The sequence below is a fragment of the Pelobates fuscus genome, chromosome 2, assembly GCF_036172605.1.
Source record: "Pelobates fuscus isolate aPelFus1 chromosome 2, aPelFus1.pri, whole genome shotgun sequence".
Taxonomy (NCBI): Eukaryota; Metazoa; Chordata; class Amphibia; order Anura; family Pelobatidae; genus Pelobates; species Pelobates fuscus.
This window is the reverse complement of record NC_086318.1, coordinates 402,724,498-403,816,866: the sequence shown is the minus strand read 5'-3', so window position 1 is coordinate 403,816,866 and position 1,092,369 is coordinate 402,724,498. Positions and strand designations below refer to the sequence as shown.

Below are 1,092,369 nucleotides of genomic sequence, written 5' to 3'. Positions count from 1 at the left end.
GAAAATAGCACAGTCAGTAAAAAAGGGGGACAAAACTTTTTTTTAGATACATAAATGAGAAAAGAAAAGTAAAACAAGGATTAGTTAGATTAAAAACAAAAGAAGGAAGGTATGTAGATGAGGATAAAGGTCTAGCTGACTGCCTCAATGAATATTTTTGTTCGGTATTTACAGATGAAAATGAAGGAAAGGGACCTCTGTTAACAAAAAGGATAAATGAGTCATTTATTACACGTGAGTTTACAGAGGAAGAGGTTCTATTTCAACTGTCAAAAGTAAAGACAAATAAGTCAATGGGACCTGATGGAATACACCCAAAGCTATTAAAAGAGCTTAGTGGTGTACTAGCAAAACCATTAACAGATTTATTTAACCAATCATTGAAAACAGGAGTAGTCCCAGAAGATTGGAAGTTAGCGAATGTTGTGCCCATTCACAAGAAAGGTAATAGGGAGGAGTCGGGCAACTATAGGCCAGTAAGCCTTACTTCAGTAGTGGGGAAAGTGATGGAAACCATGTTAAAGGATAGGATTGTTGAACATCTAAAAACACATGGATTTCAAGACCAGAGACAACATGGGTTTACTTCAGGGAGATCATGCCAAACTAATCTTATTGATTTTTTTGATTGGGTAACTAAAATTATAGATCAGGGTGGTGCAGTAGACATTGCTTACTTAGATTTCAGTAAGGCTTTTGACACTGTTGCACATAGAAGGCTTATCAATAAACTACAATCTTTGAGTTTGGATTCGAATATTGTTGAATGGGTAAGGCAGTGGCTGAGTGACAGGCAACAGAGGGTTGTAGTCAATGGAGTATATTCGAAGCTTGGGCTTGTCACCAGTGGGGTACCTCAGGGATCTGTACTTGGACCCATTCTCTTTAATATTTTTATTAGTGATATTGCAGAAGGTCTTGATGGTAAGGTGTGTCTTTTTGCGGATGATACTAAGATATGTAACAGGGTTGATGTTCCAGGAGGGATAAGCCAAATGGAAAATGATTTAGGTAAACTAGAAAAATGGTCAGAGTTGTGGCAACTGACATTTAATGTGGATAAGTGCAAGATAATGCATCTTGGACGTAAAAACCCAAGGGTAGAGTACAAAATATTTGATAGAGTCCTAACCTCAACATCTGAGGAAAGGGATTTAGGGGTGATTATTTCTGATGACTTAAAGGTAGGCAGACAATGTAATAGAGCAGCAGGAAATGCTAGCAGAATGCTTGGTTGTATAGGGAGAGGTATTAGCAGTAGAAAGAGGGAAGTGCTCATGCCATTGTACAGAACACTGGTGAGACCTCACTTGGAGTACTGTACACAGTACTGGAGACCCTATCTTCAGAAGGATATTGATACCTTAGAGAGAGTTCAAAGAAGGGCTACTAAACTGGTTCATGGATTGCAGGATAAAACTTACCAGGAAAGGTTGAAGGATCTTAACATGTATAGCTTGGAGGAAAGACGAGACAGGGGGGATATGATAGAAACATTTAAATACATAAAGGGAATCAACACAGTAAAGGAGGAGACTATATTTAAAAGAAGAAAAACTACCACAACAAGAGGACATATTCTTAAATTAGAGGGACAAAGGTTTAAAAATAATACCAGGAAGTATTACTTTACTGAGAGGGTAGTGGATGCATGGAATAGCCTTCCAGCTGAAGTGGTAGAGGTTAACACAGTAAAGGAGTTTAAGCATGCGTGGGATAGGCATAAGGCTATCCTAACTATAAGATAAGGCCAGGGACTAATGAAAGTATTTAGAAAACTGGGCAGACTAGATGGGCCGAATGGTTCTTATCTGCCGTCACATTCTATGTTTCTATGTTTCTATGTTACTCATAGGGATTCTTGTATTTTTATTTTTTTATTTTTATCTTAATATTTTTTTCGCGCCTGTCAGTCGTATATCAGGATATTGGCTTTTAGATACAGGGGACTCCCAGGACTGCGATAACAGGGCAGTGAGGACTTCAGGCTATAGGAGAGCAGCCACCTCTCCCACGCCAAGGCAGCAGGTAGGCCGCCAAAAGCCCGGGTCGGTTTAAAAATAGAACGGGCTGCTTGTTTAGTGTCTACATGGTCTCCAGGGTGTCACCAATTAGGGAGTGACTTAGATTTGTCGTACCCCTTGTATAGCGCTATGGAATTTGCTGGCGCTATGTAAATAATTAAATAATAATTTGTCGATAAAGTTTATCAAATCCGACTTATTAATGAAAAGAAACTGAATGCCTTAGAAGAGCTGGGCTTCCACTCCGCATGGTGGCCAAGCTCTGCTCCCATGATTCCTGTATTTATACATACACGACTCACAAATAACATCTCATCCATTAAGAAAAGTGGAAGGGAACAGCTTGTGCATGTGAATGGCTGCATTAGCGCTTGAATTCTCCTGGCCAGGATTTTCCCATTAATTTCTTTTAATGAATGGAAAGCCCTGCTGCACTGTGCAAGCTCACATTGCATTTGTTTTATAATAGAGAACAGCTAGCACAGAGAGAGATGACCTGCTGTCCTCTGTTTTAATTCTTTTTCCTCTTGAAAATTTCCTTTATTAGTGCAGGTGTGTATATTTGTTCTCTTATAAAACAATAAGATGGAATGGGGAACATTTTGTGTGTATATATACAAAACTCAGGTCTGGTCTGTCCCTCGTGGTAAAGAAAGATGTACCGTGAGGGACAGACCAAACCTGAGTCCTGTATATAATACACACAAAATGTTCCCCATTCCATATTATTGTTCTAAGCCAATAATTCATTACAACTAAGCTAATGATACATTGAAAATGATACTTCTGAATATCATGGTAACTTGCACATTCTAAGGGTCTGAAGAGACCAGGAAGTGTCAGGTTCTGGCTCGCGCTCGGTCCTCCTTTTTTCAGTTTGTGTATTGTTCATGTTCCTTACACCTCTGTGCATTTAGATCAGTAATTTCAGTCATTAAAAAAATTAATAAATCTACACACTAGCTGATAATAGCCGACGCACAGCTTCTGTGAGCGTGTAATGTGACATCATTTGTGTATTTTTTTTCAGGAATGACGCTACTCTCAGCCTTGCATTAGTGTGTCTCCTGGCAAGGCTGTCTAATTGAAAGCTGTGAAATAGCTTGATCTTGTATGTGTCAAAGAAAAGTATAACTAGTATCAATGTGTCATGGGAGCTAGTATCTACAGAGATTATTTGTTATTTAATTCTGCTAATTAATGAAGGAGTCGGGGAGCTCTTAACACCTTAATGTGTGCAAGGAACAAAAGTGGATATGGTGCTTGGATGATTGCTTTAATATGCATCAAACAAACCAAGATGCCCTTGGAAGAAATGTTATTACACACGGTTCTTGAGGTTAGAGAGCTGGCACGCACTGACTCTCTTTTTGCCAGCAGAACAATAATGTATCTTGAAAAATGGTCAAGCACAGAAAAAGAGGTCGGTGGAATAAAGAGAATGAGTCGGTACAAATGAACAGTGTTTACACGTATGTATTTAATCGCTAAAGCAAAGCAGTTTTGTGCCCTAAATAATTGATATATTACTGTAGTTGAATTAATATAATCCTATTCTAAATGTAGAACTCAATTGGTGATACAAAAATAAAAGCTGATCTTGCTGTTCATTTGGGAAAAAAATATTCACTTACCAGAGAGCAGTGTTTTGTATATTTAAAAATATACTGTCACTTCCCAAGATTTTTTACATAATTTGTTTATACCTCAGTTTAATAAATATATTTTTGTGAGGAAATCAAATGAAATGTTGAAATCCACACTTCTTTATTCTGCACCTGGGCACCTCCATCGTAGCTCTCTGCCTTTTACACCTGTGACTCACTATAGACATATTTCTATTAATATTTGTTCTTGCTTTGCCTTGTGAAAATTGGATTATGATGTCATTTGTTAAATATTTAATATTAATGTTGGAAGGGAAGGGGACACACACAAAAACCCAACATCTTATCTGACATGCACGCTCTGTGTGCAACATTACTACATCAATTGCTGTCCATGACTTATTCTTCTTATGTTCTCTAAACTTACTGGTATTAACTGAAACATGGCTCTCTCCCTCTGACACTGCTACCCCAGGCTCACAACCCAAGACAATCTGACAGTAAAGGTGGCGTGTTAGGGTTTCTGCTTTCACTGCACTGCTCCTTCAAGCCCCCACCCATGCTTGTTCAAAACCATCTCTATGAACATTGCCCTTATCTACTGCCCCCATGTTTCCACTTATCTCTTCCTTGACCATTCTGCTTCTTGGCTTCCCTAATTTTTGTTGAAGTAATATTACTTCTCTAAATCTTTGGGGACTTCAATATTCAAATTAACTAAAGGATATTATGGCACTAGAAAAAGTGCAGAGGTGGGCTACAAAATTAATAAAAGGAATGGAACATATCAGCTATGAAGAAAGGTTAACAAATTTAAACCTATTTAGTTTAGAAAAACATCGCCTGAGAGGGGATATGATAACATTATACAAATATATTCGGGGCCAATACAAACCATTGTGTGGAAATCTATTCACAAACCGAACTTTACATAGGACACCAGGTCATGCGTTTAGACTACTGTTTTTACTGTAAGAACAATCAGGATGTGGAATTCTCTGCCTGAAGAAGTGGTTTTATCAGAGTCCATACAGATGTTCAAACAGCTACTAGATGCATACTTGCAAAAACAGAATATTCAAGGATATAATCTTTCAATGTAGGGTAATAACTGCTTGATCCAAGGATAAATCTGACTGCCATTCTGGGGTCAAGAAGGAATTTTTTTTTCCTAGCTTGTTGCAAAATTGGAAGTGCTTCAAACTGGGTTTTTTTTTGCCTTCTTTTGGATCAACAGCAAAAAACATATGTGAGGAAGGCTGAACTTGATGGACGCAAGTCTCTTTTCAGCTATGTAACTAAACCTTGACCTAAGTAGCTTGCTTCCTCCCTTGGGCTATACCAGTTGGTTAATTCTTCCACACCTGTAGCTGGCAATACTTTATCAAATGCATGCTCGGTCTCCAATCTCTATATTCCTTTATCAGATCACCTCCTCTTATCATTTGTTCACCCAACATTCTCAATCTAACCCTCCTCAACTCAAGAGGAACCTGAAATCTCTTTAACCTCCAGAAACTGTCAGCTGATGTCTATTCTCAATTCTCATCCACCCCTACATTCTCCTGTCTCTCTCTGGCTATCTCCTCATATTAAAGCTACCCTCATATCTGCCCTGAAGTAGCCCCTTTCCAAACATACACATCAAAGAGTACGCGCCTACAACCATGGAACACTCCTGAAAAGTTGACTCACTAACTACAGATATGCTTCACTTCAGCTGAAAGCTGGTGGAGGCAGCCTTGCACCTTGTCAGACTTTCTCCATTATAAATTCATTTTGCATTACTCCCAGAGTAATTTCCATTTCACAAATTTGTCTCTTGCGCTCTCTTAAAAGGCCACACTCCACTGTCACCTTTCCCACCTTGTTTGGTTTCATGTCCTTCCTATTGTGTTTTTATACCCCACCTTCTCTAGATTGTAATCTTGTTTGAGAAGGGTCATCATCAACCTATTGGTCCTGTAAAATTTTGTAATTGTCTCATTGATTGATAAATTTGTAAAGCCCTGCACAATTAGTTGGCAGTATATAAATGTCGATAATAATAAAGAGGTTAACACAAGTTAGGTCATTTTCCATGTTTTTTTCAGTGGTGTGAATTCCAAAGAAGTGACAGTTTCCCTTTGAAGATATAAAAATGCCGCAGAGCTTTATATTGTATGAATAAATGTAACAATACTGCAATAGAGATTGTATGCCACTCAGATTCTTCTATTTTAAGACATTACTTTATTGGGGACAGTGCATTCGACTGACTGCCGGACAAAAAGGGGACAATATCACTTGATATGTTGCACCACCTTATTCAACTGATTTGCTTACAATACAAACAATGTATTCACAACATTACAAACCGTTGTAGAGATAGGAAGAAGGTATACCATCCCCTCTTTTCACAGCAATGGTTTAATACCTGGTCCTGTATATCTTTGCATCCACCCTCTTACTATATTAACATTAATTGCATTCAGAAATGTGAAAGGAGCTTGAATAAAGTTAATGACCAGTGGAAAGCAGTAGCTAGGTTTCTAGACTACATAAATCTAACCTAGTATAATTTTAAATTATAACATTTGACTGGGCTTTCACCTTTGTTTTTTGTTTCATTTTATTTGTGACACTGCCTTGGGTGGATTATAGCTGCACTAGGTGCCACGTGTGTGTGTGTGTGTGTTTATTAAAGGAGAACACTTGTTCTAGAATGTTGACTCATTGGAGAAGTCAAGTTTAGCGAGCACTTTTCTACCTTATTCTCTTATTAGTCTTTGGTGTTTTTCATAGCAAGTATTGTCACACATGATAATTTGTTTCCCATGTATATTCTTTAGGCGCCTAATTCTCTGACCAATAATTTTTTTTTACAGCTGTTTTCTTTATAAGTATACTGAACAGATTAAACCTGAACGAATCATTGTAGTCTGGAGGAGCACGTCCACAGTAAACTGATGTCAAAGGTCTTCTAAAGCCTTATTGGGGCAGTCTAAGCACCATAACGGCTACACTGCTATTTTACTGCAGGTGCTGTTACCCTAGTTCTCCTTCATGCCATTTGCAAGTTGTTTAACTAAAAGTGTGTCTGCCAGGTGTCCCCAAGCCACTCACTACCCAACCCTAGCTTGTCCATATATTTAGACACCATTCATTGGCGGACCTGCTCAGCCAATGAATAGCTTTAAAAGATGGATGAAATTAATATTTTAATTATGGGAAAGTAGAACTTCTGCATTATTAATTTCAGCAAGTGGGGGCTGGGTTGCAGGTGCTCCAGGGACCCTGAGTTTTGGTCAAACTTCTAATATAGCTTGACCAAAAACTAGAGGATAGTACCGATGGTCCTAATGGAAATATATGCCATTGTAGGGGTTTTAGTGCCTAGACTGCCTCTTTAATTTCCAGTATCTACTAACTGAACCTGTGATCTGTTTTCTCTCCTATGGCCAACCCACATTTATAACAAAGTTGGAACTCCTTTGAAGATTGTGTTTCTCCAAGGAAGCTCACTGCGCTTTACAATTAAAGGGAAAACATAATACCAGGTAAAATTAGTTTTCTTGTCACTGTAACTCCCTATAGGGTTATAAAAAACTGCAATAATTAGCTATGCACGGTTAAGAGACCTGGGAATATGCACCCAGACCACTTCAATGAGCAGAAGTGGTCTAAGTGCCTATAGTGTCCCTTTAAGACACCTGAAAAATGCTCTCTAGAAAAATTCAACAAAACCGATTTGTCCGATGCTGTCGTCTTCTCTTTTGTTCTGAGTTTTGACGGCCAGCTATATGCAGTATTCACCTGCAAACACTTCATTCTCTGTTTCTGCAACACTGACTTTAAACCAACGGGATGCAGCCATCACTTGGAATAGCAGTAAAATGTGTAAATAAGCCAGAATTTATGAGGCATATAAGAAACATCAGCACAGTACATTCTCTGCATGTTTAGAGCAATCACTGTTCAGGCTTCTAGCAGCGTAATCATATTGGGCACCAGTGTTTGTAGTAAAACTGCTATACTGTGTGATGTGTCGTTAACATTTTTCATGGTTTTGTGTCCGCAAGAATCTTGCCAGAAATTGATGTAGATATGCAAGATTAGAAACTGACAGCCATTTCTGGCTACTGCCGGCAGTCTGTCTCTCGCAGTACAGCAATAATACTCAAATAATGTGATAACAGGACTGCACTTTTCTAAGTAAAAGGCTGAGCGGCGTGAGCGCAAACTGCTGGAGTACATAGAATTTTCGGTCCAGAAAGGTATGAATATAAGTTTGAAGATTGCACAGTTCAGCATGTGCTCACTGACAGTGCGAACAGATTTCCTCTAGTTTTTGCTTGTAAAAAGGATAAAAAAAAAAGGCTGAAAGAAAATCATATTTTAATATGCTAAACCAGCCACAGTTTATTCGTAAGACAGCGAATTGTGGTAAATCGGTGACAGCATGGACACTGGTCACTGTTTTCTTAATAAGCCTACGTTTAAATGTATCACTGCTATTAAACACTTGTTACAAAGAAACAGAAAACACTTGAGAGCTACAGAAACAGCTTGCACTATTTAATTCTGTTTTATGCTGTTTTTGTATTTTCTAAAACCAACATGCTTTGGCATATAAAGGTTGGGTAAAATTGCAAAACGTGCCCTAAGGGATGGTGTCTCCATCTCTGCGTACATGTTGGGGACCCCTTTGTACCTGTAGAAACAATTAAGCGGTTCGTTACATGTTAGTTGCCCAGCTTCATGCTGCTTACATTGCATTGACTTGGAAATAGGGTATTTAGATGCCTTATTGCATAAAATTAACCAGAGATCTCACCATACAAGCGGCCATATTTATTATCTTGATACCCCTCTTTGTTGGAACTCACAATGTCTGCGTATGGAAGTGTAGTAGAGTTCAGCATCACCAACTACCCTAATTATAAAAGGAACTATTTTTAATGAAATTTTCAAGAAAATGACAGACTAAAGACAAATACAGCAATTCAGCTAGCTGAGATATTTTATGTGTGCGGAGTATACCTCTCTTAGCAAACTAGTCTAGTCTATGCATTCACTCTCTCATCAACTTTTCCTCTGTTTATTCCTTCACTTGTAATCTCCATCTCTACTTACCCCTCTTTATTTTTTTTTGTTTTGTTTTGTTAGTGTATTTTACCCTTTTATTCCCTGCAAAGAATCATCTAATGTTTACAGTCTGTTTAATTTAGAATTTCTTCTCTCCTGCTCTGTAATCACTTGATAGACTCTGCAGGAGCCTCCTGTATGTAAAGTTCAATATACAGAGCAAGAGATACAAACTTTTAAAGAAGTTAACATCTGATCGAAAATTAAACCATTTTGTTTTCATGCTGGCTGAGGGGAGGGGAGGGGGAGATATGAAGGGTATAGGACACAGGGAGGGGAGGGGGAGATATGAAGGGTATAGGACACAGGGAGGGGAGGGGGAGATATGAAGGGTATGGGACACAGGGAGGGGAGGGGGAGATATGAAGGGTATGGGACACGGGGAGGGGGAGATATGAAGGGTATGGGACACAGGGAGGGGAGGGGGAGATATGAAGGGTATGGGACACAGGGAGGGGAGGGGGAGAGATGAAGAATATGGGACACAGGGAGAGGTGGGGGAGAGATGGGGAGAGATGAAACAATGGGACACATGGAGGGGAGGGTATGGGACACAGGGAGGAAGGGGGGAGAAATGGAGGGTATGGGACACCTGGAAGGAAGTGGGGGGAGAGGGAGAATTAGGACACAGTGAGGGGAGGGAGGTTATGGGACACAGAGAGGTAGGAATGAGACACAGGGAGGGAAGGGGGGATATATGAAGGGTATGGGACACAGGGAGGGGAGGGGGAGATATGAATGGTATGGGACACAGGGAGGGGAGGGGGAGATATGAAGGGTATGGGACACAGGAAGGGGATGGGGAGATATGAAGGGTATGGGACACAGGAAGGGGATGGGGAGATATGAAGGGTATGGGACACAGGGAGGGGAGGGGGAGATATGAAGGGTATGGGACACAGGGAGGGGAGGGGGAGATATGAAGGGTATGGGACACAGGGAGGGGAGGGGGAGATATGAAGGGTATGGGACACAGGAAGGGGAGGGGTAGATATGAAGGGTATGGGACACAGGGAGGGGAGGGGGAGATATGAAGGGTATGGGACACAGGGAGGGGAGGGGGAGATATGAAGGGTATGGGACACAGGGAGGGGAGGGGGAGATATGAAGGGGAGGGGACACAGGGAGGGGAGGGGGAGATATGAAGGGGAGGGGACACAGGGAGGGGAGGGGGAGATATGAAGGGTATGGGACACAGGGAGGGGAGGGGGAGATATGAAGGGTATGGGACACAGGGAGGGGAGGGGGAGATATGAAGGGTATGGGACACAGGGAGGGGAGGGGGAGATATGAAGGGTATGGGACACAGGGAGGGGAGGGGGAGATATGAAGGGTATGGGACACAGGGAGGGGAGGGGGAGATATGAAGGGTATGGGACACAGGGAGGGGAGGGGGAGATATGAAGGGTATGGGACACAGGGAGGGGAGGGGGAGATATGAAGGGTATGGGACACAGGGAGGGGAGGGGGAGATATGAAGGGTATGGGACACAGGGAGGGGAGGGGGATATATGAAGGGTATGGGACACAGGGAGGGGAGGGGAGGATATGAAGGGTATGGAACACAGGGAGGGGAGGGGGAGATATGAAGGGTATGGGACACAGGGAGGGGAGGGGGAGATATGAAGGGTATGGGACACGGGGAGGGGGAGATATGAAGGGTATGGGACACAGGGAGGGGAGGGGGAGATATGAAGGGTATGGGACACAGGGAGGGGAGGGGGAGAGATGAAGAATATGGGACACAGGGAGAGGTGGGGGAGAGATGGGGAGAGATGAAACAATGGGACACATGGAGGGGAGGGTATGGGACACAGGGAGGAAGGGGGGAGAAATGGAGGGTATGGGACACCTGGAAGGAAGTGGGGGGAGAGGGAGAATTAGGACACAGTGAGGGGAGGGAGGTTATGGGACACAGAGAGGTAGGAATGAGACACAGGGAGGGAAGGGGGGATATATGAAGGGTATGGGACACAGGGAGGGGAGGGGGAGATATGAATGGTATGGGACACAGGGAGGGGAGGGGGAGATATGAAGGGTATGGGACACAGGAAGGGGATGGGGAGATATGAAGGGTATGGGACACAGGAAGGGGATGGGGAGATATGAAGGGTATGGGACACAGGGAGGGGAGGGGGAGATATGAAGGGTATGGGACACAGGGAGGGGAGGGGGAGATATGAAGGGTATGGGACACAGGAAGGGGAGGGGTAGATATGAAGGGTATGGGACACAGGGAGGGGAGGGGGAGATATGAAGGGTATGGGACACAGGGAGGGGAGGGGGAGATATGAAGGGTATGGGACACAGGGAGGGGAGGGGGAGATATGAAGGGGAGGGGACACAGGGAGGGGAGGGGGAGATATGAAGGGGAGGGGACACAGGGAGGGGAGGGGGAGATATGAAGGGGAGGGGACACAGGGAGGGGAGGGGGAGATATGAAGGGGAGGGGACACAGGGAGGGGAGGGGGAGATATGAAGGGGAGGGGACACAGGGAGGGGAGGGGGAGATATGAAGGGTATGGGACACAGGGAGGGGAGGGGGAGATATGAAGGGTATGGGACACAGGGAGGGGAGGGGGAGATATGAAGGGTATGGGACACAGGGAGGGGAGGGGGAGATATGAAGGGTATGGGACACAGGGAGGGGAGGGGGAGATATGAAGGGTATGGGACACAGGGAGGGGAGGGGGAGATATGAAGGGTATGGGACACAGGGAGGGGAGGGGGAGATATGAAGGGTATGGGACACAGGGAGGGGAGGGGGAGATATGAAGGGTATGGGACACAGGGAGGGGAGGGGGAGATATGAAGGGTATGGGACACAGGGAGGGGAGGGGGAGATATGAAGGGTATGGGACACAGGGAGGGGAGGGGGATATATGAAGGGTATGGGACACAGGGAGGGGAGGGGAGGATATGAAGGGTATGGAACACAGGGAGGGGAGGGGGAGATATGAAGGGTATGGGACACAGGGAGGGGAGGGGAGGATATGAAGGGTATGGGACACAGGGAGGGGAGGGGGAGATATGAAGGGTATGGGACACAGGGAGGGGAGGGGGAGATATGAAGGGTATGGGACACAGGGAGGGGAGGGGAGATATGAAGGGTATGGGACACAGGGAGGGGAGGGGGGATATGAAGGGTATGGGACACAGGGAGGGAGGGGGAGAGATGGTGGTATGAGACACAGGGAGGGGAGGGGGAGAGAGGTAGGGTATGGGACACATGGAAGGGAGGGGAGGAGGGGGTGAGGGTATGGGATACATTGAAGGAAGTGAGAGAGAGTGCAGAATGGGACACATCGAGGGGAGGGACGGTATGGGACACAGGGAGGGGAGAAGGAGAAATGGGACACATGGAGGGGCTGGGTGGGAGGAGGAAATGAGAAACATGGAGGGGCTAAGGGGAGAGGGAATGGGACACATTAAGGGGGTGGAGGAGGAGGAGCCTATGGGACATGTGGATTGGCTGAGGGGGGAGAAGGTTTGGGACACATGGAGGGGTTGTGGGGCAGAGGGAATGAGGCACATGGGTGGGGGGGCCTGGGCGTGGAAATGAGACACATGGGAGGAGGACCCCAGGGCAATTTTCTCACTGAGGCCCAGTGGATTCCAGCTACACCTCTGGTATAAGGTCTATATTGTTTGTGTTGGGGGGGGGGGAGTGAGAAGGAAGCAAATATTTTTATTTATTAAAAGAACCAAATAACTTTATACACATTTTCTTTGCCCAGAAAGGGGAAACATTACAAGTCCTGGTTGTCTGCTGCTATTGAGTGACTCCGGCTATGTGCTGTGTTGGTGAGGGGAATATTCAGCCTCTCTCTGTTACTCCTCTCCTCAACAAAGTGCCGGTGAGGGAGAGTTTTAAACTCTGCACTATCCCAAAAAGGCAGACAGCATGATTTTTGATCCTTTGATCTCCCCCTTTCGGTCTCGGTCCATGGCCATCGCGGCCCACCAGGCACTTGCCTGCTTTGACTGATGAGCACCCTTGCCTAGTGCCATTATCTATGGTGAAGTAAACAGAGATAATTTACTATAAGGACTGTGCTTACCAAACACCAGTCAGCAGGTATCAGAGATATCTCATCCTGACTGAAAATGTAAATACTAGAAGATTTTTAACAGTGATGTTATACATGACCCCTTTACGAAGTAGCAAAATAGATTACCAAGTGATTTCTGTGAATTGCTATATTCCAAGTGTCATGGCAAGGGTGCATAATTTATTATTACACTATGGAATATTGCTATTTAATATTGCCTGTATGTCTAGTTTCAATGTAAACTAACTAACTTTGACCATATGGCCTGAAATTCTCAATTGATAGTTCAATCCTTTGATATGGTAATGATATTGGTTTCCTGAAGACCCTTGTGTTCCAATATCATATCCGAGAGAAACATTAAGGGGACACTCCAGGCACCCAGACCACTTCTGCCCATTGGAGTGCTCTAGGTGCCAACTCCCACTACTCTTAACCCTGTTTTTTATAAACTGCAATAATTACATTGTAGGGTTTACTCCACCTCTAGTGACTCTCTACTAGACAACCACTAGAGGGCACTTCCTTGTCCACAGCACCTGTGCTAGAGCGTTGCTGGACGTCCTCACGCTGTGTGAGGACCTCCAGCGTCACTCATTTCCCCATAGGAAAGCATTGAAAAGCATTTTCAATGCTTTCCTATGGGGAGCACTAATGCGCATGCGCGGCATTGCCGCGCATGCGCATTAGGTCTCCCCAGCCGGTGGGCTGGATCAGTCTCACCCACCGGCAGACGCAATCACAAGGAGGAGCGGCGGCGGAGGAAGAAGCAGCGACGTGGGACATGTCGCTGCCTCTGGTAAGTAACTGAAGGTGTTTTCACCCCTTCTGCAACCGGGGATTGGGGGGTGGGAGTGAGAGGGGACCTGCAGTGCCAGGAAAATGGATTGTTTTCCTGGCACTGGAGTTTCCCTTTAATACTTACCCACAGCTTGATAATTAAGCCTATTTTTTTATTATATTTGGAATGGGACAAGTCCAATCTTTTAATTAAGCCTAAACATGAGTTGCACAACTTAAACCTGGGGGCCCAAGGCAGCTCATTTATACATTGTCTTGGGGGTGGCAAAGTTAAAATAGTAATAGTTATATTATTATGTTTAAGTGTGGGTGGTGTTAAGGGGGATTTTGTCATTATTAGTGAGCTTTAATCCTTTCACCACCACAACTATATCATGCACACTCTTGGAGTAGGGTGCGTTCGTGACACCGTGTTACCTCCTTTTTTTTTTTTTTCTTTCTAAGGTGTTTTACTAGAAATGTAATAAGTTGTTCCCTGGAGAACTTCATGATCGCATAAGAAAACAAATATATTGGTGGTTCCTTAACTACAAGTGCAATAAATACAAAATATCAGGCACAGTTTGATTAGAGAGGTAAAGTGAGTGAATCGTTAATATCTAATAGTAAAGGGATATTTATTGTGCTTCTTTTTCCCTTCTTTTTTTTTTCACCAAACACACAGTTTTTCAGAGACCAAAACATTCCCTAATATCATATTTATGGACAATAGTAAATTCTACATATTTCAAGACTATCATGCGCTAAGTATCATGGTAGAACAATACAATAGTTAGCAGAAAGCTACTCCATTAATGACAATGGGCTATAAACTTACATTTACATGCATATAAACCCATTTTTAACGCAGCTGGAAATTCTTTTCTCGATTTAAGTCGCAGGAAAAAAGTGACAAATGATCCGTAATCTCAATATGAAAGTAAAAAAAAAAAAAATATCAAGCTGAGTTTCAAATAAAGCGTTTCAATGTATAAATTCTGCTCAGCGGTGAAATTAATAGCAAAAAGTAACAAGTATTAGAAATAGAGATGGTTGTTTTCTGAAAAATATGAAACAAACTGTATTTTAGAATTACACCATGACTTAAATATAATATTAAAAAATTATTAGTCTAATAGTTGAAATACTTTGATAAATAGGTGTATATTTATCTTGCCACATTGTAGTGCTATTTTTCTTTAGCATTTAATTTATACTTTTATTTTATTTATTTTTCATTTTGGAAAATATTATTTATATATATGAAGAGAGATATACAGAATTTAAGTATTTATATAAATTACACTGTTCTAATTTCTAATTTAGTATAACTAGAGTGCTCTTTACCACAACTTGTGTATAATTCATAGAGCTCAGATTTAAACTACCTAAGTGGAAGCACCATAACCACTACACCTTATTTTAGTGGTTATAGTGAAAGTGGATTTTTTTGTGTGTTGTCCCTTTTGTGTTAAATCCGTTTTTATTGAGGAAAACATATTGAACAGTTTTCAAACAGCATACAGTTTGAGAAACAGTATTGATTTCAAATTCTAACTTCTGTTTCGGATTTCTTCTCTCTCTTTTTTTTTTTTTTTTCTAGTTATTTATTATTATTAATTAATTATTTTATTTTTTTTATTGTTTTTCCAGTTAAGCAACACATAAACAATACAGAAAACATTGGAGAACACATGCTGTGGATAGTGGCGGGTAACATAACAATAGGTAATGATAGAAGTAGAGTGGTAGATTTGGCATGTGAGGTTTGTGTGTCATCTGTATCTTGAAGTATTCAGGACAATGCTGGTGGCATATGGCCCACCCCTCTGGCATTGAAGGGAATTGTAGGAGAGGGTCTAGATCTATGGGTTTGGCAAGTCTGCTCCTGTCGGGGTTTATCACACATTGGTCAGGTATCTATAGTGTGGGAATGTGGAGATTCAGAGTTTGGGGGATTGGAGAAGGGGCGGCGGAGAGATGAGAGAAGAGAGGGTCAGGAGGGTTATGAGGATGGAAGGAGGGTGAGGGCTGGCTGGAAGCCAGTACAGGTATCCCCCTCTGTCATCACCCCAGCCCACCGCACCCCATGGACTCTCCTATGGTCGCCCAACCTGGGTTCTCGCACCTTTTCTCCGGTGTCTCAGGTACTAACCAGATGTTATACAAAGTTGTCAGATGAGATATGGCACAGGTAGTAGAACCATCACCGCGTGTATCTTTCTCTGTCTTCCACTGAAGTTGCTTTTAGGTCTTCAAATTTCCTTGTGTCTTCCACCTCCTCCACCCATCACTTGAGGTAGGGTATGTGGTTGTCTCCAATATATGGGGATGATTGCCTTTGCGGTGTTGAGGAGTTGTGTGACCACCGATCTTTTGTAGTTCAGCATTGGAATGGTAGTGTGGTGTAGGAGGAACGAAGTTGGCTACAGTTATAGGGATTCGTCTGTCACCTCCCATATTACCCGTACAATTGCCTCCCAAAATCTTCGCCCACCAGATATGGGCAAAGATTCCCACTTCCTTTCCACAGTGCCAACATGTATCTGGTAACGTGTGATCGCATGTGTGTAAAGCAGCAGGAGTGATGTGCCACCTTGTGAGTTTTCTTGCAGCTGTGCCGATACCAAGATTTTTTAATATACACAGTAAAGGAGGAGACTATATTTAAAAGAAGAAAAACTACCACAACAAGAGGACATAGTCTTAAATTAGAGGGACAAAGGTTTAAAAATAATATCAGGGATGGGTCGCTCTGACTAAGTAGATATGTGTCGAGTGATGGTGGCTCCTTCAACATATTACCAACAATAATAATAAAATAAATGTAAAAAAAGAAAATAAAAAATAAAACCCACTGGGGCGGAGCCTGACCGCGAAGGAAGATGGACGCCTGATCCCTGTGCTCCCTCTCCCTATAGCACTACCATCCGCTACCATCAGCGACCCCCCCTGTACACAGACCCCGAAATCACACCGTACCGGTGCATCAAGCCCTGCCCGACAATCCACTCCATGGGCGGAGGTAAAAAAAAGAAGGATCTTACCCCATCGGTGGCGACAATGTTCCGCGCGCCGGCCACCTCGCAACGGCCCCCCTCCTCGCAACCCCGAGAGGAGGAAGAATCGGAACCGGAGGAATATGCCCACAGCTCAGACCCCCCAGCACCACTCACAATAGGCATCCTGAGGGGTATGCTCCACGAGGCCACGGCCGACATAAAGACACACGTGGCTGCCGAAGTTACCAAACAACTGGTAGGCCTCAGAAAGGATATCACTGCGCTCACTAATAGGGCCGACCTCACAGACACCCACATCTCCAGGCTCAAAACCACATCCACCGAGCAGGCCCAGGACATTGCATATTTTCACGGCCGCATAGCAGCCCTAGAGGACAGCCTTGAGGACCTTAACAACCGCTCAAGGAGAAATAACATACGAATTAGAGGCCTGCCTGAATCAGTCACTCCGGACCAACTGATTCCCACTCTTAAAGGTATATTTCGCTCACTGGCCCCAGACCTCACAGCGAGAGATATGGAAATGGATAGGGCCCACAGGGCCTTGCGACCCCCCAGCCTGAACCCCACCACCCCAAGAGACATAATCACGAGACTCCACCATTTCCCAGCTAAAGAGAAATTGCTCCAAGCAGCCAGGTACAAGCAGCCTACATACCAAGATCATCGCCTCACCTTCTTCCAGGACCTCGCTCCATCGACGCTGAAAAAAAGAAGGGACCTGAAACCACTCACCTTAGCCCTCCAACAAAAGGGGATGAAATACACCTGGGGTCACCCCTTTAAACTGATGGTAAGAAAAGATGACCAAACCCACACCCTCCTCTCCCCGATAGAAATGGGACCCTTCGCTGACTCACTGGGGATCCAACTGGTACAATACGCCCCACCAACCCGTAACTGGTCCGACTCCAGACACACAGACGAGCCAAGGACACAACAACCACCAAAGAAGCTTAAAACACCAACTCCGACACAACCACAACCAGAGGAACCGGAGCGAACAGCTCCTAGGCACTAACCATGCCACCATATCAAGATAGGTCTACCCGGGCCGCGGAGAAGGTAACTGACACAAAATACGCCACTCTTCTCTGGCACGACTACCCCTCCACTGACCTTCCAACCGCCCTACCTGGGTGACCCACAATTACTGCACAATGGCCAGCCCCAACCTGCAGCCCGACCCTGAATCCCAGAAAGCAACGTTCAACCATCTGCCAAGAGAACCACCCCAATACAACCACCCCCAGAAGGGAAGCCGGGCGAGCACCGAGGACTAGTGCCCCCGGAATCCCCCCCCTCTACCTCTCAACCCCACACGGTCAGCAGCACCAAATGGACTGGACTAACATAAAGAAAACCGCAACAACCCACCTGCCACAACTCACTTGGCACTCATCAACCGGGATACCCATGGACTATACCTTATACCACCACCCCCTACTAACACCCGCAACTCTAAGCCTGCTACATCCATGCCAACATCGATAGTCGCAGGCCTACTGGACTTCATCGAGAACTTACTCACCCAACATCCTGAAACCCCACCGATACAGCCTACTGTCGCAAGAAGACCGCCATTTACCGTTGGGGTCTAGCAAGTATACTGCAATGCGGACTTTGGGGGGCACACGGGATAACCACGCACCTGCACGTATCCACATACAACACATACAAACATGGGCACGCCACACAACACTCAACACCCATAGGACGTAGTAAGACTGCGGACAGACCACCCTTAACAGGCGCAAGCCACACACATACATACACAATTGGACAAACCCACCGTCAACGACCACTCACACTGCAAACACACGAAGTCCATGGTCACACACATGAACAACACAAGCACGATCCTCCACACTCAGTGAAACCCATGACCCACCCCGCATAGACCACCATAATGATAGCTACCACTCCCCATGGGGAGAGACCAAAATCCACGTTGACCGAACACTCAAGCTCCACCACTTTATGACAGAGAATGCACCGGACCCAATGATCTTATCTCACTTCAGGGATAGGGACAAGCAGACCCACACAGCACGCATATGCATACCACTGGCCGAATTGTAAAATGTAATGACGATGGTTCTTGTTATTAATGGTTTAACAATGTTCTTTGTGTTTGCTTCTCCTGCAATGTTGTTTATATATGTATTGTACTGTTAGAATTTTATGCAGATATCTGCCACAACATATGTTGGTACGTTCCTCGCTAACCCTCGCGAGCTCCAACCTCTCCAGACTCCACCGCAGATACCTCATGACCCCAGCGACCCCACGCTTACACCTCCGACCCGAACCAACCAGCCACAGCACCGATGCAACCACGACACACACAGGGGAAAGACTCACGACAATATGGATGACTTACATCTCTCAAAAACCGTGAGTAACACACGACATAATGTGCTAGAGGGGAGAGGTTACGGGAACGTGAAAACCTTCCTCCTCTCTCCCGGACACACACACACCCGGACCCCTAAGGGGCACTCCACTCACTCAACCCCACCCCACAGGCACCAACGAACCCCCCACAACGCCTGGCACCAGAGATATAAGACCAGGTACATCCCCCTCAACCTCTCCACCCCACCCCAGATCGCCACGATCAACCCACGACCCACCCCACACCCCCCACCCAACCTTCTCTGAATAAGGAGAACCGGACCTGCAGGCCTCTCACCACAAACCCGCAGACAACCCACCACAAACAATGCCTAGATCAATCTCCTGTGTATCGCTTAACTGCAAGGGCCTAAACAACCCAGCCAAACGACATCAACTGATGCGTTGGGCGACCCGCACAAGGGCTGACATAATCCTACTTCAGGAAACACACTATGAGGAAAGTAGACATTTCCCCCTTAAAAATAAACACTACACAACATGCCACCTAGCAAATTCCCAAACAGGCAAACATAACGGGGTGGCCATACTCCTACACAAATCCTGCCCGATAACGTTCCAAGACTCAATAGCAGACCCACAAGGCAGATTCCTGACTCTCACTGGCAACCTGGGGAACCACAGGTATGCCATCTCTACCATTTACGCGCCCAACAAACCGGACCCACTCTTCTGGATAACCCTCAAGGCCCACCTAAAGCTATTTACCTCACATCACATTATACTAGGAGGTGACTTCAACGCGGTCATGTCCCCCCTTCTAGACCGCAAACGGGCCACGACCACCAACAATAAAAACCCCAAACACCCCAACAAACTTGATAAATCGCTGACAGATTTCACACTCCACACCGGGCTCCTAGACGTATGGAGACTCCAACATACCGACACACCAGACTTTACCTTTTACTCACACCCACATTCCTCATACTCCAGGATCGACATGTTCCTGATCTCCCCCTCACTACTTCCACTGGCTACGAACTCCTCCATAGGCACCATTACATGGTCAGATCATGCGGACATCTCACTAGAACTTCAGATCCCTCTCTCCACTAGGACATGGACCTGGCGCCTGAACCCCGCCCTGCTCCATAACCCAGAGATAAGGCAGACCATACGTACAGAATTAGGGAATTATTTCGAGGAAAACAAAGATTCGGTACCCTCAGTGGGCACACTTTGGGCGGCACACAAGACGGTGATTAGAGGGAAGTTAATAGAGCAGGCCACCAGACAGAAAAAACAAAAACTGGCGGAATTACAACACCACCTACTCCAACTACGGACCCTCACAGACCAACACAAAACGAACCCAACCCCAAACGTCCTCCTGCAAATCAAATCCCACCAGCAATCCGTCAAATCATTCATGGCCAAAGACTCTCAAAAAGCACTCCTATGGACCAAACAACTTTTCTACGACAAATCCAACAAAGCAGACTCCCTCCTTGCACGCAAACTACGCCATAAAACCCAAACCAAACGGATAGACAAAATTAACTCACCCAAGGGGACAACTTATGACACCCCTGACCACATAGCCTCCATCTTCGCCAAATACTTTACTAAACTATACGACCACAAACCGGAAGCCCGGCAACAACCGTGCCAAACAACCTCCCAACAAGCCATAGACTCCTACCTGCGCGACATCCCCCTCCCCACACTGACCGACGAAGCGAGAGAGCAACTCGCAGCCCCCATCACGACAGAGGAAATAACATACACGCTGAAAACAATCAAACCACACAAAAGCCCAGGCCCGGACGGATTTACGGGCCTATACTATAAAACATTTCCCGACATACTCACCCCACACCTAGCTACGCTCTTCAATTCACTCCTACAGGACGACGCCTTGCCAAGCGACATGCTGAGATCTAACATATGCCTCATCCCGAAACCAAATAAAACACACCTTGACCCGGGACATTACAGACCCATCTCCCTGCTAAATGTAGACACCAAAATATTCACTAAACTACTGGCAAACCGAGTACAACCCTTCCTTCCAACACTGATCCACCCGGATCAGGTGGGATTCATCCCCTCCAGGCAAGCAAGCGACAACACCAGACGTACCCTGGACCTCATGTGGGTAGCCCAACACCGACAGATCCCGACCCTTCTCCTCTCCATGGACGCAGAGAAGGTATTTGACCGCCTTCTCTGGCCCTACCTATTCTCCACCCTTAGGAGATTCGGATTCCCCACACCCTTCACCACAGCCCTAACTACCCTCTACCACAGACCAACGGCCACGCTCTTGATACCCAACGCGACGCCAACGACAATCACAATCTACAACGGAACGAGACAGGGTTGCCCACTGTCACCTCTCCTTTTCGCCCTATCCCTAGAACCCCTTCTACAAAAAATACGGAACTCCCCATTAATACAGGGCCTTAAAATAAACAGAGACGAGTACAAAATCGCAGCTTATGCAGACGACATATTGCTGACAATCACGAAACCCACGCAATCCCTCCCACCCTTGATCACACTCTTAGACACTATCGGGGTATAAGTTAAACCTCGACAAAACTGAAGCCCTACCACTGGTAATCAGCGAACCAACTCTAAGACAACTGGAAACCACGCACCCATTCACCTTCAGAAACGACAATATCCGATACCTCGGCATTCTACTCCCCAATCACCTCCCCACCCTCTACAGTGTGAATTACACCCCCCTAATCCAACAAGCATACACAGACCTCCAACGCTGGGACAATATGCCAATCTCATGGCTGGGCAGAATAGCCTCCATTAAAATGAATCTGCTGCCTAGATTCCTATACCTATTTCAAACCCTGAGCATCCAAATTTCCCGAAAAGACTTCAAACTGCTCCAAACCAAAATTGATAATTTCATCTGGTCCAATAAGAGACCACGAATCAAACGTTCCACAATGTACCAAAACACCAAAGTTGGAGGTCTCGGACTCCCAAATTTCTACAACTATTACCAAGCTGCCCAATTAGCACAGATCCAACATCTACACACCGCCCCAGGTACGAAACTATGGGTTGACTTAGAACACGACCTGCTAGGCGGAGACCACCCCTCACTACTCTTCTGGCTCCCAAAGCAACTAAGACCGAACACCCCACAAACAGCCCCAACCCTGCAAACATCCTTCCAAATATGGGACAGAGTCATCCGCAAAACCACTCTCATCAACAAACCTTCCCCACTCACCCCAATCCTACGCAACAAACAATTCCCCCCTGGGATGACACCCAGAGACTTCGCACACTATGAAGACAATGGCCTCTCCCGCTTCTTCCACTTCTTCAGAGCCAACCAACTAATCCAATTTCCAGACCTGCCCAGACAAACCCCACTGACCACCCACGACCAATTCAGATATATACAAATCCGCAGCTTTCTCTCTAACCCCACTCACAAGGCCACAGCAACCACCAAACTTACCCAATTCGAACATAACTGCATACACAAACCAGTACACAAAAGCCAAATCTCCTCCATCTACCTCCAACTAAACTCCACCTCCCAGACAGACGCAATCTCCTACACCAGAACATGGGAAAGAGATATAGGCCCACCGACCGACACCTCGGACTGGGCGAGCATATGGGAAGCAACAGCCTCCCTCACGATATGCGTAAACCACAAGGAGCAGGCATATAAAACGCTCCACCGCTGGTACCTAACACCCCTACGAATGAAACAAATGGGCTGCTCCACCACAGATACATGTTGGAAGGGCTGCGGAGCCCAAGGCACCTACATACATCAATGGTGGGCATGCCCCCACATATCCCAATTATGGACAGCCGTTACCAACTTGACATCCCAAGTCCTACACACGGACATTCCCATGGACCCCTGGATATGGCTACTCTCCAAACCCTATGCCCCACTGGTCAGATCCCAAAACAAATTACTAGCGAAGATAGCGCTGGCTGCCAGACGTGCAATAGCAGAACAGTGGGGTAATCAAAACCCCCCCACTCTGGCAACGACGATACAAAAAATAAAAGAGGCAATGGAGATGGACAAACTTTCAGCCCTTTTACATGACACCACCCACCACCACAACAAGATATGGGATCCCTGGCTGATACACCACCTACTGCATAACCCCTGAGACCGGATGACCTAGCACTCGTCTCACTGACCCACACCTCCCTCACCTAACGCATGGCCTCCCCCAAGGCCGTGAATCCCATCCACACCCACCTGCAACGCTCAAAACCCACCACACAGCCGATACACAACTGTAAATTATGCCACCTCCCACAAAACCAGACTCTGCCCGGCAACACTCCGCTAACCGAAACCAACCGAGACTCACAAACTGCATAGACAACCCCAATACCTACCCTCTCCCGCACCACTGGCCCTCATGAACACGCTAACTGCATACATAGGCACTGCACATTGGAGATAATGAGGCCATCCGAGATGACACACACCGCCCCCTGCAACTACTCGATAGCAGTAGCACATAAGAGATACAAGACGCACTGAAACATAGACGGGACACTGGGTAACTCCCTGCCCCCTCTCCTCAGGGCCTGCACCCTACCAAACAACCTGACAATACCATGGACTCTATACGCAAAGTAAAGGAATATGTACCCTACCCCCCACCCTTTTCATTTCTGTTCCCCACCCCAATCCCCAGACAAAGAACAACAGATATCGACTAGAATGTAGAAAATGTTTATCTGCAATTAAAGCAGGTGGAAACCACCAACAGATAACTGATATACACGCTTAAACTGTTTGCCTACTGTAAAAAGCACACGTCTGTTTTGTGAAATTTGTACTACAAACTTTAATTTCCCGTTTTCTTTTCTGTACCCCCACCCCATAAAACAAAAATCTTTCAAAATAAAGAATTTAAAAAAAAAAAATAATAATATCAGGAAGTATTACTTTACTGAGAGGGTAGTGGATGCATGGAATAGCCTTCCAGCTGAAGTGGTAGAGGTTAACACAGTAAAGGAGTTTAAGCATGCGTGGGATAGGCATAAGGCTATCCTAATTATAAGATAAGGCCAGGGACTAATGAAAGTATTTAGAAAATTTGACAGACTAGATGGGCCGAATGGTTCTTATCTGCCGTCACATTCTATCTTTCTATGTTTCTATTCAAAATGTGTTCAGTCTCTGAGTAGACTAGGCTTCTATGGGATTGACCGAGCGGATTGCGAATGGTTTCATTAGTATGTCAGCTATGCAAAGTATTAGTACGTGTTTTGTCAAGTGTGGGAGAGGTCCCTGATCCCCTGCCAGGAAGTTTGGGTTGCGTTTCAGAGGGAGCATGGGGCTGGTGTCTGTTGTAAGGTAGTACTTTGCGTCATATCTGTGCAAGACCTGTAAAGTTGCTTTCACAAATGGGTTTATGATGGGTATGTGTTTGCTTGCTTATCTCGTGCTATGTGGAGGGATTTTCCTTTCCAGATACATTTGCGGACTTCCGCTTTTAGAGTTGTGAAGAAAGTTTTTGGGGCCAAAATCAGCACTGTTTGGAAGACAAAAAGGAGTTTAGGAAGCAAAGTCATCTTGACTGCGTTCACTTGGCCCAGCCAGGAGATATAGTAGGGATTCCAGGAATGTAGCTCCTCTGTAGCTGCTTTGAGGATGGGAAGGAAGTTATGGAAGTATAAGTCCGTCGCGTCCGGTGTGAGCCAGACCCCTAGGTATCGCATTTGGCGCTCAAGTGTCTGTCATAGTGTAGGACCAATAGTGAGACCTAGAATTTCAGATTTCTAGGTTGGAGATGTGACCGTGCCTCGAATTCTAATTTGATTGCCTGCAGGGATGGAGCCACGTCCATCACTATGAATAGAAGGTCGTTAGCGTATGCAAGGACCTTGTGGTGTGTTCGTCCCGCTTTCAGTCCATGGATATTCTTGTTGCATCTGATTTTGTTCAGGAAGACTCAAAATCACCAAAATCACAAATCTTACATCACCTAACCGGCTACCTATCAGCCTCCCAGGCCAACCGGTACCGGGACAACATAATGTGATGCAAATCAAAGAAGCCAAAGCCGCATAACCCGAGACAGGGCCCAAACATAGCCGACCTCCTACACCAAACACAGGGGGCATCCAGGCCCAAAATGGCCGCTTACCCGGAGAACTTCTCTGAACTCTCCGATGACTTCTCCTCGGGTGAATAGGCGATAGATCTCCCTGTGGAACCAACACCAAGACCGGCGACCCAGAGGGCTGACACCTCGCCTGTGATGACGGCGGTTCTGAAATCATTGCTAGCCGATCTCCAACGCCTCCTTCAATCAGACGTGGCGTCCCTCTGGGCCGACATCCACGGCTTAACGGGGAGAATCGGAGCCCTGGAGACAGAAAACACTGGCCACGCTTCCCAAATAACTGCTCTGCAACTGGAGGTGCAAGGCCTCAAAAGCCAAAATGAGGGACATGAGCGCCGGTTTGCGGCACTCAAGGGCGCAAGACGGGCCAATAACTTGAAAATACAGGGCATCCCAGAAGACACGGACGAACTGCCACACATATTGAGGCGCCTGTTGACAGCCCTGCTACCGCCATGGCAAGCCAAGACAGCGCAGCTGGACAGCTTCTTCCAGGCTCCAAAACCAGCCAAGGCACCCACCGCAATACCCAGAGATCTTATCATAGGATTCCAGTCCACAAAGACAAGATGGCGGTTGTGGCGGCGACTAGGGAAAGCGCAACTTACCCGTTCGAAACGATGGATCTCTCATTCTACGCAGATCTTACTGGGAGTACACTTGCATGGAGAAGATCCCTCAAGTCATTCACCGCGCTGCTGAGACAGAAGAACATACCCTATAAGTGGCTGATGACCCGAGCTTTATGGCTCCAGGTGGGAGAAAACAAACACACAGTAAGCACCCTCACAGAGGCAACAGCCTTGCTACACATTCTGGGCCTGCCGAAAGACTCTCCACACCCCGCTACGACTCTAAGCGCTACCACCTTGACACACAAATGGAACCCTGATCGAGTGACCCCCTTCGTCCCACGAGGACTGACCAGGGAACAATCTGAAGCGGCAGCAGCCTGAACTGATGGGCGAGAGCTACCACCTTAAGGACACTCAGCTCAAACACAAGCTATTACAATTTTTCAGTTTAAACGTTAACCCATTATTGTTTTGTTGTTACCATGACGACCTACCCGACAAATAACTCATCCGACTATACGGCCTATGGGCCACGAATCACTAGCCCCCCGTCTGACATAAACTTAGCAAGAAACACACAATCTACCCTGACATAGCCAGGCCTAAAACTAAGCAAAGCATAACGCGACATGACCTCCCACTACAGGGAGCATGTCACTTAAAAGCAACAATCACTAATGTACTGCCAGGGACATATTTGGTACACCCAACGAATCAGACAAGGGCTTATCAGCACGCACCCAAGCACACTGCACATTCCACCTAAGCCTTACCTCACCAGGTGCACAACAGAGATGATAAGACGCCACAAGACACCAGGCACGTACTTCAAGCTATAGAGACTAACCTGTTTACTGCGACCAAAACTAAAAATGTGCAAGATATGACAAGCCATGCAAATGTTATTGAATGTTTAATGACCTTTTGCACAAGCTGTGGCAGTGCGACCTTATGTGTTAATATATGCACAACCAAACTAAAGAATTAAAAAAAAAAAAAAGAAGGAAAGTAAGTATGTAAAAGAGGATAAAGGTCTAGCTGACTAGTATTTTTGTTTAGTATTTACAGATGGAAATGAAGGAAAGGGATCTTAGTTAGGAAAAAGGACAAATGAGTCATTTGTTACATGTGAGTTTACAGAGGAAGAGGTTCTATTTCAACTGTCAAACGACAAAAAGGATGATGGGGCCTGATGGAATACACCCAAAGTGATTTAAAGAGCTTAGTGGTGTACTAGCAAAACCATTAACGGATTTATTTAACCAATCATTGTTAACAGGAGTAGTCCCAGAGGATTGGAAATTAGCTAATGTAGTGCCCATTCACAAGAAAGGTAGTAGGGAGAAGTCGGGCACATATAGGCCAGTAAGCCTTATTTCAGTAGTGGGGAAAATAATGAAAACCATGTTAAAGGATAGGATTGTTGAACATTAGACATGTGCAATTTGTTTCGGTCTGAATGTGAATTCGGACGAATGTCGAGCAATTCAGACATTCGGATGCTTCCGAAGTGCCGAATTGCCGAGGTCCAGAATTTCGTAAGTGCCGAACCGAACCGAATGGCTGAATTGCCTAATTTCAGAAGTGCCAAAGTGCTTCGGATTTCTGAAAAATGAAAAAAAAAGAGAGGGAGAGAAAATTATGTGAATGATGACAGGGGTAGGGTTAAGTTAGGGTTGGGTTAGGGTAGGGTTATGGTTGAGGTAGGGTTAGGTTAGGGTAGGGTTAAGTTAGGGGTAGGGCTAGGTTACGGTTTGGGTTAGGGTAGGGTAGGGGTAGGGTGGTGTTAGGGGTAGGGTAGGGTAGGGTTAGGGTAAGGTTAAGGTAGGGTTAGGTTAGGGTTTGGTTTAGGGTAGGGTTAGGGTTGGGTTAGGTTTAGGGTAGGGTTAGGTGAGGGTTAGGGTAGGGGTAGGGTAAGGGTTGGGGTAGGGTTAGGGTAGGGTTAAGTTAGGGGTAGGGTTAAGTTAAAGTTTGGGGTAGGGTTAGAGTTGGGTTAGGTATAGGGTAGGGGTAGGGTTAGGGTAGGGGTAGGGTAAAGTTAAGGTAGGGTTTGGGTTGGGTTTGGTTTAGGTTATGGTTATGGTTAGGATAGGGTTGGCTTAGGATTAGGGTAGGGTTAGGTTTAAGGTAGGATTAGGGTAGGGGTGGGTTTAGGGTTAAGGTAGGGTTAGGTTAGGGTAGGGTTAGGGTTAGGGAGGCCTATAGATTTTCCGAATTGCCAAAGTGCCGAACCAAACCAAATTGCCGAAGTCCCGAATATCGGAAGTGCCGAACCGAAGTGCCGCAGTCCCGAATTGCTGAAGTGACAATTTTTTTTCTTTCAGATTTTCAGGCAGCACTGGGAGGAAGTGACACTTCCTCCCACAGAAACAGGAGCCGCACGGGAGGAAGGAGCTGTTCAGGAGGGGGCCAGGCCGGGATAGCTTAACTCCCAGCCACCCCAGCCAGCCCACTGGACCCAAGGGAAGCCACCCTCCAGGAAAAGGTAAGAAACTGGAGGGTGGTTATCAAATTTTGCTGAGTGTGTGTGTGTGTGTGTGTGTGTCAGTATATATGTATGTGTGTATGTCTGTTGTCTGTCAGTGTGTCAGTATGTCTGTGTGTGTGTGTGAGTCTGTCAGTGTCTGTGTGGTTCAGTATGTATGTGTGTATGTGGGTTTCAGTATGGCTGTCTGTGAGTGTCAAAATGTCTGTATGTGTGTTTGCCTCTCAGTGTCTGTGTGTATGTGTGTTTCAGTATGTCTGTCTGTCTGTGTGTATGTGTGCCAGAATGTCTGTCAGTATGTCTGTATGTGTGTTTGTTTCTCAGTGTATGTGTGGTTCAGTATGTATGTGTGTATGTGTGTTTCAGTATGGCTGTCTGTGAGTGTCAAAATGTATGTATGTGTGTATGTCTGTCAGTGTCTGTGTGTATGTGTGTTTCAGTATGTCTGTCTGTCTGTGTGTATGTGTGACAGAATGTCTATGTGTGAGTTTGTCAGTGTCTGTGTGGTTCTGTATGTCTGTGTTTGTCAATATGTCTGTCAGTGTATGTGTGTTTCAGTATGTCCATCTGTCTGTGTGTATATGTGCCAGTATGTCTGTCAATGTATCTGTATGTCTGTGTGTGTGAGTCCGTCAGTGTCTGTGTGGTTCAGTATGTCTTTGTGTATGTGTGTTTCAGTATGGCTGTCTGTGTCAGTAAGTCTGTCAGAATGTGTCTCTGTATCTGTATGTTGTCCATTTGTGTTTGTGTGTGTATCTGTTTGTGTCAGTGTTTGTATCTATACCTGAATGTGTGTCGGGTTGTGTATCTGTGTGTCTGAGTGTGTGTCGGTGTATCTATATGTAGTCAGTGTGTGTACCTTTGTATCTGCATGTATGTCAGTGTTTGTATCTGTGTGTGTGTGTCTATGTGGGTGTCAGTGTCTGTGTGTATCTGTATGTTCTTGTGTGTATCTATATGCGGTCAGTGTGTATCTGCATGCGTGTCAGGTAGTGTATTTGTGTGTATCTATATGTAGTCAGGGGGGCCCAAGTAAATGCTTGCCCAGAGTCCAATCAAAATTAAAGACGGCCCTGCCTCGGATATATATGTATAATGTTATATCCCCACTGAGGCACCGTTTTTCTAAACCAAAGAGGTTTAAATTTGGAAAGGAACAGAGAGTATAGGGTGTTGGAAGAAACCAACTCCCCAGGCTCTGTGGAGGTTACAAGAGGTATAGGGGGCTTAACCCCAATACAAAATATAGAAAAGGAGGAGAGTGGGCTGGGAGACCTCCAAAATATAGAGGTGGACTGCCTGCTCATTCACAGACCTATACCTCTTTAAGTAAATGTACTTAACGAAAAGGGGAAAAAGGAAAAAGGGGAGGAAAAAAAAGGGGGGGGAAGAAGGGTTCTTAAACCTTTAATAGGACAAAACATACAATTTTTGATAATATATAAAACTGGCTTTAAAGATTGCCAGACACAACTGGCTTTAAAGATTGCCAGACACAAGTAATACAAGTGAGTAAGGTAAGTGCTCACAGACACTAATTAAAACGAGCCCCGATGGCAGGTTCAATATACCACTTGACAGAAGGGTCACTGTAAAAATATATAGTATATATCTCTTAACAGAGTAATCAGCCCAGAGAGCCTGGTATAGGGGCGAGGGGGAGGATGGGTGGGAATATGTAATATATTATGTCTTGGTAGTAATGGTGCCCCTGGGGACAGCAGTATAGTTACTCATGTAGGCCAGATTGCTGATACCGAAGAAGTGGGTAGTAAATACAAAGTAGCTGACTCGAGAGAGAATGGCTTACCCTCCAAAGCGTAAAGTATACATACAGAGTGAGAGGGAGAAATAGCCAAAATTTCTATTACAGGAGTCCTCAAAACACATCACACCCACATCTAAATAGCCCTGAACTTCCTAACTGTCTCCCAAAACAGAGTGGGACCAAGTGAATTATCTGCTGCTTCAAGGCAGCCTCAAGGCTATTCCTACCGTACAAACCCCTATCCGCCCATAAAGACCTTAACTGGTCATAGAGACAACCAAAAAATCTTGCCTAATTAACCCCTTAAGGACACATGACATGTCTGATACATCATGATTCCCCTTTATTCCAGAAGCTTGGTCCTTAAGGGGTTAAATAAAAAATAAAATAAATGAAAAAAACAAAAAAATAAAAAGGAGTCTCAAAATAAATGCATCGGCATTGTTGAGTGCTCGACGCGCGTTTCGGCGTATAGAACCGCCTTTGTCAAGAGCTGAAGGGTGTCTGTGTGAATACCCGTGTTATAAAGGAAAATATGTCCTACCCCTGGAGTCCAAAACGCCAACCGCTGTCCTGGCCGCCGCCCTTACCGGGCACGTCACACTGGTACCTCCTACGTTGCGTTCCGGTCCACATTGATGACGGGGTGGGCGTCGTTAAATCGTATCATTATACCGTCCCTCAGGTATACGTCATATACTCGCCTCCCATTCACTTAGTGGGAGGCACGGGGAGGGGGGCGTGCTTAGACTACATTTATACTTTAGGGGAACGGGACAGTTGTGTCCAAACAAAGTATAAATAAGTGCCAAAGTAGAAACTTATAAAGGCAATTATGTAGCAATATAGCTATATACACTGTATCTTGATATGGTCACATAGGGAACACACAGGCCGTAATTGTTAGCAATGAAGTTAACTAAAGTGGGAGGTAAAGACCTGCCCTAGATGTAGGCTTAGCCATAAAGAATACAGTGTATAAATGTGCGCATTAGACTATAGCAAATGCCGAATGTATTCATATTCATTAAGAAAGTTGTAAAAAAGAAAGAGAGGGAGGAACATGAATAAGGCAGTGGACCTCTAAAATTTAGAATTAGTATATTAGTATACTCAAATGAGATATCATGAATGAAAAAGTAGATAGTAAATAGAGGGATTGTGTAGTTATGTTAAAGATCGTAGAATACACAGAGAGATATAAACAAATGAATAAATACGTACTTCATAACATCACATATTATATTAGACACCAAAGGAAACCATGAACTTCGGCATTAGGTGAGGACAAAAAATATTAAATAATAAAGTGTATTTATTCATTTGTTTATTATATGGAGGGTCCATACTCCTATTTCCTTTTATTTTTGTTACTCATTATTTTTATTTTTTTCTATTTATTTATTATTATTATTTTTTCGTTTATAGTGGTGATTCTGCTATTATTGCTGAATATCTCTCTGTTTTTGTCCCTTAATAACCTTTTAAATACTTTGCCAGCCACAGAAGTTAGGCTCACAGGTCTATAATTTCCAGGGAAGGATTTTGAACCCTTTTTTTGAATATAGGAACCACATATGCCTTCCTCCAATCCTCCGGTACCTGAAAGAATCTAGATTGGATGGCTCTATCACAATATTTCTAAGCCCTATCAGCACTTTTTCTAAAGTCACTGAGTGAGCAGTGATATAGAGATCCATGTTTGCAGAAAATCATAGTACTCATACTTCTCATTAGACCAACAAATGGTGCCATCAAAATAAATCAATTAATAGACAATGCTTTTTGATTCATGTGATGGTGGGAACAGTTGGAAAAAGTGACACGAGATAGACAGGTAGTGGGAGTTTGAGCGCAGGACCATCCCATGTGTTCCCTACAAAGGGTTAATAAGTATGTAGGGGTGTATATAAAAAATACCCCTTTCTGTCTCATTAGAGATATTTTTGCCAGAAGCTCAAGGAAGCAAGGTGAATGGTTAGTGTGGGACCCACCTGAGAGGTTTGCCTTGACGTGGCAGGTGGCCAACCCCTCCTATGGCCATTGGAGTAACTAAATAACCTCAATTGCTCTATGGTCCAGTTCTGATGCTCACATCCTCATTGAAGGTGCTTTTGGTATTAAACAGTGGCCATCATGGGCACTCTAAACTGGTCTGCAGCTGCGCAGTCCCATATGCAGCAAATTGCGATACATTGTGTGTTCTGACACCTTTCTATCATAGCCAGCATTAAGTAATTCAGCAATTTGAGATGGGCTAGTCTTCGCTCCCCACGTGCATCAATGAGCCTTGGGTACCGGTTCACTGGTTGTCCTTCCTTGCACCACTTTTTGAAGTTACTAGCCACTACTTACCGGAAGCTCCCCACAAGACTTGCCATTTGGGATATGCTCTGACCCAGTTGTCTAGCGATCACTATTTGGTCCTTGCAAAAGTCACTAGGATCTTTTCACTTGCCCATATTTCTTGCTTTCAACACATGAAATTCATGAATTGACCATTCACTTGCTGTCTAATATATCCCACCCCAAGACAGTTAAACAGTTCAACGTATAGATGTCCCTAAAATTTTTCCAGATCTTCACACAAAGTTTATGCCACAGTAGACATCAGAATGAGTCCATCTTGGCAGCTCACAGTATCTGGTGAAATCTGCACAGCTTGCAGTCTGACAGTTGGGATACAGAGAATAGACTTGACATTCTAAGAATTTCTAAGAAGGTTTGCTTTATGATGGCTCAGCTTGGCACCACTGATATTTGTGAACCAGATTTCCCATGATGCTTAGCTGTGAGCCATGAACCAGGGACCCTCTACTCTAAGGTATTTTTGAATTGTATCCATCTGTTTAATTAGCTAAATGCACCTTAGTGCTTTATAAACATAATCTATCTCTATATATATAGATATACACACATACATATTATTATGAGGGTTTGTTTGCAAACAATTAGTCCACTATTGGATTGCAAAATGTTGGTCAAAATAACCAAATAAAAATAAAACATCTAAACATATGTACTTGCGGTTTAATTAGGCGTGAGATTTACATTAATGTATTCTAAGACGATAATTAACTTTAAATTATAAAGCTAAGCTAAAGTTTTAACGGCTTCTTTTAACTCCTTCCCGACCGCGTACATACTAGGTACGTCCGACAAAAACGGTCATTAAGGACCTCGGACGTACCTAGTAAGTCCGCAGTATTCCTTACTACTTACCCGCCCGCCGCCGTTCCCCTGCCGGCAATCAGTGTTGCTCCCATTCTGGGGGGACTGCCTGACAGCCCAGACAGCCAAATTAGGCCCACGCGAGCGGTCTGAAAGAGCGGTCACTTGGTCGCAATAGGCTGACAGGCAGTTTCCCTGCTTCTGTTAAAAAAATCAATAAAAATGTTAATAAATAGGAAAAAAAAAAATATATATATATATATGTGTAAAAAACAGATACAATTTGCATCTTGTAATACCTTTTTTATTGGACTAACATAATTTTTTAATGTCATTAAAAAATTCTGTTAGTCCAATAAAAAAGGTATTACAAGATACAAATTTTATCTGTTTTTTACATCTACATCACTGGAGTAATACGGCTACAATCTCTGAGATATATATATACATATATTATATATATATAATATGTATATATATCTTCTATATATAATGTCATACTAAGTGTATTTTTTATTAATATATACGTATATATTAATATAAAAATACTTCTAATTAAATTAAACGTGTATATATATATATATAATATATATAAGAACTATATATATTGTATAAAATAAATAATTAATTCAAAATAAACAAAAAATTAAACAATTATTACATTTAAATTTATATATATATATATATAAATCTAAAAAAATACCGGCACTCTAGGTTTTCTTCATGCAATTTATTGTATGAATCCAAGATTGTCAACGTTTCAGCTCCCGGTCGGAGCTTTCATCAGGACACATGAAATAGCATAAATAAAAATGACAAACATATATAGGACACATAATCAAAATTCACTCACCAAGAACAGGTGTATCCTATCTCATCAAATGCCTAGCGTGCACTGAGCGTATGTGCGCATGTGTGCCATTCTCTAAGCCACCCCCAAGTCAGGAAGTAGCTGTAGCCAATCGCTATTCCGCGGGTACGTCACAGCTCCATGGCAACCGTTTGTAAACACGGTCGCCTCTGTGTAAACTGAAGCTGCAGGGAGATTCTCTCCTTTATCCACGATCAGCCAGCTCTACATCCGACACTGGTTTACTGGCATTACTATGGCAACACATCGACACCATATTGCTAGGAATATAAATATATAGATATTATTTGCAATAAAGTAATACTCCATTAGACAAAAACATTTCCATTACTTTTGTATTAAAGCTTATATCATCATCCTAGTCCATGGTCTAAAACCAAATTAATAAAGCAAAATGTGATAATGTGCATAATTATAAATACATAAGTATATACAAGAAATATAAAATCAACCTTACATAAAGGTATGTTATATATAGTGACTCAAAAAGAGTTATATTTATATTTAGATTTATTTGTGTTATTTTGCACTAAGTGTATTTATTACTACATAATTAAAATCTAATGGTGTATAATACAAAAAATATTTTTAATTTTATTTATCTTTTAAATACAAATGTGTTAATATGTGCAAAAAGAATATTATTATAAAGTGTTAGTTTTAAATACTATTTAGTATTGACATTCTTGTCCAATTTGAGTGTCTATATATAATTAGGTGTAGACTGGTATAGGCCCGGATACTGATAATGTATTAAGAAAAAAAAAATAATAAATAAAAAAATAAAAAGTAATTACTATATTGTAAGGGACAAAAAGGACGAACCCACTGGACCCAGAGGGAAACCTCCAGTGCGGAAGTAATACCTGTTTTCAACTTGTCAGAAAGAACACTCAGCCACAAGGAATTGGATATTTTAAGTAAGGGATTGTCGTTTATTCCTACAAGAGCACCTAACCATTTTCAATGGAATGTGGAACTGTACAAGTTCGGCCGGACATTGAGATTGAAAGATTTCTTCAATAAGGTACAGAAACCTACCACTGTTGAAGTCAATGGATCTAATAAACCACTCTTCAAAAGATCAAGCCAGTTTGACCCTCCATCAAATCAACTGACAATTAAAACATTTTTGTCCACTGTTAAAAATGAAACAGCAGAAATCTTAAATGGAAACAAACCTCAACACTGGAATTTTACCAGGGAACAACATACATTAGTAAAGCAATTAGCATCAGACCCTACAATTGTAATCTGCCCCGCAGATAAGGGCGGGGGCATAGTCGTTTTAAACTATGCAGAGTATGCTAGTGAAATATACAAGCAATTGGAAACACGGGAAACTTATCAACTCCTGGAGAAGGACCCTACGAACAATATTGCCCCAAAAATTGAAGAGGTATTAATATTCTTCCTTAAAGCTGGTTACATTGATTCAGACCTATTTGAATATTTACAGAAGAAACATCCTCGGACACCAATCCTATACACGTTACCAAAAATTCATAAAAATCCTAAAGATCCCCCAGGCAGACCGATTGTTTCTGCGATAGAGGGTATCCTAGAACCTATAGCCAAGAATCTGGACTACTTGTTTAAACAACCAGTTACGGCTATACCAACGTGCATTAAGGATACTAGTATCCTCCTGCATGACCTTAAACAAATTGGGGAATTCAAAGGGCTACTTATAACAATGGACGTGAATGGTCTCTACACTGTAATACCACATGATGACGGGATCGAGGCCATGAGGAAACTATTGTCGAGTTCTGCATGTTATCATGGACCCCCGATTGAATACACCATGGAACTATTGTCATTGGCTTTACGGTACAACTACTTTCGATTTGAAACGAAATGGTTCCTACAGATATCTGGAACTTCATGGGGGCAGCAATGGCCCCCATGTATGCAAATACTTTCATGTTCGACTTCGAACAACAATACATCATAACAAGATACCAAGAACAAATAGTAAGATACGATAGGTTCATAGACGACATTCTGATTCTCTGGAGGGGAGCACATGCAGAAGCAGTAGCATTTATTGAATATATAAATGAGTTAACTACTCCCATCAAAGTGACCTCCAAAATTGACACTGAGAATGTCCAATTCCTATAGATTATAGGATTATACACCAAACCTACCGATCAAAATACCATCTTGCACTCTGAAAGTTTTCATCCACAGCATCTGAAAAATTCACTACCATTATCGCAATTCTTGAGGGTATATCGGAATAATTCCCAAGAAGAACAATGTGAGAAACAATTGAAAACTATGTATCTGAAATTCACAAAAAGAGGATATAAATGACCGGTACTGGATAAAGCTCTTCTTAAAGCGTTAGATGTCTAGGATGTGTAACCTGTGGACACCTTATTCCTTCTAAGACTTTCTCCCACCCCCACACAGGAAAGGTTTATAAAATTGCCCACAGAATACATTGTCGCACAGAGTTTGTCATATATAAACTTGCATGTCCCTGTGGACTGAGTTATATTGGCAAAACCGAGACAGCTCTATGCGAAAGAATTAGAGGCCATAGGTCAAGTATCCGCTTGGCCTATCGAGATGGCAAATCGGATAAACCTGTGGCCCAACATTTTCTAGAGAAAGAACATCAACTCTCTACTCTACGATGTGTAGCGATTGATCATATTCCGGTGGCAGCTAGAGGGGGAAATCGAGCCAAGTTCTTGTTGCAGAGAGAGACATATTGGATACTAGAACTGGGCACATTGACCCCAAAAGGCTTGAATGAAAAATGCTCTTTTACCTCATTCCTATAAAAAATGTCTCTTAACATAAATTGGATATTTATATTCCTCAATCTTACAAAGTTATTTTTTAATCGTTTTGATATATAATTGAATTCATGTATCTGATAATATTCTACACATATCTCACCTTATGTTCATGTATCTTTTTCATCAATAGCCTGTGCAATTAGTACTAATTAGGACAACTTACAATATAGTAATTACTTTTTATTTTTTTATTTATTATTATTTTTTTCTTAATACATTATCAGTATCCGGGCCTATACCAGTCTACACCTAATTATATATAGACACTTGTAACGGAATTATATATTATGCCTGGACACTCATACTAATTACACAGTGGAACATACAAATAACCGAATGACTCGTTCAAAATACCGAACACCGGACCACCTTGGTGGGTAATTAAGGGATGTTTTACCTCCCAGCTTCAATCCAGCCGTTCGCATGGTCCACCACGAATCCTTTGTGTAAAGTATAGGTGGCCGCCATTTCGGGACAGCAGTGTTTGCCAACGATCGTCTGGAACTAAAAACGTAGACGCAAACAGGCGAACACCGCTGAGACCTCCAGGATCACGTAACTTCGTGCTGGATCTACCGAACGACCCGCCGTTCGGTAGAAAACCTTAAGAGATTATGGGGAGTCTAGCGACCATAAGGATTCGACTGGATGGCAGAGTTTTCATACCGTTTCACTGTACGAACGAGGACCGACCGCAAGGCCAAAACTTATGGAACTATTTTCGGCTAGTTTGCCTGTGCGGTCGGTCAAAACTTTGGAACCCAATAACTCCCGAACCAATTATCCAAATGGACTGATTTTTTGATATGTTGCCCTCCTGAATGAGAGCTATCAAGCGGTGCTATATTGAAAGCTGTACCCCCTGTTTTTGGGGTACATCCAGAAGTTGGGTAAAATACTGTATATGTTAATTGTGTTAAATGTTTATCTGAGGGGAGGGAACATGGGGGTTGTACCATGTATGTGATTGGTGATTTTATGCCTCCCCCTGGGTGTGCCCTTGTTGTACTCTTCTGTAATAAAAACCAGGCTGGGTGTGCCAGCACCTCAGTTCTTCTTGACCCTTCAAAACGTAGCCTCGTCTCGTTCTCGGAAGGCGATTATTTGGGAATATTATTCTGCTCTTTTTACAGCTGAACCTGACTCTCCCTCTGGATATCGTGAATGGGATTATACCAGTTTAACTTTGACACAGCAGCTTGCAGGAAAAAGGACGTCTCCAACGGCTGATACCCTCTCACTACCTGGGTAGCCGTTACAAGACTCAAATTGGACAAGAATGTCAATACTAAATAGTATTTAAAACTAACACTTTATAATAATATTCTTTTTGCACATATTAACACATTTGATGAGATAGGATACACCTGTTCTTGGTGAGTGAATTTTGATTATGTGTCCTGTATATGTTTGTCATTTTTATTTATGCTATTTCATGTGTCCTGATGAAAGCTCCGACCGGGAGCTGAAACGTTGACAATCTTGGATTCATACAATAAATTGGATGAAGAAAACCTAGAGTGCCGGTATTTTTTTGATTTTTCTGTATCTATGTGACTTGGCACCAGGTGTTTAATTGTTTTTTAGTTGGAGTGCAGGAGTCTTATTTCAATTTTTATATATATATATATATATATATATATATATATATATATATATAATTTTATTCTAACTGTATTTTGATATTAATATATATTTATATCAAAATACACTTAGAATGAAATTATATATATATATATATATATGTATATATAAATAAATAAATAAAAATAATACAATATATATATATATATATATACATAATTACATAAATAATTTCATAAATATACACGTAGACATCAAATATATAAATATGTAAATATATTTAAATTCTACGTGCATGTTTATGTAATATTTTTGCATAATTAAGTAATTTTATTGATTGCAATTTGAGGGACCTGCCTGACAACCCAGGCCGAAAGTCCAGAGAATTTAATTTGCCAGCACTATATTTAACCGTGTAACTTTCCTAGACACCCTAAAACCTATACATGGGGGTACTGTTTTATTCGGGAGACTTCACTGAACACAAATATTAGTGTTTAAAAAAAATATTACAGCGATAGTATTGTCAGTGAAAGTGATGTTTTTTACATTTTTCACACACAAACGGCACTTTCACTGATGATATCATTGTTGTGATACGTTTTACTGTTTTAAAAAACCCCACTAATATTTGTGTTCAGCGAATTCTCTTGAGTATAATAGTACCCCCATGTACAGGCTTTATAGTGTTTTTGAAAGTTACAGGGTCAAATATAAGGCTTCCTTTTCTGTTTTTGTCACATTGAAATTGCCCAGATTGGTTATGTTGCCTTTGAGAGCGTATGGTAGCTCAGGAATGAGAATTACCCTCATGATGGCATACCATTTGCAAAATAAGACAACCCAAGGTATTGTAAATGGGGTATATGTTCAGTCTTTTTAGTAGCCAGTTAGTCACAAACACTGGCCAAAGTTAGCGTTCATAATTGTTTTTTGCATTTGAAACACTTAGTCAGTGTTTGTGACTAAGTGGCTACTAAAAAAGACTGGACATACCCCATATTGAATACCCTGGGTTGTCTAAATATGTACATGTAAGGTGTGATTCAAAGATTTATGACAGATAACAGTGTGCCAATGTCACTATTGATACATTTTAAAAATATATATTATATCTATGTACTTGTATTTATAGCCCCATAACTTGCAACAAAAAAAATTGGGTATTTCTAAACTCAGGACAAAATTTAGAAACTATTTAGCAAGGGTGTTTTTTGGCTGTTGTAGATGCGTCACAGATTTTGGGGGTCAAAGTTCGAAAAAGTGTGTTTTTAAAAAAAAGAAATATTTCATCATATTTTTTATTTTTTTATAGTAAGTTATAGGATATGATGAAAATAAAGGTATCTTCAGAAACACCATTTCGTAGCGAGAAAAACAGTATATACTATGTGTGGGTACAGTAAATGATTAAGAGGAAAATTACAGCTACACACAAACACGACAGAAATGTAAAGACAGCCCTGTTCCTTAACGGTAAGAAAATTGAAAAACGGTCTGGTCACTAAGGGGTTAAAGACATGTTTGATGCTTCTGATTTAAATATCAGTTCGACTAAAACATCTTTTTTTGCATGTGCAGTAAAGATAGTGAACACATCATGACACCAGAAAAAGGTTAAATCTGTCATGTGTGTTTTTAGAATTTTGTTTTTAAATCACTGGGCTTTGCTGCCATCCAGTGGTATACTGATGTAATGCAAGGATACCACAATAATGCATTTATTTTTATTATTTGGTTATGGTAAAAAACACAATCTTTCTAGTAAGAAAAAGTAATAAAAAAAAAAGAGCAGAAATTAAAAGAGCACAGTAGATGAGGCTTATATTTCTGAATCTATATTATTATTGAGAGATTGAAAGCGTTTTTGTATGTTGTATGTTATGACCTTAAAATGCTTGGCCTGCCAACTTCATCGATATAATCCAATTCTGGCATGTTCTAACCTAATTCAATCAAATTCAAAACAGTTAAATCTCTGTACTGAGGTCTTTTGCATATCTATTGCTTTCACTTGAAATTAATCTACGTAAATCTCCAATAATTTCTAGGATAAAAATTTTATTGTGATCGGTTAGCTTTTCACTACTCGAGGAGATCACAAACTCCAGCATAATGCACATAGACATTCATGCAAATCTTGCATTGCCTAAGGTCAGAGTTCATATGTTCTTTTACAAAGTATGATGTGTATGGGGAGAAAACAAAGACAAAATCACTAGTCTCCAAAACGAACATTGTCTTCAGTCTTAAATGTCCACGTGGAAGATTCAGACTTTACAAAAACACATTATTACCCGATGAGCCAAAAAGGAATATTATAGGTTAAATAATACATTATAATTTTTCTTGAAAAAAACAAAAAAAACCATATCTCAATCATTAAAAATGGCGGTGAACTTTCATGGTCTTACGTCTGCCTACAGTTTATGGGAAAAAAATGCGGTCAACTATCCTGCGTTTAGGACAGATAGAAGTGTTTGAAACAGTGAATGCATTGACCTTGAGCCAAATAAATTTTAGCTTGATTTGAGGCAAGTAGTTCATGCAAAAGAAAAACAAACAACACAACAGAACTATAAATGATTTCAAACATTTCAGAAGAAAAAATTACCAAAAAGTCCAGACATGGATCTATCAAATGGCACAGGAGTATGTGTTTAGGTCATTTTTGGAGAATGCAGTCTAAGGTTCTAAATCTAGAGTTTCTCATACTTTTGAATGTTGAATTACAGTCTCATAGGTAAGAACCAGGAGGCCATAGAGAGGATGGGAGCCTTGACTACAGACACGATCTCTCCAGGCAACCACCCTGTGCCTCAAGTTGAGCCTTGTTTTTTTTGTTTGTTTATTTTTTGTAGTGCATCAAATAAGAAGTAATCAAGCATATACATTTCAATAGAGTACATATATCTGGTCGGTGAAATTCTAAGGCTTGAAATGTTGATTAGGCTGCACTTTTTATATTAGAAATCATAAAAGACAATAGTAACACAGGTCTAACAGTGAAAACAGGAACATCGATTCAATGGACATGCTATAAAGGACCTTGGAACTGACATTATTTCAAGAGGTAAGAACCACTGTGTGCCTCAGTTAGAAAGATCATTGCAGGTAGGTTCGGTAAGCTCAAGAATATGAGAGAGCGGTAGCTCTAGAAGATCATAGGCATAATAAGAACAGCAATACACCCATTAATCTAAAGACTAAGCTGTGTAAGCCCCTAACCAATGCCCAATGGTAGAGCATCCCAGCTTCTCTGGCTGTCAGCCACTTCGAAGAGGACCCCTTTCAGATCACAGGCTCCCAATGTGGAGAGATCCACTCCATGAAGACAGAATGTCCCTTTGCCGGTGCTTCCATCTGCGCTCTCCCTGCCGTGCATACATGGTGTCTGGCACAAGAGGCTCTCTGGGTAAGTACCGCCGCGGCGATCTGCAGTAGGTATGCAGCTTGGAACGGTGGTAGCTTGTCGCTTTCCACGGCAGCTTCCTGCACCCTCTACTCTGTGGTGCTTCTCTGGGCACCCGTGTGCAAAGCAGATGCACATGGTGTCCATCTACAGGATGGCTCTGGATTGCCGCGACCTAAAGGCTTCACAGATACGATCAAATGCCTTGAGTTGTGGTTCCACATGTGTGGGTGATTGTGGGAGGGTACCCATCACTGTAGGCTCTGGTGGGGTGGCCATTTTAATTCTTAGGCCTTAACTCTCTAGTTTGCCAGCGATCTGCTGATCCAAGCAGGGTGATCACTAAGAGACACACCAGTGGGGACCGGGATATCCCCCACTGGTCCAAATGGGGGGTGGGGGGGGGGGAAGGGCACTAGATTGATAGGCTCCAATTCAAGACTGAGTATCGGCTGCCTCCCCATCCTCCACTGTAGCTGTAAGCCCCAAGACAGTCAGTCACAAGCTTTGTCCACCGCTTTTTAGCCCGAAAAGAAAGCGATTAAGGCCAATTATAGACCAAATAAGTGGATTTCCCTGAGCAGCTCCAGCACCATGCCTCTGTCTCAGTTGGTGGTCAAACCCCGCCCCCCAAGTTGAGCCTTGTTGACCTGTTAACACATGAACCTGCAAATTTTGTCAGTTTCAACGCAAACAAATACAGGCAGTGTCACCTCTCCCCCTTCCCTTCCTGTGTCTCATTCCTACCTCTCTCCCCCTCTCTCCCCTCCATGCATCCCATTGTTCCCTCTCTCCTCACTCCCCTCCCTGTGTCCCATTTCTCCCTCTCTCCCCCCTTCCCTCCAGGTGTCGCATACCCTCCATTTCTCCCCCCTTCCCCTTCCTGTGTCCGATACCCTCCATTTCCCCCCTCCCTTCCCTGTGTCCCATACCCTCCCTCTCTCCCCTCCATGTGTCACATTGTTCCGTCTCCCTCCTCCCCTCCAGGTGTCCATACCCTCCATTTCTCCCCCCTCTTCTCCCTTTGTCCCATACCCTCCATCTCTCTCCCCTTCATGTGTCCCATACCCTCTCTTTCTCCCCTCCATGTGTCCCATTGTTCTCTCTCTCTCCCCTCTCCTCCCTGTGTCCCATTGTTCTTTCTCTCCCCCCTCCCTGTGTCCCATTGTTACCTCTCTCCCCCTCCCCTTCCTGTGTACCATTTCTTCCTCTTTTCCCCCTCCCCTTCAGATGTCCCATACCCTCTCTCTCTCCCCACCTGTACCTTACTGGCCGCGGTTCACGGTCTGACAGGAAGTGTTCTAACAGTGAGCATTTCCTGTCAGACTGCTCGGCCATGCTACACATAGGCAGGAGGAGAGCAGCACAGTGAAACTCTCCTTTCCTGCCAGACCTCCGGGAACCGTGGACCACGGCCGGCACGGCTGTGCACCGGCCCATAAGGTATCCTGGCGGCCCAGGAGTCTCTGCTGTGGCTGGGCCCCCTGGAGTGAGGGGCCCGGTCGCAGGTGCGACCTCTGCAACCATGGTAGGTACGCCAGTGTCTAGAAGGCTTTTTGCATTCAATATGTGTGTTGTGAGTACCTAGATTTTTTTTATTTTTTTTTATTTTTGCTGTGCATATGAAAATACAACATGCATGGGGTACCCCAAAGGCAATCCTCATGCTTTAGTTTTAAAACAGTTATAACATTAGGGGGTGTGATGATACATGCACATTTTTATGGTGAGTATATAAGATTATTCATGTTGTCTTCAGCTTAGTGTTATATAGAGTAGAGTAGTGATAATCAGACGTTAAACTCAAGCTGGTTGGGCGTCAGCATAAACAATAGTATTACATCTAAAGCCAAAGGTACAGTGAGAGGTTATTCTCTCCATCAAAGTGTGGGTGAGCGTGTGTATGCTCTACTTTACTCAAGGTACCAGTTTCCACATTAGAGTTGTCAGAGTCCAGGCCATAGATGGGCTTCAGGAGACGGGTTGGTGAGTGTGTGCTCAGCAGTCCTCAGCCAATGCCTCTTGCATGCCGCCGTGGAGAGTCTGGTTTCTGGTCAGCTTTAGCAGTGCTCCCCTCCGATGTGCAGGAGCGTGGGTTGCCCTGCTTGTGGTGCAGGTGCTGTGTGTAGCGTGACAGGTCCCTGTCTCTTCGGCTCCGGACTGTTAAGGGAGCTGGCGCCTTCTGTCCATGGATCCTCCTCCGTCGTGAGGCAGGATCGTGGGTCCCCGGTGTTTCCGGCTTGCGGTCATCCCTGCGGGTAGTTGGACTGCGTCCTGGAGATTCCTCCAGTTGGGCTCCCGGCCCAGAAGATGGACATGTGTCTGCTGCTACTTGGCAGGTAGGTCCCATCTCGGGAGGGGTAGGCAGGGGTTCACGTTGGGCAATGCGGTCCGAGAAGGCTTGGCAGATAGCTTCAAACTGGGCTTTGAAGGCCTCCCTCCAGCTCTGGTCTGTCTGGCTTGCTGGGCTGCGCTGTGATTGCGATGCGGTGGCCGTTTGAGGAGCCGCGTGGCTCATCAAGTTTTCCGGCAACGGCCACTTGTCTTTAGCTTTGCGTGTTTCAGGCGCCCTGCATGGACCGGGATGTCCCCCACCGGTCCAGAGGGGGGGGGTAGGAGTTGGGAGGTTAGAGCGGTCTGTGAGCCTGTTCTCCAGCGAGGAGAGCGGCCGCCTCTCCCCGTTTCGGTCCCAGGTAGGCCTCAGCAGACTTTCAGGGTTCCCGGTTTGGGACATGCATGAGTCGGGTGTCAAATAGTTTCCCCGGGTGTCCCCTCCTTGCTTGTTGTCCTCCAGGCAGTTGATGTGCTTGATTTTGGGGTGTTTTTCCCCCAGAAAGGCAATTTTGGTCAGGAGCTTGGTTTCTGCACGTCTGCACAGCCTGGAAGCTAGGCTCCGCCCCCCTACCTAGATTTTTTAATTAACTTTCATTTTTCTAAACTGATGGATAACATGTTTATTAGTCATAAGACTCCAAGGAAGTGGAAGTGTGCACTGCTATAGACGTTCGTGTCGGTGGAGGCAACATGCCTCTAGGTCACTGGAGATGCAGGACTCATTGCAGTGACATTTAGATAACCATGACTGTCAGTTTGAATGATTTGGGGGTTTTCTCTTTCACAAGTGTCTGGTGGGAAAAAGGTAAAAATTGACAGATATAATTTCAACAAACAACCTTTGTGGTGGTAGACAAGAAAAGGAAGATTGCAGTGGTAGCGTTTGCAATAACCAGTGATTATAACAACAAGAAGAATGAACAAATACAGGACTGAAAGAGCAGGTAGAAAGGGTATGGAAAGTGAAGGCAGTTGTAGTCTCAGTTGTGGTAGGAGCACTCTGAGATGTAACCTCCAATTTGGGAGAGTGGCTTTAGCAGATTCCACATAGAACATCCAAAATATCTGTCCAGGGGGCATGTCTGGCTGCCGACGAGTATGGCCGCGTGAGAGAGAAGCTCCTCGAGGCCCGAAGCACTACACGGCTACAATAGGCATACCCCGCACATTACATCCCGAGCAGACCATCCGGTCCTACCTCACCACCCCGAGGGACCTCACCTCCCAGCCGGAAATGGAGGCCCTAAGTGAGACGACAGGCTCCCGACGAGACTCCCGCCGAATTTTCCCCGGCCCCATCGGCTTCACCGGCATCACGGGGGACGCTGGATGGTGACCTGCGCGCCCTACTGCCCAATTTACTTACCAAGGCAGACCGGGAGGCACTCTCCGACCGCCTCTGCAAAGCGATCCGCGAGGAGCTGGCACAGGTGAAGGCAGATGTAGCTGGCATGGATGCACGCCTCACAGTGACTGAAGCTGACACCAGAGCAATAAGGTCAGACATAGCAACAACCCACAACACCATACAGGGCTGTGAAGCCAGCTTGGCCCATCTAACCACCTGGGTGGATGACCTTGACAACAGGGGGCGCAGGCTAAACCTTCGTGTGAGGGGAGTGAGAGAAGAGGGCCCAGGGGAGAATTTACCTGAAATTCTGTGCACAATATTCAGCAATGCCCTGGGAGGCCAACAAATCAACAGATTAGGCCTGGTCAGAGCCCACCGTGCCCTGCGCACACCACCTGCGACTGTTTAGACAACTTCGCCTTCAAGGAAGATATACTGTGCAATGCGCGCCGCATGGGTACAATCCGCGTTGATAATCAGCAAATATCCATATACCAAGACCTATCCCGTTACACCCTGCAAGCAAGGAAGGCTCTCAGACCGGTCACCGTGGCACTCCAAGTGGCGGGTATCCCATACAGATGGGGATACCCCTTCTCCTTATCCACCCGCAGAGGCCCAAACATCCATGTCATCAGGGCCCCGGTGGACGTACCGGTGTTCCAGCGCTCCCTGGGGCTCCCACAGACCCAGGTACCGAACTGGCTGGACCCCCATTTTCTACAACAAGCGACAGGCCCGCCACCACCACCATCACCTATGGGCAGAGGCCAGGGCGGAGATAGGCCCCAACGCAACCGTCCATGGCACCAAGATCCGACGAGATCAGAGGAATAGAGGATGCAACAGCGACACATGGACATGCTGGGAGGGGACGAACCGCTAACACATTTTTCCAGCACACCCGTGAGTACTTTATTAACCACCAGGGGTCACTGACCACACGCACATAACGCACCACGGGGAGGGGTATATCCTCCACTTGGGGAGGGGTGCTTATGGGAGACCGGGACATTGCTGCACATGGGGTCCTGAGACCTGGGACATTCACACAGGGCAACTTATGCTACCGCGAACAGGACGACTACAATTCAGACCAGCAGCGACCACCGTAGGGTGCTCTGATACTATTGAACTCATTGGCGTTGCTGGCCGCCCAAATATGGCCTATCTGTATGGACAATGCAGGACAATGGGGGGAGGGGGGGTGTCACACAGTCACCTGGACACTCTGGTTCCCCACCGCGAGGTAATAGGCCACATGGCCCATGATCTGCATATCACTATACGGACACTGGGACACACGGCGGGAGGGCAACAGGAAACGGGCAAGGATGTGACAAACATACACCTGGGAGATAGGGATGGGGAGGGGAGGTGAGCGGGGGGCAGGAGGGGGGCAATGGCAGGCGAGAAGGCGGATGAGACAGGCGGGGAGGGGGATAAGGAGCAAGACCCACTGAATGGCAGGTGGGGGGATGGAAGAGAGTGGGGGGGGTTGGGGGGAGGTAAGAGACAATGAAGGAAACAAAGCGGAGGGGGGGGAGAAAGGACACCCGCTAGAGGAGGGAATTGCTGGAGGTGGGACATTACAGACACCTGTATGCAGACATATCCATAAAGGCACCCAGTTCGGACATATAGTGGGGAGGGGAAAAATAATGTCCACAATGACAGCGCACGACTGTAAGAGTTCAATACACAGACATCTGCTCAGGAGCAATCAGTGACGCCCAGGTCACACCCACATGCTGCTACTGCACAACGCACACACCTGCATGAAAATAGGACCACCCCGACCCCAGGTCACAGACCCACCCATGCTTTGGAGGGCAACCTCGATACCCGCAAGACAACAAGCACCCTACCCCGACATAACTCGCAGACTACTCACACACGCACCAGCACCGCACGATACGCAGAACCCACAACCTGTGCTCAAAACAAGGGGCGACATGAAACACTAGAAGCTGCCCACACACAGGCAAACCGAGACCTGCCCCACTACCTGCATACACAGAGGTAGCTTACCCAGATAGAAGTAGGGCCTACACGGGCCGCACTCTCACATTACCCGACAGACACCGATCCCTGTCATTGACGGCCGGACAGACGGCTACCCCCCCGGCGCCACTCAGGCACGGCTTGGACAATCCCTCCCGTCAGCCGGTGGCAAACGGGGGATACCCGCGTACCCCGAAGGGTTGGGACTAAAAGGTACCCTCAACTGAGCAGAGTACTCCCGTCCAGGAGTAGTCCCGGACACCAGACTTTCTGGGTCCACGGACATTACCACCAGGACTTCAGTCCACTGACCCGACAATAACTTAGGTCCCTTGGAGACCACAACACAGACACACGCACACACTCCTCATTCCGCCACCCCCTCCCCCTGGGTTGTGTGTTGTGTTTTTTTGTTTGTTTGTTTTTTCCTTTCTTAGCTCTCCCTCCTCTTCTCCTCCCCTCCTCTTTTCCTCTTTCCCCCTCCCCCGGTCTCCCCCTTCCCCCCCCATATACCGCCCGCCAAAGATGCCCTGGAGGGCCGCACCGGCCATGGGCAACGCTCCCTACGTTGAGGAGGACCTGAACGTCCTCTCATACAATGTTCGGGGCCTCAACATTCGAGAGAAGCGATCACGACTCTTGCGGGACCTGAAAAGATACCGCGCATCGGTGGCTTTCTTGCAAGAGACACACTTTCAAGAGAACCGAATACCATCCCTGCGAGACCATAACTACCCACTAGGATTCTTCAGCAACAATCCTCTCCGCCGCACACTGGGCGTGGGCATCCTGTTTTCCAGAAGGATCCCATTCGTTGAAAAGGACACGCTTAAAAGCCCCCACGGCAGATACATCTTTACGAAGGGGACCATCCAGGATCAGGCATACACCTTCACGACTCTATACACGCCCAATGCCAACCAATTCGGATTCCTCCGCTCGGCACTGACGACCCTGATGGGATTCGCGGACGGCACCCTGATCATAGGAGGAGATCTCAATCTTCCGCTCCATCATCAGGACTCCACAGCAAACCCAGCACAGCAGACACCCAATAGACACTCACGGACGGTACAACTGCTTCACCATCACCAACTCACAGACTGTTGGAGAGCGCTGCACCCCACCGTGAGGGACTACACGTTCTACTCCACGACGCACGCCACCTACACCAGGCTCGATTACTTCCTCCTACCATATCACAACCTGCCTCTCCTAGTGGAATCGGAAATCCTGCCCATGACGTGGTCGGACCATAATCCCATCCGCATACGAATCAAGTCACCCCTGTTCCGACCCCGCCCGGTGTCTTGGCGGCTCAATGAATCAATCCTTACAGACCCTAACCTGGTTACCGAGACTAAACAAACTATCCAAGACTACTTTCTTTTAAACGAAACAGAAGACGTGTCGCCCCTGCTATGCTGGGAGGCACATAAAGCGGTACTCCGGGGACACTTCATTGCGCGATGCTCGGAGATGAAAAAGGCATACAACCAGACGATAACAGACCTCAATAAGGAAATTGCAGAACTGGAATATCATCATAAGCGTACACTGAACCCCTCGCCCTATCGAGACCTCCTTCTCAAGCGCACCCACCTCACCGAAAACTTGAACTGAACAATCCAACGCTCCTACCAACACTTCCAACACCGGGTATATGAACATGGAAACAGGTGTGGGAGACTTCTGGCAACACTACTAAAAAAACACAGGAGCCACCTGTATATACCCAAGATTCGAAGCGCCACGGGGCAAATATGCCACCTACCCAACCAGATCTCGGCAGCGTTCACCCGATACTACGAGGACCTCTATAATCTGAAACCAGAAACACAGGCCACTGCGACGCCTCACAAGGGGGAAGCCATCCGCGCATACCTTGACACAGCAGGATTGAAACAAATAGCAGCCCCAGAACGGGATGAGCTGGAGGCCCCTATCACCATGGAGGAGCTGACCTACGCACTCAGAAAGGCTAAGACGGGGAAGGCACCGGGGCCAGACGGACTGCCTCTGCTGTACTATAAAACATTCATGCCAGATCTCCTACCGAAATTACATTCAGCTCTAAACTCGATCTTGGATGGAGCAACCCCCTCAACCCAGTTCATGGTGGCGAACATCACCCTCCTCCCAAAAGAGGGTAAGGACCCGACATCATGTGCTAGCTACCGCCCGATCTCAGTCCTGGATGTGGACGTCAAGCTCCTGGCAAGCGTGCTGGCTGGCCGCCTGGCGCCTTTGCTTCCGGACCTGGTCCACCCAGATCAAACAGGGTTCATCCCAGGGAGAGAGGTTAGAGATAACACCATACGGGCACTGAACCTGATCTCCGTAGCCACGCGATCCAAACAGCAGACCCTAATCCTCTCCACGGACGCCGAAAAGGTTTTCGATAGGGTCAACTGGGAATTCCTCTTCGAAACCCTACGAGGCCTAGGCATCAGCCCCAAATACATACAATGGGTTCAGACGCTATACAGTGACCCGACGGCGAGACTCCGTATCAATGGGGCCCTCACGGACCCATTCCGAATACGCAATGGAACACGTCAAGGCTGCCCCCTATCTCCCCTGTTCTTCGCGCTGACCCTGGAGCCATTCCTTAACAACATCAGAAGCAACGAGGAGATACGCGGACTCAGCATAGGTCGCTCACACCACAAAGTCCTGGCCTATGCGGACGACCTCCTCTTCATCGTACAACACCCGGCTACGACACTGCAAAAGATCATGACGGAATTCGAAACGTACGGCAACGTCTCCAACCTACGTATCAATTATACCAAATCTGAAATGTTAAACCTCAAAGTTGGACACACCCAAGCGCAGACACTCAGGCGCCGCTTTCCCTTCCGCTGGTGCACCACCAAGATGCGATACCTAGGGGTGTGGCTCACGCAGAACCCGGCAGACCTGTACACACACAATTTCCTGCCACTTCTCAAGACTGCGCAGGCAGACCTTCACACCAGAGACAGCTCAAAATCGGACGCATGCTGGAGATGTGGAAGAGAGACCGGGACGTTCTTACCCCTCTGGTGGGACTGCACTCTCATTAGACCATTCTGGGAAATGGTGGGACGAGTGATCACCGAAACTACGGAGGAATGCCTCCACATGCTCTCGCTCAACCTATGCTCAAAGAGCTTCTACTACTAACTTTCACAGCATTGTCACCAGCCAACATATGATTGTTAACTGTACAGAGTTCACTTTGTTACCGCTTTGTTACTGCTATATTGCAACCGTTGATTTGACCTGTTGCACTGGACGGCTCACCGTCGTACAACGCTTTTCCATCTGAGCTAAGCCTCTGCGTAGGCATACACATTCAAATTGTCATAAATGTAAAGTACTTGACTATACGCAACGTTCACAAAAATAAAAACCATTTAAAACAAAATATCTGTCCAGAAAAGTGCAGTTCTAGGAACAGCTAAAATACTCTACAGAAAGGTTAAATAGTCAATTTTATGTGTACCAGTCTCATGGGATCTTCACTCACAGCATCACCATCTTAGGGCTTCTAAGATGGTGGTCAAAAGAATTCTTAGCCTCTGCTCTTCCAAGGGCATATGCATCAAATATCACACATTCCTGGTGAGGACCACTGGTAGTTTCCAGCACTGTGGCTTTCAGGATCCTGCAAAGTCAACACAGATAACTGGTGACACAATGCTGGAGTGAGGTGAGTATTAAGTAGCCAGCCAATGGCAAAGTTGACAAAAGATGGGAAGCTTGTCTACCTTTTGCTGTACACAGTGTGCAGCACTAACGTTCAGTGTCTCTACGATCTGCATGGAGGCGCTGAATGTTCCTCGTTGATTCAATGCACGTCTGTGAGGAGATGCTGATTGGTGCAGAGCAGCATTTTGTCGTGCTTCCCAATGCTTTCCTATGGGATTGTCAGTTTTGATGATCTCAGTCAAGGAGGAATAAGAGGGCGCAGGAGCCGCACAGGGTTGGATATAGGTGAGTTTTACACCTTTTTAAGGAGGGTAAGAGGGAGCTGGTCAACGAAAATTTGTTTTTAACACTATAGTGTCAGGAATACCTGTTTGTATTCGTGACACTATGTTGCTCATTTAAAAGTTTTTGTACATTTGATGTGATAAGCATGACAATAATAAACACGATGAAAACATATCTCATGCATTGCACACAATCTTTAACAGTCCTGGCATGTAGCATGGGAAACATGATCTAAGCAAGGTGCAAATGGCGTAAGTATGCAATAATATGTTCTAAAAAATGTGAATATTTGAAATAATATTCTACAGTCTGCTAGTCAGTAATTTAATTTTCTTAAAATCCATTAGTACACTTTCCAAACTCATTTCACTTGAAGCGTATTTCATAAAAATTGCATCATTTCTGATCTTGGTACCGCTGGCCATGTATTTCTACCTGCCTGTCTGTCTTCATAGATTTCTGTCTGCCTGTTGGTTCACACGTCTGTCCGCCTATCCATACATATATATATTATTGTATTTATTTAAAAAAAATATTTATAGCAGTCATTTTCCTAATACTGTCTTTTTGTCATACAGAGATTTAATTTGCAGGTCAAAATACATGAATTGGAGTTGCGGTGTTTAAAAAACAGAAATGGATAAATTGATTTGACTTTATCACTTTAAAAAGTTTTAGTCCACTTTCCTTTCAGTCTAATAGTTCCACATTTGAATGAATGCATATGCTACATTTCAATTAAATGATCAAAGTAGAGAATGCGTAGTTAAAAGCTGTGTTGTTATTAAGTCTCATAAAAATACGGTCTCATTCATATGTTTTAAAAGGTCTATTAGATATCGCGTATTACAAATATTTCCCGACAGAGACGGTGCATTCAGTTAGTAATGGCAAATGATAGTAACAATTCAAAATACGTTCTATGTTTCAGATAAAATTGGTATCCTCCAAATTACATCTATTGTAATTTCACCAAGGGATGTGCAGAACAAAGATTGGCCTGCAATTTCAGATCTAATTATAATACATTTCCATTGGCTATTATTTTAAGACTTTAAACATGACATATATAGTCTGTGAATTACTCAAACTTCCCGCTGTCTCGCTTTTGTTAGATTCTAATAGTGATATTTAATTTGATCTAAATCGAAAGAGAAAGGCAGTAATAACAGATGAAAGGGTTAAGCTTTGGAAACACTAGAAATGTGGGCTATACCTGTATTTATGCATTAGAGAAAAAGGAAATAAAAAGCTTGAGATTGGGGTAAGTAGTTATCTTTGTAGTTATCTTTTAATAATGTTTTATTGCTTCCATTCCTCCTGGCCAGAAAAATAAAATGGTAGGTTTTTAATTTTTTTGTTTATCAATAAAAAAAGTAATTACCTATTTCTCCCACTACCCTGTGACATTAGCTGTTGGGAGGTCTTTTAGCAAAAATCCAGGCCTCTGCACTGTACCAGTTATTAGTCATCATCCAATGTTCCACTGGTTTCCTGTTGTGATTAGTGATGTACCGAACGGTTCGCTGGCGAATAGTTCCTGGCGAACATAGTGTGTTCGCGTTCGCCACGGCGGGCGAACACATGCGCGGTTCGATCTGCCCCCTATTCGTCATCATTGAGTAAACTTTGACCCTGTGCCTCACAGTCAGCAGACACATTCCAGCCAATCAGCAGCAGACCCTCCCTTCCAGACCCTCCCACCTCCTGTACAGCATCCATTTTAGATTCATTCTGATGCTGCATGCTTAGTGAGAGGAGGGAAAGTGTAGCTGCTGTTCATTAGATAGGGAAATTGATAGCTAGGCTAGGGTATTCAGTGTCCACTACAGTCCTGAAGGACTCATCTGATCTCTGCTGTAAGGACAGCACCCCAAAAAGCCCTTTTTAGGGCTAGAACATCAGTCTGCTTTTTATTTTTGTGTAATGTAATTGCAGTTGCCTGCCTGCCAGCTTCTGTGTCAGGCTCACAGTGGATACTGTGCCCACTTGCCCAGTGCCACCACTCATATCTGGTGTCACAATAGCTTAACCTTGCATTTAAAAACAAAACATTTTTTTTCACTGTAATAGATTGAATAGCAGTTAGTTGTCTGCAAGCGTCTGGGTGTCAGGCCTTCAGCGTGTACTCTGCCAACCTCTGCCAGTGTACTTTGCCACTCATATCTGGTGTCACTATAACGTGCCTTTAAAAAGAAAAAAAGTTTTCACTGTAAGCTAATAGCAGTCAGTGTCCTTAAAGCGGGTGTCAGGCCTTCAGCGTGTGCTCTGCCAAGCTCTGCAAGTGCACTTTGCCACTCATATCTGGTGTCACTATAGCGTGCCTTTAAAAAGAAAAAAAGGTTTCACTGTACGCTAATAGCAGTCAGTGTCCTTAAAGCGGGTGTCAGGCCTTCAGCGTGTGCTCTGCCAAGCTCTGCAAGTGCACTTTGCCACTCATATCTGGTGTCACTATAGCGTGCCTTTAAAAAGAAAAAAAGGTTTCACTGTACGCTAATAGCAGTCAGTGTCCTTAAAGCGGGTGTCAGGCCTTCAGCGTGTGCTCTGCCAAGCTCTGCAAGTGCACTTTGCCACTCATATCTGGTGTCACTATAGCGTGCCTTTAAAAAGAAAAAAAGGTTTCACTGTACGCTAATAGCAGTCAGTGTCCTTAAAGCGGGTGTCAGGCCTTCAGCGTGTGCTCTGCCAAGCTCTGCAAGTGCACTTTGCCACTCATATCTGGTGTCACTATAGCGTGCCTTTAAAAAGAAAAAAAGGTTTCACTGTAAGCTAATAGCAGTCAGTGTCCTTAAAGCGGATGTAACCTCCTCAGCTGAGTCCTCTTCTGCTGCTGCGTCTTGCTCCACATCAACGGCACCCGCCCAGCTCCCCAGGTACTATTCCACATCTCGGATACGGCAGTGTCACGCCGTCTTGGGTTTGATTTGCTTGAAAGCAGAGAGTCACACCGGACAAGCACTCCTGTCCGCCCTGAACGCACAGGTGGAAAAGTGGCTGACTCCGCAGCAACTGGATATCGGCAAAGTGGTTTGTGACAACGGAACAGCCTCTGGGGAGCTGGGAATTTTTTGCCACGTTACTGGACGCTCATGCGCAATGCCTGTAGGCTCATGCGTCCTTTTGAGGAGGTGACAAACCTAGTCAGTCGAACCGAAGGCACCATCAGCGACATCATACCATTTGTTTTCTTCCTGGAGCGTGCCCTGCGAAGAGTGCTGGATCAGGCCGTAGATCAGCGTGAAGAGGAAGAGGAAGAGTTGTGGTCACCATCACCACCAGAAACAGCCTTATCAGCATCGCTTGCTGGACCTGCGGCAACGCTGGAAGAGGATTGTGAGGAAGAAGAGTCAGAGGAGGAATGTGGCTTTGAGGAGGAGGAGGAAGACCAACCACAACAGGCATCCCAGGGTGCTCGTTGTCACCTATCTGGTACCCATGGTGTTGTACGTGGCTGGGGGGGAAGAACATACCTTCATTGAGATCACTGAGGAGGAGGAATGGGAAATGAGCAGCTCGGCATCCAACCTTGTGCAAATGGGGTCTTTCATGCTGTCGTGCCTGTTGAGGGACCCTCGTATAAAAAGGCTGAAAGAGAACGACCTGTACTGGGTGTCCACGCTACTAGACCCCCTGTATAAGCAGAAAGTGGCGGAAATGTTACCAAATTACAACAAGTCGGAAAGGATGCAGCATTTGCAAAATTAATTAAAAAGTATGCTTTACACAGCGTTTAAGGGTGATGTCACAGCACAACGGGAATCTAACAGGGGAAGAGGTGAAAGTCATCCTCCTCCTCCCACGACCATGCCGGCAAGGACAGGACGCTTTAAAGACGTGTTGTTGATGGAGGACATGCAGAGCTTTTTAAGTCCTACGCATCGCCACAGCCCTTCGGGATCCACTCTCAGAGAACGACTCTACCGACAGGTAGCAGACTACCTCGCCTTAACTGCAGATATCGACACTCTGAGGAGCGATGAACCCCTTGACTACTGGGTGTGCAGGCTTGACCTGTGGCCTGAGCTATCCCAATTTGCGATAGAACTTCTGGCCTTCCCTTCCGCTTCAAGTGTCCTGTCAGAAAGGACCTTCAGTGCAGCAGGAGGTATTGTCACTGAGAAGAGTGCCTAGGTCAAAAAAGTCTAGATTACCTCACCTTTATTAAGATGAATGAGGGATGGATCCCGAAGGGACTGACAGTGGGCGATACATTCGACTAAAAAAGGCCTGATGAAATGAGCTGCCTTGGGCTAAAAATGGTCCACACGCTGCTGTATTTTAGCTCTGAATGCCGGTTGACTTGCGTGACTTATCCGCCACCAACTAGGGTTCAAGCCGCAATGTTTTAGGGCACTTTCTGCCTGGGAACCAAACATCAATTTTTATGGCCGCTGCTACAGCAGCGGCTGCAACAATCCCTAATTTTTCAGGCATGTGTACATGCCTAATTTTTCGGCCCTCTGGTGCTGCACTGTGGCTTCAAAAACCAAACCAAAAAAAAGGCACATAATAGGGATTAAACTGATAGGAATAGTACTACTTAACACACCACTCCTATCTGGTGGCACATTAGATTGCACGCGCAGTGCCCCAAATTTGAATTAGGAGGACCGACCAAGCATCTTTTTCCATCTCCCGGTTCCTAAAATCGATGCCATATACACGTCCCCTGATAGGGCGCCAGCTCGTTATTCTCTTGGGCGCCAGCTCGTTATTCTCTTTTTCACTTCACTAGGGTCACTTTACTGCACTATGGGCACTTAGACCCACTCTTTGTCTTGCACACTGTTATTCCTAGCCAGCATCGGTGATGGGAAATCAGGCAGTCATCTAAACGTTTAGATTGAGCTTTAGTTTAGAACACACTTGAAGGTGTTTAAGGAGATTAGGGCTAGTTTAGAGGATTCTTCTTAGACCTCTCTGAGTCTTTATAGCCCTTCTACCTATCCAGCATTTCTGGAAACTAGCTAAGAGAAAGGGTGGCTGTGTGTCTGTGATACATTTAACTTTATATCACCTTATTGACACTTTATCACTCCGGTCTCCATACTCTTTGCCTATACCCATCTATTTAGATAGAATTTCCTTGCCCCTGCCAATATTATATAATAGGTAATAGTATTACCATTATTACACAATTAGGTCTCTGAGGACAGGTGTCAATCCATATCTGCCAAGTGACCCTATGTAGGGGGAACAGTCCCTATTCTGCTCTGTGTCAGTGTGTATCAGGGATCCTTAGGATAGGTGTCAATCCATACCTGCCAAGTGACCCTATGTAGGGTGAACAGTCCCTATTCTGCTCTGTGTCAGTGTTTATCAGGTTCCAAAAGGACAGGTGTCAATCCATATCTGCCAAGTGACCCTATGTAAGGGGAACAGTCCCTATTCTGCTCTGTGTCAGTGTGTATCAGGAATCCTTAGGACAGGTGTCAATCCATACCTGCCAAGTGACCCTATGTAGGGGGAACAGTCCCTATTCTGCTCTGTGTCAGTGTGTATCAGGGGCTCTGAGGACAGGTGTCAATCCATATCTGCCAAGTGACCCTATGTAGGGGGAACAGTCTCTATTCTGCTCTGTGTCAGTGTGTATCATGATCTCTGAGGACAGGTGTCAATCCATATCTGCCAAGTGACCCTATGTAGGGGGAACAGTCTCTATTCTGCTCTGTGTCAGTGTGTATCATGATCTCTGAGGACAGGTGTCAATCCATATCTGCCAAGTGACCCTACGTAGGGGGAACAGTCTATATTCTGCTCTGTGTCAGTGTGTATCATGATCTCTGAGGACAGGTGTCAATCCATATCTGCCAAGTGACCCTATGTAGGGGGAACAGTCTCTATTCTGCTCTGTGTCAGTGTGTATCATGATCTCTGAGGACAGGTGTCAATCCATATCTGCCAAGTGACCCTACGTAGGGGGAACAGTCTCTATTCTGCTCTGTGTCAGTGTGTATCATGGTCTCTGAGGACAGGTGTCAATCCATATCTGCCAAGTGACCCTATGTAGGGGGAACAGTCTCTATTCTGCTCTGTGTCAGTGTGTATCATGGTCTCTGAGGACAGGTGTCAATCCATATCTGCCAAGTCACCCTATGTAGGGGGAACAGTCTCTATTCTGCTCTGTGTCAGTGTGTATCATGGTCTCTGAGGACAGGTGTCAATCCATATCTGCCAAGTGACCCTATGTAGGGGGAACATTCCCTATTCTGCTCTGTGTCAGTGTGTATCAGGGATCCTTAGGATAGGTGTCAATCCATACCTGCCAAGTGACCCTATGTAGGGTGAACAGTCCCTATTCTGCTCTGTGTCAGTGTGTATCAGGGTCTCTGAGGACAGGTGTCAATCCATATGTCAAGGTGTCAATGTGTCATATGTCAGGTGTCAATCCATATCCATTGTGATTTAGGAATGTTAGGTGATTTCTGCCCTTTATGGATTAAAACCAGACTGTGTAATTTTCCATGGGAGTTTTGCCATGGATCCCCCTACGGCATGCCACAGTCCAGGTGTTAGTCCCCTTGAAACAACTTTTCCATCACTTTTGTGGCCAGAAAGAGTCCCTGTGGGTTTTAAAATTCACCTGCCCATTGAAGTCTATGGCGGTTTGCCCGGTTTGCCAGTTCGCGAACGTTTGCGGCAGTTCGCGTTCGCCGTTCGCGAACCGAAAATTTTGTGTTCGCGACATCACTAGTTTTGATACAACTATAAACATGACCACTGGCATTTTCTGGATATCTATCGGTGTTCTCTGTGCACAACAGGGACAATGAATTCCTGGTTCAGAATCCTGTGGCAACTTAAATTAATACTATAGTCATCAAAACAAGTTTAGCTTAATGAAGCCATTTTGGTGTTAGATCATGCTCCTGCGGTCTCACTACTCAATTCTTTGCCATTTAGGAGTTAAATCACTGTGAGTATGCAGCCTTAGTCACACCTCCCTGCATGTAATTTACATAGCCTTCCTAAACACTTCCTGTAAAGTGAGATCTAATGTTTACACTTCCCTTATTGTAAATTATCAATCCGTTGTCGAGCAGGGGTAATCCCGGGAGTTACTGTACACACAATTGAATCTGTAATCTTTTTTTGGGTTTTCAACATTTTAAGGCTGATTACTTTTCTACATTTCCAGTTTATTTAACCACTCCCCCCATATTTTAGATCTGTAACCTTGAGATTTACTGATGTCTCTCTCCATTTTAATTTGGAATAGTAATTGTTTCAATACATTCGTCCAAAGGGGACCTTGAGAATGTTTCCAGTTGCGCGCGATTGCAATCTTAACGGGCAAAAAACAGTGTATAATCAAAAAGCATATTGTATTATTTGGCCACTTGCCAGATGCAGAAGCTGGTGTAAAATTCAAATCTACATTAGCATAAGTTTTTATAAAAAGAAAAATCCTTTTCCAAGTATTTACAATTTTTTCACATAAAATTCAAAGTTTTGGCAAAAATATCTGAACTAAAAGTATTACTGATTTGGAAAATTTTAGTAATTCGACCATTGTGACCTAGAATTTTAATTCACTTTGAATTCCTGATAATTCATATCTTAGTAAATAGCTCAGCGTGTTTTGTTATTATTTTATTTCTTTTAATTGATGTTAATCACAAACATCTACAAAAAATAATCTAACATTTTATAAATAAATCATGAAATTGAAAAAAAATAAAATACAAAAGCCATTTCTCAAAAGAAAAAAAGAACGTTTATGTTAAAATTGTTGTCCTGCAACTTATAGAATATTAGGATTTTACTGCCACCCAGTGGCTTCTTGAACTCAGTATACATTTATCACTTGGCAATTCGTAGTACTTCTTTAACAATAGTTATTTCTCTTATCTTTACATAGAGTATATAATCAGCATAGCTACATCACTGCATCAGTGCATTTACAATAACATCACCCATTTAACCACTAGACCAGCAGTAAACTGTGACAATATAATCTGAAAAAAATGTGTACATAGATTGAAACGTGCCGTTACAGTATCTTTCATATATACAACGTGGCACTTCACTTCGGACTGGATAATATTTCCCAGAATCCTCTGTCAGTTGTAGCCTAACATCAGCTGGTTCGTTATGGGTCAACTGTTGTAGAGCATAGCATGGTGGGGTCTTCATAGCTGACAAGAAGGACTCCTTGTCAACTCTGACCTTTTGCAAATTAGTCCAGTGCTGTCCATTGAATCTTATGTTTACCAGTCTTGGCTTGATTTCTGTTTAATAAACTTTAGGCTTATGAAATAGAGTACAAGAAAGCCAGCGATTATACCAATCAGCACTAAGTAGCACAGGTATAGTGGATACGTGTCCATCTCCATATTTTTGATGATCTGCAAAGAAGTTATGCATGGAGTTTAGTTATAATGTTTTGCCCAAATCACGTGTATACAAGAGATACAGAATTGTATTAATCCCCATGATTGAAGGGAAAATAAAGGTTGATGTAATATTTAGTCATTGTAACCACAAGGTTGAAAGACGTGCAGAAATCTCTCATGTATGTTATTATAACTAGTAGAGTGAGGTAGTAATTTTATATTTATTGTTATTATGGGCTTGTTCTTGTCTTGTCAAGTAATTCGGTAGTCTAGGACAGTGGTCCCCAACCTAGCCTCGTGGACCACCAACAGTCCAGGTTTTGTCAGTATCTCCATTTGAATAAAAAAGGGAAATACATAAATCTTAGATTGTTGGTGGTCCAACATGGGTTGGGGACTATGGTCTAGGACAGGCATAGGCGACCTTTCAGCACTCCAGATGTTTTGGACTACACCTCCCATGATGCTTTGCCATCTTAATGGGTTGCAGAACATTATGGGGGATGTAGTCCACAACTTCTGGAGTACTGCAGGTAGCCTTCCCCTGATCTAGGAAATATTATATCAATCATATATTCTGATCACGAACCAGGAAAGTATAAAGTATGTTGTAGTTTGAGCTCCTAAAAAATGTAATGACCTGCCCTAAAGCAAAAGGCGATATCAATCAGCTGTAAAACTAGATGCCGGAGGTAAGAAACTCATAGGCATAAATATATATATATATATATCCGAGTTGTGCCACGAGATATATTGTGCCCCAGTCACTGACCTGCTCTGGGCTCTGAAATGGCTGCTGCATTTATTGCTTGGGCATTTACTTCCTAATAAACAACTATTCCCTAGTTTTCTGTCAATCGATTTTAGCGCAATTAGACAAAAATGGGGCTCTCTGCAGCACTATAGTCTGCACTTTCTGTAGCCGCTCTGATAACTATAAAAAAAACTATGCATCCTATCGATAGTTATGAGACTGGTTTATTCATATTTCCTAAGCTAGTTAAATTTACAAATAATAAATAGGTAATTCAGTTTGTCAAAAAGTCAATTTTAAAATCGGTGATTGATTATTGTGGAGCACACTATTCTAGTGGATCGTTCTCTACAATCTTTATTGCCATATATGATGGGGCAAAAAAAATTGGAATGTAATTTTATACCAACTTTATGGTAAAAGAAGTAATATTGAGAAAAACAGTGTTGCTAAAGTTATGAAATATTGCCTCACCAGTTTTCCCGGAACTGTGATGGTAAAATTGTTTAGGGACAAACTATATGACAGATCTGTGAATTGAACTTGCATTAGTCCTTCGAATCCCCAGCGGAGGAAAGAGACGAACGAAATCCAATATGGTACTGTGAGATCAAAATTGCAAAAAATGAGTACATTGTGAAGGATCAAGAAAGTCATACAATAGAAAATAACCAACTAACACCTCCTTTTAACCCCTTAAGGACCAAACTTCTGGAGTAAAAGGGAATCATGACATGTCACACATCTCATGTGTCCTTAAGGGGTTAATAAACTTTTACTGTTAGAAAAAGTGTGCAAATAATTTTTGTACAAAAAGGCCAAAAAACTTTAATAGTGACGTCTGTAAAAAAATAATTTGGAAATATTTTTCTGTTAGCATTGAATCGTTCGGAAAGCTTATTAAATTGAGTACTATGTTTGAAACAGAAACAGTAGAAACACAATTACTAGAACGAAAATGGCCAAGGACTCTCGTAAATGTGTCTTAAAAATTATGTCACAACCTAATTCAAATTAAAAGAAAAATATGATGTTAAAAACAAAATCTGAGGGGGGCGGAGCTAAGCAACCGAGAGAGACAGTCGCATGGAGCATGAGCTCCGACTCAACCAGGCCCAAACTGAGCAAAACCCAGCAATTGGCAACGCCTAAACGGTACTACCATAGCCTACTGAAGCGCCAGGTACCGGACCAACACAATGGGGCGGAAATCAAAGAAGGCCAAGCAAGAGAACCCGAGACCGGGCCCTAACATAGCCGAGCTGCTCCGCCAAACACCGGGGACGTCCAGGCCCAAAATGGCCGCCTATCCGGAAACTTACTCCGAATTCTCCGATGACTTCTCCACGGGAGAGGACGAAGCAGACCCCCCGGCGGAGCCGACACCAAAACCGGTTCCTCAAAAGGCGGATGCCTCGCCGGTAACGACGGCGGTGTTGAAAGCACTGCTCGCTGATCTCCAACGCGCCCTCCAATCAGATGTAGCGTCCCTACGGGCCGACATCCAAGGACTAACCGGGAGAATGGGAGCACTAGAAACGGAATCTAATAACCAAGCCACGCAACTAGCAGAGCTGCAAACGGAGGTACAGGGTCTCAAAAACCAGAATGAGAGACATGAGCGCCGGTTCGCGGCACTCGAAGATGCAAAGCGGGCAAATAACTTAAAAATCCGAGGCATCCCGGAGAATACCCCAACAGACGAATTACCGCACATGCTAAGGCGCTTGCTGACAGCCCTACTCTCGCCACGACAGGCTAAAACAACACAACTGGATGGCTTCTTCAGAGCCCCAAAGCCAGCTACAGCACCTACCGAAACACCCAGAGACCTAATCATAAAATTTCAGCGCCACAAGGATAAAATGGCGGTCGTGGCGGCAACTAGGGGAAGCTCACCCTATCAGTTTGAAGCGATGGATCTAACATTTTATGCGGACTTAACTGGCAGCACACTCGCCTGGAGAAGGTCCCTCAGACCATTCACCATGCTGCTGAGGCTGAAAAATATACCCTACAAGTGGCTGATGACCCGAGCCCTATGGATCCAGAAAGGTGACACCAGACACACAGTAAGCACCCTCACAGAAGCAATGGCGCTATTACCTGCCCTGGGGCTGCCGACGGACTCACTACGCCCCGCTGCAACCCAAAGTACTACCACCTCGACACACACATGGAACCCTGACCGGGTGACCCCCTTCATCCCACGAGGTCCAACTCGGGAACAACATGACCCAGCAACAACCTGAACTCACAGGCAAGAACCATCACTCTAAGGACTTTACACTAAAGCATGATTTTTTTCTCTTTGTTTTCGCTCTCTCTATAACTTCTCTGGTTTCCATGTTTACTAATGTTTAACTATTTACAAGTTGCCAAAACGACTGATCACACTCTCGACACACCTGACTAGACGGCCGAAGGGCCATGAATCACTAACCGCCCCCTCGCCTGGCAGAACTTACACAGGGAACCCGCAACCCAACCCAACAGAGGCAGGCAAACACACCAAGCAAGGCACTGAGCGACATAACATCCCGCTACAGGGAATATGCCATTTAAATGCACCACTCACTATAAATTTCCCGGGTTATACCACGCACGCCAAACAGATCGGACACAGACACACACATATATGCCTACAAGCAGCACACACTGCTTATCTCCCGCAAACCACACTTAGCAAAGGGTCCGACGGAGACAACAAGCTCACACAGGATACCGGGAATGCAACCCCAAGCTATAGAGACCGCTATATATAAAACGACCAAAAACCAAAATGTGTATGATATAACAAGCCACGCAATGTTACCAACTGTTTATTGTTTACTGTTCCAAGTCGCACAGCTGTTGTGGCAATGTGACTTTATATGTTACTCTACGCACAACCAAAATAAAGAATTAAAAAAAAAAAAAAAAAAAAAAATCTGAAATACTTTTCTTTAAAACAGGACAATGTTTTATTAGTCAATAATCGTATTATTTTCTATCACTCCTTCTTACTAACGCCAGTTACGTCTCTGTGTCAGTGTCACGGAAAAACTATGACAACAATGAGCAGATATGTGAGAATGATACTTTTTTTTTGTTAACCATTAAATCTAATTAAAATATTAAAATCCTTCTTAGAGGGCTGGAAGAGGTCAACACGCATTCTAGCAGAGTATTGACCACTGTGTTGTGAATCAACAGATGTAAAATGTATAAACCCATACATTATTAAATGAACATTGAATTCATTATTATTTGATTCCAAATACATGCAAATGCATAAGGAGTTTATGGAATAAAAAAAAGAAAAAAAATTTTTTCCTGCAGGGAAAATCAGTTTAATTATGGTTACAACTATGGCTTTAACTATTTAATATTACCACATTGTAATGGACTGATTGATGGAATATTGATGATGCCATGTGAAATTTGGAATTTTTTTTAAATAATGAAAATGTGTAAGCTGGTGCTAAATCTGGCAAAATGTGCATTGGGTAGGGAGTTTAGTATTGTATGGAGTTTAGTGATACGCAATCTCAATTGTTCTCATGAGTTGAGCTTCTATTGCCATTTTTTTTTCTTTTCTAATAATAGTATTCTGGAACATTAGCATCTAGTTCAGACAAATTTTAGGACACCTGAACATTTACAACATATACCTAGGTAAAGTCACACACAATTTATGGAAACAAGAAAGATTGCCCACACAATGTGAAGACAATGTGTATGGATTGGAATGTCCTGTATTCATCAAAAGTGAACTGGTTTAAACATATGCTAATACTGCACTTTATACCTACCCACACAACACCGTGTGAAAGAGCCCCCAGGTAATTGGAAGGATTCCTTACAAATTATGTATCACATATGATTATCATGCAACTTGGCAGGTTTGCTGTTCTTTAAAAGACATCCATTCCTCTGTTTTTGGCATACTTGTTTTGGCAATGTTTTTTTTTTACATTCAACCTTGCGAAGAGACATAACCGTAGATGATTATGTCCCACTGAAAACTTAGTTTGATGACCTACCTAAACTAGGAACAATCCAGAATTTATTATTCAACATCACCAGTTTGTAGATTTTTAACCAATGTTTATCATTAATGGAGTTATAGGCAAAGATTGAACAGAAACCATATTATCAAAAGGGGCACTGATATGCGCAACACCAGTTCTTTCATTTCTGGTTTGTGATATTAGAGTATGGATCTCTTGGTCTTTGGTCTGAACTTGAGTTGGTTTGGATGGAACTGTCACCTCTCTGTTTCTAATGCATAAGCAAATGTCTTTTGACCTACCTGTCCATAGGTTCCCGAGACTGATAATAAAACCTCCTGTTAAATAAGAGGCTGTAAACAGAGCATTGCTGAGAAAAGACGACATCTGCATTGTGGGTAGCAACGCCGACATCCATAAAGCCATTGCCCGGCTGCTATATACCATAAGGAACAGTAACGAGAGGTTAAGCAGGAAATTTACTGGTTCTGGATTGAGGTTTGCCAACCAATATATCGGAACGCCATAAAAAACAACGAATACAAAGTGTTCAGGTAGTTCACCAATGACCTGTAGAAGGACATATAAGAAAGTTAGAACTACTTAGGTTCCATTATTTGTCCATTATTTTGTTTTTCTACCTTTGAAAAAGGGATATGGGCTAAGTTGAGAGAGAGAGACGCTGAATGATTAGGGGAAAGTCACAAGCTGTAGAAGAGAAATATGGATAGTACTTAGAGACAAAAGAACAAATGAATTGGTAATTTATTATACTGTAGAATCTATAGTAATGTTTCATGTCTCCAACCATTCATCCACGATTCAACCATACATCCAATCTAGTTATGTAATTATCTATTAAATTGTGTGTAGTCAAATGATTTAGGCTGGAGTCCAGTAGATCATTAAAGCATATTTTGACATGATTTTACATATTGTCTATTTTGCCACAATATTATCTAAAATGAGAAAGTAAAAAACAGAAACTGCAAAAGATCACATTACCTTTGCAAAGAAATATGAAGGAACAGAATACAAGCCGTCTTGCAATTCGTGAAAAAGCATAGCTCTCTCTGAGTGACCTATAAACATGCAAAACATGAATTGAATCAATGCTGGAATCAATGGAGTTGGTCAATGATGTTAACAATTATCAACACAAGACGTAATTAAAACCATTTTAATAGATACTCACATTTTGCTACTACGTCCAGTACCACAGCAAAGGGGGTGAGGGATCCCTTCATGAAGAGGAGAGCGATTGTGTCTTGTATAGAGAGCTGATTACCTCCTTGTCCATAATATAAAAAGCCTATCAGCAATGACATTAACAGAGCTTCAAACCCATGGATCAGTAATGTTGTCAGATCCCGTAAATCATTGGAAATGTGCCGTCTATTGAAAATAATGAAACAGTCCAATAGTATATCTGTTAGCATGGCAAATTAAATTGTACAATGATTACTAACGTTGCCTTTTCTGTAACAAGACGTCATAGCTCAAAAGCTTTTAGCTATAACTATGAAAGGGTTTTTCTCTAGTGGTCTACTTAGCATTGGGGGTCTTTCAAAAAAAGTAATACTTCTGGAGTGGACTAATGTGAGCAGAAATCAAACTGAAACCCTTTCCTATTAAATAAAAAATGAACCATGAGGAGCCTCAATCTCCACTGTTAAAAAAACCTTCCCCAGCCTGTAGAGAACATCTGACAAATGATTTCGGGCAAAACAGGCATGTACACAATGCCATTCTCATTCTAGATTCCTCTGTGTCTCTCCACCCACCCCATAAATTAGGATTATTCTGAAAAAAAGTTGTGTTGTCTGAAGACTTTTTGTTTTATTCACTAAAATCTGAATAGTGGCACATTGAAAACCAAATTGTAAAATAAAGGCAAAAAAACGTCAGGCCACATCTATAGATGAGTTCTGGATTTTTTTCAGATCAGCAATTTTTGGCCATTCAGGTTTTAATTTGCTACAATTTGGCGTTTAATTACTAAACCCACAAGAGACACGACGAGTATGTGGGTTTAAGAGGTGGACAATTCTTGATTGTCCTAATTCTTGATTGTCAAAATGGGAGCTGTAAAGAAACATGTTTGTCGACTTTATGACTTCCTTAAGTCCTAAGAGATTAGATTTATGTGTGTTTGTTGAAATATTTTATTACCTATCACAAACATCACAATATATTACTTTAAACTCTCAATGTCTGCCAATCGTTTAGCTCCCATTTTGAGGTCTCCTTTTTTTAATTCAATTTCATTGGACCATTCAGTAAAAAGTAAGTTAAAATAAGTAATCTATCGATAGCAGACAATGGCATAATACCTTATTAAAACAGAGAATTGGTGAAATCCTTGTGGCAGCTGGTCTGCTTCACGAGCATCCATAAGAATTACTTTTTCAGATGATTTGATTGGAGAATTTACACTGGAAAGACATAGGTTTATTTGACTTGGTTCACAAAATCATTAAAAAGAAAAACACTGCTTATATGAACAAACAGGCATGCTAAAAAGTTACAATTAAATGGTCAATATATTTTAAGCGACCTATAGGAGTCTTGTCTCATTCCCACATAAACATACGGAATACCCATTTTCCATATCTCAGAAAAAAAATGTTTTCCTATTACAAATTCACAATTTAGCTTTATTCCCATTACTTTCAGGTTACTGTACTCAGTGACCATTTTATGGTTATACTAATCAAGAACAGAGTATACCTCCAGAACAGACTGTGTTATAGTAACCACATATTCAGCGAGGTGTTGTACATATTATGGATGGGTTTTAGTCCATCCTGTCCCAATAGCAGCATGAAGTTCCTGCAAACAGTTTGATCACATGTTTGTACTGTTAATCTCCCTTTTCCACATCATCCTGAAGATACTCTACTGGGTTGAGATTTGAAGACCATGCTGGTCACTGAAGCACCTGTCAAGGTTTATGGAACCAGCTTGTATCAATATTTGCTTTAAGATATGGAGGATTATGTTCTTGGAAACATCTACTTGTTGAGCTGGTATTCAAGGCCGCAGCTGTAACATTAGTACATTGGTAGCCAAGATAGATCCAAGGATTCATTTGATTTACAACAAATTCTGACACTGATATTTGCACATTTGATCCACGTGGCCGACCCGCAGTGATGTGGAGACAAGCTGTGCCACATCCCACAAGCAGCACCGCGGATCAGAAGCCAGCATGCCAGACGGAACAAGAGAGTCCTATGGCACACGCCTACCGAAACAACCCTTTCTTTAAGTGACAGAAGGCGGTACTGTCAAAGGGGTGTATTCAGGAGGGGGAGAGAAGGTAAGTGATATACCTCCCTTTTCCTATTTAAACTCCACTCTTGCTAAGACTCATTGCTCGGTTATACTGTGATCCTACGGTGTTCATACCTTCAGTGCCTGTCCTGCTGTTTTTCCTGATTCTGACCCATACCTGATTCCTGACTACAATACTCTGCCACCTGCCCTGACCTTTGGCTTACCTGACCACTCTTCATCTGATCCTATTGTACTGCGAACCTGATTCCGTGCTTTCAGCCTCTTCTGCATCGTGGGCTTCCTCTACTAAACAACACCCCTTACAGTAAGCTCATTTGGACAGAGCCCTGTTCTCCTACGAACATGGCAAACATGTTGCACAGCTCAGCAGAATATGTTGATACTATAGAAGTAGGATGCAACTGGCTACGATTTTGGAACTCAGCTGAAAATTCACTATATTTCAGTGAAATAATAAATCATTAGTATTGGTATGAATCCTTTATGACAGACACTCTATATTAATCCAAGCAACTACTCGCAAAAAAATGTTTTACACTACAATCACTGCTCTTTCCAGTGAGTTAGAGACTTATTTAACAATGGGAACGGTGTGAATATTTTATTTAGAATTGATTTCACTATTTATTATTGTTCTAAAGGTTCGATAAATCTTGGTTCGTTATTAGAGACTAAACCAAGTATCAATACTCTCAAGTACAGTCACTACATATCCGAAAAATCTGCTACTGGATATTTTGACTTAATAAATATTTGATAAATTAGATTTATATCAGGTAAGCTTACCACGTTTCACTCGCTGCAGAATCTTTGTTTTCTTCACTGCTGACTTTCCACAGGAAATCTTTAGAATCTTTGACTTTATCCCAGAATGTTTGAGCCAGGAATCTTGTCCTTTCTAGACATTCAGCTTCCTGCTCTTTGGTTCGTTTATCAATGCTGGTCAGATCAACTGAAATCACAGAAATTACATATACATAATGCAGGAATAGTTTGTTGGTTTAACTACTAAATGAATTTTATTTTACTCACTTACAGCAGAAGAAAACGTTCTTTACAGTAAGACAAATAAGGGTGTGGAGTTCTCCACCCAAAGTTTTATCAAATTCTGTAGATACTTTTATCATTTTATGCTCTTATGTTTTATGTTTGCTTGTTTGTTTGATTTTTAAAACAGAATATTCGAAGATATAATTCAAATATATCTGGTTGTTGATCCAAGTAGAAACCTGACTGCCATTATAGAGTCAAGAATATAATTTTTTCCCTTCTCTGGCATAATTGGCCATCGCTTCAAAATGCTGCTCTGTTTTGTTTTTTCCTTCTTTTGGACCAACAGCATGAAAAGATATATTTTAATGATGGACTATTTTTCAACCAAGACAATTATGTAGCTATATGTCAGTTTATTTATATGCTTCTGTATGTGCTATGTTTCATTTTACTTCTTTATATAGCCAGTAAATAAAACAGCTTAAATAAACCTTTGGACAAAGTGAATGCATATGGCGTATACCGTTCTCGGACCCTGTTTCTCTGCACAGATAAGCTTATAACTGTAGCAATTTGCAAAATGTATGCATCTCTTAGATTGCCCCCTCTGAGGCTCTGGTGTGAATTGCAGAGGAGAAAGTTTTACCTTCTCCAAAGTGTCCAACTTCTGTCCAACTTGTACATAAGTTCTACATACAATGCCAAAGTCCCTACCTCTCTCAGAGTTGTGCATGTGCAGATGGGGTATTGTCAGATTGCTGCACACAGCCCATCATAGAATCTTGAACAGGACTATCAAAAGCGGGTCTTATCAGTAGAATTCCAGCTAAATTCTCAACTACATATCCCATTGATAATGTATGGACAGAGATTCATAGGAAACCTCAACATAGACCAGAAAGATGGGTTCCTGATTGGTGGAGCCTCTTTCCGATTTTGGAGGGGCAGGTCTGCTGTTTCAACTTGCAAGTATCTTTTTTGTTTTGTTTTGTTTTTTTACATTTTTTTTAAAAAAAATTTACGATGTGTTTATTTTTAAAGCAATATCTCTATATGGCATTAGAAAGAGATCAATACAAGTGTTACTGTTTCCTTTTATAATTGACATTAAAGAAATGGAAAAAAAAAAAGGAATCAGCCGGCTACATTATTAGTAAATGGAATTCAGTTACATCAGAATAATTCATCGTGGGATTCTCACTGATTCCTAAGCTTTATACTCTAAGGGACATTCATATACTCAGGCACTCACTGCTATCACAAATCAGGTCATCTATGTACCATTGGCCAAAATAACATATTTTAAAGGGCTATCATCATCTTCAAAGATAAATAAAAAAAAGGCTTACCTACAAGAAAAATAAATACCCCAGGTATCTATAACACCCAATATCCAATGTATTCAATATCCCTACTGTATTTCAGCATTTTGTAATTTTATATGCTATAAAAGTGTAATGGAAACTTTTTGGAGTCAATAGAAAATGATCAGCCTTTATTGGTCAACCCATAAAAAGAAATCAGAGCATCTTCAGAAACTTTAGGGAAGATTTCAGTAAAAGTGAAATTAGGTTGTGCTTATGTTTACCTACCGTAAAAATCAGCAGGATTGCTGTATCTGGGGCAAGGATATCCTATAGAAGAAAAATATTGCACCATGTCTTTGGCTGTCCCAGAATAAATAGTGGTTCCAGATGACAAGAGAAGAACAATGTCAAACAGTTGGAATATATCTGAGCGAGGTTGGTGGATCGATAATATGACCAATCGATTTCCCCTGGCAAGCCTCGACAAAGTTATCACGAGGTTGTGTGCAGTAAAACTGTCCAAACCAGACGTGGGCTCATCCAGTATCAAAATACCTGTAGTAGAAGAAGAGGAGCGTAAGGAATATGACTTTCATTATGTAATTCTCAAAATGTTGTCTTGTATTTTTGATCAACTGGTCATAAATTGTAAACTGCAACTTTCCCGGATTAAACCAAATTAGATTTAAGCAAGAGTTTTGGCTCAAAAGTTGCAGGCCAAAGTATGGACCAGATGGTGCTAGCCCAATATTAGCAGGCGAGATGTGGTCATCAGTTACTCTTCTGTAGTAAACACTCTTTATGTAAAACCATCAGGTTCTTTTGTATACTACCAGAAAGGTAAGTCATGTGTTCCTCCAGCCTCCTGTTTTATGTGAACTGTAATTGCAATTAGCTTGGTGTATACATGCCTGGATTCCAGAGAAGTTGGACCCCAATGCTCACTCTACGTCGTTCACCACCTGATACTCCTCGCGTAAATTCATTCCCAACTTTAGTGTTGGCACATGGCCGTAACCTGAGCTCTGCTATGACCTCTTCCACCTATTATTGTGATGAAAAAATAAACAAATTGGGCATAAAAGGTTCTACGTTCAGCATGTTCTATATTCTATTATTTAATCATCTATAAACATTAATATTTAAAATGTATTTGTAAAGCATCACGCGTAATAAGGTAAGTGTCAAATTGCAACCTGAAAAGTAATTAATATCGGCATTACCTGTTCTGAAAGATCTAAAGGTACTATTAAAAAAAAGAAAGTTATTATGTTTATGACTCTATACACACTGAATCCCTGTGGAAATAAAAGAATTGTGGAGAAAGTGTAGCCAGTGGGAGGCACCATATCTGCAAGAAGATCTGTTTACTAAATTACAAACTGATCAAAGTTTAGGCAATCCCAACCGCATTTTTGATGCTGCCATAAACAATATTATTATTATTATTTTTATATTTTATATAGCGGCAGCAAATTCCGTAGCACTGTACAATGGGTGGACTAACAGACACGTAATTGTAACCAGACAAATGGACACACAGGAACAGAGGGGTTGTGGACCCTGCTCAGTGAGCTTACATGCTAGAGGGAGTGGGGTATAGTGACACAAAGGGTATAAGTAGGGGTAATGAAATAGGTTGCTAGAAAAGTATTCACTGAGAACTTAACTTATTTTTGACAGTTGCAGGAGAGGAGTCATGGGGGGGGGGGTGGGGGATGAAATGACTACTACTACAGAACCTCTCTCTTATAGTTGGGGGAGGTTCTGTAGTATCTGGTGATAAAGTGGGGATGCAAGTTATCTCTATCGCAGATGGCACCAATCTGCACTTGTCATGGTCCATGTGTCCCTGAGACTTGCGGGCCTGCTCACACCTGCACCCTGTGATCTGTAATTCTTGTGTATTTATTATATTTTATTTTGTTTTGCTACTTATAAGACGGTACATAAGTAAAATTGATGTTGCCCTAAGTGGGACTGGGCGGGCCTAACATTTGGCCACAACCACTTGTGTTTAGCAATACTTTCAATGTAAGGGCTCAGTAGGTAACAGTTATAGGCCATCATGATATAGAAGAAAAGATGAACACACAGGCAGATCAATGATTTCTTGACTTCAAGATAAAAAAAAAAAAAAAATAACTAAAAACCTCATTCCTACCCTTTTCTTCCTTTGCTCCTCTGAATATGATTTGGGAAGGCGTAGTTTACTAATAAAAGAGAATGTTTCTCGAACTGTCAGGTGTGGTAAGAGCTGATCATCCTGGCGCACGTGAGCGACACATTTCTTAACTAAATGTTTGTTTATTAATGTCCCGTTAATGAGTATCTCCCCCGATCTGATCTTTCCACCTTCATCTTTGCATGTAATGATATCAAGTAACGACGTCCTCCCACATCCTATAAAAAACAGAAACACAGGGCAATAAAATGTAGAAATGTAGACTCTTGAAGCAAATCCCTGGTTTTGATGATACAGTTAAAATTCATTGACCCTTTGTATTCTGAGATATAGCAATCTGCTTTATGAATTTTGGTTCTGTCGGAATTCTGCTCACTCCAGGAAATAGATCAGCTTATCAGGAACCTCTCATTCTGGTCTATGGAGTCTGAATTTTAGGAGACGTTTAACCCAACACATTAATGGTGAACATGCAGTTTGCACACTGGTTATTCACCTCTCTTTGCGGATATTTTAAATGTTACATTCACTTGCAGTGATCTCCAACAGGGTTATTCACAAAGTTAGAATTCATAGTGAATTTTAAATTTTAGGATAGAGTAGCCAAACTTAAAGCATAACTGACTTGGAGAATTTATCCAAATCGACTATTTTGGTTAAATGTAAAATTCGCTTTGAATTCTTACTTTAGTAAATTATTTTTAAATCTCTCAAATTATCTATTCATCTTGCATAGTATGTAAGGAGGGAGGGGTTGACAAGCAGATATCAAAGCAGCACATTTGTAGGAAATGATTGGGACACCCGGCCAAGTGACTGTCTCCATGCCTTTTTTTTCCGGCTACAATGTGCAATGTCAGCACTAACTATATAAATATATGTATATATTTTCTTGGCTGGTTTTCAATAAGATAATGATGCAAGTTGCATCATTGATGTAAGCAAAATAAAAATATGATAACACTAAGAAACTGTAAAAAAATGGCAAATCCGTAAATTACTCCCTGATCAGTACGAATCTCCAGCGATCAGGAAATTTTCATTCTGTCCTCGTTCTTATAACTGTAAGCTACTGTATAGTAGGGGTTTATGGGCTATGTAGTCATCTTACCTGTATTTCCAATAACGGCCAACATTTGTCCACTGGTTACCCTCACATTCAGATTTCTAATTGTGGAGGTTTCATTCCCTTTATTCCATTCCCACGGCATTTTAAACTCTGCCAGTTTCTCGTACCATGGGATCTGAGCACCTAAATTAACCTTGAAGACAAAGAATGCAAGATTAACGACACATGTTGGGACACGTTGAAAAAAATATAGGTTTTGTAACCTCACCAGCTTAGTACCATAAACATGCATAGAGAGCGCTTAACTTGTTGTGCAACCTGTCATTTACCTAAGCTTAAGTTGAGACACGTATATCTACTTTGTCTTACTTTGACCCTTTTTGCTATACCTGCTAATTTGACAAACGACGACGACTCCTAGGTAGTCACTCTTGCAACATTAGCCTACCATGTTTATTCTATAATAATCTACACGTGACTATCTAGCCAGTTATATCCTGTCTTTAGCATGTTAAGTCTATATTAATCTTCTCATGAATATCTAGCCTAATATACCTATTCTTTAGCATGTTTATAATTTCTTGACTATATAGTCTGAAATACCCTGTCTTCTTATCATCATAAAAATATGTCAGTCTAGCTTAGAAGTTTACTCTGTTATGCGTTCATACATCTGTTATATGTTGACCTGATATAAAAAAAAAAAGTCTATTCTGTAAAACGTGAATCAAATTCCATAGACTGTGCCTGTCCACCCTCTCGGCTTTCTCACAGGCTACTGAACAAGTGGTGGCTGAGCCAGATATATCTCGTCTCCCATTATCTCTCCCTGCTGTTCTAGAATACATCACTAATCGCCTCTCTACCATCTTCAATTGGATGTCCTCCCGCTTTCTGAAACTCAATCTCTTTAAAACTGAGTCTCTTATCTTTCCTGCTCCTAATACTAATCCTTCTCGTTCACTCTTCCTGCAGGTTGATGGTACCTGCATCAGCCTGCCCTTGCAAGCTCTCTGTCTTGGTGTTATTTTTGATTATGGACTCACCTTTACACCTCATTTCCAGTGCTAAAGCCTGCCAATTCCACCTAAAATGCATTTCCCCCATTTGCCCCTTCCTTACGCAAGATTCTATGAAAAAGCTTGTTCATGCTCTAGTAATGTCTTGCCTTGGTTACTTTAATTCTCTCCAAACTGATCTCCTCAGGAACTGCCTTGCTTCAGTCCGTAATGATTGCTGCCGCCGAGCTGATTTATCTCTCCTATCGTTCCTCTCACACCTTGCTCCTCTGTCAATCCTTACATTGTACCCTACAGAAGTCAATTCGAAATACTGACCCTTACCTATAAAGCTCTACACACCTCTAGCCCCCATTTCTTCACTAATACGTAGGCACGGCCCTTCTCAGTCTCTCTACTCGGCTGGGGTCCTTCTCCTGTCTGCTGCTATAATCCTTACTGCTAACTCTTGCATGCAAGACTTCTCACCGGCAGTTCCTCTCTTCTGGAACAGCCTGCCAACCTCCATCAGACTCTTTCTTCTATCCTCTAGTCTTCAATCATTTAAGAAGTCTCGCAGACAAGAATGAGGAATACACAAAATACCAAATGTATATTTAGTTGTTTCATTCATAAAATAAACCCTCTCTTACCTGGTAATGGAGATCTTTAACCTCAAGCACATTTGCACTGCCAGAATATGTAAAATATAAACTGTTATCTTCTTCAGGAACAAATAGGTTCTCTCCAGGCATTACACCAACCTGTGAAAATATTATTTATAAGTGATCTATAAGTTCAGGGATAGGATTTCTACACAAAAAGAAAGAAATGTAATAACACCATATTAAAACTGTCCATCTGTCCATCGATGACAAAAATAAGGCTTTTTTCCTGCATCATTAATCTGATCATATGTATTACTAATTTTGTAACAAATTGTTATGGTACTTATAGTTTTTTTTTTGTGCTTGCTCTGTTTTCTGCCAAATTGCTTTTGAGAGTTTTGACAAAAAAACAAAAAAAACGCAGCTGTCCACAGCATCCATAGACTGCTACATTACTTAATGTACAAGGTTTATTGCAAAATCAGACATCCAAAGCCATTCAACGTTTGACAACAGTGTTGGACTGCAAGCTCTGTAGGTAGGTTAGACCCACGTTCCAAATTGCTTGTTTGAAGATGGGGTACAGCACCCAAAACACTCTTTGTACCATAACCACCTCAACATATGTTTGTTTAAGTAGCGCACTCTTAACCACTTGTATCTGTCAACATTATTTTGTCCGTCAGCCACTTGCTGTGGTATATATCCCTACTGTATAATAATAAAGTGCTGCTGTATGTGATGGCGTTATATAAAAGCCTATAATTATAATAATAATAATAATAAACTGTGCTGGTATAAATACAAGACTGTGATTTTGACTGGAATGGCATTGGTTCTTAAACAGTAAAATCACTACAGAGAAAATAAGGTGAGTTTTTCAAAAATGTTTTAAATCACTGCAAAAAAGATCCAGACATTTTTGTCCATTAACGGCTTTTAGCCGATAAACGAAGGAAGAAAGTCCTGTAACGCACAGGGTTGATACCATCTACCATTTAGGAAAGCGTGCTAATTAAACTGTTAATAGCTTTCCCTCCCCACACTTTGGTAGCCCACCTTAGTTCCTCTCCTGCAACTGTGTCATCCAATAAATTAACCCTTCACTGTAAACAATTTTAGTAACCTACTTTATCCCCGTACATGAAATACATCCCACCCTTACCCTCTGTGCCACTTTGCCCCACTCCTTCTAGAATGTAAGCTTGTTTGAGCAGGGCCCTCTACACCCTCTGATCCAGTGCGTCCATCTTGTCTCGTCGTAAATACATTTTCGTCAGTTCACCTGCTGTACAGCAGAGTTTGTATACAAGGAGAATCCAGCACAAATTCTACTAATTATTTCTCAGGACAAAAGCTTTTAAAATAATCAATTAAATAAATCTATTGAAATTACTGCCATGCTGTTTTTAAGGGAATTTCATATACAAGTCAGGTTTCAATAGAAAATCTAATTTGTAATAAAACCTGTTAATTCACTACGTGTGTGATGACAATGGTGCAGGTAACCTATTAAATTTGATTACAATCACTTTTATTGACAATTCTCTATATTATCCCCAACAAACTGAGTAGAATTCATCACGAATATTACTTATTAATATGAAGGAACTCTGTGAAGGAAACGGGATGATTTGGCCAATGGTCAAAACTTGCAAGAAATCTCATCCACAAAATTAATTAATGTTCATCAGCCACATTACCCTTCCTCATTTCTATAAGAGTCATGAGTTTATGTAACATATATTTGCCTGAATTCCACTCATTAATCACCAAAGCAGTCCCTTGAAAGTTAAGTGACGTTTCCTAAATTCTTCGATATCTTTCGCCAACCCAGGAAAGAAAGGACACACTCAAATCGAATTTAATGTGAATTTCAATTGTAAATTAGAAATTCAGTATAGTAAGAGTAGCCATGAATTCAATATTTAAGGCCAAAAGAGACAAACTTAAAACAATAGATTTGAAATTCACTCCGAATTCTGGGCTTTTCCTACTTTAGTGACTACCTCTAATAGACTACGATGCATTGCATTGGCTTCCAAATAATGGAGTGTCTAAAGCGACCATAAGAGCATTTGTGTTAGCAAAACCCTGATATAAAAAAGATATATTGACAGCATATTATTACTTTAGCCAGTCTATGCATAAATTGCATAATGTATCAAAAACATTTCTCCATAGATTGGCAAATAGGTTAGACAATTTCATGTACTTTCTCAATATTATCAATAAATAGTGCGTTATACTTAAGCTCTGATAACAGCGTTTTATGTGACTGGTTTTCAAAGACCAAAAGTATCCATGGGTTACGCACATATATGACATAAGAAGGTCCATTTTTAGATATCCCTGAATCTTTCAGCTTGTCTTATGTGCTAATTGTTTGAAAAAAACTGTCTCTGTCACCTGCTACAAGAGATCACCAGAAAAAGTTCATACTTAAGAATTCCATTTCTTGCTTATTTTTTTTTTTGTTTTGTTTTTTGTAAATATGTGTTTATTATATCTTTTGTGTCGTTTGTATGCATGAAAAAAGTTCTTTATAGTGACTCGCAGGTCATTTTGGATGGTAAAGCATATCGTGATGTACAGAGACTCGCAGGTCAAATTTGTGCCAATTAGTAATTACAGTCAGTCGGACGTACAGGTCCCGTTTCATACACATAGCTGTAACACAATCGAGTAACGGTAACTTGCTTCTTTTTTTTATATAGAATGCTGGCTAAAACAGAGCTGTCAGATACTTTCCAGTGTCTCCTGGGTGTTGGCCCCAAAATTAATTCATGAATTCGTTGTGATACATTAATACGCGCTAAGTATCAGTGTTTTGATTTATATTACAATTCATGGGCTTGTAGAAGTATAGTCATAGTCATATAACCTAAAGCCATGCTTGGAAATAAGTCACCCTTGACATATGCTAATAGTCTATTTCTTAGAATTAGCTCCTTAAAACGAGACCTGCTTGTGCTTGAAGCATTTTTAAAAAATACTGGAGTGAAAGCAGTTCAGACCCATATTCACAATATTAAGATTTTCTAGTAATTAGCTTTTCTGCACAGCAAACCTTAGTGGCTATTATTTTCCAATTCACATTAACCTCTTCAGGACCAGCAGTGATGGTGTCAATATTCTGTTCTAACGATCCTAGTCCAATTCATTTAGCAACAGCACGGCTCAAAAAAGAGAGTCCAGTGCTTATTATTATTAATTTAATATTTATATAGCACCATCAGATTCCGTAGCACTGTACAATGTGTGGGCTAACAGACACATAATTGTAACCAGACAACTGGACGTACAGGAACAGAGAGGTGGAGGGCCCTGCTCAATGAGCTTACATTCTTATCATGCATACATTTAATTCCTTAGCGGCCAGCGTTTACAGCAATAACATGGATCCTCAATGGTTTAATCTCTGTTTGCTACGCGTGCCTTATTCCGCTATGAAGACATGGTATATGCTTTGCTATCGTTAAGGCTTAGTTGTTTTTTAAAACAGGAAAGTGGGAACCACATCCAATAAGCGTACAAAATTGGACTCTTTATTTGTTTTATTTATTTTAATATTATATGTACTTCTATTTGCCTGCGGCCAGAGTTGGAATTTTTCCGGTTTCCAGTTCCACCACGCAGCGGTTTTGTTCCACTTGAATTGGAGATATGCTTGTTTACATCTATCTGTTTGTAAGTGCAATCAAATAAATATATTTTGTATTTTTCTTACATACTTCACCACGTATGGTTCTTTTTATCCATTCCATTGAAGACATCCATATTACTTGAATCTACTATCAAGTCTACATTATTATATATACCCCAGGGGGGTGAGAGGCCTGATTTCGACTTTTGTTTGTGAGTTTGCTACTAGCACCACATTTCTCACTATTATTATACTGTGTTACGCTATGATCTGTATTTTTTATTATTCTAGATTCACTATTATTCTTATATAGAATATTTCAGCTCTGGTTTCTATTCTCCAGGTTGTATTTCAATTTTGTACACTTATTGGATGTGGTTCCCACTTTCCTGTTTTACTGTTTACAATTTTGGGTGTTAGTGAGATACCCCTGGGATCCCTTCAATTTAACGGATTATTATTTAGTTTTTAGTGTGTATACTACTGTTTTATCACTTTAGTTGTTTTTTTAAACTGTAACTATTGCAAGACTGATTTTGGATTAATAGATGGGGGTCCATCATTCTTTTCCTCCCAAGTATAAGTGTTACTTACATTTTTTTCCCATGAAATCTATCTTTAACACTTGCAATGTTTTAAGTTATATGCAATATAATGCACGCAATATCCTTATCCTCTATCCTTACGAGACTGTTATGTAAAAACAGAATGATAAAATTATAACAATGAGATACTACAATAACCCTTTTAGACACTTTCAAAAGTTTTTTTCCCCTTACTTCCTCAGATGTTACTCCAATGGTATAAACATACCTCCCCTGCATTACATGGTAGCCCCCCAGTGATAGTGATATAAATTATTCAACGTCTCCATAGTGTGATTATTTTGGTCTGGGCCGTAATTTACTTACCGGTAGACCATGAAACGAAGCAAATCGCTCTTGCCTTTTTACCAGCTCCATGGACTGTACATCCGTTCTGTCCATCGTTTCCTTAATTCCTTCGCTACATAAAAGGAAGTCTTGTTTTGATGTCAGTGCCTCATTAAGTCAGTCACTAGTCTGAACACAGTGACTTCTAATTTTAAATGGAGTGTGCGGGTAGGATAGCACTAGCTTATCCCTATTATCTACTGAAAACACGCCCCATTCATGGTACTGTCACCTAATAAATTGTTCTGTTTGGATACAGTGCAGAGGTCTAAAGTATTATCAGATAAGAAAATTACATTTCCCAGGGAACTCATTCCGTGAAAGATAAATCCCAATCCAGGGGAATACACAATACACAAAGAACAAGCGTTAGAGGAAACATCTCAGAATAAAACTTCGCAAGCTAATGCAAACAGCTAACGTTTTTCCATGGCTGCAAAATCCCAGGTGAGTAACGCAGGTCATCTCACAATATAGTGAGAGAAAGGAGGTTTAGTAATAGGTGGTGGAGTACAGGTAGGAGACGGGGCAAGATCAAGGTTTAGGGGCCATATCATATTCTCTGAAAGGAGGGAGATGTCTCTGCTGGAACAAGTATTTCCAAGTAAAAAGGCGTCTTGTTTTTAGAACATGGATAACGTCTGGGGCCATGCGGAGATAAATGAAAGTCATCCAATAGAACAAGCAGGATCATCAGAGAACCCCAGGACGTTCCACGTGGAACCCATGGAATCCAAAAAATACCCCAAATGCAGCATTAGCGTTCAAGGGATCTCCTACACTGTCAGGTAAGACGTTACAAATGATAAATAAGCAGCATTGATATAAACAACTGCAGGAAGCAAACTACCATAACATTTGATTCTTGTGCCTATTAGCCTTAATTAAACAGTAAAACCAAAAATCACTTTGCAAGGTATAGACCAGACCGGGTTACACGCTAAAGTAACAATTGTTGGGAATTTGAAAGTAAGTTCAAAATGATTTTCAAATTTAAGGCCACAGTAGCTTAACTGCTGGGCCATTTTAATATCATTTTAAATTCCTGATAAATCTCACTTTGATGAATAAACCCTGAAAGTGTTTTATACACAACACTGAATACATGCATGCACACATCTAAATGTAATTGTATAGAATTCTATTATTTCATGTAATGTTCATGCATTATTGCATATAAAAATGATAAATACCTGCAATATGTTGAAAATATATTATTGGTATTCATAGTTCTAATCTACTCCATTACAAAATAATCTGCTGAAATGAATACTACATTTTAGGTCAGCACCCCTACTACTTAACTTTGCCAATTAATCCGTTCCCCAAATTATATTTGAACTCTTCAATGCCGTTTAAACCATCACTGTCCACTTTATATATTTACATTTCCATAACACCGGAGGCATTGCTCCAACACTGAATGAATAGATTATTGACATTCGATATGGGAACCCTACTGTTTGCACTATACAGATACCAGAACAAGCAGTCACAGAGAGAATGCTGCAGGAAAATGCATGGACCTTCTATTACTCTAATTATTTGCAGGTCCCCAAAGCAATCATTCAGAGTTATTCACTAAAATTCCAGGCAATTTTCACTTTGTTGAATAACCCTGTTAGTTTTAGTTTTAGTGCCCCAGAGATATGGAATTTGTTGCCCGGGAGATGTGATATGTCTCTAAGATCCTGTGGAAGATTCAGAGAGTGGGGAAACTTTGTGGTGAAAATCTGGTGTCCCCGGCTGATCTAGCTATGGCCTCCTACAAAGTGTCACTATGGGACATGAGCCTGGTGTCCCAGTCTGCCTCTGTCTGTATCATACACAATAACTGACATCCAACCAATGCTGTGGTTACCTCCTGTTTGCACTTAATTGGTCCTTTGTGTTTGGTCATGTTTATTCTATGTGTACATATCTTGATTAATTTATTGAGTTTGTGATGTTTCCAACAAATATATAGATACAGTTACCTGAAGCTCTTCCTCAAACAATGTGTTGGCAAACATGTTATCCCACCATTCTATCTAAATCGTAAATAGTGTGCTGTGTTAGCTTCCAGTAAGGTATCTACCTCTAGGTTGGGATGATATCTAACTACCTACTCAGAGAGTTTTATGGCAGGTGTTTGCCATTGATGGCAGGTGATGCCACCAGTGTTTGCCATTTATGGCAGGTGATGCCACCAGCAATATTGTATTGCATCTTTTTGTGTCTTCTAATGGTTTGTCTCTTATTTAAAGGACCACTATAGACACCCAGACCACTTCAGCTCAATGAAGTGGTCTGAGTGCCAGGTCCAGCTAGCTTTTACCCCACAGCTGAAAACATAGCAGTTTCAAAGAAACTGCTATGTTTACACTGCAGGGTTAATCCAGCCTCTAGTGTCTGTCTCACTGACAGCCACTAGAGGCCGCTTCCGCGATTCTCACTGTGAAAATCACAGTGAAAATACACTGATGTCCATAGGAAAGCATTGAGTAATGCTTTCCTATGGGTGTTTTTAATCCACGGCGGCTCTGGCCGCGCATGTGCATTCGGCTCCACTCGGGAGCCAACGTCGGAAGGGGAGGAGAGGTCACCAGCGCCGAGGGAGCCCAGCGCTTGATAAAGGTTAGTGACTGATGGGGTTTTAACACCTTCAGCCCAGTGGGAGGGGGACCATGAGGGTGGGGGGACCTAAGGACTACATTGTGCCAGGAAAACGGGTTTGTTTTCCTGACACTATAGTGGTCCTTTAATGGCAGGATTTTCTTGCGGGTTCTCTACCAGTGATATTTGAATTTGCTTTGAGAAGGTAAATCGGGGACATTTCATGGTTTTACCTCTGTAGAGTGCAGAGATATTTAGCTGGTATACTAACTACTTATACCTGTGTGATTCCGACCTTGTCCCATTCTGATTATTCTCGGTCTGCTAGCCACATAAACTCCCTGGATAGTTTAAAGAGTTTTTCTTATTTCTAGTTTCCTGACAAACGGGTCTGTTCTTCTCTCTGTGGTTATTTAGCTTGTATCATTAATCCCAGTAACATTTCAAAAGGGCCACTCTAACCATTGCAAAGCTTAAAGTGAGAAGAGTACCTTGAACTCACTCTTACTGCGGCTATGAGCCTGGCCCTTTGCTCTTAGATGCCAAAAAATATATATTTTCATCTTTTCTGTACAAGTTGCATGTGTGATGGACAATCAACAGACAAGAGTAATGGAAAGGTTTTAGAGAGAAGTGCCTGTGACCTGGCAGCATCACTAATACATAATAGATATAATGTGTAAACAAGCATATAACCAATCTCAGACTCAGTCTATAACTAACATGAAAGAAATTGATAGAACATTCAATTTGACAAGACGTCGAGTGGGGGCTGGACGACAATACCTTGGAGACCCCCTAATTTTTCTTAAACAGCTTGCCAACAGTATCACAGAGGACTGAGACAGTGCCCTCCACCTACACTATGATGTAGTGGTTATGGTCCTTATACTGCCCTTTTAATCATGTACAATTAGTGACATTTCCTCTTGTAAAAAGAAGCAATGTTTTTGCTATGGCGTCAGGTTTTGCAAAATACAGACAGCTATCATCATTGTACAGCACTACGGAATGTGATGGCGCTATATAAATAATAAAATAATAATAATAATAATCATGCAAACAACCTAGATTTGTTGTGACACTTTAACTAGGTGCTTGCACTGCTGGTGCCCACTGTGTCCCTTTAACAATTCTGACTATACTTTGTCCCTACAATCTATCAAACCAAACATTTCATCAAAAAACCTCGAGAACTGCTAGCTTCAAAAATACTTTAAAATAGTGTTGTGTGAGCAATACTGTGCCACTCAGCTTTTACATTAGGCAGCACTAGACCGGACTTTCATCTTCATGTTTTCCATCTGCGGTTGTGACATGGACATATTGCAAGCCAAGCGACAATGTACATATTTAATGACAGTGATGCAGTACTAGATGTATTTATGTAAAACCAGACAGTTATCTCATCAGTGCGTGTTTAAAGATCACCGGAGATCATGTTTGCATTGAACTCCCGCTTTGAATGCACGCCAGATTCTAAATTCTACTTTAAACTTTATTTTATTTGTTGTCACAGTTTTATCAGCACATTGGGAGCTGTGTGTAAAAGGTGTGTTCACTTTTAACATGGCTTTTTCTGGCTTTTCCTCTTCTGGTGTTTTTATGCCCTTGTTTGTGACAACTTAATCCTCACTTTGATACTTTGTATCAATTTTTTTTCGTTCCATTTTTTTTTTTATTCACAGATTTGACACTTCCAATGTAAACAAAGAGGCTCAAATGTAAGGCTTTCTTTAACATTGAATTTTAGCGCGACTGTCAGTGTGGTGGGTTTTCCGAGACAAGTTGCGAAAGTGCCTTTTTTTATTTTAATAACATTACTCATTTATTATCCTATTTTTCAAATGTAATTAATAATAAAATCATCAGGAAAAAAAGCTGTAAAAAGTCTGAAAGAAATAAAAAGTGTCTGAAAGACTGATTTATGTGATGCACTACAGAAAAGGAGGAAAGATAACGCACCAATGTGTAAAGGTTGGGTAACCGTTTTATACAGAATATGGTACAAAGAGGCTGATGCGTACAGAAATATGTACCTGACTGTTTGTGCACATAGCCACCTATGTATTTCCCGGGGTAATGCCACTTTAAATGGTAATTGCTCCATTTTTCCCTTGAGAAATATATCAGAAAAATTGCGAAAAAACGTGCTAACATGTTTATTCACCAAAGTGTAAATTGTTGAGAATCCAAAGCAAATAAAATCTTTAAAATTAATTTTTTCAATGTAAACTGCGGACAATTCACACTTTATTGAATAACTTTGTTGGTAATCAAAAAATATACGTCGCATCTGGGGTCCCTACGTCTATATACAGCATGGGGAAATTTTCCTATAATTATTATTATTATTATAATTATTGGCATTTATATAGCGCCAATCAATTCCGTAGCGCTTTACAATATTACAAGAGGGGGAGAATTAATAATAAATGAGACAATTACAAGAACGTCAACTTACAGGAATAATAGGTTTAAGAGGACCCTGCTTATACGAGCTTAAGATTCCCTAAGACGTTAAAACCACTCTAGATAGATTTAAGGTAAAGTATACATTATTTTTGCCTATGCTGATTATATTTAAGGAGTCATTCAAAGCACCATAACCACTGCAGTTTAGTGGTGGTAGTATATACAGTATCCCATAAGCCATGACAGACTCTGAGACATATTCTGTCTAATTTATATGTTGATTTGGAACACCCAGATTTCTGTCAATTCTTTATTGATTTACAGAAATACTCTCTCTTTGTGCACACATCCATGCTATAAAAGTGTCAGATGACATAACTTACACAATACCACTGTATGATTATAAAATAACCTAGCTGACATGTGATCGGTAAACTATCGATCCTTGCTAGATAAAGCCTATACAGCTTTAACAACCTGGGAGACTCAGGGAGAGGCAGAACATTTCCTGGATGGATAGGGAGGGTGGCCTCCACAAAAACGCGATTCTTAATACCTTTCCTAAACACTGTCCATCAATGATTCAATTTCTGTATTCAACATTTACCATTGGTCGACAGACACGTTCAAATGGGATAGTAAGCAGACTGTCAGAGTGTATCTGTATAAAAACTATGTGCAAATTCATGACAAGCAGACAGATATTGTCCAATACATTGGCTTCATATTATACATAGATCCCCAGAGGCCTCTTGTATGGTCATGCATTCAATAACTTCGTGAGAGCTCAGCTCCCTTTTTCCACTGGTTTACCTCAAAATAGTGTGCATTTCCCTCAAGCCTCAGAGCCTCTGACTTTGAGAAAAAGGAAAAAGAAAAGTTGAGCACGTTTAAATCCAATAACAGCTTTAAATGTGTTCCGACTCCCATTGCCTTAATATTTATGTCGATCTCTATAAATATGGTAAACAAACGAAACAGGACCTGTTGGCAATGATGAAAAAATAGACAGAGTTTTGAATCGAGCAATTCCATGTTATTTCTAAACGAAGCGCATTATCTTGTTTTTTTATATTTCCTTCTATTCAAAAAAAACAGAAACAAAAGTTACAAAAAAAGTTTAATGTCCTTTAATTCTATTATTTCAAATCACAAGGAAAATGTTTATAAAAAAAACCCCGAAATGTTTCAATGGAATTACAGGATTTTACATTGAAAAAAAAAATGTATTCATGTAAAAGGTGATAAGAAATAATCGCTCTGGTTCATTGTATTCTTTGTATATTTGATTAACTAGTGAGCGTGTTGGGCCATGGTGGGATTTCCAATCGTTTTTCAAAAAATGGACAAGACAAATATTGAGAGATGTTTCCTTTTATATGGAGAGCGGGCAGATAATGGCCATCTTAGGAAACTCGGGTACGTACATAACATCCCTACTTTCTATGGTATCTCTCGTATTGTTAAGTTTTATAAGGTTTCTACTGCATCAGTCTGGGTAACAATCAATTTCTGTTGGTGACCCAATAGTGAGTTAGTTGTTAGTAAGCTTTTAAGGTTTTGTTTTCAAATTAATTCTTTTTTGTACCTTTGTTTTTAAAATACCACTTGGTTTCTAGGTATACATAACTAAATGTAGGGGCTACTTCTTCATATTGGGAGTGTGATCTTTGGCAATAAGTGGAGCTTAAGCAAATTCCATTTTAGTTGCTAAGCGAATCTACCCGCAATCCACAGTCACAAGAATTCCACTGAATTGCAAACTGCAGACATCATGGGCATGGAACAAAATGGCAGCTCCCACATTTTGATATCTGGCGCAAGGAAGAAAACATAATAAGTATAAATGAAGGCAGAGCACAAGGGAGAAGTATACTCATTAACATAACAGTGCCACTGGATTTATACTTCATCACCTTCATCCTACTTCCACTTCATCCTATGATTGTACCATACCTAATGACTTGCACTAAGAGCTATGGGAGGACTTATATTTATATGTGGTGGTTGTGTTTAGTCACATATGCACCATGGCACACTGGGGTTAGCAAGCTTGGTCATTACAGTTAGCCTCTCATGCACCAACAGTGTTTCTTCACCTCCAATCTCAGCGAACAAGGATGAAATAAAGGAATATCTTGTATCTGTGCAACATATGCTCTAATTTACAGCAACATTGGAAATGGCTGCCTTCATCTCAGGTCTAAACTTGCCACAGCAGCCTTCCATAGGGTCCAGGCTTCAGGGCTTAATGACTTCAATAGCCCTACTTAAAACCCAACTGCTGGCATTGGCAGTGTATAACAGCCTCCCGCCAGCCATCATCACACCCCTCCAATATGTTATTTCACCTCTAGGCATGGATGGAAGTTGTTGTTGTTTTTTTCATCTGTGACCTCTTCCTGTTCTTTGTCTCTCTTGACTCTGCATACTTTGTCTCTCTATTTTCATTACTTAGTTTTTTCTTCACATTTGAGTTGTGTGTTTGATGCACCATACTCAATATCACTGTATTTGATAAAAAAAAAAAAGATTTAAAAAAAGGTTTGTTTGCAAAACTAACATACTGAGGCTTCAGTATAAAGTGTAATCAGAAAGCTATGTGCAGACTACTCAGTAGGAACATTCCATATGTTTCCATGGTGATTAATACACATTTTAGAATTGATCTTTACTTATAATCCTATTTTATGTTTGCCGATGTGACGTGATATGACCATTTCCTGGTTTTATCTAGGTTCTGGCAAAACGACCCTCTTGGATGCAATGTCAGGAAGAATAGGACATAAAGGGACTTTACTTGGAGAGGTCTATGTGAACGGGTCTCAGCTGAAGAAAGAACAGTTTCAAGACTGCTTTTCATATGTCCTACAGGTAGCATTGAGCAATGCGTAGATATAAACTTACACGACTTCCATGAGAGTTACCCGATGTATCCAAATTAGTATCAAGTCCTGTGCTGTAGTAATGTGTAGTGTCCACACAAGACAAAGTGTCCCTTAGTGTGCCAAACCTCTCAGAACAGTAATATAGTGATCAAGAAATGTTCAAACTAAAATAAATAAATAAATATCCAGTGGGTGCACACCTTAGTATGGGAATCCTAATATAGATAACTCTCCGTGAAAACCAAAGACGTAGAACTATGCAGAATTTCTTCAAATATGCTCAGGACAAAATCAAACCAAGGGGTTATGCCTCAGGACACTTCTGGAGTGTCCATTTAGGTGTATTTCCACCAGTGGAGAGGGGTCCTAACCTTTGGACCCACCAACACGGGTGGATCTTTTCACTTCTACAAAATCAAACCAAGTAGGAAGATGGATTTAACCAAGTTGATCATTCTATGAGACTGTGTAGGTCTCTGAATTTCAGTTCTTGAGTTGAGTTTTTGTCTACGATTCTTACATCCTCATGCAGGTTGATTAACTCCCATAATTTCATAGCTGGTGTTTCCCAAAGCTTTCCTATGGACGGCAGTGTCTTCTCACTGTGAAAATCACAGTGAGAAGCGCGGAATCGCCTCTAGCGGCTGTCAATGAGACAGCCACTAAAGGCTGGATTAACCCTGATGTAAACATAGCAGTTTCTCTGAAACTACTATGTTTACAGCTGCAGGGTTAACCCTAGATGGACCTGGCACCCAGCCCACTTTATTGAGCTGAAGTGTTCTGGGTGCCTATAGTGGTCCTTTAATGGATAAAGCTACAAAAGTGGTAGTAGGGATATAGAGTTATGATAGCTATAGTGGCTGCAGTGGTAATTAAGTTTTTTCTGACATTCTTTGTTGGACTAAAAGTGTAAAACGGACACTCCAGACCCATAAAGTACATTAGCTTGTCGAAAGGCTTTATGTGTGAAGAGTGTCCTGTTTTTTGTTATTTTTTTCATTTTAGAAAAAGTGCAGATTTCATTAGAAATTGGTTATACCCCCTGGATTTTCAGGCAAGTTGCTTCCTGGTTAGGTTAGCTTGGATGCACTGAACTCATGCCTTGCAAAGACTTCTCCTTGAACTGCATTGGGAGGTCTGTGATTGGACAGCCACAGAAAGTCTGGGCGGGGTTAGAAGAGGATGGCTAGCAGAGGTTACAGCCAAGAGAGCTGCAGATTTTACAAGCAGTGTTGAGATATAACTCAAATTTAAAAATGCATAACTAAATGCACTCAAGTTTTCATTTGGGGTATATCTACTACACAGTGATTTTTATTTATTTTATGTTTGGGCAGTGGAATGTCACTTTAAAGCTCCAGATGTGTGCATACAGTTAAAAACAAACCATACTGGATATATTTTGCACCTATAGGCACTTTAACATATACCAATATACAAATATACCTGTTAAGTTAGTATATGTCATTTATGCTTTTTAGTACTTTATGGGTTGGAGAACCATACATAAGGACATGGGAAAAACAATCCATTATTTTTCTATATATTTGTATTATATTAAATATAATTTTGTCATTCCTTGGTTATATGTATTTTCGTCAGGTCTTAATATTTAAAATTACTTAGGCTCTTGATGGATAAATATATGTAACACTGTTCATGGAGCTTTATAGGTTATACACAAGGCAAATTGTTTTGATGTCCCATTCATAGTGATAGAAATATATATTTATTAGCTAAAACCTTTTATTATATTCCCAGCATGATACATTACTCGCCTACCTCACTGTGCGGGAGACACTGACCTATACTGCTCAGCTGGCCCTTCAGAAGCACTCCAATGAAAGCCTGAAGAAAAAGGTACTCCGAATTTTATAGTTCAGTTTACATTCATAAATATAACAGGTTCTACGAGAACACACTCCATGCATAAATTGGCCAACAGAACCTCATAGAAACCATTAATTACATATTTACATAGTTACATAGCTGAAAAGAGACTTGCGTCCATCATGTTCAGCCTTCCTCACATATCTTTTTGCTGTTGATCCAAAAGAAGGCAAAAAACCCAGTCTGAAGCGCTTCCAATTTTGCAACAAACTAGGAAAAAAAATCTTTCTTGACCCCAAAATAGCAGTCAGATGTCTCCTTGGATCAAGCAGCTATTACCCCACTAATTAGAAATTATATCCCTGTATGTTATGTTTTTGCAAGTATTTATCCAATTGCAGTTACTTTAAACATCTGTATAGACTCTGACAAAACCACCTCTTCTGGCAGAGAATGCCATATCCTTATTGCTTTTACTGTAAAAAAAAAAACCCTTTTCTTTGCCTTAGATGAAATCTCCTTTCTTCCAGCCTAAAAGTGTGACCTTGTGTCCTATGTATAGCCCTGTTTATGAATAGATTTCCAGATAAAGGTTTGTACTGGCCCCGAAATATATTTGTATAATGTTATCATATCCCCTCTCAGGCGTCGTTTTTCCAAACTAAACAGATTGAAATTTTTTAACCTTTCTTCGTAACTAAAATGCTCCATTCTTTTTATCAATTTTGTAGCTCGTCTCTGCACTTTTTCTAGTGCCATGATATCCTTCTTTAGAACAGGTGCCCAAAATTGCACAGCATATTCAAGGTGTGGTCTTACCAGCGATTTATAAAGAGGCAAAATTATATTTTCATTCCGAGAATTTATGCCCCTATTTATACATGACAAAACCTTACAGGCCTTAGCAACTGCAGATTGACATTGCATATCGCTGTTTCATTTGTTTTCTATAACAATTCCCAAATCCTTCTCGTGTATGATTATCCCTAATTCACTACAATTTAGGGTGTAAGCTGTTTGTGCATTCTTAACCCCGAAGTGCATAACTTTGCATTTCTCTCCGTTAAATTTCATCTGCCATTTTAGTGCCCAGTCCCCCAATCTATCCAAATCCCTCTGCAGCAAAGCAATATCCTGCTCACATTTTATTGCTTTACAAAGTTTTGTGTCATCTGCAAACACTGATACATGGCTTTCAATGCCTATTTCAAGATCATTTATAAATATGTTAAATAAAAGCGGTCCCAAAACAGAACCCCGAGGGACACCACTTACCGTATATACTCGAGTATAAGTGGAGTTTTTCAGCACATTTTTTGTGCTGAAAAACCCCAACTCGACTTATACTCGAGTCAATTACATTGCCATAATACAGACAAGGGGCTGTGTAGGAGGGGGACTGGCAGAGAGCTGTTACTTACCTCTCCTGCAGCTCCTGTCAGCTCCCTTCTCCTCCGCGCCGGTCCGGTCAGCTTTCCTGACGGCTCCCAGTTTAAGTCTCACGAGAGCCGCGGGGTCATAGCGCAGCCGCGTTATTTACACTGGGACTTGCAGAGGGAGCTGACTGGACCGGCGCGGAGGAGAAGGGAGCTGACAGGCGCTGCAGGAGAGGTAAGCGCTCTCTGCCAGCCCCCCTCCACTGAACTGCCAATGCCACTGGACCACCAGGGAGTGAGAGTCCCCCTCCCTGCCATGTATCAAGCAGGGAGGGGGGACGAAAAAAAATATCATAAAAAATTAAATATATTAAAAAAATATTATAATAATAATATAATTAAAAAAATTACTAATAGAACAAACAAAAATGAATATTAAAATAATAATAATTAATAATAATAAAAATGCCCACCCCCCCCACCAAGGCTCTGCATCACACTCTGCATCACACACACACACTGCACTCATACACACACACACTGCATTCATACACACACTGCACTCATACACACACTGCACTCATACACACACTGCACTCACACACACACTGCATTCATACACACACACACTGCATTCATACACACACACTGCACTCATACACACACTGCACTCATACACACACTGCACTCATACACACACTGCACTCATACACACACTCATACATACAAGCACTCATACATACACGCACTCATACATACACGCACTCATACACACACACACTCATACACACACACTGCACTCATACACACACACACTGCACTCATACACACACACTGCACTCATAAACACACTGCATTCATACACACACACTGCACTCATACACACACACTGCATTCATTATATACACACACTGTAAATAAATATTAAATTAATATAATTTTTTTAGGATCTAATTTTATTTAGAAATTTACCAGTAGCTGCTGCATTTCCCACGCTAGTCTTATACTCGAGTCAATACGTTTTCCCAGGTTTTTGGGGTAAAATTAGGGGCCTCGGCTTATATTCGGGTCGGCTTATACTCGAGTATATACGATACCACTTTTGTCCAGCCTGAAAATTTACCATTAATGACATCTCGTTGTACTCTATCCTTAAGCTAATGTTCTACCCAACAACAAGAATATTCATCTAGACCAATTTCTTTTAGTTTGAAGACTTACCTATTGTGAGGAACCGTATCAAATGCCTTGGCAAAATCCAAGTAGATCACATCCACTGCAACACCCTGAGCTATACTTCTACTTACTTCTTCGTAGAATGCAATTAGGTTAGTTTGACATGACCTATGTTTCATAAAACCATGCTTAATAGCCCTTCAAATATTTTCCCAGTCACAGAAGTTAAGCTCACAGGTCTATAATTTCCAGGCAAGGATTTTGAACCCTTTTTAAATATAGGAACAACATCTGCCTTCCTCCAATTCTCTGGTACAATACCTGAAACAAAAGAATCTTGAAAAATTAAATACAGAGGTTGACTTATTTCCCCACTTAGCTCCTTAAGTACCCGTGGGTGAATACCATCAGGCCCCGGAGCTTTATTTACATTAATTTTCTTTAATAGCTGTAGCACCTTGTCTCAAGTTATCCAATCACAAGTTATCTGCAAGTTTTTGGCAACAATCTCGCCATAGGATCCTCATTAATATATACTGAAGAAAAATAGTTATTTAAAATGTCTGCTTTTTCCTGGTCTTCATTAGCTAACAAACTGTTTCCAGTGTACCTACACTTTCATTTTTTGTTTTTTTTTAGAATTGATGTACTTGAAAAAAATTTGGGGGTTGGTTTTGCATTCTTTGGCTAACAATTTCTCATTTTCTAGTTTAGCAACTTTAATTGCCTTTTTGCAATACTTACCTTTTATTCAGATCTCTATTAAAATGTATACACAGGAACACCACATGTGTAGATTAAAACCCCTGGGTAGCTCCTCAAACTCACATCATACTCCAGCGGGAGCTGACTAATTAAACAGACATCTCATACATATTATAGTTTAGCTCATATTGAGATAAATGTAAGATTGAGAGTAAAGGGGCAATCTAAGCACAGTGACCACTAATGTTTATTGTAGGCAGGGCCGGCCTTAGGGGTGTGCGAGCTGTGCGGCCGCACAGGGCGCCATGGAGCAGGGGGCGCCCTGCGGCCGACACAGCTCACACATGGCCTGCCGGAATGTAAAAAAAAAAATGTAAAAAAAAAATTGGCGGGGCGGAGCTTCCCGTGCGGTGTGGGCGGAGCTAAAAACAGGGAAAAAATGCACATTTTTACCGCTGTTGGCATCTTCCTCCGGGAAAACCTTGCCCTGACAGTGATAAAGGCTGTTTTTTTTAAAAAGTGATTTTGTCCAGTGGAATCTTGCATACTCATACAAATATTTTTGAAATATAAAGAAAAAAATGAAACTTCCTCATATGTAAGCCCCAAAGGAGTCCCTGCACCTTGCACTTCAACACGTAGCGGTGGTTATGGTGCTTTAAATCAATATGTTTTTCTCTAACACATATAAGAATTGATTTTACATTTCTGTCCGTTTTTTGTGTATGTAGCCGCATACCCCTGGATTAAAAGTGGAAATGCAATCTTTCATGCAATTGTTCATCTCAGAGTGGTGACACGAAGTTACTGTCTTAGCATAGAGTACTAATAACATACTTCAATACCATAACATTTCCATAGAGTCCTTAAACTGCACTGCAATTTATTGACGGCTTGATCAATATATGTAGTAATAAACATAGAGATAAATAATATTAACATTCATTAATTACATTTATAGTCAGTAAACATTTAAACAGAATCTATTTACTTTTCTTTTTTTTTTTTTTTTACTTATCTTTATAATGTACAGACATTGGTTACTGTAACAACAAAGACCAAAGGTCACTCTGAACAGCAGCATACGGCCTGTTAGCACAGAGATCATTTATATGATATCCAAAGGAATTATGTCAAATAGATATGTTTTATAATATGGCGTGTCCTCTGTGTGTTTCAGGTAGACTCAGTCATGGCGGAATTAAGTCTAACTTCTGTTGCCAACACTGTAATCGGCGGACGTATTTTTAATGGAATATCAAGTGGCGAAAGGCGGCGTGTATCAATTGCAGCTCAGCTCATCCAAGATCCCAGTAAGTTATCCTTCTTAGAATACAAAATACTGTATAATATTTGTGGGGAAAAACAGTATCTATTTATCCCCTTAACCCCTTAAGGACCAAACTTCTGGAATAAAAGGGAATCATGACATGTCACACATGTCCTGTGTCCTTAAGGGGTTAAAGAACCCATTTAATGTTAAAAAAGTAATATGTTTATTTAAAAGTCAGACGGGTTCCTTTTTTTTTTGTTTTGCTAATAGACCCCCCTTTCTGCTCTGGAAACTGATTTGCCCACAGTGAGATCATAGATTGAGTTCCATTAATTTACAAATGGTTGTTTTCTTTTTTCCTTGTCTAGAAGGCTGAATGGCTGATAATACATTCTTACAATGGACTTTGGTATTTAAAGGGACACTATAGGCACCAAAACAACTTTAGCTTAATGAAGCAGTTGTGGTGTATAGATCATTCCCATGCAGTCTCACTGCTCAATTCTCTTCCATTTAGGAGTTAAACCACTTTTATTTATGTAGCCCTAGTCCCACCTCCCTGCATGTGACTTGTACAGCCTTCCTAAACACTTCCTGTAAAGTGAGATGCAATGTTTAAACTTCCTTTATTGCACAATCTGTTTAATTTAGAATCTCTTATCCCCTGCTCTATTAATAACATTCAAGACCCTGCAGGAGACTCTTGTGTGTGAATATAGTTCAATTTAAAGAGCAGGAGATAAACACGTCTAAAGCAAATTAGCATCTGATTGAAAATTAAACCTTTTTTTGTTTTTCATGCAGGCTGTGTCAATCACAGCCATGGGCGGTATGGCTTAGGCTATATAAACAGAAACAAAAGTGGTTTAAAGCCTAAATGGCAGAGAATTGAGCAGTGACACAATGCAGGGACATGTACCCTAAAACTGCTTCATTAAGCTAAGCTGCTAAGTTGTTTTGATGCCAATAGTTTTCCTTAAACATTTTCTCCCCGGTATCTACGTTTTCTAAATGTGTGTCTCTCTTACTTTTATTGAAAAGTAGTTCCTATAATCGAACTCAGCCCCAATTCAGCTACTCAAATATTCCTCTGAGCTAAATGTCCATTGACTTCAATGCTGCTTGGGTATGTAGGTGAGGTCAGCACTGAGTTTACATGACAAAAAAGTATACAGATACAGTATACATATTAATTATTCTCAGCTTTTAAGGGGTAAGAATTAAAGAAACACTCCACTACCATAACCACGAGAGCGGGCTGTAGTAGTTGTGGTGCCAGGTGTATGCAGATTCCCTCGCAAGGTAAGTAGTCAAAATGTTTGCAATACGGTTTGACCACTTACCTGGGATTCATCAGGCTCTAGTCACACCCACTGCACCCTGCAGTGGTTTTGGTGCCTGAAGTGTTTCTTTAATATAAATGCTGTGCTAACAAATAACCCCAGGGTGTGATAATGCTTTGTACAGTGTTGCTCAGTCTTGTATATTGAATGATGTATGTTTATTAGAGAAGCTGTATAATTCTGCCGGGTTAGAGGATTTAATAACCAACCGTGCCACCATCGCTCTAGTATCATATTAAATTGTGATGTTCTGCATCTTTAATTACGCAATTAATTAAAACAATAAAATTATGGAGTAAAGATCATTAATGAATACATATATCCAATTGTTATAATAACACAAAGGTTTTTTGCTACATTTTCAACTTAGCAAGAACCAATAAAGATAATAATGCAATGTGCTATCTATATTCGTAGGTTTTCTACATAACACAAATATGGAATGATACGTTCTTTCTTATCGTGCTCATGCCCTTAATTTAATATTTTCTAATTATGTTCTTAAACCATTTTTGCAGAGATTATACTGCTTGATGAACCAACCACCGGTCTAGATTCAATGACGGCAAGTCACATTGTTCTATTGCTCTCCGAATTAGCTCGCAAAGGAAGAATAGTGATCATATCAATTCACCAGCCACGCTCCGAGTTATTTAGAGTAAGTCACATGCTAGAGCACACTTGTAACATCTGTTAACAAAGGAGTGAGCAATTCATGCCATCTCACCCAGGTACCAATGTGTTATCTCTTATTTTCCTTCCGCATATGGCTCTTAGTCCAAAAGTCCAATGAGATTGCTCTGGAACGTCATTCGAACCCGAGGGACCCTTGGTTTGTGTTACAACTCATAAAAATGGTTTAACACAGTGCCATGAATGACACCTATAGTCTGCAAGTAAAATGTCCACAACATCAGGCTGTAGTGGTTATGGTGCTAAGTGTTTCTTTGCAATAACAGGTCCCTTACACAATAGCAACAAAACCGTCAGTGGTATCAAAAGCAAAAAAGTGATAGGAAGGAGAAAATTAGTTTAGGACAGAAATGATGATATGAAAATGTTTGTGCTTGTCCAAAAAGCGAATGGTTATAACGGTACATGATGTGAAGAATATGTTCCCTGACAAATCAAAAAGCAAATTATACTTTGTTTCAAAATAATACCAAGCATGTTGTATTGCATGATGGGTGGTGGTGAAGGGACAGCAGCTCTTAGTAAATAATAGAACTTCTTGAGTTGAAAGCGAGTTGTGATTAGAACTCAAATAAGCTACTGATAACATAGGCCAGGCATAGGCAACCTTCAGCACTGCAGATGTTTTGGAATACACCTCCCATGATGCTTAGCCAGGATTATGGGTGTAAGAGCATTATGGGGGATGTAGTCCACAACATCTGGAGTGCCGATTGCCGAAGGTTGCCTACCTCTGACCTAGGCCTAGGTTGGAGTTGATGTTACCAAATTCATCATGGTTTTCTGGACCCTATTTATTCTATTGGGCAAAACATGCAAAGTTATGGACAAATAAAAAATTAAGGGACCCCTTAACCTCTTGCCAAATCATAGGTCCTCCTCCATTTCCTATCTATTCCTTGGTAGTCCATGGCTTGTAGACCTGCTAAGATCGTAGTATTTTTAGCAAAAGTGATACAAAAACAAAACACTCACATTCAGGCTGGTGAAGGTCCATTTGCCCTTGTCCGATGGTGGCCCTACTCATGTGTAGCAAAGGAAAGCTGCTTCCCTGTAGTGTTACATACGCCAGGGCAGAAATGATGTGCCCATCACCATGTAGACACAAAGTAGGTCCAGGAAGCACAGTAGATATAGCAAACTGCACAGCAGCTGCTGACTGTACAGTGCTAAACTAGATATCTGTTTATTTTGCTAAATATATTTTCATTATATTAAAAATCTTATATCTACTGTGATAATTAGGTTTTCAATAAAATCGCAATAATGAGTTGTGGAGAACTTATATTCTGTGGACAGCCAGATGAGATGATTTCATTTTTCAATGATTGTGGTTATGAATGCCCTGAACACTCGAACCCATTCGATTTCTACGGTAAGAACTTCCCTGAACTTCCTATTCTCTAAGGCTAAGATGAAGATCTTGTTTCAAAGTAATTCAGTGCATGGCTACCTGGAAGCTTAGCCCTGATAGTATTTATGTTATCAGCATTGACATTGCACTTTCCAAGTGTTAATTAGGTCACATGAATATCACGTTGAAGTTTTACGATGATAAATGACATATCTGGAGTGCAACTCATTAATGAAAAAATAGATATGTTTTACAAGATTAACCCTTTAGATGCAAGATGAGCCATGGTGGACTAGTTTAAAAGACCATATCAGTCAAACATGTAGTTCCAGTTAGCTACAGAGATATTTAATATTCCACCCCATGACATTTACCCTGTGAAAGCGGACATTTCTCTTTTCTTCTATTATAGTTATATCTGTATCATTTCTTTGTTGAGTTGGAAAAAACAATCTTTAATTCACGTGAGCAGTGGATTTTTGGGGGGCAAGTCGGCTGTCAGTGTTTCATGTATAGAAATGAGGGCTCTGCACTAATCAATGCAATGCTGCTTATCGATTGTCCTTAGCTTAGTTGGCTTTACTACCTCTTTCTGATTCGTTGAGATCGAGACATGTAGACATTTATTGGTCGCGGTTGTTTTGCAGTGGATCTCACATCTGTGGACACACGAACTAAGGAACGTGAGCTGGAGACTTATAGCCGATCCCAGTCCATTATGGATGCCTACAAAAACTCAAACAATTTTCAAAATACATTGGACTTTATAAGAACATCGAGAACCAGTAAAGAGCGGCAAGTCATCCCGTTTAAACGGAAAGAGTCACCTAACGAATTCTCCAAGCTCTGGGTCCTCTTAAGGTGGGAAAATGTTAGAATAAAAAAAAAAAATTGTGTTGAATAAGCATATTTCACACATTAACTGTAATTTAGACATTTGCTTGTGATTTATCTTACAAAACCAATTACAAAATATATGCACAAACTACTCAAACCTAAACTGTGCTAAAACAAAACACAAAACCCCTGTATTTACTGGCATCACTGGCTAATGGCTACAGGCTACATGTCTGTGGCTACATTGCATAGTCTCTCCATATGTTTAAAATCAATTAGAAGTGAACTTCATAGAATTATGGATGATATTGCATTTTTTTTTTTTTTTAAAGAAAGACTCCTAGCATCAAGGTTTTAGCAGACTGTCTATTACTTTGATGGAAGGAGTCTATTATTTTGGTATCCATGGACTACTGCAACAGGGAGCCATGAGTGGCAACTAGGAATACCACTTATTATAAATGCCCAGACACATGCAGGTTATTTAAATACTTTTACCTTTTTCCATTTGAAGAAAAAGCACTGTACTTTAATAATTTCAGACATGGCGGGCATGTAATAATGTACTGCGAAAGACTAAAACTCATGCAAAGTACAAGTGTAAATGTATGTAAATAGAGATGTATGTAAGTGTCTGTGTGAGTGCAAGAACATAGCATTTTAATGCACTGGTTCTAAACTTGTGATGGACCACATTGTACTTAGGGGTGTGATGGTATGGGGTAATATACCAATGTTTGTACGAGTTGACAAAATCCTGATTGGGCTTGACTTTGATAAGCGAAGCATAGTGGTCTCTATATTACATTTTACTCCCACATTGCAGTCATGAGAACAGTGTTGAGCCAAATTGGTGATGGGTGTAATATAACATCATATTCCGTGAGTCTGACTCATCCAGGTGTGACTTCAAGCAAACACTGATAACAGCCAAGGCACTCAGAGACAGCTTACGCTCACTATCCACACTAGGGGTTGTTTAACCCAAAAGGTTGACAATCAGAATGGTAATTGGAAATAGAATTGCATTTAATGAAGAGAGAAATAATGTGGAAAGCAGTGATAGTAACGTTGAAAATCTATGGAAGAGGGACAGAAATATGAATAGGGAAAATAAATGAGAAATTGACTGAATGGCCTACTCATATAGCTGTAGGCTCTCTGAAGCTGTTTGTGGCAATTAAGTAGGACAGGCTGCGGACAGGACCAGAGGGTGTTGATGGATGATAATGATGGCATGGATTTCTATTATTCCTTGAAGAGTAAAAATAGAAATTAATGAATTTGTTTAATCTATTTTGTTGCAATGAAATATATGTTTTCGTTTTTTCATTTTTGTTGAAATAAAATATTTTTATTTTCAGGAGAACGTTCAGAAATTTATCCCGAAACAAGATTGGTATAATCATGCGCCTTTCCCAAAACCTTATATTCTCCCTATTTATTGCATTTTTCCTTATCCACCTGAATAATGATGTACTTAAAGGAGCAGTACAAGATCGACTCGGTTTCATATACCAGTGTCTTGGAGCTCCTTCCTACACAGGATTGCTTAACGCAGTTGCATTGTGTAAGTCCTTTTTAACTTTATTTCTTCAATTATTTCTTCAATTCGCTAGTAATTTCTCTTTAAAACACATTTGTCACCGGCTCCCAATAAGTTACTAGTTCATTCTTGTCCTACTAAGAAGGTTGGAGCCTTACTATTTTTGATTGATTTTTAAAAAAAAAAAAAAATTATTATTGTTACTGAACATTTTATTGCCGCAACTATATTTTTATATGCAAGTAACAACACTGAAATTTGTTCAGATGCTCTAAAAGCTATATTTATACTGACCAGATACTGACTGAGTGCTTACTTACTCCATACCGAAAGAGCTCTCCATGGAAGGTCCGTCCCACTCCACCGAGCACAAAATGATCCACAATGGTAAAAATGTAGAAGAACTAAACAGCAACTGTCATGAATTCCTTTGGTTGTAAGCTCACGGTTTATCTAACTAAGCACTTTGTATAAAATAGCTTCAGGTCTCAGATCACAGCTCACAAGCAGGGACCTCTCTACCGTTTGTATTGGTCTGTGAATATTGTACATTCTCCCCTAATTGTAATATGTTGGCGATTTAAAAATTCCAGTAATAAATAAGGTTACTGTATTGTGCTTCCACATTTTTGACCTTATAATTTTAGATCCCCCAGGTCCAGAATTTACTTTTCTGTCTGTATTAAAAAATTCTAAATAAAAATTCTTACTGGACACCAATGATCGGAATACTGACCTGCAATGATGATCCTTTGTTAAAGGATACACCTCGGGACAAGGATTGGCAAAGACAGATACTTGGAAGTTGACCTGCAAAAATTTTTGATGCTTTCCAAGCCTCAAAGGAACACTAGAGTCATACAGACCACTTCATCTCATTGATGTGGCCTGGGTGCAGTGTCCCCTTCCCCTTAAACCAGCAATGTAAAACATTGATGTAATATTGCATTGTAGGGTTAACTCTTACTCTAGCGACTGTCATACTGACAGCTACTTAAGAGGCTTCCACGGCACAGACGGAGTAAAACATGGTCACGTGATTCGGAAGCATTTTTTTCAATGCAGTTCCATAAGAACGTTTGAATGCGTCTGCTACACTTGATGTGCATGCATATAGGGTCCCTAATGCACCTCTATGAGGAGCATAGGATTTGACCCATCAGAGTTGGACTTGCCTCCTTCATGGCGGTGGCTGGGGAGGATTGGTAAGCAGCAGTGAGTTAGCCTCGTTGCTGGAAACAAGGTAAGTAAAGAAGGGTTTAACCCTTTCACTGCCTAATAGGGGAGAAAGGGGGTGCAGATTTCTATTCCTAATGCTATATATTCCTTTAAGCCTGGCAAAGCCGCAGTGGAGGTATAATTAGTCAACTCACAGGATCCCTATTTGGCTGTCCCTGTTCTAGGGCAGGTAGCCGGCCAGGAATAAAACTTCCCATGAGTCAGGACTAAAGCTCTCCTGAAGTTTTGTCAGCAGATTACAGAAGTGACTTCCTGAGATCTGAGATTCCCCTAAAGCAAGAGAGTTATCTAACTAGTATAAGAGATATACTGACGTACAATACACTCCTGCTTCTAACTGGTGCATGCTTAATAATTAATATTATATTCTTAAATATTCCGTTTTTCCCCAAAAAACATCCAGGCCTTTCTTTAATTAGTTACAGAAAGGGGAGGAATCACCAATGGAATGCCTCCGCTGCTTCCACTGGTTTCCATGGTGATTACCCCACTTTTAGTACTTTGGACCACGTTTCAGAACATAACATTTCTGTTGATAAATCTAGCCCAAAAATCTAATTTCTTTAAGTCTCTTCTTTAAGGTTAAGATCTTGATCTGTTAATGAACTGCTGTCACTTCTGGGATAATCTTCCAGTCATACCAACTCGCGGATGGTACTAAGATGAACAGCATGACATGTTTACAAATTTCAAGGAAACGTTTCAAGTCACATTACAGTAATATAATCTTAGTAACGTCACTCTTCCTTTTCTTTTGTCCTCCAGTCCCAGCTCTTCGTGCCATTGGTGACCAAGAAGGCAAAGACGGCTTGTATGAAAAATGGCAAATGCTCCTAGCCTACGTCATGCATATCCTACCATTCAGCATCCTTAGTGTAGCAATATTTAGTGTTTTCATTTACTGGTAAGTTAAATTGTTTAATGTGATTTTGTAATTTACTAAAAGGGATACTATAGGCATCAGAACAACGTTAGCTTAATGAAGCATATTTGGTGTATAGATTATGCCCATGGAGTTTCACTGCTCAGTTCTCTGCTGTGTAAGAGTTAAATCACTTTTGTTTCTGTTTATTTAGCCATAGACACCTCCTTTTGTTGTGACTGATACAGCCGGCATGAAAACAAAATGGTTTCATTTTCAATCAGATCTATCACCTGCTTTGTAAATTGAACTATAATCACACACAGGAGGCTCCTGCAAGGTAGAACAGGAGCTAAGTAACTCTAAAATTAAACAAACTGTGCAATAAAGGTAGTTAAACATTAGATCTCTCTTTACAGGATGTGTTTTAGAAGGCTGTGTAAGTCACATGCAGGGAGGTGTGGCCAGGGCTGAATAAATAATGTGATTTAACTTCTAGATGGCAGATAACGGAGCAGTGACACTGCAGGGGCATGATCTATACACCAAAACTGCTTCATTAAGCTAAAGTTGTTTTGGTGACTATAGTGCCCCTTTAATATATATATTGCTTTTTTCACTTCTTTCTTCATTCCAGGATCATAGGATTGCATGATGAAGCAGCACGGTTTGGATGTTTCTTTTTTGTGAATCTGGTTCCCCACCTGATGGGAGAACTGCTAACTCTAGCATTTCTAGGTGTAATAAATAATCCAAACATAGTGAACGCAGCAGTGACCTTGGTCAACATTGCAGGGATCCTTGTGGGATCTGGAATTTTAAGGTAATTTAATTTGTTTGCCCTAAATTAAACCCATTTTGTTAAAAGGGAAGAAAATCACTGAGTAAAATTCCTATTCTATTATGAAAAGGAACAATCTTTACAATTGTATTACGATATTCCTTATATTTAACAAATATGTGTTTGTGAAGACTGAAAATAAAAGTTTAAAAGTAGAAATCCACACCACTGTCCTGGAACAGCAATGTGTGTCCTGGCTTTGCATGTACTGAACTGGATTGTGATGTCAATTGTTAAATACACATTTAAAAGACTTGAAAGAAAACTTACAAAAATTATAGCTTGGGGTTGAGCTCTTATTATATTTACAAGTTGGGGTGGACCTAGTGCCCCCCTAGATCCCACCCATAGGCAGTGGATGGGAAGTCTAATTATTATACAAGAGGTGCTAGTACCCCCAGTCTCTACCCACTGGTGGTGGGTGGGAGCTCTAATTATAATACATGATAGGTGTACCTAGTGTCCTAAATCCATGGACAGTGGGTGGGGGGAGGGGGAAGCTTGCCCCAAAGCACCTAGCAACCCCCCTTTGAAATAAAATTATCCTAATTACCCCTCCTCATATTAATTATAGTGAGGGGGTTTAATAAAGCTAATACCTGTAAAAAAAAAACCATCATAGTTGCCATCTAAATGTTTTCTTATTCAGCCCCCAAAAAGGCTAAAAATATAATCCATAATAATGTGACACAACTATTGAAAAAAAAACAAAAAAAAAACAAGGACCAAAATAGAAAAGATGAAAAAAAAATCAAAAGAACAATTCAATAAAAATTATTACATTTGAGCCTCGCAACTTACAAAGTAGGAAAACCCCTTAGTAGGGCTTTCTTACATTGTTCTGCTTCAGTCAAAGAGCTCTGATTGGTTGGGCTACACATCAACCAATCAGAGTGCTCTGACTGATATTGCATTGCATGGAATTTTTTTTATTGCATTGCCTTTTTTTTTGGCCTCTTTTTGCAAATTGACTCTTTTTAAGCTTTCAATAGTTGCATTGCATTATTATAGATTTCATTTTGGGTTTGGGCTAAAGAAAAGACGACTCAGAAGAAAGAAGATATTTGCTGGATTTTTTTTCTTCCTTTTTTTTTTTTATTACAGCTTTTTATTAACTAATTTTGACCTTGATTTACTATTTTTGGACATGCTTTCCAAATGATTTAATATTTTGGATGAACTTTAAAAAAAAAAATAATATTTTGAAAAATATTTTAGTTTTGTAATATTTTAATAATTGTTACATATTGGCATTTAAAAAAATAATAAATAATTTGGATAGCTTATTCAACAATATTAAATCGAGGCCAATATTAGTTAATAATTAGCAACTAATTTTATTATATACAACATAATATTTACCATGATTAAGTTGAGATTTTCTTCAATTGAAGTGCGGGTGGGTATGGGCTCGGGGAGCTATGCAAAGAGTGGGGGCATGTCTGCCTGTAATAGCCAAATGATCTGAATGATATTTGGTCAGTGGTGATTTTGTACTCTTTTTCTGCCTAATTGATTGATAACTAAAAAATTGTCAGTCATTTTGCCATTCTTAAGAACACAAATGCACATGTCTAATACCTTTATAAAGTATAACTGAAATCAGTGAACAAATCCTGAAACCATAGTTTTATTTTTGTTTTTCAGAAGTTTGCAAGACATGCCTCATGTATTTCAACTGTTAAGCTATGTTACCTATCAGAAATATGCCAGTGAATTACTAATAGTCAACGAGTTTTCTGATTTAACCTTTACCTGTGGTAAGTTTCCTCCAATCAGCATTGTGTTATCCTGTACTGTAAACCAATAGGGTGGATTTACCTCCATTATTTGTAAACACATTATACTGATAATATATAAAAGATGAATTTTTTTTTAAAATTTTTGTTTGATACCCGTCTTCGGCATTCCGCAGTAAGAAAGTGACTAAACTCAGTAATTGTTTCCCGTTGTCTATTCTTTCTTATGAAGGAATTACTAAGAATGTACCTGTGCATATACTTGTCAATTTTATATGCACAAATGTTAACAGATTAAATGGCCTTAATGGCCGCTATCAAGGGAAAAATACCCTACGAATTTGAAACGTGCCGAACTGCCTTTTTTCAACATCTAAGCACGGCTTCACTACTATGGCGCAAAAGCATGCAGACCATCACCACCACCCTCCAAACCGCAGGACTCACGTACAGGTGGGCATCCTCTAGATCAGGGATAGGCAACCTTCGGCTCTCCAGATGTTGTGGACTACACCTCCCATGATGCTTTGCCAGCATTATGTGTGTAAGAGCATTATGGGGGATGTAGTCCACAACATCTGGAGAGCCGAAGGGTGCCTATCCCTGCTCTAGATCATTATGAGTAACCAAAGATGACAAAGCCTACAAGATCTCTGACCTGGAAGAGGGACCAACCTTGCTCGCCACACTAGGACTCCTCAACCACACCATGGGAATACCCCGCACCCAACCAGGGACTATTGCAAGCATGCCAGTCTTGACCAGCGGAGCAGAAGGAGGCCTTGTGACCTGAAGCCTATGCCTACACAAGCACACTACTGTTTCTGTTCTTCTGTTTTTCTTTGTTTTTAATGCTTATGTATAGTGCCCTCGCAGGTTGTTTAACATGTAACTCAATGCTATTGAGGCATTACCTATCAAATGACAAAATTACCTGAGCCTACTCAGGCTGGACTTCACATGCAAGCCTCGGTGATGTGTGACTCCCCCCCCCCCCCACCTCACTGTTCTTATGGGATTGGGGAAAAGCCAGCATGGGCACATGCGAGGTGCACTCCCAGTAAGCGGGTTTCCAATAGGCTATACTTGGCGCAGGCCACTGAACTTGCTCTCCAAGAACTCTAGCTTGACCAGAACAGACCATGACCACACTAGCCTAACACACGACTATACCCAGAGTATTCTGAACCAACTAACCTATTTCTAGATGCGACACGAAGCACTAAATGACGCCCAAGAGTACTCCCTATACTTATTGAAATAGACCGCTCTATACCAAGCGAAACCTCCCCTGACAGCGTTAATCTAAGTATGACATATGTATGCTACCACAAACACAACTAAACTGTACCTAGCCCATTTGAGTTATCAAGCACATAGAGATGGACAGGCCCATATGACTGTCTAGCCCAACCCAAAAGGTGCAATTGTTTTATATATGCCATGTACATATCTCTCCTTGCTATTTACCAAACCATTTGTTCTCCTGATTATGGCATGCTGAATATGTCCTGATTTATCTTCATGCACAGAAAATAAAAATAAAGAATTAAAAAAATATATATCTACTCAACAACTGAAACATCAACATTAAGAAAAAAAAAACTATTTTCTTAATTTTGCTGCAGTTGCCTAATAGATAAGTCCTTAATTTGTATTCTTATAAAAATCAATTCATCCTAAAACTTTTGTTTTGTTCCAAATCTTGATTTGAGATGAATTGCACATGCCGTCCCATGATATATTGCATTAGAAAAAGTAATCAATAAACCCTAGTCTTTGTACACTTCTCTCTTGATCTTTATTTTTCTGTTAGAAGTTAGATTTTTGGGTTGCAGGAACCAGGGAGCAATTTGTCTTTATTTTTTTTTATGCAGAAAAACAAAGATGTTTCTGTTGCACAACCAACTGCATATGCAATACGCTGAAATGGACAAATCCTTAAAGAATGAGAACAAGCCATAAGTTGATGGCTTTAGGTGTAATGACTGTTATGACAATTAATGACATAATATGATGGCAGTACAGACTTGGTGTCTTATCTAATTTATGTTCTTCTATAATAACCCATTGCTGTTCAATTACCTCTATTTAAATGGAATCTCTTCTTTTTTTTCCACAGGCGAAGCAAATGGAACATCTGGATTAAACCCTGAGTGTGCATTAACTAATGGCAATGACTTCATTGAGATGACATTTCCAGGTGCAACATCCAGAATCACGTTTGACTTTTTAATGCTGTACGCCTTTATTCCTGCTGTGACAATTCTTTGTATCATAAGCTTTAAAATCCGTGATATTTTAATTCGCAGATAGATTGCCTATTAAATGAGGCACACGTTTGGATTTGAAGAGCCAGCACTGCTGTCAGTTTTCCTGGTGTAGATTATTATTATTATTATTGCGGTTTTAATCAACAAGTTGCTCCGTCTCAAAACAAGCAGCTGGAAAGCCAGTAAACGGATTGACTTATTCATGCATTGTACATAAATATGAAGAATCCTCGAATAATGTGTTTTTTTTTTTTAATTTTCATCTGGAATATTTGTATTCATAATGAATGCATTTTGCTAATACTTGTAAATCAATCATGTATATAGACACATGTTCCCTTAACCCAGGCCTGCACCACATGCGCCCCCCAGATGTTTTGAACTACAACTCCCATGATCCCCTGGCTATCTGTTTCATTTAAAAAAAACATGGGTGTTGTCTATCTTTTTCATTAAATTAATCATGGGTGTTGGCTGTTTTATTCAAAGAATCATGGAGGTTGTAGTTCAAAAACATCTTGGGGGCGGGGGGCGCAGGTTGTGCAGGCCTGCCTTAACCTAATGTTCTACAATGATTGTATTATTATTATTTTATTGAATATGTTATATATATGTATTTACAATTTACAAAGAGAGCACCATACTCTAGATGTTATGGTCATAACATGATTAACCTGCCCAAGTGCTAAAGAATCATAGGTATAACAGATTATAAATATTAATAAACTATATATTACAGGGAAGGACAACCAATACAAAAGTCTTATACTTATAAAAGCAAAACTATGCAGGGAGAAGCATATATATCACTCCTTAATGATCAACACAACACAACTTAAATCTCAAAAGAGCAGAAAGTTTTATCCTGCTTTTAAAAATGGATTGTCTAAATTTTTGCCGGTTACAGGATGCATATTACAAGGAGCACCATTATGTTTCAAAGCCAATAGTTTTAAAAATTTTAAATGCTGTGACTGTAAATTTAGAGGGACACTCCATAGACTCCATCTACCTATGTTCCCCAAATAGTTTTTTTAGTGCAGGGAGCTAACCTACCCCTCTCTCCCTTCATTCTAATTATTATAACTGCAGCAATGGTAGCAAACCCATGCAAAATTTTCATGTCCGTACTGTACAGGTTGTAACTACCTTATAAGGGCATTCTCACAACTAGAAAGCATTCTGAATAGCTTGGAGCATGCATAGATAGACTAGCTGCATTCCTGAAACAATGTGATTGAAACAGGTTTCATGGATGAAATTCCTCTTTAGTGCTTTACGACTAAAAGTGTTAAGTAAAAGCAGGAATAGAAAGAAAGGGGTAGGATAAAAAAAGATAAATGTTAGGTAGAGGGCATAGGGTAATCTAATATATGATTTTATGGGTATGAGTTTATGGGATCTGCTTAATGTACCCACTTGGGAGGGGTAGCACTAGTGTCCCTTTAACATCAGTATCCCAAACTACCTGCTATGCTAAAACAAGGAAAAAAACACACCTCCAATTTCTGTTCAGTAACAACCCCACCCCGTATATAGGTTTGTCATTGGATAAATGCAAAAATTGGTAATTAGTTTTGATTGCTTTCTTGGACCCATTCACCACTTGTGGAAGTTTATAGTCCACCAGTTTTTATGGCACATTAATATAGAAAACCTAGAGCATCTGACAAGGGTGGTTTAATAAACATTTATACACTATCGTTTTGCCACCAGTTTTGCTACATATTTGTGGTACATATTTTTTATGTTTTGAGCATACACAGTGCACTCTGACAGACAGGATTACTCACTAAAGTGAGAATTTCCAAACTAAATCCAAAGTGAATGACAAAATTAAGGCCTAAGTAGCCAAATTGGAAGCATAGCCAACGTCTTGAGACTCTGCTGAAATCGCAAAGAGATAACCACTGGGTCCGGGAGTGGGAGGTTGGGTCAGGTAAGGTGAGTTTTACTTACCTGAACTTGTCCCTTTTGGGCATCAACATCTTTCTTGGCTGGCTACTCTGCAACTCCTGGCGCTTCAGTGCCAGGAGCTAATGTCACTACTGTACTCTCGCGCATGCACGAAAGTACTGCGGGATCCTCCATAGAAACAGACAATATCCTGCAGCTGTCACTGATGGTGACTGTGGAGATTGAGAGTTAGATTCCGCCCTAAGTCTAATAAAGTCAGGCAGAAGAAATACAAAGACAATGTAGTCTGTATATCTCTTGACTAGGTTGGAATTTCAGTAAAATTCAAACACAGTTTTAATGAGTATTTCATAAAGATCCCATATTTATGAAATAATCAATGGTATGGGGGGTCACAGTGCCGCTTTAAATGTGAATCTCACTTTAATTCTCTGCAAAACTCAAAGCCCTGTATACGTTTCTCCCCACGGAGAAGGGAAATGTTTTATGTAAAAATAGCTTTACTTATCTCATGTGATCAAACAAGGTCTTCATGTGGAATCCTGCACCAATTACACAATGTGTAATAACTGCAGGGCATGACGCAGAGAGGCTCAATTTGATATTTTACAGATCTATCATCCATTAATATCAGTAAGGCATTATCAAAGGTGTAGCTAAAACGTTGAAGATTGATTACACAATTATGAGATGTTAAGTTTCTCTCTTTATGCTCTTATCATTGGGGCACTAAGTTTCTGTAATGACCTATCTCTATGAACTTAAAAGAACCCTTGCAGCAGGAGCCTGGTCATCTGTACAGTGACTCGGGCACTATAGTGTTAAGAATACAAATTTAATAATAATATATTAACTATTATTATTAACTTGCTGTAGAAATGTATAAAAACACCCTGGAAGAAAAATAGGGATTTAGTCACATATTACGACCACGGCAAATTTGGCACATCACACCAAAGTACACCATTACGGATTTACGGTTTACTTACTGGATATATGTTCTAGCATAGCAGGGCAGCTTATGGATGTCTACACTCTCTCATCAATTACAATTCTTTTTGGTGGTTTCTAAACTGTAAAGATGTATTTGCAGTTCTGACAGTTGTGAATTTTCTAATGTTTATATTGCGGTTATGTTTTTATAAATACTGTTTAAATTGATTTTAAAATAAAAAAAAAAATTGACTTTATACTATTTAAGATGGTTCAGTCAATTATGTACAAAAAATAAATAAAAAAAATCTAATTAAAAAACATACAATGCTGCATTTAACACAACGGGCCTAACCTATTTTTTAAAGAATGTTTTGCAGAAATATACAAAATATATTGTTATGGTTATTCAGTAGACTTGAAATTGTCAAGGATGGGCTACAAGGAAACAACACACTGTAGGCCACAATAGAAAAAAAAATGCAATTTTGCAACAAAAGTAAGGAAATATGCATTTATATTTATAAAAGCAAAATTTCTCATTTAGGATATCACCAATTACAGTAGTACTGATGTTTTGATTGCTTTTTAAACATGACTTATTCAAGAAAATCATCGTTTCAAAAATGAATTTAGTGTACAGATTTTAAGGCACATGCAAAACATGGTACTTTGTTCTTGCAGATTTAAAGTACTGATTGTAACACTTTGTTTATGTTTATATGATGATTGGCATTTTGGGAGATTGTCGAACAATGTCAAAGACCACTAGGCTTGTAATTCTGGTTCAGAGTGAGATAAGAGAAGCACTTTAAAAGGTACACTAGAATCCATCATTGAGGTTATTCTGATATTCAAATCTCTTCCGTGGGGGATTAAAGCATAAATGTAATATTCACCTTCAAAATGCATACATCATTTAAATACTCTATTTTGGTCTTTCAAATTGAGATCAAATATACTGTACAGGTGTTAAATAATTCGAAGAACTACAATTATGCCAGTTGCTAGATTAATAGCCCAGCTTATCAGTTTGCAATGCAACAATAGTTAAACATATAATTTTCATATGCAATGTCACAGAGATGCTTTAATAACGTGCACTGGGTCTCTCATACATTTCCATAAGAGAGCCTATTTTGCAAAAAACATGAATGGGACTATTCTAAATGTTAATTAAAGCAGTGCACACAGCATCTAATAGCTTTCATAGTGGCTACATTTATACATTTTCCCGTAAATGGGATATGCTCAGTGCGCCATTGAAAAACGAATAGGGCATTACAGACGTAGAATATTAAGCTCCTTCACTGGTCTTTGGAGAAGCTGTATATTTGCAGCAAAATAGTAGAGGTTAGATATGAGAATTGGTTTTATTTATTTTCTTAATGCATTACCTCCATAATGCATGGAATAGGAATGTAATACAAACTTGGAGTGTCTCTTTAATTATTTAAAAGAGTATGTTTTGTGTTGCTTGTTAAAACGTACAAAAAATTCACATTTTTTTAGCATTTATTTTACCTTTTATTAAATAACTTATGTCCCATTTCAGATTAATAGCAATAGCTTGTATGTGCAATCTATACCACATCCACCAAAGCATCCATTGAAACTGTTAAAAAGTAATAACTATTTTCCACATTCATTTCATACAGCCATGAAGAGAAATAATTTCCACAGTTTTTTGTATTTTTTTTAATTTATGAAGATATATGCAAAGGCCAAAGTCCACTCATCGTATTCTAGAATCAAGCCCCATTGATTTCCAGGATTTATCAGCATTTCTTTTATATTGTTCCAGCTCCTAGAATAAAATAAAATAAAAAACAAACAATTATTACTGAATAGCAAGCTAAAAAAAAAAAAAAGACACTGCAAATTATTTTTATATAAAACAATTTAAAGAAGAGTAAGTGCTATAAGTATATATGGATGCCATGTACTGGGGTGTGGGAGGTATTTGGGCAGTGTGGTGGAATATCGTTTAGATATTTTTATTTCGGAAAACAGCCTACAATTTTTCCTCTTTCTGATGCATATATTTTGGCTCAGATCTGAGACATTTAAAATAGCATTACCTAGAACATTTCTTTCTTCCATCCAACTCATTATGTTTTGTTATAGCACTTTACATGTTAAAGTACAACTGGTGCATTTATCTTAATGTAGCAGATAATACACAGTCCCATCTGGCAGTGCTGCATATTAATCTAGAATATATTCTGCTAGCCAAATGATAAAGTACTTTATGCCCTGCGTAATTATCAGTACACTTTTGTATCAAGTGGCCATTAGAATCAAATGTAAGTGGGTACACTTGCAAGCATGAGCATCTTTTCGGGGAGTCTGCAGATCCACAGACAACTACTCGCAATCTATTGGTTTATATAGTATTAATCCATAGTACAGCATTGTTATCATTACAATGTATAATATTCTCTTGTACCAGAAACATACGCAACGTTTGTGAATGACAATGTTTATTGTTAAGTGCTGCTGCCACATGAGTAAGGGACATGTAAGCAGCTTGACCTAAACATCTTAAAATGTATTCGGTTTACAATTAATTCGTTTAGACAAGCTTCTAAAAGTGAAACAATTATCAGAACATTCTTTGGTTTCCATGGTAATTGCCTCGTATTAAAAACATTGCCACACAAGTGCTCGTTATACAGATAGATCAATGGGCAAATGTTACCTGAAAACACAAAATATAGATGTATACCTTTTGTTTTTTTTCCTCTATATAAAAAAAAATTGCAGCAAACATTTTTAGGTATAAAGGCAGAGTGCCAGTTACTGACGTGCAGATATCCGCAAACTGACAAAATCTAAAAGTCGCCAAGATTCCTCCATCCCTATACGGGCTCCTTCTTTTTAAAGGAACTGACCACTTTTAAAGAAGGTGTGACATTCTAGACTGTCAAAACAACAAAATTATACATGTTTGCATTTCTAATGACTTGCAATTGGTGTAATTCAATGTGTACCTCCATAGAAGGATATTTAGTAATTAAGAAAAAATTAAAAAGAAGACAGGTTTTTTTTTTAATTAGATCTGTGAATGCAGAACATTTTTATGTTTCTAATTTTATTTTTATTATTACATGGCTACCAATCTATGGGGTAAACTACCATATGGGTTTGTAAAACACCTAAAAGTCTGTAACAAGGTGTTGGATAATACTTTGCGTAGAAATCTGAGTTGACTTAATCACTATACAGTATTCAGTGATAATATTTCACACTAATCTCATGTCTGGTAATCAATCAGCTATTGCTTTCTGGCAGAGGTAAAACATAGTCCTAAAAATAATTACTGACAACCAGACTCTTGCGAAATGCCTTTACATCAGAGTGTGATAAGCAAGATGTTATGTTATTAACACCCAAGATGACATGTCAGCAAACAGACAAGATGTGTGGAAGTACAAAGGGCAGAGCTAGAGTACAGCAGGTGGATTACTATTACATATTTATCTAGATCAGGGATGTAGGAGACATAAGGGGAGATTGAGCGAAGCAAAACAAGTGTTATTCTAAAATTTAAAAAACGTGCTAAATAAGGAGAAATCATCATACAAAAAAATCTCACCCTTGTCCTTCCTCTCTTTTTTTTTTTTTTTTTTTTTTTCCCATTCAGTTATGTTTCCTATACTTTCAACGCAAATTTACCTTCCATCCCATCTAAGCTCTCCTCCCATTAATACCTGTCGCTTTACTTCAATTTATAAATGTTCTCTTACTCCAATTTACAAATGTTTTTGTGCTCCAATTTATAAATGTTCTCTTACTCCAATTTATAAATGTTTTCGTGCTCCAATTTATAAATGTTTTCTTACTCCAATTTACAAATGTTTTCGTACTCCAATTTATAAATGTTTTCATGCTCCAATTAACATCTGTTTTTGTACTCCTGTTTATATCTGGTTTTGTACTCCATACAATGCTCTTCTCTAAATCAACGTCACCCTCTCTGTTTGAGTACACTCCCTCTCCTCTTCATTTCATATCCTCTTTCCTTGCCAACATTCCCTCCATCATAATGCTCCATCTCTCACAACTCCTTTTATAAAGTTTAACATTATTCTGCATCAAATAGAAGCCACATGCATTAAAGGACCATTCCACACTTATAAAGCACTCCAGCTTGCTGATTTTTAATATCCTATGTTTACTCCAGTTTATAAAAGTGCTAATTTGAGATATTAGCACTTTTATAAATAAATAAACTATGAAACTCCTTCCGCTATCTTCCCTGACCTAACGGAAGTGGCAGGTGCACTCTACTTGAGCGCCCCTGCCTCCTTCCCCACAGACCTCAGACCAGCATCTTCGAATCTTCAGACCTCAGACCAGCTCTGTTACAGACCTCAGACCAACATCTTCAAATCTTCAGACCTCAGTCCAGCATCTTCGAATCTTCAGACCTCAGACCAGCTCTGTTACAGACCTCAGACCAACATCTTCGAATCTTCAGACCAGCTCCTTCGAATCTTCAGACCTCAGTCCAGCATCTTCGAATCTTCAGACCTCAGTCCAGCATCTTCGAATCTTCAGACCTCAGACCAGCATCTTCGAATCTTCAGACCACAGACCAGCTCCTTCACAGACCTCAGACCAGCATCTTCGAATCTTCAGACCTCAGACTAGCTCCTTTACAGACCTCAGACCAGCATCTTTGAATCTTCAGACCTCAGATTAGCTCCTTTATAGATTTTAGATCAGATGCGCGTGCACGAACCGATGTGCACGCACCCGTGCTCACAGATTCAGAGGCTTCTTATCAATGCCAACATGTATTCACTACACATATCTACTAAATAATGAATTTAACTCAAAAATAAAAAATGGAGGTTGGATTGTTTCTTTAATCACTGTGGCATATATGTATGGTGGCAAGGAAGGAGTTAAAGGGACAATATAGTCCCAGAACAACTACTGCTTATTGTATTTGTTCTGGTGAGTATAATCATTCTCTTCAAGCTTTTTGCAGTAAACACTGTCTTTTTAGAGAAATTGTAGTGTTTACATTACAGCCTAGGGATACCTCCACCGGCCACTCCTTAGATGGCTGCTAGAGATGCTTCCTGGGGCAATGCTTCACAGTGTGACTGGCATTTAGTGTCTCCACCCTGTGCATGGAGACATGCATCTTTCCTCATAGAGATGCTTTGAGATGTTGATTGGCCAGGGCTATGTTTGGCTTGTGCTGGCTCTGCCTTTGATCTGCCTCCTTGACAATATCAGCCAATCGAATGCTTTCCTATGGAAAAAGCATTGTGATTGGCTTAGAGAATCACTTCTGATGATTTTAGCCAAGCAGGCACATCAGGGGCAGAGCCAGCAGCAGACTGGAATAAAGGCAAAATTTTAACTATATTTAGGGGATCGGGAATACATGTTTGTGTTCCTGACCCTATAGTGTTCCTTTAAACTGCAATGTAGCCATGGATATTGAGAATCCATTGAAGTGTTTAGAATTGTTGCGTTTTACAGTTAGACAGGTTTAAAATGGACATAAGTGCTGCATTGCTCTTTCTGGAACTGGAGCTGGCCTGGGAGAAGAAGGTCACGAGCGTTAAAAGCATGGGAAGCTGGGAAAGATCAAATGCAGCAGCGCAAGCGTAATCCTGTCTGCAGTTACGGAGGCAAGAGCTGACGGACCTCCACCCTCACTCTAATTTTATTTTAATTGTGTTGTCCTGCTGTTATATAGTATTGGAGGCAAAAGTCATCCTCGTGGTCCAATTCTGAGGAAGGATATGTTAGTAGATGGTTTTAATTAAAAGGTTTTTAGGTTATCTAAAACTGACTGGCAATTTAGTGATTAATAAAGTTAAAAGTTTTAAAAGGTTAAATGTTTATCGCTATGAAAATTATAATTGTAATCCCCTTAAGTTTTGACTAAACACCACGACCAAGCCTAGTTAAAAAGTAAATAAACTGTGTCTGTGTTTACTGTGTGCTCTAATGTTATTTATACAAAATATTGCCTACCATGCATATCATTCTCCTTCTCCCTCACCAGATCAGTACTCGTTTCAGTCTGCCTCATATCCTTCATATGAGCAATACAGCTCTTCATTCCACTAAACCATGTTAGCTTTCCTAACAAATCAATACGGCGTGCCCCTCTCATGCGATTGCTTCTTCTCTCCCATCTTGGGTGGAGTTCTCTCTACCAAAACTGCTGCCTACCCTTAACAGACTTTAAATGCTATGTCATAGGCCTCAATGCCATAGGTTCACAAACAATGATAGGCACCCAGACCACTTCAGCTAAATCGCACTTATTTGACGCTGGACGTTCTCATGGAGTCCAGCGTCAAAAAAGATCCCAATAGGAGAGCATTGAGTAATGCTTTCCTATGGGCAGGTCTGAATGCGTGCACACGCCTCTGGCCGCTCATGCGCATTCGGCTCCACTCGGAAGCTGACGTCGATGGAGGAGGAGAGGTCACCAGTGGCGTAAGCAAATATTCGCCACGGAACGATGCCCTAGTGACCTAAACGGTGAGTAGGGCTCTATAGCGGTAGGAATACATATTTGTATTCCTAACAATATAGTGTCCCTTTAACTATTCAAAATGAGTATATTTCCTTTTTTAATTATTATTATTATTTAAGTTGCTCTTTTTTTTTCTACTGTCATGTCTACCTGTGTATGTAACAGTGACCACTATATTGAAGTAAGCACAATATAGAAGAGAGGAGGGCAAATGTTTTATATTAATATGTGGAGGGAGAACCCCTGCTGCCATACCTTAACTTTACACAGCAAAACGATCTAACATCATACTCCAGTACAGGACTTATATACAGCAGGAATAACCAGTAAACAGGTGCTGATCAACTATAACCCATGATGTGTTGGCAGACTATGGATGGTTGGACATTAGCTATAGCTCAACAAAAAAAAGATAGTTACAGGTTGGAGAGGTCTCATATAGAGACACCACTTTCTCCAGTGTGCAACGTCCTCAATATTGTCGACTATGGCTAGCTTCTGTACAGTCCAGTTCTGAAAAATATGTTTGTATATGAATGGGAACCTAGACGCCTCTTGGACAAAGAGTGGCGATATGATGACTGAACTATGTCTGAAATGGGGGACATGTTCTTCCTGACCTTTTAACTTTCTGCTTTTACCCTTCTCTAAGTATTTAGCAAATTATTTTGTCAAAATACATAACTAGACCCACTTAGCACTGCGCCAATGGTGATTGCAGCCATTAAAAACAATGCCATATGGCCAAACCAGAACACAAACCACCCTCCTCTCTCCCACTTATGTACATAGTTTGCACTTGTCCACCTCTATACTCTTCCCTCCCTTTCCTGATCTTTTTTTTAGCATATACTTATTGTCACAGGGCTTAGACATTACTTAGGTTCAGCACTGTTGCCTTTAACACATACACATAGCATTGCCTACCTCATAGCTGCAGTAACCGGACGCTTTACCTTACCACCCCTCCAGTTATTTTCTCAGGTTACATGGTTTTTATATGGTTACCCCTTGTGTAGTAACGGTGAACACACAAAAGATCACATCAATTGGTTCTAGACACCCGAAGTTGTATGACTCGCAGTCCTGTTGTGTCTCAATAAGGTAACATCCTTCTGAGCTGTATTTTATGGTTTTTTGACTGTATGCTATATTTACAATTCTCCCTAAAACTGTTGTAATTGCTTGTATTCATAACATTCTCAATAAAGAATTATAATAAAAAATACACACCTAATAAAAGGAATTTTCTCTTTCCTGACACTATATTATTATTGGTATTTATACAGCGCAACTTATTCTATAGAGCCCTCTGGGCCCTCCTACCCAGCATGAAAGAGAAAAAAACAACAACAACTTTATTTGCCTAAAATTGGTGTGGACAGACAGAAGTGTCCTGGTAGAGTGGAAAATGGGTAATAAACAAGGACTTGTTGGACTGTTACACCCCGTAGAGTGGTAAACTAACACAACTAATCTCAACTAGTATAAATAAGCCCCAATAATGGCATGAGAAATGAATAGTAGGGAATAAGGATATACGTTTAGGACTTTATAACTTTATTTGCATACCTAAATCCAGCGTAGATGTCCCTCGGCGCTGGGTTGGCGCTCTGCATCCTCTGACATCATCCAACTGCAGGGACTAAGGCACATGTGTGGCAATTGCCATGTGCGCATTAGGCCCTCCCCATAGAAAAACAATGCCTCAGTTCTTTCCTATGGACATTTTACTATGCTGTATGAACTCATGCAGAGTGTGAGGACATCCAGTGTCAGTTAGGCAAACTTAAAGGGACACTCTAGGCACCCAGACCACTTCTGCCCATTGGAGTGGTCTGGGTGCCAACTCCCACAACTCTTAACCCTGCAAGTGTAATTATTGCAGTTTTTTTATAAACTGCAATAATTACCTTGCAGGGTTAACTCTACCTCTAGTGGCTGTCTACTAGACAGCCACTAGAGGGAACTTCCTGACTCATAGCAAATATTTTCTAGATTTGCTAGAGCGTCGCTGGACGTCCTCACGCAGTGTGAGGACCTCCAGCGTTGCTCAATTCCCCATAGGAAAGCATTGAAAATCTTTTTCAATGCTTTCCTATGGGAAGCGCTAATGCGCATCATTGCCGCGCATGCGCATTAGGTCTCCTCGGCTGGTGGGCGGGATCAGTCTCGCCCACTGGCCGACGGAGTCAGAAGGAGGAGGAAGCAGCGACGAGAGACATCGTCGCTGCCTCAGGTAAGTGACTGAAGGGGTTTTCACCCCTTCTGCAAGTGGGGATTGGGGGGTGGGAGGGAGAGGGAACCTGCAGTGCCAGGAAAACGGATTGTTTTTCTGGCACTGGAGTTTTCATTTAAGTCCGGTAAAATCCCGGAAGCGCCTCTGGTGGTTCTATGGTAGACAGGCACTAGAGGTTGTCTCAAAAACGGTGTTTTACATTGCAGAACAAAGGGGGGCAGGGACACTGCACCCAGACCACTTCAATGAGATTAAGTGGCCTGCTTGCCTATAGTATCCCTTTAAAGACCAACAGGGCTATTCACTGAAGTGTGAATTGAAAGTTAATTTCTAATTTTGCCAAACTGAAAGCCAAAAATACACAAGACTTTTTCCACTTCAGCTATTTTCACCTTAAATTTTGATTAAATATAAAAAATAACTCTGCAAATGTCCTGCAGAACAACCACCTCCAACTATGTTAAGTGATTTGAAGAGGTCACGTTGGTAGGAGTATGTATGTGCAGTGGTTCAGCTTGTAACACTGCACATCCGGAGTAATCTGCACTTGTGTACAGGTGGATAGTTATACCCAGGGACATATGACTTTGGTATCCCAGAACTACATTATGTCAATTCTGTGCATAAAATAAGTTCGTTGTCAGCATACACAGCATGCATTGGTTTTCCCCTTCTTCTCCCTTCTCTACCTTCCCAATAAAGTTGTTGGTTTTAGAATAAATAAATAAATTAGAACCTCCCTCCCTCCTGCTTTCTCTCCATGCTCAGAGCTGGTGGAATGGTCCCGTGTGAGGCTAACGTCAGGAAGGGATGTGGAAGTCATTGCAGGGAGTTTCGCTTGGTGCTGGATTCCAGGCATGTAAAGCACTTTTTTTTTGCAAGTTGTAAGAAAGAATCTAATTAATACATTATAAACATAAAAGGTCATCCTAAGACCCTTTAAGCATTTTTTTCCCCCAAATATTCCAACAATTGTCAACACAGGGTTAGTAAGTGACATATCAGAATCAAGAATCAAGACTTTGACTGTAAAATAGGCAAAGGCCTGTAGAAAAATAACATCAAAAAGAGAACAGAAATAATGTATCCATTTAAATGGATCAATTATAGCTCAAATATCTCAATTGCCACATATGGTACTTAAGATTACATTGTGGTCGTTTGCTTGATGTTGTCCACCTTCACCGCCAGAAATATGTATTACAATCTCTAACATTTTCAGGTTCAAAGCTTACAATCCTTTTTTAGAAAATAGACTGTCCAGAGATTCCAATAGACAGGTATGGATAACTCTAATGGAACCTGCAGATGTTAGATCAGGTAACTCTCGGTCAATGACCTGAAGTACATATGCTTACTGTTTGCAGCTGACGTGTTATCTAGTGTGCAGTTTATAAATACTTCACCATAAATATACAGTATTACAAGTGGCTTATCAGTTACATTTTGTGAATGTGAAGGGATCGATAAGCAAGTAGCAAAATAAAAAATTGGGGTAACTATCGGTTAAATAGAAATGTAACATAATGCATGCTATATGACAGGGGGAAAGAAACAAAAGGAAAAGAATGAAAATTATTTAGGTGTGAATGTTTGAAGAAGAAAAAAAAAATCTAAAACGTAATATTTATGAATTAAAGGGACATTGTAGGCAATTTTACAATCTCATATTAATGAAGTCATCATAGTCCCTGCAGTCCTGCCCCTCTCACCTATGCCCCAAAGCCCTCTAGTTAACTTAATAAAGGGTTTAGATGCGCTGCCTCAAGGCACACCTCCAAGCCCTCTGGATTAGAACGCCGGGAATCTAACTTCCTGGTTCTCATATTGTAACATACCGAGACATCATGCACGCATGCACAGAGTCGTCATGATCGGCCATAGAGAGTCATTGTTTTCAATTATTTTCTATGGCAGAATCTTAGGGACGTTGCGGTGAGCGCTGTGCATGCGCCTATGGTGCCTAATGCTCTTCTATGTACAGCGCTATGGAATTCTCTGGCGCTATATAAATAATAAATTAATAATAATAATGAGGAGCATTGGATTGGCCCTATCATCCTGGGGGCTCACCTCCAAGATGACATTATTGAAGGAGGAGGTCGCAGCAGAGCCAAGGGAGACTCAGCACTGGAAAAGTGTGAGTAATTTGTTTTAACTTATTTTGTTTTACTCATTACAGGGAGTGTACCTATCTATTAAGGGGCATCAGGACTGTAGCATTAGGAATACAGATATGTATACCTAACGCTACAGTGTTTCTTTAACAAAATTATTAACCTGGTTTTTGGAATTGTCAAATCCACTGTATGTTTCCCATCATATTTTAACAAACCAAATTCACAGCAGCTATTAAATGCCAATGAAATCACATTGTGGATTTGAAAATCCACGTATATTAGAGACTAAAGCAGTGCTTGACAAATTTGTTTGGAATCTAGGAGCCAGTCATTTTTAATGAGAAAATGCAACTGTTAAAGGGACACTATAGTCACCAGAACCACTACAGCTTGATGTAGCTGTTGTGGTGTCTACTGCCTGTCTATTGCCTGTCCCTGCAGGCATTTCAGTGTAAACACTGCCTTTTCTTAAAAAAGGCAGAGTTTACATTGCTGCTTAGTGACAGTTACTCAGATGGCCACTAGAGAGTCCTGGATCACTGCAGCACCCAGGTTCAGTGTCTCCAAGCTCTGCATAGAGGAGCTGAATGTTCCTCATAGAGATTAATTAATTTAATGCATCTCTATGAGGCGATGTGGATTGGTACATTTGCTGCACATGCACAAAATCCTCCCAATGCTTTCCTAAGGGACAGCGTTGTCTTAGCTGAGATCATAAAGATTGATAATCTCAGCCATGGTGAAACTGGAACGGCATAGGAAAATGGGGAAAAAAGGTGAGTGAAAACACCTTCCTCATGCGATCGGAGGGGGCAGGCACCTAAACAGGCGCGCGCACACACACACACACTGACAGGCTCTCACACACTCTAATGCTGACAACAGGCTCGCACACACAAACTCTGACAGGCACTCATACACACTCTCTTGACAGGCTCTCGCTCACAAACACACACACACTCACACACTCTGACAGGCACACACACACTCTGACAGGCTCGCTCACAAACACACACACACTCCACACTCTGACAGGCACACACACACTCTGACAGGCTCGCTCACAAACACACACACACACACACACACACACACACACACACACTTACTCTGACAGGCTCACACACATTTACATTTTTGTTTTATTTGAAACCCAGTAAGCCTCCCTACCTTTGGGAGAGCTGAGTGGGTCTTTCCTGGGGTCCAGTGGGGCTGCTCTCTTCCTGTGTTCGAAGGAGCAGTACTCTGCCTGTAGCTCCTCTCTCTGCTCCCTCGCCCTCTGTAATGATCGAGGCTGGAATGACGTAATATTCCGGCTTCATTAGACAGCGTGATGGAGCAGAGAGCAACTGCAGGCAGAGTACTGCTCCCTCGCGCACCGCCCACAATGCTCCTCAGGGCGGTCGGCCGCCTCCATGCTCCTCATATTCCCTGTGACAGCCGCCGTCAAAACTCCCTCGGTCGGCAACACTAACTAGAGAACTGGCAAATCCCAGGCGCCAGGGCTAAATTGCTAGTCGCCATGGCGACCTGGCGCCCTGGCGCCTGGGATTTGTTGAGCCTTGGACTAGAGAACCAATACAGGGCACAAAATGCTTCAGAGAGTTTTCTGATATTCTACCTAATTGTATTATTCATCAACTGAGGCTTTGAGTGTGGTTTCCTGTCCAATCCAGACCTAACTGAATTATTATTATTATTATTATTGGTATTTATATAGCGCCAGTTTATTCCGCAGCACTTTACAATAAAAGGGGAATTTACCATATGAGACAATAACAAAATGGAACAGGAACAATAGGTAGTTGAGGACCCTGCTCAAGCAAGCTTACAGTCTAGAGGAGGTGGGGTATAAAAACACAATAGGAGGCGTATTGAGAGACAGTAAATAGATATGGTAGGAAAGTAGCAGAACTGGAGGTGAAAGAGTGGAGTGTGGCCCTATAGGAGAGAGCGAGAGGAAGGTTTGAGAGATAGAAGTTACTTTTGGAGGCCATAAGCATTCCTGAAAAGATGGGTTTTGAGTGTGACAAGGGTAGGCAGGCTATTCCAAAGGAAACGAGCCGCCCGTGAGAAGTCTTGCAGGCAGGGCCGCCACCAGAAATTTTGGGGCCCCTAACTGAGCTCAGGGTCTGGGCCCCTGGGGGCCCGCCTCCAAAACCGCCCACAGAGACCTCCTCCAAATCCCGCCCACAGGAATACACACACAGACACAAACACATTCACTGATACAAAAGGACACAGATACACACACACACACACACACACACACTGATACATACTAACAGACACACATACTGATACGCATATAGGCATACATACTGACACACAAATACTGAGACATACACACATATACAGACACACAGGCGTACATAGTGACAGACACATACTAACATAGATACAGACACACATGCATAAGGACATACAGACACAGACACATTCATAATGACATACAGACAGACATTCATACTGACATACACACATTCATACTGACATGCAGACATACATACACTGACATTCATACACACATAATGACATGCATACAGATAGACATACATGCATACATACATACATACAGACATACATTCATACTGGCATCCATACAGACACTGACATCCATACATACACACATTCATAATGACATACATTCATACTGGCATACATGCATTCATACAGACACACATTCATAATGACATGCAGACATACATACACTGACATGCATACACATAGACATACATGCATACAGACAGACATACACACATGCATAATGACATGCATACAGATAGACATACATTCACACACAGACACACAGACAGACATACACACAGACAGACATACACAGACATAGACAGACATACATACACACAGACAGACAGACATACAGACATACACACAAACAGACAGACATACATACACACAGACAGACATACACACAAACAGACAGACATACACACAAACAGACAGACATACACACAGACAGACATACACACAGACATACATACACACAGACATACATACACACAGACATACATACACACAGACATGCAGACATACACACAAACAGACAGACATACACACAGACAGACAGACATACACACAAACAGACAGACATACACACAGACAGACAGACATACACACAGACAGACAGACATACACACAGACATACACACAAACAGACAGACATACACACAGACAGACATACACACAGACAGACAGACATACACACAAACAGACAGACATACACACAGACAGACAGACATACACACAAACAGACAGACATACACACAAACAGACAGACATACACACAAACAGACAGACATACACACAGACAGACATACACACAAACAGACAGACATACACACAAACAGACAGACAGACATACAGACAGACATACACACAGACAGACATACACACAGACATACATACACACAGACATACATACACACAGACATACACACAAACAGACAGACATACACACAGACAGACATACACACAGACATACATACACACAGACAGACATACACACAAACAGACAGACATACACACAAACAGACAGACATACACACAAACAGACAGACATACACACAGACATACACACAGACAGACATACACACAGACATACATACACACAGACATACATACACACAGACATACATACACACAGACATACATACACACAGACATGCAGACATACACACAAACAGACAGACATACACACAAACAGACAGACATACACACAAACAGACAGACATACACACAAACAGACAGACAGACATACACACAGACAGACATACACACACACAGACATACACACACACAGACATACACACAGACAGACATACACACAGACATACATACACACAGACATACATACACACAGACATGCAGACATACACACAAACAGACAGACATACACACAAACAGACAGACATACACACAGACAGACATACACACATACACACAGACAGACATACAGACAGACATTCACACACACACACACACACACACACAGAGCTCATTTTCCAGCCACCCTCCTGTTTCTTACCTTGTCTTTGCAGGAGGGTGGCTGGCTGGGGCTGATGGGACTGTCAGTCGGCTGGCTCTCCCTCTTCATTGTCGGGCGGGCGGGGCTCTCCCTCTTCATTGTCGGGCAGGCGGGGCTCTCCCTCTTCATTGTCGGGCGGGCAGGCTGTCGGGCGGGCGCTCCCTCCTCCCGCGCGGAGTGAGCTGGGAGGAAGTGACTACTTCCTCCCAGCAGCACTTGCGCTGCGGCGGCAATTAATTTTTTAAAGGGGCCCGGTCGCGCTATACCACGGCCACAGCGCTGACCGGGCCCCTGAAGATATGGGGCCCATCAGTTCCGCTGCTACACGTGGGGCCCGGGCGGCCGGGCCCCCCAGGGCCGCCGGGTCCGTGACAACCGTTATGGTTGTCACCCCCTGATGGCGGCCCTGCTTGCAGGCGTGAATTTGCAGTAAGGAGTGCGAGCAGCAGAAAGGAGAAGGTCACCAGTAGAGCGGAGAGACTAAGAGGGGGCATACCAATGAATCAGTAAAGAAATGTAAGAGGGGCTAGAGCTGGTAAGAGCTTTATAGGTAAGGGTTAGTATTTTAAATTGACACCAGTAGGGGACAGGAAGCCAGTGTAAGGATCGACATAGGGGTGAGGTGTGAGAGGAGCGACAGGAGAGAGAGATCAGCCTGGCAGCAGCATTCAACACAGATTGTAGGGGGGCAGTACAGCTTTTGGGAAGACCAATAAGGAGAGAATTACAGTAATCAAATTGTGTGTTTTTTCTTCAAGATCTATGAACATTACTTGGGGTAAGGTGCATTATTATACTGGGGGACTGGGAAACCCTGGTCATTAATTGGGATGAGGTGTATTACTACAACATGGGAGTGGGCAACACAGGTCATTGCTTGGGGTGAGATGTTTACATTATGCCAGCGACCTGGGCATCCCTGGTTACCATGGAGGGTATTATTCTGCCACAGACTTGGTCATTCCCAGTCACTACTTCACACAGGGCTTATTATAATACTGTAGATCTGGATTTCACTGGTCACTATTTGGGTTTGGGCTATTATTAGCCTTGGAATCTGGGCATCACTGGTCAGTAATTGGGTCTGGAGGTATTATTATGCTGGGGTCTTGGCATCACTCCACATAAATTAAACCAGGAGACTGTGCATTGTTCGACATTACCTGGAGTGGGATAGCCATTCTTATGCTGGTGGACTAGGTAGTATAGGTGAGACAGAGGGGGTATAACACATCCATTCAAGGAAACTAGGCAATTCCTGGCATGGCCTTGGAGAGACCCTCCATAAGAACCACTCACTCAACATAGAGGAAGTTGCGGCAGCATACAAACATGAGTTGTAATAATATTATTATTAATATCTATCAAGCTTCAGCCCTCACATGCACCAGAAGAAAACAAAGTATAGAGAACCCTCTTAAGAAAGGACCCTGGTGTCCAAAGACTATAGTTAGCCCAATCCACATCATTTTTTTTTTTCATTGTCAAGGAATATCTGGTAATAATTAGATACAAAAACGGTGGTAAAAGCGAATGTGATTTGAATCAGTTTACAGCTTTTACCACGCTATATTACAATTTTATTTTACAAGCACCATTATGCAAAAATTGATCTAGCAACATTATACTTAATGTAGCTACATTAACTATTCGTAGAAATTACACTGATCCTACAACTATTAGTGGTTACACTGAAATTACACTGACATTAAAACCACCCAATTAAAATGTAGGTCCCCTTGTGCTGCCAAAACAGCTCTGATGTCTCTTTCACCTCAGTGGCTGATAAGTGTACATTTTATATAGAATATGAATTGCATTTATAAAGCAGCATATTTCAAAGTACTACACATACAAAAGTGTCAAAACATTCATGTTGATGAAAAGCAATTTCTGAGCTTACAATCTAAAAAGAGTGACTGCAAATGTATTTTACCAGGTGATATATGAATGATGATATGCCATTTAAAACACGCTGCATGTTACTTATGTAAACATAATTTTGATGTGTACAAGTTAGCATTGTATAACAATATAATAATATAAGTGTGTGCTTATCCAAAAAAGAATACTTTTAGATATCAGAAATTAAACAAGGAAACCTTTGCACTATGATAGCATTTTGCTGTGAAGATAATAGTTTGACTCTTCGTTCGGTGACTGTCTAGGTTTGCCAATTGCCTTAATAGTAGGCATTTTTTTAGTGATATATCAATTACAGATAAGATAATAAAAGAATAGTTTTAATCACTGCTGGAGAAAATGACCCTGTTATAGCTCTACGTGGCTGCACAGATAGTGATTTGCACTAAAGTTACCTTTTAGAAAATATTTGAAAAGTATATTGAATATACAAATAGTGATATGTCCACTTACCTATAAGGCATCCACTCATGTGACTGTCACCGTACCCACCAGCACTTACCTGCTCGACCTGCTCCAGCGCGCCCACTGCATCCTAGGAGCAAGTCCTTGCGGCTTCTGCTCCGACGGTGCTTCCCTCTGTTTTGATCATGTTTCCTTCTTTGGCCCCAGGTTTAGCATGTCCACGCAGTGTGCAGAGTCGGTCTGGATGGGGCGAGGCTGCTGGGAGAGCAACCAAGATGGTGCCAAGTCCCAGCTCCTCCTTTATTGTTATTGGGAGCTCGCTTGCAGGGGGCTGGTCACATGATAAGCTCTCCCAATAAATACCCAAACACTGCATTTGGTCAGTGCCTTTTTGTTCTGGTGCTTGCCCCAGTATCCTAGCGCCCTGGTTCTCAAATCCAGGTTCTTATTTCCTGATCCTGATTCTTGGCTCCTTAAACCTGATTCCAGGTTCTTGCTCCTAATTCTTGGCTCCTGGTTACTGACAAACGTCTCGGCTTCTTAACTTCTGTTTTCTTCTGTTCGCTTTTTGCCCCCTAATCGTGCAATTCCTGGCTTCTGACTTTCGGCTTAATTCTTGACTTTGCTTCTTTGCTGCCTGTCAGAATCGCCTGACTCTGCTTCCTGTCTACTCCTTTCTGGTTTTATCGCTTTCTCTGTAAATAAAGGCACCCATGCCCTCATAGATCTCCCAGGTACCCGTATAATTCTCAGACACCTGGGAAGGTCATGTTTGCAAGGGTGTTGCCATTCCACTGCAACAGAGTTCCTCTCCAAGCAAACCAACCAGTAGGTTATAACACTGGCATTGCTTTAATACAGATAACTATGTATACCATCTTTTTTGTCTGTACAATGGCATGTGTCTTTTCATTTGAATACATATATTACCGGCTCAAAATGGCACTGATATTGGTCTCTGCATATTAAATATTTGGGAATAACGCTACCATCTTTAGTGATATGGATTTATTCTAATACGTATAACCCTTACCTGGTCTTTTTGAGCCCGCATCGAGTCAATTTCACTTTCTGCATACTGTGGATCTTTGGCAGGGTCCTTCACATCTTTCTTGTCGTTTACACTCTAGAAAAAAAGATTTTTAATTTGCTAAAACTTTAGAATTTTTTTTTCTTCTCATGGTTTATAAAGAGGTCCTCCTGCCCCATTTTCCTCAAAAAAGATACTGCTCACAACTATGTATCTTATATATAATTAAAAACATGAAATATTTTACCTGTGGAGGAAAGAATCTTTTGTATACATTCTTCCATAATTCCATGGGTGTGCTTCCACTAAACTGTCGTAGGTCACTACTGGAGGCTGGAGGAGAACCTGATCCAAAAATAGACAGGACTCAGGATTGTCATATTTTATATACAAAATAAATACATTTGAATAAAAGAAAATATTTAATAATTAATAGTGTAATTCTCACCAATCTGGCTTAACGAATCGGACCCTGCTGGAATGAGAAGCGGTTTATTATGATCCACTGACACAGATTTGCTGTACAAAAATAACAGCTAAAAGTTAAAATTGAGAAAATACAGAAAGCAATAGAATCGTTGTCCTGGAGTGTGTTAGCTATACATTCTAATAACTGTTCAGATTCAAAGTGTGCTATGACAGTTTATTGAAGCACACTTGGGACATGCTTTACTTAGCTGATCATTAAATTAATCACATTTTTGCAGTCAGTGAATCTGCTCAATGTTTTTTATGATCATGGAACTTCTGCAAATGCATAACTGTGAGTGGCAAATAAATACATTTAAACTAGTGGTGGTGTGAGTGTTAATTACAGAACTGCCTCTCACCCACTCTATCATTTAAGCAAACACAGCCTATGGTGAAAGACTATTTAATAGGGCATTAGGGGTTCAATATATTCAATTTATTTATTTAATTTAAATATCGTGGATTTATGAAGTTTTGCCAGCAAAAAGCATTTGAATTTATTATGTAACTTGAATTGGTAGATGTGAAATAAGTAATTTTTTTTCCTTATACAATTCTGAGATTCTGACCATTTATCAGCAGACTTTTTACCTGACACTGAATGAACGCCAGATTTCCACTAAGTAAATATCTAATTTGGAAATCCAATAACCCTGACAGTTAAAAATCACCTTTTGTCCAGTCCAAATGCCAAATGATTTATAAATGACCGAGTTACTGCTTTGACCGTCTCAGATTTGCTTGTAAACTGTGAAAAAAGGAAGACAGTTCAATTATTCAGGTATTTACAATTTTATTAAACATGTAAAAAAAAAAAAAAAAAAGAAAACACTACTCAAATGCATCACTATAATATAAACAAATAGGAGAACATTCTAATCGACGTAACCGTTGAGCCCAATATTGAATAAACTGATTTATTTGTGGAAGTGTTATGAAGTTCAGGAAGTGTCAGTAACATAAGGCCATGTGCAAGAAAAACCTGTGCACTAACTCAGCTTTTAAAAATGTAAGAGCTTTTTATTATTATTATTAACTAAATCTTGTGATTTGTAAATAAGTTTTGGAAAACAAAAACAAACACAAGTTGGTCATATATACCAATGTACTGGAGAATTTAGAGGCACAGTGATCAGAATTTGATGAACTAATGACAGCCAATCAGCTTCTGCCAGAGGTGATGTTGCACAAAGAAACACACAAAAAAACTTTTTTTTTAAAATTTTGTTTGTTTCTTATGAATGCATGAATTGTTTCTTATGAATGCACGAATAGTCCTTGATCCAACTGGCGCGTAACATTTTAAATTCATAGGTAAGACTTTTACATTTTAAATTTATAGGTAAAAACTGGAGCTTAGTAAACACATTCACAGGGTTTATACTTTTGATGGACAGCAACATTTTGTTCAATTTGGTATTTGCTACTCATTATGATAAGATATTTTTGAAACAGACTCATCCATAATTAAATAAAAACAATCTCCCAAAACATACAAACCATCAATGAAGCTCCGTAGTAATGTGACACAAATCGAAGTGTCTTGCAAACTACTTTTCTCTTTTCAGATTCAAACTCCTAAAATCAAGAAAAGAAGAGTCTAGTGATCACATCATTACATACATAGTGACACGTCAAATATTTTACTTTCCTTACAGATAGCAGAGATACAATAAGCTACAAAAGCCTACACAGGTTAGATGATGTGTATGCCTTTAAATTTAAATCTAGGTACACAGGGAATCATAACCTGAATGACTACACACCAAGTACACTCCAATGCCCAAACAAAAAATATATCACTATTTTGAAGACATATCCTCAATGAAAACCTGCATGCATTTAATTATGCATTTTTTCATTGTGGGTATATTTAAAATCAGTTTACAAAAGCTGAAGATATTTTGTCTTTGCAAGTCTTCCTCTACTTTCCCACCCCAAGTGGGAATCACAGACTTCCCAATGCAGCTCAGGGAGAAGTCTGTCCATACCAGGTGCTCTGGGCAATTATCTGCCTCTTGTTGCTTGACCATGGAGTTTGGCTTCATTTTAAGGAAATAACAGAACTCACTGATTGATAACCAAGGGTGTGTAAGAAGTTTATTTATAAAAGAGCCAATTTCTATTGAAATCTGCACTTTTTGTAAAATTAAAAAAGAGGACACACTCTTCTTACATAAAGCACTTTAGGGGTCTTGGGTGTCTGTTTACTTATAACTTTATGTCACCTCACTAACAGTAAGATCTGTTTGAATCAGGAGAGCCCAAAAGGCTGTCAAACAGCATCTGCCAATGTAAATATTGCAAAACTACCTTCCCGGGTTGTGCAAACTATATACGGACACTATAGGCACCCAAACCGCTTTATCTCATTGAAGTAGTCTGGGTGCTGTGTCCCTGTCCCACTTAGTCCTGCAATATAAACCATTGCAGTCTTTGAGAAAGACTGTCTCCAGTGGCTGTCTCCCAGACAGTCACTAGAGGTGCATCTGAGATTCTAAGAGATTTGAGATTCTAAGGAACACTCTGCATGAGGACATCCAGCATCAGTAAAAACCCTCTAGAAAAGCATTGAGGCAATGCTTTCCTATGGGAAGGGCCTAATGTGCATGTGTCGCTTGCGCATTGGGTCCCCAGTCGGTTGTCAGAGGAGGAGGCCGAGCGCCAACCCAGCACCGAAGGATATCTGTATTGTATTTCTTATACTACAGAATCCCTTTAATTAACAGTCAATATAAGATCGGGTTACAGGTTTACGTAATAAATCTTTCAACTCCACAAAGAGCGCTTGCAGTGCAAAACATTTCAAATCATATTGGTAGCGATGAACTACTACAATAAAAATTGCTAATTGTTATGTTCTTTTTTTCCCCATTTACAAGCAGGTTTTTTAGTTTCGTTATGATTTGCATAACAAAAAACTGTGAAAACTAGACTATTAATAAAATGCATACGTTTTTAAGCAGATATGGGAATTCCCCCAAATGTGCCAAATGTGCCTTGTGAATGCTAAAACACTTACCTGAAAAATGTCATATTTGCTCCCGGTAATTAATAAGGGTATTGGAAATGGATCAATTAATTCTCTGTCCTGTTTACAAGAAAACAAACAAATAAAAAGCAATGGCTTCAGTAATACAGCAGTCTCATACAAAATCAGTCAATACAAAGACTTGTGCCAGACTGTTTTAATCCTAAAATCTGTTTAATGCTGCAAGTTATATTCAAATATCACTTAAAGGACCACTATAGTGCCAGGAAAACAAACTTGTTTTCCTGGCACTATAGTGCCCCGAGGGTGCCCCCATCCTCAGGGTCCCACTCCCGCCGGGCTGAAGGGGGAGGAAGGGGGTTAAACACTCACCTTTCTCCAGCGCCGGACTCCCTCGGTGCTGGGGACTCTCCTCCTCCTTTGGTCGTCATCGGCTGAACGCACATGCATGAAAATCACAGTGAGAAGCGCGGAAGCGCCTCCAGCGACTGTCAATGAGACAGCCACTAGAGGCTGGATTAACCCATTTGTAAACATAGCAGTTTCTCTGAAACTGCTATGTTTACAGCAGGGCCGGACTGGAAGAAAAATTCGTCCCGGGCATTTTTTTATCACGGCGGCCCACTAAGAAGGGGGCGGGGCAGAGAGGGTGTGTTTCGTCATCACCAATGACAAACACGCCCCCTCTCAAAGTGAGCATGTTGGTTCAATACTCTTCCAGGGCAGACCATGCGCAGAGCTCTGCTAAAGAGCTCTAGCATGAGAAAAAAAGCCCTGTATTTGTTCTGCACAGAGCAAGCAAATTTAATAACATGCTTGCACTGTGTTTCCTTGCAACTTGTCTCTGGTGTCTCTATAAATGGATACCAGGACACAAAAGGGCCAGGAAAGAGTATTGTGCATGTGTTTGGAGCCTGCTTGTGGTATTGCGTGTGTGTAGAGTGAGCTGATTGTGGTGTGGTATTGTGTAATAAGGTCGGTTTTAGTAGTGTTGTGTTTCTGGTGTAATGTAATGCATATATGGCTAGGGGCTGTAGAGAATGTGTGTATAGGGGATGTAGTAAGTGTGTGCATACAGGCTATAGTGTGTGTGTGTGTGTATATAGGTGATGTAGTGTTTGTAGGGGTTGTAGAGAGTGCGTGTTTTGGGGTGTAGTATGTGTTTGTTTACAATTAATCTAGTGTGTTTATAAGGGATCCAGAGTGTGTATTTTAGGAATGTAGTGTGTGTGTGTAGATGGCGCAGTGTTTGTGTATACAGGAGTCTAGTGTGTGTTTGAAGGACCCAGAATGTGTAGGAGATCTAGTGAGTGTGTGTATATAAGGATTCAGAGTGTATAAAGGGATCTAGTGTGCGTATATGATCCAGAGTTGGGTAAGGGATCTAGTGTGTGTTTGGAACGTAATGTGTTTAGGAGTGCAGTATGTGTGTGAGGGGTGCTGTAGTGTGTGTGTATATATATATATATATTTTTTTTTTTAAATATAAATATGGTCGGAAGTATTGTGTGTGTGTGTGTTTGGTGCAGTGGGTGTCTGTGAGGGATGTAGTGTGTATGTGAAGGGTGCAGTATGTGTGTGCGATGGATGCTGTGTTTGAGGGGTGCTGTGTGTGATGTGTGTGAGGGTGCTGTTTATGATGTGTGTGAGGGTGCTGTGTATGATGTGTGTGAGGGTGCTGGGTGTGAGAGTGCTGTGTGTGACATGTGTGAGGGTTCTGTGTGTGATGTGTGTGAGAGTGCGAGTGTGCTATGAGTGATGGGTGTGAGAGTGCTATGTGTGATGGGTGTGAGAGTTCTGTGTGTGATGGGTGTGAGAGTGCTATGTGTGAGAGTGCTGTGTGTGATATGTGTGAGAGTGCTGTGTGTGAGAGTGCTGTGGGTGAGTATTAGAAGGGATTGTGTTTGTGTGTGTGTTTTGGGGGGTAAAAAAATAAAAATAAGTAGACATTAAACTCAGGCTAGTGAGTGGGAGGGGGGCCGGCGCTCGCACACCATCCCTGGTGGTCCAGTGGGTGAGTGAACTCTAGCTAGGCTAGAGTTCACTCTCGTGAGATCCGGTCGTTGCCACGGCAACGCGCCGGATCTCGCGAGAGGAACCCGGCGGAGCTGCAAGATAGAGCTCCGCCGGGTCCTCTCCCTCCCCAGCCACAGGGCTATCACAGATCTTTGATCTCCCAACCGGCCTTCCATGGAAAACAGCGGGGCCGGCGCTCGGATAGTGCCGGCCCTGCATAGACCGACATGGGATGTCCTGGGACCTCCCCTGCCGGCCTCGGCCCATGGCCACCGCGGCCCACCGGGCATTTGCCCGGTGAGCCCGATGGCCAGTCCGGGCCTGGTTTACAGCAGGCAGGGTTAATTCTAGATGGACCTGGCACCCAGACCACTTTATTGAGCTGAAGTAGTCTGGGTGCCTATAGTGGTCCTTTAATCTTTACTTTGAAAATACACTGTTCATCTCTGCCACTGAAATGGTTAAATAAAAATGTTTTTAGGTTTAGTACTATAATATTCAAAAAAGTATCAAATACCAGTTTTGAAAATTACAGTTCTGTGTGCAGGGATTACACCTCCAATAGTCTCTGTCATATTTTTCCAGTTCCTTGCTATAAATTAGTGAGGTCTAACCACTACAACTGATAAAACCTGGGAAATTCTCAGCAACTGCCTGAAGAACTGAAGAACTATCTTTTGTTTGGTTATACTCTGGTCCCTACATCTTCAGAACACCCAGCGCTGTATCTAGCGCGAGGTTGGTAAAGGTAGTGTATGCCTAAGACCCAAGGTCTAGGTAACACAAGTGAGATACAGATCTCAGAAGCCTGCTAAAATTGATAATCTTTATTTAGGTATACTTAACCATGAACAAATAAAACAACATAAATGTGGATACTTAAAGTAAAAAATCACCCAAAACTGTGCAAGAGGAGATTGAAAGGGGCTCAGGGAGTAATGGATGAGGTATCAACTTAGGCAAAAGTGCTCTAGATGTATACTCATTACTGGGGAATATAAATGGGAGGTACCAATGTACACTTAACTACCCGGCTGAATCGTTACAAAACCAAACCCTTAAAACTGGGAAGGGAAGTAACCGCTAGTATGATACTCCAGCTGTGGAGTGCAGCATAGAACCACAGAAGTGTATATTCGTATGGAGGCAACGAGCTCTTAACAATATAACACTTCAAGGTATTGCAACAGGTAATGTAACATACTTGCTTAGAGGTCACAGGTGGATCATGTGGCCGTCACAAAGTTACACAAGAGGGTACTGCAACTTAAGATAGTACAGAAATATGCATATGGCCACACCTTTATAGCTAAATGCAGGACAGTAACATTAAGTACTAGGTAGATAGTATAGATGTGGGATACTTAGATGTTCCCCTATTAAATATCAACAGACTCAACACTACTTAGAACTAACCCCAGTGTTGTATGCACTGACTGGTAGAAAGTGTAGATTTGGGATACTTAGATGTTCCCCTGTTGAATATAAACGGACTCAATACTTCTTGGAACTAGCCACAGTGCTGTATGCACTGACTGGTCAAAGCAAGGCTAATAAAGTCGTATTGCACACTTAGTATATTAGCTGAAAGCCAACAGATAGTAGTAATAATAGTACAACTCCCTTCTTCCCTCCAAAAAATCTCCAAACAGGCCCCGGCTCCTCTTGTCCTAATACAGCACCCCTAACATAGTGAAGTGAAAAATCGTGAGAAAACTGTGATTATAAAATCATCTAAATTCTCTGCATGTCTGCCTAACGCGTTTCGGCGCTGTACAAAGCGCCTTTCTCAAAGGCTGTCATTGAGCAAATGCTCGAGAGAGCTTATTAAGTATGAATCATAGCCGAAATTCGTCCAATCAGCAACGACATGGGCGGAGTTTAAAGTTAAATCCGCCCCCCGTTCATGATAGGTGTAAGAGACATCAGTCTTACAGCCTCTGGCCAATCAGAGCGGGTCCAGGGCGGGACTTAGTGCCGGAGCTATGGTTAGATACACCCACCAGTGGTGATGTGTGTTCGAGCTGTCCGTCTTATAGGCTCTGACCAATCAGAGCGGGCGGGGGCGGGACTAAGTGCCGAAACCGAAATCCAGTGTGTGGTGCTGACAGGATCATAGGCTAAAACGCCATATGAGTGTAACAGCAGTGGACTGGTTAAAAAACACATCAATGGAGGTAATCCAATGGTGGGCTTATAGTACACAATAGTAGCGTCCTATTTTTGTACATATAGAACAGACTGGAAACGTATTGACTATTGTCCAGCCGAAGTGACGTTCTTATTTTGGTACATATAGGACAGACTGGGAACTAAATAAGTATTACCCAGCCGAAGGTTAAACCTTGCTGTATCCATATAGCCTCATAGTTGGGGAGGATCCTATGGATACCTTTGTACTATATATTATTTGCTGACTGGTAGAACTTAAATTCGGTCGCTAGTAATATGGTTCATGATGATGGCCTGATAAAGAAGTGATATGTACAGAGGAATGTTGTACATTAGCAGACCACAAGTATAACGAAATGTGAAGGAAAAATGACTGTTGAGAAAAAAGTTCTCATTATAAAATAAAGGGGGTGAAGGAAAAACCTTCATTGAGGCCATTAGGGGACATGGTGTTTAATGTCTGAATCCAGAAACATTCTCTCCTCCTTAGGATGAGATCCAGGTCTCCCCTTCTTTTGCCCACATGGACTTTTTCTATCCCTGCAAATTTGAAGCCTCTAGAGGTATCCCCTTGGTGTGTTCTAGCATGTCTTGCTACAGGGGTGTCTCTATCTGATGAGACTGAGTGAACATGTTCCATCATGCGCCTCTTGAAGGGACGTATAGTTTTCCCTACGTACTTTTTACCGCATTTGCATGTGAGGAGATAAACTAGTCCAGTTGAGTTGCAATTGAAAAATTGTTTTATCAATGTCTTATGTGCACCAGAGGAGTCAGTTATGGATTTAGAGTCTCTATCTATGTAGCTGCAGGCTACACAGCGTCCACATTGATAGGTACCATAGACATTAAGCCAATTTTTCTTATGTTTGTTGTGTTTGGACAGGTGGCTTGGAACTAGCAAGTCCTTTAGATTCCTACCCCTCTTAGCTGTTATGGAGACGTGTGATGGAATCACATCTTTAAGATGTCTGTCTTGTGTGAGTAATGGCCAGAATCTAGCCATAATCTTTTTAGATATATCCCAGCCAGCGTCGAAATTCGCCACACAGCGGATTACTTTCGGGGGTGCGGGTTTAGGGATGTTGTCTAGCAGCACTTCACGGTCACTAAGAAGTGCCCGCTGATAAGCCTGTTTGAGGCACCTGTTAGGGTAGCCCTTGGCTTTGAATCTTATTCTTAGCAGTGCTGCTTTTTCTATGAAGTCTTTCTCAGTGGAGCAATTTCTTTTTAGTCGAAGGTATTGTCCCACTGGGATACCCCTTTTCAGAGGGTTAGGATGGTAACTATGCCAATTGAGCATATTGTTAGTTGATGTCGGTTTGCGGTAGAGAGAAGTTTGTATCCTTAGATCGCTCGTGATAGTGAAAGTGCAATCAAGAAAGTTCAATGAGGATGTCCCAATTTCCATAGTTAAATGTAGATTAAGATCGTTTTCGTTCAGAACCCCCACAAATTCTATAAAGAGTTCCTTTGTACCTGTCCAGATGACCATAATATCGTCTATATAACGTTTCCAGGTATGGACATAGTCCATATAACATTTCATACGTTCAGAATAGACGATATGTTTTTCCCACCAACCAAGGTGCAGGTTCGCATACGAGGGGGCACAAGACGTCCCCATCGCAGTCCCCTGCACCTGGTGGTAAAATTTATTATCAAAGAGAAAAAAATTATGGGTCAAGATGAACTTAAGGAGGTCGAGGACAAACGTGGTGTGGCGTGAGTGATTGGGGCCCCTTGTTTCGAGAAAAGAGCCTGTATGCTGTATTCCTCCCAGATGTGGTATTGAGGAGTACAGTGCCTCCACATCGAGGCTGCATAGCATGGCTCCCTGGGGTACTACAATGGATGCAATACATCTTAGGGTGTCTTTGGTGTCCCTAAGGTAGGACGGTAATTCCTCCACATACGGACGAAGGATTTTGTCTACATATTTACTGCCTATGCATGTAAGGTTATTGGTGCCTGACACAATAGGTCTGGCTGTAAGTGGTTCATAACCCTTATGTATTTTAGGGAGGCAGTAGAATGTCGATATTACTGGATTTTTCACATAAATGCTTGCATGTTCATCCTTTGTAAGTATTCCGTCATCAAATGCTCTGTCTAGTAGGGCTTTGTACTCAGAGAGAAATTTAGTGGTAGGATTGGATGGTAGAACTTTATATGTACTTTCATCATTCAGGATTCTTTCAGCCAGCTGAATATAGTGGGGTCTATTGAGAATGACAATATTACCCCCCTTGTCTGCCGGTTTAATAATGACATGTTCGTTGTCTCTCAGATCAGTCATAGCTTTCCATTCTTTTTTGCTAAGGTTGTTACTGGGTTTGATCTTTAGGGTATCTATATCTAGATTTCTGATCAAATTGGTGGTTGATTCGACGAACATGTCAATATTTTTATAATCCCGGATGTTTGGAGTGAATTTACTCTTAGGATGCAGATCAGTGTATGGTTGTGGGGACACATTGTCGTTAGACTCAAGGAGGGATACCAAATCCAAAAGGCATTGGTATTCCCTGTTATCAAAGCCTAAGTCTTTGGCTTTTTTCTCATTTTTTATCTGGAAGAATTTGTGAAGGGCAAGTTTCCTCCCAAATAAGTTTATATCCTTAATCCATTCGAATTTGCAGAATGGTGGAGTTGGAACGAAAGATAGGCCCTTCATAATAACTTGCTCCTGTGTGATCGTAAGAGGAGTATCTGAGATGTTAATGATTCTAGTGTCCCCTTCTAATAACGTCTGCGAGCTCTCCCCCTGTTGCGTGTTTGCCTGTATTGCGTTTGCTGTTCCCCCTCCCGGGGGAGTTGTCCTAAAAAAGAAACTCCTTTTTTAAGAATCCCTTTTCCTCTTTGAGTGCTTTGTCTAGTCTGGGGTGCTGATGTAACTTCACTGTCTGTATCTGAGGTTTCATATTCTGACGTTGTGCAATAGTCTGAGTCGACTCTTGAGATTTTCCTAAAGTGTCTGTAGACTCTCCCTGATCTGTAATCCTCGTTATCTCTCACAAACTTCTTATGTTTGCGTAGTTTGATAACGCTTTGGTATTTGTTGAGATTTTCTTGTAATCTCTGTTCTTGAGTTTGGAAAGAGGGATCACTAGTGCATTTTTGTATTTCCTCTACCGCAGTATTTACTTTCTCATCAATCGTTTTTAGCCTCTCTGATTCAAATTTAACTAGAATCTCCATATATTTAATTGAACACACATTGGATGCATCTTCCCATTCTTTTAATAGGGCGGGGTCTTCCATTTGTGTATTAGGTGTGGTTTGTATTCTCAAACCCCTTGGAATCATTGATTTAGCCAGATAGTTCTTTAAGGATGTAATTTCCCACCCCACTCTGATCTGTTGTTTGCATAAATTACTCAGGGTCCTGAATTTATAGTTTATATTGTCATGCTCCGGTAGTAGGGTTTGGTGACTGTCTGAGAAAACAGTTTCAGCACCAATACACCATGAATTGGCTTCTTTTAATTGGGATAAAAAGTTAGCCATGTTAGATTGGGCAAAATTCACCTTCACAATTAGAGTTATACTGACACACTTGTAGGTATTGAAACCTCTATAAAGTAGAAAACTTAAGAAAAAGAAAGAACCCCCTTGCGGGGATAGGGTAAGTGTGTCCAGATCGTATCTCAAAAGGGGGTAACCCTTGTATTATATACAGTAGGACAGTAAAGGTAGTGTATGCCTAAGACCCAAGGTCTAGGTAACACAAGTGAGATACAGATCTCAGAAGCCTGCTAAAATTGATAATCTTTATTTAGGTATACTTAACCATGAACAAATAAAACAACATAAATGTGGATACTTAAAGTAAAAAATCACCCAAAACTGTGCAAGAGGAGATTGAAAGGGGCTCAGGGAGTAATGGATGAGGTATCAACTTAGGCAAAAGTGCTCTAGATGTATACTCATTACTGGGGAACCTCTAGCGCGAGGTTGAGCAAGCATTAGCCTTGGGCGGCACTTTCAGGGGGGCCGGCAAAAAAGATGCCTGGTCAGCCTCTTGTCCTGGGGGGCTCAAGAAGTGGCCGGCTGGCCACCTCAGGGACCCCCTGAGGCTGGCATCTGTTTTGTTTGCGCGCGGGCAGCGAGGAAGCACTCTCTCTTGAGCTCCTCCGGCTCAGCTCCCTTGCGCGCACCGCAGTGATACCAGAGCCGGAATAAAACATCACTCCGGCCCCGGCATCACTGAGAGGCAACCAAGGGAGCTGAGCAGGAAGATCAGAGCTCCCTCACCCCCCTCCTCCACAATTCAAATGCCTGTGCCTGCCTGCCAGCCCCACTGGACCCCAGGGAAGAATCAACTCCAGCTCCCAAAAGGTAGGGAGGCTGGATTGATTTGACATTAACAAAAATTGTGAGTCTGTTAGTGAGTGTGTTAGTGTGTGTCAGTGAGAGTGTGTGTCAGTTAGTGAGTTAGTGTGTGTAAGTGAGAGTGTTAGCATGTGTCTGTTAGTGAGAGTGTTAGCGTTTGTCTGTTAGTCAGAGTGTTCTTGTCTATTAGTGAGTGTTAGCTTGTGTCTGTAGTGAGTGTGTTAGCTTGTGTCTGTAGTAAGTTAGCGTGTGTCTGTTAGTGAGTGTGTATTTGTCTGCCAAAGAGTGTGTATGTCTGTCACTGAGAGTGTATGTGTGTCTGTCGACGTGTGTATGTCTGGTAGTGAATGTATATGTCTTTCAGCTAGTGTATGTGTCTGTCAGTAAATGTGTGTGCCTGACACTGAGCGTACATATGACTGTCAGTGAGGGTGTATGTGTGTTTGCCAGTGTGTATCTGTCAGTAAGTATATATGTCTCAGTGTGTGTGAGTCTATGACATGAGTGAGTGTGCATCTGTTAGTGAGTGTGTATCTGTCAGTGAGTTTGCATGTGTGTCTTGTCGGTGAGTGTGTGTGTCAGTGTGTATGTGTGTCTGGCGGTGAATGTGTGTGTGTGTAACTGTGAATGTTTAACCAACACACATTCACTGAAACATACACAATGTGTGTGACAATGACTGTGTATCTGTCAGTGAGTGTATGTCGGTGCATGCCTCAGGGAGGGCGTGTGTCTGTCAGGAGTAGAAAATTGGAAGGGTTGGGGGGGGGGGGGGGGGGTTGCTGCTTAGGGCAGCACAAAACCAGAATACACCACTGAGAACACCACATCTGTACACATCTAGAAAAGCTAGCTCTATCTATGATTTCACAAAATAAGAAGATGGGCATCTACATGTCAAATGTAAAAAAAGAAAACACCCAAAAAAAAAAAACACATACTGGATGTTCCTTTGGCATACTTTTCCACACGTCCTGTTTTATTTGATTGGCAAGTTTGGAATTTGTTTTTCCAATATCTGCTATGACTTTATTCACATGATTCCTGGTGCTATGTAGAAGACTCTCCATTGATGACCATAACTCATCTGGTTTTGAAAGGTCGAGAACAAGAACTACAGAGAATGACCTGAGAGATAATAAAATGAAAAGACTATTATTTGGTGTTTGTTTTGTTTTCCTTCCAATAAAAAAGAAAAAGAAAAGAAAAGAAAGAAATAAAAATATACAAATAGTTTTAATATTTCATTCATACAATAAAATATATAAATTTGAAACAGATACAGTGCCCTTCACTAATATTGGCATTCTTGAAAAATATGAGCAAAGAAAGCTGTGGAAAAATGAATTTATTATTTAACCTTTTGTACACAAAAATTACTCTGCTCTTGTGGATATCAAACAATTGCAAACACAACAATTGCAATTGTTTGATATCAATGGCAGCAGAGTAACAATAAAGAAACTTTTTCACAGCCCATTTTGCTCATATTTCCTAAGGGTTCTGTATTTAGCATACTGAGGATTAGAACACATGTCCACAGTGTGGCGAAACCAACCTCGCCACTGTTAACTGGAGGAGCCTGGTTGCTCGCCTGCTCCCTTTAGACTATGGCCCCTGTTTTTTTCCCTGCAGAAAGGCTGGTTTGTGCCTTTCTGCGGACTGTAAAAGCCATGCTACCCCAGATAGCTATGCCATGGAGCCCAGCCGTATACTGAAAGACTGTATGAAAGACTTTGGGCTCCATGGCGATTGAACTGTATGTATGTGATCTGAGTGCCATCCGGTAATAACGTGCGCTCAGATCTAAGCTATCTGGGGATAGGTAGAATGTCTGTATTTTATGTATAAATGTAACCTTGTGTATTTTATTGTATTTTACTGTCCTTTTACTGCCATGTGCTTAATGGAGTTTTACCTCTGTCAATTATCTCCAGGATAGAAGACTCTGTGGAACTGGTTTTGGGCAGAAAAGCCATGCTTCATTTGGTCACAAAGGACTTCGATCTATCTTTTGAACCAATGGACCAATTTGGATGATTTTGACATATGTTTGTATTTGGAGTATGCTGATTCGGAAAATGTGAATGTGATGCATACTTTCAAAGTTATGAATATTGTGTAAAACCTGTATTCCTCTGCCTGTGATAATGAGATTACCCATTGTGTTCAGTAATCATATCACAGGCAGAGGGGAGGATTTTGTGTGGGAGTGTCTGTGTGTATTGTACGGATTGATTGGTTGTTCTGTAATACCCTGTGGGCTGTACTGTGGTTGAGGATTGGGAATAAAAGAGACTGTATGTGCCAGGACAGTCTGTTCCTGCTTGGCCCTCAAAATGGAGCCTTGTCTCGTTCTTGGGGGGATTTATTGTATGCTGTTCCAGTTTTACTGCTAGGAGTGTAAACCTATTTGTATGGTTTTTCCTATTCGGCTGTTTACAGCATTCGTATGGTTCCGGTTTGCTTGTTTACGGCATTCATATGCTTCTCCGGTTCGGTGGATTGGTGTCTACAGTGGCTGTGCCTGTGTCTCTGGAAGGGAAGATCTACTAAACGGCTGTTAACCCCTTTTATGCCTGGGGGTGCAGTTACACACAGCTTTACCAATACTTGTAACTGATTATTATCCAGATTCACTAATATTTATAGAAGCCCTGGTTCCCGTGCTCTCAAAACTTGTCTACTCTCCATTTTACTGTCAAAAATGGCAAATTCATTAAATGAGAAAACAAAATAGGCAACGACATATAAGAGTAAGAATGCAGAGCATCAATTACAGTATGGTGTTCCATTTTTGTAACCCTTCAATACACCAAAATAAACATATATTGAGAAAAATGTTGCCAAAGTCTCATTTATTTAAAAATGTGTGTGTGGGCTGGCAGATTTAAAGTGTTACTTAACATTTTTTTTCCCCAGGGACCAAGTTATCTAGAATTGCTTGGTGACCCATTCTTTAATTGAAAGAGAAAAAAAGGTACTGCACTCAATCATAAAAATCATAGGGTGCTAACTGAGCATGGGTCAGCATATCCCATAAGATCAAGTATAAAAGGAAAACAAATCTGCTTGATTTATGCTGAGATGTTTTTCTTCCATTCCTCAATTGAAACATTAGCTTAATCACCCACTCAGTAATATTACTGACAATAAAATCATCAATTCTCCAATATACTAAGATTCTTCGTCATCTCGAAGACATCCCTCCTACACGGAGCAAGCAATACTGCTACAGAAAACAATGTACAGCAGGCTTGATTCTGATGAGTGTGATGTACCAGCTCATGCAGTGACCCATTTTTGGCTCCCACCCCAGGGGTTAAGAACCACTGCCTTAGGTTAAGCACATATGGGTTGCTTTGGCACATTGGTGTGCATCTTAGTATGTTACTATGCAATGAAATATGTTTTACATACTGATAGTTCTTATGTCATCAAAAATGACTGGGTGCATATATTTCCAAATAATACAGGTATGGGTTATTGGTTTACACATACTACACATCCACACGCGCCATACTCTCAGTACTTGCCTTATACTTTCACTTGTTATTGGTATGCGGATTAAATCCAGTAATGATGTTCCTCCACCCAGCTCCCAAAAGTGAGCAATATCTTTGGGCTGCAAAGCACATTTAATATGAAATAACACCTTTATATTAAGTTAAGAGTTACTTTTTTGAATCATATGAACATGAAAGATGAAATAAGCAAATAACAATATAGATGCTACAAATATCTTGCAAAAATAATACAAGGACATTTAATGAAACACACACACAGGTAGATGTAGATCAGTGGAGCTCTACAGAACCTAAGCAGCATTTTTGTTGCAAGAGGGTATGTGAGTGCGGGAGAGGAAATGGCGCACCTGATCAGGAGATGCCCAAATGCTTATTGTATTTAACTACTGATGTATAATGAATGGGCTTACCCTATATATCACCTGTAGCAATATGCATTATGTTTGGCTTGTGCATACTCTCTTCATATAAGTGACTCATTGTTCTGTTGTAGATCTACAGCCGTGATGTGTAATCTTTAGTGGTTCAGTTATTCTGTACTACATTTCCCATGATGCACAGACAGCCCAATGTAGTACAAAACAGCCAAGCAACAAAAATAACTAGCCAACATTGATCTATACAACTGCATATGCGGATATAACTTCCTGTCACTAAAGCGACTCTGTCACGTTGAACTTACCTTTCTCACTCAATTCTCCTTTTCCTCCTGTCTCTAAATCTCCTGTTTTTCAATATTATCAATTAATTTGTTTATTTCTTCTTATGTGATTTATTTTTCTTAAAATACATAAGGCGAAGTAATAGGGACTACTATTTTCTTCTACTTGACAAAACTGGCCAAAATGGCCGAGCTTAAGACAAGCTTCACTTCCTCTTCAGCACTTCCCCCATATGGCCCAGCAGTGATGCAAACTTTACTTAAATAAAGGCTATTCTTCCTTTATTTGTGAGGATTGAGGTGTTTTTTTCTTACCTCACAAAGGAGACACAACAGCCTAGTTTAAAGTGAAAATTTCCCCTGAATTCTCACCTGTTCATGTCAAACATCGAGAGCCTGTGCATGGTCAGTCCTGCCGGTGATTATTGGAAGTGTAGGGTGGACTGAGCATGCGCAAGATAGAGCAGACAAAGGAAGAGACCTAACACCCCTCCAAACGCTAGAAAATGACTGCAGCTGGAAAATCCAATAGTTATAGATAGTGGGGGGGGGAATGATACAAAAAACAAAAAACTAAATAAATCACAGCCTGTAAAAGAAACGCTTTAATTATCCACCACAGAGCTGGCTTCAAATCTTTTATCAGTAATTATTTTATTAATATATAAAATACATAGTGTTCTGTAAAACAAGAAAAATGTTATACAACTCATATTTTTATAATGTATTGTAAAATGTGTATGTTATGAAAGTTACAACGCCAATAAGTGCTTTATCACCTATGTTGTGGACGAGAAATGATAAAAAAAAAGGTACATTGAGTTCATGTGATAAGTATTATACCAGGTTAGAGAAATACAGTGAACTCCGATAAGCTGGAGATTTTTTCCAGCATGTAACTTGTCAGGTAACTCACTGCTTGGAAAATAGACCCCTTAGTTGATCATTGTAGATTCTTATCAGATATCAGCTCAAGAGTAAACGCTGGCATTAGTGAACCATGGGTAAATTAAAAGACATAAAAGCTGAACTAGGTACACAAAATATACTGACAAATTAGATAATCAAGCAAAGTGACTTTTCCTGCATGGTTGATATTTGCAATCCCCTTGTCAATTCTCCTTAAATCTCAGTTTACTGAATATCCCCAATAACATTCAATCATTTGAGTTGTAGAACTGCGGCTTTTGTTTAAGACACTTTCCTAATAAACATATATAAAAAAAAAAAACAGTGAGTTCGGGATTCTGACATTAATTAAAGCACTCAAATACAACAATGTGCCCTTCTCTGTAGCAGCTTGTGAACCTATTACACCAAGAATGTAAGCATGGTGACCCTCCTCCCTGCTCTTCTTCTTTTGATAGCCCCATCCTATTTTACGCTTATTCGGTGCCAGTGGATTGACCACTGAGAAGTCTCTAGGGTTGAGCACAGCCAAACGGCATACAACCAAGGGAGGTAAAGGCAGACGCACTTTAGTCTACCGCGTCTGCTACTTCCGTAACCTTTGTGGCACGAATGTATCAAAGTGTTGATTTCTATTGAAATCAGCCCTTTTACAGGTATAAAAAAAATAAGAATGACAAACTCCAGACACATAAATTCAGCAAGCGGAAGTGTTTTGTGTATTTGGAGTGTGGAGTGTTAAATACAACTGAAGATGGAATTAAAACAAAGTCGGATTTATCTCATAAAAGTGGAAGTTTTTACTAGATGAACTCAGATCACTTAGATATAGTCAGCATTTTTTAAGAAGCACTCAAACTTTGAAACTATAGATAAAGCTAGTACATTCTGCTACTCAAAAGATAATAATCAGAAATGTTATCTAATCAAAGTATTGCAAGTGTGAATGTATAAGGAATTCTCCTGTGAACTCTTCAGCAAGTTCACTTGGTGTAGGTATAATTATATCAGGCGTGTATTAACAAAGCAGAATAAAGATGCAGGGTTTAAAATGTATAGTCCTATGCTACTAGCCAGGACTTAGACATTAATCGCCACTGCAAGTCGTAGCATACCCTCCATGGGTGAATTTCTACTTATCAAAGCCACATTTTAACTCACCAATGACTAGTGCCAAGTGGAAATTTTATTCCGTGACAGCATACGCTAGGTTTACAGGGTCACATGGGTGCCAGCCAGCATTATCAACTCCTAAACCTTTAACTAAGAGACGGTCAGGTACGCCAAAGTGAGTCCAAGGACACAGGTTCTGGCACAATACTTTTCTGGCTCCAACAAGTATGTGTCAAGGCCTTACAAAGGGTTTTGACTGCCAAAAGATAGCTTTACTGAACTATGTATTAGAATTCTATCTCACTCTAAGCCAAAAAAAAAACCAAACAAAACAAACACAAGTATCGCATCCTTATAGTGCTCTTATTCACAGCTAATCAGATTCCTAGTTCTCCAGCGCGGTTTCCATCACAGGATGAAGAACGGCTATCCAAGGCCTCAATTAAATATTGTTAGGTAATCTTTCCAAATTGTTTAATATTTTTGGATACCTTTTTAAAATGTTTTTTTTTTCTCCAAGATATTTAAATATCGAAATATAGTTCATAGATAAAAATATATATCAATATATTTAAAAAATATTTTAAAAATGTAAATATTTTTCATAATATTAAATCATTTTAAAAGTGTATCCAAAAATATGAAATTACTTGGAGATCTTCGATCCTATATGCCGTCTAGCACGCCATCTTAAATTCTAGCAAGTTAGTATTTTTCATTTAATATAATACACCACAGTCCTTACATGAGTCCATTATTAATACAAAACATAAATAAAATACCTGTAATAGCATAATTAGTATACATCTCTATACCTATTTATCTAAAAGGATGTGTCCCAGATAATAAATATATATCAGAAGGAAAAAAAGGGGGTGGAGCTACTAAGATCGATATAATGCTTATATATTTTTTACCACTTTAGTAGATCCACACCCTTTTATACTAATTATGTTATTACAGGTATTTTATCTATGTTTTGTATTGATAATGGACTTATGTAAGGACTGTGCTGTAGAATATTAAATGAGAAAGACTAACTTGACAGAATTTAAGATGATGTGCTAGATGGCATATAAGATCGAAGATCTATCTTCACGTGATAAGAGCGGGATGTCGATGACGTCAGACGTTACAGTAGAAAGCCGAACGTCATGACAAGAAGATTGCACTACAAACCCGGAAGTCCTGGAAAAACGCGTGAGATTTGGAAAAAGCCACGCAAATTATGAAATAAAAGCAGGAAAACACAGACTGATTCATATGCACTTTGATAAAGACCTTAACGGTTGAAATGCGTTAGTGCTGCTGTGTACTTGTTTAATTTTAAATTTTAACCCATATTTAGAATATTCTTTCCCTTAATAAATCAAATTTTTATACTTCACCTGCCTGGAACCTAAATTTGTGTGGTGATCGTATTAAATATGTATCTGTGAGGAAGAAAGATCCAGAGGGAGATACCTGTCTATACGCTAAAATTCTGAGCCTGCTATAATAATAGGCTCAGCAACATGTGAGTGAAACCAATTTGTTTTTTACAGATTCATTTTATATTGTATATACTACACCAGAGGTAGGCAACCTACGGCACGTGTGCCATGCACGGCACTCGAGGTGCTTTTGCACGGCACTCAAGGCTGCTAGAGCCAAACAGGCTCTGGCCTATCAGGAGTCCCAGTGAAGCTTCAGATATCTGCTAATACGAAAAGGTGGTGAAGGACAATCCTCCATGTATGCATTGCTGCACGTAGAAGTGGTGATCTCAGATCACTTTATTCCAGCACTTGTGAATGGGAATCCACACTGGAGTAGGGCAGCCCTCTGCAGCTATTGCAGCTCCTGTCCTTGAGCTGTAACTGGCCAGCCTGGTCCCCACTGAAACCAAGGGAAGCTACCCACACTGTGTAGATATACACAGAAATGCAGAATAGCCCTCCCCTCATACAAATAATACGTACAGCCCACACACAAACACAACACATAATCTGCACAAACTCAACACCACTGACAATTTACATACATGCACACAATGCCACATGCAGCCTCTCAATGCAATAACCCAAACAGCCCCACACACTACCAAACACACTATGTGAGATATCCATCCACACACACAATTCTACAAGCAGCCCCATACACAGTCCACATTCATAGGTATCATACACAATACCACAAACTACTCATGAACATATACAATATAATAGCTCATATATGCACAAATACAACGATACAAAGCAATTACAGTATGAATAACACAAGCAGAATATGGCAACATACACACCTCAATAAAAAAAGGAAAAAAAAAAGACTGACGCTACAGTACATCACAATCCTATTTTGGCACAGTGCTGCTTAAAGGTTGCCTACCCCTGTACTACACGATGGTCTCTGTATTTTCATTGCAGAATATCTCTGAATACATTCATCTAAAGTCAGACCGAAAGTGGCAGTATACACTGTGTGTTGTTAGCTCTCACCTTGTATGTTATTTATTTCATGTTTTATGTGTTTACAGAGAGTGACAAAACATTGGTGATGGTAGCTACAATCTCTTTTGCACTAGAGCACTTTATTCCAAAACTGTAATTATTTATATTAAAAAGTGCTAAATGAATCGGATATGATACTCTGAATCATTAGGTATGACTGGTGAACTAATAGCACTGTGCTATTATCTATTTTCTGAATTTTTGTAAACATTTATATTCTGTGAAGTAATCAAATCATCAGTTTATAGACCTTCCATATAATTAACATAAACCACTGGTTTCCAAAACTTACTGTGTTGTGTCCTTTCGCTCTCCTTCCAAACGTATATTCTAGTGCCAAGGTCGGCTTGGGTACTTCATCCCTGTCATGCAAACAGAATCCCTTTTAGATAAGATGAAGGAACACGAGTGGTACCTGAGAAGCATGTCGTTAGAGGCTGGCAGGGTACAGTGCAACAACACCTTGCTCAACCCTGTGTTACAAGACAACATTAACCCCTTAAGGGCACATGACATATGTGACATGTCATGATTCCCTTTTATGTCAGAAGTTTGGTCCTTAAGGGGTTAAAGGGACTCTATGTGCACGCAGACCACTGAATGATAACAAGATGCTATCACAAACGGTAATTTACTCTACAGTTTTAACATGATATCGATTTTAAATGCGGTGCTATGTTTACTTTAAGTTCTCATTTGATCATAAATAATTAATATACAGTTAAATAATTTATAATCAGGGTTGTTGAGAAGTGAATAAAAGGTTAATCACTAGAGCATCTACATCTTGGTACCAGGTTTAAGGATGCCCCCCCCCCCCCCCCCCCCCCCCCCCACACACATACACATTTTCTTACAATGTGAATAAGTTATTGAGTTTCTGCATTTTTAAAATGGGCAAGCAACAAGATCTGAGTGACTCTGATAAGGGCCGGTATCAAAGTCATTGGCACCCAAGGCATTGATGCAAGTGGGGAGCGAAATCCGTCACATCTGGTCTCATCACAAGCTCAAGTTGCTAAAAAAAAACAAAAAAAAAACGTAATGCTGGCCATGAAAAGTATTAGGACACACAGTGCATTGCAGTTTGCTGCTTATGGGGCTGCCTAGCTGCAGAGCGCCCATGATGACCCCTGTCCACCACCAAAAGTGCCTTTAAAGGGGATTTAAATGAAGTTGTTAAGGTGACCGGAGTGTTTCTTTAAAGGATCTGCTACTAATGTGTTGGTGCCAGATACCACAGGTCACATTTAGAGGTCTTGTGGAGTTCACACCTCAATGCATCAGAGCTGTTTTGGCAGAATAATAGACAGGTGGTTTTAAAGGAACACTATAGTCACCAAAATTACTTTAGCTAAATAAAGCAGTTTTAGTGTATAGATCATTCCCCTGCAATTTCACTGCTCAATTCACTGTCATTTAGGAGTTAAATCACTTTGTTTCTGTTTATGCAGCCCTAGCCACACCTCCCCTGGCTATGATTGACAGAGCCTGCATGAAAAAAAAAAACTGGTTTCACTTTCAAACAGATGTAATTTACCTTAAATAATTGTATCTCAATCTCTAAATTGAATTTTAATCACATACAGGAGGCTCTTGCAGGGTCTAGCAAACTATTAACATATCAGGGGATAAGAAAATCTTAATTAAACAGAACTTGCAATAAAGAAAGCCTAAATAGGGCTCTCTTTACAGGAAGTGTTTATGGAAGGCTGTGCAAGTCACATGCAGGGAGGTGTGACTAAGGTTCATAAACAAAGGGATTTAACTCCTAAATGGCAGAGGATTGAGCAGTGAGGCTGCAGGGGCATGTTCTATACACCAAAACTGCTTCATTAAGCTAAAGTTGTTCAGGTGACTATAGTGTCCCTTTAATGTTGTTGATTATTAGTGTCTTTTATGCATTATGGTTTTCTACTTGCTATGAATAGCTTTTCATGGTACACCATATTTCACAGGTAATAAAGAAATATCTAGAAACTGCACAAAATAAATAATATGAAAGTAAATATATTACCTGTCAAGACATCGCAGAATAATAGTTGTCTTTCCCTAGATATATAAAAATAAAACACAATGGTAAGTACAATTATTCCTAATTATTAATCAAGTCGAATACTTTAAATAAGGGATCTCAAACTCTTCTCCCCCAGATGTTGCTGGCCTTCAACTCCAAAGGTTCTTTGAATGCAACAAATGCCGGACAGTAATGGGAGCTGTAGTTCAGGAACATCTGGAGACCGATGTTTAAGATGCCTGCTGTAGATTCACCATATCAATTAGTTTCATGATAAAGATGTAAAGATATAAAGACACTTGTTTTCACTCAAAAAATGTATTTGCGCTCGGGTTTTAAAATATTGACTGGGTAAAAATGCAATGGAGAGGAGCGGGCAGACAGTCTATTATCAAGAAGAAAGAAAATGTTTTTCAAATGGAATGGCTTAATAGAGAATATGGCATTAATAAATCTATTTGAATAGTTACTAGTGTTTGTTTGTTTGTTTGTTTGTTTTTTTCTTTACAGGCCATGCATTGAATTTTCCTTCCTTAAAATATAATCTGTACTTTCTTATTATTCCTGTCTAAAATAGTGTGACTTGTGAGATATCCATTATAAAATGTATATGCTGTTACTTTAAGGAGATAAACAGTGCAATTTCATTACAACATAAATACACTATTAAATATTGAAAATTTATACATTATTTTGACACAAATGTACATGTTTTGTATTTTGAAATGTATATATTTTATGTTTTATATGGGACTGGGTTTGCATATTTCTAAACTGTAAATTATGACAATGTTACATATTGACAATAAACTTTTTTTTTTTCCCCCAGGACTAAAATTTCCCTTCCATTACAGTGACCTCTCTCCAACCTCTTTTCTGTTTTAAAATTTAAGTTACATTTTATTTTTTATTTTTATCCACCTCGTTTCCAGCATTGAGACACTGTTGCTGCAGCTGCCTGCCCCACCTCCTTCTTTGTCAGAAAGCATGCAGTCGTGTTCTGCATTCTCATCCAATCCAACGCTTTTCAAAAAGGCATTAGGGACGAGAAGCACTTGCATGACAAAATGCTATGCTCACCCATTCAAATGCTCTCTTTGAGAAGCATTAATTGAACAAACAAATCTGACTTGATTATTGCTGTGGTAGCACCTTCTAGTGGCTGTAAGAAAGACAGCCACAAGATTGTGTGTTTAGCTCTGCAATGTAAACATTGCCGTATTTACTAACCGGCTTCGCATTACATTGCAGGCCTACACCTACAGGTCTTCGTGTTTGGCATCCTTATGCACAGCATGATGCAGATGATTGGCTAATGTTTCTCATAGGGAAACACTGAAATAGTGGATAGTATTGATTGCTGAAAAGGCACCATGTGTCCTTAATACTTCTATACAAGAAGCATCCCATTGACTGTAAGCTTGTTTGAGCAGGGTCCTCTTCAACCTATTGTTCCTGTAAGTTTTCTTGTAATTGTCCTATTTATAGTTAAATGCCCCTCTCATAATATTGTAAAGCACTACGGAATCTGTTTGCGCTATATAAATGGCAATAATAATAATAATAATAATAATTAAACAGAAATCATCATGACTAATGATCTCACAGAAGGCTGCAGTGAAGAGACTGTCTATGCGCTAACAAAAGTGAGTGAGTAATCTAAATGGATAGAGGAACACATCAGACTTAAAAATGGTATACTTATTTATAGAGTTAGTTTCCATTTTAAAGGAAAACTACAGCTTTATGTAGTGGTTTTGGTGTCTATAGCATGTCCCTGCAGGCTTTGCAATGTAAACATAGGTATGCAGCGTCTCCGTGTTCTGCATTGATAATTCAATGTGAATTTAACATTTAAGACCAGAGTCAAACTGAAAGCATAATTAATTGACAGTCTGGCTATTTTGACCTTAAATATCCACTAAAATCAATAAAAACAAAATTGGAAAATTCACTTTGAATTCTCATTTTAGTTAATATACCTGTAAATGTTGCTGCTACAATAAAACCTGCAGACATGCCTCCTCCATTTTGGTTATATACTAGAAATACAACGGAAGGCACACTATATGGCGAGATGATCATGTTTTCTGTTTAAAAACTACGCTGCAGGGATCAACACAATGAATACCAATAGTCTGTGAATGTGCAATAACTTTTTTACCCCATTTTTGTTTCCCATGAAGAACACAGATCGCTCCGACTGTCCTGCTCCTTCTGAATCATCTTCATTTCCACCATTTTCCTTTCTCTGAACTTCTCCTATAGCTATGTCCCAAAGGCTGTCACTGAAATCAATGTAACAGAAATACGGCAAGATAAACATTTGTATATCCTGCTAAAAAAAAAAAAATAATAATAATAATACTTTACACAACTCATTTATTTAATCAAGATGAAATAAAAGAAGAATTCTAAAAATTGTATTATTGCCTGGACTTCTAAAGGTCCTGTTGAAAGGTATTAAGCCTGCGCTTCAAATTATAGTTTATGCTGGCTCACTTGACTAAAAGAAGACAAGGTTTAGAGAGCAAAAGGTCTTCAGAAAATACCTGAAGTCGAGCAAAAATAAATATATAAAATGTACCTTTCCTGGTTATATGCAGTTGGCTTTGGTGACACAGGGTAAAGATTCACCCCCAGAAGGTACCATGTCAGCTCTGGGCAAGTACATTGCTCAGACAAAGAGCACAGACAGATCACATTTAATCCTGACCAGATGCATCCAAATCAATTAAACCCAGAACTGAATTATGGAAATACGCAACAGAACCTTCAAATACAATGATAAGTTCAACTAAAAGCAGTTCAGCTTAATTTTTTGTATTGATAATTGTTATTATTATTGATAGTCTACACACATTTCCCATGCTCTCATAACACTACACACAATCACACTCAGCCAGCCACCCCCCCCCCCCCCCCCCCCCCACACACAATTATACTCAGCCAGCCTCATACACATCCAGTTCCACAGACAATCACACTATAAGACTTCACAAAGTCAGAAGCATGTCAATCTTTATATCCAAGTACTTGTTTGAGACTATTGGAATTCCATTTAATGTTATTTACCAATTTACATATTTCCAGCATATTCCACAAGGAAATGAAATGAGCAGACAAATCATAATAAAGTGCATCAATAATACTTATAAACACTGGGAACAACCGAAACATTGCCTTGCTTGTAATCACTCACAATCTAGGTTTCAGAATCATTTTAGTTATTTTATATATTTTTATTAAAAGGTTTATGTGAAACTGTCTGGCTCATATAAAGAGTTATGAGTGAGCATACAGATAGATATGAAATTATTTGAATCCATTTGAGTTGTGTTTTGTTTTGACATACCGACACATTAACAACATGTCCTCCTCGGATATTGTAAGTGACCCTGAGTGCCTCCATCTTGGCTTCCTGTCAATTACTGTCACTTGTATCCGTCAGTCAAAACACTGACAGACATTAGAGAGGAGAGAATGATTCTGTATACCCTTCTTTATTAATAATATTAATAATAATAATAAATAATAATGATAATGCAATGTGTGCCTTGACTGTCCCAGGACTGAACTGAACTGTCAACTCATCAATCTTTAACACGCATGTAAAAGAAAATATTTAACATTTTATCCAGTGGTGTAATTTCCATAGGACTGACATTTCCCCTTTAAAATTAACCCTCTGTACTTTCAAAAAGAACTATGAATTTGGGAAATTTTTTGCACAACCCACTAGCTAACATTAAAATATAGCTTAACATGAACAATCAGTGTGAGTACACTATGCAGTCATGGAAGCAACTTTAACCCCCAATAGTGTGTACCTCTATTCCTTCTTAAAAATACAATAAAACCATAAACTGCTGTGCTTATTGCCATGTTCTATTCTCTGGCCATTTTCCTGTTTAATAATGTGAGCAATCTACCCCCCAGACTGTATAAACACATACTGACCTGGCAGGGCAGTGAGTGCTAGCCATGGTGGCCCCCATTCATTCTCTGCCCATTTTCCTGTTTAATAATGTGTGAGCCATCTATCCCCCAGACTGTATAAACACATACTGACCTGGGTATATAGCAGGGCAGTGAGAGCTAGCCATGGTGGCCCCCATTAATTCCCTGCCCATTTTCCTGTTTAATAATGTGTGAGCCATCTATCCCCCAGACTGTATAAACACATACTGACCTGGGTATATAGCAGGGCAGTGAGAGCTAGCCATGGTGGCCCCCATTCATTCCCTGCCCATTTTCCTGTTTAATAATGTGTGAGCCATCTATCCCCCAGACTGTATAAACACATACTGACCTGGGTATAAAGCAGGGCAGTGAGTGCTAGCCATGGTGGCCCCCATTCATTCTCTGCCCATTTTCCTGTTTAATAATGTGAGCAATCTACCCCCCAGACTGTATAAACACATACTGACCTGGGTATATAGCAGGGCAGTGAGTGCTAGCCATGGTGGCCCCCATTCATTCTCTGCCCATTTTCCTGTTTAATAATGTGTGAGCCATCTATCCCCCAGACTGTATAAACACATACTGACCTGGGGATATAGCAGGCAGTGAGTGCTAGCCATGGTGGCCCCCATTCATTCCCTGCCCATTTTCCTGTTTAATAATGTGTGAGCCATCTATCCCCCAGACTGTATAAACACATACTGACCTGGGTATATAGCAGGGCAGTGAGTGCTAGCCATGGTGGCCCCCATTCATTCTCTGCCCATTTTCCTGTTTAATAATGTGTGAGCCATCTATCCCCCAGACTGTATAAACACATACTGACCTGGGTATATAGCAGGGCAGTGAGAGCTAGCCATGGTGGCCCCCATTCATTCTCTGGCCATTTTCCTGTTTAATAATGTGTGAGCCATCTATCCCCCAGACTGTATAAACACATACTGACCTGGGTATATAGCAGGGCAGTGAGTGCTAGCCATGGTGGCCCCCATTCATTCTCTGCCCATTTTCCTGTTTAATAATGTGAGCAATCTACCCCCCAGACTGTATAAACACATACTGACATGGGTATATAGCAGGGCAGTGAGTGATAGCCATGGTGGCCCCCATTCATTCTCTGCCCATTTTCCTGTTTAATAATGTGTGAGCCATCTATCCCCCAGACTGTATAAACACATACTGACCTGGGGATATATCAGGGCAGTGAGAGCTAGGCATGGTGGCCCCAATTCATTCTCTGCCCATTTTCCTGTTTAATAATGTGTGAGCCATCTATCCCCCAGACTGTATAAACACATACTGACCTGGGTATATAGCAGGGCAGTGAGTGCTAGCCATGGTGGCCCCCATTCATTCTCTGCCCATTTTCCTGTTTAATAATGTGAGCAATCTATCCCCCAGCCTGTATAAACACATACTGACCTGGGTATATAGCAGGGAAGTGAGAGCTAGGCATGGTGGCCCCCATTCATTCTCTGCCCATTTTCCTGTTTAATAATGTGTGAGCCATCTATCCCCCAGACTGTATAAACACATACTGACCTGGGTATATAGCAGGGCAGTGAGTGCTAGCCATGGTGGCCCCCATTCATTCTCTGCCCATTTTCCTGTTTAATAATGTGTGAGCCATCTATCCCCCAGACTGTATAAACACATACTGACCTGGGTATATAGCAGGGAAGTGAGAGCTAGCCATGGTAGCCCCCATTCATTCTCTGTCTTAGTGGCTAGGCATTATGGGTACATGTGTACTCCTGATGTTTCCGAACTACATTACCCAGAATGCTCAGCGAGTCTGGCGGAATATTAAATGTGCAGTATATCAGAGCCTGAGTCTGGGGCAGACTAGTTACCCATCCCGGCCCGGTTTGTCAGGGCCCATGTCCGAGCTGTGTAATGGCACGGCTAGCTGTAGGGATATTTACAGAGATACCATTAGTCGCAGGGTTAGCCCATACCTGGGACGAGGCATTGTATTTTTCTTTTGCCGATGGAAAAGCGAGCGACTCTTCGGCCGTCACTATGACAACCAGCAGGGTAGGTCGCACGTCGATGACGTCCGCAGCCGACTGAGTGACGTGGCAGGAGAGAGAGAGAGAGAGAGAGAAACACTGACAGCGTTGTACAGTGAGAGAGAGCAGGGAACACTGACAGCTTTATACAGTGAGAGAGAGAGAGCAGGGAATACTGAGAGCTTTATACAATGAGAGAGAGAGCAGGGAACACTGACAGCCTTATACAATGAGAGAGAGAGCAGGGAACACTGACAGCCTTATACAATGAGAGAGAGCAGGGAACACTGACAGCTTTATACAATGAGAGAGAGCAGGGAACACTGACAGCTTTATACAGTGAGAGAGAGAGAGCAGGGAATACTGAGAGCTTTATACAATGAGAGAGAGAGAGAGAGAGAGCAGGGAACACTGACAGCCTTATACAATGAGAGAGAGAGCAGGGAACACTGACAGCCTTATACAATGAGAGAGAGAGCAGGGAACACTGACAGCCTTATACAATGAGAGAGAGAGCAGGGAACACTGACAGCCTTATACAATGAGAGAGAGCAGGGAACACTGACAGCTTTATACAATGAGAGAGAGCAGGGAACACTGACAGCTTTATACAGTGAGAGAGAGAGAGCAGGGAATACTGAGAGCTTTATACAATGAGAGAGAGAGAGAGAGAGAGAGAGAGCAGGGAACACTGACAGCCTTATACAATGAGAGAGAGAGCAGGGAACACTGACAGCCTTATACAATGAGAGAGAGAGCAGGGAACACTGACAGCCTTATACAATGAGAGAGAGCAGGGAACACTGACAGCTTTATACAGTGAGAGAGAGCAGGGAACACTGACAGCTTTATACAGTGAGAGAGAGAGAGATCAGGGAACACTGACAGCTTTATACAATGAGAGAGAGCAGGGAACACTGACAGTTTTATACAGTGAGAGAGAGAGCAGGGAACACTGACAGATTTATACAATGAGAGAGAGCAGGGAACACTAACAGCCTTATACAGTAAGAGAGAGAGAGTGCAGGGAACACTGACAGCCTTATACAATGAGAGAGAGAGCAGGGAACACTGACAGCCTTATACAATGAGAGAGAGAGCAGGGAACACTGACAGCCTTATACAATGAGAGAGAGCAGGGAACACTGACAGCTTTATACAGTGAGAGAGAGCAGGGAACACTGACAGCTTTATACAGTGAGAGAGAGAGAGAGCAGGGAACACTGACAGCTTTATACAATGAGAGAGAGCAGGGAACACTGACAGATTTATACAATGAGAGAGAGCAGGGAACACTAACAGCCTTATACAGTAAGAGAGAGAGAGTGCAGGGAACACTGACAGCTTTATACAATGAGAATGAGCAGGGAACACTGACATCCTTATACAGTGAGAGAGAGAGCAGGAAACGCTGCAATACAGAAGGGTCTCTAGTAAGTGACGGCACCTAGACATGTTACTAGGAAACAATGTAAACACTGCCTTTTGTCTGAAACGGCACAGTTTACCTTAATAGGACTGCAGGGACAGGCTACAGATAGCAGAACCACTACTTTAAGCTGTAGCATTACTGGACACGATAGTGTCTTAATTTTAGGGTAATTTAATGTGCTCCAGATTTGCATCTGAATTACAAGATTCTGGTATAAAATCCAAAGGCAAAAACCCATTTTTTGTATGCACTGTTTCGGCATATTTTGCAATGACCGGGTCACCGGTTAGAGTCCAGTGGCTCCTTGGTGCAGTGGAAGGTAGGTTTACTTACCTGAAGTTGTCCCTTGCAGCCGCCATCTTATTCCTGAAGGTATTCTTCAGTGACTTGCGCTTTATTTCCCAGGAGTCACATGGTTGACAGTACAATGCCAAGGTCTATGGAGAAACCCATGGGACAAATGGAGCCTCCATAGGTAACATCCCATGATAAATGAGAGCATGCCTGAATTCCACAGCTGCCATGCCAAGGCTACTTGGATAGGGCAAAAATGTACACTCCTTTGTCTTATTGTATCCTGGGTTTCAATGAATTTCCCCTGGTATCAGCATCAGTATTACATAAAGACTGACAACGTTACTCAATAAAGTGAGAATTCAAATGGAATTTCAAATTGATGGCCAAGATAGCCGAATTGGAAAAATTCAGGTACTTTGGGCTAAAATTTGAAATTCACTTTCAATTCTCACTTTAGTGAGTAGCCCGGTGTATCTTTATAAAATACTGAGATATGCCACTTTAACGGGGAAATGTGAGAGGCAGAGAAGATCTGGCACTTATTAACTTCAAAAAACAAAAACATTTTTTAGATACTCACCAGTAACTTTTCAGCACCACTAGCGTTGCTTTACATTGGGAGTGCTGGCATGAACCTGTATGCACCGCAATTCTTATCTTCTTACCCAATTGTATTTTATTAAAAGGAAATTGTGCCATTTCTGGAAATTATATCATTGTATAAGACAAGGTGAATCACCCATAACTTGTGTTAACTGTTTTCATGTAATGCTGCATTTTTATTTTAAATATATATTAAAAAATTAGTAACTGATGTTACAAGCCAGTTTAATCCTGGTATAGCCAGATCACAATAACCATAATGGGGGGGGGGGGGGGGGGGGAGGGGATTCAGGAATTCAAAATTGTAGGTCAAAATAGTTCAACTGAAACGAAAGCCGAATTGTAGAAAATATCCAATCTAGCTATGTCATTGCATAATTTGAAATTCACTTAGAATTCCCTTTGAATTTACAAAAGTCAACAGCCCTGAATGTATCTTGTTCTGAAAAGCTGTCCGTACAAAATAAGGCGTCGCAGCAAGTTATGCGTAGTTGAAATGTTCCCTGAACGTGCTTGCTTCCTATGAATGCTTCCTATGTATGTTATTAAAGGGACACTCCAGGCACCCAGACCACTTCTGCCCATTGGAGTGGTCTGGGTGCCAACTCCCACTACTCTTAACCCTGCAAGTGTAAATATTGCAGTTTTTTTTATAAACTGCAATAATTACCTTGCAGGGTTAACTCCACCTCCAGTGGCTGTCTACTTGACAGCCACTAGAGGGCACTTCCTGGTTCCTAGCACAGGAAACCTGTGCTAGAGCGTCGCTGGACGTCCTCACGCTGTGTAAGGACCTCCAGCGTTGCTCAATTCCCCATAGGAAAGCATTGAAAATCTTTATCAATGCTTTCCTATGGGGAGCGGTAATGCGCATTAGGTCTCCTCGGCCGGTGGGCGGGATCAGTCTTGCCCACCGGCCGACGGAGTCAGAAGGAGGAGCGGCGTGGAGGAGGAAGGAGCAACGAGGGACATCGTCGCTGCCTCAGGTAAGTAACTGAAGGGGTTTTCACCCCTTCAGCAACTGGGGATTGGGGGTGGGAGGGAGAGGGAACCTGCAGTGGAGTTTTCCTTTAACTTTATTTCATGTTACCAGATATAGCATGTTAAATAGTTTCTCCACGTACTTAAGAAATAAAATAAAGAAAAGCGTTTGTAACATAGAGGTAGAAGAAATTGATGTCTGGAGTGAGTTTCTGTAGAAAACAAAGATTGCTTATCAACCTGGACTTTATACACACAATAAGAATGGTAAATACCATCCTTTTTGAGTATTTATAAAATCCCTAGTATTCCTGTAAATTACTTCTCATGACATGCCAGCCTTTTTTTTTGTGGTTTTATTGTCCTGTGGTTAGAGTTTCTTCTTTCTGCTTGTCAGTGCCAAAAAAAAATATGTATGTATGATAATTAATCACCGCCGAACACCAATCACATGTGTACGTGCTCCTGTTGTGACCAACCATCCAAAGTACCAAAAGGAGACTCCAAGGATCTCAAAGGGCCTAACCCCGGGAATTATATATGAAAAAACAGAGAAAAACACAATATGCTTATCACAGTGTCAAAGACAGTTGTGACTCGCTGTGTTACCTGGAAATTGAAGTAGTCTAATGAGAATCTATAATTAACTATATATATACATAAATTCTGAAGTTTAAGATATCCCTAAAGATGAGGGTAAAGTGAATACCAGAATGCTCCAAAGTACATAGATAGTATATATAAATAGTGAGTATATTAATAGTATCAGATATCCACTCTGAGCTTTATTGTGTCTGGCTCAGTGAATATCCTCAACGCTATTTGTATCTATTATACTAGCAAAAAACAAGATACTCTTAATTGCTATCCCTGATGTTACAAATTACTCTAAATATGAAGTCTATCCAAATTTACAAGTTACTAACGAAACACTCTAGAGGTATATAGAGATATTGCATGCGATAGTATTCAGTTATGGATAGATAATAATTCTATTTTATCCAAAAGCACACCTCAGAGGAAAGTAATGAAAGTGAAAAAATAAATAAAAATAAAATATATATATAGCTTAAAGTCAATAAAAAAATCTTTTCTCTCTAGAGGTGTAGTTGGAAATTAATTAAGGAGTATTGCTCATAGAAACCATGATGCTTAGAATGCTCAATGGTATATCTATGGATAGATTGTTAGGGTATCAAGCTGTCAGAAAGTTAAGTTGAAGGAAGATAGAGGGTATAGTTAGAGAAGTATACTGCATATAAGTCTTGCAGCGAAAATGATTAACAGCACCTCACTTCCTAAAAATCAGTCTAGGCAGCTATGCTTGACAGTGGCCACTAGATCATTATTTTTAACATTTACGCACTATAAAGGCCAGAGGGTTGAGCACATCATTGAGATGGATAACATTTGAACACAAGATGTGTTAAAAAGATGAACAAGCACACTCAAAAGAAACGCCTAGGTGCCTCCAGCCCAGAGTAGACACCACTCTCAAAACCAACAAATTAAAGGAGTGGGCATAAATTGGAGAAAGTTCAAGGCAGATTTAATGATTCAATAAATCTGCTTTGGACCTTCTCCAGTTTGCACCCACAGTCCTTTGCTTTGTAACATTTGTACACAAGGTTGCAATGAACATGCAATATATAAATATACTGACTAGTGATGAATTCATTACCCGGAACCCTGTCCAACTCATGATCTCTCTCTCGACCAGCGTTTCCTAATTGGTGGGAAACATCACCAGTACACACAAGGTAAGTTAACAGGAGGGTGGCTCTGATGTATGTCAGATTGTGTGTGTGTGTGTGTCACTGAGTGTGTGTATGTGTCACTGTGTGCATCTCTGTGTGTATATGTCGGTATGTCTGTATCAGTGTGTTTCTATGTGCCAGTGTGTGTATCGGTGTGTTTGTATGTGTCAATGTGTGCATCTGAGTGCGTGTGTCAGTGTGTGTATCTGTGTGTCAAGGTTTTTTTATGTGTCACTGTGTGTATGTCAGTATGTGTGTATTGGTGTGTGTATGTGCCAGTGTGTATCTGTGTGTCCGTGCATGTGTCAAGGTGTGTATATTTGTGTCTGTGTATCTGTGTGCCAAAAACATGACAGCCTGATCGTTTTAAGGGGGGGGGGGGGGATTTATTACCTTTTTGTCTTTTTTTATAATACTGATTAACTTCAAAGATAGAACTTGTTATTTATTTATTTTTATTAAAATTGATACAGAGAAATATGCAATTTCAAAACCAAAACTCTGTAAAAAAAAAATAAAAAATTAAAGAATAAAAAAGCAGATGAAACCCATACAAGTAAATAAAACTATGTTTATTACATTTTATGATGACTTGGATCAGTCAATATCGACATTATATGTACAATTTAAACATATAAAATACAAGGCAGTGTGAGTTAATAAATACAAAAAAAGTGTTCTCCAGGAACAAGAAGATGTAGTCATTAGTCAAAACAATATCAACTCTAATTATACTCTAATTTTATATTAAAACATTTCTTTTTAATATCTGTTCTTTGTTTTTTTTATTTTAAAAACATGATAATCATCTGTAATAATCTCACTATATATTTTCTATATCAAGGTAGAAAATGCTTTGCTCACATTTAAAATATCACCTTTAAGAAAATAGGACAAGAGAAAAATTATAGTGCAGTCTTATAACCCCAATTTCATTAAACTGCTGCAAAAAAGATTCTCAATGACGAAGACCATGATGTTAAGATTGGAAATGTTAAGGATTGGGATAGTTTGTTAGGGTTATGAAAGGGGTTTTAGGGTTGGGGGAACCTTTTTGATAGACTCAGGGTTAAAGAAACACTCCAAGCACATACAATTGAAATTCCTTATGTATGATGGTTGTGTCACCTTTTTTCCCCCCATTTAATTTCTATTGAAATCATCACTTTTTAAATGTACTTTATTACACCTCCCATGCTGTCAATCAGACAGCTGGTTCTGTTACTTCTTGGTAGTTTAGCTCTGAGGAAATAATCTCAAGAGACAAGCAATTGCCCAGAGCACCGGCCTCGTACTGACTGCTCCATGAATTGTAATAAAGCTCATGGAGAAGTCTGTGACGCAGACATGAAATACCTGTGCTGTGCAAGATGGGGAAGGTCTGCAGTAGCTGCGGATACTAGATCTGCAGCTATTGTAGACCAATATTTCATAAAACACGCAAAACAAAGTACATGCATATTTTCTTTGGCATTATATCTATCCAAGCACCATGAGCATTACAGTGCACTGCAGTGATTATGTTGCCAGTACAACCCTTAATATAAGTAGTCACTCTCTTTAACCCCTTAAGGACCAAACTTCTGGAATAAAAGGGAATCATGACATGTCACACATGTCATGTGTCCTTAAGGGGTTAAGAAAGGTTTGACTTCTTACCTGGGGTCCAGGTAGCTTCTTTCTAATGTATTTATTTATTTTTTAAATTTACTTCCTCTGTCTTATATATGACGGCATTTGAAGACATGTCCGAGTTCCTCACCTCTCTATTGGCATTTTATTTATCTCACGATATACCCCGGGCCCTGTGCCTATTCTTCATTAAAACAGTTATGATAATATAAATAGTTACACAAAGATACCTCTCTTTTGGTTTTATTGCTGTATCAAAATTATTGTTCCATAAAACAAATTAGCTTAAAAGATCCATTTAAGCACTAGTAATAATAGATTTTTTTTTTGAAAATATGTTTAATTGTTTATTTCACCCTAATGAAACCTGTGATTTATTTATTTATTTTTTCAATTAAAATTGATACAGAGGAATTTGCAATTTTAAAAACCAACAAAAAAAATATGGTGCTTTTTTTCAAACGACAGTGGAGCAGATGAAAACCATACACTTAAATAAAACTATGTTTATTAAATGTTATGATGACTTGGATAAGTCGATATCGACATTACATGTACAGCTAACACATACCTCCACTACCTAAGCCACGTCCATTAGCTCCCTCAAGTTAAACCTAAAGTGCAGGGCTTGTTGGTTGCTCTCAGCCAATGAGCTAAGCCCTGCACTGCCAGGTGTAGCTCAGACAGAGAGCTTCTGACTCTCTGCCTGAGGTAGTGGAGCTGAGTAGCTGCAGGTAAGAGTCCAGAACACTAGTAGTACCATACCCACTGTGGGGCGGGTGAAATGCAGTGTTTATAGTGCTTGTCGTGTTTTCAAGAGACTGTAGACTGCAACTCTCCTTATTCTCAGGCAACAGACCCCCCTCCCTAACCCCAAGTGCCCCTAAACCTACTATATGTGGTCTACTGTTGTGGCATAGGTTTTTAATGTTACGTCTCTTTTTTTAGAAAATCACTCTCTTTATTGGTCCACAGTGTCATTTTGTGTCTCCCTAAATATGACTTTTTAACTTTTTCATGATGAGATTCTTAATGTGATTTAAAAAAAAAATAACAACCTGTTTCTAAAACCTATATCATTTCACGGTGTAAGATTTATTTATTTATAAAATATTTTACCAGGAAAGATACATTGAGATTTCTCTCGTTTTCAAGTATGTCCTGGGTTAAATTTGAGATTACTAAATCATATTGTAATACTATATAATATTACCTAAAATTTAATTATTTTGTTATAAAAACTAACAAACAAATGGGTAATAATTCATTCATTATTATATCTGAAATGCTTGCTTGTAGGTTAGAACTCTTTATTAACGCTACAAGTCTTTTTTAATTTTTTTTTAGGTTCAGTTATTTCTTTCTACTTTGGAAATTTAAACCACTTGAAAGGCGATATCTATTAAATTGTCTTTCTCCCTTTTCTAAATATCTGTTCTTGAAATTTTAGGCTCTCAAGTTAAGGTTTTTAAACCTGAAAGAATTTACAATATATAATATTATTGTAAGCGCCAGGGTATTTGTTGCAATTTAGTATGTTTAGGCAGCTGATCAGTTCCATTATTAATTTTTTACATACATTTTTACATATACTAGGAAAGCAATTACTTTATAATGCAATTTGTTTCTCAGTAAAAAAAATAATGATATTGATTTGTTTTAAAATATTAGAATATATACACATATTGTTTATATTACTAAAGCAATGCTAGTTGCTTATGGCAACTAAGGCAAACAATAGGGACATATATGGATATTTGGTTCTCCATCAAAATTATACAGTATGTTTCAAAATACATTTGCATTTAACTGCTTTTCTACGAAAAGTGGTTATGTTTTATTTAACTCTTTGGAATCTACATATAATTCGCAAAGCATTAAGATACTACTAAGAATTTATTCGCTAAGCACCAGAAAATTGTCATCAACAGACAATGAACTGTAAACTTCATGCACAGTTTTTCCAAATCGGCACGTTTTGCAAATCCAGTTTTCAGTTAACTGTAATTTGGTGTTTAGTAAATCAACCCCTATCTGTACAATCCAACTTGAACAGAAATACAAACAGGGTTTTTCACTAAAGAGAGAATTCAAAGAGAATTTCAAAAGAAAGGCCACAGGAGCAGAACTGACAGAGATTTTTTTTCCAATTTGGCTATTTTGACCTTAAAATTTCAATTCACTTGGATTTTTCACTTTATTGAATTACCCTGCAAGTAATGTTGCCTGACACACTCCAGATAAAGCCCTATAAACCAAGCAATGATTTATTTGAATATGATTCTAGGACGAGACAGTACAGAGTTGTATGATCATTATTTAAAGCAGTTTCTCTATGTAACAAGGTTCCGTTCTGTGTCTTTAAAGCAAAGTTGGCCCTTTAGTTGGCCTATTTGACAAGTGAGAGTGGTTGTCTATTTGCTTGTTTTTCGATTCCTCCACTTGGGCGGAGAGAAGTGCAGGGGCAGATAGGTGATGGGCAGACACTTTTTGCTGTTGTAATGTATTGATATAACTAGCGATCAACAAAGTTACTTCCAATATCTGAAATACAAGATCAATAAAGTTACCCATAATATTGCAATACACACAATAATGATACATTATTGACATGTGACCACTTTTCCTACAGTCCAGCAATATGCACAAATAAATTTATACCGGAAAGCTCCGTTATTTAAATATACATAATGATTTTCAGTAGTGGACAGAAAGAAGTAAGACATTCTCAATGCATATGCTGTGGGTTATATTACTGAAAAGCTCTGTAATGGAATGCGCATTGTGTAGAAGTACATAACAGAGTTTGACAGCAACAAAAGGTAAAATACAGTGTGGCATGTCACTTTAATTGACATAGCGTCCTGCATGACACATTCATACACAATGAACATTACCGTAAACATCATTTCTATTTCATGTGCTCCACCCAACATGTGATTTGCCCCATAACCACCTCCATTGTCACTTGCCCCAATACCCAGCCTTTCCAGACACTTCAGTCTCTTCTTATATTATTTCTCGTGTTTTCTTTTTATGACTTTTAACAAATCTATATCCCCAAGTCTCAGTATCAGGATATTTTACTCCATGTAATCAATATATTACATGGCACTATTTTATGCCATATTCCATATTTCATCCCATGTGCCAGGACATCATGTATTAATAGGTCATAAGCTATTATTTCATATTTTTACATGATGAAACCATATGCTATATTTCACCCTGTGATTAAATATGCCATTTCAGCCATGATCTACATGCCATAACATATACCGTAATATTCATGATTCTTTGATAGTAAAGGCCCATACATGATAGACCTCTCGAACTGAAGACATACCAAAACAGCAAATGTATTATAGACGGCTATAACAAATGTGTAAAGAGCCATCATAGGATTCATGTTTTAAACACAAACTGGCCAGGGGACACCAAAATGCAAGATTTAAAGTATTACTTTACTTGTGCATTTATACTTTAAATAAATTAATGCTATAGATAGCATGTAGCTCTTGATAGATTCAGTATAGCTAAATAGGATAAAGAGATACAGTAGATTTAGCCACACAAACACAACATATATGTATGTGTAATAAAAGATAGATAGATAACTGTATTGAAAGACTGATACATTTTATTTGTTTATCAGATTGCCAGGGACATTCACAGTTTTATTCAATCTGAAATAGAGTGAATTCAAATTTGAATTAATTAGTGAATTTGGACTAATCGGCCTGTTCAGCTACAGTCACAGCTTGCCTATTTTGGCCTACATTTTGCCATTTGGATTTTAACTGGATACAGTTGAATGTTTAATGAATAAATGCTGTTAGAATGGGTTCTGCATGATATACTGATATTACATAAAACCGATAGCTCTATAGATACATTGAATTAATAGGCACACTCAGTAATGGCTGGTATTAAATGGAGAAATTGGTAACTTGATTTATTAATAGATAGATTTATTGATTAGATAGATAGGGACGCCTCTAAAACAAGAGAAACCTAAACAGGCTTTGGGCTGCCAACTTTGCTCTGTGAAATAAAAAAAATTGTAATTAGGAGCCACTAGCCATGCTATTTTTAATAGTAGCAATCTGATTTGCACAGTATAAAGCTCATCTGACTTCTACCTAGCTCCATTTATTTGTGTAAGAAAAATGTGGAGACACGGAGGTAGAACACTAGAAGAACAAAGGAGCAAACATTTCGTAATTACATTGCCATGTCTTAGAGTTTATAATTGCTTTTTTCCCCCTACCTGCTTCCTGCTGGGATAATAAACACTGCTTTGTTTAAACCACAGGTGCTTAATTCTAGCTCTTTGTATTCAAGCCTCTAAGAGTACTTCACTCCTAAAAGCCTACCTTAGAGATGCAGGCGTGTATTTCAGCTAATGTACTTACCTTTGGTTTAGCCATAGCAAACAGGAGTTTTTCAGTGGCTTTCTCCTTTGTGTGAGTGTTGTTAACTACCAGCATAAACTCATCTCGGTGACCTCCAAACGTCATTAGACTCCTGTGTATGTACGTGAATAGGAGCCTCTTAAAGCCGAAGAGTGGGAGGGAGAGAAAGCAAAACATTATTTTTTATTTCCAATTCAAACAAAAACTGTGTTGAGAAGTCTCAGACAAAGAACTGCATTTACTTAATAAAAGCCCACACAGCTATTATTCTTTTCAAGGGATATATAAGCAATACGTCTAGAGTACATTTGTTTTCGGAGAAAGCTAACGGGATTGTAATAAACCCATAAATAAGCAATTTTCCATTTTACTGATACACCCATGGCGGTAACATTTTAATCCCTTTTATTGAAAGAGTTTCAGAAGAAAAAACATTAGCTGCCTTGAATACAGTATTTGGTTTTGTCAGTATCCTATTGCCATTCTGGTGAATGTAATGCAGTGCTAGTGAGTATCTCGTATCCAGCACCAACAGATGTTCTGCACCCTGTAGCATCCTAAGTGTGTCTCTCCTAGGCTTACTACACATAGGCTCGATTGACAAACAGCTGACTGTGAAATTCTAAGTCAATTGTGCGTCTTTACTAAGAGATAACTATGGTGTTATGGGATTTATCAGCATGAAGTCATCTTTATAGAATAGCACGGTATATTAAGTAAACCGTGTTGGGATCTGTGAAATTAGAATTCTCAGATTTTATCCTGATACATTATTTATTTAGATAATTCTTAACAGGGGACGCCCCACGAGACAATGGGGGTTATGTATAAAATTTTTGCATAGGCTTATACGTGTGCACCAGTGCCGTATGCATGCACTAAAAACTTTATACATTGGTGGAATTTTTTTCTGCCTTTTCTACATTGTGCCAATTATCTGTGTTTCCTCAACTTTTTATTCCTCTTTGAAATGTGCTCACACTGGATGTGGGGAGCAGTTTAATTATTATCAATAGTAATATACAAGCAGGTCAATTTACCATAGTGTGGTATTCCAGGACACTGATTCCATCTTCGTGCACAGCAAGCCACACAACGGAGCCTTCGAATGGCATTGGAGGCACAGGCTGTGTGTAAAGAACAGTTTTATTCCTTAATATTCAAAACAATACTAAAGATGTACCCCATAAAACCAACACAGATACAGATCCCCTTTAATAATTGGAATAATAGTTTATTTTACGTAAGGTAGCGCAATACACTCTGAAAAGAGTTCTTCATACTAATTTAATTTCTATGCCAGTAATATGCAGGGACACAAATTTCATACAAAATACCATTCCAGTGACTTAATGCTCAACTTAAATCTACAAAATATTTACATACCTCCCTACATTTCAAATGAACAAATAGGGGCAATTTTAGGGGTGTGAGTGAGGGTGTGGCCAAGGGTGCAGCTGAGAAATTTTAGACGTCTTACCAATAACTATTTATGCAACTAAAATGTAATTTAGAACAATAACAATGTATCCTATTTACACAGACTGATTTCTAAACACATTTATTGTAGTTAAACCCCTTAAGGACTTTGGACTTACCAGGTCCCCGTCGTTCCACCAACAGCGGTTGCGATCCTGGGGTCTGTCTGGGAGCTCAGGCAGACCCCCTCTGCCCAATCCGGCCCCACCCCCAGCCATGGCCAGCCATTGCCAGAATAGCCGGTTTGTGCAGTGCCTGCTGGGGGGCTGCCTGAGCTCTCTTTTATAAAACATATCACAACGTGTATAAGGACGATATAATTGTTGTGATACGTTTTACTATTTTTAAACACTAATATTTGTGTTTGGCAAAGTCTCCCGAGTATAATAGTACCCCCATGTACAAGTTTTATGGTGTTTTCAAAAGTTGCCGAGTCAAATATAAGGCTTGAATTTCCTTTTTTTCACATTGAAATTTGCCAGATTGGTTATGTGGCCTTTGAGACAGTATGGAAGCCCAGAAATGAGAATTACCCCCATGATGGCATACCATTTGCAAAAGTAGACCAGCCAAGGTATTGCAAATGGGGAATGTCCAGTCTTTTTTAGTAGCCACTTAGTCACAAACGCTGGCCAAAATTAGCGTTCAATTACATTTTTTGCGTTTTTCACACACAACCTTGGGTTGTCTACTATTGCAAATGGTATGCCATCATGGGGGTAATTTTCATTCCTGGGCTACCATTTGGTCTCAAAGGCACCATAACTAGTCTGACAAATTTCTTAGTGTATAAACTGAAAAATGTAATGTGCTATATTTGTAACTTTCCAAAACACCATAAAACCTGTACATTGGGGGTACTGTTTTACCCATGAGACATCATGAATACAAATATGTGTATTTTATTCCAGTAACAGCTAACAGTATTGTAACATTCACAGTTAAAATGTCATGCAAAATTATTATTATTATTTTTTTTTAATCCTAATTTCTCAATTTTTAAAATATTTTATTCATATTAAATTATGTTTAATATACAAATATTTGGTGTAACATGAAAGCCCTGTTTCCCCTCAACAAATGATAAGTGTGGGTGCACATAATATGAAAGAGATGAATTACGCCTCAACAGATATATAGCGCAAATTCAAGGTTTTGTTTTGATCACAACTTGTAGAATTTGCTCAGTCCTTAAGGGGTTAAATATAGAAAATAATAACAAAGGCCCTAAGGGGTCGAAACGTTGCCTTTTGGTTCCTTGTTCTAATAAAATTGCCTTTGCTTTGGAATTCGTTGGAGTGCCTGGATTATTTTCTATATCCAAAATTCCATGTTTGGACCTTCCTGGTACTGGGACTTATCCATTAGAGAACCCTGAATTCCATGACGAAGGGTTGAGTGCACTTCCACTATCTACATATGGCTACTTAAGGGGTTAAAGACACATTACTGGGCGTATTATTGCTGTGGAGCTCTATTATACACTTAGACACACCAACAACATGGAGCTCCTAGAAAAGAGGGACATTAGGATAGATTTGGGCTCAAAATATCTATAATTAAGTCTGCAAAACGCAGAGCAAAGCGCTGCCTGGTGCTTGATCAATATGATTTAATGCCAATCTTTGTGGGGCTATTGATATAGCATGTGCACCCTATTCTGGGTCCAAATCAAGAAGTGAAAAAAATGAATACACATGGATGACTTTTCATACCTTTGCTGCAAACAGTGTAGCTCCAAAGAAGGCCCATTTTCTTGCCACTGTGAGGTAAATTCGGACACAGTCTGTGCCACTGTGACCTCTAAGGGCCACCCACCTCGCGGCCAGTTGCTGGTGAAGCTGTCTACAAACAACAATATTCACAAAAATAAAATAAATGTATGCTTTAAATGTTAAATTAGGTATGCATTTTCCTAGGTAGGACTTTAAAGATAGTAGGGACACATACATTAGTTTTACAGAAATGTAGATGTCAATTTTCGGGCAGAAATGTCTTGGGGCAGTCAAGATATAACCAACTTACCGGTAAGTTGTATTGATGGATTCAATCAATGTAGTCAAACATGGATTATATATCTTTCTTGGAAATGCCATATCATTGTCATATATTATTATTATTATTATTATTATTATTTAAAAAGGCGCAAACAGATTCCGCAGTGCTGTACATATATTGTGTACAAGCAGTACTGTCGCTTTTGGTTTTTCATGCAGGTTACCGATATGCTTTGGTACTACGTTTTTTACTTTTGCTTTCTGTACTGCTTAAATATAATACACCCACCAAACTGCACAAATAGTCACTGTCCATTATACAAGTCACAAAAAAAAAAAAAAGAATGCACATTTATTAAAGCTGTCACAGTTTTAGAACAGCTTTTACACACACGTACCTCAGCTGCTCCTCTGAGCAGTCAGTCCTGTATCTTTTTGGGTAAAACCGCTCCAGGGCTTGCTTTATGGTCTGATTGGACTTTAGTTGACCTGCTGCAGCCTGGGATGGTCTCTCAAAATCTCCAATTTCTACCTATTCACCAGAGGTGAAAACTGAATTTTAATAACATTAGAACACATAGTGATTTGTCTATCAATAAGATATAACTCGCTTACTATATCATTACATATCTGTTTTTATATATTTTTTTCAAGGGATGCATATGTTTTATACTTACGTATAATCCTTTAACCTATAGTTTGTGTCCATCTATATATGATAGATGGTTAAGTGTATCTACCACGTAAACATAACATTTACCCAATATAAATATAAATATTATATGATAAGTATAGGAGATGTATGTGCATGTACTCAAGCAACATCTGATTTTTAATCCATTATTCTAAATGTCTATAAATTATTTTAGCCCCAAGTAAAAAAAAAAAAAAGCAATGCTACTTATACCTGCAGCTTTTTTGTGTATATTTGTGTGACAAAACTGTGTGCATAGTATAATAAAAAGTAACTGTGTGTGCCTTTAGAAATGTATATATGTGTTGTGATAGTGAAAAAAATTGTGTTTTGCCCCCTGAAAAATGCTGAGTTTTAAATGGGGGCCTCAGTCCCAAAAGACTTGGAACCACTGAATGAACAATTTGCAATCCCTGGATCCCACTTTAAATGTAGTGGGATTTACTGTAATGACAATTTATTATTTAGCAGGGAAGTGACATCATGGAAGTGAAAATCTAGTTTATGTTCTATCTACCAATTCTATAAATGAACAGGGATTTTACCGTATTACAGATAGTGCCTACAAACATTCTTAACCAATTGGGGATATTTCATAGTAATCCCTACAGAGGCTAAAAAGTTAATTTCAATGGGGTGTAAATGCAGAGTGTGTTCTTACATACGTGCACATGCATGGGAACAAATTTAGCGTTAAACGTTTTCCTGATGGATATTATGAAATGAAGATGCATCCCTTTTTGCAAAGAATAGATGATCAGCATAAGTTAACATTTGAGTATAGGCTATCAATGTTTCATACATTTTAATGAATGTAACTAAGTTAAAATGGTACATTGTCGTTTCTGTTTTAATTTCTATGATTGTCTCATGAGCTGAGTTCTACCAGCCTAGGAGAGTATGGAATACAAGGTAGCATGTATAGAAAATAAAAGAGATTTGGAGTAGGCCTGCAGTCATTTTGGAACCAATTGGTGAACTTTAGTGTGGATTTATCTTGCAACTTTAAGGATGAGTCTAAGGAACTAATGGAAGGAGACCAGAATTTGAAAACATCTTCGTGAGGGTGTCTTCATGTAGAAAAGTCTTAGTCCAAACTATGGAATACAAGAAGTATAATTGGTATTGGAAAAAAAAAACTAAATGTGGTGGTGTTTGATTAATCTAGTGGTGAAGAATTGATTTCCTAGCTGCAGCCCAGGCAAACTGTATGAATATTGTTTCATCAAAAAGGGACAGGAGAGGGAATTCCAAACATGACCACCCAAGGAGTCAACTGCAGATTAGTCCTCATGACCTTCTGAGTGCTACTGCAAGCTTCATGCAGTGATTCAGGTGTGCCTCACCACACTTAGGACTGCTATTAGTGATGTCGCGAACATAACATTTTCGGTTCGCAAACGGCGAACGCGAACTTCGGCAAATGTTCGCGAACGGGTGAACCAGGCGAACCTCCATAGACTTAAATAGGCAGGCGAATTTTAAAACCCACAGGGACTCTTTCTGGCCACAATAGTGATGGAAAAGTTGTTTCAAGGGGACTAACCCCTGGACTGTGGCATGCCGGAGGGGGATCCATGGCAAAACTCCCCCTGAGCGGTGGGTGGAGGCCCTAAACAAGAATAAGGGAGGGGACCTAAAGTCCTCCCCCCTGGACACCACCCCTGAGCGGTGGGTGGGGCACTAAATACAAACTGGGGGGGGACCTATTGTCCTCCCCCCTGGCCCCCACCCCTGAGCGGTGGGTGTGGGCCCTAAACAAAAATAAGGGGGGGGGCCTATTGTCCTCCCCCTGGCCCCCACCCCTGAGCAGTGGGTGGGGGCCCTAAATACAAACTGGGGGGACCTATTGTCCTCTCCCCTGGCCCCCACCCCTGAGCAGTGGGTGGGGGCCCTAAACAAAAATAAGGGGGGGAACTATTGTCCTCCTCCCTGGCCCCCACCCCTGAGCGGCGGGTGGGGGCCCTAAATACAAATGGGGGGGACCTATTGTCCTCCCCCCTGGCCCCTACCCCTGAGTGGCGGGTGGGGGCCCTAAATACAAATGGGGGGACCTATTGTCCTCCCCCCTGGCCCCTACCCCTGAGTGGCGGGTGGGGGCCCTAAATACAAATGGGGGGACCTATTGTCCTCCCCCCTGGCCCCCACCCCTGAGCGGAGGGTGGGGGCCCTAAACAAAAATAAGGGGGGGGACCTATTGTCCTATAAAGGGTTAAATGTTAAAGGGTTTATAAAATACCCCTTCCTGTCTCCCTGGAGATTCTTGGCTGATATCAGCATATCTAATGGCTAGTGTAGGAACTCACCTATTGAGGCTTGCCTTGACGTGGCTGGTGAGCTTATATATTCAAATGGCCATTGGAATATAACTAAAGAGCCTCCATTTTGTTTAAATGCACATGGGGATTTAGGCCAGAGCGCAGGTAACGTTCTCTTTGTTTTTACTAAGGCTTTATAAGCCTTCCCCCACCCTGCAGAGCTCAGTCTGCGCGGAGCCCTCGCCGGGTGAAGATGGATTATTTTTTTTTGCGCTACTGGCTATGGGTGAAGATGGATTCTTTTTTTTTGCGCTACTGGCTATGGGAGGGATAATGTATAATAAACAAAGGTTACTGGTTGTGGGGGTATAATGTATAATAAACACAGGTTACTGGCTATGGGAGGGATAATGTATAATAAACACAGGTTACTGGATATGGGAGGATAATGTATAATAAACACAGGTTACTGGCTATGGGGGAGATAATGTATAATAAACAAAGGTTACTGGTTGTGGGGGTATAATGTATAATAAACACAGGTTACTGGATATGGGAGGATAATGTATAATAAACACAGGTTACTGGCTATGGGAGGGATAATGTATAATAAACACAGGTTACTGGATATGGGAGGATAATGTATAATAAACACAGGTTACTGGCTATGGGGGAGATAATGTATAATAAACACAGGTTACTGGCTATGGGGGATAATGTAAAATAAACACAGGTTACTGGCCATGGAGGATAATGTATAATAAACACAGGTTACGGTCTATGGGAGGATAATGTATAATAAACACAGGTTACTGGCTATGGGGGATAATGTATAATAAACACAGGTTACTGGCTATGGGGGGATAATGTATAAAACACAGGTTACTGGCCATGGAGGATAATGTATAATAAACACAGGTTACTGACTATGGGAGGATAATGTATAATACACACAAACTAAAAAAATAATGAATGCAGCTTCAGAATTAATCTAAATTGTATGCTGTCTAGGAGGTGGGATGGTCTGGGAGGGAGGGTCTGCTGCTGATTGGCTGGAATGTGTCTGCTGACTGTGAGGTACAGGGTCAAAGTTTACTCAATGATGACGAATAGGGGGCAGACCGAACATCGCATCTGTTCGCCATCCGTGGCGAACGCGAACAAGCTATGTTCGCCAGGAACTATTCGCCAGCGAACCGTTTGGGACATCACTAACTGCTATTTAATTGGTAGAACCGGAGTATAAACTGTTTCGGTGGGGAGTAGTATGTTGAAGCCATATTTTAAATGCATCTCCTGATAAAAGGATGCTGGCAGTAGCTTAATGAATTTGAATGATGACATTAGCAAGTCACCTTTTTTCAGATGAGATCATCATCATGTGAGACACTTTGTTGGGACAGATTTTATTGCGAGCAAACATGGTGTGATCCGAAGGAGGCAGAAATTGCTATTTCCAATTGCTATTGGAGTATTGGATTCTATTAGAGGTATTCAATATTGTGTCAGTTGGGTTGGCTCAGTCCTTCTCACAGCGGTGAGGTAGAATTGTGAGAACAAGACTTTGTGTTTGCAAATAAGCAAATACCAGAATTTCAAGCTCAGTGATTTTGTTGTAACTGGGTAAAAGAAAAGCTGCTGTTTGTTAGGTATATAACCAAACTTGTCATTGTTTTCCCATCCTGTGTAGCAATGCTGTGCTCTGCCCTCTTGTAACAGGGAGTTTAGCCTGACCCGAATAAATGGTGTACAATTAAATACAGCTCCAACCAGCATGTAGTCAATATATACCACCCTGCTAGTTATTTATTTAATATACAACCTGCCTGACACTGGCACTGTGGTCTAGCTTGGCCTCTTATTTTAGAATTAATACGCGTGCCTTCCTACCCAGGCATTGCACAGAAAATTGTGGAACACTCAGAAAGGTTTCAGTAATAAAGAAGTTGGCCAAAGTCCTAATTATTGATGGAAACCAACAGAATGTTCCTACTGATTCCATTGATTTCCAAGGTGATTCCCCATTTAGAACGTTCCACTGGTTTTCTTCCAACACATTTTTTAAAATTTTCCCCATTGCACCCCATCTTGGTGATATGATTCCACCCGTACATAAAATATATACACATCAACATTTTTTTAAATGTGAAAACATTTGCTAATGTAACCATGAACCTCTAATAGACCCTTATAGAGAACAGTATTATCCACTTTCTCAGGCAACCGCTGCTTTAAGATTAAAACCTGTGCTACTTTATTATTTGCGTTTATTTCTTTTGAAACCACATTACTGCCATTATTCCATACATTAGGCACATTACTGTACACATTGCTCCATTAAAACAATGGACTAATAATACCTTTGCACTCACATCTGTTATCCACCTGCAAAGTACAGGAGGAGGAAAAGCGCAAGATTAATAGACCAAGCGAAGGTTAAAAAAACCTCCTTGCAACATCATTTTTTTATATACAGACTTCAAATTGTTTAATTAATGGTTAATGGTGTTCTGCACATTAGCTAAATGCTTCATTAAAAGTAATTGCTTTGAAAATTGCATTAAAAGGTATACGTCTTTCTTTCTCGGAGGTTACCTGGGCAAGCAGAGCAGCCAGTTCCACTGCCAATTCCTTATTTACTGGAAACATGCCATTAACGATTTTATCATTTGTCTGGTGAACTAAAAGTAGCTTTTCTCGCTCTGTTTCCCCTCGCACCTGCATCGAAAAACTTAATCTGCAATAGAGTATAAATTTTTTTTTTTTTTTAAAAACGGCTTTCAACAAAAAGCTAAAATACATAAAGGGTGGAATTCGTTAAGAGCTTGAAATAAGGCTGAGATGGACCCCACTTGCTATTTTGTTACTGTCAATAACGACATAATGGCGTGCACTGTGTTTTATCACCGACAGCAGTATCTGAATGGTTTCATAAAGGGAACAGAAAATATTAACACCCCAGTTACAGCTCCTATTGTGTTCAGTCAGACCCAGGATCAATCTTGGTGTTTGTTGACTACAAGAGGAATTGGCAAAAAGAGGCAAATTTTAGGCCGGGATAGCAGAAGATGATAAATTCTAATTTTTTTGTCGGTCTTTTTGGACCTAAAAATTAAAAATGTCCCCACAATTATTAGTTTAGAAAACAAACTCTGTACGTTAATATGTTTTTAAAAACTGGTTTACCAGATTGCACTTTTTTTTTGAGAAATAGTGTCTATCTTGGGTCTCATTAGGCAGTTAAAATAAAAAATACCCTTAAAGGGACACTGTAGGAACCCAGAACACTTCAGCTCATTGAAGAAGTCTGGGTGCTGCGACCCTTTTGCACATCCTCACGGACCTCCAGCGTCAGATTTTCCCCATAGGAAACCATTGAATAAAGCTTTCCTATGGGGAGGTCTAATGCGTGCGTGGCCATTGCAGCACATGCGCATTAGGCCTCCCCTGTCGGCTGACGTCGGCGGGAGAGAAGCGTGGGTGGAGCCTGACCCAGCGCCGTGGGACATCAGCGCTGGATTCAGGTAACAGGCTGAAGGGGTCTTAACCCCTTCAGCACCGCAGTATGGTGGGAGCCCGAGAGGGGGGGATCCCTTTAAACTGAGCAGCTAGTTAGGAAACAAAGATTAGGTGCATGCAGACACATGTTATGGTAGGGGAAACTGATATGATCGATTAAGTTTAACCCCTTAAGGACACATGATAGAAATATTCCGTCATGATTCCCTTTTATTCCAGAAGTTGTGTCCTTAAGGGGTTAAGGTAGATGAAGGAGAAACATGTAGGGCTCTATAGAGTTCGATTAGAAACCATACTTTTAATCCAATGTCAGCCCTTACATTAGGGTTGTCGTTACCATAGGTCTTAAGATATAGAATATACCGTTTCTTTTCATGATGTCATGATGTCAATGTGGGAACCTGTACTGCCACGACATTAGCCTCAGCCAGGAGCATACATTTACAATTATTAACATAGTGCCAACGCATTCCGCAGCGCTCAGCAAACTCGTGCTAACCTAGATTTTGTCGCATACAGGAATGCAAAGTTGGGAGAAATTTAAACCAAAAATCATAGTAGAAAATATAGCCGATATTTTACAGTTCTGCCCATAAATAAAGAGGACTAAGGACGAGGGGCTGCTAATAGGGAGGCATAGTAGGGAGGTTTAGAATTTTTAACAGCCAATTTAAAAGAAGACTTGAAAAGAAGCAGCATGATATCAAGTTTTGGCTATAAGTACGGTATACTATGGTATGGTAAATTCAACTACATGTAGATATACCTCAGCTGTGACAATATGGCTAATTCACTATTGGGAGGTGCACAATGACCATAACATTTGCTAAGTTGAATAAAAATAAACCAAGTTAAATAAAATTAAAAAATACCAAGTTCCGTTATTGAATTAGTCAAGCTATTGGCTGCACAAATATGTTCCTAAGTTTATATAAGTAAAACTACAGAAAGAGAAACGTTGAATTTTACTTTCTTTTATTGTACTTTATTGATTATTTTCTATTGTTTGTTCTTTGCCAAGTGCAGACACAAAAAGGCACTTATCATCTATTGAGGGTGGAGAAACGCTATCTGACTTGTTTGTACGCTTATTGTTAATAACAATAACTTATGTACTTTCACTAAAAACTTAAATAAATAAAAGTACAAAAAAAAAATTATAATACAGCAAGCAAACCAGTACCTATTCTTGTAAGTGAGCCGAACAGTTCGTGTGCCATCAAATTTTCCAGGGTGTTGCTCCTTTGATGCCTGCTCCCACTTTGAAATAATATCACATACCTTAAAAAAAAAAAAAGTCAATAAACATCATGCAGAGTACATAAATCATTATATGTGTAAATAAAACCCTTTATAATGCTATTTTAATTACACTAAAATGTTAATGATGTAACCTCAAGAAAATGGAAGCACCAAGAGAGAGGGGAGGAAAGAGTGCTACTTTTTCAGGTAGTTAAGTCAATAATTTAGAGTTTATACTATATACACTGCCCAAAAAAATAAAGGGAACACAAAAATAACACATCCTAGATCTGAATGAATTAAATATTCTTCTGAAATCCTTTGTTCTTTACATAGTGGAATGTGCTGACAACAAAATCACACAAAAATAAAAAAATGGAAATCAAATTTTTCAACTCATGTAGGTCTGGATTTGGAGTCACACTCAAAAGTAAAGTGGAAAAACACAGTACAGGCTGATCCAAATTTGATGTAATGTCCTTAAAACAAGTCAAAATGAGGCCCAGTAGTGTATGTGGCCTCCACGTGCCTGTATGACCTCCCTACAACGCCTGTGCATGCTCCTGATGAGGTAGCGGATGGTCTCCTGAGGGATCTCCTCCCAGACCTGGACTAAAGCATTCGCCAACTCCTGGACAGTCTGCGGTGCAACGTGACGTTGGTGGATGGAGCGAGACATGATGTCCCAGATGTGCTCAATTGGATTCAGGTCTGGGGAACGGGCGGGCCAGTCCATAGCATCAATGCCTTCGTCTTGCAGGAACTGCTGACACACTCCAGCCACATGAGGTCTAGCATTGTCTTGCATTAGGAGGAACCCAGGGCCAACCACACCAACATATGGTTTCACAAGGGGTCTGAGGATCTCATCTCGGTACCTAATGGCAGTCAGGCTTCCTCTGGCGAGCACATGGAGGGCTGTGCGGCCCCCACAAAGAAATGCAACCCCACACTATTACTGACCCACTGCTAAACCGGTCATGCTGGAGGATGTTGCAGGCAGCAGAATGTTCTCCACGGCGTCTCCAGACTCTGTCACGTCTGTCACATGTGCTCAGTGTGAACCTGCTTTCATCTGTGAAGAGCACAGGGCGCCAGTGGCGAATTTGCCAATCTTGGTGTTCTCTGGCAAATGCCAAACGTCCTGCACGGTGTTGGGCTGTAAGCACAACCCCCACCTGTGGATGTCGGGCCCTCATACCACCCTCATGGAGTCTGTGTCTGACTGTTTGAGCAGACACATGCACATTTGTGGCCTGCTGGAGGTCATTTTGCAGGGCTCTGGCAGTGCTCCTCCTGTTCCTCCTTGCACAAAGGCGGAGGTAGCGGTCCTGCTGCTGGGTTGTTGCCCTCCTACGGCCTCCTCCACGTCTCCTGATGTACTGGCCTGTCTCTTGGTAGCGCCTCCATGCTCTGGACACTACGCTGACAGACACAGCAAACCTTCTTGCCACAGCTCGCATTGATGTGCCATCCTGGATGAGCTGCACTACCTGAGCCACTTGTGTGAGTTGTAGACTCCATCTCATGCTACCACTAGAGTGAAAGCACCGCCAGCATTCAAAAGTGACCAAAACATCAGCCAGGAAGCATAGGAACTGAGAAGTGGTCTGTGGTCACCACCTGCAGAACCACTCCTTTATTGGGGGTGTCTTGCTAATTGATTGTCACTCAGTGTTGCTTCCTAAGTGGACAGTTTGATTTCACAGAAGTGTGATTGACTTGGAGTTACATTGTGTTGTTTAAGTGTTCCCTTTATTTTTTTGAGCAGTGTATATATGATACTATATATTTATTTATATTAAAGTTTCGACATATATATATATATATATATATATATATATATATATATTTTAGTTATAAGGTTTTCTATATTTTAATAACTGGATATACCCCATCTTGTTGATTTTTAAATCTGTTCAGCGGTTTGTTTTTATATTAAAATAAAAAATACCACTTCCAGCAAGCTTTGGGGTTTTTCAGCACAAAGTATCCTCAGAGTTCTACAAAGAATTTCCAGCATAGCGGAAAGCCGGGCGCTACTCTGTGAATTACAAACTCTGATTGGCTAATGACATCACAGCCATGTTTTATTTACAAGTAACTGTCATGGAGGGTTAGAAAATCCCAAGATGGCTACCTCCACATAGAAAAAAAAAACAACAGTTTTTCCAGTGGTAGTTTCAGCTACATATGCTATAGCTTAGTGAGATGATAATAAAATTACAGTATTTGCATAATTGTTTACACTTGAAGGTTACCTGGAAACCGTGATCTACTAGGCTGTAAGGTGTAAGGGGCTGTTACTATAACCCTTAGTTTGCCGTGATATGTATGAACAAACAACCCTTTCTTTCCATTATCCTCACTTCAGTAAAACCTTACTACCCACTCCCTCTTGTAACAGTTGTATAATATGTTACTTAAACTTTTAAGACACCCCAATGCCAAAAAAGCCCTTCTGTTTCTTCATGGATCCATTACAGTCCACACATGATTGGCAACCTTTTCGATTTGCTCTAACGGTCTGAATGATATCTATGTCAAGTATATGCTCCTCTATGTTAACGAGTTTTAATTTCAACAAACATGTCTCACTAAATGATCAATTTACTTTTATATTCCCTTGCAGGCAGTGTTCAAAATCCTTTCCAGAAGGATCATCCGAAAACAGAGCAAATCCCGATTGTGCTGGTTTTCTCATCCCGATGTCTTGGTTCAGGGTACAAAGAAATTCTTCAACTGTTGTCGATGCATCAAATCCAACAACCTAAACAAAGTCAAACACAGAAATGATTAATACTCACACAGGTTTTGCAGGGTTCCTTATTAACCATGCGCGAAAGTACAGCAGTGACGTCAGTTGAAGAGGAGTAGAGCTCACCAGATGGTGGTGCCTGTGAGGGACAGGTTCAGGTAAGTAATCCTACCCTTACCTGGTGCTATATAAATAATAATAATAATAAGATAATTTTTCCAGTTTGGCTGTTTCTAACTTGAATTTAAAATTCACGTTGAATTCCCTTCAAACTCTCACCTTAGTGAATATCCCTGACAGTCTTTCAAAAGACACAAGATTGTACCTTAAAATACTACATCAATACAGGTTTTAACCTTTCTTAAAAAAATATTTTCTCATGAAAAAAAAAATAGGAGTAATGGTAATGGCGGCAGTTTTTATTTTACTTCAAGACCTACAGCCAAGGGCTGGATTAAGTACCTGGTATGTGCCATTCAAGAAATGTACGGGGATGCTGAATGGCAGAGAGTGATGGTAAGGGTTCCTCAGAAGGATTGAAAGAATTTCCATTCTAGACGGTTTGGCTTCACGGTCCCCATTCTGCTGTGTCCTGTCCAAACATCGCTGACAATAAATAGCATATTTTCCAGCCTCGGTCCTGCAGCAAAGAAAAACAAACACAGCGGGTTTGCCATTTGTAATGTACTTCCTTACGCCAAGTGATCACAATATGAGAGCACAGAGTTTAAGCAGAGTTAGCAGGTGCAAATTAATACATGGAAAAGCAGGCAACCTTTCATAATGGCTCACAGTAGAATTTAAAGACATTTGTTCACCTGGGGTACTCACTTAAATGTACAAACAACCCACTTATATATTTTACATTTGTACCCCATTACCTGCAATGTACTGACACTTCACCACACTGATATTTTGCATTTTAGTGAAAAACAGATATGACAGATTATATATTTGTTACAAGTAAGGGCCAGGGCTTACTAAAAAACATAATCCGTGTTAATATAACTGTATATAGTGTTATAACATTTGGCTTGTGACAAGGAGTAACTAGAGTCAACACGAAAGTCTGGTAATAATTGTACCTAGGAGACCTAAATTATTAAATCTGCTAAAAATTACACATTTCCACGAGGATAGCAATACTTAAGCTAATAATTGTGGAGAATTCCCAGAAATTGCACCTTTTAGGATAGATAGGCTGGAGAACATTTGCAAAGTCAACTCTCCAGAATTTCTGGACTAGTTAATAGCTACATCGTTGTTGTTCCTCAAATTAGAGGGACACTATAGTCACCAAAACAACTTTAGTTTAATGAAGCAGTTTTGCTGTATAGATCAAGCCTCACTGCTCAATAGTGATGTACCGAACTGTTCGCTGGCGAATAATTCCCGGTGAACATAGCATGTTCGCGTTCGCCACGGCGGGTTTAGCTGTAATTTTCCGCTCTCTCATTTACGGTTCCCATTCAAGTTATATATTGTTTTTTTCACAACAAGAAGGGCTTCCTTTACATACCATTATTTGTATTATGTCATATATTGTATTTAAAAAAAAATAAATAAAATATGGTGAAAAATGAAAAAAAAACAAAAACATGTTTTTGGACTTTTACTTGAAAAATCTTTTACTTATCTACAAAAGCTAATGAAAAAAACTGCTAAATAGATTCAAAATTTTGTCCCGAGTTTAAAAACACCCAGTGTTTACATGCTTTATTGCTTTTTTTTTGCAAGTTATAGGCCTATAAATACAAGTAGGAAATTGCTGTTTCAATATATATATATATTTTAAATGTATCAATAGTGACATTGTAACACCGTTATCTGTCATAAATCCCCGCAAACACACCTAACATGTACATATTTTTTTAAAGTAGACAACCCAGGGTATTCAAAATGGGGTATGTCCAGTCTTTTTTAGTAGCCACCTAGTCACAAACACTGGCCAAAGTTAGCATTTATATTTGTTTGTGTGTTAAAAATGCAAAAAACGCTAACTTTGGCCGGTGTTTGTGACTAAGTGGCTACTAAAAAAGGCTGAACATACCCCATTTGCAATACCTTGGGTTGTCTTCTTTTGCAAATGGTATGCCATCATGGGGCTAATTCTCATTCCTTGGCTACCATACGCTCTCAAAGGCAACCTAACCAATCTGACAAATTTCAATAAAAAAAAAAGTAAAGCAAACACTACACACAAGTACCACACTGCATTCCAATGGTAAAAGTAAATACAAATACACCCCTACATGCACACATACACTCTATACAAAAACATGCTTACCTTCAAATGCACAAACACTGCTCACAAATACAACCCTGCAAGGATAGTAGATCCCCAGCTGTCATAGCATCGCATGACTTATATGAAAGATGGGGATTTCTCTTTTCTTCCCTCTTGCGATACAGGGAAGGCCTGGAAAATATTCTTGCAACAGGGCACTCTATACATTAGTTCTGCCGCTTAGTGGGAGTTGAGGTTGTGATTGCATGCCCGGGAGGTGGGGGTCCAGGGTCCAGGGGGCCCAGGCAAATGTTTGCCCAGGGTCCAATCAATATTAAAAACGGCCCTGCGGTCAGCAGACACATTCCAGCAAATTAGCAGCAGACCCTCCCTTCCAGGCCCTCCCACCTCCTGTACAGCATCCATTTTAGATTCATTCTGAAGCTGCATTCTTAGATAGAGGAGGGAAAGTGTAGCTGCCGCTCATTTGATAGGGAAATTGATAGCTAGGCTAGGGTATTCAGTGTCCACTACAGTCCTGAAGGACTCATCTGATCTCTGCTGTAAGGACAGCACCCCAAAAAGCCCTTTTTAGGGCTAGAACATCAGTCTGCTTTTTTTTTTTCTGTGTAATGTAATTGCAGTTGCCTGCCTGCCAGCTTCTGTGTCAGGCTCACAGTGGATACTGTGCCCACTTGCCCAGTGCCACCACTCATATCTGGTGTCACAATAGCTTAAGCTTGCATTTAAAAACAAACATTTTTTTTTTCACTGTAATAGATTGAATAGCAGTTAGTTGTCTGCAAGCGTCTGGGTGTGAGGCCTTTAGCGTGTACTCTGCCAACCTCTGCCAGTGTACTTTGTCACTCATATCTGGTGTCACTATAGCGTGCCTTTAAAAAGAAAAAAAGTTTTTCACTTTAAGCTAATAGCAGTCAGTGTCCTTAAAGCGGGTGTCAGGCCTTCAGCGTGTGCTCTGCCAACCTCTGCAAGTGCACTTTGCCACTCATATCTGGTGTCACTATAGCGTGCCTTTAAAAAGAAAAAAAGTTTTTCACTGTAAGCTAATAGCAGTCAGTGTCCTTAAAGCAGGTGTCAGGCCTTCAGCGTGTACTCGGCCAACCTCTGCAAGTGCACATTGCCACTCATATCTGGTGTCACAATAGCGTTGATTTAAAAACCAAATGTTTTTTTTCACTGTTATAGATTGAAGAGCAGTTAGTTGTCTTCAAGCGGGTGTGTCAGGCCTACAGCGTGTACTCTGCCAACCTCTGCCACTGCACAGTGCCACTCATATCTGGTCGCACAGTAGCTTGCACGCATAGTACCACTAATCCAAAAAAAAATGACAGGCAGAGGCAGGCCACCCCACAGGGGCCATCGTGGTCGTGGTGCTGTGATTCCCTTTTGCCCTAGAATAATGCACAGTTTTCAGAGGCCACATACCCTGAACTTGAAAAGTTCTGAGGACATAGTTGACTGGCTAACACAGGACACCCAATCTTCTACAGCTTCCGCATGGAACCTTGACGCACCATCCTCCTCCAGCTTAGCTTCGGGCACCTCTCAAGATACCACTCACCCACCTGCCGCCACCACCAACACTAGCACCACAGCCGCTTCACTTGGTATGTCAGAGGAGTTATTTACACATCCGTTTGAAGAAATGAGTGATGCGCAACCATTATTGCCAGAGGATGTAGATAACAGGGATATATCTCAGGCAGCATTACACACATGGACGTACGGTGTGATGATGATGATGTTGTACCCGCTGCTGCTTCCTTTGCTGAGTTGTCAGATACAAGTGAAGCGGTTGATGATGACGATGCGTCCATGGATGTCACGTGGGTGCCCGCTCGGCAAGAAGAAGAACAGGGCGAAAGTTCAGATGGGGAGACAGAGAGGAGGAGGAGGAGACGAGTTGGAAGCAGGGGGAGGTCGTCGCAAGGAGCTAGGCGCACAGTCAGACAGCATGCATCGGCACCCGGGGTCAGCCCGACAGCACGCCAATCAACGCATGCTGTGTCCACCACTAGAATGCCGTCATTGCAGAGCTCAGGAGTGTGGCATTTTTTGTGTGTGTCTGCCTCTGACAACAGCAATGCCATTTGCAACCTGTGCCAAAAGAAACTGAGTCGTGGGAAGTATAGTATCCCTCTGTTATTTATAAATGATACAATAAAGACTTTTGTCCATTACTCAATTTACTTTAAAGGAACACTCTAGTCACCTAAATTACTTTAGCTAAATAAAGCAGTTTTAGTGTATAGATCATTCCCCTGCAATTTCACTGCTCAATTCACTGTCATTTAAGAGTTAAATCACTTTGTTTCTGTTTATGCAGCCCTAGCCACACCTCCCCTGGCTATGATTGACAGAGCCTGCATGAAACAAAAACTGGTTTCACTTTCAAACAGATGTAATTTACCTTAAATAATTGTATCTCAATCTCTGAACTTTAATCACATATAGGAGGCTCTTGCAGGGTCTAGCAAGCTATTAACATAGCAGGGGATAAGGAAATCTTAATTAAACAGAACTTGCAATAAAGAAAGCCTAAATAGGGCTCTCTGTACAGGAAGTGTTTATGGAAGGCTGTGCAAGTCACATGCAGGGAGGTGTGACTAGGGTTCATAAACAAGGGGATTTAACTCCTAAATGGCAGAGGATTGAGCAGTGAGGCTGCAGGGGCATGTTCTATACAGCAAAACTGCTTCATTAAGCTAAAGTTGTTCAGGTGACTATAGTGTCCCTTTAACAAAGGGTACTAACCACGGTATTAGGAAGCATTACTCTGCTTTCCCTTTCTCCCTCTATTATACACCTATGCTCACTAGGATTTGTAGGTATCACTTTATTATAGTTGTCTAACCTTTTCTTATGCCAGTTTTAGATCTCCTTCTTGGGCGATTTTTTATTTTTTCAGTTTATTAGCATACTTTCAGGGACCCTTGGTGTTGTACGTGGCTGGGTGGAGGAAGAGACCTTCAATGACATCAGTGAGGACAAGGAACGGACATGGCTAGCTTGGTATCCAACCTTGTGCAAATGGGGAGTTTACGGTTGTGCAAATGGACTGTTTGCGGTGCGTTAAATGGGGAGTTTGGTCTGTCACTGTGAAGCGGGCGTAACCCTTACACTACCTGATTAATACAACATCATACAGTAGGTCCCCCCTCATTATTTTTATGGCCCCCACCCACCGCTCACGGGTGGGGGCGGGCGGGAGGACAGTAGGTCCCCCCCATTGTGATTTATGGCCCCCACCCACCGCGCAGGGGTGGGGGCCGGGGGGGAGGACGGTAGGTCCCCCCCATCCTTATTTACTGAATATTCCCCTGTATAACAATGTTTGGCTTTTAGTGAATATTCCCTATTCTGCTCTGTGTCAGTGTGTATCAGGGTCCCTGAGGACAGGTGTCAATCCAAATCTGCCAAGTGACCCTATGTAGGGGGAACAGTCCCTATTCTGCTCTGTGTCAGTGTGTATCAGGATCCCTGAGGACAGGTGTCAATCCATATCTGCCAAGTGACCCTATGTAGGGGGAACAGTCCCTATTCTGCTCTGTGTCAGTGTGTATCAGGGTCTCTGAGGACAGGTGTCAATCCATATCTGCCAAGTGACCCTATGTAGGGTGAACAGTCCCTATTTTGCTCTGTGTCAGTGTGTATCAGGGATCCTTAGGATAGGTGTCAATCCATATCTGCCAAGTGACCCTATGTAGGGGGAACAGCCCCTATTCTGCTCTGTGTCATTGTGTATCAGGGATCCTTAGGATAGGTGTCAATACATATCTGCCAAGTGACCCTATGTAGGGTGAACAGACCCTATTCTGCTCTGTGTCAGTGTGTATCAGGGTCTCTGAGGACAGGTGGCAATCCATATGTCAAGGTGTCAATATGTCATATGTCAGGTGTCAATCCATATCCATTGTGATTTAGGAATGTTAGGTGATTTATGCCCTTTATGCATCAACTGTGTAATTTTACATGTGAGTTTTGCCATGGATCCCTCTCCGGCATGCCACAGTCCAGGTGTTAGTCCTCTTGAAACAACTTTTCCATCACTATTGTGGCCAGAAAGAGTCCCTGTGGGTTTTAAAATTCGCCTGCCCATTGAAGTCTATGGCGGTTCGCCCGGTTCGCGAACGTTTGCGAAAGTTCGCGTCCGCCGTTCGCGACCCGAAAATGTTGTGTTCGCGACATCACTACTGCTCAATTCTTTTCCAATTAGGAGTTAAATCACTTTGTTTATGCAGCACTAGTTACACCTCCATGCATGTGTCTTGCACAGCTTTCCTTAACACTTCCTGCAAAGACTCATCTAATGTTTATCCTTCCTTTATTGCAAATTCTGTTTAATTCTGAATTTCTTATCTCCTGCTCTGTTAACAGCTTGCTAGACTACTACAGGAGCCTCCTGTGTGTGATTACAGTTACATTTACAGAGTACGAGATAAAAACTTTTAAAGTAAGTTATATCTGATTGAAAGTGAAACCATTTTGTTTGCATGCAGGCTGTGTCATTCACAGCCAGGGAAGGTGTGGCTAGCGCTGCATAAATATAAACAATAGTGATTTTTTTTTTTTTTATTCTTTATTTTTGTTTCAAGCCATAGACATGGTTAAAAACAGTGGTACAGGGTTTATAAGGACTAAACAAAAGTGATTTAACTTCTAAATGGCAGGTCATTGAGCAGTGAAACTTCAGAGGCATAATCTGCACACTACAACTGCTTCATTAAGCTACTGCATAACAGCTTGTACTTCAAACCGGTCCATAATCATGATATGATAGTTGGAACACATCTATATCTAAATCCTGGACCCTTCAAGGACCTTCTTTACTGGTGCGAGAATGATGCTCTGATGAAAGTGAACATCATTATGATCCTATAATATAACATAGACTCTTTTCAGTTTCATACATTCATGTGCAATTGAAAATGAAATACTTAGAACATTAAATAACAAATAAACTGGAATAGATGATAAACGGCTTAGTTAATTACACATCGTCACCTGATATCTGTATTCTTCTTCAAAAATAGCTTCAGGAGCCAAATGTAAGGATGCTGAGGAAGGAAATGTCCCATGCAGAGTGCCAAAAGCTGCCATCCCTTACATTACAAAATAAAAGACAAAAGGTTTCATGTCGGTAGTTATAGTATAGCATGTTCGATTAGACATAAAAGTGATTTTTAAAGTGCACATGTCATGGGATATTTTATCTGCACTTTAAGAACGGTCTTTGCAACAAGTTTTCAATAAAAAAAAATGAATATTTAAATGGATATAATATTTCTTCTTGTACTCTACTTGATAGGCATATTGAGCCTTTTGCATCATGTAGCTGCATTTCGTCGACCTTGGCAGAGATCTTTATTCTTTATTTTTAAGGGACACTATTGTCACCCAGACCACTTCGGCTCAATGAAGTGGTCTGGGTGCCAGGTCCCTCAGGATTTAACCCTTCAGATGTAAACATAGCAGTTTCAGTTTTAGGGGTTAATCCAGCCTCTAGAGGCGCATCTGCGACGCTGGATGCGTATTTCGCATCCCTCGCGCAGAGCGTCCGTAGGAAATGCAATTTCACTCGGGAGCTGACGGAGCTGACGGACGGGGAGGAGAGGTCACCAGCGCCGAGGTAGCCCGGCGCTGTTTGCAGGTAAGTTGCTGAAGGGGTTTTAACCCCTTCAGCGCCACGGGAGGGGGACCCTGATGGTGGGGGCACCCTGAGGGCACTATAGTGCCAGGAAAACCACTTTGATTTTTCTGGAATTGGCCATGGAATTGTATGTTTTAGACCAAAATATCCAAGCTGGAACCACAAACAAACCTGAGATTTTATCACGTTCAGATATATGCAAATTGCAAGATGCTTACCTGCACACTGAAAACATAAACAGTTTTATCTTTTTATCTTTATATGGCGATTGTAAGTAGATTGATTGACTCAATGAGCGCGATGGTAATATTTTGGAATACTGCTCTAAACAGAGTTATGTCATATGGCAAAGTTGCTTTAAATTCATCATAAAAGGTAATTGGTTTCAGCAGAGAGATGTCACCTGGATGGGGCTCGGTTGGTTTTGAGGATGCCGATGTCTTGTCTGTTTAATAAGCTGACAGTAGATCTCATTTTGAAGTTCAGGGTGGGTGAGGCACACCTGCAGCGCGCTCTGTGCCAAGGAGACGTGATAATCAATAGCAGGGGAATCAATCACAGCATTCAGAAATAACTGGCAGGTCTGCAAACAGAACATGTGGGTTATTAGCTGATGGGGCTAACACATGCATTGAGGTTCCCATTCTAAATCTCTTAGATACAGTTAAGAACAGGGGAGGCAACCTTCGGCACTCCAAATGTTGTGAACTACATCTCCCATAATACTCTTACAGCCGTAATGCTGGCAAAGCATCATGGGAGATGTAGTCCACAACATCTGGAGTGCCAAGGGTTACCTACCCTTTAGTATGTTTAAAATTATGAGCTATATGAAGTATACAAAAAAAAATGTGAGTTTAGAAATATTGTAGCGATATTCACATTAAATAAACAAATGTAACCCATCTCCCAGATGTTATTTGGCAGTGGTACCCAAATCAGTCATCATGGCCCACTAACACTCCAGGATTTATGCATTTCCCTGTTTTTTTCCAATGGAGATACTGACAAAACCTGGCCTATTTGCGGCTCTTGAGAACTAGTTTGGGAAACACATTTTATACACGGTCATTAAGGCTGCAGGCTTCATAGAACACTGTGTGCATTCAGGGGCTGATCAAAGATACCTTGTCCATGCTGACTGGACAGTATCTAACATGCTGCATATGACTCCTTCCCACTAGCTGTACATTGCTTAGAACAAAGGCATGCACATACAATACAAGGTGATACACAGGCTGGGGATACAGGGTTTGAAAACCATGACAATAACAGAAAGTGTATCTATAATCAGTGAGAAGAGACAGAATTACTGATGACATTTTAATAGGAATTCCCTCAAATCTTAGGCATCCTGGGACATGTGTGACCCATTACCTGTTAGTAAGAATGTGTGTGTCTGAGAGTTCCTGTCTGTGTGTATGGGAATCTGAGTGCACACGTCTCTGTGCGTATATATTTATCAGTGTGTTTGTACATTGCATTTTGCAGCAAAGGAATGACAGGGAATTATTCTCTTGGTGAGATTGTATTGCATGCATATCCTAGTGATGACATTTTACCTGTTCTGAAATAATTAAAGTATTTTATGGTACCAAGGAAAATAAAATAACTAAAACAGAAATATTCCAATTCAGTGATATTGCCAGATTAGCTACAGTGGTCACATCTCCTGTCAATTCTCTGCAATTCCCAGTATACTGAATAACCCTGTCTGAATTTGCTCCTTTCGACCATCACTTTGTACATTAAACTTGTGACTCCAGTGCCCTCTTGTGATCACTGACGCTCCTTAGCTCAGAAAGCTACTTGTGCTTCCCAGCGAGAGGCTCATAATCCTGTTGTACAAGCAATTCGTAAAGGATCTTAACATGTATAGCTTGGAGGAAAGACGAGACGGTGGATATGATAGAAACATTTAAATACATAAAGGGAGGGGCATGGCTTGGAGGTGAACCGGAGCGGTCGCATGTGTTAGCAGCTCCGCTCCGAAAACGGCTTCAAAGGTGCAATTAAGCCCGAAAACATATATACAAAATGTCGCAACCTAAAGGGAAAAGAACCACGGAGAAGTCAGAGAAGAACAATTTCTTTTCCAGAGTCGGGCAAGCAAGAATCCAGCCACCACAAGAGCAGGCCCAAGATGGCGCCGACGACACGGCGGACCACAGGGAGCACCCGGAGGACACAGAACTTGGGCTAACGCACAGTACACTAAAAGCACTGCTGGATGAAATGTCAACTAAAATTCTACTAAAGCTAGAGTCCGCAATGAAAGACCTTAGAAAAGACGTGCAGGAGCTGGGGACGAGAACCTTGTCTGTATGCTAGAGGGGTTAGGAGAATATACTCATTACTTTACATGGCCGAGCACTTTGAGTAAGTGAGTGGGTGAAATTTATCATTTGCAAAACTTCTTTGCAAAATTTCAACTAGCTTATGTTATGTAACAATGTTTTTACAAACTTTCCCCTGCTCAACTGAAACTGCTGCTTAGAGTAAGCCATCTATACCATCAACATAAAAATAAATCAGTGAAAGTAATGTTTTTTTTAATACTTAAAAACACAGATTAACGATGGTTGATTGTTATTCAATTGACATAATTTATTTAACCAAAAATCCACGGCTATGTTATCAACTATTTTATTCCTACATAATCATTGGTTTTCTTCTGGACACAATTGCACATATATTAAATTGTTTGTGTTGTATCTACATGTTTGCCAACTTAAAACATAATAAAAAGCAAATAAAAAAAAAACATTTTATTTATTTATTATATCTAAATAAGCCTTTAGTGACCATACAGACTAGTTTCATATATTTTTTTTAAATTTCACTGTAAATTAATTCTCAGCATTTAGCATTTCACAACGCTTTTCCGGTTTGCTAATGTTAATGCCAAATATGTGGTGTAAAAATGCCATTTCTTTTTTCAATTGCAGTCCTTCGCAATCTGTTCTTCAACGTTTGGATTCTTACCTTAAACAGTTTAATGGCTTCTGTTTGTAAAGCTTCTGACGGCAGAGTGGTGAGAGCAGATAATATTGTTTCTTTGCTATGACACAGAACGGGGTGTCTCCAAATATGAGAACCTAGAGAATGAACGCATTTAATAAAATAATATGATGGGCAACAATTTATCATCATAAAATAGTAAGTTACAACTAAATTTAATTGTTTCAATGACCATCTCATTAAAAGGGAATTAGAATGTTTTCTCGGTGCAAATATTCCCATAGAACACCAGCACACAAAGAGTTAAAAAAAGGATATGTACACAAGCACACACTCAAATGCACGCTCACACACAATACACACTCATAGCCATGCAAACACAAATACATTCACATACAAGACCAAAGCAATATTTTTTCATATATCATGTTCTATATAACTTGATAAATCTATTACCACAAAAGTTCTGTTCATTCACATTAGCCAAGCTATACATTTCTCTACAAAGAACACTTTTGGCAACAAACTGTGTCTCTTTATATTAAAGTTTGTATATCATGCTTTGCCTTTCACTATGCTAAAATACCCCAGTTCTGGTAGGTCCTAAACTAATTCATGGGAGGTTACATGTCTGTCTTTCTTATTTCTGATATATAAAAATACGCAACCTAAAATAAAATAAAAACAGAGAAGGACCACAAATTGTGCAGATAAAATTAAATACCATAAAAAATACAATTACAAAAAAATGCACTCACAAATACATGTATAAAATAGGTGGAGAACGTAATGTTGAGAACGAAAACTTCTGTTCTTCTCTTCTCCCACTTTAAAACTTAAGGTATAAAACAGAAACACAAAACATAGTGTACAACTGGATAACACAAAGAAATGCTTTATTTCATTGCACTCACAGAAAGTAAGAAGTTAAAAAGCCCATCAAAATCGCAAAGTTTCTTCAAGTTCTCTGAAGAGGCTGGTAACCACCCAGGATAAGAGTCTATGCAAATAAATAGGAAATAAAAACAGCAATTCCAAAGCACTCCTGCCAACCTACGCGTTTCGTCCAGAGACGTCGTCAGGGGTATCAGGCTAGTGTCCTCCAGTTCTCCCTTGTATGGTTTAAAGAGCCCGCTTACAATTTCCTTATGGCTCGTTAGCTAATCAGGAAAGGGTCCATTCTCACTTGATTATGTCCACCTTAATAAATAAAACAATGCCTTCCGCATACTGCACCTCCTTCCGGGTTCCTGTGTTCCAAGTCTCGATCTCAGCAGTGGGCGGACATGACGTTATGGTACTTTTACGGCAATGGAACGCGTTCCATACCTCCGAAATGAGGCAACAACCTCTTTTATTGGCTGTGCACTCCATCATGGGAGTGCACACGTAGAGTAACCCACAAAGGATATATCCAAGAAGGTGAAGTATGTGCAGAGAACTTGAAGAAACTGTGCGATTTTGATGGGCTTTTTAACATCTTACTCCCTGTGAATGCAATCAAATAAAGCATTTCTTTGTGTTATCCAGTTGTACACTATGTTTTGTGTTTCTCTTTTATCCCTTAAGTTTTAAAGTGGGAGAAGAGAAGAACAGAAGTTTTCGTTCTCAATGGCCACCATTCGGATACTGGCTCACAACAGGCTAGAGACAGTGGCAGCCATCTTGTCACCAGGACACCGACAGCAGGACTTGGTCGTCGAGTGTCTGGTATTCTAGGCCGGACACTTGACCGCACAATTCCCCGGGGCCTCTTTTAAGGGGAACCTTCTCCCTTTTCCCAATTCTCCCGGAGACCGCTATTTGGTGTGGCTGCTCCTAGTACCCCAGTGAGTCAATGCTAATACCGAGACTCAAAGACAGTTCACCTTTTTGGGGTCAATTTGATGACTTTCGAACAAACCGACCGCGACCACCGAACTTATGGAACTATTGTGGGCATCCGCCTTGTGCGCAGTCGGTCGAATCTTTATCTCAGTGGCGTTTCCGCTGGGAACCTGGGATTAGAGCGCTAATTTGCCAGATTTGGCGCTCTGGGACCAGCTATCTGGACATATACTATGTATGGGGGTTTGGATATGTTTACACTGTAATATTTTATATTTTCATATGTTTGTGTTTTCTGCTGAGTCACGGTGACTCAGAATTTCATGTGGGCATGGTGTGGGAGTTCTCGCGTGTGTTATGTATCCTGACTTGTATAAAAGCAGGCCATCTGGCCCGAATAAAACATTCCTGTTGTACCCCTCATCTAGTTCCGACTGATGTTTGGGTATGCGATTGCTGTGTTGCAGTGTTTTCTCCTTTCTGCTCGCTAGGATTTCGGTAACCGTCAACTCAGCGCTCCAGGCGAATAGGGCTATAAAATAAATTGTCCGCTTTATAAATAAAATTTTAGATTATTCCTACACAACATGTCTGTCAACTACACAGCATGACTGTTAGGCTCGACCCCCACACTTCAGTGGCTTTAACATTGTGGCTGATCAGTTTATATAGCAATATATTTATCCATATCTAAGAATACTACTCACAAGACTCTCCATCCAAATTCAGCAGTTTGCAGACAAGTTGCTCAAATTCAGTGCCAACATTTACTCCAGTAATTCCTGCAGCCATGGTCAAGTGATAATGCCAGGTTTCCTAATAAATAAAAATTAAACAAAGATAACATTTTCATTAGGCAACCTTCAATACGCAATGTTTGTTTATTCCCTTCAGTGTCTATTAGATCTGTTAGTCTGTGCACTGCTGTTTATTTTCTGTGTGATGAGGTGACTATGGAAAGATTCAACAAACAAAGGAGGATGAGAAAAATAGTAGGAGAAATACTGTATTTTATATACAAGAGTCCAAAGGACACAGTCCAAGTTTTTTGGCAGTAACCAAATGATTTTGCTTCCATTAGCTTACAACTCTATCAACTAGAATATGTAAAAGATTAAAAAAAAAGCGTGGGGTGCAGTATTTCTCTCTCCGTACTTACATATCACTCATTTTGTACAAGCAGTATTACACTATTGAGTTTATCTTTCTGTTATTGCAACGATCGTCTGGGGTTGCTGTATCTCTCGTGCAGAGAGAACTTGCTGGCATTTCGGATCTGGACTGCCCGTATGGGTGGGACCAGTCTGATATGCTTCAGATGTGTTCTCTCTGTAATGGCACAAGATGAGCTAAAACCAGCTTGAGTTCTGAGCGGGGACCCACCGAAGGGCAGGCTATTTCAGCTGCTGTCTGTTCTCAGAATACTCGTGCGACCCGTTTTTTTTGCTCTCCATAAGTTTAAAGGGTAATCCAGACGTGGACCCCTTGCTTGCGGTGCCTAGAGAGATATCAGCTATGCCTCACTGATGATGCCTAACAAGGCCGAAACGATCGTCTGGGGTTGCTGTATCTCTCGTGCAGAGAGAACTTGCTGGCATTCTGATATGCTTCAGATATGTTCTCTCTGTAATGGCACAAGATGAACTAAAACCAGCTTGAATTCTGAGCGGGGACCCACCGAAGGGCAGGCTATTTCAGCTGCTGTCCGTTCTCAGAATACTCTTGCGACCCGTTTTTTTGCTATTGCATATTAATCACAGAAAACCTCACACTTGTCTACCCTTGTGTGTATTGTTATTCTTTGAATATGGAAAGATTGGCAGATCCAACTGCATAAAAGAGTAATAGCGAATTTTGGTTGATTTCAGTATTATTTGCCCAAGAACATAATATTCCTGTTGCGGTCACCGGCCCGCCGAGCCTCACGGTCGTGCCCGACCGGCACGACCGCTCCGACTACACGAGCTTACCTGCTCGTCGGCGAGCCGGGAACCGCGCATGTAGTTCTTCCGGGCATCACGCCCGAATCCAATATGGCGCCGACCACGTGGTCGCGTCTATGGATAGCCCCGCCCCCGAGAATTATACTAACGTGTGCGTGACGTCACGACGTCAACGCACACGCACGTTCTGGGGTCAGAGGTCGCCCTCTGACCAATCATAGCTTAGAGAGGGGTATTTAAACCCCTAATTCACCCTAGTACTTTGCCATGTCGTGGTTTCAGTTTCCTGGTTTCCTGAAAGTGCTAGTTTCGTGTTTCTGATTTCCTGGTATCCTGATCCTTGGCGTTTCCCTGGTTATTCTGATCTCTGGTTTCCCTGACTTGGCTTGTTTTATCGGTATTGAGTATTTTCTGGCTTCCTTGACCTCGGCTTTCCCTTTGACCATTCTCTGTCTCTAGCGTATTAGTCCGGCCATTCTAAGGTCCGGTTTACGCTCTGTCCTGTTATTTTTCCTTTTCTGACTTATGTATATGTTTACATAGTTTCTGCGTGCTGGACCACATTACTAGTCGTGACATTACGACATGGCCATGGATCCTGCAGAACTATGCAAACATATGATCGCCTGTGAAAATATGGTGGAGGATATGGACCACAGGTTAGACCAATTTGCCCAGGCATTTCAGACCTTGCTCCAGAGGACTGCCTATTTAGAGGTCCCTCATGTACCACCTGTGGTTCCGCCACCTGTAGTGGTTCCCGTACCACATAAACCACCGTCCATAACCTTGTCACCGCCCCCTTGTTATGGAGGTGATTCTAAGGAATTTAGAGGTTTTTTAAACCAAATAGAATACCACTTTGAGGCCTCCCCAGGTTCATTCCCAACAGATAGATCTAAAATAGGCTATCTGATGAACCAATTAACTGGAAAAGCCTTGACTTGGGCTAACCCCTTATGGGAAAGTGGTGACGCAATAGCCCGTGATTACAGTACCTTTCTTACGGCCTTTAAGGCTACATTTGAACCTAAAGGCAGGGAGAAGAGCGCTGCCAAAGCCCTTATGAGAATCAAGCAAGGCAGTCGTTCTGTAGCCGATTATGCAATAGAGTTCAGGACATTAGCATCTGAGGTTGATTGGACCAATAGCGGTCTGGTGGCTGCTTTCTCTGAAGGTTTAGCTGAGAATATACAAGATGAGACTGCAGCTAGAGACCTTCCGGTTAATCCGGTTAATCTTAATGAGTTTATTGCCTACATGATAGACATTGATAACCGACTCAGAGAGAGAGAGAAAAACAAACAACGTAACAGACGTTCTAATTTGTCCATAGCTCCTCGTTTCTCTAACCCAGTGGTGAGTAGCCAAACGCCTCTTCCCGAACCTGAACCCATGCAATTGGGTAGTGCTAAACTCACTGAGGCAACACAGACGTAACGAGGGGTTATGTATGTATTGTGGCAAGAAGGGACATCTAAGATCGTCATGCCCGGTTCGGCCGGAAAACTTGCACACCTAAGGCACGTACGGGGACCGACCTTAGGTGTGATGTATATGTCCCCTAAATTGACTAAGAACCGTTTCCTTGTCAAAGTAACCTTATCTTTCGAGAACACTACTGTTCAGTGTGAGGCTATGATTGACTCTGGGGCAGCGGAGAATTTCCTAGACCAAGAATTCTCTGCAAAACATCTCCTGCCCTTAAGACATAAAGAGAAACCTATAGCAGTCGAGGCCATTGATGGAAGGCCTCTTACCCAGCCTTTCATCACACACGAAACTCTGCCAATCACTGTTTCAGTGGGTATTCTCCACTCTGAAGAAATGACCTTTCAAATCATATCTTCACCTACAGTTCCGATAATACTCGGTTTCCCTTGGCTCCTGAAACACAATCCACGTTTGGATTGGATTGAAGGAGAGATTGTGAGTTGGGGTGAGAGATGTTACACCTCCCTTGACCACACAAATTCCACAGCAGTATATGGATTTGAAAGAGGTATTTAACAAGGTCCAGTCAGAAGGGTTACCTCCTCATAGACCTTATGACTGTACTATAAACTTATTACCAGGGACTATGCCTCCCAAGGGAGGAGTCTATGCCTTGTCCCCCCAGGAAAATCTTTGTTTGGAGGAATATATTAAGGATGCTCTCAGAAAGGGTCATATCCGTAGGTCCTCCTCACCAGCCGGGGCTGGATTCTTCTTTGTCTCTAAAAAAGAAGGAGACCTACGCCCTTGTATTGATTATAGGGGTTTGAATAGGATTACCATAAAAAATGCCTACCCTATTCCCCTTATATCAGAGCTATTTGACAGATTGAAGGGAGCTCGAGTCTTTACCAAGCTCGATCTCCGAAGTGCATACAATCTAGTCAGGATTAAGGACGGTCACGAATGGAAGACCGCATTTAACACCAGAATGGGACATTACGAATACCTGGTTATGCCGTTTGGATTATGTAACGCTCCAGCGGTATTCCAGGATTTTATTAACGATGTCCTAAGAGAGTACCTTCACATGTTCGTTCTAGTGTATTTGGACGACATTCTCATCTATTCCCCAGACCTAGAGACACATCACGAACATGTGAGAATTGTACTGAAAACCCTGTTACAGAACGGCCTTTACTGTAAAATGGAGAAATGCCAGTTTGACCAAACGGAGATACAATTCCTTGGATACGTTATATCTCCATCTGGTTTCCAGATGGATCCTCGCAAACTGGAGGCAGTCTTACAGTGGCCATTACCCAAGGGCCTTAAAGCTACTCAACGCTTTATAGGTTTTGCGAATTACTACCGCAAATTCATAAGGGGATTTTCCTCCGTGATTTCCCCTATAACCAATTTAACAAAAAAAGGAGCAAATTGTATATCTTGGCCCAAAGAAGCAAGAGAGGCATTTGAACGATTAAAATCTTTATTTTCCTCAGCACCTGTCCTGACCCATCCTGATCCATCCAAACCATTTATCCTAGAGGTGGATGCATCAGAGACAGGAGTTGGAGCCATTCTGTCTCAAAGAGAAAGTCCTGATACGCCTTTACATCCCTGTGGATTTTACTCTCGCAAACTCACACCTGCAGAGAGGAATTACGACATAGGGAATAGGGAACTTTTGGCCATTGTACTTGCCCTTAAGGAATGGAGGCATCTCTTGGAAGGTTCCAAAGAGCCACTTTTGATCTTTACTGATCATAAGAATTTGGCTTATATTGGGGACGCTAAGAGACTGTCCTCTCGTCAGGCTAGGTGGTCATTGTTCCTCTCCCGATTCAATTTCGTAATTACATACAGACCTGGTACTAAAAACACCAAGGCAGATGCACTTTCTCGGCAGTTTGAGACAGATGAAGTTCCGGAACAGGTGATATATCCCATTGTACCTCCTGAATGCCTCATTGCCACTACAGTTTCCGAAGTGTCTTCTCCACTCTTCTGTGCCATAATAGCAGATCAAACTCAGGCACCTGTGGGAAAACCTCCGGACAAACTGTATGTGTCACCTCAGTTTCGAAAGAAGGTACTAGATTTGTTCCATGACAGCCTCACAGCGGGCCATCCTGGAGTCCATAAAACTCTCTCTGCCATCTCCAGGAGATTTTGGTGGCCTGCTCTTAGAAACGATATCAAAGATTATGTTGGGGCATGTCAAATATGTGCCGTTTCTAAAGTTCCTCCTAGGTCACCTCCTGGACTGTTACAACCACTGCCCATACCTAGTGCTCCATGGACCCACTTGGCCATAGATTTCATTGTGGATCTACCCAGTTCAAACGGTTTTAATACAGTCCTTATGGTTATTGATAGATTCACGAAGATGGCACATTTCGTCCCACTTAAAAAATTACCATCTGCTCAAGATCTAGTTCAAATATTCCTGAGAGAGATCTTTCGGTTGCACGGTGTACCCAAAAGCATAGTATCTGACAGAGGTACCCAGTTTGTTTCTAGGTTTTGGCGTTCCTTTTGCAAACAATTGGGCGTCGAACTATCCTTTTCGTCAGCATATCACCCTCAAACAAATGGAGCAGCAGAGAGGGCGAATCAGTCTTTAGAAGCCTATTTACGTTGCTTTATAAATGCCAATCAATCTAACTGGTACGAGCTCTTACCCATGGCTGAGTTCGCCAGAAACCATGCCACTCATGAATCTTCTAATCACAGTCCATTCTTTGTTAATCAGGGTTATCACCCCACTGTTTTTCCTTCTGCATTCTCAGACACAGAAATCCCCGCTTTGAACACCCGTTTAGAATCGATTCATGATACCTGGGATTCCGTCCATTCAGCTCTGCAAAAAGCCTCATTACGAGCAAAGGTCCAAGCTGACAAGAAACGGGGCGCTAATCCTGTCTATCTTCCAGGTGACAGGGTGTGGCTCTCCACAAGACATATCAAGCTTAAGGTCCCGTCCATGAAATTTGCCCCTCGGTACATTGGTCCCTTTCGAGTTACCCAACCTATTAATCCAGTGACCTATACTTTGGCACTACCGGCTCATATGAGAATAGCGAATACTTTCCATGTGTCTCTGCTCAAGCCCCTTACTTGCAATCGCTACACCAGGGTATCCACTCCTCCTCCGCCCTTGGTGGTGGGTGATCAAGAAGAATACGAAGTCCGTTCTATCATGGACTCCAAACTATCCAGAGGTGTCTTGTCCTATCTCGTTGACTGGAAGGGTTATGGTCCCGAGGAACGTTGTTGGGTTCCTGCTGACCGGGCCCATGCGCCCCGTCTTATCCGGTCATTTCACAACCGCTTTCCTCTTAAGCCGGGTCCTTCCCGCCCGGTGCGCGGTCTTCGAGTGGGGGGTACTGTTGCGGTCACCGGCCCGCCGAGCCTCACGGTCGTGCCCGACCGGCACGACCGCTCCGACTACACAAGCTTATCTGCTCGTCGGCGAGCCGGGAACCGCGCATGTAGTTCTTCCGGGCATCACGCCCGAATCCAATATGGCGCCGACCACGTGGTCGCGTCTATGGATAGCCCCGCCCCCGAGAATTATACTAACGTGTGCGTGACGTCACGACGTCAACGCACACGCACGTTCTGGGGTCAGAGGTCGCCCTCTGACCAATCATAGCTTAGAGAGGGGTATTTAAACCCCTAATTCACCCTAGTACTTTGCCATGTCGTGGTTTCAGTTTCCTGGTTTCCTGAAAGTGCTAGTTTCGTGTTTCTGATTTCCTGGTATCCTGATCCTTGGCGTTTCCCTGGTTATTCTGATCTCTGGTTTCCCTGACTTGGCTTGTTTTATCGGTATTGAGTATTTTCTGGCTTCCTTGACCTCGGCTTTCCCTTTGACCATTCTCTGTCTCTAGCGTATTAGTCCGGCCATTCTAAGGTCCGGTTTACGCTCTGTCCTGTTATTTTTCCTTTTCTGACTTATGTATATGTTTACATAGTTTCTGCGTGCTGGACCACATTACTAGTCGTGACAATTCCGCAATCCACTTATTAGAGGACAAAGTTTGCTTCTGAAGTCTGATTTGGTAATAAAATTCATCAACAACACATGTTCATTTGTAAAACATACAGCACAGTAAAACATTGTAACCTACCTGACATGGAACCTACTCTCCACTTGTTCTTGTACGGTGTTTGAAAAGTGGAGCAATCACCATGAAAACCTCCTGCTCCTGCTGACTGCTCCACTTTGACACCTTTGTCCTTGTTTACTCTTTCGCAATATTCTGTAACAGATGACTGTTCCTCACCTTCTCGTGTTTGGATCCAATGAGAAGATAGGTGGGGTCTTGCTCTCTAGGATGTATAACTATGGTATGATGGGTTGATAAGAGACATCGACCATTGGTCTCATAGTCCTCGTCTGAATCACAAGACCTATCTACTTCTTCCACTTTGGATTCCCACAACTTGACTTGTCCTAGAGGAAACTGTAACCCACAGTGCATGTTAATAAAATACATTTTGAAACATAACTGGACTGTTGGATTTTCCCGAATTTTATTTTAATTATAAATATATATATTTTTTTTAGAAAGAGTAAAATAAGTTCTAAAATTGGAACAATCTGCAGAAAAATCACATTGCTTTCCCTGGTGATTCTAAAATATTATCTCTTTAATGTTTGCTTCCCCCTCCCTATTGCCCCCACTGCTTTTTTTCCTTTTCTTAATCGCACCATCTCTCTCCTATTGCTAGAAATCATTACACATATACTTCATAAATACATGCTATATTTCACTTTTTATAACAGCTATACTATTTTATTACAATATTCTTGTAATCTCAATAAATATTAGTACGTACCTTCTCTTCCTGGCTTCGGAAATAGTACAACGTTTTCCCAATCAAACTGCACCAAACTCTCTTGGAATAACCATGTTTAACCTAAAAAGGTGACATCAAAAATTAACAATCCCAAATTATATAATTCTTTCATCTTCTTAGGAAGGAAGATCTTTTTTGCATCACTACACCTCATTTTACCATGCTTATTTAAAAAAAATAATCACCCCCATCATGTAACCTTTTTCTATCAAGTATATTCATAGTTACATAGTTACATAGCTGAAAAAAGACAGATGTCCATCAAGTTCAGACTTTTTCACACTGTTTTGATGTTGATCTCAAAGAAGGCAAAAACCACAGTTTGAAGTGCTTTCCTATTTTGCAACAAACTAGGGGGGGGGGAATCCTTCTTGACCCCAAAATGGCAGTCAGATTTATCATTGGATCAAAAAGCCATTTCCTAACTAATAAAAAATGATATCCCTGAATATTATGTTTTTGCAAGTATTTATCCAATTGCTGTTTAAACATCTGTATAGACTCTGATAAACCCACCTATTTAGGCAGAGCATTCCACATCCTTACTGTAAAAAAAAAAAAAAAGCCTTTACTTTGCCTTAGCTTAAATCTCCTTTCTTCCAGTCTAAATGGGTGACCTTGTGTCCTATGTATGGTCCTGTTTATGAACAGTCCTGTAATAAATATTCATTTTGGATAAAGAGTGTCTCTGGGGCAAGATTTTTTTTACATTTATTGTGTTCTAGGGTAATTATTCCTCTTTTAAAACTGTTTCTCTGATTTGTATTTTTATTCATAAACCCGTTATCCATATAACGACCTGGCTTGGACTACCACAGGTGGACATGAAATTATAGTATCTCTTAGAGTTCCCAAAGTAAACATGTAGAACCATTTTAGCTCAAGGTGATAGAAGACCAGATTCAGACTTTCATCTAGGTTTGTTTTCTTAGATTATTAGTGTTTGGATGGTATAAAGGGACACTATAGTGGCGGGAATACAAATATGTATTCCAGACACTATAGTGTTTATTATTTAGGTGAATGTCACCACTCCGATCACATGGGAAACGGTATCTTACTTATCTTTTTTCCCATGCTGTGCCAGTCTCGCTGTGGCTACGCTTCTATGGCTGAGATCATCAATCTTGGTGATCTAATCCAATCCAATGCCTTCCCGTAAGAAATTTTTAGGAGGCTTTTGCACATGTGTTGCAAAACTGCATCAATCAGCATCTTCTCAAAGAGATGCATTAATTCAATGCAATATCTACGGGGAACTTCATCGCCTCCATGCAGAGTGCAGAGATTTTGAATGTATGTAATGTGCACTGTGCATCACAGGACTAAGAAGCACCATTAGTGGGCTTCTGAGTGACGGCCACTAGAGATGTTCTTAGGCACCAATGTAAACACTGTCTTTAAAATGGAAAGGCAGAATTTACATTGAAAAACCTGCAGGGTCACGAAAGAGACTACAGAACCACTACATTGTGTTCCTTTAACCACCATCCATGGCTAAAATAACTAAGTAAAAGGGAAAAAAATGTTTTAGACTAGATATCTCTTAAATAAAACTAAGCATCAGTGACAGCTCCAAATATTGGTTGATATTTGCAAGAGTCTAACTTGACGACAGGTGTGTTAGCACACTGGACCCACAGCATACTCTGGGCTTGATATAATACTGTTGGATAAACTTTCCAAATGAATTAATATTGTTGGATAAACGTTTAAAATTATTTTTTCAACATATTTTAAAATATCATAAAAATATATCATACATATAAAAATATATCAATATATAAAAAAAATCCAAATATTAACATTTTTTTTTTCTCGCAATATTAAATCATTTTAAAAGTTTATCAAAAAATATGAAATCATTTGGAAAGCTTATCCAACACTATGAGATTGAGATTTATGTGTGATACACCTTTATGAGAGAAAGCTCTGCCTTTTACACACAAAGCAATCTGAATCTATTCACAAGAACAACCCAGATTTTAAAGTAAAGGCAATTTTGCTCTCAACAAACCTAACAATTATGGTCCGTTAAGGCCATGTTGGCTTGGTGCCACTAGACCCACTATACAAACAAAAGAAAGGAACAACCGTTGGAATCCAGTGTTTTCTCACCTTGGTCAGTAATCCCTTCACCGTTGGTTTAACATCTGGTTGAGTAAACAGAACGCTGGCTGCTTGCACCCGTAGCACGTTCTGCAAAACTCTCACCCATTCATCCAGGATATTAGGTGAATCTGCTGTCAGGTAATAGGTACGCTTCTCGGTAACTAACTAAAAAGTAAAAAAAAATAAAACTAGGGAACTGACATAGCAACAGAACTAAGATATACGACATCTACAATACAGACAGATGTTAGTTGTTATATGAAACTAGATCATTGACTCATATTGCCTCTATAACTGGATGTCTGTCTTGAAAAGTCACTCACCACCTATTGAGTTATTAAAATTCTGCTGTCTGACTTTATCACAGCTAAACTTAATAATCAACTAACAAACCATTGATAAACAGTGTCAGTAGAATGTAATCATTCTTTATTATTTAGTGACAGTAGTGTTACATGGTTGGGACAGCTATGTATAAACAGCCTTGACAAATTTTAATGATTTCCATATTACCAATGACTAAAGATTGATAAAGTTGTTTTACAGAATATGGCTTGTTGTCAAGGAATATATAGATATCTACCATCTATTTTCCTCCATGACACTAATACGTAGGGGTAATGCTAGGTTCAGAAATGTCTCCTCCCGCATTAGTTTTGAAAGAAGTGTAATGGTAGCAATGGTGTCCGTGAGTACAAGACACGGCCACATCCAACCGAGAATATGAAATGTTTCTCTTTAAATATCATAAAATGTAAAAAGATGCTCTTAGTAAAGTCTAATGTAGAAAGTATCACATGATTCCTTAATGACCTTTGGCCTTAAGAGAACTCTGGAATGTTGCCTTCTCCTGACTTTTGTTATCTTGTGGATGTGAGTACCTATTCACGAGAAAAGGCATTTCCCCATTAGCGGATGGGTGCAAGTCACATAAAAGTAAAATGGACCTCATGACTCAGATTAAGAGCCCTATCTACTGGAAAATAAAAGATAACTTGGTGATAAACTGGAGCAGAACATCTTCCACTATCACTAACAGACACAGTAAACAGTGGGGATCATGTTGCTACTCTGAATAATCTGTGCATGAGATCTTCTAATCTTTACAAATGGTTTCTAATTGGCAAAATAGCATAATCCTAAAATAACAGAACAATAGTGCCAGCCAAATCTGCTAGATGTGTCTTATATGCAGTACGATATTTAACAGATGTCTGCCCATGGTAACAAAGAATATTCTCTAAATGTTATAGGTGTATTGTGGTGAAAATGAACTGAAAACCAGATCTGATACATTTTTCAAGACAGTCCCAAATTTTGCTTCCCTGTACTATACTACTGGCAGGCACCCCAAGGGTGATAGGCCTATGGGTTCCTTATAGAAACATTTAAATTCTTTAATTGTGCCCAATTTCAGAAAACCGCTGAGTGGCAAGTTGCAAAGTTTGTGACTATTTTAAAAGGCAACAGGAAAACTACTAACAATTGGATTCACAGATCCTTGAAATAATTCAAGAGGCCTCTGTGGGTTTTCCAGGTTTTGTCTTGGTTATCTTGACTGTTAATCATGTACTGAGTTGGGTGGTAATGTTTGCATTCAATATTATATATTACCTGGACTGTTTGCTTTCCATCACCCTTCACGATATGGCTGGAGGAATTTAATTCAATCTGCCCTTGAGGTTTTCGTATTACATCACTCTGCGGAGATACAAATACAGGCCTTGATTAAATATTTTTGGATACGTTTTTCAAATGATTTATTATTGATTGGATCATTTTTGTCAAACGATTTAATACTATGAAAAATATTTTAATTTTGTAATATGTCAATATTTTTTTTAGATATTATTTTATATATATGATACATTTTTGATATTTTAATATTTTGAAAAAGATAATTTTTTAAAAGTTTATCCAAAAAAAATTACATTATTTGAAAAGCTTGTTGGACAATATTTAATAGGCCATTGTAAAGCAATTAGAACGAAGGGATACACCTCTCATCAAAATATTCAATTTACATTTAAATTTGTTATAAATAAATGTCCATTGAATAAATAATAAAAAAAAAAAAAATGTTTTTACCATACTACTTCTCAACCCTGCTCTCCGTCCTGCCTCTCACACTTTAAAATATTTCCTTATCGCTGATTCCTGTTCCTCAGTACAGCTGCTCCTATCTTGCAGTCTTCAATGACACAGTTATATATCATCAGACCACGCAGCAAAGATTTATGGGAGTTATACTTCAGCTTCAACGTACAAAGTAAAATATTTATTGCTTCTAAATGCTTAGTTAATTGGAGGTCACGTGAGTGTTTTATGACATCTGTGTCCCATAGAGATGCTTACTGCTTGGAACTAGAGTCCTCCTGCAATGTGTAATCTTCATCACAGCAATCATTGTGTTCATTTACAAAACGTTATTCTCATTGTTAAAATGAAAGACTGTCTTTATGCAATTTCCTCCGCCACCTCGCAGTCCAAGTAACTCATTTTAGCTTTTGGGAGCCCGTTTATGAGGAGAATTTAAAAGTAAAACACTGCAGGTGAAAATGTGCGTGAATTTTGGGTGCTTCGGAAAAAAACTTTAAAATGACTAAAAAGTTAGGAGATCTATCATTACTTTTAATAATAATATTTCGACTCAACGACCTTTTCATCAAAAACTGAATAGATGGAAAACAAACTCATTATAGTATTTAATGTAATATTTTACAAATAAAACCCTATGCTGATTGCTTTATAACTTGTTGCACATGTTCCAGAAATGCAATATAGTTTCATATCTATCAACTGACCAGGCATGTGCCAATTTGAAGGGCTTTTTTTTTTTTTTTTTAATTCTTTATTTTGGTTGTGCATTGTTGAGTACTTGTGAAACATAAACATGTCAAATAAGAGCTTTACAACTTGTATCAGGAAATAACATTATACATGTTGAGAGTGCTGCACATTTTTTTTTTTAAAGAAGAGAAAAAACGTTAAGGAATAGTGGCGTTCAGTGTGTTGGGTGTAGATGAGTGAAGAGTGTACTCTCGTAGGCTTCGCACTGACTATGATTATGAGGTACATAGATGTAACGGTAAGGTGATGAGTCTATTACAGCTTGCTGGTGAGTAGGAGATCAGACCTTTAGATAAACATGCGTGCATCCTGTAGATGCGCGCTATTAAAGGCAAGTATAGAAGCTGGGAGCTGTAATTGAGTATATCGAGCAGTGCGGAGAACCACGCTGTAGGCGATATTAAAGGACCACTCTAGGCACCCAGACCACTTCAGCTTAATGAAGTGGTCTGGGTGCCAGGTCCAGCTAGGGTTAACTAATTGTTTTATAAACATAGCAGTTTCAGAGAAACTGCTATGCTTATCAATTAGTTAAGCCTTCCCCCTAATCCTCTAGTGGCTGTCTCACTGACAGCCACTAGAGGCGCTTGCGTGATTCTCACTGTGAAAATCACAGTGAGAGCACGCAAGCGTCCATAGGAAAGCATTATGAATGCTTTCCTATGTGACCGGCTGAATGCGCGCGCAGCTCTTGCCGCGCGTGCGCATTCAGCCGACGGGGAGGAACGGAGGCGGAGAGGAGGCAGAGAGCTCCCCGCCCAGCGCTGGAAAAAGGTAAGTTTTAACCCCTTTCCCCTTTCCAGAGCCGGGCGGGAGGGGGTCCCTGAGGGTGGGGGCACCCTCAGGGCACTCTAGTGCCAGGAAAACGAGTATGCTTTCCTGGCACTAGAGTGGTCCTTTAAGAGGTGGTATTACCGTAATGAGACCTGACTTTACTTAAATGTAAACTCGGGGCTGGGTATAGGTCCAAAGTTGCATGTAACGGTTTCCGCGTTAGGGTATTCGTAGTGTGGGTGGTGCCCTCGTCTTTTCAGGGAGGGGGTGCTGCGTGCCTTCGTGTAAGGCCGACCTCTCAGTGGAGGTATTGCCCCTAACCAAGGGGGTAGCGGGGGGGGGGGGTATGAATGATTCAGTGGTTGCGCATGTGTGGCTAAAAAGAACCGGACTAGGTTTATAGGAGGCATCTCTTTAAGGGTGCCTGGTGATGTGGTAGAATGCCAAATCTCCCTACTCCTGGATGGTACAAGTCGAGGATCTTGTCCCCGTGTGGGAGATTTTGCAGTGGTAAACAAAAGAAAGAAAAACATATGTATAACAACATTTGGTGAAAATAAGCATATAACGTCACAGCGATAAAATTTTTGCAACTTCGCAACTGTGCGACTTAGAGCTGCTGGTTGAGTAAGACCCCTCAGTGGGTTTAGGTCGGTCTAGGAATGTCTCTGCCAGTCAGGTGTCCAGCTGGCTATCGCTTGTAGATCTTGGCACAAATGGTGTCACATTGGATGGGTCCCATCCATGGGTGCGATTTAGGCCCGTCGGGGCTGCCGTCTCCTCCTGGATATCCAGAGCTGCAAGGAACGCAGGAATATCGGTCCCTGTGGTTATTTTACGGATAGTCCCTTTATGTGTGATAAGAAGTGATCGTGGGGGTCCCCACCTGTAGGGCACTCCTGCCGCCCTTAGTTGGGCCGTGACGTGGGTTAGGGATTTTCGCCACTGCAGGGTGGCTTTGGATAAGTCCTGGTAAAAGGACAATTGTGAGTCCTCAAATGTAATCGGGGTCTTGTTTCTTACCGCTGTCATTATTTGCCCCTTGTCGTGAGGTAGTGCGCAGCGGAGAATGACATCGCCCGGTGTTGTTGTGTTGGTAGCGTTGGACGTCGGTAGGCGATACATCCCAGCAATGTTTACTTTTTTGGCGGTGGCGGGTGGCAGCACTGTGGCTAGTAACCGTCTTACATAATGCGGTAGTTCCTCCTGAGGTATGGTGGCTGGTATGCCCCTGATTTTAATATGGTTGCGGCGGTACCTGTCCTCCTGTGTTGCCACTTGTATTGATAGAGCCTGTTGAGCTGCCTGTAGTTGGGCTATAGAGGTCTGTATATTGGAGGTGTCTTGACGGAGCTCTTTAACCTCTGCTTCTGTAGCAGCCAGTCTGCCTGTGAGCTGCTGCATGGAAGATTTCAGGATGGGCAGGTCGGCAGCAAGTAGGCCCTGTATGTCCTGTAGCATAGTAGATAGGATTTGGAGGTCCTGTTTAGTTGCAGGCTCAGTGTTGCTAACAGGGGCTGTGTACTGTGGCTGTGCGTCTACTTTTGGGCTTTGCAGCTGGGGTGCTGCAGGGGCAATTGTGTGGGGAGGCCCTGGTGAGGGTGGGTGGTCGGAGGCCGCCATATTGGCTGATGTGTGTCGTTGGAGCATGACACCTATGTCCCTCTGTTCGGGTACGTTACCGGGGTTGGATTTCTGAGTTCTGCGCCCCATGGGTGTAGTGGCAGGCGTTGTTTGGGGTGACCACAGCTCCGCTGCGTTTTCGTCAGGATCCCCGCCCCAGAGATACTCGAGGTCGCGGTATGAGGGCTTGTGGTAGGCCCCGGTTTTGCGTTTTGCCTTCAGATGTTTCGGGGAGTACTGAAAGGGCTGTTTATGGCGTTTGCAGTGTCGGATGGCTGCTTGTTTCCGAGATATTGTCGGGATTGTGAATTAGATTTGCGGAGCTGGGAGAAATGGCATCCGGTCCGGTTCAGTGCCAGGCTCCGCCCCTCTGAAGGGCTTTTATAGTGCAAAAGAAAATGCTTTCATGAAAAATAGGTTTCCTTTAATGCGGCACTGTCACGTATTTACCTTCATCTAATCACTCTTTGTAGATCTGTAGATAATGTATTTTGGGGTCTCTTTAAAGGACAACTGTCATCAAATTTTCACTTACATTTAATGAATATGATAATTTTCTAAAATTATGTATATTAATATTTTTTTGTAAAGTTCACATTGTTTCGGGCTGAGCATTCATGTTAAAGGAACACTATAGTCACCTAAATTACTTTAGCTAAATAAAGCAGTTTAAGTGTATAGATCATTCCCCTGCAATTTCACTGCTCAATCCACTGTCATTTAGAAGTTAAATCATTTTGTTTCTGTTTATGCAGCCCTAGCCACACCTCCCCTGGTTATGATTGACCAGAAAACTGGTTTCACTTTCACACAGATGTAATTTACCTTAAATAATTGTATTTCAATCTCTAAATTCAACTTTAATCACATACAGGAGGCTCTTGCAGGGTCTAGCAAGCTATTAACATAGCAGGGGATAAGAAAATCTTAATTAAACAGAACTTGCAATAAAGAAAGCCTAAATAGGGCTCTCTTTACAGGAAGTGTTTATGGAAGGCTGTGCAAGTCACATGCAGGGAGGTGTGACTAGGGTTCATGAACAAAGGGATTTAACTCCTAAATGGCAGAGGATTGAGCAGTGAGGCTGCAGGGGCATGTTCTATACACCAAAACTGCTTCATTAAGCTAAAGTTGTTCAGGTGACTATAGTGTCCCTTTAAGTCAGGTTCTACTGTTATCTATCCAAATACTGCTTAACGTAACTGGCCTGCTGCTGTAAATGTTCTGTGCTGCAGCTAGTAAGTTATGGTAAGCAGTAGTTGGACAGATAACAGTAACATCTGAACCAACACAACTGTTCAGCCAGATAAAAAGTTTAAAAAGATTTAAAAAAAAAAAAATAAATACGTTTCATTAAATGTAATAAACTTGAAAAATGAGAAGCGACAATTTGATGACACGTGTCTATTAAGTGCATTTGCCTGTGCCATGTGGCTTTGAGCTGATGTTATGACATTAGAGCCCCGAGTTACCATTAGCTACAGTCACATTTTGGCTACCCCTTAGGGAAAGATGTAAATACAAAAATAACAAAAATCCTTTTTTCATTATCGGTTACTGCAAATCTTCAGGTAATATCAGGTAATATTATACATTTAACGAAATGTAAAAGAATATATGACTAGGAATTCAGCTGCCACAAAAATTTATATATAGTCGTCACCTTACCGGTGATTTATAGTAGAGCAATTCACCCGCTTTAAGTACAAACCATCGCCTCTTCCAGGTTTTGATTTTGCCTCCCATTTTTAGCAAGTAACCAGATTTTTCGAGCATTTCCTAAAATTAAAAATACACAGACAAATTAGATAACCATAGACACAGACATAGGCATAATTTCTGGGTTATAAGATTATTAGTATTTAATATTTCCTCTGATTTTCCACTAAAAAAAGAACAAAAAATGAATCGCTAACAGTTAAACTGGATCTTTCCCCTTCCGAAATGTTTACCTTGCATGTGGTTAACCATTTTGGAATCATACCTCCACTATAATTTAATCCATTAATCACATGAAAATGAGCTGTTTCTGTAAAAGTTGCTGGTAATATTCAGGAATGCATTTTTTTAACGGAGAGCGCCCGTACTATAAGTTCTACATATGGGGGACTGCACATACTGTCTGCACTCGGTACCAGATGACTTTTCATTGTTGTGCAATCAGTACTTTCTTATAATGTGTTGTACTGATTTTTGGATAGTTTCGCGATTTTATTTTAACTTTTGGTCCTGATTTTATACCTGATACTAGACCTTCCCTTGCTGCCTGACCTGACCTGACCTTTATGTTTATCACACTCTCCTTTATAGAGATCTTGGATAGTCTAGGCTGCATTTTGTTTTTTGTTTTTTTTGTTTTTTTTTACTAGTCTGAGATAGACACCTCTTTGGTGGTGTCCTTTAATTAAACCCATTAAACCCATTAAACCCAGCCACCACTTAACTCTGATAATCTGTTTTGGCATTTAGTGTTCTCTAGTATGTTGACTCTTAAACCTACATTATATTTTTTAGCTTTTGCACAATATCCCAGTCTTATTTTCCTCCAGGGTGTAGTGTTCACTCTCTTCCTGACCTCTATCTATTCAAATCTGTATTTTATCTAATCTATTTGCAGCTATAATCAGCATAGTCAACTGGACCAGGATGCTTGACTTGTCTCTGACTGGCTATCTCAGATTTTTATGGCCATTCACAATCCACACATTTTTACAGATTTACTAATTTCCAACAGACGGTTATGCTTCACTGTGTTTGGCTTATATCAAATTTAAAGATATTTAAATATATAGAATTATATTTATAGACCAATCAAGATCCAACTTAGTCAAATTTTTCAATTCGACTCCAAATCTGAAGAAGTCTATAATGAAAACTGAATAAGCGTTACAGGAAATTTGTATGACTTCGTGATACATAGTACATAATTACAGTACAGGTCCTGGTTAAGCAGCCCAAAGTGCCCAAAACTGACTGCTAGCAAGATATAAAGTATGTAAGAATGTCTGACACTGCGCTTCGACGCAGATATGTTTTAACTGTAAACTGTTTATTTCGAAATAAAGACTTTTTTGTTAAATCAAAAACAGGTCCTGGTTAAACCCCTTGATAGTAACAATTTTGTTTTACAACGATAATTACTTTTACAGGTATTGTAATCAGATGATCTCCAGCCTTAAAAATCATGTGGTTTAGATAGCGGAGTTACAAAATAAAACCGATATTTATATACCACCAAACAGATGGCTTTTTAGGTTAAAATATATATTTTTTTTTTTCTTACAAAGCAAGGATATGATTGAATTTGATGCTCCATTGATGTCAAATATATATTACCATAAAAATGTTGGACTGCAGATTATAAACAGACTTTGATTACTTGTGATACATCTGTTACTAATTTTATCTTAAAATTTTCCATATTAAAGAAAATATTTTGTAAGAAGTATGCTTTTCACAGGCAATACACTCAATCTCATTTTAACAAAATAAATTGTTTCATACAACAAGAATATATATATATATATATCACCTTAGAGTTAAAAAGTAACGATCACAGTAGAATTTATACCTTAATTTTTTTTTTTTTTTTAAAGCATATAATTTCCTGTGCTCTATGATTTTCATTTTAACCCCTTAAGGACACATGACATGTGTGACATGTTATGATTCCCTTTTATTCCAGACGTTTGGTCCTTAAGGGGTTAAAGACATTGTCATGCTTTTGGAGATTTTTATTTAAGGATTTATTAACTTCTGCAAATCACATTCGCAAGCTTTTCTCCAGAATTATAAATAAATTAATGTGGGAAATAACAATCCAAATTAGGTTGAGATGCACAATTTTAGTAATGTAAACTTTTTTTTTTTAAATTAAATGAATTTAAATGGCACCAGTCATCACCACATATGTAGCATTTTAGAAACTCACCTGTGACATGTTGGGTACATGTTAGCTGTCACCTGTGACATGTTGGGTACATGTTAGCGGTCACTTGTGACATGTTGGGTGCAGAGAGTTTATCTTGTTTAACCCTAATTTAATAACCTTAGATAGATATAGCATTAAAAAAATGTCAAGGATACGATGGTCCAATCAGAATTGTCTCGTTTTGGTCTATTGGAATTGATCTTATCCCAGAATTCCATGTTAAGCAGAATTTTAAATAAACATCAAATATTTTTTAGGGAAAAAACTGTGACAGAAATTGAGACAAGCCTCATGAGTTTTATTTTCCTGATAGAGAGATTTTTCCTTTTACCGCCCTCAATATACGCCATATGTCTTACATTTTTGCCATTGTCGGTTGATGAGGAACAGGTTTTTGGAAGCTTCTGTTCTGGTTCGGAGAACTCGCTGTCTATTGAGTATGCATCAGGAGGAATAGCATAATCGCTGTCGGATGTCATGGAAGAAAATGAGATTCCTGCAAAGAAAGAATATTCCTTTTGTTCTTGTTTGGTATTTTTAGTGCAAAACCAAAAAAGGGAACAAAAAACTTACATTAATCTATGCAATTTATTTCATGGGAAGTCACATGAACTATATGTAAGTGGAACCAACAACTGGTTGTTAGTCTTTGTGCGTTAATGTAAATTACGTTATGTCAACTTTATTTTATTGTATTTACAATTTGGGGATATAAAATCATTTAAAATAAAAAAAAAACCTATTTAAATACAGTTGTTTTTTTCATATACACAGCTTTCTTTATAATTCTGATATAAAGTGATATAAAGTGAATGTTGAAAGCACCTCTTTTCAAAGCTCGAGGACTTCCAGCTTCACTCTGATTCCGGCAGTCTGATTCTGAAGTCCGAGAACTTGATCTAGAACTGTCCTCCTCCTCTGATCCAGAGGAATCCTCCAAAGGACTGGTACTTATTTGAGTTGCTTTCTGTTTAGACAGAAAAAGGTGTTTTTACTAGAAGTCCCAAAATATATTTTTTCACTTTTAAAGATAAGAGTGTCTTTCATTTTTCATAGCTGCAATTGTAACCAGATAATCATAATTATTCAATCACTGCTCACAGGTTTAGCCACAGCGTCTTAGATGGCTAACAACAGGACTGATCCGGTGCAACACCAGGCTACACGGGGAGTCGTGAACATGGCAGTCAACAGGACAAGACAATTACTAGGAATCTGACATTAAAAGTTTCATTGTTACAATGTCAACATAAAAGTAACAAGTAGATTGCACATAATGATTTACCCCTTTCAAAGTGGTGTACACGGGGGTGGTCATATTTTTGTAGATGAGTGATGTGTAGATCCCCGATGTTGAGGATGAAGTCACAGTGTTCCCCACTAAAACATAAAACAAAACACAAAACAATGTGAACTAAGCAGCATTGGAAAAGTAGATTGTTCATGTTCTGCACTGAATGGTAAAAACGGTTAATGTGTTTGAATAAAATGTAGAAGAGGGGTGGCTAAAAATCTGAGTCAAAACTGTTAAAGAGATATAACTATCACGAGGCTTTACCAGCCCCAAGACAAGCAAAGCATCTTGGGAAATGTATATCTGCAACAAATGGAAATCTGCCTTTCGGCCACCACTGATCTAAAGTATCAAAGTAGTAAAGTGTTATCGACATGGCTTTCAAAGTACAGACCAATAGCAGTTAACCCCTGTCTATTTCACACATAGCTACGTATCTCAATACGTAGAAACAAACTACAATGGCTAAGATCGCTGTTTTAAGGAATTTAAATAGTTTTTACCCTTTCTGATAAAATCCTTATTTATAGCTTGTTCTAAGGGACGTTTTACTGCACTTGTCTAAGTTTTAACATAATAATTGCAATGTGTAGGTTTTAAAATTTACATAAAAATGAAAAATATATATTGATATATATTGGTATATTTCTGTACGAGGCCAATCATTTTGTCTCCTTCCATAACCCCAACTGAATCCTGCAGTACAGCTGTGCATTATGTCATAGCAGAGAGCTGTATTATTTTGAAAGGCTACATAGCTAAGGTCTACATAAGATGTCGCTGAGCAGTCAGCTTAATTTATGAAAACCATAAATAAAGGTCTCTGGACGGACTTATTTTTTCTCTTACAAATGGTTTTAATTATTTAATTTATCCTGTCCTAATGTGTTTTATACCAGACTGTAAGCTTGTTTGAGCAGGGTCCTCTTCAACCTATCGTTCCTGTAAGTTTTCTTGTAATTGTCCTATTTATAGTTAAATCCCCCCCCTTATAATATTGTAAAACGCTACGGAATCTGTTGGCGCTATATAAATGTCGATGATAATAATAATAATTAATGAATGTGACAAAATGTTCTACAACTTTCAGTTGAAAAACAACAGCTGATTACAACGAACAATAGCAAGTGTCATAGTTTTGATGAGTTAATAAAAAATATAAAGAAAAGCAGTTGAATACTTGAATAGTTGAATACTGCACTGATGTGTGACAGGTTTGGATGGATATAGTCTACGAACGAGTGTTGCCATGATATAATGATAACACTTACTTTTATTGATGGAATCTTCAGTGACTTCTGACATTCTTATGCCTGATTTGGCGATGGCGTATATGCGATTTTCCTGTAGGTAGGAAAAAAAGATTTATTACATTATTATTATTGACATTTATGTATCGCCAACAGATTCCGTAGCGCTTTACAATATTATAAGAGGGGGGATTTAACTATATATAGGACAATTACAAGACAACTTACAGGAACTATAGGTTGAATAGGACCCTGCTCAAACGAGCTTACAGTCTAGAGGAGGTGGGGTGTAAAACACATTAGGACAGGAAATCGCAATTTCAAATAAGGTGGGAGTGAAGCAGAGCTGGAGGAGAGAGTAAATTGCTGCCTTTTACAAGAGAGCAAGAGACAGGTATGTGAGGTAGAGGTTACTCTGGGAGGCCATAAGCTTTCCTAAAGAGATGGGTTTTAAGGCACTTCTTAAACGATTGAAGAGTAGGGAAGAGTCTGATGGCGGTAGGCAGGCATAGGAAAGTAGCCACCTGCGAGAAGTCTTGCAAGCGTGAGTTGGCCATACTGGTGCGAGCAGCGGACAGGAGAATGTCACGGGCAGAGCGGAGAGACCGAGAAGGGGTATACCTATGGATCTGTGAAGAGATATAAGAGGGGCTAGAATTGTTCAATGCTTTATAGGTATGGGTTAGCACTTTGAATTGACTCCTGTTGGGTACAGGAAGCCAATGTAAGGACTGACAGAGGGTAGAGGTGTGAGAGGACCGACTAGAGAGGAAAATCAGTCTGGCAGCAGCATTCATTACAGACTGTAGCAGGGCAATACGGTAGCTCCTTGGTAGTATCTTGCATAAGAAAAGGGCGGATGCGGGCTATGTTTTGAAGATGGAATCTACAGGATTTGGCAACATACTGGATGTGAGGCCAGAATCAAATATGACTATAAGACAGCGTGCTTGCAAAGATGGACTGATGTAGGTACCACTAATTTGAAGGGAGAGCGAAAGAGGAGGATCGGTATTAGGAGGAGGAAAGACAAGGAGCTCAGTTTTAGAGAGATTGAGTTTCAGAAAGCGGGAAGACATTCAGTCAGAGATGGAAGAAAGGCAAGCAGTGACATGTTGCATGACGGCAGGGGAGAGGTCCGGGGAGGAGAGATATATCTGGGTGTCATCAGCGTATATAATACACATCCCAAACACAACACATTTTAAAAATACAATACGTGGTGTAAATATTATTTCTCTCCACTCATTCACGTGCAAAAAGTGAAGTAAAAATTAACCATCACTTATATTAAACCATTGAACAAAGCATTAAAAATAATACATAGCTTGTGTTCATCTCTTTTTTCCCCTAATTTAAAGCTCCATTTTCTTTTAAATGTACATTAAAGATAGCAATGAGGAAGAGAAACTGACCCCTGGGGGAGATTTATCAAAGTGTTCTGTTGTACAAAAGTGTCTAAAGTACTAAAAATTGGGTAATCCAATGGAAACAGGCGCATTCCATTAGGGAATGGTGACTCCTCCCCCTTTAAATTTTTTAACCACATTTTAGAGCTGATCAGTTTTATAAATATTTGTCAATGTTCTTTCTGTTTATCTTCTCATTTCTAAGATGCTGGTGAGGTAGCTCAGTTGGAAAATTCCCTGACTACAAAGCCTGTTCTAAAATGCAAGGTCACAGGTACCATCAATTGGGTAATAATAACATCTATTACTATTCAGCTGCCGATTTTGTTATTTTCCGAGAGAGTGCGCTGAAAAGTGCTTTGAGTCCCAGTGAGAGCGAGGCGTTATATAAATACTAGTTGTTATTATTATTATTATTATTATTATTATTATTATTATGTAAGAGCTATGTTCAAGACAGAAGTATATGCAGTGGTGTGAATTTCTACTTTTCATTTTATTTTTTTGTAAAATTTAGGGCACAAGTAATAGTAATATTTAAATTAGTCATATTTAAAGTGGGTTTTATCATAATTAGTGACTCCATTTCTTGCCACCAGGGGTCTCACTCTCTCTACACTGATACGTGAAAAAATCGTCAAGGATTGGACTGGAAGCTTAAGAAGGTCAACATAACATTGGAAAGTATGAAGGATTGAATGATACAACTATTCACTTCCTGCTTCCCTGTGTTGTATATTACGGAATCGCTTACAAAAATATAAAGAAATAAGGATCATTAAAGAAATAATTACAGTTAAATGGGACTAAGAACAGATGGTAACTTTGCCACTCAAAACAAGTAAATGCCAAAAAATAAAACAGATGTTATAAAACTAACTCTTGTTTAAGAAAAGCATCCTGCAATTTATGTTTTATTTTTCCCAGGGCATGTTTCTTGTTTGGAAAATGTCATCATCGTAACTATGGGAGGAAAAGAAAATACAGCCAACACAGAATCTTGGAGATTTCGGATGATGACCTATGTGTTTGTTCCTACAGATGAGAACGCTATACCAACATTCTTTGCAGGACAGTAAAATAGCCAAGGTAACAGAGCATTCTATTTATTTCAACATGGACAGATCTACACAATCGTCCCAAGTCTTACCATTGAATCCAGTACCATTCGTTTTTTTTTAACTTTCTAGTCTCTTGATGTTGACCATTATGGTTGATGTAGCATTTTATTAAAACTCAATTGACACGTTAATGACTGGTGAGCAGACCGGTATTGCTCATTATAATGAGCAATATGCATTATCGTTAAAAATGCTATTTATAACAATAATTGATTGATTTATTTCAAAATTTCCTATTATGCATGCTTAAAATCCTTGCTACTACTATTATTATCTACATCTATATTGCGTCAACTTATTCCGCAGTACCTCTCAATATATTGATACATTACAAAATTTTAATTATTCATTAACTAAGCAAAATCAAAAGTGGCATATCTTGAGACTCCTGCAATAATTACCCATGATGGAAACCGATGCAGAGGTGGAGTTGGTGGTTTGCCAGATGTAAACTTCTCAGATGTATTAACCATGGAATAACTTGTACTCTGGTTATCTTTAATATCATATGAAAACGATCCTTCATCGAACCCGGTGTCCATCTTCTGGAATATGTTAACACTCTGCTCATCAATCAAGTCTATGTCGGTCTCCTGAGGTCTGTACGGTTTTACCATGCTTATAGCATTCCTGTTTAGACCAAACATTCTATCTGAGCTCATCTGAGGTTGACTTAGGTGCTTCTTGGCCAACGCTACACTTATACTTAAGATATTGGGAGTGCGTTGTTTAGGAGATGGGAGGTTGGATGCCAAATCTCTTGCCGTTGCACATGGACTTTCTGGAGTTTTTGGGACCTTTAAATCAACACTGAGAGGGCCCGCGACACCTGGGGTGCTGGTTTCATTAGGGCAGAAGCAATGGTCTAAATCTTGAAATTTACATTTTTGATTATAAGAAGAATTGTCTAGTTTTGATTTCGGATTTGAAAATGGAAAATATCTTTTGCCATCAAAGTTGCTATGAGGACCTTTAGGAGAACTTTTCTTTAAAGAATACATTCCTTTTGTATCAGTGCCTTGTATTCCTGAACTTTCATCTTCACAAGCAGAGCTGCTCTCTTCCGAAGCCGTTAAATACATTTCACTCCCTAACCTGCTGTTCCTGTTACCTTCTTCAGAGGTCTGACTCGATAGTGAAGATGCACACCTAACATTAGCCTGAGATTTCTTTACTTCCTCATCAGAGCTCCAATCACTGACAGTGATGCTTGGCATATCTGTTCCGATCCTCCGCTTGTTAGGTCTTTCTAGATAATTGATATTTTGTAGTAAAGATGCCTGCACCGCAACGTTGTCTTGAAGATAACTTGCAGACGTCTTATCCTTTACATTCTGTTCTGTACAGAGAAACCAGGTGAACAAATAAAAATCAAATAGTTTGAATTCCATTCATATTTCGGCAAATATATTTTATATAATTTTGGGAGTCGCAGTCCTACAACATCTGGCTAGACTCCCCTGGATAACCTGCTGGGCTCTCTCTGTTACATTTATAAAAAAATAGTACACTGTTCTGCTGCTTGTTGAAAAATTGCAACTTTGCTCTCTAACTCCTAAATCACATGCGTTCCCATTCTAATTAGTAAAAAATGAAGTTATATAAGTTAAGAAAATGTTGTTTTAAATGGTTGTGCTTGGACCTTATGTTATATGGTTATTCTGAGAAGTGAGAATTGTTAGCATTACAAAGTGATTTCTAAATTATACGCTAAAATAGCTAGAGTGGAATTCTGTGCCTACTAGATAAAACAGATTTACATGAAACATCAGCTGTCTATCCAAAAAAAAGGGCAATACCGCAGGTTCATCTGTAGGGTGGATTCCAACAAGATATATGTGACAGAAGCTCATATTTCATAGCCTTTTGGAGAGGCTTAAAGACTTACCCACACACTATGTACCTGGTCCCTGGAGTACCTGAAAGAGGTGTGTGACATTGTTACTTTGATAACTCTGCTGCGCCCTCTGCTGACTGACTAGAAGTGTTTACATTTACATAATGCAGGTATGCAAATGAGGGCAACCAAATACGTGGTTAATAGTATATATTGTTGCTTTTATTGTGTTTAAAATGTTATTTCTATTATATAGTTTAGTTATTAGTTCTAATTGCTAATTTGCTAATGTTCTATGTATTTGTATTTTAAATGTTCATCACCACATGTTTAAGGACTAGTCCCCAAAGGCTAGTCCTTGACCAAAAATAAAGCATTGTATATTAATTCCTTTTGGAACTGTGTGTCCTGTGTGGATTTTAAGGATTCCAGTAACAGAGTCTACAGACCTGTTGGCTGGATGCACTATCCCTCTAACCCATGGGCAAATCAAGAGAGCTAGGCTTAAGAGCTGCAGATATCTTTGTAAACACAGGAGCAATTACTATAAGCAGAGCTGTAGAGGAATAGGCAGAGGGGACGATACCTGATTGGAAGAAAAGCGCTCCAGAGAGACCCCAGTCAAGCTTCGGTGACTGAGGTTGGGTGGAGTTACTCGGTCGGAGTACAGGAGTTCCGTCACAATATATATTTACAATCGATCAGTAAAGGTACATTATAATGATATTCTTACCATCATCACAATCTGGGGACTCGTTTGGGGACTTGCCATTGCCGTCCCTTTTTGGGCTCAGTTGCGGGCTTTTTGCTCTGTTTTGAAAGCATCCAAATGTCAGTCCGCTGAGTCGCTGCCCATCTCCAGGCTTCTGTGTGGGACTAACTGATGATTTCTTACTGTTATTAGCTGCAACAAGAAATACATCGATTGCACTTTCTAGGAGTCAAGCCTAAAAATCAGAAATCTAACTCATTTTCCTGTTTCTGTGCAAGTTATAATGTAAGTTCTGCATTTTATTTTCTCTTCCTAAAATACTACCTAGTTTTCGATTTAGAACATGCTGAAGAAATGTACAGATATTTAACAATATTTTTAACATATATTTTGAGTCATAATTATTGCAATATGTCCTTTAATTTAAGGCCTGAATACCTGTACGGCCATTTATGGTTTTGGGCTTCATGGTCTCTGCAATAAAACTTTTCTTGAGTTTCTCATGAAATCTTGTTTTTGTAACAGGCTACTTCTGTTCAAAACCAGCTCTCCGGTGTGAACGTGTCAGTCATATCACCCTTCAAAGACCCTTTAATCCTCTAGATTGCAAGCTCCTTCTAGCAGGGTCCTCATCAACCTATTGCTCCTGTAACAATTTCTAATTGTCTCATTTATTGTTAAATTTCCCCTTTATAACATTGTAAAGTGCTGCGGAATAGGTTGGCCAATAACATATATAAATGCCAATAATAATAATAACAACACATCACTCTGCAGTTAGTCACTGTTGTGCTAAAAAAAAAAAAAAAAAAAAAAAGTTATATTCTGTTTTATCCCTCTCACTGTCCAAAAAGTAAAAAAAAAAAAAATCAATGAAATATATTGAGGGAAATTCAACTTCTCCCCACTCTATCCCTATATTATGTAAAGGAGGAGAAGGTGAAGGTAAAACATACAATGAGGGCACACCCCAAAAAAACTTTTTAACCAGAGGAGCTCTGCAAACGTTGCTATGGAATGATGCATGGATGCATTACGTTTTTCAGGTTTGCGTTTAGGTAGCTTGGATGGACAAACTAACACGTTATCACACAGGCTGTTTTGTTTTGTTTGTTTTTTGCCTGCGTTTTCTTTTCTTTTAATGACTTACTTTAATTTTCTTTTAATGGGCTCTGATACTCTCCTATCTGGTATTATACTAGAGGTATCGGTGCTCAGTACAGCTCATTAATCATATCATTGATTGCCTAGGTAGGATGTTACATGAAATATTTCATAATTTTTTTCACTTTATTAAAAATGAAATTTAACAGATGATCCCATATGACAGGTAACGCTTATTTTAATAAATGTATAGAGTTTAACAAAAATAAGAGAGACAAATTTAATATTAAATCTATTTCAATTATGGTATATGAGGTCCAAATAAACAAATAAGAATAGATGGAAAATGATTATTTTCATTACCTTGAACTCTAGAGCGCAGAACAATGATCTCCTCATTGTAACCTTTGTTGATCAGTCTGAGATTTTGATTCTCTATCTCCAACTATATAAAGATGGAATGTTAAAATTAGAATTGATAAACAACACATTAACACAGTTTAAAGGACCACTCTAGGCACCAAGACCACTTCAGCTTAATGAAGTGGTCTGGGTGCCAGGTCCAGCTAGCTTTTACCCTTTTTTTTATAAACATAGCAGTTTTAGAGAAACTGCTATGTTTATTCTGAGGGTTAAGCCAGCCTCCAGAGCCTCTAGCGGCTGTCTCATTGACAGCCGCTAGAGGCGCTTGCGTGCTTCTCACTGTGAAAATCACAGTGAGAGCACGCAAGCGTCCATAGGAAAGCATTATGAATGCTTTCCTATGCGACCGGCTGAATGCGAGCGCGGCTCCTGCCGCGCATGCGCATTCAGCCAATGACGTCGCGAGGAAGAAGAGGAGGAGGAAAGCTCCCCGCCCGGCGCTGGAGAAAGAGGTAAGTTCCTCCCCCCGGAGCCCAGCGGGAGTGGGTCCCTGAGGGTGGGGGCACCCTCAGGGCACTCTAGTGCCAGGAAAACGAGTATGTTTTCCTAGCACTAGAGTGGTCCTTTAACAATCTACAAAGCATGTTTTAAACCATTCATATACCCTTAAAGGAATACTAAAGCATCAGTAATACAAACGTGTATTCCAAACCCTAAAGTATCTCTGTCCCTAGTTAAATAATGTATCCCTCCCACCCCGACGATTGAAGTAAAAATTAAAAACAGTAAAATACTCACCTTTTTCCAGCGCCAAAGCTCCGTAAACATGCTGCTCCACATTTTACTTTCAGTGACATCACAGAGGAGGTATGGCCTCTTATGCAGAGGCCCAATCAAATTCTCCTTATAGAGTCAGTGCCACGGAACTCCTACAGTGGTTGTCAGAGGTGGACCTAACCATGAAATGTGAACATTGCAGTTTCTAAAATATTGCAATTTTTTTACATGGCTAAAAAGAACAGGGTCACTGTGCCCAGGTGACTTCAATGAGAGGAAGTTGTCTGGGTGACTATAGTGTCCCTTTACGGATCACATTCTGGTCCCTAAACACCCTTTGACTGTATGGAAGTCCTTCTTATTTTTCATCTACTTTAAAAGGCCATGCATTTGTTGGATTTTTATTACATTTATTTATCCTTATGGTGATTATTTAAAAGAATGAAATTAAATTTAGGCACCTAAGCCTCTCTGTTGTGCGACTTCATCTTGACTCCCTGTCAATCATTACTATAAGCACTGAACCTTTGCACCTGACAGTCAGCTTAGAGAAAGCATTCCAATGTCATTTGCTAAATCTATCATATAATATTAACAGGGTGATTCACCAAAGTGAGAATTGTCAGGAATTCAAAGTGAATTTCAGATGTAAGTTGCTGAAGTAGAAGCATAGTGGATTTGGAGAATTTCTCCAGTTTAGCTTATTTTTATTTATTTTTGGGGGGATTTGCGCTTGATTTAATATACAAATATATATTTAAATTAAAAATTACAATATACTCACAATGACCCGGATCATTTCCGGAATGTATAATGTCAGGAAGGGGCAAATATTATAACCGTGTTTCTCCCTTAAAAATGGTTACATAACCTAAAATAATAACTAGGCACAAATCATGATTTGCTTCATTTTTATTGATTTATTTTTCAGTTTAGCTATTTTAGCATTACATTTGACAATTCGTATTTTAGTTTAGTGAATCTCCCTGAAAAAGACAACAGGGCATCTTCTGAGAAAAAAAAAATATGTTAACTCAACTCAATAGTGTACAAAAGTGGCTTTAAAACAAATTGAGCATTCAGTGGAGATATAGGAATTTTGTAAGCTGTTTTGTTTTGATTTTTTATTACATAATTGGTCAATAAGTGGTTAAATAACATTTCACATACCAGAGATTGAAGTAACTTGGGGGAGATTCTAAAAAAAAAAACAACTAAATAAACAAGAGATGATGGATTATGAATTCTAACCAGATGTCTGTGGCCAGTAGTGATAGTGGCCACCTGCATTTAAATAACTTATGAATAACAACATCTGTTTTCATACAAATAACTATTAATGTTTTTAATTAAAAATGTTTTGGAATAATGGACACAGAAATGTGGGGTGGGGAAAGCTGTAATTGCCAAAAGATGTCTTCTTGAATCCTCTGAACGCACTAATACCAAAAAAAAATGAGTGGTTTTAATCAAACATCTGTATTTGGCATAGATTTATAAAGCCAGACTATTTGACAAAGCCAACACAAGCTAATAAAAATGTAAATGTGCCGAGAGTGAATATAAACTGGAAAATATACGGCACTAAGGTTTATTAGTAATGGTAGTATGCAGACATGTATGTAATACTTGCACACGCTTCGCAGTTTCATGTGAACTCTCTGTGGGTTAATCGCTCAACCAAAAGGTAAATATTAACCTTCAGTGTTTCACTTCTTTGCAATACTGGCTGTTATTTTTCTATTTTTACTTTGGCATTTAATTCATGTACTCATGGTGCAGTTCTTGGGAGGTGGGTGTAGGAATGTACAGGAAAAACTGCCTTTTCAGACAATGATGGCTCTATTATCATGTGCCAACATCAAAGGGAAAGCAATTACTCAGAATAAAAAAGGTATTCCAAACCCTCCCTACGCCAGTGTAGTAGTATCATTAGCTAACCATAACTTTACATCTTCAGTCAGTGGCAGAACTAATGTAGAGAGCTCTCTGGTGCAAGAATTGTTTTGAGCCCCCTGTCGCAAGGGTGGCCAAAAGGTAGCTCCTCAACTGTCATACAACTCTCACAATGCTTTTCCAGCTGGAGGTCTACCATTTGTCCATCCTTGCAAGGTTGTATTTAGCACTGAGCAGTGTTTGTGTGTTAAATGTAAGAATGTTTTTGAATGGAGCTGTTTGTTTTTGTTATGTAGTGTTGGCGTTTGATGCACTCATGCGTTTTGTGTTTAGTGTTGGTTTTTGAATGCAGGCGTGTGTTTGAATTTAGTTTTGATTTTTAAATCCAGTGTTGATGTTTGAATGCAGGAGTGTGTCTGCATGTAGCGTTGACATTTGAATGCAAGGGTGTATTTGTGTGTTGTGTTGGCATTTGAATGTTGAGATGTATGCATGTTAAGACCTGCAGTGGTGATGGTGCTGCGGTCTCCTATTCCTTTCCCAACTGCTGAGTATTAGTGATTATAGCTCCAGCAGGGGGTAGAGATGAATACAGCTTCCCAGACAATCCTTCCCATTAGATAGAATATTCCTTCCCCAAACATGAGCCAAGACTGAAGGGTGTAACAGAACTATAGCTTTATTGAAACAGGCTGGCTTTTATGGGGGATCCTCATGCAAGAGGACGTCCCAGAACAAAAAAATACATCCACCAATCACTGTACAGTATTTTACTAATACACGCCCTCCCTCTGCCTGGGAGATATGGAGATAAGTTAAGGAGTAAATCAATTATCTCCAGGCAAAGGGCACACATTTTCCCCAAAAGTTAGAACACCCCTTTCCCCACAAGGTATCCCCACAAAATACATATCCCCTGATAGCCCCGATCTGGGAGGCAAACATATCCAAATTTCACCCAGATCGGTTCAGGGGTTCTTGAAAAGTGTGGAAGTCCTGTTTTACCGACCACACACGAGGCTCCTGCCCAAAACAGTTCCACGAATTCAGCGTGTGCGGTCGGTCAATTGGGAAAAGGGTGAAAAGCGGTCAAAATACCGAATATATCCTCCTGGCTCATAGTAGCGATTGTTCCCCTGGTCTGTACGAACATAACTACCGAATGCCGCTCTTCTGGCTGTTCGGTAGATAGGAGAAGCGGGAGTTCGGTAGTTCTCAGCGGTACTTCGTGCGGTCGAGTGTCCGATTTTAGTTCCAGACACTCGACGACCAAGTCCCGCTGACTCTCCTCGTGCGAACAAGATGGCCGCCGTTTTCTTTTCCACGTGGCGTTCGGCTATACGAACAGCGGCCACCCAGGGAACACTTAATTGTCGGGGTTTTTGAACATAACAAGCCAGGAGGAGGTCGGGGTTCGGTAGTTTCCAACTGCCGAACTAATAATCCATTTTAGGCAGAAACAAAGGTAATAACACATAAAAAAAATAGAAGAAAAAGGTCGGAGAAAGTCCATTTTCTTCACAATGCACATATACACATACACTGCCTACGCATACACTGGTAAACATGCACACACATATACACACACTGCCACACATGCTGACAGACAGACACACTGACACACATGCAGATACACAGACATGCAGATACACACACTGACACACATATAGACACACAGATACACACACTGACACACATGTTGATAAACAGAAACACTGACTAACACACATATAGACACACAGTTACACACATGCTGATAAACAGAGGCACTGACTGACACACATATAGACACACAGATACACACACTGACACACGTTGATAAACAGACACACTGACACACATGCAGATACACAGATACACACTCAGACATCAATACAGATACGCAGACACACAGAAACACACTCAGACACATATAGATACACAATTAAATCCAAAGTAAGAGGAATAGCACCAACTACACGGAATCCAGCTTTGCCCAAGAAAGTGCAAATATTTACATTAAAGAAAAAGTATTCCAGCACATCCTTTCAAATGATGTCCCTTTCAAAAGTGCCCAGAATGAACTCCCATTGTACAGCGCTACGAAATTTGCTGGCGCTATATAAATAATGAAATAATATTAATAACACACCAGCAATGTTACAACCTCTACAATGGTCTTTGTCAAGCTAATGCAGGGGTAGGCAAGTTTTTAGTAGTACCAATTTGCTGTGCCAATCCAAATTATTTTAAATTGAGGTGTGTGTGTTGCCATTTTGTGCTTGTGTAAGTTATGGGTGCTGCAGTTGCTTTGTAACATTGTATTTGTGTGTATGTGGAATGTTATATTGTATAAGTTCATGAGTAGTTTCCTGTATTGTGTATGATACCAATAAATGTGGGCTGTTATGTCACATTGTGTGTTTGCTGTGTATGTGTGGGTCTGCTTGTGGTATTGCATGTGAGAGGCTGCCTGTGAGGTTGTGGGGTGCATGCATATGGATGGTCAGTGGTGTTGTGTGTGTGGGGACTGTGTGCACATTTGTGTGTGAGCTATTTTATTTGTATGAGGAAGAGGCTTTTTCTGCAGTTCTGTGTATATCTAGGAGTATGGGATGGGGACCAGGATGGCCAGGTACAGGTCAGGGGCAGGAGCTGAGATAGCTACAGTTTTCTGAGATCACTTCATCTAATGATTACCCCTCACCAGCTGCAATCTTAGCTTGGTTTGCATTACCAGATATATGAAGTCCCACTGAGACTCCTGATAAGCCAATGTCTGTTTGGCCATTCAAAGGCACCTCGAGTGCCATGTGTCACGATTCGGGGAACCCAACACGCTAACACACACACACACACACACACACACAGAAAAGGTGCAGTACCGGACCTTAGAGTGGCCGGGCTAAGCACACAAAGAATAGTCAGGAGACAAGCCGAGTAAGGGGAACCAGAAGACAGAATAACGAGAAACAAGCCGAGGTCAAAGGGTAGGAGAAAGTCACAAAGTCAGATTAACAAGCCAGAGAGTACGTAACCAGAAACACAAGTTCAGTAGCAATACTAGCAAGCAAAGACCACAACAGGGCAGGGAGGAACAGGAAAGGTAAGTATTTAAACCATAAGGTTAATTCTGATTGGATAATTTCCAATCAGAATTAACAATCACACGTGGGAGATATCTAAACCTCCCACTGTGATTGAGGCACTGTGCCTTTAACGCCGGGTCAGGTGACTGACCCCGGCGTGTAATATATTGGGTGGTCTCCCAGCGTGCAGCATCATACATGCTGCCGCTGGGGGACGTGGAGGAAGACGCGGGCGGCATCCGAGGCTGGAAGGATGCCGTTTGCCGAGCCCACGAGGAGGAGGGGACCGCGGACGGCTGGAGGGTGAGTACTGCGAGCGGAGTGCAGCCTCCCCTCGCAGCCGCCCGCGGGATCCTGACACCATGCATGGCATACGTGCCATAGGTTGTTGACCCCTGAGCTAGTGTATAATACACATTGAGTGCATTAAATTACTATTATTATTGCCATTTATATAGCCCCAACAGATTCCGTAGTGCTTTACAATATTATAAGAGGGGGGATTTAACTATAAATAGGACAATTACAAGAAAACTTACAGGAACAATAGGTTGAAGAGGACCCAAAACGAGCTTACCGTCTATAGGAAGTGGGGTGTAAAACACAATAGGACAGGAAATAGCAATCGAATAAGGTGGGAGTGAAGCAGAGCTGTAGAAGAGAGTAGAGTGCTGCTCTTTATAGGAGAGCAAGGGACAGGTATGCGAGGTAGAGGTTACTCTGGGAGCCCATAAGCTTTCCTAAAGAGATGGGTTTTAAAGCCTTGGGGGACTCCAACCGAGACAGCACAAAGGGAGGAGGTATCATTAGAAAAGGAGACACTGAATGAGCATTGGGAAAGATAAAAAAAGAGAGAAAAACCATGAGAGGATAGAGTCACAGAATCACAGAGCCCACAAACAGTAAGCATGGAGGGCAGAGACATAGTTAACAAATCTACACGGTAAATCCCCAAAGCAGTGCATTAGTGCTAACCATAGAAACAGTACACATAATACTTAGACTTGGGTTATTAAAAGAAAAACAGTTATTTTGGATCAAGGAGTTAAAAAGTTTAAAATCTATTGGTATGAATAGGGATTATGATCTTTCTCCCTTCTTATAACGTTTTGATATTTTTATTTAGTTTTTTTGCAGGTTTTGAATTGAACCGGATATGAATACCTGGTGACCTGGTGGAAAGTTCTTTGGAATTTTCCTATGCTGTGTAAAATGACTCAGAGCACTCTGATTGGTTGGATTCCAAGCCAACCAATCAGAGTATTGTAATGAGTCACATTACACAGCATGAGAAAATTCCAAATAACTTTCCCATGCTGTGTAAAATTACTCAGAGCCCTCTGATTGGTTGGATTATTTAGGTAAATAGTGAGCCTTAGAGGTACCCAATCAGGTAAGGCTCACTATTTACCTATCAGAGCACTCTTATTGGTTGGCTTAAATCAGAGCGCTCTGAGTCAAATTGGGTGTGAGAAGGCTTTAAAAGCCTTTTCCCTCAGTCTGCGCCCTCGCTAGGTGAAGATAGATTAATTTTTCAGCGTCGGGATTTATTTTTTTCGGCATCTTTTTTTATTTTCTGCGCTCGGGTTATTTTTTTATTTTAGAAGTTCGACGGAAATTATGGATTTTTATTTGCCCTTTTTTAGGGCTGAAAAAAGAAGGTTTTAGAAAAAAGAAGACATCTAATGATAAGTATAATTTTTTTTTTTTATTCTTTATTTTATTGTGCTTGCGAAAGAACAATTAGGCTTGCATTGCCACAACAGCGTTTGCTCGCCCTTCAGTTCAACATACATAAACATGTGTTAGGCAGATATTAACAATGCACATTTTATATTATATAATACGGTAATTTCAAGAGAAATCTCAGTGTCAGTTATAGAATACTATAGAGTCGGTATTGAGTAACAATATATGTAGTAGGTAAGCTGCCTTACAGTAATGTGAGTAATTTAAAAGAACTAAATAATAATGAAAACGCTTAAGTGTCAGAGCAGGCCAGGCATGCTAAGATTAGTATCGGCAGAACTAACAGTGTAGAGTAATTAATTAAGACATGCGGATTCAGCTATGTGTGCTATATATTTGCACTCTGCTGAAAAAAAAAAACATGGAACTCAGTATAGCACATTTACTATGTAAGAATTTTCCACTGGCACCAACATCGAGCTATACATGGATATTGTGAGAATACATGCTTAATGCCATAAATAATCAAGCGTTTCTATGCTGTGAGGGACATGTTATAACATTGCTAACAGGCGCATTCATAACAAGTGCTGCATTAACATAGCGTTTCACAGGGTTATCAACAATTAGGGTTGCTTGTGGCATAGGCAGGGTTGTCGGCCGTGAGCCGTGTAGTGCATGATTCCGAGTTGCTTTACCCGATGCCCATTTTGGCAGCCTTGCTTGCGCGGTTGAGTAAGAGTCCCTTCTGGTTCTCTGCCTGTTGCGTCTCCTGGGATCTAGCTTCTTTGCGTCTCGGTCAGCGACGCGGCAGGCTTTGTGGGAAGCAGTGTGCAGGTTTGTGCTTTGCTGATCCTTGCTTTCTGGGACCGTTGAGTGCGGGGTATGTCGGGTCTTCTTCTGTGGTGCGGGATCGCGAGAGTTAGCGTTCAAGGGGCCCGGCGCCGCTTCCTGCCTGATTGGGCTTCGGCTCTGATTCAGTTTGGAGGCGGCTGTGGAGTTGTGAGGGGGAGTCCATTGCAGGGTGCGCCTGGTGGTCGGGCGAATCCATTCCGTCACCACTCTCATCACCAGCTTGTAGGGTCTTCTCCGGGCTTTAAGCTTTGCCCAGAGATGAGAGCGTAGCAAGTCTATGAAGTCCCTTGTGTGCGTGGGTGGTGCGATGGGTGGTTGCTTGGTCTTAGGCCGCGCCGCCATCTTGGCCGGGCCTTGCAAGTTCTGTTCGCTTGGTGGTTTTGCCGCTTGTTCAGGTGTGAGTGTGGGGGTAATCGTCCCCAGCGAGGACCGGGATGTCCCCCACCGGTCCATAGGGAGGGGCAGCAGGGCTTCGATGGGCTGTTGTGTTGTAGCGCGTCCCGTGCCGGGGGATCGGCCGTCTTCCCCAGGCCTCAGGCTCTGCACTAGTTTAGGCCGCTTGGTCTGCTGAAGTTTTTCTGTGGTGCATCGGTGCCGGATTTGTATCATTGTATGCATGACGCTGTTCTGTGTCTGCTCCCAGTCACCGTTTGCCGCTTGTGCTATTATGTCAGTCGGTAGCTTAACTTTTGGGTCCGTTATTGCAGGAGCTCTTAAAATGTGCGTCTTGCCATCTTAGTTGTCAGGCCCGCCCCAGTCTAATTTTTTTTTTCAATTTTTTTACAGGTATTTAGATTTATTACTTCCCCCCTCACTATTTTTAGGGTGAGGGGTGTAGGTAGTAATTTATTTAAAAAGGGGGGGGAGGTGACTAGGGGCCTGAGGTTCCATAGTCACCTTGTGGAGGGCAGGGTTTTTTCACATAGCCCCCACCTGTCGCCCATTGTAATTTTGGGCCCCCACCCACCACACATGGGTGGGTGACGGGGGGACAATAGGTCCCCCTTATCATCTTAGGACCGCCACCCGCCGCTCATGGGTGGGGGCAAGGGGTGGAAGGGACAATAGGTTCCCCCCTCTGTTTCATCTTATGCCCCCACCCGTATCTCATCGGTAGGGGCCAAGACGACAATAGGTCCCCCAGTATTATCTTAGGGCCCCCACCCGCCGCACATGCGCATATGGTCCGCAATGTTTCCCTATGAGAAGCTAGTGATTGGACCCGAATGATAAGTAACTGATGACGCGAAAGGGTGTGGGCCGTAAAGCCGCGAGGTCAACTAAACAACTGTAAGAAAACCAGGTAAATACCTATTTCAAATGTAAATATTACTAATAATTAAATAATTGGAATGGTGTTTGGTGATACACAGTATATTAATATATATAAAATATATCTGAAGTATAATAAACTGGAAGATAGTACAGTGTTCCTTTAACTTACTGTTTGGTGAATAAATCGCACAGCGTAGGTAGTGCTATATGATAGTGCATGAAAACTTTCCAATGACAGCATTGCTTTAATCTTTCAAGTTCGGGGAAAGTGTGCATTTATTTCCATTACATTGTGATGCGCCATATTTTCCTTCGGGTTGCAATCACCCACTATGTAGTGCAATGGAAAAAAAGGCTCTTCTCTTTAACCCTTTCACAACAAAGGCTTATTATTATGACAATTTAGTCAAGTCGTGTTTTATTAAGAAGTTAATGTAGATTTTAAAACACCAAATAGATTTCGGTTTTGCTGCCTGAAGTCTTGTTTGGGAAGCACTATCTAAGCAACAAAGGGTCACCCAGCCCCCAAGTGTGGAAATGGATAAAAAAATAAATCTTTAAATCCTATGGGGATTCTGAAAACGATGGATGTCCTCATGCAAAGCGTGAGGATGTCCAGCGTCGTTTCATGCAGTCAGTGAGACTGCAGGAAGTGCCTCTACTGGCTGTCTGCAATGTAAATATTGTAGTTTCTCAAAAAACTGCAATGGTTTACGTTGCAGGGTTAAGCGAACAGGGACACTGCACCCAGGTCACTTCAATAAGATGACGCGGTCTGTGTGCCTATAGTAATGTTGAAATGAAACATTGTGAAATATGTGTGACATAGGAGCCAATAAAAGCAACCTTGTTGCTTTATCATACTTTAGATCACCTTCCAGAATATTAGTACATACCTCTCTCAATTTCCCAGTCACCCAGTCTTTAATTTTTGCTGCTTTGTCCTCTATCATCTTTGCTTCTTGTATCCGTATTTGCCTCTAAAAAAAAAAAATGCAAATACATATAGATTTCACAAACAGTTAAAAGTCTGAAGAAAAACTGCATTTGCTTCTGTAACACAGTCATGTTCTTAAAGCTACCTTTTCAGCTGAATTCGCAATGATTTTCCCTCCAACAGACTCTCAAATACCATAGAGGGCTTCCAAATTAAAATGCCTTCATTATCCTTTAAATGACAGTTGTCTAAGATAAGCTATAGACTAAGTCAAAATGGGATATATTATCAGGTAACATGCTGGTTTTGAGAGGAAAGGGTAGACACAGGCAGAAAAGACATCAATAGTCGTGGGCAGCCATTAAAGCTCAGATAACACTTGGTTTTCAAACTTTATTTATCTCCAGTAAAAAGATGACAAAAGCCATGACAAATATCATTTTCGTCAGGAAACTTCAGTGCTCTTTTTTGTTTTTTCAAGCGAGATCAAAGAAAGAGCTTGGAAGTGAAATTAACGTGTGAAGTTTTTCTAATTTAAAGCAGATCACAAATTATCACGGAAAGTAAAGTGATTCGTTAAACAAAGAGGAAGTAAGGAAAACGAGAATGCCTACAATTGTTATTTTAGGCGTTAAAGCTTTAAGATGCTGTGTGTCTGACTGAAATTCAATCCGGGCTATCTCTGCAGATATTCCAATGAATGAATCGGTCATCACAAGTCTGTAATATATCACACTTTTAAAATATAAAAAAGTCTGCATCACTTCTCCCTGATACATTGTGCCTTTTAAGTAATTAGAACACTGACTGATTTACATATCGTTGAATTACAGAAATTATGGAATAAGATTCTTGACACACATGCATCATTTTATGGACACATTGCGCTCATTCACAGTGTGATGTAATAGTGTAACAGTCCAACCTAAAAATGTACCAAAACTTTGTGATGCTATCGAATCAGCAGGGACTAAAGTCCCTATGAAAATATTTTCAGATTCATTTTTTAATCTCTGATCAACAATTAGTTTTTTTTCTGGAGGAAAATAGGTTCCATTCTCTACTAAATACCTTGGTTTATGTAAAGTTGGGTGATGGGTGCTTTGCATTGGCCAATGTGGTTGAAGATAAAATATTGCATTGACAAGATTGAGTTTCAACTGATCACATGAGGTCCTGCCAACAGTGGAGACCACCAGTGATCGTTTTTCCCACCTTTCTTTCTCCCCCTATTGTCCCTCTTCCCTCCCCCTTACTAGTTAGTTTGCACCATTTCTATCTACCTTGGCGACCACCCTATTCTTCACTATAACACAAGCAATGTCAAAATTCAGATGTACAAAGGTTCTATTTACTCCTCTACCCATAGACTTCTGTCTGAACATTATAAACCTGAGACGGGATTCACGGCTACCTGCAATGTCTCAATTTAAAGCTTTCAACCATTGTCTGTACTTGTCTTCTCTGTATTAATGTAGTAAATGTAAACATTTCTTAAAATAAAGGTTGGAAAAATATTTCAAAGACTTTTATTCTTTCTCCCATTTTTGGGGGATTGGTAGAAAATGTAAGAATTTTTCTTTGGTTTTGTTAAAAGACAACGGTCAGTAAATGTTCACTTTTTAAAAAGTTTATTACTTTTATTTAAACTTAATGATTTTTTAAAAATGATGTATAATGATAGTTTTTTGTTGTTGTAAATTTCCTTTTTTTATCTGGCTAAGTAGCTATGTTGGGTAAGACCATTATCTGACCAACTTCTGCTCAACCTAACTTGTTAGCTGCTGCAGGCAGGGCCGGCCTTAGGGCCTCTTCACAGCGCCCCCACCCTTCCCGCCCCCCCTACCTCCCTTCCCACACACCCTGTCACACACACACAAACAGACAGCCGCACACACACACAGACAGCCACACACACAGACATAGAAACATAGAATGTGATGGCAGATAAGAACCATGTGGCCCACCTAGTCTGCCCAGACAGTCACACACACATACAGGCAGACAGCCACACACACACACAGGCAGACAGTCACACACAGACAGCCACACACACACAGGCAGACAGCCACACACACAGGCAGAAAGTCCTACACAGACACAGTCAGACACACACACAGGCAGACAGTCAAACACACAGACAGAAAGTCCTACACAGACACAGTCAGACACACACACAGGCAGACAGTCAAACACACAGACAGTCTCACACACACACACACACAGGCAGACAGTCAAACACACAGACAGCCACACACACAGGCAGACAGCCACACACACACAGGCAGACAGTCAAACAGACAGACAGTCACACACACAGGCAGACAGTCACACGTAGTTACCGCTGTTCATTATGGAGGAGTGGAGGCAGTGCAGCTCCTGGATTCTGGTTGTTGGGGAAAGCAGGGACTCCTTCCTGCTTCCCCTGCAGCAGTTACACTGCACTTTTAGCTCCCCCGTTGCAGGTAAGCCCCGCCCCACGGTAAGCTCCACCCCGCCGCAAATGTATAAAAAAATTTATCTCGGCCGGCCATGTGTGAGCTGTGTCGGCCGCACAGCGCCCCCTGCTCCATGGCGTCCTGTGCGGCTGCACACCTCACACCCCTAAGGCCGGCCCTGGCTGCAGGTACACATAGAGCAATCACAGCAGGAGGCAACTTAGGTTAAGCAGCAATTGGTCAGATAACAGTAAAGTCTGACCCAACATGGCTGCTCAGTATGGTAAAAAAGTGAAATGTTCTACAAAAAAAGCCCTCCAAATATACTTAAAGGGACACTATAGTCACCAGAACAACTACAGCTTATTGAATTTGTTCTGGTGAGTAGAATCATTACCTTCAGTCTTTTTGCTGTAAACACTGTCTTTTCAGAGAAAATTTAGTGTTTACATTACAGCCTAGTGATAACTTCACTGGCCACTCCTCAGATGGCTGTTAGAGATCCTTCCTGGGTCATGGCTGCCTAAAATGCATCCAAACATTCAGTATCTCCTCCCTCTGCATGCAGACACTGAACTTTCCTCATAGATTCAATTCATCTCTATGAGGAGATGCTGATTGGCCAGGGCTGTGTTTGAATTGTGCTGGCTCTGCCCCTGATCTGCCTCTTTGTCAGTCTCAGCCAATCCTATGGGGAAGCACTGTGATTGGATCAGGCTACCACTTCTGATGATGCCAGCAGACTGCTTGTTTTTCTGAGACAAAGAGCATGCAGAATTACAGCTTCAGGCTTGAATACAATAAGATTTTGCCATATTTATGGAGGCATGAGGGGCCCAAGGGGACTAGATGGTGGTGTTAACACTATAGGGTCAGGAATACATGTTTGTGGTCCTGACCCTATAGTGATCCTTAAAAAAAAAATACAATAAAGATTATTAAAAGTGAAAATATGTTGACAGATGTCCTTTAAATTAAACTGTATTTGCTTTAGCAGCAACTCTGTATCTATATATATCTTATAGAGTATATTTCTTCCCCGTCCAAAAGGTTCGTCAACAACAGCTTCCTGTTAGTACAGACAGGATGATTCATTAAAAGCCTTATTTTTTTTTATAGCTAATGATCTACAAGTTATTACCACCCAACTTGGTGCTTTTCCAAGCAGGCTTATGCAATGTATGATCATATACTGTAATAAAACCAACATTGTTTTTGCTTAGGTTAGGTAGTTTTTGAAAAAGTAAACTATTACATTTGTGAGCTTTGAAATTGCCATTTAGTGAATGAGTGATTGAATTAATATTTGTTTAGACAATAGTCCCTTTCTTTCAATGAGTGAGAGTGCTGGGTCTTGTATGGTTCACAGACAGATCCATTAAACCTATTTATTTATTTTTTTAACCAATGAACCACAAGCTATTACTACACAACTTGGTGTTTTTCCAAGCAGCAAACAAAATATCTCCTTCATCAACACTATTAACATCTATATAGAGTTCCAAGAAGGTGTCTTCTAACCTGTTCCTCAAGTTCCTGCTCCAAGCATTGAATAATGTCATCTTTCTCTTGTACCAGAACTTCCAGCTCTTGGCTCTTCTTATACCATCTCGTCTCGGCCTCGCTAGTTTGGATATTTGCGGCTTTTAGTTTCTCATCCATGACTTGAACCTTTTAGAGACAAGACACAGTTAAACCAAATTGAAACATGAACAAATTAAAACCAGTAGACCTATGTATAAAATAAAAAAAATTACAAAAACAAGGAAACCCAATATAGATAGAAAATCCATTAATACAACAAAATTATCATACTGCAAATTAAGACTATAAGACTACGGTGTGACTATAAAACTCCATCAGGGTCACTTGCATAGGGCAAAGGAAAGGGGATGACTGAAACTCTAAGGATTCTAATAGCTTCTAAAAAGCTAAAATCCCAACAGGTGGAAGAAGCACTAAAGTTCATTTTCATCACTGTTCCATGTAGTCCACATTAACAAACGTATTGATTCTTCATTGAAAGCACCCAGTCACTGACATGGTACCACCTCAGTATAGTGTCTTCACCTTCTTACTGTGACATCTTGCATTTTACTAATGTCACGGCAGTGGTTTATGTAGTATCTCTAGAAAAGTATCCAGAAATTACTATTGTAGAATTATAGCTATATGAGTATTAATTGTTATGCTGTTATCTGTTTATCACAATATCTGTTGATCTACTTTATCAACACTTATTTTCTAAAAGAGATATGTTGTTGTGCTTTAAAACAAAGTGATCAGTTAAAGCACACTGTAGTGGTTATGGTGCCAGGAGTAGCCTGGCCCGGTTCCTGCCAGGCTCTCAAGCTCCATGGTGGTCCAGTGACATAGCGGCTTCAGAAGAGCTGCAGAAACTGGACGCCACTGTTATCGACACCCATTGGCTGAGAGTGTCGGCTGACCGCTTTCAGCCAATGACTGACATGCTGTGCAACTCTACTTCCAGGTTGGCTGATGACACCCCTATAAAGCTGCCAGAGGTGGAGTTACACTTCCAGCAGCTAAGGGGTTAATCTCTGTTTGTGCAGCGTTTCAAATCAAAATTCCAGGCACCATGACCACGTCAAATCACTGAAGTGGTCATGGTGTTTTGAGTAACCCTTTAGGGTTTTATAGTGGAGAATTAATAGAGCAGTCTATTGCATAATATTGTCTATTGCTCAAGAATCGTGTTGGGCCTTTGCCAGCTAAGCACCATATATATTTGTGTATGGGCCGATGACCAGAAATATTAGTGTTCTATACTGCGATATTTCCCAATGAACTACAATATTTGGGACTGATCAGGATGCCAGATAGCGATGAGTGTGCGTCATGTAGCTGGAGGTGTTTACAAGAGACCACAGGGTGAGATGACACAGCGCCCGGGACATTCGGAACACTCTCCAGATATCGTTGGTGGCAGTGGATTTACAGGAAACAGAGTCTGTGTCTCGTAAGTACGCACAGATTTCTGTAAAGGTTCCATCATAATGTGCACGTCATATTGATGAAGGTTACAGGGTTTTATGATGCATTGCCTCCAAACTCCTGCAGTTTTTCATATATTGCATTCCCCAGGTGAATGGGAACTGCCACACAGAGATATGTGAGTTTTGTGGGCACAGTAAGCTCTTCATTTATTTGCCCCAGGCCAAACTTGCCATCCCTCACTTACTTTAGCTGTAGGCTCTCTGTGGAAGCTGGACATGATCCATTTACGCTACCACTTATTCTGGTACTAACCACAGGAGCTCAGATGTGAACGATTACGAGGAACATAGTAGTTTATTTATATTAACACTTTGTTTGTTTAATCTGTGAATATATGTTAATATATCTTGTGTTGGCACAGGGCCCTTTCACTGCGTTGTTCCAGTAACCCACCAGCTGCTAATCTGACATTTTTGGTCTGTGAAGGCCAAAACCTCCTCTTGTATATAGTGGTATTGTGTAGCATAGAAAGTAAATTCTCTTTCGAAGCTTGTATGTAACTATTTATTTCAAGGGCAATAGTGAGGTCTTGTCTGATATATTCATACACAGTAGCTTGACAAACATTCCATGGTAATTCCTTGGACCTCTGCCAGAGGGTCATAAAATAAACCCCAAATGCTTCATATTTATTCAGTGGAATCTCATAGTAGTAAAACTAAATATATCCTTTTAAAGTCAGTCACATCTGTCCTCTGTCCTTAGCATTCCTAAAACATAGATCTAATTGTTTATGCTCAGAGAAAACATTTACAGAGCTTACTGAACAACTGAGGCCTGCTTAACGCCATACTTGCTAACTGCAAGCTTTGAAAGGACTGGACCTATCCTTCTCCTGAACCCAGAACTGTGTCACAGGACGGCCTCAGTCTAAAACAAATCTGCTCTCTTTATTTGTGTGACAGACCAGTGGGCCATAAACGTGGAGTGGTGTTTTAAATAGATTATATATCAATGAGATTTTGCCTAGGCCGCCGGTAATACCTGAATGTGTTAGGTTGTAGCTTCTTAAATGAGGGATCAGGCTCTAATGCACTTTAAAGAAAAAGTGCCATAGGTGATTATTAGTGAAAATAAAAAGGACATTTAAAGGCACCCTTCAAGCACCATAACCACTTGATCAAAATTACGTTGTTATGGTGCCATTAGGTTCCTGGCACAGGCTTATAGTTTGGGGTTAGAGCGTTTGTTAACCGTGAAACCCCTAAGTACAGAATCCAGTGATTTTTTTTAAGTCCTCTTTCCATTAATTATTTTCACAAAAAAATGACAAGTGAGTAATATAATTAGGGTAAAAAAAATAAAAAAGACGCATTCGCAATTTGATGGACTTTTATATTCCCTAGAGAAAAAGGATGATCTGTTTCTAAAAACTCACCACTCTGACTGTGGTGTTAAATTCTATCGGAAAAAGGTGCAATATTGCACATCGACAGCTGATTGGCTGAGACGGTCAGTATGTCACTTCCTAGCACAAGTAACTCTCAGCTCATAGTGTCGTTTTGTGTTCTAAGCAATATTTACTATAGTAAGGCTGCTACAGCATTTATACCTTTGTGGCATCTAGGCAGAGTTATTTGTGACGGACCCTCCGGTTAACTTAGCTGGATACATGTCTCCCCGACCCTCCATCTTCTCCAAAGAGACTTTATTCACTATGGACTAGCCCTCCAACCCATGTCTCCCTGCCCAGTCCCCTAATTGTTTTGTGTGCTCTCCAGTCCTGGTGATGCTTGCTGAGAAACTAGGTGGATTTAGCTATTGAGCCTGTCTAGTGCCCTCTGTTGGTAGCAACAGCTATATGCACTACCTGAATAGCAAGGCTTGTTAATTTGCATATCCAGGTAGATTTGCATATTGTGAATTCTGCAGGCAGGAGAGATGTTTTGTGTTTATTTTTGTCTTCCCCACCCCTTTATGAAGATGTTGTTATGTTATTATAGGTTAATGTATGTTTTCTGATATGATTTTGTTAATTGTATTTTATTGCGTCTGTCACCGTAAGTTTAATGAAATAAGCATATGGGCTAGTCCCAAGTAAAAATAAACTTTGGATGTTAGTACCATTTGGAACTGGGTGTTCTGTGAGGATTTTAAGGAATCCCAGTGACAGAGTCTTTAGACCTGTTGGCTGGGTGCATGATCCCTCTAGCCCTGGGATAAATTGAGTAAGCTAGGCCTGAGAGCCATAAGTGCCTTTGTGAAGGCAATAGCAATCACTGTCAGTAGAGCTGCAGAGGAATAGGCAGACAGGACGATACCTGCCTGGAAGAAGGGCTGCAGCGGAATAGGCAGAGGGGACAATACCTGCCTGGATGGAGAGCTGCAGCCTGGTAGAGTGTAAAAGCTCTAGAAGGACCCAGTCAATCTGCGGCAACTGGAGCAGGAGCGCTTCAGGTTTCCCGGTTCCAGCTAGGAACCGAGCTTGGGGAGGGAGCTCCGTCACATTATTAATTACAATTATTTATATAGGACCAACATAAACACAAAACCTGATTGACTTACTATAACAGTAGATAAAGGGGGCCCTGTTCAAATGAGCTTACAATCTAAAACTGTGCATTCTTAAGGAGACACTATAGTCACAAAAACAACTTTAACTTAATGAAGCAATTTATGTGTATAGATAATGCGTCTGAAGTTTAACTGCTGTTAATTATCAGTCAAAATTATTTTAATTTCGGTCAGATGTAACTTACTTTAAAAGTTTGTATCTCCTGCTCTGTAAATTGAACTTAAATCACACACTGGCGGCTCCTGCAGGGTCTAGCAAGCTATCAACAAGCTACTATTTCTTAAACAGAATTAGCAATAAAAGAAGTGTAAGCATTAGATGACTATTTACAGGAAATGTTTAGGAAGGGTGTGTAAGTCACATGCAGGGAGGAGTGTCTATAACATAAAAAAAGTGATTTAACTCCTAAATGGCAGAGCATTGAGCAGTGAGACGGCAGGGGCATGAATTATACACCAAAAATGTTTCATTAAGCTAAAGTCGTTTTAGTGACTATAGTGTCCCTTTAGGGCATGTTTCGAAATATATTCATAGGGCTCTCAGATGATGGCAACAGTGGAAAATATTAGTAAAATGAGCATTGTCAGTGATCTTACAGTGTTCCTCTATTTTGTAACATGGAGCCTGTGGAACATTATTAAATATCTGCATTGCATATATTTTCCAATTGCAAAAATGCCTGGACTAGGTTGCTAATTAAGTGTTGACAGTCGCCGTGAGGCTAGCATTCTATTTGGCAGCATTGCTTACGCCAACGCCCAACTATGGTATTTTCCAGAGGAGAGGCACATTCTCCCAGGAAGGTGTTAAAAAACCCACTTGCATTCATAGAGGAACGCAAGACCCCTAACATAAGGAAATATGAAGAATGTTGAATGAGGAATAAGGAAACATCCAAGGCTTATGTCCACACTACAAAAGCATGGGGTGATGAAAGGTTTGATGAAGTTACCTGTTCGTACGCCTGCTCCGCGCGCCTGTTTGCATCAATGACTTGTCGCTCCAGCTGCTGCATCTGCAGAAATCATGGACAGTGTTGTTTATTCAATGAAATTGCAAAGTAGACATACCGTACAGACGTGATGATGGATTAGCAGAACAAAACCAACACGTTCTCATCGGCTAGGCCGTATTGAGAATGGCTTTATTCATGGCTGTATAAATGAATAATAGCAAAACAAATAAATAAATCACAAATGCTATATTCCAAAGTTGCGTTTAGGTACTCATCTCCGACCTAGATCATGTCTTGACCTTTTCAGCATTTAAATTAGAAAAAAAAAACTTCCACTTTAGATCAATTAGAAGAGGAGGCCTGACTGTGGGCACCTGGGAGACGCAAGTAAATGTCAAACTAGTTAGAAAATGGCTTGACTCCTTACTGTGGAACAGTGCCAGCGGATTCCTGGCACTATACCCACAATGGTACAATGAAGTGGTTATGGTGCCCACACTGCCCTAATAGTGTGTGGTGGGGCAGTGTGCAATAAGCAAGACCAATTCATCATGTTTATCAAGACGTTCTACTCTTGGGCAGAGAGCTAAATGAGGAGAAGTCATCATAGAAGCCAGTAGAAAGCCTCATAACATTTAGCGCCTTGTCCCAGAATAATATATGTATTACCTTGATAAATATCATTAATTTAAAACCTCTATAAATATAGTTTCTCTGGATAGCCACCTTAGTGTTCATTTTTACAAGGTATTTACAGGTGATCCATCAGCCAGGGGTCAGTAATCAAAAGATAATTTATAGACCTCTCAGACCAACACACTGCTGTGCAACAAGCAAACATCACAGTGTAGCACAATTATTTGTCAATTATTCTATTACAGATTGTAATGCTCTAAGTCAGGAGTAGGCAACCTTTTGGCACTCCAGATGTTGTGGACTACATATCCCCTGATGCTTTGCCAGCATTATGGCTGTTAGGGATCTAACTTACTCCCAAATACAAATACAGAAGTTGGTTGCATAAACTGCGCTTTTCATCTTCAAAATGCCATATAAATATTTACTGCCACCAAACACGCAGAGATCCGAGTTTTGTTGTTTTATTAATCTACAGGTCAGTGACAGAGATAAAGTCCAGTGGCGAAGATATATAGAAAAAAAATACAAAAAAATAAAATGTGATGTAGGTTGTACACTGTGACAACTCAATTATATAGCAGAATTGGTCACTCACATTTCAAAGAGCCTGTAGAATTGGCTCAGTAAACCAGGCTTATATGCTTTTTAGGGAAGCATCCCACCACTATTCATCATTGATATGCCCTCAAAAGAAATGTCCAATGTGTGGTGTAATCAATAAAATACCATAAAATTATAAAAGTAGGTATTGAGCTCACCTTTTCCAGAGCCTTAAGGTCCTGGCTCTGAGGGTAACTGGCATTGTGCCAATAGAGAGGGGATGGCACTTCCCCCCATGAAGATTCCTGAGTCTTCAGTGGACTTGCTATAATATTGAAAGCTCCAGAAGGAGTGAAACGCGTTTTGGCCACCACGACTTTTTGTTTTATAATTGTACATTTTGTCTATTTATTCATTTATATTAATATTTCTTGTATAATAAATATACTAGCACTTTAACAAGCCACTGAAGTCTCTTACTTAAGAGAAAATCCAGCCCTTTATCTAACTTACTCCCAAATACAGAACTTGGTTGTATAAACTGCGCTTTTCATTTTCAAAATGCCATAAAAATATTTACTGCCACTAAACACACATAGATGCGAGTTTTATGGTTTTATAAGTCTACAGGTCAGCGACAGACACAGCAATAAATAACCGTGAGACCCTTGGGGGTATTGACTAGATCATGCACATTCAGAAAGAATCCCTTTATCTCCTCGAAAATGAGCCCCTGTAGAGTAATAACCAGGGTTTTTTTTGTAACAGGTGCAGTCAACAAACCTCCTCTAAAAACTTCTATAAAACTACAACTCCCAGTATGCACTCATATACAACATTGTAATTAGGGTAAGATGCTGAGTCTGATGCTCTTTTAGGATTTTGGTCAAAGAAAATGGACAATAAGTTTTCTCAAACAGGCACTAAGTAAATAAAGATATTATGTGGGTAGTCCTTTTGTGGTTCAGGAAAGAATACAATATTTTCCCCACTCCACTCTCAATCAACATTATAAAGTTGGGAGCAATTTTTAGACAAATGTTCTCTTCCAAACCATCGACAAGATTCCAGGATGTTGCAGAAATGAATACTCAGCACTCTATCCAGAGCATGAAAGCTATATCAATCCCACATGGCTGCTGGTGAAATCCAGAAAATATAAGTGGTCAGGAACATCCTCTGTGGGCGATCCTCACCAAGTAGTATTAATTTCAGGCTACTGGCCTAAAGTGACATTCCTTTGTCATACTGTAGTAAATGCCCACCAGGCTTTTGATTCCCAGAGGGATCAGCTGAGACAGGCTCCTCTTCATTTAAAGTGCCATACAGAATCAAATTAAGCATGGATTCTGTATTCTTGATTTTATATGCAATATATATTAAATATAGACATATTATTATTATTATTATTATTTATATAGCGCCATCAAATTCCGCAGCGCTTTACAGTGGTTGGACGAACAGACGTGTAGTTGTAACCAGACGAGTTGGACACACAGGAACAGAGGGGTTGAGGGCCCTGCTCAATGAGCTTACATGCTAGAGGGAGTGGGGTAAAATGACACAAAAAGGTAAAATAAAAAGATAAAATAAAGATTAAGGAGCACTGAACACACACACAAAAAATACAGTTTTAAATTTTTGTTGTTTTGGCCATATGGTGGAACTGAATCCCCTGAGAAATGCATGTCCCGGGTGTGCCAATTCCTCTTTTATTTATATATAGATCTTGATAAAGACCCTGAAGGGTCGAAACGTTGATGTAGATTTGTGTTTAGACGATTAATACATGTTTGAAAATCCAAGTGAGTGCTCCTGTTTTTTACCTTCATATATATATATATATATATATATATATATATATATATATATATATATATATATATATATATAAACTGTAAGACTGTAAGATTGTTTGAGCAGGGTTCTCTTCAACCTATTGTTCCTGTAAGTTTTTGTAATTGTCTCATTTATTGTTAAATCTCCCCTCTTATAATATTGAAAAGTGCTACGGAATTTGTTGGCGCTATATTTACTTATTTATTTATAATTATTTTACCAGGATGGATACATTGAGATTTCCTTTGTTTTCAAGTATGTCCCGGGTCCACAAAACATTACATTGTTACAATAGGATACAATATTACAAAAATACAATATAAAAACTATATATATATATATATATATATATATATATATATATATATATATATACACACACACATATATAAATGTAATACATAACAGGTAATAAATCTATTCAACCATGACAGGTGCATTCTGTGCTGAGGTATGTTGCCATAGATCTCTTAAAAGATTTTAGATTGAATGAAACTTTGACTGTGTCCCTCAGGTTATTGCATAACTGCGGTGCTCTGTAGGAAAATGAGGATCGAGCCATTTTATTTTTGTATTGCGGTATGCTAAATATCGTGCTAGTACTGGATCGGAGGTAATAGGAGGTGGGAACAGCCGGGGAGAGCATTCTACTCAGGTAGGGTGGGAGCTTCCCAGAAATGCTCTTATTAAGGCTGGAAAGATGAAGAGTGCATCGGGATTCCAGCGATAGCCAGTTACGCTTTTTTTTTTTTTTTAATTCTTTATTTGCTCCAAAGCAGGACAACTTATACACAACACACATAACACTATGAATACATTTTAAAGATAGGCATAGACGCAGCAGTGTTCAGTTTTCAACAGTATCCGCACGGATGCACATCCTAATTTTTACATATTACTGGATTTGTAATCATACAATGCGTTTTTGCCTGCATTTCCCTAGGTGTGGTTAATTTCTTTAAGTATCTCAAGATGTCCCACTTGGTGTTTTTGTGTTAAGAAATAAAACATGTAACTATCGTGCTCTAACTTGTACTAAGAACCGTTAGGGGTACTATGTATAATCGCACTTGCTTCTCTAGCTGTACTGCATACCCTAGATAGTCCCGTTGTGCACGATCTTACAATTGTAAGGAAAATGAAAGATAGTTCAGAAGATTAAAGCTAGAAAAAGAGAAAGCATCCTCGAGGGTCCAAGGAGGTAAAGAAAAGCAGTTAGGGGTGGGTGTGGGAAGGATGGAAAAAAAGGGGTGTCACAAGGATTGCATTGCCTTACTGGCTTTGTCTATCCTAGGCACCACTTTGATTTCCCTCAAAGAAAAATGGGTTTGGGTGAAGTGGTCTGTGACTTATCTTTTCAGTGTCCTGAGTGATACGGTTTTATGGCTTATGTGTTTGGTCCAGTCTGTTGTTTTAGTTACTCGCTGTGCTATTGATCCAAGGGTCCCAGATCTTTTCAAATTTCTTCGTAGTCCCCCTGACCTGAGCTGTCAATTTGTCCATTAAAAAAGTGTCCTTTATTTTATGTTTTATTATTGCTATCGTAGGAGCGTCCCTCTGTAGCCAAACCTGCGCTAAGGCTCGTCTTGCGGCGAGGTTTATTTTGTGAAGGTTTTGTTCTGTCCTTGTCCAATCATCCATGGATCTTGACAGCAGGAACACCCACGGGTCTAGCTTCACCTCCCTGCCGAACACTTCTCGCAACAATGTTGCGATCCGTTTCCAGTATATCTGCACCACTGGACATTCCCACCACATATGAATATACGTACCCTTATGTCCGCAGCCCCTCCAGCACAAGTCTGTTGGGTTTTTACCCATGCGGCACAGTGTCACTGGGGTGGTATACCACCAAAACAAGGTCTTATCTGATTGTTCCTGCAGGGATACGCACACTGAAGATATTGCTGCTGCCTCCCATATTTCCTGCCATTCAACACCCTCCAACACTTCATTCAAGTCTGCTTCCCACTGATCAATGTATTTAATATCTCCCCATTCCAGAGTGTGAGCACTCAGATGGGCGTATAAACAGGATATGAGGCCGTTCGGGAATTGTTCACTCGAACACATTCGCTCGAAAAACGTCAATGGTGTCTCTGCCACCTTTTTGATCCTGGAATCTCGGGCATAGTCCCTAAGCTGAAGATATCGAAAGTAGTCGAAAGGTCTCAATGGGGTCCTACTATTCAATTCCTCAAATGTGACTATGGAATCATTCTCAAACAGTTGAAATAGTCTCTGTAGTCCTGTGTTTGCTAGTCCCAGGGTGTGCAGGGTTTTTTATTAAGGGGGTGTGCATGATTTTTTTTAATTAAGGGGGGTTGTGCAGGTTTTTGTTTTTTTTAAGGGGGTGTGCAACTTTTTTTTTTTAATTAAGAGGGGTGTGCAGGGTTTTTATGTGTAGGGAGTGTATGGAATTTATGTGATCGGGGTGCAGGGATTTTATGTGTAGGGAGTGTATGAAATTTATGTTATCAGTGTGCAGGGTTTTTATATGAAGGGCGAAGGGCAGGGGTTTTCTAGAAGGGGCGAGACCAGGGGCTTTGTAGAAAGGGGCAGGGGAGGAGTTTTCTAGAAGTTTCTCACCAGCCCCTTTCTACAAAAGCACTGGTCTTCCCCCTTCTACAAAAATGGCGCATTTATGCAAAACCTCTGCCCTGGCCCCCTTCTACAAAACCTCTGCCCTAGCCGCTACATCTTTTGAACCCAAATCCCTTTCCTATGCTATTTCTAAGGATCAGCTCAATGAAGTGGTCTGGGTGCCAGGTCCCTCTAGTTTTAACCCTGCAGCTGAAAACATATGTTTCACTGAGGGTTAATCCAGCCTCTAGTGGCTGTCTCACTGACAGCCGCTAGAGGCGCTTCCGCAATTCTCACTGTAAAACTCACCGTGAGAAGACGCTGGACGTCCATAGGAAAGCATTGAGTAATGCTTTCCTATGGGCAGTTTGAATGCGCATGCGGCTCTTGCCGCGCATGCGCATTCGGATCTAACGTCGGCAGGGGGAGGAGAGGTCACCAGCGCCGAGGGAGCCCGACGCTGGAGAAAGGTAAGTGGCTGAATGGGTTTTAAGGGGTTAAAACCCCTTCAGCCACTTACCTTAATCCAGCGCCCGGGCTCCCTCGGCGTTGGTGACCTCTTCTCCCCCGCCAACGTCAGCTCCCGAGTGGAGCCGAATGCATATGCGCGGCAAGAGCTGAGCGCACATTCAAACAGTCCATAGGAAAGCAAAAAAATTGTGGGTGTTTTCTTACATTTTTATTAAATAGATATTTAAAAGACTGCTGTCAGTGTGCTATTTGAATTTGTTCTGATGCACAATTGTTGATTTTGTAGTTTATGTAATTTAGGTACAGTTCCAAAGATCATTGTTATGGTTTTATCAGTGTTTAGGAAGAGATTGTTATACATCATCCACTTTTCTACCTCTGGATTGGTTTTGGAGCACAGCCTCAAGCTGCAGTAGCTTGGGTTTATTAGGATAGATTACAGTGTCGTCTGCATACATGTGTATAGTTGAGGATTTGCAGACGTTAGGCAGATCATTTATAAACAATGTGAATAGCAGGGGGCCAAGTATGGAGCTTTGGGGAACACCACACGTGACTGGAAGAGGGAGGGAGGCACTATCAGAAATGGCCACATATTGCAATGGGTCTGAAACATACGATCGGAACCAGTTTTGCTAAAGAATGCCATGGTCTACTGTGTCAAAGGCCTTGGCAAAATCAAGGAAAACAGCTCCAGTTAAGTCTCCTTGTTCCATGCCAATTTGTATGCCATTACAAACTTTTAAGAGGGCAGTCGAAGTTGAGTGCTTTGGACAAAAGAAAATTTGATCGTTGATAATATTCACAAACTTGCGTGTGTACACATTTTTCCAAGATTTTTTTACAATACAGGGAGCAATGATATCGGGTGATAGTTAGATACCAAAGTATTGTCACCACTTTTATGGACAGGTACAACTTTTGCAGTCTTCCAAAGATTGGGTATGTATCCTGACACCAGGGAATCATTGATAAGGGTAGTGACCGGTTTAGCAATTGCTGGCGCACTGAGCTTGAGCAATATTGCTGGGATTTGGTCTGGTCCACACTTGTGTGGTTTTTTATTTTAAAATTATGAAGATGTTTATTAACGACACTAACAGGCACAGGTCTAAAATTGAATTTCTCTATATGAGGATTTTGAAGATTTGGCAGGGCCTGATCTTTATTTGCGGTCTGAAAATGAGTGTAATTTGTTATCTTAGCAACCAGGGTGGTAGCACACCCAAACAAAGTAATTATTAAAGGCATTTGCTACATCTAGGGGTGTTGCAGTGTTTGGTTGTCCATTTTCACAGTGGAGGGTTGGGAGTGGATTGTGGGGGTTGCATGCTATTTATGATTTTCCAGATGTTTTTTGGGTTTGATAAGTTGTTCAAATTTTCACTGAAATATTGGGCCTTTGCCATTTTTGTTTGTTTTGTGCATGCATTTCGCCAACGTCTTGAAGTACAGTGATCGTTCATGGAGCCAGTACGCTTGAACTTTGACCTCAGCGAATCTCTAAACTGGTACATTTGAATGAGGTTAGCTGTAACCCAGGGCAGGTGTTTCCATTTTTATCGCAATTTAGGGGGCATGCAAAATTCAAACAAGCAAGAGCTCGGACTAAAAGAATGCAATTGCAGAGTATAGATCTGGTATTAGACCTAATCTGTGATTTGGTCTGCTCTTGAGATAATTTTTTATTTTATTTATTTTTTTATTCTTTATTTTATTGTGCAGGTTCAACATTAATGTCCACATTGCCACAACAGCTTATGTAGTCATACTTAGCAACATATGTTAATACAGTAGCGGCATATATATACATAGCACTTTTTATATATTAATTGTATAGTTGTGGTGTCATCTAGCGTTTCGGGCATGTCCAAGACCTGGTGGAGTCTGTGAGTATGCCTACTTAGAGATTGTCTTGGGCATGTGTTGTGTCGTATGGGTCTGTGTTGGGACCAGCTATGGAGGCGTATTTTTGTATGTGTGGTATGAAGTCCGCGAGATCCCCCCCATTGTGGGTGTTCGTTTAGTCCCCGGTGTGCGAGGGTGAGTCTTGTAGTGGATGGGGTGCCCTAGGCTGGTGTATGTCCTAGCTCGGAGATACCCTCCTGTCACACTGGATATGTTGTTAGTTGTGTCATCTATGTTCGTGTGAGGAGGCGAGTCAGGTACAGATGCGGTCAGTAGTGCGGTTGTGAGTGCTTGCGTCCCCGGTATTGGGTGCAGTGAGTGCATCTGCCAGTGTGCCTCGGGTGCGTGAAGTCTGCCCCTGGGAGACCTATACGGACTTTTGTGGACTAGTGAAGAGTCAATTTTGATCAACCAAAAATAAATGGGGAGGAGGAACTTGGGTGGTAATCATGTGTAAGTTCGCAAGAGAGCGGTGCGGGTTCATCTTGGGCAGAGGGCCATATCCTGGAGAGTGCATTATCAGCAGTCTCTGGGGTATTGGGGTATTGGGGAGGAACCTCCCTGTTGCAATGTCCCTCAGGGTGTCTTTCGTTGGTGCGGTGGTCAGGTGGGTGCCCCTGGGATGAAGTCCGCAACCGCAGCTGGGTCCAGTCGGGTGAGGCCTGAGCTTTCCCTGCGTGGGGGCGACAGTAGGCGAGCAATGCGCAGTTGTGAATCCATTTCAGGGTAGCTCTGAGCTCGGTAAGTGGTATCCGGATACGTGAAGGTGATCATGTTCGGTGTCCCCCATTTATACTGGATGCTCTTGTTCCTGAGGTGTTGTAAGAGGGGCTGCATGGTCTTGCGCCAACCCATTGTGCTTTTAGTTAGGTCCTGAAAGAGGGACAGCGTGGCTCCCTCGAATATCAGAGGGGTTTTCCCCCGCGCGGCCGCCAACAGCTGTGCTCTGTCTTGTAGATTTTGAAAGCGGAGGATCAGGTCTGTTGTGGGCCTTGGCAGTCTGAACATACCGTCTAGTCGCACTGCTTTTGCCTGTTTGGGCGGCAGCAGATCGGACAGCAGGCGCCTGATGAAGTGCGGTAGGTCTGGCCTATTGAATCCGGAATGCCACGGATCTTGATATTATAGCGTCGTCGGAGGTCCTCAAGGGTGTTTATCCGGTTGTTTGCTATGCTTTGCTGTGATTGCACCTCAGTAAGTGCTTGTTCTAGGGACACTATCCTTGCCTCTTGGGAGGTAGTTGAGGCCTCCAGTCGCTGGACCCTGGTAGTGACCCCCCCCCCCCCCACTGCCTCTTTTATACCGGCCATGTCTGCTGCGATATTGGATCTAAGTTCTGCCAGCATGCTCTTAAGGATAGAGGGCATGGCAGGGTCTTCTGCAGTGGCTTGTGAGGGCTTTGGGTTGGGGTCTATAGAGAGATCATCAGATGAGAATGAGTAGCCGTTGTCTCCCGCCGCCATCTTGTCCCATGCAGACTTTTGCTAAATGTTTACAAAAAAGAGAACAGTACTGTCCCTGTATAGTATCAGAGAAAATATCAGAAAATAGTTAATCAAATGAATCCTTTATTAGTTTAATTCTCAACACACGCACTGATAACAACAAAATCAGTGGTCATTGCTGCCCCAGTGATGGATAACTGAGGTAGAAACAAATGACTCAAACTTAATCGTACTAAGTGAGGAATATGTACAAACGGGAAGTGAAAAAGACAAAAGATATATATTTTTATTTTTTATTTTTTTTTATGTATATATATATTTTGTCTTTTTCACTTCCCGTTTGTACATATTCCTCACTTAGTACGATTAAGTTTGAGTCATTTGTTTCTACCTCAGTTATCCATCACGGGGGCAGCAATGACCACTGATTTTGTTGTTATCAGTGCGTGTGTTGAGAATTAAACTAATAAAGGATTAATTTGATTAACAATTTTCTGATATTTTCTCTGATACTATACAGGGACAGTACTGTTCTCTTTTTTGTACTTATTTACTTAGGGTTATCCCCTCATCTGTCCCTCAGACTTATCTCACAACTATATAGGGCCTACCCCTCTTATTTTGCTAAATGTTGGAGAAGTTCCCCGATATCGTGGGTAGTCGAGGCCTTTATCTGGTCTGGTTTTCTTGTGTTTGCGTCCCATGGCTAATCCTGTGTCAGGTGTGGGTTGTTGAGCCCGGGTGGTCGTCGGATTTCACCTGAAATAACGCTTTGTTTGCGGTTCGTATTGGGGAGCTCTTGGTGAGTGCGACCGCTCTGCTCCGCTGCTAGCTCTGCCCCCGAGAGAAATTCCTTTAAAGACCTGGTGATTATAATCTTGGGAGAGGATTTAGTAGCCTTTATTTTGCGTATGCAATACACTAGACCAGGGCTTCCCAAACTTTTATGGCCCGAGACCCACTTTTCAAAATGGTAATTTTTCGAGACCCACTTGCTTTTTTTAATGCATATTTTAAAAAGTGAACACAATTGCTTTTAGAGGCATAAATCTGGCACACCATAGCAAACAGCTTAAGAGGCATACAATTGGCACACTATAGCAATCCGCTTTAGAGGCATAGAGTTGGCATACCATGGCAATCAGCTTTAGAGGCTTACAATTGGCACACCATGGCAATCAGCTTTACAGGCATACAATTGGAACATTATGGCAGCTTTAGATGCATAAAATTGGTACATTATGGCAATCAGTTTTACATGTATAAACTTGGCACATCATGGCAACTTTAGGTGCATAAAATTGGCACACCCGTGCAATCAGTTTTAGAGGCTTACAAATGGCACACTATGGCATCCAGGTTTAGAGGCATACAATTTGAACATCAGGGCAGCTTTAAATACATAAACTTGGCACACCATGGCAATCAGCTTTAGATGCATAAACTTGGCACACCATGGCAATCAGCTTTAGATGCATAAACTTGGCACACCATGGCAATCAGCTTTAGATGCATAAACTTGGCACACCATGGCAATCAGCTTCAGAGGCATACAATTGGCAAACAGTCAGATGCATTAAATTGGCACTCCATGGCAATCAGCTTTAAAAGCATACAATTGGCACACCATGGCAATCAGCTTTAGATGCATAACATTGGCATATCATGGCAGTTTTAGATGCATAATGTTGATATATCATGGAGTTTTAGAGGCAGAAACTTTGCATATCATGGCAATCAGTTTTAGAGGCATACAACTGCTTACTCACAGACTCAGTCAGAATCAGACGTTGTTGCTCATCCAGGCCCCTCACATTGATTATCCCAGTGGTGGAACTAATGTAGAGAGAGCCCTGGTGCAAGTATGCTTTCTGGGGCCCCCTCTAGTGCAAGTGTGGCCAAAAGGTAGATCTCCATCTGTCGGAGAACTTCAACAATGCTATGCCTGCTGGGAATCTACCATTTGCCCATCGTTGCAGGGTTATATTTGTGAGCAGTGTTTGAGCGTTTAAATTTAAGCATGTTTGTGTATTAAAGGACCACTATAGTGCCAGGAAAACAAACTCGTTTTCCTGACACTAAAGTGCCCCGAGGGTGCCCCCACCCTCAGGGTCCCATTCCCGCCAGGCTGAAGGGAGAGAAAGGGGGTTAAAAACTCACCTTTCTCCAGCGCCGGGCTCCCTCGGCGCTGGGGACTCTCCTCCTTTAGCCGTCATCGGCTGAATGCGCATGCGCGCCAAGAGCCGTGCGCACATATAGCCAGTCCATAGGAAAGCATTCTCAATGCTTTCCTATGGACGCTGGCGTCTTCTCACTGTGGAAATCACAGTAAGAAGCGCTGAAGCGCCTCTAGCAGCTGTCAATGAGACAGCCACTAGAGGCTGGATTAACCCATTTGTAAACATAGCAATTTATCTGAAACTGCTATGTTTACAGCAGGCAGGGTTAATCCTAGATGGACCTGGCACCCAGACCACTTCATTAAGCTGAAGTGTATGTGTGTGCATGTATGGGAGTGTTTGTATGTACTGTTGCCATTGGAATGTAGTGGTGTACTTGTTTGTAATGTTTGCGTCTGAACGCAGGGGTGTTTGAATGTAGTGCTGGACTTTAAATGCAGGTGTGCTTTTTGTGTGTAGTGTCGGTGTTTGAATGAAGGGGTGTTTGTATATCATTTTAGTGTTTTAATACATGGGTGTGTTTGTATGTAATGTTTGCGTTTGATTGCAGTGCGTGTGTAGTGGATGCAGCGTGTATATAAAATATACATATACACAATGTGTGTTTGGATGTAAGCATGTTTTTTGCATGGAGTATGTGTGCAGTGTATACACATTCAGAGACACACAAATACACACATACAGAGACACACACATACACATACTGACACAGCGATACACACACAACACTTATTTTCCTACACACAGATACACATACACTCATGTAAACAGATACACACTGACACAAAAGGAGACTCAGATACACATACACGCAGAGACAGGTGAGGGTGACCGTGTGGTAGGGAGTGTGTGTGCAGGTAACAGTGTAGGGGGGCAGGGTGAAAAAGGGTTACAGTGGGCGGCGGGCAGGGGGAGAAAGTGTTACAGTGGGTGGGCAGGGGAGAGAAAGGGCTACAGTGTAGGGGCAGAGGGAGAAAGGGTTACAGTGTAGGGGGCAGGGGGAGAAAGGGCTACAGTGGGGGGCAGAGGGAGAGAGGGCTACAGTGGGGGGGGGGCAGGGGGAGAGAGGGCTACAGTGGGGGGGGGGCAGGGGGAGAGAAGGCTACAGTGGGGGGGGCAGGGGGAGAGAAGGCTACAGTGGGGGGCAGGAAGAAAATGGGTTACAGTGGGGGAGCAGGGAGAGCAGGCGTTACAGTGTGGGGGGGCAGGGAGAGCAGGGGTTACAGTGGGGAGAGGGGGCAGGGAGTGAAAGGGTTACAGTGTGGGGAGGGGGCAGGGAGTGAAGGGGTTACAGTGTGGGGAGGGGGAAGGGAGTGAAGGGGTAACAGTGTGGGGAGGGGGGCAGGGAGTGAAGGGGTTACAGTGTGGGGAGGGGGCAAGGAGTGAAGGGGTTACAGGGTGGGGAGGGGGGCAGGGAGTGAAGGGGTTACAGGGTGGGGAGGGGGCAGGGAGTGAAGGGGTTACAGGGTGGGGAGGGGGGCAGGGAGTGAAGGGGTTACAGGGTGGGGAGGGGGAGGGGAGGGGGCAGGGAGTGAAGGGGTTACAGGGTGGGGAGGGGGAGGGGGCAGGGAGTGAAGGAGTTACAAGGTGGGGAGGGGGAGGGGGCAGGGAGTGAAGGGGTTACAGGGTGGGGAGGGGGCAGGGAGTGAAGGGGTTACAGTGTGGGGAGGGGGCAGGGAGCGAAGGGGTTACAGTGTGGGGAGGGGGGCAGGGAGTGAAGGGGTTACAGGGTGGGGAGGGGGGCAGGGAGTGAAGGGGTTACAGGGTGGGGAGGGGGGCAGGGAGTGAAGGGGTTACAGGGTGGGGAGGGGGAGGGGGAGGGGGCAGGGAGTGAAGGGGTTACAGGGTGGGGAGGGGGAGGGGGCAGGGAGTGAAGGGGTTACAGGGTGGGGAGGGGGAGGGGGCAGGGAGTGAAGGGGTTACAGTGTGGGGAGGGGGCAGGGAGCGAAGGGGTTACAGTGTGGGGAGGGGGGCAGGGAGTGAAGGGGTTACAGGGTGGGGAGGGGGGCAGGGAGTGAAGGGGTTACAGGGTGGGGAGGGGGGCAGGGAGTGAAGGGGTTACAGGGTGGGGAGGGGGAGGGGGCAGGGAGTGAAGGGGTTACAGGGTGGGGAGGGGGAGGGGGCAGGGAGTGAAGGGGTTACAGGGTGGGGAGGGGGAGGGGGCAGGGAGTGAAGGGGTTACAGGGTGGGGAGGGGGCAGGGAGTGAAGGGGTTACAGTGTGGGGAGGGGGCAGGGAGTGAAGGGGTTACAGGGTGGGGAGGGGGCAGGGAGTGAAGGGGTTACAGGGTGGGGAGGGGGCAGGGAGTGAAGGGGTTACAAGGTGGGGAGGGGGGCAGGGAGTGAAGGGGTTACAGGGTGGGGAGGGGAAGGGGCAGGGAGTGAAGGGGTTACAGGGTGGGGAGGGGAAGGGGCAGGGAGTGAAGGGGTTACAGGGTGGGGAGGGGGGCAGGGAGTGAAGGGGTTACAGGGTGGGGAGGGGAAGGGGCAGGGAGTGAAGGGGTTACAGTTGGGGGGGGGGGGTAGGGAGAAAATTATTTACATTAGGGGGCAGGATCTGGGGACTGTGTCCTACCTAACTTGAATTCCCTGGTGGTCCAGTGTCTCCCTGGTGGTCCGGTGGGGTAAAAGTCTCGCGAGCTGCCTGAGTGTTGCCATGGTAACGCTCTGGGAGCTCGCGAGACTTCTATCACATGGTCTGCAGCTCTGCACCCGGCGGAGCTGCAGACCGGAGCTGCTGGGCAGACTGATTGGAGGGAGCCCGGTGGCATACAGAGAAAACCGCCGGGCTCCCTCCTGGTGTCAGTCTGCCTGACTGCCCGGCGGCCCTGAATGTGTGGGTCAGCGCGACCCACTGGGAATCGCCCTGCGACCCACCAGTGGGTCGCGACCCACACTTTGGGAACCGCTGCACTAGACAGTGGTCACTGAAACTGTTAGGGAGAAGGCCCACCTCCTGGATTCTGTCAGGACAACTGGAGAGAATCCAATCGAGCAAGGTATGGTTCTGGCTTTTAATATTAATGCGAGTTAGGGAGGTAATTAATTGTGTTAGATGCAAAGTCTTAAACAGCGTACATGATTTATATATTTTAGGATTCAGCCAATACATATTAAAATCTCCAAAATCCAACAGTTCACTTTTTTGGTTTTGAGCAACAGTTGCACATAGTTGGGTTATGTCAGAAAGGGAGTGCACCGGAGAGCTAGGTGGGCGATAGATTCCAGCAACAATGATAGTTTTAGTGAAAGGGATCTCAATTGTGCCAGAAAGGAAATCAAAGGCAGAAGGGGAGTTATAGTTTTATAAAGGAGTACATTTTATGGACTTGTCAACATAAATAACATTGCCTCCTCCTCTCTTTGCTCTGTCATTTCTAAAACATGGATAACCCTGTATTGCAATGGCAGAGTCTGGTATTTTAGTCATTAACCATGATTCTGAGAGCACAATGATTTTTGGTTTGTAATGGGAACACCAGGCTTTAGAATCAGCTGATTGAGCTCTGGGTGCTTTGCTGGGCTGGGTAAGTTTTAAAATCAGGTTGATTTATAAATGCCAATGGTATTAATAATAATAAAAATATTATATAGTTACTCACCACATTTCTACACTTGCAGCAAAACCTAGACTTTGCCTCTTCTGCAGTGAGCTCTGTGGTTCTTGGGACAATAAGTTTAACCTCAGCCACAGATCTACTTATCACATAGGATAACTGCTTTGCAAACTGATACCTTTTTAGCTACATACAGTTAATACACGGCCCGGTACAGTGTCTTGTATACCAGTCTGTATTAGTTGATCAGGGGGTAGAGAGGGATCATATAGGAGTGTAAAAAGTACAAGTTGGGCAAAACTGATTGCCAACCAGAGTTAAAAAGTGACAGAGAGAAAAAGAGGACTGTGTTATAGCTGTAATGGTATTCTCTACAATATAACTTTTGGAATTAGACAACGTTAGTTAGAGTAAAAAAGCATTGGTGTTGTAAGTAAGAGTTATTTTGTGCCTATATAAAATTTTTGTAAAGAAATACATTGTTAAAATTTTATAAAAACAAATAAAGTTTAAAAAATTGTGCCGTTTAACCCAATGCTCCTATTGTTACACGTGAAAATACGCTCGAGGATTGCTCTTGGGGCACCACGAGCTTGTCTGTCAATGTTTCAATGCACAACAAAAAATAAAGAAAAGAAAAAAAAATACAAAATAAAATAAAGTTTAAGTGTTGCCCATAGTGAGTGACAAAGTGAAGTAAAAAGAACACCCAACGCATTTCAGTACTTGCGTACATCTTCATCAGGACTAAAGATAGGACAGTGACGCATTAAGTCTATTTTTACACATTCACTATTTTAAGCACTTTAGATGTGGTTATGGGAGTCTAGTATGTACAGTACTTTATATATTTTTTACAACAGATTAATTTTTTAGTTGTATTTTTTTTTGTACTTTTCACTGAAATTTCAGTTTCAGAAAATTTCCAAATTTATAGAGATGTACTTTCCTTTTGGAAATTTGCTGTAAAAATTAAAATCCCGTACACTACTCCAAATTGCGATCTATGGCGGGGTCTCTTGTCTTGGATTTTTATACAATCTTTATTACACTATCAGGCAAATATCGACTTTAGAGTGTAGTTCTTTATTTCCATGTTATTCTTATATTGATACATTGATACATTAAGATCGGCAATACTCTGAAACGTACAGATAATTTTTCTGATAACAATGTTTCCAATACCCTACACACATTACTAAAGAGCTGCATTTGCATCATTGTGCAATTTATAAGTGTGCTCTTTTGAATGAGATACATTTATAGACCTTGAATTTATTTGGTTACTTCTAGCAGATTATTTTCTGCAATATCTTAATCTGCTGATTACCAAGCACACTGTATATATTTACATTATTAGTCCTTTTCATGTATATAGGAGAGTCTTGTTTGCACTAGCAGAGGGAATCCCTTAAATTCTGAGAGTTTTCCATCCTCTTTTGTTAGATTTAATCTAATATAAGGGTTCAAGCTCAGGATATTTCTATTGGTATCCAGCTGATTTTTGTGCCTGAGTTTAATACTCGGGCACTATTGCTTTTCATAACATTTTGATATAGCTGTAATCCTGAAACTGTCAGGGTACCTGAAGTCTCTACCTCTGAGAGAGGTAGAGACTTAGAAGTTTATCCGTCCAGAAGGGCTGTTTCCTCCGTCCCTCGCGGTCCTCCCGGTCATTTACACGCCGGCCGCGAGGGATCCACTTCCTTTTGTAACACGACGCCCAGCAGTCGACGTCATGACGCCAACCCGGACCGACCTGTCACTCAATTGTCTGGAAACTAATCAGGACTCGTCGGAGGCGTGCCTACTCTCCTGAGCCAGGGTATTTAACAGTGCTTCTTCCATTTGCTCATTGCCCTGTCGTGGTTCTAGCCTGTCTAGTCACTCAGCGCTCTTGTATTCCAGTTATCCTTTTGGTTCCGACCCGGCTTGTTTGTATTACTCTGCTTATCTCTGTTACCCTTTGACTCGGCTTGTCCCTCGCTTACCTGTCTTCTCGTTCCCTCGACCTCGGCTTGCCTTTGACCATTCTCTCTATCTCCGTACGTTAGTCCGGCCATTCTAAGGTCCGGTATACGTACCTTTCTACTGTCTGTACTCTGCGTGTTGGATCCCTGTCCCGATCCTGACATTACGACAGGGCCAATGGATCCTGCAAGTACAAACAGTCAGCTTGGTCCTTCCGATCCTAGGTTTGAAGCCATGGAACACAGAATGGATCAGATGGCCCTAGCACTACAGGCGTTATTATCTCGTGCTAATAACCCACCAGAGGAGACGCGTACTACTTCTATTTCCCCTGTGAGTTCAGGCCTAGAGGTAGCCACTGTAGGTGCCTCTTCCCGTATTACCCCACCAGTACGTTATGGTGGTTCACCTGAGAAGTGTCGTGGTTTTTTAAACCAGATCAGTATCCACTTTGAATTACAACCTCGCTCCTATCCTACAGATAGGGCGAAGATTGGATTTATTATCACCTTACTCATTGAGAGAGCTCTGAGATGGGCCAACCCATTATGGGAGAATGATAACCCGTTAGTATATAATTATAATGTCTTTGTAGCTGCCTTTAGAAGAACTTTTGACCCTCCTGGTAGAAAGGTCAATGCAGCTAGATTACTTTTGCGCCTGAGACAAGAGAACCGAACACTTGTGGATTATGCACTAGAGTTCAGGTCTTTGGCGGCAGAAGTTAAGTGGAATGAGCAGGCTTATATAGATGTATTTTTGAACGGGCTATCAGATGTAATCCTTGACGAGGTTGCTACTAGAGAGCTTCCTGAAAATTTGGAGGATTTAATTTCGTTCGTTTCTCGTATTGATGAGCGTTTAAGAGAGAGACAGAAAACTCGAGAGAGGAATTTTAGACCTTCCTTTAAATTAGCTCCCGCATTTCAAAGTCCTGATTCCACTACCTCACTGTTTCCTGAACCTATGCAGATAGGCAATACTCGCCTCTCAGAAGAGGAGAGACAGTACAGGAGAAGGGAGGGATTGTGTATGTATTGTGGAGTGTCAGGATCGGGACAGGGATCCAACACGCAGAGTACAAACAGTAGAAAGGTACGTATACCGGGCCTTAGAATGGCCGGACTAACGTACAGAGAATAACAGAATAGTCAGAGACAAGCCGAGGTCGAGGGAACGAGAAGACAGGTAAGCGAGAGACAAGCCGGGTCAGAGGGATAACAGAGATAAGCAGAATAGTACAACAAGCCGGGTCAGAACCAAAGAGAATACTAGAATACAAGAGCACTGAGTGACTAGACAAGCTAGAACCACGACAGGGCAATGAGCTGATGAGAGAAGCAAGCTTAAATACCCAGAGTCCGGAAAGTAGACACGCCTCAGCTGGGTGCTGATTGGATAAAGCCAATAGAGTGGCAGGTCGCTCGGGATAGCGTCAAGACGTCACGTATCGAGCGTCGTGTTAGAAAAGGAAGCGGATCCCTTGCGGCCAGCGTTAGAATGACTGGATGGACCGCGAGGAACGGGAGATGTGGCGTGTCTAGACGGATAAACAACTAAGTCTCTACCCTTTTCAAAGGTAGAGACCTCAGGTACCCTGACATGGAGTCAGAGGTCACTTACGCCTGAATTGTCCTAATCGCTCGGGAAACGCCCGCACCTAAGTTTCTCTAGAGGACAGGCCTTGGGTGTTTCTATTTTGTCCTCTACTCATAATTATAAAGATCACAGGCTTCTGCTACCAGTTTCTTTAACTTGGGAGAAGGGAGTGCTAAAGACCATGGCTTTGATAGATTCCGGAGCTGCTGAGAATTTTATCGACCAGGCCTTTGCTACTAAACACACTATCCCATCCCAGTTAAGGGATACACCCTTGGCCGTTGAGGCCATAGATGGTAGACCTTTACTTGAGCCTGTTATCTTTCGTGAAACCATACCCGTTAACTTAACTGTTGGTATCTTACACGAGGAAGACTTATCGCTTATGCTTATTTCGTCCCCTTCTGTTCCCATAGTCCTGGGTTACCCATGGTTAAAGAGACATAACCCTATTATTGATTGGGAGTTAGGGGAGATACTCTCATGGGGCCAGGGTTGCCAGGAGAGGTGTTTACGGAGGGTTTCTCCATTGGGTGTAATTAACACACCAGGTAGTTCTACCCAGTCTACAGATATACAGATACCGCCTCTGTACCTGGATTTAAAAGCAGTATTCGACAAAAAGAATGCTGATACTCTACCTCCACACAGGACTTTTGATTGTAAAATTAATCTACTACCTGGTACCATGCCTCCGAGGGGCAATGTATATCCTCTATCCACCAAAGAGAATTCAGTTCTAGAGGAATATATTCGGGAGAATCTAGACAAAGGATTCATTAGGAGATCTTCTCCTGCCGGGGCTGGGTTTTTTTTTGTTAAAAAGAAGGATGGAGGGGGCGGGGCCGGGCCGCCGAGCTGCATGGCAGCAGACTAGTGTGGCTCCAGGCCCAAAATAACTGAAATGGCTTTACAATGACCACAGAGGGCACAAAAAAGGGTTCACCTGCTGCAACAGCATGAAGGATGACATCTGCTTCAAGATGATGCCAACCGGAGCCCAAAAGCAGGCTGTAAGCACCGCAAACAAATTCTGAGGCCTACCTGCGACCACAAGACCGGACTCGGGTGCACACGAGTCGGTCAACACGGATGCGGACCCCCCGCACCAAGGTACAAGCAAGAGAGAAGCTCGCCCTGGTGATGGATGCAGCTGACTCGGGGCCCGGCCCTGTTCCCCCCCCGGCCGGTGGGGGTAATCCCAGCCTCATGGAGGCAGCGCGGGCCGAGACGGGAGATCCAGTGCTGGACTCGGGCTGCCCTCCTGGACTGGCAAAGGCTGCCGACAAGGAGCCCGCCAGCACACAGAAACACGATGAGGAGGGGGGGCACTCGCAGGCGGAAACACCCTGACTGGGACTCAGGGGGCTCAAGTCAACACAGGGGTCCTACAAATCAGAGACAAGCCAACACTGAGGCCCACTACCGGCGCCTGTTCTCCCTACAGGCACCTCTACAAGCTCGGAGCCGGAACAAATGGGCCAAATACATCCCATGGTGAGCTTACCAGGGCAGCCCAAACGGGCCCCGGCACTGCCGGAAGCCGGATGAATGCCCCGTAGTGGCTACCAGCCTGCAGGAGCAGTGAGTACCTGGGCCTCTGGGTTTGTGGTGTCCCCGGAGAGCCTTGTCCCCGATGCCGTGAGCCCTGTGGGGCGGACTGCGAGGCCCTTCCGGCGGACCGGTGGCCGGGAGCGGCGCGCGCCGTGTCCAAGTGTGTGGCCGGTGCCGGGTGAGACACTGGGACACACGGTTCACTGGGTCTTGGGTGGTGATGGGGAGGTGCAGGGGGTGGACGATCTGCGGACTCTAGGTGTGGGGGTCAAGTGGACGGACTGCCCCCGAGTGCCCACAGTGCCATGGGGGATTTGGGTGCTGGGCTGGGGCTATTTCGGGGTGAACGGATGGTGATCCGGCGAGCTGGAGGTCACGAAGCGGCCATGTCATGGGAGGCCCTCATGGGACTGATACTGAGACCAGCCTTACTCTTCCATTTTTCTGCATATACTGTGAACACATGTACATCTCAAATCTGTGGGGGCTGCTGTGTTACCAATAGCACTGATATATCACCGCCCCCTGAAGCCTGCTCATTATATCCGTTTAGCAAGCCTTACTAATAGCTAAGAAGTTCCTTTTTTTTTTGTCTCACGATGCCAGACAAAGGCACCGCTTCTGTTACAAAAGTTTCACAGTTTTTATATTACAGCCTCACGCCAAACACAGTTTTATATCCAGGGTACAGCATGTTAAATGACATAGTAATATGCAGAACCCCTTTACCAGACCTACATGGTGTGTTAATTAAAAGCTAATTGCTTTATTTAAATGCGCATAACCATGTTTACATGCTTACGTTGATCTATTTCTACTTAACTATAAATATGCAAGATAGACAGATAAGACGCGGGCCAGGCAGCAAGGGCTTCGTACCCTGCGTTACTAAATGTGCCTAAAGTACTTGATATATCTAACTCTGCAAAATGTATGTGCGCTTAATTCTTGTCAAAGCTTGGTTACTTTGAATCACTCGCATACAGCTACCAGCGCCCTTAATCATTTACAAGTATTGCATAATTGCGTGCAGAGTTCATACAAGATGGGCACTAGCTACTGAAAAGACGACTACGTTAATGAAACATATAGCAGTAAATCGTTTTAATTTCATAGATCAGTCGACAGTATGAACAAATATTTTATGTTATCCAGGTTATGACAAATCCGCCTCTGCGTAGGCGACCAAATGCTTGCACTTCTCTATACTAATGCTTACGCCCCTGCGTGGGCATTTACCCGCTTTACCACAAATCAATCCGAGATATGCGTTTATATTGTGAAAACAATAAACATATTCAAAACAGAAAAAGAAGGATGGTTCCCTAAGACCTTGCATTGATTACCGAGGTTTGAATAAAATAACCATCAGAAATGCCTACCCGATCCCCTTGATTACCGAGCTGTTTGATCGCCTAAAGGGCTCTAAAATTTTCACCAAGTTGGATCTCAGAGGGGCATATAACTTGGTGAGAATCCAGCAAGGACACGAGTGGATGACAGCGTTCAATACCCGTTATGGGCATTATGAATACACGGTCATGCCTTTTGGTCTTTGTAACGCACCGGCAGTATTTCAGGATTTGATTAATGAAGTTCTTAGGGAATTTCAACATGATTGTGTTATTGTGTACCTGGACGACATACTTATACACTCTAGAGAGATTGAGACCCACCACAGACAAGTCAGAAAGGTATTACACAAACTTCTTCAACATGGGTTATACTGCAAAATGGAGAAATGTAGTTTTGACCAGTCTCAGATAGACTTTCTTGGTTACGTGATTTCTGGGGAAGGCTTTAAGATGGATCCCGACAAACTCCAGTCTATTTTAGATTGGCCATTGCCCAAGGGACTCAAGGCTATTCAGAGGTTTATTGGTTTCTCCAATTATTATAGGCGCTTCATTAAGGGATACTCTTCTATTATTGCGCCTATTACCAATATGACCAGACAGGGGGCTGACACTAAGACTTGGTCTACTGAAGCTCTCGTTGCTTTCAAGACTCTCAAGGAACTTTTTGCTTCTGCTCCAATTTTAGTCCATCCTGATACGACTCTGCCGTTCCTACTCGAGGTCGATGCCTCTGAGACAGGCGTAGGTGCTATTCTGTCACAAAGGTTAGGGGTGGACAAACCACTACACCCTTGTGGGTTTTTTTCCAAGAAACTGTCTGGGCCTGAGAGCAGATATGACATCGGTGACAGGGAATTATTAGCGGTCATTATGCCTTTAAAGGAGTGGAGACATTTATTGGAGGGGACCTTACATCCTGTTACCATTTTAACGGATCTCAAGAACTTGTCCTATATTGGGGAGGCTAAGCGACTGTCCGCCAGACAAGCTCGTTGGTCCTTATTCCTGACCCACTTCAATTATGTGCTTACTTATAGACCTGGTTCTAAGAACTCTAAAGCCGATGCTTTGTCTTGCCAATATGAACCTTCTACTATATCTGAACCGGTGCTTTCCTCTATAGTTCCGAAATGCAATATTATCGCTAACACGAATCTCAGGATTCACTCTCCGTTACTTGCCGAGATCTTAAAGCTGCAACATTTAGCCCCTTAACAGGTTGGGGGTCGACATTTCGTTCCTCCTGCTCTTCAACTGGAACTGTTACAATGTTTCCACAACAGCAAGGTGGCTGGTCATCCTGGCATTCGCAAGACGTGCGCTTTGATCTCTAAAGACTTCTGGTGGCCTGCTTTACGTAGGGATATTAAAGATTTCATCGCTGCGTGTGAGGTTTGTACTAAGACCAAGCAACCTCATACGCTTCCATGTGGATTTCTGCATCCCTTAGAGGTTCCAGAAAAGCCATGGTCCTGTTTGGCTATGGACTTTATTGTCGATTTATCTATATCTAAAAAACAGACTGTTATCCTCACCGTGGTTGACAGATTCACCAAGATGGCTCACTTCGTTCCTCTGCCTAAACTTCCGTCTTCTCCCGAGTTGGCAGAGATATTCGCAAGGGAGATTTTTTGTTTACATGGGATACCCTCTCAAATTGTATCTGACAGAGGTTCCCAATTTGTTTCTCGTTTTTGGAGATCCTTCTGCTCTCAACTGGGTATCAAATTGAATTTCTCTTCCGCCTATCATCCTCAGTCTAACGGAGCTGCTGAACGCACCAACCAAAAGATTGAACAATATTTACGTTGTTTTGTTTCCGAACACCAGGACGATTGGGTCGGTTTGATTCCTTGGGCGGAGTTCGCGCACAACAATCTCGTTTGTGATTCTACTCATTCAAGCCCCTTCTTCATGAATTATGGCTTTCATCCATCCATTCTTCCCTCGGTTTCTCCTTCCCAAGGGGTACCGTCGGTTGATGTTCATGTTGCCAATTTGAGGAAGTTGTGGGATCAGACTCGACAAATTCTTCTGCACAATTCTATGCTGGTTAAGAAACACGCTGATAAACGTAGAAGGTCGGCTCCGGTTTTTGTTCCAGGCGATAGAGTATGGTTGAGTACTAGAAACATTCGTTTAAAAGTGCCTTCCATGAAGTTCGCTCCTCGTTATATTGGACCTTACAGGGTTCTGACTCGAATTAACCCAGTTGCGTATCGTCTAGCTCTCCCATCTGCCTTACGCATCCCTAACTCCTTTCATGTTTCATTGCTGAAACCGCTAGTCTGCAACAGATTTTCCTCCACGGTATCCTCTCCTCGCTCTGTTCAGGTGGAGGGTCAGGAGGAGTATGAGGTTAACTCTATCAATATCTGGTCGACTGGAAAGGATATGGTCCTGAAGAGAGGAGTTGGGTACCTCAAGACGATGTTCATGCTCCTCGCCTCCGCAGGGCGTTTCACTCCCGCTTCCCATCTCGCCCCGGTTCCTTCCGCCCGGTGGGCGTATCTGAGAGGGGGGGTACTGTCAGGGTACCTGAAGTCTCTACCTCTCTCAGAAGAACTTAACGAACTTAGAAGTTTATCCGTCCAGAAGGGCTGTTTCCTCCGTCCCTCGCGGTCCTCCCGGTCATTTACACGCCGGCCGCGAGGGATCCACTTCTTTTTGTAACACGACGCCCAGCAGTCGACGTCATGACGCCAACCCGGACCGACCTGTCACTCAATTGTCTGGAAACTAATCAGGACTCGTCGGAGGCGTGCCTACTCTCCTGAGCCAGGGTATTTAACAGTGCTTCTTCCATTTGCTCATTGCCCTGTCGTGGTTCTAGCCTGTCTAGTCACTCAGCGCTCTTGTATTCCAGTTATCCTTTTGGTTCCGACCCGGCTTGTTTGTATTACTCTGCTTATCTCTGTTACCCTTTGACTCGGCTTGTCCCTCGCTTACCTGTCTTCTCGTTCCCTCGACCTCGGCTTGCCTTTGACCATTCTCTCTATCTCCGTACGTTAGTCCGGCCATTCTAAGGTCCGGTATACGTACCTTTCTACTGTTTGTACTCTGCGTGTTGGATCCCTGTCCCGATCCTGACAGAAACTCAATAGATTCAACTCCTAAATGCTTAATGTTTTTTGTTTTTCTGAAAAGGGTCAACAGTACAACGTGACACAAGAAAGAAACGAACAAGACAAAAATAATAAATGTTATTGTCCTCAATGTTCCCAAGCACATCTGGAGCAAGCATCCTACAAGCCTACACATTCCACATTTAATAGATTTTTTTCTGGATTTCCTTAGCAAAGTTTCATGCAAACGATCCAACAATTTACTAACATAGCCCTTAGATGCACTGAAAGACAGTCACACTGAGTGATCGTGTCAAAAGCCTGAGATGATATCAGGGGATCTGTGCGAATGTTTAATGGGATTATGAGCGTGTCAAAATAAGAACAAAATATACAGAACAGCTGTGTGGCTACACTATGCGTATTTCTGTAGAAGTTGCCAAAACAAGCGATGTCTTAGTACAGGTCATTCTGCCATGCATGATGTCGACAGTTATTTGCTGATACCATTATCTTTTCAAACCTACTCATAGATAGCTCGGCCAACCAAATCCAATAATCTCCTTGGCTGGTCTACCCACCCTTAGTTATTTAAACATAACTTATTCCGTTTGTTTATTTGTTTGTTTATTTGTTTGTTTTGTTTCCTTATTTCTGGATTTTTATTCTCTATTGGTTTGCTGCACAATATGCAGCGTCTATTGAAACCTGGCAGGTGCTGAGTTGTGTTGGCCAATCTGGGCCCTCCCACTGGGTTTATGAAACATGCAGTCACTTTTATACAACCAATATTTATACAACCAAAATGGACAAAAAGTTTTCAGATGGGGTGGAGCCTAGCAGCCATGCTGACCGGTCGCATGTCTTGCAAGCTCCGTGCTGATCTGCTCATATATAGCTGATATTATTAATAATAGTCCTGAATATTGGCAGCAAACATACCCAATAGATGGGTGCTTCTACTGCAGTCGAAAACCATTGTGATCTTGACCGAGATCGGCGGCTTTACCTGGGGATAGACCTGCGGCCTACAAGAAGCCTACTCAGACAATGCGATGGGAGGCGGCCGATCCCTCAGCTGACTGAAGTACACTTACCTGGAGGTCTCCCCTTCACACTCTCCCCTCCACCCCCTGCCAGTGAGGGATATCCCGGCAACTATTACCAGTGCTACGGAGGCTGTTTGACGACTTCTTGGCCAAGCTCTCCTATCACCAGTGCACTCAGGAGAAGGCTCCACCGGCACCAATTCCACATCTGACCGTGCAACGCTCCACATCTCCTGGGCTAGACCCTGACGCGGCTCCAATAGTCAAGAAGCAAAGGCAGGCGCCCCAACAACCGCATCAGCGCCGAAGACTTGACTCGACTGCTGGCCTCCCTCTCTCTTCAGGTTGCGTTCTACACTGAAACAGCCCCCTCAAAGCTTTTCTCACCTTTGGGAGTAGAACACTAGTTAGATGACTTGCCAAGAAGCCCCTAGGTATATCAACACTCTGCCATGGGACTCATGACTCAGGTGCCCTGAGGTGCGGTGAGAACTGCAGAGCTTGAGCCACAAATATAAGTTTGGTGTAGGCTGAGCCACCTGAATTTAAGCAATGCCTTTGCAGGCACAGTCTCTTATTTCTCAACATGCAAACCATACTTATATAAAAATGTGCATTACTCACTGACTTGACCTATTTAACGTAATTTCTTATGCCACATGCTTTGTCAATGTGGTCATGTTGTTGTACTCCTGTCTCACTGCTTGTGCACAATAAAATAAAGAATGCAATATTAACATTTTTTTTAAAAGTTTTCCGATGGTTTTTTAGTTGAGCTAGTCTGACCTAAAATTAGTAATTAACTTTGAATTTTTCACAATTCCCACATTAGCAAATAATTGCCCAGACATTTGACTATGTACAGGGCCGTCTATAATATGAATAGGACCCGGGGCAAAGCATTTTCTTGGGCCCCCTAGGCCCTGCCCCTCCCCCCCCAATTACACCCAACCCCCAATCACACTGACAGACCTTCTGACACATACACACACACAGACAGATATATTAAAACATTTGCAGATACATACTGATACACATACACTGACACACAAATATATACTTATATACATTCAGACATACTGACACACACATACACATACACTGACAGATATACTGAAACACACACAGACAGATGTATTGACACATACAGACATTCTGACACACACAGACATTCTGACACACACACAGGGATATTGACACACACAGGCATGCTAACATACACACTGACAGGCATACTGACACACACACACAAACATACTGACACACACACTGACATACACACACAGACATACTGACATATCCACACACACACAAACATACTGACATACACACACACAAACATACTGACATACACACAAACATACTGACACACACACAGACATACTGACATACATACAAACATACTGACACACACACAGACATACTGACATACACACACACACACACACTGACACACACACATATACATACTGACACACACACACACAGACATACTGACACACACACACAGAAACACTGACACACACAGACATACTGACATACACGCAAACAGACATACTGACATACACGCAAACAGACATACTGACACACACACACAGAGATACTGACATACACACACAGACATACTGACATACACACACAGACATACTGACACACACTCAGACACTGACATACACACACATACATACTGACACACACAAACATACTGACACACACAGACACTGACATACACACACAGACATACTGACACACACACACACACACAAACATACTGACACACACAGACACTGACATACACACACAGACATACTGACACACACAAACATACTGACACACACACAGACACTGACATACACACACAGACATACTCACACAGACATACTGACACACACACACAGACATACTGACACACACACAGACACTGACATACACACACAGACATACCGACATACACACACACAGACATACTGACATACACACACAGACACTGACATACACACACAGACATACTGACACACACACAGACACTGCCATACACACACAGACATACTGACACACAAACATACTGACAAACACACAGACAATGACATACACAGACATACTGACACACACAAACCTACTGACACACACACAGACACTGATATACACCACACATACTGACATACACACACAGACATACTGACACACACAAACATACTGACACACACAGACATACTGACACACACACAGACACTGACACACACACAGACTGACAAACACACAGACACTGACATACACACACAGACATACTGACACACACAAACATACTGACACACACACAGACACTGATATACACCAGACATACTGACATACACACACAGACATACTGACACACACAAACATACTGACACACACAGACATACTACTGACACACACACATTTAGCCACCCTCCAGGTTCTTACCTTTTCCTGGAGGGTGGTTTCCCTGGGGTCCAGTGGCAGGCTGAGGCAGATGGGAGTTCTCCTCTGGAACTACCCTCCTCCTGCCTTTCTCCTCCCGCGCGGCTATTATCTCCGGTGGGAGGAAGTGACGCGTGGCACTCACTTCCTCCCAGCCGGTACAGGAAGGGGCCTGGTCGCACTGTTTAAGCGTCACAGCGCCGACCGGGCCCCTGCTCACACATGCTTACCGGGTGGCCCTTAGTGCATGGGCCACCCAGGGGGGATCCTTAGTTGGCGGGCCGGTGCGGCTCTGTGCAGCCGCACCGCCGGGTACATGGGAGCTGCTCAAATCGTGGGGCCCACGGGGCAGCTGCTCTGGGGCCCCCCAGGAGCAACTGGGCCCGGGGCAGCTGCCCCGTTTGCCCCGCGCTAAAGACGGCCCTGACTATGTATATATACATATATATACAAAAGTAGATTTTATGGTTTCTGTTTTAATAAAACAAACCACCGCTAGGTTTGTGTCAGGATTACTAGTTGATCAGGCACGCAGAATTATATCACACCTAGGACTAAGGATAACGTTTAACCGGACCTTAGAATGCCCAGACTTTATCCAAGAATAATCAAAATATTTGCAGAGGTCAGGGATACAGAAGGCGACACAATGATAAAGGAAAGCCAAAAGTCAAGGATACCAGAAATCAGGGAAGTGAAAACGAAGCCAAAGTCAAAAACAGAATAATAAGCTCAGGAACACACTCTCGGATAACCAGCAAAGGGAAACCACGACAGGGCAGTGAGTAAAAGGAAAAATTAGTTTAAATAACCCTCCTGCATATCCGATTGGCCGTAACCAGCCTTTGATCCCAAAATGTGCGTGCGCGTCTTTTGCGTGACGTCACAAGCACGTTACCGTGGGCAGACTTGGGGCTACAATATGGCGTGGATCCGCAGCGGCCGGCATCCACCAACATGCTGCAGAAGTCAGGTACACTGGCACAGGATTGCTGAGCGGCACCTCCTTTATTGCCAGGAAGGCAATTTCCACCGTAAATGCCATAAGGTGAGGATGAATATGTGACAGTTTATAATAGAATGGTAGAAGTGACAGATACCCTTCAATGTTCCGGCTTTATGCAGAGTATGTGCTTTGCTGTGCCCCAGTTCTATAGCATGGAATGTGAACGATACAGTGTAAACACAGAGAAGAATGATGAAAGAAGCCTTTTCAACTGGTGCAGTCAGCAGCTCGGAATACCATGATCTCCCAGGTTACTATTCCTTTCAGTTCTCAGGTTAGAAACAGGAATTTTTATATTGACATTAACCCCTTAAGGACACATGACGTGTGTGACACGTCATGATTCCCTTTTATTCCAGAAGTTTGGTCCTTAAGGGGTTAAATGAGCACTGACATGCTAATCACAGGATATAGTTTCTGTACAATTTCCCTAAATAATGCAGCCTGTATATTAGTGTCAAACATGAGAACGTTGATATAACCCAAACCCAGAGATCTTCCTTTATTTATTTTCATGGATTAGAAGAACGCAGATCCAGGAATAGTGAGTGACATTGTTAGTGAACCGAATAACAGGTAAGTGAGATATAAAAGTGCAAATATGTGCAGGCACTGATAATGGGAACACTCCGTAGAATCCCTCCAACAGATCAGTGCAAACCAAAGTTCAAATACAGTACAAATACACAAAGTGTGAAGTAGATATAGTTACCACTTTCATAAGAAAAGGATAAAACTCACGTGGAAAATAAAAACATAAGACACCATAGTGCAAACTTCAATCAACAACAATAATTGATAAAAACCAATACATAGAACACACACAAGAATATATTGGCACAAGTGAAAATCATCAATTTGTGCAAAAGCTCTTTGGTGCCTTAAATTAGGTTAAGTCCCCAGGAATGCCATTTTGCAGTCAATACCTCTGGATACCAGAAGGGCTTCCTCCGCATGTAGATAGCAAACAGCTTTTTTGCACATTAATTTTTCATATACGTGTGGGTGGCTCCACTCACAATGAGCAAACTATATATGGTTTTGACAAATGGAGGCTGCTGGAGTACACCGATCAGACACAACATTAAAACCACTGACAGATGAAGTGAATAACATTGATTATATTGTTACAATGGCACCTGTCAATGGGTGGAATATATTACGCAGCTTGTGAACAGTGAGTTCTTGAATTTCATGTGCTGGAAGCATGAAATATGGGCAAGTGAAAAGATCTGATCGACTTTGGCAAGAACCAAAAAGTGATGGCTAAGCAACTGGGTTAGACCATCTCCGAAAATGCAAGTCTTGTGGGGCGTTTCCTGTACAATGGTAGTATCTACCAAACGTGATGCAAGGAAGGACAACCGGTGAACTGTCATCACGGTCACCCAAGGCTCACTGATGCACGTTGGGACCAAAGGCTAGCTCATCTGGTCTCATCACACAGAAGAGCAACCGTAGCTCAAATTGCTGAAAGATGTAATGCTGGCCATGATAGAAAGGTGTTAGTACACACAGTGTACTGATGTTTGCTGCACAGCCGCAGACCGGTTAGAGGGTCTATGATGACCCCTGTCCACTGGCTTCAATGGGGACATGAGTGTCAGCTGGACCATGGAGCAATGGAAGAAAGTTGCCTTGTCTGATGAATCACATTTTCTTTTAGATCCGGTGATGGCCATGTGCGTGTTCTGTAATTACCCCCTCCATCCACCCATGCCCACCAGTCAAAATCAAAAGATATCAAGAGAAAGTATGGACTACTTTGTCTTATGTATATTCGTTCCACGTGTCAAAACTTGAAAATAGGCGAAGCTCTGCCATCAAATTTTTTCAGTTCCCCCTGCCTTCATTAGTGACTGTCGTGGGTAAAATGCATTGTCTCTCTGATCTTGAGACAATATCTAAGGCTATTTTGTTGTTGTTGGATCCTCCATAGGCATCATTGTTGTACTGTCATTCATGCGTGAGTGTATAGCACTGATAGAAGGTCCCCTGGAGGGAGATGGCAGCAGCCACAAGGGACAGCTTTAAGTAAGTATAAGTCCCTTGCAGTGCACCCCCAGGCCACCCACACCATGTGGCAATGTCACCATCGAGGAACTTTGCAAAATATGCATCGACCCCAGTAAATGACAGAGCTACTTTTAGAGTGGGCGGAAATGGCCTGCAGCCCATCCCTTAATGGGACATTAAAATATTATTCAGAATACTATTTGCCTGATGTCAGATTTGTTCATTTTGCTCTACCCAAGAAGTGGGATAAATTAAAAGCATGCGTGTTTATGGGAAAGATACAGCTTACACAGCTAAACGTAAGCCATCCCACGTGTAGTACAGATATACCTTTTGGGGTAAAATCTCAAAATATTGGGAAAAAATAATACTTATGCATGTTAATAGAAGCTGTGCAAATACTTTATTAACTTGTCCAAGAAATGTGAATATTCTTTAATTGACACATTCCTATAGGCCAGTTATTGTACACTTCCCACTTTCTGTACGTGTTTTATGGAATACGTACAGTAATTCCACTAGAAGTAGAATCAGGAGGGGACTGGGTTTGGCTACGTGACTTAAGCCGTATTCTGGTCTCTAGAGAATCAACAAACTTTTCTTCTTTTAATCAAGGGATATTCAGAGGCATTTTTCAACATGTTTTATCTTTTAACGTGTGTGAGATTCAGACTGGTGGGTCCCTTTTTAATTACATCCAGTGGGCAGCTGGTTTTAGATTTTGGCATACGAGGGATTAAGAGAAGAATTTCCGCTTTTTATTTTGATACGATACTTGCACATCTGTACGGTAGGAATTGCCAGAATGGATACACCACTAGGAATTTTAGCCAGAACTTTGACTCACCATTATACACACCCTTACTCTGTATTTTATTATTACTTAAAACTGCCAAGACGAGAAAAAAAAAAAACGTTTTCCTATTTGCTTTAGAAATGGAAAAGAGCATAAAATACATTTCCGTTATATAGTTATATAGGAATTGGTGATACTGTTGCCAAGGAAATTCTGAGAGAAATGTCTGAAAGAAAAATCAGATCTTGAAGTAACTATAGTAAAAAAAAAAAAACAAACTACTAGTCAAGTAAAATCTTACAACCTATGATACAAAGAGCGTGCAATCACTAAACTGGAGTTTTTTGGAATATTCCTATGAATGTCTCCATGCTCAGCTCTCTCCCTGCTGCTTCTCGATGTAAAGACCTCCCTCCCCCAGCTTTTCACTTCGAGAAATAGACACAGCGTTATTTACCAAAGTTAGAACTGTCGGGGGTTCAAAGTGAACTCAAAGTAATTTAAGGGCAAAATAGCTGAATTCGAAAAATGATCAAAGTCAGTTATGCTTCAAGTTCCACTGCTATTTGTAAAATGTTTAATTCTCTTTCGATTTTTATTATTTATTATTATTTATATAGCGCCAACAAATTCAGCAGCGCTGTTCAATTACCTTTGATTTCCTATCATTCGTTTTCAATTAATCAGGACAGGATCATTTACTAAAAGGGAAAAGTGCCAGGAGTTCAAACTGAATTCAACCTTTAATCCCCCAAAACAACTGAATTCTAAAAAATGTCAGTCAGGTCTGTTTTCGGTGTGGCTATTTCAGTCTAACATTAGAAATTCAATTTGAATTCCAGGAAAATAGCAGTTTAGTTAGTAAATTAATAAACAGTTTAGTTAGTATCATTCGGTTTCAAAAATGCAATGTTTCGCAATGCAGGGTTAAAATGACAGGGCTACTGCACCCAGACCACTTCACTGAGATGAAGTGGTTTGGGTGACTACAGTGTTCCTTTAACCACTACAGTGCAACTTAGGCCCACTTCCAGAGCTCTGAGTTTAGCCCGGTGGTGCAGAGTGACGCTCCCAGCCAATAAGTTGGCCTTGTGCCCTGTAGTGGTTATGGTGTTTTGAAAGTTCCAGTATTGCTAAAGAATTAGAATTGATATAGAGCCAAACATTGTTCATTGCTTTGCAATTATACAATAGTGTTATATAGCAGCAACACTCGAGGTGACGATGGCTCTGCTCAAATGAAAATTCTAATCTGTTACAAAGTTCCCAGAAGCTCTTCTTAAATCTATACAGTACCTTCCTACGGCGTGGATTATGTATAAATGTAGGTCTCTATAAAGCTATTAAATTATGCACATTTAGTATGCCCCCCTGCCCCATTATTTTTTTCCATGTAAATATACCTCCATAAAAATACAGTAAAGCGTTTAGAACAGTCTGGCCTTTCAGCAGTCACCCAGACGTAGCAATGGGTGGATTATAGAGTGCTTTCCCACATCGTGGTTAAAAATAGCAACATGATTCCAAATATTTTATATTCCATCAAAGCTTGTACACTTTTCATAACTAAATTTGGGGAAGTTAAAATAAATATTCCCCATGCAGGATCTGGTATTCTATGCAAAGACAGCAGGTGAAGATTAAGAAGTTGTAAATTACCATTTAAAGGAGGCACTCCATTCTGGAACTGATCTTGACTTAGATTTTTTTTTTTTTAGTGCACAGCAAAGATAATTCATTAAAGGGACACTCCAAGCATTATCACCGTTACGGAGTGCTGCAGTGGTTATAGTACCAGGAGTGCCCAGACACCCATCCAATATAAGTAGTCAAATGGCTTGCTAATGGCAAGTGCTGGTCATCCCCTATGTGAGAGCCAGAAGTGCTCTGCATTGAGCTGATATTAGCCAATAAGCTGGCCCTGCAAGGCACAGTATAGCTCAGGAGGTCTAACCTAAGCCCCATGCAGGAGCTTCGGTCTTTCAATAGACCAAGTGACCGGTGTGCAGCAAACAACACTAAAGGCAAACGATTTTACTTTTACCAATGGGAGGGTGGAAGGGCTCTACTCTAGGAGCTGTAGCGGTTATGGTGCATGTTGTGTACCTTTAAAAAAGACACAAAATACTTTTAAAGTTCTTTTGTCTTATGCAAATCCTGACACATTGCACCATCAGTATTGAGCTTTGTTCTCAACAGAGAGTAGCTTGGTCAGTAAGAAGGATCTCATTGTGGTCAATGGCGCCTGAAATGTTGTATAGGCTTACCCCAGCACTGCAAGGGTTAAAGTGTGTGCTATTACAGAGAGAGCCTAGACCAGTCGAATTTTAAATGGAACCCACCCACAAGGGCTAGACAGATCCAAAATAGCAGGAAGCTCACTCTGCATGAGAGATACAGAGATCTCTGGCCCTCCTGCTGTTGCTGAACTACAACTCCCAGTACGCTCTGGCTATCTATTTCATTCAAAGAATCATGGGAGTTGAAGTTAAGCAACATTTGGAGGACCAGAGTTTGGAGGACTCTGGTGGACAATAGTTTCTGTGCATTCTTTGGGTCTCATAATTGAGGTGTAGCTGATACCACTCGCAGTGAGCACAGAGTCCATGTCTGGATTATCCTATTATCCAATTTTGGAGACCATAAGCAAATGACTTGAAGCAAAAACAAATAGTAAATATAACACAAGAATTATGCTACAACACTTTTTTTTTTTTCTCAAAAGCTTCACAAAAAGGAGAATGCATTATCCTTCTAATTATTGAGGTCGCACGCTCTAAAATGCACAAAAGACGTGTTGGTGCATGTACAACCCTTTGTGTTTTTATAGTGTTTAAAACATTTTTTTTGGAGTGTATAAAAAAATTTCTAGAGCTTGTTCCAGAGATCTCTACTGAAATGTTTCACAGGTTTAGATTTGTAGCTGTCTTCCTGGACCCTTTGACAAATGGAGGAATGTCTAATGTTTAAATGTCAGTGGGGGTGTTTTCCAACTTCTGATGAGAGAGACTAAAATAACACCATTTGTCCCTGACACTTCCTTTGTGATCTAACACTGGCAAGTAGATTCCTGATGAAGTGATGGCTCACTGCATCGCTTTCATTTGCTGTTAGGGACATGATCATTCCATCCGCATACTTTGTCAATGTGCGGTGGATGAATGTAAAAATCCCAGGACAGCCTGGGTGACTTGCTATTGTGTATCATGTTACAATAATATTACACTGTAACCCACACATGCTGGCTATTATCTATCTTGATCACACATCGCGTATTATAGTTATTACTCACAAAGCCCAAAAAATAATATTTACATTTCTAATCAAAACATACTAGGGTCTATTCACTAAACGGAGAATTCTACAGAGCTCTCAAGAGAACAGAACATTTTCCGCCTCGATAACAGAGCTGAAAAAAATTGTTACTCTAAAATTTGCAATTCCGTTGACAATTCTACATGATTTCCAGTTTAGTGACAAATACAGCTATTTTTCTTGTCTCTTGCAATTTGCACTGTTGAACATGATTTCTTTTTTTAAGACGTGTGTTTTACCAGATGATCCTCTGTATGTACGCGTTTAGGTAGATGGTGGTGCATGATAACTCTTAGAAGAAATTGATTCCAAATATCTCTGTCCTGCTTTGTCTCTTATTTTAGGAGCTCAGGATGCTTCCTGTGTTTGGGCATATCACAACCCAATGAAGCTCACAGCGATGTACAGTGACTCAATCTACCATAGCAGTAAAATCACAGTCATTCTCTTTGCTTTTAAATGTAAAGCTCCGCAGTCAGGTCACCATGCGCTGGGATGTTCTTGGGGTACACTAATGTTATTTGGTGAGTTTGGGGCAATATAAAATATCACCCCTTCCTAGACTGTGTGGACTCTGCCTGGCTGCCCCTCACCTGGTAGACCTGCTAGGCCCGGAATAGCAACCTTCAGCACTCCAGATGTTGTGGACTACATGCAACATAATGCCAAAGCATCATGAGAGGTGTAGTCCAAAACATCTGGATGCCGAAGATTGCCTATGCCTGTGCTATGCAGTAATGTTGGATCATTCCTCCCAGCTGGTAAAGAAAGCTGCATGGGAATGAAACACCAAAAACCAGGCTGCAGCCTGGGAACAGACCACCTCTAGTAGACCACAGGAAATACTCTCCCCTGCAGCAAAAAAAAAAAGTAGGTGAATTCTCTTCGCAGGTTAGTGCATAGAGAAAATATAGAAAAAATACCTCCATTGTAATAAACTAGGCAGAGTTAGTTTGTAGTTAGTGAGATTTCCCTGACCACTCTGACTTTAAAGGGACACTCCAGGCACCCAGACCACTTCTGCCCATTGGACCCTTAACCCTGCAAGTGTAATTATTGCACTTTTCATCAAATATTTAGGTCCATAGAATACGAAAAGTGTTTTTAGCGACGCTGGAGGTCCTCACGCTATGCGAGGACCTCCAGCGTCGCCGGAATCCCCATAGGAAAGCATTGGATAATGCTTTCCTATGGGGAGGTCAAATGCGTGTGCGCGGCCATTGCCGCGCATGCGCATTAGGTCTCACGGCTGACGTCAGCGGGGAAGGAGAGTGGGCGGAGCCTCACTCAGCGCCGAGGGACATTGCTGCTGGACTTCGGTAAGTCACTGGAGGGGTTTTAACCCCTTCAGCAACTTGGGATGGGGGGGTGGGAAGGAGAGGGGCCCTACAGGGTCCTGCAGTGCCAGCAAACTTTCCATCTACTCAGCTTAATTATTTTACCAACCTGACTACTAGAACTCAAAGTCTGAGCCAATGGTTAATCTTTAACTTGATCTGTTTCATTGAAGGACCAATATAGCATTAGGAATACCAACCTATATTCCTAACGCTATAATACCCCTGTCCCTAGTTCTATATAACCCCTCCCCCTTGCACCCCTAATATTAACGTTCCCCTCTTTGTCCATTTGAAATGTTATGAGGTATGTATAGGCATTTTAGTAAGCGGTTATCTCACTATCACCAGCGCTGTAGAATGTTTTGACACTATATAAATATTTGTATTTGTATCCCATTACATTAGCTGTATATCTTAACTCTCACCAACCTCAGCTAGAATCTACACTGACCACGACAGTGATTGTAGGTCAATAGAGGCATTCAATTTTATTGGCCCTAAATTCCCAACACTGCGGCCTGTCTGTGTTTTGGTTTTCCTCTGACCTCAGCATTTAGAAAGATCAGAGGTCAAAACCAATTTAGTTTTTTCTTCATCAAATAGTTAGAAAGTTATATTGCCTGAGGGCTCAACCCCAGGAGCTTTACCCAGCCACAGGCAGCCTGACAAAACGTGCATACGCTTAGCACGCTATGTGTGCACACACCGGACGCAAAACTTGCACATAATTAACATTGCTGGCCAGGAAAAATACAATAATCCAGGTAGCGGACTGATAGCCCATGGAAGTGGCCCTACATGCAGTTAAAGCAAGGTATTGGCCCATAATAAAACAATTTAACTTGCCATGGAAATTCTAACTTAACGATTTAGGCATTCATATTTTTTTCAATACATTCCCCCACATATTGTGCCAGACCCATAACGCCCTTACCGAAGAGCTTTATGTGTGAAGAGTGTGTCCTCTTTTATTCATTTTACAAAAACTGCAGATAAGTTGGCACTTTATAACCTAACCTTGTTACAACCCCTTGGCTGTCAATCAGACAGACAATCCTTTTACTTCCTGATTGTTTAGTTCAGTTCAGACAGCCAATGAAAAATGCATAATTCTTATTATATAATATAGTTTTACTAGCAAGTTCAGCCTTTCTCACATATGTTTGTGTTGTTGATCCAAACATATTGACTGTATTTAAATGAAGTGATCACAACAGGAATGTTACCATTAACTAGCGTCTGGATTAGCATCACTAACCCATGATGCACTGCTGTCATTTCAGTTATTGTGTTGAATTTAGTCCTTTAGGTATATGTGACACCAGTCAAAAAGAAAGCATGATAAATAATATAGGGGATTATTCACTTCACAATGGATTGTCGTCACCTAAAATATTCAGGCAAAAAGTTCTGATCTGTAACATTCTCTGACTGAGCTAGAGACACACTTTGGTTATTAATTCACTACATTTAGTGTCCAGTGGTTTAGTGCTTAGCCATGAATTTAAAAATATAAATATTCCTGATTGAAAGTGCAAATATAGCAGACATACTGTTAGCAGAATCATCTCCCACCCCAGCGTTCCTGAGCGCTATAATGAGAACAATCTGAGTAAGAGCAAATCGAGCCTGGTGATATTAATATATATATATATAAAGTAAAAAACAAACAAACAAAAAAAATGAGACAACTCAACTTATATGTAAAAGAGAATTGAGATGGGTGTCTCTTTAAGAAATAATAATAAAATAAATTACTTGTTCTGATTTCAATCTGTCACTTCAGCACAGCTGCGGACTAGAAGCTTTAAAAAAAAAATCCTGCCCTGAACTAATCACATGACACCGTCATTTGCATTGTCAATATTCTTTGGGGTCATCGAATTCTTCACCTTTAACTCTTTAAACTCTGAGCTGAGAAACGTGATAGAGAATAATAATTAAACTTGTTGTACACAAAAAATAAATAAATTAATATTTAGATAGCTGTGGTTTCCTTTGAGGAATCTTACATACGTGCCCTGTAACACATATTTTCATCTTTATCTTTAAAAAACAAGGTTATTGCTTCCTTTTGCAGACATGGTGAAATCATTTCTTAAATTAACCACAAGATATTTCCTGTTTTGAAAATAAATCCTCTATTAGATAAAAAGTCTATTTTTTAACATTTTCATCAATAAAGTAGCATTTGTGTATTTGCTGCATAGCACTCTAAACCAGGGTCCATTACTTTCCCAATGAAAAAAACTTGCTTAGAATTTTTTAATGGAATACACTGTATTCTCAATCCCACACAGTGCGGGTATTAAATATAACGGAACACCCAACACACAAAAAGCACTTCTGTTGGCTGTATTTCATGTATCTGTAACCTGTCATATTTGATAACACAGTTTATAAATTGCCGATTTAAATAAAAATATGAACTTTTAATGCAGAGTTACAGCTTCAAGCTTGAATATCGTAAGATTTTTACTATATTTATGGAAGCATGAGGGGCCCAGGGGGGCCAGATGGTGGTTTTAACACTATAGGGTCAGAATTACATGTTTGTGTTCCTGACCCTATAGTGATCCTGATACCGGAGAAACTGACGGAAGCCAAGCACAGAGAGATGGACACGGGTTTCTTCAGGAAGGAAGAGATTCTTTATTCGATTCACCGACCGGGACTCAGAGGGACTAATGTCACCAAAAAACAGCAAAGTCTGAGTCCTGATCATACAGTGTAGGTCCCTTATATAGGCATGTAGCTCCTCCCATAATCAGTTCAACCTACACATACTCTTATCTAATCAACCGAATAGAGACTAAAATCCTGTTTGACCACATGGCTTGCCCAGCACAATGGAGGAGGGGAAATACTCGTATATCCTGTATTCCTACTTATGCTCCTTACACTACTGATTGTATCTTAGCTACGTGTAACTGACTTAACTGGTACATCAACATATGCAAATGCACATACCATGTGGCAATCTTGTCCTAGTAAATTTATTTTTACTGAGATTCCACCACAATCCTTTAACCTTTAGTGTTTTTCACTGTACATTTTTACAAGCAGGGTGATAGACTACTTTTTTCCCCACTGTCGCTGAAATTGCATTGTCATTGTGCAATCAGTACTCTGTTCGCCAGTTGTACAGTGCTGCTGAATATTTCTGGCACTTAATAAATTAGTGTTAAAGAGCAACAGATACCACTGAGTTGGTGACGGTTCTATTTCTGCTTACACCAGCAAGTGTTTCAATAATTTACTGTGTACTGGGAAATACTTTTTGTATTTTCCCATGATCCCCCACTTGCAATATATATACTTGTTCATCTGCTTATCTTAAAGCTGTATATATGTGCATCGATGCTCTGTGAACATTGCATCATGGGAAAACAGTTTTTTGCATTGCATGCCAGACTGTGCCTTGCCCAACTCCCATATCATGCAAATGAAAATAAAAAAGAGCAATGTTATATAAGTTTTGCTTTATTAGTATATGAAAAAATAGCGTTATAGTGGATACTATACTAGATTATTATTTTAAAAGAAAATATGGTTTGTTCAAGAATAGTAAGCACTTGTCACAAGCTCACTTATCTTGGGGCCTTCCAGAATGGAAAACACTGAAAAAGAATTTCCAACATTATTGTGTGTGTTCAACTTGGGTCACTATGAAAAGCTTGCATTGTGTTAACAGTTAACCCTTTCATAAGTGTGAACAGTGAGAGAGCAATACTTATGGAACTCATAAGGAGTAAAGAATGAGTTAAGGAAGAAATTCTGCAACACTGGTTCTAATTCCATGCCTATAGCAGGATTAAGTGAGAATTCAAAGTGAATTTCAAATTTAAGGCAGAAGTAGTTGAAGTGGAGTATAGTCGACTTAGAGAATGTTTCCACTTTTACTATTTTGACCTTAAATTTGAAATTAATTCTGAATTCTCAGTCACAAAAATGTAATGATAAATAACACCTTCTGTATTTTAAAGGACTTTTCTTTAAATGGGTACTCCAGACATGCTGAAGTGTTTTATGTGTCAAGAGTGTCCTCTTTTTTTCAAGATTTTCATAGAAATTGAATTTTTTTTATAAATTAACCTTGTTACACTCACCTGGCTGTCAATCAGACAACCAGTCCTATTACTTCCTGGTTGTTTAACTGAAGAGGCAGCACTTGTCCAGAGAGCCTGTTTTGCAAAGACTTCTCATTGAGCTGCATTTGGAGTCTGTGATTGGACAGCCACAGAAAGTCTGGGCGGGGTTAGAATTAAAGGGTTTGCTAAGGCAGCAGACAAAACATATGCAGATGTTGATATCTGCTTTTAGATATACCCATAGAAAAAAATGCAGTATTAAATTCATGCATGTTTTCATTGTGAGTATAGTGTTCTGACAAAAACATCACTTTGTCTGGCACCCAATATGAAGAAATTACAATACTTCTGCAACAATAGTTGTAATTGAGCTTGGAGAGTACCAACATGTATTCCTGACCCTATAATGTTAAAAACACTATTTAGTCCCCTCGTTCCACTTATATATAGTAGAAATTCACCTTATTTCCAGCGGCACGTGGGTCCGCTTGTTCTGGACCTGCCCCACATCCGCCTCCCATAGGAAAGCATTGGATTGGCTGAGATCATAAATTCTGATGATCTCAGCCAAGGAGGCGGGGTGGGGGCGGTGCCAAACGCAGCCATTGCCAATCAGCATCTCCTCATAGCACTGACACAGAAAGCACCTCTACTGGCCGACTGAGGAGTGGCCACTAGAGGTGTCCCTAGGCTGTAATATGTTTACAGCTAAAAGCCTGCAGGGACCAGAACATAATGCTGTAGTTGTTCTGGTGACTATAGTGCCCCTTTAAGTAAAGGTTCTTACAGTGCTTTACATGTGGCAGTCATTGCAATTTAAGTTTACAATTTGATAGCAATTAATGCTTTGCTACATGCAGTGGAATAAGTAGATACATCTAAATCTATCAGTGTGAAGAAATAATAGATAAGTGTACAAAAGGGTTACAAAAGAACAAGTAGTGTCTGTCGATTACTTCTAAAGGTCCCCTCTTTTCTGATGAAAAACAGAGAAACTATTCTTTTTGGGGCATTTTTGAAATAAAGACCCCATTTTCTGCTTATAGAACCCTTACACACAGTAAGTATGTATTAACAGGATTTTTGACATCACTCATTATCATAGACAGGCCTGCATTTTCTCCTCTCTTATAGAGCGGTCATTGGGTAATAACATCAGGGGGTAAAGTAAGGCTTCTTAAAATGGCTACAGTTTCCCAAATATGTATATCTATAGGTTTATGGTGGTAAACAGGGCATGTCCTCTCTCTAGGTCAAGGGTTGAGATTAGGAGTTTAAATGAGCAGAGTCCAAACAGTGGTGGTGGTGGGGGGGAGGGGGGGGAGGAATAAACTTCCGTCCCAAAACCTAGAGCCCCACTTTCAGTCTTCGTCAGCCTAATAATAATATTCTCTGAGACAGAATATTGCTATGGAATGATAACAAAAAATAAGTACAATGAGAAAACACTCAAAGTTCTATATCTTAAGTTTGAGGAGGTCTACATTAAGCAAAAATAGCTCCCCCCCCATATTTATACTCCCTTTTTAAACATGATTAATCTTTCTTAAGACTGCACTAACAAGGCTATTAAAATTCCTAAGAAAAAAGTGGTGAATAGGAGCAATTATGCACCTGCTTATCTAGCAGCACTTCAGAACACGAAAATAGGATCTGTACTATGTCTCTCGGTGATAAAGAGCTATGTTTGGCCGTGAAACATGAGGAGCCTTTAGAGGGGCTTTTCTTGTTCTTATTATCTAAACACCACATTATTTTTCAGTTGATGTACTGTATAAACATCTCCATACATTTTATTTTATTTTCCTATGGCATAGTATTTTGGCACAAAAAGAAAAAAAAAAACAATATACAAAAATGAGCAAAAAAGGAAAAAATATATTTGCTCGGAATACTTAAAGGAGCACTATAGGGTCAGGAACACAAACATGTATTCCTGACCGTAAAGTGTTAAAACCCCCATCTACCCACCCTGCCCCCACTTGTCTCCCTATACATAGTAAAATCTTACTTGTATTCAAGTCTGAAGCTGCTGGCTCTGCCCCTGCCTAACTATGAAACTGCCTGTGTCCGCTGACATCATCAGAAGTGGTTGTCTAAACCAATCACAATGCTTTCACATAGGTTTGGCTGAGACTGTCAAGGAGGCAGATCAGGGGCAGAGCAGCACAAGTCAAACACAGCCCTGGCCAATCAGCATCTCCTCATTGTATCAATGCATCTCTATGAGGAAAGTTTAGTGTCTGCATGCAGAGGATGGAGACACTGAATGGCAGTGCTGCACACTAGGCAGGACTGCCCCAGGAAGCATCTCTAGCAGCCAGTGGACAGTGAAGTTATCACTAGGCTGTAATGTAAACTCTGCATTTTCTCTGAAGAGACGGTGTTTACAGCAAAAAGCCTGAAGGGAATGATTCTACTCACCAGAACAAATGCAATAAGCTGTAGTTGTTCTGGTGATTATAGTGTCCCTTTAAATTAATTTATTAATGAGGAACAAACTCTTCATTGTCAGAACCAATTAGTGCAAATACAGTCTGGAATTTGCAGGTTCTATATAAATGTGGTTGAAAAAACTGAATTTCCCATTGTGACCAGCCAAAAGGCGAAAAAATCCCACAGTTTGGTTGCCGCTCATTGTTTTGCGAGTAGACTCCTAAATCTCAACTGAGTGTTGAGAAATGAGGGGAAGCAGAGACCTTCTGTCATTGAAATAAGTCTTTAAAGGGATACCACGATCCCTCGGCACTGGGTCGAAGCTCCTCCTCAGTCCCGCAACGAGTGGGCTCTAATGTGCATGCGTGGCAAACGCTGCAGGTGCATTAGACCTCCTCATAGGAAAGATTCTCATTGAATCAATGCTTTCCTATGGAGAAAAATATGATGCTGGAGCTCCTCATGCAGATCGTGAGGAGACCAGTGTCAGATGCTGGACCAAAGGTCCATTTCAAACCAGGAAGCAGACTCAAACAATGCAGTTTCTCTGGAAATGCAGCACTAAGTGCAATAGGGACATTGTACCCAGACCACTTCAATTAGCTCAAGTGGTCTGGGTGCCTACAGTGTCCCTTTAAATTGTTTTACCTTTAAAAAATGTTATTATTGACACGAAACCGTACATACGAAATATAGAGTAAATACAGGCCCTCATTATATCTGTAACCGCTAACATTCTATTTATAAAAAGAATGAAGGGATTCTCCAAGTGAAAGCCCCTGATACTGTCCTCATTTACTGCAGCAGATTTAAACATGTCGAGTTGTGGAGAAAGCTCAGAGCAGCAAAAACACTAACGATGGTGAAAGTGTTAAAATCGACAAAAAAAAAAAAAAAAGGTCCAAAAGTGTCATCAATCTAATGCCGCTTGAACAGCTGTTATTTCCTAACTATATGAAGCTTTATTTATTTATCTATACAAAAATGTATTTATTTATCTTAAAAAATTTAATGGCAGAATAACCACTAATATATGGTTGGGAAGCATCAATAAGGAATATTTCTAACATTCCTCTGGAAAATCGACAGTTTTCAGCTGCTGTAAGCTATCCCCATTTAAAGTACCGCTGTCAAACAATTGAGCTACAGAAAAGCCTTCCATAGAAATTACATGTCCTACTTAAAGGACAACTGTCAGATCAAAACTATTTTTAAAAATAATTATCCTTTCAAGTTTGGAAAGGAAATGGATTTTTTTTTTTTTTTTTTTTTTTAATTCTTTATTTTTGTGCTGCAAATAATTAACACAAGCTCTTGCCATGCCCCAACAGCAGGTACAAGATTGGTAAAACACATGCATGAACAAGTATAAGGCATAGAAGGTAATTGCACACATTTTTTAGGTTAAGTAGCTAGGTCACAGGGTAGCCAAACATGTCTAGAGTGTGTAGCAAAACATAAGATGTGATCTAAGTGAGTTACGTAGACATGTGAGTGGGTATGTGAAAACGAGGTTCAAAGCAAGCTGGTGAGACATGACTGTTGAATGTTGAAAAAGGAAAATAATAAACTGGTAGATTATTAGGCAAGCATATGTGTCAGTGTGAGATTAGATTTACGGACCATTTGAACACATGCCCAGTGGTTGCAATAAGAAATTAGAAAAACATAGGGTTACAAAAAGCACACTGGCTACATGCATATAAATGCTGCTGGCTATATGAACATAGTGCTTTCTGCAAAGACCCCTTCATGGCGTTCTACGGAGTTACACAAATTTTGAGATTTAGATAAGCTTGACATGCCATAAACTGTATCAGGTATTAAGGTAAAATATAGGTAGAGACAAATAGACATGCAAGCAGGATGCAATTTGTACAGTTAGGGTAGCTTAATCGGTGATATGTAAGAAACCTATATTATGATCTCTATTATCAATAATATGTGCTGTGTAACAATAAAAGAAGGAAATAAAATTTGACTAAAATGAGTGTGACGAAACCAATCTCGCCACATTGTATTGGAGGAGCCTGGTTGCCCGCCTGCTGCCTTTGGACTATGGCCCTGGGAGATTGGGCCCTTTACAAACAGTGTTCGGCCCTTTTATTACTATGGGAGAAGAATTGACACTTTTTATAGGGCACTTCGGATGCAGCCGAAGTGCCGAAGTTGCCGAAGTCGTCGAAGTGACCGGCATCGGACAAAGGACCACGTGGCGGTGGCCATTTTAACTCGAACCCCGCCGACCCGTACCATCGACTTCACTTCGACACTTCGACTAAAGTCGAAGTACCGGCCATACTTCGAACGGGACTTAGCCGTTTTTATGCTAGAAAGTGACCGACCGCACAGCCCAAATCCATGGAACTGTTTTGGGCAAGAAAAGGTGCTTGCGGTCGGTCATAAAAGGACTTCCGTGTAACTTTTTATTTACTGGAGGGATTTGTATGATTTTTGAGAGTGGTTATGTTTAAAGTATGCTGAGTCTGAATATGTGATTGTTATGTGGATACGATGTATGATTGTAAAGTTATGAAAGTTATGTAAAAGTATATTTTGAACTGTACACATAATGGGATTAAGTGTCACACTAAGGGGAGGGGATGTGTGGGAGGTAACATCTATGTTATTGGTTATTTTATGCCTCCCCCTGGGTGTGGCCTGTATGTGTACTCATGTAATAAAAACCAGGCTGGGTGCCCAGCACCACAGACCACTGCTTGACCCTCAACACGGAGCCTTGTCTCGTTCTTGGGGGGGATTCACTGTATGCTGCTGGAGATTGACTGCTAGGAGTGTAAGCTGATGTCTGCTTTTCCTGTTCATCTGCTAGCAGCTATTCGTGAGGTTCCAGCTGGAGTGCTACCTTATTCCCTTGTATGCAGTTCGGGAGTTTGGTGCATTCATTTATATCCGAATTCGTGAGTTTTGATGTTCTGCAGTAGCTGTGCCTTTTTGTAAAAAGGGGATTATCGCCTAAACGGATTTTTCCCCCTTTTATGCTGAAACGGTCTGTAACAATTGGTGGCAAGCGGCGGGATCGTTCCTACAGCCAGAAGGACAGCTACAGGAGACACCATTGCTCTGGATTTTACAATTTGACAGCACCAGCATGGAACCAGCAGTAGAGGTGGAGGAGGGTGACATGGACGAACGAGATGCAGTACGCAAAGGCATCTGGTACCAGGCACTGGGTATGGTGGAATACCAACAGGACGGGAGATTCCCCAAGGAGGAGCAGCGGTTGCAGAAGCGAGTAGCCCTGCGGATGCCCTTCCTGGGAGAGCAGCCCCTGGAGGAATGGGTGAGGGAATTGGAACACCTAGTATGGCAGGAAATGTGGCTGGAGGATGCCTACCAGGCGCTCTGGTGGTATGAAGCTCAGTACCTACCCTGGACAGCTGAGCATGACAAGCCAGAGGGAGACGAGTTTGATGGTCCTGGCTTGTTATGGGAGACTTTTGCAGAGCCTGAGTTTGGGAGCGCTACACAAGCCCGGTTCCAGGATCTCTTGGGGTGGAGGGAGAGCAGGTATGACTGGGACGACACTCATAAGATTGAGCAAGACCTGGTCCACCTGGTGACCCGGGAGATGGAGCTGGAACAGGGCTACCAAAATCTGTTCCACTCCAGTGAGAAGGCTCAGCAGGGAAGCGCAGACCCAGATCCAGACCCCTTCAGCTGGGAAGAGATGGTACAATTTTACTGGGAAGAACCCCAGGTGGCCAGTGGAGATGGGACCGAGGTCTCTCCACCAGGCCTGCAGGGAATTGGGAGCCCAGTCTCCATTCCCCAGCGGCAGTGTAAAGTGCAGGGAGAGGAGAGCAGTATCCTCCCTCCCCAGCGGCAGGCTGAGTTACAGGGGGCAGAGGTAGTTGTTCCTGCCCCCCAGCAGCAGAGTGATATGCCAGGAGGGCAATGTGAAGTGCAGGGAGAGGAGAGCAGCCTCCTCCCTCCCCAGCGGCAGGCTGAGTTACAGGGGGCAGAGTTAGTTGTTCCTGCCCCCCAGCAGCAGAGTGATATGCCAGGAGGGCAATGTGAAGTGCAGGGAGAGGAGAGCAGGCTCCTCCCTCCCCAGCGGCAGGCTGAGTTACAGGGGGCAGAGGTAGTTGTTCCTGCCCCCCAGCAGCCTAGTGATATGCCAGGAGGGCAATGTGAAGTACAGGGAGAGGAGAGCAGCGCCCTCCCTCCCCAGCGGCAGCGTGATTTTTTGGGAATTGGGAGCCCAGTCTCCATTCCCCAGCGGCAGTGTGATGTGCCGGGAATTGGGAGCCCAGTCTCCATTCTACAGCGGCAGAGTATCCAGCAGGGAAGAGAGAGCCCAGTCTCCTTTCCCCAGCAGCAGGACTCTGTATTGGGAGGAGAGACAGTCGGTCTCCCTAAGCAAAAACTAAACGTATGTATGGGAGAGGAGCTTGTTACCACCTCTCCCCAGCGGTGGATCATTAATGGGCAGAGTGTTCTATCGGGAGAGGAGCTTGTTACCCCCTCTCCCCAGCGGCAGCTTAATGTACCAGGGGGAGACTGTAAACCCCCCACCAGTGCAGATGGGACCGTGGTCTCTGCACTTACCACACAGGGGGTAGGGATGGTCGGTCCTGCCCCCCCACGACAGAGCTGTGTATCCAAGGGGGAGACAAGGCGATCTCCCCACTCAGCAGCAGAGCTATGCAACTAAGGGGGAGACAGTCCGTCTCCAGCAACCAGGCTCCAACCAGACTACTCCGGTGGTAGTGCTGGCATCAGGACAGAGTACCGCTGGTCTCTGCCCACTCAGCAACCCACCAAGGCAGCCTACCAGTCCCCTACACAGCCGTGGTGAGGCACCTGGACATGGACAAACTTCTCCTCTACCAAGGTGTAGTAACTATTTATTGTGGGTGGGCTGTACTGTTTTTTTTGCTTTGTGGGTGGGTTGCTGGACTAACAAGGGCACTGACCGGCAGGAGGTCAGGTACCCTGTTAGTCTTTTTGGAAAGGGGGAGAGATGTGACGAAACCAATCTCGCCACATTGTATTGGAGGAGCCTGGTTGCCCGCCTGCTGCCTTTGGACTATGGCCCTGGGAGATTGGGCCCTTTACAAACAGTGTTCGGCCCTTTTATTACTATGGGAGAAGAATTGACACTTTTTATAGGGCACTTCGGATGCAGCCGAAGTGCCGAAGTTACCGAAGTGCCGGAGTTTCCGAAGTTGTCGAAGTCGTCGAAGTGACCGGCATCGGACAAAGGACCACGTGGCGGCGGCCATTTTAACTCGAACCCCGCCGACCCGTACCATCGACTTCACTTCGACACTTCGACTAAAGTCGAAGTACCGGCCATACTTCGAACGGGACTTAGCCGTTTTTATGCTAGAAAGTGACCGACCGCACAGCCCAAATCCATGGAACTGTTTTGGGCAAGAAAAGGTGCTTGCGGTCGGTCATAAAAGGACTTCCGTGTAACTTTTTATTTACTGGAGGGATTTGTATGATTTTTGAGAGTGGTTATGTTTAAAGTATGCTGAGTCTGAATATGTGATTGTTATGTGGATACGATGTATGGTTGTAAAGTTATGAAAGTTATGTAAAAGTATATTTTGAACTGTACACATAATGGGATTAAGTGTCACACTAAGGGGAGGGGATGTGTGGGAGGTAACATCTATGTTATTGGTTATTTTATGCCTCCCCCTGGGTGTGGCCTGTATGTGTACTCATGTAATAAAAACCAGGCTTGGTGCCCAGCACCACAGACCACTGCTTGACCTTCAACACGGAGCCTTGTCTCGTTCTTGGGGGGGATTCACTGTATGCTGCTGGAGATTGACTGCTAGGAGTGTAAGCTGATGTCTGCTTTTCCTGTTCGTCTGCTAGCAGCTATTCGTGAGGTTCCAGCTGGAGTGCTACCTTATTCCCTTGTATGCAGTTCGGGAGTTTGGTGCATTCATTTATATCCGAATTCGTGAGTTTTGATGTTCTGCAGTAGCTGTGCCTTTTTGTAAAAAGGGGATTATCGCCTAAACGGATTTTTCCCCTTTTATGCTGAAACGGTCTGTAACAATGAGGAATAAAGAAAATAAATAATAAAAATAAAAAGTAAAATAAAAATAATAATAGTAATTTAAATAAAAAATGAGAAATTAGTAAAAATTACAAAGTATGCTTTTCAGCAGAGAGAGGCCATTAGGACCTTAATGCGGTGGAGTGACTGTGTCCACCCAGACTGCAGCCTAGGGCCCTAAAGAGAGTCCATGCAGTCAGCCCACACCTTTCACTGGTTCAGCAGGGTCCCACAGAGTAGCCTGAGGTCTTCGTGTATCCCGCCCGTGCGCCCGAGGGTCATCCTGGCTCTTCACCCAAGGCTTCCTCGACTGAGCTGTCTGTACAATGAGAGTCCTGGATTCATGCTTCGCGCCAAAAGCGCTGTTGCGCTGTTTGATCCAGTTAGGTTGAGTAGAGTACCGCTTTCGAGGTTTGCGGAGTAGCCGAGGGGAGGGGACACCATCCGTGCATCCTTTAAGCCTTCGCTTTGGTGTTTGGCCCACTGCGTGCTTTGCTGGCCCGACCTCCCGTGCATCTCCTTTGTCTTGTGGTCGCTGGGGTATGTCAGTGGGTATCTGCTCTTGTGTGGCACTGGGTAATCTGTGGGCCAACTTGGCCCAGAAAGCCTTAAAGATGCGATCAAGCTCCGGCATGCTGTGGGATAGTGGGCCCGATGCACATGAGGCGGCCACCATCTTAGGTGGGACTATGCACCTTTTATTTGTGCTTCCAACTCTCGCTGCAGCAGGTCCCAAGATAGATATGTGCCGGGATAACCCTCACCGGCAGGGGGAGGAATAATGGGGCTCAACTGATACCGGAGAAACTGACGGAAGCCAAGCACAGAGAGATGGACACAGGTTTCTTCAGGAAGGAAGAGATTCTTTATTGGATCACCGATCGGGACTCAGAGGGACTAGCGTCACCAAAATACAGCAAAGTCTGAGTACTGAATACATAGAGTACATTCCTTATATAGCACTGTAGCTCCTCCCACAATTAACTACACCCACACATACCCTTAACCTATTTAATGAATAGAGTCTAAACTCATCCATCCGGTCTAACCACGTGGCTCATCTGATACAAAGGAGAGGGACGCGTAATTCCAGTTCTTACATTCCTGCACCTGGTCAGTACAGTGATGACAGTATCTTAGCTACGTGTAATTAACCAACTGATACTACAAACACATATACATACATATGCCTTGTGGCAATCTTAGCCTGCTAAACTTGTATTTTACTGGAATTACATCACATTCCCCCCTTTGATGCCTCTGATATTTCACAATTACTTGAGGCATCACTTAACCTTGGTTTGCATATACCTCAGGTTACCATGAACCAGACCAGACTTTTCTTATGATGTGAATCTTTTCAACACTCATCTTCCTGCATAGTTTCTCCCTGATCTAAAGCCTTATACTTATATATGGCCATTATCTGTGCAGCAGCCTTCCTCTCTGCTATACTTCCTATCAGGCTTTGCACAGACCTAACTACTAAGGGTATAAGACACGGCAGGAGTAGACACAACATTAAAATTAGTAGGACTCCACCTACCACTGCCTTAAGCCCTCCAAACCACTCATACCAGCTACCAAACCAACTACTTGGATTATACCCTTTCCATACCTGAGTAGGCACATGCGCTAGTTTAACCATATGGCTAGTAAGCTCAGCTATTGCTTGCCCTTCGTCATCTATTTGAAGACAGCAATTACTTAGGTTAAACTTCCCACATACACCTCCCTCTACTGCCAAAAGGTAATCCAAGGCTAATCTATTTTGGTAGACTGCTGTCCTCATCCTGGTGTTATGCTTCGCTAGAAGATTGAGCGCTTGTGATGTTTCATTAGTGATAATCTCAACCACCGCCTGTAACCTTATAATACGGTTGAGCATATAAATAGGGGTTCTATAACCAAAGGTACCATCCTCAGCCCACGTGGCTGGCCCATAATAATCTATGATACGCTGGGGAGGCCATTCATCATCTTCCCAGGCGCCTATCTCTATGGGTCCCCTTTTCTTCCTATGATTCACATCATACACTTTAACACCTAAAGTCTCACCTGTTTCAATCGGTAACAAGAAGAAGGATGGTTTGAGCATACCCAACACACATGCCCCTTCCCAGTCCTGTGGCAGCTCCGAATAGGCTTTCTTACCACAGATCCAGTACAAATTTGCTGGGGCTCTCCAAATAGATGTGATGGATAGATCAAACCACACATCCTTTAAATTGGCATATCTAGCAAACGGGTTAGATGGTTCTGAGACATTTGAAGCCGACCACCAAGTTGTATTCTTTGTATCATCATCATAAGCTTTTTGCCCTAGACAAGTTAATTCTCCTACAGAAGTATTATACATCATTCCTTTCCTTGCTATGCAAACATAACCTATGATGGAGGTCTTTAATCTCCACTCAGATTTACCTCTAACACTCATCTGATAATCGGCTTGTGAAGATATTAATTGTTGAACTGCCTCAGAACCGGACATTACCTCCTTTGCTTCCTAAGGCCATTGGTCTCCCATGTTAGTACCTCCACACACATAGCAGTTGGTAACATTAAGACTACCGGCAATACTTTCAGCTAAATCGATGAACAGGTTTTTAGCATTATGGGGGATCTTATTATCTATACTCATCTCTTCGTAAAAGGAATGGTATACTTGATGAGTCTGGGAGGATACCGTATCAGTCTCTATTCCTATAAACAATAATGTCCCAGGATCTAAACCCGTCCCGTATATTTGAAACCCAAATAAATTTCCATACTTATCTAAGAACTTGTCGGGGTTATTAATGAGTATATGGACTGGGTTGCATTCCATAGACTTACAATAAGGGCTAGTCGGCAACTTAGTCACTATCATGTCTTTGTCTACTGTCTGTCCCCAAGTCGCCCACCCCACACAAGACCAATATGGACAAAAGTTATAGTCTTTATTTGGGCATCTAGGACTCACATATTTATTTTTGCTACTGGGACAAATATATTTATCGTTAGACCCATACGTCCTCTCCCATCTAAGATCCCCACATACATTCCACGGCTTTCTACCACTCGATATCGCTTTACACGCATCAAATAGCAGAACACCCGAAGAATGTACGGATTCTAACACCGTTTTATTAATTAGGGTCCCCTGAGGATCTCCATTCCTGAGAGTCAACCAAATTGTACGAGGTTGATACTCCGGACTGAAGCACTTAGGTTCTCCTACTCCTAAATGGCACACACTATAATCTATATTTAAGTATCTACATCTCGATACATCTCCTTTACACTCGTATTGTGAATGCCAAATTAGGGTTTGGGATATATGGTTACCTGTTCTCGTAGTCTTAATGCATACCTCACAGCTAGGAGTGTCGGTACCTCTACCTTCCTGAATATAAAAACACATGTAAATAAACACAATCAAAAGCACATCTTTCGCCGTCATCCTCAGTCTTCGTCCGTGCGATGGAACCTCAGCTTCCAGGATGTGAGGGCTGCAGGGAATGGAGTTCTGCTCATCTTCACAGGTGTCCCTTCGAGACTTTCCTGGCTTATACACTATGTGATGGTAAGCGGACAGGCTTTATTATGGCCTTCTCACTCACACCTGTAACAATAAAATTTGTAATCCACAATAATTCCTCGTTACTCCGACTGAGTAGTGCGTTTTAACCGGATCTTGCAGGGATTCTCTGGATCTGCTGTAACTTGCCAAGAATCGACTGCTGCTGGTTTAACCCTGGAGTGATGTATCCACGGAGTCACTTCTGCTACTTTTATTGCTGTAGGGGTAGACAAAAGAACAACATAAGGACCTCTCCACTTGGGCCCTAACGGTACATTATTCCACTCTTTAATCCACACTTGGTCTCCTGGATGGTAACTATGAACAGGGGGATAAATATTCACAGGTAATCTATCTTGTACCCATTTCTGTACCTCCTCCATAGTTTTACCCAACTCTACAACCTGCTGCCGAGTAATTCCTTCTCCCAACTGACTCAAGTCCCCCCTTAAGTTACCAAGTACGGGAGGTGGTCGCCCATACATGATTTCAAAAGGAGAGAGGCCCATCCTTCTGGTAGGGGTACTGCGGATTCGCAATAAAGCTATGGGTAAGAGAACATTCCACTTAAGTTGGGTTTCCTGACACATTTTAGCCAACTGGTTCTTTATAGTTCTATTCATTCTCTCTACCTTACCAGAACTCTGGGGTCTATATGCAGTATGAAGCCTCCACTTTATACCAAGCATATGAGTCAGTTGTTGTAGGCACTGGTGAACAAAAGCTGGACCATTGTCCGATCCTATAGAACAGGGTAGTCCATATCGGGGTATTATTTCTCGTAGCAGGAATCTCACAACTTCTCCTGCTTTCTCTGTACGAGTAGGACATGCTTCTACCCAGCCTGAATAGGTGCACACAATTACCAGCAGGTAACGATGTCCACCCGACTTAGGCATCACTGTAAAGTCTATTTGTAGATCGGACATGGGGAGTCCCCCCATAAACTGAACTCCTGGTGGCTTTACTGGTCCTTGTCTTGCATTATTCTTAGCACACGTTACACATCTGCGTACAATGGCCTGAGTCAAGTTGGACAATCTTGGTATGTAGAAATGTTTTCTAAGAGATTCTTCAGTACTGTCTCTCCCAGAATGTGTCCCGTTATGATAGTTTTGGACAATTTCTACTGCTAGTGATGCTGGTATAACTATTCTTCCATCTTCTAGCTGATACCACTTGTTCTCCAAATACTTTCCCGGTTCAGTCTTTAACCACTCCTCTTCTTGAGCTGTATAAACTGGAGTCCATTGGGACAGTGGAGTTGGTATAAGAGCAGCTATATGCCCTACATACTCCTGTCTTCCTGATTCAGCAGCACGCTTAGCTGCACTATCTGCCATCCGATTTCCCTTGGTTACATCACCATCTCCTCTCAGATGTGCTCGACAATGAATAATACCGACTTCTTTCGGCTCCCACACTGCTTCCAATAGTTGTAGGATTTCAGCTGCGTACTTGATTTCTTTGCCCTCTGAATTCAGTAGTCCTCTTTCTTTATACAAAGCTCCGTGGGCATGAGTGGTTAAAAACGCATACTTAGAGTCCGTATAGATATTTACTCTTAAACCTTCAGCCAATTGTAACGCTCGTGTTAGTGCTATTAATTCTGCCTTTTGTGCTGATGTTCCTTTCGCCAGTGGCCGAGCTTCTATCACCTTGTCTATTGTTGTCACTGCATATCCTGCATAGCGGATCCCTTCTTTCACATAACTACTGCCGTCTGTATAATATTGAACATCGGGGTTCTGGATGGAAAAATCACGAAGATCTGGTCTACTTGAGAATACTTCATCCATTACTTCCAGACAATCATGTTGACTTTCAGTAGGTTGTGGCAAAAGGGTAGCTGGATTTAAGGTGTTTACAGTCTCTAAATGCACTCTTGGGTTTTCACACAACATTGCTTGATACTTGGTCATACGGCTGTTACTAAACCAATGATTTCCTTTGTAATCCAACAACGTCTGTACTGCATGTGGGACTCGTACATAAAGTTCTTGACCCAGAGTGAGTTTATCGGCTTCAGCTACTAGCAGGGCGGCTGCAGCTACGGCTCTTAGACAAGGTGGAAGTCCGCTGGCCACTGCATCCAATTGTTTAGACATGTAGGCAACAGGTCTTTGCCATGATCCCAAGTACTGTGTCAATACTCCCACAGCCATTCTTCTTTGCTCGTGTACATACAGGTAGAATGGTCGTGTGTGATCAGGTAGACCTAATGCTGGGGCACTCATCAAAGCCTTCTTCACATCTTCAAATGCCGTTTGCTGTTCTTGGGTCCATAGGAAGGGGTCGTGCTCTGTACCTTTGATAGCTGCGTACAGAGGTTTTGCCAGTATCGCATAGCTGGGAATCCATATCCTACAGAAGCCTGCTGCCCCCAAGAATTCTCGCACTTGTCTTCTATTCTTGGGTATTGGTATTTGGCAGACAGCCTCTTTTCTCTCTGGCCCCATAATTCTTTGACCTTCAGAGATATGGAATCCTAGATACTTGACAGTTGGCAAACACAACTGAGCCTTCTTTCTAGACACCTTGTATCCTGCCTTCCAGAGAATGTGTAGTAGATCGTGCGTTGCTTGCTGACAGATTTCTTTTGTAACTGCTGCTATCAACAAGTCATCTACATATTGTAACAATACACACTCTCCTGGGATGGACTCGAAATCCAATAGATCTTGACTTAGGGCTGAACCAAATAGGGTAGGTGAATTTTTAAACCCTTGGGGCAGTCTTGTCCAAGTCATTTGGCGTTTTGAGCCCGTTACAGCGTTCTCCCATTGGAAAGCAAAAATACATTGACTTTCTGCGGCAATTCGGAGGCAAAAGAAGGCATCTTTGAGGTCTAAAACTGTGAAGTAAGTAGCCCCGCCCGGAATTAAAGCAAGCAGGTTATATGGATTGGGTACAACTGGATGTATACTAACAACCGCATCATTGACTGCTCTTAAGTCCTGCACAGGTCGATACTCATCTGTGCCGGGCTTTTGAACAGGCAGCAATGGGGTGTTCCAGGGGGAAGTACAGAATTTTAGGATACCATACCGTATGAACTTATCCAGGTAGGATTGTATGTTCTTCTTAGCCTTCTGCGGGATGTGATATTGTCTCAGGCTCACTGGATAAACCCCATGTTTAAGTTCAATTTTTATAGGTGGAATATTGCGGGCCAGTCCTGGTGGGTTGTTCTCTGCCCAAACTCCTGGTATGTTAAATAATGTCTCATCACTCCTAGGGTTTTGGCTAGTCAACACTGTATAAAGTCGCCACTCTTCTTCCTTTGGTACGGATAAAGTCATAATACCTGAAGGTCCATTAAACTTTAAAGATGTTGTTCCATCTGGTAGGAACGTAATCTGCGCTTGTAATTTGGATAGCATATCACGTCCCAGCAATTGGACTGGACATTCAGGCATATAAAGGAATTGGTGTTTTACTACGTGGCCTCCCAATGTACAGAGTCGACTTTTAAGAACCGGTTTTTCAGCACTTCTTCCAGTTGCTCCTATCACAGTAATAGTCCTTCCAGATGGAGGAGCAACTAGATTAGTCACCACTGAATGTTCAGCACCAGTGTCGATCATGAACGCACTCCTTTTCCCCCCTATTGATACATCGACCATAGGCTCCGCTCGACCAAGGGGGATGGAGCCCGGTCGGTATCAATAGTCCTCCATGACCGTGTCAGCCAATCCTACGAAGTCCCTACCTTCTCTATCGCGGGACCTTTGCGCTGCTGGAATATATCTGTCTTCCCTAACACTTCCTCTGTTCCCATTACTCCCTCTATAACCATTACTCCCTCCGGGGCCTCCTCTACCTCTCGCTCTGCCTCTAAAGTTTCCGTAGCCTGCCCTGGGTAGGACCCTCTCGTACTGCTCTCTTTGCGGACATTCGTTCCTCCAATGCCCTTCTTCCTTGCAATACGCGCACTGATCCCTACTCAAAGGCTCCCTACTCCATCTATTATTGCCTCTATCTGGGCCCCGTTTATCTACGCCTGCGATCGCTACCGCTAGCATATCAGCCTTTTTACGCATCTTGCGCTCCTCCTCTTTCTTGCTTTCTGTTTCCCTATTCATATAGACCTTATTAGCTACCTCCATTAGTTGGGAGATTGACATACCTGCAAACCCTTCTAACTTTTGTAGCTTGCGCTTAATATCTCCGTAAGCTTGGCTGACAAAGGCGGAGTTAACCATTCGGGAATTGTCTGCGTCTTCCGGATTAAAGGGGGTGTACAAGCGGTACGCCTCCAATAATCGGTCATAAAAGACACTGGGCGCTTCATCGCTTTTCTGGATCACCTCAACTGTCTTCGACATGTTAATGGCTTTCTTTCCTCCGGCTTTCATGCCAGCAATTATAGCGTCTCTATAGGCTCTGAGTTGAACCATATCAGCACCATTTACGTTCCAATCGGGATCAGTGTTGGGATAATGTGTTGCGGCCCATGCTGCTGGATTAGCTTGGTTCAAAGCACGGGCTCTATCCTCTAATGCTTTAATGGCTGCTTGATTTATTCTTGTCCTTTCCTCATTGTTAAATAAAGTCATTAATAACTGCTGGCAATCAGCCCATGTCGGATTATGTGTCTGTACTATTGAGGTGAACAGATCAGTCATGGCTTGTGGTTTCTCAGTATACGAGGAATTATGGGTCTTCCAGTTTAAAAGGTCGGTAGTGGTGAAAGGGACATATACGAAGACAGGGTCAGCGTGTGCCATTTGACCTGCGGCATCGATATAAGCTGACCCGGGATTTAAGCGAAGAGGCATCTGATAGTGCTTTAATTGTTGGGCACCAGTCAACTGTCGGGTTTGGATGGGGCTACGTAGGGAAGCGTCAGTCATGGGTTCCGGTCGGGGAGATATAGGGTATGGGGATGTGGGAGGTTGGTTTTGGGAAAAGGTAGTGAATAGAACACTTCGGGCCGAGCTAGATGAAGCTTGACCGGAAGTCTGAAGTGGCGCCAAATCAGGATATTCGTTTCTAATGGGGGTGGGTTCTGGTTCCGGAAGGGGAGATTTAGTATGAGGGGGGGTGGATCCTGTACTGGAGGAGGAAGCGGAAGTGGATGAGGGTAATGAGGGAAGGGTTACAGGACTTCCTGTATTTGCGTCACTTCCTCTTACCGGAAAGTAAGGGGGCGGCAAAGGGATCTCGGACTCAGGGGGCGTGTCCAAAATGGGCCTAACACCAGCCCTAGTGGACGAACAAGTCCTAGCTACCATGAGGCGACACTGTTCCTCGTGGCATGTCCGGAGCCATTTTGGCGAGTCATTTACGGCCTGTCTCCAACAATCAATATAAGGAAACTGGCCGTAAAGTTCAGGCCTACCTGATACAGCCACGTGTAAGCGCTGTACCAGAGTTGGATCCAAACTGCCACGTGGCGGCCATGCCGCAACCAAAGTAGGCCACTCCCTAGTGCACAAAGTGACCAAACGTACAGGGGACATCTTAACCCCAAAATCACAAACTTTGAATCCCTTTTTAAAATTCTTAACCATACATCCTAAGGGATCCGGAATCGTTGACTGCGACGCACCCATATTTAACAGTGGAACGTCGTCGACAACGATTACTATACACGCGTACTATTCAACAGTCACACCCGTTTCCTCTGGCAACAGCACCACGTGGTATGGTTACCAAGTGAAACGTACACAATAACAATAAACACTCAGGGAATTCCCATACACACACAGCTGCTACACCAGTCACTATATAATCAATATTATGCCCTTTGGCGTAACTACACAGTCACCCACGCTATAATTCTCTATATACGAATTACCCGTCTATAACACACCCCAGTAACATCGTCTTTTACAAATAGCGGTTACAGTACGGTTAGCATAGGTCAAAGCACAAGTTAAGGTCACAATACAATTATTAGTGGTTATGGTGTTAAACATGCAATGGACGACAATGATTAGTACTTATTATACAGTGTCAGTAAATATACAGGGTTATGGTACCGTGCACTATAATACAGCAACACACTATTAACACTCTCGCTAGACGGCTGAGCTCGCGCTATCTAACAAGATATACACTTTACTAAACAATCATTAACACATTTACAATTCCCAACTAAACTATTGGCCAGTACCTTGAATGGACTACCTAAAACTATATACACCCGTTTTGGTTAGCCACACTGCCCAATCACCACATATACATAGCGAGCTAGAGAACCGAATTTACACAGGCGCCTCTTAGTCGCACTATACAACGAGCTAGAGATCCGAATTTACACAGGCGCCTCTTAGTCGTACTATCAAAAGTCTAGTGGGTTCCAAATTTACACGCCTTCCCACTTAGCCCAGATAGGATGAGAACTAGCGAACCGAATTTACACAGGCGCCGCTTAGTCTCCCGGTCCCTCCGACCTAGCGAACGTAATATACACCCTAGAACGCTAGTCTAGACAAGACACCGGTGTCCGGCTAGGGCTATTTACACCAGGACCCCGCCTGACTAACCAAATCAAACGGTCTGACTAAAGAGCGTTCGATCGAGCGGTGCGCCTTCGCTCCTTCCCTCCGACAGAGGGGGCAGATACAGATTCAAAAACCCCTTTGGGCCTACCGCACAATCGGTATACCCCTAGCGGGTCCTGCCGTCTAAAACAGCAGTTATCTTACCTCCTCGTTCCTGAACCTGAGTTCACACTCATCGACGGGGACACCCCAGCACTTCTCACGTAGAGGCCGATGATCTCCTGGACAACAGACCAGTGGCGCCGAGACGAAGGGAGGTCCACGCAGAAGTTCAGGGGTGCAGCCGTAGAGAACGTGGGCAAAGATAGACCGTCTCACGCCTCTGCCTCTCAGCTACCGTTGAACGATGAGCTTCCCGGCCAATGCACCAAATGATACCGGAGAAACTGACGGAAGCCAAGCACAGAGAGATGGACACAGGTTTCTTCAGGAAGGAAGAGATTCTTTATTGGATCACCGATCGGGACTCAGAGGGACTAGCGTCACCAAAATACAGCAAAGTCTGAGTACTGAATACATAGAGTACATTCCTTATATAGCACTGTAGCTCCTCCCACAATTAACTACACCCACACATACCCTTAACCTATTTAATGAATAGAGTCTAAACTCATCCATCCGGTCTAACCACGTGGCTCATCTGATACAAAGGAGAGGGACGCGTAATTCCAGTTCTTACATTCCTGCACCTGGTCAGTACAGTGATGACAGTATCTTAGCTACGTGTAATTAACCAACTGATACTACAAACACATATACATACATATGCCTTGTGGCAATCTTAGCCTGCTAAACTTGTATTTTACTGGAATTACATCACACAACCGCCAATATTCTGTTTCCAGGTAGGTCAGAGACCGAGAGATCGGCCGTTTCTCAACGCCTCCACCCCTGGGAAGGCCGTAGGTAGGTCGCTTGAATTTCCACCGCTAGTATTCCAGTTTACAAGAGGGCAATGCTGCTCTCATGAAGGACAAGAGTCTCACTGTGTTGTCATGCTTAAAAGTCAGGAGTTTAGAGTCCATAAAGTAGATTAGTTTCACGAAGTTGCATGGAGCTCAGACAACGTGCGACCGCTCGACATGGCGGTCAGGCCCCGCCCCCAGGAAATGGATTTTTAAAAAAAAATTTAAATGAAGTATATGTCAAATAAAATGAGAAAAACGCAATTCTACCTTTAGTATGTGACAGGATCCTTCAACAGTATACATGCACCTTGGGTCAGACAGTGTTTGAAGACAGACAGGGCTGGCCTTAGGGGTGTGTGAGCTGTGCGGCCGCACAGGGCGTCATGGAGCAGGGGGCTCCATGTGGCCGACTCTGCTCACACATGGCCGGCCGGGATTTAAAAAAAAAGAAAAATACATTTGTGGTGGGGGCAGAGCTTCCCGTGTGACAGAGGCAGAGCGAAACTGATGGTGGGGCGGAGCTAAAAGTGCCGGATAACTGCTGCAGGGGAAGCAGGAAGGAGCCCCTGCTTCCCCAAAAACAGTCTCCAGGAGCTGCACTGCCTCCACAATGAACAGAGGTAAGCAGACAGTTAGTAGGGAAGACTCAGATCCAAGCGCATGTATATGGCCGATGGATCTTGTCATATACTAAAGGTAGGGGTGAATTTTTCTAATTGCTTTACACATACTTAATTGACAAAAATGTATTTTCTTTCAAAACTTCATGAAATGATTATTATGTTTTTTGAGGTGGCAGTTGTCCCTTAAAATAGCAAAATAAAATATTGTTTGCAGCTGTGTTGTGTTTTTTGCTCATGACATCCCACATTTCTCAAGAAGAAGAAGAATTAAAGAGATTGAACTTTATGGACTTCAGTCTTTTTTACAACCTAGACTACGAAAATAAAATAAATATTCAAAACAATATTTATTTTTACTTATATAATTGCACCTTTTCTGCCTTTCCTCACTCTTCCTTAGCAAATTACTCGTAGTTAGATTGGTGCTTATGATGTAGAATTATTAAAAAGTCTTATTGTATTTATATTGAATTGCTGCTCTAACTCTGTATTAACCTGATACTGTGACAAATCCTCCATTTTGTCCTCATAACCTGACTTCTTCATATGAAAACTACATTACATGACAGTATTTCTCAGCACATCTAATACAATAGACAAGGACTGTATTCTCCATAAGGATATGACTAACCCAGGAACTGTTGAATTTCCCCTAACTCGCAACATAATATAATTTAAAGGCCATGAGAACACAGTAGTAATGAAATGTTCTATTCATAAGAGACCTTGCACCTAACCACGAGATTTGACATCACCGACCGAGTAAAATGACGCTCAAGACCCCTTGTCCCCCACCCGTGTCCGAAAAAGTACCACCTCTTGGTGGGTGGACACGGAACTAACCACTTAGCTTTTGATCCAATTAATTATATTGATAGGTGGACACTAACCCAGACACTTAACAATTAATCCAATTAATGATGTTTATTCACTGATATCTTGATAATCAATGATGACGAAAATGTCTCTTAAAAGGGCCTGCGCGCCCGCTGATTCTGGACTTGCCAATAAATTTCCTCGAAGTTATTTTAACCTGAACTCCGTGTGTCAGACTGAATTACTTCAGCGTATATACGCAATTCAATTCTCTTTAATTTGGACAGGAACAGATAGACACTTAAACATTTTGGTTTACTGAAAAAGTACCATAACAACTTTGGCGCCCGAACAGGGACTCCGGGCTATGTCTGGCCGGTGAGCCGTCCTAAGGAAGACAAGGGTGGACGGAGGAATCCAGGGGGAAGGAAGGGAGATTGATCACCTCCAGATACACGGTAGAGACTACTGCAGAGCCACCGGTATGTTCCGGCCCCTTTGATTGACCCGTCCACGTGTCTGTGACTGCTTCCCGGGAGGACATCAAAGACAGGTAATATCTTGCCCGGAGTCTTATTACCCATTTGTTACCTGCATTTAGTCTATCTGTTGCCTGGGTGTGTCTAGTTTGGTTGCCCGGGCTGAATGTTTATTTGTTTCCCCTTTTTGGGATAAAGGGGAGGGTGGACCCGGGGGATTTACCTGGAGTCCTGTTGCCTGTTTTACTCCTTTTAGGAGCCACGTGTTTGTGGCTGTAGGGAAAAAGGGGGGTTGACCTGTGGATGTGTTCCTGGGGGTCTTCTTTGCCTGTTTACTTCTTTTAGGAGCCTCGTGGCTGTGGCTGTAAGGAAAAAGAAGTTTGTGGAATTGTGGGATCTGTGTAGAATCATAGTTTCCTGTGATCCAATTTTGTGTCACTTTGATAGCCTAGCTAGCTTCACTGTGTGCTTTCGGACCATCCAGCTCTAGTTGAGTTGGGGATGTCCTGACCCGGACCCTTCGGCTCTAGTTGAGTTGAAGGTCCACTGATTATTTTAACTGTGGTAGGAGACTTAGCCTTGTGGCAGGGGACTCAGTTTCCTGGGGGGATTCAGGCAGGCATTGCTTGTTTTCCGCATCACGTGGTAGTGAGACTTATAGAGTGGGTTTTATAAGGGCACTACGGGAGTGAGGGTGGCGTGGCCACTTTAAGTGGACTGCTGTAACGAGGGAGGCTAGAAAGGATTTCGGACCGGTGTTAGCTGTTATCCTTGGCCGCTGGTAGTGAGACTTGAGGAAGTCATTCTCCGAGCGGGGACACTACGAGGTTGAGAAAGGTGACTTTGGAGTAAGCACATGTAGAAGGAAAGGGATTACTGTTGATTTCATTTGAACTGTGATGCATGCACTGTATTTCAACTGTACTGTTGTCTTGTTTGTTTAATGTGGAGTCATTTAAACTCCTGTATCTGTCTCTAAGGATTTTCCTTCCCTTCTCTTTACCTTTTCTACACTTCCTGTACTATTGTACTATCCACTCCCATTCCTCTTAATAGAGAAGTGATTGGTCACACACTTCTCACCTCGCTCCAATCCGTGTCTACCACCCCGGGTAGGCGGATTCAGTGACTAGTCTACGTTTTGGGAAGACGCACTTGAGAAAGACCCACGATTCCCAGGTGGCAGTCGAGCATTGTAGACGTTCCGGTTCAATTTTCCTTATCTTTCCCTATATCTGGGACGCTGGTGTAGGGGAGAAGGGATCATGGGGCAGGATTTAAGTAAGCCCAGTAAGGGCTGGTTAGCATGTGATTTAGTTGATGACAGAGAGGGTGAGGAGATGGTTAAAGGTGTTGAAAAGATTGCAAAAGTTTGTAAAATAGCTGTGCCGACATGTGGTAGATTACAACCAGAAAGTTGGCGTAGATTGTTGATGGAAAAGAAAGGCAAGCTTGCAAATTATAATTTATTAAAAACAGCTGAAGCATGGTACAGAGTAGCAAAGGCTATTCAGCAAGAAGGTTGGGTTGAAGAAGAAATAATTCACAAGGGTGTGAAATTGTTTGTGTACCATAATAATTGTGTTGCTGGGGCTCTTCCTCAGCCAGCGCCCCAAAATGGCGCCCGGGGGATGTCTATCCCAAAGATCCAGTCAGTAATGGGAGATTGCCAGCTGATTAATCCTCCCAATCCCCATCCCGTCACCTCTCCCGTTTGCCCGGTCCTAAATTCTGATGGATCCTACTTTTCCCCTTCTCCCTCCCTAACATTCCCATCATCCTCATCCATCCCCAAGCCACCTTCTGAGTCTAATGCTAACATCTCATCTGCCATTCCTTCCTCACACTTTGTCTCCGTAGATAATCCTACCCTCCCATCTGCATCTGCCCAGTTCACTAACCCCTCCTCTCCTGCCACTGTCAATCTTGCTGATCCCACTCCGGCTCCTCCTCCTTCAGGCACCTTTACTGACTCTTCCCCACCCTCTTCCTCACCCGCCCCGACCACAGCCCAGTTTCCCACCCCCTTTGCTAATCCCTCCCCAACCTCACTGCCCACTCCAGGTTCCGCCCCAACTCCCACCCAAATGGCCTGGCCATACCCCTTCCCATACCCCTATCCTCACTGGCCATACCCCTTTCCCCAAGCCACTCCCCAGGTTCCGGTCATGCCCAGTCCGATTCAGTCTGCCCCGGATGTGCCCACATCCAACATGGCCGCCACGTCTTCCCTTAACCCCAATGCAACTTCCTTCCCCGCCTCCAATATGGCGGCCCCCAGCCATTCAGCACCCCTGATGCCGGTGCTTCCCGGTGATTACCGGTCCCAAGGTTATGACCCAATGGCAACTCCCGCCTCCGGAGCTCCCTCCTATCCCCCGGCCCTGTCTCCTCAGGTGATCCCCTCACGCAGAAGGTCCCAGATAATAGAGCTAGATGAGGAAGAGGATGACAGGCTGTCCCAGGGTTCACTGGAGGCTGCGAGAGCCCACCGTTCTATTGAAGATCCCTTCGGCCATCAGGGTCGGGGAGAACAGGCCCCTCCTAAATATGTCGCTTTTAACCCCACACAAGCTAGTGCTTTAATGAAATCTCTCCCTGACCCAGAGAAACAGCCTATGCCTTTTTACCGAGGGATAGTTCAGATACAAAAGACTTATTCCGCTGCCTGGCGTGACCTACTGAGCATTTGTGCTATTAAAGCAGGGGATGCATATTGGCCCAGCATGGCCCGCCACCTCAGTACAGATCTGCTTACAAGTGATGTTGATTATCCCTCCGGAGTAACCTTTTGCAATCAATTGAGAGATTGGGCTAAGGATAAACTTGCAGATCAAGCTGCTGGCCTTACTGATGTTGTGCAAGACAAAGGAGAATCAGTGGAAAGGTTTCATGCAAGATTATATCAAATGTTTACAGATTTGGGATTTGATCTCACTGACAAAATTCATTCACAAATGCTATCAGGTGCGTTTGTCCAAGGTGTTAAAGATTCCATACGCAAGGGAATCATTGCTGCACGCCCTGAATACAAGGTTGTTCCCCTAGATACGTTACTCCTAGTTGCTAGAGGTTTGGAATCCGCCCAAACCCCCAGAAGACCCAATTCAGCTCCTCTCATGGTGGCCCGTGCCACCCCCATCGCCCCTGGCACCAAGGGTGTCAAGTTAGAGGACGTAACATGTTTTAATTGTGGGGCTAAGGGACACTACAGCAGTGACTGTCCAGAACCCAAAAGGGAACCGGGGGAGCCCAAAAAGTTTCCTACAGGGGAGCCCAAAAAGTTTCCCAAGCCTGCCCCGGCCCCTAAGACCATGAAAACGGTTCCAATTGTTGAGGAACCAGATGATGATTAGGAAATTGGCAAACCTGTGTCATTAACCCCTGTCATGGCAGTGTTTACAGGGGATAAGGGAGGGGGGCCACTTGCCACAGTAACTTTACCCATTGAAGGCCAACCTACCACATTTCTTATTGACACAGGCGCAGCCCGAAGTGTTCTCAGAGAACAAGACCTGCCAGACCCATCTTTCTTGTCAAGTATTGATGTCTCCTGTGTTGGAGTGGATGGCCAACCGAGACACAGTCCTCTAACAACCCCTCTGCGGGTTGGCACAAGCTTACTTGCTCGTTTTGTAGTTTCCTCCACATGCCCAATTAACCTGTTAGGCGCTGATGTCCTTTCACGCCTGCAGGCGTCTATAACCTTCACTCCAGATGGACAGGTAGAAATGTCTACACCTCTATCTGTTTCTGACACTTCAGCCCTGTGCTCCATACCTTTGATGCTGCAATTAGATATATCCAATGAGCAAGCAGCAGAACCTAGGTCCAATTTCCCAGATGAGTTAAAAACTCAGGTGCCTGCTAAGTTATGGTCCTCAGGCCCAGAGGATATAGGTCATCTAAATGTCCCACCTGTGGTGGTTAAGCTTATCCCAGGAGCTAAGTTACCAAGGAAACCACAATATCCTCTAAAACCAGCACAGGCTGCAGCCATTTCTATTCACATCAAAGCGCTCCTGGAAAAGGGTGCTTTAGTGGAGTGTAAATCAGAATGTAATACTCCATTATTTCCTGTGAAGAAGAAGACTCTAAAAGGTGAGCCAGTAAAGTACAGGATGGTTCAGGATCTCCGTGCAGTCAATGAAGCCACTGTCCTGGACACCCCTCTTGTACCAAACCCCCATACCCTGCTCTCTGGCGTCCCACCTTCTGCAAAGTATTTCACAGTCATTGATCTAGCTAATGCCTTTTTCAGTGTTCCACTAGATCCATCCTGTCAATACCTGTTCGCTTTCACCCATGAAATGCAACAATATACATGGACTGTCATGCCCCAAGGGGCACAAAATTCTCCAAGTCAATTTGCCAAAGCCATGTGTACTATTCTTGACCCATGGCAAGCTGAACACCCAGAAGTTGTTTTACTCCAGTATGTGGATGATTTGTTGCTCTGTGGAGATGATATACCCACTACTGAAAAATGTTCAATCAGTCTGCTTTGCTATTTGGCAGAACAAGGATGTAAAGCTTCGCTTCTCAAGCTGCAATTCTGTCAACCCTCTGTGATTTTCCTTGGACATTGCTTATCTCAAGGTACCAGACATCTCACTCGGGACCGAGTCAGAACAATTCTGGACATTCAACCCCCAAGGACTTCAAAATCTCTTCATGCCTTCTTAGGCCTCATTTCCTACTGCAGAGCATGGATCCCAGAGGCCTCTCTGCTTATGCAACCTCTCTACGATGCACTCAAGTCAGATCCATTCGGCCTGACCAACGAAGCTCTGGACAATTTCAAATCTCTTAAGCGTGCCATTGCTTCTGCTCCTGCCTTGGGCCTACCTGATTACTCCAAACCTTTCAAATTATTTGTCTCTGAAAGACAAGGCCACGCGACAGGAGTTCTCACCCAAACTAATGACTTAAGAGGCCGCCAGAGGCCTATTGGATATTTCTCATGTCAACTGGACATTGTGGCCAGAGGGACTCCTTCCTGTCTCAGGGCTGTTTTTGCTGCAAGAGAGCTCATAGAAAGAACCTCAGACCTGGTCCTTGGCCACCCCCTGGTTGTTTTGGCCCCTCATGACATTTCTGCCATCATCAACCAAGTCCAGCTCAAGCACGTGTCTCCAGCCAGACACCTACGCCTCCAGTGCCATCTTCTTCTACCTGACAACATTTCCATCCAAAGATGTCAAGTCCTTAACCCATCCACTCTTCTTCCACTCCCTGAGGGGGGTATCTATTATGGATTTATCACAGATGAAACCTACATTTACCTGCTTTGTGGATGTATCAAGAAAGTCATGCATCCACATTTGACATTTTATGAAGATGAAAAGCCTCTCTGTGAAGGCCCAGATCACGCCTTCTGTACCATGTGGTACAAACCAGACATTACTCCCGAGCCTTGCTATGAAGATGAGCTCTACCATTGGACTGATGTTAAGCTCACTGCTCAAGATTTCTATTGTGACTCTGAAGGCAATAGCATGGTCTTGGTCCAACTACCTCAACAACTTAACTACCTTTACCGCCATTGGGATACTGCTATCCCACATATTCCTGTTACCAAATTGAAGACAAAGTCATGGAATGATCTTGGGCCCATGGCAAAGTTATGGGCCACCATGGATGAAGAACAGCTACAGGAAAATGGTATTGTCAAATACCCAACAACTGACCTTCTGGAAGCATGGCCACGCCACTTCCTAGAAAAAGAATTTAAAGACCTAGTTATAACAAATGACTATGACCCAGAAACTCCTCATGACTGTTTCGAACAGATGAAAATGGAAACAGTACACTTACCAACTGTGCATGAGAATCCATTACCGGATCCGGATTTTACTCTGTTTGTGGACGGTTCGAGGTATGCTGATGAAGAAGGAAAATACCATACAGGATATGCCGTAACCACAACAGGGGAAGTTCTCAAGTCATCACCTCTACCGCCAGCAATGTCTGCGCAAGAAGCTGAATTGCAAGCCCTGACTTCAGCATGCAAGATTTCCAAGGGAAAGCGTGCCAACATCTATACAGATTCAAGATATGCTCTGGGTGTGGCACATGACTTCGGCCTCATTTGGAAGACAAGAGGATTTCTTACCACTGCCGGTACACCAGTCAAACACAGCTCTGCAATCAAGGAACTAATGGATGCCCTCCTACTCCCTGAAGAAGTGGCCGTTTTGAAAGTAAAGGCACATGGGAAATTGGATTCAGATGAAGCAAAGGGCAACCATTTGGCTGATCAGGCTGCTAAGCAAGCAGCCAGAGATTTGCAGGAAGTGGATGAAGAAGTGTCCGGTCAAGAAGAAGAAGTTCCTATCTTTACCTTACAAACTCTTCCTACTGACCTAAGAATTCTACGAGAACAACAAGCTATGATTACCCCTGAAGAAATCCAGAAATGGAAGAAGAAAGGAGCTGTCCAAAAGGACGGAATTTACTACAACAATTCTAAATTTTGCCTTCCAAGAAACTTATACCCAGCAGTTGTCCAATGGGCCCATGGGCCTGCACATCTGTCAAAAGACCTAATGGCCGCCCTCATTCAAAAATATTATGAAGCACCTGGAATCACAACCCTGATCAACAGCTTCTGCAGGGCCTGTGTCATTTGTGCAAAATGTAATCCAGGAAGACCAATCAAGGTGCCTGCAAAGCACCTAGCAAAACCCATGTACCCATTCCAGAGAATTCAAATTGATCATATCCAAATGCCCAAGAGTGGGTCTCATGAATATGCACTAGTAATGGTGGATATGTTCTCAGGCTGGCCAGAAGCCTACCCTGTAGCCAATATCACTGCAAAAACAACCGCAAGACGCCTACTTACAGACATTGTATGTAGATTTGGACTTCCAGAAGTCATTGAAAGTGATCAAGGCCCAGCCTTTACAGCAACAGTGACTAAAGAAATTTGGACTGCTCTGGGAGTGACCCTAGCCTTCCACACCCCTTACCACCCACAAAGTAGTGGTAAAGTAGAGCGCATGAATGGCACTCTAAAAGCCAGAATGTTAAAAATGTCACAAGAAACAAAAATGCCCTGGCCAGAAAGTCTGTCAATAGCTTTGTTCAGCGTTAGGCACACACCTAGAGGGAAACACTCGTTATCCCCATATGAAATTCTATTTGGGACAGCACCCAGGCTAGGTTGTTATTATCCACAGCAGTTACAGCTTCAATCAGATGTTTTAGTAGACTATGTAACTGAACTTGCAAGTGCCTTGAACAAAATACATGCCCAAGTTTTCTCTTCAATTCCAGATCCTGATCTGAACACAGGTACCCATAACCTGCTTCCCGGAGATTGGGTTCTGGTTAAGAAGTTCGTGCGGAAAAGCTCCCTGGAACCAAGATTTGACGGGCCATTCCAAGTTCTCCTGATCACCGCAACTTCCGTCAAATTGGCCGGCAGGCCACATTGGATCCACGCTTCCCACTGCAAGAAGTCTCCTGCCCCAGAGGAAGCAGATACCGCACAACCATGTACCTCTGGTACATCGTCTCCTTAATTAGTTTAATTAAGGCCCAGCAAGTAGCCATCACTAAAGATGCTAGTGGGTACACCTTCTGGTATAATTCATCATGTACCCGTGTGGCTACCTATACCTTTGATTATTGTGACATCGTAGAATGCCCATTCACTACAACACAAATCCAGAACATCTATAGAGATATCCCTCATGTAAAAGATCCATATGTTTGTGTAGTTGACAAACAATGGGGGCATGATTGTGGCCATTGGGGGGCGGCGGGATGGAATGCCGGGCCTTCCTGGGGCTACAAGCCAAAAAGTGCCTTATCTAAAGTAGATGATCATGGTAGGTCCCTCCTTCAAAGAATGACTCTGAGAAAGCCTGGAGGAGGCACACCAATGAAATTAATTCTTAATGTTGAGCATCCAAGCCCAACAGATGCAGACCAGTATGTATTGGGAATGTACTGGAAAAAGGGTTCCTATACTAAATTAGGGCATTTCTACCTTAAAGATATGTGTAATTCCCCTGAGTGGCGAGGAGCTACTCATATGGTCACAAACCCATTAAAACCACACATCCAGTCCTTTAAGGACATGATGGCCATTGCTAACCCCACCTTTGAAGATACTATGGCCGCTGAAACAGGTTTTAATGATGTTAACCTATGGTTAGAATGGATGAAATATAATGCCAACAAACATAACCGAACCGCATGCTATGTGTGTGGTGGTGCCCGGCCTCATCTGGGCACTGTACCTTTAACCCTGCCAGTAAATGAAGAAAATTGCATTTTAAGTCTTTTTGCCTACCAATATAATTTCAACAGGTCTCAGTGTCAAGCATGGACAGCGGAGTATCCTCTTATAGCCAAAAATGTAAGACCTCCTCATGGTGTTACCGTATATAAAGGTAATTACACTTGCTATGTCAAACATGATGGGATTGGTAAATTTGTGGGTAACTTTCCCGCAGGTTATTGTAATACATATAGAACTGTTCCTGTACGTTTGCTGCAGCAGCACACTAGGTCACTGGGAGATATTTACTGGTTGTGTGGGGATTTACAGTTAAGATCCAGAATGGACACAGAGTGGTGGGGGGAGTGTACATTGACCAAGGCCATTATGCCTATACATATTATTTCTGACACACACACCAACACCCATGAGTCCAGCCACACTAAGGCCAAGCGTGAAGCCCCAGTAAAAGGAAGTTTTGACCCTCACATTTACATTGATGCCATTGGGGTGCCTAGGGGGGTACCCAATGAATTTAAAGCAAGAGATGAAGTTGCTGCAGGATTTGAATCAATTTTTACCATAGTTACTGCAAACAAGAACTTAAATTGGATAAACTACATTTATTACAATCAACAGCGTTTCGTTAATTACACCAGAGAAGCCCTCCAGGGATTAGCCGAACAGTTGCAGGCAACATCCCAAATGGCCTTCCAAAATAGAATAGCCCTGGATATGATCCTAGCCGAAAAAGGAGGGGTATGTAAAATTTTGCCCGACACCATGACATGTTGTACCTACATCCCAGAAAACACAGGTCCTAATGGTAAAGTTACATTAGCCATAGCAAAATTAAATGACCTCTCAGAAGAATTAAAAAGGAATTCTGGGATAAAAGATCCCTGGGACAGATGGTTTGGTTGGATGACGGGTTGGAAAAAGGCTTTAATGCATATTGGTATGGCAATACTAATTTCTCTTTTTATCTTTGCTCTTCTCTTTTGTTGTGTCTTCCCCTGCCTGAGGAAAGCTCTCACGAAGACTATTGACCAAGCGGCACCCACTTTCACACTACTTGATGTTGATGACCAAGATTTCCAGGATCTTAACACACCCTGTTTGCCGCTGCAATCCATCCCTTTTGATGATAAAGTGCGAGAGTTCTAGGAAGGGACCACCTTAGGGACAGCATCTGTCGGTGAATGGTAAAGGCCCCATGTGGAGAAGTGGTGGGTTAGCTGCCATGGGATACCCTTGGGTGTGAAGCGTTCGAGAGCCATACTGACGGATGGTTAGCCTATTAGGGTCAGATCTAGGGACAGACTTGCACTTTGCATTAACACCTAGCTAGCGGCCACGGGGTTTCTGTGCCTTTGGGCTAACACGTCTTCTGGTATTAACAAATAAAGTTTTTATCTCTTAGAATCTAACATTTCATAGGGGGGACTGATGTAGAATTATTAAAAAGTCTTATTGTATTTATATTGAATTGCTGCTCTAACTCTGTATTAACCTGATACTGTGACAAATCCTCCATTTTGTCCTCATAACCTGACTTCTTCATATGAAAACTACATTACATGACAGTATTTCTCAGCACATCTAATACAATAGACAAGGACTGTATTCTCCATAAGGATATGACTAACCCAGGAACTGTTGAATTTCCCCTAACTCGCAACATAATATAATTTAAAGGCCATGAGAACACAGTAGTAATGAAATGTTCTATTCATAAGAGACCTTGCACCTAACCACGAGATTTGACATCACCGACCGAGTAAAATGACGCTCAAGACCCCTTGTCCCCCACCCGTGTCCGAAAAAGTACCACCTCTTGGTGGGTGGACACGGAACTAACCACTTAGCTTTTGATCCAATTAATTATATTGATAGGTGGACACTAACCCAGACACTTAACAATTAATCCAATTAATGATGTTTATTCACTGATATCTTGATAATCAATGATGACGAAAATGTCTCTTAAAAGGGCCTGCGCGCCCGCTGATTCTGGACTTGCCAATAAATTTCCTCGAAGTTATTTTAACCTGAACTCCGTGTGTCAGACTGAATTACTTCAGCGTATATACGCAATCCAATTCTCTTTAATTTGGACAGGAACAGATAGACACTTAAACATTTTGGTTTACTGAAAAAGTACCATAACAACTTTGGCGCCCACACTTATTTCTAATTTTTTTTTTCTAATTTTTTTTTTTTTGTAAAGCTGAACTGTCAAATTTTTTTGTTGTTTTTTTTTTTGCACTAGCCAATAGCTAACTAAAAGTAACTCATTTTGGAAGAAAATCCCAAGCACACATTCAGCATTTCTTAGCAGACGCCCGGGCATGCTTGAGCTTACCTGGGCACCATAGGGCGATGATGTCACCCCATGCAGGTACATGTTTTTCTATATTTACCTCTACTACTATTCCCCCACAGTGAATGCTTTAATAATAATAATAGTATTTACTGGAGTAAGGGAATAAGGAAGTGTCACTTCCGCTTTAATATTTTTTAGTGATTTTGTTTCTAGTTGGTAAGAGTTTTATTCTTAATGTTGTTTTTTTACACTTATCCTCTTATCCTTGTTGTTATTATTCTTGTTTGATTTTTACTTTTTCAGATGTTTTGCCAATATTTTATCTGCTTGGTCTGCTTTCTTGTAGAACTTTTGTTGTGAATATTTCACAGCTCTTGATATTTCTTTGGAGAATATTTTGTTAGTCTCTGATCTCATTGTGGTAAGTTTATTCAGTATTAACTTGCTTCCATTTCTGCAGGTCTTTTTTTTTTTTTTTTTTTATTCTTTATTTTTATTGTGCAGGTGGTTACAGGTTATCACATTCGCCACAACAGCGTGTTTCAAAGGTTCTCAAGAGTTAGGTAGTGGCATGAGCGTTTGCAAATTTTTATATTTATAACAAGTTTGGTTCAACGATATACTGTGTGAACATCTATGTGCTGACATGAAGGATCTCAGGTATAGTGGGATTATATGCACAAGTCTAAGTAGAAAGATTAACGCTTTGTTTTCTGGAATTACATAACAGTTTTGATGAAGATTTGAATAAAATAAGAGAGAGATTACAGAAGATTGAAACTAGCTAGTCTGTGAGAAGAGTAAGTACTTAGAGGTTCTAGAGAATGGCTGTGCTGGCACATATATGTGTAAGGCAAAATTCGAGTGATGCATGCGACAGATCTTTCTCTGAGTATTTAAAGTGGTCAGGTTCATCCTGCGGGGACCGGAGGTAGGGATTCGGTTGCGCAGGCTAGGGCAAAGTTACCTTTCGTGGGAGAGCAGAGTGCTCCTAAACCAGCGGCCACCGTAATGACCACCTATGGTTGGGCGATTTTGGGTAGTGGGCGCTAGTTGGCTTGAGGCTATAGGTAGGGAGTGCTTGTGGAGCAAATGAGTGTGTCCTCCCCTACCTGCCTCATAGGCCATCCCTTGGGGTGAGAATACAGTCGTGGATTGGGTTCTCTAGTGTGCGTTGAAGGAAGTGCCGCTCATTAACCCCTGAGCGGTGGGGGGGGGGGGGGAAGGAGCAGACACATAATTATTGTCTTCACAGGCAGGGTATTTTGCATGGTGCTATTATTAAATAAAGCTAAACCAACAGAGTAAAAAATTATAACTATGAACTGATAAGTAATTTGGTACATTAGGCCCAGATCGAGCCCACTTCTGTGTGTCTGTCCCGTCCTCAGCCGGTATCAGCAGCGGCTCTTGGGGTGAATGGCACCACCTTGGTAACGTCCCATGAGCTGCGTGGGCCGCTTCCTGGGCCTGTGGACGAGGTAAGGCTCAATTTCTGGAGGAACTCCTCAGAGTCGTCTGCAGAGGCGAGTGGGTAGGTGCAGCCTTCTTTGGTGGCTTGAAGAGTTCATGAGGGGCCCCACCTGTATGTGATGCCCGCTGTGCGTAAGGTCTGGGTGACACTTTGAAAGGACCTTCTCCATTGTAGTGTTGATCTACATAAGTCCTGTAGGAATAGTAGTTGCATGTCTTCGAAGCCATAAGGCGTTTTGTTTTTCATTGCCTCTTGGACTGCCGCTCTATCTCGGTTCAGTACGAAGCGTACTAGCACGTCGCGGGTAGCTCCCGCCGGAGCCCTGTTAGACTTTGCTAGGCGAAAGCAGCCATCCAGTTGTATATTTTTCGCTGAGCGTTGCGGCATCAGGGAGGCGAAGAGTCGCCTGAGGAAGTGCGGCATCTCGTGGTCGTCGACCGTTTTGGCAATTCCTCTGATTTTGAGGTTGTTTCTTTGGGTATCTTCCAGGGTGTCCAGTTTGATCTGTAGTGCCCTGTGGGCTGCCTGGAGGCTTCGGACTTGCTCGTTCCTGTTGATGGGCCACTGTGGAGAGGTGTTCTTCCGTTGCCCCTACTTGGGTCGTGACCACAGCGATGTCTTCGCATATAATATCAAGGTCTGCATTAAAGAAGGCACGAATGTTGTTTATGAGGGCCTTTAGGTCTCCTTTTGTGGCTGGGGCTGATAGGTCCTCTGTTAGTGGTGTGGATATATGACCCACTGTGTGGGGGATCTTGTACAGGGCATCCATGACTTCCTCCTCGGAGGAGGTGTAGGGAGAGTCGAGTGGCGCCGCCATTTTAGGTTTAGGCCTCTGTTGCAGGAGGTCACCAATGTTGCGGGAGCCTACTCCGTTCAGGGTTTTCAGCTTTTTTGTTTTCTTCCCCATATCGGGCAGTGTTGTTGGGCTTGTAGTCTGTCGAGATCGGGTTGTTAAACGCCTTGCTGTGTATATCTGCGGAATATACGGCGGGAGCTCAGCCGCCATGCGTCTGCTCCCTTCGGTGTCCAGGCCACGCCCCCCTCTGCAGGTCTTTTTGAACTTGTTTTATTTTTTTTTAGCATTTTTTTTAAATCTCTTTGAATTTTTTTTATGCGCTACCCACACCAAAACTGGACGCTATATGTTTCTTTTCTTCCTTTTTTTTTTTATTCTTTATTTTAGATGTGCATAGCGATACAAATAAGCCTGCAGTGCCACAACAGCAATTGCAAGTACAATATAAAACATAGACATGTGGCAAATCAATTCAACTGCACATTTTTTAGTATATACTCAGGTTAAACTGGCATATCTGAGTATTAGGTACACTTTAGGCAGGTAGGTAAATTCAGACATTGACATCGCTTACTAATTGTAACTGCTTTACACACAAGCTAGCTGGTATCCCTGGAGAATTAACCTGAAGTACTAACAAGCAAGGTTAGAGATGAAAACTGGTATGGTATGCAGACTTAATGAAAATAGTTAAAATATAATCTAGATTACATGCAGTAAATCAGAACATAGGCTGGTGACATTTAAGAGTTAAGTTCCACTGGGCGAACACCACCAAGGCTTGATTTCGTGTAATCCGGCTGGTTGTTGCTGTGATGGTATCACTGTGCTCTTCCAGCACGGGTCTCTTGCACCCAGTAGTGATGCCGATGGCAGGATGACGTCATATCCAGGCTGCCAGCTCACTGCAAGGCGCACGAGGGAGCTGTGCAGAAAGAGCACAGTAAATAATGGGCTCCCTGCCTTCCTCGCAACCCAGCAGTCCGGATGGCAATTGGGCCGCATTACAAGCAGTTCAGGGCCGCGGGTTGGACATGTCAGATCTATACACTAAAACCGCCTCTTTAAGCTATTGTTTTGGTGTTTTGAGGTGAATTGGGAACGTTTTTGTTTGTGTTTGTTTGTTTGTTTTTCTTCTCTCTCGGCTATTTTGGAACTGAACGGACCAAACACAATTGCAAGTTTAAATTCAAATTTAACCAACACCCAGTGAGTATAATTTGTGGTCAACCTTGAAATAAGTCTTACAAATTTTTTTTACATTTAATTGCAGAGTTTAAACGTTTTGTTTAAAAAAGGAATGCTTATCTGAGTAGTCACAAACGGCAGCATTTTAAGGAGAGACTGTCACTGAGAAGTGACAGCTCCTCGATTTTTCACCCCAATTAATCCTACAGCAATGTTTAATGGAAGTGAATAATGCAGTGGAGGTAAGTAAAAAATAATACAGGTTTATTAACTAAAGTGAATTTCAAATTTAAGGTCAAAATAGCCAAACTGTAAAAATTCATTTTGGATACTTTGGCCTTAAAGGGACACTATAGTCACCAAAACAACTACAGCTTAATGTATGTGTTCTGGTGAGTATAGTCAGTCCCTGCAAGCTATTTGGTGTCTTTTCAGTAAAAATGCTGTGATTGCATTAAAGCCTAGGGACACCTCCAGTGGCCACTCCTCAGATGGCAACTGGAAGTGCTTCCTGGGGCAGTGCTGCAGAGTGTCCTGCACTGACGTTCAGAGTCTCCACGCTCTGTATGGAGACGCTGAACTTTCGTCATAGAGATGCATTGATTCAATGGATCTCTATGAGGAGATGCAGATTGGCCACAACACTTCTGTGTATTGGGTGACTTTGCTGCCGCATGATGCCTCAAGTACATCATGTGCATCATATATACAGCACTGCAAGGGTTAACTAATTGGCATGCAAATAAGAAACATCCCATGATTTTTTTTTTTTTAAATGTTTGGTCAACCAATACCTAACTTTTAGTTAGTTAGGAATCTATATTTCCCAAAACACCAGCAGATGAGCATATTACCCAGGTTGGTACTGCTCTTCTACAGAAACTGATGTATAATATTGCATGAGTTGAATAGAGAAGAACTGCTTATCTGATTCTGGATACGGTTCGCAAGAAAAAGCGATGCTTGTTGTTAATGAGTTATCACTACGGACGTGGGATACACAGTTCACAGGAGGGTTCTTCAGAAAACAGCTCCAGTTGTTACTGTATTCGTTGCAAAAAATCTCATCGTGTGTTTTCCAATCTCATAACATTCTTCAGCGCAGAGGACATGGAATGTGAATGGTAAATATGAAAACACATGTAAGATGTCTCATACCTCATCCTGCTGGACCATACGAAGAGAGAATGGACAAATGACGATGCACAATAAAACAGAGCGAACAGCTGCAGAAGCTCTAATGGCTAAGAATGAACTATTTTGAGTTATCGCTGGCAAAGCATAATGTTTACGTTGAAAGTAAAAGAAATTAAAGTACTCGTTATTTTCTCCATCGGTTGAACAGCACATTTCAATACAATGTGTTAAGGTATCTTCTGGCAATATAAGGATTAAAGGTCCTGACCCGTCACTGGCCTACGATGTCTCATACCGTATCTTGCAGGAAATGATGGCTTTGTTACAAAGTTTTTTCCGTGTTGATAATATCACTATTTTTCCCGTAAGGAAGATATTTTACAGAGTCTGCATCCTATGACATGATCTCATTTGCTACTCAGATTTCCTTAAGGTTTCATGAAAAATGTGAAAATTTCCATTTTCTGCTCATCAACTAAGCACAATAACCACCTAGTGCATTGCAGTAGTTGTGGTGCACAGAGTCTTGGGCGCACTGCACCATCCCCTTATGTGCCAATCGCTTTTTTAAGGTGTTCAACAAAAATTGGGATCTACAGGCTTAGCCAATCGGCTTGCGAATGCAAAAGCCGACTTCCACATCAGCTATTAATAAATAAAACCCAAAGCTGATTCTACATGTTTACATGTTTAAGATACCCTACGTATTGCCCTAGCATTCCACAATTAATGTGTAGAAGCCACTAAAGTAACACTCTAACATTATAAATAATATTAAGAGCCTCTGCTTTGGAAACATAAAAACACCTTTTTATTCAGCGTCATCCAAGACTTGTTGCAGGAGCCACTCCACCCACTGGGAGAGTATAATCATAAAGAAGCATTTGGGGGCCTATTGTGTGTTTCATCAATTGGATGCTTCCTGTTCTCCCAATACTTCTTGAGATGAAATACCTGCATTCGGTGTCATCTTATTGCCGAATATGATTACCTTCAATTTATGAAGGTCTCAATGAGGAAATACATGTAGTGTGTCTTTCTGAGACTCAGAAACAGCAATGCTTAAATATGTTAGAGTGCAGAGACAGAGTCCTGAAGTTACTAGGTCCTAATCAAAAAGAATAAAGTTCTCAATTAACTTAAATAAACAAACTGAATAAAGGAAATCAGCACCAGAAGATTTTGGATTAGGGTGAAAAAGCACATGTTCTCTACTTTTAGTTATTTTGATATCACACACTATTGTAAGGGATTAGGTTGCCTCGTGGTTTACCTAGGGCCTACAGAACACCTATAAATTTATTTAAATGTGTGTGACAGATGAGCTCCGCCAAAATAAGCCTGATATCAGCAATTTACCTTTCTAAATCTAAACACCAGGGTACCATAAAACCAGCGGGGGCCCATGATATTGAGGACCTCTTCCTCCATGCTGCTAAGGCCTTCAGAATCCCCGCGCCAAAATAAAATGGTGATACAATCTCGGCCTCCTCTGAAGACCAAGCGTTGGATGAGCTGGACGAATTCCCAAACGCTGGGGGATTACAGCACCCCTCCTCGGATGAGGTAAACGAGCTGCCCTCCACTAAAGGAGACATAAAAGCCCTTCTCCGCAATATCCGCACAATGTTTGCAACAGACCTCACTATAACGAGGAAGTAGATACATGCTGTGGAAGGGAGAGTTAAATCGGTAGAGAAGGACACACAGGGCCTCACAACATGATGCCAAAAGATTGAAACAGAAAATGCAGAGCTCCAACAAGCCCAGTCCTCACTTACCAATCGCTTGGATGCAATAGAGGATAGACACAGGAGACGGAATGTCAAAATACGTGGCATTTCAGAGACCGTGATTCCGGACAAATTGACACAATTGACAAGAATTGACACAATATGCCAGGAGACTTTTCACCACACTACTCATGCCACAGCAGGCAAAACAAGCCGTTATCAACGGGGTATACCGCATGCCGAAAGCTACCAGAGCCCCAGCAGACTCCCCAAGAGATGTTCTACTACAGCTCTAAACAAGGTCAGCCCAACTCACCCTCATGGCAGCAGTGAGAGGGGTATCCACTCATCCCTTCGAAAATGCGGCTCTGTCCTTTTACCAAGACCTGTCCAGACCTGCTTTGGTATGGAGAAGCCTGATCAGACCGCTGACCACTGCGCTCTGTCAACACTCATTTCCACACCACTGGGCATTCCCCAGGAACCTGGTCGTCACGAATGGTGGTACAACATCCCGCATAACCGATGCATCGGAAATAGACTCTGTGCTTACGGCACAAGGCCTGGCACCAAATTCAGAGCCGACCACCCTCACACTGAGACAAAGGCTCCCACATACATGGGACATGTCCAAAGTAACCAGGACCCACCACCGCCATCCCACCCATTTACGCGCAGAGGGCTAACTGGCACTTAATGGGCACCTGAGACCCTGAAGGGAGAGTATATAAATTAGCCGATGGGACTGGTCATCTTGTTCTTCCGTTGACTTTGTTATTTCTTGACTTTGTTTTTATTTATCTCTGGCATCCCCAAGTGCCAACTGTTCACACACTGCCAACGTCCTTTCTCACATAACAGGCCATGCACACAGCTACCCCACAAGGAATTTAAACTGGAAAGAGGCACTATCCCCCCCTTAGCCAGGGAATTTCATCCTTCCACATATTAACAACACAACTTCGTGCATGGCGACAGGCCTCTAAATACACCCTAACTGTAATGCATGTTCTGCCTTGCCATAGCCAAGTGGCTGACGCTAGAGGGTCGCAGAGCACAGTCGACACTAACAGAACCTCTTGGAAAAAGGGCACAGAGCAACATTTCTCCCCCCCCCCCCCCCCCCCCAGGGCTCAGGGATACAGAGCACTATACACAACATGCCTTGACATCTACCAACGCTATCATTCTTTAACACTACAGACACGCGACCTACCCTTCAAGATTTAAACGGTCAGTTATCTTTGTTAATCTACTCATTTACTTTATTTTGCATTATACAAAAACAAACAAAAAAAGGGGCACATTATATCTCTTACTTGTACTAGCTTTGACTCTATGATTGTAAACTGTAAACTCCTGAAACTGCATAAACCTTATGCCTGCTAAAATAAAGAATTTAAAAAAAGAAAAGAAAAAAAGAATATAATATACCATTAGAGATGGCAAGACCAATAAGGAACCACATAATGCATTGACCACAAAGATGGTGCTAATTTTGACAAAAATTTGTATATGTCTGAAATGATGCAAAACGCTAGTATCATAAACTGATGTGGCAATACAATCACCAGCATCACACATCGTGGACAGTGTAGGAGGTGCAGCAGTAGTGACATGTGTCTTTAAGTCCAGTGAATCTAGAGGCAGTTTTTAGTGGCATGCACTGTAGTGATGTGTGGTGTCACCAGAGAGCAGTGGGTCCAAAACCAGTCCTCATGGCTCACCAACAATCCAGGATTGATGTATTTCCCTGTTTTATCCAATGGAGATGCTGACAAAACCGGGGCTCTTGGTGGAACTTGAGGACTGGATTGGGAAACACTGCCATAGAGTGATCCAAAGGCCAACTGAGTTTAGAACTAACCAAGCACAGCTCTCGCAACTCACTTACAGCAACAACAGGGATGTGGTCCCCCCAATAAGCAAGTGGGAGGAAGCTCAGGAATGAAGTGAAGAAATATAAACATTGTTTCTTTTCTACGCTTCTCCGTATACTTTCTCTAAGCTGACTGCCAGGTGCAGAGGACACTGTTTAGAACAACGATTGACAGGGAACTAAAATGGAGGCGCCCAGTTGCATGATAAAGAGTTGTGAATTTCTACATTTCCTTTAAATTTTAACACCTGCAAATACCTTTTTGTTAAATATAGGGATAAGTGAACATAATATTACAAATCCCAGGAAGTGGCAGCTCCCTTTTAAAAAAGTGTGAGATTACTGCACATGTAAGGCCTTCAGCAGTTTTCTGTCTATAATTAGAATAATTTCACTGAAAAAAATTGTTTCCCTGAGTAATTACAAGAGTGATAATTGTTGAAATTGAGTCTCAAATGACACTTGGTCCAAGCAACGAGGAATGTTAATCTCACAAACTAGATCACCTACAGTGTGCTAATCCAGTGACAGAGACATGATAATCCCCAGGACCTTCGCTCATTGCCCAAGGAATATGGTATATCCCAATAATATAATTCACAAAAATTGCTGAATAAAACAACAAATTCACTAATTTTTAGCGCAAGGAGAGCAGGGACTGAATCTTTTTGAACAGCTTTACAAGCTTACAACACTAATGCTATCTCTTCTCGCTTTTTATAAAATAAATACTGTCTGGGTCTCGTGAATGGTTGACAGACAGATCAATGCCCGAGGCAGCTTCCATTACACAAAGAATTACAAGTGAATCTGCTGGTGAAGTGTTTCCTGGATACTCAATCATATAAACAAAACATATCATTAGATTTTATAAATATAAGTATTCAAAGTTATACACAGTTATGGCAATGTGCATATTAGGAGAAACTTAGTGATGCAGTGTATTTTATCTAAGTCTGTTTTTTTTTTTGAGAATGATTAAATCTTCATATTAACCCTGCTGGCCCTCACTTCCAAACTCCAGTGTTTCTATTTCCTCTTGAATAATACAGCTCTGCTAGTTATTACGACTCGGGTTTGTGAGAGTTGCAGTTCGTTTGTTAGTATTGTACATTAGAAAGCTGACATCTGAACTGCAACTCCCAGAAACCCTCTCAGACATCGATGCAAGCAATATTTACATTGTATTGTAGAATATTAAGTAAGCACATCTGAGTGAGTCACTTCACCTAGGGTTCGTGGGACAATTTGGATGAGACTAGAGTACATGGTGAAAATCCTGTTGCATTCTAATTATAACATAATTTCTAAATGATTATTATCCACCATTAATTAATCATTCCAGAATAGATGCATGCATGACCTCACACACAGGTTTACATTCTCATTTAAAGGGATACTCCAAGCTCCATAACCCTTACTGTGTGCTGTAGTGGATATGCTACCAGGAGTGCCCTGGCCTCCTTAACTGAGGTCCGTTAAGCACGCTAGAAGGAAGGACTCCTGCTACAAGCCTCGGTTAGCTCCTAGTCCTAGCTCAGTGAACGGAGCTTCTGGCTGTGAGGAGAGAGGGAGCGGAACCCAGAAGACCCCAGTTAAAAAGTCAAACTGTTCTAAAATGATTTGAATAGTTGCTATGGGAGAGGGTAGGGTGTGTGCCACATGTAGTTATGGTGCCTGGAGTGTTCCTTTAAGTGCATCAGGAGAAAAATAAAATATTCTTTATTCCAGTAAAGGAGAAAAACATTTCCATTGGATGCATACACAAGCTTCTTATTCACTTGAGTAATAACAATCTGCAATATCAATTGATATATCTCCCCCTCACTGCAAAGCAGGAATTGCGAACCCTGGCACTTAGATATTTCTACTGTATTTGCCATGATTCTGTCAGCCATAAGGTTATTGTAAAACATCCGTGGAACACTGCAGCTGAGTGCCAGAACACGCAGGTATTTATTACCTTTTCTGCGAGTAATTCCCGGATTCTATTAGCTTGGATGCGAAACTTCATCAGCTGTGCTTCCAGAGTAATACATCTCTCCTCCCAGTCTATGGTGCCTTCGGACTCCGGGTCTGCCATAATTACTCTGAAAAATAGGTTTCACAAGTCAAAGAGTGGTCATTTTGGATCACAAGGAAAGTTCCTGTTTCCTGGGTATTAGATTAGATATGGTAGTAACCTGTCTGTGAAATGCTTCACTTCCTGAACTTATTTATCTCTCATTGAACAGATTTTCAGCATTGAACGCACTGCCCCACATTTTCTAAAGCAGATTATATTTATACAAGGGATATATTTAATAAACAGTGGTCATTGACAGACCAAAAAATTGTCGACAGACACAAGCGGAGAAGAAGGCCCTGCTCAAAAAAGCTTACAATCTAGGAGGAAGAGGGAAAGCAACACGTGAGAGGGAAGGAGAGGTTGATATTTAGTTCAACATTTCCAATTATCAAAATCAGCAAAAAGTTTAAAAAAAACATTCAGTATCATACAAGCTGCATCATATAAACTAAAAATTAAAAAATTAAAAAAACTAAATATTACTGTGTCGCTCAACACTTCATGCACAAGCAAAACTTTATTTTTCCATGATGCTGTCACATAAAAAAAGCAACAAAATGTAAACATGTACAAATAAGGACACTTTGTATAACAGAGAGAATGCTATTTTTTTTCTAATGATAGAATTCTCTATTAAACCAAAATACATACACAATATCATATCTCTTGGCTCAACACAGAGAACGTAGGTCGTGCATAGCTAAGGTAGGAAAAAAGAAATGGACAGAGCCATAGTACCCGTCCTTACAGTTGGCTGGGATTAAAGTAGCTCTAAAGCATATTTTGCAAAGACCCCTAATGGTGCCATGTCAGTGTTCTACTCTAACGCATGTGTGAGAGTACACCAGTCAGGCCAATGGAGGACCCCATAAGACCACAGGATTCTTAATTAACAAAGCCTTGTTCCCCTCCCATCACTAGTGATGGCTGGGCGAAATGGCAAAACCTGACAGCCGTAGATTCACCTTTTATTCATGTAGGACATTTACTAAGACAAAGTGGTTCTCTGTGAAATTCCAACACAGTCGATGTGAACTTTGCATAAAGATTTTATGTTCATTAAAAACTAATTTGAAAGGGTGGTGGTGAAAAAGCCGCTTTAACGCTGAGACAGATCAACACTAACATAGCAGGCCAAAACGAAGTCCGAGAACAATCCAAGGTCTGGGACAACAGAATGTAACAAGAATAGTTAAAGAAGCCAGTGTGAAGGGCAAGCCGAAGTCAGACTACGAGGAATCGCTAATAAACATAAACGTGCTCTCGGATCACCACAACGGCAACATCGACAGGACAAAGCAGTGAACGAAGAGAGGGTTTGCATGGGCTTGGGAATTCTGTGATCGGCAGGAGTCATTCCTGCACTGCCCTATGGTGTGAGAGCGATGTTACAAAATTGACACAGGTAGGCATGCTTGATAAAGATCCCTGAAGGGGTCGAAACGTTGCTGTATCTCTCATGTTTTTCCAATAAATCTGCTGATGTATGAAGACCTTGAGTGCCTGGACTACTTTGCTGTTACTATACGGATTAGGGGTTTGCCAGCCCTGGCTACAGTGCACCGAAGTCTACAGGTAATGGGAGTGCGGATCCCTCCTTTTTTTGCTACGAGGCGTTTAAGCGGCATATTTCTGTTGGTTTGCCATTAATTCGACTTTTGTATATTATAATATATATGTGTTTTCTTTTCTGAAATGACTGCTAGTCACCAGCGTAGAGACTTTAAATTGTTTACTGATGAGGTAACTATTTTAAGGCCGAGCGAGCTGGCTGATAATTATCTTCTGTTCAATGTGAAAGTATTTTTTGTATAGAACGTCTTATCAGCGGGACGGGGAATTTGAGCTCTCTGAATGTATTTTGGGCCTTTTGAATGAAATGACTCTAGAGAGGACACATCGAAGAACTATATTCTCTCAATAGAGCACTGTGGTGAGCTGACAAAAAACAAATTGCAAAGTTTAGGTCGAAATAGCAGCAGGGTTTGATACATAAACATTTGGTAGCATTTTGGAATTAAAGGAACACTCCAAACAGCATAACAACTTATAACTAAAGTCTTGCACATACAACCCATCTATAGAAAGCTGCGTAAGAGCAAATGTGATCTTCTTGGGCATTCCTTCCATAACTTTCATGGCACCATGGGGGTCAAGCTAGTTTGCATCAAATGCTACAATTGAAATTTTAAAAAACAACTAAATATAGATTGTTTTATATATGTGTGTGTGTTTGGGTGCATGTATTTGCGTCATTTTTATTAGTTGGATCGTGCAAAAACCCAACAAGTGACAGATCGACTTTAATTTCTACCAATGCAAAACTGTGTGCTCAGCCAGTCAGTGCTTCTCCTTAATTTTCAGCCTGCTAGCTGGGATGTCCACACACTAGACAGGTGGCCGTTGTATGCTCATTATTCGTGGGAGCAAGTTATGGTCCGTTACAGAGATTGAGTCACTGGAGCCAGAGTGAAAATCCAGCTGTTGGTCTATTAGTCACAAGTGAATTAACCCTGCTGTGTGTTATTGACGGATTGTACATTATAGAAACGATGTTGGGGAATGTATTATTTGATGTCATAATTCAGAAATCTTGCCTTTTCCTACAGAGTTTATTTACTGAATATAGGATTCTAGAAAATTGAGAAGGAAACTGCAAATTTCAAAGGGGAAATTTAATTTTAATACATAATTATCCCATAGATCTCATATATATACATATATATATTTATTTGCGAGGCTTTAATAAAGAATTCTGCAACTGGGCGCCTTCATCGTGGCTCCCTGTTAATTGTTGTTATAAGCTCTGACTTTTGCACCTGGCAATAAGAATAGAAAAAGTATACAGAGAAGAGGAGAACTGAAACAATGTTTTATTTCTCCTCATTTGCATTGTGTGCCATGGCTGTGCCAGGACTAAATGGAATACCCTTCTGGCGCTTATTCAGAGCAGAAGTCACAAACCAGACTGAATATGGCCATCGGAACAGAAACATTAAATGAAGCGATTATACGGATTAGCCTCTGGATAATCTGTCAAAATGCAAAAGAAGGGAAATAGGACTTTGACAGAAAAGAGGATTCTCAGGTGAGTTTTTATGATGGCTATAACAAGAGCATATTTTAAGGAATATTAGACTTTTCCAGATGACACAGAGATTAATGAAGGGATTGGTCTTTTGTGAATGAGAAAACTGATCATAAAATTAGAAAGTATTAAAAAAAAATCCACATTTATTGCAATGTATATTTTGTTTCTCCACCCTAAACAAGGAAAGCTTTGGGAGGCGTGTAGACCACCAGAAAAGCCTGATACAGGGAGCAGCACATGAGAAGGCCTGGCCACCCAGAACGTGGTGGGAAATGTAAGCTCCGAGCGCTTTGCTGACTGCTCTGATCTGATAGGATAGACCGGAGCCTGAAAGTACAACTGGTCTGTCTGTATGATAATGAATCCCATGTCATACAGTGCTTCTACTTCGATCATGTACAATAATCTATGACTAATGTCTGTGCAGAGGAAGAGAGGAGACATATGTTCAGGGCAGATAGCTTGTCTGAACACAAATCCCATACACCAAATGTTTTGATGCATACTTTCCAACTGTCCCTACTTAGGAGGGACAGTGCCTTATTTTTTTTTTATTTTTTTTTTTTATTCTTTATTTTTCTTGTGCATAGTTTGACATCAAGCGTGCAGAGCCACGACGGCATGGACAGTGCCTTTTTGAGGCCAAATCGCTCTGTCCGTCTTTTTAATCCCGGAGCTCCATATTGTTGGTGTGTCTGAGTGTATAACAAAACCCCAATGCAACAATACTCCCAGTAACGTGTCTTTAAACTACAATAAATGTGTTTAGCCAGTCTGTGTAAATAGGATACATTGTTATTGGTCTAAATTACATTTAAGTTGTATAAATTGCTATTAGTAGTAAGTCACCTAAAATTTCTCATGACAGCCTGCCCCTGGCCACACATCCACTCACCCCCCCCTAAAATTATAGTATCCCTCTTTGTCAATTTGAAATGTTGGAAGATATGTTGACACAAAGGCGTGGAGCAGGATTGGTTCAAGCTGAGATAAAAACCAGCTGAGAACCGCACATCCATGTTTAAGTTACTGTAAAAAGGGATCCCAAGATTGCTGACCTCTGACATTGGAGATGGTCGATCCCATTAAAAAAAAAATAGGATAAATCAAGTAGTAGCCATTTTACATTCAAAATTACAAAAATCTGGAGGGAATAGGATCAATGGCAGCCTGCGCTATAAAATAGCATTCTGTTTGCTCCTTGAGGGATCTGCCCCTGGAGTCAATGAGCACTTGGGCCTCCAGCGCTTCCATCAATGTGTTTTGTCCAGACTCTTGTTTTCTGGAGCAGTATCTACACAGAGGGTGGTGGGCTCTGACTGGAGATCACATAATGATAACACCAGGGGTGGAGAGGTTACTATGACAATCTCTACTGAATCAAGGCGCCCATGGCTGAGACCCATAGAGCTCTCTCTCACTAAAAGAGAAAGTGAAAAGTAATGAAGAGGCATTACATTTAAATAAAACCTTTTTATAAAAAAAAAGAAAAATTAAAAATAAAGCATTTTATTAAATTATACAGAGGTTACATTGTGCCAGCCTATGGCTCGCTGGAGGGTGGTTTCTATTAAAGTTTCTCTCAGAAGAGATGGAGATACAGCAGTTATTGTGGACGACAATCCCCAATATGCTCACTCGGGTGTTGCAGGACTGAGCATGATGGGAGTTGTAGTCTGCACTAGCTAGAGTAGGACATCCTACTCCCCGCCCCTCATCAAATTGTAGTAAAACCCTAACATGCCACTGTGAACTTCTACTAGACATCCCAGTAACATCACACACCATACAGGGCTAATTACTAAAGTGGGAACTTTAAAATGAATTCCCAAATTTGAGACCAAAGTAGCGGAATTGGAAAAATTCTCTGAAGATTTCATTTGGTAAATTTTTGCCTAAAATCAACAATTCACAATTTAGTATAAAATCTTGTTTGTAAATATGAGCCTCTATTTTTCGTTTAATTGCCTGAACGAATACATTCATTCTGCTGCATGTAGACATATACGAGTTACCACAATCCTTCTAAGCGTTTATATTATTTAATATTTATTCATATTCTATGAATTAGTAGATATTTGTCTTGTTAAAAGTAACCCAAACAGAACACACTGCACCCAACGTTCTGGCATTCAAAGAGTTAACGTGGATGTTACCTGCAAACGGAAACATTGTGTCCATCCAGGATTCCCAGGCAGAAGTCTCCTTTCTGGTAAAGAATATTTAACTCTTTCATGGCCAGGTGGCTCTGACACTGTTAACTCTTTTAATACCGCACAGATACACCCAGCACCGATCTAAGTGATCCAAGCGAAGTAATTTAAGGACAAGCAGGAATTAATAGTAGTTTTTCCTTATGTCCTTGACAGAATAACTGCAATCACCCACAAGGTTGGGGATGATGGGAGTGATAGTCCAACAGCAGCTATTGTTTTTAAAGCACTCATTCAGCACAGCAAGTACCCCCCACTATAGGTATTCCCTGGGGGTCCTGTTAAATAATCACAATATGCAAAGAGCTCTTATTAACATGCCACACTTACCTGGTACTGTGCCCCCCAGGAAGTAGCCCAGTGTGATGCACCCTGACTGCTGGGAATTAACTAGCAACCCTGGAAATGTGAGGTCCAACAATGCAGCCACTATGTATCCTAGCCTGCTCATACAGGAGTAGGCAGGGGAGAGCAGGGAAAGTCCTGCCCCTGAAACAGACTAGCATGGGGGGAGCCCCACACAGCAGCTCAATGAGGGACGTCAGCAGAACCCAGCTAGGAGGAAAAACTTGCTCCAAATGGAATATTGATTACTCAGAGATCCCAGGGCTTTCATTGCAATGGAACAGAAGATTATTTTTTATTTTTTCCAACACAAGTGAGTTGCTAGTTTTTTCTTTTCTTTTTTAATGATGGGATGTAAAAAATAAATGGTAAATCCAATAGAACAGTCTGACTTGACTGGTGTAACAGGAGAAAGTGTATGAGACGTCCCAGGATGAGATAGTTTGCCTTGCAAGAGCACCATCTAGTGGTCTGTTTGTGCATTGCTAGTGATGCTCAAAAAATGAACTAAATACTAAAGACTGAAAGAAAAATTCGGAGTGAATTTCAAATTTAAGGTCAAAAGCAGAACTGGAAAAAATGTCTAAGTCAGCTATGCTTTCAGTTTGGCTACTCTGGCCCTTAATTTGAAATTTACTGTGAATTCTCACTTAAGTAATAATAAACCTGATAGTAAATTTCAAATGTATGGTCAAATTAACCAAACTGGGAGCATAGCAGACTTTTCCAGTGCGGCTATTAGAGTTTTTAATCTGAAATTGATTTTTAAGTCACTTTGAATTCTCACTTTAGAGGATATCCCTGAAATACTGTTATGTTAAAGGAGTATTGGAAAAAATATTGGAAGGATAACCCCCCAATTCTTGGGTGGAGGCGCAGCATTTGTTGGGTATGAAGTTTTGGGTCATATTTTCCTCTATAAGCAGTTGACAGTTGATCACTTGCAAGAATTGTGTCCCCTAAAATTATTTTTTCTACAGCCATTAATGTAAACTATAATGGCGGTACTTAGAGGGACACTATAGGCATCAAAATAACTTTAGTTTAATGAAGCTGTTTTAGTGTATAGATCATGCCCTGGTTTAATTGCAATCAGATGTTAACTTGCATTAAAAGTTTTTATCTTCTGTTCTGTAAATTTAACTTTAATCACACACAGGAGGCTTCTGCAAGGTCTAGAAGGTTAATAACAGAGAAGGAGATAAGAAATGCTAAATTAAGCAGAATGGTGCTATAAATGAAGTTTAAACATTAGATGACTCTACATGAAGTGTTTACGATGGCTGTGCAAGTCACATGCAGAGAGGTGTGACTAGGGCTGTATAAACAAAGTGATTTCACTCCCACAGGGCCGGCTCGTCCTATGGGCGACTTAGGCAGTCGCCTAGGGCGCACCGGCCCGGGGCGTGCAAGTTTCGAGTGACCCGGCAGGAGGGAAGTGCACAGTGCTACCTCCTGCCAGTGACTCTGTGTAGCATGGCAGGGCAGCGCGGACCGCGGTACAGGAGCTTCCTGTACCCAGCTGGACTGAAAGGAAGTGCTCTCTCAGTGAGTGCTCTCTCAGTGAGTCTGGCTGGGTACAGGAAACAGAGGCTCCTCCTGACCCATCATGCTACACAGGGGTAGGAGGCACAACAGGGAAGGGGTGGAGGGTGGCACTAAGGGACACTGGGGAGGGAGAGGAGGAAAGACCACTAAGGGACACTCAATGAAGCGGTCTGGGTGCAGGGGTCCTGTCACTGCAGAGTTAAATACACCTCTAGTGTGGTGGAATCTCGGTAAAAATAAATTTAGTAGGCCGAGATTACCACGTGGCATGTGTACGTGCATATGCTGACGTATCGATCAGTTGGTTGCACGAGGCAAGATACGATCAGTAGTGTACGGAGCATGTGCAAGAATACAGGATGTAGTATTCCCCTCCTCCATTGTGCTGGACAAGCCATGCGGTCAAACAGGAAGTTAATTCTTATTTGTATTGATTGGTCAAGAGAATGTGCGGGTGGAGCTTAATATGGGAGGAGTTATGTGCCTATATAAGGAGCCTGCACTATTGTCCGGGGCTCAGAACTTGCTGTATTTTGGTGACATTAGTCCCTCTGAGTCCCGATCGGTGATCCAATAAGGAATCTCTTCCTTCCTGAAGAAACCTGTGTCCATCTCTCTGTGCTTGGCTTCCGTCAGTTTCTCCGGTATCATTTGGTGCATTGGCCGGGAAACTAATCGTTCAACGGTAGCTGAGAGGCAGAGGCGTGAGACGGTCTATCTTTGCCCACGTTCTCTACGGCTGCACCCCTGAACTTCTGCGTGGACCTCCCTTCGTCTCGGCGCCACTGGTCTGTTGTCCAGGAGATCATCGGCCTCTACGTAAGAAGTGCTGGGGTGTCCCCGTCGATGAGTGTGAACTCAGGTTCAGGAACGAGGAGGTAAGACAACTGCTGTTTTAGACGGCAGACCCACTAGGGGTATACCGATTTGTGCGGTAGGCCCATAAGGGGTTATTTGTGTATGGAATCTGCCCCCTCTGTCGGAGGGAAGGAGCGAAGGCGCACCGCTCAATCGAACGCTCTTTAGTCAGACCGTTTGATTTGGTTAGTCAGGCGGGGTTCTGGTGTAAATAGCCGTAGCCGGACACCGGTGTCTTGTCTAGACTAGCGTTCTAGGGTGTATATTACGTTCGCTAGGTCGGAGGGACCGGGAGACTAAGCGGCGCCTGTGTAAATTCGGTTCGCTAGCTCTCAACCTATCTTGGCTAAGTGGGAAGGCGTGTAAATTTGGAACCCACTAGATTTTTGATAGTAATCGACTAAGAGGCGCCTGTGTAAATTCGGTCCTCTAGCTCGCTATATGTGGTGCTTGGGCAGTGTGGCTAACCAAAACGGGTGTACATAGTTTTAGGTAGTCCATTCAAGGTACTGGCCAATAGTTTAGTTGGGAATTGTAAATGTGTTAAAGATTGTTTAGTAAAGTGTATATCTTGTTAGATAGCGCGAGCTCAGCCGTCTAGCGAGAGTGTTAATAGTGTGTTGCTGTATCATAGTGCACGGTACCATAACCCTGTATATTTACTGACACTGTATATAAGTACTAATCATTGTCGTCTATTGCATGTTTAACACCATAACCACTAATAATTGTATTGTGACCTTAAATTGTGCTTTGACCTATGCTAACCGTACTGTAACCGCTATTTGTAAAAGACGATGTTACTGGGGTGTGTTATAGACGGGTAATTCATATATAGAGAATTATAGCGTGGGTGACTGTATAGTTTCGCCAAAGGGCATAATATTGATTATTTAGTAACTGGTGTAACAGCTGTGTATGCACGGGTATTCCTTGAGTGTTTATTGTGTTATCGTGTACGTTTCCCTTGGTAACCGTACCACGTGGTGCTGTTGCCAGAGGAAACGGGTGTGACTGTTGAAAAGTACGTGTGCATAGTATTCGTTGTCAACGACGTTCCATTGATAAGTATGGGCGCGTCGGAGTCAACGATTCCGGATCCCTTAGGTTGTATGGTGAAGAATTTTAAAAAGGGATTCAAAACATGTGATTTTGGGGTTAAAATGTCTCCTGTACGTTTGGTCACTTTGTGTACTAGGGAGTGGCCTACTTTGGTTGCGGCATGGCCGCCACGTGGCAGTTTGGATCCAACTCTGATACAGCGCGTACACGTGGCTGTGTTGGGTAGGCCTGAACTTTACGGGCAGTTTCCTTATATTGATTGTTGGAGACAGGCCGTAAATGACTCGCCAAAATGGATTCAGACATGCCACGAGGAGCAATGTCGCCTCATGGTGGCTAGGACTTGTTTGTCCACTAGGACTGGTGTTAGGCCCATTTTGGACACGCCCCCTGAGTCCGAGATCCCTTTGCCGCCCCCTTACTTTCCTTTAAGAGGAAGTGACGCAAATGCAGGAAGTCCTGCACCCCTTCCCCCATTGCCCCCATCCACTTCCGCTTCCTCCTCCAGTACAGAATCCACCCCCTCTCGTACTAAATCTCCCCTTCCGGAACCAGAACCAACCCCCATTAGATCTGAATATCCTGATTTGGCGCCACTTCAGACTTCCGGTCAAGCTTCTTCTAGCTTGGCTCGAAGTGTTCTATTTACTAACTTTTCCCAAAACCAAGCTCCCACATCCTCATGCTTTATTACCCCCCGACCGGAACCTCTAACTGACGCCCCTCCACGTAGCCCCATACTAACCCGACAACTGACCGGTACCCAACAATTAAAACATTATCAGATGCCTCTTCGTCTGAATCCCGGGTAAGCCTATATCGATGCCGCAGGTCAAATGGCACATGCTGACCCAGTCTTCGTATATGTCCCGTTCACGACTACCGATCTCTTGAATTGGAAGACCCACAATTCCTCGTACACTGAGAAACCACAAGCTATGACCGATCTGTTCACCTCGATAGTTCAGACACATAACCCGACATGGGCTGATTGCCAGCAGTTATTAATGACTTTGTTCAATAATGAGGAAAGGATAAGGATTAATCAAGCGGCCATTAAAGCGCTAGAGGATAGAGCCCGTGCTTTGAATCAAGCCAATCCAGCAGCATGGGCCGCAACACATTACCCTAATACTGATCCCGACTGGAATGTAAATGGCGCAGATATGGTTCAACTCAGAGCCTATAGAGACGCTATAATTGCTGGCATGAAAGCCGGAGGGAAGAAAGCCATTAATATGTCGAAGACAGTTGAGGTGATTCAGAAAAGTGATGAAGCGCCCAGTGTCTTTTATGACCGATTATTGGAGGCATACCGCTTGTATACCCCCTTTAATCCGGAAGACGCAGATAATTCCCGAATGGTGAACTCCGCCTTTGTCAGCCAAGCTTACGGAGATATTAAGCGCAAGCTACAGAAATTAGAAGGGTTTGCAGGAATGTCTATCACCCAACTAATGGAGGTAGCGAATAAAGTGTATATGAATAGGGAAACAGAAAGTAAGAAAGAGGAAGAGCGCAAGATGCGTAAAAAGGCAGATATGCTAGCGGTAGCGATCGCAGGCGTAGATAGACGGGGCCCAGATAGAGGCGATAGTAGATGGAATAGGGAACCTTTGAGTAGGAATCAGTGCGCGTATTGCAAGGAAGAAGGGCATTGGAGGAACGAGTGTCCACAAAGAGAGCAGTACGAGAGAGACCAACCCAGGGCAGGTTACGGAAACTTTAGAGGCAGAGCGAGAGGTAGAGGAGGCCCCGGAGGGAATAATGGTAATAGAGGGAGTAATGGGAACAGAGGAAGTGTTAGGGAAGATAGGTATTTTCCAGCAGCGCAAAGGTCCCGCGATAGAGAAGGTAGGGACTTTGTAGGATTGGCTGACACGGTCATGGAGGACTATTGATACCGACCGGGCTCCATCCCCCTTGGTCGAGCGGAGCCTGTGGTCGATGTATCAATAGGGGGAAAACGGAGTGCGTTCATGATCGACACTAGTGCTGAACATTCGGTGGTGACTAATCTAGTTGCTCCTCCATCTGGAAGAACTATTACTGTAATAGGAGCAACTGGAAGAAGTGCTGAAAAAACGGTTCTTAAAAGTCGACTCTGTACATTGGGAGGCCACGTAGTAAAACATCAATTCCTTTATATGCCTGAATGTCCAGTCCAATTGCTGGGACGTGATATGCTATCCAAATTACAAGCGCAGATTACGTTCCTACCAAATGGAACAACATCCTTAAAGTTTAATGGACCTTCAGGTATTATGACATTATCCGTACCAAAGGAAGAAGAGTGGCGACTTTATACAGCGTTGACTAGCAAAAACCCTAGGAGTGATGAATCCTTATTCAACATACCAGGAGTTTGGGCAGAGAACAACCCACCAGGACTGGCCCGCAATATTCCACCTATTAAAATCGAACTAAAACTTGGGGTTTATCCAGTGAGCCTACGACAATATCACATTCCGCAGAAGGCTAAGAAGAACATTCAATCTTATCTGGATAAGTTCATACGGTATGGTATCCTAAAATTCTGTACTTCCCCCTGGAACACCCCATTGCTGCCTGTTCAAAAGCCCGGTACAGATGAGTATCGACCTGTACAGGACTTGAGAGCAGTCAATGATGCGGTTGTTAGTATACATCCAGTTGTGCCCAATCCATATAACCTGCTTGCTTTAATTCCGGGCGGGGCTACTTACTTTACAGTCCTAGATCTCAAAGATGCCTTCTTTTGCCTCCGAATTGCCGCAGAAAGCCAATGTATCTTCGCTTTCCAATGGGAAAACGCTGTGACGGGCTCAAAATGCCAAATGACTTGGACAAGACTGCCCCAAGGGTTTAAAAATTCACCTACCCTATTTGGTTCAGCTCTAAGTCAAGATCTACTGGATTTCGAGTCTATCCCAGGAGAGTGTGTATTGTTACAATATGTAGATGACTTGTTGATAGCAGCAGTTACAAAAGAAATATGTCAGCAAGCAACGCACGATCTACTACACATTCTCTGGAAGGCAGGATACAAGGTGTCTAGAAAGAAGGCTCAGTTGTGTTTGCCAACTGTCAAATATCTGGGATTCCATATCTCTGAAGGTCAAAGAATTATGGGGCCAGAGAGAAAAGAAGCTGTGTGCCAAATACCGATACCCAAGAATAGAAGACAAGTGCGAGAATTCTTGGGGGCAGCAGGCTTCTGTAGGATATGTATTCCCAGCTACGCGATACTGGCAAAACCTCTGTATGCAGCTATCAAAGGTACAGAGCACGACCCCTTCTTATGGACTCAAGAACAGCAAACGGCATTTGAAGATGTGAAAAAGGCTTTAATGAGTGCCCCAGCATTAGGTCTACCTGATCACACACGACCATTCTACCTGTATGTACATGAGCAAAGAAGAATGGCTGTGGGAGTATTGACACAGTACTTGGGATCATGGCAAAGACCTGTTGCCTACATGTCTAAGCAACTGGATGCAGTGGCCAGCGGACTTCCACCTTGTCTAAGAGCCGTAGCTGCAGCCGCCCTGCTGGTAGCTGAAGCCGATAAACTCACTCTAGGTCAAGAACTTTATGTACGAGTCCCACATGCAGTACAGACGTTGTTGGATTACAAAGGAAATCATTGGTTTAGTAATAGCCGTATGACCAAGTATCAAGCAATGTTGTGTGAAAACCCAAGAGTGCATTTAGAGACTGTAAATACCTTAAATCCAGCTACCCTTTTGCCACAACCTACTGAAAGTCAACATGATTGTTTGGAAGTAATGGATGAAGTATTTTCAAGTAGACCAGATCTTCGTGATTTTCCCATCCAGAACCCCGATGTTCAATATTACACCGACGGCAGTAGTTATGTGAAAGAAGGGATCCGCTATGCAGGATATGCAGTAACAACGATAGACAAGGTGATAGAAGCTCGGCCACTGGCGAAAGGAACATCAGCACAAAAGGCAGAATTGATAGCACTGACACGAGCGTTACAATTGGCTGAAGGTTTAAGAGTGAACATCTACACGGACTCCAAGTATGCGTTTTTAACCACTCATGCCCACGGAGCTTTGTATAAAGAAAGAGGACTATTGAATTCAGAAGGCAAAGAAATCAAGTATGCAGCTGAAATCCTACAACTATTGGAAGCAGTGTGGGAGCCGAAAGAAGTCGGTATTATTCATTGTCGAGCGCATCTGAGAGGAGATGGTGATGTGACCAAAGGAAATCGGATGGCAGATAGTGCAGCTAAGCGTGCCGCTGAATCGGGAAGACAGGAGTATGTGGGGCATATAGCTGCTCTTATACCAACTCCACTGTCTCAATGGACTCCAGTTTATACAGCTCAAGAAGAGGAGTGGTTAAAGACTGAACCTGGAAAATGGTATCAGTTGGAAGATGGAAGAATAGTCATTCCAGCATCACTAGCGGTAGAAATTGTCCAAAACTATCACAACGGGACACATTCTGGGAGAGACAGCACAGAAGAATCTCTCAGAAAACATTTCTACATACCAAGATTGTCCAACTTGACTCAGGCCATTGTACGAAGATGTGTAACGTGTGCTAAAAATAATGCAAGACAAGGACCAGTAAAGCCACCAGGAGTCCAGTTTATGGGGGGACTCCCCATGTCCGATTTACAAATTGACTATACAGTGATGCCTAAATCGGGTGGACATCGCTACCTGCTGGTGGTTGTGTGCACCTATTCAGGCTGGGTAGAAGCATGTCCTACTCGTACAGAGAAAGCAGGAGAAGTTGTGAGATTCCTGTTACGAGAAATAATACCCCGATATGGACTACCCTGCTCTATAGGATCGGACAATGGTCCAGCTTTTGTTCATCAGTGCCTACAACAACTGACTCATATGCTTGGTATAAAGTGGAGGCTTCATACGGCATATAGACCCCAGAGTTCTGGTAAGGTAGAGAGAATGAATAGAACTATTAAGAATCAGTTGGCTAAAATGTGTCAGGAAACCCAACTTAAGTGGAACGTTCTCTTGCCCATAGCTCTATTGTGAATCCCCAGTACACCTACCAGAAGGATGGGCCTCTCTCCTTTTGAAATCATGTATGGGCGACCACCTCCCGTACTTGGTAACTTAAGGGGGGATTTGAGTCAGTTGGGAGAAGGAATTACCCGGCAGCAGGTTGTAGAGTTGGGTAAGACTATGGAGGAGGTACAGAAATGGGTACAAGATAGATTACCTGTGAATATTTATCCCCCAGTTCATAGTTACCACCCAGGAGATCAAGTGTGGATTAAAGAGTGGAATAATGTACCGTTAGGGCCCAAGTGGAGAGGTCCTTATGTTGTTCTTTTGTCTACCCCTACAGCGATAAAAGTAGCCGAAGTGACTCCGTGGATACATCACTCCAGGGTTAAACCAGCAGCAGTCGATTCTTGGCAAGCTACAGCAGATCCAGAGAATCCCTGCAAGATCCGGTTAAAGCGCACGACTCAGTCGGAGTGACGAGGAACCTTGTGGATTACAAATTTTATTGTTTTAGAGATTTGGTAAAGTGAGTGTTTAGACGGCCATAATAAAGCCTGTCCGCTCACTGACGTATAGTATATAAGCCAGGAAAAGTCTCGAAGGGACTCCTGTGAAGACGAGCAGAACTCCATTCCCTGCAGCCCTTACATCCTGGAAGCTGAGGTGCCTTCGCACGGACGAAGACTGAGGATGACGACGAAAGATGTGTTTATGATAATGTTTATTTATGTGTATTTTTATATTCAGGAAGGTAGAGGTACCGACACTCCTAGCTGTGAGGTATGCATTAAGACTACAAGAACAGGTAACCATATTTCCCAAACCCTAATTTGGCATTCACAATACGAGTGTAAAGGAGATGTATCAAGATGTAGATACCTAAATATAGAATATAGTGTGTGCCATTTAGAAGTAGGAGAACCTAAGTGCTTCAGTCCAGAGTATCAACCCCGTACAATTTGGTTGACTCTCAGGAATGGAGATCCTCAGGGGACCCTAATTAATAAGACGGTGTTAGAATCCGTACATTCTTCGGGTGTTCTGCTATTTGATGCATGTAAGGCGATATCAAGTGGTAGAAAGCCGTGGAATGTATGTGGGGATCTTAGATGGGAGAGGACGTATGGGTCTAACGATAAATATATTTGTCCCAGTAGTAAAAATAAATATGTGAGTCCTAGATGCCCAAATAGAGATTATAACTTTTGCCCATATTGGTCTTGTGTGGGGTGGGCAACTTGGGGACAGACAGCAGACAAGGACATGATTGTGACTAAGTTGCCTACCAGTCCATATTGTAAGTCTATGGAATGCAATCCAGTCCATATACTTATAAATAACCCCGACAAGTTCTTAGATAAATATGGTAATTTATTTGGGTTTCAAATATATGGGACGGGTTTAGATCCTGGGACAATATTGTTTATGGGGATAGAGACTGATACGGTAACCTCCCAAACTCATCAAGTATATCATTCCTTCTATGAAGAGATGAGCATAGATAATAAGATCCCCCATAATGCTAAAAACCTGTTTATTGATTTAGCTGAAAGTATTGCCGGTAGTCTTAATGTTACCAACTGCTATGTGTGTGGAGGTACTAACATGGGAGACCAATGGCCTTGGGAAGCAAAGGAGGTAATGTCCGGTTCTGAGGCAGTTGACCAATTAATATCTACACAAGCCGATTATCATATGAGTGTTAGAGGTAAATCTGAGTGGAGATTAAAGACCTCCATCATAGGTTATGTTTGCATAGCAAGGAAAGGAATGATGTATAATACTTCTGTAGGAGAATTAACTTGTCTAGGGCAAAAAGCTTATGATGATGATACGAAGAATACAACTTGGTGGTCGGCTTCAAATGTCTCAGAACCATCTAACCCGTTTGCTAGATACGCCAATTTAAAGGATGTGTGGTTTGATTTATCCATCACATCTAGTTGGAGAGCCCCAGCAAATTTGTACTGGATCTGTGGTAAGAAAGCCTATTCGGAGTTGCCACAGGACTGGGAAGGGGCATGTGTGTTGGGTATGCTCAAACCATCCTTCTTCTTGTTACCTATTGAAACAGGTGAGACTTTAGGTGTTAAAGTGTATGATGTGAATCATAGGAAGAAAAGGGGACCCATAGAGATAGGCGCCTGGGAAGATAATGAATGGCCTCCCCAGCGTATTATAGATTATTATGGGCCAGCCACGTGGGCAGAAGATGGTACCTTTGGTTATAGAACCCCTATTTATATGCTCAACCGTATTATACGATTACAGGCGGTGGTTGAGATCATTACTAACGAGACATCACAAGCGCTCAATCTTCTAGCGAAGCATAATACCAGGATGAGGACAGCAGTATACCAAAATAGATTAGCGTTGGATTACCTTTTGGCAGTAGAGGGAGGTGTATGTGGGAAGTTTAACCTGAGCAATTGCTGTCTTCAAATAGCTGACGAAGGGCAAGCAATAGCTGAGCTTACTAGCCATATGGTTAAACTAGCGCATGTGCCTACTCAGGTATGGAAAGGGTACAATCCAAGTAGTTGGTTTGGTAGCTGGTATGAGTGGTTTGGAGGGCTTAAGGCAGTGGTAGGTGGAATCCTACTGATTTTAATGTTGTGTCTACTCCTGCCGTGTCTTATACCCTTAGTAGTTAGGTCTGTGCAAAGCCTGATAGAAAATATAGCAGAGAGGAAGGCTGCTGCACAGATAATGGCAATTTATAAATATAAGGCTCTAGATCAGGGAGAACCAATGCAGGAAGATGAGTGTTGAAGATTCACATCATAAGATAAGTCTGGTCTGGTTCAAGGTAACTTGCGGTGTATGCAAACTAAGGTTAAGTGATGCCTCAAGTAATTGTGAAATATCAAGAGGCATCAAAGGGGGGAATGTGGTGGAATCTCTGTAAAAATAAATTTAGTAGGCCGAGATTACCACGTGGCATGTGTACGTGCATATGCTGACGTATCGATCAGTTGGTTGCACGAGGCAAGATACGATCAGTAGTGTACGGAGCATGTGCAAGAATACAGGATGTAGTATTCCCCTCCTCCATTGTGCTGGACAAGCCATGCGGTCAAACAGGAAGTTAATTCTTATTTGTATTGATTGGTCAAGAGAATGTGCGGGTGGAGCTTAATATGGGAGGAGTTATGTGCCTATATAAGGAGCCTGCACTATTGTCCGGGGCTCAGAACTTGCTGTATTTTGGTGACATTAGTCCCTCTGAGTCCCGATCGGTGATCCAATAAAGAATCTCTTCCTTCCTGAAGAAACCTGTGTCCATCTCTCTGTGCTTGGCTTCCGTCAGTTTCTCCGGTATCACTAGTGGTTGTCTTACTGACAGCCACTAGAGGTGCTTCCTCCTCCAGAATCAAGGTAAGCTCAGTCTTGGATAGCAGCATTTCAATGGAGGAGTGCAGCGTTTGGACGCATATTTTCATCCTTGAAGCATATAAATGCTACATGCTGTCTATATAATGCTCTCCATGTGCAGCCCCAGAGCATGGACTGATCATACAGTGTGTGAAGCATGTGAATGCTATATATAATGATCTTCCTGTGCAGCCCCAGAGCATGGACTAATCATGCAGTGTGTGAAGCATGTGAATGCTATATATAATGCTCTCCATGTGCAGCCCCAGAGCATGGACTGATCATGCAGTTTGTGAAGCATGTGAATGCTATATATAATGCTCTCCATGTGCAGCCCCAGAGCATGGACTGATCACACAGTGTGTGAAGCATGTGAATGCTATATATAATGCTCTCCATGTGCAGCCCCTGAGCATGGACTGATCATACAGTGTGTGAAGCATGTGAATGCTATATATAATGCTCTCCATGTGCAGCCCCAGAGCATGGACTAATCATATTATTCTGAGTTCAGTATCTCACTCTCCATCAGGAGAAGCTGCAAAGCATCACTTACAGAGTGTCAATCACAGTGGGAGGGCGGGGCCGGCTTACAAGCCCCGCCCCTTACCAGTCTTTTTGAGCTAAGTTCTGCCAACTAACCACGCCCCTTACTAGACAGCATGTAGAGAAACCAGTCTTCTAGCCCCTCCCCCTACCGTGCACGAACAACATTCCTTGGCCCCGCCCCCTCACTTCCTCCACATGAGAGGCGGCTGCCGGGAAGAGGAAGCAGGAGCCGCTGTGTTTCCTTTCAGTCTGTCAGGTAACAGCAGCTCACGGTCTGCCCCGGCTCCACGTGGACAGCGGGCCGTGTCCTCACAGCCATCCCTGGAGCACACTGCCAGCCTGGCACCTGCACTCTGCATGGCACAGCCAGCTCTGGGGCACACTGCCAGCCTGACACCTGCACTCTGCATGGCACAGCCAGCTCTGGGTTACACTGCCAGCCTGGCACCTGCACTCTGCATGGCACAGCCATCCCTGGGGCACACTGCCAGCCTGGCACCTGCACTCTGCATGGCACAGCCAGCTCTGGGGCACACTGCCAGCCTGGCACCTGCACTCTGCATGGCACAGCCAGCTCTGGGTTACACTGCCAGCCTGGCACCTGCACTCTGCATGGCACAGCCATCCCTGGGGCACACTGCCAGCCTGGCACCTGCACTCTGCTCATAGCACAGCCATCACTGGAGCACACTGCCAGCCTTGCACCTGCACGCTGCATGGCACAGCCATCCCTGAGGCGCACTGCCAGCCTGGCACCTGCACTCTGCATGGCACAGCCAGCTCTGGGTTACACTGCCAGCCTGGCACCTGCTCTCTGCTCATAGCACAGCCATCACTGGAGCACACTGCCAGCCTGGCACCTGCACGCTGCATGGCACAGCCATCCCTGGGGCGCATTGCCAGCCTGGCACCTGCACTCTGCATGGCACAGCCAGCTCTGGGGCACACTGCCAGCCTGGCACCTGCACTATGCATGGCACAGCCAGCTCTGGGTTACACTGCCAGTCAGACTGTATGGCTAGCCTGCACTCTACACATGGCACAGCCTGTCTGGGTTACCCTGCCAGTCAGTCTGTATGGCTAGCCTGCACTCTACATGGCACTGCCAGCTCTGGGGCACACTGCCTGTCAGACTGTATGGCTAGCCTGCACCCTACATGGCACTGCCAGCTCTGGGGCACACTGCCGGTCAGACTGTATGGCTAGCCTGCACTCTTCATGGCACAGCCAGCTCTGGGGCACACTGCCGGTCAGACTGTATGGCTAGCCTGCACTCTTCATGGCACAGCCAGCTCTGGGGCACACTGCCAGTCAGACTGTATGGCTAGCATGCACTCTACACATGGCACAGCCAGCTCTGGAGCACACTGCCAGTCAGACTGTATGGCTAGCCTGCACTCTACATGGCACAGTCAGCTCTGGAGCACACTGCCTGTCAGACTGTATGGCTAGCATGCACTCTACACATGGCACAGCCAGCTCTGGAGCACACTGCCAGTCAGACTGTATGGCTAGCCTGCACTCTACATGGCACAGCCAGCTCTGGGTTACACTGCCAGTCAGACGGGCTAGCCTGCACTCTACACATGGCACAACCAGCTCTGGAGCACACTGCCAGTCAGACTGTATGGCTAGCCTGCACTATACATTGTACAGTGAGCCTTTTGTGAGCTAGTATCTGGGCTCCCTGTCTAGTGAGCAAGCGATATAAAGCTTAAACTGGCCCTGGCCTACTTCTACAATGTATATATTGTGTATAAAGTGATATCAACACTGCTGTGATATGCCTGATGGTGCAGTACTACGTATATCAGTTATCTCCATTACTTGTGCTCATCTATTTCTGTTACATATTTAATATTTTCTACCTCTCTGCTCCAATTAATGAGAAAATTATATGGAAAATTACTTATCTCCTCTAAAATAAAGTGTCCCCCCGTATTCCCTAACACCGGTTGTCTTATCTCTGTCAGTGTTAAATTCAAATGATAAAGATATTTTTAATTTTTATATATAATATTCCACAGTGTTAATACACCCACAATAAGAACCAATAATACACAAGCTTAACGCATCAATTTGAAGGTATCACTTGCACACACTCTCCAGAACTCTAAGATTCTATTATTTTGCAATGATACACACGTCACTATTATGGATCTTTTATATTACCAGAGTTTTGGGGTTCAGGTCAGTGTTCCTTTAATTTTTCTACAGCCCCTGGCATGTATTTGCAGCTGCTGAAATAAAGCCCACTAATCTCTGGCAGACTGCGCATGTATGTCCTGGCACTGACGTGAGTTTATGGACTGTATAGTGTGTGGTGGCAGTCAAACTATGCATGCTGTAGTGGTTATGGCAGTACCGGGAGTGAGTCCCTTGGCACATTTCCATGGTAGAGAATAAAAAGTTTTTGAGCATTTTGACATTTACTTGGGTGACTATGGTCCTACTGGTCTTCTGTGATATCACTAAAGTGGATCTTGCCATTCCCTTTAGTAATATTAATTTTGTCCATCATTAATTTGCGGATATTATCAGCTGACATTCTTGGCCAATAAATAATGTTCAAATAATGATAAAATTAATATTATTAAAACAGAATTGGAAACTCTACTTTAGTGACATCATTTAAAATATGAAGGAGTAGGGGGACTCAAGAGACCCAGGTAAGTGTCAAACTATTTAAAATGGTTTGACTACTTACGGTGGGATGGTCCCAGAAGATTCCTGGCTTCATAACAACTAAAGTGCGCTGCAGTGTTTATGGTGCTCGTAGCTCCCCTTTTAGGGAATTCTTATATTTTAATATTTTTTTTTTGCAGGTTAGTCTTACTCAACACTTTTAAAATGGTACTGAAGAAGAAGAAAGAGATTAAAGTTGATGTATTGGTCCTGGATGATGCCAAACTTCAAAGACTGAAATGTAAGTGTTTTTATTTTATATGTAAAACCGAGTGAGTGTCTATTCTGAATTCTAAGGGAAATTAAATAGTTCTAATGTCATACATTCGGACTGATCTCAGCCGTTGCAGCCCTAAACGTCCTTGCAAACACCACTAAATAAAAGTCTCCTAAATCGGAGAGAATTGAGCAGTGAGACTGCAGGGGCATGGCATCTATACACCAGAACTGTTTCATTAAAGTGAACCTGCACTGTACATTTACACTTTGCCCAAATCGTCCCCAAATACATTGAATACATCATATATCATAGAGATACATGACATATTAATGTAATATATTTATATTTACTCACCAGACCTTGCTCCAGAGCCACCATTTGATCATGTAATACCCCTTTCAAGTCCTCCATTTCACCTGCAGTCTTATTTAATTTGCCCTGCTTAGCAACATTTCCCCAAGAAGGGTTAACCTCCTCAATGACACCGACATACTGGCCTCGTTGTCAGCATAGGTTTTTCTCCTGAACTATTTTCCTCAAAACTGCTAGCACTGTGTATAGCCAAAATCCTGCACTCTTTTGAAAGAGCGTAAATACAAAAGAGCAAAGGTTTTTTATTTGGTGAGTTTTTCTTTAATACTCATATCTATTGTATTCAACCTTTCCAACGTCCATTTCACTGCAGTGTAATAACATTCAATGCATACAATACAATTTCACTTTCCTTATCATATCAGGTTTTATGGATGGAGAGGGGCAGAGCGTGCCATCTTTGCTGCTTCACTGTGTACAGCTACAAGATGGAGTCCAGCAGATCCATGCAATTAAAAAGGTACACCTTTGGCACCCATTGAGCTTGGAACGCCACCTGCAATACAACTTCAGCTGTCTAATGTATACATTCCCACTCTGTATCAACGGTTCACCTTAAAAACACTGCCTTTTCAAATGTAATGTTCTACTGAAAAAAACAATAAAAAACAGATACTGGAAAAAAAACCCCAAAAAACTGCCTTAGAAAGTTTGACATGAAAAAGTCACTCTTAGTGTTATGTCCTTGCATTAAGATGACACTGCCGCCAATGTTTAGTTGTTTGCAATGTGAAAACGAAAACGTTCGGGGGCAATAAATATAGCCTCAAAAGTCAGAGTTCACATAACGTACTTATTAGACACGAGAGTCCTGACATGTCGGTTTTCTACTCACCTCAAGCATGGAGATGAACAAGGATGCTGGGTCTATAACAAGAGGGATAAATCAGTGTTAAATCGTGTGCAGAAGTAAAAAGGATTTTTCTTAGATAAACTTACGAAACAAAATTAATAAAAAAAAATGTACACAGAGAGGGGGAACTAAGAAGTTTGTGTTTCGTGCTAAGGCACTTCCTTATGGCATGAATAGGCATGAAATTAATAACCGTTTTTCTCATAGCGCCCCCTCTGTGCACTTTATTATTAATTTTGTTGTGTACGTTTATCTAATAAATATCACTTCTATTTTTACACAAGATTGAGCTGGATTTTCTGTTGTGCCATGGACTTGTGGATCTTGCTTTGTTTTCAATGTGCCCTGGGAAATAGGTTTATGGTAAGTTACAGTTAGACCACAGTAAGGATTAAAGGGACGCTATAGGCTCCCCCAGACCACTTTGTCTCATTGAAGTGTTCCGGGTGTAATGTCCCTGTCACACTTAGTCCTGCAATGTAAATCATTGCAGTTTTAGAGGAGCTGCAATAATTACATTTCAGGAATAAGAGTGCCTCTTGTGGCTGTCAATCAGATAGGCACTAGAAGAACTAACTGGTGGCTAGGCGACTTTTGGTCGCTTGACGCTGGACATCCTCACACTGCATGAGGACATACAGCGTCCGTTAAATCCCTATAGGAAAGAATTGAAGCAATGCTTTCCTATGGGGAGGGCCTAATGCTCTTGTGGCATTTGCTGCAAGTGCATTTGCCTCCCTATCCCCCACACCTCTCATTGGGCGACATCGGTGGAGGCATGCCGACTCGGCGTCAAGGGATATCGGCGCGTGAATCGGGTAAGTGTCACAAGTTTCGCAGCACCGGCGAGAGGTGGGGAATGGGGGACCAGAGGGAACTATAGTGTAAGGAATACAGATTATTATTCCTTACACTATAAAATCCCTTTAATGAAAACTCTGCATGGCTCTAACTCATTAAGACTCTAGAATCCAGTAACAATAAGTCCCCGATAACTCAAAAGATATATTAAAATTTGCCTAATGTTAGTGTTCTAAACATTTCTATCCTTTTGAAGGCAGAATATTTACCAGAGATATTATCAATGTTTTGCCAAGCCACGGCAGTTTCCCTCATGTAATTGAATCTGTCATTCAGGTTTTTTGATGATCACATAATTGCTTTAATGAGCAGGTATATGGGGATCAGAATTACACATTTTGTAGGGCTTTTTTCAAAGAATGTGATAAAATGGAAATTATCGATCACTGATATCCATTTGACAGTTGTGAATTTTGTATTAAGTAGGAAAAGTTCATAATCCATTTACAAGAAGCTATTTTTTATGTTAGATCATTCCTCTCTTGGGAGATATCCGCGAAAGCCTTGTGGACAATGATATGCTGCGTTCCTGCCTCCATGTCATAGCCGAAATGTACTTTTCTGTGGCTTCCAAGAATCCTTTGAAGAAAGCCTTGACAAGGTAGGGATGGTTTATGTATTACACAGTATGGTTTCGTTTGGAGGAAGCTCTGTTGTGAATAATGCGTAGATCGTCAAATTATCATGGGGATGCGGTTCTAGAATACCCTGAGAGCTGCTCATTTGTTTCCCGTATGTGTCACAGCCAGAGAAACACTACAAATATGAACTTAATTTTGTTTTTTGTTTTATAGAACAAAATATCTGGGCTGGAAACATACATGGTTATCGGTTAGTGTAAATTGCTAGAAATTCAAAGGGAATTTTAGGGCAAAAGTAGACAATTTGTAAACTTTTTTTTCCATGTGTTCTTTATGTCCAGTTAGCTTATTTTTGGTCTAAAATGTATAAATTGTTTTGAATTCCCTGTAATTCACATTTTGGTGAATACCTTTTGATCAGGAATTGTTAGACATTGACCAGGGAATTGCAGAAGTATTTCCATAATAGTCTAATTTGAAATACAGCTGAGTTGGGGATTATTTCACTTTGACTTTTATTTGCAATATTATAATAATATTTGCAATTCTCCCATCATAGTTCCCCATACAACTCTCACATCCCTATTTCTTGATTCCACTTTAGTTCCTTTCATCTCTTTCTTATAATTCTTATTATCCTCTTCTGTCTAAAAAGCTATCTTTTTACCCCCACCCTTTCTCTCTAGTTATGTTTGACCATTCCCCCATAGCTCTGTCCCTCCACCCTCCCCCCCCATCTTTCACAGCTGATCGCTCTTCTCATATTTCCAAGATTGGTAAATTATTACATAATAGCTGTATTCTTCCTTCCGCACCTCCAGATAACAAATACAACCATTATGTCATGTACACCGTTTGACATGTTCCCCTCCTCCACATCCCCATCCTCCATAACAGCCTTAATTCTGAAAATGATACAAAATCTGTATTTTAAACTTCTGAACTGCTTAAACTGAGCCATTCTGAGACATATAATTTTCATATTTTTGTTTATTATTCCAGCTCGTTAAACGGCCTCTCAGATCAGTGTAAGGTTGACGCAGCTTGCGCCTTTAATAGTCGTATGAAGGAAGACCTAGACACCAAAGACTCAGAAAGTTATAGGAAAGTTGTGGATAACTTGGCCTCCTGCATGGAGAACTTCAGTCTTGGTAATGTTTGGGGTCACTTCAGATACACTTAGTGTTGGCACGGAATTTTATCCTTATCTTTCTGTTACTGTTACTAATTGAAGTTCATTGTCATTTAAAAGGAAATAAATATATTTATGTATGTGTGTATATGTATCTGTGTGTGTGTGTATTATTTAGATAGTGCCCGCAAATTCTGTAGCGCTATACAATGTATATTTATATATATTGCAAATCCATACAGTGTGCAGATTCTGCAGTGAGTCCTCACTAAACCAGAATGTGACTCAGCCAGCCACAATGCTGACATAACTTCCAGTTTTTTCCTGAGCTTATCACTTAAGCAGTGTTGATTATAAAACCCACCTTAAATAACTATAGCCTAACCTACCTATGCTATATAAAGTGTGGGAGCTTTGTGTCCATTTAATGATTTTAAATGTTTTTTGTTTCCATTTGGAGCAGAGGAGATTGAAGGTCTTCAGCTGGTTCCATGTTAGTGAGGGAGAAAGCTGTCTCTGCGTGATATGGTAACAGAGGTGGCTTTCTCAGATCTTCTTGTACAGCGGAGTCCTGTATTCAGACTGTGTGCTGGGATGATGTGAGATCATCTTCTATCACTTTCTATTGATGTTGTCGGTCAAGGTGCCCTTAGGAGAGAAATAGACAGGGCAATTTGTCTCCTATAGCTATTATAATGGAGAGTTAACCCTTCACTCATCCTGACACTAACAGGGAACATCTGCAGACCTCCAAACCTCCAATCCGTCTCCCTACATTGTTATCATCAGTAGGCGAATGTAGAATGATTGATTTATAAGGAGCAGTGTTCTTTCTTTAATGTTCTGTGATTTCTAGATACAGACAAGATTTGAAAGTTTACTTGCAGACTGTCAAAGGATTATTGTGTCAGTCTGCAAAGCCCAGGGACACTATAAGTAAAGAATTAGAGTGCGGGTATCATTATTCTGCTTCTTTACTTTTGTCATAATCATTTCCCCATCACTGAAAGAATGATACATTATGTGAAACTCCGGTGTCATAAATTAATTTCCATTGTATGTTCTTATTTCAGGAGACTCCTGCGTTACAGGTCTGACTTTGGAAAGTAAGTAATATATTACTAGTCTAACTGCTTGGTAGCCTCAATGCACAGACCTCACATTTGATGAGATAGGATTAATGGGCTTTATATCTCAGGAGAATGGAGTTTATGGTCTGATAATATGGTTTTCATTTCAGTTGAGCTCCTAGGAAAAGAATAGGTACATAAAAGTTGTAGACCCAGCTTAACAAATGCACTGTATTGTCAAAGATATCAGTATTTTACTCAAACCATCTAGATTCATAAAACATAAACAATTTTTCAAGTAATTCAGAATCCCCAGGTATTGCTGGGCTACTGCAGTTGTAGTCTTAATCACTTCATATGTTTCATGATAAACCTATTATTTTACTTATTTATTTTTTTAATTACACCAGTAATCGTACAGCGATTCTTTGCTTAATTAAAGTATATTGTGCACTTAGTTGCCATGGGCAAATTGTTTTATGAGCAACGTACATCCAAGTTTGAAGGAATATTCCATGATGGCTTTAAAAACATTTTTTTAAATGTGTTCTGTAGATAATGTAATCTTAGCCAATGATGCTCATTTACCTGTCTGGAGTGCAGGTGTTCATCTTGCCATAACTATGGCTTTATGGGCATAACGAGATTTTTATGGAGTTTTAGTCGTACCCAAAAAAAGATTGTTAAAGCACTGGATGCATTTCGCACCCCTCCTGGTGCTTTCTCAACATCTTTTTATTTTTAAACATGTGTGGGTGCCTGCAGACTGCTCCCCCAGTGCAGCAATGATGGCAAAAATGATACATAAACATTCCAGTTTTATGTATTTTTCCCCCCATCATCACCATACAATTAAATGTTAATAGTTGATTTACTTAAAGTGAACCTGTCGCTAAGGGTTTTTAGTATTCATGCCACTTTATTTACCTCCATCATGGAGCTGAGCACCTCCATCTGGGCTCCCTGACAGTCATTATTATTATTATTAGCTCTGTCTTTATCACCTGGCAGTCAGCATGAACAGAGCATAGATGAAACAAAAGAAGCCGAAACAATATTTATTTTTCTCCTTCTCCAATGCCATTTGTGCCCTGACTGTGCCTTGATTGTGATGCCATTTACTAAATCTTTAACTTAGTTAAATAATAACTTCAATCATCACGTGAAAAATAAATAGCTGTCATGATTTTTTTTTCCTAATAAAACCCTGCCACCGTGTGGTCATACTTCTAAATGCATCCTGAAGTTTAGATGTTTTCATTTTTTAGAGTTTTCTCCTGTTGAAGAATGTCCAGGGAGTAGATGTTATTACTTTCCCTATTTCTTGCAAATACATTTTATTCCGTGGAGGGGAGCTCATCTGAATGTTCTTGGTAATCTCACTTGTCAAGGTCACGTTTAATTACTGAATCTAACGTTTGTTTACATTTTCAGTTCTTCAGTTCCTGGCAAAAGTTTTGCATACATTCCAAAGTCAGAACAAGTAAGTACAAACGTGGTGTTTTGCTAAACACCGTATCCAGACTATTCTTAATACTGGCAGAATGCAGTCAAAATGTGTATATTGCATTTTTATTAAACATGCTCTCTTTATGGATGAAAGCCATGGGTCCTAGTCACTGTTATAGGCTTCTAACATTTGTGGACGAGAGCTGTAGCCATGAAACCATTATCTTCTCGTAATGTTTCTCACGCTTTGGGTTTCTTGTAAATGTAGCTTTAAATATCAACTGAGCTGGAATAATTCTGCAGGATTGGATACTTTGGCCTAAAACTTGATTTCCATTGTCTGTACTACACATATTTTTTATTTATGGTTTCATCCTGAAATAACACTTATGCAAATATCTTTTTTATTTTTTTATTTTTTTTTAACCCCCCTCAAAACTTAGCACTTGGGTGATGTTGTATCATGAAAACCAATGTTTATAATCTATATGGAGATAGTACATCAAATAAAGACAAAACTATTTTGGATATTGATTGATGTTCGACGGCAAAAGTAAAATAGACACATAAACATAAAAAACTGTTTTGGTTTTTAAGTAGTTTATTTTTTCTTTTCTTTTTTTTAAGTGCTGTAAAAATGCACATGTACTCTGTTTACAGATACTTTTTTTTTAATTCTTTATTTTTGTTGTGCATTGTATAACAATCGGCTTGTTCAGCCACAATAGCAGTCACAAGCAGTCATAACTCGGCATATGAGTATACATCACATTTACATCACATTTCTCTTACAGTTTTGTAAGAGAAACTAGAACACATTAATTGAACATTTATGGCATAAAGGTGTCGGCACATTTTTATATATTACGTGAGAAACCGGCTATTCTAAAAGATAAAACAGGCTAATAACATGATAAAGTCTGTAACCCTACTGAGTACTGATCAGTTTCGTTTGTCTAGTGCGCGGGCCATAGTAGGGTCATCAGTCTTGTCATGTTAAACGTGTCATGGTTCCAATATTTATATTACTTACTAAGCTTGCGGAACTAGACTCATGAATGAAATAAAAGTCTGCAGATACAGACATAAGCAGGCGTTTGGTTTACTGTGCTAAGTCTGATACGCTATCACATTAAATTTGTATGTGCTTGTGTGTAGTTGAGCGGCGGCCTAGAGACTCAGTATAAACACGCAATGGAGCTAGGCGTGCATAGCCTAAGGCATAACATACAGTGTACAATGGAACCTCTGTGGCAGGTATGCCCACAGGTCACATCCCCAAAACACACACTCAAATCATAAAACTATATACAAAGTACAAAATTAAATGCTATCTGGAAACAGTAAATAGGAGAAAAGGAAAGAGAAAAGCGAAAAACAAGGCAGTAATGTGAGTAGCCAGTGAGGCTTGACTGTCCCCTTCTGAAACGCTCAGGTTGTGGCTACAGTCTGCGCAGTGCGGGTGGGTCTACCTGGAACAAAGGGTTCGGAGGTAGCCGGATTCCACTTGTGTGGCTTGTGGATCGTGTGATGTCGCCGCATGGCGTCCGCCGGAAGGCTAAGGGTGGAGAGGTGGGCCTCAGCCTCTTGTAAGTCCGCTATGAGGTATGTGGCATCTCCATGGAGCACTTGAAGTTTACAGGGTGAGCGCCATCTGTATTTGACGTCGCGCTCGCGGAGCAGGTGAAAGGCCTAAGAGTAGAGCGCCAGGCCATAGTCCCTCTCGATAAGTCCAAGTAAATTGATAATGTCATGTCCTCAAAGATGATCGGCGCGATGTTTCTAATTGCGGCCAGTACTGCTTCTTTGTCCTGTCACTTCTGGAATTTGACTATTAAGTCTCTGGTTGCTGCTGATGGGGCCGTTGGTGGTTTAGGGATCCTAAATATGCCTTCGAGGCCTACTCCTTTGGCCTGCTTTGGTGGCAGTATTGTGCTCACCAGGCGCCTCACGAGGTGGGGAAGTTCAGCTTCTGGAATTGATTCAGCGATGCCCCTGACCTTGAGGTTCTGGGCACGTCGTGAGTCCTCCATTGTTGCCATGGCCTGTTCCACCTTCATATGCTTTCATTCCAGCCTACTGCTGTTGGCTCTGCCCCTAATCTGCCTGCTTGGCTGACATTATCAGAAGTGATGTTCTGAGCCAATCACAATGATTTGCCAATCTGCATCTCCTCATAGAAATACATTGAGTTAATGCATCTCTATGAGGAAAGTTCAGTGTCTGCATGCAAAGGGCGGAGGCACTAATGGCACTGCAGCACTGCCCCAGATAACATCTATAGTAGCCATCTGAGGAGTGGGTAATGGAGGTGTTCCTGGCCTGTAATGTAAACACTGAATTTTCTCTGAAAAGACAGTGTTTACTGCAAAAAGCCTGAAGGTAATAATTCTACTCAACAGAACAAATACAATAAGCTGTAGTTGTTCTGGTGACTATAGTGTCCCTTTAACATCCTGCGTGATGATGTTGACAATGCTATTTATTAGGTCTGTTACCTAAACTGTAGTGGCCATTATTTCTTAACAGATTATTTGACTAATCACTTCAGTACCTAATACCGCAGTTTTAGTGAAGTATCCCATTCTGCAAGAAAATGAGTGTGTGTACTAATTACTTCTCTCTGGCACAGATTTCTATAAAACAGGATTTCGTATCTAGATAAATATTAGAACACTGTAACATATCTTCAAATACTGGCAGACCCTTTTCACGTATCTTATGTTCTGTTTTCATCACATTAACTGCAGCAGGGACTGAAGAGGTTTAACTCTTTGAGCCATAGATGTTAGGCACCTTTCTAGTTCTCAAAGGATTTAAAAGACACCTGTGAACTCAAAACTATTTTTTAATATAATGATCCTTTCATCAAGTTTTGAAAATAAATCTATTTTTCAAGGTGTACATATATGGATTCTGTCATATACTAAAGGTAAGGATGAGGTTTTTTTTTTTTTTTTAAATTACATACTTTAATTTAAAAAAAACTCTATTTTCTTTTAAAACTTAGTGAAAGGATTATTTTATTACAAATAGTTTTATGGTGAATGGTGTCCTTTAGAGAACTGGGCAAAGCAAAGTATTCCACGTGCATGTTCTGTACACCATGTCAAGAATCTACACAGTACCTGATATAGAACCCAGAGCATAGTGGAAATGAATCAAAGTCTTGTGTTTGCGTTATATTATACTACGCTCTGATTCTATTCTGTGTCCTGTATATTAGTGAATGTGTTTTTCCCCTCTCTCCTCCAGTTGAGTCTTGCTGACTGTGTTATTTTATGCTGGCAGTTTTAATAATGCCAATTGTTTCTCACCAGGAAAGTGCTTGGAAATGGCCTCGCTCAGACCCAGTTGATGCACGACTTGTTAACGGCCGTGAAAGTTTCCATGGTTCTGCTGCAGAGGGTTCAGGAATCCGTCCAGATGGATGAACATTCTCCTCTCTGGAACACAATGTGTGACCTGCTGTCTCGCTTTGCCAGTATGATCATGGATGGTAAATGCCCATTATTCATCCTGGAATTTTTTTTTATTTTTTTATTCTTGTTAATGGCCATACTCCTGAGAAATGATTTACCAGTTCAGGGAAGGAACTTTCATGCATATTCGTACATAGGATGGGCCCATTACTTTTTCACTAGAGGCTTTCCCCGGCATCAGACAATCTATAAATAATTGATTTATTTAGAAAATATTTTAACAGGAAGGATACGTTGCGATTTATCTTATTTTCTTTTTTCTTTTTTTTTTTTTATTCTTTATTTTTGTAGTGCAAAAAATTACATCAAACTCACAATGCCACAATAGCTAATGCAAGCATTTCAAAATAGACAACTGTATGGCATTTGATACAGCTGCACATTTTTACATTATAAAAACATGCTAGATCTACGTAGGAATATATGGTAAGGTGGCAAGGCATAGGTTAACATGCTTCAGGTACACAAGTTGACAGATATTTCCCATCTCAAAATATATCTACAGGCGGGTGCATGCACTTCAATCTATCTCCCAATGCCGAAATACACCTAGCCAGCAGTGCCACTGGGCTGAGATTATTGCTCAAAAATTAACAAAATGCCACCTGTTCCGTGTTAAATAAAGAATAAGTCAGGCCAAGAAAGGCTAGCAAGGCAACTTATCCGTTTTAGGAAATTAAATAACGTGAATATGAGTATTCAGTGTGCTGACATAACACTGGATGCAAATAGCATAAAAGAGACATGTGGGCTGAAAACACAGTAGTAGTTTGTTACTAGGTGAACATGTTGCCCAAAGCCATGAGATTACACAATCCTCCCTTTATGTTAGAGTATTTAAAATAAACAGTGGTCGCTAATTATGCTTAAACAGGAATAGGCTATACATGGCATGGACGTTATGCAACACCAAGTACACTACACTAGTAACAAAAAGGAGAAAAACATAGGTAATATATTTCATCTCCAGGCTCTAATATAGCCAGCTTCTTCGAACCGCGGATCAGGAGGCTCTGAGAGTCCCAATATCTTTCAGCGTCGATTGCTTCAGAAAGAGTTGGTCTCCGGCGAGATTGCTGCTGTGCTGCATGGTGGTTGTTTGAGGTCTTGACAAGCCGCCATCTTAGGTGAGTATTGCATATGTCGACCAGGGAGGCGCGTGTTGCGGGCAGAGGGTCCGGTGGTTCGTTTTGCCCTTTGGTAAGGTCAGCGGCTTGGTTCTAATTTGCCGGAGCGTTTGGTTAGGTGCTCTGCGCCACCGCCATCTTTGCTTGTGGGACCTGGGTATTTAGCGCCCTTTAATCGGCCCTTCAGTCGGCTCGGTTTCCCAGTGGGGACCGGGATGACCCCCCCCCCCCCAGCCCAGAGTGGTGGTGGGGGGGGGGAGGGAACAGGGCCGGCGAGCCCCCATCCTTCTAGCGTGTGGCAGTGTGGTGGGGAGACAGGGCAGCGGCCGTCCACCCCGCTCCTCCCAGGGTAGGCCGCAGCCCCCGAAGTTTCGTGCTTCCCATGAGGGGTCCGAAACTCCCGATCTCGGGGATCCGCCACCTCTCCCACAGCTGTGTGGGTATCGTCAGGCTCCGTTCAGGTGAGATTATCTGCTTATTGTGGCTTAAAGGCCCGGTTCCTCCGGAGCCTCTCCGCCATGCGACCGATCAGCATGGCGGTCCGGCCCCGCCCCCCGATTTATCTTATTTTCAAGTATGTCCTGGGCCCACTAACACAGAATCGTTACAATAGGGAAAAATATAATATTCAAAATGCAAATAATATTAATACACAACATTTTATTATTTAAAAAGTGCCAACAAATTCTGCAGCGCTGTACATATTCATTTAACACAGAACAGGTAAGAAATATAGTCACCCATGATTACAGGTGCATTCTGTTTTGAGATATGTAGGGAGGGATCTCTTAAACAATTTTAGGCTGGGGGAAGATTTGAAAGTGTCCAGGAGGTTATTCCACAATTGCGGTGCTCTGAGGATCGAGCCGCTTTGTTTTTGTATTGAGGTAGACTAAAGAAAGTGCTGCTACTGGATCGGAGGTTTTAGGAGGTGGGAACAGCCGGGGGAGCATTCTACACAGATAGGGTGTGAGCTTTCCAGAAAAGTTTTGAAATGGGGCTATATATTTAGCCTTGGCAAGTAACAATTTGAGTGTGCCCTGGACTCTCCAGGCTTGCAGTTGTAACTTTTAAAGCCTGCTATTGGCATAGGACTTTCTATGTAGAAAGTATTATGATAGCTGCTTGATTTGAGCAAAAAATTAAAATTGAGTTGTGAGTATATAAGAAATTAGGTACAGTTTGTTCATGATCTCTGTTGAGATTTTGCATTTAATGAACTGGGATGCAGAGAAATATATTAAATAAAATGAGACCGTCTCCTGCTTGCGTACATAGTGAGGAACATACATAAAACATGATGCAGCAATTTGTTTTGAAAGATATATTTTGGAAATGGTGTGTAATAGATGTATTTCTCTTACCCAGATGACCTGTTGCAAAATGTCCAAAGCACCTCTGGACTGGCATTCATTCTGTACCTAAAGATCATGTTTAAGAATAGTGAAAAGCTGCCCCCACTGGTAAGTAGAGTTCCTGTGTGTTCTGCTTGAACTGCCCCAGGGCCTGAAACCTTCATTTATGTCTCCCCTGTGCCTGCTGTTTCCTGAGCAGTGGCACTCCTTGATCTTGCCCAGACCTTCTATTTAAGTGGCCTTATGTGTCCATGAATTCAGAATATAGGAGAGGTGCACCCTAGATGTTAGGTGCCTTAAATGTAGGTAGATTTGAGTTTCATGTGTAGCTTTAGCACACGGTCTTCACTCGCAGGTCAGAGTGCTTGGAGATTAACAATAAGGTGACCATAAGCTGCTGCCTAAGGCTCAGGAGTTAGATAGGTGCACTGGTACCAAGAATTTGATTGGTCTCATTAACCATACCTATGTGAGAAGTGAAGGGGTGACCCCAAACTGGTCGGCTTTAAAAGCTTGTTGGAAACTCACTGCAGCCAAATTGTAACTGGGATTCTGTTGGATGGATTGAGGTGGAATTATTGGTACCGGGGACCCTGCTGAGTCTGAGCTCCTTATTTGTCCAACATTTTTTTTACAGCATACCTGAGCCTCGAACCAAATTATTGAGATAAATTGTATCAAACACTATTCTAACATGACCTCTTACACTATTTTCTTCAAATAACAGTTAACAAAATATCTACAGGTAATAGGCTTGTGAAAATCCTTTTCCTTCAGACTAGCAAATAGTCAGAAATATAAAACTTGCTTCGGGAAGTATTTGTGCTGTGATATGCAAAAAGACAGTAAACCGCGTATATGTAAGCTACACATTCCTTCTTAATGTTTGGTTGGGCCTTATATCCTATACTGTCAGGTCTGTAGATCCCTAAACAATATTTCAAGTTTAGTCCAAAGAAACTGAAGGGGAAAAAAGTTCAAGAAGTAATATTAACCTTTTAAGGGATACTATAGGCACCAACACAACTTTATCTTAATGAAGTGGTTTTGGTGTACAGATCATGCCTCTGCAGTCTCTCTCCTTAATTCTCTGCTATTTAGGTGTTAAATCACTTTTGAACTCCAGAGGCAGGATCTATACACCAAACTGCTTCAGTAAGCAAACATTGTTTTGATGCCTGTAGCATTCCTTAAAACGTACTATTCCTTTGTCAATTTTCTACAATGCCTTGCTTAATGATTAAACCGTATTCGCTTACACATATGTCTGGTAACAGGGTTATGTCGTATTTATAGATTAACTGAAGCGTCCTAAAACGCAAACCTGCTTGCTGGTGATATTGTCACCCTGAAGCCGTGATGTTCCCAATGTGCCTCTTTTGGCAAATTTGAAAATAAAAGTTAAAAAGAAAGTCTTTGTGAGATTCGTGACTTCTCTGTGGTGATAATGCTCATCGTGTTTGTTTATACCAAATAGAAAGCTGTACAAAGGAAAGAGAGAGTTTTTTTCCTAAACAGAAAAGGACCATTTTGAGCATTCTCAGAATGTGATAATACTGTAACTCTTTCTTTGTCTGCGAGTAAACCTCAAACAGAGACCATTGTCAATACAGTTTGGTTTTAGCTCTGTGCAAACATTTGACCTTTTGCTGATTCTCTGTTTGTGCAGCAGTGTTAATGTGTCTTTTTGTCCTGCTAGGTCAGTGGCTTGATCCTGCGTTCTTTGGATCCTGCTCTTGTGCCAACCTGGCTTTTGGACTCCTGCGGAAGTCTCTGTGAAGACCTGTCTGACACAGCTGTGCTTTTCTTATGCCAGGGCTCACTCGCCATGCTAAACTGGAAGGATGGCAGCATCGGGCACAGCGGGGAGAAACTGCTGCTCGATCTTCTGACTGTTTTACTCTCCCTCAGTTCGTGGTAACAAATGGGATCCGATTTCTGATGCCTTCTGGATAAAATATATTTCAATTAGAATTATGTAGTTCACTAAAGTTTAAAAAAGATTTAGGATACAGACAGCGTCTGTTGCTCACTCTTACTGCAGTGCAAGATGCTCGTTTGCATATGAAATCAGGTCTTTGCGAGATGTAAAGGTTTTTTTTTTCTTTTGGCAATCTTTATTTTCCGCAATATTCATTTACCGAAATTGACAACAAAAAAAAAAATGCATATTTTCCACATTTTATGGGTTTAGGTCTGGAATGAAGTACTTCTCCCCATTCATAAATTGTCTGGTTACTAATGTTTGGTACTTAGAAACTGAGACTGTCTTTTGGTGGGTCAGAATGATCTCCCTAATCCAAATCTCTGTCCCCTATTGTTCTTTCAATGGCCTTAGGAATTTTCCACCAGCTTTCAAACTGTCAGAATACAGCTATTCTGGACAGTGACCAGAAATTGTCAACTTCTTGCCTTCTCTAAAATTCACAATATTCTTGGGCAAAAAATGGTGTGCTGGATGAAATTCACATATTTTTCAGAAATTCTCTTCGGAAAAGGATATACATTTTGGAAGCATAACGTTTTAGTAACGTTTAGTGGTGTATTAAAGCTCATCTTTTGTTGAAAAACCATTGAAGGCACCCAGACCACTTCTTCTCAGTGGCCCTTAAGTTACACATCTAGTGGCTGTCTTCCCAACTACTAGAAAAGCCTACCCTGTGAGAACCGAGCCAAACTCCGTTCTCAATCAAATGCCGCTCCAGATGTGCCGCACATGTACATTTGCCTTCAAATGATTGAGATGATCAGAATTGATGATCTCAGCCATAGAGGCGGGGTGTCTGCAGAAAGAGCACCGTTTCGATGGCGAAAAAGTAAACGTAAGCAGTGAACAGGTCGCTATAGCGTTCGGAATACATTTTTGTATTCCTAACGCTGTAGTGTTCCTTTAAGTAAAACCGCTTACACTATAACTTTTTTTTTTTAGTTCTTTAAAGTCCACCTTTACTGTGCCAACTACTGCAGACATGTGATACTCCTATTAACTAATTAATAGGGTAGGGTGGATTTGATTTAAATCACCAGTCTGTAAGACTCAATTTAAATTATGATTTGTAAACATAAAAACATTTTTTTTCCTGGTTGTTAATATTCAATATTTGCAGCCAGTTGAAGATTTCATATTTATAATAATAATTTCTCAGAACTGATTTTATGTACCATTAGCAATAGATAATGATGACCTTATTGCAAGGCATACTATTTTATTTTTAATAGGTTAATAACGCATATTTGCAGAACAATTTTTAAATTAAAGGGACATTCCACTGCCCAAATACTAAAAAAAAAAAGTTATGCATTTTTAATTTGGGCGTATATCTAAAAACAGATTGCAAAAGCTGCATATGTCTTGTTTACTGGCTTTGAAAGCCCTCTTCTTGCCCAACCCAGACTTCTTTTGTGGCTGTCCAATCACAGACTTCTCAATGCAGCTCAATGAGAAGTCTTGGATTAATGGTATTGGAGAGCTTTTAAAAAAAAAAAAAAAAAAAAATGTAAATATTGCATGAATATACAAACTCATGCTACATAACTAATCCGTAATGCATGCTGAATAATCTTTTGGTCTATAGCAGGGGTTCTCAACCCAATCCTCAAGGAACCCCGAACTGTCCAGGATTTAGGGATTACCCTGCTGTGTCTAATATGTTTTTAGGGGAAGGGAAAAAAAACTTGACACGACAGGGTAATCCCTAAATCATGGACTGGCAGGGGGTCCTTGAGGACTGGGTTGAGAACCCCTGGTCAATAGGGTTTCTATAGATAGATTTATTTTTTTCCTCCAAAAGCATTTTACTAAAAGAAAAAACAGATTTCAATCAAATTTTATATATTTATTAATAATAATAATTTTTTTATCCAACTGAACTGTAACCTACATTATTACATCAAACATGTCTGATTGCCTGGAATGACCCTTTAAACGTGCTTTTATTTGTTAATGCTTTCCAGGATGGTAGTGTGACTATCTATAGAATTCTTGAGGCAGATTCCCAGGCACCAAGCTCCACCCTCGCCCATTGTGCCCTGTTTCAGTTTAATGGAGAGATGTTTACATTGTTATGACTATTATAATTGAGTGGTATGCATTTTAGAAAGCCTTGCAAGTTGTTTTAACACATTTTCTCTTCTTTTGAAGCCTGAAAGAGTCCAGCGCCGCCATGTTTCTGTCTCGGAGTTTAGCCCTGTGGACTACAACTGCTCTGGAAATCCTTAAGTCATGTTCTGCAAGCCTGAGAGACAGCCTAAATGGTAACTCTGTTGCTTTAGGTAGGGTTCTGGAATACGTGTACATACACTGGGAACATCCTCTTGATGCGGTACGCCATCAGACCAAACTCATTTTCAAAAACCTCCTTCAAATCCATCGAGTGGCTCTGTCTATTTCAGAAGATGCTGTGGACCCATTTCTTTCAGAATTGACTCACAAATTATTGGATTTAGAGTGGCACTCCAAAGGGAAATACACGTCTCTTGCATGTCTTGTAGAGTGCGTAGGAGCAGAACAGATTTTATCAGTAGATCCAACAATTCCAGCTCAAATCCTGGATGTTATGGGAGACCAGTCTTTTGCCCCCTATGCCAGTAATCTCTTGGAAGCAATGTTTGTGAACCACAGAAACCAGCTTATGGCAAGAACTGGACAAAGCTGTTGGATAGACCAGTGGCACAATACGTGGATCACCCCACTTCTCTTACGGCTATGTGAAGGAGATGTAAACCAAACCACTTATATCATTGATTACTATTTGCCGAAATTGCTCAAAGGCAGCCAGAAGAGTCTCACTTACATGATTGAGATTCTGCAGTCATCTGCTGCAACAAATGTAGGTAAGGGAACATGCAATTATACGTGGAAAAATCCCACATTCTTATTCCATTTCTCTCTCTTTTATTCATATATATTTTTTTAAAGATTTAACATGATATGCTCTGAGGGGATTTTTATCCAAAGAATTGTGCTTTTTATTATCCCGTTAACAAATCTTCCTTTTCTTTGCTGATGAATTTTGTAGGGTCTGGTAGTAACCGTGGGGCTCTTGGCGCCCTTATGGCTTGTTTAAGGACAGCAAGGGCTCATGGGCACGTCAGATTTACTGAAAACTATGTGTGGAATGGCAAAGTCTCCGTAGCCTTAATTCAACAAGGCCTTGTCCATAAGCATGATCAGGTAAGACCCGATAAAGTTTTATAAATATAATGTTAATTTTAGAAGACTTATTGAACTTTGTAAAAAGACAAAACCACAAAAAAAAATCTTTAAAAAAAAATGAACATTTATGCAGTTTTATTGGTGGGGAATGTTCTGGCCTGGCCCATGAGATAGTTCTGTATATTCAACTCCAGCTGCAGTGTCACGCGTTCAATGGAATGAGTACCATAGAGTTTGGTAATAACATAGACATGTTTGCTACTGCTGGTCGACGTTGGTATTATTTTTATAAGTTTAATGACCCCTCTTAGTGGACAGAGACTTGTTTCCCTAGCCATGCGATTAGAAATAGCTGCGTTTCATCTGATGCTGTATCGTTGTTTTCTGATTCATCTTCCAGGCACCTGCAGTGAGTTTTGCTTTTTGCTAAATAATAATTAGAGATTAAATGCCGGGATATGTGCTCACCTAGTGAATCGCATTTGTTGATATATTATGACAAAACACGGAAAGGTGCAGACAGTGTTTTGCTTCTTCAGCGGAACATTCTGTAAGATGATTATCTGTGCTTTGATGACACTTGTAATGATTTTTTTTTTTCTTTCAAAGAGACTCAGATGCTAAACATTTTTTTAAAACTTTTGTATTCAATAGGTTAAAAAATTATTTTAAATAGACTCTGGGTAAAGAGTACATAGCTTTTGATACCTGCTGCTTTATGCAGGTCATTGTTTAACATGCAGACTACGGTAATTGCTGGCCTGTAGCGAGTGACTTTTTCTACGAAATCTGCAGAAGGTCCTTAACTAGATTTGTTGTAATGACTTCATAATAAATGAGGTGCATTCACTGCACCCGTAGTGAAAACTGAATTGCCTGAAATGCCTCTGAGACCAGCCATTGTATTGAATGGCAGAGAGTGAATCAGAACAGATATACACCTATGTGTGCCGCAAGATGTTTATTTATTTTGGGTCCTTTAAAGAGTTAAATAAAAAGTTTAATGTCACTCTGAGGCATTTTTTCCGTTTTTCTTTTAAAATAGTCATTAGATGGCACTAATTTGCCAGACATGGCATACATCTTTCTTTGGGCGTTCAGAATAATGAAGTGTTTGGAAAAGCTGCCAAGAATTGCATATTGGCAAAGGAGCCTGTGGTTGCCCTTCTGATCAGCAGATTGATGGTGCAGCATTGGCGAGTTCTGCGTTCCTGGTTCCAATATGCCATCTGTGTCTCAGGAGCTGACTGGAGGATGCATTATTATCGTTATTATTAGATGTTTGCTTGTAAGCAATCTGCACAGTTATGTTAAAAAGGAAAACTAATATTTCCAGCATACATTAACAAAACATTTCCCTAAAAAAAAAAAGAGTAACCAGCTTTGGTATGAACACATTGGCATGATTGGGTTTAAGCTGCAGTTTAGAGCTTTGGTGCTGATTTCTGCGATTTTTTTTGTTTTTTTTGTTTTGTAAGCATGATTTATTTAGATTTTTCCAGGGGTGGATCAAACTCTTACTTTGCTGCTTACATACTTTCCATCCAGAGAGAGCGCTATTGTACCCTATTTTGTGCCAGAATGCTTGACCTTCTCTCCAGTCAAATGTTACATTCTAGAATGTATATATGGTCTCTGAAAGGGGACAAAACACACAAATAACTTTTTTTTTTTTTTTGCATAACCCAGATTGTACAGTCAGGCATACATTTAGGGGTCAATACCCAATGGATATTGTCATATAAACGGCCTAATTTAAAGTTGAATTGTTTATCATTCTTTCACCTCAGTAAGTGCTATTGAAGTTTTGCACTGGAGAGTAGTATAATATGCACTTGGCTATCACAGCTCTTTTATTTTCACAGCCACGTTTTCATCCTATGATGCCCCAGGAGTGACAATTTGCCAGGATAACCACTCATAGAATGTAAATTAAAATACAAAAACCTTTTAGGAAGTTGAAGGAAAAAAAACAACTTGCACAACCTGTTGCTAAATTTTGTTAAAGAAACGCTCTAAACACTGTAAATACTTCAGCTCGCTGTAGTGCTTATTCTGTTCAAAGTGCCTGCCCTCCATCTTTACTTCTTACCTGGGGCCCGCTGGGTGATGCCCGTTGCCTAGATCACCTATAGAGAGCTGGACGTTCGTCCTCAGGTGCTGCTGTTACCTAACCTAAACCCTGCAATGCAGAGCTAGCTCATTGATGGAAAGCATCAGCTAATCATTCTTAGTTAATGAGAGAAGTCCTGCACCACTGGGTTTAGCAGAGACCGAGAACTTCCAACACTGGCTTACAATGAGGGCCCTTTATTCTTGCTCCTTATCCGCTATAGTGAGCTGTTGTTGTTATGGTGTTTGAAGTGCTCCTTTAAAATATTAGGTTGTGCAAAAATGTGTGATCGTTCTGCTTTGAGAACTAAAATAGTCCCAATGACTCATTAGAACACTGGATTCCCACAGTATGGATACAGTAACAGCAATATGTAACACGGACCCAGATTTCTTGTTTCATGACTAATACCATGCTAGCAAGGCAACATTTCTTAAAGGATTAGAAGAACACTTAGTGTCTGAATCTACCCTGAATGGGATCTAAGCCAATCCTCAATACCTGTGCTCCTGAGAGGAGATCTAGAACAGTCCTGAGGATCCATGAAACATGCTGGGATTTTCGTACTTTAACAAAGTTGACTTAATAAATAATTTCTGGAGGGGAATATAGGGGTATTCCACCATCTTGGCTTACGTTGGTAATATTTGTCATTTCATTAGATCTCCAGAGGAGGCGAACTGATAGTCCTTCAATTCTGCAATGTAAAATGTGAAAATGTGAGAATCATTTCTACCTTTTATTCTTCTGTAGGTTCGTGTTGACGCTCTGGGACTTCTTTGTGAAAGTCACTGGACCACCGAAGTGCTTTCACCTGATGAGATGAGCCTTATCCTGTTCTTTCTAAAGTATAACTTGAACTGCCAGTCTCCTTCTGTGAGACAGCAACTGTGTTACCTGATCCGGAAGGTATATATTCCAGACCCGTGGACAACATTCGTAAATGGAACTTTACGAAGTATGAGCATAAATGGAGTCACCATGCAGTTTGTGTCCCCGGTGTCACTAGCTGTGTATTCCTTAACACCCATGCAGACGTGTTATTTTACTTTGCACATTTACAGGATTACATTATCAGTGTGGTACTTGGACTTAAAGGGTCACACCACTGGCTAAATAATAAAATCAATGTTTAGTAGATACACCCCCAATGAAAACATACATTTCTGTGGCTGTCCAATGCAGCTCAATGAGAAGTCTTTGCAAGGCAGGTGTAGTGGGCAATTGCTTCCTCTTGAGTTAACTGAGCTAACCCAACCAGGAAGTAACAGAACCAGCTGTATGACTGACAGCCATGTGGTGTAACAGGGTTGTTTTATGAAAGTACCAGTTACTATTGAAATCTGCACTTTTTTGCAAAATGAAATAAAGAGAACATGCTCTTCACACAAATTTCAGCAAGCTAAAATGCCTTAGGGGTCTGGAGTGTTGTCTGTTAGTCCACCCGTTGTACAGCGCTACGGAAATTGATGGCGCTATATAAATAATAATATAAAATCAATTAAATGGGAATGCACCCAACGTTAATAAATATTTTTTCTCTTACTACTTTACCGCTCATTATGTTTGTATAAGATGACCTACCGTATTCCTTTAATTGTAATTGCACTCTCTATAAAATGCGTTTGATTAATTCATAGATATAGAAGTAAATAGAACTATAGATTTTGTTGAATTGATCAGGAATTCAGCACACTTGTGAAATATTTAAGATCATGTCTTTTTCTTTCAGTTGTTTTGCCGTATACAGGAAAGTTCCCAAGTTCTGTTTAAGTTGGAGCAAAGCAAAGCCCCCACAACATCAGATCGTGATGGATGTCTGTTGAACCCGTCCAAGACTCTCCAGCAGTACAAAGTAAGTCGTTACGGTGGACGCTCTATCCGTAGTGGATACATTTTGTTTCTTTGGTTGAGTTTATTACATTACTCTTTTTGGGACAGTGTGACCTTACCTGACCCATCAGCTCATGGTAATTTGATGATGTGTTATGTGTTTTAGTTGCAGGCACTCGGGCTCTCTCCAGATGTTGATTAATTTAATTTGTCATGATGCTCAGCTGCTGATCTGCAATTTCCATGATATTTAGCCAGCATGCTCCAAGTTGCTTTTTGTGAAAGCTATTTAGATCTTTTTGAGTAGGATTATTGAATAAGGGTTATGGATAAAAGGTTTAGGGTGTTATGGGCTAGGGATTTAAAAGTTAGGGTTTTTGAAGGTTAGGATTTTTACATTTGTCATGGATTAGGGGTTTTATGATTAGCAGATTCAGTGTTGTGGGCAGGATTAAGGTTAAGTATTTTAGGGTTAGGGAGTTTCTGGTTAGATTTTGGGATAGTGTTGGAATGGTTATTAATTTGTTTTGTTAGTGTTGGTTATATTAAGGTTGGGCATGTGGTTAGGAATTTAATAGGACACTTTGAGTAAAATAAACACTACTGCTCACTGGGGTGCCTTTGTGTTATCCCCCACTTTAATATCGAACTGTTTGGTTTAAACCAAGGCTCTACTGTGTACCCAAGGAATGCCCAAATTTTGGCTTCATTGCTAATGTGGGACACCAATACAACTTTGATTCATTGATAGGATTCTGCCTCATTAATATGCTGTATTTTATTGACTCAACAATTTCCTTATCAAATGAGTGCGCACAGCTCGGCCCCTAACAGCACTGAGTGCAGTGTAAATTTTGTCTCACCTGGGTGACATTGATCGCTGAGACTGCTCTGGGACTGTCTTTGACATCCATTTGGGATGAAATAGACATTAATTTGCAGAACTGTTAATTTCACATTCTTATTTTGGCAAAAATTGGGGCAGCCTCCGGTTTTGGCGAAGATCCCCAGTTTATATCATAGCCTTCTTAAATTGTTTATTATTAAACTAGGGAATGGTGCAAGGGCACTTTAATCAGCTTAACAACTACCGCTTGCATACATAGGGTTTTACTGAAAGGGTCTGCGTCATCAAAGCCATAAACCTTAGCACCTGAAAGCAAACCTGCTGAAACATAGAAATGTAATTTAGCCAGGGCTACAGCGAGCCATGTTACTCAAGCCTTCCTGCAGTCTTTGAATATGGGTGGGCCTGGCATTTAATGTTAATTATGCTGATTAATGATTGTGATGTTTTATAATGTACTAATACTCCATTTATTAGTGTTTGTGAGTTATTTTGCATTCAAAAACAAACTCCCAGATGGTGCAATGCTTCTTGTTTTCTCTATTCCAGGAATTCATGACATCTGTAACAAGCTGTCTCTTTGATTCTCTCTTCCCTGGTTCCTCTCATCCAAGAAGATATTCAGCCTTAACCATTTTAGGATCCGTTGCTGAAATATTCCCTGTTGAAGGTGAGCCAATAGTTGGACATCTACAGAATATGTCTGGAGCGCTTGTACTCATTCTGCCCAAGTTTATCACAATATTTATTCCACTCCATTGTTGAAGCATGTGAGATTAATTTATAGTTTAATTTCTCTACTTTATTTTGCATATTTTTTGTTATTAGAGCTATACTCTCCAACTTTTTTCCCCTCTTTTTTTTCCCCATATTATTTAAACTAGTGTTGGACAACGGCACGCTTGGACACAGTTTTTACAACTCCTTTAATTATTATTACCAGTATTGGGAAATGGGAGGAGCGGATTAGACTAGTAGTTCATCAACCATTTGCCTTTTTTAGACACACAAGCAACCAAGTCAAACACAGTTAAACATCTGCAAGGTGCAATTCGTAGGCATTAATGTGAAAATGGGGCAGTTACTACGGAAACCATAGACTATTCATTCTCTGTATCATGACTTTGCTTCAAGATTGCTCTTTATAGATAAGTCCATAGTTGTTTGCTGTGCCACTGTCTGTTTGAAGGCCTATTAAAGTCCTGTATTTAGCCTGGACTGATTGTACATTAAATCACTGATTTCGCTCTGCTCCCCCCAGCTCTTTGTACGTTTTAATCCATTAAATGACATAATAACGTTATACTTTCTTAGTTAATGCACAAGTATATGGACAGATTTAAAACAAAATGGCACTGTGGTGTAGTGTACTCTGAATTCTTGAAAATATGACGGTGCCTGGGTAAGAGACAGTCAGCAGCATAGCTTCTTAATGCTTCTCAGTTGCAGGTATTACATTAACACAGTCCTCTGCTATTTGAAATGACCTGTTGGGGTTTTGGCGAGTGTGCAGGTAATTTTTTTTTCGAGAGCTGTATACCACAGCCAGTGCTGGAACCCAAAAGTAGTGGGAGAAGGTAATTGGTGTTTTGTGCTAGGTAAAATAATAAAGTCAAATGCAGAAATGTGGTGAATAATAAAAAAAATGTCACAGTTGCGCCCCATGTATCATTAGGCGTGTACTCCCAAACATAAAAGCCGTGGTGACCAAAATAAGAATGCACATAAAGATTGAGACCATATGGAGAAATGTAAAAAGACTATTTTACTTCTTTAGCATTTTCCATCTCTTAATTCTTTCACGCACAGAGTGCCAGCAATGTATAGCTTGCTCCCCTTGGGCGACAAAGAGAGAGTTCCATTTCATTGTTCTCAGAATGAGAACACAACATCTGTATTTGATCTTTTTCCATACTAGTGGGATATACATCTGCATCTTATATTTCACATCCGTAACTCTCAGTGAGACTTTATTGGGAACAATAAAGCTTAACAAGTTTTGTTTCATGAAGCAGAAAGTGATTAGTGTTTTTTTTCCCCTTTTAATGATCTCTTTTCACAGGCCCTTGTCAGAGCGTATTTGAGTTTGCTCGGTCGGTCAGCAGTAACAATGTCCAAGCCCTCTTAGAATGCTTCAGTAACACCTTTGAGGAAGTGAAAAGGCTTGCGTTTGAACTTCTAAGAAAGCTGCCACCATCTGTTTTAGACCTCCAGGTAATTGTAGTCATATGGCACAAATGCTATTGTATCTGCAGATATAATCTGTGATAACCATACACTTTCTAGGAGCCGTGGCTTGAAGAGAGAAAGGTTCTTGGATTACTTTGATGTGTGTATGTGTATAAACATACTTGCGTAAAGGGCTCAAAATTTCAGGTCCTTGGCTACTTGCCGAGTCTGAAACTTGTCAATCCATACACACATGCAGATTTTGTGGGGTTTTTATTTTTTTGAATGTATCAATAATACCCTTCAGATTTAGCTTCAATGCAATGGGTCAATAGGATGCAATATTTAATTTATATGTGACTAGCCACTTAACTCCTATAACTAGCCATTCACACAATATCATGCACAGCACTACACTCACTGTGTTAAACGCACACTGCCAAGCACACGTTCAAATGTTCTGCCTGAAACACAATCTCACACACACACACACACACACACACACACACACACACTGTCAAACACACAGAACATATTAATATGGATGGTATTGTTGTTACATAACCTTCCTACCCTGACTCCTCTTCTAGTTGCACAGATACATACAAGCACACAGATAAACACTTAAAGACACAGTCTTATGTGCACACACACTAATCTAGCTTATAAACTAAAATGTACTGAACAAGGTCGATCACATTGTGAAAGGCAAACAAAAGGTGCCATTTCTGAATGTTTGCATCTCCACAGATGACAATAAATATCCTTGTCGCTGTTTGAGATTTACAGCTCACGATTCTGTGGGTTTCCTTCACTCTTGAGGCAAAACCTCTGATAGCTGCAGTGTGAATCAACTAAGCTCAATACTCCCTATACAGTCCACCATGGGAGCAGAATGCCCCGCTGCGTTTCACTCAATGCTGTGTGTGTATATGTCTGTATATGGTATATAATGGTGAAGGGTGTTTCTTGGGAAAATAAAGCCGTCAAGGAGGTCTGGAGATATGAACCACAAGAAAGAAAAAAAAAAAAGCCTCATTCTACCATAACCTGGTTTCCAGTAGTATGTATTTTTATATGACATGATTTTTCAGGTCTAGGTAGGTTAGATTTAAGATTCCTTTATACTTGGAGCAGGACTAGGACCTACATGTCTCCATATTTCTGCAAATGCTGGGAGTTCCATTACTGAGCAGCAGCTGCAGCTATTCATTCATTCCCCTAATAATGTTGGGAGAGGAACTGGGGAGACGGAACGCACTATTTGTCTCCGTAGCTCCACTTCCAACATGTATTTCAGTGATGGGGGATGGCTGATTTAAAATGGTGGCTACCTCAGCCCGGGATCATAACACCCACTAACCTTGGGCAAACTGCAACATTTATACCCTGGTAATGTCCCAAAGTTAAGGGTCAGTGGTGTCATTCATTAAAAAGAATAATGCATATATGACATCACTCACAGGGAATTATGCGGTTTGAAAACATGATCTGTCCTTTGAGAAATGGCCGGATAACTTCATACATACACAAACAGTGAGATATACACAAAGGATATACACAAACAGTGAGATATACACAAAAGTGCAATTCTGTCATGCAGAGATGACATGGTGGCTGTTTGAAGACTGTGCATTATTCTAAGCTAACTGCTTGCATGTATACAGTTTAAATTCCCGTTATCATTAATTCTGTGCTATCAGCAGGCAGAGAGATGTGTGCATTCCTCAGAGCTCATTGCTCAGTCCCACACAGCAAAGCACATATGGGTTTCACTTCACATAGCCAGAAGCAACATTCCTGTAAGTGCATAACGTAATGTATACATTTGCTGGGAATTTTTGCGTGTGCGGTACATAATGTGAAATTCATAACTCCAGCGTATAAACCAACACAATATGTATGAGAACTCTTGAGAACACACACAAATTCAATTAGCTTGGCCCCAAATTCTTGCAAAGGTCTCAAACTAATTTTAGCCCCCGTGTGCCATTAAATAAAGTGCCTGTGCTATTTGCACATCATGCAGATCAGACTGATCCCACACCCGAGGGCAATACAGAACCAAAATGTCCTCTCGGCCCTTCTGCACAAGAGATACAGCAACCCCATACAATTATTTTGTCCTCTTTGGGACTCATCATTGAGTTGAATCATATGTGGGCTTAAACTTGAGTGGGGTCTGATTGATGGGGAATCCAAGTGATTTTTTGTCTGTATCTCAGTGTTCTCATACTTTTGGTTTCACTCTGAAGCAGCCCCGATCATAAACTCACTTGTGGATGATGTGCCTGCTTTTAGGGCTCCGTCTGAAGATCCAAATTCTCTGGTGCCAGAGACTAAACCCAGAAATAAATGAAAAGAAAGAATGACCAAACAAGACTTACTGAATACAAGTATTGATTTTAATATAAACAAAAAGAAACTGTCAGAAGGTGGTAAACCCTCTTACAGAATTCCATTGAAAATTGTGTGGAAAACAAATTAATGTGAATTCATTCCTGCCTTGTCATTTCCATTTATATTGAATTTTCCACTTAGACACATCCTTTCTGACCGTTTCATTAATGTTTTGCAGTACGGGGAGTTATTGCCACGGTGCCACATGCTTTGTGTGTGATGCTCTATTTATGTATAGAAGGCTGCTTCTTTTATTTGCAATACTGCCTCTTTCCAAATGTCCCCATCCCTCTTCCTTTATCTATTGATGTGTTTTCATATTAAGAGCCTCTGTTTCTCAAAACCCTTTCCCTCCTGGTCTCATATTCCTACTTCTTCTTTTTAGTCCTTATCTCTATTTGTCGTGTTATTTCACATTTTAATCTTGGAAGAATTTGCTGTTATTTTTCCCAGAATGTAAACTTTGTGTTTTTCCACATCCCTTCACTGAAGTATACATTTCTGTTCATTCCACCTTTAGGACCAAACTGGAACCATAGCTGACGTGGGGAGTTTTTCCCAATGTTGGCTATTTTGACCTTAAATGGGAAATCCAATTTGAATTTGAATTTCTATGTTTCTATAAATAATATCAGGAAGTATTACTTTACTGAGAGGGTAGTGGATGCATGGAATAGCCTTCCAGCTGAAGTGATAGAGGTTAACACAGTAAAGGAGTTTAAGCATGCGTGGGATAGGCATAAGGCTATCCTAACTATTAGATAAGGCCAGGGACTAATGAAAGTATTTAGAAAACTGGGCAGACTAGATGGGCCGAATGGTTCTTATCTGCCGTCACATTCTATGTTTCTATGTTTCTAATTAAAAAATACAACTCCCACTATAATGAATAACACTGGTTTTTGTGTCCTTATTATAACCTAAATCTACAGAAAGTCTTATTTACATGGTAGACCTCTCATAGGAATTGGTAGACCTTCACACTTGTACATCGGCAGCAGATCACTTTTTTTCCGGATAGAGTGATAGATTTTAGATATGTTTGTATGTTGGTTGGTTATTATTATTGGTATTTATTTATATCGCCAACTAATTCCGCAGCGCTTTACAATATTATGAAAGGGGTGTAAGTTTACAATACATGAGACAGTTACAGTTACACAATGACACAGGAACAATAGGTAGATGAGGACCCTGCTCAAACGAGCTTACAGTCTACTTTATAGTTTTCTAATATTGCTCAATTACTGCTCAGTTACTTATTTAGCTAGGCTCTCACGTGCTTTGAAAATGAATTGCATCACATGATGCCAGATTTATTTATTTAATTCAAAGGAAACAACACTAACAGTAGCAGTCAAGCCTTGTAGATGGTGAAGAGTGACCGTGAAATGCACAGGGCAGGATAGGACCAGCTATGGGCGGAATACAGAGCGGGTGAATTTCAAGATACACTATGTAAAAACAGGGTACTTTGCGTGTAGCCGTCCTCCATGCCATTAAAGTACTTTCATTTAATAAGGAATAAAGATATTGTTAAAATGGAGAAGGCCAGTGCTCTACTAGGCTGAATGGAGTGAATTGAAGTATAAATGGGGAGTGATGTTCTTGCTGTTGATACTGAACAGAATGCATTGAAAAGATGCCGTAGCCAGCAGTTTGTACGTTATTTATTAAATGTGTTTATTTACAGCATATTTGTATGACATGAACACTGTGTAATGAATGCATTTTCACTGTATGTTAATTACATTTTTTTAATTAAGCCTTTTTATTTTTTCCAGAACAAAAATCTTGACATTTTGCTTCAAGCAGCATTAAATCTTAGTACAAGCACAAAGCATTTTGATTGTGTCACCGCGTCCTATCTGCTAAATTTCCTAATTTACCAAGAAGGACTCCAGGCTGCCATAGATAAATGGATAACCGATCAAGAAGTACCATTTTCATATCCAACGCAAAATCTCGATTGTACCAGCCCCCTTGAGAAACAGTCCTTTTCTGGTTAGTGTTAAAATGTATCAGTGATTGCAATTGTAAAAGTAGCTTTTTAATGGTTATATTATTAGTAAGCATTTGTGTAAATCATGTACAAGTTGGCATTTGAAGCAGCGCTAGCTGATTGGGAAAAAGTAAAATGCAGTTTTTTAGGCTCCGTGTAAAATATGGCTACCAGGGCATCAGTTTGAACTATGAGTGTGCTTTCTTTCCCAGCTGTGCTGCAGCTGCATTGTGGTAGCAATACGAACTACTTTATTAAAAAATAAAATAAAAATTCTAGTAAGATACGAACCCATATATAAAGTAGCCACTCACAAACACAATCACATGCCCCCACTTGCTAGATAAATGAAGTTGGAATATAAAATATATAAGTAAATAAGTTGCTCACTGAACGGCCTCTCTGAGCCTTGCACATTCCCCTGGATTAGCCAGTGCATTCATCACCCTGTCCATTCCCTCTGTGGTGTATTTGAACGTGCAGTGACAATGCACCCCGCTGCATGCACCTGTCTTCCTGCTGGTTCACAGTGCATGCACATTCAATTAATTATAATTTTTGATCCCTATACTGAGCTGCAACGGTTCAGGAAGGCAAGGTGTGTGCTGTGCTCAAACCACCTTAAAGTGTGCCACGAATATACTGACAATCAATTGAATCCAGTCTTTAAAATGTGTTTCTAATAAGTGGTAGCATTAGAATTGTGATTCCCTTCTGGTGGTAATTTAAAATTAAAAAGATAAGTCAATTTAGCTACAGGTGTGTGCACCTCTCTAGGAAGATGTCAAGTAAATGTGACATTTGTAAGTTATTGATGACTGTAAAATGAATAAAGTAGGTGTTCCATGGCAAGGTGTCTCTCCTTACAGTTGATACTCTTGCCCTTGCAGTCTCACCGCTCAATTCTCTGCCATTAAGGAGTTAAATCACTTTTGTATCTATTTATGCAGCCCTAGCCATACCTCCCCTGGCTGTGACTGACACAGCCTGCATGTATTTATTTATTTTTTTTAAATTTCCAAACAGTCTCAACTTACCTTAAAGTTTTTTTTTCTCCTGCTCTAAAAATTGAACGTTAATCACATACAGGAGGCTCCTGCAGGATCTAGCAGGTTATTAACAGAGCATGAGATAAGAAATTCTAGATTAAACAGAATTTGCAATAAAGGAAGTGTAAACATTAGATCTCACTTTACAGGAAGTTTTTAGGAAGGCTATGCAAGTCACATGCAGGTGTGACTAGGGCTGCATAAACAAAGTGGTTTAACTCATAAATGTTATAGAATGGAGCAGTGAGACTGCAGGGGCATGATTTATAAACCAAAACTGCTTTACTAAGCTAAAGTTGTTTTGGTGCCTGTAGTGTCTTTTTAAAGTGTGTCTTGGAACATAACTGTTGGGAACCACTAACCAAAACCGTTACACTTCTTTTCTCTAGGTTATACTTTTCATGCCTTTGTCACACTCCTATTCAGGAATTCAGTTGGTGCATACTATAACTAGAATAGTTTACTGTTTGTGGTTTTGCTCAAAACCTTGTTTTTAGAATGCAAGCTCTGGTTTTCTGCGTTTTTCACATCATTCTTACAAACAGTAACATTAATAATTACTAGTGTATGCAATTTAAACACTTAGAGCTCCTTATGTCCTGTACTGTCCTGTATCTTTCGCTGACTGGTGAATTTGTTAGCACAGCTCACCGTCATCATAGATAATGCATGGAAATATAACAGAGATTTGATATAAATGTAATTAAAGGCACTTCCAAATGAGAAGACTCTGTGAATTGATAGAATTACCATATGAACACAATGTTGTTTACGTGATTGTAATTGTCTTTTGTTTTTTTACTCCCAACGTAAACTTTACAGATGTGAAGGACAGTTTTTTTTTTTTTTTTTTTTTTTTTTTTTACTGTTTCTCTCTTAAATTGTTTATGCCATTTCTCTTTGTTTAACATTTTAGTTTAGTAACATGTGTGTGCGTTCCCCTTTAACTCTGCTGTGCCTTTTCATCCGGCAACAGATGAAAAGCTTAAAATTTCATGCCCGCTTGAATATTCGTATTTCTCGTTGGATGTGTATTATTTTGGACGCTATTAAGTTTCACAGGCGAATTTGGTAGCCTCTGTTGAAGTGCTTTTAATGCATAACTGTAACTATTGTTGACTCATTGAAAATGGCAAATTATTCCACTTTGTTACTCCAGCGTATTCACAACACTCGTGAACTCCGAGGCGTTTTCATGTTTCATTTAACAAGCACAATGTGTACTTGTTTCAGTTGTCAGGTTATTGATGGGCAGCCTTGAAAATGAAATTTTGCAAGCTCGAAGGTCCTTGTTGGAAGCCGCAGCCTCTTTCCCATTGTATGGTCGAGTGCATTGTGTTATAGGAGTGTTAGAGCAACTCTCTCTGAAGTAAGTGACATTCAACAACACACTGTCAGGGATCAGTCAAGCTCATTTAACCAGAGCCCCTTGGCCATCGGGTCAACGTGCAGTTAAGCAATTCCTTATGTTTACCTCGGGCAGGAAAAGGTGATCTGCAATGATAAATGTTCTCCCTCTCTTAATGGGCAGCTTTAGATGAAACCCTTCATTTCCGCCTCCTACTAAACTAGAGGTAATTAATCTCTTCTTGAGCTCGGCTCAAGTACATTCATCAGGTATGAAGTGTGTTCATTAATGAGTGAATTGTGAATAATTGCTTAACCAGCCCCTGAGAGCAACGAAGTATCAAGTATTGTTTTTCTCGCAAGTGAGAAAAAAGCAAAATCTACGCTTCTGTGTCGCGTTTAAATTCAATGTATTATAGAACGTTTAGTTCCTGTGAATTCCGACGACTCTGTCTTGTGCATAATGCCAAAGACAAGTTGCAGAAAAGCTTTGTGCCTCTTTTGTCACTTGGATAATGTAATTCAATGAATGTGCTGGGACAAACAGTTGTTTTTTTTTTTTTTTTTTTCCTAGGGACCTCTCCATGGTAGCAGAATGGAGGCAGCTGATCTCAGAGCTAATTTCAATGTCCTACAAACTCTCTGCAATTGTATCTCCAGTTGTCCACAGTTCATCCCCAGAAGGTCTTATGCCAATGGACACTGACACTGGTAACATTTTGGCTTTGTTTGAGCACCATTGGCTATACTGTACATGAATGCTAATAATAAAAGCATGACCTACTGCAATTTATTTATATATTTTTTTTTCTCTAATACTAATGTATACCCATGAAAGTGCCCACAGCAGAGAGGCACCGAGATTTCCCCTTTTAATTTGAAACAAAAGTAATGGGAATTATATGGTTGATGGACCAGATATTAAGGAGCATCAAAATTTTTTTTTAACATAATTAAGCAGTTTTGGTGTATCGAACATGCTTCTGCAGTCTCGCTGCTCAATTCTCTGCCATTTAGGAGTTAAAAAACTTTATTTATGCAGCCCCAGTCACACTTCCCTGCATGTAACTTACACAGCCGTCCTAAACACTTCCTGTAAAGAGAGATCTAATGTTTAAACTTCCTTTACTGCACATTAGAATACACAGCCAACCATTTGATAGCTTGGCAGGGTCTCAGTTTCTGGGGCCACTGGACCTCGTTGGGTAGCTTGCTTCTATCTAATGTCCAGAGGTAGATGATGCACTCATAAGTCACGTTTCTCTTCTGGAATGAATCATTTGCTTATTGTAATTATCTGTCAGTGCCTTTAGGTTGAGGTAGATTAATGGGATTTCTCTTAGTGGCTGATAGCTTTAGGCAGCAGTCATTCTTTGACTCCTGAATAGCTCAATTAGTGGATACTTGGGTTTCATTATAATTACATACAAAAGTATGTCTCTTTGGGCACACCTTTTTTATTTATTTATTTTTTTACAGACAGTTGGCAAGGATATATTTCCTAATCAATAACAATTATTTATATAACATTAACATATTCTGCAGCGCTGTACAAGACACTAGGGATCGACTGATTATCGGTTTTACCGATATTATCGGCCGATATTCTGTATTTTCGGCAATATCGGTATCTGCCAATAAAGATACCGATATTGCTGATAATACATAACAGGACTGCCGGGCTCATTAGAAGCCCGGCGGTCCTGGGGGATCAGCAGCAAGCTGTTACTTACCTTTCCTGCAGCTCCCAATATAAATCTTGCGCGTCCTGCGGCCGTCAGAGCGTTGCCACGGGTTACCATGGCAATGCTCCGCGCGGCACACAGGCCGGAGGAGCTGCAGGCAAGGTAAGTCACAGCTTGCTGCTGCTCCCCCACTTCTCAGCCAATGCCACTGGACTACCAGGGACTGTCATAGCCCCCCTCCCTGGCCAGGTAACAAGCAGGGAGGGGGGACAAAAAATTAAAATAAAACATAAATATTACAAATTAAAATAAAACAAATATTAAAAATTAAAATAAAAAATGCTTTTCTCCCCTCCCCCCATTTTACACAAATGACATCCCTTCAGGAACACACAAACACTCTGCATTATATACACACACTACACACTCTGTATGTAATACATACACTACACACTCTGCATTATATACGCACACACTACACACTTTATTCATTTTATATACACACACTATACAAGCACGCACACACTCACTGCATTCATTATATACACACTATACAAACATTCACTTTACGCACACTACACACACTGCATTCACTATATGCACACTGCATTCACTATATGCACACTGCATTCACTATATGCACACTGCATTCACTATATGCACACTGCATTCACTATATGCACACTGCATTCACTATATGCACACTGCATTCACTATATGCACACTGCATTCACTATATGCACACTGCATTCACTATATGCACACTGCATTCACTATATGCACACTGTATTCACTATATGCACACTGCATTCACTATATGCACACTGCATTCACTATACGCACACTGCGCGCACTATACGCACACTGCGCGCACTATACGCACACTGCGCGCACTATACGCACACTGCGCGCACTATACGCACACTGCGCGCACTATACGCACACTGCGCGCACTATACGCACACTGCGCGCACTATACGCACACTGCGCGCACTATACGCACACTGCGCGCACTATACGCACACTGCGCGCACTATACGCACACTGCGCGCACTATACGCACACTACACGCACTATACGCACACCACACACTGCATTCACTTTACGCACATTACACACACTGCATTCACTTTACGCACATTACACACACTGCATTCACTTTACGCACATTACACACACTGCATTCACTTTACGCACATTACACACACTGCATTCACTATATACACACTGCATTCACTTTACGCACATTACACACACTGCATTCACTATATACGCACTACACAAACTGTCACTGCATTCATTATATATATATATACACACACACACACACACACACACACACACACACACACACACACACACACACACAGCTCCCCTGTCTAAACACACTGCATCCACTGCATGTGGCTTGTATATTTTGTGAATTTACCTTTAGAAATAGTTTATTTTTTCAAAATGGTAAATGCACAGAATATTGGCAAGTTATCGGCTATCGGCCTGAAAGTTCACAGATTATTGGTTTCGGCTCTAAAAAATCAATATCGGTCGATCCCTACAAGACACATTTAATTCTAGCAAAACACGTATGACATACCAGAACAGTAGGTGAAGAGGACCAAACAAGTTTACAGTCTGAAGGTATGGAAGACAAAAACAGAAAGGGAAGTAAGTGAGGGAATTGAGTGATCTGTACCTGAGAATAGGAGGGATGTTTGGTTGGAGCACAGTAGGTGGGAGATGGCAGAGGAAGGTTGTAGGGGATAAGGAGTTAAGTGGCGAGCTCATTGGCTTCTCTAACGTAGTGTGTTTTTAGGGATTTTTAGTAGGGCTGCAGAGATAGGGAGATTTGGATGTTCCATGGGAGGGCATTCCATAACTCTTTAACCCCATTATGATTCCAGATATTTACTGTATTAACATTATTCTTCAAAAATACTATTTTGTCAGCATAGTGCCTGCTGTATGCTCAGTATGACAGAGGAGACTTCAGAATGCAGCTAGAGCACCTGTATCTGTAATTCATCTGTCTGCAAAGAGGGGTCTTAAAATTTCCGTGACCCCCTAAAAAACTTTTAAAGTCTACCGAGCAGTGGGATAAATGCATGACAAGAAGCCTCTTAGTGTTAAAGTGGTGGCCGCATGTCTCCTTTCAAAGCCTTGGGCTACAGTATTTTTTTCTCCAATGAACCCTAGTTCTCTGCTCTTCAACTCAATAAAAATTTGTAATCGAAGAAGCTATGATTCGGCATATGCCAGCACACGTCTTCATTTCTGTTTTTGATTCAAAAAGAAGGCGATAAACCTAATTTGTTTTCTAGCTGTGCCTCAAAAATTGGGGGTAAAAAAAACAACCTTTTTGACTCCACAGTTGCCAATTTCTCCTTGTATCAACAAACTGGTAATACTGTATTAACTATTAGAGTCCTGGGTTTACTGCTTTTGCAAGAATAAATTCAGACTATCTTTAAATTGCCCCTGAGTACCATTCAAATATGTGAAAAGTAGCAAGAGAAGGAGGACCGTAAGCTTACATTGATATGTGAGACATTTCGTCCCGTATCTCGCATTGAAACTATTTACCTGGTGGATGAATTTGGATCTATGAAACTACTGTGATACATTTTTGTTTAAAAGGAAAAATTGTACAATATTTGTAGACTGTATGAGGTTTTCCTGAAGCTAGAAGTGCAGTCCAATAGTTTTTGTTTGTATACCTTTTCCTTTTGAATGGGCAAATGCAGATATTTGGAGACACTGTACTCTCTTAGATATCTGCCCTAGTTTCAATTAATCTACTTTACTATTGAACCATTCTGGGAATCATCTGGTAAATTCTATGGACTCTAGGCAGAATTTGTATTTTGTTATCACCCCATGAGCAACATTAATTATGAATCAATGGGGTTTTTGTTCATCTTCTAAAAGGGGTGCCATGAAAGGGAGAACTTGATGGATTTGGGTCCCTTCCCTTTATTGGCTCCATCGAGCAGAGTGGGCGGCAAATGGACAGTCTCTGAGAAACGGCGGGGGTCCCTGATGGGGTGAGAGACAGGCACACAGTATGCAGACTGTATAACACTTGCCTACACGCAGATGAAAGTGTCTTTCCATTATCATTATGCCCACACATGTATTTCCTAGTCCTGCTTTCTCTTCGTGACAGGCAAAAGGATACAGGATAAACAATGAGACTACAGGAGAGGCAGTGAGCTTAACAGTGGGTGAAACATACTTTTATCCATAGTGAAATTAAAAAAAATACAGGGTTATTCATAAAACCTACATTTATCAGGGAATTATAAATTTTAGGTTTAACATTTTTTTTTTTCCAGCTAAGTTATCCTAGCCTTAAACATGCAATTTCCTGGTGAATACCTGACAATTCACTTTTAATGAATAACGCTTATAGGGTTACGGATCTGAAGCCCTATCCATTCCAGCATATCTCTATTTAATAATGTGTATATGTGCTGATACGTAGCTGTGGTTACTACTGGTTTATTTATTTTATCATGCATTTCCAGTTATATTTTATATAGTATAGCTTTTTCATTGGTGAGTTTACTTGTAGTATTGTTTCAGTATTTGAGCAGCAGAGAAATTTGAACTTAATTTGGCTTTTGAAAGCCAGTTTCTTTGCTCAACCTTTTCTTTGAATTACTGAGCATTTTGGGTATTGTAGCTTAAACCCCCCTAAAAAAAAAAACCTAGTTTACCATCATCAAGACCTGCATTAATAGGAACCTAGAATGACGGCAGGTAAGAACCATCCGGCCCATATAGTCTGCCCAATTTTTGAAATGCTTTCATTAGTCTTTTCCCTTATCCAATATCTAAGAGAGCCTTATGCCTATCCCACGCATGCTTAAACTCCTTTACTGTGTTAACCTCTACCACTTCAGCTGGAAGGCTATTCCATGCACCCACTACCCTCTCAGTAAAGTAATACTTCCTGATTTTATTTTTAAACCTTTGTCCCTCTAATTTAAGACTGTTCTTTTGTTGTGGTAGTATCTCATGTCGCTTAGCCAGGTCATGGTTAATTACACAGAATACAAAAGTTTATCAGCGCTGATTAACAAACAATATGAGGATAGGCAGCAACCCAAACGAAGGAGACCCCTCAAATCATGGCTAATGTAGTTTACAGCTCCGCTTCATATATTTTCTCCTTGAACCTGCACTGGGTAAGGTGTAGAAACAAACAGGACAGAACAATGTGTTGCTTCATGCTTTGTTGACTGAACGTGCCCATTTTGTTTCCCAGAAGCTGCAGCTCAGTTGCACATGATAATGAGTGAGATACAACCTCGAGACACCAATGATTACTTCAACCAGCCAAGAATATTACAGAAAGAAAATGACCCGTTTTCCAAACCCCTCCCTGAAGACGGTGTACCGTCCGATACCCTATGTGCAGAAACAAAAGGTAATGACATGTAATTAAAGCAATTAAAACATGTTAGGTAGCTCTGTTTACATGCAATTTAAAATAATTTGCTCTGCACGTGCAGAGCTCGTTCAGTTTTATATTAGATATGTTGTTGACACATTATTTATGGACACAGTTCCAGTAAAAGACACTTATAACAGCGAGACTGCCATGTATCCTTGAAGGGCCAGCTGTAGTGCTTCATGGATTGTGTAGTTCAGTCATATTCAGGGTCTGGGCTATATAAATGAAAGTAAAATTATTTCTGCTCAGAACATTGCGAACAGAAGTCTACCAACTCACTCTCTGTATATATTTATCTAGCACATAGACACATCTGTGGCCTTCTGTTTATCTGATACAGTGATGGGTCAGTTACACAGAATTATTTACTAAAGGGAACCTATATTGCCAAAAATAATGTTTAGTAAAAAAATTTTGGGGGACTAGAAGTTAATTTCTATTATTGTGAACTCTTACCCCCCTGATGCTAAAAACAAAGTTCAGTTAAATATACTTTAGTTAACTTTCCCCCCCCAGAGTTGAGATGCCTCTGCTGCCGCTGCCTGCTCTTTCTCTGTCTTCGTCTGCAAGCCTGCCGGCGTCTTCTTTCGCTCTTGTCCAATCTGATTCTTCTCATAGAGAAACAATGGTGGCGAGATACTAATGCAGAGCAAAGAATCCATTAAAATGCTCTGTGAGCAGCATTTGATTGAAGTGCAAAACTAATAGCAACTTTGACAAACGTATCAAAGTTAAAACAGCTCAAACACCCTACTACCCTCAACAAAATACAATGCAGCAACAAATATTCTAAGTAAAACAATTCTAACCATGATTGGAGCGTTCGTGCACTACGAGGTTAGGCGTCTTACCCTCTTGGAATATATCTTGCAGTTATTATTATTATTATAATACACTACGTTAGAGAAGCCAATCAGCTCGCCACTATATATATAATAAATATAATTATTTATTGAAGAATCAAGTCGGCCTATCGGGAAGACAGTTTTTAACTCTGCAATGAAATCATCGCACTGGGTGCTTATAGTGTCCGTCTAAATTTTTTTTTTTTCTTTACCTGTATGCCAAGCTTTCATTGTTATAATGTATTTCTGTGGAGGCTTTTCGGATTTAAAGGAGGACAATTTGCTTATTTTTGGTGATTACATTCTTCATCTATACATTTTACTGATTGATTCTATACATTCTTCCTGGAGTTCGATTTTGACCAATAACATGCTACTAAAATTATCATGGGGCCTCTTGTTCTCTGCCATTTCTGATCAATGGGATTGTTATTATATTTAACCAAACTAAATATTTTAGTCGGTATATAAGTATATAAAATAATTTGTCAAGAAAACCTCCTGCTGCTTATGTCATGTAATTTTTATAAAAGTAACAGAGGCGCTGGTCGTGGTACATTTTGCAGAAACACCCCTAAAGTGACTTGGATACTTCCATAGTGTCACCCATGGGACAGCTCGAAGGTAGATACATTTACCGGAACCTCTGTCTGTTGTGCAACCATTTTACTGTTCAGCTCCTGGTGACTTGACCTGCGAGTAGTCGTGTATCTGTGTGTTGTTGAAAATTGCAAGAGTACAAAATAGGGGGGTCTGTGGAAGATTTGAGAAAACGTGTAGTAACGTGTTATTGGAAAAGGAAATATGTGGCAGCAGATGCTCCACCCACTGTCCAATTTGTCAAAAAATGCGGCTATGTAGTAACATATCCTATATTTGGATTGTGTTGGGATTTCAATGAGGTTCCAATGCCGTCTATAGATTCTCTTTTTAACCCCTTAAGGACCAAACTTCTGGTATAAAAGGGAATCATGACATGTCATGTGTCCTAAAGGGGTTAAAGTGAACGTGCTTTCTTGACTCATGCTATGCAGTCAAGACGGCTCTGTCACTGTCTCGTTCTTTGCATATTTTGCAGAGACCCCACATGTTGACTGCCCTGCTTGCATTCTGGTGGCCTCGAGGTGCAAGGGAAGGTAGTTTTTATTTACCTGATCCTCTATTTTGTAGTTGCCACGATCTTATTTCCAGGAGGAGTGTGCAACACTGATGTCAATAGAAGATCCTACAAGGCCGCAGGTTATTCCACTGAAAAAGCCTTTTTCCCCCTTCAGAAGTCACTAGTGAAGGCTGAGGGGTTCTCCAGGTTAGACAAAGGGTAACTCAGTCTTCTGTCAAGCAGAGGAAAAATACAAAAGACAAAGTATTCCCTACTTTTGTCTTATGATACTTTTTTTTACTGGGCTTAAATATCACTGAAATCGCAACAAAGTCTTTATGAGCATTTCATAAACATTTTATCTTCAACTTGCTAAAGTGCTTTATGTTTGAAGAATGTATCCTCTTTTTCTTTAAATTTGTAATTTTATAAAAAGTTCAGATCATGTTACTTCCTAAGTTGTTCATTGAAGCTAAACTTAAGAGGCAGCAATTGCCCGGAGCAGCTACCTTGCAAAGCCTTGAGCTGCATTCGCAAATCTGTGATTGGACAGTCACAGAAACAATGGGTGGGGCTTGAAGGGGAGGGCTTGCAAAGGCAGCAGACAAGCAAGCTGTTTTTAGATATAGCCTTATTGAAAAAAATGCATGATAAATACAATTGCATATCTACTAAATGGTGATTATTTATTTGGGCAGTGAAGTGACCCTTTAACAGATTTGCCCTGCAAATTTTTTTTAGCTACAGTGAATTATTTAGATTTGTTTGTTAAATTATACTTATCTCTATGAAAATCAAGCAGGTAATGTTAAATCAGAAGCAGTAATACACAGTGACCACTGGGTGGAGCTGTGGAACTGTGAGTTCCAGGGGGACTTCCTATTATTGTCAATATATACCTACACATGGTTATTTGGCCTTGTGTTGTATTCCAGGTCATGGTACAGCTGTGCATATTATCTTTTCATTTCTCCATGATGGGAAAAGTGCTGTGGATTTTTTTTCAAGCTTAATACAAAGACTTAAACAGAAAGCAAGTAAAATGATCTAAATTGCTTTTTTTTTTTTTTTAAATGCAGAATATTGAATTTTACGGTTGGGTTTCAATGCTAGTTTTTGATTTGTTGGACAAATGCCTTTTAAAAACATTCCATTTTGTAAGGGATATAAGATTTTGAAAACTTACTTCTACACAAACTTGGGTTTATTCTTAAATTTATCTAGGGACGGCCAAAACGTTGACTCTGTTTTCCGAATAACTGCTCCAAAAAATAATAGCAAAGCATCATGGGAGTTGTAGTTCTGCAATTGCTGGGGGTCCACTTTTTAGCACCCCCTGCACACTAATCTTGAATTCTTTTTTAAATGTTAGAATTGTCCATTCATCTCAACATATTTATCGTGTGTGTGTAAAGTCTGTTGTGTAGCAGTGAAAATGTTTGTTCATGCTGTCTGATGTGTCTGGAGTACCTGTTCTAGGCTATGCTGCAGACATCTGTTTACCTGTATAAATGAAAATATACAGATTGCTACAAATATACAATTAATGAAGCAATAAAGAAAGAATACTGTACATAAACTAAACTTTATTTAACTCCCAGAAAACGCTCGCTGTCTACCTGGACTTAGTTCAATTTGAAGCACTGAAACAATTAAGCATATCTTGCAAAAGTAGAATCATTGCCATTTAAACTTTAAATATACCGCAAAGTGATGAATAAAACATCTTCTGAAACCAATAAAAACGTCGTTATTTACTAGAAACTGCTCTGAAAATGGTAAAAAGGGCAACAATAAACCTTTATATAAAAGACTTCAAAATACACATATTATAAAATATTTTTTTGAAGCTAATGAGTTAATTTAAAAATACACTGATAAAAATCACAGTTAACATAATTTTTTTTTAACCACTGAAGACAATAAAACTATGTGATAAACACAATAATAAAAATATTAAAACATCCCAAAATGAAACCTCATTTAAACTTTGTTCCTCTTGATAGATATTAAAGGGATACGAAAGGCACCCAGACCACTTCATCCCTGTGAAGTGGTGTGGATGCAGTGACCCTGCAATGTAAATCAGTGCCGTTTTGTAGAAGGGTTATACACACCTCTCGTGGCTGTCTTTGTTAGACATCGTTATTTAATAAATGCTTCTCAGAGAGAGCGGGGGTTGGTGCGGCACAGAGATTTGCTGTGCATGCGCAGTTCCCATGCAATGCTTGGCGAGACCAATGTGCAGCGGTATATAAAGTACGGTAAGCAAATCTTGCCCTTTAAAACTTTTTCAAGGGTGATTGGGCACACACCTAAATTAGGTGAACACTATAGCGTCAGGAATACATTTGCATTGCGAACGCTATAGTGTATCTTTACTTGTTAGAGTGAGAGTAGAGTTACAGTAAATGAAACATACATATGAATAAGGTGTATATGTGTATATATATATATTACAATACATGATCTGTCTGTTATTTCAGAGCCAATGTTGCATGGTGCATTTTGGCACGCACTGCATTGCACTGATGTTTACGGAGTTATTTATTAAAGTGTGAATTGTCATGAATTCAAAGTGAATTTAAATTTTAATCCATGTTGGTCAAAGTGGAAACATTTCCAAATCAGCTAGGTTTTACATTTGGCTATTTTGAACCAACGTTTTTAATTCACTTTGAATTAAATTGAGATTTCATTAGCAAACTCTGTTTGCAATGTAGGGGTGTCTAATATCAGTACAGGTGTTGGACAATCAAGTTCTGCCCTGCCTACTCCAGAGAAAATAAGCTATTACCATTAGTTTGACCCCTATCTTGTTAATGAAATGCCTGGAAAGGAGCTCTCTCTACCTGTGTATGCATAATGGGGCTGAATTAATTAGACACTATAGCCGCCCGCGTTTATTAAATTGGTTGTGGTCCCAAGGTACCATCCCTGCACCCTTATAATTAACTTACTTGTCAACTTGCAGAATATGGCTTGAAAGCAGTTTGTAGCTCCGCCTCCAAGCCTTGTCCGTCAGTGAGACAGGAATTACACTTCCTGACTCGCATTCTAACGTATACCAGTGCCATTATGTTAACTCTGACCTGTAGAAACATGCACTGAGTGCTGCCCTTGAGAGAGTGCCCCCGTCTTCATGAAGATTGGTACTGGGCATAGCCATGGACACTAAGCACCATTCATCAATGAGATATTCCTTTTTTTGTATTCGCAAGTACTCGCTCCTTGGGAGCAGTGTATGCAAGTCCCTGCACATCCACATGTTTTGTGTGCTAGGAGCTGGTAGTTGTAACTCCCAGCACTTTAAAAGGGCTTTAAGTTCTATACGCTATGCTTAAAAGCCCTGTGCTATTTAGTTTGACAAATTAATGAAATGCAAGGCTGCAGGGAAGTTGACATGGCACCATAACCACTTAAATGCATGTAAACAGCAGCAAACAACTCCTGTTGCCTGGGAATTTAACTTTTAACACCAATTGTATAGCAGCCGTAGACATCTATGGTTCTGTACTGTCTTGAGATTAGAGATAATCTAATGCTAAAGGTTCTAGCTATACCTCTAATATGTTTAAAATGAAATCATGTAAAATACATAATGCTCTAGCATGTATTAGGGAAAAATAAGACATTTCTAAGTTCTAGAAACATTCAGTAGTTTATTGTGATATCTCCAATAGCTGTTACCTGTCCTCTATGGATATGTCTATTTTTTCATCTATTTTCTGCATGATTTTTCTTTTAAAAGTGAAAGATGGGACGACCTGCAATGTGTCTGCTCAGATGGTGCTGGTGTGTTGCTGGCGAAGTTTGAAAGAAGTCTCTCTCCTTTTGGGAATGTTGTGCCAAAGTCTTCCACTTCGAAATCCACCTGACTCTCCCAATGGACTCCTGACCGTAGAACAGGTGAGTTTATGCTTATTTTAGTACTGCCACTATTCCATTAGCTTTTTAAAGTGCACCCATTTTTACAGGAGCAAAAGATAGCTTCCTTCCTTGGATGGTATCCACGAGTCGTCACATATGGTATAAGGGAAACTCCAGTGCCAGGAAAACAATCCGTTTTCCTGGTACTGCAGGTCCCCTCTCTCCCACCCCACAATCCCCGGTTGCTGAAGGGGTGAAAAGCCCTTCAGTAACTTACCAGAGGCAGCGACGATGTCCCACGTCGCTGCTTCTTCCTCCGCCGCCGCTCCTCCCAGTGATTGCGTCGGCCGGTGGGCGAGACTGATCCTGCCCACCAGCGTTAGAGCTTTCCTATGGGGAGCTCTAACACACACGCGCATTAGAGCTCCCCATAGGAAAGCATTGAAAAGACCGCCACTGGAGGTGGAGTTAACCCTGCAAGGTAATTATTGCAGTTTATAAAAAAAACTGCAATAATTACACTTGAAGGGTTGAAAGTAGTGGGAGTTGGCACCCAGACCACTCCAATGGGCAGAAGTGGTCTGGGTGCCTGGAGTGTCCCCATATATGATGACTCACAGTCTGGAAGGAAACTAATTTGTCAAACGAGAGACGCATTTCTTTACTGCCACTCTGTTTGTGAGAGAATAGCTTACTTTTTTAAAACCCATACCATTTATTTTCCATAGATTCTCCCTGTTTCTTCAGTAAGATACTTTTTATTCACATTCGTCAGCAACTAATAAAAATAATTTGGTTTTACCCCTCCCAAAAGGTGGAATAGCTAAATATTGGAGAGCGGAATGTTTACTAGAAGGATATTTAAGAATTTAAATATTAAAAAGACCTGCCCTATAATAAGATTTAATAAGCCACGTTCACGACTGAGCTAAACGTACAGCATGTAAATCATTTTCTAGAGGGTTTGGACAAATCGTATAAATGTTCTTAATTTTTCAAAAAAAAAATTATTTAACTGGACGATTAATTCTTAAATGCTCAACTCCCATGCATTCTGACTGCTTACTAAACTACAACACATGTTCTTGAAGATGATTGATATATTGGGGAGACATAGGGACGAGAAAAGCTTTAAGTAAATATATTATTTTGGGAAAATATTTAATTTTCAAAGAAGACAGAAGAACCTTAAGCTTATTTGATTGTAAATTCCTGTCCTAATGTGTTTTACACCCCACCTCCTATAGAATGTAAGCTCGATCGAGCAGGGTCCTGTTCAACCTATTGTTCCTGTAAGTTTATTTGTAATTGTCCTATTTATAGTTAAATCCCCCTCTCATAATATTGTAAAGCGCTACAGAATCTGTTGGCGCTATATAAATGGCAATAATAAATAAATAAATTAAGCTATTACAGTAAATAATGTCCCATCCATTTTTATTGGGGGGGGGGGGGGGGGGGATATGCAAATACATCACTGAAAATGGTGTAGTCAAATTAACATCTATAGCAGATAATTTAAACTCCAATATTATCAAGGATGGCAAGAGCAACGATACAATTGGAAGAAAAATAGCTTATAAAAAGAGCCATTTTCTCTTTTCTTCTCCTTTTAGAGTTAATTAGGAAGTGGTAGAACTCATCACTAAGATTTAAGATGAGGGAATTTTGATAAAGTATCTGCATTTCAGAAATAAAGAGGGTTCCACTTTTAAGATCCTTTTAAGATCACTTCTGGAAATTGCATAACTTGATAAAACCTTAAAAAATCACCTATCATTTCTGATAACAATTTTAGCATGCAAATATTAATTTTCTTTTTAAAAGTGCAACGATTCAGCAATTGGCATGCACATCTAGTTCGGTTTTGGCAAAGCTAGGACACAAATTGCATTGGAGAAGGAAAAATAGAAAATAAAAAATTCAGTTTCTGCTGTTGCATCTCTACTCTTAACAGTGAGTGAGATCGTTTAACAATGATTGACAGGGAGTCTAGATGGAAATACACAGTTCAAGTACAGGACTAAATACCGTGTTGTGAATTTTCTGCATTTTAATTTTAATCTTTAGAACTGACAAACGCATATTTGTTAACTATAAGGGTTAATTAAACTGAACAAAGCAATCCTGGGATGGGATAGTTCCCCTTTAAGTTTATAAACATGGTCAGTGATACTCTACTTGACCTATACAATGCTTCCTGTTTTCTGGATCCCTCCATGGTCACGATGGTAGTCTTTTGAGCCATGGTGCCTAGACAACAAACAAAAAGTTTAATGTAACCCTCTGATCCCACATGTGTTTTATAGTTTCTTAATATATTTTGCAATTTTTTCAGTTTTCGCAATCTGTCACCCAGTGTTGTGTTTCGCTTATTAACATATTGCATGTTTGTGATTGTTTAGTAAGATTGTACATTGGAACATTTATTTCATTCTGTATGCAAAGTGTGTTTAATCCTTTTTCTTTGGAATAATTGTGTGGGGTACCTTTGAATCTAAGGATATTTTGTGTGTGGCTTCTTGCCTTTTCACTTTCTGTGAAATGTATGAAAGACCATATGGTTATACCAAACATTACATATCTGAGAATATTACCTGCAAGTTATACTGCAAAAATCAGATTGCCCATTATTGACTTCAGAAATTATTGTTCAATCATGCTTTTTGACGATGCCAATCAAATTGCCTAAATGTAGTTTTAACGTTTAATGGCACTTTACATTTACATTTATTGTGGTTTCTTCTTATAATGAAATAATGATTACATTATAAGCGAATAATGGACCCTAAGGCCATTTCAGCTGTAGGTACAGTTTATCAAGTTTGGAGACATCTGTGATCTTGCTGCTCTATTTCCATGGTAACCTATCTGCAATGGGCTTCTGAACTGCCATCCTTCTAATCCCCTTTTTCGAGTCAATTGGAGTTTGTTTCATAGTCCGGCCTGTGATTTTCAGCATGCATGGTTTCTAAAGGGGCGAGGATATTGGAAGCTTCTGTGTGAAGAAAAGAATAGAGAGAGGAAAAATAATAATATATACTGAAACTACTATACAGTTTATGCTTCATTCAGAGAGCATGTATTATATAAAACCATTATACATTGTAAAAAAAAATATATATATTTTTTCCATCTGTCAATTTTATTTTGCGGTTTTCAAATTTCTTTGAGAAATCATAAAATGGATTGTCACAAAGTTGTTTTTTGTTTTTTCCAAGAACTGCCTCAAAAGGCAGTCTTTGTTACAACTCCCGTTCCAATCTTTGAGTGGATTCTAATGCAATCCGCTTGTATTATCACTTGTGGTGTCTATTCTTGTCCTGTTCAAGGTCATAAAAAGCTATTAAGCCTTCCTACAGATAAAACATTTTTTCTTCAGTGAGTTCCCTGGAAGCGAAACTTTGGCATTTAGCGATCCATAAGGCACAGCCTTTATTAAAAGTACGAAATTTAAGGGGACGTAATGGGGGCTTTCATTTAAACCTGACACCCATCTTCCTGGGAATGATGTGAATCTGTTTTATTTCAATATTAATGGAGAGCTGCAGTAACATGTGTATCACCTCTAATGTATGGCTATTATAATGCTATGCATAATGTACACATACAAAACAAAAATAAGATTTTAATTAGTGGTGTTCGTTCACTACCCTCTTTTTTTACCCAGCACCTGAGACCAATTTTATATTTTTGTGTTCATAGTAAATACAACAAAGCTTATTAATTTACTTTTTACAATGTTTTTTTGTTTTTTGATGTGTGACTGATGCACACAAGTACATTTAAAACAGTAGTTCAGATATTCCTGCAGGAAGTCCTAGAAATATGAAAATGCATTTGCTATTGTGATCACTGCAATGCCTTTTGTGAGTTTGATAGCTTTGTGTTTTGAATTTATTTTTGTTTTATGCGATGCGTACCAGTAAAATCTATTTTTAACACATAGGTGAGTAACCGCAATATTTTTGATTCTTAAGGAAGTTCATTTTAATTTATGTATGTGTAGTGGAAAAGGTTGCGGACCAATGAGAAAGGGTGAGCTGTATAAATTAATAATAATAACCAGGAAATGTACATTTAGATAACTATGATTTCCAAGTACGTCCTGGGGATGTTTCTTTTGCCTTATATCTTTATATTTGGAGAAGGGGATTTTATTTTTGTACATATTTTTGTAATTTATGTCTTGTCTTGCCCATTTTGGAAATGCACAATCAAGTCCCTTGGTGCTGTGGCTGTGCTTTCATCAATCTTGGGATCCTAAACAGTCCCTTGATCAGTATCGATTTTGCCTGCTTTGAGGAGAGTATCGCACTGAGTAATTGTCTCAGAATGTGCGGCAGCTCCGCTTCAAGAACTGCCTTCGCCACCCCTCTAAATTTGAGGTTCTTACTGCGCCTGGATTCTTTGATCATTGCGAACCGCTGCTCCATGGTGACTTGTTGCTTTTGGAGCGTGCGTATCTCCTGTTGCAGGTGGGTGAGTTGCTCCTTGGTGTTTTGGGAGTCGTCTTCCAGGGCTGTCAGGCCCTGTAGGTCTTTGCGGAACGTGGCCATATCCGTGTGGATGTCCCTCCAGAGACCCAACAGCAGCTCCTGCATGTCGGCTTTTGTTACCGGCGCCCTAACTGGTTTGCAGGCTTCAGTGCTTCAGTCAGAGGTAGCTCCCGCTGGGTACACAAGTGGAGGTCATCGGACTCCAGGGCTTGATTGTCCGAGAAGTCGGAGCACTCTCCCATGTAGGAGGCCATCCTAGGCAGTGAATTGCTATGTGCCTGCCGCCAAATATCGCCGATGCTCATGCCCATTCTCGGCTTATCTGCCTTCTGTTTCTTGGTTTTCCTACCCATATTTCTAGGGGCTGAGGGTCCAGTTGGAGTAGCTTCATTTGGGGTAGAAGTTGTAAATAGCCTTTATAATGGCCTTTGATACCCAGAGCACTGCAGACATGCGAGCGCTCAGTTCAGTAACTTGGCTCCGCACCCTCTTTCTATTACTTTTCATTATTTGTTGATGTAAAATAAACATATACAATATTGTTTCTGATTTTTACAGGTGTCCAGTTGTTGGGAGCAATATGTAGGGTGGGCTTGCTAAAGGGGGGTGGGCAAGTAAAATTAGGAGGGAGTGGGCTAGTAAACCAATGACGGACCGGCATGGTAGGAAATTGGTATTGACATGAGAAAAGAAGAGGTAAAATACACCATTATAACTACACATGCATGCACACGCAAACCATCCACTGTATTCACACACACATTGCCACTCCACGAAGTACATTCCTGCATGCACACATGCTAACATTACCCACATTAAATATGTAATCACTATTCTACACAGATTTGTGCGCACACACTCCATCATTCAAACATACACTGACACTCAACACAAATGCAACGTTGCACTCCTGTACGTAGACCATCACGAAGTAGACACTCCAGGAATCAAAAACAAAATGTATTTAGTGGAACACTCCAAGCACAATAACAACTATAGCACACTGATATTGACAGATAATTGGAATTAGGGGATGTGAGATTACTGAATCAAGGAACCCCGTATCATTCTGGATGTCTCTTTATACCTATCTGTAATTATTGTTCCAAGTTGGTTTATTCAGTTATTTTTACAGTCTTAATGACCTCACCATTTCTTTATATGTCTGTAGAGCAGAATAAACCGTAACATCAAAGCCGCCTTCTGGCCTTCAATGCAATTAGGCAGATCACTAGAACCTGGCATACATGGTAGGTCATTAGTCATTTAGGAGTTAAAATGATAACAGATTTTTTTGTAGGGTTGGAAAACTCTGCAGAACGATGAGTTCTCCACTACGCCCCAACCCCCCTTCTTTTTCTGCTTCTTTGCACTTCCAGCTAGTTTTCAAATCTAAACCATGAAAGTTGCAGCACCATCTGGGAATGTTCAGCAGACATAAGCGCAGTGTTTACAAGAAATTAGCTTACCACAAGCATTTCATTTGGAAATATCATGGATTTATTAGGTTTCTGTTTTCAATTCTTGACCTTTCCTTTCCATCTGGCTTCAGCAAGCAAAGCCACTTTTTGCGTGTGCGTGCGCACAGAAGGGTTAATAACAAAAAAGAAAATCCCTTAAATTTAAAATTGGAGTCTTTTTTTTTTTTTTTTCTTTTTTTTTCTTGCCTTTATGAAAACTAGCTTCTCTTTCGTTTAAGGTGTTGTGATGATGCATAGGAAATGAAGATTTGTAGAGAGAGAGGATAATTCTTCCCAGGGCTGGGTTGTGAAATAACGCTTAGATCGTTGTGTACGCACAGCCACGGTTTGCGTTTTTATCTGTCAAACAGCTGTGCAGCTTCTACAGGGAAACATTTTCTCCTCTGTGAATTTAGTTCTGAACACTCAAATTCGTTTTATTATTAAATTTGTTTAATGTTCTTATTAAGAAATTTGCAACAATGTTTTGATGTTTTATGTCCCCTTACAAATTAAACAAAAATTCAGCCAACTCCACAGAGACATTGTCTCAACTATTTCCATCTTAAGTGATTCTTTTCCCATCTTATTTCTTTTTAATCTTCCCGCTTTTGCTAATTTATTTTTATTTATTATTTCCATCGAACGTTGTAGCAATTGAAATCCACAATTAGAAAGGTCTGTAAAAGTGTGTGTGTCTACTTGGGCAGATTTGTCCTGTATTGAGGAACTAGATAGGATTTGATTGGTTAAACGTCTTAACAAGAACTGTCAGAAAGTGGATGCAAAAAAAAAAACCAAAAACCTCATTGGTCAAACACCTATGTTAGACTCAGGACTTGGAAAGGGCTGGATGACTTGATACTGCACAGGCCATGGTCTTACGATGTAATGTTGGGCGTGGAGTTGAGAGCTTTGGAGTTTAACTGGTGTGTTAGCCAAAGTCTTACAGATAGGTTCAATAGTAAACCTGATTAGGAATGAGCAAGACCACATCAACCATGCAACATTTGGACCACTGAGCAAGTAGGAAATGTTGCAGAAGACACAGCTTTCTACGCTGCTTACAATGTTCTGTGGTGGTTTGTAGCTCCACCACAGCCATAGAGCCACCTGTCTCCATCCTTACTTCAGTAGTAAATACATGAAGTGCCTTCCAGCGGTAGGAGAAGTAAAGTTGAACATCGGATGCTTGCGATGTGCAAATAGCTGCATACCTGGTAATTTCATGTTGCATCGCTGATTGTATGGACCCTTAAAGTGAATAAAAAGCTGGGAATTTGAAAATAAGGATAGTGGTCCATCATTGTGTCTGTCATTGAAAGCAAATGCATCATGTGAGTCTGATATTCCATAATGGACCAACAGTGTCCAGTAGGTTCTAAAACAACGTCGCTTGGAAATGATGTATAGTTTAATTTATATGCTGACTGAGCAACTTATGTAGGTCACACCAGGAATCTTTTTTTTTTTTTATTGGTTCTTCAAGCTTCTACCATTAAATTCAAACACTATGCAAGTCCTTGGCAACCCCCTAAACTGGTTGGTAATAACAATAGCATTGGACAAAGTATATTGCCATTATAGTGTTACAGTGAGAGTGTTGCAAAAAATCTTGAAGGGGAACGGTCACGTCTCAGGATATTTAATATTATGCTTACATATCCCTTATATTTAATGTATGTTTTCTGATGCATTCAGTTAAGGGTAGAATTCCGCACGTCTGTGTTTAGGTTTATCCTGGAACTGAGTGTCTCTTTGACAATGACTGACAATGAGCCAAGATAAAGTCTACGTTTTTCTGTCACTGAACCTATTATTTGGAAGTGAAGGAGATTTGTCAACGTGTGCAAAAATGTAAAAGCCGAGGAATCACAAGCAGATGCTGCCTGCTGCTTCAACTGGTTTCCATGGTAATTGCCCCACTTTCAGTGCCTTAGTCGAACCACTTTTTAGAACACAACACTTTGATAAATCTCTGTCAGTAGGGGAGATTTATCTTTGCTGTGTATAGTTTTGCAACTTTTTTTAAGAGTTGTTTTTTTCTTTGCTATGTATCCTAATTATCTTTTTTTTTTTTTTTTTTTGGACAGTTGCTTCATTTGTGCCTATCCATTCTTTTTGAATGTGCAACTTTTTTGGGCAACTCGGCGGATTTATCACTCTTTCCTTTTTCTTCTTTTTCTTTTTTCTTTCCTTATATTAAAAAAAAGTGTTCTATTTTACTCCACTTATGTTCCCAGTACTCTAAATTTGGCAGTCTTTTCTAAAAAATTGACATTTCTGCGAAAAAATTGCCGAATTTAGAGAAAATCTGACTATATTATTAGAAACATTTGATAACTACAAACAGACTAAATTTTCAGGACACTTTATTCTCCCTCGTAGCTTGTTTTCTCCCCCTCTAATGCAGTGTGTACTCTGGCTGTGCCATGACTGAACTGGATTGTGATGTAAATTGCTTAATCTTTATTAAAGGGATACTCCAGGCACCCAGACCACTTCTGCCCATTGGAGTGGTCTGGGTGCCAACTCCCACTACTCTTAACCCCGCAAGTGTAATTATTGCAGTTTTTTTTTTATAAACTGCAATAATTACCTTGCAGGGTTAACTCCACCTCTAGTGGCTGTCTATTAGACAGCCACTAGAGGGCACTTCCTGGTTTCTAGCACAGGAAACCTGTGCAGCCAATCCATGCTTCCCCATAGAAAAGAACTGAGAGGCTAGTTTGTATATATTTAAATTTATGGTAAATATCTTTGTCCATAGCGGAGACTCCCTCGGTGATACCTTCACCTTCCACCTTCTGTGACCTCACGGTCTGGGTGACTACAGTGTCCCTTTAGCACAAGTAAAAGGTGAATTACACTATTTTATTCAAGGGTGTAAATCTCAGAAAAGTGACAATTCCCCTTTAAAATAAAGACAGAACTGGTAATGCCCATTCAGGGGCACACATGTGTCTTCACTTTTTCCATTGCAAAAAAAATATATATTCTAAACATATCACAATGGTCTCCCCTTGCCAGGAACATTTGCATGAGAGGCCTAGCATGAGACAGTCTACGAGACGGTCACATCCTCGCATAGGCCTCTACATACGTAGCATCATTTAAATTAAAATCCTTTCCATCATCATTGAATGTGTTTAATGAATACACAGACGCCCACACACCCAATATGTCACAATCAAAAATTACTGTGAAATCTTGTGACCTATTTCTCTAGATTTATATTGCAAGTAAACAGGCCGAGCCCTATATATATCAATTAGTAGTTTAATTGGGCAATCTTTCTGACACAAAATGGTTTATTAATATAATATTAATAATAGCATTTGTTCTAGTGCGTGGGATCATGCACTTTTACCATCACATGGGTCTGTCGATTTTCTTAAGGAAAACAGGAATTAACCCCTAACAAGCAAGGTCACCGATTCCTCCTTTCAACTTCCCAAATCATTAGAGCTTTTACTACATTTGGTGATTTTTGTGGATAAAATGTTAGTATAACAATACCAAACACACTTTATCCCAGTCTTAGGCCTATACCAGACCTCCAACTGTTGGCTAACTACAACTCCCATGAACCTTTGCTAGCCAATAAAAAAAACAAACAAAAAAAAAAACATTTAAAATGTCTACCAGAACATCATGGATCTTTGAAATTATTAATTTACTGATATCCTTAAGTACTTTAAGTAACTCTGACATGACTACTAAAGTCACAGAACTAATTTCATATATACATTGTACTAGCCAAACAACAAAGAAATTTATAGATTTACAGATATCTATAGCCCCACTTTACACCGACAGATTATACACTGATGTTTAAATATTTGTATGGTGTACATCATGGATGTCCAACCTTTTGGCTTCCCTAGGCCACATTGAGCAGAGGAAAATTGTCTGAGGTCATACATAAGATATATATATATATATATATATACATACAATAATTAATTTATAACCTACAACTTCAAAAGCCCTTTTCTTAATTTTGATATTTAATTTGTTTTGTAGAAAAGTCTTATTTGTTATCCTTATGTTTGATTGCCAAATTTAAGGATACCAAACTAGGGAGCTGTCTACTAAACACATACACTTTTATACACATATACACATAACCACAGATATACACATACAGACACAATCACAGATATACAGACACGTATAATTACAGACCTATACGCACACATAATCACAGACATATACCTTATAACAGACATACACAAACCCAATCATAGACCTCAAACAAGTACACATACAATCACAAACACCGCAAATAAGAAAAATAGTGTTGGCACTAGGGAATCAACTTATATGAGCTAAGGAGTAGGTTGCAAACACTGAATGTTGTGGCTATCCTCAACCCCCTACTGCAAAGAGAACAAGACAATACAGAACATAAAAGCAGGTTGTGCCACATACACTATATAGTAAGTCCAATAAGGCCAAACAATTCTTGGGAAATTCCTGGCTTGATATCGCTTCAGTTGGTTGTAGAAATATGCAACAAAACAGAAATTAACCAATAATAGTGCAGATAGTCTAGTGTTTGATAGAGCTATAGGTCAAAGGTCACATATAATGCAATTTTGGCACCAATTTGTCCAATTTTGTAATTGTCAAATCCCTATATATACCCATGTACCAGGTCTATGCTCTTTACACTTGAAAAAGCCTCTTTGGCAAAATGCGCTGTGTTCATTTTTTCATTGTGTTTAGCATTAAAGTATATTTGGCTTTAACTGTGTAAGACCATTTATTACACTTTTTATGATTTTATTATTTTATTATTGTTCATTTACTCTACATTATACCCCTGCTCTATCAAATCAGAGTAACTTACCATCTATTTTTTTTTATATTGCAGTAAGCACAAGTGTTTGCTTTTATGTTTTATCCTTTATATACATCTGGATGCTGAGAGACTAACCTCCAAGAGCTACAGTAGGGGATTTACCACTGTAAGCTGTTTTGCTCAGAGCTGGTCTATAGCTCTTTCAAATGTGAGTGTGAGTCCGCATATCCTTGTTGTCCGTCCTACACGTAGTACTAGACTATCTGCACTATTATTGGTTATTTTCTGTTTTGTTGCATATTTCTACCATCAATAGAAGCCTGGATGATATCCAGCCAGGAATGCCCCAATATTTATTTTGCCTTATTGGACTTTTTTGTGTGGTGTACTTACAATCACAAACCTATACACACAATCAGATATTTTAACTGACCCACATTACAAGTGGTTTAGGGCCATTGGTTGGACATGCCTGGTGTACACCCTCCCTGTATGTGTGAGCAATAAAGTCCATAACTGCTGTAACAGACTCTTATAAGGAATGAAAGTACTAGCTCCCACTGAAAAAACCCGAAGCATCTGGCTTGGCAGAACCAATTCCTGGTTAGCTAACCACTCACTGCTGAAACTTTTAAACTATTAGAATTTGCTGAAAACAGTAACTTCAAAAGTTAGTATCATTTCGATTTTTTTTTTCTTAAATTTTTTTTTTTTAAACTTGTTTTTATTACTTAATGCATTATCTCAGTAACTATACCTTGTTGTGTTATTTTAAAGAAATAATCTAACATAATTCACATTTCTACATAGAATATTGTAATAGTTACACAATACTTGGTTAATAACCGTGGGAGGTTTTATGTGAGCTACTCCGTATTTTTATAACGCGGACTGGCAGAATTTCAACAGTTCATAATTCGCACCTCTGAACTCTACACTATTTAGTACATTGGGTGTAACTTGGGGAAACAAGGTTAATCTGTACAAAACAATAGATATTGTCAAACTGCGCCTTAAACTCCGGGCAACATTTACTCAGTCTAGTAAAACGCACTGCGCCTTTAGCTGTTCTTCAAACTCCGCAAATGCAAATATTTGCACAGAAAGGAGCTGTAAGATTACATAATACCCGTACAAACCCTCACATGAAAGAAGTGAATTTTCTGTAGTCCATTTGAAATAAAGAAAGCATTTGGACTGGCAGAGATTTGTGATGTAATATGCTTTTCAGAGCTTCAAACACAAAGGCCTTTTGGGCTTTTGGCATTAAGAAGCCCAGGATGAAATAAAGACATTTTCCCAGGAGGCAGCGTTTGATAGTGGTTTTTGATGGTATATTTTCATGTGAGGTAATGCCTTCTCGCAGGCCTTTATTTTAGTAAAAATATTTATTCTAAAGTGGAAGCTTAACTATGTGCCTTATACAAATGAGACGATTCCTGACATTCTGGCGCCATAAAATCTAGCTCAGATTTGGCACTGCTTTGAATAAATCCTTAATTTTTTTTTTTTTTTTTTTGCGCGGCCGCATTTTCTTTTTAAATTAATGCAGGAATCCAACTGTCAATCTGGATATCCGGACACATAAAGTTATTGCAACTTTTTTTTTTTCCTTCCCTTTTATTTTATTAACATTTTTATTAACACGCCTGCTTAGAGTATGAATCTCCCTTGCTGTGTTTGCAGGTTGGTTTTGGTTTGTTGATTGTAGGACTGTGATTACCCGGAAGTGATGGAGTTTACTCTTCACATTTTAATTTTCCTTGAAACTCATCAGGATTAATAGGTGGAATATATGAATTATTTTCTTTTTAAATTCTTTATAATCACAGGCATGCAATAGAGAGCATAACATTAAATTCATCAACACTGTGTAAAGTTAATAATCAGGGGAAAGGGGGTGCGGGGACTATCTGTCATGAAGGACAGACGCACTTCGAGTGAGCTCCCTCACTATTTCACTGTAAGCAGCTATCAACAAGCGAATTTCAGTCCAGTAGGGGATAACCCAGCAATGTTGCTCCTACCTGACCGACCTGTATGGCTGGATATTGAGTCTAAAATGAACAGACTCTTTGATCAATTTTGGAAGCAAATAACAAGCCGAAAGCTCCAACAAGCCCCACCACCGCCAAGTGAAAACAGTCCCCATCAGAATTCACCGCTACCTGTGGAAAAGGCCCCAATATTGCGGCGTCAAATTGAGTGGCAGAGACTGCCTTACAAAACAGTGGCACATTAGGGATGTACCGATGCAAACCGAGGCAAGGTTGGATGGAGAGCCTGTGATACCGCCGGGGGATCTGCTACTGGGATATGCCATGTACCGCCGCCTCCCACTTCAGCACACAAGCCTGCAGCGTTCATCCAAAGTTATGGACAGCGCTCTGCCCATGTTGGGTACCGGGTGAATGGGGATTGATGGACTGAGCCATAAAGCGCTATGGTGCTATGTTTTCAACTGTCTTAGTTACTCATTTTATTATTATTAGCTGCATCTATTCGCACAAATTCTCTAGCCGTACCTAATACTTCCTTCTTCCTAAACACCCTGTATCATCACCGGGGGGAGGGGGGGGGCCTCAGGGGGAATCAGCTTGTTAAGCATCTTACTACTATCTCATTATTAACCTAAAAATGTGCAGTTATACAGGCTAGCTTGATCCATACTGTCATGACTCATTCCTGTATAGAAGCAATGCCATGTCTAATGCTGTTTTGTCTGCTGAATGCACAACAAAAAGAATTTAAAAAACAAATAATGGTAAGGGGAAAGGGGGGAGAGAAAAAAAAGACTGATGCTAAAATTGCACTGCATTCCGACTTGGCAGCATTAAAGGGACACTCCATTGCCCAAATACATAATTAAATATCACTGTTTAGTAGATATACCCCAAATGAAAACTTGCATGCATTTCCAATGGAGTGCAAAAGCTGCAGTTCTTGTCTCCTGCCTTTTGTAAGCCCTCCCCTTTTAACTCCGCCCAGACTTTATGTGGCTGTCCAATCACAGACCCAATGCAGCTCAATGAGAAGTCTTTGCAAGACAGGTGCTCTGGGCAATTGCTGCCTCTTGAGTTCAGTGCAAATAAGCTGACCAAACCAGGAAGTAACAGGGTATTATGCCTGATTGACAGCCAGAGGGTTGTAACCAGTATAATTTATAAAAGTGTTGATTTCTATTAAAAATCTGTACTTTTTGCACAATGAAAAAATAGGACACACTCTTTACACACATCTTTTCAGCAAGCTAAAGTGCTTTAGGAATCTGGAGTGCCCCTTTAACAATATTTATTGCAAAGATACCTATCATGGACCAATACAAAGTGGGCTAGCAATAGGAATTAAATTTTTTTTTGTTAAAAACAGCTTGTAAGGTTTATGATCCTAAATAGTGTTATATCAAATGCACAGGAAAATAGATATATGTTTGTGGAAACTGTATGGACATGACGGAATGTAAAATGCTGGTGGTCTTTCCCACAAATCCTATACTCGTAGAAAAAAATTACGCAAATCATCTCCTTCAATTCTGCTAAAGAAATAATTCTAGATTCATGGGTGGGCCCCACTATCCCTCCTATTACTGAAACCAACATTGCCTTAAGCAGAAAATGGCTTTATCTAAAATGTTGCCAGCAGCAATACGACGTGTAGCACGAAAATGAAATTACGCCATCACCAACCACACCACAGAAATAAAGCAAAAGACAGGATTAACGAAGGATATTAGAATGGATGTCTGCCCTGAGAGACATTTCTTTTTTTTTTTTCAATTTATTCTTTATTGAAATTTTTTCACAGTTAATATAGAGCATAAACAGGGGTACAGAAAGGAAAAAAGGGGGGGGTGATGGGGAAAGTGTTGTTAGGTTCAGCAGAACCTCAGATTTTTCATATATTGCACATCATGTTAACAAGGAAAAATAAAACAGAAAAACAGAAAAACATAAACCGTTTACAGTAGAGTCTCTTTCATTGTAGGTGACTTATTAATCCACATCCTTTTAACAATGTACATTGAAACTGTTTGACACAAAGCTGGCTTCGTTGGCCGTGTGGCCTTCTCTTCCTCAATTTTAGAATGGGAAAAAACAACACATTACCAAAAGAAAACATATTACTATAGGAAAGGTATGAGCATCTGTGTGCTGACAGTCTGCGTGTTTGCTAGTCTTTAATATAGAAGTAGCCCTTGCCCTTATTGTTATTTAAGGCTCGTTTGGGGGTTCATGATACCTTTGTGTTGTCAATCATTCCTCTCCTCTTATAGTGTCTTACTTAGCCGTTAGTGTTCGTGTGTTAAGAGATTGGGTCTCTTTGTTCCCACCTTGTATAAACAAATCCCACTCTTGTCTGGCCTCCAGAAGGTGAGTCGGGGTAGAGTATGTGGTCGTGAGTTTAGTTTCGTATGTGAGATTTAGATCAATCTGAGATAGGAGCTCTGTTGAGTTAGGACAGGTAGTCTGCTTCCATGCTCGTGCTATCAACGTGTTTGCCGCTATTAGTATGTGAAATAGAAGTGTCTTGTGTGCTTTGTGGAGCTCATCCGGGATCATGAAGAGCAGACCATTCTCGGGTTTTAGTGCTATGTTCGTGTGTAAGGCGTCATTCATAATCCCCCCCACCTTCTCCCAGTATCCTGTTATCTTTGGGCACGTCCACCAAATGTGGTACATGTTTCCCACCTCTTCCCTGCATCTCCAGCATAGGTTTGTTGTGTTTGGGTAGATTTTAGCTAGTTTGGTTGGTACTAGGTACCACCGATACTGGATTTTTCTCATCAGCTCCACGTGTGAGGAGCATCTTGACCTTCCTTTGTGTGCTGTAAAAGCTTTTTGCCATTGGTCATCTGTAAATCGTTTGTGTATGTCTCTGTGCCAGTCCTCTTTGAGATTATCGAGTGCGTCGTTTGGTGTGCTGTCACTTAATGTTGCATAAAGCGTAGAAAACATTTTTTTCGGCATGTTGCCTGTTTCACTTATTTTATCTAGTATCTTTAGGGAATGGGAGGAGGTTTTGCTAGTGTTGTCCCCTAGTAGGGATTTTATCTGGAGGTACGAGAATATGGTGCTACTTGGCAGGGTGTATTCTTGTTGCAAGTCAGGAAAGTGTTTGACTGTGCCCCTACTTACTAGGTGGCCCACTCTCGTGCATCCGGCTTGTACCCATGGGCGAATGTTTATAGTGGGGTTGGCTATAGCCAGACTCTGCATTGGTGTCTGTAATGCCCATTTTTTATCATGTCCCAATTTCCTTAGTGATGAATCCCATACTTTCATCAGTAGCGCTGTTGTCGGCAAAACTTGTAGTGGTTTTGGTCTTAAGTTGTGTGGTACCCAAAACAAGTATTTTAAGCCTTTATGACCTCCCTCGGCAGATTCTATCTCTTCCCATTGTGGTCTTTCCCCTTTTTCGCTCATTTCGTGTGTCTGCAAGGCTGTTGACATTAAGGCGGCTTTATAGTACAAGTGTACATGCGGGAGGCCGAGGCCTCCATGTTTCAGTGGTTTGCATAAGAGTTTTGTGGCTATTCGGGGTTTTTTGTTTGCCCATACAAATCTCGTGATTATTTGTTGTAATTTATTAAGGTACGAGTTTGGGAGGAAAATTTGTAGAGTGCGCAATAAGTATTGGAACTTGGGTAGTAGCATCATTTTTATGGCCCCCATTCTACCTATCCACGACAAAAATTTGCCTTCCCAGCTGTTCATTGTGTCCCCCATCTCCCGCAGTAGTCTACCATAGTTTAGCTCTAGCAATTTCGTAGGGTGTTTGGGGATTTTTAGACCTAGAAAAGTGAGATAATCCTCCCTCCAATCAAACTGAAATCCTTCCTTAAGTTGGGTCAGTATTTTAGCAGATAACCCTATTCCCATAGCTTGTGTTTTAGTGAGGTTAAGCTTGTAGTAAGAGTGGTCCCCATATTGTTTGATTTCTTTGAGAAGATTGGGGAGTGAGATGAGTGGTTGCGTGAGCGTCAGAATGACGTCGTCCGCAAACAGACCTGCCTTGTATTCTGTATTTCTTATCTGTATGCCATGTATATTCATATTCTCTCTGATTTTGCTGGCTAATGGTTCAAGGGCCAGGATGTAAAGCAGTGGTGACAGGGGGCATCCTTGTCGTGTGCCATTTGTTAGGTGAAAGGGCTCTGACGTGAAGCCTGAGTTCAGGACCTGTGCTGTAGGTGCGCTGTACAGTGATTCCACCACTGCTGTGAATTCTTGTGGTATCCCAAATTTAGTTAAAGTTGCCTTGAGGAATCCCCAATGCAGCCTATCGAAGGCCTTCTCCGCATCTAAGGATACAAAGAGGCCTCCTTGTCCCTGTGTCTGAAGTTTGTGCAGCAGGTTTAGTATTTTCCTCGTGCTATCAGATCCCTGTCTTCCCTTTACAAATCCCACTTGATCCCGGTGTATGAGATGTGGTATGATCTTCCCTAGTCTTGTTGCATAAAGTTTCGCGAAAATTTTCGCATCAGTGTTTAGCAATGAGATGGGTCTAAAGTTTTGTGGGACTGTAGCGGGTTTATTGGGTTTCGGCAGTGTGACTATATGGGCCAGCGACATGGCTCGTGGGAGTGATTTTGTGGCTGTTGCATAGTTAAAAGTCGAAGCTAAGTGGGGTGCCAGTGTTTCGCTAAACGTTCTGTAGTACAGGTTCGTCAGACCATCTGGTCCAGGTGATTTGCCTATGGGTAATGTTTGAATAACCGATCTGATTTCTTGGGCGTCTATCGGTTTAGTTAAGTCTGCTTTTTGTTGTGCTGTGAGTTCTGGTAGAGTTATCTGTGTCAGGTAATCTTGGATGCCCGTTTCTGTAGGTTGGACAGTGTTATCATCTTCTTTCAAGTTGTATAGGTTATGGTAGTATTTGGCGAATACATCGCTTATGTCTTTGGGTTTGGTAACTTTTTTGCCTTTGGCGTCTAGGAGGTATGCTATTTTCTGGTTAGCTTGTTTCTTTTTGAGGTGGGACGCTAGTAGTTTGCTCGCTTTATTTCCCTGCATATAATGATTTATTTTTAGTTTCACCAAGTGTGACTGGGTTTGTTCTAGAGCCTGTTGGTGTATTAGTTTGGATACCGTCATTATTTTTTGTTTAAGGTCTGCTAGTGGATGTAATTGGTTTTGGGAGTTGAGATCATATAATTCCTTTTTCCATGCACTAAGTTTTGTTTGGGTGATTTTTTTAATGTGCGCAGCTCTTCTTATCAGTAGGCCCCTAATCACTGACTTGTGTGCTTGCCATAAGGTCGCTGGTGTCACCTCTCCATTGTCGTTAGTCGCAAAGTACGCGTTTATATCATTTTGGAGATCTTTATTAAAGTTCCTGTCCTTTAGTAATGTGTTATTTAGCTTCCATGGGCTACGGTGTTTAAAATCATACGTGTTTTTCATGTTTAAAGTTACTGGTGCATGATCTGACCAAGTGATCTGTTGTATATCACAAGCTTGTATTTGGTCTAAATGCGAGCCTGATATTAGGAACCCATCTATTCTAGAATAGGAATTGTGGACGGCAGAAAAATGTGTAAATTGCTTGGTCTCCGGGTGTGTGATTCTCCACGAGTCGTAGAGATGGTGTTCGTGTAGGATTTTTTGCAGACTTTTGCATTGTCTTGCTAACGGGCGATGCCGGTGGCGGTGTTGTGGTAACGTGGTGTCTAATTTAGGGTCTAGTATGTGGTTGAAATCCCCGCAGATCACCATAATGCCCTTTTTGAGCTTGTTTAGTTTATTTAGTACGCTGCGCAGAAAGTTTCCCTGGTTAGTGTTAGGCGCATATACGCTCACTAAAGTATATGGCATATCGTTTATCGTTCCGGTTACTATGACATATCTGCCTCCTTTGTCCACTTCCTGGGTGTGTGGTATGAAGTTAATGTGTTTGCTTATAAGTATGGAAGTACCTTTTGATTTGTGTGGTGACGTTGAGTGGTATTGGTGTGGGAACTGTACTGTCAAGATCTGTGGGTGATCGTTATGCCTAAAATGTGTCTCTTGTAGGCACAGTATATCGACATCTAGTGATTTAATCTCTCTATTAAGTAGGTGTCTTTTCGTGGGGTTGTTTAGCCCCCGCACATTATAAGTACAGATCTTCACGGTGGTTTCCTGTGGTGTTTTGCTGTGTGGTGTACTGTCAGTTCTATGTTTGCGACACCCTGCACTCCTTCCCAGCTTTTAGAGCCGAGTGAAGGTGTCTGTTGGGCTTGGAGGTGTGAGCTCCTATGGTCCGGTCGTGCCAGTCCCGTAATTCTACTAAGTTTTGACTCTGCTAGTGTCAGAGATACCTGCGTTGGGGTTTATATGAATAAACCAAATAGGGAAATAAAAAATAAAACTTAACAACTCTAACGTAGATATATACAACATTAAACATTGCCATTAGTGTGGCTAGGCACTGCATCTTCGTGCCTTGGGGTTGAAGCTAAGCTTCCGTCCGACTTCTTCTCCGTCCTCTAACCTCAGTCATTTGTTATGGACCTTGGTAAGTAGTGATTGGTGTCGGCATTTAGTACATACATACATTGAACCTGTCATGGAGATCATCATTATATGTGTGGTCCCCTAGGAGGGCCTGGGTTTATCTATTGTACCGCGGGTTCTTTCCCGTCTATAATGTCCCCTTCCCACATTAATATCACCCCATTATTCGTGTTAGCAAGCAGTAATAAATAACAGTGTATAACGGTCTTTCCCATAACATCTCTATCTGCAATAGTCTTTTGAATATAGGGTGCCAGTGTATCAGTCCTTCGTTAGTCACTGTGCCATTTTATTACTTTACCCACTCTTGGCCTTCTCCAGGTTTTAGCCCGATCAGTCAAGGGTTGTCTCCATGTGGCGTGTGTTCAGCTTGTGGTCAGTTTTGGCGCTTTTTCGATTTCTGCCAGTCCGGGGAGAGTCTAGTGATGTGCCTTCGTTCGGTTGTGGGGTCCGGTAGTGTGATATCCCAGGATCTGAGAAGGGTGATCCCCTCCTCCGGTGATTTCACTACCGTCGTCTTCCCTTTCTTGGTGATTAGGAGCTTTGTTGGGTATCCCCATCGATATGGGAGATGGCTGTTTCTCAGTGCTTGAGTAATGTCTCTGAACTCCCTCCGTCGTTTCAGTGTATGGGTGGAAATGTCCGCATATATGGCAATGTTCTTGTACTCCTCCGGCGTTGATTTTTTCGTTCTATTAGCGTTGAGTGCTGCATCCTTAGCGTGAAAATAATGCATGCGGAGCAGCACATCTCGTGGAGTGTCCGGCGGTAGAAAGCCAGGTTTCGCCGTTCTGTGGATTCTATCAATCAGGAGCATCTCCTGGGGCCAGTCAGGTAGGAGGTGTTTTAGAAGCCCTGTGATGTAGGCCATAAGGTCCGGTGTGTTTACCGTTTCTGCAACACCCCGTATTCTCAGGTTATTTCTGCGGGCCCTGTCCTCCATGTCCGCAATTTTGACATCCTGCTCTTCTATTCTGGCGAGTAGGCCGTCCATTGTGTCTGCCATGGTGTTATGGGCCGTTTCATAATCCGCCATTTTGTCTTCGAGGTGCGATGTTCTTGTGCCCAGCTCTCGTAGATCTTTATGTATATCTTTCATGGCTGAATCCAGTTTGGTGAGTATTTTATTGGACATCTCTTCCAGCAGTGCTTTCATTGAGTCCTGTGTTAAGACGGGTGTTTGATTTGCCGTTTGTTCCTCTTGTTCCACGTTGTCATCGTCGCCATCTTGGGCCTGCTCTTGCGTTTGTACATTTTTCTGCTGGCTGGCTCTGGATGTGAAGAAACTTGCTTTCTCCGACCTGTCAGTGTTCCTCTTTCCTTTTTGTTGCGACATCTCTGCTTTTTAGCTATTTATTTTAAGCTTTTTCCAGCTTAATGGCTCTTCTGAGGTTGATCGGGAACGGAGCTGCTAGTGCATGCGACTGCTCAGCTCTCCGGTCAGGACACGCCCCCCTGAGAGACATTTCTAACAATACGACCACCGTGATTAGATGATATAATAATGTCAGAACCTGTTAAAGTGATAGACAAGTGCTGAGGCTAGCTATGCAGAGCCCTGCTTGTAAGATTCCTATCTATATGACACAGGTAGCATTCAGGTGTCTAAATAAAATGAGAATTGGGAATCTGCAATCTCAATTCCAAGTGTATTAGTGAAAAGGATAAAACTCTGCAAGTTACCTTGGTAATGACCAGGTGATAAATATTTCACAACAAATACATACAAGCAAACAACCAAAAAGTAGTTACATGCAGTCCAAGTAAGTAGGAGAATGGTTAACAGAATTTTGACGTGACTATCCTTAGATTCAACTTTGACAGATATAAATGGGTAATTAAAAAAAAAAAATGTGAGCGCATCTGGTTTGATGGCTCCGCAGGTAACTGCACACACCCTGCTTTCCGAAACTGTAAACTGGCTGTGCATGAGCTGATGGCAACCACAATATGGCTGTTGTCAGTTTATTGAGCACTTCCAATCATCCTAGGTGATGACTGGGACTGTGACTGGTGGAGTAACTATTTATCCCATGAAACTCCTTCTAGACCTTGGTTTATGTGGTTAGACCAGACTTCATGGAATAGAATGAGAGACTTTTGATAGGTAGAGTATATTTTTTATTTAAATGCTTTAAGGCATTATTTATATAAGGCTCTGTCCTTGGTCTTCAATCATTTAAGAAGTGCCTTAAAACCCATCTCTTTAGGAAAGCTTATGGCCTCCCAGAGTAACCTCTACCTCACATACCTGTCTCTTGCTCTCTCCTAAAGAGCAGCAGTCTACTCTCTCCTCCAGCCCTGCTTCACTCACACCTTATTTGATTGCTATTTCCTGTCTTATTGTGTTTTATACCCTACTTCCTATAGACTGTAAGCTCATTTGAACAAAGTCCTATTCAACCTATCGATCCTATACTTTTTTTGTGATTGTCCGATTTATAGTTAAACCCCCCCTCTCATAATATTGTAAAGAGCTACAGAATCTGTTGGCGCTATATAAATGCCAATAATAATAATATAATGCATTATAAATGGTTGGCTGTTTTTTTGTTTGTTTCCCCTTTACATTGCACTAAACATATAAAAGGTGAAGGCAGTTTAAATGGGAATCTATGCTTTGATGTAAACTGTGTTTAACCCCTTAAGGACACATGACATGTGACATGTCATGATTCCCTTTTATTCCAGAAGTTTGGTCCTTAATGGGTTAAAGGGACACTATCACTTTGAATTGTTTCCTCCCATAAAATAGTTTCAAACAATAATACAAATAATTGTTTTCATCAAACCAAGCTAAATAAACCAAGATTAACTAAAATAACCGTTCGAAGATCTATCATTGTTTCTACATGGAGGCAGCCATTTTGGATTAGCATCAACATTTTCAAACACTCGGCCGTTAAGGATTGAAATTAAAAAGGATGTGGATAGAATGTGATGTAAGCAGCCAACCAGAGCCCGTGATTTGCAGGGGCGTATCTGGTTTTCCACCAAGTAAGAAACTGGAATATGGTTCATGAAACTTTTTCAAATGAAGCTGTGTCCTTTGAACTCGGTTACTTGAATGTAAAAAAAAAAAAAAATCTTTTTCATTTTGCTTATTTATTTTTAATTGAAAATAAAGCTAAAAATTATTTTAAAATGATCAGACAAGATGTATATAGTTTCTAAAGACTATTTCTTATGACAGACATTTTACTTGCCTCTTTTTGATCACCTGGTACTTGCTTTAGTAGGTTATTTTTAATTTAATTATGCCCGTTTATTGAAAGAATAAGAGCTGCAATTATTAAATTATTTGAAGTGTTTTATTACTTTTTCTTTTATTTTGTGCTTTTCCTGACCCCACATATTTGTGGAGGAGAGGATGGAATATATTTCGATCTGTTTTCCAAACTTACAATGTTTTCAAATTGTGGCATAGCTTATTTCCTATGAACATGTCTGTGAAGTTTTATTTTCTAATTAATAAAGTGTTGAAATTATTCATGGTTCGCAGATCTTAAGAATTATTTATTAGAAATATCTGAGTGATCATGGCCACAGAAAGTTGTGTTCTAGAAGGGCAAACTATAACAGATGTACACAAATGGGGGAAATTTATCAAGAAAAAACAGCTGCTATACTGGGGCAAGAGCGAAATAAAGACCAATCACCATGGAAACCACCAGAAATATCAAAAATAGCATCTATTTTGCCTTGAGACTTTTTCCCCAAATGTTCCAATAAATTGTTCTCACTTCACTTTATTAGTGTGCCTGGGAACTTGAATATAATCTGTGTTATATGGGATCCGCCTCCCTGTCTGGCTGGACCTGGTTTCTTTATCTATTTTGGTATGTGATCTCCGCTGGTTTACAAGAAGTAAACCAATAGCTGACATGGTTGTGACTATCAGCTTATTCAGTGTTCCATTCATCCTCTGTGATACTATGAATAAAACTGCTGCTTGGATCTGAACTACGTATCTCGTAGACTCCACATGGACAAGCATTTATGGTACATAAGGCTTTAGAGACCATAATGAGAGGCTCCTGATTGGTGGAGACTCTTCCTGGTCTGGGTGTGAACTGTAAACTGCTGGAGTGTGCCTGCGCGAGTGTAGGTACATCACAAAGTTTAAAGATAAATCTTTTTTTATTTATTCTTTATTTATTTAATCTTTTTTCCCACTAATTCTTATTGCATTAAAACGGACTATCACTTGCAGAGTGTAGTGCCCCTTTAATAATTTCACTACATTGATCGTTTCTCTGTATTTCAATAACGTGAGTGCACTGCAGAAATTGAAGTGGAGTTTACTCTGACCTGACCTTTTCTCAGGCTGACAGCTGAAAGCTTTGTCCCTCCACAGGTTTCATTAGTGCACAGGCTTTGTCATTCTGCCAGCCTTGCTCACCTTGATAAGCCTGGCTTGGTCTCGCATTTTGCCATTAAGGTCTGTAACCAATACTTTTAATCGAAAGCTGGCTTTCTATTCCTTCATATTTCGGTTTCAATATCCAGCCCTGGGACTGCGAGTATCCACAGATCTGCTCGCTGCTGTTTATGTGCAGCCTTCGATTTTATGGTTTTAATATCTAATGCTTGAAGCCCCAGGTAGATTAATCCAGCTGACCTTGACAGGTGCCCATTTATCAGTTGTAATATGAAGACTTTGCAAAAAAAAAAATTTTTTTCTTCTTTTACAAACCAGATATTTTGTCCTAGTTTAACACATCACCATATAGTATACATATTTTATTATGGGCTCCACAAAGTATGATTTGCATTGTGTGAATCTGCCATACATTGCTATGTAGATAAATATATAATGTTATCCACAAAGTCCCATAGAAGCCAGGAAAAAAAAATATTTAAAAAACATGTGCATACAGTTTAATTCGTCCTCACTTATGATTATTCCTAGCTATACATTTTGTTGCGCAACCTAACGCCAATTTCAGATTCTTTGCCCTGTTCGACTGTTTTTCCCTTTTTCCGTTAGGGAGTAATTATATACGAGCACCATCCATTCGTCTCCCGAACGAGGACCAACTTTATTTAATTCGACCGTTCACACCAGCAACTTAAGTGCGATACCGCAAGGGAAGTAATTAATGAATGCTTCCCCTGGGTGTCTCCCGAACATGGGCACTTGGTCACCGAGTGCATGGAACTCTTTTCTGCTAGGCACTCGAACGAACCCTGGCAAACTATACGAACAACGTTCGGGAGATATGAACTACCGAACAAGGGGAGCATTCATACTCTGATACTAAGATTCCCTTGCATGGTTTTTGCACAGGAACCCCCGAACAGAGACGGGCTAGGACACCGATTTCCCTGGAACTGTTTTGGGCTAGCGCCTAGTGTCCGGCGGTCAAAGCTTTACCCCGGTGGCATTCCAGTTTCACTGAAACGATGAGTGATGTTTGAATATGTTATACACTCAGATCAGGGATATCCGGGGTTATGACTTTTGTGGGGTTCCTAGTTATGGTGGGGGCACTTTTGGGGTACTGTATATTTTGTAAAAACTGATGATAGGTTGCGCCACACAAATGATGTTATGTTAAAACCAATGGGTACTTACATGAAATACTAAAAAAGGAACAGAGTCCTGAATAAAATGAGTAAAATAATATAGTCCAAGTTGATTGAAGAGAGAAATTAATTCAGTGGATCTATAAGTCCTGAGATAATCCAATGTCCAAATGGCGTAAAGGCGTGAAAACAGAAAAAGAAATTCCAATCGTGTAAAAATGTAGATACCAGGCAGAATATGATCGTAGTAATACTTCTCCTACTCACCTAGTCGAGAGCTGGAGCCAGCTCAAGTGTACACCGCATTCAGTGACGTTGATCCCCCACTGGTAGGATATAGGTGTTGGTAGGCAGGTAAAGAGCCTCAATATGTGGAAGGAAAATATAAAAACCAATAGTGCTCTCTGTATACAATAGCAGAAGGTTGGTAATTTAAAAGGTATTATACTCAGATGCGGGTGAGCAAGATACCATGCCTTTACGCTATTTGGACATTGGATTATCTCAGGACTTATAGATCCACTGGATTCATTTATCTCTTCAATCAACTTGGACTATATTATTTTACTCATTTTTATTCAGGACTCGGTTCCCTTTTGAGCATTTTTATGTAAGTACCCATTGGTTTTAGCATAACATATTTGTGTGGCGCGACCTATTTTATCCGCTTTTACATTGTGTACTCCTTTGATGGTTTATCATACCCTTAAGAGAACATCATACCCTTAAGTTGCGGCCCTTTTTACCTTTTTATTCTAGCTATCTACTGGTCACTAAGCGCCGAATCCAACAACTCTTCCAACTATATTTTGTGTAGATTTTCTGTACCAGAGAGATAATTGAAGTATAGATTTTTCTCACGCAATTATCTCTCAGATACAGAGGATCTTGGGATTGAAACCACTGTATTATTGTATTGGAGACCCCATGTAGGGGTCTCTGCATAAAAGCAGTGGGTGGCCAGAAAGAAATCAGTTGACTCCTAGAACTAGGTTTCGTCTGGTTACTGGGGGAATGGCTGTCTGTAAGCTTTAATGGTTCCAGAGTGGCTGAGTGAAGGCATTAGCAGAGGTAACCAGTTGGGTTACCCGTGGTCCGCTACACATTTGTTTGGTGTACTTTGTTTTGCACAGTGTACAGTTGAAAGAAAGTCTGATATAAAGTTAAACTATATGCGTAATGAGTGCACTTTAAATAAACACAATGTACACAGCTCATCACTCCTCAGGTCTGTAAGATATGTAACCTGTGTTTTGATAGTTTAAGTAAGAGCTCCATGTGCAAGTAGAGGTCACATTGCAAATCAGTTATATAGTGCATCTTCATAATGTGTTTCATTGTATTTAAATGATTGATTATTTAATAATTAAATATCCCTTTTTTCGTGCAGATTATAGAAATTGGTGAATATTTCAAGCATCATCTTTTGCAGTCCAGACACAGGGGGGCCTTCGAGCTGGCGTATGTTGGCTTTGTGAAGCTCACGGAAATGTTGATTGGGTAAGAACCTTACACTATTTGTAAGATATTAAAAGTGGTGTTCCCTCTTTAGTACTTTTTGATGGAGAATCCTTGTATTAACCACACCTGCAGTTGTCTTGCAGACAAAATTACTCAGAAAATGGCAAGGTGTGTTTCATACTCCTAGGGTAATTCACTAACATTTAGAGTGAACGATTCTCCAAAAACGCTATGGTTTCAGTTCTGCGGTTTTTGTCCTAAAATGTGAAATTTATTCTGAAATGCTGTTTAACAGTTTTGCCTTCGTAACACATTACTAATTAATATATTACAAAATTGTGCCAGTCAGTTTTGCCATGTCTTGTATAACTCTGTTTTACTTAGTTCGTGCTGCATCAGTCGTGGGCTGTTCTGGTATTTGTTGTAAATCTGGTTATTTTGTGTAATTCCATGAGAGCTGCTTGTGTGCCAAAATGTGCATGCAGGGTGGACACATGTGCATCCTTTGAAGGTACTAGACCCCCTTCATTTTACGCACACTGATTTATGTACTACATTCTATGGAAGATGTAAAAACCCTCTATATTTGGAGTTGGCTTTGTAATAGACAGTTAATCATATATCGTTAATGGGTATCTTCTGGTAATGCCAACTATTGTGAAATAAACCTCTGACAATGCTCAGCCTACAAAATTAAAAAAATCAAATGTGTTACGTTAAAATCTTGTATATTCTCAATTAAAAACACAATGTAAGCGATGGTCTGTTTGGCCACCTTTACAGTTCTCTCCAGGTCCCAGTGACTCCCATTCTGTGGACTGAGCAATTTAAGGTATAAGGCCCATCTGACAATGCAGATAACTAGCTAATTTGGATGAATCTCTTGGTGCTTTGTTTAGTATAGCAAAAAATCTGTAAGCGTAAAACCAGACTCCCAATGAAGCTGCAATCTACCACATTTTGAATATAGAGACGTCTATGCCTAAGATCCCAAGGTATAAGATGGTTTTGGCATGGTTTGGACAAACTGGTTGGCCATATTTGGGATATTATGTTATTTATATAGCGCCATCAAATTCTGCAGCGCTTTGCAATGGATATTACCCAGGGTGCTTCTAGGAGAATTTATTTTAGGGCATGGGCTCGCTAATGCTTGGGACACCTTTTGGCCTCGTGATTCACTCAAAAGATTGAGAGAGGTTATGGGCAAATACAGTAACATCTGGAAGCCAGATATTTTTCTTGATTTCCCTCTTCCCCCCCCATTTTTATTTTTCATTCTCTCCTTCTGTTAACCCACTATGTACTGTTTTTACATTACCTTACTCCATTTCATTATTGAAATCCTTTAAAGCCTGTTCTAATTTGTTCTGTTTGCTGTATGCGGCAAAACTGGGATACAATTCTAATGTTTTGTTTTTGTTTTTGTTTTTTTCAATAAATAGTTGTTACCAAAAAAACCTGTATATATCACTAAGCAATCATATACTTTATATCTTTAGAATGCCTGTACTTAGCAGCTTCAGCTTTGTGACATTTGGCTGCTAATGCTATGACAGATTAGTGAGCAGTTGCAAGGTGGCTTTGCATTAATCTCTAAACTGAAACAAAAATTGAGAATTGAGAACAAAAAAGAATGAAAAAAAGGGACTTTTTCCCTTTAACAAGTACAACCAACAAATCCAGTTCTAATGTAAACTAACCTTAGCTGTAATTACCTCTGCTTACGGCAATTCTTTGTAGAGGTGACTGTAAAGGAATTGTATCACAATATTTCACATCATCCGTAACCGTTTACGGTAAAATAAGTGTTGCTGAGGGCAAGTGATATCAGACGTAAATTGGAACCTGAGATTGGGATGAACTTTGTAACTGAGCATTCCACTGTGCAGGGAAGATAGAATGGTTTTGATATCAATCTGAGGCGCTTTCCCTTTAAGAAATATAGAATAGAGTAATATATCTTTAAATATTTATATAACCCGTGCTGCTATCCTCTGGTGCTCCCCTGTATACAAGACTCAAAGATTCAATATTTTAAAACAACGAGTTAGCGCACAAAACTGGGGAAAAAATAGCAAATTAAAAATAAGAGCTTATTGAAAATGTCACTTTACAGAAAATAGTTCTTACAAATAAAATGAGTATTGTCCTGATACGTGTAAAGCAGTCTCTTAGATAGCACAGTCCACACCATAAATGAAGAAATCCCTTCTGTATCCTCCAGCACTCCTGGGGTTACAACTCAAGTAACAGTCTAGGGGGATAAGAACTTAAAATGGAGCTCCACCATATATTACGTGCAATACAAGTGGAGTAATTTATATGGTGTACTGTACATGTGGACTACAGTACATCGGACGAACCGAAAGGCAAATGAAGAAACGATTGTACGAACACATATAGAACATAAAGAGGTTTAGAAGGCCACAGTGTCTCTGCGCACTTCAAGTTGAAACACGAGATGGACCCAAGTCAACTATAGTTCTGTGGAATAGAGAAGGCCAAAAAAGACAAAGGAGGAGGAGAGTACACCAAAATGTTGGCTATCCGGGAGATGCAATGGATATTTAAGCTTGGGTTTTATCACCCCTTGGCTTAAATATTGATTTTGAACTTAGACATTTTTTAGACTAGGTAATTTTTTAGGAATATTTATAAATTTTTTTGAACATCTATCCCACACTATGCACTGTCAGACCCCCTGTGATATTTGTTTTTATTATATTTATATTTATTTTTAAAGAGTATCTCTTTAAAATTAGATTTTTAGGGCCAAATTAACCAATCCAACTGCTGCTAAATTAATATCAACATGGATACCCACAAATATCCAACAGTTCCCTCAAGAAGGTGAGCGTAAAAAAACAGCGCTTTTTGCACATATTTTTACCCTTGTATAATAGCTGTATGGGATTGTATACCGAGGGTGGTCTTTTGTGTGGCCTTTTTTGCACATATTTTACACATATAGAGCCTTAGAATTGTAACTTTCTGTGAAAGTATTTATCAAATCTGTGTTGAATAGGTGTATTCCTTTAAAAAAATGATGGAGTCTCTGAAATAATCTATCAGAAACTGTTGCTAATTTATATAAATGATGAATATCCCATATGAGGATGTATACAATATCTCGGTAAGACTGTTACTTGAGTTGTAACCCCAGGAGTCCTTGGGATACAGAAGGGATTACTTCATTCATGGGGTGGACTGTGCTATCTAAGAGACTGCTTTACACGTATCAGGACAATACTCATTTTATTTGTAAGAACTATTTTCTGCAAAGTGACATTTTCAATAAGCTCTGTTATTTTTAATTTTACATTTTTTTCCCAGTTTTGTGCGCTAACTCGTTGTTTTAAAAGATAGAATGGTTGTCTGATGATGATAAGGGCATGTGGGCTGTGAGGAGGTCCACGTTTCTAAATAAAAACTTTACTAAGGGAATAAATATTTAAATTTTTTAAAGTGATTTAGACCCTCAATGGGAAAGCCATGTTACATTGCAAACACCTTTGGCATGTTATTTAACCCCTTAAGGACCAAACTCCTGGAATAAAAGGGAATCATGACATGTCACACATGCAATATGTCCTTAAGGGGTTAAAGAGATACTCTAAAACCACATATGCCTCTTGCGGAACGTCCGTGATATTGACATGAAGATGCACGCATGTTTCAACGTCACATGGCATGTGTTGGCCAATCAGAGTTTAGTTATTTAAACCCATAATGGCCAGTTTTCATTGCCCTGCCATGGTTTTCACTTTGGTTATCCGTGAGCACATTATTTCTGTTTATTCTTTTGTATTTTATTGTGGCTTGTTCTTTGACTATTCTGACTTCTGTATCCCTTGACTTTTGTCTTGTTTACCCTTTATGTACATTCTGTTTTCCTGACCTCAGCCTGTCCTTTACTTTTCTAATATTAACATTAAATCCGGCCATTCTTAGGTCTGTTAATACGTTTTAAGGTTTCTTTTTTTTTTTATTGGTATTTGTTAACTTAAGTTCTGTGTGTTGAGTGTTAGACTATGCTGACATTTAGTGGGACCCAATTTAGTCACCATACACTTCTCAACATACGCTAACGTGCAAAATAAAATTGTCTTTACTCCATCATACTCCTTGGGACATTCATAGATCTATAGAGTCCCTTAGCACCTAAGGAGGTTACATTGGGAAATCTGTTGGCTCAAATAATAATGCCATTGTCCGCTAAGGCAAAGCACTGTTTTCCTATTTATTTTGTATTGCCCGTATAAACGTGTAACACAGATAAATAGGTCATCGCAGTTGGAAAATGTATTCTAGCCAGAAAGCATTGACTTATGATTTAGAAACAAAGCATATATCATAAGTTTTTTAGATTAGCGATGTACTGCACCATGGGACTTCTTATACTTTAACTACTTCAGCGCATTGTAGTTGTTTCAATGGTTGGGCTGTCCCATTATGGGTGCTTTATTTTCTAGCCTGTAAGGGTAGGTCCTTGAAAAATGTAATGTCAGAATTGTGCTCCTCCCCATATGTAGGATTTGGGAAACGAGTTCCGCGCATGTCCTGTGGCATAGCAATATGTTCTTTCCGTTTTGTTAGATGGTAACAAGTGGTTCAGTAGCAAGGCCTTAAGGAGGTGGCCAAATTATCCCGGCATTTTCATTGAGTCATCCAGAATACCAATTATCTTGACAATATTTCATCTACTGTAATCATCGTCATACACATCTTTGCTTATTAAGCAGCGAGGACTCAGCAGAGTTATAAGATAATGTGTGCAGGTCTGCTGAATCCAAAAAATAACTACCATCTTGCTCGACTGCTTTAATTCATCTTTTTGTAGTGGGAACCTTTTCCTGAGTGACACGTGAGGTCCAGTGCAAAGAGACATTGGATGTCATTGAAGAGATCATTGGTCTTTCTCTTGGATACAGACATTGTTTCTACTTCAATACGGCGTTTGGTTCCACAAATTTAGTTGTGGCTACTTAGACTATGAAGTTATCTAGTTATCTGCACCAACTGACATCTTGGAAACCTTGTGCCTCGTGTCTGGTGGAGCAAATCCTGATAGCTAGACAGCTTTGAACGTTACCTATAACCATCAGAAGAGGAATCCTGGCTTAAAATAAGCCAGTCTACAGTACAAACCTGAAAAATATCTGTAATAAAGTAAAGCATCTTTGGAGCAGCAGGATCGCATGTCCTCTGCGCTTGATGGCTAGCTCCACTCTCCATAATGAGCATATTTCAGGAAATTTTGGGTGGAACTTTTTTTAATTTTGCTTTTCTTCAGAATGCTACAGAATCCTGGCATGTGTTAGCAATAATCATTTTTACCGTGCCTTGCTTGAGCTAGGATAGTCCCAGGGTGCTTTGTCAGACATTCATATTTGGGAAATTGCATGTGGGTTTTTTTTTTTTTTATTCCAAAATCTTATTTAATTGATGTTTTCCAGCTGCTGGAATTAGTTGTTTCTCGCTATTAAGCTCACATACAAATTACATTTTGCATTTAGACATCCCTTAAGAACATTTCAATAAAAAAGGAAGTAATTGTGTTTATTTCGTGCCATGTTTTACACAAGATGGGAAAAAGACTCTTGTATTTCCCCGATGCATGTGTGGTAATATTTCTGCTTAAGATGTGTGGGGCAAGCACAAGCCAAGCGCACCATCAATTGCACGGGTGTCACGAAGCTTGGGAAAGTTAACCTAAGCACATATTCATGTTGTTTTAGTTTTTTTTTTGTACACTAAGCAAAATAAACTACATAAACTAGCAGGGATTTCTTGTGAGGTGTATTCAATTTTTTCAAATTTCATATTAATGTTTGCAAGTTTAATCGCTGTTTAGTACAGCTGATCATTAAAGTTTTAAATGGGTTAATGAGACTCTGAATTACTGTTGTGAAAATTGGGAGGAGGGGGGAGAGAGTGAAGAACTCGTAAAAATAAGAGAATTATACTTGCTGATACCATTGCATAGCACTAGACTTTTATGGACAAAGTTAGATTGCTTGAAATGACACTCCTGTCTCTTTAAACAATTAGTATTTCAATGCTCCATGACCAATACTTCTGCAGTTACATCCACTCGCCACTAATACTTCTCCCTGACCACCTCCACCAAGTTGATGTTTTAAAATGTTTAAAACATTTTTTATTATGTTGTCATAAAACCAATGTTAAACATAGGCATGTTAGACACCATGCCTTCTCTTCCCTTATCACATACAGTGAAGGAGAAAGGGTGCAAGGCAGCCCGGCACTCGTCTGCACAGAGCTAACACTTAAATTGGCAACCAGAAAAGCAGGACCATGCGTATGTTGAATTCCACAAAGGATATAATCAGATGAAATCTTAGGATATAGAATCCAAATCTGCAAATCCCTGGAATGTATTATTAGAGTTGTCAGATGTGATTGTCATATGGTACTTAGATGCCTGCTGCTTGCAATCTTCCGTATGATGAAAAGTCTATGGCAAAGTGTAGCCTTTTCTTTTTAGAACGTCTTGAGTCAAACTGTCAATCTGTAAGAATGAGATGCTAAGGTTTGGGGTTGTTTTCTCCCCCCCCCCCCCCCCTCCCCCTCACTTTACTCTAAATAGGCTTAGATTGTGATTCTTGTTCCATGATGATCCCCTTGGCATCTCAGATATTAGTGAGGTACATTTCCCATGATGCAATGCCCAACCTTGGACTGATTTAGTTGAGTGAGTGTTTTATTTATCTATTGTTTCATTTGTGTTTTGTATACCCAAACCTTATGAAATTCGGCAGTGTTTTTTTTTTTTTTTTTTTTTAAACTGAACTTTGAAAGACTGTTTATAAAGTGGCATAACATTTAAAATAAATAAATAATTGTTGGGACTTACCTTTTACGGTTAATGCTTGTGTTGGCACGCACGCTCCCTTCATCGGAATAATTTATTTTAAATGCCCATTAAAATAATTGGGGCAATAATGAGAAGGGAGCGCCAGGCATGTTGAGTCATCTCCCTGCTAAATGCTAATATTATTTAAGTTTATTTATGCTGCATATCGAGACATGCTTGGCTGGCTTAAAAGGTTTCTTAAAAAGGGTTTAAAAGTTGGAATATGATTTATCTTTAATTCTCATTTTCTAATAAATAAAGGGGTCATTTGCTTTAGTTATTGCTTAAAAAGCTTTTTTTTTGTTTGTTTGTTTTTTTAAAAAAAAGGAATGACAAGTAACATAAAATATGAAATCATATTTTTATTTTACTTTTTCATTTTCATTTTATTTTATTGTCTCATTAGTACTCTCCTGACATTTTTTACTTTTATACGTAGAACAGTAATTATGAAGCAGAGGCGTTTTTCCTTTTTTTTTTAAACGTTTTTTTTATTTTCTTGTCGGTTTTGCATTTGAGAGGCAACAATGTAAAACAGATGGGTAGAATCGTAAATGTTTTAGTTGGGCCTGCGTTCAAATGACAAAGATAATTAAAAACACTTCAGAACTGCCCTTCTGCCCTTGCCCAATGTTTCATGGTGTGTGACACATACGCACTTTATCTATTACAGTCATCCCTGCTCGGGAAGGTTCCATCCAGTCCCAATGACTTGTTTTTCATACAAACCACTTGTTAATGTGTGTGAGATTTTATGATTAGCTTTGGGAAGAAAAAAAATTGTAATTGGTTTTTAACATTTTAATAAAAAAAAGTCATAAAAAGGCAGTGCAGTTAAATGGGATAAACATGCCAGTAGACCTTTTTTCTTTGTGCTTTAATTAAAGCAATATTTACAGGGTTCCAGTACTGAAAGTGACACTTTTTTTTTTTTTTGGTCAATCTTTATTTTATTAAGGCATGTAAGCTGGGATACAGAATAAAGAAAGGGAAATGTGCGAGCTGTATACAGTATAAGGTTAATACGGCGCTAACATTGTTGGCTTACATTTCCGGGAAATTGATGCCTTTTTTTTAAAATGTCGATTAACAGGAGCATTTTATAGACAGGCTTAGATAATATGCAGTGCATCTTATGGAACTTTTGCAGTATGATTAGTAATTCGCTGTCGTGTTAAGTTACATTCAGTTCCATTATGGTACTGCAGAGTGTGCTAGGCCTAAGACTTGTGCTTCCAACAACGAAAAGAAATGGCATGTACTAAACTGGCTGGTCTAACAGCTTATTGTTATCAATCATGTTACGTGTTTACCAGAGTGTCTAGTTCAGCGTTTAAAGTACATTTTAGGCAGATTCTAGGTTTAGCATTTATGCTTAAACGGGTCTGGCTAGTCCTGCGTTGATAGAGCATCTAAGAGGTCGTTGCGTGTCTCTTTTGTCTGGCTGAGGGTTTGCGAGGTCAGTGTGGGAGCCTCCGCCATCTTGTGTGGTCTGGACGCCTCCTCGAGTTTGTGCTCGGAATGCGGTTGCAGTGGGGTGTGAGCAAGGCATCCAGTAGGGGACCGGGATAACCCCAACCAGCATTGTTTGTTTGGTCCGGCGCCGGGTATAGCGGTCACGTACCCCCAGCTCCATCTCCAGTAGGCCGCACATGGCGTCCCCGTTACCCGACTCCGACGGGCGTCTGAGGCATCAGTCGATTCAGCTGGCAGCCTTTGGCCTGGGGGGCAAATCCAGTCAAGTGGCCCATTGCACCAAGAGGAGAGTAAAAACACCTTTCCCATGTGATTGAAAGGGGGGGGGGGGCGGGGGAGCAGTCACCTCAACAGACACTCAATGACAAGCACACACACACTTGCTGATTTGGCGCACACTAAAAAACACAAACTCACTGACAGGCACACGCACACACTCACTGACAGGCACACGCACACACTCACTGACAGGCACACGCACACACTCACTGACAGGCACACGCACACACTCACTGACAGGCACACAGAAAGACACACTGTTACAGGCATACTGACTGACATACAGACATACTGACACACACATACACCCAAACTTTACACTTTTAAAACCAGTAGACAGTGGCTGAGTAAAGGAACAGGGCTGTAGTGGGGGGACAGGGGCTGTAGTGGAGGGTATAAACTGTAATTGGAGGGGTTTAGGAAATGTAAGGGGGGATAGGGTCTTAAGTAGGTTGATGGCTACAATTTGGGAAAGGGGTTGTGGTGTGGGTGATATGGGTTGCAATTGGGGGAAGAGGAGCTGTAGTGGGGATGTTATGGGGCTGTAGTGGGAGGCATGGGGCTAAGAAAGGGGGCAGGAGCTGAGAGGGGGGGGAAAGGAGCAGGGAAAGGGTGGGACAGAGCCTGACTTAGGGACAGGGGATGGCTGAGGAGGGGGACAGGGGATGGCTGAGGAGGGGGACAGGGGATGGCTGAGGAGGGGGACAGGGATTGAGGAGGGGGGAAGGGGCTGAGGGGGGGGACGGGGGCTGAGGAGGGGGACGGGGGCTGAGGAGGGGGACGGGGGCTGAGGAGGGGGACGGGGGCTGAGGAGGGGGGACGGGGGCTGAGGAGGGGGGACGGGGGCTGAGGAGGGGGGACGGGGGCTGAGGAGGGGGGACGGGGGCTGAGGAGGGGGGACGGGGGCTGAGGAGGGGGGACGGGGGCTGAGGAGGGGGGACGGGGGCTGAGGAGGGGGGACGGGGGCTGAGGAGGGGGGAAGTTGGGGCAGGGCTGAGGAGGGGGGAAGTTGGGGCAGGGCTGAGGAGGGGGGAAGTTGGGGCAGGGCTGAGGAGGGGGGAAGTTGGGGCAGGGCTGAGGAGGGGGGAAGTTGGGGCAGAGCTGAGGAGGGGGGAAGTTGGGGCAGGGCTGAGGAGGGGGGAAGTTGGGGCAGGGCTGAGGAGGGGGGAAGTTGGGGCAGGGCTGAGGAGGGGGGAAGTTGGGGCAGGGCTGAGGAGGGGGGAAGTTGGGGCAGGGCTGAGGAGGGGGGAAGTTGGGGCAGGGCTGAGGAGGGGGGAAGTTGGGGCAGGGCTGAGGAGGGGGGAAGTTGGGGCAGGGCTGAGGAGGGGGGAAGTTGGGGCAGGGCTGAGGAGGGGGGAAGTTGGGGCAGGGCTGAGGAGGGGGGAAGTTGGGGCAGGGCTGAGGAGGGGGGAAGTTGGGGCAGGGCTGAGGAGGGGGGAAGTTGGGGCAGGGCTGAGGAGGGGGGAAGTTGGGGCAGGGCTGAGGAGGGGGGAAGTTGGGGCAGGGCTGAGGAGGGGGGAAGTTGGGGCAGGGCTGAGGAGGGGGGAAGTTGGGGCAGGGCTGAGGAGGGGGGAAGTTGGGGCAGGGCTGAGGAGGGGGCAGGGCTGAGGAGGGGGGAAGAGAGGGGGCAGGGCGGAGGAGGGGGGAAGAGAGGGGGCAGGGCTGAGGAGGGGGGAAGAGAGGGGGCAGGGCTGAGGAGGGGGGGGCAGGGCTGAGGAGGGGGGAAGAGAGGGGGCAGGGCTGAGGAGGGGACAGGCGCTGAGGAAGGGGGAGGTATGGCTGAGGAGGGGGGAGGTAGGGCTGAGGACGGGGGAGAGGGGGGAGGTAGGGCTGAGGAGGGGAATAAAAAAAAAAAACTAAAGTGTATTTCCCCCTACCTGAGTCTTACCTTAAGCCAGGTAGGGGTGGGCAGCAGCCAGCATACAGCAACAGTCAGTTAAGTCTGGAGCCTGCAGTCAGTGGAGGCGGCGGCCTCTCCTGATGATGTCAGGAGGGGGCGTGGCTTCCCCTGCTCTTCTCCCAGACTCCCCAGCGGTCCTGGGAGAAGAGCAGTGAAAGTCACGCCCCCTCCTCCTGACATCATCAGGAGAGGCCGGCCGACTCCACTGACTGCAGGCTACAGGAAGAGTGAGGTAAGTTGAAAAATCTGAATCCTCAGCCAGAGGCAGGGGATTCAGATTTTTCTTTTTTTGCTGGATGTGGGCAGCCCTGGCCCCTGGGTTTAGGGCGGCCTGGGGGGCAATTGCCTCCCTGCCCCCCTTCCCAGCCCGCCCCTGGTCAGGAATACATGTTTTGAAATTAACTTTGAATTCCTGACAATTCTCCCTTTAATACATAACCCTGTAAATTTATCTTTAAAATGGACTTTGTTAATAATTGTTTGTTGACTACCAAGTTAAGCAAATGCCTGTAGTTTTTTTTTATCCTTTCCTTTAGATCCATAGCATCTACAGGCTTTTTTTTTTTTTTTTTTTTTTTTTTAAGTTGAACCTGATAAAATCTTTTTTTTCCTGCAGTTGAAGCCACCATGTTACTATTGTGTAAAAAAAAAAGTTTATACAATACATTTAACCATGTATTGTAATCCTGTATAATGTTGGAGGCCTTTAAGATTTAAAGGAGCTTCAGGTCCGTAATCTTGCCATTGCCTTTTCCTTCAGCAAGGAAGAGATTTGCCAATACAAATAATTGCCATCCTCTCTGACCTCCTTCAAAATAAAACCCTTTAGTCAGGGGATGGATAGATATTTCAGCTGTGTGGAAGCTCATAACATTTATGTATTTTCCATGCTCTATAATTCGTTCGGGGAGGAGCACCTGCTTAAAGCAGTCGTCTTGCTGCCAGACCACAAGATAAATCGCTTTGCCAAGCATAAGGGAGTTGTCTCGTTCATTTCATTGACTGCACCCTTTGCTGCCTTTACACTATATTCTGTGGCTCGGTCTGCTTACCAAAGAGCACATGTGTTAGAAACTGGGCCCCAATGTATTGAGTTACTTTGAGAAACATCAAACCCCAGAACACTTTTCTACCTCAAAACACGCTTCAATAGGGTTGTTGTCCAATAACATTTATTGTAAATGACCTTTTATGTACTTCTCAGCCTTTAGACGGTTCTGAAAATATTTGTCTTCCCGTTTTGTTTTTATTTGGTTAAACTTGGAAGATCTCAAGGCAAGAGTTCTTTACTTAAACTCACAGCTTGTCTAGCTCAGCAAGTGCCGACGTTCCAAAAAAATAAAAAAAAATGTTGGCGCTCGCCATGCACGCAGTCTGCTGCGGATAAGATACTGTATCCATTTCAGCTTTGTTTTATAGACACCCTGATACATTTCTCATCCAATATCTCTAAACAGAGGGTAGATATCTCTAGAGGCCACTTGGTTTTCCCACAGGCGTTGGCTTCCTAAAGTATTGAGGCTTAAAATACGTTTGCAAGATGTGAGGTCTGTGTGGTTTGCTCCTTTTGGGGAGTTCAGTACATACTCAAATAGTGTTCTCAGACTTGTGGAGCTTAGCAGCCATCTGACAGTGGATTATTGAAGCTGCTGTGTTTTAGAAGTATATTTGCCCAGGCATGTCGAATGTACGAGAAGCATCCTTGCAGTAGATTGTGGGAGTTGCAGTCAAGCAACGGACTAAATGCCAAGGCTCATGAAATAAGATTCAAGAACTCTGCAGTTTAATAAGGGCGTTGCCCAGGCCTAATGGCGACCAATACAAAGGTTCTAGAATGTTGCAGAAAATTATATATTTATAGTAGTGACGTAGAGTGAACCTAATAAAGTATGAGTGACTTGAAGTAAAAATTAAAATGATTCATTGAGGTACAGGTTTAAACACGTGTAATACACCAGTCTTCTGAAAACCACAGTTACAAGTTCAGCCCTGACCTATCGCTGCCCTGTATATCACAGGTGTATGCTCCTAAAGTAGCACTGTTGCTTTTATTTTTTAATTTTTTTTACATTTTTTCTTTGGCTTTGAGACAAATGTTCCATTAGCAACGGTCAGGAATTACAGATAGTGTGAAGGAATAACGAGATCTGCTTGTTAAACTAATAAAGTGTACTGTTTTTATATTAATATTATATTACAGATATTCTTAACTGCCTAACTTATTAATTGTACAATCAATGTGTTTTTAATAGTGTCTTTTCTGTATATTTTGTTACTTCCATTGATAATGTAGCATTCCGCTGGTCCGAAGAGTAGCTGAGCCACATGCTACGTTGTAATCTGTAGATTAGGCTATTATTATTCTAAAATAGATCTCAATATATCATTTTATTTACGGACATACCATCCTCATGTATGTGGGTAATAGTGTCTGCTTTAGATACCAGTCACAATTGCATTCATGCTTTGTGGTAGCCAAATCTGTTCCAAATGTCTATGTAAAATGATATTTAAACGTACGCGCCCTGTGCGTGTAAATTCAGCGGGCTCTGTGAAAATATTGTGTACACTGCGTTTTAGAATCATGAACAGTGCATTGTGGGGCGCTCCCAGTGGCATGCATTCCATCTGTAAATTTGCTAGTAATTTGGCCACAGATGTATAGAAATATATAGAAGAATGTCTTCCACCAATGACATTTCACAGTAACAGGTGCTCTTTAAATGAGGTTTTAATGTGGGAATACATGAAGTTCGAATGAAAGCGCACTCTTGTTGTTTTGTTCACATCAGAACCCTGCATATTTCTTCTCATCACACTATAACTGGTTTATTTTTTACCCGACTCTCAATGCATTCCTTCCTATAGCCTTACTGTATTTTTGAAGGCCATACCATTCGTTATACTGTTTTATTGCAAAAGAAAAATAAAGCTAGTCTCATAAAAAGTTATGGTTTAGGTTAAAATACTATGCACACGGCAGTTGACTCTCCTGTAATTCTAATGTTATTCACAATTCAGAATCCTGGTTAAAGAAACACTTCTGTGTTAAAACACAATATGAAATTTTTTTTTTTTTAATTTAAATTCTTTACAATATTCAATTTTAATGTTTGGGGTGCTTGTTTATCCCTTTAGATGCCAGGCAGGGATTGATCCAGAACCTAATCTTGGGAGGGGTACTGGTGGATTATTTAAAGGAACACTCCAGGCACAGTAACCACTACAGCCCACAAGAAATTAAAAAAACCAAAATATAGATTATCAAGCCTCAGGGAGTGGGGAATCCTTCCTGATCCCTGGTGGTCCGGTCGGAAATGCTGCTTGTCTGCACCCCTGGTGGCAACGCTCTGATACTTTTAAAGGAGCCTACAAATGGCAAAATTTGAATAGTCTTTAGCTTCTAGCCACCTTCCCGATTCAATAGGGGCATGCCTATTTTAGCAACTCTATCCAGTATCCCTCATCAGCTGTCACTTGAGTCACATGGCAAGAGACCCTCCTGTTTAAATGGCTGCAATGCATACAATTTGTGGGGGCTGTGCTGGATATTGCACAATTCTCAAAGAAAAGCCTCCAGTTTACTGAGAAATGGAAAATAGGTGAAAATTTACATGTCACAATGCACAGCAATGTTGTCGGTGGCTGAGCTGTGTGCATAAGAAAGTCTTTTTTTATGGCATGAGAGGACGTCAGCGTGGCAGGTTATGATGTAGCTTTCTGCAAAACATTTATTTTTAATACAAGAGCAATAAAAATGTGAGCATGCAAAAAAGCACTGCATAGGCCAAAAGAGGCCAAAACATTATATAAAACTGTATAAAAAATATATATACAGTTGTATTGATGCCTGGAGTGTCCCTTTAACGGTCCAGTGATTGAGAAGCTACAGAAAGTATCTGACATCATCCCAGGATATGGATCCATCAATAGGAAGCATTGTTTACACCTTGGATGCACCTGAAAGGTTCATGTATACCTTGGTCTTTATATAACATTGCAGAGCAAATATTGAACTTAATGGAGATATCTGCTTGTACTATTACAGAATATAAATGATGGTCCAAGCATTCAAGGTAATTTTGACCCATAACAGGGCCTTTGCCAAGTTCAAGCTTGACAAAGGCTCTGTTGTGGGCCGAAACGTTGCTCTTCATCTGCTCTAGTAAACCTGCTCACTCTGGATTTACCTTAAATGCTTGGACCATCATTTATTTACTGTGAATTACATTGTGAGGAATGGCCAACCCTGGGCCCGGTTGTGGGCCAACATTTTTGTTTTATCTGCTCCAATAAACCTGCACACTTTGAAATTACCTTGAATGCTTGGACCATCATTTATATTCTGCAAATTACATTGTTAGGACTGGCCAACCTCAGGCCCGGTTGCACCCTGGGATCCAGGAGAGTGCGGTATCTTTTACGGTAATTACTGTGGCAGTAGATTCTTAGTTTTGGACCGTGGCCTGTAGTGATAAGATTTGCTGAAAGTCAAGGAAAATAAAGTTCTTTAAATCCTGCAGTGCCCAGGTTATTAAACTGTGGTGTCCCCCAATGCAGTACATCTTTAATGCCCAAGTATGAACAACCTGAAAATGTGTAGGACTTTAAATACATTTTTCCATAAAGCTGCTCTTGGCTTGCGGACATTGTTTCTAAAGGAGTTTCATTATGATAAACTGTAACAATGTATTAAATGGCTCCATTGGATTTTTAGAGCTTGAAGAATGTCCGTGTGTTGTATTAACTTTGTTAAAAGTGGTTCCTTGGCTCTTAATACAGTTGTTGAAATGTTTCAGGATATGGTTTTTGGAATTCATTATCTTATATGTATTTTCGACAATCCTCTAAGTGAACAGGGTGGTTTTTTTTTTTTTTGTTTGTTTCCTGCACCAGTTATGAAACATATTGCAAATATGTTAAAATATGGGAATTGAACAGCCAATCAGGAACAGAGGGGCGCAGATGCTTGCAAAACTCCCAAAAGGGCTTTGTGGTCTGTTGCAGAAGACATGCCAGGCATCTGCGCATCTGCTGCAGAATCTACAGAGTGACAACTACCGCAATGCCATTTACAGAAAAGCCAACTGCATGTGTGCAGTGGTTTGACTGACATGAACATAGATATAAGCTAAAACTGTCACCAAGTTATGGTTTTTATCTTATTTAGTTTTTTGGTTTATTCACTTATTTTCAGGGCTCTCACAATTAACATGTGGGAGGTATGCTTGCCGGGGAACATAATATCTTCAGCACAAGAGGCCAAAAAGTAAAGTAATATGTGTTATTAGAAATATATTAAACACTATTGCAGCATTTATAAGATTTATACTACTATTTTTTTAAATTGACTTGTTCTTTTTCCGCCCCAGTACACAGATCAGCACTCAGTACAGTCAGGGCCTTTAAAAACTGTGACGTTAAGAAAAACACATTTTCAAAAATGCATTTGCTTTGTTCATATACTGTTCTTTTCACGCAAGCCACAATTTAACAACTCCTAGCTTTCCGTATGTTGAGTGGAACTATTTTAATTATGATGCCGTGTCTTGGATATTGTTTTGATTATGTATTGTAAATGTAATAATGTGAAATTTCTCATTAGTTTTTTTTTTTTGTGTTTTACTGTGAAAGTAAGAGCCTTGTGTACTCTGATAGGGTTGTGTGAATACCAGTTTGACTGAGATGATTTTATGACCCAGAGCATCATAGTGGCTATAAAAAAAGGCTCTTCAAAGCTTCCCCCTTGTTTAGTGGTTTTTGTAGGTTGAAGGTTAATCTGGTGGAGTTAAGCCCCACATCTGTGCAGAGCGCGGGCGAACTCCAGCATAGCAGATTTGGGAACTAGATTCCGGCAATTCAATGACCGCTTCACAAATTAATTTATGTATTAAAGAAAGGAATCTTCTAAAAGTTTGTTTCAAAGTTGCATGCGAATTCCTATAGTGGGAGAGAAAAGATCTAGATAATTACCTAATTCCCAAATCCTATGAGCTTTTCTTTGGTTAGAAGCCACTCAGTAAATTTATAATACAATCGCAGATAACATTTTATGAAAATAATAAAAGCCATAGCTCCAATCGAGCCAGATTGCGTTGATATAATAATACAGCAATTTGTGATCACAATAAATATGCAATTATCTAAAATGCAATCATTAAAGTGTATCTAAAAGAAAATGGACCCTCATTACAGTGAGTATGGGCAAAGGTAGTGTGCGTCAGGTATTTAGTTGTAAAGTGATACAATTGTGCATAGGCTTTCTAAATTTGTGCAAATCTTGGAATTACTTCTATGAAGAGTGGATTCTTTGCAGAATATGAATTATTATTTAAGGGCATTATATCTGACAATAAAACACATATGGCAGTAAGGAATTGTGGATTAATTCAGTCTACATGTATTTCTGATCCGCCTATCATGGCAGAAATTGAGATTAGTTGAAGTACATTATATCCGTCCAGTGATCACTTTCCACTATTGCTCCTTAGTCCTGTTCTTGACAGTAGAGGAATCTGTAGTGGTCCTTTGCTGTAAACCATTTTCCATTTTGCATTATATGATCCCTTGATGCATACCAGTGTTGCAGTTAGTGACTGTTTGAGCATTTGCAACCTTTCTTCCAGCTTGAGCAAGTCTGGTCATTCTCTAACATCATGTGACATAAATCGGCTCATTAGAACAGTGGTAACATCACTGTCTTAAAACTGGGAAACCCGTGGAATATGTCGGTTAATAATAACCCCTTATAGTCACATGACGGAAATGTTCCGGCATGCAGGCCTTTTACTTTTGAAGCTGTGTCCTTAAGGGGGTAATCATACTAATGACTCCCAACAAGGGATACGTATGTCTAGCAGACACTGGCCAAAGCGCTCTGTATACGACACACATTTTCCATCATCCCAGTGAAGATGGTAGTTTAAAAGCTTGTAATTTTCCATCCCAGTTACAAAAAAATCTTGGTACATGCCTGAGACTATTTCTTGGTGAAGTTGTGAAGCTACGCTATATCTGGTTTTCCAATAAGAAAATGTTTAAAATGCTGTGGAACCTTTAGAATCTCTGCAGTCCTCTCAAACCAGCTTCTCTGTATTTATGTATGAATTGTTTTTAACGTTTCTCCTTTTATGACACCGGGGCACCTTGTATCACAGGCTTCTGCCTTTGAATGTATTTTTGAGCTAGAGCGAAAAGGAAAATATGGCAAAAGATCAGTTTCCAAAAAATGGCTGACTGCAAGAAATGAAAAAGTCCCCTGTTTCGCAATCTCCAGGGGGACGTATATATTATTCATGTTTCCTTTTATACTTTTTAAAACCACGATTGGAGGAAGCAGTAACTTTGGGAGTAGGTTTGAAGCGTATCTTGGAAATACAATTTAATGCTATAATTTCAAATCCCTCCACTGGTGAAGCAATCCATCTTGAGTTTTACTGTTCTGCTACAAATGGTCTCACAACATTCCTGAAGATGAACCATTTCTATGAACACATTTAGCTATCCACGCGTAGAAGGAAATATGTATGTGTGTATGTGTTATAAATACATGTATAACAGCTGGAGTGCTAAAACCTTTCCATCAGCGGTCTGATGGGGTATTGTAGACATCACAAACTATGAGACTGATTTTAGGTCCTGTGGTTAATGGATGCCAAGAGATGGCATTATTTTCCGCTAATATATATCTTTAATATTACATGCCTTTTCAATTCCAGTTAGCGCGCAGGTCAGAGTTACTTTAATCTAATGGCAGCACTAAGACATTCTTCTCCCAGCTTGCTTGAAATTGACGGGAGCTTCACTCTCCAAGAGCAACTGTTGTTTGCTACAGCTGTGCCTAATTCAACCCTTTCCTGTTACTGATTTGCTGGGGGTGTAGCTGGACGTGGAAATCGTAGGAAATCACAGCTCCTCTCCTGAGATATCAGTAACAGTAAAGGGGTTAAATTAATGGCATCAGCTACTGACAGATGTGTAAACCCACTATTTTCTCAGCCAGTTCATTAAATGCAAGTCCTGGTGATGCACTTAGGTTAGGTCCCTCCTGCATTGCACAAACCTAATTGTCGGTCTTTTACTGAAAAATAAAATGATAAAATGGGGTGGTGGTGGTGGTGGTTTTTTTTTGGGGGGGGGGGGGGAGGTTACCAGTCAAGTGCTATAAAAAATTAAAAATTAACATTTTTAATCAATATCTTCCCTTCAATAGTGTCAGGGGTGGGGGATATAGGCCAGACTCGCAATTTAAATAGCCTATTGTGTTTGAGGTTATACATAGAATGTTGAAGTCTAGTTATGTAGAGTGTTGATGGATAAATAAAAGGATCTGCAATAGTGTCTTTGCAGTTATTTAGAGGACGCACACATGTATATGTATGTATTTATAAACTAGTGGAAAAAGGCATTTGGTTGCATTCACCGGTATATTCCATAAGTAATTAAAAAAATTGTGCGTTTGCTTTATCAAAGGGCGTGGGGATAATTTTGCTTCTTTACACTGCTCCAGGTTAATATAAAGAGTATAAAACTGGTTTACGTCAGATAAAAAAATTCAAGAACCATCTTGTTCTGCTGTTGACTGCTGAAAGACATTGGCAGCAACATGACTTGGATTCTGAGCAGTTTGAATACACAGACTTGGCTCTGTGGTTAAACTGTATAAAACGAACTCTTCAGCAATGCTTTGTGTTTCAGAATCGATTCCTCTTTTACTCAAGTGGTTAAACTAACAGCTTTGTTTAGAAATTGCTGCATCATCTGAAAAGGGATTTTTTCATAGGTTTCTTATGTAATCACTGCTGTTTTTTTTTTTTTTAATATATATATATATTGCGGTTTTTACAAAGGCAAATTCATAGTAAAATGTTTTGCCTGCAGAAAACTCCAAAGGAATCTGCAGGCTTTGACATAGCCCAAACTTTCCCCTTTTGTCTGTGCACCAGACTGGCATGTTGTCATAAGCCATTAGCTTCAACGCCATCAAGAAGTGTTTGACAGCAAATGCTCGACATGTGCTCCTGAAGTCTGCTAATGAAAGACTAGAATGAACAGTTTGTCTTTCTTTGTGTGACTGCAGTTAATAGACCATTAATATATTCATCTGCTGTTTAGGCGACGCTTTTAGGTCATGTTCTGAAAACACACGTGCAATCTTGTCTTCCGTTTGTTGACGTTACTATTCCATAGATCTTCTCAATGGAAGTCACCCCTCTCCTCTTTTTTTTTTAGCACACCTCTCCACTGTCGGATACTGCATTATTCCATCTTAGAAGTTTCACGCATTTGTAAATTTGCTGTCACTATCTGTAATAATCAGAAATAATGCATCTTTGTCTCTCTAGAAAACCCAAAAGGTTTGCATCTTTGAGTGTTATTTGCTAAATAGTAAATAGCTGAGAATTCACTATGAATTTACAATATTGTATCCCAAGATTCCAAAGGGAAAAAAAATCTTGTTGGCAAATTTTTTTTTTGCATTTCTGTATTGCATTATTGACAATTCAAACTAATCGAATAACCAGGCTTTTCACCAAAGTACAAACTGCCAGAAATATTTATTTTTATATATTTTATCTTTTACTATGCAAGGATTCACTGTATGATGACTAATCATTTGTCTGCCTAATCTAAAAGCAGTGGATGTGTCAGGATATGAGAGGACCCTCGGTAAGATATAAGCCAAAATTTATCGAAGGCACAGTGGGAATGCATAGTGAGACACATATACCCAGCCATGCTAAGGCCCGGTAATAACACTTAGGGTAGACATCCGAAGTATCAGAACCAAGTTAAACCTGGAGAAGGAATACTGGAAAAGTCGAGGATAACGTCTAATTCAGGGCAAGACTAAATTCAAGGCCATGATTGTAGCCGGGTCTGGTACACTGGAATCAGGATTAAGACAAACTTGTGGTCAGGAACGTGGCCAGATCAAAATAAAATAAACGTGAGTATAGAAGCTCAGGATCAGGGACGTAGTGGGGTCAGGAACAGGAAATCGGGGACAGCAGTATGATGGCGCTTGCACCCTGTGAGAAACCACAAAGGGGCACTGACCTAAAGATCAGAGGTTTATATAGACCCTGGCCCTTGCGTCAGTTTTGCATCATTGGCATATGTGCAGTGTGTCAGTCAAGATGCCGTTGCCAGTAAAGGGATTAAAAAGCACGAAGGTTGCTGATCGTATCACTTTAGTTGGAGCCAGAACAACTTAGTCAAAATTATAATGTATCGAAAAACTGTGATCATGGTTGAATTGACTTGGCTGCGTAAAAATCGTATTGAGGTTGCTAAATTGATGCTGCTACGTCAAAATTTAGAGCAAGGTGGCTGAAATCACACAGATGTGTCAAAATTGAAATGATTTACCACTGGACAGTGGCAAAACTGACAGATATATTGGAACTGGAAGATCCACCTCAGAAAACTGTCCAAAATGCTTTCAGCTCACCTCTGACTATAATTTTGATCCCAAAGATATTGACATCAGTGGCTCAGTCACTTGAAGGCCCAAGTTCTTTGGTGATACGTGGGCACATTATATCAAATTGTTAAACAAGCAATGACACATTAGCTTACACTAATTTTCAAGTATATTTGAAGATGTAATGTGTACTTTAATGGTATACATTTTATCAACCACAAATAAGTCTTGCTAGGCTTAATTACATATTTGGATAGAACATCTGCTAGCAATGTACATAGAGCAGGGGTTTCCAATAATTTTTTCCTGTGGAACCCTTTGACATAGTGTATAAACATCGTGGAAACCCCCACCAGTAAAAAAAAAAAAAACAATTGTGCAGGTTTTGCATGTGCCAGTGTGTGTATCTGTGTGTGTGTCTATGTTTGTATCCATCTGATACACAGATACACACACATGTGTCAGTGTGTATGAATCGGACACACAGATACACACTGCACATAGTGGCACACAGATACACACACCTGGACACACAGTGTGTATCTTTCTGTGTGTGTGTGTGTGTATGTATCTGTGTGTCAGTGTGTGTGTATCTCTGTATGTGTCAAGGTGTGTGTGTCAGTGTGTATGTATGTATATGACACACATGTAAACACACTGGCACATAGTGGCACCCAGATACACACACCCAGATACACATACACACACACACCCAGATACACACAGTGGCATATACACACACTGGATCAGACATATGCTCAGATGCACACATTGACACATACACACAGTGTCATATACACACACTGACACACACTCAGATTCACACACAGGCACATACAAACACACTGATATACACTGGCACATACAATTTTATTTTTTTAAATGTGCAGTTTTTTGTATGTGCCAGTGTGTGTATCTGTGTGTCAATGTGCGTATTTGACACACAGATACACACACACACACACACACACACACACATACCTTGACACACAGTTTGTATCTGTATTTGAGTATGTATCTGTGTCAAGGTGTGTATCTGTGTGTCAAGGTGTGTGTATCTGTGCTTGTATGTGCCAGTGTGTATCTGTGTGTCAGTATGTATGATTCTGACACACAGATGCACACACCTTGACACACCGTGTGTATCTTTGTGTGTATGTATCTGTGTGTCACGGTGTGCATCTGTGTTTGTATGTGCCAGTGTGTGTCAAGGTGCATGTATTTCTGTTTGTATGTGCCAGTGTGTGTATCTGTGTGTGAATGTATGTATGTGTCTGACACACACACACACCTCGACACACATACACACACAGTGACATATACTCAGATAAACACATTGACATGCACTCAGATTCACACACACACACACACACACACACACACACACACACAAATACACTGGCACATACACACACACACAGTGACATGTACACAAATCTTGACACACAGAAACACACACTGACACACACTCGGGCACACATACTCTGACAGACACACATACAAAAGTATATACACTCTTACTGACACACACATACACTCTCACTGACAGACACACATACACTCTTTGACAGACACACAAACACATACAAACTCCCTAACAGACACACATACAATTTTTTTTTATTTATTTTTTTATTTTACTCTACCCAGCCTCCCTACCTTTGGTAGTGCTGACATGGAGTCTGTGGGGATATTTATGGGATAATAATAGTAAACAGTTGAGAATTGCCCACTATTTCAATTCTCATATCCCAAAGATCGTTATCGTGTAAGTGAAATGTATTCCATATAAATAAAATCACAATTTGTTATAAAAATACAATTTATTGTGACAATTTAAATAATAATAATAAGTAACATGCGTGACAATAATCAATGAATATTTAGTATAACATGGCATGCAATACAATGGCAATGTAAAAACATCTTCCAATGGCTACCAGCCTTAATTGTCAAGACAAGATTTATGACTGTCTTTCACAGAGACAAAGAAAAAGTTTCACACAGTTTGCAGCATAAAGCCATAAAACTTTAGTTGACAGAATAACCCTTTCAATGCTGGCTAGACCTCCTAAGTAATTAAGACCTATTCTCATGTGATTTTAAATAAAATAACATTTAAACCAGTTCATTAGTCATTTCCTGGAACCATCCAATAAGAGTAATCTACCATGTTCTATAAGCAGAATTTTAACTTGCCTAAACAGATATTTTCTTATTTTAGAGCAAATCAATACACCTGGATAAATATCACGATATGCTAACATGTGATATCTCACATAAATACATAATTATTCATTTCTATCTGCAGTATAGAATGTCTAATTATATATTCTTTAGTAACTAAGATTTCTAAATATCGAAATCTGATCGTGATTTATCCAGTCATATATCATGCTATTAGAAAATTTTAATTAATTTAAATGAACTGAAACCAGTATAATTACCAGTTGAGTAGATATTTTCATCAGATTAGTAGGTAGCTAAGTGTCAAGGAATGTTTCATGGGTCTCTTTCTCTGCTTTTCTTTCTTAGCCTACTTCCGACTCTTTTGCCCCCGTCTGCTCACTCTCTTGCTTTCTCTGCCTTTCTGCATACCTCTCTCTTCCCTTTGTCTTAACTTTTAAAGGAAAAATTCACTAGGTGATAGACCAATAGAAACACTGGGGGTGTGCTTACCTTTCAGATAACAATTTAAGTAGTTGGTCGATAGAGGGCAGTCTCGTCCCAATAAACATTCCTATCCAGGAAAGAGTTAACTTTTCCTGGTGGCTATTTTGATGTCATTTACCTTATCTTTATAGTTGTCTATAACTCAAGTTTTCTGTCAGTTCAAGAGTTTCTTCGAATTTTCTTCAGACTATGTGTCTGGCAAATTCGGCTATAATTTCTAATATGACAGTTATAATACTAAATATGACCCTTAAATTACAATGGGACTCTTATACATTATCGAAAGTAAAATTAAATTATTTAATCTTCTCTGTCACAAATGCCTGGGTTTTAGAATTAATTATATTCCATTAGCATTTAGACAGTCTGTCCATCCCCGTTCTCATTCCTTATCAACAGGTTTGTATATACTAAGCATTCCTTAGCTTCTGGCAAAGTGGTTAGTTTTACAGAAGGGATAGAAATCTTGTGTCTTTTGTTAACTTGAAAATAACAAAATGGAGTCTGCTCTGTTCAGAGTGACTGACAATATACATTTTAATTTCTATCATAGCACAAAATGTCTGCCGATATAAATATCCTGACAAGTCTCTATGTCCCTGGGGTCCAGTGGGGCTGCTGAGCGGCTGGTGTGTGGGCGGCGAGGGAGCAGTGATCTTCCTGCTCAACTCCCTCGCGTGGGCGTGTTTTTAGTGACGCCGGAGCCGAAGTGATGTCATATTCAGGCTCCAGCATTACTGCTGTGCGCGCGAGGAAGCTAAGCCGGGGAGAGTGCTCCCTCACCGCCGCCGGCCATTTTGGTTCACAAGATTTTGGTGGAACCCCAATTGGGAAACCCTGACCTAGAGCCTTATCCTCAAAAACAACTCATTGTCTTTATTTTCTGATTCATACTTGCTGGTTTATAGAATTACCTTTTCCAGCAGATGTTAGTTAGGCAATAAACTGATTTCATAATGTACGTTCTATTTTGGAATCTCACTTTTTAAATTTCCCCCCAACCTTTTCTCCTATAAATATTGTGATCGGGAATCAAACAGAACTTAAGAAAGTTATTGCATCAAACAAGACTTCTGCTTTGCTAAATCACACTTGAAAATGAAATTTATCTTCTCGCCATCTCTCGAGGGGGAGGAAAATGGAATGAAAAGGGAGCTGGGGATTATTTTTCTTTTGAATTTCCATATGTCTTTGTTGCTTTGGTTTTTTTGCGTGTAAAAATATAATGATGATGGCAATCTGACCGCGTATTTTCTCTTGAGTGGATACAGGTTAACTTTAATTAATTCTTGCATGGTGTTCTAAAAAAAAAAACCAAGAGACTTGTGTGTCCAAAATTTTCTGACTGTGAAAGGTCTAATTGTTAAAAAGCAGATTTATTTCTGTGTTTGAAGTGGTGTAGCATGTTTTTAATAACGTGTACTGCCCTCTGTGACCTCTCCTGTTTGCCTGTTTCTTTCAGATGCAAGGAGGAAAGTCTGCATCGCTTACCCTGCCAGTGGTTATGCAATGTCTTAGAGGAAATTAAATCTAGCGATCCATCTTCGAAGTTATGTGCAACCAGACGCAGTGCTGGCATTCCATTCTACATACAGGTACTTAACAGGCTCTGTGTGCTGTGTTGTTGTTAGGAATGATACAAGCCTATTGTACAATACAATACAGTGGTGCAGGTTCGAACAAGCTTCAATCATACAGACATTGGATTACAGCACATGGCTTGCTGATACTTTTTGTCTTGTTTTTGTTGTGCTTTTTTTTTTTGTCCTCAATTATACACACAAACCAATAAAACAGTGAAGTAGAATCCATGTCAATTTATTTTACGCTGTTACCCAAAATGGTCTTTACGTAAATCAGTTTCAAATCAGTAATGCATATAAATTATTAGTTTAACGTAACCAAGTGTGGTGGTGTTGATCATTTTGGTATTTCATCACAGTTTTAAAACCTCAGTGATAATTACTGGTAAAAACACACGTTTATAAAGAGCATGGGATAGCAGCAGCCTATGGGAGCCTGTGATTTGCAGAGTAACTCCTAGCTTTCCATTGTGAAGGAAACAGTCCATTGAAATGTCGGATTATGTTGTCCAGTTGATTAGATGAAAAATGATCAAAACAAGTTACAGACCGTTTTTAACCTCCTAAAATGATGCATAGACCATTTCTGACTAACAAAGATTTCTAATCATCACTTTATAATACAACAAAAAACAAGAAAAATCTAAAGTAATAAAAAGAGGGGTCAAAAAGTGTAGCAGCAAGAAAAGGAAGGTGATGAACTAGTGTTCTGGAAGTGACATTCATCATTACCATTACTGTACATCTATACAGTATAAGGAGCCACAGTGAATGGAGTGTGAAATTACAGGTGATACTCGAAAAATTAGAATATCGTGCAAAAGTTCATTTATTTCAGTAATGCAATGTAAAAGGGGAAACTAATATATGAGATAGACGCATTACATGCAAAGCAAGATAGTTCAAGCCGTGATTTGTCATAAGTGTGATGATTATGGCTTACAGCTCATGAAAACCCCAAATCCACAATCTCGTAAATTAGAATATTACATGCAATCAATAAAACAAGGAGTGTACATAGAACAATATCTGAACTCTGAAAAGTATAAGCATGCATATGGACTCAGTACTTGGTTTGAGCCCCTTTTGCAGCAATTACTGCCTCAATGCGGCGTGGCATGGAAGCTATCAGCCTGTGGCACTGCTGAGGTGTTATGGAAGACCAGGATCCTTCAATAGCGGCCTTCAGCTCTTCTGCATTGTTCGGTCTCATGTCTCATCTTTCTCTTGGCAATGCCCCATAGATTCTCTATGGGGTTCAGGTCAGTCGAGTTTGCTGGCCAATCAAGCACAGTAATCCCACGGTCATTGAACCAGGCTTTGGTGCTTTTGGCAGTGTGGGCAAATGGAAAATGAAGTCAGCATCCCCATAAAGCTAGTCTGCGGAAGGAAGCATGAAGTGCTCCAAAATCTCCTGGTAGATGGCTGCGTTGACCCTGGATTTAATGAAGCCCAGTGGACCAACACCAGCAGATGACATGACTCCCCAAATCAACTTCACACTGGACTTCAAGCATCTTGCAGTCTGTGCCTCTCCATTCTTCCTCCAGACTCTGGGTCCTTGGTTTCCAAATGAGATGCAAAAGTTGCTCTCATCAGAAAAGAGGACTTCGGACCAGTGATCAACAGACCAGGTCTGTTTTTCTTTACTCCAGGTAAGACGCTTCTGACGTTGTTTGTTGTTCAGGAGCGGCTTGACAAGAGGAATACGACATCTGAAGCCCATGTCCAGGATCCGTCTGTGTGTGGTGGCTCTTGATGCACTGACTCCAGCCTCAGTCCTCTCCTTGTGAAAGTCCCCAACACTTTCGAATGGCCTTTTCCCTACAATCCTCTCCAGGCTGCGGTCATCCCTGCTGCTTATGCACCTTTTTCTTCCACACTTTTCCCTTTGATACAGCACTTTGGGAACATCCAACTTCCTTCGCAATTACCTTTTGAGGCTTTCCTCCTTATGGAGGGTGTCAATGATGGTTTTCTGCACAACTGTCAGATCAGCAGTCTTCCCCATGATTGATTCCTACTGAACCAGACTGAGAGATCATTTAAAAGCTCAGAAACCCTTTGCAGGTGTTACGGCTTACTTAGCTGATTAGAGTGGGACACTGTGAGCCTAGAATATTGCACCTTTTCACAATATTCTAATTTACTGAGATTGTGGATTTGGGGTTTTCATGAGCTGTAAGCCATAATCATCGCACTTATGACAAATCACGGCTTGAACTATCTTGCTTTGCATGTAATGCGTCTATCTCATATATTAGTTTCCCCTTTTACGTTGCATTACTTAAATAAATTAACTTTTGCACAATATTCAAATTTTTAGAGTATCACCTGCAAATGTGCCTATGACTAAGCACCCAGTGGTTTGAAACATGTCGGGCGTGCTGTCAATGTTTGGGAAATGAAGTTCACACACATCTCCAATACCAAGCTTAGCCATCATTGTTATTTGAAAGTTCAAATCCTTTTTGACAGACCAAAATTATGTTTGACATGAGCTTGTTGACCAACTCGTCCATTGAAAAATTAGGCCAGTCAACCGTACTTGCACTTTAATGTAATATATATCAAAATTAATTCTTCAAAACAATTTCATTAGTCTTTTATGTGAAAAGGAATACAATTGCACTAAAAAAAAAAGCAAGTGACACTGCACAAGGGCTCAGTATGTCCCAAATTAAGGGATAAAACCACAACATTCTGAGCTATACAAATAATAATCAAATAGAAAAGACGGTAGGGTTCTAAATAATACCACAATGCACGTAGCCGAGCTTTCTCCCACTACGGACATCTGTTTGTAACTGGCTGTAAAAATGATACATTTCTCCCTACAGCAAGGTCCTGATAAGTAATTCTAGAACATTATGTCTCTGCTTTCTGAGATGTTGTTCCACTTACTCTGCCTCCGGCTCGAGATAAAACACCACAAAGAGTTTTGGTTGCATTAAACAAAGATTTATTGTTTCAAATAAATCGTAATTTTTTTTGGCTGCCAAGCAATAACCTATCTAGGAAAACGTAGATGGCTAGTAAAGGTTCTATCAAAACTGTAGCTCACTAAGGTTATCGACTTTTCACATCATCAATTCTCTCTCAACTGCAGCTCTTGCAATGTGTGATATGGGCTTCCTAAATGTGTTTGCTGATTTGCATTTTATTAAAATAGAAAATTAACATTTTATCATTGTAAGTGCGTAGCTAAGCACAAATTCTTTAACAAGTTTAGAAATTGCATAAACTCTAAAAACATTTTTTTCAAAAGCTAGTTTTTTTTAAAACTTGATAATACAGCAAATGCTTTTTGGGGGTGAAAAGTTTTTTCCAAAAAGGTAAGAAATTTAAATCCATACTTAAGACCATGTCAGATGTTTGTGCGATTTTATTTTTAGCTGTTGCAGAAAATATAACTTTACATTAATCCATTGGTGCAACAGGTAAACACAATCCGTTCAGTTCCTTGTGCTGTACCTAGCAAAGCATCACAGTTTAGATGTTTCTCTACAATGCAAACGTAGATCCACAACAACTACATTTAAAAAAATCTCCATCAGGTCCTTTGGTCCAGAGAATATACAGACACCAAGTGTTGCTCTCAGTTCAACAACACAGAGAGAGCAAATAGCCTTTTTTGCCCTTTTTTCTGGATGTACATTGCCTTTTAACATTTGGATTCTACAGGGTGATGATTTGGAAACTGAATAGGTCTCATGGATCATCATCTCTATTTAAAGGGACACTGTGGTCACCTGAACAACTAGCTTAATGTAGTGTTTTTGTACTTTTTGTCAGTCCCTGCTGGTGTTTTAATGTAAATGGTGCCTTTTCAGAGAAAAGCATGTGTAGGCACACCTCCAGTGGTACTCACTCAGATGGCCACTAGAGGTGCTTCCTGGGTTGTGCAGCACTGACGTTCAGTGTCTCCGCGCTCTTGCGTGGAGACGCTGAACTTTCCTCATAGAGATGCACTGATTCAGTGACTCTGATTGGCCAGAGCAGTGTTTTATCCCACCACCTTGGCTGAGATCGTCAATACCGATGATGTCAGCCAAGGAGGTAGATCGGGGCAGAGCCAGCACTGGTGCTGGAAATAAAGTGAGTTTTTACCTGATTTAACAGGGGGCAGGGAAGGCTAAATAGTGTTTTTAACACTATAGGGTCAGAAATACACGTTTGTGTTCCTGACCCTATAGTGTTCCTTTAAGTAATATTTTTGTTATTGTTCCTATGTTGAAGCAGGATAAGAAGAGCTAACAAACTATGCAAATTGTATTGTTTTAAAATAACCCCGTATTGTTTTTGAGTTAGGTATATCTTTATATCGCGATATGCTTGACTTTTCAATGGTCACTAAGGAGTTAAATTAAAATTGGATCAGCTGACTGAAAGATAGCAGTGAGCCAATTTTCTAATCTCAAAATATTTTACTGTACTTTACTAGACCCAGATTGGTACTTCATGTTGCTGCGGGGATAGTGTACCTAGCACATATTGAGGAATGGGCCATATACAATAGTGTATTTAAGACTATAATTTACATGCTGAATGTAGAGAAACCTCTGCCTGCACAGTTTATTAGGGTGTCTCCTGAACCCTGAGATACTGTCATGGTTCCTTAATACACGTTTCATCATTATGTATTTTCTATATTGTGTGACTTTTTAAAGAAAAACTTGCATACGGTGTCAGTCAAATCATACATTTCAGAGAATAATGCCTGGTTGATATCACTCATCACGCAGAGCAGGATATAAAATAAAAAGATGTTCATAAAATAATGGGCAGAACTTTTTTTTGTTCATTTCTAATTTATTTCATACATAGACTGTTTCTTTTTAATGTTCTTTGTAAACTTGTTCCTGTAAAGAGTATAACGTTTCTGTGTGAGTTATCTGCATTTGACTCCCTTTTTCTTTCCCTCCCCGCAGGCCTTACTGGCTTCTGAGCCCAAGAACAGTAAAGCTGGTTTATTGAAAATGACTATGAAGGAATTAATTACTTTGGCGATGCCTGTGAAAAGCGCTGAAGGAGATAACAGCACTATCCCACAGGTGACTAATAATGCCAGGCTGACGCTACCCAGTCATAATACGTGCCTTGTAAGAAAAAGGTGGAAATCATCACACAAGCTAAAAATAATTGCTTTTATAGAAGAAAAAAAAAAAAACAATTATAGTGCTCATTATTTAAGATGCTGTAAGAGTTCAACTCATCAGGCTGGTAAATCTTTATTGTGGATATATTAAATGGTGGTCTTCTTTATAGAAGTTAAAACTGGATGTAAAAGAAGACCGATGATGGACAAGAACATAATAGCTTGCCCCACCGGTAGAACCCATTCAGTCCTATAACTCAGTTATAAGGAAGTAGAAAAAGGTGGCACCACAGACATAATATGCACAATTAAATAAAGGCAAGTAGTAATATAGAAATAAACAATGCTATATAATACAGAGCGAGAACAATAAAAAAATAATATATATAATATAAAGAACAGTCCAAAAAGAGTCCAGTAAAACCTTGGGATGAGAGAACAATCACAATTCTATCTGAGGTAGTGACGTCTATGAAGTAGTGGGATCAAGGGGTTTGTGGGATATTTATGAAAGAGAAAATAAAATCTAATAGTGCAATAAAACCCAAATAGGTAGCAGCCAATAAAGGTCTGTTTGTTCCTTCTCACGTTTTTGAGAGCTAAAAACTAGCTCTAGTATAAACCGCGTACAGTGGTATAATCCCCACTTATGGGATACGTGAGGGAGTATTGTAAGTAGATATCTCGTCAGATGGGGACCATATGTAACTAAAAAAAACAATAGTGCTCACTGTGATAAAACCAGGAGAGTGTATAAAAATACCAAATGGTTACTCACATTTATTTGGGCAGACACACTGCTCAATGATAGGGCGTAAGTGGTATAATCCCCACCAAGGATGCTTTGGAGTAGTATCTCTGGAACAAGTAAAACTCCGATGCCAGGTAGTAAAATAATAAAAATGGTAAAAAAAAAAAAAGATAAAATGGCTAACTCACAACAAAGAAACTTGTCAAAATACCTTTATTAAAATAGTTAGTTAAAATGTCCACAACGCGCTTCTCCCCTTAGGGCTTTCTCCACTTGAGTATTGTTGTTTATGTTACATATGGTCCCCATCTGAAGAGATATCTACTTACAACACTCCCTCACGTATCCCATAAGTGGGGATTATACCACTGTACAGCTAGTTTTTAGCTCTCAAAAACGTGAGTAGGACCATATAGACCATTTGTATTGGCTGCTACCTATTTGGGTTTTATTGCACTATTATATTTTCTTTTCTCTTTCATACGGATCTGACGAACCCCTCGATCCCACTACTCCATAGACGTCTCTACCTCAGATAGAACTGTGATTGTACTCTCATCCCAAGGTTTTTACTGGACTCTTTTTGGACTGTTCTTTATATTATATATATTATTTTGTTATTGTTCTCGCTCTGTATTATATATCATTGTTAATTTCTATATTACTACTTACTATATTTAATTGTACATATTATCTCTGTGGCGCCACCTTTTTCTACTACTTTATACCTATATACCTATAGGCCCTGTGAGGGAGCCCTATCCTTTAGGTGTGCTGCCTTTATTTAAGTTTTTAAGCTCTGATCCTTCTGTACACTTTTCACTTAATTACTATAACTCAGTTATGCCTTTACGGTGATTAGCTGTTCTATTTGTATAACGATTGATCCCACCCACAGGGCAATCCAGATCTGAAATGCCAGACCAGTCCTTTCTGCATTAGATATTCTATCGTTTTGACCTCTCATGTCTTCATCAGTGAGGCATGGTAACACAGACTATGTATTGCAAAATCTTTCCCAAGAGAAATGGAATGTGTAGAATGGAATGTAGTATGTGATATAATTTTTCATCATAATAATGTCTCCATAATGCCGAGGGGACATTATTGTTCCCTAAAACACACTACACTATTATGTATCTTTTTATATTGCACGATCATTTTAAAGTAAAGGTTAATGCTTAGTGAGAGTGGTGTGGTTGTGTAGGTGTTAATGTTTAGTGATAGTATGTACAAAAGTTAAGGAAATGCAGAGGTTAATGTATAATGTACTGTGGAGGGGTTGGAAGACTTTGCTGTAACATGTCCTAGTGCTACTTGAGATTAGTAGGAGTTACAGTCTTGGGCAGCAACTATTTCATCTGGTGTGAATAAAATGGCAGCAGTTGTCCCTTTGGAGTTAAACGCTAGCTGAACTCGGACTGACAAGGACATGTATGTCCAGGTTCTGTCTATATTAGGTCCCCCAGACTACACAGAAGTGATCCATGCATTATTAACATTACCCATGCAATTATTTCACACAAGAATAAGAGATGGGAGAGGGAGAACGCTTGGATCCTTGTAACATTTTGTGTCTATCAATCCAGATAAATCGCACGTTGTAGCACTACCAGAATAAAGCCATATTGAGCATGTGAATGCTGCATTACCGCTTCTCTCTATACGAGCCTCTTGAAGCAGGACTTTGCTTTCGAGCAAACCACAGCAAAAGCTGAAACACATTTTGGACTTTTATCATTCAGATCCTGCAGCCCTCTGATGTGCGGACTTGTGCGTATTTAGTTTTTAAATGCTTTTGATCAGCCATGTCTACATCTGTTACTCTCTCTTTCACTACTTTCATTATTTTTTTTTTTTTACTACACAATCCCCTATTGAGTCTCCCATAGAATGTAAATGAATATCAGTCACATGTGTATATTTTCGCCTTCTTTAAAAAGTCTCTTAAGAAAATTCCTAGAACTACCGGAGGCATTTGGTTTGAGTTTTAACCCTTGCAGGTGCAGATTCCAGCTAATGGTGATTGTGCTGGTATCATGAAGGTTTTATGCATTGGGCTGTTTTATATGCTTTGTTCCTTTTAGATTTTTTTTGTTTTGAGTTAAAAAACATAGTAGGAATTTAAATAATTTTATAGTTCATCAAAATAATAGAGCATATTCACTGAAGAAATTGTGTGTCTGTCTATCGAAATGCCCACAGCCAAATCTTGAACACTGCTTCTGCAGCAGGACCTTCTCCTCCAAGGTCTCTCCACTATAGTCACCAGAACCACTACAGTCACCAGAACAATAACAGCTTAATGTAGCCTGGACCTCCAGGTATTTTGCTGTAAACACTGCCTTTTCAGAGAAAAGGCTGTGTACATTGATGCCTAGGGACAACTCTAGTGGCAGTCACTCAGCATAGAGATGCTGAACTGTCTCCATTGAGATGCATCCCTGTGAGGAGATGCTGATTGGACAGCGCGGCGTTTGGCTCTGCCACCACCCCGCCTCCAGGATTGTTGATCTTAGCCAATCTAATACTTTCCCATAGGAAAGCATTGGTTGGCTGAGATTGTCAATACTTCTGTTCTCCACACAGGAGGCTGCCAAGGGCGAACCCGAGCAGCACTGGAATAAAGGTACGTGTTATGCTTATTTAAGAGGACCAAGGGGGGACAGCCACCTAGTGTAGGTTTTTAACACTGTAGCATTCCTAATGTCAGGGCCCTATTTAACCTTGCCCTGCAGAAAGTATGTCCCACGTAAGTGGATTAATCTCAAGAGCAGGCATTTGGTTACTAGAGCAGGACAATGGGGTACATTGACTCTGTGGCAAGCTAATGCAATGTATGATCATATACTGTACCCCATTTTTTTTTCTAGGTGAGGTGTTAATAAATAAAACTACTACATTCTGTGAGACTTGAAATAGCTATTTGTGAATGAGTGAGTGTGCTGGATATTGTATGAATTGACCCCGGCAGCACCCTATAATGTATGCATGTTCAGTTGAGTGCAGCCTCTTGGTTTCATTTAATAAATATATATATTTGTTTTTGCATCCATTGATCTGCTTTTTGCTCTGGCATCTCCTAGAGGCCCTTGTAGTCACTGTCACTTTTGTTTTTGGCCGTGTATCAAACTCTGCTTGGATTAGAGATTCCACATGGCTCTTGCCGTCCAAGAAAATAAATCAAAATTATTTTGGTTCTGGGTGAGATGCCAGAAGACCCCCACCCTTCATTGGATGCCTGTGCCTTGACCTATACTTCAAATGACCTGCTCACTTAGATACTTCCTACATTTCCTTCACCTCCGCTTGGCTCTAGGTCAGGGTTGTGCATTGTTGCTGAACTACAACTCACGTGATTCTTTAAATGAAATAGATACCCAGAGAATCATGGGTGTTGTAGTTTAGCAACATTGGGAGGGCCAGAGTTTTGGAGAACCCTGCTTTAGGTAGAACTGGGAATTGCAGAGGGGGAGGCCTGGATGGGAAGGAGTGTGTTACATTATGGATCTTCTTAACTGGAGGAGGTGGAAAGAACTTTATTCCACATGTCACAACCCGTAGGTTTTAAAGGGTTACTCCAAGCACCATCACCACTTCATTGATTTAAAGTGGTTGTGGTGCTTTGAGTCTGTATGTGCAACGATTTATTTTTATTTTGATGTCTGTAAACCTGAGAACAATCATTTACAATGTATTCAAGTAAGTCTGATTTATGTAGTATTTTTTTTTGTGTGCTTTTTTACATACTTGGATTATAGGGTAATAATGGAAATAATCCTATATTTCTCCTGAGCCTCCCAGCGGGTTTGAACAGTACATAACTACACATTTTTCTATATAGTCTTTAAAGGACAAGGTTCATTATTAGCCAATTAAATCCCAATATCTTAGTCCCTAAAGTCCATCAAGCAATGAGCTGTGTGTTTCACTTCTATGGTATATGCTATATCATTTTATATCTTGTTGCTGGTCAGAGGATGTGTGTGTGCCTTGTTTAGGATGCATTTTATTTTAACATCCTGAATAGACTGAAACATTATTCATCTGACCTGTAAAAATGTGCGTTTTTAAATAGAAATGAATCATGGTAAATGCCTTTTTAAGCAGTTACATGTCTAATGCTAAGCAACTGGCACTAAAAGGAACTAGCAGTGACACAAGTACATGTATGATAACCTGGACAGCCTATTGGCTCTGACGAATGGCACTGCAGCAATGATGCAAATGTTAATGACGGTGTGCCATGGCTAATCCTGCCTCAGTGCTCACTGCATCAAACTACCCTGCGTGAGCACAAAATGACCCAGCTCATTGCACAGATACAATTAAATATGTATAGCACCAAATTGATCTGCAGCGCTGTACAATAGGGGAAAAAAAGAAACAATTCTAACAAAACAAGTTTGACAGACATGAACAGTAGCTGAAGAAAGCCCGGTCCAAAGAAGCTTACATATTTCAAATGATGGTAGCACCTCTCTATAACCTCTCTATAACCTCTCTGTATTGGGAGTGGCGCCAATATTCTCATAGCATCAAAATCATTACAATGAGGTGCTGCTGTTAGGGTGCTTTGCATGACCCTAAAAATACCGGCTATAATAAGCTTTTCATTTAATCATATACCCTCGATGGGGATGGATGCTTCCTTCTAACCAGTGTTGGAATAGGACAGTCACATTTTTAAGGTTGATTAGAACACCTTTCATTGTAATGCTAAAATTAAAGACCATAATAATTTGCAGCTCATTTATTTTTCTATCTTTAGGTCCATGCTTTAAATATTTTGCGTGCTCTTTTTCGTGACACGCGATTAGGTGAAAACGTGATTCCATATGATTCCACGTGATTCCACAATAACAGCTTAATGTAGCCTGGACCTCCAGGTATTTTGCTGTAAACACTGCCTTTTCAGAGAAAAGGCTGTGTACATTGATGCCTAGGGACAACTCTAGTGGCAGTCACTCAGCATAGAGATGCTGAACTGTCTCCATTGAGATGCATCCCTGTGAGGAGATGCTGATTGGACAGCGCGGCGTTTGGCTCTGCCACCACCCCGCCTCCAGGATTGTTGATCTTAGCCAATCTAATACTTTCCCATAGGAAAGCATTGGTTGGCTGAGATTGTCAATACTTCTGTTCTCCACACAGGAGGCTGCCAAGGGCGAACCCGAGCAGCACTGGAATAAAGGTACGTGTTATGCTTATTTAAGAGGACCAAGGGGGGACAGCCACCTAGTGTAGGTTTTTAACACTGTAGCATTCCTAATGTCAGGGCCCTATTTAACCTTGCCCTGCAGAAAGTATGTCCCACGTAAGTGGATTAATCTCAAGAGCAGGCATTTGGTTACTAGAGCAGGACAATGGGGTACATTGACTCTGTGGCAAGCTAATGCAATGTATGATCATATACTGTACCCCATTTTTTTTTCTAGGTGAGGTGTTAATAAATAAAACTACTACATTCTGTGAGACTTGAAATAGCTATTTGTGAATGAGTGAGTGTGCTGGATATTGTATGAATTGACCCCGGCAGCACCCTATAATGTATGCATGTTCAGTTGAGTGCAGCCTCTTGGTTTCATTTAATAAATATATATATTTGTTTTTGCATCCATTGATCTGCTTTTTGCTCTGGCATCTCCTAGAGGCCCTTGTAGTCACTGTCACTTTTGTTTTTGGCCGTGTATCAAACTCTGCTTGGATTAGAGATTCCACATGGCTCTTGCCGTCCAAGAAAATAAATCAAAATTATTTTGGTTCTGGGTGAGATGCCAGAAGACCCCCACCCTTCATTGGATGCCTGTGCCTTGACCTATACTTCAAATGACCTGCTCACTTAGATACTTCCTACATTTCCTTCACCTCCGCTTGGCTCTAGGTCAGGGTTGTGCATTGTTGCTGAACTACAACTCACGTGATTCTTTAAATGAAATAGATACCCAGAGAATCATGGGTGTTGTAGTTTAGCAACATTGGGAGGGCCAGAGTTTTGGAGAACCCTGCTTTAGGTAGAACTGGGAATTGCAGAGGGGGAGGCCTGGATGGGAAGGAGTGTGTTACATTATGGATCTTCTTAACTGGAGGAGGTGGAAAGAACTTTATTCCACATGTCACAACCCGTAGGTTTTAAAGGGTTACTCCAAGCACCATCACCACTTCATTGATTTAAAGTGGTTGTGGTGCTTTGAGTCTGTATGTGCAACGATTTATTTTTATTTTGAGGTCTGTAAACCTGAGAACAATCATTTACAATGTATTCAAGTAAGTCTGATTTATGTAGTATTTTTTTTTGTGTGCTTTTTTACATACTTGGATTATAGGGTAATAATGGAAATAATCCTATATTTCTCCTGAGCCTCCCAGCGGGTTTGAACAGTACATAACTACACATTTTTCTATATAGTCTTTAAAGGACAAGGTTCATTATTAGCCAATTAAATCCCAATATCTTAGTCCCTAAAGTCCATCAAGCAATGAGCTGTGTGTTTCACTTCTATGGTATATGCTATATCATTTTATATCTTGTTGCTGGTCAGAGGATGTGTGTGTGCCTTGTTTAGGATGCATTTTATTTTAACATCCTGAATAGACTGAAACATTATTCATCTGACCTGTAAAAATGTGCGTTTTTAAATAGAAATGAATCATGGTAAATGCCTTTTTAAGCAGTTACATGTCTAATGCTAAGCAACTGGCACTAAAAGGAACTAGCAGTGACACAAGTACATGTATGATAACCTGGACAGCCTATTGGCTCTGACGAATGGCACTGCAGCAATGATGCAAATGTTAATGACGGTGTGCCATGGCTAATCCTGCCTCAGTGCTCACTGCATCAAACTACCCTGCGTGAGCACAAAATGACCCAGCTCATTGCACAGATACAATTAAATATGTATAGCACCAAATTGATCTGCAGCGCTGTACAATAGGGGAAAAAAAGAAACAATTCTAACAAAACAAGTTTGACAGACATGAACAGTAGCTGAAGAAAGCCCGGTCCAAAGAAGCTTACATATTTCAAATGATGGTAGCACCTCTCTATAACCTCTCTATAACCTCTCTGTATTGGGAGTGGCGCCAATATTCTCATAGCATCAAAATCATTACAATGAGGTGCTGCTGTTAGGGTGCTTTGCATGACCCTAAAAATACCGGCTATAATAAGCTTTTCATTTAATCATATACCCTCGATGGGGATGGATGCTTCCTTCTAACCAGTGTTGGAATAGGACAGTCACATTTTTAAGGTTGATTAGAACACCTTTCATTGTAATGCTAAAATTAAAGACCATAATAATTTGCAGCTCATTTATTTTTCTATCTTTAGGTCCATGCTTTAAATATTTTGCGTGCTCTTTTTCGTGACACGCGATTAGGTGAAAACGTGATTCCATATGTCGGAGATGGGACCAAAGCTGCAATTCTTGGCTTCACCTCTCCGGTCTGGGCGGTAAGTGTAGTTTCTAATTACATTATTTTTGCTTAGGATGAACATAGATTAAAGTAAATACTATTATTTGTGTTATGAAAATGTTTATATTTGAATAGAGAAACTGGACTGATTTTAACTTGCTATCTAATGTATAAGCCATCAATGTAACCCCATAAAGGTTTCGAAATATGTTTCACAATTTAAAAAGACAAAATACTGTTTTATTTGGAAACATTAAATGGTATACACTGTTACCCATTGTTCCAAATACACAAAAACAGTCTGGCGGTCCTTTTGATGCAAGAAAACTCCCTTTATTGCAACCTAGTGATGTTTAGGCTGTGATCACACATCTGATCAAAAGAGGGGGTTTACACACTTACCCCAGTTAAGTAAATGTTGTTGTATAACTACAGATGTGGGGGGGAGACATTTTTAAAACTTGCAAAAAAGGGCATTATATATTCATAAAAATCTGCACTGCTACAAAATATTGTTGCAGTGTACAAATCTGATCAATTGTGCGATTGTGATCTTTCTTGTATCAAAACAAGTCCTGGGCATTTCTGGTATATTTAGTCATACATGTTGAGTCCAAACTTGTTAATTTGTATGTGCCAGGCTCAATGCGTCGGCTGTTTAGAAACTACACCTGCTAGATTTCACCTTGTTTAACATAATCAAAGCTGTAAATACTAATTATAAAAAGAAAAAGGAGCGGCAAAGTCACCGATAAATGGTCAAAATATGATACCGATCAGTGTTCATTTGCTGAGATGTACATTTGTGTATAGCAGGTAGCACTTCAGATTGGTCATCTGTTCCTGAAACTGGTGAAATTGTTAAAGCCCCAATAGGACCACTAGCAAACTTAAAAATCATGGATGTAGTTATTTGACATTTAGCATCAAGGGACAGTACAATTTAAAATTCTTAAGCTATGGGATCGGTTAAGTAAATCGGGATTGTATCTAATGTCTGTGGATACGTGTTTCGGAGACACACTACTTGAGTAATCAGTGCTCTGCTCCCTTTGACATCACTAATATAGTGAATGGAAAAAGCTGTCATGTAAAAACAGGATCAGTTTTCTTGGGTAGGAGAGGCAAACAGGACTGCATGCACCCCCTGGGACAGCCGAGTTGAACATTGGGATCACTGCAGTTATCAGTAGAAAGAATCCCTCACAGATTAGGGTACCTGTATACATTCTATCATTTAAAAATATATGTGTATATTCTTTATTTAGCTTGAGTAGTGCACATTTACACAATAGCAATAACAGTTGAAACAACGTTTGGGACTTAACACAATTAAATGTCACTTGTATTACATGTTAGGTTCAGGGCCATAGGCTCTCTGTTATACTATGGTATTTAGATTCATCCTAGGTAGGTTCTGTATGCTTGTAGCCAGTGTAAAGTAACTTCTGTCTGGCTTCCTGGTGCCTGTGAATGGTGTGACCATCAAGTGTTCCATTCACCTTGTGTATCTGCCTACTGCAGAGGGTGTATATGGACTCAATTGTGTCCACTCCTCAAGTATTTGTACCGGACTGGGTGTTTCCCTTTCTGGACTGTGTGAAAGAGGAGAAGTAGATGAAGAAAGATAGGTGGTATGGGGAGGGTAAGAGAGGAAAGAAAAGGCAAGGATCAACTCGTTGTGGGGCCCGCCAAGGTAGTGTAGGCGTGGGGTTGCGCCCAGGCTCCCTCCCTCCTCTCCCCCCTCAACCCTAGGTCCACCGTGCTGCAACAGTGGTTAGGTCAGGGGGTTTCCCATGGTTCCCAGACCTTGTTAAAAGTTTTGAGCGTACCCCTGACCTAGGCGGTCAGTTTGTCCATGAGGTGTGTGTCTTTTAGTTTTATTCTGACCATGTCTGGAAGGGACCTCTGGTCTTAGCCAAGTTTGAGCAATCGACATTCTGGCCGTTATGGCTATTTTGTGAATACGTTTTTGCTCTAATCTAGTCCATCCGTCTAATGGTCTAGACAGTAAGAGTACCCATGGGTTGGGCGTCAGTGGTCTATGGAGTATGTTCGGCACTCCAGATATTTTGGATTACACCTCCCATGATGCTTTGCCAGCATTATGGATGTAAGAGCACCATGGGGGATGTAGTCCACAAAATCTGGAGTGCCGAAGGTTGCTATCCCTGCTCTAGGGTCTCACCCAGCTCTGATTCCCATTGGTCTATGTATTTGAGGCTCCCCCAGTCGGTAGTGTTAGTGCATAAGTGTGAGTAAAGCCTGGTGATGAGGCCTTTGTGGTATGTTTCCGCATCACAGATCTTTTCAAAGAATGTTAGCTGTGTTCTGGCTGCTTTCTTGATATGTGGTTTTTGGGCAAAGTCCCTGACCTGCAGGTACCGAACGAAATCAGAGGATTGTAAGCTTGTTCTTCTAGTTTTGAGTTTGTCATATGTGACCATGATGTCTCCTGTATATAGTTGGTAAAATCTTTGGAGTTCAGCGTACTCCAGTCCCTTAAATTCCCTAAATCTCATCCCAGGTGGGAATGCTCTGTTACGCCATATGGGCGTCATTAGGGATTGTGGTGTTGTGAGTTTGTATTTCTGGGCACAGTTGTCCCAGGCCCGGAGAGAGGACAGTACCGCTGGGCAGTCGATTCTATGATTGCTCTTTGGTCGCTGGGGAGCCAAATGTGGAATTGTGGGATGTCGGATCCCATTAGTGCAGCCTCTCTCCAGTCGTCGGGTGTAGAGTGCCACAGTGTGATTTGCACTAGTTTTGCCGCAAGGAAATAGTGGTGTAAGGGGGGAGTCCGAGTCCTCCTGCTAGTTTTGTGCGATATAGAATGTTGCGTGCCACTCTATCTTTTCCCTTGCCATACAAAGTTGTCTATTGCTTTTTGAAGCGGATCAAGGTCTTTCTTTGTCAAGTATATGGGTAGGGCCTTGAATAGGAATAATATGCGTGGGAGTATGTTCATTTTCACTAAGTGTATCCTGCCCAGCCATGATATAGGTTTGTTTATCCATTTCTCCATGTCCTCTCTATTAGTGTTTGGAGTGTGGGGGTGTAATTGAGTTGGAATAGTTTAATGGGGTCAGCGGGTAGGCTTATCCCCAAGTATTTGATTTAGTCTTGTGCTAGGTGGATCTGGTACGTGTCCCGTGTTTGCTGCGGAGAGAGCTATTGGGAGAGCACTAGATTTCTCCATATTAATTTTATAGCTGGAGAGTGTGCCATATTCTGTTAGGATGGTCGATAGGGCTCGCATGGAGCCCCCTGGTCGTGTCAGTGTGAGGAGAATGTCATCCGCTATGTCCACCCTGTGAATTTCAGGATAATCTCTGATGGTTTGGAGTAGAGGCTCCAACGTCAATATGAAAAGTAAGGGTAAGCGGGGGCATTCCTGTCATGTTCCGGTCAAGGGGAAGGGTCTGATGTCAGCTCGTGTGAGTTTTATTTGAGCTGCTGTGTTCGTGTACAGGGCTTTAACTGCCGGGGACGTACGGGTATGGGAAGCCTAAGTGTTCTAAGAGAGTGAACCTGAAGGGCCACAGGACTCTGTCATGCGCTTCCTTGGCGTCCAAGGACCGTGCCAGAGAAGGCGTCCGAGATGTTGTTAGCTTCCAGATGAGGTTTATATTCCGGCCTGTATTCTCAAAGAGCTGTCGTCCGGGGACAAAACCCAACTGATCCACTTGGATCAAGCGTCCATGGTATGGGTTGAGATGCTCTGCCAGGATCTTGGCAAATAATTTTGCGTCATGATTAATCAATTAAATGGGTCTATATGCGTCTGGCAGCAAGTGGTCCTTCCCAGGTTTGGGTAGCAGTATAATATTTGCTAGGGCCATGTCACGGTTTGGTGCGCTTCCTGTTCTAAGTTAATTAAAGAGAGATTTTGATTGTGGTGTGAGTTCTTCTCTACACATTTTGAAGTAACCCCCATGGAATCCATCTGTGCCCAGGGATTTGTTACTTTTGAGGGTGGGTATTGCCCTGTTTATTTAGTCTTTCGTGATCGGGGTTGCTAAGGCCTATACTGACTCGTTAGGAAGTTTGGGCAAATTAATCTGTTGGAGATAGGCCCGAATGCGGTCTTTTGCCCTCGGTGGGTTGACGTCGTTTTCCGCTGAGTGATTGTATAAGGATTTGTAGTATTTTGTAAATGTTCACGCTATTTCCTGTGGGGAGTTTTGGAGAGAGCTGTCTCTATTTGCTGTGATGTGGGGATGTGTATGTCTAGGCCGTAGAACATGTGCCAGCATAGTATCCATCTTATTGGATTTTCATAGAATGTCCATCTGGACCATGTCCAAGGATCGTGCCGTGTCTTCTAGAAGGATATCTTTGGAGTTTTAGAGCCCGTATTTCTGCAAGGGTCCATGGGGTAGGATCCGTTTTGTGTTGCTGTTCTAGTTTGCGACTCGAGTTTCGAGGTTAGTAATTTGGTTTTCTGCTGTTTACTGTGGGTAGCTATTTTGATTAGGAACCCCCTAATCCACGCTTTGTGTGCCGCCCATACTGTGGCTGATGGCACCTCAGGGGTTGTATTGGTTTGGAAGTAAGTGGTTATTTATTTGCGTAGTTGTTGTAGTTTGATGGAGTCCTTGAGGAGAGAGGCGTTCAGCCTCCATGTCCACGGAGACCACGCCCTTATGTTGCCGAGGGTGATGGTTACGTCAGCGCGGTCTGACCTAGTGATGGACCTGATATCTGTCTGCAAGACTTCGTGCATTCCACGATTGTACAGATACTCCAGTCTCTGCTGTGGAACTCTGCAGCTCCTCCAAAGTTACATAGAAACATAGAATGTGACGGCAGATAAGAACCATTCGGCCCATCTAGTCTGCCCAGTTTTCTAAATACTTTCATTAGTCCCTGGCCTTATCTTATAGTTAGGACAGCCTTATGCCTATCCCACGCATGCTTAAACTCCTTTACTGCGTTAACCTCTACCACTTCAGCTGAAAGGCTATTCCATGCATCCACTACCCTCTCAGTAAAGTAATACTTCCTGATATTATTTTTAAACCTTTGTCCCTCTAATTTAAGACTGTCCTCTTGTTGTGGTAGTTTTTCTTCTTTTAAATATAGTCTCCTCCTTTACTGTGTTGATTCCCTTTATGTATTTAAATGTTTCTATCATATCCCCCCTGTCTCGTCTTTCCTCCAAGCTATACATGTTAAGATCCTTTAACCTTTCCTGGTAAGTTTTATCCTGCAATCCATGAACCAGTTTAGTAGCCCTTCTTTGAACTCTCTCTAAGGTATCAATATCCTTCTGAAGATAGGGTCTCCAGTACTGTGTACAGTACTCCAAGTGAGGTCTCACCAGTGTTCTGTACAATGGCATGAGCACTTCCCTCTTTCTACTGCTAATACCTCTCCCTATACAACCAAGCATTCTGCTAGCATTTCCTGCTGCTCTATTACATTGTCTGCCTACCTTTAAGTCATCAGAAATAATCACCCCTAAATCCCTTTCCTCAGATGTTGAGGTTAGGACTCTATAAAATATTCTGTACTCTGCCCTTGGGTTTTTACGTCCAAGATGCATTATCTTGCACTTATCCACATTAAATGTCAGTTGCCACAACTCTGACCATTTTTCTAGTTTACCTAAATCATTAGCCATTTGACTTATCCCTCCTGGAACATCAACCCTCTTACATATCTTGGTATCATCCGCAAAAAGACACACCTTACCATCAAGACCTTCGGCAATATCACTAATAAAAATATTAAAGAGAATGGGTCCAAGTACAGATCCCTGAGGTACCCCACTTTTGACAAGCCCAAGCTTCGAATATACTCCATTGACTACAACCCTCTGTTGCCTGCCACTCAGCCACTGCCTTACCCATTCAACAATATTGGAATCCAAACTCAAAGATTGTAGTTTATTGATAAGCCTTCTATGTGCAACAGTGTCAAAAGCCTTACTGAAATCTAGGTAAGCAATGTCTACTGCACCACCCTGATCTATAATTTTAGTTACCCAATCAAAAAAATCAATAAGATTAGTTTGGCATGATCTCCCTGAAGTAAACCCATGTTGTCTCTGATCTTGAAATCCATGTGTTTTTAGATGTTCAACAATCCTATCCTTTAACATGGTTTCCATCACTTTCCCCACTACTGAAGTAAAACTTACTGGCCTATAGTTGCCCGACTCCTCCCTATTACCTTTCTTGTGAATGGGCACAACATTTGCTAACTTCTAATCTTCTGGGACTACTCCTGTTATCAATGATTGGTTAAATAAATCTGTTAATGGTTTTGCTAGTACACCACTAAGCTCTTTTAATAGCTTTGGGTGTATTCCATCAGGTCCCATTGACTTATTTGTCTTTACTTTTGACAGTTGAAATAGAACCTCTTCCTCTGTAAACTCACGTGTAATAAATGACTCATTTATCCTTTTTCTTAACTGAGGTCCCTTTCCTTCATTTTCATCTGTAAATACCGAACAAAATATTCATTGAGGCAGTCAGCTAGACCTTTATCCTCATCTACATACCTTCCTTCTTTTGTTTTTAATCTAACGAATCCTTGTTTTACTTTTCTTTTCTCATTTATGTATCTAAAAAAATGTTTTGTCCCCCTTTTTTACTGACTGTGCTATTTTCTCTTCTGTGTGTGATTTGGAACATCTTATAACTTGCTTAGCCTCTTTCTGCCTAATCTTATAGGTCATTCTGTCTTCCTCACTCTGGTTTTTTTTATAATTACTAAATGCTAACTTTTTGTTTTTTACTATTTTGGCCACGTCTGCGGAGTACCACAGTGGTTTCTTGAATTTTTTGCTTTTACTGACAAGCCTAATGCAATTTTCTGTTGCCTTCAGTAGTGCAACTTTTAAATAATCCCATTTATTTTGGGCTCCATTTAAATTACTCCAGTCTGATAATGACTCCTTTACACATATTCTAATTTTAGAAAAGTCTGTTTTTCTAAAGTCTAAAACTTTTGTTTTTGTGTGGTGTGACTCAGTCACTGTTCTTATATTAGGTCTATGTGCTGCCTCTCTAATTAATGCCCTCCTTGCCCAGTCCGTGAGTTTTGGTGGGCTGCCGTCTCTTGGCAGGTTTGCTGTGGTGCCATGTTCTTTCCATTTGGTTATGATAGATGTGATGGTGCTCCTGGGGATCATCAAAGATTTGGATATTTTTTTTTTTTTTTAAATTCTTTATTTTTGTTGTGCTGAAATAGTACACATGCAGGTAAGAGGTGCCCCAAAAGCAGTCCTCCTACTATTCCCACGCGCAACATGCGGGGCACAGAAAAAACAGGCACATTTTTAATATATAATAACAAGTCAGAACATTAGTTTGTGTCTATAGCTTGGTTAGGTTAAGCTGGGTCCAAGGAGTGAACTGTGCGTTTGGATTTGCATTTAGATAGTGTTAGCTTATGTCATATAAGATGAAAACAAATCTAGTCATTGTGATTAAGCTTGCTTAGAGAGTGCATGCTTGGTAAACCTAAAATCTAGGCGTAGTAGAAAGAAAAAAAGCTTCACAAAGAAAAGAAAGAACAGAAAAAACAATAAGGTTATTTGAGTATAGATTGATTGGCTTACTGACATATGATAAAATAGTGAGGTAACAAGCTTAACCTCATCAAGTATTTAAAGTAATATAATAGATATAGTGAGTAGATAAGGCACATTAGTAGAAACATGCTCAGACATATTCTGCTTATGAAAAGGTAACTGACGACAACAGTGATAACGGAGTATATCCTCGCTAAAGTTATAGTGAATACCATGAAATAACATTTGAACTGTTTCATCTTGGCTAGGTCTAACTGTAACACATGGATGAGTCGTAAATAAACAGGAAGAGAAATAGAAATTTACAGTCTGAGCTGGTCTGTCAGAACTGACATATAGCTTAACATTTTAGGAGACCGTAATGAAATGTCGCTCTGGAGCATTAATGATTGAGATGGGGTACTGGGGAAGTTACTCTGTGTGGACCAGGCCGCCAGGCGGTCCAATAAGAGTAAGGCCTACATTAAGGGGGGTGATTACCCAATGCCTACTGGTCTGCGTAGCCTGTCCAGAGGTTTAGCAAGGAACTAATGTTCGGATTAATTGGCTGATATTCTAAAAAAAAAAAAAAAAGGTAACTGTACACAATGTTAAGCAAGCTAATATGTAAGGTACATGCTTATTTAGCTGTTTAAAAAAAAAAAAAAAACAGGTAAACAAATAGATGGTAGACAGCAGGCAACATCCAATGGAGATGACACAAGAACAATTTGTACATTCCATGGCTAAAATAACTGGGCTAGGCTAGTGGCATAATATATGTAGCGAAGCCTATGGTATATCCTGCGCACTTAAGTAAATGTATCCCTATGGTATTGTATATGCGGTAAAACAGACAGTCCAGTATGGGGTGGGCCCCAATCCGCAGGAGTCCTCTCCCTGAGCGGGTGGGCAAGTCCCTCTATGGCCCGTATTTCACCCTATGCCTCTTCTGCTACCTTTTTGGTGCCAGTAGTGTGAGTCAAGTTGGCCCCCAAATTGAGCCTTTGCCCTGTAATCTAGAGGGGCTGCCCCGGGTACCTCCGGTGCTGTGACAGTTCCACTGCTAGCCTGCTGCGGTGCCCTCTTGTGAGTCGTCTTGTGCGGTTCGGACTGGGTACCGCTGGGCTGTGAGTGTCCCCTCAGGTGCTTTTCATGGAGTCGCTTTGCCCCTGCTTCGGCTGGAGGGCATCGGGAGGATGACGCTGGTTTGGTGCATTTCGTTTCGCGCTGTCTGAGTGTTTCTCTGTCCGTGGGCATGGTGATGTAAGGCTGAGAGCCTGTTGCGTTTGTCCGACCACTCCTCCGTCTAAGTGTCTGTTCACCCGCCGTGGCTTTGCCATGTTTCACGGCATGAGGGTGTTCTGGAAGACGCCGCTGGCCTGGAGCCTCACCTGCTGGTGGGAGCTGAGCGCTCGGTGGTCGCTTGCGTGGAGCGCCTTGACTCGGCCTGTGCGGGTTGGGTGCTTGCATTACCTGGTTCAGCTTTGCCCAGAAGACCTCAAAAGCTCTATCAATCCCAGTTGATGGCGAGGTTCGGGTTGTATTGTTGTTATACGTTGCACTCGTGGTGCCCGCCATGTTGGAGATGTCGTTTTGTTTTCCGCTTATAGAGGCCGCCTCGTGGTGACGCTGTTCACCGCTGGGTTGCCTCTCGGACCGGGATATCCCCCGCCGGTCCATAGGGGGGGGGGCTGCGGGGTACAGGATGGCGTCGTTCGCTACGTTCTGAGAGTTTCGCATTGCAAGGTCGGCCGCCTCTCCATGCCTCACTAGGCCACAGGACAGGCATCCTGCTTTCCGGGGTTTTATTCGCTTGTGGTTTTGATTAGACTGCCTATGCTGGTCCCCGTTACCGCTTGTAATGATAAGCTGCCTTTTTAATTATTATCCCGTTCTTATTTTGGCATAAATTCTCATTTTAATGCTGGAGATTCAGGAGCTCAAGCGAGACACGTCTGCTCAGCATGGCAGTCAGGCCCCGCCCCCCTTGGATATTTTTTTTATAACCTAACCCTGACTTGTACTTCTCAACAACGTTGTCCCTTACTTGTTTGGAAAGTTCCTTGGTCTTCATGGCAGTGTTTGGTTAGTGGTGCATCTTGCTTAGGTATTGCAGCCTCTGGGGCCTCATAAAAAAGGTGTGTATATGTAATGACAGATCATGTGACAGTTAGATTGCACACAGGTGGACATCATTTCACTAATTATGTGATTTCTGAATGTAATTGGTTGCACCAGAGCTTTTTATGGGCTTCATAACAAAGGGGGTGAATAGATACGCACATGCCAATTTTCTGTTTTCTATTTCTGAAAAATAGTTTTATGTATATATTTTTCTCATTTCACTTCATCAACTTAGACTATTGTGTTCTGATCCACCACATAACATTCAGATTAACAAAACATTGAACTTATGGCTGTAATGTAACAAAATAGGTAAAAAGTCAAGGGGGGTGAATATTTTTGCAAGGCACTGTATATACACTTTCATGACAATAAATAAAACTGGGGTGTGTGATAAGCCCCAAGCTAAAGATAAGCCTATCAGAAGAAATACTCTCAATTTCATCTTAAATTACAAGTCATACAATTGTAACTGAACCTTTCCAAAATCCTGGCAAACCTATGCATGGGGGGCATGGTTGTACTCAGGAGGCATTGCAGAAAACAACGTGGAGTGTTTTCTTGCAATAACCAACAACAGGCTCTCCTAAATCACTCACAAATGTGTGTGTAAAAATGAAAATTTAAAAATTACCACCACACATTTTCTCCAATTCTTTGACTAAAATGATTGCATCAAAGGCATCAAAATACAAATTTTTCTATTCTCCTCCAACATCTCCAGTTTGTGTTGTTTTATTTGTTTGTATGACGTTTTTCTTTTTTGTCTGTGCTTGTGTAGGTTGTCATTTGTCGTCTATGTGTGTTGTATTCTATGCCACCCCCACCTCGCTACCTTCCCTCTACCTGCCTGCCTCCCCCGGTATCAATCCCCTATGGTCCCCAGTCCAGAACAGTTATCTGTGGGTTGATTTGAAGGGTTGTGTAGTCGTGTCATCGTGCTCTTGTAGCAGCCATGGTACTTTGGGTTTCCACAAGACCTCCCGTGTCCTGTCTTCCTCCCCAAAAACACAGTGAGACCCCCCTCCAGGGCCCATGTTGTCAGAGTACCTGGTGTGGGTTGTAGTGCGGTCAGGGCCTGGTAGGAAGGCAGTTCTGGGAGTGAGAGTCCTGTTCTAGCCTCTGCATGCCCGTTGTCACTCCCTGACTGAATACCAGACCATTGGTAGGGTCGGGAGGCTTGTAGCTGGGTGCCAGTCGGGATGGGTATCTTCAGGGATTGCAGGAACTTGGCGGGGTCCGCACCGGGCTATACAGCGTGTGGTTTCCCATTCTGGAAGGCGATTCCTTTAAAAGGGTGGCCCCAGGCATAGCAGAGGTTGTTGTTTCTCAGCAGGTCGGTGATCGGCTTCCACTCCCGGCATTTAATTACCGCAGGAGAGAGGTCCTGGTATACTGTGAGAGTATGGCCGTTATATTTGATGGGGCCTTCTCTGCCTCTCTGGATGATTGCTTGTTTTGTTTGGAAGTGGAGGAAGCGCACAATGACATCACGTTGTTGCGATTCCTCCACTCTCCGCATCCGAAGTGCACGGTGGACTGTATCCACCTGCCACCGATCCTCAGGGATGTCAGGCATTAGCGAGCGCAGGATAGAGAGGATGGGGTCTAGGAGTGGGCCCTTTCCGGGCCTCTCCAGGAGTCCGCGAATGCGGACATTATTGCGGTGGGACCAGTTGGCCAGGTCCTCCAGGGCCGCCTCTGCAGTCTCCAGCCTGGTAGTTAGATGGGAGACATGTTCCGCCACGTCGTTGTGGGCTACTATGGTTGTCTCCATGCGTTGTTCTAAGATGGGGGTGCGCGCATCCAGCGCGTGGATCTCATCTTTGACCTTTTTGGATGTGCAGATTATTTTTTGGGCCAGGTTTGATTTGACATCGGCTAATTTTGTGAGGATCTGGCTGGTGTGCGCCTTTGGTTCGTGGTGTGTCTGGGCCTGGCGACTCAGAGGCCTGTGTTCACAGGCTGCCGCCATCTTGAGTATCAGGCCGCAAAGAGGTCAGTGACAGTGGAGCTTGGGTCATTTGGACAATTTATTCGGTGTGCATTTGTCCATGATCAATTTGGTGTTGGGTCTGCTGCAAATTTACGGTTATGTGTGCTGTTATAAGCTGCTTTCTGTGGGGCCGGTGAGGAGCTCTACTCTCGTGCGTCCAGGTCGCTGATTTATATCATTTTATATATAATTTATGCATAAGGTCTGTTAGTGCTTACTATTCTTTCTAAATTAAACATTCAAACAATGTAAAATTAACATTGTCCACTCCCTCTAGTATGTTAGCTCATTGAGCAGGGCCGTCAACCCCTCTGTTCGTCCAACTCGTCTGGCTACAATTACGTGTCTGCTAATCTACCCATTGTACAACGCTGTGGAATTTGTTGACGCTATATTAATAATAATAATAATAATAATAATGTGGCCCTAAATTAAAGATTAAAAAACAAAACTACTGTGTTATGTAATGCTTTTGTAAAATTACTTCCAAGAGATGAATTTCACATGGAAATACTGTTATAAAGTTGACAACCCTTAGATATTCATGTTGCTGTTGGACTGCAACCCCCATAATCTCTATCCAATGTCAAACATTGGCTAGATGATATCGACAATTGAAATGGAGATATTTTATATCTGGTGGTTGCAGACGTGACTGACCTTTTGTCACCTGCTGTGGACTATGTGAAGGTCACATAAGGTGAAAATGACAAAATGTACTTGAGTTAGTGATATCAACAGGTGCAGAGCGGTTTCCACTTTAATAATTAGCACACTGACCGTTGTTTTGTAACTGTACAGATAAGATATATAGAATCAGGCTTACACAGCAGCACAGGCAATTCTTGGTGAGGTGACACACAGAAAGGACATGTTAATGTAATATATACCTCCGGTCTGAATCATTAAATGAAAAAGTTTTCTAGGTTGTTTGACCAGGACAGTGCCATTTTAACAGCATTATGGGCTCCTGGCCAAAGCCGTGCACTGGGACCCTGACTACACAACAACTCACAGGAATAAAAATATAAATTCTGAATAACATTTAGCTTATATTTATTGGTACCTCCAACAAATATAATACATGCATACAGACTGCTGAATATGTACACACCGACTGCTGAATACACGCACACAGACTGTACACACAGACAGACTGCTAAATCCATACAGAGTCCGCTGAATACACACAGACTAACACACACAGACTGCTGAATACACACAGACTGCAGTGAGGGGTGCAGTGTATGTGTTTGTGTGTAGGGGTGCTGTGTGTGTAATGTGTACGAAGGGTGGTGTGTGTGTGTGTTAGAGGTGCTGTGGGTGAGGGGTGCTGTGTGTGTGTGTTAGAGGTGCTGTTGGTGAGGGGTGCTGTGTGTGTGTGTTAGAGGTGCTGTGGGTGAGGGGTGCTGTGTGTGTGAGAGGTTTGTGTGTGTGTGTGTGAGAGGTGCTGTGGGTGGTGTGTGTGTGTTGCAGAGTGGGAGGGGTGCATGGAGCAAATGTTTTTTTTTGTTTTGTTTTTTAATACATCAAATGTACATTAATACAATCTGTATCCCCCCCCCCCCCCCCCCCCCCTAAGTGTAATCATTCTTTTTTTGGTCACAGTGTAAAGTCAGTCGATTGGCTAAGTTTCTTTCTGTAATGGCACCTATGAGCAAAAAACTGTTCGAGACCTGAGTGGGAACGAACAGTTGGGTGAGCTTATTAATTGTGCCAGTTCTGTTTTTTGCTATCACTGATGAGGCCCAAAGAAAGAAGAAACAGTTGTCCAGGAGTTGCTGTATGTCTGGTGCCGAGACATCTGCCGCCATTTTGGATCTGTATCCTTCTGTGTGAGATCAGTCTTATACGTGACTGCCAAGGTCCATCCGGTGGTGACAGAAGTGAGCAAACACAATCAGGGACTTACTGCAGGGCAAACTATTGTATTTTTTGCCTGTATTCTGTGTTTTCATATATTCTGTTTGTGTTCGATTTTGTATCACCTTGTCCTCTGATGACTCTAGGGATGGTGGGTAGATTACGTACATTATCATCATTGCTCTTTGATTCAATGTAAGATAATCTCCTGAGGAGCAAACGTCTGCTTAATACAGTGTAAAATGGTCTAATGTGTGACGCTCTGTTTGATACAGTGTAAAATAGTCTGTGACGTGCCGTTTGATACAGTGTAAAATAGTCTGTGACGTGCTGTTTGATACAGTGTAAAATAGTCTGTGTGACGTGCCGTTTGATACAGTGTTAAATAGTCTGTGTGACGTGCTGTTTGATACAGTGTAAAATAGTCTGTGACGTGCTGTTTGATACAGTGTTAAATAGTCTGTGTGACGTGCTGTTTGATACAGTGTAAAATAGTCTGTGTGACGTGCTGTTTGATACAGTGTAAAATAGTCTGTGACGTGCCGTTTGATACAGTGTAAAATAGTCTCTGTGACGTGCCGTTTGATACAGTATAAAATAGTCTGTGTGACGTGCTGTTTGATACAGTGTAAAATAGTCTGTGTGACGTGCCGTTTGATACAGTATAAAATAGTCTGTGTGACGTGCTGTTTGATACAGTGTAAAATAGTCTGTGTGATGTGCCGTTTGATACAGTGTAAAATAGTCTGTGATGTGCTGTTTGATACAGTGTAAAATAGTCTGTAACGTGCCGTTTGATACAGTGTAAAATAGTCTGTGTGACGTGCTGTTTGATACAGTGTAAAATAGTCTGTGTGACGTGCTGTTTTATACAGTGTAAAATAGTCTGTGACGTGCCGTTTGATACAGTGTAAAATAGTCTGTGATGTGCTGTTTGATACAGTGTAAAATAGTCTGTAACGTGCCGTTTGATACAGTGTAAAATAGTCTGTGACGTGCTGTTTGATACAGTGTAAAATAGTCTGTGTGACGTGCTGTTTGATACAGTGTAAATTAGTCTGTGACGTGCCGTTTGATACAGTGTAAAATAGTCTGTGTGACGTGCTGTTTGATACAGTGTAAAATAGTTTGTGACGTGCCGTTTGATGCAGTGTAAAATAGTCTGTGTGACGTGCCGTTTGATACAGTGTTAAATAGTCTGTGTGACGGGCTGTTTGATACAGGGTAAAATAGTCTGTGTGACGTGCTGTTTTATACAGTGTAAAATAGTCTGTGACGTGCCGTTTGATACAGTGTAAAATAGTCTGTGACGTGCTGTTTGATACAGTGTAAAATAGTCTGTGACGTGCTGTTTGATACAGTGTAAAATAGTCTGTGACGTGCTGTTTGATACAGTGTAAAATAGTCTGTGACGTGCTGTTTGATACAGTGTAAAATAGTCTGTGTGACGTGCTGTTTGATACAGTGTAAATTAGTCTGTGACGTGCCGTTTGATACAGTGTAAAATAGTCTGTGTGACGTGCTGTTTGATACAGTGTAAAATAGTTTGTGACGTGCCGTTTGATGCAGTGTAAAATAGTCTGTGTGACGTGCCGTTTGATACAGTGTTAAATAGTCTGTGTGACGGGCTGTTTGATACAGGGTAAAATAGTCTGTGTGACGTGCTGTTTTATACAGTGTAAAATAGTCTGTGACGTGCCGTTTGATACAGTGTAAAATAGTCTGTGACGTGCTGTTTGATACAGTGTAAAATAGTCTGTGACGTGCTGTTTGATACAGTGTAAAATAGTCTGTGACGTGCCGTTTGATACAGTGTAAAATAGTCTGTGTGACGTGCTGTTTGATACAGTGTAAAATAGTTTGTGACGTGCCGTTTGATGCAGTGTTAGTCTGTGTGACGTGCCGTTTGATACAGTGTTAAATAGTCTGTGTGACGTGCCGTTTGATACAGTGTAAAATAGTCTGTGACGGGCTGTTTGATACAGGGTAAAATAGTCTGTGATGTGCTGTTTGATACAGTGTAAAATAGTCTGTAACGTGCCGTTTGATACAGTGTAAAATAGTCTGTGTGACGTGCTGTTTTATACAGTGTAAAATAGTCTGTGATGTGCTGTTTGATACAGTGTAAAATAGTCTGTGTGACGTGCTGTTTGATACAGTGTAAAATAGTCTGTGTGACGTGCCGTTTGATACAGTGTAAAATAGTCTGTGTGACGTGCCGTTTGATACAGTGTAAAATAGTCTGTGACGTGCGGTTTGATACAGTTTAAAATAGTCTGTGTGACGTGCTGTTTGATACAGTGTAAAATAGTCTGTCACGTGCTGTTTGATACAGTGTAAAATAGTCTGTCACGTGCTGTTTGATACAGTGTTAAATAGTCTGTGTGACGTGCTGTTTGATACAGTGTAAAATAGTCTGTGTGACGTGCTGTTTGATACAGTGAAAAATAGTCTGTGTGACGTGCCGTTTGATACAGTGTAAAATAGTCTGTGACGTGCTGTTTGATACAGTGTAAAATAGTCTGTGACGTGCCGTTTGATACAGTGTTAAATAGTCTGTGTGACGTGCCGTTTGATACAGTGTAAAATAGTCTGTGACGGGCTGTTTGATACAGGGTAAAATAGTCTGTGACGTGCCGTTTGATACAGTGTAAAATAGTCTGTGATGTGCTGTTTGATACAGTGTAAAATAGTCTGTAACGTGCCGTTTGATACAGTGTAAAATAGTCTGTGTGACGTGCTGTTTGATACAGTGTAAAATAGTCTGTGTGACGTGCCGTTTGATACAGTGTAAAATAGTCTGTGACGTGCTGTTTGATGCAGTGTAAAATAGTCTGTCACGTGCTGTTTGATGCAGTGTAAAATAGTCTGTCACGTGCTGTTTGATACAGTGTTAAATAGTCTGTGTGACGTGCTGTTTGATACAGTGTAAAATAGTCTGTGTGACGTGCTGTTTGATACAGTGTAAAATAGTCTGTGTGACGTGCTGTTTGATACAGTGTAAAATAGTCTGTGTGACGTGCTGTTTGATACAGTGTAAAATAGTCTGTGTGACGTGCCGTTTGATACAGTGTAAAATAGTCTGTGACGTGCCGTTTGATACAGTGTAAAATAGTCTGTGACGTGCTGTTTGATACAGTGTAAAATAGTCTGTGTAACATGCTGTTTGATACAGTGTAAAATAGTCTGTGACGTGCCGTTTGATACAGTGTAAAATAGTCTGTGTGACGTGCTGTTTGATACAGTGTAAAATAGTCTGTGACGTGCTGTTTGATACAGTGTAAAATAGTCTGTGACGTGCCGTTTGATACAGTGTAAAATAGTCTGTGTGACGTGCCGTTTGATACAGTGTAAAATAATCTGTGTGACGTGCCGTTTGATACAGTGTAAAATAGTCTGTGTGACGTGCCGTTTGATACAGTGTAAAATAGTCTGTGTGACGTGCCGTTTGATACAGTGTAAAATAGTCTGTGTGACGTGCCGTTTGATACAGTGTAAAATAGTCTGTGACGTGCGGTTTGATACAGTTTAAAATAGTCTGTGTGACGTGCTGTTTGATGCAGTGTAAAATAGTCTGTCACGTGCTGTTTGATACAGTGTTAAATAGTCTGTGTGACGTGCTGTTTGATACAGTGTAAAATAGTCTGTGTGACGTGCTGTTTGATACAGTGTAAAATAGTCTGTGACGTGCCGTTTGATACAGTGTAAAATAGTCTGTGACGTGCTGTTTGATACAGTGTAAAATAGTCTGTGTAACATGCTGTTTGATACAGTGTAAAATAGTCTGTGACGTGCCGTTTGATACAGTGTAAAATAGTCTGTGTGACGTGCTGTTTGATACAGTGTAAAATAGTCTGTGACGTGCTGTTTGATACAGTGTAAAATAGTCTGTGACGTGCCGTTTGATACAGTGTAAAATAGTCTGTGTGACGTGCCGTTTGATACAGTGTAAAATAATCTGTGTGACGTGCCGTTTGATACAGTGTAAAATAGTCTGTGTGACGTGCTGTTTGATACAGTGTAAAATAGTCTGTGTGACGTTCTGTTTAATACAGTGTAAAATAGTCTGTGTGACGTGCTGTTTTATACAGTGTAAAATAGTCTGTGATGTGCTGTTTGATACAGTGTAAAATAGTCTGTGTGACGTGCTGTTTGATACAGTGTAAAATAGTCTGTGTGACGTGCCGTTTGATACAGTGTAAAATAGTCTGTGTGACGTGCCGTTTGATACAGTGTAAAATAGTCTGTGTGACGTGCTGTTTGATACAGTGTAAAATAGTCTGTGACGTGCTGTTTGATACAGTGTAAAATAGTCTGTGACGTGCCGTTTGATACAGTGTAAAATAGTCTGTGTGACGTGCCGTTTGATACAGTGTAAAATAGTCTGTGTGACGTGCCGTTTGATACAGTGTAAAATAGTCTGTTTGATACAGTGTAAAATAGTCTGTGTGACGTTCTGTTTGATACAGTGTAAAATAGTCTGTGTGACGTGCTGTTTGATACAGTGTAAAATAGTCTGTGTGACGTGCCGTTTGATACAGTGTTAAATAGTCTGTTACGTGCTGTTTGATACACTGTATCATATCTCCCTGCATCTCCCTACAGTGTAAAATAGTTAATTTCTGTATGAACTGCTGTATGGTCTTCATTTAAGGTTTTCAGATAAACTTTTAAAATGAAGTATATATTTTTCGTTTAAATTAAAATATATAAAATACTAAAATATTTTTCAAGATATTAAATACTTCTAAAGGCCTATCCAAACATGTAAAGCTTATCCTACAATGTTAACCTGAAGCCTGTGATACAATGTAAGATGTATGAAGAGCTCTTTGATACAGTGTAACATTAAGATAGTGAGGTGTGATGTGTTGTAAGGTACAAATAGTCACTGTCGACTCTTGTCCTCCTAATACAAGTTAACTCACATGTCTGTTATTGAAAGCTTAAATAATCGGTTTATTCCCATTAAGGAACAGTGTGCCACTGTCATGTTTTTGTTTAAACTGGCACGGGGTGCAGACTGTGGCTTCCTAATGCTCCAGGCACACTTCTTGCGCTCAATGAGTTAACGATGGCCAGCCGCACCCTGTGTAAAGTAAAACCCAGTACACTTGTGCTTTCCAGTTCCCAACATGCACCAGCATATTGCAAATAATCTCGTTCTGCAAGTACATTGGGAGCGGTAAATGATTGACTTGCATTTATGCTCACCTTAATACAGTTTTAACATCTGTTGCACATAAAATCTTTATGCTCCCAAGACCTTAAGCCATGAGTTATTGCTTTTTCCACTGTCACATCTTTGGACAGATTAGATTTGGTGCCATGGTACCCTTAGATCCTGTCTTACTCCTTTCCAGGAAAACAATCTGAGTTGCCAAAGGGGAGGCCATGACAGCCCAGTACCCAAAATGGATTTATTTACCTCTATCTCACTGCTTAAGCCTCCCGCACATTCCTTATTGATAGGAAATGCTGGAGTAATGAAAAAAAGAATGTTAAAGCATACCTGATACCTGCGTACGTTTTCTTTTGCATTGCAGTAATTATTATTTACCGTATATATATTTTAATTATTATTTTTAGAGCACCAACATATTTGTAGTGCTGTACAATGGATGAATGAGACATACAAATAAGTTCAACTAGCAATTTAACTGTTGGGAACAAGAGGTAATGAGGACCCTGTTTAAAAGAGCTTACAATCTAAAGATTATATCTTGCTGCTTTCTAAAGGGTTAAGGAACCGAGACGTTTCCAAACATTCACTCTGATCCATGGCATGGGGGAAAGCAAAAGAAAAATAAGAGTCAAAGGAGTTAAGTTTAAGGCCTGTCTCTTAAATATTTCCATCTTAGCGGAAAGGTTCTGGCAGCTAATAGTGCAAATCCATTGGAGTTTTATGAACCACCGGTGATTTTAATATAAATATGTTTCCAATGACTGATCTTTGACATGGTAATAAGGCATTTTAGCTTGAGATAAGTAGCAGAGAAGGGAATAGTAAACTTGGAGAGGCCCAACGGCAAAACTCATTTGCTTCTATGGGCTGCTTTTCAAGGATTGTGGGTTTTTTTCGCGATGGGACTTGTAGGCATAATTTGGCAGAAATTATTTACAGTATTATATTATGTAGAAGGTGAAAGGGGGAAATGTGCAAGTGATTAAATGCTTTATTAAAATATCGCATCTGCTAAAATGTTTCTCAAAGCAAAGAAACAAGGCCTCTCCTAAGGAGTTTTGTGAATAGGTTGTGGAATTATTCACCAGCCCGAGATTTAACCAGTTTTTTCCAGCAGGAATTGTGAAAAAAAAATAAAAAAAAATCTTTTAACTGCAGTTCTACAGCAGAAAGATCTTTGTATTCACTAATCTAGAGTATTGACAACAGAATTGCAATTTTCACAGCAAGGCTGGAAGCTTCATATTTTGCTGAAGCCTTCTTTGCCGACACCTACAGCAGCAAAGAAACCGTTAACACAAGTATCAGAAAATATCCGGTCAGCACAAGGATGGTCATATAAAACCCCAAACAGTACCCTCCCACTCCCTCTTTCTTTACCCCATGGCGGGGCACCTAAATAAATGTAATAATTAATGTGGCCACGGGTGAGGGCTCTTAAATTGAATCAAGGGGGGGAACATAGTATCCACCAAAAAAACAATCCATCGTCAGCCAGCAAGGACTTCACACAGAGTGAGTTTGCAGGGCAGGGAGAGCCTTATAAAGCTTCTCCATGCCAATTCAATTTGATTCAGAGCACTCTGGTTGCACTCTAGTGATGGACAATGTGTCCGCAGTTTGATAGATAAACAGCTTGGGAGGGGGGAGGGGGGGTGTCCCAATTAAAGCTACTGTCAGTCTGCCTGCAAGCTCTTCACCTGTTGAAATACCAGTGTATGACAATGATGATTTTCACCCCGCTGTGGAAGTCTCAGCCTTGGTTCCCATCACTCCTGGAAATGTCATGTGACAATACTCTTCTCCTTCCTTAGTCATAGTTGCCCGTTGTCAATCAGAGGGGAGTCGTCATCCACTCATTCTACAGCAACATCTATTTTTGGTGGCCTGGACTGTTTCAGGGGATATTTGCTATGGCTCGAGACCTACTGTGGGATTCCTAGGAAATCTTATCTGCATACCTGGGGAACATGATCCAGCTGGTGTCTGGATCAGGAAATAGATTCCTTTATGGCCCCTGTTGTGGCGCACTGAACTTTCTTCTTACCTTTTTTGCCAGGGGTAGTCCTTCAGGACAAGTAATCTTTTTTGCTCTGCAATTTCGGCAGCACACGTCATGGGCAGGAACCCTACCATCCGTTGCTTTATTTAGGGGAATTGGGTTAGCTAGACCTCCTCCTTCCCATTATGCTTCCTTTTGGGATGTCTCTGGGATCCTTCATTTTTTGGGTGGAATGGTCGGACAAAGACCATTTGTCTTAACTCAAATTGTCCTTCAAAGTTGACTCTTCTTCTTTGCTTGGTCTCCTTTTGTTAGGTATCCAATGTTCTGGCCTTTCCATTCTTTCTCTTTTTTCACTCAAGGGTGTTTCTTTTTCCATAGGACCTGTGAGACATGTGGTTCTTATCCGTCCAAGTTTTTCTTTGTGTTTCGGTTTATTTTTAGAATGTAATATTCTCTTAATTGACCTCATCAAAGAAAGTGGGAGGGTATTATTTTATATGCCCATCCTCGTGCTGACTGGTTGTTTTCTGATACTTGTGCTAACCGTTTCTTTGTTACTGGAGGTATCAATAAAGAAGGTTTAAACGACCACTATAGGCACCCAGACCACTTCAGCTTAATGAAGTGGTCTGGGTGCCAGGTCCATCTAGGGTTAACCCTGCCTGCTGTAAACATAGCAGTTTCAGAGAAACTACTATGTTTACATAAGGGTTAATCCAGCCTCTAGTGGCTGTCTCATTGACAGGCGCTTCTGCACTTCTCACTGTAATTTTCACAGTGAGAAGACGCTAGCGTCCATAGGAAATGCTTTCCTATGGACTGACTGAATGCGCATGCGCATTTAGCCGATGTCGTCGGAAGGAGGAGGCGAGTCTCCAGCGCCGGGCTCCAGTAAGCTTTAACCCCCTTCCTCTCCCTAGAGCTCGGCGGGAGGGGGGACCTGAGGGTGGTGGGGACCTATTAACACTATAGTGCCAGGAAAACAAGGTTGTTTTCCTGGCACTATAGTGGTCCTTTAAGCAACATATTCACCTGCTTTCAATAAAAAATTAGATTATTCAAATACCAAGGCTGGAATAATCCACAATTATTAGTCAAATTAGCATAAACAAAAATAATTAGTGGATCATCCACTCAAAATTGAAAAAAAAAAAAAAAAACAGCAAAACTTTAAGTCAGCATTTTTTAATTTCCTTTCATGTGTTTGCTAATCTATATGTTTACTAGTAGTTCACAGCCAACTAAGTGCTTATATAAAATGATCAGCAAATTCTAAAGTTGATGTTATGTATGAAAGTATCTACCGTATTTATTATATTGTATTTGCATAGTTTACCGTTGTATAACAAATATTTCATGTTCCATTTGCTAAGAGCTTAATTTCTCTCTCCACCCTCCCAATTAACTACCTTGTGCTTTAACTGATAGAAAATGCACGTTTTTGTTTCTGGTTTCTGGACTAATATTGTGCACACTTGGTATGTTTGCCTAGTGATTCCTGCATGAGCACGTTATTGTCATGTGTATTCAGCATGATCTTAGACCCGACACGTGAAATAAATAAGGCATAATAAGATGGTGCGTGTCTGCAGAAACCATCATCAGCCTCCCTCTAAACTTAACTTAAATAACTAATAAAACAATAATTAATATTGTGGAAGTAAAGAAAAAAAATACAGTAAAATTCTAATTCGTAGATATGTGGGCAAGGTGTCTGTTACAGTGCAAATATTTTCACTTGGTTACCATAGTACGCTATATTTTTTAAAAGGTTCCTGCATGTATTACTCAATATCACATTTCTAGTGAGCAGTCAAAGTAACATCACCACTGCAAATCCTTGTAGTGATTATGGTGCTGCAGGTGCTGTTCTCCTGCTCTGGATTAAACTCCGTTGTTGTGTTTTGACCAAAGTTTGCTTGCCTATTGCTAAAGCAGACGTTTCCACTTTTTCACTAGTAATATCAATTTAATCCATCTTTGGACTGCATTGATTAAATGAGGTGTAGAATAATAACATGTGGTGCGTATGGAGCTTATAGTTACCCCTATGAGGGGTGCCGGCCTCAAGTATGCATGGGGATTCCCCTTCAAGTTGATTGTGTTCCGTGGAAACCGGGCGCAAAATCTCTCACCAGGAGGCTACCCTCGCCGATTGCTCAGCGGCCTTGGCATTCAACCGCCTCCCGACCTCCCCGACATCACGATGTAGGTTCACAAAGACACTGTGGTTAAACTGTGTTTATTTGGTCTTGGATAGCTACTCCCCCACTGGGGTGCGTTCCCCCCCCCCACTTTCTGGTCTTTAACCTTCCCCCCTCCTCTCCCCCTATCCCCCCCTCCTTCATTGCTCCAGAGCTCATGTAGCGTTACAGCGACACGAGATCCGCACCTCCCCATGGGGGCGTAGAGAGTAGCATAAAATGGTTCAGAACGAGTGAAAACGGTTATTATATGTTGTTGTGGAAGGGGTACAAATTACAAATACAAAAACTAATTAAAAATTTAACAAACATAATATAAAAAAACAAAACAAAAAAATACCAACATAAAAATTGGAATCACATTGCAGGGGGTAAAGCAAAGTAACAACACCATTATGAAAAACAAAGTACTACGGAAACTATAAGCTAATTACGGCCATTTAGTCGATATGCCAGGTTACCCCCAGGGAGTAAAGGAGGGTTCGGCAGTTATGACAACATGCACGGACGTACAAAAACTATATAATTCATTAATAATAAAAAAAAAAAAAAAAAAATTAAATATAAAATAAATAAATAATACAAAATCTTTTTAATACACTATAACACACATCGAGACAAAGAGTAATCCTTAAGTCGACAACCCACAATGCACATATCCCCGGAAACCACAACACAATTTCCACGCTACCCCAGGAATCCACACCTTAAGTAATATATACTGCTACCCGACCTTTCAAGGGTATGGTCTTGATCCCCAGGGGAGATACGGGCAACCCTTTGTAGTGGGGGGTATAAGATGAGGGAGGCCCCTGAGCTTGAGGGACTCTTACTGAAGTACATATGTTATAGGTGATGCACTGCTGGGCCAGTAGGGGAACCGATTAACATACCTAAAATGCAGGTGCCTCCAACATGGAAGACACCAAAGGTCCACTTGTTTCCGTGGCACAGAAGTTCGCCACCTCTTCACAGAGGGGGCGAACTGCCCTGCTTCTATTATGTGCAGTATTTCTTCTTCGCACAAAAGTTAAACGGTATATGTTGCCTGAAGGCGTACCAAGTTGATATGTGTTTTTCCTTTTGGTTTTTATCCTGTACTGCATTACTAATCGGGAGTATTGAACTGATCGAATATAAGCTGCATATGAGGTCCATGGCATAAGCTGTATGACAATGTACACGAATGGGATTTAAGTAGGACCCTGTCACGGGAGTGGCAAGATCCCCATCATTCTGGAAGGTGTTCTCGTATAGAGGACTAGTTGGGAGGGAACAGTCTGGGCCACGAAAAATCTGTAATGTCCCCCGACCCCCTCGTGGTATTACCTACCCCAAGCCAGTACCCCCCCCAGACGGTTCTTACACGACCACAGCCCCCTTGGGAAAGGGGATACACATGGCACCAGGGGGCGGAGTTTGAGTGGGGAGGGGGAGGGCAGCCCCCATAGATTTTCTCCAGCAGCTGGCAGACACCGGGGGCCCCGCTAGTTGAGCAGGGGTGGTGGGAACCAACCGGGGGGAGGGACAGGGTCCACCACCACCTTATGAGTAGACACGAGGGGCAGGAACACTCAATATCGGTACCTGGGACTCTATACAAATAACACAGCGGGGGGGGGAAATGTAAAAGGCAAGTGGGAAGGGACGAGCGTCCACCCGCAACTCGACCGAGAGGTCAAAATATGACAGGAAGGGCGCGTAGAAGAAGGAGCTTTAGAGATCCTCAGTTTCCTCCCAACGTTGATCGTGGCGGGGAAGTGGGCGCACGTTACCCAAGACACTCTGGCGATGAGTAAGTCCAGAATTTCCTTAGCATCGGACAAAGTCCAGATGCCAAAGCTAATCTTCTCTTCTTCCTTTCCTCTTTCTTCTTCTCTATCTACCTTTTCTATATCCTTGCTCTCAGGGGGGGATGGGGGTGGCGAGTGGGGAGATGGTACCACGGGATCGCTCTGGCACACGGTTAGCATGGACCACAAAGCTACAGATTAATTTTATCATCAAGTATTTTAACGGAGAAACACATAACTCAAAATGGAGATCACGATCACCACATTGAATGTTAAGGGCCTTAACACCCCTAAGAAGCGCCGCCTCATGTTTAAGGAATTAAAGAGAATGAACTTGGCAATAACTTACTTACAAGAGACCCACCTACCTAAACAGGCTACCTTTAGACTGAGAGACCACACCTATACTGGCTCATTTGAAGCTAGATCGCATCGCAAAAGAAATGGCGTGGCTATTATTATTATTAACCGTAAGTGCCCCTTCCAGATGACAGCCCAGGACGCGGACCCCGAGGGACGATACATTTTTGTATCGGGCACCTTGCATTCCCACACCGTTCACCTGATAAATATATATGCCCCGAATCAACCAGACACTGATTTTTGGAACTTGGTACGAGATAAAGTTGCAGCACTATCGCATGGCATAATCCTCATGGGGGGAGATTTTAACGCGGCCCCGTGCCCGGCAATAGACAGGAGCTCGAGAGACGGCGGCCCGAGATCACAGGGGAGGGGAGGTCAAGATCGAATGCTCAAAGACTTCATGGAAGATACTGGGTTAATAGACGTATGGCGAGCACAACACCCAGGAGACCGAGACTATACGTTCTACTCGGCCCCTCACGGAACCTACTCCAGGATAGATTTATTCTTAGTCAACGCAACGGGCATGTCCAGGATAGTGGGATCTGCGGTTGGAAACATCTCATGATCGGATCACGCGGACGTTTCAATCAAACTGGGTAATCTCTGCGTGGCAAGTCCATGGACCTGGCGGCTAAACACATCACGGCTTAGGGACCCGGCGATAGTTGATCAAATTCAAAAAGACATCACGGAATACTTTACCACAAACACTCGACCGGACGCAAGTATCAGCACAGTCTGGGTGGCACATAAGGCAGTGATAAGGGGGAACCTGATCAAACTGGCCACAAGGAAGAGGAGGATGAAGCACCATCAGCTTGAAAACCTACTGAGACAACTGAGGAACCTTGAACAGAAACACCAATCTGCCCCGGACCGCAAGACATACGGGAAGCTAGAAGCAGTTAGAAGGAACATTCGTACCCTTCTGTTGGTCATACAGCCAGGTCCATGACATGGTCGAAACGGACGTATTTTGATAAGGCCAATAAAATGGATACGCTCCTGGCCAGGACGTTACGGCCTAGGCAAAACAGGACCCACATCACGGCCATCAGACATTCGGACGGCTCGACAAAAACTAAACCAGCAGACATTGCGAAGATCTTTGAGGAATTCTACGAACAACTGTACAATCACACACCGGACGTGAACCCCCGAGAGGGACAGGAGGAGGACACCATCTTACGTCACTTAGACGGCCTGGGTCTGACCAAATTGACAGGTGAGGCCGCGAGTAACCTAGGAGCGGAAATCGGCGAGGAGGAGGTTGACAGGGCTATATCGAGTCTGCCAGGTAACAAAGCGCCGGGACCGGATGGGTTCGATGGGACATACTACAAGACCTTCAGAGAGGAGCTCACACCCCGGTTGGTGACTCTTTTCAACCACCTGAGGCAAGGTGGTCACCTAGGCCCCGAGATGGCTCTAGCCACTATAGTTTTACTACCCAAACCAGATAAGGACCCGCTCCAACCTGAAAACTACAGGCCCATATCATTGATCAACCACGACTTAAAGGTCTTAGCGAGAATACAAGCCGATAGGTTGAACCCGATATTGAATTCGCTCATTCACGCCGACCAAGTCGGGTTCATACCGGGTAGGCAACTATTCGTGAACACCAGACGGAACGCCGACCTCATCTGGAAACAAGTGGCCACCGGAACACCTTCTCTAGTGATTTCCATAGACGCAGAGAAGGCCTTCGATAGGGTTATTTGGCAATTCTTGTTCTCTGTCCTGAAACATCTTGGTTTTCCAGAAGAATACATGCGAGTCACAAGAGCAATGTACCACGACGTCCGGGCCCAGATCCAGATAACAGGGGCCCCGTTGAAGCCATTTAGATTATACAATGGAACCAGACAGGGGTGCCCTCTCTCCCCCCTCCTCTTCGTGATGGCCATGGAGCCCTTGTTACAGGCGATACGCAGACATCCCAATATCAGAGGAGTTAAAGTGGGCGCTGAAGAGTTTACAGTTTCCGCCTACGCGGACGACGTCCTCCTGACAGTCACGAACCCGATTGAGTCGATGTCTGCTCTACAGGATGTAATACAAGAATACGGGGAACTGTCTGGATACAAAGCAAATATCCAGAAATCAAGCGCTATGTCAATAGGCTTAACGGCGGACGATACAGCACTAATAAGGGACACATTTCAAATCCGGATGGCACCGACTTCGTTGAAATACTTAGGCGTCCATTTAACGGCGGATCCAGGACGCTTATACTCTAGTAACTACGATCCCATGATAAGGGCCCTGATTGGGGATTTGGAAAAGTGGACGGACAAACCTATCTCTTGGATAGGGCGCGTCAACTCGGTAAAAATTAACATCCTCCCCCGCATCTTATTTTTATTTCAGGCCCTACCGGTCCGCGTCACAAAATCTCAACTGGTTCCGTTGCAAAGAGCGATAGGGGACTTTATTTGGCAAAATAAGAAACATAGAATAGCCAGACAAGTCTTGTATAGGCGTAAAGATCGCGGGGGGTTGGGATTACCTAACCTATTTTACTATTACCTGGCGGCCCAACTGTCTCAGGTAGCCATGTGGCACTCCCCAACGGGGGAACGAAGGTGGGTGGAAATCGAATCCATGATGGTAGGACTTGACGTCCCCCAGTTCACGATGTGGGTCCCGAAGGAACATAGACCCATGATCAGAGCGACGTGCCCGGCTATTCTCCACTCACTTCGATTATGGGATCGAACAGTGTCAAATATGGGCTTACTTCTACCCCCTCCCCAATTGCCCCGGGATGGCCCCTCGAAACTTCAGAAACATAGAAAAGACTGAGCTACAACATATCCACCAACTGTATAGAAACGGCAAAGTCATTTCCTTCGAAGAACTCCGAAAAGGCATCCATTTAACCCCGGCGGATTTTTTTTAGATATGTCCAGATACGAAACTTCGCTAGAAGACCCCATATTAAAGTAGCAGCCCAGCGAAAGATGTCTTTCTACGAGAGATTATGTATGGAGGGCTCCGCCCCCAAAGGCATGATTACGCTCCTATATGCCCATCTTAGCACTGAAACTAAAGAATGGGGTAGATTGAAGTACACTGATCAATGGGAAGCGGATCTGGGGGAAGAACTGGAAGGAATCGAATGGCAGGAGATATGGGAAGCGAATAAGACCACCTCCATTTGCGTCAAGCTACAGGAGCAGGCTTGGAAAACCATGCTCAGGTGGTATACTACACCAGTGACTTTACATTAAATGCGAAAGATAGACACAGCCGATTGCTGGAGGGGCTGCGGACAACGAGGCACGTACATCCATATGTGGTGGGAATGCCCGAAAATAACCGAAAATATACAGTTTCTGGAAATCAGTAGAGGATCTACTGAAACAGAAGTTTGGCAAGCCTGTGGTCATGGATCCATGGACCTACCTGTTAAACAGATCTATTGAGGGCTGGACGAAAAAAGAGCAGAAGCTGGTGCGCACGATAACTTTAAGCGCCCGCATAGCAATGGCTTGGCTCTCACCCGGGGGCCCGGAATTCCGAGGGGTGGTGCCCAGGATAAGAGAATGTAGAATCATGGACGACCTGACTGCTAGATTAAAGGGGACGACCGTGACTTTCCAAAGGATAATGGGAACCGTGGGACAATAGCTTAGTAGGTTCTAGCAGTGACTGAAAGGGATCGGAGAGTTGTAGAAGCTAGGGACAAACGATGCAGTGACCCCGTGGCGACCTAGACCCTCATGGCCTCGCTCGTCTACCCGCACTTCCCCCCCCACTCTCTCAGACTACATCTCTCATCTCTCTTACTTCCCCCTCTTCTCTTCAACTTTTCTCCGCTTCTCTTTTATAGCTTCTTCTTCCCTCACCCCCCCTTAACCCTCTTTACTTGGACCTGCTCTCACCCCGTGGTATAGGGGTAAGGTTCTTCTCCTGTATTGATTCTTTTTCTTCTCTCTTCTTCTCTTTTCTCTTCTCTCATCTTTAATTTATCGATAACCAGGCACGATAGCGCAGCCGGAGAAACAAGGATGCCTAAAGACGAATATGGTTAGCGTAGAGTTAGGACTCCTTACTGAGATACACCGCCTGGAATAAACAAACTGGAACGCCTGGAATAAACAAAAAAACATCGATGGGAGGCAATGCACAAAGGGATTTACGGAGGGCTTGTCATAAGTGCTTATGATGCATGTTGTACATCTCAGGATGCTCACTTAATTTTCGGCTTCTGCGCAAGCCTGGTTTGTGTAATGTGCTTGTTATACCTATCGTGTGAAAAAAAAGGAAATAGTTTATTTTTTCAAAATGGTAAATGTACAGAATATCGGCTACCGACCTGAAAGTTCACAGATTATCGGTATCTGCTCTAAAAAATCAATATTAGCGATCCCTAATGGGTAACTAAAATGTAAAAGTAAAACTGGAGGGGAAAAAAGTTCAGCTGGAGACCTAGTTAATCCAGCTTTTTTTATGTCGTCAATTTAAAAATGAAATGTGTTTAAAACAAAATTGCGTATATAATGTATATTTCATTTTAACAAATTGAAATTCCATTTATCTTATTAACTGAGCTGCCAGGATTGGCAGCAGCTGTGAGGATTTATGATTATGATTGCAAAACCCAGTGAGTAAATTAGACACAAATACAGCTATCTGTGGGAAATAAAATGTGAAAAGTTGCCACGTCAGCAGAGTGAGGCAAGATAGGCATCATTAACTGATTACTAGCACAGTGCAGTAGAAGGCTCCTTTGTGCTCCGTACACAGTGTGTCACTTTGGTTCAGTTCTTCTGCTGATTAGAAGTCTGTACCGTCTGAATGTGCAGCTTCAGGCCACTCAAGGACGCAGTCTGTAGAACGATGGGCCTGGAAAATAGTTTTTGTTTGTGTGAGAGGTAAAAATAAATTGTACATTGTCTGAGCACATTCACCCCCCATTTATAGTACGACGTGGGAGGAAATCTTGTAAATGATGGAAATAAGTCTGTCAGAACGTTTTGTGTAGAATGAATTTCTTCAGAATAGAATTTTCTTTCCCCTTCGGAATGTTACGGAGTTTGTCTTTCTGCTTTGTCCTTTAAATTAGTTTTCCAGAGGCCATTGGCTAACGTTGTTATATCCAAACAAGTTATATTTATGTTTTAATTTTTTTCCCTTTTCTTTCTCTCCAAAAAGAAAAAAAAAACGAGCCAAAAGCACCTTCAAATGGGAGTCAACCCTAAAGTTTAAGAAACGTAACGTTTAGATTGTAAGCTTACGGGCCATCTAGCTTTTAGATTATATCACTACAACTGTGTGCAGTCACAGATAATCGATTATACAACATGTAAAAAAATGTAAAAAGATAAAACCCCAAAACTTTGTTATAACACTATTTAAAATGAGAGAAAAAGCACATGACGGATTACACAAACCGTACATATAGCGCCCTATTTTATTAGGTGAATAGTGTAGTTTATACAAAGAAATATGCTAGTCTAAAATGTATGTTGTGTGATCCAATATCTGTGACTGTGCAGAGTTGAAGTGATAAACTATACGTGGACTAATTTGGTGATCCATTTCATATATACACAGACTAGTTCCTATTAAGATACACTTTTTTCATACATTGATTTTATTTGGTCTCCCCTCTTATTATTCTCCCTGCTCCATTCTCTCCCTTCTTACTTCCAACCCCCCTTTGAAATTTAGAAGAATTTACAACAGTGTTTGTTAGAAAGCAGCATTTTAATACGAGCAGTTCCTGTATAAATGCATGTGATGCCGTCTTAAATATACGGAAATGTTTCCTACTGATGTCAGTCAGATGTTCTTTACTTGCCTTGTTCCAAAGCCGTAAACTAAAGTTTCCAACAAATGACACGTGAAATTGAGATGAATTTCTTGCAGAAGTACCAAAACATCGAACTGTTGGTGATAAAACCTTTATCTCCTTGCATCCTCCCCAAAAAGTGTTGGGTTCTCCATCTCCCCTTCCCCAGATTGTTACACTGGTGCATAATAAAGATGACTTAACGGGACATGCCATACACCATAAAAAATACAGCGCAGTGTAGTGATAATGGTGTCAAAAGTGCCCTGACCGCCACAACCCTCCACCCTTAAAATTAGTCAAATCATTTCAGACTTTTTACTTGGTGTCCACTGGGGTGCTGCTCTTTGCCCCTCTGCAGCCTTAGTGAGAGCCACTAGCTACGTCGTAGCAGATTATATTAGCCATCCTGAGCTAAACCTTGCAGTGCCAGATCATTGGCTAAGATATTGCTCTCAGCCATTGAGCCAAGCCCTGCATCACGTTGCGGCAGTGGCCGAGTGGCGCTCGGTGGACCACAGATAAGAATTCAAACTGTTCTAAAACTGTTTGCTTATGTTGGGGATACGGTGGGCAGGGCTCTGTAGTGTTTTTTTGTGTTTAGAGTGTTCCTTTAAATTACAAGTCTCAGAACTAGATATTGTAAAGTTTTGATAAAGGAATTCCACATTGTTATAGCTTGACTTATTTATTTTTACTTGCAATTCCTTGCAAATTCTCTGCACTTCTCTCTTTAGTGAATAAGACCCAGTCTGATATAATAAACTGTGGGGACCTCAGTGGAGTTTCATTTTCAAGTTTAAGAATGAGCCTGACAGTGTAGCAGTTTATGGACTCTGACTTTTTACTACATACTAAATCTCCTAATTCTCTTACTATCCCGTCTACATTGCTGCCATGCCAACCCAAATACCGGCACCCCTCCTTCTCTTCCTTTTTTTCACTGGTCTTTAACCTACTCAGAATGTCTCAGCTGTGATTCAGTTCCTTCATACGCAACATGTCTGTAGCCCCAAGCTTAAAAAAGTCATTTTCAGCCTATGCGATCCTTATAACTACTGTTCATTCTCATTCATTACATTTGTCTTTAACTAGTATCGTGCCTGTTTGTACATGTTAGATATGTGTTCATGCAAATGAATACTAATGATAAGAATTATGTATCATTTATTTAGAATCCCACACTATTATGTTTTTGTTTTTTTCTAGATCGGAGATTGCTCTTGAAGTAAACATTCCTGATTTTCTCACCCCAGTTAATGCAATGATAATGTTTACTGGGATGTCTAGTTCATCAGCGGTAAATAAAAATCCAATTACCCAATCAGAACAATTCTCCCCCTTTGATGCTGCAGCGACATTGGTGTTTGCTCAGAAATGCAGTAGGAGCTAATGCAGGTTTGGGCACTCTTTTCGTAGTGTCGCATGTGAAATTAGAGCACCGTGTGGATTCAGTCAGCAGCCAGGCATTCAATGTGACTTTAACAATAAACATGGCGGGCTGGGCTTGGCAGCCATGCTGGAGGGAAGCATTTCACTACAGCTCTTATAATTTATTGCTCTTTAGGCTATATTTTGATTTCAAATACCCTAAATGTGTGCTACGACTGATGTTGCAGCAGTGTTGGTTCGTCTTGGGCCTAATTGAGAGCAGATTATATTCAGATTGCAGCTACCCTGAGAGGAGAGAGAAACTTGAGGGATTGAGGTCTAGTTGATCAAATTGAGGGATTGCCTCAAAGGGCGAAAAAAGTGTCTGATCTTTGAAATTCTGCTTTTGCCCCGTTCTCCTCCCCTTTGGTCCGGTAGGGTTTATCCCGGTCCTCATCAGAGTGTCTGGCTCTTAAGCTTACCTGCTTGTTACATACTATTTCTGCAAGGGCAATATGACTGCATGAGGCTCAGTTAATATGGCTTCCTCTACAGCTACATTGCCCATGAATGTGTAGGCCTCCCTTTGGGACTGGAATAAAGAATTCTACGCTGCATTTGCTGTATGCAAGTAGTTTTGGCATCACATATCCAAATGTGAATCCCAACTCACTTCTATTGCCAATAAGGCAAATTCAGTCCAATGCTCTCTATCTGAACCAGGAACCCAGACGGGAGTTCACCCTGTTTACAGACCACAACACCTGGAGGATCTCTGTTATGTGGGACTCTCTGGGATCTTGGCCAGTTATGTGGAGAGTTCAAGGGAAGTTATGTGCAGAGTTTCTATATTGGGCTGGGCCTGGAGGAGTGGAGTGTATAGAGTATAAGGGCACTGTTGGGCCGAAACCAACAGCCCTCTCTGCAGCAGTGGCTTTCTATGCCTGCGGAGTGCAGCCCTTGGCAATTTAACTAGCCCACAAAGGGCCCATGGCAGGCTGTATGTCCCCGATCGGAGAATCGGATGAAGGCCCAGGGACTGATGGACTGCGTCCTACCAGCAAGGGGTTATTCCATTTTACGTGGAAATTGTTTTATTTTGTTCTATTAAGCAATTTTTTACTATTTCCTAATTTTGGGGGATATTCACACATTGTTGATATTCATCACATTGTTGATAAGCTTTTCTTAATATTGCTTGGCTTCATTTGGAAACCTCTGTATGTAATTCCCTTAGCTCAATAAAATATTATTTACAAAAAACAATAAACATGACTGATGATTTACAAAGAAAAAGAAAGATAAATAACAAAGTTGTGAAACAAAATATGGCATGACCGCCATCTTCCCTTTACCCTCCTGGACTTTCTGTCATTCACATGCTGCTTGCGCATGTGTTCACTGCTGACCTTTTTGTCTGTTGTGTTTGCCACTGGCAAGAAAAATGAAAAAAGCCTTCATGAAAGGACTGCGTAAACATTTTGCGTTATATATAACAGCATTAGCTGTAGTTGTTTAGAATGAAATGAATGAGTGAATTATCAGAGTGTTACCAGTGGAATATGCCTGATGGTTCCAATTGTTTCCATGGTGACAGACCCACGTTTAGTATTTTGTACAAATTTGCAGAACACCACACTTTGATAAATCAACCCCTATGTGTTTTATATAACAAAGCTGTTTAAGCAGTGCTGCACAAGATACATTAATGTCCTGTCCCTGTGGAATTCAAAGGGTTTAATTTAAAAAAGTTTCCATATAAAACCTATATATACTTTAGAAAAATATATTTAAGAATGACTTTTAAAATGTGCTGGTACAGGAACAGCGTAATTCCAGTGCTCTGTTATTACCCTGCACTGGTGAGAGAGCTCAAATCAGAGCTCCATCTGCAGAATCTCAGCATGCTAGTTTAATTCCTGGGTCATTCAGCCGCTCACCCATCTTAGGTCGATAGAATAGGTACCACTAGGTTGGCTAATAATAAAATGGATGTCCCAGGATGCTCCTGATTATATTAATAATATAAATTTATGGAAACACACAGAAAATCCCTACAAGACTGTGTTTTATTGGTGGTAGTGATAGGGATCTTGTCAGATTCCCTACTTCACATTGCATTCTGCAGAGACCGTTATTTGCTCTACATAAAGTACTAGGAGAACCAGATTATCATTAATGCATGTATCCATCTTGCTTGCTGATTCAGTTTTTGGATAGTTTTTGGAAAACAAAAAAAAAATTTGTAGGCACCTATAAGTAAGTTGTTTTATTTATTTTTATCCACCTTGTGTTTACATTAGGTGAGAAATTCCTCTACACTTCTCTTCAGCACGCTGATTACCAGAATATTTGGAGTCAAAAGAGGAAAGGATGAACGATCCAAGAAAAATAGGTAAGCACCACTTGAAACGAGCGTCACTTGTGAAGAATGTCTTGGCCAACACCAATTTACAAACATTCCATGCTTTCAGGGATTTATCTTTTGCCTTATGTTACACCAAAAACACCCGGCATCTTGTTTTATATCCCTTCATATGCCAAGCTAGAAAAACCTGAACGTAGGATATAGTCTGGTGCTTAATTCATTGAGGCCAACCATATTAAAATAGTCACTTCTGATGAAACACGGCTGTAATTTATTAGCACCAATTTTAAGCAAAAATTATGCAAGAAAGAAAGAACCACAAACTGGAGTTTGAAGCTTGTGCTGTGTAACGCTAAACAAAGAAGTGAAAGTGACAGAGGTAATAGTGGATATACATGTTAGTCAAAGAGTAGTGAGGAATCAAAGGTGCTCCCAAGGCGGCGAGCCATTGGTGACATGCTGGGAGGGAGGGAGGGAGGGAGGGAGGAAGAGAATAGTGGAATTGAAAGTGATGGACAAGATGGATGGACGAAGAGTACTCCAGTTTTGACGAGGTTTGTTTTTAGAAAATGTGAAGACATCCAGTGGTCAAACTGTGAAGAGAATAAAAAGTGCCCAGCAAATTGAATATGGAGGCTTGACTGGACAGATCTATGACCGCTAGAAGTCGTGTTTCCAGCAGCCTACATCAAGACTTTCAATGAAGATATGCAAGAGCCTGCTTAGCTATACAGCATAGTATGGGTGTCTGGAAGTGATAGGCTGAGAGTGCCCATGCTGAGTGTTCTTTGGCTTAATCCATAGTGTGAAATGGTATGGTCAAAATTAAAAATCCAAAGACATAACGGTGTGGTGTGATATGAGGAAAATGTATTCAGCTCAGAAGTACAAAACATATACAAAGTTTTAGACTCAAGCCTTAATCGTGTAGACAGAATAAAGAACAAAGAAAATATTGGTGGTTTTTAGAATATTCCTGCGCAAACATCTGCCTCAATCTGGTGAAATCATGTCATCGAAGAAGAAAACACCATAATACACCCGAGGGGAGGGGGGGGAGGAGAAATGTGGCATGTCTGGTTTTCATAGAGACAGGTTGAAAATATGTGTAATATAGTGTGGATAAAAAACAAGGGACAGAGATATGAGACACCATATAACACAGGGGTTGAAGACAGAGAAAAGGCATGATGAAAGATTTGTGCAAATAACAGAAAATGTAAAAATCGGCTTGCCATGATAGCTAAATGTGGCACCACCTGTGTGCAAACTAGTACTAGCACTGAGAGGTTGGAATAGACATTTAAGGCATTGATTCAGTGTCCTCGTCTTACGGATTAAACATAGGAAGAACTTATAAACAGCATATGACTATATCACACATTTTCAATTTTGGATATGTTTTTGTTCTCGTGATCCTGATAATTTTTTTAATTTTTTAATATTTTTTTCTACTTTTTACATATTTCTACACACTGTGATGCCCTTGGATTTTTGATTTTGAAGACGTTTTAAGGGATTACAGATCCCTTCCACGGTGCTCCAGGGTGGCAGCAGTCACTATTTATTTCCCTGTGTGCAGCACTACGGTTGGAATTATGAAATGGGCCCTGCATAATTTTAAAAATCTGTTGAAGTGGTTATGGTGTCTACAGTGTTTATTTATTTTAAACCGTAAACAAATTAAATTAAAGGTAATTTTGCCTGTATCCTTTGATCCAAACAGCCATTTTACAGCATGCCCAAGGTTTTTGAAAGTTGTCGCTTTACATAGGACAAATTTGGGGAAAAAAAAATCTTATAATACTTCATTGGACTAAATCCTCATGCATTTGTTTTCTTGAGCCCATAATGATTAGTGTTTAACAGCCCTATGAAACGATCCATTTTATGGCTCTGTAATCCCTCTAATCACCTACATCTGTCTTCTCCTATCATCATCTCCATTTAATCACGTTTTTAAGACTGTTTCAATGTAGTGTCCATTAGATGGGACCTGTCCCCCTCTCATTAGCTTTAAGATCTTCGAATAGTCCTCAAAGACCCCGCAGCTTTCAATGCTAAACTATCCATATAACCCAAAATTAACCTCACCTCCAACTGAGAACTACTTAACTCTGAGCCAGATATAAAAGTCTTCAAATTTAGAACCATTGTGTGTTTGACCCCACTCTCCTAATGTTCTGCATATTTCTTAATCCCTCTAAGGTTTGTACTTTTAATAGGCTGGGCCTTTTGTCTCCTTCACGTGTCTGTTATGAGTTATCAACTTGTTCTATACTTCTTATCGCTGTTATCTTTATTTTCTAGCTTTTTGGTTTCTTTATGTCCTTATGTTGGCAGAACAAATAACTAGACAATAAGATTTATTTTGCGTAATCCGCAGTTTTCCAGGATTGAGGATTTTAGTAGGAGTTTTAATTTTCTTCCTTTATTAGCCAACTGGTTACTAATAAGAAGCAACGAAATACCAGCTTTAAAGGCACTTAATAAGAATGAATGTATAGCTTGGAAGCTATTGGGAAGTAGCATTATGGTAACTTTAATGGATTTAACAAAGGGTGATATTTTCTGTAGAAAGAGGGTAGCTGGAACACAAAACAAGGTTTGGAGATAAGGAAAAGTATGGGTAACACACACAAAATAAGTGTGTGTGTGTGTGTGTGTGTGTGTGTGTGTCCCCAAAATAACCAGAGTATTTCAGTATGTAATTATACACTTTTTATTGGACTAGCATTATATTTAAAGGACACGCTCTCAAGAGTTTCCCTGACTTCCTCAGATCTAAAACGATACTGTTTTTAATATGACAAAAGCTGATATTGTTAGAGAAGAGGGCGTGAGGGGGTGTCGTAAATAGAAGACTGGCTTGAAAGTGAAAAGGGCAAAGTAGCTGAGAATGGCAGAACAAGGACAAACAGAGATGAGACAAACAAATAAAACCTCAAAGATTAGCAAATAACAACATGCAGCTGCATAATATGGGTATATACAGTTGCAAGAAAAAGTATGTGAACCCTTTGGAATGATATGGATTTCTGCACAAATTGGTCATAAAATGTGATCTGATCATCATCTAAGTCACAACAATAGACAATCACAGTCTGCTTAAACTAATAACACACAAAGAATGAAATGTTGCCATGTTTTTATTGAACACACCATGTAAACATTCACAGTGCAGGTGAAAAAAGTATGTGAACCCCTAGACTAATGACATCTCCAAGAGCTAATTGGAGTTGAGATGTCAGCCAACTGGAGTCCAATCAATGAGATGAGATTGGAGGTGTTGGTTACAGCTGCCCTATAAAAAAACACACACCAGTTCTGGGTTTGCTTTTAACAAGAAGCATTGCCTGTTGTGAATGATGCCTTGCACAAAAGAGCTTTCAGAAGACCTACAATTAAGAATTGTTGACTTGCATAAAGCTGGAAAGGGTTATAAAAAGCCTTGCTGTTCATCAGTCCACGGTAAGACAAATTGTCTATAAATGGAGAAAGCTCAGCACTGCTGCTACTCTCCCTAGGAGTGGCCGTCCTGTAAAGATGACTGCAAGAGCACAGCGCAGACTGCTCAATGAGGTAAAGAAGAATCCTAGAGTGTCGGCTAAAGACTTACAAAAGTCACTGGCAAATGCTAACATCCCTGTTAGCGAATCTACAATACGTAAAACACTAAACAAGAATGGATTTCATGGGAGGATACCACAGAGGAAGCCACTGCTGTCCAAACAAAACATTGCTGCACGTTTACAGTTTGCACAAGAGCACCTGCAGTACTGGCAAAATATTCTGTGGACAGATGAAACCAAAGTTGAGTTGTTTGGAAGAAACACACAACACTATATATGTGTAGAAAAAGAGGCACAGCACACCAACATCAAAACCTCATCCCAACTGTGAAGTATGGTGGTGGGGGCATCATGGTTTGGGGCTGCTTTGCTGCGTCACGGCAAGTTTATCAAGACATTTTGCAGGAGAACTTAAGGCCATCTGTCTACCAGCTGAAGCTCAACAGAAAATGGGTGTTGCAACAGGACAATGACCCAAAGCATAGAAGTAAATCAACAACAGAATGGCTTAAACAGAAGAAAATACGCCTTCTGAAGTGGCCTAGTCAGAGTCCTGACCTCAACCCGATTGAGATGCTGTGGCATGACCTCAAGAAAGCGATTCACACCAGACATCCCAAGAATATTGCTGAACTGAAACAGTTCTGTAAAGAGGAATGGTCAAGAATTACTCCTGACAGTTGTGCACGTCTGATCTGCAACTACAGGAAATGTTTGGTTGAAGTTATTGCTGCCAAAGGAGGTTCAACCAGTTATTAAATCCAAGGGTTCACATACTTTTTCCACGTGCACGGTGAATGTTTACATGGTGTGTTCAATAAAAACATGGCAACATTTCATTCTTTGTGTTATTAGTTTAAGCAGACTGTGATTGTCTATTGTTGTGTCTTAGATGATGATCAGATCACATTTTATGACCATTTTGTGCAGAAATCCATATCATTCCAAAGGGTTCACATACTTTTTTTGCAACTGTATAATGATCAGCCACAACATTAAAACCACCTGCCTAATTCACCTTACCTCATGTAGGTCCCTCTCAAGCTACCAAAAGAGCTTTGATGCATCGAGGCATGGGCTTCACAACAGTGTTACTTTTGGCAGCAAATTTCAATTTAATATTAGTCTTAGTCTTTTGACTAAATAGCCATTTTAGTTTGTCATATTTTAGTTGACTAAATCTCCACTAGATTTTAGTTGACACGGCTAAAATCGAATGGGTTTAGTTAAAGCCTCTATCTGTCTCTTTTGCCTCTTCCCCAGCGACTCTGTGTCTCTTTGTGTCCTCTCAGCCGCTCTAGTTGTCTCTCTTCCAAGCCCTGGTCTGTCTCGTTTGCCCCTTCCACAAACACTGTGCAGTGTTAAAGGGACACTATAGTCACCAGAACAACTACAGGTTATCGTATTTGTTTTGGTGAGTAGAATTATACCCTTCAGGCTTTTTGCAGTAAACACTGTCTTTTCAGAGAAAATGCAGTGTTTACATTACAGCCTAGTGATAACACCACTGGCCATTCCTCAGATGGCTGCCAGAGATGCTTCCTGGGGCAGTGCTGCACAGTGTGACTGACATTCAGTGTCTCCACCCTCTGCATACAGACACTGAATATTCTTATTCAATGTTTCTCTATGAGGAAATGCTGATTGACCAGGGCTGTGTTTGACTTGTGCTGGCTCTGCCCCATGATCTGCTTCCTTGAACATCTCAGCCAATCCAATGGGGAAGTATTGTGATTGGCTCAGACCACCAAACAGGGGCAGGTCAGAGACTCAGGGGCAGAGCCAGCAGCTACAGACTTGAATACAAGTAAGATTTTACTATATTTAGGGAAGCAAGAGGGAACCAGGGGGGCTAGATGGTAGTTTTAACACTGTAGGGTCAAGAATACGTGTGTGTTCCTGACCCTATAGTGCTCCTTTAGTTTTGGCAGCAAATTTCAGTTTTAGTTATAGTCTTTTGACGACAATGACATCTTAGTTTTAGTTGTGTTTTTGTAGCCGTCTGTCCTGGGGCCGCTTTCAGCTGTGGCTGCGACCAGCTGCAAGACAGGAAAAATATTTCCTGATTTTTGCTCTCCCGGCCACAAGAGGGCAGTGTGTTAAATTAGGGGTAGGGAGGGCAGTTTATTAAAGTGAAGTGGGGGCTGTCTATTCAATTACAGTGGAGGGAGGAGTAGCAGTGCATTAGATTGGGTGAAAGGGGCAGTGTAAAACAGTGGAGGGAGGGGGGCAATGTATTAGATTTGTGGGCAGTGTATTAGCATGGGGAAAAAGGCGCTGAACGCTCCCCATTGAGATGCTGTTTGGCTGTGCAGCTTTTTGCCGCACATGCACAATAAGTTTGATGAGCTCAGCCAAAGTGAATAACACACTCAGGGCCGGACTGGGAAAAAAATTCGGCCCGGGCATTTTTCAATCAGAGCGGCCCCCTAAGAAGGGGGCGGGGCCAGAGAGGGTGTGTTTTGTCATCACTAATGACAAGCATGCCCCCTCTCAAAGTGAGCATGTTGGTTCAATGCGCAGAGCCCAGCTGAAGAGCTCTGGCATTAGAAAAAGGCCATGAATTTGTTCTGCGCAGCGCAAGCAAATTTAATAACATGCTTGCACTGAGTTGGCTTTTAAATTGTCTCTGGTGTCTCCACAAGTGGGATACCAGAGGACAAAAGGGCCAGGAAAGTGTATGGTGCATGTGTTTGGAGACTGCTTGTGGGATTGCGTGTGTGTAGAGTGTGGTGTGGTATTGTGTAAATAGGTCAATTTCATTTGTGTTTGTGGTGTAATATGTGTGGCTAGGGGCTGTAGAGAGTGTGTGTATAGGGGGCATAATGTTATAGGGGATGTAGCGAGTGTGTGCATACGGGCTGTAGTGTGTGTATATAGGTGACGTAGTGTGTGTAGGGTTTGTAGAGAGGGTATGTTTAGAGAATGTTGTATGTGTTTGCTGACAAGGAATGTAGTGTGTGTTTAGGTGGTGCAGTGTGTGTGTGTAGGAGATCTAGTGTGTAAAGGACCCAGAGTGTGTATAGGAGATTGTGTTTGTGTGTGCATATAGGGTAAGGGATCTAGTGTGTATCTGGAGTGTAATGTATGTAGTTGTGCTGTGTGAGGGGTGCTGTAGTGTGTGTATATATATATTTTTATATATATATATATATATATATATATATATATATATTTATATGGAAGTATTGTATGTGTGAGGGGCGCAGTGTGTGTGTATGTAAGAGGGGTGCTGTGTGTGAGGGTGTTTTTATCTGCCGTCACATTCTAGGTTTCTAATTTACTTTGTCTTTTAACTCACTGAGGGTTATTTTATATATTATATATATGTGTGTGTATATATATATATATATATATATATATATATATATATATAATATATTTATGTATATGTGCTGTGTGTGTGAGCGAGGGTGCTGTCTGTCTGAGGGTGCTGTGTGTGAGTGAGGGTGCGCTGTGTGTCTGGGTGCTGTGTGTGAGAGTGCTGTGTATGTCTGGGTGCTGTGTGTGTCTAGGGGTGCTGTGTGTGTCTGGGGGTGCTGTGTGTGTCTGGGGTGCTGTGTGTGTCTGGGGGTGCTGTGTGTGTCTGGGGGTGCTGTGTGTGTCTGGGGGTGCTGTGTGTGTCTGAGGGTGCTGTGTGTGTCTGAGGGTGCTGTGTGTGTCTGGGGGTGCTGTGTGTGTCTGGGGGTGCTGTGTGTGTCTGGGGGTGCTGTGTGTGTCTGGGGGTGCTGTGTGTGTCTGGGGGTGCTGTGTGTGTCTGGGGGTGCTGTGTGTGTCTGGGGGTGCTGTGTGTGTCTGGGGGTGCTGTGTGTGTCTGGGGGTGCTGTGTGTGTCTGGGGGTGCTGTGTGTGTCTGGGGGTGCTGTGTGTGTCTGGGGGTGCTGTGTGTGTCTGGGGGTGTTGTGTGTGTCTGGGGGTGCTGTGTGTCTGGGGGTGCGGTGTGTGTCTGGGGGTGCTGTGTGTGTCTGGGGGTGTTGTGTGTGTCTGGGGGTGTTGTGTGTGTGTCTGGGGGTGCTTTTTGTGTGTCTGGGGGTGCTGTGTGTGTGTCTGGGGGTGCTGTGTGTGTGTCTGGGGGTGCTGTGTGTGTGTCTGGGGGTGCTGTGTGTGTGTCTGGGGGTGCTGTGTGTGTGTCTGGGGGTGCTGTGTGTGTGTCTGGGGGTGCTGTGTGTGTGTCTGGGGGTGCTGTGTGTGTGTCTGGGGGTGCTGTGTGTGTGTCTGGGGGTGCTGTGTGTGTCTGGGGGTGTTGTGTGTGTCTGGGGGTGTTGTGTGTGTGTCTGGGGGTGCTGTGTGTGTGTCTGGGGGTGCTGTGTGTGTGTCTGGGGGTGCTGTGTGTGTGTCTGGGGGTGCTGTGTGTGTGTCTGGGGGTGCTGTGTGTGTGTCTGGGGGTGCTGTGTGTGTGTCTGGGGGTGCTGTGTGTGTCTGGGGGTGCTGTGTGTGTGTCTGGGGGTGCTGTGTGTGTGTCTGGGGGTGCTGTGTGTGTGTCTGGGGGTGCTGTGTGTGTGTCTGGGGGTGCTGTGTGTGTCTGGGTGCTGTGTGTGTCTGGGGGTGCTGTGTGTGTCTGAGGGTGCTGTGTGTGTCTGAGGGTGCTGTGTGTGTGAGGGTGCTGTGTGTGAGGGTGCTGTGTGTCTGGGGTGCTGTGTGTGTGGGGGGGTGTTGTGTGTGTCTGGGGGTGTTGTGTGTGTCTGGGGGTGCTGTGTGTGTCTGGGGGTGCTGTGTGTGTCTGGGGGTGCTGTGTGTGTCTGGGGGTGCTGTGTGTGTCTGGGGGTGCTGTGTGTGTCTGGGGGTGCTGTGTGTGTCTGGGGGTGCTGTGTGTGTCTGAGGGTGCTGTGTGTGTCTGAGGGTGCTGTGTGTGTCTGGGGGTGCTGTGTGTGTCTGGGGGTGCTGTGTGTGTCTGGGGGTGCTGTGTGTGTCTGGGGGTGCTGTGTGTGTCTGGGGGTGCTGTGTGTGTCTGGGGGTGCTGTGTGTGTCTGGGGGTGCTGTGTGTGTCTGGGGGTGCTGTGTGTGTCTGGGGGTGCTGTGTGTGTCTGGGGGTGCTGTGTGTGTCTGGGGGTGCTGTGTGTGTCTGGGGGTGCTGTGTGTGTCTGGGGGTGCTGTGTGTCTGGGGGTGCTGTGTGTGTCTGGGGGTGCTGTGTGTGTCTGGGGGTGTTGTGTGTGTCTGGGGGTGTTGTGTGTGTGTCTGGGGGTGCTTTTTGTGTGTCTGGGGGTGCTGTGTGTGTGTCTGGGGGTGCTGTGTGTGTGTCTGGGGGTGCTGTGTGTGTGTCTGGGGGTGCTGTGTGTGTGTCTGGGGGTGCTGTGTGTGTGTCTGGGGGTGCTGTGTGTGTGTCTGGGGGTGCTGTGTGTGTGTCTGGGGGTGCTGTGTGTGTGTCTGGGGGTGCTGTGTGTGTGTCTGGGGGTGCTGTGTGTGTGTCTGGGGGTGCTGTGTGTGTGTCTGGGGGTGCTGTGTGTGTGTCTGGGGGTGCTGTGTGTGTGTCTGGGGGTGCTGTGTGTGTGTCTGGGGGTGCTGTGTGTGTGTCTGGGGGTGCTGTGTGTGTCTGGGTGCTGTGTGTGTCTGAGGGTGCTGTGTGTGTCTGGGGGTGCTGTGTGTGTCTGGGGGTGCTGTGTGTGTCTGAGGGTGCTGTGTGTGTCTGAGGGTGCTGTGTGTGTCTGAGGGTGCTGTGTGTGTCTGAGGGTGCTGTGTGTCTGGGGGTGCTGTGTGTGAGGGTGCTGTGTGTGAGGGTGCTGTGTGTCTGGGGTGCTGTGTGTGTGGGGGGGTGTTGTGTGTGTCTGGGGGTGTTGTGTGTGTCTGGGGGTGTTGTGTGTGTCTGGGGGTGCTGTGTGTGTCTGGGGGTGCTGTGTGTGTCTGGGGGTGCTGTGTGTGTCTGGGGGTGCTGTGTGTGTCTGGGGGTGCTGTGTGTGTCTGGGGGTGCTGTGTGTGTCTGAGGGTGCTGTGTGTGTCTGAGGGTGCTGTGTGTGTCTGAGGGTGCTGTGTGTGTCTGAGGGTGCTGTGTGTGTCTGGGGGTGCTGTGTGTGAGGGTGCTGTGTGTGAGGGTGCTGTGTGTGAGGGTGCTGTGTGTGGGGGTGCTGTGTGTGTGTCTGAGGGTGCTGTGTGTGTGAGTCTGAATGTATTTATTTAAATTTAAATATATTTTTTGTTATTTTAAAAAAAAAAAAGTTATATTCCCCCCCCCCCCCCCCCCTCGGAGGGGGTGTGTGTGGTGTGCCGTGCTGCCATGCTTCCTTCCCTGGTGGTCCAGTGGTGAGATCTCGCGAGATCTGAGCGTTGCCGCGGTAACCGCGGCAACGCCCAGACCTCGCGAGAGGACCCGGCGGAGCTGCTGGCTAGAGCTCCGCCGGTCCTCTCCTCCCTCCCACGCCGGCGGCCGCATCTTAGTGTCTCTGGGCCGGTGAGGGAGGCACTATGCAGGGCCGGCACACTGATAGCACTGGCCCTGCAGGGGCTGGCAGGGGAGATTCCCTGCCGGCCTCGGTCCCACGGCCATCGCGGCCCACCGGGCATTTGCCGATGGCCAGTCCGGGCCTGAACACACTCCTAGAACTTCAGAATAAACAAGATAACATAATTTGTTTTTTTACAGCTGTGCAACAGCATACATTCACCATTTCAGTACCATTACCAAACGTTTCTTAATATTTCAAGGTAGTTGGACTGAAACGTTGGTTATATGCAAATGCAGGTCTCCTTAAAATAAATTCGCTCTTTTGTTTACTTTGAAGCCCTACAAGCATGAGGATGTCCAGTGTCAGGTAACTTTTTTTTTTTTTATGCTGTACTTTTATAAATAAACCTACGTTACTATGAAAACCGACGTTTTTGTTTTTTTCCGGCCCACATAAAAGTAAACCTTGTTTATTTGGTCCGTCTTAGCCTTTGAGTTTGACATTCCTGCCCTAGTGCATCCTGCTGCCATCTCTTCCCCAGTTAAGACACATATGCCCCCGTCCATCTACCTGATCTAAAAGAAATGTGATTCATCAGACCAGGCAACCTACTATGCACATTGCTGACTGTGGATCTCAAGCATACATTGTGGTTACTACGTAAAAGTTGTTTCTGGATAGATGTACAGGATATAGCTTCTCAACCTACAGAGAGTCATGTGATGGTCATATCCTAGATTGAAGAAATCTCAAAAGATAAAAAAAAAAAAAAAGTTTTGGACTAGGGTAGGGTAGGACCACTCCAAATTAGGTTCTTATGGACTGTCTGTGTCACAACTAGAAGAAGCGATGTGCTAGGTAATGCAGCATATGAAAACCTGGCACCAGTCTGCTACCCTAGAGAGTTATTTTAAGTTGGCACTGCAGCGGCCTTGTTTTCCCATGGTTAAGTGGAGTTGTTGTTTTTTTTTGCAGCCAAGGGATAGCAGCAGGCACACCAATGGTAAAAAAAACGGTCTAGATAGTTTGACTCTAATGGTTGTTTGTCAAGCTGCAGTGGTATATATTAAACATAAGGAACATGTCTTTATCTGTAAAGTTTGTGTGAATGTACGAAGTTCAGGAAAAAGTGTGCTCTATATATATCTCCATCAAAGAATCTTTTTAAGCCAGAACCTGGTTAAGTTGCAGACGACCTGGTAATGCTGTGTATGGGTGGTGTCCCAAGCTCCTGTCTCTTTGGGTAGTTTAGCCAAGCTACTGAGTAGACCTTAAATGAACTGTGAATTGTAAGTAGAACATTGGTCAGTGTATCCAACCTTATTTGTCGTCCAGAAATTTTATCCATTTCTGACTTATTACCCGGAGACTCTCACGCTGGTTATAAGATAATCCAACAATCCAGGGTCATTAATTGCTTGTTCAGTAAGATGTGGGTAGCAATGACCCATGATCAGGATGACACTTATTCCATCTATTACTATGTGGATGGCAACAAATCTGCAATTACGGAAATATCCGTATACATTTTTATTCAAACATTGTTAACCCTAATTAAACATGACCACACTGTTTGATTGGCAAGCTTGTCACTGAAACCACTATTGCACAAAGAATTACAAGGTGTTAAGCAATGGCACATACTGCATCTGTAGCCCTTCCTGCACATAAATACAATGTGTTTAATCAATTTTTCCATACTTTGTAATTCATGGCTAACCAATGTAGTCTGAGACATGTTTATTAAAACTGTCTCATTAAGACTGATAAGTTCTCCTTATCCTTATACCATACGATTATTTACTGTTTGCACAACTAGTACATTAATGCACAGCACAAATTGAACTGTTGCAAGTTTTCAATGATTATGTTTAACACAGCAAACCTAGGGGGGCGGGGCCAGGCCGCCGGCGGGATCAGACGCGTCTGTCTGAGCTCCTGCTCCGGGACTGGAAAACCGGTGACAACCGCTGGCGATAGCCCACCCAGCTCACCGAAACAGCAACCAATCTGACCCCCATCTGCAGAGGTACGCGGAGACACCCGCCAAGACCGCCAGCACCGTCCCGATAAGGGCCTGGGGCGCATGGGAGCTTGAGCCGGGACGAGACGGCCGCTCTCCCGGGTCTCCGGCCGGTGCCTGGCCTCCTCCCCCCCCCTCTGGACCGGGGGGGTTATCCCGGTCTGCACGGGCAACCAGAGTGCAGCAAGCGGGCCCAATCCCCGCCCCGTAACAGCACTTGGAGGCAATACTGTGCTGCCTCATGAGCTTAAGGCCCAAAACAAGATGGCCGCCAGGCTGGAGCCCGCTTATCTGAAGGCCTGCTTACAACCTGCTCATATGGCGGACTCGCTTATACGAGATTGAAAATTCGTGCACACGACTTTGGACAAAGGGGCAAGAGAGCGGACAAGCTCCTACTCATCAATGCCAACATACCAGAGAATAGTGCCTGAAGCTGCCCCAACTCTGTGTCCCTCGGGTGATACCGCCGAGGTGTAGACACAGACAGACGGCGCAATCGGAACATTTATCCTCGACGGCACAGCCCCCAAACCAGCAACCTCTTACCAGCAACACCTGAGGAACCCAGGTATCTTGTCAGCCTAGCGAGGAGCCCACAAACCGGGAAACCCAGCTCTGCCCAAGCATGGCGTCGAGGAAGAGGTACATGGGACTACATCTATGGCGCGGGGCCTGCCTAACGCCTCCAACTCCGACACCTGCCGAGTACCTACTCCACTACAAGTGACTCATTTAATGTCCAGGACAAACTTATCACTATATGCACATCAGCAGGGGGGACTATGCCACGTAAACACCAAGCTGCGCTTTATCCACTGAGGCACTGGAGACGGGGCTGCTGAGGGTTGTTGTGCTTTTGCATTACTGTCTCTTGTTCTGCCTACCCAAGTGCACTACCTGACTTACATCTGTCACCTCACACATAACATAGGTACAACTCGCATGCCAAGCCGCTCACAACTGCCGCTCACATAGTACCTATGTATGCAAATTTTGGCTTGCCCCAGAGGCTCCACTAGCGCTGTTAACAGAGAAATAGAGGCAGCATATTAGATATCGACACACTGCATGTAACTTCTAAGTATCTATATGCTTGTCTACACAAAGCTTGTCTACACAAAGCCTAGCTCATGTAATCCATCAAGCGAGGACTACTTGCAATGTTGCCCTAGTTATAAGCATCTCCCTTCATAAGTAAAGCATAGACACTTACCACAATGTAATACTAAACGAGTACGACTTTACTATGCACCACTTAGCCTAGCATGTTTACCACAAACCATAATTGTCTTATAGCTTGTTAACTTCACGATGAAAAAAAAAGAAAAATGTGCTGTTTAATCTGCCACGTTATGTGATACTATGAAACTGTCTGCAACAGCTGTCGTGGCTCTGCATTCTCACTGTTTAACCATGCACAAATAAAATAAAGAATTAAAAAAAAAAAAAAAAAAAAACACAGCAAACCTAGTGTGTCTGCTTGCCATTATTTGTTATTCCTAGTGAGTTCTCAGTTACGTCCTCGAGGTCCGCTTCTCGGCCATAGATCCAGTGAAAGGTTGTCACAGAACATGACATATCTAATTCTGATAATGATCTTCTCACCACCCTATTTCTGAAAAAAAAACATTTCTTATCCACGTTCCCATAAATACATTTACTGCAGTTCTACCTGCCTTGACCTTTCTCATTATTAACTGTTCTTTACTCTGCTCCCGTCCTACTATTCCCCAAAAATGTAGTTGACTGCTGTTCTAGAGCTGTTCTAGAGCTGTTCTAGAGCTGTTCTAGAGCTGTTCTAGAGCTGTTCTAGAGCTGTTCCAGAGCTGTTCCAGAGCTGTTCCAGAGCTGTTCCAGAGCTGTTCCAGAGCTGTTCCAGAGCTGTTCCAGAGCTGTTCTAGAGCTGCTGTATGCTTACATTTGTGTGCAAATCCCTCTACATCCCCACATCTTCTGAGTTGGCACTTGGGTCTCATTGTTTGAAAACTACATTGGAGACTTCGACTGAATACATTTGGTAGGTTTAGGCATTTGATTTGATGTGATAGCAGACGGGTAAAGAAACTCTACAGGAAATTTATCAGATGGTAGAAAAATGCAATGCATATATATTTTTTTTCTGGCTGGTGTTTTTTATTGGAATAATGTTCATCCAGGCAATCTGTGCATATTACAGAAAGTACTATCAATGAAGAAGTGAAAAACAATCGATTTAGCACAGGTGTAAAAAATTAAATAAAACTTTGATAAATGGGCTGTAGAGGTTGGTATTCCAGTGTATTTCATATATTTCATAATGTATTTCATAATGCCAAGGAGTGTTGCTCTTGCATATGGACCTAAGGTTCTAAGTTGTCCATTGAGGGTTTTTTTTTAGCTGCAGTGAGCACTTGAGTAAACACAGACTTCGGGTTAAAAATTAGATGATAAAGTTTAAACATAAATGTTGTAGTTTGTTCACTGAATAAACATGTACCTATGCTGTACCATTCCTTAGTTTACCGTCTGTTACTCCCTAATCTGTCCGCTTGTATCCAGTAAGCAATGTTTCCCATCATGAATTTGTTGGAAAACTGCACAGTTAATTCCTTTACATCCAGTGTGTGAAGAAGTGAAATGAGCCGTGTATCATTAATGAGGAACTGTGATTAAAGCAGAGGCATATCAAGCGATGGCAGTGGGAAAGGGGACACTGTCCTTAAAATTGTGGCAACAAGGGGACACCTTCCAGCTCTTGAAGAAATACAACTCCCTCAAGGCTGGTAAGGCAACATATAGGAGCTGTAGATGTGCAATGGCTGTATATACCTTTTGGCCGCTCCATCTTTTGAACATTTTTCTGAAAAATAATTTTTAATGGTAACTTTTACTCTGATGGCTAGCAACTTACCTTGTGAGTTTGTGATTGTGTGTTTCTGTGCCTGTTTGTGTATCTGTGCGGGTATGTATATGTTATATATTATTATACTTATTATATAATAGTAAAGTTTCCTGGTAAAATTACAAAAGTATGTGGACACCTGGATGTCAAATGTATGGGCATAAAAGGAATACAATCGACACCAAAACAACTTTAGCGTATTGAAGCAGTTTAGGTATACAGATCATGCCCTTTTTGTTTCTGTCTTTGCAGCCATAGCCACACCTCTACTGGCTATGATTTACACAATCTGCATGAAAAAAATTTGTTTAATTTTCAATCAGAACTTAACCTACTTTAGATGTTTTTGTCGCCTGCTCTATAAATTGAACTTTAACCACACACAGGAGGCTACTGTAAGCTCTAGCAGGCGATTAACAGAACATGTAATAGCAAATTCTACATTAAACAGAATATCCTTATAAAGCATGTATAATCATTAGATCTCTCTTTACAGGAAATGTTAAGGAAGTCTGTGTGAGTCACAAGCAGGGAGGTGTAACTACAGCTGCATAAACAGTGATTTCACTCCTAAATGGCAGAGAATTGAGCAGTGAGTCTGCTGGGGCATAATCTATACACCAAAACTACATCATTAAGTTGTTTTGGTACTTATAGTATCCCTTTAATATAGAATTGGTCCTTCTTTTTCACTGATGATTGCCCAATCTCTACTGGAAAAACTTTGGTTTCATTCAGCCACAGGACCGTTGATGACTTTGATCTTATACTTGGGTTTAATGAATCAGAATTGCTCATAGACTGCATTCAGTTTATACCAAGAATCGTTTTTTGAGGTTGAGACTGTGCAAGGTTGCCAATTCTTCCACACTGATTTTGACAAGCTATATCTACATGGCCTAGTGAACTAACTTATTTTGTTGCTAAATGTTATATTTTTGAGCACACAAAAATTTACTTTTTTTTTTTAATTACCAAGTTCAAAATGTGTTACAGTTTAAAATTACTGCAAATTTAATCATTTATATTAATGACTCTTCTTTCTCAAGGCTCAGTCAGAACATTAATCCGCTTCAAGTGCAGTTTATTTTGAAACTTGTTTATCAGCAAAATTCAGTTACAAATGACAAAGAATGGTCATTGCAACTTACTGGTCAATTCTGCTACTTGGCTCAGTTTTCAGCTTTCTACAATAGAAAGTAAACAGGTAAACTACAACTCCCAGAAAACTTTGCTGCACATTACAAAAAGTTAATTGTTGTAGCAAACGTAAACAGATTCGAAAGGATGTGCAGAATTAATGGGCTTATTAAGCTAATTAGAACCCTAAAATGCAAACAAAAACACACAGCAAAACTTAAAGGGTTAATCCAAGCATCAGTGATTTTTAAGTGGTCATAGTGGTTGGAGTCTATCTGTGCTGCGTTTTCCTATAAAATGTTGCACAAACAGAGTTAAAGCACTTAGCTGCCGGACATGCAACTCCACCTCAAGCAGCGTCATTCGTTCTGGGCTCGTTAATTTTAATTCTGTGTATATTTAGTATCCATCTTCTGCATGCATAGCATGCTGGCAACATGACCAATAACCAAAGAAAGGTAGCAAAAACTTACATTAGATCCCGCACCAAGGCCAAGTCCTCTCCTTAGCCCGTGTTCTGGAACTTCCCTCTGGTGTAAGACCGTGACATCTCTGGAGGCGGGTAGGACTGCAGGGAGAACTTTCTAATGTAAAATGTTTTATTTTGTTTGTCCCCTTTATTGAGCTGTAGTGGGACCATGCCAACAAGGGGCACTCCATCCAAAATAAGTGTTTTATTAAAATACTGTTTTTCGTTGTAGTAGACCTTTAACTGTTAAAATAGAATACTTGTACCTCTGCTGCATATCTTTGCTCAGGTACAATTGCCACCCTTTGATGTGTTGAGCTGTGTCATGCTTTCTCGGGCATCTAAAGAGAAATTAAATATAGTAGGAGCAGGGGCTACTAGTCTTAGACCCAGACATGTCACTCTATACTATATGACTCCTACTCCTGCGCGACCAAAGACCATCTGGGCCTATCACAGCAATTCTTTAAGGTAAGGCCTTACCTCTACTCACTAGACTGGCACCGATCATCCCCTCTGCCCTGACAACTCCTGACCATGTCATAACAACGATACTTTTGGCTCAGAGACCCAGTTAATTAAGGTCTCTGCCACCATGTGCCCCAAATAAGAGATACAATACTACTGTTTCGGTGGGCACATTACACAAAACATAACATGGGAACAAGTAACCAACAACACAATATCACTGTGCAAAAGGGATGGGGAAGGCCTGGAGAACACAGACACTAAAATGATAAACATTCTGCTGGCACGACCACAATATGCAAATATATGCACACATGGTTAAACATCCAAGCATTTACACAGCATTCTCACAACAATGAAAAGACAGAGACTTTGATGACGGTGATACTGTTAAAAAGGTTTTTGGTATATGCCGTACGACTACATGAAAACACTGCCATTTCTTATGTGTGCCATCTATGTATGGCACTGCAAGGGTTAAGTAACTTACACACCATGAACGAAATTGCGGGCAGAGCATTTATATAAAATAAAGAAGGTTGTGAGAAGTTTAATAAATATATAGCACAACTCATAGCTGACTTTTGTTAGGTATCAATTTATGCATAAATCTCATTAGTGACAGTTCCTGTTCAAAATAGTATTTTTTTTTATAGAGCATCTAATAAATCAGCATGTAGTTTGTGTGAAAGTGAAACACTTTTTATATAGTGAGGTCTCTTTTGATTAGATAACGGTCTCATTTTCCAGGCTATAGAGCATCCTCTAACCACTTACGTTGTAAAACCACAGCTGTAACTCTGCTATGTGTTTCTGTGCCCATTGTAACTGTGGGGTGTCATGCTTAAAAAAAAAACACAATCATGGGGTGGACCAATCACCATGGAAACAGATGGGCTATCATTGCCCTTAGACCTTATCCCCACAGGTACTCTTTATACACGTTGCCCTTTGTCTCTGTGTGTACTTGACTCTGTACCTTTCTTTCTCTACATTCATCTCTGTTTATCTGTCTTTATCCCCCGCATTCTCTGGACAGAACACTCCCTAATAAACAGCGGGCAGGGTCACCAGATGACTGAGGCTGAAATGATGGATAATAATTCATGGTGTCATCTCACAGAAAGAAATGTATATATCAAGTTTGGACTCCTGTGTGTGTTGGCCTTCACTCAATCTTTATGTCAGAATCATTAGGGCAGCTAGGTGTCATGAGACAAAATTAAGGAACGTCCAAAAAGTCTCAGAAGCCCACCGTCCAATTACACTGGAGTGTTCTACTTTTATCCGAGATAAGGGCATTAACGGACATTTGTTGCTGCATATCATTTTGTTAGTCATCATTTTCTGTAGCACAGCTCTTTAAAACTAAATTTTGTTCCCTCACTCTAAATGCCATTGCGGCTCCTAAACTTCAGCGTTTAGTGCGATGGTGGAGAAATATAAAACTCCTTAATCTCTGCACCAGTTCAGGGTAGACTGTTTTGCCCCAAATGCCCTGGGAGTGCGCATGCCGTTTGCTGTGAAATGCCTTACTAGTGCTTGCAGCAAAGTGGGGGTTAAGTAATTTTCACGGTATGTAGTGGCTGTGCTATGCAAATAACAAAATAGAAATTATGCAGAATGAAAGAGGAAACAAAAACATAAAATTACCATTATTTAGGTTTTAGTAAGCAACTAGTTTTTGCATAGAGCTGACTTGTGACTTATCCATGTTACCTTAACATAACTTGAACATTTGCTTCCCAACATTAATAATTTCGCCTGAAGTATTTTTTCTTTAGATTAAACCTATTTGAGTCACAAATATCCTTAAAATAGTTCAGTGGCCAGTTTTTCTCTATTGAGCTTTCTAAAAGTTAAAAATATATAATTTATAATCACTTCAGGGAGAACTACTACCACGAGGTGGCAGTATACTTCCATAATTTATTATGAGAAAAAAAGCTTAGTTTCTTACTTTTTTGGGAAGGAGAACATTTTGTTGTTTTTCAAACGATTTATATATTATATATATATATATACAGTTGCAAGAAAAAGTATGTGGACCCTTTGGAATGATATGGATTTCTGCACAAATTGGTCATAAAATGTGATCTGATCATCATCTAAGACCCAACAATAGACAATCACAGTCTGCTTAAACTAATAACACAAAGAATGAAATATTGCCATGTTTTTATTGAACACACCATGTAAACATTCACAGTGCAGGTGGAAAAAAGTATGTGAACCCTTGGATTTAATAACTGGTTGAACCTCCTTTGGCAGCAACAACTTCAACCAAACATTTCCTGTAGTTGCAGATCAGACGTGCACAACGGTCAGGAGTAATTCTTGACCATTCCTCTTTACAGAACATTTTATGACCAATTTGTGCAGAAATCCATATCATTCCAAAGGGTTCACATACTTTTTCTTGCAACTGTATGCATTTATAATTGTATTTTTGGGGGGGCGCTGTGCTGTATAAAAATTGCATTAAGTGGTTTAAATTAAGTTTCTTGTGCTTTTAGCACAGGCATAGACAAGTCCATAAAATATTGTTATAACTTTTGATTGACTATGTAGCAGTTATGGTTACTGGAACAGTCTAATCACCATAATCAATAAGACTTAATAAAGTGATTTTGTGCCATAGATAATGCTGTAAGCCTGTCATTTTTTTTTTTAAAAGGGAAACTCCAGTGCCAGAAAAACGATCCGTTTTTCTGGCACTGGAGGGACCCTCTCACTCCCACCCACCCCCCAATCCCCGGTTACTGAAGGGGTGAAAACCCCTTCAGTCACTTACCTGGGACAGCGGCGATGTCCCTCGCCGCTGTCTCCGCCTCCGCGACGCTCCTCCCAGTGATTGCGTCGGCCGGTGGGCGAGATTGATCTCGCCCGCCGGCTGAGGAGACCTAATGCGCATGCGCGGAAATGCCGCGCATGCGCATTACGTCTCCCCATAGGAAAGCATTGAAAAATCATTTCAATGCTTTCCTATGGTGTTTTGAGCGACGCTGGAGGTCCTCACACAGCGTGAGGACGTCCAGCGACGCGTGCTAGAACCCAGGAAGTGACCTCTAGTGGCTGTCTAGTAGACAGCCACTAGAGGTGGAGTTAACCCTGCAATGTAATTATTGCAGTTTATAGAAAACTGCAATAATTACAGTTGCAGGGTTAAGAGTAGTGAGAGTTGGCACCCAGACCACTCCAATGAGCAGAAGTGGTCTGGGTGCCTAGAGTGTCCCTTTAAGAAGCTGCACTGTTTACATTTTACAATTTCTACACCTATGACAACTGGTGTTAATTCTTACATTTATTTGATGTCTGGGTTAAATAATTAAAGTATGCTGATGCTGCATGTGTCCAATGCTTCTCCTAGAGGAGCACTCTGTTCCATGCTCCTCACAGGGAAGCACTGGATTGGTGGATTGCGATGATTGCAAGAATCTTACTGGACAAAAGTAATCAGAATTGATGACTTCTTGGTACGATGATCGGGCTGTAGTGAATAGTGCGTCCCTGCTCTACGGGTTACGGGTATTTAGAATGTAATTTTATCAAATCTTTTTTATTTGTATTATGTAAAAGAGTGGGTTGTACAGTGAGCTAAACGAACACAAAAATACAGGGTGGGGGGGAGGGGGGGGATTAAAAAAAAATTAGTTTTACAACTAAAATGCTCATTTACCTTGAAATCTCAGTCTTAGGGCTAACTGCATCATGGGAAATGTAGTTTAGGTAGTGTGGAGTCATGCTTATTTAATCGACTCCTACATTTCATGGGATCGTGAATGTTTATAATATAGCCTGGGGCAGGATTTTCAGCCAACAAATATTAAAATGACAGACATGTGTTCTATTGTGTTTTAAAAAAAATAAAAAAAAATAAATGTAATTCCATTTTCTTATCCTTAGGCCGCTTATATCTTGATAAGTAGAAGTATAGATCATGGTGTTGCAGTGGATGTGATCTATTTGGATTTTGCCAAGGCATTTGATACAGTTCCACACAATAGTTGCAAAAAATTGATCCCTGATACTATGAAACCCCAACATGGGTTGTTTAAATCTGATAACGGTACCAAGTGTTTGTATAGGAGTACTGGTGTTACTTCATTTTAATATATCACTGGAATCAACCTTTTAGAATATGATGCTTGTTATTCTTCGCAGAGTGTTGGGAGCAGCTAATGTTGCAATACTGTCTGTAGAGACCACTAACTGACTGACTGGCGCTTCGCAAATCCCACATTGACCAATGGGTACTTTATTTTAAACATAAAACTGATAGTTTAATAGCTGATCTCCCTCTTCCTGTTCAAGGCAGTAAGACACAAGATCTGTGCATCTGGCCACATACAGTAAAATAAAGGCCATGTTTTGCAAAATACCCAATTAGATGTATTTTTAAACCTTCGCTGCTTAAATTTCCCCCCTTCTCGTTAGATCTTAACAACCCTTTCCCAAGCCTAATTGATCCTTCGTCCAACTGTCTGTTCTCCTGTTCACACAGCCGAAATGTCTCTCATGTTCAGATCTTTCTCTGTTAGTCCATACATCATCCAATCGTATCTTACCAAATTCTACCCCCTGGGTGAAGAGATACTAAATTTGAGAAAATCCAACACAGCCTGTTTTTAGGGCTATGTCTGGAACAATCTAGAGCAGATTTTCCCAGATGGAGGATAAATCAGATAACTATTGACTTCAGCCGGAGGAAAGTAGAAATTAGACTTTGCTTACTACAACCAGATTTCACTGTACCCTCAATCTTATACCTTCTTCTCATCTCTGAACAGTTTCTGATTTGCCTTCATAACCATAGTTTTAACCCAACTTAAATTCTGTCTTCATATTATTCTCTAAAAACAAAGTTAAGAATGCAACTCTAACCGCATGAAACACCTTACAGATATTTTCTGTTAGAAGTACTATACACCCTAGTAAGGACTTTGTGTGGTCAGGTGCTGACCAGATGTGTAGGCTGAAATATATTGGGGAATCATTTAGAGTTCTGGAAAATGTGTTTTCATATATGATTTATACAAGCAGGGACTAGTCACAGGGGTAGGCAATCTTCAGTACTCCAGATGTTGTGGACTACATCTCCCATAATGCTCTTACACCCATAATCCCTGCTTGTAAATATCATATATGAAAACACACATTTTCTAGAAATCTACATCTTTCCCCAATATATTCCAGCCTACACATCTGGTCCTCACCTAACCACACAATAAAGCTAATATCCTCTTCAAGGTGTATAGTACTTCTTACAGAAAATACCTTTGTGCTGTTCACGCTGCTCGATTTGCATTCTTAGTTTTGTATTTGTATTGCTCCGTATAGTGTGATAATTTGCAAGTAAGCATAGACCAAGAAGGGAGAACACTGCAGGTTTTCTGATAGTGTTATCACAACAATCATTGTGTATTAGAACAGCCATCAAAACATAAGCCTCTCCACAATACTCATCAGACTTAATATATGAGTCTAGAAGATAACTTCAAATTCTTGAATAGTTTTCCAAGTGAAAAAGGCATGGAGCTTTCTGCAAAAATAATACAATTAAAATCCCCAATAAGTTGAACAAACAGTGTGTCCACAACAGTAAAGATCGTCCCAGTGGCAACGTTTCCAACACTCTGAGCATTCTAGAACCTTCAGAACATCCAAAACACTTGCCGTCTGCCCAGTAATATGTCATGACCTTTAAGGAGCCCACTGTATGGAAACCAGGGGATGGGAAGCAAACATACTGGCTTAAGGAGCCATGGGGTGCTGCATACCTTACTGAGACAGCTTATAGTGTTGCTGGTGGTGTGTTGGTGTCCACAGAAATCTAAGTTAACCTTCCCCATTCTGATTGTGGTGCAGTCAGAGAAAAGACCTCTGAAGAGGGGAGGTTTTGTGCTTTTCATCTTTGCAATTCTGTTTGCCGATCTATGAATTCTGGATAGTTTGTAGCAAATAAAAATATAAAAAAATGCATCACACATCATGTCCAACAAACAGACCCCATAAGTGGTGGGCCGAACATCATATTCAAGGCAAATTGAGGGGGGGAAAAAGAGTGCAGTTTAAATTGGGTTTGTCACTAGATGTAACCGGATGGAGTATTAATCTTAGATCTGAGCTTTTGTGTGTGTGAGGGAGAAATTCCTTTTTTTTCTTATAGGGTATTATAGAGAATATAACTTTGTGAGCCCAGAGCTCCTCAGACTCATGTTATAGCATTACATGCTCCTCTCATGCACCAACTGAGTGGAACAATTAATCATGCAACTTGAATTTGCTTGTCATTGTGCCACCATCTCTTTTCTTGTTCCTACTGAGCATAACAAGAGAAATATATTTTGTGCGATGATATGGGCACAGTGGCTCCTTTCTACATGATGATAAGGAAGCAACATGAGCTACAGAGGTTTGGACTGGAACCAATGTCACATTTGAGCTAAAACCTAGGACGACATGCTAGACTTACATTGTACAAACACTACGGTGAAATAATTGTCTTTCTGTATGATGTGTTGGCAGTTTTTTTCCTGGATGCAGCTGGTTCTTGTTTAAGTAGTATTGCAGGTTTAGTGGTTGCCATTTTCCTGATTTCCAGCTAGATCCAACGGCTCTACAGTAAATCATGCATCTAAATTCAAATGTTTTTACTTATGTGGGAGAGTGTGAGATGGATTTGAAAGTTCATTGTGAAAACCTAATGTGGCGGACAGATGACGAGGGTAACTACTAGCCTAGTGGCATATTTGCTTAAATGTGTCCTTTGAATATAATTGCTGGGAAAGTTATTGATTTTTGTGCAAAATAATATATTCCAGTGGTACAAGAGGCTGACTAAAATTTTAAAATAAAATAACAGAAATCCAAACTAAACTAAAATAACAGAGTTGTCCTCATAGGCAGCTTGGTTCTTCAAGAGCGGCTCTGCAAGATTACAGATTTTCATTCTATTTTGAGTTCGAAAAGCAAGGTGAAATGATACCAACACGGACGTACTTCATTGTTTTTTTCTTCTACACCTATTTCAGCTAGGTCTTATATGTACAATTTTTGAAAAAAAAAATTTCTTCATATTTGTTTTTCATGTTTTTATTCCCAGAGTTTAGTTTTCAATATGTAACAGCCAAACAGTATGTGTTTATGCTTTTAGAACTCTGGTGTCCCGTGGTTACATTTCAATTTTGTTTGATAGAATATGGACACAGTTATCTGGTGGTAACAGATACGAGAAGTAGATTTTGACAACATGAAGCTTGACAAATCTTTGAAGAAAAATTAAATTTAATATTCTGTTTAGTTAACAAGAATGCAATTTTGAGGTAGGAAAAATAAAATTGCAGCTGTGTTCCTCCATCTTTAGCTCCCTATCCAACATTGTTATAAACTCTGTCCTTTTGCACAATGCAATCAACATACAGAGAACATATGCAAGGAGGAAAAATTAAACCGTTTCTCTTTCTCCTCTTCATTGACCATGTTTGTTTTGGCTTTGCCTTGTCTGAACTAGAATATTGCTAAATCGTTAATTCAATGATTTAAGTCTCAAGAAATGGCAGTTCCTCTTTAAGCGGAAAGTAATGTCAGCAACACAAAATAGTCTAAACTTTTTAAAATATTGGATTTTGTCTAAGGAGACCGATATCAAGTATCTGTGACCATTGCGGTGGCCTTAATTAATATTTCTGAAGGTCCAAGTACTAAGTAAGTAGAAAAATAAGTTTAAAAGTATTTGTGGGAGCATTTCCATTAATAGATCCCGATCAGTGGATCATATCCAGTTTCTAGAAAGAGTATTTCGTATTTCGAGTTATTTTTTTTCCTTTTGTATTTTATGGTAAATTCCAGTAATTTAATGAATCCAGCAAAATGTTGTCCAGAGTTGTATTTCCCAGCTTCTCATGATCTTTCTGGTTCCCTTTCAAGACAAGGGAACATTTTTATTTGTCTGTTTCTGGTAAAAAGTTCATCAGGCAGCTTCCAATATTTCTTTGGCCATGGGAGTGGGTGGTGAAAAGCAGAAGAATAAGAAGAGTCTGATTTTAATTTATCTAATGTTTAGTCTCCCCGAAGTGCAATATGTCTTACACATTGTATCTGCTAGATTGAAATTCAAGAGGCACTGTTGTCCTGGCTTTGCGATGTTACCATGAAGCCTACAGATGTGGTGCCAAATGTTAGGCATGGTGTCTATTTGCTGCTGAATTCAACTAATTCCTCTATCTATTGGTGCTCGTTTGGTCTATGGTAGCTTGTCAGTTTGGCTGTATCCTTTAGCTTCATCTTTGTTTGGTCTAATTTATTTTCTTTCTCCTACTTATCGGCTACTACCTCTATCAAGGTTTATTTTTATTTTATTCTACGTTTATTGTTTGTATACATCATTTTGTTCTTTTTAAGTTAGCTTTTCCCCTGCCTTTCCTTTCTTTGTGATGTCTACTTTTGTGGTTAGATAATCAGTACTTTTGAAATCCCCCTGTTGATTTCACCCCCTCCACATTTGTGTTGATTGGGTTGTGCTCTGGTGAACACAGGTGGGATGTTTGGGATTGCATTATGATGTATCTTTTTTCACTTGTCACCCTGTGTATTACTTTTTTAATTGATTACCTTTTGTGTTTTTCAAATAATGTCGGAACAATTGCTTTAGTTGTCAGTAATGAAATCCTATCACGTTACAGCCATGCCAACAAACAAGAGTTTTGAGTGCAGAGAACTAGATGTTATTTGGGGAAATAATTAGATTCTGAGGTATTTAAAACCTATTTTCCCAAAGAGCTTAGTGTGCATATGGCACAATCTGCAAATTTGACATTACTGGAGCCTGTTCCCAATGTTACTGGAATATTAGATCTCCGTTATGTGAAAATATAAGCAAAATAGTTCACATGAGACTTAACAGGAGATTTGGATACACTCAAAGTTATTTAACCTACTTATTCTTTTGTTTTATATTGGATTTCTAATGAATTCATTTTTATATTTTTTTTTTTTACTTTACTTTTGGATATCTTTTGGACAAAAAAAATCCTTACCGAGTATTTATTTTTTTCCATTTAAAGACAGTCTCACCATTTTTAGTGCATGCTTCCACAATAACGCACTCTACAAATAGAATCTTAAAAAAAACAAAAAGCTATTTTTCCGTACTCGTTTAGGGAGGCAGAACTCCTCCAGATAGATTTGTAACATGTTCTACCACTGGTGAAAAGTTTGCCTGCTCCCTGAATCATAATATTTATTAAAGCATATTTTCAGTTTGGTTCTTCAGCCCAAAAATATCAAGAAAAGGCTTTGATTCTACTTGAAGCATGTCCTTAACGATGTATGAGTTGGATCACCATCATGGCACATGCTATCTGTTTAGAAGTGTTCATAGTAATGAAGGAAATCACACCATACACGCTTTTCTTCCATTACAAATCTTCATTCACTATATTCATTCTTTCTGAGATCACACTGCTTTAGACCATGTGTTGTACAAAGTCTCAAACTCTGGTGTTATGCCATGACTTTATTAAGGTACTCTAAACCATACATTTACTGTTAGAATAGAAATATTTAAGATATTCATTTGTTTCCCCCCTGCCTTCATTATTTTAAAGCAGAAATGTCACTTCACTTGAAGTGAGAGTTCCAAACTCTCTCACTCCAGGTAGGTACGTAGAAATATACTTTCCTTTGCGGGTTTTCCATGTCCAAGGTTACGTCATCGTTCTGTCTGGTCCAACGCACATTTAGCTTTCTGCAGAGAACCTTCATAAAGAATTGAAAAATATTGCAAAACCTAACTATACGGCATTTCAGAATGTTTGTAAACAATAGGCACCAAGATAGTTCCGGGTGGCAGAACGCGAGCGGCTTACACTGACCTGAAGAGAAAGCTGTCCCTATTTCCATTATTTTGCATTAGATTAGGCCCGGATCATGAGATGTATCCACAGCTGGATTGGTGGGCTGAGTGTCATGGGAGCTGTGCTACTAGATTGCATCTCATGCTCTCATGCCAAAACTACGAGTCTCCATTTGTCCTAGAACACCTATCGTTCACAGCCTGAACTCTTTTCAGCCTTTAGTTTAGAGCCTATGTATAAAACTGGTGGACAATGTGCACAATGTACATTGAGAAAGTGAATTATAAAAATAACCCAGCACTTCCAGCGCAGTGACAGCAAACATGGAACACCAAAGGTTTGTGAACTAAATTTACCACAATGCTCTGCCATCCTTCAGGCTGGTTTAGCATTGTGGCAATTGTAATCTATTATTACCTTGCATGTCAAAGTTAGCAACCAGCGATATGCAGCATTAGTCTCGCTAGCCTTCCCTGTGCACAAACAGTTTGTGAGACCTTCCTTGGAATAAAGATTTTGGTACATACATTATTACTTGTATAGCTGTTTTACAGCGACAGTACAATCTCTGTGCAAGAATTACCTTTTGAGGCTAGGGGTCGTTAGTGTGTTTGGTCTCGCTCTCCCTCACTGGGATAGTGGCATGCCCCACGGGCGGGGTCTTTTGTCAGCATTGATCGACAGGCGAGGAGTTGGCTGGATGGTGCGTGGCCGCCGTCCGCGGAGGGGAGTGGGATCCTGCTGTCCGATGGATGATTGCTTCCTCTGTGTGATTCTGGGCATCTACAGGGCTGGGATTGTTGGGGGAGGTCTGGGCAGTGTTCGAATCCTGTGGTTGCTGGGTGTCCGTTCCTCACTTATGATTTGTGCAGATGGGGGAGAACAGTGTGCTGTGTGGGGAGTTGCACATTGTGTATTGATGTGGAAAGTGTATAGAACGCTTTGACTTCTGCCACCAGGAAGAACATCTAGTATTGTTGTGACATCATGGTGAATTGACTTATGCAAACAAATCTTCTTTTCATTCTGCTTTAAGTGTTTTGTATCAGTATGAAAATCTATTCTTTCCCTGCCCAGTGCTTACATGCTAAAGCTAGTCCGCTAAAGCTGATCTTCTTTGTCAGCTTTGGCCCGTGGCTATCGAGGCCCATTGGGCGTTTTACTGATGGTCAGTCCGGGCCTACATGGGTCTCTAGGGATTCTGCTCATATTTCTGTTAATGAGAAACCCTATGTAACTGGTTTTCTACATGTTCTACATTTTGACATCTGAAACAAAATGTTCTCTCTATTCTGTCCCATCATATCCCATTATTCTCATTCCACTATTTCTAGACACTGTATTTTGATGATCAAATTCCATCAACTTATTAGTTATGTCCTGATGGATAAAACAAATGGCCCCTTCTCACTGTACCTCTTTGACCTCCCTACCTTGACTACTTGACTGCTCTGGTTTCTCTTTTAAGTTTTTCCAACATCTTGGTGTAGCTTACAGCTTTTACCTTTTCACCCCATTCTTTATAGCATGTTTCTCTGACACTGACCTTTCCTAATGCTTTAGGGCTTGGTTTTGAGGTCTCTGCTGCCGCTATTAATTCTTCTCTTTAATTATCAGAAAGGTTACTGAGAATTTATCTCTCCTGGACGTCTTCTGTACTTGATGTTGCAGATACTCTTTCTCTCCTACTTGTATTACTTATTAAAAGAAAGCCAAACAAGAACTGAGCCGCTAATTTACACCTCTTGGGTAATAAGGCTCTATTTTCCAATAGCCCTTAATGTAAATAAATCCTTAATCACTTTAACCTTCTCACCCGGCTACCAGCATCAGATTGTCACTTCCGAGATCCCTTTCTCTAAGAAAAATCTTTTGGATTTACAGAAACATCACAAAAAAACACCACTTTAATCCTAATTCATGCGCTCACCATGTCCTGTCTTTAATAGTTTAATCCTCTTCTCTGTGGCCTTTGTCTTACCTGACTTTCAAACTCCAGTCTGTAGCGAATGCTGCAGCTAGGATCACCTACCGTATCTCGTTCCCTTCTATTGCCGTCATCTTATAAGACAGTTACTTTTATCCTCTTTAATTTAATTTAAAACCTCAGCTTTAGTCTTCAAAGCCTTTAACAATAGTCCTCTTAGCTTTTATCTCCAAATGCTCAACTCTCTTTTCGAAGCTTCCTCTTTATCCTGCCGGGATATCTCCCCTTCCGTTCTCACTGCTTCCTCTCGTTCACTCTACCAAAACTTTTTCTCAAACCGCACCTGCTTCATGCCTTTTTTCCATCTGACAATTGAAATTAAACTTCAGATTGCATGTGAGAAATGCATGAAATAATAAAAAAACAAAACAAAACAGTAAATAATGTTAACTTGATTTTCCATTGTAGTTTGAATTTGTTCCCTCACTGCTCCACTGCTCCAACTTAAAGGGTTACTCCATGCGTCATAACCACTACAACTCTCTGTAGTGGTTATGATGCTAGGAGTACCATGACTTGGTTTTAGCAATGCTTTGCCTCCTTACCTGGCTCCCCGATGGCATCCAAGCTTCCTTTATTTCTGGTACATGCTTCCAGTTTCTGCAGAGTTTCCAAAGCCAGTCGCCATGGCAGCTTTCAGCCAATGAATGGTGTGGTGAAACCGACCTCTCCACTGGGCATTGGAGAAGACTGATTGCCAGCCTCCTGCCATGTGACTATGGCCCCTGGGATGTATTGCCCTTTAAATACATGATTTGGTGCTGGCCCTTTGGTGATTTGCTGCTGGCCCTTTAACTCACAGAGAAAGGATTTGTACTTTTAAACTGGCACTTCGGATGCAGTCGAAGTGCCGAAGTAGTCGCCATTCGAAAACCGAACACGTGGCGGCGGCCATTTTAATATAGTCGAACGCGGTCAGCGGTGCATGCCACTGAATCTATGGAACTAAAATCGGCTACACGTTTACACGAACACCGCTGACCGCTACTTTCTCAGGAACTTCAACGCTTTGACTGGAATTGAAGTGCGTTCGACAATTCGAACGCACTGTTAGACTGGGCTATTTACACGAACGGCTGTGTGAAATTGACCGACCGCACAGCCCAAATCTATGGAACTCTTTTGGGCATGAAAAAATGTTCTGTCAAATAAGACTTTCCCTTAACTTTTTAACCCCTGAACCGATTGCCCTGATTTTTGAGCATGTGTATATTTCAAGCATGCTGATTTTGAAAATGTATGTTTTATGTGAATGGCATGTATATTTTGGAAGTTATTAATATTTTGTAAAAACTGTATTTCTCTGCCTGTGATAATTATATTAACCATTGTGTTCAGTAATCATATCACAGGCAGAGGGGAGGATTTTGTGTGGGAGTGTCTGTGTGTATTGTATGAATTGATTGGTTGTATTTCAAAACCCTGTGGCAGTACTATGTTTGTGGATTGGGAATAAAAGAGGCTGTATGTGCCAGTACAGTCAGTTCTGCTTGACCCTCAAACGAAGTGTTGTGTCGTCATTGGATTGTGGTGTCTGCCAGAGTGTTTGGAGCCCTCAGGAAGCGCTAGGAGCATCCTTCAACTGAGGTACCCAGTCGGGGTGCCCGTCGATCCGTTACAAATGGCACACTGTGCACGAAAATGTGCACAGAATTGACATTGACCAACCCATGTAGTCTTGCTCATGGCTTGCTAATGATGCCTCCATGACACTGTCGGAGGTGGACTTACGGTACATTTTTGGCAGCAAACAAATTAAACTCTGTATGTGCAGCGTTTCATACTACGTAGTCAAAGAACCATGACCACTTCAAATAAGTTATCATGGTTATTGGAGTAACCTTTAACTTTTACCCTCCCAGGCTTTTCAAAAGTTATCTTAGAAGATGGATACAATTTTGAGGTCCAACAATTACTACTAAAAGAAAAGAAATGACGATGGTATAAATTGTAAGAATTAATTTTAAACTGTATTACCGTGATTGTGGCGAAACCAACTTCGCCACTGTGGGCTGGAGAAGCCTGGCTGCTAGCCTCCTACCCGCTGACTATGGCCCCTGGACATATTGCTCTTTAAAGACTATATTTGGGCATGTATAATTTATATTGCTGCTACTGGCCCTTTAAAATCAGCGGTGGACATTTTGGGACTACTGTCCCTTTAAGACTGTGAAGCATGTTCTATTATACTGCCTGTATATCGTATATGTATTTATGTATGCAGTTAACCTGGGTTATATATATATGCAGCCTTCATCTGATTGTTCGGTAGAATCACTCCATTCATTGTATTGAGGAAACTACCGAACAACCAGACCACCCAGGAATAAGTGTGCCTCCAATTACCGTTTGCAACAATGTTGCAAACGGGTAATTGGCAATCATGTAATGTGTGCTGTGTCCTCTGGGTGGCCGCCATTCAGGAAAACCACCACGTGGCGGCGGCCATCTTTAACTGCCGAACAGCGGTGTTTTGCCGTCGAGTGTCTGGAACTGAAATCGGACACTCGACTAGGCAAACACCGCTGAGACCTCCAGACTTCCAGGATTTCGTGGGGAAACTACCGAATGACCCGCCGTTCGGTAGAAAGAAACGTACGAACTAGGGGATTCATACGAATTCCCCTTAGTCTCTATAACACCAGTAATTCGTATGTTTCATTCACCTGTTTGTGACCGACCGCAGGGCCAAAATGCATGGAACTGTTTTCGGCTACTTTACCCATGCGGTCGGTCAATACTTTAAAGTCCCATAACTCCCGAACCGTTTATCCGAATGGGCTGATTTTCACATATGTTGTTCCTCCAGACTAGGGCTATCTGGAGATATTGGATTTGTGGATGTACCCCAAGTATTTTGGGTACATCCAAAACTTGGGTAAAAATATGTCCCTGTTAATTGTGTTAACAGATATGGTGGAGGGAGGAGATGTGTGGGTTGTACCTTAAACTGGATTGGTGTACTGTAAACCCCTCCCTTGCATGGGAGAATCTCATATAAGCCTGTGTGTGAATAAATCAGTGTTGTTGCTGTTTAACCCTGAAGCTGGAGTGTGTCTCTTTCTTGGGGGGGAAAGGGGACTGTATGCCGACTGCCAGGAGTGTAAGCTGTCCATATTGCTTTTCCTGTTCGGCTGCTTCCAGGGTTAGTGTGTCTGCTGTTCGAGAGTTGGTGAATTCGTGCAGTTTGGGAGTTCGGGAAGTTGGTGCTTATGGTAGCTGCTGGTCCATCTAAAGGGGATTATCGCCTAAACGGATTTTTCCCCTTTTATGCTGAAACGGTCCGTTACAGTGATGAAGTGTGTGGTTGCAGTCTTTTGTTCTAATTAAATAGAAATTATACAATCAAATAACGCTTCTGAAAATGGCCACTTTTCCCTTTTTTATTAGTAATATAGCTCATATTTATTAGTTGAGCAATAACCTAGTTTATAAACTATTTTATTGAAACAAATACATATGTTTTTGCACACCCTATGGTTTCTTATTAACAGGCAGTTTCTTATTTGGATTTCAGAGGAAAAAAACGTTTCGGCACTATCCTGTGGCTGTGTCAAGTATTAAAGTAATAGATATCCAGGCACTCCTTGGTTCAAGACAGGTACTTTATTAGGAACCACAACAGCAATGTTTCGACCCCAAAGGTCTTTTGTAAACTATGTGCAGACGGTACTGTACTAATAATATCCCTGGCTGGATGGGAGCATTCCATGTGCTCAGTATGGTATCCCTGGCTGGATAGGTGCATTCCATGTGCTCAGTATGGTATCCCTGGCTGGATGGGAGCATTCCATGTAATCAGTATGATATCCCTGGCTGGATGGGAGCATTCCATGTGATCAGTATGGCATCCCTGGCTGGATGGGAGCATTCCATGTGCTCTGTATGATATCCCTGGCTGGATAGGTGCATTCCATGTGCTCAGTATGGTATCCCTGGCTGGATGGGAGCATTCCATGTGCTCTGTATGATATCCCTGGCTGGATAGGTGCATTCCATGTGCTCAGTATGGTATCCCTGGCTGGATGGGAAGCATTCCATGTGCTCAGTATGATATCCCTGGCTGGATGAGAGCATTCCATGTGCTCAGTATGATATCCCTGGCTGGATGGGAACATTCCATGTGCTCAGTATGTTATCCCTGGCTGGATGAGAGCATTCCATGTGCTCAGTATGATATCCCTGGCTGGATGAGAGCATTCCATGTGCTCAGTATGATATCCCTGGCTGGATGGGAACATTCCATGTGCTCAGCATGGTATCCCTGGTTAGATGTGAGCATTCCATCCCTGGCCAGATGTGAGCATTCCATGTGCTCAGTATGGCATCCCTGCGCAGATGTGAACATTCCATGTCCTCAGTGTGATATCCCTGGCTAGATGTGAGCATTCCATGTGCTCAGTATGATATCCCTGGTTAACCCCTCTATCCACCCGTCCCTAATTGTCTCCCCTTAAACCACCTAGCCTCCTAACCCCCATAAAACAAGTAATATATCTTCTTGTACTTACAGTACTGAAGACACCAACAGTGCTCTGGGCTCAGGGTTCAGGGCTGAAAGCGTGAGGCGCTGCTCTGCAGTTGTAGGAGACTGGGGCTCACCCTAACATTGCCGTGACTCCACGTGACATCATGGAATGCGCGTACGCAGAGGGCAAGGGAGGTGGGGAGGAGGAGCAAACAAAGTCCTTTAATATGCGGTGATGCCGAATAGTGGAGGATTGAATCAGATAAGGATTTGAGAGGAAACATTTTTAGCATATTATTGTGGGCAGCGGGGCTCAAGAGCAACTGGGTCCGGGCAGCTGCCGCTTTTGCCCTGTGTTAATGGCTGCCATTTAGGGACACTTACTACCCCCTCTACCCCTTCTATTCATATTACTACCCCCCATACCCCTTCCGTTCATATTACTACCCCCCCTATACCTGTTCCGTTCATATTATTGCCCCCCATACCCCTTCCGTTCATATTACTACCCCTTCTGTTCATATTACTACCCCCCTATACCTGTTCCGTTCATATTACTACCCCTGTCTATTCAAATTACTACCCCCCCACAGCCCCACCCCCTCTAGTCATATTAGTAGCCCCCTTACCGCCTCTATTCATATTAATACCCCCTCATATTAATACCGCCTCCATTCATATTTGTACCCCCTCCTACCCCCCTCCATTCATATTAGTACCCCCACCCCCTCCAGTCATATTAGTACCCCCTTCTACCCCTATTAGTACCCTTCCACCCCCCTCCATTCCTATTAGTAGCCCCTAACCTCTTCCATTCATTTTTATACCCACCCTCCTCCCCAAATTATATCTCCCCTCTAACCCTTCCATACTAAATACCTGGCAGTGGCAGGGCAGGCAGCTGCTTTTTTTTTCAGAGCCGGCGTCTGAGCTTATAATGACACCGGCTCCACTCTCCCCCTTGCACACTGTTGTCCCCCTCCCTGCCGTTTTACCGCACAGAGCAGGGGAGGGGGAACTCTTCAAGCGGCGCACGGTGTCAGACTGAGCGCCGGGTAGTCACGTGACACCCGGCACTCCTATGCAGAGCGGGAGGGGGAGGCGCTCCCCCTCCCAGTGTACACTGTGTGCGGTTTCATTATGGAGCCGCACGCAGCCTGTCAGGGGGACGGCAAACATCACTTGTCAGTCTGACAAGTGATTTTTGTGCTCCCCTTCGGCCGGCGGACCTGGGGGGGATTTCTGCATTCTGTCCCCCCCAGATGCATTATCTGTCCCCCCCGCACATGAAGGGAGAGTCCACACATTGAGCTAGGAAAGTCACCATATGGTAGAGTAGCAAAGATATTGTAAAGCATGACAAAGAAAAGTTGGATGGTATATAGCAACCTAGGAGAAAACACAAGAAACCTTTCTACTTACCTAATTACTAGTTAAGTATTTACTTGTTAAGTATCCCCATTTCACAATTGTAAAATGCCGTAGAAAATGTTGGTGCTATGATAGTAAAGCACACAGGCATTCTTAACAATGAAGTGTTGCTGTTAACTTTAAGTAAAGCCTGGGTTGTGATCCAAACCAACCAATTAACAGAAACCCACAATAGACTGTACAGTTTCAACCGTTTAGGTGCTGCGTGGTGCTGGTTCTAGTCTGGGAGGTGTACTGGTCTCCGGTCCTTATTCTCTCATTACAGCACATACAGATAAGCAACAGTGGGGAGGAAAAGACAAATGATTAAACAGGCAAGTTTGTATGTGTGTTTATATATGCGTTTACGTAGATGTTTGTGTGTGAAAGTATGAATTAGTGTTTTGGGAGATCCTCTTTTATTTATTTTTTTATTTATTTTCCAAACGGAAAGCAAATGCCTAAGGCTTGACTTTCCAACATACTGCATCAATCTAGAATACATCTATGCAGATAAGACATGCGTGGGCATTAAATTATATTATCAATATAATTCTTTAGTTTGGAGTGGAAATTTTACTGTTAACATAAATCATTCCTTTAGCAGAGTTATGAACCTTGAGTGCCTGTTAAAACCCCCCTTGGTTCACTAACCAGGGCTCTTCTTCTGCATTGCAACCTCGTGTATTGTGTCATGTATTTGTGCGCCATCCCAGCTAAAGCATAGACCAGGGGAAGCGTTTAACAAGTGGCTGTGTAAGCGTGACTGTCAGTCTCCAGTGGTTTCTCTGCAGTCTAACTGTTGTCTCCTATTGACTGAGGTTAGGAGGTGGATACAGGGTCTTGGTTATGGTAATATCGGGCCTATCATTGTTTCATGACCCCTTTTATTGTTTTTATTTATACAGCGCCTTGAAATACAGCAATAAAATGCATAAATATTTTAAGACCCATAATGTTTTAAAAGCTTTTTATTCTCCCTTCCTTAAACACGTTTTTATTGCATATAGTTAGGCTTTACAAACACATATCAATACCCTGAGATTTCCTAGCCGCTCTCCTTATCCCTTCCTAAAGCTTATGAAGGAACTTCAAAGAAAGCATGAATAATTGCTTTGTCACTAGTCTGTCTATTGCTAGTGCCGGCCTCTTCTCAAGTTTTATTGAGGCTATAATTGCTTGATTAAGTTGAAGGGAGGCAGGAACAATAAACTAGTGTCTGCCTTTTATTTTCTTACCATAAAGCAACCTTTAAGCTTGACAGTGCTGATACTGGCCTGGATTTTTGCTTTTAGTGGATAAAATGTTCAGGTCGATTACAGTTTACATGGACAGGTTACAGTGGCCTGTCTGCTCTTTGCAGACTCACACTTGGCAAAGTATTTTTAATTATGCAATTTTATTAAAGGAGAACACACTTTAAAAAAAATAATCCATTTATTTTTTAATATTCGTGTTATTGTAAAAGTTACTGGCTTCCTATGTTGTTGTTTTTTTAAATAAAAAAAAATTAGACAAAACATCGTCTTCACTTCAGCGCTGAAACAGCCTCCGGTGAAGTTATCAGAATTGATGACTTTTGTCCAATCCTATACTACTTATAAACAAGCACTGGGGACAAAAAGCACACATAGAGCAATTGCTGCACCAGTTTGATGCCATTCTCAGAAAAACACTGAATCTGCTGTTTCTATAATATCAGAAAAGGTCATTTTCTACTTGGTCCAAAAAGAAAGGCAAAATCGATGCATGTAAACCACATATTAACACAATCAAGTTGTTTTGGTGCCCCTGTCATGGTGGTAGTTCTATAAAGTTCCAACGTATACGGCGAACAGGCAGAAGATAAGTAGTTCTTAATGATAACAGATGTAGTTCTTAAAATGACCATTGCAGCGCATTGACATAGCAAATAGAAGTCTTCGGGCAAAATATCAGAGACTGAAAAATAGCTTGAGGAATGTTCGCTGCCTAGCTATTTCACTTTTGCACAATTCCTAGTTTAATAAAAAAGGCTATGTAGGTTTGTGTATCAGCGCCAAGAGAATCTATGTAACCATTTCAAAAAACGTTTTCCCCTACTTATACCCTTCCCCTACTTATACCCTTGGTGTCACTAACCTACTTCCTCTAGCATGTAAGCTCATTGAGCAGGGTCCTCAACCCCTCTGTTCCTGTGTGTCCGTTTGTCTGGTTACAATTACATGTCTGTTAGTCCACCCATTGTACAGCGCTACGGAATTTGCTGGCGCTATATAAATAAAATAATACGTTCACGGACGAATAGTCATCCGGGGATGTTCTGTCTTGTTCGTCCATCTCAGTCTGGACTGCAGATCCCTAATTCTCAGCCGTTTAGTGACTTATTTTTTTGCCTAAATTTAGCAATTTTTCTTTTTGTTCACAGTTATTCAGTGTTTACAGAACAGAGAACTCTTGGAAATGTACTTAAACAACAACTGGTGAGCATAGGTATGGCACTTCTGTTTTAGAAATTACCAGAGCAAATTTCACAAATAAATAAATAAAACCTTTTAGGCATAAACGTTTTGTCAACTCCCTGCAGCTCACTGTCTGTGTGCTTGAAACTTGCAGTCATTAAACAATATTATTATTGTTAAGCAGTATTGTATGCACTTGTGGTACAAGTACTCTTCAGTTATGATTGCTTAGATGATATTAAAAAGAACATGCAGTGTAACCTTTAATGAAAGCAAAATATACTTTGTTATTATTATTGGTTCCTTTTATATAGCGCCAACAGATTCCGTAGCGCTTTACAATATTGTGAGTTTAGGGAATAAGATCCATGAACTTGTGGCAATAATGGCAACTGATAGTGTAGATTTAGTCGCTGTTACTGAGACATGGTATAATGAGAAAAATGACTGGGACATAGCAATACCAGGGTACTCTTATATAGAAAAAGCAGGAAAGGGGGAGGGGTGGCCCTGTATGTGAAGGATAGCATAAAATCTAGCCTAATAAAAGTTAGTGAGGTGAACATAGAGTCCGTTTGGGTTACGTTAGAATTTGGTAATCACACAGTAATTCGTGTAGGTGTGATTTATAGGCCCCCAGGACAAATAGAAGAGTTCGATAATCTACTAGTTGAGGAAATAGCTAAAATGACAATGAAGGGGGACGTTATCATCATGGGTGACTTTAATCTTCCTGATGTGAATTGGAAAACAAAAATAGCTGCTTGTGCCAGGAGCACACATATTCTAAACTCCCTACTGGGATTGTCTCTAAAACAAGTCGTTGAGGAGCCAACTCGTAAAGAGGCCATACTAGATATAGTGTTAACAAATGGAGATTTGGTATCCGATATTACTGTAGGTGAAAGTTTAGGATCCAGTGATCATCAGTCAGTGTGGTTTAATATAAGAACAGTGACTGAGTCACACCACACAAAAACAAAAGACTTTAGAAAAACAGACTTTTCTAAAATTAGAATATGTGTAAAGGAGTCATTATCAGACTGGAGCAATTTAAATGGCGTCCAAGAGAAATGGGATTATTTAAAAGTTGCACTACTGAAGGCAACAGAAAAGTGCATTAGGTTTGTCAGTAAAAGCAAAAAATTCAAGAAACCACTGTGGTACTCCGCAGATGTGGCCAAAATAGTAAAAAACAAAAAGTTAGCATTTATTAATTATAAAAAAAACCAGAGTGAGGAAGACAGAACGATCTATAAGACTAGGCAGAAAGAGGCTAAGCAAGTTATAAGAGCTTCCAAATCACACACAGAAGAGAAAATAGCACAGTCAGTAAAAAAGGGGGACAAAACCTTTTTTTAGATACATAAATGAGAAAAGAAAAGTAAAACCAGGATTAGTTAGATTAAAGACCTTATGGAATTTACCCAAAGCTATTAAAAGAGCTTAGTGGTGTACTAGCAAAACCATTAACAGATTTATTTAACCAATCATTGATAACAGGAGTAGTCCCAGAAGATTGGAAGTTGGCAAATGTTGTGCCCATTCACAAGAAAGGTAATAGGGAGGAGTCGGGCAACTATAGGCCAGTAAGCCTTACTTCAGTAGTGGGGAAAGTGATGGAAACCATGTTAAAGGATAGGATTGTTGAACATCTAAAAACACATGGATTTCAAGATCAGAGACAACATGGGTTTACTTCAGGGAGATCATGCCAAACTAATCTTATTGATTTTTTTGATTGGGTAACTAAAATTATAGATCAGGGTGGTGCAGTAAACATTGCTTACCTAGATTTCAGTAAGACTTTTGACACTGTTGCACATAGGCTTATCAATAAACTGCAATCTTTAAGTTTGGATTCCAATATTGTTGAATGGGTGAGGCAGTGGCTGAGTGACAGGCAACAGAGGGTTGTAGTCAATGGAGTATATTCGAAGCTTGGGCTTGTCACCAGTGGGATACCTCAGGGATATGTACTTGGACCCATTCTCTTTAATATTTTTATTAGTGATATTGCAGAAGGTCTTGATGGTAAGGTATGTCTTTTTGCTGATGATACTAAGATATGTAAGAGGGTTGATGTTCCAGGAGGGATAAGCCAAATGGCTAATGATTTAGGTAAACTAGAAAAATGGTCAGAGTTGTGGCAACTGACATTTAATGTGGATAAGTGCAAGATAATGCATCTTAGACGTAAAAACCCAAGGGTAGAGTACAGAATATTTGATAGAGTCCTAACCTCAACATCTGAGGAAAGGGATTTAGGGGTGATTATTTCTGATGACTTAAAGGTAGGCAGACAATGTAACAGAGCAGCAGGAAATGCTAGCAGAATGCTTGGTTGTATAGGGAGAGGTATTAGCAGTAGAAAGAGGGAAGTGCTCATGACATTGTACAGAACACTGGTGAGACCTCACTTGGAGTATTGTACGCAGTACTGGAGACCGTATCTTCAGAAGGATATTGATACCTTAGAGAGAGTTCAGAGAAGGGCTACTAAACTGGTTCATGGATTGCAGGATAAAACTTACCAGGAAAGGTTAAAGGATCTTAACATGTATAGCTTGGAGGAAAGACGAGACAGGGGGGATATGATAAACATTTAAATACATAAAGGGAATCAACACCGTAAAGGAGGAGACTATATTTAAAAGAAGAAAAAGTACCACAACAAGAGGACATAGTCTTAAATTAGAGGGACAAAGGTTTAAAAATAATACCAGGAAGTATTACTTTACTGAGAGGGTAGTGGCTGCATGGAATAGCCTTCCAGCTGAAGTGGTAGATGTTAACACAGTAAAGGAGTTTAAGCATGCGTGGGATAGGCATAACTATAAGATAAGGCCAGAGACTAATGAAAGTATTTAGAAAATTGGGCAGACTAGATGGGCCGAATGGTTCTTATCTGCCGTCACATTCTATGTTTCAATGATGACTGTAGGACCTACTGCTACTTAGCATTTTTGTGTCCGGACGGTCCCGCCAGATCTTTATTGGTTAATTCACTATGACGGTGTGCCGAAAGTCGCTGTCTCTGCCTCCCCTTGGGCATACATGTAAATGCACGCACATGCTCTTTTCGTCTGGATTGTTTTAGCATCATCAGTAGGAGGAGGTGTCATGAGTAAGAAATGGCAACCAGTGGCAACGTTGAGAAATGATGTGGAGCTTGATACATTTTGTCAACCTGCAGTTTTTACATATGGAAATGTAGTCCATACTTTAATAATTTCAGTGGGGGTGGAAACAAAAAAACACACACACACACAAAAAAAAGTATACAATGGAGCACTATAAATGAAAAAAATTAATAAAAATACAAAGTCGCTTTAACCCCTTAAGGACCAAACTTCTGGAATAAAAGGGAATCATGACATGTCACACATGTCATGTGTCCTTAAGGAGTTAAATACTGTGCGTTTTGCAGATTGGTAAATGTATAACTTTTAGAACTCTACTCCAAAATTATTCATATTTACATACCCCCCTCCCTCTCACTATTGTAGATAATATTCTTCTACAAACAATCTTGTATGTGTTTAGATTGAAGAGATATGGTGATAAAATTGTTATTTTTTAATTAACAATGAACTTTTGTACATTTGTTTTTTTTATTTATTTATTTTTTAAAATGTTATCGTTTTCCGTTTGTGCCCTCGATAAAGTTTAATGATTAATGATCTGTTTGCTGATTATCACTGACCTGATACCCGTAACCCTTTCATTGCTGGCTGATTGCATGAGGCCTACACAGCTCTGACTCATCCTTTGTTTGTCTGCTCTGTAGGAGTTGTTCCGCAAGTAAAACGCAACAATTCTCTCCAGACAATGAATCACACTTTGATGAAATGGAGCCTAGGTCAAATACTGTTCACCTTGGGCTTGGCACTCTAACTTTCCATGCCTCGGGCATCAAAACAAACATCTGCTGAAAAACAAAACAAAAAGAAAGTCCCTTAACAGGAAATAGTTAGAATGTCACTGCGTCTGTCAGTAAGATTATTTATAAAATGTTTCACCAGGAAAGATACATTGAGATTTCTCTCGTTTTCAAGTATGTCCTGGGTCCACAAAGGATTGCATTGATACAATCTGGTACAATAAAATACAAAAACAATATTAATACATAACATACACAAAATTTAACATAGAACAGGTAGGAAATATATAATCAACCTTGACACGTGCATTCTGTTTTGAGGTATGTGGAGAGGGATCTCTTAAAGGACTTTAGACTTAGGGAAGATTTTAATTTGTGCTGGAGGTCGTTCCATAATCTCGGTGCTCTGTAGAAAGGAGGAGGATCGGGCCGCTTTATTTTTGTATTGAGGTAGACTAAATAAAGTGTTGGTACTGGATCAGAGGTTATAGGAGGTGGGAACAGCATGCTTTTGTGGCTTATGTCACTGTGCATCGAGCTGTGCTCCTGATTGTGAAAAGACGGGAATGCATGCATGTTGATCATAAAAACACCACTTACAGGTTTCTTTTATAACTTTTTTTTCTGATTCCAAAAAGAAAAACTTGGAATTAATGCAATTGTTTTAATAAATATAATGCATATGTGTACTATATTATTTTTGTGGTGAGATAACTCAGTGGATAGGTCTCAAACTACAGTATCTGAGTCAATTTGAGTATCTAAACCCCAGGATATGTTTTCCACAGTACCTTTCTTTGTTACGTTTTTTTTCTTACTTATTACTATTTTTTTTTTTCCCCTATTCTGTGGAATGTTGAATTTGGAAAAATAAAGTTAATGATGCACCTAATATTTACAGTTTAATACAACGTTTAAACCCCTTTTGTGTGAGGCCACAAACCTGTTTTAGTTCATTTAATGTACTTTGATACAACTGTATAGAGCTGATATTGATAGTAATCAGTACTGTACTTTAAGGGGGGGGGGGGGGGGGGAGAAGGGGGAGGGAGTGCTGTCATCATTTACCAAAAAGCAGGGCTGCCACTTTTCAAAGCCTCTGCTTCAGAAAACTGCCATTAACAGGTTGCAATTGGTTAGTAGTTCATGCATGGATTGATGGTTGGGTAGAATTCTGTGTATTTCCAATGTGTACATCTGGCCCTGGAAACATGGCTCCACCCCTCTATAAATGATCAAAATCCACCGCTCAGCTCAAATGATGGCAAATAAGCACCACTTCCCATGACTTAATTTTGCAGTAAAGATGATACAAAATGTCTGCCCCCCATTTTGTGTTACATTATTTTGAAAATGCCCTTTCAACAAACAGCTTGTTGAATTGCCATTTGTGTAGCATAGTGGACCTCGTCTTATGTCTGTGGCAATTGCTGCAGATCTTGAAACTTGTTTTTAGAACCATAGAAACATAGAATGTGACTGCAGATAAGAACCATTCGGCCCATCTAGTCTGCCCATTATTTCAAAATACTTTTCATTAGTCTCTGGCCTTATCTTATAGTTAGGATAGCCTTATGCCTATCCCACGCATGCTTAAACTCCCTCACTGTGTTAACCTCTACCACTTCAGCTGGAAGGCTATTCCATGCATCCACTACCCTCTCAGTACAGTAATACTTCCTGATATTATGTTTAAACCTTTGCCCTTCTAATTTAAGACTGCCCGCTTGTTGTGGTAGTTCTCCTTCTTTTAAATATAGTCTCCTCCTTTACGGTGTTGATTCCCTTTATGTATTTAAATGTTTCTATCATATCTCCCCTGTCTCGTCTTTCCTCCAAGCTATACATGGTAAGATCCTTTAACCTTTCTTTTTCAACATACGTGAATACCTTAACCCCATCAGTTACTAATTCCAACAGATTTCCAAAGACTTTTTAAAAGTTTTACTTGTTTTTTTTGTGAATTGAGGAAAGTGGTACACAGACTCATAATGGCATGACAGAGCAATGATATATGATAAAGTTAAATGTAATGTTTGAATATAATAAACCCCAGAGGTCTCTTACCTTTATCTTCTGGGTAGCATGCCATTCAACATGAAATAAATGTTTCTAATAAACAGAATAATTCTGTTCTGGAAGCGCCTGTGGAAGGTGGGCTAGGATGGATCTAGTCCTGAAGGTTAGTTTACCAGCCTGATCAGAAAGAATGGCTGGTAGGTGTTTGCACATAAACTGATTGGGCAGACGCATTCCAAAAATGGCACACTACCAGAATTGCTTATTTCTTGATCAATAACATTTGTGGCTAAGAAAGGCCTTATCTGTTGTTACTGTTTTTAATTTCTAGAATTGTTATAGATGCAGTTTCACTGTGCAGTTTTATTGCGTAGAGTCGATTTCATTCTTCCCTGCATAGTGTAGTTTGTATCTGTAGCAGTACACAAAAAAATTGCTGCAGCGGGGGGCGGAGCCTGACCACCGAGCCGTGCAGACGCATCTGACATGGGCTCCTGCCGAGCGGGCACGACCCGGGGCAAAAACAGAGACCACTTCACCCAAAGCCACTCGGGGGTGCACCACCCACGTTGGGGGTGCCCTCCTGAACCCAACAATGCCACCCCGGGGCCCGTGGAGGCCGGAAACACGGAGACACGGCCGCGGCCTACTGAGGCCGAAGCCGGGGAGAGGCGGCCGTTCTCCTCGGCACAAAAGCCACTAACACTAAGCGACTTCTCCTCAACCTACCCCCCCCCCCCCCCCTTTGGACCGGCGGGGGATATCCCGGTCCACACTGGACGCTCAGCTAAAATGGCGGCCCAGCATCGGATTAAGACCCGATATGCGTACAGGCCACCAAAACACATCCAGGAGTTCTACAGACGGCTCAGCGCTCATCTCTGAAAGAAGCTGAATGCCCAGAAGCAGCTCTTCAGGCAAGCCATGAGGGAAGTGGAGGCGTGGATCCGTCCGACCACCCGGCGATACCTGCGGGGCACTTTCTCATGCGGACGCAGAGCAGCCCCTCGCCGGAGCCGAGAACCAGCAGAGCGGGAAACAGCACCGCGCCTTCCAAAAGGCGTCATTCATGCTCCCAGGCCGCGCAGCACGCCAAGCAAGATCCGATCAGCCGACCACACAACGGCCCAAGCAGCAGCTAACCGGCAGGGCATGAGCTTGAACAGGGGAACACTCCAAACCTCCAGCGACAGCACACAGGACGCAGCAAGGCGGCCAACTGGAGGAATAAGCCGACAAGGACTCCACTCACAACCCGCCGGAAAAGGTACCCCGGGACTTCAGTTTCACAGCGGGACACTCGTGGGGACACGGAACATTCCGGTACGTGACCGGCCGGTTCCGACCATAGGAGTCGGATGATTCTCATTGACTCGCGCAGCGGCCTGGACTGCTACACCGCTCACGAAGTCCTGTTGAACTTTCAAGTTTTGCCTCCCTGACACCAGCCTTGACACTTAACACACTCATGCTACTGCAAAAGGCATTGCCTCGCCAGACAAGAAGTACCCATACCCTACTCAGTTCAACATGTACTTATTATACAATCTTGCTAAAGTAATTATACCAGTTATGTTTTCACTTCTCTCTCACCACTCTGAAGTTACTTGTAACCATAACTTATGCTAACTATTAACCTAACACATATTTAAAGAATAGCGAGGAGTTATACCCACGAACCAAAGAATTAGTTAAAGATACAACTATTTAGACATATGGTGTATAGCCGACGCATTACCAGCACTAAAGCGATGTAATTAACTCTGACCTACTGCTAATCAAAGCATGATTACTGCCTACTCCTAACGTTGTATACCAGTATTGTTAATGCCTAATCACACTGCTTTAGATTATTTTCACAATATATACTGTAAGCCAACATTGTTAAGTAGTTAGAGGCATAGCTACGCATAGAACTAGCCTAAATTTAACATATAGCTGTCTATACAAGCGACTGTTTTTACGAGTTATTATTGTTATTATAAAATGTGCTTATTCATCTTGTGCCCCGCATGTTGAGTGTGGGAATAGCTGGAGGACTGCTTTTGGGGCACCTCCGACTTGCCTGTGATATATATATGCACAACAAAAATAAAGAATTAAAAAAAAAAAAAAAAAAAATTGCTGCAGCAATTATAGTGTCACCTGGATCATGGACATTAAGAGAGGAAATGTCTTGCCTCGACGGGGCATGCCAAATGGATTTCTCTTGTAGCGCTACTAGATGCAATGGTGCACAAACACGTGCTACATACAGTTGTATTTTTAAAGGACCAGAAGTGCACTTGTTTGTGCATCATTTCATCTAGTGGCAATACCTTCATTTTCCTACTGTTTTACATTTAATTTACCCTGCTTCAAACAACAAGGGGTAAAGTTAGCAGCACAGAGTGAGCCTTTGATGATAATTTTGTTTTATTTTTGGGTACTGCAGTAACCCTACCTCTGACTTTAGAAACTACCTACATATCCAATACATTTCTGCTGGACGTTAGTGTGATAAGAAAGAACACTTACAAACAAGAACAGGCAGTCCCTGATTGGAGGAGCATTTTCCCAGTCTGGGAGGGGTCTGTCAGTTGCAAAATCTTCCTGTAATTTTATGACCTTTAGATATATTTGTTTCCTTTTTATATATTTATTGGTGTGTGTATATATATATTCGCATATCGTGCAAAAGTTAATTTATTTCAGTAATGCAACGCAAAAGGGGAAACTAATATATAAGATAGACGCATTACATGCAAAGCAAGATGGTTCAAGCCGTGATTTGTCACAAGTGCGATGATTATGGCTTTCAGCTCATGAAAACCCCAAATCCACAATCTCAGTAAATTAGAATATTGTGAAAAGGTGCAATATTCTAGGCTTACATTGTCCCACTCTAATCAGCTAAGTAAGCCATAACACCTGCAAAGGGTTTCTGAGCCTTTAACCCCTTAAGGACACATGACATGTGTGACATGTAATTATTCCCTTTTATTCCAGAAGTTTGGTCCTTAAGGGGTTAAATGGTCTCTCGGTCTGGTTCAGTAGGAATCAATCATGGGGAAGACTGCTGACCTGGCAGTTGTGCAGAAAACCATAATTGACACCCTCCATTAGGAAGAAAAGCCTCAAAAGGTAATTGCGAAGGAAGTTGGATGTTCCCAAAGTGCTGTATCAAAGCACATGAGTATAAAGTTGTGTGGAAGAAAAAGGTGCACAAGCAGCAGAGATGACCGCAGCCTGGAGAGGATTGACAGGAAAAGGCCATTCAAAAGTGTTGGGGACTTTCACAAGGAGTGGAGTGAGGCTGGAGTCAGTGCATCAAGAGCCACCACACACAGACGGATCCTGGACATGGGCTTCAGCTGTCGTATTCCTCTTGTCAAGCCGCTCCTGAACAACAAACAACATCAGAAGCATCTTACCTAGGCTAAAGAAAAACGGACCTGGTCTGTTGCTCAGTGGTCCAAAGTCCTCTTTTCTGATGAGAGCAACTTTTGCATCTCATTTGGAACCCAAGGACCCTGAGTCTGGAAGAAGGATGGAGAGGCACACACTGCAAGATGCTTGAAGTCCAGTGTGAAGTTTCCAGTCTGTGTTCATTTGGGTAGCCATGTCATCTGCTGGTGTTGGTCCTCTGTGCTTCATTAAGTCCAGGGTCAACACAGCCGTTTACCTGGAGATTTTGGAGCACTTCATGCTTCCTTCCGCAGACGAGCTTTATGGGGATGCTGACTTTATTTCCAGCAGGACTTGGGACATGCCCACACTTCCAAAAGCACCAATGCCTGGTTCAATGACCGTGGGATTACTGTGCTTGATTGGCCAGCAAACTCACCTGACCTAAACCCCATAGAGAATCTATGGGGCATTGCCAAGAGAAAGATTAGAGGCATGAGACCCAACAATGCCGAAGAGCTGAAGGCCGCTATTGAAGCATCCTGGTCTTCCATAACACCTCAGCAGTTCCACAGGCTGATCGCTTCCATGCCACGCCCCATTGAGGCAGTAATTGCCGCAAAAGGGGCCCAAACCAAGTACTGAGCCCATTTGCATGCTTATACTTTTGAAAGGTCCGATATTTTTCTATGTACACTCCTTGTTTTATTGATTGCATGTAATATTCTAATTTACTGAGATTGTGGATTTGGGGTTTTCATTAGCTGTAAGCCATAATCGTCGCAGTTATGACAAATGACGACTTGAACTATCTTGCTTTGCATGTAATGCGTCTATCTCATATATTAGTTTCCCCTTTTACGTTGCGTTACTGAAATAAATGAACTTTTGCACAATATTCTAATTTTTCGAGTATCACCTGTGTGTGTGTGTGTGTGTATTTATAAAATTATTTTTTAAAATCTATATAATGCATTAAAATATAAGATAAGTTAGAGCAACTGGTGTCCATACTTACCAATCCTTCCGTCACCCCTTACACTATATTACATTTTGTGCCACTTTGCCCCACTCCCTCTAGTGTGCAAGCTTGTTTGAGCAGGGCTCTCAACACCCTTTGTCCCTGTGTGCCCATCTCATCTTGTTATATATACGTGTCTGTTAGTCCACCTGTGGTACAACGCTGCCAAATTAGTTGGCGCTATATAATAAATAAGTGTGTGAATGGGTTCTAGAAGTTGTTTACTGAATGTAGACTTATTAAGAAAGGGTCTTCGTCACCTATACCTATATTCCCAGCACCTTTTGTCGATTACTGGCATGGTTAAATCCCCCGTACAGCTCAGTTGAGTATGTAATTTGTTTTAGTTATAATAGGTGGACACTTGCAAATGGCTTGGGGAAAATCCCTTCTTGGCAGCACCGTGAATCCAGCCTTCGGAATCCTGCACCCATCATGGTGTAGGGCATCACAGCCATTTGTCATTTTGTTAGTTCAAGAAACAACAGCATTAAACCTCTGTTTTCTTTTGCAGCCTTTTAGCATAACACTGGGATGTCCCTGCAGGCGATGCTGTGTGTCTGCGATGAATAGTTTGTTATCATAGCTGTACGACTGCCCCCCTCATCCCTAGCTGACACTGCCTTTAAAACAGTTGGCATGTCTCTTTTGGTCTTGTGCACAAAAATAGATGGTGCTGACTGACTCATTGCTTACAGTACATGTGACAAAGCTGTGATGGAAAGTCTGGTAGAATGTTTTTTTTAAGAGGGGAGTGAGATGCAGAAAGTCTATTGTACCAATCGCACGTGGAGTGTTTGAATAAATTGTTTGCCATATTGATTTACACATAGTTTGGGTGTGATATATCGGAACCTGGCAATAATTTTAGACTTCAAGAGAAATCTTTTCATGCGGTAGAGATAAAAATTAAACAATAATACAAAACAGCAAATAGAACCACCCAGAACACAGTCAGATATAAGGCAGACTAGGCACCTACCTGTAGCAGGGTTTTTTACCCATGTGTATGCCTTAAAGGAACACTATAGTGCCAGTAAAACAAACTCGTTTTCCTGGCACTGTAGGGTTATTAGGTCCCCCCCATCCCGCTGGGCTGAAGGGGTTAAAACCCCCTCGCGCTGGTGACCTCCTCCCCCTGCCGTCGTCCGCTCCGAAAGCGCATGCGAGCGCATTCAAACCGCCAATAGGAAAGCATAACGTTATGCTTTCCTATGGACATCCAGCGTCTTCTCACTGTGGTTTTCACACTGAGAATCACGGATGCGGCCTCTAGTGGCTGTCAGGTAGACAGCCACTAGAGGCTGGATTAACAGTCATGTTTACAGCTGCAGGGTTAAAACTAGGAGGACCTGGCACCCAGACCACTTCGTAGAGCTGAAGTGGTCTGGGTGCCTATAGTGGTACTTTAATCCACCTTGAAATGTTCCGTAAAGACATTGAATTCAGGGCTATAATATGTTGAATGAAGTTCAAGTGGGTTTTATAAAAAGTGCAGTCAAAAAAATTGGGATTCCCACCTGGTAATTAAAAGTAAAATTTATTTGGTTTGAAGCTTGTATACCTCTTAAAGCTTCATCCAAATATGACATTTATCAGCAGCTGATAAAGTTAAAAATAAAAAAAAAGTGTTTTTCTTTGGTAAAGTGTCTTTGTTCCAAAAATATGGCTTAGAACCGCTGGTCTATCCCATCACATTGTCACTGTTACTTTAAAAGGGGTGTTGCTGAGCACAAATGCTTAATATTTAATCGCTCTAAAAAAAATGTGAGTTTTTTTTTATTTTAATTTTAAATTCTCCAAGGACACGTTGCATTACGTAACGATGAGCCGTCGTGTTGATGTTTAGCTAAAGTGCAGTGTAATTCTTTATCCCAAACAGGATCTTACTTTAATAACTAGTCCCTTTCTCAGAAATACACTCCCTTTCTGGACATTGCTGAATTCAATAACGCATGTAAAAGGTTCTATAAAAAATTTATGGGGTTAGAGGAACTGGCGGTACTGTGTGTTAACAGTCTTCCTGCAGCCTTTTCTAAGAACAAACAACTGGGAAAGTCCCTGCAGTCAACTAAAGTAGAGTGCTTCATTGTTCAAATTGACGTGTGTATGCTCCGCCATAAGTTAGATGTGAGTTTTACAGTTAGCAGTTCATGTGTGCACCTATAATTTCCTCCTTACCTTGCGGACACAAGAGATTGACCAGTACTTCGGGTTTTTGGTGCCAACTGTCCTTATGCCTGTATGGGAATGAGTCTTTAAACAGCCATCCTTTCTTCCTGTCCCAATGCCAGATCTAGATTGTATGCGTTGCAATAGCAGGCATTTTCATACACTTCCAGTAATAGGTCATAGGTGTTGGTTGCTGTGCTGTCCACCTTCAAGAACACCATTCAGAAGATCTGTTTCTCCTTCAATTTGGTCATTGAGTTTATCATTCGGAGCACAGATAGACAATGCTTGAATTCTTTATTTTGTCATCTTTTGACAGTAACACAGGGACCAGCTGATCTCTGGTGGATACCTGGTTTTGGCTATTGAAAATTAAGCCTGGCTCCCCACATCCTATGAAGGGCACAATTCTAAGAGGCAAGCTTAATTTTGAAAAGCTAAGGGCTTTTTGGTATCATTCCCTATTTTCTTTCAGACTGCTTTTGAGTGATTTGATAAAAAAAAAAAAAAACTGACTCTCTTGGCAACTAAAGCCTTTCTTTAAAAACGGGTGGAGAGCACTCAAAAGCTTCTTGCACTGTATGCAGTAGTATTAAATTTTTTTTTTTTTTTGTGTGCCCTTCAACTAGAAGAATGATACTTCTAGATGTAACTAAAACTTTTTCTTTGGTTTGAGATCGTTTCATTACATTGATTTATCATACTGGCGCATTGTAAGTCATTATGACCCCAGTCTCCTCTGTTATCGTCAGTCCAGGGTGTGTGGCTTTTATATTGCTACGTATCTCGTTTTTTTTACTTTTTTCATTGAACTGTTCTTCAGCTGTTCTGTATGTAATACCTAAATTTAGCAAAACACCTTTTCAATATTGTTTTCCTGTTCCAACCATTGACGTTCTACTAAAATAGAATAGACACCCAGTGTTTGGGCCCCAAACCCACAACACCCTGTTGCTGAATAATTCAATTGATATAAATACAGTGGATATCCGTGTCACTGTGTGCAGTCTCTTACTAAAGGTATACTGCCCACTGCTTCTTTGAATGTATAAATGTTATGTGTACATAAGCACTAGCATATTCACTGCTACCACCATTCATCCTTTGTAATATTAACTTAGTGAGGCTGATTTTTTTTCTTCTTTTTTATTGAATTATCATAACAGCAAATGCAATACAAAACAAAAATTAGAGCAAAAATTAATAATTTTAACCTAATAAACAGGGGAAAAAAAGTTACTAGCCAAACAAAGGCAATCTGCATTTTTGTCCACAGCATGTAGTGTTGGTAGTATGTGAATTCAGCTTGTATGTGTGTAGAGGGATAGAGTGTATGAATGAACAAGTGACGGGAGTGTTGGTGAAATGCGAAGGGCTAGTGACATGGCTAGCACTCCATATCCTGTCCCTTTTTCATCTGTCTAACCTAACCTTCTCTACTTTCCATCAAATCACTTCCCCACATACCTGTTTTCTATTTTTTATTCTTTTGGCTCTGTCCTGTTTGCATACTTTTGCCATCGGGCTTTTAGTGTGAACGTAGCCACCCGAGCTATGTTCTTACCATTACAGGTCACAGCACCTAGCTTGTTCATACACACAGCTATCAAACTTTACTCTAAATAAAATGTACTTCACCGTTCTTGTTTGTATAAATTTACGTCACTTTCTTTCAATGGTAAGCTCAACTGAGCAGGGCCTTTGCCAATTCTTATAAGCCAGCTTGTACCAAGCCATTGTGCAATACATTGTATATACCAGTAATAATAGTAAAATCCATATCTATCACATTAATAGTTCATTCCTATTTACTTTCAGACTCATTTTTAATACTACTACATTTTCTTTTTATATATATATATATATATAAAGTATTTTTTTTTTTAAATAATTGGAATGCTGCAGAAGTAGGGGGTTAGCTGTGTCGGACTTTTACCAGGAATAAATGTTAGTACAGGAACACTGCTCCACGCTTTAGCGGATCTATATTTGTAGCGAAAGTAACATTTGTTTTTTGAGGATTTGAAAATAGCGTATCTAAATTCCAGCGCAAGTAAGCAAAATACTTCTCAAGTTCAGTGGCTTGAGAAAACATGCTTGGAGCTTACAGAGCTGTAAAATAAATTGTTAAGAGAGTTGAGGCCTGTTCATTGTCCGTTGGTTTTTTCAGATTCTTCAAATAGAACGAGTAGAACAAACATTCTTGAAAGTTCATGTTCCCTGTGTTTTTATGAAGTTAATAACGGATCTGTCAGTCAGAGCCTACGTAAATACAGGCCATTGGAATCATTTCTGCTATTAAAGCACATTTCTACGTGTACAATGGGATTCAAACAATGGGGCTTATGCATGACAAGGCACAATCATGAAATTGCGCAGAAAAACACGCACATCTTAGAGGCATAATGGGTAGAAAACATGCTTGTGCCACAGTAAAAGAAAATGTCCAATTGCACTTGGACCCAGAATAGGGTTTGTCTTTCCTACCTCCTGGACACTGATATTTTTTTATTTTTTTTTATAGTTTTTGTTTACTGATACCCGCTATAGAAATTATTCGCTGACTGCTGGAATTTTGCTACAATCACCATTCTTAAAATCTGAGTTGCAATTTAAGTTAAGAATTTGTCAAGCCAGTTTAGAATTCCTAGAGCTGCCATAATGTAACCCGGCTAAGAACCTCACTATTGGGTTCCTGCAAATCAGACTTTCAGTTTGTTGACCCCAAAACATTTTTGAAATGATTTGCATCAAGAAACCAAATTTTAACCCCTGAGTATTGTCAAAGAGGGAAAGGTAAAGATAAACTAGATTATTTAAATGTTGTCTTTCTAGCAAGCATAGTGCTCAATGCTCAATATTTTAGCATATACTACTCTATCATACTGGTTTGAAGAGCTTCAAGATTGGCAAGCATGAATGTGCTAATATATACAGTTACTGGCAATTTCTTTTATACAGTCTATGCATTAATTAGTTTGGATTATACTTTTTTTTTGACCACCTGAATAAACATAAGTTGAAGGGTTACTCCACGATGACCGCTTTAGTGATCAACCCCTCTGCTGCATGAGGTATAACTCCACCTCCAGCAGCTTCTTAGTGGTGTCATCAGCCAGCCCAGAACAAGAGTTCCAGGCTGGCTAATGTTAATTCTGTGCAACGATTCTTGCACAGAATGACAGTCATTGACTAAGAGTGGTCAGTTGACGACCTCAACCAGTGAATATTGACCACCATTGCTACTGCAGCTTTTCAGAAACTGGAAGCACATCACTAGACCAACAGGGAGCATTGGAACCTAGTGATGACCCAAATAAGGGGGCGAACCATTGCTTAACAGTTTATCCCTTTACCAATTAACCTGACATGGAGAAGAGGAGAATCACCTATAGGGTAGGGTTCTGCTTCTACTCTCTGTCACTCAATCCTCTCCATAGACCTCTGTAGCCAGCACAGAGAGGTGTATGCTGAGAGCTGAATGACAGATGGAGAGACCATATTTTTTTTTTTAAAGAGTTTTACATTAAAATCTGTACATTTTGGGGGGGCGGGGCCTGACAGCCAAAATGGCCGGACGTGCTCTCTAAGAGCTCTTGCACTGGAGGGCGCAAAAAAACGACAATCCTGGCAAATCCCATCATGCCACCAGCCCACGGTGCCCAGAAACCGATAGAGAACCACACGAGGAACACAACGGTACCGGTCATGCACTACAATGATCCACGAGCACATGAACCGGCCATGCGGCCTATACTGCAGCGGAACCCGAAGCCTGGGGGAGGCGGCCGATCGCCCAGCAAGGGACCCGCCAGCAAGCGAGAATTGCAAGATGCCCAGCAACCCCCCCCCCTCTGTACATTTGCTACCATTGTACTACCATATTTCTAGATGAAATGTAATGCTCACTTAACAAGTACATTTTAATAATTAATACATGGTTTGAAGGCCCCCCTTTTATTAGATTTTTTTGCGTTTCTCTGTTACAATCACGTACCATTGCTAAAATATATGCCGATAACTCAAGCCCTTTAAAATACATTCTGCATTTCCTGTGCCCCATCTTGACCAAAGGTTGGGAACTGAGGGACGGCTTTTGTGCAGTAAAAAAAAAACAAAAATTAGCCTGTCGTGGGGCCATCGTAAGACTTTTTAGCTTTAGTTTTGCCATTTTCCCTTCTATGCTGATTTAATGACCTCCAATGGTTAACTTCAAGTGAAACACTTATCTGGAATACGAATGAGCCAAGGGGAAAATAACACTGTAAAATGTCTCTAAACTATTCTTACTGAACAGCTTTCCAAACAAAGTTTCTGGAGTGCAGTCATGAAATCTGCTGACCAAAGAAATGTGGGTTATTAAAATGTAGCGTACGTGCCAATGTTTGTGTCTGAAAGAAATCGGTCACTGTTTGTTCCTGTTTGAGTCACCTCGATGTTATCTTTTATCCGCTCTTGTGTATACTTTCTATTTTTATTATTATGCTCGTACCTCGAGTTGGAGATATGCATTTTAAGCGGTCTCCTTGCAAATGAACTCACAAAAAAAAATGATGACATGAATGACCGTCGTGATTTATCAAAAAAATAAAGACCGCATTCTAACTGCTTGTAGTTAACCTTTGGGTGTAACAAAGTACACTGAAAGATCACACATTAATTTGTCGTGACCTGCATTGACTTCTCTTACATGCACTAAGCATTTTAAAAAAAAGAGTGCTAGAGAGTTAGTTTTGTTTTTTTACAGTTCAAATTCTGTTTCTTAGGACTGGAGCTTTCACACACAAAATGGATAACCTGTTAAGGACCAGATGTTGCACATTGCCATACTTCAACCCTTTCTTTTTCTAAATAGCATGTTGTCCTATTGGCATTACTCTCTATACCCCTACCCTACAAAAACTAGAAAAGCATTCTAAAATAGGCCTTTTCTTACCTTTTATCCAGTCTGAGCTGGTGAGAGGGAGGGTTATTAAAAACAATATAGCGGAGGGGGTAGGGAGGGCTGCTATCAGCGTGGGAGGGAAGGGAGATGAGCTTCTGCAGTGCGCACTGACAAAAAATTTAAAATATGCACCAAATTGACATTAGGCAGCCTGGAACAGACTTGCAATTTGCTCCAGCACACAAATTAAAATATCTCTGGATGTTCAGTGTTTAAAACTGAAACGCTGCACATCTAGATTTTTAGCACCATGACCACTTCAAAAATCAGATGTGGTCGTGGTGGTTGGAGTAACCCTTTCAAGTCTATATACCACCATTGTATTCCTTATTATGATGGCATCTACCATCATTCGTAATTAAAGGAACTCTTCAGGCATCATAACGACTTAACAGGAATTAAGATTTTATGGTGCCAGGAGGTTTCTGGCATTGACTTGCCATCCAGGGTGAAACCATTACCTAATGGTTTAACCGGAAAGTGTTGAATCCAGGGCCATTTAACTATGTCCTTCTTCTTCCCTTTCTGTCTGAGGCTTGGATCAGGAAATCTCAAAGAGGGATGCCGCTAATATTGAAAACATGTCAGGTGACACTCTCAGCCTATCAGCAGCTCCCCATTCACAGGGACCTCCCGGCACCATAACAACTTAATTCCGGTGACATTGTTATGATGCCGTTAAGCTAACCTCTAAAATATTACTCTGTTGATTTCTTTCTGAAGATAATGGAACCCTTTTTTCTTTTATTTTCTCTTTTTTGAAACATGCCTCAGTCTCTAGAATTCTAGATCATCGATGGACAGATTTGCTTTAAGTAACCCACATCCTGCTCTGTTACTTCCAATATAGATGAAAATGATCTTTCCCACCCACTTTTGGATTTATAATATATAGAGAATTTATTTTTATTTTCAGTTGTGATCTCTTTATTTGGTTGTTTGTAAATGCAGTGTTATCATTTTTTTTTTACCATTAGCTAGGAAGGTAAAAGCCTCTGTTCTTTCTCAGATGAAAATAAAAATGAATACTTTGTACAGCGTGCATGGCATAGCAATTGTAAAAAATGCTTTACAGACTCAATGCTATTTTTCTGGTTTCAATTACTGATCCTGCGGATTTTGGATGACTGTGAGGTGACCGCTTTCCAGTCAGCTCATTCTTCTGAAAGCAGCTCTTCTACTGAGGAAATGAGTGCAAGAGGGGACTATGTGGATCCTCATTTTTCAATCTCTGAAGACCGTGAAACTATGAAAGCGAAGGCTTACTGGAGATTGTAAATACAGATTTGTTTAAAATGTGAAATCAAACTTTTAGGATGGGAAAAATGTTTGGTTTTGCTATAATCAAATCCTGAACAGCTCCTAATGCATTGCAGAGTAAAATAAACTTTTCCTTTATGAATTAGACATCACAATAACCACAGCCTTAGTGAACAATGTTCGTGGACATTGCAGAATGACACATGGTGTCACAATCACACAAGTGGCAACGTATTGAGGCTTTTGGCATATTTTGTGACACTGAGGAAAAGAAAATCTGAAAATGTACCAAAACGTTTGTGCTTCAGTGCTGTTAATGCACTCACAGGCAGATTTTTGTTTTATTATAAATTAAAGAAACCAGCTCTCACACAAGATACACATGGGATGGGAGCCATGCTATGGTACCTCAAGTAAAAGAATGGCTGATTTATAAGGCTGGGGGCCCTGAAACAAAACTGACAACAATGGCCGTTATAAAGCTCTTTTCTCATGACAGGACTCAAACGGCTTATACTCATAGTTACATAGGAGCCCCATAATGTTGATTTTGAAAGGTTTGTATAAAATGGTCCATTTTAGACTTATTTTGAAAATGTCTAGGGAAGGATCCCCTCATTCACTGGGCTATGGAGTATGTTACACAGAGAGGGAGAAGGATGACTACATGCTCTTTTGACACTGTTGTGGTGAATTCATGGTACTTTTAGCTTCAGGGCACTTGGTGGCTGAGTGTTGGGATATAGGGTACCATGGGTGTCCTTCTCATAGGTAATGAGGGGGCAAGTACCCCTATCCCTTTTAGAATTCACTTTTTCTTTCATTTAAATAAGGGCTAATGGTGGCAATGCCTATATGCACCATAGCATCCAAGCCCCTGAACATGTGAGTACATCTCTGTAGGGCAACACATGTTGTTTGCAATACTTTGGGTCCAAAGCTCCACTCCCCCATAGGGACTGAACTCAGACAAGTTTGTCACAAGCAAGGGATCTACATTTTGGTCAACAGTTGGAAATTACTTAGCTTGCACCTTACTTACAACTGTTACTTCATCAGCTGGGGCTAAACCCAGGTTTCTATAATTAATGGCACTAAGTATCCTGTGCAGAGGCGGCTCTAGACTTTTTGAGGCCTTAGGCGAAAATCAAATATGAGGCCCCCCCCCCCTCTGCCACGCGCGCTAAAAATAAAAAATAAGCAGCCGATATTAAAATTAACTGTATAAATTGCATATTTTACGGCAAACATTAATAAACCTCATAATCTCACTATTCACAAACTTATTTTTGTTAATAAATTATTCTACAAAATACCTATACACAAACATTGGGTATAGATAAAAGGTTTGTGGCTGACTACTTAGTTATTCTTGTTGGTCTCCTAAAACTGAAATAAAGTTGTCAACAGTGTATTAAAAGAACACTACAGTATCAGGAGCACAAATGTGTATTCCTGACCCTATCATGTTTAACTATTTAGCCCCCACCCCCCCCAATGAAGTAAAAACTTACCTAATTTATATAGCTGCACAAGTCCGTCAGCGCCGGATCCGCCCAATTGGCTAACATAATCTAAACTGATGATCTCAGTCAATCACAATGCTTTCCCATAGGAAAGCATCGGATTGGCTGAGATCTTCAATTTTTATGTCAGCCAAGGAGTCAATACTATACTATAATACTATACTGTAATTATAACATATTACATATTATCATAATATTATTGTTAATATTAACATATTAACAATTAATATATTATTAAAGGGACACTCCAGGCACCCAGACCACTTCTGCTCATTGGAGTGGTCTGGGTGCCAACTCCCACTACTCTTAACCCTGCAAGTGTAATTATTGCAGTTTTTTATAAACTGCAATAATTACCTTGCAGGGTTAACTCCACCTCTAGTGGCTGTCTCCAAGACAGCCACTAGAGGTCAATTCCTCCTTCATAGCACAGACATGTGCTAGAGCGTCGCTGGACGTCCTCATGCTGTGTGAGGACCTCCAGCGTCACTCATTTCCTCATAGGAAAGCATTGAAAATCTTTTTCAATGCTTTCCTATGGGGAGCGCTAATGCGCATGCGTGGCATTGCCGCGCATGCGCATTAGGTCTCCTCGGCCGGTGGGCGGGATCAGTCTCGCCCACCGGCCGACGGAGACAGTAGGAGGAGCGGCGCGGAGGAGGTAAGTGACTGAAGGGGTTTTCACCCCTTCAGTAACCGGGTATTGGGGGGTGGGAGGGAGAGGGTACCTCCAGTGCCAGGAAAACTGATTGTTTTCCTGGCACTGGAGTTTTCCTTTAATGATATTAATTAATATAATTATGATAATATATTATAATTAATTATTATATTATTAATAATATTTAAAATTGTTAAGTAATATTATCATGATATACCACCATTATTCTGTGGAAAGATTGGGGGGGGGGGGGTACAGCTCTCCTGCTTTTTTTCTCTCTTCTGCTCTGCTCTCCTTCCCTTTTCTTTATTTTCCTTTGCTCTCTTTCCCTTCCCCTTCAATTTATTTTCCATGTGCTCTCCTTCCCTTCCCCTTTAATTTATTATCAATGTGCTCTCTTTGCCTTTAATTTATTTTCCTTTGCTCTCCTTCCCTTCCCCTTTAATTTATTATCAATGTGCTCTCTTTGCCTTTAATTTATTTTCCTTTGCTCTCCTTCCCTTCCCCTTTAATTTATTTTCTTTTGCTCTCCTTCCCTTCCCCTTTAATTTATTTTCCTTTGCTCTCCTTCCCTTCCCCTTTAATTTATTTTCTTTTGCTCTGCTTCCCTTCCCCTTTAATTTATTTTCCTTTGCTCTCCTTCCCTTCCCCTTTAATTTATTTTCCTTTGCTCTGCTTCCCTTCCCCTTTAATTTATTTTCTTTTGCTCTCCTTCCCTTCCCCTTTAATTTATTTTCTTTTGCTCTCCTTCCCTTACCCTTTAATTTATTTTCCTTTGCTCTGCTTCCCTTCCCCTTTAATTTATTTTCCTTTGCTCTCCTTCCCTTCCCCTTTAATTTATTTTCTTTTGCTCTCCTTCCCTTCCCTTTTAATTTTTTTTCCTTTGCTCTCATTCCCTTCCCCTTTAATTTATTTTTCTTTTGCTCTCATTCCCTTCCCCTTTAATGTATTTTATTTTGCTCTGCTTCCCTTCCCCTTTAATTTATTTTCTTTTGCTCTCCTTCCCTTCCCCTTTAATTTATTTTCTTTTGCTCTCCTTCCCTTACCCTTTAATTTATTTTCCTTTGCTCTGCTTCCCTTCCCCTTTAATTTATTTTCCTTTGCTCTCCTTCCCTTCCCCTTTAATTTATTTTCTTTTGCTCTCCTTCCCTTCCCTTTTAATTTATTTTCCTTTGCTCTCCTTCCCTTCCCCTTTAATTTAATTTTCTTTTGCTCTCATTCCCTTCCCCTTTAATGTATTTTATTTTGCTCTCCTTCCCTTTTAATTTATTTTCCTTTGCTCTCCTTACCTTTTTCTCTCTTCTCCTCTGCTCTCCTGAGTCCTTCCGTTTTCTCCGTTTTCTTTCTTCTCCTCTGCTCTCTTTTCTTCAGCAGCAGCTACTCTTCTCTCTTCTTGTTGGTACCGCAGGCGGGTGAATGCAGGGAGGGGTTACGTCGTGACGTCATCGCGTCGTCATGTCATCGGCATCGCGGATTGGCCGATTACCAGGAAGAGTGCAGGAGGAGGGGAGGGGACTCACTCCTGCACGGGAAACCCATGTGAGAGGGTTTCATCTTTTAATAGCGCCGGCACCACGGCAATCTTAATGCGGCCGTCGGACGGCCAGCTTTAAAGTATTTATTATTTTTTTTTTTACTGGGAAAGAAAGCCCTGCAGTGGCTCTCTAATTATACGGTTTAGGCGGCCGCGAGGCCCCTTATAGCGCGAGGCCTTAGGCGGCCGCCTAAACTGCCTAATTAGAGAGCCGCCTCTGATCCTGTGTTGTACAGGCCTCTAAAAGATTTTGGATTTCCAGAAACACCACACCCTGTTGCCATTTGGCTGAGAAGGTGTAGGGTGAGGCACTTAGACAAAACTAACCATTCTATGGCCAAATATTTTAAGAGATGGGCATATACATGCACATCCCACAACACCTAGAGATGCAAGGAATGGGAAAATTTTTAATGCACAATTCCTACCCACCATATTGACCCTAATCCCTTCACTAAAGGTGAGTGAAGGCTAAAAAAAGTGGTTACCAAGGATCCTAAGGACCCTTACTAATTGATTTGGTTAATGTAACATGGACTATGAGCCCATTCTCTTAAAGAAAATAACTTCTCATGCAATTGTGTCTTATTACCTTGTTTAGATTATTCAGCCCTTTTAAAAGAAGTAGGTAAAGCAATTTAGTTACTTTTACTCCAACTTTTCCATCCTGCTACTCCACCTCCTTGGCTCACAGGGAGACGTTGCGGGGCTAGTGTGCATGCGGGGCCACTGCGCCAATGATATGCTTTCTATGAGCAGCATATCATTGGTTATTCAGTGGAAGTGCCTCTAGAGTGCCACTAGAGGTGTTATAACCCTGCATTCATAACACTGCCGTATCTTGTAACGTCCAATGTTTTTGATTGCAGAATTACAACTAAACACTGCGCCCCGACCTTTATATTGAGATGGAGTTGTCTGGGTGCCTTTTATTACTGGAACCCCTTCTTACATATGTCTTATGTCAAACATTGTATTATGCCTTGTTAACCCCTTAAGGACCAAACTTCTGGAATAAAAGGGAATCATGACATGTCACACATGTCATGTGTCCTTAAGGGGTTAAACAAAGTATAAGGATTAATCTTTCTAAGAAACGTCTCCTCCTGAAAACTCTACCTGCGATTTGGGGGGGTAAGTGTGGGGGACAGGACTGCTGGCACTATGACAACTTCATTAATATAAAGTTTTGTCAATTGAATCTCCTGGAGCTTTCGAACACATTGCTGCAGATTTGTTTTTCATCAATTGATTAATTTTTGTAGATTCCGTAATATAACATTATTATTATTATTAGCATTATTACAGCACGGAGTAATTCCGTAACGCTTTACAATACTCATAGTATGTTAGAGAAACAATAGATTGATGAGGACCCTGCTCAAATGAGCTTATAATGATACACAATTAGTCAGCTTATGTTTTATATTAAGCACATTCACACACAATACTTCAGATAAGGCTATTTTATTTTTTTCTACCAGCTCTGGGTAAGTATTGTCATCTGCCCCTTTGTGTGCTTCCGGTACCCATGTTTGTGTTCCACATTCCACATTTTGTTTGGTTTTTGTATTTGCTTCTGGGTGTGTGTATACAGATATGTCTCAGCAGCCCAATATATGTATTGCAGTCTAGTTTCTCAGTGAGCAATAATCTTTTTTAGGTTTCTACAATTTTGCTTAAACAATCATGTGTTATCTGTTTGTGCAAGTTAGGAGTGGTGAACTGCTTACATCACTTTGCCAGTACCTACTGTTGTCACCTGGTTGGCTACAGTTTTATGTCCAATGTTTTAGTTATAGATAGAAGATTGAAACAGGCAGACTGAATGGAAAACAGGTTTTTAATAGCTATTACCAAACATTAAAGGGACAGTCTAGACACCACCACAACTTTATATACATTTGGTTATTATGGTGCCAGAAAGCACCCTAGCGCGCACTCTTATCTCAAGGGGTTAAACCGTTCTTGAACCGTTTTACCTCAAAGTGAGCCTCCAAGTCCCCCCTGGTGGCATCAGGTTTCAAATATCTCGATCTCGGGGAGCACAGAGTGCCGTGGGGCAGGGGTGCTGTTGATTGGCTGAGAGCAGTCAGCTAACGCTCTCAGCCAATCTGTGATTACCCATTCATAAAACTGGCTTGGAAAAGGTACATTTCATTCACTGAATGGCTGAGATCATCAGCTGATTCCTCTCAGCCAATCAGCAGTGCCCCTGCGCTGTGGAATTAGATGAAGTTGTTACGGTGCCTGGATTGTTCCTTTTAACTCTTGAACAGAACCAGAAAAACTTCCTAGTGCTCTCTTACATGTGATATACATCATTCCCATTATCTTCATGAGTGACTTTGATGAAAGAACTCTGACATGGGCTTTTACAAGACTTGGGCAAAAGTTTGTTTTGGACTGTTTGTCTGATTCAAATGCCTTTTAATCCACACCAGGACGAATCCATGAATAAGGCTCTACAGGTAAATCCTGGACTATCCATTTGTCCTGCTGTGGATTAAAAGGCATTTGATTCTGACTAACCTTTTTGAAACAAAATGTTGCTTTTTTATTTTTTAAATCTTTTTTTTTCCTATTGCTATTGGTACTTATATACAATTGTCTTAGTAAATGTGATTGACATATCCACCAAGAAAAAGTGGTAGAACTCTAAGTACACCATTTCCACAGCAATATCTCATAAGAGCAGTGATTACTCAGCACGTTTTTGAGCTTATTTAAAAACAAAAAACAAAAAACAAAACCTAAGCATTAAGATACCGTCAGGATGTAGATTCTGCTGTGGATGTCGCAAACGGTTGTTTTGGAAAATATGAACAGCGAAACATTTTAACCTAATATATTGGACTCCTTGAAGCTGATTAACAAGTTCTTAGTTTAAAATGGCCCGGTGATATCCCCAAAATGGAAATTCCAAATAGGGTTAGTTACGTAAAGCGTGTGAGTACTCTGAAGTATCCCCCGAAAATGATTAACAGTGGAAAAATAAAATATCAATTAGGCCAATTCCAAAGGGAAATTTAGTAAGGCTAAATATACCCAGTCAACAAATCCACTTAGATATAGATATATAGATATTTAAAGCAATGCAATCTATGATTGATTCACAAATAAAATGAGTGAGATATATTCCAAATGGTTTATTTTCTCGGCTTATCTTGCTGTAATTGTATCACTGTGTCATCAATAAAAGGCAAGTTTGGAAAAAGCAGAAAGGTAATCAGTTGTGTTTATTTCACAAACACAAATCTCAGGCCATCAATCCATCTGTCTTTACATGCAGACAAAGGCTTGATAATTATTGCATTGTGGTCCAGCTCTCTCAATCACTCGTACATCAGAAATACAATCTACATGGGGAGTGAGGGGGAGAGGATTTAGGTTTGTATTGGTGCCAGCAAGTCACCTCGGTTAGAAAGCAGACTTCATTTAAGTACAAGTCACAGATAAGGAATATTAATATTCTAGAGACACATTCTCATCCCTGGTTGAATCCATTTCCTTTATTCAGACAGTGCTTTGTGTGATGTTTTTGGTATCTCAGTGCTGCACAGTACAATGCTTTGTCATGCAAGTTAACTTCTAGAAGTATAAAGGTTCACAAAAAAAGTAGAATATTTTGTGATGCAATACAATTTTAAGGTAACATTTTTGGGGTAAATATTCCAAGTTAGGGTTTGGTGTAATCACAAGGTGAGTATTCTTTCTAATGTCACATTTTTACATATTTGGCCGTGTCTAAGCTTGTTAATAAATATTGATTCCAGATTTCTGTGCACTTCTTTGAGCATTATTACCATGTACATAGCATAGCGCTAGCATATGCCATAGCGCTTTACAATAATACATTGGGGATATAAAACAAGTGTTGACAAATAAGGTAACATTGGCAGATACAGTTTATATAGACTTTCCGTTTTCTTTAATGCAGCTTAAAGGAACACTCCAGATACCATAACCACTATATTACGATGAATGCTTTGACTTCTTACCCAGGTGCCTCTCCCCTCACCTCCAGTGCAGCTCATTGACTGCCAGAAGTTCTCTGCCTGAGCTAAGCCTCGTGTCGTAGGGCTTAGTTCAATGGCTGAGCGCAAACTGCTAAGCTTCCGGTTCTCATTTCCACCTGCCGGGAGGTGAGGAGCGGCGCCTGGCAGGCCACAGGTAAGAAATTAAACCGTTTCAAATTGGTTTGACTATTTAAAATGGGAGGACCCAGGGCACTCTTGGCATCATAACTACTACATCATGTTAAAGTGGTTATGGTACTTGGAGTGTTTTTATGTATGTTCCCACATCTTGGTGTTAGCCCAACAGCTTCTGTAGAGTTACCACTTCTATGATTGAACGATCATGGGTGTATCCTGGGAAACCAAGAGGGCTAAATGATTGTTACCCACTGAAATAAAAAAGAATTGTTGCTGGAACATATCTTTGCAATTCATCAGTATTTTTTCTTCCTTTAATGCGCAGAATGACTGGGAGAGAATTCTTCTCGCGATTCCCTACTCTCTACCCTTTTCTTTTGGAACATCTGGAAATTGTAGCCAACACTGTCGACAGGTGAGAAAAATACAATTTCAGTGATCACCTTTCTTGTGTCATTTGGAATTTATTGGGGTGGGACGCGTTATGGGGGGAAGAAAAGGTCTTTCGAGCTAGAAAAACTAAAACTTAGTGTTTTATGGAGATTAAGAACCGTATCAGTTTTCCTTTCCATTACATTCTTTTACTACTTGGAGACTAAATGATAACAAAGGAGAACGTTGTAGCCAAATTCTATACCTTCCATGAGTATATACATGATTATTTTTTCCATTACAAAATAAATTGCTTGTAAAGCCTGCGTGTCTGCTTTATATAGTGAAGTATTGACATATATATATATATATATATATATATATATATATATATATATATTTAATTTATTAATAAAAAGAAAACATTCTGCAACATGGGTGGGCTGACAAGGGGGGCAGGGTGGGCAACTGGTTACTATAATAGAGGGGATTGTCAAGTGCTGTCGATCAACACAATACTAAAATATATTATGTGACCGTATATATTCACTACTATTGTACAGGGAGTGCAGAATTATTAGGCAAATGAGTATTTTGACCTCATCATCCTCTTTATGCATGTTGTCTTACTCCAAGCTGTATAGGCTCGAAAGCCTACTACCAATTAAGCATATTAGGTGATGTGCATCTCTGTAATGAGAAGGGGTGTGGTCTAATGACATCAACACCCTATATCAGGTGTGCATAATTATTAGGCAACTTCCTTTCCTTTGGCAAAATGGGTCAAAAGAAGGACTTGACAGGCTCAGAAAAGTCAAAAATAGTGAGATATCTTGCAGAGGGATGCAGCACTCTTAAAATTGCAAAGCTTCTGAAGCGTGATCATCGAACAATCAAGCGTTTCATTCAAAATAGTCAACAGGGTCGCAAGAAGCGTGTGGAAAAACCAAGGCGCAAAATAACTGCCCATGAACTGAGAAAAGTCAAGCGTGCAGCTGCAAAGAGGCCACTTGCCACCAGTTTGGCCATATTTCAGAGCTGCAACATCACTGGAGTGCCCAAAAGCACAAGGTGTGCAATACTCAGAGACATGGCCAAGGTAAGAAAGGCTGAAAGACGACCACCACTGAACAAGACACACAAGCTGAAACGTCAAGACTGGGCCAAGAAATATCTCAAGACTGATTTTTCTAAGGTTTTATGGACTGATGAAATGAGAGTGAGTCTTGATGGGCCAGATGGATGGGCCCGTGGCTGGATTGGTAAAGGGCAGAGAGCTCCAGTCCGCCTCAGACGCCAGCAAGGTGGAGGTGGAGTACTGGTTTGGGCTGGTATCATCAAAGATGAGCTTGTGGGGCCTTTTCGGGTTGAGGATGGAGTCAAGCTCAACTCCCAGTTTCTGGAAGACACCTTCTTCAAGCAGTGGTACAGGAAGAAGTCTGCATCCTTCAAGAAAAACATGATTTTCATGCAGGACAATGCTCCATCACACACGTCCAAGTACTCCACAGCGTGGCAGGCAAGAAAGGGTATAAAAGAAGAAAATCTAATGACATGGCCTCCTTGTTCACCTGATCTGAACCCCATTGAGAACCTGTGGTCCATCATCAAATGTGAGATTTACAAGGAGGGAAAACAGTACACCTCTCTGAACAGTGTCTGGGAGGCTGTGGTTGCTGCTGCACGCAATGTTGATGGTGAACAGATCAAAACACTGACCGAATCCATGGATGGCAGGCTTTTGAGTGTCCTTGCAAAGAAAGGTGGCTATATTGGTCACTGATTTGTTTTTGTTTTGTTTTTGAATGTCAGAAATGTATATTTGTGAATGTTGAGATGTTATATTGGTTTCACTGGTAAAAATAAATAATTGAAATCGGTATATATTTGTTTTTTGTTAAGTTGCCTAATAATTATGCACCGTAATAGTCACCTGCACACACAGATATCCCCCTAAAATAGCTATAACTAAAAACTACTTCCAAAAATATTCAGCTTTGATATTAATGAGTTTTTTGGGTTCATTGAGAACATGGTTGTTGTTCAATAATAAAATTAATCCTCAAAAATACAACTTGCCTAATAATTCTGCACTCCCTGTATTCTTGTAGTATCATTATAAAACATTTATATAAAATCAAGAATGGTGGGACAATGTTCTGAAGAAGTCTCAAATTGGACTATTTGTAGTTTCCCGAAGGCCACAAATCGCCAGCCCACCCGTTTTTTATTTTTTTTATTTGTCATTCTTTAATTTTGTAGTGCATCACATAACAAAGTGAATGTAGAGCGACATTTCACAAAAGACATAAGCAACAGTAATAGATATGAAATGTGGAGTATACTACACTTCTTGTAGTTAGGAGCAAAAATATTAAGATTATAGTTCTATAGATGGAGAGAGATGAACATGCTGAGGTATAGAACTATAGTTTAAATTACAAGGTATATTTAAACCATTGAGATTATAGACATAACAAATGAAAGAAAACAATAAAAACAACATAAACAGTTGCAGGTAGGTTGTGGTGTGTTTCCTTGAATGGTACAACCTGGTTGCGAGCAAGGACTGTGGGTCGGTAACCCGATTCCTGATGAGGGAGAGTCTCAGCCTCCGTCATTGTCAACCACAACGGTGGAGTCCCTCCACTGTGTCCATGCACCTCCATGAACCTCCTCTGCAAGCAGGCATCCCCACCTTCAGCAGGAGCTCATGTCCACTGACCACGAATCCCAAAGAGCAGGCCACGTGGGCGACACATCTCCCTTGTTTTTCAGTGCAAATGGGAACGTGAAAGACTTCCATTGCTCAACCGTGATAAGGACTGTTTTTAAGCATTATCTTTCATTTCACTGATTGTGAAATTTAGCATATTTATGCCAGATTTTAAAATGTGATTTTATTTTTCATACTTCATACGTATAAGCAGATGTGCTCGCCATCAGTGGGTTAATAGTACATGCTTTTCCTAACCCATTTAATCTTGCTTGCGCATTTAATTCTTCTAAACCTTCAATTTTATGGAAATCAACATATTCAGGAAACTAAAAATTCCATTGCGCAACTTAAGACTAAGTGGTTCACTTTAATTCACTGCCAGGAGTGGTCTGTCCTTCCCATACAGAAACTTAAACACGACATTTAGATGTAGAATTTTTTTAAACATTCAGCAAGTCTGATTGGGATAGCAACACACAGAACTTAACTTTTACCCTTTGCATACCAGGATCTTGTAGCTGCTATGTGAGTGCAATACTTGTCCATCATCATGCAGACAGCCTTCACGTTCAATTTTAAGCTCAGTATCTTCAAGCTTAGTCTTCTTTTAAATTGGAAGGTGGTTAGAAGGTTTTGATTGAAGATGCACAAACACTGTGCACGTGTGCAGTAATATATAGAGCAGGGGTCAGCAACCCATGGCCTGTGTGCCATGCATGGCACTCGAGGCGCCTTTGTACGGCACTCATGGCTACCAGAGTCAAACGGGCTCTGGCCTATCAGGAGTCTCGGGACTTCAGATATCTGGTAGAGCAAAACCGAGTGGTAATTGCAGTTGGTGAGGGGCAATCCTCAATTTACACATTGCTGCACTTAGAGGAAGTGATTTGAGATCACGTCATCGCAGCACTTGTGAATGTAATGTGTACTGGAGTAGAGCAGCCTGCCCTTGGCCTTTACCTGGTCCCCAGTAGACCTCAGGCAAGCCACCCGTACTGATAAATATACATAGAGCTGCAGAAAAACCTTACCCTTATACAAATAATACAATCACAGTCCCAACAACCTTCACACCACTGACAAATCACTTGCACGCACTCAACCCCACAAGCATCCTCTCACATGCACGCAACATCAAACACACAATGTGACATATCATCCACATGCACATTTACCCAAGCAGCGTCCATAAACAGCCCACATTCATAGGTACCATACGCAATACCACAAACTACCGTATATACTTGAGTATAAGACGAGTTTTTCAGCACATTTTTTGTGCTGAAAACCCCCACTCATCTTATACTCGAGTCAGTTGTCTGTATTATGGCAATTTACATTGCCATAATACAGACATGGACCGGGGGCTGGCAGGAAGCTGTAACTTACCTTCACAGCAGCTCCTGTCAGCTCCGTTCTCTCTTCTCCGGTGCGTGCAGCTCCCAGGTCAGCTCCCTCTGCAACTCTCGCGAGAGCTGCGGGGTCAGAGCGTTGCCACGGGTTACCGTGGCAACGCTCCGCGCGGCCGCGAGAGTTGCAGAGGGAGCTGATGACCTGGGAGCTGCACGCACCGGAGAAGAGAGAAGGGAGCTGACAGGAGCTGCTGTGAAGGTAAGTTACAGCTTCCTGACAGCCCCCTCCTACAGCCCATCCACTGGACCACCAGGGAGTGCGAGCCCCCCTCCCTGGCCAGCTAACAAGCAGGGAGGGGGGACGAAAACATATTAATAATAAAACAAATAATAATAATAAAAAAAATATTAAAATAATAACATAAAAAAATAAAACAATTAATAATAAAATAAAAAAAATAGTTACCTAAAAAAATAATAACATTAAAAAAAATATTAAAATAATAATTAAATCATAATAAAATGCCCACCCCCCACCAATGCTCTGCACTCACACACTGCACTCACACATACACACACTGCATTCATACACACACTGCACTGCATTCATTATATACACACTGCATTCATACACACACTGCACTGCATTCATTATATACACACTGCATTCATACACACACTGCACTGCATTCATTATATACACACTGCATTCATACACACTGCACTCACACACACTGCACTGCACTCATTATACACACACTGCACTGCATTCATTATACACACACTGCACTCATTATATACACACTGCATTCATACACACACACACACACACACTGCACTCATACACACACTCTGCACTCATACACACACACTGCACTGCATTCATTGTACACACTGCACTCATACACACACACTGCACTGCATTCATTGTACACACTGCACTCATACACACACACTGCACTCATACACACACACTGCACTCATACACACACACTGCACTCATACACACACACTGCACTCCATTCATTATATACACACACTGTGAATAAATATTCAGTTAATATAATTTTTTTTAGGATCTAATTTTATTTAGAAATGTACCAGTAGCTGCTGCATTTCCCACCCTAGTCTTATTCTCGAGTCAATAAGTTTGCCCAGTTTTTGGGGGTAAAATTAGGGGCCTCGGCTTATATTCGGGTCGGCTTATACTCGAGTATATACGATAGTTATAAATGTATGCTGTACAATATAACAGCTCACAAACATACACATACAACGCTACAAAGCAACTGCAGCACTCATAAATGACACAATCAGAATATGGCAGAATACACACCAATTTAAAAAATAGAACGGGCACACCAAGGGACTTCGAGATCTTGTTTTGGCACAGTACTGCTTAAACATTTCCTGCCCCTGGTATAGAGTATAGCAACACTACACATTTTTTGCAATCCAGTATATGGTGACAGTTTACGTACACACATACAATAACTCTTTGTACACATGTATGGCATGCCATAATACACAAATTCACACATGCAATAAGTGCTAACCCTATACATCTCAATGTTGCTTACTTAGTATCCAAACATTAGTGAATTGGTCCTCTACGTTATTTTATTGGATGTATTTGCTCCACATAAAAAGAGTAGAAATTGAATATCTTGGAGTTCAGGCTGCGTAAGAAATGCCTTGATTTAATTTTTTTTTTATATATTGCGTAGTATACCAACTGAAACCTAGAGGTAGTAAGAAGTAGTTTCTTAAAAACCTCAGTTTAGTTAAACGACAACCTGTGTGCTGGTTCAATGAAAGTATCTCTGGAAACAGAACTTGATGTGTTTATGAATTAGGATTCATTTTGGATACGTTTTCATGGCATTTCAATTTTACATTTTAAATGTTTAGCCTGTAAGAACACCGTCCCATGTTAATAGCTAGTACTGTGTCTCTGCCATGTTACAATACATCCATATTATTTCTAGCAGTCACCACAATTAGCAGATCATAGCAGCCACTCATAGTAGATTTCCCCAGTGCCGTTGGGATTCATCTGACAGACTTTTTAGTATAAAAGTTATATCCTAGTGGAAAAGTGGGTTCGCTAAACTAATGCTATGTACATAATCCAGGTGTCTGTCAAAAAAGGCTATGAACCACTCACTGATGTAAGACATCACAAATGCGAGTGGATGAGATTTGAAGTTTATGTAGAGATTTCACAGCCTTCGTAAAGAGTCACCATTCCAGAGAGAGTATCGGTGAATAATCACAATGTAGCAAAGCTCAGAGTGAATATCAAAATTTGAGCCCATTTGCTGAGATACGAGGAAGCCATGAGGATTGATGGCTAATTATTTTGTGGTGAATAGTTGAATTCTATATGGAGCCAAAAGTCTCTGTGAGAAGAGTAGAGCATTGATTGAACGGTGTGGAATGTGCACTCTTCTGTATAATTCTTATCTGGTGTAGAGAACTGCCAAAAATGTGTGATCTCATAGTCCCAGCGGTGCTGTGGTTTGTTCTCGTGAACTTGGTAAAAGTTAAAAAAGCACAGATCATAATGAAAGGGGGAAAATTGTATTCATAACTCAGGAATTCTTTATGTAATAACAGTAATGCATAAAGTTACCATAATACTCCTTTATTGCTGCATCCATGTAAACCGTTATTAAATATGTCAGAACATTTATTCAAATAAAATAACAGAGGAAAAAGTAAGAAACATTACACTGTAGGCACCCAGACCACTTCAGCTCATTGAAGTGGTCTGGGTGCCAACTCCCATCACCCTTAAACCTGCAAGTGTAATTATTGCAGTTTTTATAAACTGCAATAATTACCTTGCAGGGTTAAGTCCTCCTCTAGTGGCTGTAAAGCCACTAGAGGGACTACCTGCTTTTTAGATAACTTTTGGTCGTCTAAATGACGCTGGATGTCCTCACGCTATGCTTGAGGACCTCCAGCGTCGCTGGAATCCCCATGGGAAAGCATTGAATAATGCTTTCCTTTGGGGAGGACTAATGCGTGTGTGTTTTTTGCTGCGCAAGTGCATTAGGTGTCCCCCGCTGGTAGTAGTCGGCGGGAGAGGAGCGTGGGCGGAGCATGACCCAGTGTCTCAAGGGGTTTTAACCCCTTCAGCGATGTGGGATGAGGGGCAGGAGGGAGGGGGCATTCCAGGATTCTCTAGTGTCAGGAAAACATGTTTGTTTTCCTGGCACTAGAGAATCCCTTTAACATTTTTACTTTTCTCATTGTGAGGAGTCTCATTTGGTGCATTTGTGGCCAATGACCATGATTTGGGTTTCACAAGGATTTTATGGGGGTTTACAATTTTAGATCTAAATAGTGATTTCTAAAATAAAAAAATCTTCAAATGACCAGTTTTGGCCAGACAGAAAAATCTGTAATTATCCATAAAGTTCCATAGTGAATAAATATCGAAGACTCAAAGATTACAGTTTAATTTTAAATAACTCATATTTTGTATTTTTCTGCAATAATCTATACATTACATTCTGTAAAATGCAAGACTTCTTCTGAAAAAAAAAAGAGGAAAACATTAAACGTCATGTTGTAATAGTAAGGGGAACCTGCAGCCACCATAATAACTTAACCAATACAAAGTTGTCCCTGAGGTGCTGTCTTACCTTTAACCCCTTAAGGACCAAATTTCTGGAATAAAAGGGAATCATGACATGTCACACATGTCATGTGTCCTTAAGGGGTTAAGGTTAAAGGTTTTAAGTTTGTTTCTCAAGCCGTTTTATAAACGGGGAGCTACTGATTGGCTTAGAACGTCAGTTGACTTATCCAAGCTAATTAGCCACGATGTCCAAGGCTAACGTTTTAAATATTTTCAGGAAGCAGATATTAGAGGGGGCAGAGTGAAATGGCGCTGGTGAGGATACTTTGGTGTTTATCCCCAAAAGGTAAGCCAGTGCCAGGAACCTTATGTAAATTAGTGTCACTGGGAAATTAATTTAAAGAGTTATAGTTTTCAAACAAAATATTTAGTGTTAACTCATTGTACAATAATGAAATCACAGAAAATGTGTATCAGCCATTTACAGATGAACAGTTTGTTGTAAATGCATATCAAAATAAATGTAGTACATATACTCTTTTGAATGGGAGGGGACCTCTCTCTCTCTCTCTTTCTATAGTCTCGAGGCAATCCCTCCAGGTTCACTCACTAATCCAAGGCCTGGTTCTAAAAAATAAACCAAAGGTATTGGGTTATTTGATGTAGATGGTGTCTTAGAAATATCTGTCATTTGACTCACTTTAGATTTGCCAGAGGTGACATCCACTGTCAAACGCAGTGATTTGTTAATCCTCTGTCACAATTTAGAATATGTGGTGTGAGAATTTGTGCCAGATAACTAGCAGTATACACAATGCTTCGTATAATCATTGTAAACATTCTGCAATCTTTGTCTCTTAAACCCAATAAGTTCATTCTTTTATTTTTCCAAATTAGTTACTTTCTTTATTATATCATCACAATTTGGGTCTTGCAAAGTAGGTAAATGATTAGCTTCAAAATCCCTTATCTTAAATTGTGTGATCTTTAATTCTCTACGGACTTCTTCAATAACCACTAACATCAAGTCCAAAGAACATTTACTGTATTGTTCCGCCTATGGTCAGCATCAGAAACCTCTTATATTTTTTTTCTTTCTGCAATAGTCAGATGGATATATCGCATGGAGTTTCTTTCTGTTTCGATGTTTCAAGTTCCCAGATAATGTCCTTATGGTTAGTGGAAGCAGGTAGATCCGAATCTGATTGGGCCTTATTATAGCAGCAGCCTGGTCTTGCTCTAGATAGGCTCACACTTGTGTAAGCAAATTCTCCACATCGAGGAGAAACTGACATCTCTTATCAGGAAAAAAAAAAAAAAACCTCTGTAAACTGCCTGGTGCAAGAATACCCGGCCCGAGTCCTCAAAATATAAACACTTGCCGGCTTAAAAGTATTAATGTGTCACTGTGCTGTTCTGGCGCATTGGATTCATATTAGTCTTCAAATATGTAAACTTTTATTTATCCATAATTGGGGTCGACATTTCAGTCCCCTCTAGGGACTTTTTTTTTTCCAAGACAAATGGATACAAGAAAAAATGTTTAAATAGAATGATAAATTACTCTTTGCATTATGTTTGATGTTGGGAACTTAGATTCTCTGGATTTATTTTGTTGTGTATGTCATTTAACAGAACATTTTATCCCTAGTTCTACTTTAGTCTCCACTTTTCTCATTGTTTCTCACTATGGAGGCTTGACTTCCATGCCTCTTTTTCGTAAATTCCCACCCTCCTTCCCAGTTCTATTTAAACATTATTTTCTAGGTATTTATTTGAAAAATGTCCATACAGGGGACTGAAACGTCGTCCATGATTATGGTTAAGTAAAAGTTTACACGTTGGAAGACTGATACAAGTCCACTGAGTGATTCCCTGTGAGTTGATATATGTATATGTATTCATCTTTATGTGATTGCTCAAGCTCTCACCTTCCAAGTAAGGACATCATTTTGACTTTGGTTTTGTTAGACTGAATTTTCCGTTGAATCTTGTTAATTTGTTTACTAAATAAAACTGCTTAGTTGAGCTAATAGAAATTGTGTGTTTATACAAAGGCAATGGATTTACTATTAAAAGAACCAGATTACACATTACTGTTCGTTTTCCCGTAATGTGCAGACCACATGTCGTTTAATATTGCTTTCTATTGAATGAATAACTGAATGTACTTCGTTCAACTATTTAGTGCTTGGCACTGATCACACATTGAATTGGGTTTATCTTCCCCTTTTCTATTCCTAGAAACCATGGATCGTTGTAGTACATCTTTCGTAATCTAGCTTGGTTCATTTACTAGAACTTCTTCAAGCAGTTATTCATTGGGTGCTCTTTGTGCAATCGTTTCTGGTAATTTAAATAGCCAAATCAGAAGTCAATCCACATTCTTCTTCTTTTTTTTTTTTTTTTTTAATCAAATCTGCTTTAATATAGGTAATTCAGTCTCGCAGGACCAATCAGTGGCTTTAAAAATCACCCAAAAAATAACATTAAAATCCATGGAAAGCGTATGTAACTGTAGCGTTGTGAATGAACGTGTTCATGCATTTTAACAACAGGAAAGAAAATGATAGAAACTTAGGTAATCAGAAATATATGGGGGAATTCAGATCTCCCCATGGTCCTTTCCAACTGGGCCAACCATTACTATCGGAGGCAGATGGCAGTGTGTAAGTTTGAAGAAGACCCAGTGAGGATCGAAACACTGCTTTTATACTGCTCCAATAAACCCACTTATCTTGTAAAACCTTGAGTGCCTGTAACATTGTCTACTTTCCTGAGATGGAATACGGCATATGTAGGTTTCTATTGTCTGTACAGTCATCTAGCAATGTTCATACCCAGTACAAAAGTCATACATACTCACACAGCTATGCTCAGCAGACGACTGCGCGTGGCCGAAATGGTTATTGGTCAAACATTTACTGAGCCTTAGTCCATACTCCACGTCTCCCCTTACTATTCCATCGTATTCAGGCTACTCGATTTTAAGCTGTTTATCTTCGGATCTGCATTAATTGCCATCGTATATGCTACTCATTTACCATCTGAAATAGACATTTGTGATGCATTTTTGGTCTGTGTTTTCTAGAGTTTGCTACACCAAATGTGAATATTCATGTACAGATAGAGGTTTTCCAGATTATACATTGAACAAATAGGCAACATTTGGCCATCCAGTAGTTCACTCTCTACATCCCCTTGTTACAGGGGAACACTGAAAAAGCCACGCACAGAGTCCGGACACAGGTCATTTCAGGAAGTAAAGGTCTTTATTCTCACCGATCGGGTCTCAGCTGAACTCCTGTTCAAAAGGTCTGAGCACTGAGCACATGGAGTAGAGGCTTTTTATATGCTATGCATCTGTACCCTTACACCAATCAGCATCTGTACCCTTTCACCAATCAGCAAACAGGATACACAGGATCACCTTATATGGACAGGCAACATGGCCCTTTAGGAGAATGGAATGTGGTTTCAGTTCTTGCACATGCTCAGTAAATTGACAGTATCGCTACATGTAACTAACTGATACAACAGGTACTTGTATATGCCGCATGGAGATTTTAGGCCTTCTAAATTTTGGGCTTAGCTGAAACCCCATCACACCCTCTTACCCTACATCAGCTTGACTGCATTGTTAGTTGACAGAATGACATGGGTCAGTGGAAGATCAGTTGTAGTTGATCAATAGTTGGAAGTTTACCAGTGCCTACTCTACCTGTGATCCAAGGGATCCTGTATTTCAAACTGACATCTCTTATCAGAGGTTTGCATTTACATTGGACGTGCTGACTTTATATATGCTGTTCTAACATGCCTTTTCACACATCATTGCATTTGTTATTTGAAGGTACTTAAGGAATAAAAAAAATGTTTTTGGCAGATCTTTACTTCGTGCCAAATATTTCATTTTACAGCGATTCAGACCAAGCTTGACATATTGATGTTCTAAGTTTCCTTTTTTTCAGAAGTCTAACGTCTTTCCCATAAATATTTCTTCTTTCTCATGTCCTTTGTTGCTATATTTCTTTGCGATCTAAAACCAGTCTCCCAGCTCCTATTTCTGACATTAACATCGTTTGCACCAACTAAAATCAAGCAGAGTCATGTTTGGTTCTGCTCTTTTCACATCTCGTATTCAATGCCTCGTTTTGAAGATTGATTCCTATTTTATTTTCTTTCACCAGTCATGCATGTTGATTACTGCAGAATTCTGTCCAGAGAATGCAGTTACCTGATCTTCACCTTGGCAATCTCTTGCCCCTTTCTGCACCTCCTGATTGACATTCTCCATTCTTCACTATAACCTAGCAGCTCACAGCCTGCTGTATTGATTCTGATAAAATGATTGAATTTCAACATACCATTTATCCACCGTAATCCGGACGGATTTGCATGTCAAGTGTCTGTAGGCACGGAATTCTGACACCCCCCCCCCCCCCCCCCCCACCTCTATAAATAATCGCAGATAACGGGAGTCTGATTCATTTATTAACTGGACATTGCAGGCATAAAAATGTCTAAACAACAAAAAAACATGGATTATTTGATAACTGCATATGTATATAGGTATGTGTGTGTGCATATTTTTGCTTGTATTGTGTTTGAATCTGTGAGTATGGTGAGTTTATGCAGCTTGGTAAATGTGCGTGCAGGGTTAAAAATTATATTAGAAGTGGTTAAGGTAAAGGAGGTTTAAGGGTAGAGAGGTTGACGGGACTACAGAGGACACTGGTCAAGGCTACTGGGTACTTATCTCTCCTCATCATCCCGCTTGAGCTCTTAAAATGCACATTATAATGGTTGTATATAGGTGCCCCCTACAGATCAGGCACCAATAGACAGGTGCCTACTTTGCCTAATTGAAAATCAGGCCCTGACTGTAATTAGTGGCTGTAAAATAATAATTTGATAACCAGTGTAAGACAACACGTAGTTAAACTCCCAATCCCCTGCTCCTTATTTCCATTTTGCTGGCTTGTCTGACTGGCTAAGCATTATGGTAAATGTGGTCTACTGCAGATAGAGCAGATTGTGTAGAGTAATCAAAACCAATTCAATGTGGTTCAGACTCATTTTGCAGTTTATAACTTTTCGATTTGTTTTAGACTGTCAGTTTAATATATTTTTTGCTGTGACTGTATTTTACAGCGTGCCCCAAGCAGAGATCTTCCAATTTCTTTTTCTATTCACTATGTAAACACATTGCTTGATCCTCGACTGGTATATGTGCATTTTGTATTCCATTGATTTTCCATATTAACATGATAAGCTGGGATGAAAATGATTCTAGCCAGCCAAGCCTACACGTTCTAGTTGCTCCTGTTGATCCAAATGAAGGAAAAATAAAACAATGAATTTCCAGTTTGTCTCAGGAAGAGGAAATCTTCAAAAGCTGTGCCTGTTTGTATTCCGGAACAAACATATTGAGGCCATTGTGTTGAAGGTGATCTGACAGCATCATCCCTTTTACCATACATTATAGTTTTTGTTTCTTTCTTTCTACTCCCCAAACCTATTCCCTTATCTCTATCTCAATTTAATTGCTTGGGTTGCATCGGTTTTCCCTTAACCTTTGTTTTCTATTTTTGTTTTTTCAACGCCAAATATCATAAAAATGATATTTACATGATTTACATGATATGATATACACATTTGCTTGTCACATTTCCTGCACGTGTCTGTTTTTTTTGTTTGAGTTGGTTTCCTGTAAAATAAAGCTTAATAATATGGCACTCTAAGCACCATAGTTATAGCCGCATCCCACTGTTGAATTAAATGTTTTTTAAACAGTTTAACTGGGTCTTCCAAGAACCAGTGGCCCCAGTCGTTCTTCACAGGTAAAGCTAAAGCGGAATTTCCTACTTCTGCATTAGAGATATCAATTATGTCTGTCATTCAACACTCTTCAGCCAATGATTTCTGTCCAAACGTGGACAAATTGATATTGCTAAAACTGAACTGAAGGGGAGCTTCCTTTTGAGCGATATTTGTGGGGAACGTCCAGAACGCAGGCAACTGGGAGGCCTGGATACCTTTTCAATGGTTTGTTTTTTAACCGTGGGACTGTGCCAGGTTACGTTGATGGAAAACAGATTTGCTGTAAAAGAAAGCCAGTTAGACTGCAACCAATATGATTAAGACTTACGTGAAAAAGATGAGCGATATATTGTGACAATATTGTTTAGCAAAATGCATATTTATTTTCTGTGTTTTCTTTCAGTCAAACAGGGGAATCAAAGCTTCATCCCAGCTTGTTTCTATTGCTCCTGATTCTGAGTAAGCTATACCCGTCTCCAATGGATGGCACCTATTCTGCTCTCAGCATGGGCCCTTTTGTTCCGTTTATAATGAGGTAATCTTTGTCATTCTTAGAACATTGGTAATTTGTACATTTATTGCAAGATGTAATAGATTGGCTCTCAAACTGTGGTCCGTGGACCTTCATGGTTGTTATCAAGACGATGCATGATAAGTGAATGTTTTTTGTTAGGAAAAAAAGTGCAATTTATCCACTACCTTGTAAATGAGAGCACAATGGTACTTTGTTGTGAACGATCATTTTAAATGTGGTTACTAAATCTGGTTGCAGAGGTTAAGAGAGACATTCATATTAAAAAAAAAAAACATTTTTTTATTTGCTTTAGGCTTTCATTTCAATCTAATTGCTACAGCAGGTATTTCACATTTTCATTTTAAGACATTTGTATTTTAAAAAAAATATATATATATTTTTTAAGAAATCTTATGTTTGCTTCTGAGTCTTGGTATCTTCTTTAGAATCTGCGACTGCCAGGAGAACACTTTATAGTAAGGCTGCATATTCAGACCACTTGCACTCCGTATTAATTTAATTTATCAACACTGTGCATTAGTTAATAGTAGAAAACTTTAAAGGGACACTCTAGTCACCAGAACAAATACAGCTTATTGTATTTGTTCTGGTGAATGAAATCATTCCCTTGCAGTAAGCATGGCATTTTCAGAGATAATGCAATGTTTACATTACAGCCAAGTAATAACTGCACTGCCCACTGCTCAGTTGGCTGCTAGAGATGCTTCCTGGGGCAGTGTTACACAATGTGCAGCACTGCCATTCAATGTCTCCACCCTCTGCATGGAGACACCGAACCTTCCCCATAGAGATGCATTGATTCAATGTATCTCTATGAGGAGATGCTTTTTGGCCAAGGCTGTGTTTGGCTTGTGCTGGCTCTGCCCCTGATCTGCCTCTTTGACAATTTTAGCCAATCTTATGTGAAAGCATTGTGATTGGCTTTTGTTCAACACTTCTGATTGTGTCCGTCAAGCAGGCAGAACAGGGGCAGAGCCAGCAGCAGCAGACTGCAATACAAGTACGATTTTGCTATATTTAAGTAAATGCTAGAAACTGATTTTTTTTTTCTTTCTGTACAAGGGTAACAAAAACACATTTAAACTGTAAATACTGTGTTTTAGTTCATTCTTGCTTTACAGTGAACTGAAAATTCTAGAAAACAGACAATGGAAGTGAACATTTAAGGCAAAAGTAGCCAAATTGGAAAACTTTCTTTAGCTATTTTACCCCAGAATTTGCACTTCTTGGTTCATGTTAGTTCTCCATTTTAAACATAGCCTGTCCAGATGACAGTGAGACTTACTGGTCCCACCGCAGGACCTAAAATGGTTAGACAGAGTGCTCCACCATATTTTTGGTTGACACACGCTGTTTTTTTTTTTCTCATAACGTTACCTGAAAAGAGCGACAGTAAAATCTTTCATGACAACAGATAACCAATTATTGAGCTGTGGGTTTTTATTCTACTAGGAATCTACAAATAAGTCTGTGTGTTTAATTACAATGTTTATTTCCTTTCTAGGACTAAACATTTTATATTCCTAGCTTTTTTTTTTTAAATAATGATTTAAAGACTGTTACTATGATCACATTGTCTTGAGTGTTCTGGAATGTATCAGCACATTAAAGAAGGGAAGCTCCAAATGCAAAACAATTCTAGTTTATACGATTTCGGGAGAAATATGTGACCAAGGAAAATGGAAACATAAACACAAGATGTTTGAACTGAGAAATTAATATACACATGTATACATGTATGCGGCCTTGTCTTTTTCTAATTTATTTACCGCTGTTTATATGGAAAGAATTTTATTTTTGTATTTTAACCCCTTAAGGACAGACGACGGATATATTCCGTCATGATTCCCTTTTATTCCAGAAGTTGTCATTAAGTGGTTAACATGCGCAGTCTAGTCCATTGCTTGCACAGCTGCATCATTGTGCGTTGGGTGTATGTTAGTAAATCGCTATAGCTGTCAACTGTAATAAATAGGCCGAAAGGGAGACAGAGAAGTACATACACTACTGGAGCTTAGATAACTTAGTGTTCTACTTTATTATCTATAATGATAATTGTCAGGAAATTAAAGGGATTTTCAAGTTCCAAGCCAAACTAGCCAAACTGGATAAATGTCAATGTCCACTATGCTTACAGTTTGCCTACTTCAGCCTTTATTTGAAATTCATTTTCAATTGCTGACACTTCTCAATTTAGTGAATAACCCTACTACATTTGCCAGAACCATCAAATCATGGTTTCCAGGTTTCATGCTAATGAGCAGCACATTAACCCCTTAAGGACACATGAAATGTGTGACACGTCATGATTCCCTTTTATTCCAGAAGTTTGGTCCTTAAGGGGTTAAACATATTGCCATATATATATGTAGATAGTAAGAGAGAGATTTGTTTTTCCCACATGCTGTCGTAGGATATCAATGACCTCATCAAGACAGACCTTTTCATGTTCTGCCAATCAGCATGAAGAAATTGCACGAGACTAAGCAAAACACAGCCAAATTAAAAAGGGATACTATAGGCATCAAAACAATGTTCGCTTAATGAAGCAGTTTTGGCCTATATATCATGCCCCTGAAGTCTCTCTGCTCAATGTTCTGTTATTTAGGAGTTAAATCACTTTAGTTTCTGTTTATGCAGCCCTAACCACACCATCCACCATCCCTGCCTATAACTGACACAACCTGCATGAAAAAAATTGTTTAATTTTCAGTCCGATGTGAACTTGCTTTAGAGCTTTTTATCTCCTGCTCTGTCATTTGAACTTTAACCACACACAGGAGGGTTACACATGTTCTTGCAGGTTAACAGTGCAGGAAAAATATGAAATTCTAAGTTAAACAGAATGTGCAATAAAGGTAGTTTAAATATTACATTGCACTTTTCAGGAAGTGTTTAGGAAGGTAGAGATTTAACTATTAAATGGCAGAGAATTGAGCAGTGAGACTGCAGGGACATCAATACACCAAAATATACATTATTAAGCTAAAGTTGCGTTGATGCTTATAGTGTTCCATTACAGCTCCTTTATTAAATATAGCATTTAAAAATGTATTATTTCAACTGAACTGACTTTTATTAAAGTAAAAATTGTATTTTCTTTAAAGCGAGGAAGACTGTGAATGGTTAACCAGTTATCTGAGCCTACTTTTAGTACACTGGATTAGAAGGAATGTACCATTTATCCACAAAATGTTCTTTTCTTTTAGCTAACCTTTGGATGGGTAAATTTAGATATAGCGACATTCACTCCCTAGAACCCGGAGCTGGCCAAGCAATGGGTTAACATGGCTGGCAAGACACAGTCAGCTGGTAATCATCAAGCATCCACTGTGCAGTTTTTATTGGTATGTCTGTGTGTGGGTGTGCTGGGTCTCATTACATCGAAAACCTTTTTTTTTTCACTCCTAATTACAGCCCGGACTGGCCTAAGGCAACGGACAACAAACGGCTGCTGCTGCTATTTTTATGCTGTTCTTGCACTGCACCTGCCAAAAATGCACAGCTTCTCCTGCGATCTGCCACATATTGTACACAGCCCTTTTATAAGCTGCTAGCTAAAGCAACCCTGGGGTAAACACTTTCACAGAGAGTGCATTAAACTAGGGATGTTTAACTTGGCATTCTGGTAGACCACATTTCCCGTAATGTTTATTTGGCCGAGCATTATGGGACATGTAGTTCACAGACACATGCAGTGCCAAGGTAAGCCATCGCTGTTGGAATGATAAATCGTTTGAAGAGAGAATCACAGACGTGCTTTTCTGGCACTGTTAGAAGATGTGGTTGAAGTGGTAAGACTCGACCTGGACGCCATATACATCACGATTTAAGTGCTTTGGGGAAGAAGATAATTTGACACTAAGGTTTTATAAGCACCCAGAGGTGCTGTAACAACATGTACACTAATGCCCGATTCCTTATCATTTACAGCCTCATGCAATGTGGTATGATGGAAAGCAGAAATAAAAATAACATGCTAGAGGAAGACTGGCAGAATGGAACGTGTAACCTCTTTTTAGTTTTAATATATCTATGTTCTGCTTTAGTTGATTCACAGATGGGGCGAGATATTTAAGCTTCTTCTGGCCAACTCTTTTCTCTGCCTTTAACTGCCACTGTCACCATTGGGGTCTTTGCATTTGTTTTTATACTTCAATTTTATTTTTGTGTGCAAAGAGCCCCCCCAAACTCTCATGTGCTTCTAGGGAGGGGGATGGATAGTTAAAAGGATACCATAGTGACAGGAATAGAAAGCTGTATTCCTGTCACTATCACCTCCCGCCTCCCTCGAACCCCAGTAAATAAAGGGTTAAATACCCTTTTGCTTACCATATCCAAGCGCCGATGCTCCATCCCACCGACGTCCCTTGACAAGTGGACACTAAGGCGCGGCAAACGCTACGCACGCTTTGAATCAATGCTTTCCTATGGTGTACATCTGACGCTGGATGTCTGCATGCAAAAAGTCAATTTTGATTCAGAAGGCCCTCTAGTGGCTGTCTGGTAGACAGCCACCTGGAGGCAGACTTAGAGCTGCAATGTAAGCAATTAACGAGCTGAAGTGGGTTCCTATCGGGTACCTTTAAGGCAATCTTATCTTGCATTCTATTTATTCAGGGTCACCATCTGCCTGGAACATCCACCACAAGAGTACAAACGGTGTCTTTGAAAGTTCCCCTTAATCCGTGGAATCTTCCAAAGATAAACCGTGGCTGCAGAGGATTCACCCATTGCCTACATAGTCCCTTCCTTGCTTTAGCACAGTCAGCAAAAGCTTAAAAAAATATTTTTTTTTTAAACTCAGATGTGAGATTCTCTCTATATCTAAAAGGTAAACAGGCCCTTAAGAAACAGTTGGCATTTCCCCTGCAATCCTGACATTTGTGTTGTCATGGATTCTCTACCTACTCCTTCCAACTATATCCTGAGTTAAAGTGGGTCTTCACCCAAGCATTATTTGATCTCTTCACTCATATTAAGTGCAGGCACATTATAAATAAAATAGTTACCGATCAATTTATTGGATACTGCTAAAGTCCGTGCAAAATGTAAAAGGCACCGTATGTAAACACTACGTAACTATGCTAGGGGTGATGACATTAACGCAGGAGCTCAGGTACATCTGGTAAAAAAAATAAAATAATCTGTAGCAAATCAATAATTGTCGGTATCTCAAGTCTATTGAAAGGTCTCGAAATATGATGGGTGATGCGTGGCCCTTTTCTCCTCCCGTACTGCCTTACATTGCCTGAATTATACCATGATAAAAAATATGCAAATTATACACTTCCATTTATGGGAGGGCACACAGTTAAGTTGGAGTCCCTGTTGGGGATTCTGTAAATGTTTAATTTGCTATGTTCATGTAATTAACCTGTTAATTAGTTGTTACTCAACAATGGAATGTACCTCCTGGTTTCTATGGTGATTGCCCCACGTTTTTAGAACTTGATAATACTCTCCTAATGTCGTCTTATTGAAGAGAAGCAGATTCACAATATGGGTAAACGACTAACACCTATCCATAAAAAGCAGTTGCATAAGCAGCATTCTTTTATAGCTGGTTTCACAAACGAAATATTTATTTAAAAAAAGAAAAAAAAAAAAAACTTCTGCCAAAGGAATAACATTTTTACAAACCCCCCCTTGAATCTTTTTTTTTTTTTTTTGGCTATTTCATCTTTGCAGGAGAGAATAGTTCAGTCTGTAAACCATTAGCTTCATGATTTTGTTGGTTTGTTCAGTGCAACCGAGCGCTTGGTTTGTTTAGAATAAAAATGAAAGTGTTTAGCTTTACAGCTCTCCTTAACGTGCCTTGGCTGAAACATTGATTGGGCTGTGACCGTTTCACTCGATCTGGAGTGGAATTTTCCATAGAGTGGGGGACGCGCTAAGGTTGCTTTGACCATGATGCAATCAGCTGAATGATATAAGTGGGATTGAATGCTTCAAGGGCACATCTGCTCCTCGCTCTTAGAAAAAGGCTACTTGACTTTCTTACTGCTAATGGCTAAAGAATTATTTCCAACTAATTAAAGCATCAGATGGACTTGGCTCTGGAATTTCAGAAGCTGAAAAAAAGCAGTAGGAACAAACTGTCTGAAGTGTGTATTCAGTGGGAATGTTGTGCAGATGTGTACAACCCTTCCACCTGCTGTTTGGGTTACTTTTCCCCTATAATTCTCTATTAGTCAGTGTCTATTCTTTTCCGAGAACGGCTATGCAACTTTGTATACCACAGATATAGACAAGCTAATGTAGCTAATCATTATTGTAGGAATTGTAACATCCTGTTTAATGTGCCCAGCTTCAGCAAAGTTACCAAGGTGCTTATTAACTATATAATGTTGTCCATGTACACCTGGTGCCATATAAAGGCATAGCCAAGTTGCATACTTGTCCTGTCTGCCATTGGTTTTCATTGCCCATTCTTCGACACATTATGTGTGTGACACGTCATGATTCCCTTTTATTCCAGAAGTTTGGTCCTTAAGGGGTTAAGCTCCCTCTTCTTACTGTTTGGGTAACTGCACTTTCCTAGACCTCATTCCCCATTTTTATCCTTATTTTGTCATCTATTATCCCACCATATCAGTTATTTTTCTACATCAGTCCCCTCTGCTCCATCTAGGGTTAACACCTTCCTTTGACATAAATTAAGTGGACATTTGATAAAGCCTTAAAAGTGAAACGCGTTGTGGATATGTTAATATTGTTTATAAAGGTATTTTGGCTACTTTTATACCGTGAGTGTGCCATTTTACTCTTTTATTACTATTTTATACTTTTACTTCTCTACTGCATGGCATGTGATTTTATTTGTTCCAGTGAGGGCTACTTTAAAGAATCCTAGGTGGGGATTACACCACTCAAACACTATCCATTGAGCAGTTTGTCTGCTCAACCAAATGTGAGTACAAAATTATATTTCTATACTCCTGGTGTTTTTAATACAGTGAGTACTATTGTTGTTCCTTTTTGTTATTTTTTATGGTCTTCATATCATTGAGACAACTATCAACTTTTCACATATCCTATAAGTGGGGATTGTACCACTGTATGCTATCCATACTAGAGTTGGTGAAAGCTCTAAAAAACATGAGTAGGACCATATAGACTTTTTTATCATACACCACTTTCTGGGATATATTACACTATTGGTCTCTCTGTTTTTCTATATGGATTCCAAGAATTCTTCCAACCATGGCCTTCTGGCGGAAGAAAACTCTCTGAAATACATCAGTTGTTTCTTCTGGCAAGTTTATATTTGTGTTCTTTTGGAATCTATACTGGACATTTCTATATTAATATCCATTGTGTTTTATCTTTCCATCAATGTTTTTTTTTTATATTTGCTACAACCTGTTTTATCAACTTTTTGTGTTGCCTACCTGTATTAATAGGTCCAATGTATCTTCTCCCACTCTGAGATCTAACATATACCGCCGGTCAGTGTTGACTGGCCTCTCTCATTCTTTACTATGCCAGGTGCTACCTGCTTTGGTGATGCTGAAGTCCTTGTGTCCTGAATCTATGTGCCACTATGTAGGCACTGAGACAGGCCCGAGAGCACTGTTGGTATCTGTTGCACACGTTCACCATTGCTCTTATGGACTATCTTTTTGCTATTGTTTTGAGATTGCCTGTACCATGTGTGTTGTGTGGTGTTTGCTCCATTTTTGGGATATCTACTGGTACGATTACTAAAGTGCATGGTCGGAAAGGCACAACTATATATACCGTGGCAGCTTTCTTCCACTTGCCTGCCAACTGCTACTGGCTACAATGAAATCATAGCCTAATTTGTCAGTGTATAGAAAGGAAGGGGAATTTGTATGGTGTGATCTTGACTCAGCCTTGCAGGGTGTGCTAGCCTCGGAGGAGCTCTGAGAATTCTAAACTTGGCTCTGTGAATCAGATTCTAAAACATGTTTACATTTTTGAGTACTAACAAGACAAACGGCTTTTAAGTTGCTGGCTTGCATTCTAACCGGAGGCTGATCTCTTCTCTAAGGCTGCAATGCAGCTAATAATAAGATTGGATTATTGCCATTTATATAGCGCCAACAGATTCCGTATGATGATTGTTTTTGCTAGCATGCACATTAATGGAAAACTGTGGTCATTTTTTTTTCTTGTCCAATAAAATGTTTATATAACAAAATGTAGAAGTACTGTGAGCAGTAATGTAAACCAGGCACTTTTCAGTTTTAAAACTGTACCCTCCTCATATCAAAGAATTGACAGGAAGTAGCATGTTTCTCCGCTGCACTTCCTATTTTAACATCTTATTTCCTGTCTTTATTATAGTGAGCTGTGATTGGTAACTTAACCTCTTAAGGACACATGACATGTGTGACGTCATGATTCCCTTTTATTCCAGAAGTTTGGTCCTTAAGGGGTTAAATCACTGCTGCTCTGTGATTGGCTGATGTTATTTACACCAATCTCAGCTCTCTGTGGCCGGTGATAGGATACAGACCAATGACTGGGAAGCTTTGCCATAAGAGTTACACCATCTTGAACATTTATATTCTCACCCAAATCCCTTTAACCCCTTAAGGACACATGACATGTGTGACATGTCATAATTCCCTTTTATTCCAGAAATTTGGTCCTTAAGGGGTTAAACTCCCTTTAACCCCAAGCAATGGCCATTATTATAAGCTTTTTTTATTATTTATTATTTTTATTTTTTGTGCTGTTGTGTTTTTTTATATTAATAAACAAAAGGATGCACACCAACTGTTATTATTGATATGAAGAATACTCTTTATCACTTGAAGCATCAATGCACATACAATACTCACTGTCAGGATTCTATCCTGACAACCAAGGATTGTTTCTTTTATTTCTGTATATTTAATAACAAGTTCTAGTTCCCCACCACTAATGGCCTCCCTAACCACTAGAACTGAACTTACCTTCATCATCCTCACCTGCCTGGGCTAATTACACATCCTACATAAGGCTACACCCTGCTCAATACAGCAATACTGGGCCTTTACAATGAAGTTGATGGTCAACCAGAAAGACTTCTGTTCCTGGCTCCTGTAATCATACCAATGGACTTACCTTCTTTGCCAACCAACCTGATCTACGTTACCATCCTTTTGTTACCAATGTAGATGGGAAGTACAAGCGCTTCTATGTTTAGTTTATAATCTAGGTTATACTGAGCAAATTTTTGTGAGCTGCTATACCACCGTGCTTATCTTTCTATCAGAAAATAGTGTAAAAGGAAGAGATATCGGTGTAGCGCTCTATCGTAGTGGGTATATGGAAATAAATAAATAGAAAACCTTGCTGTACCTTAAATAGGTTGGGTATACTATAAAAAGTCCCAGTAGTTTCGGATTTTACCTTAAATAAAAAAACACAAATATACAGAACATAGTGTAACCTGTGTACAGAGTAAAATATAAAAATAAAGTGCATAGGTAACTAACTCACACTTTTCTGAGCTAATGTACTAGCTCAGGTATATGCGCCTTAGGGTCCGTAGAGGCGACCCTCACCCTCTTTTTCATCCAGATTTTTCTCCAGGTGCAGTATCCTAGGTAATGGGTATAGGAGGGAGAATATAGCGTAGTACAGTCTGGTGTATATAGGATATGTTAAGTAGGTAATACCAATATACTCACAAACCCTGAGCCAATATATCGGCTCGCTTCATAAGGTGTATGTGGTTAAGGACCACATTCCTTCTTTATAAAAGCAGGTAGCAATGAAAGCCGTAAGTGTTGTAAGTATATATAATTAATTTATTGTATAAAAAGTATTTATAATTTAACATAAATATGTATAAAAAATTGCTATATCAATAAAACAAAACTTGTGGCTATAGTCCAAAAATCAATTCTGTCAGCTCACTGTTCATCCAGGACGCGTTTCACCAAATTGGCTTCCTCAGCTGGAAAAATGTTCATGAGGCTTCAAGGACCCCTTCCTGCTTTTATATTCAGTTTCTTGTGGCTTTTGGCTTGTCTTTTTCGCGGGCAATCTCCATGGTAACGGAGATGCCCTGTGTTTCAAGCCTCCTTTTCGTCCGGTTACTTCCGGGTATGATCACTTCCCGTTTCGGCTGATTCTGCATCATGCGTTCCACCGTGCGTTCCACCTTATAGCCATATTTATAGTGTCCTGTGGCAAATTTGAAGGTGCATTCCTCGGAAAATAGTTAACATTAGGTCAGTGGGGAGCAATTTCATTGCCAATATCAGTACAAAAACTTATATTGCATATAGTAAGGTGTGTATCAATTAAACATAAAACTTAAGGGACAAAATGTACAAATCACTACTAGTTCATATTAACACACAGATAAAGGGACAGGTAGAAATATTAGTAAAGGCTTTGAGAAACATAGTGTGTCTTTACATTACAAAATTCATCACAATAGTGAGATAAAAGGTACAATCTTTCTGGGAATAAATAAGATATCTAAAGACTGGAGAGGCGGTAGTTTTAACTCAAAATTGAGTAAAGTGGAAATGGAATGGATTTTTAAATTTAATAGTCTTATCCCTAATGGTTTGAATTCCGATTTTGAAATGTGCCATTTTCTAACGGATTAATTCTTATTGTTTTACTTAACCTCCTTTTGTTCCTTGCTTTTACATCAGCAAGCTCCAACAGTGACTAAATAGCTAGCTGGTTTAACACTCTTGTATATATATATATTTGACTTCTTATTTTGGGTTAGAGATTAACTGTTTTTATTTTTTGGGGTCTATTGATCTAAGTAAGAGTTTTTTACACTAAATATCTGTGTATAAGAACTTTCTCACTTCTGACTATTTTATATGATCTTAGTCATTGATTTAATATCTATTTACACCTTATGGAACTTCTCCTATACATTTACTAAAGGTTTTTTATATAACATAGCCTGTCCCTTTATCTGTGTGTTAATATGAACTAGTAGTGATTTGTACATTTTTTTTTGTAAATCTTTCTTTTATTATGGCATATACGTCATGGGGTACATAAGAAAAAGAGGGAGGCATTGTGGGGTAACATGAGAATAGTATCAAGATGGTGTGCAATGCACCTCAAAGAAAGATTGCCATGGTTTTTTTTTTTGAAAAACATTCAAGTAAACAGAGTGATACAAGCTTGGGTAAGTAACAAAAGTAATCAAAATCAGAGAGAACAAGTAGCCCTGGTGCGCCATAACATCGTCTTCAGGGTAGACTGGTATACGTTTGCATTCAATGCCATATCATTAGCTAGCTATGCACAGTTTTATATTGTGAAGGCTGGTAACAAATCAAATTCTCGCTTAAATGAGTAAAGTAAAGGTCAGAAAGTAGGAGTCAGAGGAGTGACAAAAGGGAGAGCACCTGACATATATCTGATTGCCAGCATTCATTAGGTAATACGTGATAGAGGCATGCAAATGAATTGTTGCTAGGTAGATTGTTATATACATTGTAGTGACACAACATAGAAATTATCATCGCTAATTCTGTCTCATTAACACGTGTAGCATTGCTGGGTGATCTAGCTATGCGGTCTTAGAAAATCAAACATGTTTAACGGTAACATTGTCAGTCTAAAGGCATTGTTGCTGCACATTCTGTCGCTGTTATGGTCAAGCTAAATAAGACATCTGATACGCTAAGAGGAAGTGAAATATAATAAAATAAAGAGCTTGTCCTGTCGCCTACCGTTGAGCAAAAAGGTTTCAACTTTACGCTTCGTCTAGTCGCTTTATCTATATGCATGCTATAGCCAATTACGAAAACCAACAGGTAACTTAGAAGTGAGGTTACTAACGGAAGTCCAGCCAAGGGAGGTTGTGTAGCTGAACAAGTTATGTCCCAACAGTCCTTAACCAGGGATGGTGGTAGTGAGATAGTCTGTTAGCGGGGTTAGTTCAGCCTATCCCGCTGCTGGGTAGAGCCGTCGTGCGTGTCTGAGGGGTGGGAAAGACGGCCTCGGCAACTGGCAAATTCCACAGGGGAATGACTTGGTGTAGACTGGTGGCAGCTGTCTGCCAGCCCCAGGCCCCTGTGAAGGCCTTCACCTGTATTCCACCGACTCGGTTGCTCAGAGAGGCCGGGTCGTCCCTTCTTCGGGCGCCATGTGGGGCTCGGATGTTCTGCCGCCGCCAGCGGCGGGTAAGCCTCCGGCGGTGTGGTCGGTGCCTTGGAGTCTGACTCCATGTGGTCTTCGGCCTGGGAAGGCATTGTGGGCGGCCCTCAGTACCGTGTCCCCGTCGTTGTGGGCAAAGCTCTGGACCGTGAGGCACATCTTTGGGTCTGGTCAGGACTCTGCTGCTTGTGTGAGGTGGTTTTGTATGCGTTTGTTGCACCCTCTGCTTGTGGGGGCTCCCCGCTTTGTGCTTACCGCTGGCTTTAGTGATCTTCTGCAGGGTGATCAGACTGCGTGGTCCCCGCGGTCTCTTGCGTTGTTGCAGGTTTGTCTGGGTGTTCGGTAGCTTGGGGCGGTCCGCGGGTTCACACGGGCTGGTCTGGGTAGGTGCTGGGTTTGTCGTGTGCTGGTTTGAGGTTAATGCACTCGCTTGTCGCGCTGCAAGTTGCGCCCAAAACCTGTTGAAGATCAGGTCTAGCTTTGCTTGCGTGATCGCTAGGTGGTCTGCTGGCGTAGGATTCGTTATACCCTCTGCCATCCGGCTTGCACCCTGCGGCTCTGCTCGACAGGTATAATGTATGGTGGTGGTCTTAGCTTGGTGGGGACCGGGATGACCCCCGCCGGTCCATAGGGGGGGGGAACGGGGATTTTGCCTGTGCCTTGCGGTGCTTTGGGGCGGCGGGAGAGCGGCCGTCTCCCCCGTGTCCGCCTCATGTGTAGGCCTCAGCGGCAGTGTGGTCGGGACTCGGGTGTATGACCTCGGGAGAGGCATCATCTCGTAGGTCTTGGTGTCCTGAGTCGCTTGGGAGCCGGTAGAAGTCGGATCGCTGGTTCAGATTAGTGGGATTTGGCTTTATTTGTGTGAAGTTGCAGGAGCATCGGCAACACGCGTCCGCTCCGCTCTGCTGTCAGGCCCCGCCCCTCGTGATTTGTACATTTTGTCCCTTAAGTTTTATGTTTAATTCATACACACCTTACTATATGCAATATAAGTTTTTGTACTGATATTGGCAATGAAATTGCTCCCCACTGACCTAATGTTAACTATTTTCCGAGGAATGCACCTTCAAATTTGCCACAGGACACTATAAATATGGCTATAAGGTGGAACGCACGGTGGAACGCACTGTGGAACGCATGATGCAGAATCAGACGAAACCGGAAGTGATCATACCCGGAAGTAACCGGACGAAAAGGAGGCTTGAAACACAGGGCATCTCCGTTACCATGGAGATTGCCCGCGAAAAAGACAAGCCAAAAGCCACAAGAAACTGAATATAAAAGCAGGAAGGGGTCCTTGAAGCCTCATGAACATTTTTCCAGCTGAGGAAGCCAATTTGGTGAAACGCGTCCTGGATGAACAGTGAGCTGACAGAATTGATTTTTGGACTATAGCCACAAGTGTTGTTTTATTGATATAGCAATTTTTTATACATATTTATGTTAAATTATAAATACTTTTTATACAATAAATTAATTATATATACTTACAACACTTACGGCTTTCATTGCTACCTGCTTTTATAAAGAAGGAATGTGGTCCTTAACCACATACACCTTATGAAGCGAGCCGATATATTGGCTCAGGGTTTGTGAGTATATTGGTATTACCTACTTAACATATCCTATATACACCAGACTGTACTACGCTATATTCTCCCTCCTATACCCATTACCTAGGATACTACACCTGGAGAAAAATCTGGACGAAAAAGAGGGTGAGGGTCGCCTCTACGGACCCTAAGGCGCATATACCTGAGCTAGTACATTAGCTCAGAAAAGTGTGAGTTAGTTACCTATGCACTTTATTTTTATATTTTACTCTGTACACAGGTTACACTATGTTCTGTATATTTGTGTTTTTTATTTAAGTTAAATCCGAAACTACTGGGACTTTTTATAGTATACCCAACCTATTTAAGGTACAGCAAGGTTTTCTATTTATTTATTTCCATATACCCACTACGATAGAGCGCTACACCGATATCTCTTCCTTTTACATCCTTTTGTTACCAGCCTACTTTATTCCATCCTGAACTACTCTACAAACCCAGCTTTCTTACCAACCTGCACCATTCCAACCTGAACTACGCTAATAACCTGCTTAATACATCCCTGATTTACACAGCGAACCTGCTCTATACCAACCCGCATAACGCCAACCTGGGCTTCACTACTAATATTGCAAGGTGTTATTTACCTGTTTTATCAGTGCTCCTTCCAACAGGGGGCTGATTCATCAAACAACTGCTATTATTACCTGTAATTCTGAAACCTTACTGTTCTCTTCTGTTTTACTTGTTTTTCTATATACCCTATACTTTCAACTATAGGTGTTTGCTACTAACTAATTAAATCCGGTTTATAATCCTGTCTGGGGCATATTGCCTAAACCTCTATTTCCTATTTACCTATAATTTTGTTTATAGGTTCTATCTTTCTACCTTTGCCTATAATTCCGTTTCTAGGTTCACCTTCTTTCCATCACCTATAATTTAGTTTTTAGGTTTATCCTATTTTTCCTTCTCCCTATAATCTCATTTATAGGATTTCCTGCTACTTTACTATGTTCAAACTCGCTAATAAAGAATCTAACGTTAACTCTGGCCAAAGTCTCTTATCTGACCTGCTCAAGACCATGACACTCACAAAATGTAACCACAAAAAGTCCAGGCTTAAACACAAAAGCCACTGCGCATAACTTACAACAAGCCTAGCAGAGCTGGACACTATAAAGAACCCCAACGTTTCGGTACCTATAGGGTACCTTTCTCAAGGCACGTATTGCTAGCCACCTTCCGGTGGGCCTTGGAGTGGCTACACTGACTGCATCATCAGTAGTTCTGCCCGTGAAATGGAAGGCAGGTCCTGACTCATTTTTCTTTGGACAAGATCCACAGTTGGCAACTGTGGAATGTGTGCAGTATACTATGTTGAATTTGAACTAAAACTCGAAATGTTTGAGAATTGATACATATGTATACAGGTATATTTCATGGCTAAACATGATGGCATATACAAAGCCAATGAACCGGGAATAATTCTATAAATAGGCTCTCTCATCATGTGACTTTAATTTGTTTTCCTGTCCTCCATACAGCAGATGGATGGGGCTTGCTTCGCAGTAAAAATAACATTTTATGCTCATCAAGAGACTCAACAGATAAATCCCGAACGATCGATCAGTCTGGCTGTGGATTAAAAGAAATTTGTTTTGGATAAACCGTCTAAAACAGATTTTTGCTTTAATAAATCTTTCAGATTCAGAAAAGGTGAAAAATAGTTACGTCCCTTCTAGTTACGTCCCTTCTCTGCCTGCAACATTACAATTTTGTGATTCAGTAGCACAGTTTTCCAGTTTTGCAATGCGCCCTGGGCTCTGTGAATGACAAAAGGTGAGTAATAGGCCCACACAATATCGTAGCACTGAATTAATGTATTTCTTGTTCTTCTGGGTATTCCTATCATAGTGCTGTAGGCGGTTACCTGTACTGTCAATAAAATCTCGTCTGACAGTTATGGGATTATATAGTATACCTTGGGCTCTTTGTGAATAAGTTAACGCCTTAAAAGAAAAAAAGAAAAAAAAATGTTGTGCTTTCTTTTTTTGCTCACCATTGTGTGCCAATAGATTCAAGTACAGTACTTACATCAATCTTAACGCCCATAATTGTTACACCATTGTTTGTGTGCAGAAAAATTTGGATACGAAGTTAATTATTTACTGTATGCTGTTTGCTGAATGGGTGAAGCCGTTTAATATATATGTGTGAGGTTGTGGCGAGCGCCTTGTTTACGTGAATTCATGCCCCAGAGGTAAATTCCATGTAAAGTAGAAGAATTAAAAAATAAAATAAAAAATATTACAAATTAAGCCTGCACAAATAGCCAGTTTTGACGTGTTTGGAATAAAACAGTTGATTCATGTTTGTTGTATAACTTCTACATTATTGTTATTTGAAAAGCCTGCCCATGGTCTATTGATAAAATGTAAACACATGATTTAATGTATTTGCACATAGCGCGGTTATCATCTAGTTCCTGCTTGTAGAGGATAATTTAACCTTAAGCTGGAGTTTCAACAGTCCTGCAAGTAGACATGACTTGTACTAAGGCTTCCAGTGAGGTTTTAGATCACGAGTGGTCATTATTCTGCGCCCTCAGTCTTATCAAAGTCGGCAGGCTCAGCAAAATCATGTTCTGTAGCGTTGGCTGAGACTAGTTTCTGCAAATCAAATTGACGTTAAATATCCTTTTGTTCTACCCAGTTTGTTCGCCCCTGCATTGAGTGGTAAATGACATACCTGTGAAGATTTCCAGATCATGTGTTTGTAGTCCCTCCTCTGGATTAAAGTGGTCCCAATAGTTTAACAGAGTTAGACAAAAGATTGGGAAGATTAGGTTGCAGAGAAGACTAGTTTAACCTTAACACCCATCTGATGAACCTGGAGTATCTTGGATAGATCTCAGGATCTGGACACTCGACCCTCATCCCTTGAAAAATAATGATTGTTTGGCATTCCTACACTATAGGGACCTAAATCCCATACTGAAAACCTCTACTAAGCAGCAACAGGACTTTGTAGGGCTGCACAAAACAAATAAGAAACAAAATAAGAAAATCCTTTTGCCTTCAAGGGCTCTGACTGTTCTAACATCAATGGTCCATCAAGCAAACTGTAGTTCACCATCTTAATGAATCCAGGATCCTTTATTTTCTTCCACTGTATTCAGTCTGAGCTCCTAGGCCAATCAGGATTGTTAGTTTGACTGCATAGCACACCATCCGTTACCATGGCGTCTGGATAAGTAGTTTAACATTAGTCATCTGCCTGAGCACAGTTTGTTTTTTTAAATTCTGTAGACCATTCCCTTCTTGTAGTCACGATCACATATTTAAAGCACAGTACTGAGATATAGACCTCACTAATGGTATTCTATATTTATTTTATTTATATAGCGCCATCACATTCCGTAGCGCTGTACATTGGGTGGACTAACAGACATGTAATTTTAACCAGACAGTTGGACGTACAGAAACAGAGAGGTGGAGGGCCCTGCTCAATGAGCTTACATGCTAGAGGGAGTGGGGTATAGTGACACCAAGGGTAAAAGTCGGGGTATGAAGTAGGTTGTTAGAAAAGTATTAATTGAGGGCTTAGTAGGTAATATTTGACAGTTGCAGGAGAGGAGTCATGGGGATGGGGGATAAAAACCTGCTAACAGTTTAATTGATATGCTTTCTTGAAGAAGTGAGTTTTCAATTATTTTTTGAATGAGTGGAGACTGGGTGAAAGTGTTACGGAGAAGGGAAGGGAGTTCCACAGAAGAGGTGCAGCCCTGGAGAAATATTGGAGGCGAGCATTAGAGTTGGGAGTACGGACAGAGGATAGACATAGGTCTTTGGCAGAGCGTAGGGGCCTCGACGGGACATACTTGTGTATTAGGGAGGATAGGTAGGTTGGTAGGTTGGAGGTAGGTTGGAGCATCATTATATAGGGATATTTTATTTTTTGTTACTTTTATTACTAATGTGTAAAAATAAAGAAAGAGTCCCACTTTTACCTTCAATATGCACATTAGATGCTAGGGATCGACTGATATAGATTTTAGAGCCGATACCGATAATCTGTGAACTTTCAGGCCTATAGCCTACAATATTCTGTACATTTACCGTATTTTTTATTTTTTTTGCAAATCTTTGTTTTATTAAGTGGTAAATGCAAGTCAGATTTTTTTTTTTTCTTCCAAGGATATTTAAATGTGTGTGTGTAGTGGATGCAGTGAGAGTATTTAATTAGTAAATGCATTGTGTGTGTGTTTGTGTAGTGGATGCATTGTGGGTAGTGGATTCAGGAACTCTTTCCCCCCCCCCCCCCACCCCTTACCTGTCTCTTAGTGCCCCACCCCTTTCTCCTTAATGTTCCTCTCCCTTCTCTTTTAGTCCGTCCCCCTACCCCAGTGTTCCTTTTCCCTTCCCTCCCCTGTACCTTAGCATCCTTCCTTAATTTTCCTCTATTCCCCCCTAGTTTTCTTCCCCCCTCTTCCCTGTCCCAAAGTGTTCTTTCCTCCCCCTTCCCTGTCTCAGTGTTCTTCACCCCCTTCCCTGTCCCATAATGATCCTTATCACCCCTATCCCATAGTGTTGTCTCCTTTCCCCTCCCCCCCCCAGTGCCCCCTCTCTCTCTCCCCTCTTTGGTCCCCGCTTTGGTGTGTCTCCTGGTAGCGTGGGCGAGCGAAGCAGTGCGCACTGCGTTACAGCAACTCATGTTTCCTGTACCTGGCCGGACTTACAGGAAGTACTCTCTCAGTGAGCACTTCCTTTCAGTCTGGTCGGGTACAGGAAACATAAGTTCCTGTAACGCGGTGCGCACTGCTCCGCTCGCCTGCGCTACACAGAATGCCTGGAAGGAGGGAGCGCTGTGCGCCCACCTCCTGCCTGTCACTCCAAACTTGCGCCCCCTCCCCGGACTGGTGCACCCTAAGGCGGACACTTGTGCCGTCTTATAGACGCGCTGGCCCACCCATTCATTATCGGTATTGCCAGTGATTGTCAGCCGATACCGATGCTCACAAAAAATCTTATTATCGGCTGATATCGGCAAAACCGATAATCGGTCGATCCCTATTAAACGCACCTTATGTTTTACTTAAAGCTAGAGGCTAACTTGAATTGTATTCTAACACTTACTGTGTTGTGTAAGTATGTGAAGTTTGCAATTTAAAAAGGCCAACACGTGGAATTGGAACAGAGGTGCATTTTGGCACCCCACTTTTATGATCCGAAAAACAGAGTATCTTATGACCTACCCTTTGTATGAGACACAGAAATAGAAATGAACAGACTGGATTTTTTCCCCAGGAACTACAGTGATGTAAATTATATATAGGTGAGATGCTATTCCCTTATGTGTGGAAATAATATGTCAGAGCAGCAATTGCTAGACATTTAGAAATTCCTGGGATAAAACCTCAATGCTTGTTCATGTGCCATGTCCACATTTCTTTAGCCTTCATTTGAGATATTGATCTGACAGCTGTGTCTATTATTCCCACAGATGAGCATGAAGCCATGCTTTACCTGAGCATCGTATTGTAGCTTATCTCAGGAAAAAATGTATTTTCTGTTCTACTAAATGTCAAGAGTTTGTGGTACAAACGATCCAATTTAAATATATTTTCACAATTTTATTTTGGTATTTGCATTTTTTTTATCGAGTTCCTATTTTTTAATGGGTTACCAGATTGCTTGCTGGGATATATTCCGCTATACGTTGTTGCATCGGTGTAGGACAGAGATGCCTAGACTTGGTTTGTGACCTACTCCAAGAAAGCCACCCATCACTGGTACAGGTTGTGGTTTTAACATTTTGTAAAAATCAAACAAACAAACCATGAAACAATAAAAAGTAGCCAAGATGGGGGGAGGTGACAGATGGGAACCAGAGGCGTAACTAGAAACCACTTTCCCTGATGCGGAAATTGCCCTAAGGCAATGTATCTCTCCCACCCCCCCAGCAGTCCCCCCATGTGTCTCTTCCAGACCCTCCATGTGTGTCTCCCACCGCCCCCCAGCAGTCCTTCCATGTATCTCTCCCACCCCCCCAGCAGTCCCCCCATGTGTCTCTTCCAGCCCCTCCATGTGTGTCTCCCACCGCCCCCCAGCAGTCCTTCCATGTATCTCTCCCACCCCCCCAGCAGTCCCCCCATGTGTCTCTTCCAGCCCCTCCATGCGTCTCTCCCACCCCCCAGCAGTCCCTCTTTGTGACAAATACTGCTGGGACATGTCTATGAAACATTTTGAGGAACAGGGTCTAGTTTTCCTCCATCACATTACTTTATGTGAGAACTAAAGTGGAATGGACTTTATTTCTTTCATTATATGTTCTACATTCCTCTGGTACTCTAATAGCAAATTAACCATTTATTGCTTATTATAGAAACGGATTGTGAAACCAGTGTCTGTGCTAATGGTATAATACTTAATTTAATTTGTTGTATGGACAAGCTGAGTACGTGTTTCTCAGAATAAGGATCAACACTAATGGGCGTTCAGAAGCTGCACATTGCAAATAGTTTTGGAAATGTTGCACTGCAGAGATATTCAAAACATAATTAAAACCATAATTAAACCTAATCACTGTTAGTTGGAGAATTAACCATTTAAGAACCACAGCAATACTTTTGGCGCGCACTTTTCAGAGGTTAAGCCATTAACGTGTTTCACAGATTAGTTATGTTTATTTGAGCTGATGTAATTCTCTAAAATATATTTATGCATTCTTACAATACTTCTAGTTCAACCCCTTGGTTACTTATCTATTGCTTTATCATGATAGATCATCTTCTGTCAATCTATAAGTACACAATAATCTCTGTTCCAAAAGTCACTATACCTTGCCCTTTCCATTTATAGCTGGTCCCTGGGATTATTGCTTTACATTGGGCCTATTGTGCAAATATGACATGTTGGCTCTTTGTAGTTAACAACATGTTATCTTTACAGTGTACTTAGCTATGTTATTTACTAGATTCAATTAGACTCTTACTAGATGTTTTTAGCTGATCCTTTTCTATCATTGTCTGCCTACAGAATATAGGAAAATACCACATTCTTTGTTTTATCAGGGTACATGCACTATCCTAGCTCACACTGATTTTCTGTTGGAGTTCCTTTTAAAAGAAACTCACACAGAGAAAAGGCATCATTAACGTTTCCCGATAAACTCTACTTATTCCGATTTGTCTCAATGCATATTATCCCTTTAGATTAAAAGCTCATGGAGTACATGGGTAGTATTTAAGAACTATAAATAAATAAAATGATGCTCAAAATACATTGTGCTCTAGTATAGAGAGAGGATCCAGCCTCTTGGGGTCATGGCAAGGATACCACTGTATTTAAGCTCTTAATTACATTAAAATTTGTTGGCAGGCTGCATTCCATATCTTGACCAATACAAGTATAACAAAATTAAAATGTCTACTGGCAACTAGTGCAGCCTAACTCTAATAAAAATGGGTTGCTCTCTGCTTCTCTCTGTGCATAGTGAGTGAATTTTAAATTTTAATTAAGATTTCAAGAAAAGAAAAAAGAAAGGGGGTGGAAGTTAAATTTTTTTGTACCTCACTAAAAGGGACACCCTAAGCTCCATAATCTCTTTAGCTGATTGCAATAGTTTGGTACAAGCAGTTCTTCCTGTTTTTCGATGGTTTTTACAGATACATATGGCATTGGCACCCAACATATATCCTTTGGTATATCTGGACTCTATAGAAGTTTCACTTCTGCAATATCTTTATAAATCATCAACATTCTATTTATATAGTGACCAAGAAATCCTGTTTGGTGCATTATAGTGTTTTTAGAAATTCTTGGAAATGGTATTGTAGAGGAGCCAATAACAGCTGTGAATAAAGACCCATTGGTTTGCGACAGGCACACAGGGGCGCTGCAAGATATTTCCCAGTTGACATGATCAAATGAGCAGAGCACCGGGAACCGTGCCTCCCTTTCCCTTGCCGGCTCTGCAGGACCGGAGGGTCCCTCTCCAGCCCGCTAGCAGCATAATGCGGCAGCCGGCAGGGAAGGGAGGGAGAGAGGACCCGGGGGAGCTCGAACGTCCGAGCTCCGAATCTCACAAGAGTGAACTCTTACCTGAGCTGCAGGCTAGAGATCACTCTTACCACTAGGACAGCCAGTGCTTCCCAACCAGACCACCAGGGATTGTCTTGCACTGTCCCCCCTTCCAGGCAAAGGTAAGCAGGGAGGGGGGTATGAAAAGTTATTTTTAATTAAAAAAAAGACTGTTTTTATATACTTTTTTTATTTGCACTCCTACCCCCACAGAGACACAATAACTCTCCCCATACACACACACACTGCTCCCCCATATACACTCACTATAATTATTATGATTATTATTATTTCCATTTATATAGCGCCACTGATTGAAGAGTTTCAAAGGCAGCAGAGAGGTCAAGAAGAATTAGTATGGAGTAGTGGCCTTTTTGATTTAGCTGCGATTAGGTCATTAGTAACTTTAATAAGATTGAAGAGGGTCAAGAAGAGGGTTGGAATTGAGGAAGTGAGACATAAAGGTAAAGACAAGTTTTTTTCCAGAAGCTTTGAGGAAAAAGGGAGCATATATATTGGACGATAGTTAGAGGGGGAGGATGGGTCAAGATATGTTTTTTTAGGATAGGTACTACAGTGACATGTTTACAGTCAGCAGGGACAACACCAGAAGAGAGAGACCAGTTGAAGATGTCTTTTAAGGCAGGCACAAGACAGGGGGGGAGAGATCTGATAAGGTGAGATGGAACAGGATCGAGCGGGCAAGTGGTGGGGCGATAGACAAGGCGAAGTGCAGCCACCTCTTGTTCAGTAGCCGGGGAGAAAGTCTGAAGGGTAGGAAAGGAATGATCAACATGTGGTTGAGAAAGAGAACAGCATGGTGAGAAGAATTCTTTCCTTGGCTGTTTAATCTTGTCGGTAAAGTAGCATGGAAACAACACAGATAAAGGTGTGGAAATGGGTGGCGCTTATAGATATAATTAAGAACAATTTAAAAAAGCTGCTATAAAACACTCATGAGTGTACTCCAAAAACCACTCTCCACATGCAAAAACGAACAATAAACCTCAAATGGGTCAGTGTAAACACCTTCCCACTATTGGTAAGAGTGTAGCGCTAATAGGTGTATATTCACAGTGCTCAAGAATACAAATGTACACTTACCACTCAGGGTAGTACCAAAAAGTAGACCTATAAAGGAAAAAACACAGAAAACATACATAGGGTAATAACGTAAAGCCTATATTGAAGTGGATTTAAATGTATGCAGATAAACTCACATTTACTAGAGCCTTTTATGTGGGTATAGGCTCTAAACACTTAAGTATCCGTGCCTTTAAGGTAGGCAGCGAAACCGTATTGATTCTGCTTGCTTTTTTCCTCCCTCCTTCAGTCAAGGTGAAGACTCCAAGAAAAAAGAGAAACAAAAACAGACTTCTGGGTGCAGATTGTTTAACTCTTAGCATGCAGTGCAATATCTCTTTAAGGTGAAAAGAAAAGGTGCTCACCTTCTTAAGAGCCTTTTAGTAACTGGCTCTAAGTATAAATGGTGTATGTGTCTAATATACACTACCCTTAACCGGATCCAGAAATTCAAGATAGAGGTGAGTATATTCAAACACAAAATTTATTGTATAAAGCAAAATAAAAGATGGTTAAAATATCAAATAGTGATAAAAATATAGATAAATACAATATGTGCCGAAGTCCTTCCTCTCCTGTTCTACCAAGACGCGTTTCGCCTTCTCCGTTGGCTTTCTCAATTGGTATTCTGTTGATGTCCTGTTTTCCGGTTTTTAAAAGAGATTGTTTCTCCCGCCCTTCCTCTCTGCGTCCAATCATTCGTCCGATATCAGGTGATCTTAGTTGCGGCTTCTAATTGCCGTTACGTCACTTCCGGTTCGCCGTCTGGAACTACATTACCCACAAGTCTCTTCTCTGTAGTTCCGGCGGCGTTTAAAAGTTCAAAGTTCACTCCACCTCAGCGAGTGTGAGGTCACTCATAAAGAAACAGGGGTGTATTTATGGGGATAGGAAGAGAGAGGGAAAAACATCATTTTACAGACTGGGATATATTAAACTTATGTATACATTGTTTGTAATTCTGTAAATATAGTCTAAAATAGAAAACATTAAAAATGCTAGTTTGAATGTACTAGTATTTTATAATTGCATTGAAAAATACATAATTTTTTCTAGCATAGTATATTCAAATGTGTTTTAATATTTTGTCAATCTTGAAAAAATAGAGACATATATAAAAAAAATATAATGTATTCTTTATATTCTTTATGTTCTTTATATTAAATAATTAAAGATATATAGCGAAAGTCATATATATATTTGTAATAACAAATTATAAATTTTTTTTTTTATAAAAAATTGTATAACTCAAAATCGGCATTCAAGCCAAATGGAGTAAGGGTATTGAGATTGAAGATCCATTTCATCTCCGTTTTGCCCAATATTTTAATTTCATCATCTCCTCTCCAGCTTAAAATAACCCTTTGGATAGCAAAAAATTCTAACATACTTGGATCACTATTATGTACTGTTTTAAAGTGCAGAGATACATGGTGCTTCTCATAGCCTTTCCTGATGTTTCTAACATCCTCATTTATTCTTACGTGGAGGGGACGCTTGGTTCTCCCCACATAGTATGGGCCCCTCAAAACATAAATTACCTTCTTTGAAAAACATGTTATCATTTGTTTAATTTTGTATTCTCTTTTATTTTGAGGATCTATGAATGAAGTAACATGCCTTTTGTTACTGTTAGTGCTCCTGCAAGCCAAGCATTGGCCACATCCAAAGAAACCCAATTTTTGGAAGAACAGATTAGGTTTTTCTTCTTTTATGTGATTATGGGTTAATAATTGTTGCAAAGCTATTGGCTGTAAGGTTAGTTTGGGGGCACAGCAGGGCAAAGAAGAGAGTTAAAGGTGTCAAAGAGACGCCTGGAATTGCGGGAGCATGAACTAATGAGAGGAAAAGTAGGACTGTTTGGCGAGGGCAAGGGCTGCCCTGTATGAACACACTATCCCCCATACACACACACTGACCCCCATGTACATATATTACCCCAATATACACACACACATTACCCTCCCGTACACACACACTGTACCCCTCACACAACCTGCCTCCACACACACACTATGTACCCCTCACACAACCTGCCCCCCACACACACTATGTACCCCTCATAGAACCTGCCCCCCCACACACACAATGTACCCCTCATACAACCTGCCCCCTACACACACACACTGCCTCCCTATATACACACACACACTGCTCCAATACACACACCGCTCCCCCATATACATAGATACTACCCCCTTATACACACTGCCCCCATACACAAACACTACACCCCTATATACACACACTGTACCCTTTATACAACCTGCCCCTCACACGCACAAACTACATCCTTCACAAACGCACTGCACCCACGTACACTCACTGCACACACAACTGCCCCATCCCCTACTACAGCCCCTATGCAGGCAGATCCGAGGTAAGTTGTCAAACTGTTCTTAAATAGTTTGACTACTTACTCTGGGAGGGCACTACTGGCAGCATAACCACTACAAAGTGCTGTAGTACCCATTGTACAGCGCTACAGAATTTTGCTGGCGCTATATAAATAATAAAATAATAATAGTGGTTATGGTGCTTGGATTGTTTCTTTAAATAATCTACTAGTGCCACTCCCAAAATTATGTTCTGGATCTGCGCTTCAACGACAAGCATTTCTGCCGAACAGGGGCCCGGTATATGCTGCTACGCTGTACATATATACAACCTAGAAAATTGTTTTGACTTGGGGCGCCTTGGAAACATATTGAAATATTAAGGGCGCCTTGAACCTAAAAAGTTCGGGAACCACTGGGCTAGGCCAATATGTTCTAATTCATTGAAGAACCAACATGAACACAATAGGCTTATTTGAGATTTTCTGGCCGATTTCTATCTTTATCTAAGAGCTAAGTATGTTTTAATGCTATTTAGTTTGCACACTATGTTAATATTATGAGCTGGCAATTAGTGGGAGTTCATTCCTTCAGTCTTTTCTCTTCTGAAAAAAAAAGAAAAGTCACATTGTTTATCAAGACGTTGATCAGCCCATGTCCTCTATCTCAGCTTTTCCTTATCTTTATTGGCTTTGCGATAAGGGCAGGGCGGAACAAGGGTAAAGTGAAAGAATCAAAAAACCTTCCCTTTCAGGAAATTTAAACATGAAGGAACATTATACTGCAGAGTAATTCAGCCACTAACATGGAAACATTTGCATGGATATGATCATGTTTGTATATACATATAGACAGCATATGCACACACAAGTTATGTAAAAAAAAAATATTAACCACTGGACTATACGATTGCCCCTTTTGTTTCTCACTTCAGATAGGAACTATTGAAGCAATTTTGCAGGGTTTTTTTTTTTTTAATGCAATTTCTATTCTAAATCCTGAAGGCATCTTTTAATAGGGTGTATATTGGCAGTAGACTCAACCAGTTACTCTGTATAATCCGTTCTTGCTGGCTTTACCCAATTACGTGTATTCCTGACGCTATAGTGTTAATATCACCATTTAGGTGGCTTGCCCCACTTAAAAGGTGCACACACTTACCTTATTTCCAGCACCACGTGGGTCTGCTGGCGCTGGCCTCGTCCGAGATCCGCCTCCTTGGTTGACATCAGCAGAATTGATTAACTCAGCAAATCCAATGCTTTTCCCATAGGAAAAGCACTTGATTGGCTGAGATCAGTGTTGAGGCGGGGCCAAACACCAGCATTGAATCAATGCATCTCTATGGGGAAAGTACAGTGTCTCCATAAAGAGCATGAAGACGATGAATGTCAGTGCTGCACACTCTGCTGCACTGCCCCGAGAAGCACCTCTGGTGGCTGTCACAGAGGGGTGTCCCTAGGGAGCAATGTAAACACTGCATTTTGAAAAGACCGTGTTTACAGCAAAAAGGCTGCAGGGACTGAACTATACTCTACAGAACAATTACATAAACCCCTTCCCGACAGCAGGTGTACAAGGTACGTCTGACAAAAACGATCCTGAAGGACCTTGGACGTACCTAGTACGTCTGTGGCAATTCCTAGTTACTTACTCGATCGCTGCTGTTCCCCTGCTGGCAATTGGTGTTCCTCTCATTCTGGGGGGACTGTCTGACAGCCCAGACAGTCCCCCCTCTGCAAATTAGGCCCTAACAGAGCAATCATATGGCCACAATAGGCGTCCAGACATCTGCCTGTAGGGGGGCTGCCTGAACGGACATATATACATATATTAATATAAAAATACACGTATAATTAAATTACACACGTGTGTGTGTGTGTATATATATATATATATATATATATATATATATATATATCATCCTGATGAAAGTCTGCATGGACTGAAACGTTGATCTTGGATATTTTAACAATTTGTCATTAAACTTTGGACTTTTAATTACGTGAGTGCAACCATCTCTTTGAATTCCATATATATTAACTATAGTGTATTTGAATTATGATAAAAAAGAAATGTAAAATGTAAAAAAAAAAAAAAAATTGTGTATATTTATTCTAACTGTATTTTGGTATTAATATAGTGTAGATGGATTAGCCGTATTAGTCCAGTAGACAAAATGCCAATAAATATTTATATCAAAATACATTTAGAATGAAATTATATATCTATATAAATAAAAATAATTCGAAATATACATATGTCTATATACATAATTACATAAAGATTTAATGTATATATATTTAAATTTCATTTGCATACTTTTACATAATTAAGTACTTTTATTGATTTGGCGGACCTGCCTGACAACCCAGTCCAAAAGCCCAGAGAATTTAATTTGCTAGCACTATATTTAACCCTGTAACAATACACCCTAAAACCTGTACATGGGGTGTATTGTTTTACTCGGGAGACTTCGCTGAACACAAATATAGCAAAAACTTACTGTATTCAAGCCTGAAGCTGTAACTCTGCATGCTGTTAGACTCAGAAAAACAAACAGTCTGCTGACATCATCAGAAGTGGTGGCCTGATCCAATTACAGTGCTTCCCCATATGATTGGCTGAGACTGACAAGGAGGCAGATATGGGGCAGAACCAGCATGATTCAAACACAGCCCTGGCCAATCAGCATCTCCTCATAGAGATGAATTGAATCAATGAATCTCTATGAGGAAAGTTCAGTGTCTGCATGCAGAGGGAGGAGATACTGAATGTTTGGATGCATTTTAGGCAGCCGTGACCCAGGAAGGATCTCTTACAGCCATCTGAGGAGTGACCAGTGAAGTTATCACTAGGCTGTAATGTAAACACTGCATTTTATCTGAAAAGACAGTGTTTACAGCAAAAAGCCTGAAGGTAATGATTCTACTCACCAGAAAAAATTCAATAAGCTGTAGTTGTTCTGGTGCTAATAGTGTCCCTTTAAGGTGAACTTATCATGACAGCTTCACTTTAAATACTGACATCATTTATCATAAAGCAAATACATATCCCCTCTCTAGCACTGTTGTAGCCAGCATGATCCTGCCCACTTTCTATCAGATTGTTTCTGTTTGGGGTCTTTTTGCACACCCTTTGCATTATGCACACCCTCTGGCTTAACCGTATATGAGCAGTTTTGTCTCTCTCCTTTGCTATATTCCTCTGACAAAGCTCAAGATGTGCTTGCCATGTATTTGTTACACTTGAAATAACTGTGCCGTTTTAGTTTACCTGCAGCATTTTATCCCTCTTTATATCCCTGCTGGATGTTTGATGGAATTATAATGTAAACTCACTTGAAATCTCCAAGGTTTCAAAACCTGTTTATACTTGACAAATAAACAACCTGCAAGTCTTTGAAACATTTTGTATATATTCAATTATGTTGGCCAATAACATGATGGGTTTGCAGAGAAGAAAATGTATGGTTAATCTTCTAGGGAAGCCAGAAATGTGTGTCCTATATTTTTTTTTATGAGTTAAAGGGATACTCCCTGCATCCCTTTAAAGGGACACTATAGACAACAAGACCACTTCAGCTCATTGAATTGGTCTCAGTGCAGTGTCCCAGGTCCCGTAACCCTGCCAAGATGATAATTGCAGTTTTTAAGAAACTGCAATAATTACCTTTGAGGGTAAACCCTACCTCTAGTGGCTGTCTACCAGACAGCGACTAGAGGGACTTTCAGGCTGTTAGGAGACTTTAGGTCGCCTAACTGACGTTGGACATCCTCACGCTACGCATGAGGACATCCAGCGTCGCCCAAATCCACATAGGAAAAAAAATTATAATGCTTTCCTATGGGGAAATCCTAATGGGAGCGTGGCCATTGCCGTGCATGCGCTTTAGTCTCCTCGCCAGCTGACATCAGCGGGCAAGGGACGAAGTGGACCGAGCCAGAGCCGAGGAACAACAGCACTGGACCCAGGTAAGAGGGGGAAGCTATAGTGCCAGGATAATGAGTTTATTTTCCTGGCACTATAAGTTCCCTTTAAGACATAATGCATCTGAATGAGATCCATTCAGAAATGAGTTCTAATGTTTCTGCTTCATGTGTTATTTTTTTTTTATTCTTCATCTCCCCCTTCATTAAAAAGAACAAACATTTTATTCATACTGATATGGCTTCAAAAAAATCTGCAGATTTCTTTGTATAAAATGCAGAAAACCCCTTTCCTGGTCGTGACTCGTCTCAACTTTAACTCACAATGACCATGCTACTACCCCTACCTAGGTCAACTGCTGGAGCCCACCACCTTCTCTTCTAGATTCAGTGCTCTCTTCATAGGAGAGAGATGAAATAAAAAAAAAATTGTATTGCTAATCAAAAAAAATATTTCAGCAATACCAAAAAGGGTCACTCTGCACTCTACTCTTCTTAGTCACTTAACAGCTCTCTCGCGTACAACAAAACTCAAGAATTTATTGACTTAACTTCTCACAAAGACGATTGAAAACCTGTTCCAGAGAGTTTCCTGATCTACAGCTGCAAGATATTATTGATGTCACCTTGTCCATCATCTACAAGTTTAGTCCTGTGACTGCCAGTTTTTTTGGAATTGTCCTGTAAAATTCTTCTTAACCCCTTAAGGACCAAACTTCTGGAATAAAAGGGAATCATGACATGTGTCCTAAAGGGGTTAAAGGATATACTATTCCCTATTTGAAATCTTAAAATTTTAAATATATCTAACCTTTCTGTGGAAGGGTTCAGACATTTAGAGACCTCAGTTTTGGGAATTTCCGATAACCTATTACAATATATTTGAATATATATGATTTTTTTTTATAATTTTTTTTTTTTTATACTTTCACACCTTTTTCCTGTAAGCAGAAAAACAATCCTCTTACAATGGATATTTGCATCTCCTCTCAAATTGGCAATGAACTACACAAGACAAATCGCAATATAAATTAGAAGTGTTTTTTTTTTTTTTTTCAAAAAGCGGATATATTTATAATAAGATTGTTTCTCATATTTTGTTCAAATTTTTTTGGGCATGAGCACATTCTGTTGAAAGGGTTAATGCTGTAATCGACTCAACTCCCCTCGGTTCTCGATCCCTCGGTCACTATAATCAACGTTGATGGAGAATCATTGTCAGCAATAATACACGGACAACAGGATGCTTTGACAAGATTTCTCGAATAAGTATATTTCAGAACTAGCTTGTATACCCAGTTTGTTACATAAACAGTATGATTTATCGTTTCCTTGTAGCTAATAGTACATACTAGTCTGACAATAGAAAGATAAGCATTTGAATAAAGTCTGGGCAAGAACATCCTGAAATCGGACTGGGCAAGAACATCCTGAGATTGAGCAATGCCGCACATCCTCTAGAAGGAAGAATGTTATTGTTTAAGTCTTGCCACAGTTAGCATAATTATGTCGTACATTATTTTAAAGCATACAAAGCAAAAAGAGTTTACCTGTTTCATATCCTTTCAGTCAGCAATAATGATTATAAACCTTATCTAAGCATAAAATACATATGGACAAGAAAAGTTAACTTTCATTTTCTTACATTTCCCCTCTTTGAGCAAATTAATTTGCTCATCTTATCGATAAAATCTTACCAGGACATAGAAACTTCCACATGGTATTTTCAGGGGTGCTAGTCACTCCCTGCGGGACTTTCATTAATTTCTTCACCTCAATTCCCATGTGGTAATTCCTAAGGCCCAGTTTTAAAGATGGGTTGATACCCTCCAGTGGCAGAGAGAAGAATTTCCAATTGTTTCTGTTCTGCATTATGGATTGATTTCTGTATTCTCTTCCTCAATGTACAAGTAAGGTGGCAGTTATATATAATCATACACAATAAAATTAGGACTATAATAACAAGAGGATAGAAGAATGATTTCATTATCTGGGATCCAGTAGGGGACCAACCAGTAAAAGCATGGTACCAATGATGGGCTAAATCATTCTGAATTTGTGAGCTCACCTTAAAGGACCACTATAGTGCCAGGAAAACATTCTTGTTTTCCTGGCACTATAGTGCCCTGAGAGTGCCCCCACCCTCAGGGACCCCCTCCCGCCCGGCTCTGGGGAGAGGAAAGGGTTAAAACTTACCTTTATTCCAGCGCCAGGCGGGGAGCTCTCCTCCTCCTCTCCGCCTCCGATCCTCCCTTTCGGCTGAATGCGCATGCGCGGCAAGAGCTGCGCACGCATTCAGCTGGTCGCATAGGAAAGCATTTACAATGCTTTCCTATGGACGCTTGCGTGCTCTCACTGTGATTTTCACAGTGAGAATCACGCAAGCACCTCTAGCGGCTGTCAGTGAGACAGCCACTAGAGGATTTAGAGGCTGGCTTAACCCTTATTTAAACATAGCAGTTTCTCTGAAACTGCTATGTTTATATAAAAAAAGGGTTAAACCTAGCTGGACCTGGCACCCAGACCACTTCATTAAGCTGAAGTGGTCTGGGTGCCTAGAGTGGTCCTTTAAGGAGTTCTCCTTTTAGGATGTGTGTGTCTACCTGTGTGTGTTATCTTTGGGAAAAATATAGTCCCCTGTGTGGGTGCCCACCAGGTTAAATTTCTGGCAAAGAGATCATAAACTGGTATTGGTAATGTGTTAAATTGACAAGCTAATTTAACATCCATTGATGATGTATGATACAGTGGAAAATAGCATGAGCATGAAAAATTTGAAACATTATAAGTTAACCATTCATTGCATTTAGTGGATTGGGGTTTTAGAAGTAACCATTCATCATCTGTGAGGTTAAGCATCCCTCTAGTTTAGTAATCATTAGTGTGTCTTCTAATGCCAATCCTTGTTTTTGAATCCATAAATATCTGATGGCACAAGTACTCCAGTTACTTAGACCTGTAGTGCATTTCATAGTTGCAACAGTTAAATTACCTAAATAGTTATACATCGATTTATCTAAATCCAATCATGTAACCTGTGATTTAACAACAGTTGGAGCCCAGTTTGCAGTAGCATGGAAACCAGTCCCTATATGCATGCTGGCCGTGTTTAACTTATTCTTGAGGGTCTCCATATCTATACTATTTAGTATACCCATAGTGGTTCCAGCACCTCCTAACAGTGTGTCATACCATTCCCTTTTCTGCCTTTTGTTTGCTGTGTTACATAATGTTACTACAGGAGTAGTGATGTTTAATGACTCATGTACAGCTTGTAAGAAGGCAGTTGTATTAATACATGTGGACGGAATAGGTGTGTGTGTCGTTGTTGACTTTTGGTTCTATGGTAGAGGATAAAGGACAGTAATAAGGTGTACAAATATAAGGTAGTGTATGGTTCTCAATTACAGTGTCGTTCATAATGACTAACATTCGTCCCCTTCTCCAATTAATGGTACCAGTTATATAATCATTATTAAAAGTAATAAGGCCTGTCTGTTTACATTGATATGCAACCTTATTAATGTGACACAGATATTAGTGTAATTAGCAACCTTAACTGTGCACATTTCTGCATTATAAGATCTAACAATTTTCCGTGAACCTTCAAACAAACATAATGCATCGGTTTCATTAGCTGTGGACACATTCCATATGGGTAACTGGTACTTATAAGGGTTACTATTTGTCCAATTCATCCAAATGTGTTCAGTGAATGAATAATTGCATATTACATGCTGATAGAAAGGTGGTGGAGAAAGGTTCTTGAGGGAGCGTGTGTGACGAATGCTAGATGAGGGGCTAAGGCCTAATTGGGCTGGGGGTATTGAAGAGTTGTTCATCATGTCAGAGTCTTTTCTCCAGAAACAAACAGGTTTCAAACTTCCCATTGACTTGTACTCATAATGGCATTCAAGGAACAATATCAGAGGGAGTATAACAACTCCAGAAAGCATAGCGCAATACATAATCTTGGTCTCAGGTACGTATGATCCTCTCAATCTACGATATGGTGTAAAAGCCATGATGCTTCGCTGAGGAGAAATTCTTCTGTTTCCGAGCGAGGAGTGGTGTGGTCTTCCTTGGCTCCCCTCTTTGGACACAGCTTCACTCAGGATGCGTGAATCCAGATGTCGTGGGAATCTGTGAGGACAGCGGTTCCGGGTACAGCAATCACAGTAGCAGGTGGTCCAAAAGGGTATCCTCCTTTCTTGGTCCTGTTCAGCTGACGGATATACACCTTGTCACCGGGCTGGTATGGATAAGTAGGTTCCTGTGAAGGCAAGGGAAAACTGCGAAGAAACATTGTCATACATACCATTCCGTTTTATCAACAATTCCTGTACATATTGTTCTTGTATTAGCTGTAAATCCCCAGACATTATAACAAGCGGTTCCCTGGCCCAGGGTGTGGGAAAAGGTCATCCCATTAAAATCTCAAATGGAGATAATTTAGTCACCTTATGGGGATTCATTCTTATCTCAGCTAAAATAGCTGGTAGATATCTAGTCCAATTTACCCATGTTCCTGGATAAATTCTGGGCTTTTCCTTAATAGTCCTATTCATCCTTTCAACTACCTCTGTACTCTGTGGATGCTAAGGTATATGAAACTTCCAGGTAACTTGCAAGAATTTAGCAAGTTCCTGGGTAACCTTACTGGCAAGAACTGAGCCATTATCAGAGCCAATCTGCAGAGGGCAGCCATACCTGGGAATAATTTCAGTAACAATAATCTTCTCTACAGTCCTAGCATCTTCCCTAGATGTCACAAAGGCCTCATGCCATCTACTAAACTGATAAACTATGACCAGTAAGTATTGCTGTTTCTTACCAATTTTGGATACATGAAAAAAATCAATCTGTAAGTGTGTAAAAGGAGCAGCTGGAGGGGGCAAATGTTCGTGCTGTGATTTGTGTGGAATATTAGGATGTGTTCTCATACATGGTTCACACTATCTTACAAAAGACTGTACATGCTGCCTGAGATTCCAAATATAAAATGAATTCATGAGGAATTGGATGGTGCTTGCTATGTGCCTGACTGATGAAAATAAAGCAGCTGACTTCAAGTATGCCTATTCTCCCCTCTTTAGAGAACAGATCATGCTGATCTTTCTCTAAACCTTGTTTAATCCAAAAGACAGATTCTGGGTATTAAGAAAAAGAATCTCATATCCACTTAAGCGCTGGGCTGTGATGTGTTGTGTGGTGAGATTTTTTATAAGCTGAGTGACCTGGTGACTGGCATATGAAGTATTGTAGGATGCCCTAGTGTGATAGTAGTAGCAGTTTCAACAGCCATTGCACATGCTGTCAATGCTCTGAGACACGCCGGCATACCCTGTACCGGAGCTGGAACTACTTTGGAAAAGAATGCTATGGGACGCATACCGCCTCCGTGCTCTTGTGCACAGACCACGGCCATGGTTTTACAATTGTCCCAAGCATACAAATGAAATGGTTTACAATACACAGGTAGTCCTAAAGCCGGGGCTTGCACAATAACAACTTTAAGGGCAATATATGCAGCTAGCATGTCTGGTGACCAGCAGACATTTTCAGGACTGTTAGAACGTACAGCCTCCCTTAGGATTGAGTCATAATGGGAGCATTCAGGGATCCACTGGCGGCAGTAATTAATCATGCCGCGGAAGGTGAGCAACTCCTTCCGAGTAGTGGGTGTAGGAATCCTCTGAATGACCTCAATACGTTTTGGACTCCATTGTCTGGAGCCTGAAGCCAGAACAAAACCTAAGTAATCAACCTTTGATTTATACACTTGCATTTTGTGTTTAACAACCTTGTGACCCACAGTTGCTGACAGTATCCACAGTGCTTGCCTCATAGCTAGGGCTACATAACAACAAATCATCAACATTTTGCAAAAGGACGGAACCATGACCGGGGGGGTCCATGTTTCTTAGAGTATGTTGGAGTACCAACGAATAAACAGCTGGGGAATCCACATAGCCTTGGGTAAGCGTGTCCAGGTAAACTGACAGCCTTCAAAAAATAAAAAAACATAAGTAGCTGTGTCTCTTGATCAATAGGTATAGACAAAAAAATGCATTACTTAAATCAATGACAGTGAAGCAAGTGGCATCATGTGGAATGGCTGTAATGAGGGATGTCACATCAGGGACAATGGGTGCAATGGGCACAATTAAACTATTCAGGGTTCTAAAATCCTGAACTAAGCGATATGCTGGCCAGTGGTGTTGGGAGTGGGCCTGGTGTTGTTCTTGTCTACCGGGCATATTTTGAGAATTGTGGGGTTGTTGGGGTGGCTGGGGTTTCCTGGGGTGTGGGCACTCATTCCTCCAGTGGCCATGCTGGCCACAGTTGAAACAAGTGTTCCTGTCTATTCCTCCTTGGTTACCCCTGCCCCTATAACCCTGATTTCCCTGTCTCCATCCCCTTGCCCCTCTTTGACCACCCCTTCCACGGGCTCTATGTGCTCCATCCCATCCTCTCTCTCGGCCTGTGTAGGTGGACAGTGTTACCAAGGCATGACTGTATTTTAAGGAGATCCATATCATCTCCAGACGTCAAACCTGCCTCATCCTTCCAACACTTGTAAAATATCTTTACAAAAAAAAATTCCTAGATTTTACTAGTAACATGACGTAAAGTCATGATTTTATTAAAGACACGGAGGCGAGTATTATGCATATCTCTTTCTTTATTTCCTCAGCAGCAAAGATAGAGGAATATAAATATTATCAAAATGAAAGAAAAAACTGTACAGGCATAACGAGTAGCCAATCACATAACAGAGGAAGTAGCTATATAAGTCCTGTGTCTCCCACAATCCCCCTCTTTCTTGCGCAACCGAAGACCAGGTAAGATAAACGATGTCCCACTTGATCCAAGCAGGAAACGGGAAACAAAACGAGAACTTCAAGCTAAAAAAGATAGAAAAATATGGTAATTTCCAAACTCAAACTGTAGACTTACCAAACATAAGCGTGAGGGATCTACATGAAACATGATGCTGAAATAGAATATATACATGATTAGAAATCAATATAAAACTGTCAAATCATCTAAGCATGATAAAAACTACACAGTACAAAAAATATGAACTCAATACAGACCCAATTGCCCACGTACTTGTATTGCATCGAAGCATCTCCAATCCCAAATCCACACCGGGAGGGTGGGAGGGAATAATACTCGCCTCCGTGTCTTTAATAAAATCATGACTTTACGTCATGTTACTAGTAAAATCTAGGAATTTTATTAAAGACACGGAGGCTCCTATTATGCAAGTTTAAAGCTGTGCTATCACCTGAGATGCGACGTGTTCAATTGGTCTGAAATAGAAGTCTCTGAAGGTCGACTCTCGGGACCAGTCCGCTGCGCGCATGATGTCCTCCAGGCGGCAACCAACTGTGGATGCCTTCGAAGCCATAGCACCCCTTACAGAATGAGGCGTAAAGACAGATGTGTCTATACCCGCTAGGGATAAAAGCCAACGAATCCAACGCGCCAGCGTCGGAGTCGATACTGGGCGATGAGGAGCCTTAAACGAAATGAATAAGGGATGGCGTTCAGATGAGCGCACCGTACGTGTAGCCTCTAGGTAGGCTTTCAAACAATCCACCGGGCAGAGCGCCGGACACAACGGGAATCTAGGATATACGAAGGATTTGGACGCCGACTTAGTTCTCCTAGATATGGTGAAAGTAACGCCATCCGGCGTAAACACAAAGGCACCCCAGTCAAGAGCCCTAACATCGGAGACTCTCTTACAAGAGACCAGGCAAAACAGCATAACCATCTTGGAGGATAGTTGTTTAAGAGTCAAGTCCTGGTTAGGGTACCAATCCGACAGGAACCGCAACACAATGTTGACGTCCCAAAATGTCGAAAACCGCGACCTAGGCGGACGGACGAAGCGAATACCCTTGAGAAGACGGCATACAAAAGGATGTTTGCCGATGGGTACACCTTCCAAACCACCATGACCGGCCGAAATGGCCGATCGAAAAACATTGATAGTCCTGTACGCCTTGCCTGAGTCGAACAGGGCTGTAAGAAACCCCAGGATCAAATGGAGAGGGGCAGATATGGGATCCACTGCCCGTTCCATGCACCAATCAGACCAAGACTTCCATGCAGCTCGGTAAGCTGATCGTGTGCCCGGAGCCCAGGCGTTATCGAGGAGCAAGAGAGTCGACTGTGGAACGTCAGGGACAAGCCAGCGTCCCCTGAAAGGAACCATGCTACTAGGGGCAACTGGTGCTGGAGCACCAATTCGTGCGAGTTCCCATCCGGATCCAGAAGGAGGTCCTGGAAGTTCGGCAACAGACGAGGGAAGTCTATGGACAACTCCATCAGACGAGGGAACCACGGACGTGATCTCCACAGAGGGGTGATCAGGGTCAGACAACAGTCGTGACGAACCAGCTTCGAGATCGTACGAGCGATCATGTTGAATGGGGGAAAGGCATACAGGTGGCCTGGAGGCCATTCTTGAAGAAAGGCATCCGTCGCCACTGCCGCCGGGTCCGGTCTCCAACTGTAGAACCTCGGTAACTGAGCGTTCAGTCGAGATGCGAACAGGTCCATCTCGAACCGACCCCACAGCCTGTTTAAGCTTTGGAAGACCGAGGCGTGCAAATGCCAGTCTCCCGAGTCTCTCAAATGTCTGGAGTTCCAATCCGCACCTGAATTGTCCAGACCCGGAATATGTTCCGCCGTCACCGAGACGTTGTTTAGGAGGCAGAATTGCCAAAAGTCCTTCGCCAGCAGAGCCAACATTTTGGACTTGGTTCCGCCCAAGTGATTTATGTATCGGACTGCCGATACGTTGTCCAATTTGAGGAGAACACAACAGTTCGCCTTTCCAGGGGTAAGGCTGCGAATCGCAAAGGCCCCCGCCAGGAGTTCTAGGCAGTTGATGTGTAACGACTTCTCTGCGTCGGACCATCTGCCCCCCGTGGAAATGTCGCCACAACGAGCCCCCCAGCCGTGCAAGCTGGCATCTGATTCTATGACCACGTCCGGAACGGAACCGAAAATTGCTTTTCCGTTCCAGGCTTCCATGTGTGCCAACCACCATACCAGCTCGTCTCTGGACTCCTCGTCCAGACAAAGTCGGGATTCGTACGATCGACCCGAACGTAGGTGTGACCCCTTGAGCCGCTGGAGAGCCCGGTAATGTAAGGGGCCTGGGAATATCGCCTGAATGGAGGAGGCCAGCAAGCCGATGATCCTCGCCAACTGCCGGACTGACAGGTCCGAAGCGCGAAGAGCTCGACGGAGCTCCTTCTGGATGGCTTTTATTTTGGATTCTGGCAAGTACAGGAACTGCCGTACGGAATCCACCTGGAACCCCAAAAACTCCATAGACTGGGCGGGTGTCAGGACCGACTTGTCCCAGTTTATCAGAAAACCTAGGTTCTGTAAGAGGTTGATCGTCCAATCTAAATGCAACTTCAGGCATTCCAACGACTGGGACATGATTAGGATGTCGTCCAGGTAAATAATTAGTCGAACCCCTCGGGTACGGAGGAACGACACCACCGGTTTCATAACCTTGGTGAAACACCAGGGAGCCGAGGAGAGGCCGAACGGAAGGCATGTAAAACGCCAACGCCGTCCGTGCCAGGTGAAGTGCAAGTAGTCCCTGGATTCTATCGCTATTGGAACCGTGAAGTACGCATCCTTCAGGTCCAATTTGGCCATCCAATCCGACTGTCTCAGAAGGTCTCTGAGACAATGGATGCCTTCCATCTGGAAATGTTGGTAGCGTAGGAAGGCGTTGAGAGGGCGAAGGTTTATCACTGGGCGGACACCGCCCCCTTTCTTGGGTACAAGGAAGAGATTGCTCGTAAAGCCTGGAGTGGCGAATGGCAATTCTTCGATGGCGCCCTTTGAGAACATCTCCGCGACTTCCGCGGAGATCATCGCGTCCTGCTCCTGTGGGAGGGACAATTCCCTGGGGGTATACGTTTGGACAGGTAGGGAAACAAAATCTAGTTGGTAACCCTTTACGCATTGCAGAACCCAAGCATCTGAGGTAATAACTGCCTACCTTGGGTAAAATAAGGCTAGCCTCCCCGCCACCCGAACCTGATCGAGAAGGGAAGAAGGGGTACTCACCATAAGGGCGTCTGCCCGACGACCCACCACGGGGGTATCTAGAGCCCCACGATCTCCCTCTAGCCGGGAAGAAAGGAGGCGTTTTCGGGTCCTGGAACCCTCGAGAGGGGAAAAAGGAACCTCTGCTGGCACGGAATGAGCCTCGGAAACCACGGCCGGGAGGACGGTTCCTGCTACGCCCGGCCCCACCGAAAACCTTGGGCGCGAAGACGCGCTTCATATTAGCTTGCGCCTTGTCAATAGCCGTAAAGGTTTTTACATAGGACCCCATGTCCTTTACAAAGGATGTGCCGAACAACATCCCCTCATCGGCTGAGTCAGGTTCAGCTACGGTCATAGCAGCCAGCTTAGGGTCTATCTTCAAAAGAATAGCCTTGCGTCTCTCGGAAGACATAGCTGTGTTGGCATTCCCCACAAGGCATATAGCTCGCTGGACCCACCCGATGGCCACATCCATATCGAGAACTGAGTCGCCATTACGGGCTGCCTCAAGGAGCTCGTACAGCTTAGACAGGGGGCCCAGCGTATCCAGAATTTTATCCTGGCACCCTTTCAGGGAGTGATCAAGACCCTTTTTGGGCTTCCACCCAGACTTATTAAGAAATTGGGCAATTTGAGGGTCCACGTCAGGGGTTTTACAGGCAGCGCCAGGGAGGGAAGGTTGTGGGCATTCGGCACGCAATTTATTGCGGCCTTCCTTTGACAGAGGCGTGCGAATCCTCTTAGCCACATATTGGGCGATATGGTCCGGAGGGACCCATTCGGCAGACCGCGGGTGACGCAGGTCGTCCGGGTCAAACAGGGGGTTCCCCTGTGGGTCTAAAAGCCCTTTTTCATTATCCCCAGCGGGGTCTGGCACTTTTCTACGGGGAACGGCAGAGGACCCAGAAGGGGTTACACCCGTAAGGGGTTGATCCTCGCCAGACTCGTCCTCCCCATAGGAGTCATATTCCATAACATCGGAATCATTGTCCACACTCCGGTCGGTATCCGACCCATCATCCAGGGCTCTAGCCCGTTTCCACAATCTAGCCTTTTTAGCCCGGCCAGGGGCTCTTGTGCGCGTGGGATGCGCGCTATCTGCGACCGCCAGAGGCGTGTCAATCATGACAGGCAAAGCCTGCATCGAGGAGTGGGACCCGATATGTCTAGCCTTTGCCTTCGCCTTACGGGCACCCGGCACAGTTAGGGCAGGGGAGGGGGACCCCACACCCAGGGGGTTAGGGGCAGCCATAGAAGGCAAGAGCACAGACTGAAGGGACTGGGCAAAAGAGGATGAGACAGTCCCCATAGCGGAGGCAATAGCCTTCTCGAGGGAGGAAGCCATAGTAGCTTCTAACAGGGCCTGGAGCTCCTGAGAGGCCATAGCGCCCTCAGGATTATCTATTGGAAAATCCCCAGAGGGGACGGTAGGCCCATCCTTGCTATCCTGCATAATGAATACTAGAAATGGGTTGATTAACCCAGCAGAACAGAGAAAAAGCTAAACCTGATCGTTGGTGTAGTAAGGGGACCCGTAGTAAAGGGACCGACCGCACGGCACAGCAGGGTGAAACGAATGATCGCCCAAAATGGCCGCCGCACGTGTCAGGGTGTGCCCGTGGACCGGCTCCAGGCGGGGGAAGGGGCGCGTGCGCCTACCCGCGTGGGTAGCCCGCGAGAGGGGAAAACGAGCACACTCAGTCGCGTCCACAGAGAAAGGGGGCACGCGGCTGAGATAGCGCCGAGAAGCGGCAACAGGGGCGGTATGAGGGAAAACAGCCCGCGGCGGCGGGCAAAGCCCCTAGGGTAAACCCCCAAATACACCAACGATGTAGGTACTAGATAGTAATCAACAATAAATAAAACGACAATAATGAAACAAGCATAAGTAAAACATGAATCACAAGTAAACAAAATGCAATGAGTAGGAGAGCTCAAGTAAAATACTTAGCTGTCTGAGGAAGCAGCAAAGAAAGAGGGGGATTGTGGGAGACACAGGACTTATATAGCTACTTCCTCTGTTATGTGATTGGCTACTCGTTATGCCTGTACAGTTTTTTCTTTCATTTTGATAATATTTATATTCCTCTATCTTTGCTGCTGAGGAAATAAAGAAAGAGATATGCATAATAGGAGCCTCCGTGTCTTTAATAAAATCATATTATCAATCTCTTCCTTTGCATTTTGCTTATATGTCAAAGCAGTGGATATAGACTGCTTATTCTTCCATATTCTCAACATTTCAACTTCCTTGTCCCACATTTTAGCACATCCTACTGAAGTACTAAGCTCATAAACACCAATTCATTTTAAACCATATAACTCATACTCAGCATCCAATGTAATATTACACGTCATCTCACAAAACAGTATCTTTGTAGAAACACATAATGGGTACCCAGCAGATATGCCAATACAGAAATCACATTTATGGGCACGCAACTACACACCCTGTCTCCCTCCTAGGAAACACGGATAAACACAATATGAAAGCAATCTTAAACTAACACCTCCAAATCCCCATTCCCATATAGCTATATCAGACCACAACACAGAGCCTCTCTGAGCTGATAGAACTACTCCAACTCCAACTACTCTTGGCCAAAACGCTAGTATTCAACAGCTAATAAAACAGTTATTTGCTAGGTTATTTGGCTGGCATTCTTATCAGTATCACTAGACTGTGACAATCTGATTCACATATAATTTAAAACAATACAGCAACATATAAATTAAACCACTTTCAAGTTAAGCACACTTCACACATTATCACAGTCACCATTTACACAGAATAAACAGTTAACAGCTGCAATCAGAACATATTTTTTGTAAGGTATACCAATATTAGATTTATTTTAGGGATTCTTATATATACATTTTCTTAATTAGCCTCATTACTTTACTTTAATCTACTATAGTATTGTATATAAAGAAAGGATCCATTTATATAGCGCGCTTATAACTCAACTATTTGTATAAAACTTCCATTAACTAATCTGAGATTATGCTGCATCAACTTAAATCTTATAGAAATTGAACAAACATCTGGACCAGATTACACAGACATGGTTTCACTAGAATCATTCAGAACTCTGAGACTTAAAAAAAAATAAAAAATTAAACTATACCATGTTAAAAGGCATGGCAAACCTTAGACCGGTCAGTCTCCAAGAGCCTTAGTAACAGAGGTTAATCCAGGCTATATACCACAATTTAAAAGAACACATAATGTGAGACATAGAAGACACAAGCAGTAGTTATTGTACTGGATCATCTGTAGCAATAAAAAGGTTATTTTACAGCACAAAATAAAGCATGTGTTGGACCACTGAAAATGTAAATGTTGCTCTGTTATTTTCAAACATAAATCATATTTACAGTATGGATCCTTTGCAACAAACACACAGGGCAGGGAAGATGTGCTGATTGGTGTTCTATACAATTAATCCCATATGGGGAGTTAACTTTCAAATACTAATGAAGTGCCTCTTTTGTCTCTTTGTCTCAGTATAAAAATACTGAGCTCATCATTTAAACAATGTAATTCATTTACACTTATCCCACTCTCATAGAAAGTGTAGTGGATTTATGGTATTTTTAAAGCAACAATCATACCAGGCACACAGATGCCATGTGAAATAACTTCCAATAAAACAGAGTAATAAACTTATACTTCTATACGACAGAAAAAATAAAGCAAAAAGATTTAAGTAGGTCTATCAGGTACAACATGTGAGTCATTTCTTTTCTAATATACAGTACTGCTATTTTGCAGAAAGATAAGTCCTGTAGTCCAGCAATGACTACAGTACACATCAGCCCCAATATATAATAAAAAACAAAGAAAAACAAGTTACGTGCGTTCTTTCCTTAATCCCTATGTATTTTTTTAAAACCTCCATTTGTTTAAAAGTACTGCTATCTTATATATACATATACACACACACACATATACATGTACACATATTGGTCACTCAGGACCTGAACTCACATTTCCCATACTGCTGACTCAGAGTGGAGACACTACTAACTTACCAAAGTGTGTCCCCAATATAGACAAACAATCACCCACAAAGAACACTTAAGACAAACAAAGGTGACCGGGAGAAAGAAGTTTGGGGTATACTCATAGATCTATAAACCGGAGACCTCTTATGGTCTCAAAACCTGTATCTACCTGAGATACCCTGTATCTATCTTAGATACTAACCTGGGTTACCAAAACCGTATATATTTAGACCAAATGTCTAATAAACCGGAGACCTCTTATAGTCTCAATATAAACCGGAGACCTCTCATGGTCTCAATATAACTAAAGTCCTTACACCTTTCCTTTCTACTGAATACAGGCTTACTGAACCAAAGGGGGGTCATAGACAATCAGCGTCAATAAGACACAAAAAGGCTACTCACCGCAATAGTTTTGCTGATCCATCCCACTTCTGACACCAATCTGAAAGGGTTAATGCTGTAATGGACTCAACTCCCCTCGGTTCTCGATTCCTCGGTCACCATAATCAACGTTGATGGAGAATCATTGTCAGCAATAATACACAGACAACAGGATGCTTTGACAAGATTTCTCGAATAAGTATATTTCAGAGCTAGCTTTTATACCCAGTTTGTTACATTAACAGTACGATTTATCGTTTCCTTGTAGCTAATAGTACATACTAGTCTGACAATAGAAAGATAAGCATTTGAATAAAGTCTGGGCAAGAACATCCTGAAATCGGACTGGGCAAGAACATCCTGAGATTGAGCAATGCCGCACATCCTCTAGAAGGAAGAATGTTATTGTTTAAGTCTTGCCACAGTTAGCATAATTATGTCGTACATTATTTTAAAGCATACAAAGCAAAAAGAGTTTACCTGTTTCATATCCTTTCAGTCAGCAATAATGATTATAAACCTTATCTAAGCATAAAATACATATGGACAAGAAAAGTTAACTTTCATTTTCTTACATCTGTGTCATCAGAAGTGATTTCAGCCAATCACAATGCTTTCCAATAGTAAAGTATTGGCTGAGATTGTCAACTCGGATGATCTCAGCTAAGGATTCTGTGCTGGGGTGGAGCCAAACGCCTCCCTGGCCCATCAGCATCTCCTCATAGAGATACATTGAATCAATGCATCTCTATGGAGAAAGTTCTGCATCCGCTGAACGTCAGTGCTGCTCACTGTGCAGCACTGACTCTGGAAGCACCTCTAGTGGTGGTCTGAGTGATCACCACTGGAGCTGTTCCTAGGGAGTAATGAACACTGCCTTTTCCCTGAAAAGGCAGTGTTTACATTAAAGAGCCCGCAGGAACTGACTATACTCATCAAAACAACTACAATAAGCTGTAGTTGTTCTGGTGACTATAGTGTCCCTTTAATTAAAGTAGTTTGTCTTTCACTCTGCATTAAACCTATTTTTCTGTGAACATTAACATTATCCTAATTTATTATGCCACCACTCTGAATGTCTAAATGTAATCTCTTATCAGTAGCAGCATAGTCTTACCAAGTAATTTTGCCTTTTGAGGCCACTGTGGGTAAATCCTAATGATCTACAAAAATGTAGTAATACGTGGAGTACGATTATTGAAGATTAGAGCAGTATGAATAATCCTGATCAGATAGCTGTGACTCATCAGGTTAAAATACCTCAACAGCTTGTTTTCCTAATTACCAATGTCATTCTAAAGCATCTACTTTAGGATGTATCCGTTACTTTGTGGTAAATAATACATCTTAAAGGGACACTGTAGGCACCCAGACCACTTCAGCTTATTGAAGTGGTCTGGGTGCTATGATTCTTTTGCACTTAATGCTGCAATGTTAAACATTGCAGTTCCAGAGGGGGCACTTCCGGAATCCCAACAGACTTTTGGTTCGTTATCTGATGCTGGACATCCTCACGGACATCCAGCGTCCGGAATTTCCCCATAGGAGAGCATTGAATAATGCTTTCCTTTGGGAATCTCTAATGCGCGCACGGCCATTGCCGTGCATGCGCATTAGGTTCCCCCCACCGGCTGATTAATGAACTTATCAAAGGCAATCTGTTTATTACCCCCTTTTTGTTTTTATTTATTCTTCCTTTTCAACTTTTTGATTCACTGCTATGTCAATGTTTGAGATAGTCGTCTTCCCTCTAATTCATGAAGACATGAATTTATAATTATTTCTAGATTTCTAAATAATAGGAAAAAATAAACACATTAATTTAATCTGTCCGCATAATGTCTAATGGCGCCATGATTTCCAAGCACTGTATCACTTTTTCTTAGAGATTGGATCTTTCTACTTTATAAGGAAACTTTGGCAGTTTTTGTTCTGTACATCATGGGTTCTGTACACCTTTTTGCTTCCCCAGGTCACATTAAATGAAGAGGAATTGTCCTGGGCCGTACATAAAATATATACTGTAATTTATATAATAAAACTTAAACACTTTTTCTTAATTCTGATATGCCATTTGTTTAGTAGATAACCAACTTATCTGTTATCCTTATTTGGAATTTCCATATTTAAGGATAGCAAATTAGGGAGTTAACTACTAAACACATACACATGTATATACATTTACAAACACATAGAATAACAGACCTATACACGGACACAATCATAGATACACGCAATCACAGACCCACACACACATAAGTACAGACATACACAAATACAATCACAGACCTATACACACAATCGGACATACACAATCACAGACCCACAAACACACACATACATACACACAATCACAGATAAACACACATAATCAAATATATACACACAAACATATACACATAATCACAGACTCACACACATACAGACACATTTAGTAATTAAGGGGTCCATCCAATACCCCTACCTTTCTCAAGGAGGGCTGGAGTGGGTCCTCTTCCTGGTGGCCAGTGGCTGCTGTGATGGTTTCACTGTGCTCGTCCTGCTATGTTCCCTTGCGCGCCCAGTTGTGATGCTGATGCCTGGATTGCGTCATATCCCTTCAGCCAACTCATTGCAGGAAGTGTGAGGGAGCTGTGCAAAAATAACACAGTAAGTAATGGGCTCGCTGGTTGTCAGACCAGACGGCAACTGGGCCACATTACAAGCAGTCCAGGGCCGCATATGTCCAGCGGGTTGGACACACCTGCAGTACATGTATATCTCTTGTAGTATTTAGTTTTTTTTATGTAGATCTATGTTCTCTATTGGTTTACATTTCACTACATTATCTGCGAACATGAAACGTCCATAGGGAACTGTAGGGTGATCTAGTTTAATTCTTCTTGCTCATTCAACCACACTCCTATATGTAAAAAATGTCTTTGGATTTCTACAATTTTCTTCTTTGAACGTTGTTTTTCGTCTGATCCATAAAGCAATGAAAAACGTATCTGTCATTGTTTAGATATTCAACCTGGATTTCCTCTTTAACGTGGGAGTCTGCAAGGCTTTGTGGCTGGAATGTGCTATGGCTAAAGGAGACAGTGAGCGATTCAATGTACTTTGGCCTATTACTGGTGTCAGAAATGTCTCAGTTGGTGTGCATTTTTATATTTTCTGTTATTTCTCTTCTTGATTATGTTTAACTTTCATATAATCTCTTTACTATTCAGATACCACTCAGATAGCAGATGTGCTCAGAATACCTTTTTAAAATACATTCCTCCTGTGTTCTAGTTTCATGAGAGATAATGGATTGTTTTCTTCTAACTTCACTTTATTTTATTTAGGTCTCAATGATTTATGATCACATTTGAATTCATAACATGGAATAGTTTCAGACTTTTTAAAATGCAGGCTTTTTTGTTCTATTTGTGTATTTACATTTTCACTTTAAGTGGCAATTACAGTATCTAAAATAGCTGAAAGAGGGTTCTGCTTTGCACCTATAGCTATAATTCTGTCTCACCTGGACACCAGTGATAGGCTGCACTAACCCACGACCACCACTGTCAGTCTATTATTGCATCCAAGTTGGACAGAGTGGAATTTGACAATGTATGTCCATTACAAGCTGTTATGTATTAGTTATGGCGTTAGGATGCTGTTCCTGAATAGGAACTCTTTTAATTCCCATCTTCAAGCACCCCAGCACAAGTGAAAATTAAGACCGAATTGAACCCCTTAAGAACACATGTCATGATTCCCTTTCATTCCAGAAGTTTGGTCCTTAAGGGGTTAAAGAGGGAACGTTTCTGGGAGAACTTCCCGACACTAAAATCTCTACAATAAGTTGAAGATTGTAAGCTCGTTTAAGCAGGGACCTCATTAACATATTGTTCCTCTAACATTTAGGATTTGTCTCTTTTATTGTTAAGTTTCTTCCTTAATAATATAGTACTACTTAGCACTGCTGGCACTGTAATATAGTAATATTTAGCACTGCTGGCACTGCTTTTATAAATGGCAATAACAATAATTTATAAGTAGTTATGATGCTTAGACTTTTATAACTACGTGATTGGCTACCTACTCATTCCCTAATTCCACTACTCTTGAGATATGAGCTGTTGTCACCTTATTTACATTTGCTCACATCTGGCTATCCTTTGACTTTATACATTTATTTATTAATTTATAAAATATTTTACCAGGAAAGATACATTGAGGTTTCTCTCGTTTTCAAGTATGTCCTGGGTCCACAAAGGATTGCATTGATACAATCGGGTACAATAAAATACAAAAACAATATTAATACACAACATAAACAAAATTTAACATAGAACAGGTAAGAAATATATAATCAACCATCACAGGTGCATTCTGTTTTGAGCTATGTAGAGAGGGATCTCTTAACCCCTTAAGGACACATGACATGTCTGACATGTCATGATTCCCTTTTATTCCAGAACTTTTGTCCTTAAGGGGTTAAAGGACTTTAGGCTTGGGGAAGATATGAAAGTGTGCGGGAGGTCGTTCCATAATCGCAGTGCTCTGTAGGAGGAGGAGGATCGGGCCGCTTTCTTTCTGTATTGAGGTAGACTAAATAAAGTGCTGGTACTGGATCGGAGGTTATAGGAGGTGGAAACAGCCAAGGAGAGCATTTTGCTCAGGTAGGGTGGGAGCTTCCCAGAAAAGCTCTTAAACACAAGGCTGGAAAGATGAAGGGTGCGTCTGGATTCCAGTGACAGCCAATTTAGTTATTTTAGCATGTCACAATGGTGGGTCCTGTAATTACATTGTAGCACAAATCAGCAGAACGAGTTATACAATGTATTAAGTTTATTAAGGTAGGTTTGCGGTGCAGGTGTATATACTACATCCCCATAATCAATGATTGGCATTAGCATTTGCTGTACAATCTTTTCCTTTACTGTAGGGCTTAGGCAGGATAAATGCTAGTTCTGATCTGGATGTGTACGGCTCATGACTCCACCTATACATTTGCTAGCAGTTTGTTTAGCACAATCTATAGATACATTTAGAAGGCCATTAAATGGAACTTTGTCATATTTGACAAGATTTCATTGAAATGTTTTAACTTGCCTGAAGATCATCTTGTCATCCGCATATTTATGAATTAAAGATCCACTTTAAACATTTACTGAGTAAACAAATGGTCGTGATGTTACTCATTGTTATTCGCACACAGAAAGACCACGTAGGAAATCTATTGCACATATACTACTTAATAAATTAATGATTTATATTCTGAAATATGGTGGAGGGAAAAACACAAAACTGACCTGTTTGCTTATTTAGTGATCCGGCACACAGAATGGGAGTGCCCAGATATGTTTTGATAAAATACCTTGCTTGATATTTCACTTGCCAGTTGGACTCCTACAATAAATTGGAATCTTTTGTGCGCGCTGGAAAACGATCTCTACCTGGTACAAAAAAATGTTGTAAATTAGAGATTAAATCTATAGAGATAACTGACTTGCAATAATATAAGTATCTCTCTGTTCTATATCACAAGTACTAAACTGACCAGGTGTGGTTTGTGTAACTCTCTGCACGAATGGGCTGCACTCACTGTCTTTCCTTGTATAGTTTTCTTTATTCCATCAAGTAAAAAAGCAGATCAACGTTTCGGTCCGCTCAGGGACCTTCCTCAAGATCAAATGGCATACAAGGAAAGACCGTGAGTGCAGCCCATTTGTTTATTATTCTGAATATTCAAACCCCAGGAGCGGCACCTGGGATTTAATAATTACATTTGAGCCTGACTGCAAGGACTGTTCTATCTTTATATATATATATATATATATATATATATATATATATATATATATTTATTTATTTAAAATTTAGGGTAAAATGTCAAATAGCATTCTAGTTTCGCAGTATCCTCAATGGCTAAGTATTAATCCTTTTCTGTTCTAATGCTGCTAGTCAAAAATATGTATAATTCGATTAACCTTATAATGCTTCATTGCACCTCTAAGGCCTTACCAAGTTGCAAATGTGCACGTTGTGAGTCTAGAAGTAGTTTTGGGGTGAATGGAGAATTAAGGGACACTATTTTACAGCAGGATGTTCTGGTGTCTATATCTGCTGTCCCTGCAGGCGTTTCAATGTAAATGCTGACTTTTCAGAGAAAATATTGCAAAACATTGCTGGCTAGTAAAACCTCTATTGGCAGTCACTCAGATGGCTACTATAGCTGCTTCCTGTGACAGTGCTGCACAATGTGGAGGCACTAAAAGATCACCATAGAGATCCATTGACTCAATGCATCTCTATGAGGAGATGCTGATTGGTGCAGCACAGCAGTTTGCCATACATGCTCTATAGTCTGCCAGTGCTTTCCTATGGGAAAGCATTGGATTGGGTGAGATCATCAAGATGATAGCCATGGAGGTGGCGCCAGCCGCTGTGAGACCGTGCTAGGTCAAGGTAAGTTTAGAAACCTTTAATATCCATTTTGTTAAGGACTTGGAACCTAAACTGCTACTTCAGCACTGTAGTATTAGGAATGTATTTGTGTATTCCTAACAATATAGTGTTCCTTTAAGATTAACGAAATGCTATAGGTTGTAAAAGAAGATCGCGATGAGAGAACTACATTCGTTTTGATAAGTATAGCATCAAGTCTGTGCAGCGCGGCAGACTTCAGAATTCCTCCAGCTATGTTTGGCTCTTTCATAACTCTGGTAAATGTTGTTAAAGGGACACTCCTGGCACCCAAACACATTCAGGTAAATTAAGTTGTTATGGTTACCTCAATTGGTTAAACAGTTCTCAAATGGTTTAACCCCTAAGTGGCCTCCAGCAGGCATGTCCACTCCTCCACTGGTGGTATCCGGCTTCTGAATTTTCATTTACAGGAAGCGCGGAGTGCCGCTGGTATGGGCGTTACTGATTGGCTGAAAGCGGTAAGCTGACACTCTCAGCCACTGAGTGACTCCCCATTCACTAAACTGGCTTGGAAAAAATATACCTTCTCCAAGCCAGTTTAATGAAAATTCAGAAGCTGGATGCCGCCCCTGGGTTTGTGGGCATCGCGCGCTTGAGGCAACTCATGGGTTAAACCGTTTGAGAACAGTTTAAACCTACCTCCATTGGCCTCCTGGCACCATAACAACTTCATTTAGAGGACATTGTATTGGTGCCTGGAGCATCCCTTTAAAGAACGGAGTGTAAAATAAAGCATGCTAGATTAGGAAAAGGTTGTGACACATTTTTTCCCTTTTGGTGTAACACCTCTAGTGGCAGTCACTCAGATGGCCTCTAGAGCTGCTTCCTGTGTCAGTGCTGCACAATTTGCAACACCAATGTTCAGTGTCTTCATGCTTTGCATGGAGGTGTTGGTTTGTCCTATATCACTGGGCCATGTCTTTTCAACAAACACACTTTTTTTTTTTACTTTCTAATCTGCATCCTGTGGATTTTTGTCTGCAGCTTTTTTCCCCTGATGAGTGGAGGCCCGGTGGATTATTAGTTCATTTAGTGATGGAATGCGAGTCTCTGTGCAGGGATGGCAGAATACAAGCATTATATGCCATTTAAATGAACAGTATAGGGCTACCAATACAAATCTCTTGTACGGTCTGGATACCATTGTTTGCCCAGATGTTCTAGTTAGAAACATTACCATCTATGTGCCAGCTGATTGTTTGATGGGTGCTAATCAGTGCATGCTTTTGGGGATCAGTAGTGCCCTGGAGAGTGGAAAACCCTCTATCAATACACATTATCTTCTTTGCCATTCTGGTTATATTATCAAGACATTTGGTAAATAAGCAAGAGTTATTTTTAAATTGAAGTGTCACTTTAGTTAACAAGACATACAGACAGATGAATGAGGGTGATGGATAGTACTTGTGAGTACATGCATTCTGTGTTTGAGTGAATGTGTAAAACACAATAGGTGAGCTGCCAAAATCAAAGTGCAAAAAGCGAGTGCAATGTATGTTATATTTCTAATAAATAACTAATGCGGTTAGTGATCCGGAGAGTACAGTTTGCTTGTTCCAGTGTTAATTGTGATGTCGAACATGATACTCGAGGAGCGGACCGCCAGAGCTGGGGAAGGTTACGGCTATTCTAAGCAGAAATGTATCTACAGACAGGCGTTCCCGGCCTTGCAGTGATGTGACTTGTATCATGCCGACCCTGCGTTTAGGCATGTACAAGGTTGAATACATTGAAAATGATATGTACAAGTGCTTATCTGTCAAATGAAATTCCTTTATGGAGCCAAAAATATTTCCCAACAGCACATGAATCAGCTTGTGCAGCATTTCGCTTGTTTATTTAATCTCAGGGAGGAAAATCCCGGTGATTAATTGGGTGGAGAGATAAATGTACAATCAATGTTGCATATTTATTCTTGTCAATGAGTCCGTGTTTAACCCCTACCATTAAACAGCTCTGTAACCGTTTTTTTTTTTAACCTTTTTTCTTCACCGAGCAGAAGAAGACGTCTTCATAATAGTAATTTTTGTGCTGACTTTTCAAGGCATTCAGCTTTTATCAGAGGTTAATGTGTGTAATTATATTTGTATAATGTAATCGATGCACAACATGCTTTCCAATGGCAGTTATCAAAGTAATCAACAACCCCGTAGTAATAGCATAGCAGAGTGGCGTTATTCATTGAGTGTTCAGTAATAAGTGGATTCTTCAACCATTCATGTGAATGCAACTACTGTCAAGTGCTGAACTATCTATCCCATAAACGCCTGCTGGGCATCACAGAGGAAGCTGCCAGTGCTGTAAGAACCTCATTGGACAATTTTGGTCTAAACAGTTGCCAGAGCAGTGTGCTGTGTCCTGCTGTAGTTATAGTAGATCTGGTTCTAGACTTGATTTATATTTATTTGTTTTGCACGGAATAAATGGTCCCCCCCCCCAGAGAATGAATACTTTTGAGAATTCTTGCCTCTCCCTTTTGTTTGGCCAAAATTCAAAACCCGTTCAGATTCAGTAGCCTTCAATGCACATCTGCAAATTCATTTATCACAACTACTTTTCTTATTTATATATACACAATTTCAGAAGGATTGATGGAGCGGGGCGGGGGGGGGGGGGGGGATCAGTAATTGCAACCTAAATTGAGAATAAACAGTACATGTTACCTGGTAGTAGCATAATTATGTAAATATAGCCCACTTACATACAAAAGCCATCAACTTACATGGATTAAATGTTTAAAATAGTAAGATTCATGGCGGAGAATTATGACGATTAGTAACAGCTGGAGAGCCTTTTCATTGGTTACCCCTGCTGCAGAGTCTGGAAATGGTATTGTATAGAGGCAAAGCCAGGTCTCTGGAATTCACTGTGTTTAGTCAATATTAGGTTTAATGTGAGAACAGATGGCTCAAAATAGTAAACTCTATTAATTAAATAAGAGCAGAATTTCAAGCAATTGAAGGGAAATGATACAAGTGGGAAAAGTATAGTTCAGAGTGTTACACATAAATGTTTTGTCACTACACAATTTTGCATTATATGCATTCAAAATGTACAAATGGATTGTTAAAGCGGCACTGTCACAGTCCGGGGACATTGCCGACTTTGCAAAGACCTCCAACGGTGACATTGCTACTGGATATTGTGGCCAGAGGGAGGGGTGCAGCAGGTCAAGATATACTTACCTGAACCTTTTTCTTGCGGGCATGGCCACCTTGATTTGGCGGGTCCTCTTCTGAGAACTGACGACACTGCATGCGCAAGAGTACAGCATTGCGGTCTATGGAGGATTCCACTAGACACCGGGATCCTCCACAGCCAATGATACTTAGACGCCGCCCTGAGTCTAAGAAAGTCAGGCAGAGGATAAATATAGTCCCTACTTTGTCTCTGTATATCTGTTAACTGGGTTGGAATTTCAGTGAAATTCTAACACAGTCAAAATGAGTATCTTGTAAAGATTTTATCTTTATGAAATACACATTTTTCAGGAAGAGGGGAGATTCTTACATTTAGGTATTTGTAGTTTCGAGCAGCAAGCTCTTTCTAGATTAGAATGTGATTAGGTATTTTCAGCCAATCCCATTCCTCCATAGAACACAATTCCCTGCTATAGATTTATATAATTGCACTCCGACATAAAATCTGTCTACTGAGAAGGCATCACCGGGGTATTTACAAGTCATCGTCCCTCTCTCCTTTGTGATAGGTCACTTTGAGCCAGTTCCCTTTATCATATCTAGAAATTAGTATCTGTTAAAGTCAATGTGACCTCATCTCCCTGAGCAGTAACCAGGGAAATTGTGCAGTAATTATGTCTACAAGACTTCAAGGTGGCAAAGCATTACAAGTTATCTTTCTATAATGGCTTTGTATCGGCCTTTTGACCATCTATGCTATAACATTTCCAAAATATAAATTGGGATTCTTTCTCTTTAACAAGAATTTGGTTTACCTTAGAGCCAAAAATATATATACTGTTCATAACCATTTCATTCTAGTAAACACCATTAACACTTTTAGTTCCCTCAAGCCAGCAGTAGGATAAAGTAAAAAACAATATCAAATCTCCGAGAGAGAGAGAGAGAGAGAGCGTTTGCGTAACAACCATTCATTGGTATGCTATATTATTAGCAGATCTTGGAGGTTGGATCGTGAAAACAGACTGCTTGATAATTCATAACATATTTGAAACTTTCAAAATGTATCACTCTGCATTGTTTGTTTTATTCCCCTGATTTATTTAATGAGGGTAATGACAGTTTTAAGGGTCATGTGGGCAAAAGTATTTTTGGCTCTTAAACAAGGTATGTGCGGAATCCAGCCACTGCAAATGCTTCAAGTTCTTCTTATCAGTCGGATCCAGGAATTTTGGTCTCCAGAAATAAAATATTATATAAAGTCAGAATCCCTCAAATATCTTCACGGTACCGTTTGTTTTTTATTTGTCCCCCCACATCTTATAAAGTAAAGATGTTTTATATTTTAATCCTGTAACTGTATGGGTGACATATGACGCTTCCAGTGTGTGACAATAGCATACTGGGCACTGTGACAGAAACCTCACTAATAATGAGTGCATGCTGGGACAGACTGAGTTTCCACTAATACTGAGTGCATGCTGGCCTGGGACAGACTGAGTTCCACTAATAATGAGTGCATGCCGGGAAAGATTGAGTTCTCACTAATAATACTGAGTGCATGCTGGCCTGGGACAGACTGAGTTCCCACTAATAATAATGAGTGCATGCCGGGAAAGATTGAGCTCTTCTTAATAATACAAATACAAAAAGAGAAGTCCTGCGCTTAAGCTGCAAGGACTACAACACACATCAGCCCCAATATATAGTAAAAACCAAAGAAAAGAAAATGTTACTTGCGCTTTTTCCTTAATCCCTATGTATATTTAGACAAATAGAGGTCATTTAGTTGCTCCAATGGCCATTGGAGGGATGCCTGCCTGCCAACGTCAAGGCAGACCCCCCCTAAGCGGGTCCTAACACTGACCCTTCAGCCTGCTTCCTTGAGCTTCTGGCAAAGATATCTCTAATGAGACAGAAAGGGGTATTTTTTATATACACCCCTTTACTTATTAACCCTTAATAGGGAACACATGGGATGGGTAGCAGCATTGTAACCAGGCTGTGTGATACAAAGTAAATACAAATACAAAAAGAGAAGTCCTGCGCTTAAGCTGCAAGGACTACAACACACATCAGCCCCAATATATAGTAAAAACCAAAGAAAAGAAAATGTTACTTGCGCTTTTTCCTTAATCCCTATGTATATTTAGACAAATGGAGGTCATTTAGTTGCTCCAATGGCCATTGGAGGGATGCCCGCCTGCCAACGTCAAGGCAGACCCCCCCTAAGCGGGTCCTAACACTGACCCTTCAGCCTGCTTCCTTGAGCTTCTGGCAAAGATATCTCTAATGAGACAGAAAGGGGTATTTTTTATATACACCCCTTTACTTATTAACCCTTAATAGGGAACACATGGGATGGGTAGCAGCATTGTAACCAGGCTGTGTGATACAAAGTAAATACAAATACAAAAAGAGAAGTCCTGCGCTTAAGCTGCAAGGACTACAACACACATCAGCCCCAATATATAGTAAAAACCAAAGAAAAGAAAATGTTACTTGCGCTTTTTCCTTAATCCCTATGTATATTTAGACAAATGGAGGTCTGGGACAGACTGAGTTCCACTATTAATACTGAGTGGATGCTGGGACAGACAGAATTCCATTAATAATGAGTGCATGCTGGGAAAGATTGAGTTCACACTAATAATACTAAGTGCATGCTGGGAAATATGGTTTTGCTACTAATGAGTACATGCTGAGAAATATATAGTCTCCACTAACTGAGCGTGTATACTGGGAAATATAGAGTTTCCACTATTATTCATATATATATATATAGTTCATGATTCTAAATGATGAGTTTGTAAAAAAAAATTGAATTGATAAACCCAGACATATCTGCATGGCCACGGTCAGGGTTAGGCAACCTTTGGCACTCCCGATGTTGTGGACTACATCTAATTTGATGCTTTGCCGGTATTTTATGGCTGTAAGAGCATTATGGTAGATGTAGTTCAGCCATCAGGAGTGCTGAAGGTTGCCTAAACCTGGCTTAGGTCAACCATCTGTGCCAGTGGTTCCCAACCCAGTCCTCATAAACCAACAGTCCAAGATTTATGTATTTCCCTGTTTTATTCCAATGGAGATACTGACAAAATCTGGACTATTGGTGTGTCTTGAGGAATGGTTTGGGAAACACTGATCTATGCTATACCGTAAGTAGTTTACAAATAGGGCAAGTTGACCCCAAAGATTCTTTAATGTAAAGGAACTCAGAGACCGCCTTGACAACTGCTCTGTAAACAGGACACTGCTGTCATGGTACCTGCCACTCACACCTCCTTCTCCTCCAGCAATTTCGGCACTTTGGATGCCGGCCACGATAGCCCCGCCCCCTTTTATGACGCGGCACAACTCCACCGACGTCAATGACGTCACGACCCACGGGAAATCTCAAACCAGGACGTTCTGGGGGCGTGGATATCCATTAAAGAGACAGGGTATAAAAGGTACTCACTTACTGTGAGTCATTGCCCTGCCGTGGTTTCAGCTTGTCTGTTCCCTCAGTGCGTTTATATTCTTAGTGTTCTACGGTTTTGACTTGGCTTGTTTCTTGACTTTGCTTCCCTCTCCTACCCTTGTACTCGGCTCGGCTTACGCTTACCTGTCTTCTTGTTCCCTCGACCTCTGCTTGTCCCTAACAATTCCTTGTTTGCTTGATGTTAGTCCGGCCACTCTAAGGTCCGGTACACGTCTTTATAGTTTTAGTACACTGCGTGTTGGATCCCTGTCTTGATCCTGACAACTGCATTCTGTCTAACTCTCAAAAGGACTTTAGAAGATTAAGTATGTGGTGCAATTCCAAGTCCTAGTTTACTAGGCAGCTAGTCTCTCACTACTGCAAACCTGGAGGATCCATGGAACATTGCCAAGGATGACATTTAAAGCGGCACTGAACTTCTCTTTCTCTTATTGTTTCCTCTTCATCTCTCAAAATCTGTTATTCTTTTTCTAGTTTTCTTTAAAATAAAAATAAGAAATAAGACAAAGTAGGGACTAACGTGTCCTATGCATTTTTCCTACGCTTGGACTTTCTTTGACCAAAGGAGGAGCTTCATTTCCTGTGTCAAGGAGAAGGATGACTACTTTCTCTGACACAGGAAATGGAGCTGACTTAAGCTCCTCCTTTGGTCAACGAAAGTCAAGTGTAAGTCTGGGAAAAATGCATAGGACACTTAGTCTCTACTTTGTCTTATGTTTTAAAGAAAACTAGATCAGAAATAAAGAAAATAACAAATTCTGAGAGAGGAAGAGAAAACAATAGAAGAAATGTAAATTCGGCATAACAGCGCCACTTTAACTCACTAGTGGGCAAGTGGAAATTTTGAGCTTTCATGATGTTATCCGTGTCCTTTATAAAATGGTAGGGAGGTTAAATTAAAAAAAAAAATGTTTTGTTCTTGTTCTCTCCACTCTTGTGCATATGAGAAAATTTAAAATGGAAAATAAAAAGACAAAAATGGGTGCAGTAACGAATATTTTGGTTGGAATAGTGAAATCAATAAGCACATATAGAAAAAGTGCCAGACAAAACTGGCAATACAGTGTATTAGAGATACCGATGAGAATAAAGAACGTGTCCTCTACAATAACTAATCACTGGTGGGATGTACTAATGGCTCTACTGGTTAACATTAGGATTGCCCACTAGCACAACTTTGCATTAGTTTTCAGATCACAACACATTGGTCTTTCCCAAACAGTTTCACCCCTTAAAGGGAGACTATAGGCACCCAGACCACTTTATCTTAATGAAATGGTCTGGGTGCTATGTCCACCTTGTCCTAACCTTGCCATTCTGCAGAAACGACAATATTTACAGGGCAGGGTTTAAATGCCTCTAGTGGCAGCCACTAGAGGCGCTTTCACAGTCAACTCTTTTTCAATCAGAAGGTCTCATAGAGAACATCTGATTGTTCCTGCACAACATTTTGCTGTGCATGTGAACTAGCCTCCAAGTACTTTCCTGTGTTCTGAGATCATTAGGACTGAAAATCTCAGGCAAAGAGGTGGGGCCTGCCAGAGAAATAAAGGCTAAGTAAGCATTTTTACCCCTTCTAGGTGGGGGAGAGATCACCTAAATGTTGACTGGGATACGATAGCATTAGAAAAACACATTTGTATTCCTAATGCCATAGTGTCCATTTAAGGTAAGATCACACCCTGGACCTCGAGCCATCGTAGCGATTTGGTTGAGATGGAGTGTTGCTTTAAATGGCTATATGGAGTATTAGATATACTGTAGTGAGATCGATCTGTTCTTTCTAAAAAGTTGTCAGAAATACTAAGCATGTAGCAATCCCTATGGAAACCTGTGGGGCTAAACAGCACAGTTTGAGATGCATCCCCACTATGTCTAAACCAGTGTTAACTGGCTTCATAGCATGTGATACATACTGAGAGATTTAGCAAAGTGTCACAGGCAAATTTACGTCAGATTTTTGTTTAAATTCATTAAATCTGTTGGACTTTTTTTTGTCTGGTGCAAAAAAAAATTAAACTGCAACATAGCTATAATTTTGGAACATACACAATCTTTTTTTGACAACATGGCAGATTTATGACCTCTTCTCCACCACTTTCTCAGACAGAAATGTGTACTGTTTCACTTCTTTTTTTTTCCTAAAAGTTTTTTTTTGTCAATCTTCTCAAACTGAAATATATCATTTACTATAAAGGGAAATTATCACTTTTTTTTTTTATCACTTTTAATAAATATGATCCAAATAACGATGGCATTTAATCATCACTTTTAAGCATTTTCCTAAATATTCCCCTGTGTATCCAAGCAAGTGTTAAATGGCTAAATAGTACAGATGGGCTGGCTGTATTCCAGCTGTTGAACTACGGTATATTTTGTTCGACCCGTCTCTTGGATTGTCTGCCTAAATCGGTAATCAGAAGGAGCACGCTAAACAGGAAAAAATGTGTTAAAAAAATGAATCATCTAATTAAAAACACTGTATAGACGCTGTGCCCCACTTTTCCCATGGTGGAAGTCAGACCTCTTTCAGAAGATTTTTAGAAATGCATGCGGTGGGGGATATTTTAAAATGATTATTCCTCTTTTTTTCCTTGAAGATTTGATACAGCATATACTTGTCGGTTTACAATATATAATACATATTTGTCTTGATGATATGGCTGCTCTGCGTAATGGGTTCAGTATTAAAGGAACTTTAAAGGCACCCAGACCACTTCATTTCATTGATGTGGTCTAGGTGCAGTGTCCCTGTCCCACTTAGTCCTGCAATGTAAATCATTGCAGCTTTAGAGAAGCAGTAATCATTACATTGCAGGACTAAGACCGCCTGGTTTCTAACAGACATTTGGTTACCTAGCTGATGCTGGGCGTCCTCACGCTCTGCATGAGGACATCCAGCATCTTATAAATCCCCATAAGAAGCAATTAAAGCAATGCTTTCCTATGGGAAGGGCCTAATGCGCTCACCATGCATGCTCATTAAGTCCCCCCCCTGTCAGATGACATTTAAGGAGGCAGAGCGCGGGCCGAGGGATATTAGTGCTGGAAAAGAGTGAGTAATAAGAGGTATTTTTAACCTGGGTAAGGGTGGGGGGAGGCAGAGGTTACTCTACTTTGTATTTCTTACACTACAGAATCCTTATAATCCCAGGCACTTTAGAGAGAACAAGGGTCTTGATCTGATCTGGGTCTTGTGAATGATTGCTGAATTGATGGGAAGATGAACATTATGCAAATGACTCTCAAGTAGAATTAGGAAGACTGTTACTTAATGATCTCTTTTAAAAAAAAAAAAAAAAACCTGTCTAGGCTTCTTATATCCTGGCATTTGAAGTACGTTTATGCTGGAATTTCATGGTACCCAGCTCTTATATGAAAAAGAAAATGTACCCCATGTTACCTAAGGCTGTGTTTAAACATAAATGTAATTTATGTATATGTTCTGTGATATATTTCCTTAAAACACCATAGAGGAGACACCTGGAGGGTAACCAGGGGAGCTCGACAGCATGCTTTGAATTTCCAGTGAAATGGGAGGAAAGTGTGACACATGTCTCGGGCTGATTATATCATACAAAGAATGCGATACATAATTACTTGCATAACAGCCAGAAGGACAAATAAACCCAAATAAACTAAATTCCTGCAAGAAGTAATAGCATAAAACTGCTTTGGTATTTCTCACATGTGTGAAAGATATCCTGCTAAATGCACCATAGTACCTTACCCCCCGTATGTAACTTTCAGGCAATCCGTGCATCAAAATTATGGTTCTTATTTGAGAACGAGTTTAAATATGTTCTACTGGTGCTTTAAGTGTTTAGGTTCAAGTGTAAACCTGTGACCTTCCTGTTTTTTCTAGTACCCCTCTCCAGTGATTTAGGTGGGTTTTTATGTTGTCCTTCCCTGTCCTGCAAAAGGTAATTCCTAATTTGTTTTGATTTACTTACCTGACCCATTTCAGGGTTAGCTAGCTAGACTCTGTGTCCAGATGCATTATCATACTCCATATCTAGAGGTATTAAATTATGGCGGGAGTTGAGTGGGAGGGAACGGAAGGCGGTGCTCACATCATTGATGATGATCACGGCCAGAAAGGAGACATGTTGTACTGGGACAAGGTGCATTGATAGACTATATAAAAAAAAAAAAAAAAAACACAGAAGGCCAAATATGCTGAAAATGTGGACCAAAACAATAAATGTATAAATGCTTCAAATGGACTACTTACTGGTGTCTCCAGGAAACCATGAGGCAAGGAAGCACTCAATTCCAGATTACAATTAGGATAGCCAGGCTTGAGAGTAAAAAGCATGCCAAACCTGTGTTATCCTGAGCAGTGAAAATACTTTATTAGCACTTACAAGATGGGCACAATGAGCGGCATGACAAGGGGAGCCGAACAAAATCTTAAACGTTTGGGACTTGTCCTTATTTATAGATTGAATAAGAACAGTCGGGTCTAAAGAATGATGGTTTGTATGTCCCCACCTTGTGATGCTTCTCATTGTGGCTGTCTTGTAAGTGACAAAGTTTTTTCATTGCTTAGTCCTCTCTCAAAGCCACACTGCTTTAGGTTAGAGTAACCAACCTGGCCATCTCCTCAAAATTAAAATTAAAAAATTATAATAAAGCTTGAACTTAACCTCCGTTACAGTGCTCAGGCAAAGATTTCCTATCAGCCTTATTCGCCTATAGTGATATCACTCCCCCATCATGCCTGGGGAACACGGGCTGAGGGGAAGACATGTGCGGCACCGAGAGAGGGGCTGTGCTGCCATTGAACACTTATCACCAGCATGCTGTGCGTACTGACATCAGATATCCAATATGTATCTGAGAATAGCCAACCCAAAACAAGACACCCCAATGAAACTGCCAGAGGGAGAGTTACACTTCCTGCATCATGAGGGTGAAACTCTGTATGTTCAGCGTTACACAGCAAAACACTGCACAATAAGACTAAAGGCACCATGACCATTTCAAATTACTTAAGTGGTCATGGTGTTTGAAGTACCCCTTTAACTGTCTGCCACACAATTGTTACCTGTGAACAAAACATATTTGTGCTGTACTTTGAGGACTATACTCTGGAGTGTGATAAAAGTGAGACAGCAGAGGAAAAGCCTGGGATGGTGGCTCAGCGTCCTCCAAATCTGGGGCAGTTGGGAGTGGTGTCCTGGTCATAGTGTGGACAACCTTTTTCTAAGATAGCATGTATCATACCAGCTTCCAAAGAACAACCAGCTTCTAAAGAGCAATTATTTTACTTCCGTGTGGATATCAGTTGAACTCTGAGGACGATTACATTTGTTTATGTAGTGCCAATGCATTCCACAGCACTGTACAACAGGTTTGACATACAGGAACAGTAGGCAAAAAGAATCCTGGTGAGGGAGAAATACGGAGGGGGAAGTGAGTGAATTAAATCATATACCTGGTGGGACGTCTGGGATGTTAGGGAGACAGGTACTCAGTAAATAGGAGGCAGTAGAAGTTAAGAAGTGAGGTATCTCTAAAGCGTGCTTTTAAGGACCTTTTTTGAAAGACTGCGGAGATGGAGAGAGTCGAATGTGGCGTGGGCTTGCATTCCATAAGGAAACGGCAACCCTGGAGAAGTCCTGCAGGCGAGAGTCTGGGGTTGCGGTTATGAGAACAGGATAGCAGCAGGTGGTTGGCAGTGCAAACAGGCCGGGTTGGAACATATCTAATAGAATTTAGACATGAAGAAGAAGCACAGTTATGGAGAGCTTTGTAAGTAAGCACAAAGCTTGCTTACTTTGAGCCAAATAAAATCAAGAACTTTGAATAAAATCCTTAAAGGAACACAATAGGGATCTGAATACAAACATTTATACCTGACCCTATAGTGTGAAAAACACCATTTAGGTGACCGGTCCACTTTTGCCCCCTTAAATAGAGTAAAAGCTTACCTTTATTTCAGAGCTAGGTGGGTCAGCCAATGCAATGCTTTCCTATAGGAAAGCATTAGGAGGCTAATTCACATGCGTGGCAAAACGCTATGCTGGCCAAACAGCATCTACTCATAGAGTTGCATTGACTCAACGTTTCAAGTTTAAAGGGACACTATAGGAAACAAAACAACTTTAGCTTAATTAAGCAGTTTTGGTGTATAGATAATGCCCCTGTAGTTTCACTGCCGAATTCTCTGCCATTTATGAGTTAAATCACTTTGTTTATGCAGTCCTAGTCACACCTCCCTTCGTGTGACTTACATGGTCTTCCTAAAGACTTCCTGTAAAGAGTCATCTAATGTTTACACTTCCTTTTTTGCAAATCCTGATAAATGAAACATTTCATATCTCCTGTTCTGTAAAAAAACATTATAGACCATGCAGGAGCCCCCTGTATGTTATTAAAGTTCAATTTACAGAGCAGAAGATACAAACTTTTAAAGTAAGTTACTTCTGATTGAAAATTAAACCATTTTTGTTTCCATGCAGGTTGTGTCCGTCACAGACATGGGAGGTGTACCTAGGGCTGCATAAATAGAAACTAAATGGATTTAACGCTTAAATGGCAGAGGTTTGAACAGTGAAACTTCACAGTCATGATCTATACACCAAAATTGCCTCATGAAGCTAAAGTTGTTTGGTTGACTAAAGTGTCCCTTTAGCGAGCCCATGCAGCACTCACCCAGGAAGCACCTCTAGTGGCTGTCTGAGTGACTGCCACTGGAGGTGCCCCCAAGGAGCAATGTAAATACTGCTTTTTCTATGGAAAGGCAGTGTTTACATGAGAATGTCTGCAGGGACAGGCTATAGTGACTATTGTGTCCCTTTAATGAAACAGGAAACCAGTGTAGAGACTGACAGAACAATTAGGTTTTAGAGTTGCGGGATGTAAGGTAGGTGAGTCTGACAGGTGTTCTGTATGGACTGTAGAGAATCTGGACAATTTTCAGGCACTAAGTAGAGGGTCACAACAATCAAGCCAGGAAACAACAAGTGCATGGGCATGCATTTTGATCTATTTCGGAGAGAGAAAGGGGAGAACTATATTAAGGTGAAAGCAACAGGATTTGGTGATATAATTTGTGTAAGGGATGAAGGAAAAATCAGGGTCAATGAATATATCAAGACAACATGCATACATGCTAGAGGCTATGATAGCTCCGTTGAGCTGAAGGGAAAGACTAGGAGTTTGGTCTTAGGAATTATGAAGTCATCCAATCAGGCAAAGGATATACAGTCAGTGTCCTGATCCAAAGATGGAGAGAAATATCACATGAATAGAAGTAGATCTGAGTATTATCAGTATGCAGGGGATATTGAAAGCCATATGATATTAGGTCATCAATAGAGACCGTGTAAATTGGGAAGACAAGAGGTCTGAGTACAGTGCCCTGAAGAACTTCAACTGAGAGAGGTACAGAAGGGGAGGATGGACCATTAAAAGAGTGGCTATGGATATAACCAGTGAAGAGTGGTGTCTTTGAAGCCACGGTTGTGAAGTGTCAAGAGGTTGTAGTCTACAGTGTTAAATAATACAGAATGATCAAGAATAATAAGAGAATACTGGCGTTTGGATTTGGGTGTCACTAATTAGTCACTTTGGTATGGACAGTCTATGTGGAATGTTAGAAGAGGAAGCCAGATTGAAGCAGGTCAAGTAAGAAGTTGGAGTTTGAATATAGACAAGCCTTACAAGAAACCTAGAGGCAAAGGGAAGAAGATAGAGATAGAAAGATAGCTAGGCAACCAGTGCCCATTCTAAATGCTGTGGACTACATCTCCTGTGATCATCTGCTATCCTAGGTGTGAAATGTGCTCCACAGCTCCTTAAGTGGTGCAATTTGCTTATGTTTCACCAGTCACCTGTTCTGACCATCCCTAATGTTAGTCAACCCATCTTTCGGAACAATTCTGTCATATTGTCCATGTGCTTAAAATACTGCAAATTAGGGCTTCTTACCATACATAACAATTTAAAATTCAATTTGTTCTTTCTTGCAACATACTGGAAGTATGCATGGTAATTGTGTTTTTATAACTGGCTCATCTAATTATGTGAAATGTATCATTTTCACTTGGCTCATCAAAGCTCTTTATTAAAATCATATTGTGCAATATTAACTTTGGTAAAGGGATGATTTATTATTTTTAAATAAGTTATTTACCATAAAAAAAAGTAAAAAAAAAATGTGTTTACAAAATGTCTGTAGTTATGTTTTAATTGTAGCACCAAGACACAACTAGCATTAAAATCTACTACTTCACCCGCTACTTTAAGTCCAAGATTGACCCAACTTAACATTTCTCAAAACAGGCTCACCCCTGGCCACACTCTTAAAAGTAAAGTGTCCCCCATTGGCCATTTGAAACTTTTTGGGAAGTATGTTATAGCCAAACTCCATTCAGTCTCCTTAACATTAAACCCTCTATTAAAACAAAATCTCTAATTTCAGTTAAACTCCCCACTTACATGCTAATCTGCTATACAGTTTTCTGTAAGAAACCTTCTCCTTGACCCAGGTATCCAATCTCTGGGTCTCATTCCACATTGTCTGATCATCTTCCTCTCTCCTTCCTAAACCTACTGTTGTCTTTAGATTGTAGGACCCTCACTGTACTGTTGTATATCAATGCATGTTATCTTAAATGAAATGCTTTTATTTAACTGAAGAAGCTTTTTCCTACCAGCCTTAGCTTCCGCCCTGCTCTCGTTAACCCCCCTCCCCCTTCCTCTTCCTGAGGTATTGTCAGGTCTTTATATTTATACAGAGTGGAGTATTTCAGAGGAAATTATATGGTATTTCCCCATTAAGCTGCTCGTAGGATATCTGACTAAAGCCTCAGATCACGTGCTCACCTCAGAGGATCTGTACTCATCAGCTCACAGTTGTGCTATAAATGATTATACATCTTCGTGTCACTGAAGGAAAGGTTCCCATTGATGAGGTATGAAGGGAAACTCTATTAAAATAAACTTGCTGACAGCCATCAGCTAATAACTTTTTGCAGCTGGACTCTACAGAGGTATTAGCCTTATCCTACAACTGGAAGCCTTTTTAGTGAATTCTTAGTAAAAAAAAAAAAAAAAAAAAACACGAAGCCCTTACAGGAAAGCAGACCCCAAGAAGTCATCAAAATCTGTTAAAGAATTCTTAATAAAAATGATTTGTTTGTCACAGATATTAAATGTATTATGTATATACAGTTGCAAGAAAAAGTATGTGAACCCTTTGGAATTATATGGATTTCTGCACAAATTGTGTCATAAAATGTGATCTGATCATCATCTAAGTCACAACAATAGACAATCACAGTCTGCTTAAACTAATAACACACAAAGAATGAAATGTTGCCATGTTTTTATTGAACACACCATGTAAACATTCACAGTGCAGGTGGAAAAGGTATGTGAACCCTTGGATTTAATAACTGTTTGAACCTCCTTTGGCAGCAATAACTTTTGCAACCAAACGTTTCCTGTAGTTGCAAATCAGACGTGCACAACGGTCAGGAGTAATTCTTGACCAGTTCAGAAATATTCTTGGGATGTCTGTTGTGAATCGCTTTCTTGAGGTCATGCCACAGCATCTCAATCGGGTTGAGGTCAGGACTCTGACTGGGCCACTTCAGAAGGCGTATTTTCTTCTGTTTAAGCCATTCTGTTGTTGATTTACTTCTATGCTTTGGGTCATTGTCCTGTTGCAACACCCATCTTCTGTTGAGCTTCAGCTGGTAGACAGATGGCCTTAAGTTCTCTTGCAAAATGTCTTGATGCACTTGGGAATTCATTTTTCCTTTGCTAGCAATCCGTCCAGGCCCTGACACAGCAAAGCAGCCCCAAACCATGATGCCCCCACCACCATACTTCACAGTTGGGATGAGGTTTTGATGTTGGTGTGCTGTGCCTCTTTTTCGCCACACATAGTGTTGTGTGTTTCTTCCAAACAACTCAACTTTGGTTTCATCTGTCCACAGAATATTTTGCCAGTACTGCTGTGGAACATCCAGGTGCTCTTGTGCAAACTGTAAACGTGCAGCAATGTTTTGTTTGGACAGCAGTGGCTTCCTCTGTGGTATCCTCCCATGAAATCCATTCTTGTTTAGTGTTTCACGTATTGTAGATTCGCTAACAGGGATGTTAGCATTTGCCAGTGACTTTTGTAAGTCTTTAGATGACACTCTGGGATTCTTCTTTACCTCATTGAGCAGTCTGCGCTGTGCTCTTGTAGTCATCTTAACAGGACGGCCACTCCTAGGGAGATCAGCAGCAGTGCTAGACTTTCTCCATTCATAGACAATTTGTCTTACCGTGGACTGATGAACAGCAAGGCTTTTGGAGATACTTTTATAACCCTTTCCAGCTTTATGCAAGTCAACAATTCTTAATTGTAGGTCTTCTGAGAGCTCTTTTATGCGAGGCATCATTCACATCAGGCATGAAAAGCAAACCCAGAACTGGTGTGTGTTTTTTATAGGGCAGGGCAGCTGTAACCAACACCTCCAATCTCATCTCATTGATTGGACTCCAGTTGGCTGACATCTCACTCCAATTAGCTCTTGGAGATGTCATTAGTCTAGGGGTTCACATACTTTTTCCACCTGCACTGTGAATGTTTACATGGTGTGTTCAATAAAAACATGACAACATTTCATTATTTGTGTGTTATTAGTTTAAGCAGACTGTGATTGTCTATTGTTGTGACTTAGATGATGATCAGATCACATTTTATGACCAATTTGTGCAGAAATCCATATCATTCCAAACGGGTTCACATACTTTTTCTTGTAACTGTAACTGCATCACTGGTGGTTAGGCTCATCTACTTTAACTCAAATAAGTTGTAATACTATCTTTGGACAATTAAGTTGGACACCATCTTACCTTCTAGTATTAAACCATTTTCGAAAGGTTTAAAACCAAAGTAATGTCCCAAGAGCCTGTCACCTTCCTCTCCTTTGGTACTCAAGCCAATGCAGAATCATTGACTCAAGCAGTGGAGGGGTGGCAGTACTAGGCTGAAAGCATTTCACCGGCCACCCAACCAGGGCCAGATTAATGTAGGGCCTATTGGAGCTGAGGCTCCAGGTCCATGCATTGTAATATGCTCAAGCTGCCTGGTTATTTATTTTGTGGTGGTCATTTTATATCTGGCTGCAAAGTTCAGTTACAGATGGAGTTCAGGTGTATGAGACCAGAAACACATTCAGATTTTGTTTTTAGGCACAATATAATTTTCCAAAAAACAATTAAATTGTAGTGTAGTGCTTAAAGGAGCACTATGGTGCCAGGAAAACACTCTTTTTCCTGGCACTATAGGGTTATTAGGTCCAACCCTCCCTCGGAGCCCACCTCCCGCTGGGCTGAAGGGGTTAAAACCCCTTCAGCCACTTACCTTAATCCAGCGCCGGGCTCCCTCGGCGCTAGTGACCTCTCCTTCCCCTGCTGACGACAGCTCCCGAGTGGAGTAGAGTGCGCATGGGATCTGAACTCACTCTGCGTGAGTGCAATGTGATTTTCACACTGTGAAGCGTGGTAGCAGCCTCTAGTGTCTAATGCACCAAAAGCATTAATTTCTGTGTGCAATATAACCTTAATGACATATAGTTTCACAAACGTGTTTAAAATTCTTACAAAGTACTTAGTATACTATAAAAAATTGTGCAAAATTGTAAACACAATATACCAGCCATGGTTAAAGTGCATGTGCTACAATAAATATTTCTGTCACTATCAAGATATTAAATACTTAGCAGCGATACAACTTCTTTGGATGATATACACCTCAAAAAATATAAAAACAGAAAAAACACAATAATAGTGAAGACTGTTTATACAGAATAAGAAGGAAATATCTTCCCATTAAATCTCTTTGGAACTTCACTCACATTGCTTAGAGCCTTACACCTGGCTCTTGTTTATACGTCTTGGAGTCTCTTTTTGGGGGATGCCTTCCCCCTTGTCTCTGGTGATGTTGACCTCCAAGAATAAAGACACATAACAAGATCTAGTGTAATACGTCCTGACAATATAGCAGCGTAAAATATATAAATTAATCCCTCACATGCTATAGAGCCTTTCAATAGGCTCTATTTTAGCTGCAGTGTGCCTAATTCTAATGGGGATATACTTGTAAAATTCGCCATAAATCAATAAATCAACGTCCACTGGGAAATTTGTTTGATAAAAACTTATTTCACCTAACTTAAGGCTTCTTCAGTTTATCTGTGATTCCTGTGCATATTCTTCCTTTTATATCATCCGAATGGATTTTATTTCAGCTTTTGGCGTGTTTTCACGCCTCGTTCTGGTGCCCTCACTAGGCCGTAGTGTCGCTTTCGGTTTTGTCACTTCAGGTTCCGGCCTGGCGGCCATTTCCTTGTGCTCCAAACATCCGTGGCAGTCATTTTATTCCTTCCACGTATTCCTGGTGGCCATATTTGCTTTCCAGCCGATGCCAGCAGCCATATCCTAGGTTCTACTTCTGACTTATAGTTTTTAATATGCGTTCCACCATGGAACGCAAGATGTGGCCGCCATTTTGAATGTTAAAGGGAACATCTTTTAAAGTCCCTTAAAAAAAACCTCTTTACATAATTCAAAAGTGAAAGCGGTGGTAGATATTTAAAAAAAGACATGTGGATGACATAATATATATATATATATATATATATATATATATATATATATATATATATACAAATAATCTTTCAAATAGATTTTAACAAATTAGGCACCTGAATAAAGTACATCTTAAATATATAAAACCAGGGAAACCTAGTACTGTATATATTAAAAAGGGGACAGCATCTACCTCCAACAAAACCATTAAGAAAGCTTCTTCACATTAAAAAAAAAACAATATAATTTTCCACTCAAGGTCCATGATCCCACTAATCCAGCACCACACACAGTGAGTACACGTACATGCATTTTTTTAACCTGTACTTGCAATGGGTGGTCAGTAATAGTCTGAGAACTTAAGCTGAAGCTCTTAGCATATAACTACCACCCCTTCGCTAGTCAACCTGAAGGACTCCAGACACCATAACCACTTAATTGAGATTGTTATGATGGAGATTATTCCTTTAAAGAAAACATTACCAAGAACGTATCTATGTAGTTTTGCCCTGTCCATATGGCAGGAACCGCTGGAAACCACCTTGCAATCTATCTAAAGCCCGAGACTCCCAGTTGTGTGCATGGTTGCCTGAAATAAAATTCTCTCAACATACCAGCAATTCCGAGATGCGGAACATGCCAATTGTGTACTGAGGCAGATTGCTTCAGTAAACTTTAACAGCTGGAGTGCATGTTTTGGGGATAGGAAACTGTATATCCCTTTTGTTTACTACGGCAATTACTGGAATAATTTGATTAGATTAAGTGTAACTAGAGTTCATTGCTGGGATACACTATATACCAATTGTTTATGAAACACATTATTGCTGCAAACTGGATCATCTGAAGAGTGTGTAGGTTTCATATTAATGATAAATGTGCAGATTTCAGTTAAACTGGACATCTGGACATACAATAAACTGGACATCTGCGCATAAGATGGAGCCTCTGTCCTAAGAAAGGAAATAGAAGGGGAGGCAAGAAAACATGGACCAAGGGTGGACAACCACATTCTAGATAAAAGGTGCTTAGATACAATGTGTAACATAGGTTTACTTTTTTGGTTCTGGAATCATTCATCCTATGAGAAAACTAATTTTACAACATGTTAACTCCAGTTATAAACTATGAGAAGATATTAATGGACATACTCTGCAAAGACCACTCTTACATAACTCAACACTGTGTATCACTGTGTACCCCCTAAAAAAATATATAACTATGTATACTCTTTTCTCTTCCTCTGGAAACCTCTCTCACTACCGGAGCAGTATGCTCACTCCTTCTGCCTTCACCCCTATGTCCCCCATTCAAAATCCTGCTCCTAAATTACTATCATTCACCTGTGAATTGAAGGCAAACAACTTTCTCTTATAGAGCACCACTTATATAGAATAACCTGCCAGAATGTAGAAATGAAAACTCAACAGTAAAAAACTAGCAATCTAGTTACACAGCTGAAAAGAGACGTGCGTCCATCAAGTTCAGCCTTCCTCACATATGCTTTTGCTGTTGATCCAAAAGAAGGCAAAAAACCCAGTCTGAAGCGCTTCCAATTTTGCAACAAACTAGGAAAAAATTCCTTCTTGACCCCAAAATAGCAGTCAGATGTCTCCTTGGATCAAGCAGCTATTACCCCACTAATTAGAAATTATATCCCTGTATGTTATGTTTTTGCAAGTATTTATCCAATTGCAAAGAATTCCATATCCTTATTGCTCTTACTGTAAAAAAACTTTTTCTTTGCCTTAGATGAAATCTCCTTTCTTCAAGCCTAAATGTGTGACCTCGTGTCCTATGTATAGCCCTGTTTATGAATAGATTTCCAGATAATGGTTTGTACTGGCCCCGAATATATTTGTATAATGTTATCATATCCCCTCTCAGGCGCTGTTTTTCCAAACTGAAGAGATTTACATTTTTTAACTTTTCTTCATAACTAAAATGCTCCATTCCTTTTATCAATTTTGTAGCTCGTCTCTGCACTTTTTCTAGTGCCATGATATCTTTCTTTAGAACAGGAGCCCAAAATTGCACAGCATATTCAAGGTGTGGTCTTACCAGCGATTTATAAAGAGGCAAAATTATATTTTCATCTCGAGAATTTTATGCCCCTATTTATACACGACAAAACCTTACTGGCTTTAGCAACGGCAGATTGACATTGCATATTGCTACCTAATTTGTTGTCTATAACAATTCCCAAATCCTTCTCGTGTGTGGTTATCCCTAGTTCACTTCCATTTAGGGTGTAAATTGCTTGTGCATTCTTAACCCCGAAGTGCATTTTTCTACGTTAAATTTCATCTGCCATTTTAGTGCCCAGTCCCCCAATCTATCCAAATCCCTCTGCAGCAAGGCAATATCCTGCTCACATTTTATTACTTTACAAAGTTTTGTGTCATCTGCAAACACTGATACATGGCTTTCAAAGCCCATTTCAAGATCATTTATAAATATGTTAAATATAAGCGGTCCCAAAACAGAACCCTGACGGACACCACTTTTGTCAAGCTTGAAAATGTACCATTTAGTTAAATTCATATATTTTTTTCTAAAATCAAATAGTTCATACTTTTCTTCATAAGCCTACATGTTTTAAATCATCCTCTTGGCTTGGTAAGGGGTACTATAATGAAGGGGTTTCAAAAACCTGTAAGGCATGAGGTCGACTACATACAAAACAGTTAGATTGCAAAATGAGGCAAACCTGACAATTTTATGATAATTCTCCTTTCCTGATACGTGATAGGAATTTAAACCCGAAATGTAAACTTGTCTGAGAACCCACAGCGTTACCACCCACGGCGGATAGAAATCAGACATTAAAACATATCATTAATCTGATTTTACCTTTTTTTTTTTGCAATCTTAAAATCCAGTATTTATTCTTCAAACCCAAGAAATGTTTTTACTGCACCCATTCACATAAAATTAATTGTCTGCTGTTTAACACTGTAATAGCTTCGGAATTTTTAATAAATGAGAAAAATGAATTTCATAGAAAAATCTGTTTGTAGTCTGACAAGTCTGTTATTTCCTGAAATGAAATATAAAATGTTTCCTGGAATATTTCCTCATCACTAATAGCACATGTAACCAAATACTATTATTTTCTGCAAACACTTATAGATCTATCACAGTTACATAAGTCTGGAAGGGGCAAAAATCCTGGATGCATTTTCAATGCATTACATGATGACAATAGAAGCTTCACAGAGCCAGGCCCCAGGGGTACTAGCAAAAATGTTTAATATGTGGAGCTTCTAGGGAAAATTCAAAGTTCCCTGTGATAGGGGCTCAAATATTCCTGGCAAATGCGGCGGGGCTATTCATAAAGAGGGGGGCAGTACCACAGCTAGGGTTTGGGATTTTCAAGCTGTGCTATATGCAACACCCATTGAGCTAAATAATTTCATCCTGGGGCTTCAAAGGAATTCTAGCCTTTGTTATAGACACCCAGACTCTGCCATCTCAGGGAAGTGGTCTGGGTGCATTGGGCCCTATATTTTTGTAAAACACTGTCATATTGTGGATACAGCAAGGTTTACATTGCAGGGACAAACACAACTCTAGCGGCTGCCTTCCTGACGGCCATTAGAGGGTGCTTCCACTCCTTCAACCGAGTTAGACTCTTTTTCTGTCACATATTGCATAAGGACGGTGCATGTCCTTCGATGCTCATCATAGGAAAGCACTAGATTCAATGCTTTTCTATGAGAAGCCTTTGATTGGACAAGCATGGCACATGCCGTGCATGTGCCAATCCCCAATGCTTCCCTTTGAGAAACATTGGGTTGGATGAGAAGACTAAGTGAGGAAGGTGGAGTGGGCAGCTGCACAGAGTGGATGGCACTGGAAACAAGCTGAGTAAACTCTATCTATCTATCTATCTATCTATCTATCTATCTATCTATATATATATATATATATATATATATATATATATATATATATACATATATATATATATATATATATAAAAAGATCCCATGCACTCACGCTTTAATGTTCCTTATGTGCCGGGTGCCAAAGCCTGGACTCCAAAGATACATAGAATGCCAAATAATAGCTGCTCACCGGTCTTGTTAAAATCCAAAAGTTTTATTCAATCATATTTAAAATCTGTGACCAACGTTTCAGTCCCCGTTCGGGACTTTCCTCAGGGTCAGACAAAAAATGATAGGACAACACGTGTTGTTATATATAGTTTTTAAATTACTTGGGGACTGAATCTAAATATTGAATAAAATGTCTGATGCTATAGTGTTCATTTTAGCTACAGAGACAGAGTTCCAATTGTCATTTTTGTGCACAGATTTTGTTCTTTAGGAATGGACCGATTGCTTATAATAATTCCAGGTTCTTTACGTTTTTTTTTTTTTTGTAATTTTGTTTTGTTTCTTTTAATGAGAATCAAAAAGAACATTCCTAGAATCAAGAGCAAAAGAAAAAAAAATGACCTTGACTTTGCCATAAATAATATTTTGCTCATGCATTTTTATTTTCTTCTTCTTCAAAATATTGCTATCCAAAAGCGTTCTCAAAATAGTAATTAAATGAATAGGTCAAGATAGAATTGTCCTTGTCCTCTAAACTTGGTGATGTAGATGCCCTGGGAAGGCAGATCACAACAAACTCCATTTAATGATGTGATGTATAAATGTTCACATTTCTTTATCACCTGATATATATTATTTTTTTTTCCATTGCAGATGTCCTTGGTTAGTCATTGTCAAACACTATTTTGTGATGCTTGTGCCAATATTTTCTATGTAAACAAAAAAGTCTCAAAATAGAAATGAAATGTAGGCGATTTAGTCACAGTGATTGTCTGCTATTTGCATTGTAAATGATCAGTCTTCCTGCTTGACATTTTTTAGGTAGGTCAGCGGCTTGTTGGTTGACCAGGACATGGGAGGCCTACTCACCAGTAGAACATATTTCAATACGGCGTTAAAACAGTTTTACGATCTTAAAGTAAATCTGTTTTGGCAGGTTTACTGTAAGCCATAACATTATCTAGTGCAGTGGCAATATCGTTTACTATGATTGCTTAAAGAAACCCGCAAGCACCATAACCACTACAATAAAAAAAAAAGAAAATTACCTGCGCACGATCCCAAATCCCTTTGCATCTCCTTAGAGGTTTTACATTTAAGCTGGAAGACACAAAGTGATTTGTTAGTGTAGGACTCACAGAGGTTTTGCCATGACACAGCAGATGAGATTACACTTAAATAGCCATTGGTGTGATACTAAAAAATCTCCAGTTATTTAAATGTGCATAGGGATATGGGATATTGTGGCAGTATTTTTTTATATCTATTTGATCACTATTATATGTATTGGGGCTGATGTGTACTATGGTCATTGCTGTCTCCCAGGCTTAATTTTGCATATCATAACAGCTACAGCATGCTGTAGTGGTTATTGTGCCAGGAGTGCCCTATAGCCCTGTAGTGGTTATTGTACTGATACCGGAGAAACTGACGGAAGCCAAGCACAGAGAGATGGACACAGGTTTCTTCAGGAAGGAAGAGATTCTTTATTGGATCACCGATCGGGACTCAGAGGGACTAGCGTCACCAAAATACAGCAAAGTCTGAGTACTGAATACATAGAGTACATTCCTTATATAGCACTGTAGCTCCTCCCACAATTAACTACACCCACACATACCCTTAACCTATTTAATGAATAGAGTCTAAACTCATCCATCCGGTCTAACCACGTGGCTCATCTGATACAAAGGAGAGGGACGCGTAATTCCAGTTCTTACATTCCTGCACCTGGTCAGTACAGTGATGACAGTATCTTAGCTACGTGTAATTAACTAACTGATACTACAAACACATATACATACATATGCCTTGTGGCAATCTTAGCCTGCTAAACTTGTATTTTACTGGAATTACATCACATTCCCCCCTTTGATGCCTCTGATATTTCACAATTACTTGAGGCATCACTTAACCTTGGTTTGCATATACCTCAGGTTACCATGAACCAGACCAGACTTTTCTTATGATGTGAATCTTCAACATTCATCTTCTTGCATTGGTTCTCCCTGATCTAGAGCCTTATACTTATATATCGCCATTATCTGTGCAGCAGCCTTCCTCTCTGCTATACTTCCTATCAGGCTTTGCACAGACCTAACTACTAAGGGTATAAGACACGGCAGGAGTAGACACAACATTAAAATTAGTAGGACTCCACCTACCACTGCCTTAAGCCCTCCAAACCACTCATACCAGCTACCAAACCAACTACTTGGATTGTACCCTTTCCATACCTGAGTAGGCACATGCGCTAGTTTAACCATATGGCTAGTAAGCTCAGCTATTGCTTGCCCTTCGTCATCTATTTGAAGACAGCAATTGCTTAGGTTAAACTTCCCACATACACCTCCCTCTACTGCCAAAAGGTAATCCAAGGCTAATCTATTTTGGTATACTGCTGTCCTCATCCTGGTGTTATGCTTCGCTAGAAGATTGAGCGCTTGTGATGTTTCATTAGTGATAATCTCAACCACCGCCTGTAACCTTATAATACGGTTGAGCATATAAATAGGGGTTCTATAACCAAAGGTACCATCCTCAGCCCACGTGGCTGGCCCATAATAATCTATGATACGCTGGGGAGGCCATTCATCATCTTCCCAGGCGCCTATCTCTATGGGTCCCCTTTTCTTCCTATGATTCACATCATACACTTTAACACCTAAAGTCTCACCTGTTTCAATCGGTAACAAGAAGAAGGATGGTTTGAGCATACCTAACACACATGCCCCTTCCCAGTCCTGTGGCAACTCCGAATAGGCTTTCTTACCACAGATCCAGTACAAATTTGCTGGGGCTCTCCAGGTAGATGTGATGGATAGATCAAACCACACGTCCTTTAAATTGGCATATCTAGCAAACGGGTTAGATGGTTCTGAGACATTTGAAGCCGACCACCAAGTTGTATTCTTTGTATCATCATCATAAGCTTTTTGCCCTAGACAAGTTAATTCTCCTACAGAAGTATTATACATTATTCCTTTCCTTGCTATGCAAACATAACCTATGATGGAGGTCTTTAATCTCCACTCAGATTTACCTCTAACACTCATATGATAATCGGCTTGTGTAGATATTAATTGTTGAACTGCCTCAGAACCGGACATTACCTCCTTTGCTTCCTAAGGCCATTGGTCTCCCATGTTAGTACCTCCACACACATAGCAGTTGGTAACATTAAGACTACCGGCAATACTTTCAGCTAAATCGATGAACAGGTTTTTAGCATTATGGGGGATCTTATTATCTATACTCATCTCTTCGTAAAAGGAATGGTATACTTGATGAGTCTGGGAGGATACCGTATCAGTCTCTATCCCTATAAATAATATTGTCCCAGGGTCTAAACCCGTCCCGTATATTTGAAACCCAAATAAATTACCATATTTATCTAAGAACTTGTCGGGGTTATTTATAAGAATATGGACTGGATTGCATTCCATAGACTTACAGTATGGATTGGTAGGCAACTTAGTAACAATCATGTCTTTGTCTACTGTCTGTCCCCAAGTCGCCCACCCCACACAAGACCAATATGGACAAAAGTTATAGTCTTTATTTGGGCATCTAGGACTCACATATTTATTTTTGCTACTGGGACAAATATATTTATCGTTAGACCCATACGTCCTCTCCCATCTAAGATCCCCACATACATTCCACGGCTTTCTACCACTCGATATCGCTTTACACGCATCAAATAGCAGAACACCCGAAGAATGTACGGATTCTAACACCGTTTTATTAATTAGGGTCCCCTGAGGATCTCCATTCCTGAGAGTCAACCAAATTGTACGAGGTTGATACTCCGGACTGAAGCACTTAGGTTCTCCTACTCCTAAATGGCACACACTATAATCTATATTTAAGTATCTACATCTCGATACATCTCCTTTACACTCGTATTGTGAATGCCAAATTAGGGTTTGGGAAATATGGTTACCTGTTCTCGTAGTCTTAATGCATACCTCACAGCTAGGAGTGTCGGTACCTCTACCTTCCTGAATATAAAAACACATATAAATAAACACTATCAAAAGCACATCTTTCGCCGTCATCCTCAGTCTTCGTCCGTGCGATGGCGCCTCAGCTTCCAGGATGTGAGGGGCTGCAGGGAATGGAGTTCTGCTCGTCTTCACAGGTGTCCCTTCGAGACTTTCCTGGCTTATACACTATGTGATGGTAAGCGGACAGGCTTTATTATGGCCTTCTCACTCACACCTGTAACAATAAAATTTGTAATCCACAATAATTCCTCGTTACTCCGACTGAGTAGTGCGTTTTAACCGGATCTTGCAGGGATTCTCTGGATCTGCTGTAACTTGCCAAGAATCGACTGCTGCTGGTTTAACCCTGGAGTGATGTATCCACGGAGTCACTTCTGCTACTTTTATTGCTGTAGGGGTAGACAAAAGAACAACATAAGGACCTCTCCACTTGGGCCCTAACGGTACATTATTCCACTCTTTAATCCACACTTGGTCTCCTGGATGGTAACTATGAACAGGGGGATAAATATTCACAGGTAATCTATCTTGTACCCATTTCTGTACCTCCTCCATAGTTTTACCCAACTCTACAACCTGCTGCCGAGTAATTCCTTCTCCCAACTGACTCAAGTCCCCCCTTAAGTTACCAAGTACGGGAGGTGGTCGCCCATACATGATTTCAAAAGGAGAGAGGCCCATCCTTCTGGTAGGGGTACTGCGGATTCGCAATAAAGCTATGGGTAAGAGAACGTTCCACTTAAGTTGGGTTTCCTGACACATTTTAGCCAACTGGTTCTTTATAGTTCTATTCATTCTCTCTACCTTACCAGAACTCTGGGGTCTATATGCAGTATGAAGCCTCCACTTTATACCAAGCATATGAGTCAGTTGTTGTAGGCACTGGTGAACAAAAGCTGGACCATTGTCCGATCCTATAGAACAGGGTAGTCCATATCGGGGTATTATTTCTCGTAGCAGGAATCTCACAACTTCTCCTGCTTTCTCTGTACGAGTAGGACATGCTTCTACCCAGCCTGAATAGGTGCACACAATTACCAGCAGGTAACGATGTCCACCCGACTTAGGCATCACTGTAAAGTCTATTTGTAGATCGGACATGGGGAGTCCCCCCATAAACTGGACTCCTGGTGGCTTTACTGGTCCTTGTCTTGCATTATTTTTAGCACACGTTACACATCTACGTACAATGGCCTGAGTCAAGTTGGACAATCTTGGTATGTAGAAATGTTTTCTAAGAGATTCTTCAGTACTGTCTCTCCCAGAATGTGTCCCGTTATGATAGTTTTGGACAATTTCTACTGCTAGTGATGCTGGTATAACTATTCTTCCATCTTCTAGCTGATACCACTTGTTCTCCAAATACTTTCCCGGTTCAGTCTTTAACCACTCCTCTTCTTGAGCTGTATAAACTGGAGTCCATTGGGACAGTGGAGTTGGTATAAGAGCAGCTATATGCCCCACATACTCCTGTCTTCCTGATTCAGCAGCACGCTTAGCTGCACTATCTGCCATCCGATTTCCCTTGGTTACATCACCATCACCTCTCAGATGTGCTCGACAATGAATAATACCGACTTCTTTCGGCTCCCACACTGCTTCCAATAGTTGTAGGATTTCAGCTGCGTACTTGATTTCTTTGCCCTCTGAATTCAGTAGTCCTCTTTCTTTATACAAAGCTCCGTGGGCATGAGTGGTTAAAAACGCATACTTAGAGTCCGTATAGATATTCACTCTTAAACCTTCAGCCAATTGTAACGCTCGTGTTAGTGCTATTAATTCTGCCTTTTGTGCTGATGTTCCTTTCGCCAGTGGCCGAGCTTCTATCACCTTGTCTATTGTTGTCACTGCATATCCTGCATAGCGGATCCCTTCTTTCACATAACTACTGCCGTCGGTGTAATATTGAACATCGGGGTTCTGGATGGGAAAATCACGAAGATCTGGTCTACTTGAGAATACTTCATCCATTACTTCCAAACAATCATGTTGACTTTCAGTAGGTTGTGGCAAAAGGGTAGCTGGATTTAAGGTGTTTACAGTCTCTAAATGCACTCTTGGGTTTTCACACAACATTGCTTGATACTTGGTCATACGGCTATTACTAAACCAATGATTTCCTTTGTAATCCAACAACGTCTGTACTGCATGTGGGACTCGTACATAAAGTTCTTGACCCAGAGTGAGTTTATCGGCTTCAGCTACTAGCAGGGCGGCTGCAGCTACGGCTCTTAGACAAGGTGGAAGTCCGCTGGCCACTGCATCCAGTTGCTTAGACATGTAGGCAACAGGTCTTTGCCATGATCCCAAGTACTGTGTCAATACTCCCACAGCCATTCTTCTTTGCTCGTGTACATATAAGTAGAATGGTCGTGTGTGATCAGGTAGACCTAATGCTGGGGCACTCATCAAAGCCTTCTTCACATCTTCAAATGCCGTTTGCTGTTCTTGGGTCCATAAGAAGGGGTCGTGCTCTGTACCTTTGATAGCTGCGTACAGAGGTTTTGCTAGTATCGCATAGCTGGGAATCCATATCCTACAGAAGCCTGCTGCCCCCAAGAATTCTCGCACTTGTCTTCTATTCTTGGGTATTGGTATTTGGCAGACAGCCTCTTTTCTCTCTGGCCCCATAATTCTTTGACCTTCAGAGATATGGAACCCCAGATACTTGACAGTTGGCAAACACAACTGAGCCTTCTTTCTAGACACCTTGTATCCTGCCTTCCAGAGAATGTGTAGTAGATCGTGCGTTGCTTGCTGACAGATTTCTTTTGTAACTGCTGCTATCAACAAGTCATCTACATATTGTAACAATACACACTCTCCTGGGATGGACTCGAAATCCAATAGATCTTGACCTAGGGCTGAACCAAATAGGGTAGGTGAATTTTTAAACCCTTGGGGCAGTCTTGTCCAAGTCATTTGGCGTTTTGAGCCCGTTACAGCGTTCTCCCATTGGAAAGCAAAAATACATTGACTTTCTGCGGCAATTCGGAGGCAAAAGAAGGCATCTTTGAGGTCTAAAACTGTGAAGTAAGTAGCCCCGCCCGGAATTAAAGCAAGCAGGTTATATGGATTGGGTACAACTGGATGTATACTAACAACCGCATCATTGACTGCTCTTAAGTCCTGCACAGGTCGATACTCATCTGTGCCGGGCTTTTGAACAGGCAGCAATGGGGTGTTCCAGGGGGAAGTACAGAATTTTAGGATACCATACCGTATGAACTTATCCAGGTAGGATTGTATGTTCTTCTTAGCCTTCTGCGGGATGTGATATTGTCTCAGGCTCACTGGATAAACCCCATGTTTAAGTTCAATTTTTATTGGTGGAATATTGCGGGCCAGTCCTGGTGGGTTGTTCTCTGCCCAAACTCCTGGTATGTTAAACAATGTCTCATCACTCCTAGGGTTTTGGCTAGTCAACACTGTATAAAGTCGCCACTCTTCTTCCTTTGGTACGGATAAAGTCATAATACCTGAAGGTCCATTAAACTTTAAAGATGTTGTTCCATCTGGTAGGAACGTAATCTGCGCTTGTAATTTGGATAGCATATCACGTCCCAGCAATTGGACTGGACATTCAGGCATATAAAGGAATTGGTGTTTTACTACGTGGCCTCCCAATGTACAGAGTCGACTTTTAAGAACCGGTCTTTCAGCACTTCTTCCAGTTGCTCCTATCACAGTAATAGTCCTTCCAGATGGAGGAGCAACTAGATTAGTCACCACTGAATGTTCAGCACCAGTGTCGATCATGAACGCACTCCTTTTCCCCCCTATTGATACATCGACCATAGGCTCCGCTCGACCAAGGGGGATGGAGCCCGGTCGGTATCAATAGTCCTCCATGACCGTGTCAGCCAATCCTACGAAGTCCCTACCTTCTCTATCGCGGGACCTTTGCGCTGCTGGAATATATCTGTCTTCCCTAACACTTCCTCTGTTCCCATTACTCCCTCTATAACCATTACTCCCTCCGGGGCCTCCTCTACCTCTCGCTCTGCCTCTAAAGTTTCCGTAGCCTGCCCTGGGTAGGACCCTCTCGTACTGCTCTCTTTGCGGACATTCGTTCCTCCAATGCCCTTCTTCCTTGCAATACGCGCACTGATCCCTACTCAAAGGCTCCCTACTCCATCTATTATTGCCTCTATCTGGGCCCCGTTTATCTACGCCTGCGATCGCTACCGCTAGCATATCAGCCTTTTTACGCATCTTGCGCTCCTCCTCTTTCTTGCTTTCTGTTTCCCTATTCATATAGACCTTATTAGCTACCTCCATTAGTTGGGAGATTGACATACCTGCAAACCCTTCTAACTTTTGTAGCTTGCGCTTAATATCTCCGTAAGCTTGGCTGACAAAGGCGGAGTTAACCATTCGGGAATTGTCTGCGTCTTCCGGATTAAAGGGGGTGTACAAGCGGTACGCCTCCAATAATCGGTCATAAAAGACACTGGGCGCTTCATCGCTTTTCTGGATCACCTCAACTGTCTTCGACATGTTAATGGCTTTCTTTCCTCCGGCTTTCATGCCAGCAATTATAGCGTCTCTATAGGCTCTGAGTTGAACCATATCAGCACCATTTACGTTCCAATCGGGATCAGTGTTGGGATAATGTGTTGCGGCCCATGCTGCTGGATTAGCTTGGTTCAAAGCACGGGCTCTATCTTCTAATGCTTTAATGGCTGCTTGATTTATTCTTGTCCTTTCCTCATTGTTAAATAAAGTCATTAGTAACTGCTGGCAATCAGCCCATGTCGGATTATGCGTCTGTACTATTGAGGTGAACAGATCAGTCATGGCTTGTGGTTTCTCAGTATACGAGGAATTATGGGTCTTCCAGTTTAAAAGGTCGGTAGTGGTGAAAGGGACATATACGAAGACAGGGTCAGCGTGTGCCATTTGACCTGCGGCATCGATATAAGCTGACCCGGGATTTAAGCGAAGAGGCATCTGATAGTGCTTTAATTGTTGGGCACCAGTCAACTGTCGGGTTTGGATGGGGCTACGTAGGGAAGCGTCAGTCATGGGTTCCGGTCGGGGAGAGATAGGGTATGGGGATGTGGGAGGTTGGTTTTGGGAAAAGGTAGTGAATAGAACACTTCGGGCCGAGCTAGATGAAGCTTGACCGGAAGTCTGAAGTGGCGCCAAATCAGGATATTCGTTTCTAATGGGGGTGGGTTCTGGTTCCGGAAGGGGAGATTTAGTACGAGGGGGGGTGGATCCTGTACTGGAGGAGGAAGCGGAAGTGGATGGGGGTAGTGAGGGAAGGGTTACAGGACTTCCTGCGTTTGCGTCACTTCTTCTTAACGGAAAGTAAGGGGGCGGCAAAGGGATCTCGGACTCAGGGGGCGTGTCCAAAATGGGCCTAACACCAGTCCTAGTGGACGAACAAGTCCTAGCTACCATGAGGCGACACTGCTCCTCGTGGCATGTCCGGAGCCATTTTGGCGAGTCATTTACGGCCTGTCTCCAACAATCAATATAAGGAAACTGGCCGTAAAGTTCAGGCCTACCTGATACAGCCACGTGTAAGCGCTGTACCAGAGTTGGATCCAAACTGCCACGTGGCGGCCATGCCGCAACCAAAGTAGGCCACTCCCTAGTGCACAAAGTGACCAAACGTACAGGAGACATCTTTACCCCAAAATCACAAACTTTGAATCCCTTTTTAAAATTCTTAACCATACATCCTAAGGGATCCGGAATCGTTGACTGCGACGCACCCATATTTAACAGTGGAACGTTGTCGACAACGATTACTATACACGCGTACTATTCAACAGTCACACCCGTTTCCTCTGGCAACAGCACCACGTGGTACGGTTATCAAGTGAAACGTACACCATAACAATAAACACTCAGGGAATTCCCGTACACACACAGCTGCTACACCAGTCACTATATAATCAATATTATGCCCTTTGGCGTAACTACACAGTCACCCACGCTATAATTCTCTATATACGAATTACCCGTCTATAACACACCCAGTAACATCGTCTTTTACAAATAGCGGTTACAGTACGGTTAGCATAGGTCAAAGCACAAGTTAAGGTCACAATACAATTATTAGTGGTTATGGTGTTAAAACATGCAATGGACGACAATGATTAGTACTTATTATACAATGTCAGTAAATATACAGGGTTATGGTACCGTGCACTATAATACAGCAACACACTATTAACACTCTCGCTAGACGGCTGAGCTCGCGCTATCTAACAAGATATACACTTTACTAAACAATCGTTAACACATTTACAATTCCCAACTAAACTATTGGCCAGTACCTTGAATGGACTACCTAAAACTATATACACCCGTTTTGGTTAGCCACACTGCCCAATCACCACATATACACAACGAGCTAGAGATCCGAATTTACACAGGCGCCTCTTAGTCGTACTATCAAAAGTCTAGTGGGTTCCAAATTTACACGCCTTCCCACTTAGCCCAGATAGGATGAGAACTAGCGAACCGAATTTACACAGGCGCCGCTTAGTCTCCCGGTCCCTCCGACCTAGCGAACGTAATATACACCCTAGAACGCTAGTCTAGACAAGACACCGGTGTCCGGCTAGGGCTATTTACACCAGAACCCCGCCTGACTAACCAAATCAAACGGTCTGACTAAAGAGCGTTCGATCGAGCGGTGCGCCTTCGCTCCTTCCCTCCGACAGAGGGGGCAGATACAGATTCAAAAACCCCTTTGGGCCTACCGCACAATCGGTATACCCCTAGCGGGTCCTGCCGTCTAAAACAGCAGTTATCTTACCTCCTCGTTCCTGAACCTGAGTTCACACTCATCGACGGGGACACCCCAGCACTTCTTACGTAGAGGCCGATGATCTCCTGGACAACAGACCAGTGGCGCCGAGACGAAGGGAGGTCCACGCAGAAGTTCAGGGGTGCAGCCGTAGAGAACGTGGGCAAAGATAGACCGTCTCACGCCTCTGCCTCTCAGCTACCGTTGAACGATGAGCTTCCCGGCCAATGCACCAAATGATACCGGAGAAACTGACGGAAGCCAAGCACAGAGAGATGGACACAGGTTTCTTCAGGAAGGAAGAGATTCTTTATTGGATCACCGATCGGGACTCAGAGGGACTAGCGTCACCAAAATACAGCAAAGTCTGAGTACTGAATACATAGAGTACATTCCTTATATAGCACTGTAGCTCCTCCCACAATTAACTACACCCACACATACCCTTAACCTATTTAATGAATAGAGTCTAAACTCATCCATCCGGTCTAACCACGTGGCTCATCTGATACAAAGGAGAGGGACGCGTAATTCCAGTTCTTACATTCCTGCACCTGGTCAGTACAGTGATGACAGTATCTTAGCTACGTGTAATTAACTAACTGATACTACAAACACATATACATACATATGCCTTGTGGCAATCTTAGCCTGCTAAACTTGTATTTTACTGGAATTACATCACAGTACTTGGATTGTTTCTTTAAGTAGATGGTAGCTAAATACTTGCTTCTCCAGTGCTGCTGGAGTCATTATGATCTAGGATTCTTTGGTGAATTCCCTCTACAATGATGCTGACACATTATTGAGTACCCCTGACAATCAGTTGTTGGCATACAAGTATATGCTGTTGCCATGGCTCTCTTTGCCAAGAATTGAGTGGCAGATTAGGAGAGATAAATGTTTTTTTCTGATCAATATATTTGCTGGCAGTTCTGCTCACACAGTGCGCAGATGGTGTTTACATAAAATAGACGTGTACAATGACCGCTACACTTTATATTGGGTCTGTATTACAAAGTGGGTAGCTAGGTTCAAGATGTGCTTGTAAAGTGTATACTAATGTATTTTTTTCATTGTACAAAATGCACTGTAAAAGTAGTTTGAAACCTGCATTGTAGAAGTTACAATGTGAAATGCCACATTTGTAAAGGCATGACTTCAATGATAAAATACAATCAAAAAAGCACAATATAAAATCTTAAGTAACAAATTAAAACTAATGGAGTAAAAGCTGCTAAATACATGAAAGGTGATTTCTATAAACCTCAAACACATTCAATCTACAGAGGGTCAGCGCTTCGAGTAGCGCTTACACAGTGGTGAATGCGCACGGAGCAGATAATAAAATATATTATGGTCAGGAGTAAAATGGTGTAGAGAATTCACAGTTCAGAATTGTAGTAATGTCTTTGTGGAAATTACTTCAAACTAATTAAAGTCCAAACACAATGTATTCGTTGAGAAGGTTAAAACAAAAAATCCTTGTAAAAAAAAAAAAAAAATAGAAATATTTAAAATAACGAAAGTGGTATAAAAAAAAAAAAGTTAATAACCACTATTAAGTCCAGTACATGCAGTTGAGCAGTGAGTGGATGAACCAGTATCACCCTTCCGTTGGAGCAGCTGGAACCGGATAAAGTCCTTTCTTTCAGCCGCAGAAGTTTAAATAAAACCGGAGGGATGCCGTTGCCTCAAACCGCTAGAAGTATACTGCTGGTACCGGAGAAAATGGAGATAATAGGACCAAGCTTCCATTTATCTAAGTTTTCCCCGGTACTTCGTTTGAAGTAATTTCCACAAAGACATTACTACATTTCTGAACAGTGGATTCTCTACACCATTTTACTTCTGACCATAATATATTTTCTTATCTGGTCAGTGCGTATTCACAACTTTGGAGGTGAATCAAGACTAGATTTACAATATCATATTGTTATATTTTTCACTTCTTTTTTTTTTTTTTTTTTTCCTTACAAAGTATGTGACAGTTTATTAGTAAAAAAGAAAACAGCTATGAGCTATTAAAGTAGTATCAGACTAGACATGTTTCATGCCTACAGGCACTTTTTTTTTTTTTTTTTTTTAATTCTTTATTTTTGTAGTGCAGGTATGAAGTACAGACTGACGAGAGGTATCCCAAAGGCAATCCTCCGGTCTTTCCCTCGCGTAACATGCGGGGCATATGAATAACATGCACATTTTTATTTTACTCAGGCTTATACATGTGGGTTTAAACACAGTTTTAAAGTATAATGCATTGGAGTCGGTATGAGAACTAGGGTATAAACATTCTAAATAATGTAATTGCGTATCATTGATGATAGAGACATGCCGGGTCTTTAACAGTTAAGACAATACATTTGGTATTCTCGAGTACAGTGAGAAAACGGATATGTGTAACAAGAAAGCTAACTTAGCTGGGTACATTAAATTCTGTCGCATCAATACTGTTTATGGTAAACTCTATTTAAAATGTTGGGCAGCTGCAGAGTCTGAGGCCTGGTAAGGTGCCTGGAAGTGATAGCAATTAGTATGTGGTAAAGTTACTGTTTAAGTTGCATGCTAGACTAAGCAAATTAACATTACTGTGGTTGAAACTCTGAGAGTCTAATTTAGATGCACATTTTAGAGGGTCATTTAATTTTCGTGAAAGCCCTTTGTGATAGGCTGCTATCAAAGCCTCTGGATCCTGGCTAACATGGGGAGTTATTACAAACTATGTGCCAGTAATCTACATAAAACAAACCTATCCACAACAGTGGTCATGACATGACTTCGCTACAGAGAAACGTGCTAGACCTAGCTAAATAAAACTCTACGTTTATATTTGATTGTGCTTATTTGAGATGCATGCATTTTGTCATTCAAGAACAACAACAACAAAAAAGAAAATCAGGCAGGTAAACCTTTAGAGAAAATGTTAAACAGTAGGGCTGTATGGTACTGGAAGTCCATGGTGCTGCGTAGGGCCTTCTCCAGTGCTTGGGTGAGGTGTCTCGGCCTCAGTCCACTGAATTGACGGTAGTCAGCCAACGCCTACTCTGCTTATCCATTGGGGTTGTGCGGAGGCCTCTTGGGCTTGTATGGTCCACGCCTTGTCGGAGGCCTGAAGCGGTATGTCCCAGACTCTAGGTCCCCCGGATGAAATCAAATCTGGTGGGCTTGTGTGCCGTTTGGGACCCAGGTGCGCTGCCTGTACCCCTCTGCCCTGGTACCTCTGGAGAGCTGATGCCCTTGTGCCACGAGCTCGGGGACCAGTGTGGCCCGAGGTCTCCCCTGTCGGGGTTGTGCGGTGGGTCTTGGTCTTTGGTCGCTGTCGCTGAGGTTTTGCTACCCTCCGCCGGTGTGGCAGGCAACTGTGGAGTACATCCCCTCTTGCTCTTGGACCAGGAGGGCCTCCGGTTCGGGAAGATGTGGCTCGGTGATCCCAGGCGCTGGAAGGCGGTAATTTAGCACCTCTCTTTGTCGGGGCTGCACGTGTTGCGGGCTTCATATGACATGGCTCAGCAGCCTGCATGCATTTCGTTAGTTGGGCCCAAAAGTTGTCGAAGATAATGTCTATCGGGTCCCTCTCGATTTTGCTACTGCCCGGCTGGGTAGGTTGGTGTTTGGCTTGCGGAGTTAGAGACGTTTTATCCGCCATATTGGAGGTACCCTCCCCCACATTGCTTGTGTGCGTCGCTTGCTGGGTCGGAGGTTGTGGGGTGCGGGGCACTCCTTCTGGTGGGGACCGGGATCTCCCCCACCGGTCCATAGGGGGGGAGGGGGAAGGGGGGAGGGGGGGAAGCTGTACATATTCTTGTGTCGTCGCGCGTGGCTGGCGGGAAAGCGGCCGCCATTCCCCTTCGCCACTCGCTGCAGGCCTCACTTCACCGTTGCGGTTCCCTGTGGTCCTTGGTGTCGGATGTGGCATCGCCAAGTTCAGGTAACGCTTCCAAACACAGTGGTGTATTTTGCCAAGGGTTTATGTCGCTGTATCTCAGGTTAATTCAAGGAATATGCTTTCCGCGGCAGGAGCTCTGGCAAAGCTCAACCTCTTTGTTCGCTGGTTAGGCTCCGCCCCTCTTTTCACTTCTTACTAAGGCTAAAACTACTTGAAGCGCTGACACTCTGTAGATTATTTATAACTTCAATAATACATTTTTGCGGATGACATTGCAATAGAAGCTAAAATCTGGAACAACATTTCTATGTTCTGTGCCACTTTGTCACATATTCATGACAGGTGCAATTTAAAGAAATCTAAGCAAGAAAACAATGGTTATTATGACATGCCATACTTCACCGACTCCATTAGATCATTATTTATTTTTGTTAAGGTGCTCTGTATAGAATTATTGAACACATTCTTTGTAAACTGTTGATGTGGAACAGGAGATTCTACTTTCCTGCTACAAAGGCTGAAAAATAAGACAATAGTGTTAGCTGCAAAGCTACAGGGTGGGATGGTTGTACTTAAATACATATGATTTATAAGATCTGAGAATACAATACAAGGCAATGATGGTTAACATTTTGCACTCCATCTCTGGTCGTTTCCAATGATGCTCTGCCAGTGAGACGGTTCAAATTTAGTAAAAGAATACAAATTTTTTAATGTGTATATCTAAAATGAAAGGGTAATACTTCAGTGCACAGGGAGTACTGTGACCACATGGATGGAAATTAAGTTATCAGCATTACCGGTAATTTAGTTTGTGATGACCTTCACATCTCATGATTGAGTTTTACGCGATCGTTGCCACAGAAGAGCATGTAGTGGATGTTAGTGTAACAGCCACTAGAGGTGTTTTAAACATTCGTGTTTGTGAAGGGTGAAAATGACAAGACCACTGCGCCCAGACCATTTTATTGAGATGAACTGGTCTGTGTAACTTTAGTAGTTCATTAAGTAGATGCTATCATTGTACCTGATTATCTGCAATTTTATATAGTGAGTTCTATATCGTTTAGCTTTCAAACTACGTGGATGAGACCCTAGATAAAGTTTTATTGTTGTAGCCAATTGCAGTATGCTTTATTGGTTATATAAGGCAGAGATAATGAGTACAAGATTGTCCCATGAATGATGTTACTTACCTTTGTTGCTAGAATCTGATACTATATGAATGAACTGCTGTTAAAAATATATGTTTACCGATAAGTGAGTAAGAAAAAAACTATTAAACATTCACCAAGAATGAATAGTACCTGCTCAGTGAGATGTAATTAAGACACAGAACCCATGCTCACTGTGCGGTGAGATATATCAATGAGTTATGATTCAGTTGTCTAGGCCACAGGGTTCTGCAAACTCTGACCCTCCAAATGTTGCTGAACTTCAACTCCCAAGTTTCTTTGAATGGACAGCCATAGAATCATGGGAGTTGTAGTTCAGCAACATCTGGAGGGACAGAGTTTGGAGAACCCTGGTCTAGGTAATGCATCTATTGGACAGAAAGTATCTCCTTGGTATTTTGCATCCGGATTGACCCTATTGGTGTGACCAGTGTGATGTGTTCATGAACAATATATTATATAGGTGAGGGTCAGCTCAAACCCCAAGGTTCTTGATGTTATACATAATGTTATTTTTTACATGTTCAGTTCTAATTAAAATCATTTTCATTGGCTTCCTTTGGTGTTCTTTGGTAGCTCCCTAGTCATTTCCTGTGGTTGGACTGAACCTAATTATGAGCAAATCATTTGTTTTATAATCAGGTGAGAGAGTCGTTGCCTATTTCGGACGTCTTGACTCATTGCTTAACATTTTAAGCATAACGCAGAATCCATGAAACACATGTTATATTTGAAAAATGGTTTAACTCTACTATTTGCTGAGTGTTTTTACATATTTGCTGCGTTAAACTCTTGATCATAGAAAATAGTGAAGTAAAACGTAATTGTTTAATGTGTGTGTATATATATATATTTTTTTTTTTTTTGTGTGTGTGTAAGCCAAATGCTTCTTCTCATGTATTAATAGAACCTGTATCGGAATACCTGGTCTACCTTTGAGAAAGCACCCAGGTTTCATGGTCAACATTAAAATAATGATTCAATCAGTTATGCTGTCATTTGTGGGTCTTTACATTTTTTTTAAGAAGTGGGGAGTTTTATCATGTTTTGATCTCATGAACATTTGTGCTACACAGGAGTGTATTGAGGATCCCACAAGAGAACACAGTCCTCCTATAGATCATTTTGCTTATTCACGATGAGTGTATGAAGTTCTGTGTTCCCATCAGCGGTCACAAGTGACGACTGATGGGAACGGGCAAGAAATTGAAGGCAGAAACTACATATTGCTGAAAATTAGCACCTGCATAAGACAAAGTCGTTTTTACTTTGTCTTATGATATATTCTGATCACATTCAATCACATTTTTTTTGTCATTCTATGTTTTATTAAGGCAAGGTATTGGTTATAACAATAAAATAGGAGGAGACACAATAGAACGACATAGTAATATAGCCTTCCAACAGATCATGATAAATACATAGCAATTGTAGGGAGCTTGTGTATTGATTTCCTTGCATAGTCAGACTTTTTTTTTTGTTTTGTTTTGTTTTTAGAAGAATTTTAGATTTACAATCAATTATAATGAACATTGGGTTCAATCATCAATTCTTAATGAGTTTTCCATAAACAGTTTAAAACGGTAAAAGGTATTGCTTGCAGATGGTTCTTGACTTTTGACACGCACACACACAGATAAAATTTCTGGATTTGTATATAAGACATTTCTTGGCCTGTAAAATGGGTACTATCCAGAAACCTCACCAGCCTGCTGGAGATGTAAATCCTCTACCAGGACACTGTTCCAGATCTTCTGTTGCTGTGAAATAATCTCTACGTATTGGAAGACGGTCCAGAGTCTCATTGCTGAAGTCACAGGGCATACACTTCCCTGCCTCCCTCGGGTTTACGAGACATGCTCCTTAATGATCTGAACACATGGGATAATGAAATATTCCAGCTGCAACAAAAACTAATTTAGACAAGCACTTGAAGTCTCTAGAGACTCCTCTGACCCAACCAATTTCAGACTCTGTACAAACCACTTGTGACTACGAAGATATGTCCCACAGGATTTTAGGCTCCTACACAAATTTCAGAAAGTGTGGAAATCTTGGGACCAATTCCCGGGCACGCCTTCAGTCTCCTGTGTCAGCCCACGTCTGTGTGTACCCCTTGATTCATCATGGGTTGTATCCCTTGATCCATCATGGGTTGTACCCCTTGATCCATCATGGGTTGTACCCCTTGATCCATCATGGGTTGTACCCCTTGATCCATCATGGGTTGTACCCCATGATCCATCATGGGTTGTACCCCTTGATCCATCATGGGTTGTACCCTTTGATCCATCATGGGTTGTACCCCTTGATCCATCATGGGTTGTACCCCTTGATCCATCATGGGTTGTACCCTTTGATCCATCATGGGTTGTACCCTTTGATCCATCATGGGTTGTACCCCATGATCCATCATGGGTTGTACCCCATGATCCATCATAGGTTGTACCCCATGATCCATCATGGGTTGTACCCCATGATTACTCACTTTCCCTCCCACCCTTCTTAATCACACCAAATCCAGTCTAAGTCCAAGCTTATGTTCCCTCACAGTCTATGTAGTTAATTTTGAATATATTGTGTATATATGGGGAATTGTTTCATAATATTGATTGTACTTATGTACTACTGAAAATTCTAAATAAATCTGATATTTTTTAAAAAAAGGGGGGGAAATGGTGCACTTTAAAATCAAGAAATAATTAGCTGTAAAACTATAATTCCATTAGAAGTTGAAAATATGACACTAATAAATAACTGTGTGTTCATTTTTTATTTTTTGCATGGATTGCAATGGATGACTGGTTTCAATTCTGTTCAACAAATGCCAAAATCTTCTATCCTATATTGTAACGGCAAATAATATATGTTATTTCTCTTTAAGAAATGTCATTGCTGCTACGTGTTTACTCATTCAGAGCCGCACCTTATGTAACCAGATGCACTCGTATGTAATAAAAGATCCGAGATTCATAAGCTTCAAGAAGTACCCATGCTTTGAGGGTCTGGCAGCCTCGCAAATTGGCCCAAATCCCATTTTCCATACTTCCCATTGAGCGATGCGCTAGATTCCTTTGGGAAATCATTTTCCCTCCAGTCATAAGAGAAAGAAGGACATTATTTAATATACAGTTACTGTTAATAAAGCAATATAAGCATCTGCAACAATATGTGTTGTTCATACTCACAGGAAAAGTGTGTGTGTGTGTGTGTATATGTGTGTGTCCTCTGACTTAATATAAAGCAGAACAGTTTAAATCTGTTTGAATGGAAAGAACTTGTATTAAATTCTACATGGCCCTCTTTCATCGATTTAAAATAAGAGGGTTTTATGGTTTTGTTTTATAATCAAGAATGTTCTTAGAAATAAAAAACGTGTGGATATTTTTCAATAATTTATTCTAATTTTCTATAAAGCATTTTCTTAACCCTTTAAGGATGGTGGGCGTGCTATGCCGTCCTTGGGGACTCGGGTTTAAACGCCGGCAGGTCGGCATAGCACATCCACGCTATCCAGGGGACTTACCTGCTTGCCGGTAACGCTGGCGATCGCGATGGGGGGACACCTACCTGGCATCCCAGAGAGTGTTTGTGACTATGTGGCTACTAAAAAAGACTGGACATACCCCATTTGCAAAACTTTGGGTTGTCTACTTTTGCAAATGGTATGCCATCATGTAGGGAAATTCTCATTACTGGGCTACCATACGTTCGCAAAGGCAACGTAACCAATCTGGTGAATTTCAATGTGAAAAAAGTGAAACATGAGCCTTATATTTGACTCTAACTTTTGAAAACACCATAAAACCTGTACATGAGGTGTACTGTTATACTCAGATTTCGCTGAACACAAATATTAGTGTTTTAAAACCGTAAAATGTATCACAACAATTATATTGTCAGTGTAAGTGCCGTTTGTGTGTGAAAAATGCAAAAAATTTCACTTTAACTGATGATATCATCGTTGTAATACATTTTACTGTTTTGAAACACTAATCTTTGTGTTCAGCGAAGTCTCCCGAGTAAAACAGTACCCCCCCATGTACAGGTTTAATGGTGTCTTGAAAAGTTACAGGGTTAAATATGGTGCAAGCTAAATAAAGCAGTTTTAGTGTATAGATCATTCTCCTGCAATTTAACCGCTCAATTCACTGTCATTTAGGAGTTAAATCATTTTGTTTCTGTTTATGCAGCCCTAGCCACACCTCCCCTGGCTATGATTGACAGAGCTTAATTAATCTTAATTAAACAGAATCTTAATTAAACAGAACTTGCAATAAAGAAAGCCTAAATAGGGCTCTCTTTACAGGAAGTGTTTTATGGAAGGCTGTGCAAGTCACATGCAGGGAGGTGTGACTAGGGTTCATAAACAAAGGGATTTAACTCCTAAATGGCAGAGGATTGAGCAGTGAGGCTGCAGGGGCATGTTCTATACACCAAAACTGCTTCATTAAGCTAAAGTTGTTCAGGTGACTATAGTGTCCCTTTAATATGAAAGAGGTGAATTACAGTTGAACAGACATAGTCAAATTCAAAGTTTTGTTTGTTTTATTGTATCAAAACGTATACATTTGGCTCAGTCCTTTAGGGGTTCAACTATAAATTGCTTTATATTTGATACAATAACATTAAAAAAAAAAAAAAAAGTTGAGCAGAATTTGTTAACAAAAGGATTGCCAACGCAGAGAAGTTGTAACTACATAAACTATTGTTCGAGGTGTCTACTACTTTTTAATGAAAAAGTGCTTTTGCTCATCCAATTTCAGAATATGCACTTTGATGAAGGTATTCTTGGAGCAAAGTAGGTATCACTTTATTAAATGTATAGATATTGCAACAAAGCTTCCCTCTGATTTTTAATCCCCTCCTGTTTTTATATACACCTGACATCATTGACAGTACCGCGCATGTTGTGCACTAGACACTAATGCAGAATAAATGGGCATGCCTGAGAATCTGCGGTCTTGAACACCATTCACTAGATACCAGTGTTGTATTCTTATCAGAACACAAGTGGAAATACATCAGTAATTTCGCAATGACGCATTTATTGGAGAACATGGTGGAAGTGATGAGAACAGCTCTCCTGCCAGCTGCCTTTGGATAAACGAAAACTATCATTTGTGTGTGTTGTAAAGCTAAAAGTAAAAAAAAAATAGGCATGTAGCATATCCACTTTAAAATGAAGTCTGCACTATTTAATTTTAAAATATGGAATACAATGCATTCCGTGATACGAGGCTGTTTTAATTTTCTAAAGTTCGTTATAAAAGCGTTATTTATCCATTCTAGAACACGGCCATTTAGCGGTACACAAATTTTTTTTCCCTGGCACTAATATTCTGTTATTTCCGTTTAAATATTTCCAACAGTTTAAAGTTATTCTAACGAACAAGCAATTACGACTCCAGTTACTAATTGGGAGATATGACCTTTTCCAGTATGAAGGTTGTCTTCTTGGCTATAAAAAGAAAAACTTATCTAACGGCCGTGCGATGTCCGCAGCTAACCTGAATAAATCATTTGTTGAATAGCTCCCAGCTTTCATACGTCCAGGAAATAGGAAAGTTGTATTGATGGTTTTGCAGATGCTCTGTGCCAGTTGTACCTTCTCAAAAGGAAACATTTGTTACAAAAAATTTTTCTTTTTTATTTTAGAGATTTAATTATTTAATTTTTTTTTGTTTTTTTAAACCCACACGGCCTATGTAATGTTGTTAGTCCCTTTACTGCCACAAATGTATATACAAAGCTTGGCTAGTCCTCACATACTAGTGCTCTGTTCAGTGCTCCCCTTATATAGGCTGTGAATAATCTTGCCCCTCTTTTGAATTGCGTAGGATCCAGTTTGTCTCATTTATTACAGTGCTACGAATAGAAGCTGATGTATAAAAATACATTGCGTAAGTTACTGATTGTAAGCAGCACTTGATAAGAAATACTGTGTAATATCTACTTCTTAACCCCTTAAGGACCAAACTTCTGGAATAAAAGGGAATCATGACATGCCACACATGTCATGTGTCCTTAAGGGGTTAAAGGAACACTATAGGGTCAGGAATACAAGCATGTATTCCAGACCCTATAGTGTTAAAAATACTATTTAGCGACTGGCCCCCCTTAAATAAGGTGAAAATTTACCTTCATTCCAGAGCCACAAGGGTCCGTTGTCCCCGTCCCCGATCCGCCTCTTTGGTTGAGATAATCAGAACTGATGAGAGAAAAATAGAAAAAAATAGAAGTCAGAATAGATTTTAACTTGCTAGGCTTTTATGCAAAGTAGTGAACTAAATATTGAGCAGATTCAGTGTAAAAATTTGCTCACATTAATCTGAAATGCTTCAGGTGACTACAGTTAGGATTAGGGTGAGAGTGTAATAGCTGCAGAGTTGCAACAGCATATGTGTGCGCCCACTGTGCCTCTGAAAGGACCAGAGAGATTGCTGATTCACCCAGAATGTAATTTAGGGATTGAAATGATTCTGCAGGGGATGTTTTGATACATAGTTCCATTATGCACCTAAACAGAAATCTCCAGATTGCATGATACAGAATGGTTTATTATTATTATTTAAAAAACCCAACAAATTCCACAGGACGGACAAAAGGTGGACTAACCGGCAAGTATGTGCAAAAAGACAAGTTGGACGCACAGGAACAGAGGGTGTAGATAGACATGCTCAAACTAGCTTACATTCTAGAGGTTGAAGTCCTTTCTGTCTGAACAAGATGTATTTTGACATATCATTGAAAGTGATTGGCTATTTGAGAAGCCAGGCCTATCATGTAATTTGTATGTGGAATGTTTGATTGTGACATGTAGACTTCATTTGGTGACGGTCTTCCCGAACCTGAAGAAGAAAAATGAAAAAAGGTTTTTATTATATATAGATTTTGCTGCTGTTGGATCCAACCTAGGGCTAGCAGCGTGTGAGAAGCCATGTTTGTATTGCTCGCACTGCATCCAATGTGTGTACGTATAATGCTTACTGTGTATATGTTAATGAATTTACAGAATTACGTTGTTGCATGCTATACATTTGAGTGTGTGCTTGCTACATGGAAGAGTCTTTTGTCACAGCAAAAAAATTGATATGGAAACTAAAGATTCTAAGCTCCTTGAAGTATCGTTCCTCAAGATGATTGTTCTTTTTTTTTTATTTTTTTTTTACTTAATTTGCATATCACCACATTGCTTTCTGGGATTGTTAAATTGTTAATTGTTAAACAGCAGAGTTTGAAGCTGGCTTTCTAATCTGTGTGGGGTTGTACAGATGGTCTGTGTATTTCAAGCTAATGTGTATATTGAATTCCTTTGTACATTAAGTTGACAGAGTGTGATGTGATTTGTTTCAGGTGCGGTCACTCTCCTGTCTACCGATCACGGGAAATGGCAGCCCGGGCTCTCGTTCCATTCGTTCTGATGCATGACATACCCAAGACGGTCATGAATTTATTAAAAGATCTTCCAGATTCCAGCAGCCAAGATGTAAAGCAGAATCGTGTCCATGGAACGCTATTACAAGTAAGTCATCACAGTCAAGAAATAAAATGAGCATTTCTGTTGTCATTATTAATGATATCTATCTACATTTATGAATCCGATAAGATTAAAAAAATGTCCTTGAAATATTCATAGACTAAAATATAGCACTCAAAGTTGTCACTGGTGTATAAAAAAACATTACTCTGCTTTATACAAAATCAGGGTTATTTACTTAAAGGGACACTGTAGCGTTAGAAATACATATCTATATTCCTAACACTACAGTATTAGAGCTGTCCCTGCTTAGTTTTAGACCCCCCCACACCTGCTAATGAAAAAACAAAAAGAAATTATTTTGTCGACGCTGCTGTCGCCTCATCCTAGCGTGATGTTATATGTAAGGCATGCCTCCAGGATGGTGGTCCAATCAAATGCACCTCCAAGGGGAACATTTGGGGACCGTAGGTGTTCAGTGTGCCTATGATTCTTCCATAGACAATTATTGTATGCAATGATTCTCTGTCGAAGCAGGTGACAGCACTATGCATCTGTGCATGATGTCACTGTATGGTATGAGAGCCAGGAAGAACAGTCCAGTCATACCCTGAGGCATTGGATGTTCCTTGAATGGTGTAGTGTGAGTACAGTGTACCGTTAAGTGGGTATTCAAAGTGCATTTCAAATTTAGGAACACTCCGGGCACCATAACCGCTTCATCAGAATTAAGTTTTGATGGTGCTTAGAGGTCTCTGGGGCATGTCAGCTCTACCCTCCAAAAAGTCTTCAATCAGAAAGCCTCTGACTGGGCGCCCGCTGATAGTCTGAGAACACTCAGTCTGCGGGTTGCTGATTGAATCCTTGAACGCAAATGTAAGTGTAGGGGCAGAGCTTACAGGCGGCGAAATGATTCATTAATGGTTTAACCTCTAAAAGCTGGCACCAAGTACCCGCTTGCACTTTAACTACATAATCCTGATTAAGTTGTTTTGGTTCCCTGAGTGTTCCTTTAATGTCAGGACAATATCAGCTATGCTTTCAGATTGGCTCCTCTGGTGTTTCAAAATCTTGAAATCCACTAGGAATTCTCACTTTAGTGAATAAGTCGGAGTGAGTATTTTAATTGACTTACTGTAAGTAGCCATACGCACTTATGATAACATCTTTTTGTGACTGTCATGGCTGTGAGTGTACATGTCGCAGTAGCCTTTTACCGCCATTAACAATTAAAAGAAATTCTACACCCATTGAAAGTTTCGGTTGTCATTTAACAATAAACAAGGAAGTCATAAAAATTAAGCCTTAAAAATAGGGTTAATCTGTACATCATGTTTCAGTTTTATTCTGATTATTATTCATTTGATAATACTTTGTGTGGTAATATCATATACATTTTACATTATTATTTCTTTTTTAAATTTACTGTAGGGAAAAAAAAATACAAGTGGTTTAGGTCAATTCATGAGATTTTTCTCAGAACTTTGCAAAATACAATACAATTTCCAGCAAATATACATTTTCTTCATTTACCGTATATACTCGAGTATAAGCCGAGTTTTTCAGCACATTTTTTGTGCTGAAAAACCCCAACTCGGCTTATACTCGAGTCAGAGTCTGTATTATGGCAATTTACATTGCCATAATACAGACTGGGGGGAGAGGGGTGCTGGCAGAGCTGTACTTACCTTTCCTGACAGAGGGAGCTGCACAGACCGCGCGGAGGAGGAGAGAGCTGACAGGAGCTGCAGGAAAGGTAAGTACAGCTTTGCCAGCACCCCTCTCCCCCCACTGAACTACCAATGACACTGGACCACCAGGGAAGGAGCCCCCCTCCCTGGCCAGCTAGCAAGCACGGAGGGGGGACGAAAAAAAAAAAAAAACAATTAATAATAATTAAATAATAAATAAAAAAATAATAATATAAAAAATAATAATTAATAATATATCAAATGCCCACCCCCACCAACACATACACAAACACACACTGCATCACACACTGCATCACACACTGCATCACACACTCACACTTCATTCATATACACGCACTCACACACACTGCATTCACACACTGCACTCATACACGCACTGCACTCACACACTGCACTCATACACGCACTGCACTCATACACGCACTGCACACACACACTGCACTCATACACACACACTGCACTCATACACACACACACTGCACTCATACACACACACATTGCACTCGCACTGCACTCATACGCACACACTGCATTCATACGCACACACTGCATTCATACGCACACACTGCATTCATTATATACACACACTGCATTCATTATATACACACACTGCATTCATTATATACACACACTGTAAATAAATATTCAATTAATATAATTTTTTTAGGATCTAATTTTATTTAGAAATTTACCAGTAGCTGCTGCATTTCCCACCCTAGTCTTATACTCGAGTCAATACGTTTTCCCAGTTTTTTGGGGTAAAATTAGGGGCCTCGGCTTATATCCGGGTCGGCTTATACTCGAGTATATACGGTAATATTGTTTAATGTGCAAACCAAATGCCACAAACTACAAGGTGTATGTCTGGTTTGGTTTTATTGACATAGGCTAGGACTTGCGCATTGATTTCTTTATTTGACCTCTCCAGACATATTACAAGGATACGTATAGGGATGCTGCATGATCTTGCTGTGGACCTCTCGTACCTGCATTTTAATAGAGTGTTTAAACCCTTATTCCCAAACTTGCTACATTTGCACTTTAACCGCATAGACCTTCCTTTTAAAAGAACCTATGGCTTTTAAGATCAGGTTTACTTAAATAAATGATATCACTGACACTGTAAATTAGTACGTATGAAGGAAATTTATAAAAGATGCTAAAAATACATTTAATGATCTTATTTTCATGCTGTAAGACTTATTTGAAAATTGTTAATTTTGTTGTGTATGTTTCTGGTGCTTGATTTAATGGATGAGACTGCTACCCCATTCTGAATTAAACCTGCCGGCTATCAATGGCAGGGATTGATCAAGGAGGATCATTTAGTATCGAAAAAAGGTGTCATTGCCCCTCAAGTCTTTCTGAAGTTAATTGTCATAGCAAATTAAAAATACCAAAAATGATTAAAATATAATTGTTTGTGAACTTCGCTTGAGGTTAGTTATAAGAAACACCAATATCTCTGTACTACAATTTACTTTGGAACCGACAAAATTAAATCTTATTCATCACCCTCACTAATATTAGGGTAATTGTGTTTGCAATGGGAAGAGAGAATTCCTTACATCTTCCAATCAACAACTCATTTTGTTAAGAAAAAATGTTGCCATTCTAGCTAGTGAATTTTTGTTAAATCTGTCTACTAAGCCTACGATTTCTTGAAACCACTGGAAAGCATACATATTTTTTTCAGGCTTTCAGTTAAGGTAACTCTTTATTTATAGATTTGTGTCATGATCCTTTATTCCTATTCTCTTGCCCAAGTGTATTTGTGCCCCGGAATGTTGTGCAATTACAAATAATCATGGTATTTTTTTTTATTTTTTTTATTATGTTATATTTCTCTAGGTAGGCAATGAAATGTGCTGCCAGAACCTCTTTCGACTATTTTATTCTAAAACGTAGGGATTTAATATATATGAATTACAAATCTGTATCTTTTAATCTGAAATAACAGATTTAGAAAAGTTCTTCAACTCCACTATAACCGCATATTGTCTATTTAAGCCTTAATTTTGAAATCATTGTTTTAAGTTTGTCTCAATTCACCATTTATTGTGGTGTTGGGGATTTAAAGTGAATTTCATATTAAAATATACACTTCAAGCACCATGACAGTTACGGCCCTTTGGGTTCCATCAGACACCCGCCGTGGCATCTTCAGCATCTGGTCTTCTCCAGCAAGAGAATCTAGATTCCTCTATGTATGCACCTCCCAAGAAGGTGCGTACAGGACCACGCTCATTGGCTGAAAAAGCATTAAATTAGCATGATCCGACGTCAGCCTTACTATATTGTACAGACATCTGATGTCACCTGCAGGACAAGACCAGATGCAGCAGCCTTGGGCTCCTTGGCAGGATCCAGGTAAGCTGTCAAACTGTGCTAAAATTGTTTGACGTCTTAATATGGGATGGTGTCAGGGTACTCAAGGCAGCATAACCATGAGAGCAAGCTGGATAAACAATCATATCTGAGTTTAGTCATTGCACCAGAAAATGTGCAGAACCAACAAGGGATTTATATTTGTATGCCAAAGTTGCCAAATGTTCTCCAACTCCGCTATTTGTCCATCTCAGCAGCTTGAGCCTCCTTACACTATAATCACTGCAATAAGCTATAGTGGCCAAGTAAACGTTTTATCCACAAAGTGTATTTAGTTACACCAAAAAAAAGTAAAGAACAGCTTTCTGTGAAATAAAACATTCATAAAATATTTATCATCTTATGGGGAATATAATGATAGGGCTGTTGCTATTACGCATTTTATTGCATTTTTAGATAAGTATAGCATCTTAATGACTATCTGCCATCTGTGTAGTTTTTATGTGTATCTAACTATTTATTTGACCAACTCTGCTTATCACTGGAATGTGCTTGTAAATGTACTCAGCCATTACAATATTCATTACATTGGATGATTTATCACTGTTATTGGTTGGTCATCATTCAAACAATTTATTTTAAATAAGACGTGCGGCCAATATAAAATGAATATATATATCAAATCAACATAGGAACAAATCTAAGAAACTCGAATTTGCGTAAGAATCGCCACATTTGAAAACACACATTCAGAAAATATTTGTAGCCGAAAGATATTTGTTTTTTTACAACAGGGTTCAGAAATAGAAGTTTCATAAATAACGTACCGTAGTACTCTTAAGCTGACTTATTTAAATGACCAGACTTGGCCTCTGACCCTATGATTCCACAAACACACTATTTGTCAGCTGTGTCTGGTGTATCACATAGGCCCTGGACATCTGTATCATGCAAGGGTTTCACCAGAACCACAAAATTAATGAGGTTAAACCCTGTGCCTGTATGGAAGAACTGACCTGTAGCATGCTCCCTAAGCTCTAAAAGGTAAACAAGCAGAGTAAGGGTTTATAACATGAGATGAGAGGTCATCTAAAAACCAGGCATTCTCAAACTTTTCTTTCCAAGGACTTTGCTTTTTATTATGTATTTATTTTATTGGTCTTTAGGTTAATGCAGAGAACATGGCTCAGGGCATTTAGACGATTACTAAAATGGTGCATTTGCAGCAGAAAAGAAACTTTGCACAAAACAAAAAGCGACACTTTTCGGTTTATTTACTAAATTGAGAATTGTCAAATTTAAAGTGAATTTCAAATTTAAGGCCAAAATATCTGAACTAGAAAATCTTTGTCACTTAAGTGGAAGCATGGGAAGAATGTTTAAAAAATGATTTATAAAGCATAAAAAAATGTATCATATATATATATATACAATAAGTGAACTAACAAACAAGTAGCTGCAACAAGTCAGGTTATGTGTACAAGAACTGAAGGCGCTGAGGGCCCTGCTCAAACAAGCTTACATATTAGAGATGGGGACTGTGTACTGCTACCCTCTACTTCATTTTAGAGATGGAAACTGTGTACTGCTACCCTCTCATTTATTTTAGAGATGGGGACTGTGTACTGCTACCCTCTCATTTATTTTAGAGATGGAAACTGTGTACTGCTACCCTCTCATTTATTTTAGAGATGGGGACTGTGTACTGCTACCATCTCATTTATTTTAGAGATGGGGACTGTGTACTGCTACCCTCTCATTTATTTTAGAGATGGGGACTGTGTACTGCTACCCTCTCATTTATTTTAGAGATGGACACTGTGTACTGCTACCCTCTCATTTATTTTAGAGATGGGGACTGTGTACTGCTACCCTCTCATTTATTTTAGAGATGGGGACTGTGTACTGCTACCATCTCATTTATTTTAGAGATGGACACTGTGTACTGCTACCCTCTCATTTATTTTAGAGATGGAAACTGTGTACTGCTACCCTCTCATTTATTTTAGAGATGGAAACTGTGTACTGCTACCCTCTCATTTATTTTAGAGATGGGGACTGTGTACTGCTACCATCTCATTTATTTTAGAGATGGACACTGTGTACTGCTACCCTCTCATTTATTTTAGAGATGGGGACTGTGTACTGCTACCCTCTCATTTATTTTAGAGATGGGGACTGTGTACTGCTACCCTCTCATTTATTTTAGAGATGGGGACTGTGTACTGCTACCCTCTCATTTATTTTAGAGATGGGGACTGTGTACTGCTACCCTCTCATTTATTTTAGAGATGGGGACTGTGTACTGCTACCCTCTCATTTATTTTAGAGATGGAAACTGTGTACTGCTACCCTCTCATTTATTTTAGAGATGGAAACTGTGTACTGCTACCCTCTCATTTATTTTAGAGATGGAAACTGTGTACTGCTACCCTCTCATTTATTTTAGAGATGGAAACTGTGTACTGCTACCCTCTCATTTATTTTAGAGATGGGGACTGTGTACTGCTACCCTCTAATTTATTTTAGAGATGGGGACTGTGTACTGCTACTCTCTCATTTATTTTAGAGATGGGGACTGTGTACTGCTACTCTCTCATTTATTTTAGAGATGGGGACTGTGTACTGCTACCCTCTCATTTATTTTAGAGATGGGGACTGTGTACTGCTACCCTCTCATTTATTTTAGAGATGGGGACTGTGTACTGCTACCCTCTCATTTATTTTAAAGATGGGGGACTGTGTACTGCTACTCTCTCATTTATTTTAGAGATGGGGACTGTGTACTGCTACCCTCTCATTTATTTTAAAGATGGGGACTGTGTACTGCTACCCTCTCATTTATTTTAGAGATGGGGACTGTGTACTGCTACCCTCTCATTTATTTTAGAGATGGGGACTGTGTACTGCTACTCTCTCATTTATTTTAGAGATGGGGACTGTGTACTGCTACCCTCTCATTTATTTTAGAGATGGGGACTGTGTACTGCTACCCTCTCATTTATTTTAAAGATGGGGACTGTGTACTGCTACTCTCTCATTTATTTTAGAGATGGGGACTGTGTACTGCTACCCTCTCATTTATTTTAAAGATGGGGACTGTGTACTGCTACTCTCTCATTTATTTTAGAGATGGGGACTGTGTACTGCTACCCTCTCATTTATTTTAGAGATGGGGACTGTGTACTGCTACTCTCTCATTTATTTTAGAGATGGGGACTGTGTACTGCTACCCGGTCCTTCATTTTAGAGATGGACACTGTGTACTGCTACCCTCTCATTTATTTTAGAGATGGACACTGTGTACTGCTACCCTCTCATTTATTTTAAAGATGGGGACTGTGTACTGCTACTCTCTCATTTATTTTAGAGATGGGGACTGTGTACTGCTACCCTCTCATTTATTTTAGAGATGGGGACTGTGTACTGCTACCCGGTCCTTCATTTTAGAGATGGGGACTGTGTACTGCAGCCTTCTTCTTTATTTTAGAAAGGAGCAATGTGCACTACTACTCAGATGGTCACTGTGAAATTCCACCATCTCCTTATTTTAAGTCCTACCGCCCCATTTTCGTTCCAGACTCAAGCACTGTGTAATGCCACAACCTTCCTTATGATTAGACCCAGGCACTTTGTCGTACCCCCCACCCTCCCATTTTGCTTTAGTTTTAGACTCTGACACTATGCATTATCCACCGTTTTATTTTCCTTTGGAGTTTGTAAATTCCCAATACCGACGCAGATTTTATGTTTAGGTCTCGACACAAGGCATAGCTCACTGTAATGGTAAAATTTCTAAAGCCACCTGGTGCCATCCAAAGGTTTAATTACAGATGATTTTGAAACCTTTTGACTGCTCTTTGCAATGCGCAGAGATCCACATGTCTCGGCTGCATTGATAACTTTAACCTGGCTCACACTTTTCGCGGCCCGGTTGGGTACTGCTTTGTCATGTAAGACTGTCAAACTATTTTGATCTAAATGTTGGCCACGGTCCACCCCTATTCTAAGGAGAAGATCCATATTGTTTCAGTATTCCATAGTAATACTAAGTCTATTAGAATGTATGATGCTCATTTTTTTTATTGTTTTTTAAGGAACCAGCTTTGCATTTAGTGAAAATTACATTGGAGCAGAATGTAGACATATATGGCTTTTGTGAAAAGTGCTTGCAAGGTTAATTTATCTTTAAATTAATAGCCTCCACTCCCTGTCCTGACTTTTAAAAATAAGCAATGCGTTGGTATCTGGGCCTGATTCCTGGAACAGTTTAGTAAATATTTTTTTAGATAAAAGATGCTCATATGTGTGTGTATATGCAGAGGCAGATTTCTTTTTTCAACTGCTATTTTTGGTTTATACGAGCCCTGCAGGAGTGCTTTCCTCCGTAGCTTTGATGTTGCTGCTTGCATGCCAAGTGGAGGTGAATATAGCATTCCTTCCATATTGCTTAGTGGTTGATAAATGGGTTCAGGGGAGTTGTTGAATGAGAGGGAGGAAGAAGCATACAGTGGAAAGGCTAGACTTTTCTTAAAAAATAAAATATCCCTGAGCTGTATTAATGCTTTAACAAAAAATACATGCATACACGTATAACCCATTCACTGAACATGTAAGACAAAGATTAAATCTTTTTATGGTAAGTGATGCAAAGTAAAGGAGTGCAAAAATATCTTCCAATTCCTTTTTTGGGGAGGATAAAATACTTTTAGAATAATACACATTTGGATGGTGCTTTATCATAATGGCTCTTTGCTAGTTATTTGTGTCCTCTAACACATCAGCTTATTTGAGTCTTAAGTAGTCTTATTGTAACTACTTGTTTTGTACGTTAATCTCTTCCACAGCGCTGCATAATATGTTGGCTCTTGGGAAATTACCATAATAATAGAAACATAACTGTGCCATTTTCTTGGAGACCCATTCTTCATCTGTAAGCTTTGCTTATAGGCACATTCTATTAGTTCTAAATTCTAATATATGTTATTTAATTTAGTTAAAAAAATAATAATAATAAATGAACGTTGGGCCCATTATTGAAGGAACACTTCCGACACACAAAACACTTCTGGATCTGTCGCATTTGGGACAGTTTATTAAGGTAGTGGTTTCAGTGGAAGTCAGAACTGTTATAATTGGGGACAGAAACACCTCCCAAGCTGTCACTCAGACAGTTTTCTTCCACTAACATTAGGTCTACAGAGCTAGCAGAAGTGTCTGGCATGCTGTGCTTTCCCCCTTCTCAAAGAGCTGTAATACAGCTCAATGGGAAGCATATGAAAGCCACAATTGTGTGCACATGCTCATGGATCTAGCACAGAGGCGTTTCAATGAGAGGCATCTGGGGAAAGGGGAGGGCTTGCAAAGGCTGCAGACAGCAGTTTTGCAGCTTTTGCAAGCTGTTTTTATTTTTCAATATAGCTATTTCTCCGAAGAAAACATGAATGTCTGAATGTTTTCTTTAAGGGTATCGCTACTAAATTGGTTTAAAAAAAAAAAAAATTAGTGTAGCGTTCCTTTTATGAAGTCTTCGTTGCACTGGAAAAATTAGCAATATGACAAAACTATGAATCAACCTATGAAAACATATTAAAATCGCAGAGGGACCTAGTTGTGCATACCAGCCCAGGGGCTGAAAAGCACTGCTTTATGAAGTCTAAACCCTAAAATACTTACAAGTCAAGCTTGAATGTATATTAGAACAATGAGACTATCTTTCTATGGTACTGTGTATAATGCAAACTCTTTTTAAATGTGGGCTTTTAAATTGTTGTTGATCTAATTTCTTGAGCCAAATTTTAAAGAAAGCTTTTGTTTGATTTTTTTAGTTGCTTGTCCAAACTGGATGCGTACTGGATTTAACCAACGGATCTATTAATAAAGCATATTATATTTTATTTTATCAGTTAGCATGATAAAGATTGTAGGAATTCAGTGTTGCAAACTAATTAGCAGGAAAGAAAACCGACTCATCTCCCACGTCAATTGTAACTTAAAAAGAAAATTAATTTTTTTTTAAATTTTTAGCAACACTGGGTGCTCAACACTTCCCCCAGATTACTCAGAAGTGCTTGTTTTATCAGTCTCTAGAGGGTGAGAGTCCACTGGATTTTGAACCATTGACCTTGAAGTTTGAGCAGATTCTAGAGCTCGTTCTTTAGTCAGCAAAGCTTTTTCAACAACCTGTAAATTAATCTGGAAGGTATCAAGAGTAGACCGGTGACTCCAGAAAGGTCAGAAGGAAAGATATTTTCTTTCACAGTTAAAATGAGGAAATCCTTAAAAAATATTATGCGGTAGACATATTTTTTCCTGCTTGATTGGACCGTGAAGGAGTGGGTTGTTATCTATAGTAACCACTTGAATGTTTCCAGGGTAGGGAGTATGTAAGCCAAATTAAAGGAACACTATAGTGTCAGGAACACAAACATGTATTCCTGACATTAGTGGTAAAATCACTATTTAGGTCACCAGTCCCTACTATTTACCAGCACTGTGCCGGTCCCAAAGGAAACCACTGGTAGGCCACGTGCGGCAAAATGAAGCGCTGTGCCAATCAGCATCTCCTCATAGAGATGCAACAAATCAGTCCATCTCTGTGGAAAATATTTAGTGTCTTCCTGCAGAGCGTGGAGACGCTGAACGTCAGTGCTGCACACTGTGACACACTGACCCAGGAAGCACCTCGTGTGGCAGTCTGAGTGACTGCACCTAGAGGTGTTCCCTGAAAAGGCAGTGTTAACATTAAAATGCCTGCAGTGGCTTGCTACAGACACCAGGACAACTACATTAAGCTGTAGTTGTTCTGGTGACTATAGTGTCCTTTTACGTTTCAAGGTGATACAGATCTACAGTTATATTGTGTGAGCTTTTACTATTTTATACAATCTGTGTGCTTCTAAGTGTACGGACTACTTTAAGGAAACCCATTTCTAAGGGCCCATCATCCTTTTCCTGGAGTCAGAACTTGCTAGTCCATTTTTTCAGATTGTCCCTTGGTGGACCACCTTGTTGAATGTGGCTACTTGGTTATAAAGCTCCCAGGACTGTTATGCAAGTGACTTTAACCATTTTCTTGAAAGATTCGTTCTCACACAAAGAACGAAAATAAACTGCTAGTGTGTACATATTGTACATATATATATAAAACGGTATAAAGCTTTTGAGACTGTGTCTGCTGCTGTTTAGAGTTAATAAACTTCCCTGTAGTCCCTGATATCATTCTATCACGGCCCTTGTTGAAATGTCACCCACAATGGTATTCCCAGCCTGCACCTGTTTTATATTACTTCTCCTATATTTAGTCAGACAAGCCGTACAGTTTTGTCACGAACAAAAGATGTTTTTGCAGTTCACGGGGAAAAGGTCGACACTCTGGGTTATTGAATGCTAATTTCCCTGTATGCTTAGATGGTACACAAGATTAATTTGTGCCGTTGGAAGGATCATTTTTCATTTTCAAGGCACTGTTCCAAGTTAAGCAGAAAAGTTGGGGAAATGAAGACTGTTTTTTCTCCCCACAGGGTGTTAAATTATACTACGCCATGTACTATATCAGATAATCATTTCAATTGCTTAATATGCAGTTAAAAAGGCAGAGAACTGGTTGCCAGGCTGTGCATACCCGAAGCCAAAACTCCATAATTAATCCATCCATTATGTGCAGCCAATATAACTGAAGGATGGACAACTAAATATATTCAATAATTTGCTTGCCAATAACGTCAGCACTTAATTGAATCTAATTGTTATCACACTGTAGAGTCCATGTAATGTCAATATGTAGCCAACACATATTTCCATGGAATTTGGAATCCGCGGATCTCATAGCCATTGATTACATATTGTGTATAGATCAGGAATTGTCGAGTACTGATGGTAAAGTACATACCTACTAACGGGGTCCCATATTTATTTATAAAATATTTTACCAGGAAGGATACATTGAGATTCCTCTCGTTATGCATTCATTATAATGCTGAATGTATCTCTGATATTATTTCAGAAGGTGGAGATCTTGCCTTGATCCTCATGTTATTGGTTACTGATGCATGGAGGAAGTGTCTCTGTGTTTGTATATTGATACTGAGGCCATGCACAATCCTCGAATGCTGCAGAACCTCAGGAGTAACTTTTGAAAACTTGCATAGTTGGTAGAAAGAGTAGATTGAGTCAGAGGAAGGTTTAAGGTGTTACTCCAATCACCATGACCACTTCGGATACTGGGAATCTGTATGCACCCTGTTTCTGTTCGAAACACTGCACATTCAGATAGTTATTTACAATGTTGTGCACACGTTACCTAAGCAGTCTGGAACTCTGTGCAAAAAAATGTGATTAGACCTCCCAATGGCAGCAGTAACGTCACATGGGCTGTAGAAAGCAGCACAGGGAGCTTCACCTGACACTGGCTTCCATGTAGGTTTATGCCCGATAGGGCATTCTAAATTAGAAGCAACTAATGCTTATAGGCGCCCAGACCACTTCAGCTCATTGAAATTGTCTGGGTGCACTGTCCCTGTCAATTTAACGATGCAATGGTAATTATTGCAGTTATTGAGAAACTGCAATAATTACCTTGCAGGGTTATTTCTACCTCTAGTAGCTGTCTACCAGACAGCCACTAGAGACACTTCCAGGATGCTGGACCTCCTCACGCTCTGCATGAGAACATCCAATGTCAGCTAGAACCCCACAGGAAAGCGCTGATTCAACGTTTTCCTATAGGATAGTCCTAATGCAACGGAGGCACTCTCCGCGCATTAGTTACCCGCAGTCGGGGTAGGAGAATCAGAGGCGGAGCCTGACCCAGCGCCGAGGGATTCAGATAAGTCACAGAAGGTTTTTTTTTTAACAATTTCTGTGGTGGGGTGCCACTATTGGGTACTATAGTACTTGGAATACAACTTTGTATTCCTAGCTCTATATTTCCCTTTAAAAATGTGCTAAAGCAAAATATATTATTTGAAGCAAGAACACAATTTGGTGTAAACCTGCATGTAATAAATCCTACTTATGTATTTGTCCCTTTGCAAGTGAACCTTACTATGGAGTATTTTGGCTCTATATACTGTAGCACTGTACTTTATTATACGATAGTTGGATAGATAGGTGATGCCTTCCATAAAGTGCAAAGACTATCATGAATTGGGCCTATTTTGTTATGGATTAAAGTAACGCTATAGGGCAGTGATGGCTAACCGTGACACCATAAATTGTTTGTGGACTACATTTCCCTTGATGCTCAGCTAGCTTTTAGAGTCTAAAAGCTAGCTGAGCATCATGGGAAATGTAGTCCACAAACAATTTATGGTGTCACGGTTAGCCATCACTGCTATAGGGTCAGGACCACAAACATGTATTCCTGACCCTATAGTGTTTAACCCACCATTTAGGTGGCTTCCCACCCTCCCCCTTAGACCCCTTATACCGAATTAAAACTCACCTTAATGGGACAGTCCAGGCACCCAGACCACTTCTGCCCATTGCCACTACCCTTAACCCTGCAAGTGTAATTATTGCAGTTTTCATAAATATTTACCTTGCAGGGTTAACTCCTCCTCTAGTGGCTGTCTCCGTGTTTATATAACGTTGCTGGACGTCCTCACGCTATGTGAGGACCTCCAGCGTCGCTGAAATTCCTATAGGAAAGCATTGAAATCATTTTTCGAAGCTTTCCTATGGGGAGGTCTAATGCGCGTGCGCGTCATTGCCCCGTCTGCGCATTAGGTCTCTCCCGCCGCCGGCCGCGCTTGCGGATGACGTCGGCGGGGGAGGCGGATGACGTCGGCGGGGGAGGAACATGGGCAGACCCTGACCCAGCGCCGAGGGACATCTGCGCTGGATACAGGTAAGTCACTGAACGGGTTTTAACACCTTCAGCAACTTGGGATGGGGGGTGGGAGGGAGAGGGGACCTGCAGTGCCAGGCAAACGGTTTGTTTTCCTGGCACTGGAGAGTCCCTTTAATTCCAACGCTGCCGGCGCTAGCTCCGCCCCCTTGTTGACATCATCAGAATTGCTGACTTTTAGCCAATCCAATGCTAAAATCAGCAAGGGGGCAGGGCCAAACACAATTCTGGCCAATCAGCACCTCCTAATAGAGATGTAGTTGTTCTGGTGACTATAGTGTCCCTTTAAGTATTACTTGTCAACACCATTGCCTTTCCTGGAGACCCGTGCTGCAACAGTGGTCAGACTCTTAGTTTGTCTAACCACAAACTAATCCGGCTTGTTTCCATTTGCATTCAAGGATTTATAATTTTAAAATGTTTATTTTCTTCTACAGCTGTAAAATCCATTAGTAATGTCTGACAGCCAAGTATAAAATTAAAAAGACTTGATAAAAATAAAATAAATCCATAAAATATGTAAATAAAATAAAATGGTACACAAGCTTTGAATATCTGCAAGATGTCTATCAGCACTTTCCCACAGGTTTCTTGATATTTCCCAGCGTTCTGCTAAGCAGAAGGATAATAATATATCTTTGAGATTGTAAGCTCTCAGACTGGGCTGTCAATATATTTCAGTATTTGTCTGTGCCGCTATTTTGTTGTTGTTGTGCTTTTTTTGTGCAGTCTTGTGCTACAGACTTTGTTAGTTTGGTGTAAATAAGTTAATATGAATACCTAAACTGAAAGGAAATGGTGAGTACCGATGGAGTTGAAATTCCATTTCTTACAAACTCAAGGTATTTAATTCTACCGAATGGCTAATGTAGGACTTTGTAACTAACTAAACAGGATGATGAGGTGGGGATACTTTCCCTAAATTATAAAATACTTATCTTTTAGATTTTTGGGGGGGTGGCTTCCTTGCTTTCTAAACTGATGAAATGGTCTCTATGTAAGCTGTCCACCAAATTTTTGTCTAGTTCTTAGATGGAAGTGATATCGGAAATGAGGTAGAGTAGATTTTACATTGTGTCATGCATCTGTGAGTTGGCAGGATATGGGTGCCGGAGGGGAGCTGCGTTTTTTTTTTTTTTGTCAAACTGCTCCAAAAAATAAGTGAGAGTTTTTTCTTAGACTTCCACAACCATAACCACTGCACTGAACTGTTGTGTTTGTGGGTCTTAGAGTGCCCCTTATTTTTGGTTTATAATCTGGAAGCATGTTTAATTGAAATAACTATTAGACCTAGGCACCCAGCTGGACACAATACAAACACTCATGACGTGGACCAAATGTATCAATCACACATGATTTGCTCTTATATTTATTGCTGTATTTTTTTTTCAAAGCTTCTTATTTTAAGTTTTTGTCTTTTTTTGTTTTGGTCATTTGTTATGTATTTTGTTCACATTCAGGTTATAGGTACATTTTTTTTTTTTTCTTTTTTCTCCGCTGCCCAATCTGCTCATGATTTGCCATTTGGATAGCTTGATCACCGTGTCATCCAACAATTAGAGCCCAGCTGTATGTACAATGCCGGTGTCACAGACACTAAGAGGAAAGCCAGAAGCAAGAAAACTGACATTGTGTGAGAAGGGAAACAGCCGTTTTAAACATTAGCAATTCTATATCAGGGAATAGTGTTTTAAGATGTCAAAATACTCAATAGATACTAAACTTTGCTTTCCATACGTGCAGTATCTTTTGGATATTTTCACAGTTTGTCTCGGGATACTTTTCACAATTATCCTCAATATTTTTATCATTATGTTCATTTTAGCTAGTTGGTTTCACACGGTCTATAATATTACTTTTATAATATTTTTCTATCGGTCTTATTAAAGTGGCAATAAAATGTCTTACAATTCAGCTTATTAAGAGTGCTTATTAAAATATTGTTAAATGTTTGCGGTAAAATCTCTTTAATTCTACTCATCGCACTTTAATATTATGTTTTTTGTTGTTTTTCGGGGAACAGGTTGGGGGGTATGGAGCACACTAGGAAGACTTGATGAGTCCCTTATTACCTGTCAATTTGTAACAATGCTGCATTTGCAAGAGGCCTCTGCATTGTAAATCCTAATTACGGCATGTCCCTAAGGAGGGAGAAATTGCCACTAGCTTTCTATTGACCATGACACAAGTCAATTATTAAAAAAAATAATACAATGTCTCCGCACACTCCCCCTTCCTGGATTTAATTCCACATATTAAGTTGTGCAGACACTTCATTTACTCACTAATTCACAAGGCTGGATACATTGTTATTCATAATTAGAATGTAGGTAAACTAAGAGCCTGATGATTTAAAGAGGAACGAAAAAAGGAAAGGCGGGATCCAAGGTCCTTATAGAAAAATCATGACAAAAGTGTTAATGATACATGTTTTTTATATGTATTTATACACACGTGTGTATGTATGAAAGTTTGTTTATTTACATACACGCACTAGATCCTCAAATATCGTAAGCTCATTTGAGCCAGGCCTTGTTCGCCTCTTCTATAATTGTAAAGGACTGTGGAAAATGCTAATGCTATATACATGTTATAATAATAATAGAATGTAAGCTCACTGGCCTTCTTGCATTGTTCCTTTTTAGAGGTTGAAACATGATGGACTTAATTTGTATCCGTGTGTTTAGAGAAGTTGAAACATATATGTAAATGTACCAATGTACCTTTTGCATAAATTGTAAAGCACTCTGGGTGCTATATGAGAACTGTTCCATAAATACAGTACGTTTTCAGATGGTGGAACTTTTAAGTCCTACCTCTACAACTTCTATACTAGGGGTGCCCAAAAATGTAGATCCCCAGATGTTTCAAAAAACTACAGCATCCATGATGCTTTGTCATTCTAAAGCAATCTAAATGCATGCTACGCATAGTGGGAGTTGTAGTTTTACAATATCTGGGGATCTACCTTTTGGGCACCCCTGCTCTATACAGTGCTTACAAACAGAGCTTGTTCACATATGCTCATTAGCTGGTGTCATGTTAACCATAAACTTCCACATCCCCACCTTAGAGTCTATTATCAATGCCTGTTCGGGTGACCATGTGTGAGTTGTAGACTTTGTGAAATCTTTAGGAAACACCTATGGGCTGGTTATGTGTACCCAACTCAGCGGCGGACACTGTGAGTGAAAGAAACTAAAGTTCTGTTCTTGTATTGCGTTGGTTTAACCTGGGAGAAATATTTCACAAAGTAATGTTTCCAGAACTAAGGAGAAATAGCTTAAACAAGGAGAAATTTAATCACATCTTCTTTATAATCTAAAAATATTAATTTTTTTTTTATTTTATTTTTTTATCGAGGAGGGTGTATGTTTAGCGTTTGCTAGTGTCCAAGTACATCCTGTGGCTTGGATGGTTTTATTGTCCTTCTTAAAGGAACTCTTTTTTTATTGAACTCGGAAGGATGAAAGTCTAAGTTGACCTTTTAGATATACGGACATACTGCCATTCAGCCATTTCATCAGTAAACCTCTTTTGAAATGTGTAACTTCTTACCTTGGCAACCCAAATGCTTCCGAGCTGCATTTCTCAAGATACTCCACTTCTAATAGTTGCAAATTTTAGTAATGTTCAATTCACAAATTACCAAATAGAATTAAACATCTCTCTGTAAATAAGACCTTGCCTGTTGATGGGTTTTGGAGTTATATAGTCCTAAATTTCAACTGAACCACCATGTCTAGAAAATAAATTGTGCATGGGTGCTTTAAAAGTTTGGAGCACTGAAATGTTTTAAATATATTTTTATAAATGTCTGGGTAAAGTAATCGTAAGATGATATCACAAGATGTGACAGTTTAACTGGAGGCAGATGTTGAAATGCCAAAAATCATAGCAGTAGGACATGTTACAGGTCCTAGTGGCATTGGAGGAGATAATTGGGGTGTGACTCCGTAGGTGTCTGTTGTTCTAAAAGTTAGTTCCAGTTGAAATCTCCCAAGGAATCTGTAAACCCAATGCCAAGGCACATACTTAGCTAGTAAATGTCCTGACAGGCACTAATTAAGAGAATTGATTTGTACACAGCTCACACTGCATTGCTCTCCCGGGATACAATGAGGTCTAATATAGACCATTTGGAAAAACAGTGTATGTATGACTTACTATTAAAGAGGAAAGAAATCTCTTGAACGGAGGCCAAGTACATCAACAAAACCCCTGCCACAATTCCGAGTGATCCTTACCACCAGCTAAGGTTCTGGGGATACTTGTGCTATTAAAGTTTGAAAACACACTGGATTTTCTTTCTGCTTACGTACTTTGTAAAATATCTGTTTTCTATATTTTTCTTTTGCAATCTGCTTTTAGGTTTTGTTTTTTTGCACCTGTGGGAGTTTGAGGTAAAAATATATTTTAGGGCAATGACTTTAAAAAGAAATGTAATATATATATATATAAAGATTTTTAAAAAATGTTCACATGAAAGAGTCCACTATAACAAGTTGGTGCATTGCTGACTTGCAGTCTATGGCATCTCAAAGGAACACTCCAAGTACCATAACCACGACAGCCAGTTGTAGTGATTATTCTGCAACGAGTGCCCTGGCACTGTCCCAGGTCACATGTACCGCTTCCAGTCTTCGCCAGCAGGAGGAGGAAGACTGTATGCGGCACTGGGCCTCAACGAAACCCAGGTAAGTTGTCAAACTGTACTGAAATGGTTTGACGTCTTAATGTGGGATAATGCCAGAGCAATCCTGGCACAATAAACACTACAGTGGTCTCTAGTGGTGCTTGGTATGTCCCTTTAACTCTGTTACTAAACAGCCCTAACCCTGATATTGCATAAACTTATTCTTAGCACCATCCAGCATAATTTTTAATGTAGTGCTATTTCATCATTGCGCAGATAGTGCTTGTAATCTAAAACACACGGTTTTCTGAGCAACGTGGCAAGAGCATTCTGTTGGTCTCCATGGTGATTGCTCCTCGTTTAGCACTTTACCATAATAAATGAAATTCAGAAGCTAATTTCCTGTGGTTTGAGTTTGTGCATGATAGAACCATCCAACGGTTGGTTCTTTGCAGGACTGGACACAAAGAATATAGCAACAGCTGGGCACTGAGGGGATGGAGAGACAGTGGAGTCATGGAAAAAATAGGGAGGGGGGGGTGGGGCAAGATGCTAAGCCAACTGTGTTTTATTTTTACAGAGCTGCACAGGTATTTTACTAATAAAAACTAGGAAGTAATTAAACCCAGCTATTAGCCTTAGACTTAAATTGTAAAGGTGGATGCGCTTAAACAGTTTAACTGGAACTCTGCGTTTGGAAAGGAAAGAGAAAGACGTGACCGCACTCCCGTTAAAACAATAACAATACAATATGCATTAGGGTTATGCTGATTATGCAGCCAGTGCCCTCGAGTTTACCTTGGACTGATCACCAGCAGTTAAATGGCGCAGTGAAAATTAATGGAAAACATTACCATTAAAGTTGTTGTTTTAGGCTGACATCATGCTGAGCCTGATGGGATGCTGGGTTTATAAAAAGCCTCATCTTTATGCACAGTGTGAAAACCTGCAGAGCCTTGGAGCTTTAGTGTCTCTCATAATGCCTTTCATTCATTTCCTGTCACTTCTTTCAATGTTGTGGGGCCAGCAGAAGGGCCTGGATGGGGCGTAAAAGAAGAGGCGCGCACATGAGCTGCGATTTGGGACCACTATTGTGGTTTCCAACAAAAGGCATTATGGACTTGGATGGTGCTTTGATTTTTCACCCCTATCTGCCGTTCTTTCATTTGTCACCTCTCAATGCGTTAAGGCACATTTGCTTCCACCTGTTATAGTAAATAAGACGATTAGGAAGAGACCTGATAATATTATATTATGTGTGTCTTACTCCAAACTGCACCGGCAAAATTTAAGATACAGTGTATCTTATAGATATATAGATATAGGTCACAAATATGCATAAAAGTGATTATTTAACGTTGTATGTATGGTACGTGGCAATTTGTTGGATGGAACATGGGGTGTTGTTACCCAAACCAGTCCAAAAAAAAAAAAGTTAAAGGGCACCTGTAAATATAATTTGGCAGCACTTTATCATACATACATGTCTTTCTGGCAAATTTATAATTTGTGTGTATATATATATATATATATATATATATATATATATATATATATATATATTTATATTTATATTTATTTACAGAGTTTTATGTACTACTGTCTCTGCCAGATGGGGAGTGTGAACATAAGGAAAGTATCCTTGAGTGTATCCTTAAGAAACAAGTTTTGAACTGTCATTTTAAAATGCAGCCTGCTAAGTGGTGTGGTATAATTAGGGGTTTATTCACTAATCCGTGAGTAGTGACAAAGGGAAAAAGCTTAAAGGAACGCTATAGTGTCAGGAGTACAAACATGTATTCTTGACACTATAGTTCTAACATAAGTATTGAGTCCCCCCACCCCGTCTCCACCAGCTCCAGTGATTCTCAACCTGTAGCAATCAATGCTAAAAAAAAATGCTAACGAATAAGCTGATGAAACAAGGTGCAGGAAGATATTGAAGATGGGAAGAAGATCATTATCTTGGGTGGTGACTATGCCACCTAGTAAAAAATGCTATCAAAATAGTCTGCTCTTCATGGACATACTTTGGAGATGTACGACGCTCCATTGCTCAAATAAAAGAGGGTGTGTAACCAGGTTAATTTATAATAGTGACAATTTCACTTTTTATAAGATAAAAAAATAGGAAACCCTCTTCAAGCATAAAGCTTTTCAGCAAGCTCTAGGAGTCCAGAGTGTGCCTGCAGAAGAAGGGGATGAGAGTAGGACTTAAAGGAACACGAAGAGCTCCTTACAAACTTCATCAAAATGAACTTATGGAGTGTGAATATCCCTGTTGCTTTCTTTTCACGAATGGTAAAACCCCAAAATCTACTATCCCCATCCAGACCCGCTTTCAGAAGTTATTCTAAAGGAAAAATGGCTTGAAGTTGTTATGGTGGCACACGTTCCTTTTCTATAAGAGTTAAATCATTCATGATGTACCTCATGAATGATTTAACTCTTATAGAAAAGGAACGTGTGCCACCATAACAACTTAAATGGAGCTGTTATGGTGCCCATAGTGTTCCTTTAAGCAACGCCAGGGGGGACTGTGCCTCCAGTATGCACAGAACTGACAGCTATCCTGGCTAATGAATGTCCTGGAGGTGGAGTTACACCTCCAGAGGCACCATCAGTTATCTCTGCAGGACTCTGAGTGCCATGATGACTGCTACAATATCAAGCACAATACTTCAGAATACTTCAATTATAAAGCTGTTTTACCAGGTGCCATTGAATTGTTAGACTGCTTAACTGCCCTCTTTTTACTTATTAAATTAATTCTGCCCCCCGTGCTATTTTCCTTCCTTCTTGCTGACTAACGTGCTGTCATTAACCTTGTCTACACCATATCATGACCTTTGACATTGTACACTGCATCCCGCTCTTAATAAATAAAAATTATATATACATATATATATATATATATATATATATATATAGAGAGAGAGAGAGAGATACCTACACATCTATATACTGATCAGCCACAACATTAAAACCACTTACCTAATCCCCCTTTGTCCTGCCAAAACAGCTCTGATGCGTCGAGGCATGAACTTCACAAGATCTTTGGTATCTGTGGTATCTGGCACCAAGAGATTATCAGCAGATCCTTTAAAGGGATTCTCTAGTGCCAGGAAAACAAACCTGACGCTGGGTCAGACTCTGCCCACGCTCCTCCCCCGCCGATGTCAGTTGGGGGGTGGGGGGGGACCTAAAGCGCACGCGGCAATGGCCGCACACCTGCATTAGACCTCCCCATAGGAAAGCATTATTCAGTGCTTTTCTATGGGTATTCCGGTGACACTGGAGGTCCTCATGCATAGCGTGAGGGTGTCCAGCGTTGTTTAGACGACCCAAAGTCGTCTAAGAACCCAGAAGTCCCTCTAGTGGCTGTCTGGTAGACAGCCACTAGAGGAGGACTTAACCCTGCAAGGTAATTATTGCAGTTTATAAAAACTGCAATAATTATACTTGCAGGGTTAAGGGTGATGGTAGTTGACACCCAGACCACTTCAATGAGCTGAAGTGGTCTGGGTGCCTACAGTATCCCTTTAAGTCCTGCAAGTTACGAGGTGGGCTCTCAGTGGATCGGATTTGTTGTTCCAGCAAATCCAACAGATGCTCAATTGGATTGAGATCTGTGGAGCTTGGAGAGGCCAAGGCAACACCTTTAACTCTTTGTCTTGTTTCTCAAACCATTCCTGTAAAAACATTTGCAGTGTGGCAGGGTGCATTATCCTGCTGAGAGAGGACACGGCCATCAGAGATCACCATTGCCACGAAAGGGTGTACGTGCTCTGCAACAATCTATAGGTAGGTGATACATGCCAAAGTAACATCCACATGCCAGGACCCAAGGTTTCCCAGTATAACATTGCCCAGAACATAACTCCCTCAGCCAGCTTGCCTTCTACCCATTCTGCATCCTGTTACAGTCTCTTCCTTAGGTAAATGAAGCGTGCACACCCAACGATCCACCTGATCTAAAAAAAAAAACACAATTCATCAGACCAGGCAACCTTCTTCCATTGCTCCTTGGTCTAGTTCATACCCCCATTGAATGCGCTTTCTGTAGTGGACAGGAGTGATCATGTGATCTATGACTGGTCTGGTGATACACAGCCCCATACTCGGCACTGTTGTGTTCTGACACATTTCTATCATGGCCTGCATTAATTTTTTTTATTTTTTTTTAGCAATTTGAGCTACAGTAGCTCTTCTAAGTGATCGGACCAGACAGACTAGCCTTCGCTCCTCGCATGCATCAATGAACCTTAGGGACCCATGATCCTGACAACGGTTTACCTGTTGTCCTTCCTTGCACCACTTTTAATAGGGACTAACCACTGCATCCTGGAAATACCACACAAGACTTGTCGATTTGTAGATGCTCTGACCCATCGGACTTGAGATATGCTGGTTATGTATAGAAGTAATTTTGCACTGTAATGAGTGTTAGTGTTTGGTCTCACCTTAATCTTTTATCTTTTTGGAGTGTGTCTCTCTCTCTCTCTCCCCCCTCCCCCCCCCCCTTCCCCCCACCACACAAAAAAAAAAGTTGTTTATAGATTTCTGTGGTAAAAGCAAGTCTTATGTCTTGCCTGGTGTGTGTATTTGTGTCTAACATTGCATTTTCCCATTTTTTTCCTTATATTTAAAGGTCTGATGCTGTGTTTAAAGGACCACTCTAGGCACCCAGACCACTTCAGCTTAATGAAGTGGTCTGGGTGCCAGGTCCAGCTAGGGTTAACTAATTGTTTTATAAACATAGCAGTTTCAGAGAAACTGCTATGTTTATCAATTAGTTAAGCCTTCCCCCTAATCCTCTAGTGGCTGTCTCACTGACAGCCACTAGAGGCGCTTGCGTGATTCTCACTGTGAAAATCACAGTGAGAGCACGCAAGCGTCCATAGGAAAGCATTATGAATGCTTTCCTATGTGACCGGCTGAATGCGCGCGCAGCTCTTGCCGCGCGTGCGCATTCAGCCGACGGGGAGGAATGGAGGCGGAGAGGAGGAGGAGAGCTCCCCGCCCAGCGCTGGAAAAAGGTAAGTTTTTACCCCTTTCCCCTTTCCAGAGCCGGGCGGGAGTGGGTCCCTGAGGGTGGGGGCACCCTCAGGGCACTCTAGTGCCAGGAAAACGAGTATGCTTTCCTGGCACTAGAGTGGTCCTTTAACTGCCCCCAACCTAATGTTTTGTATGCAGGTCATACAGTATAGTCTACACATGTTAAATAATGTAACTACACTAGTAAGGCTAACTTCAGATATCCTTTGCCACCAAATTGTGCCAGTTATTTTCTGACTGTTGATTGACTGCTCATTCTGTCAAATATCTTCCTCTATCCTGGCTTCAACAATAAAGCTTTATGCTTCGAACTGGAGATAAACTTTGACTTTTCCTTGCAAGGTCACAGGAAGAGCCCTTTGAAGTTACAAAACCGTTTCTATGGCAATACAGTAAAACATGGCAACTTCAGATGCCTACAGTTAGTTGATGAACTGTTGTTACTCTTCTTGGTTGGCCAAGAATAGTGGCAGTGGTGGTTGGTTAGTGGATGGCTGAAACTGTTGAGTCAAATCTAGGACTAATGTTGAAGGCTCTGTGTAAACCATTTGAAATGTAATTATAGTTGCCATAAGACTGTCTTTTTTTTTATGTTATTTAGCACAATACTCATTTTATTAGCTGTGAGAGGCAGCAGCCCATTTCCTTCCTCTCCCTAGACTGGATCATATGCTCGGTCCTGATGTTATCCTCCTCTGTTTTAGCAATGTGAGTTTTTTTTTTTAAGCATTAGATGTAGGCGTTCAGCCATTCCATGCAGATACTTTTTGGCACGTTCTTGCTTGTTACAGTTCATTTTCAAAATATTCTATTCGCTCAAAGAGGTTATAGATTATCAGAAAGAGCGCCGATTAAAACGTTACTTGTGTTTCGAAAACCTAGTTTGAAGGCAACTATGAATTGATAGTAAAATGAAACTATGGCAGATTAGAAAGAAAAAACTCCGGACTATGGACAAAGTATGTAAGTGATCTGAGTTTAAAGTAAACTCTGGGTCCGTATAACACATGTACAGAATAAAGAGAAATGTAATGAAAGAGTTAAGATTTGGGACCCTCCTGTGTCCTGTTTACTGCTTCTCATCTGAATAATCCCGCAGATGTTTAGTATCATTCTTTTGCACAGCCACAAAACAGATGCAGTCCATTGGAAGTAATAATTTCACAACAAATGCTGAAACTTTTTTTCTTTTCTTTTTTCTCAAATCACTGCTGTTCTTTGTGAGTTTTTTTTTTCTTTCTTTCTGATTGTGCAACATGTTCTTCTGTCTGGATACTTCAGAGTAAATAGAATGTTATTTGGATTTCTGTTATATATTTGTTTTCCTTTTAAGCTGAATTAATCTGTGTAAAGAAAAAATCTTGAAAGTAATGCCAGGAGTGTATTTATTGCATGCAAAGACTAAAAGAAGATAAAGCACCTTTCTTTAAAAGCAAATGTAGCAGAGTGGCATGGTACACGTTCGCAAAATATACATTAGAGACTTTCAGTATTTAATGGGCTCTCTAGAACTAAAGTAATCCATGAGATTTTGAATTTTTTTTTTTTTTAATATCATGGATTCAATGTAATATAAAGACTCTGTCATCGTCCCAACAGTGCTAAATCTGGCAGGACAGTGTGAGATCTAACTTCTTATACCAAAACATAAGCGTGTCTGTCTCCTTGCTGTCCTGTTTTTATATCTTACTGCCTTGGGAGGTATCTGACAGTCCCACCTGTGTATTATAAAGGGTATAGATCTTTGAGATTCAAAAGATGCCCCTATTAAAATAATTGCAATTGTTCCATTCTGTTTGCCCCTTATTAAATCTGAATAATTGCGAATAATCGTCTGTATTTTGCCAAGATAGTCTAATTCATATTCCAAGGATTCCTGAATTATTTTTGTTGGATTTTACTACTTCCACTAGAAGGACATACCATGTATCGACTACCCTTACCAAGATAGTATGTTTGCACTGGTTGCCAGGAGAATGGGCCTCCAAATACTCAGACTTCTACCTAATCGCTGCCCTGTATTATGAGGTTTTAAAAGACTGAAATTAGGAAAATTAACCAAGAAAAATTATCATCTTTTAGTGAGGTCCTATTTTCTTTTTTGCTCCTTGTGCATTTCCTCTGTCTGGCCATTTTTTGTAAGTTAACCTTTATTTCACAGATTTCTCTTCTTTAAATTTCCTCCCAAAACAGTTTGTCCACAACTAGCATGTAATTCACTAGGAACACAAAAATTGCACAACCCCAAACTAAATAGCGCCAAATAGTGTTCTCTTTTATAAACATTACACAAACCTCTTTTTTACTGATGGTGTTTAAATCCAGCTAATGTTATATACAACAGCCCTTGTGTGTGGATATTGATTTAATAACGGCCATTTCCTAGTCATTTGTACCTAATAAAGCCAGCAGGGATCCTGCAATGCTGTTAATTTTGGCACCGTCAGGAAGCCATAAAGAAAAAAAACAAGGTTTATTAAAAAATAATGGCTATTTACCGGTGTGATTTGACATATTAGTGTTATTTATCTGAGATAAATCATATAGGTTAAGGGAGCTATTCAATAAACGCCAAGTGTGCTTTAGCGAGCAACGTCCCTTTCGTTCTGCTCGGTTCTCTCGAGTTTGATAAAATTTCTCTGACGTTCTACTTATTCAATGTCCCCCAAACTGAAACTCTGTTGAGCCAAATGGATCGCTTCTATTTTCAAATAAATTGCTCATTGCTGCTGCAGTGGGATTCGTTCGAAAATAGCTTCGAGTGAATTGCAGCTAAAGGAACAACTACATTTCTCTTGTATAAGGAAAAAAATAAAAAATTTGAACAGCCTGTCATTTGGCGCTTGTGATTATTCCTACATAAGATTACACACTCACAAACTTTATTACTGTGCAATAAGCTCATATTTGTCTTATGTTTACACCGAACCTTCATCACCCCTTTGTCAAACTTTGTAGTAGTGTCCTTAAAGAACACTACAAAGTCAGGAATACAAACATGTATTCCTAATGCTATAGTTTCCTTCTCACTGTTTCGGTGTCTTGTCCCTCCTTAAATGAAGTAACAAAGTAATATTTACCATCTTCCCTCGCTGTGCTGGTCACTTCCCGCCTCCTTAGCTGAGATCATCAATCTTGATGTTCTCAGCCAGTCCAATGCTTCCTTATGAGAAAACATTGGGATGCAAGTGTGCATACATTTATATGGGGAGCCTTGTATGCAGAGCATTGAGATGCTAAATGTAGATCCTGTAAAAATGTGCATGACCCCATCCAGGAAGTCCCTCTAGTGGCTGTCCCAGGGACAGGCAGCATTGTAAACACTTCACTTGTAAAAGACAGCGTTTACACTGTTCAGCCTGCAGGACATGCTAGGTACCCCAGATCCACTACATTAAGCTGTAACAGTACTGGTGACTAGAAAGTCTAAGGACTGAATAAGAAAGCTCTCCAAATCTCAAACTGCATGTCTCTAATTTGCAAATAGAACACTGCTTGATCTCTTTCCTCTGCCAGTGACCTTTACCTGTCTTTCACCTGTCCTCCCCTTCTCGTTTACAGAATGTCTAAAGGGATGTCATATACTTAATGAATGTCCAACCTTACTCCATCCCAAGGGCTGTGCCCCCTTATAGGCACAGAGCGCTACCACCTAGAGCCAGGTTTAGATGGCTCTGTAAAAGGTCATCATGATATTTTTATTACATATCTGCCATATTTTGGTATTAATATACTACACCAGAAGTCCACTGGTTTCCCGTTTTTATCTTTATATACCGTCTGAGCGGAAAGAAGAGGGGATTGTGTCACCAAGTACACTCCTGCTCATATGATCTGAGCCTGTCTTGGAAGGCTCATTTCCACGTGAGTTGGACTATTGACTACCATTAGGCCACTTATATACCTTACGATTTTACACTATTGGCCTTTTTTTTTTCTCTTTCCTAGCTATATTCCCACATCCCCAAGGGTAGGTGTATATTGTAGTACACCTTACACGCTCAACTGATTTGGTTGGTGTTTAGCACACCTTCCTGTTTTTGACAACCCACTTTTGGACAGCATATAAGCTTGTTATGTAAATCCACTGCCTACTGCACTATAGTCCTCTGGTCTCACCCTGTTTCTCTTTGACTACAAATTGTACACCTGAAACTGGATTTTCACTGCTTGAGAGTTATCTCCCTATTGAATATTACCCCCCTATCCCCCCTTTTTTCTTTTTTTTACATTGCCAGCAGCATCTGCACTACCTTTAATTTCCATTGCCTGCATTGTCGTGTTTTAATGTGTTTTGGGGTTTTTGTTTTTACGCGTTGTACAGTGTTGTTGAATATGATTATTTTTTTATTTTTTTTTAACAATTACCCAATACCCTCACCCCCAATATAGTTTGGGCACTGATATAATTCCTAGAAAGTTGTGATTTAAGTAGGGTGTGTGCACATTTTATGGTTAAAGGTATCCTGTAGGAACTGTAACCATTAAACTTTTATAACAGTGAAGTGGTTATAGTGTTTGGAGTCTCCTGGTATTTTGTTTTCGTTCAGCATTAAACCATTGTAAACTAGAGTCCCCAGTATCACATTCCTTTAATGCAGCTTAGGCTAATGAGAGAGCATGAGCCTGAGCAGCTATGAGTGGCTGTAATTGGCTAAGAATGTCATCTGACCTCTTTCAGCCAATCAAAGCACGCATTGCTGGTTTGAATCGGTATGGCTAGAAGGAAGTGTCTAATTTCTGCCTCAGCCACACCTCCAGTGGGGGCCGGGCTTTGTATGTCTAGGAACCCTCATTCAGTATTAACAGCTTGAAAAAGGTTTAACACCAAATGGAGGGACAGTGATAGGGCACTCCAAGCACTGTAACCAATTCAATGAGATGAAATGGTTTTATTCCTAGAGTGTCCCTTTAAGTGGTACACTCATTAGAAATATTTGTGCTGGCTCATGATCCCGTTCGTGTATGCGTCAACCAAGATATTTCAGAGGTTAGTAGGTAAGTCATATGTAAAAAAAAAAAAAAAAAAATGTTCTTACTTTGCACTTGTAGATTCTGCAAAAGATGGAAGAAGTAAAGCACTCTGTTCCTATAAAAAAAGTAGGAAAAAAAAGTAGACATGTGTTTTCAATGTATTGCTATCCCCATTGTGTTATGCTATAAACATCTGCAAGCTATTTTCAGCTAAAGCTATGTAGAAAGGGACTAAAATCCCTTGTATCATCCTTGTGTTTCTGAAAACTGATTGCATGAGCAAAACCGTGTACAAGTCGTATTTAGTTATTAAATTCTCTATAGATTTTTATTGTGTTCAAAATATGTTCCTTAAACCAAAGATTCCAGGCTGCATTTTCTCATAAGCAGTTTCTTGCTAGCCAAGTATTTGCTTTCGTCAATGAATATTAAGGTGTGCTTAATGGTAATTTATTATATTTGTCTGGGGCTTTTTAGACCTAAATTTATAAAGTTAAAAACAGAACAGTTATATTTGTGTGTCACACGAACATTAATATAATAAATTGGTGAATTAAAAAAACAAAAAAAATAAAAAACTTTTTTGCTGTTGCTAGCAGTGTAGCAGTGAACCCTGAACATCTGGACCCGTTGGAACGTCTGTATGTTATACTTTAGAAAATCAAGTCTAGACCAGAAAACTTTACTGGAAAGATGACAAATGGATAACAATAACCCCTTCTGCAATATCACAGAAGAATTAGATTTGCTTAGCAAAAATAAACTGAAAATGAATATTGATCATTCCCTCCGGTATATGCCATCTTTAGAAGCCCTCCAAAGTGGGGGCAATTTGTATGTGCCCACTTCCATCTATGCTTTGTGTGTAGACTGTGGAAAAACTCGTATCTGAACTAGGGATCGACCGATATTGGTTTTTTAGAGCCGATACCGATATTCTGTGAACTTTCAGGCCAGTAGCCGATATTCTGTACATTTACCATTTTGGAAAATAAAAACTATTTCTAAAGGTAAATGCACAAAATATACATGCCACGTGTAGTGGATGCAGTGTGCTTAGACAGGGGAGCTGTGTGTGTTTGTGTATTGTGTGTGTAGTGGATGCAGTGTGTGTGTGTTGTGGATGCAGTGTGTGTTTGTCTAGTGTGTGTAGTGGATGCAGAGTGTGTGGGTAGTGTGCGTGAAGTGAATGCTGTATATACTAAATGCAAAGTGTGTGTGTTTGTGTAGTGTGTGTATATAATGAATGCAGAGTGTGTTTTTGTGTAGTGTGTGTATATCATGCAGAGTGTGTGTATATAATGCAGCATGTTTGTGTAGTGTGCATTATATAAACACACTACACAAACACACTGCATTATATAAACACACTACACAAACACACTGCATTATATACACGCACACTATGCAAACACACTGCATTATATACACACTATGCAAACACACTGCATTATATACACACACTATGCAAACACACTGCATTATATACACGCACACTATGCAAACACACTGCATTATATACACACTATGCAAACACACTGCATTATATACACACACTATGCAAACACACTGCATTATATACACACACTATGCAAACACACTGCATTACATACACACTGCATTATATAAACACGCACACTATGCAAACACACAGCATTATATAAACGCACTACACAAACAAACTGCATTAAATACACGGTGTGTTTGTGTAGTGTATGTGTATATAATGGAGTGTGTTTGTGCAGCGTGCATTATATAAACACACTACACAAACACAGTGCATTATATACACACACACACACTGCTTTATATACACACACTATACAAACACACACACTCCATTATATACACAGTGTGTTTGTGTAGTGTATGTGTATATAATTGAGTGTGTGTGTTAGGGGGCATTTTTATTAAATTATTTTTTTATATATATATATTTTTTATATTTAATTATTATTTATTTTTGTTGTCCCCCCTCCCTCCTTGTTGCCTGGCCATAGAGGGGGGATATAGCAGTCCTTGGTGGTCCAGTGGCATTGGCTGAGCTGTGGGGGGGCGGGAAGCAAGCGTTTACTCACCTCCCAGCAGCACCTCCAGCTCCCCAGTGTAAGTATCTCGCCCAGTGTGCCGCGCGGAGCGTTGCCATGGTAACCCGTGGCAACGCTCTGCGGCCGCGGGTCTCGCGAGATTTACACTGGGGAGCTGGAGGAGCTGCTGGGAGGTGAGTAAACGCTTGCTGCCCGCCCCCCCAGGACCGCCGGGCTTGTAATGAGCCTGGCGGTCCTAGGAGGTATTAGCGGCAATATCGGTATCTGAATTGGCCGATACCGATATTGCCGAAAATACCGAATATCGGCCGATTTATATCGGTAAAACCAATAATCGGTCGATCCTAATCTGAACATTCTACTGCCCGTATTTTTTGTTCAAGTCAGCATGGCAAATGAAAGAAAAACAAAAATGGAGTGGATACTGCAACCTTTTACCCTAAAGTACTAATGATGTACTAATTATGTTAAACGAGCCCTTGCTTCCTTAAGCGGGGTGTGTCACCGTCCTACAGTCATATCTTTCAAATGTTGTAGCAAAATACTGTATGATATTTAAAAAAATGTGTGAGTATCATTCACATACTTAGTGGTCACTTAAATAGAAAAAACAAGCATCTTTCTGACGACCTGATCATCAACATGAGTGTACAAAGGTTGTGCATTTAAAATTGAGGAAAGGAGATTTTACTTACAATACCTGAACAGGGTATTTATGGTAAAATAAATGAAATCAGAAGCGATGTCAGTGCTACTTTGGGCCGGGGTGGAGGAATCACATTAACTCAATGATTCAGTTTCCCGGTCGGGCTATACCTTCGATTTTTTTTGTTTGTTTTATACACTCTGCATTTCTACTTTCATATAGTGTTAATCTATCAAAATTAAATCTCTTAATTTAAATGCCTAAAAATCCTATTTAATATAAGAAATATAGAACTTAAATTGGGAATATGGATGATGCACTATAGGTGCAACAAACCCTCTTAGAACTAAATACACAAAGTTATTTAGAAACATAGAATGTGACGGCAGATAAGAACCATTCGGCCCATCTAGTCTTCCCAATTTTCTAAATACTTTCATTAGTCCCTGGCCTTATCTTATAGTTAGGATAGCCTTATGCCTATCCCACGCATGCTTAAACTCCTTTACTGTGTTAACCTCTACCACTTCGTCTGGAAGGCTATTCCATGCATCCACTACCCTCTCAGTAAAGTAATACTTCCGGATATTATTTTTAAACCTTTGTCCCTCTTATTTAAGACTATGTCCTCTTGTTGTGGTAGTTTTTCTTCTTTTAAATATAGTCTCCTCCTTTACTGTGTTGATTCCCTTTATGTAATTAAATGTTTCTATCATATCCCCCCTATCTCGTCTTTCCTCCAAGCTATACATGTTAAGATCCTTTAACCTTTCTGGTAAGTTTTATCCTGCAATCCATGAACCAGTTTAGTAGCCCTTCTCTGAACTCTCTCTAAGGTATCAATATCCTTCTGGAGATACGGTCTCCAGTACTGCGTACAGTACTCCAAGTGAGGTCTCACCAGTGTTCTGTACAATGGCATGAGCACTTCCCTCTTTCTACTGCTAATGCCTCTCCCTATACAACCAAGCATTCTGCTAGCATTTCCTGCTGCTCTATTACATTGTCTGCCTACCTTTAAGTCATCAGAAATAATCACCCCTAAATCCCTTTCCTCAGATGTTGAGGTTAGGACTCTATCAAATATTCTGTACTCTGCCCTTGGGTTTTTACGTCCAAGATGCATTATCTTGCACTTATCCACATTAAATGTCAGTTGCCACAGCTCTGACCATTTTTCTAGTTTACCTAAATCATTAGCCATTTGGCTTATCCTTCCTGGAACATCAACCCTGTTACATATCTTTGGCATAAAATATACATCATACGTGACTTTAGAAGTTACAGACTTCTCCTGAAGATTATATGTTTTGTTGCGCAAAAAAAAAAGTCTGTATATTTTGAACACTATTTAAAACATTATTTTTTATTTATTTTTTTTAAAGTACGTATTTTAAAGGATATAAAGGTACACTGGAATAGTAGTTTGTAATTTTAAAGATGGCTGCAAATAGTTTTACATCATATTCCTGGCAACACTTAGCTTTTTGGGGAAAACAAGCTTATGTCACTTTTTAAAACTTAATTCATATACTGAAATGTTTCCCTTCTTGAAACAAGTTAATTTTATCCCTAGGCCTTAGTGGTATATAATAAAACAAACACTGTGAGACATTTCTACTGATTAAGCAATTACATATATGTTAATTGGATGTTGGTGATTTCATATTTTCAAAAGTCAAAATCTCTGTTTTGGCCTTGGTAAGTAGCTACATCTGTGTAGATGACATCGCTTGTTTAAAATGGTGGCCCCAGAACAGACTAGCTGCGAATATCGCCAAATGATGATCACCCTATTTTTTTTTTTTTTACCCACAAGACCCTATTTTTTTTTTATATCTGTTATTTCCTTATGACTAAAATGGAAAATGACAAGGATATCTGGCTGGTACTTTTCAGTCTTTGCAGGTTTTCCCGGCCGTGTCAGATTAATTTCACACTTCTGAGTACTTTACAATAGAATCAGTTGTGGAAATGCTGGCATGAAAAATAATTACGACATATTTGTCCTAGATCAAAAAAAAAAGAGAGAGAGAGAGGGAGATATAAAACTCTCTTAAATCTCAAAATTCACACAGGAATGAAGTGATTTAACATGCTTTCATGCCACATTTTCCCAGCAGTTACATAATTGCATTTTTCCTTTCAGTAAGATTTTTTTTTTTCTTTTTGTATTTTTTTTTTCTCTCTCCACCTCCTCCTGTCACACTGACCCAAAGTCATAAAAAGTTTGCTTGCATACCCTTGGTCCTGTTTGTATAAATTATGTGTACACTATAAATATTCGTGTTTTTGAGGGAGCGCCTCGAACAATGATCCGACTGTTCCGTTCTCTCCTCCGAGAGAGGGAGAAGAGGTAACTTGACATCACCCTGTACTGTACATTTCCCGGCAATGGCCTTAAAAAAATACAGCTGTTTCGCCCTGGCGAAATTAAACACTACATAAACAGAGGTTGTGAAAATGTGGCACTAAGCTGCTGAGGTTGAAGCAACATAACCAAGAAAACAGGCTGTTCACAAAATGGTATCAGAAGCCACAGTTCCAGATTGTCGAGCATCAATATCGGTACAAACATTCAGTGCATTTGAATTCAATCCTCTACCTCTTTTCAAATAGTAATAAAAATACAGAAGTTGGATTGTGGCCACACTGTTAATGAATAAATGCCATGTCTACATTTTTAAGAGGATAGAGAGATTGTGTTCTCTTTTGTAGAGAACCGGACCAAAATATTCTTTTGTGTTGTGTACCAATACAAAAGTATCTACCATTGCATTTTATGGCTAATTCTTTAGAGCACAGATTGGATTGGTGAATGTACCTATAAGAATCTTGTAGTATTCAGCTATAAAGAATTACATGGATATTTTTGATTTGGTCAGAAGAATCTGTATAAGAAGAATTCTGATTTCCGAATGCCAGGTCTAAAAGTTGCTCTTAACAATAGTTTGCCCGTTCCTAGTTGACACATAGCTAATTGGTCAGCATCCGGTATGTCTAGTCATATTAAGTGACCTTATCATGCTTAACCAGTTACATAGTCAAAATAATCTGTGTTCTACCGGTAACAATGCTAACGTTAGGAGCAATTATTGGCTTAAAACTAGGCTTAAAGAACACTCAATTGAAAAATTTATTATATTTTACCAGTTTAGTAGATATACCCCAGAGATAACATACATATATATTTTTTAGTATTTTTTGGGGGGGATATATGAAAAATGACTTGCAAAAGCTGCAGATCTGTTGCCTGAAGCTTTGTAAGCCCTCCTCTCTTCTCCACACTTTCAGTTTGTGATGGGGAATACACCAACCAGAGGCTTGTTGTTAAGAAATGTGTCTGAACCTATTTCCTATGCTTCTCAATGAGCTGTAGTACAGCTCATTTAAAATGGGGATGGCAGGTGCCAGGGTCGAAACTAGGATCACAAACACCTGGGTGCAGATATATATATATATTTTTTTTTTTATGGCGCCCCAGGTGGGCATAGTCATATTAGTAATCGCTACCCTTTTTGAATGTCAAGTCCAGACATTCATGTTTCTATGGTAACGACTCCACCGCTCCATCTGTAAGCCCCCACCCCTTTTTAAAGTCAGACCCACACTCACTGACAGTCACACACTCTCTGAGACACACACATACTCTGATTTGACACATTCTGACACACTCTCACCGTCATTGAGAGTGTCAGTGTGTCAAATCAGTGTGTGTAATTTGTTTCAAATCCGTGAGAGTTTGTGCTTGCCATTGAGAGTGTGTGTCAGTGTGTCTGTCAGACACAAACTCACACTGATTAGAAACACACATTGACACACATACATTATCACACACAGACACACATACAATGACAGACACAAACTTTCACCCTTCCACAGTTACTCCCCTACTCACACTATCACAGTAACTAGTACAGAAAAGGATCAGCGCTTTCTATCTAGTCAACAAAAAACAAAGTAACGACAGCAGACCTAGAAATAGGGCTCCCTCACAGGCCCTATTACATAAACATAGGAAAACAGATGGAGGAAAGGTAGCGCCACTAAAACAGAAAAATTAAATAATAAATTGGTATCAAATATAACAAAAGAAAATAGCAGAATAAGTACACAATAAGTAAAAAGTCTATGGGGTAGGGACGTCCAAAGTGAAGTGTCTATAGACAGATGGACAATAGTCTTGATAGTAGGAGTATTCCTCACTGTGACATAGGTGAATCCTTGAAGTTCATATGAAATAGATAAAAGATAACTAATGGTGCAGTATGTCCCAAGTAGAGGCTGGATACAGTATAGAAGATCTATATGGTCCTACTCACGTTTAATAGAGCTATCTACTTAGCTCTAGTGTGGATGGCATACAGTGGTACAATCCCCACTTATAGGATATGTAAAGTAGTTTTAGTCTTGATGTAGGGACCATTTGAAAATATAAAAAACAGCAATAGTGCTTACAGTATAAATACCAAGTGGTTACTTACATTTGATTGATCAGGCTGACTGCTCAATGAATACAGCTTGAGTGGCATAATCCCTACCTAGGATTCTTTGGAGTAATACCCTCACTGGAAAATTAAAAAGATCTGGTACCAGGTAAAAAGGGATGGTCATAATAACAAATAAAAAAAATATGATAAAGTAAAACTCACAGACAGAAAGTGGCCAAAATACCTTTATTAAAAAATAGGCTTTTTCAAGTGGAGATCAGAAAGTATAGCAAGATGTTTGTAGCATCGTTCTTGTGTATGGGTATGCTCTACTTTGCAATGCTTTACTTTAGATGTCAGTTGATCATGCACAGTCTAGTCATGAGAGCTTGCGAGGCCTAAGTAAAAGCTAAATTCTGCAAGAAGGGGGTGTGTCTTCAATACTCAGGTGACGAGCAGTAGCTCTTAGTGTATTCAGATTAGTGAATAGTTGTTGGAGGTCAGGTGAATAGGCCAAGGTCAGTCACCGCCCATACACCAGTATAGACCTATAATCTGTCTTGGGCCAATTGAGTCAGTTTCTCCAGCAACCATAATTACTGGAGAATGTCACATTGAGGATGCAAATGGTAAGTGTTTTCTAGTACCTATAGGTGCTAATGGTTTTGTGGTGGCAGGTGGCAAGGGTAAAGGATGGTGGATTAAGAATTTATTCGGAATTGAATGGATTTTTTCAAGTATGGCTTGATTACAGAGCAATCCCACCAGATATGTAAGAAGGTGCCAGGGGCGGAGGGGCAACACCAGCAGAAATAATCAATAATCATATAATTAGACATATTGAAGCAAAGAGTAATAGAGAGCATGGTCTGTGGGATTTAACCTCACATGTATAGAACTTGTATACAAAGGTGTATATTGGAAGGCTTTCAATCTAAAGAACAATATGCACGGAGACAAAAGGTAGTGGGTAAGAAAGTACAGTTAATAACTACGAATATAAGAAGCATCTTAAAAATGCATTTCCAGGCGTGGGCACATGAGGAGTTGCTGGATTTGTTAGCAGGTAATCAATGGTAATTTTACATAGGTGGAGAATTGTTATCAATAAGATGAAATTAAGTCTTCGTAATGGAATTCTAGGTGGTATTTTCAATATATTTTAATCTAGCTTTCAGATGCTGCATAAAATATTATTTCTTGGAGATAATACAGGCCACAACTCATGGTAATGGTTATAGATTTAAGTCTATGGCTGCCGCCCCCCACTTTTCTTCCACAAGTTAAAGGTCCTCTGTTTACCTCTAACAATATACTGAGATTCATTTCTTGTTTAATACGCAGGAGAACGCTGGCATCTATTCTGTAAATCAAAGACTTTAATTGGCAGCTAACATCACATTTTCTCTGCAGACTTTTTTTAATCAATAACTGTCGCTAAAGCTTGGAAATTGTGATGGGATTCCAAAACGACTGCCTTCTTCCTGAAACAATGAGAGATATTGATAATTCCATCGAAACCTACTGTAGCTTGGCTAATTTAAAATAATCTGTATGAACAGGGGCGTTGTTACGTGACAAGAAGGCTAAGAGCTTAACTACATAGTTACATTTGATACGTTATACTTTAAAGTGGCAGTGTTATTGTATGGGGACTTTGCTAAATTTGCAAAATCTCCTAACGGTAAAATCTCGGTGTCCGATGGCAGAGGGTGGGCAGGTAAAGATGAGATTATTTACCTGAACTGTCCCTTGCGGGCACTGTAATCTTGGTCTGGCTTGGTCCTTCCCGATGTCGCTGCCGTATTCTCGCATACAGGCAAGAGTACAGAGTTGAGGTCTAATAGGGATCCTGTGATAATTCCATCACAGTCATGAGTATTTCAAAAAGATTCTATCTTTATGTAATACTGACTTTTCAGGGGGTGATGACAGTGCCACTTTAAGTCCTGCCTAAGCTCTACCCAATGCAGTGCTTCTTGATGTCTCTCATGCCTCTCCTGCAAGACAGTCCAGACTCACAATACCTTCTTCAGCCAACCTCCATTCCTCACAGGGCTCCCTCAAACAAGTGTCAAGCCAATCAAGACATTTGTACTTTGTACCTGCATCACGGCAGTTGGCCTCTGGCTTGAGCAGGGACAGCTCTCTAACTAGGCAGTTTAGGCGGCCGCCTAAGGCCTCGCGCTGCCTGGGGCCTCGTGGCCACCTAAACCACCTGACTGCAGACTGTGTTGGGTCCTTGTTCACTGAGCGAGGACTCGACACCAGGAGGGGGCCCGGCGGCTTGCTTAGTATGCAGCCGGGTGCGAGGCCCCTTCTGGCTGCCTGGCCAGCCATCACAGACACCTGTCTGCAGCTCCGCAGTGAGCAGACCTGCAGACCATGTGTCTCGCAAGAACTGGCCAATCAACGCGTTGCCGCGTGTTATCATGGCAACGCTCTGATGGGTCTCGAGAGATTCAAACTCTGGGGAGCTGCAGACCGGATGTAATGGCAACCAGGGAGCCCACCGGACCACCAGGGAATAAAAAAAAAAGGTGTATTTAGTTATCTCATCATCACCCCTCCCTCTCACCATCAACCCTCCCTCTCACCATCACCCCTCCCTCTCACCATCACCCGTCCCTCTTACCATCACCCGTCCCTCTTACCATCACCCCTCCCTCTTACCATCACCCCTCCCTCTCACCATCACCCCCTCCCTCTCACCATCACCCCCTCCCTCTCACCATCACCCCCTCCCTCTCACCATCACCCCCTCCCTCTCACCATCACCCCCTCCCTCTCACCATCACCCCCCTCTCACCATCACCCCCCTCTCACCATCACCCCCCTCTCACCATCACCCCCCCTCTCACCATCACCCCCCCTCTCACCATCACCCCCCCTCTCACCATCACCCCCCCCTCTCACCATCACCCCCCTTCTCACCATCACCCCCCTTCTCACCATCACCCCCCTTCTCACCATCACCCCTCCTTCTCACCATCACCCCCTTCTCACATTCACCCCCCCTCTCTCACCGTCACCCCTCCCTCTCACCGTCACCCCCTCCCTCTCACCGTCACCCCCCTCCCTCTCACCGTCACCCCCCTCCCTCTCACCGTCACCCCCCTCCCTCTCACCGTCACCCCCTTCCTCTCACCGTCACCCCCCTCCCTCTCACCGTCACCCCCTCCCTCTCACCGTCACCCCCTTCCTCTCTCCGTCACCCCCTTCCTCTCTCCGTCACCCCCTTCCTCTCTCCGTCACCCCCTTCCTCTCTCCGTCACCCCCTTCCTCTCTCCGTCACCCCCTCCCTCTCACCGTCACCCCCTCCCTCTCACCGTCACCCCCTCCCTCTCACAGTCACCCCCTCCCTCTCACGTCACCCCCTCCCTCTCACCGTCACCCCCTCCCTCTCACCGTCACCTCCCCACACATTGTCACCTCTCTTATAACCCCCCTCCCCACCCTGTCCATTTATAACCCCCCTTCACCCTGTAACACTCTGCCTGCCACTGGTACACCTTTACTCATCTTGTCACAGTCACCAGCTGAATACATTCATCATACACACACAGTCAGGAAACCTAGCTTTGCCATAAACACAATGCACAAAGGCCACAGGCAGACACCGATACACACAGCACACTTCAAGCAGCTACCCCATACACATAGGGTCCCAGACAAAAACGCAAACATTCTCACAGAGACATCCAATCACAAACACAAGGATACTCTGTCAGACACACTCTGTGTATCAATGTGTATATGTGACTGTGCATGTATTGCAACTCTATTCTTTTTTCACTTTGGTGTTAGTGGGGCTTCATGTTTGAGTTTCGCCTAAGGCCTCATAAAGTCTAGAGCCGCATCTGGCCTTGAGATCTTATTATGATCTGGACTGACTCCTCGCAGTTCCACTCCTCACGTCCCCATCATGTCCCTGCTCCTTCCTCACGGGAACTCTGGCTGGCTGTGCACCTGATATATATCATTGTGCTGCCCCCATAGGCAGTGGTCCACTGCACAGCATATAATCGGATAAGTTGGGGGAAGAAGGAGCACTGCCTCTCTGGGAGAAAGCCAGCCCACTGCGTCAATGTAAGTTAATCACTGATGTTCCAGCACACACACCAAGTAATTTCAGAGTGCCGGAACTTCAGTGCGGATTTGTAACATGCGTGCATAGCCCTGAGTCCCTGGCCAACCTCAAGACTTGGGATTTGGAACAATTAAATGCAATTTTGGAGACCCGTGGCTTTTTGAGTGCGAACTCTGGGTTCTAGCCCATGTCAGTCCCACCCAACACAGCATAAAATCTTGTTTTCATTGATTTATATAAAGACATTTTCAAGTGACAAAAGAAAAAAATAACAAAACAAAACACCACAGTTAATGTGTATGAAATAGTTCTCGTATTATATAGTCTGTGTGTATAAAGGGAGGGGAAATATTTAAATGTTAGTGTTTTTGCCACTATAAATAAATTTTTTACAGTTCCTTGCGGAGAGAGGAATAATAAAAATGTGTGTGTGCGCGTGCAATTACAAAAACAAAACCAATTTTTTTTGTATATTCTTGTGTTTCCATCTTATTTTTAAATGTATTCATTTTTGTCTTTTGGTGTAGCAAGTCATGTAGTAAGCTGGAAAACATAGGCCTCTGTTGTTGAATTTTGCTTAGAATTGCTTTTTTTTTATATAGCTTTGTGGTCTGGAGCGGTTTCTAGGGATCAGCGTGAATAGCAGGTTGATGTGGTGATGTATACATCTACTCACGTCACCTGCACTATGACCACTTAGCTAAAGCAGGCAAGGGTAATTGGTACTTCCACCTTCTGGCATTGCTTTTCCAATAAACCTTTGATTTAGATTTTCTGATTGGTGTGAGTTGGGGGAATTTCTTCATTTTTTCATTCTGGTATTATAAGAAATACTGTGTAAAATAACAAATTAAAATAGTATCTTGTAACACGTTTTTTATTGGTATAACATCATTTTGGAATGACAAGCTATTGGCAGAATGCTCTCTTTAAAAATGTATTTGTTATTTACGATCTGTTATTTTACATCTGCAACACTGGACTAATTTGCTAAAATGTCTTTAAGAAATACAATGCAAGAATGCAATATACTAGCTTCCAGCATTCCATTTGGAGAAGAATTTATGGATGTTTTGGCTTTTATCAGACTTTATATTTAACAGGAAGAGTAAATATTCCATACCACAGTTCTAAAAGATCCTGGTAAGTAATGGACTAGCAAGATTACGGTCTTTAACAAGGTTAGCTGCCCCTTTCTCTCTCCTTTATGATATGCTATGGTACAGCTTGAATACTATTCAACCACAGGATGGAGGTACATCATTCAATACACAAATTGCTTTAAGTTAATAGAGCAGATCGTTCGTCCTTAGGTGCCATTTGTTTATTTAAAATTCTTTATTTTTGATTGACAATATAAGTTGACAGAAAATTATAACCAAGCCATCAATAACATAAGAACTATTGATACTGGGTTATATAATATAAATGCAATGAAGGAGTGGTACATATCAGACGTAGTGTACAGTATTGTTAGGTAACATTGGTCTTCGTTCATGTGGTGTCAAGGTTTTTTTAATTTTTATTTATATTATGCATTATCATGGTCGCAGATGGTATGCAACGTAGTGGGTACAAGGTTATAGCCGGGGATGGTAAACCTTATGCTACTGTAGGTTTTGGGGTTGTTGGCATTTTACTTTTAACTGTTTTTAGGGTCTCCCTATCTGAGTGAAATGTGTAGTGTCTTTATTATAATATGTGCCATTACAGGACCCCCAAGCCCATTTCTAATTGTGGAGGGACCCCGGCTGTCGTTGTAATCCCAAGCTCTTCCTTGTCTGTTATGTGACCATCTATACCGAACAGTGGGGCCTTAGTGTGCTTCTGTTCGCTTTCTACGCCTATGTCTGCTATATATGTATAAGGTAGGTCCTTTTGGAGAAATAAGACCTTGAGGAGAGTGAAAGAGAAGTGAAGTGAGATGGAAGATGAGAAGAGTATGGAAAAAGGGAGTATATAAGGGGGGGTAATCAAACTCTGGGGGGGCCAGGGGAGAGGGAGGAGGGAAGGGGGGGGGCACCACACAAGACCCCCACATCGCTATGTTTGGTTCCGGGTGAAGGGCCAGCCAGCCCAGGGTTCTATCGTCTACTCTGCGTCAGTTCCCTCAGTCCGCCAAATGGCATTCCCTCGACAGTCCCCAAGTCCTCTCAAATTTATTTTGGGTGCCGGTACCCTGGCTGTGAGGTCGTCCATAAGATAGATGTCTTTTATCTTCCCATTTACCATTGATTTAGGGGGAAGTTGCGTTTTTAGCCATGTTGCGCAATAGCCCTACGGGCGGCTAGCATGATTTTTTTGGAACAGGTTTTGTTCATGCCTAGGCCAGTTGTCTATCAATCTGTTTAGGAGGTACACCAGGGGTCAAGGGGTGGTACTCTTTGAAATACCTGCATTATATTAGTGAGCCATTCAGGTATAGGTGGCGTATTCTCTGCAGGCCCGTTTGTTCTTTTCGTTTAAAGTTTCGTGCTGTCAGTCCTAGGGTAAATGCTCTGTTTCTCAAAAAGGGCATGAGTGGAGACGGGGAAGAGGACAGTCGATATTTCTGAGCTGTTCTGTGTCATGTGTATGGAGTTGGTGATGGCTGGGCAGTCAGTTCTCGGTAAGGGTCTAAGGTCCTTTGGCACCCAGATGATATATTGTGGGAGATCTGCTCCCATAAGGAGAGACTCCAATTCCACCCACTTCCTCATCTCCATTGGGGAATGCCACATTGCTGTTTGTGTTAGCTGGGCCGCCAGGTAGTAGTAGTATAAATTAGGTAAACCTAGGCCGCCCATCCTCTTCGGCCAGTATAATATGTGTCTTGCCACCCGGTGTCTCCTGTTATGCCAAATAAAGTTGCCTATGGCTTTTTGAAGGTGTGCGAGCTCTGTCTTTGAGAGCGGTAGAGGTAGGGCCTGGAAAAGGAATAGAATCCTAGGGAGGATATTCATCTATCTTGGATGGACCCGTCCCAAGATATGGGTTTATCCTTCCAGTTGTCCAGATCCCGAATAAGGGTTCTAATCATGAGGGGGGTAGTTGTACTCATGCATTTTGGCTGGTTCAGCTGTCAATTGGACACTTAGGTACGTGATGGAGCGTGTTGTGCACTGGATGCTATGGTTGTCCTGTATGTGGGCTGTGTCCGAGGTGTCCGAGGTCATCCCTATGGGGAGGGCGCTGGACTTGGACATGTTAATTTTGTATCCTGAAAGTGGGCTGAAGCGTGAAAGAACGTTCTGGACCGCTCTCATGGAAGTAGTCGGGGATGTGAGGGATAAGAGGACGTCGTCGGTGTATGCTGAAACTACTTAGGTGCCATTTGCACATGTACAACATACCTTTTATTCTGAAGTGTACCTCGTAGGTTCCATGGGAGGTGCTCAGTCTCTTGCACGGGGGCCCGTGAAGTATACTGCGGTACTTGACTATACCACTGTTATATCGCTGTTAGTTTTGTTGTATTTTTTTTGTGTGTATATATATATATATATATATATATAATTATTTTTTGGGGGGCAATATTTATTTTCGGTTTTGTTTTGTAATTATATAACATTTTAGAACAAGAAATACAGATGAAGAAGAAATGATTCAGCGCTGTATACTTTGAACAGGAAGATAGATTTGCCTCTCTGTTGAATACAGAATAATGCTCATAACCATGTATGTAGTATGGTATTTATGGATAATACAGTACAGTGAGGACTGTAGTTCAGGTAAAGAAACAGGCCCAGCATAAGACAGGCCCTACAACACAGACCCTGTTGTTGTATATCTGTCTTGTTTGGGCTATCAGCCCTTGTTTCTGGTTATGTGCAGCACTAAAGATTTTTTTTTTTTTTTTTTTATGTACCTCCAGGTTTCAAAAGAAATGGCAACACTGAATAAAACATTGAAAATCAGCTTCAGCTATACCTTGTGTTGACTTTTTTCACGTTGTGCTCCATTTTGTTTTAGATTTACCAAATTAGATCACAATCCAGTTAAGTCATTGCACAGCCAGAGCACGTGTTCAGTCATTCGATAAATTGACAATTGTAGTGAATTCAAAATCAGTTTCACGCTTAATGCCAAAATAGCCAAATTGGTAAGACTACTTTACTTCAGCAATGCTTTAAGTTTTTTTTTTTTTTTTTAAATATCTTTAAATATGTTTTGAATTCCGACAGCTCTCACAAATAATACTGACTGTTTAAAAGGTATGCAATACAATGTGAAAACGAATGTCCTAATCAATCAGTTGACGTACTTTTCGATCATTCTGTTTAATCCCTATTACATTTTCACCCAAATGTTGCTTCCATTGTTACAATGACTAGACCCAAATAATTGCTTCTTCTGCAAAGTTTAAACAGAAAAATCATTCCAAAGATGGGGGAAGTGAGGTCTCCGAAAACTTTACTCCCATTTAAAAAAAAATTGTCTTTGCTTCACAAAAGTTGCCGTTATATGAACGCACAGAAACCTCCTGCCACGTGTTGTCTGCGAAGAATGTTTGGTTTTATTGTGTCTCGGTCCTGGGTATATTTCACACCGAACCTTCCTAGAGAGTCCCGCTGGACCCTTACCTATTAACACTGGAAGCTGTTGGTGTACAAACTTTTCCAATTACATTTTTGTTTTTAATATCCTCTCAGTGAGTGTTCATGTGTATGCTAATTGTGCGTTCTGCCAAGCGAGGGGAAGGGGGAGATTTACGTTTGCTTAAACCTCCTCATCGGTTGTTTTTAATTAAAAGGATGTGATTTCATTAGGAAATCATGATCGCACTGTGAGGTAATATGTTGTGTTTTTGGGGGTTTTATTCTTTTTGTTTTTTTCTTTTTCATACTCTGTGGAATGGGCTCACAGGCCATAGCTTATAAACAAATGAGCGACTTGGCTTTTTTTTTCTTTTTTTCTTTTTTAACTGCAATCCAAGCATTTTCCAGGAGTAAGTAAAGTTTCCAGGCCTGAAATCTACAGGTGCTTGTTTCTTCTCGGACCAGTTATTTTTGAGGAGTGGTGGGTGCAGAGGGACTGAGGATTAATCGTTGTTTTCACAGCAGTGGTCTTTTTTTAAAACTTCTATTTTTTTTCCTCCAGGTCTCTCACTTGATTCACTCTTTCTTTGAGGCCAAACACACAGCCAATTCAGACCGAATTCAGCAGGACGCATGTGATCTCATGATGTGTCTGAAAGCCAAGCTGTGGCTTGCCAAGAGGTATGTTGAAGACGATTGTAGGAAGTTAGGATACTAAAGGCTCTCTTGCTGTTTTTAAAGTTGATATAAATCGTTTCTATATATATATATATATATATATATATATATATATATATAATTTTTTTTTACACTTTGCAAAATGTATCACAACAGATAAATATGTCATAAACGGGTTATAAAATCTGCTTTAAATTGTTGATAATGCCCATGTATCTTACAACTACAGCATGTCATTTGCCTGTAAAATGCTGACAGCCACTAGAGGTGCCTCGGCCGTACTAACGGAGTAAAACTCGGTTACATGAAGTGGCAGCTCACAAGAAAGCACTAACTTTAATGCTTTTCTATGAGAAGCATTGGATGCCTTCTCTCATCTGCCATGTATGCGCATCAGGTCCCTAATGCTTCTCTATGATGAGCATTGGAGTGGACCATCACTGGAAAAGGTCATACCTCCTCAGTGACCTCACAGGAGACAGAGTGCTCTGGTAGCCACAGTGCTGGCTAAAAGGTAAGTAAAACCTTTATTTTCTTCATTTTTATCACACATGGGGACAGAGGCACTATCGTGTTAAGAATACAGGATTGGATTCTTAATGATATAGTGTTCCTTTAATGGCTAGATTTTAGCTCACAAGCAGGGCTTATGAAGTGTTCTTGCATAGCAAGACCACTTAATGTTATCTCACATATATATTATTCTTATTATTATAGCCAAATTTACCACCCTAACTCCTTCCACAGTTTTTACACTACATAGACAGTAATATACTGAAACGTGCGGATTGTTCCTGATTGGTGTGCTATTACTTTGTGGAATGTTTTGCCAAATGGTTCACGGAATATCATCGTTTTCGTGGCGAAATTGGTCCCATAGGAATGAATGGCGAAATGTTCAAAGCTAGAGTGGGAGCTGACATAAGCTGAAAAATCAGGACATGGTTTCTAAACTGCCACCACTCCCTCATTTTCAAGCCCACCTACACAAATCGTATATCAAAACGTTCAGCTATCCCTGCTGCCACTAAAAATGTCCACAGCTAAGCCATAGTCCTGATAGTTTTCACAATATGACCATTTGTTTGCAACTCACGCCGTCCATTGACATTCATTGCGACTGTGCCTTCATTTTTAATACTTCAAATACATACTATGCATCACAATGTAGGTCTGGGTCTTGTGATTCTCACAATATAAAGCTCTTCGCGTTAGGAGTTTTAGTTTGTAAAATACAACCACTTTAAGATGGCAACCGCCAAAATACTCTGACCTGTGACAGGCTGGAGCAGCATGTGATGTCCTAGACAGGGCCTTTTGTACACCTGCTAATGTTTTTATAAATGTATGTTTTAATGTACCTGTGAAGCACTTTGGGCAACAACATTGCAATTAGATGTGCTAAATAAATAAAGAATAACAGTTACTCCGCCCACTCGAGTTGTAGACTACTGGTGGAGGCAAGAACACTTCACACAATTTCACCCAGAAATTTTAGCTTTTCTAGTTATTAAGACCACTTAATGTTATCTCACATACATATGGGGGGGGGGAGGGGCATTCATTGTTTGATGAATATGCACATTTTTATCTGCCCACATCAGCTTCTTAGATCGGGGCCATTTCCGTCAGGTACTGTATAAACATGGTTTAGGGGTATTCCTTGACAGCTGATAACCAGACTTTTTATCTTGGGGAATTCAGCCCTTTTTAACATACAGTTAAAGGAACAGCCACAAACACAAACAAAAATCCAGATTCAGTCCTATTTAACAGTGGTTGATCATGGGTTGCTGAAATCCTTTTAAACTGTAGTTTAGCAAACAAATATTGGGGTTTAGTCATATGAAATGGCCATATCATCTTTAAGCCGACTGCTGTTTCAAAGTACCCCAGTGTTGGTAGCTCCCCCACACCTCCACTCCAGATGCTCCATTAGAGAGACCACAGGTAAGCATAAGTTTGACGAAAGTCTCTTGAAGCGGTTTAAGCCGGGCGTTCTGCAGTTAGCAGATTTATCTCCTATGTTAAGATTAGTGTAGGATCCATCGGTAACGCTGTACTTTGAAGCAGTGGTGGTCCTAAACATGGTATTGCCATCCCAAACTTTGTTTACTAAGATAAGTGATTTAAGTAATCTTGTGCAAAGTTATACTGCAGTTTTGTTTTTTTGTGTAGTTTTAACACAAACCCATGTTATCAGATTAGCATGTACAACGCTAATGGAACACTTCCATCCCATAACAACTTAAGTTAATTTGTTATGGGGCAGATGTGTCTGGGCACCACCCTATCTTCAAGGGTTAAGCCAGTTGTTTAACCTATATGTTGGGCATCAGATACCCTGGCACTTCGGCTTTCCGGCTTACATTTCCTTCTGCACTGCAGGAAGAGTTAGCCTGGAGGCCGGTGATAGGCTGATAGTGTCCACTAAATCAATGGTCACTTCTTCAGAGAAATAGTACGCAAAAAAAACACTCCAATCGATGCCTTTTATCTGATGGTTAATACCATCATCAAATCCACCTACTGACATTTCTGCCTCCAGTGATTGTTAAGAAATATGGAAGTTCTTTGTAACCTTTGCTGCAAATAATAAACAAATGAATGTTTGCATTATTAAAATCAGTGCTTTTCAAGCAAAGAACAGGAGTGTTCATCTTCTGCCCAGGCAATTTTAAAACTCATTGTCCATGCATTAGGCACAGGTTAAGAGGAGACCTATTGTGGGTGGTTTATATTTATATTACGTGCTGGTTTATATTTTATATAAAGGCTGCTTCTGTGTTGCAAAAAGGGAAATATAAAGCTACCATATATACTCGAGTATAAGTCTAGTTTTTCAGCACTTTTTTTGTGCTGAAAAATCCCCACTCGACTTATACTTGAGTCAATGTCTGTATTATGGCAACTTACATTGCCATAATACAGACAAGGACCGCCGGGCTCATTACAAGCCCGGCTGTCCTGTTGGGGGCTGGCAGGAAGCGTTTACTTACCTTTCCTGCAGCTCCCTTCTCCTGCGTTCGGGTCAGCTCCCCTGTAAATCTCGCAAGAGCCGCGGCATCAGAGCGTTGCCATGGATTACCGTGGCAACGCTCCGCGCGGCACGCAGACCGCAAGACTTACAGGTGAGCTGACCGAAACGCAGGAGAAGGGAGCTGACAGGAGCTGCAGGAAAGATAAGTAAACGCTTCCTGCCAGCCCCCCTCCTGCACAGTACACACCACTGGACCACCAGGGACAAATTTTTTTTTTTAAATAATAAAAGAAAAATAATAAAATAAAATAAAAAATGGAATCAAAAAATATTAAAATAAAAATAATTATAATATTAAAATAAAAAAATTAGAATATTTAAATAAAAAAATAAAAAATAATAAAAATGCCCTCCCCCACACACTACACACACACTACACACACACACACTCTGCATTATATACACACACACACACTCATACAAACACACACTCTGCATTCACACAAACACACAGAGTGTGTTTATATAATGCAGAGTGTGTGTTTGTATGAGTGTGTGTGTATATAATTATAAAAATCACAGAATTTCATAGCCCCGAGTTTTACCCTCGACTTATCCACGAGGCATAGCATATTTCACAATTGTTGGTCACAAAACTGCACTCGACTTATACATGAGATCGACTTATACACGAGTATATACGGTATGTGACTTGGGACAACTGATTTTCCTAGGGTCACCTTTATAATATTTTCATTAAACTCGTAAGTGGCTTGTGGATTAGAAAATATATGCAGGAGTCCAGTATAGCCACATAGCTAGATAATGCCCATCCAGCAAATAGTCCTCTTTTCATGTATCTACTTGATTACGCTGTTAAATGTCACTTTCCTATAGAACCCAAATCATATTACTGTATCCCCCCCCCCCACTCAATATGTAACCTAGGTCCCAGGACAACCTATATAATGTACGCATAGTACTAATTTATAGACCATGAGAGCCAATGAAAATCTCGCACAGGATGTTCTGAATGAGTATAATTAATCTATTTTAGGTCTGTTAAAAGCACTGCACCATTTTTTATTTCATGTAGTGAGAAGGGTAGTGTGTTTGCTTTAACGTTAACTTAAAAGGAAGTGTGAGATGCAGATTATTTTTGGAATGCTTGGTGTACTGCAAAGAAGGCCAAAATTAAACAGCAATCTAATTATTAAAGCTGCTTCATTTGAAACAAGCAATATTGTGTTTGAATGGCTGTCTTGGACTTACTAAAACAGCTTTAATGAGCTTGAAGACCCAGTGGGTTCAACTCGGAGCTGGCACTATTTTATGTCAAAGGCAAGGAAATATACATCGTGTTTCATTTGTAGTTTTTGGCACAACACGATATTGCTGTTGGAACACCTTCCTAATTTTTAACTGTCCCAAACTCCTTAAGGTTTGACTTCTTACTAGCTTTTTTTGTAGACCTTGTTAATGGAAATAAACACATTTCACTGGTTCACTGCTGTTGTACATATAATGTGCTTAATTCACAGGGCCCTCACCTTATATAGCATGTTGTGTTTACTTAGAAATCGGGGACAAATATATTTATGTTCCTTTGGAATTTTCTTTTTGAAAAGCTTTAAAAAAATGTTTTAAAGTAAAATCTTGTACATAATTTACCATTGATGAATATACAATACACAGAAACATTTGACAGAACTTCATATACAACTGTTTTTCATAGTTTGGGGGAAGCAATTTACTTTTGGAGGCTACTGCTTCACAACAGCTGTAGATGAGAACATCGGAAAAAGTTTTCCCCAGCCTATCTTAAAATGGAACAAAACAGTTCAGTTATATTTCTTCTGTCCGTTACGGAAACGTGTGTATACATTTTATGCAAATAATTGGCATTTACATATATTTTAAAGAGAGCCTTGTGGGTTACCTTTGTATTATATTATACTAAAAACCCATGCATTAAATAAGCCTCTTATATGCAGAGAACATATCAATGGTTGAAAATGGAAAGAACCCAATACTTAATATTTTCATTAAAAAAAACTAACGTAGGTGATTTGGATAATCTGTTTTATAATAACATATTAAAGATCCTACGGTGAAGAGCCTTGATATTTTTTAGTCCTGGCATACACGTAGGGCAACGTATTTAGCATGGTGATTGAAATAACCCCCCTTTAACCCCTTAAGGACACATGACATGTGTGACATGTCATGATTCCCTTTTATTCCAGAAGTTTGGTCCTTAAGGGGTTAACGTAGAAGATACATGATAATGCCTGGACATTGTTCGACTTAAATGTTTGCAAATTGTAGAATTTGTAGACCTTTGAACAACTATTCGTATGGTTCATAACTGTCCATTTTTTTTATGAAATCATTTAGAATATGTGGCTTTTTTTAATTGGTTATGATACCTGCACTCCACATCATCAAGACCTGCATTGTGTTCCTGTCATACCCCTATTCCAGCCATGGAATCTTAATTAATTATTCCCAATGTCGGCAAGTATACCAAGTTGCCCTCAGCTTTCATAGGAATCACAAATAAAGGTTTAAATGCTGACTTCATATTATTATTACAACATGCTTGTTTAGAAATAGCCAAACAGAACTATAAATTGTGGTGCAAATAAACCCTTGTAGACCGCAGATTTCTTCATTTACAATATAAGCATTTTTTTTTTTGCTGCTGTAACACATATTACTAAAGCTAGATTTATCTGCTCAGATCATCTATGTGCTAATATGTATTGCTCAATATGAATCCGTGCTGTCAGCTCTGTTCTACTGGGTACTTCCCCAGTGCCTTTAAGTCCCCCGTATTTGTCACGTTCCACTATGTAACAGCCATCTAACCTTGCCATAAATCATCCATAGCACTATACTATACTCTGATTAGCCACAACACAGAAACCACCTGCCTAATATTATGTAGGACCCCTTGTGCTGTCAAACAGCTATGATGTGTTAAGACATGGACTCCACGAAACCTCCAGACATGTTCGGTGGTATCTGGTACCAAGACAGTAGCAGCAAATCCTTAAAGTCCTGCAAGTTACAAGGTGGGGCTTCCATGAATCGAACTTGTTGTTCCAGCACATCCCACAGATTCTCAATCAGAATGAGATCTGTGGAATTTGGAGGCCAAGGCAATGCCTTGAACTCTTTGTCATGTTCCTCAAACCATTCCTGAACAATTTTTACAGTTGCATTATACTGCTGAAAGGTCGCAGCTATCCGGGAACACCATTGCCATGAAGCGGTGTACGTGGTGTGCAGCAATCTCTAGGTAGGTGGTACGTGTGAAAGTAACATTCACATTAATGCAAGGAGCCAAGGTTTCCTAGCAGAAAATTGCCTAGAGCATAACACTGCCTCTTCCGGTCTAGCTTCTTACCATGCACCATCCTGCTGCCATCTCTTTCCAAGGTAAATGACACACACATACCCAGCCACCCACGTGATCTAAAAGAAAACATGATCCTCAGACCGGGCATTCTTCTTCCATTGCTTCATGGTCCAGCTCTGATGCCCACTGGAGGAGCTTTCAGCGGTGGACAGGAATCACCATGGGCACTTTGACCAGTCTGCGGCTACTCAGCCCTGTGCACTTCAAATTGTGATGCACTGTGTGTTTTGACACCTTTCTATTATGGCCAACATTACATTTTTTAGCAATTTGAGCTACTGTGTGATCGGACCATATGGGCTAGCATTTGCTCATGAAGTTCATCAGTGAGCCTTGGGCGTCCATGCCCTGAGGATTAGTATGAGTAAAGAGGTCCAGTGTTGCTTCCTTCATTGGCCTCTGATCATGGGGGAAAGTTCACTGTAGATAGCCTGTAACAGGCCGGACTCTTTAAAATAGCTAGTTGGGTAGATCTCCTCATTCTCCTGTCAGTTCTCGACACATGAGCATTGCAGACCCCCGAGCATTGTCTGGTTTGGTCAGTCCAAACCTGCCTACTATAAACTGCTCATTGTTGCAGCCCTGCTTTTCCCAGTACTCTGTGAAGACTTGTGAAGGTGTTTTAAATAATTTATTTTAGTATACTTTGTATTTACGTTGAAGAACTGGTAACTGATCTACTTTTACAATCAGGTAATAGGTTGCCGATTTATGTTATACATAATGCGGAAACCTTTAAAAAAAACAAAAAAAAAACTGTACTAGCATGGATAATTGATTAAAACTAAATAATAAACAATAATGGTGCAGTATTGCTCCTCTGAATACTATAAAACCACAAGTATCCACAATATATGTCAAAACTTGATCTGGTTAATGACAAAAGAAAGTTTCCGAAGCACAAATGCACAATTTTAAATAATTGAAAATACGCTTTTCTTTACAATTCTGGGAGAAGTTGTCAAAGTCAAGAGAACGTCATTATATTTCTGATATGTTGAACTGCAAACACACCTTGAAAAGTGAGCTTAGCAAATTCAAGGATTTTAACTGTTTGTATAGACAGATCAAAAAGACAAAGGTGTCCTTTCTGAGCAAACATATTCATACATTATGGACTTGCTATTCCCGTCAATCCCAAGGTCTATATTCACAATCAGTGGACAGCATAGAGTGTGTTTATATTCAAACTGTTCTATAGAACAGAAAAGATAAGGGCCCTTTACTATCTATAATACTGATTGTCTGTTTCCAGAACATTGGTTTGGAAGGGACTAAGCATATCTTTCAATGATGTAATTGTATCGAGGCCTTTCTCAGCCACAAAGTGGTAAATGTACCAGTCATGAACACTCCGTAGTAACAATAATGAGATTTGCAATTGCCGGTTTCATTTTGTGGCTTTATGTGTTGGATATCACTGATTGAAATCATGTGCCCTGAGAAGATTGAATTAATAGGAAATAATGCTTTGCTCATTAAAAACAGAACATTACAGACTGTTGCATGGAATAATTATCTCATGTCTACTGGGTATCAGTCACAATCTAAAAATACAGAACGAAATGAAAATGTAAAGTGCACAGATTGAATCATGGGACGATTTCTAAACAAATTGCTTTGTGTGGGATGTTAACCCCTTCATGACAACAGTTTAGGCAAATCCATGTATCCTGAAGTGTTGTGGCAAGACGTCTGCTATAGAGTAGTTAAATATGACCCCCCACTCTGTCACATACACACACAGCCGTCTTGTGAATTCTCTTTTGTCAGAAGCAAGACTGGGCAAAGCGCTTTGATAAATCCTTCAGGTATTATTATTATTTAATTATTTATATAGCGCCAGGAAATTCAGTAGCGTTGTATCACAGAAATTTGCTCTGACTTGACTACAGCTGTTAAAATTTCGTACAGTCTTGAGTTGGGTTAATGGTGCCATTAATAGAGGTAGCAATCTTAATGCGAATTTAGGATGGCTATCCCCACAGTCAAGGGTAAAGCCAGACACACAGTATACATATGCACACAACATATAGATAGTTTTATGCACTGTGGATTCATGTTTCTGGCAAGACTTATTTAAAATATTATTTTTTTTACATTTTTTGTGTCTCTTAGGCAAAATCTATGTTTGGTAACGAGAGCATCATATGTGGACATCATGACTTTGTTCATTAATTACCTGGGGAAGACTGTAAGTCAGGGTAAGTAAACACGAAAACTCTAATTCATTACTTGTGTACGACATACAAGCATACAGTTGTAATCAAAATTATTCAATCAGAATATTTGTTCCAAAAAGGACCCATAGGTGTCGAAATTACCCTTGAGAATAAAGCATAAAGAATGAATATAAATCAAAAATTCCAAAATCTTATTTACATATTATTTATAGAAATATTAGAATCAAAGAAAGTCTCAAAAAGACAATACCATCACATCGCCAATGCCAGTATTATTGGGAAAAATCAATTTATCAGATGTGGACAAATGTAAGATGGTACGTCTACTAAAATTAAGGGTATTGATTGTCCACCTATGTAGAAGACACACACGTAATAAAATGTACCCCTATGTGAAAGCTCTGTGGGGGGCTACTTATTTATTCAAGGACATCTAAATAATGTTTCTACTTAGTATTACATTGTGGTAACATTCCCTTCTAACAAGGTAGCAACAAAGTAGCAGTTAGGAGTGAGTTGGATAATGTTTAGGAGTAGTCAGCAGAAAAAATGGTAATAATAATCAGTGTATCACAAGATCTTACCACTTGCAAGTAAAAATCACAATGTACGTAAGTTCCCAAACCTAACTCTGGGTCAGCCGCATGACACAGGTGAGGCTAGCTCGACGGACGCTGAAAGTCTGTACATTTTGACAATAAACCTGATTTTTCAATGGTAGTTGAATACTTATGATGACAACTGTAGGTTCTGTGGGGGCCCCTGCAATCAACATAAATATGCTTGCATTCACCTCTCCATATTGCATTATTTTATAATCCTAGGGGGGGATACAAGAAGTAAGAATGCAATATCCATTGTGAAGGTGCATGGATAGCTATCTGTGTTGCATTTTTCAGAATGTTTCATCACACTGTCCCTGCCACGTTCTTACTTACTATGTTGCAAGAAGTAATCAGATGAGGTCACAGTAGCCCCTTTGAGAAAAAAAAAGTTTAGTTTTAGGGTATATTTGACTGCACATTTTAAACATGATGTTATCGGTCTATGTAAATTCTAGTTTCTCAATAGAGATTCCTTATATTTGGAAAAATATTAAATTATTCAGAAATTGCTATGAGACTGTCAGGCAGTTCAGTCTCATTTGTAATCGGAGAGGGGAGAAGTTGATACACATACTCAGTCATTCATTGATTTCTGTAATTAGAACATTTCAAATCAACTCATAGTTTTGTGACTATGATATGTACAAATGCTCATAGAAAGCTTGGTGACACAATATACTGATTAAAAACACATGCTGCAGAATAACCTCATATATTTATGATGAATAGGCCTTATACTTAAAGCATATATGGATGTCTTCTAATGACCAATAAGACCAGAAAAAGTGATGTCATAATGCAGGAGTCAAAGTATGTAGACCTAATCAGAAGAAGAACTGTACTCTTAGAGAGGCAAAATGAATCCTTACTACCTAGCAACACAAATAATGATGCTAACAATGCATATGGCCTTTTTCTCCTATTTATACTTAAAGCTCTATATTCATGAATATTCATTTGTATGTCAAAATCATTTTCATAAGTTTAAGGGACACTATTCTCACCAGAACAACTACAGCTTAATGTATAGTCTATAATCTATAGTCAGTCCCTGCAGGCATTTTAATGTAAACACAGCCTTTTCATTACTGCCTAGGAACACCTCTAGTAGTTGTCACTCAGATGGCTACTAGAGGTGCTTCCTGGGCCAGTGCTGCCGAATGTGCAGCACTGACATCCAGTGTCTCCACCCGCTGCCTGGAAGCGTTGAACGTTTCTCATAGATACGTTGATCCACTGCATCTTTATAAGGCAATGCTGATTGGCACAGCACAGCATTTTGCTGTGCATGTGCAGTAGCCTCCCAATGCTTTCATATGATAAATCATTGGAGTGGCTGAGATCATCTAAATTAGTTGTTAGCCGTTGAGTGTGGGCGGGGCCTTCCTGGGCAAGACCAGCATGACGTTGGAAAAAGGTAAGTAAAATACCTTTCTCATGGAAGGCAAGGGGGCCTAACAACTAAATGGTGTTTTCACACCTATATATTCAGGAATACACGTTTGCATCCCTGACACTATACTGTTACTTTAAAATGTGTGCTGCTGGGTGATGTGCAGAGGGTACAAAAAATAAATGGGTATTGACTCTTGTTTAGAGGGACACTGTATGCAACAAAGCAACTTTAGCTTAACCTTAAGGGGTTCTAAAGGAACCAGCTCTAAACGCCGGAGGGCGGCATAGAATGCCCAAACCGTCCTTTGTACTTACCCGGTCGCCGGCGATCGCGGTGTGGGGACTCATCTGGGAGCCCAGGGAGTCCCCTTCCTTCCTCTTCGGCCCCCCCTGGGCCATGTGATCGAACGTCATAGCCATCCAAGGCAGTGCCAGCAGGGGGAGTGCCTGTAATGACAGGTACTCCCCCTGCTGCCTGGAAATAAAATTAAAACATGTTAAAACAGTGTAAAATTAAATTATATATACTTAGATCATATATATATTTATAATATAAAATGATCTAAGTATATATATATACATATACACATACACTGTCTACGTGTATTTTAATATTAATATATATATATATCATTTTATATATATATATATATATATATATATATATATATATATATATATATATATATATAAACAAATATCAAAATACACGTACAATGATATTGATTAAATATATATATAATTTTCATTATATATTTATATATAATATAAAATAAATAAATCTGTAAATACGTTAAAACATTTAATAAAAAAATAAATAAAAAATAAATGTGTAAATTCGTTCTAACTGTATTTTAAAATGAATATACATATATTGATAGCAAAATACATGTAGAACGAAATTATATATATAACCTTAAGGGGTTCTAAAGGAACCGGCTCTAAATAAAAATAATTTAAAAAAATTATATACATATATTTATATACACACATATATATAATAATTCTACGTATATATTTATGTAATAATTTTACATAATTAGGTAATTTTATTAATTACAATTAGCAGGACCAGCCTGACAACCCAGACCAAAAGGCCAGGGAATTTAATTTGCTAGCACTATATTCAACCCTGTAACGGGAGACTTCGCTGAACACAAATATTAGCGTTTCAAAACAGTAACATGTATTACAATGACGATATTGTCAGTGAAAGTGAAATTTTTCGCACCCAAATGGCACTTACACGGACAATATAATTGTTGTGATACGTTTTACGGTTTTGAAACACTAATATTTGTATTTAGCGAAGTCTCCCGAGTATAACAGTACCCCTCATGTACAGGTTTTATGGTGTTTTCAAAAGGTAGACAGTCAAATATAAGGCATGCGTTTCAGTTTTGCCAGATTGGTTACGTTGCCTTTGAGACCGTACGGTAACTCAGGAATGAGAATTACCCCCTAATGGCATACCATTTGCAAAAGTAGACAACCCAATGTATTAGAAATGGGGTATGTCTAGTCTTTTTTAGTAGCCACTTAGTCACAAACACTGGCCAAAATTGACATTCAAATTAGTTTTTTTGCATTTTCAAATATTAACACTAACTTTGGCCAGTGTTTGTGACCAAGTGGCTACTAGAAAAGACTGTGAATACCCCATTTGCAATACCTTAAGTTGTCTACTTTTGCAAATGGTATGCCATAATGGGGGTAACTCTCATTCCTGGGCTACCATATGGTCTCAAAGGCAACGTAACCAATCTAGCGAATTTCAATGTGAAAAAATGTAACAATGCTATATTTGACCCTGTAACTTCCCAAAACACCATAAAACCTGTACATAGGGGGTACTGTTTTACACGTGAGACATCGCTGAATACAAATGTGTATTTTATTGTAGTAAAATCAAACAGTATTATGACATTCACAGTTAGAATGTCACGTAGAACTAAACATTTTTTAAAAATTCTTATTTTCTCCCATTTTTAAATATTTTATTCATATTAAATTACGTTTTATACTTAAATATTGGATGTTAAATGAAAGCCATGTTTCCCCTGAATAAAATGATATATAATAAGTGTGGGTGCACATAATATGAAAGAGGTGAATTACACCTGAACAGACATATAGCGCAAATTCAAGTTTTTGTTTACGTTTTGTTTTGATCACAACGTGTACATTTGGCTCAGTCCTTAAGGGGTTATTGAAGTGGCTTTGTCATTTAGGAGTGAATTCAGTTTGCTTATGTAGGCCTAGTCACACCTCTCCTCCATGTGACCTACACAGTCGCCCTACACACTTCTGGAAAGCGAGATCTAATGTTTAAACTTCCTGAATTATTTTTATTTTTTTTATTTTTAATCAATTCTCTCCTCATTTGTTAATAGCCTGCAGTGACGACTATAAGTGGTTCTGTTTTAACCATCTTGGACTCTTCCTGGTCATCACAACAGTCATTTATCATTGCTACCATGTCTTGTAACATCATCGTCTGAAAGTATATATTCTGCAAATAGCCTCAGAATGCTGAGGATAGAATGCTTTGTGTGGTTTGGGGTACAAGAGTTTATATTTAAAGAGACACTATAGTCACTAGAACAACTTAAACTTAATGAAGCAGTGTGGGTGTATAGATTGTATCCTTGCTGTCTCACTGCTCATTTCTCTGCCATTTAGGAGTTAAATTACTTTGTTTATGCAGCCCTAGGCACACCTCCCTGCATGTGACTTACACCGCCTTCCTAAACACTTACTGTACAGTCATCTAATGTTCACACTTTCTGTATTGCAAATTCTGTTTAATTTATAAAAAATTTTATCTCCTGCTCATTAAAGTCCAATTTACAGAGCAGGAGATAAAAAAAACCTTTAAAGTAAGTTATATCTGATTGAAAATGAAACCAGGTGTGGCTAGCCTGCATAAACAGAAACAAAACTGATTTAATTCCCAAATGGCAGAGAATTGAGCAGTGCGACTTCAGGGGCATCTTCTATACACCCAAACTGCTCCATTAAGATAGTTGTTTTGGTGACTATTGTGTCTCTTAAAGGCCACTCACTATCTGCGACCTCACAAATGGCCACTTAAAACCCACTCAAACAAAAAGGGCTCCGTAGTGAAGGTATTAATGATTTCTACTTACCAAGGACTGTGTCCCATAACTTACAAAACCAATATACCGGTACTAAGATTCCGAGAATTAAAAACTGCAGAAGTGTAATGGAGTTAACTTTTACTTTTGTCTCTAGCTAGTCATCTAATGAGTTTACAACTTTTGGCTCTGTTTGTTCTGTCTGGAATGTGTCTTAGATGTTGTTGGTTGATCACTAAAATGTGCATCTAGGCTGAAAAAAACATTCTGAATAACATTTCTTAGATAAGGGAAGTTTCACATTGGTTGGTAACTAGCTCTAAATCTGGTTCTAGAAATGTACATTTTTACAAGATGTCTGAGCACCTCCTTTTTTATTATTATTTTTTATTCATGCCATGTTGGCAAAATCTGCTCTCTTTAAATCCATAAATTGCCATGGGTGTAGGTTACAGCAGCTCTTTGATTTAATATGTATTTTTTTTACACACATTGCAGAAGACCATGTGGTAGTGACCTAGTGGTAAAATGTTGAGCTCTTGAAATAAAAGCCATTTGCAGAGATACTGTCAACAAGTTGTTTTTACTTTTGCTGGATTAAGGGTGATCCAAGTTTGTTTTACTGCCCTCGTTACCTACTGTTCCCGTATGTCAAACATGTTTTGTTAGAACTGTTTTTGTTTTACATATCATACAGGCTGCTTTCAAGATTGGTGCCCTACATTTTTTATCCTTCCCTAATGGGTGCTTAGAAAGAAGCCATGTACGAATTGATTCAGTAGAGTCCATAGCTGCTTTTTTTTCTTTCCAATGATCGCTTAGAGGACAGAGATCCTTGAGATTGCACTCTGCCTGTAAGATCGACTCTGTTTTAAAGTATTTTGAACCACTCCCTTTAACCACTCCTTGGACAGATCTTGCTTATCTTAATCTGGGCAAAGCAGAGTTCAAGATGGAACAGAAAATTGTTGAATGGGAGAACATACTACTTGTTTAAATCCAAGACCCTGCATCGCAGGAAGGAGACCTTGTCCACACTGCTTACTTGCATTCACCAAAGTCCACCGCAAACCTATGTTTCGTATTGAACTGATCTGTGGCATTTACAGAGTATTTAAAGTTCCAGAACCCAAAATAGATCCCTTTTAAATTCAAAATGTCCTAGAAGGCCTTCATTTTCTTTTGCTGTAAGACTTCATATATGAAAATGCCGCAACGGATGTATGTAAAATCTGCTTTTATTATTACCGTATTTATTTTTGCATTTGATGTTTTGTGTTTTACATTTCCCTAAGCTCCAGTGCAGCACGTAATAAGTATATTTGTCCTTCCCACACTCCTTTAAGATATATTTATTTATTATATTTATTTGAATTTCCCCTTGTGTGGTTTAGCTGTTCCACTCCCATTCCTTAACTTTCCACTGTCACGAATGCTTTATTAGTGTTTAGGCAGTAGAACTTGCTATTTTCCAATATATATCATTTTGAGTTTTTCTTGGCTCAATCCCATTCTTCCTTACTTTAGTTATTTTTTTATTTTAAATAAATAAATAAAAAAAAAAACTGATTTATAAGGTCTGTATTTACATTCTGTGGTGTTCACAACCCTTTGACCTCATAGCGTATAATTTTTTTTGTTTGACTACATCGGAAGCTGCTACCAGCTTGCAATGAGATTTATTTATACACTCTGCTTTGGGGAGTTACTTATATGTATCCATACATCTCCAATATTGGCAAATACATTTTAATGCCTCAAATAGTGGACTGATATCAGGTATTCAAGTCGATCTACCAGGTAGAGTTTAAAAGTGAGTCTCCGAGTTAATTTACAACAGAATGGATAATTGAATTGCTGACTGTCTCCCCCTAATGTAGTGTGGCTGAGTGTTCTGAGGGGGAGGGGACTTTGAGAATTTGATGCACAGCATGGTTTGTCATGTGCCTGAGGGGGGGCATGATGTATCATCAAATCACTGCTCCATGTCTGCTCATTGTGCTCTGCTTCGTCAATGGATAATCCTGTCAACAGCTCTCCCCCCACCCTCAGGGCAGCACTTGGCCACACTGCCTTAGAGATATAATCATGCTAGTCTGTGCATTTTGTAGTGTGTGCGCTTATGTGTGTATCTGTGAGTGTGCACATCTGTGTGTGTCTGTGAGTGTGTGCACTGTGTGTATCTGTGCGTGCGTGTGTGTGTGCATCTGTGTGTGTGTGTGTGCGTGCGTGTGCTTTTGTGTATATGTGTGCACATATGTGAGTGTGTGTGGCTATGCGTGTAGTTGTGCCTGTGTGTGGCTATGCGTGTAGTTGTGCCTGTGTGCGGCAGTGTGTGTATATGGATCTTTCTGTGTGGGCATCAAACAGTAGGAATTATCGGCCCTCGTGTGAGTTGATAACTTGGCCAGTGGACTTCAGTTATATAAAAGATTGAGACTCCTGACCTTGACTACTCTGCCTGCATTGGTTGTGGTATCCATATATAAGCAAATTGCCAAACTTGCGTATCTAGACCAGGGTTCATCAAATTCTGGCCCTTCAAATGTTACTGAACTACAACTTCCATGATACACTGGCTATCTATTTAATTCAAAGAATCATGAGAGTTGTAGTTCAGAAACATCTGGAGGGCTAGAGTTTGGAGAACCCTTGTCTAGCTGCTCAAGCTTGCAGATATGGAGTGGAAGGAGAAGCCTAGACTTGGACAGTACAGGGGCAATTATATGTAAAGTGCTTCTCCCCATCAAAATCTATTCAATCACCCATCATACACATGTATACATGGAGTTTATCATCTGGTTAGGGAGACAGGTGTTTTGTGACATGGAGTTATGGGTATTTAGGTGCTCTGTACATGAGATCAGGAGACGGAGTTCTGTGTTTTATCTGTTTAAGGTTATTTAACTCCTAAATGGCAGAGAATTGAGCTGTGAGACTTCAGGGGCATGATCTATACACCAAAACTTCGTCATTAAGCTAAAGTTGTTTTGGTAACTTTAGTGTCCCTTTAATGCCCATCTGTGTGATCTCGCAATGGACAAATTCAATCAAAAACTTCTACAACTTTTACTTTACCAGCCCTTTAATGTAGTGGTTCTTACTCTGATTTTATATAAAATAATTGGCAATGCAGATTCTTTTTTGTTTGTTTGTTTAGATTTTTCCCTAAACCTTTAACAGACGTTAATCCAAGCCCTTACAGGGGGTATTTTATAAATCTATGAATACAAAGGGTAGAATTTCAGTGCACAAAGAAATCTTCAAACCTTGTCAATACGGCAGCCTTTCATGTTGATTCAAGGGTATAAAGTTTTTCTCAGACTGCCAAAAATGATGTCAGCTCTTACAGGAACTGTAATAAAATATATTCTCTTATTTTAAGAACCATACCAACTAAAATGAGGGAAAATTAAAGCACTTGTTTTAAATCCTGAGATCCTTACCAATATATCCACGGGGAAAAAAACACGCTCATTCACAACATGATGAATACCGGTATTAGGGATTTAAAAAAAAAATAATAATTTTAGATTTGGAGAAATTAGACTTTCATTCCAGGTGGATTGAATTCCAAGGGAGGTGGCAGCAGTCTCTCATCTAAACTCCAAAGATTCTGTTTGCATGGCATTCATTTTTATATACTTTAGAAACATTTTGGGCCAGGAATTTGGATAAAGGTTATACAATGTTCTCATAATGGCGACCATTCTAATTTAATCATAACGATCACCTTCCTCGTTTCTTGGTCAATTTGATCTGTTATGTTCTTTTCCTTGGTTTTGTGCTTTCTTCCTTTATGAACCAGGTTGACATATTATGCACTATATTTTCATCTCACTGTATTTTTGGAAGTAGTGTTAGGGCCAGCTTGTCCAATCTCTGGAAGAGTGCTCTCCAAAGTCATTTAAAAGCTTGGACCTTGTGAGGGCTTCATTTTTTTTTATTGCCAACTTGAAATGGCAGAATTTAGCTGATCCTCCCTGGTTCTCTTCTCTCTCCTCTTTCCCTCTCCCCTTTATTTATTTTGTTTCCTATTTCTGTTTTTCTTAATTGTCCTACTCCGGAGGTGTCTAGATTTCAGCTTCCGGTTAGGTTACTCTCCTCAAAATTTTTTACATGGCATTGTTTTTCCCCTTTTCGTGTACTCTCTCTCCCCCTCACTTTTCTTATTAATTCATTGGCCAAACAATAATGGCACCTTTTCATACCCTCTCTTCCATTGGTATGTTCTTCTTATTTATGGTTCTATTACACTTTTTACTCAAGTATGTTCTATATCTTTGGTGTTTAGTTTATTCTCTGTGGAATATCTTTGTGAAAGAATGATTGTTAAAAAAAAAATATTTTTTTTAAAAATATTTAAACATCAGACTCTGGCAAGTTCAAAGTTCAATACATTGCAACATTCCCAAAGTTGCTGGACCTTTGAAAGTAGGAGAGAAGTACGATAAGTCAAGTCACGGACCAAAACTTATGCCAACTATAAGTGAGATGATCGGTATATATTCAATAAACTAAATTGTTGAGCATTTACTTGGGAATGTCAAATTTATACTACATTGGCCATCTTTGCTATATCTGTAAAGTATGAAATGTATTTCTTTGTAATTTCAAATATTTAGTCTGTCACATCTGACTGTCACTACATTGCTTTTTTCCTCAGGAATTTCACTGGCAACTTATGTCCGTTGACAAATCAAAATTTCCCCTGAGTTGAACTCTTGAGCCAAAACCACTTTGAAGTCAATGGAAACTTTTGCTCATTCAGGCTTAAGACACAGAGGTGTTTTGCCAATACTTAATTTACAGAGAACGCCTCCAAAACAGGCCCTCGAGTTGCTCCAAATATAATCTCTTATCTTAGTTCCCGTATAAGTTATTTTACAGCTGTTGGACTTGTCCAAGAATTATCATTTTTATGATATATGGACCAGTCTTCTCCAGGATGCAGGAGCCACATGCTCAGAACTTAGAAATTACACTATCAAGATTTCTGACCAAGATGTACCGTATATACTCGAGTATAAGCCGACCCGAATATAAGCCGAGGCCCCTAATTTTACACCAAAAAACTGGGAAAACTTATTGACTCGAGTATAAGACTAGGGTGGGAAATGCAGCAGCTACTGGTAAATTTCTAAATAAAATTAGATCCTAAAAAAATTATTAATTGAATATTTATTTACAGTGTGTGTATATAATGAATGCAGTGTGTGCGTATGAATGCAGTGTGTGCGTATGAATGCAGTGTGTGCGTATGAATGCAGTGTGTGCGTATGAATGCAGTGTGCGGATGAGTGCAGTGTGCGGATGGGTGCAGTGCGCGTATGAGTGCAGTGCGTGAGTGCAGTGTGTGTGTATGAGTGCAGTGTGTGTGCGTATATATTAATTGAATATTTATTTCCAGTGTGTGTATATGAGTGCAGTGTGTGTGAATGAGTGCAGTGTGTGTGAATGAGTGCAGTGTGTGTGTATGAGTGCAGTGTGTGTGTATGAGTGCAGTGTGTGTGTATGAGTGCAGTGTGTGTGTGTGAGTGCAGTGTGTGTGTGTGAGTGCAGTGTGTGTATATGAATGAAGTGTGAGTGTGTGTATATGAATGAAGTGTGAGTGTGTGATGCAGTGTGTGTTTGTGTATGTGTTGGTGGGGGTGGGCATTTGATATATTAATTATTATTATTTTTTTATTTTTTTTATATTATTATTTTTTTTTTATTATTATTATTTATTTAATTATTATTATTTTTTTAATATTTTTTTTTCGTCCCCCCTCCCTGCTTGCTAGCTGGCCAGGGAGGGGGGCTCCTTCCCTGGTGGTCCAGTGTCATTGGTAGTTCAGTGGGGGGAGAGGGGTGCTGGCAGAGCTGTACTTACCTTTCCTGCAGCTCCTGTCAGCTCCCTCCTCCTCCGCGCGGTCTGTGCAGCTCCCTCTGTCAGCTCCCAGTGTAAGTCTCGCGAGACTTACACTGGGAGCTGACCGAGGTGCTGAATGGACGGCGCGGAGGAGGAGAGAGCTGACAGGAGCTGCAGGAAAGGTAAGTACAGCTCTGCCAGCACCCCTCTCCCCCCAGTCTGTATTATGGCAATGCAAATTGCCATAATACAGACTCTGACTCGAGTATAAGCCGAGTTGGGGTTTTTCAGCACAAAAAATGTGCTGAAAAACTCGGCTTATACTCGAGTATATACGGTACTTACACCTTCTCAATGAGATGCCTCTGATAGAAGTGTTCTCCAGCACATGTGAAAGTTTCCAGCTTTTGCAAGCTGTTTATTTCATATATCCCCAATGAAAATATGCAGACAGAAAGTGTTATTTTAATGGCCTTCTAGCTACTTCGTTGATTCCCCCAAAAAATAAATTGCCAGTGCAGATATATGCAATGAAAGTTGTTTTTGCATTAGTAGCAATACTCTTAAAGCAAGCATTTTGTGTAACTTATAAATCCATATTGTGGCGGCCACCCCGTGAGAGCAGGGGTTACCGCTGCCAGAGATGTCCTTTCCCCTTAGTGTGAGTAGTGCTTAAATGTTCCCAAGCAGAAATCCAAGCGGTAAAGAAGCAGGTATAGCGGTTCCCTGCAAGCATGAGAAGAGGCTTTGTGTTGTGGGTGAAGCTGAACGGAGTATAATGGGGAGCCACAGCTGGCTTTATATACAAGTCTCCATGCAAGGGGTTTCTCCTTACATATTCCAGGGGCATTCCCCACTGGAAGACTACTGGAGAGTAGACTGCAGAAAAGTACATATATAATTACATTATCTCTCAGGTCCAGGACATACATTACTCAAACACACCTAAACACATAATTAACAGTACAGTACCCCCTAAATTCTATATCCCCGGATAGCTTGCACCTGAGCGCCCAACATATCCCAAATGTGCTCAGATCCCACAAATATAGTCGAAATGCCACCGAGGTATAGTTTTGACCAACCGCACACGATGCGCCTGCCCAAAAGAGCTCCACGGATTCAGTCTGTGCGGTCTCTCTCTTTTGAGGATACTAAAATATACGAAATACCGAACGGATATGTTCATCTGAAAGTCAGTTGTGTGCCCCTCGTTTGGGCGTTTACTTCTACTGAACGTCGCTCTCGGGAATCCAATAGAACCGAACCTGTGCGGTGATGGAAGTCTCAGCGGTTTTCGCGCCGTTGAGTGGCCGATTATAGTTCCATACACTCGATGACCAAACACCGATGGCCCCGTTCGTGAAGTAAAGATGTCCGCTGCCTCGTGTTCGACCATCCGAACGACGGCCCCCCAGCCGACCACTTAGAACGTTGAGGATTGCGGTTTTCGAAAGTGTCAAAGAGGTCAGTCAGGTCAATGAGCAGCACACGACTGTTCTGGGTGGTCTATCCATTCGGTAGATAGTTCAGTCTGTATGGGGATGGTTCGTATACCGAACCAAATAAACAAAAACAATAATCCATGGACAGGGGATCTGTCACACATATTATCTATTTCCTTCTCATAATATAACTCACTCAGGAATGCAGGGAAGTGTGGTGTGCCTAGGAGAGAATTGTAAACTTTAGGCCAAAATTTAGGATACCTTTTTTTTTTTTTTTTTTTAAATAATGAAATTGGAGAATTATTCCGAATTGGATATTGTGACCAAAATCTGCAGTTACCTTGTCAATTCTCCACAATTCCCGTTTGAGAAGAAAACCTGAACGTCAATGCTTGTTTATAAAGCACCAACATATGCCATTGAGCTGTACAGCCTGTAACCAAATTTACACGTAATTGCAACAAAACATTATTGTATAGGAGCAAGAGGAGTTGAGGACCCTGCTCTAACCATCTCACTGGGTAACGGAAGACAGAAAGGCAACTATCCTAATTGCGATACCCGTGTTCAGTTCAGTGGCTCTTGGCTTTGTATCCATTGAAATCTGGTGGTGTTTGTGCTTTTTACTGGAATATAAGAAGTCGACACATCTGTGAGTGGGCTTCTTATGTTCCAGTAAACAGACTGTAACGCTCGGGTCACACGCCATCATCCTACAACAGTTGTTGCACCCGCTTGCTTCCCAGAGGGAGACAGCTGTGCAGGGAAACAAGAACTGCACATCTATAAAGTGCTCCTTTTAGCTGTGGTCAGCTGAGAACTAATTAAAAACTAAATAGAAACAGCAAAAAAACATTGGCTAAAATGCAGAGTGCAAAATGCAGAATATCACAAATAATAACGCTTGTTTGAGATATGTGTTAATGGTTTTCCAACCGACAGGTGGAAAATATGTATCTTTTTAAACTTGTTCTTTGCAACATCATCCACACAAAGTCTGTGCTAAGTTAGAGAAATGCATATCTCCTAAAGGTTCCAAATTACGAGACAGTCCTTTTATATGACCCAAGATCGACATTTTTCTTCTAACAGTGTTTATATATATATATATATATGTAACGGAGCAATACAGGTTTAGAAAGCAGAGCATTGTATCTTTACAATAGTGTTTTTCTTTTAGAATGGTTTGACTTCTTACATGTGGTCTACTGTACACAACAAGCTCACTGCCTCCACAACAAGCTTAGGAGCTTCTGTTCGCTCTCGTGAGCTAAGCTTTGCAGTGCAGGGTTTAGCTCATTGGCTGAGAGCGTCATCTGTTTGCTCTGAAACAATGAGCTTAGGCATGCGCCGTCTGACTTGGCTCAGACAGAGAGCTCCATCTCTCCTGTAGCCGTACAAGGGCAGGAAATAGCGCCAGGGGGATACAGGTAAAACGTCAAACAAGTATTACTACTTACATTGAGTGTGGAGAGTTCCAGGCCAATCCTGGCACATTACCCTTCAGAGTGTTCTGTAGTGGTTATGGTGCCTGGCTTATTCCTTTAAGATTTACATAAAAAAATTAGCAATAGAATAGTTTCCTTGCAAAAATATTTGTTTCATGGTTCTTTTTTCCCTTTTTCAGAATATCAAAATATACAAAAACATTTGTAATCTCTACTAACCAGTATACAAGTAGTAACTCAGAGGCACTGTACATGTCCGCTAAATTATAAATGGGGGTTGTCTGATATTTCAAACAGATATTTCTGTAGACTTCCCTAGCAATGAGCAGCTACTTTGTAACACAACTGTGTTGTTGTGTTACCGTATGGAAGAATGTGTTTGTAAATGGAGAGAGCTCATTGTTTTCATTTTAGTTTATCTTTAAGAGAAAGAAAATCGGGAAACGTTCAGAAGGTCTTGATCTGCAGGGTCCCATTGCAAACATGAATGGCCGCCATTATCTTTGTTTTTGTAGCTTTTTACATAAACGCAAATAACGTATTTTGGCTCCATTGGCGCAGTAAATCATATCAGTCAGTGCTTTTTCGTTGAAGTGCACATAGTGATTTCATTCCCCTTAAATTAAAAAATAAATAATTGTTTAAAAGCTTAAGCAGACTGCAGTATTATATCAACAATGGCCAATGAGGCAGTTTGTTTTTAATTCTTCTGATTTCATTGCGATCGGTCAGTCATTCCATCTATATTAATTATTTTAAAAAATAAAGCTGACAGGTGAACAATGCTTGTAAGGGAGCCTTTTTGATTTATACTAGTCATGTGATGGCAATATTGTAAAAATGTTCCTTTGTGACGATATGGTTGAGAAGTCGAGTGTTGAAAGAAGTTTCTCCCAAAAATATGTTTACTAGCTGAAAAACAATGAACTTTCCAGCGCTCTCTCTCTCTCCATACATAAAACGTAGTTGATGTCATGCAGAGGTGAATCTTTTAAGCCAAGATAATTTTTGTGACCCCCCTATCAGCCCTGACAGCTCCACTGCTATAAAGCGTTCTATAAAGTACAACATGTGAGTGTATCACAGAGTTCCACATCGCAATAAACCTCAGCGAGCTGCAGTGTTTGTGAATGTGTCGCAGCGTTTCAAAGCAAAGCTTACATTAATGCATATTAACTATTATTTATAATATATTTTACCAGGATGGATACATTGAGCGTTCTTTCGTTTTCAAGTATGTCCTGGGTCCACAAAACATTGCATTGATATAAGTGTAAGCTTGTTTGGACAGGGTCCTCTTCACGTACTGTTCCAGTATGTCAAACATGTTTTGTTAGAATGACAAGGACACCATAGACACTAAAACTACTTAAGTGTAATGGAGTGGTTTTGGTGTACAGATCATGCCTCTGCAGTTTCACTGTTCAATTATCTGTCATTTAGGAGTTAATTCACTTTGTTTATGCAGCCATAGCCACACCTCCCTGCATGTGACTTGCACAGCCTTCACAAACATTTCCTGTAAAGAGATAACTAATCTTTAAACATTTATAGTAAATTCTGTTTAAATTCAGAATGTATCTCCTACTCTGTTAATAGCCTGCTAGACTCTGCAGGAGCCTCCTTTGTGTGATTAACCCCTTAACACCGCAGCCAAATGTACAAGTTGTGAACGAAACAAAACGTAAACAAAACCTGGCATTTGCGCTATATGTCTGTCCAACCGTAATTCACCTCTTTCATATTAAATGCACCCCCCCTTATTATATATCATTTTATTCAGGGGAAACAGGGCTTTCGTTTAATATCAAATATTTAGCTATGAAACATAATTTAATATGAAAAAAATGGGAGAAAATAAGATTTTTTTTGATTTTTTTCGTTCTTCATGACATTTTAACTGTCAATGTCATAATACTGTTTGCTTTTACTGCAATAAAATACACATATTTGTATTCAGCAAAGTCTCACGTGTAAAACAGTACCCCCTATGTACAGGTTTTATGGTGTTTTGGGAAGTTACAGGGTCAAATATAGCGTGTTACATTTGAAATTGAAATTCGCCAGATTGGTTACGTTGCCTTTGAGACTGTATAGTAGCCCAGGAAATAAATTTACACCCATAATGGCATACCATTTGCAATAGTAGACGACCCAAGGTATTGCAAATAAGCGATGTCCAGTCTTTTTTAGTAGCCATTTGGTCACAAACACTGGCCAAAGTTAGCGTTAGTATTTGTTTGTGTGTGAAAAATGCAAAAAACGCCAATTTTGGCCAGTGTTTGTGACTAAGTGGCTACTAAAAAAGACTGGACATACCCCATTTGCAATACCTTTGGTTGTCTACTATTGCAAATGGTATGCCATCATAGGGGTAATTTTCATTCTTGGGCTACCATAGGGTCATAAAGGCAACGTAAGCAATCTGGCGAATTTTAATGTGAAAAAAATTAAACACAAGCCTTATATTTGACGCTGTAATTTTTGAAAACACCATAAAACCTGTACATGAGGGGTACTGTTGTACTCAGGAGACTTCGCTGAACACAAATATTTGTTTTTCAAAACAGTAAAAAGTATTGCAGCAATAATATCGTCCCTGTAAGTGCTGTTTGTGCGTGAAAAATGCAAAAAACGTCACTTTTACTGGCGATATCATGGTTATAATACATTTTACTGTTTTGAAACACTAATATTTGTGTTCAGCGAAGTCTCCCGAGTAAAACAGTACCCCCCATGTACAGGTTTTATGGTGTCTTGGAAAGTTATAGGGTTAAATATAGTGCTAGCAAATTAAATTCCCTATACTTTCGGCATGGGTGGTCAGGCAGGTCCCGCTAATTGTAATTAATTAGGATACCTAATTATGTAAAATTATTACATAAATATATGTGTAGAATTAATATATGTATATATATACATATGTGTATATATACGTATATATATATTTGTTTTAATATTTTTATTTATATATAGGTATATATATAGTGATATATACGTATATATTTATGTATATAGATATATATATTACTTCGTTATAAGTGTATTTTGATATAAATATATATATATTAATATCAGAATACAGTTAGAATGAAATAAAACACATCTATATATTTTTTAATATTTTATTTTTAATTATTTTTTTTATTTAATTTTTTTACGTATTTACATATTAATTTTTTTTATATTATTTATAAATATATATATAACAATAATTATATATATATTTAATCAGTATCAGTCTACGTGTAATTTGATATTAATATATATATATATAATTATATATATATTAATATTAAAATACACCTAGACGGTGTATGTGTATGTGTGTATATGTGTATATATATACTTAGATCATATATATATAATATATATATATGATCTAAGTATATAATTTATTTATTTTTACACTGTTTTAAAACATTTTTTTTTTATTTTCAGCCAGCAGGGGGACCAACTGTCATTACAGTTGGTCCCCCTGCTGGCAATGCAGCAGGCAGCTATACCGGCCATGTGATTGTGAGGTCCTCGCAAGGACCTCACTCTCACATGGCCGGGAGGGCTCCTGGAGGGCGGACGTGCCGCGGGGGGCTCCCTGGGAGTCCCCCGAACCGCGATCGCCGGCGTGGGACCGCCAGCGACCGGGTAAGTTACTAAAAACCGGAGGGCGTACTATTACGTCCGGCGGCGTTTAGAGCCGCTTTTAAAAGGACGTAATAGTACGCCCTCCGGTCTTAAGGGGCTAAAGTTCAATTACAGAACATGAGATAAAAACGTCTAAAGCACGTTAACATCTGATTGAAAAAGTAAACCGTTTTTTTCCATGCAGGCTGCGTCACTCACAGGCAGGGGAGGTGTGGTTAGGGCTACATGGACAGATCCAAAATTCACAGTATTGTGCCGCATGTGTGTATGAGAGCATCACAATCATCTACAACCATAAAACTAATAGTAATGTATGATGTGGTGTACAGGAGTGTATCACAGAGCTCCACAGCCAGTAACTGACTGCAATGTGCAGTGTGTTACTATCACTGGGCTCAACCTCTGTAAAACTGATAGCAGTTTGAATTTTGGTGCACATTCGTGTATCAAAGAGATACACAGCAATAAAACTCCAAGTGTGTTTGTATCAATAAAACATCTCTATGTGTTATAAGTCACCTAAATATTCTCTGTATTACACAGTTTATCCCCAGCTTCTTTCTCCCTGTACTAGAAAAACCTAATAGATGAAATTGAAGAATTACTGTGTTCCCCATTATAATAGCAGGGGCAGTAAAATATAAAAATATCTGCTAAAGGTGTGTTGTTACATCCCGTCAATACTTCTACAAATACGTTGTCCTAGCTGCCTGTGGTGTAATCTGAGCTAAGAGCGATCTCTCTCTCTGTGTCTGCCAAGCCTTGAGGCTCTGCAAACATGTTTATGATATCTGTATATACTGTATTATTTTTCTCTGCATATATATCCCTGTACTATAAGCTACACAAGGCCAAGCCTTGTTCCTAAATAAACTCAGCTGATTTATTTTTGCCCCTGAAGCAGATGGCTCGGCTTAGTTGTTTGATGGGGTGACATGGTACCCTTCCACTTAAATATAGTCTATGCATTATGCTAGTGAAAACCGCAGCAGATATACAGATTGAATGTTGTACTTAAAAGGGCAACACAGTATGTATCTGGATCATTCATTTCAATGGAATTGTACTTTCAATGTAGGTATTCCCTAACCAAGCCACACAATGACTGATGGCACTTAAAGTAGCTCTGTCATTCCAACCCCCCCTCCCCCCGACCACCCTCCCTCCAATAAAACAAAAACAAAATTTAATAAAGTTAAACTCCTTATGAGATCCTCATAAATACTGTCGAAATTTCAATGAAATTCCAATGCAGTCAAAATATATTAGACAGAGTGGTTCCTGCTTTATCATTTGTTAAATGCCTAACTTGATAAGTGTTGTCACTTTCACAGCGTCACTAGCTAAACCGGTGCGAATAAGGAATTGTCCTGCTTATCACGAGACAATCTATGAAGGCTACCGGTGCCCTGTGGTATCCTCTCTAGATATCAGTGAAGTATGAACAACAAAGTATAGATCTGGCCCATTTATTTTAATGGACAAGGAGTAATTTAGGCTCTTGGCAGATCAAGCACCAGGAATTGAAGATGATGGCTCCCCGGTGCATAGCATCAGATAAAGATAACTCACGTCTGCTGTACCTCTGGGCCACCGCTCCCTAAGCAGCAATATCGCCAATGGTAAAATAAAAAATAACAACACTAAAGATTAACAATAAAAAATAAAAATAAACTTTTGTAACTTTACTTAACCTTCAATTGATGTGATGCCTTGTTTTTGCAGTTAGATATGTATATGCCTTTCTGCTCCCAAACTGCATACAGCATAATGGGCGCTAGTTTGTGTGGGGGTGACCCATCATGCAATACTGCACTAGCTATATTGAGGGGCAAAATTTAATGATTTATTCACTAAATCTGCCATATGAAGAATTAGCGACGAAACTGAAAGATTTTAAGAATTTTTTTTTTTTTTTTAAACTGTCAAATTCAAACTTTTCTGTTGTTAATTCAATCTTTACAGCTCCCAATATAATTTTGGCATAATTAAAATGGCACAGCATGTAATCTTGGTTCGATAGATATCGGTCACAGCAGCATTCATTTTCAGCATGGCAGGCCCTATATCTAGGTAGTTCTAAGTGATTCATAGAATGCAGAGTTAGACAGGAACAATTAACAAAGGGTTTGCTCAGAAAAAATTAGAGCTGATAAACCTGTAAGTATTATTATTATTGTTATTATTGGTATTTATATTGCTTAATCCGTAGCGCTTTACAATAAGAGGGGAATTTACCAAATGAGACAATAACACATTTTAACAGGAACAATAGGTAGTTAAGGACCATGCTCAAACAAGCTTACAGTCTAGAGTACACATTATTTTGTCATCTATCATTACTGTATTATAATTATTATTATTGGTATTTATATAGCGCAAACTTCCGCAGCGCTTTACAATTTATTATTTAACATGATTAGCCCAAAAAACAGATTAAAACATATTCAGGGATACAGCCTTTGACGTAATATAAACTATCCATATAGGGGGCTTAGCTTGGCATTAAATGTAAAATTTAGCAGGCCTGCAGAAGTGGATTATGGGCCAAGATCTCCTGCTGATAAGCCTGTCTTGAACTGATAACATTTGTAGACAGCTTCTTCAAACAGTTTACTTAGTTTGACTGCCTTATGTTTACAGAGGAAGATTATTTCAACAAGATGTTTGCTTAATGCCAAGCCCAGGAAAAAAAATATTGGTGCACTGATTCCTGCTGTGTATTGCAATAGATTATTGTAATCACGTACTCGTTTTGGACTTGAATCATCGGATAATTAAATGTGATCTAGGAACATAAATACCGTGACAGTGTATCCGTGTCCCGGACATGTTTCAGATTTGTTAAGAGTCTTGGAAATATATTGAAAGAATAATAATAATAACATATAAAAAAAAATGTATACACCTTGATCCCTTTAAATGCGGCAAGGCACTCCCTTTGCACCCACAAGTTTAAGGGTTTCATTTTTTTTTGCTTATTCTATCTTTAAAAAATAAAATGATTCAAATATATTAAGAGATAATAGCAATGTAACATTTTTTAGATTTTGGAAAATGGACATCATGTACAAATATCAAGTAAAACTGATAAGAGTTGCCATTTTTTATAAATAGGGAAAAAAAAATTCTCTCATAGTGACCATTTCTCATTCCCTCAGCCCAATGAATTGTATTAAAGCACTTACTGGGGGGAGGACAGTAGAAGATATAAAAATAAAACACACCTCCGCAGGACTTCCTTGTCCATAGATGCATTGTAGGCATCAGCTGATGAATGCAGTTTTAAATAAATGCACCCTCAAGCATTTGTTCCAGAGCGCCGCACTCACAAAGGCATCACGTGGCGCTTTTTCTCAGGTGGTGGGGGTTATGTTTGCTTGGAATTCTACGGCTGTTTCTTGACAACCAAACATACACTATAAAGTGTACAATTCCTAACTAAATGTGTGACGGGCTCTCTTTCAGAAACTAAAAACTACTTTCAATAGCTTATTATAATCTATAAGATCTACAAACTTGACAGTCACCCCTGAATATCTCCCTCCCCAAATGATGTCATTAAGAGTGCATGGAAGAATACATAAATTGTAAAGTCACTTGCATAAGAGTTCTATGGCCATTACAACTTTGCAATAACATATCGGTGTATACTACAACATAACAAAAGTAAATATTCACTATAGTTCTCTTTAAAGTGGAAATAGCCATATGGGTTACACATGATGCATTTTTCTAAAGCTACTAAGACATATCCATTTTTATTAAACTAGCAGCATGCATTAATAGGGAGTCCATCTGGATGCTCCCGCCCAGTTGAATATTTTGAAAGTCGCCGATCTATTTCAGCACAATATAAAAGTGATTAACATTGATGGTTCCATTCGAAAATGCATTATGTTTCCCAGCTAGCAGATATTTACCACGGTTTATTTTCAGCTCTGATAAGGTTGTGTAACTTGTTATTAATACATTAGTCCCCAGCTCCCATGTTATTGATTTGCCAGCATCATTTTTAGATTATACTTGATCTTGTGCCATATTTTGTTGGCTTATGTTGGAGCAGCGTCCATATATCAATGTCTGTCCCTCTGGCTGCTCTCCCTTGAGTGTTTATCAGACGTGGTAAGATAAGTTTTGACAAACTCAAGACTCCAAGGATTCATTCTATGGAACAAAGGCAGCAGCCAAGCGTAGAACTATTTTATATTAAGATTAAAAGATTTATTTAGGGATTCTAGTTTGGCCAATATGTTTACAGACGTACACATCATTAAACACTGCATGCAGCAAGGCAAAAGAGCAGCTGCTGAACAACAGGATTGCATGTGTGTGATTGTAAGACTGGTCAGATTTAGTGCCACATTACAGGTCCGTCTGCCACATTCCCATGGAATAAATAAGCTGACCATTCATCAGAATAGTTTTGCCTGGACTGAAGCAGCAGATGAGTTAAAAGGCACCATTCTTTAGTTCTTCAAATACTGAAAAATCTATTTGCTAGTCTATGCAAGACTCTCTTTAATCATTATTTCAATAGGAATTCACCACCAAAGGGGGCATGAGAGCATCTTAAAAAATAATTCACTCTACAACGGCAAAAAACGGGTAAAGGAAAAAAGAAGTTAGGAAAAGTCAATAAGGAAAATGTGTGTCTGACATTTGACCACAAATGAATATACTGGTGGCTGTTAATGCCTTTGGGCTAGTGAGTTCCAATTCATAAGGTTCTGGACTCTACAGTACATATAGATTGAAAAAGTAAAAAAAAGTGAAAATAGTATATAGCCTTTAACATAGCTACTTGCACACAGTATGTTTTGTTCCGGTATATTTTAGAGATTATGATGTAAACGTCCACTAAGGTTTCTACTTCCGGCATCATAGACGGCGCGCAAGGCAGGAGTGAGAGGCTGCAAGCCTGGCTTCTCCGTTCCCCCTCTCCTCAGGACAGGTCACAGGCATTTTTTGGGCAGAGCAGTCACCTGCGATCAAGATAAGCAGGTGCCTGCTCCGCCTTACCTAGCACAGGTTTGGGGGGCTAGATGTCCACCTCTTGGCCCCCCTGTGACAGGGCTCCTCTTGGCGCTTCCACCTTCGGGCGCCTTGAGCATCGGCTCGGGGCTGGGGGCGATTCAAGAGCCACTCACCCAGCGCTGCGGCCCCAGACAGGGGCAGGCATCCCACCAGGAAACATCCCAAGGGGAGCCCCCAGCAGACTGGCGCCCTAGGCGAATGCCTAGTTCGCCTAACTGTGGCACCGACCCTGACAGTACACCACAGGAGTCCCTTCTGCAAACAAGCATACATAATTCATTCAAAAACCATTGGAAGGAAAGAAAAAGACCGAACATTGCAAAATAGAATAAAAAAAAAAAAGTAAATTTATTGTGAGGCCAGCGGTAGTGGGACACCACCACAATAACGCATTTCGTGCCTCATGGGCACTTCATCAGAGACAATTCAGATTCAGTTTTGCACTTTTCAGGCTTTTTCACCCCAGTGACTTTTGAATGAATTATGTATGCTTTTTATAATATATATATATATCAAAAACCAAAAAAGGTGTGGTGGGGAAAAATTGGGATTGAAAACCCCACCTGAAGTCTGTGAATAGTTAATACAATGTTAAACAAAAATCTGCACACATGTCAAGTCATAAGACTTGCTTTTCCCACAGGAATCACAAATTTGCAGTGACGTTACGAACGCAAAGGATTCTGGGTGGGCATATGTCAAATAGTTCAACAAAGAATCAAATTTTTGTCTCATTCCATTTTAAACAAGGATTCCTTTGAGTCTGTGTTTGCTGTATACAACAGCTTTGAAACACAACTTGGGAAATGATGCAAAGCCAGTGAACCAATCATGGACAGCTGTTTCATTGTTAATGCAAATCACCAGCATTAAAGGGACACTATAGTCACCAGAACTACTACAGCTTAATGTAGTTGTTCTGGCGAGTATAATGGCTCCCTTTGGGCATTTTCATGTAAACACTGCCTTTTTCACATACTACACCATGCACACCACAATAACCTCCAAACACAGGCAACTTCTCCACCATTATTGTCTTCTGATGTCCCAATTATGAGGATACCAGAGACAAGTCATCACAAAATGCAGTTTAATCATGACATTAAATTGGCTTCTGCTGAACTAAACAAGCACAGGGCCTTATGCTTGTGTGAGCGTACTTGCATGGGCTTCCCTCCAAGAGCATCGAACTAACGTGCCCAATTGAGGGGGATATGCTTATCATCAGGGATTTTCCTTCTCTTGAGTAACTCTTGTCTTTTAATGGCAAGTCCAGATTGTATTCCCAATCCGATCCTGGTACCAGGCCATTCATTACCTTGTAGTTTATCTTTAAAAATTCACCTTTTTGAGATTGCAGGAGTGTTGTCACACTCACATTTTTATTTCCCACCAATATCACCTTGCATTAACTCTACTCATTGTATTAAACACCCAGGGCAAGCTTTTTAATTGTCTGTATTGTGGTATAATGTGTTAAAAAGGCATTACAGTGTAACTAAATATGCCAATTAATCTTGGCGTGTCAGCTCTTTTCTTGTTATTGAGAGTCCAACCAGGGATTTTGTGTCCTCTTTTTTCTTTCTAATGAGGTATCTGATGCCTTCCCTTGTAGTTTGCCTTCCCGTAGACTTGTTTGTTGAATCTGATTAGTGTGCAACTGATATTCACCATGTGGTCCTAGCTGGTGTTGAAGAGGGTAGGACAGCTTTATGAGTTTATAGTGTTTGACTATAGACAACAGAACACCAATAAATTCCTGAGGATTTTGTTTCTCAAAAACTGCTCATTTACTTAAAAGACAGATGAGGAGATATTTAGTGTTTTAAAACATAGCCAATTAGCAGGCACTTCAGACATACAATATTTTGATGGGAAACACCAACTAATTTATGAAGTTGGCATTTAAGGATCTGACACACAGCTGTTTATTTTTCATTATGTGTTTTTGTGTGTGCATTATTAAAATGTAATTGTTTAATTTGTTGTGCTGAAATAGGAAATAGTTGTTGTTTTACCAATAAATGATAATGAAATGATGTATCCACAAGGCCTTTCCTGGCAGACTTTGTATAATGCACTATTATGTATTTTTTGCTAGTTTTCTATATCTGCTATTTTAACACCTTTTCCTAAAATGCATTGTGTTTTAAAGATTTTATTGGTAAATGTAGGGACTACATATAGATTTTGTTGATCTGAGTACTATTAAAACAATGTAACAAATATTGGTTAAATTGCGTAGCATAGCTTCAATGAGATCCGTTTTTACTGTGTTTTTCCAAGCAAACATTACCTTGCATAGACTTCTTTGCTGACTGAATGTTTAGTAGAAATGTTAGATTTTATTTGAGCACCAAATATTGTATGTTTTCTGTCATGTTGTATTGTTTGTTTTTATGTCATGATCTGTGCTGATGGATATATACCTCCAAGGCACACGTTCAATACATTTTAAAGACGAACAGTCTGTTAATATTAAGTTTACTTACCCTGCTATATTCCATATATGTATTAGAAAGTAAATGTATAAATAATCTCCTCTGTATCCTGCCTCCATTGTGTCTCCCTGTCAGTCATTATCAGCTCAGCACTTGGCAAAAGCATAGAGAAAGCATATATAGAAGAGGAGAAATTAAACAATGTTTCTATTGTCTCCACCTTGTTTGCATTGTGTGCCCTGGCTGTGCCAAGACTGAAGTGGATTATAATGTCATGTGCTAGATCTTTAATATGATCTTAAAAGAAAATGGAGAATTGCTTAAGAAAAAGGTTAACACAAGTTATAGATGACTTTCAATGTTTTATTCCATTGTGTAATTTCTAGAGACGTTACCCTTTTCTCTTAGCTATAACATAAATGTATCTCATACAATCTGTAATATTATCTACAGTAAAACTTGCTCTCCTGCCAGTCATGATTAATGTATGTCATGCCAGACACCCACTTTATATCAATATTGTAATATTGTATATCATGTAAATCATGGATTACTAAACCTACTGCATATCAATCTGTATTTTTTTGTACCCATCTATATTGTCGTGTTAATTTTTTTGGGGGATTCAGGAGTCCTGTTCATTTTATCGATGATGATCTTGATTGTATTCTCCCCAAATTAATTTTGGTAGGAATCCAGTGTTAAGCCTTTCTACTCGCATAATTCTTGTTTGTGACAAGAGTTTTTTTGGCATAACATGCAAGCGCTGTCTGCCTTTTAATGTGAAACATATATCTTTCGTTTCTTGTATTGAGGGTTTTTTTTTTTTTTTTAATTCTTTATTTTTGAAGTGCGCACAGTGATAACAATTGCTTATGAGGTACCCCAAAGGCAATCCTCTAGCTCGTTAGGTACAATTCGAACATAGGGGTAGACATGAGATCTTGCACACAATTTTTTTTAAAAGTAAGGAGATAAACCGTAATGATGAACTTTGCTTGGAGAGTTTGAAAAGCACAACAAATGAACAACGTTTAGGTTTTAGGCTAGTACATGTCGAGAGTTCGTTAAGGTTTAAAACAAGCTTATCGATTAACTGTACGCTTACAAGCTTTGTAACATTAGTAGTCGTTTTACATATTCTACGCTAAACATGCATGTGATAAAGTTACTGATAAATGAGCAACGTCAGTTAGATTATGTTGATTATGCTTGGGTAACATTATTAAGAGTAACAATAGTTTCACCAGTATCAACATCTTATCTAAGAAGAATTACATAGGTGAGTTATAGTGAATCTATGAACATGTTAAATTTTATTTAGAGTTAATCTTATGTGCCAGGTAAACTTTATAGCATATGAGGCACTAATATGGAGTCACAAACTGTCATTTTTGTGGGATGAGAACGCCTAGGCTTAGCTAAAATAGATGTTGTGTGAGTTTAGGTGAGGCCTGTGTGATAACAGATTTGTGACTCCGCATGTGCATAAGTTGCTGATTTCCGTGCTTTCCATGCCTGTCCTGTGTGTTGTAGTTACAGTATAAGTGAGCGTGGAGCGTTAATAGGGTATGCATGGCTACCTACGATTAAACTAAACAAAAATACAAGAAAAACAAACAAATAAGAACTTGCTGATACAACTTGGTTGAACTCTGGGGTCATGGCAACCTGTAAGCTCTCAGACATATAGGCTATTTGGCACAATGTTGGCCAGTAGTAGGCTAACGAAAAACTCATAGGGCATTAATATTAACATGCAGTTATCAATGATGTATGCAGTGATCATAAGCGTTTGAGCAGTACCAAGAAGTAGAGCACGGTTTAAAGAGTTACAGAACGGACCAGCAAGGGTTTATTGCGGCAGAGGTACCAAACCGTGTCCCCTGTGCGTTCTTGCGATGTGAGTCCTTCTTTATCCAATTCCCAGCAGGGGAAATGATGTAGGAGACGCGTGGGGGATCGAGATGTCGGAACTGCAGTCTTGGTGTGAGGGTCCCCTCCAGCCCCAGGCCTGTGTTGAGGGTGGCATCTTCCTGCCACTGGCTCGAGAGCTCGGTGAGTTCGAGGCAGTCCCTTTGTGGGTGTAGCGGTCGCTGCCGGTGTTCCGTCGCCGCCATCGGTGGGCAGTCTTCCCGCAGGGTGGCTGATGCTTCGGAGGCTCTCTCCGTGCGGCCCTCAGCCTGGGCGGGCTACGTGTGTTTGCAGTCAGCGTGGGGTATATCGTTCTGCCCGGACCAGGGCACCTCTTTCCTCCGACCACAACGCCAGTCTTGCGTGCAAGTGGTGAAGTCGCGCTTTGAGCCGTCGTGTTCTCTCGAGTGTGGGGGCCCTTGTATGTGCCCATGCGGTATGGCGTTGCTTCCCGCCCTTGGGCTTGACAGCGTTTGCTGGGTCTGGTTGCCTGTCTGGGTGCTTGGAGAAGATGCCTGTAATGGCGCCGCCTGGTCGTTGGACGGATCCATTTGGACACTAATTTCACTGCCAGATTGAAAGCCATTCCGCGATCTCTCAGCAGTGACCAGAAGGTCGCACAAAGACGGTCAAAGTCCCCGAGAGGGTTTAGGGTTGATTGGGCTTGTGTGCTTTGCTGGGCAGCCATCTTAGCTGCTTCTCAGAGACCTGGCTATTGCTGGTGCCGTGCTGGCTCAGGAGGACAGTTACCTCTGTGCTTTAGTCGTCGCTTTAGGTGCCGGGATATCCCTCTCCGGCGGGGGGGGGGGGAGAGATGTACTCCGGGGGGACTTCCAGGTGAGAGGCTGCAGTCCCTTGCTTTATCTGGGTAGGCCTCTGATAGGCCTCAGGTCTATCCCCGGGTAGGAGCCTCCGCTTACGGTCTGGATGCTTGGCTCTTGACTCTATAGGGCTAGGTCTCCCTTCTCCGGGTCGCCCAACCGTCGTTTTGATCCGGTTTTGCGCTGATTTTGTCGGTTTAAGAGCGATTTAAGAGCGATTTCGCACGGAGCCCATGTTCAGTGCGACCGCTCGGCATGGCCGCTTAGCTCCGCCCCCCTCTGTATTGAGGGTTTTTAATGGAAACCACAGTAAACTAGAAACGATTAGATTGACTCTAATTGCAATTTATTTCAGTTGAGCATCAAATCCAAATTCTACATAAATAAACAGAATGGAAATAACTGCCTATAATTCAGTTGTGGTAAGGATTGTTTTTTTTTTTTTTTAGTTTTTTTTTAAAATGTGGACATGGTATAATTGAGTTACGAGTGCTTTCCTCCAAATTCTATCGGAGTGATTTTTAAAAATATATTTTTTAAATATATCATATATACTGCTATGGAGCATTTACTATTGTGTGATTCACTTTTCCCCCCCCTAGAACTTTCCACAGTGGAAATTTGATTGTTACTCTTTATTGAAACCGTATTTTTTAGGAGATCAGATGCACATGTCATATTACATAGTTACATAGTTGCATAGCTGAAAAGAGACTTGCGTCCATCAAGTTCAGCCTTCCTCACATTTGTTTTTTGCTGTTGATTCAAAAGAAGGCAAACAATACAGTTTGAAGCACTTCCAACAAGCTAGGAAAAAAAATCCTTCTTGACCCCAGAATGGCAGTCAGATTTATCCTTGGATCAAGCAGTTATTACCCTACATTGAAAGATTATATCCTTGAATATTCTGGTTTTGCAAGTATGCATCTAGTAGCTGTTTGAACATCTGTATGGGCTCTGATAAAACCACTTCTTCAGGCAGAGAATTCCACATCCTGATTGTTCTTACAGTAAAAAAACCTTTTCTTTGCCTTAGACGAAATCTTCTTTCTTCCAGTCTAAACGCATGACCTCGTGTCCTATGTAAAGTCCAGTTTGTGAATGGATATATTAAAGGTGCTTCTTCCTGCTGTAGTTTTATAATCCCCAAACTTTAGTACGGACCCCCCCCCCCAAAAAGAATCAGCGCACTGAACGTATAGCATAAATGCTGTTACTTTCACTCTGGTTATCGGAGTCACTGTCCACTTAATGAGCCATGTCACCATCCAATAACCTATTGTAGATACTGCTGATATAAGCATACGCCAGGTACTTTAGAGAAGCTGAAACAGAAAATGGGGAGCACTCAATAGGGACATCCAGATGGGAGAGGAGAGCACATGCATGCATGGGGCAGCCAGTTTAACTGGAAAGAGTGCAGCCTTCTGGAGTAGTAAGATGCTGAGGTTTTTTTTTTTTTGAGGAGAAGATGAGACAACAAGCCAGTCCATTTAGCCAGTCCATAGGAAAGCATTCTCAATGCTTTCCTATGGACGCTGGCGTCTTCTCACTGTGAAAATCACAGTGAGAAGCGCGGAAGCGCCTCTAGCGGCTGTCAATGAGACAGCCACTAGAGGCTGGATTAACCCTATTATAAACATAGCAGTTTCTCCTAGCTCGGCCTGGCACCCAGACCACTTCATTAACCCCTTAAGGACACATGACATGTGTGACATGTCATGATTCCCTTTTATTCCAGAAGTTTGGTCCTTAAGGGGTTAAAGGAACACTATAGTCACCTAAATTACTTTTGCTAAATAAAGCAGTTTTAGTGTATAGATCATTCCCCTGCAATTTCACTGCTCAATTCACTGTCATTTAGGAGTTAAATCACTTTGTTTCTGTTTATGCAGCCCTAGCCACACCTCCCCTGGCTATGATTGACAGAGCCTGCATGAAAAAAAATGGTTTCACTTTCAAACAGATGTAATTTACCTTAAATAATTGTATCTCAATCTCTAAATTGAACTTTAATCACATACAGGAGGCTCTTGCAGGGTCTAGCAAGCTATTAACATAGCAGGGGAAAAGAAAATCTTAATTAAACAGAACTTGCAATAAAGAAAGCCTAAATAGGGCTCTCTTTACAGGAAATGTTTATGGAAGGCTGTGCAAGTCACATGCAGGGAGGTGTGACCCCCCCCACCCCCCTATTTTTTACTGTACAGTAGTAGAAAATAATAACCATATTAATTAGGAGCACTGACTGAAATATTACATTTCATCAAAATGCTCACGATTTGGTACACCTGATTTGTCTCTGGAAATTTTAAATTGCTGTAAATTTTTTCTTCTCAAAAATGACCCGTACTTGATATGTTATGTTATTTATTTATAAAATATTTTACCAGCAAAGACACATTGAGATTTCTCTCATTTTCGAGTATGTCCTGGGTCCACAAAACATTGCATTGATACATTATGGTACAATAAAATACAAAAACAATAGTAATACACAATAAATACAAAATTTTACATAGAAAAGGTAAGAAATATATAATCAACCATGACAGGTGCATTCTGTTTTGAGGTAATATAGTAAGTTGATTTTAGCATGGTCCTCACCACCTCTGGATCTTATCAATTAAACTTGTGTGTAATTATCTGTATATCTTGTCCACTCTCTGGAATAAGTTGAGCTTAATAGATATTTGAAACAGATTATTTCAGCAAAGATTTAGGTCCATCTCCACTACCATTATAGCATTTCAGACACATTCTAAAGATGTGTATTTGTACTTGAATTACGTCACTATTCCATTGGAACTGGATTCTAGTCTTTCTGTATCGTAATATATTCTCGCATTGTCTATTAGTCTGACATTATTACATTGTTTCAACTTCTTCCTTATTAACAATCACTTTAGTATGTGTATCGATGTAAAACTGTGGGAATTATGTAACTCTTTGTCTCTTTCAATACTATGTTGAGAAACTGCTCCAGTTTACAAATATAATTCTAAACCCATATACGGTGAAAGTTAAATCTATTCTAACTTTTTTCTTTTTTTTCTAGATATATCCGGTTTCATCCATGATATTGCTGCTGTTATTGAGGATTGTGGTTTGGGCCAAGATGCATGCCACACTACTGCAGTCCCTGGGCTTGTTTTGTACCTACAGAGTGTATCTCAATTAATATTATCTGTTCTGGAGCTGAATGTGCCGAATGGCAGAATGACAATTAGTGGACCCAGTGAGGCAACATGTGTCCGCATCCAATCTCTTGTGCAAAGTATTTTGGAATCGGAATTCTACGAAGTTCGCCTCCTCGCTCTTTCCTCTGTGCTAAAATGGTCAAAATATCAGTTATCAGAAGCTAGAGAATCTTACTTATCAACTGAAGTTCAGAAAACTCTCTTTGAGATGGTAACAAAGGAAACCAATTTGGAGTGCCTTTGCCAGGTAAACTGCGTGCTTAGAAGGTTTTGCTTCCCCGTATGATATGGTGTCATGTGTGTGACTGTTCCATTATGTTCTTCGCTGTGGTTTAATCTAACATTTGGTATTTATTTTTTGTGGAATGGTTATTGAGGTATTCAGCTCTATATTTTAATTGTAAGTACTGTTAAAGTTGCGCAGGCCACATGATCTCAATCACACACACACACTATAGGGCCCAAATTATGTACAAATACTGCTTCCTGATTTTTCAGTCACCTTATATAATCTAAATTAAGTAAACTAAAAAAAATAAAACGTGTCTTGTCATTTTTCTTGTTGGAATATATACAAATGTAAAATGTTGGTACATACTAAATAATGGTGCAGTGAGCCTCTCTATTGTGGAAACCTAATGTGCGGTAGGCAAGCACCGTTGCCTATAAAGTAAAACAAATAATTTCTTCACGTCTGTGATTATATTGCTTGTAATGTATAAACACCGGCCAGGGAATTTTAACTATCGGCCTGTTTATACAACAACGCCTAAGATGTATTGTCATAAAATAGATTAAAACATTTATTTCTAATAGCTTGAGCTGTGCTTTGCAAATAGGGCTTTCTTTTGATAAAAAGTCAGTGGAAATTATAAATGTGCCAGATTTCTTTTATTTGTATAATCTGTAATTTGAAATTACTCTTTTGCCTTCATAGTGTTGCCAACCAGTTGCCAAACAATTTTTCCTTAAAACTCTAAACAATTGTTTTTAAACTTGTCTTTTACTACTTTTGTCCATATTTAACACACAAAAGTGATGATTCGCAGTATTAAAAACCACCCACTATGGGCATATAGTATCCTGTATAAAAATTGGTAAAAAACCTTATAAGGTGATTTTCATAAATGACGACTAGCAAGCGTATCACAAACCTAGGTGCAGTCTAGGTGTGTGAAAACCAACAATTAGTGGTGTCGTGATCCACACAACCAACAGTGTGACATGTAAATATACTTGCAAACGTGTAAAACCACAAATCGGGTATCTGGGAAGTAGACAAAAAAACTGAAAGAACTCCTAGTGCAATAAAGTTACAAATGTGTAAATAAAATAATATAGTAATCTGCAGGTATCCAACTCACAAGATAAGAGTGGTTAGAGCACCACTCATTAATATAACACGCAGGGAGGATCAGCCCCTAGAGTGCGTGGGATCCAATGGATGCATTTGCAACCGGGATTTCAGGTAAGTAAAATTTTATTCCCCCCCAAAAAAATTGTATTCCAAATAAGTCAAATTTAGTTTGTTCTTGTTTTACAAGCATTGTCTTTGTACATCCTTCACTGAATTTATCGAAAGGTCTTCTCTGCATGCACTTTAAAGGAACACTCAGGCAAAGGAAGTGTATTACTTCTTTATTTCGCAGTGCAGAGTAACAATTATGCCCCCTTCAGTCACTTACCTCAGGCAGCGACATGTCCCACGTCGCTGCGTGCTCCTCCCCAGCCGCTCCACCTTCTTCCTCCGTCGGCCGGTGGGCGAGACTGATCCCGCCCACCGGCCGAGGAGTCCCAATGCGCATGCGCGGCAATGCCACGCATGCGCAGTGGTGCACCCCATAGGAAAGCATTGAAAATGAATTTCAATGCTTCCCTATGGGGAATAGAGCGACGCTGGAGGTCCTCAAACAGCGTGAGGATGTCCAGCAACGCTCTAGCACAGATAATCTGTGCTATGATGCAGGAAGTGACCTCTAGTGGCTGTCTAGGAGACAGCCACTAGGGGAGGACTTAACCCTGCAAGGTAATTATTGCAGTTTATAAAAAACTGCAATAATTACACTTGCAGGGTTAAGGGTAGTGGGAGTTGGCACCCAGACCACTCCAATGAGCAGAAGTGGTCTGGGTGCCTGGAGTGTCCCTTTAACATAGGTCAAGAGTTAGTGTGAGAGTGACCATCCAGGACGTCCACCTGCATATAGCTAGTGTCAAACCAATGTATAACCAGGTTTGATATACGCAAAATAAAATAAGTAATGTGGGAGAACAGAAATAGACAGGATTAATAAAAAAAGATGAAAGGACATTCCTCATTTGCAGGAGACAAAAAATGAGCAAGTCCGATCAGCCCACAACCTCAGACAGGAAACCGCTCCTCATTCTGACCTGCAGTGCCCATCCAAACAAAGCATGATTATCGGCACAGTGGAGGACTGCGCTAGCTTCAGCCGTCATTTTCAGGCCTGTGTGTGGATTGGAGCCACTGGCTTGTCATGTGGTTAGCTTTGGGGTGATACATTCCTATCCTCTCGGATATGTAAATGCAGGTGAATCCTTCTCCAGAAATTATCAAAGATTTGATCAAGCTTGCGTAGCAGGTCTCCTGGGTTCCAGCAGGGAAGTAGAGGGCATGTGGCATCCACCATTAGGGGGATGTGCTGGCTTTAGGCAGCTTTGGGTCACCTCCTTGGGGAGTTGCAGGCTTGGCAGTGGGCCTCCTGGAGCTAGATCCCAAAAGTTAGAGAATCACTGGTCACCAACACACATAGTCAATAAGGAAAGCAAGCTCATCAAGTAAAATAAGCACTCTGCCCTTAAAAGCACATAGCAGTCCTAGTCACAGCTAAAATGATAATTTATTTAAAACACAAGGCTGTTAACTATACTGAGACTCTGTTACCTCATTTCACAATACATTTCCTTTAACTGATAATACTATTATTTAAGGACAAACGTTTGGGCTTTGTTATTTATTCTGCATGACTACATTTGTTTGTTTAACAACTGGTTTAACAAAAGATTTAGGAAATAAAGTTTACTGCTCAAAAGTGTGTGTTAAAATTTTTTTTGTTGTTGTTTTTTTTTTGCATATAAAAGGAAAAAAAACTAATTGTTTGCCACATTGGTATGGTTAACTCACCTAAAAGGTAAATATTTTGCAGGTTCTGAAGATCCATTATGAATTGGATGTCGAAAAGGTGCTTTGGTTCGCCAAAAAACACTTGCAAATGGAGCCTAAGGATTTATTAAGATGGATTCTGCAACTTGCTTCTACAAGCAGCCACAGGTTAGTTTTAATTCTGTTACACTAATTTAACAATGTGAGTTGCATAGATTTTCAATATTTTGGAATGTCATGAAATTCTGATATGCTATGAGATCTGAGCTCGCTTGAGCAGGTTCTCCTGTTTTTGTGTCTGTCTAGATTATATTTGTCCTTCAATAACTTTTTGCATATTTGAAATGCACAAGTTTAAATTCCATATTATTATTAATGTGGCACAGGAGTGTTCTCTGGGTGCTGTGCATGGTATGGCAAAGAACCGTCTCTAAAGACATAATTAAAAACAAAAGTCTTCTACTTATTCTAATGCACATGTTATTATTTGAAAAGCCAGGGAAGGGAGACTCTGGATTCCCTGGTATTTCGGTGGCTCAGCTAGTTGCAGAGCAAAGAGGGGCCCAGCAGTCTCCATCTTCCCCTTCCGGCAGTCAGTCCTCTACTTCTGATGCGAGCTGTGCATGCATTGCGTGCAACAGAGCTTTGCCATGGCAACCGGCGGCAGCGATTTACAGCCGTGGCTCGAGAGAGTGCAGGAGGGGGAGCTAAGTGTGTCCTGGACCCCTCTTTGAAGCCAGCATGGCCCACAAGGGCATATATATATATAGCGGTACTTTCTCTCTCTCTATATGTACATTGGGGTACATCTGCTCCCAGAACCGCCGGGCATGTGACAACCGTCATGGTTGTCACCCCGTGATGGCGGCCCTGACTGGTACAGGACATATATCAAGAGAAAAGTCCACTTTGTTTGAAGGGACACTCTAAGCATCACACTCACTATAGCTCTTCTTTGGTGATTATGTTGCAAAATCCTGTGAAGAGTTTAGTAATCATATGACACCCCGTTAAATCTTTAGATGCTTAGTGTGTTTTATTAGGTACAAGTACAGTACACAGAGATAACTGAGCCAGAAATGGAATTAGCAGGACATGTGGAATGTGTCTCTCTATAAAACCTGCATTATTATACCCTTGCTTGTGTATAGCAGTCCTGCTTTCTTCAGTACATTGTAAACACCTTTGACATGGGGAGGAGTGTAATACAGGTGCTTTGCAGAATTAAATGTTCTACAAATTAGATTACAATCAGTGGGTTACTTAGCTATATTTCCAGTTGAAAAATGGTTTGACAACCTTATGCCATTGTACATTATTTGCGTTGATGCCAACATTTGCTAAAAAAAACAAAACAGGGCTTTGTGCTATGTTTAGATGCTATAATATACTGTGATAAAGCAAAGGCAGAGAGGCCATTTAACCCCAGGGGGAGTATGCGTAGTTTTTGTTGTAGGCAACACAAAGCTAAGTTTAGTTGTGGGCCCCTGGGGTGGAGCATTTGGAGAGCAGGGTGGGCCAGTGCTCCACTCCACAGTTTAGTGGGTTTTTTTGGGAGACATAGATCCAGGCCAGGGTTTTTTGGACTGTCTCCAACCCACTGCTCAGCTGCAGATGGGTTGGAGACACACACACAGACATACATACATACTGACACACACAGACATACATACATACTGACACACACAGACATACATACATACTGACACACACAGACATACATACATACTGACACACACAGACATACATACATACTGACACACACAGACATACATACATACTGACACACACAGACATACATATAGATAGACACACACAGACATACTGACATACATACATACTTATAGATATATACATACATACATACTGACATACACACACAGACATACATACATACTGATATACATACATACACACATACATACTGACATATATACATACTGACATACACACACACACATACATACTGATAGATATATACATACATACAGACTGACACACACACACAGACATACATGCAGACACATATATATACACACACCTCATTTATCAGCCACCCTCCTCTTCCTCACCTTTTTGTTGCAGGAGGGTGGCTGGGGATGATGGGAGCAGATGCCTCTCCTCTCCTCGGCTGTCTCTCTCCCCCCGCGCGGAGTAAGCTGGGAGGAAGTGACCGGCCGTCACTTCCTCCCAGCAGCACTTGCAGCCACAATTTTTTTTTAAGGGGCCCGGTCGCGCTATTACACGGCCGCAGCGCTGACCGGGCCCCTAAAGATATAGGGCTCATCGGGTGGCCCTAAATGCTTGGGCCACCTGATGGGCCCTGGTGCAGATGCACCTGCTGCAGTTTTGCCGCTCCAAGTGGGGCCTGGGTGGCCGGGCCGCCGGGCCCATGCCAACCGTCATGGTTGTCACCCGCTGATGGCGGCCCTGCAACAAAATACCATCTATATATGAGTTTAAAATGGTTTTCAAAATGGTTTGTGCATTGTGTTATTTACATTTAGGGGAAAACTAAGCCAACCATCTAAATTCATATTGAGTGCCTAATTCTGACTCTCATGATAACATGTCTTTAATTTAGTGTAAATAAATTAGTAAGTAAATAAACTTTATTTATTTTGTGAATGTAATCAATGGCAAAATCACCAGGAATAGAAAGGAGCAAAATACCTAAAATAAGTGTATAGTATCAGACAGATTATTGTGGCACATTTCCGAAAAAGCAGAAAAAAAAAATTAATCACTGTATGAAGGTGCAGTAACCATGTAGCACAGTGATATTTTTTTTATTTTATTTTATTTATTTTTTTTTTAGCCTTTTTATTTTATGCCAAAGAAGAATGGACTATAGATTTCTCATTTAATCTATTTACGAAACCTGGCGTTACCTTTGAACAAATACAAATATGGGATTTCTTTCTCTTAAAGGAATTGCATCACCAACAGTCTAAAATAAAGCTATACACTTAAATTTTTTTTTTTTTTTCATCCCTTTGCGGAAAGATAGTTGTTGTAAAAAATGTTTTAAAAGATAACCGAATCCTTTAAGAGATGATGTTTTTTTTTTTTCATATTACATAAACAATAAATTAAACAGTAATAATAATGATGACTGATCCTTTTTCTTTTAATACCCCAAAATAAAATTATCCAGGTGAATATTCAGCTCCCTTGCTTCCTTTATCTATGTTCCTAATGCTGGTTCACTCTGTCAGGGTGGGCAAAGGGATCTGGGAACTCACTCGCACCACCAGGAAAGGGACCCATAATAAATAGAAGTTTCCATGTTTTTATTCGGAGTGCCAGGCACAGATGCTAAATAAACAAAACCCTTCTCTTATCTCCTCACAATTCAATTTATTAGACAACTCTGGTGGATTGAGAGAGAATCCAGACAGAGATGCTGGCTGTAAATATTCTCCTGGCAGACATTTAGTGCATTTCAGCATGGCTGTCACTGTGATTAAAAGGCCTAATTGCCTTTGATAATAAAGAAAATAGACTCTGCTGGTTTTTGTTTGTGTGTTTGTGGTCCCTGAACCAGGAAGAACGTTTTAGACTGAAACCAAAAGTATACAATGTGTGTTAACCCTACGTAAGAATGGACAATGCATGCATTCAGCATGCACCCCAAATAATCCAGCTTTTAAGAGATTAAAGGCTTGCCTGATGCAACGTAGGATTTTTACCTGGTGTCCAAGTAAGCAGTTATGCATTGTTTCCAAAATTCTATTAGTTATGCTAATATCCTAATATTTTTGAAAGGTCTTCATACTTTACGTCGTATAGAAAGAAAATATCCACTTCCGATAAAAACTTTCATCAGTGTCTTCAAATATGGGCTTGCTTTCAGTCTAGAGGAAAACGTGCATCAGCCTTTAATCCTCCTGCTGAAAAAAAAGATGCCAATGATGTTCACTGGGTAAAGGATCATTATAATTACATTAGCTTTTCCTAAAGTTTCCTAAACTGTACTATATAAAAAGGTGGGGAAAGGAGCTGAAAACATGGTATGATGCTAGTGAATCGCTGAGGGATACAAATCATATTTAGAATCATACCAACAACCTATACTGATGCTCTTTTTTGCCAAGATCTTCCCAGTTGTGAGCGTTATGGCTGAGCGTTACACTGCCCCGCCAAACAAAGGTTTGAATAGTAGCACTTGAGTAAACATATGTATTACTATGGTGTTTGACTTACAATATTCAGTGTTTTTGTTTATTACAATGTGACTTTTAGTAAAACACTTTTTTTGTTAGAATAACCCTTCCTGGCATCCCCCCCTCCCAAACGAAAAAGGAATGAACCTAAACCTCATGTCTTGATCTTGCTACAAGTCCTAATTCTTCCAGTAGCCCAATCACCTCTAATATAATGTCTCTAAGATTCCTGAGAAGAGGAGTGGGGTGACATGGAGGGGAGTCATGGAGTGCCACCCTTGGTCAACTGTCACCAGCATTCTATGCACATCTTGAAGCAATGTGCTTTAACGAAGACCTCAGGAGTAACCTTTTATTTTTGTTATTGTTTCTTTATAATAAACTAAATTTCAACATACACTGATCAGCCACAACATTAAAACCAGCTTCCTAATATTGTGTAGGTCCCCTCGTGCTGCCAAAACAGCTCTAATGCGTGCACGTCATTCACCACTTGATTGCGAAAAAGTGGTGTGGGTGTCTATAGTGTCCTTTAAAACCAATTTTAAGCACTAATATCAAAACACTATTCACATATCTGTAGCTAATATGTGAGTGTTCACAAATTATTAAAATCCAATAGAAGTTAGGACTTTTCTGAATTGCTAGTTTTTGTAAATTACACATAGGACAACAGTCAGTGTAATGATTACCCAACTTTTAAAAAAACATAGCATTGTTCTTTACATGTAATATCAAATAAACTGATCATTTCCTTTGAAGCTCTTCTTTAACATTTATAGTGGACGTATTTGTAGCAGTTTGTTAAAGGGAACCTATAGTCCTTTAAAATAACAATTGTTAATTTGAGAATATAGGTTTCCCTTCTGTCTGCCCCATATTAGCGTTAACAATTTGCGAACTCCTCAGCTTCAGCCTTCAAATCCAGTTCCAGTGATGTTAGCATCCAAACTGACATCACACGCAATGTCATCAAATCCAATCCATTGCTTCTCTACAAGAATTGGATTGGAACTAGACATGCGCTTCAAAATGCTGCGCTCTTAGCAGCATTTGATTCTAGGACTCAGAGTTTTACTCTGTTCTGGAGGTGGAAGACCGCTATTAGAGGTGTGTCTAATCCTAAAATGTAAACATTGCCGTGTCTACAAAACTGCAATGTTTAACATGCCAGGGTTAAAAATCACAGGGGCACTGCACCCAAACCACATCATTGAAATTAAGCTGTCTGGGTGACGTTAGAGGTCCTATAGACGTATTATGTCATAATGCTTGTCTCGTCCATTTTTAAAGAACGATGATAAATTTACTTAAGAAATATTAGATTTAATTGACTGCTCTATCTTCAAACAACAGCTCATCTTTTGCACTTCCTTTGGACCTCATTTCTTATGATGCTCTTGGGACATGTAATCCACAACATCTATAGTGCCAAAGGTCGTTTGTCTCTACTTTAGTTGATACTGAGGTTTTCTGAACATTCCAGTCTCCCAGACTGGCTAACTCTGTGAGAGACCTTTTAGATGAATGTCCTTTGGGTTTATTTATGTTTATACTGCTGTAATCTCTTACGTGTATTTGATTTACAGAGGCCAGTGCATATGAATGAAGCTGTAATTTGTAGTGGTCTGTGTTAAATACATTCATTTTCCTTAGCTGATTTTCCTGTATCCTGTTGTAAGCTGTATTTACATAATAGACCTGTTCGCTCGTCGGATAACATGCAAGTGCCGACAAGGTCCGACGTGAATAATTTTATATTCATAAATCCCAAAGGCTTCTAATGACTGAATACCCTGAAAAACAACTGTTTGTCTCGTATGAATGTGTATTCAGGTGCTGCACATTCATCGTGGATTACATTTGGTTTAGATTTCATGCTGGCTTCGGCTAACAATGTTCAAATGTGTTCAGCAAGTGAGAAAGTATTTTGATATTTACTTCCAGCTATGGCTCACACATGTTCTCAGACATGCAGTCTGAAACTTTGGTCCTTTTGTATTTAGTTTTCTTTAAAAAAAATCTTTCTCTTTTTCTTTTAGTGTAGAAATCCAGAGCTCTGCCCTAAAACTGGCCTCCAAGTTGGTTGTTTGTCTTGTAGCAAAGTCCCGAGAGGTAAGACTGCATCCAAGTCCATTTTTCCTGATACTATTTCCAGTGCAGGTTGGGTATTATCATATTTTTTTTTGTTGGTTTGTTTTTGTTTTATGTACAGAGGAAGTGTTTTTAAGGTAGACATTAAAACTTTTCTAAACAGATGGTCAGAGGACAGTCAAATTTAAAACCCAGGCCATTTGTTTTGTTTTTTTTAGTGAGGTTTGAGTTAATGTTAATGGTGTTGATTGATTGATGAGCCTTCTTGTAACTTGGTCTTCAACATATTAAATTCATGATGATGGATTGTCCCGAGATTCAGCTTAAGATTTATGGTGAAATTGTTTGGTTTACACTGCAAGTATGAGCTCAGAATTCGTTAAATTCACCTAGGTGAAGGCTGTAAAGAGAAAAGTAAATTGTGTCCAGGGTTGATCCATGAGGTACATACACTGACAGTTCAATAAAGGAAGACAAGGTGCCAGAGAGAAATAAGCATGATTCAATAGATAAAAGAAAATCATGGTTGGTTCTTTTTTTACAGATGCCAAAGGTCTCTAAGTTAGATGTGAGGACTGTGGCAGCAAGGTTAAGCACTGGGATTTTTTATTTGTTTTTCTAAGTGGTGTGTGCGGAGTTAGAAATCTAGGTGCGTAGGGTCAAGCAGCGATCCAAAGGTCAAAAAAGATAGTAAACAAGAAAAGAACTTGAGCATAGCTTCAGTGCACATCGTCCATCAATATATCCGCTTGTGCTGGGTTTCTAGTCATGTAGACCACCAAGAAAACAACTTATGGAAAGAGTCTAGATAAACTTGCCACATTGCCTACTAGGTTTTGCTTAGCTTCCACTCACATGGGCCACCAAGAAACCAAATTCTAGTCACATGAACCACCTGGAAAAAGGTTGCAGTCATATGGGCCAACATTAAATCACTTTGTACAATTTTGAAATGTTACACAGGCAACAATAAACCCATCGTAGATACATTCCTCCAAGAAACCATCTTATGTTCCATACGGGAGCCAGCTTATCTTGCATGTAGATGTCTTCATCCAGCTATATTAAAAGTATACTCCATTGAGGAGTCTTTCATATTTGTTATGTGGTTCCTAACTGTCACAGGTAACCGTAGCTAGGCTGACTACTTATACCATGTAAAATCTACATCATGTTTTCCCTCTTTGCTTCTACAGGCTATACAGTTGGAGTTAAAGGACTGGATTACACTGCTAGTTCAATGTAGTGAAGATGAGCTTCATACTGAACTGAAAACGGCAGCTGCAGAAATCCTAATTAACGCTGCACCCTGTCTCCTGATCGGTCAGCGACCTATTCTTGGTAAGACTCATGATAAAACTGTTTTTGATAATTAACTGATCTTCTGGTGTGTTTTTTTTTTGTTTGTTTGTCTGAATGAAGATTTTAAAGTTACATTTTCAGCATTGTTTTTCAGTATTAAACTTGTTAGTATTTAATAGAGACTTAAGTAATTTTGTGCAATCTTTGAATGTTGAGAACTCGTTGTGACATATAAGATTTCCTCCCAACTGGGGTAGAAGCACCCATAGTGAAGTGCTTCAGCAAACTCCTGCCTCTTTAGAATCCTAAATTCTGTTTATGCCTCCCAAGTGGAAGGTGGATTAATTGAAGTTTTGACAAATGTAAGGTATCCTGTGATAGGGACCACATTCTGAACTTGAGGATGTGTTCCCTTTCACAGGACACCTTGTCCCCCTCCCTCTTAAAGGAACACTATAGTCACCTAAATTACTTTAGCTAAATAAAGCAGTTTTAGTGTATAGATCATTCCCCTGCAATTTCACTGCTCAATTCACTGTAATTTAGGAGTTAAATCACTTTGTTTCTGTTTATGCAGCCCTAGCCACACCCTCCCTGGCTATGATTGACAGAGCCTGCATGAAAAAAAAAAAAACTGGTTTCACTTTCAAACAGATGTAATTTACCTTAAATAATTGTATCTCAATCTCTAAATTGAACTTTAATCACATACAGGAGCCTCTTGCAGGGTCTAGCAAGCTATTAACATAGCAGGGGATAAGAAAATCTTAATTAAACAGAACTTGCAATAAAGAAAGCCTAAATAGGGCTCTCTTTACAGGAAGTGTTTATGGAAGGCTGTGCAAGTCACATGCAGGGAGGTGTGACTAAGGTTCATAAACAAAGGGATTTAACTCCTAAATGGCAGAGGATTGAGCAGTGAGGCTGCAGGTGCGTGTTTTTTTTTTTTTTGTCAATCTTTCTTTTATTAAGGCACGTGCAATAGGGTACAGAACAAAAAGAGGGGAAATGCAATAGTGATATACAGATAAGGGTTAATACAGCGTTAATTACATTTCCTGCTAAACAATGCCTAATTTTTTATTTTTTATGTTGGTTAACGAGTTTATGTTCACGTTTGGTTTTGAAACGGTTGAACAAACATGTTTAAAACATAGTTTTAACATCACTCTAGCCCTATCACGTCGTGACATAGGTGTTGGAGCAGGGAGCCCCAGCCATGACTTGTCGTCTAACTGTCAGCTGGTCAGTGGTGGCCTATGGGTTATACCGATGCACATTTTCATTAGGAGTCTAGGTTTGAACACCTTTAAACTTAAATGCAGTATGACAGCAGAAAACGGTACAACAGGTAACGAAACATGCATTTAGTATTATGGCTGGCGGCGCTTCTCTGACATGGATATGTCTATGACTATGCAAAAATGTATACAGCCTAACGAAGCCTATGCAGTTGAGTTAGCAGTAACTACCGTATATACTCGAGTATAAGCCGAGTTTTTCAGCCCATTTTTTGGGCTGAAAAACCCCAACTCGGCTTATACTCGAGTCAGAGTCTGTATTATGGCAATTTACATTGCCATAATACAGACTGGGGGGAGAGGGGGGCTGGCAGAGCTGTACTTACCTCTCCTGCAGCTCCTGTCAGCTCTCTCCTCCTCCGCCGGTCCGTTCAGCACCTCGGTCAGCTCCCAGTGTAAGTCTCGCGAGAGCCGCGGCTCTCGCGAGACTTACAGTGTGAGCTGATAGAAGGAGCTGCACGGACGGCGCAGAGGAGGAGAGAGCTGACAGGAGCTGCAGAACAGGTAAGTACAGCTCTGCCAGCCCCCCTCTCCCCCCACTGAACTGCCACTGGACCACCAGGGAAGGAAAGCCCCCCTCCCTGCCATGTATCAAGCAGGGAGGGGGGACGAAAAAAAAAAAAAAATAAGAAATAAAATAATAAAAAAAAAATTAATAATAAAAAAAGGGGTATAAGGACCACTATGGGAGGGGGGGGTGGGTTAAGGACCACTATGGGAGGGAGGGGGGTATAAGGACCGCTATGGGAGGGAGGGGGGGGTATAAGGACCACTATGGGAGGGAGGGGGGGGGGGGTAAGGATCACTATGGGAGGGAGGGGGGGGGATAAGGACCACTATGGGAGGGAGGGGGGGGATAAGGACCACTATGGGAGGGAGGGGGGTATAAGGACCACTATGGGAGGGAGGGGGGGTATAAGGACCACTATGGGAGGGAGGGGGGTATAAGGACCACTATGGGAGGGAGGGGGGGATAAGGACCACTATGGGAGGGAGGGGGGGGTATAAGGACCACTATTGGAGGGAGGGGGGTATAAGGACCACTATGGGAGGGAGGGGGGGTATAAGGACCACTATGGGAGGGGGTGGGATAAGGACCACTATGGGAGGGAGGGGGGTATAAGGACCATTATGGGAGGGAGGGGGGGGTATATGGACCACTATGGGAGAGATGGGGGGGGGATAAGGAACACTATGGGAGGGAGAAGGGGGATAAGGACCACTATGAGAGGGAGGGGGAAGTAAGGACCACTAGGGGAGGGGAGGGTAAGGACCACTGGGGGAGGGGTGAGTCAGGACCACTGGGGGGGGGGAGTGAAGGAACACGGGGGTGGGGAGGTAAGGACCACTGAGGGAGGAGGAGGGGAAGTCAGGACATATGGGGGGGGAGGGACGGCAAAAATTTTTTTGCCTACGGCGGCAAATATCCTTGCACCGGCCCTGCACACACTGCATTCACACACTGCATTCATGCACACACACACTGCATTCATGCACACACACACTGCATTCATGCACACACACACTGCACTCATACACACACTGCACTCATACACACACGCTGCACTCATACACACACACATACGCACACACTGCATTCATTATACACACACTGTAAATAAATATTCAATTAATATATTTTTTTAAGGATCTAATTTTATTTAGAAATTTACCAGTAGCTGCTGCATTTCCCACCCTAGTCTTATACTCGAGTCAATAAGTTTTCCCAGTTTTTTGGGATAAAATTAGGGGCCTCGGCTTATATTCGGGTCGGCTTATACTCGAGTATATACGGTAAATAGAATACATATAAAGTTAAACCAAAAAGCTGAGGTAAGGAGCGCCAGACGGCAGTAATCAATGCTAGAGGCAGCCTAAGATGTGTGGTCATGTTCTATACTCTCTAAGCATAAAGATGCCCTGCATAAAATCTAGGGTGGGACGCTTAGAGAAACTCGATTGGGTCAGTAGGTATAACATTTGAGAGCAGTTAGCAGAGTCCACACATTGTTAAATACAGTGCTGATATGCATGAGAGTACGATTGCATTGGGTAAATAACTGCTATGTGATCTGTGGTTAACGAGCTAGTTGCCTGCGGTAAGTATATAGTATGGTTTGCTCCACTGCTGCTACTTGGAACGAAAAGTCTCTGCTGCGCATTGCCAGGGCCATACTGTAAGACATACTGTGCAGTGAGATTTTGCAGTGTCTCTGTTGTAGGGCCTGCAGGGCCGCAGATGGTCTCCGGGTCAGTCCGCCTCGGTCAGCCCACACCAGCTCTGGAGGATATGCTGCTGGGTCCAGAGCACTGCAGGGTATCTTCCCTCGTTGGTTGTGGATGGGCTCTATGCCGGTGTAGTTCGCCGGGCAGCAGCCCTGTCGCATTGAGGACTGTGCTGAACTTGTGCTCCGAGGTCTGTATTCCGGTCGAGTGGTGAGGTAGGGTAGCGCAAACATATTCTGCAGCGCTTAGAGCTGGTAAGCTCAGGACAATGTCCTTGATTTATGTGGCAGCCACATGGGTCCGGCAGGTTGGTGAAGTCTGGGGCAGGCGGCATGCTTGGTTTCAGGGGTGCTAGCAGGTGTGGGATTACGGCCTGGACCATTATGCGCTGCCGTTGTGGGTGAGCAGCCCAAGAGGGCTCTGACCAGGACTCCTTACCACTTGGCCTCCGCCAGCTTGGTATCTGTGGCTGGATTGCCGGTTTCGCCATTCGTGCCTGTCATGCCCCCTGTTTCTCCGGTGTGTGTTAGGCGCGGCGGCCATTTTGCATCCCATGCGGTCTCATGCTGGGCTCCCTGCTGATCGGTTGTAACGATCGGGTCTCGAGGATGTGTAGACCGGGATCACCCCCCCGGTCCATAGGGGGGGGGTACGGGGCCGGTGTCCCCATGGGTCTGACTCTGAGTGCTGGACGGCGTGCTGCAGGGCGGCGGCCGTCCGCCCCGCCTGCCTCCGGGGTAGGCCGCAATGGAGTCAGATCGGCTTTCTCTCCCAGGGGACTGAAGCCTATCAGGCCAGCCTCACCCTGGGTCCAGGATACTCCGCCCGGTGGGGGCCGCCGTTGCCGGTCTGTTTCGAGACGATAATCTTAAGGTCAGTGTATGGTTTCATGTTAGGTTGCAGGAGCTGGTCTTGCATGCGACCAGCCAGCTCGGCGGTCCGGCCCCGCCCCCCAGGTGCATGTTCTATACACCAAAACTGCTTCATTAAGCTAAAGTTGTTCAGGTGACTATAGTGTACATTTAAGTCCTGTATGGCTCCGGGATGGACCAAGGATCAATTGGGTTGGCAGTGTTCTCCAAGTTGGTTTGCCTGTGCCTTGCAAGGCAACATGAAAAAAGGCGCACATGAGGTTGACGCCTTATTCTGTGTCAGTATATCCCCATGGCTACTCTTTCTATTTTGCCACCTCAGGATGAGAAAGAGTGACACTCAAGGCTCTACCTTAGTATTCCTTCACTTTCTGTAATCTATAATTTGAGTAATGTTACTGGGACACACAGCCTTCAAGTGGTGAACAGTTCCTCCAGCATTGTCTTTGGTATGCCTGACTGTCAGTTTGGCTAATTCTGCTGAGGTCTGAGTAAGGGACACATAGAACTCCAGATTTTTTAGGAGTTTTCCCAGTATTTGAAAAACCTTTATTAAATGAATGGCTCTGAACCTACACCAAACCCAACACTTGCCAACCACCTTCTCATTATCAAACCACCCACCTTGTTACCAATTCGTCAATTTGCACCATGCGTAGCGCCCCACTACCAACCTCCATTTTTACACCACGCCTTACACCCTCCCAGTAACCCTATATTACAGGGCATGTCTTGCATCTTCCCACCACAGCATCATTATGAGCTGGTGTAAGGTTCCACTCCCATAAGTAACAAAAGCGATGCAGGATACACTATTCTATTCCTAGGGATGCAGCATAGACACTAATATGGGTTAATGGGCTTGCTGGTAGGTCTTTGGTCAGAGGTTGAAAGTAATACAGTCTATTCTGAAGTAGGAAATAGAACATGGCTGTGGTAAAAATCAGAATCCCAGTCTTTGTGAAGTTCCTGTATATTTAAAGACAACATACACCTTTTATTTTTGCTAATTATTAAACATTTCTTTTATAGTGTTGTAGGATGTTTTACAAAAATTTGTGATAAAGCAAGTAGCATGGATAAATAGTAAATACAATCACAAAACACACAACCCATTGCATAAATACCTTTTAACTCTTTGATGTTTCCATTAAGTGATTGCCTCAGATGAGATCTTTTGCCACATGATCACCATGTATGAGTCTGAGGATTAGGCAGTTGGGATTGCACTTCATATATGCCAGTAGGTGGCTCATATCATCATATTTTCTTACTAGACCGGGTTTCCAGCAGAATTGGCATGTTATCAGCACATGCTATATACGGCACTTTTTGAACAATCCAGTATTTTTTTTTTTTTAAAAAGCGACTCACACCAAATAAAGTTTTCACAGTGTGTTTTCTTGGAAGAGCTTGGTGCGCTTCCCCCCTCCCCCCCTGCAGTCATCTTCCATGAACCTGGTTTACTGGATAACTGGGACATAGTTGTAAACTAACTTAAGGAATGTCGCAAAATTTAGGGGGAAAAAATGCTCTCCGGTTAAATTTCATTGCGATCTTGGATCACTTCCTACATTCTGTTTCCGCTTTCTCACCAATCATCCTTTTTTTTTTTTTTTGGAAGGCTACAGAGATAGGCCATAGGGTGCTTGGGCTTGTCCCCCCTTGACTTACTGCTTCCTAACACTTCTACTGAGATTGGTTCTTCTTTTCTTCTGTGTTTTGACCAAGATATATCTCCATCTCCTAAATCACTTGAGTCTAAGTATGTATGTGTTGTAGATTGATGCACCTCATTGATGCAATTATCCGAAACAACTTTATAAAAAAAAAAAAAAACAACAACATGTTCCTATCTTTAGCATTCTGCAGTAATTCTATAGGAATATATAGTGATTTTTATAGCAGATGTTGATGGAATTTTGTAAATAGAAATGAATAGTAGAAGAAGCTCTTTTTTTGCTTTTGAGCAAACAAGACCAGATGAATGCTACGCAGGTGTCTTCGGTGTCTGGTTATGTCACTATTCTAGGTAAATAATATTGCTAACAGCAATGTATGTTCCAACATGTAATTGCAGAAGCAAATGGCAAGCAGCCAACACTGGTTTCCCCAAAGTTATTAGTTTTAATTGATCTTGCCTGATTGGTATGTCAAACATTGGATTCCTAGAAGAGTTTCTAAGCCCTACTGAATGAATCATATTAATTACACCTCATTAAAAATTTGGCGTTCGATTAAAAACAAAAAAAAGAGGTGTATTGCATTATTTTCTTCTCTTGCTTGTATTCCCCCTTGCGTTCAGGCTTTCAATGTGTTTGACACAAGATCCAAATGTGTCAAATTGTTGAAAATATAGTTAAACTTTCTAATCTAATGTGTCATAGTTGTTAGCACAGTCCTGTCATGGGAAAACATTTAACTATATTAAGACTTGGAAGTCGTCCACAACGATATACTTCACTGCAAATTGAAATCTAGAAATTGTAATTCTCTATCACGGATGTCCCTCAAGGAGTAGGTGGGGGATGCTCTCCATCTCTAGCTGTAAGGCCAAGGTTGATCTTGGATATGTAATTTAGGTGGTGTCAGGCATGGCTTGTTCTTTTTCTGGTCCATACAGATGTGTGTGAATGCATGTGCCCAATACCAACCAGGACAGATACTCCCAGACCACAAAAGACAGACATATGAAAGGGCATGGCCATATTATTTTACTTATTCACCCATCTATTTAACCATTAGACAGTGGCGAATCTACTGTACAGGGGACCCTGGTGCGAGGAATTGTTTTCGGCCTTTTCTGGAACTAGGGTGACCAAAAGGTAGATCCTCAACTGTGCTACAACTCTCATGATGATTTGTCAGCTGGGTATCTGCCATTTTGCCCGTCTGTGTAGGATTGTATTCGTGGGCAGTGTCTGTGTGTTTTAATGTAAGTATGTTTTTGTATGGAGCGAGAGACAGTGTGTGTGTGTGTTGGGGGAGTTTTGTGCCTTCGGAAAAATAAGTTCTCCACTTGTATTACATGTGGAATCCAGTTAATTGTTTTTAATTTGTAATGATTCCCTACAAATAAGAACAAGAACTTCCTGAATATTATGGTTTTCCATTGAGTATATTTAACAAAAAAAATGTAAAAATGTATTTTTTTATGAGAAACTTCCTTATCCGCTCCACCCATGTTGTTTCGATTGCACGTATTTGCAAACATACTTTTGATGCCATAAAGCATGTGCTTTCTAAATAGATGTAGGGTTTCCTTTGTTTGCTGAGTTTGTGTAAATTTTAAATGTGAATTGTTCACAATGTTTTTTGAAAGCTCTTCTTGGTCATGCGAATCGGGTACATATGGAGATGTTCTGTGCTATCTGTGGCTTTTATACATCTAGCTATTTGCTGACACATCAATGATTTTCAGTGTAACATCATTGTCTGAACAGGTTATATCATATTGATTTCTTCTACAGACGTTAGCAATGCTAAATATGTATTTAGAAACATAGAATGTGACGGCAGATAAAAACCATTCGGCCCATCTAGTCTTCCCAATTTTCTAAATACTTTCATTAGTCCCTGGCCTTATCTTATAGTTAGGATAGCCTTATGCCAATCCCACGCATGCTTAAACTCCTTTACTGTGTTAACCTCTACCACGTCAGCTGGAAGGCTATTCCATGCATCCACTAACCTCTCAGTAAAGTAATTCTTCCTGATATTATTTTTAAACCTTTGCCCCTCTAATTTAAGACTATGTCCTCTTGTTGTGGTAGTTTTTCTCCTTTTAAATATAGTCTCCTCCTTTACTGTGTTGATTCCCTTTATGTATTTAAATGTTTTTATCATATCCCCTGTCTCATCTTTCCTCCAAGCTATACATGTTAAGTTCCTTTAACCTTACCTTGTAAGTTTTATCCTGCAATCCGTGAACCAGTTTAGTAGCCCTTCTCTGAACTCCCTCTAAAGTATCAATATCCTTCTGAAGATAGTCTCCAGTACTGCGTACAATACTCCAAGTGAGGTCTCACCAGTGTTCTGTACAATGGCATGAGCACTTCCCTCTTTCTACTCCCTATACAACCAAGCATTCTGCTAGCATTTCCAGCTGCTCTATTGCATTGTCTGCCTACCTATGTCATCTGAAATAATTACCCCTAAATCCCTTTCCTCAGATGTTGAGGTTAGGACTCTATCAAATATTCTGTACTCTGCCCTTGGGTTTTTACATCCAAGATGCATTATCCTGCACTTATGCACATTAAATTTCAGTTGCCACAGCTCTGACCATTTTTCTAGTTTACCTAAATCATTAGCCATTTGGCTTATCCCTCCTGGAACATCAACCCTGTTAGATATCTTAGTATCATCTGCAAAAAGGCACACCTTACCATCAAGACCTTCTGCAATATCACTAATAAAAATATTAAAGAGAATGGGTCCAAGTACAGATCCCTGAGGTACCCCACTGGTGACAAGCCAATGTTTCGAATATACTCCATTGACTACAACCCTCTGTTGCCTGTCCCTCAGCCACTGCCTTACCCATTCAACAATATTGGAATCCAAACTTAAAGATTGCAATTTGATTCAATGTGCCCATTGACTAGCTGGAGGAAAGGATTTCTGGGTCCTTATAATGCTTTCAAAAATTTTACCAAATGGATCAATTGTGCTTCTGTGTGTGTGCGCGCGCAGTGGGTGGTTGTTCTTCTATTCTCCTGATTTAAGTTGCACAAGTAATGTTTAATTAATTTGGAAATATATGGGCTTCTTTAACTTAAGTAATTACCTGTTAAAAAGATGCAGACAGAATCGTGGTTAACTCCCCCATGTATTCCGCAGCTGACATTCAGTGTCATTAGTGTAATGGTTGACGTCTTAATCTTATAGTGCAGTGTACACTAAGTAACAGTTCATGGCCCGAGATAGGTTCAGAGATGGATTATGGTTGCTTGGTGTTGTAGGCTCTGTTCTGTGAGTGTTGTGTGGTGGCGGAGTGTTGTGTGTGTGTGTGTGTGGACTAAATTACTGAGTGTTCTGTGTGATGTGGCAGAGTGTGTGAGGATGAGGCTCACCGTTATATGTTAGGGGAAGTCTGCGTTTTGTGTGTACTCTTTGTGTGCAGAGTGTGTTGCGTGTTTGTACTGGAGTCTGAGTGGGCTGCATTTTGTGTGTGTGTTTTGCCCACCCCTTTATCTCTTACTGGTGGTCCTGTTGAGGCACACTTAGAGCAGAATTCATGGCTTGATGACCTGATGGGGAACATTGTGATCTGCACCAATGTCAGGTGTAGATCACTTTAAGTGCTTCTTCGTAGTTCTGGTGCTCAGTTATTTACCCAGAGTGGTGGGTGCATTGCTCAGTCAATGACGCTCCAGCGGGCCATGAGGGAGCTCTTAAAATTGCATCACCTGATACTACAACGCTCCCTCAAGATATTTTTGATCTCCCTGCTGGCTCCGGGAGGGCCCCTCACAACCAGAGCTCCAGGTCCAGAAAGAGGCCGTCTGAGCCCGGTCCCTAGGCGGCTGCTTCTGCGACCACATCATCTGGCTCTGAATGTGTAGATGATGTGGTCTGTTCCTCGTGTGATTTGCTGGTGCTGGATACAAGAGACTGCCAACGGTTTTGGCAGACCTCTTGCCTAATTGTTTGTTGGAATAAGAAGACAAAAACACCTTCATTCTCAACACTGCTGCAAGTACTCTTGGTGTTCACATTATACAAATATTGTCAAAAAACGAAATAAAAACCTTTAATTCTAAATTTAAAACAGTGGCTGCATGGTGTTTGTCAGGCGCATTGATATAAATGAGAAAAAAAATGCTAGTAGTGACAGCATCATGGAAACAACAGCACAAATGATTCTTTTTTATGGGCTTATTATGCTTACATATATCTACACTAACTTCCTCGCACAGTTTGATGGCTTTGTTGTGTGGTTGATCATTTTACATTTTCTAATTGATTGTTTCAAATTTGTGGCTGAAGTAATGTAAAGACAAAGTCAAATATCCGACGTTCGGCAGCCTGACCGGCTCTGGCAGTTTGTTCTGTGCGTGCACTAGGGATACGCATGCTGCTCCTGCATGGATCAGATTAGCCTTCCATTTGGTTGTCTTGAGAGCAGATGTTATTTTCATAGTGGCAACTATCACATTTTGTAGCCTTTCTGTCTGAATTATACAGGGAAAAAAAATCCTGTTTTTAAAGGTTTTTTTTTTTTTTAATTTACAGTCCTCTGAATCACAACATATGTGATGGTATTTGATAGCTTGGCTATGGGTTTCTAAATGTGAGCTAGCCAGGACTAGTGGTGGTAACAGCAGCTGTCAGTGGGTTTCCTGTGTACAGACGTCTAGAAATTTTACATTGTCTGTGGCTTTTACTATGTCTGTGTTCGCATTTAAAAAAAAAATAATGTAATACTGTTTCTCTAAAGGTTTTTTTTCTATTCAACCCATTTAATTTCTGTAGCAGTTACACTTGGCACAGCTTATACATATGAATTGCAGTTTCCATGAGGCCATCCCTGTTTAACAGGTGAAAAGAAAAAATACCTTTAAATAGAGGGAAGACAGGGACATCGTGACAGTGCCATCGAACTATACAACCTCTGGCACTGTGGTGTTCTTAAAAACAAGCAAAATATACTTACAAACATAAATTGGAGAAAGAACTCATAGGGTAATAACGTTATAGTGAGAAACCCCCAGAATTGAAGGTTGCACTCACAGAGTGGCAGAAAATCCGGGCTCATCAATCATATGTAGATTCCACTGGATTCAATAGCATTCAGAAATCCAAAGGTTCATGTGGAAAGAAATTAAAAAGGACCATAGTGCAACACTAATATATGGTACAAAATACACGCTTTAGTGGTCACACTGTACAAAGTAAAAGTAGATTTTAAAAAAGCCCATCAGTATAGTCTCCAGTCCAAATCTCAGCAATATAGGTAACTGGAAACCTCACAGGTATCGTAGGCAAAATAGGACAGCAACATAAAAAAAAAAAACTCACTATACATGTTTCGTCTAATACATATAGACTTCTTCAGGAGTATAAAAAGTGCTGGTTAGTGCATAAATAAAGTGCTGTCCTGTTTTTGTAAACAGGGGATGGGGATAATATTGCTGGATTCCTCCTTGTTCATAGGGGTCCTGGTAAACCCCCATTCGTTTCATTTATTTAAATACATTTATATAGCTAGTATATATTGTGGATTTGTGGTCATTTAACCACAAAAAGATGGTAAATAGAAATCACAGAACGTGCATCTAACTATGCCAGTTTTGAGGCAATTTGGTAAAATATGGGTGAAAAAACATGTATATATGAACCTTATTTTGTGTAGTATTCTGAAAATTTATATTCCTTTAATCGCCTCCTGAATTGCTTCAGCCTATATCGCAAAAGATGGATACAAATTTATTTTGAGAATTTTCACCTGATTTTGTGATCTAAAAGGAGCTTAGTAATTAACCATGCATTATACTGAAGGCCCTTGTCAGAAATAGGGAAATTTGATGTCGTTCATTGATATAAATGAACTTTAATCATGACATCGTGTCTGGTGTCAATAGATGTCTATTAAGAGTTTACTCAGCTAGAGTCCTTCTAGTCTTCCTTATCTCTATTCAACCTCTGATGAGGCCAAGTCAAACACACTCCTAAACTTGAAGGCCCATAATAAACACTGGGTGTAATTGATTTCCAAAGAAACAAAGCAAGACAAATATTTGCTTCTATCATGATTAGATAGGTTTAGGCAACACGTTTAGATGTTAAATTGATTACAGAGAAGACTTTATTTGGTTTGGTACCTGACTTGTGACCTTTTTTGTCTTTAGGTCATTCACTTTTAGAATTACAAAGGTGAAAATTTCCAGCTGTAGGCTTCCTTACATACATTATGGGGGATACTCTGACTTCCTTGTGAGCAAGCTTGTTCAACTCTGATTAGTCAACAGACCTTCGTTACTACAACCTTGTATCTAACAAGAAATACTGGTTTAGTTGTATTGAATCATGCAAGCAACCAGTTATACAGTAACATCTTACAAATCATTTTTGTTGTACTTGTGTTCTATATAATAATGGCAGAATGTGTATGGTATTTTGATAATGTTATTTTTTCTTTAAGTCAAAAGTGTCTATGAATTTAATATACGGAGACTATGGATTCTGTGATGGTGCGCCTTCACTGGGAGGAAATTACTAATTAAATTAAGTTAAATTAGCCTTAGAAAAATGGAAGTGGCTATGGCCTCTCTTGACCTCTGATACGCCCCGCGTAATGTTGATGTTTGTAAAATATCACAAGTTAAATCTTTGGAGATTCAGTTATTAGCAATATGGTAATGCGGTAGAGCAGGGTGGCTAAATACTGGAAGAGGATCATGGGAGTTGTAGTTATATGTTAGCTAGAGACCAGTTTGTTGGGTAATATTCTGCAAATAATTTAGTATTCTGATAATCCTTTGAAATTACATGATTATGCTTGCTTTTTTAAATAAATGTCGAGCGTGTTAGATTTTTACCTTTTCTGATAGCTCTTATTGACATGGTTAAGGGAAGAAAAGTGGAACTGCATAGAATAAACAAGGCTACATTATTTCTCTACGTAAGTGAGATATTACTATGCATACCTCCCAGCATTTAAAATAGACAAAGATGGTCACTTTAAAGGTACACAGTGGACCACTAAAGCACTTAAGCTTGCCAAAATGCTTTATATGTGAAGGGTGTGTCGTATTTTTGCCATTTTACAAAAAGTGAAGATTTCAATCAAACTTGGCAATTTTATAAATTAATATAAATAAAACAATTCTACCTGTGAAACCAGTGAATTGTGCAGAAATATAAAAAAATTGACTTATAGGTACACAGCCTCCCAAGGTTACCTTCCAGATGATAACAAGCCAGAATAGATATATAAAACACAGAACATTAGGGGTCCTGATGATGTTCCTGAAAACAAGGATATGACATTTTGCAATATTGCCTGTAACAAACAAAAAGACAGATATTCGATTGCACTCACAGATTTAAGATGATTAATGCGCTATATGGGTGCCACCCTCAATGTCAATAGGGGGCTAGAGCTCCTCATTCGTGCTTGCCACTGGATAAAAATGACAGGTATTGCAGCAACTACCAATCCAGAGGTGTTTTTCCAAAAGGATATTTATTGGCATATAAAATATTAAAGGTAAAGTGCACGAATGTGCTACAAACAGGTCCTACCCATTTCGTTCTCGAGAACTTCAAGGACCAATAAACATGAAAACAATTGCAATAATGCAATAAAACCTCACAGTCTAGAACCCCTTTCCCACAGTCCCTCTAAATAGGGCTAGTCCCCAAAAGTTTGTTGGTTGTGTGATAGGCGTCATCTCATTTTTGCTTCCGGATAGGTTGCAAAAGCCTTCTCTGTTTACCGTTGATTGAAGTCACCGTCAGTACTTTAAAGGATACTTCCGTATTCTGTGACACACTTCACTGCATTCCATTGCCGATTTTCGCCATAATGGTCAAAGTCTCCCCCTGTGTTATATAAATTAACCTTCTTACACCCCCTGGCTGTCAGTCAGACATCCTGTCCTGCTTCTTCCTGGTTGGTTAGATCAGTGGAGCTAAACTCAAGAGGCAGCAATTGCTCAAAGCACATGCCTTGCAAAAACCTAACATTGAGCTCCATTGAGAAGCCTGTAATTGGAATGCCACAGAAAGTCTGGGATGGAAAAATGGGAGGGCTTGCAAAGGTGGGGTGTCAGGGGCTATATTTGGGTAACACTCTGTAGTGTGGAGGCAGGGGCTTTAGTGGAGTGACAGGCTGTGGTGGGGTGAAATGAGCTATACAGTGGTGACGGGGCTGTGGTGGTATGATACTGACAGGAGGGTGTCAAAGTAACATCCACATGGATGCTGGGACCCAAGGATTCCTAGCAGAACATTGCTCAGAGCAAAACACTGCCTCCGCTGGCCTGCTTTTTTCCCATAGTGCATCCTGCTGCCATCTCTACCCTAGGTAATTGACAAATATGCACCCGGCCATGCACCTGATCTAAAAGGAAACGTGATTCATCAGACCAGGCAACCTTCTTCCATGGTCCAGCTCTGACCCTCTTTTCCCAATTGAATTCATTTTCACGGTGGACAGGGGTCATAATGGGGGCTCTTCTAAGTTGTCAGATAGGTAGCCCCATACTCTGCAAACTGCAATGCACTGTGTATTCTGACACTGATATCATGGTCAGCATTACGTTTTTCAGCAATTTGAGCTACGGTAGTTCTTCTGTGTGATAAGACCAGACGGACCTTCGCTCCCCATTTGCATCAGTGAGCCTTGAGCACCCATGACCCTGACACCGGTTTACCAGTTGTCCTTCCTTTCAACACTTCTGGAAGGTAGTAATCACTGCATACCAGGAACACCGCACAAGACTTGCAGTTTGGGAGTTGCTCTGACCAGTTACCTTGCCATCACTATTTAACCCTTGTCAAAGTCACTCAGATCTTTTCACTTGCACATTTTTCCTTTTTCCAACCCATGAAATTCAAGAACTGACTGTTCACTTGCTGACGAATATATCCCACCCACTGACAGGTGCCATTGTAACAATATAATCAATGTTATTCCCATAACCCATCGGTGGTTTAATGTTGTGAATGGATCAGTGTATTTTCTTTCCCATAAATATGATGCGATAAACTCAGTACCCATAGACATTAATGAGAGACTCTCGATTGGTGGAACATTTTCCTGGTCCGGCAGGATTCAGTCTGTATCTTTTAGAACTATAAACATAATTTTTTCTTTAATAATTTTTAACTGTACTTTTAATGCAATATTTATATAACACATTCAAGAAATGAAGGTCTGTGACTGTCGGCCATAATTTCCCCAGCACAATGTTTACAATGTTGTTTTTGCAGCTCCCTGAAATTGTCCTGATTATCCACATATTTGTTAAGACAGTTCCCTTAAAAAAAAAAAATCCAATCTTAAATGAGGAAGCCACTTGTTTGACTCTTTTACCTCCCGTTTCCAGGCATGTTAACAGTCGTGGGCATATTTTCTCATTAAGAATGATGTTTTTTGGTTCAGTGCACTGTTTCGCTTTGTTGACTCACATTGCCAGGTGCCTATTCAGTTTCTGTTTGCTGTTTCTTGAAAAATCCACACTCCATCTGCAGCAGGCAATCTCCATCAACACAAGTCTTCTGTACCTAAGCAAATGTTCGGTTGCCTTCAGCTGGGTGACCCGTGGTAGGGAGCCTAGCTCTGGAAAATTCATTAGCAAGTGTTCCAGTTGTTTTGTGTACCGTTCTTCTGCATCAAGGCCTTGCATGGATCACTGTAATACACACAGCATTAACCCGGCATTACGTGGATACTCGTTCCCCTGCCACGGCCCCGCTCTTGCCAAATTATTCTTTATGACTTTATTTCTTTATACTAGTAATATTAGGGTAATAGATGACAATTCTATTTCAGATCCTATCACCTATCACCTTATTCCTATATTCCATGCATGCATATAAAAACAGAACAGGTAGACTCCCACCATGAATAAGTGTTCTTCTTATTGCAAGTGTTCTTTTGTGACCCACCACCTCCCTCCTTTATTACCATCTTAGTGTTCTTGACATGTTGCACTATGGCTTGATGAATTTTAAAGTTGTTTTTTCTTTTTTATTGAAGCATTACTTAAAAATTATTTTTTGAAGCATTACTTTTGATACTTTTTTGTTTTGTTTAGTTTTTTTTACAAGAGAGATACAGATTTTTCTTGCAGCAGCTTTATATATAGTTGTGCTATTGATATTGTACTGCTTGTGACTCTGTCCTTTATTACGGTTACATAGCATTACTAGTATTTACAGGAAAAACGTTCAAAGCCTGTATTCCACTTTCACGCAGTTACTATATATTATACTTTCAGCCCAGCCTCCCACAGGTAGAATATGCACGTTCGGTATTTCTTTATGAATGAGCATTATTGTGATTTATAGGTTTTGCTTTTAGTTTCTGTCTCGTTCTTATATTGCTGTCTCTGGGAAGGTCTTTTCTGTGAAGTTATAAAACATAAAAGTGTCATCGGAATGAGTAAGAAATGCCCAATGGCTAATCGACAGAATCATAGAATTTTTCATTGTCCTAAAGCCCTCTGTTCTGGCATGCCTGATTTAACCCTTTGAGTTCCGGAGTTGGGCCCAAATTCATTGCCTTGAAATGCGTTACGCACACTGTTAACGGCACGCTTTTGATAAGTTCTGGGTAATGTTGCTTTTATTCAATGGTGACGGAGTTTGAGTAGGTAATAAAATACTGCTTACGTACAAAATGTGCTTCTTCCTCCGATGCTACTGGTTCAGTGATTAAACACCCACCAGAAAGAAATCTAACAATGTGTCAGCACAGCTATTGAAAAATTATCCACGAGGCCTATGTTCTGTATTAGATTCTTTGCATGTAATATGACATCACAGAACATGCTGCAGCAATACCACAGACATGATTAAAATATATCCTTTGTTTCATTCAGCTACTAAAAACATGCATTTTTTTTTCTATCACTTTAAACACCATAGTTGGATTTTCAAGACCTCACTTGACCAGAAAATATGGGTGTAAAAAAAAATTTTTTTTTTGGTGGGAGAAAAATACACTTTTGCTGAAAAAAAGACTAGACATCTGCTAAGCCAAACTCATTATCTATTTCCATTTATCACTTAAAAAAGTGGTGGACAAGTGCATAGTCTACTTTATAGTATAGCTTTTATTTATTTGTCCTCTGCTGCCACCTTCCTTCCCCTCTGCTGTCAACTCCCTCCTGACCCCTCTGTTGCCACCTTCCTTCCCTTCTGCTGTCAACTCCCTCCTGACCCCTCTGTTGCCACCTTCCTTCCCCTCTGCTGTCAACTCCCTCCTGACCCCTCTGTTGCCACCTCCTTCCCGATCCCTCTGCTGTCACCTCCTTCCCAATCCCTCTGCTGTCACCTCCCTCCCGACCCCTCTGCTGTCACCTCCCTCCCGACCCCTCTGCTGTCACCTCCCTCCTGACCCCTGTGCTGTCACCTCTCTCTGATCCCTGTGCTGTCACCTCCCTCCCCGCTCCTTCTGCTGCCACCTCCCGCCCCGGCCCCTTCTGCTGCCACCTCCCGCCCCGGCCCCTTCTGCTGCCACCTCCCGCCCCGGCCCCTTCTGCTGCCACCTCCCTCCCCGGCCCCTTTGCTGTCACCTCCCGCCCGGCGCCTTCTGCTGTCACCTCCCTCCCGGCGCCTTCTGCTGTCACCTCCCTCCCGGCGCCTTCTGCAGTCACCTCCCTCCCGGCGCCTTCTGCGGTCACCTCCCTCCCGGCGCCTTCTGCGGTCACCTCCCTCCCGGCGCCTTCTGCGGTCACCTCCCTCCCGGCGCCTTCTGCGGTCACCTCCCTCCCGGCGCCTTCTGCTGTCACCTCCCTCCCGGCGCCTTCTGCGGTCACCTCCCTCCCGGCACCTTCTGCTGTCACCTTCCTCCCGGCCCTTCTGCTATTGCCTCTCTACCGGCCCCTCTACTGTCGCCTCTTTGCTGTCACCTCTGTCAAAGCTCCTCTGCTGTCACTTTCCTCTCAGCTTCTGTTTTGACACCAACCTTGAAGACCATTTTCTGTCCCCTTCCTTGCAGCCCTTCTGCAAACCCTTTCCTCTTCCCTCTCCTGTCACCTTGCTCCCAGCTCTTCTAAGCTCCAGTCTAACTCCTAGGCAGCATCCTTAGGTCTCCTTATTGTTAAAGGATCACTATAGTGTCAGGAAAACAAACCCGTTTTCCTGACACTATAGTGCCCTAAGGGTGCCTCCACCCTCAGGGTCCCCCTCCATTGGCGCTGAAGGGGTTAAAACCCTTTCAGCAGTTTACCTTAATCCAGCTCCCTCGGTGCTGGTGACCTCTCCACCCCCGCTGACGTCAGCTCCAGAGTGGAGCGGAATGCGCATGCGCGGCAAGTGTCGCCCGCACATTCAAACAGTCCATAGGAAAGCATTTCTCAATGCTTTCCTATGGACGTTCTGCACGATGGATGCGAATTTCGCATCCAGCGTCGCAAATGCGCCTCTAGCGGCTGTCAGGAAGACAGCCACTAGAGGCTGTTTTAACCCCAAATGTAAACATAGCAGTTTATCTGAAACTGCTATGTTTACATCTAAAGAGTTAAAACCTGAGGGACCTGGCACCCAGACCACTTCATTGAGCCGAAGTGGTCTGGGTGACTATAGTGTCCCTTTAATTCGGATATTCCTGCTATTCTAACCCCTCTATTTGCCTCCCTTCCAGTATCTTGTGTTAACTCATTTAATTCCAACCACTTTTGCCAACTTCCAAATGTAAAAAATCGGATGACCTAGTTATAAAAATGTATATGTAGGTTCACAGAAACCCTTTTTCCTAGTATTTTGAGGACATAGTCTTTTGACACATTGTTCTGCTCTAGAGAAGCAGATGTCCTTTAGCAGAGCATTTTCTGCCATATGGTTGCGAAATTTACAGCACTGAAAGTATGGAAGATATTCTTGTGGTGTAGTGTTTGAGAATGTGGTAAATCTTATGCTAATCTGCATGTCATGTAAATTCTCATGAACTCCTTGCACTGACATTTCTCAAATCACAGACTGGACTAAATTGGAGCAAATTGCTAGTTAGAGTTGAAGTTGATCGGACTACGCCTTCCATGGATTTTCAGCCGTATTTCTCTAATTCTCTCATCCCTTTCACGTCTCACATTGCAATGTATTATCTAACAGTCCAAGTGCTGTGTGGTCGATTGCAGAAAGAGTATATGGAATTAAATGCCTTAGATTGATCCACATGTTAAAACTGATGTAAGCGGAATGATACATTATGTATACTGAATTAGGTGCATGGTTTACATTGAAGAGTGAATGCATATTAAATTACCATACATTAACACACCTTCCCTGAGCTCATGTTTCATTCTAGGACTGTCCAGTTTTCTGGGTATCTGTTTTCATTGTCACTATTTTATTAATGATAGAAATCTGATGGTGGCCCAAGGGGCACAATACTGCGTAAGCGGTACTGGACTTCGTTATTGTCATGCTATATATGAACTAGACTTAGACATAGTTCTTTAGCAAGTATCTGTACTTTCTGGGGTCGACACCATGGTTACACGTTTCTAGCAAACACATGCGCCACACTAGAGGCAGACCTCTTAGAAGCAAGCCTCTACCAGGAAACTGCACTCCACTGGTGTACTGCTTCTGGCCTACAAGCCACTTGCTAGGAGCTGTGATCACTGGAGACTTCCATCTGGAACTGGGGAGGCCGAATCACCAACAGAAATTTTGGTGTGTATTTTAAGATTAAAGTTGGTTATTCCATTCAACTAAAAATGTTCCTATAACATTTTGCTTGTAGAAAACTACATGGATTAAAGTGTGCTCCCAAAATGGTGATGGGATTATTATGACAGGATGTCAACCCCCCCTCCCTCCGATTTCCTTTGGTTCCTATGTCAATGCCTGCTTTTAATATTGTAGCCTGTAGCAAGGAACTGGAAGCCTACCTCTGATTTTGAGCCATGTAACAAGAAACTGTAAGCACTGGAGGCCTACCTCCCACATTGAGGTCTTTAGCAGAGAGCAGTATTCACTGGGGGCCTACTTCTAATACAGTAGCCTGTAGCAAGGACCTCTGAGCACTGAAGGCCTGCCTCTAATATAGGCCTATGGTAAGGTGCTGCAAGCAATGGAGGTCTATTTCTAATATAGACCCATGTAGCAAGGATCAAGGCAATGTGAGCAATATATCATTGGTCTGCAACTCTTGGCAATTAGCTGCATTACTGTAGGTTTACTCTTGGCAATAGGCAGTTTTCATTAGCTCATCCTGTAAAGATCAGGCACAGACTTCCTTCCTTGAGGTGGGGATGGCGGTCGCACCAACACAGTTCGATATTTATGTTGAAACAAAAGAGTGGAAATACATGATGACGCAGTATATTAGCAGATGTTGATAAGAAAGAAAAATAATGCACTTTCTGTGCTAAATCTAGTTCTGAGAAGAAGGCTTGAGCGGTATAATCCTTGCTTCAGAAACTCAGAAGAGGAATAATCTTCTTTACAGACACTCCGTGTAATGTAAAATATGTAAAACAAGAACAAAAAGGAGCAATATGGTGTAGTATCGTCCATACAGAAGAAATTAGAAAAATGTAACTATTCCTCTCACATATTTTGGAACCTGCACTGGCTCCTATAAAGAAGCATTCAGTAGTATAACCCCCTGTGTAGGATTTCTGAGTGTTATCCTCAACGTGGATATGTGGAAATACAAAATCATAGAAAATAGTGCACATTGTATAAAATAGATATCGATAATAAGAAATCTACACACATGTGTTTGAGCAAGCCAGGATTGCTCAATCCATAAATGCTTGGGTGGTTACTTTCTCGAACAAGAACAAAGTGTCCCAAGTAATGATGAATATAACTGAATGTCAAGGGGGTTAAGTTTGTAAGACCTAATCCAAGGCTTTATTTAACACAGAAGATAAATAAATAAAACACGCGTTTCGCAATAGAAAGCAGGATTTTTCAAAGTGTACCTGACTTCTTTCCTGGTTCTAACTGTGTTAAATATTTATTCACTTAGTATTTTTAATCGTTTAAAAACCTCTTGTATTGCTCAGTATATAATGAAGGAACACAAAATTGTTAGCTTGTTTGAGTGACTCCTTTGTCTCCAGTGTTGCTTATGTTCACATAAATGTATCATTTGTTTTATATCCACACTGTAAATTGTGAAGTGCTACTGAACATGTCAGAGCTATATAACTGATAATACTAATAAGAAAGGAGTTGTAAGCACGAGTAGTCAACAAACACTAACAGACATTTCGCTTTCGTTGTAACCCGACAGGTTTATCGGACACGTTGCATCTGTGGAAGTGTCTATTCCAACTCTTGCAAAGTGAGGATGAAGATGTCAGAGACACGGCTGCAGACATAATCCACATAGCTCAGCAAAGCAAACTGTCTGAAACAGGTAGGCACAACAAGATGTGTTTTTTACTATCATTCTGTACTTAGTGTTCATATGTTCCACAGAGTAATAAGACGTGAAAAAGGGAACTTTTCTCCTTGCACTGAGAGTGTGGTTTAATAATGGATGGGGAACATCAGCTGGTATTAATGCATTTATTCCGGTTATTTATAACGTTATGTCCCGGATCCAAGTCTCAGATTGCTGCTATCTATATGCATTATATTCATGTTGCTATAGCGCTTATACCATACACGTTGGGATTATTCACAGAAATTTGATTTATGGGAAATTCTATTACAAATGTTAGGTCAAAATAACAAAGTAGAGAATTTTCCTTCTCTAATATTGGAACTTGCCAGTAGCCAACTGAAAATTAGGTGTGAATTTCACCTTTTTTATTATTAAATATCCTAATATTATTTCACTCTATCCATGGCTGTTGTGGAACAGCCAGGGTCGTAAATTTACCCTTCATGGTGAATTGCATGCTGGCACTGTGAGAGTTTACGTATTTGTTAAAGGATCATGCAACACTTTGAGGCAATTGTCTTTATCTTTGATGAGACAGCTTTCCCTTCTTATTTTCTAGGCTTCATCTTTTTTATACTTTTCATGCCCACTCCAAGGGGGGCAGCACTCATCTAACCAATCAGTGTCCTATCCCTAGGAATGGTGGAAAAGTGCATTGGGCATGCCTGACAGATTTACACATCTGTCAGGCATGGAAGATCTCTTGACCTCGCAACATCCTGACAAGGGGGAGAAAAGTGGCAGTCCGAACAATGTGATCATGCAGAACAGGCTCTGGTGTCAGGGTTCTCTCTCCTGCTGGTGCACAGTGACACCCTGTTTCTGTCATTAATAGACTGGTATGAAACTGTAATGGGTGGACAAGAGGTGAGGGTGGTGGGATTCTGAAGAAACTCCCTTAGATGAAAAACGTGCCCAATAAGGCAATCTGACCGCGTTTATTTCAAGTTTAAAAGTATTTATTATACTTTTCAGAGTTTTTCTTGTTTTATTTTGCTTTGCGTATTTGTTTAAAAGGGTTTGCTTGCTGTTTAACAATATATTTGTCAAGTGGTGTATGTCCCTTTCAGCACTATATAATTCATGCCCGAGTGCAAATGTGCCTGCTTGCCAAGCAAATGGTTTAGCGATCATGAACACTCCAGGAACATCATTGGACAGTGATGTAACCCACACCATTAAGTGCTGATGAGGCAGATGTGTTTTATACCCCTACCAGAGCAGTCCTCCCCCTAGTACATGCTTCAGTAATACTTTCTGGAATGAAGATCTGAGGAACTGACCCTTTAAGAGAAGTAACAGTTACTCTTTATTTTGGCTGTTTGCCCAAGTCGGCCATGCACTAATGAAATTATTGAAGTTATAGCAAATCCTTCCCTGGGATTGTAATAGCCCTGACACTTACTGGTTATGTGAGTCCCTGCCCTACAGAACTTGGTCCCTCAGTTTAACTCTACCCTGAGAATGTTAGTTCTAGGGTCTTTATCGCCTTAAGGAGTCCCGTTCCTGAGAAGGTTACAGTCTCAGTGAGGTCTTGTCTAGAGAAATTGCTAATTTTCCACCTGGTCTATCTAATTTACAATCCATAGAGCCATATAGTGTACTGTAAGTACCTTATCCACAGAAACCATGATAGCCCTTAGCAAACAAAGACTCCCTATAGTTCCTGTTTATGGACCTTTCCCCTTTTTACTGAGCATTAGTGTTTAGCAATTTCAGTGTATATTGTCAAATATTTAAAAAGCAATGGACTGTGGTAGAGTTGCAGAACCTATGCCTTAACTTTTTGGTGGGAAGGTTACAGTCATGGTGACCGTGGCATTAATGTTACTTGTTTAAATCCGTAATGACAACAAATTGTACAATATGGCCTTCTCTAATAAATTGTGCATGCCTGTAAAAGCGGCTGCAAGATCTTGAAATTTTCCACAACACAATTGAGTTGACTATAACCGCAATGAGCAAAGTTCGCACTTAGTGGTCGAACAGCTGGCCAGTGGTTGTGAATTCCCAATTTGAAACAAAGAAGTCAACTTGCTTAGCACAGCATTTTTTAATTCACATCCTCATCAAGTGAGTCAACCCTGCTGCTCTGAGTCACATTTCTTTCTAATCAAATTTTCAATTCTCTGATTAACCCTTAGTACGTGTAGTCTTCCTCTTCTACTGCATACATTACTAGAATGCCTTCTTTTCTTGCAATTTATAAGAGTTGCAGACATGTGGATGTATTATAAAAAAGACATGAAAAATAGCATATTTAAAAACATATAGTTACATACTGGTACAAAAAGAGAGCTTGACCTCCTGTCCAGGAGTTTGTCAGTATTTAAATCACTCATTTTGCAGGGCATGTGCTTAAGTTATGAATTGGTTCCACAAACCGCAAGCATTATGGGAGCTAAAATTGGTTCAGTGTGCCCAGGATAACAGAATGAAATGTTTAATGTTCTAAACATAATGTTAACTCACTGGTGCATGACCTTGTTTACTTAGTATGGAGGGAGAAAGATATGTGGTCAGTGCCAGCCATTATGAGTAACTGGGAGTACATCTCTTAGTCATTCCACAATTTGAGATATTGTGGATTTGGAAACTTGTCATTGTTTTAATGTTGAGCAGGATACAGCGTGCTCTGTGGATCGTGCCTGAATATATTGTATAATGCTTTCCTTGAGTTAAACTAGAAATGTCATAATGACTTCCCTGAAAAAAATAAAGCACACCTGATACAAGGGAGTGATTTAAACAGGTAGACATGCCATCTAACATCGTAATCGTTAAATTGCATTTAGGTATCTAAAGTCTTCCGCTTACATATTACACTGATCAGCCACAACATGAAAACAGGTAAAGTAGTTAACATTGATTATAATAGCTAAATGGCACGTGTCACGGGTGGGATATATTAGGCAGCAAGTGAACAGTGAGTTCTTGAATTTCATATGTTGGAAGCAGGAAAAATAGGCAAGCGAAAAGATCAGCGTCAATTTGACACGGGCCAAATAGTGATGGTTAAACAACTGGGTCAGAGCAATTCCTAAACAACAAGTCTTGTGGGATGTTCCCGGCATGCAGTGGTTATTACCTAAAAGTGGTGCAAGAAAAGACAACCGGTGAATTGGCATCAGAGTCATGGCCGCCCAAGGCTTATTGATGCACATGGGGAGCGAAGGCTGTCCTGTCTGGTCCGATCATGTAGAAGAGCTACCGTATCTCAAATTTCTGAAAAACTTAGAGACGTCAAAACAACTTTAGCTTGATGAAGTAGGTTTAGTGTATAGATCATATCCCTGCAGTCTCAATGCTCAATTCTCTGCCATTTAGGAGTTAAATCACTTTTGTTTTTGTTTATGCAGCCCTTGCCACTACTTTTAATCAGATGTTGCTTCACCTCCCATGATGCTTTGCCAGCATTATGGGTGTAAGAGCATTATCGGGGATGTAGTCCACAACATCTGGAGTGATGAAGATTGCCTAACCTGGACTAGATGGATGGCCTGTGTGCATCATTTATCTGGGGAAGTGATGGCAGCAGGCTGCACCATGGGAAGAAGGCCAGCCTGCAGAGGGAGTATTATGCTCTGGGCAATGCTCTGCTTGGAAACTTTGGGTCCTTGCATTCATTTGTATGTTACTTTGACATGTACCACATACCTAGAGATTGTTGCAGACCACATACACCCCTTAATGGCAATGGTGTTCCCTGATTGCTTTGGCCTATTTTAGTAGGATAATGCATCCTGCCATACTAAAGAAAATTGTTCAAGAATTGTTTGAGGAACGTGAAAAAAAAGAGTTCAAGTGTTGCCTTAGCCTCCGGATTCCCCAGATCTCAATCCAGTTGAGCATCTGTGGGATGTGCTGGAGCAACAAATCCGATCCACGGAGGCCTCACCTCACAACTTGCAGGACTTATAGGATCTACTGCTTATGTCTTGGTGCCAGATACCACGTGTCTTGTTTGCCACTATGTGGATAACCATCTCATTGGTGGACACTTTGATATCTTCTAGCTTGAACCAGAGCAATGCAAAAATGTCTATGGTATATTTTACAGATTGGGAGGAATGTGACTTTAGAGTTAATGACAAATGGAAGTTTGGTTCCCCAAGGCTGTGAGGAGAGAGGTGTCTTCATCCAAGACTGGATCTCTTAATTTTGTGTTAGGAATCACAGCATTGGTTTGAGGTCTTTTCTTGCTATGAACAAACCTTTCCATCAAGATTCTAAGGTAGGTTAGAGAAATATAATTTTATCAAATACACTTGTCCAGTGCAGTAAGACTCTACTTTGCAGCATGTTCATGTGTCACAGATCTCCAAAGTAATATACTAAAAGGTATATACATATGAATGTATCACTGAACGCTACGTAAATAAGTTTCAGTGTAACATGCAACGAGTAGGATTGTAGCACACTTCCACTTGGAAGGATTAAGAAAGTGGCCGAACAGCATAATTCCTTAACCTCTGCAAGCTGAATAATTTGCCACCTTTTAGATTTCTTGTCTTGCTTGTTTTCCATTTTCCTGTAATGCATGTATGCATGAGTTTCATCGCATTATTTATTCATGTTTTGGATTAACCCACAGCTTTTTAATGCGTTTGAAACTGAGACGGACTTGTACCTTTTGCTGGAAAATGGATATTGATGAAATGAATTAATATAAATATTTACAGTACGGGTGCAGGCAACGCAGGAGTGATATAATTAGAATAATGCTAGCCATTACCTAATTAACTTGTATTCACAATATCCATGTACAAATATTAAAGTACTAAATCAAGGTACATGTCACAAGTAAAAAAATATATACGGTATTTATTTTAGTGTCTTTTAGAAAATAACGTTTACGTGTTATCCACAAATCATGTGGATAATTTCAACTTCAGTCTATATATTGAACTAACAAAAGTTCCCTTCTCGTCCAACATGGCATCAGTAAATGACAGCTTGACCTAACATTTATTGGGCAGCAGGAAATTAAGCAATGAAGCAGCACAGCGCTTAGGATCGAGACTTGGTATCCCGTGGTCCTTTAACTGTGCATCTTTATTTAACAAGTATCTTCAGTCAGTTGAAGCTTCAGTAATGGCTGTTTCACTACTGGCAAGAATTCATATGGTCTGTCTCTTCCCTGAGTTCACAGCTTCCTAATCTAGCAAGACAAATTATTATTCTCCTGGACATTTCTTCTGCCTCTGGAGTGTCGGCAATAACCTCCTAGCGCGTTACTAGGACATCGCTAGAATACATTTCTTTAAATTTACATGTTTATCTTTATAAATACGCTGCTTATTGCATTGCAACATTTTGTAGTAAAAAAAATAATTCACAGCTGGACCGTGAACATATTCCAGTTTTTCTCATCCTAAATTTACAAGTTCATGTTGCATAGGAAATAAATCTTGAGATTATCTCATGCTGATTTTATGGTCCAAGGTCTCCATTTTGTGAAAAAATAAATATATACTTTTTATTCCCAGGCCAAAGGTAAATTATTAAACACTAGGATAGCTATGGTTATGGTAAAACCCATTAACTTTTGCATAAAATCTCAAATATTTAATTGACCGTGTCAATTTTAGATGTTTTCAATTTATTTATTTGTTTGCAGTGAAGTTGAAGAAGTTTGCAATGAAAGTGATACAGTAACTATGGTGATTCCATGTCTACCCGTTCTTTCATTACTTTAAATGGGTGGTCCCAGTGGATTTGTAATACTAATTTTAATACATTTTAGAATTTGGAAGAAGATAAAACCCCAACCAATCTTTAGGCTCTCATTCATGTGAAAAAAGGGAAAATCATTGAACTTGCAAGTTTTAGACATCCTGTGCGCATGTAAACTATATTTTCAAAAACATGAATGACATTCACGTGTGCAGTGGTGTACCCTTCTTTCCACATTAAATTCTGGCTTTTATTGCAAATTATTATTGTTATATATAGTTTGCAAGGTGTTAACATATTACTCTGTATTGTATAATGAGTGGACAAGACATAGAGGTAAAATCAATAAGTTACCTTTGATGTATATGAACACGAGGTGATGAAGATCATGCTCAAACTATCTTAAAATCTGAAGTAAGTGCGGTAAAATTAAACACATTTTTAAAAAAATAGTATGGTGCATTCTATTTAAAGTAAAACTGGATTGCTTGCAGGATTAGCAAAATTAAATGGGAATGGTATATGACACTGGAACAACCGGAGGAGAAAGATGTACGTAATAATCAAAACAGAAAGGATAGGTGGTGGGGGAATAGTTTACCGGTAATTGCTTAGTTGATATGATTTACTAAGGAAGTTTTTGCAGGCATGTAGATCTTTTTGTGGTTTTGCTGCAGGTGGGGTAGGTTTCCAGGGTGTGTATTGGACATGGGTAATGAGATCGGACAGGCTGGTTATTGCAATACGATTAGCAGGCTGACACAGGATGTAGAAATGGAAAGGAATAAGCAAGGGCTCTGGGTTTGGTAAGATATTACCAACTATGAAATGCGGGAGAAAATGAAAGATTGCTACAGTTTTTTAAAATGACATGTGGGTCAGCAAATGAATGTCAGCTCTTAAAGAAGAGGGGAAATAGTAGATGTTAGAGCTGTGTGCTGGATGTGGCAGGGAGAGGACACCTATATAGTAAGAGAAGAGACAGAGAATAAACCAAGGTATAGCACACAAACAGGGCATATAAAGGAAGGTATTAATCGTGGGAAACTTGGAGTGGGAGGGAGAAATAGAAGTAGAATAGGTGGAGGGCTATACAATGTAACTGAATCAAATAATATACTGTAGGGCCATAATCTGCATCTTCTACTCTCATGACAAACTGAAGAAGACTGATTACGCAAATGGATATATGACTTGTACTTGTTGCCTTCATGAAATTGGGAGTATGGTGTTTTGTTTTTTTTCTTCTCATTATCAAAGTATGTCTGAATTAATGGCTTAGAAGTTTTATTCTTTATTTTTAATGGTTTTGTTTTTAGTTAGAGACACTATTGTCACCAGACAAAGTACAGCTTTATGTAGTTGGTGTAATGTGTATAGTTATGTCCCTGCAGGCATTTTACTGTAAACATAGCCTTTTCTAAGAATCAGTAGTATTTACATTGCTGCCTATGGAACACTTCTATTGACCGTTACTCAGACTGCCACCAATGGTGTTTCCTGGGCCAGACTCCACTCTCTGCATGGAAACACTGAACTCTCCCCATAGCGGTGCATCGATTCAATGCACCCCTATGAGGAGATGCTGATTGGTGCAGCACAGCATTTTTTCCGCAAGTGTTTTCCTATGGGAAAACATTGGATTGGCTGAGATCATCAAATTTGATGATCTCAGCCAGGGTTGGGCAGGGCCAGTTACTACAAGACTGGTGCAGTACTGGAAAACAGTTAGGTAAAATACATTTTTTAACCCCTTAAGTACACATGACGTGTGACATGTAGTGATTCCCTTTTATTCCAGAAGTTTGGTCCTTAAGGGGTTAAAGAAGGCAATGTGGACTCGGGACCTAAACAGTGTTTTTACAACTATAATCCTTTAATATTATTTTTAAAATATTTTTTATTTAAAATGTAAAAAAAAATTGTTCTTGAGATATATATATACATACATACACACACACACACACATTTACATATACAAATAAATTTGTAATTTTATAGTTACATTCCTTAGTCGCTAATCACCAGAGAGTTTATGATTTTGCAAATCCTAAAGATTTATTATCATTTATTTATGAAATGACAACATAGTCCATGAAGCTATAATAACCCAATTATCTTCATTTCCTGTATCACTAAGCATAATGTTTGTGTGTATGTTGCCATGAGACGGTTGTGTTCTCCAGACCTTAGAGTCCAGAGCACAGCAGTTGTTAATCATTTGGCTGGGTTCTCGATTCCTTATACACGCTGTATTAGTATATTACCATCTACAGCACTCAGCATTTTTTATTCCATTAGTTCCTTGTTCCTAAGTAGAATCATCATTTTGACTTTGCTCATGATTGGCATCTACTGTGCATAAATCTAGACCTCAACTAAAAGGCACTGACTCCTTAAAGAGCTTAGAGTGTTGACTACTTTGTTGCACATTGTATGTATGTATGTATGTGTATATATATATATATATATATATATATATATATATATATATATAAATTATTTAATCCATTTCTTGTGAGGATGCCATGCACCCTCCAGACTTTCAGTGGCATGTAACTTTTGGTCTGGCTAATATAATATTCTCATAGGACTTTCAATTCTATATATTCTATATATTGCTTTCTCACCCCTCTGGGTGGTATTTTGTGTATTCCTTCTCTCGCATCCTCTACCAGAGGCTTGGGCATCTGAGGGTCCTGAGCAGTATGTGAGCTGTTCCCAGAACTGCACTTTTCTGGATAGTGATCTCTGATGTCGTTCCTGGATTTGCTGAAGCCACTCTCCCAGTTTGTGGGGGCTACTGCCCCAAGTGCTCCTATCACAACTGGAACTACTCCCTTCATTTTCCACATCCTTTCTTGCTTTTTTTCAGTCCTTGGTAATTGTCCACCTTCTTATGTTCCTTCTTCCTGTTATTATGGTCACTGGGTATTGCCATATCCACCACCATTGCAGTCTTCCACCATTCCTGGTCTTCCACCTCAATATCGGGTTGCTTGTCTGTCTTGATCTGGAAGTCCCACAGGATCTTAGCCCTGTCATTCTCAACTACCCTTTGTGGTATCATATGTCTGGATCATGAAAAGTCCATCATCTACATTGACACCAAAATAGCTGGTTATACAAGATTTTAACATAGTCAACAGAAAATGTCACAGCTGGAATATATGTATTTCTATATCCAAGGCTCAATATTTCCACTCATTCGCTAGCCATTGGTGAGTGAAAATTCAGCCCGGGTAAGTAGACCTGCACCCCTAATACTTGTGCTCTTGACCCTTCAGACTTTCATGGGACAGAAATTATCAGTACTAGCTTGTAGCACAGAACTTGATATTATGATTCATGATATACTTATGACACAAAACTTTAACCTTATCCTTATCCTTGTCTTTAGTAGCAATAGTCAGTTGCTCAACATGGTCACTATATGTGATTTATAAGGGTATGTTAGTAAATACATTTCAGAATTGTCGTACTGACTTAAAGATCTGTAATCAATATTCACAGGTAGCCACTGTACTTTTCAGGTGTATGCCTTCAGTCAACAAACTAAACACTTAAACTGATGTGGTTCTCAGGACTCCATGACACACTAGAACACTGAGCCCAATTCCTCAGACATTTCATTAGTGTATATCGGACTGTCACAAAGTATCACCTCATCATAAACTGTCTATTCTTATTCTGTTTAATTTTTTTTTTATATCCTGCTTGTAAGTTGGAAAAAAATACTGGTGATATATATAACTTTTATTAAAGGAGCACTATAGTGCCAGGAAAACAAACTCGTTTTCCTGGTACTATAGGGTCATTAGGTCCCCCCAACCCTCAGGGCCCCCCTCCCGCTGGGCTGAATGGGTTCAGACCCCTTCAGCCACTTACCTTTCTCCAGCGCCGGGCTCCCTCTGTGCTGGGGAACTCTCCACCCCCTGCCGACGTTAGATCCGAATGCTGCACGCGCATTCAAACAGCCCATATGAAAGCATTACTCAATGCTTTCCTATGGACGTCCAGCGTCTTCTCACTGTGATTTTCACAGTGAGAATCTCGGAAGCACCTCTAGCAGCTGTCAGTGAGACAGCCACTATAGGCTGGATTAACCCTCAGAGTAACATAGCAGTTTCTCTGAAACTGATATGTTTTCAGCTGCAGGGTTTTAAAACTAGAGGGACCTGGCACCCAGACCACTTCATTGAGCTGAAGTGGTCTGCGTGCCTATAGTGGTCCTTTAAGCATACCAAGAACTTTCTATTTGAATATAACTTAGCATTTTCAGGCAGCCTGATTAATACCTCATTTTTAGAAATCTTTATATTGTTTTATGCTTTTTCTCTTGCAGAGAGTCCAGCACTCACAAACTAATTATTGTCTCTAAATGGTTTTAACAGATTACTTGTGATGTATTTATAGAGTAACATCTTTTATATAAATTACCGTATATACTCGAGTATAAGCCGAGTTTTTCAGCACATTTTTTGTGCTGAAAAACCCCAACTCGGCTTATACTCGAGTCAGAGTCTGTATTATGGCAATTTACATTGCCATAATACAGACCGGGGGAGAGGGGGGCTGGCAGAGCTGTACTTACCTGTCCTGCAGCTCCTGTCAGCTCCCTTCTCCTCCGCGCCGGTCCGTTCAGCACGTCTGTCAGCTCCCAGTGTAAATCTCGCGAGAGCCGCGGGGTCATAGTGCGGCTCTCGCGAGACTTACAGTGTGAGCTGACAGAAGAGCTGCACGGACCGGCGCGGAGGAGGAGGGAGCTGACAGGAGCTGCAGGACAGGTAAGTACAGCTCTGCCAGCCCCCCTCTCCCCCCACTGAACTGCCAATGACACTGGACCACCAGGGAAGGAGCCCCCCTCCCTGCTATGTATCAAGCAGGGAGGGGGGACGAAAAAAAATATATAATTTTTTTTAATAATAATGCCATTAAATAATAATAATAAAAAATATATAATAATATTAAAAAATAAAAAATAAAATAATTAATAATATATCAAAATGCCCACCCCCACCAACACATACACAAACACACACTGCATCACACACACTCACACTTCATTCATATACACACACTGCACTCACACATACACACACTGCACTCATACACACACACTGCACTCATACACACACACTGCACTCATACACACACACTGCACTCATACACACACACTGCACTCATACACACACACTGCACTCATACACACACACTGCACTCATACACGCACTGCACTCATACACGCACTGCACTCATACACGCACTGCACTCATACACACGCACTGCACTCATACACACGCACTGCACTCATACACACGCACTGCACTCATACACACGCACTGCACTCATACACGCACTGCACTCATACACGCACTGCACTCATACACACTGCATTCATTATATACACACACTGGAAATAAATATTCAATTAATATATACACACACACACTGCACTCATATACACACACTGCATTCATACACGCACTGCATTCATACACGCACTGCACTCATACACTGCATTCATTATATACACACACACTGTAAATAAATATTCAATTAATATAATTTTTTTAGGATCTAATTTTATTTAGCAATTTACCAGTAGCTGCTGCATTTCCCACCCTAGTCTTATACTCGAGTCAATACGTTTTCCCAGTTTTTTGGGGTAAAATTAGGGGCCTCGGCTTATATTCGGGTCGGCTTATACTCGAGTATATACGGTAATTCAGTTGTGATGGTTATATCTTGAGAGGCCTGACTTGGACATTGTGCTGTATGGACTGCTGAGTTCCAAGCTCCGGCCATAGCGCTAGTTAAAACACAACAAGCAACCACTCTATAACAACATTTTATACCGCTACTCACTTGCCTGGCACCCATGGAACACATGTAGTCCTCCCAAAAGAGGCAGCAGAAGAGGAACGCGTCAATAGTGCAACTTTGCACACGGCACTGCAAGGGAATGCAGATGCCCAAGATAGCAGTGGAGAGAGCCCATATAGCTCAACAGAAGATCAGGAAGATGCCACCTCTGATGCCTCACTGCCATGATCCTGCATCTGATGTAGCCAAACAGAACCTTCCTGGCCACAGAAATAGAAAGGAGCACAGGGAAGGTGAAGGCCAAAATTCAAGCACTGGGGGCCTGCATGGCAGAGCTGGAATACAGGGTAGAGAGGGTAGTAGGTGCTCACAATACCATGGTGAACTGCACCAATGAGCTAAACCGCTTACTTTACGCCATAGAGAGCCTGCAGGAGCATCTATCAAATGGGTTCTGATGCAACAATGTGCGTATTAGGGGGCTGCCGGGGGAGGTCTCTCTCTTCCAACTTTTTCCAGGTATTTTTAGGCTGCTGTTGCTGGAAATCACAGACTTGGAATGGACTATTGACAGGACACATAAAGCAGTAATGGCCTGAAGGTATGGTGGAAATACCCCAGGGACATCATAGTCTGATTTCACTACATCTCCACCTTGGAAAATGTGCAGAAGGAATGAGGCATTATATATGGGCACTCCACTCCAGGTGTTTCAAGATCTGTCTCCAAGTACACTCTAGAAGAGAAGGCAGTGGAAACCACTGGCCGTTATCCTCAGAGTGAATAATGTGCTCTTTGCTTAGGACCACCCATTCAAGATCATGGCCTTTAAGTGCGGCAATACTACGGTGCCACAGCCACAAGGAAACCCTTCAATATTCCTCCAATCCCTAGGCATCACCGCATTGGTGGACTTCCTTCCCTCCCTGGGGGCTACACCATCATTGTCTCATTTACCAGGGAAGGGCTTGCAGCAAAGCTTAATCACAACTAATCTGAGGACTCAAAGGAAACAGTGGAGATAGGAGCCTGAAGGAGTCAGACGAACTGGTAACAAGCCAATGGTCATCACTCCCGTTTAGGGTGGAAGGATACTCGCTGTGGGTCACCACATGACCAATATTCATTGTCTCTGTATGTAATTTATACATTCTGTTTGCCAGGTTAAATTCCCATTGTCGCATTTTATACATAATAGACAAAAATAAGGGTAAAACATCGGGGGGGTGGGGGTTGGGTAGGATAACAACTCACACATAAAATGAAATTGTCAGTTATATGTAAACCCTGCACAAAAATGTTGTCATTGGATCTTTTATTAGAAAAGCCAACATAACCTAAAAGAGAGAAATAGAGAAATAGGAAAGTTGTAAATAACTAACTAGCTTGGAGGAGAAGGAAGCCTGACCTACCAAAGGTGAAGCGGATATACAGTTAGTAATACATGACACTAGACAGTGGGGGGGAGAACGGCAGAGGGATACCCCATTAGCACAGGCAACCAGGCATGAATTTTAGATACCCACTTTTAACCAGGGATGCGCTAAGCCATCTATGTGTGGAGCAAACAGCTCAGACCACTTCAGGAAACAAAGTTCTTTCCTTTCATTAAACAGAGGGCTTCTTGTTCAGTGTTGATTCCCTTCTGTTATTTATTATACTGTAAACACTTTGACTGTGTTTGTAGACAAAAAGTTTGTTGTGCTGCTAAAAGTTGCTGCCATTTGCTGATAGGGCCCTGGGACTGGGCTAGTCACCCATCCTATGGTGAATAGAATCTGCCACATGGCATTGGCTACACTCCATAGGACCTGGCAGCAGGTGAGATTTTTTTGTAAATGTTTTCTTTTCTCGGTTGCCACCCTCTTCCCCTTGTTTCCTCCCTTGGGTTTGGTTTCTACAACCCAGGTGGAGTGGTTTAAGCGGAAGGAATGTTTTACACGCCCTGCCTCTCTAATGCTCCGATAAGTGGAAGTGACCACCTATTTTCATGTTCTACCTTTTAAAAGTCCCACAGCACCGTGGCCCAGTTCAGTGCCCCAGATGAAGGCACATAATATCGCCAAAACGTGCATTGGGTAATTAACCTGCCATACTTTTACTGCATTAATTACTTGACTTAGCACGTTATGCACTTTTGACACACAGATTGCTGCTAAAGTGAGTGTGAAGGGATGGGACTGGAATAGCTACGGTTATTATTATTATTGGCATTTATATAGCGCCAACAAATTCCGTTGCACTTTTCAACATTACAAGAGGGGGAGATTTAATAATTAATGAGACAATTACAAAAACTTTCAGGAACAATAGGTTGAAGAGGACCCTGCTCAAACGAGCTTACAGTTGCTAGATTCTAGACATATGCATTCATTTTCGTACGATTTCGGTTGAAAATTCAGGTTCTGCTAAAACGTATATAAACTAAATCAAATGGCAAATGCCGAACACATTACCTTTTCGTTTTGTTTGTTTAATAGACTTCGTGGTGCAGGGGAATCAACCCCCACAGCACGGAGAAAATAACACTGCGCATGCGCTGAAAAACAAAAAAGCAATGAGGGAGCCAGCAGTGCTGCTTGCTCCCTCCTTGCTTTTTTGTTTTGTTTGCGCATGCGTAGTGCTGTTTTCATCCTAATCCTAAAGTTTTCGTAACTAATAATTTTATGAATTTCGTTCAAAAACGAATGGTTTGTGGATGAAATTCGGGATTGAGCAATTACAATTTTGTTTAGTACGAAATCATTCGTATGAAACAAAAATTTCACTTGTGCACATGTCGATTAGATTCACATATAGACATATTAGTTATTGTGTCCTTCCTTTGAATACATTGCAACAATATTTATGCTAAGTTCCCTATAGATATCCTTGTATTATGGTCATTGTTCTGCCTACTTTGCTACACAGTTAATATAACACAGTATCCATTACTTAAGATTATTTTATTTTTATTTTAGCTTTTTTCTTTGTGTATTTCAGCCTGTTTCTCACTAGAAGAGCGGTCTCTTTATTTAATTGTAAATTACTAAGTGAGACCATTTCATAGCTCTTATTGGCCTTGAGGAGAGGTTGGCAGAAGGCCCTGATGAATTGCTCCTCTCTTGAAATGCAAATGAAATTGTAATTTTGGTTAAAAAAAGTTAGTTTACTCTGAATAGTTTCCCAGAATAGCTATTGGTTCTGGGTATGTATTTACTATATACCAGTTGCACTGTTTGAATAATAGCATAGTCTATCGCCCCTTTATTCAGCTTTCAGCTGTTTTGGCTTTTTAATTAGACTTTCCTTTAGTGTCCCTTAATATATATATTTTCTTTTTTGCTCTACAGTGGTTTTCTCAAATCTACCCCCTTTTTTTTAAAGGGACCTTTCCCCTTGAGCCCCAAATTATGGGCTCCACAAGTGTCAAGTAGGGTGTTCCTTAAACCCAAATTTTAAGCCATTATCACTGTGAGGATTATTTACGAAATTCGTGAATGTAGCGATTTGGCAAAGGAATTTCAATATTTTTGCAAAATTCCCATTGTAGTGATTAAAGCGTCCTTTTTCTGGTTCCATTAATTTATAGGATGCATACTATTTAGGCTGAGTGATTTATTGTGTGATTAAATACAGCATACAGGACAGTGCAGATCTCTTGGTAGCCATTAACTTTCATTCTACTGAAAGGTTTGTAGTTGCTGACTCTTTTAGAACTTAATGTGCGAGCTTTGCATTCACTTCATCGGAATAATGAGATCCAACAATGTCTGTAAACAGCTGACCGTGCTGAAAAACATGCAAAAAAGCAAAGCTGATTTCCGTCTTCTTGGAAATATCTGCCAAGCCCTGGAGATTGAATAATAAGAACAGTTTGTCTGCAGGTGAAGAACATTTTAATACTAAAGCTGTTTTATCCCTATGGGAAAAATACAATTCTTCATTTCAGTTATGATGCATACATGAAAGCTAATTATTGGCCTGGAGGTTTATTTTACAAGAATATTAAAGGGACACTGTAGGCACCCAGACCACTTCAGCTCATTGAAGTAGTCTAGGTGCTGTGACCCTTTTGCACTAAGTGCTGCAATGTTTACATTGCAGCTCTAAGTCTGCCTGTCTGTGGCTGTCTACCAGACACTAAAAGGCTTCCGGAATCCAAACGGACTTTTGGTCCGTTGTCTGATACGTCCGTTGTCTGATACGTCCGTTGTCTGATACGTCCGTTGTCTGATACGTCCGTTGTCTGATACTGGACGTCCTCACGGACCTTCAGCGTCAGATTTTACCCATAGGAAAGCATTGAATAATGCTTTCCTATGGGCAGGTCTAATGCGTGTGCAGCCATTGCCGCACATGCGCTTTAGGTCTCTCCCGCCGGCTGACATCAGCGGGGGACAATCATGGGCATAGCCTGACCCAGCGCCAATTCAGGTAAGTAGCTGAAGGGGTTTTAACCCCTTCAACGCCGCTGGAGGGGGGCGGGAGGGAGGGGGGGACCTATTAACTCTATGGTGCCAGGAAAACGGCTTTGACTATGGCTAGTGTTCGCTACTGCAGCTGTTGCAGACTACGTATAAGTAAGTCATTCTTCAATCCTGCCATCACGGACTCTGTAATAATCTATCTAGTTTCCTTTTGATTTAAGTCTTAATTGCTATACTAGTTGACATAGATCCATTGAGGGGTGGGTATGGCAGTCTTGTGATCAAATCTACGCCAATGGTCAGGGCAGGATGTGCAGATTCGCAGATGAAAATCATGGGTCGGAATTCCAATAATTTTTTTTTTTAATAAAACAGAACAGGCAGCATACGAGAAGACATTTTAAAAATCTGACTTCGGTGTAACAGAATAACTGAATATATTGCCTCGGCAATGTTGCTAGAATTACGCATTACGTGCTACAGAATCATCAAAATAGAAACCACGCAGCCTGATGCATGTCCCGGCATTTGGTGCCAGCATCTTCACCCCGGCAGATTCATATAAATAAGGTTAATGGCCCTACAGCTTAAAGCTGCCATAGCACATGTCGTATTTTGCCATTTTTATATTGAATTAAGTTCCTAGTTAGGATTAGCACTAAGAACACTGAATCCTCTCATAGGCAATAATAAAATGGTAAAGTATGGAATTACTCCGAATTAAAAATATGAAGAAAAAAAACCTTTATCCTGTGAAGAGATGCTTAACCTTTTAAGCGCAGTGGGGGCTGAATGATACACTTTGCCTGGATTTCGGTGCTCAAAGCGTTACCTTGTTCTAGCTGACCTTTGGTAAACCAAACGGTGTGTGGTTTATTACAGCCAGCTTCTCTTTGTTGTTGATCTACCATGCATTGAGGTGTAAACCTCTGGAGGTTTGTTTTATTACTGCCTGTAGGAGGGGAGGACACAGGAAGGTATTGTATTCACTTTCTGTAAATGCAGATTTAGTCCCTTTGAAATCTAATTGAATTACCGATCCTTGGCTGTGCAAAGTCTAGACCGATTCATACTAATACAGGTCTTTGCAAGGTTTAGTTTGGAGTTACATTACTCTCTGCTAATGTAGGCCATGGTCAGGACCTGGGAGAAGGCGGCCATCTGTCCCCATGGCCATGCGATACAGTAAGCCTTGCATTTTTATGGTGATAATTTATACCATGTGCTGTGATATAAAATACAGTCTGGGCTCCATCAGAACAAAATATTCAAAGTGGGAGGTGAGCTCGAGCAAAACTGTATTCGCTTGGGATGTTTTGGGAGTTCACTGCAATGTGATCTGACAAGCCTTCTCAGTGTTTAGTTGCAGGATAGCAGTCTTTTATGACTCCATTAACTCTTGCCTCCTTACACTTGTAGTAATGTAATACAGTGTGACTCTGCGCTCTGTTGCCTGAAGTGGCTCTCGCAAGTCGAGTCCGATTCCGAACCATTAGATGGAGTAGAGATACAGCACTTAACTTTATAAAGAAGTGAACTATTCCAAGTGGACATGTTTCTAATATAATAATAATATTAAACCACTTAGCCATTGGATAAATACACTAAATCTCCCCCACAAGGCAGTTTTGAGACAGGCCTGTTTCTGAGATTTTATAGTCTAGTAAAGGTGAGACCGGTCAGTTTTTTTCTTTCATTCTACATCTGTGTATGTGTTATACTAACTAATACACTTTTTACAGAGATGCTAGACAAAGTGATGGTCGGACTTAGGGTGACCATTTAAAGGGACACTGTTGGCACTATTATTATTATTTTTGGAATTTATATAGCGTGAACGTATTCCGTAACACTTTACACTATTATATGAAGGTGGGAATTTAACAATAAGTGAGACCGTTATAAAATGTTGCAGGAACAATAGATTCCTGAGGACCCTGCTCAAACAAGCTTACAGCCTAGATCACTATAACCATTCCGTCTTATTGAATTGGTTATAGTGCCTCAGGTCCCCTGGTGCTGACACTATTCAGTGCTAAAACATTTTCTAGCAGTTTAACAGTGAGTGAGAGTCCCTGGCCACCCAAGCCAGGCCCCCACTGGAGGTAGAGCAGACATGCTCATCACAAACACCCATTGCTGCTCAGGTGAACGGTTCATTATTACCTGAATAGCACAGATGGAATGGGCTGCTGTGGACTCTCGTTAAGTGTTATACCACTAGAAATAGTTTAATGCTGAACCAAAGGACAGTGCTAGGGGTACACCTGTCACTATAACCACCTTAGTGAGATGAAGAATTTACTGTGTCCCTTTAATGGTCTCCAAGAAACTCTTCTCCTTTTCACATAAATTTCAGGACATTTGTTATGGGGCAAAAGAGTGTGTGGAGGGGTGGAGTGCTTAACCTAAATGAACTGGCCAGGGGTCACATATGTACAAGGAAAAAGAGGAATTAGGAAGTATTGCCAAAAACATACATTACTTAATGATATGACCTCAATTTGTACAAAGTAAACAGAAAGGAGTCACACACAATACAAATGGATTTATTTACACACAAAAAATAAAAAATTGTAGTGAATTGAAAGCCAAATTGCAAGAATTGGGCAAAAAGTGCTAATTAGGAAAACAATATCTCTACATTTTGGCCTTCATTTTGCATTTTGGTTAACCAGAATTCAAATGACACATTTTCTAGCAATTCAACTAACACATTACAGGGCTGAAATTGTATTATATAAGGTCTATCACACTATAACGTTAATGGCGCCCATCGTAATAGGCACCAGCAGCACTGTGCAAAAAGGGACAACCCCCTTCTGGCTATTGCCCTTCCTATGCTTTTTATAATGAGTCTTTACAGTTCACCCCTTTTCCCCCCTATAATGTAAGGCAATGCTAAAAAAAATAGCAGCGATTCTAACATTATTTTAAACGCCGCCATGTAAGGGTGTTTGGTGCATCTGTATTTGGATGTACATGTCTCATTTGCAGCAAACAATACAAAAAGGAAATGTGTGTCAGACAGACCCTATCCTTAGTGTTGCCTTTTTGTTGGGAATCCAAACACTGCACTTCTAAGCATCCTGTGTTCTGTGGTCGTAGTGTTCAATGAATGGCATTGGCTGAAAATTCCTTTGGTTCTTTAGTGATTTCCATTCATTTTAATGTCAGGACGAGCTAGGCTTGCCTCTCTGTTTGTACTTCCCCAATAAGTTGTTGACAGGGATATTGTGAAACGGGCTTTTATTTCCCTGAGTTGTGCTTTGTAGCTATATCTTTTGTGTGTTAGACATACAATACTTGTTTTTAAGTACGGAGATGGGGAAGATGTAATTTGTTAGTAATGACCTTGTTTGCACTAATGTTCCTTTCTTTAATGTTTTTCAAGCCATACATTGAGTTTCCAGGAAGACTCCAGCTATCAAATGTCCGAGTTTACCTTGAAACGCTAAGGTCCAAAGAAGTCTGAATATTATTTTATTTTTTTCTAACATTTTTTAATAGTATGTTATAGTATTATTGAGTTGATCTGCAAAACTGAAAATTACAGAAAATTCATAATTGAATTGCACTTTAGAAAACCAGTATCTTCTAGATCAACCAATTTTCATACATGGCCTAGATTTTGTAATTATTCCACATTTCCTTGTCTAGTAAATATACCCCTCTATGTCTGTCATCTATATATACGATATAGTCACTTTATGAAAAATAGTGCAACTTCCCCTCTACAGAGAAATTGCATTGTTTTTATATATATATATATAATTATTTTAGAAGTAATATTCATTCCCAACCCAGTACTCAAGTAGCCCCTAACAGTCCAGGATTTAGGGATTACCCTGTTGGGTCTAAGGTGTTTTTAGAAAAGTAAAAAAAAAAAAGCAACACTTTAGACACAACAGGGTACTTGAGGATTGGGTTGGGAACCCCTGCTCTTTAATGTAAGCTCATTGAGCATGTCCCCTTAACCACTCTGTGCATCAAACTCGTCTTGGTTACAAATACGTGTCTGTTAGTCCACCCATTGTACAGTGTTGCGGAATTTGTTGGAGCTTTATAAATAATAATTGTCTCCAGTAAAAAACGTTGTGATCTTTAAAGCCCATCATAACAAACTAATATCTGATATACTAAATAGGTAATGGGCACCGCCATCTTGAAATTGTTCTTGTTCAAATGAAATGCGCAACAAATGCTTTAGGATTAATGTGCCTTATGTTGTCTTAGGGGTTACACTATAGCTACCTGTGCGTATGTCATAATAATTTAACGAGATAATTTTTACTTTTCTGTTCTGCAGAAATATACATTTTAAAGCAGACTTGGGACTACCACTGTTTTCTGGTCATTAACCATAATTTCAATTCCAGTTATGTATTGAATGTGTGAATCAGAATATGTACTACCCTCTGGAGTTGCCTGCATTAATTAAAGGAACACTATGTATTCCTGTGTCAGGAATACAAACATTTAGGTGACCGGCCCCCTCAAATTGCATGGCAAGGGTGAATTTACTGCTGGCTCCGCCTCTAAGTCTGAGATCATTAATCTTGATGATCTTAGCCAATCCAGTGCTTCCCATAAAGTATTGGGAGGCAATTGTGCATGCGTGGCAAAACGCACTTCGCCAATCAGCATCTCCTCACAGAGATGCATTGAATCACATGCATAGTGCTCTCCTCGGCTGTTTCCACCTCCTATAACCTCCGATCCAGTACCAGAACTTTATTTAGTCTACCTCAATACAAAAAGAAAGCGGCCCGATCCTTCTCCTCCTACAGAGCGCCGCAATTGTGGACCGACCTCCCACACACTTTAAAATCTTCCCCAAGGCCTAAAGTCCTTTAACCCCTTAAAGGACCACTCTAGTGCCAGGAAAGCATACTCGTTTTCCTGGCACTAGAGTGCCCTGAGGGTGCCCCCACCCTCAGGGACCCCCTCCCGCCCGGCTCTGGAAAGGGGAAAGGGGTAAAAACTTACCTTTTTCCAGCGCTGGGCGGAGAGATCTCCTCCTGCTCTCCTCCTCCGATCCTCCTCTTCTCCTCCCCGTCGGCTGAATGCGCACGCGCGGCAAGAGCTGCGCGCGCATTCAGCCGGTCACATAGGAAAGCATTCACAATGCTTTCCTATGGACGCTGGCGTGCTCTCACTGTGAAAATCACAGTGAGAAGCACGCAAGCGCCTCTAGCGGCTGTCAATGAGACAGCCACTAGAGGACATAGGGGGAAGGCTTAACCCATTCATAAACATAGCAGTTTCTCTGAAACTGCTATGTTTATGAAAAAATGGGTTAACCCTAGAAGGACCTGGCACCCAGACCAGCTCATTAAGCTGAAGTGGTCTGGGTGCCTAGAGTGGTCCTTTAAGACCGGAGGGCGTACTATTACGTCCTTTTTAAAGCGGCTCTAAACGCCGCAGGACGTAATAGTACGCCCTCCGTTTTTTTTTCACTTACCCGGTCGCCGGCGATCCCACTTGGGGGGACTCCCAGGGAGCCCCCTCGCGGCACCTCCGTCCTCTTCAGTCCCCCCGGGTCCTTGCGAGGACCTCACAATCACATGGCCGGGATAGCTGGCTGCAGCAATGCCAGCAGGGGGACTAACTGTAATGACAGTCCCCCTGCTGGCTGGAAATAAAATTAAAATAAGTGTAAAATTAAAATAAGTGTAAAAAAAATATATATATATACTTAGATCATATATATATATATGTGTGATCTAAGTATATATATATATACACACACACATATACACTGTCTAGGTGTATTACACGTGGGCTGATACTGATTAAATATATATATAATTATTGTTATATATATATTTATATATAATATTAAAAATAAATATGTAAATACGTAAAAAAAATAAAATAAATAAATAATTAAAAATAAAATATAAAAAAATATATAGATGTGTTTTATTTCGTTCTAACTGTATTGTGATATTAATATATATATATATATATTTATATCAAAATACACGTAGAACGAAATAATATATATATCTATATACATAAATATATACGTATAAATCACTATATATATATACCTATATATAAATACAAATATTTAAAAAAATTATATATATATATATACGTATATATACACATATGTATTTATATATACATATATTAATTCTACACATATATTTATGTAATAATTTTACATAATTAGGTATCCTAATTAATTACAATTAGCGGGACCTGCATGACAACCCATGCCGAAAGTATAGGGAATTTAATTTGCTAGCACTATATTTAACCCTATAACTTTCCAAGACACCATAAAACCTGTACATGGGGGGTACTGTTTTACTCGGGAGACTTCGCTGAACACAAATATTAGTGTTTCAAAACAGTAAAATGTATTACAACCATGATATCGCCAGTAAAAGTGACGTTTTTTGCATTTTTCACGCACAAACAGCACTTACACGGATGATATTATTGCTGCGATACTTTTTACTGTTTTGAAACACAAATATTTGTGTTCAGCGAAGTCTCCCGAGTACAACAGTACCCCTCATGTACAGGTTTTATGGTGTTTTCAAAAGTTACAGCGTCAAATATAAGGCTTGTTTCATTTTTTTCACATTAAAATTCGCCAGATTGCTTACGTTGCCTTTATGACCCTATGGTAGCCCAAGAATGAAAATTACCCCTATGATGGCATACTATTTACAATAGTAGACAACCCAAGGTATTGCAAATGGGGTAAGTCCAGTCTTTTTTAGTAGCCACATAGTCACAAACACTGGCCAAAATTGGCGTTTTTGCATTTTTCACACACAAACAAATACTAACGCTAACTTTGGCCAGTGTTTGTGACCAAATGGCTACTAAAAAAGACTGGACATACCCCATTTGCAATACCTTGGGTCGTCTACTATTGCAAATGGTATGCTATTATGGATGTAAATTTATTTCCTGGGCTACTATACAGTCTCAAAGGCAACGTAACCAATCTGGCGAATTTCAATTTCAAATGTAACACGCTATATTTGACCCTGTAACTTCCCAAAACACCATAAAACCTGTACATAGGGGGTACTGTTACACGTGAGACTTTGCTGAATACAAATATGTGTATTTTATTGCAGTAAAAGCAAACAGTATTATGACATTGACAGTTAAAATGTCATGTAGAACTAAAAAAATAAAAAAAATCTTATCTTCTCCAATTTTTTTTCATATTAAATTATGTTTCATAGCTAAATATTTGATATTAAATGAAAGCCCTGTTTCCCCTGAATAAAATGATATATAATAAGGGGGGATGCATTTAATGTGAAAGAGGTGAATTACGGTTGGACAGACATATAGTGCAAATGACAGGTTTTGTTTACATTTTGTTTCGTTCACAACTTGTACATTTGGCTGCGGTCTTAAGGGGTTAAGAGATCCCTATCTACAAACCTCAAAACAGAATGCACGTGTCATGGTTGATTATATATTTCCTACCTGTTCTATGTTAAATTTGTTATACATTGTGTATTAATATTGTTTTTGTATTTTATTGTACCATAATGTATCAATGCAATGTTTTGTGGACCCAGGACATACTTGAAAACAAGAGAAATCTCAATGTATCTTTCCTGGTAAAATATTTTATAAATAAATAGTGCTGCATTGGACTAGGAAGCACCGTCTGAGTGACTGCTACTAGTGGCGTTCCTAGGCACCAATGTAAACACTACCTTTTCTCAGAAAAGGCAGCCTTTACACTGAAAAGCCTTCAGAGACAGGCTACATAGACATAAGAAACCACTACATTAAAGGACCACTCTAGGCACCCAGACCACTTCAGCTTAATGAAGTGGTCTGGGTGCCTGGTCCCTCTAGGATTAACCCTTTTTTTTTTATAAACATAGCAGTTTCAGAGAAACTGCTATGTTTATACTGAGGGTTAATCCAGCCTCTAGTGGCTGTCTCATTGACAGCCGCTAGAGGCACTTGCGTGCTTCTCACTGTGAAAATCACAGTGAGAAGACGCCAGCGTCCATAGAAAAGAATTGTAAATGCTTTCCTATGAGACCGGCTGAGTGCGCGTGCGGCTCCTGCCGCGCATGCGCATTCAACCGATGACGTCGCGAGGAAGGAGGAGAGGAGGAGGAAAGCTCCCCGCCCGGCGCTGGAGAAAGGTAAGTGTTTAACCCCTTCCTCTCTCCAGAGCCTGGCGGGAGGGGGACCCTGAGGGTGGGGGCACCCTCAGGGCACTATAGTGCCAGGAAAAAGAGTATGTTTTCCTGGAACTATAGTGGTCCTTTAAGTTGTAGTGGTTCTGGTGATTATAGTGTCCATTTAAACCTGTTTTTTTGGGGGGTTTTTACCCCTGCATCGCAGCTTAGTTTTTAGTTGCGTGTTTAATTTTGTTTAGTAAAATTCTTAGTATAATAAAACAAATTTAAAAAAAAATTTAAAAACCATATCATTGCAAATAAACTTATTATAGTGTGTATGTTTTCAGCTTTTTACTGAGGTGTTGGGTGATATTTACTCTTTAAGGAAAATTCTTTTAGAAGAGATGCCTGTAATAAAGAACAGAGAACAATTTGTTGCTGGTTGTTGCATAAAAGAAAGAGGTCTCAACTATTTAAAAGAATTTACAAATCAGCCACTTAGGCCTTCACGTAGGGGAAATCTGTACATAATGGAAGCATCAACAAACTTGAGCATGTGTAGAACAAATTAGAATCTTGGTTTATAATGAAAAGGAAATTCCAAACACCATAACCACAACAGTTTATTGTAGCTCGGAAGCAATGGGTAAACTGAACTTCTTCATTATAAAATCTACAGTAGAGAGGATGAGCTCAGAGTGCCAGGAAATAATAGAGGTTTTGGCAAACCACTTACAAATGTTTTTTACAAAATCCAAAGCGATTTCATCTATGGTGCTCTATCGCCATAACCACTTTAGTACATGTAGGGTTAATTTGGAAGAAAATGCCGATAGATAATTGTTTGTTTTAGGCCAAAATAGCATCAATTTTGCCACTTTGGCTAGTTTTGCTGGAAATGTCAATGTCTCACAATTCCTGGCTAGGGAAATAAGCCACATCACATACATCTAGGCTTTCATTAGATCTAGCACATAGCATGCATGCTGAGCTTATATAAAATACATCTCACATGGGGTTTTTAAATGATAAAACATATTTAGACATCATTTTGTGCGTCAAACTCTAGTTTGCCAAGACATAGAGTCAACTCTCAACATATGTAAGAATTCAAACCCTCAACTTGGAAAAGCAGACTAGTGGGACTTATACTATAAACTAGGGATTGTTCTGTTTATGCATTCTATAAATCAATAGATAGTCCCAAGAAATCTCAGGCAGTTGGCAGGTATCCATCTGGAAATCACTCAATTTGGAGAGAAGAAACTGAATTCTGCACAGCGAGGAAACCTAAATTCTTGCTGATGCAGTATTTTACCTATAATACACAATTCACAGATTAGTAAACTCACCAGTTTGGTAACAGGACCTCACTGATGCACTCTTGGCCCTCTGGTCCATTTAGCAGTAGGGGATTGGTTTTCAAGTTGACGTGTTCCTCTGCCAGGGTTCACTGCAGAGGGCCCCAAAATCTGCAAGGCTTGTCATGTGAAATAGTTTCCCACCATTCTAAAACCCCTCCAGTTACATTGGAACAATAATATTTTTTTATTCGGTTTCCAACTTGGAACTGTGTATCATCTAATGCAGCCGCAGAAACAGGACTGATGCACATTTTTGTGGTTGTTGAAAATATTCCACATTTGGGGAAAGAGTATACTATATAATTATAGATGGGGTTTATTCCTGTTTTTTTTTTTTTTTTCCATTTTAGATTTCCAGGATATAGTGGGATAGTCTTTGGTTTTGATTTCCAGGAGACAAACGCTTTCGGTTTTATGTTAAATGTTTTAAAAGTAATATGTGAATTGTCTTAAAGATGGAATTATACCCCAAACATGGACTACAATGATTTACAAAAAGCTGTTATGTGAACGACACTTCTCAATTAATCTAACTAACATAGTTGTTTGCTTTTTACATTTTTTAAATGCCTTCATTTATATTAATGTGGAAAGCATGAAATTTTGCCAACTAAATGTAAATAGTCATGTATCCATATCAACATGTCAAAGCAATGTTATTGTATTATGAAGCTCTAGAGCTGAATATTGGGTAAACAAAACATATAACGAAGAGGGGTGAAAAAAAAAGATTTGTGTCGAGGTCACCAGATTTCTGCACACATGAGTTTATAATCTAAAGGAAAGTTAGATATAAGTCTGTCCTTCTGTATTTCACATGATTACAAAAAAAAAATCTGAAAATTAGAAAAAAATAGAGGGCGATTGGGTGTCATTTTCCCCACTGGGTGTCTCCTTAGTCTCCCTCTATAGAACTATTGCTTGACCATTATTCCGTTTTTAATAATGGGAGCTGTAGTCTGCACCATGACAGATCTCCTCAGTCTGTCTGCTCCCTTTTGCTTGGCATGTTGTGTCGTTTTTCGTGTCTCCTCCCCAATATGCCCTTAGCTTTGATACTGCTCTGCAAGAAAAAAAACATTTGCACATCTTTCATATGTTCAAGAATCTGATTTGTCGAGATACAGTGATAAAAAAAATATATATACATTTGAAACAATTTTTAGTAAGGCAATAAAGATGGTCTGCAAAGTAAACTCAACAAATTTTAGCTGAACGTTCAATGTGTGTGAATTGATCACATTTTTAACTTCATACCAAAATATGTGTAATTGGACCTCTTATTAGCTCAGGCATTGGAATAGAACTTGTTACCATCCACTCAATACAGTCCAGACAATGTGTCACACCTCCATAATGCAAGTGTCAAAAGAAAGGTTTATAGCGGTAAATGGATAACATTTAGTTTTAACAATTTTATTAGAATTATTTTCTATCATTTTCATCCACCTTTTTAGATTGTCACATGAAAATGGTTTCTTAGTGTGTTAAAAAGTCCGATCCCATATTATCCAGCATTGTTATGGCTAATCAGTCCAAAATAGTGGATGTTTTTGTAGCTAAGTATTTTCGGATAAATTGTCAGTTATGGCTTGTTTTATAACGGCTAATGTATTTTAGGCAGAGATCTTTGGAAAGGGAGGCTTCATGAGAGTTCCAGTGCCGATTGCTGGTTGTATATGTACCTGTTTGGAGTTAGCCGAGTGTTTTAAGAGACGTACACTCGGTTTTATTCTTGATTGCGTAATTAAAATCTGGTGACAGTAACACACTGTGACCCTGCTTCACATTACAACTGTTTACATACAGTAATTGGCATGTTTTACTGTTCATACGCCTGTTACACACATGATGCACTTGGTATTTGTTTTGAATTATTTCCCTTATTCGTTGTGTAGTCATTGTGTTTAAAAGATTCACTTCTTATGAATAAGTATGGCCACATGCTAGCTGCATAGGTCTGGCGTTGTCCCTGTTATAACGTGGTTTGTCCATATGGCTTGGTTTAAATGCTCACTCCACTCCAATAAGGAAGATATTATTTGTTAAATTGAATGGAGTCCTGCCACTGGAAGGCCCTATTAATAAGGAGTGCTGGCAGTAATGGCGGCGGCCAGGGGCAACACACCCCTCCCCTTTGAAAATATGTCCCTCTCGCTATACGCTGACCTCTCCAGGGGGACCGTGGCTTGGCGCGCAACCCTGAGGCCTTTTACCGCTTTGCTTCGCGCCCACAACGTTACTTACAACTGGCGCCCTCCAGACAAGCTACAGGTGACTCATGACGGAAAAACGTATCTTATTGCGGACATACAGGAGGCGAAGACGCACCTCATCCCTCTGGGCCTCCCTCCAGACTCCCTCCAACAATCTCGCATGCTGGCCATGACCCACGAATGGAACCCGGCCACAGCAGAGACTTTTGTACCGAGAGGATCGGCCCGCGTTTCACAGATTGCGGCACCTACCTGAACGCCCCTGACGGGGGCACCAGTTAAACATGACTCTGTTTTAAGGTAATTCGAAAACTTTGTTCCTGTATTGTACATTTACTCACGATACTGCCTTGCTCCATGGACGCGGGAACACCCGCCTTATGGGCCTATTGGGTTCCACCCAACCCCACCACCGTTGGACGCTTTGACACCTGCCCATCGGGCTCATTTGAATGTACTTTGTTCGATAGCTGAATACGGTTAACAAATTGATTACTCATTTCATTGTTTGGTTTGATGTTTTTATGTATTTTACTTGTTTTTCCACGGCCACCATGGTCAGACCGTCATGCCTATAACCTGCACCGAGCTAGCTCCCACTGACACTCACGTCCCTTGCGCCTCCACGCATGGACACACCGTGTAAAAAGCACCCACCTCCCCATCCTGCCCTGGACGACACAGCACAGCACAAAAGGTGGCTTCACACATTCATCAGGAAGGGGGGGTCACCCCTGACAGGGCACTACATGACCCACATCAGCACAACACTTTTGTACCCTGGGGACAACGCTACATGAACCCCGCTCCGACACCACTTTCTTACTCATCTCCACCGCTCACATAGACAGCCTTATCTCACTGGCACATTAGTTACCTTTTCTCACGACTAGATGGCACATAGGGAGTCTGGCGGCCCCACTCTCAGACCCACCTACCCACTAGGTAGGACTATGACCCCCAAAGGCTACCACGCTGGCCGAGACCCTTTCACGTTCGACCTATCCTATGCTCTTATTGACATGTTGAACAAAAAAAAAAAAAAACAGTGCAGTATGGATAACCTTCTACTTTATTTGAATGTATGCCTCATAATGTACATGTGTATATCTGCCTTTTGAAATTTGTCTACCTCATACTGCATTGTCAAAAATAAAGAATTTAAAAAAAAAATAAAAAAAATAAGGAGTGCTTATACAGGCTAACAGGGTATCCGGGATAAAAAAGTGGGGAAAACTAAAAAAATTATTAAATACATGTTTGCCTGGGCAGGCAGTAACAGTTGAAGTATACTAGTATTGCATTGCAGAAAGAGAAAAAAAAATCTTATTTCTACTATTCTCTCTACAATCACTTTGTGCTGACTGAAAGGCTTTTTTTTTTTTTTTTTTTTTTTTACAATAATGATTGACAAGAAACCAAGATAGGGGCATCAGGCATAGATGTGGTATCCAAGACAGATAGACATTTGGCAATCTAGATTTCTCCATTTAATGTTATTTTTCAGGCCTCTCAAGCACATATTTGTTTAAATATATGATTCATAAATATAATATTGTATCGATTCCTGTTTAAGGGTCAGGTCACAAAACTCAAACATTTATCAAGTCAGAAATTCTTTAAAGGGACACTATAGTCACCTGAACAACTTTAGCTTAATGAAGCAGTTTTGGTGTATAGAACATACCCCTGCAGCCTCACTGCTCAATCCTCTGCCATTTAGGAGTTAAATCCCTTTGTTTATGAACCCTAGTCACACCTCCCTGCATGTGACTTGCACAGCCTTCCATAAACACTTCCTGTAAACAGAGCCCTATTTAGGCTTTCTTTATTGCAAGTTCTGTTTAATTAAGATTTTCTTATCCCCTGCTATGTTAATAGCTTGCTAGACCCTGCAAGAGCCTCCTGTATGTGATTAAAGTTCAATTTAGAGATTGAGATACAATTATTTAAGGTAAATTACATCTGTCTGAAAGTGAAACCAGTTTTTTTTCCATGCAGGCTCTGTCAATCATAGCCAGGGGAGGTGTGGCTAGGGCTGCATACACAGAAACAAAGTGATTTTACTCCTAAATGACAGTGAATTGAGCAGGGAAATTGCAGGGGAATGATCTATATACTAAAACTGCTTTATTTAGCTAAAGTCATTTAGGTGACTATAGTGTTCCTTTAACGCAAACCAAGATGCACATGTACGCAGCTTGCCGAAAACCTTCGGCAGCCCAGAATCTCAGCGGCTGCTGTTTGTGCCAAATAGCTGTGAGAACTTCAGAACATTTGCAGATGCATTTACTAGAGTGTCCAATTCCACAATCCCTGTCCTGAATTAATTACATGTTGATTAGAAAAATCCTCGAACTCTGGCAGGTTAATGTCCCCTGAGAACCAAGTGGGACTGCCCTCTATAAAAAAAATTGGTTCTAGGATAGTTACATCCTGTTTATAATGAATGTTTGTTTTGTCTTTTTTTTTTTTCATCTCAGCCAAGAAATACTTAATCCCTTTTGCAACAACCCTGTTAAATGTGGTCGTAAAGAAATAAAATCTGTATCTAGGCATATTATTACTTTATATTAGAAAAGAATATTCTTTAAAAAAAAAAAAAAAATGTTTTAAATCTCATGCGTCATCCCATGTGTCTTCAGAGGGAAGTAAAGATCTTAACCTGGTTTCATATATGTATATGTAGGTATGTCTGTGTGTATGCATACACAGATGACATATAACTACATCAAGTACTACCCCACCGTCCTCTTTTCCTAATGTACAAAAAAAAAGATAGTATTCTTCAACTTAGAGTATTAAAGTATTTTTTGACCTAATATGAGCTACTGAAATGTTTTTTTATTTTTAAATTGCTGCACAAGTTAGCAGACACATGCATTCACACCGATATTGCATACACAGAGAAATATCACACTTGCACTCACACTGATCTAACACAGACAGAAACCATTATTTATATTAGGCTTGATGCCTTCCAGTAGATTTACCCCTTCTGAGCCAAGATTCACACTAATAAGATCCAAATGGTCAAAATAGCTCTATGTGTATAGGGCTAATAGATGCAAAACCGTTTGTGTATTTTTAGACTTAATAATTATTTCATTTTTGTTTTCGAGTCATTGTGCAAATACCAGACAGAAAGCTGCAGGAGGCTTCATTGTAACCATGTGGCTATCACCGGGACTGTTACAAGCATACAGTTTAAGAGACTTAGGGCACTTTGTAATTTTTTTTTTATTTAATTTTTTTTTATATGTAGGAATGGGGTTACAGGCTGTGTTTCTCTCAAGTTTACTTGACAAGTCAACTCTACAGACAACCTTACTGAGTCCAGATGTTTAAATCAGTGACTCAGTGTATCAACCACTTCTTTAACCATGTGTGAACCAGAAGCTTGGCAAGCTAGGACAAGTCACCGGATATGAAATTATCATGCACTAAAAATATGCAAAGGGGGGGGGGGGTTGGGTTCACTTTAGATTTATTTATTTGTGAATATGTCCACTTTTAAGTAGAGGAAATTAGACATTTATTTTTAAGTATCGAACAATAAGGGCTGGATTTTATTATGAGTGAAGCATATTCCTGGTAATTGAAAAAACGTATTCCCCATAGATATAAATGGGAGATCTGGTATTCAGATAGGACTGGGTTTTAATACAAGACATGAATGTGATAGTCCTAAGTGTGAAATTGTAAGAACACTTCATATTGTCCAGTATAACTGCCTCTCAAAGATATAAAGAGAATAGAGAATTTAAAAATAACGAGATCTTTGAAAGAAGTGCATTTCTTTTACTATCCAATGGGAGTGCAGCACAATGTATATGATTTGGTTTACGGGTTTGGTTGTAAAAGGCATGCTACAAAAGTGAGCCATATTACATCTTTGAACACAGTTATAATAGTACTGATATAGTACTTACAGAGATTATAGATCTGTTACATTTCAATGCTCATATTTTCTTAAAGTGGCTCTGTTATGTGAACCAATCTTTACAATAGCTATAAAACAGTAACCTTTTTAAGTGGCTTGACTGTTTTGATGTATTTTTAGTATTTGAATTTATTCTGTCTTGTACCCTCTAGCCATATTCGATCCTTATTTATCAGGGTTGTAGACTATTTGGCACCTTTAGGTCATTAGATCGCATGTTAAGTTGGATTAGAATTGTCTTATTGAACACCTTTGAGCGGGGTTTCGATCTTTGTATATATGGAGCGATGTTTGCAATGTTTCCCCATCCAGCTTCATTTGAAAAGTTCTGTCATTCCGAATTCACGTGCCGGAACTTCATGTATGACGCTGGCTGGTTCACAGAGCACAGAGAAACCACCTCCACTGAGATCTTAGTCATGCAACCAGTCGTGGGTGGGAGGGTGTGTGTATCGTGTGTGTTTGGGAGTGTGTAGCTGTATGTTTGTGTATGCGCACAGATTTGAGACCACCATGGGAGCAGACAGCTTGGCCAGTGACCCCCAAATAAGCTGGCTTTGAGCCACCTGTTCTAAGGCATCCGACTGACTGATGTATCATGACATTAGTGGTTATTAACCCAGGGTCTGTGGTTGAAAGGAGGCTATATACTTCGCACTTGAGGGCTGCGGTATGGTTGAAGTAAAACAGTGCTGTTTACATCCATAAAGCAAAACAATGGTCACTTGCCTGTTTGCATTCAGTGTGCGTAAATCTTCATTTCAATAAAAAGAGGTAATGGTTTCTACCCCTTGACAAGCTGTTGACCCTGTTCCAAGAAAAGGGGAGGTTTTTAGGTAGCACTTTAAAACCTTTTCCAGGTATAAAAATAGTATCTCTTTAGGCACAGGTAAGTGCATTATTCTGAATGCATTACAAACGTCTTAACAATGTTAAAAATGTTAACACAGCATGTGCTGAGCTGACTAATGTAACATTTCTTCAGGCAACAGAGACATTTTAATGGTTAGCTCAAGGGGTAGAAAATAAAAAAACAAATGGCCATGGCGTGATTCTGAGAAAAGGGTGTGTTTGTGATGTGTGGCGTACTTGAAGAAAATGTAAAAAAAAAAAAAAAATGCACATTACACACTTTTAACCCCTTAAGGACCAAACTTCTGGAATAAAATGGAATCATGACGTGTCACACACGTCATGTGTCCTTAAGGGGTTAAATACACAGCAAAAACATTACATTGTGTAACTGACAAGTCAAACTTTTAATTTGGGATATAAATCAATTTCAGCACAATTTCTGTAAAACAAGGAGATAATCAATAAAAGTTTAGAGATTTTAAAAGGACATACCGGTATATGGCAGGAATTGATCCTGCAACTTCAATGCATCGTATAAAAAATCAGGAGTCTCTAATTGGGATCTGTGTTTCCAGAAACACCTATCCAGCAGATCATCCCCTAGTTCCATACCTCCCAGCAGTCCTAGATTCGGCTGGACATCCCAAATTTGTGCTCCTTTCCTGTTATCCTAAATCTGGGAAGTTTCCGCAGAAAGCACAGAAAGATGTGCTTGCTAATCTCATGGCATTGAGCCTATGCCAGAGTGCTTCAAGGGTGCTCTATGCATTTGCAGCCCTGAGTTGGGCCAGCCACACAGTAGCTACCAGCTTGCTATGCTCCCTTTTCAAGGTGCGCCCTACGTGTCATTGCGACCCAATCACTGCCCATCTCACGTCCGTACCGCAGCATATTGGGAGGTATGCAGTTAGTCGTCTGCATGGAAGTGGTCAGCAGGTTGATAGCAGCGATACAAAAGCTATTTGTTAATACACTGCCCAGTTCATAGTTTTGTGATGAACCCGGCAGTGATCTGCAGAGATTCTAATCATGCGGCCACAGCTCAACTATCTCCAGAAGAGAAGAGAGAATTCTATCCTAGTTGCATCTACTGCTTGCACAAGCTGGATGTCTCTCATACAGCGCATGAGGAAGTAAAAATGTCTCCTTTGGTATATCAGAAGCAGAGCTGCAGCAACATTTACTGCAGTTATAAGCCATTAGCAGCAGGTTGTAGGGTAGTCTTTGCCGTGATGGAGGGTTGTGATTTTATTTGACTCTTTCTTACAAATGTCTTTTTTATTGAAACATATGACTTGAGTTTGGTCGGTTATATATATATCAGTCTAAGAGTCCTTAAAGCATGTCACGATAAAATGCCGCTCTGTAAATATGATGTTGCCATGTTCAATATCCGCATCTGAACCAGTATAAAGCATAGGAATCAGAAATGTGTCAAACTAATGCATGCGGACCAAAGTTGAATCAAATGCACTATTCTATACTAGTAACCTGATGCCAGCTCTATACTGATACAGTTCAGGCCAACTCCTCGGTTTTGAAACCCTCCGTCACAGGTGCCTCATTCCAGGACCCTATTTAAACTTGCACTGCAAAGAGCCCCAGAAGGAAGGACTTCCCAAGGAGGTGCAATAATCTCATAAGAGCAGACATTAGGTTGTTAGGATAGGATTAGACAAAAAATGGGGTACATAGACATTGTGGCAGACTTATGCAATGTATGATCATATACCGATATAAACCAACATTGGTTGCCTAGGTTAGGTGTGTGAATATAGATATCTAGATAGATCCTTCAATTAAGTAATTTATTAAAGAAGATACAAGAAACATTGTACATTGGGCTATGACGCCTCAGTCCTTTTCAAAGTATGTACCTTTGGCCCTCACTTAGTTCTCCCAGTGTCTCTTCCACTGTTCAAAACACTATGCAAAATCCTTTGTTGGAATCATCATCAGCTTCCCAGATGTATTTACCTGAATCTCATTGATGGTCTTAAATATCTCTCATATATCTTTCAACAGATTCTTGACCATCTTTGAAGCGTTCGTGCCACACTTATTTCCGCTGCACTCATTGCATCTTACCCAAAAGACTTCTGACTTATCTTAACGTAAAATCTGATGCAGATTTGTTGCTCTACCCTTTCAGTCATTTTAAATGCGACAGCCACACAGTACACACGTTCATTCAATGGCGTCTAGCACCCCCACTGACTAGTACGGTGAAGTCGTCGTTGTTCACGCATGCGCATTCCAGTCCACTCTCCTTCGCTGCCAGGTTACTTTGATGTTGCGCAACTTTTCTCTTGATATTAGCAATGACTGGACTTTTTCTGGACAGACCTTGTATATATTTATTCACATTCGTAGTGCTGTTTTCTGACCAATATAGAATGCCTTGCAAGAGAGCGCTCATGGGATTTAAAGGGAAGCAGAAGTGAAACCCAGGCTGCATACATCAGTAAAACTGTGTGGATATAGATAAAACAGATATTGTGACATGTGGTTGGTAAAGAAATGGTAGCTTAGTATCAGGAAGTAAAGCACTCACTGAGAAGTGAATCCTGAGAAACATATAAACAAAAGTGGTAATAAAAACCTTGCTCATACTGTAAATATACAGTAGGGTATCCAAGGCAACCTCAAATAAAAATAAATTCAGAAACCTTACCTACCCACCCAGCTACCAGAGTTTAAAAACAAGAACACCATTAAATGACCCAAATGAAAAAATGCACACAGGGCTATTGACTGAAGTTAGAGTACAAACATAATTTCAAATTTCAGGACAAAGTTCTTGAACTTTAAATAAAGCTGAATTAGAGATTATTATTTTTTTCCAGTGTGAATGTTTTTGCCTTAAATTTCAAATTCACTTATAATTCTCACTTTAGTAAATATCCCTGACTGTTAATATGATACCATACTTCAGATAAGAAAACAGTAATCAAACAAAACTAGATCAATGATTGAAATATCTCAAATGTTAAATATTTAACAAGACCTACTGATTAGCAAGAATAGATGGAAGATTACACAATAATGCAGTTTAGTCAAGAACCCTAGTTCAGATTTAACTCAGTGTTTCGGTAGGAAACAATGAAGATGGTTCTACTCATAAAGCATTCTTGGGGTGCCCAGTATATGAATCCAGAAAGCTTACCTACAGAGAAGCTCCTGATCACTGTCCCAATTTTTGATATTTTTTCATTGTGTTCAGTAGCAGTGAATCAAAGAGTAGGACGTTGGTGAGTTACTGCTTTGAAATTGTGTTACTGGCTTGTCGGATTTGCAATACCCATATGCAGTACATATTCACGATTTTTGTGCATGTGTATGTTCACTCAGTTTATTGTTTGTTTTGCCAACCTAGCATAAGTAACAGGGGCACGTAATCCAATATATCTTGTAATTTGTAATGCACGTAATTCTCTAAAGACAAACTTGGGACAGTGCTCACTGAGCAACAATTGTTGAACATGTAACACATATTGATGGATTGCGATTACAATCACTCTGTTAAACGTGCACGTGAAATATAATTAATAATAGAATGATTTTTGTACAGTTGTGTTTACCAATGCATCAGAATAAATTTAAAAGGCAACACACTCCTACTGACAATCTATATAAAGGGATTGGAGTTTACCTGCATGTTTCTACATTTCTTCTCTGATTCATAAGTATGCCACCCCTCGGTCTCTCCTCTCTACTGGTGACCTTCTCCTGTCTGCTGCTCGCACCCTTATTGCAAATCCACACCTGGAAGATGTCTCACGGGCGGCTCCTTTCCTTTGGAACAGATTGCATACCCCCGTCAGACTCTCCTCTAGTCTTCAATCCTTTAAAAAGTCCCTCAAAACCCATCATTTCAGGAAAGCTTTTGGCCTCCAAAAGTAACTTCTATCTCTCCAACCTTCCTCTTGCTTCCTCCTATAGGGCCACACTTCACTCTCACCTTCAGTTCTGCTACTTTCCCACCGTGTCTATTAGCTGTCTCCCTCAATACCCTTCCTATTGTGTTTTTATACCCCACCTCCTCTAAATTGTAAACTTGTTTGAGTCCTCAACTAACTATTGTTCCTGTTACATTTTGTTATTGTCTCATTTGGTAAATTCCCCTTTTATTGTAAAGCTCTGCGGAATAAGCTGGGGCTATATAAATACCAAAAATAATAAGGTTTCCAGAACCGACCTGCCATATCATACAAACGGAACCTGCAGACTAGTACAGTCGTTGTACCCGCACATCGACCACTTGTATAGGATGTCTCTAATTCCTAGGTTGTGTGGCATGCAGCCTCATGTCACCACAGAAATTCTTTAACCACCCTCATTTTAACAAGATGTACTAGATCCAGCAAAGAATTACTTTCACTATGGATTGCCTAACCTGTCGCATTATGTGCCACTTTGGCTTATGTAATCTTGGCAAAACGAGCAACAAACCGAGGGAATGTGTACACGGCCTTAGATTGTCGATATGCACTGTGTGCAAATGGAAAAACCAACAAGCCTGCCAGTGGCACATTGTTTACTATCAGCTAAAGTTGTTTTGGTGCCCATAATGTCCATTTTATGTACGGCAACATTGCAATTTGTCTTGCGAGTAAACACCGCAGTGAAGGAGTTGCATTTCTGCATTTGTGTTCCTCGCTTCTTGCTTTTATTGTTAATAAAATTTGACCATTGTGAAATAGACTGTAGTAAATTAAAGCTTTTGAATCATTTTAAACCACAAGGTCTTGGTGCAATACTACTTGAGAAAATCATGTACCATCCACAAGTACAAGCAACATATATTCTATTTTGTTTTTACTTTTTAAGAAAAGGGAACATTAAGGTTATGAAATCTATAACAGGAAGTTTTTTCTTCCCCCCCCCCCCCCCCCCCCCGTAAATAACCTCTAGAATTTTACACAAAATTCTGGAAAAAATAAATCTAATAATTGTATTTAGTCTTCACTGCAATAAAGTATGAGAAATAGGATTTTAACACACTCCTTTCACACACAGTATAGCTCATGGGGAAATCTTAGCAGGCGCATTCCAGCCTCCACAGAGCTAGTGGAAGAAAACTTTCCCAGCTGTCTGACAGGTGGGGAGGTGCTGTGGCACCCACTTATAAAAGTGAAGATTTCTGTTAAAATCGGCACAGAGACCAATTTAAAATAAATTACAGACTCTAGTCACATAAAGGGTTTTAACCCCTTCAGAAACTTGGGATGGGAGGGCGAGGGACACTACAGGGACCTGTAGTGCCAGGAAAACTAATATGTTTTCCTGGCACTGGAGAATCCCTTTAAGGTCTAAATAGAAAATGTTCTCAGCTATGTCAGCTATGCTTCCAGTTCCATTACTTTGGTCTTAAATTTAAAATTCACTTTGAATTCTCACTTTAGAGAATAACCCTTTTAATCTTGATACATATGCTCAATAAAGTGTCTCTAGTTTGGTGGCAAGGTGCAATCCATCTCAAGGTAACTACAAAACCCCTTAAATTAGGTTCAAATACACAAGCTGGGCCTCTGCTGTTCTGACAACCTTTCTGATGTGTGCAAAGAAGATATTACACAAATAATAATTCTACTATTAATTTATCTAGATCCAAAATGTCTTCTAATAGGCTCTAAATATGCTGAATGGAGTATTACCAACATCGTCATGTGTTCACTAGGAGAGGAAGCAGTGCTCTGACCTTCTCTAATGCCTACGGTAGACTCTCCAACACCATTAGAAACTTGGTTGTCAGCCAACTAGATCTTGTGGCTCATTCCCATTAAGATTTAGGGTATGGCCGATGCCGTGACAGCACTGGTACACGTTCTACCTGCTGAATGGTAAAGATGGGGAATTATTCTGTCCTAATCCTCTATGATCTCTGTAAACCTGCTGACATTGCAGACTATGCAATTTGTAGTATATGCCTGAAGGAATCTGCAGATCACCGTGTTCACAGCAGTTTAACTTTATAAGCTTTGACATTTGGAATGCTCCATTCTGTATCTCATGTTAGCAGTATATGTTACCACTGGGTAGCATTGTAAGGAAGCTTGGGGTAAGTTAGCACTGCCATACTGTTGACACACATATTTACTTATTTAAACTTTATACAAACAATTCAGTAGAAAATGACTGTCTAGCCAATCTCCCAAGGTGGATGAGCGCCAAGTAGCTTAAGCTGTTAAAACAGAGGTAAATGATGTCTACAAAGGCTGCATTGGCTTGGCATATGGTAAATTGCAATTACATAATTCAGAGCAAGTTTAATTCCTTGTTGTGTTTCTCGATCAGGGATTTTCTTTAAAGAGATACTCTAAGTGCCAGGAATACAAAGCTGTATTCCTGGCATTATAGCTCCCTGTGCCTCCCACGCCCCCTCCCCCACCACCACCACCACCACCACCACCATCAGGGTAAAGAAAAGGGTTGAACCCTTTATTTACTTACCTTTTTCAAGCGCCGATGTCCCTCGGCGCGGGGCCACCGCTCCGCCTCTACGATGGCCCACAATGAGAGGCTCTAATGCGCATTCGCGGAAAAATCTGGCGCTGGATGTCCGAACCGATACTGAATCAAAGGTCAGTTTTGATTCAGGAAGCCCTCTAGTGGCTGTCTGGTAGACATCCACTGTGGACAGACATAGTGCTGCAATGTAAACATTGCAGTTTTTCTGGAAGTGCAATGTTTAACGAAGTACACTAAGCGCAAAAGGGATACTGCATCTAGACTACTCCAATTAGCTGAAGTGGTCTGGGTGCCTAGTGCCCCTTTTAAACATCAGGTGGCAGACAGTGAAATCTTCCACCTGAAAAACAGTTAGGTCTAGTGTAGGATTCAGTTGCCAAATGCACATACTAACACGCACCTTGTCAAATGTCACTACACTTGTGTTACTGTAATACATTGTTTCTTGTGTTTCCATAACAAGAACCATACTGTATTTAGATTGTGCAAAATATTGCAACTGGATTACTAGCAGGGCAACCCATCCGCATCTTAGTTCCATGTAAAGATACAAATACTGCTGGGTTTTCACAGCTCAGAATCAGCGTGTGCATAGTTCTTGTGTGTGCATGTATTCGTGTCTGTATTTGTTTTTTTCGCTAATGAGAATCCCAACACCAAACATTTTCTATTTAAGCCATCATATTTCTCACCCTTCAAGCCACCAGTTGATTTATAAGCAGCGTTGAATATATTAAAACAACTTATGCTCCTGGAACGTTGCATGTTTCTGCAAACTGTTGCAAATCATTAATTGATGAAATGGAAATGTAGGTCAGCGGTGATCCAACACCAATTATTTTGTTTCTGATGTAAGAATCTCAACACAGTGCATTTTCTTTATTCTTGAAAATGAGAAATGTTCCACGTCACTGACTTTATTGATGAATGACCATACTAACATTTCAGATAGTCACCTAGCTAAATAAGCTGTTTGCATTTCCCCGTATGGTAAATTTTCCTCAACATGCCCCCCCGAGTGCCAAAAATATCCTGACATCCTTTCGATTGCAAGACTTGTCTTGAGCTACTTCATTATTGCCATTTAAACAGAGGCGCTATTCACAATTCTGATGCTCTTAAAGCACCACACAAGACAGATTCCACTGACACCCCCTCTCACCCCCGCGCCCTCTCCCCCATTTTGAATCCCTGATTTCCCACATATTTGTTACGTATCAGATACAATAATGGAAGCATGCACAAGAACTTGGGTCTGGGTATTGTAAATTTTTGAAGGACCACCGTCCGTTAAAGTGGGCAAAGTTCTGTTCATCTTCATTTCGCACAATAAAAAGTTCTGTGTAACTTCTGGGCCGGAATATCACTAATTTTCAGAGACTCATTTCTTCATAGAAAGAGAAATAGAGAGATCTAGAAGTCTCACCAGTCACCAGGAAATAGTTTTTCCCTGTACGTTGTTCGTTCAGCTGGTAAGATTGCAAGCTAGGCCCTCAACGTATACTGTACTCATTTGTTCCTGTATATCAAATTACGTTTTGTTCTGCACTTGCTGTGTTCCTTTGGCTATTTAAAAAAATAAATTGACATTGTGCCAGGAAATTACAATATCAAGGTAAGCAGGTATTTATTGGTATCAAGATTAAAACTGCCTCCCCCCCTCCCTCCCCTGCCAATGCAGGTTATTTGATGGTGCAGTGTTTTTATTTTAGGTGCATTCCTTTCAATGTTATCGAAGTTACAGGCAGTTAAGGTGAGATCATAATATAACCACATGGAACATTAAGGATTTCCCACTTCATTTCCTTTCAGTATTACTTTTGTGTTATTCAGTCACTGCCACATAGACCGTGTTTGTTTTATGATGTATTTTGGTCCCATTTGTATCTCAATCACTTATTCTTACACTTATTTTTCTCCCACTATTTGCTTACAAGCCCCTGGCAATGCATAGTCCTGATAGAGATTATGCATTTTTGTCAGTTTTGACAGAAGCAGAATGTTAAAGTTTAACATGTTATTTAAAGGGACATGAACAAAAATAAATTGAAAGCGTGCACATTTTCATGCCTGGATAAAACAAAAACAATCAGAAAGTTTTACCATTCATTTCTTTAGCAATAGAAGACCATCTAAATAATTGTAAAATGTAGGTTCCTTATGAAGAAAAATATATTTATTTTGTAGGAAATAGTAATTTCAGCCATTTATCGTGCCCACCCTGTACATTTTTGTTAGTCCAATAAACAAGGCATTAAAGGGAACTGCCATACTTCACTATTTTGCATCTACAATCATGACTATAGAGTTAAAGCGTTTTATTCAGTTTGATGATTTGTGGAATATTGGTTTCGCTAACACTGCCAAGTTCCGTATGAGGAGGCTATACGGCCATCTTTTTTGTTGTAGTGAGGAATGAAGAGTTAAGTGCTGGGAATGGAACTTGGGTTATAGGGGCTGCTAAGTGCCAAGCTGAGTATATTGCAAAATTAAAGGAGGATACGTCCAATCATTAATCATCTACCAAATAGCTAAAATTAAGCTTGTACCTAACCAATGCGGGTTCCTCGCAGCCACCCCCTGCTGTCCCCTCGCAGCCACCCCCTGCTGTCCCCTCGCAGCCACCCCCTGCTGTCCCCTCGCAGCCACCCCCTGCTGTCCCCTCGCAGCCACCCCCTGCTGTCCCCCCGCAGCCACCCCCTGCTGTCCCCCCGCAGCCACCCCCTGCTGTCCCCCCGCAGCCGTCCCCCTGCTGTCCCCCCGCAGCCGCCCCCTGCTGTCCCCCCGCAGCCGCCCCCTGCTGTCCCCCCGCAGCCGCCCCCTGCTGTCCCCCCGCAGCCGCCCCCTGCTGTCCCCCCGCAGCCGCCCCCTGCTGTCCCCCCGCAGCCGCCCCCTGCTGTCCCCCCGCAGCCGCCCCCTGCTGTCCCCCCGCAGCCACCCCCTGCTGTCCCCCCGCAGCCACCCCCTGCTGTCCCCCCCGCAGCCACCCCCTGCTGTCCCCCCCGCAGCCACCCCCTGCTGTCCCCCCCGCTGTCCCCCCCCGCAGCCACCCCCTGCTGTCCCCCCCGCACCCACCCCCTGCTGTCCCCCCCGCACCCACCCCCTGCTGTCCCCCCCCGCACCCACCCCCTGCTGTCCCCCCCGCACCCGCCCCCTGCTGTCCCCCCCCCGCAGCCGCCCCCTGCTGTCCCCCCGCAGCCGCCCCCTGCTGTCCCCCCGCAGCCGCCCCCTGCTGTCCCCCCGCAGCCGCCCCCTGCTGTCCCCCCGCAGCCGCCCCCTGCTGTCCCCCCGCAGCCGCCCCCTGCTGTCCCCCCGCAGCCACCCCCTGCTGTCCCCCCGCAGCCACCCCCTGCTGTCCCCCCGCAGCCACCCCCTGCTGTCCCCCCGCAGCCACCCCCTGCTGTCCCCCCCGCAGCCACCCCCTGCTGTCCCCCCCGCAGCCACCCCCTGCTGTCCCCCCCGCAGCCACCCCCTGCTGTCCCCCCCGCTGTCCCCCCCGCACCCACCCCCTGCTGTCCCCCCCGCACCCACCCCCTGCTGTCCCCCCCCGCACCCACCCCCTGCTGTCCCCCCCCGCACCCACCCCCTGCTGTCCCCCCCCCGCACCCACCCCCTGCTGTCCCCCCCCGCACCCACCCCCTGCTGTCCCCCCCGCACCCACCCCCTGCTGTCCCCCCCGCACCCACCCCCTGCTGTCCCCCCCGCACCCACCCCCTGCTGCCCCCCCCGCACCCACCCCCTGCTGTTGCCCCCGCCGCCTCCGCCATCCCCAAACATACTATATGTGCCAAAGCCAGCCAAAATAACTTCAACTGAATGGTGTTAATTTTTCCTTTTACTAAGGCTGATGTGCAGTACTGACTGCATTTTGCTTTAAGCAATGAATACGATGCACTGGCCACAATGATGCTAAGCATCATAGGGAACGTCATTCGCAACATCTGTGTGCCAAAGGGTAGCCAACACTGGACTAACAGCACAAAGACGCACAGTTTGGATTAGTTCTCTAAAACCGTCTCCGGTTGTTTGGGACAACATGTCTGAGTTGGTTTAGCCCGTCTCTTTCACATAATGTACCCTAATTTACCGTAGCCTTTTACAGTCAGATATGCTCAATTTAACCAAAACTTGCAGATGATTTGAAACCTCATCATACCACACTTCAGCGGTGACTCATGGGGAAATAAGAGCGCTGGACAGAACAATGTAAATTAGTGTTTAGAAAGAGAACAAGCATCAAAGAATGTTGAAACCAGAGAATTCTCATAGCAGCTCCGGTTTCTTAATTACATATTGGGCCCGGGCCAGCGAGACCAAATTCGAACTATTATTTAGCTAAACAATGAGCAGTTTATTATGCTGTAAATAATCATACATCACGGTAAAGCAAGTAGATCCTCAGAACAAAGGCCGTGCTTTAAATAAATAAAGGCTCTGGTATGTAAATATTTTACAAACTTTATTAAGATGTTGTTCTCTCACAAAGCATCAGCAAGCGGCTCACAGCAAGCCAAGTCCTATTTAAGCATTCCAAAACACTGAGTAACAGATTGTAAGAAAGCCAGTGCGGGAGGTGGGCGTTAACAGTGCCAGGGATCTGATCATTAATGCTAGGATTGTTTTATTATAGTGCCAGCATGAGATAAAGCTGATCCAAAGGGTCATTTCAGAGAACATCTGCGGCAAACACTCTTACTAATCATCAATGCCACTGCATGTCTACTTGTTACAACAGGTTTCGATTTAGCAAGAACTAACTCTTATTTTGTCGGTGTCCCCACCATAACTTTTTATTTCGTTCTGAAACGCATTAGATTTGTGCACGTCATGGTTTTTCTATCAATGTTTATAGAATAGAAAGCTGCATAGGATCCCTGTATTAGATTTTTATGAGGTTTATATGATGCATGACTGGTGGGAAAAGTCTTTTCGTTTATTTATAAAATTTCTCCTATCCCGCAGTACCGTAAAACAGCTGAGGTTACAGCGTTAAGTGTAGCTTGTGTGACTGTTAGCCAAAGAGCTCTGCTAAAGTAATCTGTATCAAACATACCGCTGGTGTCTGTATATACTCTGGGGTTTCTCTTTATTGTCACTGATGTGGCCACAGAATAACACTGGTCGATACCTTTCAAGGTCGGATTTTATCAGCATTGAAAAGGTTCTTTGTCCGAATCCTGAACTGAACTGAAATGCTTACTCTGGGTGAATTTATGAAACACAAACCTTTCCAATGACCTTAAAAATAGGGTTTTTGACTGTTCAGTTTATTACTTTCATCCATTGAAAATACATTTGATTAGTACAATTTTTGCCAAAAGTCCAAAGACCGTAATAGTTGTTGTGTTTTTGGCTACTAAATGTCTGTTCTAGAATTACACTCCATATTTAGGATTTTTGATGCTGTGTTCCTGCATGGAAAAACAAAATGGTTCAAAATGATGCATTCGCCTGTCAAACTTTATTTCCGGTTTAACATTTTAAAGGGGTAACACTTTCTATTCAAAATGGACATTCTGAGCTAAAGCTCCTTCCAGATACCTAAATCTAACTTATTTATAAGGAAAAAAAGAGGAATTATATTCACTTTCAAATCCGTCCGCTTCTTATGAACAGTAGGTAAACAACTCGCAGAAATAGAGCCGTCCTGGGCTTTAGATAACGGACTTCTGCAATAACTACATACAATCAAGGAAACAAAATGCCGGCCCTGAAGAAGACTAATTGGTAGTCGAAACGCGTTTGCCCTATAATTTGTTTAATCTATGTTATTGGATTGTATGTAATGTATTTTGTTACCTAAGATATTTTGCAGCACCATGCCCCCTTTCATTACATTTTGGAAAGTTAGCTAATTGTTCCAAACACTTTATAAAAAATGCCCTGTTTGGCATACCCTTAGAACTCTATGCCAGACTTTCTTTACTCTTTTTTTAAATTTCTTTTTCTTCTCGATTGTGATTGTTTCCTCTGTTCAGCCTCTCCCTTTTGGTTACTCTGTATATCCCCCCCGCTCCCCAGGGACATATTCACGCCTTCCTTTAATAGTTTAGAGCATACTTCATATCAGTCTGAATTAAAAATAAAATTGTCTCATAAAATCCCCAGTGGTGGTGCATGTTTTTGTTCTGACTCACAAGTTTTAAAAATAAGCATAATGGTTGATGTCATTTTTAGCTCACTTGTTCTCAGGCAAACTAAAAGGATGAAAAGCTTAATACTATTAAATCAGGTGCAGTCATTATTATTCTTTAACTGTCTCACATTGATTTAGTGGATATATAGTTGATAAATACAAACAGATATTACCCACGTCCTTATGGAACCAGCTGGAGGTATCTCTTGGCTCCTGACTCTATCCTGGATATCTTCCCTTGCTAGACATTGGTCCGTCTGTGGATATCACACCCCCTCTTCAGTTGATTGCCTAAATCCACCTACCTAATTCCATTGGAGAACACAACAAACAGTACCTGTTTAGTAATGGAGCAAAGGGGTCCATAGCATGAAAGAAGATATAGCTACTACCAATTATGGTTCTGATCTCAATTAACCCCTGCAACACTGACCGTCTCACCCCTGCATCCCACTTATTAGGTACCCTCACAATGAATTATTATTCTATGTATTGTTGCCTTTAATCTGACAAACTTGATTCATTAGTGCAGTCTGCTATTTGTCCAATCCGATCTACCGCAGATTGAGGCTGTGCTCCAAGACCAGTTTACAGAGGTAGAAAAGTGGATCGCAAAAAAACTCTTCCTAAACACTGACAAAACTGTCACAATGATCTTTGGAACAGTACCTAAATTACACAAATTACACAATTTCCACCTATCCATCAAAACAAATTCAAATAGCACACTGACCGCAGTCCACTCTTTCAAATACTTGGGTATGTTGTTAGACCCCAATCTATCTTTTGGCCTTCACATAGAAAAACTTGCATCTAAACTTTATCCAAAACTAGGTGCCCTGTACAGTAACAAATCCTGCCTAAGCCCTACAGTAAAGGACAATATTGTACAGCAAATGCTAATGCCAATCATTGATTATGGGGATGAAGTATATGCACCTGCACCGCAAACCCACCTTAATAAACGTACATAGGCGTGCGCAGCCTGTTGCATTAGGGTGTGCACCCTAAAGCACAAACACACACGCCGCGTGTATATGTATTTTTATATACACACACACACACATACATATACATATACATATATACATATATATATATATATATATATATATATACACACACACACAAATACAAGTATACGTAGGTGCAGTGTATGTATGATTGTGAGCTGAGCTGTGCAGTGTGTGTGATTGTGAGCGGTGCAGCGTGTGAGGGGTACAGTGTGGTGTAATTGTGAAGGGTGCAGTGTGTGTGATTGTGAGGGGTACAGTGTATGTAATTGTAAGGGGTACAGTTTGTGTAATTGTGAGGGATTCAGTGTGTGTGGGGTACAGTGTGTATGATTGTGAGGGGTGCACTGTGTGGGCGATAGGGGTTAGGAGGGTGGAGGGGCAGCAACAGGGGTTGGGGGGGTAGAGGGACAGGAGGTGGGGGGGTGGAGGGGCAGTGACAGGAAGTAGCGGGGGTAGACGGTTAGTGACAGGGGTTAGGGGTGGTAGAGGGGTAGTGACGGGTTAGGGGGATAGAGAGGTAATGACAGGGGTTGGGGTAGAGGGGCAGTGACAGGGGGTGGGGGAGTGGATGGGCAGTAACAGGGGTTAAGGGGGTTGGAGAGGCAGTGACATGGGTTAGGGGGGTAAAGGGGCAGTGACAGGGGTTAGGGGGGTAGAGTGGTGTGACAGGGGACAGGGGTTAAGGGGGGTAGTGACAGGGGGTAGAGGGGGTAGTGATGGGGTTAGGGGGGTAGTGACGGGGGTTAGGGGGGTAGTGACAGGGGTTAGGGGGGTAGTGACAGGGGTTAGGGGGTAGTGACAGGGGTTAGGGGGTTAGAGGGGTAGTGACAGGGGTTAGGGGGTTAGAGGGGTAGTGACAGGGGTTAGGGGGGTAGTGACAGGGGTTAGGGAGGTAGAGGGGTAGTGACAGGGGTTAGAGGGGTAGTGAAAGGAGTTAGAGGGGTAATGAAAGGGGTTAGAGGGGTAGTGACAGGGGTTAAGGGGGTAGTGACAGGGGTTAGGGGGTAGTGACAGGGGTTAGGGGGTAGTGACAGGGGTTGGGGGGTAGTGACAGGGGTTGGGGGTAGTGACAGGGGTTGGGGGGTAGTGACAGGGGTTAGAGGGGTAGTGGCAGGGGTTAGAGGGGTAGTGACAGGGGTTAGGGGGTTAGAGGGGTAGTGACAGGGGTTAGGGGGGTAGTGACAGGGGTTGGGGGGTAGTGACAGGGGTTAGAGGGGTAGTGACAGGGGTTGGGGGGTAGTGACAGGGGTTAGGGGGTTAGAGGGGTAGTGACAGGGGTTAGGGGGGTAGTGACAGGGGTTAGGGAGGTAGAGGGGTAGTGACAGGGGTTAGAGGGGTAGTGACAGGGGTTAGAGGGGTAGTGACAGGGGTTAGAGGGGTAGTGAAAGGGGTTAGAGGGGTAGTGAAAGGGGTTAGAGGGGTAGTGAAAGGGGTTAAGGGGGTAGTGAAAGGGGTTAGAGGGGTAGTGACAGGGGTTGGGGGGTAGTGACAGGGGTTAGGGAGGTAGAGGGGTAGTGACAGGGGTTAGAGGGGTGGTTAGAGGGGTAGTGAAAGGGGTTAGAGGGGTAGTGAAAGGGGTTAGAGGGGTAGTGAAAGGGGTTAAGGGGGTAGTGAAAGGGGTTAGGGGTTAGAGGGGTAGTGACAGGGGTTGGGGGGTAGTGACAGGGGTTGGGGGGTAGTGACAGGGGTTAGGGAGGTAGAGGGGTAGTGACAGGGGTTAGAGGGGTAGTGACAGGGGTTAGAGGGGTAGTGACAGGGGTTAGAGGGGTAGTGACAGGGGTTAGAGGGGTAGTGACAGGGGTTAGAGGGGTAGTGAAAGGGGTTAGAGGGGTAGTGAAAGGGGTTAGAGGGGTAGTGAAAGGGGTTAAGGGGGTAGTGAAAGGGGTTAGGGGTTAGAGGGGTAGTGACAGGGGTTGGGGGGTAGTGACAGGGGTTGGGGGGTAGTGACAGGGGTTAGGGAGGTAGAGGGGTAGTGACAGGGGTTAGAGGGGTAGTGACAGGGGTTAGAGGGGTAGTGAAAGGGGTTAGGGGTTAGAGGGGTAGTGACAGGGGTTGGGGGGTAGTGACAGGGGTTGGGGGGTAGTGACAGGGGTTAGGGAGGTAGAGGGGTTAGGGAGGTAGAGGGGTAGTGACAGGGGTTAGAGGGGTAGTGACAGGGGTTAGAGGGGTAGTGACAGGGGTTAGAGGGGTAGTGAAAGGGGTTAGAGGGGTAGTGAAAGGGGTTAGAGGGGTAGTGAAAGGGGTTAGAGGGGTAGTGAAAGGGGTTAGAGGGGTAGTGAAAGGGGTTAGAGGGGTAGTGAAAGGGGTTAGAGGGGTAGTGAAAGGGGTTAAGGGGGTAGTGAAAGGGGTTAGGGGTTAGAGGGGTAGTGACAGGGGTTAGAGGGGTAGTGACAGGGGTTAGAGGGGTAGTGACAGGGGTTAGAGGGGTAGTGACAGGGGTTAGAGGGGTAGTGGCAGGGGTTAGAGGGGTAGTGGCAGGGGTTAGGGGGGGTGGGGGGCAGTAAGTGACAGGGGTTAGAGGGCTAGGGACAGGGGTTAGGGGGGGTATGGGTGCAGAGGCAGGGTGGGGGGGCAGTGAGTGACAGGGGGCAGAGGGGGGTTTAAATACCTGCCCTGGTGGTCCAGTGGGCGCCCTCTCTCTTCAGTCTGCAGCTCCGCCGGGAGTGAGCTGCAGACCACATGGTGAGTCTCGCGATCTCCAGGCAGAGCGTTGCCGTGGCAACGCTCTGACAGGCTGGAGATCGCGAGATACTTCAGTCTGCAGCTCACTCCCGGCGGAGCTGCAGACTGAGGATCAGGGCAGACAGACAGGAGGGGCCTCTCACCCGGCGGCATTGTGTGCACGCCGCCGGCCCCCTCCTGTGTCGGGTCCTCGGTCATAGACCGAGGACCCGACATGTTAGTCTGCCCAAAGGTAGTGCAGCACGGAGGTGTGATTAGGGTGTGCCCAGGCACACCCGGCACACCCCGTGCGCACGCCTATGTAAACGTAATACATTGTATAACTCGTTCTGCCGATTTGTGCTACAATGTAATTACAGGACCCACCATTGTGACATGCTAAAAGAACTAAACTGGCAGTAGCTGGAATCCAGACGCACCCTTCATCTTTACAGCCTTGTGTTTAAGAGCTTTTCTGGGAAATTCCCACCCTACCTGAGACGAATACTCTCCCCGGCTGTTCCCATTACCAGCTCTTTATAGTCTACCTCAATACAAAAAGAAAGCATCTCGATCCTCCTCCTACAGAGCACCGCAATTGTAGAACGACTTCCCGCACACTTTCAAATCCTCCTCAAGCCTAGAGTCCTTTAAGAGATGCCTCTCTACATATCTCAGAATGCATCTGTCATGGTTGATTATATATTTCCTACCTGTTCTATGTTAAATTTTGCATATATTGTGTATTAATATTGTTTTTGTATTTTATTGTACCCTATTATTATTATTATTATTTTATTATTTATATAGCGCCATCAGATTCCGTAGCGCTGTACAAAGGGTGGACTAACTGACATTTAATTGTAACCAGACAACTCAACGTACATTGTAACAATGCAATGTTTTGTGAACCCAGGACATACTTGAAAACGAGAGAAATCTCAATGTATCTTTCCTGGTAAAATATTTTATAAAGAAATATATATAGATATATTATTTTTTTAAGCACTTTAGGTAAATGTTGAACTATACTGTTCATTTAAGGGAATAATGGACAAACATAACTCGGATTACATGTATACTGTCACAGACAAAGTCCTGTTCTCAGTTACTTTTGGTTTCTTCATGGGAGAGCCAGCAAAGGGGGCAAGTGCTACTTGGGTCCTAATATGCAAGGGTTGCGGGAGCTGCAAAAAAAATCCAAGTACTTAACTCTCCTGCATTTAGCCCATGGGCAGAACTCTTGCTGGGGCTGGCATTAGTATCTATGTGTCAGCCTGCCATGACAATATGGGGCCGGACTTCCTCCATCATAACATCACAACCCACCTAATTTGTCCTTAATAGCTATCTCCCAACGTTAGGTTGTATTGGTATAGGTGGTGAACCTTGCGATCAGACTTTGATAAGTTTGCATGATGTACCCCGTGGAGTTGTTTACAAGTGGCCACAGGGTCAAATGAGAAAGTGCTCATGATCGTACACACACAGGGTGTCATTGGTGCCAATGAAGTCACAGGAAACTTTTAAAATGTTTTTGGTACGTGCCTTATTTGCATATTTGGAACCGGAATCCTTGGCTCAGTTTAAAGACTGTTCAGAGGAAATCTTTGCGAAAGGTAAATCTGTTGACTTACCTAGGATGTATTGTTGTGCTGACAGAATGCTATAGTAACTCCACCACATCAAGAGTGAAGGATTTTTTGTTACCTTTTTACTCTCCATGATCGATGTTATGCAGTCTAAAACATGTTAATCTGGACAATAGTATATGTAGAGTTATACAGAGTTTTATAAAGATAAATAAGAAAGTAAGGATTGGCTACCTAGCGCAAATTAAAGCAAAAAACTATATATTGAGACTTTAAAATTTCAAACGCCTACTCACATTTTCCATGCAACAATTAAGCCTTCAGAAGCCACGCCAGATGATGCCTCCTCTGGTGAGATAGCGTGCGCATCTCCTCCAGTTTCTGCCAAGAACATCGTTTTTTTTTGCTATTAAATATAAAAGTACTCTGTGTATAAATGTTATGTATACATTGAAGTCTGTGTGGAGTGAATATTAATCCACACCAGCTGGGAAACAAACATTGCGAAATCATCTTGAAACAAAACCTATAGACAGCTTTTCTGTTTTATAAATCTGAAGTTGTTTCAGACATCAAAACCAGAAAAACATCCATCACATTGACCAGATTGTTGGCCTCGATTTCTTGCAACGAAAGAAAAAAAAGTAACTTAGTATAAATTACACTTCAAGGTGTGACATTTAATTTGAGGGTACTTATTCAGATCAATATGGTATTTGACTGTTTTGAGAACCATTTTTACTAGACTTGGCCATTTAAAATTTTTATTAAAAGAAAGAAGAAAAAAAAAGTTTGTCTGAACCGAATGTCATCTGTTTGTTCATTCGTTCTCGGATCCAATTCAGTCATTATTTTCATTTTGGAATTTCAGTGATCCAAATGAATTTTTAATACGGGCCACAGGTGCATCTTGGTTGTTTAATAGATAATACCCTAAATTGATACCCTTGTGGGATACCAAGTTATCGAGCTGTTTAGAACATGGCTCCTTTTAGGGAGCTATCTACTCAGAAGCTGAAAGACCAAACTTACGAAAAGTCCTTTCTTTTCATAATTTTGGTCTTTCAGACATTACTAATACTAAGTAAAAAATACTTTGGGTCAGTAAATAAGGGTTTAAAAATAAGTTAAAATCGTCCCTCCTGCTGATACCCGCCGTACCGCGAGTAGGGGTATGTCCACTAAATAGAGAGCAACCAGTGGTGCAAGAAAGGGGGACCTGACAAAAATTATCCTCCCCAAGTAGAGGTTCCCAAGGGGTTGTGAACCGTTCTCTCCCTCCCTGTAATATAAAATGAACAAAAGAACGAATTGCATGGACAAAATGTCAATTTAAAGAACATCACCAGGTTTATTTACTAATGTGAGAATTCAGAGTGAATTTAAAGTAAATTTCAGAGTTCAAAATACCCGATCTGGAAAAATCTAGCTAATTATGGTTTAGTTCAGCTACTCTGGCCTCAAATGTAAGATTCACTTTAAGTTCTCACTTTAGTGTCTAACCTTGCAAGCTAAAGTAACCAAACTAGAGACAAGTGATTTTTTTTCAGATTTTAAATATTTGGCTACTTTGGCCTAAAAACTGAAATTCACATGGAATTCCTAATAAATCACGTTTTGTCGAATAATTCCGATAGTGTTCCTTAAATCTATCCATTTATGGATGCACATTGTATAATGTGTACATAACCTTTCCGCAAATGTATGTATGGTGTGTGTGTATATAAAAAAAATATTTTCCTTCTTTCTCTTTATAAGCGCATTAGTAGGATCTAGTGCTAGTTTTTTAGCTGAATACAGCTTTTATCGTACTCATTAAGAACATGATGATTCTTTATACAGGTCAGGGAGTACCACTTAAAATAAGCAGAATTCTTAAAATACAAAAATATAACATTTCACACCTTCTAACATTCGCTCTCACTCCACCCTGTGATAGATGAGATTCTAGAAGCTGTGCGTGTGTGCACATGTACACATGCTGTGAAAATGTGTTTCTTTAGCATGAATAGGGAAATTAAAAAGAAAGCCCGTCTCGATTAATTTCCGCCAGGCTCAGAAACTCAACAGTAGCCCGTTCACCAGAAGAAATTTGTCCTATTCATTTCAAGCCTTTTGAGGCTTCTTTGAAGCTCCAGAACTTAATAAAAACCAGCCATAAATATAATGATTTAAAGCTGTCACCTTTTTAAATATAGAATTCTACGTATAAATATATGTTTTTGATTATTTATTTTACTTCTCAGCGGAGGCTTTGATTACTGTTATAGTAACTTCAGAATGGCTTTAAATATTTAAATGTTAGGACGCACGTGATCCTAATTCCATCACTGTGAGTGCATAGCTACGTGCTCACTACAAATGTTCAAATCTATTCATAGTCACGTAAGATCCTGGAGACAAACATTGCACATCAGATATCCACATTTATCTTGGACCGTTTGCGTACAAAGGAATGTAGGTTTTTGTTTTGTATGCATGGAACACCCACATATCCATAAGACTGTTACAGATCTACAGAAAGTGAAAGATTGCAGGGCTCAAAGTTGGTTTAAAACTTTAATTAGGGTGTGGGAGGAGGTACAGTGTTCAAACGGTTATGTGACTTCCCATAATTCCTTTGACATGGTTTTAAGGATAATACACCCGTATCTGGTAAATTCCAGGGGGGAATGAGGCTTAAAAAGCTTGTTTCATAGGAGAGTATTATCTTACCATCTGTATTAGATTAATGGTAACATGATCTCATCGTGGAGATCCAAGATTAGAATTCATCCTTTCCAGGTGCAGGCACATCTAGCTGAACCTTATGTGCTATCAAATGATAGCAGACACGGGTAGATTTTTGTCAGTCAGTTTTGTATCTGTGATGATTCACACTTTAATAAACGTCTAAAAAAATATAATATAAGCACAACTTTGGAACTCCGCAGGTTGTTTTGTAATATGCAACTTCTTTCGTCTAATAATAATCTGTATTCCTGCACGATTTGATCTAATTGCTAGTTTGATGCGCAGATACAAGGCAGATAATCTAAAATATTTATATGGTTGCCTTGTATGTCTTTTAACATCACAACTGGGTTTCATGTACATATATATATATATATATATCTCCATTGGTACTTCCCGTGCCACTGGGAGCTGTGCAGTGTGAAGGTCAAGGGTAAGGCCAGTGCAGTGCTCATGGTTTAATTCATGCAGTTAGTCAGACAATTATTTAGCTAACTTTAGTTCCAGGCCATGCCAATTCCTCCAGTAACATTTGGCATATGATTTAGGACATAATGGCAAGTTAAAAGGAATGCACCTTTGTATCATCACAGCAATGTAAACCTCTAAAAGTGACTTGCCAATATCTGATGGATCCCAATGCATTATTCTCCTGTGCAACTCACACCCACACTTCTGAAGGAGATTCCAGGAGGTTGACTGCCACCCAAGGGTGTGCTTTGCACGTGTGTTACTTTACATATTGTATCCTCATGATAGAGGCTGCCTAAGTACGTGGCATTGGCTTGCTGTTAACTTGAAGTTTAGATCAGTCAAACATTATTCCAGAGAAACCAAACCACGTGTCTCTCCACTTTTTTTTGTTGGAATACGTCACCAATAACAGACATGCACCTTCTTTTAAGTATGTTTACCTGCTGACTACCGCAGATCATCGTATTTGAGTACTGATCAGCACAGTGCGCATGCACAGCCAGCATGCCCACTAATGAGGACTGCCAGTGTGAAGCAAAGCAGGTGTCACACTATGCAGATATGTTCTTGTTAAGGACCTTCTGCAGCTGCTAGATTCTTTAATGACACTTTTGTGCAGATATTTTTGGGCTATCATTGTTGCTACAGAAGGAATACATCAATGAAAATATTTAAGCATTGAGTCAGTGGTCCCAAATTGGGACTGTCACACTGGATTTTTGTCTGTTGTAAGATCTGAATCTGAGAGCGTTAAGGGTTTATATACTAGACCTACAATTGTGACAAATTCAAGGTTTATTGACAAAACTGGAAAATTGGAAAAATCCTACAACGCAGCCATTTTCCCTGCGTGACTATTTTGACCTAATTGCAATTCCCTTATAAATTCTTCTCCATTCCCAGCATAGTGAATGAACGTGTTAATAATTTGAGGTCTTGAACTCTATATCAATCCAGTGTTTATTGAGCTTGTACCCCAAAAGACCACTTCCATTCTCTCCGCAGTATGAAAATCTTATCAAACTTTTTCATTGCCAGAGTGGTTATGTTTATAGTCCTTCTAAAGCCCTGAGCTCTGCACATGTCATATGTTAAACGGTTTAGTCTGAATGTAAAATTTACAGTTTTTAGCACAGGTGTGAGGATGTGATTCATTTTCTGAATATTTCCATTGAAAACTCCACCTGGAGAATTATGCCTTAGATGCGGTTCATATCCAGATCTTGCACAATACCGAAGTGGACACATAATGAGCTCCAGTCTCCACAATAATCTCCAACAGCTCTCAAGCACCGTAATGAGGTCCATATGTTGTTTTCTATTTTTATCTACAGAGGTGATAAAAAAGAAGAAAATTCTTGAGTTCGCAAACTAAACTATGAAGCCTTTGGGAATTTTTTAGTCGATGTTGTTAATCCCAGTAAATATCACCATTTTTACTATCCTATCCGGTTTAAACTTGAAATTCAATGTAGCAAGAACACTGCACGTTCTTGACCAGTTTGACATATTTTGGTTCTGAATTATCATTTTATTATTGAACTGCTTACATATTCGAAAACTCTATACGTGTGGATAAACCTAGGTTTTTGAAATATAGGAACAAAAATGAGGAAGACCTCCTTTAAGCTCTGTCTCTAAAAAAAAATAAAAATAAAAAACATTTTACATTTCAGATTAAGTCTGTAAGGTTTGGAGTGTTATAATGAGATCTGAAAATACACAAATTTTAATATGAGATCACTTTTTAATTCATTTTAAAAGTGGCACAATAAACTAAAATCGGGTGTATTCTCTGATATCGAATTCTAACACACCATACCTTAAAGATTTATTTTTAAGTTTTTGATTGATTTATAAACACTTAGGTTTGCAGTGTATACTTTTGGGAGTACAGAAAGGTGGGAGTAATTTATTAATTTCTTGTATATTGAGCTGGTTAAATTGTAGTTTTTTTTTTGTTTATCAGATTAATTCTGCCTTTTTGTAAAATACCATCATTGTCCTATGTACACAATGGTCTCAAGCACTAGAGGCAGAGATAAGCCACTGATGTTCTATCTTTTTACTTTGCACTTTTCGGAAAGATGGCCAGCCTACAAGCCCAGCCATACACTAGGTGGCCAGATGAGTACACTTGTATCCCAAACAATTATCTGTCTTTATAGATAGACACTTTTGACTACTCAGGTCCTAATGATTAATTCTACTTGCTGGGTTGCAGACACTGTTTAAGTTACGTCTGGCCACTCTCATTTATTTCGCAGTTATTGTACACAAACATGTCATGTACCAATTAAGTTGGTACATTACATGTCCTCAGCCATGCAAACCATAAATATGGGGTACTAAGTGGAAGAGCGTTACTGAAGTTCAACCACCATGACCGCTTCTGCACTTAGAAGTGGTTGTGTTGGTAGCAGTCTGCATTAAAACGCTGGACATACAGAGATATATCAATTTATTCATGTTCATTTTTTTCTGGGGGCTTGTTGAATCACCAGAACTCTGTACCCTGCTTCCTAATGTCAATTCCGTGCAAAGATTACATGTGTTGTCAGTGCGTTGGCAACAGTCCTAATGGGCTTCTCCCTTGCAGGCGGCAACTACAAGAGGAAACTTGTATCTCCCCTCCCTGCTTTCATTTAAATCCCTGCTTTCCTATACCCTTAACGTTTTCTTTAGTTTTTTTTTTTTTTTTTTTTTAAATAACCCTTAAATAGCTCTTGGTGCACCCATATACTTTGTCGGTGAGAACAGTCCAATCAAATGGTTCTTTTCCAGAATCATTTGATTGTACCTTGCAAGAGAAGCGGTGATATCAGATCGGGCATGGTGGAGCTCCGCCCCATGCTGGATTCCAGGTTAGCTGATAACACAGATTGAGACGGCAGATAAGAACCATTGGCCCATCTATCTGCCTAATTTTCTAATTTCATTAGTCCATAATGTTCTTTTACAGGGTTTTACAGCCTCATAATAATGCCCAATAATGGGAAAATAATAGACATCTGCAAATGATAATCTGTGGGATTATAGTCTTTTTTGGGCTTTTTCTGGGAGAAAAAAAAATTCCGATGTATGAGCACATTTAATCCATATCATAGTGTCATTTTACCAACATTAACCAAATACATGAATGTCACAAAGAACACCGGGAAAGTGTGTAGGTTAATATAAATTCATTGGGAGTAGCTGGGATTCCTAAACACATCATTAAAATTAAATAAAATCTGCCAGTGACTTGTAGCAACAAGTTAAATTACACTAGTTGCCAGTTTCCTCGTCAATAAATTTGATGGTTTGTGATATGCTGTGTTTGATGAAAACAAAATTATGAAGTAATAAACTTCCTGTTTGTTATGCAATTGAGGGAGTCTGCAGTTCAAGCCTAGATATGTTTATCAGGAATAATATAAATGTTAACAATGTATATGCTTGTTTAGATATGATAGAAGGTCTGCGTTACACAGGTACAACGATTTATTTAAAAATACTGCATTCTAGCTCTCTGTCTGAGCTAAGCCCTCCAGTGTAGGGCTCGGCTCATTGGCTGAGAGCGATCAGCTGACACTTAGTCAACGATTCCCCCTGCACTGTCAGGCTTATCGAATGGAACCTTTCTATAGAATGTAGTGCCTTGCGGAACCCAACTTAGAATTCAAACATTTCTAAAATGATTTTACTGCTTACAATGGGAAAGCACCACTACAGTCACATAACCATAACTACTACAGCACATTGTAGTGTAGTGATGGTGCTTGGAGTGTTCCTTTACGATGTATAGGCTCGAAATGCCAGTAAAAATGTGTGTATTGTTTTAAGAAGCACATACTGGAAATCGCAAAGTAACAGAGATGCTTTCACTTTTTCAAATTGTCATCCCTCATGCAACCAATACATTATAACAGTGTGTTCCAGTAATGTTTCCTACGATGTGCATCTGTCGTGCAATAATGGCATGGAAGCATTTGGCAGCTAATATGTTGTTTATAAATTGTGCTGCCGAACATCTAACTAATATATGGGTTTCAGTTGAAGTTTGCAGCATTTCCTTTATATTTGGCACAGAGAGATGTTTGCTATTATGCACTTGGAGTGTACTTACCTCTAAGCTCCCATAATACAGATCAGTGCTCAGGCATTATGGGAGGGCACTGGGGTGGGGACACTCCAGTAAGCAGCACAGGACACACAATCGTGTGACACAAAAGTTGTATACAGTCTTCTTGATCACTGGACATAGAGGTTCTGTCACATGGTGTCAGAATGACTGCGTTAAAGGGCAATATGAACCCATATCTAAACAATGGGAAATACAGGATATTTCGGCCTGCGCTTAGCATTAGGCAGTTCTGATTGGCCACTGCTGGGCAGCCTGTCCTCCAAACCTAGAAGACATTCTCCCTGAATGGGAGAGCATATCGACAATGATGCTATTTATGTCACTGGCACACCAGCTGTCAGGATCGGGTCAGGGATCCAACACGCAGAGTACAAAGAGTAGCAGATACGTATACCGGTCCTTAGAATGGCCGGACTTAACGTATAACTACGATAGAATGGTCAGAGACAAGCCGAGGTCGAGGGAACGAGAAGACAGGTAAGCGAGAGACAAGCCGGGTCAAGGATAACAGAAAGACAGGAGAGTAAATACCAAAGCCGGATCAGAACCAAAAGGCAAGAGAATAACAAAGCACTGTGTGACTAGGCGGACTAGAACCACGACAGGGCAATGAGTAAATGAGAGAGCCACTGTTAAGTATCCTGGCTAGAGAGAGAAGACACGCCTCCGGCGAGTCCTGATTCGTCTCCCGAGATTTGAGTGACAGGATGTTCCGGGTTGGCGTCATGACGTCGACCTCCGGTCCTCCTGCTATAAAAGGAAGTGACTCCCTCGCGGCCGGCGTTAGCAAAACCGAGTGAACCGCGAGGGGCCGAGGAGACATGCCGTCCGGACGGATAAACTTCTAAGTCTCTACCTCTCTCAGAGGTAGAGGCTTCAGGTACCCTGACAGTACCCCCCCTCTCAGATACGCCCACCGGGCGGAAGGAGCCGGGGCGAGATGGAAAGCGGGAGTGAAATGCCCTGCGAAGGCGAGGAGCATGAACATCCTCTTGTGGTACCCAACTCCTCTCCTCAGGACCATAACCCTTCCAGTCAACCAAATATTGTACTCTCCCCCGGGAGACACGAGAATCAATAATGGAGTTAACCTTATACTCCTCCTGACCCTCCACCTGAACAGGGCGCGGAGGGGCGATTGTGGAGGAGAATCTGTTACAGATTAGAGGTTTCAGCAGTGACACGTGAAAGGAGTTCGGGATGCGTAAAGTAGCTGGGAGAGCTAGACGATACGCCACTGGGTTAATTCGAGTCAAGATCCTGTAGGGACCAATATAACGAGGAGCGAATTTCATGGAAGGAACTTTAAGGCGAATATTCCTAGTACTCAACCAAACTCTATCGCCTGGAACAAAATTCGGAGCCGCCCTTCTACGTTTGTCAGCATGTTTCTTAACCAGTATAGAATTGTGTAGAAGAATCTGTCGAGTCTGATCCCACAACTTCCTCAAATTGGCCACATGGACATCAACCGACGGCACTCCTTGGGAAGGAGAAACCGAGGGAAGAATAGATGGATGAAAGCCATAGTTCATGAAGAAGGGGCTTGAATGCGTAGAGTCACAAACGAGATTGTTGTGCGCAAACTCCGCCCAAGGAATCAAACCGACCCAATCGTCCTGGTGTTCGGAAACAAAACAACGTAAGTATTGCTCAATCTTCTGGTTGGTTCGTTCGGCAGCTCCGTTAGACTGAGGATGATAGGAGGACGAAAAATTCAATTTGATGCCTAATTGAGAACAGAAGGATCTCCAAAAACGTGAAACAAATTGGGAGCCTCTATCAGAAGTGATCTCCGAAGGAATCCCATGCAAGCGAAAAATCTCTTTAGCAAAGATCTCCGCCAATTCAGGAGAAGTCGGGAGTTTAGGCAAAGGTACGAAATGTGCCATCTTGGTAAACCTATCGACTACGGTGAGGATAACAGTGTGCCTTTTAGAAACAGGCAAATCCACAATAAAGTCCATTGCCACACAGGACCAAGGTTTGTCAGGAATTTCCAGAGGTTGTAGAAGGCCACAAGGAAGCGAATGCGGTAGTTTAGTTTTAGTACAGACCTCACAAACTCCGATAAAATCCTTAATATCCTTCCGTAACGAAGGCCACCAGAAATCCTTGGAGATCAAAGAATACGTCTTGCGAACACCCGGATGACCAGCCACCTTACTCTCGTGAAGACACTGTAAGAGCTCCAATTGGAGTTCAGGAGGAACGAAATGTCTGGAAGCCGGAGTCAGTCTAGGTGCCAGATGCTGCAAGCTCCTTATCTGATCAAGTAGCGGAGAATGGACTTTGAGAGTAGTGTTAGCGATAATGTTACACTTGGGTACTATAGAGGACAAAACCGGCTCAGATACGGCAGCAGGTTCATATTGGCGAGATAAGGCATCGGCTTTAGAATTCTTAGAACCTGGCCTATATGTGAGTACGTAGTTGAAGTGAGTGAGAAATATGGACCAACGAGCCTGTCTAGATGATAGTCGTTTAGCCTCTCCAGTATAGGATAAGTTTTTATGATCTGTCAAAATAGTAACAGGATGCAAAGTACCCTCCAATAAATGTCTCCACTCCTTCAAGGCCATTATAACCGCTAGTAGTTCCCTGTCACCAATGTCATATCTGCTTTCAGTACCTGACAATTTTTTGGAAAAGTATCCACAAGGATGTAATGGTTTATCTACACCCAACCTTTGGGACAGAACAGCACCTATACCTGTCTCAGAAGCGTCAACTTCGAGTAGGAAAGGTAGTGTAGTATCAGGGTGAACTAAAATTGGTGCGGAAGCAAACAGCTCCTTGAGTGTCTTAAAAGCCAGAAGTGCTTCAGTAGACCAATTCTTAGTATCAGCCCCTTGTTTGGTCATATTGGTGATGGGAGCAATGATAGAGGAGTATCCCTTAATGAAACGTCTGTAGTAATTGGAGAAACCAATAAATCTCTGGATAGCCTTGAGACCCTTAGGTAAAGGCCAATCTAATATGGATTGGAGCTTCTCCGGATCCATTTCAAACCCCTCCCCAGAAATCACATAACCAAGAAAGGTAGTTTGGGATTGGTCAAAGCTGCATTTCTCTAGTTTGCAGTATAAGCCATGCTGAAGAAGTTTGTGTAAAACCCTTCTGACTTGTCCGTGGTGAGTTTCAATATCCCTGGAATGTATAAGTATATCATCAAGGTATACAATCACACAGTCATCTTGAAACTCCCTAAGAACCTCATTAATAAGGTCCTGAAATACCGCCGGGGCATTGCAGAGACCAAAAGGCATTACAGTATACTCATAGTGCCCATATCGAGTATTGAATGCAGTTTTCCACTCGTCTCCGTCGTGAATTCTCACCAAATTATAAGCACCTCTAAGGTCTAATTTAGTGAAAATCTTAGAACTTTTTAATCGATCAAAAAGCTCGGTGATCAAGGGAATCGGATACACATTTCTAATGGTTATCTTGTTAAGACCTCGGTAGTCAATGCAGGGTCTTAAAGAACCATCCTTCTTTTTAACAAAAAAAAAATCCAGCCCCAGCAGGAGAGGAGGATCTTCTAATGAACCCCTTGTCTAGGTTTTCACGAATATACTCCTCTAGAACTAAGTTTTCATTCGTAGACAAAGGGTATACATGACCCCTGGGGGGCATAGTACCAGAAAGTAAATTAATTTTGCAATCAAAAGGCCTATGTGGTGGTAAGGTATCAGCCTTTCCTTTGTCAAATACTGCCTTTAAATCTTGATACAAGGACGGTATCTGTACTTTGGTAGAGTCGGTAGCGTTATTAAGTGAGTTGACACTACAAAGAGGTGACACTTTCTTTAAACAATTCTCTTGACAATCCTGACCCCATGAAACTATTTCCCCTGATCTCCAATCTATAACGGGGTTATGTCTCTTAAGCCAGGAGTATCCCAGGACTATGGGAACAGAAGGAGATGAAATGAGTAGTAGGGATATCTCCTCCTTGTGTAGAATACCAGTAGTTAAGTAAAGAGGTGTGGTCTCCCGGAAAATCACAGGCTCAACTAAAGGTCTACCATCAATGGCCTCAACAGCCAAGGGTGTCTTCCTTAACTGGGATGGGATAGTGTGTTTGGTGAGAAACTTTTGGTCGATAAAACTCTCAGCAGCGCCGGAGTCTATCAATGCCATAGTCTCTAAAGTTCCCTTTTCCCAAGTTAAAGAGACCGGTAATAGGAGTCTATGTTCTTTGTAGTTATGAGTAGAGGACAAAATCGAAACACCCAAGGTCTGTCCTCTAGAGAAACTTAGGTGCGAGCGTTTCCCGGACGACTGGGACAGCTCAAACGTACATGACCTCTGACCCCACAATACATACACAGTCCCTCCCTTCTCCTGTACTGTCTCTCCTCCTCTGAGAGACGAGTAAGGCCTAACTGCATAGGTTCTGAAACCTGTGGAGTTTTGGTTTCAGAAATTTGAAATGATGGTGCTAGTCTAAAGGAAGATTTACCGGTTCTATCTCGAGTATTCTGCCTCTCCCTTAGACGTTCGTCAATACGAGAGATAAAGGAAATTAAGTCTTCCAGGTTCTCGGGAAGCTCTCTTGTCGCTACCTCATCAAGTATTACATCGGATAATCCATTTAAAAATACGTCTATATAGGCCTGTTCATTCCATTTTACCTCTGCCGCCAAAGACCTGAACTCTAGTGCGTAATCCACAAGTGTTTGGTTGTCTTGTCTAAGGCGCAACAGTAACCTGGCTGCATTGACCCTCCTGCCAGGGGGATCAAAAGTTCTTTTAAAAGCAGCTACAAAGGCATTATAGTTATAGACTAATGGATTATCATTCTCCCACAACGGATTAGCCCATCTCAGAGCTTTCTCAATGAGTAAGGTAATAATAAATCCCACTTTTGCCCTATCAGTAGGGTATGAACGGGGCTGTAGCTCGAAATGGATACTGATCTGGTTCAAAAAGCCACGACACCTCTCAGGAGAACCAGCATAACGTACAGGTGGGGTAACTCGGGAAGAAGCACCTACAGTAACTACCTCTAGCCCTGAACCCACAGAAGAAGCAGACATATTACGCATCTCCTCAGGTGGATTAATAGGACGAGATAGCAGCGCCTGTAGTGCTAGAGCCATCTGATCCATCCTATGATCCATGGCGTCAAACCTAGGATCAGGAGAGCCAAGCTGACAATTTGTACCTGCAGGATCCATGGCCCTGTCGTAATGTCAGGATCGGGTCAGGGATCCAACACGCAGAGTACAAAGAGTAGCAGATACGTATACCGGTCCTTAGAATGGCCGGACTTAACGTATAACTACGATAGAATGGTCAGAGACAAGCCGAGGTCGAGGGAACGAGAAGACAGGTAAGCGAGAGACAAGCCGGGTCAAGGATAACAGAAAGACAGGAGAGTAAATACCAAAGCCGGATCAGAACCAAAAGGCAAGAGAATAACAAAGCACTGTGTGACTAGGCGGACTAGAACCACGACAGGGCAATGAGTAAATGAGAGAGCCACTGTTAAGTATCCTGGCTAGAGAGAGAAGACACGCCTCCGGCGAGTCCTGATTCGTCTCCCGAGATTTGAGTGACAGGATGTTCCGGGTTGGCGTCATGACGTCGACCTCCGGTCCTCCTGCTATAAAAGGAAGTGACTCCCTCGCGGCCGGCGTTAGCAAGACCGAGTGAACCGCGAGGGGCCGAGGAGACATGCCGTCCGGACGGATAAACTTCTAAGTCTCTACCTCTCTCAGAGGTAGAGGCTTCAGGTACCCTGACACCAGCCCACCATACCCTGTCTGTCGCTGTCTCCTAATCTTAGACCAATTAAACCTGGCAGGCATGGGAAATCTAAACATTTACTAGTAATTGCAGTTGCACACTGTATCAATAACATACTTTCACTTAATTGAAGAGGATATAATTCTGGTTGACCTTTCTACAGAAGATGGCTTAACTAAAACGAAAAGTCCAAATGACTATTGCATGAGTGTATCTCGTGCATTGAAGGAACATGATTTAACAATAACCCGTGCTTGTAAAACTTTCCTCACTTTTAAATAAATGAATGTTTAGGATTTCCAGTTACCGTCAGCAGGCCAGTTGAGTAATTTCAGTTCTCAGATTTTCCTTGACCTCTCCTGGAACTGCACAGCCTCCTTAGCATTAGCAGACCGTTTGAAAGGAACCCTGGGACAGAATTATACAGATTACCCAAGTTACATTTGCTATTGATCATAAATTGGCTTCAAAGAACAAGCAGCTTTCCATGGGTGCAATAAGCTGGAGAAGAGACAGATCACGCGATGAAATGCACCAGGCTATGTATGGCTGTACTCAGCATCAAGAGATTTTATTTTATTATGTTTTTATTACTCAACTTTTTGATGAGCAGGACTCTATCAACCAACAGTGCTCGCTAGGAACTTTGTGTTAAAGTAGTCTCACGGTGCTAGATTGTAGTATAAACGTCAGGTTCTCCCAACTCCTGCGTACATACATATCAAAATAAATAAACCAACACAGTATTGTCTAACAGAAAATGATTACATAGGCAACAAACTATAAGAACCATAACTGCAGTGTCTAAAAATGTCAGCAGTGTCTAAGGTGGGGTCCTGCACACTGATCATGACGATGTTCAAATCCGCTTTATTCCCATACAGACTGATGGACCCCACCAGTCCTTAGGGGACTGAGGACATTGTAAACAGTGCTACTTGATGGAGAAATAATAATTCTACTACTGGATTTGGTTTGAGGCTACTGTCCATAAACCCCCTTGCCAGCCTTCCTATTCTATTTCCTTGGGGGTAATTGCCCCTGTTGCGGACCGTTTCAGCATAAAAGGGAATAAAATCCGTTTAGGCGATAATCCCCTTTCCTAGAGACAGGCACAGCTACTGCAGAACACCAAACTCCCGATCTGGATACGAAATAACACTCCGAACTGGAACAGCTGAACAAGAAAAGCATACAATCCGCTTACACTCCTGGCAGTCAGCTTACAATCCAATTCCCCCCAAGAACGAGACGACACTTCATTTTGAGGGTTAAACAGGAACTCTGGACTGGAACTCACACATACAGGCCACACCCAGGGGGAGGCATAAAATAACCAATCACATAGATGTTACCTCCCACGCATCCCCTCCCCTTAGTGGGACACATAATCCCATTATGCATACAGTGTAAAATATACTTTTACACAACTTTAATAACTTTAAAACCATACATCACATTCATATAAAAAAATACATATCCACAATCAATCCATTCAGGGGAACAACATATTAAAAAATGGCATGAATCCGACCAGGGGTTCAAAAGTTACTAAAAGTATCTTTTGTTCCTTTCTGGCTGGCAGAAAAACATCCCCACAATGCACCCTGGTTTCCTCCCTTCTGCCCTGGAGTTAATTGGAGAAGTAATCCAATTATCCAGGACTAGAGGCAGACTCCATTAACCACATGGTTGCAAAACGACATAAAACACTTTAAAATACATAAAGTCACATTTACACATAACACACAGACATTTCACCTATCCCCAGATAGCTGGGATCTGCACGCACAAAACTACCGAATAGCGCGCAGATCCTACTCACACAGTACAATTGCCATGGAGCTAAAGTCTTTCCCATAGTCTTTCATTATATGAATAGGCTCCATGGTATAGCTATCTGGGGTATCACATTCCCATAAAGTCTGGTCCATAGTCCAAAGGCAAGAGGCAGGCAAGCAGCCCCCTCCAAGGACACGTGGCGAGGTCGGTTTTGCCACAGCCCCCCTTGCCAGCTCTGCGATGCACGTGCAGCTGCTATATCTACACCTGGTTTCTATGGTGGAAAACCTATAAATTGCAATTATTATTATTTTATTATTTATATAGCGCCAGCAAATTCCATAGCGCTGTACAATGGGCAAAGGTTCTATGAGAGAAATCCTATCTGTTTTGCAGCTTACTTGTTTTATTGTTTTGTTTTTCGTTTTGTTAGGAAAGAAGTAAACATTATCACTAATATCAATTAGTCTTATTTTTGATTATTTTATACAGTAAGACAAGTCCGTCCAGCCTCCGTTAGCTACAACATCACAAAGAACATCTGTAAAACCTTAGAACGCTGGTAACCTTTTTTGGATTCCTGACTATACCCAGTAGAATTATTGTTCCAAATACTGATCTGCTTGTTATATTCTTACTTTGGGTGGAATGCTATAGTGCAGTCTAATTTATAAGTCCCTATACCGTCACCTTCGACGGGAGCCCAGTTGTTCTCAAGAGTCACTCTCAAATTCTTTCTTCACAACAGCAAAAATGAAGCATTCCACATGTGAAGCCATCGAGAACAGCTGAGATGGGTACAGGAAGCTTTGCATGTTCCAACACAGGTTGATTTATTACACAAAAATGATTCCGAGCATCTGACAAACCTAGGAGAGATGCCTATATACCTCCACTAAATACGACTAATACAAAGCGTAACCACACTAGCCTGATTACCTACCTAACACCTGCATTGCACAAGTTCATACTAAACTACCACACTAACCAAGCCTGCGTACAAAGTAAAGTCGCTGTTCTAACATTAGCAAATTTATGTTATATTAGGACAATACCTAAGCAACGTAAATCCATACTCTTTATAGCCTTAAAAAAAAAAGTGCTTGTTCTATCATGTACCTCTACGTTTAACGGTTTCAATGCGCTGGAGGATTGCCTTTGGGGTACCTCGCATGCAAATGTTATAAATTTACGCACGACAAAAATAAAGAATAAAAAAAAAAATAATGATTCCGAGCACGTCTGTTAGTTATTGTGAAATGCTGATGTCGGTGCCAGAAATATTTCAATCAGAATGTTGTAGGACATGCTTTGTCATCTTTCTCACCTGAGTAAGAGGTGGGGGAGGAAGGCTGAACACTGCACACCTCCACAGGACACTGGGTGCATTTGTTGCTCATCCTGTGGCCACAGGGAGCTTAGTTAGAAAGTTTGGCAACTCACAAAATCAAAGAATAATGGAATATATGTGAATCATAGATACACTTATTATGCTAAGAATCAGTGTTTTATTTAATAAAGAACAAAATTTACTCTGAATTAAAGAGCATGTATAGTATAAAAGGAATAGCTATTACTATGATTTATGGATCACAGGGTGCTAATGCAATTGATATTAACATAAAACATATACTTTAGAATTAAGATAGCGGACAGTTGTCTCAAGGGGCTAATGTAGAAAAATAGCAATAACAAAGTTACAATGACAATGCAGTCCATGGACTAAATGCTACATGTTGTGAACATTACAGTCTTGTTCCTAGAGAACTTGGATGGAATATCCTGCTTACTTGTGTATGATTGTTCCATGCAGTCTTTAATTGAATGGGTTACTTAAAGCACCGATTTTGATGTTGGTATTTCTCCAGTCAACATAACTATTGCAGTAGTGGTTATGATGCCAGGAGTACACCAAGGAAAAGTTCGTCCTGGAACCAAAATATTTGGAGTCAAACAAACAGAGCTGAACAAAATAATAGTGAGAAAATGTGTTCCAAACAAAAATAAAAAACACTTAAAAGTGGAAAATGAACCCAAGTAGACTTAAATACTCAAATAGAAACATTCACGCATGCCAATGCTGAATTAGTGGTTAAATAACCTTTATTGAATTGCTAGGAAAGTCATGCGTGGTATGTCTACTAGACAGTTAAAAAGAAGTGGAGGAGGTGTATCAAAGAGTGGAGAAGTATTTTAGCGGGGCCTAGAGAGTCCTCGGAGAGACTTAGGTTTATATTTGAAAACCCTTTCCTGATGTCTGAGTAAATTCTCCACTAAATATAATGTTGTAGGGAAGTTACACTGAGACAGCGTCCCCTTGAGGTATAGTAAGAGACCAGTAAACCGTGTTAAGAATAAGTAAGCGTCTATAGAAGGAGATAGAGAGCCTGTATAGAGAGTCTAGTGCAAAAGTAGTAATACTGTATCGGTAGAAATAACAAACGCTAGATACTTAAGTGATCGAACGTAGCACCTGAAACAGCCAAGAGTCAGAGACTATCAAATAAGGCTAAGCTATGAGAAATGTCCACCTGGATACTCTTTTATAATGCTCTATAATAATAATAATCCCATAGAGGCAGATATCAACACGGGAGTGAAAAATCAACGAAATGCTACCGCAAGGTTCTCAGCAGATCGTGTTATAAGCAGATATCCTGTGAACGTGTATGGGATATCAAGACTCCATTCCTAGGCTGTCTTATAAAATATACCCACAAAAACTGACACTTCAATGTTATCTATAGATAGCTGTTAACAGACAATCTTCAAGCGATTATGCTAACATACCATAATTCACTATCTCAGTGCTCTCAGCCGGTCATAGGCTAAACTAATAACCTAGGATGAGTGAGCAGTCTCGGAACAAACTTCTTTGAGTGAATTCTTAAATAGATAATTAACAGTGCTCACAGCCTAAGTAACGAAAATTAAATAGTCACCGGACGAGATTCTAAAATAGGCTACGAGGTAGCTAAGGAGCTCAGACCGAAGTCCAAACTCTGAGTAATAGAGGGACCAACAACCCTACAAAGAACACCCCCACTGCCGGATACTTAAACTAGAAATCCATCACCAAAAAAAGCCAAAATTAAATTAAAGAAAAAGTAAAGAAACAAGCGTAAATGAACGCTCGACACGCGTTTCGGCACTGTGGGAATACGCCTTCATCTGGGGCTAGGATGATGCCAGGAGTACTGTGGCCTGGTTCCCTGGTAATGAGGCAAACCTTGTAGCAACAATTTCCCCCCTTACCTGGGACTGCGCAGGGATCTGATGCTTCCTGGTGATCCAGGAACGCTCTTCTGGCTTCTACAGAGTGACAGAAACTGGAAGTCATGGCCATCATCATTCAATAAAATTTACACAGAATTGACATTAGCCAGCCCAGATCTCTAGTTCCGGCCTGGTTGATCACAACCCAATGATGCAGAGTTATACCTTTGGCAGCAGAGGGGTTGAACTCAGTATATGCATAGTTTCATAGCAAAACGCTGCACATCCAGACTCCAGATACAATGACTACTTCAAGTCACTGAATTGGTAATGGTGCTAGGAGTAACCATTTAAGGAATTAAAGAATAGTGGTGAAGCTCATGTCAAAAAGACAATGTTGGTGAAGGGCATTGTTAAAGATGGATCTTGTAGTGGATCTTAGGTCTGCCTTATTTATTCACTGTGTCTGTGGACATTGAGTTTTTTTTTTTTCAGTTTGTTTTTTATTGAGGCAAATTAATTGATATACATAAGTAGACATTGCAATTTAAGAGTTAGCATTGATTACATATGAATAACGTGTTAAATGTTGCAGACAATAATCTAGTTTTATCATAAAGAAAAAAAAAGAGAGAGATAAAGAGTGCATGTGAGAGCTTAGAACGGAGATATATGACGTTATAGAATGCAAAGAAAACACATCAGCAGTAGATGCATAATATGGCCACCCTACATGGCCACTTTACAAATCGTGTATAATTATAATTGTATAAGAGAGGGTAATATGGTAAGCAAACAGTCAGTGGCGTACACACAACCCATGGGGCCCCGGTGCGAAAACTGATCCGGGGCCCCCCCCGTCCCCCCCGCGCGAGCGCTTACTCTGCGCAGGCTGGGGCCGCAACACATGGCGGCGGGCACCTGGTCGCAGGGCTGCGGCCCGTGCGACCGCGGTATGTATGCCAGTGCATGCATAAACACATACACTTAAAGGACCACTACAGACACCCAGATCACATCAGCTCAATGAAGTGGTCTGGGTGTCAGGTCTCTCTAGTTTTAACCCTGCAGCTGAAAACATAGCAGTTTCAGAGAAACTGCTATGTTTCACTGAGGGTTAATCCAGCCTCCAGTGGCTGTCTCATTGACAGCCGCTAGAGGATTTTCTGCGATTCTCACTGTGAAAATCACAGTGAGAAGACGCTGAACGTCCATAGGAAAGCATTGAGTAATGCTTTCCTATGGGCGGTTTGAATGCGCGCGTGGCTCTTGCCACGCATGTGCATTCGGAGCTGAGAGGCGGATGGGGACGGAGAGATCCCCAGCGTTAAGGGAGTCCGGCGCTGGAGAAAGGTAAGTGCTTAAGACACACACACACACACTCTCATGAACAGACGCACACATTTACTGACAGACACACACTCAGTGACAGATGCACAAACATACTCAGTAACAGACACACACACTAACACACACTCTAACACTAACACACTCTAACACACACACTCACACACACTCACTAACACACACACTCACTAACACACACACACTCACTAACACTAACACACACACTCACTAACACACACACTCACTAACACACACACTCACTAACACACACACACACTCACTAACACACACACTCACTAACACACACACTCACTAACACACACACTCACTAACACTAACACACACTAACACTAACACACACTCACTAACACACACACTCACTAACACACACACTCACTAACACACACACTCACTAACACACACACTCTAACACTAACACTCACACACACACTCACTAACACACATACTCACTAACACACCCACACTCACTAACACACACACACTCACTAACACACACACACTCACTAACACACCCACACTCACTAACACCCACACTCACTAACACACACACTCACTAACACACACACTCACTAACACACACACTCACTAACACACACTCACTAACACACACACTCACTAACACACACTCACTAACACTAACACACACACTCACTAACACACACTCACTAACACTAACACACACACTCACTAACACTAACACACACACTCACTAACACTAACACACACACTCACTAACACACACTCACTAACACTAACACACACACTCACTAACACACACACTCACTAACACACACTCACTAACACTAACACACACACTCACTAACACACACTCACTAACACTAACACACACACTCACTAACACACACTCACTAACACTAACACACACACTCACTAACACTAACACACTCAAACGTTTTTTGTTTTTTTTAATCCCCCCAGCCTCATTACCTGTGGGAGAGCTGGGGGGATTCCCTGGGGTCCAGTGGTGTTGCTGGCCCTGCTGTCACCCGGCTGGCTGGCGGGCGCGCGAGGGAGCACTGTCCCCTGAGTGCTCCCTCTTCAGCTCCCTCGCGCGCCGCGTACTGATGCCGGAGCCGGAAGATGACGTCATCTTCCGGCTCCGGCTTCAGTGCGTTGCGCGAGGGAGCTGAAGAGGGAGCACCCAGGGGACAGTGCTCCCTCGCGCGCCCGCCAGCCAGCCGGGTGACAGCAGGGCCAGCCTCGGGGGGCCCGGAGGTGGCCAGCTCCTGGGCCCCCCAGCAGAAGAGGCTGGCCCTGTGGGTACATACCTGGGTCGCAGGGCGGCCGGGCCCCCTGGTGGGCCGGGCCCGGTCGCAGCCGCAACCCCTGCGACCCTGGTATGTATGCCACTGCAAACAGTTAAGTTTCAGCATAGGATCTGCACATCATTCACTCTGATAAAGGAGGAGGCCCGTAAATGCATGAGCATGACCTTGTTAGCCCAATAAAAATGAGAAACAGAACAAGGAAAATGCAAAGACAGTATAGACAGTCTCAGCATTTTGGAGTAATCATGGACGACTGTTGCATTCCAGATAAAGTGTTTCACCTTGTTAACATCCCATTGATGTGGCTCTCATGTGGATTGTTGCTTCAGGCTGGCCATCTTGAGGCCCAAAACCCAGACAATGGCTTGTGTCTCCAAGATGTCAGTAAGCTTGTGGACAGAGCTATCTTTAGTAACTTAAAACAAAATAGGGCTTCCCTATCAATAAGGGCATACTTTTCTCCCTAAAATTACTAGTAACTGGACATGATAAATCAGAATAGAATGTAAGCGTGTGACACACTTGTTGGAGAGCTCCTTAGAGCAGATACATATGTTATTTCATGAGGGCTAAAAGTGTACGATGAGATCCCTTGAGGATGAGTTAGTCGCCTGCCAGCCTCAGAATAGTAGAATATAAGCCTTGGCTCTCTTAGGTGACAACAGGCTAAGAAACTGTTGGCGGAGGTAGTGGGGCATTTCGGCCTCACCCACCTTGTACTCTTCTTATTTTAATGTTTTTGCATCAACTCTTGTGCTTCTGGTCTACTAGTTTTTCCTGTTATTGCCTCTTAAGCTTGAATAATTAGTTTGGGTATTATGCAATGAGGCCTGTTTGCCCATAATCTCAGTAACCCTGTGAGGTTGTGTGTTTCTTCTCCTATAATCGAGAGGTCAGCCTGGAAAAGGGGACGGATATCCTTTAACAAGGACTCAATGTCCCGTTTGGTAGCGGGTGTATCTGCCTCATAGTCAGACGACATGTGGAAGTAGGCCTCCTCCCGCCTTTGTCATCGAGCGTGTCCAAGGATGGTACCCCCTCGGAAGAAGAATTCTCAGCTGAGGCAGCCATCATAGATTAACCACGCAGTTTTTCACTAATTAACAAATCCACAATATCTCAGGAACCCTTTTCTGTAGTGTTATTGCGTTTCTTCAAATGTTCCCCATTGTAATAGGAATAAGAGGCAGTGTTTGTCACACTTGCTGGCAGATTTTGTTTGTAAAAAGCGAGTTAGATGTGGTCCCATGTGGAGCTCGATCAGAACACCTCTTCTCAGGCAGCCTGTAGATCCGTTCTTCCAGGACATTAAGTTTTTTCTAGTAAATTTGCATCGTCCTTGAATTTAAAAACTCCCTCCGCAAAAATGAAGCATTCCACATGTGAAGCCATCGAGAACAGCTGAGATGGGTACAGGAAGCTTTGCATGTTCCAACACAGGTTGATTTATTACACAAAAATGATTCTGAGCATGTCTGTTAGTTATTGTGAAATGCTGATGTCGGTGCCAGAAATATTTCAATCAGAATGTTGTAGTGAAAAGAAGTAGAGACTGTAATGGCCTATTTACAAAATTAGTCAGGTCACGGGAAGGTATGTTCGTTCAACAAATGTCTTGTCCACCAAGCGTCCCAATCCATTAAAGCTGTATAAATAGAATTTGTGAGAAAAGTTCACATTTAGAAGCTCAGTTAGTTGTGCCAGAACGTCCATATAAGATGGATATTCCGTCCCGTATATTCCAACATCATGTATAATTAATACACGGTTAAATTTTTCTCTTAGTTCTGGATGTTTTATTTTGTATTTTTTCCAAATATAATGGGTAATAGTGCGCTACATACAGTACATTGTTTGGCTGCACCTGTCATACTTGACCCCACAGTTTGTGGATTGTTAAGTGGCCACTTTTTAAAAAGCTGATCTGTAATCTTTGGCTTGGGGCTGTCTTGAAACGCATTTTTATTGTGTTCAGCGGGGTCTAAGTTGCTGAGGAACCGACCAAGTTGGGGATCTAAATTTAATCCAAGTTTATAATTCTTACATCTTGATTACACCTGGCCTTAGTGAATAGGCCCCAATGTTTGCCCTGTAGAAGAAAAAAAACACTTAAGTTGCTAGCATTGTAAAATAAATGGTACAAACATTGTCATTTAATGACATTTAATCCTTTGGGTGCATACACTGGCTAGGGACTTTAAGAAAATCTAATACATTCTAAATTCCTTGTGAAAAACATTGGATTTATTTAACAGAAACTGTCTGAAAGGGCCTGTAGCTAATGAACAGTGCTTCTTTGTACTTTTAATCATTAAATGAAATTGCCGGTCCTTTGAGAGTGTTGTAGGCAGGAGTGTATATCTACATGGCATTCTGTATGACTTGGAGTACACACTGCGTTTCCTGAAGCACTAAGCTTATTACAGATGTTGAATGCTACAACGTTTTGTTGTGGTCCTTTTCTTTTCTTTTTTTTTTTAATAACTGTACCCATTTGTTTCAGTTTTTCGAGTGACAGTCGGGGCTTGGAAAGTATTTCAGATATGCAAACGGTCAATAAGACTCCGATAATTTCCCCTGCTGAGAGTACTAACTTACAAGTTACTTTAATTAAAGTAAGATGAGCCGTATAATGCCGAGAGTTTGAATGGCTTAGCTATGTAGAGAGAGAGGTTAACGAGCACAGCCAATTACTTTACAGGATTTCATTATTCGTGCGGTATTCAAGTTATGCATCCAGGCATCTTAGAACTTTTAAAAGATTTGTTCAATGGGCACAATTTACCAAGCAACAGTTAAGGAGCAGCATAATATGAATCTCATTATATACATTACAAGACCTGGACAAATGCCATCTGTCAGGTAGACATGGAAGGTACATTTTACTGGTGGTTCAACTTCACCTGCTATTTTATTTCAACCACTATTTGTCCTAAACAAAGATAGCTTCCAACAAAATGGCTGTTTTCTAAATTCTGCGTAAGTGCATACAAATGGCTATTATTTTCCTCTGTATACATTTTATCATTTCATTTAAGTGGCTACTTTATCAGGAGTCCAATAAAGTGCATGGAGCGGCAGTCTGTTGTCTGTTTGCTCCACCTACAGAAGGCTTGCAGCCACAAGTCTACATTGACTGGTTGTCTCCCTTTCCTTCAACCAGGGTACAGAGCCAGTGTGTGCCTGCCAGCGTGTGCCTGCCTGTGTGGCCAGGGGTCCCCAGATTATTTTTGGGTTCACATCCCAGGTGTTTTTCTGACCCTAGCAAAGCTCCTGCCAAGATCCAACCCATGCAGATCATGTCTTCCTCAATCAAATATTGGCTCCCATGAGTTAATTGCACCTCTGGAGCAACGTTACATTGGGTTTTTTTCTCTTTCAAAGTTATCAGTTGAATAAAAGTGTTTATCTGTGATACATATCCACTTTTATTGTGACATTACTGATTTTGTAAAAATGCACACATTTTGTGGTGTTGCTGTTGTAACAGTCCCAACATTCACATATATTGCAAATGATATTAGGATTCTGCATTCTTCGATAAATGTGTAAACGTGGCATTGAGCAGTGTTTACATAATGTTAGTTCCATAGTTTTGCATAGAAAGTGAAAGTCATATTTGTTCAACTACACACTAGACTGAGTTACATTTCATAAAGACTTTGCGACACCCTCTACACAATTTCTGGAAACGCTTACCAAATAAAATAACATATTTTAAGCACAGGTTTTTTTTTTCTTTATGAATTTATTGTAATTTAATTTAATATGCTTAAAGGAACAACTTTAGCTTAATGTAGCAGTTTTAGTGTATAGATCATGCTTCTCAGGTTTCACTGCTCAATTCACTGCCATTTAGGAGTTAAATCACTTTGTTTCTGTTTATGCAGCCCTAGCCACACCTCCCCAGGCTATGATTGACGCAGCCTGCATGAAAAAAACTGGTTTCACTTTCAGTCAGATGTAATTTACCTTAAACAATTGTATCTCTTTCTCTGTATTGAACTTTAATCACATACAGGAGGCTCTTGCAGGGTCTAGGAAGCTAATACCATAGCAGGGGATAGAAAAATCTAAATTAAACAGAACTTGCAAGAAAGGAAGGATAAACTTTAGATGACTCTTTACAGGAAGTGCTTAGGAATGCTGTGCAAGTCACATTCAGGGAGGTGTGACTAGGGTTCATAAACAAACTGATTTAACTCCTAAATGGCAGATAATTGAGCAGTGAGACTGCGGGGACATGATCTATACACCAAAACTGCTTCATTAACCCCTTAAGGACACAACTTCTGGAATAAAAGGGAATCGTGATGGAATATTTCCGTCATGTGTCCTTAAGGGGTTAAGCTAAAGTTGTTTTGGTGACTATAGTGTCCCTTTAAATGATACAGAGTTTGTGAGTCCTTGGACCTGGAGGAATGGAGCATTATATTTGATAACAGCTCCAGGTGACTGTGTGCACCCTGAGAAAAAAACTCCTCAAATTTCTGGCAAGGTGGTATTTGCCCCGCCTCCCCTTCACCCCCCCCCCCCCCCCCCCCCCCCCCCCCCACACGCGCACACACACACACACACACACACTTGGCTGCAGCACACACATCCATCATACTCTAAGTGATTTCAGGGTTGTGGAGTTACGTGGCTTTTATCGACACATTCCGTGAACTTGGTGTGACTCTTGGAGTTAACATTGCCCCTAAATCCTGGACAGCTTTGCCCAATTGCCCATACCCAACTCTAGAACTTACATCACATGCCATAAACTAATCTTACACATATGCACGGCCTCTGGTCACTGTACATCTCTATTTTCCTATTTTTCATTTGCTCTCTTGAATTGAATGATTTTATTCATTACTATACTAATCAATAATGACCATACCATTTTTTCATCTTTTGAAATTTTCTCTTTATTTCATTAGAAATTATTGCCCTGTTTTACATTTTCTGTCTTTGCTTAAAGGGACACTCGAGGCACCCAGACCACTTCTGCCCATTGGAGTGGTCTGGGTGCCAACTCCCACCACACTTAACCCTGCAAGTGTAATTATTGCAGTTTTTATAAACTGCAATAATTACCTTACAAGGTTATGTCCTCTTCTAGTGGCTGTCTATCAGATAGCCACTAGAGGGATTTACGTGTTCTTAGAACACAAAAAGTGTTTTAAACGACGCTGGACATACTCACACTATGCATGAGGACCTTCAGCGTCGCTGGAATCCCCATAGGAAAGCATTGAGTAATGTTTTTCTATGGGGAGGTCTAATGCGCAGGCTCAGCTATTGCCGTGCAGGCGCATTAGGTCTCCCCCACACGGGGGAGGAGCGTGGGCAGAGCCTGACCCAGCTGGATTCGGTGCTGCGTTCAGCAGTCACTGAAGGAGTTTTTACCCCTTTAGCAACATGGGATGGGGGGTGGGAGGGAGAGGTGCATTGCAGGGTCCTCAGTGCCAGGAAAACAGATATGTTCTCCTGGCACTGGAGAGTCCCTTTAATACACATTTTTGAATAACGTCCACTCTTGTGGCCCCTTGTTCTATTCTTCATTGTCATGGGGCTTGTGTATCATTTAATTGCTACTGTGTTTTCAATATAAATTTTTTTTAAAAACATTTGCGTATACATTTATCGACGGTTTACATTTCAAGTCTGCACTTCCTCTTTAACGTTTAATGATGTAGGGTGTAACGAATGGTGAGAGTTTAGCGCTCGTAAATATCTGATAAACCAATTATCAATTCACTCTTTGGAATGTTTGCAACAGTTTAACATAGAACTCTAGTTAGAGCAATGACAAAACCCGAGCAGAAGGCTATAAGACAAGTTTCAATATCTGTGAAGTGTCTTTACACAAGATGTAAAATATAAATGTCTCTGCATTACTTCAGACTAATTCCTGCACGCTGTCCTTGCTAAATATGGATCCAAGCGAGAATCGCCACACACAGACTGGCTCGTTTCACAACTCGAAATCTCATTACTAATACCAAACCAGGACTCAGTTTTACAAACAAAGCAGTCACACAGTCATTAGGGATGTACTTTGTATTCAACGAGTAAATACTTCAGTGCCCCACGTCACTACTCACTAATAAACATAACACACAAACATTAATTCTGCATGCTATAATACAACTGTTCCACCAAATCCCATCGTGTAGTTATCTGCTGACAGAATGCAGAACACCAAGAGCACAAACAGAGAAGCTGATGACCATGTCTGCTGTCTGGACAGTTATCTTTTGGCAGTGACCTGGTTAATGATTTAACCCTTGAGGTGCCAAGTGGGAGAGCTGTGCGGTGTTAAGCAGAAGAAGGTGAACGATAGATGCCCGAAAGGTACACTCCTACCCACCTCGGGGTTAAATGTACTGCAGTTTTGAAAACATGCTCATTGCCTTTTTGAGGCGGTAACTGAATGGTTCTTAACCCCAGCACGCTATACATAGACTGCGTACAGTACCCAGCCCATACTGTCATCTGATCTGAACAATATGTTTCCTATTTTACAAATTTCCAAGAAATGCAGTCCCCCCCACCCCCCTCTCCAATTTGCAGGAATCCAGTGACAAGCCACTTTCATTTTTAAAGCAAATTCTCTGTTTCTTGCCTCACCTTTAAATCGCATTCCTCTCCCACTGTTGGCAATATCACTAGATCTTGTCTCACACATCTCCTTCATTAAGGTATCTTACGCTTTACTCTGTTGCCAATGGAGGTACTGCCATATCCACATTTACGTAGCACAGCTGGTTTAACATAACTGGAAACGCCATGCTCTCCATCCAGGTTCTAGGCTCGGCAACTGGTTGTCTGGGTTGCTGCCTTTTTTTTTTTTTTTGTACTATGGTTAATGTGTCCGGAATTAGCAATTTGTTGAAATTCCAGGAAATAATCAAACCATAAAGGGAACCACCATTTTGGAATCTCCCTTCACATTTAAAGACTTGTCCAGGTATACCAATATATGCAAATTTGATGTTTTAAACCAGACTTTCTCCACAATTTGTTGTGGACTAATACAGACTGTATTGCACTATCGTGTTACAGTCCAAAATGTGAATGCTGCCACCACTCCCATTATTTTTGTCATAGTACCACTGTTGTGATCAAGACAGGCCTCACTATCCTTTATAAGGTCCCCTTTCATCTTATCGTGTTTCATAACAAATTATGAAATATTCACTGCATTATCCTCAGCTGAGTGGCCAAGCATCAGAACTCCCAGCTTTCTCTATGTTCTGTTAAAAAAAATGTGTGAGCTTTCCTCCATGTGGTGGAGAAACAGAATTTGAATTGGGGAGGGGGGGGGGGGGGTGATACAGCTTGAAGGAAAGATGCAGCTCTTGGTGATACATAGCTATGGGAGGAAATTGGGAATTATGGCCTTGATAGGAACATGCTGGGTATGTTGGATATGGCTCTCAACAAATGCACAATAAAACTAGAAAAGACAGGTCCACAGGCAGCTATAAAAACTCATATGAATGGAGGACCATAAGAAGTAGATAAGACAATGCACTATAACAATAGGAGGCAAGTGAAAACGGACAAGCTGGTACAGGAGATACACTGTGAAAATGATGCATTGCATACAAAATAGAGCCACACTACGTACAATTATCAAAAAGTAATCTTTGTGGTGGATGGTGTGTGGGCACCGGATTCACAAAAGCAGTACGGGCAAAGGAAAGTCACAAAGAAACACTAAGGCCTGGTACTAAAAAGCCACAAAGCAATGGGATCGCAGCCGAAACAGCGAAAAGATGGGCACAGGCAAAGACACATACGGAAAGTGGGACACAAGAGTGACATAGGTGTAAACAAAAAGGTACCCAAGAATTGACACACAGGAAAAATAGCCACAACACAGACAAGGAAATGACACATGGGAACAGGAGCTACAAGACAGACTAAATCTGCAAGAACGTGAGATGCAAATGTCACACAAAGCAGTGGATGCTGCAAGCCAGTCACAAGGTCAAAGGAAACAGCACACATTGGCAAGAATACACAAAGAGACACAAAGAACAATGCTGTTACAAAGGGACAGAGACCACGAATTTGGCACAAGCAGAGAGTAGAAAATGGACAGAACAAGTATTTTGCTTTACAACTGATATCAGTGAAGTGGATGCTTTTAATTGAACATGTGGTTTCTGGCATTTTTTTTTTATAGGCTCCAAAGTGTTAAACATGTGTGTGTTGGTTACTTAGCTTTCTGCCGTTCAGATAGTTAACACAGTACGATGACTTCCTCTATGTACTTTGGCTACTGGCTTCCAGTAAAAGTTAAATTAATTTCCCATAAGAACGAGATGAAGGCATGACTGAGATGAGGTAAACACAGTAAGAGAGCACAAGCCAGAAGATGAGGTAAACACTCACAAAGAACGGCATTAATTATCGCTAAACTAAACACAGCATTTCTATATAGGGAGCAAGATCCAGGAAAAGGACTGCAACCCTATGTTATACTGCCACGGCTGCAGGAATAAGGCACAACATATCTGGAGCAGTGCAATGTCTCCCCCAAACTGTACTGTGAAACCGGCATTGTCTGTTTAAAAGACGACATATATATATTGCTACATTTATGGTTTTATTTCTTTTTTAATGCAGGGCTATATCATCTCAGGTTGACAAATCTAACAAAATGGCCCAGCTACATTACATTTCGTACACACAGCTATCCCAACTAGATCAATACCTGCTGTATGGAGCCGCGGAATATGCTTTATAAATAAAATGAGCAATAGAAACCCATAGCAATTAGCTGTAGCTTGTTTTCAGAAGTCTCTATGAGCAACTGGAAATGAACGTCTACTGGATGCATGGGATAGCCTTCTAGCGGAAGTGGTAGAGGTTAACACAGTGAAGGAGTTTAAGCATGCATGGGGTAGGCATAAGGCTATCCTAACTATGAGATAAGGCCAGGGACTAATGAAAGTATTGCGAAATATTGGGCAGACTAGATGGGCCGAATTGTTCTTATCCAGTGGCGTACACACAACCCATGGGGCCCCGGTGCGAAAACTGATCCGTGGGCCCCCCCCCACGCTTACTCTGCGCGGGCTGGGGCCGCAACACATGGCGGCAGGCACCTGGTCGCAGGGCTGCGACCCGTGCGACCGCGGTGGCTGGGTCCTGGGCCCCCCAGCAGAACAGGCTGGCCCTGGGTACATAACTGGGTCACAGGGCGGCCGGGCCCCCTGGTGGGCCGGGCCCGGTCGCGGCCGCGACCCCGGTATGTACGCCACTGTTCTTATCTGCCGTCACATTCTATGTTTTTATGTTACTATATTTTTATCCTTTTATTGCTCAAATTGCAGAGTCTTCAAACCCAGATGGAAATCACATAATTTACCTTCTTGTTTGTTCCTGGTCACAGATATATTTGAAGACTAAAAGCACATCTGGATGAAAACAAATAAACGTAACTAATCTCTAAAGTGTGTGTGTGTATATACATACACACACACACATATATGCTTCAGAGGTTAGTTTAGTTATTTCTGTTTTTTAATTGGTATCAGTACTTTGCATTCCTACATATTGTAAGGAGTTCAGGGACACAAATTGATCTGCTCATGTTTGTTTAAAAAAGTTGCATCCATATCCTTTTAGCAGGACAACTAGTGCAACAATCTGAAGTGGTTATGGTCCTTGGAATGTCCATTAAAATGAATATGCTTAACCCCTTAAGGACACACGACATGTGTGACATGTCATGATTCCCTTTTATTCCAGAAGTTTGGTCCTTAAGGGGTTAAAGGGTTCAGAGAAAAGAAAGTGAGATAAACACACGTATAAATATAAATACAATACAACCTGGAAAAATTTGGAAATATTCCAATATGTGTTAAAAGGAATCTATAAAATAATTAAAAAAAAAAATAGAGAAAACCTAGCGGTATGCAGTAAAAGAAAAAAAACGAACCAGTGTGTGGTAGGTAGATCACTTAAAAAGTTCTGCTGATTACTAATGGCGAAGACAGAATCAACACTCTAGACATCTACTCACTGCTTCAAAAATATACGTAGAATTTGTCAAATTTTCTATTGACTCGTAAGTGCAGGTTGAATTATAGATCACACTCTGCCTCTACCGAACGTGAGGATATGCGGTGGGAGCTAATGCACGTATATTATTTGTATGCTAACACACTGCTCTCTCCTTTGATATTACATAGAAAAACACTTACTGTTAAGATGTTGATGTACTGAGCATTGCAATTTATGTTTATAAAACGGTTTTCTATCTCTCTTACAGTCTCTCCATTTTCTGCTGTCACTCCCCCTAAAGCTTTGGACCTGGCATTTGGTGTCCTGTGTGAATTGATTCAGCGGTGGGACCAGGTTACGGCTGGCATCATCTTTCTGATGGAGTGGTTGTTGGGAGAAGATGACCTAAGTGATCTGGAGACCATGAAATTGGTAATTGCTGACCACAAATTGCAGTCAAACAAAGACCTGTCTAACATCGGAGAGCATGCAAAACAACCACATGTGAAACAAGCATTAAATAAACAAGTGGCCGTTGGAGAATTAGGCAATATTGAAAATATGCTAAATTTTAAAAGATGTCTGAGATCCAGAAGGAGTTCCATAAGATAGTGGACTAATTAAGAGTTGAATAATGATTTATTTACATAGTCCTCCTATGGATGGCTTTCAAAGAGCTTTGCAGTTACAAAATGAAATCAAACGATGGCAAAGGAAATAAGAAATGTTTTAAAAGCTGCCAGGATTAGGGTGCATTAACCAAACGTCTGGCTAGACAGGAAACTTTTCCATAGTAATCATTTCTCTAGAATTCTTTTTTACTGGATGAGAAAAAACACTAAATTAAAATCTAAATTAAGTTGTTATGGTGCCAGGAGGCCCCAGGTGCATTCTTATGTTAAGGGTTTAAACCCCAAAGGCTGCTTTCTGCATCGGATCAGTTCCCCCAGGCAGCATGCGGCTTCTGAAATAGAGTTTGAGGAAGCATATAGTGCTGTCGGGCAAGGGCACCGCTGATTGGCTATTGAGGTCATTTGACGCTCTAAGCCAGTCAGTAGCTCTGCATTCATAAAAAAAAGGTACGTACTTAGATATATATGTTATGGTGACTGGAGTGTTCTCTGTAACTCTCACAAAACTTTTCCTTTCTCTTGGAGAGCTAAATCCTAAAGGAATTCTAGTCCACTGTGGGTGACATGCAAGTTGACATTTCTGTTTAATTAGGACTTGCCATTCCTATCAGCCCTGGTAGTTTGGTTGCTACACTCGCTCATAAATCTGCTGACCACTTTTTTTTCCAGAAGATTCGAAATTTTTATGTGTAGAAGGGAATCACATTGCTCCCCGGCAATAAAACCAATACAAATTTATCAGACATTTGTTGTATAGAAGTGTATCACAGAGCTCCACAGCTATAAAACTCATAACAATGTAAAAGCATTGTGCAAAACAAGTGCTTGTCTCTTACTATAAACTGCGGTTTCATTTAATATTATGGACATCCGTAGTTAATGCGGTCACCTGATATGCTCTAGAAGAGTCCTTCTGCCCACCTCTGCACCTTCACCCCAAACATAAGTCTCCCTCTTCAGTGGTTTGAAATGTTGGGAAGCATGTATTCAAGTTTGATTAAAAAGAAAGGAGCACGTTATTTGTTAAATAGACATAGGCAATTTCTGTTAGTGTGTGTTGTAATGTATTATTGTTAGTTTACAGTACATTTTATTCACATAATGACCCACAGATATATTATATCTGCTCATACCATGCAATCATTGACTCAGAAATAGGATAATGAATTTGAAAAGTAAGTTGTTTGTAAGAACCAACCCATCTCCCACCAAACCCCTAGATTGGACCAGTGTAAGTCCTGCATTGATTTACACATTTATTGTGTTGTAACCTACACGTACTAACCTGTTGTTTCTCCCAAGGAGGAAGACGAATTGTTTGAGAAAGGGGAAGCAAACTTTTGGGCTGAAAAGCTGATAAACATTCGGCTTCTTTCTATACATCTTCACAAGCTGATCTCAGAATCTTCTGCCCTTCCACCATCTGATCCAGAACTTTGCCACATATCCAGAGCTGTCTCCAAGCGTTCAGAAAGGATCCAGAGGTTTCTTAAAGAATTGCCAACTACTCCAGAGTTTCTGAAAATGGCTGAATACAACAGACTGCTCATCCAGAGAGAAAGGACTTGCAAATGCTTTGAAATACTAACTTTACTTCAAACAAAAATGAACAAACACATGATTTAGAAAACAATTTTGTTTATTTCAATGTTATAAGATCTGAACAGTTTTATTATAACTTTTCATCAACATTTTTAACATCATTAAAAGCAATACAATTTTAGATTTAATGTATTCTCATCTTCACTGTGAAGGCTTATTTACTGGTGCTGTGTTTCATAATATTTATATTATCCACATAGTAAGGAGGGTGAAGAATTGGGTATGTAGATATGAACTTGATAGCAAAGTATGCCCAGCAACACAAAGTGGGAAGCAAACTCCCAAACAGAATTAACATTTCTATTATCTTAATCTCAGAGCTGTTACCGTAAAAAAGATTTTTCTCCTATTTTTCATTGTTCCATATTTTCACTAGTGACTTACTGAATTTCCACAATGGTTTATTAATCATTCCATAGGTATCTATAAACTACCAAATTCTACCACGGCCTCAGCTCCCTTTTACTCAAATATCTGCTCATGCACACAGTTGATTCTAGAATAACCTTGCACCCAGTGAAAGCCTCTTATCCTATTTAAACGTATCCAGTGTCTTGTGGCACGGCCGTGTAAGGAATTCCATCAAGTCTCAGAAGCCCCATGAACCTCGGATCTTAGCCCACAGGAAACGGCAATTAAGAACTAACCAGCATGCGTATAATAATACAAGCTCTGGGAATCCAAACTGGTACCAAATGCCAGATATTTTAGCAGAACATTTGTTTTTCTTGCACAATTATCACGATATTTACATTTTTTTTTAAAGGGACACTATAGTCACCAGAACAACTACAGCTTATTGAATTTGTTCTGGATCTGGAGAGTAGAATCATTACCTTCAGGCTTTTTGCTGTAAACACTGTCTTTTCAGAGAAAATGCAGTGTTTACATTACAGCCTAGTGATAACTTCACTGGCCACTCCACAGATAGCAGTTAGAGACCCTTCCTGGGTCATGGCTGCTTAAAATGCATCCAAACATTCAGTGTCTCCTCCCTCGGCATGCAGACACTGAACTTTCCTCATAGAGATTCATTGATTCAATTCATCGCTATGAAGAGATGCTGTGTTTGAATCATGCTGGCTCTGCCCCTGATCTGCCTCTTTGTCAGTCTCAGCCAATCCTATGGGGAAGCACTGTGATTGGCTCAGGCTTCCACTTCTGATGATGTCAGCAGGCATTGGGCAGGTCTAAAGGAAACAGTGACAAAATAAGCAGCTCCAGACTTAATCACAAGTAAGATTTTACTATATTTAGGGAGGCATGAGGGGCCCAGGGTGGCTAGATGTTGGTTTTAACCCTATAGGGTTTAGTAATACATGTTTGTGTTCCTGACCCTATAGTGCTCCTTTAAATACAAAGAGTCAAAATAATCACAATTAATACTTTTTTAACTAGACTTTCTCCATTATAGATTCATATTGTGTTCATACAGTGCAGCCCTTGCCAAACAGTCCTACTTTTCCTCTCTCATTAGTTCATGTTCCCGCAACCCCAGGCGTCTCTAACACCTTTGATTCTCTTCTTCGCCCTGCTGTGGCCACCCCCCAAACTAACCTTACTGCTGATAACTTTGCATGTTACTTCACTGACAAGATTGAACAGCTTGCCATTCTGTTTCTCAACCACACAACCTTCAGACATTCTCCCCAGCTACTGACCAAGAGGTGGCTGCTCTTCTTTGCTCCTCTCGCCCAGCCACTTGCCCACTCGATCCTGTCCCATCTCACCTTATTAGATCTCTCTCCACTTGTCTCGTGCCTTCTTTAACACACATCTTCAACTGCTCTCTCTCTTCTGGCATCGTCCCTGCTAACCTTAAACATGCCACTGTAGTACCTATACTAAAAAAAACATCCCTCGACCCGTCCACCCCCTCTAACGACCGTCCCATATCCCTGCTCCCTTTTTCCTCAAAGCTTCTGGAAAGACTTGTCTTTACCCGTGTGTCTCATTTCCTCAATTCCAACTCTATCCTTGACCCCCTTCAATCTGGCTTCCACCCTCTCCACTCTACAGAGACTGCCCTTATCAAAGTTACTAACGACCTAATCGCAGCTAAATCCAAAGGCCACTACTCCATACTAATTCTTCGTGACCTCTCAGCGGCCTTTGACACCGTTGATCATGCTCTCCTTCTTAAAACTCTTCAATCGCTTGGTCTCTGTGACTCTGTCCTCTCGTGGTTTTCCTCTCATCTCTCCCAACGCTCATTCAGTGTCTCTTCTTCTAATGATACCTCCTCCCCTCGTCCTGTCTCGGTTGGAGTCTCCAAGGCTCTGTCCTTGGTCCCCTTCTATTTTCTCTTTATACTGCCTCTCTTGGCAAACTTATTACCTCTTTTGGATTCCACTACCACCTGTACGCTGATGACACCCAGCTATATCTCTCCTCGCCGGACCTCTCCCCTGCCGTCCTGCAACGTGTCACTGCTTGCCTTTCTTCCATCTCTGACTGGATGTCCTCCCGCTTTCTGAAACTCAATCTCTCTAAAACTGAGCTCCTTGTCTTTCCTCCTCCTAATACTGATCCTCCTCTTTTGCTCTCCCTTCAAGTTTGTGCTACCCACATCAGTCTATCCTTGCAAGCGCACTGTCTTGGCGTCATACTTTACTCTGGTCTCACCTTTGAGCCTCACATCCAGCATGTTGCCAAATCCGGTAGATTCCATCTTAAAAACATAGCCCGCATCCGCCCCTTTCTTGCACCAGATACTACCAAGGAGCTTGTCCATGCTCTAGTAATTTCCCGCATGGATTATTGTAACCCTCTCCTGATTGGTCTTCCCAAAAGCCGTACTGCACCCCTACAGTCCGTAATGAACGCTGCTGCTAGACTGATTTTCCTCTCTAGTCATTTCTCTCACACCTCACCCCTCTGCCAGTCCTTACATTGGCTTCCTGTATGCTATAGGAGTCAATTCAAGGTACTAACTCACACCTATAAAGCACTGAACAACTTTAGCCCCTCTTATATCTCCTCACAGATCCATAGGTATGTCCCTTCTCGGTCTCTCCGCTCTGCCCGTGACCACCTCCTGTCCGTTGGCTGCACCCGTACGGCCAACTCGCGCTTGCAGGACTTCTCGCGGGCGGCTCCCTTCCTATGGAATAGCCTGCCTACTGCCATCAGACTCTCCCCTAGTCTTGCATCTTTTAAGAAGTGCCTTAAAACCCATCTCTTTAGGAAAGCTTATGGCCTCCAAGACTAACCCCTACCTCACATACCTGTCTCTTGTCCTCTCCTAAAGGGCAGCCCACCTTATTTGATTGCAAATTCCTGTCCTAATGTGTTTTACACCCCACCTCCTATAGAATGTAAGCTCGATTGAGCAGGGTCCTCTTCAACCTATTGTTCCCGTAAGTTTATTTGTAATTGTCCTATTTATAGTTAAATCCCCTCTCATAATATTGTAAAGCGCTACGGAATCTGTTGGCGCTATATAAATAGCAATAATAATAATAATAACTAGATGATAGAAAAAAGTCTTATACATTTTTTTAAAATAGATAAACACAGAGGCGGAGCCTGACCGGGTAAGAAGATGGCCGCTTAGCGCGTGAACTCCTGCCATCGGGTGCAAAATAAAGCCCGCAATAATGCTAAAATCGGCACGCAGACCCCCCAAACACACAGGCACACACACCAGGACGCCAGCACCCACTTACCGATATATGCGGCAGCCGCAAGCAAGATCAAACGCCCTCGGTAGCCACAATGTTCCGGTCCCAGCGCTGTCCGGCGCCATCTTCCCCACAACAGGCGGACGACACAGCCTTAAACTCAGATCAGAGTGAGGCAGCCGATCCAGCAGCAGCCCCCCTTACTAAAAGAGATCTGCAGCTCCTGCTCAAAGAAGCAGCCACAGACATCAAGACACACATGGCAGCTGAGCTGGAGAAGAAGCTGCACAGCATAAAAGCAGAAATAGCAGACCTGGGAGAGAGAACAGACCAGGTAGAACAGAGAGCAGACGAACTCCTAAACACCTTAAAGGCACAGGAGGAAGACATTGCCACAATGAGACACAGAGTGGAAACTCTGGAAACAGGTATGGAAGTCCTAAACAACCGCTCAAGACGCAACAATATAAGGATAAGGGGCCTCCCTGAGACGGTAGCGCCGGACATGTTACCCGCCACGCTACGCGAAATTTTCGTGTCCCTCCTACCAGACGCTACACCACAAGACCTGACCATAGACCGGGCACACAGGGCACTGAAGCCCCCCAGTCAAAACCAATCCACACCCAGAGATGTCATAGTACGCCTACATTACTTCACCTTCAAGGAACCAATTTTATAAATACATATCACCCATCACCCTTGCCAAACGCAGAGAACTCAAACCTCTCACTAACGCACTGGCACAAGCGAACATTGCGTACCGCTCGGGGCACCCATTCAAACTCCTAGTACGCCAGCATTACACCACACATGTCCTTCAAGACATCTCCAAAATGGCAACCTTCACAGCAACACTGGGCATCCGAATACAGGAACCACTGGTAAAGTCTACAAACCCAGCGACCAGTATCAGAACCCCCCGGGCACCACTCTGGGAAACACCACGACCACATCAGAACCGTCCAGCCAAGAAGCAGCTGCAACTCGTCCGACAAGCACAAGACCACGACTCGTGAATACAACAAAGGTGAAGCCCAATGGGCGCAATGGAGAACGCACAGGGACTGCTTTGGGCGGCAGAGTGGAATAACCGCCATTGACCGTCCCGGACGAAAATAACTTATATCCTTTACTGGAACTGTATAACTGTTCATAATTACAAAGTTTAGTGAAAGGACTGAGCAAGAATACTGGGACGCTACTTAAAGAGTTGGGCGAAAGGGGACGGAATAGAGGGGATAGGGAAAAGGCGCTAAAAGCAGGATAGGGGGAAGGGGGTGGAGGGAAAAGCAGGGACAGGGGACACATCTAGGTATCAATGAAACAGGGGGAGGGAAGGGAGGGAGAGGCGGGGAACTGTGATGATCAATGTTAACAAAAGCACACCTAAACACTGATCCAGGACCTTAGCGCCCTCGCACATAAACACGTCATACACCATAGCAGCCCAAAAGAACGGGGACCCCAGGCTAATCACCCCGGCCCACTAGCAATCTCCAAAACCCACAGGATAGGCCCAGTACAGACCCCCTGCGTGCGAACCCTAAACGAAACCAGCCCATAGCGGGACGTACTGAGAGGACCCCCCGTGTGATGCACCACAACACACGGGACAAAAGGCGCACACCTCATCCAAGTCAGGATGAAGCCGCGCACCCCACTCCACCATGCCTCGCAAAAGACCTAAGACCAGGCAGTTGTTGTTGTTGTTACTGGTTAAATATGTTAAGTTGGTCTCACTAAGGGGTAACGCAATGACCTCCCAAACGGGGTCCCGAAAGTCTACATGGGACAGGCAGGCAGGTCACTCCAATACCCAGACGAAACAAACCCAACCACACCACCATGCCAGCTAGTCTAACATGCATCTCTATAAACTGTAAAGGGCTAAACAATCCTACAAAACGACACAGACTCATGCGATGGGCCAACCGCACCAAAGCAGGCATCATCCTCTTACAAGAAACACATTACTCCGCAGAGCGCCCCTTCCCCCTCCTGAGCCGCCACTTCAAGGCATGCCACTTAGCCAATTCTGATACAGGTAAACACAACGGAGTGGCAATCCTTCTGAGGAAATCATGCCCACTACAGGTCAAGTCCACTTACAAAGACCACCACGGACGCTACCTAACGATAACAGGCACAATAGGGCCATCTAAATATGTTATCTCCTCCATATATGCCCCTACAACCCCAGAACCTGAATTCTGGCCCACATTACAAGCCCACCTGTCTACACCCGAATCACCATAAAATCATAGGAGGCGACTTTAACGCAACCATCTCCCTAACGATAGACAGACTGTGACAACCACAGTATCCAACTACACAAAACCAACCATCCAGATCGGACAAACTCATGGCAGACTTTATCTCCAACACCAAACGTATTGATATATGGAGAATACACCATCCAACTGCACAAGACTACACATTCTACTCCCACCCACATAAAACGTATTCCCGCGTTGACTACTTCCTAGTCTCCCCGTCACTTCTCCCAATTACGACCGCAACAGCAATAGGCAATATAACCTGGTCTGATCACGCTGAAATATCCTTAACATTTCAGCCACCACATATCTCCAAACCCTGGTCATGGAGACTCAACCTGATCCTACTACACGATCCACAAACAGTACAACAACTTAAATCAGAACTCACAAACTATTTCACCACGAACAAAGACTCAGTCCAATCACAAGCAATCCTATGGGCCGCACACAAAACGGTACTTAGGGGCTCCCTCATCAGCATAGCAACAGCACGCAAAAAAACACGCCTAGCACACATAGAAACAACTCTTAACGAAATTAGAAACCTAGAGGCCAAACACAAGCATACACCCACCCCTGACCTCACTGCACAAGTCCAACTACAGAGGCAAATCCTCAAGAACGCAATGACAGCGGATGCAACTAAAGCCCTTCAATGGACACGACAAATGTTTTACGAAAAATCCAATAAAGCCGATACCCTCCTCGCACGCAGGCTACGCAAAAGAACACAGGCCAAACACATAGACCACATTCGCACACCTTCTGGGAACACCACAGATATTCCAGTCAAAATTGCAGAGACATTCCAAACATATTTCTCAAACCTATACGACCACTCCCCACAGCACAGACAAAACACCTCCAACCTAACGGACCGCATCCACACATTACTCAAACAAACCAAATTACCCACCTTACCAGACGGCGCACTCGCACAACTCTCGGCCAACGTCTCGGAACAGGAGGTGACAGCCGCGATTGGAGCCACCAAACCAAATAAAAGCCCGGGCCCCGATGGATACTCAGGCATTTATTACAAAACATTCCTAGACACACTACTGCCACATATGATAAGGCTATATAACTCCCTACTACAAGGAGAACCACTCCCCAAAGAAATGCTACAGGCTAACATCTGTCTCTTACCCAAGCCCAACAAACCCATATCAGACCCAGGCCACTACAGACCCATATCCCTTTTAAACGTGGACTTGAAGATTTTCACTAAAATACTCTCCAACCGGCTCTTGCCATTTCTCACCAAACTGATCCATCCAGACCAGGTGGGCTTCATCCCCACCCGACAAGCCAGTGACAACACCAGAAGGATGATAGACCTGATCTGGGTGGCAAACCGACGCAATATTCCGACCCTTCTCCTATCCCTAGATGCCGAGAAGGCCTTTGATAGACTTCTCTGGCCATTCCTTTTTGCCACATTGGAGAAATTCGGCTTCCCCAAACCCTTCCAAGATGCAATCAAAACAATATATACCAACCCCACGGCCAACCTCCTCATACCGAACACAAACCCACCTACCTTCTCCATAACAAATGGAACGAGGCAGGGATGCCCACTGTCCCCCATCCTCTTTGCCCTATCCCTCGAACCCTTAATGCACCTCATTCGCACCACACACACACACGATAACAGGTATCGCAGTACGCACACAAACATACAAAGCAGCGGCGTACGCTGACGACATGCTATTGTCACTCACGAACCCGTCACACTCCCTCCCACCTCTCCTCAAACTCATAGAAGAATATTCCGAGATATCGGGATACCGGCTAAATCTAGATAAAACCGAGGCACTCATGCTCAATATAGAACCAAACCACAGACAAGAGATACAAAACACATACCCATTCAGATACAACACCTCACACATATCATACTTGGGAATCGTTCTACCAGCGGAACTACACCGCACATACGCACTGAACTTCACTCCGCTGATACAAAAAACAATAAACGACCTGCTCCGCTGGGGGGACCTGTCTTTGTCGTGGCTGGGACGTCTAGCTACCACGCTGCCTTTACTTTTTCCAGACCCTCCCCATCCCAATACCCAACTCTGATTTCAAATACATACAGACACACATAGACAAATTCATCTGGGCGAATAAACGACCCAGAATAAAACGAACAACGATGTACATCCCCAATAAAACCGGAGGTCTGGGTCTACCCCATCTCCAACACTATTACCATGCTGCCCAACTCACCCACATACAAAACCTCCACGCACCACCAGGGATCAAACGGTGGGTTGAACTGGAACATGATCTATTTGGCTTCGACCTCCCCTCCCTCTACCTCTGGGTACCAAGAAAATCCAGACCCATGCCACCACCAACACTCCCAACACTGTCAAACTCCATTGCCATATGGGACAAACTCACCAAGAAATTCCCCATCATCAATAACCCAACACCACTAACCCTCATACTGCGCAATAAAGCCTTCCTCCCAGGCATGAACCCGAAAGACTTTGCACACTATGAATACAATGACCTCTATAGGTTCTACCACTTCTTTGTTGGTGGGAAACTACTACACTACAACGAACTACTACAACCACACCGAGCATACAACACTCACGACCTCTTCAGATACATACAACTGAGGAGCTTCCTGGAACTCCCAGAAAACACGACAGCAGCCACCACCAGACTTACAACTTTCGAAAGAACATGCATACACAACCCAACCCACAAAGGACAGATCACTAAAAATTACACACTATTAATCACTAACCAACCACCGGGAGCAATGGCATATGTGGCGGCTTGGGAGAGGGACCTGGGACCACCAGACGACCCAACAGACTGGCAGGAGGTGTGGGAGGCCACGGCATCCATATCCATATGCGTAAATCATAAAGAACAGGCCTATAAAACTATGCTGAGATGGTACCTAACACCTACACGGCTATACCACAGGGGAAAGGCAGACACAGACCTGTGCTGGAAGCAGTGTGGACACAGGGGCACATATATACACCTTTGGTGGCAATGCCCCAAGCTGACGCCACTATGGACAGAAGTAGCACATCTGATCTCCAACCTCCTCCACACCGACATACCCCTAGACCCCTGGATATGGCTCCTGTCCAAGCCATGGGAACCCCTAACAAGAGCACAAAACAAACTCACGAACAGACTGGCCTTAGCAACTAGACGAGCAATAGCAGAGCTCTGGGGCACCCCGAATATACCCACATTAGCTGTAGTCATACGCAAAACCAGGGAGGCTATGGAGATGGACAGGCTCTCAGCCAAGATCCACGAAACATCACATCACTTCTATAAAATTTGGGACCCATGGCTGAACAAGCCCTCCCTAACATGAGACCCCCCAAACACTAGGCCAAACAGCAGGACCTCGCACTCATACCACGAAGAAGGGAGGACCTCAGCCTTTATGACAGAGGGAGATCCCTGGCACAGACTGGGGCAGAGGGCCCACACAGAAGCTCATCCGAGCAACCCATGAGCAGGCCCAACACACAAGATCACACCCAAAGAGCACGCATGGCCCGCAACAAAAGAGCCTAAAATACGCCCATGCAGGGAATCAAAACACCAAACTGGAACCCTTGACACATTAAATAGAACCACAACTTAACCCCTGAGACCGAGAACTCGTACCACTTGTATTTGTATCCATACTTTTGTAAATATGTGTTATTTTTTGCGTTACATTATTTTATATTACCTTGTACATTTAGCGCAAAGACAATAGGGCACAACATGACGCAGCCAAACAGACAGGCACCAACTAAAAGTTCGGCGAAACCAACTGTATCACATGCCCCTGTCTGTCAAATCAAGCATATCAAATGTCTATGTAATGTATGCCTTTTGTCTCTTTTAGTGTGAAAACCTGAAAACCCAATAAACACAGAATGTTAAAAAAAAAAAAAAAATAGATAAACACAGCAGAAGGAGAGGATATTGCTCTACTTCGCCCCTACACCCCTACTTAAGCTTGAGTTGATTTATGCCTTCTAAACGGATTTCAATATTGAAACCGAGTTCTACAATTTAGAATGTTTGTTTTCCTCCCAAACGCATAACATTCTGCAGAGATCTCACTTCTGATTTATGTCTCTCGCTTTAATTATAGGTTCTAAATTATAGAAGTTATAAATGTGATTCATATATAACCAGCTTGAATGTGGTATTGAACCCTTTTCTCCAGGCATGAAGTATTAAAGATCTCCTGGATGCCTACAGCAATTAGCTCTGTGTGTTTTGAGGTAGTCTTAATTAGCTATTTCACACCGCGCAATGCTGAAGTTAATTTATAATTGCAATACATTTGTCAAATTCTTTTTATTTTTTTCGACTGGAAATATGGATTTGTTGTGTTTGCTAATGTGACCAGAGCCAGGAAAGGAAAGACTAGAAAGCCTTGTGTGCGCTTTGCCGAGTGAGAGCCACCTGTAGATTGATAATGTGTTCCATCATTTTTCATGCACTTTTACCTTGTTACCAAGTAAAGTGTGAATTTATTTGTTTTCTTCCTACAGAGGTGAAAAATAGATTGCACAACTTGATTTTGTATGAAATCTTAGTGGACCATAATTTAGATAAAGTGGAAAAACTCCAAGTTGGTTTAAAGGGACTCTGTGCCAATACAGTAACTGGAACATACAAAACCCACCCCTTGCGCTCATTATAGCCTAATTTTGTGCGGTGCTTACAGTTATTATAAAAAATGAAATTAAGGGAAGGTGTACTAAACTACTTACCCTGCAAAGGGCAAGCATGCTATTCACCTGGGGCAGGGTGGCACGCATTCAAATGTCAGCGAGTACATTGCTGGCCGACTCCTGTACTACTACATACAGCTCACTTGCACACACGGGCACTTCACTGCACGTTTTTGTTATGATTTAAGTTTTTCCTTTCAATTTTTTTCTTCTATGCCTATTTAGTAAGTTTAACAGGGAGAGATGCTTTCTTTATTTTACTTTATCTGTCTGTCTACTTTTGATTATTAGGGCTGCCAATCTTTTAGACAGTGACCTTTCTCCCTTTAGCACTTTTTTTGGTGCTTGGGTACTAAGGGGAGATTTACTAACACCCTATGCATTAAAGGGCCAGGACTAATAAAGCCTATATGTATATCGCAGACTTAGGTGTTGACAGCACAGCGCATGCACATATCATCACAGTATGCCTAGGTATGAGAGCCAGGAAAAAAAGAGTTAAGCAACTATAAATAAATGTAGTATCACTTTAAGGAGTGCTGGACCGGTCTTCTCTTTTTTTTTTTTCTTCTTATACAAAATAACCAAGCAGCGTCATTCATGTTTTTTTTCATGAATAAAATGACTACATGCTATATTGCATGAAAAGTGTATAACAGAGCTTGTAGACATTTCTGAGATTTTTTGTTTGAAAAAAGTTCTGGAGTTGAGACATGGGTGATTTATTGGGGATTACGGAGGACTACAACCAATATGTTTACCCAACTTAAAGACCACATGAATACCTCCCAGCCATACATTGTTCTGGGCCCAAATACCTATATTTTCTATCCTAATATCCATCTCTTCTAAGAACTGCTTTTGTTGGTGTTTGTGTACAAGAACGCCATAGTAATGTTACTAACAGTAAAGTGTCTTTAAACAATAGAAAAATGATTAGAAATCAGTCTTTGTAAATAAGATACATTGTTCTTGTGCTAAATTAAATTTTAGCTGTATAAATAGTTAGTAAGTCACCTCAAATATCTCAAACCAGCCCTACCCCTGGTCACACCCCTACAATGAAAGTGTCTCTTTGTCCATTCGAAATGTTAGGAGGTATGTGCATGTCACATGTTGCTGTTGTCCTCTTGTCTTGTCTTTAAGGGCCTTGTGCCAACATGGAATATCTTGTTTAGTTTACTTTTGCGTCTCCACACAGTCTTGCAGTTGGTAATTGACTGGGTCATTCCATTTTTAAACAGGTTCTTTAAATTGTGGATTCTGACATAAAAAGCCATCACTTCTTAAGGGAGTCCCCAAATGTTGTAAAACTACAACAGTTAGATTGGCAATTAATTATAGAACTTATGGATCTAAAACATGTTTGCCACGTCTAAAGTGGCAGCTAATTCATTGTTCAATGACAGAGGTATTATGGGAGGGAACCAAAAGACTGATTAAAAAAAAAAAAAAAACACTAAATGCACCCTGGCAACTTTATCTCAATGAAGTTGTGTGGGTGCATTGGCCCTGTAGGTTTTTTTTTTGGTTTTTTTTTGTCAATCTTTATTTTATTTGTGCATAAAGAGAACAAACACGTTTGCACTGCCACGACAGCCGGTGCAAACAATTATGCAGTCTTAGTTTAACATTGGTATGGCATTTAGAAACTTTGCACATTTTTTGTTTTTGAGAATCAGAATATGGAACAAGTTGAGTATTAAACAATAAGCATAACCAGACTGGACTATGTTCCGCTTACAAGAGTTAAAGAGAACCCATGTGGAGTCAAAGGGTAAGTCGTGTGTGTTAGAGTAGTTAACCTGCCTAAGCAAGTCGTGTCAGAGGTGGAGATGTCAGTAAGCACAGCATATACATATTGATTAGTCTGACAATAACGTCCACATAGGAGAAAACTTGTAATATGTTGATCTAGGAGTATTTCTGTAGCTTAGTAGTCGTTAGGTGCTAGCCATAAGGTTAAGGCACAGTTTGCTTTTTTATATTATTTAAACATTGTCATACATGCTAGGTTCAGCTGTAGCGTATTAGTACGTATATTAACATATATTAACATATTGCTTAAACTGCACTTGTTTGTACACCCGTAATGAGGAGTAAGCGTGGTAGCTGGGGGTACAGGTCTACGCTGTACATCCAACCGAAAAGCTGTGCCTAAAAAAAAACAAAAAAAAAACATGCTATTCTGTAGTGTCACATCTATGTACATACTATTAAAAGTGAGTGCCTTAGGTCAGCCGATTAATATTATAAGCAAACAGACATAAACAGTAAGTGCTCAGGACAGCCGGATCAGAACAGTTATGTCCTTACAACTATTTGCCTGCTGTATTGTCCACCAAGAGTCCATAACTGCGGGCGGCCTGTGGTGGGGCTGCGGGCTTACAGGCCATCTATCAGCCAATACCCCTGCTGGGAAGGTCTGAGCCATGTGCCGGACGGGTTAGTGTTTCGCAGTCCCTGTTAGGAGCTTCTGCCTCTTTTCCACTGCTTGGGTACAGGCTTGGTAGGTGAGCTCGGTCCCTGGGGCCCTGAGAAGCAGCAGTGTCGCTCCCCTCCTGTTGTGGCCCTGGCGTTGTGCTTGCATGGAGTCGGTGTTCGTGGCGGACCCCTGTACCTCTTATCTTGTACGGGTGTCGATACTTGGTGGGGGTCGTATGGCGTTGTGGTGGTGGGTGGTCCCCTCTGCCCCGGGGCTGCGTTGGAGCTAGCGCCTTCTTGCCACTGACCTGGGATCCGTAATGGCCCATGGTCGTCCCTGTCGGGAACTGGCGGAGAGTTGCAGATCTTTGCGTGTGTCTTCGGGTGGTATCTTTCCGCTGGTGTGGTCGACGCTTGCGGGGTATGCCCCTGGTTGCTCCCAGCCCGGGAGGGTCTCTTTTGTGGGAGATCGCTTTTGGCCTTTTCTTCGTGCCCTGAGGTGGAGGCTCTATTTTCCCCCTGCCATAGCCTTTCGCCTGTGAAGACGGCGTGGGTTGGGCTGTCCCTGCTTGTAAACGCTTCAGCCACTTTGCCCAGAAGCGGTCAAACAGCACATCGATGGGGTCATCAGCAGTGGCAGTGGTGCCTGGGGTTGGATCTGGTCGTCGCTGACCTCGCGTATCTGGTTCTAGCAGAGCCGCCATCTTGGAGGCCCTCACTACCGCGTTGCTTGGCAGGCTGGCGGGAGCCGTTGTTCGGTGCGGCGTGTGGGGTCTCCCTTCAGGCAGGGACCGGGATGACCCCCACCGGTCCATAGGGGGGGGGAAGCGATTTTCGAACGCTTGGGGGCCTTTGAGTAGGGCGGGAAGGCGGCCGTCCTTCCCCCTCACCTCCTCCAGTAGGCCCAAGCCAGCTGTAGCGGTTCCCGGGCATGCCGGGGTTCGATATGGGTATCGTTGTGTGCACAAGCTCAGTGTGAGTCCAATTGTCTTGGTTGCTCGCTTCTCTTGTCGCTGTGTCTCGATTTGGCAATGTTATGGAGCCCAGAAAGCTGGAGCCCATGCGATGTGCGACCAGCCAGCTTGCTTGCTCGGCTCCGCCCCCCTGGCCCTGTAGTTTTATCTCTGCAATGTAAAACATTGCTGTTTTGTAGAAACTGCAATGGTTTCACTGCACAGTTAACACACCTCTAGTGGCTGTCATAACTTACAGCACTTACTGCACAACAACTGAGGGAAACTCGGCATTATAACCAAATACACATATGAAAGGATTACATTCAATGCTCTCCTGTGAGAATCATTTGATTGTCGCGTGTGGCAGGTCTCGCTCCAAGATACTATTTGTCCTGACTCCCAGTCAAAAATGGGATTGTGAGAACGTAACCATGGGTACCCTAACACGATGTGAGAGGAAGGAGAGGTAATGACCTGAAACCGAATGGTTTCTAAGTGTAAAATCCCTGTATACATATGCAACGGTTCAGTTTCATGTGTAATAACTGGGGAGCATAATGGTCTACCATCTATGGCCTCAACGGCCAAGGGTGTCTTCTTCTCTCTAATGGGAATGTTGTTTTTCCTAACAAAACCAGAATCTATGAAATTCTCAGCTGCCCCGGAATCAACCAGGGCTAGTATGTTCCCAGCTATGCAGTTATTTTCCATATGCAGAGAAACAGGGAGAAGTAATCGGTTAAGAGGCAATTTTGGGGACTTAGATATCACACCCAAGGCCAGTCCCCTATATGGCCTTAGGTGCGATAGTTTTCCGGAAGCACAGGATATTCTTTTAGCATATGGCCCTTCCTACCACAGTACAGGCAAAGTCCCTCCTTTCTCCTATATAATTTTTCAGCATCAGAGAGTTTGGGAACCCCTAATTGCATGGGTTCCTCCTCTGATACCTTGAAACTCTCAGGATTAGCAACTCTAGGAGTATTTAATGTAACAAAACGTCTATTCCTATTCTTGGTATAGAGTCTGTCACGAATCCTATTGTCTATATCAGTGTTTCCCAACCCAGTCCTCAAGGCACACCTACCAGTCCAGGATTTAAGGATTACCCAGTTTTGTCTAAGGTGTTTTTAGAAAAAAAAGAAAAAACACCTTAGACAAAACTGGGTAATCCTTAAATCCTGGACTGTTAGGTGTGCCTTGAGGACTGGGTTGGGAAACACTGGTCTATATCAATGAGATAGTCGATAAGGTCCTCTAATGGGATAGGAAGATCCCTAGCCACTACCTCATCCAATATAGTGTCAGATAAACCTTCCATAAATGCAGTAGTTAGCCCATTGTTGGTCCAATCTACCTGTGAAGCAAAGGTACGAAACTGAATAGCATAGTCAGCAACAGACCTAGATCCCTGTTTAATTCTCATTAATGCTCTGGCGGCATTCTTCGACCTTTTAGTTGTGTCAAAGGTTCTACGAAAAGCCGTAAGGAAGCTATTGAAATCATGCACCATAGGTCCATTAGCCTCCCAAATAGGATTTGCCCACTCAAGTGCTTTATCAGTAAGTTGGTGCATAAGGAACCCAACTTTAGACCTATCAGTGGGAAAGGAACGTGGATACATCTCAAAGTGGAATTCCACTTGATTAATGAATCCCCTGCACGTCTTAGCTTCCCCTCCATACCTAGGAGGAGGGGTTAAATGTGCAGAAGCATTAGGCATGGTAGATACATCTGGGACAAGAGGTGCAGGAGGATCTGGTACGGTTACCGGAGTAGTTCTAGATAAGAGTGTCTGGAGGGCCTGGGCTATCTGATCCATACGGTGATCCTGCTCTACAAATCTAGCCTCATGAGAAGCCATTTGTTGAGCTAAATCTGCGGGGTCCATGGCCCTATCGTAATGTCACGGTAATTTACCCCAACTCGCAAGATTTAGTTCAACAATTGACAATATAGAGCAGAGATACATCTTACCGGACCTTAGAATGGCCGGACTCGATGTAGAGGAGAGAAATACAGAGTCAGGAACGATCTGAGGTCAAGGGTACAAAGAGACAGTGAAAACAAGAACTAGCCAAGGTCTGGTACACAGTAATCAGTAAGCCGGCAAACAAGACAATACAGGGATAAAGAGATAAACGGAGTCAAATACAAAGCCAAGGTCAAGTACGAAAAATCACAACTGAACACAACAAGCGCTAAAGGGAACTGAAACAGAAACCACGATAGGGCAGGGAGTTAAGGGAGAGATAAGTATAAATACCCTCACATTTAATTTGATTGGCCCATGTCATATCCACGCCCCCAAAATGTGAGTGTATGGGGAATGAGGGATTACAGGGGCCAATGGGAGACCGTTTTAATTTTCGGCTCCCACTTCCCCTTTAAGAGTGTGCCCGAGACGCGCGGCGCGCTCTTGGAGCTAGTCGGGACATGTGACCGCATCCTGCGTCCAGTGCCCGCCGTCATCCGAGCCCCGAGCGAGCCCCGAGCGGCGGGAACTGAGGACCTCGCCCGGCCCCCAGATAAGGTAAGTACCGCTACAATATCATGGTCAAAGCTACAACTTTTGTCTGTAAAATAATGATTTAGAAAATATAGGATGTTTTGCAGCATGGAAAAAACTGTTTTTCTTGTTCATTTTCTGATTATATTCTTTACATGTTGTTGTGCATGGGATGGAAATTCTCCCTTAAGTTTTATTTAATAGAGTAAAATATACAAAAAAAACTTGCATGACTATGAGGCAAACACAGTCACAGGATGAATTCCATATCTACTGACTAAATGAGTTTTAAATTACCTCCATGAATCACGTATAATAGTCCGCTAATAGTTTGACATTTTTCATACAGTGCATTTTTTATTAATTTTTTTTTTTTCTTAGGAAAGTTTCAACTTTTTCCCTACTGGTTGTTAGTTTAACATCAAGCACAGCGTAGTGATAGCTCTTACCTGAGTCTTAAAGGTAATCTTTTTTTCTTTATGTTTACAGTAAAATCAGTTTAATGCATTACAAAACATGGATATTTTTTAACCCCTTCAGGACCGGCCTGTTTTTGCGATGTTTGTACGTTAAGGACCAGAGCAGTTTTAACACTTTTGTGGTGTTTGTGTTTAGCTGTAATTTTCCGCTCTCTCATTTACGGTTCCCATACAAGTTATATATTGTTTTTTTCACGACAAGAAGGGCTTTCTTTACATACCATTATTTGTATTATGTCATATATTGTATTTAAAAAAAATAATAAAATATGGGGAAAAATAAAAAAAAGAACATGTTTTTGGACTTTTACTTGAAAAATCTTTTACTTATCTACAAAAGCTAATGAAAAAAACTGCTAAATAGATTCAAAATTTTGTCCCGAGTTTAAAAACACCCAGTGTTTACATGCTTTATTGCTTTTTTTTGCAAGTTATAGGCCTATAAATACAAGTAGGAAATTGCTGTTTCAATATATATATATTTTAAATGTATCAATAGTGACATTGTTACACCGTTATCTGTCATAAATCCCCGAAACACACCTAACATGTACATATTTTTTAAAGTAGACAACCCAGGGTATTCAAAATGGGGTATGTCCAGTCTTTTTTAGTAGCCACCTAGTCACAAACACTGGCCAAAGTTAGCATTTATATTTGTTTGTGTGTTAAAAATGCAAAAACCGCTAACTTTGGCCGGTGTTTGTGACTAAGTGGCTACTAAAAAAGGCTGAACATACCCCATTTGCAATACCTTGGGTTGTCTTCTTTTGTAAATGGTATGCCATCATGGGGCTAATTCTCATTCCTTGGCTACCATACGCTCTCAAAGGCAACCTAACCAATCTGACAAATTTCAATAAAAAAAAAAAGAAGTTAAATCAAGCCTTATATTTGACCCTGTAACTTTCACAAACACTATAAAACCTCTACATGTGGGGTACTGTTATACTCAGGAGACTTCGCTGAACACAAATATTAGTGTATCAGAACAGTAAAATATATCACAGCAATAATATCCTCAGTGAAAGAGCTGTTTGTGTGTGAAAATGCAAAAAACTTCACTTTCACTGACAATATCATCGCTGTGATATGTTTTACTGTTTTGAAACACTAATATTTGTGTTCAGCGAAGTCTCCCGAGTAAAACAGTACCCCCATGTACAGGATTTAGGGTGTCATAGAAAGTTACAGGGTTAAGCACAGTGCTAGCAAATTAAATTATCTGGACTTTTGGCCTGGGTTGGCAGGCAGGTCCCTCAAATTGCAATCATTAAAATTACTTAATTAGGTAAAAATATTACATAAATATGCACGTAGAATTTTAATATATATACATATTTATATATTTGACGTCTACGTGTATATTTATGAAATTATTAATGTAATTTTGTATGTGGACATATGTATATTTCGTATTATTTTTATTTATTTATTTATACATAGATATATATATCATTACATTCTAAGTGTATTTTGATATAAATATATATATATCAATATCAAAATACTGTTAGAATAAAATTGCAGGCAGATACAAAGACCCCTATTGCGGTCATGTGATCGAGTGATCACATGGCCGTGGGGTCCTGATCTGCCGAGGGGGGACTGCCCGGGCAGACAGGCAGTCCCCCTGGACCGGGAGGAGAGCTGATCGCCGCCGTGGAACCGACGGCGATCAGGTAAGTTGCCCAAAACCGTTATGACGGTTCAGGACCGTCAGCGGTCCAAACGCACGTTTTACCGCTGACGGTCCTGAACCGTCAGCGGTCCTTAAGGGGTTAATATTGTTTCCCTTTAATATAGATATAAATAAGTGTTTCTTCTGCTTTAATAAAGTGCCCTACATTTGGATACTGAATTGCTATGTGCGTCACTGAAAGCCCAAAACAGGACAATGCGCACACTCATGTAACTAAGCCGAAAGCTGCCATTGATTTTAGCAATGTTCTAGAGGAAAATATTTAAAGAATAGATTTTATATACACAAAAGTGTGATCTTAGCCCACACAAACCAACTGGCCAACCCTGGTGCAATAAAATAGAATTCACCGATTTATGTGCTACCTATGAGCATGATGACATTATCAGGGTTATTTACTAAGGTGAGTATTGTCAGTAACTCAAAGAGAATGTGACATTTAAGGTCAAGATAGCCTAACTAGATACATTTCCCACGTGATATATGGCTGCAGATTATCTACTTTGACCTTAAATTTGAAATTCACTTTTAATTACGGACAATTCTTAAAGGATCACTATAGGGTCAGGAACACAAACATGTATTCCAGAACCTATAGTGTTAACACCACCATCTAGCCCCCCTGGGCCCCTTAATGCCTCCATAAATATAGTAAAAATCTTACTGTATTCAAGCCAGAAGCTGTAAGTCTGCATGCTGTTAGACTCAGAAAAACTAGCAGTCTGCTGACATGTTGTAGCCTGATCCAATCACAGTGCTTCCCAATAGGATTGGTTGAGACTGACAAGAAGGCAGATCAGGGGCAGAGCCAGCATGATTCAAACACAGCCCTGGCCAATCAGCATCTCCTCATAGCGATGAATTGAATCAATGAATCTCTGAGGAAAGTTCAGTGTCTGCAAGCAGAGGGAGGAGATACTGAATCACGGGATGCTGTGCACAGTGCTGTCCTGTGCTCTGCTGAGAGCAGATCTGAGTGGATGGAGGCATATTAAGCCTCCATCAACTCCAAAGTCCCTCTGGTTCACTCTGAGTGACTGCAACTGGAGGTGTTCCTAGATTTCAATGTAAACACTGTATTTTCTCAGAAAATACAGTGTTTACATGAGAGAGGCTGCAGGGAGCTATAGTTCTCACCTGAACAACCTCATTAAGCTGAAGTTGTTCAGGTGACTATAGTGTCCCTTTAATTTACTGAATAATCCTGTATGTGTTTCTAGGCAATCGTGTTAGATAGGACAACCCTATCTGTAGTTAAAGAGCTCAGTGGGTTTTCAGCAGGCATCTTAAAGTGATCCTATAATGGATATTTTCACTTACCTGAGATCACTCCCATATACCTGGAATACATTCTATATCACAAAGATACATGGTACATTCAATGCAAAATATAGAGATGTACTCACTTTTACTCAGTTCCGGCACCGCTTTGAGGGTGTTACTCTTCCTGCAACACTCGCCTCAGGGCTGTTCTCCACTCAGCCTCGTCTCTTCTTTGATTTGCCCTGCTTGGGATGTATCTCCAAGCAGGTCAAATCTCGTCAGTACCTTCGGCACCCAGGCTTCATTCCCAGCAAGCCGGTGTCTTAACGAAGCGTCAGCTAGGGGCATCCATAGCAAACAAGGCACATGCACTGTGGATGCCATGAGTGGAGAGCAGAAGGACCTCCTGTGGAAGGTCTTTTCTGCTCTCGCTTGTCAATCAATTCTTCAGCACACCAAGGCATTGACTGACTGCTGGGAGTAAAATCTATTTTTTAAATAGTTTTTTTTCTCGTACTCTATACATTTGCTAGCAAAGCTGCTAGCACGATGTATAGAATGAATCTTATGCTCAATCTAATGAGCATCAGTTGTTTTGGAACATTGCAGGTGACCTTTTGCAATTCTCCCTAATTTCCTTAAGTGAAAAAGTCCCTATTAACTCATCATTATGCAGTTAGTGGTGATGTAAAAACATACGATAAACATGGATTTTATCTGCTGGGATGTTGAAACCGAGTAATGCTGGTTTATCCCCTGGAAAACTTCTCAGTGGTCAAGTATGCGTATATAACTGCTATCTCCATTTATTAAGCCAGTGATATGGTGTGTTCATTAGTCATAGATTTATGAATGGCTTCTAAATGAGAACTTGTGCTAGTGTCTTCAAGGTGAAATTCTTTGCAGCCACAAGTTAATCCACAGATTGTGAATCACAGGTCAATTTATTAACCTCCGGAGGCCGTTAACAAGAACTTCATTTGAGATCTAGAATAAAGTTACAGAAACAATCTATAAAATAGATGTAGAAATGACTGCAAGATCTCTAGAGCTGCTAGTTTATCAACTTGTTTACCCAATAAATGTGCTAGCAGAATTTGAAATGGTACTACATCAAGGTCAAATCAAAATGGACCCAGATATATTTGGCCAAAAGGGTGAACAGTAATATACATTCCCTTCAGCAATGGAGTAATGAGGGGGCAAGGGAATGGTCTATCTGAAGTCACCACAGGTAGTGAGGTGTACTCAGGGAGCACCTGCCATTAGTTTAGTGCAGCCAAGCATTAGCGAACAGAGGAATTTGTTTCCCTCTGCTTGTCTTTTCACTGTAATGTCTGTGTTAATGAAAGGAGCGGTGGCATAATCCGTCATATCTTCACACCAGTGGCGTACACACAATCCATAGGGCCCCAGTGCGAAACTGATCCGTTCTCCCCCTACTCCCCCCACTCCCTCCCCCGACAGACACACACACACACACACATACATGCATGGAGACACACACACACATAGACACATACAGACAGATACATACAGACACAAACATACAGACAGACACATCCATACAGACTGACACACACACAGACACATGCATACAAACAGACAGGCACACACACACACACACACAGGCACACAGACAGACACATACATACAGACACGCACACACAAGACACATACAAAAATACAGACAGACAGGCACACATACACACAGGCAGACACATACAGACAGACACACAAACATACATACATACACACAAACAGACAAGCACACACAGACAGACATACAGACACACAGACAGAGACATACATACAGGCACACAGACACACACACACACACATACAGACAGACAGACACACACACACACACACATACAGACAGACAGACACACACACACACACATACATACAGACAGGCACACACACACAAAATGTTTAAGTCACCCTCCTGTTTCCTACCTTTTAGGTGCAGGAGGGTGACTTCCCTGGGGTCCAGTGGTGGCTCAGGTGGATGGGAGTCAGAGTTCCCACTCTGTCTCCCTTTTCTTCCTCCCGCGCAGGCTCTCTGTATGCTGGGAGGAGTAACGTGCAGTCACTTCCTCCCAGCGTGTGATGTAATCACAGGGGGCCTGGTCACGCTGGTAAAGTGCCCAGCGCTGACTGGGCCCTCTGATATTCCATCTCCATCTGGTGGCCCTGACAGCATGGGCCACCCGATGGACCCCTTAACATGCGGCCCTGGCCAAAGCGGTTTGCCATCGTGGCCGCAAAAGATGATGACGGGTACCCGGTCGCAGGGGTCTGCAGGACGGCCGGGCCCCCTGGAGTCATGGGCCCGGTCGCAGCTGCGACCCCTGCGACTGCGGTATGCACGCCAGTGCTTCACACTAGGCATGGAAGATCCACAGAAGTGACCAGGCAGTGGGATTGCATTCACGTGTACAAGTAGAGAAAAAGGATAAACGGCATTGCACATGAGAGACAGGGGGTATAAGGGAGACACATGAGGGACATGGACGAATTGAAGAAATACATGAAGGACATGAGGATAAAGTAACACCTCAGGGACGCACATGAGGGGGATGAAGAGACACACGGAGTACATGGGATTTCACAGACACATGAGGGACATGAAGGAATGAAAAGACACGAGCAATATGGGGGAATTGGAGGGACTAGGTATACCCCCAGGACTTACGGCATGAAGGACAAAATGGTTTGGGAGGATAAGGAAGACACAACTGGAGGCCTGGGGGATAAGCACAAGTAAGGGAGAGTTGGGAAGCTTGACACAATGGACACAGATAAGGGAGGGAAACACAATTGGGGAGAGAGACAGATGGGAGGGAAAGGAGGAAGAACAAAAAAAATAATCAGAATTACACACTTAAACACACAGCTGTACATACAATCTTTAAAAAGTAAGTCAGAAAAGTATCTACAAAGCTGACCTATAGTTTGAACTTCCTGTATTGAAAGAACAGTGAGACAGGCTCCACCTTCCATTGGTCCCAAATTATTACTTTTGCCACATGTCAGGAGGTATCTTACCAAAAGCTCCAGGGGAGGAGAAAGTGCTGGAGAAGGTGACGGTTGTCTTTTATTACAATAAGGTCTCCTTGAGGATCATGGATGACTATCATTTGCAATGGACAGCAAGATCTCTTCTCCTCACCAAACACATGCTCTGGGCACATGGTCAAGATTAACAACACTGACTTCCATTCCATGGTTGGTCTTGTCACTAATCAGGACATCTATCCTGGACCTCAAATGATTCAATTCATATCTCGGGTGTATGCAGACACATTTATTTCTGTCTATTTTAATACTAAACTCTATTGTTTGCATGTTCCATTTATTATTGGCATCTTATTAAAGGGACACTATAGTCACCAGAACAACTACAGCTTAATGTAGTATAATCATTGCCTTCAGACATATTCATGCAAACACTGCCTTTTCTATGACTGCAAAGTTTCTCTAAATCAGCTATTTTAGTCTGAATGTTGCCATACAAATTTCAATACACTACAAGTGGTGAATAAACCTCACTGAGTAAATCATTACATTGGGGAACAATAAAGAACTCGAATACTCCCTGATTCCGGTGGGTAAGTAATGTCAGTTGGTTCACAACGTGGTTCACAAGTGCAATGGGTTCATCAATAAGACAATGAGTGTGGAGGTTTCATTACAAGTAAATAAATGCACAGCTTGCAATGTGAAAACCAGCATTAAGTAGCGGGATATTCAGCCACACATAAAAAGTTATGTAGACTTATGAGGGTGAGCAGACTGAAGGTGGAACATATTGGCCTCATGGTTTTTCCCCAGTGCCCCCTGTGGACACTTCTGATACTGCAGGTAGAACAAATTACCTTTTGCTCTTAGTATTCTGTACATAGAAATATATGTTAGTACATAGTCCTGGCTTGTCCACTCTGGGGACAATGACAAAGATAATCAAAGCTAAACAAAAAATATAGGCTGACCGTAATAACCTTGAAATAAGGTACCAGACCCTTCATATTTCCGTGGACAGACTATTTGTACATGTTTTGGTAGGTACATTCAAAGCTGGGGGTAGTATATAGAATTCATGTTCGGGGGGATTGGTGGCATAAGTTATTCAAAACACAAATATTAGCGAACATTTCCTCAGCTTGGCTAATTTAGCAATTAGCAGTTTTTGTCCCACTCCAATTCCGAGTTTAGTGAATATACGCCATTAAGTTCTTTGGGATTCCCTATTTTATTAATAAACTAATGCAACAGATCAATTCTACTAAGTGCAGGGCAGCACCTTTCCTGTACTAACTGACATCATGCAAAAATGGCATGTCCAGAAAAACACAGTATATCTGGCAACTCTTTCTGGGAACAATATACATGTAAACGAATATTAGCCCATTTCCAGGCCGGGGATCTTAGTTTGAGTACCCAGTACAAGCCCAGTTCCAGTTAGTACATGACTGCTGACTAGTGATGTACCGAACTGTCCGCCGGCGAACAGTTCCCGGCGAAATTAGCGTGTTCGCGTTCGCCGCGGCGGGTGGACACATGCGCAGTTCGATCCGCCCCCTATTCGTCATCATTGGGCAAACTTTGACCCTGTGCCTCTCGGTCAGCAGACACATTACAGCCACTCAGCAGCACTCCCTCCCTTCCACACCCTCCAACCTCCCTCCCAGCATCCATTTTCGATTCATTCGGAAGATGCATGCTTAGTGAGAGGAGGGAAAGTTTAGCTGCTGCTGATTACATAGGGAAATTGATAGCTAGGCTAGGGTATTCAGTGTCCACTACAATCCTGAAGGACTCATCTGATCTCTGCTGTAAGGACAGCACCCCAAAAAGCCCTTTTTAGGGCTATAACATCAGGCTGCTTTTTTTTTTTTTTCCCTGTGTAATGTAATTGCAGGTGCCTGCCTGCCAGCTTCTGTGTGAGGTTCACATTGGATACTGTGCCTATTTGCCCAGTGCCACCACTCATATCTGTTTTAACAATAGGTTAAGCTTTACATTTAAAATAAATATTTTTTTTCACTGTAATAGAAGAGCAGTTGCCTGCCTGCCAGCTTCTGTGTGAGGTTCACATTGGATACTGTGCCTATTTGCCCAGTGCCACCACTCATATCTGTTTTAACAATAGGTTAAGCTTTACATTTAAAATAAATATTTTTTTTCACTGTAATAGAAGAGCAGTTGCCTGCCTGCCAGCTTCTGTGTGAGGTTCACATTGGATACTGTGCCTATTTGCCCAGTGCCACCACGCATATCTGTTTTAACAATTGGTTAAGCTTTCGATTTAAAAGAAATATTTTTTTTTCACTGTAATAGAAGAGCAGTTAGTTGTCTGCAAGCATCTTGGTGTCAGGCCTACTTCAGCGTGTGCTCTGCAGACCTGTGCCAGCGTGCTTTGACAGTTGCCACTCATATCTTGTGTCTCTATAGCGTGCTTTTAAAAACAAAATTTGTTTTTCACTGTTATAGATTGAATAGCAGTTACTTGTCTTCAAGCGGGTGTCTCAGGCCTACAGTGTGTGCTCTGCAGCACTGTTCCAGTGCACATTGCCAATCATATCTGGTGTCTCTATAGCGTGCTTTTAAAAACAAAATTTGTTTTTCACTGTTATAGATTGAATAGCAGTTACTTGTCTTCAAGCGGGTGTCTCAGGCCTACAGTGTGTGCTCTGCAGAACTGTTCCAGTGCACATTGCCAATCATATCTGGTCTCACAGTAGCTTGCACGCATAGTACCACAAATCCCCAAAAAAATGACAGGCAGAGGCAGGCCACCCCGCAGGGGCCGTCGTGGTCGTGGTGCTGTGATTCCCTTTTGCCCTAGAATAATGCCCAGTTTTCAGAAGCCACGTACCCTGAACTTGAAAAGTTCTGAGGACTTAGTTGACTGGCTAACACAGGACACCCAATCTTGTACAGCCTCCGCTCGGAACCTTGACGCACCATTCTCCTCCAGCTTAGCTTCAGGCACCTCTCAAGATAGCACTCACCCGCCTGCCGCCACCACCAAAACTAGCACCACAGCCGCTTTACTTGGTATGTCAGAGGAGTTATTCACACACCCGTTTGAAGAAATGAGTGATGCGCAACCATTATTGCTAGAGGATGTAGATAACAGGGATATGTCTCAGGCAGGCAGCATTAAACACATGGAGGTATGGTGTGATGATGATGATGTTGTACCCGCTGCTGCTTCCTTTTCTGAGTTGTCAGATACAAGCGAAGCGGTTGATGATGACGATGCGTCCATGGATGTCACGTGGGTGCCCGCTAGAAGAGAAGAAGAACAGGGCGAAAGTTCAGATGGGGAGACAGAGAGGAGGAGGAGGAGACCAGTTGGAAGCAGGGGGGGGTCGTCGCAAGGAGCTAGTGGCACAGTCAGACAGCATGCATCGGCACCCGGGGTCAGCCCGACAGCACGCCAATCAACGCATGCTGTGTCCACCACCAGAATGCCGTCATTGCAGAGCTCAGCAGTGTGGCATTTTTTTTGTGTGTCTGCCTCTGACAACAGCGATGCCATTTGCAACCTGTGCCAAAGGAAACTGAGTCGTGGGAGGTCCAACACCCACCTAGGTACAACTGCTTTGCACATGATCTCACATCACAAACGCCTATGGGATCAACACATGAGTACAAGCAGCACGCCTACTCTAAGCTGCCATCCTCCTCCTGGTCCAGCATCTTCAGCCACGTCAACCACTGCTGTCCTTCTTGCCCCCTCTCAACCATCCGCCACTCCGTCTCCCGCCTTGAGCAGTTCCCGCTCATCTGCCCACAGTCATGTGTCTGTCAAGGACATGTTTGAGCGTAAGAAGCCAATGTCACCAAGTCACCCCCTTGCCCAGCGTCTGACAGCTGGCTTGTCCGAACTATTAGCCCGCCAGCTTTTACCATACAATCTGGTTGAGTCTGAGGCGTTCAAAAAATTTGTAGCTATTGGGACACCGCAGTGGAAGGTACCCGGACGGAATTTCTTTTCACAAAAGGCAATCCCCAACTTGTACTCGATTGTGCAAAAGGAAGTCATGGCATGTCTGGCACACAGTGTTGGGGCAAGGGTCCATCTGACCACTGATACCTGGTCTGCAAAGCATGTTCAGGGCAGGTATATCACCTACACTGCGCATTGGGTAAACCTGCTGACGGCTGACAAGCAAGGAATGCGTGGCATTGCAGAGGAGTTGGTGACACCGCCATGAATTGCAGGCAGTCCTGCTGCCACCTCCTCTACTCCTCCTACTCCATCCTCTTCCATAACCTCCTCGGCTGAGTCCTCTTGTGCCGCTGCTTCTTGCTCCACATCAACGGCACCCCCCTGCTCCCCAGGTACTATTCCACATCCCGGATACGGCAGTGTCACGCCGTCTTGGGTTTGACTTGCTTGAAAGCAGAGAGTCACACCGGACAAGCACTCCTGTCTGCCCTGAACGCACAGGTGGAAAAGTGGCTGACTCCGCAGCAACTGGATATCGGCAAAGTGGTGTGTGACAACGGAAAAAATTTGATAGCGGCATTGAAGTTGGGCAAGTTGACACATGTGCCGTGAATGGCACATGTGTGTAATCTGATCGTACAACGCTTTGTGCATAAGTACAGAGGCTTACAGGACGTCCTGAAGCAGGCCAGGAAGGTGTGTGGCCATTTCAGGCGTTCCTACACGGCCATAGCTCACTTTGCCGATATCCAGCGGCGAAACAACATGCCAGTGAGGCGCTTGATTTGCGACAGCCCTACACGTTGGAATTCAACACTCCTAATGTTCGACCGCCTGCTCCAACAAGAAAAAGCTGTTAATGAATATTTGTATGACCGGGGTGCTAGGACAGCCTCTGGGGAGCTGGGAATTTTTTTGCCACGTTACTGGACGCTCATGCGCAATGCCTGTAGGCTCATGCGTCCTTTTGAGGAGGTGACAAACCTAGTCAGTCGCAACGAAGGCACCATCAGCGACATCATACCATTTGTTTTCTTCATGGAGCGTGCCCTGCGAAGAGTGCTGGATCAGGCTGTAGATGAGCGTGAAGAGGAAGAGGAAGAGTTGTGGTCACCATCACCACCAGAAACAGCCTTATCAGCATCGCTTGCTGGACCTGCGGCAACGCTGGAAGAGGATTGTGAGGAAGAGGAGTCAGAGGAGGATTGTAGCTTTGAGGAGGAGGAGGAGGAGGAGCAAGACCAAACACAACAGGCATCCCAGGGTGCTCGTTGTCACCTATCTGGTACCCGTGGTGTTGTACGTGGCTGGGGGGAAGAACATACCTTCAATGACATCAGTGAGGAGGAGGAATGGGAAATGAGTAGCTCGGCATCCAACCTTGTGCAAATGGGGTCTTTCATGCTGTCCTGCCTGTTGAGGGACCCTCGTATAAAAAGGCTGAAGGAGAACGACCTGTACTGGGTGTCCACGCTACTAGACCCCCGGTATAAGCAGAAAGTGGCGGAAATGTTACCGAATTACAACAAGTCGGAAAGGATGCAGCATTTGCAAAATAAATTAAAAAGTATGCTTTACACAGCGTATAAGGGTGATGTCACAGCACAACGGGAATCTAACAGGGGGAGAGGTGGAAGTCATCCTCCTCCTCCTCCTCCTCCCACGACCACGCCGGCAAGGACAGGATGCTTTAAAGACGTGTTGTTGATGGAGGACATGCGGACCTTTTTAAGTCCTATGCATCGCCACAGCCCTTCGGGATCCACCCTCAGAGAGCGACTCGACCGACAGGTAGCAGACTACCTCGCCTTAACTGCAGATATCGACACTCTGAGGAGCGATGAACCCCTTGACTACTGGGTGTGCAGGCTTGACCTGTGGCCTGAGCTATCCCAATTTGCGATAGAACTTCTGGCCTGCCCCGCTTCAAGTGTCCTGTCAGAAAGGACCTTCAGTGCAGCAGGAGGTATTGTCACTGAGAAGAGAAGTCGCCTAGGTCAAAAAAGTCTAGATTACCTCACCTTTATTAAGATTAATGAGGGATGGATCCCGAAGGGACTGACACTGGGCGATACATTCGCTTAAAAAAGGCCTGATGAGATGAGCTGCCTTGGGCTAAAAATGGTCCACTGCTGTATTTTAGCTCTGAATGACGTTTGACTTGCGTGACTTATCCGCCACCAACTAGGGTTCAAGCCGCCATGTTTTAGGGCACTTTCTGCCTGTGAAACAAACATAAATTTTTCTGGCCGCTGCTACAGCAGCGGCTGCAACAATACCAAATTTTTCAGGCATGTGTACATGCCTAATTTTTAGCCCCACTGGTGCAAGTGGACTGATTACAATTACAGGGCCTCTAAAGAGTCCTGTATTGTTATTTGTCGTCACTACCTTCCCGCGTCGGGAAGATTTCTTGCACAGGGCGCCCAAAGGCCTAAGGCTGGCCCTGCGCATGGGTCAGTGGCTCTGCACCAGACTTCCCTCCAATTGATCAAAGTTAAAGGATTTCAAGTGGACTGATTACAATTACAGGGCCTCTAAAGAGTCCTGTATTGTTATTTGTCGTCACTACCTTCCCGCGTCGGGAAGATTTCTTGCACAGGGCGCCCAAAGGCCTAAGGCTGGCCCTGCGCATGGGTCAGTGGCTCTGCACCAGACTTCCCTCCAATTGATCAAAGTTAAAGGATTTCAAGTGGACTGATTACAATTACAGGGCCTCTAAAGAGTCCTGTATTGTTATTTGTCGTCACTACCTTCCCGCGTCGGGAGTGGGTCATTTGCGCCCCTGCTGCCTTCCTTGCATGTGGTAGCTGTTTGTCAGGGATTTGTCAATCCATATCTGCCAAGTGACCCTATGTAGGGGGAACAGTCTCTATTCTGCTCTGTGTCAGTGTGTATCAGGGATCATTAGGATAGGTGTCAATCCATATCTGCCAAGTGACCCTATGTAGGGGGAACAGTCTCTATTCTGCTCTGTGTCAGTGTGTATCAGGGGTTTTGAGGACAGGTGTCAATCCATATCTGCCAAGTGACCCTATGTAGGGGGAACAGTCTCTATTCTGCTCTGTGTCAGTGTGTATCAGGGATCATTAGGATAGGTGTCAATCCATATCTGCCAAGTGACCCTATGTAGGGGGAACAGTCTCTATTCTGCTCTGTGTCAGTGTGTATCAGGGATCATTAGGATAGGTGTCAATCCATATCTGCCAAGTGACCCTATGTAGGAGGAACAGTCCCTATTCTGCTCTGTGTCACTGTGTATCAGGGATCATTAGGATAGGTGTCAATCCATATCTGCCAAGTGACCCTATGTAGGGGGAACAGTCCCTATTCTGCTCTGTGTCAGTGTGTATCAGGGGTTTTGAGGACAGGTGTCAATCCATATCTGCCAAGTGACCCTATGTAGGGGGAACAGTCTCTATTCTGCTCTGTGTCAATGTGTATCAGGGGTTTTGAGGACAGGTGTCAATCCATATCTGCCAAGTGACCCTATGTAGGAGGAACAGTCCCTATTCTGCTCTGTGTCACTGTGTATCAGGGATCATTAGGATAGGTGTCAATCCATATCTGCCAAGTGACCCTATGTAGGGGGAACAGTCCCTATTCTGCTCTGTGTCAGTGTGTATCAGGGGTTTTGAGGACAGCTGTCAATCCATATCTGCCAAGTGACCCTATGTAGGGGGAACAGTCTCTATTCTGCTCTGTGTCAATGTGTATCAGGGGTTTTGAGGACAGGTGTCAATCCATATCTGCCAAGTGACCCTATGTAGGGGGAACAGTCTCTATTCTGCTCTGTGTCAGTGTGTATCAGGGATCATTAGGATAGGTGTCAATCCATATCTGCCAAGTGACCCTATGTAGGGGGAACAGTCTCTATTCTGCTCTGTGTCAGTGTGTATCATGGTCTCTGTGGACGGTGAACAGTCTCTATTCTGCTCTGTGTCAGTGTGTATCATGGTCTCTGTGGACAGGGAACAGTCTCTATTCTGCTCTGTGTCAGTGTGTATCAGGGGTTTTGAGGACAGGTGTCAATCAATATCTGCCAAGTGACCCTATGTAGGGGGAACAGTCTCTATTCTGCTCTGTGTCAGTGTGTATCAGGGATCATTAGGATAGGTGTCAATCCATATCTGCCAAGTGACCCTATGTAGGGGGAACAGTCCCTATTCTGCTCTGTGTCAGTGTGTATCAGGGGTTTTGAGGACAGGTGTCAATCCATATCTGCCAAGTGACCCTATGTAGGGGGAACAGTCTCTATTCTGCTCTGTGTCAGTGTGTATCAGGGGTTTTGAGGACAGGTGTCAATCCATATCTGCCAAGTGACCCTATGTAGGGGGAACAGTCCATATTCTGCTCTGTGTCAGTGTGTATCAGGGGTTTTGAAGACAGGTGTCAATCCATATCTGCCAAGTGACCCTATGTAGGGGGAACAGTCTCTATTCTGCTCTGTGTCAGTGTGTATCAGGGCTGGGCTTTGAGGACAGGTGTCAATGTTAGGTGATTTCTGCCCTTTATGGATTAAAAGCAGACTCTGCATCAACTGTGCAATTTTCCATGGGAGTTTTGCCATGGATCCCCCTCTGGCATGCCACAGTCCAGGTGTTAGTCCCCTTGAAACAACTTTTCCATCACTATTGTGGCCAGAAAGAGTCCCTGTTGTTTTTAAAATTCGCCTGCCCATTGAAGTCAATGGCGGTTCGCGCGGTTCGCGAACATTTGCGGAAGTTCGCGTTCGCCGTTCGCGAACCGAAAATTCCGGGTTCGCGACAACATTACTGCTGACCCCACCAGTCCCAACCATCAACCCGTTGCCCCCCAATAATACATGTGACACCTCATTCTTGTGGATAAGGGCAACGGCCACAGCTTTATTTAACTTAACAATTTTGCTCAGTCCAAATCTGCCAGCTCTTGGGTGTTTGCCCAACAGGCAGTTCTCACACACCTTCGGTACCATGAGCCTCGACAGCCAGCTCCTCGCCATCAGCTCCGTGCCGGTTGTCGTCTCCCCAATGTCCTTTCTTCCTCTGCGCTGTCCAGGGAAACCGCCAAGCTGTGACAACACAAAACAACAGCACGAGACACAAGCCACAACACCAGAAACAGGGAGGGGGGGTGGGAAAACAGTCAGGAGCCCTCAACTGATCCTGCCGACTGGTAAGTCCCCTCTCTCTCTCCCCTTCCTTAAGAACCCCCCAATCTTAGCAACATTGTATCTACCTTGATCCATCCCACAATCTTGGGCAGCAGTCATGTTCCCCCTTCCTTATTATTCCAGGGGGAATCTTGACTGCTGACCCAACCAGTCCCAACCATCAACCCGTTGCCCCCCAATAATACACGTGACACCTCATTCTGGTGGATAAGGGCAACGGCCACAGCTTTATTTAACTTAACAATTTTGCTCAGTCCAAATCTGCCAGCTGTTGGGTGTTTGCCCAACAGGCAGTTCTCACACACCTTCGGTACCATGAGCCTCGACAGCCAGCTCCTCGCCATCAGCTCCGTGCCGGCTGTCGTCTCCCCAATGTCCTTTCTTCCTCTGCGCTGTCCAGGGAAACTGCCACCGCGATGCCCCTCCTCGCGGACTATACTGCGAGGGCATCGCGCCCCCCCGCCGACAGCGCCTCCTCTGCTTGCAGGCCCGTGTTAAAAATGTCCAGCCCAATGGGGGACAGGTGCATCTCATCTCGCCTCATGAGTGCATCATTGTCCCCCTCCAATTCAACGTGCCTCACTACAAACCCACCCAGGCGGCGTACGAACCGGGACATGGTCATATTGACCTTCCGCCTATAGCGCTCCAGGGCCTTACCCTTTCCCTCGGTTCGCCAGACTGGGCGGGGCACAATCTCGGACCAGACGAGGGTCAGGTCCCCGAACAACGCGACAAAGCGGGCCACGTCATGCCGCATCGCGTGCACCAGGTCCACCGACCGTCGCCGTCCGACATCGTTCCCGCCCACGTGAATAACCAGGGTAACCGGCCCCGACACGTAGTGCCTGAGCTGAACCGGCTCAGCATATAACTCGTCCCAAGACAGCCCCCCGGATACCCCTCCAACGTACCCTTGCTATTTCGTATGGAAAACCAAGGTTCTGGCCATAGGGTCTACTCTTGGCCCTTCTAGCTGCCCAATACACAAAGGAATGTCCAATTATCCATACAAAACGCGGGGAAGAACCTACAACGAAACAACATTTGCAAGGCGGCTGGCGCCCTGGTACTTGGGGCCACCAACTCGCCGACCCGCAGGGCGGCAAAGAAGCAAATTGCAAACACGGCCCGAAACAGGAGCACCTTATAGTGCGACACGCAGATCTGCGGTAGCCGCTCAAATAGTTTGCACAGGATCTCATAGGAGATGGGACGGCGAGCGTCCGGCCTGCGATCTCTCTTCCATCCCTTCATGACCTGCGCAACGCAGAACGCCTTAGTGGCATCCTGCCACCCACACCACTGGAACAGGAAGGACAAGGCCTACAATTTCCTCTCGGCCGCCGCAGCCGACTTACCCTCTTCACATAGCAACTCCAACAAAGCCAGCGTAGCAGACAACCTACCTTCCTCCGGGGACACGTCCCTACCCCTGCAAACATCCGTCCATCTCCGCCATACTGCAGAGTACGATCTCCACGTGGACGCAGCCAGCGACCCCCTCACCAACCGGCTCAGATTGTGGAAACCAGGTCCCAGACGCCCGCCGGGCACGAGGTTCCAGTCCGGGCCACCTCGGGAGCCGCCTCTCGAAACCGGTCCCACTGAAACTGAGAGAGTCGGCTATAACGTTCCGCTCCCCAGGCACGTGTCGCACAACCAACCACAAATTCCACTCTAAACTAAGCAAGACTAAGCGCCTAAGCAGCGACACAACCGGAGGGGATGAAGATGACGTCCGGTTGATCACATGGACAACACTCATATTGTCCGTGTGCACCACCACCTTCCGATTTGCCAGTTCCGAACCCCATAGTTCCACTGCCACGACAATGGGAAAGAGCTCCAGGAACGTTAGGTTGCCTGCCAATTCGGTCTCCAGCCAGTGGCGGGGCCAGGCCTCCGCGCACCATCGTCCTTGAAAGTAGGCCCCCAAAGCCCACTGCCGCGGACGCGTCAGTGTACAACTCCAAATCCATGTTGGACGCCGCCGGGCGCAGCCAGCAAGATTGACCGTTGTACCTACCCAAGAATGAGCTCCAAACTTGCAGATCCTCTCGATGTCTGTGGGTGATCCGAATGAAGTGAAACGGCTGTTTGACTCAGACCGTCGCTAAGGAAAGGCACCAACAAAAAGCCCTACCCATCGGTAGCACCCGACAGGCAAAGTTCAGATGCCCTAGCAATGCCTGTAACTGCCGGAGCTGTACCTTTTTTGCACCCTTAACCGAATCCACCAGACACAGCAGGTGATGCAGTTTCTCTTCCGGCAACCGGAAAACCATACTCCGCGAGTCCACTTCAATACCCAGGTAGGAGAGAACCCCCACCGGCCCTACCGTCTTTTCCCCCGCTATGGGCACACCAAAATCCGACGCGACGGCTCTAAATGAATCTAAAAGCCCCACGCAGTCATCCGACTTCCGTGGGCCCACAAACAAGAAATCATCTAAATAGTGCGTCAGCGACGCTAACCCGGAAACCTGAGCAACCACCCATTCCAAAAAGGACGCGAACATCTCAAAATAAGAACAGGAGATAGCGCAGCCCATTGGCAAACACATATCTACGAAAAAGGAACCCTGAAACCTGCAACCCAACAGGTGAAAGCAGTCTGGATGGACCGGGAGCAGTCGAAAAGCGGACTCGATGTCCCCTCCCTGCCTCCCGGACCAACTCCAGAGCCCGATCAAAGGAGGCATAGCGAACGTGCGACACCTCCCTGTCAATGTCGTCATTCACCGACCCGCCTGACGGGTAGGACAGGTGGTGAATGAGACGAAAGGATCCAGGCTCCTTCTTAGGGACCAATCCCAGCGGGGAGACCCGCAAATTGGGAAATGGCGGCGTATCAAATGAGCCGGCCATCCTGCCCAAATGAACTTCTTTTATCAACTTCCCCTCTAATATCCCTTCCTTACCCACTACCGAACGCAGATTGTCCGCTAACGAAGGGGAATCCGAATGAAGGCTCCCGTCCTGTACCCCAAAGTCCATACCCGGACACACCGCCATCTTCTGGCGAAATTGTTGGTCATAGCGGAACCAACATTGACCCCCATAAACCTTGTATGCCCCCCATATCAGATCTAAGTATCCAAACAACGCTGGTGCCTTCTCAGGGAAGACCCGCGTCAGCACGCTCGCAAATATGGAGAACCCTTGAAGCCAGTTGCCAAACGTACGTGGCAGCTGCTTACCCTTCTCGCCGTCTGCCGCCTCCCCCCGTCGCGGTCTATCCACTGACTCCCGGTCCGGAGGCACCAGGGACAGTACATCTACGTACTCACCTTTTATGATCTTCTCCTTAACCTCTAACGCCACATGCATACCTAGGGGGGACAATTCGCAACCCGGCAAGCACCCCCGCACTCTCCCATAGCGCACCCACACTTGCCTACTCGTATCCCCTGACCGGGATGGGAGCGCCCTGGCAGCTGGGCCTGGGAGCCTCTCTAAAACTGCCCTAAGCAACCCCAGCACCTCTTCCCCCCCCAAACCCAGCACTACTCCTGTCTACCGCCAGCCCATCCCAAGCGCTGGCGCAACACTCACCTGTGGCTGCCTGAGGATGCTGGGATGCCCCCTCCTCTGATCCAGAACTGGACCCTGCCGAGGTATGGGGGGACCCACGGTCAGTCTCCTGGCCCAACCGCACTCTTCCGATGGGTTCACTGCTGCCAGCCGGCTCCTGTACCGGCGTAATCCCCGTGGAACGCACGGTGGAACGCAAGGCCTGTGACGGCCGCGCTCTCCTGCGCGATGCCATCACGTTCGCGCCTTGCGTCCTGGCGTTTTCATCCGACGTGCGCACGGTTTGGCCGGAAGAGAAGAGCGCGGGCTGCGTGATCTTCCGGCCTCACCTCCGCCATTGCCGCAACCGCCATCTTGGGCCCGGACAACAGTCACAGTCCGGCTCCTTTGCCTCCTGGGGACCAATGGACGCTCCAAGTGCGCGGCCGAGCCACCACCATGCCGCTGCTCACGCTGCCGGACCGGGGGAAGGCGCGACGGACGCCGCGATCTCCTGGCCCTCCGTCCGCCAGATGCCACAGTCTGACCGGGCGCCTCTCCTTCCTCCTGGGCCATGCTCCTCACCCCTGACATCAATTCATCCAGGGCCCCTCGACCGTGGGCCTCAAGGTAAGCCTGCAGAAGCCTCTGTAAATCAGCAGCTGGGGCAGCCATAACAGCAAGAACAGGCTCAGGGTAGATTCGCCATTTTTTTTTTTTTTTGAGAGTAATAATAATTTTCTTTATGAATTACAGGGGACAGTCAGCTAAGAAAATAGTCAGGAGCCCTCAACTGATCCTGCCGACTGGTAAGTCCCTCCCTCTCCCCTTGCTTAAGAACCCCCCAATCTTAGCAACATTGTATCTACCTTGATCCATCCCACAATCTTGGGCAGCAGTCATGTTCCCCCTTCCTTATTATTCCAGGGGGAATCTGTACACTAAAACATAGGAATTGTAAATTGTAGGTTAAAATAGTTGAACTTGAAAGACAATCCCAAATTCAGCTTTTTTGCGGCCTAGATGTCTTTATGTTTATTGTTTAGAGAATAAAATCCAGAAGTGATTTCAGGATGGCAACTTTATTTATACTACAGTCACAGTTGTTTATTCTCCGGAGGGGGAATTGAAAGCCAAATCTCAAAAGTTATGCTAAAGTAGCTGAGAATAAACGTTTGAGGATCCGGCTATTTTGGTACAAGTTTTTAACCCCTTAAGGACCAAACTTCTGGAATAAAAGGGAATAATGACATGTCACACATGTCATGTGTCCTTCAGGGGTTAAAGGGACACTATAGTCACCCGGATCACATCATCTCATTGAAGGGGTTTATGTGCAATGTCCCTGTCCCACTTAGTTATACAATGTAAAACATTGCAGGTTTTGAGAAACTGCAATAATTACCTTGCAGAACTAATACTGCCTCCAGTGGCTGTCAATCAGACAGCCTAGCGGCACTTTCTGGATGCTAGTAGACTCTGGATCCCCTAAATGATGCTGGACGTCCTTACGCTCTGCATGAGGACATTCAGCCTCAGTGAAATCTTCATAGGAAAGCACTGAAGCAATGCTCTCCTATGGGGAGGGCCTAATGCATTTGCCTCTCCCCAGTGGTTTATTTCCCACAAGGCTAACAAGGCATTTGCCTTGGGTGGCACTTTTAGGGGGGTGGCAAAAAAGCCGCCCCCTAAGCGCCCTCAGGGCCCCCCCGAGGCTTTCAAATTATCACAATGCGGCCGAGGTGCGAGGGAGCATGGTCCTCTGAGCTCTTGCTGCTCAGCTCCCTCGCGCCCAGCAGTAATGCTGGGAATATGACGTCACTCCGGCTTCCTGCATCACTGAGCGGCATGCGAGGGAGCTGAGCAGGAGGAATACAGCCCCCTCGCTGCCACAACTGTGCGCCTGCCTGCCTGCACACCCTGCCATCCAGCAAGCCCAGCCACCAGCAGCAAGCCCTCCCAGTGCAGCAGGAGCAGCCAGTCCAACAGCCAGCCCCCCACCAGCCCAGCAAGCCTCACTGGACCCCAGTGAAGAATCCACTTCAGCTCTCTCAAAAGGTAGGGAGGCTGGGTGCCCGAGTTTCGTCTTGCCTAGGGCAGCACATATCCAAAATACACCACTGCCTCCCCCCCACGTCGGATGACAGAAGAGGCGGAGCATCAACCCAGCGCCGAGGGACATAGGTGCTGTAATTGCGTAAGTGACTAAAGGTTCTTTTAAATCCTTTAACTGACCGATGGGTGGAGGGAGGGTGCGAGGAAGGGGGAAACCAGAGGGCTTTATAGTGTTAGGAATACTGATTTGTAGACTCTAGTATCCCTTTAAGTCACATTACCACTAACCACAATTCACTAGTTAGTAAATGTTGCATTGCTGGGAACAGCAAGTGATAGTCACTGTGTGAATTCCTGAAATTTCTGGTTTTTAGGCATATTAGTCAAACAGAAAACACCGGTGATTTTTTATTTTTTTGCTATCTTGGCAATTTGGCCAAATGTTGAATTCACTTTGGGGTTTATTCACTAAACTCTGAATTTACTTTAGTAAGTTCAACTGATTCCATTCGGCTCATTTTTACTCCTTTTAGATGGTAAAATTCCTCTGGTTCACTGCACTCACTAACAACCAAATGCTAACCACATTGATCTGAGCTGATCCCTGCTTTTTTCATATGCACCTCATTGCTGCAGTGAGATTCATTTCAAAATAGCTCAATCCAATTGCAGCTGAATTGCGTCATCTTTTCATGTTCCAATTTAAGCACAATTAGATGTTGTTAAGGTTAGACTAGGGTTTGAGGGGGTGTAGGGTTGGGGTGTCATTGTAGGGGTAAGAAGGGCTGAGAGTTAGGGTGCAATTTCCCCAGGTCTCATTTGTTGCAATCCAACTGTTTGTGAATAAATGAACAGAGAAACAGAATGCAGCTCCAAGCAAGTGGAAATTAATTTGAAATTATTAATATTCCTTCTATGAATAGCAAAATGGGTTAAAACAGCCAAATTGTGACAACTAAACAGCATTTGATTTCCATTCGGCATTTAGTGAATAGACCATTCGGAATTTCCAACAATTCACCAATTTGATAGAGACCAATCTTACTAGTGTAATAATATTACATGGACTACATTAAGGCCCACTGTAGTGGTTATGGTGCCAGGAGTGCCTTTGTAACCCCCCAGTGCAAGTAGTCAAACCGTTTAAGAATAGTTCGAGATTGGCCATGTAGGGCCCCACACATTGACTAAGAGCACTCAGGTGACACTCTGCCAATCAGCCGACCTTGCACTGGGCTGGAATATCCTTGCAGGAACCTTTAGGAGGTGACAGAAGAAGGCCTCCAGGTAAGTTGTCTTAAATGGTTTGACTACTCATACAGGAAGAGCACCATAACACTCCTGGCGCTATAACCACTTCAGTGGAGCATTTTAATACAGCAAGGTAATACAGAGTGCAATAAGTAAGTTAAAGGAACACTATATACAAAGCTGTATTCCTAACACTATAATATCCCTCTGCTTCTGCACCTTGCCCCCGGCCATGAAAGGGTTAAATAAACTTTTAAATATTTACGTATTTCTAGGGACCTCGAGGCTGGGTCGAGCTTCGACGGCAGCTGATGTGGGAAACCTAACGTGCATGCTTTTATTTTGTTTGATTTTTAACACGATGGACATCCTCATGCAAAGCGTCAAAATATGTAAAACTGCAGAGCCTCTAGTGGCGGTCTGGTAGGGACCTTACACCCAGATCACTTCAATAAGATGCAGTAGACCACTGCATCTTAGTGAATTCAACATTTGACCAAATTGCCAAGATAGCAAAAAAAAAAAAAAAATCACCTGTGTTTTCTGTTTTCAGGAATTCACACAGTGACTATCACTTGCTGTTCCCAGCAATGCAACATTTACTAACTAATGAATTGTGCCTACATTTTATTATTCCAAAGTGTTTCTTAACCTATTTTCTCAGAAATGGCACTGGTATTAAATGGTAGGCTGCAGGGGCAGAATATATGCCCCCCAAATTACCTAATGAAGAGGAAGTGATTTTGGTGCTTAGACTGCCACATTTTTCAGAACGTCTCTCAGGATAATTATTTATAAAACGATGAATTGTAGCAAACTGAAATCCAAATTGCTAAATTCAGGCAGATCTGGAAAAAGCATCCACCCCAAGATATAGTCAGAGCGTGGCTATTTTAGCCTGAATCCTACAATTCAGATTTCAATTTGCAACAATTGAGAGTTTAATCGATAACACTAAGGGTTTACTACCTTAATTATTCACTAAACTATGAACTGTTGGATTAAAAAAAAAACAAATTCAGACGAGATAGCCAACCTGTGAAAACAACGAGTAAATGCTAAGCGAACTTTTAAATTCTCGATTTAGTTTATAAACTTAGTTTTAAGTGAGTTTTAAGTCATGTGTCTGACACTAAAAGTTCTGATACTCATTTGCAGAACTGAAAACATTGGCCACTTGGTGGAGCTATGCCTCTGTCAAAGTCCCCAAAAAAGGGTGTTGTAATCCATCTTTTGTGTAAAGGAATCTAAGAAGTATTAACCCTCTTGGTGTGCTGGAGGGGATCTTTTCATGATACATGATTCAAGGTCTCTCCAACATTGAAGATAGTTAAACCAGATTTAACCAGTTTAGGGTGTGGGCTGATCTGTGTGCGCTTGTGCATTTGTAATTATTAAAAAATATTTATGTATAAAAAGTGAGGTCATTAAAATTTTATAAAATATCCTGTGTTCACAACACACAAACAGAAAAAAAAAAATAACACAATCAAAGAAAAAAACAATAGACGGAATACTTTGAAAAGTTATGTGAAAACATTCTATTAATTTAATCGCAGGCTTATCTGCTTTCCAGGAGTTGTGTGCCCTGTTTTGGCTCTCAAAATGTTAAAGGAATGAAGCATGTGTCTGCTTTGGCCCCTTGAACAACACTTCCAAATTTCTAACCCTTGGGGCCTGTAATTAGTGAATAATAGATGTTTCAGCATAGGTCTACTTGTTACACAATCAGGGCATTGAATGCAATAAGAAGGGGACAATTAACTCAAGATAACCATACTCCTGCAGTGCTTAGTCATTACTTTTTTATTTTATAGCATCCATAAAAATCTCAGAGATTGTTGATCACTGGTAATAAGCAACTCTTTTGAGAAGGGGGAATTTGTTGGCAAGATTTAAAGGGGAAGTGTCTCTTTTGCCTGTGCCATTTGTTCTCTTGCTTTGAAGCTGTCCTGACAGCAGTGTAGAGTGAAATCTGTCAGTTCTCAAGGAGCTGTTTGTTTTATGACAAGGGCTGCTTTCAGGAGTGGGATTATAAAAGGACAACTGTCATATGAACTTAACCCTTAGAGTAGGGCTTTCCCAGACACCCCTCATGCAAGAGTTAAAGATTTAGGAATTCCCCTACTCTGTTCAGTTTGAATATGAAAAATTTCTAGATTTTTTTTATTTTTAGGGGCAACGGGGCATTTGAGAGTCAGAGGGGTTTTATCACTAAATTGTAGATAATTGGCAAAACATAAGTTTTGGACGAAAAGCTTGATTGTTGAGTTTTTCCTGTTTTTTTTTTAGGCCTCAATTTTGCTATTACTATTGTTTGCATAACCCTGTTACACCTCCACAAACTGAACACCACTCCCATTATGCCCAGTTATACCTGAGACCCTTTACGCTACCCAGCAACCTATTCATTTATGATTAACAAGAATACTTTTGGTCTATACTTTTTATACTTTTCCAATGTGGAGTCTACGTAAGGGGGTTTATTCGCTAAACGTCAAATTACAGCAAATTAAAATCCCAATTACAAAAAATAGGCAAAAATTAACAATCTTAAAAAATCCTCCAAGTCAGCTGTACTGTACTCACATTTTACTTATTTTAGCCTATACTTGGCCATTCTGATTTGAATTCAATGGCCTTTGATGTTTAGTGAATAATACCTTAAATATTTAGCAACTATAATCTACACAATACTAATGATACACTAGTGTAAAGGCTACATGTCTCATGAGGTAATACAAAGCCTTAGGCACATGGCCCCTGACTTCACTGCCCCAGCCCTCAGGCAATACTGTACTGTATGGTTTTTCTGTCACTATATCTCTTTAGAGTGTGTAAGTTTTTATTGTTCTGATAACTATTTTGGGGAACAGAGATAAACCTTAGTCATCCAGTTGCACTTTGATTCATAGACTGTATCTAATCAACAGTGTGAGAAGGTTCAGAGATCTGGCAAGACACGATCAGGAGCAGATGGTACAGACATTTATTTTATTTGGCGGTAGAATGTTTTGCACAATATTGCCATATTTGTTACATCGCCACTAAAGGATGTCAAAGTTCCCTGTTCCATTTAGGGGTAAAAAAAAAAACTCCCTCATTCTACTATTTTTACCGATGAACTTCACAAGACTTTTTTTTACACTGCGGTTTTGTGTGCGTACTGTAACTTCTTATTTGTGTCATGCATGGGTTAAAGGTGGGGATGCGATTTACACTTCTACTGTAAGGGGAAAAAAAAACTATCACAAACAACTGTGTAATAAACAGCAGTTTGCGAACGTAATCGAGCACAGAACATTGCAATGTTTATTTCCTGTTTTAAATAAAACAGCTAGTCGAATGTATGCATACAAACACCGAGGCACATATATCGCATACCAAACTTCCCCATTTCAAAACGAACTATGGGAGATTCTTAGCGTGATAAAAATGACTGCATGTTACAACAACAAAAAAACAACTATATTTCTATAAAATACAAACTGGGTTTTGTGGTAATTACATTTTCTTTAACCCTTTCAATACAGACTATTATCTCGTTTGAGGCACACAAGGTTAAAGGGGCCATTGTGTTAAAGTTTTATCTAATCCTACTTTATATTTGTTTAAAAGGGGTAACATATGCCACTGAAGTTGTTTCAGGCCTTCAGAAAACTTGCTGTGAAACTGAAAGTGTTAATAATGAGCAGCTCCCAGATAGCAGCACTGCTGTTTAGCCTGCAAGCCAGCTGCACAAGCTCCAGGGAGGGAGAGATAGCAAGGTTTGGGGGAGGAGAGGGGAGATCTGGCTTGTCAGTCATTAACCAGGCCTTGCTGGGGTGGAGGAAGGGCCTGTGCAGGGATGGGTGCGGCCATTGCTGCTAGCACTGCACTACAGAGCTCATCTGACATGCTTGAGGCTCATGCAGAATGAGCTTAGAGAGAAAACTACTTAGTTAACCCTCTGGGTGACAGGACCCACCTTCCACTCATGAAAAGTTAGTCAGGAACTTTGAATTCCAAACAATTTGCACTTTAGTGATTAATCCTGTGGTGGAAGAGACATGCCCTGCTTTGTTTTGATATAAATTTGAGTAAAGCCTTTTTACATACACAAACTTATCCCACCCTACATCCCCCAAACCTTTTAAAACATTTAAAAACTAAACACACACACACACACAGTTTTATATAAGAAAATCTACTTTGTAAATTTGTGCATTTACACTTTGTCTTTTTAATTAGGGATAAGTAACTTTGATCCCATGAACCGGTTCATTGAACAAGAAGGAGGATTAAGTTAATATTTTTTTTTATTTTTTTTTTAACGAAAAGGTTGTCTAGTCTAGTGTGCGTATATAAATAAAAAAAAATATGGAAGTGAAAATGCACTTCCTGAAACATGTTTTTATTCCTTTATTAAAGAGGAAGTGTTAATAAATTTAAATTAACTCAATAAAGTAGGTGATTATGCAGGCAGGGGACCTCTTCACCAGCCCATAGCAAGCTAGCTGTACTACAACTCCCATGAGACTCAGCCAGCAAGCAGCAGCAGGCATTAAAGGAACTGTAGTCCTGCGCAGCTGGGCCTTCAGAGATCAGCCCGGGCGTGCGTTTACTGTTACTGTTGAGCCTTGCAGTGTTCCTCAAACTTTTTATTGTCATTTAGATCATTGAAAAGCTAAAAAAAAAAAAGCATCATGGAGTTGCAGCTGTACAAACCGATGGCAAATACTTTTGTTTTGTCCACCTCTGCATTAGCATCTGAATTTAGGCTGGTGCTCGTGTACCCCCTGAAATACAGGCCGAGCAGCTGTGCAGCATGCCACCTGTATATTCAGCACTGCACTGGGTTAAACGCCGAGAATCACACTTCCTGCTACGTGGTCATAGCCACTGCACTTGCACATGCTGGGCCATACACACTCTATATATGGGGAGACAAATACTCTGTTAACCCGTGCTTGCAGATGTTGCTTCTGGAACAGACTAGCTAGTTTAATATTAACCCTTTTGTTGTATACCACAATGTGGGAGGGGTGTCGTCACAGGGATATTTACTCCAGTGTGAATTGTTGGGAAAATAAAATACAAGGCCACAACACAATAGCCAAAACTGGGAGAATTCTCCAAACCCAACAATTCACACTTATTCACTAAAGTGTTAATTGTTGGGAGCAGAAAGTGGATTTAAAACTCTAGGCCACACTAGCTGATTTGGTAAAAATTCTCCAGCTATGTGTTCAGTTGGATTGCTCTGGCCTTCAATTCACAAGATAGTGTCAGTAATAATGTTTGCCATGTAAAAACCAGGCAAACAAAAAAACACAAATAGCAGGACTTTAATATGTTTAGTTGCTCAGCATGGGGAGAAGAGAGGGAAAAAAAGTGTGCGCTATGTAAGCACAATCCGGGTGAAACTAGTTACAGACATCCCAGTGGGCCCTTATATTCTGTCACCATTGTTCCTGCTCACATGGAAAATCTACCAACAGCTTCACATAACTATGTTTATATAGAAATCCAGTTTAACTCTTTTATTTTTTCCTTGATGGATTGGTGTGCAGCACACGGAAACACATTCCTCCAAACATTGTCCAAAGTCTCTACAAGCATATTAATTAACACACTACAGAATACAAAGTTGTATACCTAACACTATAGTGTCCCTCTGCGACTACCCCCCCCCCTCCCCCACATAAAAAAACACCTTTTTTTCACTTGCCTTATTTCAGCTCTAAGGTCCCTCGTCACTGGCTTAGTTTCTCCGGACATCATCGTGAGGAGGGACCTCATGCGCATGTATGGCGGACGCTGTACGCGTGTTAGGCCTTCCTATAGGATGGCATTGACTCAATGCTTTCCTATGGAGATTTAGAAATCCCTGGACATCTTCGTGCAAAGCGTGAGGGTGTGCAGCTCCATTTCGCGGAGTTAAACTTCGTGAAAAAACAGGAAACGCCGCTAATGGCTGTCTGATAAACAACCACTAGAGGCAGTCTTAACCTTGCAATGAAAATATTGCAAACTGCAATGTTTTCAGCTACAGACGTAAGAGACGGGCACTGCAAGCAGGCAGGACCAAGCAGTAATGTGGCTTTAGAATTTAAAAAGCCAGCAATTTGTGTTTCCTTACCGTATGATTGAATGGATTATATGACTTTTCGATTTATAAAATCCCAATGTACTCTGTGGGCCTGCGCAACTCACAGACTGCAAACGCAAGGTTACTGATACCACAATGAGAATTGAGCACTGACCACATGTTCTTACAGCCTGTAAACTAACGATTTTATTCAATAAAGTGAGAATTCAAAGTTAATTTCAAATTAAATGCAAGACTAGCTGAATGGAAAAGCATAACCGACTGAGAGGATTTTCCCAGTTTGGCTAATTTGACCATATATTTGAAATTCACCTTGAATTCACTGTAAATTCTCATTTCACATTCCTATTGCATAGATTTTTTTCTAAATGGCTGCTGATGTAATTTCTGAATGGGTGCGCGAGAACTATTCATGCACCCACCTTTGAGATCTTCCTTTACTTTAGGGATCATTAAAATAAATATATAAATAAATGGATGGCTGCACAATAAAACCAGACTGAGATACAAGCGAGAGCTCATTTTTCTCTGACCAGGTCCAACCTTTGTAATGAGATAACCTGCCTAACAGGTCTCGCACAGCAGAGAGTTGTCCTAGTTATTGCATGTAATCGTTTCTATCTATATCTAGAATAAACATATAAAAAGCTAAGCACTCACAATGTCTGTTTATTGGAGAAGCAATCTAGTTCACCGAGGTTTAAGGATTAAAGGGGCCCTGTAACATCAGGGCTTTTTTATTTTATAAGTCATTTAATCTTTCTCTGTCTTCCCTCCTTTTTATTTTTTCTCTAAACTCCATATTTTTTTTAAGTAGGGACTGGCTTTTCTTATGGCGAGCTCGAAATTTGGTGATCTTTGTGAATGGGTGGAGCTTAGTCAAGCACTACACCCATGTTTATTTTCTATTCTCAATCCATCAATCTAACTTTGATTGGCAGATTTTGTCCTCTGCCTCTGTCCTAGTGACCTGCGTTATTCGCAAATCTTTATCTGAAAGTAATGGCAAGTGCATGAACAGTTACCTGATCAGTCCCTCCCCAACGCATTTCTTACTTTTTTTTTTTTGCAGTTCAAGACTTATTCATGGAAAGGATATTTAAAAAAAAATTAAAATTAAAATCATAATTCAATCACGGTGGGATTGACAACTTATTTGGTGTTTGCTAGGTGTCTACTCATGTGAATCAGGAAGCCAAGGCCATCTTATTGGCCGAGACTGTCAGCCAGTGAGCCAAGTCCTCCACCACCATGCTTATCTGGCAACCGGTGCCCAGCAGACCTCAGGTAGTGTGTCAAATTGTTCTCAAACTGTTTGACTACTTACACTGGGAGGATGCCACAGGACTCCACGCACCATAACCACTACATTTTTATTTTCCTATATGTTCATTTGACCAAACAACACTGTAAAGTGTTGTGGAATATGCTTGTGTGTAACCCCATCACAACTTTTTGCTTATTGGTGACCATAGGAACCGAGCATCACGATTCCCTTTTGTTTTCGGTCGAAATTTATGTGATTAGGCAACCCTAATTTCCTGTTTATGCATTGTTCTGCGCTACAGGATATATTAGAGCTTTATAAACAAAATAGCATATGCCAGTGGTTCCCAATGACCCTCTTTCTAACATCAAAGCCAAGGAGGGCCAAGAGGTAGGAATCATTTGAAGAAGGACAATGCCCATTCTGCTTGTCTGGCTTAGATCTACGTGAAAAAGTAAAAAAATATATATTTAAAAAAAAAAAAAAGTGACTGGCTTTTTATAGAAGTTTCTGATCCCACGTTTTTATCGTTCTTTTTCACTTTAGAATAAATAGCAAGTACAATCTTTGTGTAAGAGTTTGCCTTCCTATTGTCTCGTACAGTACAGCAAACAGGCCTTTTAATGTATAGATGCCGCAGTGTAAATATTCACAGATTATAAAATAAAGTAAAGCAATGTTCACTCAGTCCTACCCTCCCGTATCTTCAATTTACACTTTTACAATCAACGGCTAAGACTTTAGGCAATAAATCAGAGTTGTTTTTGTTTTAAAGCACAGCCCACCCCCCAAAAGCCCTGTAAAAAAATGTTGCTACAAAAAATCTGCTACAGGGAGAGGCTTTTTTTTTTAAGGCCTAGCTGCCTGCAAGCAAGCTGTATGAAAGACCTGCCCCTAACTGGGGCTCAGTCAGACTGCTTCTCTTGTCTTTTATCACAATGTGGCCGCGCTGACTTGTTCCCAGGGAGTTGGCAGACGTTCAAGGTCTTGTGATGTGATTAACAAGCCAACTTCTTGTCCTTTGACACAGAAGCACTAGCCCAGTACAGCCCTATTTACCAGTGGCGGTGCTAGGCAGTCACAAAAACCATGTGGGATTATTCACTAAAGTGGGAATTGTTAGGAATTCAAAGTGAATTTCAGATTTTTTAACCAAACCGTTAAATACAAAGAAAGAAGAAAAAATATATGCAGTATAGCTATGTTTTTGGTTTGGTTATATTTAACTAAAATTTCAAATTCCGTATAAATGCTGAACAATTCACAATTTAGTAGATGACCCTTATAGACTTTCCATGCCTGTTGCTCCTTGCTAAATGATGTATTCCCCCTTGATTCCACAACAGGGTCGCTCTAAATGCAACGAACTTTAGGATTCTTTAGAGAACATATTCAGGAGGGGTTGTGACTGTCTGCTTAATCTGCAATGTGGATTTAATCACAAAGTCCAGCTACGTAGTAATTTGGCACCGAAACGGTTACCGAGATCAGAAGACGTAGTCTGGGGGTCTTTTTCCAAATCTTCCTCTTATATAATGAACAGAACATTAAATCGCCTGCAGTGTGTACTATTGAAATGCTTTAGGTAGGAAATCTGTGTAATAATCAGGGGGATTCTGTAGCATGTTACTGATCTATATTCCACAGGGCAGGATTTTTTAAATTTGCTGCAAACAGGAATTAAAGACCAATTTTGTGTGTAGGAAAGCAATATTCTAGAAACTCTATTATATACAGCAACGTGGGGTGGTTGGAAGATCTGCACTATACAAACATGCACTTTACATGGTCCCAAATGTGATTTCACAGAGTAAATCCACTCTGCAGCATGCACTGGGGAAAGTAAAGTCGTTTCCTTTGAGTGGTAAAATGTGCCTGGAGCTGTATGGTCAGGGACTACACTGCAAAGCAAGTTTAAAAAAAAAAAAAAAAAAAAAAAAGTTTCCAACACCATTTGTAAGACAGACAGAGGAGGAGGTAGAAGGAAATAAACAAGGAAATATAAGAGGCAGAGATGGGGCCTGGGGGGAGGGCTGCACATGTCTCCCCCTCCCCCACAATCCTTGGCTCATTGAGACACCCAGCACTTAGTGATCTTGGGGAACCTTAGAAAATCAGACAGAATGTAGAATGCTGTTTCTGGGTTCTGTTATGAGAACACTTGTAACAAACACTTGAGAATTCTAAGGCAGGAGTTTTTGAAGCAGGATTTATTAGTTTAAACTAAAAAGCAGTGATTTTGTAAAAGAAAAAAAAAGTACATAGTAGTGATTATTAACTTTAAAATGCCACCATTTTCAGGCAGCCATACGCTATTATTGTTAGGGGGGAATTTATATAGCTATCATTTGTAACTATATAAAAAGGGTATAACGTAGTTGGGAAAACTTTACTTACTGCTGGATTCAGAGTGGGTGCAAACTTGATCTTAATTTGCAAACAAGTAACTTTTTGTGAGACCAGCGACATAACGTGATTAATAATTGAAGTATGTGCAGGTTCCCAAAGAGCAGGGAGTGTGAATGCTGCTCCCAAAAAAAGGCGGCAGTGTACTCCATACTGGTGTCTGTCTGCAATGTGACTGCTTCTCCTAGGAGAGATTCATGCAGCAAGGGCAGGCTGCAATGTGACTGCTTTTCGTAAGAAGAGACTCCAAGGTGACTGCTTCTCCCAGGGAGAGATTCGTGCAGTAAGGCTGCAATGTGACTGCTTCTCCCAGGGAGAGATTCATGCAGTAAGGCTGCAATGTGACTGCTTCTCCCAGGGAGAGATTCGTGCAGTAAGGCTGCAATGTGACTGCTTCTCCCAGGGAGAGATTCATGCAGCAAGGGCAGGCTGCAATGTGACTGTTTCTCCCAGGGAAAGGCTCGTGCAGTAAGGCTGAAATGTGACTGCTTCTCCCTGGGAGAACATTCAATCCACACAGGGATAGATTAACTGGCTGCTATGTGACTGCAAGTCCTAGGTATGAATTCATGCAGTAGAGTACCCCCATACTAAGCTCTGTCTGTGACTGCTTGTGGTTGATGAAGCTAGTTTGCAACTCCTTGAGTTAACTCATTGAGCAGAGTTGCTGATAGTGTGCCTTGGAGCTCCCTCGCAGACACAGGAGAGCCAGCCCCTGGAGCAGAGTTGCTGATAATGTGCTCTACAGTTTTCTGGGAGACACCGAGAGCACAAGGGAGGCAGAGCTACTGTTGGTGTGCTTTGTTCCCGGTTAGCCACTGGACCAAAACTGCTGATAGTGTGCTAGACACAGAGGAGGCAGAAGTTCTGATAGTGTACCCTGGCAGTCTCAGACAGAGGGTCTGATAGTGTGCTCTGCAGTACCCTGGCAGTCTCAGACAGAGGGTCTGATAGTGTGCTCTGCAGTACCCTGGCAGTCTCAGACAGAGGGTCTGATAGTGTGCTCTGCAGTACCCTGGCAGTCTCAGAAAGAGGGTCTGATAGTGTGCTCTGTAGTACCCTGGCAGTCTCAGAGAGCTCAGGGGAGGTAGACCTGCTGATAGTGTGCTCTGTTCCCAGTATCAGAGGGTCTGATAGTGTGCTCTGCAGCCCCTGGATGAGAGAGGGTCTGATAGTGTGCTCTGCAGCCCCTGGATGAGAGAGGGTCTGATAGTGTGCTCTGCAGTCTCAGGGGAAACAGCACAGTACACGAGGCTGGCTGCAATGTGACTGCTGCTCTCAGACTGAGACACACAGCTTGTAGCACTAAGGAAATTGGCGGCAGCCAATAGCAAGCTCGTATCGTGATGTCACGGTGGCAGGGGGGAGTTGCCTAGAGACCCCGGCTGGGTCAGCGTTCTATCCCTCCCACCCGCTCGCGAGCACCAGTTATATAGTTGAGGCTGCACGTTAGCCAGGGAGTTCCAGCAGCCAGCTCTTTGCACTTATCACACCATCACCACCTACCACCACCACCTACCACCATCATCATTATCCATCCCAGCCAGCCTGTCGGCGGAATACTCTCAGCGCTGTCATCCTCCTCTGCTCTGTCCTAGTCGTGGCTATTCCAAAGCCCTCACTTAACGCAGGATCTATCGGTCCTCTGGACTCGCTGACAGCTACAAACTGGATCTGGAAATGTCTGCAACACTTTTATCTGCCTTCTACGACATTGAACTGTTCTGCAAGGTACGCACAGCAAAGCTTTGTGCCCTGCCTCTATAGTGCCTGGGTTCATTTTTATTTTGAATTTTTTTTATTTCTATTGGTGGTCTTCAGAAACTTTTTTTTTAAGGTTCCCCTGCAAGCCAGGGATTGCTCAGGAAAGGGGATCTGTGTACTTGGATTATAACTTTGTTGGGATGTCTTCAGGAGGAAGTTAGAGCAAATGCTTGAAGTACATGATCTAGGGCAGCTTGCTTACAGGGGGGCAGGGGGCTGTGTGACTTGTGCACTTGGATTTGAGGCATAACCTCTGTTATGTGGGTTTTTAGACTGCATACTTGGATCTGGAGAACACTTTGCACATGTGGATCTGAGTGGAAGGGTTACTCTGTACTTTATTTACTTAGATCTCCTGTGTAAATCACACTTTTTGGAATTCCAGTATGTATGTATATTTTGCTAGATGACAGTATGCAGGGTGTAGTTTTCAAGGTTGTGCATTAGCACACCAGTTATGTGGCTTTATTTACAGACACTGAGTTGGGAAGGACTGGGGGGGCTGTTTGTAGAATTGGATCTGGAACTTGGTTTATATATTGTACATGTGGGTCTTGGGTGTAACTTGTGCAGTTTAAAAGGCAAGGAAGGACCAGGGTTGTAGACTTTGTGCTTAGATCATGAATGCAGATTACAGGCAACTTCTGTTGGGTAGAAACAGGAATCTAGTACTGCAGACACATATCACGTCTGCTGGATTTGCATGCCATATATCTTGTTTGTACCCCAGATCCAATCACACATTGCAGATATGGATCAATTCTCTTGACTTTGTGTCTTGGGTATAAACAGAGATATGGTGTTCAAGTTGCTGAGACTGAATACGGTTGTTGACGTTCAGTGTTTGTATCTAAGTGCAGATTGCAGACAGGGTTCACTTTTACTGACTTTATGTTAAGGTTTTGGGCTACTGACAGGTATGTGTAATGCAGATTGCAGCTACATAACTTGCATTTTGTTTCTCTCTCCTGATTTCTTGCAGAACGAGAAAGCTCTGAACAATCTGAACTTTAGTACCATGCTGGACAAGAAGGCTGTGGGGAGCCCTGTGAGCTCCCCTAACTCCAGCTTCATCCCTGGCTTTCTCCGCAGACACTCTGCCAGTAACCTGCAAGCTCTGACCAACAACAACTCTCCCCCCAAATTCTGCAACAACCCCCTAAAGGAGCCCAACAATACAGGTTCCAGCAGCACTACGAGCAACACCGCCCTGATGAACAAAGAGAATAAGTTCAGGGACCGCTCGTTTAGTGAGAATGGGGAGCGCAGCCAGCACCTCTTCAACCTCCAGCAGCAGCAACACAGCAAGTCTGGAGCACAGATCAACTCTACCCGATACAAGACTGAGTTGTGCAGACCTTTTGAGGAGAGTGGAGCCTGCAAGTATGGTGAGAAATGCCAGTTCGCACATGGCTTCCATGAGCTGCGCAGCCTGACTCGCCACCCCAAGTACAAGACCGAGCTGTGCCGCACTTTTCACACCATCGGTTTCTGTCCCTACGGACCCCGCTGCCACTTCATCCACAATGCTGAGGAACGGAGACAGGCCCCTGGGGGCCATAGCGATCGTCCCAAGCTGCACCACAGTCTCAGCTTCTCTGGCTTCTCCAGCCATGGGCTGGATTCCCCACTGCTGGAGAGCCCAACCTCTCGTACCCCACCACCACAGCCCTCCAACTCCCTCTACTGTGAGGAGACCATGCCATGTGCCAACAATGCCTTTACCTTCTCCGGCCAGGAGCTGGGACTGATCACCCCATTGGCCATTCAAACCCACAACCTGTCGGGCTTTAACCCCGCAGCCTTCTGCCGCCAGCAGTCCTCCAACTCGCCACCCCCAACCATCAACTTCCAGCCGCTGAGACGTCTGTCCGAATCTCCTGTGTTTGACAACCCCCCCAGCCCCCCGGAGTCGCTGTCCGACCCGGAGAGCTATCTGAGTGGCTCCCTGAGCTCTGGCAGCCTGAGCGGCTCAGATTCCCCTACCCTGGACTCTAACAGGCGTCTGCCCATCTTCAGCCGTCTGTCCATCTCTGATGACTGAGCCAAGAAAGACACCCTTGCAAGGGCAGCCACTTTCTCAGCTACATTGAGCTATTCAGAACGGCCTCCACAGCTCCCCCTCGTGTCTAGAACACAGAGGAAAAAAACTGCAAAGCCCACAGCTGCTGCAGAACTTCTTGGATCAACAGTCAAAAAAACAAACCTTATTTAAGACAGGTCTTGAAGAAGCAGAGTAGTGATTGACAGGTCTGTGCTTTTTTATTTTTCCTTTTATTCTTAAGATGTTCTGCAGCAGCTGATGGCATTTGTTGTTTTCGGGGGGTATGTGGACTTTATGAGGGTTTGCCCGCCCCCACCCCTTCTCCCTGCCTATATATTAAGTGGAGTTTTGAGGGCTACAAGTGGCCTGGTGTTCTGCCGGGCAGTAAGTTTGTTTGCCCCACTTCTAAAGCTGCCAGTCTGCTCTCTTGTTCCCCACTCATAATATGCTACAAAGACTCAGGAGGGGGAAAAGGAGGATGACCCCAAAAATATCCACGACTAATCACAGCAAGGACTGAACACTTGAACTGTTAAATGCTGGCACTCATTTTCCCTATAACTTGTTATTTTGCCTTTTGACGTCTCTGCTACATTTGTGTTTTTTTTTAATTTAATGAAAAGCAGAGGCAGGAAAAAAAGACTCTGAACATCCGAAAAGCTGAACAAAATGAAAAAAAGGAAAAAAAAAAGAAACAATATTTGCAAAAGGGCAAATGTAATGAATAGAACAAAACTATTTTTATAGAACTGTGGGGGTAAGTGGGTGGGATTGTGTCTTTGGGTGGGGGGCGGGAATTTTTATTCACCAGCAGGCATTCCATTTCTTGAAGATTTAGCACAGAAAAATTTGGAGACCACAGTCTAGCATTCTCCAAGAGTTTAATAATAAAAATTAAAAAAAAAAAAAATCCAGTTTAAAAATGACCTATTAAACCTATAAGCTTTTAAAAATTCAACATCCTGCCAAGAATATGCCTTAACAACAAGCAACCCTCTATTCATTTTTTTTTCTTTAGCTTAACAAATACTAAAACTTCCATTCCAAAGTTTTAATCTTGTTCCATTTCCACTGCGTAGTGGGCTGTATAGCTTAGAACAATATTTGTTTATATGGAAGCACTCAGTTGAGTTAGTTTAATTGTTGAATAACTGCTGATTTATTTTTGTTTTATTATTATTATTATTTTTTTTTTTTATATTATTATTTTTAGCTGTCTGAGTTGCTTGCCTGTCACTGCACACAACTCGATATGAAACTATTTAACTTATTTATTATCTTGTGAAAAGTATACATTGGTAATTTGTTCATACTGTATTTATCGGGTATGATGAAAGCAATAGATATATATTCTTTTATTATGTTTAAATTATGATCGCCATTATTAATCTGCAAAAATGTGGAGTGTATGTTCTTTTCACAGTAATATATGCCTTTTTTTGTAACTTCACTTTGGTTATTTTATTGTAAATGAGTAAAATCTTAATTTAAGAGATTGTATGTAATATTTATTTCATTTAATTCCTTTTCCTTGTTTACGTTAATAAAAAAAAAAAATTGAATGGTTTCTTCGGAGAAATCAATCTCAATGCTGTGGAAGAAGTTTGAGGAATTTTTTTTTTTTTTTTTTTCTTTCTCTGTCCCCCTCACATATTACCTGTGTATAAAATTAAAAAAACAAAAATGTAAACCCTTTTAAGTGCTAAAAGAAAAAGTGTTTAATGCGCTGACTCTCCTTATGGAACACAAAGGGGTTAAGCCCACCCTAAAATAAAATATATATTTTGAAACAAAAGCATTAACATTTGACTACAGTGACTTACTGTGTTTCATAGCAACCAAAAAGTATTTTTAATTTTAATTTTTTTTTAATTTAAAATTTTCACCTAATTTCACCGCAATCACTGTGACTAAAGGTATGTAGCAATAATTGGGGTCCCAGTATTATTTTCACAGTGCCTTTTGAAGAGTTCACACTTGCCTTAAAACTTTTCTTAACCAAAAAAGTATTTTGTTGTGAAGGTGTGATAATTTGAATGTAGGGATGGGTTTTCTTATCATTTTTGTACCACTCTCATAAGTAAAAAGGCCACAACTTATTAATTTTTTTTTTTTTTATTTCCATGCAGTATCTGAACCTATTTCACTCTTTCATTAAATTCCTTAAATTTCCTTACATAGAAACAAAGCGATTTTTCTACAATTTGCCTCGATGGTAAATGACTGAAACAAGCCTGTTTTTGTTTGTTTGTTTGTTTTTGTACATAGTAGGTACAGATTGAGCACTATGTACTCTTTTTGGACTACTTTAACAGACTTTTTTTTTTTTTTTCCTGAATGTAACGAAAGGCTGAGTTGACTATAAATCTAGATATTTTTGTATATCTACTTGTATAGTTGGTTCTCTTAAGAATTGTGAGACTGTAAACTGTACTGTTAATGTTTTCTAGTTCTCCCAATAAATTTTTGGAAATAAAACGGATCACGTTGATGTTATTTATTTCTTATACACTTCGTCTTTAAGGTTCTATTTGGTCTTTGCCTACAAGTTAAGTAATATTTGTACTGGTAAGCATTACTGTTTTACTGCCAAGACAAATAGCTGGTTGAACCAAATTCCAAAGTGCCAGATTGATCAATGAATTCAGTGTCCTTAACCCTTAACAACAGGGCCAGACTGTCACTAGCAAATCAAACAGAATTTTGGAAGGCATTCTGTTTGCAGCAGCATTAAAAAAGGGGGTAATTGATTTTTGCACAAGTTCATGGTTTGGGGTTCATTCACTAAACTACCTTTGCTAGTTTTCAAACAAAATTTGCAAACATAAAGGTTAGGTTTGAAGGGGTGGGTACAAATTTCAGACTTTTTTTTTCTATTTATAAGGGGAAGGGGTTGCCCTAAACATTGCTGGTTCACACTATACAACAATATATAATTATATATATATATATATATATATATATATATATATATATACACACTTTTAAGAAAGCCATCTAAGAAAGAGTTAAAATCTTTCTAGTAATAGAATGAGTTAAATAATATAAGCTTCCTTCTCCCAAAAAAATTAGAAAAAGCTTTTACAAAAAAAATATTGTGGCTTTTAGAAGAATTCTACACAATACCCTTCCCCTCCACCACCACCAGTTGAGCAGTCTGGTCTATTAAATCAATTGTCTCATTGTTTTGTAATTGCAGGTATCCCTCTCTAATTATTTTTAATGACAATCAACAAATACTAAACATTGCATTACTTACAGATTAATTCCCACGCAGTGCTGTGAGTGATCAACCTTAAAATACCAAAAATATGAAGACCAAGATTGCAGAGCATTTTAAAGAAAATATGGATGCTGGCCTACTGTAATTAGTTTATAAATCTGTGAAAAATCTCTTCTCAATGTCAAAAAAACAACTATTTTGTATATTTTTCTCTCATATATAACATGTTGTGCTAATTCTGAATTATCTTTTCATATTCGACATGAAAATATGTTCCTTTTAATATACAGCACCAAATGTCACAAAAACACAAAACTCACTAGGTGGAAGGGCTCTGGTATTTAAAAGCCTAAATGTATAACTTTAAAATATATATATATATATATATATATACCGGTAGATTATTATTTTTTTTTTTTTTTTTTTTTTACCCTCTCTCAAGTAGGCCCAAAAGCCTTCATTCACATTGCACATGTTAACAAGTGATTCTGCTTTTGATTACTTGTTACAGTCCCTATGTGAGAGATTGGTGGCAAACCTGAGTATGCACAGCATAATACTATCTAGAGTTGTATTCACTAAAAGTAATCATAATCCAGGTTTGCAAAATTTTATTCTAAAATAGCAAAACTGGTGTATACTTGGTTGGAGATGTTCTCTAAATCGTCTGGTCTTGCTTACATTTTTCAAAGTTACATTTCAGTTCACTACAGATCATTTAGTGGGGAAAACCCCCCAGAGTGATTTTAATGCTACTGGTGAATTGGGATGGCTGTGCTTCATATAATTACTAAATACTCAAAATAGCATCACTGTAGCACACTACAGTATATTAAATGGCTGAGTGACAATCTTTCTATAATCTGCAAAGTGCAGGGGAAACTGCTAATTTATATTTAAAGAACCACTTCTATCCATGTATTGATTTTATATTGATACATTAAAGGGTGATCGTTTAGTGGTGCCCACCTGGCATAACTGTTCCAAACTGTGTATAACCCAGTGGCTAGCTTGATTACTGCTCAGAATATGGTATGGCAACAAATAAAAAGTGCCATGAAGAGTACAAACATTTATGTATGAATTCTTGTCATCACTAAGATAATACACTTAAAAAGCTAAGTAATTGTGAAGGTTTTTGCACAAATGACTTTTTCAGAACACAATACTACTGTATAACACAAGCCGTTAGTTTAACGTGTATCATGTTTTAAAATAAATAAATAAAAATTTAAATTAGATAAAAAGCAAGTTCCACAACCAAATTTAGCAAATTTTTAAGTCTGTTCAGTTTCCACTGGGGTATAGGTAGGCTATCTACAGTTGTTCAAGTGCTGTTAACTCCCATCATCCTCAGCCATGCTACAGTATTTAATGTCTATATTCACCTTATTGTGTGGATTGCCTTGTCACACCTTGTTCCTGTATGCCTCTGGTTTTCTGTAGGTGTTGTTTAACCACTGTACAGTACGTTATAAAAGATGGAACGCCATGGGGTTCTGTACAATGGTTTAGGCTTCCTGTACATTTGATATTGCTGACCTTTTACTTTATTTCCTCTCTTTTGGCATTAGTGGTACTGCCCTCTCCTGGCACTCATATTTTCCAAGTTCTTACAAATGTTTCAGTGGAACTCCAAATCACTGCTTCTGTTCAACTGTACTGGGGGTGTTATGGTCACCAGATGTGCACTTATTTGTGGAAGTTGAGAGATTGAAATCAGTTCAGAAAACTCTATTTTTATCTGCCAACAGCCCCGTTTCTTACTATTCCACTTAAACAGAAATAACAGAGGTACTCGGTCAGGATTTGACAAATATAAAAAGTAGGTTCACGAAGACACGTTCACTTTCTTTGCCAGCAGGAAATAAGTATGCCTGGTAATGTCTTTGTCATTATTATTATTATTATTATTTTTAAAGCACCAACATATTCCACAGCGCTGTATAATAGTTGAAAGCATACGCTACATTATATAAAAAAAAAAAGTTTGATATACAGTAACAAGAGGTGATAATATCTCTAGTCAAACAAGCTTACAATCTAAACCAGGGGTGCCCAAAAGGTAGATCCCCAGATGTAGAACTACAACTCGCATGCCTTTAGAATGACAAAGCATCATGGATTGTGTAGTTCTACAATTTCTGGACATGTACGATTTAAGTACCCGTGGTCTAAAATCTATAAAACACGCCAATATGTTGTACTAGCAATAAACTGTTTTTTAAAAAATAAGTTTAAAGGGGAACTGTCACGTGTAACTAAAATTTTAGAAATAGGTTGTGGTAATTCTTTTTTCTTAATTCAATAGTGTTTTTATATTAATGACTATTAAAGTGCATTGTTTTGTCTTGTAATTGGTAATGTAAAGGTAACTGACTAAAACACGTGTTTACAGCACTGTATGTTACAGTATATTTAGAATGTTGGCACATATATTACTTCCCAGTCATTTACTGTACCTATAGAGAAGTATCAAGCTGACATTACATGCAAAACTAAATATAAGTGCCTTTCCTAACACCTTACACATAGGCAAGGCTCTGCTTTGTTCAAGGCAGCACAAAGCAGCCATCTTTGTTTTCAAATTAATAAAGATGGCTGCTCTTGTGATGGTTTTCAATATATGTTGCAATTTTGAAACAGCATTTTCCAAAACAAGGACCAATAGGGAAATAATTGATGATAAAAAAAATGATGATAAAAAAAAAAAAAAATGTATTTAGATTTTTTTTTTTAGAAACTGTAATGTGTAAAGTGATTTGTCTGGGCATTTTTTGTAACTTTTACTAATTTATGTTTCCTGGAAATGTTGGGGATTTGTATTGTTTGTTTTATTTTTTTATTTATTTGTTCCCAGGTTGGCAGATTGTTACTGCTTCTTGATGAGCAGGTCCTGTGGTTAGGGCCACACCCCTGCAAGGTAATACATTTTGGAACATGTTTGTCTGCTTCGTAGTAAGCTCGTTATAGTGACGAACTGGAGCAGTCATACTTGCTCAGTGACCAGCAGGAATACGAGCAGAACCCTACATTTATAATTAGTTTAGTTGATGGAAGGATCAAATTGAGGCTCAATACAGGGGGAGTGGCTTTCTTTTTGAAATGACATGCTCAACCTATCACTGTCATCCATGTTAGACAGAATTGATATTGGTAATGCAGCAGTGTAGATTCGGCTCTGTCAATGCGGCTGATGAATAGGTGGGTTATAGCAGCCAAGGAAATCGCAGTTTTTTGTTAAAACTCTCCCAAAAAGTTTTATGATTTAACTTTTTTTTTTCAATCAGACTGTATCCTTGCACCTTTTGAACCATATCCTCTACACACTGACCTGTAGTGGTTATGGTGCTTAGGCCGACTCTTTAAAATGAACATTCTAAAGTTGGAAATACAAACACTAACCTCTTAGGGACCAAACTTCTGGAATAAAAGGGAATCATGACATGTCACACATGTCCTGTGTTCTTAAGGGGATAAAGGGACACTCCAGGCACCTAGACCACTTCTGCCCATTGGAGTGGTCTGGGTGCCAACTCCCACTACCCTTAACCTTGCAAGTGTAATAATTGCAGTTTTCATAAACTGCAATATTTACCTTGCAGGGTTAACTCCTCCTCTAGTGGCAGTCTACTAGACAGTCACTAGAGGGCACTTCCGTTTTGATAGCACACGCAAAGTGTGTTATAGCGTCGCTGGACCTCCTCACGCTATGTGAGGACCTCCAGTGTCGCTGAAATCCCCATAGGAAAGCATTGAAATCATATTTCAATGCTTTCCTATGGGGAGACTTAATGCACGTGCGCGGCATTGCCGCGCATGCGCATTAGGTCTTCCCCGCCGCTGGCCGCGCATGCTCAGTCGGTCTCCCCCGTTGGATGATGTTGGGGGGAGGAGCGTGGGCGGACCCTGAACCAGCGCCGAGGAACATCGGCGCTTGATACAGGTAAGTCACTAAAGGGGTTTTAATCCCTTCAGCAGCATGGGATGGGGGGTTGGGAAGGAGAGGGGACCTGCAGTGCCAGGAAAACAGTTTGTTTTCCTGGCACTGGAGAGTTCCTTTAAGGGCGGGGACTACTGCACAGTCACAGCAGTCTTTATGCTGCTCCAATCAGAATATCCTAAGAGATGCATTAGTGTAATGCTTCACTATGAGGAGAGTCGAGCATTTTCATGCAGAGTGTGAAGATCCAAAATATAGGTTCTGCGAAGATTGCAGGATCTCAACAGGAAGCGCCTCTCGTGGCTGTCTGAGGTGTTTAATAATAATTTCATAAGATTTTAAGCCTCCAGCAGACTCAGTTGTGTTCAAACACAGAGTTACTTAAAGCTTCATGTTAGGGAGTTAGTGAATGCCCAAGTAGTTCAAGAGTTAATCCAATCAGCATGACCCCCTCAGTTATTTGACGTATTTACGTAACTGGCCATAGAGGACCTTCAGTGCCCGGTGGGGATCCATGTAAGAGAGAAAACCATTGCACAATGTTTTGCCCGATTACTGGGAAACAGGGACTACTACAGCGGGCTGTACTGGTTATGATGCTTGGAGTAACCTTTTATCCTTCAAATTAAAAAAAAACCATAGATCTCACACAGGAAACTGCTTTGGCATAGGGTATCAGTATACTCTCCTTTTTGGCATTCATTACTGCATGTAAAAAGATTATTACATGTTTTCCTGGAATTATAACTTTAAAAACTTCACTGTGTATTGCTATGAAATGTATAAAAAAACATCTGTATTTGCTTACACAATAGAATAAAAATGACAATTACCGAATACTTCATTTATTCAATGCTAACTGTCAAACGTATTTATGAATAAATTGTCTTGAGGCAGAAGTCTAGGGAACGAATAATGTAAATCTGCTACACATTCAAAAAGAATGCATTTTCCAAAACCGGTTTGAACTGCTGTTCCATCGGATCTCTGATCTATTTTCAAGAAGAAACCTTCAGTGATCCTTTAGGGCATTCGAACACATGGCCAATAGAAAGTTGCAGTTAATGACAGCATTCAAGCTGCTGACCTCGTAACCACTTTAAATATTCATCTATATTGTTATTCAGCGTTATACTGAGACTGTATGCCAAACAGTACAGTATGATCAGAACCAGAAGCTTATTCTTCCATTTTAAACATCTTTGTGAGACATATACAGGGTGGGCCAAAATACAGAGTAAGATTTGATACTAGTTCAGTATTTTGGTTTCAGATACATATTACAACTGAGTCTTGGGAGATTCATCATGGGTAATTTTAATATAGGAAAACTGGGTAAAAATAGTGGAATTATTTTATTTTCAAAATGGCAGGTCCATTATTTTGACGCTAAGTGCTTACCGCCGCCACTTTAGTGTAAGCTGCCACATTCGCCCAACATTTCAGCTCCAATTTACTTACTGGGGAGATTCCAGAAGGAGCGGGTTTATGTGAACAAACCGCATCTGAAGGGGAATATCTGAAATTCAAGCACTAGAGCCTTAAACATTAACTAATGTTGTGCAATTAAAAGAGCCCGACTTTGCGAGGCGGCAAATGAAGCTCATTTTAGAGATGTCATCTTCCAAAGAATTACGTTTCATTCCTAGCACCATAGTGCCCCCCTCCCTTGTGCCCCCCAGTGCTAAAAGTATTTTGTCATCTGATTCAAGTTCCAATGTCAGTAGGTACTGTGTCAGGCTCCGCCGATGTCAGCCGGCAGACGAAGGGTGGCCTAATGCACATGCGCGAAGAAAGCATTAGGACTATCCTACGGGGTTTCAGCTGACGCTGGATGTCCTCATACAGAGCGTGAGGACAGCCAGCGTCAGTTATGCAACCAAAATTGCCTAACGACTGAGAAGCACTTCTAGTGGCTGTCTGGTAGTGGACAGCCACTAGAGGTGGAGTTAACACCGCAAGGTAATGATTGCAGTTTATCAATGACTTCTATTATTACAATTGCAGGGTTAAACTGGCAGGGACACTGCACCCAGACCATTTCAATGAGCTGGAGTCGTCTGGGTGCCTATAGTGTCCCTCTAAGCATTCATTGTACGTAATATCATTCAAATTAGTTCGTTAATAAAAAAAAACGTTATTGACTAAATTTAGGCCCACCCTGTAGAATCTGTTTATAAAGAGATATTGTATTTCAATGTTCTGAAATGGAGGTTTATACGTTCCCTTTAAAAGTTGACATTACTTAAATGAGACTAAAAGTTCACAAGGACCCTGCTCACACAAGCTTACATTTAATTGGCATGTCAGCCCCACTGTTCACTACTTATTTAAATTTTTGAAAGTTCTGTACAATGTACTGTTTTTTGTTTTTTTTTAATAAACCAATGAAAATTTAGAATGAGGGTAACCGTATACTCAGGTCCAAAATCCTCTGATTTTTCTTCTGTTAATCGTCAATGTATCTAATGTATCCATTACAGCTGACTGCCCTTGGACCTCTCCTAGTGCAAGTAGTCAAACCGTTTGCTACTTTTATGATAACTGTAAACTCGTTAATCTGAGCTAAACCTGGTGATGTAGGGCTTAGCTCATTGGCGGAGAGATGAGCTGACCCTGCACATTAGGGATTAGTTCACAAGAGCTTCCAGTTCTCGATAGAGGTAGTATCTGATGGCCGGTGGATCCTGGTAAGAAGTAAAACCATTAGCAGTAGTCAAACTGCAGTTTGTAGTGGTTATGGTGCTAGGAGTGTTTCTTTAACCTATGTTAATGTGTCTGGCTCGTGCATGAACTGTGATGTCTCTTTGCGGGATCTATGTGGCGTGTTTCTGAAGAGCGTCAAGTGTGAAAAGCTAAAGTTATTTAGTCCAAGCTTTCAAGTATGACTGTCAAGCAAGATGCTATATGTTAACCACAATATTTCCATGAAAGTCACAAGAATGTTGTTTTCTGGTGATCTCTTATATTAAGTACTAGAACTCGAACAGATCATTTTACATTGTGAATAACCCATCAGTGTTTAAAAAAACATGAAAGTTTCAAAGTAGTGTAATGTGATTTTACAGTCATCTTGTTCATTAAGGTCATCATTTTATGTTTTCCAAGAAAATGATAATAATACATTTGAAATAATTTCCACAAGCCACTCATTACACTCAGATTTCTTGAGGGTCTGTAACACTTTAATATAAATGGATATTTAATTAAATACCATACTGAGGTTATGCATGTGTGTGTGTTTTGTGTTAGTGAGTGTGAGTGTGTTGCAACAGTTATGCTCAAAGCACAACATGTTAGCATGATGAAGTAGCTATGGTGTATAGAGCATGCCGTAGCTCAATTCTTTGCCATTTTGGAGTTAATTGATTTTGTTTATGCAGTCCTTGTCACACCTCCTCTGCCTGTGACTCACACAACCTTTCATTTTCAAACCGATCTTACTGCTCAGTGTGTTTACTTTAGAAGTTATTATCTTTGCTCTGTTAATTGAGCTTTATTCACAGCCTACTATAGACTCCAACAGCCAATTAATAGAACAGGCAATATAAATTTATGAAATAAAATAAGCTGCGTAAAAAAGTAGGATTGAAAAAGTAGATTTGTTTTTCAGGAAGTGTACAGGGAGGCTGTGTGGCTAAGGCTGCGTAAACAGTGAACTTGTATGCTATATTCTACCAGCAAGCAAAAGTAGCAAATTATATTGCCGTGACAGAGAGCAGTAGAACTAGCTTTAGGACTCATAGGCAGTGGTGTATTTTGGATCTTTGCTGCCCTAGACCTCTGACACCCCCTAATTTGAATTTGCCCCACCCCATCCTGTCGAAGCCACACCTCTTCCTGTTGAAGACTAACACACAATTTGACTGAACTGACAGACACACACTGACACACCCACTCACTGATAGGCACACACTCTCAGATACACTGACATTCACTGACTTGACAGAATCACTCAGACACACTCACTCACAGACACACACACTCACTGACACACACACACACTGACAGACAAACACAAACTCACAGACATCCACACACCCACCCACATTTATTGACAGACACACACACAAACACACTCACTCACTGGCACACACAATCAGACACACACTGCCATACACACACACATTCACTAACAGACACACACTGATAGATATACACACTCACTCATACACACTGACACACACACATATACAGACATTCACTGACACACACACACGCTCACTCGCAGACACACACACTGACAGACAGACACACTGACAAATATATACACACACATTAATTGACAGACACTCACTAACAGACAGGCACACACTGACATACATACATACATACATACATACACACACACACACACATTCACTGACAGTCACACACACACACATTTCCCCCCCAACACTCATAAACTAAAGGTTTTTTAATTTAATATAAATCCATCCAGCCTGGGGCTATTGGGCAGGCAGAAGGCAGGCAGGCGGTTGCGAAAAGTGGATAGCGAGGGAGCACTGATTTGTGATCGCTCTCTGCTCAGCTCCCTTGCGCGCGCCGCAGAGTGATGCCAGGAGCTCGAGTGATGTCATATTCCGGCATCACTGCGTGGCGGGAGGAAGCTGAACAGAGAGAGCTCACAAATCAGTTCTCCCTCGCCTCCTGCCTGGAACACAACTGGCCATCAGCTCCGGAGGGCCCAAGGGTGGCCATCCGGCCAGCTCTTGGGCCCCCATAAAAGGCTAACAAGGCATCTGCCTGGGCATTTGGGGGCGGCGTTTTTGCCGCTCCCTGGAAAATGCCGCCCAAGGCATGTGCCTTGTTAGCCTTGCTGTTAACACATCATTGCTCATAGGCATCCCATACACATCTTCTCTGAAAATTGATCATCAGGCATTTGACAGGCCTACTTTAATGTACCGTAGATTTTTAAAATATAATCTATACATTGGCTAGCAGTAATACCCCTAATCTTTATTGACTGCCTAAGTGGCCTCGTGTTTTGGGTTAGGCTTTGACAGTGCTTTATTCAAAAGTATAACATGACCAGGTTAATAGGAAATTCAACCAACATAATTTGTTATACATGATGTTCTAAACTGAGTTATGGCATAGACAGGGGAGGGAGAGAATTAAAAAAATTAGGTAGGCATGGAGGGAACGTGCAAAGAGAGGAAGGAAAGATCAAGGCTTCCCCATGCAGACAGCACTATGAGGGAAAAGCTTGTTACATCTGTGGCCAGGTCGCTGACGACAGTTATAATCTTTATACAGTATTTACGTTAGGCAGCCCAGAACAGAGCTGCAACCATCCCCGGTAAACAGTGCTGATTACACTGTATCTGTAGCGTTTTGAGCAGAAATGCTGTACATACAGATTCCTACCAGCATTACCATTTCTAAAAGCTGAAGTGGTCATGGCAGTTGGAAAAACCCTTTAATCTTCCCTTTTACACTAACAAAGTGGGGTAGACAGATGTTGAACAATAGAAGGGAACTTACTGTCTCCCCCCCAAAAAATTATTATTTTCAGGACAACATGTTCTCTTTAAAAACCAAAAAAAAAAGGAAATCTGTCACAATTGTAATCACTGAGTTGAGAATTCAAAATTAATTTCTAATTTAAAGCCAAAATATTTAAACTGGAATAATTCGCCAAGTCAGCGATGCTTCCAGTTTGACTTTTTTGCCCTTATTTTGAAATCCAATCGGAATTCACTTTAAATTCTCACTTTAGTGAGTAACCCTGTTAGTGTATTTGCAGGAATACAATATCCCTTTCCATTTATTTTACATTTTTATCTATCTATAGTCCAGATCTGGTCACCGAATCTAAAACAGCATCAGGTGATAAAACACAGTTCCTGTAGAAAATATCAACTTATGGTTTCTATTGCATGTTAGGGGTCACCATTCATCTTAAGGGACAGATATATATGTATCTACACATCTACTGATGCATATTACTATATTTAATGTGCAGGCCTCCCTTAAACCAACCAGTTAGAATGCCAGATCATCTTTTTAATCTATAGATGTCATGGTACACATTATATAATCTGATAGAGCTTACAATTATATCTGTACATTGTGCTAGCAGATTTGCTACCAAATGAAAAGATCTTATGATGAAAATGGTAATAAATATATGGTCCCCCCATAATGATACCGGAGAAACTGACGGAAGCCAAGCACAGAGAGATGGACACAGGTTTCTTCAGGAAGGAAGAGATTCTTTATTGGATCACCGATCGGGACTCAGAGGGACTAGCGTCACCAAAATACAGCAAAGTCTGAGTACTGAATACATAGAGTACATTCCTTATATAGCACTGTAGCTCCTCCCACAATTAACTACACCCACACATACCCTTAACCTATTTAATAAATAGAGTCTAAACTCATCCATCCGGTCTAACCACGTGGCTCATCTGATACAAAGGAGAGGGACGCGTAATTCCAGTTCTTACATTCCTGCACCTGGTCAGTACAGTGATAACAGTATCTTAGCTACGTGTAATTAACTAACTGATACTACAAACACATATACATACATATGCCTTGTGGCAATCTTAGCCTGCTAAACTTGTATTTTACTGGAATTACATCACATTCCCCCCTTTGATGCCTCTGATATTTCACAATTACTTGAGGCATCACTTAACCTTGGTTTGCATATACCTCAGGTTACCATGAACCAGACCAGACTTATCTTATGATGTGAATCTTTTAACACTCATCTTCCTGCATTGGTTCTCCTTGATCTAGAGCCTTATACTTATATATCGCCATTATCTGTGCAGCAGCCTTCCTCTCTGCTATACTTCCTATCAGGCTTTGCACAGACCTAACTACTAAGGGTATAAGACACGGTAGGAGTAGACACAACAGTAAAATCAGTAGGACTCCACCTACCACTGCCTTAAGCCCTCCAAACCACTCATACCAGCTACCAAACCAACTACTTGGATTGTACCCTTTCCATACCTGAGTAGGCACATGCACTAGTTTAACCATATGGCTAGTAAGCTCAGCTATTGCTTGCCCTTCGTCATCTATTTGAAGACAGCAATTGCTCAGGTTAAACTTCCCACATACACCTCCCTCTACTGCCAAAAGGTAATCCAAGGCTAATCTATTTTGGTACACTGCTGTCCTCATCCTGGTATTATGCTTCGCTAGAAGATTGAGTGCTTGTGAGGTCTCATTAGTAATAATCTCAACCACCGCCTGTAATCTTATAATACGGTTGAGCATATAAATTGGGGTTCTATAACCAAAGGTACCATCTTCTGCCCACGTGGCTGGCCCATAATAATCTATGATACGCTGGGGAGGCCATTCATTATCTTCCCAGGTGCCTATCTCTAAGGGTCCCCTTTTCTTCCTATGATTCACATCATACACTTTAACACCTAAAGTCTCACCTGTTTCAATCGGTAACAAGAAGAAGGATGGTTTGAGCATACCCAACACACATGCCCCTTCCCAGTCCTGTGGCAACTCCGAATAGGCTTTCTTACCACAGATCCAGTACAAATTTGCTGGGGCTCTCCAGGTAGATGTGATGGATAAATCAAACCACACATCCTTTAAACTGGCATATCTAGCAAACGGGTTAGATGGTTCTGAGACATTTGAAGCCGACCACCAAGTTGTATTTTTAGTATCATCATCATAAGCTTTTTGCCCTAGACAAGTTAATTCTCCTACAGAAGTATTATACATTATTCCTTTCCTTGCTATGCAAACATAACCTATGATGGAGGTCTTTAATCTCCACTCAGATTTACCTCTAACACTCAAATGATAATCGGCTTGTGTAGATATTAGTTGGTCAACTGCCTCAGAACCGGACATTACCTCCTTTGCTTCCCAAGGCCATTGGTCTCCCATGTTAGTACCTCCACACACATAGCAGTTGGTAACATTAAGACTACCGGCAATACTTTCAGCTAGGTCAATGAACAGGTTTTTAGCGTTATGGGGGATCTTATTATCTATACTCATCTCTTCATAAAAGGAATGGTATACTTGATGAGTCTGGGAGGATACCGTATCAGTCTCTATTCCTATAAACAATAATGTCCCAGGATCTAAACCCGTCCCGTATATCTGAAACCCAAATAAATTTCCATACTTATCTAGGAACTTGTCGGGGTTATTAATAAGTATATGGACTGGGTTGCATTCCATAGACTTACAATAAGGGCTAGTCGGCAACTTAGTCACTATCATGTCTTTATCTACTGTCTGTCCCCAAGTCGCCCACCCCACACAAGACCAATATGGACAAAAGTTATAGTCTTTATTTGGGCATCTAGGACTCACATATTTATTTTTACTACTGGGACAAATATATTTATCATTAGACCCATACGTCCTCTCCCATCTAAGATCCCCACATACATTCCACGGTTTTCTACCACTTGATATCGCCTTACATGCATCAAATAGCAGAACACCCGAAGAATATACGGATTCTAACACCGTCTTATTAATTAGGGTCCCCTGAGGATCTCCATTCCTGAGAGTCAACCAAATTGTACGAGGTTGATACTCTGGACTGAAGCACTTAGGTTCTCCTACTCCTAAATGGCACACACTATAGTCTATATTTAGGTATCTACATCTTGATACCTCTCCTTTACATTCGTATTGTGAATGCCAAATTAGGGTTTGGGAAATATGGTTACCTGTTCTCGTAGTCTTAATGCATACCTCACAGCTAGGATAGTCGGTACCTCTACCTTCCTGAATATAAAAACACATATAAATAAACACAATCAAAAGCACATCTTTCGCCGTCATCCTCAGTCTTCGTCCGTGCGATGGAACCTCAGCTTCCAGGATGTGAGGGCTGCAGGGAATGGAGTTCTGCTCGTCTTCACAGGTGTCCCTTCGAGACTTTCCTGGCTTATACACTATGTGTTGGTAAGCGGACAGGCTTTATTATGGCCTTCTCACTCACACCTGTAACAATAAAATTTGTAATCCACAATAATTCCTCGTTACTCCGACTGAGTAGTGCGTTTCAACCGGATCTTGCAGGGATTCTCTGGATCTGCTGTAATTTGCCAAGAATCGACTGCTGCTGGTTTAACCCTGGAGTGATGTATCCACGGAGTTACTTCGGCTACTTTTATCGCTGTAGGGGTAGACAAAAGAACAACATAAGGACCTCTCCACTTGGGCCCTAACGGTACATTATTCCACTCTTTAATCCACACTTGGTCTCCTGGATGATAACTATGAACAGGGGGATAAATATTCACAGGTAATCTATCTTGTACCCATTTCTGTACCTCCTCCATAGTCTTACCCAACTCTACAACCTGCTGCCGGGTAATTCCTTCTCCCAACTGACTCAAGTCCCCCCTTAAGTTACCAAGTACGGGAGGTGGTCGCCCATACATGATTTCAAAAGGAGAGAGGCCCATCCTTCTGGTAGGGGTACTGCGGATTCGCAATAAATCTATGGGTAAGAGAACGTTCCACTTAAGTTGGGTTTCCTGACACATTTTAGCCAACTGGTTCTTTATAGTTCTATTCATTCTCTCTACCTTACCAGAACTCTGGGGTCTATATGCAGTATGAAGCCTCCACTTTATACCAAGCATATGAGTCAGTTGTTGTAGGCACTGATGAACAAAAGCTGGACCATTGTCCGATCCTATAGAACAGGGTAGTCCATATCGGGGTATTATTTCTCGTAGCAGGAATCTTACAACTTCTCCTGCTTTCTCTGTACGAGTAGGACATGCTTCTACCCAGCCTGAATAGGTGCACACAATTACCAACAGGTAACGATGTCCACCCGATTTAGGCATTACTGTAAAGTCTATTTGTAGATCGGACATGGGGAGTCCCCCCATAAACTGGACTCCTGGTGGCTTTACTGGTCCTTGTCTTGCATTATTCTTAGCACACGTTACACATCTGCGTACAATGGCCTGAGTCAAGTTGGACAATCTTGGTATGTAGAAATGTTTCCTGAGAGATTCTTCAGTACTGTCTCTCCCAGAATGTGTCCCGTTGTGATAATTTTGGACAATTTCTACCGCTAGTGATGCTGGTATGACTATTCTTCCATCTTCTAGCTGATACCACTTGTTCTCCAAATACTTTCCCGGTTCAGTCTTTAACCACTCCTCTTCTTGAGCTGTATAAACTGGAGTCCATTGGGACAGTGGAGTTGGTATAAGAGCAGCTATATGCCCCACATACTCCTGTCTTCCTGATTCAGCAGCACGCTTAGCTGCACTATCTGCCATCCGATTTCCCTTGGTTACATCACCATCTCCTCTCAGATGCGCTCGACAATGTATGATACCGACTTCTTTCGGCTCCCACACTGCTTCCAATAGTTGTAGGATTTCAGCTGCGTACTTGATTTCTTTGCCTTCTGAATTCAGTAGTCCTCTTTCTTTATACAAAGCTCCGTGGGCATGAGTGGTTAAAAACGCATACTTAGAGTCCGTATAGATATTTACTCTTAAACCTTCAGCCAATTGTAACGCTCGTGTTAGTGCTATTAATTCTGCCTTTTGTGCTGATGTTCCTTTCGCCAGTGGCCGAGCTTCTATCACCTTGTCTATTGTTGTCACTGCATATCCTGCATAGCGGATCCCTTCTTTCACATAACTACTGCCGTCGGTGTAATATTGAACATCGGGGTTCTGGATGGGAAAATCATGAAGATCTGGTCTACTTGAAAATACTTCATCCATTACTTCCAAACAATCATGTTGACTTTCAGTAGGTTGCGGCAAAAGGGTAGCTGGATTTAAGGTGTTTACAGTCTCTAAATGCACTCTTGGGTTTTCACACAACATTGCTTGATACTTGGTCATACGGCTGTTACTAAACCAATGATTTCCTTTGTAATCCAACAACGTCTGTACTGCATGTGGGACTCGTACATAAAGTTCTTGACCCAGAGTGAGTTTATCGGCTTCAGCTACTAGCAGGGCGGCTGCAGCTACGGCTCTTAGACAAGGTGGAAGTCCGCTGGCCACTGCATCCAGTTGCTTAGACATGTAGGCAACAGGTCTTTGCCATGATCCCAAGTACTGTGTCAATACTCCCACAGCCATTCTTCTTTGCTCGTGTACATATAAGTAGAATGGTCGTGTGTGATCAGGTAGACCTAATGCTGGGGCACTCATCAAAGCCTTCTTCACATCTTCAAATGCCGTTTGCTGTTCTTGGGTCCATAAGAAGGGGTCGTGCTCTGTACCTTTGATGGCTGCGTACAGAGGTTTTGCCAGTATCGCATAGCTGGGAATCCATATCCTACAGAAGCCTGCTGCCCCCAAGAATTCTCGCACTTGTCTTCTATTCTTGGGTATTGGTATTTGGCAGACAGCTTCTTTTCTCTCTGGCCCCATAATCCTTTGACCTTCAGAGATATGGAATCCCAGATACTTGACAGTTGGCAAACACAACTGAGCCTTCTTCCTGGACACCTTGTATCCTGCCTTCCAGAGAATATGTAGTAGATCGTGCGTTGCTTGCTGACATTTTTCTTTTGTAACTGCTGCTATCAACAAGTCATCTACATATTGTAACAATACACATTCTCCTGGGATAGACTCGAAATCCAGTAGATCTTGACTTAGAGCTGAACCAAATAGGGTAGGTGAATTTTTAAAACCTTGGGGCAGTCTTGTCCAAGTCATTTGGCGTTTTGAGCCCGTTACAGCGTTCTCCCATTGGAAAGCGAAAATACATTGGCTTTCTGCGGCAATTCGGAGGCAAAAGAAGGCATCTTTGAGATCTAAGACTGTGAAGTAAGTAGCCCCGCCCGGAATTAAAGCAAGCAGGTTATATGGATTGGGTACAACTGGATGTATGCTAACAACCGCATCATTGACTGCTCTTAAGTCCTGTACAGGTCGATACTCATCTGTACCGGGCTTTTGAACAGGCAGCAATGGGGTGTTCCAGGGGGAAGTACAGAATTTTAGGATACCATACCGTATGAACTTATCCAGATAGGATTGGATGTTCTTCTTAGCCTTCTGCGGAATGTGATATTGTCTTAGGCTCACTGGATAAACCCCATGTTTCAGTTCAATTTTTATTGGTGGAATATTGCGGGCCAGTCCTGGTGGGTTGTTCTCTGCCCAAACTCCTGGTATGTTAAACAATGTCTCATCACTCCTAGGGTTTTGGCTAGTCAACACTGTATAAAGTCGCCACTCTTCTTCCTTTGGTACGGATAAAGTCATAATACCTGAAGGTCCATTAAACTTTAAGGATGTTGTTCCATTTGGTAGGAACGTAATCTGCGCTTGTAATTTTGATAGCATATCACGTCCCAGCAATTGGACTGGACATTCAGGCATATAAAGGAATTGGTGTTTTACTACGTGGCCTCCCAATGTACAGAGTCGACTTTTAAGAACCGGTTTTTCAGCACTTCTTCCAGTTGCTCCTATCACAGTAATAGTCCTTCCAGATGGAGGAGCAACTAGATTAGTCACCACTGAATGTTCAGCACCAGTGTCGATCATGAACGCACTCCTTTTCCCCCCTATTGATACATCGACCATAGGCTCCGCTCGACCAAGGGGGATGGAGCCCGGTCGGTATCAATAGTCCTCCATGACAGTGTCAGCCAATCCTACAAAGTCCCTACCTTCTCTATCGCGGGACCTTTGCGCTGCTGGAATATACCTGTCTTCCCTAACACTTCCTCTGTTCCCATTACTCCCTCTATAACCATTACTCCCTCCGGGGCCTCCTCTACCTCTCGCTCTACCTCTAAAGTTTCCGTAGCCTGCCCTGGGCTGGTCTCTCTCGTACTGCTCTCTTTGCGGACATTCGTTCCTCCAATGCCCTTCTTCCTTGCAATACGCGCATTGATCCCTACTCAAAGGCTCCCTACTCCATCTATTATTGCCTCTATCTGGGCCCCGTTTATCTACGCCTGCGATCGCTACCGCTAGCATATCAGCCTTTTTACGCATCTTGCGCTCTTCCTCTTTCTTACTTTCTGTATCCCTGTTCATATAGACCTTATTTGCTACCTCCATTAGTTGGGTGATGGACATACCTGCAAACCCTTCTAACTTTTGTAGCTTGCGCTTAATATCTCCGTATGCTTGGCTGACAAAGGCGGAGTTAACCATTCGGGAATTGTCTGCGTCTTCCGGATTAAAGGGGGTATACAAGCGGTATGCCTCCAATAATCGGTCATAAAAGACACTGGGCGCTTCATCGCTTTTCTGGATCACCTCAACTGTCTTCGACATGTTAATGGCTTTCTTTCCTCCGGCTTTCATGCCAGCAATTATAGCGTCTCTATAGGCTCTGAGTTGAACCATATCAGCACCATTTACGTTCCAATCGGGATCGGTGTTGGGATAGTGTGTCGCGGCCCATGCTGCTGGATTGGCTTGGTTCAAAGCACGGGCTCTATCCTCTAATGCTTTAATGGCTGCTTGATTTATTCTTGTCCTTTCCTCATTGTTAAATAAAGTCATTAGTAACTGCTGGCAATCAGCCCATGTCGGATTATGCGTCTGTACTATTGAGGTGAACAGATCAGTCATAGCTTGTGGTTTCTCAGTATACGAGGAATTATGGGTCTTCCAGTTTAAAAGATCGGTTGTGGTAAATGGGACATATACGAAGACTGGGTCAGCGTGTGCCATTTGACCTGCGGCATCGATATAAGCTGACCCGGGATTCAGACGAAGAGGCATCTGATAGTGCTTTAATTGTTGGGCACCAGTCAACTGTCGGGTTTGGATGGGGCTACGTAGAGAGGCGTCAGTCATGGGTTCCGGTCGGGGAGAGATAGGGTATGGGGATGTGGGAGGTCGGTTTTGGGAAAAGGTCGTAAATAAAACACTTCGAGCCGAGCTAGATGAAGCTTGACCGGAAGTCTGAAGTGGCGCCAAATCAGGATATTCGTTTCTAATGGGGGTGGATTCTGGTTCCGGAAGGGGAGATTTAGTACGAGGGGGGGTGGATCCTGTACTGGAGGAGGAAGCGGAAGTGGATGAGGGTAATGAGGGGAGGGGTGCAGGACTTCCTGCGTTTGCGTCACTTCTTAACGGAAAGTAAGGGGGCGGCAAAGGGATCTCGGACTCAGGGGGCGTGTCCAAAATGGGCCTAACACCAGTCCTAGTGGACGAGCAAGTCCTAGCTACCATGAGGCGACACTGCTCCTCGTGGCATGTCTGGAGCCATTTTGGCGAGTCATTTACGGCCTGTCTCCAACAGTCAATATAAGGAAACTGGCCGTAAAGTTCAGGCCTACCCGATACAGCCACGTGTAAGCGCTGTACCAGAGTTAGATCCAAACTGCCACGTGGCGGCCATGCCGCAACCAAAGTAGGCCACTCCCTAGTACACAAAGTGACCAAACGTACAGGAGACATCTTTACCCCAAAATCACAAACTTTGAATCCCTTTTTAAAATTCTTAACCATACATCCTAAGGGATCCGGAATCGTTGACTGCGACGCACCCATACTTAACAATGGAACGTCGTCGACAACGAATACTATACACGCGTACTATTCAACAGTCACACCCGTTTCCTCTGGCAACAGCACCACGTGGTACGGTTACCAAGTGAAACGTACACAATAACAATAAACACTCAGGGAATTCCCGTACACACACAGCTGTTACACCAGTCACTATATAATCAATATTATGCCCTTTGGCGTAACTATACAGTCACCCACGCTATAATTCTCTATATACGAATTACCCGTCTATAACACACCCCAGTAACATCGTCTTTTACAAATAGCGGTTACAGTACGGTTAGCATAGGTCAAAGCACAAGTTAAGGTCACAATACAATTATTAGTGGTTATGGTGTTAAACATGCAATGGACGACAATGATTAGTACTTATTATATAATGTCAGTAAATATACAGGGTTATGGTACCGTGCACTATAATACAGCAACACACTATTAACACTCTCGCTAGACGGCTGAGCTCGCGCTATCTAACAAGATATACACTTTACTAAAACAATCGTTAACACATTTACAATTCCCAACTAAACTATTGGCCAGTACCTTGAATGGACTACCTAAAACTATATACACCCGTTTTGGTTAGCCACACTGCCCAATCACCACATATATAGCGAGCTAGAGAACCGAATTTACACAGGCGCCTCTTAGTCGCACTATCAAAAGTCTAGTGGGTTCCAAATTTACACGCCTTCCCACTTAGCCCAGATAGGATGAGAACTAGCGAACCGAATTTACACAGGCGCCGCTTAGTCTCCCGGTCCCTCCGACCTAGCGAACGTAATATACACCCTAGAACGCTAGTCTAGACAAGACACCGGTGTCCGGCTAGGGCTATTTACACCAGGACCCCGCCTGACTAACCAAATCAAACGGTCTGACTAAAGAGCGTTCGATCGAGCGGTGCGCCTTCGCTCCTTCCCTCCGACAGAGGGGGCAGATACACAGATTCAAAACCCCTTTGGGCCTACCGCACAATCGGTATACCCCTAGTGGGTCCTGCCGTCTAAAACAGCAGTTGTCTTACCTCCTCGTTCCTGAACCTGAGTTCACACTCATCGACGGGGACACCCCAGCACTTCTCACGTAGAGGCCGATGATCTCCTGGACAACAGACCAGTGGCGCCGAGACGAAGGGAGGTCCACGCAGAAGTTCAGGGGTGCAGCCGTAGAGAACGTGGGCAAAGATAGACCGTCTCACGCCTCTGCCTCTCAGCTACCGTTGAACGATGAGCTTCCCGGCCAATGCACCAAATGATACCGGAGAAACTGACGGAAGCCAAGCACAGAGAGATGGACACAGGTTTCTTCAGGAAGGAAGAGATTCTTTATTGGATCACCGATCGGGACTCAGAGGGACTAGCGTCACCAAAATACAGCAAAGTCTGAGTACTGAATACATAGAGTACATTCCTTATATAGCACTGTAGCTCCTCCCACAATTAACTACACCCACACATACCCTTAACCTATTTAATAAATAGAGTCTAAACTCATCCATCCGGTCTAACCACGTGGCTCATCTGATACAAAGGAGAGGGACGCGTAATTCCAGTTCTTACATTCCTGCACCTGGTCAGTACAGTGATAACAGTATCTTAGCTACGTGTAATTAACTAACTGATACTACAAACACATATACATACATATGCCTATATACATACATAAGCCTGCTAAACTTGTATTTTACTGGAATTACATCACAATAACTGTCAATCAATTATCTACATAGATAATAACAATGACATGCCGTGATGTGGGTGGACAGCGGGCACAGTCATTTTGGTGCAAATAGTAATGTTTTGCATCTCTGCAATTCAATTTTACATATAAAGGGGTTGCGTATGGTATCAAAGAAACTAAAACAAAAATAAACAAAAGTAAGCCATTGTTATCTTTGTTGCAGGTGTTGATACATAAGTTATGGGGGTGAGGTGTTAACAAAGGAGAAAGGGGTGGTGGTGGTGGAGGGGATGATGTAGAGAGCACAGCACTGTCGTTGTATAGTCCGTGTTAGTTATCTACAGAGCATTTGCATCTTTCCTAGCTAGTAACAAATTCTTGCCTGAGTACCAAGTGGCATGGAAACTCTCTGACCTGACCTATGCTTTCGTATAACAACACAAAATGGGCAATGGATCAGTCACGCAGGCCTCAAGCCTCATCACAAAGGCATGTGGGACGCATAATAAACAGCACTGTGGCACAATTTATCAAAACTGTAAATCATAAAATCATTTACAGGAAAGAATACGTTAGAAGTCATGTGACAGGAATCTATTGCCAGACATGTTATAGAGGGTAATTATAGTTGACTTTTAATCATGACAGTTCTTAAACATACAGCCATTAAAATAATTGTTAGGTTGAAACATTTTTCAAAATAATTTTAATAATTTGCCTTGTAGTGCATTTTCCATGAGCAGCCATTATTAAAGAGACAGCTCGCATCCCCATAGAAACTGTTTAATTTGTGCACATGCGCCATGTTCTTAGATATTAAACTGTACCAGTGATGATTTTCCCACCTACCTTGTAAATCTGTAAATAACCACTTCTTGTTATTCCTCTTTCAGATTTTTTTGCACCTCTTTTATTCCGTGACGGATTGAACATTACAGACACAGAATTAAGTAATATTACTTTAAAAAAAAAAAAAAAAAAAAAAAAAAGACACTCTCAATTTGAAGGATGTCTTTATTCCTTAAACAAAAAATAAAAAAGTGCAGCCATTTTTATAAATTGGAATTTGCGTCAAAATAGACAGGACTATTTATGTGACGGAAAACCTGCAATAAGAAATATTTTGGCGCAAATAGGAAAAGCTCCAGGAAAAACAGCCTAAAAAGTGAGCCCAGCACTTTTTATACATTACCCTCATAATCTCAGAGGAAGCTTGGTTGTTTAACAATTCCCCCTTCATATCCAGTCATTTTCTTACCATTATTTTGCATAATCCCATCACTGCTAAGGTAATCATGTTGTCTGTATTTCTCGACATACCGGTACATAAATAAATATGCATCCCTCATGACCATTGTATAGCACAGAGATTGCAAATTGTCATTCTTGTTGTGTTGGTTATAATTGTGTTGGTTAAAATTTCATAAATGCTCTCCTAAAAAAATAAGCAATGCTGTATCTGTAACCAAAAGAGCAGAATAAACTAAAAACTTTATATTTTTATATATATAAAAGAGGGTCTGTGTTTTATTAGTGTGCATTGCAATAGTATTTCTACTATTTACAGGTGTGGCTGTTTTGTTTCTTTGACAGTTCCAGCCGGGGATACCTTGCAATATGTTGCCAAAGGGTCTGATAAATCTCAGCTAATACCTGAGACAAACTGATTAAGCTACAGAGCAATTAGCCAAAAGATGGCAGAGACTTAAAACAAAGACGAGGCACTTTGGGATTCTAGCACACAATGGGTTAGTGTTGATAAACGTTGCTCCAGGCCAGGTTAATCACACAGATGGAGATGAATGCTATGCTTCAGATAGGCCCCCTGATTTCACAAGGGCTCTCTGCTGTGTGTCAGTATTTTCTGGGCCGCTGTCCAGGAATTGCAGGTGTGCAAAGAGTTAAATTAGATCTGGCCGTTTTGTTAGCCATGATGATTCACTTACAGACTATGCATAAACCAGAAAAGGTGGAAATCTTATCAGATTATAGGAAACAATATGTACACAGCCTTCAAAACAGGATTTATTTTCCCTATGTAAAATAATACACAAATACAGGTTTTATCTGGGTATTTCTAGGTGTCAGTCTTCTGGGGAACCTGAGAAAAGTACCCAAAATATGCAGTATAATTGTCACACAGGTCTATTCCTTTAGGATAAAGTGTACATTACTTCATAACATGGCCAATGCTTTTCATGTTCTGCTCAATAGCATTCGTCAGACATCTGTGAACAACAAAACTCGGTCGATCTGGCCAATGTAAATGGTATTATGGCTCCCATATCTGCAATAGTTTCATGGACAGTAATAGTATATATATATATATATATATATAGATGGGCTCATGCCCTTTTAGTATGTAGAATTTATTAGGTGTAGGTAGGAAGTGAAATATTCCATCAGAGAATTCTGCAGCATATATATTCTACATGCAGGGCATCCTTCAAGAAATTGTGTCCAGGAAAACATTTGGGATACGGCGATCCTAAGCTGTGCTGGCATGGTTTCCTAGACAGATGTGAATTTTACATATTGTGGGGATATCATCATCTCCCTTCCAGTGCTGCCTCTGAAAATCAATTAATTAATCATAGTGATTCTCATGGGAATTATTTTTACTGTACAATACTATTAATGATAAAAATGTCTCTGAGAAACCAAAGTTTCTGATGGAGTTTTTTTATTTGAAAGTGTTTTTGGTCCATTTCGGCCCTGGTGAGCAAGACGTGTATAATGTGGTTTTTTTAATTAAGATTGATGCCAAATTTGGATTTATGAAAAAGTGAAGGATTCTTAAAGCTACAAATGCATTTATATTTCATCCACCAAAGGATAACCTGGTAAAGGTTTGACTCAATAGAGGATTAGTGTAGCCCAACCCTGCTATAGCTCAATCCTCGGAGCGTATCACTGCTTTGCATGAGCATACAATGTGTACTCATATTGTCCAAATATTTTGACAGAGAATGAAGCATTGAAATTCCTCATTTAATGCCAGGACAAAGATGATGGTGTTATGGTCCAGAATACCCCAGTTTGTCAAATTGCTTGAAGTGCTTGATAAAAAAAGCAGAGGGACTGCATATGTAGCTCCCAGAACCATAACAATTATAACAAGGTCTTATGGTGCTGAATGTTTCCTTTTCATACACATATACCCAGCACCTGTATTCTGCATAGTCTTGAAATACAGTGAAATACAGTGAATCAGCTAAAAGCTGAATACTGTTTCACTAATACTTAACTTGTTCACTATGCCAAGTTAACTGATTTTATCTGTTAATATACATCATTGATTATTTGTGGTTTAAAGGGACACTCAAAGCACCATAGCCCATACCACCAGGGCTGCCATCAGAAATTTTGGGGCCCCTGACACAGCTCAAGGTCTGGGCCCCCCGGCGCCTGCACCCGAGCCCCCCCCCCCCGAGTCCGCCCACAGGGATGCAGTGTCTGCAGGGCCGGTGCAAGGATTTTTGCCGCCCTAGGCAAAAGTAAAGTTTGCCGCCCCCCCCATGTGACATCACAGTGCCCCACCCATATGATCTGCCATGTTAACTAACACAGTGCTGCAGTGCCGCCGTGTTTACAATAAAAGGCCTGCAGGGACAGGCTATAGACACCAGAACCACTACATTAAGCTGCAGTGGTTCTGGGGACTATAGTGTCCCTTTAATGTGAGGTAAATTAGAGATTAGTGCCACGAATAATATACTAGATTGCCTACTTACAACCAGATGAGGATGATGATGGGCTTCAGCTGCCGTCTGGCTCCACTGGTCTGGTGTAGAACAGGCTCTCTGGAGGCGGTTTGTAACTGTGGTCACAAAAATCAATGTTCTGGGAGAACGAGAAGCAGCTCCATTTTTTGAGGGCCCTTTACACAGCTCAAGGTCTGGGTCCCAGGGTCCACCTTCATGTTCCACCAATGAGTTTGTTCACAGGGGTGTGTGGGTGTGTGGTGGGGGGGGGGGGATGTCCTGATGTGTGTAAGGAATGCATTGTGTGAATCTGTGTTTGTATGTGTAAGGGCTGCAAGGTGAGTTTGTGTATGTATGGGATGCAGTGTGTGTGTCTGTAAGGGATGCACTGAGTGTGTGGAAGGGGTGCATTGTGTGTTGCTGTGTGTAAGGGATGCATTGCTTGTGTATGTGTGTCTGTGTGTAATGCATTGTGTTTTTCTGTGTGCAAGGGGTGCATTGTGTGTGTGATGGATGTCAATCTCTCCCCCTACCCCCGTCAATTTCCTTCTTCTCCCCCCCCTCCAATTTCCTTCTTCTCCCCCTCCCTCTCATTTCCTTCTTCTCCCCCTCCCTCTCATTTCCTTCTTCTCCCCCTCCCTCTCATTTCCTTCTTCTCCCCCTCCCTCTCATTTCCTTCTTCTCCCCCTCCCTCTCATTTCCTTCTTCTCCCCCTCCCTCTCATTTCCTTCTTCTCCCCCTCCCTCTCATTTCCTTCTTCTCCCCCTCCCTCTCATTTCCTTCTTCTCCCCCTCCCTCTCATTTCCTTCTTCTCCCCCTCATTTCCTTCTTCTCCCCCTCCCTCTCATTTCCTTCTTCTCCCCCTCCCTCTCATTTCCTTCTTCTCCCCCTCCCTCTCATTTCCTTCTTCTCCCCCTCCCTCTCATTTCCTTCTTCTCCCCCTCCCTCTCATTTCCTTCTTCTCCCCCTCCCTCTCATTTCCTTCTTCTCCCCCTCCCTCTCATTTCCTTCTTCTCCCCCTCCCTCTCATTTCCTTCTTCTCCCCCTCCTTCATTTCCTTCTTCTCCCCCTCCTTCATTTCCTTCTTCTCCCCTCCTTCATTTCCTTCTTCTCCCCTCCTTCATTTCCTTCTTCTCCCCCTCCCTCTCATTTCCTTCTTCTCCCCCTCCCTCTCATTTCCTTCTTCTCCCCCTCCCTCTCATTTCCTTCTTCTCCCCCTCCCTCTCATTTCCTTCTTCTCCCCCTCCCTCTCATTTCCTTCTTCTCCCCCTCCCTCTCATTTCCTTCTTCTCCCCCTCCCTCTCATTTCCTTCTTCTCCCCCTCATTTCCTTCTTCTCCCCCTCCCTCTCATTTCCTTCTTCTCCCCCTCCCTCTCATTTCCTTCTTCTCCCCCTCCCTCTCATTTCCTTCTTCTCCCCCTCCCTCTCATTTCCTTCTTCTCCCCCTCCCTCTCATTTCCTTCTTCTCCCCCTCCCTCTCATTTCCTTCTTCTCCCCCTCCCTCTCATTTCCTTCTTCTCCCCCTCCCTCTCATTTCCTTCTTCTCCCCCTCCTTCATTTCCTTCTTCTCCCCCTCCTTCATTTCCTTCTTCTCCCCTCCTTCATTTCCTTCTTCTCCCCTCCTTCATTTCCTTCTTCTCCCCCTCCCTCTCATTTCCTTCTTCTCCCCCTCCCTCTCATTTCCTTCTCCCCCTCCCTCTCATTTCCTTCTCCCCCTCCCTCTCATTTCCTTCTCCCCCTCCCTCCCATTGCCTTCTCCCCCCTCCAATTTCCTTCCTTCTCCCCCCTCCAATTTCCTTCCTCCCTCCCCCCTCCAATTTCCTTCCTCCCTCCCCCCTCAAATTTCCTTCCTCTCCCCCCTCCCTCAAATTTCCTTCCTCCCCCCCTCAAATTTCCTCCCTTCCTCTCCCCCCCTCAAATATCCTCCCTTCCTCTCCCCCCCTCAAATGTCCTCCCTTCCTCTCCCCCCCTCAAATGTCCTCCCTTCCTCTCCCCCCCTCAAATGTCCTCCCTTCCTCTCCCCCTCCCTCAAATTTCCTCCCTTCCTCTCCCCCTCCCTCAAATTTCCTCCCTTCCTCTCCCCCTCCCTCAAATTTCCTCCCTTCCTCTCCCCCCTCCCTCAAATTTCCTCCATTCCTCTCCCCCCTCCCTCAAATTCCCTCCATTCCTCTCCCCCCTCCCTCAAATTTCCTCCATTCCTCTCCCCCTCCCTCAAATTTCCTCCCTTCCTCTCCCCCTCCCTCAAATTCCTACCTCTCCCTCCCCTCCCTCAAATTTCCTTCCTCTTCCCCCCATCAAATTTCCTCCCTTCCTCTCCCCCCAAATTTCCTCCCTCCCTCTCCCCCCCACTCCTCAAATTTCCTCCCTTCCCTCCCTCTCCCCCCACTCATTCAAATTTCCTCCCTCTCCCCCCCCACTCCCTCAAATGTCCTCCCTTCCCTCCCTCTCCCCCCCACTCATTCATATTTCCTCCCTCTCCCCCCCACTCCCTCAAATTTCCTCCCTTCCCTCCCTCTCCCCCCCCACTCATTCATATTTCCTCCCTCCCCCCACTCATATTTCCTCCCTCCCCCCACTCATATTTCCTCCCTCCCCCCTCCCTCAAATTTCCTGCCTTCCCTCTCCCCCCCACTCATTCAAATCCCCCCCACCCCCACCCACTCAAATTTCCTCCCTCCCCCCCCCTCCCCCCTCAAATTTCCTGACACCCGGTGACCCGGCGCGCGCGCGAGGGAGCACTCTCCTCTGAGTGCTTCCTCTTCAGCTCCCTCGCGCGCCGCATACTGATGCCGGAGCCGGAAGATGACGTCATCTTCCGGCTCCGGCATCAGTACGGTGCGCGAGGGAGCTGAAGAGGAAGCACTCAGAGGAGAGTGCTCCCTCGCGCGCCCGCCGGCGCCGGGTGTCAGCAGGGCCAGCCTCTGGGGGGCCCTGAGGTGACCGGCTGCTGGGCCCCCCAGGAGAAGAGGCTGGCCCAGTGGGAACATACCGGGGTCGCAGGGCCCCCTGCGACCCGGTATGTTCCCACTGAATGTGGGGCCCGGACGACCTGAGCAGTCCGGGCCCCCCAGGACCGCCGGGCCCATGACAACCGTTGCGGTTGTCATGCCCTGATGGCGGCCCTGCATACCACTACTGTGGAGTGCACCAACAGTAAGATGTTAAACTGTTTTAACACGGTCTAACCTTAACCATACCTCCCAACTACGGCAGTCCTGGAATCGTGACGCGAGAAAGGGGGCAGGCCAGGTAGACGATTGCGTCTCTGGCTTCTACCAAAAGGGGGCGTGCCCGACCACATTACTGGCAGGTCGGCCTCGTGTGCATTTCAGCCAGGTTTCCTGACAATCATTTTAGCTAGACCACTGAGAGCAGACCCTGCAGGAAGCACTGTTACAGTGCTCTCTACAGGGGTCCTAGTGCCTTGATACATCTTATGATGCGCTTAGGCTATGCTTGTTAAATACAGTTCCCTGGTGTCCCCAAAAGCTAGTGGGGCGGAGTAAGATGACCCAAAAAACAGCACTGTCCTGCTGAAATTGGGACTGTTGGGAGGCATGGTTTAATAACTTACCTGGGTCCCACGGAGCACCAGCAGGAGAATCTGGGTAGCTGTGTAGAAGAAAGCTGATGCAGGACTACACGGCTCTGTAGAGTAAAGCATGGCTGATGCAGGACTACACGGCTCTGTACAGTACAGCATGACTGATGCAGGACTGCACGGCTCTGTAGAGTAAAGCATGGCTGATGCAGGACTGCATGGCTCTGTAGAGTAAAGCATGGCTGATGCAGGACTGCACGGTTCTGTAGAGTAAAGCATGGCTGATGCAGGACTGCACGGTTCTGTAGAGTAAAGCATGGCTGATGCAGGACTGCACGGCTCTGTAGAGTAAAGCATGGCTGATGCAGGACTGCACGGCTCTGTAGAGTAAAGCATGGCTGATGCTGGACCACACTCATGGCTGAGAATGCTCAGCTGACGCACTAAGACAACGACCACAGTCATGTAATATTCTGCTTTGGACTCATCTAAGAGTCTTGCCTTGATGTGGCGGGTGAACTTGCACTTTATTGGCCATTGGAGTGCTACTAATAATTAATTAATAATAATTAATTAAATATGCATTGGGATTTAGGATAGTGTGCAGGTAACTTTTGTTTTTGGTTTTGCATATTTAGGATAGTAAATACTATAGCCATTGCCGCCAACAAGTAGTGGGAGTCTATATAATTTTGGTCTATAAATGCAAACTTGAACAAAAAGAAAAGCTAAATTGAACCAGTTTTCAGCTTAACTTTTTTGCCCTAAATAATTACATATTCCATTCTCTGTTTAGTGAATAAAACATAATTTATGCAGGTAGAACAAAGCCATTTGGTCCCAGTCTGTTCCCTTTCTGCATAGAGAGGGTTAAGAAAGAGATTGAAGAAAAGTTAATTCAGGGAGGGATAGAGAAAGACTCTCTGGATCTATCAGACACGCACTTGAACATGGGAGAGATAAAATCTTTAAATTGAAAAACATAAAAGATTATGCACCATGGGTGGGCTATTTAATCCACTAAGTAGCTTGAGATGTTCAACATATGCTCCACTTGCTGCTAGCAAAGGGGGCGACTTCTTCTCTGGCGTATTGTAAACAATGAATGTTTAAATGTTCTTTAAGTACCATTCCCATCCGCAGCGGTAGCAACTGGCAATCAGGTTTGCAGGTCCCACAATCGATAAGTGTAGGCTGAGGAGCTGGCTAATTAAATCCTGCATTGTCTGCTAAATTATATCAATGAACCTTAACATATTTCGTTGAATGTATGTTTCCCGGTAACTAACTAAACCACCCACTAATGTTGTAAAGCAGAGTGGATCTTCCATACAATAAAATAAAAGAAGACTTAGTTACAATATAATTACAGCATGCGTACTCATGTAGTCAATTTAATTGTGATTCATAATTTTTTTTTTTTTTTTTTAAATCACATTTTTATTCCTTAGCGAGGTTTGCCATTCCTTCCCTGGGGATCCTAACCATACAAGAATATATTGTGCGTGAAAATGCATTTAAAGAAGGAAGGTACAAATTAGGGTGAACGTCGGACATTTCATGGTACAGGGATAGGCAACCTTCGGCTCTCCAGATGTTGTGGACTACATCCCCCATAATGCTCTTACACACATAATGCTGGCAAAGCATCATGGGAGGTGTAGTCCAAAACATCTGGAGAGCCGAAGGTTCCCCACCCTAGGTATAGAGCAGTTTGAGTAACGTCAATTAGATCAGTGAATCTGACAAATCTTGTTAATAATAATATGTAATGTTGTTGTCTGACCTGTTTGAGAGACCTGCATAACTGCAATTTGAATGCCGCTTTGAAGTCGATATTTGCTGCTGTCTTTATGTTAACAACGTATTGTGGTTACGAGGGGGAATCCCAGATTGGCAAAGTCCAGTCTAATTTGCACAGATTTAATGAGCTTTTATAGCAGTGCAGCTTGATGAATGTAATTGTGTGAGATCTGGTGGATGTGTCATTTGTAAATTGCAGTCCACAATGGGAAGGGAAATTGTATGCAAATAGTATACGACTTACTTAGCTTTCTAGAGCTTAGAGAATTACCTGCTGTAGCTTGTATTAACTTGGAAGTGCTGAGTAATACGATTCACAAGGAGACACTTTAGTGGGACACAAACTGAGTTTTTAAATCATGAAAATTACAAAACTGGTGTTTGATCACTAAGCCAAGAATTGCGAAGAATTGAAAGTGGAATTGCACACGTTAGGCCTAATTAGACTAGCTAGAGAAAGCTGGAGTTTAAATAATTTTCCAGTTCTGTAATTTTGCACCTAGGCTACTGGGGATAAATGGGCATCCCCTATTCCTATGGAGGACGTTGGTGAGAGAGCTTATTTTATTATTTGGGCCACGGTCCATGGGCGTCCGCAGGAATTTTTCCAGGGGGGGGACAAAATTGTAATAACATCCATGCTCGGACCCTTTTTGTAGGGCCGGACTGGTGCTACAAAGCAGCCCTGAAAAATATGTATGCCAGCCCTATAAGTCATTGTGCGTGTGTATATATATATATATATATATATGTGCATGTGTGTGTGTGTGTATATATATATATATAAATATGTATTAAATATGTATATATATATATATATATATATATATATACATAAATAGGTGTGTGTGTGTGTGTGTGTGTATATATATATATATATATATATATATATATATATAAATAAATACATTGAAAAACTCTTGCACTCCAACTCGACGGTCGACGTTTCAGCTCCCGATCGGAGCTTTCATCAGGACACCAAAGACATATTACATGACATGAAACAAACATATATAGGACATATGAACCATATTAACCAATAAACACTGACCTTATCAGCTGTGTTCTGTTCATTCTGATGTTCGGCGCGCACTCAGCGCTATTGCGCATGTCTGCCACCGGTGTGAACTTCCGCGTCACGTGATCGGGAGGCCGGGTCTACGTCCTGGTAGCATCACAGTATCTTAGCAACCGCTGATACATTCAGCTTAGGTTGCTACTATGTTTCCAGCCACCATCAGGAGAGCTCTCCCTTCTGGAATAGAGCCAGCCCCTCGGTGACATCAGGTTCTACCATTCCGATCGTTAGTGCTTGCCGAAAATCCTAATGAACTAAAGAACTATCAAAACATACATGTTAATCTCTGAGTCCAATCAATGATACATATCTACTAATTATATAATAAAAAACAATTATCCTCCGAAATAATTATTAGTAATCAAGAAGAAGAATAATGACATAAATATGTGAACAATAAAGTGAAAACTTTGTGAATACACACAAGAAGTAAAAATAAATACTGGTGAAAACATGTGTCTATTATGTCAAAAGTAAATGCAAATCCATATGCATAACCATTAAGGTATTTATGTAATATAGTGTTTCTAAATAATGTATAGACAGTATTTACACGTGTGACTTATTGTAAAGGGGTATTCCCTTATTGATCGATAGTGGTATGTTGAAAAAATGTATGAGACGTAAGTATACATCAATAAGTGTATTAGTGTATTATATGTGCCACAACGTTATTAGTCTGCCCCTAGAGGACAGTTATGTGAAAGAGGAAAGAGTATATAACAGAATATGTAAATTTCAGACATTATAGATTAAGATATGTAGATAGTTTTAGGTGAGTGTTTATAGTTGTAACCATCAACATTATTAAGTGCATTTCATCTTTAAATTTTTTTTCAGATTATCCAGAGTATCTTTTTCTCTAAAAATATGTTCAATTTAAAAAATATTTTTTTCAAAGAGATCTATTTCTACAGCTCACTCCCAAGAGTGACTCTCAGAAATGTTCCTTCTTTCCATATAATTGAATAGAGAGGACATGTCAATATGTTTCCAAGAGGAGACTACTATTTAACATAAAAGCAGGAGATTACTTATAGAAAATAAATAAAAAAAATTATTTTCTATATAAATAAATATATATATTATTGGTATGTTTCTTTTTCTAATTCAAATTATTGGTTCTGTCAGTGTAAAAATGTAATTATACAGTAAGCATACTCACATGCAGACAGACAATGTCACTGACACAAGCACCCAAGCTCATTGACACACGTGTACAGACAGACAATCTCATTGATACATATAAGCTCATTGATATTAAAACACAAGCTCACTGATACACACGAATAGGCTCACTGACAGACAATCTCACTGAAGCACACAGACAAACTTGCTGGTACACACACAAACTTAGGACAAATTCTGACACTCACACAAGGTTACTACAGACAAACTCATTGGTGTACAAACTTACTACAGACAAGTTTACTGTCACACACACACCACACACACGCTCACTACAGACAAGCTCACTGACACACACACATGCTCACTACAGACAAGCTCATTGACACACACATGCTCACTACAGACAAGCTCACTGACACACATACACATGCTTACTGCAGACAAGCTCACTGACACACATGCTCATTAGAGAAAAGCTCACTGACACACACATGGTCACTACAGAAACGCTCACTGACACACATGTTCACTACAGACAAACTCACTGACGCACACACATGTTCGCTACAGAAAAGCTCACCGACACACAAGCTCACTTACACAAGCTCACTGTAGTGGGGGGTCAGGGCCAGTAGTGGGGTGGGTCAGGGTCTGTAATAGGGGGGTCATGACCTGTAGTGTGGGATCAAAGGCTGAAATGGGGGTGGGCCAGGACCTGAGATGAGGTGTGAAGGTCAATAGGAAGGGGGCGGACCTGTGGTGAAAGAGGGTCAAGACCTGTAGTGGGGGAGTGCGGGATCATAGGCAATAAAAGGGGATAAGGGACTGTATGTAATGGGGGTTAGGGTCTGTAGTGGGTGCTTAGTGGCCATAGTGATGGATTAGGACCTTTAGTAGGTGGTTAGAGGCAATAGTGGGGGGTTAGGGGCTGTAGTGGGGTTTAGAACTTGTAGAGGGAGTTAGGGGCAATAGTCTGGGTTTAGGACTTATAGTGGGTGGTTAGAGGCAATATTGGGGAATAAGGAACTGTAATCGGTTTAGAACCTGTAGAGGGGGGTTAGGGACAATAGTGTGGGGTTAGGACCAGGAGAGAGAGCCCTGGACTGTGACTCTGCCTAAAGCTGAACATAGCTTGGTTTACTAAACAGTGAACTGAGCTATGTGAAACTGATAGCTGCTGTGGTACTATCTGTGCGGTAAGTATATATACAGAATGTGAGTATTTACCCTACACACCTGTCTATGTCACCCCTTACTTTCTCACTATCACTCCACTTTCTTCTCTCCTCACCCCCCTAGATGTACAGGTGGAAGAGTGTGGGAGGTGGAGACAGGTGGCAGAGTGAGGGGGTACCTGGTGGCAGAGTGAGGGAGGGGGTGAGTGGTGACAGAGTGAGGGAGGGAGGGGGTGACGGGTGACTAGTGGCGGAGAGAGGGAGGGGGTGACACAGTGACAGAGTGAGGGGGAGACACAGTGACAGAGTAAGGGAGGGGGTGACTAGTGACAGAGTGAGGGGGTAAGTGGTGGCAGAGTGAGGGGGAGACACAGTGAGGGGGGGTGACTAGTGACATAGTGAGGGGGTAAGTGGTGGCAGAGTGAGGGGGAGACACAGTGAGGGAGGGGGAGACTAGTGACAGAGTGAGGGGGTAAGTGGTGGCAGAGTGAGGAGGAGACACAGTGAGGGAGGGGGAGACTAGTGACAGAGTGAGGGGGTAAGTGGTGGCAGAGTGAGGAGGAGACACAGTGAGGGAGGGGGAGACTAGTGACAGAGTGAGGGGGTAAGTGGTGGCAGAGTGAGGGGGAGACACAGTGAGGGAGGGGGAGACTAGTGACAGAGTTAGGGGGTAAGTGGTGGCAGAGTGAGGGGGAGACACAGTGAGGGATGGGGAGACTAGTGACAGAGTGAGGGGGTAAGTGGTGGCAGAGTGAGGGGGAGACACAGTGAGGGAGGGGGAGACTAGTGACAGAGTGAGGGAGGGGGTGACTAGTGACAGAGTAAGTGCTGCTGCTCCTTCCCCTCGCTGGCTGTGAGAAGTGCTATGTGTGAGAGGAGAGTATAGGAAGTGGTGAGAGGAGAGTACAGGAAGTGATGTCACTTCCTAGCCCCGCCTCTCCCATCACACAGAGCGCCACGTGGGCCAGGAAGAAGGAGACCTGGCAGAGAGAGAGAGCAGGTGAAGCTGCCAGGTCTCATTTGAGGATAAGGGGAGAGGTGATGTGCAGAGCCGTAGGTTGCAGGGGCCCTGCGCTCCATCAGCGGCCCCACAATCTATCAATGGAAGAGATATTTTATTTTGCCATTCCAGTTGGAGAGATCTCTGATCTCTCCAGCTGGAGCATGGCTGTGCGGTTGGGCCCCTGGCTGTCTCGGGCCCTTGGTCCATGACCGATGTGCCCGTGTGGTCAGTCTGCCCCTGGGTGTCACTCCCTATCCCCTCCTCTATTCAGCTCTGAACTCTACTCCCTGCACACAGAGAGCAAGACCAGGCAGGGAGACTTTTAACACTGCCAGGTCTTGATCTATAAAGGGAAAGGGGGGGGGGGGGGATTGAGGGTTGAAACTCCAGGAGCAGGCTCTGCTTTTTGGCGCCCCCGGTGAGCTGGGAAGCGCTGGCCCTGGGGCAGAAGGCAAGCTGAAAAACACATGGGGTGATGTGCCCCCTCATGTGGATGCCCATGCCACAGTCAGAAATTGCCACCTCAGGCCCTATGTCGGATAGGATTAGGGAACTAGATATCCTTTATCCAGTATTTATTGGGGACTCCTAGTCTTATTATCTTACCTAACACGGCACACAGGGTGGAGCAAGGGATAAGTGCTCATCGCCTACCTAGCATTCCATTCATTAGAATCCACTCACACATTGTGCTACTCTCCAGTGTGGCACTGTAGAGTTATTTTGAAGTTCTGGACTGCATTCAGGCCTGTGCACATGAGCATCAGGTGTGTGAGTTTGTGCTGATAATGCAAAGCATATAATTGCTGGGTTCCATATTGCCCCAGCAGACACTGTATATGTTGTGTTTAATAAAGAGCTGGGTTTTGGCTCACATTTTGCAATCGTGTTCCATAACTTAGTGTTGGGTGTTTTGCAGAGTAACTAGTTGAGAATAATGAGGAGGCAAATTAAACAGCTTAGGTTGGAATGCTTGTGACTTATGTTTAGACAACATAACCACTACAGTGATAATCAGCAGAATATTTTCTTAATATTATTTCACCTATGGTTATATTTTGTACATGAAAACACATTTCCTAATACCCATACTTAGTATTCTAGTATATTAAGCTCTGCTCCCTTCTTTGTTCTGTGCATATTCTGCACCATATACAGAGCGTAAGCTTTTTTTGCTCTTTTACCCCAGATCTCTATTCACTATGTAGTCTGCATACTGGAAGAACAGGTCTTGTCACGTCTCTTTGAACAATAGAAATTCAATGTCTCTGCATGAATGTAAAAGTCAGTAGAGAGAACTAGGTTTGACATGAAAAAACAACAACTGTTTGGGCTTTGCCCACTAAGCAGCGAGCAGAGCTGGTTTACCCAATAGGTGTCTGGGCCCTGTCTTGGTCTGGAGCTTTGGCACTGGTTGTTAGCGTGCCCTCCTTGAGCCAAAATATTTTTTTTCTTGGCACTGATGCCCCTCACCTGGAGCTTTGTGGTCTGCACCACTCGCAGATGCAGATCACTTTCCATGTTCCCTCATAGGTACTCCGGCACTTCTCAATAACTCAGAACGCCGCAGCCAGTGTTCTGAGTCATTGTCTGAGTGCTGGACCTCTATGCAGTGCAGTTAACTTTAGGAGTGAGGGAGATCTTAAACTGAACTGCACACAATATGGGTGCAGACCCGAAAGAGCTTCCCCACCAAACCACCAGGCATCCGGCAAAGAATGACCTCCATTGGACCTCCAAGTATTATACTTTATTCTGCCAATAGGTAAGCAGGAGGAGGCAAAAGAAAAGAAAACACGCACACACATTCAGACACTACACACGCACACAACATTCAGATACACTCTTCAAACACACAAACAAAACAGACCCCGTTCACACACAAAATGCAGCCATTGCACAAACAGCATTCAACTGGCACACACTCAGCTTCTCCCCCACTTACAGAACTCAGCCTCATCCACACACAAAACAGCCAATAAACAAACTCTCACACAGGCACAACACTCAGTCTCCAACACACACAACACTCACAAAACAGAGCCCAAGGCATTACGAGGGGGCACTGACCTGCTATATAGTATAGCAGGGCACCCCGTTAAAACCAGAATAGTGATGTCGCGAACATAAAATTTTCGGTTCGCGAACGGCGAACGCGAACTTCCGCAAATGTTCGCGAACGGGCGAACCTGGCGAACCACCATAGACTTCAATAGGCAGGTGAATTTTAAAACCCACAGGGACTCTTTCTGGCCACAATAGTGATGGAAAAGTTGTTTCAAGTGGACTAACACCTGGACTGTGGCATGCCGGAGGGGGATCCATGGCAAAACTCCCATGGAAAATTACATAGTTGATGCAGAGTCTGGTTTTAATCCATAAAGGGCATAAATCACCAAAGGGCATAAATCACCAAAGGGCATAAATCACCAAAGGGCATAAATCAACATTCCTAAATTGTTTGGAATAACGTGCTTTAAAGCACGTAAAATAAGGGGGGGCTACTAAATAACAATAAGGGGGGGGACTTACTGTCCTCCCGCCCTGGCCCCCACCCCTGAGCAGTGGGTGGGGGCCCTAAAAAAACAATAAGGGGGGACCTACTGTCCCCCCTGGCCCTCACCCCTGAGCGGTGGGTGGGGGCCCTAAAAAAACAATAAGGGGGGGACCTACTGTCCCCCCTGAGAGGTGGGTGGGGGCCCTAAATAAAGAGAGGGGGGACCTACTGTCCTCCCCCTGGCCCCCACCTCTGAGCAGTGGGTGGGAGCCCTAGATAATAATAGTGGGGGGGACCTACCGTCCTCCTCCCCGGCCCCAGCCCCTGAGCGGTGGGTGGGGGCCCTAAAAAAACAATAAGGGGGGACCTACTGTCCCCCCTGGCCCTCACCCCTGAGCGGTGGGTGGGGGCCCTAAAAAAACAATAAGGGGGGGGACCTACTGTCCCCCCTGAGAGGTGGGTGGGGGCCCTAAATAAAGAGAGGGGGGACCTACTGTCCTCCCCCTGGCCCCCACCCCTGAGCAGTGGGTGGGGGCCCTAGATAATAATGGTGGGGGGGACCTATCGTCCTCCTCCCCGGCCCCCACCCCTGAGCCGTGGGTGGGGGCCCTAAAAAACAATAAGGGGGACCTACTGTCCCCCCCGACCCCCACCCCTGAGCGGTGGGTGGGGGCCCTAGATAATAATGGTGGGGGGGACCTACCGTCCTCCCCCCCGGCCCCCACCCCTGAGTGGTGGGTGGGGGCCCTAAGAAAACAATAAGGGGGACCTACTGTCCCCCCCGGCCCCCACCCTTGAGTGGTGGGTGGGGGCCCTAAATAAAGAGGGGGGACCTACTGTCCTCCCCCAGCCCCCACCCCTGAGCGGTGGGTGGGGGCCCTAAAAAAACAATAAGGGGGGGACATACTGTCCGCCCCCGGCCCCCACCCCTGAGCGGCGGCTGCGGGCCCTAAATGAAAATCCCCCCCCAATCACGGTTACTAGGGGTCCCAAGCCCCTAGTCACCCCCACACCCAAATCAAGCTATCCCCCTACCTACCCCCCTCACCCTAAAAAATAGTGAGGGGGGAATAAAATAACTAACCTTGGGGACCCCTAGTCACCTTTGATTGGGGGGGATTTTTATTTAGGGCCCCCACCCACCGCTCAGGGGTGGGGGCCAGGGGGGGAGGACAGTAGGTCCCCCCCCTCATTATTTTTATAGCCCCCACCCACCGCGCAGGGGTGGGGGCCGGGGGGGGAGGACAGTAGGCCCCCCTCATTATTTTTATGGCCCCCACCCAACGCTCATGGGCGGGGGCGGGGGGAGGACAGTAGGTCCCCCCCATTGTGATTTATGGCCCCCACCCACCGCGCAGGGGTGGGGGCCTGTATAACAATGTTTGGTATTTAGTGAATATTCCCCTGTATAACAATGTTTGGCATTTAGTGAATATTCCCCTGTATAACAATGTTTGGCATTTAGTGAATATTCCCCTGTGTAACAATGTTTGGTATTTAGTGAATATTCCCCCTGTATAACAATGTTTGGCATTTAGTGAATATTCCCCTGTATAAAAATGTTTGGTATTTAGTGAATATTCCCCTATATAACAATGTTTGGTATTTAGTGAATATTCCCCTATATAACAATGTTTGGTATTTAGTGAATATTCCCCTGTATAACAATGTTTGGCATTTAGTGAATATTCCCCTGTATAACAATGTTTGGTATTTAGTGAATATTCCCCTGTATAACAATGTTTGGCATTTAGTGAATATTCCCCTATATAACAATGTTTGGTATTTAGTGAATATTCCCCTGTATAACAATGTTTGGTATTTAGTGAATATTCCCCTATAAACAATGTTTGGCATTTAGTGAATATTCCCCTATAAACAATGTTTGGCATTTAGTGAATATCCCCCTGTATAACAATGTTTGGCATTTAGTGAATATTCCCCTGTGTAACAATGTTTGGTATTTAGTGAATATTCCCCTATATAACAATGTTAGGTATTTAGTGAATATTCCCCTATATAACAATGTTTGGTATTTAGTGAATATTCCCCTGTATAACAATGTTAGGTATTTAGTGAATATTCCCCTATATAACAATGTTTGGCATTTAGTGAATATTCCCCTGTGTAACAATGTTTGGTATTTAGTGAATATTCCCCTGTATAACAATGTTTGGCATTTAGTGAATATTCCCCTGTGTAACAATGTTTGGTATTTAGTGAATATTCCCCTATATAACAATGTTTGGTATTTAGTGAATATTCCCGTATATAACAATGTTTGGTATTTAGTGAATATTCCCCTGTATAACAATGTTAGGTATTTAGTGAATATTCCCCTATATAACAATGTTAGGTATTTAGTGAATATTCCCCTGTATAACAATGTTTGGCATTTAGTGAATATTCCCCTGTATAACAATGTTTGGCATTTAGTGAATATTCCCGTATATAACAATGTTTGGTATTTAGTGAATATTCCCCTATATAACAATGTTTGGCATTTAGTGAATATCCCCCTGTATAACAATGTTTGGCATTTAGTGAATATTCCACTGTATAACAATGTTTGGCATTTAGTGAATATCCCCCTGTATAACAATGTTTGGCATTTAGTGAATATTCCCGTATATAACAATGTTTGGTATTTAGTGAATATTCCCCTGTATAACAATGTTTGGTATTTAGTGAATATTCCCCTATATAACAATGTTTGGTATTTAGTGAATATTCCCCTGTATAACAATGTTTGGTATTTAGTGAATATTCCCCTGTATAACAATGTTTGGTATTTAGTGAATATTCCCCTGTATAACAATGTTTGGTATTTAGTGAATATTCCCCTGTATAACAATGTTTGGCATTTAGTGAATATTCCCCTGTATAACAATGCTTGGTATTTAGTGAATATTCCCCTATATAACAATGTTTGGCATTTAGTGAATATTCCCCTGTATAACAATGTTTGGTATTTAGTGAATATTCCCCTATATAACAATGTTTGGTATTTAGTGAATATTCCCCTATATAACAATGTTTGGTATTTAGTGAATATTCCCCTGTATAACAATGTTTGGCATTTAGTGAATATTCCCCTGTATAACAATGTTTGGTATTTAGTGAATATTCCCCTATATAACAATGTTTGGTATTTAGTGAATATTCCCCTATATAACAATGTTAGGTATTTAGTGAATATTCCCCTGTATAACAATGTTTGGCATTTAGTGAATATTCCCCTATATAACAATGTTTGGTATTTAGTGAATATTCCCCTGTATAACAATGTTTGGTATTTAGTGAATATTCCCCTATATAACAATGTTTGGCATTTAGTAAATATTACCCTGTATAACAATGTTTGGCATTTAATGAATATTCCCCTATATAACAATGTTTGGCATTTAGTGAATATTCCCCTATATAACAATGTTTGGTATTTAGTGAATATTCCCCTGTATAACAATGTTTGGCATTTAGTGAATATTCCCCTATATAACAATGTTTGGTATTTAGTGAATATTCCCCTGTATAACAATGTTTGGTATTTAGTGAATATTCCCCTATATAACAATGTTTGGTATTTAATGAATATTCCCCTATATAACAATGTTTGGTATTTAGTGAATATTCCCCTATATAACAATGTTTGGTATTTAATGAATATTCCCCTATATAACAATGTTTGGTATTTAGTGAATATTCCCCTATATAACAATGTTTGGTATTTAGTGAATATTCCCCTGTATAACAATGTTTGGCATTTAGTGAATATTCCCGTATATAACAATGTTTGGTATTTAGTGAATATTCCCCTATATAACAATGTTTGGCATTTAGTGAATATCCCCCTGTATAACAATGTTTGGCATTTAGTGAATATTCCACTGTATAACAATGTTTGGTATTTAGTGAATATTCCCGTATATAACAATGTTTGGTATTTAGTGAATATTCCCGTATATAATAATGTTTGGTATTTAGTGAATATTCCCCTGTATAACAATGTTTGGTATTTAGTGAATATTCCCCTGTATAACAATGTTTGGCATTTAGTGAATATTCCCGTATATAACAATGTTTGGTATTTAGTGAATATTCCCCTATATAACAATGTTTGGTATTTAGTGAATATTCCCCTGTATAACAATGTTTGGCATTTAGTGAATATTCCCGTATATAACAATGTTTGGTATTTAGTGAATATTCCCCTATATAACAATGTTTGGCATTTAGTGAATATCCCCCTGTATAACAATGTTTGGCATTTAGTGAATATTCCACTGTATAACAATGTTTGGTATTTAGTGAATATTCCCGTATATAACAATGTTTGGTATTTAGTGAATATTCCCCTATATAACAATGTTTGGTATTTAGTGAATATTCCCCTGTATAACAATGTTTGGCATTTAGTGAATATTCCCCTATATAACAATGTTTGGTATTTAGTGAATATTCCCCTGTATAACAATGTTTGGTATTTAGTGAATATTCCCCTATATAACAATGTTTGGCATTTAGTGAATATTCCCCCGTATAACAATGTTTGGCATTTAGTGAATATTCCCGTATATAACAATGTTTGGTATTTAGTGAATATTCCCCTGTATAACAATGTTTGGTATTTAGTGAATATTCCCCTATATAACAATGTTTGGTATTTAGTGAATATTCCCCTGTATAACAATGTTTGGTATTTAGTGAATATTCCCCTGTATAACAATGTTTGGTATTTAGTGAATATTCCCCTGTATAACAATGTTTGGCATTTAGTGAATATTCCCCTATATAACAATGCTTGGCATTTAGTGAATATTCCCCTGTATAACAATGTTTGGTATTTAGTGAATATTCCCCTATATAACAATGTTTGGTATTTAGTGAATATTCCCCTATATAACAATGTTTAGCATTTAGTGAATATTCCCCTGTATAACAATGTTTGGTATTTAGTGAATATTCCCCTATATAACAATGTTTGGCATTTAGTGAATATTCCCGTATATAACAATGTTTGGTATTTAGTGAATATTCCCCTGTATAACAATGTTTGGTATTTAGTGAATATTCCCCTGTATAACAATGTTTGGTATTTAGTGAATATTCCCCTATATAACAATGTTTGGCATTTAGTGAATATTCCCCTGTGTAACAATGTTTGGTATTTAGTGAATATTCCCCTATATAACAATGTTTGGTATTTAGTGAATATTCCCCTGTATAACAATGTTTGGCATGTAGTGAATATTCCCCTGTATAACAATGTTTGGTATTTAGTGAATATTCCCCTGTATAACAATGTTTGGCATTTAGTGAATATTCCCCTATATAACAATGTTTGGTATTTAGTGAATATTCCCCTATATAACAATGTTTGGTATTTAGTGAATATTCCCCTATATAACAATGTTTGGTATTTAGTGAATATTCCCCTATATAACAATGTTTGGCATTTAGTGAATATTCCCCTGTGTAACAATGTTTGGCATTTAGTGAATATTCCCCTATATAACAATGTTTGGTATTTAGTGAATATTCCCCTGTATAACAATGTTTGGTATTTAGTGAATATTCCCCTATATAACAATGTTTGGTATTTAGTGAATATTCCCCTGTATAACAAAGTTTGGCATTTAGTAAATATTACCCTGTATAACAATGTTTGGTATTTAGTGAATATTCCCCTATATAACAATGTTTGGTATTTAGTGAATATTCCCCTATATAACAATGTTTGGTATTTAGTGAATATTCCCCTGTATAACAATGTTTGGCATTTAGTGAATATTCCCCTATATAACAATGTTTGGTATTTAGTGAATATTCCCCTGTATAACAATGTTTGGTATTTAGTGAATATTCCCCTATATAACAATGTTTGGTATTTAGTGAATATTCCCCTGTATAACAATGTTTGGTATTTAGTGAATATTCCCCTGTATAACAATGTTTGGCATTTAGTGAATATTCCCGTATATAACAATGTTTGGTATTTAGTGAATATTCCCCTATATAACAATGTTTGGTATTTAGTGAATATTCCCCTATATAACAATGTTTGGTATTTAGTGAATATTCCCCTGTATAACAATGTTTGGCATTTAGTGAATATTCCCCTGTATAACAATGTTTGGCATTTAGTGAATATTCCCCTATATAACAATGTTTGGTATTTAGTGAATATTCCCCTGTATAACAATGTTTGGTATTTAGTGAATTTTCCCCTATATAACAATGTTTGGTATTTAATGAATATTCCCCTATATAAAGTAAAAACCAAAGAAAAGAAAATGTTACCTGCGCTTTTTCCTTAATCCCTATGTATATTTAGACAAATGGAGGTCATTTAGTTTCTCCAATGGCCATTGGAGGGATGCCCGCCTGCCAACGTCAAGGCAGACCCCCCCTAAGCGGGTCCTAACACTGACCCTTCAGCCTGCTTCCTTGAGCTTCTGGCAAAGATATCTCTAATGAGACAGAAAGGGGCATTTTTTATATACACCCCTTTACTTATTAACCCTTAATAGGGAACACATGGGATGGATAGCAGCATTGTAACCAGGCTGTGTGATACAAAGTAAATACAAATACAAAAAAAAAGAGAGAAGTCCTGCGCTTAAGCTGCAAGGACTACAACACACATCAGCCCCAATATATAGTAAAAACCAAAGAAAAGAAAATGTTACCTGCGCTTTTTCCTTAATCCCTATGTATATTTAGACAAATGGAGGTCATTTAGTTTCTCCAATGGCCATTGGAGGGATGCCCGCCTGCCAACGTCAAGGCAGACCCCCCCTAAGCGGGTCCTAACACTGACCCTTCAGCCTGCTTCCTTGAGCTTCTGGCAAAGATATCTCTAATGAGACAGAAAGGGGCATTTTTTATATACACCCCTTTACTTATTAACCCTTAATAGGGAACACATGGGATGGATAGCAGCATTGTAACCAGGCTGTGTGATACAAAGTAAATACAAATACAAAAAAAAAGAGAGAAGTCCTGCGCTTAAGCTGCAAGGACTACAACACACATCAGCCCCAATATATAGTAAAAACCAAAGAAAAGAAAATGTTACCTGCGCTTTTTCCTTAATCCCTATGTATATTTAGACAAATGGAGGTCATTTAGTTTCTCCAATGGCCATTGGAGGGATGCCCGCCTGCCAACGTCAAGGCAGACCCCCCCTAAGCGGGTCCTAACACTGACCCTTCAGCCTGCTTCCTTGAGCTTCTGGCAAAGATATCTCTAATGAGACAGAAAGGGGCATTTTTTATATACACCCCTTTACTTATTAACCCTTAATAGGGAACACATGGGATGGATAGCAGCATTGTAACCAGGCTGTGTGATACAAAGTAAATACAAATACAAAAAAAAAGAGAGAAGTCCTGCGCTTAAGCTGCAAGGACTACAACACACATCAGCCCCAATATATAGTAAAAACCAAAGAAAAGAAAATGTTACCTGCGCTTTTTCCTTAATCCCTATGTATATTTAGACAAATGGAGGTCATTTAGTTTCTCCAATGGCCATTGGAGGGATGCCCGCCTGCCAACGTCAAGGCAGACCCCCCCCTAAGCGGGTCCTAACACTGACCCTTCAGCCTGCTTCCTTGAGCTTCTGGCAAAGATATCTCTAATGAGACAGAAAGGGGCATTTTTTATATACACCCCTTTACTTATTAACCCTTAATAGGGAACACATGGGATGGATAGCAGCATTGTAACCAGGCTGTGTGATACAAAGTAAATACAAATACAAAAAAAAAGAGAGAAGTCCTGCGCTTAAGCTGCAAGGACTACAACACACATCAGCCCCAATATATAGTAAAAACCAAAGAAAAGAAAATGTTACCTGCGCTTTTTCCTTAATCCCTATGTATATTTAGACAAATGGAGGTCATTTAGTTTCTCCAATGGCCATTGGAGGGATGCCCGCCTGCCAACGTCAAGGCAGACCCCCCCTAAGCGGGTCCTAACACTGACCCTTCAGCCTGCTTCCTTGAGCTTCTGGCAAAGATATCTCTAATGAGACAGAAAGGGGCATTTTTTATATACACCCCTTTACTTATTAACCCTTAATAGGGAACACATGGGATGGATAGCAGCATTGTAACCAGGCTGTGTGATACAAAGTAAATACAAATACAAAAAAAAAGAGAGAAGTCCTGCGCTTAAGCTGCAAGGACTACAACACACATCAGCCCCAATATATAGTAAAAACCAAAGAAAAGAAAATGTTACCTGCGCTTTTTCCTTAATCCCTATGTATATTTAGACAAATGGAGGTCATTTAGTTTCTCCAATGGCCATTGGAGGGATGCCCGCCTGCCAACGTCAAGGCAGACCCCCCCCTAAGCGGGTCCTAACACTGACCCTTCAGCCTGCTTCCTTGAGCTTCTGGCAAAGATATCTCTAATGAGACAGAAAGGGGCATTTTTTATATACACCCCTTTACTTATTAACCCTTAATAGGGAACACATGGGATGGATAGCAGCATTGTAACCAGGCTGTGTGATACAAAGTAAATACAAATACAAAAAAAAAAGAGAGAAGTCCTGCGCTTAAGCTGCAAGGACTACAACACACATCAGCCCCAATATATAGTAAAAACCAAAGAAAAGAAAATGTTACCTGCGCTTTTTCCTTAATCCCTATGTATATTTAGACAAATGGAGGTCATTTAGTTTCTCCAATGGCCATTGGAGGGATGCCCGCCTGCCAACGTCAAGGCAGACCCCCCCTAAGCGGGTCCTAACACTGACCCTTCAGCCTGCTTCCTTGAGCTTCTGGCAAAGATATCTCTAATGAGACAGAAAGGGGCATTTTTTATATACACCCCTTTACTTATTAACCCTTAATAGGGAACACATGGGATGGATAGCAGCATTGTAACCAGGCTGTGTGATACAAAGTAAATACAAATACAAAAAAAAAGAGAGAAGTCCTGCGCTTAAGCTGCAAGGACTACAACACACATCAGCCCCAATATATAGTAAAAACCAAAGAAAAGAAAATGTTACCTGCGCTTTTTCCTTAATCCCTATGTATATTTAGACAAATGGAGGTCATTTAGTTTCTCCAATGGCCATTGGAGGGATGCCCGCCTGCCAACGTCAAGGCAGACCCCCCCTAAGCGGGTCCTAACACTGACCCTTCAGCCTGCTTCCTTGAGCTTCTGGCAAAGATATCTCTAATGAGACAGAAAGGGGCATTTTTTATATACACCCCTTTACTTATTAACCCTTAATAGGGAACACATGGGATGGATAGCAGCATTGTAACCAGGCTGTGTGATACAAAGTAAATACAAATACAAAAAAAAGTAAATACAAATACAAAAAAAAAGAGAGAAGTCCTGCGCTTAAGCTGCAAGGACTACAACACACATCAGCCCCAATATATAGTAAAAACCAAAGAAAAGAAAATGTTACCTGCGCTTTTTCCTTAATCCCTATGTATATTTAGACAAATGGAGGTCATTTAGTTTCTCCAATGGCCATTGGAGGGATGCCCGCCTGCCAACGTCAAGGCAGACCCCCCCTAAGCGGGTCCTAACACTGACCCTTCAGCCTGCTTCCTTGAGCTTCTGGCAAAGATATCTCTAATGAGACAGAAAGGGGCATTTTTTATATACACCCCTATAGGTTCCCCTATATAACAATGTTTGGTATTTAGTGAATATTCCCCTGTATAACAATGTTTGGTATTTAGTGAATATTCCCGTATATAACAATGTTAGGTATTTAGTGAATATTTCCCTGTATAACAATGTTTGGCATTTAGTGAATATTCCCCTGTATAACAATGTTTGGTATTTAGTGAATATTCCCCTGTATAACAATGTTTGGCATTTAGTGAATATTCCCCTATATAACAATGTTTGGTATTTAGTGAATATTCCCCTGTATAACAATGTTTGGCATTTAGTGAATATCCCCCTGTATAACAATGTTTGGTATTTAGTGAATATTCCCCTATATAACAATGTTAGGTATTTAGTGAATATTCCCCTGTATAACAATGTTTGGCATTTAGTGAATATTCCCCTATATAACAATGTTTGGAATTTAGTGAATATTCCCCTGTATAACAATGTTTTGCATTTAGAATTTAAAAATAATAATAATAATAAAAATGGATGCTGTCCATGAGGTGGGAGGGTCTGGGAGGGAGGGTCTGCTGCTGATTGGCTGGAATGTGTCTGCTGACTGTGAGGTACAGGGTCAAAGTTTACTCAATGATGACGAATAGGGGGCGGACCGAACATCACATATGTTCGCCCACCGTGGCGAACGCGAACAAGCGATGTTCGCCAGGAACTATTCGCCAGCGAACCGTTCGGGACATCACTAAACCAGAAGCAATGGGCAACAATTTCCAAATAGAATTAGCCATTTATAAAACATTTCTTAATGCATCAAAATTACTATTGCCTGCTCTCTAGAAACAGCAATTTGCCCCAACACTGCTGCAATCGATCCAAAATTTGAGAACTTTTGCTTTATGGGAACCCTCACATGTTCTCTTCACGATAGTTTAGAATTAGATAGTATACAGCCTGGCATTATATAAGGTTACTCTGACTACTCCTTTTTGCCCCATGATGGAGTCTTGTTCCTTGAGCATGCATTTAGATTTCTGCTCTTCAATTGTGTTTTCACTTGGCTTTGTTATTTGAATATTCTGAATCCCTTACTTTGTTTAACCATTCTTCCTGGCTCTGATTAACCGTTCTTCCAATTTTCAGTAATCCTTGACCTCGGCCTGGCCCTGTCTTTTCAGTTACCTGCAGACTGTATTCTATACACCCTAAGGACCGGTAATATGTTACTTCTTATAGTATACGATAGTAGGTTTGTGTGTTGGAGACTTGGCAATATGTAAATTAAGTATTTCAAATGTATTGTGAGTATCTCTTCCTTAGTCAAAAAGAAACAACACAAGTGTACCTTCAAAATTAATATAGTATTCCTTAGAAGAAGAAAAAACAACCTATAGCTTAAGATTGAGGGACTATCATTACTCTCCTAGCACCATAACCACTCCACCAATATGTTGCTTGGAATGTCACTTATAACATTGTATTTCAGATTTTTCTGAATTAAAATGTATCTAAAATAACTGAGCATTCTATCAGTAACTTGGACACGATTCGATCTTCTGTAAATGTTTGTTCAATTGTTTTTATGCTTGATAAGAACTCTCTAGCAGGTGTTGAAATATACATTGATGTAGAATCATTGCTCAATCTAATTTCTTGACAAATCTGTGCATTACATACAAATGGGCACTTGCTAAGGATTAAAGCAATCTAGGTCTGGAATTAAAAAGCAAGGTGTTCTCTTTGTTTTTGGGCTGTGCTAAGTACTGCAGATTATCTCAGAGAGCTCATCTGATCACATGTGACACTGCTGTGATGATAAAGGTATTCTGTTTTCTAAATCTCATAACGTTCCTCGTGTAAGGGTTACATTTAGATGACTCACCCGCCGCACTTTACAGATGTCAAAAGTACCTTCTGGCAACATGGGTATGGGATTTACAGTGAATAATTATGTTTGGTGCATAATGAAAGGTTAATCTTTGCTTAGCACCTGTGTCTTATCATACCGCGCCCTCAGTACACACTAGAGCGATCTATGACTTTCATGTAGGTAATACTTTGACCTAAGGATATTCAAAGAGAATTTCACATTTTAAGTTAAAATAGCTGGACTTAAAACATACCTGGCCTTTTCCAGTTTATTTTCTAGCTATTTTGGACTGAAATTTGACATTCACTTTATTTTTTTGACATTCATTATAATTCATTCCTACTTTAAACCCATGCCCCCCAAAATAGCTGAATGAGTTTTCTTATGCAAAATCTCTGCATATTTTTTTTGTGTTCTGTTCTCTAAATTTGGTCTAACCAGTAAGTAGCGATGTAGTAGTTCATGATCTGCCATCATGCCAACTAACAGGGTAGGAAAACCAACATGCAGCCACGGAGTTCTTGTAGATCTACAAGTCCCATATTGTCTCCCTATAGGTTGGGTGCTAAATTTGGCCACCTCTGTCTTAAAGGAGCATGCTGAGTATGCTGGACCCAGGACAATGCCAATGATGAGCGTTGCCTTGCATAGTGCAGTTGAGATATCCAGATTCTCCTAAAGGAGAAGGTCGAAAGCACGATACAGGGGACATAGGTTATGTTGTCTATCTGTACAAAAATGGTTAGACAAAGTACAATGGGACGGTGACAGGTCATTCCAACCACTACATTGGTTTGGTGGAATGTTTTTTTTTTATTCTTTATTTATTTGTGCTTGGTAAAGCATGGTAACAAAAATAACATATGGAGACAGTATGGAAGATTAGTTTCAAGCCGATCAATGACTTAGCATTAATATACATGTTATCAGATAATAAGCACATTTTCATTTAGCATACAAGGTGGGTGACATACCCGGGATGGATTGACATTGTTGTGGCAGGCATGTTGAAGTGTGTTATGTTCCCCTGAGATACTCCAAGTGTGAAAGTGGTGAGTATGTGTTACAGGCTAGGTTAGGTGTGAGGTTTTGGATGTGTACATGCCAGTGAAGCTTTTGTGGGTTCCAGGTGGGTTGATGTGGCAAGTGTGTAGGGTGCTCCTGTTTGCGGTGAACACTGTGTGGCATCTCCTTTTTCCCCTCTAACCCTGGGGATGGCGGGGGTGGGCTGAGTGTCGTTAAACTTTAGTAAACGCCCGTTCTCTGGCACTTGAGGCGGGTTGTCTGGCAGTTTTGTGAGTGTGAGGATCCCAACTTTGCATTTGCCTTAAAAAGAGAGAGAACTCGTCAGAAGATATATATATACAGTGTGATATGAACAAACGGGGAGTCACAATAAAACTATTTAGAGGGGAGAGTAGGTACGGGGGTGTGTGATCGGGGTGACACCCCTCCTCCCATAATAGCTGGGGTTTCAGTATGGTAGTTACCACCATGCCCAGAGTTTCACCCCTGGTTTCAGTCCTTGAGTAGGGTCAGGTGGGTAGCGCTGGTAAATCACCCTGGAATGTCTTTTTAACTTTCCTGCACTCACTATTTGGAAACCCCTTTCTTCCAGTATTAAGTGACTGCTTCTTGTGTTTCAAAGTATTTGAATTACAAAGAAGAGAAATGTCAAGGTATTTTTTTTTCTGGTAAAAACTTTCTCAATTAACTGTCAGGTCTGTTCCTTGACTTTTTTCCTGAGTAATCTATTTGTCCATTTCAGCAATTGCATTGTTTTTTTGTGTGCTTTTGTTCTCTTTGTCATCTTTTTTTCGTGTCCAGAACTGTACTGACTATTTTAGTCAATTCTGAAATGTATGCCTACTCTCGGATAGGTTACACAGATGATTTGTATAATGTCGGAGTGACATTGCCTGAACTTTTATGACCTCATGTTATATATAGAAACATTTTGTTTGTTTTTGTAGCTTGTACTTGACATTGTGAACTGTTGCTGGGTCTGGAGTAACAAGTATTTCGGAATACTTCTCCAGGGGATGGGATGAGGGGGACGGTAGAGTTAGGCCCAGATGACACGAAGAAGAAAGACTGTAGAACAAGTATGTCAAACTCAAAGGCTAGCACGGGCCAAATAAACAAAGTTTAAGTTTAAGTGGGCCACAAAAAAAAAAAAACTTTGTTTTTATTTTTTTTTAGAAACGTAGGTTTATTTAGAAAAGTACAGTATAAAAAAATTGCCTAACTGACACTGGACGTCCTAACACTCATAGGGCTTCAAAGTAAACAAAAGAGCAAATTTGTTTTAAGGAGACGTGCATTTGCATTTAACCAATTTTTCAGTTCAACTACCTTGACATATTAAGAACAGTTTGGTAATGGGACTGAAACGTTGAATGTATGCTGTTGCACAGCTGTAAAAAACAAATGACGTTATCTTGTTTATTTTGAAGTTCTATGAGTGTGTTCTTCAATTTGGCTGAGATCATCAAACTTGATGATCTCAACCAATCCAATGCTTTTCCATAGGAAAGCATTGGGAGGCTATTGTGCCAGTGTGGCAAAAAGCTGCGCGGCCAATCAGCATCTCCATGGGGAGCGTTCAGCGCCTCCATGCAGACCAATTTAATATACTGCCCCTCCCCCATTCTAATACACTGTCCACAAATCCAATACATTGCCCCCAAATTCAATACACTGACCCCTCCTCCCATTCTAATACACTGCCTGCAAATCCAATACACCGCCCCCTCTCCCTCCACTCTAATACACTGCCCCCTCCATCCAATCTAATACACTGCCCCTTAATCTAATACACTGCTCTTCTTCCACTCTAATTGAATACACTGCCCCTCCTCCCAGCACTCTGATTTAATACACATACTGCCCTCCCTCCCCCAATTTAATACACTGCCCCATCCCTCCCCCAATTTAACACACTGCTTCCTCCCACCACTCTTATACACTACCCCTCTCCCTCCCTCAAATTAATACACTGCCCTCCCCCCAATTTAGCACACTGCCCCTCCCACCACTCTAATACAATGCCCCCTCCCTCCCCCAAATTTATACACTGCCCCTCCCTCCCTAAAATGAACACACTACCCCCTCCCCAAATTAATACACTGGTGCCCTCCCTCCCCCACATTAATTCAGTCCCCCCTACCTAAAATTAATACACTGCCCACTCCTTCCTTCAAATTAATACACTGCCCTCTCTCTCTAGTTTAAAACACTACACAGGAAGGTCCCCCAAGCCCCTCTTCCCCTACCTTAATATGAGCCGCCCGTCCTATAGTTCCAGCCCTGCTCTTCTCTGCTCAAGCAGGCCAAACACAAGGGAAGACAAGAATGAGACAGGAAATATCTTTCCTGTCTTGCGGCTGGTCGCAGCCACAACACAAAGTGGCCCCAGGGCAGGTGGGCCCCAAATATATCCATTGTGGGTACTCTTCCAGTTGAGCTGATTTGGCCTTAAATTTGAAATTCACCTTGAATTCTCACTTGAGTGAATAACCCAGTAAAGGAATTTTTGGACAAGATATGCTTGGAAGTTAGGCCGTTGACCAGGATTGTTTGAATAAATACATAAATGCATAGAGTGTCTAAAAGTGGTCAGAGTCACTTCCTTAAGACTTCTGGGGCCTTGATAAAAATTAGAATCTCTAGGCAACTTCCTAGAATCCCGCTGTGATTCTTCATGAATGTGGCCCTGCTTAGCTCTGTGGAACAAACCAGATTCACCTAAAGAGGAAGACGACAAGCAGGAGCTGTGTTTTACGGATGCAGTTTGACACCTAACCATGGGACGGCAGCGGGGCACTCCAGCCGGCTGTAGTGGTTGTGGTGCTTGGAGAGTTTGTTTAAACATGCTATACATTATCCATTCCTGACTAGACATCTTCTATGTGTTTTCTGGAAAGGCTGACCTCGATGACCTATGCCTTTTTGTTTTCCAACGTACTAAATAATTTCATAACGATAATACATACGCCGTTAAGTTATGAGCTACATAGCACGTACACAAAAAAATTGTCCGCTGAACAAAACCTCTTTGTCTGGCGTGTAACTCCAACAACATGGTTATGTGTATTGCCATTATTTTCTAATTAACAAAAAATCAGGGCATGGCCAAAGCCTTTTCTGATGCGTGAGGTGATACTTTAAAAAAAATACTTTCTAAATTAACCCATCACAACAAATGTGAATAGCCACTCACCCATGCATATCTTAACTTTTCTAACACAGTAGTATTTAACTTATTCCCTAATATAAATATGTTTGCCATGCTGGGTGTTTATTTGCATTGATCTTTTTACCTGTTGTTAAACTTAGCCTTGCTTTACAACCTCACATTTGCTGCACCTCTTTGCATCTTTTTCCATAATTGGTCCAAAAATACTGCTGTGTATGATGTCATCATTTAGGTTTCTGGTAGTTGTAGTTCAGCCATTACCTCAGTAGTGCCGAGGTAAGTGAGCATCAGTCACTTTCTGGTTTAGTGAAAAAATACTTCAAATGCCGTACTTGTTGAGCATTAGCAGCAAATGCCAATACGTCAACTTTTTTATTATTTTGTTTTGTTTTTGCATTTTTTTTTAATTCTTTATTTTTGACGTGCATGAGAGTAACAAGCATTCTCGCTATGCCACAACAGCAAAAGCAAGTTAGGAGTGAACAATGAGGTTAACAGAGTAGGCATATTGGCATAACTGCGCTTGTTTTTGCATTTTTTGATATACAATCTCAATGTCTCTTTAGTGGTGGATTTGGTTAGAGAGGTTAGCTAAGTAAGGAAATGGGTGATGAGTACTAATGAAAATCAAAGTCCAGCCTTGCTATATCTCCATTAGACTTATTCTAAACGCAGCGATGCGGGTCACTCATTGGCACCAGAACAAGTCTCCAAATTCTTTAGGTGGTTTTAATTAAATATACAGGGCTACCATTCAGATAATGAAAAATTTCACTTCTACATTATTTGTCCAGAGCAGGGAGGTGTGGGTTTAGTTAAACGGGTCCAAAAAAGGGGTAAGAAAAAAATGTGAGACAGGAACTAAAAAAACTCATTGCTTACATTGACCTTTCAAGGCGGATGTAGTAAAACTGTAGAATTATCTTTTGAGAAGAAACTTTTTTTTTCTTGCAGAATTTAACCTGAGGAGAGAAAAACAGATTACATTTTTATTTATTTATTACTGTTATTTAAAAAGCGGCAACAGATTCCGCAGCGCTGGATCTGGAGAGACGGAATGGGCCCGAGCAACCAGTCCCGACGGCTTGCCGAGAGGCACCCATCAGGCCAACTCACTGTTTAGCGATTGGACCACGCAAAACAGACAGGCGCCCGGCAGCAGCAGCAGAAGGACCTCTGCAAAGCGACGGTACAGGTAAACCATGAGCGAGGTGAAAACCGGCGGTCGGCAAACATGAAGAAAACGGACATCAAGCCAGGAGACCGGACAACGAGGATACAGGTAAGGGTAACTCATTAGACCAACCATAGTAAAGTAGGAGAGGATTGGATGCCCTTATAAAGGAGACCCAAGCCCCTCCTACAACTACAGGCCCAGCCTTAAATATATGTTGTTATTATTATTATTATTTTATTATTTATTATTATTATTAGCGCAAGTAAATTCTGTAGCGCTGTACAATAGGTATATCAGGAACAGTTTCCCAACACCACATCTACATCAATCAGCTGCACAGAGTTTGGGGCAACAAATTACAATTTAAAACCCAGGTTAAATACCATAACAAATTCAAAATGACAGTCTGATTCTAAGCATTGCAGATATTAATTATCTCAAACCAAGGGATATCTGTAGATTTTAAGAGTTGTAGCGGGCATCACTTATTAAATTGCCTTCTTCAACCTGTGATGAATTAAAACATGTATCATCAAGAATTTGTGTGGCCTATGTTTAGATATACATTCTGTGCAGATAGGTTTAGGTTCTTGGACAGCAACAGTTGATAAGAAAGATGCTGATAATTGAGCTATCTTATATTGCCTTCACTTTCCCTTTTTCCCAGAACAGCATGTCCTTCTATTAAAGTCTAAACTTTCTCCACATAATAGCTTGTTCACTTTGTAAAAAGGGCCTTTGATCTTCATTTATAAACCTAACCCTCCTGTTGGACAGTCGTAAGGTCATAAAGTTTTATGGGTCACGGCTCAGTGGAGACAATATTGGGATGTGATGGTTGTAAACAGTGATATGTGGTTTGCTTGAGGTTTGTAGAAAGATACCTACCTTGATGACGTTTGTGTAACAACAAAACTGTCACCAGATTATCAGACGGTCAGAGATTTCTTTTGTTTACCAAGGACAAAACAGCAAATGGGTGTGTGTCTGGTTATAATACCTATCTCCCTTTATAGCACTAACAGTGAATCCAGGAATGCCCACAGATGGTTTTCAGAGAGCCCTTGATCCTTCAACTTGCAGTCTAATAACATGATTACTCAGTTGGCTAACACAACAACTTGTGTCCCTTTTCAAACTACAGGATTCCTTGCCAGATCGTCCTAGAATTCCAGAATACCAAGGTTAAATGGGTACCATTGGGCAGCAGTAACATCTGCTGTGGATTTTGTTTAAATCCGTTCATTATCTTATTCCTTGCAACGTCTTTTTTTCTTTTTTCCATGTTGGGTAATCTCTGAGCTCCAGATCTATTAAAAAAAATCAATTTTATCATTTGGAAATTGCTATTTTCATAAATCAGGAACTCATTTTGCTATTTCATCTTTTTTTTCAAAATATATAGTTTAAGATTAGAATAATTAATCAGTGGGCCATTTTACAAATGATCTAAGAAGCAGCACACTATGTGTGTAAACAGTTGCCAATAGGGACACTCTTGACTTATATTGTAGTGGTTATAGTGCTATGAGTCCCCAGACGTTCTCCATCGATAATCTGTCAAACTATATAGGAATGGTATGCTCTTACCTTGCTGTTTAGGCTGTTTGTAGTGTTTCCAGTCTGAGTTTGTCTAATAAAGAGGAAGTTCATATTTTCACATTATCATACCAATGCATACCAAATTTGGATAACATTCCTTAGTGGAGAGCGCCAACTGACAGCTGTCTTACAAAGAAATCCATATAAACCTGATACGAGCTGGTATGATAATGCAAAAGTACAAACTTCTCTTTATCAGACGAACACAGACTATAAGGACTGCAGGCGCTTGATGATGTGAGGTAAGCATCAAACTGTTTGTAAATGACTTGGCCATATGACCGTTGGATTGCACCCAGGGATTCCTGGCACCAATCACTAAAAACACACTTTTTTTGAATGAGGCATTTTAATTAAACTGTTAACGGTTTTACCTCCCCACCAGGGCCGGATTAACATAGGGGCTTACACACACTACTCTTGGGTTTGCCACCTGACTGGTATTTTACTGGCACAGCTGGTATTTGAGGCTGCCTGGCCATGGCGGTATTGCAGTAATACCGGAAATACAAATGCACGTATTTTTCGCAGAATAAATGTAGATTACTCTGCAATACCAGCACCGACCAGTAGGGGTCACTGTATGTGGTGAGAGGCAGGGATAGGAAGTTACAGCATATCCCTGCCTCTCTCTACTACTCACTGATCTGTGGGGGAGCAGCTACACAGCACAGAGTCCAGACAGCAGCTCTACAGCTCAGGTAAGTGAGGGATGGGGGGGAAAGGCAGCAGGGACACATGGGGACACTGAGACACTAGGGGACACAGAGACACTAGGGGACACAGAGACACTAGGGGACACAGACACTAGGGGACATATGGGGACACAGATACTAGGGGACATATGGGGACACTGAGACACTAGGGGACACAGACACTAGGGGACACAGACACTAGGGGACATATGGGGACACTGAGACATATGGGGACATATGGGGACACTGAGACACTAGGGGACACAGACACTAGGGGGGACACACTAGGGGGACACACTAGGGGACACTGAGACACTAGGACACATGGGGACACAGACACTGGGAGACCTGGGAACACAGACACTTGAGGACACTAGAAAACATGGGGACACTGGAAAACATGGGGACGCTGAGACACATGGGGATGCTGAGACACATGGTGACGCTGAGACACATGGGGACACTGTGAGACATAGGGACATTGGGAGACACTTAGACATTGGGACACGGAGACACTATGTCCCCATGTCTCCCAGTGTCCCCATGTCCCAGTGTCCCCTAGTCTCCCAGTGTCTGTGTTCCCATGTCTCTGTGTCCCTAGTGTCTTAGTGTCCCCAAATGTTTCAGTGTCCCCATGTCTCCCAGTGTCTGTGTCACTAGTGTCTCAGTGTCCCTATTTCTCCCAGTTTCCCTAAATGTCTCAGTGTCCCCATGTCTCCCAGTTTCCCCATGTCTCTCAGTGTCCCCATGTCTCTCGGGGACACACTGAGACATTGGGACACTGGGAGAAATGGAGACACTGGGAGACTAGGGGACTGGGAGACATGGGGACACTGACACTGTGATACATAGGGACACAGACACTGGGTGACTTGCGAGACTGAGACACTGGGAGCCAAGGAGACACTGGGAACAATCCATCTATACAGCAGAATCCAACTGTGAGTAGTTTGTTGGTGATTTTACAGAATTTCTCTGATGTCACTCCTTGTGATTTACATCATGTGATGTCATGCATAACTAATTAATTACACAAATTATTAAGGCTGGTATTTTTTTTCCAAGAAAGGTGGCAACCTTAACTACTCTTCACATACTCTTGCTTAAAGGAGCACTATAGGGTCTGGAACACAATCATGTATTTCTGACCCTATTCTGTTAAAACCACCATCCTGGCCCCTTCTTTCCTCCCTAAATATAGTAAAATATTACTTTTATTCAAGTCTGCAGCTGCTGGCTCTGCCTCTGAACTGACTGTCTGCTGACATCATCAGAAGTGGTGGTCTGAGCAAATTACAATACTTCCCCATAGGATTGGCTGAGACTGTCTAGAACTAGGCAGATCAGAGGCAGAGCCAGCACAAGTCCAACATAGCCCTGGCCAATCAACATCTCCTCATAAAGATAAATTGAATCAATGCATCTCTATGAGGAAAGTTCAGTGTCTGCATGCAGAGGGTGGAGACACTGAGTGGCAATGCTGCACACTAGGCAGTACTGCCCCAGGAAGCACCTCTAGCAGCCATTTAAGGAGCGGCCAGCCATCTCTGAAAAGACAGCGTTTACTGCAGAAAGCCTGAATGGAATCATTCTACTTACCAGAACAAATACATAAGCTGTAGTTGTTCTGGTGACTATAGTGTCCCTTTAAGTTTGGAAGCTTAAGAGGGATGTATGGGAACAAAACATGTGTGGACTGGCTGACAAAATTAGTTTAGGTAATGCAGACGTTGGTCTCTCTAACACTGTGGCATGTCCCTTTTCTTCTACACTCACTACATACACATTTTCTCTGTCTCAGGAATTTCTGCCTGCTAGTAAGAAGGTAAGGAGACAAGTGGACCAGCGAGTGCTAGGGGACAGTCCTTAGAAAGCATGGAGTGAGCACATCATTAGACGCATTTATGTCAAGCTCAGGGTGCTGCCTGCATAGTATGCCCTTAGTTGGACATACATGCCCCCTTTTTGGGCACGTTTACCCCTTTTGGCGGGTCCGGTCACGTGATTCGTGCCAGTGGCACACCCTTTTACCCCGCCCATTGACTTCCTGCTTTACTGGACACTGCTGTTAGGGGGTATGAATTTACTTGAAAGATGAAAGCATAAATTAGAGAGAGATTAGCATAGAGTATGTGTTTTCTTATAGCTGCATCCTATGAGTTTCCCTCCAGTACCATCTCCATCAGATACATGACGCTTGGGAGGTATGACTGTTTTAGTGTTTTTGGTCGAGAAGATTCCATAATTAGGCCCATCATAATTGTCAGCACCAGGCCAACTGTGCTCTTAATCCGGCCCTGCTCCCCACATATCACTAACCAAGCTTGCCTACTCTCCTGCAACCATGCCAACTAAAAAAAACAAGACTTCATTGTATCCTCCTCTAGCAACCTACTTTTTCCATACATGAAATATATTCGCCCCTTTTTCTTGTGCCATGTTACCAGACTCCCCTTGGAGTGTAAGCTTGTTTGAGCAGGGCCCTCAAAACCTTCCATATCCAACTTGTCTTGTTGAAACTACAAGTTTATAGTTCATCTATTGTACAGCGCTGCAGAACTTGTTGGCGCTTCATAAATATTAATAATTCCCGCTACAGCACACTTTTATGGTTATGGTCATAAGGTCTGTCAATTTGTGTGCAGGTAAGTAATCTAACTGAAGACATTTAAACAGAATGACACAAGCTAAACATTGAAAATATTAGAGGGATGTTGTAGGCACTATAACTACTTTATCACATAGAATTTGGTTACAGTGTGTGGAGTCACCAAGCACTCTCTCCTTTCAGTGTTAAACTATTTTCGAGCAATTTAAGACTGAGTCAGGGTGCCTAGCTTCCCATAGCCCATCCACACACACACTGTAGGTATGGCTAAGGCAGAAATGACACACTGTGATAGGCTGAATTCAGTCAACTGACACTCTCAGCCAACCGCAGTTGGTAGGCTGTTAGGAACTCTTTTATAGAATTAGAACATTAAAATCAGTTTAATGCTGAATGAAAGGACAGTGCCAAGAAACATCTGACACTATAACCACTTCAATGAGATGAAGCAGTTATCTACAATGTCCCTTTAAGAGTGGACGGGCTTTAAAAGCCACTGCTCCCATAAATTTCATGCACCCTGAGCACTATAGTAAGCTCTAGTGGTTATGGTGCTTGGAGTGTCCTTTTAAATAAATCAGCACCCAGTCATATCCATGCTGACAGACCTCCACAGTTTCCTTTACATAAACATCTGTGGTTTTGTTAATCCTGAAATCAATGGTATGGCCTTTTTAAGGCTTGGCTGTGTACATATTCCTAGTTAATCAGTTATACAAGTCATGTCCTGCCTTATCATTGAATGGTTGCCTAAGACTATCTGGCCTGTGTGAGATAGAGCTCGCCATAGTATATCATTCCGCCAAATGGTTTATTGTCTCCGGATGGGAGCATTTACCTAGTGTACGTAATTGTCTTTACTGTGCCTTGTTAGTATGTTTACACTGCAATGCTGTTTACTTTTATTTGTTTTTGCAAACTGTAGTCATAAAACCTCTGTCACCCTTGTTCCAACACTAGAAAAGTGAGCCACGGTGTCAGAAGGTACACCTAGATCTAAGACATTTATTGGGTCAATAAAGGGGGATTCTCCCAGGGTTTGTTTTTCGTATTTGTTTTCGTACCCACTTTCATTTACATGGACCATATAGATTACATTTGCTGTCTTCAAGTAGCAACATTTTCTGGAATGTATTTATTTACAATGAAATGTCCTCCATACCTTCCATCAGTCTGTAGGACAGTCCTAATATGAAACGTGTACTTCTCCAGTTGTGCCAGTTTTGAGGAGGGGGGCACTAGGGTAAATTATTGATAATTCATAAAGAACAGATATGTTCTGTGTAAACACCTCCTACCGCATTCTGCACATCTACAAAGGTGGTTGACTGTGGCATCCAAACACATGACATATTAGTTTCAATTATAGTACAATCTTCTGTAGTCATGAGTACATACACTTTTTTTTTTTTTTTTTTTTTAATTCTTTATTTTTGAGTTAAGGCAAGGAGCGTTTCAATTTTCACATGCACCATGTCATTTTTACAGTTACAAAGGCAATAAGTGACTGTTTAATTTAATGTTGACATACATTGTTCCGTTTCTTCGGGCTGTACAAGTGTATATCTCACCCCTCTTCTTTTGCCCTTTTCCCGTTGGACATTCTGCCTTGGTGTGTACCGCTGTGGATTACCTATCTAAATGCCAGTTAACTGCATGGCTCGCTCGTGCACTGTTCTGTCCTGTGATCGGAGTGTCATTGGTGCGTCTTTGCCCTGTTATGAGCAGTGTTTGTGCGTATGCCTACTGCTGTAGGTCATATCTGACCGCGTGTTAATAGGTGTCTGGTACGCTCACCTGCTGCCTCTGGTGTACAGGGTGCGTCTTGCTTATGACCGTGTAGGCTGTTGCTCCCAACCAAAACTGATTTTAGGGTAAGGAGGGGGGGGAGGGGAGGGAGGAGGGGGGATGGGGAGGGATCCCGCCGGGTGCACTCACCGCTCTCATGAGGTAATGTCGCCTTGTCTGTCTCATGGCATCCGTAGCGTCCTGTCTATGTAGTCCTCCCATGGCTGCCATACTTTTGAGAAGGTGCCCATGGTGTTACGTACTTGTGCTGTCAATTTGTCCATCAGACAGTTGTCTTTTATTTTGTGTATTACTTTGTGCATAGGAGGGATGTCCGGGCTGAGCCATTGTTGGGTCAGTGCTCTTCTGGCCGCTAAGGTTATTTTATTGACTAGTTTCTGTTCTCGAGTCGTCAGGTTATCTTGTGGTTTTGCTAATAGATAGGTCCATGGGTCTTTGTTTATCGGTCGTGTTAGTACTGTCGTCAGCAGCGTCTCAATGTCCGACCAGTATCCTGCCACTTTGGGGCATGTCCACCACATGTGGATGTATGATCCCCTCTCCCCACAGCCCCTCCAGCATGTGTCCGTAGTGGTCTTCCCCATCCTATATAATTTGGCTGGTGTAGTGTACCACCTCAGGAGGGTTTTGTAAGCCTGTTCCTGGAGTGTGACACACAGGGACACCTTCGCTGCTGCTTCCCATATGTCCCTCCAGTCCTCCCCTTCCAGTGTGTGTTGTAAATCTTTTTCCCATTGGGTGATGTAGGCAGGGAGTTCTGCGTCTCTATCTGGGGCGCTGAGTTGTGCATATAATGTGGTGATCAAGCCCTTGCGTGTTGATTCTGTGATGCATAATTTCTCATAGCTGGTCAGTGGGGCCCTAGCTGTCTTTCTTATGTCGGGGTGTTTTGCGAAATCGTGTAATTGGATGTACCTGAAGAGGTCTCTGGTTTGTAATGGTGCCAGTTGTTTTAGCTCCTCAAACGTTTTGACTGTGTCCCCTTTGTATAATTGGTAGTACCTTTGTAGGCCCGTGTGTTCCAATCCTTTAAAATCGCGTGCCCTCATGCCGGGTGGGAATGCTTTGTTTCTCAAATAGGGGGTGAGGGGTGAGGGTGTTCTGGTCAATGCGTATTTATGTGCGGTTGTGTCCCATATTCTGATGGAATTAGTTATAGCAGGGCAGATTGTGCGCAGGGCTGGTCTATCTGGTTTTGGGACCCATATCCAGTACTGAGGGAGGTCGGATCCCATCATTAGTGATTCCAGGTCTGCCCATCTACGTGTCTCTGGGGGTGAATGCCACTCTATTATTTGAGCTAATTGTGCTGATAAATAATATAGGTGGAGGTTGGGCAGCCCTAATCCCCCCAGTGCCTTTGGTCTGTAGAGTGTGCGTCTAGCAATTCTATGCCTTTTGTGTGCCCAAATAAAATTATCTATTGTGGTTTGTAAGAGTTGGAGATCCCCTTTCGTGACTTTGATGGGCAGTGCCTGGAACAGGAATAACATCCTCGGCAAAACATTCATCTTGATGGCATGAAGTCTACCGATCCATGAGATCGGCTTTTCATGCCATTTTTCTAAGTCTTTAATTAGCGTTTTTATCATTGACGTGTAGTTTTCCTGAAATAGTCGTGTGACATCCGTCGTTAGTCGTATTCCCAGGTATTTTATGTGTTGTTGGTTAAGTTTGATTTGTGCCGTTGTCCCTATTAGCGCCGTGTCCTCTGCCGTCAACCCCAGCGGCATAGCTTCTGATTTCTCTAGGTTTATTTTATACCCCGATACCTGCGTGAATTCCCCTAGTTGGTGGATCAGGTTTGGGAGAGAGCTTTTCACATCCGTAATCGTTAGTAGGATGTCATCTGCATATGCAGATACTTTATATTGTTCTGTTGATATTGTCAGCCCTTGTATTTTAGGGTGGACCCTGATCTTGTGCGGGGAGGGGTTCTAGGGCCAAAATGAAAAGGAGTGGTGAGAGCGGGCAGCCCTGCCGAGTACCATTGCTTAGCTTAAATGGCTTCGGGATCACCCCTGGCATGGCTATCTGCGCCTGTGGGGAAGTGTATAGTGCTCTAACCGCCGTGATGTAATTGTCTGGTAAGCCTATATGGCGCAGGAGGGCGAACAAGTAATGCCATTGGATCTTGTCGAAGGCCTTCTCTGCGTCCAGGGACAGGACGAGAGAAGGCGTTCGGGTCTGTCCGGCCCACCAGATCAGGTCCACGGCTCTTCTTGTATTTTCATATAGTTGCCTGGTTGGTACAAATCCCACCTGGTCTGCATGGACCACCCTTGGCAGAATATTGCCCAGCCTGGTGGCCAGGATTTTTGCATATATTTTAGTGTCAACGTTGATTAGGGAAATGGGGCGGTAATTGGTTACTTTCGTGTCATCTCTCCCCGGCTTTGGGATTAGTATCACGTCTGCAGTGGCCAGTTCCGCGTTGGGCCGTCCCCCCCCCATCCAGTCCTGGTACATAGCCGTCAGGTGTGGTACTAGCTCTGTCCGTAGTGCTTTATAATAGGCCCCGTCGTACCCATCTGGACCCGGGGCCCTGTTACCCTCTATCGCCCCTATGGCCCTTTCCACCTCTTCTATTGTGATTGGTGCCCCCAGTTCATTTAGGTCTTCCCTATTGGGTCTGGGAAGGTTTACCCCCTTCAAGAATTCTGCGACTGCCTGGACGTGTTCCCTATTCGTGTCATCCTTTCCGGGGGAGTGATTGTATAGTTTTTGTAAGAAGTTAGTGAATTCTGCCGCAATATCCTGTGGGGAAGTAAGGGTTTGGCCCCTGTCGTTAGTGATGGACGTAATGTGTTTATGTTTTTGTTTGGGCCTGAGGGCCCTAGCTAGTAACGTGTCCATCTTGTTGGACTTTTCATAGGAGTACATACACTTTTTTATAATCCAATGTATTTTAAAGGCCACCCAAAAACAATTTTAGCAAAGCAAACATAATGCAATGTTATTAATTTGTGTTTTCAGGTGCTTCAAGAATCTACTGATATGATCTGACATTGTGTACATACATGTTGCTACTTTGCATATTTATTTCCTACTAATTTTGTTCTGAGATGTTTGTAAAGTGTTGGCCTTGCAGACAATATCGGGAAAACATTAGCAAAACATTTTACATAAGGGTTTTAAGCAGAGGCGGCTCTAGACTTTATGAGGCCTTAGGCGAAACGCAAACATGAGGCCCCACTAACAAAAAAGTGTCACATATACACATTGACGCACTGTCTACCTGTGTATGTGCCTGAGAGTGTGTCTGACAGAGAGTATCCTTGTGTGTGCGAATGTATGTCTCTGTGAGCATGTTTGTGTTTTTGTCTGAGACCCTATGTGTGTGTGTAGTGCAGAGTGTGTTTAGTAAATGTAGTGTTTGTAGTGAGTGCAGAGTGTGTTTAGTGAATGTAGTGTATGTGTAGTGCAGAGTGTGGTTAGTGAATGTAGTGTGTGTGTGTGTGTAGTGCAGAGTGTGTTTAGTGAATGTAGTGTGTGTGTAGTGCAGAGTGTGTTTAGTGAATTTAGTGTGTGTGTGTAGTGCAGAGTGTGCTTGTAAGGATTAAGTGTGTGTGTAAAATAGGGGGGGGGGGTATTTTTTTTGTGTGTGTGTGTATATTTCAATTTTATTCCCCCCTCCCTGGTTCTTACCGTGCCAGGGAGGGGGGAGATCGCATTCCCTGTTGGTCCAGTGGCATGGTGGAGGGAGCCAGCCGCAGTACATTGAAGAGGGGGCCCAGCAGCACACATTGTCTTCCTTTCCTACATTTACTGGGCGCATCGGAGAGATACAGTTCGCCATCATGGTTTACAGCTGGGCTTTCCTCGCTCCCTGGTTCGACTCCGGTGGCTTGGTTATCGGGGTTGGGGTTGTAGTGCAATTTGTTTGGTAAGATTAGTTTGGGGCAGGTGCCAGATGTGGTAGTGCTTCACGCGGATGGAATTGATGTGGGGCTGGTGCCCAAGAGGAATTTGATTCTAGGTATGAAGAGGGACGTGGACAGATTGAGAGTGTCCCGGGGTTGTGGTCATTTGGTCAGAAAAGATTAGGAGTAAAGTTAACAAGGTTATCGCTGCGTATGTCAGGCAGTTGGGGGCGGGGGGCTGGTGATTAGGCATATGGAGTTGGAAGCCATGCTTCCAGGATATTACAGGCATGATGGGGTTCACCTCTCCGAAGTTGACTTAGACTTTTATGTTTGCGTTTTCAGGAGGGCCTGCACTCTTTTTGCTCTGGAGGGGGGAGGGGGTGCTCAGGTGGCTTAAGGAGTCAAGCTCTGAGCTGTGGCGGGGGATGGAGAGAAAAGTTGGGGGGTAGGTCAGATTGATATGGGGTAAAATGTTTAGTTCAGGGAAAATAGGTAGGCCTTTGGACTGGTTTGGTACATTCGGGCTCGTTGGTTGCTCAGAACCTGGGTGTGTAGGGGTATCTCGGTATACCCCTACAATTGTGGAACTGTGAAAATGGATGGCAATGATTATGTGTTCAACGTTAATTATATGGTGTTATAATGTTGTTGGGATTTATTGTTTATGTAAGAGTGGGTCATTGTCGGGGGGTTTAATTGTATATAGGCAGGATGATGTATTTACATGTCAATGTTGGTGTTGACAATGACCTTAATTTTACTTGTTAAAACTTATTATCAATAAAAGCTGTGATAATTTTTTACCCAAAAAAATATGGTGTCAGTGTTTTTATGTGGATTGGTGTTGGGTTTAACCATATGCCGCAGAGACGACTAAGCACATGTCATAGACGCGTGCTAAGCACTGTGGGAGTGCGCAACTGTTCGTGTAACTTTCGTTTAAGACCTGGGTCCAATTTTTGGGTTTGCAAATGATCAGTATATAAATTAATAACTGCATGACTACATCACTAACACAATGTCGAAATTACGTTTATTACGCACCTAATGAGATCCATGCTAGCAACACATTTCTGTAAGGCGTCAGGATTGCTCCTACCAAGCCAAGCACAACACATTGCTAACTTGCGTGACATGGTCATGAGGGCATTCACTAGACAACTGGGGAATTTTATTCACAGAATTTTAAGAAAGAGGAAAAGGAAAGCATTTAGGGATCACTACACTCCATTTGACGACCAGCTGCAGGTTGCATTTTTATTCAGTGGCAATATTTCCTTTTTTAGAGAGAATTAATTTATTGGGGCTTAATGGTGCTGCTTTAATTGTTGTGACCACTGGTGCCTGCGATTTTCCCCCTCCTTTGTGCCTCTGCTGGGAAATGAAAATTGAATGAATTCCTAACCTCCTTCCCACTGGCTAACAGGAAACTAAAAGCAGAGCCTGGCAGAACCGGAAAACAAAAGGGGAATGGGATATTACTAATGAATCACTGGTGCTAAAAAGGTAAAAAACTACTCTGGAACTGCCATCACCTGATTTCCAGAGAAGCCAAAGGTTCTTTGATGTTATGCCTGCAAGTGCAGTCTATATATTCCTGGCCGGATGTATTTAAACCTGGCTAACAGGACTCTACCAGCATCAATAAATTTGTATTAACACCTTATGAACCAAAGTTAGACAAATGTCTTGCAGTGATATTGTTAGTCCTGAATGGCCGAGGGCATAAGAACAAGCTGCTGTCATTAAGTTAACCTTACGGATTCTTTTTTTTTTTTTTTTTCGAGGTCAGTATTCTTTCAAAAAGGTTTTAGAAAGCCTATTTTTTGTATTTACTCCTAGCGCACAAACTAAAAGAACAGGAGTAGGTCCTCCACAGCAAGCTATTTTCTTCTCCTTGATGTCCATGCGATGGGAACAGGCAGAGGAGCATGTGTTCTTCTAAATAGTGGCAACTCAAGAATCCTGTGGCCAAAAGGTAGATGCCCAGATGTTGTTGTTCTAAAAGCCGGCTAAGTATCATGGTTGAGGTAGTTCTACATCTGCAGATCAACCTCTTGACCATCAATGAATTAATGCACTGCTTTAACTTGTCTTAAGCGATCAGGGAATAGAGGACACGGATGGCTTACAACTCTGCTCATGGGCTCAGCAAGACTTCATATAATTTCACCCCTGATTACTGCTGGAATTTAACGATACGTTGAGTATATGTAGGCACATGTCTTCTCTCAAAATACGAAAAATAGGAATACCAGTTGTGCAATCTAGCAGTAGGATTTGAGAGATGCTATGCTTGGCTTTTTGGAAGCAGGCACAGTTTGCAGCCCACAGTTTGTATCAAAAGCACAGTTCAGACTAGTGTAGATTAAAATCTATCATTTGGCAAATTTGGTCTGAAAATGTACCTGCACCCCTGTTAATTCTCCCCAATTCCCAATTTCATGAAAAGAGTTAAAAAAAAAAGAAAAAACAAAGCCCTCAGAATGATAAGAAAGCAATGGAGATGATAACATGCAATGCATTTTTGTAAGCTACCAAGTATTGTAATTACTATGCATCAAACCCCCCATTATAAGATCAGTGTGACGTCATACCTGGTGTTCTCAGGGCAATGCTCCCTACCTCCACCACCTCTTATGGAGAACCAGAAGCTCTCTTTCTGAGTTAAGCCGGCACCACATAGATTAACCTATTGGCTGAGAAAGTGATCAGCTTAGACGCTACCGGCTCTTCCTTGGAAGTGGTGAACGTGGGGAGCAGTGCCCGACAAACCCCCAGTAAATAGTCAAACCAATCTAATACAGTTTGACTATATACAAAGGGGATTGGCCCCAATGCTTTCCTGGCACAATAACCACTACAGCACACTGAGGTGGTTACGGTACTTGGAGTGTTCCTTTAATAGCTACTATACCAAAAGATCAATTTAACCTACGATTTTCCTTTTCGATAGTCTTATCATTCTCCACACCTCCTAAATGAACTTCATTCACTGTGTGTGCTATATGTTATCAAATATGATTATTGCACAACTTCCCTTACCGTGTGAAAGGAGAGATCTGGATGGGGATGTGTTATTGAGTGCAGCTGTCTAAGGTCCTCTATCTAGAACAGTCTGAACTGATGCTCACGTCACAGGTAGTGGGATGGAGACAGCTGGTAGCCTCTGTAAGCAGAGGAATGCGTTCCGTCTTGCTACCAGTCTATGTAATGCTGCCTGTGGCTGTGCCAGACAGCTCGAGATATGAAATACTGCAAGACTATAACATGCTATAGAACAACAAATATTTTTTGATTTCCTGGTATGCTGTCCTCACGCATGACTTGTTTGTTATCATCCAAATCCTGGCAGCTGCTGTATAACTAGAATTTATTTTTATTTTTTTATTTCTTTATGTTTTATCTTGGTTAAGGAGTAAATCTTTTTTTTTTTTTAAACATATTTAACCTTTTCTTTTTTACAAGACAACACGGTTCCATGAAGATGATTATTATTCATTTTGGCAAACTGATAAAAAATTATTTCCTTAAAGGACCAGTATAGGCACCCAGACCACTTCAGCTTAATGAAGTGGTCTGGGTGCCAGGTCCATCTAGGATTAACCCTGCCTGCTGTAAACATAGCAGTTTCAGAGAAACTGCTATGTTTATAATAGGGTTAATCCAGCCTCTAGTGGCTGTCTCACTGACAGCCGCTAGAGGCGCTTCCGCGATTCTCACTGTGAAAATCACAGTGAGAAGACGCCGGGCATCCATAGGAAAGCATTGAGAATGCTTTCCTATGGACTGGCTGAATGCACGCGCGGCTCTTGCTGCGCATGCGCATTCAGCCGAATGACGTCGGAAAGAGGAGGAGAGTCCCCAGCGCAGAGGGAGCCCCCTTCCTCCCCCTTCAGCCTGGCGGGAGTTGGACCCTGAGGGTGGGGGCACCCTCAGGGCACTATGGTGCCAGGAAAACGAGTTTGTTTTCCTGGCACTATAGTGGTCCTTTAAAGTCTGTTATATTCTATTTTATTCTCTCTCCTTTACGTTTATGCTATAGATATTCATGTATGTCCTTCCCACATTCATATGTAATAAACTAGTTATAAGAATCGATGCTCAAGACTCCTAATTTGGAGTTTTTTCTTCCAGTGTCCCTAATATCTTGATGATTGTACTCCTTCCTTGCCATTTGTCTTTATTGATATTTATTATCTTTTCTACCTTGCATCAGATCTCAGTATGCAGGTGCAGCCATTTTGTCCTCCTTTGTCCATGACGTCTGCATTGTGACCTCTGTGGGATTCTTTGGACTGATGTGGGCAAATGAACTTAGCTGGTGAAATGGAACTTTGTTAAAGCGGCATGGTGGGGGTCACAGAGCGCCACCCTCTTGCTAGAGCAAGCACCTGCGTACCCGCGGCAGTGCCAGGCGGCAAGTGCTTGCTTTGCCTTTTTGAGTAGATTGAGATCGCGGAGCAGGCAGCAAGGCATCTAATGGAAACACTCTGTGCTCTGGCTGCTCAACTTCCTCGCCACTGCGCGCTCATGCTGGGAGCTGGGATTAAACATCACCCCACCCAGACCCGCGAAGAGCTGTGCAATCAGTGCATAGCATATTCCCATCAGCAAACCAAGTCACACTAGGGATAAATATCTTAATATAAATTAAATATGTGTGAGTGCTTCAATGTGTGTGTATATAAATGTGAGTGAATATGTGTGTACATATGAATGTGATTGGACTTTTGTGTATGTGAGTTTGTGTATATGAATGTGAACGTGTGTGTGTGTGTGTGAAGGCGAGTGTGTGTAATTTCCAGAACAAACATCTGTTAGGGGCAGAACAAAGTGGCACCTGAGAAAAACAACTACCCTACAGCTGGAGGGTGCTAACATACATTTCTGCCCTGGTTGCCAAGTAACCTAGTTGTGCCTCCATTTTAATATACCAATGTAGAGTGCGTGTGTGTGTGCGCGTGTGTGTGCGTGTGTGTGTGTATCTGTTAATGCCAGCTTCAAAGTTCACAAAATGTAATACTTTTTATAAAACATCTGACTTGGGCAAAAGTAAGTAATATTTTGTTACATTATATGATCATACATCGCATAAGCCTGCCACAACGCAATGTACCTCATGTTTGGCAGGTCCTATCCTAGCAGCCTAATGCCTGCTCATCAGTTATGTTCATCTCTTAAAGAGCAGTTTTTTGTGACAATTTGGACAAGTCTGCTGACATGTCTGGAAGAGGTAAAGGTAACATCTGTTGACTCTAGGTGAAAGGCACAAGGACAAGTTCAGTGTTGTAGTTACAAGTGAAAAATTAGAACCCAAATTACAGGCTACTCGTGTAAAGAAGAGATAGCAAGTGGAGTTCACCCCGTGCCTATAGGATATTTAAGGATTTTATCAGCATCACTTCAGGAAGTCCTGGGGTCAGAAGCAAAGGAGAACACATTTTTAAATGGTAAACATTAAAATGTGCCGAAATGTCTTTTTTGAAACATATACATGTGACAGAGCACATCTTCTTGCTTATGGGTTGGTGTCCCTTCACAGCAAAGGAGTGTTAATCAAGGTTAAATGTATAGAATGTGACTGAACTGTACCCCCCCTCCCCCATTTAATAATCACCCCCACTTTACCCTTTATGCTTGGCTACAATGGGTATTTTAGTGGTTTGAAATGTGTATATTTACCCATTGCACACACCTCTTCCAATGGGTCCATTACAAGACAGTGACTGATCCATCTAGTGTACTTTATATACTCAATAAAGGCACGCAGCTTCTATCTCACAAGGTGGTTATTTATGCCGCCCCAAAGCAAGTAACTGCAAAGGGACTCTAAAGAAATTTTTTATTTTAATTCTGGAAAGTGACATTTTCCCTGTGCCATTTTAATTGTAATTGCATTGCATTCTGGGATTTTAGAGATACAATGTCTATGGCGAAGTTTAAAAAAACTAAAATTTAATGTACTGTGAAGCATCACGTTTAAGAAGCTTTAATGGCAAAAAACGGTCCATTTTGTTTTTCAATGTCCTTTACAATATATGTGCCTATAGGACTGGTTCTGTATGATTTGAAATGTTTTCCCTAAATATTTAAGTTTCAGCAGAGTGCTCCCTGCACATATTTATCAGGCAAAATACAGTAGGGTTCATTTCCTGAACTCTCCAACTTGTTTTTTGGGGGCCTAAAAATTAGAATCTCCTTTGTTAAGCCACAGTTTAATGATTAAACCCCGTAGTACATGAAAACTTCCACACATTTTGGGAAGAAAAATATAAAATGCCTTAGATATCTGTTTACATATGTAAAACAGTTATTAAATATACACTAAGTACATGACTAAAACACCCTGACAATGATTGTATTTAAAATGCAAAGTGGATCAACTGCCTCAAGTCCTTGTTTTTCCATTACTGAGATGTAACGTTCAGTGGTACAGCCGTGATTTACATCACTGCTGTAAAATTGTACAACGCTACGGAATTTGCTGGCGCTACATAAATAATAAAATAAATATAATAAAAGATGTTCAGAAACAGCTAATTATTTGCAGTACCACATCCTGCACTAACTTGAGCAGACCAGTTTAAATTATAGGATTTTTTTTTTGCATCCCCTCTGTCTGCAGGCATTAAGTTGAAATTTGAGAAGAGGCGATACCTAGTCTCTCTGGTTTAGATTAATTTGCATCCTCCCCCACCAGTGTTTTAAAAAAAAATGCCCGTGGCATAGCTGTTTCTCCATAGTATCTTAAGTGGTATGTTCTAACATTCCATCAACTTCCTCGAAAATCCTGGGTTACCCTAATATGTGCAAGTGAGGATAGCACCGGCAGAGAACAGCTGCTTTGTTATGTAATCCTTGGTGATGCATGACAAACAGAAGGTAAAATACAGTACATATTATTCTTTCAGCGTGGCTGAGTCAGTTTGTTTCATCCTATAAAATATAGTGTAAAACCGCATGCTTTTATTAGCCTGGTTATAGTGAAGGAAACAGGAATTCCAGTAGACACAAAGGACCTTTATATGCTTTCCAATACAATGAACAATCGAGATAATCGAGCCGCTGAACTTTCCACTACGCTTTATAATTCATTATGTGTTCCGAGTTGGACAAGGCTCAGTACAGGAGTGCTAGCGTCAACGGAACGGCAATTTCTCAGCAGCTTAGTGCCACAGACACCTCCTGGCATGAGAAAACCACTTAAAAGTAATGTGTCCATGTCAACATTTAAATCCAGGGAACATAGCCAGTGTGAGGCATGCAAAGCATGTACAATGGGACCGGCCTTTTTACCCAGCTACGGGCCTCTCTCGGAGGATGGCCTGGAACTTTGTTGCTAAGCAAGAGGGATTGGTGATTGAAGGCCTCTTAAAAAAAAAGACTGCAATGGGGCCAATGTAGCATCTGGGTGGCTCTGCTGAGACAAGTATTTAAAAAAAGCACAGTGTGGACCTAGAATGGATTCATTGTGAAGCTGCATTATATAAACCCCAGCATATCCCTTAGGGATGTACAATGAGGAGGCTGCATTCTTGATAGATGACCCGGATTAACATGTCACTAGCCCAGGTGCAGCCTGGCATCTTACATCCTGGAATGAACGCCCATCCAAATGGCTCCAGCATATGGTGGTCATTCTCAGCGAATAATAGTGCGTGAGTGCCTCGTGTACTCAGTAACTCGTGATTAGCCTATTAGTAATCACAAACATGCACAACAGGAAAATAGTATCTGAACTCACAATATAAAGCCCCCCTAAATAACAGGCAGCCTCGGTTACTAAAGTTCTTACTGTGCATGGTATGTAGTTAGCAGGTAGAGTGGTTTACTAGAACAGAATCCAACACAGTGATTCTTAATAGTGACCAGTCATGCGGTGTAAAACAGAGGACCTTCAGCTGTTAAAGCATGGCTCCTGTACTCTTTGGCTTGCAGGTGAATAATAGGTGTTGTAGTCCAATTACAACCTCAGGGTCACAGCGCAGTCCTTTAAGTTAGTAATAGTAGATCATAGCACATTTTGCTGACGATTAGCCTATATTCATGCACTTCATATCAGGCAGGTTACTTCACACATAAACACATTACCTAATGAGCTCTTGGAACTGGTGTCTTGAAGGGGGCAGAAACCCAAGAATGGTAATCCAGGATATTCAGCAGTAAAGAAAAACGTATCAACACAAAGAAAGACAGCATTCCGGACTACAGTAAGGTCTTTGTCAAGTCAACAAAGAGTTCATAGAAAGCAGTGATGCACTTGTATTTGTACCTGCAGTATTGATGCTATCAGTTGCGTGGGTAGGTACCGACCTTGATGTAGAAAAAAGAGTTCAAACAACCAATGGTATTCCACTCCAACTGGTGGAACAGGGAGTTCTCTAGTGCAGTAGATCCAAATCTAGTCATCAAGGCTCATCAATGGTCCAGGTTTTGCCAGTATCCCCTTAAGAACAGAATTGAGAATTGTTGAAGTGCCCTTAGGACTCATTTGCGAACCACTGGTCTAGTGTACCTCTGGTTATGTGGAACTGCGTGCCATATCCATCAATTGAACCATCCCGGAGTTCAGAGCCAGCTCACTTCATACCCTTTGAATTTGTTTACATTGTAAAACAAAATGTAAAATGTTGTGATATTTCCCCTGGAGGAATCATACTTGTTTATGTAAACGTTGGTGATGGCAATATCCATATTACTTATATATTTTTCTCCAAGATTTGCTGAGTTCATTCTTATGGTAAATCTTGTGTTCATCGCTATTCTCTCACGTCGACTAGAATTGCTGAAAATAAATGCTTTTTTGCACTGATTCCTGTGTCTCTGAGTCAGGAAATGCTCCATTTTACACTCAATAAAAGTATATAACTCTAATGAATACTGTTGTGAGCATTAGAACTAAGGGAAGTATGGTAATGGGTAAATGATATACATATAAGTGTAACGCACATAAAGCTAATTGTAACTGAATGGAAAGAAACAGGCATGCATTGTGACTGTGTCATTGGTTTACTGGTCATGGATACTCTGTGAATTCACCAACGTGTCAATTGTCAGGAATTAAAGTGAATTTCACATTTAAGCCAACAATGCAGAACTCAAAAATGCTCAAAGTCAGCCATGTTGTCAATTAAGCTACTTTGGCCTAAAAGTTTAAATTAATTAATTGTGCAATCACTATTCACTATAAAAAACACGTGACTATAACATGAATAATAATAATAATAATAATTTTAAAAAGTGTTTAGCAAGGAAAGGTAAATTTGGATATTCTCTGGTTTCCAAGTATATACTAGGGATGTTGCTTTTGCCCAACATCCAGAGTATCATTATTATCCGTGCTTGTGTATTAATCAAAATGTCCACTCATGAATGGTTTTCATGTCATGTGACTAAAAATCATGTGGCAAATCACATCATGTGATCAAAAATGTCTTTTAGAAAAGCTTTTTTTTTAAAAGCTTTTTTCCAGTCCAAGAGGGATGTATAAAATCATATTGTACAGAACCACGTATGAACGTACCCCACCAACATTGGCATCCTAAGGAGCAGGACACATCTCGAGTAGTAGGAGGGTTGTAAAGGGGGTGGGCGAGTGATGCAATTGCATTATTGGCTCTGCCCAGAGGGACAATCCTGCTCAAAAAGAGAGTGGGTTCTTCCAAATTACTGTCAGGTCAGTCTGGCATGAATGCCTGTCAATCAAACAGGCCAGCCCACCGAGGCCAGACCATGTACGGAGCACTGTTTCAGTTCTAGTACCCTGAGTGCAGCATGAGCGTGTCTAATGATGCTACACTTTTTGGATAACAGATCCTGGAGTCCCCATAAGCAAAACACCAGGGAACAAAGTCGAAATGGTGGGACAGGACATGAAAATCATGACGGTCTTGCCAAAATTGGAACAGTTGGGTGGCCCACATTAACAGAAAAGGTTAAAATAAAAAAGGCTTAAGTGAAACTTTGAATAAAAATTTACTTTTATTTTCATTAAAAAGTACAACTTTACTATGTAAATACAGTAATGGATTAAATGTACTTTTTTTTTATAATGTGCAAAATATTGATGGGATCCACAATAACAGGGAAATGACACAATTGAAAAAAAATTGAAATACACTTATAACACGTGTTAACTACATTTTCACATGATGTGTTTCTGCTTCTCCCCCTGTCTCTTTGCTGACTACCAGGTGCAGAGGGTAGAACTTAGAACAATGATTGACAGGGAGCCAAGGTGGATACACTCAATTCCAGGAAAGAGCAGAGTGGATTTCCACATTTAATTTTATTTTTCACACTTTACAAACACACATTGGTTGAAAACAGGAGATAAGTAAATGGAATATTTATATGTCTACCATGGAACTATGATGATGGGTTTTGTATACGATTTAAATTAAATCAGGTCATGGCAATGGAAGACCATAATCTCTTAGAGAACTGCAACCCCCATTATCCCAGCCTGCCATTAGTTTAGTGCATATTTAGCTGCAGGACTCCAGTGGTCCCAAGCTTTTAATGTAACAACAAATGGATTTTGTATCATGGTGTGAACGCAGGATTGTTTGAGAGCTCGCATTCTCGTAAAGAGTTATAGAGTTTGCATTACATTATAAATCCGCCTTACATTATACATAGGCTATTTTATTTGTTGCTTAGTTATGCCCTCACTTTATATGTTTCCATGACAATTGGTAAATGCTGTAATACAATTCATGGATTCTATTCTGCCCCGTTCTACCAACTCCTTTCCACAAGGTCTTCCTACTGAATGACGGAACGCAAACAATACAGATTCTGAATACTGTAGACGTGGGAGTGAATTTGCTCTGGAAGTGTTTGTAGATAGAAAACAGTTGCACGCAGTAACCAGTGGTGATTCACAATCTTTTTCCACTTTATTTTATTGAAGCTTTCCAATGTACACTTTGTACTGGGTTAGCCATTAGACACGTTTAAATAAATCCAAAATGCTGTTTGTATTCTGAATTTTTATTATCCTCCTTTGCCAATAGAGATGGTGTTTAAATGTACCCACTGCTATGTATTGTATGTCCATATCGCATCAGAATTTAATTATATAGACCGGACATTTTCAGTATTCTACCTCCATCATAAATTATGACTTTATTTTATTTAGCCCTATTAGTGTATTTAAGCACTACCCAGTTGGTGTAGTAGCAGGCAGCAGAGTGTGTAGTTAGTAAGATCAATATTTATATGTAAAATAATCAGTGTTTGAAAGAGGGAAAGATAGCGAGAGGGGGAGATATAGAAATGGACATCCATTCGCACCATCAAAAAATGCAAATTATTGTACCCTCTTTAGAACCATTGACAGTCTATGTCTTCACAACAATCTGTTAATTAAGAATCCTATTCCAAAATGGAGTAACCCACTTGCTTAGTGAAATCAGTGCTTTGTTTATTATATTATTATTATTATTATTATTATTTTATTATTTATATAGCGACATCAAATTCCGTAGCGCTGTACAATGGGTAGTTTAGCTGTTGATAGCTCATAAATAGGACATTCTAAGTTGCTATAAGTTCTTTATAGACCATATAGTAATTGTGGCATAAATGTAGCAATGAATCCTGAATAGGTTAAAATAGTGAGCATATATTCTATAATAGCACTACATCCTTAGGAGTGTATTGTCATTACAGTTTGTAATCTTGCTATCAGGTTAAGGTCGAAATTAAGGGGTATTGTGGGTGTGGAGGTACTTATGATTAGGCTTAGGTTATGCATTTGCTAAAGATGCTGTTAATTGTAACCTTTAACCGGATTTATTTGGTTGAGAATTCTAGGAATTGCATTCCTTATTTTAATTGTCTATGACGATTAAGGGGATGCTGACATACTCCCAGTGTTCCAAGCATGTAGCGCTACGATGGGGTACACTGCTGTGCTTGGAACTGTAATGATATCGTGCTGTAAACGTGTAAATAAATCACAAACACAAACATACTCTCGTTTTAATGTTGTTTGCCTTATTCGAGTCAACATTTCTTAAAGTGATTCATCGCAAAGTACTACTTTACAAAAATAACAGCGGATAACATGGCCCAAAGCACAAGTGGAAGGGCCAAACAGGATTAAAGATTTAAAACAATGCCTACATCTATTCTTAAAAAAACAACTAAGTACCAAGGCTTTTAATTAGGTTGGAAGACAGACTAACTAGATAACTGGTTGCCTCTGTTCATCTGGTCATCCTAATAGATTTTCCTGTGATCTGGCTGCGTCCTTGGTTTTGTTTGTAGTACACACCAAAGTGTCCCTTACTTATTCCATAAGATGCTTTTTTGAGACCTTAGTGAGGATTTACTGAAGGGCAAGCTACTGAGTTCTTCTAAGCTTTTGTCCATTCTCAGAGTTCTCATATTCTGTTTTTATTCCTTAAGATAGCCTTGTGTTTATTCCCATTCAAATCACTTTTCATATCAGGTGACGTGATTTAATTAACCCTTCGGGTGTCTAACTGGGGGGTATGCTCACCCACTTGATCTAAATTCTGATATCATTAGCAAGGCGGACATCTAGGGATCTATCAACTAGCTTTGATCTCTGAAGAGTGGGCAAGAAGTTTGCATTATCTTAGCTAAGCTAGCAGAATTTGTTGTTCTGTGTGATAGAGTAATTCCCATGGTGAAGATTTTAGCCAAGGCTGTGGAATATGTTGGGATTTCATAAATCAAACACAATGATAATATATTCATGAAGTGCCCTTGCAGGCTAGTCCAATTCTGTCTTTTAGAAATGTAAGATCTAATTGAGATGTACTGATTTTTCTTTATATTGTGCCTTCTCTTGAATAGGGTGCCTAGCTCTGTTTGAGAAGTTCCTCTGTGTAAATAGTGCTTTTACAAGACAACAACAAAGTGTGATAAGAAACAATGGAAATAAGATACTAAGCTGATAACAAAGTTAAGGGAAAACACAATAAAGTCCCTTCCCCTCCCTGAACTCCACTGGACACCATCATGTCTTAAATCAATGTCAGTGTTCTAGAACTGTGTTCTGTAAATATGTCTGGCGGATACACCAACAGGCCACAATCTAATTATACCTACCTTTACCTCTATCCTGTCTCAGAGTAAAGGAGTGTCTCACTAAATAAACCAACCCTGCGATCATGGCTTATTCTGGCATCTCACATGGCTAAAGGCTGACTGAGAACTATTATTAGTAATATTAATATTTATAAAGCACCAACAGATTCGTTAGCGCTGTACAATAGGTGGACTTAAAGACATGTATTTGCAACAAACGAGTTTAACGAACAGGAACAGAGGGTGTTGAGGACCCTGCTCAAGTGAGCTTACATTCTAGAGGGCGTGGGGTACAGTGTTTCTAGACATCTTGGCAGCCAAAGTTAGGGGTCAATGGTTTTGCCTGTTGGTAGGCTTTGATTATATGAAGAAAGGTTCTTGTGAGGTCCAAACATGCTTGCTTTTCTTATCCAGATTTGTATATGTCTTTAATCATATATTGAGTATATTACCAGCCCCCACTATACCTTTATAGACTAGTTTCATGCAAACGTTTCTGACCCTGCAATGTTTCTTTAAATCCTATAATTCTGTCCTCTGGCTCCCGCTCTCACGTTAGAACACGTCAAAGTACAGATATGTTACAGACAAATATCTCAGGGCAAGTAAGCTGAATTATTGTTCCTCTTAGTAGTTTCCCTCGAGGGTGCAGAGTGACAATGCTTCATTCTGATTGACAAAACATAAATAAATCTGAAATGTGTCACGTACAGTGTTTACAGCAACAAACAAGCCTTTGCGAAGGTTACATTCAAACTATTTGCACAAGCTTTTTTAAAGTCTCACGAACAAAAAAAAAATTTCAAAGAAGTAACAATGTGAGTTTAAGGACACAAACAAGAATAAAGAGGTTCAGAGTAAAAATATATAGGTTTCTTTGTATTCCTTACACTATAGCGTTCCTTTAATTTTTTTCTATAGAAGTCATACAGGCAGTACCAAATGTGTTTCAGTGAAATCACTGATAGTAATGAAATCGCTCTTGGTAATACTGCACGTGAGAATACCATCATTAAAACGTAAATGCTGAATTCTGTATTTAGTTTTTTGAAAATGGGCCAATTTATAACATGCACCACAGGCTAGGCAGTAATCTTTATTTGGGCTTTTACATACACGGAAATGGCCACAGAGCTTGGAATGCCCCTTTAAGTAAAACTGAATGGAACAAACAATCATTAGACATATCGCTTGCTGAGCCAATAGCAGGCATTCAGACTCCCCTCCATTCACTAGGCTGTAGACATGTGGTTAAACGGACTTTATTGCGACCAAAGGGCAGGAGTCCATGGGAGACTCACTGATTAATTCCAGTTGTTGGGGGAAGAGGAGAAGGCTATATGTGAGTCGCTATTGTAGAAAATCCCTGTGTCGATATTCCGTGTTTTTTTGCTCCACATTTTCGCATTTTTAACCAGCAGATAATTGTTCACCAGATCCTGGAAAATTCTCAGCAAGTCATCATTTTGCTTCCTATTATGTAACTTGCAACTTTTACTTCTCTCTTAAGAATCTGTTTTAGAGGTGTTTCTAGGATAGATTTGCAGAAGGCAAGGGTATTGATTTTGGCATGTTTCAAAGTGTATTGGAAATTCCCCCCCCCCCTTGTGTTTTTGTGTTGTAGTTACCATAGTTCAGTACGTTATCCTGCTTGATCCTCTCATTTAGGACCCCAAAACTAAATGCGTAGTCGCAGGCTTGTATGGGAAAGATCTGTGCACTAATTAGAATGGCTGGGAGGCTGGGAGCTGGTGCTGACCCATTTGACCTGTGCAAGTGACGACTTGCCTGGATTTTGATAATCTTCATTATACATCTGTTTGGAGTTTGGAACACAGTTTTAAGAGTTTGAAAACAGAAAACTAAAATAACTTTATTTAGTACTAAGAAACTTGACATAAGGTAAGGCACTCTTAAGGGAGTCATGAAAGCATGTGTTCACTAATTTTTATCCTCACATAAGAAAGGTTCTATACGGAAAAGGCCCTAGCACTAAAATGAACACTAACAAATATTTTAATATATAGATTGTAGTGTTGGAAACCGAGGGACCCATAAAACATTTCCTTGTATCTTAATTAGAGCAATTAATGGTCTCGAGGAGGCCTGATGGTGTCATGAGAGCAAAGCCTGACTTCCAACACGCAAAGCCTGACTTCCAGAACTCCCCTAACAAAGCAATAAGGGCAGGATAACAATGTATTACTGGACTCTGAACCATTATGCCTGTAACAATGCAATGTAGCAAACATGCGCACATGTAGAATAGTAAAGGAACAAGCCAAAGTCTGGGAGTACAGGGATCCGGCAAGCAAACTGACCTGTTCTTCCTTCTGTGTTAAGGGTAACAGAAGGTGTGTCAAATGAACAAAAAGACAGTATACAAGATAATGTGACAGTGGGTATGCTAGAAGCCACAATGGAAGAAATGAAGGATTGCTGGATTTACATACGCTAACATTTGTTGCATACCCACAATGTGAATGCATGTTGGCGCATGTATGACGCAGTAGAACATATGGTTAGTATACGTTATAGCATTTCCGATGGGCAAAGGACACCTTAATTTTAAGGGAGTGAGTGCGTGTATGGCCAGGAGCAGCATGTTCTGAGAAATTTAAGGTTACTTGCTAATAACTATTAATGGAACATTTATGCACGCCAAGGCATTGACTGACAGCTGGGTGAAAAAATATATTTTTCAATAGTTTTTTTCTCCTAGTGTGTACATTTGCTAGTAAAAGTGTTAGCACAATTAAAATCTTATGCTCAATCTAATGGGCATAAGTTGTTTGGGGCATGACAGGTGCTCTTTGTTCCCCAACTTATGCTCTGTGTATTAAGGAAACAAGAGAATGCAGTTTCTCCGGACTCTCCACATCGCCAGGATGAATGTGCTTCTTTTGCAGTAGAAGGGTTAAGCTACCATTGATGGTTGTTTAAAGGGAGGTTAATCTTTATAGCAGTGGGCCCCACGGGTTCCTGTCCCATAAAAATAAAGGACCAAGCATTGCTCAGGCCATCACTCCCACATTGAAGGTTTCAAGTGATTGTGTTAGTTTCTTCATTATCATCTCAGGCCATAAGAGTTATACTTTTCTTTAGCTTTATTTTCCTGGGGAAATGATGAAGATTTAAGAACTGGATAATGTATTACTCTGTTTAATTTTACAGGGTTTGATTCCTAGTAATAATTAGGGGCCATAAAAGGAGCCATTTTTTACGATTAACATTTATTTGGATAGTTACCAGTGTTGGGCAAACTTTTAACGTGACAGCCTCAGCCAGACAAAGCTGTCTCACTTTGATCCGTACAAACTGACCACTAACCACTTACATATCAAAGTAGGTGTTTAACAAATGATGCCAAATTCTGGGTTTTAAATCTCAGATACCAATAATATGATAATCCCACTTACTGCAGCAGTGATAGGTATGGGTATAGAGGTACTGATCACAATGTTAGGAATGTATAACCATAAGTACTGACAGGGGCTAAAATATCATTATTACAAAATCATGTGTATTTGTAGAACACTTGCTTCACAAAACTACTCTCTCACAAAAAAAAAATTAGATACACAAAATAGGAATCTGTGACAGATTTAGGTATCGTATAAAGCAGGGGCATTGCTAGGGTCACTAAACAATAATTTGATGTCTGCTTCCTAGAGTCCTGGCCCCTCAGCATGTATATTGGACGGAGTGTGCATTCATGCTTATAAGGAAGTGTATTACAACAATATGCAATTTTTTTAAATTGTGAATTTCAATTTTTTTTTCAAGCTTTTTATTTCAATTTACTAAGTGAGTTGTGAGGTGGATTGATGGCTGCTGCTTGCTGGAGGGTAAAGCTGGATGCTGCACAAAGGATTGTACAGGTCCTCAGCCCAGGTGAGTAGCTACGCCTAAGAGTTTCGGATGGACCAAGGCCTGGTAGCTTTTCCCAGGAGGCAGAGGAGAGCGGGCCACTAGAGCTCCCTATTATACCTATTATATGGTTTAAAGTGAATTATTTCTGATACCCTGTGAATCTACCTATATAACATTTAGTTTATTAGAAATGCTGCTGCATTCAGCAAGCTGTGTTCAACGTTTGGTACAGTATCTTCTTACTTTGTAACATAAAACACAGGTAATATATATATGTAAATGTAGACCACCCAGGTGCAGCAGAAAAAATCTTCAATAAAGGTAATCACTTCCCTTATAAATCAGGTAATAACAAGAGGGTTCATCAAAGGTCCTCAAAATGCAAATATGAAATATAAGATACACCTGAAAAATCAGCACAGAGAAAAAATTCATAGGGCAACACTATAAAATCAAAGATGTGGCCCCTCTAAGTAAATATTGCCCTCACAAGATGTTAGAATGTTTAAAGCCCATCAGAATGTCTTTCAATTTTCAGCCACCAGCGTCCTCAGCATCCCAGGGTACATATTAAAGGGGAAAAAAACTGGACATAGTACAGTAATGCTTGAATCTTAAATGACACTTTAATTGAATACACTTACAAAAAGTGAATGGTTAAAAAGCTCATCAATAAGTCTCTGTATCAGTCGATTGCAGCTGGATAGGAGACCCAAAATAAGCCTTGGTATACAATAAAATATAATAGCATAATAACACAAAATAAAATGAAGCATCACATAAAACACAGACTGCAACATTGTGCCAATCTCCGTGATTTCCTGATTTGGTGCCTTTGTAACTGGGCATTCAGCATATAACATTGTGTTTCTGGTGTACTTCATGTTTATAATTTATTTTTGCACACTATTTTTTAATATATTTTTTTTTATTATTCATATAGATTGATTTGTTAATTTATCAATGTATTTATTATTTTGTATGATTGTTTGATATCCTATATATGAGCTCCTGGTCTCACACCCAGTTTGTATTCCGGCTCTGGTTTGGTGCAGAGCCAACTGAGCTAACTTATGTCAAAATCTTGAGCAGATGGCATCACATGCCTGGAGAGGGTGCAGTGGGTTCCACGTTATGAAGGTCTCTGGCCAGAAGACTGTCGCAATTTTTGGAGTCAGCTGCCATGTAACAGGGGTCAATAAGGACTAGAAATAACTGTTTTGCTTCTTGAGATGATAATGTTGCATATCAAACCCAGAGGGATGTTGGACAATCTTCTCCTCACCCTCTTTCATGTGAAAACACCATAACCAACTATCTGCAAGTCAAAATGCAACTTCTACTAAAATGGTGTTAGATTCATCACAGGGAAACTACCCTCTCTATTGCTATGACAGAGTAACTGAAGGCCTGTTATTTTTATGTAAAATTATGGTGGAGCGAGACGATGTGCAAGTGCAGGCATGCTTTTCTTTTCCTTGCAAGCTGAGGACACAAGACACGCTAAACAATGGGCAAATACAGTGCCAGTGGACATTTTCGCTTCTGTATACTATTTTCTGATATAGCATTTATCCATAGGATGATGGCATAGGACGTTAAACACCTTAGAATGACTCTATTAATTGGCCATCCAGGTTATCCTGCAGGCACAAACTAAGTGCCACCGGAGAGGCCACTGAATGCTGGAGGTGCTATAGGTTCAGCATCACCGGTCTAAGACCCACAAGAAACAGCCATTCTAAAGTCTTCACTTTGGTTTGCAGTGATTTTCAAGTAGAAAGAATACCAGTATTTTCACTAAATCAGATGATGCAGAAAATTGAAAAGGGAATTGCAAATTTGATCAATTTGGAAAAATTACTTAAATTTAAAAATTTGCAGCCAATTTTACACTATTTACAGTTTACTTAACAAACCCCAGAGTTTTTGAATCCAACATAACCCCCCCCCCCCCCCCCAAATATTGCTTGTGTGATATTTAAATTTTGTTTAACCAATTTATAATTACACTTAAGCAAGACACTTAACATATTTACGGTCCTAATGGCACGCATCTGCCATAAAAGGATTGATAAACCTAAACTCTGTTGTCACAGGTGTCTTATGAAAAGGCACAAATCAGGCATGTCATGCAAATGTATTATACTTTTGTCCCCCATGATGCTTTTGTACAGTAAGTGAATTTGCATTAGGGTGCATATGTCCACTCTTTGCCTTTACTGATTTCCTTGATTTCAAAAGTATCTCAGCTTGCGAGTCTGACCACAATAAATGATGATGGGGCTCCATGCCTACATGCTCTTGAAAAGTGAAACATTTTCACTGACACAATGTTACTATACCCAGTGGGTCATGGGAAATATAAGATTATTTGCATACATTGTCAAGTCTGTGCCTTTGAAGAAAATCATTGTAGCGCCAAATTATAATGTATTAATCAATTATATAAAATATCAGTTAAATACATTTAAAATAATGAATGAACTGAGCAATAATATATTTTATACTTTGGCTTGTGAATATGTCATTACAGTTGTGACAGAACTGATTTAAAGGGACAGCCAGGTCACTCTACTAAATAAGTTTAAGAGACTTTGAGTACCAGCATTTCGTTCTTTTCTGACCAAAATCTGTTATTACTTGTTATACAGGAGACTTATACAAATGACCATCTCTCTCTTCAAGCTTTATCAAACCATCTGTCTTGTCAATAATGTGTTGAAAGAAAAATGTAAGCTTTTAAATGCCTCATTCATTTTTTTTTAGGCAAGACAAGTCAACTTTCTTATCACAACTACAAAAACATTACCTCTGCTGATAGGATCATGATTGGATATTTGCTTACATAGCGTTTAACCCTTTGCATGCTGCACAGCAAGGTAGTGCATTGTTGTGTTAAGTAATCTGACCTGAGCAGCACTCAAATAGTCAACTCCAAAACATTGATTACTTAGTCTATAAATTTGCACCTCATTAATCCAGTTGACAACCAAAGCCCACTGATGACGGATCTGTGTGTAAAAAAGTCTAAAGAGGAGCTCATGCTGTTCTGAACAAAACGGGGAGATAATTGTGTCCAAATCATTACAAACTTTACAAAGCACATCCTACAAAAACAAATCTATTATGCGACTAGCATTAAATATCCATGTGTTATCTTTACTAACTACATGCCATTGTTTAATTGTTCTTTTGCTGGATAGGCTGCAAAAGTGTAATAGCCATGCCCGTCTTGTAAATTCAGTAAGAACCTCAAATGCTTTACGGCTTTAATGCTAAAACCATTTTAAAAACATCTTTATATGAAAATTTGAAATTATGCTCTATACATTGCTCTCTTAAAAGGTTACTCCAAGCAGTGGTCATGGTGGTCATGGTGCCTGGAGCCTGTATGTGAAACAAACTCCACTCCTCTATGAAACAAACTCCACCTTCGGCAGTATCACTGGGGCCTTATTAGCCAGTCTGAGTTCCCGGCTGGCTAATGCCAATTCTGTGCAGTGCGCTCTAGTGATTATGATTCTGTTAGTAACCCAGCAAGCTACACTGATTTTTTTTTCAACATTTAACATGCCTTTAAACATAGTCACTGGAACCAAAATATTACCCAAATGTAGACTTTAACAAGTATACACCGCAGAACACTTGAGATGTAAAATCTTGACTTTTCAAAAGCTGTGATCTTGCAGTAAAATCTTGTGCCCGTTTAAATGTATCTCTATTATTTATCACATTGGGTATTTTTCGCTAATGGGTTTGGACATTTTATCAAGCGGTTCTGCAACATTTAGTGTCTCTCTATGGAGTGGCGGGAGTCATGCCTATTGATGACAGCATTATGGCTCCCTAGGTAAACTTTAGTTAGAACAGTGGTGGCTGGTTATGTTCAAAGATGGTGGGGAGCTGACCCACACACCAGCCCGTAGGCTGGTCTCTGCCTACTAAACCCCATGTATTGAACCCCTGTCACAATGAGACTTCATGCCCGGCTTCAAACCATAAACAAACCATAAACACAGCATATTCAGCTATCAATAAAATAAGGTGAGTGGGAATTGCGTTTTTTGCAAACAAAACAAGGGGTGTGTCACTAATTCTGCCCCTGTAGTCTAGCCTCTACTAATCCAGAGAATGGTTAGTTTGGAGCTTTTCCCTAGCCCTAACTCTGTCAGTATGATATTATGATAAGGAAAGTGATACAGCCATAGCTATATATGTATAACCTTACAATAATTTCATTAAATTCTCAAGATGGTATGTTGCTGATATCATTTTCAGAAAACACATCTACTTCAACAGAGCCTTTCTCAGTTTCCATTGTTGTCAGACTTAGCATTAATCACGCAAAAGTCACTCACCAAATACTGCATCGAGGTACTTGATGTCTTACTTAAAAAAAAACTCAATACTTTTTCTTCATTCAGATTCCTGAACAGGAAGCTGATGTACAATGTAGCAGGAAGTTGCTTGATGTCTATTGGAAAGAGCTGAAGGACGTTTCGGTCATCTAAAATTTAAACAATATCCAAAAATATGAACTGGGCTTGAAAATTGCAAAATGTGAATTGTCCCTTGTCACAAAATTTCCTATTGATTCTACAGCTGAAATCCTCTGACACATGTTTAAAATCTGCAGAAGCCACTTGATTCCTCAAAGAATTAACCCAGTAAGATGGTTGTTAATTGTTTACTCTACCACATACATAGTTTAACTTCAATAAAATGTATTGTAAAAGTGTAGATCAATATAAACAGGGGCAAAAATAGGTATGTTTTTTAATGGAGATGAGAACATTTCAATCATAGTATTATTATTTATAAAGCCAAACATTTTATCCCCATTTCCGATGCATATTTTTACTCATAAGGATTCCACAACCTTGCCTGTATCATCACATACATTTTCTTTAACACCTGGCTTCAAATCTGGTTTAATATAAAGACATACCCCACCCACTCTTCTATTTTTTCTATCCTTTTTAAATAACGTATATCCATTTAAATTAGTAGCTCACCAAGTCTCAGTAATCCCAATTATGTCATGCTGCTCCTTTTATGCCCTTATCTCAAGCTCCTCCATTTACCTACACGAGCTTCTTGCATTAGCATGCAGTCATTTGAAGTTACCTTTTGTTTCATCAACTTTATTTGAACAACATATAATTATTACCTTCTTGCTCTGTCTGCTGATCTTACCACTCCCCCATCTCCACCCACCCACCTTGACTGAAGCTGAATTTCCTCTCTTTTCTATACTATTAACCACATTTACCCTTCTTTCACCCTCCCCCATAATCCTAGTTTTAAAGCCTCCTCCAGCTTTGTAGCCATCCAAAAACCAAGCACAAAAGACCCAGTTGCAACAAGACAGGTTGGATGTGTAGGAACAGAAGGTGCTGAGGGACCTGCTCAAACTGAGTTACATTATAAGTATTGTGTATCAATCACTTTTGTCTCTGTGGGGATCCAAAATGCTTAGTTCATACTTTAAAGAAGTATTGAGTTTATTTAAATTCAGGTCCCTCCCCATAGTGCCCTAAAAAAGCTGTTACTTGTCTCTAATCTAGCGGCAAAGCGATCTCCTTACCACTAGTGATGACCTCCCTGTTGATCCACTTCTTCTCATAGGGACGGATTGGGATCCTATTGTGCATGTGCAGTCATCATTTTTTTAATTTAATCTAGTGTTTCTCTATGAGATGCCCTCGCATCTACTTTGACCAAGAGCTCAAAGTGAGTTAGAACACCCTTTTGGCTGTCTGACAGCTGGGAGAATGCAACTTAGGAGAGTTCTAAAATGTTATATTATAATTGTTAAAATTGACACTTTTATAAAATAAGATAGTGAGCACCATCAGTTAACACCGTAAGCATTTCAGAAAGTTTTGGTTGTGTTCTGGAGGAGTACAGCAGGATAGGTTAGGTTAGCTGCTAGACGGACCTTACTAGAAATAGACCCTACTACCCTAAATACTGAGTATTTACTACAGTCGGTGTCTCAACTGCAATGAAGCAAAATATGTGCTTAATTTAACTTTTGGCCAAACAGTTACCTCTTCTGAAATCGTGGCTCCAAAAATGATCTTGTACTGAGCTCAAAGTGATGAAATGTCTGCATTATTAAACTAAGCTATATCAGCTACCTAAATAATAATTATTTTTTTTAAAATGGTAACTTATGATAAACTTCTAACGATGGAAGGATGCTTGGGACTGGCATGAATGGTATCAGCCATGACAGATGATGTGCACTCTCTAATATACTGCTTTTGATCATGATCGGATAACATTGTTCTGATTTTCGGAACTCCCGTACCAGGGAGACGAGGGGTGTAATGACATGTCACCACATATGGTATGGTATCTATTTACAATGTTTTCCATGATACCAAATTCACCTAGAATGTTGTACAGCATGTTTTATGTAACTCCATATAATTCTACATGATTTTATCTAAGACAAGATTTAAGAACACCTCGATAGGCACTCATTGCATTAGAGGTATATGTGTATTGAAAATACATTTGTTTGCCTGCTAGAAAAAAATTCTGCGTGCTATTGATGTTGTATTAATTTGTTTCTTCTGATTTGTAACTTTCCCACCCCAACGTGGTCCACTAAGCTCTTGATGACGTCTGGACCTGCTTTTCCAATATGTATTATAAATGCGATTTGTACCTTTTGCGCTATCCTCAATAAAAACTTTGATTTTCAAAAAAAACTTCTGATAAACTCCTTTTTAGGTATCAGCTAATTTCCTACTGGCTGGGGTCAGTGGGCAGATAAATACTTTGATCTATTGGACTCAGTCTTAACCCTATTTGGGGGTGCAGTGTTTAATGGAAACATAATAAATGCATGTATCTTAAGTAGTGATGTCCCGAACAGTTCGCCAGGAACCGTTCGCCGGCGAACATAGCGTGTTCATGGTCCGCGATGTTCGGTCCGCCACCTATTCGTCATCATTGAGTAAACTTTGACCCTGTACCTTACAGTCAGCAGACACATTCCAGCCAATCAGCAGCAGACCCTCCCTCCCAGACCCTCCCACCTCCATGACGAATAGGGGGCGGACCGAACATTGCGCGTGTTCGCGACCACGAACACGCTATGTTCGCCGGCGAACGGTTCCCGGCGAACTGTTCGGGACATCACTAATCTTTAGTTATATACCTCGGCAATTCTTTCTGAATTATTCTGTAAACCAGAAAAAAATGCAGAAAATGCTATATTACTAACTGTTTTCTTTTCAGAGTATTTCTGATTGGAAAACAGTTGTGTCAGTAGGTAGCTCATTAATTTCCATTAACATTCTTCTGCTAAAAGGATATCTTTAAAATCTGTCCTGTAATTGGTTTGCAAAGAGTGGAATCTTAAATCCAGAATTCTTCCATTTTCTCCACAGGGACATTTCTGGAGTTAAATAAACAAAGTCAACTTAACGATTAATATCATTCTAATTCACAATTAATGGAATTTCAAATTATATCAAGTTTTCAGTAGACAAAGTATATATTTGTTAATGATAATTAATAATAATAATAATGCAAACACTTCAATCTGATTCCTTTCTGTTACAAAATAATAGTTATAATAATGATAATATTAAAGTAATTCAATGTCACCTTTCAGGCCCCAAACAATTTATGCTCATTAGAGTGAGCATGAGATTCTACCTATACATTGTGCTAGCAGTTTTGGTAGCATATGTATAGATTAAGAGAAAGTCTATTTAAAAATAGTTTTTTCTCCCATTGTTGCCAAGGCATTGACTGACAAGGGAGAGCCCTCTGCTCTCCACGCATAGCAACCACAGCGCATGCATGGTGGTTGCTATGGAAGCTCCTTAGCAAGCACTTCTAACTCTGGCTAGGGATTTGAGTAAGGGTGTGACGCCACTCTATTCTAATGGTGGCAATCTGGCAACAAAGTCAGCGTGCCAACATCACTGGCGAGATTTGTCCTTCTTGGGGATGCGTCCCAACAGGGCAAATCAAAGAAAACTTCAGGAGGAGCAGAGGCAGAGCAGAGGATGGTCAGGAGGTGGGTGTTACACAAAGAGTAACAACCACGAAGCTGTGCTGGAATGGAGGGAAAGTTATTAAATCTTGAATGTATCTTTATGATATATGATATATTCATTGTATATGGGAATAATTTTAGGTAACTTCTTTTTTTCATAACAGGTTCACTTTAACCCCTTAAGGACCAAACTTCTGGAATAAAATGGAATAATGACGTGTCACACACGTCATGTGTCCTTAAGGGGTTAAAGGAACAGTCTGAGTACCACAAGGTACATTTCCCTTGTTGCTAGTTTCCAAGAACATCAAAGGGTGTAGACGTTCTTATTACTCCATTTAATGGCATTCATTTTATTGACTTTGGAAGGCTGATCCAACCTTGTCGGGAATCGAACCTGTGACTTTGAGATACATCAGCTGGCAATGCATTCATCGTTATAAAACAAAATCACGTCTTCCAGTTATATATTTTGTGCTGAGAATGTGAGATCTGTTAAAAACATATTTCTGCACTCCAAGCATCATAACTAATTAGACTAATTGCATAAACATGCTGTTGGTTTCCATAGCGATTTCAGCCTATTTAGCAGTATGACTCATAATTGCCTATTTTTTTTCATCGGTGGGATCTGTTCTGATTGGCTGGAATTTTTAAGTGGCTGGCGGTGTCATTCATTATAACGACTAGATGGTTATACATATAACAAGAAGTTGAGGGGTACCACACATTCCTTAATTATATTTCCCATGGTGCTACAATAAGGCGATTTTGACATCAGTGGATATTGATCATAAAAATGTTGAGGTGCCAAGGTTTCCCATTACAAGCTTAAATTGTGTATAAATATTGGACTTTTCTTGGTGTCCGCTAAAGCAGACATTTCTCACAGTTGGCTGTTATTCTCATTTAGGAGATCACTGTCTGTTATTTCTGTAAATCCATATACACATGTTTAGTTTCCTAACCGCAGCAAAATATTCTCAGATTTTGGAAACCTTAATATGAATTAGTGATATAAAAGTTAGTTTCCCTATGAAATGCAATATGTTACTATTGATATAAATAACAGAAAGGAACACACAATTTATTATTCATTTGGATTTGCTATGGTGAATTTAACCTGTTTTTGTGTGAAATCTTTCACGTTATAATATTTCAAATTTTCTTCAACTGTTCCAAATATTTTAGTCTGTAAATTCTAATCTAGTTCTCTTCTTTAACCTTGTTTTTTTTATATAACATTTTCCATAACTCCCTCTCTATGGTAGCATTTTTCCGAATGGCTTATAATATAGTTCTGTAATACACAGTGATAAGGATATTCACTAAAATGTGAAGTGGAAATTAAACTGCAAAAAGACAGCTTTTTTTTTTTAATTCAACTACTTTGGCCTAAAATTTCGCTGTGATTTCTTAAAAGTTCACACCTCATGAAATAACCCAGTGTGAGCCGAAATCAGAAACAAGTCAAGAACCTCCCAAACGCCTGTAAAACTCCTAAAAACTCCTATTACGTTCAGGATGGTGTCTTGTGAGATGGTGAATGGGATAGGTGAGCCCAGTTAATGTTTCATAACCATACTGATGAAATTTGAGCAACTTAAGCACTTCATATTTTGTAGTGGTTATGGTGCACAGATTTTTTTGCTTCCCTCACATTTTTGGCAAAATTTTTTAAACACTTTGACAAAAACTGAGGCTCTAGTACAGGCATAGGCAACCTTCGGCACTCCAGATGTTTTGGAGTACACCTCCCATGATGCCTTGCCAGCATTATGGGTGTGAAAGCATTATATCCAGTCCACAACATCTGGAGTGCTGAAGGTTGCCTATCCCTGCTCTGGTAGCATCCAAAGCCCAATCACTTGCCTAAAACTTCCATATTTTCCTATTTATTATTATTAGTTTATTATTATTTATTTAGCGCCAACAGATTCCTTAGCGCTGTACAATGGGTGGACTAACAGACATGTAATTGTAACCAGACAATTGGACTTACAGGAACAGAGGGGGTGGGCTTACATTCTATTTAAAACCATCCAAACTTGTACGACAAGGGTAGTCTGGGAGTGCTGGGGAGTGAGTTACAAATAGGAAAATGGATCTTCAGTTGTTGTGCAACAGGTTTCCCAACACCCCCTTCTTACGGAAACGTATGCTGACTCCTCCCCCACAATGGCGGGCTGTGATATTGTCTATGATACCCAACTCATTGGCTGGGCATTCAGTGAAAATTGTTCAGAGTAGAAAAAAAAAAAACCAATAAAAGCAAAAAACTAAATCATAGAAACAAAATGTACATTCAAACGGATGTAGCTGCATTTAAAACGACATGTCTATCAATCTGCATATTATAATACAGGATGTACTGTTACGTAAACTCACCGCAGTTTGATCTTATGGTAACCCTTTAATACGCCATCATTTTCTCCCTTTGTCCCAAAAGAAAAGTTTTTAAAAATCTACATAGCTTAAATCTGCCGTTTAACCAAACGATGATTTTTCAGGCGCTTGATTATAGATCCTTTTTTTTAATGTGACCTGTCAATAACTGAAAGTTCCATTAATAAACTTGTATACTTCTTACATTAGTATCGTGCTTCATGCCATGCTTTTCTAATCTTCAGCTGCTAGGCTGGGTTTACCAGTAAAAAAATGTCTCGAGCTAGTGTGTCTTATTTTCGTGTTTAAAGCGTGCTGATGGTATTAGCATGACTGTAATTAATGTGTCGTGCAGATTTCCAGTATCTAGACATGTGGACAGAAACATCTTGAATTTCTTTACTATTTTCCTGCTCAGACACAATATGGCTGTGTTGTGATGTTTTCAACAGCTGTCTCGGTACACGGAAAAAAAAAATCATATTAATGTTTTTTAGTTTTTTTTCTGAACCACATATGCAGTATAGCAAGAAAGTCCAAATAGCCAAAGGGATAAAAATATTTTAAAGAACGTTGGGAGTTTCTCCATGTTATGGTACTGTTGGGCTCCTCATTATATATACCATATTGTGTTATACTGTGCTAACAATGCGTTTAAATGAAGGTATATGTAAACGATTTCACCCATATATTGGCATGTGTTGGTGCTGAGCACAGCTTATCGGGCATTTATATAGTATGTCCTATTACCAGTCGGGCAGGTATAGACTTATTAAAAAAAAGGTTCTAGGTCTGTCTTTTAGGGAAGTTTTTTGAAGGTATACATGTGTTGTTATTAAAATCCTGCGTGGTGGCAAACAAAGGGTTAACTGGATCAGTGGTTGACCCATGGTGATGGTTCAATGAGATGCTAAAGCAGACACATTCCTAAATCCTAGGATTTTCGAAGTCCAGGGGGGAGACTTGATGTTGGATTCCACCAGACAGAGATTTTCTATGTTACCCATCAGATGGATAAAGCATGGAGTAATCACGGGTTATAGAGGCACAGACAAAGGCTCATCAGCAACATCAGTAAACAATTAAATGCCTTTAGTGCCCATATAATAGAGGTCAAATGTTATGGAGGACTTGGCAAGTTTATTTTTTACACTAGCTGGGTCTGACTGAGGTTTAGTGAATGAAGAGAGATAACAATTCTCACGAATTGTCATCTTGAGGCTATTTGTGAGACAACTCTGACATTTGTGAATAACCACCCAAATGTGTTAACAATTGGGTAAGAGACATCTTTTTAAAGCCCATTCTGACACCTGGAACCAATTTATTTACACTCTAATGATGATGAAAACAAATGGTATGTAAATGTTCTATAGTGTCTTACAATCGATTGTTACAGCAAATGGAGTGAAAGAGTTGACACAAAAAGAATTAGGTTTGTTATTGATCATTTATCTCCGAATAGTGATGCAAATGGAGATATGGTCCTGGGAACTTTGTAGGTTTGTCCAGAAGGCCGAGGGTCTTATACATCACTGCCAGGTCACTTGTACAGTACTTTCTTGAGTGTTTGGATGAAGGCATATTTAAGTTCTATACCTCTCAAGACTCTGTGGTGGTACTTTCTGTTTTGGATGGTATTCACATCTTTTAGAAGGGTGGAGTATGTCCCATCTTATTTTGCTTTATGAGACAGAGTACCATTTGAGAACCCAAATCCTTTGTTACTTGTATTCTTTTTTTTTTTTTTTAATTCTTTATTTTTGTTCGTGCATAAGGGTAACAGGCAAATTTGTACTGCCACAATAGCTGGTACAGTCAAGTTTGCATACAGTCTTAATCACATGGCATTAATGACATTGCACTTTTTTTTTTTAAGTAGTTATGTAAACAAGATAATATCGGAAGCTTAGTAGTGATAGCAAATTAAAGACTTAGACATAGACATAGACATAGACATAGAGAAACAGTTATGTGTCCTATTAACTTTGTACAGTTTTATGGGTTAATACAGGAATGTAGAAGCATGCTAAGTCTATTGAGGCTATGGAGTGTTATGCAGGCTGAACATTGTTATTATACATAGCCCTATAGAGTGTGTAGAGGTTGTGCTTTGTTAAAAGTTTGGCACATGTTTATACTAGTGTTGTTAGTCGATAGGCATACAAGAGAATTGCAGTGGGTTAGCGTGTGAGTTGCAGAGCATAGCATATGAGCATGGGAGTAACACTATATTTCTCAGGGGAACAAGAAAATATCCTTAGTAGCAGGTAGGGACTTTATGAGGCATAGGGTGAATGACTCATCTGTGTTGTCAAATGTCCCGGTCAGCCAACACCTGCCAGGGGTATGTCGCAGCCATATGTTTTGCCGCCTCTCGGGGGAGCGAGTGGACCAAACACTCCCGTTCGTTGGGCAGTGAGTTGGCTCCGTGCTGCCTCTAGGTTTCCTGGTGGCTTGGAGTGGTGAGTGTTTGGGAGTCCTGTGTGTGCCTTTAGACCCGGAGGGTTGCTGTTCTGAGACGGAACCTGCCTGAGTGTGCTAGGCCGGTTCTTAGAGAGGACTTTTTGTGGGTGAGAGGGGTGGTGATGGGGCAGCCCTGGAGATCTTCTCCGTTGAGGCTTTGGGCAACTCACCAGCGGTCTAAGAGTCAGGCGCTGGGGCTTTCGGCGTTTCTTCCGCCTCTCACTCGCTGCTGTCTCGATGTTTCTCAGGTTCCGCACCGGAGCTGCAGGCTGCTGTGTAATTTCCTTTGTGGCTAATGCCGGTGGGACTTGTGTCCGGGTGTCTCTGCGGCTGGTGAGTTTGGCCCAAAAATCGCTGAATAGGCGGTCTAGCCGCTCCGACAGTGGAGGCAAGCTGGGCTTGGATGCTGAAATCCACGTGGTCTCCGCCATGTCATGAGTCGGCGGTCCGGCGGTGCAAGGTGGCTGAGCTCGGTTTCTCCGTCCTGATCCACATGCGCTGGTTGCCGGGATATCCCTCACCGGCGGTGGGGGGAGAGATTGTTCCGGGGAGACCTCCTTTGTTACAGGCTGCAGTCGGCTGAGGGATCGTCCGTCTCCCCCATGCTTCCTGAGTAGGCCGCAGGTAGGCCTCAGGTCCATCCCCTGGAATCGGTCGCGTTTTGTGGTCCCAGGCTCGGTTATGCATTGTCTGGATATTAAGCCCCAGTGTCTGGGGTGTAAAGGCATTGCATTTGCAGGTTTTGCAGCGATTTTGCTAGTTTTTCAGGCTTTTAGACAGGAGCTCTGCTGAGGTGCGACCACTCAGCTTGGCTGTCAAGCTCCGCCCCTTGTTCCTTGTATTCTTGTGTTCCACTCAGAATTCTTGGTGTCTATAAAAGTATAACAGAATTTAACAGTAGAAAGCTCCGGTCTCGCTATGAATGAATTAGAAAGTCCATGGGTACTCTAAAAGTTTCTGAAATGGCTACAGTATCATTCATACCTTCACCCCCAAAGCAGCAGTGTATTTGTTTGGCATTTGATATGTTGGAGTGACATCTATTATATTGAGATTTATATTGACATTATACAATGTTTGTATAACACATTATTCATAAATTGAATGAATAATTCAGTAAATTAATCTAGAATATAGTGTAGACTAGTCATACATGGAATCTGCATCTTCACTTTATTTTAGTTGTCGTGTTTTGCACATGTAAATCTATTTGTTCTCCAACCTATATGTTATAATGTACACACTGCTTGTGTGTATTCCACAGTACAAATGGTTTAAACCCATAAAGCTGTGTTGTGTTTAAACTGATTGCATTATACAGAAAATATCTCACTAATCAGGCTTATCATGCCTCCCGATATTTGGAGATATTAATGCAAAAATGGTATAGTGGGCCAGTAGGTCAAGGCATTGGTGTTGTGCATTACTGATGACGTGGAGGAGGGGTGAGTCCGTATTTGATCACTAAATTAGTATTTACCAGAACCTGAACTATTTGTTGATAAAAAAAAAAGATTTATAGGTTTCCTGAAGAGATAAGAAATGCAAACTTTATAAAATAGCAACAGCATTTCCATATTACACACATTGTATTGCATGCTACTATGAATTTGCATTAAGCAGGATTTTTCCTACAAACACTGACAAGATTTGTCTGAATGAAAATATAATTAAAGAAACAGGCTAATATATAGCTTTATGTGTCCTATTAAATGCTTCTCAATGGCCTTGCTTCCCCAATCAGAAAGAAGTATTTTATGCATACCCAGTGTTCTGCGTCTGACGCAGGATATCAAATAAATTCAGTTAATGAATCTATTTTAGCCTGAAGCCCCTAGGGACTGTCTGTCTGACCTCCGCTAGAGGAGGGGAACTTGCAAAATGTAAACAGTTTTCAACGGTGGCAAAACAACAGCAGCATCTAAACCCGAAAATCACTTCTTCAAGATGAAATCATTTTGGCGCTCAGACTGTCCCTTTAAATAAGAAATCTAAACAAAACATTCTTGTTAAAGGGAAATCATGGCTTTATTACAATATGATAAGGTAAGTATGATAAAGTAAATCCACACAGTAGAATCGAAGGTTACTTTAGATGGAGTGTGTGTTTGTCTCTTGCACAAGTTGCTTTGTGCTAGCAGTCATGCTCCTTATGCAAATAGACGTTTGTCAATTTGATAAGATTACAAAAACACAATGGTTCTTTATTGAACAGGCTCAGAACCATGATTGACTTCACCTTAAAGACAATACTTTAAGGCAGGGCTTCCTGGCTGGGGGCTATTGGGACTAGCCTGATCCATAATGAATTTTGTACCCTTTAGCACACAAGGACGAGATTAGGACAAAACGCAAATCAAGTAGATATGGACGGAAAAACAAACTGTGATATTCACTAAAGTGTGAATTGAAGAGAATTCAGGCTACATTTAAAATGTTATGCCAATACAGCTAAACTGAGAATGTAGCTGACTTGAAGTCTTTTTTTTCCATTTTGGTCAAATTGACCTAAAATGTAATTTTCTTAAAATTCCTGACAATTCTCAGTTTAGTAAATAACCCTGAAAATGACCACACAGTAAATAGTGAATTGGGGTAAAGTAAGAATCTGATTATGCAACATTTAGATGGAAACTAGCAGTTTTTTTTAATTTATCCTTTACTGTTTACACTCTATTTATACCATCCATCCCTTTATTTGTTAAATTAATCATCCATTCTCCCTACTAAAGAAGAACAGAATGATGGGTAAATGCTAAACAGTTCGGCGAATATGTCATTGTCACTTAAGAGGTCTCACTCGTGAAAATAAAAAAACAAACCTATATTACCATCTAATCAGACTCCAGAAACAAAACTTTAATTAGTGGCAATTAACTTTTACTGTGTTTTCTTTTAGCTGGATTTGTGGATTGAGGCATAAAGCAGGCCTCCAAACAGTTCCGCATTATCCGTACTTTGGGGTTATGCCAAATATTCAAAACACTCAAAATATTTATAACTATATGTACATAAAATATTGGGGAAATACATTCACTGAAAATAACCATTAGAAACTCAATGTACAGAAAATTACAGCAGTAAACTACAGATATGAATGGTAACAAAAATAAATAAAATAATAATAATATGGCAAGAGACATAAAATATATCAGGTTTAGTATATTCCATGCTTCAGTCAGTACCTTAAAAGGGAAATTCCAGACCAGGGCCGGCATACCCATAAGGCAGTACAGGCAGCAACCTCTGGGTGAGTGGCAGAAGGGTAGCCCACAGCACAGCAAGCCCCTCCTGCCAGTCACTTCATGTGGCGTGGCCGTGCAGACTGCGGTAGAGGATTTTCTGTATACTCTACCGAGTCTGACAAGAGGTGCTCACTGAGAGCAATGAACAGCTTCCTGTTAGACCTGGTAGAGGATACAAAAGATCCTCTACTGCAGTTCAAACCGCTATGCTACATCAGAAGGTAAGCAATCACAGGGGAGAGAAAGAGACGCACAAAAGGTCCTGGGAAAGGGACAAAACACACTCAGGAGGACTGGGGAAAGGGACAAAGAGACACTCAGAGGTTCTGGGGAAGGAGATAAAGAGACACTCAGGGGGGCTGGGGAAGGGGACAAAGAGACACTCAGGGAGGCTGGGGAAGGGGACAAAGAGATACTCAGAGGGACTGGGAAAAAGGGACAAAGAGACAATCAGAGGTCCTGGGGAAGGGGATAAAGAGACACTCAGGGGGACTGGGGAAGGGAAAAAAAACAATCAGAGAGAGTGGGTGACGGTGAAAAGAGACACACACAGGGGCTTGGGGGGGTGGGAGACACACAAAGGGATGGGGAAAGAGACCCACAAAGGGGCAAGTGGACAAAGAGACACACAGAAGGGCGGGGAATGGGACAAAGAGACACTCAGAGGGGCTGGAGAAGGGGAAAAGGAGGTACGTTTAGAGAGAATGTAGAAGGGTGAAAAGAGACACACTGGGGGGAAGAGACATACAAGAGAATGGGGATAAGAGACCCACAAAGGGGCTGGGGAAGTGGACAAAGAGACACACACAGATTTGCTGGAGAAGGGGACAACGAGGTACTCAGAGAGCCTGCGGAAAGGGGCAAAGAGACACTCAGAGGGACTGAGAAAGGGGGCAAAGAGAAACAGAATGGGACTTGGAGGGAGAAGAGACACACTAAGGGTTGGGGAAGTTGAGAAAGAGACAAACAAAGGGGGTGTAAGAGACACACAAGGGGATGTAAGACACACAAAGGAGATAAGAAACACAAAAGTAATAAATTCAAAAGGGGAGTTAAGAGACACAATGGTGAAAATGCATCTTTGTGGTGGGGGGGGGGGGGGGAGGGAGGAGGGGGAGGCAGGGGAGTCTGCACAATGCATTTTTGCCTGTGTAGCTAAAAAATAATACACCATTCCTGCTCCAAATCCCTAAAGCACTTAAGGTTTCTTATGTGCTTTTTGTATGAAGACTGTGTCCCCTCTCTTTCATTTTACAAAACATGCAGATTTCAATATAAATTGGCACTTCTATTAATTAAAAGGTCATGCAAGTTCCTGGTTTGGTTAGCTCAGTGGAACTAAACTTAAAAAGCACCAAATGCCCGGAGCACCTTCCCTGCAGACTTCTTATTGAGCTGCATTGGGATGTCTGTGATTGGACAGCCACAGAAAGTCTGGGCGGGGTTAGAAGGGGAGGGCTTGAAAAGGCAGCAGACAAGAGACCCACAGTTTTTGCAAACTGTTTTTACATATACCCCAATGAGAAAATGCATAATTAAATACATGAATGTAATTTAATTATCACAGAAGTACCTACAGTTAGCACATAGCACCTTACACCTACAGCTAACACATTATACCAGTGGCGGCTGGTCCATAAGAGGAAAAAATTTTTTTTTTATCTATTGGCATTCTAAGGACTGCTGATCAATGTGCGTTAGATAAAACCCTGTGTCCAGGGCCGGACTGGGAAAAAAATTCAGCCCGGGCATTTTTTGTTCACAGCGGCCCACTGAAAAGGGGGCGGGGCCAGATAGGGTGTGTTTTGTCATCCCCAATGACAAGCACGCCCCATGTCAAAGTGAGCATGTTGGTTCAATGCTCTTCCAGGGCATGAGAAAAAGGCCCTGTATTTGTTCTGCACAGTGCAAGCAAATTTAATAACATGCTTGCATTGTTTGCTTGAAACTTGTCTCAGGGGTTTCCATAATTGGGATACTCACTGTATCCCATTTATGGAGACACTATGTGTTTGCTTACATGGAATCTAGTGTGTGCATAGGGGATCCAGAGTGTGTATGTCAGAAATGTAGTGTGTGTGAAGGTGGTGCAGCGTCTGTGTGTAGGGGATCTAGTGTGTGTTTGAAGGACTCAGGTGTGTGTATAGGAGATCTAGTGAGTGTGTGTGTGCGTGTATAGAGGATTCAGAGTGTATATAGAGATTTAGTGTGTGTATATCTGTAGATATCCAGAGTTGGGTAGGAATCTATGGTTTGTCTGGAATTTAATGTGTTTAGGGGTGCAGTATGTGTATGAGGGGTTCTGTAGTATATATACATATATGTTTGGTGTGTAGTGTGTGTGTGTGTGTGAGTGGTGCAGCGTGTTTGGGGGCTGCTGTGTGTGTGAGGTGTGCAGTGTGTGTGTGCTGTGTGTGTTAGGATGCTGTGTGACGGTGGTGTGTGTGTGTTAGGGTGCTGTGTGATTGTGATGTGTTTTAGGGTGCTGTGTGAAGGTTCTGTGTGTGTGAGTGAGGGTGCTGTGTGTTGGGTGTTAGGGTGGTGTGTGTGTTAGGGCGCTGTGTGTGTTAGGGCGCTGTGTGTGTTAGCGTGCTGTGTGTGTTAGCGTGATTTGTGAGGACGCTGTGTGTGTTAGGGTGCTGTATGAGGGTGGTGTGTGTTAGGATGCTGTATGAGGGTGATGTGTGTTAGGATGCTGTATGAGGGTGGTGTGTGTTAGGATGCTGTATGAGGGTGATGTGTGTTAGGATGCTGCATGAGGGTGGTGTGTGTTAGGATGCTGTATGAGGGTGATGTATGAGGGTGATGTGTGTTAGGATGCTGTATGAGGGTGATGTGTGTTAGGATGCTGTATGAGGGTGATGTGTGTTAGGATGCTGTATGAGGGTGATGTGTGTTAGGATGCTGTATGAGGGTGATGTGTGTTAGGATGCTGTATGAGGGTGATGTGTGTTAGGATGCTGTATGAGGGTGATGTGTGTTAGGGTGATGTATGAGGGTGGTGTGTGTTAGGATGCTGTATGAGGGTGATGTGTGTTAGGATGCTGTATGAGGGTGATGTATGAGGGTGATGTGTGTTAGGATGCAGTATGAGGGTGATGTGTGTTAGGGTGATGTATGAGGGTGATGTGTGTTAGGATGCTGTATGAGGGTGATGTGTGTTAGGATGCTGTATGAGGGTGATGTACCCTAAATAATACCCTAAAACACATCACCCTCATACAATGATAATAATAAACATATATTTTAACCCCTCCAGTAGTTAAATCATTAGTATTACTAATGTGTTGGGGGAGGCAGGTAAATGCCAATACTGATGTGTTTTTTTTATAATAAAAGTTTAAAAAAAAACAACAGACATTATACCCCCCTTAATTTCCTACCTATAGCCTGGAGGGGAGGGGGGGCTGCTGACATCCATCCCTGGTGGTCCTCGTGGTAAGTGAACTCTAGCCCTTTGGGGCTAGAGTTCACTCTCGCGAGACACGGCCGGTTGCCATGGCAACGGACGGATCTCGCGAGAGAAACCCGGCGGAGCTGCAAGTTAGAGCTCCGCCGGGTCCTCTCTCCAGGCAAGCTGGCTCCCTCCCTCTCTCCCCCGCCGGCGGCCGCGTTTGATTGCATGTGGGCCGGTGAGGGAGATCTTTGATCTCCCCACCGGCCCTTCATGCAACACAGCGGGGCCGGCGCTCGGATAGCGCCGGCCCTGCATAGACCAGCTGGATCTCCCCGGCCCGTGGCCATCGCGGCCCACCGGGCATTTGCCCGGTTTGCCCGATGGCCAGTCCGGGCCTGCCTGTGTCTGTCATTATTATATCTGCAGTTTTCCTTCATCCCCCATTTTTGATGACTGGAGATGCAACTTTCTTTTAAAAGGGCATCTCAAGGGGTTACGTGGTTAGCGCCCAACAAGTGAGGTCGCAACACAACACCAGTTTTTAACTTCACCAGTTCTCTACAGTTGGCACACAGTTAAATAATAATATAGGCCAAAAAGACTCAAGTCCATCAAGTTCAGCTATTCACACATCTGTATTACCTGCTGCTGATCCTAAGGAAGGCAAATAAAAATCAATTTGAAATGCTATCCAACCCCTTAATACTGGCTGGTTTGTGTATTATTCTTATTTTATTATTTATATAGCGCCAGCAAATTCCGTTGCGCTGTACAATGGGTGGACGAACAGACATGTAATTGTTACCAGACAAGTTGGACGCACAGGAACAGAGGGGTTGAGGGCCCTGCTCAATGAGCTTACATGCTAGAGGGAGTGGGGCATAGTGGCACAAAGGGTAAAAGTGTATGTGTGTATGCTGCTGATTGTGTGAAACTGTGTGTCTGTTTAACCGAAAGTGTGCATGTTTGTGCATGTGTATATAACTGTGTATATGTCTGTGTATTTCTAGATAAAAAAAAATTACTTACTAGTTACGCTATATAAATATACAATTTTTAAATTTTTTTTGAAATATTTCCATTTTTTTTGAAAAATTCATCAGACTGCTAAGAGCTCAAGGATTTGCACGTACTGTCGGAACTTAAAAGCTATATATCTTTTTTATTTTATTTATTATTATTATTATTTCTTTTCATTAATCCAATTTTAAATAGTACCTGAAAACGTAAAGTTTATTTAAAACTAGGGTGTACCTTTTTAATCGTGAACAATAAAATATTGTTCAGAGTTATATTAGAACCCCGTCTATTGCAATCTGTGGATTTATCAAGCTTAAGTAAATATACATTTCTCAAATGATTAATGGTGTTTTAGTCACATTTTGTGGGAATAAAAAATACACGCTTTAGGACTTATCCAAATCATCGGCTGATAAATAGATTTTACTCCTCTGACCTTGCAGTATATATAAAAGAAAATATATGAAAAAAAATCCCAATGCTGTGTGCACCACAGCTGGAAATGATTGTGACCTCGTTATAGTAACATAATAATATAGCTTAAAAAAGACTCAAGTCCTGAAAGTTCACCATTTCATGTATTCATTTATAGATTGTTGTTGCTGGAACCGTTTTAAAAATGTTACCCCCCCAAAAAAATAAAAAAAATATAATTTTTAACCTTCGATCATATTTCTAGAAAGACCAACACCATCTTAATAGTAATATTGATATTAGAGGAGCAATCTAAGCACCATAGCCACTATATGCAATTATGCTGCACTATGGCTTAAGAGGTCAAACCGTTGTTCAGCAGCTTCAACAAAACTTGGGGTTCCTCAGGCTCCCATTTTTGTCTGGCCTTTTTGGACGTTTCACTTACACATTAACAATAACAATCTAATTTGCTAATGTAGAAAGGTTTAGGTGGGCCTCAGGTGTCTTGAGAACTCCAGACTTTATCGAACGGCTTGAAATAGCCCACATTCTACTAGTACCAAAACCACTGCAAATGCGTGTTGTGCTTTTGGTGCTATAACTGCCCCTTTAATGTAGTAGTCTTGCATTCCCTGAATTGCCAAAAGAAAAGAAAAGTTTTTTTAAAAGATATCTACTGATTGTAATATAAACCTGCCTATTTCATTTCTTATGTGCATTGGTTTTATTACAAAGTTCCAAGACTTAGTAGGTGACTTCTTGTTCTTTGCGCAGTCCAACTAGTGAACGGGTAATTGGAGACATGTTTGTATTGGCCCTGTATGTACTTTGGATTGGACCTCTAAGTCACATTGCATAATAATGTAAACACATGCAACTTTTCTAGAATTTCTCATAGCTTTTCTCCTAACGTAGGGAGGGACACTAGGGACACGATAGTCACCAAAACAACTTTAGCTTAATGAATCAGTTTTTGTGTATAGATCATGCTTCTGGATGCAAATTAAACTGGAAAAGAAAACCAAGAAGCGATCGCATTGCGAGACCATTGACTGCTTTCTCTCAATTTTGTTCTCCCTTAACCCTCCAGATCCTCCCACAGGGCCCAAACCTTTTCTAATTCCTGTTTGGTGTTATAGACTGGTAAACTATAACACTTTTATTATATACTTCTGTTATATTGAGGACTGTATCCTTCAGCCACTCTGCTGCTAAGGTCCTATGTGCCGCCAGGGCCAACCTATTGAACAGTTTCTGAAAGTGTGCTGGTAACAAATGTATTCCTAATGCTATAGTTCCATCTATCTAATTAGTTCCCCCCCATGAAATTGTGAGGGTTGGAATGGTGAGTTACCTGCCTATCAACCCATGCCATGCTGGCCTCTGTCATGTCGCTCCACCTCCTTGGCTGAGATCATCAAGGTATATTGGCATGCACTAATCCCTGCCAATGAGGGCTTAGTGGATACATTCTTCAGCCCTTGGCAGCAATAAAATTTACTGCATAGAATAAATAAGCTGAGTATAATTAACATTTGTATAGCGCCAACATAATCCATAGCTCTTTACAATTATTGAAAGGGGTTAAGAGGTAAGGAAGGTCCTGCTCGATCAAGCTTACAATCTCTGAAGATTTAAGGTTGGCGGATATATCGTTAAGGTCTAAGGTTAAGATACACTGTTCTACGGCAGTAACATTACCATTGCTCTAGCCAGTAGCATAAGCTGCCAACCGCCAAACTGCGGCCACTATTGAATTACTGACTGTCTTGTTCACAGTTTTGTGAATGACAATGTGCACAGTGTTTGCCTGACCAACTACTGTGTGTAGAGAAGACTTGGTAAATCTTCCTCACCTGAAGTTAGGGAGAAACGGAGAGACTTTTAGTTGCAGTCATAATGCAAATTGCTGCGGTTATAAGTAACTGTGTAGAGGGCTTGGTGACTCCATGCTTCATAGCCTATATAAGTAACATCAGTTGTTATAGTGCTGGAGGGTCTCATAAAATGTTCTCTTATTTGTAACACTGAGGCTTTAATTTCTGTCTAGATGATTAATAAACAGATTACTGTGAAGCAGACCCGCTTATTAATCTACTTATCACTTTTGCCCAACTTGAGAATTTTACCTTACAGCTCTCTGAATTTCATTTTTAATACAGTTTTCTTTTAGTTCAAATTCAAGTATTTTCTTCAAAACCTCAGTTGCCAAATTAAATTAGATAACACCCACCCAAATACCCTCATGCTCAGAATAATTGTATTGACGTTTCAAAAAACTAAGTTGAATTAAAGCAGTGTTGACTTCTATTCCTGAATATATTACTAAATATTACAATAACCTTTTCCAGGGCCGTCTTCAGAAGACTTGGGACCCCTTTCAATTTTTTTTCTGTAATACATCAGCTTTGCCCACAATGCCAAATTGACTTCTTCCATCACAAGTTCTGCATGTAAGTCTCCTAGCAGAATTAGTCATCGTTTACTGACACCGTGCAAGGCTACATAATACGCCGCCATTCGTCACCATTTGTTTTAGAGACCTCTTTGTAGTGGTTGTCAGGTTAAAAAGAAACAAAGTTTGATACATGATAATAGTGAAGTGTGTGGAAAATTAAGGGTTTCTGAAGACCTTATATATTAAGCCACAAGAATGAAAGTTGAGTAATTTACAAACGTCTCCAGAACGTAAAGAAAGTCATATTTTCCCCCAATACAGGATTCAGCATTGTAAATATTTTAGATAACAACATTTTGTAATATTATGGTTAGATTTCTGGCTAGTATGTTTTGTTGTAAACTATTAGGCCAGCATTGTGACAGTGCCTGAGACTGGTGGGAGTTGCACAATTAGAAGCAGCTGTCATTAGTTCAGCTATCTCCTGATAGCGATATATTGAAGAGGAGCTGACGAGAGAGAATTGCACTGTTACGGTTTCAAAGGTACCTCACCCATGACAGTATTGAGAGAGGGCTGAATGAAATCCCACTAATCCCAGGCAGCCTGATACATGTACGTATAGGAGATGTGGCCCCTCGCACTGCACGCTTTCAGTCAAATGATGAATAAGAGAGAATAATGCACAACTCATGACATAATCCCCCATGCAATACTGGATTAAATATTTTAAATTATGTGTTTGAGGTGTTTGAATACATGTTTAAAAAGTCATGCACATCATGTTTTCATGGTTTTTTGAAATAAGTACTGTATACAATTATTTAAAAAGAATAACCCTATTCATAGGATTTTATAGGATTTTTCCATTAGGCCTCTTATTTATTTATTTTTTATTTATTTATTTATTTTTGCTTAATCCGCTGGAAATGCTGCATTTTACAATTGAAATACTGTAAATATGAAAGGTGAGGAAGTCATTATAGAATGTTTTTTTTTTGCTTTTAGAATGTAGAAAGAAGGAGGAGGAGGTTAGAAGTCCCCCATGGGCTGTTGTATATATTAAGGAATTGGCTGCAGTTTAAAAAAAAAGGAGAAAAAAACAACAAATTTATCTTTAGTTCCACATATGGCCAAAGGGGTTTGTCTGGTATAAAGTGCAGGCATTTCAAAGGCTGGATCATTTCAAAGCCTAGGTTTCATTCAGTCGCTTTAACCCCTTAAGGACGAATCGCTTCACAATATAGCCATGCCTGCGTGAAAAACCATTTGACATTCTGTGCAGTGAAAGCTGTTTTTGTTTTTCAGAAACTAAAAAAATGAAATAGATGTATATGTGTGTGTATCAAAATAAATATATAAATGATCAAAAGTATTTTAGGCATCCTGAAAAAATAACCAATATCTTACATTTTTGAATAGGTAGAACTCTCGCCAATGATACATCAATTTCTGAATGTATACTTATCCCGGAATCTTTTCACCTAAATGTAAATATCTATCATTCTAATGTGTATTTTAAAAATAACTTGCAAGCTAAATAATGCTTATGAAAGAAATTAACCAATCCTCTACCAAGTAACCTTTAAAATATATATATTAAAGTACTACTATAGTGTTAGGAAAACAAACCTGTTTTCCTGACAGTATATAATCCTTAGGGACCCCCCACCCTCAGGGCCCCCCCCCCTACTTACCTTAATCCAGCGCCGGGCTCCCTCGGCGCTGGTGACCTCTCCTCCCCCTTCGACGTCAGCTCCCGAGTGGAGCCGAATGCACATGCGCGGCAAGAGACGCTCGTGCATTAAAAACGCCCATAGTCCTATGGACTGTCTGTGTGCTCAATATGATTTTCACATTGAGCGTCGGGGAAGCGCCTCTAGCAGCTGTCAGGAAGACAGCCACTAGAGGCTGGGTTAAACCTGCAATATAAACATAGAAGCTTCTCTGAAACAGCTATGTTTACATCCGAAGGGTTAAAACCTGGGGGACCTGGCACCCAGACAAATTGATTGAGCTGAAGTGGCCTGGGTAACTATAGTGATCCTTTAAGGCAGGTGTGTATAGCTAGCTCATGCAATTAAAACACATACGATTGAAATTGGGGATATTAGGCTACTATATTATAAGTATTATATATCTATTATCTTAGAATACTTCCGAGAGAATCTGAATAATTATAATAGAAGCACAAATAACGCATTGTATAAAAATATAAAAACAAATTAGGATGCTTGAAAAATTTGCAGGTATTTTTGGAAATGTAGATTCTTCAAATGTCAGCTGAATGCATATGTCATGACAGTATGTGGGTACAGTATGTAAATCTTGGTACATATTCTGTAATATATGCCCAGAGGACTATGTACCTTTTATCCCCCCTTGATCTTTTTTTTCGGAGAATTGCACACATGTTCATGCAGTGAAGATCTGTAGCTCCAATTGAGCACTAGATTTGTGCACAGGGAATAATTTATTTGGGCCTAACCATTTTGCCTGAAACTACATAAATATTTTTTTTAGAAACCACCAAATTTTAACCGTATGGCGGTTTGGCTCATCTAAATTTTTTTAACAAAAAAAGATTCAGGAAAACGAATAATATGAACCAAAGAGATGCAAAAATGGGAGGAACAGTGTACTGCAATATATATATATATATATATATATATATATATATATATATATAATAAAAATATATTTTGCAGTACACTAATAGGCACGTTGTCTTGCCATTTGGTTCACAGATCAAGTGATCAAAAGTAACCAGTCGAGTAAATCATGTGAAAAAGAGGAGGAGCAGTAGGAACTCTATATTTATATATTTATTATATATATAGATTCTTTTACCTCTCCTGCTTTTGTCCACTATTGTACACTTCTCACGTGATCTGTAAATAAAATTACCATTTAGCTGATGACTCCTAGCCATAAATTATATTTTTTCCCATCAATCTTTTTTTTTTTTACTATGGGAGGAAAATCCTATTCACTAATCAAATAAACGTGCTCGTTCATTGCGCAATTTGGTTCGTGATTCGACTACAATTTGGCTCAAAGGTTTGGAATTCGTACGATCACCGGTTTGATCCAAATTCAAAGAAATTACAATTCGTAATTAAACAAATCTCCGTGTCTTCTGAGAACTTTATTTTACAGCCGGATGTTGCATAAGTAAAATAAGGATTATTGTAACATGTTTTGGTTTTCTTTTCGATGCTAAATTAAAATGACTTTTATGATAGTGAAGTGTTCGAGAATTGGTCTTGGATTATCAGATATCAGAATTTTAAGAAACCCAAATATATTTATTTAACTGCCAAATATTAGCCATTTCTTTCATTCTCTAAACTAATATATGATGACTTCGGAAAATATCTGTTATCTTTGCTAAAACTCATCTGTCGGAAACATTTACCAAAAAAAAAAACAAAGTCCGTAAACTATGCATTCTTGTCCTGTAAGATTAAAGCAGAAGCATCATTATACATTGTCCTAGTCTCTGCCATATTATTACTAGTATTATTATTTTATTATTTATATAGCTCCAGCGAATTCAGTAGCACAGTACAACGGGACGCCACATGCTAATACACATCAACACTAGTGTCAGTTTTGCAATATGTATCTGACCTCTGTGGAATTTGTTGCCCCCTATATAAAATGTAAGAACATTAATAACTATTACTGCATTATTAATCAAAGAACAAATACCAAAGGGCTAAAACACGGGAATATGACACAAAGTGGTATATCGTATACACTAAATATCAAATTGTAATTGTAAACTGAATTGCAAAGTTAGGTTAAAATCGTCCAACTATGACCACAGCTGAGCAGTAGATTTTTTTCCAAAGCAGTTTTTTATATTTTCAACATTTAAATAAATCCCTTATTTTCCAAGGTATTCCAGTGTTCTTTCACCAATCACTAATTTATTTTTTCTTCATGTATCCAGCTCTGGCATTCAGTAACGGGTTAATCTAGATAAAATTAGCCGTATATTTATTTCAATGAATATAATGCATTTAAAAAATATTACAAAGAAAAAAAAAATCTAAACAGTTACTGATTTAGAAAACTGTCCCTCTACATCACTTATTTGGTCTAGCTAAAGCATATTTTTTGAGGGGCGCTGAAGGTGCAAGTGCTTCATTTCACTAAAATTTGGGGCAATGCCTTTAGGGATTTTGTCAGACACTATTGAAGCTGTAAAGCTCTGAGGATTAAGTGAATAGCTATATGATAGCAGAAACTGCACCTACCAGGAAAATTGGGCAACTCCGCGGGGGTCCCTGGCAGGGTAGAGGATATGGGTGGGCACTTTCACCAATGATGTCCGCCTATGCAAACAAGATCAAAAGGCCACATTTACATATGCTATTGTAGTCTGTTGTACAGTCTATCCCATGGGAACCAGTAGATGTGATCCAATGTCTAACATGTAGGCAGAGTAACCCATTTACGACCTGACTGTATGAGATATCTATGCATAGATTGCAATGGCCAGTAACGGTCAATTAGCCATACAGACTGCACTCTCTTACTAAAAAACATTAGCTTTATTCGAGATTTTAATTCCTTCTCAGGACAGAGTGCCTACCCAACCTTTTATGTCACTGCTACTATATCATGGGGTTATCCACTAAAGAGCAAATGATTAGGAATTCAAAGTCAATTTCACATTTTGTCAAAATTAGCAACGTTTTCAGATCTGTTCTGCTGAACTTAAATTTTGTTATTCGTTTAAAATTCAATCTGAAATTCTGCTCATTCACTCTTGTTCAATCCCGACATTCTCTTACTCCTCCATTGTATGAGTAGTCCGTGCATCTACATCTCTTTTTGTATGGAAAAAAAAAGGATATCCTGATGTTATCTTGAAAAACTTCCCTTCCTCCAACTTCAATTCATGCCATCTCTATCTAGATACTCCCCTTATCTGCAGAAAATTTCACCCTCATATAATTTGTAACATCCCGTAAGATATTTGTATGTTTCTGTCATGTCACCCCTATCCCTTCTCTGCTCCAAAATATACATATTTAGGACTTTTATTGTTTCTTGGTATTTATTATTATGTAGGCTTTACACCATTCACATAGCCATTCTTTGAATTTCCTCCAGTGTATTTATGTCCTCCTGAAGATACGGTGTCCAGAAATGGAGAGATAAGACCGCAGTAATCTTTGAAATTTGTTGCAACAATTTTGTCTAAGTCTGAAATGTAACCTGGTCCTGCTCACTATAAGGCAATTCTTCTTGTTGGCTTACATCCATCTGTGCACTTAGGGAAGAAGGGACTATCTCAGCAGATGATATAAAAAAATATATTTGCTTACATAGGCAAGTTCATGCAGGGTTTTTTTTTTGTGTTGTTGCCTAAGCTTGTGAAATCCAGATGGTGCTCCCATAAAATATATATATTTTTTTGTTGGGGGGTGGGAGGGGAGGCGGATGAAGATGGCATGATGATGCATTTTCTGTATACCCTGCAAAGACATTTAGCCATTAAAACAAAATGTATATACGTCAACTGTGACAGTTCAAGCAACTAGTGAATTTTAACTTCACTTTGCTCGCAATAACACGTTAATGTATATTATTAAACACTGCACTCTGTATAAAACCTCTGTGAGTTTATTGTGAAATAAATGCACACCTTCATTCCTACAATTATATTTGAAATGAGATTTATTAGTCTATGGAGAATATACAATGAAGAATAATTATTGTTTTTATTAGTATCTATATAGTGCCAACATATTCTGCCTCGCTGTACAATTCTAGAAAGGGGATGTTAAAAGGTAAAGAGGCCCTGTTCAAGCAAGCTTGCAATCTATCAGGTTTTAAGGTAGGTGGATATATATAGTTAGGTGTCACCACCCCCAAGGTCAGTTACTGGTGAGATGGTCACACCTGGGTTTCCCCAACCAATTACAAATAAATAAGCAGATACAAGTTTAGGGTGATCTACATTTTTAAAAGCATAGTATTTTGGATGGATAAGATACTGCTTGGAGGAACGCTTTCATAACATTTATTTTCCAATGATTGCCACCAATCCTAGAATCTATCCTGGGTGCCAAATACCCTAGTTAGGCCTTTGGTTTGAGAACGGTTTGGGAATAAGTAATTTGACAAACACCAAAACTTAATTCATAGGTTCCTAGAATGTTTTTATAAAAACATTACGAATACTCACATTGGCTGTGTTGAAATTTTACTGAAATTCCAACCCAGACCAAAGCTATACCAAGAGAAAGTATTTTTAATCCGCATCACAAGCTTAACAAGGCAGGGTCAAGTATTGTCACAGCTTGTCAATAGGCTGGGAGGAAAAGGCTCTGTCTATTGAGGATCACGCAGTCTCATCGTATCCTCCACTTACCAGTGGTGTACTCTCGTGCATGCGCAATTGTACAGTGCCGATGTCGGCTCCTGGCAGATGAAGCACTATGAGCTGCAGAGAACCAAGCAGAAGAGCATGGCGTCGCCTGTAAGGGACAAGTTCAGGTAAATATACATCACCTTCCTCTGCACCCCAGGCCTTAGGACACCCACCGAGCAATGTGATCGCTTGAGGTCTGTGCAAATTATGCAAAGACCACACATGGAGACAGACCCGCTTTAAGGATCTCTCTTATAAAGGATCATTTGTACTCAATTTTTTTAGTTGCAGCTAGTGAATGGAGATCTTTGGGCTGGTCATGAGAGGTTGTGATAGCCAGACTGACATTGCAGTTAAGGAGTTTTTTTTCAATCGATGACTTGTTATCATAACATATACAGCTACATCATAAAACAGCTACCCATTTTGCTTGGGTAGAGAGTGTATAAATTAACGGTGTAGCACAGTCATATTTATTGGGGAAATATTTTATTTGGGTTCAAAATCCAAAGTAACTTGCCAACAAGGTATCATATATTTAGAACAAGATAAATATTTATTATCATGAGATTTCACAGTTTAAAACCTTCAGCTGGAATTAAAAAAATAAAGTGCTGAGACTTGTATACATAATGTTGAAAAAGCTATTCTTACTAAGGAAAGGAGGTTTAATATTCACTCCGGTGTAATGCCAACTGTATGGTTCTAGAAGACAATTGTTGAGAAGTTGATTCTAAATAATCCTCTCTGTGGACACTGGCTACGGGATTTGTCATTTTATTTCTTTTTATTTTAAAACGTGCACTAACATATAAGTAGTTAACACTGGCCTTTATCAAAATTCTGCCAAAAACCAGACATGCAACACTCATCTTCCAGCTATTCCTTTCTAAAAGTTCAGTGAGGTTTTCTTGGCAAGTGGAACAATCGAAGGACACAGGAACCAACGCTGGCTCACTTGATGTCAGCAGTATATGTGTTTAGTGCTCATGGCTAGACCAGTATCCACATTGTTCGGTATGATGTTTTCGTTTACATAAAGTATTATTACTTTTTAGACACAAAGGATATCCTTTTTTTTCAGGCCGCATGGTGACTGCTGTGGTTCCTGTGTCATTCAATTGCTTTATATTTATCACAGGTTGTGCCCCATATGCTATTAAGCACTGCTTCCTGTTAATAAATTGTACGTCTGTCTGAGCAGGGACTTCCCCACCTCCTATCTCTGTTACATTCTGTATTGAAACTGATTGTTGTCAGATATCCCCATTTTATAAATGTAAAGTGCTGCGGAATATGTTACTGGAATGATGATACCAATAATCATAGCAAGTATCTGATTTTTGGCATAACATGAAAACATTAAATTAAAAAAAATTGCTTTGAAAAAGTACTACGTTGAAATCGATTAAGTTGTGGGAGGGATTGGGAGGGTTAGGATTGATGTAGTGTTTTAGAGTTGGGGGTTTACAGCTGGGGTAGCATTAGGGGAGTTTAGGGAGAGGAACGGTTAGTGCTAGATGGTAATTAGGGTCAGGATTAGACCCATCCTTACCAAAAAGAACCATGCCAAAAGGGTGCGGCAGAATTCTGTACCCAACAACATTACAACGTTGGGTATAGAAGTTTGCCTGGCACTGAAGTAGCACTTGGCTTTATAAATAGTGTCATGGTAATGTGTTGTTACTTTCAGTGTAACAGTATAGTATAGCAACTCTGTAATGGATAGTGGCATTAAACTCAATATATGCTGGATGACATTTTAAAATTGGTGTCTGATAACTTGCACAAGGATCAGGCTGCATTTGTTACTCAACAACATATCTTTATTTATATACTCCCACATTTCCTTGCTGGGCTGGCGTGGACATATTATATAATGTGTGATCATGTCAGTTGTTTATTTGACTATAGGTATTTTGAATGACTGTTACGGAGCGATATGCCTAAATGTGTCACAGGCCTGAAATATTGCTGAAATGTGTCACAGGCGTACGAATAGGAAACAGAAGCCTAGGATTTCCATGTCCACAAGCCAACATGACTCATGGCTCCTGTTATGTTGGTATATACTACTTGGAATATGCGTGCCCTAATAAGCAAGTAGAAGGGAAAATAGGCTCTTTGGGATTGTGTTAAAGCGGCAATGCAAATTCACGCAGAATGTTATTAAAATAAATCAAATCTGGAATATTTGTAAGTTGCAGATAGAAGCTCGTCTAAAGGAACATTATATTCCTAGCACTATAGTGATCCCTTACATATTTAGGCATCCCCCCCCCTCCCGTGATGGTTTCAAATGTGAGTATTACTAACATTTCAGCCCTCACTGCGCTGGTCTCACTGAAGCTGCTCCACCACCCTGGCTGAGATCAACAAGATTTATGATATCATCCAATCTAATGGTTCATCAAAAGTAGCTATTGGTAGGCTAGGGCACATGGGAAGCTTGCACCAATGAGATGCTCTTTAGGCGCAGCATTTGATTGAAAGCCAGGTCCGACTTGGTTCTCACAGGGAAGCTCCTCTAGGGTTGTTAGTGCATCTACCTGTCCTGGTTCCAGGAGGGTTGTTATGATTTGGTACCATGTTTTTTCTCTGGAGTTAATTTGCAGATGAACAAGACGGGCAGCACAGGTCAAACAACGTTAAATAACAATTCCTAGTTAATCAGTTATTCCAATTAAATGACAAATAAGCACTTTAATTACAGTATAACATAACAACATAACAAATGCACACACGGACAATGCCTGAAATGGTTGTTTAGAGGTTCCTGAAAGAGGAACTATCACTTCCTTGCAATATTGTCCAATCAAACGCAACATTACGAAAACAATGAATAAATCACATACATGGTCCGGTTTCCAGTAGATAAGATTTTCTTTATTCAGGTGTACTATTCATAGTAAATAGTCCATGCGTTTTTTTTTGTTTTCTTTGACAATTGTGACACAATACTGGGCAAATGTCAGAAAATATTATTGATTGGTTGTCAATGCTAGATTGTAATTTACGTTCATTAGATATGTTGTGTAAAGCACTGGAACCCATGGGATGTATTCAGTTTTAGAAATGTATGTCTAGCATCTTTTACATTGCATTGCTTAGAGGCATTATGGGAAACTGGAAAGGAGAGGAATTTTACAATAATTATATGTTCGAAAATCGTTTCTCAGTATGTTATTATGTATGCATGTGTTCTTCATTTATAATTATGAGAATATACATTTGAATGAATATCTTGAATGCAGATTATGTCAGGTATATTAGCGCTACCTATGATCTGCCTGATTTGTAAATAAATGAGTTCTTGCGAAAACATAGGACGAGAGCAGACAGGTATAATTAATAACTGGGAATGTGTTACCTGTAACAGCAAAATGATCCCCTATGGCTCAGAGATCCAGGTGCAAACACATATTGAAAGGTAAGAGGTGTGCCTTCATAGTACAGAATTAGTATGCCAGAACATGCACATGTTTCAGCACTGTTACTGATACGTTAAAAAAGCTGTTATGGTGTAGACATGAGGAATTTGCCTATGAGAGTGATATTATCTATACTAGAATTACCAGATCTTAGCCTGGGCTTAGACGCAGGATCCTGATGAAGGGCTCATTCCACGCAAGAAACAGGTTGAGACAAGACATATTCGTCAGAATCGTCACTGTGTCTCCATGTAAATTATAGGTCCTCAGTGAGATGGATGGGGGACTTTTTAGAATGATGATACCTACACTTGCTTCCCAATATTCCCCTCTGTTGTGTGACTATACATCTGTACAGCTGTGAGATTAATGGGCAGCCATGTGTTGGTTTTTAGCTGTCACACAGCTATCTAACATCACACCATGTTAGAATTCAGCTATTTCCTACTGACATAAAGATGTCTTCGCTACAATTAAAAAAAAAGTATTTACTGGGCAATTGTTTCTGAAGCAGTTGTAAATTAGTGAAAAGATATAGAAATATTGGTTTATCTACTTAACCCCTTAAGGACACATGAGATGTGTGACATGTCATGATTCCCTTTTATTCCAGAAGTTTGGTCCTTAAGGGGTTAAAGGGTCATTTACTAAAATGCACATTTTCACAACCTGGGAGAGTTCTGCAGTTGCTTAAATTGTGGGGTGTGCTTTGAGGCTTATCGATGTGAGGGTTGCTCGATTGTGAATTTAGGTAACCATGATCTAGAGCACAAGAAATGTATTTTAAGTACATCGAAAACTTACGAATAAACACATCTGCCTATATTTTTATTCGAGTCTCATGAGTTATATTGTTTTGGAACACTGTGATATATTCTCATTCAGAGATTCTAGAGAAGAGGCAATGCATTTGGGACACAAAGAGGAACTGTCCATCCAAAAAGAGCCATACGTGGGAAGTACAAATTTACTCAACTGAGCTATATCAGTAATAGCCAAGAATAATATGATTATTGCCATTCCGACCCTGGCAGGAATAAGGCGTAAAATTATATCATGTGTAGTTTATGTCATGTCTAGTTAATGTGTTTCCAGTTATATAAGTGTAGCACGTCACAGGATTTAGCCTGCAGCCTGTCTTAAAGTGAACTTGTCATGACATGTTAACCTTAGGATATAACAGCTCTTAAAGCAGTACATTTATAATTCATTATAAATGATATATTTAATAGCTCTAGAAGCTGATTTTTTTTTTTTTTTTTACTCACTGCCTCTTCAGCATGCCAAAGTGCCATATTCTGAGTACCAGACTGGTGTAACATCTGCCCCACGGATCCTGCTGTGGGGCCCTCTGTAATCCATGTGGTCCTGCTTGATTATACTTCTTTAGGTAGAGTAATTCTTCCCAATGAAGATGGCGAGCACAGAATAACATCAGTTACTCCATCTCTGAATTCATCCTTTACATGTCTCACTTTTGCTAGGTCAATATCTACAATGGAGAGCAGAGGAGGAAACTGTAGGGGGGCTCTCCTGCTCTCCTGTCCCTCAATTGTTGGCATATAGGCCTAAGCCAATTGAAATGATTGACAGGTAGGGGAGTGATGATAATTAGAATTATCTAATAATCTATATGTTTGCAAGCACAATATATAGATGATTTTTACGTTTTCCAAATTGTGTATAAGTTAGTGTACCAATGACAGTCAAACATATGGACCTTCTTATGGAAGTTCATGACCAGATGCTTACACTATTGATACTAGAATCTCGATTAGAAGAGGTATCATTAAAAAAAATCATCCTCACCATCATCCTTCGGTAGGATAGTCTAGATTTCAGGGTCCTGTCCCGCTGTCATGAGTTTGTTCTCTGGTATGGTTGCCTGTTCTCAATAACTTGCCATAAAAATCCACTGAAAATTAATTCTCTTATAAACAAAACCAGTTCCCTGGTTCAAAAACAAGTTATTAGTGTTTTTCCAGTTCTTTCCTGACATTTTTAGGCATCTATACGTATTACCAGAACACATACACTCCAGCAGAGCCCATCAGAAAACCTTTAATATTTTCTGGAATTTGAAGGCAAGATCTTAAAGGGGTAGGAGTGCCTAGGCACCATTTAACCTTCATGGGCGAAGACAAAATGATTTAACCCTGAAATTATTCCCCTGGAATCCATCAGCATGTCCTTCCTATGTACTAGTAGTCACAATGGCTAGTGATCGACTGAGAGCATGAGGCAAACATTCCTGTACTGAACAGAAGAGAAGACAGGAGCAAGAGCTGTTGGGCACCTGGGGAAATACATTTGAAAATGGTTTAAATCCTGATGGTAAGATGGCACCAAGTAACTCCAGCCCTCATAACAGCTTCATTGAGATGATGTTATGGGGCCGGAATGACCTGCGAGTCTTGCTTTAAATCTTCATTTTGTACAGATCTTCAGGAGATATCCACATGATCAAACCATACATGACTGGACCTTTTTGTTCTGACAGGGACAGTGTTAAGTGACTGTTACACAAAATATAGCATCCTGCTAACATACATAAAGTTGAGTGACTTGTTCCTACAGTTATATTCTTCTACCAACATGGAAGCTGACAAAGGTGCTATGTTCAATGTATTTTGCCCACAAATAACATCAGAAATGTCATTGTGCATAATGTCAAAGACTAAGCATTACTGAGCCATATTTAGCCTAGGTGTACATAATGTCCAGTTTGGCTTGTTTACAAATCCTTTACTTGTAACGCAGAATGTGCAGTGCACCCAGTGCTAATCAGGGCCTGTGGTTAGTGTTAGGACTCACTAGAAACACAAATAATATTTCACGATCATTGCTGGATTAAGGGGTATGCTGTAACAAAACACAGAAGTTGTTTATAATAAGTCTGACATGATATTGTTCCCCGGTAGGAACCCAATGCCAAAAAGACAATCCAAACTCCAGATAAGACTTTTTTTTTTGTACTGTCTCAAACCCAGGTGGGCCATGTAAGGTAATAATAACTTACAGTTAATATTTTAACGAGTTTAGATCAGGGGTGTGAGCTTACTGCACTGCTGAATCTTGAATATCAAAACAACACTTCTTTCCCAGTCGAGAACTGGTTTATTGAGCAAAAGAAGAACATATAGACTGGTACTAATACATCATTTCTTAATAGAACTGCAATCGTGTGTATATTATGTGTGCTATTAATTAGTGTGTTGAACTTATTGAGGTATACCAACATTTCAGTTGGACAAAGAGGGACACATTAATTTTAGGGGTGTGACCTGGCGCGGCGGTGTTCTGAGAAATTTAAGGTGATTAAGTAATAATTTGTTATTACAAAAACAATGTATCTTGTTCACACAAACTGAATTCTAAACACATTTATTGCAGTTTGTAGACACATTGCTGGGGGTATTATTGCTGTGGAGCTCTGGTATAAATTCAGACACACCAACAATATGGAGCTCCTAGAAAAGAGGGACATTAGACTTGACATAAGGGACAGAGATGTTTGGGCTCAAAATAGTCCCTTCTAAATCCCCATCCTGTTTCTTAGACCTTGATTCACAAATCCTCAGGAAAATTCGGACTCTTCATTTTTTTCTAAGCATTCTGGAAAGTTCTGGAAAGGGAACAGCCCACATAACATTGTTTCTGTTAGATATACAATTGTGTGGAAGAATTAGACACATCCTAAACAAAATTAAATGTAATAAATATCTTGCAAATATTTGCAGACGTGATACATGAGTAAACTCATAATAGCTCATAATCTATTTAATTGTTTATAATTATGTAACTGGACAACACTTAGATCAGCATATTACTTGCGCCCAAGCTTTTGCAATATTACAATGTTGCAACAATACATACAATGTGACTAAAAATGCGTTGGTATTGAATATATATATATTTTTTTAATTCTTTATTTTGTTTGTGCAGCAAATTTGACAGCAACTGTATCAACATTTCTAAACAGTATTTACAAGAGTTGGGTTCACAGGTGATTGAGGTAATAGAGAAATTACAATCTTGATCGCACATTTGATACATCTTAGATAAACATTTTAATAATTTTTGAAACACAAAATTAAATATTTGTTTTAATTAATTAATTCAATATTCCATAGTTTTTTTTCTATAATGTGTTAATATTTGTCCTGCCCTTTTGCCCATTTGAAGAAATTCTTACTATTAGTAACAGCACAAGGTTTGAAAGCTGCTCTATTGGGTTATACCCTGTGCAGCCATTTGCCCTTCTTACTGTGAATTTTAGGGAAAATCCCACAATTTGGCTATCCTAGCTATAAGATAAAGCCAGGGACTAATGAAAGTATTTAGAAAATTGGGCAGACTAGATGGGCCGAATGGTTCTTATCTGCCGTCACATTCTATGTTTCTATGTTTCAGTTTTACAGAATACACATCAAATATATATTAAATATATATATATTGTGTGTTGTAGTCCTTGCTGCTTAAGCGCAGGACTTCTCTTTTTGTATTTGTATTTACTTTGTATCAGTGGCGTACTAAGGGGGGGGCGGTCCGCCCCGGGTGCCATCAGGCAGGGGGGTGCCACCAGGGCTGGCCAGGCTTGCTATTCTGTGAGTTGTGTGGCTGCACCGGTTGCCATAGCAGCAGGGCGCCGGGCAGCCGACACAGCTCACACGCAGGGGCTGGGAGCAGGAGCTGGAGATCTGGCTGCACTGTGAGTTGGGGGCGGAGCTAAAACGGCCGTGGGGGCGGAGCCAAGCCGGATGCGGGGGCGGAGCTACATTCAGCCTCTTTCTGCTGCACACAGAGGGGAAGCAGGAAGGAGTCCCTGCTTCCCCAACTACAGCACAGGAGCCAGAGGGACTGAATCCACTCCTCCTCCAGCCAAAGCTTACAGTAAGTGAGAGAGTGTGTGCTGTGTGTAACTGTGATTGTGACTGTCTTTGACTGTGTGTGTGATTGCCTGTGTGTGTGTGACTGTCTGCCTGTGATTGTCTGTGTGACTGTGTGACTGTGTGTGTGACTGTCTTTGACTGTGTGTGTGCTGTGTGTGACTGTCTGTGACTGTGTGTGTGACTGTCTGCCTGTGATTGTCTGTGTGACTGTGTGACTGTGTGTGTGACTGTCTTTGACTGTGTGTGTGGCTGTCTGTGACTGTGTGAGTGACTGTCTGTGACTGTGTGAGTGACTGTCTGCCTGTGATTGTCTGTGTGACTGTGTGACTGTGTGTGTGACTGTCTTTGACTGTGTGTGTGCTGTGTGTGACTGTCTGTGACTGTGTGTGTGACTGTCTGCCTGTGATTGTCTGTGTGACTGTGTGACTGTGTGTGTGACTGTCTTTGACTGTGTGTGTGGCTGTCTGTGACTGTGTGAGTGACTGTCTGTGACTGTGTGAGTGACTGTCTGCCTGTGATTGTCTGAGTGACTCTGCGTGTGTGTGTGAGACTGTCTGTGACTGTGTGTGTATCTGTGACTGTCTGCCTATGATTGTGTTTGTGTATATCCGTGATTATGTGTGTGATTGTGTGTATCTCTGTGTATGTGTTTAGTAGATAGCTCCCTTATTTGGTGACTGTCTGTGACTGTGTGTGCGACTGTCTGCCTGTGTGTGTGTTTGTGTAAGAGACCGTCTGCCTGTGATGGTGTGTGTGTATGTGACTGTCTGTGACTGTGTGTGTATGTGTGATTGTCTGCCTGTGTGTGTGTGTGTGTGTGAGAGACCGTCTGCCTGTGATTGTGTGTGTGTGACTGTCTGTGACTGTGTCTGTATGTACGTGTGATTGTCTGCCTGTGTGTGTGTGTGTGACCGTCTGCCTGTGATGGTGTGTGTGTGTGTGTGACCGTCTGCCTGTGATGGTGTGTGTGTGACTGTCTGCCTGTGATGGTGTGTGTGTGTGACTGTCTGCCTGTGATGGTGTGTGACTGTCTGTGACTGTGTGTATGTGTGACTGTCTGCCTGGGATTGTGTGTGTGTATGTGTGACTACCTGTGATTGCGTGCGTGTGTGTGACTGTCTGCCTGTGACTGTGTGTTTGACTGTCTGCCTGTGACTGTGTGTGAGTGACTGTGTGTGGGACTGTGTGCATCTGACTGTGTGCATCTGACTGTGTCTAACAGTCTTCGCCCTGCAGTGAGACGGCAGCCGGGATATGGTGTCATCGCGGCTTTGGCGTCATTACAGGGCGATCCCAGCAGCAACCACTGACCACCAGGGACTGAGGATCCACTCCAGCCCTTCTAGAGCAAGGTAGGGAGGCTGGGTGGACCTCTTATTTATTAAATGTGTGTATGTATATAATGTTTGTGTGTGTATGTGTTTGTGTGTCTGTGATTGTATGTGTGTGGGTCTGTGATTGTGTTTGTGTATATCTGTGATTGTGTGTATCTCTGTATATGTGTTTAGTAGATAGCTCCCTTATTTGGTGTCCTTAAATATTGCAATCTAATATAAGGATAACAAATAAGGGATTTATCTACTAAACAACTGAAAATAAGAAAAGGGCGGTTTTAATTTTGATCCTTTAGCTGTTTAGTAGATAATTCCCTGAATTGGTGCCCGTATGCGAGATTTCCATATTTAAAGATACCAAATGAGGGTGCTGTTTAGCAGATAGTTCCCTTATTTGGTGTCCTTAAATATGGCAAGCTCACATAAGGATAGCAAATAGGGAAGTTATCTGCTAAACAATGATCGAAGTTAAGAGGTGTCAGCCAGCCCACAACAAGAAATCTGGGTGGCTAATGTGAATTATATGCAAATGTGTTGTCAGATGCCAGCTTGCAGAGCACAGTGTTTCTGCGTGTGTGTATATATGTATCTGAATGTGTGTATGTCCGTGTATGTGTATATGTGCAGACATCTCAAAATCTCGCCAATACTACACACCAATACACTCATGCATTTCAACGTCAACACTACATACAAACCACACCATTATATATAACCACATCACTGCATTCAAATACCACACAACACACAAATGCATGCTTGCATTCAAACACCAACACTACATACAAACACACACACCCCTACATTCACTCACTCATACTCCATACAAAAACATGCATACATTCACACACAAACAATGCTCAGTGCTAAATACATAAAAAAAAAAATTGGTTGTTTTTTACATTTAAAGTTGGGGGGGGGGGTGCCAAAAATAGGACCCGCCCCGGGTGCCAAATGCTCTAGGTACGCCCCTGCTTTGTATCACACAGCCTGGTTGCAATGCTGCTGCCCATCCCATGTGTTCCCTATTAAGGGTTAATAAGTATAGGGGTGTATATAAAAAATACCCCTTTCTGTCTCATTAGAGATATCTTTGCCAGAAGCTCAAGGAAGCTGGCTGAAGGGTCAGTGTTAGGACCCGCTTAGGGGGGTCTGCCTTGACGTTGGCAGGCGGGCATTCCCTCCAATGGCCATTGGAGCAACTAAATGACCTCCATTTGTCTAAATATACATAGGGATTAAGGAGAAAGCGCAGGTAACGTTTTTCTTTTCTTTGGTTTTTACTATATATTGGGGCTGATGTGTGTTGTAGTCCTTGCTGCTTAAGCGCAGGACTTCTCTTTTTGTATTTGTATTTACTTTGTATCACACAGCCTGGTTACAATGCTGCTACCCATCCCATGTGTTCCCTATTAAGGGTTAATAAGTAAAGGGGTGTATATAAAAATTACCCCTTTCTGTCTCATTAGAGATATCTTTGCCAGAAGCTCAAGGAAGCTGGCTGAAGGGTCAGTGTTAGGACCCGCTTAGGGGGGTCTGCCTTGACGTTGGCAGGCGGGCATTCCCTCCAATGGCCATTGGAGCAACTAAATGATCTCCATTTGTCTAAATATACATAGGGATTAAGGAGAAAGCGCAGGTAACGTTTTTCTTTTCTTTGGTTTTTAAAATATATATTAAAAAAAAAAGAAAATAACCAGTGCTGTGGGATCACCGCACAACACGTTTGATTCTCTTCAATATATGGTACCACTGACTGCAACTCCCTATGTTATAATAGTCCCAAATTTGCATATTTGGAGGGACATCGCTTGCTCATCTGCTGGGTTTTTGTTTTGCTATCCTGTTTGGATATTGCTTTAGGTTGTTTTTATCTGTGTGCTGCTCCCTATTTGTTGATTATGCATAAAATCTGGTCATTTCGAGCACAAGCAGTGACAATTTTTCAATAATGCATGTTCTGAGTGTGTCCCCAAATAATCTTTCTTCTAGATATGATCCGTGAACACCCCTCCACACTTCGCAGCTCCACAATAAGTGTTCTGACAAATATTTAAAATGTATGAGAATAGCATGACTCAGTGGAGCAATGCTTTTCACCCCTGGTGACATTTAAAATGCAGAAGTTGGGGGATCTGTCTTTTACTTCCTTGGAGGAACATTTCAGCTTCTGGTTGATACATAACATGCGGAGCATATGGTTTCTCAATTTTGCATAACTTTGTGTCATATATTTAAAATCTTATCTGTATGTGTTGCCATTTCCATCTGTCTCTGTTGTAGAAAACTGTTTCTCTTAAATGATTTCCAACGCATTTCACAGATGTAAAGCCGGCCTGAAAGTGATTTATATTCAGGGCTGGTGCAAGGATTTTTGCCACCCAGGGCAAACAAAAATTGACTGCCTCCCCCATATGCTCTGCCCACCATGTGACATCACAATGCCCCACTCATATGATCTGCCATATGGGCCAATGCCAGTGCTGCAGGGACAGGCTATATACACCAGAACCACTATATTAAGCTGTAGCGGTTCTGGTGACTATAGTGTCCCTTTAATGTGAGATAAATTAGAGATTAGTCCTCCCTCTCCCCCACCACCTTAGTGGTACTCTCTCTCCTCCCCTCCCCCCCCTTAGTGGTCCTGCCTCTCCCCAGACTCTTAGTGGTCCTACCTCTTCCACCCTCTTAGTGGTCCTACCTCTCCCCCACCCCCTTAGTGTTCCTCTCCCTACCCCCCTTTAGTGGCCCTCCCTCTCTTTCTCCCCCTTAGTGGTCCTCTCCCCCACCACCTTAGTGGTCCTCACACTGCCCCAACTCCTTAGTGGTCCCCTCTCTCCTCCTCCTCCCCCAAACCATTAGTGGTCCTACCTCTCCCCCCCCCAATGGTCCTACCTCTCCCTCACCCCCTTAGTGTTCCTTTCCCTACCCCCCCTTTAGTGGTCCTCCCCTCTCAGTGGTTCTCTCCTCCTCCTCCCTCCCCCCTCCCCCCTTGTGCCTCCTACCTACGTACTGGACGTGTACAGGAAACAAATGCTCCTGTACCGCGGTCTGCCACCCGCACTGCCCAGCCACGCTACAATTAATGACAGGCAGGAGGGAGCACTGTGTGCTTCCCTTCTGCCGGGTCACTCAAATCTTGCACCCCCAGGCCGCCCTGGGCGACTGCCTAAGTCACCTATAGGACGCGCTGGCCCTGTGTATATTTTCACAAGAGGACATAGTGGTTAGCACTATAAAATGCCAATCTACTCTATCAGGGTTATTAACTAAAGTAGATTTAGAGTGAATTACACTTTTAAGGCCTGAGTAGCTGGGTTGGAAAAATTCTCCAAGTTAGCTATGCTGCTCGGCTACTTTGGCCTTAAATGTGAAATTCACATTGAATTCCTGGCAATTAACTCTCATGGATTGGATGGAAACGATGTTTGCCACGGGCAAGGAACTCAAACTGATCTTGAAAAAAGAGGGCACTTAAATTAATATACGTATGACCACTTACATCTAAGATTAAAGACACCCTTTCAAGATTCAGTTGGTATTTGACCTGATTACTTTCAGAGACCTTTCAGATACATTCCTATGGGCTGAAGACAACTTGTAGACATATTTATGGACAGGAGTGACTATTGATGATCAGTTTATGTTTGTGTTTCCTTGATGTGTTTGGGAGTTTACTACATTCTAATAGGATTGGGTAGTGGGAGTTCGGTACTAAAACCTTCTTCATCTTGAAAACCATCTTCATCTTAAAAACAGCCTTTACACTGACGGTGTGGGAGTCATCTCACACTGGCAACTACTGAGACGGATTTTTTTCATCAATCTTTTGAATATGTTTGTTTATCTGGAGCTATGTCCTAGATCTAACTGTTTATTTAGTGCTGTCTGTCTGATTACTGCATGACTCTCAACTGTCTCACCTACGGTGGGACAGTCCCCATTTTGGGTCCCTTGTGTAATTGGATGCACTTGCACTGTGCACTGTGCACTAGGACCTTGCAGATAACGCTTCAGCAGCAGTCCCTGCATGGTCCTGATCGCTGGGGGCTGGTCACTCTCAAATATAGAAATTAGAGAAATTCCCTAATAGAGCAATTGGGAAGTATGTTACTGTACATCACAAATATACAAAAAGGAGGAGTATCTTGCATTCACAATAGGATCTTTATATATGTACAATCCTACAATAAAGCATAAAAGAAAAGACAAATAATAGTGCAATATCCTTTGTACTGCTTGTAGGAATACCAAAATGTTCTAGTGAATTTGCACGATATTGCACTATTATCTGTCTTTTCTTTTTTGCTTTATTGTAGGATCGTACATATATAAAGATCCACCTCCTATTGTGAATGTACGATACCTCACCTTTTTGTATATTTCTGATTTCTATTAGTGGTGATGGTTGAGGGGACCCCACTGAGACGTTAGAGTATCTTGTTATTTGCACAAGCTTACACTTGATATCTGTATTCTGTTTATTGCCACAAATGTAACTGTACATGCCCAAATCATTGCTTTCTTAAATAATACTAATACATACAATAAAATCAAACTAGATATACTATATTGAATACCTGAATACTTTAAGGCATGTATTCAATACATTTTGTATTGTAGAGAAATTATAAATCTTAGGCCAAAATAGTAGAGTTGTAAATTAAGTTAGATAATGTTTCCAGTTTGGTGTTATGGCTTTAATGCGCCTCTTTCACTTTTCAGTATTTCATAAAGGTACAATCTTTATGAAATACTGTTCCCGACTGTGTTGGAAGAGTGCAGTTCTATGAAATCTAAAGATTCCATAAGACAAAGAAGGAATTACCGGATAATCTGAGGTTGACAAAAAGTGGAGCCCCCCCCCTGTCAACATTTGTCCAATCCTAGCAGCCATGGGATTCCCAGCAGCCTGTGGGATTCAGACATTGATCTATAGAGGCTCTCACAGTCTCCTATAGATATCAATGATGTACTCTTGCGCATGCATGAGAGTACAGCACTGAGCTGTCTCCTGGCAGAAGAAGTCAGGAGATGAAGATGATGTGCAAGGGACAGCTTCAGATAAGGACAACTACCTTCTCCTGCACCCCGCGGCCACCAGACCACTTTCGGGGGTCTTTGCAAAAAGGCACTGATCTGCTTTAAATGTGAATGTTTCTTGTCCATTCTCTGCTTCACTTATATTCGTGAATAATCTGACTTGTCTACGTAAAAACACAATTAGAAAACGTTGAGTTACATCATTATAATGATTCTGACCAACAAATGAAACTTATAGACTGTACTTTGTTAGAAAAATACCTGTTTAGACAAACGTCCCAAAACATCATGCTGTTTACTAAGCTGAGAACATAGCTCAAGGGTTAGTGCTCCAACTGCATTACATCTAGTTGCTGGTGAATTGTCAGGTTTGATTGGCAGAATAGATTCAAGCTTTCATCCTTGTGAGGTCAATAAACTGACCGGCATCCAATTAGAGAACGTTTACTTGCCCCGCAATAAATTTATTTGCCCTTTGTGAATATTGCTAAAGTGGGGATATGTGCGGTTCCCAAGGAACACACCTCTCTCACTGCTCCAGTGCAGTCCGAAATGAATGGTAAAGGGTTTTGTCTACCAATCAAAAAGAGTGCAGTTCTAGGAACAGCTAAGATACTGCGCAGAACCCTCAGACTCCCAGGTCTCTGGCAGGACCTGAGAATGAGGAACACAAAGTGTCAGCAACTCCTATTATGCTCAGTCAGTTGCATCCGCAGGCGATATTTGCAGTACATAACAGCTGCATCACCAGTTAGCTAGGCAGATTACAGCACAAGGCATGGGCTGATAGGATGCCATTTTTAAAGGGACACTATAGTCACCTGAACAACTTCAGCTTAATGAGGTTGTTTAGGTGAGTGCTACAGCTACCCGGAGCCTTTTTCTTGTAAGCACTGTATTTTCTGAGAAAATGCAGTGTTTACATTGGAAGCTTGGAACACCTCTTGTTGCAGTCAATCAGACGGCCACCAGAGGGACTTCCGAGTTCAGAGGCCCTAAAAAGGCCTCTCGTCCGATGCATTCTGGGTGAATGCATCAGACGGGCTATCAGCACACAAAGCACTGTGAACGCGCTTTGTGTGCTGACAGCCTGTCAGCACTGCTGTGGGCGTGGCTTCAGCTGACAGCTGAAGCCCGAACCCACAGGGATGCTGTCTGGCCACAATAGTGGTTGAAGGGGGGGGGGGGGGACGGACCTACTCTCCTCCCCCCCCCCCCGGCCCCCACCCCTGAGCGGTGAGTGGGGGCCCTAAAAATAAGGGTGGCACATACTGCCCCCCCGGCCCCCACCCCTGTGCGGCGGGTGGGGGCACTAAAATTATCAATAAGGGGGGACCTATTGTCCCCCCCGGCCCCCACCCCTGTGCGGTGGGTGGGGGCCTTAAAATAAAAAATAAGGGGGGGACATACTGCCCCCCCCCGGCCCCCACCCCTGTGCGGCGGGTGGGGGCCCTAAAATTCACAATAAGGGGGGGGGGGCCTACTGCCCCCCCCCCGGCCCCCACCCCTGAGCGGTGGGTGGGGGCCCTAAAATTCACAATAGGGGGGGGACCTACTGTCCCCCCCCGGCCCCCACCCCTGTGCGGCGGGTGGGGGCCCTAAAATTCACAATAAGGGGGGGGACCTACTGCCCCCCCCCGGCCCCCACCCCTGAGCGGTGGGTGGGGGCCCTAAAATTCACAATAGGGGGGGGACCTACTGTCCCCCCCCGGCCCCCACCCCTGTGCGGCGGGTGGGGGCCCTAAAATTCACAATAAGGGGGGGGACCTACTGCCCCCCCCCGGCCCCCACCCCTGAGCGGTGGGTGGGGGCCCTAAAATTCACAATAGGGGGGGGACCTACTGTCCCCCCCCGGCCCCCACCCCTGTGCGGCGGGTGGGGGCCCTAAAATTCACAATAAGGGGGGGGACCTACTGCCCCCCCCCGGCCCCCACCCCTGAGCGGTGGGTGGGGGCCCTAAAATTATCAATAGGGGGGGACCTATTGTCCCCCCCCCGGCCCCCACCCCTGAGCGGTGGGTGGGGGCCCTAAATACAAAGGGTGGGGACCCTAGTTAACCCTCTCCCCCCCCCCCCCCCCCCCCAAAAAAAAAACAAAACTTATCTCCCTACCTACCCCCCTCACCCTAAAAATAATGAGGGGGGACCCTTTAACTAAAAACCTGTAAAGAAAAAAAAAATAAGATAAAAACAACTTACCATTCGATGTTTTCTTTCTTCTAAAATCTTCTTTCTTCAGCCCCAAAAAAGGCCAAATAAAAATCCATAATAACCGACGCAATAAAAAAAAAAAAAAAAAAACCCGAGCGCAAAAAAAATAATCCATCTTCACCCATGGAGGGCTCCGCGCAGACTGAGCTCCGCAGGGCGGGGGAAGGCTTATAAAGCCTTGCCCCGCCCTGCAATTAGGCTAAGAACACTCTGATTGGTGGGTTTAAGCCAATCAGAGTGCTCTTTGTCATTTTACAAGCGTGGGAAAGTTCTTTGGAATTTTCCCACGCTTGTAAAATGACACAGAGCAATGTGATTGGATGGCTTGAAATCCATCCAATCACAGTGCTCTTTGTCATTTTACAAGCGTGGGAAAGTTCTTTGGAATTTTCCCACGCTTGTAAAATTACACAGAGCACTGTGATTGGATGGATTTCAAGCCATCCAATCACATTGCTCTGTGTCATTTTACAAGCGTGGGAAAATTCCAAAGAACTTTCCCACGCTTGTAAAATGACAAAGAGCACTGTGATTGGATGGCTTGAAATCCATCCAATCACAGTGCTCTTTGTCATTTTACAAGCGTGGGAAAATTCCAAAGAACTTTCCCACGCTTGTAAAATGACAAAGAGCACTCTGATTGGCTTAAACCCACCAATCAGAGTGTTCTTAGCCTAATTGCAGGGCGGGGCAAGGCTTTATAAGCCTTCCCCCGCCCTGCGGAGCTCAGTCTGCGCGGAGCCCTCCATTTTTTTTTTTTTTTTTAATTGCGTCGGTTATTATGGATTTTTATTTGGCCTTTTTTGGGGCTGAAGAAAGAAGATTTTAGAAGAAAGAAAACATCGAATGGTAAGTTGATTTTATCTCATTTTTTTTACAGGTTTTTAGTTAATGGTCCCCCCTCATTATTTTTAGGGTGAGGGGGGTAGGTAGGGAGATATTTTTTTTGGGGGGGGGGAGGGTTAACTAGGGTCCCCCCCCTTTGTATTTAGGGCCCCCACCCACCGCTCAGGGGTGGGGGCCGGGGGGGGACAATAGGTCCCCCCCCTTATTGATAATTTTAGGGCCCCCACCCGCCGCTCAGGGGTGGGGGCGGGGGGGGGGACAGTAGGTCCCCCCCCTTATTGATCATTTTAGGGCCCCCACCCGCCGCTCAGGGGTGGGGGTCGGGGGGGGGGACAGTAGGTCCCCCCCCTTATTGATCATTTTAGGGCCCCCACCCGCCGCACAGGGGTGGGGGCCGGGGGGGGACAGTAGGTCCCCCCCCTTACTGATCATTTTAGGGCCCCCACCCGCCGCTCAGGGGTGGGGGCCGGGGGGGGACAGTAGGTCCCCCCCTCATTGATAATTTTAGGGCCCCCACCCGCCGCACAGGGGTGGGGGCCGGGGGGGGGACAGTAGGTCCCCCCCCCCTCATTGATAATTTTAGGGCCCCCACCCGCCGCACAGGGCGGGTGGGGGCCCTAAATTATTATTGATAATTTTAGAAAGCGAGCTGAGCTGTCAGTCAGACAGCTCAGCTCGCGAACGCGCATTCCGCGCACATGCGCGGTAAAGCGCTCAGGTTCTTCATAGGGCGGCATTCAATGCCGCTCTATGAAGAACGCGATTGGTCCAGCGCGAAGCCGTCCCATTGGGCCCCGCGATTTCGTCATTTTGACGAAAAAGGGGGCGCGGCCTAGCGGGGAGCTCGGCGCTGGAACGGAGGTAAGTTTTTAATATAAAAACACCGATTTTTTTTTTTTAATGAATGAAAGTTCATATAAAAGCAAGAAGGAAGGCTGGGGGACCTGTCTTTCTTGCTTTTATATGGTGACTATAGAGTCCCTTTAAATACTTGTCCATCTCACTGCTAAATGCACTAGATCTGAAGTTAAAGTTATAGAGCCATTTCAGGGATGTTTTCATGGGGTCATTTCTGTTTTTGTAAATGTTTTTCATTCATTGTAAGAGTTAATGAGATTGATCATGTCTATGTTTATGACAAATTTTGGGGAACAATCGGAACTTTATTGCATCATGTTTTTTTGCACATTAAATTAATTTAAAACATACTAAATAAGCATAAAATGCCCTGGGATTATTTGCCTTGAATGTTGAAGCTCAGCTCCATATTTCCCCTGCGGGGTTCCACGCTGGCACCAAAAGAACCCCCTTCTGTCTCCTTGGGCTTCTGCCTTAGTGCTCAGGAAGTCCATTGACAGGAAAACAACGTTTAGTTTATATAAAATGTTATATTAATGTAATAAATGAATGAGAAACTCTTCAGTCTCCCTTTGACCAGTGTCCTCAGACTGAGACCTTCACGTGGAATGAATGAAGAGCATTTATTGTACAAGTCCTCTCATATTAAGAACAAAAGGCCCTTTAACTGTCTGCCAACACTGAGATAGGAACGAGGATGTTAATGAATGAGGTTTTATCTCTGGTGAATTTCTTCTCATGACTTTCTATCTATCTATCTATCTATCTATCTATCTGTCTGTATATCTATCTATCTATCTATCTATCTATCTATCCAATTATCTATCTGCCTATCTATCTATCTATCTATCTATCTATCTATCTGTCTGTATATCTATCTATCTATCTATCTATCTATCCAATTATCTATCTGCCTATCTATCTATCTATCTATCTATCTATCTATCTATCTATCTATCTATCTATCTATCTGCCTATTATCTATCTATCTATCTACCTATCTATCTATCTATCTATCTGTCTATCTACCTATTATATATCTATCTATCTATCTACCTGCGTACTATCTATCTATCTATCTATCTATCTCTCTCTCTCTCTATCTGCATATTCTCTATCTATCTATCTATCTATCTATCTATCTATCTATCTATCTATCTATCTACCTATCTATCTATCTATCTATCTATCTGCCTACTATCTATCTATCTATCTGTCTATCTAACTATTATATATCTATCTATCTACCTGCGTACTATCTACCGTGTTTCTCCGAAAATAAGACCGGGTCTTATATTAATTTTAAACACACTAGGGCTTATTTTCAGGGTAGGGCTTATTTATTTACGGTTAATTAATCAATCCACCCCCTTTAATAAATCCACCCCCCTCTAATAAATCCACCCCTCCTTTAATAAATCCACCCCTCCTTTAATAAATCCACCCCCCTTTAATTAATCCACCCCTCCTTTAATAAATCCACCCCTCCTTTAATAAATCCACCCCTCCTTTAATAAATCCACCCCTCCTTTAATAAATCCACCCCTCCTTTAATTAATCCACCCCTTTAATAAATCCACCCCTCCTTTAATAAATCCCCCCCTCTAATTAATCTACCCCCCTTTAATTAATCCACCCCCTTTAATTAATCCACCCCCCCTTTAATAAATCCACCCCCTCTAATTAATCCACCCCTCTTTTAATAAATCCACCCCTCCTTTAATAAATCCACCCCTCCTTTAATTAATCCACCCCCTTTAATAAATCCACCCCTCATTTAATAAATCCACCCCCTCTAATTAATCCACCCCCCTTTAATAAATCCACCCCCCTTTAATCCACCCCCTTTAATTAATCCACCCCCCTTTAATCCACCCCCTTTAATTAATCCACCCCCCTCTAATTAATCCACCCCCTTTAATAAATCCACCCCTCCTTTAATAAATCCACCCCCCTTTAATAAATCCATCCCCCTTTAATAAATCCACCCCTCCTTTAATAAATCCACACCTCCTTTAATTAATCCACCCCCTTTAATAAATCCACCCCTCCTTTAATTAATCCACCCCCTTTAATAAATCCACCCCTCCTTTAATAAATCCACCCCTCCTTTAATAAATCCACCCCCCTTTAATTAATCCACCCCCCTTTAATTAATTCACCCCCCTCTAATTAATCCACCCCCCTTTAATAAATCCACCCCCTTTAATTAATCCACCCCCTCTAATTAATCCACCACCCCTTTAATTAATCCACCCCCTCTTTAATTAATCCACCCCCTCTAATTAATCACCGCCCGGAATGGATCCTTCCGCTGAAGATCCGTGAAGGCAGACTGACGGCGCTGCGCACGTCGTCATCACGCTGTGCACGTCGTCATCACGCTGCGCGATGACGCGGCCCGCAGCGCTCCTCCCCCTCCTCCTCATAGAAGAAGGAAGTCCCGCCGGGCCGCAAAGGTAAAATGCCTAGGTCTTATTTTCGGGGTAGGGCTTATATTGCAGCCCACCCCGAAAATTCAGCTAGGGCTTATTTTCGGGGTAGGTCTTATTTTCGGGGAAACACGGTATCTATCTATCTATCTATCTATCTATCTATCTATCTATCTCTCTCTCTCTCTCTCTCTATCTGCATATTCTCTATCTATCTATCTATCTATCTATCTATCATCTATCTATCTATCTATCTATCTATCTATCTGCCTATTATCTATCTATCTATCTACCTATTATATATCTATCTATCTACCTGCGTACTATCTATCTATCTATCTATCTATCTATCTATCTATCTATCTATCTATCTATCGCTATCTCTTTATCTCTATCTATCTGCATATTCTCTATCTATCTATCTATCTATCTATCTTTCCATCTATCTATCTCACTCACTCTATCTATCTATCTATCTATCTATCTGCCTATTATCTATCTATCTAGCTATCTAATCTAATCTAGCTATCTTTCTATCTATCTATCTATCTATCTCACTCTATCGATCTATCTATCTATCTATCTATCTATCTATCTATCTATCTATCGATCTATCTGCCTATTATCTATCTATCTATCTATCTATCTCTATCTGCCTATTCTCTCTCTCTCTCTCTCTCTCTCTCTCCCTCTCTCTCTCTCTTTCTCTCCCTCTGTCTGTCTGTCTATTCCTTTATGAGCAGGTTCAGTAAACAAACCCCCAGCATATGACATTTATGTGTCTAAAAATAGTGAAACATTATATTACACTATTGCACATATTTTTCTGTTGTACGTGTTATAGGTGAATATAACAAAATAGAAGTAAGTCCCTTAAACCACTAATCATTCCACTTTCACATTTTTATTCCATGTAAAAGTCCTTTGTATGCATATGTATGTTTGTTTATGAAATAGTGAGATGCCAAATTACATTCATGTGTAATTCACCCAAATGCATTTAACCTTTAGATTGTAAGCTTGTTTGGGCAGGGCCCTCTCTTCACCTATTGTTCCCTTATGTCATACATCTTTTCTTAAAATGAAACGTTTGTCTTATCTATTGTACAGCACTGCTGAACATGTTGGCACTATGGAAATACTTCAAATTTAATTAATAAGAGCAGATTGCGTTTTCCCTGAGGAATTTAAATGCTTTTGAAGTACTGCATCAGTCATCTCTACTTTCACAGACAGCAATGCAGAAGGTTGTCATGGTAACTGTAGAATTAGGTCCCTTGCAAACAATCTAGGGGTAGAAAGGACATTAATGATAGTAGGTTTTAACATGACCTGCCTCCACGATGCCCACATATACCTATAGTAGGAAATGCCAAAGTCAGGAAGTACATGCATAACTGACTGATGGAATTCAAGTCAAATGACAACAGAATGTACATTAGGTCCATAGTTGTATGGCCAAATAATTACGCATGATGCTGCCATATACAGATACAATGTACAATGTTGACACACCCTTCCGTATAGCATCGCCAAGCAATACAGCCGTCATCAGCTTACCAAACAATGACCTGGAACAGCGCCCGACTCACAAATGCCAATAGCAAGGTCCAAGAGAGCCCTCGCCAATGACGTGGCAGAGAGCTGGACAGCAGCAGATAACGCAATTGTGAGAAACTTTAGACACAACATATCAGATGACAATTCCATCACCATTTTTAGACTGCAACATCCCGATCCCGTTTATCATTACGAAATTCTCAACGTAGAATAATGTTAATTTTCTAACATTTAATCTTTGTTCTGATTTAATTCCTTCCTGACATAATGGCTCACGCATGGCCTGCCATATTATAGAAAATTACTGCAAACTCCATTGTGGAGTCTTGCAGTCGTACGTCAGACCCCAGCGGCAGCTGAATGACTTCATTGCTGGATGGTAAAGACGGGAAGCTCCCTTGATAACTCACTTATTCATCAGAATCGGTGTCATTCTTAGTGGAAAGCATTACAAATTGCACATATGATTACTTAATCTAATCCCCTGGGTATGTTACATGGTTTCAGAAAATGTCCTTCTTTATGACAATGATTATTCCCATTTATTTATGACTCTTGTTTTGATTAAATAGAGTCTACCATGGAAAAAAGTTTTATAACTTTAAACACTGTCTAAATTATAGAAAATTATCCTTTCAATATAATAGCTGACTGTTCCCACACTGCATCTATTGCGTGGTACTAATATCCTATTTTCCTAATAAACATCTTTTGCTGCTCTGTTTTAGACTCGATTTACCTCACCCGGGTTTAATTTATTTGCTTTTTAATCCATAACTCATAAAGACATCCATGCAAACCTGGTATCATTTCTCCATCACAATCCCCAGTAGTAGCCTCACCCTTACAGACTTTATTTAAAAATATTTTCAGAATTATGCTTTAAAGGACGATGTCTGGTTTGTTTTATAGAGAATAGAGAGATGAGAGCAACATAGTACCAATAAAAAACGAAGAAAAACAAGTTACCTGCGCTCTCTCCTTAACCCCTATGTATTTTTAAACAAATGGAGGTTTTTTAGTTACCAATGGCCATGAGAGGATGAGCCCACCTGCCAACGTCAAGGCAGACCCCCCTAGGTGGGTCCTTACTCCAACCATACCAATAAACCTTGTTGTTATTATTTATACATTACTTAACAATATCTGGTTATATGTTGTTTTCCCCACATTAAATGCATTTCTAAAGGTAAGCAAAGGCCAGGCACAATGTTATAATTTTATTCCTGTACTTAATATATTTTTATCAAAACTGATTATAAGTAGTATGATTGTTAATTGATGTCAGCCATCATTCCACTTACATAACAATTTAAATCTTGTATTGCAACCAGGAAGAGATGCCCATAAATAAAGTAAAGTTAAAATAGTATCTGTATTTAGAATAACATAACTTCACATTTTTTTTACGTTTTTAGAAAATGGAAATAAAATCGACATATGGCCAGAAAACAACAATATTTTTTATTTTGCACAAACAAAATCATGGCAAAGGCCACTGTAATATTTTGTGTTATTTTGTGCATGTTGTTACACTGATCAGCCACAAGATTAAAATCACTGACAGGTGAGACGAATACCATTATGTCATTACAATGGCACCTGTCAAGGGGTGGGATATATGAGGCAGAAAGTGAACAGTCAGTTCTTGAATTTCATGTGTTGCTAGCACGTCAGAAGGGGCAAGTGAAAACATCTGAGTGACTTGACAAAGGTCAAATAGTGATGACTAGATGAAAGGATCAGAGCACCTCCAAAACAGCAAGTCTTGTGGGGTGTTCCCGGTATGCACTGGTTAGTACCTACGAAACGTGGTGAAAAGAAGGACAACTGATGAACTAGCAATAGGGTCATGGGCGCCCAAGGCCTAGCCTAAAGAGCTACTGTAGCTCAAATTGCTGAAAAACCTGGCCATGATAGAAAGGTGTCATCCGGGAAATATCGGACCCGGAGCTCCCGCTCCAACCACTCCCCATGTTGCTACACCACACGACCATGTCACTAAAAACATACAAGAAATCCTTGACAAAACACCTGCTGACAGCAGCAAAGTCCCTGATACCCACTCTATGGAAAAAGGCTGCCGCCCCCACCTTCCAACAATGGGTGGATAGGGTGGGAGAAATTCGCAACATGGAAGCAATCAGGGGCGGACTGAGAACCCTCAGGGCCCCCGGGCAAAATAAATCAAGGGCCCCCTGACAGGCCCCACCCATACTCCGCAGCAAGCGCCACCCATGTTCCGCCTCCATGCACCGCCTCCAGCCACACCCTACACAATCTTTAGACACAAGGAACAAAAGTGCAATAATCCCTTCGAGGCCCCAGTAGAGACTACAATTGAGAGCTAATGGGCCATGGAGGGGGGTCTTTCTATCAGAGGCTATCTCAGTGTCCTTTAGAGAGTGTGTTAGAAAGAATCCCCTCCAGGCCCTATTAGAGACTACAATGGAGTCTTATAGGCTTGGAAGGGGGTCTTTCTAACAGAGGCCATCTCAGTGTCCCTGCTGGAAACAGTCGCCTCCAGGCCCCAGTAGAGACTATACTTGAGGGCTAATGGGCCATGGAGGGGGGGAGCATTCTAGCAGAGGCTATCTCAGTGTCCTTTAGAGAGTGTGTTAGAAAGAATTTCCTCCAGGTCCCATTAGAGACTACAATGGAGTCTAATGGGGCCTGGAGGGGGGTCTCTCCAACACTCTGGTTCCTATTCCCAATATAGCAACACAACATAGCTCGCTGATACCTAGGCCAAGTTGGCTCCTCTTACCTTAATTACTGTTGCTGGGTGGCAGTCTGTGGGCTTGCTGGAAGGCTGTGGACTTACTGGCTGCGGCTGGCAGGCTGTGGGCTTGCTGGCTACTGCCGGCAGACTGTGGGCTTGCTGGCTGCGGCTGGCAGGCTGTTGGCTTGCTGGCTGCGGCTGGCAGGCTGTGGCTTGCTGGCTGTGGCTTGCTGGCTGGCAGGCTGTGGCTTGCTGGCTGCGGTTGGCAGGCTGTGGGCTTGCTGGCTGCAAGCCTAACTGGTGGCCTGTGGGCTGGCTGGCTGGCTACTGGCCAGCCTGTGGGCTGGATGGCCGGCCTGTGGGCTGGCTGGCTGGCCGGCCTGTGGGCTGGCTTGCTGGCTACTGGGGCACTTGTAGATTATTTAAAGAAATAATCCATGCACAAGAACAGTTAAGAACAGTTAAGAACAGTTTGACAACTTACCTGGGGTCTGCTGGGATATGAGGCTGTAGTAGGGTATAGGAGCAGTGGTGCAATGTGTAAGGGGTGCAGTGTGTGTGAAAGGTTCAGTGTGTGTGAGGGGGTGTAGTGTGTGAATGTGTAGGGTGTGTGGGGCAATGTGTTTATGAGGGGGCTGTGTATGTGTGTGGCAATGTTAGTATGGGGGGCTGTGTGTGTATGGGTGGGCAGTGTATGTGTGTGTGTGTGAGGCAATGTGTGTGAATGTGTATGGTGTGTGTGGGGGCAGTGTGTTTATGGGGCTAGAGGTCACTCTCACCACTGCGACCACCAGGAATCCCTGGTGGTCACAGTGTTGAGAGTGAACTCTAGCCCGTAGCTCCAGGGCTAGAGTTTACTCTCGCAAGAGCCATAACGTTGCCGTGGTAACCGCGGCAACGATCTGTGCTCGCGCAAGAAGGACCCAGAGGAGCTGAAGGCTGAGCTCCCGGGTCCTCTCTTCCTCCCTCCCCTGACGGCTGCCCGCACGGTGCCTGCGGACAGGGGAGGGGGCAATTGCCCTCCTCTTACTCCCCCCTCCCCCTCTTCTTACTCCCCCTTCTTACTCTCCCCCTCTTCTTACTCCCCCTTCCCCCTCTTCTTACTCCCACCTCTTCTTACTCCTCCCTCTTCTTACTCCCCCCTCTTCTTACCCCCTCCCCCCTCTTCTTACTCCCCCCTACCCCCTCTTCTTACTCCCCCCTCCCCCCTCTTCTTACTCCCCTCCCCCCTCTTCTTACTCCCCCCTTCCTCTTTTTACTCCCCCCTCCCCCTCTTCTTACCCCTCCCTCCCTTCTTACTCCCCCCTCCCCCTCTTCTTACCCCCTTCTTACTCCCCCTCCTCTCTTCTTACCCCCCTCTCTCTCTTCTTACTCCCCTCCCTCTCTCTTCTTATCCCCCCTTCCTCTCTCTTCTTACCCCCCTCCCTCTCTTCTTACCCCCCTCCTTCTCGCTTCTTACCACCCCTCCCTCTCTCTTCTTACTGCCCCCTCCCTCTCTCTTCTTACCCCCCTCCCCCTCTCTCTTCTTACCCCCCTCCCTCTCTCTTCTTACCCCCTCCCTCTCTCTTCTTACCCCCTCCCTTTCTCTTCTTACCCCCTCCCTCTCTCTTCTTACCCCCCTCCCTCTCTCTTCTTACCCCCCTCCCTCTCTCTTCTTACCCCCCTTTCTCTTCTTACCCCCCTCCCTTTCTCTTCTTACCCCCTCCCTTTCTCTTCTTACCCCCTCCCTTTCTCTTCGTACCCCTCCCTTTCTCTTCTTACCCCCTCCCTCCCTTTCTCTTCTTACCCCCTCTTTCTTCTTACCCCCTCCCTCTTTGTTCTTACCCCCATCCTTCTTTGTTCTTACCCCCCTCCCTTTTTGTTCTTACCCCCCTCCCTTTTTGTTCTTACCCCCCCCTTTGTTCTTACCCCCCCTCCCTCTTTGTTCTTACCCCCCTCTTTGTTCTTACCCCCCTCCCTCTTTGTTCTTACCCCCCCTCTTTGTTCTTACCCCCCTCCCTCTTTGTTCTTACCCCCCTCCCTCTTTGTTCTTACCCCCCCTCTTTGTTCTTACCCCCCTCCCCCCTCCCTCTTTGTCGCACAGAGAAATGCAACCTGACGTGGACCCCCTGGCTTCTGTACATAACTGCAGACAGGACAACCCCCTGAGACCTAAGCTCATACCTTAGCCCTCATCCGCCCCGCACCCCTACACTCCCTCACCCACCTCTTTCTCAGCTATACCCCCCTCCCTCTCTTCACTCCCTTCTCACCTCCCCCCCGCCCCCCCCATCCCCTCCTCGGAACCAAGACAGACACGACTGAACCATACCCAGAACTGGACTGGAACACGCATTGAGTAATGGATTATACACAGACAAAGAAACAGCCGGTAGACGGAACCCCACGCGGACTGGATGAGGCACCGCCAGCCCCCAAGTCGCCTTACGATACTCCATAGCTCATGACCAGGCGGTGCGATAGGCCTGTGTACACGGGCACCTCCGACCGGTCACTCCACACGCAGGCAACATCCCGACATGATAGGCACACCTAAAAAAGCGACACGACGATCTAAGCAGTAGTACTTAGGATTGAGGGAACGTCTCACATAGCGACCGATCAGCAGTGAACGGACCAGACCTAGCGGCCCAGGTAGCTTGCCTGTACCCAATACGGGGGTACACGAAGTAGGCCAGGCCCCACCCCACGCACGACTGTAGCTCACAGCCCGCCCGACACACCTAAGCCCTCACACCTGCCACATACACCCTCACTGACAAATACAACAGGACCACAATCAAAAAATAAATAAATAAATGCATAAATAATATGCGTTGCTACGACATGCCGAAACAAACACTGAATATTACTCTGGTCCTCCACCCTCAGACAACCTCATGTAATCAACAAGAACCTACTGTGTAACTCCATACGAGCATGTATCTGTCAAGCATAACTATTGCGTGTTCTGTAACCCTCTTTAACCCCCATCCTTTACTTTTTTCTGTAACCCCCACTTGATCTTGGGAACAAGAAAACATGAAAAAACTTTAAATAAAGAATGTCAAAAAAAAAAAAAAAAGGTGTCAGAACACAGTGCATCACAGTTTGCTGCATATGGGGATGCATAGCTGCATACCGGTCAGCGCGCCCATGATGACCTCTGTCCACCACCGAAAACGAATTAAATGGGGACGTGAGCATCAAAACTGGGTTAAGGAGCAAAGGAAGAAGATTGCCTAGTCTAAAGTATCATATTTTCTTTTAGTTCAGGTGGATAGCCGGGTGCGTATGCATTGTTTACCGGGGAAGAGATGGCAGCAGGATGCACATACATGAGAAGAAGGCAGTGTTATGCTCTGGGCAATGTTCTGTTGGGTTCTGACGTTCATGCTGATGTTACTTTGACACATACCACCTACCTAGAGATTGTTGCAAACCATGTACACCCCTTTATGGCAATTATGTGTCCTGATGGCAGTGGCCCCTTTTCACAGGATAATGCACCCTGTCAAACTGCAAAAGTTGTTCAGGAATGAATGAAAGAGTTCAAGGTGTTACCTTGGCCTCCAAATTCCGCAGATCTCAATCCAATTGAGCATCTGTGGGATTTGCGGGACAAATAAATCCAATCCATGGAGGCTCCACCTTGCAACTTAAAGGAACTTAAAGGATCTGCTGCTAATATCTTGGTGCCAGATACCACAGGACACGTTCAGAGGTTTTGTGGAGTCCATGCCTAGAAGCATCAGAGCTGTTCTGGCAGCACGAGGTGAACCTACACGATATTAGGCAGGTGGTTTTAATGTTGTGGCTGATCAGTCTATATTTATATCTGGTTGTTCCTGTTCCATTTGCATGACTGGCTCTGCATGCCAAATTAGAGAAGTGTGAAGTTTGCAGAAGACATGATGCCTTTATTTATATATATTATCTATTCTTTGTTCCTCAATCTGAGGTTTTAGTGAGATCCTGTTTGCTGTAACGCCAGGGTTTTTGAAAGTTGAGATGAGGATATAATAAAGCCCAACGTTATGTGGGTTAAGTTTCTTTATTCTATTATCACCAGCTCTGCTCTGAATCAGACTGGGTTACTGGGTATTCAGTTGTGGATGACTTCGATACATGAGACAATGACATTGGTTCTTTGTAAAATTTTGAGGCTTCCAGGCATATCTGTGTGTCATTGGCAAGTATGTGATAATGGAGACTTCTCAATAGAATTTGGCTTTCTTGTTGTTTTATTTACCAACTTCACTTTGCCTCATCCGAAACGCTGTTAGTCTAAAAACAATATGTTGCAACATACTGCAATATCTCAATGCTTTATCCCATCTCACACACATACACCACACATATACCACGCAGACATGTTTATACAGTAAACTCCGAACTGCAAAAATTTAAATTCAGGTGTCAAACTGTAGGCTAAACTAGCCAAGCTGTAACTATATCTGAGTTGGAGAATATTTATATATGTTTATCTTTGTGTGCCTCTATATATATTTATCTCTGTAAACTATCCCACTGATTAAAAAAAACAAAAACAAAAGGAGAGATTTAAGAAAGATTTGTTTGGAAGCTTTTCTGCATGTTACACGTATTGTCCTTTCACTTCATTAACTATTAGCAATAATTTGGCAGACTTTTCAATCAGGTAGGGCAGAGCAAGAAAAATAGAGCTACACTCCCTATCTAATTAACAGAAACAAAATCATTCTCACGGAGGCTGTAACATTTTCCAAAACGAATGACCCATAATGTAAATGACATGTAAAGAAAAGGAGTCTCATGATCTTACTTACACGCCCTAGGTCACACGAAGGCAATGCTTTCTCACATTTACTACAATCTATATGGCCCACAGAATTACACAATGCTTTACATTGCAGTGTTGCCTGTTTGTGCAGTGACACACAGAGTAAGAAAGATAAATTGAAACCACTTTTACATAGAGACATGGTTATTCAATAAACTTTGAGATGCAACACATTAGAATCCTAGTGGCAAAAGTTATGCTAATTTATCCAAGCTGTAACTATATCTTAGATGGTGAATGTGTCCAGGTCAGCTCTTTTTTAGAGTCAGCTCTTCATTTGCTTTAAAGGGACACTATAGTCACCTAAACAACTTTAGCTTAATGAAGCAGTTTTGGTGTATAGAACATGCCCCTGCAGCCTCACTGCTCAATCCTCTGCCATTTAGGAGTTAAATCCCTTTGTTTATGAACCCTAGTCACACCTCCCTGCATGTGACTTGCACAGCCTTCCATAAACACTTCCTGCAAAGAGAGCCCTATTTAGATTGGTTGAAAAGTTCCCCTTCTCCCCTGACCAAAGGTAAAGGGGGAGGGGGGAAATATAAAGCTTTTTTAAAATTTTTTATTTAAATATATCAATGCTATAACCCCCCCCATACACACACTACACCCCCCACCAACAGCACCCCTCCACACACACAGAACCCCTCCACACACACAGAATCCCTCCACACACAAACAGCACCCCTCCACACACACAGAACCCCTCCACACACGAACAGAACCCCTCCACACACAAACAGCACCCCTCCACACACAAACAGCACCCCTCCACACACACAGAACCCCTCCACACACACAGAACCCCTCCACACACACAGGACCCCTTCACGCACACAGAAACCCTTAACGCACAAACAGCACCCCTCCACACAAACAGAACCCCTCAGGGCCGGCGCTACCTGTAAGGCGGACTAGACAGCTTTAATTCAGGGTTTAGAGAATAACCTTAAAGGGATACTCAAAAAAAAGTGTTTTGTAGACTGCAGCACCATAAGCCTGCCTCCATAGCCACACACCCTTATGTCAGAAAGACTTCCTTATCAAATGTATGCATGCAGTCTCAACCCCAACAGCACTGAGTAAGCAGCTTTGAATTAACAACCTGGCTGCAGAGAGTCAGAGAAACTAGAAACAGATAGTGATATCCTTACTATAAGATTCCCTAGGTGTCCTCTCCTTATAATTCATGTGTTAGATCGTTCAGCACTATCAGTGGTTGAGCTGTGTACATACATTTGATAAGGAAGTCTTTTTCTGGCGTGAGGGGGTGTGGCTAAAGAGGCAGGCTTGTGGTGCAGCATTATGTAGAACATATATTTATTAAAAACTAAAAAGATTTGATCATGCAAAAATATTAAAAAGGGCCAAACCAAATCCATTCAAGTCTCATTGGTGACTGGAGTGTCCCTTTAGGAGGGTTAGACTCGATCTGCCACAAAATCCTATTTCAGTAAGTAATAAATTTTCAATATGATTGTATGTGATTTAAATATTTTCTTATAGAAATGCAGTGATTTTAAATAGTGTTGTGATTTAGCTTACCTCCAGATTAAATCTCTATGGAAGAGACATGTTTCTGACATATTTATCAATTTAACTTTACCTGCCTGTCTTCTTAGGAACTGTTTATTGAATGTCCCATTCTGTCACACATTTTAACATTGAAAGGATATTTCTGTTGCACATTCTAGCGACCTTATTCATTGTGTTATAATATACATAATGTCAGTTGAAATCGCTTTCTTCTTTTTCTTTTCTTTTTGGAACATGGTCCACCCTAAACCTAAACCTGGTTCATTCAAGTTGAATTTAGTGAGTAATGACAATTGTGAGTCAGATTTTATATTCTATAGCCTTTTTTTTCTTGGTTTTGGACTAAGTGATGACTCAACATATTACATGGTGTTGCGTTAAGAATTAGTAATTTCTTTATCAGAATTATGTCAGCCTTGAAATTTGAAGAATATATTTTTCTGCAGTAGATTTTGCGATTGTGTATTATTTTGGTAAAAATTATTAGGAAGCTATTTGAATAAAGCATTCACATTGATGTATCCTGCTTCAGCTGACCTTATTGCTGGACTGGATGCAGGAAGTTGGTACCTTGTCATCACAGATATCTCTGAATGCAGAGCTACATAGTTCCACATAATGTCCTGCTGCACATAAACCTGCTGAGAGGACTATATCTAGATCTTCACAGAGGTCTACATATCAATCTACATAGAGGCCCAAATATAGAGACCTCCATATATAGGTATAGAGACATACATATATATCTACATAGAGGTCTAGATATAGAGACCTGCATATATATCTGTATAGAGGACTAAATATAGCGAGCTGCATATATATATGTATAGATGCCTAGATATTGAGACCTGCAAATATATCTGTATAGAGGCCTAGATATAGAGACCTGCATATATATCTGTATAGAGGCTTAGATACAGGGCCGGACTGGCCCACCGGGATACCGGGAAATTTCCCGGTGGGCCGGCAAACTAGGGGGCCGGTGCGCGGCCGCCTAGTGTGCACCAGCCCGGGCTGCAATTACAGGGTGACCGACAGGAGGGGATGCGCTCCCCTCCTGCCGGTCACAGTATGTAGCGTAGCCGAGCAGGCAGACCAGGTAGGGGAGCTTCTGTTCCCCTACCCAGTCTGACAGCAACCCGGAAGCGAAAACGCTCCTACCGCGAGCAGTCAGGTTGGAGCGTTGCCGCGCGTTACCATGGCAATGCTCCGACCTGCCTGCTGTTCTCGCGGGAGGAGAGCGAAGTCAGCCTGCAGCCAGAGGAGCTGCAGGCTGAACAGCACGCGCCACCACTGGACCACCAGGGATTGAAAAGTTCCCCTTCTCCCCTGACCAAAGGTAAAGGGGGAGGGGGGAAATATAAAGCTTTTTTTTCATTTTTTATTTAAATATATCAATGCTATAACCCCCCCCCCCATACACACACTACACCCCCCACCAACAGCATCCCTCCACACACACAGAACCCCTCCACACACACAGAATCCCTCCACACACAAACAGCACCCCTCCACACACACAGAACCCCTCCACACACAAACAGCACCCCTCCACACACAAACAGCACCCCTCCACACACAAACAGCACCCCTCCACACACACAGAACCCCTCCACACACACAGAACCCCTCCACACACACAGGACCCCTTCACGCACACAGAAACCCTTAACGCAAATACAGCACCCCTCCACACACACAGAACCCATCAGGGCCGGCGCTACCTGTAAGGCGGACTAGACAGCCGCCTAGGGCACCCCTTGGGAAGGGGCGCCGCCAGGATCGCCGGCCCCCCTAATGCTGCAGCCGCCCGAGCGCTCTGTAGAGAGCCTCAGGCGGCTGCAGCTCTGCCCGGGCTGGTGCGTCCATGAGGACGCACCGCCCGGGCGCAGCATGAGGAGAGGGGCTGACAGGAGGGAAGCGCTCAGGGCTCCCTCCTGTCACTCCGTCACTGTAGCGTGGCCGAGCCCTGTATGGTCCGCCGGTACAGGGAGCATCTGTCTCCTGTACCCGGCCGGACTAACAGGAAGTGCACACTGAGTGTTCACTTCCTTTTAGTCCGGCCGGGTACAGGAAACCAAATGCTCCCTGTACCCGCGGACCATACAGCGCTCGGCCACGCTACAACATAGGTAGGAGGGGGAGATAAATTGAAAGGGAGGGGGGTGGGAATAAATGGACAGGGAGGGGGGATAAATGGACAGGGGGGATAAATGGACAGGGAGGGGGGAAATAAATGGACAGGGAGGGGGGAAATAAATGGACATGGAGGGGGGATAAATGGACAGGGAGGGGGGATAAATGGACAGGGGGGGAATAAATGGACAGGGAGGGGGGATAAATGGACAGTGGGGATAAATGGACAGGGAGGGGGGGGAAATGGACAGGGAGGGGGGATAAATGGACAGGGAGGGGGGTGGGAATAAATGGACAGGGAGGGGGGATAAATGGACAGGGAGGGGAGAATAAATGGACAGGGGGGATAAATGGACAGGGGGGATAAATGGACAGGGAGGGGGGAATAAATGGACATGAAGGGGGGATAAATGGACAGGGAGGGGGAATAAATGGACAGGGAGGGGGGTAAATGGACAGGGGGGGATAAATGGACAGGGAGGGGGAATACATGGACAGGGAGGGGGATAAATGGACAGGGGGGATAAATGGACAGGTAGGGGGGGAATAAATGGACAGGGAGGGGGGAATAAATGGACAGGGAGGGGGGATAAATGGACAGGGGGGATAAATGGACAGGGAGGAGTTGGGAATAAATGGACAGGGAGGGGGGATTAAATGGACAGGGGGGGAATAAATGGACAGGGAGGGGGGATAAATGGACGGGGGGATAAATGGACAGGGAGGGGGTGGGAATAAATGGACAGGGGGTGGGGATAAATTGAAAGGGAGGATGGGGGGAATAAATTGAAAGGGAGGGGAAAGAAATTGACAGGGTGGGGGGGGAGAAATTGACAGGGAGGGGAATTGATGGGGTTGGGAGGGGGAATGAGAGTGGGGAGGGGAGAAGAGAGTGACAACGGGGGAGACGAGAGTGACAAGGGAGGGGGAGAAGAGAGGGACAAGCAGGGGAGAAGAGAGTGACAAGAGAGGGGGTGAAAAGAGAGTGACAAGGGAGGGGGGAGAGATTGACATCAATCACACACACACAATGCACCCCTTGCACACAGAAAAACACACAATGCATTACACACACAGACAAGCAATGCAACCCTTACACACAATGCATTCCTTACACACACTCAATGCACCCCTTACAGACGCACACACTGCATCCCGTACATACACAGAAACACACCTTGCAGCCCTTACACATACAAACACAGATTCACACAATGCATTCCTTACACACATATCAGGACATCCCCTACTCCACCTCCTGTGAACAAACTCATTGGTGGAACATGAAGGTGGACCCTGGGACTCAGACCTTGTAAAGGGCGTTAAAAAAATGATGCTGCTTCCCATTCTCCCAAAACATTGATTTTTGTGACCACAGTTACAAACAGCCTCCAGAGAGCCTGTTCTACACCAGACCAGTGGAGCCAGACTGCAGCTAGAGCCCATCCTCATCCTCATCTGGTTGTAAGTAGGCAATCTAGTATATTATTCGTGGCACTAATCTCTAATTTACCTCACATTAAAGAAACACTATAGTCCCCAGAACCACTTCAGCTTAATGTAGTGGTTCTGGTGTCTATAGCCTGTCCCTGCAGGCCTTTTAATGTAAACACGGCGACACTTCAGCACTGGCGTTAGTTAACATGGCAGATCATATGGGTGGGGCATTGTGATGTCATATGGGGGGGTTGGGGGGGCGGCAAATTTTACTTTTGCCTAGGGCGGCAAAAATCCTTGCACCGGCCCTGGAACCCCTTCACACACACAGAACCCCTTCACGCACACAGAACCCCTTCACGCACACAGCACCCCTCCACACACAAACAGCACCCCTCCACACACAAACAGCACCCCTCCACACACACAGAACCCCTTCACGCACACAGAACCCGCATTACGGGGGCTGGTATGGATTTTTTTTCCAGGGCTGCTTTTCATTGCCAGTCCAGCCCTGCTTAGATACAGAGACTTTCATATATATATTTGTATAGAGGCCTAGATATAGAGAGCTGCATATATATCTGTATAGAGGCCTAGATATTGAGACCTGCATATATATCTGTATAGAGGCCTGAATGTAGAGACCTGCATATATATATCTGTATAGTGGCCTAGATATTGAGACCTGCATATATATCTTTATAGAGGCCTAAATAATCTGGTACAGATCTGCATAAAGGCCCACATATAAATCTACACAGAGACCTGTATATATAAACCTGTACAGAGAGATGCATACAGTCATACACAGACACCTGCATACAAACCTGTATATAGTCATGTAAATAGACCTGTATAGAGAACTGCATGTAGACCTGTATATAGTCTTGCATATAGTCCTGCATATTAGACATGTGCAATTAGTTTCGGTCCGAATTAAAATTCGGCCGGTGCTTCCGAATGTCCGAATAGCTGAATTGCCGAAGTGCCGAATGTCCGAATAGCTGAATTGCCGAAGTCCCGAAGTGCCGAAAATACCAAATTTCCGAAGTGTCGAATTGCTGAAGTTCTGAGGTGTCAAAGTGCCGAAGTTCTGAGGTGTCAAAGTGCCGAAGCTCCGAAGCACAGTATTGCGTAAGTACTAATATACTTACCCAGTGAAAGAAGAAGGATGTTACACTGTATACAATTTTAAATAAAAAGTATACAAACATAGCCAGGATTCAGCTGTAAGCGTTTGCAACACTTACAAAAATCAAGTAACACACATTCATATAAAATGTAAGTTACTTAACCAGTCATGTAATGACAGGAATGAATAAGTAGATAACTCCCTAATTCCCACAGTATTAGGGAGCTATCTACTAAAAGGCTGAAAGACTTAAATTGGTCTTTCAGACAAATTTACTAATACTTAGTAAAGATTACTTAGTATTAGTAAATTATGCCCCTACTCGCTATATTGCGAGTAGGGGCATGTCTATTAAACAGTGAGCTGCTCACTGCAAAAAAAAAAGGTCCCGCCTCCTGAGCCCCAACCCACGACGTGCGAGTGGGGGCTTTTAAACTAAAGGGGTGACCTATTGCCCCACGCCCTGGTCCCCACCCCTGAGCGGCGAGTGGGGGCCCTAAAGTAAAAAAAGGGGGGAGGACCTATTGTCCTCCCCACCAGCCCCCACCCCTGAGCGGTGGGTGGGGGCCCTAAATAAAAATTGGGGGGACCTAATGTCCTCCCCCCTCACTCCCACCCCTGAGTGGTGGGTGGGGGCCCTAAACTAGAATAAGGGGGAGGGGACCTAATGTCCTCCCCCTTGGCCCCCACCCCTGAGCGGTTGGTGGGGGCCCTAAACAAGAATTAGGGGGGGGGGCTAATGTCCTCCCCCTAGCCCCCACCCCTAAAGGAAGCCCTAAATACAAATTTAACTACCCTCCCCCCAGGTGACTAGGGGTACCCAAACCCCTAGTCACCCCCTCCCCCAAAAAATGAACCCCTACCTACCACCCTCACCCTAAAAATACTAAGGGGGCCTTTAACTAAGTACCTGTAAAAATAAAAATAAACTTACCATTTGATGTTTTCTTTCTTCTAAAATCTTCTTTTTTCAGCCCCAAAAAAGGCCAAATAAAAATCCATAATAACCGACGCAGTAAAAAAAAACAAAAAAACCAGAGCGCGAAAAAAAAATCCATCTTCACCTGGCGAGGGCTCCGCGCAGACTGAGCTCTGCAGGGCGGGCGAAGGCTTATAAAGCCTTGCCCCGCCCTGCAATTAGGCTCAGAGCACTCTGGTTGGTGGGTTTAAGCCATCCAATCAGAGTGCTCTGACAGGTAAATGAAGAGACTGACAGGTAAGTCTCTACATTTACCTGTCACAGCACTCTGATTGGTTGGTTTGAAATCCACTAATTAGAGTGCTCTGTGTCATTTTGCACAGCGTGGGAAAGTTCCTTGGAATTTTCCCACGCTGTGTAATTTGACTCATAACACTCTGATTGGTGGATTAAGTAACCAATCAGAGAGTTATGAGTCAAATTACACAGCGTGGGAAAATTCCAAAGAACTTTCCCACGCTGTGTAAAATGACACAGCGCACTCTGATTGGTGGATTTCAAACCAACCAACCAACCAATCAGAGTGCTGTGACAGGTAAATTAAGAGACTTACCTGTCAGTCTCTTCATTTACCTGTCAGAGCACTCTGATTGGATGGCTCAAACCAATCAGAGTGCTCTGAGCCTAATTGCAGAGCTCAGTCTGCACGGAGCCCTCGCCGGGTGAAAAATGATTTTTTTTTTTATTGCATCGGTTATTATGGATTTTTATTTGGCCTTTTTTGGGTCTGAAAAAAGAAGATTTTAAAAGAAAGAAAACATCAAATTGTAAGTTTATTTTTATTTTCACAGGTACTTAGTTAAAGGCCCCCCCCTCATTATTTTTAGGGTGAGTGGGGTAGGTAGGGGTTCATTTTTTTTGGAGAGGGGGTGACTAGGGGTTTGGGGACACCTAGTCACCTGGGGGGTGGGGGGTTACATTTGTATTTAAGGCCCCCACCTGCCGCTCATGGGTGGGGGCCAGGGGGAAGGACATTAGGTCCCCCCTCCAATTTGTATTTAGGGCCCCCACCCAACGCTCAAGGGTGGGGGCCAGGGGGGAGGACAATAGGCCCCCCCCTTATTCTAGTTTAGGGCCCCCACTCACCATTCAGGGGTGGGGGCCAGGTGGAGGAAATTAGCCCCCCCCCAATTTGTACTTAGGGCCCCCACTCACCGTTTAGGGTTGGGGGCCAGGGGGGAGGACATTAGGTCCCCCCCAGTTTTTATTTAGGGCCCCCACCCACCATTCAGGGGTGGGGGCCAGGGGGGAGGACAATAGGTCCCCCCCTTATTCTAGTTTAGGGCCCTCACCCACCGCTCAGCGGTGGGGGCCAGAGGGGAGGACATTAGGTCCCCCCCAGTTTTTATTTAGGGCCCCCACCCACCGCTCAGTGGTGGGGGCCAGGGGGGAGGACATTAGGTACCCCCCCCAATTTTTATTTAGGGCCTCCACCCGCCACTCAGGGGTGAGGGCCGGTGGGGAGGACAATAGGTCCTCCCCCCTTTTTGTACTTTAGGGCCCCCACCCGCCGCTCAGGGGTGGGGGCCGGTGGGGCAATAGTTCCCCCCTTTAGTTTAAAAGTCCCCACTCGTATGTCGCGGGTTGGGGCTCAGGAGGGGGGACCTTTTTTTATTTATTTATTTTTAACAGTGAGCAGCCACAGGCTGCTCACTGTTTAATAGACATGCCCCTACTCGCGGTATAGCGAGTAGGGGCAAAATTTACCTAACCAATATAGGTCTTTCAGCCTTTTGGTAGATAACTCCCTAATACCGTGGGAATTAGGGATTTATCTACCAAGCGACTGCAAGAGAAGTCCCGAAATGCCGGAGTTCCGAAGTTCCGAAGTTGCCGAAGTGCCGAAGTGTTGAAGTGCCGAAGTTGCCGAAGTTCCGAAGTGGCGAAATGCCGAAGTCCCGAATTGACGTAGTCCCTAATTTCTGAATGCTGAACCGAGCCGAATATTTTCCCCATGCACATGCCTACTGCATATAGACCTGCATATAGACCTGCATATAGGTCTGTATATAGTCCTTTATATAGTCCTGCATATAGACCTGTACGGAGACCTGCATATAGTCCTGTATATAGTCCTGTATATTGACCTGCATATAGTCCTGTATATAGTCCTGTATATAGTCCTGCATATAGTCCTGCATATAGACCTGTACAAAGACCTGCATATAGTCCTGTATATAGTCCTACATATAGACCTGTACAGAGATCTGCATATAGTCCTGTATATAGTTCTGTATATGGGCCTGCATATAGTCCTGTATATAGTCCTGTATATGATATTGATTCACAACTGCTCTCCATCCCTTCCCTCTCCTGTCCCTCACTGTCCATCTCCACATATAACACTACCCTCACCTCTGCCTTGAACACTGCAGCCCCAGTCCAAACATGCACCTCAAGGAGGGAACGCCCACAACTATGGCATACTAAATCCACATGCTACCTGCAAAGATGCTCCCGTTGTACTGGACACTCCTGGAGGAAGTCTCGCACCCAGTCAGAATTTCATATTGTGTTCATACAGCTCAGCCCTTGCCCTCGCCAAACAGTCCTACTTTTCCTCTCTCATTAGTTCATGTTCCCGCAATCCCAGGCGTCTCTTTGACACTTTTAATTATCTTCTTCGCCCTGCTGTGGCCACCCCCCAAACTAACCTTACTGCCGATAGCTTTGCATGTTACTTTACCAAAAAGATTGAACAGCTAAGGAATGTTCTATCTCAACCACACATAGATCATGCCTTTCCTACCCTTCAGACTTTTTCCACGTCTACTGATCAAGAGGTGGCTGCACCTCTCCTTTCCTCTCGCCCCACCACTTGCCCGCTCGATCCTGTCCCATCTCACCTTATCAGATCTATCTCCACTTGTCTTGTGCCATCCTTAAGACCCACCGAAGGGCAGCTGCTGCTATTTCAGCTGCGGCCTGTTCTCAGTATTCTCTTGCGCCCCGTTTTTTAAAGTGTAATCCAGAAGTGGAGCCCTTGCTCACGGTGCCTAGAGAGATATCAGCTATGCCTCACTGATGATGCCTAACAAGGCTGAAACGATCGTCTGGGGTTGCTGTATCTCTCGTGCAGAGGGAACTTGCTGGCATTTCGGATCTTGACTGCTCGTATGGCTGGGACCAGTCTAATATGTTTCAGAGATGTTCTCTCTGTAATGGCACAAAATGAGCTAAAACCAGCTTGAGAACTGAGTGGGGACCCACCAAAGGGCAGGCTATTTCAGCTGCTGCCTGTTCTCAGTATTCTCTTGCGCCCCATTTTTTGCCTTCCTTAATGCACATCTTCAACTGTTCTCTCTTTTCTGGCGTTGTCCCTGCTGATCTTAAACATGCCACTGCAGAACCTATCCTGAAAAAATCATCTTTTGACCCATCCTCTCCCTCTAACTATCGTCCTATATCCCTGCTCCCTTTTTCCTCAAAGCTTCTGGAAAGACTTGTCTTTACCCGTGTGTCTCACTTCCTCAATTCCAACTCTCTCCTTGACTCTCTTCAATCTGGCTTCCGCCCTCTCCACTCTACTGAGACTGCGCTTATCAAAGTTACTAACGACCTAATCGCAGCTAAATCCAAAGGCCACTACTCCATACTAATTCTTCTTGACCTCTCTGCTGCCTTTGACACCGTTGATCATGCTCTTCTTCTTCAAACTCTTCAATCACTCAGTCTCTGTGACTCTGTCCTCTCGTGGTTTTCCTCTTATCTCTCCCAACGCTCATTCAGTGTCTCCTTTTCTAATGATACCTCCTCCCCTCATCCTGTCTTGGTTGGAGTCCCCCAAGGCTCTGTCCTTGGTCCCCTTCTATTTTCTCTTTATACTGCCTCTTTTGGCAAACTCATTGAGCTGAAGTGGTCTGGGTGACTATAGTGTCCCTTTAAATCCCCACTCTCATTGTCAATTTTAAAAAAAAATAAAGAAATCCCCCCTCTCATAATATTGTAAAGCGCTACGAAATCTGTTGGCGCTATATAAATGGCAATAATAATAAAAATAATAATAATAATCTTGCATATAATCCCGCATCTAGACCTGCATATAGTCCTGTATAGAGTCCTGCATATAGACCTGTACAGAGACCTGCATATAGTCCTGTATATAGTCCTGTATATAGAAGTGCGTAGAGACCTGTACAGAGACCTTACATAGAGATCTGCATAGAGTCCTGCATATAAATCTGTGAATAAATTAACAAGTCAAATTGTCAGTGATGCATTGCTGATGGTAAAGAAATATGTTTTGTTTTTTTTTAACATTCTTTATTTATTGATGTTTTTTTATTAGCGTAGGGTACAGAAAGGAAAGGTCATGTTATAGAGAAAACACAATGCGTCATATGATCATCGAATACAATTCGGGTGTTGACCAAGAATCGGCAACCAGTGTATGCTTATTAAATACATTCACAATGAGCAGTCTTTTCAGAGTACATGTTCGTGGTAATGTTGGTGGGCCAGCTAAGCTTGTGCCGCAGAGTTTCCAGCAGCCTAGTTAGGGAGAGATATTTGCCCTTTACAGTTGGGTGAACCCATGCTCTGCCATTCAATTGCCGTGGGAGGTGTCGTGCCTGCCTGTCGAACCGTGGGCCTGTTTGCCAAATCTCACAGTTGGATTAAGTGGAAGAAATCCGCGGTACGCAGGAGGTATCTGTCTGGGAGGTCTGCATATTCAATGGGTTATGAGTTGTGGAAAAGGTACATGAGTCTATATATGTCTCATGTCTCGTAATTGCTGAAGTGGTGTGCCGTCATGTCCGGGGGAAACAGCTTGTTGTGGAGGATTGGCGTCAATAGGGAGAGGAACGAGCTAAGCTCATACTTAAGTTTGAGTCTATCCCACAGGTCCAGGGAATGGGTGATTGCTGGGGAGGTGGGTGGAGGGGGAGCCCACAGTGAAATATAAGTATTTATAAACACAGGAAATATATAATATAAACAGATCCATTAAAACCCTATATCTTTTGTAATAAGGTAACTATATATCTATTCATATCAGAAACATTATCAATGACAATTTTTTTTTAGATGTTTCTGTCTTTTTAATTCCCACAGAACTCCTTACATGTAACTGTTTTCTTTCACAGCAATCTTGGACCTTTAATCTGAAGGCAAAAAAATACAAAATAAAATCTAACACCCACATTGTGTAAGGAGATTAGCAGAAATGTGATGTTTACATAATGACATTTAAAATACAGTGAAATCTAGCTAGTTACTTAATATCTTAATATTGGCAACATTATTCTGGGAAAGGGGAAACATATTTCTCTCCACTACATTATCTCAAACCATCCTTCAATAATAGCCTATAGATATTAAACCATAAATTGCCATTCTGAACAATTTGCCATCTGTAATGTCTTCACCTCTTATCTCTGTTAATATTGTGTATGCCATTTAGGTGCCGTATATGATTCTACACGAATCAGCTTTTATCTAACTGATGTGGCTTTTGTACAAAACCCCACGAACGGAGACCAGCTCTTGCCAGAACTTCCCTGGAACTATTTTGGGCTTCAACCTCGTGGCAGACCGATCAGAACTTTCCCAAAATGGCGATCCAAAACTACCAAACAAATCTGGGTGATTTTTGGATATATTGTTCCCCCAGATCCAGGCTATCCGATGATGTGACTTTTGAGGGGTTTCCATGTACTTTGGGGGTACTTTTAGGGGTGGTTAAGAAATGTTACATTTTTCTTTCCCTTAGAGATAATATAATTAGCAATGTGCATTCTGATAATTATCTCTCAGGCACAGAGGATCATGGAAGGGATTTCCCTGTTTTTCTGTGTTAGAAAGTCTGTGTTGGGGCTTTTGCATAAAAAGCCGTGTGTGGCTCCAAATAAACTAGTCTTCTCCCAGCATTAAGCCTTGGCTCATGTGTGGGGGGTTATGCGACACCAGAAATATTTTTACCTTTGGGATTATCTGCGTTCTGGTATTGGGCAAAGGGCATCCGTGGCGGTGATACTCTGGCAGACCGCCACACTGTTAAACTGTTCTTTGATCTGAACAGCTCTAGGATGGAATCCCAATTTTTCCCAAATTCCATTGTCAATTCATTCCTCCCAGTTTGCATCCATGTGGTCAAGTTAGACCTTTACATAAAATCGGAATTCAATGACCCCATACTTTTACCATCTTCTGTTTAAATACTCTTTGTTTGCCATCTCCCAACCTTTGGTATTCCATCCTATAGCTTGATAGATGTATCTATATCAGTTTATACTTGTACAGCTAGTTGCCTTGGCACCTCTTCCTCAGCTAGCTGTGTATATCTTGTGACTTCATAACCGTAATTTTTTTTTTACTATATGACCTGAAGTATGTGTATACCTAAATAGTAGATTTGTCTATGTTGACAATGTTCATTGTAGACAGGTATGGAAAATAAGGCACACACCAATACTCTCTGTAGACCTAGACACACTGACAGTAGAACATCTTGTACTACAGAACTAAGTGACGTTCATCTTGGCACTATCGTATCAATTTCACCTTTCCGACAAGTCACCTCAGCCAACTTCTGCCCTACTTCTGGATCTACCCAGGTCAATAGGCATGTGTCCATGTATACTTGGCAATCCTGTGCATTTGCAAAAATGCGTATAAAACGTAATAAAAATGATTAGTTTAACATGCAAACAACACAACATATGTAAAAATGTACATATTTAACATACAAAAACATTAATAATCATCAGTAGTTGTTACAGGATTGAATTGTTTGGAGATAGTGAAAGTCATTTTCAGAGATGACTTAATTCTGCACTTTTGCCGTGGGAGCTATTTTGTCCAGATATTGTCTAAGTCCTCAAACATATCTGATTGGCAAATTAAACATCAGTAAATGTCATCCAAATAAACCCCAAATCTTTTCACTATCTTATTTAGTTTGAAAGTTGTTATTTCAGCTTTGTTTCAAAGCTTGGCATCCTTCTCTTTATTATTTTAATCTCAGGGGGAAAAAAAACACGATGCAATCTACTTTTGAGTTGATAACCCCTGTGCATCAGACACAAGATTAAAGGAAAATAAAGTAAAGTCATGATGTCTGCTTATTTGAAAAAAAAGGCAAGAAATATATCATGACTCTGCAATATGCAAGCCCAGCTTATCTTATTTGTACAAAAAAGAGGCCGCTGAATTCAGTTCATGTCAGTGTTCCCACTCAGCTTGAACAGACCCTAAACCTGACCTTAGGAGGGCAATTTTGTAACTGTGTTTGCTCTCATGTCAAAAGAAGATTTTAATGGTAGGAAAAGGGAAAAACATGAAGGTAAGTGGATGTGGTGTTACCCTTCGAGTACTTCCACCCAATGAGTATCTGCTTTTGCTTTTTAAATAATATTCGATATGACTTGGTGCGCTGATTTTAATGGAGGATTTTGAGATAGTGGAAGAAGTGAGATCTTCTGAAGGGGAAAATATTTTAGTTTTGGCTAGAAAATTGTGACTCCATGGACAGGTGAACACACCTTCCTTTTCATGTGATTGCATTTATTTATTTGTGATAAAATAAAATATGCCTTTGCTACCCTACTCCACATATAATATGATATATAATAGTGAATTCTATCGAGTGGTTCGGGAGACACCATAATAAACCATAATAACAAGAGTGCCTACGAAACCCAAAATGGAATTATTTTCATATGTGTTATGTATCTTTTATTTTACGTTTTTTTTGTGTTAGGAGGAGAGCTATCAGCTATTCTACCACTTGTTTCTTACAGAAAGAGAATTGTGCTGTTCCACCTCCTCAGCTCTCCTCCCTTAAAATATCATATCATAATATCATAAAATTAATATTATCATAAAATTAGTAAAAAAGGCCTGAATTAAAATGGCAACAGCTGCAAAGTTAGCACTGCTCAGAACATAACTTTCACTAATCTCTGGCAGACCTGCACATGTATGTTCTGGTCAGTGTGGTGGAACATTGATAAAAAGCCCAATCAAGTGCCTTGTCCCTTTAACAATGTGACCGTGCCACTGTGTTGCTTGGAGGAAGTGAGCGCAGGTCTCTTCCTCCAAGCTTACAGAGAGCTGCATGGGGAGGAGAGGAGGAGGAAGGGTAGATCAAGAGCCAGCCTCAGACTCCTATCAACCTTAGCCAGAATTTGCAGCAGTAAGATACAAATGGACCCTAGTGAAGGCTATCCTCCTATGGGGAAGCCAAAAAATGCTTATGCACCAAGGCCCTCTGTTCCGCCACTGTTTCTGATTCAGGCAGGAGATTAGGGACCTTGCATTGTATGGTGACATCCAAACCATTCATTAGATAAAAGAGGGCAGAAATTACGACCACGGTGCAACATGAGGTTTAAAATGTTGTATACACACTATCTTCTCATTGAGATAATGTACAGCTATATATAAGCTGTGTCAACCAGGGCCGCCATCAGGTTCCCCCCATCGGCTGATGTCGGATAAGGAGCCCGAGATAGGAGAGAATCAACGCTGGCATGTGTGTTTGAACCCTTTACATGGCTGTGGTGGGCAAGGCGGTCCCAGTGAGCATAAGGACACTACAGTGTATTCCTAATACTATAGTGTTTCTTTAAGAGTGCAATAAATACCAAATAATGTGTTCATTATTAAGATGATTTGGGGTATTACTGAACTGATATTATTTAATATTTTACAACTAATCAGCTACTATTTATTTAGTACAGATGAGTGAAAAACTTAACTCTTGTGGACCTTTGAGTGTTCGATATTCGAGGGTTTGTTTCCTTCCTCTGTCTCCAAAGGGCCACTCAGTCACTGAGAAGCAGTCCACTGTTTAAAAAGTATCGCAATGTTTTTTAAAAAAAACTTGTATTATTATTTTGAAATGGACTTTTCCTTTAAGAACAATTATGAAGTGGATGACTGCCGTGCCACAAAACAGGAAATGAAGGGTGGAAAGAAAAAGATACTTTCTCCATCCTGCGATCATATAGTTCAAACTCTTGCAGAATATGTAAACTTTTACTTTATAGTTATGTAAAGGTTATAAAATGCTCTTTCATGTGAGAGAAACTTTCTATTTTAACCATAATTTTCCTTTCGAACACATCCTTAAAGTTAAACAAAGTCAGGAAAAAAAATAGAATGGAAATTTTCCCCTTTTGAAACAAGAAATTATTGTCCGAGAAAGCATTTATTTGAAAATTGAGCCACATCCCCTCTTCTCATTGGCAGGTTTGTGTGATTTATTAACCTTGTTAGGACTTGGGTATACGTGCAATGCAATCGGACTTTGCTTGTTTTCTTCTAAAAAAAAAACAAAAAAAACCCCACTTCTATCTGTTAGTTCTGCATATTTTCCTATGACATATAAGGGGTCCATCCTTGCTAAATCACCATTAAGCTCTGTCATACAGAGCAAAGGGCAACTTTTGACCTGGATGTACGACTGTGGACCTTTTGCATGTTTATCACGAGTTGTGTGCTTGTCTGGCAAGCTTCCAAGCTGTCAGCTCAATACAGGAATTTAAAAATGATAGTCAAATGTCCAAACAGGGCTCTGTGTCACATTGACAATCTGACAAAAAAAAAAAAAAAAAATGAATTAACATTTTTAGGTTCCAGTGGATTGAACTTGGCGTTGTGTTTCCCACTACATTTTGACGAGACTTTGTCAATATATATATCCGTAATACACAAAACCATAAGTATGTGTTTTTTTTCTGTGTCATATGACTCATGGGCAAGTGAAAACATAAAAAATTAAAACTTCACTGTCTTGCAACTTTGTATTATGTACGCTGCTTTGCTTGTAAGAAGGGCATTCAAAATGTTTACACCAGTGGAGCATTTAACTCCATCATGGTAGCTAAGATGGAGGCACCCAGTTGCAGGATAAAGAGGTGTGCATTTCTGCATCTAGCCTTATTTGTCATACCACCCATTGTACAGCGCTATGGAATCTGATGGCACTATATAAATAATAAAATAATAATAATACCTCACAAATACATATTTGTTAAATATAAGGGATAGTAAACATAAAATTGAAAATCCTTGCAAGTGACAGTCCCCCTTTAATTCTTTTGTTAATTAGTGAGCTTTGGTGACACATCCACCAGTAAGAAAAATGAGGTCTCAAGCTGTCTCTGAATACACTCTGACACTCTCTTTGTGATGACAGGTCAGCCTGTGAAGCCTCCAACTAAAGGTTCTCTCTTCTATAGTAAATTGTTTCTATAACTGTCTGAGAGGAAACATAAAGAAACTGTAATAGAAAAAAAAAATAAAAGTAAAAGAATTTATAGATGATTCTCTGCTGAAAAATGTCAAGCTTCAGCGACCATGTAATTGAAAGTGTGATTGCTGTGAATATAAATACGAGTGGTTTAAATGTTAATGTGGGAGAAGTGAACGTTGGTTTATATGATTTCAATGCATTTGTTAGTCATGCACATGTGGGCGTCAGTGAAAGTCTTATCGCTGTTTGTGCAGCTAGAAACAGACAATGTACAGGAGCCATCACATTTTGCATGGTAGTCCTTTGCAGTTAAAAGGTCATTTAAATAACTCGTCCATGGCGGAGATGCTTATTGTTCAAGAATTAAGCAGCATGCCTTTGCACAATTCTGTCACCTGCTAATGTCAACTTGGGCCATTTTTGCCCACATAGTGTTCGGTTCACAATCAACCAGACTAGTGGAGACCACCACGGAAAAAACGGGTCATGAATCGCTTGAAAGTAGGTCTAAAACAGATACTCAAATATGTGACCTGGTTCTCCATTACATAAATAGTTACCTTCCTTTCATATAACCACTTCCTCAATGTCTACTTTTAGCGACAGGGTACTTTTCATCATTATTGACATTTTAAAGGTAATTTAATCTTCAGGGATTAAGAATAGTGTGCTTCGTTATAGTAATATATGTCTCTACAGAAAGGATAGATAATAACATATAATATAAAGAAATAGAGATTTTAAAATCCATTAAAACAACAAAAAAATAGAAGTTTCTACATGTTCTCACTATAGTAGCTAATAATTTTACTGATTTTGATACCGGAGAAACTGACGGAAGCCAAGCACAGAGAGATGGACACAGGTTTCTTCAGGAAGGAAGAGATTCTTTATTGGATCACCGATCGGGACTCAGAGGGACTAGCGTCACCAAAATACAGCAAAGTCTGAGCCCCGGACAATAGTGCAGGCTCCTTATATAGGCATATAACTCCTCCCATATTAAGCTCCACCCGCACATTCTCTTAACCAATCAACACAAATAAGAATTAACTTCCTGTTTGACCGCATGGCTTGTCCAGCACAATGGAGGAGGGGAAATACTATATCCTGTATTCTTGCACATGCTCCGTACACTACTGATCGTATCTTGCCACGTGCAACCAACTGATCGATACGTCAGCATATGCACGTACACATGCCACGTGGTAATCTCGGCCTACTAAATTTATTTTTACCGAGATTCCACCACATTCCCCCCTTTGATGCCTCTTGATATTTTACAATTACTTGAGGCATCACATAACCTTAGTTTTGCTTACACCGCAAGTTACCTTGAACCAGACCAGACTTATCTTATGATGTGAATCTTTTAACACTCATCTTCCTGCATTGGTTCTCCTTGATCTAGAGCCTTATACTTATATATCGCCATTATCTGTGCAGCAGCCTTCCTCTCTGCTATACTTCCTATCAGGCTTTGCACAGACCTAACTACTAAGGGTATAAGACACGGTAGGAGTAGACACAACAGTAAAATCAGTAGGACTCCACCTACCACTGCCTTAAGCCCTCCAAACCACTCATACCAGCTACCAAACCAACTACTTGGATTGTACCCTTTCCATACTTGAGTAGGCACATGCGCTAGTTTAACCATATGGCTAGTAAGCTCAGCTATTGCTTGCCCTTCGTCGTCTATTTGAAGACAGCAATTGCTTAGGTTAAACTTCCCACATACACCTCCCTCTACTGCCAAAAGGTAATCCAAGGCTAATCTATTTTGGTAGACTGCTGTCCTCATCCTGGTGTTATGCTTCGCTAGAAGATTGAGCGCTTGTGATGTCTCATTTGTGATAATCTCAACCACCGCCTGTAATCTTATAATACGGTTGAGCATATAAATAGGGGTTCTATAACCAAAGGTACCATCCTCAGCCCACGTGGCTGGCCCATAATAATCTATAATACGCTGGGGAGGCCATTCATTATCTTCCCAGGTGCCTATCTCTATGGGTCCCCTTTTCTTCCTATGATTCACATCATACACTTTAACACCTAAAGTCTCACCTGTTTCAATCGGTAACAAGAAGAAGGATGGTTTGAGCATACCCAACACACATGCCCCTTCCCAGTCCTGTGGCAGCTCCGAATAGGCTTTCTTACCACAGATCCAGTACAAATTTGCTGGGGCTCTCCAGGTAGATGTGATAGATAGATCAAACCACACATCCTTTAAATTGGCGTATCTAGCAAACGGGTTTGATGGTTCTGAGACATTTGAAGCCGACCACCAAGTTGTATTCTTTGTATCATCATCATAAGCTTTTTGCCCTAGACAAGTTAATTCTCCTACAGAAGTATTATACATTATTCCTTTCCTTGCTATGCAAACATAACCTATGATGGAGGTCTTTAATCTCCACTCAGATTTACCTCTAACACTCATATGATAATCGGCTTGTGTAGATATTAATTGGTCAACTGCCTCAGAACCGGACATTACCTCCTTTGCTTCCCAAGGCCATTGGTCTCCCATGTTAGTACCTCCACACACATAGCAGTTGGTAACATTAAGACTACCGGCAATACTTTCAGCTAGATCAATGAACAGGTTTTTAGCGTTATGGGGGATCTTATTATCTATACTCATCTCTTCATAAAAGGAATGGTATACTTGATGAGTCTGGGAGGATACCGTATCAGTCTCTATTCCTATAAACAATAATGTCCCAGGATCTAAACCCGTCCCGTATATCTGAAACCCAAATAAATTGCCATACTTATCTAGGAACTTGTCGGGGTTATTAATAAGTATATGGACTGGGTTGCATTCCATAGACTTACAATAAGGGCTAGTCGGCAACTTAGTCACTATCATGTCTTTGTCTACTGTCTGTCCCCAAGTCGCCCACCCCACACAAGACCAATATGGGCAAAAGTTATAGTCTTTATTTGGGCATCTAGGACTCACATATTTATTTTTACTACTGGGACAAATATATTTATCATTAGACCCATACGTCCTCTCCCATCTAAGATCCCCACATACATTCCACGGCTTTCTACCACTCGATATCGCTTTGCACGCATCAAATAGCAGAACACCCGAAGAATGTACGGATTCTAACACCGTCTTGTTAATTAGGGTCCCCTGAGGATCTCCATTCCTGAGAGTCAACCAAATTGTACGAGGTTGATACTCCGGACTGAAGCACTTAGGTTCTCCTACTCCTAAATGGCACACACTATAGTCTATATTTAAGTATCTACATCTCGATACATCTCCTTTACACTCGTATTGTGAATGCCAAATTAGGGTTTGGGAAATATGGTTACCTGTTCTCGTAGTCTTAATGCATACCTCACAGCTAGGAGTGTCGGTACCTCTACCTTCCTGAATATAAAAACACATGTAAATAAACACAATCAAAAGCACATCTTTCGCCGTCATCCTCAGTCTTCGTCCGTGCGATGGAACCTCAGCTTCCAGGATGTGAGGGCTGCAGGGAATGGAGTCCTGCTCGTCTTCACAGGTGTCCCTTCGAGACTTTCCTGGCTTATACACTATGTGTTGGTAAGAGGACAGGCTTTATTATGGCCTTCTCACTCACACCTGTAACAATAAAATTTGTAATCCACAATAATTCCTCGTTACTCCGACTGAGTAGTGCGTTTCAACCGGATCTTGCAGGGATTCTCTGGATCTGCTGTAACTTGCCAAGAATCGACTGCTGCTGGTTTAACCCTGGAGTGATGTATCCACGGAGTCACTTCGGCTACTTTTATCGCTGTAGGGGTAGACAAAAGAACAACATAAGGACCTCTCCACTTGGGCCCTAACGGTACATTATTCCACTCTTTAATCCACACTTGGTCTCCTGGATGATAACTATGAACAGGGGGATAAATATTCACAGGTAATCTATCTTGTACCCATTTCTGTACCTCCTCCATAGTCTTACCCAATTCTACAACCTGCTGCCGAGTAATTCCTTCTCCCAACTGACTCAAATCCCCCCTTAAGTTACCAAGTACGGGAGGTGGTCGTCCATACATAATTTCAAAAGGAGAGAGGCCCATCCTTCTGGTAGGGGTACTGCGGATTCGCAATAGAGCTATAGGTAAGAGAACGTTCCACTTAAGTTGGGTTTCCTGACACATTTTAGCCAACTGGTTCTTAATAGTTCTATTCATTCTCTCTACCTTACCAGAACTCTGGGGTCTATATGCAGTATGAAGCCTCCACTTTATACCAAGCATATGAGTCAGTTGTTGTAGGCACTGGTGAACAAAAGCTGGACCATTGTCCGATCCTATAGAACAGGGTAGTCCATATCGAGGTATTATTTCTCGTAGCAGGAATCTTACAACTTCTCCTGCTTTCTCTGTACGAGTAGGACATGCTTCTACCCAGCCTGAATAGGTGCACACAATTACCAGCAGGTAACGATGTCCACCCGATTTAGGCATCACTGTAAAGTCTATTTGTAGATCGGACATGGGGAGTCCCCCCATAAACTGGACTCCTGGTGGCTTTACTGGTCCTTGTCTTGCATTATTCTTAGCACACGTTACACATCTGCGTACAATGGCCTGAGTCAAGTTGGACAATCTTGGTATGTAGAAATGTTTCCTGAGAGATTCTTCAGTACTGTCTCTCCCAGAATGTGTCCCGTTGTGATAATTTTGGACAATTTCTACCGCTAGTGATGCTGGTATGACTATTCTTCCATCTTCTAGCTGATACCACTTGTTCTCCAAATACTTTCCCGGTTCAGTCTTTAACCACTCCTCTTCTTGAGCTGTATAAACTGGAGTCCATTGGGACAGTGGAGTTGGTATTAGAGCAGCTATATGCCCCACATACTCCTGTCTTCCTGATTCAGCAGCACGCTTAGCTGCACTATCTGCCATCCGATTTCCTTTGGTTACATCACCATCTCCTCTCAGATGCGCTCGACAATGTATGATACCGACTTCTTTCGGCTCCCACACTGCTTCCAATAGTTGTAGGATTTCAGCTGCGTACTTGATTTCTTTGCCTTCTGAATTCAGTAGTCCTCTTTCTTTATACAAAGCTCCGTGGGCATGAGTGGTTAAAAACGCATACTTAGAGTCCGTATAGATATTTACTCTTAAACCTTCAGCCAATTGTAACGCTCGTGTTAGTGCTATCAATTCTGCCTTTTGTGCTGATGTTCCTTTCGCCAGTGGCCGAGCTTCTATCACCTTGTCTATTGTTGTTACTGCATATCCTACTGCCGTCGGTGTAATATTGAACATCGGGGTTCTGGATGGGAAAATCACGAAGATCTGGTCTACTTGAAAATACTTCATCCATTACTTCCAAACAATCATGTTGACTTTCAGTAGGTTGTGGCAAAAGGGTAGCTGGATTTAAGGTGTTTACAGTCTCTAAATGCACTCTTGGGTTTTCACACAACATTGCTTGATACTTGGTCATACGGCTGTTACTAAACCAATGATTTCCTTTGTAATCCAACAACGTCTGTACTGCATGTGGGACTCGTACATAAAGTTCTTGACCCAGAGTGAGTTTATCGGCTTCAGCTACTAGCAGGGCGGCTGCAGCTACGGCTCTTAGACAAGGTGGAAGTCCGCTGGCCACTGCATCCAGTTGCTTAGACATGTAGGCAACAGGTCTTTGCCATGATCCCAAGTACTGTGTCAATACTCCCACAGCCATTCTTCTTTGCTCGTGTACATATAAGTAGAATGGTCGTGTGTGATCAGGTAGACCTAATGCTGGGGCACTCATCAAAGCCTTCTTCACATCTTCAAATGCCGTTTGCTGTTCTTGGGTCCATAAGAAGGGGTCGTGCTCTGTACCTTTGATAGCTGCGTACAGAGGTTTTGCTAGTATCGCATAGCTGGGAATCCATATCCTACAGAAGCCTGCTGCCCCCAAGAATTCTCGCACTTGTCTTCTATTCTTGGGTATTGGTATTTGGCAGACAGCTTCTTTTCTCTCTGGCCCCATAATCCTTTGACCTTCAGAGATATGGAATCCCAGATACTTGACAGTTGGCAAACACAACTGAGCCTTCTTTCTGGACACCTTGTATCCTGCCTTCCAGAGAATGTGTAGTAGATCGTGCGTTGCTTGCTGACAGATTTCTTTTGTAACTGCTGCTATCAACAAGTCATCTACATATTGTAACAAGACACACTCTCCTGGGATGGACTCGAAATCCAATAGATCTTGACTTAGGGCTGAACCAAATAGGGTAGGTGAATTTTTAAACCCTTGGGGCAGTCTTGTCCAAGTCATTTGGCGTTTTGAGCCCGTTACAGCGTTCTCCCATTGGAAAGCAAAAATACATTGACTTTCTGCGGCAATTCGGAGGCAAAAGAAGGCATCTTTGAGATCTAAGACTGTGAAGTAAGTAGCCCCGCCCGGAATTAAAGCAAGCAGGTTATATGGATTGGGTACAACTGGATGTATGCTAACAACCGCATCATTGACTGCTCTCAAGTCCTGCACAGGTCGATACTCATCTGTACCGGGCTTTTGAACAGGCAGCAATGGGGTGTTCCAGGGGGAAGTACAGAATTTTAGGATACCATACCGTATGAACTTATCCAGATAGGATTGGATGTTCTTCTTAGCCTTCTGCGGGATGTGGTATTGTCTTAGGCTTACTGGATAAACCCCAAGTTTTAGTTCAATTTTTATAGGTGGAATATTGCGGGCCAGTCCTGGTGGGTTGTTCTCTGCCCAAACTCCTGGTATGTTAAATAATGTCTCATCACTCCTAGGGTTTTGGCTAGTCAACACTGTATAAAGTCGCCACTCTTCTTCCTTTGGTACGGATAAAGTCATAATACCTGAAGGTCCATTAAACTTTAAGGATGTTGTTCCATTTGGTAGGAACGTAATCTGCGCTTGTAATTTTGATAGCATATCACGTCCCAGCAATTGGACTGGACATTCAGGCATATAAAGGAATTGGTGTTTTACTACGTGGCCTCCCAATGTACAGAGTCGACTTTTAAGAACCGGTCTTTCAGCACTTCTTCCAGTTGCTCCTATCACAGTAATAGTCCTTCCAGATGGAGGAGCAACTAGATTAGTCACCACTGAATGTTCAGCACCAGTGTCGATCATGAACGCGCTCCTTTTTCCCCCTATTGATACATCGACCATAGGCTCCGCTCGACCAAGGGGGATGGAGCCCGGTCGGTATCAATAGTCCTCCATGACCGTGTCAGCCAATCCTACGAAGTCCCTACCTTCTCTATCGCGGGACCTTTGCGCTGCTGGAATATACCTGTCTTCCCTAACACTTCCTCTGTTCCCATTACTCCCTCTATAACCATTACTCCCTCCGGGGCCTCCTCTACCTCTCGCTCTGCCTCTAAAGTTTCCATAACCTGTCCTAGGTCTGTCTTTCTCAGACTGTTCCCTTCGCGGACACTCATTTCTCCAATGCCCTTCTTCCCTACAGTAAGCGCACTGATTTCTACTTAGAGGTTCCTCATTCCATCTACTATCGCCTCTATCTGGGCCCCGTCTATCTACGCCTGCGATCGCTACCGCTAGCATATCAGCCTTTTTACGCATCTTGCGCTCTTCCTCTTTCTTACTTTCTGTATCCCTGTTCATATAGACCTTATTTGCTACCTCCATTAGTTGGGTGATGGACATACCTGCAAACCCTTCTAACTTTTGTAGCTTGCGCTTAATATCTCCGTATGCTTGGCTGACAAAGGCGGAGTTAACCATTCGGGAATTGTCTGCGTCTTCCGGATTAAAGGGGGTGTACAAGCGGTACGCCTCCAATAATCGGTCATAAAAGACACTGGGCGCTTCATCGCTTTTCTGAATCACCTCAACTGTCTTCGACATGTTAATGGCTTTCTTTCCTCCGGCTTTCATGCCAGCAATTATAGCGTCTCTATAGGCTCTAAGTTGAACCATATCAGCACCATTTACGTTCCAATCGGGATCAGTGTTGGGATAGTGTGTTGCGGCCCATGCTGCTGGATTAGCTTGGTTCAAAGCACGGGCTCTATCTTCTAATGCTTTAATGGCTGCTTGATTTATTCTTGTCCTTTCCTCATTGTTAAATAAAGTCATTAGTAACTGCTGGCAATCAGCCCATGTCGGATTGTGCGTCTGTACTATTGAGGTGAACAGATCAGTCATGGCTTGTGGTTTCTCAGTATACGAGGAATTATGGGTCTTCCAGTTTAAAAGGTCGGTAGTGGTAAATGGGACATATACGAAGACTGGGTCAGCGTGTGCCATTTGTCCTGCGGCATCGATATAAGCTGACCCGGGATTTAAGCGAAGAGGCATCTGATAGTGCTTTAATTGTTGGGCACCAGTCAACTGTCGGGTTTGGATGGGGCTACGTAGGGAAGCGTCAGTCATGGGTTCCGGTCGGGGAGAGATAGGGTATGGGGATGTGGGAGGTTGGTTTTGGGAAAAGGTAGTGAATAGAACACTTCGGGCCGAGCTAGATGAAGCTTGACCGGAAGTCTGAAGTGGCGCCAAATCAGGATATTCGTTTTTAATGGGGGTGGGTTCTGGTTCCGGAAGGGGAGATTTAGTACGAGGGGGGGTGGATCCTGTACTGGAGGAGGAAGCGGAAGTGGATGAGGGTAATGAGGGGAGGGGTGCAGGGCTTCCTGCGTTTGCGTCACTTCTTCTTAACGGAAAGTAAGGGGGCGGCAAAGGGATCTCGGACTCAGGGGGCGTGTCCAAAATGGGCCTAACACCAGTCCTAGTGGACGAACAAGTCCTAGCTACCATGAGGCGACACTGCTCCTCGTGGCATGTCTGGAGCCATTTTGGCGAGTCATTTACGGCCTGTCTCCAACAGTCAATATAAGGAAACTGGCCGTAAAGTTCAGGCCTACCTGATACAGCCACGTGTAAGCGCTGTACCAGAGTTGGATCCAAACTGCCACGTGGCGGCCATGCCGCAACCAAAGTAGGCCACTCCCTAGTACACAAAGTGACCAAACGTACAGGAGACATCTTTACCCCAAAATCACAAACTTTGAATCCCTTTTTAAAATTCTTAACCATACATCCTAAGGGATCCGGAATCGTTGACTGCGACGCACCCATATTTAACAATGGAACGTCGTCGACAACGAATACTATACACGCGTACTTATTCAACAGTCACACCCGTTTCCTCTGGCAACAGCACCACGTGGTACGGTTACCAAGTGAAACGTACACAATAACAATAATCACCCAGGGAATTCCCGTACACACACAGCTGTTACACCAGTCACTATATAATCAATATTATGCCCTTTGGCGTAACTATACAGTCACCCACGCTATAATTCTCTATATACGAATTACCCGTCTATAACACACCCCAGTAACATCGTCTTTTACAAATAGCGGTTACAGTACGGTTAGCATAGGTCAAAGCACAAGTTAAGGTCACAATACAATTATTAGTGGTTATGGTGTTAAACATGCAATGGACGACAATGATTAGTACTTATTATACAATGTCAGTAAATATACAGGGTTATGGTACCGTGCACTATAATACAGCAACACACTATTAACACTCTCGCTAGACGGCTGAGCTCGCGCTATCTAACAAGATATACACTTTACTAAAACAATCGTTAACACATTTACAATTCCCAACTAAACTATTGGCCAGTACCTTGAATGGACTACCTAAAAACAATCTACATACGTTTTGGTTAGCCACACTGCCCAATCACCACATATATAGCGAGCTAGAGAACCGAATTTACACAGACGCCTCTTAGTCGCACTATCAAAAGTCTAGTGGGTTCCAAATTTACACGCCTTCCCACTTAGCCCAGATAGGATGAGAACTAGCGAACCGGATTTACACAGACGCCGCTTAGTCTCCCGGTCCCTCCGACCTAGCGAACAAAATATACACCCTAGAACGCTAGTCTAGACAAGACACCGGTGTCCGGCTAGGGCTTATTTTACACCAGAGCGCCCTGCCTGACTAACCAAATCAAACGGTCTGACTAAAGAGCGTTCGATCGAGCGGTGCGCCTTCGCTCCTTCCCTCCGACAGAGGGGGCAGATACAGATTCAAAAACCCCTTTGGGCCTACCGCACAATCGGTATACCCCTAGCGGGTCCTGCCGTCTAAAACAGCAGTTATCTTACCTCCTCGTTCCTGAACCTGAGTTCACACTCATCGACGGGGACACCCCAGCACTTCTCACGTAGAGGCCGATGATCTCCTGGACAACAGACCAGTGGCGCCGAGACGAAGGGAGGTCCACGCAGAAGTTCAGGGGTGCAGCCGTAGAGAACGTGGGCAAAGATAGACCGTCTCACGCCTCTGCCTCTCAGCTACCGTTGAACGATGAGCTTCCCGGCCAATGCACCAAATGATACCGGAGAAACTGACGGAAGCCAAGCACAGAGAGATGGACACAGGTTTCTTCAGGAAGGAAGAGATTCTTTATTGGATCACCGATCGGGACTCAGAGGGACTAGCGTCACCAAAATACAGCAAAGTCTGAGCCCCGGACAATAGTGCAGGCTCCTTATATAGGCATATAACTCCTCCCATATTAAGCTCCACCCGCACATTCTCTTAACCAATCAACACAAATAAGAATTAACTTCCTGTTTGACCGCATGGCTTGTCCAGCACAATGGAGGAGGGGAAATACTATATCCTGTATTCTTGCACATGCTCCGTACACTACTGATCGTATCTTGCCACGTGCAACCAACTGATCGATACGTCAGCATATGCACGTACACATGCCACGTGGTAATCTCGGCCTACTAAATTTATTTTTACCGAGATTCCACCACAATTTAACTTTCAGCTCAGGATGGTTTGCTAGTTGTATCACTGACGTCTTAGAATTATGCCCATTATATTAGCCTAAATTGCCTGTGCTGGTTTTACGGTGATGTTGGTACAGTGTTACTATCCTCATTGCAACACTCATCAATAGGGGAGAACCATACTTCTGGGACCCCTGGCATTTTGATGTCACAACATTTGTTAGAGTAAGGTGTGAAGTTGAGATAAGTAAAGCCAAACCTACCAATGTTTTATGTTTGGTGGTAGACTCTTGAGTTAGCCTGTACACATTCAGGCAAGGCATCATTTTCCCATGATACCCTGCTTGCAAAGTTTTTTCATGGGCCACGTAAAAGAAGTATAAGGTTGTAACATTCTGTCGGGACAGGGAAGGAACCTTGTTGCACATTTGGTGGAACTGCACAAATAGCAACTTTCTGGAGATTAGTTCAGGGAGAGATAACCAATAAAATGGCGTGAGTACCACCCTTTAACTTAGAATCTATGCTGCTTCACCACACAACTCAGGCAATTGCCGAATACGAAAAAAGTGTTTCCAGACATTTACTCAATGCAGCTAAAGCCCTAAATCCGATCTATTGGAAGCAGCAGGTGATACCCACCCTACAGGAGTGACAGGCAAGAGTGGAAAAAATAAATGAAATGGAGACACTCACAGCAGAACTTAACCCCTTAAGGACACATGACGTGCCTGACATGTCATGATTCCCTTTTATTCCAGAAGTTTGGTCCTTAAGGGGTTAAAGGCAACACGGATAAATGTTCTCGGATGTGGCTACCATGGCTTGAATACATGACCATGACGGCTTAATGTAAATGGGGAAAAGTTCCTCAGGATACATAGATAGTTTCAAAGTCATTGTAACCTCTTAAAGCTTAAAAAAATATGAGCAAACCCAGACTGGTAGTGTAGGTGTCTGGGTGGGAGACTCCTTTATTAACTTATCTGCTTACTTATATATAGCCAATATATTTACACCGGGCTGACTTGTTAGTAATGTAGGCGGACACACCAGCTTTTCAGGCTCCTTTTGGGAGGAACCAGTGACGTGATTGCATCACTGGCCCCACTCCCTTTACTCTCCTCCCACTGGTGTTCCGATTCTGAAACTGCTGATTGTGGGAGGTTTAATATGATGTTTAAACTTGACTATCGCTGGCAATAAAATTACATGAGAAAATTACGAGTTTTTAACAGACATTAGATTATGCCCTTATTTGTAGTTTTATTACTGTAAATAACATAAACCCCTACGTCAGAACAAACTCACATTCAAAGCAAATTTATAACAAAGAGAGATACAGAAAAAAAAACCAAGTAAAATACAATACACAAAAACTAATATCAATTATATAGTTAGCTAGCTCTTAGAAAGTGCCTTAAAGGACCACTATAGTGCCAGGAAAAGAAACTCGTTTTCCTGGCACTATAGTGCCCTGAGGGTGCCCCCACCCTCATGGTCCCACTCCCACCAGGCTGAAGGGGGAGGAAGGGGGTTAAACACTCACCTTTCTCCAGCGCCGGGCTTCCTTGGCGCTGGGGACTCTCCTCCTCCTTCGGTCGTAATCGGATGAATGCGCATGCGCGGCAAGAGCCGCGCGCGCATTCTGCCAGTCCATAGGAAAGCTGGCGTCTTCTCACTTTTTAAAATCACAGTGTGAAGCGCAGAAGCGCCTCTAGCGGCTGTCAATGAGACAGCCACTAGAGGCTGTATTAACCCATTTTGTAAACATAGCAGTTTCTCTGAAACTGCAATGTTTACAGCAGGCAGGGTTAACCTTAGATGTACCTGGCACCCAGACCACTTCATTAAGCTGAAGTGGTCTGGGTGCCTATAGTGGTCCTTTAATGAGCAAGTATGTGTGTGTCTGTCTGTGAGTATGTGTGTGTGTCTGTCAGTGTGTCTGTATGTGTGTGTCTGTCAGTGAATATGTGTTTGTGTTAGCGGGAGAATCAGATTTGGCACAGGGTGGTAGAGGGGGGTGCTGTGGTTTAGTAGAGGGGAGTCTGGGATTAAGTAGAGCGGGGTGCTGTGGTTTAGTAGAGGGGGATGCCGTTTTTTTTAATACTGTACTTTTAAAAATAAACCTAAGTTTCTATGAACATTTATGGTATTTCTTTTTTTTTGTGGCCCACATAAACTTAAACCTTGTTTATGTGGCCTGATCCAGACTTTGAGTTTGACATGCTTGGTTTGACATGCTCTTTTAGACCTTTATATAAAAGACAAATCCTGCATCAAAATTTTTAATATAAGAAATCGTATAAACTATCAGTAAAAGAGAAATATAGCCGGGTTGAGAATGATCTATAAGAAAGCATGTTGAGAATTCAGAAAAGAAGTGATATCGAATGGCGTGACCCAAAATGAGCAATAATGAAGCTTCACATCAAAAGAACTTCCAGCCTTTTAGGTCAAATGACTGACATGCTTCATAACACTGAGTAAAATATCACTGTAGTGTATTTGTGTTACAGAGGCCTCTGGCAAGTTTAGCTTTAATGTGAACAGTGTTTTAGTGTTGTATGGAGTTTATCTGGAGGAAAATCAGTCACACTGCAGCTTCACCCTCACACATTATCAATGGCCCGTACACACACGCATCTGCATTTGCTCTTTATTGTGGAGAACTGTGAAAAGTGACCTTTTTATTTTAAACCTGACTGCAGCCATGTTGGACCTCATGCTGATACGGCAGAGAAACGCTATAGCTAAAATAGATTTTAATGTTCTATGGAAGCCTTCATTCTATATGTATTTCTATAACCATATAGAGAATAGTTTAAATTAAAGGGACACTGTAGGCACCCAGACAGAGGTGTAACTAGAAATCACTGGGCTGCGGTGCGAAAATGCGCTGGATCCCTTCCCAAGTATCTCCCCTCCCCCAGTCCCTCCATGTGTCTTATTCCCTCACCCCCAGCCCCTCCATGTGTTTCATTTCTCCCCACCCCATCTCATGCGTCTCATTCCCCCCAGCCCCTCCATGCATCTCATTCCCTCCTCCCCAGCCCCTCCATGTGTCTTATTCCCTCCCGCCAGCCCCTCCACGTATCTTATTCCCTCCCGCCAGCCCCTCCTTTAGTCTCAGTCCTTCCCAGCTCTCTACCAGATAGCCACTGGAGGCACTTCCTGGCTATTAATAGACTTTTGGTCCGCTAACTGATGCTGCAGGTCCTCACGCTCTGCATGATGACATCTAGTGTCAGCTATTTCCACATAGAAAAGCCTTGATTCCATGCTTTCCTGTGGGGAGAGCCTAAATGATAAGCATTAGTGCCCACTCGTGGAGCGACATCTAAGGAGGAGGAGCTGTGACCCTCGGCGCTGGAAACAGGTAAGTAAGTAAAGTGTTTTAAACCCTTTATTCATTTATTTACCATCAAAGGGGGTGTGTGCGAGGGAGGGTGCAGGCAGAAGGGAGTGATAGTGCCAGGAACACAGCTTTGTATTCCTGGCAGTTTAGTATCCCTTTAAATAGATCACAGCAAACTCCCAGCATTCCAAATGATCAAATGGGGACTCTTTTATGTAAGGGGCACAGTATGTGTGTCTGGGTGGCACAGTTTAGGTGAGATTATGGCATCCTGTCAAGCAGTTATCTGATAAATATAAAGTGAAAAAGGCCAAATAAGCTTTTTCACACAAACTCATTTCGAAAAACCTATATGAGATGTACATCATTTAACTGCTGTACGTGGTAAATGGTAAAGATAAAAACAGCTGACCACTGTAAGTTAAACCTGTCTCTTGCAAGAGAAAGATGTCACTTTAGATTACACACCTGATAGCAGAATTTAACATGCATTCAGTCTAGACGTGACCAGAAAATAATATAATGTTGAATTAATTGTAACCATTGATCGATGATATTTCTGTACATAAAATAATCCTATATTTTTGTAACAATTTTTTGGTTCAGTTCTAGTACAATAAGTAAGTTTAGTAATATGCGACATAGGTACGCTATATATAGAAATGACACTTGGTTTAGTCTACAAACAATTCTGTGGGACAATTTGGATAAATGAAATAAAAACAATAAAAAAAAAGAGGAAAGGGCTCTAAACATCACTAAAATTATGATATGTGCAAACAACACCAAGTAACCTTAACAAGTGAATCCATGTAATTCAATTAATTCAATTAAAGGACAATTGACTGTAATCACATTATAAGAAAAGAACAACAAAACAAATAACAGACAAGTAAAATTAATAACAATACATGAAACATCTTGAAAAACTTTAAAATACATGCGCACATGCTCCTATCCCACAAAAGTCTAGATTTTGCCCGGACAGTTTTGATTATTTGGTTCTGTCCCACTGTCCTGATTTAGTTCCCTGGTGTCCCGTATCCGGGGTCATCAGTGTAATGTCTTTGGGCAGCACATAGCTAGGAATAATTAGACACATTCACACTGTTCAGTAGCACTCCCTGCATGGTCCTGTAGGTTGAGGGCCAACCAGACAGGTACCACCAGCCCAAGCTCATACCTCCCAATGTTAGGAGCTATGCATTCTGCAAGATCCACATGGAGATTATAGTCCAGTAACCACATATAATCCATTAGTATCATCAAAGCTCTTAGTTGTCTATAACCTTCATCCTGTGATGTTAGTATAAAATTACCCTATTTTTGTCATTGTGTGATATTGGTTTATGAAAAATGTGTATTTATTGATGGCCTACTGTGGCATTAGTCTTTATTTTTTATGAAGATCATTGCTGCCCTTTTAATAGGAAAAAGAAAATATAGATTTTTTTTCCTAAATTAAATTTGCTGGCCTTTTCATAAGGTAACATAAGATACAAGTTTGTATTTATTTTATTTATACATGATACTAATATGAATAATGATGCACGAATGATATAAGAAAATATAATTTAAATTGTGTTATTA

The 1,092,369-nt window shown here is 41.4% G+C and overlaps 7 protein-coding genes across 7 annotated transcripts; 3 read left to right on the top strand and 4 right to left on the bottom strand.

Moving 5' to 3' along the window:
- Positions 1–59,157: 59,157 nt before the first annotated feature.
- On the bottom strand, positions 59,158–79,742 carry ABCG8 (ATP binding cassette subfamily G member 8). The gene is made up of 13 exons (XM_063441466.1): positions 79,578–79,742; positions 75,066–75,176; positions 73,457–73,607; positions 72,325–72,563; positions 71,072–71,204; positions 70,446–70,715; positions 68,647–68,812; positions 66,894–66,995; positions 65,756–65,955; positions 65,566–65,642; positions 64,863–65,130; positions 61,043–61,170; positions 59,158–59,826 (listed from the first exon to the last, which is right to left on the bottom strand). Exons 1-13 carry the CDS (start codon positions 79,650–79,652, stop codon positions 59,689–59,691), a joined length of 2,058 nt encoding a protein of 685 aa, XP_063297536.1. The 5' UTR covers positions 79,653–79,742; the 3' UTR covers positions 59,158–59,688.
- Positions 79,743–79,927: 185 nt separating this feature from the next.
- Positions 79,928–107,790, top strand: ABCG5 (ATP binding cassette subfamily G member 5). The gene is made up of 14 exons (XM_063441465.1): positions 79,928–80,045; positions 80,226–80,386; positions 85,906–86,027; positions 87,346–87,482; positions 89,261–89,359; positions 93,767–93,899; positions 95,721–95,860; positions 97,141–97,270; positions 97,897–98,110; positions 99,451–99,656; positions 101,637–101,775; positions 102,371–102,556; positions 104,222–104,334; positions 106,436–107,790. The coding sequence occupies exons 1-14, from the start codon at positions 80,028–80,030 to the stop codon at positions 106,627–106,629; spliced, it is 1,992 nt and encodes a 663-aa protein (XP_063297535.1). The 5' UTR covers positions 79,928–80,027; the 3' UTR covers positions 106,630–107,790.
- Positions 107,791–110,216: 2,426 nt separating this feature from the next.
- On the bottom strand, positions 110,217–156,418 carry DYNC2LI1 (dynein cytoplasmic 2 light intermediate chain 1). The gene is made up of 13 exons (XM_063441463.1): positions 156,339–156,418; positions 152,582–152,705; positions 150,418–150,452; positions 148,693–148,762; positions 143,235–143,323; positions 140,640–140,826; positions 131,206–131,274; positions 129,684–129,761; positions 128,855–128,931; positions 128,161–128,231; positions 127,960–128,057; positions 127,716–127,808; positions 110,217–111,243 (listed from the first exon to the last, which is right to left on the bottom strand). Exons 1-13 carry the CDS (start codon positions 156,350–156,352, stop codon positions 111,172–111,174), a joined length of 1,077 nt encoding a protein of 358 aa, XP_063297533.1. The 5' UTR covers positions 156,353–156,418; the 3' UTR covers positions 110,217–111,171.
- An 8,692-nt stretch (positions 156,419–165,110) lies between these two features.
- On the bottom strand, positions 165,111–330,929 carry PLEKHH2 (pleckstrin homology, MyTH4 and FERM domain containing H2). The gene is made up of 30 exons (XM_063443900.1): positions 330,804–330,929; positions 325,065–325,191; positions 242,192–242,254; positions 237,228–237,377; positions 233,228–233,311; positions 222,772–222,853; positions 221,326–221,496; positions 219,157–220,094; positions 216,247–216,319; positions 214,967–215,061; positions 214,507–214,648; positions 214,041–214,177; positions 211,419–211,529; positions 206,118–206,204; positions 204,510–204,668; positions 202,371–202,451; positions 201,815–201,994; positions 194,850–194,958; positions 192,340–192,452; positions 189,758–189,937; positions 188,709–188,806; positions 181,919–182,096; positions 181,313–181,468; positions 178,640–178,737; positions 176,533–176,674; positions 171,384–171,517; positions 170,704–170,833; positions 168,550–168,636; positions 167,510–167,647; positions 165,111–165,638 (listed from the first exon to the last, which is right to left on the bottom strand). The coding sequence occupies exons 2-30, from the start codon at positions 325,182–325,184 to the stop codon at positions 165,456–165,458; spliced, it is 4,419 nt and encodes a 1,472-aa protein (XP_063299970.1). The 5' UTR covers positions 325,185–325,191; positions 330,804–330,929; the 3' UTR covers positions 165,111–165,455.
- A 12,454-nt stretch (positions 330,930–343,383) lies between these two features.
- On the top strand, positions 343,384–863,302 carry THADA (THADA armadillo repeat containing). The gene is made up of 38 exons (XM_063443899.1): positions 343,384–343,460; positions 346,030–346,130; positions 346,847–346,941; positions 348,666–348,796; positions 349,779–349,927; positions 350,982–351,014; positions 352,413–352,461; positions 355,748–355,926; positions 358,405–358,499; positions 360,091–360,308; positions 362,533–363,224; positions 363,410–363,564; positions 366,413–366,568; positions 367,392–367,514; positions 368,889–369,009; positions 370,402–370,553; positions 374,693–374,912; positions 377,193–377,328; positions 377,881–378,017; positions 383,259–383,420; positions 389,143–389,300; positions 415,442–415,551; positions 440,609–440,741; positions 445,661–445,783; positions 453,915–454,037; positions 488,545–488,636; positions 552,593–552,682; positions 566,526–566,657; positions 663,175–663,343; positions 708,150–708,268; positions 716,788–716,873; positions 747,617–748,005; positions 750,923–751,047; positions 757,088–757,160; positions 758,336–758,480; positions 779,768–779,893; positions 861,236–861,399; positions 862,902–863,302. Exons 2-38 carry the CDS (start codon positions 346,055–346,057, stop codon positions 863,223–863,225), a joined length of 5,760 nt encoding a protein of 1,919 aa, XP_063299969.1. The 5' UTR covers positions 343,384–343,460; positions 346,030–346,054; the 3' UTR covers positions 863,226–863,302.
- On the bottom strand, positions 598,997–600,008 carry LOC134585969 (uncharacterized). The gene is made up of 2 exons (XM_063441462.1): positions 599,299–600,008; positions 598,997–599,260 (listed from the first exon to the last, which is right to left on the bottom strand). The coding sequence occupies exons 1-2, from the start codon at positions 599,767–599,769 to the stop codon at positions 599,036–599,038; spliced, it is 696 nt and encodes a 231-aa protein (XP_063297532.1). The 5' UTR covers positions 599,770–600,008; the 3' UTR covers positions 598,997–599,035.
- A 50,000-nt stretch (positions 863,303–913,302) lies between the features above and the next one.
- Positions 913,303–917,771, top strand: ZFP36L2 (ZFP36 ring finger protein like 2). Its single transcript, XM_063443898.1, has 2 exons — positions 913,303–913,599; positions 914,615–917,771. Exons 1-2 carry the CDS (start codon positions 913,549–913,551, stop codon positions 915,674–915,676), a joined length of 1,113 nt encoding a protein of 370 aa, XP_063299968.1. The 5' UTR covers positions 913,303–913,548; the 3' UTR covers positions 915,677–917,771.
- Positions 917,772–1,092,369: the final 174,598 nt, after the last annotated feature.

Bases quoted from the DNA above. Each gene is read 5' to 3' on its own strand.
- ABCG8 (XM_063441466.1), bottom strand. From the start codon at position 79,652: ATGGACAGAACGGATGTACAGTCCATGGAGCTGGTAAAAAGGCAAGAG. The intron at 65,643-65,755 runs GTGAGTATCTAT...GCATGTTTATAG, and splicing joins ACTGGACGTAGTAGCAAAAT to GTCACTCAGAGAGAGCTATG. The intron at 65,131-65,565 runs GTAATGTGATCT...GTCCTTCTACAG, and splicing joins CTTCATATTTCTTTGCAAAG to GTCATTGGTGAACTACCTGA.
- ABCG5 (XM_063441465.1), top strand. The intron at 80,387-85,905 runs GTAAGACGTTAC...TTGATTAACTAG, and splicing joins GGGATCTCCTACACTGTCAG to TGAGCGTGTTGGGCCATGGT. The intron at 87,483-89,260 runs GTAGCATTGAGC...TTATATTCCCAG, and splicing joins GCTTTTCATATGTCCTACAG to CATGATACATTACTCGCCTA.
- DYNC2LI1 (XM_063441463.1), bottom strand. The intron at 129,762-131,205 runs GTAAGTGTTTTA...TCTTGATTTTAG, and splicing joins GCAAATATGACATTTTTCAG to GAGTTTGAATCTGAAAAGAG. The intron at 128,932-129,683 runs GTTTGTATGTTT...CTTTTTTCACAG, and splicing joins ACTACGGAGCTTCATTGATG to TTTACAAGCAAATCTGAGAC.
- PLEKHH2 (XM_063443900.1), bottom strand. From the start codon at position 325,184: ATGGCAGACCCGGAGTCCGAAGGCACCATAGACTGGGAGGAGAGATGT. The intron at 216,320-219,156 runs GTAATTATTGCA...TCCTACCTACAG, and splicing joins TGCATCGGTTTCCATCATGG to GAAAATCGCATATACGCCAT. The intron at 176,675-178,639 runs GTACTGGTTTGC...ACTCTATTGCAG, and splicing joins CGGCTCACTTACAAGAATAG to ATTAAGTTTTTCGATGCAGG.
- THADA (XM_063443899.1), top strand. From the start codon at position 346,055: ATGGTACTGAAGAAGAAGAAAGAGATTAAAGTTGATGTATTGGTCCTG. The intron at 358,500-360,090 runs GTAAGTAGAGTT...TTGTCCTGCTAG, and splicing joins GTGAAAAGCTGCCCCCACTG to GTCAGTGGCTTGATCCTGCG. The intron at 366,569-367,391 runs GTATATATTCCA...TTTTTCTTTCAG, and splicing joins TGTGTTACCTGATCCGGAAG to TTGTTTTGCCGTATACAGGA.
- LOC134585969 (XM_063441462.1), bottom strand. From the start codon at position 599,769: ATGGCTTTTACACCATATCGTAGATTGAGAGGATCATACGTACCTGAG. The intron at 599,261-599,298 runs GTTGCTAATTAC...CACATTAATAAG, and splicing joins CAGAAATGTGCACAGTTAAG to GTTGCATATCAATGTAAACA.
- ZFP36L2 (XM_063443898.1), top strand. From the start codon at position 913,549: ATGTCTGCAACACTTTTATCTGCCTTCTACGACATTGAACTGTTCTGC. The intron at 913,600-914,614 runs GTACGCACAGCA...GATTTCTTGCAG, and splicing joins ACATTGAACTGTTCTGCAAG to AACGAGAAAGCTCTGAACAA.